This window comes from Caretta caretta, chromosome 7 (genome assembly GCF_965140235.1).
Source record: "Caretta caretta isolate rCarCar2 chromosome 7, rCarCar1.hap1, whole genome shotgun sequence".
NCBI lineage: Eukaryota > Metazoa > Chordata > Testudines > Cheloniidae > Caretta > Caretta caretta.
The window spans coordinates 64,609,308-65,639,226 of NC_134212.1; the positions used below are offsets into that span (position 1 = coordinate 64,609,308).

The 1,029,919-nt window shown below is 41.2% G+C and overlaps 1 protein-coding gene across 41 annotated transcripts; it reads right to left on the bottom strand.

The window, feature by feature from the left end:
* Window positions 1–27,865: 27,865 nt before the first annotated feature.
* KCNMA1 (potassium calcium-activated channel subfamily M alpha 1) lies at window positions 27,866–901,223 on the bottom strand. Of its 41 annotated transcripts, none has more exons than XM_075130771.1 (34): window positions 900,753–901,222; window positions 668,370–668,534; window positions 456,399–456,460; window positions 337,102–337,125; window positions 320,194–320,287; window positions 317,643–317,754; window positions 275,105–275,180; window positions 263,657–263,732; window positions 259,313–259,483; window positions 257,569–257,660; window positions 229,156–229,266; window positions 224,483–224,588; window positions 223,142–223,224; window positions 221,975–222,044; window positions 219,735–219,890; window positions 205,121–205,230; window positions 193,785–193,853; window positions 181,651–181,662; window positions 172,896–172,982; window positions 166,087–166,163; window positions 155,533–155,706; window positions 127,230–127,323; window positions 110,507–110,630; window positions 104,932–105,156; window positions 101,570–101,762; window positions 62,787–62,900; window positions 62,028–62,111; window positions 59,521–59,651; window positions 48,805–48,999; window positions 46,519–46,637; window positions 44,275–44,499; window positions 42,836–42,916; window positions 42,370–42,398; window positions 27,866–34,227 (listed from the first exon to the last, which is right to left on the bottom strand). In XM_075130771.1, the coding sequence occupies exons 1-34, from the start codon at window positions 901,080–901,082 to the stop codon at window positions 34,076–34,078; spliced, it is 4,023 nt and encodes a 1,340-aa protein (XP_074986872.1). In that variant the 5' UTR covers window positions 901,083–901,222; the 3' UTR covers window positions 27,866–34,075. The 41 variants fall into 41 exon arrangements, with proteins under 41 accessions (XP_074986872.1, XP_074986871.1, XP_074986876.1 ...); XM_075130770.1 differs by having other exon boundaries at window positions 27,866–34,230; XM_075130780.1 differs by having other exon boundaries at window positions 34,095–34,227; window positions 42,836–42,911.
* Window positions 901,224–1,029,919: the final 128,696 nt, after the last annotated feature.

Sequence of the window (1,029,919 nt, forward strand, 5' to 3'; positions counted from 1 at the left end):
GGGAATCATGTTCACTTTGCTACAGACACTGGAGGTGAACCCATACATAGTCAAACAGTTGATTAAATGTCACACCATATTGGACAATCTTCTAGGATGACAAGATTTTGCTCTGTTCAGCTTCAAACCAAAAGCCTGATTCAGATCTCATTTACACCAGTGTTACTGTAATGGGGCTACTCCTGACTTACCTCTGTGTAAGTGAAAGCAGAATCAGCTGGTAAATTCCAGTTGTTAGCTACAACCATTTAGATTGGGGCTTTTCCCCAAGCAGGGAATGCTGGTGATAACTGAAAGTGCTTATGCAAATGTGACATGCCCTTCTAGGGAGAGCTGGGGAATGCTTCTCAGAAAAGTTTTTGTATTTTGGATGGAAATTGGGGCACTGTTTTTCATTTTAACCATGGTTTAAAATCTGGGTCTGCCCACTTGCCCATGTTCAATATGCTTACACCAGGTGCAGCTGGCTGGATCTGAGAGGCGAAAGGTCCGACAGGTATGCACGGAAGAATCACATCTCAGTCACTTCCAGAGAGAGAGACAGAGATAGAAAGAAGCAGAAATGAGGGCAAAACAAGTATCCGCTGGATGTGCTGAGATGCTGTGGATAATGGAAGGGAGGAATCAGAGTATCTAGAGAGATAGATGGCACCAGAGAAGGGAGGAAAAACACATGGCTTAATGCAGTTTCACTCTTATCTTTGTGTAAAATGTGAACCTGAACCTAACAAAGAATCCCACCCCGGTCCCCAGTAAGCCCTCAGGACATGGGAACAGCTTTCCAGGTGCAGATGTTGGTCATTTGTTATGAACTAACTTGCCTAAAAAGAAATAAGGGCAGTTAATAGTGAATCACTCTTTCAGTGTAACCAGTTAAGGTAATTCCTAAACCCATCCCCAGATTTATCCTGGCTAGCTAGGACCTTTATAATGCCTTCAATCCATGGGTGGACTTATCTCCTCTGGGTAACAGTGTGCGGCTCCTAATCACCAGAGTGATCTTGAAACACTCACTTTCTCCTGCCACATTGTATTTGCTTCTCCAGGAGTATGATGTATTACTCTCTAAAGATTTACGTCACAGTTTAAGAGCAATTGCTTCCTTCTTCCTAACACATCTCTGTAGGTTTCACATATCCTGGGTGGTTGGGGGAGAGAGGCAGCAAGGGGTCATGCTTTCTTTGGAGGGAGGAGTGTCTCTCATTCTGTGGGAGTGATGCTGAATGCTAATGCGAGTCATATATGGAGTAAATAAATCCAGGCATTGAACAATGCACCCTCACTTTTTCAGATTAGATACCACAACAGTGGTACCTAATGTGCTTGCATCTGCAAGTAAAAGGTAGTCCAATATTATCCCATTTCTAGTCCAAACAAGCTGTAGATGTAAAGTAATAAAGTGCAATAGCTTAAAAAATTTACAGTATAATTAATTTGTTTTATTCTAGTTCTGTCTGGGCTATATAGCCCCCGCCTGCTATGTTATTTATTTCAGAGCTAGTCTCATTTTGTAGCTATTCCCTTTAGCGTGTAAACTCTAAGGTCAGTCTAAGGACAAGATGTTGCTTCCCAGAGATGAGTTGTGAACAAGTACAAGTAAGCTGTGTTAGTGCTTCTTTCCTTCTGCATTTTTCTGAAAACCTAGTATGGAAAGAAAAAATCTCACACAGCTCAGGATTTAGGTCCCGAATTCAGAGTTCGAGGTTGATGTTATTCAGATGAATGCCATGAATAAGGCAAAACCGAGTAGTTACTGAGTAAGATAAGGTGATTCAGTGCAGTGCTTGGGTAAGATCAAAGTTACAGACTCCCCACCCCCCCAACCAGTAAAATGCATAAGGGTAGAACCCAAGTTCTGTATATTGTTTGGTGGTTGTTGCTTTTTTTTTTCAATAGTAGGTTCATTTCATTGTTTCTATTAAAAACATTGTCTCTCTCCCCAGAAGCAATGAATGCTAAGGATTTTGCAGATTAGGCAGTATACCATGCTGGTGTCATTTGTACTTTTGGCAGGACATTTAATACAGGTGTTATAGTCATACCTAGTACTCTAAATATTTGCACTGTGAGGGCAACGGATCTTAACCTCCAGCCAACACATTTGATTAATAGAAATGGGAACAGTAGTACTACAGGAATCAGCTACTCATCCGTATTATTTTTCCAGACAATATAAATGTGCTGGTGCTAAATGCCTTCATTTATATGTGAGTACAATAAAGATTAGTCTTTAATTATTTCTGGCATATGTCCTTTAAATTCAAAGCCTGCAAATCGCAATGGGCAAAGGTTCTAAAAATCCATTCTAACAGGTTACACCTCCCTGAGGATTTGTTGATTGACATCAAAATTGGTGTCCCGTTTCCCCCCCCTCCCCCCCCCCCCCCCGATTGACAGGATGGCAGGTGTGAAGTGATGGCAGAGTGCTGTAATAATGTGTCAAAAGACCTTAAATCAAGACTAATGTGGCTTCAATGATAAGCTCCCAAAGGTTTGTATGGCAAAAAGGTTCTGAAGAACTGCAGGGCAGATTCATCATGGTATTGTAATGTCTTTGGAATGTCTAGACTGCTCTTTAGTTAAGGCCTTTAGAAGACTTTGGGCAGAGTTGTAAGGAAAAGACGTCAGAAGGAGAAAAACATTTCTATTCAGATTACTAGAAAATGAAACGAATGGTCTCTTGTGTCTTCATTTTAATGTTTTTAAGTAACATTTTAATGCAAAAATAACTTTGTTACAGGGCCTGGAGAAGATAACAGAGAACTCCTTTCCAGCAGGCACTGATAGCCAATCATTGTGTATGGAAGTCAGCATCTAATGCTTGCCCAGACACAGGTAAGACTGTCAGATTTTAAAACGTGTGTGTGTGTGCACTGCAGGGATACAACCTGGTGTAAAACACACCTGCTTTGTGGCCTGGCATATATATGAGTTTCATTGACCTGCAGAGGATCTGGAGTTAGACTCAAGGGGATAATGGGTCAGTTGTTTTCGTTTGTCTTTAAAATATGGGCTCTATGCAAAACATAAGAGGAAATATGAGCAGCTAGCTTTCAATCGGATGATTACAGAGAGAAACTCTGGACAGTCTGTTTAAATTGTGCAGTTGGGGCCTGATTGAAAGCCCACTGAAATCAATAGAACAACTTTCATTGATGTCATTAGGTTTTAGATCAAGTCCTTCTCAACTGCACGAGTTTTGCATTTTTTGTTCTGATTTGTTATGATGTCTCTTTGCAGTGCTAAGAAGAGAGATTTCACAATTGTTATACAAGTTCAGCTACAGCATTTTGAATGTTAATGAAAAAATGGCAGTCCTGTTGATTATTTCTCTTCTTCAAATTTTGAGAGCCTGTTCTAGTGTCTGATAAGTACTGAGTTTATACAAAACCTGCAATTCATTAGTATTGCATTTTGCCATTGTATGCCTCTGTGCTGCTTTTCTATATTAAAACTGCAAAAGCTATCTCTTAAAAATGCAGAAAATATATACCTGGCAAACAGGAATTCCAATTTATGGTAGGGGCAGCTAGATAGTTCAAGGGGTTGGTATTAGGATGCAAAGACTTTTCTCTGTAGCTCACTGCTTACAATGTAGCCTGGGGTAGAAGTGGCAGAAAATTATTAGTGCCTGATAATTTCATGATGGCTGATATGAAATAAGCTGGTCATCACAGTCCAGTTTGTAGTGGACATATATCATGAGATTACAAGAGGCTCCCAGTCACCACTGATGCTCTAGTTAGCAGTTTCATTAGATATTCTGAGACCTAAATAGGAACAGAGAATGACATATCCTTTCAACCTTACAAGAGGTCATGGGTGACTCACATTGGTAGGGCATTTTGGGGAAGCTTCCATTGATTTTTGTGTGTGCTGTATCTGTCGTCTGGAAAAATAGATACTTGATAGCCTTGTAGGCTCCAATCCCCTCTCAAAGTTAAGTGCACTTTACTTAAAAAAAATTCCACGTGAAAAAAATTAGAAGTCTCCACTTGTTGTTTCTTTGAGTGCAGCCCTTGGTTTCAGGAATGACCAGGATGTCCCTTTGCTCCCTAGGCCAATGATGATCAGCTGTAGCACAGTGGTGATAAAAATAGTATGTTGGGAGAACAGGGAGAGTGTTCACCTTCTCTGAGGTGGAGTGTTCAAGGTTGGTTAGCTACACCTCCATTGAGTAGCAAGATTAAGTCAGAGGGGTTTATTTAGTCCTTAGACATGAAATGGGCACAGCAATATGATGAGTGGGACTGGTGAAAGAGGTTTCAAGAGGGATCTAGTTTGGTGTGACACCAGTGCAAGCTGGGTTGTACTGCTTCCAAACTAGCACAGGCTTGTAACTCTGGCTTCAGTGCACGCTCATTATGGATCTCTTCCCTACAGGTCTACCTGCCTGCTACATTACTTATCACTAATGAAATAGGCATGAAACTGTGGAGTTTCAGGTATTGTGTGGAAGAGAATGGCAGGCAGGATAATGCAGGTAAAAACCGAAGGCAATCTTTGTGCATTTAGCCTGCCGGGCATTTTAGGAAAATTGTTACCCAGAATATTTCTTACTGATACGGTTACTGACTATGCAGAACTCGTGATGTGACTTCGGAGATTGCTGCTCTACTCCTAGCACAGTTGATAACCATCACCATCAGAGAAGAATCTGTGGGTAGAAAGAGGTGGTCCCAGCTGGAATGTAGGATAACGAAAGTGAGATTTCTCTTGTGGGGAAGATAAATGGTGCAAAATGAGCCCAGACGAAAAGTCACATGGGAAAAATTTATCAACCAGAATTATTAATCAAAAATTAAAATTAAGAACAAAAAAAACCCCATGCCACACCCCAACAATATGGGTAGCATCTACTTGCTGAGAAAGAGAAGGTGGGAGTAGTGGGTACAGAAAGGGATTGGACTGTGTTGCTGTAGGACCGAATGAGGGTGATGTAAAAACATCTAGTTGAAAAGATAAAGGAATGAAAAAGTCCATTACAGAATCAAGCTACCAAATGTGAAGATCTCTGGAAAGATAGAGCACAAGCCCCGTATTAATATTGTATGATTGTGCCACTAACATTCTGTCTCACCTCCACGCCTCCTTTTAGGCAGCCTAAGGAACGCCCACTCTGACCCACCCTTCCATGTCCCTCTCCTACTTTAAATCTGCCCAATCCTCATTTCTTCCAAAGGGCCTTTCCTCCTTCATCATGTCCCAAGGCAAGTGTTAGCAAACTAGATGACTATAAATCATTACTGATTTAAAAATAATAATCATGGAACTAAGGTGTGTGATAAATGTCATTGCTCAGTCTACGTTCTTGTTGCTTGCTTACAACGTTCTTTAATTTAATCAGACAAAAATGATTCCAACAAAATAGCTGCTCGGTCCTCAAACTACATTTCCAAAAGGCTACAGGCCTACACTTCTAACCAGCCCCACCCCAGCAGAGCTATAAACCTCTCAGCTTCTAGCCACATTTCCGTGTAGGAAAAAAGACAGCTGGAAGGGCACCAGGGTCAATAGCAGCTTCCCTGTGCTCAGGGTTTGAGGTGCTTCATAAATGAAGCCAACTTTCGTAAATCAGAAGCACCAATACAAGGTACCTGATTAGTAATAAACAGTAGATTATATACTATTCCTCTTGTTAATTGTATAGACAACTTCTTTATTTACTCATCCTCAGTAAAAATTACATTCCTTTTAAGCTCAAAGGTGCAAGAACCCTTTAAATATCCCCTTTACCTGCTATTTTCCTTGCCACCATGTAAAACTCAAAGGCACACCCAAAACAAGAGGGACATGGAAGGGAGAAGAGTGTTGGCCCTGAAAAAAACAAACAAAAGGTATCCAACCCATTCATTCTTACGCCTCCAGACTCATATAGACCGCGACTGCTTTTCCTGTTTTATGCATTTCAAATACTCATTTTCCCTTATCCCTCAAATGTAAGCAATATCTTACAGGCCCAAGAGGACTGAATTTACTGCTTGCTGCCATTTTGGCTATTAGGTTGGTATGCATGTGGGGAGGAGAGAAGTGTGTCTGTGGATGCGTGCATTGAAATAGCTTTGTGAATTTATGGACAAGGAGTAGCAATCAGAAGTGTATTGCTTCCTCATCATTTTAAGTTTCCTGCGCTTTTGTTTTCCTTGTGAACTTTCGTTTGGATCTTTGGCCTGTGTTGTAACACTTAAGCTTTGGCAGGCTGATAGGAAAGTGACAGAAGGCTCGGTTCCTGAGGAGACTGGTCCTAAGAGCTATGGAATTTTGTGTATAGTTCGTTGGTTTTCATTTAGCCCATATCAGTAGTCACTGAAATTTGTGGCTGTTTAATGGCCTGTGACCTTATTATATATGGTAGTTTCAATCCAGTGCCTAGTGGACATGTGTCAGAACCAAAGCACTCTGATTGGTGCTGACAGTCACAGGACAAGGATTGAATGGCTCAGGAAACAGAACCTTTAAAGTTGATTCTATCTATTCTGAACCGAGGAACATTTTTGAGTTAATGTGTGAGGAAGCTTGCCCTTCTCTCCTCTGTGCTGGACATATGGATAACTAAAAGCAGGAGATAGAGGTGGCTGAGGAATGAGGAGAGAGAAGGCAGAAATAAAAAAGAGATCAAGCTACAGTGAACGACATAGTGAGCCCTTGTAATGTCCTGGGTTTGTCAAGAGTCATTAGTGGGAGTAAACAGGATTCAAGACAAAACTTCACCTCTAATTCTGTTTACAAAGATTTAATGTGTCTAAAGACTCCAGCCTTCATTAGAAGGCGGCACAACAAGCCAGACTTGCTAGAAACAGCTTGCTAGGTTAGGTAAATAGCTTGGTGATAAGGACTGTAAAGGGTTCTGCCCTTATTCCAAATCTCTCTATGGCCCTGTCTACACTAGCACTTTTGTCGGCATAACTTTATGTTGCTCACGGGTGTGAAACAAACACCCTGTGGGCGACATAAGTTACACCAACAGAAGCACCAGTGTGAACAGCACATTGAGCAGGTACAGTCTCCTTTTTCTCTAGAATTTCTCCAGAAGCGATACTGTAATTTCAAAGGGCATGTCCCAATTTAAAATAAAATCCTGCATAGACAGGACTGTGGACAGTCAAGGGAAAATGAAGCATCTTAAATCTGTAAAATGAACTGCCCCTGCTGATTTTCATATACCAAGCTTGTGGCTGAAAAGCTGTCCTGTGAAAGGCAGCATTTGTCAGAGCATGAGGGACTAACATTTTATTTTTCATGTACATATTGGTCCCACTCCTTGTCCAACTGACATGAGTGCAAACATTCTTATTTCAAATTAGAAAAGGAGAATGATCCAGTGGTTAGAGTGTTAACAAGGAACTTGGAAGACCTGGATTCAGTTCTTGCTCTGCCATAGACTCCCTGTGTGACCATAGGCAAATCCTTCAATTTCTCTCTGCTTCAGTGCCCCACCTGTGAAATCGAGATCATGGCAGTTCCCTACTCACAGGGATGTTGTGTAGATAAAGACAGGTTTCAGAGTAGCAGCCGTGTTAGTCTGTATTTGCAAAAAGAAAAGGAGTACTTGTGGCACCTTAGAGACTAAGCAATTTATTTGAGCATAAGCTTTCAGCTCACGAAAGCTTATGCTCAAATAAATTGCTTAGTCTCTAAGGTGCCACAAGTACTCCTTTTCTTTTTGTGTAGATAAAGACATTGAATTTCAGGATGTGCTCAGATACTATTGGAGTGGGGACCATATAAGTACCTACAATATATTAAGTTTAATAGGAACAGGAGCAGGGCCTTATTATACACGTACACACAGAAAACTTTTATTAACTTTGAAGTTAAAGTAAATCCATTTCCTGTCACTACAGTCACTAAAAATCAAGGAAACCAGCAGATAGGCAAAAATTCTCCTCCACACCATCAGCCCTTCACATGTCTTTCCATTCACACATTGTGACACCCAACACAATTGCAATCTCTGCAACAATTTCTTTTTCTTTCAAAAATGGATTTTTTTTCACTTTTTATTTTGTCTACATACCAAAATACATATGTGAATATTTCAAACTAGACAATAAAAACAAATTTCCTATGAAAAATAGTTGGCATTTTTTTAACCAACTCTGTTTTCAGCTGGAAGAAATCAAATAAAAAGGCTTGTGAGTCAGGGTCAGATTTGTAAAAATGGTAAAACCCTTTGCAAAAGTTAGTAAATGTTACTATACATTAATTATCCTCTGAAGCGTTGTTGTGATAACCCTTGGACGCTAAATTCAGTCATGAAGGTGAGAAATACAAGTATTTTAATCCTGTTTTAACAGCATTTCTCAATTGAACCCAATTTATGGAACTACATTCTATCTCACTAGCTATTTTCTCACATGAGAGTAGTTCAAAGTCAAGATTTGAGTACAAACAGAAAATTCTTTTTTTAGGATTATATTTTATAACGGGCTGTCCTCCTGAGGTGACTAACCCAAACCAGCATAGCCAGAGGAGCAGCATGGATAGTTACTATTGCCAGACACACCCAAAATGGGTGGACAGTTGGTGAGGGGAGACCCATTTTATTTTTATTCTGCTTTTTATAATCACAATGGCTTGTGTTTTTATTAGATGACTCACATGTGTGGCCTTGTAACATAGGCTAAACCTTGATGTAGCCAAAGGAAATTGACGTTTCATACATCCAGGAGTTAGCCTTACGTTAATTAAAGCTTCACATACTGCTCAATTATCTCCTTTCCATGTAATTCTCGTGGATTTTGTGCTTTCTAAACTCAGACTTTTTACGAATATGAATAAATCTAAATGTCAAACTCACCCTCCTCCCCTCAGATAACATCTGAATATGAATGTCAGGACCCGTGCACATGTTAGCTTCTGTATAAGAGCTTTTTGCCTATCTGGAGGAGTGATTTGACTTCTCTGTATTGCATTAGACCACTGTCATTAACAACAGGGTTGTCATTTTGATATGATCAATGAGGCAGTAGAAGCTTTGAAGTTGAAAGATAGAACAGACATGGATAAATTGTGCTCTGAGGATGCTGCTATCACACCATTATTGCTGGCAATTATTTCACCAAGTGACACATCTGATAAAAAGTCATCCACCTTGCTATGAAAAGAAACCTCTGTTCACTGTTGCACGTGGTAGATCTGTCGATTTTAGAGTCTCGCAAAAGCTCATTAGTTTTGGCCACAGTGTTCTGTACCAATCTTGGGCTGTTTTGTGTTGGTCTTTCTAGGCATTATTTAGGTTGGTTTCTCTTTCATAGATTTCATAGATTCCAAGGTGAGAAGGGACCATTGGGATCATTGAGTTGAACCTCTATATGTGTAGAACTGAAATGGCTCTTTTGATTTTTGGTGTTTGGCCATTGCACATCTCTCGTCTTTTTTTAGTAGTACCTTTTATGTTATGCTGCTCCGCCCCTGCCATTCTTGGACTGCTTTTAACAATGTTTATTTCTTTGTTGGTCTTAGGAGGTGGGTTTTCCCTAAAGGAGAATGGAAACCTATCTTTTCAGGTATCAATTGCTGACTAGCCCAAATCATGAATATGATACACTTAAAACTGGTAAGAAAATGCATTTTAAAACACAATGGTTTTGACTATATTCCTCTTAGAAGTAAGCACAGACTAAGGCCCCTGACTATCCCTGTGCATGAATGGAACCTCATTGACTTCAGTGGTGCTGCATATAAGTGTAGGAGCCATCCCATGTAAAGCAGCTTGTGGGATCAGAGCCTAAATCCCCATATTGGTGTGATTTGGACCCATCTCTCATTCCTTCTTTACTTACTTGTCCTTTCCCTAATTACTTAACAAGGTACAGTATAAGGAAGGCATCCCCCTACCAAGTTTTAAGAGTGGTGTTATCAGTTCATGCAGAAGAAACACAGAACCCTAAACTCAGGGTGTGGCAGATAAAATACCCCCAAACAGTTTGCAGTTTTGTGATTATCCTCTCCTTTGTGTTGACCTTGTTTGTTTTGATTGGTGTTACTTGCACTCAGCACTCCTATCGCCTCCCCCCCCCCCCATTTAAATTCTGGCTCTTTAAAATACTTTAATTGAAAGATCCTGAGTAGGGAAAAGTTGAATGTGTGCTTTGTGGTTTACGATGTGTATGCATATAGAAATGCTGTACACACTTCAATTTGACCACTAACATTGTTAGGGATGTGTTTTACAAAATTAATCCACTAACTACAGGATTAATGAATTCTGGGATGCGTGCACATGGGCTTAACTAGAGCCCAAGGACAAAATCCTACACTACTAACTTGGTTAGGCATCTGAAGTCAATGGGCAAGGATCCATTTGTGATTGTTTATATCAGCACAAATGATACTGCATCATGGGATACCTCACAAGGAGTAGATGATTTCAAGGAATTTGGAAGCATGCTGAAGAAGAATGTCCAAGTGATCTTCTCTGTCCCACAAGTGACAGAAGACAGAATGCAGAACATTCTGGAAGTGAATTGCTGGCTGGCTAAGTGGTGGAGGTTACAGGATTTTTTGGAACATTCCACCTTCTGTGGGGAGAAGGGGCTGTTTAGTTTGGATGGCCTCTACCTCAGCAGAAGTACGGCCGCTCTCTTCAGGGATGGGCTGGCTAGAGTAGTCAGGAGGAGGTTAAACTAATAGCAAAAGGGCATGGTAAAAAGAGGGAAGATTTGAGCACTCAGCACAACATCAAATTTTGTTGAGAACAAAATTTAATAAAGGAACTAAAGGCCACGAAGAGAAGAAATTATTGACTTGCCTGTACACCAATGCTAGGAGCCTGGGTAACATACAAAAGGGGTTAGAATTTGTCATTTATGAGCATAAATTCCATCTGGTTGATATAACTGAAACCAAGTGGGATGATTCACAACATTACAATGTTAAAATCAATGGTTATAACCTATTTAGCAAGTTTGAGTAGGCAAAAGGGGAGGGGGAGTAGCACTCTATGTTGAAAATGACTTTTTCCAAGTCACTGATAACTCAGAAGAAAATGACCTTGAATCCTTATGGGTCACTGTTCTAACAAATAAAGCACGGGATGGGGTTTTAGTTGGTGTCTTCTACAGACCACCAAATTACACTAGAGAACAGGATGACCACCTCCTTACACACCTATATATAATGTGTATGAGAAAAACTTGCAGGATCATTGGGGACTTTCATTCAAGTGGCATATGCTGGAGGTTTCATGCTGCCAGTACTAAAACATCCTTGGAATTACTAAACATTACAGATGACCATTTCCTAACTCAGAAAGTGTTTCAGCCAACCTGGAGAAATACTTTATTAAACCTTGTCCTAACAGAATGAGAGGGATTGATCACAGAACTAAAAATCAGTGGTAACTTTAGTGACAAGTGATTATGACTTGATCATATTTTTACTGTGCAATCAGAATGAAATCCAGACCAGTAAAATAAATATATATATATATATATATATATACTACTTGATGCTTTAATAGGGCCAATTTCACAAGGCTGAAAACAATTATGAGACAAATAAGCTGTGAGGAAGAATTTAATCAGAAAAATATGAATGATCACTGGGAATCATTTAAGTACACCTTATTAGATGCCCCCAAAAGCCACAGTCCCACAACTGAGGGATAAAGGCATTCTGGTTAAAAAACTGACCTGGTGTAGAGGGGAAATTAAGGCAGTTATAATAAATAAATAAAACAAATGGAAGAACTGAGAAGTTGATATTCCTGAATATAAATCAGAAGCTAGGAATTGTAGAAAATTGATAGGGGAAGCAAAGGGACACAAAGAGCAATCTATGGCCAGCGGAGTTAAGGAAACTAAGAAGGAGTTTTTAAAATATATTGGGAACAAAAAGAATTCTTACAGTGGTATGGTCCATTACCACATGGAAATGGTAAGATTATCAGTAATAACGGAGAAAAGGCAGAAGAATTCAATGAATACTTATATGTGGGGGAAAACAGATGATATAGTCTCATTATATTGTGATGATAATAACTTTCTATTGCACAAGTTTAAGGATATTAACCAGTGACTGCTAACATTAGACATTTTAAAATCAGCAGGTCCAGATAAATTGCACACAAGAGTTTTAAAAGAGCATGCTGAGGAGCTCACTGGACAGTTAATGTAAATTTTCAATAACTCTTAGAGCACTAGGGAAGTTCTGGAAGACTGGAAGAATGCTAATGTGCCAATTTTTAAAAAGGGTAAACTGGATGACCCAGGTAATTATAGACTTGTCAGCGAGACATTGATCCCTGGCAAGACAACGTAGCAGCTGATGCTGGGCACAATTCATAAAGGATTAAAGGAGGGTAATATAATTAGTGCAAATCAACATGGTTTTATGGAAAGCAGATCCTGTCAAACGAACTTGATACTTTTTTTTGGATGAGATTACAAGTTTTGTTGATAAAGGTAATAGTGTTGACATAATATACTTAGACTTTGATAAGGTGTTTGACTTGGTACCGCATGACATTTTGATTTTAAAAAACCCTAGAATAATATAAAATTAACTGGCATACATTAAATGGATTAAAAACTGGCTAATTGGCAGGTCTCAAAATGTAAATGGAGAATTGTCATTGAGCGGGTTTGTTTCCAGTCAGGGTCCCACAGGGATCAGTTATTGGCCCTATACTATCTAACATTTTTATCAATGACCTGGAAGAAAACAAAAGTATTATTGATAATTTTGCAGATGACACAAAAATAAGGGATGTGGTAAATAATGAAGAGGACAGATCACTGATTCAGAGCCATGTGGATAGCTTGGTAAACTGGGCATGGGCAAACAATATATGATTTGATATGGCTACATGTAAATGTATACATCTAGGAACAAATAATGTAGGCCATAATTACAGTATTGGTGTGTGTATGTGGGTGGGGAGACTCTATCCTAGGAAGCAATGGTCATGATGGATAACCAGCTGAACTTGAGCTCCCAGTGTGACAATTTGGCCAGAAGAGCTAATGTGATCCTTGGATGCATAAACGGGAATCTCAAGTAGGAGCAGAGAGGTTATTTTACCTCTATATTTGGCACTGGTGTGACTGCTGCTGGAATACTATGTCCGTTTCACAGCTTACAATTCAAGAATAATGTTGATAAATTGGAGAGGGTTCAGAGAAGAGCCATGAGAATGATTAAAGGACAAGAAAACATGCCTTATTATAATAGACTCAACAAGCTCAATATGTTTGTCCTAACAAAGAAAAGGTTAAGGGTGACTTGTTTAGTCTGTAAGTGTCTACATAGGGAACAAATATTTAATAATGGGCTCTTCAAACTAGCAGAGAAAGGCATAACACAGCCCAGTGGCTGGAAGTTGAGGCTAGAAAAATTAAGAATGGATATATTATATACATTTTTAACAGTGAGGACAATTTACCACTGGAACAATTTACCAAGGGCCATGGTGGATTCTTCATCCCTGACCATTTTAAAATACAGATGGATGTTTTTCTAAAAGATCTGCTCTAGGAATTATTTTGGGAAAGTTCTATGGCCTATGTTATACAGGAGGTCAAAGTAGATGATCATAATGGTCCCTTCAGACCTGGGAATCTATGAAAGTCCCTGGCACAAGACCAGGCCCTATACGAGCACAGAAGTGTCTGGAGTCATTGAAAGAAGAATGTTTGAAATCAATTTCAGCCTGAACTGTGCTATATATATCAGAATCTGTTTTTTATCTGCGGAAGCCATAGTAGGGAGAACGTTTTGGAAGCTGGTAAGGCTGCTGTTTTTATCTGAATGGCAATCTTTGTTTGCTAAAAGCTAAGCATTGTGTAAAGGAAATCCAAGTGGCGTTCAGTACACAACGAATGTGACTTTCGCATTCTTAGCATTTTGGGACAGTGCACAGATGTGCCTACAAAGGGAAACGGGTCTCTTCTGACTGGTAACCCTGTGTAATGGGTTCTACAAACCCCATACTGAGCTTAGGCAGGAGGGGGAGGGGAGACTCTTCTGTCTGCCAATCATGAAGGCAGGCACTCACAGTTGCACCCAATAGAGGAGACAAGGCATACTATAAAGGAAGGAGTGCAGAGAAGGAGTGGGAGGCAGAAAGGCTTGGAACAGCAGAGAGGTAACACCCCCTGCCCAGGCTGCCTCCCTGAGCACAGCTGAGAGATTGAGGCATGCTTGCAGACTCAAAGATCATAGTCAAAGAACTGCCATTTCCAGGAGCAAACCAAGGGGGTCCCAGAGAGGGCAGCAGCGACCCTCCGAAGGAGCACACCAAGACACCCTGCCTTCTCTTTCTGTGCTCTCCGAAACACTATTACTCTCATCCCAAGTGGCCGAGTATTGTAGCTGGAACTTTAAAGTGACAGTAACTTCACCGTAATATTCAATGACTTTGTCTCATAGGTATTTGAGTTCTTATTGTTGCCTGTAAAGTTTTCGCTCTTTAATCAATGAATTTAGTAAGCACAATCTGATTTGTATGAGAGAAGTGAATCTTCACTCAAATCTGAAAGCAAGCCCAATTCTTTATTGAAATGAAATGAAATTGGTGGTTTCAATCAAGTTCCTTATGGGGCATGCATCCAAAACACTATAATCCTCACCTTATTGGCAGACATGGCAAAAAGGCCAAAGATTTAGGTCACTGTTTAGGCATGATGGTGGGTCAGTGTAAAGACGCTTGTTGAGTATCATTTCTTGTCCTGAGAACTTTGTCAACTTAGCATCTTCCAGCAGCATTGAATTCATAGGAAAAACAAACTGTAACCAAACATTTTGGCTAAATGTCACCATTATGGTTCTTCAGATATGTCTGTCTTGTATGATTGTGTGTTTCTTCTTGTAACACACATTATGCAGTAATTCTCAGCTGTCACTGTACAGCACGCCAAGATCACTCGCAACTTCATAGCAGCAATGGGGAGAGAATTTGGAATCTTCTGTTCCAAAAATCCAGCATCGTATTACTTGAGATCTGGGAGACTCTCCATTGTGATCTACTCCAGTGGAGGCCTATGGTGCACATATAAACTAGCCAGTTGAGTCCATCCTATTTACAAGCAAGTGCTTTTATGTGATGGTTGCTATCCACAACATCAAAAATCTTTTGCTGTTTGTTAGTATTGTTTTGTGTTAGAGTAGTGACTAGAGAGCAAGATGCTTCATACAAGTGCTCCTTTCTATGGAATTCTTTTTGAAAGACTGTCTGAGAAAACTTTGTACAGATCTTGGAAACTTGTAATGAAATCAGATGAACAAAAGTAATTTATAATGAATGTAGATTTTTTTGTTTCTGATAAGAATATTTTTTACTAGCAGCTTGGGAGAGCAAATCAATGAGTGGAAGATGATAATGACTTGAATAGGGACTACAAGCAAGAAAGGAGAGACAATGCTCTTTCATTCAGAGGTCTGCTGCAAACCCAGTCATGGTGGATTTCTTTGCGGGTACAGTAGTTGCTTTTCATTGAAACTGGAAATGTAAAGCAGTGTTATGAAGCCAACCCTGCTGATTTTCACTGCCAAACACCCTCCAGGCCTTCCACTGCACATGGATAAAATCGTTTCAAGGGAGTCCAACTACAGCAGATTGAATCAGAGGGTTGTGAGGAGTTTCATTGCTTGACAGAGTGCCATAGGAGCCTCCCCATGCATCCCTTGGATAGACGCCAAGCACAAGAAAGCATCTGTAGACTCTGAAATGATGAAGGAATGTATCCTTGCAGCAATTGATCCAATGTTAGAGGGAGAGATGAATGCTGAAGTACTCAGTGAATTTAAAAGGATTCCTTTGTCATGCATGTCGACTGTTTGAAGGACTGAGTTATTGGCATCAGTAGTGGCAGACAAGCTTGTCAGTGAAGTGAAACGTGAGCTGCCATACACTGGCTGTTGATGAATCAGCTGACATGATTGATATTGCCCCAGTGTGCATCTTTGTCAGCGATTCAGTGGCCTCGTGCAGAGCGCTCTATGTGTTACCCCAACTGAGGCAAACCTGAACTGATGACACACTAGGCACAGAGTATTTTTGTGATCTTTGTTTTGGCTTTAAAAAAAAGATAGCATCAGACAAAATGGATGGTTCTCCATCCATGATGGGCCCTGAGAATGGATAATGAAGTGCACTTAAAGGAAATGAATCCTTACTTATTGGCGTGTCTCACTCAGTCTTAAATGAAATGTTTCTGTGAGCTGAACTCAGAGCATCATATCTAACCACTACAAACACTATTATGAGGTTAGTCATTTGTATCAGACTGGTGTACATTCGTTCTTACTAGGGTGTAACAAATTATTATTTATTTCTTTATTTGCAGACTCTGATTGTTTATTGCTGTATTATTACTGATTGCTTCTCTTATGGATTTTCTCTTTATTGAACCAATGTTGCTAATGGTTAGAGTACAAGATTGAGAGATCACACTTCTTGGTTCTATTCCTGGCTCTGTTATTGACATCCTATTTACCCTTGGTCAAGTCACTTAAGCTTCCTGTGTGTAATAGTGTGCCTTGTTAAGGACCTCTAGATATTGTAACTTGAATTACAACCTTCTGGGAGTGGAGTGCAGAGGTTTAGAAGTGCACAGGCTGCTCACTGCCTTCATTCTCCCAATAAAATCATATTAAACTTGTACCAGTGGGTATGCCTCGGCTTACCCTTCCACAAGACATTATAATTGGTGCCTCAGTTATCAGTAACATGGAGGTAATGGAGTACTTCTAAGATGTGTTGCAAGCCTTAATAAATTAAGGGCAAATAATATACTTAGATATATAGACAACCACCTCCCCTTGCCTTCTGATGCATTGGTGCATGGTGGTTGAAAAACAGGATGAAAAAATGTTTACCTCCTTTTTTCCCTTTGGTCAACCTGGGGAAGCCACTTTATCTCTGAATATAATCCAGAGCCACAAAATAAAAAAAGTGATATTGTGTCATGTCATTATTTCAAATCACATATTGATGCAACATGATAGAGAAACAAAACAACCACCTAGCAACACAATGTTAGGATGCCTTGTGCTATGATTGTTTTGTATAGTCTGTCTCCCTTCCCTTCCCTCCCCTCATCTCTTTCCTAATTACTGTAAAGAATAGGGAAGGAACCTACTGACTGCTGTTCATTTCTTCAGTACTCCCCAGCACAGACTTACACGTGGCCAGCAGCATGGGTAACAATTTCTGAGATCAGCACCCTCATGGATTTGCTTGGGAGAAAACAAGTATGTTAGGAGCCTCCATCCAGACCTGTTGCCCTCATTAGAGCCACATGCGAGGTTGTAAAGAGCAGCCCGGGGTTCCTAAATTCTCAGAAGATTGCTCCTGAAACACTGAGGAAAAATTTATATATATATTTGTGTTTCTCTCATATACTTGGAAGAACCATACTGCTTTTAACAGCACGCTGAAGTCCCAGTGTGTTGGCATCCACTTGCACGTGTGGTAAAAGATTTAATTCTCTGCTGTGAGCACAATGAAGCTGTAGGACCTGCTTTTCAAACAAACATCTTGAAAACTGTCTGCCTCATGAGGCACATATATCACCAGTCCTTAAAAACGATTGCGAATGAAAAGGGATTGTCACTCCTCTCCCTGCCTATTGATCATGAAATAACATGCATGGAAATTAGATACAGTATACGCACACACACACACACAAAGGTGCAGCCTTTAAAATTCCTTCAGGCCAGGTACTTGAAACACGTCATCATTTTGGGTTCACATCACCTGGTATATCAGAGACAGACTGCTTCTCTGAAAAGCAAATAGACTCCAAAGCATTCCAGGGATCCTTCTAGAGGATACGGTAATTGCACACACCTCATCTAGCACAACCCAATTAATAAAGAAATACAGGTAACATTAAAAGAGCATCTCATGAAGACTTGGATAGATCCTAACATGAGAGATGACATCTCAGACTGAAGTTTCATTATACAGCAGCTGCAGAATGTCACAATGAAACCATCCTTTTCATTTCAGTAGGGGTTGTGTTTGGTTTATGTCCCACTTGACTGTTCTCTGACCAGTTTACTGACATAAAAGCAGTAGAGGCAGCATATTTAGTCCCTGCAAGACTCTGTCACCACCCCTTTCCTAATGAGTAGCAGGGAGCGTGTCACATTCGTGCTCTATTTGTGGTGCTATTCTGTGTATGGCTTTTCAGGCAAAGTGGTGCGGATACTTCAGGATGGTTGAGGACTGTCTGCCTGCTTTACTATAGACTTATTCACAAAGATATTCTATAAACACACACTCGCATCTCCACTTTTTGTGTCTGGGAGAGAGAGGATCACCATCCCTATCGCTCAGCACTTTCATTCTCCCCAAAGAAGAGTCAGACCCTCAGTAACGCCCTTCTCACTCAGCAAGGCACTTCACCTCTCTCTTTCCCCTCCCACACTTTGTCTGTTTACATCCAGCACTTTCAAGCAGAGACAGGCTCATATTGTTTGTGTTTGTACAATGACTAGCACAGTGGGGTCCCCATTGTGGTTGGGGCATCTAGGCACTGTTGTAATACATAATAAATACTAATTGGGGTGGGGATAATGCAGACGTCCTGTCCATTTAGCCATTGACCTTTCTGCTGATTATGTGTTGATTTATAGATTAAAGCTCATTTCAGACAGGTCACAAAACAGCTATCTGATTGTAATGACTCTTGGTCATTGCTGGCTTGGGCTGGATTCCAACTTAATTACCTAGAAGTGAAAGATTCAGTAGCCCATTATCATTCACACCATCTAGCATATAGATATATATATATAGAGAGAGAGAGAGAGACACACACACACAAATATGTATCCCAACAGTGCCGTTCTCTGCACATCCAAAATTCACACCAAGGTGAAAAGTTGGTATTGAAAGTTCATGTACTCTACAGGCCCCCTCAGTAATATACCTAGATTTGGAAGGATTTTTTATCAATAAATGTTGGTAGACATCAAGTTCAGCATACCCACACAAAGAAAATTTCCATTGATAATCAAAGTTTACAGCTAGGCAAAGTAAGAACAAGTGTTTGATTTAAGGATATTTACTTGGTATATTTTGACATGTGATGATGACAATCTATGTTTTAATAATTATAATGCTTTAACTCTTTGAAGCTCAACATCTAGTGTCACTAAATATTTAGCATTTGAGCCACCCTCCCCCATAAGGTCCCACAACTGTAAAAATTTAAATTGATAAGCCAAAAGACTTGCTTAAAATACATAATTTTTCACATCTGTGAAAATTTAAAGCAATTACAAATAGAAACAAGCTTAAAATAAACAAATATTTGTTGAAATGATTAAAAAATCCAATTTTGCCAAGCCTAAATTTGCACCATTTCAGCCCCTTGACTATGAATATTAAAATAGAAAAAAAAAAGTCTGTTAGACCTGTGATCTGATGTAGGCTGCTTGTGCGACGTGATCAACATATGGGACAACTACAGTGTGTAACTGACACAGTTTAGATATTGATAAAGCCAGAGCCTGCAAGGCAGTGGTGGGCAACCTACGGCTGGCAGGCTGCACGCGGCCTGTCAGGATAATCCGCTGGCGGGTGGCCAGACAGTTTGTTTACATTTGCACAGGCCGTCTGCGGCTCGTGGGCCACAGGTTGCTCACCACTGCTGCAAGGCCATGCAAGGGCGATGTAGGTTTCTGTCTTCAAGACTGCAGCATGGTAAATACATGAGTCCACTGAGTACACCCCCTGAATTGTCATACTAGCAATAAGCTGCATATGAACAATTCTTTGACACGAGTTTATCACTTCCTGGAAGGAATGGGGCAGATGGTATTTTTAGTGTAAGCAGGAGAATATCGTGGGAAACTTTCCTGGCTTCTGCACTACCCTGGTGAAGTGGGCTAGCAAAAGGCTCTGAGTCCTCGCTCCCACTTCCTTTACCCAGTGGCCTCCCTGTTGCCGGCACTCAGTGCCGAGAGGCAAAACAACAGCAGGGGTTGGTTCGCTACCCGTTGTGCTTCACCCAATAATCACAACGGGGTGGAGAAGCAGAAAGGTTTATTTGAAGCTTCAAAAAGGTACAGGGAGAATAGAATTTCAGATCCTGCACACAAAGCAGGAAGTTACACAGGCTTTTATACATCCTTTCTTCAGCATACTTATCCAATAGCAAGCTGCCCTAAGTATCCATATAGCCAGCCAATCCAGTTACCAGCTAGTTCCCTTGTTTTTTTTAATCATTTGTTAAACTATACATAAAGCTACTTTATTCAGCATTTTTCTTCCATATCTGCCCTGTTTGGCCTTGTTTAGTTTCAGGCAGTCTGACTCTGCAACATATTGTTGCAGATCCTCAGCATAATGGCTGTGTGTGCCTCCAGGCCGGTGGGGGGCCAAGGACACTTGGGCTTAGTACGCAGAGCTGCTGCGAGTGCCTCCAGGTGGGGGGGGGGCAAGGACACCTGGGCCTAGTGCGAGGGGGCTTCATCGACACTCGTGGTCTTCCAGCCCCTCGAGTTACCTAGTGGCCATGCCCCAGTGTCCCCAACATCCCTGCCCTTGAGGACTCCCCTTCCACTCTCCTGTCTGGCAGAGTCCTCGTAATCCCGACAAGGCTGGACCCAGGATTCCTGGGGGGGCTCGACCCCCAACCCTGCTGTGGTCACCTAGGACAGGGGCTAGGGTGCCCCCCTCTCCGGGGTACTCTCTCTGCACTGGGCACTTCTCTGACCCACTGACCATTACATACAAGTTAAAGCAAATGCAAGTTATTTAATCAACAATTAATTTTAAAAAGAATAAGGAAAAATGGGAAAGGTTAAAGGAAACACATCACCCCGCTCTGTGGCTGGGAACATCATACAAACAGTGTATCTGGAATGTCAGGGCAGTTCACAGTCTGTTCCTTGTAAGTCCCAGGCCGCCTTCTCAGGCCCTGACTGTGCTGCAGGGATGCTGTGGGTTGGACACTTGCTCTGGTGGTGGGCACACGCTCTCAGTGGTAGGACCCGTCTTCCCAGTGTCGCCCCCGACCCAAGTCTGGCCTGCAGAGCCTCTTGGCTGAGGCGTCTCCCTGTACTGGGCCTGCTGCCCAGGGTCCCCCTCAGTCTCCCCTGCTCCAGCCCCACCACTCTGTCTCTGCACTGCTGCTCTGCCTCCAGCTCCCTGGGCTGCTTCTCTGGCCCCTCTGGTTGCTGCAGCTCTGCTCCCAGGGCAAGTCTGCTCTCTCTGGGTTGTGCCTCTGGTTTTGGAGCTGCAGCTCTGCTCCCAGGACAGGGTCTGCTCTCTCTGGGCTGCTTTTCTGGTCCCTCTGGATCTGGCACAGCTCTGCTCCCCAGCTTAGCTTGGGCCCCTGCTTTCCCCTTAGCTTGGCCCCACTCTGTCTGACCCAGGCAAATCCAGCTCACACGGAGGTCGAGACCTCCCTGGCCTGACTCCCTGATTAGTCTGCCCGCCCTGTCATTCAGGGTGACCTGGAGCATTGGCCTCTCCCCATTGTTCCTGGGGACTGTCCGTCTCAGGGTCCTGATTCCCCATCGACCCATCCCCCTTTTTAGTACTGGGAGCTAGCCAACCAAAACACCCCCACTGAATGTTAGTAAGGGGGCAACAGTCCCCTTACATTAGGACAAGCATTGTATGGATCCTGTGGAAAGTATGATCTCTAGCCCTTGAGAGTAGAGTTCTTCTTAGTGTATGCACAACATGCCTCAGGTGGCATGTGCCCAGGGTTCATCACTGAATTTGGTCCAATGGTTGGATCATTAGCTTCCCTGGCCCGGACGCTGATGGGGCATGTGATGTGAACACTGATCCATTCCCCACGAGAGTGGAATATAGGGGGTAGTTATGAATCACAATTCTTACACACACTGGAAATATAATGTTGTAATTATTGCATGCAATACATTGGTGTACAGTAGTTTATATTTAAACTGCAGCCATTAACTAACTGAAAGGCTCTTTTACCATTACTGTTAAGCCTCATGGATTTGTGACAATTAAAGATGAGACTATTGCAATGCACCATATTCATGAATAGCTTATGGAATCTGTTAACATGCTGTTTGATTTCACTTATTTCTTATCATCAAATTAGAAATAGGCTTGAGCATCCCTGAAGTTTGGGATGGGAAGGGATGTGAGATTCAAAATGCAGGTGTGGATCCGAATTTTGCAGCTAGACCCTTTTCTCTATAACGGCTTGACTCAAACCCCTGGACCTGAACTTTGGGCAGGTCTGTTTTTGTCTTCAGAATCCATAACTGCATCAGAGTCCTGTTTCATGCCCATCTCCATATAGAGGGCACAATCTATTTTGTTGCTTCTAATCAACTTTGTTGGGCAAAATACACCATACTATACATTGAACGTTGACTTTTTAAATGCTTTACTTTCACTTTTGGCATAAGGAAATTCAATACAAATCCATTTAAAAAAAATCACTAAAAGGAAAAAGACTTAGCACATTTATGGTACTTTGTGCTTATGATGTTATAACCAACAACCTAACGCCCTCATCCTTCAAAGATTTAGGCCTGTGCTTAATGTTACACTCATGAGTAGTCAATTAACATAAATGGAACTTCTCATGTGTGTTGCAGATTAGGGTCTTAATTTACTTATTCTACCTGTCAGTATCAGCCCTCTTAAAATACTTACTTCTTTATGTCTTGCCTGTCCATGGAGCAAGTTTTGCCATCTAATCTGTCTACCTGCCATAGACTATATGGTCTACAATTAAATTCAATAGCAAAATTTGTATTTAGTCAGCAAATATTGGAAATGGCAAGTCATTGAGTAATTACAGTGTGACACACAGGCCATAAGGGTGTAAGCTGTCTGTCAGTTCTGTTAAGCCACTTGCTGATTAGGCGTAAACAGTTTCAGGCCAGGTTCTGCTTATTTTGCAACTGATGGGAGTTTTGTACCTGTGATTAACATAATCAATCACAGGTACAGGCGTGGAACCTGAAGCCATATTTCCCGTAGCTGTGCTTTCAGTGACACTTATAAACTTCTCTCTTTGCTTAGTATGAGACTGGCAAAATTGAAAGTTAAATGGAGGCTTTGTTTTGGACTGGAGTGTTTGAGCATCCTCTGTATAGTACCAGTCTCCGCTCTTTCTGTTGTTCATTTTTCTGCATAGGAAACTGACTGTACTAACAGAAGTTGCTTATTTAAAGAAAGAGGTGCAATAGCCTCTTCGTATTTTACTAGACTCTGCATGTATGCCACCAAACGTAGATGTCACAGCCCCTGGGCTCAGCACAGTACAGGGGAGAGGGAGGAGCAGGTGCCATTAAGCCACCTTTATGTGCGCCCACTCTGGGGCCATTTGACATCTGATAGAAACTAGACCATCCTTAGGATTTCTATGGTGGTTCGGGCTGCCAATGGCCTCTAAGTGCTGAATTCTGTTAGCTGGCGATCACCCTTAAAAATGCCCTAGCCACATCGACTTTGTCCCACACATTCGCCCTACTCTAGTACCCTGGAAGGGAAGGTGGGATGAGAGTTATTCCACAGTCCTATGCCACTTGAAGATTCCCGTTTGCCAGGGGATCCTTGAGTGGCCCAGTCCAATTGCTTTCTAGCTGCTTTCTGTTCCTGCACAAAGTAGCTGTGGGGGTGGGTTGGGGAGGCCCAGAGTCTGACTCAGTATCCCCTCTGTGGGCTTTGTAGCTTGTCGACACATTCTGCCCTAGCTCATGCAAAGCCATCTGTTAGTGATGGCTAGTATGACTACTGTTTCAGGTTTCTGAAAACATCAACACAGAATAATAGTCCTAATCCAGCATCTTTGTGGTGGAGGAATAGTGATCCAGGTCCTTGGCTTACCAGTTCTTTTATTACCCTAGAAACAAAGGACCAAATTCTGTTGTCATTTACACTGGTATAAATCAAGATTAAATGCATTGGCCTGGAGCATAAGGACAAGAAGAAATGCAACCAAAGGGAACAAATGTTTAGCATCTGCTATATGTCCTGTTCCTATCCACAAGACCTGACACCTGATCTTGCAGTCTGGAAACACATTCCTGAAAGGGCCATCTGCTGGAGAGTCTTCATGTTCCGAGGTACACGGAAGCTTTGTTGCAGGGCAGAGATTAGGCAGGAGAGGGGGGAGTTCTCAAACACAAGACACCAGGTGGCTTTTCATAGTAGTTCATGAGCCAGGGTCTTTTCCTATTTGCAGTGATTTAAAGCTGGGCTAACCTTGGGGCTATAGTGCAAGGAGCTAAAAACAAACTAGCCCACTGGTATGTATCTATCTTTATTTTTATTTCAAGTTGGATGCTTTCTTTCTTTCCTTTCCTTTTGTGTGAATAGGTGTGTTAGATCCAATAATGCCTTAAGCACCATTGATTAGTTAGTACAGCTATTTGAAGCATTCTACAAAATGTGAGTCCTAGCAATTTTAGCTCTCAAACCTGCCAAGACATGTGCATGTGAGTAGTCCCATTGAATTTAACTTACTTGGATGCACAATTTTTTGTTGGCTTGAGCCTTATATAGGAGTGGAGAATGAGTGGCACTTTTATAACAGAGTGGAGTAAGTATCACATTTCTGTTTCATGTCCTTAGAGCTTTGTGATGGGGCCACCTGTTTAAGGATGGAGACTAGGCTGTGTTGCCAGTTCTCATGATATGTGAGGTTTTTCTTAAAAACTCTAGCCCCTGGAGACAAGTGAATATATGAGAATCTCAGTTTTCATTAAAAAAATAGCAAGTTTCTAGCTCCCCCGGTTGTGGTGAAAAGCCTGAACATTTAATCCAAATGTACCCTAAAAGCTTAGCAAGCAGAGCCCCCCCCCCCCCCCCCCAATATAGTGTTTTTTTTAAAGCTCCTGATTTTTGAGGCCTGCGTCATGGTTTTTGAAAGGTGGGGTTGACAGTGCTTAACAGGGAATAACTTGTCCAAAAGCCTTGATCTTGCATATGCTTAACTATGTGACTAACGATACCCATGTATTTAAGTGTTTGCAGGATCAGGCTTTAGTTAGGAAATTTAATTGATTAGAAAAACTGTGTGTGTGTGTCAGGAGGGCTACGTATTTTTGCATTGCTGATTATGCCAACTTGCTGTAATTTTATTATATATATTTGCAGGCTTTTTGTGTGTTATATCATTATAATGTTAATGCTTTGTCAGGGCCTCAAACTCACTCCTTGAAGATGAGCTCCTCAAATCCTAGAACCTGTCCTAGGAAACGTAACTGTATAGAAGCAATGGGGCTTTGGAGAGATGGTTGTAGACAGGAGGTGGGCTGGTGAACCTTATATTCTTCATGTGTAAGAAGACATAGCTTGCCTTTTGATGTTTGTGTGTTTCTTATTTAAATATTTGAATATTATATGTAAATGTGTTCATAGAATCATAGAACTGGAAGGGACCTCGAGAGGTCATCTTGTCCAGTCCTCTGCACTCAACGAAGGACTAAGTATTATCTAGACCATCCCTGACAGGTGTTTGTCCAACCTGTCCACAAAAATCCACAATGATGGAGATTCCACAACCTCCCTCAGCAATTTATTCCAGTGCTTAACCACTCTGATAGTTAGGAAGTTTTTCCTAATGTTCAACCAAAACTTCCCTTGCTGCAATTTAAGCCCATTGCTTCTTGTCCTATCTTCAGAGGTTAAGAAGAACAATTTTTCTCCCTCCTCCTGGTACCAACCTTTTATATACTTAAAAACTGTTATCATGTCCCCTCTCAGTCTTCTCTTCTCCAGACTAAACAAACCCAATTTTTTCAATCTTCCCGCACAGGTCATGTTTTCTAGAACTTTAATAATTTTTGTTGCTCTTCTCTGGACTTTCTTCCATTTGTCCATATCTTTTCTGAAATGTGGAGCCCAGAACTGGAGACAATACTCCAGTTGAGGCCTAATCAGCATGGAGTAGAGTGAAAGAATTACTTCTCGTGTCTTGCTTACAATACTCCTGCTAATACATTCCAGAATGATGTTTGCTTTTTTTGCAACAGTGTTATACTGTTGACTCATATTTAATTTGTGATCCACTATGACCCCCAAATCCCTTTCCGCAGAACTCCTTCCTAGGCAGTCATTTCCCATTTTGTATGTATCTGATAGGAAATGTGTACCAGCTTTTGGCACAGGCTTTGGTGTGTGATGTTAGTTCAATATTTTAACTGAACACAATTTGTCACTGGTAGATTATTCTAATCCAGAATTCAAAATAAATATAATGAATTTGTTTCTTTCTTTACACTTCATTTTTGTTTCAGAATACCTGAAATCATCTAAAATGCCAGAAATTTCATTTGACATTTAAAAAAAAAATCTTTGGGGAATTTGTTCTTAGTTGCTTCCACTCAGACTCCTCACTCACAGTTGGTTAGTTACAGCATCCAGGTTGTGTGTGGAATTACTCCAGATTTGCCATTTACATGTGTAACTGAGAGTAGATTTGTGCCCCATCAGTTTGGATTTTGACCTTCAAAAGTAAATGCTTTTCTTTCTTCCTCCCATCATTTCTATAGACTTTTTAACTATTGTTATTAACTGAACATCCTATTTTAAGCTGGTTCTCTCAACATCCTTCCTATGATCCATGTACTACTATTCCGGTGCAAGACAAATGCTTACTAAAAGGAAAAGCTTGGTGGGTGGAATCTGATACCTTGAAAGTGATGGATTCGTTGTCATTGGCTGGAGTCTTTGGCAATAGGCAGGTAGATAAATTCTGTAAATTTCTCCGCACAGCTTTGCTCATAGACTTCAGTTCTTCCCTTCCGCATTCATGCTATTCCAGTTCTGGATACAGGCTGCCAATCTTGCCAAATAATGTTGAGCTTTTGTGACATGGACCAACATCCATTAGGAGCTAAAATGAGAGGCCATCTTGATTTGAATGTGGCTCTAGAAGCTAGTGCACTGAACCATTTTGTTGCTCAGTCCCTCCAGACCATCCATCTATTCTTTACTGTAATCACTTATCAATATAGGGTGAAATTCAACACAATGCTGAGGTCCCATACCAGGTCCTTCAAACCATTTAAACCCTGCGGTAAATGTTCAGTGCAGATGAGCTTTTGCAGGCCTTTGTCACTGAGGTGAATTTCTTTCATGCTGAGCTGTGTGAGTCTTTTTCTTTAGTGAATTGACTGCATTTCAATATCAAACAAGATAATACTGGATTGTTCTTAATTATGCATCTGGGACTGGTATGATGTCCATCCAAGGTGTAACTTCTTATATAGTCATTAAGCTATTTTTAAAATTCCAGAGCCCCATCCTGGAAACTGTGCTTATCTTGAAGCCTATGAGTAGTTCTGTTGACTTCAAAGGGGCTATTTACCTTTTTTAAGTTAAGCACCTATGTAGGTGCTTTCAGGATTGGGGCCAAATTTTGATTCCTCTTCTGATAGCTATACAAAGAGATAAGCACACTCTACAGTGTATCTGTGAATTTTAACCACTGGTGCAAGGAGAGATTTGACATCCTTCAAATTCATCACCATGTGTGCAAACCTAGCATTCACTTAACTATCAGAACTATTAAAAATGAGAGGAGAGAGTGTCTTCTATGGTTAGTTTAGCTAAATTACTCCAGGATATAAATCTCTCATATATACTGGGATTGGAAGGAAATTTATCTCATAGGCATGGTTTTGTGAATTTGTCCATAGGGTTTTCACATCTTCCTCCAAAGTATCTGCTACTGACCACTAGTGGACACAGGGTGCCATGCTAGTTGGACGACTGGTATGAGCAGGTAGTTCGGTTAGTTCCTAGTTTGGTAGTGCCTTTTGTGATTCCAAGGTTAAAGCTGCTATGTAAATACAAAATAGTATTATTACCTGTCAGGTTGCACTGTTATTGGTAGGTTTGATATATAATGTTGCATAATACTTTGTGAGATATCCATTCCTATGACAAAAACGCAGTGCTCACTCCTTGTTTTAGAACACAAATACATAAATTTTAATCTGAGAAAAATACAAAATGAAACCATGTACAAGTTATGTACAAACCCTTTTTACAAGACAATATATTTATCGCTGGATATTACATATGACAAAGTCAGGTAGATCATTTCTGAGCACCAGCATTTTTTCTCTCTCACCGATCCTTGGTAAAAAGAAAAATGATGAAGTCATGCTCCTTTTTCTTTCTGAACTGTAAGCTTTAACACCATAGGTAGTTTAAAGGAATTGTTTTCAAGGAATGGTTATAATGACAAATGCTTTCATACATTATATATATGTACTGTATGTGTTGTCTGTGGGGTACGGGTAGGAGAGAGGCCAACTTTGAATTTCACAAGAATTTACAATTTTAATTCCACTATTTTTGAGGCAGATATTTTAGATGTTGCAGTTGCTGGACATATGTATCTCAAACAATATCGGGGGGAGGGGGCGATTTTTAAGTGCTGCTTAAAAAAAATGTAGGACAGGATTCTTTTCAGCTGGCATGTTGGTGAGATTCCCTAAACTCATCTTCTGGTTACCAGAAAACTTCCCATACCCACTTTTCAATCTCAAATAATAAATAAATTCAATAAAAATTGCAGAAATTTCTCCATTTATTCTTGTGCCCCTGAGTGCCTACATTCTTTTGTTCATGCAGGCCTCCTCTGAAGTTCATTGAATCAATGGGAGTCTTCTGTCAACTTCAACGGGTTCTGGATTAGACGTATGAATGGGGCAGTATTGTATGGATATTTATCATACTCTTGTAATGAGGAACAAAGTAATAAAAGAGGTTTATTCTAATTTTTTGCTAAGGCTGACTCTAAACATATTTTTTAGTAGTTCAAAAATAGGTTAGGTGGATAGGTCCTTATCCTTTTGGTATATAATCCACTAGAGTTTATTTGGATATATAGACTACTGCAGTTTATAGATTATTCAATAGCTAGTTTTTACTTGGTTTTATGTGCCATATCGCTAGATTTCTGTGCAAGATGTGTGAGTATGCATAATGCTGTTAATTAGAAAAAACTGCAAATGAATATGCCTGCTAAATATCAGAGAACCTGGAAAAGAAGCTTACATATGTTGAACAGAAAAAGACCTAAAAACTGGGATAGTAAACACACATTGAAGGAAAATAAGAGATGAAAAAAACTATCCCACTGTACAAAATAAAAGTAGGTGTAAATTTTACTTCTTGTGAAAGCAAAGATTGAGATTGGTCTCAAACCTCTGTGGCCAAAGGTTTTTAAAGCATATAACCATATGACATATCTGCAAAGGTACAAACTTGCTAATTTCTGGATTTTAGTATAATATCCTGTCTCATTTAGGATGAACTTCTCCCCCCTGGAGAAACACAAGGCACTTAACATCTCAAAACGTAGGCTGTACCATGGGCCTTGTGTTGACAACTCTGCACAGTGGAGAATTTCACTCATACTGAACACACCTGAATTATGCTAGTATTTTATTTATGTTATACCTTTGTGAACATTGTGTTCGTACCCATGACTTGCAGTGGGTCATATTTAAAGTAAAAACATTTTTTCTGTTGAAGATCTGAAAACACACAAAATAAATTATAACAGGCCCTATAAAAAACCTGGTTGAAGATGTCTTCAGTTTCGCCCAGATCCAGCAAAGGACTCGAAGCATGTGCTTAACTTTAAGCAAGTGCATAGTCTCATTTACTTGAATGTGGCTAATACAGTGGAACTATCTACTCATTTAAATGCTTTGCTGTATCAGGGCCTTAGTTATCAGGATTTTTATGTACCAGTTGGGCTCCTATCTTAGTACTTGATTTAAAAGCAGCATCAAAATTTTACAGACTGGTGCTGTGGAAGAGAGCTAGCAAACTGTGAACCATAAGAAACACACTCTTCCCTAGATTTTCCCATACAGCTCTCAGTGACATTGATAAGAGTTTCCTGCCCAAACCACTGAAAGCTATGTGAGCCATGCAAAGACACTCTAAAAGCCTTTGCACTCACCCTCCCTCCCTTCCCTTTATTTGTTTTGCTTTCAGAACATAATTTAAAAAAATAAAAACAAAGCAGGGACATTAACTTATATCAGGGTAGGGGAATGTGCAGTAATACTTGCTAGAACATTGAATACAAGTTTATTTCAAAACTCGTTGGCTTCTTGAAGCCGTTCTCAATGTGATTCCAGTTAAGGAGGTATGGCTTTGTACAGTAACTTTGAGACTGGGATATCTATAATGGGGCCATAGCTAACATAGCTATGGATTGTATAGTATGCAAACAGGCAGTGAAAACATGCATAATTACTATTTGTAAGTTATTGCTCTTGTTGTGCAGTAATTTATGCATCCGATTATTGCAAAATTCCTAAGGGCTATTTCACAAATAGAGTTTGCTTGTTTCATTTGTTTTTTCTCTATGTACTTCAGATGCTTAAAGGACCCAAGTTGTCATCTGGCAAATTTTTAGAAATGTAATATTTTATCAAAACTTCATTTAAAATATATTTTTCTGTACTTCCTTCCGCATCATTGCACATTACCAAGATGTGTGTGGAGAGGAAAAGGTGTCTCCCTTATAAAGCAGCATGCCTCATTTATCCAGTCATCTGTTTCCTTAAGGGTGAAAAATTCTTGTCACCTGGTGTCACATGCATAAAGCCTGAGTCATAGGGCTTTATTTGGCTGACTATACTGTCAGTTGGGATAAGGCAAAATTCACCCTCACCTTCAACGTGGGTTGGTGCAGTCCGCCTACCCACCTGCAGCTGCTTCTCCAGCCTCAGTGCTGGAATAGAGACATCAGCTCCTCCATGCAACTTGTGTGGCTTGGTAGGTTTGCTCTGGGTCCTCATTACTGCAGATCCTGTGGCCTTCTCCTTATGTCCCTGCTAATGTAGAGATGCAGCTGCTCCCCGGTGCAGGGCTTAAGTAGTTCTGAGAGCTTTTTTGCCAGCCCTCTGAACAACACCTTCAGTGATTCCGATCTATCTCTCTGCCCTTAGCCAGGTGCACTGGGCTCCCATTCAAGAAAGCATGAGTTGGGCGTGTCTATCTCAAATGAGAATTAGGCCCTGTGACATTCCAGTAGTCACTTTGCTTGAGAGGCCCTGATGACTGACACACACATGTACGCATGCACACATACACAGATTGTATTGCAGCTTCATGGCCTTTTGACCAATGAATTATCAGTTTAGTATTTGATACGTCCTATATCAGGGGGACTACATCTTGTCATGGCAGAGGGATAGATTTAATAGACCTGTCCCAACTCTAATTACTGCACTGAATAAATGACAGGACAGACCCAGGATGGGTATAGAGGACAGAGCTTTCAGATGCACACACATTGCCTCCATTTGACCATTGTTTTTAATTGCAAAAGATCTAAAAACTGGAACTTTCCTGTCCTCCATATAATTAACTATACATGGTTCTACTGAATACAGTATACTATATATGTATGATAGTTCACCTGTGCCCCAGGTGTTCTACGTCTGTCAAAAACTTACCAAATCCAGACCTTTGCCTCAAAAACTCTTTAGTAATCAAAGGAAAGAGTAGGAAATGTTTGTTGTTAATTATTTACAGCCCCCCAGATCTGTTTGTATACATGGATGCTATGGCCATTAGCTGTATTAATAGATCTGAGTCTTGTGTTGGCCAAGACTTCATTATAGTGGCAGTCACACTGGGTATTAGTTCAACAGCAGACACAGACATACAGGCTTTGGCAATGTTGGTGGGTTTTTTTTTATTCTCATGTATATGATAAAGTTTTTATTGAAAGGAAGGATGCTAAGAAATGGCACTGTGCACAATAATTTTAAGTACTCTTAAGTTGAATGTTACAGAAATAATTTCCTATGCCTGCCATAAAACAAGTGACCTATAAAAATCAAATGTATTTGGCTAAGATTGACACAAATTTCAACAATTTTATTGGGATTGAGGCCAACTCTTTACTCTGGTAATAAAATTATTGCAGTTCATGAATGAAAAAGGAGTACTGACTTTAAAGGAAAGGTTTAAAGTGACCCAATGCAAAACCAGAATGCAAATTATAGCCTGCCATTAGCTAAAGTGGTAACAAATCAAAACCACCAGATTCTTCCTTTATTTTGGGTATTGCAAAATGGGTTAAATATTAATAAAAACTGCTCAAGTTATTTTGTTTCTTCATAGGATAGTGATTATAAATATTTTTAAACAATCCAATTTTACATACATTATATTCACAATTCTTGTTAATTTTTTTTTAAAATTACTAATCTACAAAATGTAACAACAAAGTAGTCACAGTCCAAAAAGTCACTCCAGAATAAAGCCTGTTTAGGTGGCGTTATGGTTACATTTGTACTGCAGCCAGTGAACAAACATTGAAGCTGAGATAGTTTAGCTTAAATGTTGGATTATATAGTGGACGGTTTTTTCCACAGTAAATTCATCTGCTCTGTATGTGTCTGACTCACTGATATTTCTCTAATGATAATAGTGCCACAGTATGTTTTATCTTGGTTTTTTACAACTCTGCAAAAGTACAAAGCCTAAAATTAACTTGCGCAATGGGACCCTACCTTTCTTTTCCTGTGGGGCCTTTTTTATCCTCAGTAGCTCATTCTTTCATCCAGTTGTATCAAATGTTAATTTGAAATTGAGAGAGTTGCTAAATCGCTTAGAACATCAAATGCCTGGGTGAATACATACTGCAGCACAGATATGAAACATCACAATTTTGTCTGATGGCTATAAAGCTTGTTGGCCACTTTGTGAAACTGCTGATACAATTGATTTCACTGTAGGCAGCTTTTCAACGGCTTTTTGTAAGTTATCATATTAAATACATTCATTGCTATTGTTTTGTTTTGGTTATCACTGTACCTTTATGAGTGGAGTCCCAGCAACTTAAAGAAATAAGCAAACAATAACATTGAAAAGATTTTTATAGAAATGAACTGGCAACAACAAGTTGAGACACTGTAGACATGAGCCTGAGCTGCAGAGTTTGTACCCTGATCTGAACTCACCTATCGTGCAGGTGTGCTCAGAGCTGGGCATTTGATTCTATCTGTTGCTGAAACATGGGCCATCAGCAAAAGTGTGCTATGGACCCAAACTTTGCCACATTTCAAGGAGTGTTTGGCTCAGATAAAGTTTGGTTCAGGCCCAACTCCAGTAGTTTTAAACAAGAACTCAGTTAAATATAGTAGATGAGTGAGTTTAGAATATCATGATCTGATGTACTGTTTAGACACCCTGCATTAAAATACTCAGAAACCTGGCAAAAGAAGAGGATTTTCCAAGGTTGAACTCCATGAGTCGGCAAATGCTGATTGATAATATGCAACATGAAGCAAAGCAGAATTGCACATTTTGCAACCGATAAGAAAGTGCCACTATGAGATTCTTATCTGCATGCCCTTTGTTTTACACTAATGTTCACTACCCTATTGTCATAGAAAGTTACCAATGCATGGTTTTGGTTGTTTTTGACCTTAAATTTACCGGTGCTTAAGATGATCGTTAGGAAGGTCTTCGCTGTATATGGTAATAAAACGATGAATAGTTCAGAAAGAATGTTAATTCTACAAAAATATGACTTTCAGCTTTGAAAATAAATATGTTTCAGTTTATTAAGAGCTGGTGTCAATGCTGAACAAAATACATAGTCTCCAGTAAAGAAACATGTTGGTGAACTGTTCTTTTTTTCTTTTTTTGATTTATTAAAATACAAGTTGGATCTTGTATTTTTTAATATATTACTTATCTCCCTTGGTTACATTTCCTCATAATTGTGACCATCATTCTCCTCAAAGATGAGAGATAGCAAGAGCAGATTTAAAAAAAATTTTTTTTAGGAGTCTGGCCACATATGCAGCTGTTTTAAGGGGGGGAAAAAACCTGACGATGAAAAAAAGAAAAATATATTTTCTTTCTAATAAATAAAAATAATTTAAAATGCTAGAGGCTATACATGACTATTTTTGATTATGTTCATTTATAAATGAAATAGTTTCCAAAATACATGGAAGCAATATTAAAGGCAGACAAACAAAGATCTGTCTACTTTAGTTTTCCATAACACTCGCCCTTCATAACTTTTCCACGAGTGGGTCGGCATGTAAGAGGAATAAATGTCACATCACCATTCATGAAGTTTGTCAGGCTTTTAAAAAAATAGTTCTGGCCTCCTGTGAGTCAACATTCATCTTCAACTTCTCTGATTGGTGGTATCAAGCTGCTTGTAGATTTATACTGATTGATCTGATTGGCCATGTGAGTGCTCATGGGCTTGATTTGAATGTTTCTGGGATATGCATTATCCGGCTCATCTGTAAACCATTTCTTTTCTGCTAAAGAGCAAAATGGATAGAGACAGAACAAGGAGGGAAAATGAGAAGTTTAATTAGTGCAGTGCAAAAAGCAGTCAGTAAAGTTCATAGACGAAAGGCAATCAATAGAGGGTAACATTGAATAATTGCTAGCAGCAGAGTGTGGTAGATTAATACACCTGAGAACACATATTATAAAAGGAGGAGATGATGTTTACAGGGTTGGTAGTAAAGGGTTAAAGAAAACTGGCAGCTTGCTGGGTTGTTTGAATGTACGAGATTTTTAAAGTATGCTAAGCTATTATCAGAAATAAAAAGGATGAAATTAGAAGCTGGAAGCATAATGTGGTTAGTGCTGGGATACTCTCCTAAGGTTTGGGAGGTTTGTTTGGTTCATGGACGTACCTGAAAATTCAGATTTCTCTGAACCATTTGAACCTCATGGGTCTGCACAACTGGCACATACGAGCCCATGATTTCTCGCACTTCTGCTTCCAGCCCTTACTAGAAATTCAGTAATTTCTGGATGAATCTGAAAAACCATGTTAGTGATGTGGGAAATATTTCAGATCCTTCCTCGGGGTTTGGCACTAGAATACAAAGAGGTTCAAAGTGGGGACTGGGTATGTTCCTGGATGTCATGGCCAATGTTTTGATATTGTCAACCTGGCTGCTTGAGTGCTGCTGAACTATCCCATTGTATACAGATACAGATGGTTCAGATGACTGGGCCAGGTGCCAGCGCCAATATTACATTAGTCTGAATGGAATGAATGAATGGTGAATGGAAGCATGGCAGATGAAGCGGGGGGACCAACAGGCAAAGAATGGGAAGAGAAATGGGGAGGCTTTTCCTTTCTCTGTGTTCAGTATCCATTTGCATGAATATAGTAACAATTTTAGAGTTGAAATTTGAGGGAGTGGGGGAATATTGAGAGACCAAAAAAGTGCAGTTTGCTGTTTACTTGCATAAGACTTTGATGTCTCCGCTGTGGTAGATGCACCCCTTGCACTGTTCAGCTGTGAATAAAACTTGTTAAAAGTCCTGTATGAGAAAATCCTAAATATAACTAGACTTTTTCCTTAAATTGTTTATAGAGCAGAGCTGCTAAAGTCACTTCTTAATTACAGGGAAGCATTTTTGTGTGATACCTCTCCTTTCCCCACTCTTTTGTTTTCCCCTGAAATAAATGAGGGGATTGGCCCTAGGGATGGAATTTAGTTACAGCATATGTGGGGGGTGGTGTTTATGTATTCTTGTTTCTTATGTTGATGGTGGGCTTACATTTATGTGGCCCTTTCCTCCCAAAGGGGATTCCCCCAGACTTCACTGCCAGAGTGTATTATACAAACTAACACTTTGCTCATCATGGAAATGCAGCCTGGACTGGAATGTGGTGGCTGTTTAAAAAAAAAAAAAAAAAAAAAAAAGCACAGGAACACTAAAGAGTTCAGGAGAGGAAGCAGAGATGATGCTATTCAGATGGAACAGCAGGAAATAAGGACAACATTTTCAAACATGGATGCCTAACTTTAGGTGCCTAAATAGGTGGGCAGACTTCCAGAAGTGCCGAGCACGCAATGGTTACAGCTTTTGGGTACCTATCAGTAGACATCCATCCATGTCTGAAAATTTTTTCTAGTGGATTTGATGCTTGTGTATTCTTTTAGAGCTTTTAATTAAAACCTTAAACGATTATAAAAGCAGTTATTAATGCCCTGCCATTGAAGGCAAGTCAAGGCTAATACATTGTTTTCTCCTGTCATCTTAGATCCTTTTAAAAAGTCATACTCATTGCAGGTCAGGGTGCTTATTCCCTTCCCCAGTAAAGTTGTCTGAGTCTGAACAATGTTCAGTCCCCCCCCCCCTTACCTATTATAATTAAGCTCCCTTTGATTTGAACAGATTGAACGATAGGAATTCCTAATGTTACATCCTGCACAGTGAAGCTAACTGATTAAGTGCTTTAAATTATTCTTCCTGACAGAATGATAAAGTTACAATCTGTTCTGAAATGATCTACAGCTTGCCAGACTCCTACTGCTTCTTTCTACATTCATTTATCTTTTTGTCAAGCAGTATTTTTTTTTAAAAAAAGCTTCAATTCCATAGATCTTTTAAAGTCATCAGAACATTTGAATTATTAATGAGACTTTAAGGGAAAGCCTGATGTGGGCTGGTTTACGAAAGGGTGTAGGGGAAAAAATCTGGGAATGTGTACACATCAAAATAATTTCAGCTCCATTTAAAAAACCATTTAGTTCAAGTGTGACACATGAACCATTATGCATTTGTGGAAACCAATTTTGTGTGATCTACGATTAAACTAACCTTTCAGAGAGGTGTAAAGTGTGATGGTTATCATGTTTTAAAAGCCTTGCAAGATCTCACAAACAATTTCAAACTAACAGTTTTCAAATGGTTTGTGTTTTAAATGATTTTGAGGCAAGTTAAGCACTGTGTACTTTTATCTGACTTTTTTGCATACCGCTCACACACTTTGTTTACAAAGAGAACTTGGTGAAAGTTATTTCAATCGCCTGGTGTCAGAAGGAGGAAATGGTGGTGGTGCGAAGGACGAGGATGAACTGTGTCCCCTCTCCTTCCAGCAGCAGATGAAAAGCTTTTCCATCTATCCAGCTTTCCCTGAAATTTGCAACAGCTACACTAGGTAATTGCTAATATATTAGTCTTCACGGTACAATTCATGCTGACCTTTAAAAGTACAGACACTGTCAATTCCCTTTTGCATTCATTCTGTATATAAAATATAGAAAACTACTTGTACATTCCTTTTTTTTTGCTTTTTAATTCCATCACTCCTTAATGCTGAAACTCTGACCCTTGCATGGTCCTCTTGTTTCAGGTCCTGGGACTCATCAGCTCCTTACCTTTTATGTCTTTGCTGCTCAGATCATCTTCCTTCTCTGACCAAATTATGGCCGGACTGCCTTGAAAGCCACCTTCTCTCTCCTTCAGAACTGGTTCAAGCTCTGCTCAGCCTTATCTTCAGGCCTCTGTACTATTCTGCTCTCATCTCATCCTACACCCTCTCTCAGTCGTTATATTTTTTCTTTGATTTCTCTCAGTTTTGGCTTCACAATCACTTTGTGCTTGGAACAGCCTCCTGCTCTCCGTAAATGACACACCTTGCCTTTCCTTAAATCCATCCATAATATCCTCTCCTTTCAGAAGTCTTCATATATTGAGTTCTCCACCAATGATGTGGCACTTCTTGGCACTTGAACATTTGTCCATGTGTCACATTTGTCTAAGTGAGAGCCTTGGGGCGGCAGGGGAATGATTTTGTAGGTCCTGTTTAAAGAACCCTGTATGCTCTATGAACTCAGGCCAAAACAGCACTGTCTTGTGGCATGGCACAGAAAGGATTTACCTCTGCTATGAAATGCTAGGGTTTTTTTTAAAGGGCTACCAGCACCCGTAAAGGAAACAGCCACTTAGAAAGGGTCTATGTAATATGCAGAAAAGGGCAATAAGAAAATTAGGAGTCAGAAATGTGTTGCAAACCCTCAGTTCAGCAAGGTTATAGCTCTAAGTCTGTGAGTAATCCCAGTGAAGGCAAACAGGCTATTTTCATGTTCCCAAGGACCTTGCTCTATCGAAACAGCTATTTCTGGAGTCTAGTGCTTAAAATACAAATTTCTTTTATTAATAATGAAATCTAGCTACATAAAACACATTGGCTTCCATTAAACATTTCCCACAGTTGCTGCACAGTGGGGTCTGAGACTAATACCCACTGCATGGCTACTCAGAGCAAATGCTGCCTCTTTAAGGGAGACCATTTTATTGTGACAAAAGACTGAAGTTAGCTTTACTTTTAGCTGTAGCATAGAACTGGTGACAGCCCTCACATTTGGTTCAGATAAAGCACCTACAGGTCTCATCCAAAGCTATCAGAACCCTTTGGCTCTGCTCAGGTGGGCTGGCAATTTCATAAGACCAGGCTTTCTCATGGTATTTTTCCATTCGTGCCTCTGGCATTGGCCTGAAGAACATTTATAATAGTGTAAGGCTAACAAAAGTGGGGAGGAAGGCTAGGTTAGTGGTTAAAGTACAGGACCTGGGGGATCTGAGTTCAGTTCTCACCATAGACTTCTTGTGTAACCTTGGGCAAGTCAATTATTCTTCCCTGTCTCACAGTTCCACATGGGGATGTTCTTCAGGTGTGTGCTGAGTCTTAAATCTAGCTAGACATCTGCGTATATGGCCCTTTATCTAAGCACCTCAGATTTAATAACAGTTGCCATACAAAACCAAGTCCAATGGCCTATAGTAGTGAGCGTTTCGCAGGGAGGCCTAAAGTTCCCTAATACACATAATAGTTTGGGGTGGATTTCTTCTTGCCCCTACCTAGTGATCAGCTTGCTATAGAAACATGAGCAACTATGGCCTTTTTAATTTTGAAGAAAAATAATACAATTACTTTCGCAAACCAAAACCACTTTTTGATTTTGGTTACGGATTGGTGTTCAGATTAGGTCTGTTGCCTCACACCATTCACCCAGAGACTAACTTTTATTGTTGTTCCTGAGTGTCCTTTGGCTGGGACATGGGTTTTATTAAAGACACTGAACACCACACTCACCTGCAAGATGTATGTACCTGTGTAAAAGGAATTTTCAGCGATAAAAGTTTTCCCGAATGTTTCTGGGAGTCATATAAAAGAAAATGCTGTAGCACACAGCAGCTGAGCATCCTGGCCCATAGCCAGTCTTACAGAATATGTTGTGTGTGGGGAGAGGAGCGTGTGCAATCTCACTACATCAGTAGCTTGAAGGCGGGGGGGAGAGGGGGCGTCAACTGGGGAGCTAGTTAGAAACAGCCCCTGATGCCGCCTCCAATAAAATACACTGCAGACGCTGATATTTGAGTGTTGACGCTGTCAAGGGTAGAGTGGTCTTACCCCTTTATGTTCGTTAACAATGCCTGCTGACCCACTTTTCAGTCTCCAGGGAGTGCAGAATAGCCCCTTAGCTCACAGCAGGTTCTACAGCTTGGTGGCTGCTTAAGCGGCTACCCCCCCGGCCAAGCCAAATCCAAATACGCTTCAGATAGGTGTGTCTCACTCCCCCCCCCCCCTTGTAGTATAGTGAGGAACACGCTACTGCTCTGGCAGCTGGGCCAGGGAGGTAGATGTCCCAGAATCCCCAGCACAGTAGCTGGCAAACATGGAATACCTCAGAATTCTTATTATTGTGGCGCTGCAAGGGCATGTCCAATGTTCTAACTTGGGGGCACTTCCTGCTTCCTTTGCTACAGGCCCTTTAAAAAACATCACCTGCCATGGAAAAGTGATACTTCCTGGAGACCACCACCACCCCCGGGCCAGGGGCTAGGGGAAGCAGACCCTCTGGAAGACTACAAAGGTAGGTGGAAGGGAAGGGGGGGGGGAGGGGTGTCTGGGCATTAGGTTTCTTAGGAGGCTTGAGATCAGTGGATTCCCCCAAATGAGCCTGGGGTTGTTGCCATCTGCTTCAAATTGACCCTGAAAAATGTGATTCAAGTGTGTTACATGAATGGACCCATTCAGGGTTCACCCATATTTAGTTAGCATATGGTGTCAGGGACTGGCAATGATGATTGTGGTTATGTTGGCGTGTTCGCTTTTAGTTGTGAAAGTGCTAAACCCTAAATCCATGAGCATGCCTTCAGAAGACTCCATCCCCAGAGGTGAGGCAAGGAAGATACTGTACAGCCATAGGGGGTAATTCAGAGCATACTCTTGTTGCAAGCTGTGGTTTGGAGCTAATGTGTTAAAGCAAAATATTTTCGCGGCTGATACAGAAAAAAAACAGCTAAGAGCATAACAAAAAGGTAACAATATAGGCAGCCTACTTAAAATTAAATTGTGGTGTTAGACAATCTTGCATGCAGTTGCTTCCTAACTAGGAAATACTAGAAGTTTCCCCACCCACCCAGGATTGTTAGTTTGGCAGGGGAGTATTTTATGATAATCAATTTGCAGCTTGGTGAAACTGCTCTCATTAGTTGTGAATTTTTTTGACTGGTTCTAATACAGCTCTCCTTGCAAATATACTACAAGGTTTGAAGGACTCCGCTAATGGTTGAATAGATGATACAAACTTGCACACACACACATTTGTAAAAAAAAATGATGTGTTTGGGAGCAGATGTGTTTAATTCCCTCTGGTGTTAATGGCAGCTTTGCCTTTACAGGGCAGGGAAGGTTGGGCCTGCTGACTTCAGGGGCAGTGGAGGCCTGCTCAGCCAGTGTCAGGATCTTGGCCCTTTGTCTGTCAGCCTAATGGATGCACATTGGTACCTAATAATTACTTTTTTATAGCATGATACAAGTTATTCGGACTCCAGTTGGCAATGCAGAATAGGAAGGAAATCTCAGTTTTTGCAAGGTAGTGGTATAATCAGGGGTGAAAGTAAAATTTCTCTCTTACCGGTACTGGGGAAGGGGGAGCTTACGTAAAGGGCCCAGGATAGCTGTTCCTTTTGCCCCCCCGCCCCACTGTTGGCAGCCGGGGGAGGGTGGGGGGGGCGTGGCAAAAGGGGCAGGCAGCACTTTAAGTAGGGTCTTTTTGCCGCGGCAGCGCTTTAACGTCACTGCCCCTTTTGTGCCCCCCACCCCACCCCATCCCCTGGCGGCGGCCCTGCCGGTAGCAACCCCGGCAGTGCTTTAAAGTCAGTGGTACGGGCTGGTACAGGCGGCCACTTTTTACCGGTACGCCGTACTGGCCCGTACCGCCTTACTTTCACCCCTGGGTATAATGGATGGGGCACTTTCATATTTGGTGGGCTTATGTGCCTAACTTGCTATGGGGGAAAGAGAGAGTACAGCAAATACTACGAAATTTACAGAAAGCACCTAAACAAGCTCAATATCTGAACCATGGAAAGGCCTGTTACCATAGAAACCTGAGAGTTTCACGTAATTGTTCCTGTAGGAATACAACTCCCTCTGGCTTTTCCTTTACAGGAGTATTCTTTAACCAGAGTTTCAAATACAAGACACACAACATTGCAATCTTCTACCTTTTATACAATTTTTCACCTTTGGGGTGGAGCAGAGTACTTTAAACCAAACATTTTTATGTATATATTCTGGGACAAATTCGTTTAATGTTGCCATAACTCAACTTAAATCAATGGAGTTATGCCGTCTTACACCAATAGTTAATGTGGTCCTTATATTTGTAAAAGAAAACAATGCGTTTACCAGGAGTAGCAGTTAGAAATCAAGGGTGACAGCAATTCTTGACTTTGGGTAGCTCTAGATCTCTGGGGTGATAGAAAATTTCCATAGTGTCATTGAAAATGTTATAAAATATTTTTGAGGCTAGAGAGCCCCAATCTGGTTTAAACACTCCAGTATTTGTCATGTACAAAGGACAACAGTCTCTGTAGACCACTGTAAAAAAAAATCCTCATAGTTTCCTATATATGATTCAACATGCTGTATATTGACAGCAATAAAAATGTATTTGGCCCAGTCCTCAAGTCCTTTTTCACTCCTTCTGCCTGAGGCAAAATTCCCATGGAGAATTAGTCCTTAGTAAGGCCATGGAGGATCTCATATTTAGTGTTTCATTTTCTGCTCTGTTCCCAAAGTGGACAAATTGGTTCTCTAATTGTCTATCGCTTTCTGTCTAAGACAGAAATGATCATATTTGAAAAACAGTACTTGCATAATTGTGCATGCATAGAAGTCTGTGACAACCGATTCCATATTAACTCCCTAGTCAATGAGATGAAATGGTAACAGAAAAGCATGTGAAAGCTGCTAACAAATAAAATGTTCATGAACTTGGTTAAAGGGTGTGGGAGAGAAGTGGAATGGAAATGAGGATTTGGCAAGTTAAAATGATGTCTGCAATAGGTAAACATTTTTACTGTGCAGGTGGTTAGATGTTTAGTAGTGGACACATGCAATTAAAAGGCAAGCAGGTGAGAGGATAAAAATAAAATAGGGTTGAGCAACAGCAGCAGCAGCCAGTTTTACTTTTGATTTAGGGGAAAAAAAGCAAAAGAATTAAAAAAATAAACCAATAACTGAATAAAGTTTCTCATTTTTTTTTTTAATTCCACAAGTTTTCACAAGGACAAGGTTATAGAAGGAAACCCACAGCAGTTGCTAGGTCATGCAGAACCATTAATTGTCATACCTTGGCCCATTCTATTCATCCTTGTTGCACTTTAGAAAGAGAAGTAAGCTATGTAAGTTTTACAATGCTTTTAAACTGTCAAATTTCCTGTTGAGCACTTTAACTGGCACAGCCTTGTAGTTATGAGTGTTCTTAGGGCAAACCTTCATAACTGTTTTCAAAGAATACCTGAATTTGTCTTCATATACAAGGATTTTTGGGATGAGGGACAAACATAATTTGAAATACCATCCCCTGATCAGACTTGCAGCTGCATTTGATTACACACACACACACACACACACACACACACACACACATTTCTCATTCCAATCATTATTCTTAATGCTGCACTGTGGGTAGCCCCAGTTGTACCATACCAGGTTTTGTCAGTAAAAGTGCTTGACTTCATTGTTGATTCACACAGCAAGCAAAGCTCCAAAATTACCATGCTTGGGGAGAAGAGAGGGGAAAAAACAGCACTAACCATAAAAACACCTCTTGCTGTTTGGCAGCTACCATGCGACTCCTCCTCTTGCATATGTTTCCTAGAGATACACCTTCTGTGCTGGGCAGCCAGGCACAAATGAAGTAGGTGATATGATTTCATGGCATCCTTTTCCCCAGAGCATTTAAAACAGGTTTGAAAAATACATTTTTGTGTCTTTCTATCTTAATTTTCTGCCACAACTTTAGCTTAGCTAACTGAATAACTGGTAAGCAATCCAAATTCTGGCAAGTACGGCGGCTGCACTGCAAATATTATAGTACTCCTCCAATACTGTGGTTAGGAGCAACCTAGCACACAGCATCTTTCCTTCTGCTCCACTCTAGTCCATGAGTAGCCACTACTGGGTTTGGGAATACATATAGGTTAATGTGTGGGGCATTGCTGGCATGCACCCTTCACAAACCAGAACACAGTCCAGGATTTCTTCCTATTAATTAGGACATTTAATGAAGGGTCTATACCAAACTTGACAAAGTTAAACTACCATCAGGAGGTAAAGTCCCCTGAAGACTGATGCTTAGGGGATGATACTGAAAAATACTTTCTCTTCTCTGTACATAAGGTGAATTAGTTACCTTTTCAAAGATGTAAAAGTACTGGGAAAGCAGTTTTTAATGACTTACATCCAAGAAACATATGGCTTTTCATCCCAAATGTCAAAAGTGAACGAAAATGTAGCTACTCATATGGCAGTATAAATAGAAAGAATAATAATTTAACATGCTATTAGACACTTTTTTTTTAAACTTAGAGTTTTACAACTCCTTGCCCAGAAAATTTCAGCGTTAAAGGGAGGAGATGTTCTCTCTAAAAGGACAGTATAACGTCCTTATACAAGTCTCTGATGCTGTTACTTTGGTATAGAGCAGGTGCTTAATAATCTCTACAAAGGGTGAAAGCCTTATGCTATTTCAGCGAAACAATCAGTAGTTTGGTTTTTTCAGTGGGTAAGCCTTCCAAGCTTCAAATAAAGGTACTAACTTCTTGTGTATGTTTTAACAAAAACCCCAATACAGCAACACTTCTGCATTAAATAACTTTCTTTGTGTAACTCTGACATCAAGTGTTCATGCTAAACACATTCTATCTTCTGATATGTAGAGTAGGTGCTACGGTGAGTTATTTATGTTTTTGGCATGCCTATGGGTTTAGGTTTTTTCCCCCCTTAGCATCATAAATAACTTTTGGTCCGTCTGCTTTGTTGCTGTTGTGCTTAAGGGTTTTATGGTGGTGAAATAAAAATGATAATCACATGCACACTGTCATAGATATGTAAAATATGAGTACAAAAAAGGAGGGAGAAGAACTCCATAGGAAAACAGGGAAACGCCAACTGGGGGGAAAGGGTGGCAGATGCAAGTTTCACACACGGTAGGGGTGGGTACACATATCAAAGTCTATCTTCTTGCACATACTTCTGTTTTTCCCGGGAGTCCCGAGTCTTGGTGCGGTTCTGTCGGTTTGCTGTCGATGGGATAGAGTGAACCGATGAGCTCTTTTTGCTGGAGGAGTACGAAGAGTGGGAGGAATGAGAGAGACTGGCCCGGGACTGGCCAGCATTGTGGTCAAATTGCATCAAACAGAAGATCAAGTCTGTGGGCACAAGCTCAAACTCATAGGGTGGGTTTGTGATAACATAGCTAGAAAAGCAAAAAAGAAAGTGGCTTTAGATTTGCATTAAAATCTCCTCTAGAAACATTTATCTGAAATTTTGCATTTCTACCTCCTTAGTTGTAATACATATTTAGCTTGTATAACAACCTGGCAATCTACTCACAGACCACCCGTGTCAGGCTGCCACAATCAGTGGCGGCTTCTGAACCAAATATTCTCACCTTTGGAACTCATTCTACCACCTTGCTGATACATTGCTGGAGGAGTTAACGTCCTCAAGAACCAGCAGTAATGCACTCGCAAAAACATTTAAATAATTGCTGAAGTGAGGGCATTACATGTGTGGTCCATGGTGGTCTATTTAAGTACTGTCAAGGAGCACTAGAGGAAAAAAAAATGTTCTTTTGCAATGAATGTGTATAGAAAAATAAATTAATAAACACTGCAGTAAGGCTAAACATTGTCTCCATGATCTTTAGGTGTATTTATAAATGCAAGAAAATCAACACCTACATTTGCAGATGCAAACAAAATCTGCCAATTAATCTGAAGCTTCACAACGTCAAACAACTCTGTGCAAGGCAAGGGTAGCTTACAAACTCTCTCAGTGAAATTCTGCATGCATGTGGTGCTCACTGACTTCACAAGGCAGGCCCCAAGCTGTATCCAAGAGCAGAATTATGTTTTTTTTCTTTTACGTGACTGATAATTGTAGACTGACGCCTTACTCAGTCCACAACTATTCAGGAAGCATTTTATGTAAGTAAATGGGAATTTTTTGCTTAAATCATTAAAAACTGATCAAGAATGCCACAATTTGGCCCTACCAATTTTTTTTCTCCAAGTGAATTTAGTGCTTTTGAAAGATCTGGCTTGGCAGTCTTGGAGACTGAAGTATTTTGCTTATCCACAGAAGAGCTAGCAATCAGTAAAGTGACAATCAAAGTTTCACTGCCCTGCTCTATCCAAGATGTCCCAAGTCTAAACTAGGAGGAACCACCTCAGAGGGTGATAGGGTTGCTTGTTTGCCTTACCCATTCAGTGGTGAGTCTTTCTGCAGCATTTGTGAATGTGCAGATTAGGGCCAGTTACAGTGGGGTTTGTGTGATGTGGTTATTGTTTAGTAAAGTAAAACCCTCTACTCATAGAAGCTTAGCAAACTGATGGCCAAAGTGAATATGGTCCTCTTTGATGCATACATTGGCCCAGATCCTGCTCCCACTGAAATCCATGGAAATGTTGTCTTTGTGCAATCAGAATATTGCATTAAGATGGCTTCTGTGCAACGAAAACCATATAGATCCCCAAGTCTTGATCCATTAACTGAAGGAAATGATGAGAAAATGCAACTATCCGAAATAGGAAACCGATGGGAAAGTTTTACTGAGGATGTCAGTTATGCAATATGATATTGCTCCGAGAACAGTGCTTCTCACAGTCTGAGCCCCATCACAGAGAAAACTGTGGCCACTATCTAAGTACAGAAGAGGTTAAATTTATGTAATAAAGCAGGTTAGAACATCGTCAGGACTATATTAATGACACTAATTTACTGCTGATTAAATGTAGCAAACAGTAAAGTCCTCCCCCACCTCCCGCAATTGTGAGTAGAATATGTTGGGTTATCATAAATGAGACTAAGTAAGGATGCAATTAAAGATATGGTGCTGTCTGAGCATTTAAATTGCCACGTCATTAGAAGAGCTCAAAAGCATGTATCTTTCACCAACAGAAGTTGGGCCAATAAAAGATATTCCTCACCCACCTTGTCTGTGTAACCACCATGGCTACACTGCCACTTCATTTTTGTCAACTTAAAAAAGACAAATAAAACAATATTCTGTGGTATGGCTTGAATTGGTTAGAGTTCCACTAAGGCTCACCAAAGAATTGGAAGAGGTATTCATGTCACAGTGATATAGAAAGTGGTTGGGGAATGGAGAAAATTGTTTAAACATTATTTGTGCCCTGTACAAGGCATCTGGATTGTCCACAGCAGGAAGAATGAAGCATAATCAGCAAGAGAAGTAAAAGTCTAGACATACCGTTTAGTGCATTGGCTAGGTGTGCTTAGATGTGCATCTCTCAATCGGTAAATTCCAAAACAAAGCATATTGTATGTTTTCAGTGCTTTACAAAACAGATCTCCATAACAACCACCATCCTAGGAGACAAAACAAAGCGTGTGTGTGGGGGGGGGGAGTATTTTCAGTCTGTTTCACACTTTGGCACAGAATCACAATCTGTTGTTTACCTGTCACAGATGAGAAACAATTAGTCAAGAAAATCCCTAATCTAAATGTTGAATTGCAAAACTGTGTATGTATAGGATATTATTGCCCAGTGATTTTATTTGATGGGAACTTGCGATCAGTGAGTGACTCTGATTTTAACTAGAAGAATAAGGTTTGGGGACAGAGAATAGATGTTCTATCATTTGAGAGAAACATGGTCTCAACAAAATAATTATTAAGAACGTGTGGTGTTTTTTGCTCCGATTTTGGGAGTATGCATGTTGTGAAAGAAAATCAGTATGGAGAGCAAAGTGGTGCTGCTTTAGAACCTTGCAAAAAGCATAATTTGTAGATGATGGAGATGAAGGGGGAAATTTTCCCACAAGTTCTGCTTTGAAATACTGAATTAATTGACTCTAATAAAATAGTTGCCCTTTAAGTAATCCATTGGATTATCATGAGTTAACAATTAAGCTTCATTTGGGTCGATATAATTCATTGGCTCTTAGACATGGATGGGGCAGATTTCAGATACTGTCAATTGGCTTAGCTCCACTGATGCACTCCAGCTGAAGTTCAAGCTCAGTACCATATTGAGAATTGGTATTAATTCTTTGCAGTTTGCTTGTCTACACTTTGAGAGCTATGAGTGAAGGGTGCTAGTTAAGGGCAGTTATATGGAGGCAGGATAAACAACAGAGCCTCCAAAGACCTAACTCGGTGTTGTCCTGGTATCTTGCATTAGAATTCTAATTGCACTTCGAATACAGGTAGGGTGAGTTTAAGTAATTAGTATACCCATTCTGCAGATAAGTTCACTGATTGTTGAAGACAGTGGCAGAGCTTGGAACAGAACTCCTGTGAATAAAGACTCTGTTTATAATAGTGTACAGTGACTTAGACAATCCAGAATTCTGTTGCATCACATGGCACACTATTGACTACCGCTAAAATATTCATATTATAACTCTTGCATGGGATGTGTATTTAGTAAAATTACAGTACAGTTCTGATGTCAAATTCATTCAGTTTTGTCAAATAGCCATGGATCCCAGTGTCTTGGAACTCTCAGAAGAGAACAACAACGTATCAATTGACATACTGCGTCAGACCAGTGGTCTGTCTTGTCCAATAGCCGATCTTGAGCACTTCCAAGGGAGGTGCATGGTGGATAGTGATTGAATAACTTGACAATAGCAAAAGTTCCTAATCCATCAATTAGTGTCTGTTTTATGCCCTGAAATGTAAGTGTTTATATCCTTTCTAAAAAGTAATCTTTACAATGAAGGTCAACCCTATAACACCATGAATGGTGAAATGGATGCTTTGGAAAAGCATGAGCAAGATTTACAAGGTATGGCAATTTGGTTTGGTTCAAATAAATGTTTCTATATGTCTAGATGCTTTTTACATTTTGGGTACTGGGATGGGAAAATCAGAAAAAGAGTTTCTCACATGATTTTTAGCACGTATGGATTTCAGATAGGTTGGAAACAACAAAATACAATCTTCCTTGCTGAATATTCAAGCTGATGTTTATGGTCTTAGCAAAACCGGGAAGTTCAGGGGCACACAAATTAAAAAAAGCCTATCAAATCACCACAAAGTTTCAGGTTGAGCTCATCTTTAGAAATAGGGTTTGGGGTCAGCCCGGATTTTATCCAAACGGTCTCACCCATCCCTTTGGACACTGTGAAGAACTACAGGTTTGTTTTTTTTAATGGGACTGGCTCTATGAAGCAATGTTAGTGTCTTTCTGAAAAAAAATAGCAGAGTGGATATGGAGGATCCAGCAACTGAAGGGACCTGAGGAACTCCTTACAGAAATTATTTCTTGTATATTGTCGTTTCTGGTTTCAGCCTGCATAGCCTATAGAGCCGCTTCTTAATCAGGGTAGGGGCAGTTTGGTACTGAGAGCAGCAACGTATCACCAGATCTGCCCAAAATTTCAAGTGGACTCCATGGCTTTCAGGGGAGAAATTAAAAAAGAGGAACACCATGTTCATTGTTATGGAAACGTTTTTTTAAAAATTCAGCAGATGATGAAACAGTTACGGAACGGCTGTCTTGATATTACTTTTCTTTCATGATCTTACCCCTAGGTCTGCAAATGGCCCATCATACAAAGCCAACTGAGCAACTCGACACCTGTCTCTGTTTGCAAGTGTCTGGGGCGTGCTGTAGCCTCCTCTCAGTGCATTCTCCTCAGCAATCAGCGCTTCCAGCTCTGGTGTGGCTCCTCCTGTTACCAACGTCCGTATCAGTGTGAGGATATTGTCATTGAAGTATGTCTGCAGAGATAAAAGAAAGCTCTTTAAGCAAACACCATTAAAGTCACAACTGAAGACATCCAAATTACAACTTTTCTGGGTTTCTGCTGTTTAAAGTTCTTGGCTGTCTCTTCAAATAATTTTACATAGAAAATGAAAAGACAGCAGCCTCCAATTACTCTATTTTCTTCTATCCCATTAGGCTCCTACACTAGATCCTGCCTTTTAAACACCAATTCAGGCTGATTTTTATTAAAGAACAAAAATTTGAATGATTTATGTTTCCTATAATTGGTGTTAGTAGTGATGCAATGACTCCTTTCTTTCTCATTGCCTTCATGTCTAATAACAGGCTTTAGGACATGTAATTGTAAAATTCAGACCACATTTAAAGCTTACACGGGCTAGACTGCCTTTTTATACTTGTCACCAATTCGTTGGGGAGCTGCCTTTGTGCTGCAAATGTCATTACTTATTACTGTGGCTGGACTCTCGCAGTCTAACCGATATATTGCACTAAACATCTTATTACGAGACTTGACAGTGTTCAGACATAAGCATGTATCAATTAAACATTTTGAGTTCATTCCAGATAAATGTATGATGAGTTTGGGATCCTGGTGGTCCTTTTAAAAAACTCTAGGGTATAGGGTAAGTGTGGTTTATTAGGGAAGATTTACTCCACACTGACATTTTGCCAGCATCTGTAGCATTGTCTGTCAGGCAAACAATGGACATTTTAAATATTAATTTAATGCCAGATGAATGACTTTCAAGTTCATTTAAAAGTATACTGGTCTAGTTCAAAGATACTCAGTTAAATATCTACACTATACAATGTGTGCTGACAATATGCACTGTTTAAAAACATAATACTCAAAAAACGACCACCACCAAAAATCAGCCTCTATTACTTCCAATCCTACTGATATGTAGTGTTTTTAGAAGACTTGCGCATCATGAAGCAGATTAGGAGAAAAAGATTCATATAAATCTCTTGGGGGCAAAGGACTTGCCTTATTGTCTACTGCGGAAGTTAGACCAGATGACTATTAATACTTAGTCCTCAAATTGTACTTTTCATCCACAGATCTCAGTGCTCACTACAAAGACAGGGAAGCATCACTATTTACATTTCACTGACGGGGAAACAGAAACACATAGAGGTGAAGTGACTTGTCTTAGATCACACAGCAGGTCAGAGAGTAGAGCTAGCTTCTAGACCAATGCTTTATCCTCATTACCTTCAGCATTGGACTCTCATAATCTCAGTTTTATTGTTCAGATGTGACCACCATGAAATTTTTTTCATCTCAATAGTGAGTTGTGATTGCTATGAAAGCTTCATTTTCATGACTTCAGGCTCTGCTGTTTTATACACAGACATGTCTAAATTACCAAAAAAAAAAAAAAATCCAGTCTAGAGAAATACAGTGTATTTAGTGGAACAAAATAACCAGAATTGTCCTTTTATATACTCCTAGACAATTATTACTGTGTTATGCCTACTGTATGCATGTATTTACCTGATTGATCAGAATTGCCCCTAAATATGATAATCTAAGGGGAAGTGGGGCATGTAATTAAATGTTTAAAAATTGGAAGCAATGAAGGAGGAAAAGTACATTTTATGATCACTTCCAAGGGGGTATGATTACGAGTAATCAGAAGCAAAGGAGAATATTGGGTGGGAAATCCTGAATGATAGGATTACAGTGATAGTATTTGATACATTATGACAGAATTGGTGGGATAATTAGAGGGTACAGCTTGTTCAGGAAGGAAAGTAAGGGAAGAGGTGCTGCATTATACATCAAGGATGCATTCACTTGTTCTGATGTCCAGAAGGAGGTGAGAGGCAGACCAAAGTGTGTGGGGGAAAACAAGCACGACAAGGGCCTACGATAGCACAGGAGGTGGATGAGGCATTTCTAGAACAAAGAACAGAAATTTCCAACACATGAGACCGGGTAGTAATGGAGGACTTTAACTACCCAGACATCTGTTGGAAAAGTAAGATGCCAGTAAGTTCTTGGAATGTGCTGGGGACAGCTTCTTGCTTCAGAAGTAACCAAGTGGGCAGCCACTTTAGACTTGATTCTGACTAGGAAGAAGCTGGTTGCAAAGTTGAAGACAGTTTGGGTGAAAGTGACCAGAAAATGATGGCATTAGAGCAACAGCATAAGGACAACGGCCTTCGGACTAACTGCTAGCTAAGGTCCCAAGGGAAGAAAATGTAAGAGAAAAAGGAATTGAGGAGAGCGGGCAGTTTTTATTAATGGCAAATGCTCCAGGTGCGAAGGAAGAGACCAACATATCTCCATCAGGATCTCTATCATGATCTAAAAAGGAATCCTACAAAAAGTGTAAATATGGACAATTTGCTAAGGCTGGTTACAAAAGAATAGCACAAGCATGTAGGGACAAAATCAGAAAGGCTAAAATGAATTACATCTACCAAGGGACATAAAAAGCAATACAAAGACCAAGAAAAGTGTAGGTCCACTACTTAAGGAGCACTAACAACTAAAGACTGAGATGTTTAATGCTTATTTTGCTTCAATCATTACTATAAAGTGTAATGGTGACCTTAACAGCAAGGAGGAAGACTCACAATCCAGAAGAGGGAAAGAACAGGTTAAAGAACATTTAAATTGGCAGACCCTGATTAAATTCACCCTAGGGTACTTATAAAACTAGCTGAGGTAATCTCGGAACCATTAGCAATCTATCTTTTAAAAAAGGGACTGGTGGAATTATAGACCAGTCAGCCTAACTCTGATACCTGGAAAGATATTGGAGCACAATCAGTTTGTAAGCACCTAGAGGATAATAGGGTTATAAGGCATAGCCAGCATGACTTTGTTAAGAACAAAACATGCCAAACCAACCAATTTTCCATCTTTGACAGGGTTACTGGGCTAGTGAATGCAGGGAAGCAGTTGACATGATAGCTCTTGATTTTATTAAGGCCTTTGCCACGATCCAACATAACACTCGCAAATGCGGTCTATATTAAATTTCTATAAGGTGGGTGCAGAACTGGTTCAAAGACCAAGAGTAGTTATCAAGGGTTTGCTGTCAAATTGGGAGGTGGGGAAGTTGTATCGAGTGTGTGTGGGGGGTCTGTCCTGGATGTGGTACTAGTCAATATTTTCATGAATTACTTGGATAATAAAGTGGTCATTATACTGATAAAATCTGCAGATGACACCAAGCTGGAAGGAGTTGCAAGCAATTTGGTGGACAGGATTAGAAGTCAAAAATGACCTTGACAAATTGGAGACTTTGTCTGAAATCAACAAGATGATGGTCAGACGAGTCCTAAACTTAGGAAGGAAAAATCAAATGCACAACTACAAAATGGGGAATAATTGCCTGTGGTAGTACTGCTGAAAAGGATCTGGGGGGTTATAGTGGATCACAAACCGACTATGATCCAACAATGTGATGCAACTCCCAAAAAGAGTAATATAGTTCTAGGAGAGTCACATGTAAGAACGGGAGGTATTAGTTCCACTCTACTTGGCACTGGTGTCCAGTATTGTGTCCAGTTCTAGGCACCACACTTTAAGAAAGGGGGAAGGCAAATTGGAGAGCGTCCAGAGGATAGCTACAGGAACGATACAAGGGCTAGAAAGCTGGACTTTTGAGGAAAGGATTAACTGGGCATATTTAATTTTGAGACAGGAAGACTGTGGGGGAGGAGGAACTGATAACATTAGGCTGAGAATACAACACTCACTTCACTAAAGAACTCATGTTAAACTGTGAAGCAATGGCAAAAGAATACATTAAGTCTTGCACCTGTCACAAATGTTTCCAAGTAAGAGATAATAGGCCTTATTCTGATCCCAGGAGCAAGCCAATGGGACTCAATGGATTTACAGTGATGTAAAATTGATCCAGTTCAGAGGGGAATTAGGCCCGCTGTCACAGGAGAATGGTCTCCCACTGCTAGACAAATGTCAAGGCAAAGCTAAAGACATTTATTTGGAAAGCAGACAACATTTATCTTGGAACAATAGTTTACTTTGGGTTTCACACCATGACTTATGTGGATGTTATCATTTAATTTGATAGATGAGTGCAGTTTTTGTTCGTGCTGCCGTCGCTGAATAAAAATATTCTAATTTTAAGAATGGACGCCTGTCCTGCAAGCAGAAAACATCCTAGGTGAACAGGAGTCTAGCATGCCTTCTGGATGGTTAGAGATTGTTAACACTGCCTAAGCCTGCATGCTCTCAACTCCCATGAGACTCAGGCCCTCCTTCAAATCTTTCCACTATGGAGATGGGGCGCCTGCTGCACCTCATAGGATCAGGCTCTAAAAGGTTAAAAAAAAAAATCTGACCCGGCTGATTTCCATTTCCTTTGAAATAATAATACACATAACGTGAGAGTGATGTGCTCACTCTGCGGGTGGATACAAGGCCTGGACATGCCAGTACTTGTGCGGGAACAATGTGTTGAATGAGTGCTGTAGCATTAAAACTAACAAGCTACTTTTCAGTAACAAATGCAAATTCCTTTTATTAATTGTATAATCATCACTGAAAAACACTTCTCTGCTGCTGTTACTAACTGTACCCCGCATTGGATGTCGTGATAACATTATTATACCAGTATTATACATGCATTGGCTACAGTGCTGAGTAATGGGACTGCATTATAGACACCACACCGTAGGGTAATTGACAAGCAACTGGATATCTGAGCTAGCAGTGCCACCTAGCCCATGTGACTGAATTCTGTTGCAGCTGGTTTTGAGTGTAAGTGTTCTGAGACTGCTTTAAAAATGGTTGAACAAACTGGAAAGCATAATTACCAAAGCTTATGTTTCGCAGTTAATGCTGTCAAGCCTTTTAAACTAATTGGTCTTTTACAGAAAATTTAACTGAAAATTAACACATCTTTTAATAACATTGCTTTAATTTTAATGACATTTTGCCTTTCGTTTATAGCTACTCTAAAATTGTCATTTTCCATGTCATAGCTGCCATTTTTTTATGTTTGCTACTTTAAAGGAAAAAATACAATAGTTATTTCGCCTCCATTTCAGGCAGATATTTTAACTTGCTTGTTTTTCCTTACAGGATGCATTTGTTTCAAGTGAATACATATCCAGATATGGGGAATTACAGAGCTAAACTCATTAACCAAATCCTGAACAGGCCTGGGGAGAGGTCCAAAGCAAAGGTGAAAGAACAATCTTTTATATTGTATTACATTTTAAAAATACCTCCCAGACTATTAAGGGATATTGTGAATCCTCTGGGTAAGGGGATGTTTTATTACCTGCTAATCCTTCTGAACAGCAGGATACAAAAATAGAAAAGTCTTATGTTTCAAAATGTCCATCTCATAAGTTAAAACATTTCCTTTTCTGAATAAATGAGATTGTAAAGGACCTTGGGGGTTCTACTGCAAAGTTGCCTTTAACTCTTCACCCCTCCCCGTCCCCATGTGAAATTTCTGTTTGTATAAGGGAAAAAGGGACGATAATAGAATACATTTTTTAAAAAAGTAAGGTTCTAACAGAGACCAATAGATGCCAGGAAATTCAAAGTTAAGTCTCATGATCTGGCTCTGAATAGATGCTTTTGTACTGATGACATTCCCTGAAGCTACACCAATCCTGCTACCAGTGGTATGCATAGAAATAATGCTGAAGCTCTGTATGGGAGTATTTTTTGTAGCATCATTACCAAAATGAATGCCAGACAGAATCAAGGTGTCTGGGAACCACTTCACAGCGATAAAAGATGCTTATTGGGACAAGTGGCATTTTTGCATCCTGCACTTTATTTTGCCTTCTATAGCTACAGACAATGGCCAAGACTTTCAAAAGTCACTAGTGATTTTGGGCGCTCAACTTAGCACAGCTTAGAGGTGGCCTGATTTTGAGAGGGTGGCACTAAATGGAGCCTGATTTTCAGACTCCTTCAAGATATCTTAAGTCTCATGATTTTTGAAAATCTTAGCACGTATACCTCATCCACAAATGCGCTGTGTCTGAGAGAAGGTTATTTGTAACCTGGGCTTTCTAACCAACTTACATTTTGCTGTAAACAAGTGTATTGTGAGAACATGATTTGGTTAACAGGGGCAGCCCCACTACAAGAAGAGCAGTATATGTATATAGCTTTCCATGCATTTGCATTTGGTTGTAGATGTAAGGCAAATCAAATACTTAGAACAAAATATAATGAAAAACTCTAGCAGAGGCTGATGTCTATTCCAGAGACATAGCAAAGGTTAGGCAGCCCTGTTTAAGAATAGCTTTTGTCATACTTAAAATCTGTACCAGGTGAAATGTTCAGTAAAGTAAAAAGTACTTCCTCATTATCAATAACTAAACCATTCTTGTCTGCACGCCCAGTGTTTCCTGAAGATGCTAAGAAACCTGCAGAGGAAGGTTTAATCTGTAAATGAAGTTGTCTTGTGCATAGTTCCATTGTTGCTAAAGATAAGAAAGAAACACAGATGGATGGGCCTTATTATTCTCTTACTTTACCCCTGTTTTACACTGGCATTATCATCATATGCCGGACTTCCACTGAGTAAGTGAGAGGAGAATGTGAGCAGTTCACATACGTGTGTTGCGTCCAGTGCAGTGGGTTTGCATTACTAAGAATTTAATTACATTCTGTAGAGATCAAGGGGTAAAATTTAATTCTAAAAAGCAACTAAAAAGAAGGTGCACTACTTCCCCCTTTCACAATGAAAAACTTCACAGCAGAGGGCACAGTGGGAGAAAACAATATGTACCTCCTGCAACCCCCCCTTTACTATTCCTCTGCTAATCCCAGCCTTTCCTCTGCTAATATAGCTTTTGCCCAACCATGCAATACAACAAACACCAATTACAGTCCTACTAGCTTGATGGGTTTTCCCCATCGACTTAGTTGCAGTCAATTTAGTAATGAAATCAATATAGTTGATGTAATCTTGAAGACCTTACTCAAGCCTCAAAGTGCGCTGGCATGTGACAAATGACTTAGAGAATTGCTGTGGAGCTAGTGTAGTGAAAGTATGACTCAGGCTGGTCCCAGAGTCCTGTAAAATATTTTGGGATCAATGCTTGAATTCAGGCAGTAGAAGTAGAGGTTGGGTCACAAAAAGCAAACTGTCAGGCAAAGTGGATACTACAAAGCCAGTGGATCAGGTGGTGTGGGAAATGACAGGATGCCTGTTTTTGGGTAGAGAAAAAAATGTGGAGCACCTCCTCTTCCCAATAGAGGCACAGGAGAAAAGGAAGGATGGACATCTCACCCATCTGAGAGCTAGACGAGCAGGGAGAGTTCCTTTTGCACCCTATAGCTTAGACAGCAGAAACTCTTCCAGGAGTGGAGGAGAGAGCGACCCTGCCCACATCAGCAAAGCAGTAGGAAGAGGAGACAGCATTGGTATAGCAAATGAAGACTGGCAAATCATTCTGATAGGGATTCACTCTGATTAGTATTTCTTCTGTTTCTTTCCCTTAAGTCAGAATTCTCTATTTCTGGCATCACAGTCATTTCCCTGACTTCAGATGGTGGTGCCCCATCTTAACCACTTAAGAATGAATGAAGTTTGACAAAGAATTTTTGCAGAAGAAAGAGTTCATGAACAGATATGTCATCGGTAGCTAGATATTTAGAGGGGAAAATAATCACATTTACTTTGTGAAGAATAAACTGACTGTGCTCAAAGGAAATGTTTCTAAATTGTAATTCTCCATTGTGAGTTATCTAAGCATAAACACAATTATTCTCTCTTCTAATTTATCTTTCTAGTGGTTGCACAATAAAGCGATGGTGTGGTGTCTGCAACATTGCTATCTGTTACTCTGGGAATGCCTGTAATAAATAAAAGGATTAGCCTTTCAATAAGTGAAGCAACAAACAGCAGGGGTTGAATTATGAGACAGTCTTTGGATGGGGATGCTTAGACACCTGATTAAATGGAAATTTTGGGAAGGGAGCTACAGAAGAAAAGAAATCAGTGAAATCTAAATGGACCTGATGTTTAAATGTTGACTTGGAAGGTTGATATTTTGGCTTCCATTGTCTAGAAAGCTCTCAATCATATTTTCATTAGCTGCTTTTGATAAATTGATTTATCATTAAAATATGATAGAGTTCCTCAGTGTCCTCCTAATACTAAAACTCAGTTTCATTCAGGAATCTTCTTAGTCTGGTAAGGTGAACAGCTTTCAAAATTCCCGTTTGGGACCTTCATATTTAAGAGCTCCAAGGTATTACATGGAAATGCTAAACCTTTTACCCATACAACTTTTATTCGTGAAAATTTAGAGTTAGAGTTTGGTTGGATACTTATGTGGACTTTCTCAATGTGTCAAGTCTTCAAAATTTGGCTGATGACTGACTCACAAGAACAAGGTATCTCATAAGATTACTGTTACTTCATGCTCCTTATTGGAATGAAATACCATGAAAATAGATTACCTCATTACATCTATCTCAAGCTGCGGCTGGAATGGACAGAAGTGTAGTAAGAAGAACAGGAGTACTTGTGGCACCTTAGAGACTAACAAATTTATTAGAGCATAAGCTTTTGTGGGCTACAGCCCACTTAAGTTAAAAAAAAAAAAGGTTAACTGAACTTTTTTGAACCATCAAAAGTTTGGTTTCACTTTTAGGTGAAGGTTAGAGTTGGCTCTTATAAAAAAAATATTGCTTTGCCCACCTCCCGTATTATTTGGGGCTTAAGCCAACTGATCATGAAACTAAATTCAATAGGATATTCTGAAAGTTTAGGTTCAACTTTACAAAGGACTCTCAACCAGCCCCTAAGTTTGCATCTACAGCTTTAGGCATGCACAGTCATTTTTACCCACAAAACAGATTTTATGTGCACAAACAGCATATTGGTCGCACAGGCAAATATCAGTTTATATGCACAACTGCCTTTCACATGGACAAACTGTCTTTAGCACATGTAAACCAGGAGGCCTTTAGTGAGTTTGATTTATTTAAATTCTATTTTTAAATCAAAGCTGGAAACTAACTTTTTTCAACAGACCCTGATCAGGATCACGAAAGACATTATTAAAAAACATAATTTACGAAGTAATCATATTATAACAGCTGATACTGCAACAAAAGAGTCTTCTGAAACAGCTGTAGTTAGGATAATCAGGAGTAAACATGGTCTCCAAAGGGATACTCATTTGAACACTTTAAAATCAGAGGTATAGTATAACAGGCCTGCTTAATGGAGCTTATCATAAACAACATTTCATATTCTCCTCCATTAATTACATCCCTCTTGCATCTTAGTCATCTACCCCGAGAGGTCTAGTTCCATTGAAAAGTATCAATCTGGTAATTGCTAGTGTTAGTTTCCCAGTGTTTCTATAAAAACCCTTAGACTGCTTGCTTTCCATTTGGTCCATTTGCAAAAAGCTGCTCCAACATTAATCTGCTGGCACATAAAGTGTACAAAGTTTTTTAAATGGAAGTCCTTTAAGCGAGTGCCTAAACCAGTTAAAAATGGACCCGCTCTAGGTTAAAGTAGAGACTGATACCCTGTCTGTATTGAGAGAGTATTCTCTGTCTGATTTTAAAATAAAAGAGGAAGACTATTTATTTGCTACGGATGGCCAAAAACTGGTTTAGGCAAAATAGCTGCTTACTTTGAACTCCACTGAAACTCAAAATAAACCTTATACAAACCTGTTTGGTTTTTAACCAATTTCAAACTTTGAAACACCCACGTCAATTTTTTTATATTTTTGCATTCTTGGTCCCAGATACAAGCAGGAATATCAGAATAACCTGACAGCACGCTCATGCAAATTCAGACCCAGAACTGTGACGTAGCCACTCTTTCAAGAAATCCCATTTCCATTGATTTCTAGCCCACTTTTGCAGACCCACGAGGGTCAACTGGTTGAATTAAGCTTTGCAGAAGCATTCAAGCTTTTGTCCGCTGACCTGATCCAATCTAAAGCTTTTGTTTGTTACCCGTCACTGTGAACTATCACTTTATTGATGGAGTACAAAAAATAATTAGAAGCTGTAAAATGTGTAAAATACTGAACTGTCAAGGTAGTTATGTTCTGCAAGAAGACAATTTTCATATTTTAGAGATAATACCCTAAATTTCCAATGGTGACTAGTGATTTTGAGTGCTTCCATTTTTGGAAGGCCAATTTGAGACACCCTGCTGCAAGCCATCAGACTTTCAACTCTTTCTGAAAATAGTGTGCATCCAAAATCACCAGTTGCTTTTGAAGTCTCAGGCCAATATACATACCCTAAGATCTGAGAGATTAGTTGTTACAGAGTCTCAGATCCAGCTCCTCAAAGGTCTTTCAGTGCATAACTGCGACGGACAACAGGAGTTATGTGCTTAAATACCTTTGAGGGGAACTGGGGCTCAGTCCACATCCAAAGTAATCATGGCGTATGAAGGTCTAGGTAGGGGAAGGTATCTTGTCCGTCAGGCTGCATGGTGGCAATGGAGCTGCTACACAGCATCAGCCTCCTATGGTCTGTCTGATGGGGAAGGGGGAGAAAGTTTTGATTTGCTTACAGCGCTCATGAGGGAGTCCAATACACTGACGGCGAATGCAGTTCCACATGCAAATGGCTGTGTAAGATACAATTCTGTGTCTGGGTCGTCGTCATCATCTTGGTCCAAAAACTGAACGTTTGAATCGTTTACTGAAAATAATAATATAAAAATATCATAATATGCTTCTTAGCCTGCAGCATGTGACCTTACATATGACACAATCAGAAAGAAAAAGCAATGGCATGTGTCTGCAAACACAGACTCGTGTCTTTGACATTACTTAAAATGAAATCAAAGTGGATGTGAAAATATGCACTTAAGAAAATCTGTTAATCCTTATTTTGCTTGTATGAAAGGTGAATATCCCTGTGCCATAAAAACGACTTTCTTGGCACCACCTGCTCACTTGCCATGGTGCTGACATACATTTTCCCTCCGTACAGGCAAGATACAATGAGTAGGGTTGTGCGGATATGCAGTGAACTCTTAATGTCAGATCCACTTTGTGACATAAACCTTGTCCACGAAAACATTGGTTCAACCCAAAGACATCTGCTACTGTGCTTCTTTTCTGATGGAACTGTGGTAATGCAATTGCAGCTCCAAAGAGAGAAGCTCCCCATTCAGCTTGCCTCAAGCTTGTCATAAAAAAGCAATACACTGCAATTCTATACTATACTACAGTGTGGTTTCAAATGGTTTCAGCCACAGCCTCACCACCCAAGCCATGAATTCTATTCCATTCAGTGTGAGGAAGTATCCACATCAGGTTGCTTTTCAGAAAAGAAACATTTGACATTTAGATTCTCATCGAGTTGCCAGAGTTCATCTCCCCACTCCTGACCCATGCCACTACACACAGCTTGATAGAAATCTTATTAAGCAGATGATATTTGATGAAGTCATTTCTTTTCCACAGTAGGACTCCTCAGTCATAAAAGTGCAGACTGATCACTTGTGTCACCAAAGATGCTTTTGAAATTATTAAAAAATAAATGACAAATTAATTTCAATTCCCATCCAGGTCTGAGAAATTATCAGTTTTGCAGCATCTGATAGTGTGGATCTTGAATACTTTTCTTGTCTCGTCGTTATTGGAAATTCCCTGTATTTTTTTTTAGTAGACAAGAATGTTCCTAAAAAGCCAAATCCTAGTGCCATTGACTTCAACTGGATCACTCTCTATCTAGAAATAGGCCTGCCATTCTGAACTATCGTCTTGAGACAGTTACTTTTATTTGATCAAACTACCCATTATTCAACAGCTATCTTCCACTAGTAAAGTATTGCACTGTCATGCAAGGTCCTCAAAGAGCTCTGCAAGTATGAACAATGCCTAAAATATAACAGCCCTGTGAAGAAGATAAGCATTGTTATCCCCATTTTACAGATGGATAAATTAAGACACCAATTGGCTGTGACATAACCAAGGTCAAACGGAGTCAGTAGCAGAGTTGGCAAGAGAACATACATCCCTTGCCATAGCAACTAAAAAGTAACATCTCTCAGAGCTATATACAGTCACTGGTTACATTATATGATGCAGATGAATGTCATCTGGTAAATAGCTCCATCTACACTATATCTTGCCCAGTGTCTGTCAATTTATTCTTGGGCTCCTAAGCAAAATACCACTGACAGCCTGTTGTACCGTTTCAAAATATACTTTTTGAAAAGACTGTGCCTTTGTTTAATTTGCTAGCTGAGGAGAGGAACTATGAACAGCAGTACTCTTTTTCCACTTCTATCTGGCAGACTTGTAAGACTAATACCTGACTTTGACACAGACTTTCTAACAGTACGGAGTGTCAGTTTCCAACTTACACCAAATCTTCTGTGAATTCTACAAGTGCAGTTTAAGCCTGACTATATCTTTATCTTCCTGATGCAAATTAGCCTACTATGATTTTTATGAAAGATCTCCTGGCTAGATGGGGGTAGGTTTAAGAGCACAGCACTGCACCACAGGAAATGCTAATCAAACACTGCTCGGAGCCCCTTGTGAAATCTCATTTTATTGAGAGAGTGCAGCATAGAAGCTAAGCTGCTTTAGCTTCAGAGCCTGAGAAAAGGTCTACCCACAAAAAACAAAACAAACAAACTGCTTAAGGGAAGGTATGATACCCGGGTTTCTTCTTCAAAATGTTTTATTTCTTTTTTTACTTCCTGTGAGAGCTAAGACATGTCAGTCAAATTGACAATAGACTGAAATAAAGAGAGAGAGAGAGAGGCACCCAGGCCAAAGAAAATGAATTGGTGAGAAGATGCTATGGAAACAGCCGGCAGGTCAGACGAGTGTGATCAAAGGTTTACTGATGCTGCGTGAAAAAGAAATCATTAAGAAAGGCCAGAACAAGACAGTCAATTTCTACTAGAACCACAAATAAAACACATTCAAAGCAGTGCCATGAGGGTAGCCCCTCTGATACAGCCAGATAAATAAAGAAAAAGCTGATGATGGTAGAAACAACACCACCAACAACAAAAAAGAAGACAGTGATGTGAAGGAAAAAGGCACTTCTTACCCAGTTCAGTTATCATTAGTATGTGGGTTCCACTGTTTTTTTCCTGACTGATTGAAACCAAAGGCAGAAGTTTGCCAGGCTTAGCTAATAAGTAAAGTATTTAGGGGGGAAAGAAAGTACAGAAAGAGAATAAAATAAGGGAGTAAGACAGGTAAGGCTCTAAAAAAAAACCTGAAAAATAAAAAGGACAAAGGACCACAAATCAAGTTTGTATTTGCCATGAAAGCTTCTGCACTTCACATCACAACAACTTGACAAGACGAATATCTATAGCTAGAGTGGAAATCATACCCAGGTAACCAGTTGCTCCATTCTCAAGGGTGACAAGTGTCATGTCACTATGCAGTGACTATGCAATATTAAACAAGTTTTGGAGCATGAAGGGTTAACCAAGTAGCCTTTCAAATGCAGAAGGGAAGTCTGCTGGCATCTTACATAACATTTTTTTTTTAAAAAGAGATTGTCCCAAAGAACCCTGCCTACTTGGTACAATACACTAAGAACAACCTCTTGCCTAATGTAGTGTGTGTTTACGAACACACAAGGTGAAAACACATAGGGAAGAACTAATTTAGTTGTTTAATCCAAGTAGAAGTAGTTTCCCCTAATGTTTCCTCAGCAAGAGTAAATCAAAACAGTTAACTGAAGAGTGAACATGGTGTCATTGGCTATGAAATAGGTAACTCTCCTGACGCCTGTAAAAGGAGATGGAAAAATATATGGGAATGGACATGAAAGGCGTGTTTTTGTTTTCCTTACCTAGCTCTGTTATAATAGGTATGTTGGCTCCTGTTGTGATTGAGGGTTGACGTAACAGACCATGGACCGGACTGTTGTCTGGAGATGACCTATCCATTCCTGGTGGTGTAAACCCTAAGGAAGGAATGTCAGACAGTTACAGGTTGAACTTTAAGTTGCAAGGCAAACAGAAAAGAATGTAACAAGTCATTTCAGACTGATGCAAATGATGCCGCGAGATGTTAACATTGCACGTATCTCCTGTGATAGTTTATAGCAGATTTCTACCTGTAGCTCTCTGAACAATAAGCTGTTTTACTTAACATTCAGTATTGCTGAAATACAGCCCCTCAAGCCTATCAATATTACAGGCAGTTTATGGTATAAGACAGCTGGCAACAATTAAAGACGACGCACTTCTGCTAAACTTGTGAAACAGCAGTTTTTACATCAAAACATGCTAAAACTTTCAGTGCAAAATGTGATCATTGTTAAAAAAAACTGGAAACAAAATCCAAAGCCATTAATATTTGAGGGGTTTTTTCTTGTGATCAGTATTTCAAAGAACACTAGTAATAAGCATCCTTACTTAAGCCTCTCACCGCATTCTAAGGCTTGTTAAACCACCATGTTTGCAGCTTTCAGGAGCTGATGGGTCTGATTCAGAAGATTTAGGGTGGAGCTGCAAAGGCCGCTGAAGGATTTAGTTACTTTAAGATGTTTCCAAAAGCATTATGAAGCCCACAGAATTCTTAATTTCCATTCTGATCTTGCAGAATCCTCATGGCTTCCATGAGTCAGAAAGAGCAGGAAGCACTAATCTGAAAGGAATGAGGAACCGGGGAGAGAGACTGACATATGGCAGGTGGGTGGGGGAGAGGGGAAGGACATCTGGAGATAAACAGGAGAGAGGTGCACACACTGGGAGAGAGGATGGCATAGAGAGACAGTGGGGAAGAGCTACATGGGAGGTGAAGGGATGGTCTGGGGTGGAGCAAGGGCCTCCTTATGCAACTTGCATGTTCCACCTGAGTCCCTGCAAGCTCTGCAGGAACACCTGCCACTGAACAATTCATAAACATAAAAAGGTAATACCCAGCCACGTTATTTTGCTAAGCTGGAGTTACAATGTAAGTGCTGAATCTGTCAATGATTTAAGTAAACCAAAAAACTCTAACAAAAAGTTGGCCTGGAAATTCACTGTTACGATATATACTTAAGTCTCCCTGCTTCAAAAAAAGTAGGAAGAATGGAAACATGTATTTAATATCACCGTTGTTGCAGTGCAAGAGTTAGGCTCAAGGACTCCATTTCCCCCTTGCGATGGCAGTATTTTTTAAGCAACTATTTGTCTAGCCATGAGGCCAAACGAATTTTGCATTATAAATTTTGAACAGCCATTAGACTTTGGGCAAATTCTGCCCAGACTCTGACTTTATGTCTCAGATCCACAAACAGATTTTTGACCTTCTGTCATTACTCACCTGGACTAGACTTGAATCATCCAAATGCCACCAACCCTCACCCCTCCCAATCACTAAGAGTCAAACTCATTCCTGCTGTAACTCCATTGCCTTCTCACAGCATGCAAATTGGTCCACTCAGCTGAAGTCATTCATACATTCATCTGCTACTGACTCCAAAATGAGTTGATACTGTATTTCCCTCTGCCCCGTCCTCAATTTTGGCAGAATTAATAAGACATCAGAGAATCCTTACATAAATGTATATCACTTCAAAATGCGATGTCAGTCCCTTACCTGGATTTTTGCCCCTTTCTTGATAGTAATAATCACCACTATCAAACTAGCTTTAAATATTTTAAAATATTAAGTGCACTAATTTTGGCCCCTCAATTGTCTAACACCGGTTTGGCACATGGGAGCACATGGAATGGGTCTCCAGTTCAGCTCTGTGCTTCTGAGTTAGCAGGGCTTGGGAGAGCTGTAGGAATTACTGGGTTCGCCTTTCTGGGAAGGGGGATAGAACTCTGTTTTGTTCTGAAGCTACTCTGGCCTTATGGCTAAGATCAAGTGTGGTGTCAATTTGACACACACTCTGATGCAACAAATATTGCTGAGAGATCATCCTACCTCTGCAGGGAGATGAATTTGTTATGGTGGGCCTTCTCCACCTCTAACTCTTGCGATCCTCTAGGATACTCCAGCATGAACTGTACCCTGCCATCTGGAAGAAAGCTCCCAGCAGCACAAGGCCTGTGAGGATGGGCTATGTAAAAGGGAAGGAAAACTGTGGAGAGGGGCTCTGAATGGTGATGGGGAGGAGAGGACAAGTTGTCTCAATGCCTTCCAGAGATTTGAAAGGCACAAATTCCCACGGGGGAATTTAAGCACAGCAATACAATTCCAGTCAACAATGGTGATTCAGATAACAAACAGATTTCTTCAAGGCAGGTGGAAGTGCTGGGTATGTCAGAGTGTTTAGTTTCACTCAATGTATTCCTTACTCAGTGTATTGAAATCAGTTCTACTGTGCCAAAAAAGCAGATTGCATGCCCAGTTGATTTCTGTATGATAGTCTCTATCATGGCCAAATCCCACGAATGAGTGACAGCCATTCAAGAACTTTTATTAACATGCTACCTCACCCACTCCCTGTTGCATCACAGCTCTATGCCATGCTCTGACTCACACTGGCCTACCCAGAATTTTCCCAGGAGCCCTCCCAAGACTCAAAAGAGCAGGCAGATTAATTATGGATTGAGAGTCCTGGCTCTGCACTTTGCAAGAGGCAGGAATGGTACTTCTGGAGACGTGGACGCTAGAATTGAGCTGCCTTCTGTTGTTGACTCCTCTGTTAGTGTTTTGTATACTTCCATGTTATGCAGTAGGGGGCATGATGCAACACACCAGCTCTTCAAAACACAAGTGGCAACAGACACTGAGAGAGCTCTGTATGTGCACCAATGCAGCTGAGGCCACTGGAGAATCACAGCTCAGCGTGACTGGCACCAAGCCTTCCAACTTCACACTGATTTGAGGGTAGAAAAGGCTAACCTTCTCCCCACAAGCCCTTGAGGCATTGGTGGTGGACAGTGTTAGCATGAGACACCACTGTCCAGACCATCATCAGAGGCCTCTCTTTTCTCCTTTCCCTAGAGGCTTTTCTTCCCAGTCCGACACGGTGTCCACTACACATTTTTCAATGAATCAGGCCCTTCAGATTGTAGAACTAGTCGGTAGCATCCTGCCAGCTCAGAGGAAAATGTAAAGACTCAGTGTAACATGCCTCTAAATGCATGACTCCCTCCACTCTTCCCTAGAAGGCTATTTGTAGCCACCTCTCTCTAACCCCTCAAATATTTGTCGTCTTAGGATGGTGTTAGGAGATTGACGTAAAGGTGGCATTTCTGTTAGGCACAGACTGTCAGGAGCTCTGTGATTGCACATTGCACACACAGTGCATTCTGTATGAAATGCGGGACACGTTAAAGGGATTTTGTTTTCTCCACAAATGAAAAATAATCCTGAGCTGTAATATTTCTTCCTCTATGGTTTTGGAAGATGTGAGAAATGTCCACAACTTCATTTCCCTGACAGTGCTCAATTTGAATTGGCTATTTAAACAACTAAAAAATCTGGAATATTTTTAGCAAAAGAAAAATCAGAAAATGTAGGGATCTGGGGTCTGTATCTGTCTATCCACCACCCACAAAGTCCTTATTCCAAAGTCCTTATTCCAACCTGTTTGCAGCCTGCTTCCCCACCCACAGCATAAATTTTAGATGCTGTTTATTGTCTTCCACCAAAAAAAGGCGAAGGAAAACTAAACTGTTTTATCAGAACTTTCATTTAAAGGCATGGAAAACTACAAGTGACAGCTGTGCAGATTCAGTGAATGTGACATTTTTGAATTTCTCCAATTTGACAAGTAAACACCTTAAATCGGTAATGCTATATGCATAATACATGGCCTGTATTTTGACATCCATCATCAAATGCTGACTTGAGAAAATACAGGTTGTACATCAAGGAATAGCACCCAGAAAGCAGGGAGAAATTCAGGTCACACAGTATTAGGAAAACTATTTCATTACAGAACCAGAAACAAGATCCATTTTTGGCTGTGAAAAGATTCAATTTCTTTGCACAGAGCCTTCATGCTTTCCTCAGAGCCCTTTTTCACTTTCCTTTTCATATTGCATTTTCTCCTTCAGTTCTCCAAATCGTGTTCCATTAACATTCATAAACCCAGTAAACCAGGGCAGGTGGTTATAGTGATTTTCCTAACTGCAGTGCCATACTTGTTCTACAAACAACATCAGGGACCTGAGCTACAATTGTAGGATAGGGTGAAATTCACATTGCCCATGAAATCTGTGTGAGATAACGTAATGGCAGATGGAGAAAGATAAAATCTCTCCCCACAACTAGGAGGTAGGGTGCTATTTTGCAACTAGTTCATGGCAGCTTCTACACCTAACTATGAACCAGCAGTAGCAATCATCATAGCCTGCCTAGTTTATGCAGGGCTTGGGGCCACTGAATCAACAATAGATGATCCAGTGGCTGTATTCTAGCTACTCCTCAGTCTTCCCACAATCCATTACTACATATTCCTGGAGACAGATTGGCCAGTGAGCAACTTAGAGGAGGGTCCTTCCCCGTGGGGCAATAAACATGTTGGATTTATAGAACTGCTTGCAGAAGGTTTGCCAGAATTTGAATTCAGTAACAAATTTGGCCCTCGGATGTACACTGCAAGGCTTCCACTGACTTCATTGGGGTGAGTGCATGTCCAGAGGCACAATTTGCCCCTTTTAATTTATAACATGCTTTCCATTCAGAAGGATCACCTAGTGCCTTACAAATTGATTTTACTAACTCTCTAGGCAAGTAATCATTTAATCCAGAACTGAGGTACTCTAGGGTGGAATGCAGCAAGTGTTTAACAGCACACAGTAACGGAACATGGTTTTTAAGAGAAGATGAAAAGATGAATATTTATTTACCTGCAACTGCAGGTAAGCAGGATTCAGTTTTCCAAACTGAAATTTAACCAGATTGCTAGGGCTAAAGGCTATACTCTTGCTTGTCATTAAAATGCCAGGCATACCTCTGGTGCTCTATAAAAAATAATACTCTAGGAAAGGTGCTTGGGATTTATGAGGTAATAGTCAGATTAAAGACTGCAGAAACGTAATTAAAAAAAAGTTATAACTACTGAGAACTATTTGAGAAGCAAGAAACAACAATCATATTTTGAATATTGATAATCAGCATGCAAGTGGTGAGCTTCTAAGCAGTGGATGGACAAGATACCATGCAGGTTATGTGAGAAAATAGAGCGAGAGCCATTAACCAGAGACAAACAGACAGAATTGTCTTACAAAGGGACCTCACCTTTTGCCACTGTTTGCTGACATTGCACAGTAATATTCCATTGAATTCAATGGAATGATAGACTTTACCTCTTATTCTCCAAACTATAGCCATTTGGGCATAGCTGAAAAGTTCAGCAGCAGTCATGCAGCTAAAGAGCTGCTGACATTCATGGGAATATGTTACAACCATTCAATTTAGAAACAATTCTAGCTGCAGAGTCCCCTGGGGCCGGAGACAGAGTTTTGGTTTGAGCACAGCGCTGGGAAATCTCGAGTTCTAATCTAAACAGTTTTGGTGTAGCTTCGTATTTAGTCAGGGTTCAGCTATAAAACAAAGATCAGGATCTGGGCTGGGATTTCAACACCTCTGAAGTCTGGAAGTCACTCAGTCCAGGGTTATGGGTCAGGCCATCTCTACTTGAAGTGGTAGAAACTACAAACACAGAAGTTTTACTTTAGGTTTTTACTATGGGACAGAACAGCGTCACATCTGGCTGTTAAGTTCATAGGCTCCTAGGAAGTCTTTTCTCAGTTTACATTTACATAACATTGTCCTTCATGAGTTTCACTTTGAGTTTCAGGTTCAAACACAAAAATGCAGAGCAAAACCCATCTGAAACTGTCCAAGTTTTGTCTGATTTTTGGCTCAAAACCATGCAAAACCACCCATAATATCCACTTGGAGCCATAGAGCAGGACACGTTTACCAGAAGTTTACACAAAATGTAAAACCACAGGAAGGGTTTAGATTTGCAGAGCTCCGTTTTGGAGCTCTCTGTCTGCTCTCTACTGCTCCCTTCCCCACACACTAATTTAACTAAGATGAGATGCAGTCCTCTGATGTCTGCTAGGATGGGATTATTATTCCTGGAAATGGCAAACACGACCAATGTTCCCCCAGATGAACTTTCCACACTCTGTGGCGGCAAGCACAATTTTACTGAAATTACAATTCCTTTTGGTAAAAAGGAAACCAAGTGAAAGTTCACTTGTTGACTTTCTCATCCAGATTTTTCAGTGCTACAGTTTCCAATTTTTGAAAGGATCTGATCACAGTTTTGTCTAGGTCACTGAATTTCTTTGCCCTAGAATGTTTTTTTTTTTTTGTACTTGATAACTCCAAGTACACAATACAGCATTCTTACTTGATGTGGATTGGCATACAAAATGTACTTTGGGAGTCATCTTATTCAGTTTCTAATGTCTAAGGTAATAAGCAAAACAACTGTATTTCCCAGTTTTATTACTTTTACATAATAAAACCTGGAAATACAGTTGTTTTAAACATTCCCTGCATTGCATGAAGAGCAAAACGGCAGGAACCCATGAAGTCATAAGGAGAGGCATGATGATTAGATTGTTAGTAAACCTCCGTCACATAGCTGCCTCCCTACCATGTCTTTTACAAGTACAGCAAATCTCTTATGGAGATCTGCAGACAGAATAGGAGACTCATTTTGTGAGGCGAAGTTATTTGTAAAGTGCACTGAGTACCTCTAACGTAAGGCACCACAGAAATGCAAAGTATTTTCATAATGCAGAGTTGGAAGATTGTAAGATTGCTGGTGCAAGTAACCACAAGAATGATGAAAGACCAGGGCATTTCCAAATTATAGCACAGTCTGGATCACATCTTAATAGTAAGACTGGCTTCTGGCTATTTTCCCTCTCCCATTTGCAATCCCATGATCCGCTTCCAATTCACAATGAGGTAATATCCCTCTGCAAACTACAGCTGTTGCCTTCATGGAAAAAGCATAGTATTTACGTAGTTGCACAGTCTTAAATGCACTATGGATTTTACACTTTTTAAGAAAGTTAATTGCACTGCTGTCTTTTCATGTAATTCCTTTCCAGTCTGTTCTGTTCCCCTTTCTACTCCCCTGTACCTGCTTCTTTAACACTGTGCCCCCTTTCTCCTCCTGGCCTTTTCTCTCTCTTGTTGGGGTCTTCTCTCTGGTGGATGCATTCTGAGTGGACAGCTCCTATTTCCTCACCACCCATGTGCCAGCAACAGCTGGATTGGAACCAGCTGTTTTTACACATATCCAGGTTCTTTTTTGCCATGAAGAACCCCAAGAGCTGGAGAAGTAGCTGGAAACAAGGAGAGCCAGTACCCCGGCCATTCAAGCTTTCCTTGGACCAGTAGCAAATGCAGTAATTCAGAATGCTATATATGCCATGTGGCTGTTGATTTAACATTTCTGTGGGAAATCAGAATCCCTAACTTTTTTCCTATTTAAATTCTCAACCTTAATGTTCGATCTGTAGTTTTTCCTCTTACTCCCCTTTTAACATATATTGGGTTTCTAGAGATTGGGGTCCATTGCATGTGGGCTGTAACACTGTTATTTAACTTTTTACTGGGTTTAAAGTTAGAAGCATTTCTTTAAGTGCAGAGATTTGAAGCTATATTGCTTATTGACCAAATCCGCTCTGCTTTATTCACATGAGTGATCCTGTCACAGTTAGCCTTGGTGTTGGAAACCAGTGTGCTATGTTAAACTAGTAAATAAATTAAGCCATATCAGCAGGTTTGCAGAGACAGGTATTCAATAAGAAGTTGTAAAATAGAAAGCTTCCAGTTTAAAATGACCTATAAATATATGTTCGGGAAACATCGTACATTACATTATGTACCAGAGAAAGTAAGTGTCTCCTTAGTGAAAAAGAGGAGCAAAGCCAGATGTGATAGCAAGCAAAGATCAATAAAAATATTTTGATAAATATATGTAACAATGCTGTTTCACTCATGATTGGCAACTGCTGAAACATAAATTATACAAATTTCCCATAGCTGCTTATGGGAAAATTATGCAGATTAGCATTTGATTGGGTTTATACCATGAGACTCAAATTTGGACTTTTAATCTATTAAGCTCTGATAAATGAGGAATCTGAATAGCTCCCCTGAGCAGCAACAGTAATAACCACAGCAGTCATTTTTTGCAACATGTATTCTGACAATTTCCTTAGCGGATGAAACTAAGAAAACTCCACGTCTCTGAGTACAATTACTTCGTAACTTCTGCAAAAAGTTCAGGTGTATGTAATTGGGAAATGGATTCTTGCAAAGTGCATAAACAGACATTTTGTGAACATCAACATCTGTCACTTTATGCTAGCAATATTGTTTTTCCATCAATTTGGGCTTATTTATGGTTGACTTTATGGTTGACTTCCTGGTCTGCATGGGTGAAATAGCAGACTTGTAAATTACTAGAGGCAGACCTGAGCTGGAATCCTAGAGTAAAACCCTATTATGTGCCATATTTGATGGGTCGGAACCAAAATCCCAGATCCAAGCCTGCTCAGAGTTTGGGACAGTTTGGATTCAGAGCAAGATAACTTCTAATACGTACACCAGCTATTCTCCATAGGCTTCCAGGCACACTTACTATAATCTGTATACAGGGGTCCAAAACTTTTCTCCAACCTGCAGTAGTATTATAAAACTCAACTGCCAGCAAACGTTGCCGACCAAACAGTGGATAGCACCAATATTTCCGTTCTGTTAGAGATTAGGCCCATCGTTTAAATTGTTCTTTGCTTTGTACCTATGTCTCAGCCAAACACTGTGACCAGTTTTGGTAGTCCAGATATCATGGAAGTGCATAGTCAAGTGCCAGTCAAGAATTTTTGGACAATGAGATAAAAGGCCCAGCTTGAAACACCCAAATATTGTTCCCTAAAGCTAAATGATTATACAAAAAGGATTAGCTTTTTTGTGGGAGTAGTTGTGAAGAAAGGCACAATGATGCAGTATTTATCCCCATCACTTTAGCTTTCAGTGTATCCCCATCACTTTTAGCTTTTCGGTTGGACTAACACCAAGATTTTGCACAAAGCCAGAATTCCTACAGACCTGCTGTCATAGTTTAGAGAAATACATCCCATGGCCTTTTCCACTCAGATACTGGCTTACATAACACAAAGGCTTCAGAACATCTGTGCTGACTAGGGCATTTAGCATTATATTATTCACTTAAAAACTAATGCTAAGGCTTTCTGAGCTATGTCAATGATACAATCCCAATACTTTAACATAATGCTATCACGGAATATTTTCACGTAGCCTATGATAAATCAGGTGGATGTACTGCAGACAGGAACGAGGAAGGACAGGGGAATTTATTTGTCATCCTCTTTAAACTTAAAACTTCTTGCTCAAGAATGGAGGTTTGACTCTAAGAGCCCCGCATTGCCCACTGGAATCAGAACAGCAACTCCTACTAGGCCTAAGAAACTCACTACACTTAACAATGCTGTCATGGTTTTTATCAGCGGTAAAGAACATGGCTGTGAATTTTCATATGATACCTTATGCAGTCATCCTAATCACCATGAGATGTCTATACGGGTAACAATTAAAAAGTTGTAGGCACATACTAAAAATATGCCCAAACCATGTGTCATAAATATAAAGGGAAGGGTAAACCCCTTTGAAATCCCTCCTGGCCAGGGGAAAGCTCCTCTCACCTGTAAAGGGTTAAGAAGCTAAAGGTAACCTCGCTGGCACCTGACCAAAATGACCAATGAGGAGACAAGATACTTTCAAAAGCTGGGAGGAGGGAGAGAAACAAAAGGTCTTTGGGTCTGTCTATATGCTGGTCTTTACCGGGGATAGACCAGGAATGGAGTCTTAGAACTTTTAGTAAGTAATCTAGCTAGGTATGTGTTAGATTATGATTTCTTTAAATGGCTGAGAAAAGAATTGTGCTGAATAGAATAACTATTTCTGTCTATCTTTTTTGTAACTTAAGGTTTTGCCTAGAGGGGTTCTCTATGTTTTTTTTTTAATCTAATTACCCTGTAAGATATCTACCATCCTGATTTTACAGGGGGGATTTCTTTATTTCTATTTACTTCTATTTTTATTAAAAGTCTTCTTGTAAGAAAACTGAATGCTTTTTCATTGTTCTTAAGATCCAAGGGTCTGGGTCTGTAGTCACCTAGGCAAATTGGTGAGGCTTTTTACCAAACCTTGTCCAGGAAGTGGGGTGCAAGGTTTTGGGAAGTATTTTGGGGGGAAAGACGCGTCCAAACAGCTCTTCCCCAGTAACCAGTATTAGTTTGGTGGTGGTAGCGGCCAGTCCAAGGACAACGGGTGGAATATTTTGTAATTTGGGGAAATTTTGACCTAAGCTGGTAAAGATAAGCTTCGGAGGTTTTTCATGCAGGTCCCCACATCTGTACCCTAGAGTTCAGAGTGGGGGAGGAACCTTGACATGGTGGCATAGTGGTGGGATTAACCTGAAATCATTTTGAGATCCAGTTGAGATTTTTTGAACTAGAAATACAGATTTTAAAAAGGAAATTTTTTTTTCCTTTGGAAAGGAAGTCCAGAAAGCAGCTGAAACTGAAAGCAGCTTGTTTTTTCTCTGCTTTGTGGCCAAGCAGAGACAAAAGGGGATTATCTTTGTGAATTGCAGGTTTTCTTTGCCTGGAGGCAGGGTACTTAACTCCTGCAGGGAAATTCACAGTCTTCCAAGGCAGAGTTTTTTTTTTTTTTTCTTTCTTCCTAAAAGTAAATAGGGGGTGTGTGTTCTACCCATTTGCTTTTTCTTTGGGCTGGGTAAGCAGGTTTCCAAGTAGTTGGAGGTTTTTTGCTTTAATTTGGGCCCAGAGCAGAGACAAGGGAATTGTCTTTTTCTGTAGGCTGACAATCACTATCAGAGAATAGGTATTCTATTCCAGCACAGCAAAATTTTACAGCCAAGTTTTGTTTGTTTATTTCTAAACCTCGGGTGTAAAGTTAGTTAAAAACAGAGAGGTTAGAATGACCAAATCTGCAGCTCGACTACAGCTGGAATTAGCCAAATTTCAGGCTGAGGAAAAACAAAGGGAACATGAAAGACAGATAGAACTCATGCAGCTGGAGAAGGAGGTACAGGAGGCTGCCCACAAGAGGGAAATGGAGGCAAGGAAGCATGTGGAGGAGGAGAAGGAAAAAGAGAGGAAGCATGTGGAGGAGGAGAAGGAAAAAGAGAGGAAGCATGTGGAGGAGGTGGAGAGGATAAAGGCCCGGCAGGATATACCAACAAACCCTAGCAATCCTTCTCCAGGTACCACTTCCCATCCCAGAAAGTTCCCCACCTACAAGGCAGGTGATGATACTGAGGCCTTCTTAGAAAATTTCGAAAGGGCCTGCCTGGGGTACAACATCTCTACTGACCAATACATGGTAGAGCTGAGGCCGCAGCTCAGTGGACCCTTAGCTGAGGTGGCAGCTGAAATGCCTAAAGAACACATGAACAAGTATGAACTGTTTAAATCCAAGGCAAGAGTCAGAATGGGGATAACACCCGAGCAGTCTCGTCAGAGGTTCAGAGCCCTAAGGTGGAAACCAGACATGTCATTTACCCGACATGCCTACCACATTGTGAAACATTGGGATGCCTGGATATCAGGAGCAAGTGTTGAATCTCCAGTAAATTTTCCCTTCCTAATGCAAATGGAACAATTCTTAGAGGGTGTTCCTGAGGAAATAGAAAGATACATCCTAGATGGGAAACCCAAAACTGTAATTGAGGCAGGAGAGATTGGAGCCAGGAGCTGTGCACTAGCTACGCGCCAACGTTCTCAGCCACCCCAGGACTGACTGAACGGGCATACCACTCCATTGATACAGGTAATGCTCACCCAATTAGGGTCCAACCTTACCTCTCCTCTAGCTAAAACTGCTATAGAACGGGAGATCCAGGATATGTTACAGATGGGTGTAATCCACCCCTCTGAAAGTGCATGGGCATCTCCAGTGGTTCTAGTTCCCAAACCAGATGGGGAAATACGTTTTTGCGTGGACTACCGTAAACTAAATGCTGTAACTCGCCCAGACAACTATCCAATGCCACGCACAGATGAACTATTAGAGAAACTGGGACGGGTCCAGTTCATCTCTACCTTGGACTTAACCAAGGGGTACTGGCAGGTACCGCTGGATGAATCTGCCAAGGAAAGGTCAGCCTTCATCACACATCTCGGGCTGTATGAATTTAATGTACTCCCTTTCGGGCTGCGAAATGCACCCGCCACTTTCCAAAGACTTGTAGATGGTCTCCTAGCGGGATTAGGAGAATATGCAGTCGCCTACCTTGACGATGTGGCCATATTTTCGGATTCCTGGGCAGACCACCTGGAACATCTACAAAAAGTCCTTGAGCGCATAAGGGAGGCAGGACTAACTGTTAAGGCTAAGAAGTGTCAAATAGGCCTAAACAGAGTGACTTACCTTGGACACCAGGTGGGTCAAGGAACTATCAGCCCCCTACAGGCCAAAGTGGATGCTATCCAAAAGTACTAAGGGCCCCAGACTTTGACAAACCGTTCCTAGTAACCACAGATGCGTCCGAGCGTGGTGTGGGAGCAGTTTTAATGCAGAAAGGACCTGATCAAGAATTCCACCCTGTAGTGTTTCTCAGCAAAAAACTGTCTGAGAGGGAAAGCAACTGGTCAGTCACTGAAAAAGAATGTTACGCCATTGTCTACGCTCTGGAAAAGCTACGCTCATATGTTTGGGGACGGCGTTTCCACCTGCAAACCGACCATGCTGCACTGAAGTGGCTTCACACCGTCAAGGAAACTAACAAAAAACTTCTTCGGTGGAGTTTAGCTCTCCAAGATTTTGATTTCGACATCCAACACATCTCAGGAGCTTCTAACAAAGTGGCTGATGCACTCTCCCGTGAAAGTTTCCCAGAATCAACTGGTTAAAATTGTCCTTGAGATGTGGAAAATATTGTTAGTCTTTATGTACTTGGTAGTATATTTAGAGATGCATGTGTCTTATTAACTCTGTTTTTCCTAGAGCTCCAGGAAGAAATCCCAGCCAGTGTTTCACCCTAGCTGAGATTTGGGGGGCGTGTCATAAATATAAAGGGAAGGGTAAACCCCTTTGAAATCCCTCCTGGCCAGGGGAAAGCTCCTCTCACCTGTAAAGGGTTAAGAAGCTAAAGGTAACCTCGCTGGCACCTGACCAAAATGACCAATGAGGAGACAAGATACTTTCAAAAGCTGGGAGGAGGGAGAGAAACAAAGGGTCTTTGGGTCGGTCTTTGGGTCTGTGGTCACCTATGCAAATTGGTGAGGCTTTTTATCCAACATTTCCCAGGAAAGGGGGGGTGCAAGTGTTGGGAGGATTGTTCATTGTTCTTAAGATCCAAGGGTCTGGGTCTGTAGTCACCTAGGCAAATTGGTGAGGCTTTTTACCAAACCTTGTCCAGGAAGTGGGGTGCAAGGTTTTGGGAAGTATTTTGGGGGGAAAGACGCGTCCAAACAGCTCTTCCCCAGTAACCAGTATTACTTTGGTGGTGGTAGCGGCCAATCCAAGGACGACAGGTGGAATATTTTGTAATTTGGGGAAATTTTGACCTAAGCTGGTAAAGATAAGCTTAGGGGGTTTTTCATGCAGGTCCCCACATCTGTACCCTAGAGTTCAGAGTGGGGGAGGAACCTTGACACCATGAAACCAGGTAGGGCTGGTAAACAAGTTTGCCCCAGCCAAAGGAATGTTGATTTGCCTGTCTGCTTAGGTCTCAAATGTAAATGGAGCAGGATAGGCCAAAGACAATGGAAATTACATTTGCATCTGAAATCAACAATAAAATAAAATTCATAAGAGGATGAGAAAAGGGGACTTGGCTCCAGCACTCTGGGGAACAAACAACAAGAACACTTTTTGAAGAGTTACTGGACTATAAGAAGGGGGTGTGCGGAAGACATTGTGGTTATCCATCACTGATAGAACAAAGAGATCAGCAGCGCCTTTTGTAAACATGAATGGAGGATACCCAGCCGTGTGGGTTGGTGACTTTAGTTGAGAAACTGCATTAGATAGGGATTGTAGTCTGTTAAGTTGTGGTCACTAGAAAGCATGTTATAGTTTTCTTTTATTTGTAACCACTTTCTGTTTCTACTATCTTTGCTTATTATCACTTAAATCTCTGTTCTGTTTAATGTATTGCACTTGGAAGAACTTATGGTAAAACCAAGAATAAGTTTATTAAAGTGTGAATCCTCAGCTGATCTAATAGGTTGTATGACAGTGTATTCTGTCTCTGTGGAGGCAACGGATTTGGCAATTTCTGTGCGTGTCCAGACAGGGGCTGTGTACTGCAGGGGAACCCTTTTCAAGAAGGTTTGGGGATTGGACAGCATCTGAAGTTAACCTGCAAAGCAGAGTGAAGGCTAGTAAAGGTTTTCAGGAGCTAACAGACAGGGGCACTGGGGATCAGAGATTAGCTCCAGCACGTCTCTCTGTCTCGCTAAGGCAGGGGGTAACAAGTTGACTCATAGCCTTGAACTCCCTGAGGAACCATTGCAGGAGGCACCACCACATGGAAAATGAGTGCTCTTGTGAAAACTTTAATTTGGTCATGGAAGAGCACCCAACTTACACAATTTGGAATGAATGTAATGAGACCTTGTTGGAGAGTCAGGAAATATTTTCGCAATATCTTACACAAGGTGCATTCCAAAGGCAAAGATATTTGCACTTCCGAATTATTTTTATAACCTCCATGTATAAAAGCTTTCTCTGTCAAAGATAATATAACAGTATACAGACAAGAAGTGATCTCCATGAAAAGAAATTATGCCCATCCTCTACTGCAGAAGTGCACACTTCTGGCTAAACCTCATATTTACTCTAACCTTGTCCTGTATTGTTCAGCCCAATATATTATCTCTGTACATTGGATCATATTCCACGGTTCTGGAAAACTCCAGTCTCAATACCCAATATTAAAATTGATGTTAGCTACAGTAACTGTTGATTATTACTGACTGCAACATACAAGTAGCACACAATGCCGTTTTTATTTTTAAAGCTTATAGTCTAAAACGTGACTATGAAGATTATACAATTATGCCCTCTGTGGGAAGACGGGCATACACTAGAGTAGCCTTAAGGGTGATCTAATCTACACTGGCCCTAGAATCAGGGAGTAAGAAGGGTGCTCTCTCCAAGGAGCAGCCAGACCATAGAATAGTACTCACAGATGGCATTATTTGCTGGCTTTAACATCTGTTTCCCTCATTCAGAGGCTCAAAGCATCCAAGAATCGGGCCCAATGTTTCTAACAGCTCGTGTTGCAAACTCCACACTAAATCTGAAAATTAAGCACTGTTCTTTCTGTGTCCTACAACCACAGCATAGCTACAATTTTGCTGATGATGTAAAATCAGAAGTGAATTCAGTATTAAAGGCAGCAAGAATTATTACTACGTTCGTAATTATTTATATTATGATAGCCCCCAAAGGCCCCAACTGGAATTCTGGCCCTACGCTTCTGATAGCAGACAGATTTAGCTGAGATTTACTCCTCCCACTATTGAGATGCTGCAGTTGTGGGACTGATGTCAGGGTGAAAGCCAGGAGAGTCTATCATTTCATACCCAGGCTATACCCATATCTCAGTGATGTTTGCCCTAAGATAACACACTAGTTTACCTAGACTACTGTTGGAACTTGTTTGTTTTATGATAAATTCCTGACATCTCAATGTTAAATTGGAAATTTCAAGGTACAGAGCATAACCGTGACCATGACAACAAATTTTCAGCTCTGTTTTATAAGTGGATTGAAAAAAAATGCACTACATAAATTCTCTCCTAGGACATTTGTGACATTTGCTTCCCATCAAAGGCATGCCTTTTACGTAGACATATTATTTGGAATACGGATATATGTGGTCTTGTGATGGATCTACTGTGATGAAGAATAATAGCTATTATTGAGCAAGTGTAATTTCTTGTATTGTACTTTGTAGATGATGGTTCATCATCAATTATTTGGTGCAGTGACGACAATGAACTGCTCTAGTGAAATTGTTCAAGCTCACTCATCCATATATGTATTATCTCTGCAAGTGCTAACAGTTGTCAAAACTCATTTCTGTCAATATAGTGAGATGACATGGCTTGAAGATACATTGGGAACCAATATGTCTGCTAAGAACATATCACTTTTGCAAAGTAACTTTTCTGAGTATAACCATAACTTTATAATTAAATCTAATTCAGCAGTTAAAACTTTCAACTTTATGCTTGATCACACATGGAGTAAATGACAGGTGCTGTATACTGGGCCAAATTCTGGTTTCCATTACACATATCAATGGAGTTGCACCAGTGTAAATGAATGCAAAATTTGCTCAGTTATACCAAGACAAAGAGAAAAACATGACACTTAAGCCTGTAATATAATGTCTACTAATAAAGTAACAGGAGACCTCATATTGCAAAATTCACACTATTTTGGTTCCCATTATGCTAATGTTTCCCAACTTCATTGAATATTAATCACAGAAATTCATGTAGCTCCTTAAAACAGTAGAGTGACTGAAATGATACCTACCTTTACATTATAAAGAATTTCCTAATATCCTTATGGGTTGGGTTTCTTAGCATCTGTCATGCAGTTCAAATGCCTTTTTACATTTAAAAAGTGCATGCAAAAACATCTCTGCATCAGATCCCCAGTTGTTTCGCTTATTTGGGATCCATTGTCTGGCTATACCAAAAGAAGGACAGGAGACATTTGCCATGGGTTTAATTAGGCCACATCTTTATTATCAGATATCTGGGACCACCCAGCAGATAAAAGTGTACAGTGCAGGTAACCCCATGTTTATTCCGTAATTATCCAGGGGGCTTTTACCAGCTCCCCCTCTTTTTCCATCCAGGTCTCTCCAGCAAATTGATTGCTGGCACCTTACCATCCACCCCCTTGTAGAAGGGTTAACGTGGGCTATAAGAATGGGGGGTTGGCTCCCTGCTGTACCAATCATAGGAGTTCCCAACCACACCCTGTTTGTTCCTTTAAGTCCTTTTTAAAGCCTTTTAAAGTCCTTTTCCAAGCCATTTATTCAGTCACTATATACCTTTCCTATGAAATACCTGCACTGGACATCCACCACAAGGAGGTGTCAGCAATTAGCTTGGCTGCCTCCTCCCTAAACCCAGTCAGGTTCCCAGACATCTTTTACTGTCCCCCTTTTATATTGGCCAAAACAAATGGGCTCCAAAGCTTTACAGGGAACCCCATCACCAGAATTAGCCCCCCCCCCCCACTTAAAAGTATAGGGTGGTCAATAACCAATGTAGTAGAAACCAAACTGGTAAATGACAATAACAAAAAAAGCCATAGTATAGTCTTAATGTAGTGAAAATTAACTGACAGGAATAAAATATTTGCCAAGGTATCAAGCACAATAACATCATATTGAAAACACTTTCCCAACAAGCAATTTTTGAATTTATTGTAAAAGTATAGGCTATCACTTATGCATCTAAATAGAGTTTAAAAATGTACACCAGCATAATCTCTGTAAAGCTTTAAACTACACATATTCATCTATTATTATTTATAGCACCTAATGTGTTAACTGGAGAGGAAAATGGATAGCTAAATGTGTGTTAGCTTGCTTGTTTTACTTACAGTAATGACAAATGCAGGTGAGACTTCTGTCTTTTAAAGTAGGGATTTCTAATGTTTCTGAATTTCATTGTCCATATTCCCATTATTTGATACAACTATAAGGATAAAATTTAGAGATGGGCTGGATCTGCAAAATTCAGATCCAAATGTGGATTTTTACATGTTAGAAGAAATTTCAGGACTGCTTGGATTTGGAGTGGCCTGTTTGAGAAAGATGGCGCAGTGTAAAATTAGAAACCAAAGCTCTGCACTGGGATTTTGGCTCATGCTTAGTCTAGGTCATACTGTACTAATATGTAAGTTACCACCAGAAATCAAATGTCAAGGATGGCTGCCATAAAACCCACATTAGTTCTGGAATTCTAGGTTGGATGGATGACGGAGGCCATAAAAATAAATGTAGACATTGTTTTCCTGCAGATTTTTCTGTTTTTCTATAATTTATTCTTTCATTTCAAAGCCTAATTACTTGTAAAGGTAACTGTAACTAGTAGCCCAGGAATGTAAAAGGCATCATGAAGTTAGTCTGGCTGAATGGAATTGGATTTTTGCTAGGGCAACTGTAGAATTATTATCTGATGCCTGAAGGAATAAGATTGCTCCAGCATCTTGATTATAGCTCTAACCATTTGCATTCCCACCCTGGAGTTTGAGTTGACTGGACCAGGGCAGTTAGGGAGTTAGGATTTCACTCTTTGTCTTCACACCATGCTTACTGTTGCCTCTATACAAATAATTATACACACATATAAGTGTGTTGGTGTGTATAAGATACACAGCTGTAAATAGCTATTTTAATTATGTAAGATGAATACATGTGCCCAGAGTGTCAAATTAGATAATTATACATACTTGTGTGTATGTATCTATATAGAAAGTTAAAATTAAGATTACACTAAGATTTCATTGTAACTATTTTTTTACATTTTTCACTTAAACAAACAAGCAAAACCAACTATCCTTCAATCACAGCTCACAAATTTCTCTCTCTCTTGATCTTTAAGTTTGAGAAAATTCCTCCAGCCATTTTTGAATTTTTGGAGGGTGAAAATATAAAACAAAATCCAACACTTGTACAGCATGTTAGTGGCATAACTCAAACATAGCTGAAGAAAAAAGTAAATCCCAAATTTAAGCTACTTAACCCGTAGCTAGCTAATCATCCATCCTACATGCAAAGGCTGCAGGCACATATCAATGCTTTGAGGGCATATTACCTTTCAAGAATTGGGGAGTTTAAAAAAAACAAAACAAAACAAGAAAAGAGTCCTTACATATTAGAAAGCTGGGGAATTCAGAGTTAAGGCTGTACTGCTCAAAGAAGCCAGCCAAACCACTTTAAACTCTACCTTCAGAGATACATAAACCTTTATGGTTCCTCCATAGAGTATTGGGAAATGTGCACCACAAGATAGATTAAAACATTTGTTTCATACATGGTGTTCATAGCTCCAATACCAAACGTGTTGCTTTGTCACCACATTAACATTTGTTCCTTTCCTTAAGTGCAGCAATTCTGTGATCTGGGCACATGCGGTTTGGAGGCGTACGAACTCTGTGTCTTGTGAAACTTAGGCCTTGTCTATGCTTAAAAATTAGGCTGACATAGCTACAGCGCTCAGAGGTGTGAAAAATTCATACCCCCTCAGCGCCATAGCTATTCTAACCCAATCCCTGGGCGTGAAGAAGGCCATAAAATGGCACAAACACTCTATGATAAGCATTAAGGCATTCTGGGTTTTGCGTTCACTGATCACATCAAATTTGGTCATGGCCAGATAAGGGAGTGAGAATTTCTGATTTTTGAACTGCTTCACTCTGGGGGTAGAGAAAAGGGTATTTTGGGAGCCTTGTTTGAAAAGTGCAATTTTAACTTGCTTTCCCTGGCGAGGCTGCTGTTTTAAACTCTAATGTTAAGCACTCAAATTAATTATCTCTGCGTGCAACTTTAACTGCTCCTTAATGGAATTCTTTGGTGTTGGCATTCCCTTGGGACTAGGGAGTGAAGGAAGCTTGGCAAGGGATGGACATGGAGCCTTCTCCTCCCTTCTGACATGTGTGGGAGGAAAGGCTTGCAAATGCACATCTTTATCAACCCCCTGCTTAATGCTGAGAGACTTGTCAGGTATTCTACAATCTCTCCAATCATTTGGTTTGTAGGAGACCTCCAACCCCCTTGTCCTTATAGATCTTTAAGCATGGGTTCCCATGCTAGCCCCAGGATATTGGGAGGGGGTATGTAGGAGCTGATAGGGTAAATGTGTGGGGGAGGGGAATGGGGGGTTGAGAAGCAGCTCAGTGCTGCACAGAAGGTGGAGAGAAGCAGTGCTTCCTTGACTTCCAAAGCAGATGAACTTTCTGTGGTAGACTCCAGTGAAAGTCCCTTGTGATGAAGCACAAGTGGTGTCTTGGCTGGAGAAGTTTGGCAAATGTTAGACCTTCCCCTTTTCCTTCTCCTGCTGCACCACTGGTAGCTTCGGAGTGCCTATCCTCTCACAACTCTCAGATAGAGGCCTGTTCCCCTGGAAGTCCTCATATCTCCACATCCCTTCTCCAGAAACTTGCTCCCATTATTACTTCCCCCACCAGAGACCCAAAGATTTCATAGGGGGCCGTCAAGAGCAGAGGGACGCACCCAGGAGCCAGTTTGGGTTGCAGGAGCAAAAGGCTGAGGGGTATGCACTAGCATTTCTCCTTCTTTTCCCCAAAAGAACCACCTGTGGTTTACCCAGGTCATTGGTGGGACAGGCAATGGGACAGGGAGGGCAGCAGGCCTATTGAGTAATGGGGAGAGAGCAAGTGTCTTGGTTGGGGGCAGGCAAGCTGTTGTATTCAGCGGCATCCAGGTAGAGAGGGGGAGCACTCAGGAACAGTTAGAGTGTGAAACAATCACAAGAGAAGCACTGGTGCTTCCTTGCCTTTTCCACCAGACAAACTTCCTGTGGTTCGTCAGAGGGAAGTTATCCTCTTGTGGCTCATAACAGGACGTCAGGAGTAGGGCTGGCCAGAAAATAAGAATTCCATTTCACACAAAAACTTGAGGTTTCAGGAGCTCTGCACGGACAAGGGACTAGGTGAGAACTGGGCTTGGAGGAGAAGTTGAGAAAGGCACCCCTTCCCTTCCTCTCCTGCCGCCACTCTCAGGTCTGTGGGAGAGAACCCCCAGTGAGCCTCAGGAGGTTTATTCTACACATCCCCCACGTGATCCTTTGGGTGGCAATGCTCTTCTTCCTTATTCACATGTCATCTTACAATCAAGTTACATTGTGAGATCTATTTGCACAAAGAAAATGGCTAGAGACATGTTTTTCTTTAATTAAATTTTAGGTTTCCAGCAGACCTTGGTCCTATATGAAGCTCACTAGAGCCTACTATGCCTACATTCGATAGTGCTGTTACAAATTTAAAAATGCATAATTTTTAAAATTAGTCTTTAATCAAACAAGTTTCAGTTCTGGTCAGAAGAAATAAGTAAGGGGGATCCAGTAAGGCACTCTCTCTCTCTCCCAGTCTTTCTCATTTTCTGCTACAAAAATACTGAAAAATGAAAACTTCAGAACTGTCTTTAGGACTGTTAAAGCTCAATTTTTAGCCATGGTATAATTACAAATAATGTCATAATTCTGGAATCTTTAGGTACAATTTTACCACGAAATCTGAACAAGTGTTGAAGCTGATGAGAGTTTTGTGGAATTTAAAGAGAGTGTGTGTGTGTACGCATGTCTGTGCAATGAGGGTGTAAACAGGGAAACAAAATAGCATTTTAATAGAGTATCTGAGGTTTATCTACTTCCCTACACACATTTCAAAATAGGCAATTTGGTAAATTATAGTCACATATCACAGAAATGTCTGATTGAATTCTTCCTCTAAGAAGCAGAGCAGTTTAAAGTTTAAAGCAGCTTTAGTTTAAAGGCCCTGTTAAGAATTGATTTCAAAATGAGGAAAAATTAGATATAACAATTCAACAACGATTTTGACATAGCCAGAGTTACTTCTGACCAGGCCAAAGTTACTCTTTACAGAAGGACCTCTTTTTAGTAGGAAACAGGAACAGGAGCACTTCAAAAATCTCTGGCCTCTTCCAATGTGGATAGTTTTTTTTAATACTTAGCTTATGATTCAAAATATCAGATGGTTCTAGTATAGGGTCATTTTACAATCATTTTCTGAATGCATACAATATTTGTTACAAAGAATATCTGATAAAACCCTAATTACATTGATCAAATTGACAGATTTCGATCAATTTTTTCCCCCATGACTTTTTCTTTTTAAAGTTTCCTGGCTACCTTTGCCTGCAGTTTGTGATTTGCTCTAGGCCACAGAGAAAGTCATGGTAAGAGTTGGTAATACAACCAAGGAGTTCCTGACTCCCAATATTGTACTCAGACTGCACCTCTCTTTTGAAAGTTTATTCCTTGATGGCTTATCTGCCTAAGCTGTTGGATGCAAAAAAATTAATTAATTAAAGAAAACCTCCATTCCCATCTCAAATGCTTGAGAAAGACTTCCTAGCCAAAATACCAGTGGGTTTTGTCTTTCTTTCATTTCTGTAAAAAGAAAAGGAGTACTTGTGGCACCTTAGAGACTAACCAATTTATTTGAGCATAAGCTTTCGTGAGCTACAGCTCACTTCATCGGATGTATACTGTGGAAAGTGTAGAAGATCTTTTATACACACGAAGCATGAAAAAATATACCCCCCCACCCCACTCTCCTGCTGGCAATAGCTTATCTAAAGTGACCACTCTCCTTACAATGTGTATGATAATCAAGGTGGGCCATTTCCAGCACAAATCCAGGTTTTCTCACCCTCCTCCCCACACATACACATACACATACACATTGTAAGGAGAGTGGTCACTTTAGATAAGCTATTACCAGCAGGAGAGTGGGTTTGTGTGTGGGGGTGTGTGTGTGAGAAAACCTGGATTTGTGCTGGAAATGGCCCACCTTGATTATCATACACATGGTAAGGAGAGTGATCACTTTAGATAAGCTATGGCCAGCAGGAGAGTGGGGTGGGGGGAGGTATATTTTTTCATGCTTTGTGTGTATAAAAGATCTTCTACACTTTCCACAGTATGCATCCGATGAAGTGAGCTGTAGCTCATGAAAGCTTATGCTCAAATAAATTGGTTAGTCTCTAAGGTGCCACAAGTACTCCTTTTCTTTTTGCGAATACAGACTAACACGGCTGTTACTCTGAAACCTTTCATTTCTGTATATCTGATTGTCTCTGTTGAAGTTGCTTATTTTCTTTTAGGCGTGTTGATCATCTAGTGGTATTTTTACTTCAACACATTTTCTCTGTGAGCCCTGTAATTCTTCCAAGCCCTATTAGCACACACTGCTGCTCAAACATAATGGAGTCAGTCAACCCCTATGGGCGCATCAACCCATGTAAGAAGGGCATGCTGTAGTTGATGCTCTCTGCTACTGTGTGTGGGTAGGGGCTCACCAAAAATAAAATGTAAAGAAAATACATGCTGGTAAGTTTTGTCTGTCAAACGCATGTCTACTGTCTTGCCTTTCATCACTAACCTCCAGTCATGCTCCCCTGCTGATACCAGAAAACACTGAATTATTTAATGTTACATAAAAAGTTAAAAACAACAAATCAAAACAGCCAAACCTAGAATCAACAAGCAGAATGCCTAAATGAAACAATCCATCTCTACTTTGTACTTGTGTAAGGTCTAAATCAAAGTGTAAGCTTTTCAGAGCCAGGTAGTATGCCTGTAAAGGTTCAGGTATACCTATGGCACTGTATAAATTACATATAAAAACAATTAGACAAATTCTGGACCCACTGAATTCAAAAGCAAAATTTCCATTAATGGCAATAATACCAGATCAAGTCAAATAAGAATAATCAGATACCCAGAAATACGACTCAACAGCACACTCCATTCCTCCTACTGCTTTAAAGAAGCTGTTTTATAAAGGTGTAGGAATTTATTTCAGTTTTGGTTTGTAAGAATACTGAGCTCTGGAAAATGCTTGATTCAAAGCACAAAAGAAGTTGATTTGCAAATGCAGGTTGATCTTTGGTGTGAGTTCAGTCTGCATACACAAATCTGCAGTGGCTCTTTCTTTCTTTCTTTGTTTTTGTTTTTTTGGGTTTTTTTTGTTTTTTTGCATCTGTGATTTGTTCCTCAAAGATTGGGGTTTTTTAAAATGAACATTAGCTGTACATTTTGAGGTAGCTGCTCCCCAATGAAATTTAGATTCAAACCATATTTTGCTGTACAAATCAGTATGGTCAAATCACATGGCTTTTTCCAATATTGCCATTAGTTCAAATTCTGGTTCTTGCAAGCCAAACCTTGTCTCTGGTTCCAAGTGACATTGGATCATTGGAAACTTGGTTAATTCAAATAAGGCCTTTGGACAAAAATTTCACCTCTTTCAAAGGGTTTGCACTGAACTTATTAAGGCTCAATGGCAGTTCTACAGCCAAATAGCAGGTATTATGATTCACTCCCAGCACTGGATAACAGACCAAAGAATTAAAAGGACAGATGCCTGGATTAAAGTATTTTGATCGCCTATGGATATTTAATGGATTGGATGGACTGTTCTTGATGTTGCACTAACCAAGTTAGTCTCTCTTAAGCCTTCCAAACTAAAGAGAAGTATAACAGTGACACTGTACTTTCCTAAAACAATTGCTCCAATGGATATAAATAACCATTTATTAAACAAACAATATGTGCCAAAGTAAGGGAAGATACCAAAATTATGCTTATGAGGCTCATGAGGTACTGCACATAACTATCTCGTAATCTTGTAATATATTATCTATATGTTTCATTTTCTTGAAGTTATCTTCATAATCAAGATGTTATCACTACTATCGTGGGCATTGGAACTATTTTTAATTTAAATTTAAAGAGCAATTAAAGAAAGACAATGGATACACAGGATAATAAAGTAAGTGATTAGCAGCATGCAAATGACATAGGCTTAATGATAATAACATTCTATTCTCCAAAGGGCCTGTCGAGAGAAACCCTTCCTACATGTGGTTGTTCAGCTAATGTGTCTCAACCTACAATTACAACATTGCTGACACCATTAACCACTGAAACAACATCACTTCATGAAATCCTTGTTGTCTCATTAAAATGTAAGGGGTCAGGTAATTTACCAGCTTTGTATGTCTAGTTTTGTTGTTGGCAATTAGCAAGCATTACCCAGCAAGGACTCCCACTGGGAACTAGAGAAACTTTGTGAAATATTAAAGGAAACTCTTTATATTTCACTGGAAATTGAAAATATTCACAGGTATGCCCAGAGCATACCTTTGTATTTATAGAGCTGAACAATACTACCTTTAAAGGGTTTTAATGTCACCAAAAAGATTGGTGATACAGGACTATTTTGGAAAGTTAATTGCCAGTTTAAACAGAAATGCTCCTACATAATTGGATCTAAATATGTCTCTTCCCCTGACATAAGCAGCTTTTACAAATATAGGGACAGTGCAAACAAACTACCTAATACAAAACTTCCAGTTTTGAAACTATTTAAAATTTAAACTACAAAATTGTTTATTCAAAAAATATATTTATTTTTTGTTGAAATATGGGGAAAGCAAATACACCCTAATGCCAATACTCCCTTTCTTCCTGCTAATTGAAGCCTCATAATCTTCATTTAAAGCAGCCACGATGACAATTACTGTTAGTTCATATGTTGTCCAGGAGCAGAATGGTATCTTATTCTTTAAATGGAACTTTTAGAACATAAAACACATTCCAATAAAAGTGAACAGAAAATTATGAATTCATTAAACTACTTTGGTATCTTGTGCTATATATAATATTTATATTCCAGCTACTCTAAAATATGCTTTAATATCTTTAGGCAACTATAAGGACTTAAATATTTATAAAATGGCTAAAGATAAAGTATAGCCCTCTTATTCCTACATACAGATGATGTAAAGCATGCAATCAAAGACAATAACACTTTCAACCCATTTGTCATCTTAAAGGAGACTTACAACTTCAGATCCCTTGTGTGCAATCTACATAAGAGTTGTTGCCTACATAGGCAACTCCAGAGGAGTTCGCTCCTTAAAAACTACCAAGAGTGCTATACTTCACATAAAACAGGGTTTTCTGAAAATGGACACAAAACTATAAATTTGCAGGCAAAACAGCTCCAAGTGGGGCTTCAAAATACTGCTGTATTTATCTCTAGGACATCTGGGAGCAGGAAGCATTTTGATTTAATATTTCATAACATAGAGGCAATTGCTTCCTTGCCTGGTGTATAATTAATGCTCATAAAAAGAGAGGTTTTTATGTTCACTTTTTTATTTCTCAGCATCAGTAATGCGCCTGCGCAAGCACGCAGACACACCTATCGCTGCATAATATGGGGCTTGCTTTGGAGACTTTGAACAAAAAATAATAATTGGAAATGAGGCACAGTGGATTTATAATGGTCCTGGGACTATTAGTCGCATTTATAGTTTAAGTGTGAAATCGCATCTGATGTACCATGTTGTTTCCTTCCTTTGTCCAGTTTTATCTTCCTATAGACCCAGGAGGAGGAGTCTGAAGCTAGGGGGAGAGATGTAGTGGCTGTGAAACTTAGAAGGCATTTGGGCCAGGATTTAGCTGCATCCCTCAAATACAGGCAATGAAAGGGGGTCCATATAACATATCCCTCCCTCCTTCTCCCAACACAGCAGCAGGACCGAAAACTTCCTGACCTATGTTTTTTTCCCCCTCGCTCTCCAAGGAGATATTTGCAGAAGGCATGAAAGTGCTCAGGGTACCTGAGTTCAGGCACCAGAGAATCTACCCAGTATACTAGCGTGCAAGCTGCGGGGAAAGTACAAAGAAGGGATAAGGGTCCTGGGTGGAAACTTCCCTCCTCCCTGGGGTTTCTTGTAAAGGCTGGAGGACCAGGACATTCTGTTTGAAAAAAGAAAATGGCTATAATGGGTATAAAGCAAGAAGTTAGCCCGGCTGAATGTATTGCCTCCTTCCACCCTTTGTCTGTCTTATCTGTTTAGGCCCCAAATCTTGCAAAGACTTGCACACATTTGACTAGTTCCACTGAAGTCAATGTACTTACACACTTAAGTCTTGGTAGGACCGGGGCCTTAGACTGTAAATGCTTCAGGGCTGTACTATGTGTGTGTGTGTGTACAGTGCCTAGCACAATGAGGCCCTGATCCCAGCTGTAGTCTCTACTATAAATAAATAAAATTATAATAGCCAACCAACCCAACATCTAGAATAAGGATGAAGCCAAAACTGTCTGGGCTTATTTTTACATTTGTCTTGTAGGCAGTTAATGCTCTGTTATTTTATTGCTATTTAGAAGACCTGGAACCTGAATAGTATTATATGTGAGCAAAGTGCTGAAGTGGGGCAGGTGCTGAGAAATTTTGAGCATCCCTAACATTTTATTTCACTGAGGATGCCCAGCTCACGACTTTTGGTATGTTTATTGCAAAAAAGAACTGCAAATTGACTATTGAAAAAAACCCAACCTCTGCCCAAGTTCAGCTGGCCAGTGCGGGATTAATCAGTAAACTCAGCAGGAGATCCCTATCGGAGTGTTTTGGGATACCTTAAGGAAAAGGGAAGACATCCATGACAGTAAAAGTTCCAGGATCACCCATGAAAGATGCAATCCAAGAGTGTTCTTAACTAGGCGTGATCCTCGAATTAAAGCTCCTAGCATCGTTCATGTGTGATCCTAGCATTTTTGCTAGTAAGGCTATAGGGGCATTCTGGTTTTGGTTATGGATATAATTTTCCAAATGATCTGAGTGATTTAGGAGCCTAATTCCCATTTTTCAAGAGACTTGAGCATTATGACTTTCAATGAGACCAAGCTCTTAAGTGCTTAAGTCACTTTTGAAAATGGGACTGAGGTTCCGAACTCACTTAGGCCCTTTTGAAAATTGATCCCAAGAATTTGTGTTTGGCTACTTTACTCATTTGTTTTTAATATTCCATCTACCTGGGATAAGTGCACTTTTCTATAATGTGGTATAAATCTGAATACATAATAAATAGTTGACATTTTAATGTGAGATTCAGAAGTGTTCAGCTTTGGCCTACCTCTTCTCCCACTGAAGTCAATGGTACAACTCCCGTTGGCTTGAATGGGAACATAGTTGGGCTAGAGATGAGCACTTTTGAATATTCCACTGTTACGTTTCAGATGTATTAGTATATGTGCCATCCAAAAGAGACATTCATTTATGCACACCCCTTATCCACATTTCTATTGTTATTAGACATAGGAAAGGATGATAGATATCTAAAGTCTTAGAAATTAAAATAACTTTGCCCAGTAGGAAATCGCAAGCCCTTCTACGAGTAACCATTTCCCTCACCCCAAAGTAAAGGTCAATTCTAGGTTTAGGATGGATCAGATTTGTAGCCAGTGGTTTACGGTACTTCTGCAAAATAAACATCATTGATCTTTTTATATCATGAACTTTCACACTAACTTCATCATGTTTATTACTGCAGATTCTACTCAACAGACATTATAAGAACCAGCTGTATCCAGCAATCCCTGGCAAAAATTATAGAATTATTTTGAAAACTGGCCAGAGATGCCTTTTTCTCATTTTTGCAATTGAGTAATAAATTGCTTTATTAGCACTGAAACCCAGGTATTTAAAAATAGATTCTCAGGGCTGATCAGATGTCATGTTCTCAGGGGTTTTTTTTTAACCTTTCACCTTTGATTGTATGTGGAAGCCACAGAGAGGCTATCTAGAGTTAATCCACATTCCTGCATGCCCTGAAGCACTTGCTCTGCTTCATAGTTGCTCTCTGCAGAGCACCATAAGGTGGGTATGTCTGTCTTTGGGGCATGCTGGTGAGTGGATATGGCTGGTGGATACGTGAACAAGCAAGGTCCATAGAGGGCTGCAGCTTCTATTATAGATAAAATTCTGCTGCTGTATACACTGGCTATTGGTTAAGAGGGAAATTCCATTCCCCGATTAGTTGCGCAGGTCCCCCTTGCTTTGTGTGGGGAATGGAATTTGGTTGTTATATACAAAGTTCTCATGGCAAACCTGATATGCTGATTATCAATGTTATGGATTCTGAAGAATGTCTTGTGTTTGTCTTATGTGTTTGACTATTCTGTACTTCACAACATTAAACTAAGACACAATACAAGAAAGTAGTAATATTCAACATGCAGCAAAAAGCATCTTCTATAAATATTGATGATACAATTAATTCCCAACCACTTCCTTTTTTGAACTTGTTAGAAACATATCCAACATATTGCAATTCAACATTGCATGCAAGTGTTACATATTCACCATTGCAATGCTTGGAACTGAGAGAGAACCTTTACTGACCAAGTATTTTTAGACAACATTGAAGGGATAAGTAAAGATATTTTCTCACTTCTAATACTTATCCTGGTAATAGCGTAGATGATTTTCATTTAACAATTCTGGGATAAAAAAAGATCAACAATCATTGATGTGAAGTAGAAAAAAGACAACACTAATTACCAATGGGATATAACTTAAACCTGATGTTCGTTTTAATGGGACTTTTCCTGCATACAGGGTGCAAGATTGGGCTCCAGAAGGGTGCAGTCATTTTACAACTACTGTATCTTCTCATTGTGAAACAAATCTAATGAAATCTAACTCAGTGACTAACAAACAACTCCAAGGTGTATTTCTGTCCTCTCAATCAGATCCTGTTCCTGCTTCCATGGAAATTGATGGTGAAAACAGCACTAACTTCAAAAAGAACTAGATCAAAACCGTAAGCTTTTCCTATTCAAAGTTATTTTAACCTGTGTAATCTGCTACATTGTAAAGCGTGTGCAAACTTTTTGAATATATTTACTTGATTTCATATGATTTTCCCCCCAAGACCCTTTCCATGATGAATGAGAAACATATTACTCAGGAGTTCCCTCCTCTTTACTTTATTTTTTTTCCCTTGATTTTTTTTTGTTTGAAGATCCATTACCAGGATTATAAATGGCCTTACAAAGATCTCTCATGTGGTGAAATACTGTTACTAGGGAAAATTCTCATAAGTTGAAGTCATTCAGAAAACAGCTGCAATGATTGCTATGCTGAAATACATCTGCACTGCTACAGTTATCTGTCTTGTAATATCCATGGAAGAAATGCTATTGTACAGCCTTCCCTTCAGTACTTTAGACCTGCTTGGAGCCATAAGATGGCTTTTCTTTATTGTTTAGAAAGCGGTTTTAATGAAATGTGCTGCTCTTATTATATAGGAGTCAAAATAAGACCTAAATCATTAACCAATAAAAGAAAATCATTGGGCCAAGTATCTAAAATTACTACCCAGAGGCATTTATAAATCTCTAAACAGTTAAGTATAATTGTCTTCCTGGTTTTTGGGAAGGAAGCAAAATAACAGTTTTAGTTACAACCGAAGACAAATATTTTGTGTTGAGCTTGGTTTGTCTGGTGGGTAAAACAACAAGTGAAATTCCCAACATGTGAAATTTCAAAAGGAAAATATTGTGAAAGTGAAATGCTGTGTGGGAGCACTTGATAAATATTCCTGGGGGGAGGGGGGAAGAGTGGGGAACAGAGGGAGGAGAAACAAGAGTTACTGAAGTTATTGCAATACATTGCCAATGCAGATCCACACTTGCACCCTGGAGGTTTGGAAGCAGTATGATTATTTGGGGTGCATGCACATTCATCATGCATCAAATTTTTCATGGTCTTTTCTACAAAATATTTATCTATAAAATAAAGACACTGTGAATAAAGGAGGATGGAGAGAGAGTCAGCAGGGATCTTCGAAAGCAATATATATGAGGAACTTCTTTCTCCATCATGGAAGTACCTCTGCATAGCTCCATTTATGGAGACTAGCAAGCAGCCAACAGGAGGAGTTAGTCAGATAATGATGGCCACTGCTGCCCCAAATCAGGCATAGGATGAGTTTGTGTGCTGAGAGAATAATGCTTTCTAAACGTGTGGATTGAACTCATAGTTTTATTCATTTTAGCAATTGAGACATTTTGAAAGGAAGCCATAGAGGCAGCTGCTCCTCTAGTGGGATATACTTTAAGCCCTCCTGGCCTTGGCATTTGGGCTCATTTATAACAGGTTTGCATTTAGATTTTGGGCCATCTGGAACATTTCTGGGCCATTTGGATTAGCATGTGGATAACCAGAGATCACTTTTCCCTTGGGCTTTTCCTAAAGAGCCAGAAACAGCCATGGTGATTTCTTAAAAGGATATTCAAATAGTAGGGGAGGGCATCTTTGACAGTCATACAATGCAGTGTAGCCTCCTCTGGCATAATGTGAGGCTTAGAGGAAAACTGGCAATGATGTAGACTGGATTAGCTGTAAATCCAATAGCACATTCGGGATTTAGGATCTGGGTGTAGCACAATATTAGCTTTGTGAAATAACCTAGGAGACAAATCTACAAACAGGGCTTGGAGATCACTTACTCGCCTCACTGAGGAAATGGCAATTTAAAATGCTGCACTGGGTACAAGGAAAAGCAAAGAACAATCTTTCAGTTGCTCAGAAGGAGCATGCAATCTGGTAAAGCCAGATTTAGAGCACTCAATGTCACAGGAAGATAAGTAGGAGGATAAGTATGCAGCAGCCCAAAATTGGCTAGAGCCCTAAATATCAAAGTGATGGGCCAATATACAGCAGCAGTCAATTGCACTTTCACAGCTGTTACACAGAGGAGAGGAGGAAGAAGCGAGCGGGGAGATGATCTCCATTATCTTACCCGCTTCTTCCCCCCCTCAGAGTTCAAAAGACCATCTCTGAGATGGACCAAACCCTTCGTGGGAATGATGAATTTCAGTCTGCCTCTGTTTAAGAGGAAGTCCTAGGAAGCTCACAAACATCTTTGGTTTTTGAGGGTAGTCCTGCAATAAAAACCAATATACACAAGTGGGCTACATTGCCCCAGCATCTATAGCAGTGAGAACTGGGCAAAAGAACACTGAAATAAGCACACTAGGAACTCAAACCACAGGGGAAGCCCAATGGCATGTGGTCAGACTCTTTAAGGAGGCAGACAAGGACCAGTCAGGCAAATCAGAGCAGTGCTTCATTTCTAATGAAAGAGGTGCCGGAGCTCAATCAATTAGGTGCCATGGTTCAAACAATTTTTTTACATTCATAACTGATGCAGCAAGCCTAGAGGTGCCAGGGCTATGAATTGCCGAGCCTAGAGGTGCTGGGGCTCCGGTCTGTCAAGCCCTGACACAAATTAAGCACTGAATCAGGGGAAGAATGGAATCTTCAATTACCTGAGCAGGCCTTCATGGCCTCTACTGAAACCATCTATTTATAACCCCTCTTTCTCCCTGCAAAAAACAAAGATCTAGCTTGAAGACTTTAAGTGATGGAGAACCACCACATTCTTAGATAAGCTGCTATGGAAAAATGACACTAAATACGTGTGCAAGTATCCATAGGAATCACTTGAACCTTTGCAATGCAAATTGTAGCATACATTAGAATGCCATTTAGCTAAACCAAACAGGTCACATAGAGCTTTATTGGATACATGAGGCTTCAGATAAGATGTATACAGGGGTGAAAGTAAGTTAGAGGACTTACCGGTATGCCGGAGTCCTGAGCAGGGGGCATGGCCTCAATCGGAAGAGGCCTTAAATCCCCGGGCCCTTTAAATCTTGATTTAAAGAGCCAGGGCTCCAGCTGCGGTAGTGGCAGCTGGGAGCCCGGGGCCTTTTAAATCACCCCCGAGCTACCAGCTGCAGAGGCAACTGGGAGCCCCAGGGCTCGGGAGCAATTTAAAGGGCCCAGGGCTCCAGCTGCCGCTGCCACAGCGGAGCCACAGGCCCTTTAAAACACTGAGGAGCCCTGGGGACTCCCGGCTGCCACCGCGGCTCTGGGCTCTGGCAGAGCTTTAAAGGGCCCGGGGCTCCGCTGTGGTAGCAGCTACTGGAGCCCTGAGCCCTTTAAATCCCCACCTGAGCCCTGCTGCCCGAGCCCTGGGGTGACGGTGGTCGGGCTCCATCGGGGATTTAAAGGGCCCAGGGCTTCGGCAGCAGGGCTCCGGCGGCGATTTAAAGGGCCGGGGTGGTAGCGGCGGCTGGAGCTCCAGGTCCCTTTAAATCCCTGTCAGAGCCCCGCCGCCGCTACCCCAGGCCTCGGGTAGCAGGGCTCAGGCCGGGATTTAAAGGGCCCCGGGGGGGGTAGCAGCGGCTGGAGCTTCAGGGCCCTTTAAATCCTCGCCGCCGCTACCCCAGGGCTTTAAATTGCCCTCTGGGAAAGCCGGTCCGGGTACGGCGCACCGGCTCTTACCGGTACACCGTACCGGGGCATACCGGCTTACTTTCACTTCTGGATGTATATAAAACATATAATCCCTTTGTAGCTGAAGCCCCATTTATAAAAAGACAGGTCTTATGTGGTCTGCCTTTGGTTTAGTTGAATGCACCTCAGCATTTTAAAGAGCATTGAAGGGTGACTGTAATGTTGGCTTAAATAGTAGCTAGTTCAGGAGCTGTCTCACTGTGGGGGAATCCCTGGCTGGCACAGGGCTATTGTAGCTGGCTCTGCAACACCTGTTTCATAGGCCTCTTTGTGGGGGTGCACCCAGAAATTGAGACCACAGGAGAAACAGGCTCCCAGCACCCCTGTCCCAAGCAACCAGAAGCAGTGATTATAGGAGAAGCCTGGCTTGGCCAAGAGGGTACTTGATTTGAAGGGTACTCAGTCGATGTGTGGGTATGGTGCATATGCAGTGCTGTCACACATAGGAGGGGTGAAGGGAATTGAGCATGCTCAGTCACTCTGTGGGGATAGCACATGTGCAGTCTGGCAGTGAAGATGGAATCTTCAGTGAGCGTAGCACACGTAGGAACTGTGAAGGGTTGCAGCATGCTCAGTCAGGATGGAATCTTTGGATATTTTAGCTGCTAAACTCTAAGAAGTCTCTATTGAGCATGTGTAAACTGCCAGTTCTAAAAGGCTTATAACTTGGCCAAATTTGGGCAGATTTTCACAAGATCAGCACACATCCATGCCCTACCAATTTTTATATTCTTGCTTCAAAGCATGAAGGTGCTAGAGCTCAGAGAAAATGTCATCAGCATATGTTTTCCCTCACCTTGTTCTCAGAAGCAGTTAAATAGTTTTCGCTGAAACTTTCCAAAGCAGTTCAGCCTCAGGCAGACACCTGGCACTGGTAATTTCTGCCCAAATGATTAAAGTTTGTCAAATTTATAAGCAGCTCAGAACAGGGTCTTTGTAATGAGAAGAGTTGGGCAACCTTAATTATCGATGGTGCTACAAAAGTTAAGCCCAAATATAAACTCTGGATCCAAAATACCCAGAAACTTTGGGAAGTTTGTGCCTGAGTCCAGAACTGAATTTTAGGACCAAGGACCATCACATATATAATATTTAGATTACAGAGTGTGTGTTTACATTTATTTATACATGTTACATGCACAAACAATTATTAAATATCCTCTGCCCCCTTTTTAAGCTGATTTTTTTAGTCCCGCTGTTTAAAGACTTCCTGGTTACATTCAAAGCCTGGGAACATTTAACTGTAAGCTTTGTCAATTAAAGAAAAAATCAGAAGTCCACTCATGAACATTTATTCTAGTGACACCTGCTGTCAGAAAAATGGTAGTGGGTACCTCAGCATTCACACCACACTAAACTTGAGCAGTATTTGCATACAAATATGTCTTAAATAATGTACTGAAGACATGATAGATACATGCATACCACATTCAGTTCTCTTTCTAGGTCACAAAAGCTCCTTCACCCTAGACAGAACATATTTGCTCCAATAAATCTCCGGGAGGCCAAATACTTAAAAAGAAAAGGTCGTGTGTGAAGGGGGAGAGATAGGGGTCAGAGGTGGTGGGAAAACCTCACATGAACAAACGGGTGGCATTCCTTGCTCATAGAAAAACCTATCAATGAAATTATTGCTACATTGTTTTCTTTTTAGATGGGACAAGCATAAATTATACATCATCTTTGCATGTGAGATTGCACTTACCATTAACCACAGAATTGTACTGATTACATGGCAACCCCCCAGATGCTATTTAAAGAGCATTGAAAAAACTAAGAAGTAAATTCCCTGGTCAAAAATTGGGAAGCCTAATCCATATGCAGCTTTCTCTTCCCTCTTCAATACCGTATCAAAGGCCATCTTTATTTGGGTAGGAATTCAAACACCATATATTCAGAACTAGAAAAGCCCAGTTTGGCAATGGTGAGAGATTGTACAGGCTGATGTGAATTGAAATGTTTTCCTGGATAAATGAGTGTGATAAATAATACACAAATGTTTAAGCAAAGCTAGTGACAACTCACTGTAAATAAAGGCACTTTGTTGCCAACAAGGAGCCGCAAAGTGGTTCTGTTATGCTATTTGCTGACCAGCAGAAGCTAGATCACCTGCTTCATATAATTGTCACCATAGTTGTGCCTACTCTACATTAAAACTGCATCTCATAGACAAAATGTCACATTGGATACAATTGCCTGCAAAGTTTATGCCACCTATTGATCTAATTGTGTCTGACAACCTAGCCATAGTATTCAAGATCTTTCAAGAAAACCTCCTGTGTTGAAAGCAATGTAACCAATTCAGAAGTTGTAGATACGTAAATGGTGCAACCCACTGAGACGGTAACTGTTTTCCAACCCAGTAGTTTGCTTTTAAAATACCCCCTTCCACCCTTCCTAAAATATTGTTGCCAGTGGAATAAGCCATTGGCCAAATTCTGCAGTCAGCAGACATGGAAATGTCTGCTTCCATGAAAAGGTTGTATAACCCTCCACATGTTTAAAATGCACATTGATCTTTGCCTGAAGAATGTGTCCAGGGGCACTGGGGACTCCCCCAAGCCTTTTATAAAAGGTAGCACAATCCACTCCTCCTCCACCAAATGGTGCCAATGAGGGTTAGACTGTGACCCCACTCAACCAGTTTTGACTCGTGGTCATGGCACTGCGGCTGAAATTCTCTTCTGCAAAAGCCAACTTTGTATCCCCTTATTTGGGGCTTTTGCAGTCCCTGTATGCTGCTGGGAGGGAAAATTCCTCTCTGCATTGGCAGAGTTTTTCCATGCAAAGAATACAAGGACTGGGATTGTTGCTAACCTCAGTGCTGGGGCACAAGGGGGAGGCTTCTGCTCTTTAGCCATCCTAAATAGGGCTAGCCAAAACGGAGGGGGTCTCTTACAGCAGGGAGGGAGATAGAATTTAAAATAAAAATAAAACAAACCCAAGCATGATTAGAGAAGGATAAGGATGTGAGCTTGCTTAGCTTATGTAATAATATACACATAAGCACAATAAGCACACCAACATGGAGCTAAGTTGACATGCATGAAACACAAGTATTTAGATTGAGGGTGCAAACAGAGAGGAGGCCTGATTTTAAAAATGGAGCTTCCACATGTCCAAATAATCTCTATGAGCCACAAATGAAAAAAAACCCAAACATTTAGTGGGATAGGAAAGCAAGCCTTCCCCGACAGCCCCAGATCCTGAAAAGTAATGCTACAATGGCAGCGTCATGCTCAGATGTTGGTAATGACGGATTCATGGACAAGTTTAAAGGGCTGTAGAATGATAAAGGCTGGGTAACGGTGATGTTTGGGGTCCTTGGACCTTTGTAGTCTTCTACTGCCTGCAAGGAATTCTTGGCAGGGCATAGTCCTTTATTCCATGTTACTGGTATGCCACTTTTCTACTGTTTTCACTGGGTGGCATGGATTATTTCTGGACAGCTGGCACTGTGAGTGGCAGTGAGTTACTGTGATGTTTTTAACTGATTGGAAGTTGGTTGTGCTTGCAGTGATGGAAATTTGAGAAAGCTGTGGCTGTTTGATTTCTCCTCTGCAGCTATCCTCAGTTGATTTGCCTTTGGTGAACATTGTTTTTCCTAGTTTATCTGGCCCCTCTTGCCCAGATTCTCCCTCTGGATATCCTTTTCCCGTCTTGGTGTCATGTGACATTATGAGTCTGTGACTGCACCAGACTGATCAGATACTTTGTGTTCCTTTGGATCCTGCCACTCAGGAGCTATGTGATCCAGGGAACTTTTTATGGGAATGCTGACTGATTTATACACATAGCAAATAAAGGGTAGACTCAATGAAAGCTTATCATAGCTCTAAACTGGCACACACTTTTCAGTCCCAGATTGTGAACCCCCAGTCTCATGCACAAGGCTGGGAAGAAATTTCCCCTGCTTGCTCCTGGTCAGCACATTGTTGGGGAGGGCCATCTGTTATAACCAAAATGTTCCCTTCTGCACCAGCCTACGGAAGGAGACCAGATCACTGGGGCGAAAACTATCTGCTCTATGACCATTAACAAACAAACAAATAAATCAAAACAAACACTGGTCCCCTCCATTACCATTTGCACACCTTCTGGAAGGAACTGCCATACCAGATCACACCCGTGGTTTTGCTAGTCCAATATCCCTGCCAGCAGCAGATGTTTCAGATGAAGGTGTAAAAAACCCCACCGCAGGCAGCCCCACTAGGGAGGTCTTATCCTAATGACTAATAATTAGAGATTGGCATAAACTCTGGAGCATGAAATTTTATCTCCCTGCTTGTCACCCATATAAATATCTAATCCCTCTGAATCTTGCTAAATTCTTGGCCTCTGTGATATCCTGTGGCAATGAGATCTACAGTCTAATTACATTTTCACACAAGGTATATTTGCTAGCCCATGTACAAGGAGTTACAAAGGTTTGGATCTGATTCAGAACTCCTCCCTCCACTGCTGCTGATCATATTTGAGGTGAGCAAGTGGTTCTTGTGCCAGCATTCACAATCCCACCATTTGAGATTATGATTCTAAATCTATCCATTTACCAATGCACTTTAGGTTTTCATTCTGTCATTTGGCCCTTGAGGGGAACTCCTACAGGGCCTAATCCTGCATTCCTTGCTCAGGCTTAACTGCATTAACTTCAGTGACAGTTCAACCCAAGTACGGATTTTGTGCTAAACTGTACAGAGCAGCAAGGAGAGGTCACAAGAGGCCTTCCTTCCAGCCACGCTCTCTATGCACGAACGAGTCTTAATCTCAGTTCTCGTGTACCTCGAGGGTAAATACTGCACAAGGTTGATGCTTACAGGAGGGAAGGAGAGCATGGGCCGTAGCACCACCCTTCTGCCCCAGCCAGTACAGTCGGGCTGGTTCTGGAGGGATAACACACTGCATCGTTTTAAAAGGCTTAACGGAGGCCACTCTTGCCTGCACTTCTGCAGGGACTAAAGATGGCTGGATCTACACTGATGGTATTAGATAGGGTGTCTTAGGGCTGCTTACAAGCATAGTTGGTGTAAAATGACCTGGGGGTACTTATGAATCAGGCCTGTAGACTTCAGTGAAGACTGTAGGATTTGTTCCATGCCTTTATAGGAGCTGTGCTTGCCAATCCAAGGGCAGAAATCAGTTCTGAGTTAATTCTGGGGGGCTTTTTGAGCAAGAAAGCACAGAAAATGTAAAGAAACCTCTGTTTAAATGATCTTTCTTTTCCTTTTCTTTTTTGTTGCGTGGCATTTGGCTATTTTTTGGCTGCCGTCTGGCGTACACAGCGAAAAACCTGTGGGCCAGCATTTACCGTCATGCCACTTTGCATCCAGAGTGAAGATAAGCCATCTCTGGCTATGTCATGTGTAAAAATGCAACTTTATTTGGTGTAACTAGAACACACAGAATCATGTGGATTTACCAATCAACGATTAAAGGGGAAAAAAAGGAAAGAGCAACACATTTAAAAATTAAAATCTTGGTTCATTCATTCCCAACTGCTCCAGATTTCCTTTGTGATACAGCAGGGAAACTATGTGACTGTCCCTTTAAAAGCCATCATACCAATCAGCAGGTTTAACTGTCAAGCAAGCTGATGTAAGGTTCTTTGAATTACTGAGTGAGGGATATTCTTCCTGCCAGGTCCTGTCCCCTGTAGGCATGGCAGAGAAGTATTATAGGGCAGTCCTTACCTTGGGAATTAGCCTGCAAGACCCCAATGCTGTCATCAAACTGCATAGATTTGATGTTGAGTGACGCCAAGATGCATTCCTTGTCCTGCAGCGAAGCATCATCAATATTATTCTGATTGGCTGACAGGATAACGCACATGTCGCAGAGGTTGATGTTGACAGCCCTTAAATCAGCCCGACTTAATGGCGTACCCTTCGGCATCGTGAAAAAAAAAAAGAGGGTGGAGGAGAGAGAGGGGGGAAAAAGAAAAACAAATTAAAGATTGAGAAGGAGCTTTGGGAAATTATTTAACAAGTATCTTTTTTATGCTCTGACATTAAGCTGGTCTAACTATGTGCCAGGGAATAGGAGATGTGTGCTAATCTAAAGGGTAGTTGGTGCTGATGGCAGCATTTTAGGTTCAGTCTCAATACTCAGTCAAGCTATTACTAACAAACAAGAAATAGGAATAATGCCAGCATTCTGCATCTCATCTGTGACTTGAAATTGTCTTGATTTAAGTCACTATCATGTGGCAACCTCTGGCTTTCTGAACATAACAAGGGGTGTGTTCTAAATGTCTGTTTATCTAATACCAGGTCATACAGGTCTTGGGCAAAAAAATAACAATTTAAACAGGAAAGCCTTGTGTGTCCTACACATTCTAACTGCAATCAAGATGAAGCTATTTTTCTAAAATGCTTACTACCTGGAGCAATACACAAGAAAGGTTAATCCTTTCCAGTATATGTTTTTGGTGCCTCTACCAACAAAACACACTGATATTTAAACTTATGTGATTAAACCCTTTGAAACAGAAACAGGATGTTAAGTAAATGGGCACAATTCATATAATATTTCCTGGAGCTACAATTACCTTCAGAGAATGCAGTATTTAAAATGAAATGTTGTGGTAGTTAGTGGGGGTTTTTTTTTTCATAACTAAGGCAACCAAGATACAACACTTAACCTGCTACATATTATACACAAGACAATATTTACTCTGAAACTTAAGATATGGACTATTTAAGGCAAAATATATTATGTTTAGGTACCAGGGGCAGTACTCAGAACCCTGTGCAATAAATAGTGGGTTTATATGTGTGCTGGAGACAGCTCAGTCAGTCAGCTTCCACAGACCCATACTCACAGACCCTAATGCTGATGGAGACACTAAATATTCCCTTTGTCTGAGTTGTGTCCCTGGGTATCCAGAGCCCAGCCCCAACTTCCTTAAACACTGAGTGACAAGACCCCAACCCCTCACCTCATGTTCATTCACGGCGAACAATCAGGAAGAATGATAGCTGCTGAAAATGAAGCATTTTCAAAAAGAAGATTTTGAATGGAACAAAGGGCAGTTAGGAGCCCCAACTCCATTCAAAATCAATAGGACTTAGGAACCCAACTCCTGTTTGTGCCCTTGAAAATCTCCTCCCAAATCCCTCACCAACATCCCCCAAAGGGAGGTGGTTCTCCAAGGCAGGCTGATCAGCAGCAACCTGCTGCAGATTATAGCCACAGCGTCTTCTAAGAGAACCAAGATGACTGAATTTTAAGCCTGGTGGAAAGCATGGTGCCCTAGTTTGCAGAGCCCAAGGCACAGCCCAGTGCACAACTCCAGGTAGCTTGTAAAGTAAAACCAATTCAATATTTGTGTCTATACTAGTTTCAGGCACAAAGCCAACTATTTGAGCTTTCACACAAGAACATGGGCCTAATGCTGCAGCCCTTTATTCATACCACATACTTCCCCTCCCGCACCTACATTGAAAGAACATTATTTAGGTTGCAAAGTCAGGCACTCAAAAGTTAGGAAATGCCAGATTTAAAGTTTTCCTGCAACGTTAATTCTGCCCAAGGTGTGTCCATCCTTCATACTAAATGAGGCAGTGGACCCATAGAAAAAAAGTAGTGTGTAATCACGTAATTGAAAACTGAATCATAAAGCATATGTGCAAGGGAGTCAAATTTGAGCCTTTTGATCTAAGGATCAAAACCTTACAATATCTCCTTATTTTGTTAACAAAAATAACATTTCACATTGGATAGGTCTGTAGCAACAGCTGGATTCTGCTCTCTCACACATCATCAAGAATATTATCATCTAAGTTCTGATGCTGAATCTTTATTACTGGTAAGAGGCTTGACTTTCAGATGTCAGGCTGAATTTGCAGGGCTGGCAAAAAAATCTTTCACAGGAAAAATTTGATCTTGAAGCCATTTGTGAGGCACTAAATACAGAACTATGCCATGTCACTGTACAGCAATTGCAGAACAGAAACAAAGATTAACAACAAATCTTAGCTTTGGAGTAACCACGAACTGCAGCATATATTGGACAAAGCTGCCCTTCCATTCAATAAATGCTGTCATCCCTACACACATTAGGCTAAATTTATCACTGGTCTCTCTGAGCTTCTGGGCTTTGCATTTTTGTTAGTTAAAAAAAATGCTAAGAAATGCTAAACTTCTATTCTACTTTTCTATTCTGGTAAGTAAGGATTAAAGAATTCCAAAAGCTGAAACAATAGAACAGCCAAGCTTGCTTTACTGAACTTTTGTAAAGCACAGAGCATCACTTCTGCTATCTGACCAAGGGCCTGAGCCTCCACTGCTTGTACTTTGTGAAGTAAATTACACCCATGGGTATAAAGCCATACCAAACTGGAATCAATCATTCACTTACACTGGAGGTAGCATTCTGCACTCATTGCACGAGTGTGAATGATGATATGAGAGAGTGGAGAATCAGGCCCTTTGAATTTTGGACTCAGAGGATGAAATCTTGACACCACTGAAGTCAATGGCTGTTTTGCTATTATTATTATTAAAGGGACCAGGATTTCACCCACTGTGTTTAGTAAATGCTTACAACCAAACTGTGAACCCTTTTAAAAGGAAGGGCTCTTAATGAAAATGCTATGATCATTCTCTTATATACAAGAGAGTTAGCAGGCCAGCATGTATCAAGCTTTTACAGTTATAGATAGACATACAAATAATAAAAATTGTTTTCAAAGGTTTTTCAGGCATAAATAATGTCATAAGTAAGTACTGTCATTCTGTCAGAAAAATCACAACATCAGAACAGGCTACACGCAGGGCACTAGAGTGAATGTTCAATAGATAACGCAGCTAATACATTTGATAGCAGCTGAAATTCATCCTTGACAAGGGACTGAACACTGCTGCAAATTTCTTCTAATAAGGTCTCTCAGGGCTCAGTTTTCATAGATATAGTAAAGGGGAAGGGCTAAGTCCTGAGGCCTATAAACAGACAAAAGTAAAAGCCTATGATTAAAGTCAATATGAATCTGTCCAGTTGGTGACTTTCAGTAAAAAAAAAAAAAAAGTATGAATATTTTGGCTTTGGACTTACAGGCAAGATTGAAACCTTGGGGAAGTTATGCAGCGTCTCCCATTCCCTTTTCAGATATTCAAGTGAACCCACAAACACAATGTGCTTGAGTTCATGGTAGTGAAAGTTGCTGGCTCGTAATGGCATCACTAGATTTCTTACTCCAATCAATGCAGACTTAGCATCCCCAAATATGCAAACGACCACATGACCACTTAAAACTGTCATCGCTGCTTCACTCCGGGTCTGGAAGAAAAACAATAAGGGAAGGGGGAGATAAAGCAAAAAGAAGCATAAATCATAAACTGAATTCGAAAGCCAAAAAAAAACGTACTTTCATTCATGTACAGTGAAGCAGGATGACATTAGTAATTCATAATTATATTTATTATTTATTTAGCGTGGAGTGTGGTCAGTGCTGTATAGACAGAGGGAGACATGGTCCTTGCCACCAGAAGCTTGCAGTTCAGAGGCAGAGGCCTGGTCTACACTTGAAAATTAGGTTGGTTTAACTACATCGGTCAAAGATGTACTATGCCAATGTAAACTATGCCACACCCCTGAGCGGCATAGTTAAGCTTACCTAAGTCCCCATGTAAAAAGCACTAGGTCAATGGAAGAATTCTTCCATCAACCTAGCTACTGCCGCTCACAGAAGTGGATTACCTACGCCAACGAGAGAACCTCTCCAATTGGCATAGACAGTGCTTACACTACAGCTATGCTGCTGTAGCATTTTAAGGGTAGACAAGCCCAGACAGTATAATGCAGACATATATGACCAAATTCTGGGCAAATACGTTGGTATAAACCTGTAACACTCTACTACTTGGAGTCACTCAGGATTTACTCTGGATTTAACTGAGGGCTGAATTTCCCCCATCATGCATTTGATGATGGATTTATTTCAAAGAGTTCAGGGCACTACACTGTATGGTGAACTAGTGATTAAAAACTAAGAGAAAAGGCAGACAGGGGGAGGGGGAGATGAGGGAGGTTCTAACCTAATGAGAAGCATGGAAGAATGTATCTTTCTGCCACTCTCATTTTGGTGCAAAGGGACCTGTTCGGGATACGGATGGCTTAACTTTGGTATTCAAATCTGCACTGCTTTAGCACAGCAAAGCTTTATGTTCCAGTACGAGGAGTAAAAAGAATAGTTGTGAATTGTAAAATACAACTAGTTAAGAAGCAAAAAGTGGTCTACCTGAAAAAGAATAAAGTGACGATGTTCGGGATAATGTGTCCCCAACTATAGAATGAGGGTATAAATGGAGGGAGTGTGGGAAACAAACCACAACTCAAACACAAAAAGAAAAGGAGTACTTGTGGCACCTTAGAGACTAACCAATTTATTTGAGCATAAGCTTTCGTGAGCTACAGCTCACTTCATCGGATGCATACTGTGGAAACTGCAGAAGACAGGTTTTCTCACCCTCCGCACCCCCCCCCCCCCAACTCACTCTCCTGCTGGTAATAGCCCATCCAAAGTGACCACTCTCCTTACAATGTGCATGATAATCAAGGTGGGCCATTTCCAGCACAAATCCAGGTTTTCTCACCCTCCGCCCCAATGTGTTTCATACACATTGTAAGGAGAGTGGTCACTTTGGATAAGCTATTACCAGCAGGAGAGTGAGTTTGTGTGTGTGGTTTTTGGAAAAAAGGTGGGGGGGTGAGAAAACCTGGATTTGTGCTGGAAATGGCCCACCTTGATTATCATACACATTGTAAAGAGAGTGGTCACTTTGGATGGGCTATTACCAGCAGGAGAGTGAGTTGGGGGGAGGGGGAAGAGAAAACCTGGATTTGTGCTGGAAATGGCCCAACTTGATTATCATACACATTGTAAGGAGAGTGATCACTTTAGATAAGCTATTACCAGCAGGAGAGTGGGGTGGGAGGAGGTATTGTTTCATGGTCTTTGTGTATATAATGTCTTCTGCAGTTTCCACAGTATGCATCCGATGAAGTGAGCTGTAGCTCACGAAAGCTTATGCTCAAATAAATTGGTTAGTCTCTAAGGTGCCACAAGTACTCCTTTTCTTTTTGCGAATACAGTCTAACACGGCTGTTACTCTGGAACTCAAACACAATAAGGTCTGGAGGCTAAAGGTCTGAGTCTCCTCTCTCATTGGTTATACTTACATCACTCTGACTCCACTGACTTTAATGCAGTAACTCCTGACGGACACCGGTGTGAGAGCAGGATCAGATGCCCCTAGATGTGGGGAAACACTTCCAACAACTCTGGCTACAAAAGCATATAGAAAAGGATTCTATATGTCCACACCCAGAGTTTTCGGTTTGCTTCCAAAGCTTATAGCTGGCATAAGTAAAATATTCTCTGGTCCGGAGTGTTTTTCTTGGACTGCCAGGACTGGTTCTAAAGCTTCTGTAGCAAAATGAGAATGTCAAAACCCAGAATGCTTTTCCAGCTCACTGCCATTTCATAGCAGTGTTGGTGGGTCTGAGCTAATGGAATTTTCAGCCTTTTACACATCCTTTTACCCAGCAATGTAAGGAGCCTTCGTGTAAATGAGACTCAGGCCACAAATGTTTTGAGATGTTCTTGTAGATTTATAGATTTTTTGTGTGTGTGTAAATGTTTTAAGACTGTAGTCCAGGATCTGAGACTGTGACTGAGCCGTGCTTGGTGCAGCTCAGGGGAGGACTCAAAGACCTCGCCTATGTCCTTGGACAAGCTGCCACCAAATTGGAGAAACCTCTGTGCTGTTTTAGTTTACCAAAACCGGATACCGGATTTACCTAAATTACCGGATACCAAAAGCCCCAGAGGGTTCTTCTGGAAGTGAGAAATAGTCATGATGCAAGAACTTGACTAATGGTGACTTTTCATTGACAAGAGCAGCTGAGGGGATGAAAGGAAGAATCCAAAGAAGTACATCTAAATGGTGTTCAGAATTATCTGCTTATCTCAATGACAGTGGTTAAATTTGTGCTGTAATCCCAGTCAGTTTTGAAGGCAGCTCACACACTGAGATGAACATTAAGTAAAGTCATTAGTTGATGATGACTTTTACATCTGGATCCAGTCTTGGTGCTGTTGCATTCCACTAATGGAAATCATCCTATGTGCATCAAAATTATGATGCCAGTGAGGTGGATATTCAACAAAACTTAGCTACGGGTTGTGAAGAATCGATGAATAAAACAGAGAACAGGGTGAAGAATCGATGAATAAAAACATTTAATGGAGTATTGGCCAGTCAATGGTTATTAGCCAAGATGGTCAGGGATGCAACCCCATGCTCTGGGTGTCCTTAAACCTCTGACTGTCAGAAGCTGGGACTGGACAACAGGGGATGGATCACTCAATAAACTGTTCTGGTGTGTTCTGTTTTTTCCCTCTGAAGCCTCCGATACTGTCCACTGTCAGAAGATAGGATGGACTAGATAGACCATGAATCTGACTCAGTATGGTTGTTCTTATGTTCAAAGTAGCACATTTATTGAAGCCCGCACATAGTAATTTTTTTATTTTTGTTAACCTACAGAGTAAAGGTTTTCACTAAGCTGTGGCTCTCTGCTGTTTATTCTTTTCACAGACTACATGGAATGCAAATGTCGAATATGCTGCAGAGGAACTCCCTATGGAGCAGTTTTGGCCAAAAGGTTTCTCGTCAGTTTAAAAAAAACCCATATTCTGCTTTCAGTTACACTGCTGCAACTCCATTAATTTTCATGTAACTGAGAGCAGAATGGAGCTTTCACATTAAAAATATTGAAGGATTCGATCCTGCAAGATGCTGAGCACCTTGGCTTTGATACTGCAAAACATTTAAGCATGCACTTAACTTGAAGAACATGAGTAGTCCCATGCATGTGCTTAAGTGCTTTGCTGAATCAGGCCCTTACAAGACTGAACCCAAACCATGGTTCTTGTCTGAAAGGTAAGTATGTAAAAATGGCACCTTTCCACTTGACAAACCTAATCCCTATGTAGATTCAAAGTCCTGTCTGCTTTCTTGAGGGACACACTGCCTTATACTGCTGTCAGCCCTGCATAGCCAACACAGCTCTGGGGCAGAGAAGTGAGTTCTTTTCTGGTTCAGGCATCATCTGCACAATTGTTTAAACAACTTCCAATTATAGGACACTCAAAACAACCCCATCTTCTTCAGATTATGCCCTCACTTGCACTCTTGCAGTAAGGTTGCACTGATGTGCGTATAGACATAATTTGTGGCAGGTGTAAGTGAGGGCAGCCTTTTGCTCGCAGGATCTTTACCACTGGTGATGATGCACGGAACAAGAAATAACTCAGCCAAACTTGTAGATCCTAGGTTGAGTTTACCAAGCAGACAGTTAAGAGGAAAAAAACCCACATCTATTTACTTGCAAGCGGAGAAAAATTGATATGGCGTCGAGAAGAGATAATAAATGAGGAAACCCCACAATGCCATTTTATAGAAACACTTTTCACAGTAGAAGAACATGTTAAGGTCATTCCTGACTGACCTGTTAAAAAATATTTAAAATATTACAGCTGATCTCTGTCTCCCTCTGTTATAAAGCAATGTATAGTGATCCCTCTCTGTTATGAAGTAATGGACAGTAAGGTTGCCTCCTCATGGCCTACTGAACACCCTGGAATGAATATTAATTTTAAATGTTCAGACCAAACTCTGGCTAACAATTTAGTCACTGGAATTGACTAGTTTATTGATTGTTTAAATGCCAAGATTGCAGTTCCAAACAATGTCACGGTTATTATAGCCCCGGAGGAGCACGGGAAACAACCTTTTACGCCCCGATCGTTAGAATAAACCAGGGCTGTCACCATTATTGGTTACACCATGCAATAGCATAGGGAAAACGAAGACAGAGATCTCAAGAAAAGCTTTATAAACTGCGACAAAGTGAAGATCCACCAGGGAGCTCATTTCATAGATCATCAGTTTTGTGTTTGAGATCTGGAGTGAGTTACTTGTTACTCTTAGGTATGAGTACATGAACACAAACAGCACAAACTTTCACTGAATGTAACAGATTGTGATAGGCCTTCTAATTATTTTTAATTACTTGAGTCAGTTTGATGGCCCTCCCACTTTAACAAATGAAATGAATACACACTAGACCCAAATCACTACGGTAGATGCCTAGAATAGCAGTACCATTTACTCAAGCTTGTTTGAGTGCTTTAACATGTTGAGAACCAAGCAATAAATTTAAATAGGGCAAAATTCTCATTGACTAATAAGGAATAACGCATTAGCACCTTGTTTCAAAGAGATGAATGGTACATGGTGAATGTTCACCATAGCTCTGATCCTACAAAGATCTGAAGTACATGTATAATTTTAAGCTTCTGAGTAGTCCCATTAACCCATATGAAAATGTAGTCTCAGGATTTGGGGCCAATTTTCAGTGAAGTGTTATAGGCTTGTATACCCACCAGGGTTTGCCAGAATGATGGCTCAAAATCCATCCATATTGCATTTCTGATTTCAGTACAATGGTTTTTAAAACGATATAGATAACTATGGTAACCCATTAAACATCTGACATTCCTATTGTCTAAATGGGCTCTCTTTGGATAGAACTTTGTTGGACATTCTTTTAAAGCACCCACCAAAATGACCTTTTCAATGTCCTTTCCTGGACACCAATGAAACATCCCCGTGGAGTCATATTTTTTCACACTGGCATCCATGTTGTCAATCTGCTCATTGCCGGGAATTAACAAGGGGTCATGCCTGGGGGAAAAAAAAAACAAGTCACAGATAATGTAAATGGAAAACGTTATGAATTATGGATGGGAAAATATCCCAAGAGCTATATCCAAACAGGGATAAAAGTCAAAAATGAAATTTATTTACATTTAAACAGATGTTTTCAACACACCTGCCTTAGGGAAAAAAAGCTAATAATATAAGAAAAAAAGTTTTTAAATGTTGGGTTGGGACCTGGAAGATTTTCAGTAAGCTTTTCAGTTGATTTTAAAAAGGTCTGTCACATTCATGTCCATAAATATTCTTTCTTCCCATTCCCATCCCTCCAAAAAATAATATCAAAAGAGTTGCTATTAGCATCTGCAATGAAATAGAAGGGATCGGAATAGAGCCCCATGCTGACTGACTGGCAGAAGTATGGAAAGCCAATTACTTGCTTTTACCACATACAACTTCTGACGTGATGCTCTTCACAGTAAAAGCTTTAACAGGCTGCACTTTAAATATTTTAGCAATTTGCCCAATCATATTTTGCTTTCCCAAACTGAAGCCCTTTAAAGATTCAGCAGTATGTCATTTTAGAGTAGACTGACTAACAAATGCCCACATCTGGAATACATGATTTTAATACTAAACAACAGTGTCCATTTTCTGTGACAACTGTATCTGTGGTAACCTTCTAAGTGTTTCTGCAGCAGGATTTTAAAACCCAGGGCTTCTCAAAGGAGACACAAATAAGAGACATTTTAATTAACTGCCCTCCGACAAATATAATTGTGTATGCACTTGCATACTCAAATATACACAAACACACACTTCATTAATTTATTTGCTGAAAAACAATTATTGAGGGACGAGGGTAAGTGACCTTGCAAAGACACAACAAGATGCTAAATAAAAGAAGTCTTAGTCATAGCATGATATGGCATCATTAGAATCAGTATAGCCACTACAAGATGCAGGGGGAACTGAACATAAAACCAAACAGGGGACAGAGTTTTGTCTGACAAAGCCCCCATGTTCCACACAATTTTGCACAGAACTTTCTGTCATGAAGCTCCAGGAATGAGTTTTCATTTCACAGAGGAATAAATTTGTAATGTGAAAAAAGACACCTACTCAAAGGCATGATATTCAAATGTAGTTGTCCAAGCTGTGCCCTTCGGGAAAAAAAAAGGGGGGGCCTGCATATTTGTTGTACACACAAAGCCTGCACTGACATGCCAAGGAAATGAGCTAAATGTGCTCAGAAATATTGTTCCATGCACATGACTGCGTGTTTTGTGCAGGACACGGATACACACACATTATTATTATTTGGCAGCTTCTACATAGGAGACCATATTTGAAAATTTAACCCAGTTTTTAATTTCTTTGAACCAACAGAATACAGTAAGGCTCTGCCTCTAGAATAGTCTATACTGGCAAAATTCTGCCTCTGCATATGCACAGGTTAACTCTCCCTGAATTGCACAATCAGCATAATGTGATACTATGCTAAACATGCTCACAAATAGGTGCCTGAAGATGGCTTCTATAAAACTTGCCCACTTTGGCAGCTATCAGTCCAACATAACAGGGATAACACATAATGCTTACAGTGCCTGATCATGCTCCCACTGAAGTCCATTGCAATATTCCTACTCACTTCACAGGCACAAACCCACAGAGTGTGTGAGCGGGACTGAAGAATCTACTCATTTGGTTACCCCATTTAAAACAAAGTACTTCCATGCTCTCTCCCAAGGAGGGAAGTAGTTTAACATGTGACAAATACACGTGTAGTTAGTGAACCTCTCCTGAAAAATCATTAATCACGTGTATGGTTTTGTACTCAGCACCGTAATATCTGAGGAGTGCTTTCCATGTTAATCAAATTGGCAGCAGGGATGTCCCTACTGATCTTTATGGATACTGGCTCTGCTCCCTTTCAGGTTATAGAAAGCTCTGCTTCGGGTAGGGTCTCACTCTTGGGATAGGGGAGAGAGGAGGAATGTGGGATTAGAAAAGGGTGGTTGATGCTGAGAGTGCCATTCTTATTATGGCGTAAAAGCTGTATCAAGTAGGAATGTTGTGCAGAATTTCCTAAAGGTGGTCAGACTGTGGATTCATCTAATCTCTTCTGGAAGTTTGTACCACAGCTAGAGCCCTTCAATTGATGGTGCTTTGTCCCCAGCCATCTTGCACCTCATTCCAGGCTTTGTAATCTGCATTTTGTCCAAGAGGAGCACAACAATCCTGAGATTTTGTAGATGGAAATACTAAATATATTGAAAGCCCCAGCACTTGTGCAATTGGTAAGAGGGTGAGTGGGGTGAATACCAACCCAGGGAGCACCCTGCTTGGCAAAGAATTTTTTAATACCTGACATTTGGTTCCACTGGGTCCTTTGCAAAGGCAAAGGATTGGGTCTTCAGAGGTATTTTTATGAATTCCAATGATAAGTCATCTCTATTGCAGAAGGTTTAACAGTGTCCATAGTGGGAAAGACGTTATCATCGGTTAGGAAATCTCCAAAGCCTTTCTTCACATTCATTGTGGAATTTTAACAAGTGATTCCCCATGAGCCCTTTCTAGCACATCACTGACCTGAAAGCAGAAGTCACTAATCCAGTCTCCTTCTAGCCCCCACTTAATATGGTTTCTTTCAAATAATTAGGTACATTAATGATGTGATGTATAAATTTCCCTTCATACTCACTAAGAAACAAGAGTAAAATGGTTGCTAAAAATTACTCCATTTTATTTTCCAATTAATTTTTCTTGTTTGCTTTCAGGTCTGGGGCTAGATAGCCCTCTTCAGCTTTTATTCAACATTTGTAGGTCTGTCCCTGCCTCATTCGCAGCAATGCCCGAAGTCAGAAGGAATCCTTTAATAAAAGCAGGTGACTGCATGATAAAAGTTTGTTCTGTGGTTTAACTGTTTTCAGCCTTGATTCAGTAAACCACTTAAGCAGGTGCTTTCAGTTCAGTGCTTACTTAAGTGCTTTGCTGAGCTAGGGCCTTGCCTCATACAAGAGCATCCATGTGAGCTGGTGATAGAAACTTACAACTAGAGCTTAATGAATTACTCATGGTAAACAATTTAATTGAGGAATGTAGCCCCTTTTTCTGTTTGTGAATTATGTGCGAACAGACTTGGATTTTAATGGATTTATCTGTTATTGATAATTGTTTGATTAAAACCTTATGTAAATATATAATTCAGCAAATAGGCTGTTGACTTAGAGTAGGTCTTTTGCTATTTGTGGTGTCTAACTGGGCAATTAAGGCATGTGGTTTTGTTTTTGCTCTCTGATTGGGTATTACACCATTATTTATTGTTCGTATTACTGTAGCACTTAGGGGGCCCTAGCTGTGGTGAAGGACCCCTTCCTTGTAATCAGATACAGCCCTCTCCCCAAACAAGGAACTGCTTCTAATATTCAAATTGCTCTAAAAGCCATGTGCATAGTGAAATTGTCTTGAAAACTAGTAATCCACAACAGGGGGAAGAACACCCATTGAGATGAATGGGTCAGTTCACAACTCGCAGACTGATTGTGTCAGGTTGAATTAATCTTCACGGGGTGTTCTGATTCATTTGAGAACAACCCATGGAGACAAATGAACCACTTAATTCCTTTGCAAATCTCTCATGATGTGGAAGGTTGTACAGAGCTCCTTCCCCTACCCTAGCCCCTGAAATGGAGTAAGGAGCCTCCCTCCCATACTGAGGGCCTGGAGGAGTTAGGAGAAAGGAAAAGCTAGTAGTTGAGTGTCAGTGAGGTGTTCCCAGGAAGCCTCCACGTGCCCCTCCATAGGTGCCCTTTGACTACAACCACCTCCTCAAAAAACTAGGGAAATTCGTAACCCAAAAACTTGGTTACTGCAGAGCTGAGGTTGACCACCAGTTCCTGCTTCCAGAACATCAAATGCACCTATTCTCAGACCTCTTAAAACCAGGATATATAGAGTTAAAGTATATACCAGCGTCATCCCGCAACCTTAACTCTCCTCTCTTTGAATGATATCCCAGCCCACCCGTGACAAACACTGTAGCATTCTATCCTTCCAGATGATATGGGATAGTGCAGGGACACAGCATGTGAGTACAATAGGAGAACCTGTCACACTGTGTTCTATGGCAAAAATTGCATTTAGGGCATACTTCACCTGGCTATACCTGGCCTGTATTCAACCACTTCACCTACTATGTACAAATCAATCCAGAGCTGCTAGATATTACCACTTTATGGCCTTTGTCCTAAGGATTCTCTCAGGAACATCAGCTGCACTTCCTCTGATCTCCAGTGCACTATCATGATTGCTATCAGACTGCTACAAATCCCCACGTCAAGAACAGACCGTCATGCTCCTTCATGTGCACAACTCTCATAATTCAGCCCAGCCACAAGGGGTCCATGACTTCTGGGTGCACCTGTACCTCTCCTCATCTGGTGATGTGAACTGTGGTGACCAGCTCCTAGTAATCCTTTCACCAGGTCAATACTGCTACCCCTAACACAGTGAAGGGCAATTGGAACTCATGCAGACAAATGAATGAATATGATTCTGTGGCCCACAACCTGTCATATAAAATGGCCCATTTACTCAGCCATTCCTCATGTCTGCTTTATTTTAGGGCTGTCCTGGCTGAAACATACTTACAGTATATCTCCTGTAGATCTTGCCAGCTCCATGGGGCAGAGTTAGGGTTGTGGGGTGGGGCTGGTGTGCATCTTAACTTGCTGTTTTCTGGTTTTCACTGGTTTAAGTACAAGTACATTCAATATTCTGAGAGGTATAAGGCAATTCTGGTCAACCTTAACTCTGTGTTAATGAAGCTTTTGGTCAGTTTATAATTCTGTAACTACAAATGCACTTATTTACACCGTGCTCAGTACTTTGTTTCTCTAATTTAACCTTTTCAAGCTGTGATAATGAGAGGCCCAATAGGAAAAATAATGACAGGATATAATAAATGGAGAGTAATTGTCTTAAAGTCTAATATTACCATTTATTAACAAATGGCTAACATATGCCAGCCAATACCATTGTACAACTCTCATGGGACTTGTATGTGATCATCAGAGAACAGAAATTGGCAGAAAGTAAAAGTTACCTTGGTAAACTCTAACAACAATGGCTTCCGATATACCTACTATTTGGAAATCTGTATCGAACTGTGTGTACTGCCATTTTCTTGTCTCTTATAATTTGTCTCTTTGTCCTAAATAAAGCATTCTCTGAAGATTTATATAGTAGTTCAAGAATTGTTTAGAACTCAGGTCAAACTCTGCCCTTGTACATGATCACATGCATTTAAGGACAGAATAGGGTTCCAACTATTTAGATATATGGACTAATTTTTCTTTGGACCATGACAACTTTATGAAATAGTGTATTAATAAAATACTACTACTATTACTTTGGATGTATACAGCTCCTTTAAGCTGGGGATCTCATCCTGCTTTACAAATATTAATTAATTAAGACATTTTACAGACAGACTCACAGAAGCTGAGATTTTCAATACTACTTGCGGCGTTGGAATACCCAATTCCCATTACAATCCACATTACAAAAACAGTGCAATCGTTGTTCTTAGCTACTAGGTCAAACGTTGAGTGTTCTTGGAGACTTCCATCCTGTCACCCTTAAACATGACTGTGTCAAGGTAAGCTTGGAGTCACAAAATAGGATTAGTATGGAGAACCTTGCATTAGTGCTGTGGCCATTGCGCTGTCCAAGTCTGTGAAGTCAGCAGCTTACAAAGGCACTAACAAATTCCCATTATCTGGGGGAGAAAATCATCTATCAATTTAAAAGGGTCTGTTTTAAACTGGATGTCAAACAAAGAATTTGGCCTTTTAATGCCAGCAATGACCAAAGAGATTTGATCAGTCCTGCAATGAGAATACAGGCACCTACAGTACACGTGTTAGAAAAGCAACCAAGTCAGGTTTCTCACATCTATATTCTCCAGTTTATAAATAGCTTCTCTAGTTCTTATGGCAAAAATTATGTGTGCATGACTTAAAATGAAGAATAAACACAGTCTTTTCAAGGTTTTGCGGAGCATATAATGCAACTTATCATCAATTAAACTTGGGAATGACACTAAATGCCATGCTACAGCAGCAAACCAAAAAAGCCTGCCTTGAAGACAACAGCCTAAAGCAAAACCACAAATCCCTTTTCCAGCAAACCTGCTGCGAGGGAGCCAGCATTATATTTTAAAGAGCACTGTTATCGTTGTAGACATTTATAACCACTCCAAACATATTCAGTTTGTGTTTTCAACTTTGGAACAAATGTGGAAATGGAATAAAAATAATTTTAAAAAAGAAAAAGAAGGCTGAAAATTGCTGTCTCTTTAATTAACATTAGTATTTCCTTGGATTTCCTCACCTTCATGTCAAACCTCTTGCTATCTGTCATATGCTTCTTTATATCAGGGCTATATACTCCCATGGATCCATGCTGGATCTCCCACAGCAGCCAAGCAGAGGGAATAAGGGCAATATACACCCTATGGTGGCCATCACAGCGCTTGAGAGTGAAGCTGTGCTGTGTAAATCTTTGCCTCCTTTTTGTTCTCACCTAGAGAACAATCCTACCCATACTGAATCAATGGCAAAACTCCCCAAACAGCAGTAGACCTTTCAGCCTCAGTAGGCATGCTTAATTCTGGAAATACACCTTTCCCTGGGTACCCTGTATTTTGGTAAGATGACATGAATGGCAGTCCCCCCTAGAGACTGAAAGGTTTGGAAATCACTTTGTGCCCTTTGCCAGTGGTTTTCAGTCTTCATACATGAATGTCCTTTTTTTCTTTTAAAGGGGGAAGGGAAGGGTTTGCGAAGGATAAGATGCCAACTAAAGATGCACTGCAAAATGTCTCTTGCCTTTCAAATATCTTTTACAACCACCCTTACAAATGGTGGCAATTAACATGCTGTTAGTGTTAGATGTATGCAGCCAGTGCAGGTGCTAATAATTGAAAAAGCATTTAGAGCTTTTACACCCAGGTTGAATATTTCATGATGTGCTGCATGTTTCACTATTTACTCAGTGGGCCTCTGTCACTTCAATCTTCCCTGACTGCTTTGACTGGTGCTATAAAGCTCTACCAAGATAGAGTGACGGCTTGTCACAGGCAAACTCCACTGACTTCTGCAGCTCGCTGGGACTAGCTGTGAAGGTTGTCACGCCGCTCTGGTGGAATTCAGCAAATGTTTTGTGACTAATACACCCAACATTTGTCGGCTACCATTAGCCATTCCCTATGACCCTCTGCAGTCTGTGTGGATGGCATTAAGTTGTAATGAGAATTTGTTGCCAATGTGTGTGTTACACTAATGACACTCTTTAACTTGTGAAAGAAAAGGTCAGCTAATCAGCAATGAAATTTCTACAGATTTACTGCACAGATGAAAGAAGCTTTATAGGGAAAAAATGGCACAGTAACAGAAAGAAAACCTATATTTTCAATGAATCTCTTTCTTGTCATACTCAAAATCATTGCTAATGGAGTCTAAAGTCCCACTCTTCTTGCACTATCCTCCTGAAACTACTATGGCCAGAACTTAACTAATACAGCCAGTGGTAGCCAATGTCTTGTTATCGCCTTTGGACAAGTAGTTGATCATGTAATATATGTTCTGGCTGAGGTTTACTTCTGGGAGCTAGTAAGAATTTCCTCCATCTCCATTTAAAATATTGATAGCATCTCTGTTGCCTAATGTCACAATATTCTACTTTAAGAAGCCTTTCCAAAGGGTTAATTTATCATGACTACTAAGGAACCTGGTGTAAACGTAGATTATCTTCTTTTAGGAATCTGCTGAGTAAACATATTTTCCAATTGGAACACCTTGGGTATGTCAAGAGCTGCTCAAAGTATACTCCTCAAATTCCCACACAGAAGAGTTCTGAAATGGTCACTTGTTCTCATTCTTGCATATAAGCAAATCAAAGAAGAGAGTGTGGGGGCCAGAAAGTGTGTAGTTAGTTTTTAGCATTTCTCATTTAGATTCTATCAAGCTGCATGCCTAGGATTTAAGAATTTGGGGGCGTGGGGGGGGGGAATTGGGGATGGGGGAAATTACCTGACAAAAGCAACCTATGGGAAATAAACCAGCAGCTAAGAAAAAGACGACGATGAGGTAGTCTTTTCCACCTAAATAAATTATACGTTTCACACCTTAAGGTAAAAGTCACAACTTTTAGAGACTTATTTTTCTCTAAGTCATTAGTGAGAGGAAATATTCTCTTCTGCTCACCTGGTTTAAAGATTTTACCCTTTTCCTTCCAACATCTTTTGCCTTGACCTTAATGTATTCAGGGTTAGATTATAGAAGAAAGAAAAGGAATACTAGTGGCACCTTAGAGACTAACAATTTATTTGAGCATAAGCTTTCGTGAGCTACAGCTCACTTCATCGGATGCATTCAGTGGAAAATACAGTGAGGAGATTTATATACACAGAGAACATGAAACAATGCGTGTTATCATACACACTGTAAGGAGAGTGATCACTTAAGAGGAGCTATTACCAGCAGGAGAGCAGGCGGGGTGGGGGCGGGAATAATCAAGGTGGGCCATTTCCAGCAGTTAACAGGAACGTCCGAGGAGCAGTGGAGGGTGAGGAGGGGGGAAATTGGCCACTATGGATGTAGAAGCCCTCTACACCAACATTCCACACAAAGATGGACTACAAGCTGTCAGGAACAGTATCCCTGATAATGTCATGGCAAACCTGGTGGCTGAACTTTGTGACTTTGTCCTCACCTATAACTATTTCACATTTGGGGACAATGTATACCTTCAAATCAGCGGCACTGCTATGGGTACCCGTATGGCCCCACAGTGTGCCAACATTTTTATGGCTGACTTAGAACAACGCTTCCTCAGCTCTTGTCCCCTAATGCCCCTACTCTACTTGCGCTACACTGATGACATCTTCATCATCTGGACCCATGGAAAAGAAGCCCTTGAGGACTTCCACCATGATTTCAACAATTTCCATCCCAACATCAACCTCAGCCTGGACCAGTCCACACAAGAGATCCACTTCCTGGACACTACGGTGCTAATAAACGATGGTCACATAAACACCACCCTATACCGGAAACCTACTGACCGCTATTCCTACCTACATGCCTCCAGCTTTCACTCAGACCACACCACACGATCCATCGTCTACAGCCAAGCTCTACAATACAACCGCATTTGCTCCAGCCCCTCAGACAGAGACAAACACCTACAAGATCTCTATCAAGCATTCTTACAACTACAGTACCCACCTGCTGACATGAAGAAACAAATTGACAGAGCCAGAAGAGTACCCAGATGTCATCTACTACGAGACAGGCCCAACAAAGATAACAACAGAACGCCACTAGCCATCACCTTCAGCCCCCAACTAAATCCTCTCCAACGCATCATCAAGGATCTACAACCTATCCTGAAGGACGACCCATCGCTCTCACAAATCTTGGGAGACAGGCCAGTCCTTGCCTACAGACAGCCCCCAACCTGAAGCAAATACTCACCAGCAACCACACACCACACAACAGAACCACTAACCCAGGAACCTATCCTTGCAACAAAGCCCGTTGCCAACTGTGTCCACATATCTATTCAGGGGACACCATCATAGGGCCTAATCACATCAGCCTCACTATCAGAGGCTCGTTCACCTGCACATCTACCAATGTGATATATGCCATCATGTGCCAACAATGCCCCTCCGCCATGTACATTGGTCAAACTGGACAGTCTCTACGTAAAAGAATAAATGGACATGAATCAGATGTCAAGAATTATAACATTCATAAATCAGTCGGAGAACACTTCAATCTCTCTGGTCACTCGATTTCAGATCTAAAGGTTGCAATATTACAACAAAAAGATTTCAAAAACAGACTCCAATGAGAGACTGCTGAATTGGAATTAATTTGCAAACTGGATACAATTAACTTAGGCTTGAATAGAGACTGGGAGTGGATGTGTCATTACACAAAATAAGACTATTTCCCCATGTTTATTTCCCCCACCCCCCACTGCTCCTCGGACGTTCCTGTTAACTGCTGGAAATGGCCCACCTTGATTATCACTACAAAAGGTTTTCTCCCCCCTGCTCTCCTGCTGGTAATAGCTCATCTTAAGTGATTACTCTTCTTACAGTGTGTACGATAACACCCATTTTTTAATGTTCTGTGTGTATATAAATCTCCTCACTGTATTTTCCACTGAATGCATCCGATGAAGTGAGCTGTAGCTCACGAAAGCTTATGCTCAAATAAATTGGTTAGTCTCTAAGGTGCCACTAGTACTCCTTTTCTTTTTGCGAATACAGACTAACACGGCTGCTACTCTGAAACCTGTCATTATAGAAGAAGTTGCTTGTTTTCTCTGCGGGCAGACTCTCCTAATTCTTCCTGAAAGCCCTTCTCTAAACTCAGATAAATTTGTGCAAGGTTTCAGAAAACTCTGGGTAAAAACTGACACTTTATTATTCCCATGGTTTGTAAACATCACGAATGCAGGTTCCCCAATTGTAGCAAAAGTTGGAGGTCTAGAATAGACTGTTCCCAACCATTTAAACCACTGTCATTTAACTTTGCTAAGAGCAGGTCTAGACAACATGGAGGTTTTAATGTCAGTGGCCAGCCTAAAACCTACACTACTACTGTTGCTACCTCTTAATATAATGGATTCCTAAATGATTGCATGGAGTTGATGCTATTAAACAACTGCTGAGTAGCACCTCAGAGATGGCTTGCATATTAGTGCAGTGTCAAGTGATTCTTGTACATACACTAGAGTACTTGCAAAGTTTACAAAGTGCTTTGGGATTCTTAAAGATGAAAGGTACTATACAAATGTAAGCCATTACTCTGGTTAACACAGTAAGCTTTCACCTCTGCAGACCTGGTATTCATATCTGACTTAAGTCACGAGGTAAAGACGAGTAACCTCATTTTCCTAGTTCTTAATTGACAGGTTTCTCCATAAAACCCCACTACCGCTTTATTTGGTACAGACATGAATAACTAAGCATCTCAGCTGGAATGGCAGGGATAATGCGGGTCAACCCTGACTAGCCCTGGTAGAACAGAGTGTGTGCGCGTGAGAGGTTACGTCTACACAGCGAGCGGTGGGTGCAATGCCCCTGCTCGCGCACACATACTCGTTCTGGCTCTCATCGAGTGAGCGCACGTATACGTAGCACTGGAGGCTCAGCTTCGCCCTCTGGAGACCGTACTCACCCAGCTAAGCCATGTTGCCGCCGCCACGACCCGTGTTACTATGGCTACACTGCTATGTGTCCGTGCACCAGCCCGATGAGAGCTGGCACACATACAGGTATGTGCATGTAAGCAGGGGAATCACATCCCTGGCTTGCTGTGTCCCCATGGCCGGGGGGCAGAGGGCGGGGAGCGGCGATGGGGATGTTGTACAGCCGCTGCCCATACTATGGCTAGATTAACATATGTTTTATCATTAAAAGAGACTGTAGATGTTTTCCTATTTATTTGTATTAGATAAACAAGCCCACTGGGTTTCTGGAAGTCCAGCAGAAAAGTTGACTTTTTCCATGTCACTTTGCTGGACCTTGACAGTCTCTGAACAAGTTTGCTGTTTGGCTGGGTATTTTTCTGGATTTTGGATCAAGAAAAATCCTCAAGGCTTATGAAATTCTCCTTGGCAACCAACTGAAAACTCAGCTTCCTATTGCCTCTGATTCTTATGTGATCAGGGACATTAAGGATAATGACCCTTTGCTGAGTATGCTACTTGTCTAGAGGCCTATGTCAGTTCAGAGTGGACAGGGACAAACTATTTGTTTGCTTTTCAGGCCCCTTGGGCCCTGTCACATGCCATTTGTTCTTACATTAATAGCTTGACTCAGCTGGGTTGACATTTTTTGCTACTCAGTGCATTCCACTCATGCAGCAGCAGTTACCAAATCATTAAGTGAGGACTTGGACCCTGTCAACAGTTTAAGTGGCTTGTTGGTTTGGGTCCAGGACTTTTCAAAATGTTTACTGATCACCCTTGAATCCAGGGGGGCTACTTTTCGACCAGCTTGGCTACCACATACACTGGGTTAGTCACATTTAACATGTCATTCATCAGTGACATGCAAGAAAAAAAAGAGACCCTGAGATGATGAGCAAGTGAATTTATGTCTCTTAATGATCTGGGGGAACCAAATGTTTCCACATTTCCTTTCTGCAAATGTCTCATGAAAAGGAAAACCTGATATGCCTTATGTGACTGTTATTCTGCTATGTATTGTTTCCTTCCTTTCCTTTTCCTCCCCCTCATTCTTCCTTTTCATTTTGTGAGGCAGCCTCACAGGAGGTTTTACCATGTCTAAGGTAAGTCTCTATAAGAAGCCTGCTCTCTTCCCTTTTAGAGTTTGTTCTTGTGGTGTTTTTGTTTTGTTTTAAACTGGTGTAGCTCCACTGAGATCAAGAGGGCTATGCCAATTTACAGCAGCTTAGAATCTGGCTCAATATGTATTTTTCATTGTATTCTCTAAATGTTTACCTAGTGTATATGCCCAGTGTTATAATACAGCTATTCTGTCCCTGATTCACCACCACATACCTCCAGTTTTATATCAGTGTGACTCCACTGACTTTCACTGGATGTGCACTAGCATAATACTGGCCTAATATTCAGTTTCTTGAATCTCGGTATGTAAATCTCGGTATATAAATCATTTCTAGCGTCTACAGGCCATTTGCAAATTTTACAACTATTTACTTCAGCTAGTAATTTAATTTGCCTCTTGCATTGTAAAAATAGAGTTTTAGAGTCTTTGTGTTCTGCATCATATTAGGTAATATGGATTTGTATAGTGCTGGGTGAATCTCAAAAATATTTGAGCTTAGGTTCACTTCAAATTAAGAATTAGTTGACCTGTCCAAAGCTCTCTGCTCATGCACCTGCTGGCCATGCTCACAACACATCCCTTCTTATCCTTTGCGTTCCAGTGGAAAGAGCTGTCATGGGTGTTTTGCCCACGGCACACAGGGAAGCACAGTGACCTCTTCCTTGCATGAGCTTCCACTGGTTTGCCCTCTGTACAGTAGAAATGCAGTATTGCTGTAGAATTCTATGTTACCTGTAAGGCTGAGCAGGAAGTGACTCTATAGAGCTATGATTAAATTCTCTGATGGAATTTTGTGCATGCTCTTCCCACTCCATATGCTCACTCCTTCCAACCATTCATCCCCAGTACAGCAGGACTGAATCTTACGGTCTAGTCTGTTAACTGAAAAAGACCTGGCTTATGCAATGTAACTGGGTGATCTAAGTGCCTCCACCCTCCCGCTTGTGGACTTAAGGACATGACTTTCCTGCTGTGGGTCCCTGACAGTTGGATGTAACCACTCATAGGACCACAGCCACAGTCTGGTCAAGGTACACTGGAGTCCTACACTGTCCAGGGTGTTAAGGGTCCAAAACCAAAAGGAAAGAGAGAATTAAAAATCTGGGTTGGCTGGGGATTCAGCGGTCGGAGCATGCTCTTCTGCTCCAGGGTTGTCTACATGTGGCTAGTCCCTTCTTGTCCATCTTCCTGGGCCTACTTGTCCTATTCACAAAATGGCTCATCTAGGTAGCAAGCCATCTTAAGCTCTTGGCTGGAACCAGGCTTCCCTCACTGAGGAAGTAGCACAACTCTGCTCTCCCTCCTGGTCAGTCCTGGGCTGGGTCTCCTCCCTTTAACTCACTTCTCCATGTGTGACACTGGCTGCAGGGTTAGCCAGGCAGGGGCCCACAGGCTCTCTTCAACCCCCTTTTTCCTAGTGTGGGTCCTATCTGCCCTGTCACAGTACTTTTCATTCAAACGTAGGAGAAAAATATTTTAAAAGTATCAGCTTTGGACATCTGAGTGCTTTTACCTAGGAGGAAACACTGTATACTTCTAACTGATATTAACCAAGGGCTTCTGTGGGGGGTGGTCAAGAAATTTCAATTTCAGTCACTAAAGTAGTAAAAAAATAGGCAATGGAGCCTAACTTGCTGTGCATAGAGGAGGATCTGACCACTGCACAGCTTGCACGGAAAATAGATATTTATTCCATTTGCTCGGGTTTAAGAGCTCTGAGCTACAATTCAGTCTGCCACTATGTTCCTGACATATAAGGCAGAGAGGATATGGGGTATGGGAAAGGGGTGAGGGTGGGGGCATAGGGTGGGTAAGTAAATTCAGCAGCAAGACAGAGGAGAAAGAAAACAAAGTCTGGATTCAGAGGCTTGGTAAGTTCTCCACTCATTGCTCGACCCACGTTTAGCAATTCTGATGTGCTACTGAGCAGACAGCTCGAGCTTGGGATGACTACTCTCCCTCAGTCCCTCTTCGGCAGGCAATGAAAGCAGGCTCCACTTTGAAAATTTCCCCCCATCATGCAAACTGACACAGGCATGCTTTTCAAAAACCCACAGCCAATCTGTTGATCATTACTTATTTACAAAGGCCTTCGGGCAGAAAGTCCTGTAAAAACCATACTTGATACGGTATACACTAGCTTTTTCTGCTTGTGGAAAAAAAGTACCCCTAAGGCTACCTCAAACCATCACTTTCTATTGCACATAAAATGCACCGTGTAACACTAAAGTATTTAATATATATGGTATAATATATCTACAGGAAAGGCATTTGTGTAGAAGTATGTTACCCTGTATTTGGTAATTTGATGTTTTGCTGAAGGCTATGACTTGAAAAAGCCTCCACCTAGTACAGAGGACCTGTCATCTCAGTACCCAAGAGCCAGTAGAATAAAGAAGTACCCTTAAGCAGCAAAACTTTGACACAGCTTTGAAGCATATGAAAACAGTATAGCTCCCCAGAATTATTATTACTCAAGATCAAAGAAATGAGGCATACTTTACATAGCAAACAGGGACAGTGCACTCAGCTACAAATGTTTCAGCTCTCTTTTTTTTTTAAAAAAATGTTTTATTCCCCAAATTTAGGGGTTGAAGGGGGAAGCTCCCACATTTTTCAAACTTTAAACAGATAAAACTATTAGTGCCTGATAAGAAGATTACCCAAAGGTGAGTAAATTGAAAATGATGCTAGCATGACAACTGGCGTCATAAAAATGAGAAGCTTGGCAGTATGCTCATTTTATTCTTCCTCAGAAACTGTAAACAAGCATGTAAATCAGTGTCACACAGGCAAGGCTGAGCTACCAGGAAGGCAGAGAACTTTTAACGATACATTTAACAGAAATAGATGGTCAATGGGGGGAAAAAAAAGACACAGCTGGGTGCATTTTCTTCAGTGAATCAATCTCACTTTTGGTCCTGCAGTCTAAACACAAATGAAGACGACTTAAAGAAGTTATGCCCTTGAATATGCCCTAGATTGCAGGAACGATAAACAGAAAAAGATGCTTATTGAATTGGCTAAGGAAATTCCCACTGCACTGATTGAAGTAGAGAGGGGGAAATCATCTGGCTATATCCATAACCGTTAGAGGAACATGGCTGCTGCCAGGAAGCAGAGAAAGGTGCTAAGTGATGTATGTATGTTACATATATACACAAAAGCATGCATGCATGCCTGTCTCCCTACATGTATACAGCCACATACACGAGAGATGGGTCTGAGCTGTGATGTTCAGATCTGGATCCAAACATGAGCAGGAGTTCCAGCCTGGCCCCTTTCTTATTATATATACACAAAAACAGAATAGAACAAGCTGCTTGTAGAGAACTCAGATGTAATACAACTGCATTTAGCATGCCTGATCCTGCGCCCACTGACTACAACAGGAGAAGGGTAAGGCAGAGAAAGAAGTAGAATGAAAGTGCTATATTGCTTCATGTAGTACAATGTCCCAATTGCAATTCCAATTACAGAGAACCTCTGCTTAAAGGGAAATTGTCCTATGGAAAGAAATGACTCAAATATCTAAGGGTTTCCTTATTGTAAAATACTATATATCCAACAACAGTGGGAAAATTTCATTAACAACCAGAAGCTATTTTTATCATCCACTTTCAGAGTAGGTACTATTCTTAAAAAAAATCCTTGTATTTCATAATTGATATTGCTTTTAGCCTGAGTAAAATTGCATTAGTTTTGAACTTTGCTTTGGTAAGTACATAGATTATTAGACTTTTTTTAATCAGTCAAAATCAATTAACAGAAATTTGATTTCAATCGACAGGATAAAAGGAAGGTAATATTCAGGTTCATTTTTGATTGTGATGATACATCTCACATATGGCCTTAAGTACAGAAAACAGTACTCAGAGGGATTCCAACAAAAAGAGAATTGCCTGAGGCAAACTAACCACATGAGTTCCTCTGATTGGTTAGTGCTATCATTAGTGCCACTGCTGTTTAAGAACTACACATGGACAGGACAGGGTGACAGCTAAGACTTTAAAGCCTATGTATTTTTCAAACAGCTTTTCAAACTGTTTTTCATGACAGAATTTTTTTCAGCTCTATCATTAACTGCTGACAAGCTGACAGAATAAATACTTCAGCCTTTCAGAAACCATCTAACAATCTTTTTCTTCAACCCCCCTCCCCCTTTTTTGAGGAGGGGGAGGTGTAGAGGAACGAAAGAAGATAAAGATATGAGTTTCTTACAGTCTTACCTCATCAGTTTGGGCGAGGAGTTGGGTGAATTTCTCATGCCTCCATTTCGCTGCTTTTTTTTGGGTGACAGTGTCGACGGATGTTCATCTTCAACTGGAAATAGAGGCAACTCATGAGATTAAGGACCACTCTGAGCGCTATATGAAATACAAATGACATAGCAAAGAACACACACTCAATGTCCATTCACGCACTGATACTTCATTACTAACTTTTTAGGCCCAACAGTAAAAAAAAAAAAAAAAAAATCAAATGGGTTAGTCAAAGAGATTGGTTTGGAGGAGGAGGAGCTGGAGAAGGGAAGAAAACCAGGGGTTTGAACACAGAAGTTCAAATTGGTTTCATACTGGTTCGGGGAACAGCATTTATGTTATTCTCTGAGTTATTTTCAATTAATCTGTGCTACTGAAGAGTAGAATTAGTGTTCTGCTAAATACACAGAAAGATAAAGTGCTATTTGAAATACCAACATAATAGCTGCCAGCCTGCTTTTGCTAATGAACCAGATACAAATTGGTTCTTGCTTCTCACATGCCAGACAACAGAATCTTCATGAAGAGAGGTAAAATATTCAATGCCTTGATGTTTAATGTTTCAGTTAGTCAGGATTGTGAACATTGCCTGCAATTGTGCACAGATCTCCAGCACAACTCAGACCTCATCACTCCACCTTTCTCACAAAGGGGAGCTGTTATAACAGGAATGAGCAGAGTATGGTTGAATGGAAGTGGGGGATAGTACCTGTATAACAGAGGATGTGTTACAGCACAGGATCTTTTAATGAGGATAGAGTTCATTTTAAATGAAAGATCATTTTCCAAATGTAAAATAACTTAAGATTACTATAAAGTGTACATCACCGGATTACCTATAACATAATACTATTTGCTTTAAAGAAGCACAGTTTTCTAATCAGTTATGTTTTAATATTAACCTTCATCATTACTGTTTAAAGGACAACTACTGTACTTGATAATTAGCACACAAGTATTATGTTTGCTATCAAAGGGAATCATCTGTGAATGGTGGTTTCTCAAGTTCAGATTAATGCTGTAATATTAAGAATGAAAAATAGTCTCATTTCCATCCTATAGTTAATTGAAAAACACGCTAGAAGACAATGTAACTGAGGCCTACGTAGCTGTTACCTTAAAGATAAAAAGAAAGAGATTAGTAGTAGCAGCTACATTAAAGGAGCTTAATACACATTAGCAGTGCACAAGCATCAGCTGGAAAAAAAATCTATTTGCAATGAACTATATAGGAAGAAAAAGCAGACCTGGACATATGTCACCTGCTCTAGATTTATCTGAGAATGAATTAAGCAATATCCTCCTGCTACAATCCTCTTCTGATACTATTTTCTTACAGTCCACATTCTAGCTTGTCATGTCTGTCTGTTTTCCAGAGTATGTTATGGAACTTCATTTTGCCTTCATCAAGATTACAGAACTGGACACTGGAAAGGCAACATTGCTGTCTTCTTAAAGGACCTGGCTTTGCCTAACAAATCCTGGATTTTTTTTTTAAAGCCTCAAAACAGTGATGTAAAAGGAGATGTAATTAGAACTGAGCAATGATCAACTTACAACAAATAATTTATTGGACTAATGCAGTCTTCTTTTCTGCTTAGAGAGCATCCATAAAGAATATGAAATTTCCTCAATATTTAACTATTTCATTTTTTGTTTTAGAAATCCATAGCATAATCGTGAAATTTGTTATATATTTGACATGCACATTTCTGGCTGTGCTGCCTACTTGTGATTCGTTAGCTAAATCACATAGCGCCATTACTGTTCTTTGATTGGCTGAGAGTATAAATATTTCCTCAACGAATACTCAAAACTTTCTGGGAGAGTTGGTTTCAATAAACCTTAATCACTTCAATATTTGGCTGTTTGTAAACTCTCCGAAATTTTTTTAGCGGTATCTGCCCAGCTCTACTTATAATAAAGTGTGGTTCTTTATTCGTTCCATAACAATCTCTGGCAAGTCATTCTCTGGAAAATGGTGTAATCTTGTTTTAAACTTGTCTGTCAAAAACAGTTATTCACAAGCTATTCTACACAGGCAATAATTTGCTTTTAATGCATACACAGGACTCTCTTGTTCTTTATTGGATATAAATAGTCAGTCCAAATCATATGGACACACCACTTAAGAGATTAAAGGAAATAACCATGCACAATGTTGCTTGCAGAAATCACCTACAAATGATATGTTTTTCTTTGCCAGTAAATAAAAGCTCAAAGTTCATCTAAATTAATCTGCCCCCACGGGGCTAGAAAACGTTTATAAGAAATTCAGTAACATAGTACAAGTGGAATGCATTTTTGTACCTCTTTCACTAGTAATAAGGAAGCTCTGTACCCAGTAGGAGCATTTGTAAAGTCTTATTTTGATACAGACCAGCTGTAATGATATCATATACAGAAATATTTCTATTAGTGCAAAATGCTATAAAAAGTTTTTTTCCAACCCTTCAGTTGGTTAAAATGAGTTATGCTTGCTGATTCAAATGTAAAAGGTAAGTCCAATGAAGATCTTTCATCTTACATGGTCTAGCATTTGCTTTTTCCAATCTTACCAGACGTTACTATCATACTGGCCAATTGTGAAACTAGGCCTTATTAGTACCACTTTCCAGAATGATGGTCTCCACAGCTGGATTTCCTGACAAAGCGTACAGTGTCTTTTAGTGTTACAATAAACAAGCTCTTTTCTTCATTAAGTGCCCATCATCTTTATGCCGTATTACTGTCTGTGTTTACCTGCAATGTTCTAGGGTAACATGGCTCATAAGTTAATACCTATTAGCAAAGCCCTCAGAGACACCTCATTTCTGTACTAAAGCCATGCCTTGCTCAAGCAAAGGAGCCATTTATTTTCACTGTGGCAATGAAAGATCACCTATTTTAAACATGTCACAGGATGAATCAGGATTTTGTTTTTAAATGAAATTTGTATGCAAAGAGTTTATAGTGTATCTGCAGTTTGGAAATGCAGTTTTATTCCCTAAATGTGTATGTGTGTGGGTAGGTATTGCGGGGGGAGGAGGGGGAAGAGGGGAGAATTGTCTGAAGCTGAAATATACAAATGGTATGTAATGGAGATCATTACCTATGGCTTGGTTCCCAAAAGTGTTATAATGCTAACTCACAGGTGGGTTCTTAGTCATAAGTAGGATATAAACCATATTTAATTATTATCTTTAATATATTCTATTAATTTCCTGTATATTTAAAGAAAGTAGATCTCGCAAAACTTGTAGTTAAGCTATAAAATATTTTCATTTCATGGTTCCTTTTTCTGCATGAGAGGATTAAAAATTTAAATGAAAGGGAATCTTAAATTTACTCACTTTCATGAAAGACAACTGTATTTGAGTAACTGGCTGTGATATACGACAACTGAACACTAATGTTGTACATTTGACCTACTGCTTCCGTTAATGAGAATATGCCCCTATTTTTAATATTTTCAATTCATTTAATGCTATGGGAGTTGTATTACAATACAGTCATACTATGTTATGCAGACCTTCTTTACCAGCTTTCATGAAAGTACAGACAAGTTCAGGAATTCAACATGGAATTTTATAGAATGTGAACTCAATCCAGCCTTTGAGTTCTCATAAAATTCAAAAACTTGTTTTTGCACATCCCTAAGTATAACACTTAATGTACTGTTGTAACAACCCAGTGCTTGCTTGTCTAATAGGCACAGAATCTAACAGTTTTACAGTTCAGGAAGACTCAGAGCTAGAAAAATGTCAGGCAAGTCTAATGAGGCTTCAGATACTCTGGTTTATGCTGGAGTTTAATTTGGAGTTACGCTGATGTTTTAACATGTTTGCTTATTCTTGAGTAAAAAGGATTCATTATTTCAATGACATAACCCCCAGACAATGTTCCATGAATTGATTTAAGATGTGCTGGTAATTTTAACAGCCTTAATGCAGAGGCGAACATCTGTAACAACATATTACTTGACTTTTATCCTCATTTAGTTTTTAAGCCAAATAAAGAAAATGTCTTCCAGAAACATTGGACAAGTTCATAACATTTCTTTTATTATTTTGTTACTATTTTTTTAAATACATCTGTCTCTTTCATTGCCTCTGCAAGGTTACTAACAATATAGTTTATGGGTGCTTCCCTTTTGTGGACCCCCAAAATGAGCTGGATTATCTAACAACCTTTCAGCTACCAAATACTACATGAAATGGAACACCTAGTAAACTCATTGCCTAGAATGTGTTTCAAAGCAAATAAAACATAAGAAAGATAAAACATCAACCACCCAGAACCATTAGTTACTAACTATCTTGTTTAAGTTATTAATCACCACATCTCACGAAACCCACATCTGTAAGCACTTAACAGAGCATTAGTAATGTCATTTTCACATTGAAAACACTCAAACTGTAAAACCATGCACAAACCAATCTGTACTGCCTTATGCATCCAGCTAAGGGGCTACCTACGGAGATCTTGGTTCAACCCAGGATTTTGAGGGTGATAGCAGTATTTTACAGGCAAACTGAGTGTCCTTTGCAATCTACAGTAGGTAGATTTTCCATGCTCAACAGATCTCAACAAGTTAAGGTGCAGCAGCGAGGGATTGTTGGGTAGAAAGAGGCTCCCTTTACGGTTATTAACAAGTGGAACAGGTTCCGGGATTCCTTCAGTGGGCTTGGCACCAACGAGTGCATTAGTAGTTGCATTCTTGAACTGAAATGAACATTTTGGAAAACTTGATCTAGCTTCATTCTTTACTTCTAAATGATAAGAAAAAATGTAAATTAATGTTTTGTGTACTAAAAAAGGATTCAAACCACAGGATAAATCTATTTTAATATTATGTGGAATTATAGCTTTAAAGCTTAAACTATCAGTTTCTGTAGCTGAAGTATAGGTTTATATCTGCAGCCTTATTAACATTTTTAAAAAATGTCTCTCTCTATATGTATATGTTTAAAAAAATCAACCCTTATAAAAGGATTATTCCATAATATTATCATCTTTAAGCAGTAATCCTACCCTAGAGTAAGTGTGTTTGAAGCCAAACCTATTTCCCAAAAGTTGATAAAGATCTCAAGATTTATTAGCTTGTAGATGATGTTTATTCCCTTGAACCTGCTGAAAGTGTCAGGGAAGGTACAGTACTCTGTTGCTATTAAAGTATAGAAGGAATCAGAAAAGAGGCAAGCTCAACATTTTCAAACTTGTGTGCCTATAGTTATGGACTTAAATCCATATTTAGGCACCTAAATAAAAGCGGCCTGATTTTCAGAGGAGCTCAGCAGTAGCAAATTTCACAAAGGTCAATGTACAGCATCTCTAAAAACAAGACCAACCAATTTAAGTGCCCGAATGTGGTTTCAGTTTGAAATTGTCAGGCTTAATCTTTCCTCTTCTAAGGAGCAGAAGGTAACTTAACAAAAACCAACACATTAAATAAAATCTTTAATGAATGTAACCTTCTGTGAAGGACAGGGTAAAACATGCTTCAGTCTTGCAATAAAATTATGCAGCTATGATCTCGTATTGCTGGTTTCAGTCTGATACAAAAGTAGAGACACAAGATGGGGGTGAGGTAATATCTTATATTGGACCAGCTTCTGTTGGAGAGAGACAAGCTTTCAAGCTTGCACAGAGCTTCCTGAAGAAGAGTTCTGTGTAAGCTCGAAAACGTCTCTCTCTCCCCAACAGAAGCTGGTCCAATAAAACATATGACCTCACTCACCTTGTCTCTCTAATATCCTGGGATCAACACTGCTACAAGAACACTGCATACATCATAGAAAAGTAGGTGAGTATACCCTTGAGCTGGTAAAGGTCTATGTTGCATTGTTACATTGTCATAGGTGAAGGAGGTCTGGAGGGAGGAATATATGGGCTCATCTTGCAACACTATTTCCACCTATTTCTACCGGTTTACAACATTCTCCAGTGAAAGTGAATAGGCAGTAGCTCAAAGGCGGTTTCAGAGGCCAACATGTTTTTGACCTCTTTGCTCAGTTTACCATCAACTGGAAATGGGATACATATGAGGCACTCAGATACCTGCCAATTGTTTCCAAGAAATAAGGACTCTGTCTTGATTCAAAAAAGCTTATCATATATGACCTATGACAGATTGAGTATGCACTGATTATCAAGGTTCAACCACAGTGAATTGAATGAAGTACCTATTAGTCAGAGAAGGGTCTCTACATTAACGGCTTGATCCAACTCCCTTTGATATGGATGAAAATATTTATATCAATGAAAGCTGGATCAGAATCTAACTTGCAGTGTTTTTCTACTGTTTGCTACTACTAATAAAATATGGTAAAGTACTAATAGATAAGATTTCAAAGTGATCCTAAATTACTGGAAGACAATGCATGACCTCGATTAACTAAAATCACGAAACGTTGTGTACCACACTGAATGAATAAATTTTCAGGGAATCATCAGCCTTGCATTGGACAGATTGTGCTGTTTGTCAAACCTTATGCTTCTAATTCTGGAATTTCTCCAGTGACAAATTTTCATTTAATAAAAACTATCCGCATAGCCTACTTCTCTACACAGGTCCAGTGAGCCATGCGCTTATTTGAACAATTTCTGAAACACAACAATCTCATTTCAATGTTTGTCCACAGTCAATAATGGTGAAAATAATCCATAAAAAGCTACCATTTTGGATCAAAATACTTGAAGTAAAAAGGAGAGAGGGAAAAATCTACCAATCGGCTTCTCAAACCCTTCCAATCAACTCATGTGAGGACCAGCCCAGGTTTTTTTGGGAGACAATTCCAGGGCATAGTAGGCCTTGGGTGCTCAGATACCATGTTACTGGGTAGTATAAATGCCCACATAGATCTTATCATTAGGGATTTATCTCCTGATATTCAGCCTAGATTTTCCTTGGCTCAAATTCACTTTATGACTTCTAGCTCTACCTCATATACTGTGATTACCCACTATACCATCAAAATAAATATTACAAACTTAGTAATTAGGGTGATGTGAAAGAGTTCCCATTTTTAATTTAATTCTTCTAGAAACACATAAATTACCAGACCAGAAGTCCATCTGGGAGATATTCAGATTTGGTATTTTAGTCTAGATAGCATGGCAAAATGGGGCCAAATTTTCAAAAAATGGGGTACCTAATTTACATATTGAAATACATGTACAAGCATAAAGAAGCAATTTTGTGCACAAAGTATATATTTGAGCCTCATGGCTAATTACAGCTGCACACATAATTAAGTTTTACATGTGCAATTCCATAGTTTGCACATGTAAGTACCTCCGTATGCGCATAAAATACTTCTATGTGCATGAATTAAGCACATATGTTTTAAAATGTGCCCTACTGTACAATAAAAGCTTATTTACATGCTTCATTTTTTATCTGGCTAGGGTGTTTGACCTATTGCATGGATGTGATACTGATTTTGATGTGACACACATATGGGGAAAATATCACTGTTAATGATATAGAGCTAAATATGTCATTACAGACCTTCTGCACTTCAGCAGGCTTGGCACCCAACCTATTTGTGTTGGGGCATTTTCTTCTCTGAAACATTGCATAATTTTCAAGCTAACATCATACAGTGTAGTGTATATGCGATCCAGTCTTTATTTTGTGGTTAGCCCCAATGACTCTACCATTTGAATTAAAGAACAACTCCCTTGCACTCACAGCCAAATTAGCTCAAATTGTAGAGCCCTGTGATTTTAGTGCTAAAAGTCAAATCTCCATCTCTGATAATGACCACCGCATCTGTATTGTTAATTATTAGAGCACAGGGCCTTTGCCATGGATCCATAAATCAGTCTTTTGTAGAGAAGATCAATGGATTATTGAGGGTTGCAGTCAAAGGGGCAGTGGATGAGAGAAAATGGGAAGATAAAACTGGGATATACAGAGTGGTCACCACAAGTCAGTCAACCTTTACCACACTCAGGATTAGATAGTGTGATATTTCCTAATCTAAGCATAAGAAACTAGCATCTCTAATACCTCTGTGTGGTAACTGTAGGCAAATGTCTATTTAATGAAAACCACTGTATGTCTCTTGGCCAGAAATCCTATTAGCATTATCTTAAATGGTAATAATGCCTATCAAATGTCAAGGGATCAAAACTGATTTATACAGAGGTTTATTTTCAAGATAGTAACATGCAGCCCCACAAAAGGTCTCAGCCAAGCTGCACCCTGGGAAGAAAATACAAGGTTTTGCCTAAAGACTATATTATCAAATCATATCTGCAGATTTACTTGTTCTATTTCTATACATTATATTTGTTATAACCAAATTAATTTGAACAATAACCAGCAAATACTGAACATTTTAAAAAAAACAACCCATGTGCTTAATTCCATGCCCACGACACTTTCTGTTTTATTCTTAGCTTTAATTTAAATGTAACAAGGCAGAATACCAGTACAGTTCTTTCAGAGAAATGGCTGGATCTGGCTTCAGTGTGATTTGCCTGGAAGGGGAGATAAAGATGCGTTTAAAAGAAGAGGACGACGACAAACCAGAACAATACCAAAAAAATAAAATAAAATGATCAATTGGAATTGTTAGGCTTTCAATACCATTGCTTCATCAGAATCTAACATAGCATTTTCTCTCACAGCTATCAGATACCTTGCAGATACCTCATTTTTGGTTTCATTCTAACGCATACTACATCCTCTTAATCTCTGAAAAGGGTGATACTACATCACTCAACAGAGAAACCACATCAGCACTTGAAGTACAAGGAGTTTTTAGCAGTCTACCAATCCTTGGTTTGAATAACTAGTTGATTTTTCACCCCTTCAACTTTCCTTTTCTCTTTCTGTTAAGCAACTTCTCCGTTTATCACCAATCACAGCAATCGCTGTTCTTCTGTAATCTGGCATGCTTGATGTACCTGCTTTATGTACCTCAAACTCCTGGGGTGGTAGAATACAATGACATGGAACTCCCTATTGCTGAATGCAAATAATCAATATTTTGATTGAGCTTCTGCGTACCAAAATTCTTTTGGTCTGAGTGACAGTGAACAAGACTTCCCTCTTTCAATTGCAAGCCTGTTTATATTTCTACCTACCACTTTGTGAATCAGGCAACCGACGGTACCCACTGCAATTTCTCCAAACTGTCAGCTATTGCTGTGATTCCACCCAGCACCCCCTGTACAAGACAACAGATTAACCATTAGACTAGATATGTTGAAAATATACAGCTTCAACCTTTCCCCAGCTAGCTCAGAGCAATGTATAGATGATTATTTCAACCGTCAGCTGCCGCATAGACTTAAACCCCTGCACAATAACTCCTGGATTCATCTGCCCCTTGTCAAACTTGCACAGCTTTAGTTTGAGCGTACGTAGTGTGGCAGTTTCACGGCGGATCTAGAATAATCCAGACGGCTGCTGTCTCTTTGTTAACAGTAAGCTAAACTGATGAGTTTGTAATGTATTTCTTATCAAAGGTAGTTTCAAAAAAGAAAATGTACCCAATCAGTTTGGGTTGGAGTTTAACATACACTGAAACATGGTTTAATCAGAACATTTGTGTTATTTGTCTGGAAAATAAATCTTATTAAATCCCTTTAAAAATCATTTTATACCAATGAATTATTTATTTTATGAATTTATAATTATGGCTTGATTTTTTTCAGTAGCATATGCAATGAAATCATTGACTAGACTACAAGGCAATGGTGCCTGACTAGATACAAGAATATTAATTTCAGAAAACTGCAGAGCAGTATTTGTTTGGTGTCTGAAATGGTAATTCTGAATGAAAGGAAAGGATTGCAGACTTGTTGCCTACGTGCCTTCAAAATTCAAGGAGATGCATTTAATTTTTTGTTTGTTTGTGTAAAAGGAAACTGATATCACGCATATTGCTGCCAATATAAAAGCAGGTGAGGCTCAATGGCAGTCAGTTTCAGTTTGTGCCATGTGCAAGAAGATAAGAAAACATAAAGATCCAAGAATGTCAGGCACGTAAGGGTTCTCTATGTTTTACAAATGGCTGGAAATACTGAATGCACTTTGAACCTTTGTATAAGGTATTCTCTATGAAACAACAAGACCCAAGGAGCCAGTCATTCGGGGGTTTTTTGGAGGCTTTTATCTTTTGACTAAAAGTATATAAAATTGATTGACCTCCGAATGAATCACTCCAATTTTTTTTTTTTTAAGCAGGCATCTGTTGTTTAAATTTTGTATTAACACTACAGTGGTCTTGCCTCTTCTAATTCTCACAGCATTAAAGTGATTTTACGAGAGCTAGATTTCTTTCTTCTTTTGTTTTTCTTGAATGCTCTATATAAGCAGTTAACACAAGGTGCGAAATGCTGGTCGGTGGAATCCTGTTATGTATTATAGATGGCTGCTCTGATCTTCTATTAAACCAAGATAAAGTTAAAATATATGGGCTTTTAGGGTAAGGCAGGTACATACTTTGGCACAATGAAGGATATGCTGCAAAGACACTTGGTTTAACCTTAGTCTTTTGATAAAAAAAAGGCCAGGCTGAGATTTTACACTGCATACAGCCTTTAAGATATTTCTTTAGGGGTAGAGTAACCCTCTGAGGGAACTGTAGAGCTTTGATTTTTCCTTGCTTTTCCAGTTTAATCCAAGGGCAGCATGTTATCAGTGCTTTCCCACAGATACCTGTTGTTATCACTCCTACTCTCTATGACCATAATGTCAGCAAAGCAAAGTGAGGAACTAGGTTAAGGCTGTTCATATTAAAGCCCATGGAAATCACAGAAAAATTTTTTATTGACCTTAGTGGGCTTTAGATCTGGAGCATTAAGCTGTTCATATTTCATGCTTCAAGGAGCGAGCTGATGAAACGGGACAGGAAGAAAGCTTTACCTACATGCACAGCATTGCACAACTACTTAGGTGCCTATATAGACTTCGGATATAGGACAACGCCAGAGGAAGGACACCAGATTTGCTGGGCCTGGTATGGCAAATGGTATGTTCTGACACGGTTACTGCATACAGGAGCGCCATGTTGTACATCACTGTGCTCCCACACAGTGAAAAGTAAGAGCTAATTTGTGAAATCCATAATCAAATTTTAATTTATAGTCAGGTTTATTTATGGTTCTCCTGAACCTTGTACATATTTGTGGTTCAGATTTTAGTCCTCTCCCATTCATTTAGCTCCGTTTTTCAGATCCCCATTCCACATTGCTGTCTCAATTTACTATTCACTCTTTTTATTCAAGCCATTAAACAGTTACTGGCAAACTGCTGAATGAAAAGTTAAAAAAAAAACCCACCAGACGATATTTTCCTCTTTCGATTTAACAGTCCACTTGACCTCTCCACACATCCCGGCTATATGAAGTATCACTGGGGTCTGAAAAAGGAGCTTTTATTCCAAGACTTTTAAGATAGGGATGGGGAAAGAAGGATTAGACAAGGGCCAAAGTTCCAGGATTTAGAATAGAACTCCCTCAACGCCCACAGTTATTCTGTTCCAGGTCTACCTCCTTTGAGAGGACTAGTACAATGAAGAGAAGCACAGAAGGCACTGCAGCTAGAGAATGCAGAAACACAAATTCTCCAATCAGATATGTTGGGAGTAAGTATCCGCTCAAGTAGATTTTACACACTGTATAGGGTCTTATTATCCTGGTACCTTAAATGATAGGAAGGAGCAAAAGTGAGAGAGAGAAATCTGCAAGTGGATCGCTCACAGCCTGACCTGGACAGCATCATGGGTTACCCTTTCGATATGGGATGTTTGATGGTCTAATGGTTACAAGTTGGTGATCGGAAGTTGAGAGATCTGGGGTTTTAGTGGCAACTATAACACTGATTTATTATGAGAACTTGATCAGGTCCCATATGCCCTGATGTTCAGTTGTGCTGAGCACTCACATCTCCCACGGAAGTAAGTAATTTCTCTGTACCTCAATTTCCCTATATATAGTCATATTAATACCCCTCTTTGTGAAGTACCTTGAGATGAAATGCACTTGAAAAGAATGTGTGATAAGGATAAGTTGATACTGGTCAATTTCTTTGATGTACTGGATAAACAGAGGTTTCTTCTTAATATAAAACAATATAAATATGATTTGTTACTTCTGTGCTTTTCTTCTTGAATAAACATACAGTATCTAGAAAGGAAATTGCCATTCCTTTTTGAGTGGTCCTCTGACAGTTCCTTTAAGGTGAAACATATTAAGCCAAAAGCTATGTCTTTTTTGGGTCCCTTCTTAAGAGTAGTATCACAGTGCAAATTGTAGCGTTAAGCTTTTCCACACCCATAGTTCTGGGCTCGATGAATTGGTATAGATTGTCCTTGTCTTAATATGTTGTAAGCCAAAGCACAGCAGTCTTTGACCTGCTGCCTGAGAGAGGGTTTTGACACCAGTTACAGAGAACATGGAGGAAGAAGTAGCAGCAGTAGAAAGAATAGACTACAATTATGTCATTTTGTCAAACTGTACTAGGAATCTGTCCTGTTGTTTTTGTGAATTACACACTAATGGAGGTTGCCCCTGTGTGGCTGAATACACTGCAGAGTGATCAATCACTGTTAAGAACAGTGCAGTTCCTACATGGTCAAAAACCAAACAAAGAGTAGCCTATATTTAAAATGAGTCTCCTAAGCCACACCCACAACAGCCTGTGGTGTAGTTAACTGTGTGCATGCTTCCAGCTGCATTAAAGTTCAGTGGGAAAAATATAATGTACTTGTATGCTGAGTACTATACTAAAAATGAGAACAGGGCCCTTGGTGGTTGCTTTCCTCCTCTGGATTGAGAAATCTTGTGTTTATTGTGTATAGCACATTTGACAGGAAAGAAGGTTATGTAGTGCATAGGCAAGGGATTCTGCAATATTCACATCTTACTTCTTCATAGCAGAGTCCCATAAATCTAATCTAGATGCTGGATGAAATTGTTTCCTTTCTAAGAGCAATGGGAAGTATAGATTTCACCCTAGAGAAACCTAATTAGAGTCATTACTTTGTTTTCCGGTGCCAAGTGCCAATTTTTATCTATTTTTTAAAATATACATTTCCAGTAAAATTCCAATCAATATATTCTGGAATTTATAAACTGAGGAAATAACCTTTTCTTTACTCCAATTATTTCAGTCCTCATTTAAAGCATGCTTTAACATGTTTGTGCTGAGGGGGTTTTCCTTAACAAATTTAATGGATAAGTCCTATTAAACCATCTTACCATCTTCTTGCCAGTACAAGACCATTCAATATGGGAAGTTTCAAGAGAACTTAAGGGAATTATGGGTTTGTGCTCCTATGTCCCTTAGGCACTTATGAAAATTTCTCTATTTCTCGGGCTTTGTCTAGTCTGTTTTCAAACATCTCTATTTAGAGAACCCTGCCTAGGTTCTTGCCTCAATGTTTCCCAGTGCCCCTTTCTGATTCTCTGATTTTGCCTTTAGCTTGTTTCCCACCCCAAATTTTTCCTTCCCCTTCTGCAGCTCCTTGTTGCCATACTGAAGGGCAGATAAATGTATACATCTTACAGAGACTCCCACGCTATGGTTCTATCAGCAACAAGAGCTAAGGAACGCTTCCTGACACTTCACTCTGACTTTCTCATTAGGATCCTGTTCTTATTCAAGTCAATGGAAAAACTCCCTTTGAGTGGAATAGGGCAAGATCAAACTCAATGACCCTAGGGCTCTCTCAGGCTGAGCTGCAACACTCTTTTGGGATGTAGGACTTAATAATTTTTTTCTTAATCATGTGTGGATGATATGTGTTTTTCATAAACATATATTAGCCAAGTGTAAGCTTCTGTACACATGTTTATATAATGCATATAGGCTTGTTGTTTTATGTACATATACATATATTGAATATATATTTAACTGGTGCATACTTTTATACAATTGCCAAGTAGCATCTTAAATATTAGAAATTGTTTTTCTCAAACAATTTAAAAAAAAAAAACTTACAGGATCTTGGGTCCTTCTCAGTTGCTGTTTTATTTGTAAGCTAGCAGCCCCATCTGCTGGTTGTACTGAGTTTCAAGCCCCTCTGTGGTTTTACTCCCCAGCTATCCTGGGATCTATGCATAAATATATAGCGGTACTTCTCAGCTGCTGTTATACATAGAAATTTTATTATCAGAAGACAGATTTCTAGCACATTGGTTGCAGTTTAATAATACTCCATTACCTGAAGTATGGCTTTCATAAGCAGTGAATGTTAATTGTTGACAGACCAATTCTAATATGTAAAACACCATAAGTCATTGAGTAAACATCCAAATAAATCAAAAGGAATGATCATGTTGCATCAATAGCCTATTATATATGTTGACTTGATTGCTTATAGAAATAAAGTTAAATACAGTTGACGACATGAAGAAATCAGTAAAATATACCCCTAAGAAAGAGCACTCTCTTTATTAGTGATTCCAGTGATATATTTTACAGATCTCAGCATTATGAAATTATGTTGTCTTCTAAACAAACACACTTAAAATAGAAGCGTCATTTAGTAAATTTACTAATATAATGAACACCCAAGAAACACATAACTAAGATTAAATCTATAAAATCATAGTAAAAAATGGCAATCAACAAAGTAGAGCTGGAACATAATTCACTGATATGGAGTATTAGAGAAGTTCTGTATGTCATTTTTAGGTAAACGATGGCAAAAGAGAGGAGGCAAAGTAACACAATAATAATAAGAAATGGATATGTGCTAGCTAACTCCGATTATAGCTGCAAAAGCAACGGCACAAAGAATTAATGCTAAAACATCTGCCAAAACATACAGTAGTTCGGCTACAATTGATTGTTGCGGGGGAGCAAAGGCTCACAATTTCTTAAGAGTGGAAAATAAAGTGTAAGCTAAGAAATCTAGTGGTGATAACTAATGACAACATTACTTACAACGGTGATTTGATCTCTAACAGAAAAAGTACTCTAAAGGATGGATGTATGTAGCAGGGATCATATTTTTCGTACAAAAACAAAATAGAATCAAGATGCCTCTGTGAAATAACAAATTACTGTTATACATTCCCACTGATTAGATCTCTAACAAAAATATTACACCGGTAACACTCTAGTACTTTCAGAGGGTAGACCAGACTACTTAGTGTTGGTACATGAAGGAAATAGACGTCATTTCACATACATCTAATGGGAAGCTAACTATAATTTTATAATATGGAGATCATATCTCTATATGGCAAACAGCAAAAAACAATATAATACTGAAACCACTGCCAAAGTACAATATTAGAATGGATTATTATTTTTCTTTTGTTATTGCAGTTATGCAAGGAACTCAAACCTGCTTATTTGACACTGGCCATGGGCATGAGTGGGACTATCTGGCCAAGTCACATCTCTTCAAAAGGAGCAGATTCAGGAAGGAAAGTTCATTAAAGATGTGTGTTACATGGAACAGAGTTTGTTTTCGTTAATCAGGTTGGGGTGAGAGTTTGGCCAAGAGCATCAGGAAGTGAAGGAGACAAGGTGGTAGTATGGCCAAGCTGAAAACAAGGCACTGAAAGAACGGAAGAGGAAAAGGGCTTGGGGTGGGGGTGGGGGGTGGAACTGTGGCAGGGCTCAGGATTGCCATGGAACTGAATTAGCAGCTCAGGCTGTCTAGACAAAGCCTAAGAGAACACTTCAGTTCTCAGTATTACAGCTGCTAGAAAAGGCCCATATGGTCTGTAAGCACTGAGAGTTAGGTATCTGAGTATTCAAAATTAGAAACACTCATTTTCAGAGCAGGCAGCACAAGATGGGGAAAAGACGACTGACCAAACCAACACAACAGAAGTCTATGAGGAAACCCGATAAGATCTTTGGCCATTACATAGGTCCTGATCTTGCTCCCACTGAAGTGAATGGGAATTTTCCTACTGGTTTCAGTGGGATCAGGAGGCCAACAGAGTCAAGAGGGAGAAGCAGTAGCTGTTTCCAACACAAAGACAGGGACTATGCTAGCTTTAATGAGATTTGTGGGTAGGTTTTCTCCCTAAAAGTAAACTATAGCAAATGCAAACACCATAGGATGCCAATAGATTTAGAGTGTTGCTGCCTGATTTTTTGAGAGTGAGATTCCAAAAGCATCCAGAAATCCAACTCTCAAGGGACACTGACAGCTGTCAAGGAAGACATCTTCCAAGAGCAAGTTGCTTGGCGTTCTAGCTCTGAGGTATTTACTTGCTCCTGTTAGATGAGGTGGAAGAGGGAAGACCAAAGAATCATGTGCCGAAGATGGATAAAAACTACTTTGTAGACGTATAGACTTTATAATTCCTTGTGGGCAGAACCTTAAGGATATCAATATTCTGTAAGGGATATGTGGGACCTTGGAGCAGGCTGCGTAAGCCTAAAGCTTCTGCTTATGCATTTCCTCAAGAAATGCCTATGACTAGAGATGTATTGACTCAAAACCAGCTGCTGACCTATTTGGGAGGAGGAGAGTGCTCACTACAACCGTGGATGAGTGAACTGCAGTATCAAAAGGAATCAAGCCATCAATCAAAATAAGCTTCAGATCTTGATCTGGTCCTAGAGATGGAAACACTAGAAATCCAGAATCCAAAGACTGAACATTTAATCTTCACGCCATTGGAAGAGAATGTTTTTGGGATTACAACCGGAAAAGTCATGATAGTACCACCTAGCAAGACAAATCTGAAGGTATAATACCACTATAATGAGAGAATGACTTGATATGCTGATTATCTACACCACAGGCAGGGATCCGCAACCATAGCAAAGGTGACAATTTGTCACCATGCTATCCAGGATAGAAATAGGTATGCTTCATCTCTTCAGTGATGGTTCTGCTGGACAGGAAAGCCAAAATACAGGGGGAGAAGAAGAGGGCAGTATGGGCTGGTGATAACTGGAAGCACTCAAGGAGTAAAAAGAATTGAGTACCAAAGAAGAAACTGCAGTAAAGACCATGGGGTCGGGGACGGAGCTCTTATGCAAGAATTAAAATGATATTTCCTTTTTAAGGAAAGCAACACATTTATGTTTAGCCCAGCTAAGGGAGTACTAAGGATTGCAGGTGTATTTTGGATCAGGAACAGTAAATCATGGATGCACCGGACTGATAAACACATGAAAAACATGCTGAAGAGACCAGTGCCAGTTAGTCATAAGAATAACAGTATTTCATCATATAGAATGTCACAGTGATAGCAGGTAGAGAAATATGGAATCATATAAGACGACCAAGCAAATCCCTTTTAGACCTTGGGCTTGATTCACCTTTGCCCTCCAAGTTTTGTCGTCATTTATACCAGTTCAAAGCAGTGTAAGTGGTTTGCCACACAAAGTGCAGGGCAATGGTGAATTGCCAGGAAGGATATTGCAGAGTAGATGTGATTAGACTATTCTATTCTATGTACGTTCTTATATTGCACTTATCACCTTTGTATCTGAGCAACCTTTCAGTGGGGGCATTTAGCAAAGTGACTAATAAGTCACATGTGGTTTGTTCCTCATCCTATCTCCAGAGAGAGATACTACTTACAACTGAATGAAGGAAACAATAAGGCATACCCTGTTACCAGAGCTAGAAGTACTACTGACTAGAGTTGTGCAAAGTATTTGTAATTAAATGCCTAAAATTTAAAGATTACATATTTTCAAAGAAACTTTTTCTTGCTTGATTTTTTTTATGCAAAAGCCAGCTCTGCACAAATGTGAACCTATTTTTGCTTTTTCAAGGGCCAGTTTTTGAGCAAAATCAGACCTTTTAAAAAGCAAAAATAGGTTCACATTTGTGCAGAGCTGGCTTTTGCATAAAAAAATCAAGCAAAAATTCATGTTTCAGTGCAACAGTAACTAGTCAGTTTAAATAACTAATCATTTGAAATCACATAATAGGATGAACAATTCTGTGTGGAATACTCAAAAACATCCTGCACCCAAAAATATAAAATCAAATAAAATGTGGATTTAGCTCAAGTCTGCTCTTTCCCAAATAGTGGAAAACTTGTTGATTCGCTCTTTGTTCACAGTCAAAGCGAGAAGACATTGAGAGCAGGGCCAGACAAAGATAGCATTTGATACCAAAGAGGCAATCTTTGGATTTTATAATACAAAAGGTATTTTGCTAGCAGATATTAAAGTAAATGTGTACACAGTACATAAGTTCCTGTAAAACATTGTTAATAGTCAGTTCCTTAATTGTAAGCTTTTCAGGGCAGGGATATACCTTCTTTTGTTCAGAGATTTTGGTTGGATAGTTTTTACTAAGAAAAATTGATGGAAGAATGGATACAACACCAATTCCACTAGCTTGTGTAAACTCCACAGTTATTACAAGGCCCTTTGAAGATTCTGGGAATTATTTCACACATTTCAAAATACTAACTGGATGTGGAAGCCAACAAAGTACAGCCTGCTCTGCACTGATGTGCATCTCACCCCACCGTTCTGCCCTCTGAGCATGTCAGTTTATTCTTTGTATGCCAAACGAGAGCAATTGACACTTTTTACCCCTTCCACCAATATCCTCACCAATGCACATCGAAGGAGCATGAACTCTCTCTCACTCACACATGAGAACATCAGGAATCATTCCCATGGTATTACACCAGTGTCAATAAAAACAATTAGGGGAGAAATAAATTTACCAGTAAGGTATAGGTTTGTGGGAGTGAATCTGAATGTTACTTACAGATAGGAGGGAACCATCCCTTTTAATGTAGCAGTGCATTTATTCTTTGATAGAAGAATCTTAGTTTTAGTAGCCCATGAGGATTTACCAGCTAAGCTAATATTTTACTTGATTTCTAAGTTGTGATTCACGTCACAGCTACTATCATTATCAAAAGTCTGAGGAAGATGTCTCCTCAAATACATACTATTTAAGGAAGAGGCTAATTATAAAAAGAACTGAGAGCAGAAATAAATGACAAATGCTAATCTGTTCTGTAAATGGTTTGCTAAAAACAGTGCAAGACCAATGATCTTGTGGTACATTAACAGGAGATAACTTTCGCTTCTAGTTGCCATTGTTTTCTCTAGCAGCATAGCTACCGTAATGCAAAATGCCTCTCCATATTGTACCAACTATGTTAGACAACACACATCACCACTGGAGTTTAGAGAATAAAGATAATGCCACGCACATTGCAATGCAAATGGTGATACATTTAATGCAAACAAAATCTTCTGGACAAGAACAAACAAAGGAAATTGCATGACAAAGCTCAGAAAAGCTATAAGGTTTTCTAAGTTTTCTGGTGGGAGTTCTTTCACAGGAAAGATGTTCTGTATTTCAATTAGAGTTCAAAAGGGACTAAAAACTACAGATGATTTTTTAACTATTTTCTTCAGAGATCTATACTTTTAATTCCAGTGTTGATATGCGTTTGACACAGTCAGTATGATACAAAGAGGCATTTTGCATTATCAATACTAAATACATTAGCAAATACATGCATGTTTGTTTATTATTCTGATTTAGATGGCTTTCCTTATAGTTTGTTATACTGCATCATATTCCATTCTGTACTGGATTTTGACCACAATGCATTGTACTTCAAGCACAATTTGGAAGACTCAGGGCCAAGAGATGTGTTTTCCTATATATTTGATTGAAAACATTCTGAATCTATGCAAATACATTATTTAAATCTTTCCTAAGAGTAGGAAAATACTCAACCAATGACAGCTGCATCATGTGGCAAAGTATTATAATATATTAGGAATGCAGTCATTACAGATTAAATGTTCAATTGGATTTGAAGACAATTTGAAAGGAGGGCAAGAACAGACTATAAAGTGTCTCTGTGACCAGCGCAAGGTTTTATGGAATAGTTTTCCACTGATTTTGGTCCAATATTAACGTAAGACCATGCCCAATCACATCACAACAAATTAGTTTCAGACACAAAATGGTAATCAAATTGGGCGCCTATCCTGAAAGTGGAACTAAGAACTTCCCAGCATTGATGTGCTTCTCAATCCTGCAGCTGTTTCTAAAAGCTTCCTCCCAAAGGCACATTTAGAACTAAATTAAATGCAACTTTGACTTAATTAACGTTTTAAATGATAATGAATACAGTGTGGATTCAGATGAGACATTTACATTGTGTTGTAAAACTGATAAAAATTTAATAACTCTTTGTTAATAAGTTATGTCTCTTTAGACCCATAAAGCCTAAGGCATTCAACGCTCTAGTCTAGGGTCTAAGCTAGGTTCCTAATGCAGGTGGAACAAGGAGGCAGAAGACTGACTTGACATTTGCTCTAAGCCTGCTCTGGATCAAGCCTCTGCTTGTTCATAAGTACTTTATTTCATATAGTAAAGGTCAGATTTTGGGCTCAAGGCAGGGCTATGACAGAAATGCTCAAGTGGAAACCAAGCTGGCCCTGGCATCTGTCGCTTGAGATAGCTCAGAAGCAGGAGAGACGGAGAGCTAACTGGCTAGCATCTGTCCTACACCAAGGAGGTAACAGGAAGAATCTGCTGCCTGGTGGTAAGAAACTGTCAGGGTGAGTTTCATGACAACCAGCCACACTCAGGAAATAAAAATGCAAACATAATTTCCATGTCACCTTGCATAAGGTCCTCTGCTAAACTCACTCCACAGGATGCAGACAGCATCTTTCCTAGCTTGTCCCCATCAAGGCAAGCCCCTCACTAGTCACTTCTCTGTGACCCTGGTAAGAAACACTACCCAATGGAAAGGCCTAAAGGAATTTAAAAAGACTTCTTGGTCTCTTTTTCCCCCTCTCAAGTCTTCAAAAAAAGATTTGCTGCTAAACTTAGCAGTGCCTGAGTCTTGTGTTGAAGCTACTGTATGTATTTTTTTGCTGCACAGACATCACGAGTCAGGCAGAGCACCCTCACACCAGCCCACTGGTAATCACTGCACCACAAAACTCATTTGAAAAGGCATCTGCTTCATTATTCATATATTCTGGTCATGTAGAACAACTAGTCAGGTTGTCTTGCTTTTACTATTCTACTGGTTGACAAGGAACAGCTGGGTTGTTGTTTTTTTCTGCTCCTGCATTTCTATAAATCACTATTAATCTATATCCTCATATTATCCCCAAATGAACGGAAAGCCAAATCATTTAGCATTGCACAGGTTTACATTTAAATATGCACCTATAAAAAGGATTCATTTCCATCTTTATGAGAATCCAACACTGACTGTGTACTGGAAGTCAGATATTTGAAAAATATTGTTTCATCTTACTTTTTTCTACTGTAATTAGTCTAAAGTAACAAGTAATATTTAAACTGTTGGATAATATCCTTTACACAGAGATGGATGAGAGCAAAGTGTGGTGAGAGAGCTAAACTCTGTTGCTAAACTTTAGAGACAGTACGCCATATGATTTTAAACTTCTAATTCTTATTTATCTGAACATATGCACTGTGTGCGCACACACACACTGCACATAGTGTGCAAGGAACAAAGATCACACTGGTCCAAGGTTTAGTTCATACAGTATATATCCAAGATTGGTCCAGGGATGAAAAAACACTGCTAGACTGAGGGATCAATGATAATTTTAAGGTCAGCTAGCCCATGAGCTAGAAATGAACACTCTAGGCCACACAAATGCTGAACTTCTTGTACATGTGCATCAACAGACTCGCTCACATGCACTCTTTCACATCCCTCTTTCAAACATGCACACATATGGACAGAAACTATTTGCTCTTAAAAGAGGAACAAAAACTTCAGAGCAGCAGTGTCTTCTCCCTTTTGCACTCACTCTCTCTTATAAACAAATCCACACAATATAGAGTATACAGGGCTGGAATTATTTTCCCTTCTGATCACTGATACTAAATAATTCTTTACAACCACTGGTTTTGTCTGAAAGCATTCACACTGCTCTGCCTAAACATTCCTAACCTTGAGAAAGCAGGCCCTACATAATCACTTCATTCTGAGCACCATCCTGCTTTTACTTCCTACTTTAATTCTGGTATGACTTTTATATTGAACATCTCATATCTCCAAAACATTTCAGACTATGTAGTTTCAAGATTTTAGCTCCAGCTTTTGTTTTCAGTGCCACTAAAATCTTGTGAATGAAGAGGTACAGAAGATGGCAGACTGATTGATATGATTCTAAAGTTCAAAGCCTCGTCATCATTGCAGAGTTAGATACACTTTCAGGAACAGTATACCATTCCAAGCACTGGACCAGTGACCAGAAAGAAAATATTTCAATGTCTGTATGTACCTCTAGCTATATATTAGGAAGTTAGTGAGGGAGGAAATATACTGAGGCAGTGGTGAGAGGATTACTCATCAGCAGTAAGTGCAAATGTCTAGCATCTGACAGAGGTGCAGACAACTTGGCTGAGAACTGGTTCAGAGAAATCATTGTTCCAACATTCAGCTCTGGAATGATGGTTAAAACTCTATCAATCAGGGAAGCTGCAGGCAGTACTGCATGACAGCTTACAAAAATATACAAATCACTCCCCCCCAACCCCCAAAACAACAACAACAACAAATAAGCTTAAGCATAAAACCAAGGAGTAATTATGTGGGGTCTTCTTTGTCTGAAAAATACATCTCATGGAAACTGGTTCTGTGGTTTGAGAGAACTTCAGGGGCCTGGGACTACTATCAAGAATGCCCTGCCTCCAGCACCTACCAACTCAGATGCCACAGTGAGGAGCATAGTATAAGAACCTACATAGAACAGAACAGCCCTGGGACCTACATAAGTATTTTCCCTGTGTGTCATTTCTTTCCATTGTCTTGTTTTGTAATACTTAAAAGGGCATTTAGGTGACATCAGCTTTGTTGACAGTAGCTTAGTCTGTGCATAGAGCTAATGAAAATAAATTGGTTTTATTATCCAGTAGCACTAAAGATTACATTTAAGATGCTGTTTTGTATGGTGCCTTGATTTTTATTGTGCTGGACTTTCTAGCATATCTATGTTATTTAATATTGATTATTTCCTTGGTAAAATTGAATGCTTATTATAACATACATAAGTATGTTTTAAAATTATTTCTAGGATTTTTGAAGAAGATGTATACAATCCTGTAGATTTATCTAGGAGAAACATCACACACATTTTGGCCCTCAGTTACACAAGAATAGATCCAAAATAACTCTGTCAATTTCAATAGTAACTGAAGGAAAAATTTGTCCCACTGGAGGAAGGAATAATTTTTTTTTGGAAATAGCTTTATGTAAGTCAATTTCCTCCCCACAGAGTGGTTCACTGGGTTACTTCACAAATGTTGGATGTTCATGACAAACACTGCATGATTTATCTTCTCTCTGGGTTTGAATTAATAAGCTTTTTATTGTGTCACTATGCCCTCATTTTAATTGTCCTTTTATATTAGTCTCATTAAAGGAATGTCAGGATAGAACAGGCTAACACTAACATTCTCCAACACTACAGAGAGGTTGGGTCATTTCATAAAACTGAGTTAGAAAAACATACCCATCTTATCATAATCACTTACTTAACACCTAACAAGCATATCCTGGGGGATCTAAACCAAATCCATCTTTCCTCCCTCAACAGATCCCATCGATTTTCCCCCTCAATCTCTCCTTTCCCAATACACTGATGGCATACAGTCTGCTTTTTGTGCAACACAGAGAGGAGACAGCATGAGCAAAGAGGGGGTCACTGGGCCATGTGGAGGGGAAAGGTGTCTATGGGGTAACAATAACACAAGTTACGGCTACCTTGAGCAGCACTAACTCCTCAAACCATAGTTTTTCCATGCTACAGAGGGGGTATACATTAGTATCTAGCAAGGGAATCCATTGCCAATATAGAATGAAATAACCATGCTACCTCTGTAGCACGCTCCATGTCACAGCAAGCACAGGCCAGCATGGCTCCTAGCCCTCCACGAGAGCAGGTATTTCTGTCCTTAAGCTGTTTTATGGGTGAAATGGCAGCAGACAAGGAACTGTGGATTTTAGGCATCAAGTCCCACCTTTTAACATGGAAAGCAGACAGCAGCTGCTCCCATGCAATGATATGTGCACTCATTTAGAAGTCACTGAATCATTAACATTCCAAATAAGGGAAACAAAAAACTATGCCTCCTTCTTACTGCCCGCAGCTTTTAATCTAACCAGTCAGTTAGGAACCCAGGATTTCAAAGTTTAATCAGTTTGGTAAACCTAGACAAAGACATGCATCTTCTAACTATAACCCACTGGTCAATACGTGTTCCTCTTTGTGCCTGATCCACAGAAGATGTTAATCTGTTACAACCCCAGTTACAGAGCCTGGCTCTTTAGTTCAAGATGCCGAGACCCATGCTTTTCTCTGTAGATCCCCAATCCATGATGGTGGCCAAGATTGCCGCCATCACATAAATATTTCTAAACATAGCCAGGTGCATGCTGAAGTGTATTTCCTGAGGAAGGGAATTACACAGATATCGACCCACTTCCATGAATGCCCTTCCTTGAGCACCTGCAAGCCTAGATACCATGAAGATGGGCATGGTAAAGTAACCTACATAGATTAGAGCAGAGCAGTAAACCTTTACTCTTGGACCATCAATTTCTGAGGAATATCAGTCATACTGTGATTTGGAGGTAGTGAGGTGGTTCTTAAGTCAACCTGTGCCTCTTCCATTTAGGACTTTCTACATATTAACTAATTCTGTGAACATCACCATGCAGTTGCCACAGTCTGTTAAGCACAGGTCTCATGTGGTCTTGTTCCATCAAAGAAGTGGTTTCTTCCTTTTGAATTAGCCCAGGTTTCCAGGTACCACTCTTCACCTCAGTGTTGGTGCATCTCCAAAGCAAGACTTGGAAGCAACACTGAATTGCTGTGTATTGTGTCTACCTACAAAATGCAGTTAAAACACAAAAACAAAAAACTGCTGCTCACCTTATATCGCCCTACATTTGCAAAAAACACCTCTTTTCTTTTGGACGGTTGCCACCAATGCCAAAAGAGATGTTGGTGTATGTGAAAATGTGATTTTCATAAACTGAAAGTTCAGTAAAATTCAATCTAGTAAATAAACAGAGAAATAATCTCTTTCACTTACAGTGCAACATATACTGTAAACTCCACTTCCTCTACAAGGGCATACAATTAGCACACAAAAATCCCATGTACATCAATGAATATGTAACTTGATACAGCCATAAGCTTCTACTTAGCACCAGATCCCTATAAACACCGTTAATTCTTATAATCGTTATTCACTGTTTGAAGACACGACAGACAATGGTCTCTGATTTTATTTACCTTGAAAATGGAAAGCCTGCTTTTATAATAAAATACAAATAAAATAAAATAAAAATAAAAATGAAAAACACATTAAGCAATCTTAGAAGCACACCAGCTCAACTGGGGAAACCATGACCAAAGCAAGCCCTGTAATAGTATAATGACCTTTAATGAGTGTCTTGGGAAACAATACAGTTCTAGCATAAAAGACAAAGGGCAAAACTCATCATGGCTCCACTGACACTAATTCAAAATGATTTTCTGAACAACTAAAGAATGTAAGAGAGGTAATCTGATCTACCAATCTGACCTCACTTTGATTCCAGGGCCCTGCTGCTGCCATTTCTAATTGTCAAACACTCTAAATTTCACATCTGCTCATATTTAATGAAAAGCCGACTCTCACCACCATTCTTTGAGTTAACTAGCTCTGTCAAGATGGGCATCATCCGACCCCTCTGCAAAGCAAAGAAAACATGGTGATTTCTATTGAAGCCCTGCCAGTGGAATTTAGTGTGTGTGAGAGAGTGTGTGTGTGTGTATATATATATATATATATAGGCCTATGCTGGTTTGTTAAGGGCCTGAATTGATATTGATTTTTCTTACTTATTATTAATGGTCAAAGGTGAGTGGTCTCACATGGGGAAGAATGAGATCTCTTGATTTGACGGAGTGACGACGGGGCAGGGGGAAAGGCCGATGAAACAGAGGATGCTAAAAATCCCTAGAGCTGTCAATATCCCTTAGATTCAGAATGCAACATGGGTCTAACATGTTTCCAAAAGTGTTATTGAGGGCAATGATTTCATACACAGGATGTTTTTGGTTGAATAGGCAATGAAATCAAAACCAGGGTTTTTCCCCTCTACAGCCTTAAGTGAAGTGAAAAGCTACACTAACTCTTCAAATTAGGGTTTCTCTTTGCTTGCCAGATGATACTAATGGTAGAAATGTCACCCATTTGTAGGGGACATATTCATTTAGTGCTGTCTGTTTGCTGTTAACAGCAGTACCAGGACTCAACCACATAATCTCTTTTCACGAGACTGCATTAATGTAAAAAATATTGTGGGCTGTGTTGCAGAGACTAGGAGATTATATAAGTAAATGTGTCTGCAGTAACTCTCAGTACTGGAAGATTCTCATTCACTGTTCTAAGCACAGGGAAGTTAGTTTTACTGTACACCATAGTGACACAGGGCTCAATAAAGGGTGCAACCTCTTAATATAGAGCAAAGGAGTTACTAGTGGAAATTGTCACCCGTTGGACATGATGCATTAGAGATGACTAACTGGAAAAGAAAGACAACAGCTATGCTGCATACGCCTTATGGCAGTATGTATAGTACATACAGGTCACATCCCCCAGCATGCGTATAAATAGCAATATAGATGGTGAGACACTGCTTGGGCGAGTTGGGTAAAGACATGCCTAAAGCCTTAGGGTATACAGTCTACACAGCTTTCTACATGCCCAAGCAGCACCTCCCCAGTCTATACTGCTATTTGAGCAGTGTAGTGTCCCGCTGCCTCCCTATTGCCCAAGTCTTTCCCCATTGCAGGGAAAGACTCTAGCAGTGGAGAGAGCCTTTCTCTGCTGCCTCTCCCCTGCCAGAGCCTTTCACTGACATGTCTAGCCACACACTGCAGTGTGGACACAGCCTCTGTTTCACTGTGGCATGTAGCCAACATATGGCTGCCAACTGTGTGCAGTATAGACATAGCCTCAGAGTGTACCTCACTGGTACACAGAGAGGGTTTGCATCACCAAGAAACCCCACTAGATAAAGCTTCAAATGACAAGGCTTTTATGTTTCTGTGCCAGGAATCTGTGTCTCTGGATCAATGGATCACAGACCAAAATAGCTGGATCCAAGGCATTCCACAGGTGTGACTAAACACTGTATTTATGTTGTATCAAAAAGCTACTGGATGCAACATCCACTAATCTCATTGTACTCAGCACTTGGTGGAGTTCCTGTGTGCCATGCCATACATATCAGGTGATTGCTCTTCCTGATCAAAACTATATCTTTCCTACCAGATCACTCTGATTTTGCCCATCCATTTTGACAGGGAGAAGGAAAACAATCCCTGCCTGAGACATAGTTTTGCCTATTATGGATACTTGAACAGGGTGGCAGTTATTGTCATTAATAATCTTCCTCAACCGCTGACAATCACTGAAGGAACAGGTATGCTTAGGCTCCCAATAATGTAGTTAACAGTCACTTGCATTGCTCCTCCTTCTCTGCTCTGTGTCTTCAGAAGAGCATTTTTGGTTTGTTCATGACAGGTGCTAATCACTGTCACCTGCTAGAGGTACATTTTTAAACAGTGACACGCTCCTCCTCTTTTCAGGGGTACTTTGCGATGGACTACATCACAGGAGCTTGCATCAGGGTAGACTCATTAAAGAGCAGCTGATGATGAAATAGCTCTACACTGGGTACATTCAACTCTACTAAGCCTTCTGGGGTGTCCGACTTGAATGAGGACTTCCTTCCTTACAGCAAATGAAGGGTTACAAAGAGCAAGGCTAATGGAAAAAAGAAAAACAACAACAACCCCAACTTCAGCTACAAATTGTATCCTCTGTAGGAGGCTTCCACTGCCTACTGTATGCCATTCAACCACACTGCTATCATAACTGCCCACTGAATTAATAGTTTTTTTTTTTACCAGTTTGTAGTCACAGATTTAGACAGACTCTCCCCCCCACCCCCGAACCATTAATAAGGCATTTACTTTACTGTTTAATTAATGACAATTTATACTGTATGCATGAAATAAAAACAAAAACATCACCAAGCTGCACAATTAAGGTCCCACATGCTGCCGCAAAGACGCACTATTTAAGAAGCACATTAAGCAAATTAATGAATAAATTAAATGTTGCTATTAAAAAACCCCAAACCACATCATACATAAATATAGAGCTATATTAAAACTAATTCTGAAAAAAAGCATCAGCCCCATAAAACTCACAGAACTACAATGTACGACACAAGACAGGGATGGTACCACAGACACCACAGACATGGAACAGCATGTGTTGGTGTTAAAACTTACAGGCACGTAAACTGGTGGAGCAATCATTAACAGAGACAGAAGAAAGTGGGAAGGCTCTCTCAAGGGTGTCCATGTTACTATGTACACTGCCTGACATGCAAGAGCAGTCACGCTCAGAGCGTCCGCAATCAAAACAACATGCCAGTTTCATTCTCTTGTAGATGGACATCTTGGCTATAACCATATGTTGGATGGGAGGAGAGGAAGAGCAGCAGGTTAATGGCAAGGTTATATATATATAACAAGGCAGCTGGAAGGTAACTTAAGGGATTTAGTACAGGCCTTAGTTTATGTTTAACAGTCTTGACCCAGGAAAAAAATGCAACGTGATTATTGATAACAGTTTGGCTGCACATCAAAAGTAGGGAAAAGATCAATTACTCTTTATATTCTCCCTAAGTCTTATAGGGTGACCATAGACATAAGGAAGAATTGCTAATTACAATCAGATTTTTGGATTAAAAAAAGAACAAAAGTAAAAACAGAAAATCCTAAGAACATTTTTTTCCTCTGGCACAATTAACACTGCTGGGCCAAAAAGAGAGAGAAAAATTTAAAGATGTTAATCAATCATATAATTTGGACCTACATTGCTTGTGGCAAACATCAAAGTTATTTTTAAAAAACAGACAGAGAGGCTCTCAAAAGTGCTAATAATTTCTCAGTATTAAACAGTGCCTGAGAAGTTTCTTCATTGCGTTAAATTACATGTTGTTGGAGAGTTACAAGATGTCTTCACAAAACTTCCTGAAAGATTTAGTGACTTTACATTATGCTTTCAGGAACTGAAATTGACTCTCGACAGAATATCAAAATTTGTCCATATGAAAGATTCAGCTAATATTGGCAAATGTGCTTGACATTAAAGTCAATTCACAAATAAGGCATCACCAAAAGCACACAGAACATTGGTCCATTGGAACATGCTGAACCAATCATCGGCATATTTTCTGCTCCAAGTAGAACTGTGATTGAACATCACAACTGTCTTCAGATATCAAGCCAGAAAGCAAATAAATAAATGCTTACTTAGAAACCAACTCAAAAAGATGTGCTAGCAGCAGCAAAATCCATTTGTATCTTTTAAGCAGGGCAACGGACCCAAAAGAGTGATACTATCTTTGTGATGTATTTGCTATAAACGTAACATGTTTAATTTAAAAATTACTCAAAAGTATCAATGCCCAATTTTACCTTATTCACACTTTGGATCTGAAGATGAAAATAAATGCCATTTGAAAATAGTTTCAGATGTTGCACTGAACAGTCATTGTTGGTAATGCCTTAGCATGAACTAGCTTAGTAATACTGCCACTTAAACAGAACATTGACAGCCAAAAGCAAAACCTTCAAATATAAAAGTAGTCAAAAAGGTATAGTTTCTTTGGCCTGTACCTCCCATTAGGAAGTCTTTTTTATGTGACAATGGTGGTGTTATTTAAATTATTTCCCCTCAGTTTTGTCATTTTTGAATGCTACAGTCACCAGGAAAGAGGGATTTATCTCTCTCAAATGGGTCAAGTCCTGTTCTAAGACCTTTGTGACTTGCCATACAGTACATTTGTCAAGCAAGGGTAACGTTATGATTGTGGAAAACAGGCATTGAGGGAGATGAATGAGTGATCTCTTCAGCAGTGACTCCATTCCTCTAAAACGTTAATTGTATTTCTAGTTACATGTTCTTTTAGCATCTTAGTCAAGTTATCTTGCAGCTGTTCAGAAAGTCATCATGCAGCATCAGGCCCGTTCAGTGCATGGTACATCATTCCTCAGAGCTTGGCTTTTAGTATAAAGGGTTCCACTGCAGCTTTTGATCCATACAAATTTAGACAATACAGAAAATTCAAAACAGCATTTGATTCATCCATATTTCCCTCTCCTAATTCTCCCCAGCATGTACCTTTAAAACTAAAAGTTGGGGACAAAGGAGGGGAGACATTTGTTCATAATCTGATTAGATGTTTCTGTTACACCACTTTTTATTTTATTATTTTGTTTTTCACTCTAACAACATGTGGAGTTCCATAGAAAAAAGATAAAGGGTACTTGTCAGAAACACACTAATACTAGGTGAGGAAAAAAGGAAGACTCGTTTTGGGTTTAAAATACAGCTGTTTTGAAGGATTTTTTCTAATCAAATGCTGTAGCAAAACACAGTATCTGACAATTCTGTAATACTATGTTGTTGGTTAGTAACAGTCCCTGGTTTTCAATTACTTATAGCCATATTTTGTCAACAGAAAATAATAAACTATGACATTTATTAAAATAAAAAAATCATTGTTAAGGGCAGGGAAAGATGGGAAGGAAAACTTTTGGAACCATTTTAATCAGACTTAAACCAACGATATGGACAATTTAAATCCTTCTATTCAATAAGGGAAAGTTTGTCAGGTACATCTTAAAACCCACACCTTTCAGGGACTGTTTTTAACTATTATTATTGGTTGTTCTGGAGACCATGCATAATTTTTTGATATTTCACATTGTTAACATGCAAGAAACAGGCTTTAACCTGGCAATAAATGTAACAAAAAAGACTTGCTATAAGGGTTTAAACCAGTATATAAGCAATCACATATTAAAGCAATACATTTTGTAAAGAAAACATGCTGTAATTCTTCATTCCTGTTACACAGTCATTTTACATTCATACCAAATACAATATTGAAATAAATTTAAATTAAAACATGGAATATTAGTAAGGATGATTAGTGAGAAGATCAAAGACAAGACAGAAATGATTAAAGATGGTTCAGCCACACACATACTGTTTCCTGTTAAACCTCCATAAATATTAATAAAAAATGGTAATCAGCAGGGGATAAGGGGCTCTTTTTGTACAGCCTTTTGGATGGATGCTAAATTCATATGATACCTGTAGCAGCTGCATAAAAATCCAATCATTCTCTACCATACCCTTGTAGAAATTATCAGGATGCAGAATGGAACTGTTATTTGCAGTTCTGGTGAAAATAAAAACAGAACATAAAACAACTTAATTTTCTATTTTAGGTTCTTGAAAAACAAATGGATAGAAGGGAATGGCAGCTCTCTCTTCTTGGTATAACCACCCCCCGCCCCCAAAATAAAACAAAAAACAAACAAAGGACTTTCCTATGTATCTGAAATTGAGCCAGTGAAATTTGGTTTTAATTAATCAAAATGTTGCTGTTCCACTGACACAAACTATTTGATAAGAGCAGCACACTGAGGCAAGATTTTTAAGCTATTTGGAAAAAAATGTTTCCAAAACTATCAACATTTTAGACTTCAAATCGCAGTTTTCATTTGTTTTATAATTTTAAAATTAGCACAAATGTTTTTGTTGCAGTTTTTAAAACAGACCGACATTCTTCATTTTTACTTTGGAGGAGAAAGCTGAGTGTCTAGCACTCTGGCAACACCTCATTTTCTGATCACAAAGTCCCCCAAGCTCTGTCAAAATGTCTAGAAGAAAGTACCTAAGATTGTCTGAGTGAGGTGTCATTTAAAATTCACAAAGAGTAATGGGGAATATTTTCAGGCACAAAAGAAAGCAAGGGAAATTGCCGATTGTTCTTTAAATAAGTTGTCAAATAACAGTTCCTTGTCTAGAGCAAGCAGGACAAAGCACCCCTTCTTCTCTGCTGATTGCTTTTTTTTGTTTGTATGTTTTATGTTACCATACAGTCTTCCTGATCTCATTGCTCCACCCGTCACTAACAGCAGCTTTACTCATGGACCAAAATGGTAACAAAAAATAGATCTATGAGGACATCTAGTGGATCTCTATCAAACAACAGCTACTGAAATAGAATAGAATCTTGACTGGAGGTCACTTGATTGGCAGTGAGTAAAAAAGCGCCCAACTACCATTAAGAATTGAAATGGATATGATGTCATTTCAAGTCATCAAGTTCTCATGATCCACAGCAAGTAAAATGACAACAAAGGGGAACTTTACAAAGAAATTATGTTATAAAGCAACTAGCAGCATTAAAGGAAGACCATATTGATTTGATTGCCTTTTGGCGACGTTGGTTAACATCATCAGTCTAAAAAATTGAAAGGGCTTCCCACAGCACAATTTCAGTTTTCTTAAAAATACAGCAGCATGTCAAACTGGTGACAATTGATTTTCTCTTAACACAACAGGCAAGGCTAGCTCTCCATCATTTCACTGTGTTCCAGGGTAATTTCAAGATCACCAAATGCAGCCTGCAAGCTATTTTGCAAGTTTTGCAAATTTCTAACTTTAAGTGATGTCAGTCATAGGCAATTTGTTAGCTGTTTCCTGAAATTCACAGGGTGTTCTTGTTCTTCAGCCAAAACCGCAGGAGCAGCAGGTGAAGTGAGTGGACAATCTGCACATTCTACTGTATATCAGTAACTTTAGAAAAGACTTGCATGTTTTTAATTAATGACTTTTTATAGACCAATTCATTTTTATTTTCATACATCTTCACGACCCTTCCTACATTATATTTTGGGGGACACTCAGCCAATGTGTTCTTCCTCCATTCATTTCTAAGGGGGCTGAAACTACTAGAAGAACTAAGACAAAGCTGCATATTTATTTTAAAAAAATATATTCTTGTTTAAATCTTCTCTTTCAGCTTGAGATGAATTATACTCAGAAAACTGGCTATGTAAAAATGGATTCTTCAATATCTCTGTTCTCTGTGGCTTTGGTCTTCCAACCCGGACTCAACCTAGCCCTCTTTTTCTCAGAACAATTTTGTGTCTGCGAATAATTATGCCCAGTATGAATTGTGGGCAGTAATATTAGTAGTTTGATGGCAATCAAAATAATTTGCAATTGCAAAAATGAAGAATCGTATTGTGTCTTTTGCATCATTAGCTAAACAGTCACCTAAGTTCTGACTGCAGAATCTTTATTAGTGGTGATGATGTACACTACAGAAAGAACACAGATTGAATCCTAGATCCTATATGGCACTTGCAAGGTGAAAAGAAAGAAAAATAGTCTCATCTTGTAAAATAAGGACAAATTTGAAATGAAAATAATTGAGAAATAATGAACAAATCCCCCATTTTGTCATTTTTACAGTCTCACTCTTCTGATTATAATCTCACTTTTAAACCTATTTATTTTTGTCTTAATAGTCCTGATACTGCTAATTGATCTCTATGGGACCAAAGATTATTGCACTAGGAACTGGACATTTGTTTTCAAATGCTGATTTACTGAGGATAGGAACTGAAATTAAAACCAAAACAGAGACTGGGGAACCATGCAGGCCTATCGGATCACTGCCTTTAGCTGACATCAGGGCAAGACCCTGAGGATGCTGGGTTAGGTCCTAGAGTTACTCATGTCAACAATAAAATCCTCATTCAGAGTACTAAATTTCTGGGTCTTAATTACTTAATTACTTAATTACTTAATTACTTAATTAATTTACACATGTAAAAATCACTTATAAATCTATGTCCAAGAACACAGCTTTTATCTGGCTGAACTGTAAATAGTTAATATGCAAGTGGTCAATTCTGCCATCACTAATGGTCTCAAATAGGCAGGTTGGTGAACTTGGCTCCTGAGCTAGTTAATGCTTTCAACTGTGGTGTTCAGCACCTTATGTGGAGTGGTAGATTCCCATTCCCTCAATGTACCTCCCAACAATAAATGGCAATGCAGCATTTGGATATGCTGATTGGCTAACACTGTGATGTTATTCCCAGAAGTACTGCCTTTCCTGGATGCTTTAGGTCCTTGTGTTCCTATGTGACTGTACAGCACCTAGCACAAGAAGGCCAGAAGCTTTTGTTACCATAAAACAAATTAACAACAGTAACATATGGGGAAATGGTAAAAAAACCCAAACATGGTAACCTCACAGGTTTGGAGTAGCCATGGCTAAAGTGAGTGGTTAGTGGGCTCCCAGTGGTACCACTTTGGCTCATTATACCCTTGATCTATCTAATCCTGGTCCCTGAAGCTGTTGGGGAACAGTTTAGTCATACTGAGACGCTCCGAATAGTCCTGTAAGTATGGTAGCAGCACCCCACCCCTCCCCAATGTATTTTCTTTGGAGTGCCTGTACAACAAATCAGTGCAAATGTAAACTATTCTCCACTTCCCAAATGCTGTATTTATTTTAACTACCAGGACCATGTGTGCACTAAGAAATGGTTGATGACTGAAGGCCTCCATAGATACTGTAGAATTAACAATGCTGCGGCTCAGATTCAGACAGAGTGGTCTATAAAGTTCATACTGGGTCTGTAATAAGCCTCAGAGTTATGCATAATTGGGCCATACACATGTATCATTAATTTTACAGCAACGGAAATTTCATAGACTGGGGAAAATAATTACCACTGTGGAGTCACTTGTCTCCAGTTAAGAATAGGTTTAGGTTTATGCATCAGAAGTTGATCACACAAATAATTCATTGCCTGGCTTATTTTTTTTTTGGTGCTGGGGATGGAGGGAAGGGACAGTGGGGAATTGCTGTATGCCTTTTCTGTCATGAAATGACGCTGAGCTGCAGAGGATACAAGCCCAAGACCTTGAATACAAGCCCGACAATGAATTCCACTTAACCAGGCAAACAGTGCTATAGTGGTAATTACTCCAGCCTAACTGGCGTCCCTAAAAAGTAATGAGAAGTCCAAAGTCATTTAAAGGAAATGCCATTGTAAAGGCTTCATTTTCCATTGGAGATAAAAAATAAGATTGGGGAGAAAATGGGGAGGAAAGAGGGAGGTGGAGGAAACTGCTGTATTTTCTTCAACGTCGCCCTGATCCGTGTGGGTGTAAAGGATGAGAAAGGTGGGAGTATGACGTCACTGCTACATGCAACATAAATATTAAAGAAAAGAACCAAACTACTAAACAAAACAAAACAAAAAAACTCTCTGCTAGAGAAAGACAGGCTGGACTGTACTCTGGGCTACAGGGAACCCGTTTTTACTCACAATAGATCACTATCAGTGTGCAGTTAAAATATAGTAGGGAGCGTGTTCCAAGGCAGCAAGAGGAAAAATAAATCAAAAATTTGTCAATTTTCACAGGTTACAACACATTCCTTTAAAAACATCAACGTACACACGATCTGTCCCTCTGGGGTTCAACCCCCACCCTTTGCAGCAAGAAAGTGGCTGGAAAAAATGTATAGAGAATTAGACAAGTGTTGTTATACAGAATGAAAGAAACAGAAAGTGTGAATCATCCAGCTCAGAGATTTCATCCCAGCGTGGCTGCATTTAATATATATGTATATACATTTGGCCCTTTGCTGAAAAGATATAATGAAATTAAATAAGAAAGAAATTGAAAACATAAGCTAAATATACCACAAAATTATCAATGGTTTGTGAATAGAATTTCTATATTTCTCTCTGGACAATGTAATATGAATATTTACAGATTATTCAGGCAGTAAGGAGAGGAGGGAGAAGGACGGATGGCTGAAAACTGTGAAAAGAAAGCATAGTTACTTTAATTATCCCTAGCCTCGTGGAGATGCATAGTTCTTACTTGAATTATTAATACTAGGCCTAAGAGGTTTGGACAAATGGCTATGTAGGTCAGGCTCACTTATAGACCCTGACAATACCACAGTTAATATTCAGACAATATCTAAAGGGACATGAAACCTCAGATGCATTATTAAAGAACATGGCTTTCAACTGTCCCAGGAAGCTGCATGTAATTAATGCCATAATAATTAAGATTTCCATGTAAAGATGATATTCTTTCACATTTCATTCACCTGTACATGCGGATAGTTTTATCTTCATCCCTTCAATTCATCTTAGATGTCATCTGTACTCCACTGTCTCTAATTTTGATTATGTTGCTCATTAATTAAAAAAAAATATCTGAACTGTTCACAATATCATTGTAAATTAAGTTGACAGCCAAGCCCCACAATTTAGAAGGAAATGTTTTGTTGTAATTTCTGCTTTGTTTTAGCTAGATTGTGTTTTTAAGACAAACAATTCAGGCACCATATATGTGGAGATGATGGCTAAGATATTCAAAAGTGACTAGTGATTTTGAGGGCCAAAGTTGTGACACCTTAAAGGGACCTGATTTGCAGACACTATTGAGCATCTGCCCTCTAAAAATCAGACCCTTTTAAGGTGTCTCAGAGATGAGCATCCAAAAATCGACTGACCAAAAATCACGTTACCTTTAAAAATCTTGATATATATCATTCACTGATTGACAGGATTTTAAAAACAAAGCTATTGAATTATTGTTAATAGTTATGAACATGCGGCTGTTATCAGCTGTTCTGAAAAGTGTGTGTGTGTGTGTGTGTATGTGTATGTGTGTGAGAGAGAGAGAGACAGAAAGAGAGAGAGAGAGAGAAACCAAACCAAGAAAATATTCTGAGTACATATTAGACTTTGCCATCATTGCCTTTTTTCCCTCCTCCTGACTCGGAAGATTATCCCCTTGGTGTTCAGTGCTCAGTATGGTGGCTCTGACAGGCTCCTTCTTCAACCTCACTAACTCCATCATTTCATTCCACATCTGTCCAACACCCTTTAATGCATTAGACTGATGTGTGTGACCATGTCGTTTGGAGCATTTCCTAGTGCTACATGCAGAGGCTGTCATCCTAGCCCTGACATGGCCTTACTGCTGTTTTATACTGTGTTGGTTGGTCTCTTTCCAAGAATTTTTCTTTTCCCCGGCTTCCCAAAATTGAACATTTTATTCCGTTTCATGCTTCTGCCCTTTATATTGTAGTTGCTTGTTCATATGTTACAATATATTTGAGTTAAATGTAGCACAACTATGTAGGTCTCGAATCCAAATGATACCAACTCTCTTAGAGAATTTGATAGAAGTCTGCATACATTAGCACAGCATGGTATTACAGGTACAAAAAGTGGGGTGGGGGAAAATAAAAATACATAAAGGGCAGGGAGGCAACAACAGCCCCCACTGCGTTGGTTACATATTTCCCCTTCCCTAGTATTTTGGGAAATCTTGGAAAAAAATTAGCTTTGTGAGTTACAGGAAGCCACAGGTAGTTTTCACTTGCCTGACCAGAACTTACTCAGCAGAATCACTGACCTTGGCAGCAGTTCCAGGGTCACACTCTCACATGGATAAGCTGTTCTTGAACAATTTTTTTCAATATGTTAGGCAAATGCATGCGTTCCTTCCACATCAGGTATCTTTGATTTCCATGAATTTTGCATTCACTGTGGCTATTGTGGCTATCATTCTCCACTAAAGTCTCAGCTCCTCTGTCTCTATTACGCTACCTTAAGAAAACAATGTCAAAGCCTTGTTCTCCTTGATCGTCTTTTTTTGGGAGAGAAGAGGAAGGCTGTCCTTAAGGACTCTAATAGTACTGTTTTTCTCTACAAAGAATTTCATCTTCTGGTATGGTTCAAGTAGAGTACCCTTTTTCTGGTGTGTGTGAAGGTCCAAGTCTAGCCCTTTCTTCCAAATGCCAAGACTGTAGTGAGACAACAGCAATCAGTAGGCCACAGTGTTTTGGGAATCATAAAAGTAGCAGGAGCAGAAGCACGGGCAGACTCTGCTGAGACAGTCCAACCCACCTTTCTTGTGACTCTAAACAGGGTCATGTGCTTTTTAATGGCAGAATATCTAAACCATGTAAAGTGTACACATGATATTCAAATATCCATTAAGAGAAGGAATCCCTATGCCTACATTTGAAATCTATACTGCAAATATTTAATTGGTCAAATCCACTGTGTGGGCATTTGGTTTGGGTAACCTGACTGTATAAAGTCCACCAAAATTAAAGAGCCAGATATATTCCTGCATAAATATAAAGAAAAAACAAAAACAAAACCAGGTCTCCACTCCAATGTTCTGCTCTCCCTGCACTCACATATCTCCTGCTGACATCAACCACAGTTCTATTAATCTGGGTAAAGCAGGTGATAAACACTGAAGTCTGCTGAACACCTCTGAAAGCAGAATTTTGTCCTATTTAAAGGAACCAGTCCTGCATTTCTTCTGATCACAGAACTGTCATCGACTTTGGGACTTCCTCTGCAGAATGACAGCAGGATGGAGCCTATGGGTCTCATCATAATATTTTATTTCAGCATTATTACATCACTCAGTATTGTTTCTTAGCTTACTTTACTTGTTACATTATATTATACAAGGCCCAAATTCTGCCCTTACGCCTCACGGAAGCCCATTGCAAGTAATGGGTTTTTACAGGGCGTAAGTCAGGGCAGAATTTGGCCCCATGTGAATAAGTTTGTTCATCTACTCAGATTCAGAACCTCCCACTGCCCACAAATAAATGCCGTGGGCACAGATTCATCTTGATTTAATTATCTGAACTTTGTTAACTTTGGACACAAACAGGCATTTTAATGAAGCTGCAGGTGTGAGTGAGTGGTGTGAAATTTAATTTTAAAAATATTCACATCAGAATTACAAATGACATTTAACTGCATTGCCATGTATTTATTTCCTACCCTTTCTGCACCACTGTGTAAAACACATAAATACATTTAAAGAAATTCCTTAAGGCTGAGCAGGTCCTGAGGGGGAGGGGGGAGGAAAAGGGAGGGAGAAGAAATATTACTTACGCCGTTTGCAGCCACATTTTTTTATCCTTTTGGGATCCGTGATGTCATCATGACAGGCCTTGCAGTAAAAAAATGCCCTGGAGAGACAGAACGGAAAAACTGACACATTTCTTAATCCACACAAATGAAATTAGTCCCACATTTCCTCCTGCTACATTGCCAAATTAATGAAACATGCCAGCACTAATTTCCTTTAATCTTTGGAAAGGTTTAGACATTTAAAGGAGGAAATGTTTGCTGCAAGACCATTAATTTCAAACACAAGACTATGATTCAAGTTAGTGCTTCTTTTAATAAACTTTCATTTGAAAAATAATTAGGAGACGGGTTGATAAATATGACACAGTGGATCAGATCATCTGCCTTTCATCTTTGGAAGAATAAGTCTCATCGTCAAGGCACATATGAAATGAGTTCACTGTTCTTGACATGAAAGTCCCAAATTCAGAGCCACATGATTTCTGAGAAGGACAGCTAAGTTTTTAAGGCCAAGTTTGCAGTCTACCCTCCACCGGACCTCCATACTGGTGAGTGCAATCAGCAATGTCAATGTCATTGTGACCTAAATTGTGGTCAATAATATCATACATGCTATTATTTGCACCTGTAAAAATGGAAGCCAGTGTCTGAAAAACAGGTTCTTAAAAAGCAGTGAATAAACATGGGGACTACTGTCCTCTTGATTCAGACTTCTTTTCATTTGCCATCAGGGTTCAATTAGAGAAGAATCACACTAGTTTTGACTGCATTATAAACCCTCAGCAAAAATCCCTAAGCAAACAAAAATACGTAATTCACAAGATGACCTACCTAACTCTCTGTCTATTTAGGCTTTTATACATGGCCTGTTACTGCGTAGCAAAGAGCTGACTGATAGGTGAAGTGTGCAGAATGTAGGGTAAGTGACGAAGGGTAAGGGTGCAATAAAACTTTACATATCATTAACATAAAATTATGTTTTAAAAAACGTACATCAAACTGCCCACAGGAGATTTCACAAGCCTGTCAAGTCAGTATGTCACACACGATTGCTGTGACACATGTCTATTTCATGAAGATCACACAGCTAGCCTCTAACTGAGCCAGTCTGGGCTGCTATAATATACACCTATTTTTGCTGGCATGACAACTGGGCCATCCTGCACTTCAGCATCTGCCAAATTTCCCGCATCGCCTGCCTCCTCTGACCCAGACTCCTCTCTACAAATTCAGGCTGATGGAAATGAGGGGTGACTTGAGGCCACACCATAGGTCTTGCAGGTAATACTGCTCCTGCACTTGAGGTGGCTTGTAGGTTCCAGAAATAGAAGAGGCCATGGGAACAGAAGAACCTACAGTCCTTGGGTACTGGAAAGAAAAATAAGCAACAAATACACAGGGACATGGACGAATATATTCTTGGTTCCAGTGTAAATGAAAGGGCTATTAATTCATTTAGACAAAAATATCAAGGGTTTATGAATGTTTCACACAGTGCAGGAATGTTACAGAAAGGGAGAGGGCACAGGGAGCATGGTACTTTCCTGGTGTAAGGAAAAAACATAATCCATCTTCCAGATCCCAGAAGCACAAGTAAAGAGGAAGTGACTAGTACTATGTGCAGGGGTGACAAGGCCTGCAGAGTTATTTCTGGGTGTTTTCCTGTACTCCGTCACAGAACATTACCTAAGGAGGGTGTTACGATCCCCTCTGTACAAAAGGGGGAACTGGAGCCTAGAGAAATCAAGAGACTTGTCCAAGGTCAAAGAGCCAGTTTGTCACATGTGTCCAAGCTCTCAGGCTTGTGATTTAACTGCCAGGCTACGTGGAGTCAATGGATATTTTCCAAGTTTGACCTATGGCTGGTGTTTTTAATTAGGAATGGGGAACCTGACAGCATCTAAAGATGTGGTTCAGATATCAGCCTCAATATCTCGATACTTCTCTGTAGACCATCCAAACCTCTTGTGTCTACAAAACTAGGCAGGAAGCCTTGTCAGAAAGCCACATCTGCTACTTCCTGCTAACAGTCTGTTGAGAACATTTAAATGCTTTAGATTGGAACCCCAAGCACAGACGAAGCTGAGATAAAAATACAGTGAAAGAGAAATGAAACTGTTTTGTTCATTTTGAGTAATGAGTAAAAGTTCAGTGGGCTTTTAAATTTTAATCACAAAAATATTTTGCAGTTATATCAGAGCTACAAGTAGTCCCCTCTCTACTTAAACTTATACATTCTTCTTGCTGCTTGATATCCATGTAGGCCTGGTCTACACTACAGAGTTAGTGTTCCCACTTCCGGCTCTGAGACAGGCTACTGCCCGGGCTCCCTGCTCCAAGCCAGGCTGCAGTCTGGGCTCCTGGCTCCCCCCCACTTAACTTGTAGTGCAGACATGTCTGTAGACTCCTTTTCCTATCTATACAGCTGGTGTAATTAGTTTAATGGGAAGGTACATGGATTCAAGCTAGTATAAGAGGGTCTAATTCAAACAATTGTGAATTTAATCTACACAAAACAATTGAAACTAATTTAATTCAAATATCTGAATTTGGTCCAGGGAGTTTAAGTAACCTGCCAGGAAGCAGGTCAGTATGGCACTAACCATCAGGAGACTTGAGTTGTAAACCCGCTATGTGGACTAGCTAAATAATCTATTCAAGCCAGTCACTGTCAGAGATAGGACTGGGACTCAGGAGTGGCAGTCTCTACTCTTCTATGGACCATGTGGACTCCAGGGAGTCACCCCTCTCCTAACTGTTGGATTTTCCTCCTCTTTCTGTTGGCCAAAATTTCCTCTCCAGTTTTTGCAGTTCCCCCTTCAGACACTTAGTGCAGCTCTAGATCCAACTTCTGAAGCAGGATCTTTTATCACAGACCCTTCCCCAAATCCCTACAAGTTTAGACGAACACTGCACAGGTGTGGGAGCCACACTGCCAGATCCCAATGCAGAATTAGGGCCTTAGTATTTGCTACGCATGATACTCTCTGGGTCTGTCTACACTGCAATACGAGGTGTGATTGATGTTTCCATAGACATACCCACACTGGATGGCTAAAAACAGCAATGTAGATACAGAGGTATGAGCCTTAGCCGGGGCTGTATAAGCATGCCAGGGACCCTGAAGCCCGTCGCCCCTATACTGCTATTTTTAGCTGTGCTAGCATGAGGAAAGCTATCTTAGGTATTCTACACATGCTCCAGTCACACTGCAGATTGCAGTGCAAGCATACCCTAGGTGCAAGACCAAGAATAGGTGACACAGATGCTTTTAAAAATGAAATTACCATATTGATTAAAGAATTAAAAAACAAATGGATTTCCATACTGCATAATAAAATGTAAGTGGATAAAGAATGATAAAGACATCACTCATATTGTATCTATGACACATTATTAGCACTCAACATTTTATATACAGCCATTCTCTTCAATAAATCCTTAACATAAAGGTGTGTAATATGTACCTATTATTTAAAAAAACATAAAAAATCATAGTTTTAGCAATATACAAAATTACTCTACGACAAATTATGGTGCATAAACAGTGTTAAATATGCATTGCAATATGGTATAGATCTAACCTAAAAGACTTGCCAGCATCTCTAAAAGCACATCAAACATAAACAAACACATTTAATTTGAGCTACAAGTATAATACATATGTTTACTTTTGTTTTATTGTACTTAGGTAAAAATCCTGTTTTTTACTCTCCTAGAATCTTTTTTATTGCCATTCAGATCCCATTAAACCATCCACCACTTGTTTGAAAACAAAGGCATATAATTCACGGAGGGGGATTAAGTTTCTCTCAATTTTGGAAAAATTTTTCTGACTCTGATTCATCAAGTTACAAAGGTGAAATTGACAATATTCATAAATGGCTGCATTAGCTGAAGCACATCTGATCAAGATCTGCTTTGTACAGAATGGCTAGGGAATATGTGAAGAGAGGCAGCAACCATGCATACTTCTAGCCTAACACTTCTGGAAAAGGCAAGTCAGAGCTTCTGCTTCAACTTGCTGTTGTCATGGATGGAAATTGATTTAAAAGCGCTAAGTAAATTTACTCTAAATATATCTTCACTATTCAACTTCTGTCATTTCAAAAATATCATGCCAGGTTTCTCTTGGTGCGGTCTCCATTAATTTCCCTGGGGAACTGCATGGCTACAACACTTTGTAAATACACAGGTTAGTGTCTTGGTGCTACCATGTGAATAGCCTTGTGCACATGGAAAGGGAAAGAGACAAGAGAGAGAACAAGAACTTCCTGCTGGGCTCACAGGCTGCTGGAGCTCCTGCCCACAGTAATAGCTTTCACAAAGGTGGTGCTGGAGATGAGAAACAGCAGGGCCCAGCTGTAGCAAGGGCAGCTACCTCCTGTCTCTCTCTTTGGGCCAGAGATTGCTCAGCAGCACCCTGCCTGTGTTTCCACCTCTTCAGGACCCTTTAAGAACTCTTCCAGTTCAAAAAGTTCAAACAATACCCAAAAGGGGTCTCACTTATTTAGACTTCTAAGTGCACACAGGCCGCAGCCCCAGTCCATCGCTCACCCAGCAGGCCAAAATAATGCCAGTTTCAGCTTGGCACAGCCCCTTGCTCCCAAAGGGTCTGTCTGTCAGACTCCGCCCTGCTTCCTGGGTATGGTGTTTCCCAGGACCACTGTCTGGACAGCTTTCTTCTGCTTAATGTCAGGCTCAGTTATTCTCTCAGCCCCCTCCTACTGCAGCTTCCTGCTATCTTTTAGCCTGGGACTGCTTGATTCCCCTCAGGTGTGATCAGGCATGGCTTAGCCCCAGGCTCTCCAGCCCAAGGGCAGGCCACCACGTTACACCGGCAAGAATGCACGTAGTGCCCTTTTGAGGAGTAACAAGACTGACGTCGACATGCTTACCTCAGTCTAAAATTGGTGTAAGGGAGATGAGGAAACTGTGAACATCTGTTGGAGTCATGCCTCTTGCAGGGCTGGGGCTTAAATCAATAATTTAGCTCTTGGGATATGCAGCACTAGTATAGCACTGAACAATCTGCATGTCATCCCTTTGAGATACCTCAGTATTATTCTGTCCATTTTACAGATCAGGAAGGAGACACAAAGGGCCTAATTCTACTCTCACTGGCACCTGTGCAAATTAGGAGACATTCCATTAGAGGCCAGCTACAAGGGGAGGGAGACCAGAGGAGCTGCCCCTTCTCCCTCTGTGGTTGGCTTGGCTGTTGGGGAATGTTAATTTGGGAAGGAGCAAATTTGCTGGGGGTAGGTGAAATTCCCTGGCTCGCAGAGACTGCTAGCTTTGGAGTTGGAAAAGAATGTTCCTTCTTCGGCAGAGTAGGCTTAATTAAGGGATGATTTTCACCTCTCTCAGTGCATCACTTCTGTGCCATTTGACATTGATGGAACCCACAGGTATCATTTGGCAGAACTGGGTTTTTGTTTGCAGGCAGCTGGAGGTTGGAATGTTTATAATAATTCTGACATGTTGCAGCTGGATGGAAGGGGCCCTGGAGTTTAACAGGTGTTCACTGGCCTGATATCTATGAGCCAGAATCAGAGCAGGTATATCTGCAAGAACCCAGGAATCTGTGGTAAAAGCAGGAGGAGGAGGAGGTGGTTAGACCTCTGTACTGTTTACAGATATGGGACCTGCCCTTGTGGATTGACTAACACAATATGGCTGAAGAGGGGATGATGGTTCTGGGAGACAGCTTCCTACTGTTTGGATGGGCACAGCTGCACCTTGGAAGAAAGTCTTTATGGCCTAAAAGATGGAATGGTTATGGAGGGAGAAGGTGGCTAGTTCTGAGATAACAATCTGATTCTTGATCTCAAGTTCAACATGATTTAAAAAATAATAATTGCAGCCAACTCTATTTCTTGCACATTGGAGTGTCTTCTTTTTCATTTTGGAGTAACACACGTTTGGGAGGGATGACCAGGCAACAAATTACTTTTTTAGCTTTTTAAAAATGTATTTATCTTCCAAATGTTTTTAAAAGTTATTTCTTTATCTTAGAAATTATTTTCTGACATTGCTTTATCTTTCTAAAGACTTCATAATCACGAGACACTGGGTGTGCACTGGAGTCTAATAATGACACCCCTTGGTGGGCTGCTAGGCATGAGACCAAAGTTTTCTTGTATAACTGTAGCTTGAATTAATCCAAGCCCTAATCTCACTGATACAGCCAAGTTCTTAGTCTGCTAAACAGGTAAAGTAGCCCACATTGGATGGGAAGTACTGGTCTGTTTTAGTTTGATTCATTATTATGTGCCTACATAGTATATAGTTCTCATCAAGAATAGTAACAAGGTGATGGTCATACCATCAATGTAATGCTGAATGAACACTGCTGAGTTTGCCCACAACAAATATTTGTTGCGGTTGATGAAACTGACCCTATATAAAAGAATTTCTCTGAACACCTAAATCTTAGGCCAAAACTAGGGACCCCATTATCTGCTCAACTAACTCCATTAGGGTCAATTACGTTACAACAGTAGATAAACTGGCCCATAGCCAAAGTGGGCTTTTTGAGGTTAAAAACCCTGCTAACTTAACTTTTCTCTCTTTGGTTCTTTTTCATAGGTTCTGCAAAATTATTATGTCATTTTATTTCAGTTAAAGTTTTTTCGCCATGGGAAAGAGTCCAAAAAGAGAGGCATGTACATACTGAAGGCAGAATTTGGTCCAATTCAACCCCCACTGAAGAAATGTGAATCCTTTTGCTCACTTCTATGGGAGTTGGGGCGAAGCTCTAAATGCAAAGAATAAAACAAGGAAGAGGCTGCATTTTTTAATTAAAAGAGATGCAATAAACAAATTACCTTTTCACTTCTTTGGCATCACTTGCAATGAAGAATCCTAAAGTACCTTCTTGAATCTTGACATGGTTTCCAGGATTGATTAATATACTGCTCAATAAAACACAAAGAAACAAAAAGACAAAGCTATGAGTTTATATCACTTTTAATTGAGTGCTCCAAAATTCTCTATTTTTGTTTTATTCTAGGGGACCCACTAGTCAGGAAAGGCTATAAGGAAATTTAAAGTCATTTTCTTCTTTGACATTTCCAATCAGATCACCGCTTAAACATCAACAATGGGTATCATTACAGAACTTAAATTTGTAACTACCATGTAACTTCCCTTAAAATCATATCACCATTTCAGCTCTTAAGTCACTACTGTTCTAGCCATCAAATAATTAGCATCTTTTACCAAAACAAAGCAAAAAAAGCATCTCAGAAAAACCATATGTGAAGCGGAGCAGTTTAGCTTTCTTACGCTATTATTCAGGCTGATGGAAAAGTTCATGATATGGTGAAAAGGGAAGAGATCCTCCAAGGAAACCACCACTTGATACCAGTACAAAGAGTCATTTGTCAAATTAAACCATTTTAAACATCTTTGTGCCAATTTCTTTTGAAGTGAGAAATAATGGGACCCCTCTCTGTATATATTATATTATTATACATAATATAATAAATACACACATACACTCAAAGGGAATGGTACAAGACAACCAGTCATTATTACTGAGGAAAACATAAAATTAATATAACATTTTTAAAAAAACATTGCTATGCAGCCCCTGGTAATAAAATAATCCAGCCACCCTAACAGAGTGACTGCAAGTCAGTTTGATGGAGGAAATTGTAAGTTAACATGGTGTGTGTTGATCTCTGCTTATGTGTAACATATCTGCTGTATTGTCAAAGATTTAGCACCAGAGTATTTTTGGTTCAGGCAATATTATAAGGTACCAGGTAGATATAATTATTCTTCATCTTGTTTTACTTTGAAGTGTAATATAACTAAGCTCTTAACTTGACAAAACACTTACTAAAGCTTGTCAAACGTTTCACTTTTTTTTTGTTTTTCGGTCTAGTTTAATCTTTGTAAATTAAAGAGTAATAAGAGTACATATGCCTTACAGTACACAAGGACTAAAAGAAACTATGATGTTTTCAGGCTTATCAGACACTGACTTTTAGGAAAGATGCCAAAGTAGCAAGAGATAAGATGTATATATGAATGGACATCAGGTGCTAACATTGCAAGTACATGCAATGCTAAAGATTTGTAGCCTTATTATTTGGGGAAAAATATAGGATCAAATGTTTAGATACTCTTAGTTACTGATAAATTGTTGGGTTGGATAATGCTGGTAAGTATAGAATGTTTTCATCAAATGCAGAACATTTTCATATACTGTATTTTATATACTGAATGTGTATGTACTTGTGCGGGTGCATCTGCACATATACTTATACACACACACACACACACACACACATATCTCTACACGTTAAAAGTCCTATGTGACAAGAATATTAAGCTTGCAAAATCAGCATTTAGAAGTTAGGTAATGTCAGATTTAAGGCTGCCTGTGCAACCTTAATTCAGCCCCTTGGGAATATGTTTTATGATACGTTGTCCTCATTGTCACGATCATATATTATTTGTAGCTCAGGACCCCTCCCTCATTCGCTGCATAGGATGGATGATGCTCAGTGAACAAAAAGCTATTCAATAGTTTGTTTTATCCTTATTGCTCGTCCTGTGGCCCTGTGCAGGAAACCCTGCTCTATATACAGAGTTATTCATTGGCTCATGGGTTTTTCAGCACTACAGTATCTGAGTACTTCCTAAACAGCCTGATTTTTCAGAATACTTAGCATTTTATAGCACTTTATATGTACAAAGTCGCCTTTGCCTCATTAACGACACAGCTCCTACTTCTGCAACAAACGAGGCTCGGATCCTACAGACAATAGCCTCCATCACTACACAACTCCAATTTGTTGCTAAAATACAGTCCATCCTCTGCAATGAAAGAGGCAAGAGGTGCTGAAAAAAGTAGGTAATTAAAGACTGTATCATAATACATATGCACAAGGGGACTGAATTAAAGATGCTTTACCTAGGGAGGTGGTAGAATCTCCTTCCTTAGAGATTTTTAAGGTCAGGCTTGACAAAGCCCTGGCTGGGATGATTTAACTGGGAATTGGTCCTGCTTCGAGCAGGGGGTTGGACTAGATGACCTTCTGGGGTCCCTTCCAACCCTTATATTCTATGATTCTATGCACAAGCAACCTTAAATCTGACATTTCCTCATTGACTTAGCAACTTCAATGTTTTTTTTAACTTGGGAGGTCCGAGGGGTTAATACAATTTTCTAGGTTTTAAAAAGGCAAACTGAAAAAATCAGAAATTCCATCACATGGAATCATATTGACACCTGCAAGGCTGGAACCTTTAGAACTACTGCACAGACCTCTGCTACTCAAGCTAACAGAGAAACTGACAGCAAACGTAAGTTGTCATCCACTAGAGGTGGATGAGACACACACTTTGCCAGTGGCTGGGTTTCACAGATACTTGCTAACACAAAAAATGTGGAGACTCAGGAATCATGGGTTCTATTCCAGATTCTGGAGGGGAGTGTTCCCTTGTGGTCACAGACCTTTCTTCTCCTGTCCCACCCAAACCTGACCCATTCTGCCCACCCTCTCAAGCCTGTCCCTGTCCTATCTCTTCCTCACAGCTCGTCTTAGTTTTGCCCTTAATTCCTCATCCTAGCCGGTCCCAGTCTCCAACTCCCACACTCTTCATCTCAGTCACAGTCTGCTTGCCCAGCCAGCCCCACTCATTCTTCCCCACTCCCAGCCTTCCCACCCGAGGTTCCTTATCCTAAACGACTCTCCTCCCTGCAACATCAAGTTCTTGGCCCCTCTGCATTTGAGTCAGGTTGCTTACTCCTCCATACTGCCAGGATGCCAGCAGTGGGAGAGGGGAAGTGGGGACAATAAGAACACAAGAGTGACATTTTGCCTGCTCTCAATACTGGTATCCAGTGTCAAAGAAGCCACAGAAGCTAAAAGAAGCAATTCAGGGAAAGTCCTACATAGCCCTGACAGTCCTGGGATGGAGCATGCTCAGTGCAGATGGAATAATCTCAGAATTCAGCTGCCAAATGGTAACAAATTTCTACTGACCATGTGCAAATGGATTTTTCAAATGTTAATAAATCTGTGTGTTTTTTCAAAGAAAGAGTGAAAGGTATACCCCTGACACATCAGTAAACCCTATAACAAATATCAAGCCCTTGTTCCAAAGCATGGCGATGCTAGATGAAATGGCTGTAAAAACGTTTTTAATGAGCAAAAGAACATATTTTTTCCTTAATCTCATTCTTGGAAATTGATCAGCCTGAGGCAGACACCCAGTATAGAAAATTTTCTCCCAAACAGTAAAAATTTATCAAGGTGACAAGCACCTGAAAACAGGGTCTTCTAAAGGGAAGTTCCAGGCAAACTTACTTTAGGTGGCCAGTTTCACCTTTAATATATATGTGTAATACTAACTCACACAAATTGATTTCATATCTGACAGAAGATCTTGTACTGCACTAGGACATAACCACAAAATAAGGATTTGTGACTGTGTATGTGATGGGAATAAGAAGAAATCTGTCTTATCAGTGTTATTAACAATAACTAACAGCAGAGGCTCATGCAGATTTGATTTTATTCTCACACTCTGACGTACAGGCAATACAAGCATCAGCTACTCACAAGCAAGTTCTACCTAGTTTGCATGACTTATAAAAGCAACTAAATGAAGGTACTTCTGATGGGACTGCTATCTTCAAAAAGCTATCAAAACATAGCTCAGGCTAGTGATGCTAAGGATTGATTCAAGTAGGTAAGGAGTAAAAGATTTTTGAGAGACTTGGGAAAAAAAGAACTGGGAACTTCACAATAACTTCATCATCATCACAGTGACATGTATCTGAATAACAAGGCCATGATAATACCAACTTTTTGAATTACTTTGTGTCTCAACAGAGGAGAAGATGGTGTGGTATAGTAATCTTGGGGCTGTAGAAGAGGAAGACTTCTACCAGAACTTCTTCTAGTCTCAACATCTCCCTTAGGTATCCCTAGTCTTTTACACAGAGTGAATAGCAGTGAATGGAACAAACTATGAAATGCATTATATGCCATGCACTGGAACAATGCTATGAAAAATGAACATCTCCTGATTTTTCCAAATATACACTGATATCACAAAGTCATTTGATCATTTTTTAATCTAATACCAACCTATTAAATCAGACAAGGAACGTTATATAATTTTGAACTTTTAAAGAGAGAATCGAATTTCCCTATTTTATTATATTTCCAGGTTAGGTTAGCTTCGGCTCTAATGAAGAAGCAGCTAGCTAGAACACTTCTGATATGTAGCTTCTTTGGCAGACCTCACTTTCAGGAGTATATTCCTCTGGCATAGGGAATCTCAATTTTTTTCACAACATGGACCACATCTCAATACAAAGATTCTCTCATGGACAACCTGCCCTACCATTCATAAATGTGTGGGTCATGTGGCAGCTGTTGTTGGATCTTTACATAGAAAACAAATATTAGAAAAATATTTAATATATTTTTAGCTGTGGTTTAATGCAATTTAGCAGTCGAAAATAGGGAGAAGGAGGCAGTACCATGTGACCAGTCAATTCTCCATGGACCACAAGCAATTTCTCTGTGGCCCACAGACCATAGTTTGAAAACTTTTACTCTAGTATAATCTGGGTCACTTGGTAAAGTGGGTTAATTTGAATAACCTGCATTTTAATACAGCCAAATGCAAGGTCATAAATCTAGCAACAGAGAATGTAGGTCACATTTACAAGATGAGGAAGCATATCCTTGAATGCAGTGACTCTCTAAAGGATTTAGAGTCATGGCAGGTAACAAGTGGACAGGAACTCCCAGTGTGATGCAGTAGTTAAGAGGGCTAGAACAATCCTTGGATGTACAAGCAGGAGACTATCAAGGGGGGAAATGGATAGGGTAATGAGAATATTACTGGAATACTGTGTACTGTTCAGTCTATTTAGTTTTTCCAAGAGAAGGTTAAGACATGTCTTGGTTGTGGTCTACAAGTACCTACATGAGAAGGAGATATCCGAGAGTAGCTTCTGGGATGTTATATTGAGAACCACATAGTTTCTGTTTTGGTGTTTTAAATGTACAAACCATCCACTGCCAGTATCTAAGTAGAAACTCACCAGAAAATATCCTAATAGCTCACAGTCACAGTAACAGACCATAAGCCATGCATATATTACCTCTCACTTTACGTGGATAGGACTGGTTACACAGTGTATCAATACAGTGATTTGCATAAAATATTAAATACAGTATGTGTGCATGATATTGTTTCTTGTATAAATGCCTTCTCTACAGGTATCAAAATCTAGTACTGCTTTTATAAATACCTGTGAGACTTTCTTCGGGTGCTCATCTTTACTACTGTCACATTGTCTGATGTCTACGCCAGGCATGGGATGGCCTGAATTTCAGTTTACAAATTATCATTGTGAAAAAGTGACCAGCCACTTTTTGGTGAGAATAGTTTCTTTCAATTACTTGACTTGGTAGAAAGCTTACTATGAGATAATTTTTTGTTATGCTATTAGAATATATATTGAAAAACCCTCTTTCACACATTTGAGAAGGAAGAGAAAACTTTTTCTATCTTCCCATACTGTCCAGCTATCTTCAGTCTCACTCATAGAAAAAGTGAACCATAAGATTTGTTGTCTGCATTTCTATTGAGTTCTATATATTAGTTTGCATATAGTTTTTGAAAATGAATTTATGAAAAAGAACGTGTCATAGTGCATTCATTTGTTGGCCTTTTGCCCAAGTGAAGCCTCTGCTCAGATCACAAATGAACACAAGTTTGGGTCCCTACACTGGGCAATGGTTCCATATCACAAAGCTACCTCCAAGTCTGGTGTGACTGTCAGATTTGTTCAGGAAAGACCTCAAACTCCATTACCAGGGATGACACAGGACAGGAATTAGTTTAAGATGCATTGGAAGATGGAAACCAGGATGGAAATAGCAGAGAGGACAGCAGATCAAGGCAAGGCACCTTTACAGGAACCTTGTGTGGAGCCCCAAGACTGGAAGACAAAGGGATGATGTAGGTCAGGATGGAGGTGTATTGGTAGAGCTTTGTTGGGAAACTCCCACAGCATGAGCCAAACTATGTCTCATTCTACAGTGTTATTAGCACTTTATGTTTTACTTTCATTAGGATAAATTTGCAAAAGCACTAAGTAACTTAGAAGCTTTGGAAAATGGGATTTATTCTTCTAAGTGACTTATGCACTTCTGAAAATTTAATCCCTAATTGCTAATATCTAACCTCACAGTGTAACATGTAATATGTACACATAAATAAATAACACAACACTTGTGGAGATCCATGCCAAGGGACCTGTTCTGACCCAGCGATATTCCTCTTCATATTTTTCAGATACACTCCTAACTGCCATTGATCCCAGTCTAAAAATACGGGTCCATTTTTTAACTCAATGAAGCAAAAATGGCAAACTTTGAACTAAATCAATGACAAAAGGCCATGACAACTCTGGTTTAAACCTTGTGGTAGATGTACTGTACCATTCCCCATGCAACTAAAATAGTAACTCTAACATATTCATCAGTCACATATTATAATAGTCATATTATAATACTCATATTAACTGAAACGAGATAATGGGATGTTATTGACTATAGCTATCACACATATAAACACAGCTACCATTTTATACTGGTTCATGCTGTGCCCAGATGAAATGCACAATATTAGTGCAATGGCCTCCTTAATTGTGCCATGTCATGAAAACAACTATAAATTATAGATTTAATTTGAACCATTATGGCTTTTCAGAATATATTTTGAAAGCACGTGTGAGGGTAGGTGCACAAACCAGCGTGTGGGATCTGTGTGAATACCAGCTGCACACCGCTTGTAACTCATAGGCATTGCTTCTTTCTTCTGGGCTCTATGACTGACATGAGTACAAATTCCATATAGCTATACATAGAAAATTCTATTATGACACTAAAAAGGATACAAGGCAAAAGACACATTGCAACATTACATGCTACAGTATATGAAAGCTTAGCTACTACAAGCAAACAGAATCACAAAGTGTTGCTCCCAGGAATTAAGTTCTTAATGACTACTAAGTGTGCCATGCGTGCATAAGGTACTTTACCAGGGATGTGCTAGCACGAACTAGTTCAATAATTGCACTGAAATTAATACACTGTAAAATAGTTCAATTAGTGTTTTTGGTTTAAGATGTGAATCAACTAGGAATACAATGGAAATAAATGAATTCAGCAGCATAATGCATTTTATTCTGGGAGCAAGCAGCTGCACTTCGTACCACACTTTTTCACACTGCTCAACATGCCAGAATCAGCATGCCTTCACCACAAGGTAAATACACTCAAAAGCAAGAAACCAAGTAGAGGTGCAACAACTGCAGATCCTTGAAGATGCTGTGTTGCAGTAACTTCTCTGCAGTTGGATCATATCAATATGCCAAACTGACAGGAAGCCACCTCTCTTTTCACACATCGACTCAAAAAGCCCAGTCGTGTAAGACTATAAAGAAAATAAGCACAACACACAGAATACACACAACAGAACAAATGTGGAAATTAAGGTTGGAGTATGTGATTAAGTAGGAAACTGAAATATGTCTTGACAATGAGAAGTCTCCAAAGAACACCACAAAGAGTCAGACTATGATAAGTTGTTAAAAAATAGGGATGTGGTAGGACCCGCCCTGTTTATTTCATTCAAACCAAAAACAACAAAATGGAATGTAGGCTAGAGATGAGGCCTGTAACGTGGTTATTAAAGGAATATGCAAAACATGCCAACACAAAGAAAAAACAAACAAAGCAAACTCTTTCATTTGAGTTGTTTCAATAAAAGCTCGTGTAATAAAATGAATAGGAACATACAGCATAAACTACCTCTAGGTACTTCACTGGAACAGTACGGTAACTTTAATGAGTACTGTATTAGAATTAATCTGGATCAGCAATGCAAAAAAATCAGGCATTTGGTCATTGTTAACGGGAGGCAAAACTACAAGAGCACAAAGTATTGTATTGTAAAAACTTGTATTTTACAGAAAGACTCTGTGGGAAGAGAGGCTATTAATAAGGTTGTAAATATGGAGATAAAATGGCAGCACACAGACTGGTAGACACAGAGGACATGTCACAATACAAAATAAATTAACAAAAAGAGAAAAAAAGGACGGTGAACAGCAGACCGAGTTTGATTTCCAAATGTAATAATTGGATACATCAATGGTTCCACGACAAAATAAAAGTCTAATGCTTATATTTAATTTTATAATTCCTGCAAAGAAGTTAGTGCATGAGTCACAAGAACCAATAAAGAAACAAAATGATTCTATTTCTCTCCTCTTTGAAATTGGGGGCTCATATATAAATATGCATATATATATATATATATATATATATATATACACACACACATAGACACATGACTATATATATATATATATATATATATATATATATATATATATATATATATATACATATATAGAGAGAAAGATAGACAAAGGTGTTATCTTCCTGAGTTCTTGGCAAGGAATTAGTCCTGAAGTTAGAAGGAGTGAAGGTAGGGTTGAGGTTGGAAGGAAAGGTAACGAAGAGGGCATACCGCTTTCGGCTTCTGCAAACGACAAGAAAAAAATTGCAAATCAAACACTTCGATAAGAAATCAACTGACAAGAAAACAAAAGCAAAAAAACCCTTTATTGAAAATTCTTCAATGACCATAACATTAAAAAAAGGTTTTTCTGCTGAGAATGAGGACAAATAAATGGAGAGACAAAGAGAATATTTAACAGAGGAGTAAAACATAGGGTGCATGAGGGAAGAATGTTGGTTAGGCCTTCATTCTTGCTTACTCTTGCAGGAAAAAAAAAAGGGGGCAATGGAAAACTCCAAATGGCATTGAGAGATTAGGATGGGGATTCTGTGTGTGTCTTTGCAGTTTGCACTGATGTGGTTTGTGAATATTCAATAACTTTTTTTCTGTCGTGATCTCAGACAGATTCTCTACATGCCCCTTTGGACTAATTTTTTTTTAACACATGAGATGATGCCTTTCTGCAACTGGTTTAAGAAATAGTATTTCAGAAATAAACTTTGGGGCTACATCATAGAAACAACAGTAAATCTAAAGAAGTGTTTCTCAAGCATGTTAACACCAAACGTATCCAGGATTATTAGCCCAAGAGTAGAATACGTTATTTCAAATACACTAGCAGCTAACTCAGATTTTGATCTGACAGTGGAATCAGCTAGAGTGCACCTCTAGGGAATTCCATTTACTTAAGTAAGATTCTGCACAGGTGCACGGATCTATGGTAGTGGATTTCAAATCAGGATCAAATTTTTAAATTGAGCAATCTCTTAATATATTACAGTTAGGTTCAGTTTTTATGTGACTTTTCAAATTCCATAAGGTAAAATATAATTATGCATTAGATTTATTATGAAGAATTTGTAAGAAGCATAAAATATGGTCTATATAGTTTCACCATTTTGTTTCATAAATTATATTTTATATTCACCATGTGTATATGGCTGTATTATTTATAGTTGGATTTGCATAAACTATTGGGTTTCTTTTTTTTTTTTTTTTTAAGAAAAGCCTTTTTAAAGATCTTCATTTAAAAAAGAGAATTTAATCATATTCTTCATGAAATAAAATACATCTTTAAATTTCAGTGTGAAAAAATAAGAAACAAAGGTAAAAAAGGATCATGAAATATGTACACAGCAAATGATTGCTTAGGGAAATGGATGTTTACACTATGGCTGAAATTGTGGCTGTACTGAAGTCAATGGGAGCTTTGCTGTTGATTACAGTGGGGCCAGGATTTCACTATGTGTCTCTTAAAACTGCGTACAGTAGTATGTCTCATCCTATGGTTCTTGCACAGGAAAACTATCACTGACTTCAAAGGGAGTTTTTCTGTGCAACCATAGGAACAGGTGTATAATTTGCTTATAAAAGCAGATAAATAACATGTATTATTAAAAATAATAATGGAAATCAGGGACAAAAAATGTTGTCATCTGGTTTGTTGTGCCGAACTAGTACACAAAGAGAGCTTCCAGTCACTGCACAGAGTGAGTAATTCTTTGACATGGGTCCCTGCGTGTGCTCCACTTCAGGTGTGCATGCACCCGTGCACCTTTAAACAGAGATTTTTGGTAGCAGTACCCGTTTGGCCTGCATATGAGCCCCGCACATCCTTGTACCCCGTAACGAGGCTATATAAGGCCGCATGAGTGAACTGCCCTCATTTCCTTCTCTTCCGCAAAGTCCCACAGAGGTAGCTCCGAAGCAGAGGGGAAGGAGGGTGGGTAGTGGAGCAGCCACAGGGACACAAATCTCAAAGAACTCGTATTACTACACAAGCTGTGTAAATTCTTCTTCTCCTTCAAGTAGCATGCCTGTGAGTGCTCCACTTCAGGTGACTCCCTAGCACAGGGGTGGCCAACCTATGGCTCCGGAGCCACATCCGGCTCTTCAGAAGTTAATATGCGTCTCCTTGTATAGGCATCGACTCCAGGGCTGGAGCTATAGGTGCCAACTTTCCAATGTGCCAGGAGGTGCTCACTGCTCAACCCTGGCTCTGCTACAGGCCCTGCCCCCACTCCACCCCTTCCCCTGAGCCTGCCGTGCCCTCGCTCCTTTCCCCTCCCTCCCAGAGCCTCCTGCACGCAATGAAACAACTGATTGGGAGGTGCGGGGAGAGAGTGGGAGGGACGGGGAGGCACTAAAATCAGCGGGGCTGCCAGTGGGTGAGAAGTGCTGGAAGCAGGGAAGGGGGTGGGAGCTGATGGGGGGCTGCTGACGTATTACTGTGGCACTTTGACAATGTACATTGGTAAATTCTGACTCCTTCTCAGGCTCAGGTTGGCCACCCCTGCCCTAGGAGTAACCCCTTAAGGAGGTGGGAGTTTTGGAACAGAGTCCATCGGTGAAGAAGGAATTGCGTGACCTACTGCAGCATCTGATCTTGCAGTGTGAACCAAGACACAATGGACAGAAAACATATGCATCAATGACCACATTGCAGCCTTGCAGATTTCAGCAACTGGAATGTCTTTGAGTGGGCTGCCAACATAGACTATGATCTAGTAGAGCACACAGTCTCTTGTAGGGGAGGCAGAACCTCAGCAAAACAATACGAGGCAATAATGCATATAGAAATCCATATAGAAAGTCAATGAGTGGAAACAGAGGCTCCCCCTTGACCCATCTGCAATAGAAACAAAGAGTCTATGGGTCTTCTTGAATGGCGTAGTTCTGTTGAAGTAAAAGGCTAATGCCCTCTTAACATCTAATGTATGGAAGATAGACTCCTGGGTAGGCCAATGTGGCTTCGAGAAAAAACAAAACAAAACAAAAGGTGACTAGTTTGGTTAATGTGAAACTCAGCAGAAACCTTAGGTAAAACTTTGGATGGAGTCCTAATGATAGCTTCCCCCTGGAGAACACAGTAAACGGAGGGCCTGCAATTAAAGCCCCCATCTCTGCAAACCTTCAAGCAGAAGTGATGGCCACCAAAAAGGCCATCTCCATAGACAGATGTAATAGTGAGCACATAGCCAGTGGCTCAAAGGGCTGTTTCATGAGATGGTTAAGAACCAGGTTGAGATCCCAAAGCAGTGTCAGGTCTGTAATCTGCAGAAAAAGACTCAAAGACTTTCAGGAATCTTGCTCTGCTCAGCTGACCAAATATTAAGAAACCGACTACTGGCACATGGAAAGCTGTTATTGCCACTAAATGAATTTGGATGGAACCACAGAAAGGCCTCAAATTTTCAATTCCAACAGGTAATTCAAGATTGTGGAACAAGATGACTAGATAGGTGAAAGATGGCACCAGATGCACCAAAGATTATATCTTCTCCATTTCTGAAGATAAGTGAGTCTGGTAAACCCCTTTCTGCTATTTAAAAGTACATTTTGTACTTCCGATGAACAGGTGGCCTCTAGTGGAAAACCACTGAGGAACCATGTTTGTAGTTGCAGAATGTTCAGATTGGGATGAAGTGTCTGACCTGCATCCTGAGACAATAGACGAGGTTTGATTGGGAGCCACCATGCAGGGCAAGAGGTGAGTTTAATGAGGTAAGAAACCAAACTTGTCTTTGCCAAGTTTGCACAATCAAAATGATCTTGGCTTGGTCCTACTTGATCTTGATGAGGACCTTTAATGGCAATGGAGTTGGAGGATATGCATAAAAAAGGCTTTTTGTCCATGTAATAAGGAGAATGTCTCCTAGAGATTGGGGATCAAGTCCCCCTCTGCAACAGAATTTCCTGTACTGTGTGTTGGCTGCCATGACAAAAAGGTCAACCTGTGGACATTCTCAAGCTAGGAATTTTTTTTGAAGACTCAAGAATCCAACTCCCATTTGCAATTTAGGGAGAAATGTCTGCTAAGGTCTTTTGCCATGTTGTTTTGTGTTTCCGGAAGGTACGAAGCCGAGATGATTATCTGATTGGCTATGCACCAATTCCAGCTTTATCGCTTCAGTTCAGTGTCGGGGGAGCGCACACCCCGCTGATGACTGATATAATACATGAAAGCTACATTGTCTGTCATGATCTTCATGGACTTGTTTTTGAGTAGGGGAAGAAAGTGAAGGCAAGCAGTTCTGACCACTTTTAACTCCAATATATTGATGAGTAAGCATTGTTCCTGTCATGACCATTTCCATTGGTCTATGTAAGGACCTAAATGTGCTCCCCATCCCAAGAAGGAAGCATCTGATGTTAACACAATGATAGGAGGATTCTGGTTGAACAGGATTCCTGCACAAACCTTAGAAGGATTCTGCCACCAGGTGTCTGACTGAAGGAGCCAGCTGGATACAGATATTTGTTTGTTCAGACTGTGTTTGTTGGGTACATAAAGTGTTCTATGCCTCTCCAGGAGACATCAAGGATGCAACCTGTGTCATAAAAATGCAAGCTGCAATGTGTCCCAGCAGTTGCAGATATGTCCTTGCTGAAACTTGAAGGCTCAGCTGCACTCTTTAGATAAGGTCCTTTAGAGCAAGGAACCTGTCGAGAGGGAGATAAATTCTGCCCATTATCAAATCTAAAAATTATCCTATAAAGAGAATTTGCTGTGTAAGGTCAAAATCTATGTCTCAAGATTTATCTGCAGGCCTAGACTTTGGAATAGTAAAGTTGTTTGAACTGTCAACCAAGCCTCCTGATATCATTGTCCCTTGAGGAGCCAGTTGTTGAGGTAGGGAAAGACTTATTCCTAGATGATGGAGGTAGGCAGCTATGACCACCGTGATCTTTGAGAACACCCTTTGGGGTGGAAGACAGGCCAAAGGGTAGGGCCCAATACTTGTAATAATTGTGACTGTGAAATGAAGAAATCTTTTTTGAGTGGGATTAATCGTTATGTGGAAATAAGCGTCTTTGAAGTTGAGGGTCACAAATCAGTCCCCAAATTCCAGAGAGGGAATTATAGCTACTAGGGACACCGTTCTGAATTTCAGATGTCTGACATGCTTGTTCAATGGTCTGAGATCTAGTATCAGCCTCCAATCCCTGTTTTTCTTAGGTATCAGAAAATACATTGAATGAAACCTTTTATCCTGTGTTGAAGTGGAACTGGTTCTATGTCTCCTAGACTTAGGAGCAATGAGATCTCCTGTGTCAGTAATTGATCGTAAGAGGGGTCCATGAAGAGGGACAGGGAAGGGGGGTGGGAGGCGGGATTAAGGTAAATTGGATAGTATAACCCAATGTAATGGCCTCCAATACCCATTTGTCCATCGTTATAGCCTCCCATAGTCAATAGAGTAGAGAGAGGCAGAGCACCTGAGAAATTCTGGTCAGTGGGTGGCTTAGACTCTTGACCAAACCACCAAAATTGGCATATGGATGATGTTGATGGTTGGGATTAAACAGTCAATATAGTTGTAGGCTGCGTCTTTGAAAATATCAATCTCTTAGCTAGTGGTTATGGTGGCCTATGGAAGGTGGAAAAAATCGAACAGTGTGAGGTCTCTGTGCTGACTGAGATCTGCTAAATTTTCTCTTATTTTCAGGTGTGTATATCCCCAAAGACCTAAAGTCCTTTAGGTATGAAGCGAGTCATCTGTGGAGTCTGCAAAGAGCTTGTGGCCATTGAAAGGTAAACCTTCCACTATAGATTGTACTTCCCACAGGAATCTAGACAACTGAAACCAGGAAGTTTGTCTTATCACTACTGCTGTGAAAATAGATCCAGCTGTAGGGTCCATTGTATCGAGTGAAGCCTGCAGTGATATTTTTGCAAAGAGCGGACACATCCTTTGTCATGCTGCTCAAACTGTTCTCAGTGTTCCTGTGGCAAATGGCCAGGTAGGTCATATTTTGACCTCAGCACCTGGTGGTTCAGTAGCCTGAACTGTGAGGTTGCTGATAAGTAGCTTTTACAACCAAAAAGGTCTAGACATTTCTGGCCCTATCATAACAAGTGGCTTTTGGGGTATGTTGTCTGCCCCTTTCATTGACTGTGTCCACTACCAGAGAATTTGGTACTGGGCAAGAAAATAAAAACTCAGAATCCCTGGTCAGAAAGTAGTATTTTTTTTTTATCAGCCCACTTGCATGGGTGGGGGGCATTGCTGGAGTTTTGGCTGGCTCAAAAAGGGCTTCATTAATTGGCAGTGATGCCTGTGCTGTGGTAGAACTGTGCTATATGTCCAAAAGCCTGTGCTGGGAACCCTGGACTTCTTCCAGGGGAATTTGCAGGGTGTCAGCAACCTGTTTTCATTAGGTCCTGGAATTGCCTGAAGTCTTTTGGCTAATGAAGGCAGTTGTGGCATTACTGCCTCATCAGGTGATGACAAAGAAATATTTTAAGGGGCCGGGGGGAACTCCTTCTCTGCCCTTGCCTCTTGCTCCTTCAAGGTCTCCTTTGGCTCAGAGTGGAGAGGATGGATGGGTAGTATCCAGGAACAAGGGATTCTGTGTTCCTGGGAATCATGGTCCCTTGAAATCGCTGGTGGTACATTGCCCGAGGATCCCAGTGTGACACTGGCAAACCAGGTGCCAGCTCTTGTCAAGGACTGAAATTCATTGCTGTAAACCACTCTTTTCGCCTGTGTGTCAGTATAGATACTGAACTTATAACAATATGTTTAGTGTTTAGATTTTATGAAATGCTTGTAAATTGCTGCATGCATTAATCTCATTTATAATATCTTTAACACATGATTTAAGTTTTTGCTTTATAACTGTAAAAAATGGTTGTCCTAAAACCATCGATCTGTCAGATGAGATTGTCTCCTGCTGATTAAAAAGGCCATCAAAACTAAATGGGCCATTGTGGGACATCACGATACAAAGACTTTGTTAATTGCCCCTTCACACCCATGTAGAGGTCTACATGGAAAAAGGCTCATCCCATCAGCTTTGATTCTGGAAGGAGGACATAAAGATAGTGAACAAGAAAATTTTTCATCTCTTTTGCTTTTTGAACTTTGACAGGGCTGGAGCTATGAAACAGAAGCAGAGACCCCCAGAGTGAACCTGGGTTAGCCCTAAAAGACATTCAGTGCTGACAGATTGCTACAATTCTGTAAGCTTTTCGAACCACAGACTGTAACTCATTCGTGTATATTTGTTTGTCTGCTTTAACCTGTATTTCTTTTTCCTAATTAATAAATCGTTAGTTAGTTTACTATAGGATTGGCTACAAGCATTGTCTGATGTCAGATCTGAGGTACAAATTGACTTGAGGTAAGTGACTGCTCTCTCGGGAATGGAAGCCACCTGAATCTTTAGTGATCTTTGGTATATAGCAACCAACTATTACAAAGTCTAGCTTGCCTCAGTTGCAAGATAGTCCTCCTGGGCATTTCAGTCTGTTTGTGATTCCATGATAGGACTATTATAGCGCTTCAGTTCACATTTGTTACTGGGTTGGGGATATTGAATTATAGAACATACGAACAGTTTGGGGTATCTGCCCTGTTTCTGACAGTCTCTCCATGGGTTGGCACTTATGGTCGTGAACCACTTTAGACAGTCTGCTACTCAGGAAGGCCAGTGAGGGGAACCCAAAGCCATGGTGGGGGAAGGTATCCAACAATGGTCATCCCAAATATTTGTAGGCAGGGGTCTGATATCCTGCTTTGTTGCATCTGCATCAGGGAATAATGTCTTCTGAAATAAAGTGGAGAGCCCTGAACTGAAAGTTCAGAGTCTGAGTCAGAATGCTCCTCCACATATTGTATGAGAGGTGGCAACCCCTCTTCATGGATAGTAGAAGTTAGGAAAGATGTAGGTCTCACAGAAACATGAGCAGTCAGTGACTCAGCAGACCTCAGTACGGAGAGGTGTCCAGAAGTCACAAGGAGTGGAGACTCAGGCTCATTCAGGTACCAGAATGTCTGTGATACCAGGAGCACAACAGAACTTGATACAGGCACTGATGACATTCTAGATGCCATTGTCCAAGGCATTGATGTGAGTACCAAGGGGATGGTGCATTCCACTGACACCACTTTCTTGGTAATAGTAGTCTTTGTTGCTGTGGCCTTTACCACTGTAGTATGGGACTTAGTTGAAGTGCTTCATGGTACCTGAAGTGCTCAGAGCCTCACAAGCAGCCATCTCAGGGCCTCCAGTGACTGAATCTTCTTCAAGGAGGAACTTGCTGTTGTTCTCCTCTTATCCCCTCCTTCATGTTAGAGTGGGAAACTCTTGGTACCACCAGCGCAGTTGTTGGTACCTCGCTCATAGAGCTTGTCAGAGACCAGGGTTTTGATGCCATCTTCACCTGGGAAGCTCTCAATGACTGTAATCTCAATGTCGACAGGGCACTAACAGCTTGTACAGGTGGGTTTTCTGTATCTGGTCAGAAGCCAGTCTTAAAGTTAGCTCCATTATTAAGAGCCTATACTTTATTTCCCTGTTTTTTGGGACCTTTCCTTAAAAGAAGTGTAGATCTTGTACTTGCTGGGAATATGAGCATCTCTCAAACAACAAATGCACTGGGAGTACCCGTCACTGATGGGGATTACTTCTTGACAAGAGAGGCACCTTTTAAACCCCAGGGAGACCAGCACCCCAGACACAAGAAAAAATTTTAGGGCCCCTCAATAGAGGGGAAAAACAAACAAACAAAAATATGTATATATATATTTTTTAAAGAAAAGAGAAAAACAAATGGGAACAAGCGTTCCAACATCTATAAGATACTAAACCTACTACTACTAAGAACTATTAATGCTAAGAATACTAATAAAACAGGAAACAGGTGCACACTAAATTCTGCCTCTGGCTGAAGGAGCTTCAAAAGAAACAGAGTGTGGTTTGCCTGCGAAGCCCTATATAGCCACGGTATGGGGCACAAGTGTGTGTAGGATGTATGCATGGGCTGAACAGGCGCTGCTACCAAAAATTTCTGATAAAATTTCAGGGGTACATGCACACCTGAAGTGGAGCACCCACAGGGACACTACTCAAAGAAGTAACCTTTCACTGGCCCTGAAAAAATTGGTACTGGAGCTTCAAAATGTTTCCAGACTCAGGAACATCATGCTATACTGGTTGTCGAAGCAAGGGCATCTAGTTAAAGATTTTTTTCTCTGAACATTTTTGTTGCCATTGAATGTGAACTATGGAGAACTTCTTAAAAGTTTCACAAAACAAGGAGGAAAGTTAATTTGTACACCTCCACTGTGGACCCCTCGCCCAAGAACTGTGAGAAGCTGGCTTCAGGTTCCATGGTATAGGCAGCTTCCCTATTCACACTGAAGAGGAACTACCAATTAAGGACCAGTTAAATGCTGAAGACATTAGAATTGGAGGAAAAGGTCTGATATTTTCACCACAATCAATAGCAACAAAAAATACTGGTGAATAATGAATGCAATAAATTGACTCCCCATGCTTAAAATCCGGTTATTCTGATCACTGTCTTGCTTTCTCATCTCTCTGCTTCAGTTTGGGCATGACTCTAGGAGCCAAAATTCTCAAGAAACTCTAAAAAGTAAGAAATGAATGGTTTCTACGATTACATTTCTGGTTAGACTAACATGTTCCACTTCAGCAGTGCTCTTAAACACATGCTAACTTTGAGATCCCATTGAAGTCAATAGGACTTCACCTGGTTTTAAAGCATAGCTTTCATTTAATTTATTACATTCATTATTTACTGGTATTTTTAAGCACATTCTTAAATACTCTGGTTAACTGGGGCCAAAGTATATGGTAGAAATGCAGGACGGCATCAGAAGTATGTGACACTGAGGTCCAGGATCACATGAACAAGCAGAACTATGAATTAAGGTTACATGTCATTGGGAAGTGGTTATTCCAAGCTTTCTAATGAAATGAAAATATTCTAGTTATGGTGGTTCACAAGGTAATTATTCTTAAAACAGTTCATCAGACCAACAGTACTATTTTGGCACTACTTTAGCAGAGCAAAAGCTGGCCCTCCAACTAGTGGATTTCTCTACTGTTGGACGTTTACAACAAATACTGTGCTCTCACAGTCTCAAAACTGTTCACTCATCTTCATTAGTATTTTATTTTTTCCTACAAATTCTATTGTCCTCACTTTCTACCATATTTCTTTACTATGAACTTTTAACTTTTGTGACATTAGGTAATGAATATATATATATATATATATAAGTGGATGCTCTTTCATGCTGTGTTACTTTATTTGACTTTTCTATACCATCTTGTGAATAAGGACCATTCCAACTCCCATTGAAGTTGGTGGAAAGGCTCCCATTGACCTACATGGGAGATGGATGCTCTCCAAAATTATTGAAGAAAAACTACAATATCAACACTTATGTCACAGAATGAGAATGGAAGCAATGACAGCAAAGATTTGGGTATGAATTCTTATTGAGAAGCAGTATAAACCAAGAACTTCATGTAAATAGTTACCAATAATGTTTCTATTGTATTGTCCTTTCTAGTAATGGATGAAACTGATCAAACATAAAAACAATAAACTGTTCGCTTTACACCTGCTAATGCAGAATGAGGCTATTCATTGGAAGGTATCTATTTTAAGATAAGCCAATAGGAGTAGAAAACATTTCAAAATTCTGACTTAAAAGAAGGGTCCCCTTAATCTGCAGTGGTATTAGACAAAAAGAAAATCCAGCATCACATACACCATTTCACATATTACTTGTCAGAGGACTGTAAAAAAAAGAGGGATGTAAAATCAAACATTCAATGGGAGCTATATTTCAACTATCCACATAACAAGTGGAAACATTCAGACTGTCTTGGATGCCCCATGACTTTTTTAATAGATTCTTTTTAATAAGAAAAATGGATATTTAGGGATGATTAAACATTCTTTAAACAAATAATTAAAAAATATAAAAACATGTCCAAAGTTGTGATACATGGTTTAAGAAGTGAACTGGTTGTTCAGGTGAAGATTAAGGCTATATCTACACTGTACCGATGCAGCTGTGCCACTGTAAGATCTTTTGTGTAGTCGCTCTACGCCGATAGGAGAGAGCTTGCCCGTTGACATAATTAAACCACCCGCAACAAACGGTGGTAACTATGGTGGTGGGAGAAGCTCTCCTGCCATCATAATGCTGTGCACACTACCACCTATGCTGGCGAAACGTATGTCGCACAAGGGTGTGTTTTTTCACACCCTTGCGCAACATACGTTTTGCCAACAGAAGTGGTAGCGTAGACATGGTCTAAAGCTGTATAAACTCAAGATCACCTCCATCTTAGGTTTAGGTGATCAGTTACCAAAAAGACATGATGACAGACTTCTACGTATGTTAACAGTTTTACTACAGAATGTTGTAATGGATTTGTCTACAGTATGTTGATAACATATTTCAGAAATAATTAATACAGTTTGTAAGTCCACAATTACTTTGAATCATGCCCTTTTAGAGCACACTGGTAACAGACCAGGAGGTTTTACCACCATCTCAAGTAACAATGAATGTGGTGTGAATGCACAGGTGGAGGTATTGATAAATTAGAAAGAATTTTGACACCAATGCACATTAAGCTGGGACTCTTTTTAGCTCTCATACACAAAACAAAACAACTCTTTTTCTGTCTGTAAATTTTTGTTATTGGCTATACAGATTTTTTCCTTCAATTTTTGGATGGAGGGTAAAATTAGCATATTTGGATTTTCTAACTAAAACAAATCCTTCCCAGCTCAATCATATTATTTATACACTCTCACACACAAATATGATACATATCTATAGCTGTCGATTGTATGTATACTGTCCAAACCTTCCATGTTTATTCTAAGAGTAGCTTTCTCATCTCATTCATTTAAAACTGTGATGCAGAGAAATGCATGCAGTACATAATACAGCGCATATTATCATGAGATTGTTGCAATCTTTTATTCCTGACGGTCCAGTAAAATAAGCTGCTTTTCTGATTAGAGCAGATTGGCTCCCTTGTGCGGTCAGCCAGGGCAAAAAAAAGGTGGAAGCCATTTGTTTCACTGATACCAAGTGACACTTATTGAAGTAAGTTGTAAATAAAACTACCTTTCTTCCAACAAAGTATTTGACATAACGTTAATTCAGGTGAAGAGAGGAAGAGAGGCAGAGCCTGCCAGTATTATGTGAACTGGTGTAAAGTGATGCCACGTTAATTATGCTTTGAAATGCTTTCATGTGCATAAAAAGAGCTATGTTCATTCAGAAAAAAAAATGAAAAGACCAAATTGTCCATGGTGCATACTGAAAAGCTGTTAAATTTTGTAGTCATTAACGTACCTGCTTTCCCGTTTTTCTGACTTGTATTCTATGGCTATCATTAAGAGCTTTAGCTTTGCAAACACCAGTCTGCAGGAAGAAAAGAAGTCAAGATTCAGTACTTCTTCATGATTATCATCCTATATCTAGTATTGGTCCAACATTTCAAAATTCTACACTTTGTGACGAAAAGACTTTCATGAGACTTTTTGCTAAAAACGTACAAAATTTCTCAACTGGCTATAGATATAGCACTTATCAAGACCTTTCCATTGTGAAGGTTAACAATAGTCATCCTCATTCATATATCACTCTAGCAAGTTGACAGCACCAGCATCACTTTTAATTAACTAGTAAAGGGCACAATACTCAAAACCAAACATGTGCTTGTTTTGTATTGTGGATATCTAGGGCCAAGTTTTAAAATCTGTGTTGGAATTTAGCTATAGGACTCCTGTTGCCAGTACTGCACATTCATTAGATAATGTATTTTCCAGTATTAAAACCCTAAACACAGACAGATATACTAAAGTCAATATTTGCCAATTATTACCTCAGTTAGCAAAAGTATCTCCTATTTTAAATGTAGGGGGAAATGTGTGGAAAGGCAAATACTGACTTTTTAACAAACACCACTATAATTGTGAAAAGCCGTTATTTATTAATACATTCCAGGAAGCACCACCTTTACACCAGTGTGTCCCCACCTAGTCCAACACCCAATCAACTATCTTCCTAAATGCAGTATCAGAATTATAAAATAAAACATATGGAAAACCAACTAAAATTCTTAGCTAGGAAGTATTTGCATCCCATTTTCATCACTCAAATTTAAATGAATACTAAGTTACATGCGTCCTTATGCTATTAACTTGTGGAATGAGATTCACATATTTTTCTTGGAGTGTTTCTTTTATGGGTTTATACAGTTTAAAGAACTTTACCCTTTTACAATTATGTACTTAGGACTGTGTACAATGAATGTACCTAGTACACTATTCTTGTACAGTAAATGTCGAAAACATGGACAGTATACGAAGTAAACTAAGTGGACAAGGTGCTAAGTACATAATCGTAAAAGAACAGAGTTCTTTAGACTCCCACAAATCAAACCTCCAAGCAGAAAGATGCAACATGAGGGGAGGCTACTAGACACTACATTACAGAGCCAGAGTTTCCTGTCCGTACTGCTTAAGCTGCATAAAGTGAACCACAAGCAGAGAGAAAATTGCAGTAGTGAGTTCCCCTTATATAGAGAGAATTTCTGACCAGCACAAAGCTGGTAGAGGTGGCTCTGCAGCTTCCTATGCTGGAACATCCCACTTCTCCCATTGTAAGTGAAGGGAACGTGTGTGTTGAGGTCGGAGAGCATGCCGAAGAAGCCATTCAAGAGCAAAGCTGTGCCCAATTCTCCACTGGTGTAAATTAAAACTGTGATCGGACCTCACCCCAGCCCACAAGCTTTAACTTATACAGGGGCTAGATAGTTGAGTCTGAGAGAGCTACAATTAGCTCCCTGTCAGCTGGAAAGTGGCATAGTGTAGTAGCATCAGTATACAATTCACATTTACAGTACTTAATATTCAAATTAACTTGCATGGCTAAAAGTGTTTTTAAGCTGTAACAATAAATATTTTGTTACATGTACTTGCTTGTGCAATTCAACAACTGCCCAGGCAAATCTTACTGCCTGACCACTTCTGGAAACTGATAAGACTAACATAAAGTATGTTGCTGGCTGCAAAATAATGTCAGAAACAGAAAAATGCCATTTGTCACACAAAGATCTTAGAGTAGCATAAAGTGCTGTAACAAGAAGTTAGATCACTTTCCCTCCCAATAACGATTACATAGAGGTTCACAAAATTTGACAATGACATTACAGGAAGCCTTAATCTCCTTTTTTTACTGTGAGCATCATCTGTTAACTACAGGAGTTTGAACACAGATGTTCATGAACAAAGGCTCTTAAGAAGCTGAGTCCAACTGTTTCTACCTACCCAGAGGGAAATAAATTGTTCTTGCCACTAAATCAGCCCTTTTGACTGGTAAGGCTAGTAATTGGCATAAATTAGACATGGAAACCTGCTGTACTCTTTGTATATTAAAGTATTGGGATATATATGGGTATGAGTGTATGTACAGATATCTCCTATTTCTAAGGCACCTATCACCACGGTATCTGAGCAGTGGAGCACAAAGATGTAATCTTTGTGAGCTATTAATATACATAGAGCATTAACATATAAAAGGTATTTTATATAACAAGCTATTGGGTGGGAAAGGGTTTTTCTTTTGGTATATCTTTTTTCTCAAAGCCAGCTCTGGCCATTTACATTTTCTACAAACTACTTTTGACTAAGAACCAGATCCTACCCTCAGAAAAAATGAGAGCATCTCCCATTTACTTTTTTTCCAAAAATCCTGTTGCAGTTATCAAAAATATGTGCATTGAGATTTTATTTTCTTGTCTAATATTAATAACACATGAATAAAATTCCAATTGATAAACAGATTGACTGTAGTCTCTTAAATTAAATAAAGCATTTAGAAATGCTGGAATTATTTTGTATATATATTATTTTTTGTTGTTTGAAATTGATTGTACTCCGTGTGGATAATTCTGGATGTTAAAGTAGGTCTAATCACTGCTGCTTTCCCTTTTATCACTTAACACAGGCATTTCCAAATACTTTGTGTCCTTTAAGAGTCTGATAAACAGAAATTTCAAATGCTTCTTTCCTGCTGGATAAAGACATTGTCTGAAAATATTGTGAGTTCAGAAAGGCTCGTATAGTGGAGTGGAAATTACCACATTGCATACAATCCATGAAAAAAATACCACGGACAGCTTATTAAATGCAGGGTCAGCAGCCCACTACTTTATACTGACAGGGAATATGGGACTTTTCTGCCTTCCTCTGAAGCAATGGACTGAGATCAGACATTCCGATTAGGGGCTCAGACCTGTACGGTGTAGCGCATTCTAGCTAGATCCAGCAAGGTACTTAAGCAGGTACTTCAAGCATGTAAGTAGATCCATTGACTTCATGGAACTAATCATATGCTTAAAGGTAAGTACTTGCTTAGGTAATTTATTGGCTCACACCAGAGTTCTCAGCACTGTGAAAACAGATCTATGTGAGCACATCCCATATATTTCCAGTAAATGCAGAGGGTGGTAGATTTCTAGATTTCTATGCTTCAATATGTGAGAGATACTGTGCAGTATATAATTAACTATATCATTTTTATTAATATCAAGCCAAATTATATGCCCTCCCTTCCACTTGTGAGTGGGAAGGGTCATAAACAGCAGAACCTCCCTAAGTTCTGCTGCAAGAGAGCAGGAAATGAAGAGGCCCTGCGACAGGGGAACTCAGTTTCTCATCTATGGCAATGAGAAGGGAAATTTTGCAGGTGGAGTGAGGCAGGGGCATGGCCAATGAATGACTATGTGGAGCCACTTGTCGAAATCCACAATGCCAAGGCAGTGCAGGGACACAAACACTACTGCATCATTGAGGTTATAATAATGGCCATGGAGCAGCTCCACTGTTGTTTTGCAGCTAACTTTTTTTTGGGTGGGGTGGAGGGGGATAAGAGGTAAGGGGGACAAGAGAGGGATTCCATTACCTCAATAATTTTTAATCATCAATCATCACATTGTCACAAATTTGTTCACAAACATACATTACTGAAGTCTAAATGGGAAAAGTGGTTAAACTGAGAATTATAAGAGGCAAAACAGAAATTTCCATGTATCCTGACAAGAGGTGAGGGGAAAACAAAAAAATCCAAACAAGGGACATACCATGAGGTGGATCAAGAAATATGTAAGCCTATCCATATTGACCGGTAGTCATACAGAAGTCCTAAGACCTGATTCCCATGCATTTTACACCAGTGTAAATCAGTAGCAGTGCCACTGGAGTTACACCAAGGTAAATGAGAGGTGAATCAGTCTACTGGGGAGTTCAATATAATCTATTATACAGACCTTAGTTAATGGGGCATTAACAGTTCCATGTCAAATTAGAATTTTAACTACAGTCTCAGCTGTGAGAGACACAGAGATGCCATATTTTCAAGGCACGTCTTCTGTCCTAATCCCTTCTGACCAATAAAATGAAACACAATTAGCTTTTATATTTTGCAAGTGATGAACGGCTGATTGAAAAAAAATACCCATTGACAGAGTCAGTGCATGGAAAATGTTGTTCGTGTTCACAGCCAAAGCATGGAAGTATGCAACTTTTCATTTCCACAGCCTGAATCCAATAGATGATTTGGAGATAAATTATCTGAAATTGGTCAAAATATTTTACTACAAACAAAGTCGAATGGTTTCGCACAGCAACATTTTTAACGTAATTTAGCCCTTCAGTTAATACTTTCCCTGATGTCTTGGGAGATAATACATAAATTCTCATTCCTTTCAGGGCATTATTGCTAAAACTCATGATAATGCTAAGTAGCTTCATCCCTGCAGGCTCACTGTAGGGACCACCTGGAAGAGGCCACTGTCCCCGACTCTTAAAAGGGTCTTCTGGCTCAGGGACATATACAACATAACCTAGTTCTAATCATGCAGTGGGAGCAGGAAACAGCTATCAGCAGGATGGTGTGCAGTGACTGAGAAGGCATGTTTACAAGGGAAGCACTGATGGGTTCCCGTGGGACTGATTTGTAACCAGGGATCAGCTTGCACTCTGGGGATCACAGAGCACCTATCAGGTCCTGTTCTTCACATAGTTAGCATCTGGCAGGGGAAACAGTCGTTCTGCTGTTAGTTTCAATGATAGAGCAGGACGCCCACATTCTGTGGGCCTGATCCAGAACCCAATAAAAATCAATGAAAGTCTTTTCGTTGGCATCAGGGAGGTTTGGATCAAATTCCATCCCCATATAAAACCATTTTACAATAGTGGTGGTAAGTGATCCACAGAATGTGGCCCCAATGAGCCAAAGAACTAGCCTCTTTAAATCATGGAGAGTGGAAAGGGTTCATGGCCAGAAAGGGTCGCCATTTAAAGATATTAAAGGTAAATGTGGGATTGGTCCATGGTGATGAGAAAAGTGGGTGGCTGTGGAAGTGACCTTGCACACCCAGATGTAAATCTGAGTCCACTTTCATTAACGCTACACAAATAAGGGTGGAGAATCACATTTTCAAGACAACCCAAATCTATGGCCATATTCAAGGGGGTTCCACAAGTCATCATAAATATATATTTTAACAGTTTCAATTAAATCAGTGGTGGTTGGCAAGGGCACGAGTAGGTGAGTTGAGACATTTGCTGCCAGCAGTCATGAATCTGAGAAAAGGCTGTCATTTGGTGGGTGATAAGAATGATGCCTTAACAGTAAGCATATTTGGTGTCTTATCTGTCAGTGCTATTAGTCAGAAAAGGGAATCTAAAAAAATGACATCGTAGGGTTTCATATTCATTTTCTCTCCATAATTTCCAGATCAAATATTATTTCAGTTTACAAGTCAAAAGATTATTTTTTCTATCCACCAGCTCTGCAATGAAAATCAAACTGTATTCATTTGGCCTTTTTGCACCATCTGCAACAATGATGGTTCTGCAGTCCAAATTTAGCTGACAGATTTGCTGGTGCATGAGACAGAAAAAAACCCAACACACCCTTCCATCAATTTTGTGCAATTTTATGTGGTTTCACACCCACAAAATCAGTTAAAATTTGGTAGCTTTGAATGAGTTTCTCTTTCTATGTGGGGTGGGAGGGGTGGGGATGGTTGAGTTCTTTCAAGCTCATAAGGAAATTAAAAGGGGAGGCAGGGTGCAAATCCATGAAAATTGAAATTTCAGAAAAATATTTGCATGCACCTTTGTGATGTGAAATCACTGAGTTTCACACAGCTTTAACCACTGGCAGGCAATGACAGTGTAGTATATTATTATCTATAAAATTTATTGTATTAATTTTATTAATAATGTTTATATATTGCAGTAATTCCTGTAGGCCACAACCAGGCTGAGCTCCATTGTGCTAAGCATTATAGAAACATATGGTTATGACTGGATGAAACCTTGCTATGGGTTGAGTTAAAACCCCATTGAGATTGGCAGGTGTGAACTCACTCTCCAATTAGCATAACTGTAAACATAAATTCACACCTAAAACAAAAGGTGTGTGTGAACCCAGGCAGGAGCTTTTGCTGTGTATTGTTTTGGGTTGGTATGGATTGGCAGGGAGAAGATGACACAGAAAGTGAGGACAGGTCTATACTACAAACTTGCATTGGCTGTGCTGATGCAGCTGTGCTACTGAAACGCTTCTGGTGAAGACGCCTTAAGCCGACGGGAGAGAACTCTGCTGCCAGCTTAATAACTCCACCTCTGCCAGAGGTGGTAGCTAGGTTGGCAGGAGAAGCTCTCCCATGACATAGCGCTCACTACACTGGGGGGTGGGGGGGAATTAAGGTTGGTATAACTACATCACTTGGGGTGTGGATTTTTCAAATTCCTGAGCAATGCAGTAATACCGAAGTAAGCGTGTAGTGTAGAACTGGCCTGAGGTCAGACACAAACAGACTGAGGGAGAGAGACAGCCTTAAGGAGTAGCTGAATGGACAGTGGCTGACCCTGGAGAAAGGTTTTGGGTTGGGGTGTGTGATGGGGCGCCTGCCCCACACTGGGCTCTAAGGAGTTAATAGAGCCCTTGCGAGGCTGTGACCAATCAGAGAGGGGCTGGGAGAAGCAGCCAATCAGGGATGGGCTGGCCCACATAAGAAGGGCTGCAGAGCAGAGCAGCTTCAGTCACTCCCTGGAGCTTGAGGAGGGAGATAAACTGGCTGCCTTGCAGGCTGAAGACAGTGAGCACCCTGGACAGAGCAGTGCTGCAGACAGTCCTGGGGAGCCAAAGGCAACTCCTGGCAGGCTGAAGCCCTGAGGCAAGGGCAAAGAGGATGCTGGGGCCATGGGGAAGTAACCAGTGAAATCTACTTAGGATTTGGAGGAGGCACTACAAGCAGTGGCCATCTACGGGTCCCTGGGCCAGGACCCGGAGTAGTAGGCAGGTCTGGAATGCCCCCCAGCCTCCACTCACCACTGAGTAAGTGGCTGGACCAAGGGACTGTGATACTGTCCCCCAGAAGTGGGGAGCACAGAGTGCAGCACAGCCAGAGGGCTGTGTCATGAAGAGGATGCCGCGGTCCTGGGAGTGACATGGGTCCCTGGAGCAAAAGTGACAGTGGTAAGACACCACCAGAAGAGGGTGCACCAGCTAGCAGAGCGGATCCCCAGGACATCCAGCAGGGGGTGTCACAGTAGTGAGTCGCACCCCATCACAGTGTGCAAGCTGAAAACTGTTCTCTTGGTGCTGTAAGAAAAAGCAGTTTCTGGCTTTTTGATTCCTTCTGTGTTCAGAGACACAGGACTTCACAGATTCCTTGTAAATAAACAAAATCATATTAAAAAAATAGTTGGCTATCACCAATTTCTACTTCCTACTGGAACACACCTGGGAACCAAAATTTTGAATAGGCACTGTGGTTAAAAAGGAGCAACAAATAATAAATGACAGTCCCTGTCCCAAAGAATTTACAATCTTAGCTAACCATTTCCCTGCAAATGTGGTTGGTATGTTTGGGGCTAAAAATGAAGGGAAATGTGGGGGAACCTAGTCCCCCTCTCATTCATATTTAGGTAAAGGAATAGGCTTCACAAACAGATGTAATATATTCAAAAAGGGGGAGTTCCATGTATTGAATATCTGTCTTCCAAGACCTCTACATATTCTCAAATTGATTTATGGGGCTGTTGTTGCACAATTCTTTCTAGCGCCAATTAAAGCAAGTAGGAGTGGAGTATATTGGCTCAGGGTACAGCTGCTGGGAGAAGGCACAGCTCTATGACTCCACCTACTGGGAAGAGTTAGGCACTTAGGGTATGTCTACACTGCAAGCTGAGAGCATGCCTCTCAGCCCGGGTAGACAGACTCACGCTACCTTGGCTTGAGACAGCACATTAAAAATAGCCATGTGGATGTTGTAGCACAGACCGGGGCTCAGGATAGTCTTCCAAGCTCAGATCAAAGGATTTGGGTGGGTCTGAGCTTGAACTGAGCTAGCAAGAGTCTGTCTATTCCAGATGGGAGGCACAGTCCCAGCTTCAGTGAAGACATACCCATAGTGACTGTGCTGGTGATACAGGAACAGGCACTATCAAACTAAGGTTGAATAAGCAACAGGTCAGGGACATGGGAGCTGTTTGTATGGTATGTGCAGGGCTGCCATTAACAGCACAGCATTTGGTCAGTGTTTCTTACTCCACAGTATCTGAGACACTGCAGTTAAGATAATTAAGACCCTAAATATACGGACATACCACCAAATGTCACATACTCTGGTGCAGGAAGTACTGGAAAATGCTGACTTTTTAATGGAAATGTCTATGTATAGCCTCCAATCTTGTGAGAGAAGTGAGAACTCACAGGACCCTCATGGCAAACAAGAAGAGAAGATGCATTAAGAAATCTACTGAAGAGCAAACTGTTGGAGAATCCTACAGCTAAGAATCTCTGTTTGTTCAAGTCTTGCGTTGTCTCTAGATTGAACAAAACTTATGCAGTAGCATCTGGCCACCATCTTTTAACAGGTAAAGCCACTACAATGAGTTATGAATACCCTCCCCTTCTGACTTGGAGGGTCCATCTACAGTAGTGAAAAAAACTGGCAATGCTTCTAAAATGTTTAATGTCCTATCTCCTTTGAAACTACTACTATTTCTGCACCCTTTTGCGTCCAGTTGTCTGAACTGAGTGGCAGCCCTTTTGTCACTGGGCACCTCTGTTGCTACCTGGTGAACCTCACCGCCTAACCAGGTTGGATGGTTTTTCAGTCACAAAGGCACACTTGGCTGTTTGTCTTTCACCAGGGTGTGCATTTATTTCTCTCTGACATAACAATACCATGCAACAGGTTTAGAGCAAAGACAGGCTTCCCTACAGCCCTCACTCCCCAGCCCAGGCTCACTCTCTGAGCTCCTCTGGAGCTGCCCCTTGCTTTCTGTTTCCTCTCCTTATAGTCTCCCCCATTATGTTATTAGCCCTGTGATTGTTACCCAGGTGCTCACAATCCCCACCAGAAAGTGTGGAATTGCCCTCAACTGGGCCTGCAGGCTTCTCCAGGCTGTAGCAATGTCAGTGATCAGGGTGCTGCTGATAGCCCCCTGTCACACCACCGACCAAGCACTCATGTTTCTGGTTTGCTGAAAATCCACCAGGCTAGTCATGAATACCAAGAGCCCACAAGGACAGCACATTACATCCAGCTTCAGTGTTTTAAAATGTCATTGGCTGCATGCTCTTTAAGATCCCTGCATGATGAGAAAAATTGCTCTAAATGTCTCTATATTTTGCAGATAGAATTGTCCACCAATTCTTTTTCCTTTTCACAAACCAGTTTTAAGCACATTTTAGTGTCCTAGGTGTCATCTGAAATTGAGTAGACACTTTTTACTGTAATGAAAATACTTATGTGCCAAGCACAGTGATATACAACACTACACTCTAATTACCACTATGCTTTAATTAACCTGAATTGAATAGTGTTATCATTATACTGCTGGTACATTTGAGTTATATCTTTTTCTTTAATTTAAACTAGAAAACACAGATAATTAAGCCTCTAGATAATCAAATGCCTGAGGAGAGCGCCAATGTTTTGGGATGTTCCTAAATCTCATTAAATAGCCTTTCTTTATTGATTATTCTACCTCAGCTATATCAGTGTGTTGAATGAATGATAGCTCTATGCTGAATACATTCTCTGTTACCTTTTTCTAGGAACCATATGGAAACTCGACTGGGTTTGACAAAGGATTTTGCTTGGGGATTTTGTTCCTGTAACTTGATTCATGTGGACAGTGCACATTAGGCTTCGCTCAATACCATGTAGAATGGTATCTTTTGTGATTTTTTGTTTAATGCATTTGACATAGGGGAAGACATTTTCTGATACAATTTTCAGGGTAAACAAACACTACCTATTAATAAGCCAGTCACAAGCCCTGGAAGTGAAGGGCTGGATCGTGAACCCCTTCCTTACACAAATCCCCATTGACTTATGGTCTGGATCAGTTTAAATCTACATAACTCAGAAATTATTTATGACCAAAACTCCATCACTTGTTTATCATGTTCTTCTCTCACTCAGAGGTTATATTGTAAACTATGGTGATATTACACCATGTGAAAAGAAGCAAGGATGTAAAAAGAATGTCACTCTAACTTACAGAGGAGAAGAGCAAGCAACTCCTCGGAAACCTGGCCCCTCCCATTCCCACTCTCTCCTGGTCTCAACTCAAGAATGGAGTCATCATGAGATTTAGGTCTGAGAGTCATCATAGTCTACTGGATAAGGCCAGACTGGACTGGGACTCAGATACCCTAAGGATCTGTTGATGCTGATCTGTGTAACCTTGGGCCAAGTCACTTCACTTCTCTGTGACTCTATCTCCCCTCCCACCCTGTCTGTCTTGTCTAGTTAGACTGTAAACTCTTCAGGGCAAGGACTGTGTGTTTGTACAGTGCCTAACACAGTGGGACCTCTTGGTGTGACTCGAATAGAAAATAATAATAATAATAATAATAATAATCAATAATAGAAACCTGATGGGCCTACACTATTCTGAAAGTGTTTGGAGTGGATATTTCTATCACTTTGGCCTAGTGCACTTTCACTTCTTTCTGAAAGAGCACTTCCTGGATAGATAAAAGCTTACTCAGTCCCCAGTAGGAGTAAGGCATAACAGTGTCCTATGGACTATGCATGGATATTCAGTCCATGCCCCACATGTTCCCCTCTCCTTGTCAGAAGGATCTATTTTTGCTGGCAGAAGTTATGTTTGTTCAAAGCACTTTTCAGGCAGTTCTATGATGTGTTAAATGACTATCTCCCTATGGTATATACAACTCCTTTACAGCTGCTCAGATTAATGAATACTTTTCTTGAGATTGGGCAAGAATCAAGAGGGTGATGCTGACAAGAACCATCCAAAGAATGGGAACTATTAGAAGAAACAATCAGACACCAGTTATGAATAAATAATTCCGTTTAAACAGATTGCGGATTCATTTTTTTGAACACACTTGGCATTTAGTCTTTCATTTATGTTCACTTAGTTCTAAGTCTCTTCTGGAAAAAGACATTAAAATGTTTGGAGTACTTCCATACAGTGATTGCTTTAATGTTTATTTTACTGGATCCCTTCTGATGAGGCAATGATATTGGGATTGTAACAGAGTGGAAATGTCTCCTGTGGAAACCTTTGATTTCACTTGAGAGCAGGCAAGGAATTTATGACAATTAATATATATCTACTTACTCACAAACTGCAGGGAAAGACAGACCGACAAAGGCACTAGATAGATATTCTGTATACATTTCATTTGAGACTCCTTCTAGATAGTATTTCTGCCACGTATCCTCCTCAATCTAAGAAAAAGAAACACAGATGTAGCATCGTGAATAAAAAATGCTTTCTGCAAAAATATAACCAGTGGATTTAACATGAATCAATTTTTAGTTAGTTGAATTTGGTAGCCCAGTTTGTTTTTGTTTGTTTTTTTGACAATTAATAATACTTGGTTAGCAGAGTTCCACTGAACACCAATAAACAATGCAAAGTAAAATTAAGTACTGCTCTACTTGGATTTCTTTGGGATTTTGTGCAGGTATATTATAATAGTGGCTGAATTAAAGTTGTGGAAAGAGCTAGTCAAAAAAGTTCCTGATTTTGTTTTGTGAAAATTCTGTGAATATGTGGAATAATTTTATCATTTGACCATGCTTGTGTAAAGAGTCACTTGTTTTCACAACTTTTTAGCACTTGGCCAATATTTATCAATCATCACCATAATTTCTAATGTTTTTCTTTCCCCAAACCCCATCTTGCTGCTGCATCATGAACTGTCTGAACAACTAGATCAATAGAATTTTTAAAAGTGTCTCCATTGTTTTGGTACTGCAGTGTGAGAGAAACTTTGATACTGCACAAAAGATCTTTTACTCTTGAGAGACAAGAGTGGATGAGGTAATGTCTTTTATTGGACCAATTTCTGTTAGTGAGAGAGATAAGCATTTGAGCTACACAGAGCTCTTCTTTCAGTCTGGGAAAGGTACTCAGTGTCTCAGCTAAATACAAGGTGGAACAGATTTAGCATAAACAATCTATTCCACCTTGTATTTAGCTGTGACATTCTGGTTCCCTGTCCCAGACCTGAAGAAGAACCCTGTGTAGCTTGAAAACGTCTCTCTTTAACCAATGAAAGTTGTTCCAATAAAAGATATCACCCACCTTGTCTCTTTAATATTCTGGGATCACACAACAACATTACAAACACTTTTACACTTGGACAGTTCAATAATAAAGATAAGGAGAGGTGCTATGGGCTGTGCCCAACAGCAGAGTCTCATAAGGAGCTCTTAGAAGGGTATGCCTTCAGGAATATTTTTAGGATTTTGGGGTCCAAATACAAAGGTATTCTCTGGTGGTGGTAGAGCTTCCCTTCAAACTCTCTATCCCTGATGAAATATCAGTAGCAGAACCCACAGTCTGATCCCATATATAAAGTTTGTTGGAAATGGCCTGTCCTTCAAACTGAGATTTGCCCACAGAAACTGAGAAAAGGGGCTATAGATATGGTTACCCAAAAATGGTCCTGCAGCCTTTGGCCAAAATTGCATGCCTTCAGTGGGAGTTGCAGGCACACAGCGCCTCTAAAATTCAAGTCCATATAGACCAGAGAAGTGAATCAGATAACATCGGTCTTTTTTTTGCACCTGGTATGCCACCTCCTCATATCTGTGTATGTAGATCATAGGCACTACCAAAATGTCTATTTGCATAGTTCGTTTATCACTTTTCATTAAAATATTTAAAAGTTTCAGTTACAATAGGACATCCCTTCATATAATTAGTCCTTTGAATATTAGTGAATTGTGTTATCAGAAACAGAGCCTTTCATAATTGCAAATACATATGACAGCATCAAAACAGTAATAATGATGAACAGAGAGAACATATGCTCCTTGGGGGTGAGATTAATAAACTGTGACACAAGAGTAACCAAAAGAACTTGCCAGCTACACCAGAGTAGGGGAAATGATATACGAAACATTTTTTTTTTTGACATCACCGCAAGTTACGGTCACTAACCAGAGGATATGCAATTGTTCAATACACAATGAAACAGAAAGTAGCAGTATCATGCCTTTTGAGAAAGGGTGGATTTAAAACTGCTGATCCAACATACATATTTATAGATCTGGAAATTCTTCTTTTAAACTGAGCCTGTGCTGCAAGAAAATTCTGGTCATGTTGCAATGAAACATTAATAAGCAAATATGAACACCTAACTCCATTCTTACAAGCATCCCTATTCTGATATGCATCACACAGCAGAGACTATGAGAACAGAGAGATTTTCAGATTAACGGCCAATGGGTACAGAAAAGCTTTGATATAAGATGAAGCAGAAGGCATTTTTGTGAAGCTCTTTGGCTGAGATTTTCAATGCCACCTAGGGAATTTGGATGGCAAGTTCTGATTGATTTTAGTAGGACTGGGATATCTAAATCCCTTAGATAGCTTTCAAAATCTTAGTATTGGTTCATAAAATGTTATTTTGGGGGGGAGGGGTTCATTACGCACGTCTGCAAAGAACAATAACCCTGATTCTTCGCTACACTAAGCTGCTCATGCACAACTGAGAGGGCAGTTGCAGAGAGCTGGTTGTGGCTTCCAGATTCAGGGATGCCCAGCCCAGTGTAAATTATAATAGGAGGGGTTCTGCTCTAATCTTCGTTGCTGGCACTGCTAGAATAAGCTCCCTTAGCCAACAGAGGATTCAGGTTTGTGGAACTTGGCTCTGCCATGCCTTCTCTTTTCTCCCACTTCTGCTGGAGGTGGGATGGCTGGTGGACATAAAAGGCATTTATACCACTTCAACCAGCTATATTTGAGCTAGTTTCAATAAGATACCCAACAAGATAAACAATTTATCACTGCTGTAAAAGATGTGATTGAAATACTGGTCCACCATATCAAATGGCTTGACTAGAATCAAGCCAACTGTTTTGAGACCATGTGTAAAGCTTTACACCAGGAGGTGGTAGAGGATTGTATATCTTTAATGTAAAAAGCACTACAGTATATTTAAGAGTTTTGGTATTTTTAAGCTGTGGCATACATTTCTGTCTTGAATATATATTCCTTATCATAATATGAATTCAAGCAACTAAATTAATGCACATCAAGTGATTCAGGGAAAGATGCCAAAATTAATTTTTCAGCCATTCAGTGATCAATCAAAAGAAGAAAAGCATCCCAAGGCAACAATATATCTCTGCCTGTCATGTCAAACTACAGCTGTTTTAGAAGAGCATTAAAGCAAGAGCTTCTTGAACAAAATGCAGGGCTTTAATTAAGTCTCTCATTGTAGAGTCAAAAAGTCAAACAAGTTGGAGGTAGAAAAGCTTAAGGTCATCGAGTCCATCCCCATATACTGCAAACATTTTTTTCCAGTCAAGTTTGTAATGTTCCAAGAAATGGGCTTTCCACAACTTTTCTCAGTTTAACACTTGCAATTCAGTATTTTTCCTGGATATTAATCCTAAATGTTACTTTCATGAATACCATTATATTGATCTTACATTAACTATATGCCACATTATTCTATGCTAAACACTACTTCTAAAACAAAAGTATAATCAATAAAGTGCCTGCTAATTATTGATCCAAATTTTCAAACCTACCTACCTAATGGCTTTATGTGCACGTATATTTAAGATTACATAAATATATTTTCAAAGGTCCAAATTTGTTAGCAACTGAAATGAATTCAGCAAAAGTTTTAAAATGTATTATATTTACACAACAAAAGTTAAAATACTGTCCATTGACACATTGGCTAATTGATCCAAATCAATGTGTAAAGCTTCAGAACATTCAAATTTCTCTTGTACCTGGTTTCAGTGGCCAAAACATTTAGAAAATAGTTATAGCCCTGTGGTCCTTAGTCTTATTCCAGTACCAAACACTGAAATACACAAAAATAACCTTTCAGCCATACAAAAAGGTGGTAGGTACATTAAAAAACAATTCTGGAAAGGCTAGATAGTTCAATGGCCAAATGAGGTACAATTAGGACTTATATGTTACACATATAGATCCCTTCCATAGTACTTCATTGTGAGCTACTACGGCTGGCAGCCATGCTAAGCTAAGCTAAGTGTGGAGGCAAATTACTTGGGTCAGCCATGTCACACATATGAATAACAGCAGACTGCCTAAGAGAGTTCTTTGAAAAAAGCAATAAGAAGGTTGGCCATCTCAAACTCCACTACAAGGATTGCATCAAGCGGCACATACAGTCTGCCGGGCTCGACTTAATTATCTGAGAGGATACAGCCCATGACAGGTGAGCCTGGCACTCTGCTACGAAGGAAGCAGAATGTGCAGTAGAATACCATTGTCCCAGTTTGGCCGACAGCAGGAAGGAACGTAGACACCAACTTGCCTCAGCACATTTCCTGAACCCTACATGTGGAAACTGATTTCCAGGCACAGTCATACTCAAATACAAGTGACAATCATTATAAGGAGATCCCATGGGCATGTTTATAAACCCAAGATGGATACTGGACACACTTTATCTCTGGTTGATTCTCATTTATCTTCCCTATTTTAATATCTAGTTGTTTTTACCTTGCCTATTTAATAATCATAAACACAAAAACACCCCTTCCACACCTGTACTTTTCTTGTTACAGAATGAACACTGCTGACTCTTTGTTTTCAATCTGTCTGCATATAAGAATGAAAGAAGTTCTGAAATCAGAGTAACATATTGTGCCAGATCCTCAGTTGGTTTAAACTGGTATAGCACCATTGACTTCAGTGAAGCTCTGCACATTTGCCCAGTTGAGGATCTGACCCATTCTGTACCAAGAGAAAGTGAAGAAAATATATAGCTAGAGGCAGGCTATAGACAAAAAATTCAGAAATTAATTTCAAACTATCCAGAATTTAGAACAGGATTTCAAATAATCCAAAGTGTAGGAGTATTTCAATCCAGGGTTTTAGTTTAGCCTGTTAAAATACTGGGATCATTTGCAAATTCTAGATCTGGGCTTTGATTTTGAACACTCCCCAGGATTGGGTATCTGTCATTTCAGAATTGTGCATCTGTATGTAGACATATTAATAACTTTATACATCCACTAATTCATATGAATGATAATAAAAGAATGTCCACATCAGCAAAGTCAGTCAAGATCCTGCAAAAACTCCTTAAATTTCTCCTTTGTCATGATGCTTATAAAAATCTTCACAATGGTTAGGCCACTGGTACCACTGCCCACTGCATGGACCAACAGTATCTCAGTGTTTCCATGTATTCTCCCATCTGTCTCAATGTGTTGTGTATTGTCTTCTACTTAGATTGCAAGCCCTTTGGGGCAGGGACTGGCTTTCTGTTGTGTTTGTACAGCACATTGCACAGTGGGGTCCTGTAACAATAGCAGTCCTTGTGAGTAGGACCTGTTTGCTTTTTGCCACCCTCAGGAAACAAATGACCCAACATTGAGCTAGGAAAGAATGGAGGGGAATATTTATTATGGCCGCAATCCCCTCTTTGACCAGTCCTCAGGTAAGACTATTTATCTTCACTGCCCTAAAAGCCAGTGCTGAATGTACATCCCCAGTGCACACTTGAGCAGCTCAGAAGAGATTGTATCCTAAGGCAAAATCTATCCTGCTGTTTCTCCAGGAGTGAGGCAGCTTCCCACTCTTCCACAACAAGAGCTTTATGCTGATTGTGTAATCAAGCTCTACGTATTTTTAGAGTCATTTCTAAATAGAACCCCATTCATGTCACCCCCTCTTAACTGTGTTGCCCAAGGGGAAAAAAAGCAGGTATTTGATTTAGGGGACATTTGCTAATTGACAGAATTAGTTCCAATTGTCATTAACTGCCTGGTTTTAGATTGAGCCAAACAGATGTAGTTTGTTCTTGCATGCATTTTCAGATGAGCTAATTTGGCCTTTCTTAAGTGTTCAGAAAGAAAGATTAGTTAGGAAGCTGGGTGGGGAATCTGCACTGGAAATAAAGCTGTTTTTTAATTTTATGTTTTACTTTTTTGTTAGAGAGACTCAAGAGACCACATCAGCATATTTACTCATTACTGAAGAATCTGATAGCCTAAGAATTAAACAGGACCTTTTCCCCCAACAAGTTGCTAGCTGCTCTGAGATACAAAACGAGAAAAAACTCGGCACATTCAATGGACAAAAGCTTGAATAGTCTAATTTCTTCCTTTCCAGTCACACACACAAAAAACTGTTTATCCCTTTGAATGCTGCAGATTGATTTGGCTAGTCACATGATAAAGGTTATCCTGACTTGAGTCCTCTAGGCACAGTTAAAGGCCCAACCTCACAGATCTGCGGGTGCAAATGCTCCCCGGAAATCAATGAGAGTTGTACACTTCCACAATGTCTAGCAACAGAGAATCTCTTTTACCCCACAGTGATGACATGTTATACCCTTCCATAGCATGTCCAGTGTTTATTGGGCACCTAGTCATGTAAGTAAGGCCAACATGGTGCAACCAACAAGGATGATTCATTAGCTTAGCCACAGATGCAACCTGAAGGAGACCTCATGAGATGGATAAATTAGGAGAAGCCTGGCTTATTACCTTTTAAAGATATTCTACTGGTACTTGTGACAAAGCAATTTATGTAAAAGAGTAATTTACATCCAAAAGAAAAAGTATCTTTCCCAACTGATGTGTTTTTGTTGTGCTGAAGCTACAAATGCTCAATCTTTCCATTTCTAACCAGGGCTAACGATGGTATTACAAGCAACATTAATAGTTACATAAGGGTGTCAAGGAGGGGTTTCATCATACCTTTTCCCTTTTTGAATGTGTACTTCCTCCTTTACTCATTTATGCACTGTCATATCTAGGGATGATGACAGAATGCACCGCATTGCCCTGTTCCTATGGAGAATGAGTATCACGGCTTGAAAGAGCCTGCCCCAAATGAGCCCAAGAAAAGGCATTCAGAGGTCACCCTGTCATTTTTATCACTGCAGCTAAGCAAGTATAAGACATTTCAGACAGATACTACAAAGATGTATGTAATATAAGATCCTAGAGACACAAAAAGAGGATGCACACAATTAACCATTTCTGATAAAAGTCATTAACTAATTTGAACCAACAAGGAATCATCTATAACTCTCCCCAAATAGTGACCAAACTTCAGATTCAGTGATACACGTTTTCTTCTTTATTATTTGCATTATGGTAGTGCCTACATGCCCCAACTGAGATTGGTGCCCCACTGTGCTGTGCTTTGTACCTACATACAGTAAGAAGCAGTCTCTGCCTCAAAGAGATTACAATCTAAATAGAAAAAAATAAGTAAAAGGCGATAAAAAGGAAATACCATCATTTTACAGATGGGGAACTGAGAAGAGAAGAGATTATGTGACTTTCCTACAGTCACAGAGGAAGACGGTTGCATAACCGAGATTTGAACCCAGATCTCCTGAGTTCTAATTAAGTGCCTTAACTACAAACCCATCTTTCCTCTTCTCTATTACTTTACTGCACTGGTCTCCTGGATAATAGTAATACACCTTATCCATCGATTCAATTGCCCATCTGAAGAATAGCTGGAAAGTGACATAGTATGCCCCAAGAGAAGAAATTTAATTTTCCTCTGAATCATTTTTTAAAATAAATGGCAATGTTGCTACCTTCTTCTCTATCCATATATAGATACAATCTTGATATCATCAAACATATTTACATAGTGCTGTCACTTACCAGTGATAAATAGTGACAGTGGGATGAAAAAAGGATGCAAGTATCACAAGTATGACCATTAATATTGTTAAAAAAGCCACCTAGCCCCACATTGTGGAGTGTAATTATCAGCAGCTCTGCAGTTTCAACCAATCTATCTTGTTCATAGCACTTACTTCTCGACATAATGAAATAAATAGTTACATCAAAGAGATCAACTATACCTGAACTTAATGATCCTATCTAATATCTTCAGTGCTGTCAAGGAATAGGAACCAACAGCAGGGAAGAGACTGAGGATGGAGTTGGTTTGATTTGGGATATTGTGTTATATTTTGTATTTAATCAAAAAATAAGCCTCTCATAAAGATTAAGGAAGCAACAATCTGAAATTCTTTTATAGCTACAGGGCAAGCTGTAATGTCCAGGCCACCATGATGCAGAAAAGAACAAACCTCACTAACACTGTTGAGAATCAATTCAACCATTTTGAAGAGGAAAAATTGTCTCTCATGCTTTGTCATACATTTGCCATGAACACATATTAACAGACAACCCTATTTCACAAGGGGAAAAAATGATATACCAAGATGCTAAACATTTTAACTATATTAAACATGGAAAAAAAATACGATTGATTCAGATTATTGTAGCTTCAAAATAACTTGTAAATATTTATATTTTTGAGCCATTAGAATTAGCAAGTTTGGTCCCTTTGGCATAATGTAGTTGTTCAATATAAATGACCAAATGTGTGGGATACTGCTGAGGTGCATGAACCTCCTTTGAGCTGAATAAGTACCCAAAAGGTGGAACCTCTGTTTACAAACTAGATGTCTAGTAAAAACAACAGGGAATGTTTTTACTATGTGCAATTTTTTCTAAAATAAATGCACGGCCTGGGTCTAAGAGGTGCCCAATGTCTCTCAGAATCAGGCCTTTACCTCCTAGTGAGATTATATTCTAGAACTGCCTGGAAGCTCCAGTCAAGCTTCTCAAGCTCCAATCAATTTGTTCTTTACTGTAAGTCACTTTCCTCCTCAAGAGCACCAGTTAATCAATTCTCCTCTATCTTTATCTCATATTCATAAGTACTAAAAAGGCAGGGCAACATGCTTGAACATCCCACAAAATTTCCCTCAATCTAACAGAGCCGTGTGATTATAGATTTATTATACATTAAGCATGGATATAATACATTTGTTCATCATCAGGAAAAAGGGCAAAAACTGAGTAATAAGTTGTTTGGCGAAAATAGTTCACACATTTGTAGCTAAAAGAAAAGAAGTACTTGTGGCACCTTAGCGACTACCAAATTTATTATATTTAGAATCCTGGAAGTAAACTGCCCAGTACTAAGTATTATACAATAACCATTACCTTCCTACTCAATTACTCTTGTCTGTGTCAATCAGAGCTAACAAACTTCTACAGCAATATAAATTCCATAGTGAGTGCCAAATACTCCTACCACCTGGATCTTTTTTCCAGAACCAGATACAAAAATGAAACCTGGGTATGTTGTATCTAATATCAAATGTGTAAATCAAGATTAGCTCTAACATTGGACAGGATTAGATGTATGTGCATTTTTCATGGTATACGGAAATGATCTGTACATGCTTATGTGGGGGAGGTTTAGATTGGATATTAGGAAAAACTTTTTCACTAGGAGGGTGGTGAAACACTGGAATGCGTTACCTAGGGAGGTGGTAGAATCTCCTTCCTTAGAGGTTTTTAAGGTCAGGCTTGACAAAGCCCTGGATGGGATGATTTAACTGGAATTTGGTCCTGCTTCGAGCAGGGGGTTGGACTAGATGACCTTCTGGGGTCCCTTCCAACCCTGATATTCTATGATTCTATGATTCTATGTGGAGTTTTACACTACAACAAACAACTACTGAAATACTTTGACAACCAGATCTCCCCTCAGTTACGGGCAGTGATGGGACTTGCATGCAACTAAGAGGACCCCATGTGATGGGACCCCATGCAACTAAGAGGAGAATAGGCCCACAGAATTTATTTTAGTCTTTAACCACAAAATTTACAATGCAGGGAGGGCATTAGCCAGGTTGGGGGGTGGGGAGGAGAGGAGGTAACACATCGAACAAAAATACACTTGTTAATGCAAATTGGTGTTAATGTATTCAAATGATTAAATGGCTTAGTAACTATATACTTTAGGAGAGAACAACAAGACTGAAGAGCATGTGTGGCTCTTACTCCCATCCGAGGGCAGTTTCAATGTACTACATTAATAGTTGACTCTCCCACCAATTTTCAAAGTCCTGTCTCCATGAATAGACCCTGAACTGATTTAGGCACATCAGAAAACACAGATATGGCACTTAGGGAAATACCTTCAGTTATTTTCCCCCTAAGTACTGTACTGGACATATTAGGCATAGCATATATAAGTTACCTACCATGCATTTTGGTCATCACTCCCTCATCCTGAGCATCTTACAGCAAATAAAATGTTGCAACTCAAGCTGGCTTTTGCTAAAATTTTGTACATATTTCTAAGGTCCCCTCCCTATAGTATCTGGATGCATTATATATATTTTGATGTGCTTCAGTTCAAGAAAGAGGAACAGATGTCCCAATGCACACAAACTGAAGCCATATCCTTTAGATGAATCAGATCTAAATGGTTTATTTCACATAGTACATGGCCTGAGACATTCCTCAACTCAACAGAAGACTCTCCAAAACAAAGAAATTTTGCAACACACCCTAAAGATGACAAGCGTCTGTTGACCTGTCTCAAATTTTCCCAAGAAATTTCTGGTGAAAATACTCCAGCATCATCTCCCTAGTCCCACTCAGTTTGGGTTTATGCCTCGGTATAGTAATTGAGACTGCACTGGTGGTGTTGATTGATGATCTCCTGGTGATAAACGAAGTTTTAGGGCCAGACCCCCACCTCCACACTAAGACTGCTTTGTGCTGCTCTGGGGTCAAACAGTAACCTGAAAGCCAGCTTGGGGTTTCCTCTGAAGCAGGTGAGTGCCTGGGTGGCATAAACCTGACTAGGCTGGGAGGCATGGCTGGGCATCACCAATGCTAGCTGTCAAAGGAGCCTCTAGGAAGCTCTTGCTGTCAATATAACTTAGCAGAGCCATGAGGCTGTTCTAAATTGTTCCTCATGACCAAAATGATGCCCAGTGACTCAAGCATCAGGGAGCTACAAAGATGGTTCATAATTTACAGACTCCAATTGAAATCTGCAGCCAAACTCTACTCTGTAAAAAAAAAATGAATCATGTGACTTCAGTGGGGTTGCACGCTTGTATCCAAGGGCAAAATTTGGCCCTCCATAATCCCATGCTTTATTTACTTACTTTTAAAAATATTTTTACAATGGTAAACAAATGTTTGTTAATCCAAACCATAAACAGTAATTGCTCTAATTGCTGTATAGAGCAATATTTCAATCTAGTGCTGAGATCATGTATGCAATGAACAGGCATATCATTTCATTTTTTTATATAACTCAGAGAATATTCAACATAATAAAAATAATGGACCTATTAAAATATACCTTTCTGTATGGTTTTGATTTGTTTTCTCTTAAATCTTTTTATTGCGCAATTTTTCCTTCTTCCTTTTAAGTATTTACAGAACTATTTCTGTTACAACTGCATGTTATGCAACATTTTTGAACTGATTTTCCCTTGGTTTAATTTACTGCCAAGAGCAAACTAAAAGATTCCATATGAGACTACAGCTATAAAACCAAAAGGAAAATATTAGATTTAAATATAACATTTTGAGGTTTATAAATTTATTTTGCCTTTAATGTTGGGCAGACAGTTTACACAAATCATTTGGCTGAAGATTAAGGTATAACAAGTGAAATGTGTGTGGGATCACCACCGATGAAGTTCATTTGTCTTTGACTGACCAAACATATACAACACATTAAATAACTTTCTAATCAGGTTAGGAAGAAGGGGGAACACACCTCCAACTTTTTTTCTAATACAGAAGTTTCAGTAAGATTTTTTGGCAATGTTCTAAGATGTGTACAAAACTCCACGACTGATGTTTGCCTAAAGAATTTGTAAAGGTCTGACAGTTCTTAAATGTTCTAGAAAGAGTGCTACTTTGCAATGGAAGGAAAGGGACTCCCAGTTAGCAGTTTATGAACGTATTTCTCCCTTTCCTATACAGCCCTTCCTGACAATCCATATCAACACAGTCCACTTGCAGTTGCAAAGGCTCTGAGTGTTGTATTGGTTCACAATTTCCATCAATTAATGGTTACTGAGATCAAACAAATTTTTGTGTGTGTTGGGGGAGAATGTTATTTCAATTAAAAACAGTCAACGTCGTCTTGGCATTGATAGAGTGAGGATTTTGGTTTTAGTTAATATGCATCAATTCTCATGTGTTTGTTTTGTTCCAGATATTAACAAACTCAGAAATCTGAACTCCCTGATAATATCTACACCCAGTTACCCACATGAATAATCCATCGTTCCTGAGTAGTGATAGCAGAAATTGATGTTAACCAATATTAACTGTTTTCTCTCAAAACATTGATAAAACTATATATTTTTGTTTTAATCCTAAAACACTGCTGATGCAGTATCTGAATAGCCTGCTCATAAGAGCACAGACATGTTCTCTTTGCCTGTTGGCCTCCCAGAAACTGAACAACAGAAATTATGATCTATCCACGCATTGCACTATGCACAGCACAATAGTATCTAAGTGCCAGATACAACAAGAACTAGCAACATTGTTGCCTTGGTATAAACCAAATTAGGCAATCTTCCCATGATTATACTATACAACTAGAAACACCTGTTCAGAATCAGCAAGACTCCATCTGACTTCAATGGAAGTTCAGAATGCTGTAAACCCTCAGTGAAAGTCCTCAGAGCCTTGCAGAATGGGCCTGTAGGTTGTAGTAGAAATCATAAAGGATAACCCAGTGTTGATCAGTCAGTCCCATCTCATTACACTGCTGAAAAGGAGTGTATGAATGGAGGAAATACATTATGAAATGGAGGAAATACAGAATGGGTGGCTTAAAGAGGAACAAGAGACTGGCAGAACAGGTTGCTGGTGTTCCACTGAGCCTTGAAAGAGACACACGCCGATGGCAAGAGGGACAAATTAAAATCAAGATGCACAATTTTTAATCTTGCTTAATCGAAAGATCTACAAGATCTAGGTGGTACAGTTTCCTCCCAAGCCATGATTTTTACTTGTTGATGCTGTCCCCAATTTTCTCAGTGAACTCTGTTTAAATTTAAAGTAACCTGCATTGGGGTAGTGCTTACTGAGGATACACACATGTCCTTCCTGAGAGAGGCTGACTCACTTCTGGCCCTGAGGAATGCAGAAACTGAACAGAGGTGATGGCCTATACAAGGGGTCAAAAGCAAAGGCACAGAAGGGCCTGTCCCTAAAAAGGTGCCACAAGAAAGCTGGTATACGCCAATGTGGGTGCAGAGAAGCTCAACACCCTTGAGTGTGCCAGATTCTGGTTACAAATATTAGCAGCAGAGCAAGGGACAACACAGTGACCCTCAAGTGAACAGCAGCCCTAAAGAATGTAATTAAAGGAAGAGACAAGCACCTGCTTCATGTTTGCTACACTTTCTTTTTGGGATAAAAGGAGGAGAGTGGTTAACTTCAGAGATGCAGCATGCCAATGAACTAGAGAGAGTTCAGCAAAGCTGAGCTTGTGAAGACAGAGGAGTTAAAGTTAATGGTTTGATAAAAGAAGCAAAGGGTCTAATTGCACATGTTAAAGTGAGGAGCCCACGTTTGCTTTCATATAATTTGACTGCCATATTGAAAAGCTGAATTCTTCTGACCACATATACTTACCTAAGATGGCTTCTTGCACTAGAGTCTGCAGCCCCTGAGGATCTGTGATGACTTTCTATGTTTCTCACCTAGAAGTTTCTCACAGCAGCCTCAGAAACCCCTGCTTCTACCTCATGCCAAGAGAATAAATATCAGACGGCACTGCACCAAAGGCTCCTAACCACTGGAATGTGCACCCAAACTGGCAGTCCTCCTAGCTTCCCCACCTAGTACTCTAGGAAACCCCTGCCCACTTTCATGATGAACTTCAGGAGCCATGGCCCACCTCACATTCCATCTTGTCCTGGCCTCTGATCACAAGCACAGGACTGGAAACTGGCCAACCTCTACATCTAGCAAGAATGCCCGAAAACAGAATAAGAGGAAAGGAACACTGACTAAGGCTATGTCTACACTACAGACCTTACAGTGGCACAGCTGTACCACTGCAGCCATGCCGCTGTAAGGTCTCCAAGTTAGCCACTCTATGCCGATGGGAGAGAGCTCTCCCGCCGGCATAATTAAACCACCCCCAATGAGCAGCAGTAGCTACGTCAGCAGGAGAGTGTCTCCCACCGACATAGTACTGTCCACACCGGCGCTTTTGTCAGTGAATTTATGTCATGAAGGAGTGTGTTTTTGCACATCGCTGACCGACAAAAGTTTTACCAACCAAAGTGGTAATGTAGACGTGGCCTAACTCAGGTGAGGTCTTAGTCTAGTGAGATGGTACTGTTGCCCCAAAAGGGTGGGAACAACAGCACTACAAGTTTTTGCAAATAAAGCCCTAAGGGTCTCTTTGACTGAGGAGAAATAAATAAAGGAATTATGTTGTAGGAGGTTTGGGCTTAAGTACAAACACATGGTCCACATTTATTCTCACAGTGAGAGGTCCACTAGCCACTTGATGTAAAAGAGCAAAATGATCATTCTTTTTCTCTAGGCGCTTTGTTGCCATATGAGATGTATATAAATCATATTTTTATTTTAACAGCAGAGGCTTTCCTGATAAACATGTGGTTTATCTAAAAAAAAGAATTGAAATGGATTGTGCTTTGAACAATCATTTAATGGCCATAGATGTGCCAAATAAAAATAAAAACACAATTTTTTAAGAACCTGGCCCACTGCCCAATTTATAACAGAATTTGTGTGTGTATATGTATGTGTGTGTTTTACCAAACTGGTTAATGTGTCCCTATCTGTTTTGAATTTAAGCTGTGCTCTCTACTCAACCCCATGCCAAATTGAATCCCAGGCTAACACACTCTAATGAGACAAGACGTTACCTTTATGAATGACCTCATAGAGAAGAGGTTGGCTAGCATTGTCGAGAGGCCCGGTGCCAGGCAGCTCTGGGCTATGAAACCCAGCTTGAGTTCAGCAAGACAGATTGCGTCATCCCCTTCTTTCCAATTCCAGCTTGGGATATTTAGCAGATGGGCCTGAAGGAAGAAACAAAGGTAAAGGACTCCAAATACTTTCCCTGCATTCTGCTAACACAGGAAATATCCAAGCAAGTGACAACTAATCTTTTCCTTTAATGCTGGACTTCCTTTTCCTGTAGAAGGTAAAAATACGATTAGGGCAGTGATACTCATACCTCAGCGATCAACATTACCAAAAAGAGTTACAGTAATGTGAATTAATTGTTTATAAACATTATTCTCACAGGAAAATGACTGACCAAGTATTCTACAATTGGTTAATAACATAGTAAAAGCACAAAGTGTTTTAATATCAATGTGCTGCAAAAAGCCACGAGAGACACATTAAAGAGCCACTTGCAGCTTCCAAGCCTCAGTCTGAGCATCACTGGACTAGGGGGTTTAAATCAATATTCCTTCAAACCAAAATATTTCCGGTAGAGTTTTTGTATCAGGAACTTCTCCACTTTTACACCTTTCAGTTCAAATCTCCCAGCATCCCTCAAGATCTCATATTATGGTGACCTTCTGTCAACCATGGAAAACTGGATGGGAGGCTTTGTAAGGCCCATCAACAGAGCTGAAGTTGTTACATAGTGCTATGAAGTTTTCATTGCACCTAGGTCCGTGTATACTCCCTCTTACAGCAACCTCAGTTACTCCCTGACAAATAAGAAACACACATAGACCCCAGAAATCAAACACAGGTTTTTAATCTAATCTAATGTGGAAATACAGTACCCCAATCACATGTCCACGAGCCTAGCCCTCAAACAATATGATATAACCTGTACTTTTTTGGTTTCTCCCACCCCCAGAATCAAATAAGCACAGAGCCTGGTGTAAGGAGTCTCTTTTCTCCGGCTTTTGATTATGGGACTAGTGCACAGTGAAATAGTGGATAAAAACAATCATCCATTGTTGACTCTGCTCAACAAGTTATGTATATTGTTTTTAATACTATTCAGTATAGTATGTTATAAGTACTTCCATATATAATTGTTTTCATATCAATTTTTCCTTGGGAAAAAGCATTAGAAAAATATGTTTTGCCAAATTAAAAATTTTACAGAACGTTCTAGAGGTTTTTGTGAAATGCAAAACTCTAGTGGCCACTTTCATCCTTCGATCCCAGACACACATATGCGTGCACATGAACACAAACACTGAGTCCTTCATGCTTTCCTCCTCCTGATAATCGGATTATCACCATTCATCATTTTTTCTTCATTTCCTCATTAATTTTCATTAGAAATATAAAGACAAAACATGTTTTTAATACAACATGCTTCCTGTTGAGGGCGTTTAAAATACAGAAATAGCATGATTCTGTTCCACAAAAGAAGGAGGACCAAATTCTGTATGTTAGCTGCCCTCCACTCATGTATGTGCAGTTAACTCAGGCAGTAGAAATCACACTGTGTAAAACCAGGTGGATCCTGAGCAGGCCTAAACTTCTTTAGCTACAGTTATAAAAAGGCAAGGTAGGTGATGTAATATCTTTTACTGTACTAACTTCTGTTGGTGAGAGAGACAAGATTTTGAGCCACACAGAGCTCTTCTTCAGGTCTGGGAAACTTAATCAGAGTGTAACAGCTAAGTACAACAGAACAGATTGTTTAGCATAGAAGTTAACGTATGTTTCACGAGACCATTCAAAGTGAAATGAAGGTGCGGACCCCTTTGGAAATCTTAGGAATAGTCTGCAGACTCCAGGGTTCCACAGACTGCAGGTTGAAAACCACTGTTCTACAGTAATCCCAAACACTCTCCTATCTGTATAGGTAATACCAGCATCATACATGGTTTAGTGAATCAAGCTGGGCCTTATTTCACAGGAGATGTGTGCTTACAAGCCCAACTGAAATCAATGGGAGCTGTGGAAGCTCAGCACCCCAGGGTAACAAACATCCTAGGGTTTTGATAAGGTCCCTGGCATATGTAAATACAACAGAATTAACTCTTTAGTGGATTCCATGACAACTTGTATTCACATGTTCCTACTGAGAAAGGAAAATGCTTTCCATTTAGGCAGCTAAAATAAGTGGATGTGGGATACTGTGGTAGCTCTGAAGAGCGAGATCCCTTGGTCTTCTCATTACCTTGTTATGATACTGCAGCATCTGAGTGATAATTCTTATCTTCGGATGGTAATTCTTTATAGAAATTACTCTTAAAAAGAAAAGAAAGAAAAAATTAACATCTTGGACATTCTACCATTCTTCCTATAGTCCTAGCTTGTGGACCTGGTGTTTCTGAGCCTCTGCTTGAACATCCACACTGCACTGTAAACCTGGGTTTACAATTTCTGGACCTGGGTCTCACAGCCATGCTTACACTACACTACACACGGCACTAGATAGACCTTCTGACACAGGCCTACGGCTTGACCAGTGTCCACATTGCAAAATGACAGGGCTTGGACCCATACCACAGCTGGACTTGGGCTCTAATCCAACCCTCCCATCAGGGTTCTAAGAACCTGAGTCCTCAATGTTTGCTGACCCAAGTCAGACTGATCTGTGTGTGGATGAAAGGGGGAGTTGGGCTCCAACCTGAGACAGAGCCCAGGTTTAGTGTTCAGAGTACACATACCTTCTGAGAGCAACAGCTTATTACAGTAGCGTGCTGCCAGAAGTTGCACTGCAGGCATACGGGGAAAACTTACATTGCTGACTTATTCCCAAGATCAGAGAATAAAGTTGTCCAATAAAGTTGTTTGAATCTCTTTTTGTAGGGAGGAGATTTGAAGAGCAAAGAGAAGAGTGTGATGCTCCCCTCCCACTATTAATTTCCCATTTCCCACTGAAGTGTTTAATTAATCCAGTTTTATTGAATCAAACTCATTTATTGTGAGAACACAGAAGATAATTCTATTCCCAATAACACTTCTGCATTTTATTATATTAAAATATACTGAATCCGTTTAAGAACACACTAATCTGCATCTGGAATACTCTTTAATCTATGTATTGCAATTAAAATCAAACCAGGGTTTTTCCCATCACATCCCAAATGTGGTTATGGAAAATGAAATGAGCATAATTAAACCCTGCTCCTTCCACAGGCATCCCACACTCTAGGCACACTGGACTTCTCCACACTATCGAGGCAATCCCGTGCACTCCCCCAATTTAACTCCCTCTCTCTGGAAGCAATTAGTGAGAAGTTTTCAACTGTAACCGATGTGGGTATGGTCCACCTAGACACCAGCAATTTGCTGGTCAGAAATGAGAATGACAACCATATTTAAAACCTCTTCAGGTTACCTCATAATATTGGAGGCATCTTCAGCATCTGGGTCAGCGCAGTATTTATTGGCAAGGATTAGGCATGCATCTGCTGACTCTATCTGAGACACCGGGGAAAAAAAAAAAGCAAACATAAATATAAATCTTTGTTTCCAACTTCTTCTCACAGCCACCGGCTTCTAAGAAATCAGCTTCTTCCTCCAGGAGCAAGAACAATAGTTTATAGTTTTTGCTGAGTATAAAGCTTAGGGTAAGCTGTAGATTTGACTCCTTATGATATCAGTGCCAATACTTACATGGAACTGATCACTGTAACTTTTCAAAACACTTTCCAAACATTATAGTGCTCATGGTAGGTAAGGACTTTAGTTATTACTACTACCAGTTACTAATGTTCTTTCAGAGATACCGAAAACGAAGTACCAACAGGTTAAATGCCAAAGTTTTAAAATTCCATGTTGCAGGTCAGGCTCCTAAACCCATAGGGACAGAGACTGTCTTTCTGTTGTTTGTACAGTGACTATTACAACAGGGTCAGAGCTGTTTGGGTCCTTGGGCAATAACATCATAAAAATAACAGAAGATCAATGATTTTAGGGGCAAAGTTAATCTAGTGACAAAACTTACAATCATCAACCTCTGGTCTGGTTAGCATAAAGTAGCAGATTTAAAATATAACAAAATTACTTTTTTTTCAGTACATTTGGGCAAATACCACACAGTAAAGCAGGGAATGGAAGAGAGAAGATAATCAGACTGAATTGTATAGCCATTACAAGGACATCATTTTATGCTGCTGATTGGAGCTCAGCTCAGCATATGTTGTATAAAAATGGACCAAACAGCTTTTGTAGCCAGCACAGGCAAAAATCCTAATTTCTGCTCACTAGAACAGCTTAACATTAGGCAAAGATCTTTACGATTTAAGAAGCTTGTTCACGTCCCATTAGAAAGACATGAAATGGGGTAATGCTGTATATAAGTTTGGTATCTTTTACTCTTCTGAACTTCAGGGTTTGCTTTAAGAGGATAAAATAATTTAGCACAGAATACTTGAACCAATACAGCCATTTTATTATAGTTAGCAAATATCTCAAATTGTATTTACTTTTTCAGGACACCAGACAATAGAAAAAGGGTGAAAAAATGTTTTCTAATTGCCCCTATGCAAACGTGCCAATAGTGTTTATAACATCAAGTTTTAAAATGTTAAACATTAATATTAACAACCATCGGACCTCTCCTATTAAAGTCAACTAAAAGACTCCCATTAACTTCAGTGGATGTTGGATTGGAGGTAGAATCTGCTTATTTAAGAGACGACAACTAGTAGAAATAAAGAATCAACAGAATCATTACCTTTACTCTCGCCAGGTCATGCGGATTGAGAACTGAACCCTGATAAAATTCCACCTGAGTGAAGTGTCGTTTAAAAAGAGCTTCCAGCTCAAGGTTAGGGGAGATACTGCATTGGGAGAAAAAACAAACAGGAAGTTTGCACAACATATCTGTCCTGTTCTTGTGTTAATTTTTAAACTGTTTGAAATTCCATTGATACTCTTCTTGTGGGGTGAAAACAGTGGGCCTCACCTACTGTTAGCACAGCTCCATTCCTTTCACTACATATGTCCCCACTTACATGTGAATGTGGCCTACCAAATGGAGGTAAGACCAGCTTCCCTGAATGTAGCAGCTGTGATGGTTACAGGGTTAGCTGTTTTCTCTTATCTTGTGCTTTGCTCCTGCTTTTAAGAGTAAACAATACTTTGGTCTGAGAAAGCTGTCCAGTGGCCTGCATTAGCCACTCGTCAGAAGCTCCCAAAGGAAAGACTTGCAGATGCCTAACCCGGTCGAGCCTATTGAGTAATCACAGTTGGCATGTAGGGTAATGTAGATCAGGGACCGTCTAAGAGAGGAAGAATCAGAGAACTCCACCCAGAACAGAGGAAGACATGTGGCCTAACATCTGAAGGGAGTGCACTGAGAGAGACCAGAAAAGGGGACAGAGGTGCAGCTAGTCATGGAACCATGACAGTAGCTCTCATCAATTCAAACACAGTGAGGTGCGTGTAACTATTATATTTGATGTGTAACTATTCTGTCTCATTGAGATAGATGCAGTATCCATACTGCTTGGCACAGCTGAGATCTAGGAATCATACACAACAGCACAGAAAAGGTTCACATTGGCAGCTAGCATTATTTATCAACTCTACAGCTCCCAGGTTAATTAAGAAACACAAACAAACCTAGAAAATAGGAACAAATTTATCCATCAAAGATGTGCTCTTAGCAATATCAATTCATACATACAAGAACAACACTGAGCCCTAGAAACTCCTCGGCTTTGTTGAGTGAAAGGAAAATCTGCCTAGTGTATGGGCTGCTCACTCAGACCACACCACACAGTTATCTACCTGCACTTTGATGCAATTCCAGTCATACAGTCAGACTGTATAATTCATACAGTAGGTTAACAGCCACCAAGAGGACCTGATAATACCTCTAGATTGTATTAACTGTTACTAAGTGCATTCGTTATAATTTTGTCATGTCATTTTTGACCAGTGGTCATTTTCACATAAGCAAGTAGTCAAATGAAAAGTAATTCATTATAAAAATATGGCACATACCTATCTAGCTCTCTTAGTAACAAAGAAAGCATTTACTTGCCAGGTAAACAGCGTCAATTAAATAAAAAAAATGTTTACTTGCAGTTGTGTGTGCCTTTACTGCAAATGCACATGCAAAGGAGTAGTAACTGCTTAGTCACCCATCCTGCGTACGGGCAGTTATCAGAGTTCTATAAACAATTGTTGAAAGTGCATATGCAATTGTGGGTGCAAGTTTGTCACACCTTTTTTTGTGCCGGAACCTTTGGAAATTAAGTTCCATGTGGTCATGTAGAGGGAAACTTCCCTCCTATCCTAATAAAATACGAGCAGTTACCAGGGGATATCAACTGTATCCATTATTCCAATTTAATGGCAATCTTATAAAATCAGCCAGGTAGCAACTCTATGCATTTTCAACTTCCGTTATCCAATCATCACAAATAATTCTTAACCTTTTAATCATTTTGTTTGACAAGAAGGAAAGTGGATTGCTTGCTGTTAAGTGTATTAATATCACTCATTCAAAAACAGCTCATGGCACTTAGAAATGCATGCTGCTCTTGATAGGAAAAGACAGTTAACACCATATTTCTCTCAAGTAAATAGCTATTTCTAACAGACTCTCCCTAAGACATGCCAATTTGATGTTGAATTGTGTGTAACGGGATGCTAGTGACAAACAGCAACTACCTTTAAGCAAAATTGCTGACGGGAAGGGCATTCCAAGCAACTAATGACTGGCTGGAGAAGTTGTGGCCCAGTCAGTCGTTAACTGACAGGAAATACCTGACCTAAACATGATCACTAATATTACCAGATAACATATAGTTTTAAATAATTTAAAGCAATTGCTATTTCTATCTGTCTGCAGCATCACTATGCCTGTGCAACAGCATTTTGTTTTTGTAGTACTGCTGTTTTGCTAGCAGTCACAGTTTAATAGAGTAAAACCAGAGAGCCCCAATACCTGGGGGTGACTGAACCAATTTCATAGATCTACGTGGATTGTATCATTCAGTGCTCATCATCTCATTCATTTTTACAATTCAAAGTGCATCCTGGACTTCTCCAAACTGTTCAGACTCTATGAGCAGCTAAAAGCAGCAGCAGTGTACCATGGAGCACTTCTTGTTACAGGATGATGCCAGTCATTTTTCAAAATTTTAGAATCCAACAATCTTTTAACAAAGTCATCGGAATGGGATATTTCTGTTAATTTACATAAGATGTACTCATCTTCTGCAGGTTCGTAATCTCCCGAAGAGAAGATTAAATGCAGCAGAATCTCTTTTGTGATGTTTGTGTTTGGAAAAGCAGCCAGTTATGCACATCTTTAAGTAAGTTTCAGCATATATTTAAAATATATGGTTAGAATCAGAAAACACAGCTTTTCTGCAATTTAGCTTGCAACTGTTAGACAGATGAGGCATAAAAGTTGGAGATGGAAATAGATACCTATGAATGGGCATTCCTAACATGAGTTCTCAATCTGCATCATAGATTGCATGATATAATCTCCATAAACTAAATTTAGAACTATCCAGGGCCAAAGAAAACTTCTGCAGTAGTTATTAATATGTGTTGAATATTATTTCTTATTTCTGAGTGTCATGCACTCTTTAAAATATACTTATCTATAAAACTAGTGACATACAGTTGAGTGTTTCTTTACTATAAGAAGCATGAGTCTGAAGTCCAGTGGCTTCAAGTACCGGTACTATTAAGTACGCTAGTAGGTGGGAACAATTGTGGTAACCGATAGGAAATAGCTTATGCTCAGATAAATTGGTTAGTCTCTAAGGTGCCACAAGTACTCCTTTTCTTTTTGCGAATACAGACTAACACGGCTGTTACTCTGAAATAGGAAAACAAGATTTCATTCTCAACATTCCATTAGTTTCGCAATGTTGGCAAATATGCTGTTCAAATCAGGATAACCACAGATGATCTGATCTATCATGGTATTTATTTCTTCAAAAATTCAGATATATGTATTTAATTCATTATTCTTCATTAATTATCATTCACTAATTATTTAATTAATTTGAAATTTATTTAAACTATTTCTCTCTTAAAAGCAGCAAAGAGTCCTGTGGCACCTTATAGACTAACAGCTGTATTGGAGCATAAGCTTTCATGGGTGAATACCCACTTCGTCGGATGCATGTAGTGGTATTTCTCTCTTGTACAGCCTATTAAATCAAGGCTTCTCATTCTTTGTACAGCATTTGCTTCCTTAATTTATTAACGACATGTATAAAATATCCTTGGTCAGGCCTCCTCTTTTGCAGAGGCATTATTTTGAGAATGGTAGGAAGCATTTTTTTTTTTAAGTGTCAAGTTTTAACTAACTAGGCTGGGTCAATCTGTTCCTTTTTTCTTCCGTGATGATTTGTTTCCACTTGCTGTTGGATGCAGAACAACACAAACACCTATTGAACAATGTACCAACTGTATACCAGACCAATTCAGTCTTTGTTGTGGCTTAGCTAAAATCAGTTAGGGCCAGATATCCCCCTTTGATGCGTACGGCTCTAAATGAAGTCAATGTGAGATCTTCCATGCACCTGATGGCAGAATTTGGGCCCAGAAAAGAAATGAAAAATTTCTGTGCAACTGCCTGGATGTTCTTGAGACTTTCTTATAGAAAGATATTGAGCTTCTCCTAGGAAAGACACTGATTAAGATTAATAATGGATACAAATATTTAGAAACTGATTTTTAGGCCTCAGTAATTTAACAAGATATTTTGCAGGGAACTACCAGATAACGTGCAACCAATGAAGAATAGCAACTGACAGCAAGACTGGGAAGTATTCATGGATTGACACTACACACTTAAAAAAGCTTCATTGGAAAATGAAATAAGGCTTTTTAAACTGTAACAGCAATGTATGACTTCATAATGCAATCTTGGCCTTTGTGTCATCATGATAAACGGGAGAGATAGTAGTTCACACCTATATACATGTTTGGTTTGTGCTGTATGTTAGGTAAGTATTTTAACATTTCACACATGTGAAAAGCAAGGCTCAAAGAGATTTTGGCTGGTAATATCAAAAAGAGTTTATGGGAGTCAGGCACCTAAATCCCACTGAAATTCAATAGAAGTAAGCCTCCTTAAATCCCAACCTTAGACTTATAAAAAGCTAGTAGAAGAGTCACAAATTGACATCCTGGGTCAAATCCTAGTCCTATTAAAGTCAACAGGAATTTGGCCATTGATTTCAAAGGGATCAGGATTTCACCGCACAGGTTAAAGACATCTCTGGTCTAACGTCACTGAATAAGTTTGACCCTAACAGTCTCATTGTCCCCTGCTCTACCCTCAAACCAACACTGACTCCAAGGAGACTTTAGAACATTTTCAGACCTTTTTGATTAGCAAGAAAGGTTTTGGTTGGAAAGATTACTCACTTATGCAGAAAGACGATTTCCACGTTCACATCATCCCTGTCCTTGTGCAGGAAGTCCTTCAGGAAGTTGGACACACTTTCAAGTGTTATGTGACCACAGACAACTATGTGCCTGTGACAGAAAACGTACAGTTACTTTTGCAGGGAAAACTAACAAACAAGCATGCAAACAAAAAGGGTAAAATAAACTGTTGGCTGAAAAAGGAAGCATTCTTCCTGATCCCACTCCCTGAAGTCATCAAAGGAAACCATCAATATTAGAAGGTACTTTGACATTGAAACTATATATGGGCTCTCACCTGATGCTGCAAAAGACTATTACAAGCAAAACCATTTGGCCAAGTGGTTTTAAACATTTAACAATAAATATTATTATTTATGTATACACTTATATGCTGTATTATCCAGTCCCTCTCAGAGTCATATTTCTCCTTCCACCTCCTCTTCTAAGATTTACTATTAAATTTTTTGTTCAGAAACATAGAGTTTATCATGTAATGAGACAACAAATCTCCCTGAAACGATTCTACTTATTTTCCCAGTTATATCAGTGAAGCCAGTGAGAAGCTTGACATATTATGGGCCATAAGCAATAAAAAGAGAAATCTTGCATTTTCTACTGTAAGTCCTACAGTGGGAGCACTTTACAATAAGTGGACATTTTTTAATTCTGCAATGCAATGGAACACCCTCACAGAACCAGAATCTGTACAGAGTGCTATCACACTTATGCTCCATGCAATTTCCAGCAGTGTCAAAGGGGAGAACCCAAATATACAACACAGAAACAGTGTCCACTTCTATAGATTGATTTCTTACACACTGAGTGAAATGTCTACAGTTCTGTCCTTTCTTTGCTTCCTTGCTTAATGGATTGTTAAGCCACTTATTATAAAGTGTTGTCCAAGGACTTGTGCTCCAGCATGCTCTACAGTGGCTCAGTGTTTCTACCACAACACAGACAAAAGCATGGCTTTCATTAGTCAGATGAGTTCATGAGAGGTGCTGGTATTTACAGTACTTCCATTGCTACTGCTGTTGCTTGCCACATTTCTTACAGCTGTCAGGGAAAGAGAGGGCAGTAGAAGTGTGGATTCAATTTAATTATTAAGGTAGCAGAGAGTCATTCAGTAATCTGACCTCATTACAGCTGATTGAGCCTATATGCTGATTGCAACAAAGGCACAATTTATTTGTTGGCTGACATCTGAGCTGCCAGCAGGTGGCCAAAATGAAGCAAAATAATTTCAAGGGCAAAATTTAAACTGCCCAAGTCTTACCTATTTCATAATTGTTCTGTGCGCATTCCATTAATGTAGAAACCTCATTGGCTGGAAGCAACAAATAATAGGTAGCAGCAATAATCGCTTATGTAATGTACCATAAGGGACTATTATGGGAGCCTGTACTTGCTTCATAATTTGGTGCTTGACTAAGTATATGAAAATAATGCAATGAACTCACTGGTGAAAGGATAATGATGCAGAACAAAAAATAAATCAGTAATATGCATGATGCAGTTAATAATATCACCATCATGTACTACTACGTTCGCAGTGGTGCCGGTAGTGACTAGGAAAGCAAAGCACAATGAAGTATTATACCAATCCAGCACACTATAGGGGACTGCTTTACTATTACCGCTTTATTTTCTAATACTCCATGTGCTCATGGCTTGGTGGGTTGTCACTGAAAGGCCATATAAGAAGTGTTTGAGATAATTGTCTTCCTAAATTCAGATCTAAAGTCTTGTGCTAATGTATTTGTGAAAACAAACAAAAATCACAGACTGTTTTTTTCCTTCAATTTGTAATGGTCTATATAAAATTATATTTAGGCTATACTATGTCTAATTAGGACCTGGTCCTACAAATACGTATTTGCCAAGTGCAGTGCTTGCTACCATGAGTGACTGCTATAGCTTCAACGACATCATAAGCTATATGTTTGGTAGAATTGCATGAAGACCTGGACCCACAGATGGTGAACTCCTCAAAGCAGGAAACAAAAACTTCCTCCCCTGTTCCATAGGTTACCAAGCACTGCATCAGCATGCAATAAGTAACAAATACAATAAACCAAATATCTGACCCATTTTTCAGGCAAAAAGAGACTTGAGAGCTGCCCTGTAGGGCCTTCACAATCTGGCAGTTCATAGCAGCCTCTGTGCTGGAGCCAGGGCTGGTGTAGAAATTGTCACTAGTTTGGGGAGCTGCAAACTACTTCTTGGCTGCAGCATCCTTCAGCTGTGCCCAGTGTTCGCTGGGTGCAGCTGAGGGTTCAGCTGACTACAATGATCATAGAATCATAGGACTGGAAGGGACCTTGAGAGGTCATCTAGTCCAGTCCCCTGCACTCATGGCAGGACTAAGTATCATCTAGACCATCCCTGACAGCTGTTTGTCTAACCTGCTCTTAAAAATCTCCAGTGATGGAGATTCCACAACTTCCCTAGGCAATTTATTCCAGTGCTTAACCACCCTGACAATTAGGAAATGTTTCCTAATGTCCAATTTAAGCTCATTGCTTCTTGTCCTATTCTCAGCGGTTAAGAACATTTTTTCTCCCTCCTCCTTCTAAAAACCTTTTATGTACTTGGAAACTGTTATGTCCCCTCTCAGTCTTCTCTTTTCCAGACTAATCAAACTCGTTTTTTTTTCCCAATCTTCCCTCGTAGGTCATGTGTTCTAGACCTTTAATCATTTGTGTTGCTGTTCTCAAGACTTTCTCCAGTTTGTCCACATCTTTCCTGAAATGTGGCACCCAGAACTGGGCACAATACTCCAGTTAAGACCTAATCAGCTCAGAGAAGAGTCTGTGTCTCTCTCATGCAACAGAACACTAAATTCAGATATTGCATCAGCTCAGAAAGTGTAGCAAACTCATTACTCAATGTAAATGAATGGAGAGTACAAATATGACTTTAAGGGCTAGGTCCCCATGGCTGTTTCATCCTGTAGGCTCTCTCTTTGTGAACATAAGCACAGCAGAACAGATATCTCCATGTTATTTCTTGGGGGAGTAGTCAGACTTAGGTAATCAATGATCTTGGTTGAGGCAAACAACAAGAATGACTGAACACAGAGTTAAGTGCTAGCATTCACAGTGGTCAATATTTCCTTTGAGGGACACAAAACATGGTCACAGTAGCATGAAGTCAATAAGTTACTTGTAAGCAAAACTTTTAGCGACTGCACAGACTTTTTGTTAACTCTTCTCACCATCTCTGGCTTTTATACAGAGCAGCAAAGAAGGGTCTCAGTAAAAGGCTGCTCTGAAAGCAGAAAGGCTTGTGTCAACTGCTCTTGGAACAGTTCTCTCTAGAGACCCCAGCTTTCTCCTAACTGCTCCCCTTCTATTCATCTCAAATTAGCCCAGTCCATCAACTTAACCCAAAATGAGTCAACCTGCCCTTAAATTCCAAGGCTTGCAGTCTTCCTTTTTCTCTCTGTGAGCTTCTTAAGAAAATAAGAATGGCCATATTGGGTCAGACCAATGGTCCATCTTGCCCAATATCCTGTCTTCTGACCATGGCTGGTGCCTAATGCTTCAGAGGGAATGAACAGAAGAGGGAAAATATTGAGTTATCCAGCCCATGTAATCCAGCTCTAACTTCTGGCAGTCAGAGGTTTAGGGACACCGGAGTAAGGGGTTGCATTCCTGACCATTTTGGCTAAAAGTCATTGATGAATCTATCCTCCATGAACTTATCTGATTCTTTTTTTGAACGCTGTTATACTTTTGACCTTACCAGCATTCCCTGGCAATGAGTTCCACAAGTTGTGTTCTGTGAAGAAGTACTTCCTTTTGTTTGTTTAAAACCTGCTGACTATTAATTTCACTGGTGACTGTGGTTCATGTCTTATGTGAAGGTGTAAATAGCACTTCCTTATTCACTTCCTATTCATGATTTTACAGACCTCTATCATATCCCCCCTTGGTCATTTCTTTTGTAAACTGAACAGTCCCAGACTTTTTAATCTCTCCTCTTATGGTAGCAGTTCCATATGCCTAATCATTTTTGTTACCCTTCTCTGTACTTTTTCCAATTCTAATATATCTTTTTTGAGATGGGGTGACCAAGACTGCACAGAATATTCAAGGCATGGGCATACCATAGATTTATATAGAGATATTATGATATTTTCTGTCATATTAACTATCCCTTTCCTAATGTTTCCTAACATTTGGTTAGCTTTTCTGACTGCCACTGCACATTGAGCAGATGTTTTCAGAGAACTATCCATGGTGACTCCAATATCTCTTTATTGAGTGGTAAGAGTTTAATTTAGACCCCATCATTTTGTGTGTATAGTTGGGATTATGTTTTTCAATGTACAATACTTTGCCCTTATCAACACTGAATTTCATCTGTCATTTTGCTGCCCAGTCTCTTCACTGTTTACCCCTTTTTTTCAGATCATTTATGAATACATTGAACAACATTGGCTCCAGCACAGAACCTTGGGGGAATCTCACTATTTACCTCTCTCCACTGTAAAAACTGACTATTTATTCAGATCCTTTGTTTCCTAGCTTTTAACCCATTACTGATCCATGAGAGGACCTTCCCTCTTACCCCTGGATTCCTTATTTAGTTTAACAGCCTTTGGTGACAGACCTTGCCAAAGGTTTTCTGAAAGTGCAAGTACACTACATCCATTAGATCACCATTGTCCTCACATTTGTTGACACCCTCAACGAATTCTAATAGATTGGTGAGGCGTGATTTCCCTTTACAAAAGCCATGTTGATTCTTCCCCAACATATTTTGGTGAAGAGTAGGGCTGGAAGTACTTGGTTTCAGCGTTGAGGGTCTGGGGTAATGAATTTCTTGAGCATTCTCTTTAGCATATCATTAAATCTTTCCACTAGACCATTCATCTGTGGATGGCATACTGATGTGCATAATACTTTGATTTTCAGAGGGCAGCAGACATATCTCGTCATGATATTTGTTCCCTGGTCTGTCAGGATGTCTTTGGGACTTCCTACCCACACAAAGACAGTGATATGGCTTTCGAGTATCAGGTCATGTACAGAATGTACTTGTTATCATGTCATGTCTGGAGGCACTCTTTTCTAGGGGGCCTATAAAGTTGATTCCTATTAATTCAAAGTGGGTCTCTGCCCAGAGAAAGGATATTAATGAAGCCCATGGAACTCTCTTGGGGGCCATTAATTGGCATTTGGGACATGATGCACAGAAATTCTTGGCTTGTTTAAGGACCTCTGGCCAAAAGCATCAGGCTAGGATCCTAGACAGTGTCTTATTTTTCCCAAGATGTCCTGAACATGGGATTGGGTGTGCAAAATGCAGGATCTTGCAATGATATACTGGGGCACTAGTAACTGCATCTGTATCTCTTGTGTCTGCCTGTCCTGGTCTATGCAATAGAACAAGTTTATCTTAATAGCAAAATAAGGGTACTATTCAGCCTTCAGGGGGGTCCACCTCCTCATCATCTATCACTGCTACTTGTTTGAAGGCCCATTTCAAAGTCTTGGTGGTGTTTTTGCTCCACATGGAAATCTGAGAAGTCTGTTAGCTTCTCTGAGTCCAGTTGCTGAGGGGGTGTCTCATTTAGGGCCATGGAAGGCCCTGCCTTGGAATCTTCTGCATTGCCTGGATCCACTATAGTTTGTGGTCTCCATTATGTCTGTGGAGGGGGGCCACCTCTCTCTGCTCTTTCCTTTCTATCCACTTCTCTCTTCAGAACTTTTTCCTTCTAGGCTGGGAGGAAAGTAGGTCAGAGTCCTTAAATGGAACAGGACCCCTAACATTTCTTTTGGAATGTCATCCTCAGGCTCCTATGCTAAGGGAAGCTTCTGTAATAGTTCAGGGAAATATGTCCAGTCTTGGTCTAATATCACTGGGTAGGAGATCCAGAGACACACATACCTTCATCTCACCTTTGTTCCCATCAACAGTCAATTTTACTGTCATGCTAGGATACCCAAGAATATCTCCATGGGTGCATTTAATGGGGATTTCCCCCTTTGCCAGCTTCCCTACTGTTCCCAGTTTCCACTTCCATACAAATGTATGGTCACACCCCAAGTCTACAAGGGCCAATGTTTCTTGGCCATTCACCTCTGATATTGTGAGTTTCCATGGGGCTTTTTTCTGGGCCCTATTGTCTCCTGTCCAGACATGCCCAAAATTACACTTCATCTAGTGGCAGTTACAAAACCTATGTGCCTGTTCTCCACAGGAGTAAAAAACTACCAAGTCTGTCCCTTGTCTTTCTAGTGACTTTGTCCTCTTTCTGAATTTCTCTTGGCCCTTGTTCCTGTATTGGTGTGGGGCAGGGGGCTGGGAAGGGCATTTAAAGTCATAGACCCTGCTGTCTCAGGGGAAACTTACCCATGGACCCCGAGAGGAGTGCCGGTTACCAAGGCTGCCCAACAACCAGCCAGCTTTTTGGATTTCCTTGGGTTTACCCAATATGGGCCACCCCCACCTTTGGTTACTCAGTTTCTTTCTTCAGTGTGGGTACTTCTGCAGCAGAGGGCCACTGGATGGTGCGAGCAGCCATGTAGTCCTCTACAAGAGGGCCTATGGGAGGCATCTGCTAGGGTTACTGGTCGCTGACTGCAAACACAATCTTCCTCCGCCAGTGGAGGAATCTGTACAAACTGCTCCATAACTAAGAGTTCTGCTATCTAGGATTCCATTTGAGACTCTGGCTTTAACCAACACCAGCAGAAGTCCTTTAGCCTTTGGGCGATCATCCGTGGCCATGTTTTTGAGGAGGTGGGGTGTGATACTGCTCATGATGGAACTGCTGACAGTAGGTTTCTTCACAGTCCAGTATGGACTTCACCTGTTCATAGTCCTAGGCCGCGGTGTCAAGTCCCCAGTATGTTGCCTGGGCTTCCGCAATGAGGAGTGGAGCAAGCCGGATTGCCCACTGGGCTGAGGGCCATGAGAGACTGTGAAAACCTTTTAAAAATTACCAAGAATGATTCCAGGTCATCATCTGGGGAAATGTCACGGTCCCCTGAAGTACAGAACATGCATTCCCTGTAGTAACAACACCATCAGGAGTAGTAGCCAGCATCAGGTACACCATTTGCTGTAACAACAGTTGTTGGTTCAATGCCATCTGTTTAAACAGTTGTTGCTGCCTATGTTGTTCCTGTGCTTCTAAATCAACCAGTCATTGTAGAAGCTGATTCGCCTCCATAATTCTCTTACATATATACCAGAAAAAAAACAAAAACAAAAAATGTGTAGTTTGTTGCGGGGGAGGGCTTCTCTTTTTTACAGTTAAAGTCAACTCCACTTCTGGTACCATGTTGTCAATTCTCTTGGGGCAGTCAGACTCATAGACTTTAAGGCCAGAAGGGACCATCATGATCACCTAGTCTGACCTCGTGAACATTGCAGGCCACAGAACCTCACCCATCTACTTCTGTCATAGACTCCTAATCTCTCACTGAAGTCCTAAAATCATGGTTTAAAGACTTAAAGTTACAGAGAATTCACTATTTACACTAGTTTAAACCTGCAAGAGACCTGTGCCCCATGCTGCAGAGGAAGGTGAAAACCTCCCAGGGTCTCTGCCAATCTGACCCAGGGGAAAATTCCTTCCTGGCCCCAAATATGGGAATCAGTTAGACCCTGAGCATGTGGGCAAGACCCGCCAGCCAGATACCTGGGAAAGAATTCTCTGTAGTAACTCAGAGCCCTCCCCATCTAGTATTCCTCACCAATCATTGGAGATATTTGCTGCTAGCAGTCGCAGACTGGCTCCATGCCATTATAGGCAGTCTCATCACACAAACGTATCACGCTCAGTCTGGGTTTTTTGCCCCCATTGCTCCTCTTTGGAGGCTGTTCCAGAATGTCACTCCTCTGATGGTTAGATACCCTTGTCTAATTTCAAGCCTAAACTTGTTGATGTCTAGTTTATATCCATTTGTTCTTGTGTCCACATGGGCACTTAACTTAAATAACTCCTCTCCCTCCCTCGTATTTAGCCCTCTAATGCAGGGGTTCTCAACCTTTTTCTTGCTGAGGCCCCCCTCAACACGCCATAAAAATGCCAGAGCCCAGCAGAGGTGGGGGGAACTCAGGGCTGAGGGGGAGGACGACCCTTGGGCGTAGGCATAGTTTTACTTCCATTTTGGGTGGGCAAGGGCTGGCGGGGCACAGTGCACCTCCACTCCGACTCACTCAGGAGGTCACCCAACCTGTCTAGACTGTGGAGGGATGCAAACAAAAATATAACTCAAAGGGGGGACTTAGTTTAAAAAGTTTGAAAATTGCTCAGGGTGCAGGGAGGGGGTAGCTAAGGGCTGTGTACGGGCAGGGGAGTAGCTTAGGGTGCAGGCAGGGGGTAGCTAGAGGCTGTGTACAGGCGGAGGGGGGCTCCCAGCTTCAGCAGGGGTGGGGTGCTGGGGCTCCCAACTTCAGCCCCCTGCTATTCCTGGCTTTGGGCGGGGGTCGGCCGGCTTCAACCGCCAGCCACTCCCGGCTTCGGGGGGAGAGGGGAGTGGGTAGGCCAGCTTCAGCCCCGCGCTGCTCCCGGCTTCGGGGCGTTGCGAGGGGTCAGCCGGCTTCAGCCTGGTGCCGCTCCTGGCTTCAGGGGCGGGGAGGGAGAGGGTTCACCCCTGTGCTGCTCCTGTCTTCAGTGCTGGGACTCGGGGCACTGGGTTTCAGCTGCAGGGCTCCATGGGCCCCATGAAAGGACTCGCAGACAACCAGGGGAACAGGGACCCTGAGCTGAGAACCGCTGCTCTAATGCATACATAGAGAACAATCATATCTCCCTCCCAGTTTATCTAACTGGTTTCTATCAGCTTAACCTAAAATGAGTCTATAAGCCCCTAAATTCAGGGTTTGCAATCTCTGTCTCCCTGTCAGATTATTTAGAGGCAGCATGGAATGGGACTGTAGCCCCTCCCCTCTCCCAGGCCTTTCTGCCTCCCTATCTCTCTCTGTTCTCCTTCCTTAATAGTTGGGCTTGATTTTCTTATTGGTCCCACCTATGTTTGCAAGATCCCATGATTGGCAGTTCTGGCAGCAATGCTGGGGATGTGGTCAGCCTGGATGCCTGTAAATGGGGAAGATGCACCTCTCCATTATGTCTATGCTCAGTTTTGTAAATCCCACTACAGCTTGTCACAAAAGTTTTGTTCCAAAATTTGCCATGTGGTGTTTGTACTGCTGATCTTCCTTGGGGGGTTCTGCCAGTGAAGGACAGGTTTAAATAGCAATCCATGGTTGCCTTAGCCAGACCCATTTCCTAGCCACTTTTGAGGTTGCATAAATTAGCTTTGCAAGAGTCATAGATGAATTATGCCTCACAAATCACCACGTAATATCTGGATGAACCTAGTTCATTACTTAAAAACTTACAAATTAGTGATGAGCAAACCTCAAAAGTTTCAGAGGTTGTGTTCGAATACGCTCATTCTTTATGCTTAAGAGAACATTAAATGTAAATTCTGAACCTCCTGAGTCTGCCAAATTGAAGTAACAGCTTTGGAAGTAGTAGTTTTCTTGGGGTATTCAGGCACTCTTCCTGCATCTGTTCCCCAAAAGCAACCGGAATTGCAAAGGCACAAGAAAATGAAAAATAATAGCAAAAAATAAGCAATTTTGATCCTAAGAATCATAGTAAGTGGGACTTATTTGCCATCCCTATTTAGGAGTTGCATTTTTTATCTTGTTTAATTGGTATAATATTTATGGCAACAGGAAAATTTCTTTGTTTAGGTAACGGCATTTTATTATTGCTTTTTACAGTTCTTAAGACTTCAGATTCCACTTGCTCTGCAAAGACTTCCAGGGGCAAGTCCATAGAACAATATTGATTTCTTGCACAAAAAAGACATTTCCTTCCTGGATGCAAGGTGGGACTGAAGACATACTTTAACTCAGACAACAGTAACTTTTTTATGTTTTTAAATAGCTTCCACATTTTATAAGAGCAAAGTGAAGACCAAATACTGACTGTAAAGCCATCAGCTAACTTGGTTGCAATATGGAGGTGGACTACTACAGCAGAAACTCAGGTTAGATTCTCAATTGCTTTGCAGTTTGGTCAGTCATTTAGTCATGCATAAAGTGTCATAATTCTGATTCAGTAGCATTTTACACCCACTTTACCTTAGTGGATAGTACTACATAAGGCTCAAGACAGTGGAGAAACAGGAACATAGATTTCTTGTACGTTAGCAGAAGGACTGGGATCATATGAAAGTGGCAGAATGCATTGGAACTATGTATTCCTTATACACACAAGTTCATTATCTGTCCTCTGCATCTTTGCTTTTTCTTATATTGTACTAGTTGTCAGATACAAATCAGAGTAATTGGGATAGGGAATCTTCTGGGTTCAGAATAAATAAATAAATAAAATTCTCCCTTTAACATAAGTGATATTTTTGCATAGGAGAGAGATTGATTGAAAACAGATTGCCTTCTTGCCCAAGGAGAGTTATTAGGTACATTATCTTAGAAACATTGGAAAAACCCATATTGTTCCAATCTGTCCTGTATCTGATTTAAAGATTTATAGCTTCCCCTTTCTGTGCCTATAATCATTCCCTTTCCCTGCAACACCCATTTTTTTCCATACAGTAAACATTTAAAAAAAGCCAACATATTGAAAGTGTTTTGAATTCAGTTAGAATTGATTGATAGTAAAATAACGTTGTAGTAATTCAGAATCTGGGCTAACAGACTTGCTTTGATGGGAGTATACTTTAAGAGGCATTATCCAAGAAATTTAGTCTGAAATATAGGTTTTGGTTTTTAAAAAGTGCCAAAATCTAACACAGTATTAATCAAAATTACTTTGTTGTATTATACTTTCAAGTTTCAATTGACAGGTTCTTTTTCCAATTTCAAAATTCACCTTGCAGTGCGGAAAACTCAAGCACTACAGCACTAGGTTATAGGTCCTGATCCTGCAATTTCATCTACACAGGTAGATGCTAGCACTCATGCAGAGTTTAATTGACTTCCCAGGGATACCATGTGTGTCTGAGTGAATCCGATTATAAAAGGAGAGCAGTGGCTAGTGCATTAGAACAAGACACTGAACCTGGCTATATAAATGGAGCAATGACATTTCTTTGAGTAACACGGAAATGTAAAACACCACCATAAATGGGTCAAAGTAATTTAGATTTTAAAAACAAAACAATTAGTAACACAAGTAAAGAAATATTACAGTCAGATTACAACTTTCCTTGCAATGACTTGGATGCATCCCAGAATTTGGGCCATGATTTTTAACCTGAATTAAAAGTTGAATTAAAGCTTTGATATCATTTCTCATAATATTAATTTAACGAATTAATTTGATTCTTTACATTTTTGAAAAAGAAACAAGGGGGGGTTGAGTATTTCAGATATCTGTATTATTAATTGTTCATGAAGACTAAAGTCATCCTATTTCTGTAATATCAGTGCCTTCAGTGGAATTACACCAATGATGAAACCGTTCTAATAAATCAATGCAATTTCATAGCATGTGAGGTACTTGTCCTGCAAAAGTATCTGTAACAAGGTGGCTCACCCCCTAAGGACTGGAAGGCTGAGGCTAGCCAATCCTGGGTTGCACGAGGGGCCTCCTTATATGGAAGCAGCAGGAAGCTGCAGGATGGAGCTGACAGGAGAAGGAAGTCAGGCCTAGAGGGCTGGGACTGGTGGCTTTGGGTGGAGCAGACTGGGACAGAAGAAGTCTGTGTGTGACAGAAGAACCAGGGCTAAGGATGAAAATTTGTGCTATGGTCATGGGCTTTATTTTGGGACTCTGAGGATTGTTTGAACCACTCCTGTTATTAAACCAGCCCCAGGTGGAGGCACTGTTAGCCACAAGAGAGACTGCATGGAGTTCTTATGGGCCCCACAAGAGGCCGATAACTGGGGAAGGGTGCCTGCAAACCGACTCCTGGCCACAAAAGGGCACTCAGCAGGAGGCAGCTCCTCTGCAACTGGTGTACTTGGCAGGATTTGTGATCTCTGCCCACCTAGGAGGGAAATGGAAACTGAAAGAGTAACAGTAAATAGAGAAGGAGGACATTGTCCGCTTATTCGCAGAAGGCAGCAAGTCTCAGACGCTCCTCCTGCAACTTTAGAAAAGTCAACAAAAGCAGTCTGAGGTATAGTTTGCCACCCAGCAGCAGTATCAAGAGTCTCAACATCAACAACCTGAGCAGTTTTTACAGCAACTCGAGAAATTTGCAGTACTAGGACAGGGCAGGCCCGTCCTGGTGTTGGGAAAGTTGGGCCTGAGAACAATGCTGAGGCCTTTCTCTGAATCTTTGAGTGGGCCGCCTGTGTGGCAGGCTGGGAAGATTCCACTCGCACAGTCGGCATAACACCATTTCTCACTGAGGAGGCTCAGGCTGGTTATAGAGCTCTGAGTGGCCCACAGTCAAACTTGTACCCCAAATTGAAAGCAGCCATGTTAGATTAGGACTTTCACCAGAAGCATACTGGTGTAAGTTCCACAATGAGCCATTTCTATGGGGACCACAACCCTGTGTGGTAGCCCAGAGGTTGCAGGACCTGGCTGATCGGTGGCGGACTCTGGAGACAAACTCTCTGGGGAAAGCCATGGACCTAATTATTTTAGAGCACTTCTTACAGGTTCTGCCTGTGGGAGTTCAAACTTGGATGAAGCAGTTTTGGTAGTCTTCTGGGGGCGGAAGCAGCGGAAAGAGCAAAGGCTTACTTGGAGGTTGAAGGAGCCAAGCAGCTAGAGCTATAGACTCTTTACACAGATTCTCTGTGCCTCTGGGAGTCCATTGTTTTCACAAGGACATAGCCCAATTCACCACCTCTCATTTCCTCAGAATTTCTAATCTCAAAATTACTATTAGCATTATAAAGATAGTATACATTACAGAACTATAGGGCTCTTCATGGGTGAATCCCTTTGCATGATCAGGGATGGAATTTGTTCACTTGTGTATATTTGTTCACTTGCTTATATTATCTCTTAGAGAGGCACTAGTTCCTTACAACATAAGTTAAAATTCTGATAAAAGGTCCTTAAACCAATACCATTACCACCAAATGTACGGTGGGTTAAAGCAAAGAAAAAGAATAACTAAAACATCCAGATTCCTGAAGTAAGATAATTAAGAACACACAGTTAATCCATGTAAACTGCACTGTAAATGAAAACAGCTCCATCCAGAACAAGATTCTGCAAAACAGATCTCCTTTCTCTTTACTTGTGCCTCCTCCGGAGAAGCCAATATGAAATACAAATGTCTCAGCTGTTTATTTGTGGAGAAGTTATATCCATTTTTATTGGCAGAAATATAAAGCACTTGGACGGGGGGAAAAATCACCCTACCTATTCTGTCATAATAAATCAGAGAGAATGAACTGAAAATTCCATTCAATATTCTCTGAATATATTGTGTTCACTTTGTCAAGTTAATGAAATATGGCAGATATTGATCTAGATGTCTCTTTAAAACTATAATATTTATATCAAATACATATGTTTTAATCTCTTTTCTAACTTCCTGCTTAGTCTTCTAGTCATGCCTTTGTCTACTGACCATCCTCTCTCTGCACAATAGTAGCAGGACGATATAGTTGGAAATGAAACACAGTGGGGTACTTGATGAGCCTACCTGTATTCTATCATTGTAAGGTGAAGGGAGTTTCATAGTACCAAATGTTTATACTTTCCCTATTCAAACATATCAGGATCACTCTGTTCCAGTAAAAACTATCTATGATTCTCATCAGAGACTGGATATACTAGGTTTTTTTTATATACCAGATTAGCTGAACATGCTCCCTAAATAAACTAGAGTAAACTACAATGTGATGTACTTTTGCTTTTTATGACTTATGTAATATCACTCAAGACTTTACAGGTTCTGATTCAGCAAAGCCTTTATGCATGTACTTAAGTCCATCCCTATTCACTTAAGCATCTCCTTAATTTGATTATACCCCCCTCTCTGAGGTAGGAGAGCAGGGCAATAGGTTGTGAAAAGCCACCATTGCATTCTCTCTCAGCCTGATAATTTTGATTATTATTGGACAGAGGAGACCCACGTACATAGATTAAGAGAGCAGAGCTTGTCCTTTTATTTATTTTTAATACTGCAGAGGATACAAGAAACAAATGACATGGCTCTCCACTGTCTTGCATCTGATGTAGCCATTGACACCTGTGAAATGAGGATGTAAAATGCTACCAAATCAGAGCATGGTATTTTAATTTCAAAAATGACTTGCATCTCCTAAACCTTTGTATTGTGTAATATGCTGCTAAATGTCTGATGCCAAGATCAGGCCCAAGAACTCCTATCCTCAGAAAGGGATAATGGAAAAACACAAGAATATACCACAAAATGCAGTTTGTGTGACACTACTTTGAACCTAAAACTATAGTCCTGACACAGGCAAAAATCCCTATTTTTGTCTGCATCAGGACTTTCAGATCAGGGTTCCACATTACATGGCAAAGCAATAAGAGCTAACCAGGAAATATACCTTTATCAGACATTATAACAACTTAGCTATTGCTGAACCACTCACTAATTCATTTTTGGCAGAGATGCTGCTGGTATACTGTATCATATCTTGTGACAGTCAAAGCTTGAATAGTATTTCTTAAAAATATTATGCACTGATGCTTTTAAGTTCCTGCTTAACTGATTTTTATTGCAAGCATGTGGAATTACAGCTACTATTTTTACCTGCCTCTGTTCTCCTTCAGCTATTTGTTATGAAATAGATTTTCATTATAAAACCTCTCTGTAGCACTGCCCAGTCTCCTGACCTGTAAGTATACCCTTATTAGGCAGGTTGAAATATCTCTATTCATGTGGTTATGGAAAGTGCGTCTCATTTTAAAATTAATCCTGTTCAGATGGTCTTTAGTAATGATATATGTCTCTCAAGACTGAAGAACGCTCACTACGTATATCTGCCTAAATCTAAAGTTTTACCATAAATGTACAGAGGATCAAGGGGGACAGCTTTTTCATGTGTGCTTAGCTTTTATCACCTATGCTTCAGATATAGTCACTTGGATGCCTGCATTCATGCCCATTGTTAAAATGGCCTTCAGCCTACCACGTAATAGTAGGTTTTACATAGTCAGCCTGAAGAACTCTGCAAGTGTTATTCCTTCAGCAGGAATGTTCCCTCTTTACAAGCATTGAAGTCCTAGCATCACATCTCCCCTATGCTTGATCACTGACAGAATCTACAGCATTTCATGCCACACCAGTCATAAAATCTTATGTAATGGTAAATAGTGTATCATAATAAAATCTAGCCAACCTTATTTTTTTTATTTTTTGAAATGGCAGAGAGTTTGGTGAACTTGGGCTGTCTTTACTTGGAAGCAGAGGTGAGTATTTCCCACAACAAGTAGTCTTCAGTCTACTTAGTAGTACACAAAATTGATTGGATGCTGACTGGATTGGCTATATCCTTGGCAGCAGATATTTATTTGGTGGGGGGAGGTACTAAGGTAACATCATCTGCACTTGAATTTCAGCATGTCTTGCTCTCTGTGGTTCTAGACTGTGTAAGCTTCAGCTTGTGACTTACAACAACAGTCATTGTAATGAAGGGATATTGGGTCCCTTATTGGAGAGACTGTCCAATGTCCCCTTTCAGGAACGCAATAGATCAGCTTCCCTCAAATGAGTAATTTATAGGCCTGTGCCCAGTTAACTGTCCAATGACGCTAACAGTCTCATCACCCTCTAATCTTCCATTTAGAAACAGGTGCTGAGAAGGTTGTATTGGAGCTGCTGTGGCACTGTCTGGAGTTCTTAGATTTTTCTGAGCCCTTTCATGGTTCACAGATTCCAAGGCCGGAAGGGGCCATTATGATCATGTAGTCTGACCTCCTGTACAACACAGGCCATAGAACTTCCCAAAATAATTCCTAGAGCAGATCTTTTAGAAAAACATCCAATCTTGATTTAAAATAGTCAGTGACAAAGAATTTACCATGACGCTTGCTAAGTTTTTCAAATGCTTAATTACTCTCACTTATTAAAAATTTGTCTAGCTTCAATTTCCAGCCATTGGTCTGTGTTATACCTTTCTCTGCTAGATTGAAGAGCCCATTATAATACTTGTTCCCCACAGAGAAATCATAGATTGTCATCAAGTCACCCCTTCACATTCTCTTTGTTAAACAAAATAGATAGAGGTCCATCATGCTAGAATTGCGTTAGACCAGTTGGCCGCAGCATTGAACTGGGAGATCATGTTCAGTGATTCTCCACCACGATCCCTAAATCTTTTTCAGAGTCACTGCCTCCCAGGAAAGTGTCTCCCATTGTGACGTGTATTCTTTGTTACTGGATGTATACAGTTAGCCATATAACAATACATATAGTTTGCTTACTCCCAGTTTACCAAGCAACAGAGATAGCTCTTTATCATTGACCTGTTGTCTTCATTATTTAGCACTCCCTGAATTTCTGTCATCTGTAAACTTTATCAGTGATGATTTTATATTTTATCCAGGTCATTAAAAAAAAATGTGTTAAATACTGTGAGGCCAAGAACCGATCCCTGTGGACCCCCGTTGGAAGCACACCTGTGTTGTTTGGTCTTATTTCAAATTTGGTTATGGCTTGGAGAATAAGATGGTCATTAATTTCTACCTGTGGTTTCACAAAGGGCAGGTGTTCATGCTGATTCTTCTATGTCAGTCAACAGTATTTAATATCATTGACAATGATGTTCCTGTGGACAAGTTGATATCTCCACAAGAAACTGGAAGGGATATGTAGAACTGTGTTTGAGTGGATTATTTTGTCAGAGATATTCCAGATTTTACTATTGGGCAATTGCTCATGTGCCACAAAGGCTTTCAAGTGAGTATTTCAAGTGATATTCTGCCCCTTTATCTGTTAAACATGGATGTGAGGCTACAGATTTCCTCCCTTCTTTTCTCACTGAAGTAATGTGGGAGGAGGGGAAGCATGTGTGCAGTGCGTCTATGGAGTATTTAGGAATTGAGCTATTGACGTTTTTCCAGTAAAACCAAATTTTTTTGAAGGCCCTAATTAATTAGGGAGAAAATTGAGGAAATTCAATGTTTCTGAAACTAACTCCAGGAAAGTTGTACTATGTATAATGCTTCAACTCAAAACATGAATTAACACTAAGGATTCATACACTTGTGAACATCATCAGAGCCCCTCTAACCTTTTCACTAACACTGTGCATAGAAAGACAATATGCTCTAATGAATAAAGAGTAAAATGTACAAAAGTGAAGTTTCTTTGGAGCTCATTTTCAAAAGTGACTCAGTTACATTTTTAAAGGTATTTAGGCATCTACAGAGGCAGAGAGGTATCTAGTGGGATTTTCAATAACTCACCATTTGCCCGGACTAGTTACTTGGGCAAAAAAATTGAACTCTGGTGCTTAAAGTTCAGGTCCTAAATTCATATTTAGGCACCTAAATATAAGTGACCTGATTTTCAGAGGTACTAAGCACCCATAGACTCCACTGAAATCACTGGGAGCTGCAAGTGAGCAGCATCTTTGAACATCTGCCCACTTTTACTTAGGTGCCGAAATGAAGAGTCTAGTTTTGGAAATGTAAATCTTAACTTTTGGTGTCAGAGTTCTTCCATCAGTCATACATATATACTAATTATATGTGGGCAAACATCTTGGAAGCTTTTCCTCTTTCCAGTGCTGTTTGTTGTCTCTGTAATCATGAATCCTGCTGAAACTATATGATCTTTCAAACTGGTACAGATTTTTAAGATCATCTCTTGTTCTTAGAAAAGCAACTGGCGTGATTTGGGAATTAATTAATATTTGTGAAGCACTCTGAAAGTGAAAAGTGCTATAAGACAGTACATTCAGTGTATTATTATCAAGCAATGGGTCATGTGCCAGATTAAAATAAAATAAAAAGCAAGATCATAAATATCAGGTACCAACATTAAATATTACCTCTGATACAGGATTTTACTTATTTCTGTGGCCAATAAATCAATGCAGAATTAAGAACCAAGAAAGAGTAATCTCAAACTCTTCCTTTTCCTCATTATAAAAGCAGGACTTGAATAGGTAGGTGGGTTTTCTTAGTCCATATTGCTATACTATCTATGCAGAAATGGAGGACTTCCATTCTTTTTTAGACTGTGATAAGCATTATTTTATGCGTTATTTCTGTGCATTTACCATTTTCCACTCCTGAATACATTTAGAAACTGGGAACTTCCACTGATATCTATTTTGCCAATATGCTACACATTCCTTTATTCTTCTGGCATAAAAATATATTTGAAAAGTGAACTGCAAAATGTTGATGCATAAGAGAAATATATGGTTATATATATGATACTTGATATGCTACTTGAGACTTGTGAATATCTCCTGAGCTAGACCATTATAGCATATTAATGTACCTATCAAGGCCTCAATCCTGCTCACATTGAAGTCAACATGTTTTGTCACTGATTTCAATGACAGCAGGATCAGGCTGCAAGGGACCAATCTTGCTAGGAGCTCAGCACCTCCTGGACAGTACTGATTATTTCATCTCCTGTTGCCCTTACCAGAAGTATATTCAGCTACATCATACCACACATCCCAGACAGAAATGTTGACATTCATCAGGGATTAATTTTATGTACTTATTTCTTATAAATATGCTTAAAAGACTTGTTAAAATGTGCTGGCCCTAATTGTTTATCACTGTCATTTTAAGGTCCAACCAACCTTCTAGGCATGGTTGTCTAATAATAATATCGGTTAGCGGTATGATTTTTTTTTTTACTGACATAGTGTAAGAACGACAGACCTAGCAGTGGGGTCGGTGGGGTTCGAGGCAGGTGCTGCTTCTTTGTTACCACCAGGGGCCAGCAAAGCTGCCACCATTAGGTACTGAGAAGCTAAGCCCTGCAGGAAGTCCTGCCTTGCAACAGCTCTTTGAGATTTCCTGATTGGCTGGCACTTCCTGTATAAACCAGAAAGCCATTTCTGGGAGTTGTCTGAGCAACACAGTCCTCCAGTGTGCTTCTGCCTTAGACCTGCTCTCACCAGTCCTCGCTGCAACTTGCCTTGATTCTAGAGTTCTGGCTCTCGATCTAGGCTTGGACCCCAGCACTGATCCTGGTTCACTGTCTTTGGCTTCAGACCACTGCTGACCCCAATGAAAGACCATGGCCTTACCCAACCCTGATTCTTGCCTCATGCTCTCTATTTGGTAATGGACTCTGACTTTACAGTTTTGACCTAGCCTGCCCACTGGACTGATCTCTGACCTCTGGCCCCAGTATTGAGCAGTTCACTTTATGCCCACAGGCTGCCCACAACCCATCCCTGCCTGACACATAGCTGTGCTAGTAAAAGATGTAGTATAAGTGCGTCTTCAGCTGCTTCTAGCTCTTTTAAAGGGTATCTTAAATTTGATTAATAGATAGTATATGGCGAATAGTCAGTATAGGGCTTTAATTAGGCTTAATTTCTAGCTGTGAGAGTCCATGTACACTTGATCAGCTGTATCCTACCAGAAGTACAGTGATCTGTCTGATTGAGGGATTTTACTGGAATACATCAAACATGTCCTATGTGTAAACAGGAAATCCTCTTTCTTTCCCAGAGTACTCTGAATAAAGATTGGCAGAAGTGGGACATGGTATTTTTTCCCCCTCAGAGAACTTTCTAAAAATGTGACAATGCACTCTAGCACCACCTGGAACATTTCTACAATGCAGGAGAAATCGCTGTTATTGTGCCCACCTAACTGGGATTATTGCCAGGGAACAGATGCAGAGGAATACATTTCAGTGACTGTAACCTTGGATAAATGATACATTTAGTCTGTTTAAACAGCATATCTGATGCTGTTTGCAAGCCTACTCACAATAGTATGCTAGCATGAATGATCCACTGTGAGTCCTCTTATTCACTTCAGACAGCTTCCTTGTTCAATTTTGGCTCCCATGAGTTAATTCTACCTTTTTTTAATAACTTGAAGATTTGTACATGGCTTATATTTAAAACAAGTCATGAAGCATAAATTAATATCCCCCAGCATGATGTATACCTCTGAAACTCTGATAATGAAAAATGTGTATAACTGACATGCCTCTGTTTCCACCAGGGTCTGAGTTAGTTAAGCAGATTCTACCTCATCTCAAAGCAGGGGATGAATACTTGCTTTCTTACTTAGGTACCACAATAATATTGTCTACTACTAGAATATTCTTGCTTTCACATCATATACTGAAACACACAACACACGTGCATAATAACAATGAATAAATTCAAGGATTAGCAAAACTAGTAAAAACTGTGGAGTGCTGTGACATGCAAAAGGAGAGCATGCTAGAAGGTTTACAAGACATCAAACGAGTAAACCACAACTCTAGCATCAGCATTTCAGAATCAACCAGACTTCCGTCTACTGCTCTAATCCTTCCAAATCCCAACATTTTTTTGAGCTACCATGCAGAATATACCCTGCTATTACTTTTGCAATCAACTGAAATTATTTGCTCTTGTATATTCAGTATATATATTGTTCAGTATGGAACATAAAAGGCTCCCAGCCCACTTCCACCATTTAAGGTGCTCTTTCATTTAATTGTTTTAAACTTTTTTTTAAAATGCTCCATCTGTCAAAAGACAACTTTTGTGCAGTTTGCATGGCATTAAGTTATCAAGGCTTTAAGACTTAAAGCATTTTATGTATGATTGAAAACAATGCATTTCTCGCAAGTGAAATCACCCCCAAAATTTCATGACTAATTTTCCACAAAAGAGCTTATGTGGAAATAAAAGGTCATAATTTACCAAAGCTCACTGATTTTTTTCAGCACTTCTGCCATCTCACGTTACTCCATGTGGAATGTTTGCTTAGTAAATCACAGCCTGTATATTCTGTGGAACATGGGAAGTCACTGCAATTTGAATACCTCACTGATCAGACTCATTTTCTTGGGCAAGAATTTGGACAGTAACAGCTTCCACTTTTGTGCTAAAACAGAACAGTAAAGACTTTTAAAAAATAGGGATGGGAAGGGAAAAGATGGCATTTTTAGATTTGTACCTAGAAATGTAAATTTATTGTGCTAAGAAGTGGGCATGAGTTATGAGACCCAGACTACAAGATTTTAGGGAGGCTCATAAACATTGTTACATATCTCTGCCTACATTTCCATTTTTGCTTTCATAACAATGAATAGATTTTAAACGAGCATGCAGAAAAAAATGGAGACAAGAAAAGTTGAAGAAAGACTCTGTCCTCTGACCTATTTGTTCTATCTGTTAATCTATTTAACAAGTGGGGTTACATCACTGTCCCCAATACCTGTGACTCAACACAGAGCCTCAAAATATGAAACATCTCTTTCCATACCAGCTGCTTGAATGGGAATGCTCTTCCAGTGGTCTCGCAGAGTACAACGGTTGGGCAATCACATGTGAATAGATGTGGCAGGAAGCAGTATGAGGACACAAGAACTATTTCACACTCATCACATTTTCTGTAATTCTAAGTGGGTCTTCATTTGAAATTGGGGGCTTAGAAGAATACCTAGCAGAAAATGATACACACCCCTAAGTCCATAGAACAACCCATGTCACATTCTCTTATTACCATTTACATCCTAGTGGAAAATAATCGTACATATTGTATCAAATTATTTAATATAATAATCTAATGTCACTTTCTTTGGAGCTATGCCACTTATTATTAAAGCTAAAAAAAAATCAAAGGTATGTTTGCCAAGGTATTCAGCTAAGTTAAAAAAAAATCATTCTAATTCCTAATCAAACCAGTATGTCTAATGAGTCCAAGATGGCCTGTCAACTTAAATTATCTGTTTGTCTGTCTGTTTACTGTATCTGTCTGTCCACAGTTCTTTTTTAAATCTCTGTGAAGTTCAGTTATTGAGTCCCACGTTTCCTTCTGGAAGGAATCACTAACAGATGATCCCTCTTGATGATATGTTGATGATTTGCTAATATATAGCTTATAAATGTAAGAAATCTGAAGAAATCTCTGAGAAGCATAGCAGATCATAAGAGAGGAGAAACAAGAGATTTTAATAGCTTATACAGCACTGCGGTTTGATTAAAATAAACATCTTAAGCACGTCTTAACTAAAACAATATCTCAAGATGATTAAAATGTTTCTGATTTGAAAATTTAAAATAGTATCTTTCATTAATCTTTACTATCAAGGGATTTATGTATAATATGTATTTATATAGAGTCACATTTAGCTCACTTTTTTCATAAACAACCATAGCAGTCGATAGGAGTTAGTATGAGTAAGGCAAGCAGCATTTGGCCCTAAGAACTATAGACTAATAATAAAATAGAAATCAGAGATGAAAAAAAATCTCTCTCTCTCCACTGCAGGATTATTCCTTACAGTATTTTTTCTAGTATTTTGTCCAGTCCCATTTTAAATTGCCCACTAACGTTCTTTGGGAGACTATTCTTCAGTGTTTGAATCAATCCTGATCATGTGAGCTGCAAAGCATGTGCATGCATACAGAAAACAATTAAGAAAGGGCGGGCCGTCCTATGAGAACATCATAAATGTAAAATAACATGTTAATTTAGGAAGGAGCAATTAAGAACTGATTTCGATCTTCATCCAAAACTCAAACTGAACTTGGCACTAACAATTTCAGAAACATTAATCTGGCTTTTGGGCTTTTTTTTTAAGATTCAGATACCTCTATAATTTGTACTTTGGCTTGGACTAGAAAGGGAAGTTCCAAAATAACACAAGGAAGAATACATTTGCAGAATTTTGTGTAGACAAAACCAAGAATCACTGAAAATCTAATGAGAAAAAGTGATCTCATGAGAACACCAGCCCGAATTTCATAATAAAAAAGTTGGTTGGAAAAGTTCAGAAGAGCATCCAAACACTAAGTTGTCAAAGAGACTCTCCCAGCCTTTCAGAGGTTGGCACGAATGGACTGACTTTGAAGTCTAGTGGCTGCACTCTAGAGCAGTGGTTCTCAACCAGGGGCATGCACACTCCTGGGGGTACACAGAGGTCCTCCAAGAGGGTACCATCAACTCATCTAGATATTTGGCTCATTTTACAACAGGCTACATAAAAAGCAATAGCGAACTCAGTACAAACTAAAATTTCATAAAGTGACTTGTTTATACTGTTCTATATACTATACATTGAAATGTAAGTACAATATTTATAGTCCAATTTATTTTATAATTATACAGTAAAAATGTAAAAGTAAGCAATTTTTCAGTAATAGTGTGCTGTGACACTTTTGTATTTTTATGTCTGGTTTTGTAAGCAAGTAGCTTTTAAGTGAGTTGAATCTTGGGGTATGCAAGACAAATCGGACTCCTGAAAGGGGTACCGTAGTCTGGAAAGGTTGAGAAGCACTGATCTAGAGTCCCTGGTCTATTTCCCTATCAGCCAGCAGACATTGGACTTGGTGGTGTCCTGTTCATCCATATATGGTCAGCTATGCTGTGCTCTAAAATGTCCCCTGTAGGCTAATCCAGGAGTGCTTGCTGACAGGCTCCAAAAGAAGCCCCTTGTAGTTTCTGTTGAGCTGAAAGTTTTAAAATGAGAAGGACTATACATAGGGTATAGGGTAATTTCAGAACTCCTCAGAAGAGCGCAATCACCAAGGGGAAATAATGACATCACAATATTCAAGATATAAATTATCACCTGGTAACTGGTGATACCCATGGTAAAAAATGACTGCCTGCTTTCTTGTGTTTATAATCTTTCTTGTTTTGTTCCCTGATCTACAGATCCTCTATTATATTGCACTTCCCAGATCACATTGCTTTTTCTCCCTCCTCACTTCATGTTATATCTAACTTTTTCTCTCCATCTGTTTTTGTCCAGTATTAATCATTGCAAACTACTATGCCTGTTCTTCATGATCCTAGCATGCTACTAATTTAGTTAACAATTACTTCCACACCCTCATCCTTTGCAGCATGCAATATATCACTAAGTGCCTGATGTCCAGATATTATAATGGATCATATGTTACCACTGCCATTGGTAACATAATACAGTATTCAGCAGTACAATACCACATTGCCTGCTAAATATACTTTATATTTAAAATCCACCTATGAAATTGCTTAAATACATAAAACACAGCTCTTGTACAGTACTTGTGTTGTCTATAGTGAAATAAACTGTGTATAATACTGCACATAGCAGACTATAATATGACTTTAAACTTCTCTCTGCTTCACACTTAGAAAGCACCTTTCATCTGCAGAAAGCATAAACATGAATCAATTAATCCTCACAACATCCCTCTGAGGAAAGTATTAGTCTATTAATTATACTAATAGGTCATCTGAGTCACAGAGAAATTACATTATTACCTAAAGTCAAATAAGGAATCTGTGGCAGAGCTAAAAACAGGACCAAGGCATTCAGATTCCTAACCACTAGACCATTCTTTACTTTACAGACTGATAGTGCAATACAGAAATTAGAACCAAAGTTCTCAATTTGAGAACCAAACTCCCACAGACATCAATGGGAATGCCACAAGTCACAGACAATGTCATATATAGTACTTTCTTTGCATCTATCCACCTTAAATGATCTTTTAAAAAATATTTGCAAAAAAGGGCAAAACAGTTTAGCATACAAAATCTAGTCACTAGAAATTAATGGAAAGGAGGGAGAATAGGTGCTTGCTATAGTTTATGGGACAGAACGAACAGGTTCCTTATATACTCACAATGAAAGTAGAAAAATATAGTGAATAATAATATTTTTATCATTACTCCCATTAGTAACATTAGAAAAGTAGATATGTTTCCCTTTATGATTGTCCCACTGAATGAACTTTATTTTTTATTTTTAGCTTAAATTGTCCTCTTCCTACAATATGCAGATTACAGCATTCTCATTAAATGATCTATGGTCATTCCATTCCAGTTATTAAACATGGCTCTCATTCTCCATAGAGAAGAATTGTAAACTCAAAGATAATTATGGATTGAGGATTTTTTTTACTCGTTTGTGTGCTGCAGCCATAGTACAGTGGGTTGCAACTGGATCAGATATCATGAGGTGAACAAGGTCAATATTTATATGGGATACCTCAGTGTGCTATATTGTGACAAATGAAATATTAAATAAATAGTGTTGGTTATCCGTAAATGACACTTTGCTCAAAGTCAGTGTTGAACAAATTCTCTTGCATGGTATTCTATCGACTGTACTCTTAGAGATCTCATTATTGGAACAGGTTGCAAAGTTGAGGTCCTACACATTTGATGTAATTAAAAAAACTCACAGGACATTTTGCGACATAGAGCTCCTTCTATTCCCAAGCTATCTACGCATCTCACCCCAGGGTGAATGTGTTTCTGTAATAAGCAAAACGATTCCTATAGTTTGTAAAATGTTTTGGGATCTTTTTGGTTGAAAAGCACTGTGTAAACATGGTCAAAATTAATGTTTTTTTCTTGAATGACTGAAGGTATTGGGAATATTTTATATGCATAGGTTCCAGCTACTTCAATAGGTATAAGTTTACAGCATACTTCTCCCAAAATACATCCTTGGGCTTGAAATTGGATAATGCAATTTTCTATTGTTTTTGACACAAGAACTGAGAAATCTTTTTTTTAACATCCTACTATGTGTAATACTGTAATTTGGATAGACATCTTATTTTATATATACAATATTTGTGATTTGTATACATCTGTGCACACACACACACACACACACCACACACATTTTATGTGTTTCTCTCAGAGAGAAAATCAAACACACATGCTATTTTAAGAGTCTGAACAACATCTTTCAACAAAGTTTAGCTGCTTTCATTTTGTAGACACTTTTAATTTTATCTGGAAACTTTTTGACATTAGAAATAGAACAACTGTAGTTTCTCATTATGTTTTCTGCCAGAATCTATGCTTGCTTGCTCAACTGAAGACCTTACATTGCTAATTACTTCCACATGCCCATATCCCAAGTGAAGGAAAACATATTGGTTCTGACAGCCCATTCTCTCAACACTGAATTCCAAATGAAAACTCAAATTTTGGCCAAGCATAACATTTCATCAATCTTGTTCTACTGACGGCAAAAGCAACATCAAACAAGGGGTGCTAATGGCTTTTTACTGAGCAGTTCCCAAGCTTATATTCTCTGATGATAGATCCACGTGAGCAAAGGACTTCTTTAAAGTACTTAGTAATTAGCTTTTGAACCAGGAAACAATGCGTAAAGTAAATTGAATAGTCTGTGTGCCGATGACAGAGTGAGTACAATTGACAAGCAATATGGACAGCAGAGACCAACAGAGAAAGAGCTAAAAACAAACAGAGCACATATAAATAAAGCAAAAAGAAAAAGCTGTGATAAAATAAGATGAAGCAAGGCCCAAAGCTAGCGGGAAGCCTGTGATCTGGGAGTTGAGGTCTTCACGGTGTTGGAGTTTGACTGAAGATCAGGTCCAAGATTAGAGACAACAGAGCAATGCTGGGTACCAGTGACAAAAAAGACTAGACTAGGAGGATTGAAATTGTATTTTTATAACTGTATTTACTGGGTCATATTCTCTGCTGATGAAACTCCAATAAGAGTTATACCAGCTAATTCTGTGGCTTTATGTTTGAAAAGCTTCTAGACTTAAGACTACATGTAGGAAACTGAGTAGACAGATATTAAAACTAAACATTTTGGAGAAACTAGTGATCTCCCTCTCTCTTTGATGGTCAGAGAAGGCAAATGCCAATGAAGATGCTTTTGTTAATCTTGAGGATTATAGACCCAACCAGTCTGGGTGAACTGTACTAACAGATTCTGGTACTGGTAGTAGTTATGTATTTTAGGCATTTGAAAGTATCTTTTTAAAAAAAAAAACCCAAGGAAAAAAGAGTGATTAAGGATCCTCTGCTTAACTGGGACACATTGTAATGCTCAATGATGTAACAAATCAGTGAAGGAAAAGCTTTTACTTGTGGATCACATGGTGTAAACCAGTGCTCAGGAATTAGCTGGTAAATGGTTACAGGTCTTTAGAGTCTCTCAACTCAACAAGGAAGAGAAATAACTTGATTTTACCATATTCATGTCACATGAACATCGTGTGTAAAGTGATGGTTTCAAAGGGACTAAACTGAAATGCTTAATTCTCAAAGATGAGGGGAGGGACAAACAATTAGATTCCACTAAAAAGGATTATTCAGAGTGTCCTCTACTATGTTTTGTGGAAAAGTGTATGTGAAAAGTCTTGAGGCCAGTTTTCTCCATTTCTGCACTGGAATGGCAGAAGGATGAGCTGAACTCAAGAGAAGATGGAAATACTCGTAGAGTGGAACAGAAAAGAGAATATTATTCTCTGAGTATATAGACCTTATTTGAGGCTATTTCCCAACAGATCTATCATGGCTTTCAGATAGACTTGGTTGTAACATGGTCAAGATGAAAAACAGGCATTCAATGGAAATGTAAAGCAGTTAATTTTTGAAGGTTTATGTGGCCTATTTAAGCATAAGTGTTGCTACCAGCCAAAAAGAATTATTCTTATGTGCAAAAAGAAAAGGAGTACTTGTGGCACCTTAGAGACTAACAAATTTATTTGAGCATAAGCTTTCGTGAGCTACAGCTCACTTCATCGGATGCATGCTTTTCAGGCTAGGGCATATAATGGTTTTAAAAAGACTGTTCCAAATCTTGAGAAGTGCCGAGCACCTGCAAACGCCAAATTAAGTCAACTGAAGTTGCATGTAGTTAGCATCTCTTAGGATTTGATCAATGAAAAGTAGCAATATCATCCTCCAGTGTGGCCATCATAATGAAATAACCCGGACAACATAAAGCGCCCATGTCATGTTCTGCCATACCCAATTTTCTCATGGACGGAGTAATTTCAAATGATGACCAGTATAATTACTTGCTCAAGAGACAATCAAGTGATGTCTAGCTGGTTGGTGCTTAGAAAAGTGTGATGTGACCTTGTTCCACAAGCTAACTGCAGAAGCAATAGCAGGGTTCCTTCCAGAATGTATCAATTTAGTTCTAGTGGTATCCAGATATTCTCTAGAAAAAGGGGCAAAATATTGCGACTTGTACCTTAGCATGGCCCACGTCTCTAATAACATAGTGTGACAACTCTCTGGTGGTGACATTTGATGTCACAGAGCACAAGCATACTAGTGTATGTCCATGAGTCAGATGTCACCACACCCAGGGGTTCTTTAGCGTGTCACCACCACACCTGGTCTTCTTTGACTTACTTTCTGCCTCGGGTTGAGTTAAAAGTCCCGCCGTATTTCTTCCGATTAAGGATGAGAGCAGCAATTTCTGGCACGTAGCGAGCAAACATTGCCTACATGCATGAAACAAAAAAACAAAAAAAGAAAATGGCATGCAGAGAGTGTTCTACTGCAGCAGAGGCAGCAGAGCCTCTTGGAATACTTACTTTCTTCCACTAACCGCACTATAGGAACCACCATATTTCTTGCGGTTTCCTATTAACTCTATGATTTCAGGGACGTAGCTGGCAAACATGGCCTAAGAAGAAGATAGGAGACAGAAGAAAAGACTAAAAAGAGAGGCCAAAGAAAGGGGGATGATGAATATTTTCAGAAGATATATATCTTTTAAAATCTGAAAATGCAAAAGAATTAGACCTATAAAAGTATTTTTAAAATGAAAAAAAAAAAGCAAATTATAAAACAAAATAAGAGGGTTCAATGTAAAAGTTGGTCTTGAAGATGTATACTTGATAAACTAAAGTAATGGTCAAAAGAGGGAAAAAAGCACACAAAACAAAAGAAGAACAAAATAAAGTCAAATTGGCATCTAATCGTAAAATACTGGCTGTGTCTAATTCTTCCTGAAGCGGGGGGGTGGGGGGGGGAGGAGGGAAGACTATTCATGCTGCAAAAAACAAAAGTGGATATTACGATTGTTACTTTTTTGGGGGGGGGTGTGGGCGGAGAGATAGGTGGACTTTTTCAATGAAGATTCAAAAGAAGAAAAAACAATATGGTGCCAGGCGTTTGCCTGCTCTCAAGAATCAAAATGGTGTCAACTCCCCCTCAAAAAAACAAAACAAAACCAACCTTTTTCAAAAGTTTTGTTTTCAAAAGGTTTGAAAGAACATGTGACAGAAAAAGGTAGTAAGGAGAAAAAAAATGATCTGCCATGTTTTGTCCAACAAACATCTTGCTTGTGGCTGGATACTTCTAAGAGCTGCTGCCAGTCAACTTGGTCTCTTTATCCATATGCAAATATGTGTGTCTTTTGTATGTAAGTGCATATATATTATACATTTTGCATTGATAATGTATCTGTTATACAAAAACCTCCTACAGAGAGACATATGCGTATGTACAATAAATATATGTGTATAACAACAATACACATGTGCACGTAAACGTACAATACATATATTGTGACTGAATTTTAATTCACACTTACCTTACAGAGCATAAATCTTAACATAAACTGCTCTTTTAAAAGACAAAATGCAGCAGTTGCTGTAGTGGTACTAGCAATGATAAAAAAGGGTAATTTGACATAGAACAATTAGTAATTTTAGTGCTGTGTACATACTTATTTGAACAGGAAAAGGAGCAATACAATTTGTTAAAAGGAGTTAAAGGAAATGTGTTGTGTTTATACTAAACGTAGTCTACTGTGAGTGAACATTATGACATGGTTGCATGTTTGAAATTAAAGAGAACAGGGTTTGCTAATGTCTGTATCAGGCATGCTGCTCTTTAAGGCAGTACTAAGCCACAGTGTTTGTTGGAATTCTGGGAAGGAACACAGAGGGTGGGGGAGGGCTCTTGAAACCGCAAACTTCCTTCAAAATATCAATGACCATCATCAAACAATGCACAACAGTTAGTGTCACTGAAAAGTAATGGACTGTAAATAGAATTGCTAAGGCATTTCATGTATTTACATGCATTACTATCGTAAATATATTAGAGTTATTCTTACTGTAGATTAATGACAATCTTCAAAAATATGATGATCTCGCTTAACAAAATACTTTTCTTATAAAAAGAAAAAGGTATGTAGCTGAATTGTTTAAAATTCTTACGTCTTTAACTTACTAAATCAGACACTACAGTTCAGGTTGCTGCTTAATAAACTTTAGGGGATATAAAAGAGCTGGTATTAAAGTAGTAGTAGCAATAAAGACATTTTACCAATCCCCCGAGGATGAAGAAGACCATGAAAAGGCGACCAAGGGTTGTTTTTGCATAAACATCTCCATAGCCAACAGTGGACATTGTAACCATTAGTAAATAAACACATTCCCAATATGTAAGTGGTTGGTTATTTTGGAAATTTTCCCATGGATCCCCTGAGTTCTCCACCTACAACATAAAAGGACAAATAGAATGATTTAATAGGGCAGTAACAGATTAATACTAGTTGTAATTATTTACTTTTGTCTAATTGGCATGCATATAATGCTGGAAACATTTTACTAATCAAGGGCCAAATTCTGCCTTAATTAGAGTTGTACAATTCCATTGCTACCATACAGGGTCCTCTTGCTTATGTTACTTGTGGAAAACGCTGTCACCAGTCGTTACTAAAGTATCTAGTTTATAATGGAATCCAGATAATCTCACCTTCCTTTTCCTTCTAAAATAACGCATGGCCAATGATGTCATGTACATAGTAATGGTTGTTAGTTAACCACATGTATACATCATGAGAAACAGATCTCTGGTTACAAAAACTCATAGCTTTTAGTTCCACAATCACAAGCTTCTACAATCAAAACTCAAGTTTTTACTAGCTATCGGCAGTAGCATGATTTATGCCCAACCATCAGAAGGAAAGATAATTATAGATGACTAAACAGTTGAGCAGATCTCACTATACCCAGCAGAAAGAACTGCTACACATATCAAGAGTTATGGCCTGACCAACGAATTGGTTGAGATCTTGTAAGCTAGAGTTCTTTTATAACCCCCTGTTTTCATGCATCTATAAGAAGACTAGAATTGCCATGCTAGATCAGACATGAGGTCTATCTAGTTTGGCATTCTTTCTCTGACAGTGACCAATAACAACTTAGGTTGACTACAAAGACTGGTTCCAGTCTGAAATTCATCAAGGAGCAAATTTTCTAAAGGATCCTTGAAGTGAACCTGCAATGCTAGTAAGTGCATTGATGTATGCAATCAAAACTCTGGGAGAATTCTGTGCATGCTCAAGTGATAGTCTCCGTTATTCAATTCATGCATAAGTACATGCCAACAAATAGAAGCACTTGAAAATATTTGGGCACAATTTAAAAGGCACAGAATTGAAAAGTTGTCTCTTAAACTTCTGAATATGGAAATAAACAAACCAATTAAAAAAAAAAAAGCTTGCCATTTTTAACCATTCCTCCCAAGCTTCCTGAGCACCTCAGGCTACAAGAATGGGAAGCAAACCAGAGTGACTTTATCTTGTTTCCTAACAGTAAATAAAATGGTTTCAAATTCCAAACAAGGTAACAGAGATCTGTGTTTAAAATTACTATAGAGCAGAGGTTCCCAAACTGTGATCTGTGGATCACTTGCTGGTAGTCCTAGGAGAACTGGCTGGTTCCAAGGGTCTGGCTCCCCCTCTTATTTTCCAGTTCAGAAATTTTATTAAAAAGCAGCTAAAATACAGTAAGTAATTTCCAAATTTTATTTTCCCATGTAGCCAGCTATTGCAGTTACCACAGGGATGATACGCGATTATGAATGGGAAGGAAACTATCCATATGATAATCTTTCCATAAGATCAGGTTTCAGAGTAACAGCCGTGTTAGTCTGTATTCGCAAAAAGAAAAGGAGTACTTGTGGCGCCTTAGAGACTAACCAATTTATTTGAGCATGAGCTTTCGTGAACTACAGCTCATAAGATGCAAAAAGAAAAGGAGTACTTGTGGCACCTTAGAGACTAACCAATTTATTTGAGCATGAGCTTTCGTGAGCTACAGCTCACTTCATCGGTCCACATTATGATATTACACATTTGAGAAACCCTGCAGTAGAATTAGACCACCTGTACTGAAAAGCATGAAAAGAAAGTGTGAGAAACACTGAAACAGAAAATCAACAACTTATTAAACTTTTAAAATTAATACTTATCAACAACTTATTAAACTTTTAAAAACCTGCTTCTCCTCAAACCTAGAAAAATAATACCTGAACTATTAATAAATAATTAACAACAATGCATGGCACAATTATAACATGTTTTGTCCATCTCCGGCCAACATAACATCTCCCGCCGGCATAGCACCGGTGTGGACAGTGCTTGGGTCGCTGTAACTTGCGTCCCTCAGGGTGTGTTTTTTTCATACCCCTGAGCAACATAAGTTAGATTGACTTAGGCGGTAGTGTAGACCTACCCTGAGTCTGGTCTTTTGAGCCACTAAATGCAGGCTGATGATGACGCTTGTATCACAAAAGTCACAGAGGAGGATTTGTGATATGAGAGAGACAAGGTGGGTGAGATAATATATTTCATTGGACCAACTTCTGTTGGTGAGACACATAGGTGTTGACTTTTATTTTTCCCTGGAGGTGCTCTACCACTACTTCACCCTAAGGACCCACCCCCACTTTGCCCCTTCCCCCAAGGTTCCGCCCTCCCTTCATTTCTTCCCACACTAGCCCTGAGTCCCAGCCCTCGCCCCGCCTCTTCCCACTCCACCCCTTCCCGGAGGTCCCCACCCTCCCACTGCTCGCTAATCTCCATCCTAACCCAAGGCCCTCCCTCAGCTGCCGATCATCTGTTTGGTGGCACTGCCGATCAGCTGATCAGGGATGCCCCAGATTAGCTGATTGAGGGCATTGCTGAACAGCTGTAGCTGGTGGGAGCTGAGCACCCACAATTTTTTGTTCCATGGATGCTCCAGCCCCGAAGCATCCATGGAGTCAGCGCCTATGGCGAGAGAAACAAGCATTCAAGCCACCTACAGCTCTTTTTAAAGTCTCGGAAAGGAACTCCCACATCACAGCTAAATGGAAGGTGGAACAGATTCTTTAGCATAAGTACTTATCACATATTGTAAGGGACCATTCAAGGTAGAATAGCCTGTTAACGCCTCTGCAGTCAAAAGACAAAAGAAGGGGCTAGTGGCTTACAGATTGTTATAATAAGCTATAAATCCAGTGTCTCTGTTCAGTCCATGATTTTTGGTGTCTAGCAGAGTAATGAATTTAAGCTCATCTTTTGAAAGCGTTGTGCAGATTTCCTTTGAGGATGAGGTCTGATAGGTCAGATACAGAGCAATCACTTTTTGAAAGGTGGTTCACCCGCAAGTGCCAGGATGTTTTTGTCTTTTATCATTTTCCTGTGTGATATAGGTGTCAGAAACGTAGTCATCCACAGAAATAAGGACATTATAGGGCATTCAAATTTTGAAATGGTAGGTAAGATATGAATATTTTCTTAGAGTGGAAAACAGACATTTGGACAAACGACTACCTTCCATAATTAAAAGATCATGGGTCTAATTTTAACCACATGTACACTAATGTAAATTCAGAATAATTCAATTGAAGTCAATGAAGTTACTCCAGACTTACACCGATGTAACTGAAATCAGAATCTGGCCCGAAATCTGTTGTTGCATAGATTGCTGCTGCTAACAACCTGATATCTTACTGACCCTGAGCTGGGCAAAATTATCTGCTACACAATGTACATCTAAAGTCATATTAAATTGTATTTACAAAATATAATTGACAGTAAACAATTCATTTCAAAACTGTTATTGCTTTTTTAACTTTTAAAATGCATATTAATGCCATTATTTTATAACTGAGATCTTTTTAGTTATAGAAGTGTTTAAAACATACAGCTAATCAATACTGAATAAGAGCGTAAACCATCAAACGTAGATAATATTTTTGTCAGGGGCTGAAAGTGATATGATTTTTTTAAAAAAACTGAATAAGGCAGAGAACTAATCTCTAAGAACCCTACTCTAAAATGTTAGTAAATCAGATTAATTCTTCTGAAAATACAAAACTGCTTTTTTGGCGAAGCCATGTGTTTTCCAGGATGTCATTACCATTTATGACAGGTTTCAGAGTAGCAGCCGTGTTAGTCTGTATCCGTAAAAAAGAAAAGGAGGACTTGTGGCACCTTGGAGACTAACAAATTTATTAGAGCATAAGCTTTCGTAAGCTGCAGCTCACTTCATCGGATGCATTACCATTTATGCTGTACCAGCCTTTTCTGACAAGTACTCTTGGTAATTATTAAGGCAATATTGCCACCTAGTGGTAGGATGTGATTATTAAAAGAGTTCTATTAAAATCCAAGTCCCAGACTTATGTAACTATTTCTGAACCTAAACACGGAGGTTAGTGAAGTGAATTCGTTTTGGGTACAAGGCTGGAAAGTCAGCCAGCTGTGATGCCTTTCTTTACTGTACTCTGTAACAGTGTCAAAGGATTATCCCAAGCAAGGTAATTTCAGGTAATAAAGTAGCTCAGAGGAGGTAATCCATGAAATAAACCTGATGAAGTATTTTCAAGTTAACTTACCAAATGTATGAACCCAGCTGCTGTCAGCCATGTGCTGATAAATATAGAGCACAGATTCACCAGCTTGATGGAATTACTGCACAAACAAACAAATATATATTATATTTTACAGGTAAGTTGTAACAGGAACACAAGTTATATAAACACTCTTTTTAATGAGTATCTGTACACAGAAAGAGTTTGCTGTGTATATACGTTAGACCTGAAGTTCCTCATATTGATTTTAGTGGGAACAGGAGCAGGCACTGCCTGGGAATTTAACAAATACTGAAAAAAAATATGCAAAAAATATTATTACATAGCTTGCAATATCTGCTTTCACAGATTTTATACAGCTTTACATGCAGCTTTTGTGAAGCTGTTAAATGGAATGAATGATATTTTAGAAAAGTTCTAGAAGATTTGATCATGATCAAATAGGACACACCACAGGCCTAAAACATCCATTCTTTCCCTATTTCCACATTCCCATTTTCTTTTCTTTATTCCTCTTTCCCCCTTTTTTCCTCTGCTTATTTCTACCTGGATTCTGAATAGCAATTAGTTCAGTGTAAATACTTTGGGCCGTATTTTCAGCTGGTGCAAATTAGTGTAGATCTAACGAAGTCAGGGGAGCTACATCAATTTACATCAGCTTGGAAACAGACCTTTTAAACTTGTAACATTTATTTGCACATCTCTGCTTTTTTTCCAATTGGTTTCATTTTTTCTGCCTGGTGTGTTTCTTTAGTATGCTTTTTGCTTTTAGCTCCATCCCTGCTGAGACCTTATATACTGTGAGCAGCCCCATTCATGAAAAATGCATTTACTGAGTTCAGTGGAATAGCTCATTGCGTATAAAGTTAAACACCTATGTAAATTGTTGCAGGATTGAGGTTTTATTCTGCACGTATGGAAAATAATCAATGAACAGATTATTGCATTAATCTGCAGTTGCCATATTCTCACTCGTAAATTTGGAGCTATGCTGTCATGGGAATTAGGATAATGTAAGGATGTTAGGTCTCCATGTGACCGTCCCACCCCCTTTGTGGGAAGAGGGGAGGAATTCTCCTTCTGCAAGAGGATGATGAAATTTGCAGTGTTCTGGTGCTTCTGTCAGTTTTCCCCATATAAGCTATGATTTTGCAACACATTGATGGTGAAAACACTTCCTTGTATGAAGGAATAAAAGCAAGAAGGTCAATTTGCTATCTTTTGTGAGATTATTTTATTCATTATTCTTGAGCATTCAAATGGTCAGTAGGTATGTGCGAACATATTTGTTAATCCTGGAAGTTCCACCTATTTTTGTGCATGGTTTGTCCCAAAATTCATACCAGAAAATGCATTGTTGATTATTTTCCTATTTAAAAAGTTTAAATCATCCAGACAGAGAGTATAACAATACCACGTGACTCGGGTGATGGATTGCACGTTCTGAATAAGGACTAGCTGATGTGAACGCATGGCATAAACTTTCTTACAATTATTTGACTAATGTTTGCAAGTATCAAATACATGACTAGATAGGATCAGTTAGAGAACAATATGCATATAGGAGAAAGGGTTAAATAGCAATGAATATTATTTATTATATTATAAATGATTTGACCACCTCTATTCTTGATATTAATAGTTCCGCGAACATCAAGCTAAAACTTTACACAAAGTATCAGATAAGATACTTTTCCTTTTTATAAACACACAAAAATGTTATGAATCCATAGATAAACTAGAGATTTAGGAGTCCATGGTGCTGTAATTCAATCTCATTTTCAGCTAATAACAATCCCCCCAGCTAATAAGGAAGCCTAATTTTAATGCTTTAATTTTACATACTCTTGGAGTGTTTTGGAAAACTTTATTAGTGGCTGCAGTAATCTAAGTTGGAAGATGTTCTTGTGTAGGAACTATTTTTTCCTAAAGCTTTTACAAGACTTTTTTTTCCTAAAGACTGATACATCATGGCCTGACCCTTCAGTCCCCTCCGGATGTGTATTTGCAAGTCTCTGAGTGTTTATAGGATCAGAACCCAAGTCTGTAGCTATACTGGGTCTTGAGGGATAGAAGGTAGACAAGGAGAATAACATGGTGTTTTTTAATTGTCCAATCATATATAATTTGTGGCTAAACTGTAGCTATTGAAGGTACAGCTGCATTAGGGGAAAAAGGAGTTGTGGATGCGGCAATGTACTAAAGTGGCCAGATGTGGTAAAGATTCGGCTTCCAAATTAAATAATGTTTACATTTACATTTACAGTTCATACATAAGGCCCCATTTTCAAAATTACTCTGTACAGATGAACCTCTGCAGCCCCACTGGAGTCAAGCTACTTTGCCCCATCAAGATTGGATGTTTTCTTCTAAAAGATATTCTTTAGTTCAAATGGGAATTCAGCTTTGGCCAGTGATGAGCTGCCAAAATCTTGACAACCGGTTCCCTCCTCACCCCACGAGGGGGTCGTGGCCCGCCCCTGTCCCCCGGGACTCCTGCCCTATCCAACCCCCCACATTCCTTGATGCCCCCCCGGGACCCCTGCCCCAGCAACACCCCTCCCCTGTCCCCTGACTGCCTCCAGAACTGTGCAGGAGGGTCTCATGGGCCACTGTACTGGGTGCTCACCGTGCCCCACCCCTAAGAGCCAGAGGGACCTGCCGGGGGGCGAGGTGGGGAGTCCCGGCGATGCTTACCTGGGGTGGCTCCCAGGAAGCATCCAGCAGGTCCTCTGACTCCTAGGGGCAAGGTAGCATAGCTAGGCGGGGGAGCAGCCGCTCCCCCCACCGATCATATCGAAAGTGGCGCCTTAGGCACCGACTCCCTGGGTGCTCTGGGGCTGGAGCCCCCACGGGGAAAATTTGGTGGGTGCAGAGCACCCAGCAGCAGCTCCTCGCCCAGCCCCAGCTCACCTCCACTCCACCTATCATAGAATCATAGAATATCAGGGTTGGAAGGGACCTCAGGAGGTCATCTAGTCCAATCCCCTGCTCAAAGCAGGACCAATCCCCAATTAAATCATCCCAGCCAGGGCTTTGTGAAGCCTGACCTTAAAAACGTCTAAGGAAGGAGATTCTACCACCTCCCTAGGTAACGCATTCCAGTGTTTCACCACCCTCCTAGTGAAAATGTTTTTCCTAATATCCAACCTAAACCTCCCCCACTGCAACTTGAGACCATTACTCCTTGTCCTGTCATCTGATACCACTGAGAATAGTCTAGAACCATCCTCTTTGGAACCACCTCTCAGGTAGTTGAAAGCAGCTATCAAATCCCCCCTCATTCTTCTCTTCTGCAGACTAAACAATCCCAGTTCCCTCAGCCTCTCCTCATAACTCATGTGTTCCAGACCCCTAATCATTTTTGTTGCCCTTCGCTGGACTCTCTCCAATTTTTCCATATCCTTCTTGTAGTGTGGGGCCCAAAACTGGACACAGTACTCCAGATGAGGCCTCACCAATGTCGAATAGAGGGGAACGATCACGTCCCTCGATCTGCTGGCTATGCCCCTACTTATACATCCCAAAATGCCATTGGCCTTCTTGGCAACAAGGGCACACTGTTGACTCATATCCAGTTTCTCGTCCACTGTCACCCCTAGATCCTTTTCTGCAGAACTGCTGCCTAGCCATTTGGTCCCTAGTCTGTAGCGGTGCATTGGATTCTTCCGTCCTAAGTGCAGGACCCTGCACTTATCCTTGATGAACCTCATCAGATTTCTTTTGGCCCAATCCTCCAATTTGTCTAGGTCTTTCTGTATCCTATCCCTCCCCTCCAGCGTATCTACCACTCCTCCCAGTTTAGTATCATCCGCAGATTTGCTGAGTGCAATCCACACCATCCTCCAGATCATTTATGAAGATATTGAACAAAACCGCCCCCAGGACCGACCCTTGGGGCACTCCACTTGATACCGGCTGCCATCTAGATATGGAGCCATTGATCACTACCCGTTGAGCCCGACAATCTAGCCAACTTTCTACCCACCTTATAGTGCATTCATCCAGCCCATAATTCTTTAACTTGCTGACAAGAATACTGTGGGAGACAGTGTCAAAAGCTTTGCTAAAGTCAAGAAACAATACATCCACTGCTTTCCCTTCATCCACAGAACCAGTAATCTCATCATAGAAGGCAATTAGATTAGTCAGGCATGACCTTCCCTTGGTGAATCCATGCTGTTTCTGATCACTTTCCTCTCGTGTAAGTGCTTCAGGATTGATTCCTTGAGGACCTGCTCCATGATTTTTCTGGGGACTGAGGTGAGGCTGACTGGCCTGTAGTTCCCAGGATCCTCCTCCTTCCCTTTTTTAAAGATGGGCACTACATTAACCTTTTTCCAGTCGTCCGGGACTTCCCCTGATCGCCATGAGTTTTCAAAGATAATGGCCAATGGCTCTGCAATCACAGCCGCCAGCTTCTTTAGCACTCTCGGATGCAACGCATCCGGCCCCATGGACTTGTGCACGTCCAGCTTTTCTAAATAGTCCCTTACCACTTCTTTCTCCACAGGGGCTAGCCACCTACTCCCCATGCTGTGTTGCCCAGCGCAGCAGTCTGGGAGCTGACCTTGTTCATGAAGACAGAGGCAAAAAAAGCAATGAGTACATTAGCTTTTTCCACATCCTCTGTCACTAGGTTGCCTCCCTCATTCAGTAAGGGGCCCACACTTTCCTTGGCTTTCTTCTTGTTGCACAACATACCTGAAGAAACCCTTCTTGTTACTCTTAACATCTCTTGCTAGCTGCAGCTCCAGGTGCGATTTGGCCCTCCTGATTTCATTCCTACATGCCCGAGCAACATTTTTATACTCTTCCCTGGTCATTTGTCCAATTTTCCACTTCTTGTAAGCTTCTTTTTTATGTTTAAGATCCTCAAGGATTTCACTGTTAAGCCAAGCTGGTCGCCTGCCATATTTACTATTCTTTCTACACATCCCGATGGTTTGTCCCTCTAACCTCAATAGGGATTCTTTGAAATACAGCCAGCTCTCCTGGACTCCTTTCCCCCTCATGTTATTCCCCCAGGGGATCCCACCCATCAGTTCCCTGAGGGAGTCGAAGTCTGCTTTCCTGAAGTCCAGGGTCCATATTCTGCTGCTTACCTTTCTTCCCTGTGTTAGGATCCTGAACTCGACCAACTCATAGTCATTGCCTCCCAGATTCCCATCCCCTTTTGCTTCCCCTACTAATTCTTCCTGGTTTGTGAGCAGCAGGTCAAGAAAAGCTCTCCCCCTAGTTGGCTCCTCTAGCACTTGCACCAGGAAATTGTCCCCTACATTTTCCAAAAACTTCCTGGATTGTCTGTGCACCGCTGTAGTGCTCTCCCAGCAGATATCAGGATGATTAAAGTCGCCCATGAGAACCAGGTCGTGCGATCTAGTAGCTTCTGCGAGCTATCGGAAGAAAGCCTCATCCACCTCATCCCCCTGGTCCGGTGGTCTATAGCAGACTCCCACCACGACATCACTCTTGTTGCTCACACTTCTAAACTTAATCCAGAGACACTCAGATTTTTCTGCAGTTTCATACCGGAGCTCTGAGCAGTCATACTGCTCCCTTACATACAGTGCTACTCCCCCACCTTTTCTGCCCTGCCTGTCCTTCCTGAACAGTTTATAACCATCCATGACAGTATTCCAGTCATGTGAGTTATCCCACCAAGTCTCTGTTATTCCAATCATGTCATAATTCCTTGCCTTCACCAGGACCTCCAGTTCTCCCTGCTTGTTTCCAAGGCTTTGTGCATTTGTATATAGGCACTTGAGATAACCTGCTGATCGCCCCTCATTCTCAGTATGAGGTAGGAGCCCTCCCCTCACAGACATTCCTGCCTGTGCTTCCTCCCGGTATCCTGCTTGCCCACTTACATCAGGGCTTTGGTCTCCTTCCCCCGGTGAACCTAGTTTAAAGCCCTCCTCACTAGGTTAGCCAGCCTGCTCGCAAACATGCTCTTCCCTCTCTTCGTTAGGTGGAGCCCATCTCTGCCCAGCACTCCTCCTTCATGGAACACCATCCCATGGTCAAAGAATCCAAAGCCTTCTCTCCGACACCACCTGCGTAACCTCCTCCCCTGAACATGCCGCCCGGCTCCCCTCTGGTTTCCCGCGAATCAGCTGTTCACGTGGGAAGCCGGGGAGGGCTGAGAAGCAAGCAGCGGCTTCGCGCTCAGGCCCAGGGAGGCAGAGGTGAGCTGGGGCGAGGAGCGGTTCCCCTGAGTGCACCCCCCCAGGTTACCTGCTGCGGCACAGGCGGCCCTCCTCGTGCTCCCCCTGAGTGCCCCCCTTCCTGATTCGTGGGAAGCCGGGGTGGGGGGGCAGGGGTGGAGGAAAGGAGTCATGAGTTCAGGGGACGAGGCAGAGGCGGAGCGGAGGTGAGGTGAGCTGGGGCTGGGTGGGCGCTCCAGCCCCGGAGCACCCATAGAGGTGGTGCCTAAGGTGCCACTTTTGGCCGGTTGTTAATTTTAGAAGCCCTTTTAGAACTGGTTGTCCCTCGTGGGATGAGGCCCATGAGACCTTTGTGGGACAACCGGTTCTAAAAGGGCTTCTAAATTTAACAACCGGTTCCAGCGAACCGGCTCCAGCTCACCACTGGCTTTGGCCCATGTGCCATCCTCAGGGCCCTACAGTTAGTATACAGGGTGACCAGACAGCAAGTGTGAAAAATCAGGACAGGGAGTGGGGGGTAATAGGCACCTATATAAGACAAAGCCCCAAATATCGGGACTGTCCCTATAAAATCGGGACATCTGGTCACCCTAGTAGTATATATATTGTGTGGATGTGGCCTGCATAACACATAGAACATATGCAGCTCACAATGGTAAACAGGTTGAGAACCTCTGGTGTAAGGTTTGGTTTTTACACTTATTTGTAAATATATTTTATACATCTGTTTTTTGTTTTATAATTAAATTCAAAACTCTTTTTAAAGAAAAGAGGGTGAAAGTACTGTTAGTGTTTTTTATTTTAAGACTAACTTCCACACTGGTAGAAGATAATGTATTCAACAATGTGATTTACTGATCGATCAAATGCTTGTCATTCAGTTTGCCAAGGACCTTCATATTCAGCTGTCTGAACGTCTTTCAGCAATACATACTCTGAAATAGATTGACACCCCAATCCAGCATGCGGATAACTTTAAGTACATGAGTTGTCCAACTGGAGTAGGTAGATGGTTAATATATTATATTATATCATATCACATTATATCATATCACATCCTGTCCTATCGGTGGTTATGTTTGATCATAACATAGGATTCAAATCTCTGTGTCCTTAAATTTAACCAAAAGGCATCTTTCATAAGGATGCAGTGCTTCATTATCAAAGTCTGAATATTGCTTATCCATGAATTTTAGGGAGAGGGAAAGCTTCTCAATAATGCAATAATATGTCAACCTGCCTCCAGGTGCTATCTTTATACAAATAAATAAAATAAATAAATAAAACAACAAACAACAACAACAACTGGTATTGAAGAATTGCTTTGATTCTTCTTTAGGTCTATTTTATTTTTTTGCATGTTTATTCATAATTGTACCTTGTCTGTCCTTTATGAAATACCCTTGTCTTTCTGCCAGAGACTAAATATAGATGAAAGATTAGTCACGAACATTTTCCTGCTCTTTAAGCTCTTTCCAACATCTGTGCAAAATCCCTTATTGTGAGGCTTGCCTAAAGCCCTGTAGTTCTATTGCAACCTTGTATAAAAAGGTGAGGGGAAAAAACCTAACTATATTCAATCTTCTAAAACATGGGAGAAAAAAATTAACAATTCTGAAAAAGATATATTACATTTCATAGGTAAATACATAAACTTTAAATTAATATGGGACATGGTTAGCCTCCTAGAGGTTCAGTTTACACTAGTCAGCTGTAAACTCTTTCTGCATCCATAGAGGGTCTGCTAAAGAACAGTTAGGCATTTTTTAAATGTTCGGATACTTACACAACACCCAACAACTACCTGTTTAATATACTCCCTTTCCATTTGTAAAGTGTTCTAGCTGCTCTCTGTGGATCACAGTATTATGAATGGCCCTTCTGCTGACGGTATGAATGAGATTTGTTCCTTTAATCGTAGTCATTCAATTGCTACATTCACTCAGCGTCTCTCTCTGACTTTGTATTTAGAAAATAAAACCTTGCAGGCAGTAATTTTAATTTAGGGGTTAAAGTCAATCATATTGTCCAAGGGAGGAGAATTCTCTTCCTCCCCAGCAAGACCAAATATTACAGGCACTGTCTTTGCACATGAGATAGAGAAGAAGGGATGTGCTGCATAACCCATCAGTATTACACCATATTTGTCAATAGATGTTGCTACTCAACACACAACATACTAAAATGGCCCCTTATGTTATTTGTTTACAGCATTCTTCACACAAGCATGGATCACTTTTAAGAGAGGAATATGAAATAATACATTCAGAATTGTTTAAATAATCCAAAAAGTTAATGTTTAAAATACAATTATTTCAGTGTTGATAATGATAAATTGTATTTATTATTGCAGCTGACATTTCAGGCTCTATCCTGAGACTTTTGATATTTGGCTTATTTTGCAAATCAGCTGCTATGTGTGCATGCATTTCTCATTGGCTTCAACAATATTTGGCCTTCATATTCAGAGATGAACAACAATACTTTAAAATGTCTACAGAAGCATAATACAGGATCCTACAATATTTTACAGCTCTCTATCCAGGAAACACTTCACCTGTGGCTGAAGTGAAGTCTTCTGCATGACAGAATGCAGCAGCTGTTTTACAGCATACAGTTCTAAATCACAGCTTAGGGCAGAAAGTGAGGAACACCTCTGTATATAACAAACTTCTATTAAAACTTATGTAGGCAGAATGTATTTAATCAAAACAGGAATTCAGTGAGTTAACTGTTCTAACTCTTGAAAAAGTGCTAAAGGATGATTAGTAACCACAAGTGGTCAGCACCTTGGTTTTACATCTCATCTGAAAGACTAATACAAAAATATTATGAAAATCTTTCTTTTTCCACATTTGATTTTATTTACAGAATAATTTTGATATATAGCACCTATGAGCATCGCTGATGGAAATAGCATTTGTTGGTGCTGGCTAGAATTCCACACAATTTTTTTTCTGCTATTATGACAACAGATGTGTGGCCTATCACAATGGGCTTTTATGCTAGATGTGTCTGGTTACAAGTTATACTTAAGTGCATGATGAGTAAATTTTGTTCCATTATTATTCATAATGCTTATCAAATACATTTTCCTCCCTCTTTCTTCTTTTGTTTTTAGGTTTTGGGGTTAATTTTGCACATTCTATCCACCATCACCACCACCACTAAAGCTTCCAGGTCTAATTTCAGGTCTAGTATAACTGAAGGCAACTGCATTGAAGTCAATAAAATAATACCCATTTATTCCAGTTTGGCCCACAAATTTTATAAAATGATACTTTTTGGACACCAGTAGTATTTTATACTATTAAATTGTCTTTGGGTTTATCAGATATTTATGAGATATTAGATGTGCCTGATTACTGTATGCTCAAGAATAGGGCGGGACACATGAAACAATTTATTTTGAGGCCTTTGATGATTTTTAAATTAAATGAATTGTTTAGTGATAAACCAGTTTGGGTTAATCAACTGAGTAAAACAAAGGCAGCCACATAAGTAAGCTGGATTTGAAGGGCTTTATAGTAATCAGGAGATTTACGAATGTCTGCATATTCATGTAAATAATTACAAAGATGATGAGCACCTAATTTGGGAGTAAAGTTTGGCACCAGACAAATGTTATTATGAACAAAGGGGTCAAATCCTAAGCCAGCTTTAAATGGAACACATTTAATTCATGCATCTCCCCTTCACTTACTGTTCTGGAGCCTTAAAATTCCACCACTCCTGAAGGGGATTTGAACCTTTATCCAAAGCCTACTGAAGTCAGTGCGAGTTTTTCTACTGACTTCAGTGGGCTTTGGATAAGACCCTTTGTGTTTTGCAAGGAGATTTTGAAACACTGAGTTTCTGTAACAATTACACTTTCTCCCTGCGGGACCAGTGGCATTTTAAGGCTACAGGACTGTAGTTTCTCTGTATGTTTATTAAACTAGTTTCATTATTTTAAGAAAAACTACATTTGCTATACTCTCACACAGTTCCAGGCAGATCTCTTTAGGTCATTTAGGATCTCTTTCAATATGAAAGGCTGACTAATGAGAACAGTTTTAAGGTTTAAAGGGCGGCAGAGCATGCTGGTTGTCATGAAAGTGTGTACACATGAAGGTTCTATTTACTCACCAACAGTATGGTGATTTACATGGGTTCATTGCTCATTAAGGGTAATAAACTTCAACTGCGTGACACACCCTCAAATATGGGATGATGAATGAATAGGGAAAGAGAAGGGGGATTTTAATGTGGAACTGAACTTCTAGCATTTAAAAATAATTACTAGAACATTAGACCAATACTTTAGCTGGTGTATTTTAATGCATGTTAAAAAATTAATCCCTTTGCTGCTGTGAAACATGGCACATGGTGCTTCAAGGTGATTAACTAATGGGCATAGTAGCAGCTAATGTGCATTCTGCCTACCTTACCAAGTATGTTCAGCCACACAAAAGCAGTTAAAATAAGAACAATGTTTTAGTTAATTGAAGTATTTTAAACATCCTTCTAAAGGAACATTTATGACAATGAACTGAATGAGATATCCAGAGTGGAAAAATCAATGTAAAATATGTTTTTGAAATCAAAGATTTTCATAACGATGAAGAACCATAATGATCATCTCTAAACTGCCATCTCCCTGTTGGGTGTTTTGATGGGCAAGTTATTTCTAATTTAATGAGGCAATAAATTAGGGATTCAGAATGTGAAAGGGTGGATTATTTAATCAATGTGTAGATCTGCCTTTACATTTATAATTGCTCAGTCCCTTGTATATTACAGGTATAAAAATGTATCAAGTGAAATATCAACAGATGATATAAAAGAGACATTGAAATTGATAAACCATTCATTAGAAATACAGGATGCAATGGAAATTTAGAAAACAAGAGATGCCTATATTTGTATGAGAAATAAGACCATATATTAGGAGGCACTTAGTTCACCAATGCAGCAGGTTCACCAATGAAACTAGTCACCAGTTAAACTAATAATCACATTTACTAAAAGGTGGATGAGGCTCAAACATGACTTGACTCATGAACATGCCTTAGAGTCTAGTATCTTTAATGAAAATTACATTACAGAAAGAAAATCAAAAAGGTATTTTATTTATATATAAAGATGTGTGTGTGTACACATACATAAAAAAATTGAGTTTCAGTCTGTGCTATTCAAACCATAACTTCAAACCATAACTTCCATTCATTCCAATGGCATTATGAAAGGAGAAATTACCTGTGACTATGACTATAAACTGGAGAAGACAGACTACAGACAAGTTAAGTATGCATTAAAGTCTTACCTTGTTTTTAGGATATTCAGAAACTGCAAAATTTCTGAAAACTGTATCAGTCTAAGGGCTCTTAAAAATCTTAAACCTGCATAAAAAGAGAATCAGACATAACTCCAGTGCACAGTGACCCATACTGTTATAACATCAGACTTACGATGGTAACAATCAATGAAATCAATGGTATGTAGCATACTGAATGTCAAATACCTTTGAAGTGTTCTTCCATATTTAATAGTCCCAAGATCTTGACCAGCTTTTTTCAGTTGAATTTAGATCTGTTTCTATACCCTACCAGAAATGCATACTTCAAGTACTAAGTTACAGTGTGGGAAATTTAAACAGCTATGATTACCTCAGAGCTAAGTAGAGCTAAGGAGAAAAAACCTTACTTAGTGGTTAGTTGGTAGTCTTAGTGCCCATATTCCTCTCTTCTAGAATGACTTACTATTGCAAATATAGATATACAACTGCTGAAAGCTCACAACTCCCCCAGTGCTTTGCAAAAAACTAAGAGATTATGGGCAAGAGATCTGATAACCTGATTTTTTGGGGAAAAAAACAAAACAAAAACCTAGACATTAGTAGGCCTGATTAAATTGGTAATTCTTAATGACGTAAAATCTTTTATTAGGTTATAATGCTCCATATCCCCACCCCAAACTCTAAAACTTCAGCCAGGGTTATGTAGTTACTGTGGTTTAAAAAAAGGTAAAACTACTGCATTTGCCTTCAAGCAGGTTACAATTACAGTAAATAACTGAACTTTGGTTCTTAGAAAAGTAACAATATTTATAAAGAGATAGCATTGAGTTGTTGAAATCAGGTTGCTTGAATAGCAATTTAGTTCTCAGACAGCTGCAGAACCAGACAGAGAGACAGAGAGCGAGAGAGCACAAGAGAAAATACCATAAAAGATTAAGGGCTTAAATTACTGAGAGTCTTATGCTGGTAGTAAACAATTTTGCTGAAGATCTTTGGCATATGAGTAAAGGTACATTGTGTATTTTATATATACAGCTTATAAAGTTAAATGGAAGGCTTTTGAGGATTTTTTTTTTTTTTTTTTTAACTGCACAGTAGGGCAAGAGTTACATAAAAATTGCTTAATATGGAAGTTTGACCACTAGGGTTGGGCCTAGGGCAATGTCAACTTATGCATCTTCCTTACTGACATTTTAAATTTAGTATCAGCTAATAATGTGGTAAAAATAACACTATCATCATGGCATCTGATATTTCCTCATCTGTGGACCTGAATCTAAAACCCTAAAACAAACTTTTCAGAAAGGTCCTGAAATACCTGTTTAGGTTCCTCAGCCAACGTTTATTTTTCATGCATCGCTACACTTCCAAACGGAAGCCAGGACAGGAAGTGCCATCATAATAAAAAGGCAGACTATCCTACATATATTACTACCCTGACTGGAAGCACGGAGGGAATTTTAAAGCAACCTGCTCTGACGACATTTCCAGCTAATTATTTCTGGAATTAATAGGTACAGGTATTAAGGACAAGCACGGGAAAACTCAGTCTTTTCAGTGCCTTTCTGAATGGAACCCAAAGCTTTCTACCTGTATTACTAGTAGTGCTCCCAATTAAACTGTTTATTTATTTTGATTTTTACAAAAATTAATTGCTGATATTTTAGGAGAAAAAAATACATTATAAATATTCAAAAATGTTTTTGAATTATATAAAAAATTGCCATCTTCTGAAACCCTGCACATCTGCTGAAAGTTTGGGATTCACCATTCAAACTGAGTTGGGACATCATCATTTTCCTTAGATAAAATTCCCCTACATGAAGCACACTTAATCAGAACAATTTAGGGAGGATAAATACATCCTCCAAAATGGAGCCAGACCATGGGCCTATAGTGAAACACCCCTGTTGATCCTTGATTCCTGATCTTGGAAGGTTTACGCTGATGTTTAAACTAAAATGTATATGTTAGGAAAACCTAACATGCTTAAAATTGCTAATATTAAAGCTCTAACATAAGAAGTAAAAAACAAAATGTATAAATAGTGGAAATAGACTTTGCAATAAATCTGAGGCCTAATAGAGGCTAGCAAGTTAGCAGAAGGCCTAAATTTTTCACATAAGTGCTTGACCTAGAATTATAAGATTTAACAATATGTATCTTGTGATAAACAAATCAACAACAAAGGAACTATTGACCTGTGACCCCAGACATATCTTGGAAGGCTTAAGCTTAAAATCAAACTATAATCCAAATATTAGGGAAAGTGAAAATGCTTCCAGATGTTGATAATAAAAATAATTAAGGCTGTAATGCAAGTAGGGAAAAAATGTAAAATTACGGTATTAGGCTTTACGAAAGTATGAGACCTAGATACTGTTGTTCTTAGCCTACAGTGCTTGTCCAAAGGTTATAAGATTTTGTGATAAACAAGAAAACCACAGAAGGGGATTTTACGCTCGAAATAATGGATTTTTGTTAAATGTATTAATGTGTTGGAAATACTGGGAAATCTGTGATGCAAGAATCTTATGCTAGAAAACAGAACTTTAATTATGGTTCCCTGGAATGACAAACATGGGCAGGAGGCTGAGACCTAAAACAAATATGGTCTTGAATGTGTAGGGGAAGTAAGGAAAAGGGATACAAAAATACAGTCAGACCAGCCTCTGGTTGGGACACTAGGATGACAGGATGGTGGAAACCTGGAACATCATTCCCACTTACTTTTCCTAACATCTTTCCCTTCTCTGATGCTTCTGATGGTCTTCAGAAGGTTGTGAGTATGCATAATGATCGTTTCCCTAAACTTATATTGCATTTCTGTTTTACTTGCATGTATTTAAGTACTAAATAAAGTCCTTATGTCTGTGTGTGATTCACCAATCTCATCTTCTAGAATACATTTGCATAACCACTTAAGTAAACAAACCTCCTGCACTCTAAATTAATTAATCTAAATTAATTTAATCAATCAATCAAAGGCTACATAACAGACTAAATTTAAAATGACAGAGTTGTATGGGCTTTTGGAATATATATCCATGGAACAAACCCACGTTTACATGTCAAAAACATTGTGAAATGCATTGACATAAACTGGCCATACAAGCCGGAATCCCAACATTGGTCTCCCGGAATACCAAACATGGAAAGGAGACTAAGACTTAATTAGATATGGTCTCAAACATGTGTGGGTATAAGGGAAAGGTGTATAGAAGAGTTGTATGGCCAGTCCTTAGTTGGGACATCAGGATGACAGGACAGTGGAAACCTTATTGTCGCTCCCACTTACAGCACTTCTCCAGTTACTAATCAAAGAGGGAGGGATAGCTCAGTGGTTTGAGCATTGGCCTGCTAAACCCAGGGTTGTGAGTTCAATCCTTGAGTGGGCCATTTAGGGATCTGGGGCAAAAATTGGGGATTGGTCCTGCTTTGAGCAAGAGGTTGGACTAGATGACCTCCTGAGGTCCCTTCCAACCCTGATATTCTAGGATTAGCTGAATAGAGTGCAATTTGCCCAAGGGTATGGTGGAAATGTTTACAGTGCACTTTATTTGTTCTGGAATATGTGCAGTAGTGGTTTTGTCCATGCTCAGCACAGTAACATCTGGTATTGTAACTGCATGCACCTGCTGAGTGAACTGGCTGCTGCAACATACTTTAACAAAATGCCCAATCTTTTTGTAATGATTGCACTGAGCTACTTTTGCCAGACATCCTGTGTAGCTTGCAAGGTGTTGTGGAGATCTACAAGCATGCTTTTACTGTATTTTGAATTTGCTGATTTGGTGGGGTTTTTTTATTAGTTTTCCTCTTGTAATTGTTTGTCTGCAGCAAAAAGTGAACTTTTCTGCAAAGGAGTCACAGCCTGGACTGTGCCTCCTGTATCCATGTTCATTATTTTGGCTTCAGCTGTAGCTGACTCAATCTGAGTAGCAATGGTTATTGCTTTTTCTAGTGTAAGTTGTGGTTCTTACACGAAGCATGGTTGTTTTCTCAATGAGCTAGTGTCATAAATATAAAGGGAAGGGTAAACCCCTTTAAAATCCCTCCTGGCCAGGGGAAAAATCTTCTCACCTGTAAAGGATTAAGAAGCTAAAGGTAACCTCGCTGGCACCTGACCAAAATGACCAATGAGGAGACAAGATACTTTCAAAAGCTGGGAGGAGGGAGAGAAACAAAGGGTCTGTGTCTGTCGGTACACTGCTTTTGCTGGGGATAGCCCAGGAATGGAGTCTTAGAACTTTTAGTAAGTAATCTAGCTAGGTATGTGTTAGATTATGATTTCTTTAAATGGCTGAGAAAAGAATTGTGCTGAATAGAATGACTATTTCTGTCTGTGTGTCTTTTTTGTAACTTAAGGTTTTGCCTAGAGAGATTCTCTATTCTACCTGTAAGGTATCTACCATCCTGATTTTACAGGGGTGATTCCTTTACTTCTATTTACTTCTATTTCTATTAAAAGTCTTCTTGTAAGAAAACTGAATGCTTTTTCATTGTTCTCAGATCCAAGGGTTTGGGTCTGTGGTCACCTATGCAAATTGGTGAGGATTTTTACCAAACCTTTCCCAGTAAGTGGGGTGCAAGGGTTGGGAGGATTTTGGGGGGAAAGACGTGTCCAAACTACATTTCCCAGTAAACCCAGTTAGAGTTTGGTGGTGGCAGTGGATATTCCAAGGACAAAGGATAAAATTAATTTGTACCTTGGGGAAGTTTTAACCTAAGCTGGTAAAAGTAAGCTTAGGAGGTTTTCATGCAGGTCCCCACATCTGTACCCTAGAGTTCAGAGTGGGGGAGGAACCTTGACAGCTGGTCTCTAATCATCTCATCTGCCATATTCCCAAAGTCACAAGTTACAATCAAACTCCTCAGGGAAGCAATACACTGCATTATAGTCTCCCCTGGTTTCTGCTCACACTGGCAAAATCTGTAGCGATTAGCTACTACATTCACTTTTGGCACAAAAAAGTTCTTTGGTGCAGTGAGTGCAGTCTCATATTTATCATCTGCAAGGGGAAAACTGTAAAATATATGCTGCCCTTCTGCTCCAAGGCAGTAGATTAGCAGAGCATGCTTTCTTACTTCAGAAATCTCTGTAGCACTGATTGCAAGCAGATAAATCTCAAACATATGGATCCAGGCAGTAAAAACAATTGGAGGTTCACCTGGGCTTTGCAGAAAGGGTACAGGTGGGTTCAGAGGCAGAAGATCCATCCTCATCGCCAGAATGTTGTAGCAACCAGGCAAGGTACTAACAAACTTCAACAGGACTTTATTTTTAAAGTGGAAACCTCTTTACCAAGCTGCTGCTGCACCCTTGGTAGCTCTCACTCAACCTCCTCAACTCCTCCCCCTTCCTTCCTGTTTCCTGTCCTTTCAGACTCTCAATAGCCAATACTCCCAGTTCTAATAATTACAAGCAGCATCTAAACACTACACATGAGTACAGGGGAGTGGAGTAGATGACCTCTCTAGGTCCCTTCCAATCCCAGAATTTTATGATTCACCAATCTTATATCCTGCACCAAACATTCAAGTAGACACCTGAGTAAAAGAACCTCTTATTAGTGACTTGTGGATTTTGACCCCAAATGTATCACAGCCCCCACACCAATGGTCACAACTATAGCCTATGTGCTAGAAGAGTGACTGAAATCTGCTTCACTTGCATTGAGTGTTAGGGCTGCTGGATCCATGGAATCATTTCTAATGAACCTGCTGGCTCACCTCTGGACACTTTGTTAATTCTTCAGTGAACATCCAACCAGTTGAATGCTCTATAATCCTTCCAGAATAGGAAAAGGAAGGACTGCCAGAGTCAGTAGGCCCTGGTTCAGCAGGGAGCAGGAGCAGAAGGCTGGAGGCAGCATCCTGACAGCTGACTATGGTGAGAAGACTGGACAGTTTGGGAGCTGGGACTGAAGGGCTGACAGCTGGGCTGGGAAGCAGCCTTTTTCTGGTAAAAGGGCCAGCAGCAGTCACAACAGATGAGTACTCAGGAATGGCCTGTAAACAAGAAGGGCTGTGCAGATCAGTCTGAAGAAGATGGACAAAAGGACTGAACTCTGGCTGGGACATCTTCAGGCCCATGAATGATTGCCTCTGGGAGAGGGGTGGCCTGGAGTCAGCAATCCTGACAGTAGGCTTGGGGAGCCCCACCTGCCCACTCCCATGAGATGCTGAGTTGGAAACTGTTGGTGCATCTTGTGTTTGTACCTTGAAGTCTACGGTAACAGCAACATTTATTTCTGGTAGCTTTTAATAAAACAACCATTTGTCATTCATCAGACTCTGAGTGTTTATGGGGATGTACCAAAGCGTACAGTCTGAAGGACCTAGTGCTGAGAACACCGACAGCACTTGCCTCAGAGTGTGCAGAACCAAACACAGACGGATCTTGCATACCCCAGCACTCAAAACGACTCCCTGCAGTGGGGGTGGTTACACTGGATCCCAGTGCCCAATGCCAACATGCAGAGGGTGTGCAAATAACTCATCATGGGGCTGAAATGGACTGGAGGACCATCCCTGGCTCCTCTGCATTAGAGTGAATTGCACCCCTTGATAGTAGAATTAACTAGTTGAACTGAGACTAAAGAAAAAGGGGAAATCCCATTCTTAAATGACTACTGTTGAAAGGGGTGTATGTGTGTAAATGTGTTTGGGGATGTAAAGCATTTGAGCATTAACTGCTCTAGCCTGTGCATTAAATTACATGCATCTGGAAAGACTGAAGTAATTCAGAGGTTTCAATCCTTTCTTCAAATAGACTTCAAACAGCAGCTGCTGGAAATGAACTTTAAGAGGCAGACTCAGATAAAATGAGTTTGCCCTGAGTAGATGATTGTCACCATCATCTTGTGTTTAGCAAGGAGATGATGAACTGAGTATGCCCTCAAGGGAGAGACCATAGACCACTTCATACTGGTGCTGTATTAATGACATGCCAAAAGCGTGCTCACAATCAAAGATGCTCCTTTGAGAGAGGACACAGTAATCCTTTACTCACACTGATCAGTATTCCATAGTACCGAGACTGTTGTCAGAAACAAAATGAGCTGAATTTCTCAGTGCCTTGATAAAAAAATCAGCTTACGATCAGTCCAGGCCCAGCACAACCTGTTCTGCTTACATTTGCTTTAATTTGATGACAAGTCTAATTTAAGTCACAGCAACAGGTGCATACAAAAACTCCATGAAGTGCCACTCAGCTCTGAAAAGTAACTGCATTAAACCAAAAAGAAAAGGAGTACTTGTGGCACCTTAGAGACTAACCAATTTATTTGAGCATGAGCTTTCGTGAGCTACAGCTCACTTCATCAGATGTATACCGTGGAAACTGCAGCTGACTTTATATACACACAGAGAATATGAAACAATACCTCCTCCCACCCCACTGTCCTGCTGGTAATAGCTTATCTAAAGTGATCAACAGGTGGGCCATTTCCAGCACAAATCCAGGTTTTCTCACCCTCCACCCCCCCACACAAATTCACTCTCCTGCTGGTGCTAGCCCATCCAAAGTGACAACTCTTTACATAGATAAGCTATTACCAGCAGGACAGTGGGGTGGGAGGAGGTATTGTTTCATATTCTCTGTGTGTATATAAAGTCTGCTGCAGTTTCCACGGTATACATCTGATGAAGTGAGCTGTAGCTCACGAAAGCTCATGCTCAAATAAATTGGTTAGTCTCTAAGGTGCCACAAGTACTCCTTTTCTTTTTGCGAATACAGACTAACACGGCTGTTCCTCTGAAACCTGCATTAAACCAGTAACATGATGCTCCCTATTTATTGTGTCTTGCTGATCCCATGTCAAATTCTCTCAGTCGATAGTTAAAAAGAGGATTTCTCTGTCAGCCCTACAAATGCACCAAGGATCTGAAATTCAAGCCGTGTTCTTTATGACTTGTACATCAACAGTAATGAAGATTCTGTAATAGGGACTTATTGTTAACAATACTTCTGAAGATGTAACAAGCAGAAAGGAATCTAGCTTGCTCTCCCACAACCGTATCAGCTCTGCATATAACAACAGGAATTTTTGTAGCCCTACCTAACAAAAACTATCTGGGAAATTATTCTGTCTGTGTAGTGATGCGTTATCTTATTACTTCATAATATGGAATAACTGCTAAATTGCCTTGTTTGTATGATGAATAATCTCTATATATTCTGTTTAGGTCAAATCACTATTTATTTTAGTAAACGCCATTCTGATTTCAGATTGATTCTGTGTGTCAGATATTTAATTTGGATCCTGATCCTGCCTGGTGAAGCTAATGATTCAAATCACCCAGAAGAGTACTCCAAATGCTTTTCTTTCAATTCATTCTCCCTCATTCAAGTGCTGAATTTTATGCTGGAGTCTTCTACATGTGAGCTGACTTGAGCAGAAACACAGGGTATCTACTGCCATATAATTTGTGATTAATCTTTCCCTACCCTTTTTAAAAAAAAAATCTGAAAATACCTCTCTTATCTAGAGGACACAATGCATAAAGCCTATGGTCTGATGGTCTAGTTCTACTCCAGAAAGTGACTCTGTTAAACTGGCATTTTCTTACTCAACAAATCTGTTCTCTATGTGTAATCATAGTGATCTCTGCTTACTTTAGTGATTAAACTAAGTCTTTAGGATTTTCACAACACCCAACCCTGCAGATCCAACACAAGAGATTGTATGAACTGGATTCTATTCCTTCTAGTGTACCATTAAGAGGATTCTTTACATTAGAAAAACTGCACTGCTTAACTAAACTGAATTTAAATCCATCTAGTTAAAACTGTGCAAGCTCCTAATACTGACACATTTAAACTGGTATAATCCTCACTTCAACTGCTTTGTTTAAATTGATAATTTACTGACATAAGCTAACTTGATTTAAACAAGGGTTAAACCAGTTTAAGTATGTTTACATTTGCATAGGTTTAACTCGATCAATGGATAATGATCAATCAGTGCAATTTCTAATACAGACAAGCCCTATAGTCCAAGCAATTCCACGTGCACCAAATTACTGATCACAAGAGGGGTTGTACATACGTCAACTCGGGGCATATTTTGGCCGTCAGAACTTTTACAGTAGAATGACGGTGATGATGTGCTAGATGGAAAGAACCCAGCTGACTTGCAGATCTCAGGATGAACGTGCAGGGCTAAGGCCAGAAATAAACATTGTTTGAGTTGTAAATTGAGCACAGAAACCACTGATCTGCAATAAACATGGAACTCCACAATGCCACTTTACAAAGAGAACCACACTTCAAGTCACAAAAGACATATAATAATAAAAATCCTTCTCTTGGATGAGAGATTTGTACCCCCTGGGTAGTGTTTTACCCAAGAGCCTTTCAGTCCTGCAGCTACTGTATACTTCACTGAAAGTTCTAAAACAGGCAATGGCTGCAGGATTAGGCTACCAGGGACACCAACTGTAAAGTGGACTACTGTGGTGTTTTTGCAGGCTTCTCCCAGTTGGAGGTATGTCCAGGACAAAGTTCACAGATTCATATGTTTTTAGGGAAGAAGGAACCATTGTGATAATCAAGCCAGACTTTCAGTAGTTCCTGCATCAAGTCCAATAATATCTGGATTCAGCTGTACTAATTCCTCACTTGGGGCACCTAGTAATCACATGAATACCTTCTTACTGTAGACTGCAGTGATACTTGCCTACCTAACCGAGTGGTTGTGAGGATTAACCAGCTGTTTGCAGAGAGCTTTGAAGGATTAAAGCACTATGTGAGTGCTACATTCTATTATTTTTACTGGACGGGTATGTATTTACACAGTGTGTGTTGTGGGTTAATGGGATTGAGGGAAAGACTATATTTTAGTTTGGATAAATTAGATATTTGCATGTTACATGTTTTTATAAAGGTTGTTCAGGAGTTAGACTGCTTTTAATACAATGAAGTGAATAAAAATCAATTATAAATTAAATATTCTAAGTAATAAGAGATGCAGCTATCCTGGCCTACATTTTCAAAAGTGCCCATTGATTTTGATTCCCTAATTCAGGAAACCTTAAAAGGAGCCTGATTTTTAGAGGGCAGGTGCTTTTCTCCCCCTCTCTGAAAATCAGGGCCCTTCCAATTATCTGAAGTTGGGAACCCAAAAACTGAAGCAACAAAATCACTAGTCACCTTAATATTCAGGCCACTAATCTCTCAAACTGATTACTAAAATACACATTTGGAAAGTAATCATTGGAGGACAAATTTCCAAAGGAACCTGAAACAGTCTCTAATTGTACAGAAGCCACCAATAGCAGGTGTAAGGGATGGAAGGCAGACATCCAATTGTTAGATTTGCACAAAATTACAGGCCTTTAATAAAAAAAACTGGCCATAAGTAAAGTTTTCAATCTCCAGAACTGACATGGGAGAATTCTCTTTTTTTCTGATAGGAGATACACACTTCACCTATTTGCTTAGAGGCTGAGCTTTGGTCCCAAATAAGCCATTCATTTTAGTGAAGTCCCAGGCACTCAAGTTTTCGTCAGTGATATGTCCAGTGTGCTTGGAAACCGAATTGCTGCATCACAAAGGGACTGCTTCAAAGTCCATTGAAGCCAATGGGAGTCTGTCAATTGATTTCAGTGGATGATATACCAGACCTCATAAGGGCCCCTTCCTGTGAGATGTGAGTACTCAACACCCCCTTGATCTCTGCATCAAGGCTTGAGAGCTGGAAGGCAGATACTTTAAAATAGAAAATGCATGGCTGTTTACAAAGTGGTTTCACTAGCAAAGAAAAAGACATTTGCCCCAGAAAGTTTTCTTGCAAAACAAACAGCATAAATTTAAGTCTTAGTCTCCATTACATTTCTAAAAGATGCAGTATATATAACGTTCTCTGCATGTCATTCAAGCACTGATGCAATCTGGTCTACAAAATTAATGATTTCAAGAGGATTAGTAAGCAATATCAATCAGGATTACTCAAAGGTTACAAATCCCAACAAAGGGAACTCCTCTTCAGCATCAATGTAATTTGCGAAGGAGAACACAGGGAAATCCCCACAGATAAACTATTCATTGGCATAAAAAACTAGTCAGGGGATTTGAAAAAGCCACAATTGGGAGCGGGGTGCCGAACTCCCCCTGACGTTCCCATGTTCTGCAGGTACCCATTTATTTCAATGAGATTTTGTTTGTATGTAGACTGCAAGCTCAGTCATGAAATAATTTTTCTATCAAGGTATTGCATTTTCCCTTTCTCATGCATGTATTTTTTTTTGTAGTTTGCATTATCGTTTTCCAAATATATTGGGACACACTATTTATTTCAGTCCACAGCATCAAGACCGTGGCATAACACTTCCATTTCCTGCTTCCCACACTTTGAGGAGTTTCACAACTGAGTTGTGCCTTCAGTATAATCTAAGCTTCCTCCAGAAGTTTTCATGTTTGTGGTTTTTTAACTATATGGTTATTAGTGTTCTCACAAGGTTTGCCATTTTATTTCTGACACTGGTCAAATACTAAATATCCAGGTATGCTCTTATTCATCAAAAGAATTACATATTTTTTCCAATATTTGACCAGCTCTAGAATAAGCTGAATAATATTTTCAATGAAATTAATTAATCATCAAATATATTAACCAATAACTAATTCTATCCAGTATATGACCAATACTAGATATAGATATTTTATTCAACACTCAAAACTCAAGAACTCCTCTCTGGAGAACCAGATATGATCTGGTCTGAATATTATATAACACAATGACCGTGAACCTCAGAGACTAGCCTCCCTCTGGGTATTGAGCTTTTCCAGGATGCAAAGCCTCTAGATAGGTTCCCCAAATCCTGAATCTCCCACCTGGCTCTGCAGAATCACACAGGATCCTCCCTGGAGGATGGGGGTCAAAAAGAGAACAAAGAACTGTGATATGGAGAAAAAGGATCAATAAAGTGGGGGTAGGTACACCCAGGGTCTGCTCTTGCATGGGAGCAAAGATGGAACTAACAACAACAAAAGCAATAAAAAGACAGACCCAAAATATTTTGCCTATACATGGAAAATCTACTGCTTACGACCCACAGCGGAAAAATTGAATCAAGAGCATTAGATAGTCCTAAATCTGCAAAGGTTGTACATCAGTGTTTTTCAGACAGTGCGACACAAAATTCTTTATTAAAGCTCTCTGATGCACACATCTGAAGTCTTCTTTCCCTACACTCACGCCCATTAAAACAATAAGGGCAATTTTAATAATAACCAGAATAATTGCCAAATAACTCCCTTATTGCAGAATATTACATCCTGTCTCTAAACAGTTTTGGAGTGCATTAAAAGTCATTTTCAGATGAACACTTAACCCCTTTAGAGGCAGCATTTTACATCTCATGCAGAAATGCATATTGCATAATGGGCCTTTAAGAAGGGTATTTCTGCTGGAAGCTAACTAAAATCTGTAGCCTTGCAAATTCACTACTTGAAGTTGAAAAAATTATTATAAAAAGCTTCTCCTTAGGGAAGGATTATATTAGCACCATGTGCAGGATCACAGAAAAATCATCCAGACTAGAGTTTTCAAGCAGAAAGCTAGACCTTACCCCAGTAGGTGCCGACCCTATAGCAAGACACCAAGGAGTGCCGAAAAGTGTGGTGTTCATCCTTTTCAGGGACACTATGTCCACCTTTGACCCGGTATCCATTTTGGAACAGTTCTCCTAGAGATTTTTTACGCCGCCTGGTTGTTCTGAAAGTCTCAGTCTGAGTGCCCCCCGTGGGGTTGTGGTAGACTAATATCTTGCTGGGTATCATGACTAAGGAGCTTCAGAGTCAGTAAAGGCTGAGCGTAGTCAAAACTGTATTCCACTCTCCATTCACTGCATGCCCTAATAGCAAAGATAAGTATATCTTTACCCTTCCTTTTTCTAATTCAGTACCAAATGGGAGAGACTGATGAGAAAAGTTCTTTCTTTAATACCACTTCTCTCTAGAAGCAGATCAGTTTTGCTGGTCAGAAGACAATGCAAGATTCTCCTTTGCACGTTGTCATCAAAAAGCAACTCAACATGTCACTGAGATGCATCTTTGCTCACATGAAACAAACAGAATGAATCCCTACCCCACTCAAATTCACACACCCCCTAAAAATAAACCGGAAACATCATCAAGTGCAAAGCCAAATCAGAGTGGCAGGCAGGCAGGCAGGCAGTGCAGAAGCTCATCCGATTTGTGATGTATCAGAGCTTAAAAGCCATCTTCTATCTGGATATTACCACATAAGCTTCTTTCAGACACACCAAGGAAGAATAAATGGAGAAACCCCTCACACTGAAATCCACAAGGCTGCTGCTTCCCAGTGGGAAAGAACAGTTTACCCTGGTAGAAGAACGGAGACATTTGTACCACATGCCTGAGATGCATCGATTGTTATTCCAATTGTTCCTTTGACTGAAGTACATGTCTCGTCTTCTGGTTAAAGCTTGTATACTGAAGCCAAGGGTCACATAAATCAGCCAACTCTTATAGGATTTTGATCCAATGAAATGGAAAAAAACCCCGACCTTCAACTAATCCTGAGTTAATGACAACTATAGTACTGAATAAAAAAATTGTCTTTAGCTGTAAAGCAAGAGTACTGGAAACTGGCAGCATTAGCTCTCTCAGGCAGACTTGTTGTGGATAGTCACAAAAGGGGTTTTTGTTCAACTTGGTTCCCACCTAATGGCTTAGCTTAAAAAAATGCTCTTTAAAATATTACTAATTTGTGATCTTACTTCCTTGTGGAATCCAACAATTTTCCATAAATTCCTTCAAGCTGATGTGACTTTCACAAACCACTGATATCAGAAAGTGCGCTTTCTTAAACTCCCTTTTCATGGTGAATGTGACATACAGAAATACTTCGTCTTTGTCCAGAAGAATGTGCATAGTTGTATTTCAAATTCTTTGCATGCAAAAGATGCCATAAATACCTATGTGCTATAAAGAACTATATGCTTGTATGCCATAAGGACTGATATATGCATAATAATACCCAATACTATGCATTTACAATGCAGTATATAGCATTTCCAATCTGAAGATCTTGAAGCACATCAGAAACATGTTGGTAAAGAACCACTGTCCCAATTTTATAAACAGGGAAAATGGAGCACCGAGATATTAAGAGACCTGCACAAGGTTACACAGTGAGCCAGTGGGAAAACCAATAGTTCTGATTCCCAGACGGTCTAACCTCTACACAATGCTACTGTACATGGCTAAGTCATGTTCCCACTGGAGACAATGGCAAAGCTCCATTGACATCAATGGGAACAGACTGGGCCCTTTAAATATATTCAGATATGTGGGCAATTGGAACAATCCCATTCAGAACTGGAAGGATTTTACAAAAGGCAATCTTTAACAGTGTTACTGATTGCACCTAGCATAAGTCAAAATGCAAGAACTTTATACCATTTATACCATTTTTTATTTTCTGTTTGCATTTCAATCAGCTTGGGGAACAAAATTAGTCTGGTATGAAACATAAACCTATTATTATTGGACTTTATATTGCGTTTAGATCATAACATTTTGGAGGTAGAGCCCATGTGTCTTCCGAGCCATACAAAGCTCTGAGCACAGTCTGTACTTAAGTAATAGCAACAAACAAGTTTCTTATTTAAATTACAGAATCTACCATTTGGCCCTTCATAATTTGACAGTGTCCCTTTAATTTCCTCAGCTTTATGGTACAAGCTGGAGGGACTGATTATACTCAGATCTGTACTCATCTCTTCCCCCCTCCCTCCCCCGTCTGCTAAATCTTACTTGTAGAGCAAAAGCCGAAAACATGAATTAAGTCATGAAAATAGGAAATAATCCCCCCCACTCCCCCCAAAAGGCCTGCTCCACATGGTAATATCTTGAATTTGAACTACTGTGTTGGCAGGATGGTGACATATGATGTTGGATTCCAACATTCAGTGCCAGTTGAACGTGTCAGGAGAAGTTATCTGTACTACTTTCAGTCTCTTTGCGATGGGATCCCTATTTTCCATAGGGACAATTAGTAGTGCTTTGCTTTTCAGTCTTATGTAAGGCAGGTTACTGTTTAGTGTGAAGGTAGAAAATTGCTGTTATCTTCTTCACTGCCTTCAAAGACTCTTCCGAATACTGGGCACTGAAGCTGATATCCCCCAGGTTAAATTGAACAACTCATTTAAAACTGCTTTAGTTAAAGCAATACTAAAAAGTGCACTGAGGAACAATATTGTTTACCTCACAGGATGATCATCTATTTGAAACCAGTGAAGTAAATGAGGGTTGGCTTAAGAAGATGTCATGGAACAAATCTTATTACTTCCCTTTGGGATCAGCACTTTAAAAGCATTGTGTGTATGCTGGGGATTCAGCAGAGGACCCCGTTCCCTCTGATTCAGCAATGGGCCAATCCCACAATATGATGTTACAGGTTACTGGGAAGAAAAATGCCTTAGCATTGAATTGACTGTCAGTATGAATTTTGTCAATGCAGAGAGGTAGGTTGGTCTAGGAGATGGCATACTAGGCTCAGAGTCAAGAGGTTCCTGAATTCCAATCTCCACTCTTAAACCGACTTGCTGTGTGATCATGAGCAAATCACTTAGGCCTTGTCTTCATAACAGAATTTTACAGTGTTAGAACAAGGACAAGATGTGTTCAGCATCCTGTCAGATAGTCATAGTGAACCTGAACACTAGCACGGTTTAATCACGAGTAGCTGACACATCATTGAACATTGACTTGTCCTTCTTTACAGTGACCTATTACAGTTCTATTGTGAGACAGTTATGAAGTGAAGACAAGACCATATTCTCTCTCTTGGTTTCCCATCCGTAAGATGGAGCTAATACTTATTTCTCCAAGTGACAGCTTTGTCATGAGGATTATTTAATGTTTGTACAATACTTTGAAGATGTAAAGTACCATCTAAGTGCTAAATACTGTTACAGGCATGGAGGAAAGAATATGCAAGTTAAGACATGATCATACAATTTTTGTCTTAGTACTACAAAGATATTTATAAAATATCCTCCAGGCAGAGAAAAAGCATAAAAGTGAAAGTCTCACTAATCATGCCAAATCTTCCTAAATCCTACAGACTGCCACTATTCTGAAACATGAAAGACATCAGAGAAAAATGTATTTAAATATATAAAACAAAATAACTTTCAAACAACAAAGCAATGAACCAACACATTGCAACACCCAGCACTATAGATGGTAAATCAAATTACTAGCTTTTATTTATACATTCTGCACTGTATACAGTCTTGAAAAGCCTTACAGTATATTATCTCATCAGAGGAAGGTAGATAACACTTAAACAATAATCCTTGATCTCAGGGATATGAATTTGTGAGCAGCATGAACAATATGTTAGAGTAAAAACAACAACAAAAAACTTCAACAAGAAGGTCATCAGCTTCGATAATGTTTATTTCTAACAATTTCTATCTGTCACTATGTAGGTATCCCTCTGTCATAGAAGCGTATTTTATAATGTGGTTTATCTCGGCTGCTGGAAGGGGCAGAGTTAAGTCTAATTGGACTTTCCTTCTATTCTACTCTAGGGCATTCAGGGTCCATTATTTTGCTCATCACCACGGTATCTACATGCCTGGCCTTGCTGCAGCTGACTCCGCTCTCAGAAGTGGGAGCACACCATCTAACAAGTTTTATAGGGCTTGCATTATTTCTACTTGTACTGCAGTAAAGTTCAGACACTGTTTGTTTTAACACCTGTAGCTGCTGGTTATCATTGTCCCCTGTTCAGATAGTCTGACCTATACGTAACAGTATATCGTCATGTTTGGAAAGAAAAAAATCAAATATGTCACAAGCCAGAGCCCAAAAGAGCGAAGGGATGGCCTGGTGGTGAAACATGGTATATCGATCAGTATCTGGACATGCACACAGACCTAGATGCCGATCTTCCCAAATTCTCAGAATTAAGCAGCATAACACCTAGTCAGTCCTTGGATGGGAGACCACCAAAGGCTACCCAAAGTGCTGCTGGAAGTGGTGCCAGTGATTCTGTTGGTGTTGCTCTTCCCTCTGAGCCTCTACTGAGTACTGACCAACTCTCCAGCATAGTTTTAGCGGCCACTGTGTTGATGGGTGCCCTGCCTTTCAAATTAGATGTAAAATAGAGGTCCTGACTGTTTGTGCTCCAGAATCTAAACAGCTTCTTTACCTCTAATACAAACAGCATCATTTTTAAGCTCTCTCATTATTTGGCTGAGATCAGCACTTGACCAAAAGGCAGCTGTCTGAAGCTAAACTCAGCACATAGCAGCAATGCTCTCAGGAAGATGAAAAGAAAGACACTGAAACTCTAGAAGTCACTGTTATCCCAAGCACCACTGAAGGAGAAAGCACTCACAGACTGCTGAACTGGTGCAGAGCCTTGGGCTCCTGCCATTCTTGATGCTGCTGGATACACAGATAGAGATGACCACAAAGAATGCTTTCCTCCAACCTATGACTATTCAGAAGACTGCCTCCCGTCCTACCTAACATACACCTGACGACATCAATCCAGGCTTTTGTGATCTCCAGGTTGAATTATTGCAACTCACTGTGTCTAAGCATGAACATACCAACATTAAAAACTCTTCAGTTAGCCCAGAATGCATCAGCCTCTCTCCTCAACAACAGCATCTACTGACAGCATATCACCCAAGTGTCCCACTCACTGCAATAGCTTCAAATAGGATATCTTGTCAAAATCAAGGTCAAACCCTAACCTTCAAGGCCCTACATGGAAATAGGTCAAGATGCCTCAGAGAGCGCCTCTCTTTTTGCAAGGATGACTTCCCTTCAAAGCTATGTTCCTCTGGAAGTGTGGAGCCATAAACGGCCAAGTTTGTGGAAGAGAAAAAGAGAGCTTTCTCAGCAGAAAGGCCTAAACTTGGCTCTGGGTCTGCAGCAATAAGTGACTGTGGTGCACTTCCTATCCCCTCTTGGGGAAAAGACAGGAGGAGGGGCAAGGCCTGGGTGGAAATTTGGCAATGCCATCCAACACGCTGGCCAGAATCTCGTATAAACCAACAATAAAATTATCCCTCCTAGAGCAAGGGGGAAGCAGGGAGGGAATTGTGCCTTGGTGAAGTGACTGATTCCGCTCCCCCTGGGGCAGGCAGCTTATGGCCTGATTTCTGGCTCAGGGCAGTGCTTAAATGCATGATTTAGCCCACACTTGGAAAACAACTAAATCCAGCAAGAACACTGCTATGCAGGGAGAATCACTTTGGCACGATTTCTTTACTGTTTGACAGAATAGATTTTATTGACTGATTTTGTACTAAGGCAGCACGAAGTACTATCTATGGTGCTCTTTCCCCTTTAACATTTTTAACAGATTGCAATATTACTTATACCATCTCAGGGCGGTGTTACTGAATATGCAGCGTAACTCGTATTTATCCCTCTTATTGTTATTGGTCCTCATCCAAACACCATAAAATATTACGCACAGAAAAAAAAGTACTGAATATTCAAAAAACATATTCTCCAGCCCCATGTGTATTTTTTCTTGGGCCCTTTCTTTGTGAGGCTTATGTTGCAAACCTCTCTCTATAGTGTGAATCTTGTCAAGTCCTTACAAAAAGACAGCCATCCCATTACACAGTGAAAAAGGCGAAGCTAACATGGACAATACAAACTGAGTTCCTTAAGAAATGAACAGAGTTGTGTATTTATTTATTATCTCACAACCTCAGGCAAAAAGTCTTATGTTAGATCGCACCCAGGAAACCTCACCATGCAAATTAGGTACTTAACATGTAAACAGAGCCTTCTGCTACTTTGTGAAGTATCCCTAAACATACAGCTGGTTACAGCTGTGCTACAAGCTATGATTGTACCCTATCTTAGAGGCAGACTTAGAGCAGGGCACTGTTTGGATGGAAGTTTTGTAAGTAGCATACTTCCCTGGAGTCAGAATTAAAGCACTCTAACCCCATTAGGTAAAAGCAAGTGCCATCTTTCAGATGAGGAGAGAGAAAGCTTGACAAAGAAAAAAAGTTGAGATATGCACCCCATTGAAAGAGGAACATAGTGGAGGAAAAGGGGATATATTGATTGAGTGGGTGATTCCTTGTAATTTGGTTTATTTTACAGTTTTGTGGTCCTCTTTTGATGCTGTAGTCCTGACTAAACAAAATCCCATTAAATGCTTTTCTTCCAGAGCAATAAACTTAAGATGCACAGTTTCTTAATGATCCTACTATGATCAAGCTGGCACTTGAAAGTAGACGTTACATTTCAGTAAGCTAACCTTGTAGAGAGGTGGGGGTGAGGAGGTTTTTTTTTTTTTTAAATGTACTCATTACAACGCATTATGATGTAATTTAACTTCACAGAGAAGTCACAAGTCAGCATGTTTTGTAATTTTCCTTGGCATTCACCAGGAACAAATTACCCTAATACAGGACTATACTATTCAGAAAGGTTGTAACCATGGGGCAGGACAGAATGACAAGGACAAAGGCAAAAGAAGGACAAAGACCAGACTCAAAGCCTGACTCATGCTGCAGGGTGCTGTTTTAAAGAAGATCCACAGTGGCGTTTTCTTTGCTCTTGTGACTCACAGGGTATGGGTCACAAGTGCCAAGAGAGAGATGGATATGCTATAAAATAAGAAGAGAAAAGGAGTCAAAATAATTCCATTGTTTTCAATTTGTAAAAGGTTATATATGCTGGCCAAGAACTTCAGTTCAGTTCTGAAATGCCTATAAGTAGCTGTTTCAAAGAGATATTCAAGATGGTTGATATAGATTTGTATAGGGTGGGTGATAAAAACTGATCTGCTGTAAGATGGCACATGAGATATCTAGCAAGAGCAATAAGAATTTATAGTATTCTGAACAAACATGTGCCAAACACTTTAGAAATGATTTGTCACCAAGAAGGGATGCACATTCATTCACCACACGGAATGATCCATGTTTCATGGTATAAAATCTTAGTGTCACATGAAACAGAATATCTCATGCCAAGTGTCAGATCAAGGACAGATCCAGGCCATACTCTCCAAAGAAGGCAATAAAACATACTGTTTTCACTGCATACTGTGACACAAATGTTTGTAAAAAGTGAACCTGGGCACCATGTAATCATAAGCTCTTCCTAGTCTTCTACAAGCCAGCAAACACACACAAATCTCCCCCTTTGCCTGGATTTTGTTACATACTTAAATTTATCATTAAAGGATTTATGATTTGGAGGGAGCCAATCCAGCACTTAACACTGCCCCCCCCCCCCAATTTAGAATAATTCCAGCATAGGGAGCATCAGTGCAAGGTTCCATGTCCCTGCCCTGTTTTGGAGGAACCATCCACCTCTTGCTGAGACTTCCACAAAGATGTTGTGGGTTTTGTGATGTGGACATATATAGCTATTAGATACTAGACTAGACTATCAGTTTATTTCAGTTAAACCACCAAACACTTAATTGATGGCAATGACCTCCACTCATTACTTGGCCGGATTTGAACCAGTGTCTTAAGAGAAAAGGTGTTTCCCATTATTAGTTGCCTTTAACTCACATCATCATCACCATTATCATCACAAATCCCAAGGGACATAGCCTCTTTGCATATCAACTGCCACCCAGATGGATCACTAGCTAGGTCCTTAAGACAGTATATGTCTATCCACAGATGCTCCACCCCTAATTTGTGTGTATCTGCAAAAGGGAAGATGCCCTTTCCTATTGTCTTGCCTGCCAGCCCCTGGCAGCACAACTCTGCCATTTTCCATGTCCTCTCCACTACCATTCCAAGTAAAGGGGTTTCCAAAAGCCGAGATAAGTGGGAGAGAATCCAGAAGAGCCTGGCTGACTCCCTTTCATCCTCTTAACTCTCTTCACTTTTGAGGAGCCCATGCCCTGCAGCAGACTTGGAGTGGGGCTTCCATAGGGTAGGAAGGAAGGAGAGACCATGCAGCAGAGTTTGAACTCAGTGATAACAGCAAAGAAGAAATAAGAACTGGAACAGTGTCATTCCATTCACAAATTATCCACTTTTGACTTTTTATTTTCTTATGCATGGTGATTCAACTAAATGATCCTCATTTGTTACTCTTCATCACTGAAATGTGACTGTCAATATACCATTCCAAGCCAATGTAACCTTTCCAATCCAAAGCTTTTTAAGGGTCATCATTAGCATAAAACTTCTTGCTAACATTATTTACCTACAGCAACTCCATTTCATTTCCAAACATACCAAGAGAATTCAGAATTGAAACAGCTGCTATGGGAGCTGGAACCTCACCATGAAAGGGTTACAAAGACTAGATTCAGAAAGAGGAAGAATTAACATGAAGGTTGCATAAGGAGGAAGCATGAAAATCCATTCAAATATATTGTGATTATTTCTCATAATAATGCAGCAGAAACATTAAATCCCTGAATGTCACTGAAAAACCTGACTTATCCCAGAGAAGATATTCTATAAAAGCATCCCAGCCTCAGAATTAGGTAAAACTGATCTAAAATGAAAATAATATTCACTCTGACCGCAGTACTCAGTGTAAATGCCTGGTTCAGTCACCTGGAATTATGACTAACTTGTAGCGATAAAAAGACCTTTCCCACTGCGTTGTGGCAAAAGCGTATGTGTAGCTCAGCAGCACAAGATGCCGTTGCACCTTCAAGCACATGACACAATGTCACACCACCATGATTTTGTGTTGGCCTGCAGTGATGATAGGTGGGAGACATGACAGGGGCTATCAGCAGCACATCAAAAGAAGAGGAACTGGAACATATCTGAACTGGAGCACACATACACATATGTGTACGTATGCACACAAGGCTTTGATGGGAAACGTTCTAGGCAGTCTCCAGGAGCAGATCAGAAAAACACCACCAGCAATTAGGAAGACAATGAGATAATCTGCCTCCATGATGCTAAGTATGCCAAGCAACAACATAATTGGAGGTCAATCCAGATGTCAGATGTAACTGCTGGAAGATTTCAGTATCTCCTGGATTCAAACTATAGCACAGCAAATGAATTGCTCCCCACACTATTTGTTTGTGAGGGGCATCCCTATATTCTTGAGTATGCAGATCATAATTTTTGGAAGTACCACCTTCATGAATACAGAAACCCAGGACATGGCGTAAGACAGACTGATAGAGTAGTGCTGAAATATTACTACCAACAGTACCGTTGCCTTTTGGAGGCAAACGTTGCACAAACTGCCCTCTACTGTTTGGAATGTCAAACCTGTACGCAAATATTTCCATTTGTGATTTGCTTCTCTTAATTGGTTTACAAAGACACTCTAAGACAGCTGAGAGCAACACAATATGAAAGACCAGCTGCCAGAGAAGGCAAAGTGGATTAGAAAAATAAAAACCAAGCCCGCTGAAATTTTTGCTCATTTAGAAACAAGCATTCTTGAAATGTTTAGTTAACTTATTATTAGCAGTGTCAATCCATTTTGACCAGCCCCTAGTGACTTCTACATTCTGGCTGGCAAAGGATGGAGCAGCTGAGATAGTTAAGGAGGCTGCCCTTGCAATATTTCTAGCCTGACCTGTAGTGGAAGCTAGAGAGATTTCATTAGGAAGCCTATTTGTGAGCAATTTCCTGTCCAATTGTGCAGACAAGACAGGTTTGGAGAGTTTGAATCTGAACTCACCATGAATGCCAAAACTTTTTATTTTCACCCCTGCATAACCAGCAGGTCAAAGAGACTTACAGAATGGAAAGCATTCACTTAATTAATGTATTTTTACTTTTGAATCTGCTAAGAAACTGCACTGACTTGATCAAAAGAAAGCATCAAACACATGACTGAAAAGAATGAATTCTGAAACTTCACTGCAGCTGATTTAACAGAGCTCCATATTAAAAAGCTCCCTTCACAGAAGAGGCTTGCAAAGACAGGAAGGCAGTGGGAAGATCCAAGAGCATGGAGATGTAAAGAGAAAGCAAACACTGCCCTCTAAGCATTATTAGCTTTAATGGTAGTGGCTTCCTGGCAACCAGTCAGGTGCAGTACAAACTGTTTCCAAAAAGCCAATAACTTCAAGGAAGCCTTGGTGAAGCAGAGAACTGTCCTCTCATTTGTGGATTTGACATACATAGTTTCTCCAATGTGTTTTTGTTTTATTATTTGAAACTTCAGACAGTATTAAACCAGACGCTGAACTGAAGGTGATACCAGGATTAATGAATGCTGCATGCCCAGAGGCCAGCTTTCAGTCAGGAGTACCAACCCTGCATAATGAGACTGAATCTGGATATTTTAAAAGAGGAGTACTTTAAGTCCTAGGCAACTCAGAGAACTCAAGGTGAAACAAGTGGCAGATCATATAAGGAGAAAACAAAAACTATTTCTTGAGTCAGCTGAAAGAGTTATGAATAAATCATTATTTGGTGGAGAAAGAGGGTTTCCCAGAAGGAGAATACACAGTCTCAGGGTCTGATCCTGAGAGGGGCTTTGTATCTGTAAGTCACAGTAAAGTTGTGTGACTGAATGCACTCCTGTATTCACTCCCTATACATTATTGTAATAATTTTTGTACAAAATATGTCTTGTGACTTATCATTTGAAAACTAGTAACTCACTGGTCAATATCATCATGATGAAATGTAGCCCTTATCAGGCAGGAGAGGTTAAGCAGGTGTATCTTAAACAAAGGAATGTGCATTTACCTCAATTTGCATATAAGTAGTAAACAAGGTCCTTGAGACAGCCAGAGGGAGACAAGGCAAATCTGCATTTCAGCATACACAGCGTAGAAGAAAGCATATGGCAACACCTTCACCCCTAGACTCCATATTGCCATCTTTACTGATTGAATAAACTTTGCTTTGAGGAGTAATCCTCAGAAGAATCCACTTCAAAGGTGGACTGGACTCTAAAAGTGAGGGGCAAAAATCTCAGTCAATCTTTATCTCTTTCACCTAAAAAAACAAAGGAAACCGTGCTTTGGATTTTGGGGCAGATCCTGACTTGAGAATTTGGTCAGCAATATTGATGGGAACACGAGGTAAGGATTTTACCTTGAACCAAGTCTAGTTTGTTAATTTTAGCTACTAGAAAGGTTTTTATCTTTATTTCTCTTGTAACCATTTCTGACTTTAATATTTTGCACTTGTACTCACTTAAAATCTCTTTGTAGTTAAATAAACTTTAATCAAAACTAATCCAGTGCTGTGGTTAAACTGAATTGTTTGGTAACTCTCATTAATGTAGCAAACTGTTGCATATTGACCCAGTACAGGGGCAATGGACCTATAATATCTGAACTGTCCAGGAGAGGGCTGGACAGTGCAGACCACACTTGGTGGGGAAAGTCCAGGTCTGGGAGTATGTTGGGGTCACCCTGCAAGTGGTCACCAAAGCTGGTGGAAGCCAGAGTGTTGACTGGTGTATTGCTGACAGGCTGCAGCTATACACAGACACTCAGGGAGTGATCTGCATCCTCTTTGACTGTTTGTGAGCTGTCCAGGTTGGAACCTACATCAGCTAGGCATCGTGAGACACCCAAGGTTGCAGGGCTGGTGGTGACTCAGCCCCTCACTAGTCTGGATTGCATCCCAGAAGGTGATACATTGGTATTTGCTGTTATGTGATCATCACTTTTTAGAAGCAATTGCCATACTGGGGCAAAAGTGAATAAATCATGTTTATTCAAGAGTGACTTTGTTGGTAACTGCCTGGATTCCCTGTTCAGTTTTGAGAGACTTTAGTTGGAATGAGACCTCTCCACTAGGCACTTTGCTTCTCTAAAGGGCAGATCATCATTCTAAGTCTGTGGCGTCACAGGCTGTTCTTGACAGCAAGACCTGAGATGTTACAAACTCAGCGATATGTCCTCGCTGCAAGATTGAGAGGATGAAGGAGACACCATTATTTCAAACAATTATCATAGATCATGAACAAAAATGGTGGGGGAAGTGCTGGAAAACACAAGCTAGAAACAAAGGGTATTTTATTGGGCCCAGACATTTTAAAGAATTCATTAGTGCAGAAGGCCCAAGTCCTACCCCAAGCCAGGCTTGATTCACAGGAAAGAGCAGGAAGGCATTCCCCAGAAATGGAGCAGCATCAGAGTTGCTGTATAATCACTATTGCAATAAGCCTCACGACAGCTGTGCCCTTGTTTCATAGAAGGCAATGACCAGCAGATCTACATAGTACTAACCAGCACCACAATTCCTTTCCAATCCCACCTCTGCACCACCTCCAAACCTACAGGCAAGGGGTTACAGCCTGATAGGCTCCAGAAATCCTGTATCTCATCCCCACTCAAGCATTGTACCATTCTTGCTGCTTCTGGCATGCTTCACAGCTGCATAGAAAGGGTCAAGTTTTTGCTCAGACCGACATCTGAGTTGACAGAAATAAGAGAAATCGTCCTTGCTCACCCAACCCTGATGGGATTGTTGGCCAGCAAATGGATAGCTAAACACTGGAGCTAACTAAATGTATGAGTAAATTATCCTGTTTTCAGTTCGGACTGGTCATGTGAGTTAGAATCTCAAACCGATATTCCCCTTGAGTCACAGGCAACAACTCTATCGAGTAATCCAAACTAGAATTTCTCCCCACATTCATCTTCTTTTGGCCAGGCCTTCACCCAGCTGGGCCTCTTTCTGAATATATTACCAGGGATGAGATTTTCAAAAAGCCATACACTTTTACAGCCCTTCTGCTTTAAAAAAATTGCTTTTTTAAACTGATTGGCTTGATACATAAAATTATACGGTTCTGCAGAATAAATGTAACACAACTGAATTACAGGGCTATAATTCCATCAAAAGATTTCTGGTGCCATCATAAACCATTTGAGCAAAGCACCAGTGAATTCTGATGTTGCCAGAAGCCCCTATGTAACCTTTTACACTTGCTGTTAAATGCTGACTTGTCTACTTTATTTCTTATTTATTTTCAAATAAAATATGGTCAGAACTTCTATAGAAATATATATTCTGCCCCACTCCTATTACCAGGCAATTCATGCTCTTGATGGCACCCCAAAATATCCTGAGGCACCGAAGCTGTGGACCCGTAGTTGTGTTTTGCTTTTGGACTTCTGCCAAAGCCATATGTTTGAGCTATACTTTAAGAAAAAATTGAAAAAGAAGCTTTTTATTAAAGACTCACCAAAAGGATTCATATGTTCATCTGTTTCATAACAATATGTATCTATTGCCTTCACTTTAATGGCTTATATTATTACATAACATTTAAAAAAATAAAATTCACTTAATACTCTCTAATCTTGTCTCATATTTATTTCTATTAATAATCTCCCAAGGCCAGTGATATAAATGGTTCACAGAAATAATAATGAATCCCCTCTTCTATGTGAAAAAACCCTCTCTGTACACAGAGCACCAAACAATTTGGTGAAATCTTCAAGATCCAATGAGGGTAGAACAGAACTGTATACTGGGCCCTTCTCTAAGACAGTTTAAAGACTTAACTCAACTGAAACCACTAACTCCAACGGTTCCAGCAGACACAGAGAGTTGTGCCATTCCCATATACCACTTCCCAAACCCCTCAAGAATAGTACACTTAGAACAGTGTGCAAGGAACACCCTCATATAAGGACTGAAAGTCTAGTAATGCCTTCATCAGGAGGAGAGCTGGCTGAATTATTCATTTTGAATGTATTATGTAAAGGTAGCCCCTTTTCTCTTCGTGAATCAAATATGATTTCTATGAATGTAATTCCTAAGTATGCACTGAATACATTAGGCAAACAATTTTCAACCTCTGGGTTGTTGTGAGCTATTTGTGGTGCATGTTTAGTCACCAAAGTCACATTGCTTTGTTTACGCTCAATGACTGACAGAAAATGTTTAAGCAAGAAAGTGATGAATGATGCACAAAGAAGAAGAAGAAAGAATAGCAAATATTCTTGTTCACACATATGTGCCCATGTGAAAATGGGGGTTGTCATGAAGTACATCCACTCTCCATAGTCACATGAAAAACCAAAAACTAAACACTACAAACTTCACAGCTGGTCATGGATAGCAAATAAAAAGGCACATGGATGCAGTCGAACTGCTAAACCATTCCAGATTTAGACACATGCCCGTTAAAACAATTTTCCAGTAGAAGAGGTTGGTTTGACATGATTTCCTCTTGACAAATCTATGCTGACTGTTACTTATCACCTTATTATCTTCTAGATGTTTGCAAACTGATTGCTTAATTATTTGCTCCATTATCTTTCTGAGTACAGAAGTTAAGCTGACTGATCTATAATTCCCTGGGTTGTCCTTATTTCCCTTTTTATAGATTGGCACTATATTTTCCCTTTTCCAGTCTTCTAGAATCTCTCCCGTCTTCCATGACTTTTCAGAGATAAATCGCTAATGGCTCAGATATCTACTCAGTCAGCTCCTCGAGTATTCTAGGATGCAGGCCATCAGGCCCTGGTGACTTGAAGACATCTAACTTGTCTAAACAACGAGGAGTCCCTGTGTAAATAAACAGCACATGAAAACATGGGAGTTGCCTTACCAAGTGGGGGGGGGGGGGCAGTGTTAATGAGGCCAATTCAATTAGGGTGGAAGTGGCCCATTCCCAACAGTTGATAAGAAGGGGTGAATACCAACAAAGGAAAAATTATTTTTTGTAGTGACCCAGCCACTTCCGATCTTAATTCAGGCCTAATTTGATGGTGTCAAGTTTGCAAATTAATTCCAGTTCTGCAGTTTCTTGTTGAAGTCTGTTGTTGAAGGTTTTTTTTGCTGAAGAATGGCCACTTTTAAGTCTGTTATTGAGCGTCCAGGGAGATTCAAGTGCTCTCCTACTGGTTTTTGAATGTTACAGTTCTTGATGTCTGATTTGTGTCCATTTATTCTTTTGTGTAGAGACTGTCTGGTTTGTCCAATGTACATGGCAAACGGGCACTGCTGGCACACAATAGAATATATCAGATTGGAAGATGTGCAGGTGAACGAGCCCTTGATGGCGTGGCTGATGTGGTTGAGTCCTGTGATGGTGTCCCTTGAGTAGATATGTGGACAGAGTTGGCAACAGGGTTTGTTGCAGGGGTTGGTTCCTGGGTTAGTGTTTCTGTTGTGTGGTGTGTGGTTGCTGGTGAGTATTTGCTTCAGATTGGGGGGCTATCTTTAAGCAAGGACTGGCCTGTCTCCCAAGGTCTGTGAGAGTGAGGGATCGTCTTTCAGGATAGGTTGTATACCCTTGATGATGTGCTAGAAAGGTTTTAGTTGGAGGCTGTAGGTGATGGCTAGTGGCATTCTGTTACTTTTTTTGTTGGGCCTGTCCTGTAATAGGTGACTTCTGGGTACCCTTCTGGCTCTGTCAATCTGTTTCTTTTTTTCATGTGCTGTATATTTATACCTGCTTACTGTATTTTCCACTCCATGCATCTGATGAAGTGGGTATATCCCACAAAAGCTTATGCCCAAATACATTTGTTAGTCTCTAGGGTGCCACAAGGATTCCTCATTGTTTTTACTGATACAGACTAACATGGATACCCCTCTGTAACTTGTCTAAGTCATTTTTAATTTGTTCTTTCCCTATTTTAGTCTCTTATCCTACCCATTTGCACTGGCATTCACTATGTTAGATGTCCAATCACTACCAACCCTCTTGGTGAAAACTGAAACAAAGAAGTCATTAAGCACCTCTGCCATTTCCACATTTTCTGTTAGTTTTTCCCCCCTCATGGAGTAAGGGGCCTACCCTGTCCTTGGTCTTATGTCCCTGCATACTTGTGTTATTTGTTTATATTCATCCTCTCTAATTTGACCTAGTTTCCACTTTTTCTAGGACTCTTTTCTGAGTTTCAGATCATTGAAGATCTCCTTATCAAGCCAGGGTGGTCTCTTGGCATACTTCCTATCTTTCCTCCTACTTTCTGGTTCCACACTTTTCTTGCTGACTGAGAATGATTTTAACATAGTCCTTGAGTCACATCAGTAGACCTTTTAGTTTGGACTAATTCAGTGTCTCCCTTTTATACCTTTTGCTAGTGGTGAGCTGGAGCCGGTTCGCTAGAACCGGTTGTTAAATTTAGAAGCCCTTTTAGAACCGGTTGTTCCACGAGGGACAACCGGTTCTAAAAGGGCTTCTAAATTTAACCGGCCAAAAGTGGCGCCTTAGGTGCCGACTCCATGGGTGCTCCAACCATGGAGCACCCAAGGGGAAAATGTGGTGGGTGCAGAGCACCCACCGGCAGCTCTCTGCCCCACCCATGGCCCCAGCTCACCTCACCTCCGCTCCAACTCCTCCCCTGAACGCACTGCCCCACTCTGCTTCTCCTCCCCCCACCCCAGGCTTCCTGTGAATCAGCTGTTCGGTGGGAAGCCGGGGCAGGCTGAGAAGCGAGCAGCGGCTTCCCGCTCAGGCCCAGGGAGGCAGGGCGGAGGTGAGCTTGGGCGGGGGCGGGTGCGAGCTGGGCCGCCTGTGCTGCAGCAGGTAACCCCGGGGGGGGGGGGGGGGGAAGCGCGCACAGGGGAACTGCTTCCTGCCCCAGCTCAGCTCCGCCACCCTCGGCCTGAGCGGGAAGGAAGCCGCGGCCTGCTTCTCAGTCGTCCCTGGCTTCCCGCCAAACAGTTGATTTGCGGGAAGCAGGGGAGGGGGGGTGCGGAGAAGCAGAGCTGGGCGGTGCGTTCAGAGGAGGAGGCGGAGGCGGAACGGAGGTGAGCTGGGGCTGGGCGCGGAGCTGCTGGTGGGTGCTCTGCACCCACCGAATTTTCCCATTGGTGCTCCAGCCCCGGAGCACCAAGGGAGTCAGCGCCTAAGGCGCCACTTTTGATGTGATCAGTGGGGGAGCGACCGCTCCCCTTTTTTCCCGCCCCCACAGCTACGCTCCCCCGCCCCTAGGAGCCAGAGGGACCTGCTGGATGCTTCCTGGGAGCTGCCCCAGGTAAGCACCGCTGGGACTCCCCACCTCGCCCCCCAGCAGGTGCCTCTGGCTCTTAGCGGTGGGGTGGGCACCCACTACGGTGGCCCACGAGACCCTCCTGCTCTGTTCTGGGGGCAGTCAGGGGACAGGGGAGGGGGGGTGGATGGGGCGGGGGTGGGCAATGACTCCCTCGTGGGTTGAGGAGGGAATCCGTTGTTAAGATTTTGGCAGCGCATCACTGCCTTTTGCCATCAACATTTGTTATTATAGGTTATGAACCTTCATGTACTTTTTACAGTTGAGCTCAGAATTTGGGTAAATTTGAAGGTCCAATTACCACAACATGCCCTTTGAGACTCTAATGCTTACTGAGGAAACTCTAGAGTATGCAAAATTTAAATGTACTTGTCAATCTCCAGTAGAAAGGCTACCACAACTCATAGCCAAAGAAACTTTATTAACCATTTAAGAGGAAGAATCAATGCTTATGGGTGTGTATGTATAGGGCAGTGAGCAAGAGTTTCATGTAAACCTGAAAGCCTGATGTTGGGTTTCAAGGGGGAGTGGTGACCGAAGTAAGGCAGAGAGGATTGTAGAGATCCTGTTTAGGGGTATGGGAAGGAGGGCTCTGGGATGCTAGGAAATAATCTCTTTATTGCAGAGACAGGGAGAGCTGGAAGGAGCCTGTCAGGTGGGGTCACAGAGCCAGGATGAAGAAAAGGATGATTGTGGAACCTACTCACTAGGAAGAGAGTGTCATATGAGTGCTGGTAGATTGCCAAGTGTGCGCACGTGAGAAGGGAGAGAAGGAGTACAGGAATTTGTTCTGGGCATAGGGCAGCAAGAGCCTGTTGCATTTGGAAACTTGTGTCTAGAAAGGGCTGAAGTGAGGAAGTGCCAAAAGGTCACACTGAGAGAAAGGAGTAACTGGGTTGCTATAAGCATCAGAGCTTAGTTAAATACAAGCTCAGATCCCTCTGAGGTTTACTCAGCAATCTCCTCTAGGTGCAATCTTACTAAGCCTCCTCTCAGGAATACCGGGATCTACTAAAGCTCCTCTCTAGGCAATGCCAAGCTCTCTGTGCATGTTTTTATAGCCTTTTAAGTCTCACCAGGGATTGCTTTATGATTAATTCGTTCTCAGAAAATTACAAAAAATATTTTTAAATGACTCAGCTGCATTCTGCATCCCTTCTAATGCCACATAAACCAAACCCTACAACACAAAGCACTCTTGAGAATTCCATAGGTAACTGCTGCTGAATTAATGAGAGATCCACTTACGTCAGCAAGCATTTGTTCCAGGGCTTAGAAGTGAGGAGGAGGATCTCTATGCTGTGAAGTTACACACTGCAAAGTATGTAAAGAGCTAAGGCTGATGAGTTCAAATGGCAGCTGAAAGTCATTTCCACGTGTAAAAATTATTGAAGCATAAGCTGTCAGATTTTTAAGGCCTAAAGACATATGTTTTTTGGTTAAAACTGGTCATTATTGTTGTGCCTTCAAGGTTAAAAAACAGACAGTGCTGCATCATTGTAAACATCAGCTTATAATTAAAACAATGACAACTTCCTCAGTCTCAACATCAACTTGGCACTGTTCCTAGTCCTTCTCACACTCACAAGGAGCTGGATGCTACAAACTCAGGCAGCAGAACCACGTAATTATTGTCTTCACCCCTTCCCTCCCTTAGATCGTTCCATCCATAGTTCCCCTTTTATAAATGCTTCCTTAGTGTCTTTGTCCCATGTAGTGTACTGGCTTTGGGTGTATGAATGAATGATTATGCACTTGTGTAGCTGATCCACAGAGTGGAGAATGGACCTGCTAATATCAGTAGTGGGTCACTTAAGCTACTATACCTGCTATCCCAGTAGCTGTAGGAGTTCTAGAACCAGGATTCTAGCCCCCCAAACCCCTCAAAATAGTGTCTGCAGCACACATATTTGTTGTTTCCCTCACTCTAAACTGAAAAAAGCCCAGATGTCCATGGTGCAGAAGTGAAGCAATATAAATATATAGCAAGCTAGGCTTTTTGAATTTGCTGTTACTGGCAAAAATCAATGCTTCCATTTTTTTTCTTTTTGGCAAACAATTACGCTGTATCCTGAAGGTTTGGGAGGAATTCCATGTTTTGGCAAATTGGGATTAAATATGATGTGAGTCATAAATATTTGCAGGTATTTTAATGAATTCTGAATTCTCTAGACTTCTTTCCTTGTAACTATTCTGAAATAAATCATTCCCATGCTCAGACGTTATGGCAAGAGCCAGGATAAAGCCATCATTCTTGTAGCTAAATACACTCATTTTACAAGTTTGAGTAAAGATTATTGTGGCAAAATTTTGCATCCAAAACACTCCCAAGCCAGATGGAAAAATCTAAGCAAGTATGTTTTGTGTGTACAAAAAGTTTGATGCTCTTAAGAGCTAAAGCAAACTAGCTTTCATGGTAATATTAATGTTTTGCCATTAATATTGTAATAATAATTAAAAACTTCTCTGCAATGAGTTTTAAAGCCTGCAAATACAGCTCTACCTGGAACACACTCGAGTAAGTACATAAAGGCAAAACGCTGCAAGAGACTTACATTGCTACTGCACTGGCGGACAAAATAGCAGAGCAATTGCATAAATAGACTCCACATTCCCTTGTATCTACAGTTCAGCAATATGTGGCAGCTCTTCATACAAGTCTGTGTATGACTAAATATTGGTCAGGTTGTGTAGCAGTAGTGTGACACCTGTGTTTTTGCACACAGAAGGGCTAATAAGAACCAAAATCCTGTATAGAGACACTAGCAGACTCCCGATAAGTGGACATACTACTTGTAGATTCAGCTTCCAAGTCCTGTGATATTCCAGTGCATTTTTCTTGGTCAAAGCCAATTTACTTTGGCTGTGCTCTATTTTCCAGGGTTTGACCCAAGGTCCTTATCAACCTGTGTATCTGTATTAGCCAGCTGCATTGTATTGTGTAAGTGCTTTGTAGATGTGAGACTGCAATGAGAGAGACAGAGAGACACTTGAGAAGAGACAGAAGGCACAAAACACTTTTCATCTGAGGATCAGGAACCAGTTGATTAAGAATCTGGCCTTTAATATCTGCTTTTATTGTTACTTATTTCAAGCGGTACTAGAGAAGTCCTTTTGATTTCATTGGAAATACTCCTGAGTAAGGTACTATTCAATGTGAGTGAAGGAACAGAATCTGGTCCTGCCAATCGTATAGCATTATTCTACAAATGCAGAAACCGAGGAGTAAGCAATTAAATTACTTGCAAAAATTCCCAAAGGGATTCAATTTTAGTTCTAGGAAAACAGAACCTAGGAGTCCCTTCTTCCAGTCTCCTTCTGTAACCACTAGAATATGCACCCAAGAGACAGAGACTTGAGAATGAGGAGGAGAAAGACATTACAAGACAACGATAATATGCACCAGTATTTACAGGCAGAAAATGTTTTGGTCTTATTATTCTGCTTTTGTGAAGAATTTTAAAGTGTTCCTTAAAAGCATTATGACATATAGTAACACTTGTCTTTTGGGCTTACAGATTCATAATAATATGCTAACTTATTTCCCTGGAGACATGGGGAAAACAACAATACTTACAAGGCTAATAAAGAGCAACTTCATGATTTAAATCCTTCGGTTGCATTTCATATGCCTGCTCCTTTATTGCATAACAGATTTTGGCACAAAAGTAGAGTTAATTATTGATGCTTCACTTCCAGCTCAAATCTGGACAATTATTGTATTCAAACACCTATTTCACTTAATTTTATGTTAGATGCCAAAAATCAGTTCAAACTTTAATTATGTCAAAATATCTTCCATCTTAAAACCACACAGAATGTAAAGATATACAAGACATAAAAAGAAACAAACATGAAAGATGCTGTTGAACTACTTTGCAATACATACTGCCCGCTTCATTTCCTCAAGTCTCCTCTTTCCAATCACTTTCTGACAATCACAATATAGTATTTTAATATGATTTGCATATTTAGATCTATAATTGCAATTTTAATTTTAGAAATTCAGTTAGAGCCTTGTTAGATTTTTTTTCTTATTGCACATGTAAGAATTTGGGCACTAGCATATTTTTAAGTAGAGCATTTGTTCTTTTAAGACAAGCTAAAGTGGTAGAGAACTGAAAGCATCTGTATTTCTAGTTTGGAGCTATGTTTGTCTAGTCACATTCAAATATTTCCTAAAGGAACATAATTATCTTTTTCTATTAAAAAAATATGAGGAAAGCTGAAAAATATGGTCTGCAATATAATATGGAGATATTAGACTCCTTTCAATGCCATATTATTTCCAAGTTGCAGCATATGGAGGGCATTCAGAAAGACTTTCAATAAAAGTTTCAGTAGCTATTTGAAACTGTCTGAGGTACACAAACAGCTGTGCCTATATAAGAGAGAAAGGTACAGTACATAGATATGATGTATGGTCCTCCAAGGCTAATACATGGGACTTCCCTTAAGGAAATTAAATTTGAGACTCCAAATATCTTGGCAGTATGCTTTTAAAAATATAAACAAATAAACTGGATACATTACAACTGCTCTCTAGAGTTACTTGTTACAAATGTTGTAGAATCTATTTAGAAAACATAAACCAGTGGTTTTCAGAAGTGTTTTCAATCCTCCTCTTGGTCACTAGATGGCAGAAATGCACAATACTTAACCAACAAAAGCACTAAAAAATGAGAGCAAATTTATGATGAAAAGAAAGTGAGTTTTTGTAAGGCTACAGAAACAGGAGCTGGAGGAAACTGATTATTAGGCCATCAGATCAAAAATAAACATTTTGGAGCTCACAGTTCTTCACGTATTATCCTTGCGATTTTATTTGGCCACTAATATTTTAGGTGCTGTCACAATCCCATCTAAAACAATATTTTCTGAGATTTATAAAAATGTGCTCAGGAAGGAAATATAAAACATGGATGGGCTCTTGTTGCTTTGCAAAATTTACACAGAAACAAACATGCATCGAGCTGAGTGAAATTTTTTTGACTAATAGTTTGTCAAAAATGCAGTTTCATGACAACTGAAACAATTTGTGAATTTGGGTTGAATTCAGTGAATGTTTTGTGGAAAAAAATTATTATTATTATTTTAGAAAAAGTCTAAAAATTTTGTTTTGATATTTTCAAAACTATTGTTTCAAAACAGCATTTCATTTAGAAATTTAGTTAATTAAAAAAAAACAACACCACAGATGATAGTACTATGGTATACACAAAAACTAAACCACTCCCCTCTCCAAAAAAAAAACAAAAAACCGCACACACACAAAAACCCACCCAGAACAATTATTCTTACTGCTTTTTTTCTCCCCCTTGCTAACTCAAAAACAAGTTCATGTTTGTTTTGTTTATTTTAATTGAAATGTTGCAGGCAAACAAGTCCCTAATGTAAAATAACTTTTGGTATTCAGGGAAAACAAAACAACAGTTACTTCATTTTTCAAAGGTGGCTGTGTACATACAATGTAACCTCTCCTTCAAACCTACTGCATCAATGGTCTGAAAAGCCATTCTTCAACAAGTTATTTTATTTACAAGTCACCAAGTCACTATCTTTACCATAGTCTGCTCACACCTGTTGCAGATCACCTGATACATAGTCATTTTAGGATAAATGGTGCAAATTACATACACTCTTATGTAGGAAGTATGTAGTCCCCTCCCGTCAGCATAATCTCCCCTGGAGTTTTCTAATGCAAGCTACTACCCCGGATGCTCTGTGAGCTGGTCCAGGGATATGGCAACTTGTTCACTGGAGGAACTGCTTGCAGGAACTATTATTGTGGTCAGCCCTGGCACAGGTGAAAAAGAGGCTTCTTGCATGCCTCCACTGAGCAAAGTCTGCTCACAGTTTCGCCCTTTATTTTACATCTTCCTGTTAATGCTTGCTTTGCATGCACTCTTGATCTCTTTCTGCCATAGTCACAGAAGCGATTTTTTTTTTGACAGAAAGAAGTTTTACAAATCATCTCACTTTTGTGATCACACAAACAGTCAGAAGTGATTTATCCAAAGCCTCCTACTGTTTATATTTGGTTCAGTGATGCAGTCAAGGATCAAAGGCAAAACCACATGACTTTTGTGACCACTTAAGTGGCACAAATTGCAAATACTCAAAGGAATAGTTCACAGCCAATAATCTGTGAGCGAGCCACAGGCTGAAATTTGTTTGCATGATGAAGTGAGCTGTAGCTCACGAAAGCTCATGCTCAAATAAATTGGTTAGTCTCTAAGGTGCCACAAGTACTCCTTTTCATATTCCATAACTGCAACTAATGGACAAATTAGTAACAACTGAAGTCTGTTCGTGGATAATTTATGAACAGAAAAGGGGTAAATCTGCTACTTAAATTGTTCATTGAAAATTGTTCGCCAAGTTCCAGATACAGATTTTCCCATTCAATATGGCAGCAAAAATGCAATTTTGGGCTACACAGGCAAATGTATCCCTTCTTGAAGTAAGGAAGTTACAGTCCCTCCATACAGCTCTGGTATACCTGCAAACAACTGACAATGCTCCACTTGAGACATTTTCTTCAGTGGAGTTTTAATTTACAACAGCAGAAAAATTGGCTGTATTGAATTCTGGGTGAATTCAGTCAACAGCAGCAAGTGATTGATTAGATTTATTAAAAAAGATTTAAAAAACTAAGACAAACTACTGCTAAGGGGGACAATAACAACAATCTGTGAATGTCTGAAGGGTGTCTAAACACCAAAGGAGGAAAGACAATTCAATGGCTGGGCCAAAGGGGTACTGTACATAGCTTGGAATAATTTAATTAAAAGTTAGGGAAAGGGAAATTTAGGTTGACTATGAAGAAAAAATAGTAGAATATATTAGAATTATAATAGAATATATATAAGAAATAGTCTTCACCACTTGGAACTTTTACTACCAGAAGGGACATTGTAGAAAACACTCCCACACTGGGAGGCAAAAGGAGTGGATGATTTAATGGCTCTTCCCATCTCTAACTTCTATGATTCTAGAATACCAGAGAAGAAATCAAAGCAATAAAATGCTTAGGCTTTATTTAAAATGATGGCAGTCCTAATGGTGTCTCACTGTGGCTGTTCTTCAAACACGGATACTGCCACAGCTGGTGCTAGATTCCTTTCTATCTGCTTACTCCACCTCCATCAATACTATCCTGTCTGAGCAATTAACTCTGACACAAAGCTCCAACTAGAATCAATACCTTCCTTTTTTCCTAACATCTATAGCTTTATGATTGAAAGGCAATTTCAGACATTTAACGTGGTTTTCCTATCACAGAGGATGAAGTAGAAGTATTAAATACTGTGTGGTATTTTTGTAAACCACTGCTCAACATATTACTGGAATGTATTCATTTTTTTACAATGCTATTTAATTCAGCATATTGTAAGCCCACCCAAAGCAATGAGGATTTCAGGGTTGAAAATTTAGCTGTGTTGGATAAAGCACAACTCTTGTGTGTTACAAAATGAGAGTAAAATATTAAAGAAGAATCAGCCCTCTAAGACTGATGTCACTGTTTTCACAGAACAATTTCATTCTCAACCTAGCTTCACTACAACTGGAAATACAGTCTACACACATTACAATGCACTGTAGTCATTTGGTTGAAATAATCTGTAAAATGATTTTTTTAAACCCCAAACTGTTCTTTTTGTTGGCATTGTTTCCTTGGGAAGACTCTCCTCTCCACAGAAGTGTTTGCTTAGACTGGAGAATTTCCCTTTTATTACCATCATCATTTTTTTGGTATAGTGTTATGCTAGAAATATTGAGGATTTTATGAAGCATGACCTCAGTTCACATGAAGGTGCTAGCACGGGTATGACTGCTTCTAAAACTGTGGATGGAAGAAATGGCAAGGGAGTCTCCTTTTCTAAGATGAAAACTAGAAGTGAACCTCCCTAAAGAAAACACAGGAATATTTGTGATCTTATTATCATTAAATCAACCCCTAGAAAAAACTGGTACAACTCCACTGACTAACAAAGTAAATCCAACCTATACACTGTTCAAACTGATTGGCTCCAGATATGATAAAACTTTTTTCTTCACTGTGTTTCACCTTACTCCAACTTTCCTTTCAAAAATAACAATCAGGAAATGAAATGCAAATAAACTAGCACGAAAGACAGACAGAAAGAGAACTAGAGGTGAAGAGAGTGAGAAGGAATCCATGATGATGTGGTGAGGATAAAGGTTTTATCGATATACGTTTGGGATACCAGTGCTCACAAATGACAAATGCATGAGTCATGCAGTTCATTCCAAATGATGGTTGATAAATATTTTGTGCACTAACCCACACCAGCAAGTATTTTCCATAGATGATGCCACATCCATAGTAAAACTATTTTAGAAATGTTTTCCAGAGATTGTTTTTTAAAAAGTAAAGCCTTTATTGATGCTGCTTCTCCATTAATGTGGCATTTCTAGACCACTGGAGGGGAGGAAAGAAACTAACTGGCTTCCCACTATAACTGAACAATAAGCTACGGATCGTTAAGATCATGTGAGTCCTTTTTTTATCTTGATGACTGTGGCAATGCATGATGTAAGGGGCTATATTTCAGTTCTTGCTATGAACGTTTACTTCTCTGGAGACAGAGTTTAATCCTGAGTTAAGAGGGGTTTGGTTTCTATTGTTTTGTTTTAATTGGATTATACTGTCCATCTGTCTATTTCCCTTTGCCTCATTCACAGAGACTTAGGGTATACCTTCACTACCCACCATATTGGCGGGCAGTGACTGATCCAGCGGGGATCGATTTATTGACCTCCAAGCGCTCTCCTGTTGACTCCTATACCCCCGAGAGGCGCAGGCAGAGTCGATGGGGGAGCGGCAGCAATCGACTCACCGCGGTAAAGACACCACGGTAAATCGATCTAAGTACATCAACTTCAGCAAATAAATTGGTTAGTCTCTAAGGTGCCACAAGTACTCCTTAACTTCAGCTACGTTATTCACGTAGCTGAAGTTGTGTAACTTAGATCGATTCCCCCCACCCCCAGTGTAGACCAAGGCTGAGACATCAATTAACCTATTTAACCAGCTGGGCCAGTTCTAGTGATATTAAGGAGATGGCACCATAAATTTGCAGGAAGTCATATCTGATCCCAGCAGTATCTTTACCTTAGGTGAACTCACCTCAGCTGAATGACACGAAAGTGCAGTGCAATCAACTGGAAATACCTGATGTATTAATAATTAAACAGACCACATTAATGTGCCCTTCCGTATACCTCCTATACATAAGGGAATCCTGTTAATCTGTATCTGAAAATCCTACAGCCCATGGAAGCATCACTCTGAGGAAAAAACACGTTTGGATTGTTGGGATGAACATCAGGGTGTGATAAAATGCTGAACGTCATTCCATTTGTATAACCTGGATTAACTTTTAAATAATAGAGATATTCCCTAGTGGGTCATTGAGTTTATCTGTTAACCTGGTAACTAATATCCTTTGCTGTGCCAAAGGTCCACTCAGTACAGCTGGAGTAAAATGAAGAAGGGCAAAGGTGGCTTGAAGCCTTCCTTTATGCATTCAAACCTGAAGGAAGCCAGGGATCAGTTCAGGAAACACTGGTGTACAGTGCATTCTGGATACTTCCCCTTCTACCACATCCTACCCTTTATACCTAGGGCTTGGGAATTCTCCTGTGCTGGGGGAATCCTTCCACTGCCTGCTTATGTCAGCATCATAGTCCCTTTACACTGCCAGGGAGTTGCAAAGGGCTATTGGAATAGTGCTTTGTTGTGGCAAAAGGAAAAAAAAATGTTTGTACCATAATTGGGTTCCTTAGGCAGAACCAACTATCTAAAGCAAAAGTGGGCAAACTACGGCCCGTGGGCCACATTCGGCCAGCGGGACTGTTCTGCCCGGCCCTTGAGCTCCCAGCTGGGGAGGCTAGCCCCCGGCCCCTCCCCTGCAGCCATGCCCCCACGCGGGCAGTGCTCTGGGCAGCAGGGTTGCGTGCTCCTGCCAAGTGGAGTGGCAGCGTGTCTAGCTCCAGCCGGGCAGCACAGCTGCCAGACATGCTGCTATGAGTGGAATGGTAAGGGGACCGGTGCCGGGGGGGTTGGATAAGGGGCATGGGGTCTCAGGGGACAGTGAGCGGTTGGATGGGGTAAAGGTTTGCGGGGGGGGGGAGGGGGTGGTCAGGGGATGGGTAACAAGGGTGGTTGGATAGGTGTAGGGTCCTGGGGGGCCTGTCGGGGGCGGACGGGTGAATGGGGTCAGGGCAGTCAGGGGACTGGGAGCAGGGGGGTTGGATAGGGGGTGGGATCCCAGGGGTTGGTTGGGGGGGGCGGGAGAGGTCGGTTAGGGGACAAGGAGCAGGGGGGGTTGGATGGGTCAAGGTTCTGAGGGGGGCAGTCAGGGGGCAGAAAGTGTGAGGGGGCGGATAGGGGGCGGGGGCCAGGCTGTTTGGGGAGGCACAGCCTTCCCTACCTGGCCCTCCATAGAGTTTTGCAACCCCAGTGTGGCCCTCTGGCCAAAAAGTTTGCCCACCCCGATCTAAAGGATGGAAGGTAACAAAAATTCATCATTAACACATATTGCTGGATTTGCACATTATTTGTTTATCACAGCATCTAGGAACAACATTTAAGGAGCTGAGGTTATGGCTGTAAATGATAGATCTGGCAGGAAACTTTGATGAATCAGAGTGAATTCTTTCATTAAGGACCCTTCTGCTCTAAAATGAAAAAAAAGACACAAGAAGACCTAGTGAAGGATTAGAGTATTGAACATTATACACAAACCTTAGGCTGACTTCACAGACAAGTTTGGTCACTCAACAAGGAAGGAGAGACTTCAAAAAGATGTAGCCAGGCAACAGGCAAAAGTGAGACTGCAAAAAACAATCAGGGGGCAAATGCTTTTGCCTGGATCAGGGACGATTCTCCCTACCTAATGGGAAGGAGTCTCATACAGTATTTAACTTACTTTTCCTATAAAATGATGTCTGCTTTAGCAAAACTAGTTTCTAAAAACTGTAGAAAGTGCATGAGTTCTCTAATATTACTATTTATTATTTAGATTGTGGTACCACCCCAAGTAAATCAAGCTCTCCTTGCCCCCAAGAACATATAGTGAAAACAATCATCCCTTTGTAGTGGGGGGCATTGGCTCATCATTCATGTTGCATTCCCCGTCAGTACCTGGCTAACCCTTGGGAAGCTAATGATACAACCTAGCAGACCAAATTCTATGGATTCACTGAATTCTGATCATTTTCCAGCCATCATCCTGAATGTGGTGCCACCCCCAGGCTTTCTAGTCATTGATCCAGCTTTAAGAGTTCTCCAACTAAACATTGGCATCCAAGCACAATATAATCAGCTAAATCACTCATCGTCACAGCGTTGACATTGTCTATTTACAAGAGACCCCAAATATATATATATAAAAAGAGGCCATCAATTAATTTGATCGGCTCTGTCACACTGCACATGCTAAATACATTCGAGCAACATATATTCTCTCAGACATCTCTGATGCTGCCCCACTGTCATTGACCAACTACTGTGACACCATTCAGGTTGCTGACTTCCAGGTTGCAAATAACCACCAAGTGCGAACTGGGAAGAGCCAGTCTTACCCACTCTCACTCACCCAGCTGTGTATGTGGATGAATTCAACAGCCACCACACTCACTGGGGTTACTCAGAGCCAGATGCAGACGGCGAACAACTGGTGGACAACAACCATCAAACAACCATCTTGTTCTCGTCCATGACCCAAAACAATGGGGTACATGTCACTCAGCTTCTCTATAAACACATACACTCCTGATGCATGTGGTTTATCACAGAGCAAAGTGGGAATTATTTGTGTGGGGGGGTCCCTTTGTTAAAAATAATAGTAACCATCACTGCATTAATTTCACTGGGAGCTTTGCCTGAAAAAGTACTTCAGGATTTGAACTAAAGGGGAAGCCTGTGTTTTGTATTAAGGATGGAAGAGCTTCCAAATAGTAGGCTGGCACACATTAATTCCATTAATATTTCTCTTGCCATCTCTACTTTTTCCCCCATTCTTTCTCTATATTTCTTTTTAACCCTGACTGCTCAGCTTCATTTTGTGCCCTCTATTTTTACTCAACACCTTATTGTTCTCTCCACACCCTTAACCGTCTTTCCTAAGCAAAAGATGAGACCAACAACATCAGAATCTTTCCCATTGTTCAAGTGAGTTGGGCCAGATTAGTTCAAGTTTTAACTGTTTTTGATTTCATTATTGTATAGGTCAATGATTATTTATGGCAATGAAGGTCTATAAATGAATGCTTTGGATTGTCTGCCCAGGTTGTGAGCAGTGACAATTAAATCAAACTTACCTTTTAAAAAAGCAGCCTAATCTCAGACGCTTCTCCTTTCAAGCTGGTGTTCACTGCCATGCAAATGTCACACGGTATCTCTCACAACCTCTCTTAGGGAATTGAACTTATGTATAAAGAGCAAAATGGGCCTGGTAAATGTCCCATGCAATATAACCCACCTGTCTGCTGAAATGGACAGCTTGCAAAGACAACATCTGTTACATTCCTTCACTTACTTGGGGTGCAGGACGAAGAACTGCTCTGTCAAACTGGGCCTGGTGTGTGTGTTTTGATATCAGCGATTAAAATGAAAAAAGCAATTTACTTACCAAGCCAACTTCTGTTTAAATACACTGACACAAACACTGGAGGGACTGTGAAGAAATCTACTACCGAGTTAACTTCCAGCCAAAACCACAGCTTGTCATTGGCTGCAATGAACTAGAAAAAGAAAAGGGAGAAAGAATCAATTTATAAGCATGTTGATAGATCTGTGTGCAATATTCTCCTTTCTAAAGATTAAGTTCCAGTTTTACTTTAGGAATTAGTGGAGCAACATTTAGTGTCCTCAGATCAATCACAACTAGACAGTGGTTTTATCTGGAGGATAAAACTATTACCTGACAACATTACCTGGCAAAACTAAATTAACAAAGGGAGGCCATATATCAAGTAGAGAAATGAAGAACATTTATGCATTGAGTTCTCAGACTTGTTGCGAGGAGACAGATTCAACAAATCATTCTTTTAGCATTTAGCAAGATTATTTCAGGTAATCTTTTTTTTATAAAAAGTCACAGGGGCAGTGGGGCGGGGGCGTTAAGTCAAACTGTAAATGAGACTTCATTCAAATGGAGTTTGCTGTTTGCAAAATACCCTGGTTTTACTATAATGGTATTGAATAGAAATGCTGTGAAAGTATGGTGAAGGTAATTCATTTAAATAATTAATAACTCTCAAACAAATTCCATAAATGCAGCAGGATAAACTCCTGGGATAATCCTTATCATGCTTCAAGTGTTTGCATGCCGTCAGTGAGGTACTTGGCAATATTTTGTGCCTCCCAAAGCCATGATTAGCTCTTGAAAACCATAGCTCTATCATGCCTTATTGCCTGACTATCTGGTAATTCATTTAAATTTGTGTTTTGTCTTCATTATTTCTCCGTTGCAGCAAACTTGGATGCCGGCTGACTAAGAATTTACATAGGATGCATGCATGTGTTTGGACACATCTTCTAGAGCTGTAGATATAGGAATATTTATACGATTGTGAGTTGCATTTCATTATTTCAGAGGGAAGAGATGGAGAAGGGTACCATTAAATAATGTTTCTTCAAATAACTTAACTTGCCAGTAAGTCTTCACAAAAGCACTTTAGTCTGTCAGACTATACTGAAAGAACTTCAGGTAGGAAATAATTGTTATATATCTAGCAAATTCACTAGTAAGCCAGTTCTGCCACCTTACTCAAGTTGAGTAAAAACTTATTCCATACTCAGCGTAAATCAGCATGGGTAATACATGCATAAATGATTCTCTGTGTGCAAAATGTGTCACAGACCTAAGAAGAGATTAGGACGCCTCTGAATTTGTAGTTGCTGGCAATTTACAGGTACTGTGTATTGAATCTATTCTGACAAGGAGTCAGAATATCTTGATGGTATAGTGGTCACCTTTAAATAATCATATCTTAGTATTTGGCATACATTCCATTATGTATTTGTGATGCAGAATATGGGAAGTATAGATCATTTCAGTATTTGCAATATTTTCTAATCTATTTATCAAAGGGCTAATGACTGTATCTAGCCCAGGTCAAACTGAACAGATAAAATAACAACCAACCCAGTCCTTTTGTTCAAATCACAAACCAAATTTTTTACTGGTTCCTAAAACGTTGGTAAACTTTTTCTTAACTTTTTATTCTCAAACACTGCTGCACTTCCAGGTTCTGAGAAGAAACAAAAGCAGACATGCCAAAATAAAAAAAACACTGTGTGAACCACAAACAGGATACAGAGGAAAGCTCATCACAGCATGTTTAAAAGATTTCCAGCCCAATTTTGCAGACCTTCAAATCTTTTCAGGTTCTCCCATCAGCATTAGTAGCCATGCAGTCCTGGAAAACTTCCACTGCTTCTGCTCTCACAGCTAGCAACAAGTAATGTTAATTTCTAGTGCAAAGCCCATTCCCCTGAATTTAGCCAAAAACCCCAGCATGCATTATGGGTACAATTGGCCCAAATATTTTTTGTAAATGACTAGTGATTTTAGGTTCTTTGATTTTTGGATGCCCAACTTGATTCCCATTAAAGAGACCGGGTTTTAAGAAAGCGACCAATGATACATTTTCAAAATCAAATGTTCTCTAAGAACCTAGCACTTCAGACAGGTGCTAGATTGACAGCTTTGCAGAAACAGGATGCAGCAGTGAACTTCCCCATGCTACCTCACCAACCTGAAACTTAAACTGGAGCAAACACACTGAGGACCACAAGGGTAGTTCAATCACTCAGCCTGAGATTGCCAAGAAGGATGGGTGTTTAATGCCAGTTGTTGGGCAGTTTTGGTGATGTAGACATCAGTGCATTGGGAACTGGACTGAGATCAAATTCCACACTGGCCACTGTGCAGTATCAGATGATAGTGAATTGGCAGTAGTCTACATTGTCAATTGCAATCCCCTTACCCAGTCTCCTCACCACTGTTACTTAGAGGCTCTCAGCCCTCAGCCAAAATCTTTACTTACAGGTCTCAGAAACCACGTTAATTTCTTGCATCAATTGTCAATGAAGAGTTAGGCAGCTGTCAAATAATCTCCAAGTACAATCATTGCATTCCCTACCCTGAACCACTCAACATAATTCAAGGTACTTACACGCAAGCCGAAGTAGAGTAGGAAGAATACGTTGAAAGCCATGTCTATCTGTAACGTGAAATCTTTGTAGAAATTCTGGCAGGATTCTATTGGGCTATTTGAAAGAAAAAGAAATTGAATAAACTAGTGGCATCAGAGTGCGTGGAAAATGTCAAAAACTATTTTTTTTTCTTTTCCCCCCTGCTTTGTTTTGAGAAAGGCCTGAATGTAGGAGCTACCATTTTGTTTTCCCATCCCCCTGTAAAGTACAAGCAGGCATTTCCAAAAAGAACATTTAATTCATTCAGTTAGTCACTCATTCATTCCCAGTGCTCACATGTTCAGGTAACTACCTGAAAAGAAACATGCAGACATCTTAAGGAAAGACAAGCAGGAGAATACCTTGGGATCCCCTAACTCCACATTAACCCTTAAAGAACTGACTTCTTTTTATTTAACTACAGTAGTTTAGGAACTAAATCTAACAGGCACACAATTACACTGAAACATTAAACATTTCAAATTAATGTCAAAACCTTAAAAACTCTAGTTGCTTATGAATACATCACCCATTAGCAACCTGGGGGAGTTTGTGTTGATAGGATTCCTTGTTTTCATAAAGATTTTTTTTAACATGGCTAGTTACATACTTTATGTACAGTACTATGACCTGAGTAGGAAAGCAGTATAGCCCACTAGTAAAATTAAACAACAACAAAATTGTGGAATTTGAAGCAGTACTCTAAGGGTTAATTTTTGCATGCAGGTTAATTAATTACCTTTGTGTGTGCAAGCAGACATTGCACATTCTAGCATATTATATTAAGAGTAAGGTAGGTCCAACTCCAAAGCATACTCTATACAAACTGGTACTTTATGACATACTTAGATCTACAGGCTCAGAGAGGTAAGGAAGGAGATCTTTTCTATGTATATAATTAGTGATTTATTTTTGAAATTCCTAGATCAGATTAGGGAAGCCACAGAAAGGTCTTCAAGTTGCAGGCCAAGGTAAACAGCATGTCCCAATATGTATAGCAAATGATCATTTAATCATCATAGTTATATAAAGAGGAAGGGGAAAATATACTTCCTAGCTGGAAAGTTCTTGATCATTTAGAACCTTGGAAAACACACTTTTAAGACAGAGATGCAGAATTTTCTTGGCTTCCCCAGTGCAAATAAATCACTGAGTGTAATACCAGTTAGTATAGTTGTACCTCCGCAAATATGATGCTGAATTGCTCAACAAGCAAGGTTCTAGGCATTATGAATGTCAGTAACCTAATTTAAGGCATAAAAGAAATTAGCTAGGCTACCAGGTCATTTTAGCATGCAGTCAAGTTCTCTCCATTTCTTGTATACACTACAGGTCAAACAAGTTAAGTATGGCATGCCCTCTCTTGACTTTAGATGCATAAAAATATGGCAAAAGTCTCCCTGACATACAGTAGCCTAGTGTTTTAACAAACCTCAGTGCTGTAGGAAACTGTATTCAAAATGTTTATAAAGAAAGACTGTTTTGCTAAGATGTGAACATTATGAAACATACTACCTATATTATAGCTGAAAAAACTGATTTACAAAAGCAGGGAGAAAGAAAAAAACAGCCAAAAATTAATTTATGGTATTGAAATTTGCATCTGACACTCTACTCATACAGATTTAGTTACAAAGAAGGGGAGGATGTAAGCAAAGAACCAGTAAGTGCACCTTGTGTGAGGGCATTTTTGAGAGTAAAGGATCTTCTTATAACAAGGCAGGATATACATTTGAGTCACTATGTACCATAGCAACAAAACCCAAAGGAAGTACAATAGAAACAGGACAAATTATGCTGCACCAACACAGGGTCTGAGGACCTCTAGCTCTCAGTTACACCATTGCAAAATCAGCAGTAACTCCACTGAAGTCAATGGAATTACACAGGTGTAACACCAGACAAAAATAATCAGGCCTATTGTCTTCCCCTCCCCTGCCACGTAGTGTTCAGAGTGCTTGCTGTTGGAAGAAGTCAGCCAGGGTTGCAGTTAATGCCTGCATCTCTGTACCACTGTCCTTTCCAGAAATCCATAAGATTTGTACAGGTTAGCTAATGCTAACCATGGCTTCTCGTGTTTCTGCAGCACTTAGCAAAATTCAGAACTCTGGGTGTTATCAAAATATAAATACCACCACTATTACTCATACCTCTCAAGTGTCCCTTATTTCAAGTCCTTCATTTTTAGTCCCAAAATTACTTCCATTGTACACAAATGTGGTGTCCTTTCACTTTTATTGTTGAAAATCATTTGTATCAGAAATGCAGGATCATGGAAAGGAAGGAAAGCTATTTACTCCAAAAATATGAATTCCACAGTAATTTGACTTTCCCGAATGAATGATGTAGGGTTCGGTCTTTGTCATCCATGGTGCCTGACCTTTGGGCCATGACACTTTGCTATGTTGCTGATGATACCACTCTTAACTGTAACCATTTTCCTCCCCCGTGCTATAGAAAATACAATGTTACCACAGGTTCCTTTTTTCTCCCTCAAGTCTACAAACAGTATATAGTCCATGAAAAAGAAAAAAACTGTACAAAAGAATTCACCATGACATCCTGCAAAGGGTCAGCCTAGGAGAACATGTCCAACAGCTATGCATGGAAATCTTAAAGGAACCAGGGATAAGCACTCTTTCCGTTTCTCTTCAGCCAATAAAACATTAAGGGGCATCTTTTCAGTGTAATATGAAGAAAGTATCAGACTTGAAACTCCCAGTAACAATATGGGAGCTGTGCTTATCTCCCTGTACTCCAAGTGGAAAATGTAGTCCCAGAGTTACTGCTGCATTTTGTTTAGAAACAAAACAATTTGGTCAGCTCATACTAAAGGCTCCATTCTCCCCTCTGTACCTGGGCAGGATTCATATTTCCAGGAGGCATGAGATCATGTTAGAATTATTTCTTTTACACTGGAGTTATTTTTAGGAATATAAAAAACATACAGAATATTTTAATTTAGTGGAATTGAACGATGGCATACTTAATTTTCTACTCACTGACACAGGTGTAAATCAAGAGAAACTCCACTGCAGTGGATGGAGTTATATAACTCTAATACTGAGATTCAGACTTGAGATTCAGGCTCAATGGCAGAATGTCTAACCCCATCAAATCTGAACTAATTTTGTCATTCTAATTGCAACATTTATCTGCTCCCCAAAAGCCTGGCTCTATTATGCTGATCTGAAGATGGTTCCAAGAAGCCAGCAACAGCAGAAGCAGCTATGGCTCATTGCCTCTTCAGAACAGACACACACAGCACCTGTTTCATATTACACACGGACATGCTCCTGACAATTTACCAAGGGGCTCTGTAAGCAGTTGCACTCACTGCCGTAGCACCCACTGGTGTCAGAGCATGGCATTGCAGGGTCTTCTTCTCTAGTGACTCCCATTAACAACTCCTTTGGCCCTATAATGGCCTGTCTTTGACTACATCTTCCATAGGCCAGCCCTGTGGCCAGGCCACCTCATTCCAGCTCCGTCCCCTTCTGCAGTAACAGAAGAATCCACACCAACATCCAAACAGAATATCCTTCTGCTCCTCTTGTGCTACACTGAAAATCCCTGCTTTGCAGTTCCTGACTCCCAGGCATTGGAGAGTTGTATTTTGCTCCTTTGGCAAAGCACTGCCTCCCAGGGCTTACTCCCTGAAGGCCTTTCCTCCTAGCAGGTTTTCCCATTGCTTCCCCTCTCCTCCCCAGGGGCTCTGGCAGCTTCTCTCAGGAACCTCCCTATTCCTAACAGACCCTATCCCACAGCCTCCCACAGGAGCTTGACCTGTTCCCTGTGGTTCTCCATATCCTGCCTTCAGCAGGCCCTTCTCAAGACGACACTTACCTTGTTCTTCTTCTCTGGGTCTCCGCCTTCACTGAGCTCTTTTCCCATACTATGTAGTCCTCCCTGACCCATTCACAACTGGGACCACTGGTTGTAAGTAAATCCCCTGATCTGCATCAGCTGGGAGATGATTGCTACATAGCAAGGCAGGGCACAACTCCTCTGAAAGGGCCAGGCAGCCTCTGATAGGCCCCAATTGCTTCCCATCCCATTTGCCTGTAAAAATTAGTGTACAAAAAATGCACATGCTACAGACAAGAGAGTTGTAAGACTGGTGGATCTATCCAAAAAAGTGAATGTTCATATTAAATTGCACATTGCTGGAATTGTTTGAACTGTGTTACCAGAAATAAGTGCTAGGCTGAGTATGTGGAGAAGTAGCAGTGTCCACCTTGAATAACTTGAAGTGGTAAATATCTGGTTTGACAGGCTTGGAGTCTCTCTCTCTCTCTCTCACACACACACAACCCCTTCCTATTTGGTTCAATCTGACCAAAATTTTTTGTTCTACCGAGGTATTGATGTTATGCCTGCAGATATATGTTTACAAGTCCCACAAATAAGGCATCTACACCAGAGACCAAACCACTACCCTGAACCTAACTTCAACTGATGGCAGAATTTTAACAAGGGGTTCCCAGGAGCCCCCCAAATCCCTTGCAATGCAATGCTTATCACAAAGTTCGGGGTGGAATGTGGCATACCTTGGTTAAATGGAAGAATAAAAGACTAAATCTGGGTTTTCTTTTACTTACTTCCACAACAAGAATCAGGGATTTCCTTAATTTTACTTCTCATATTCACTTTCCTCTGATTTGGGGAGCCCTGACAAGAGACTATTACTCTGTGCCTGTTCTTAGATCACTCATTTCCCTTTTGGGATGGAGGGGAAGGGGTAAAACATTCTAATGTTAAAGCCTTTTTGGGTAGGAAGGGGGCCTGCAAGCTGTGTATAAAGAAGAAGCCTCATGAGAACAGGTTTTCATGTGAAATGTATAGTATTGTCTGGTTCAAGCCAGGTTGAAAATACCACAAGAATATCCGTTTTCACAGTATTTCAGTGCTTGATTGAAAGCCGTGGAGCCCATGTGTTTATCCACAGGATGGGTAAAATATGGGCATGATCAGAGCATGCTCCATCATGATGCTACAGCACTGTTGCTTAGCCATGACCTAGGAAGACCATATATAGTGGGAAGAGGAAAATTCAGTCTCAATTGGCCCATTCAATCCTTATCTCTTTGCGGAGCCAGCCAATCATGCTGACTTTTTGGGGGGAGTTATTGTGAGGTAGATACCTAACGAATGACAGTAGCAGTTGATCACCTCAACCCAGGCCAAATTGAAACTGGTGTTCTATATCTCATTACTAAATCTCTGTTATATCTGTGTCTGGGGCCAGGGGACTTTTTTGGGTCTTTTTAGAGGGATTAATTCCGCCAGCTGTCAGGTGAAACTGCTAGTTACATTTTATTTTTTATTGTTGTAATTTGTGGCATAGGCTCCTAGATAGGTGCCCGTTTTTATTTTTGTATAAGTTCAAAGAATACAGAAAGAAATAGTGAACTTTAGAAAAAATACAAATAAAATAAAAGTACTAAAGTTTTTTAGCTTTCAAGGCATACTTAACTAATAAATATAACTGAGTGAACAGTGTAACACTGTTGCAAAAAAAGGAAACATCATTCTGGGATGTATCAGCAGGAGTGTTGTAAGCTAGAAACAAGAAGTAATTATTCCGCTCTACTCCATGCTGATTAGGCCTCAACGGGAGTATTGTGTCTAGTTCTGGGTGCCACATTCCAGGAAAGATGTGAAGAAATTGGAGAAAATCTAGAGAAGAGCAACAAAAATGATTAAAGGTCTAGAAAACATGATCTATGAGGGAAGATTGAAAAAAATAGGGTTATTTACTCTGGAGAAAACTGAGAGGGGACATAACAATTTTCAAGTACATAAAAGGTTGCTAGAAGGAGGAAAGAGAAAAATTGTTCTCCTTAACCTCTGAAGATAGAACAACAAGCAATGGGCTTAAATTGCAGGGCGATTTAGGTTGGACACTTGGAAAAACTTCTAACTGTCAGGGTGGTTAAGCACTGGAATAAATTGCTAAGGAGATTGTCTTAAAAATCTCCAGTGATGGTGACTCCACAAACACTGGTCAGGGTTGGTCTAGATAATGCTTAGTCCTGGCATGAGTGCAGGGGACTGGACTAGATGGCCTCTCGAGGTCCCTTCCAGTTCCATGATTCTATTACCTCTGCCCACTGATATAGTTATTTACTATTCTAAGTATAGGATACAAACTGATCCCAGTTATTATAATGTGACCACTGATCATTATTGTAATGTAGTACAGTATTTCAAATTCTGTGTCTTTGGATGTTAAATATAGCTACTGGAGCTTGCCGCAATAGGGGGAAAGATGGAGGAAAGGCGTTGCATATTGTAACTAAAACCTACCTAGAATCCACATGACAGGTTTGGCTTGGAAGGAAAACACTAGCACAGGGCTGCAAAGTTTGGGCTGCAAGAAATATTTATTTGCTTATGAAATTTACATTAAAAAAGATTATATTGGTATTATGAGGACCATTTCACAGAGGTGCTGAACTCCCCCAATTCCCATTACAAAACATAGGCATGATTCTGCAAGACTTTAAGCACCACATAAATTTGGAGGAAGTCTGACCTGGCAATGTCCCCTTAAATCCATTTATACATTTTGAGGGAGACAGAGTTAAGGTGATTGGTTTAAAGGTTTGGGTTCGTTTTTTGTTTGTTTGTTTGTTTGTTTTTACTATGTTTCAGTGACACAATATTAACATGAAACTATGCCAAAGACGAGAATTATCATTTATGAGGGCAGAAGTTCATCTGAAGAAGTGTGTCTTTGCTTACTCTTACCCTGGATAGCATCACATACCCTGGTCAGGTATACCAAGAATAACTACTTAGCAAAGACAAGCAAATAATGAAAGACAAGAACCCGCTGTGCAGTTATAAAAATGGACTCTTAGCAAGCAAATTTTACATCCTGGTGAAGTAAATATCATAATTAAAATAAATCAGAGTGAGACTCTCAGTAAGAATCTAAAGTGTTGGACAGCCATAAGGGACATGACAGATTTTCTTTTTCTTTTCTTTTTTCTTTAATTCAAGTGCCTTTCATTTATTAACCATGTTTTCTGGACCAAGCAAATTTCCTTAATTGAAAAGCAAACATTGCTTTCCTGCAACACATATATTAATTGATCTGTTCTAAATGCAAGCCAGTTAGTTAAGTGGCTAAGTTTGGAAGGCCTCACTTTAAAGCTGACTCAATAATTTCTCCAGCACCCCAAGGCTTTTAATTATTTCTCTGATGGACCAACATTATATGGCCAAATAACTGGGAAGTCTCCTCATTGATGGTGCTTTTAGGTACCACTACAAAGGATATGTAGGAAGGGGCTGTTTTCTGTCAAAAGGAACACTTGCCATTTGGATCAGAACAATATTTTAAACAGAGGAAAGAGAGGACCCACCATAGCACAAATGATACATACTCGTATCTAAAAGCAACGTAGCAGCCCCTAGGACTGGGATCCATTGAACAAAATGTTCACATGATAAAAAGCTCAGGGCTCTACATTTACAAGTATTAGCTTCCTCTTGTTCATCCTCTGAGATTAAGCATAAATGACACACACTCTTGCTGTGACACAATCTTTTATCCTAAGACCCAATTATTGCTGTTTTTAATTTACAAAATCAGGGTCAGATTCTGATCTCATTCATTCCGGTGTAAATCTGGAGTAAGTCCACTAAAGATAATGGAAGAACTCCATTCTCCACGCTGTTCTAGAAGACAGCAGAATCTGGCCCTGGGTTGAACAGAAGCACATTTAGGACTCTGGTAAAGGGATGTGTTTATTTCTATGGTTACAGTATTTTCTAAAATATGATTCAATGCAGGGAGCTATAGTTTAACCCAGTTAGTAGAAGAGGCCCCAATTATGGTCCCGCTGAATTCTATGGGTGCTTTGACACCCACGCTCCTTATCCTTCCTTCATCCCTTGCTACGGATGCTGACACTAACATTCTCATTTCCCCCAGGCTCGAATCCCTAGACTACATGTTTGAATCCTCCCCATTCTGTTTCTTGCTATTGCCAAACCCTGTTGTTTCTTTTTTTACACAACATATTTTTGTCGCCACAGCTAAGACACTGGCCATGCCCTCAATGTCTCTCTCCCACCTGGGTTATGCAGCTTCCTCCTCTTTGGAGGAAGATATTTCCCATCTCTCTCCACTCCAGTTCTTTCAGAGTGTTTCAGCTGAAATCAAATTTCATGCCCACCACTTGGACCTTCTCACTCTCCTCTTCGAAACTCTCCACTGGCTCCTCATTGCCTAATGAAATAAAGTTTAAGTTTCTCCTCCCCACCTTAAAGACTACACAGTACTACCCCGTACCAACATCTTCCCCAGCCTACTTCCCCACAGCTGGAATAGCCTACCTTATCTCATTCCTCCCTCGCGTGATTCAAATTCCTCTTGAAAATCCATTAATGCCAGGACACTAATCCACACTTCAGCATTACACCATCATGTGATGCCTTTACTCACCCAATTAAAAAACAAAACAAAACCAACAACAAATATCTTCTGGGTCTCCAGTGTGTTTTTGATACATGTACAATTGACTTCATGTAAATTGCAAGCTTCTTGAGACAGCTCCTCTCTCCGCCGCTCCCCAAGAAAACAAAGCAAGATCTTGTCTTTATTTCCTTTTCCTAACATAACATCCCCTTCTACCATTTATGATCTGGCACAGTACAAACTGGCACTAGAAAAATAACCTTCTAGGTCTAACCTGATTAAAAAATGCATCTCGACTCATCTCTGCAGATGCTATTCCCCATGAAGAACTATTACAATATGTTACCAAGTTCTCAGGGAACTGGGAAAGCTTGATTGACTTGTGGCAATTTCTTCTAGGTAAAACAAACATTGTGTTTTCACCTTACTATAACAAATAAAGGTACAGAAAACAATAATGCTATTAGGAAAAAAACAAAATATGATTGTTAATAAATAAATCCATATTACTGAGTGTATCTCCTATGGCATAAATGAACTGGTCTTCATGAAATCAAGGCCAAAACCACACATCTTTGTTTCATATTCTTTCACCCATATCACTCAAAGAGGCCACTTTTATGCTAAACCAGTATGTATAGAATTCGTTTATCTTTGGACTTGAGTATCTATAACAAAGCTGCATTTTTATCAGCAAACAGACTAACAAAACCATCAGTTTTTAGGTTTTAGTGGTTAAATTCTGCCCATTATAAATTTACTTCAGCTGAGTTGAGTAAATGAGAGTCGAATTGGAAAATAAATCAAAACATGAATGGGAAAATTATGACTCCAATGTGGGTGCAGTAGAGGAGAAGAGGCTGCAGACAGACTCTTTTCCTTTCTCCCTTTTTTGGAGAGGGCAGATACAATGCAGCAGCCAGCGTTCCCTACCAGGGGCCACTATCTATTCAATTGTCATCTTGCTGAGGCAGGGGCCACATCTTGTTCTGTGTGTGTGCAACGTGGAACACCCAGGAATACTAATGAATATCAAATGCTGTAACGAAATAATGATGGGATCCTTTAGGTAACACTGTGGATAAACATGAATGCATACTAGCAGCACCCTGTGACTAATATCCTACCACAATCTCCAAATACATTAATGGTGATGGGACACATTTTAGATGAACGATTACCAAGTTTTCACACACAACGGTGAAATGCACACAGCCCGGGGAACTGGCTAGGACTTTAACTGGGTTATTCCTGATTTATACCATTTTTAGTGACCTAACAGTCAGTTGCTAGCTGCTAACTTTGCCTAGCTAAACCAGTGCAATTTGGCTAAACTCAGCAGTGATGTGATGGTGTAATTTACACAGCTACACACTGATTGTTCTGTCACTAAAAATGGTGTAAGTCAGGAACAACAACTGAAGTCGGATGAGTTACACCAGTGTAAAACTCATGCATGCATTTGGCTTACTATGTCCATGATACTCTGTGACCCCACTTGATACATCTTTTTTTATTGGAAACTTTTCCCCAATATGAGGGAGTCAAGCCCTCGTCCTCCCCTAATACAAGTTTTCCTTGAGTTGTAAGTATTCTTAGGAGGGGATAAACTTCCCGTAACACCATCCTTCTGAAAAGCCAAACAAAAGCTACAATGCTGCTGCAAACAAAATCCCAAACCACCAAATTATGTGTCTCCCTCCAAGCACACAGAATTATTCAACGTATACAATTCTGATAAACATGCAACATCTCTTCTAGACTCAGTACTACATTTGCAAATACCTGGCAATTTAAAAAAATGCAAAATAACAATTGCTTAAATTAATAAATAGGGACATCACTTTGAAGAATAGCAAATTTAATGTAAGGTGCCAACATAATTATAACTAGTGTGGATTAATATTCAGTGTTTGTCACACAGAAAGAAGAGCCTATATAGTGCTAACTGCAGTAATATGAAATTAAAGAGTAATTTCACATGGCAATGATTTTACAGGAGAGAATTATGCCATAAAAATGCCATATCTCTGAGGGTTATCGTAGCACCATTCTTCTAAAATTGTATTGCCATCACTCAGATTATTTTAAAATAATAATTTAATGCCACTTGTCCGCAGCCTACAGGCCACTACGAAAAGGCATGAAACTGCATTATGACAGCAAGCAGAAAATCCTTGGCAAGGTTAAACAGTATATTTCTCACGCTCAGAAATGAGGCAGTCAGATTCTCAACAAAGCCCTTCAAATAGAATTACCTTAGAAAGGATATAGATCTCAATGGCTTGCACTGCAAGGATAAGTACATTCTCTCTCTGTCTTACATCCTATAAATGTTCTGTATCATAGAATATCAGGGTTGGAAGGAACCTCAGGAGGTCATCTAGTCCAACCCCCTGCTCAAAGCAGGGCCAATCCCCAATTTTTGCCCCACATCCCTAAATGGCCCCCTCAAGGATTGAACTCACAACCCTGGGTTTAGCAGACCAATGCTCAAACCACTGAGCTATCCCTCCCACCCTAGCCTGGCACTGGACTTTTTACCACAGCTTAGAAAAGTCAGAACATCCAAAATGTGGAAATTTTAGCTGATCTGCAGAAATCTAACTTTCGTTTTTCATTGTGAGAATCATTAATTTGCACATGTAAAAACAAACCATAGTTAACAGGCAGTGGTGAATGTTCATGTACCATCTAATGAACTGACAATTATTCATAGATTTACCAAAAGAATATTCTCTTTTATACCCTTATTATTGAATATTGCCTTTTCCTTTTGGTCATCCAATGCTCCGTCTTTGACTTTTCTCCACCATGGATTCTGTTTCCACTTCCCTAAGCTGCTTCAAGACCTCTTTCCCTCTTTGCCTTGCCTGTTGACATATGGATAAGTAACTGCCCTGCCTCACCCTAAGTAGACAATCCACTGTACTGTCAATTTTCCTCAAAATACCTTACATTTCTGGAATGGGAACACTTCCATAACATCTACAAGCTGTCCATCTTGCTGTCTCTTACCATATGGTTTTCTTTGAAAGAAGTTTGCCAATGATCAAATTGTTGCCCATCAACATATAATTGTTTATATAACAAATAAAAATCCAGGTTTCTGCCCTATGGCGCTTACAACCTAACTTAGATCTATCACACAGGAAAATGACAGAGTGGGAAAGTTAAAGATTTCCACCTCATTCTGTTGTATGTCTTTTCTGAATTATCCTATTAGATAATATTGTGTCACAGGTCATAAGGGAGACATCTGCTTAATGTAACTAATTTGTACAAAGTAGTAATAAATCAGAGCCTAAAGTAAAGTAATTCTGTCGAGTGCAGAAGAAAATGCAAGTGAGCTATGAAAGCTAAATGACTAACTGAGTGGTAGGAATGGGTAGTTACACCACCAGACCAGACATCCTGCCATTTTCTTTTGCTATATGGTTAACATTTACAGCCACTACTCAGGATGTCAACTGGGGAAATATTGTAAGGTGGTAAGAATCTGTGTAAGCAGAAAATAAAGACAGCCTTGCATTAACCCCAGCTGTGGTGTCCTGGTGTCATAGCTCCAGGCTTTTTACTATCTACAGAAACCCAAACTATTCATATTGCATTAATTATACCTTCTGAAAACAACTCCAATAGTGAATAAGTAGCCACTCCTGAGATGATGCAGTCTCATACTTTAAACTAGGAAATGACTCTGTATGAAACTATAAAGCACACTACACACAAACAATCTTCAACAATCATGGTCCTATCACTCTCATTCCTTGTAGGAAACCATGTTGCTCTGTGCTCACCAATGTCACGGGTCTTCCAGCACCCAGTGTTTAATTCTTAATCATCTGAGGAGTGAGATTCTGGAACAGTTTCCAAATACAAGTTGTGGGGACAAACAACTTAATCTTATGAGAGAGCTGGACAAATTTAGGAGTGAGATTGTATGATGGGGTTGCTTTGATGGTGGGCAGGAGGGCTCAGCAGCCCTGGAGTCCCCTACTGATCTTACGATTCCAAAGCTCATGCTTCAGGGCTTCAGCTGGTCACCTGCAGGGATAAAGAATGGCTTCTTCTCCCCCCCACAATGTATTCTGGGATTTTTTGTCTTCTTCCTCTAAAGCTTCAGAGATGGGACATTGGACAGGGTAGGCCAGTGTTCTCAGGGGGCATCAAACATTCTCTCTCTCAGGTGCTTGGGTGGCTGGTTCTTGGTCAGCATGCCCAGTGTCTAACTGAGCAGCATATGCGGGGTTGGGAAGGAATTCCTGCTGGTAAGATTGGCAATGACCTTGGGGGTTTTCACCTCTGCAGCATGTGCGTCACTTGTTGGTATTATCCAGGTATCACAGAATCATAGAATATCAGGGTTGGAAGGGACCTCAGGAGGTCATCTAGTCCAACCCCCTGCTCAAAAGCAGGACCCATACCCAATTAAATCATCCCAGCCAGGGCTTTGTCAAGCCTGACCTTAAAAACTTCTAAGGAAGGAGATTCCACCACCTCCCTAGGCAACGCATTCCAGTGTTTCACCACCCTCCTAGTGAAAAAGTTTTTCCTAATATCCAACCTAAACCTCCCCCACTGCAACTTGAGACCATTACTCCTTGTCCTGTCCTCTTCCACCACTGAGAATAGTCTAGAACCATCCTCTCTGGAACTACCTCTCGGGTAGTTGAAAGCAGCTATCAAATCCCCCCTCATTCTTCTCTTCTGCAGACTAAACAATCCCAGTTCCCTCAGCCTCTCCTCATAAGTCATGTGTTCCAGACCCCTAATCATTTTTGTTGCCCTTCGCTGGACTCTCTCCAATTTATCCACATCCTTCTTGTAGTGTGGGGCCCAAAACTGGACACAGTACTCCAGATGAGGCCTCACCAATGTCGAATAGAGGGGGACGATCACGTCCCTCGATCTGCTCGCTATGCCCCTACTTATACATCCCAAAATGCCATTGGCCTTCTTGGCAACAAGGGCACACTGCTGACTCATATCCAGCTTCTCGTCCACTGTCACCCCTAGGTCCTTTTCCGCAGAACTGCTGCCTAGCCATTTGGTCCCTAGTCTGTAGCTGTGCATTGGGTTCTTCCGTCCTAAGTGCAGGACCCTGCACTTATCCTTATTGAACCTCATCAGATTTCTTTTGGCCCAATCCTCCAATTTGTCTAGGTCCTTCTGTATCCTATCCCTACCCTCCAGCATATCTACCACTCCTCCCAGTTTAGTATCATCTGCAAATTTGCTGAGAGTGCAATCCACACCATCCTCCAGATCGTTTATGGGGTATATCCCATTTAATTAATTCCCTGCCACTGCAGGAGCTTTGGGCGTTGGTACAGCCCAGTTCCTCCTATTTTCTTCCTGTGACGACATAATTGTTTAGGCTCCAATGGGCTGTAAAACTTTGGTTTAATTTTTGTGATTGGACTTTGTGTGTGTGCTGGGTGGTGTTGGTGGCCTGTGCTATGCTGGAGGTCAGACTAGATGATCTGGTGGTCCCTTCTTTAAACTAGTGTCCTAGCTCTTCCTAGAAATTTTTGGGAACGCTGTCTGTGTGATTCAGCTACTACAAGCCCTAGCTAGTACCAGGCTAGTGTTTTTTATAAATCGCCCTGGGGAGCCCTGCTGGTTTATTCTCATCTGCTTCACTGACACACGTGCAGAGATAAGTTCCCTGACTACTTATCCTGATGCAACATCCTCCCTACTCTCAAGGGTCATCATCGGGCACTCTGGCAATCTCCTGGGCATCGCAGCATAGCATAAACTTTCTACACTGAATCTGGGCTAGGAAATCCAGGCAGCATTTACCCCCAGATCATATAAACATTTGTGATTGTCTCATCTTTACTGACTCCTGTTTCCCTGGCTCTTCCCTTTGAGTCCAGTTAGTCTTTGTCACTTTTAGCATCCCCCATTTCCCCCACACTAAATCCCTGTACTCATCTTATGTGACCCTCTTTCCCTATGCATATTTCAAGCACAGTAGTAAACCTTTCTTCCTGGAAGTCTTGACATCAGAACTGCTCCAATTGGGGGACCAGATTACATCCTATTAGAATGTGACACTCGTCTGTTATGACAAGATACAGTAACAAAATGCCAGTCCTGTCAAACATTCACAGAAGTCACATTTACCTTGCCTGAGAGACTGTCCTATTTGTTTAAATGTAATGAATAACAATGTAAGGGAAGTTACATTTTTGTTGTCTATAGCTATTGAATACTATGAGCTCCTGAAAATACAACATGGCAAACAGAAATAAAATAGAGAAGTAATTTTAGAAGCATATAACTTAATAGTCCTACTTCAACTTTTCTGACAAGAAAGTTGTTTTAAATCCGAATGACAAATACTAATGCCTGGTGATCTGTTAAAGCCAAAGCCTGGTTTGCAAAAGTAGATCAATGTTTCTCAAACTTTTGTATTGATGACCCCTTTCACACAGCAAACCTATGAGTGCAACCCCCCCTTATAAATTAAAAACACGTTTTTTTGTATTTAACACTATTATAAATGCTGGAGGCAACACTGGGTTTGGGGGTGGAGGCTGACAGCTCACGACCCCCCATATAATAATAATCTCGTGACCCCCTGAGGGGTCAAAATCCCCAGTTTGAGAACCCTGAAGTAGATTAACCCTACCACATTTGCTTTTAACCAGTCACTTTATCTCCCTTTTCAAAATGGGGTTAAGGGCTGGCAGCTTGCAGTAATGTAACAAGCTATCACAAAAGGGCTCCAACGGTGAGACTTGAGCTCCATCATTTGCAGAATTGGGAGGATGCAGAACCACTTCATGCCGAAGGTGGGAGACGATATGAGGAATTATATTGATAGAATAAAATATTTACAGCTTTTATCTGACAATATATCAAAATGCTTTACAAACATTTGTTAAGCCTTATAACTGAGGGAGGGAAGTATTTTTATCCAAGTTGATGGGGAAAACTGATGAATAGCAAGGTTAAGTGCCTTGCTCAATACCACACACACAGTGTCAGAGTCAGAAACGGAACCCTGCTCACACCGCTTCCACACTGGAAGGAAGTACCTCCTTTACTCTACAAAGACACTTCTGGTCAATTCAGAAACAGCACTGGCAAGATCCTCTGTCTCTCTTCAGCAGAAGGGTAACTGGTATTATATGGGATCCTGAGTATGTAAAAAATAAAGGCGAAAAATAGTAGAGAATCCTCGGAGCTGCAAGACATTACTGGACGTCATACTACAGCTGTTGTAAAATGATGTTCTTTAAGCAATGTCCATTATTTCTGTTCCATTCTGAATATATTTGTCTGTATTCACTGGATTCTTTAAAAGCAATTTTTAAAGTATTTTTTCACGTTTACAATTCCATTTATCTACAATTTTTCATGCTTAAAATACCATTAAAATGAATACTAATGCAAAGTGTGGGTGTATAGGTGGGGGAGTGGGCAATGAATAGGCTCCATTCATCACAGATTGCTAGAGAATATTTAATCAATCCTGAAAGGAAAACATATAGTGCATAACATTTGGACACATACTGATCACAAGATTCGCGTGATTACATCTGCTAATCAATAATACCACCAAACTGAGTTTAGAGAAGATGCTCAAAATACCGTATATTTTGGTAGTAAGTTTCCCAGTGGTGATATGTCATTATTCCATTGACACCCAACCTTTAGAATTAGTACTAATCACACATCTCTTGCCACTTTATATTAAAGCTTTCTGTCAACACATCTAAGAACAAATATTAATGAAGTGCTATTTTAGATGGTCCAAACAGTTTGCAAAAGGAGTTTAGAACAGGACTGTGATTCTTCATGTCAAATCTCAGTTAATACTTTTGGTGCTATTCGTTACCAGAATTAATTTTAAATTATTTTGCAGGTTAAACACAGTAGATGATAGTACTTTCAGTTTCTTCCCAAAGCTTTATATTTGATAAGAATTGGTGTTTTAATCCTAGCTATTGCCAGCATAGCCTACTGTGAAGAGGCTTTGTGATCAATGGGAGGCTTACCTGACTTCTGAATGCTTTTAGCATTCACTCAGCCCTCATCTAAGAATAATAGCAAGTAGGTAGTATGTTTTTCTCACTCTCTCCTGCCGTCCCAACCCCTCTGTTCGCACTTATCCATTCGGTTAGCTACCATATGATGCCAGACATTTTAAATTGACAGACCTGATATATATTGTGACTAATTTAGTTCTGTAAAAAAGAGTAACTCCAGATACTGATCACCATACTTTATATTTGTTCAAAGTTCCTTTTTTTAAAATTCTGGTTCATGCATTTAATGCTTAGACTGCATTCAGTGTATAGGCCATTAGGATAAGCACGTTGACATGCACAGGCAGTACAAGAATAAAATATAATGAATCCCATAGACAACCAAAAAGGTGAAGTTGCATCATGCAATGAAATCACAATTTAGCCTTGGCTGCCATGCAGAAAAAACCTACATCAATGAGTCTGCAGTGCGGCTCCTAGGTAAGAGTTGATATGAAAGAGGTGGGTTATTTCAGCAATGAAGACACAGGCTGAAAATGTTTATACTACTATAAACAAAAATACTGTACATAGCACCAGCTTTACACACTAGAAAAGGAAGCTCTCTGAAGGAGAAAGATTAATGAGCTTGAAATCCAATCTATGTTTTTCTATGCATTTTGGTATGTTGTTTAAAAAAGTAACGTTATTAGAGCTTTCAAACCAAAACTTAATTTCAAGATGTTTTGAAAATTCAGAAAAAACAAGGCACAGATTAATAATGATATACACTGTAATTTCAAAATGCCTACAAGATTCAGTAATTGGGGAATAATTGGAGCTAGTAAATACACAAACATATAGCAGCAGTGAATTTTCAAAGAGGCACACAGGATTTAAATCACACAACTTCCACTGATCTAAATGCATAATGTATTGCATTGCATGAATATTGATAATGTAAGGAAACTATTAGGTGTGAAGGGTTTACTCAGCAATCATTCTGCTCCTTAAATGGTAAGCCACATCATTTTCTCTGAACAAGATACTACATTGCATAAACAGCACTAACTCTGAATAGCCTTTAGTTTTATTCACCTTCATGGCTGTTATGAATATAAAACTATATCCTGGAAAATAGGGTGGCACCTATCCTATGTTTTAAGGGACAGCCAATATTTGGCACCCAATATCTCACAGCCCAAATGCAACTAGCTGCCATTACAATTCATTTGATCAGATACAGTTTGTTTCAAGTAATACTCATGCAAAGGATCATACTGTGTTACAAAAATGTACGATTTTGTACCAAGAATGAAATATTGTGTGATGCTGCTTTATTACAAATAAGCTTTGTCCCATAATTTTTATTAGTTGTCAATTAGTTTTCAAGCAACTGTCCTTTACTTCCTCAAAATTTAGGTGACCACAGTAGGTGTGATCACTGTAATTCCCAAACATATTACCTAATAGCATAAATGAGCATTTGAGAGAACATCAAAAACAGTTTTACTGATACACAAACCTAACATCTCATACATTTACAGTACCTGGTAGAACTCATTCGAGTTCATGTTGCAAAACAATTGTCTTTAAAGTCTCTAATTTCACATCCTCAGAACTTTCTAAAGTATTTGGTTTGGACTTCTCTTTTCCATACTTGTGGCCAAATTCTAAAGACAACTGAAACTAGTTTAACTGAGAGCAGAATTGAACCTCTGACTTCTACAAACTGCTGAATTCTTTCAAAAGGTTTGAACAAACTCCCGGTCAGCAACTTCTGAGGTTGGCAAGGGTGATTAAAAACTCTAACCATATTACATTTAGACAAGGAAAATGTGAATGAAGTTTCCATCTTAAAAGTTCAAACCTGAAACTTGACACAGAGTCTGTAACTATCACTAGTATCTTTTTTTTTGGTTTGGAAAATATTGGTTTTAATTTAACAAAGATATAGCTGTTCAAAATTATGGACTGGGAGCGAGAAGAATATTTTCTTAGGCATACAGATGCACACTTACACATATAGGCACTGCACATGCACACACAGCTAATTAGGTGGGCACCTGTTGATTAAATAAATTTATAAGCTCTGCTACCAAAACTAGCAGCCCTTTTAAGTTGTGCAAGGCAAACAGCTGAGGGGCGATAAAACTTGTGAACTTATAAGGAATGTCAGCCATATAGTTGAGGTTCGTTCTATATATCCATAATATAAATTACAACATACATAATATACACTATACAAATGATGTAAACTATATATACATATTATATATGTAACATTTTGCATTCCAGGTGATACTGTCTTACAGGTCTGAAAATAGATCTCTCATATCTCTTTCCTTTTCTACTTGACAAATGTTGATCCAGCTAAGAAAATGGATTTTATTCACAAAAATTACATCCATGGTAAAAATCAGGCACAGTTAACAATTACTGTTTTCATCTAGACATTATAGAAATGTCGCAAGAGTTTTGTAATCCAGGCAACTTGCCTGGATTTCCTATCCTGTCAGTCTGAGTAAGAAAATGTCAGGGCCAGATTTCCAGAGGTGCTGAGTAGTTACAAAAGCCATCTGATGTCAACAGGAGCTTCAAGTGCCAGCACCTCTGAATGCTCTGATATTACAGTTTATAACTTCAGCACGGTCCCCAATAATAGTCTATCAGCATGAGCACAATAACATCATTGGCTATTAATGACTACTACCAGGAAATCAAACAGGGTCCAAGAGGACAACATGGATTCTACATCTTAATGTCAGCTATACCCTGAAGTACTATGGCTTGTGTAACTTTTTGGGCCGCATGAAGGGCAAAAAAGGGCAGGAGAGAGCAAAGGAGCAAGAATATAAATAGAGGGGAGTAGTATCTAGGGTACTATATTTCCCCAAACTTGTGGAAGCCTTCCACATGATCAAAGAATGACTGAAGATTTGTTGGATACTGGGGAACATTTTCAAGTGGAAGCATGGGTGCAGCTCTCCATAATATGCTCCATGAAGGAACTCACATATTTGGGAGAACACTCTAGTTTGAATGCCTCTCCATGCCTCCTTCTTCCCTCAGAGTAGGAGCACGCCAGTGGGGCCAGGGGTTGTACTATACACCTCAAATTGATAAAATGGGTTGGCTGCTGGGAGAAATCTGGACAGGAAGATACACAGCATGGATGCCACTGAATCCACAGGGTTTGATGTCAATATCCACAGATCATCAGGGTTTCCTGTAGCTGAGAACTCATGCCCCTACACCTCCATGTAACTACTAAACCCTCTCCCTAAAGGAGTAATTATTGTGGGTTTCCTGCAGAGAGTTGGGGGAGGGATTGGGGCATCTTTTTCTGCATCTTGTGGATTTTGCCCTTAACTAAGCTATTCTCACTTGAAGTTTTTCTGTCTTAATCTAGCCAAAATGCTCTCTTCTTTTCTATGCTTCTTTTACTTGACAAAAATAGGACCCAAAGTATCATCTGATACCTACAAAGTACCTTAAAAACAGTTCAGTATGATTTTTCCCATACTCTATACAAATATACATGGCATATTTAATTGGTCTAAACAAGACAAGCACAGATTTAAGGTAGGATCACTGGATGTCTTGAACCCAGGTCCCACAATGAAAGGGAGCAGTAAATCTTATTCCTAGTAACAGATGGCTGTGCAGCTTTCAGCTGGTTGCTGTTTGCCAGCCTCACTCTAGGTGAGCTGTACTACATTCCTTGGGAGGAAAATGAAAGACTCATTAATCCCCTCCCAAACTCAAATGACAGAAAAAGCATTGGGATCAAAAGCTTTTTGGTTCTGGTGCAGCCAGGAGCCATTTATATTTAATATAGTCTAAACAAGACCCCACTAAATGAAAATTATCATAATTTTGGATATTGTACATTTAAATTAAATTAACACTATACAGTTTTCCTTAATTCATTGGGGGGGGGGTGCTGCCCTATATCTGGGGTGCAGCTTCTTCACACTGTTGAGAAGGTAATCTCCTTAATGCACAATATAAGAACATAACTGTTGCTCTCTGAGATATGTTGCACATGCCCATTCTGCTGAAGCTCAGTGCACGCCCAATGCATGATTGTCAGAGATGTTTTCCCCTCAGTGGTGCCCGTCAGGGAGGCTGGAGTGACCTCTGCTGCTGCATGCCACTGTGTACAAGTATAAAGGGTGTATGGTGATCCTGTATGGAATATGGGAGCCCATTATAATATTAGTGATACCAATATTGTAAAATTGCAAGGAATCTGACCAGATATGCCATGAAAGGTACCAGTGAAAATGTTATGATTTGCAAAGTATGATAATCTTATTTATATGTTTGTATTACCTTTGTGTTATGAGTTATAGATATGTAGGGTATATCTATATTTTCAAACTTGTGCTGTATTTCTGGGTGACACCCACAGACAGAGCGGCATCAGCATTAAGCCTACTGGATGGCCCATCAAGGGACATCAGCTGTACAATGAACCCCATTGAAAGACCAGGAACTACACCTGATGAGTCAAATCAGCAAGGCATGTGGTATGCCTATGGACACAGAACTCTAAAGCATTTCCATGCTGTGAATCTTGTGTTTGGAACAAAGGAAGTACCAGACACATGGCAAAAGGACTATAAAGGGAATGTGCATCTTCTCCATTTTGTCTTCAATCCTGCTTCTTACCAGTCTGGAGGAACTTTGCTACAAACTGAAGATCTGAACAAAGGACGGAATGACCCATCCAAGCTGTGGATGTGTTCCAGGGAGACTTTTGAGCCAGCAAACTCACTAATACTACTAAGAACCTAATATATGGACTTTGAAGTCTTTGTATGTATGTGATTGCTTTACCATTTAACAAGTCTCTTCTGTTTTCTTTTTTCTTTGTAATAAATCTTTAGTTTTAGATGCTAAAGAATTGGCTAGCAGTGTGGTATTTTGGGTAAGATCCAACCTAATACTGACCTGGCAATGTGACTGGCCTTTTGGGGTCAGAAGAACATTTTGTCTAGTGAGCAGAGTTTTAAAATAACTCCTCACCTACCTGCACCTAGGTGCTGATTGGGAGCCAGAGAACTGGGATGTAATAAAGGGGGCTGTGTGATTTCCTTTTTTGCTCTTGATAACCAATGTGTGGGATCAGGAGCACAGTTTGTGACTAGTTGAAGAGTTTAACTTTAGTGTTAACCACCAGTTTTGGGAGTGTCTGCCCTCCCTTTTGCAGCCTACCCTGACCTTGGCATTTCCAGTGAGGGCTGCCCTAGGCACCCAGGTCACAGCCACTGGTAGTGATCAGTAAAGGAGCTGCTCAACTGATCTGCCAATATATTCTGCACCCCTAGAAGGTAAACAGATCTGAGGTGAACAGAGCTGGCTATGTTGAACTCCCAAAGGAGAATCACTCCCCAGCACAATCAAGTGACTCAAGTTTTTCCCTGTCTATTCATACAAAACATAGTTGCTGTGTTGTCTGTTAACACTAGCAGTTCTTTTCCCCCCTTGATACATGGAAGGAAGGGTGAAAAAATTGGACAAACAGCTCACAATTCCCTTATGTTTATATGAGCTTTCAAATCTTGAGAAGACCAAAGACCCCGAGTCTGCAGTTCCCCTAATTTCTTTCCCTAACCAAAGGCCAACATATCTGTGACTAAAGTGAGAGCTAGTTGTGGGGAAAAGAGGCCCCCCCTACGAACCAGTCCAGAGAGGACAGGATTAGCATTGGTAGTCAAACTGCCGTATCTAGACAATGATGGCTCAGGGAATACACAAGAAGCTAGCCATCCTTGAAGCTCTCTGAGGTGCAGTCTGGTGTGCGGCACTACATAGGTACACACCACCATGTGTTCTAGGAGTCTGAGGCAGCTGCATACTGTGGTGACCAGATGTGCTTTTAGTTCCAGAACTAAGCCCCGCAGTGTTTCGAAACTTGATTGTGGTAGAAAAGCTTTGTTTTTTGTAGAGCCCAGGACCATTCCAATAAATTCTATTCTCCTGTACTGGTTTCAGGATTGATTATCCACATTGATCAGGAGCTCCAGCATGGCAAAAGTAGACTGGATAATGGCTACACTGGACAGTACCTGAGACCTGCCTCTCACCAGCCAGTCATCCAGGTAAAGGAACATTTGGACCTCTGACTTTTGAAGGAACACTGCTACTTCATGAAAATGTGAGGAGCGACTAAGTCCAAATGGAAGCACTGTAAATTGATTGTGAATCCCATTTACCATGAACCTGAGAAACTTCCTGTGGTTCTGGTGGATTGCCACATGGAAATAAGCACCTTTTAAGTAAAGGGCAGTATACTAGTCCTCTTGCTCCAAGGAAAAAATAATGGAAGAATTTTATTTTCAAGTTTATTTTATTTTAATTTATTTTCAAAGCAGAATTTTATTTTCTTCTGGAATTTGTTTAACTCTTTTAGATCTAGGATATGCCTGAGACCACATTTCACTTTCGGAATAAAGTAGCAGCAGGAATAAAACCCCTTCCCACTGAGAAACAGAAGAACTTCCTCTATGGCCACTGCTTGAAGAGCAACTGGACCTCCTGCAGAAGGACAGTCTTGTGAGTGTGTCCTTGAAAAGGGACGGGGAAGGGGGGCAGAAAGGGGAACAGAAAGAAACTGGAAGGTGTATCCCAAATTCACCATGCTTAAGACCCACAGATCTAAGGTCAGGCAGTTCCAAATACATAGGAAGTGAGATAAATGATTGGCAAAAAGAGGGGTAAGAGCAGATAGCACTCTGTGGTGGTGGTGGTCACGCCCTATAATTTCTGTCCCTTTTTTCTCAACAGGTGTTGGAACTAAGGCATAAATCCCAGATATCTGTAGGTCAGCTCCAGCGGGAACTGCTTCCTTTTTGTCACCAGCATATAAATTCCAAGCGACGTCAGCATCGCTCTAGAATCCCTTTAAGCTATGAAGCCTATCTTCTGTCTTGTCTAAAAAAGTGAAGAACCTTCAAATGGTAGGTCTTAGATGGTCTGCTGTACCTCTGGAGAGAGATGGGATAACTGCAGCCATGAACACCTTCTCATGGTTATGGCAGACACCATGATCCGAGCTGCTTGTCAGCTGCATCCAAGCAGGCCTAAAGAGCTGTTCTGGCCACCAGATTACCCTCTTCCACCATCAAAATGAATTCCTTTCCACAGTTATTAGGTAACCTGTCCCTGAACTTCAAAATGTTATCACACAAGGTGAAGTTATATCGATTGAGGAGAGCCTGTTGATTCGCAATCCTAAACTGCAGCCTCCTGTAGAATAAAGTTTACAGCCAAAAAAGTCCGGATTCTTTGAAATCTTTCCTTTTGGTGTCAAAATGATGTCCCTGCCTCTCCCGCTCATTAGCTGCAGCAACTATTAAGAAGCCTAGTGGAGGATGTGTGGATAGGTGTTCAAATTCCTTAGAGGGAACATGGTATCTGCTCTCTGCCCTTTCTGCTGTGGGGGTAGGGAAGACTAGGTCTGCCACAATGCCTTGAACAGCTCCACAACAGCCTCACTGATCAGGGGAGCCACCCGGGTGGGTCTCCCAGAAGCCAACATATCCACCAGCTTGTGGGATTTCTCTCAGGCCTCCTCCGCTTGGATATCCAAGACTGTGGCTACACAAATCCCTGGTGAGCTATATAAACATCTGGTGGAGAAGAGTAGCTCATTGCCTCTACCCACCTCATCTGGTGATGAGGAAGCAACAGTACAGGGAAGCTGAAGTGGAGTTTGCTCTATCTCCTCTGCTGGAGGAACAGCTGGGATGGCTTCCACCTGCTAGGCACTGAACACAGGAAGATGTTGTCTTCGGCGCCGATGCTCCCAACATGCACCCAAGAAGACAGATTGGGGTAGATGAGGGGATAACCTAGAAGCTGGGGGGAAAACCCCATAAGGTTCAGAAAGACCATTGACAGGGTCCTGGGACTCACCCTTGACCAAACAAACCACTGCCCCTTGTCTTCTGGTCACTGCTGATGTAGTAACCATGTGGTTTAAGTCCCTGACAGAGTATTCACATCCTGCCTAGGCTGGGACACATAGGACACAACCTCCAACTCTGAAGAGGACTAAGAATCTGAGTCTTCCAATAATGAGGGAGCTGACATACCCAGTGCCTGCTCCGAACTGGACAGCTCAGAGGAAGGACAGAGCACTGCCTCCATAAGAGTAAAAAGAAAAGGAGTACTTGTGGCACCTTAGAGACTCACCAATTTATTTGAGCATGAGCTTTTGTGAGCTACAGCTCACTTCATCGGATGCATAAAGTGGAAAATGCAGTGAGGATGTTTTATACACACAGACCATGAAAAAATGGGTGTTTATCACTTCAAAAGGTTTTCTCTCCCCCCACCCCACTCTCCTGCTGGTAATAGCTTATCTAAAGTGATCACTCTCCTTACAATGTGTATGATAATCAAGGTGGGCCATTTCCAGCACAAATCCAGGGTTTAACAAGAACGTCTGAGGAAGGGTGGGGGGGGGAGGAAAACACAAGGGGAAATACTCTGAAACCTGTCATAAGAGTAAAGTTAAGCCTGTTCTTTTCTGAACAAGGCTTAAATCCTTTACAAGTGTGCTATTTATCACTCACATAGGATGCCCCCAAGCACGTAAGGCAGCTCGGGTGAGGGTCAGTCACCGGCATTGGTTTGGTGGAAGAGCGACATTATTTAAACCCCAGAGATCGAGGCATAGTTCCAACACTAGTACAAGTACCAAAACCTGGACCAGTCGGTCTAAGACCTTAAAATTGAAACAGATAATTAACTAGCCACTACCTTAAATACAGACGATCTAAAACTCTAACTATGAGTCTACGCTAAGTAAAAATGAGTATATTTTATAAGCCATGTGGGAAGAACTTACAGTAGCAAGGCTGCAATTGTGCCAACCACCACCATGGGTGGTAAGAAGGAACTGAGGAGAGGACGGGGGAGGCTCCATCCTTTAAACCTGCATGCAGTCACCAAGGACAATAAAGCCACAATGAGGGAAAAAATCTCCAACAACCGTGTGCGTGGTGCACGCTCATCTCCAGTGGAATGGAGGTGTGCAATCACTCCAAGAACTACTACTAGCTCCAAAGTGAATGACACTGACAGAACTATAACATCAGCTTCAAGTGTATGCAAGTATCTAAGTTTTCTCTAAATGCCATACAGCTCTGTGTAACCCATCTGTGGTGGGGTGGCTGCCCCACACAGGCAGAGGAATGGTCAAAGTGGCCTTGGGGAGGTTGTGCAGAACCCAGCCAATTAGAAGATGGTTTATTGAGCCAGCCAATAGGGAGAAGGCTTAGGGGAGCAGCCAATCAGGGCCAGCCTGGCCCATATAAGAAGGGTTGCTGAGCAGAACAGAGGCAGTCTCTCCCTGGAGGCCATGGGAGGAGGTGGACTGGCTGCCCTGTAGGAGGGTTGAGAGAGACAGTACCACGGAAAGAGCAGTGTTGGGCAGGGTCAGGGAAGCAAGAGGGAGCTCCATCCTGATGGCTGCGAGACTGAGGCCCTGATACAAGGGCGGAGAAGGTGTTAGGGCTCAAGGGAAGTGGCCCAGGGAAACAGATGACGGAGTAGGAGGAGGGGCAGTAAGTGGCTGCTGGATATAGGGTCCCAGGGCCAGGTCCCACAGTAGTGGGCAGGCCCAGTTTCCCCCTCCCTCCTGTGTCCCCCCATTTGCCACCAAGGGGCATGGCCAGTGCATGGACTGCAGTTTGCCACTGAATTGAGTGGCTAGACCAGAGGCTGCAGTTTGCCACTGAGGCAACTGGCTGGACTGAGGACTGTTGGGTCCCCTGGAAGGGGGGGGAAGAGAACTGAGTGGGGCACAGCTGGGGGGCTGTGTCCAGAAGAGGACATCACAGTCTGGGGAGCAATGTGGGTTCTAGAGGTGGAGGCGAGAGTGATGATGGGCGAGACAGCACTGAACGAGGGTGCTCTGGCGAAACCAGAGTTAATTCCAGGATGGCCAGCAGGATGTGCCATGGTGGTGAGTCCTGCCCCATTACACCATCCAACATACAGATAGTCCAAATTTTGGCCCCAATCATGCAAACACTTATGCACATGCATTGATTTCAATGGTATTACTCATGTGTAGTTAAGAATGTGCCAGGTATTTTTGGGAACAGAGCCTAAGAAACTATCCCCTGTAATATGTGACCAATTGCAGGTTGCTATCTGGCTTATTGGCAAAGCAGAAAAACAAACATCCTCTTAACTTTCTGGCATGTAAACAACTTTCAAACAGTCTCTGCTTCTATAATCTAAAAAAAATTGCACCCAACATGACTCTGTCTCTTTCATGCTGCAGGTAAAATTGCTAAAATTAGGGTAAATTTTTTGAAAGTATCTAATTGATATAGGAGCCGAAGTCCCATATTCAAAAGTGATGTAGGCACATAGGAGCCTAAGTCTCTTTTGAAATGTGACTTGAGTGCTTTAAAAATTTTTTTACCCTATCACTTATAATTAAATATCTCAAGCGTTAAGACTCCCACCACAGCCTTTAAAGACTATTTCACAATTTAATAGGGCTCACAGCTAGGAAATGTGTATTAATGTTTCCATTCAATACATTTTTCTATACACAATATACTGACATTCAACAAACGCAGCTCCTTGTTCCTAGTCAGAAATGCTGTTTAAGACAGACTGCCCCTCCACAACAAAATCATCGACTAAAAGAATTCATTAAAGTTCACAGTCCTGCTATGGACACAACAAGGTAAATCATTTTGTTAATCTTAAAAGGAACAGAGACTGATTATCACAGCTCATTTTGCTTAACAGAATTAAGAATTTACAGCTGTAAGCTTGATAAATACTTTTTACCTAAAGTATTGCACATAGCAGCAGAATTTCAATAAGTAATCTGATAAAATTCACATCTCCAATAATAAAATGCATAGATCATTAGATAAAATAGATGGAGAAACTTTCTTACAGACTAAAAAGAAAAGAAGGACTTGTGGCACCTTAGAGACTAACAAATTTATTTGAGCATAAGCTTTTGTGAGCTACAGCTCACTTCATCGGATGCATTCAGTGGAAAATACAGTGGGGAGATTTATATACACAGAGAACATGAAACAATGGGTGTTACCATACACACTGTAAGGAGAGTGATCAGGTAAGGTGAGCTATTACCAGCAGGAGAGCGGGCGGGTGTGTGTGTGTGTGTGTGTGTGTGAAACCTTTTGTAGTGATAATCAAGGTGGGCCATTTCCAGCAGTTGACAAGAGAGACGGATACAGACTAACACGGCTGCTACTCTGAAACCTTTCTTACAGACTGCAATTGTTCAATAATTCTTATGAAAGCAGAAACCTGCTTACTCAAAAATGATACTTGCAGAAAATTGTAGGTTATGAATAATCTCTTTGCTGATTGGCTGAAGCACAGAAGCCTGACAATTAAAATGGAGATTTGTACTAATGGTACATTGAGCAACCTTTACTCTAACGTAAAAACATTCATCAGCCAAAATTATCAAATGTCCATTATACCATTTGGTATAATAGAAATAAAGTCTTTGTAATAAATTGCTGTCACAGGATTTCTTGCTTTGAAAAGTAAATATCTTGGCTTCAGTTTGATATTTATGTAAGCAGGAGAAGACCATTATCTTATGACTATTATATTCTTCTGATGTTGCCTTTTAATTAGAATGTACCACATTAAAATACATCATATGATTTTAATTGTTTAATAGTAAACTGAAAAGCTTTTACAAAACAATATTGAATGCAGTTTAAAACAAAAAGGAGTTGTGACTCCAAATCATTAAGATCTAAGTTTTACTTGACTTATACCCTATTTAACCCTATGGAAGCTAGTGCTGGATCATATTAAAGAAGTTCTGTATTAAAATCACAAATGAGTTTGATTCCCCAGAGTTTAAATTCCAGGGTATTACTAATTAAGAGGTCTCTTGGTTTTTGGTACTGTTTCTCTCCCTCTATGTGTGAAACTTGCAAGCTGCTAATTGTGTTAGTACATTCTAAGACAGAGTCTATTCTCAAAGCAATTCAGAGAGAGAGACTCAAAGCAATACTCTAACAACAGAAACAGCACCCAGAGACTCCCCACCCTTTTGTTGTATTAACAATTGTGATTAAAATAGAGATAGAGGATGTATGTGGATGGATGCTTGGTGTGGGTAATAACTGAATGATCAGGGAGGTGCCAGCCTAAGAATCCAGTGTCCATCGGCTGAAGAAGGCGTCAAGTGGAAATAACCAGAGGACCCCCCGGAGGGCAGACTGGAATCCACCCAACAGCCTCAAGAATGGGAGAACCAAAGAACAAGATAACATCTTGGAGCCGTCAGGAATGTGCTATCTGCTGATTGATTCAGCAACAGCATGATGAAGCAATTCCCATAGACTGGCATAGGAAGAAATTCCTATAAAAATAGACTCTAAAAAGTGAGAACTTTGGGGTCTGATTCTGCAAACCAACTTCCAGGAGCATCAGATGAGCATCTGACAAGGCCCTGCTCCCTCCTCATGTCCAGGCCACCTGGCCAGTGGCTTGGCATGAGCAACTCTAAGGCTGGTAACTATGATAACAACCTTGCAGAACCTGTGTGTGTGTGTGTGTGTGTGTGTGTGTGTGTTTGTATGAATGAATGAATGTGTGAATAAATATGAGATTGAATGGAATGTTATAACTAGAACTGCTTACTATGATTCTTTCTGTATTCACAATAAATGTGGTATTTTGCCTTTTTCCCTTTAATAAGATCCTGCTGGTTTTTATTTTATTGGTACAACATTTTGGTGGAGAATTGCGAAAGGGGGAATATTGGTAAAAAACCTCAGTTATTGTAAATATTGGTGTGCACACCGCCAGCTCTAGTGAGCTAGGCATTTCTATTAGGTTAAACCAGACCTGCTGGCCTCCGAGAAGGTAGCAGGAAAAACAGATTAAACCAGACCTGCTGGCCTCCGAGAAGGTAGCAGGGGACCTGCTGGCCTCCGAGAAGGTAGCAGGAAAAACAGATTAAACCAGACCTGCTGGCCTCCGAGAAGGTAGCAGGGGACCTGCTGGCCTCCGAGAAGGTAGCAGGGAAAACAGATTAAACTAGACCTGCTCGCCTCCAGGAAGGTAGCAGGGGACCTGCTGGCCTCCGAGAAGGTAGCAGGAAAGAACAGGTTAACCGGACCTGCTGGCCTCCGAGAAGGTAGCAGGGAGAAATAGGTTAACCAGACCTGCTGGCCTCCGAGAAGGTAGCAGGGAGAAATAGGTTAACCGGACCTGCTGGCCTCCGAGAAGGTAGCAGGGAGAAATAGGTTAACTGGACCTGCTGGCCTCTGGGAAGGTAGCAGGGGACCTGCTGGCCTCCGGGAAGGTAGCAGGGGAAAAACGCATACATTAAGCTATGATTTCAGAATCTAGGCTGTGTCACTTGCTAAGTAATACCAGCAGTGACAAAGAGATTGAAGTATCCATGTTAAGATGTTTAAAAGAAAACAGGGTAAGCCAGTACCAGAGGGAAGAATGGAGTCAGAAGGAACTCCAATCTCACCTTTTGTTAAAGAAATTACACCTTTTAAACAAATCCTTCAAAAATTTGGGCACAGTCCTTGGACTAAACAAGCCCTAGCTGATGTCTGCACTATTTCGGACCTAGAGGATAGATTGGCTCAGTATATCCTCATATACAAACCTTCTAGTGCTGCCAAAAGAGATGCAGCAGCAATTTGGTTGTTGTGGGAGGCATGTAAGGATTCTTCCCTCCGCTTGTCCTCATGTAAAGAGGAAAAGGCACAAACGGAAAAGGGAGCAGACAATTGGAAGGTGCTGGCTACAAATACCCAAAGCCAGCTGAAAATAGTGAAAGAGGCACTCCAGGAATACAAAAAGAGTGAAAAAGTTAACTCTGCAGAGGCTGGAGGGAGGCAGGTAAAGGGGGAGAAGGTCCTATGTACGGCACCCCCAGGCATAATTACAAAGAGAAAAGAGAGTAAAAAAAAAAAAAATAACTCTGCAGAGGCTGGAGGGAATTAAGCAGTTAAACTTTGTATTTCACCCAAACAACTTTTAACCGAAAATGTTAAAAAGGAAAAGTGTTAGAGAAAGAGCATTCTTGGTTTCTTTGCAGCCATTCTGAAAGAAAAATGGGCCCTTTTCCAAAGGAATGTCTGTAAATTAGCCAGGCAAAAATAAACTATCTGATTAAAATCATTTGACTGGACAATTTAGTCAAATTTGCTAAAAGAACATAAGAGGGTTCTATTGGAACTTAACTGCCTCAAATGTATAAAGGGAATGTAAGATGTAAAAAACAGAGCAGTGTGGAAGGGATGTTAAGGAAAAGAAAACGTGTATGTATCTGTCTGTGTGTGTGTAAATATGTAAAGTTCTAAGGACCAGTTAGTTTTGTTTTTGTTTTAAATAATGCCACTAAAAATCCATTTGACTCTTCAATTCAAAGTTGCAAAACTGACAGACCTTTTTGCTAGACACAGGTAATTAGTGTTGTTTGGCTTTGGGATTTGGCATTTAACCCTTAAAAGGTAACTCAATGCTTTACAAAATTTAAAATGTTTTTAAGTTGTGGTTGCAGCAGGGCAGTCAAAATCAGGAGAATATAAAAAAAAATTTTTTTTTGGACTCTTTTTGTTTGTTTGTTTGTTGTTTGTTTGTTTTTGTAACAAAATAGCAGATGAGAGTTATAGTAAAAAAAAAAATTAAAAAAAGACAGTGCCTCTCTGAAGCAACAGCAGGGGTGAGGTGCACAAAACAAAAAGAAGCAATGTTAGAAACACTGAGTCTTAAAATGGCTCTGAGTAATCAGACTGTCACTTTGATAAAGGTGCATGAAAACTCTGTAAGCAAAAAAAGAAATAGTGACACCTTATGTAAAAATGGATCTGGATAATGTTATAGAAGTTAAACTATGGAAGGAATGTGCATTTGCCCCAGAACATGTGCAGGGTATATTGTAGAAGGGGCAAAAGAAATGCAAACATACCATGCTACTTAATTAAAATGCTATTAGGGCTCCAAAGGGAGCCACAATAGGTTGGTTTCAGAGGAACAGCCGTGTTAGTCTGTATTCGCAAAAAGAAAAGGAGTACTTGTGGCACCTTAGAGACTAACCAATTTATTTGAGCATGAGCTTTCGTGAGCCACAGCTCACTTCATCAGATGTGTACCGTGGAAACTGCAGCAGACTTTATATACACACAGAGAATATGAAACAATACCTCCTCCCACCCCACTGTCCTGCTGGTAATAGCTTATCTAAAGTGATCAGCAGGTGGGCCATTTCCAACACAAATCCAGGTTTTCTCACCCTCCACCCCCCCACACAAATTCACTCTCCTGCTGGTGCTAGCCCATCCAAAGTGATATGTAAAGAGTTGTCACTTTGGATGGGCTAGCACCAGCAGGAGAGTGAATTTGTGTGGGGGGGTGGAGGGTGAGAAAACCTGGATTTGTGCTGGAAATGGCCCACCTGCTGATCACTTTAGATAAGCTATTACCAGCAGGACAGTGGGGTGGGAGGAGGTATTGTTTCATATTCTCTGTGTGTATATAAAGTCTGCTGCAGTTTCCACGGTACACATCTGATGAAGTGAGCTGTGGCTCACGAAAGCTCATGCTCAAATAAATTGGTTAGTCTCTAAGGTGCCACAAGTACTCCTTTTCTTTTTACAATAGGTTGGGTTTTCTTTTTCAGATTGCTGTGTGTTTTGGAAGCAGAAGTTAAAAGTAATCAAAACTCTGGTGAAAGTTGATTGTGTCCCTTTTAAGATAGAGTCTCTGAGCTGCTGATGGCTTTAAATCCAAAAGCAGGAAGTTTCTGTGAAAATGCAAATTACCTAAATGATAAAGGAAGGAAAGAACTAGCAGCACAAAGGAGCTGCAGATAAAGGACATACCTGGTCAGCAAACAAATTGTCTAAATAAAAGGCATGGGATAACAAGATAATTTTAATACATTTAATGATAATAAGTATCCCTGTAACAACGTATAGTGTGTATGATTTTTGGAAAAATCCTTTAAGGTCGTATGGTAATGATGCTTCTCAGTTACTACCTGTAAATAGAACTTAAAGCTTAACACAGCAGGAAAAACATTATAAACTTGGTCTGCTGTATAAGAAGGAAAACTCAGGGATTTAATGACTAAACAGTGGGATAATTTCCCCATAACCCTTAAAAGATAAAAGCCATTGAAACCTGGCCTGCCTATAGAACAAAAACAGGAAAATATGGGGGCAATTTCTCTGTTTTGCCTGCAATCAGCCAGGGTATTTGTAAAAGAAATATTTTAAGCAATAATCTGCCATCCCAAAAGGGGTAGAAACATGTTCTTTTTGTCTTTCAGAAAATCAGGAAAAGCTGATGCCAGCTGAAAAGCAACCCAATACCATGAATCTACTGTCACAATAGAAATTGTGTTCTGTGTTCTATGTTTTGTCTTGTGTTTTGTCTTGTTGCTAGCACTGTTGTGTGTTTAAAAAAAAAATACTGAAGACCTGCAGGAACTTAAAAATAAATTAAGCTTTCTGTCCCAGCTACAGGACAGCCTGATACAAAAACAAGTACATGCCAATGTAGACTTGGTCCAAATTGGTCTGGGTAACCTAAAAGGCCGATGGAATCTTTAGTAATGGCTTAATACTACCACATGGCTTATCCATAAGAAAAAAAAATATTAGAAATAGGAAACTACACAGCCATAGCTATGGGATGCACTGAAATGCAGATACTTGCACTAGCTACTTTGGAACACAAAATGTTCTGGGTCATATTGGGAAATATTAAGGGTTTGATGCATTTGTTAAAAAAAGAAAGAGATCATTGTTTGACACTTATCAATATGAATGGATGCAATATGTTTCCAGTACTGTAAACCAGACTTGTTAATGGGAGAAATTGTTGTCAAAATTGCACACCAACAGTCCCTGGAGGCAAAGATATTGAAGGTTAACCCACTCCCCATATTACACATGGGATCCTTTTGGCTACCCTGGACCTTGAGCCAGTGGGCTGGGGAGGGAGGGAAGCTATTGGACACTAGAGGTTGTACCGAATGGACTCCTCAAAAGTGGGTGTGCCTCACCTTGCCTGTTGCCCCAGAACCTTGTAGTAAAGATACATCACTAGGATCATGTATGTGGCATGAATTGGAATCACAAACTCAAATTGCCTCACAGTACTTTCTCTTGAATAGGCTACATAGAAAGTGACACTGACGATTATAAATCTTAGTGTCAAAAGGGGGATTATGTTGGATCATATTAAAGAAGTTCTGTATTAAAATCACAAATGAGTTTGATTCCCCAGAGTTTAAATTCCAGGGTATTACTAATTAAGAGGTCTCTTGGTTTTTGGTACTGTTTCTCTCCCTCTATGTGTGAAACTTGCAAGCTGCTAATTGTGTTAGTACATTCTAAGACAGAGTCTATTCTCAAAGCAATTCAGAGAGAGAGACTCAAAGCAATACTCTAACAACAGAAACAGCACCCAGAGACTCCCCACCCTTTTGTTGTATTAACAATTGTGATTAAAATAGAGATAGAGGATGTATGTGGATGGATGCTTGGTGTGGGTAATAACTGAATGATCAGGGAGGTGCCAGCCTAAGAATCCAGTGTCCATCGGCTGAAGAAGGCGTCAAGTGGAAATAACCAGAGGACCCCCCGGAGGGCAGACTGGAATCCACCCAACAGCCTCAAGAATGGGAGAACCAAAGAACAAGATAACATCTTGGAGCCGTCAGGAATGTGCTATCTGCTGATTGATTCAGCAACAGCATGATGAAGCAATTCCCATAGACTGGCATAGGAAGAAATTCCTATAAAAATAGACTCTAAAAAGTGAGAACTTTGGGGTCTGATTCTGCAAACCAACTTCCAGGAGCATCAGATGAGCATCTGACAAGGCCCTGCTCCCTCCTCATGTCCAGGCCACCTGGCCAGTGGCTTGGCATGAGCAACTCTAAGGCTGGTAACTATGATAACAACCTTGCAGAACCTGTGTGTGTGTGTGTGTGTGTGTGTTTGTATGAATGAATGAATGTGTGAATAAATATGAGATTGAATGGAATGTTATAACTAGAACTAACTGCTTACTATGATTCTTTCTGTATTCACAATAAATGTGGTATTTTGCCTTTTTCCCTTTAATAAGATCCTGCTGGTTTTTATTTTATTGGTATAACACTAGTGGGTTGCAAAGAATGTAATTCAGGACAGAATTTGCCCCTAGCTCATATAGCTGGCCAAAAAACTTAAAAGAACTGACAATTTATTAAAAAAAATAGTTAACTGTACATTGGATATGAACTTGCAGTGCAGTTCAGCAGCAGAAGAAAAAAATAAAGGAAAGAAAGTAAGCCAATGTCACGTGTGGCTGCATATGCAAGGACATCAAGTCACAGATCAATCATGGGTGAGAATACTGAGCACAATTCAATTCTGAGCACCTCAGTAACAGAGCAATGTTGACAAGCAGGAGGAAATTCAATTTATGAGGAATGTTAAAATAGCTACTTAGGCTTACCCATCTAAATGACGACAAAGGAAGGATACGGTGAAAATCTAGGGCCAAAAATTGTGAAAGAATTTATGTCAAGTAGGTATGACACTGGGACTATACGTGAGGTTTGATAGCCAATTCATTCTTAGCCACACACAAAAAAATCCAGTTCTTCTAAACTATTACCTTAACCCTGCAATCTTTACTCAATGTTCACTCGGACAACACTCCCCTTGAAATCACATCCTCGCTCCTTTCCATGCATGGAATTTGCTTTGAGATCTGTGAGCATTGGAGTTTAATTAGGGTTGCCAATTTTCATTGGACATATTCCTGGAGGTTTCATCACATGACAATCTTTAATTAAAGATTAATGTTTAATTCATGGAGGCTCCTGGACAATCCTGGAAGACTAGCAACCGTAAATTTAGTGCAAAAACAATGATAAAATACGTCTGAGAATAAAGTTGGCAAGATTTAACCTTAAAAAGATTACATACCTAAATTTAGAGGCAAATCCTACCCTACCCTACCCTCTACAGGCAAGGAGGACAGGCAAGGTGCCGCTAAAATTTTGCAATTGTACAACTTGGGCTGAGGTGGTGTTGAAGGAACCAATGGAAGGGGCCTCCACACTGCAGACAGTGGAGCACAGCTCTGCAGGGTCTCCTATTATGCCATCATAAAGAGAATGTGTCAGTACAAAGGGAGACCGGGAATGGGCAGAGCTGGTGGATCCTTCATTCCATGGATTCACTGCCTTTTTCCCCTTACCCCAGAGTTGAAGAGGCTACTGCAGAGCTGAGACTGCAGTCATGGTTGTGAGATAGTTCTGCTGCCACTCTGCATCCCTGGGGTGAATGAAAATTCCTTCTCTCTTTGACCCTCACAGACCTCAGCAATGCACAGAATACTGAGGCTTTGTGCCGTAATGAACCGACCAGATTCATGCTAAGATACTTAGCTTTTCTCCTTGTCAGCTTCAGAGAAGGACCTCAAGATGCTGGTAAGGTTTCCTGCTATTAACTCAAAATAGATTTTCTATAGCAGCCACTGCACTATTTGCCCTGGAAATCATGGACTTTTTAAAACTGGTTTCTCCTATAAGTGGCTAGTCAGGGAAAGCCTTGACTGCAAATTTATCAGATAAGAAAACTTTAGATTCAGTTCAAAATATGGGCCTTTTCCTCTCTCTGTCTCTTTCATGAATTATTCAGAAAATACTGTTCAGCAGTTTAAATTAATGTGCCATTAGATCAGACAAGTTTAATGGAGAAACAACTTCCACCTTAATAATACAATCCTTCAGAACTCCGTTTCTTTTTTTGTTTTGCCTCAAAGCTTCCTTACTAATTTCTTATTCTTTTACATTTAAAACACAATGAATAGTGGATTCAAGTCTACCTAAACACAAAGGTATTTATATGGTCTCCATCATCACACAATCTAGGCATCTGCATTACTAAAGCCAACAGAACTTCTACCCTAGGATACTATTTCTGATCTCTTCTCTTTCATATCCTTTAACTGGTTACCACTGAGAAATTTACTGGGAAAGTTAAAACAAGCCATGCCTGTAACAGTAACTGCTTTTACTGTGCCAAAAGCTAACAATATTTGATTCTATGAGATACAAAATACAGAATGGTTCCACACAAGAGATTTCTGGAGATAGACAACAACAGATATTTCATTTTAGAACTGGGACCAATTTATTTCATGACAGAACCACACCACCGTTTAGCCAAAGCAACAAATACAGCCTGGAATGGATTTGAGAAACATGTAACATATATTTCATATCCTCCTCAGAGAGCACATCTGTTCAAACACCCTGGCCGGGGAGATGGCAGAAAAGAGATCAAAACAGCATGAAAGGCATAACCGAGGGACACACCAGAGAGGAAAGGAGGACAAGAGAGACATCTGACCCCAGAGGCTCGATCTCTGACACATTGCCCTGCCAAAGGGTGAAAGAAGAACAAAAAAACAAGCAGATGAGAAATGTAAGCTACAGCTTATCCCCTGCAATGACACAAAATTTATATTAAACCCTTGATTTACTAAACTTCCTGTGATTTTTAGACTTGTCTTGGAATTTCATACAGCGCATTCCTTGAATGTTGAGAACACCTTGAACCTCCAGAGGGTTGTCTAAACACAAAAAGTAGTGGTGAGTAAGGCAGGGTTGGTTATAGAATGAGGAAGGAGCAGACTTTAGGGATCCCAGAAGGAGCAGGCTGCAGTAGCAGAAAACAGGCTCCAGCTGGGGACCCAATATTCATATATTGATCAAACTATTTGCAATTTTTCCTGTGACTATAGCTATTGGGAAAACACTCCTTTTCTTCTCTTGCTTACCAGAGAAACTGTCAGTGTATTACAACAATTTAGGACTATTAGAATGGAGTATCTACGATGTATGTTCATCAAGAGTCCATCTAAGAATCTAAAACGGATAGTAAATACAACTGATTGCTTTACAAAACAACCAGGGATCTTGAAGATTACTTCTTGTGTAAAGCATTAGATATTATGCAAGTCACTGTCTTTAATTAAGACACAGCTGATGTGCATAGCATTCATTTGTACAGTTTTATTTTATACTAGCCAACCCACCTTCCCCTCCCCACGGCAAAATCCTGCATCTGCACTGATCTACGTGTACAACTGCTTTGCAAAAAATTGAGGGAGTGGATCTATTTTCATGATAACTCTGCCACACGATGATTCTCAAAGGTGTCACATGGCTGGCCCTGGAATCTAGAGCTGGATGAAAAGCTGAAGGGATGGGGGAAATCAAGAAAAGCTTTATGAATTTTTTCCCATGTTTTCATAAAAAGAAACCAAACCAAAAAAAAAAAAGAAAAAAAAAGCCAAACAAGAAAAGCACAATTTAAATAGGATACCTTTTGACTAGTTCAACTAAGGCTAAAATTTTCAATCTTGGGCATCAAACATTAGGCACCTAAATCGATAGTGGCTTGGTTTTCAGAAGTGCTCAGTACTCACAATTCCCAGTGAATTCAATGGGAGTTGTGAGTGTTCAGCACCTCTGAAAATCAGGCCACTTACTACTAAATATGAATTTAGGTGATTAACTTTAGACACCCAAGTTTGGAATTTCTTGCTAGGAAATATCCATTTAGCTGTCTAATGCATTATAACTTATCCTAGCATTTTTTCTTTAAACCTTCCTGTAAAGGCTTCTGGGGTTTATATCCAATGTTCTGCTTCATTTTATCAGGGTCCTCAGAGTAGGCAAAACATCTTTGGGTATCAGCGCAAATGAAGAACCAGGACAGCAGTAGGAAACTTTTTGCATGTTCATTTAATTAATCTTGCGGCAAATGACACCAAAAGGAAGGAAGGTGCATTCTTATATGTCTATCCGCTAACTCCACACATCTGGTTCATGTAGTGCTAAGTATCTGTGGTATTGTTATTCTATTACTACTTATGTAGCTTCTCAGATATCTCCCTATCACATCCCACAAAATGAGAGTGATTTCAAAGAGCTAATGGAAGAATTAAAAATCCAAACACTACAGCAAATCAACCTCAAGCCTCGTTAACCACTGACTCATCAATCCATCAGTATAGTAGTTCTTTGTCCTATCCCAGTACGAATAATAAAGCTGCCCCCCTGCCCCCATAGGTCAATACAGAGCTTACCTTCCTTACAGCTAGCTGCTTGTTTAAATATAATGCATACTACTAGAAACAACATTCTGTGATTCATTCAGCCTCTTCTGGAAGCCTGCATACTCCCTGAGGCCTTAAGATTAGCTATATTTATCACACACAATGGTAGTAACATACTGAAGATTATAAATTCTTGCAACGTCACCCACAGCATTGGTTTTGTGCACACACTCATTGTGGGAGTGAATTGTGGCCTTGAGAAACAAGACTTGAGACACATCCTCTCTATTAATTGTGACATTGCTGAACTTCAACCAGACAATAAAATACAACACTGAACAACTCCTATTTTCATATTAGCATATCAAAGTTAGAGGTCATCTACATTTCCGAAATGTAAGGTGTTCTGGTTCTAACGTAGGCACACCTTTGTCTTTCATATTGACACACAAAAATCTTTAACATCGAGCTAGTCAAGAAAGAAAAGCATAGTGAAAATGTCCATCACCATCCTCCAATTGCTGAAAAGCATTTTGATGATTTTCATAACAGATCTATGGCTACATATGCATACCAAGGAATGTTACAGCTAAAATATCCTAAGTATTTACTACCATGGAAATGAATAGTTATAGGATAACAGATATTCAAATATGAGCACAATTCATACAATCTCTTCAATAACTGCATCTGTAAAGTATCAGCACTCTTTTCATCTGCGATAGGATGGACCTTTTGGATAAAGACTTTGCTATAATTAACTATGCCTTTGTCCCCTAAAGATTAGACAAGTGGATTATGTTATAAAAGGGGTGTGGGTACATCTTATAACAATTCAGAATCAAAACTATGTTTTCCATAGATATGTATTTCTCAGTCTCCATTACTTTTATCCTAGATTAAGTAAAAAGAAAAAAACAAATATAGTATTTCCATGGGAAAAAAAAACTAGAGTGTCTCTCAATATATAATGACTTTCATATTTAAACCTTTCATCACTGCCCCCGAGGTGACAGAGGCAGACTTCTTACATTAAAGGCACAGTACACAGAAAATAACTTCATAGCTATATACACCACAAAGTTGGCACAGAACACAGCTGCACATTTACTTAGATGGCCAATGACAATGTAAAAACCACCCTTCTGCCTGAAAATATTTTACCAACTGTTGTTGCAAATGACACTGAAAATGACTAACTGAAAGAAATTATAGGGTGAGCAGCAATATGCCTCTCTATTTCTTCAGTCTAGTTAGTTTTTGCACTTTGGGCCAGATTTGTGAAGACACAAATGCCTAGCTGCTTATGGAAATCCCACTAGGTGCTTAACTGAATCTTATTGCACCTAAATACCTGTAGAAATGTGTCCTTTTGTGCATTTTCAGTTACATGGTTTCCATGTAGTCAGTCCACAGCTGATATGGGCTTTTCATGCAGCAACAAATGAGAGAAAACCAATTTGAAAAATACAAGTATGAAATCTGAAAACCACTAAAAAGTTGGTAGTCCTTAAAATTACCTTTAACTCATTTTTCTAGTCAAGTCTTTAAAATTGACTAGGTTTCAAGTTGACAATATTCTTTAAATGGTGTTACACACAAAGGCCTGGTCTACACTGGGCGGGGGAGGGGGGGTTGAATCGATCTAAGTTACGCATCTTCAGCTATGTGACTAACGTAGCTGAAGTCGACATACTTAGCTCGACTTATCGTGGTGTCTTCACTGCGGTGAGTCGACTGCTGCCGCTCCCCTGTCGACGACTCCTGCGCCTCTCGCGATGGTGGAGTACAGGAGTCGACGGGAGAGCGTTCGGGGGTCAAGTTATCATGTCTAGACTAGACGCGATAAATCGACCCCCACTGGATCGACTGCTGCCCGCCGATCCGGTGGGTAGTGTAGATATACCCAAAGGGAACATAACATAGGTGCTCTGTAAGCTGCACTGGATTCCAATTGGTTTTCAGGAGCAGTTGAAGACATTTCAGAGGAGCTACAAGCCATAAATGGGTTTGGGAGCTGGTTACCTCAGGGACTCTCTCTCTTGCTATATATTACTGTGCAAGCTGAAAGGGGGCTGCTGGCCTATGTTCTTCTGTGGGGGATCTGAAATTTATTCCTCCCCTCAACTTGAGGGATCCTGGATATGTCAGCCTTGAGGACATGCTACAAGGCAGAGCTAATTTGTTTTACACTGGGGGTGGATTAGGGACATGCGATGGGTGATTGCAGTTTTTATTGATAAGTATATTTCTTGGTCTGTGTTGGTTTGTATAGGCAGTTTGTATATTTTAACAAATGATTTATGTATATTTAAAAATACTTCTGAAAGCACCTACAGCCTGTTACAAACAGAGTCTATACATAAATTTAAAGAAATAATAAACGATAAAATTGATGTATACATTTAAAAATTTTATACTGAATTAATCTGAACTACAAACTGAAGACAATCTTTGAGCCAAACTAAAAGAAAACAGGCAGGACTAAATGAGCCAATGTATCCTTTGGCTACCCTGCATGATTTTACCCTCTCTGTTCACCAGTTTACCCTTCCACAAAATGGGGATAATACCCAGAAAGTGCTGTGATGCTCAGGCCATTTAGGTCTACAAATCCACTTTAAGACTCTAATATAAAAGGTGTTATATGAGTGCATGCATCATGGCATGTTCTTGATATGGAGTACAGATTATTGATACAACTCTAGAGGCTGAAAATTTTACAAAATGTTGCTGAAGATTCTCAAACATACATTTCAAGTCAAAAAACTTCCAGACACCTATATAAGCAAGAGTAGGACTGCAGTTTTTGTTTTGTTTTTTTAAAAAGTACAAAGAGTGAAAAGTCAGACATTCAATTATCAAATATAATTGTGCCCTATGTCACGACAGCTTCACATTTGACAGAAAACTGCATACAATAAAACCCTTGTACAGACAAGCAGCTTGCCTGGCAGACCCACTCCAATCCCTGGGGCACAAATTAGATTCAAACTGTTCCTTTCAGTTCTTCCTTTCATGTTAGAAATGATATAACTGTAAGTATATTGTTTGACCCAAGCAAAGGTCCTTATCTTTTTCCATTCCTCATTATCTAGATTTCTCATCAACTATTCTTTTCTACACCAAAGTATAAATGAAAAATTGCATACAGTACTTCAGCTGCTACATGCAGCTGGCATTTTCTTTTCCTTTTGGAAGTGTAAGAAAGTTCTCTGTGGGAGTCTGACTAGCACTTTAATGGCAGAATAGAGCACATTCTATTTTAGTCCTCAATTCCATGGGCTTAGCTGCAGTGTTTTCAGTTTGGAGTTGAATCTAAGCTTACAGGCAAATAATACCCATATGATATGAACTCTCAAATATATATGCAGGTTGTTGTTAATCATCTCTGTGCTGCAACAAGAAACATTTGAAAGCCTGATGTTGTGTTTTCTGTGTGTGTTAGAAGCAATAATAGCAAAGCATGGAAGACTAATAATTCCCCCTTCTCCCCATTATAATTTATATCTTTAATGTTGTGGCCTATGTTGGTTTTCTGTTGACAAAGGAATAATTCGTGGGCAACAGGGCTTCACTTTGGGCAACTGATTCCATAGCATAAATACCCCCGATCCTAGAGTCATCTGGAGTCAAGGCTGTTTCCCTGGTGGCTCCTTTTAGGCAGCCTGTCTTCTCTCCATGTTCTCTCAAACAACCTTCCACCCACTCTGTATCCTGGTCCCAAGATAGCACAGAAGCACCATGTGATCCTGTCTCCCTTTCCCCCTGCATGGGTAACTCTGGTTAGTGGTGGGTAATGGCAGGGAAGGGAAGCCAGCAGCATAACTGCCAGTAGCCCTGTTGAGCCAGAACAGTCCTGGGTATTGAAAAGTTATCTTGTGAAACTGCTGGCCTAGCCAACATACAAGGATTGTGTGGCAGGCAGTCTGTTAGTGCTTTCTGCCTGCTGTTTCTCAGCTGCTCCCAGCTTTACCAGAGTTACATCACTGCCTATAGATCTGTGCCCATATCAGCAGAATGCAGAGCTGAAAGGCATATTCATGTAACTGGCTAAGTAAGTTCTTACAGTGGAGCCCATCGCTATGGCCTGTAAGTGGCTCCAAAGAGACAGTAACCCAAGTTACAATTGGTCAATGGTCTCATTGTCTAAATTTCCTCTTTACTTAAGGGAGTTTGTTTCTGATTTTAATTTATTTCTTTCCCCTTTATTCCTTCTTGCCCCCACTTCTGTGTCTTCCTTCCCTTTGCTTAGCTGTTCTGAGTGAACACTAAACTTAAGAAGTGAGCTTTGCACATTGCAGATCTGTATTAATACTCATTTTCTCCAGTAAGATGTTCCAACGGCTTGGCCCTGTTGCTGAAAGAGTCCAGCTCTGACAATCTTACATCCGTGAAATTTAGAGCTACGTCATTCCTTGAGGAATAGAACTGCCAGGGAAGGTTGTTGACACTAAAAAAGAGGCATATTCGGAGAGATTTTGGTCAGTTCTACTGAGGTCCTTGAAGATTAACAGTGAGACCTTGAACTTCCTTGGTATCCTACTAGGAGGCAGTACAGTGCATGGAGCACTGAGTTCACCAGAGCAAGATGGAAATGGGGGAGGGACACTATGCAACAAGAGGGAAACTATGAGGTAGGGAGAGAGGGAAACATTTTCAAGACATTACTTTTCAAGTCAGCCAATGGTCCGGTGGCCACTGGAGGACTTCATGTGCATTCTGCAGAGTGGCGGAAGATTTTTATCTACTTTTTTCTCTCATTTAAGAAGGAAATAACCTAAAATTCATAACCAACCAGAAACAATGCACAACAATTTTATGTTAAAGTAGTAAAGGACACCTTGTACAAGAAAAGCAAGAGGATAATTTAGGTGAATGAACTATTTTTTCCTCAACCTGGAATTTGGCTGGCGTCACATGTTAACACTATATACGTTCTTGCCAAAAAGTGTCATGGAATCTCTAAATAGCCAAGAAATCAGGACCTTCATTTTACATCTCATCTAAAAGATAGAACACTGTCATCAGAGGGCCTGACAACATGCACTTCTTCTATTCTGTCTCATATGTAAAGAGTGCCATCTATTCGATCTTCCACACCACTACTTGTAGCACCTGTTGGTTTATTTCTTATTTCTGAACAGGTCTAAGTTTTCTTGGCTTGTGGGAACTAAGAAAATCAAAACCCAAAATGGCATGGCTACAGAATTATCAGAGCCTGTCTTGACTGCTTGTACAACCACTTCTGGTTTTCAGCTTGCTTCACCTTTTAGCTTGACAAATTGCTGAAGGCTGACAAAGCAGTTCTTAATGGATGGGAAAGAATCTATTCAAATTCATATTAAGGACATAAAAATTGTCCTTGAACATTTGACATCTGTTCTCTTGCTATTTAGGTAAAATACCAGTTAAATGATAAATTATGCTGAATTATTGCAGCAATAATCTAGTCAATCAAAAAGATCTATTTCTTCTATGTTTCCCCAATATTTTTGGAGTCCCGACAAAATATATGTTATTTAATTAAAAGTATAAAAATACTGGAAAAGATATGGTGGAATAGACGTTTGGCCTAGTCTAGGGAAACAAGCATGAGGATGAGAAACAAAACTGAATTTTAATCTCTGCCTCACTATGCGATCTTGATGTACAAAGTGTTGTTGTAGGCATGTTGGTTCCAGGATGAATTTTGGGTAGCTCAAACGCTTATCTCTCTCATCAACAGAAGTTGGTCCAATAAAAGATATTACCTCACCCACCTTGCCTCTATATGTGACTTTGATCAAGTTATTAACTTTAGTTTCCCCATCTGTAAAATGGGGGGAAAATAACATCAGGCTTACCTGCCTCACTGCGACGCTGTAAGGATTAGTTTGGAGTCTCTGCGTTGCTTTGAAGAGGACAACATTATAATAAATAGATGAGCATGCCTTAGTGGTTTTCCTATACAAAACAAAAATATAATCTTCCCAGTTCTTGTCAGACATAGGTGAAGCCTCTCGGGTTATATGAAAAAAAAAATCTAAATCTTCAGACAAACCAAATCTTTTGTGGGGCTCAAAAAAGTTTGCTTATCTTTTCCCTGCTATTGATTTTCATTTTCATACACTTCTGGGTTCCAACCAAGACTAGAAGCAAAGAATGTTCAAATACCACCACTCTGACCTGGAGCGGGAAATAAAGGAAGTGCTAAAAGGAAGCTGGTTCCTAGATTTCCATTCCAACTTCAAACAGCCCAGGCTGGAAAGAGTTCAGAGGGCACAGCGGTCCCAGGCTGAATCCTGGGGATCCCGTCACAATGCCACCTTTGTACCCAACCTGGGACATGACAAACCTCTGCTGGAGTTCAAATTCAACTCCCTCACACACTAGCCATCCCTTATCTGTGGTGAAAAACTGTAATTTGCAGAAACATTTTCAGAATCTTATTCATTGCTGCACCACAAGGTAGCAGTATTCCATGCAAACGTTCTGTTGTCATCAGCTTTTGGGGATAGATTTGGGAGTTAATGGACCCAGTCTGTTTATCTAAAATGAGACAGTGTGTTTCATTAGAAAACGTAGTAATCAACAATGATTAGTAAAAACAAATACTGAGGAGACAGGATTAACCCGAGCAGCTAAATTACTCTTAAACCCAACTTGTGTCTAGGCATTCTACCAGAGCATGTCAGTGGGACCCTGCACATTTCAATGGTTGGCTTTAGTGACTTTGGGAGATTTCCAAAGGCACAAAGGGGACTGCCTACATGCCTCTGAAAATCTCCTCTATTTTCTCATGCACATCAGAGAAGTGCATTTGACACAAAGCTAAAGAAAATTGACTTTCTGCCAATTTGATGAGGTGATGTTAAGCAATACAACGTTTTTCATAAGGAATTTTATTTGTCCTTCTATGCTAACTGTCAGCATTCAACCTCACTGAAGGCTTGATCCTGTTCCCACTGAGGTCAATGGCAAAATTCCCATTGACTTCAATGAGGTAGGAGGAGGCCCTAGGGTTCTATTAGTCTTCCACTTAGTAAGAGATTTATGCAAGTAACTCTTGTGAATATCAATAGGAATCATGTGCATAACCCTCCTGTGCATCAGTCAAGAACAACCACCTCTGAAAGATACCAAGACACAAATAGAAATGATTGCTTTAATAATTTAGACCTCAGCCTATTTTGGCTGGTTCTGGGAGAATTTTTCTAGACAAATAAATAATAAAGGAAGATCAATTCAGAACACTCTTGTTAAAGAAAAGACATCTATTTGGCTTGCTGTACTATTACAGATCTGGAGGTTCACTGAGATCTTAAAGCACCTTTAAAGCCCAGCCAAATAAACTGAAAAAATCCTCTGGTGTATGTAACCAGAATATCTTCCTTTGACACACACTGTAACCAAACACTGCCACAGTTTCAGGGTTAATTGTACCTTTGACCTCTCTCCCCCATATGATCTTCCGGACATCCACTTAAGGTTTTCATTCCCAAACCATTACTTCTCCTGGGGCAGAGGCCTGCATCTCCCTCCCTTCAGACTGAGGTTTAGGTGCAGACCCTCTGCAGTTCACCGCGATTTTCCAGCAGGTCTGACAGGGGACCAGCATCTATGGTTAACTCTTCTTCCAGGGGCTCCAATAACGCATAAGAGTTATTGAATTGCCTTCTCAAAGCAAACTGCATTTATTCTTAGGGTAAACGCATTACAGAGATAACATACACAAAAGCAATGAAAGAACCTAAATGCATGCTAAAAGCTTTCCAGAGATCACCCCCACCTCCAACATAGGACTCTGGTAGGTTTCAATCCTTCACACCCCTCAACTGGATTAGCTTCTTGGTTACAAGATCATGCCTGGTTTTAGAGCAGGAACCAGACTCTCAGTGGACAGTTCAGCGGTTTCTTTACACAGCTGAGGCCTTTGATCAACACTCTCTGCTAACAGGTAAATCACCAGTCAGTGATCCTCTCTTCATGGCAAAAGAGGAGCCAAAAGGCTAGGTTTTTGCATAACTGGGATTGTATAACTTGCATTAACCACTCCCCAGGGATTCCCCAGGAAACCCACTTAACACTTCTTGTCCCAAAAGTCCATGTATGTCTGGCACGCTTCAGTGTCATCTGAATTCCTTACTCTTCCCAGGTCTCAAATGTGTCAAACACCATAACCAATATATTTACACTTTAAGCAATCTTCATTTGGAACCTCAATGGTTCCACAATGGCTACAGGGAAGGTCTATAGTTTAGCAGTTTGGGGGTGTCAAGCCAAGTACAGTTTGTAATTTTCTTTAAATGGTACCATAGATGCCATTTAAGCACATTTACAATATAATTATATATTTTGCAGGGGAAGACTTCTGACCAGTCTGCTGCCAAATGTGTTCATGTTTCCATCCCCACTACCCTACTCCTCTCCCAAAATATTTCCAGACGATTGTTTTAATTAGGCACTAAAGTAGCCGTGACAATGCTTGCTCTTGTCAGAAAAAGTCCAGCCTACGGTGCCAAGTTCCAGAATGGCATGCTTATTAGTCATAGCTCTGTAAATTGTCCTGCTCATATGATATATGAGCAACTTGGGAAGAAATTCCTGGGTTTCTCATTGCATATGTGTATTTATGAGCTGGATCTTCATGTATTATGGGTTTAATACTGAGGTAAACAGACTTTGCTTCCCAAAACCAGATAATAAATCTCTCCAACAACAGGCTCTTGCAATTCCTACCTGATGCCTCTACAACAGCAGTCCTATTTAGTGAATAATTTAAATATATAGAGCTCAGTTCTGCCCTTTGTTACACTTGAACAACCCTATCAAAATCCATGAGAGCAGAGTGTGTACTGCTGACTCTAATCACACCTAATTTTCACACTTCTGCTCTCCATTTGTTAAACCCACATCATATTTTCTCCCTCTCATTCATCAATAGCCACTATTGACATCTCTTAAAACTTACAGTGAAGGCTGGTGCTGTACTAATAATTAGTTAGACAAAGGCACACCACAGCTAACTGATAGTATAACTGTGCTGTCTCTGCAAGTGTGTACCCTGACCTCCCCACCCTCAATCACACTTGCATCTACGGGATTCTAAGCCTGTTGCCAAAATGGGATCTCCTGGAATGCATCTGTTGCATGGCAATAGCTGTACTTAATTGTCACAATATCTTTAGATTCAAATTGCCTGCGACTTCTACTTGTAAGCTATCTAGGAGATTAACAAGAAGCTAAAGAGACAAGAATCAGACAGCTAAAAAGTTGTTCTGGGCAGGATGGTTTTGTTGCACTGTTGTTCTAATACCCTGATGGGTTAGGAGATAACCCATCCCCTACCTCATCAGATGATGAGGCATAAATTTTTAACAACAAGGGTAATTAGCCATTGGAACAATCTACTAAGGATCATGGTGTATTCTCCATCACTGACCATTTTTAAATCAAGATTGGACGTTTTTCAAAAGATCTGCTCTCAGAATTATTTTGGGGAAGTTTCATGGCCTGTCTTTACAGGTCAGACTAGATGATTACAACGGGTCCCTTCTGGCCTTGGGATCTATGCATCTAGGACAACTGATCTTTTTAGTCTTCCTTCGGATTTCTCAACCAGCGCACCCATCCTTGTTTGTAAACCTATTTACATGTACTCTTGGCTCATGGGGACACTCCAGAACTCTCCTACTACCATGATCTCCAGCTCCTTTACCTGTTTCTTTGCTGTCTACCTGCCCTGCCATCGCACAACCTTGCTGGCCTGTTCCCCTGTCATTCTCCCCCTCTGCCTAGCAGCTGTAGGAGAAGAGGATAACTAGGTAAGCAGGGAGCCACCCCTTCTCCCATTGCCCACTTACTCTGTAAAACACCAAACTTAACTTCAGTGCCAGAGGAGATAGGTTGGGCTGCCTGGGGCTCCTCAAGGGTGGCTCTTGCTTCTGCTGATGCCCCTTCCTAGGGCTCCCTGTGGCCAAATCCCCTCTGCTTCCCCATTCTGAACCCAGTGAAGGAAGCTGAATATGAGGCTGTAAAACAACCAAACAGCTAGTCTTGGCAGTAGGTGGGACTGCAGCCCAGTCACCAGCTGTAGCGGCAACAGCAGCCCCACAAGGAAATCAGCCAGAAACTCCTGAGCTGACAGCAGCTGTTCAAGAGACAGCTGCCAAAAATGACAGAAAGTTGTGACAGTCCCAAATATTTTTCTGAGAGCTGGCAACCCCAGAAGTAACACAACAAATCATTACACACTAAGTCAGAGCCCACATTTTCAGAAGACATGGCACATTCTCCTACATGAAATAGTCTTGGAGGTCGCAGTCGATTTCTCAGGGGACAAAGTGCCCACCTCACTTAGGTAAAGGGAGAGCAGAGACTCATTTCTCTGCTTTGTTTTCTTTTCATCTTGTTACTTCAGACCCTCACGCATCCTCGTTTGTCTGTTTTGCCCACCTGTCACATTCTATTTGACATCTGGGGTCTGTGGGGGCAGGGACAGCCCTCGTTTTTGTTTTTCTGAACAGCACTTAACATGGTACGGTCCTGATCTTTAATTGACGTTTATAGATGCTACATAATACAAATAATAATTACAGCACAGAATCTGCCATCACAACTGACACCCCCATCTTTGTTGTTGTTGGTAGCCCTCGCACAGCAACAAGGGTTGGATGGACATCAAGAGTGAGCTTTCATCTACAATAGACACTGGTCCCCCAGATCAGATGAGAGGCAAATGACCTGGCACTTTCGTAGCTGTGCAGTACCATCTCCTTATAAAGAAGACTGTTTTCAGGGCTAACAATCAAGGATCTTTCACAACACTAAATAATCTCTCTCTGACATGCACACTCCCATTTGTAATCACATTTTTAATCATGAAGCAGCAATCTGACCAACTAACATATTTAACAAGAATGTAACTATATTATAAACCAAGTTAAACAAGCAGAATACAACACATTTCACTATCAGCACTAAACTATATTAAAAGAATACTGAGGTTTGGAAAGTCTTCCTTTATAACCCTGGGTAAATCACTCTCTTTGTGCCTCAGTTCTCCAAATACAAAATGACAACTTCCTTGCTCTTACCCTTTGTCTGTCTTGTCCTGTTCAGGGCAGAGCCTGTTTTTTTTACTGTGTGTTTGTACAGCACTTAGGATAATGGGCCTCGAGTTGCTACTGTAATACACACACAAACAAAACGGTTTAAACCTTCCAGACGCTATAGGAAAAGTTGTGGTAACAACATGGAGGCCAGCAGGATAGGTCTGTGATTTCCTGAGTTTGCTTTGCAAACTCCAGCTTTTATAGTATAAGTAAAGTCTTGGTTTTTCAAGCCATTTGTAGCAGACTACCATTTATTTGTGCAATTAATGTAACTGCATTAAATCTAATTATATAATTGGTAAAAGTCTGAGTTATTAAACAGTTAGAAAGCATGACAATAATTGCCTAAAATTACATTATGACATATAATGATACCATTTTGATGTGTAATGTGTAAAAATAATTATGAATATTTGAGAGACCAAAAAAAAAATCTAGGGTGTCTGGCCAGTAGCCAATATTTTACAAGGACACTGTCAAGTAGCTTTGCACTTGTCCTAAAACTTAGGGTATGTCTACACAGCAACTAGATTCCTGAGGCTGACCCATGACAGCTGACTCAGGCTGCAGGGCTGTTCCATGTTGTGTAGACTTTCGGGTGTGGGCTGGAGCTCAGGCTCTAGAGCCCTGCAAGGTGGGAGAGTCCCACGAGGATCACTGGAGCCCACGAGCCTGAGTCAGCTGGCACAGGCTGGCTATGGGTTTTTCTTTGCTGTGTAAATGTACCCTTAAATTCTTGTTTAAAAGAGGGGTTGGGAAGGCAAAGATGGGGGGTGAAATATGCAAAACTTAACAGAAAACTGCTTGTTGTTCTAGTGAAAACAGCTTTGTAATTATTTTCATTTAAATATTCCCTGAGACTTGTTATAGCCAAATACAAGAGCACTATGCTATTCCATGAATCCCTGAAAGTGAAATGGACTGTGCAGCTGAGTTGAAGTTGTAGAGTTCTTAGTCCTCCAATTACCAGAGAGCTCTAGGATATGTTGTAGGAGGAACTTCATAAATGTCAGGACTATTGAGTAAGAGGTCATTCTCTAGCTCTTTGCAATAGCATTTGTGAGTCTTGGGTCTCTCTGCTAACACTACATGGACCAGAAATTCACTATATACAAAATTAAACTGATCAGTCTAGTTCACTATGTATGTGAAACACACAACTTAAACAAAGTTATGATCGAATAAAAAAAAATCACAGATGGAAAATGGAGGGGGAAGTGAGGCCTACTGGATAGCCCACTTTGTGCTTCAGTTTCTCCATCAGTAAAATGGGGATAAGGATACCGCCCTCCATTGTAAAGTGCTTTGAGATCTATGGATGAAATGTGCTATATCAGAGCTAGGCATTATTACCATATTATTATTAATAATAAAAGACAGGTGGAGAATTCAGTTCACTCTCTGTTGCCAGTTCAGGACTGTCCCATACTATATAATTTCTAATGTTTTGCTTAGCTCCCACCATTTCCCACTGATTTAAGCTGCTGGCCTCATTTAGTTTATTGGGTGCCCAACTTGAGACACCTTGAAAGGGCCTGATTTTCAAAGTGTACTGGAAGCTTTCTGAAAATCAAGCCCCATCAGACAGGGCATGAAAGACTGAGGCACCTAAATCACTAATCACTTTTGAAAATGTAGACCCATAGTAACAGTAGCCAAAGTAAGTACACTTCTTTAAATATATGATTTTCATCTTGACAGGCTCCCTGTAAGTTAAAAACACTGGCAATTTCAAATACATTTTTGAATACCAAAAGCCTAAATTATTATAGCCTAAGAGTTAAATTCTCCACTCATTAACCCTGGTGTAAATCCAACAAACTCAATGGGCTATAACTGACAGAAGAACTGGGCCCTGAATACTTACAAAATTGGGTTTTAGGAACAAAGTTTTGGTCAACTATTGGAGCGTATACATTGCCCAAAAATTCAGAAGTACTTTTTTGCCACAGTAAGATATTGGAAAAATTTACTTTTAAAATTATTTCTGGGAAGGAAAGAAAGAAAGAAATTTGCCTCCAGGCTATGACCTTTTATACTAAGATGTAGCCCAGGGCCAAAGTTTAATGGCTGAGATACAAACCTACACAAATAGGAATTTTTATAATGGAAGTATTAACAAAATCTCAGCTATAGCAGTACTTCTGGGATTTGCTGGAATACAAATCACTGCATTTACTTGTAAGTAAAAACTGAAAAGTGCTATCTGAGATTGCTTTCTTAATCTGTCTTCCCCAATAAATGCTGTCAAAACTGACTTCCACCCGGAACCTTAATTTACATATTTTAAATAGGGAAAACCCTTCTTTCCCAGATTAGTACTTTGGGCATTCAGCTTTCGCAATTCACACAAGTTCAACTCTCATTTTTCAAATATAAGGTACTGCAACTTTGGCTTATTTTATTTGTTTGTTCTTTAAACTAAATGAAATCTCCCCGCTCCCTCGCCATCTATCCTTAGTGTCCCACAGTCCTGGGCAGCTCAGCTGGGTATCTCTTCTAAACCTGGTCAAAATAAGTCTGAGAATAGCTGTTCTTTGTACCAATACCCATCTTCAAGATGCAGGAACAAGTATACTTGTTATTCTCTTTAAAATGTTTCAGTCATCCAATTACAGAGCAGACAATACCATCTCACTAATCACATATCATGACAAAATATAGGAAATAACCAACATGAACAACCAAAAGGCTGAAAGACATTTTCATTAACTGTTTGCCAAATAGTTTAGCTTTGATTCATCAGAAATAATGTAAAATGAGTAAGTTCACATGGATCACTCAGTCTACAAAGAAGCTTTTTGCCAAATACTCATAGAACTAAATTCTAATTGTGGCATGATTAACCCATGCCATTTTTTATTATTGCTGATAATACTATTAATATTACTTGTATCATGCCATACATGTGTATGGCATATTAAACATAAATAATGGGACAGCATTACATACAAATAATAGGACAGATGGGAATGATTTCCACCTTAAACAATGATTCATGGTATTAATATATGGTTCAGAGGATTTATTTTACCACCAGCATTGCTAAAAGCATTGCACCAAGAAAATAGATTTTATTGGAAATGTTGGGTCAGATCCTTAGATGTGTCAATCAGCATAGCTCCACTGATTCCCAGGTAGTGATTAACTTCTAATGGTACAAAGTGTAAGGCCCTAGGGTAAGAGAATGATAGCATCCCAGTATATCACCATATCTCAGATGTGGAGGAGAGCTGCAGCTACAGAGAAACAATGGAAGAATATGCATTGATCAAAATATAGCGCAGATCTGTATTTAACCAAACATTGTTACTATATAAAGGGGGCTTGGTGATCTATGTGAAATTAATTGTGGAATCTCCGTTTAGTTCTTAGCTGGTGTTGCTCACATTTTAAAAGGACCCCCAAAACATCAGAAAAATACCTCTTGTTGGCAGCCTCAGCAAAGAAGTCAGACTGAAGGGTTCATGGAGACAGAGCGATCATCTCAGCCCTAGAGATAGTGCTTCAAGTCAGCATTACACACGGGTAGTGCTGCCTGGGTGTCCTAGGATGTGTAATGAACTGAAGGTATTAACAGGTTTCAGCATAGCAGCTGTGTTAGTCTGTATCCGTAAAAAGAAAAGGAGTAATTGTGGCACCTTAGAGATTAACAAATTTATTTGAGCATAAGCTTTCGTGGGCTACAGCTCACTTCATCGGATGCATTCAGTGAAAAATACAGTGGAGAGATTTATATACACAGAGAACATGAAACAATGGGTGTTACCATACACACTGTAAGGAGAGTGATCAGGCAAGGTGAGCTATTACCAGCAGGAGAGCGGGGGGGGGGACATTTTGTAGCGATAATCAAGGTGGACCATTTCCAGCAGTTGACAAGAACGTCTGAGGAACGGGTTGGGGGGGGGGAATAAACATGGGGAAATAGTTTTACTTTGTGTAATGATCCTTCCACTCCCAGTCTCTATTCAAGCCTAAGTTAATTGTATCCAGTTTGCAAATTAATTCCAATTCAGCAGTCTCTCGTTGGAGTCTGTTTTTGAACTTTTTTTGTTGAAGAATTGCCACTTTTAGGTCTGTAATCGAGTGACCAAAGAGATTGAAGTGTTCTCCGACTGAAATTTGAATGTTATCATTCTTGACGTCTGATTTGTGTCCATTTATTCTTTTACGGAGAGACTGTCCAGTTTAGCCTATGTACATGGCAGAGGGGCATTGCTGGCACATGATGACATATATCACATTGGTAGATGTGCAGGTATTAAATTCATCATGGCATTTTTCACAAGTGACTAAAAGTTATTTAAATATTTTGTATGATTAAAATTTAAAACATGACTGCAGATATCTCAGAGAGAGAGCGAGCGCACATGATAGAAGACAATCCCCATAATGCAATGGCTCTCAAATTGTGAGCAGCACAATACCATTCTGAGAAGCATACTCTGTCAAAGTCTGTATAAAACCTGCCTAATATTCAAGGCGTAGCAGCATATATGTAATTTCCATAGGGATGATAATTTTAGCATGCATCCTAACAAAGTTAGGGTCTGACTTCAGAGAAAAAAATATTCACTCAGCTTTTATAACACGAAATATTGGTGTTTTCTTTCTACCCATCCTCAATTGTCACCATGCCCCACCATGCCTTGCTAAAAATATGCACGTGTGCACGCACACTTCATATTATATTATACACAAACATATATATACACCTACTCTCAGAACTGATTCCAAAACTTTCAAATTGAGTACGCAAAGCCAGGCATCTGTGTAAGTGACCAGGATTTTCAGAAGTGCTGCCACTCAACAGTTCCCATTGGCCTCAAGATCATGCTTTCAGGGATGCTTTAAACTATGGTCAGCTGCAATGGCCTCAGTGAACTATCTGGCAGCTAAGAATAGCTGGATATTAGATGTGGAATAGCACAGTACCACTCTGGCCATTCTCCCTCAGTTGTAGCCCAGGAGCAGAGTAGAGCCATTCTGGAAGCTCTGCACAACTTGGAAAATCCTCTTAAACTGGGTTGTTATGACCCAATATGACCGATTTATATGCACCACTGAAGTGGTAACCAAGTGCAAGAGTGGGCCTGTGAATCAGGCTCTACAATTTTTCAAATTCAGGCTAATTATTGCTGTCATCCATTTTATGGAAGAGGTACTTCAGACAGTAGGCTTGATAAATTCTATACATGAGTTTATTTCTATACAATGCAAAGGAAATGCTTAGGCTATTCAGAAGCGTACTGGTTTCCCCTGATTGCTGTCAAAATAAAGTTGAAATGCATTTTGCAATCAGTATACATTTATATGTCTAATGTGATATTTCAGTTTACTCAAAGGAAGCTTACTATTCCAATGATGCCTCCTTTGAGCCTCTTCTGTAAGATCAATAAATGCAAGTAATCATCTGCCAATCTCATTGCACTCACAATCTATAACTAATGCTGTCACTTGCTTTCAGAGCAAGATAGAGAAGAATGAGCTGGAACAATAGCTTAGTAGGCAATAAACAATGGTATGCAGATCATAAAGAACGCTTACAATAAGAGGTAAATTTAAGAATTCTTATTTTCAAGTGCCGGCCATCCCTGGAGGTAGGTTACTTTTGCAATGACCAGAATTATCTTAAGCATCCCAAGTTGCTTTACAAACTCCATGTTCAAATCAGTTTGCCTATCACTAAAACATACAGCTTGCTGGGTAGAAACATTCTTTAACAACTGTCATAAATATAAAGGGAAGGGTAAACCCCTTTGAAATCCCTCCTGGCCAGGGGAAAGCTCCTCTCACCTGTAAAGGGTTAAGAAGCTAAAGGTAACCTCGCTGGCACCTGACCAAAATGACCAATGAGGAGACAAGATACTTTCAAAAGCTGGGAGGAGGGAGAGAAACAAAGGGTCTGTGTCTGTGGGTATGCTGGTTTCTGCCAGGGATAGACCAGGAATGGAGTCTTAGAATTTTTAGTAAGTAATCTAGCTAGGTATGTGTTAGATTATGATTTCTTTAAATGGCTGAGAAAAGCATTGTGCTGAATAGAATAACTATTTCTGTCTGTGTATCTTTTTTGTAACTAAAGGGTTTGCCTAGAGGGGTTCTCTATGTTTTTGAATCTAATTACCCTGTAAGATATCTACCATCCTGATTTTAGAGGGGGGATTTCTTTATTTCTATTTACTTCTATTTTTTATTAAAAGTCTTCTTGTAAAAAACTGAATGCTTTTTCATTGTTCTCAGATCCAAGGGTTTGGGTCTGTGGTCACCTATGCAAATTGGTGAGGCTTTTTATCCAACATTTCCCAGGAAAGGGGGGGTGCAAGTGTTGGGAGGATTGTTCATTGTTCTTAAGATCCAAGGGTCTGGGTCTGTAGTCACCTAGGCAAATTGGTGAGGCTTTTTACCAAACCTTGTCCAGGAAGTGGGGTGCAAGGTTTTGGGAAGTATTTTGGGGGGAAAGACGCGTCCAAACAGCTCTTCCCCAGTAACCAGTATTAGTTTGGTGGTGGTAGCGGCCATTCCAAGGATAACGGGTGTAATATTTTGTACCTTGGGGAAGTTTTGACCTAAGCTGGTAAAGATAAGCTTAGGAGGTTTTTCATGCAGGTCCCCACATCTGTACCCTAGAGTTCAGAGTGGGGGAGGAACCTTGACAACAACACATAGTAACACTGTATGACAGTGAAGGACAAGAGATGAAAAATAAGTTATTTGGTTAAGAGCTTGGCTACACGGTGCTGTAAAGCACATTAGAGGGGTGTGCTTGTTCACATCAGCACATTAGAGGGGGTGTTTGTTCACATCAGCAAGTCTGCACAGGGCAGTTTAGAGCGCAGCATATTAGAATGCTCTACAAATCACATCCCTTTACCGTGCCAGGTAGACAAGCACTAAAACTGCAGGAGGAATTCAAAGTGTGAGCATATCCAAAGGACAACGCTATCAATAGTGTACGGATTTGGAGTCAATAATGGAACCTACTGAATCTTCACCACCATTTCCTGCAGCATCTTGGATTTTCCTTAGCAGTCTCCCATCTAAGTGCTGGCCAGGCCCATCATGACTTAGTTTATAAAATCTGATGTGATTAGAGCACAAGGTGACAAGGCTACAGGCATAAGATCAGCCACAGAGCAGCACTGTGGTGCATGTTATGGTAGCTCCACCTATATTGTTTTACTGAAGGAAATCATGACAGTGAAAGAGAAATGAAAGAAGTTTAGAAGAATGGGCAGCTCAAAACTATGAGCCAGCACAAGCTAACATATGAGAATTATGGTGGATGAGAGATCCTCTACTCCAAAAGCTTTGGCTTTGTGCCAAACAACTAAGTGAATAAGGACTGAGACAAGCTGAGAAGCAGCAGCAGGTCTTAGGTTATTTATGCTGTAGCTTTACCAATCCATTAAAAGTGTTGGGGTTTTTTTTGGGGGGGGGTGTTCTATTTTGGGTGATTTTTAAAGCACAATAATCTGATTGAGCATTCTTAGGTACTTTATATGTAAAATGATTGTTTTACATCTTTGTAGCGCTACAAACCTGTATTACCATACAAAAGGGAAAATATTTCAAAACCACTTTTTGGAGTGATGAAATTCTGCAGAACTGTCTCTGCAGCTTAAATATAAATCGTATCTTAAAAAGAACAGGGCAATGATGAAGCTAGATTCTGCATTACTGGGAACACTTGGACATAAATCCAAGGGTTACACTTACAAACAGAAGTTACTCTGTAGGGAACCTAAATGGGATGTATGTAAAATAGAAAGTGCCTACATATTATATTAATTCATTCATTAAATTCACAGGTATAATACTCATATAAGACACTGAGTATTTGTGTTGGGTTAAAACTCATTGCAATTTCCTGTACCCTGCATTATCCCCAAAAGCACTATCTGGGATTAGAAAGTGAACATAATTGCAATAAGGCCCTCAATGAAAACAACAAGAATGCCAATGATCTTGGTGTCATCTCTATCACCTATGAGATAAAGATACCTGCTAGTGGATATGAGCTCAAAATAAAGCATCTGAATCTGTATTTCAAGGCCACCCGTGTCCCACCCCCAGTGTTTTGGCTTGGAGTACTGTAAAAAATCGAGACCTTTTGGAAAATTTGGATGCCAATTCCAATTTTGAACATCCTGAAAGTTCCAGGGCATTTGTGGGCTCTAGAAGGAGACTTGGATCTGGCTCATCTCTACGTTTAACATGGAAAAGAACCAGAAAGAACTGATTCAAACAACAGAACACTTGGGGGGAGAAAAAAAAAAGGAGTCTTATCTTGTGTAATGGCTTTACATGGTGATCAGATTCATAATACCATGCTCCCTCTTTATGAATCTGTCCATTATAAACCAACTATAGTTCACCTCCTCACTTTGAAGTCTCTTATAAAACGCTCTGTAAAATGCACCTAAATAGAACATATGCTTGGTTCTCAGATATTCCTTTATTTTGCTCAGATTAGGAAGGGACGGATAAAAAACAGATCCTAACCCTCACCAATAGATTCATAAATTTCAAGGATAGATGGGACCACTGTGATCATCTAGCCCAGTGGTTCTCAATCTTTTCAGACCATTGTACCCTTTTCAGGAGTCTGATTTGTCTTGTGTACCCACAAGTTTCACAATTACACCACCCCTTGGGCAAGTATCAAGTGGAGTGCCCCAAGGGTCGGTCCTTGGGCCGGTTTTGTTCAATATCTTCATAAATGATCTGGAGGATGGTGTGGATTGCACTCTCAGCAAGTTTGCAGATGACACTAAACTGGGAGGAGGGATAGATATGCTGAAGGGCAGGGATAGGATACAGAGGGCCCTAGACAAATTAGAGGATTGGGCCAAAAGAAATCTGATGAGGTTCAACAAGGACAAGTGTAGAGTCCTGCACTTAGGATAGAAGAATCCCATGCACCGCTACAGACTAGGGACCGAACGGCTCGGCAGCAGTTCTGCAGAAAAGGACCTAGGGATTACAGTGGACGAGAAGCTGGATATGAGTCAACAGTGTGCCCTTGTTGCCAAGAAGGCCAAATGGCATTTTGGAATGTATAAGTAGGGGCATTGCCAGCAGATCGAGGGACGTGAACATTCCCCTCTATTCGACATTGGTGAGACCTCATCTGGAGTACTGTGTCCAGTTTTGGGCCCCACACTACAAGGATGTGGAAAAATTTTCCGGAAAATGTCCAACAGAGGGCAACACAAATGATTAGGGGACTGGAACACATGACTTATGAGGAGAGGCTGAGGGAACTGGGATTGTTTAGTCTGCGGAAGAGAAAAATGAGGGGGGATTTGATAGCTGCTTTCAACTACCCGAGAGGTAGTTCCAGAGAGGATGGATCTAGACTGTTCTCAGTGGGAGCAGATGACAGAACAAGGCGTAATGGTCTCAAGTGGCAGTGGGGGAGGTTTAGGTTGGATATTAGGAAAAACTTTTTCACTAGGAGGGTGGTGAAACGCTGGAATGTGTTACCTAGGGAGGTGGTGGAATCTCCTTCCTTAGAAGTTTTTAAGGTCAGGCTTGACAAAGCCCTGGCTGGGATGATTATTTGGGGATTGGTCCTGCTTTGAGCAGGGGATTGGACTAGATGACCTCCTCAGGTCCCTTCCAACCCTGATATTCTATGATTCTATGACTGACAGGCCTATAGTTACCCAACATCCATTTACCATTTTTAAAGATTGGCACAATGTTAGCTTTTTTCCAGTCTCTTGGAATTTTCCTGGTGTTCTAAGACTTATTGAAAATCAGCATTAATGGCCAAACAACCTCCTCATTAAACCAGCCAACTCATTTAAAACTCTTGGATGCAAGTTATCCATGTTTATTTAAAAGTATCTAAGTTTAGTAGCTGCTATTTAACATCCTCCTGAGATACTTTTTAAATGGAAATAGTGTTTTACCCCCGAAGTACAGAATAGAAATATTTATTGAATACTTCTGCCTTATCATTGATAATTCTACCATATCCATTTAGTAATGGACAAATATCATTATTACGATTGTTTTGTTTGTTCTACTCATTTTAGCTTCAACCCCTTTTGGAGTTCAAAGAGTTTGGTTAATTTTTGCTTCTGTTATTTGCTATACAGCTTTGCAAGAAGTGCCTAAACAGATTGAGACATTATTTCTGGGCTATTTGAGAGCAGGAACCATTGGAAGTCTCACAGAGATGCCTGATCCCACAAAATCCCTACCTACATTGCAAGCCATTTGTTTAAATGTCTGAACTGGTGTGTGCTTATTTGATGCAAAGCAAAACTTTTGCAGTTTGGCCATCACCAAGTTTATTAAAACTACTGAGTGCTGCAGAACTTGATTCTTAACAGACTCAAACGTGCATGTTACAAAGTTCTGATCAGTCAACTACTTAATATATTTGTTTACAAAAATTAAAATCCACAGAGTTATGCTGGTATAATAGAGATGGGAATTTGGCCCACTGAGCGTAAATATATGTGTGAACCAGTTAATAGACGTATGACTAATATCTGGAAGTGCCTCATGCATTTATTGTATTCAACCTCAGAAACTTTCAGCACAATTATTTGACATTTACATTTACAGTGCTGTCTTTGTGCAGTCTTGCAGTCTTTCCTGCTTTTAACCAGCAGCTACCTATATAGCTAGAAGGCTGTAAACCAAATAGTAAAATAATGACCTTCTAGAATACTTTTTTCTTCACCTCTTAATAGTTATTCTTTTACTATTTAAAAAAAGAAAAACAGCAGCATACATTTCTTGGCATGCTTTGTTGAACACGACAAGGCCTACTGCAAAAAAAGAGAGAGGAGCTGCTTTACATCAGAAACAGGTCAGGTTTATTGAAATGTGCATGCAGTAGAGTAATTTGAAGGTTTCAGGACAGGCAATAGCAAAAAATACTCAAATTCTTATATCAGCCTGACAATTGAAAAGAAAACTTCAATTTTTATTTTTATTTTTTTGATGTACAGCCTCAAAGAAAATTGAAGGCTAAGCACTATCAATCTCATGTAAGAATGGACCAAAATCCTCCTTTTTAATGACTCTCCCCACTGTCTGTACAACTTCTTAGTTAATTCATTCCTACAGCCTGTTTCTAAAAAGGTCTGACCTCATTATTATGCAGACTACAAACTACTGAGCTAACAATCAAATTCTTCTGCTTTCTCAACCATCTTTGTGTAAACGTCCCGGAGCCTTTCAAAAACAATAAGACCAATTAACTAAAACATTCAGCAACACAGATTATAACAGCTATTCTTCAGAGACTGTGGCTAATATTCCGCCTTTGCAAGATATATATTGAAGGAAGAAATCTCTGAATTTTGTAAGTCTCTGAGTCATCTCATGTACCACTTGAAAGACAAAACTACAATCCTATTTAAACATGGAATACAATGTCCCTGAGAAATGCATGAGATCCCTTGGGGTTTGAATACCTTTGACTTATAATAAGCGCAAATCAGTCTCCTTTTCTTTCAGTAACCTCATAACATGATCCCTTCCCCCTGACACCCATCTCAGTTTCTCTGGTTTTATGCTCTGTAAGTCTGGCTAGATTGCTAAAATAACTAGAGGTGGGCCCACACCAAAACTCTGGATTTGAATATCCACCAAATTCTGGGAGAGCTTGGATAGAAATCCAGAGATGAAATGTGCAGCTTGACTCCATCTGTGCAAATAATTGTTAGGGCTTGCATCACAACACCAGATTGTGATGCACAAATTGGTACCAAAGGAGTCTTAAAGGTGGCACCTCTTAAAGGTGGCAGCTCTACGTAGTGGAAGGAAAGTGCCAAAAAAAGTGCCCATGAAAGCTTAAATACATGCACTAATCCTGAGAGAGTGAACGGTTTGTCTTCTGGTGCTCTAACATAACCCACTTCTGCACAATTTTACAGTACTGTAAATTCATTATAAAGTTAAATAGGAAGTTAACATCAAAGATAATAATACAAAGTGACTTGATTATTTTTAGATTTTATTTGCACACAAGTCGTCTGTGAGGATCAGCAGTTAGCTATGTAGGTAATGGATGACACTGCAAATTAAACAAGACACCAAACTCCTAAATAGTGTACGACATAACTACTCTCCTGAAAGCTATGAAAGATGGAGCAAAAGGTGACTCCAGGGGATTACCGGTTATAAAGCGCTTCTCAATGTGGTCAAGGAAAAACTGCACAAAGCTAGACAATCTTCAAATCGATCCACATCTTCCCCAGTGTCTAATGAAAATGCAAGAATGATGTGAGATAGATTTGGGCTCTGGTCAGCATTCCAACAGCACATTCTTTCAAATGCACACACTAGGAAAGGGACAGGTAAGGATGTAGAAGCTCTCTACACCAACATTCCACACAAAGATGTACTACAAGCCGTCAAGAACAATATCCCCGATACTGTCACGGCTAACCTGGTGGCTGAACTTTGTGACTTTGTCCTTACCCATAACTATTTTACATTTGGGGACAATGTATACCTTCAGATCAGCGGCACTGCTATGGGTACCCGCATGGCCCCACAGTATGCCAACATTTTTATGGCTGATTTAGAACAACGCTTCCTCAGCTCTCATCCCCTAAAGCCCCTACTCTACTTGCGCTATATTGATGACATCTTCATCATCTGGACCCATGGAAAAGAAGCCCTTGAGGAATTCCACCATGATTTCAACAACTTCCATCCCACCATCAACCTCAGCCTGGTCCAGTCCACACAAGAGATCCACTTCCTGGACACTACAGTGCTAATAAACAATGGTCACATAAACACCACCCTAAACCAGAAACCTACTGACCGCTATTCCTACCTACATGCCTCCAGCTTTCACCCTGACGACACCACACGATCCATCGTCTACAGCCAAGCTCTGCGATACAACCGCATTTGCTCCAACCCCTCAGACAGAGACAAACACCTACAAGATCTCTGTCAAGCTTTCTTACAACTACAATACCCACCTGCGGAAGTGAAGAAACAAATTGATAGAGCCAGAAGAGTTCCCAGAAGTTACCTACTACAGGACAGACCTAACAAAGAAAATAACAGAACGCCACTAGCCGTCACCTTCAGCCCCCAACTAAAACCCCTCCAACACATTATTAAGGATCTACAACCTATCCTAAAGGATGACCCAACACTCTCACAAATCTTGGGAGACAGGCCAGTCCTTGCCTACAGATAGCCCCGCAACCTGAAGCAAATACTCATCAACAACCACATACCACACAACAGAACCACTAACCCAGGAACTTATCCTTGCAACAAAGCCCGTTGCCAACTGTGCCCACATATCTATTCAGGGGACACCATCACAGGGCCTAATAACATCAGCCACACTATCAGAGGCTCGTTCACCTGCACATCCACCAATGTGATATATGCCATCATGTGCCAGCAATGCCCCTCTGCCATTTATATTGGTCAAACTGGACAGTCTCTACATAAAAGAATAAATGGACACAAATCAGATGTCAAGAATGATAACATTCATAAACCAGTCGGAGAACACGTCAATCTCTCTGGTCACGCAATCACAGACATGAAGGTCGCTATCTTAAAACAAAAAAACTTCAAATCCAGACTCCAGCGAGAAACTGCTGAATTGGAATTCATTTGCAAATTGGATACTATTAATTTAGGCTTAAATAGAGACTGGGAGTGGTTAAGTCATTATGCAAGGTAGTCTATTTTCCCTTGTTTTTTCCTCCCCCCCCCCCCCCCGACGTTCTGGTTAAACTTGGATTTAAACTTGGAGAGTGGTCAGTTTGGATGAGCTATTGCCAGCAGGAGAGTGAGTTTGTGTGTGTGTCCCTGGGAAAAAGGGGGGGGGTGAGAAAGCCTGGATTTGTGCTGGACATGGCCCACCTTGATTATCATGTACATTGTAGGGAGAGTGGTCACTTTGGATGAGCTATTACCAGCAGGAGAGTGAGTTTGTGTGTGTATGGGGTGGGGGGGTGAGAAAACCTGGATTTGTGCTGGAAATGGCCCACCTTGATTATCATGCACATTGTAGGGAGAGTGGTCACTTTGGATGAGCTATTACCAGCAGGAGAGTGAGTTTGTGTGTGTGGTTTTTGGAGGGGGGTGAGGGGGTGAGAGAACCTGGATTTGTGCTGGAAATGGCCCACCTTGATTATCATGCACATTGTGTAGAGAGTTGTCACTTTGGATGGGCTATTACCAGCAGGAGAGTGAGTTTGTGTGTGGGGGCGTGGAGGGTGAGAAAACCTGGATTTGTGCTGGAGATGGCCCAACTTGATGATCACTTTAGATAAGCTATTACCAGCAGGACAGTGGGGTGGGAGAAGGTATTGTTTCATGATCTCTGTGTGTATATAAAGTCTGCTGCAGTTTCCACGGTATGCATCCGATGAAGTGAGCTGTAGCTCACGAAAGCTCATGCTCAAATAAATTGGTTAGTCTCTAAGGTGCCACAAGTACTCCTTTTCTTTTTGCAAATACAGACTAACACGGCTGTTACTCTGAAACAATGCTAATATAGGCCCTGATTCACAAATGTACGAGCTTAAGTGCGTAGCAGAACTGGGAGAGTCAATAACGCCATTTTATGTCCTCATTCACTACCACTCTGGGAGTATCCTCTGTTAAAGGTAGGGCATCTGATTTTCCATGGAGGTAACTCTCATATACTAATCTCTCGGGAAGCTGAGGCTCCTGTTAGTATTAGTGTGCTTGGGTTAGTGTGTTTTCTCTCTTTCTTACTTGCATTGTGTGACCCAGGGACCTCTGGATGCCAAGTGGCAGACATCACGGGTGCAAGGGACACAGGTGTCCCCTAGGTTCACCAAAAGCATGTCATATAAGGTCTCTAAAGAAAGTGTGTGTCACACTGATCATCACAGCCACTGCAAGATGTTATAGAAAATGTGTGGACTTAAGTATATATGCTCAAAATTAGGTTCTCTAGGCCTTGTAGTTAATGGCAGATCACTCAAGGTAGCGTGCCTTTGAGACAAATTTCTCCAGAAGGAAAATGGGAGTCCCTTATCTCCCTGGTGGACCATTTTGTCTTACAGGAGAAGTTATTAGCATCGTGAGTCAAATGCTAATGAAGAGCTTGCAGAGACTTCAAAAAACAAAACAAAAAAAACCAACAGGAAGAGGTAAACAGCAGGGAGCGGAGAGGGACTATGTTTTCAGGTGAACATCAAAGGTCTGGTCTGGTGTAGCTGAGGGTGCAGAGCCCCACTCTGGCATTCCCCAATCTTGGAAAAAGGTTTGGAGTAAGCGATCTTGTATAAGGAAGAGGAATGTCTTTTGAGTTAAGGTTAAGATCTAGACTGTGTTCTGATTTTGTTTTATATGTAACCATTTGTTTCCAATACACTTACTTTCAAATCACTTGAATCTCTGTTCTGTGATAATAAACTTACTTTGGTTTTCACTATATCCAAGTGCTGTGTGTTAAGTATAGGGGCTGAGTTGACTCTTAAGCTGGTGTGTATGATTGCTTTGGAAGTAGCAAATCTGAGAGTGCCATGGGTATTCAGGAGCACAAGAGCTGGGTACTCCAGAGGGACCCTCAGAGAAGTCAGGGGTTAGTGTGTGCCTATCGCTAACCTGCACACAGAGAGTGAGGCCAGGCGGGCAGTGCTTGTGTTGCCAGAGGCTGGTGGAGTTAGGGAGCTGATCCAGAGCAGCATGGACAAGACTTTCTCACTCTAAGAGCAGGCTGTAGGGGGTAGCCTCAAAGCCCTGGGTACCTCTGGGAAGCATTACACATTTTTTAATGAATTTAGTGTTTGTGAGGGGTATTGTGTTCTTAGGCTGAGAAATTAAATCCTCTACTGGATTAACCCACAGAATAAGTACAGCACAAGCAAAGTCAGTATAAGCTTTCTCACACTGCTCCCCACCAATGTGCATGAGATCTGAACTGGAGGGATCTCTGCTGAAACTGCCAATAAGGGTGACAAAGAGTGGCAATATTTTTCAGAAACAAAGTTTCCAGTGAATTTCACTTTACAGGTTTAGTCCCTAAATCAGTGTTTCCCAAACTGTGTTCCGCAGAACACTGGTGTTCCTCACAATGTGAATAGGTGTTCCGTGAAAGAATCATAATGAAAAAAAAGGTCTTTAAATTTTTTAAATTTTAAATTTGGCATATTTGAAGCATAGTTTACAACTCTTTTTGAATGTATAATCTAACATAAAACATAGTATAATCTAACATAAAACTCTTTTTCTGGCATTATTCCTAATATTAAGCGAATTTGTAATAGAAAAACGCAGAAACACCAATCCCATTAAACCCACATTTGTATTTCTGTTTATAAAAACAGATTTTCCTAGTAAAAATCTAATTCGTTTGCTGTTTGTGTATATATAAAAACAGGTTTTTTTTTTTAAAGTGGAACACTGTTTTTAATTTTGACTCTTGCACTTTATTTTTGTACTACTTTGTACATGCTTTCCATTAGAAATTGTTAGTTCAAGTTATTTTACATTTGTTTTTTGCTTTGTTTTATAAAATATATTTGAGCATAAATAACGCAATTTTTTATCTGAAAACCAAGTGACTACAAAATAATATTATAAGTGTTCTGTAATAGACTAAAAAGCATTCCATGGCCAAAAAAGTTTGGGAAACGCTGCCCTAAAGAATGCTGCCTTCCCTCCACAGTTGTAATAATGAAAACAAAATGACAACTCTCCCCTCTTTGAGTACGTCCATTCCTGGTGCCCAGGAGTGGTTCGCAAGCTAGGTGGTGGTGGTGGGTTTTTTGTGTGTGTGGGAACCCCTTATTAAAGTACTGGCAATTAACTGATTCTGCAACTCTACATTACAGCCCATCTTAGTTTCCATTAACTGTGGAACTGATATCATAAGCACACCTTACACTGACACACACCTTGTCTACTGGAGCCTTTTCTCTGTTAGGAGTCTGTATTCTATAATCCCCAACTTTATTCTTCTAAATCTGATACTGAATTGACAATAGGTTGAAGTCTCTTTTTGGGTCCTACATTAGCTTTCCCTGTGTCTGATGGATATCTATGTCTGCTTTTATAGTTCTGATGGAGTGTAGCAGAGCTCATTTTAACTCTGTTGCATCTAATGTGTAATCTGGAGCAGCTCAATCTTCATCCCTTCCCCCTAGTGCCTTCCTCCATACTCCAAGGGATTTATAGGGGAACTTCACTCTGTCTCCAGTGAGGCTCTACATTAGTTTCCCCTGCAGATGACAAAGACTGCATCAGGGAGTTCCCTATATTTGATGGGGATCTCTCAGTCTCCCATGTATCTAACTGGATCTATTGCAGAGCATCCCCTGCAGCCAACATGGGAGCGAAGCAGAGTCTCCCTGTGTATTGTGGGAATAGGCCGCAGAGCCTCACTGTGTCAGGTATGGGTCTGCATTACAGTACTTTCCATTCTATCAGCTTTTAATGGGGAAACTGACATCAAACCTAGGTGTGGGCTGGAAAAGACCTTGGCAGCTGGCATGAGCGGGAGTGAGCAACCTAAGGCCAGTGTGCAAAATGCAGCAATGAATGACACTTCCATTTTTTATCTGAAGCTGAGCCTGGGATTGTTAAAGAACCTGATCTGCTGCTTAAAATTATATTTCTACCTGCAAGTCTTCCTTATTGTTGCTTCCAGTATCAAAGTGAATTGAAATTCAATGCACATAGCTCATTATTATCTGAAAAAGCAAGGCAAGGCACCAGCATAAAGAATTTTAATTTTTCTTTTTTTCTTTCATTGACAACAGTTTCGGATATGAGTTTCCACTTTCTGAAAATTAAGACTAGAGTTTTTAAAGATACAAACATAAAAAAATATACATCTACACGCATTTACATAGCTCTATTCCCATCTATATATACATAAACAGAGAGAGTTGCACCTAAAATTTAACTGGCCCACAACATGAATTCTCTTTTTTGTGTCTGGCTGCATCTGATGCCATTTAGATTTCTAACTGTGTGTTGCCCTTGCAAGACAGGTGGATTCGAAGTGACATCACATTCATATGTTTATGGCTGGGATTTTCAAAGGAATATATGGGAGTTGGGCACCCTAATCCTATTGCAAGTCAATGGGAGTTGGATGTCTAACTTACTCAGGATCTTTCGAAGATCCCAGGCAAAACATACACATAGTGACAGAGAGATACAGCCTGGACTGTACTATAGATGTATACTGTAGATCTTTATTTTCTTGCCACTTGTTTTAAAGCAATGCATTTGTTTAGTAGAAGCAACATATTTGTGCATTGCATTATGTACTTCAGACATTGATAATATATGGGGTATATTATAATTGTATATAAAACAGTGCTGATATGTATATTACAGAAACGTTACATGAACTTATTGCATACAAAACAAGGTGGCTACTAAAGCAAAGATCTATACAGTATAGAGAGCCTGCTCCTGCAAAGTGCTGAATGTCCTGAATTCTCATTGACTTGAATGAGATCAGACCCATAAAGTCTTTCCTGAAAATTATCTGAGACAGTATTTCCCTGGAGCTTTTGGGCTGTTTGCTTTTTTATGTGTGTGTGAATCTCTCTATCTAGCTAAGGGAATAATATTTTGTAATAAAAAATATATATACATTCCATTGTGAGGTGCAGATGTCAAGGTCATTTACTTATTATTATAAAGATTCTTCTGATGCCATTCCACTTTGCACTTAGGGTCTCTTGTTAGTCGGTTAGTCTCCCTTCACATTTTGCAAAAAGAAGCACGTCTATGAAATACTAGAACAAAACTGATTGCATCTCTTGTCTTCATCCAGGTGAAGCCTAATGTGAACAATTCTGGTTATGTGATATTTTCAGATTTTTCACTGCCTTCAATATGTGACAGTGATCAGAAAACCTTAGCAAGTGAAAAATACTTGTCAGGACAGATTTGCTGAAATTTCAGACTGAACAATTTTTTTCAGTCAAAATCATTTATCAAAGTTAGTCTGTCTGAAATAATTCCATTTCTGACTCTTTAACAGGGGAAAAGAAAAAGCGACAACTGACAGCAGGTAATCTACAACATGACCACTGGGGGTCATTCATCTTTCACAAACATGCCAGGGCAGTGCAGGATTTGGTGCGTTTTGTGGAAAAGAATAATAAAGCATATTTTAATGAACTTCATTTATTTTTAACAAGGTGGAACTATTAACCGGTGTTTTCTCTCATTTAGGCTGACATATGGACAAAAGATCATTGGTTGCTACAGTTGTCACTAACCATTATGTCCCATCATCTGAAGGAATAATTAAAGCAGTATTAAGGAAAGTGCAAAGTTCTCATTTTTATTTATATTACCATAGTACCAAGGAGTCCTAGTCATGGATCAGGATCCCATTGTGCTAGATGCTATACAAAGACTTGTTTTGCTAGTGCTTCCCTATGCTTTTAATGTGATAAACTAGAAATTTGTAGTGTGCTTACTTGGATTATGAAAAGCAAGAAACAGACAAGGTTTATTTCAAATGGTCACTCTACATCTCTTTTCATCCTGTGTTAGGCAACTTGCTGTATCACTCTTCAGACTGTGAAGGTAAATAAATCAAAACTACCCTGGAACTGTACAGCATAATAGTTTTTTGTGGGTTTTTTTGCGGGGGGGGGGGGGGAACAACCAAGAAAAGAAAATGGACCAAAAATTTAAACCCAAATTTACCTTATAAAGAGAAAGCATATTTTTTAAAAAAATTAGGTACTCTACTGTAACTATTGATTAGTTACATTTTTAACATTTTTTAAGAATTTAACTATAGCTTTAAAATTTAAAAAACTGCAAAAAAGTTCATGATCCCAAAACATTCAGAGAATATGGTAAAATAAAAACAGACGCAATATTTCTCTGCACTGATATACCCTCTTTTATCTGTCTTTACGAATTCATTGTCATAACATCCTTATGAGAGACAATACCTATTGCATTACCAATCCAATTATAAATGGGCAAATTGAGGCACAGATAGCTTTAGTGACTCACTCAAGGTCACAGAATGAGTCAGTGGCAGAGCCAAGAATAGAAACCAGGAATTCCAACTCCCAGGCTCTTGGTCTAACCACTAGTCATGGTTAAAATCTGGGCTCCACTGATAACAATAGCAAAACTCACATTAACTTCAGCAGGGCTAGACATTTTACTCCATGTTTCTTCTACCTTCATATGTGCTTTAGTATTAAAAATGACAAACACATTTGACAATACTGTAATCAGAAATTATTTCATCCTTCACAGGACTGCTAAGTCTTTAAAAAGCTCACAGCTGTGTGTGCTTTCCTACAGCTGCTGACAATGGCACTAAGCGTGAAAGGAAAAGGGGATCTTTTCTGAGGCAGGGATTAGAAATATACAATTCTGAACTGAGGTCCTGACAAGCAAAAGCTTTAACGCTCAGAACTCTTTTTTAAAATGACAATTTAATAAATATAAGTCAATTGTCCATAGTCTTATTCAGATAGCAGAATCAACAAGTAATTACATACTTACCCTGACTACTCAATGTGAGCTCCTTATTCCATAGATAGACCAACAGATTTCAATAGGACTAATCCTGGAATAAAGCACTAAACTGGAGCAAAGTTATCAACATCTGACCCTAGGGAAATTATGATTTTTTTTGCATGTGAAAATTGCATTTCATTGAGAAAGTACCTTCTAGAGGTCATAGTACTGTGGGAAAGGAGGCTTTCATTGTATGAACAGGATGGGGGCTTGGCAGAAAGCAAGGGAAGATATAGATGACAAGCATTTTATTACAAGCAAACCTCAAAGGGCAGCCCTGTTTCATCTAAAGTCAGTATTTTGTACTCATTATACATACTAAGGATTTGTACTCATTAAGCAGGTGAAATATCTGATCACAAGGCCATATGTTTAAATAAGGAACTACTAATTTTGACCTGTACCTATTTGCATCAACAGTTACCACATTTGTGCATACAAGCAGGCTATTAGACATGTAGCTGATGCATGTACCCCTTTGAAAAAACCTCGCACCTGTGCATTGTGCACCTTTTCCCTGTTTTCGACACAAATGGCTAGTAAAGTTCAGGGCCTTGTTGGTTATTCCAGTTGGGGGTAGAAATTGATAAGTCTACTATTTTCTTTGATGCAATTTTGTTTGTTTACAAGAAACGTACAATGAACTGCTTCTGTGAATGCAAGGGGAACCAAAATCCAAAGGTGTATTCTTTGCTTATAGGTCCAAGTTTCTCTCAGCCTGGCCCACTCCAACACCAAACCTCTCTCTAGGCTTGTCCCAGGGCCACACCATGCTTACAACTGGCTGATCCTTTGATCTCTTGCTCTCTTTCTCTATTTCTTGTCTCCCTCTATCCATCCCCCCAAGCTAGTCTTTTCCATGCCCACAGGCACACACAACAAAACAATACCCAGGGGAACCCTTCCATACAAGGGGCTAATTTCTGGGCAATCTACTTTGCTTTAGGTGGGACTCCTTAACTGTTCTTACAACTATCTTAAATGAAGGGTGGTGCATTCACACTCATCAGTTTCAATGAACTCAACACAAACAAGATTTAACCCAGCTCATAGCCCCATGACTGGAATCTGATTTTTTAGTTACTGTAAATTTCTGAATCCTAGAAAATGACAAAGAGTGGCACATATTTAAAGAAGATCAAATTTCCATTCTATGCTCTTTATATTTTGTCTCCTTGCTCCCAGACAAATTAGTTCCCACTCATGCTCTTTTAGGAGTACATTCTCCCTTCACTGTAGGTACAAAACTGCAATGAGTATTAATGGAGAGCTGTGTGTGAAGAGAATAGATAGATACAAAAAAGTTCTATATCAATATCATAGTGCTTGCAGGTTATCCTAGCAAGCTGATTATTGTTTCAACCTTATGAACTACAGTACATATCTAATAAACAACCTACTAAAAACTATATCCACCCCATACAGCAATTTTAAAAGCTACAACTGAATCACAGCTTTATGACTCAGCCTCCCCACCCCCACCCCCAAAATGACGTTTGCAGCAGAGTTGGGTTTGGTTGGCATATGGGAGCTTTGACTACTCACCAAGCTTGGCAAGGTATATTTTTTTCCCTTTGCCAAAAGAGGAGGAAGCTGGTACAGCAGTTCACCCAGATACCAATATGAATACTGTTTACTGGGAAGGATCTCTCTCTCTCTCTCTCTCTCTCTGTCACACCTCCCGGTCTCCTTCATTTTTTTAAAAGAAATACCCAATGTAGTCAATTAAGTCGATTTACTCAGTTTAGCAGCCAAAACAGGTTACTTGCTTTTGGAAAGAACTCAAGCTCTGCAGAAGAAGAAGAAGAAAAAAATCACCCAAGTGTCTTCTGTTTGTGTCAGGAGCGGTAGCAGAAAAAATTATCCCAGCTATCTAGACTCCTTTCCTACTGCTAGCAGTGAATGCCTCCACAACACTTATTCTTTAAGTAATGATATCTAACCATACTTAATGTAAATACAGTAGCACCCCCATAAAATTAAATTGCATGACTAATTAACACCTAAGCCACTTGTGTCTAAAACAGAGAAGGACTGCAGATACAGTCAGTGCTATAACCTTTCACTAATTGTATGTATTTGACCCTGGAAAACATTTGAGCATCTTTTTTTTTTAACTGGGAAGCACGCCTCTTGATATTTCAGAGATGCAAGAGATAGTAAGGCTGGGATTTTTAAAGTCTGAGGCCTGAAATTGGTTTTTTGACCAGAACACCCAGACGAAAAGGTACCCTGGAACCTCCTCCGGGCCACTAAAGGTCCAGTCGGCAGTGCTGCAGCGCTAAGGCAGGCTAATCTCTACTTGTCCTGGCTGGCACCATGCTGCGCACACCCTGGAAGAAGCCAGCAGGTCCGGGTCCTAGGTGGGGTAGGCCACAGAGCTCCGCGTGCTGCCCCAGTCCCGAGCACCAGCTCCACAATCCCATTGGCCAGCTGAGGTGGCCGTGACTGTGGGCGAGAGCAGCGCGTGGAGCTTCCTGGCCCCCCCGCCTAGGACTCGGACCTGCTGGCTGCTTTTGGACCATGCGTAGCATGGTGCCAGCCAGGACAGGCAGCCTGCCTTAGCCCCCACACTGTGCCGTGGACTGGGAGCCGCCCGAGGTAAGCTTACACCCCAAACCCAAGCCCCGACCCCCTCCAGCATGGAGCCCCCTCCTGTACCCCAAACCCTTCATCCCCGGCCCCACCCCAGAACTCGCACCCTCAGCCCATAGCCCTCACCTCCCCTGTACCCCAACCTTTGCCCCAGCCCAGATCCCCCTCCCACAACCTGAACCGCAACTTAAGTTGACCTAAGTTACGCTTCGCCAGCTATGTGAATAATGTAGCTGGAGTTGACGTAGCTTAGGTCGACTTACTGTGTTGTCTACACCTTGCTGGGTCAATGGGAGACGCTCTCCCATTGACTTACCTTACTCCTCTTGTTCCGGTGGAGTACCAGGGTCGACCAGAGAGCGCTCTGTGGTCAATTTAGCAGGTCAGACCCGCTAAATCGACCCCCTCTGCATCGATCACAACAGCATTGATCCCCGGTAAGTGTAGACATGGCCACAGTAACACCAGCTTCCCAAGCAGCACTGAGTCACGGTTGATGTATGGAGGTTGATGCAGCACGACTGCCCAGCCACCCATGCTAGCTACATGCTCCAGATGCACTTCTGCCTAGAGTAGACAGGTGATGTTGGATCCCTTGGGCCTATGGGGAGAAAAGGCTATGCAGGCACAGCTCCAAACCAGACAGAGCAACATCAACATCTACAAGCAGGTTGCTTGGGGGATGCAGGAGAAGAGGTACAACAGGAATCAGTAGCAGTGCTGCGTGAAAGCCAAAGAGCTGCAGCAGGTGTACCAGAAGTCCAGGAAGACCAACAGTTGACCGATGCCAAGCCTCAGACCGGCCACTTTTACAAAAAGCTACACACCATACTTGGTGGAGACCCCACCACTCTGCACACCACCACAGATACCTCCAAGGAGTCCTAGTCACAGGCCACTGTGGTGAACAGCGAAGAGGAGGAGGAGGTGGATGAGGAAGAAGAGGATGGGGGACAAGTAACTGTGGAGGTTGAGTTGTGCCACAAGCCAAGACCTGTTTTTGATTCCACCACAATCCAGCCAGTCCCTGCAGTCAAGCATAGGTGAGCTTGAAGCAGAGGAAGGAAAGTCGGGTAAGTGTGTAAATAAATTTTCCATTACAGTGATGGTGCCCCAATTTTTAAGGACACAGATATTGAATTTTCCTTCATTTACTTGTAGTACAAGAGGTAGCAGGTCCAACAAAGAAAGGTAGAGTTGCTATCTGCTTTTCATTCCCCTCTCGAGTTAATCAGAGGGGACAACGTGGAACAGTTTGTTTATGTAAACAAGGATGTCCCTGAATCCTGCGGAAAGATCCCAGTGAAACTTTCATGGAGTTACACTGCAGTCCCACACTTTCCAATGCCATGTGGCAATTACGGCAATGGTGCGTGCCAAAATTAACAGGCTAGTGACATACGGGCCCAGGCAGCTTTGGGATGCCAGCAACAACTGTGCTCTCTCTCTCTTCGTTACCCTCAGGAGTCAGATATCACCTGTGGAAAATGGTACTGGTAGTCAGTGCCAGTGTCCTATACTCATAGTTTCATGCAACCGAGCAATTTCCTCCTGGTTTCCTGCATCCCTGGCGGCTCATACTCACCATGGCCGATGCTGAGTGGTGCTGAGAACAAAAATTCAAAAGAAAAAAAGTGCCAGTGAGCATGTCTTGTTTAGCACTTCAGGAGAGCATGAGAAAAGGGGAGTTCTGAATCTAAAGTTTCACTTTCCATTCCTACTATACTGACAATGGTAATTGTGTGTTTTTTCTGTAGCTGCAGCCATTGTGTCCTTGAGAAGTACACCAGTGGAATGACTAACCCAGAAAAGGTGAAGAAAAAAGGGGATGTAGGAGGACATGTTCTGCAAGATTCTGCAAGCCAGTTCTGCATCAGACCTTGAACAGAGGGCTGGAGGGTGAATACTGCAGACTGTACGGAGAAGGAAAGGGCGAACAGGAGAAAGGGACATAAAAAGGAGAGGGAGACGCACCAAGACATAATGGAGCTCCTCCGCCAGCAAACACAGGTGCTGCAGACTCTTGTGGACTCCCAGCTCAACTGCCATTGCAGTTGGTGGAGAAGTGCCTCATAGCACCTCCCTCAACATGCCCCCACCCCAGCATCCCACATCACCTCAGGGCTCACATGCATACCCCTACCACTCCACACTAGGGGAAAGCATGGACTGCCACAGCTTCACATCAGCTGTGGCTCTCATAGGTCAGCGCATGTATGTGTAGTCACAATGGACATCAGTGTTCCTTCCTCTTGTTTATGTATTAAGGTTCCCAATTTTTTTTAAGTTAAAATGTATTTACTTTTAAGGTTGGATATTTTGTTTGGAGCTGTTTTTGTAATTGAAAACTTTTGTTCTGCAAGTCATTCATCTTGATTAGTTTACAGCTCATGGTGTATAATGCCTGCTGGCAGTGAAAATGGTGGTCTTGTAGACTCACAGCCCATAGGATCAGTGCCAAATAGTGTAGTCACCATAAATGTACAGCAAGCACCCCAATATTATTAGCTTCACTTTCAGGGATAAATGCGGTTGTGCAGCAAGCACCACACAATTCCTAAGAGGTCCACAAACTGCAGCACCAGGCATAGCACATTCCACAACAGCACATTAGTCTGGCTTGCTATTAAAGTGCTCTTTCAAAGCCTCCCTAAAGCTCCTTGTTGAGCTAGTCTGTTAACCCTTGTGTCTGGCTGCTGAAACTCAGAAAGCCGCTCCACTTCCACCATCCATTCATGCAGCAACTGTTTCCCCTTTGCTTCTCAAATATTATGCAGGACACAGCAGGCAGCTATAACCATTGGGATATTTTTTGCACTGAGATTCAATCTGGTGAATAAATCTACCAGCACTCTTTTAATCTACCAAAAGCGCATTCAACGGTCATTCTGCATCTGCTAAGTCTGTAGTTCAATCTTTCCTTGGTGCTGTTGTGGTGGCTGGTGTATGGCTTCATGAGCCAGGGGAGTAAGGGGGAGGCTGGGTCTCCCAGGATCACTACTGGCATTTCAACATTACCAATGGTAAGCCACTGTTTGGATAAGGAGGTCTCTGCTTGTAGCTTTGTGAACAGTTCTGTGTTCTTAGGGATGTGAGCATCATGCACCTTCCCTGACCAGCCAACTTTGATGTCAGTGAAGCATCCCCAGTGATCCACCAGTGCTTGCATAACCATGGAAAAGTAGCCCTTTCTGTTGATGTACTCTGTGACAAGGTGCTCTAGGGACAAAATAGGGCTATACATGGCATATATTGCTCCACCTCAGTTCCGGAACCCCATAGCTGCAAGGCATCCATTTTATCCTGCACATTTCCGAGAGTCACAGTCCTGCATAGCAGGAGGCAATTAATGGCCCTGCACTTATATGACAACAGCCCCCACAGTGGATTTTCCTCACTATAAAATGACTTCCCCTGATCGGCAGCAATCTGGTATTGCTAGTTTCTACAGTGCAATTGCCACTCACTTCTCCACTGACTGTGCAGCTCTCAGTTTGCCATCTCTGCACTGGAGGGCTGGGGCAAGCTCAGCACACAGATCCAGGAACATGGTCGTGCGCATCTGAAAGTTCTGCTTGTCATCCCAAACCTGCTCATTTCTCAGGTCCAGAAGAGACTATCTACCATTTGCAGCTCCTCCATTTCCTTTGTTTTCTTTCTCAGCTCTTCCCTGGAGTGGGGGTGAGAGGGCTTGAAGGTACCCCACAGGAAGGAATTCCCAAGTGCTCCTTCCTGGGTTCTCAAAAGGGGGAAAGGTTTCACTTGGATGGTGGCAGCATCTACCCTTCCAAGGTCAGAGAAAAGCTGTAATCTTGGGAGTTTAATACCAGCCTGGAGTGGCCAGTATTAATTTTTAGAGTCCTTGCGGGCCCCCACCTTCTGCACTCAAAGTGCCAGAGTGGGGAGTCAGCCTTGACATATGCTCATGACAATAGTGCAGAGCTGTGCAGGCTCTATGCTTCTGTTAGAGATGGCAGACAGTGACTAGTCCCACATGGGTTCGTGGGATACTGAAAATAAGTGTAAAAATTATGGGATCTAATATTATGGGATGGATAAATTTGCATGATGGAAGTTGACCCTTTGATTCCTGTCTTGCAGGACTTGTTTCTGCCCCACCATGCATTGCTGAAACATCCCAAAAGACAATGCACTGAATGGTGGCGGGTTGCACACTAGGATACCTACCCAGGGTGCACTGCACTGTGCATTGACATAAGCACTCCTGATGACTATGCCCAGCACCAAGATGCATATAAGCGATATACTAACTGTGGAAGATGTATGCCAGGGCAACGTACATTAGGAAAACTTTGTCATGTAGCCAGGGCCTAAGAGACTTAGGCACCCAATTTCCTAAGGCCCTTTTGAAAATCTCAGCCTAAAACTGCTTCATACTCTGGGAATGTACATTTTTGACATTTTTGACAGCTTGAAATATCTGAATACCATCTGAACCAAGAACCAGTACAAATTAAACAATCTCACTATATGATGATACTTCTGACGGTACATACCATAAGAAGTGGAACACACCTGGGGGAAGTGTGATATAAAAAGCTTATTCATTTTTTTTAAACCCAAAGTATAATAAAAGTCCCAGATTTTTCCAAATTGCAATTCCTATTTAAGCAAACTGTGCTTAAAAAAGAAAAAAAAATGGGCCAAGCCACAAGTCTGGGGGAAGTTTGGATACAGACTTATCTGTATATTAGAGTGAAATTGTTACATGAAAAATTTTACTTCATGCTATACAGAATTCCACTGTATATCTAATTAAATGCAGACAAGTATCTTGTTAGGTGAGCACTAGACAACTGAAGTGCTTTGAACTGGTCTAATCACATTTTTCAAACATTATAGGATGCCTAGGATCTTCTAAGGAGCATCTTCCTCCCACATCCTTTGGGCACCTGGGATCTAGTGGTCTCAATCAAGGGTGGTGGCAAATGTTTCAGCACAAAAAGTGAACGTTTTGTAAAGTTACAAGCGAATGAAACAGGAGTCATAACAACACACTTGGGAAACCTTCAGCTTCAGATGCCAACTGTCAATGCCCACCCTGCTTTCATGCACACATCTCCCACCCCCTTATGTACGCTGCCATAATCATCTCACAAATCATTGTATAATTAACTACTCTGTGTCTATTGCTATGACAGAGTCACCCAGTACACTGTTTCCATAGTAACTGAAAGAAAAAAAGCAGGACACTAAAAAAAGGAAAAGTCACACAAAGCAAACAAAATAAGACAAATAAGCAGCATGAACAAAATGTTCCAAACTCTTCCATGGGATGACACCACTGAGCTCTGTGTAATTAGATCAGTGATAAATCTGGTCCGCTGTGTGATGACGTGGTCTGTTACAGAGCTTGTACTTGTCATTGTTTTGGGAAGACCTGTGTGACTCACTTTTTTGTACAATCACTTATGAATAAGAAGGTAATTGGACTAACAGTTGTACAGCCCAGTACAGTATGGCAGAAGTGAAGGGTGGTATCCATATGACAAACTGCTGAACGAGGGTATCGATACATGGGCTAGGTGTTCAGCTGGTGTCAATCAGCACCGCTTCATTTATGCCAACTGAGGATTTGACCCATTAACTTTATCATTCACCTTTTGTGATTAATGCACCTCCCTGCGATGCATTCTCACCCTTCAAATGCCTTGAGCAGCCTTATGCAGCTGCCTTAATTTTATTTTTTTCCATCAACCTGCCAGGGAAAGTTTCTTTCCTTCTTTCAATATGGAGTTTCCTGGAATACACTGCACCTTCTCAAGGCCCACAATGGCATGATTCAGTGACCTAGAAATACCATGGGTGGAATTCTGTGCTGTGCCCCCAGGAAATGCAGCACAGAAAGTACAATTCAGAGGGAAGCAGAGTTAAAATGGCTTTCATCCATCTTGTGCCCCCATGATTTTGAGCTGCTCTGGGAATCACTAGAGACCAAACATAACATTTGGTTGTGCAAGTCACTTAACGGCTCAGTTTCCATAAAATGGGAGTAGTCAGACTGACCCACAGGATGCAGCTCTCAGCAGTCCAGAATCCCCATCAGAGCCCCTGCTACTCGGCACAGCATCCAGGGGCAGTCACACAAAATAAAATTTTCCTGCCATTCTCCATGACTTTAAAGTCCAATATTTCCCAACCTGCAGGGCTAGAAATGAGAGATTTAACACACTGGCAAAAACAAAGATTCCCAGTTTCCCTATGGGATCCTGCATCTGCTTCTATCTCCAACAGAATCTGAGATGTCTAACTTTAGATCATAGAATCATAGAACTGGAAGGAACCTCGAGAGGTCATCTAGTCCAGTCCCCTGCACTCATGGCACGACTAAGTACTATCTAGACCATCCCTGACAGGTGTTTGTCTGACCTTCTCTTAAAAAATCTCCAGTGATGGAAATTCCACAACCTCCTTACGCAATTTATTCCAGTGCTTAACCACCCTAACAGTTAGAAGTTTTTCCTAATGTCCAACCTAAACTTCCCTTGCTGCAAGTTAAGCCCATTGCTTCTTGTCCTATCCTCAGAGGTTAAGAACAACAATTATTCTCCCTCCTCCTTGTAACAACTTTTTATGTACTTGAAAATTGTTATGTTCCCTCTCAGTCTTCTCTTTTGCAGACTAAACAAACCCAATTTTTTTCATTCTTCCCTCATAGGTCACGTTTTCTAGACCTTTAATCATTTTTGTTCCTCTTCTCTGGACTTTCTCCAATTTCTCCACATCTTTCCTGAAATGTGGTGCCCAGAACAGGACACAATACTCCAGTTGAGGCCTAATCAGCGCAGAGTAGAGCGGAAGAATTACTTCTCACGTCTTGTTCACAACACTCCTGCTAATACATCCCAGAATGATGTTCGCTTTTTTTGCAACAGTGTTACCCTGTTGACTCATTTAGCTTATGGTCCACTATGACCCCCAGATCCCTTTCCGTGGTACGCCTTCTTAGGCAGTCATTTCCCATTTTGTATGTGTGCAACTGATTGTTCCTTCCTAAGTGGAGTACTTCATCCTATTTACTTCAGACCATTTCTGCAGTTTGTCCAGATCATTTTGAATTATAATCTTATATTCCAAAGCACTTGCAACCCCTCCCATCTTGGCATTGTGACAAAGTGCCGTCATTTGGCTCTGTTCAACCCTGGGTTACATCCAGCAGAACTTGTAGTGACACGAGGTGCACACGTCTGCTCTGCCAGGAAACCTGGCTCTAGCCAGTGTGCAGCCACAATGGATACAGTACTGGCCAGACAGGGAGGCTAACCAGGGGTGCTCAGCATTGTCAGCCAATGCCAGTGGGGTTCTTCTGCTACAAGTTAAAATGCACTCTCCCAGCAGATCCTCGCACTGTCCCAGCAGACCCTCTGAGGAAAGGCAGATCTGTAAACATCATCCATCCCCCCTCGGAGTTGCACTTGCCCCTGCCAGGGCCAGAGGACCGAAATTTGCACCTGAGACAGGGAGAGTGAATCAAGCCAATTTTCTGTCTATTTGGGGCGATTATCCTGTCCAGTCTCAGTGACAGTTTATTGCTTGGTTTACTTGCTGAGAGTTCCAAGAAGAACAAACAATCTTATCTTACCATACCTATACATCTCTGTTATATCTCCCCATTATTTAAAATCTATGCAGTCTCTTAGACATACATGTACACAGATAGTATTTTGCAATAGATTTATACACACACACACACACACACAGAGAGCACTGTAAAAAGCATATTTGGGTTTGTTTGTTTTCACCTATTTACTACTTCTGACTTTCTAAAACACAGCAAATGTTTAATAGCTGCATTGTCTTCCAGGTTGAAACCACAGGGAAATAAAGTTCCACATCTCTGCAAAAGAAGATCCAATGCGGCAGAGTTGCCCTTGACTTTGTTTAACAGATGTTGCTTCTTGCTTTGCAAGAAGACAGTTTAATTTGCCTCTGTTTAATGTGACCTGGGTAACTTCAATTAGCAAACTGATTACTTCCTTAATTTCCCACTAAGAATTCTTTTATTATCACAGATACAGTGCCCCAAGAGAATAGCTGTAAATAACTCTAATTTTCATATGCGTAGATTGACAAGCTAGTCTGTTCTGACATTAGCATTCTTCAGCAGTCTGTTAGAAGAACAGTTTTCAATAATATTATTGTTTATATTAACCAGTATATCTGTAAATAAGGCAAGAAAAGCTTCTATAGCGATGCTACATGTAAATACAGTTGGGAGTTAATTATAGTTGATGGACATGTTTGAGATACATAAATTCCTGAAGAGATTCTGTGTCTCACTCTAATCAGTGATGTACCTCAGCCATACAAATTGTAAATCTGCACAGAAAGTCACTCTGCCGTAGTTCGCCTGTTACTGAGTTTTGGTTTTGATTGAGTGAATTCAGTCCTAGGTGAAGCTTGCCAGAAATTGACAAGCACCGGAAGTTTAAGACTACAGTTAATCTACAGCATAAGAATAGTAGGAATAATAAAGGGACTTTTCCATGTTTTCTAGAACAGAGGCCAAGATGTTTTGGATAATCAAGATTAAAGTGTAATGAGAATAATTTTAAAAAACCAGTTGGGGGCGGGAGGGGGGAAATTCTAGAAGTTATGCCTTGATTCTTCCTTTTATGGAGGGGATCCAAAATGCAGCCATATTACTTGTGTATGTGGGGTGCAAGCATCACGTAGACAATGCAGGGTCTTGCAAAGCACAACAAGTCTTCCACACTTCCCAAGAGCTGTGCAGGCTCCTGCATTACAGTGCTGTTATCTAAATTGTAGTTATTGCTTGGCAGGAGGCAGACAGTCTTTTGGCAGGACCCTAAGGAATCTCAAAATAATCCCCCCTGCATGCCTGTCATTCCTCTGGAGGGCAATAGCAGACTTACTGTAACTGACCATGTAGAGTCAAGAATATCAGCCAGGCAGAGTGTTTGCATAGATCTTAAACTTCCTTATATATTTTTAATCACAATTGGCACCCAACTCCCTTAGACTCTTTGGGAAGCCCCGACCTCTGTTCCTTGCTCCATGAGTCACGGGAAGGATATGTACTCTTGTCTCACTGATTTGGATCTAGGTATACCATGCAATATTGCTTGCTTTGCTTGTGTTCCCATTTCTAAATTTGATAATTTAAAAAATTATTTCTATACCTACACTGATAGATGTTCATAATTACAATGACATTTTGTGTGCATCTACCATACTGCACCTTTCCTCAAAGGGTATCAAAGTACAATAATGCACTGACCCTCACAACAGTTCTAAGGTAAAGGAAACTGAGGCACAGAAGTTAAGTGATTTGTTCAACTGTAAGGTCACTCAACAAGGTGGCAGCGGGATTGGGAATATAACGTAAGCATCCTGAAACCCTGTTCCAAGTCTCATCCTTTGATGCTACCTCCCAATTCCACTTTACAGGACTTGGATGATCTTATCTTCATTTTACCGGAGGGAAAAATTAGAGAGACAAAAGAGCAAGTGTTCCAGAACTGTTGAGCACCTGCATCTCCAAATAAAAAGTAATTGGGAGCTCCAGGTACTCAGTTCCTGTCAAAATCAGGCTGTAAGTGACTTGCCCAATACTACATAAAAAGTTTGTGACAGAGCCAGAAATATTACCCAGATGCCCCATCTTGTGCATATATAAAAATCACAGTAACCAGTTTTATTGTATTTAGCTGCTCTGAAACACTGTTCAACAGCAGTACAGAAACAGGGCCACAAAAGACACAGCCGAGAGAACCTCACTAATCATGGAAAATCCGGGTAGGCTTTAAACTTTTGCTTCAAACTCATAACTTAGCCCAGGTTTTTGCAGAAAAATTTCCCAAAGGGTATGAACCTTTCCAGTAAAGCTGCTTCTAATTTCAAGTGAAGGATTTTTTTTATTTCATGTTGAGACCATGCATGAGTCCAGATGCCACATGGTTTCAGTGCTGCTTTTTGTGAAGTTGTTTCTCTTCATATGTACCCTTTAATCCTATGGTTCCATTTAACTCATAAAAGTTTAATTACACTGCACTTGTTTTTCATCACACTAACAACCAGGGATAACCATAGTGAAGGTGTAATTATAAATAGCCTCTCTGGAGCCACCTTGCCAGCATTGCTCCATGCAGCACAAGGGGTATGAAAGCTCTTCATCCTCACTTAGTATTGTCCCTGTTCTTATTTAACTCATTGACCACACAAGTGATTTCTCAATCTGACCAGCAGCGCTAAAAATGGCAACCCTTAGTGTCCAGTTCACCACTCACTTATTCTGGTTTTACACTGAGCAATTCCCTGGACTTCAGTGAACTTACTCTGGATTTACACTGGTGTGAGAGGAGAATCAAGCCCACTGTCTCTTAAGATCCCTGCTTGTTCTGAAATACCACTAACCCTTAGCATGCTTAGCCATTGCCCTTGCTATCCTGTGCCAATTAAGAGGTCACACTCTTCTGGCTCCAAGACAGATGATGAAAAGAAGAGCCCATGGAGGAGGACGACGAGGACCTGCATTCTCTGCCTTTCCCTGTGCAGATGTTCCCCAACTCACTAATTCAAGAAATTGAGGGACTATAACAAGCCAGAAAGTAAAAAAGGGACATTTTATTTTCTTCAAAGTCATTAAAAAGCTGAGCACAACTCCTTTTCTGAACTACCGTAAACTGAAAAGAAAAAAAAAAATCAAAGCCAAATTCATCCCTGGTTTATATTCATCCATTGATTTTAATGGAGTTACACCATGATTGAATCTACCTAGAGATACTAATAACTTGGCTGATGACAAATGCAATACTGGAAAATAAAGATCATATTAATTAGCAGTTACTGTCAGAAAGGTATCTACATAAAAACGGCGGCTCTTAAGATGCCTGCTCCATGTGCTTCCTTCCTGAGTCTCCTTTAATTTATGGACTACAACCAGTGGTGAGCTGGAGCCGGTTCGCACTGGTTCACTAGAACTGGTTGTTAAATTTAGAAGCCCTTTTAGAACCGGTTGTTCCGCGAGGGACAACTGGTTCTAAAAGGGCTTCTCAATTTAACTGGCCAAAAGTGGCGCCTTAGGCGCCGACTCCATGGGTGCTCCAGCCCTGGAGTACCCAAGGGGAAAATTTAGTGGGTGCAGAGCACCCACCGGCAGCTCCCCGCCCCACCCCCAGCCTCAGCTCACCTCCGCTCTGCCTCCACCTCCTCTCCTGAACTCGCCGCCCTGCTCTGCTTCTCCGCCTCCCCCCCACCCCTCCCCCGGCTTCCCATAAATCAGCTGTTTGCGCGGGAAGCCGAGGCAGGCTGAGAAGCAACCGGCAGCTTCCCGCTCAGGCCCAGGGAGGCAGAGGTGAGCTGGGGCCGGGGGGTGGGGGGGTGGGCGAGGAAGGCCGCCTGCGCCGCAGCAGGTAACCCGGGGGGGCGCGCAGGGGAACCGCTCCCCATCCCAGCTTACCTCCACCACCCTTGGCCTGAATGGGAAGGCGTGGCCTGCTTCTCTGCCCTCGCCGGCTTCCTGCCGAACAGCTGATTCACGAGAAGCTGGGGGTGGAGGAGACGCGGAGAAGCAGAGCGGGTGGTGCGTTCAGGGGAGGAGGCGGAGCGGAGGTGAGCTGAGGCCGGGCACGGGGAGCTACGCACCCACCAAATTTTCCCCATGGGTGCTCCAGCCCCGAAGCACCCAGGGAGTCGGCACCTAAGGCACCACTTTTGATGTGATCAGTGGGGGAGCTCCCCCCCTAGCTTCGCTCCCCCGCCCCTAGGAGCCAGAGGGACCTGCCGGATGCTTCCTGGGAGCTGCCCCAGGTAAGCACCACCAGGACTCCCCACCTCGCCCGCTGGCAGGAGCCTCTGGCTCTTAGGGGTGGGGTGGGCACCCATTACGGTGGCCCACGAGACCCTCCTGCCCGGTTCTGGGGGCAGTCAGGGGACAGGGGAGGGGGGTGGATGGGGCAGGAGTCCCGGGGGACGGGGGTGGGCAACGGCCCCCTCGTGGGGTGAGGCGGGAACCCGTTGTTAAGAGTTTGGCAGCTCATCACTGACTACAACACCTCAGCACATCTTCTGACTGCTAAACTGAGCAGTTCTAATACGGAACCCCACAGCGTCAAATTTACCTCAAGTTTTCAGATTATAACTGCACTTTAATGAGAGTTGCATAGAGAACTACTTACTCCTACTGGTACATCTCTGTAGTTTCAAGGAAATTCCAAGGGGGAGGAAATAAACTATAAAATGCTCTCTCTCTAGCTCCATTTTGGCGGGTATTATTTTACCTTTTCTTATTATTCTACTTTGTCTTTTGGGTAGAGCAGTCAATGACTCCTGGGTTCTACTTTCCAGCACTGTCACTGATTTGTTATACAACCTTGGGCAAGTCAATTTTCTCCTTTTCCCTTACCTCCCATTTTCTCAGTGCTCTCCTCCACTTCTGTTATTCAGGCCCTTTTAGTGCTGTATATCTAAGGGTATGTCTACACTACGGAATAAGGTCGAATTTATAGAAGTCGGTTTTTTAGAAATCGGTTTTATATATTCGAGTGTGTGTGTCCCCACAGAAAATGCTCTAAGTGCATTAAGTGCATTAAATCGGCGGAGTGCTTCCACAGTACCGAGGCTAGAGTCGACTTCCGGAGCGTTGCACTGTGGATAGCTATCCCACAGTTCCCGCAGTCTCCGCTGCCCATTGGAATTCTGGGTTGAGATCCCAATGCCTGATGGGGCTAAAACATTGTCGCGGGTGGTTCTGGGTACATATCGTCAGGCCCCCGTTCCCTCCATGAAAGCAAGGGCAGACAATCGTTTCGCGCCTTTTTTCCTGAGTTACCTGTGCAGACGCCATACCACGGCAAGCATGGAGCTCGCTCAGGTAACCATCACCCTATGTCTCCTGGGTGCTGGTAGACACGGTACTGCATTGCTACACAGTAGCAGCAACCCATTGCCTTGTGGCAGCAGACGGTACAGTATGACTGGTAGCCATCATCGTCATGTCCGAGGTGCTCCTGGCCACGTTGGCCACGAGCGCCTGGGCAGACATGGGCGCAGGGACTAAATTTGGAGTGACTTGACCAGTTCATTCTCTTTAGTCCTGCAGTCAGTCCTATTGAACCGTCTTATGGTGAGCAGGCAGGCGATACGGATTGCTAGCAGTTGTACTGTACCATCTTCTGCCGGCCAGGCAAGAGATGAGGATTGCTAGCAGTCGTATTGTACCATCTTCTGCCGAGCAGCCATGAGATGTGGATGGCATGCAGTCCTTCTGCACCGTCTGCTGCCAGCCAAAGATGTAAAAGATAGATGAAGTGGATCAAAACAAGAAATAGACCAGATTTGTTTTGTACTCATTTGCCTCCTCTCCTGTCTAGGGGACTCATTCCTCTAGGTCACACTGCAGTCACTCACAGAGAAGGTGCAGCGAGGTAAATCTAGCCATGTATCAATCAGAGGCCAGGCTAACCTCCTTGTTCCAATAAGAACAATAACTTAGGTGCACCATTTCTTATTGGAGCCCTCCGTGAAGTCCTGCCTGAAATACTCCTTGATGTAAAGACACCCCCTTTGTTGATTTTAGCTCCCTGAAGCCAACACTGCAAGCCGTGTCGTCAGTCGCCCCTCCCTCCGTCAGAGCAACGGCAGACAATCGTTCCGCGCCTTTTTTCTGTGCGGACACCATACCAAGGCAAGCATGGAGGCCGCTCAGCTCACTTTGGCAATTAGGAGCACATTAAACACCACACGCATTATCCAGCAGTATATACAGCACCGGAACCTGGCAAAGCGATACCGGGCGAGGAGACGACGTCAGCGCGGTCACGTGAGTGATCAGGACATGGACACAGATTTCTCTGAAAGCATGGGCCCTGCCAATGCATGCATCATGGTGCTAATGGGGCAGGTTCATGCTGTGGAACGCCGATTCTGGGCTCGGGAAACAAGCACAGACTGGTGGGACCGCATAGTGTTGCAGGTCTGGGACGATTCCCAGTGGCTGCGAAACTTTCACATGCGTAAGGGCACTTTCATGGAACTTTGTGACTTGCTTTCCCCTGCCCTGAGGCGCATGAATACCAAGATGAGAGCAGCCCTCACAGTTGAGAAGCGAGTGGCGATAGCCCTGTGGAAGCTTGCAACGCCAGACAGCTACCGGTCAGTTGGGAATCAATTTGGAGTGGGCAAATCTACTGTGGGGGCTGCTGTGATGCAAGTAGCCCGTGCAGTCAAAGATCTGCTGATATCAAGGGTAGTGACCCTGGGAAATGTGCAGGTCATAGTGGATGGCTTTGCTGCAATGGGATTCCCTAACTGTGGTGGGGCCATAGACGGAACCCATATCCCTATCTTGGCACCGGAGCACCGAGCCGCCGAGTACATAAACCACAAGGGGTACTTTTCGGTAGTGCTGCAAGCTCTGGTGGATCACAAGGGACGTTTCACCAACATCAACGTGGGATGGCCGGGAAAGGTACATGATGCTCGCATCTTCAGGAACTCTGGTCTGTTTCAAAAGCTGCAGGAAGGGACTTTATTCCCAGACCAGAAAATAACTGTTGGGGATGTTGAAATGCCTATATGTATCCTTGGGGACCCAGCCTACCCCTTAATGTCATGGCTCATGAAGCCGTACACAGGCAGCCTGGACAGTAGTCAGGAGCTGTTCAACTACAGGCTGAGCAAGTGCAGAATGGTGGTAGAATGTGCATTTGGACGTTTAAAGGCGCGCTGGCGCAGTTTACTGACTCGCTTAGACCTCAGTGAAACCAATATTCCCACTGTTATTACTGCTTGCTGTGTGCTCCACAATATCTGTGAGAGTAAGGGGAAGACGTTTATGGCGGGGTGGGAGGTTGAGGCAAATCGCCTGGCTGCTGGTTTCGCGCAGCCAAACACCAGGGCGGTTAGAAGAGCACAGGAGGGCGCAGTACGCATCAGAGAAGCTTTGAAAACCACTTTCATGACTGGCCAGGCTACGGTGTGAAAGTTCTGTTTGTTTCTCCTTGATGAAACCCCCGCCCCTTGGTTGACTGTACTTCCCTGTAAGCTAACCACCCGTCCCTCCTCCCGTCAGTCACCGCTTGCAGAGGCAATAAAGTCATTGTTGCTTCACATTCATGCATTCTTTATTCATTCATCACACAAATACGGGGATGACTACCAAGGTAGCCCAGGAGGGGTGGTGGAGGAGGGAAGGAAAATGCCACACAGCACTTTAAGCACAGTACTTTAAAAGTTTACAACTTTAAAATTTATTGAATGACAGCCTTCTTTTTTTGGGCAATCCTCTGTGGTGGGGTGGCTGGTTGGCCGGAGGCCCCCCCACCGCGTTCTTGGGCGCCTGGGTGTGGAGGCTATGGAACTTGGGGAGGAGGGCGATTGGTTACAGAGGGGCTGCAGTGGCAGTCTGTGCTCCAGCTGCCTTTGCTGCAGCTCAACCATACACTGGAGCATACTGGATTGGTCCTCCAGGAGCCTCAGCATTGAATCCTGCCTCCTCTCATCACGCTGCCGCCACATTTGAGCTTCAGCCCTCTCTTCAGCCCGCCACTTACTCTCTTCAGCCCGCCACCTCTCCTTCCGGTCATTTTGTGCTTTCCTGCACTCTGACATTATTTGCCTCCACGCATTCGTCTGTGCTCTGTCAGTGTGGGAGGACAGCATGAGCTTGGAGAACATTTCATCGCAAGTGCATTTTTTTTTTCTTTCTAATCTTCAATAGCCTCTGGGAAGGAGAAGATCCTGTGATCATTGAAACACATGCAGCTGGTGGAGAAAAAAAAAAGGGACAGCGGTATTTAAAAAGACACATTTTATAAAACAGTGGCTACACTCTTTCAGGGTAATCCTTGCTGTTAACATTACATACATAGCACATGCGCTTTCGTTACAAGGTCGCATTTTGCCTCCCCCCACTGTGTGGCTACCCCCTCAACCTTCCCCCCTCCCTGTGGCTAACAGTGGGGAACATTTCTGTTTAGCCACAGGCAAACAGCCCAGCAGGAACGGGCTCCTCTGAGCGTCCCCTGAAGAAAAGCACTCTATTTCAACCAGGTGACCATGAATTATATCTCACTCTTCTGAGGATAACACAGAGAGATAAAGAATGGATGTTGTTTGAATGCCAGCAAACATACACTGCAATGCTTTGTTGTACAATGATTCCCGAGTATGTGTTACTGGCCTGGAGTGGTAAAGTGTCCTACCATGAAGGACGCAATAAGGCTGCCCTCTCCAGAAACCTTTTGCAAAGGCTTTAGGAGTACATCTAGGAGAACCGCAAATGCCAGGGCAAAGTAATCCTTTCACATGCTTGCTTTTAAACCATGTATAGTATTTTAAAAGGTACACTCACCGGAGGTCCCTTCTCCACCTGCTGGGTCCAGGAGGCAGCCTTGGGTGGGTTCGGGGGGTACTGGCTCCAGGTCCAGGTCCAGGTCCAGGGTGAGAAACAGTTCCTGGCTGTCGGGAAAACCGGTTTCTCCGCTTGCTTGCTGTGAGCTATCTACAACCTCATCATCATCATCATCTTCTTCGTCCCCAAAACCTGCTTCTGTATTGCCTCCATCTCCATTGAAGGAGTCAAACAACACGGCTGGGGTAGTGGTGGCTGAACCCCCTAAAATGGCATGCAGCTCATCATAGAAGCGGCATGTTTGGGGCTCTGACCCGGAGCGGCCGTTCGCCTCTCTGGTTTTCTGGTAGGCTTGCCTCAGCTCCTTCAGTTTCACGCGGCATTGCTTCGGGTCTGTGTTATGGCCTCTGTCCTTCATGCCCTGGGAGATTTTGACAAAGGTTTTGGCATTTCTAAAACTGGAACGGAGTTCTGATAGCATGGATTCCTCTCCCCAAACAGCGATCAGATCCCGTACCTCCCGTTCGGTCAATGCTGGAGCTCTTTTGCGATTCTGGAACTCCATCATGGTCACCTGTGCTGATGAGCTCTGCATGGTCACCTGCAGCTTGCCACGCTGGCCAAACAGGAAATGAGATTCAAAAGTTCGCGGTTCTTTTCCTGTCTACCTGGCCAGTGCATCTGAGTTGAGAGTGCTGTCCATAGCGGTCACAATGGAGCACTCTGGGATAGCTCCCGGAGGCCAATACCATCGAATTGTGTCCACAGTACTCCAAATTCGAGCCAGCAAGGTCGATTTAAGCGCTAATCCACTTGTCAGGGGTGGAGTAAGGAAATCGATTTTAAGAGCCCTTTAAGTCGAAATAAAGGGCTTCATTGTGTGGACGGGTGCAGGTTTACATCGATTTAACCCTGCTAAATTCGACCTAAAGTCCTAGTGTAGACCAGGGCTAAGGATCACTATCCCTTATTGTTCTTCAGCCTGATGGAAGCAGGAATTACCAGGCATCTCCTTAGAATGCATCATCTCACAATATTTCCAGCCCACTTTTATAATACATTGCGTCAGGGATCAGTGCCTGCAACAGAGCCAATCTGGAAGCAGGGCTTGCAGTAGAGCCAGTCTCTAGGCAACCTAACGAGTACAGCTGGCCTGCAGTAAGCTGCCTGATTGGCTATAGCCCCTGATTGGTTGAAGTCAGCAAACTGGCTCTTAAGCCCAACAGCAGCAGTAATTCAGGAGCTGACCGAAGCATTCACCCACAGCTGCAATAGCTCCTTTGCATGTTTGTTCCCCAGTCCTGCTCAGCTGCACTCCAAGTAACCGAACCCGCATCCTCAGGTCCGATTCCTGACTTCTGCTCTGGCCCTTGGCTCCGACATCTGGCCTCTGACTCCAACTCAGACTTGGGGTTTGGTTTTCTGTCTACTGATGCCTACTCTAACCACTGGGCAAGAGTGGCCACATCCCAGTCACTGACAGTTTGAGCAGCTCCAATACAAACAGTAAGAGAACTAGAGCTGATACAGTTAGCACAGATTCTAGAAAAGCCAATATCTTTCTGACAGAGGTATTGGGACCCCGATAGTCCTTGTAGCTCCAGCTTGCTGTCTTACAGCTGCAGAATGTGGTCCTAAAAGCTTACACTGTGCGGCCTTGAATTCTGACCTCTAGGAGCCCAGGCTCACCTTACCTGACAAGTTCAATGGTGATCAGAACAAATTTCATGGGTTCCTATATCAGTGTCAGCTCCTATATCTGTTACGCCAGCAGTTGTACCTCACTGATCAAACCTGAGTGGGATTATCGGCTTGCTTAAAGGGAAGGCCCTGGATTGGGTGTCTCTGCTCCTATAGAAAAAAATCAAGCCCCCTTCTGGGATAATTTTGAGGGTTTAGTTTAACCTACAGTGGTGATCTTTGATGACCCAAATCATGAGTGTACAGCCAAAGCCACACTTCAGGCATTGCAGCAGGGACGCTGGCCAGTTGGTAAATATTGGAGTTCTGATGCTTGGTAGAAGACGCTGAGTGGAATGAGGCCACCCAGCGCTATCATTTCTGGCTTGGCCTCAGTAATGATATTAAAACTGAATGGGCACAGGTGGAATCCCCGTCTGGATGCCCTAATTGACCGGTGCATCAGGATGGACTGATGCCTGACTACACACTACCAAGAAAGAAGATGGTTCTCCTGGCTTCCACCAGTTCTGCTGGCTCTGCCCTCCCCGCCCGCCATCACCAGTCTGTTCTCCATCGCCTGAACCCATGCAAGTCCAGCCCCATGTCTCCAATGTGGAGAAGAATTAATACCAGGCACTGGGCCTGTACTGTGTGAACCCAGGACACTTTGCATGAAGCTGCCCTGTCATGGTCCAATCTGCACCTGAATTGGGAAATGCCAACCCTCAGACTCTGGGTTGGCACTCTTCCCCTCTTCCTAGCAGCCCACACTACTTGTCTGCTGGTATCCAGGTGATGGCCAAACACCGTCCAACACATCTCCAACTTCCTCTCCAGTTCCAGCACCTTGTAATGCAATCAGGAGGCACTGTGGGCTCGGGGACCTCAGGAAATTTTGTGGATCTGGAGTTCAACTGAGCATGCAATATCCCCACCCAGTGCAAGGACTCCTGCAGGTCAGTGAAGTCCCTAGGGTCACTCCTTTCATCAGGACCAGTCACCCTCCAATCAGCTCACCTAAAGGTAAATTACCCTTCGAAGCCACCAAGAAGTTCTCCAGTTTGTACTTATTCATGCACCGCATTCATCATTTATCCTTGGCATCCCCTAGCTTGTCGCTTATCACCTGCATATTTGCTGGCAATCAGGCACAGTGCACTTTGACTGCTCATCTTGACAACAGTCTTGTTTCTGAGAGCCAGCGTGGAACCAACAACCCTTTGCAGCATACGCAGTCTTCCAAAGAACTCAGACATGAAAGGATGATCCAAAGGCGACCCCAAACTCCCCCCTCCCCAACTTCCTCTCACTGGCTCCAGGCTTTCCTGTTAAATATAAACACTGTGCTGACATGTTCGATTTTCAGCCAGGAACATACATTCCTTTTGGGCACCTCCAAACCTGAATTACAGGCATTCTGGACTAACTCAGGAAAAACTGCAGAAAAAGTTAATTCACCCCTCCATGTCCCCAGTGGGGACCCCAATCTTCTTCGTGGAGGTGGCTCCCTCTGGCCTTCTGTGGATTACTGAGGGGTGTGCAATGCCTTGGCATCCTTCCAGCATTTTATAAATGACATCTTTAGGGACATGCTGGACCAATTTGTCCTCATTTACTTGGACATCATCTTCATTTTTCAAAAGTCAGGACCTTCACAATCATCACGTGCATGCTGTCTTGGGGTATGTCTACACTACGAAATTAGGTCAAATTTATAGAAGTCGGTTTTTTAGAAATCGGTTTTATATATTCGAGTGTGTGTGTCCCCACAGAAAATGCTCTAAGTGCATTAAGTGCATTAACTCGGTAGAGTGCTTCCACAGTACCGAGGCTAGAGTTGACTTCCGGAGCGTTGCACTGTGGATAGCTATCCCACAGTTCCCGCAGTCTCCGCTGCCCATTGGAATTCTGGGTTGAGATCCCAATGCCTGATGGGGCTAAAACATTGTCGCGGGTGGTTCTGGGTACATATCGTCAGACCCCCGTTCCCTCCCTCCCTCCGTGAAAGCAAGGGCAGACAATCATTTCGCGCCTTTTTTCCTGAGTTACGTGTGCAGACACCGTACCACAGCAAGCATGGAGCCTGCTCAGCTCATTGTCACTGTATGTCTCCTGGGTGCTGGCAGACGCGGTACTGCATTGCTACACAGCAGCAGCAACCCATTGCCTTGTGGCAACAGACGGTGCAATAGGCCTGGTAGCCATCATCGTCATGTCCAAGGTGCTCCTGGCCACCCCCTTTGTTGATTTTAGCTCCCTGTAAGCCAACCCTGTAAGCCATGTTGTCAGTCACCCCTCCCTGCGTCAGAGCAACGGCAAACAATCGTGCATCTGAGTTGAGAGTGCTGTCCAGAGCAGTCACAATGGAGCACTCTGGGATAGCTCCCGGAGGCCAATACTGTCGAATTGTGTCCACAGTACCCCAAATTTGACCTGGCAAGGCCGATTTAAGCGCTAATCCGCTTGTCAGGGTTGGAGTAAGGAAATCGATTTTAAGAGCCCTTTAAGTCGAAATAAAGGGCTTCATCGTGTGGACAGGTGCAGGTTTACATCGATTTAAAGCTGCTAAATTTGACCTAAAGTCCTAGTGTAGACCAGGGCTTGGAGACACTCCACCAAAACCACTTCTAAACAATGCTCCAGAAGTGCGAGTTTGATAAGGACTTGGGATATATTACACTGCCTGAAGGACTCACCATGGACTCATAAGGTAGCAACAATATCCGACAGGACTGCACCCTAGTACACACATGGGGTGCAAGAATTTCTACAGGCAATTTATTAAAGGATTTTTTTTAGCTTGGTTGCATCCACAACAGCACACCTCCAAAAATGGGGCCCAGTTTGCTAGGTCTTTGGAGGCTCAGTTGGCTTTGAGCAACTGAAAAGGGGAATTAAGCTCAGCATCCATCAGAATTCACTCACATCCCACTTAAACTTTGCCATATGTGCAGTATTATCTCAACATGCGAGACCATGCAATTTACTCTGCCCCTATGCTCTTTAATCTCTGAAACTAACTGATGGGGAAAAAAATATTTGTTTATCAAGGCCGCTTTTGAGGAGTGGCTCCACGTCCTAGAAGAAGCCTGATTTGCAGTCCAATTCCTGATGGACCACAAGAATCTGGAGTATCTATGGACTGTTAGACACCTTAGCCAATACCAGATCCGCTGGTCCCTCTTATTCACTCACTTTGACTTTGTTATGACGTATCACTCAGGAACGAGAAACACGAAGCCTGATGCCCTATCCCACAAATATTAATCTCTCTAACCTGGTGATAACCCTTTTCCACCATGCTCAAGGCATCCAACTTTGTCAAAAGGATTATTGACAGCAATCTGACATCCTCCATCTGTTCTCTGATGACCAGTTCACAACACAGATCTTCCAGACCCTGAACGATGCAGGTACCCGAGCCCAAATTCCAGCTACAGAAAAGCCTCCTTTATTGCAATGCTGTAATGAGGAAGCCTAGGTTTCAGATATTGAAACTTTGCCACAATTTGCCGCTTATGAGCCATTTTGGTCAATTCAACACCTGGAATCTGGTCTCAAGGCGCTTCTAGTGGACAGGCCTACAAGCTTACCTGAAGGATTATATAAGATCCCATGGCCTCTGCGCCCATAACAAGAACCCATGATCAAAACCCTTAAGTCTCCTCCAGTCTCAGCCCACACCTCCACAGTCTTGGTCTACTGCGTTGATGGACTTCATTGTAAAACTACCACACTTCCAGGGACACTCAGTAATCTTGGTTTTTGTCAACCTCCTAACAAAGATGGCGCACTTCATCCCATGCCATACTGTTGCTATAGCATGGAAGAAAGCTCAGCTCTTCCTGAAAAAGTCTCCCGCTACCACTGGTTGCCAACAGGCATTGTATCAGACCTGAGACCCCAGTTCATCTTCTGATTCTGGAAGGAATTTCTCAGCCTCCCTAGCATTGAGAGCCTCACCTCACTGCCTATTCCCTGCTGATTAATGGCCTAACCGACTGTCAATCAAATCTTGGAGCAGCATTTTCACTTTCATTTTTGAGTTACCACCAGGATGACTGGTTTCCCCTACTGTGCTACGCCAAATTTGCTTACAATAATGCAACCCACACCTTGACCCAACATAGCGCATTCTTTGCAAACTATGGTGTTCACCCCTACTTCCACCCAGACTTACCCGTGAGTTCCCCAGTACTTACCACCACAGACTTAGCCTCCCACCTACCACCACAGACTTAGCCTCCCACCTTCACCAGGTGCACTGAGAGCTCAAGGAACACTTGCAGTCTGTCAAAGAAGCCTATGAACACCATGTGGAGGAAGACTATCAAGCTGTTCCCACTCTGGCTGTAGGGAATAAGGTGTGGTTCTCTGCCCAGAACCATAAATTGAGCTGCCTATCTTCCAAACTAGACTATCAGTTCCTCAGTCCCTTCAGGATTATAGAACAGGTGAACCTAGTGGCTTTCAGATTACAACTAACAGAGTCCTTGAGGACCCACCCCATCTTTCACATCTTACTTTTACCCAAACTGCTCCAACTCACCACCACTCCAACTCACCACCTATAACTGCCCACAGACAAAATGAGTACTTGATCCACTTAACCCTCTACTCTGGGTGAGTTCAGGGAAGGCTCCTGTACCTGGTGGCAGGGCCTTCAGCGGAGCCAGTCTCTAAGCAACCTAACAAGCTCAGTTGGCCTGTAGTATGCTGCCTGATGGGTTGAAAGAGTAAACAGACTGGTCCTTAAGCCTAACACCAGCAGCTATTCAGCCGCTGCTCAAAGCATTTGTCCGTGGATGTAATGGATCCTATGCATGCTTGTTTCCAGGCCTGCTCTTGCCTTGGACCCTGCGCTGTACCAGCCTTGCCTCACTCCAAGTAACTTTTGATCTCCAGTTCCTGACTTCTGCTCTAACCATTTGGCTCTGGTGCTTGGCCTTTGACTCTGGCTCTGATTCCTGACTATCAACTCCTACTCTGACTACTGGGTGGACAGAACCACTCAAATCACAGTCACTGAAACGTTGCACTTTTCTAGTGACCGCCGCCCAAAGATCTCAGTTTACAAACCTAAATGAATTAAGTTTCAAAGCACTATGTGACAAAGCCAACTATTATTATACATTAGTACAGCAGTTCTCAAACTGTGGGTTGGGACCTCCAAGTGGGTTGCGACCCCCCCAATCTCTGCTTCCTGAGGCTGAAGTCGAAGCCTGAGCCACACACCCCCAGGGCTGAAGCCCAAAGACTTCAGCCATGGGGAGTGGGGCTCGAGTTTCGGCTTCAGCCCTGGGCAGGAGGACTCAGTTTACAGGCCCCCAACCTGGGGCTGAAGCCCTTGGGCTTGGGCTTTGCGCCCCACCTTCTGCCTGGGGCAGCAGGGCTCTGGTGGGCTCAGGCTTCAGTCCCCCTTCCTGGGGTTGTATATTAATTTTTGTTCTCAGGAGGTGGTCATGGTGCAATGAAGTTTGAGAATCCCTGCATTAGTAGATCGGGAAACTGAGGCAAAGTTAACTGCCAAGGGGCACACAGCAAGTCATCAGAGGAAGAGGAAACAGACCTCAGCTTCTCCAAATCTGCCTTAGCCAGCAGGACCCATGCTTCCTCCTTTTTGCAGGGACTTACGAAATTCAGATAAACATCTTATCGGCACATTCAACCTCCAAATCTTTTGAGGTTCACCTATCACCAACTGTAACATAAAATTCCTTTCTAAGTGAGAATAATTTGGGGGTAACTTTTGAAGACATTGCTCAGTTTTCATTCATTTAGTTCTTGTTCTGGCAAAACTCCCCCTGACTTACAGACAATAAAAATAAACCAAGAAATTCATGATCCATCCCCATACAACAATACCTACTTTAAAATAGCACTACTGTATAAAATGAACCTAAAACCTCATCTTAAAAGTTTGTCCTGTATGTCTCTGCTTGAGTCCAAAATATCAGGTTGGCAGTAGCCAGACAAAATCTTTTTTTCTTAATAAGGAATTTAGCAGTTTAAGTGGGATATAGTCTTGCTTCCATTTATGTCCTGGAAAATACATCCTGCAACTTAGCAACACAGTGTTTAAACAGGCTTTTCTATTCTAAACAATACTGTTTATATTCATTAGACTCCATACCACGTTCCCTTCAGTGATGACTAGTAGGAAAAAATATGCACCTTATGGGAGTTAAGTAAAAAATTATTTATTTACAGAATATACAGTAATATAGCTTTTGTATTAAGTAGCATTAGACCATTAGTTTGAAACGACAAACTGGTTGTATTGACTAGCTATGATTATATGCATATATATGATTATACATACATCCAGCCAGTATTCAAAACATTATATATTTAATGTGCACATATGCAGTTAGGTTTTAGACACTATTGTAATAGACACTACAAAAAACCACAATTTATTAACCAAATTATTCTGGTTAATTAACAACAAGCATCAGGTAACTATTAAATGGTTCAGAGGTATGACCATCACTAGTATGAACGCTAAAATATATTCCAAGGGATACTAGCTGGTAGACTATTAACCCAAAGGACTCAGGTATTGTCCTTTGTACTGTGGGACTAGTTTACTTCAACAACAAAATCTGCTTTTAAATAACATCAAAGCCTAGAGTAATTTTTTAATCAGTATGGTATTAGTAACTTGCTGCTTCTATTGCAAGTCTATGACCAACTGAGTCAAGTCAAATACACTGTTTTAGAAACATTCTAATTAACATACTAAACAGAAGAAAATCTATACTTGAAAAGAATGATCCCTTACTTTCTAATTGAACATCTAAAGATCATTTCGTGCTACCATTTTGTTCGCTTATTTCTTCCTCACTGTAGTTCTCCTGGGAGTCCTTCACAGACAGATATAAATTAAAGGCACAGCAGCAAAACCATAAAGGCGAATGAGAAACATAAATATCTGAAATCTATACAGTTTCATTCATTGATTGTCTTATTAAAGTCTGTGAACGCCTATCCTTGAATTCTGCCTATCACATTACATTATCTTTCGCACTGGTGTGCTACTTTCAGAGAGTAGTTAGAAAAATGACTAAAGCTGGGATTTTCAAAGGAGTCTAAAGTGAGTTAGATGCATATGTCTCAGTGAAATACACAATATGAGAGAGCCATTGTGTCCAGTTCTTGTATTCATACTTCAAAATGGTTGTTGAAAAATTGGAAAGGGTTCAGAAAAAAGCTAAAAGAATGATCTGAGGTCTGAAAAACATACCATATATCCTAAAAAGGCTTAAAAAGCTTGGTCAAATTTAATTTATCTGAGAAAAGGTTAAGAGGTCACCTGATCACAATCTATAAGTACCTACAGGGGAAGCAATTTCTCATGGTAGAAGGTTCTTTTACATAGCAGAAAAAGGGAAGAGTAAGATCCAATGGCCAGAAGTTGAAGCTAGACATATTCAGACTAGAAATAAGGTGTAAATTTTAAATGAGGGCAATTATCCACTGGAACAATTTAGGGGATTTACCTAGGGACATGGCAGATTCTCCATCAGTTGAAGTCTTTAAATGAAGACTGGATGTTTTTCTAAAATAGAAGTTATGGACTTGATATAGTAGCTAACATAGGACCTCACCAAGTAATTATCATGCAGAAGTCAGACTAAATGATCATAATGGGCCCTTTTGTCCTTAAAAGCTATTACAATCAATGTAGTTTGGGCACCTAAACACCCAAGCTAAAATGGTATATATTAAAAAAAAGTTAACGGTTGACAACAATTACCACACAACCTTTATCCAAGATACACACCAAGTGATACTGTGGTATCAGTAAGAAATGCAATCTAAAAGTGTAATATGGCACAATTTTATTATCAGTAAACTCTGGGATTCTATATTCATCATGTACTTTGATAAGTTATCAAAGCGAGAAAGTTATATGAATTCTTGGTAGGAGTTTATTGAGAGTTTTTGTATGGAAGTTATTTCTAAATCTAAATTCTAAAATGGTGAGATTTTGTACCAATGATGCATATCACAGATTATCTAACTCCAAAACTGAACCCAAAGGAGAAAAGCCAAGCTAACCTGAAAAGTATCACAGGACTTTTACAAGCAAAGGGTTGCTGAATGAAATACTTTTATATTCTTTAGAGAAAATGGGCCTAGTGTAGAAACAAAATTGCCTTTGAACATTTCACACAATTGATATTGTTTGGTGTGCTAATAGCTTCATTAGAAAATGTTTGCTTTAGAGGAGGTATTCTCAAAGTAGGGGCCACATCTTAGTAGAGAGATTCAAATGGAGCACCTCCCCTCTTATTTGCGATTAAAACCACCAGCTTCCTCTCCTGTTCATGAATCCATAATGTCCCTGTGGCGACTGTGGCAATTATTTATATGTTTAATGTGAGTTAACCAATAGAAATAAGAAAAATCACCAGCAAGTGCTCCATGGGCCACACTTTGAGAACCAATCTCTTATGGTTACTATATGCATTTAGTTACTTTGCTTGCTGAAAAGAAATTGTATGCCTTATACTGTGTCATAAATATAAAGGGAAGGGTAAACCCCTTTGAAATCCCTCCTGGCCAGGGGAAAGCTCCTCTCACCTGTAAAGGGTTAAGAAGCTAAAGGTAACCTCGCTGGCACCTGACCAAAATGACCAATGAGGAGACAAGATACTTTCAAAAGCTGGGAGGAGGGAGAGAAACAAAGGGTCTGTGTGTCTGTCTTATGCTGGTTTCTGCCGGGGATAGACCAGGAATGGAGTCTTAGAACTTTTAGTAAGTAATCTAGCTAGGTATGTGTCAGATTATGATTTCTTTAAATGGCTGAGAAAAGAATTGTGCTGAATAGAATAACTATTTCTGTCTGTGTATCTTTTTGTAACTTAAGGTTTTGCCTAGAGGGGTTCTCTATGTTTTGAATCTAATTACCCTGTAAGATATCTACCATCCTGATTTTACAGGGGGGATTTCTTTATTTCTATTTACTTCTATTTTTATTAAAAGTCTTCTTGTAAGAAAACTGAATACTTTTTCATTGTTCTCAGATCCAAGGGTTTGGGTCTGTGGTCACCTATGCAAATTGGTGAGGCTTTTTATCCAACATTTCCCAGGAAAGGGGGGGTGCAAGTGTTGGGAGGATTGTTCATTGTTCTTAAGATCCAAGGGGCTGAGTCTGTAGTCACCTAGGCAAATTGGTGAGGCTTTTTACCAAACCTTGTCCAGGAAGTGGGGTGCAAGGTTTTGGGAAGTATTTTGGGGGGAAAGACGCGTCCAAACAGCTCTTCCCCAGTAACCAGTATTACTTTGGTGGTGGTAGCGGCCAATCCAAGGACGACGGGTGGAATATTTTGTACCTTGGGGAAGTTTTGACCTAAGCTGGTAAAGATAAGCTTAGGAGGTTTTTCATGCAGGTCCCCACATCTGTACCCTAGAGTTCAGAGTGGGGGAGCAACCTTGACATGGTGGCATAGTGGTGGAATTAACCTGAAATCATTTTGAGATCCAGTTGAGATTTTTTGAACTAGAAATACAGATTTTAAAAAGGAATTTTTTTTTCCTTTGGAAAGGAAGTCCAGAAAGCAGCTGAAACTGAAAGCAGCTTGTTTTTTCTCTGCTTTGTGGCCAAGCAGAGACAAAAGGGGATTATCTTTGTGAATTGCAGGTTTTCTTTGCCTGGAGGCAGGGTACTTAACTCCTGCAGGTAAATTCACAGTCTTCCAACCCAGAGTTTGTTTTTTTTCCCTAAAAGTAAATAGGGGGGGTGTGTTCTACCCATTTGCTTTTTCTTTGGGCTGGGTAAGCAGGTTTCCAAGTAGTTGGAGGTTTTTTGCTTTGATTTGGGCCCAGAGTAGAGACAAGGGAATTGTCTTTTTCTGTAGGCTGACAATCACTATCAGAGAATAGGTATTCTGTTCCAGCACAGCAAAATTTTACAGCCAAGTTTTGTTTGTTTATTTCTAAACCTCGGGTGTAAAGTTAGTTAAAAACAGAGGGGTTAGAATGACAAAATCCGCGGCTCGACTATTGCTGGAATTAGCCAAATTTCAGGCTGAGGAAAAACAAAGGGAACATGAAAGACAGATAGAACTCATGCGGCTGGAGAAGGAGGTACAGGAGGCTGCCCACAAGAGGGAAATGGAGGCAAGGAAGCAGGTGGAGGAGGAGAAGGAAAAAGAGAGGAAGCATATGGAGGAGGTGGAGAAGATAAAGGCTCAGCAGAATACACCAACAAACCCTAGCAATCCTTCTCCAGGTACCACTTCCCATCCCAGAAAGTTCCCCACCTACAAGGCAGGTGATGATACTGAGGCCGCCTTAGAAAACTTCGAAAGGGCCTGCCTTGGGTACAGCATCTCTACCGACCAATACATGGTAGAGCTGAGGCCACAGCTCAGTGGACCCTTAGCTGAGGTGGCAGCTGAAAAGCCTAGAGAACACATGAACGAGTATGAACTGTTTAAATCCAAGGCGAGAGTCAGAATGGGGATAACACCCGAGCATTCTCGTCGGAGGTTCAGAGCCCTAAGGTGGAAACCAGACGTGTCATTTACCCGACATGCCTACCACATTGTGAAACATTGGGATGCCTGGATATCAGGAGCAAGTGTTGAATCTCCAGTAGATGTGCCCTTCCTAATGCAAATGGAACAATTCTTAGAGGGTGTTCCTGAGGAAATAGAAAGATACATCCTAGATCGGAAGCCCAAAACTGTAATCGAGGCAGGAGAGATTCGAGCCAGATGGGTGGAGGTGGCAGAGAAGAAGAAAACTGGTCGCAGTTGGAGCGGAGACCAGAAGGGACAACCCCAGACCCCACCCTATTACCGGGGGCCACCCAAAGCCCCGCCTACCTCCCAAAGAACCCTCCAGACCCCTTATCGTCCCACCACCCCGTTCTCCAGCAACCCTCCTCGCCCCAGTGACCCGTCAGCTGGACGATGTTTTAAATGTAACGAGCTGGGGCATGTAAAGGCCAACTGCCCCAAGAACCCCAACAGATTACAGTTCATTGCACCGGAATCACACCAGAGGTCCACAGGCCCAGATACCTCCCAGATACCCTTGGAGCGGAGGGAAACTGTGAGTGTGGGCGGGAAGAAGGTCACCGCGTGGAGGGACACCGGAGCACAAGTGTCAGCTATCCATGCTTCCTTAGTGGACCCCAATTTAATCAACCCAGAGATCCAAGTGACAATTCAACCCTTCAAGTCCAACTCTTTCAATTTGCCTACAGCCAAGTTGCCTGTCCAGTACAAGGGCTGGTCAGGAATGTGGACTTTTGCAGTCTATGATGATTATCCCATCCCCATGCTGTTGGGGGAAGACTTGGCCAATCATGTGAAGCAGGCCAAGAGGGTGGAAACGGTCACCCGCAGCCAGGCTAAACAAGCCGTGAGGCCTAGCTCTGTTCCGGAAACTTCTATCAGGACCCGGTCAGAGGTGATGGACCCGGACCCCAGGCCAATGTCTGCAACAGCAGTAGTGGATCCAGTCCCAGAGACCCAGACGGAACCAGTCCCAGAACCGGAACCAGCCGAACAACCAACACCAGACCCCGTGTCAGCACTGAATCCAGTACTTGCAACCTCAACACTAGAGGGCCCCACCGAACCTGAACTGGCAGCAGCCGATAACCCTACAGAAGAGGCTCAGCCGGAGCCTGAATCCCAAGATAGTGCACCAGCGGAGAGCGGTTCACAGTCAATAGAAACAGCTCCATCCCCTATATCACTTCCAGAGGGACCAAGCCTAAGGTCCACAATCCCATGAGGAACTGATGTCTCCAACATCAAGGGAACAGTTCCAGACCGAACAGGAAGCAGATGAAAGCCTCCAGAGAGCTTGGACGGCGGCACGGAGCAACCCACCACCTCTCAGCTCTTCTAATCGATCCAGGTTTGTTGTAGAAAGAGGACTTTTATACAAGGAAACTCTTTCTGGGGGACACCAGGAAGACTGGCATCCTCAGAGACAGTTGGTAGTTCCAACTAAATACCGGGCCAAGCTCTTGAGCTTAGCCCATGATCACCCTAGTGGCCATGCTGGGGTGAACAGGACCAAAGACCGTTTGGGGGGGTCATTCCACTGGGAGGGAATGGGCAAGGATGTTTCTACCTATGTCCAGTCTTGTGAGGTGTGCCAAAGAGTGGGAAAACACCAAGACCAGGTCAAAGTCACTCTCCAGCCACTCCCCATCATTGAAGTTCCATTTCAGCGAGTAGCTGTGGATATTCTGGGTCCTTTTCCGAAAAAGACAGCCAGAGGAAAGCAGTACACACTGACTTTCATGGATTTTGCCACCCGATGGCCGGAAGCAGTAGCTCTAAGCAACATCAGGGCTAAAAGTGTGTGCCAGGCACTAGCAGACATTTTTGCCAGGGTAGGTTGGCCCTCCGACATCCTCACAGATGCAGGGACTAATTTCCTGGCAGGAACTATGGAAAACCTTTGGGAAGCTCATGGGGTAAATCATTTGGTTGCCACTCCTTACCACCATCAAACAAATGGCATGGTGGAGAAGTTTAATGGAACTTTGGGGCCATGATACGTAAATTCGTAAATGAGCACTCCAATGATTGGGACCTAGTGTTGCAGCAGTTGCTCTTTGCCTACAGAGCTGTACCACACCCCAGTTTAGGGTTTTCACCATTTGAACTTGTATATGGCCGTGAGGTTAAGGGGCCATTGCAGTTGGTGAAGCAGCAACGGGAGGGATTTACACCTTCTCCAGGAACTAACATTCTGGACTTTGTAACCAACCGACAAAACACCCTCCGAACCTCTTTAGCCCTTGCGAAAGAAAACTTACAGGATGCTCAAAAAGAGCAAAAAGCCTGGTATGATAAACATGCCAGAGAGCATTCCTTCAAAGTAGGGGACCAGGTCATGGTCTTAAAGGCGCTCCAGGCCCATAAAATGGAAGCATCGTGGGAAGGGCCATTCACGGTCCAGGAGCGCCTGGGAGCTGTTAATTATCTCATAGCATTCCCCACCTCCAACCGAAAGCCTAAGGTGTACCATATTAATTCTCTAAAGCCCTTTTATTCCAGAGAATTAAAGGTTTGTCAGTTTACAGCCCAGGGAGGAGACGACGTTGAGTGGCCCGAAGGTGTCTACTACGAAGGCAAATGTGGTGGTGGTGTGGAAGAGGTGAACCTCTCCATGACCCTTGGGCGTATGCAGCGACAGCAGATCCAGGAGCTGTGCACTAGCTATGCACTAACGTTCTCAGCCACCCCAGGACTGACTGAACGGGCATACCACTCCATTGACAGTGTTTCTCAGCAAAAAACTGTCTGAGAGGGAAAGCAACTGGTCAGTCACTGAAAAAGAATGTTACGCCATTGTCTACGCTCTGGAAAAGCTACGCTATGTTTGGGGATGGTGTTTCCACCTGCAAACCGACCATGCTGCACTGAAGTAGCTTCACACCATCAAGGAAACTAACAAAAAACTTCTTCGGTGGAGTTTAGCTCTCCAAGATTTTGATTTCGCCATCCAACACATCTCAGGAGCTTCTAACAAAGTGGCTGATGCACTCTCCCGTGAAAGTTTCCCAGAATCAACTGGTTAAAATCGTCCTTGAGATGTGGAAAATATTGTTAGTCTTTATGTACTTGGTAGTATATTTAGAGATGCGTGTGTCTTATTAACTCTGTTTTTCCTAGAGCTCCAGGAAGAAATCCCAGCCAGTGTTTCACCCTAGCTGAGATTTGGGGGGCGTGTCATAAATATGAAGGGAAGGGTAAACCCCTTTGAAATCCCTCCTGGCCAGGGGAAAGCTCCTCTCACCTGTAAAGGGTTAAGAAGCTAAAGGTAACCTCGCTGGCACCTGACCAAAATGACCAATGAGGAGACAAGATACTTTCAAAAGCTGGGAGGAGGGAGAGAAACAAAGGGTCTGTGTGTCTGACTTATGCTGGTTTCTGCCAGGGATAGACCAGGAATGGAGTCTTAGAACTTTTAGTAAGTAATCTAGCTAGGTATGTGTTAGATTATGATTTCTTTAAATGGCTGAGAAAAGAATTGTGCTGAATAGAATAACTATTTCTGTCTGTGTATCTTTTTGTAACTTAAGGTTTTGCCTAGAGGGGTTCTCTATGTTTTGAATCTAATTACCCTGTAAGATATCTACCATCCTGATTTTACAGGGGGGATTTCTTTATTTCTATTTACTTCTATTTTTATTAAAAGTCTTCTTGTAAGAAAACTGAATACTTTTTCATTGTTCTCAGATCCAAGGGTTTGGGTCTGTGGTCACCTATGCAAATTGGTGAGGCTTTTTATCCAACATTTCCCAGGAAAGGGGGGGTGCAAGTGTTGGGAGGATTGTTCATTGTTCTTAAGATCCAAGGGGCTGAGTCTGTAGTCACCTAGGCAAATTGGTGAGGCTTTTTACCAAACCTTGTCCAGGAAGTGGGGTGCAAGGTTTTGGGAAGTATTTTGGGGGGAAAGACGCGTCCAAACAGCTCTTCCCCAGTAACCAGTATTACTTTGGTGGTGGTAGCGGCCAATCCAAGGACGACGGGTGGAACATTTTGTACCTTGGGGAAGTTTTGACCTAAGCTGGTAAAGATAAGCTTAGGAGGTTTTTCATGCAGGTCCCCACATCTGTACCCTAGAGTTCAGAGTGGGGGAGGAACCTTGACATACTGCCTTTATGCCACAGAGTTAATTTCCTGTATTTGCCTTAGATAATTCTAATAATTGTTGACTTCAATTCTATCTTTTCAAAGATTTTTTTTAATATATATCAACCAAAAGTGTTTTGACTAATGTCACTATTCATGACTAATTCTTTGAGTTTGATTATAATAATGGGATCTTTATTCCTTTAAATTGTCTCATTTTATTTTAAGGGAAAATACCAGGCACTTCTATATATACACACATCACTATCACACCCCCCCCCACACACACACACACTCACTCACTCAAACTGTGTGATCTCTTGACAAATGGTCATTTTAATGGAGATTAAGGCTATGTCTACACTACGCAGCTTTTAGTGACATGGCTGTGCTGTTTGTCGGCATTCGTGCCCACAAAAAACATCCACCCCCAACCAGTGGCGTTAGCATTGTCAGCGGGAGAGCACTGCTGCCAACAAAGCACTGTTCACACCAGCGCTTGTCGTTGACAAAACTTGTGTCTTGGGGGGAGTGTGTTAACACTTCTGAATGACAAAAGTTGTCTTTCACTTGCCAGTGTAGACAAAGCCTAAGGAAAGATTAGTAAGGTCTGAAATGAATTACATGAGGTAGAAAGAGAATTCTGTCTTTTTTACAGGATCAGAAGGGTAACAAACAACAAGATAATCAACTAGTGAAATACCACTGAGGATCATTATCATCAGCAGATCAGACTCTCATTGTCTGATAAACCCTAAGAGTATCACACTGTTTCTTGCAGTTTTGGCAAGCTTCTGGGTTTTACAAATTAATCTTTTAATGGGTGTCACAAATAAACCACACTGCACAGTACCAAATGTTTATTTGTGAATGCTTCTAAAAGTACAGGCACCGGGAGTAATTCTGTAAAAATGCTATGCTTTCACTCCATTCTTATGTCTCAAACAGTACAACACAAATGCTTGACCCTCATGTTCTGAGCCCAATTCCTGTCAACAGTAATATAACAATTCTATAGCAAATGTTATTGATGATGGAAAGCCCAGAATAGAATCTGGCTCTCTCTTTCTCCTAGAGCTGGACTGGGTCTGCAGAGCTAACTGGGGTAAAAATTGTTTTGGGTTATTACAGTCAACAGGTCTAACATGAAGACATCAAAAGAACAGAAGCATTAAGCAAGGTGGTGCCTTTTATTTTTTTAACCCACATTTAGTGGTCACATTTCTAGTAGTCACATATCTATTCTATTTCTTAGTAAGGATCTCCTCTGATGCTTGAATCTTGTTCTGAATGCAGCTGAATGTTTGAACACTGCTCTGTATTATTCTTGTTCTTCATTTTTATTCCATTCCTCCACACATTTCAAGTGCCTTACAACTTTAAAAAAAATCAAATAATAATACTTTGTAGCCTTTTATCTGTGCACTTTGCAGACTTTAATTAATGAGGCTTCATGGTGCTCTTTGTGAAGCAGGTATTGCGATGTCCAGTTTACAGATAGGTAAGTTGAGGTGCAGTGAGGCTCACTGACTAGCCCAAAGTCACTGAGTGGCTCAGAAACAGAAACATTAAGTCCAACCGCTGAGTTCTCTTTCTAACCAGTAGGTGCAATACTCCTTCCATAACAAAAAAAATGACGATTTAAATAAATATATGCAATAACTTTCAAATGTGATATAAACCAACTGTTGACACCACTCTTGGGAGGCCTTAGTATACCATCTTTACACAGCCACCACCTTCATTCTCTGTCACTGCAAACCCAGAGTGCCCAACCAAGTAACTATGATAGGCCAGCAGCTAGAGATGTTGTTTTATTCCGGACACAGTTCTTGTGTCACATTTGTGCAATCACAAATAATTGTTCCACACACAGACCAAAGCCACAAAGGACCCATTCACTGAGCCTTTTCACCACACAGTGAGTTCTGAAAGTAAGTCAGCTTTATAAAGGTACACACAGAGATTTATAAATGTGTGAATTTAAAAATGAATATTACAACTAAATTTATAAGTCTATATACACCTAGATGTATACATTCATTTTCATATAAAATGACCAGTCAGGCTAATACTTTATTTAAAAGCCAATCCATATTTTTATGTATTGCCTTAAATGCAGTCACTGATGTTTACATAGATGGTTAGATGCCAAGCTATTTCTTTCAGAGTTGCCCCAATTCCAATTCTGGCATTCTCTAGAGAAAGAGTTTTTTCCACTTACTTAATTAACATGGCACACTTGGCCCCATGACTCTGTCAGCAGTGACATATGCGTCAAAAGTGGAATGGGTGTCCTTGCTGCAAGGAATTCTATTTTTAACCACAAATGACTCATCAACTACTGGGGTCTCCCAAAAGCTGCAATTTGTCAAGCTGACAGGAGGAAGGGAAAGAAGAAGGGGGCAAGGGAGAGAGAGAGGTCACATCTCTATTCATGTTTCAAAAGCCGATAATGAGTCTGTGATTGCCTGTGCTAGACCACACAGAAGGGTGGTGATCCCTACTAGTCCTCATGTGTTGATAACTGCTTTGTTGTATAATGTTTCTTTGCAAGTGGTACCCGATCTTTTAAAAACTGATCTGAATTGTCTCACTGTTTACATTAGACAGATTTATAATCTTCTCCGATGAAGTGAGCTGTAGCTCACGAAAGCTTATGCTCAAATAAATTGGTTAGTCTCTAAGGTGCCACAAGTACTCCTTTTCTTTTTGCAAATACAGACTAACACGGCTGTTACTCTGAAACCATCCAGTGGTAAGGAGGAATGTTGCTAATTCACTGTACATAACTAATCTGACCACATGGGAAAAGAACAAGGAATTCAGTCTTTGCAGATTTCAGAGTAGCAGCCGTGTTAGTCTGTATTCACAAAAAGAAAAGGAGTACTTGTGGCACCTTAGAGACTAACAAATTTATTTGAGCATAAGCTACAGCTCACTTCATCGGATGCATTGTTTCATGTTCTCTGTGTATATAAATCTCCCCACTGTATTTTCCACTGAATGCATCCGATGAAGTGAGCTGTAGCTCACGAAAGCTTATGCTCAAATAAATTGGTTAGTCTCTAAGGTGCCACAAGTACTCCTTTTCCTTTTGCAAATACAGACTAACACGGCTGCTACTCTGAAACCTGTCATTATGCAAGGCACTGAATTTAGCCGTATGGAGTGGAAATCTATCAACTTCATGAAAAAACTCATACAGATACAGACAGATATCATCTTCCTCTCCAAATGCAAACAGATGGACATCATACCAAAAGGACTGAAGGTAAAAAATCCATTACAATCTACATACCACACAGACTATGCTGACAGCTTGTGCCACACGCTCTCAGAGAAACTGCGGAACCACCTGATCAACATCCTCCAGAGCAAACAGGGAAAGATTAAGAATGAGCTCTCAAAACTGGATACTCTCATAAAAAACCAACCTTCCACACAAACTTCCTCATGGCTGGACTTTACAAAAACTAGACAAGCCATTTACAACACACACTTTGTTTCTCTACAAAAGAAAAAGGACACTAAACTATCTAAACTACTACATGCCACAAGGGGCCACAACAGTGGTTCCCTTAACCCACCCAGCAATATTGTAAATCTATCCAACTATACTCTTAGCCCAGGAGAAGAATCTGTCCTATCTCGGGGCCTCTTCTTCTGCCCCTCCACCTCCACGAACATGATACAGTTCCTAAAATCCTGTTTTCGACGTCTCCGACTCAAGGAATATTTCCAACACACCTCTGAACAACATACTAATCCAGAGAGACCTTCCTACCAACACTTCAAAAAGAAGGATTCTGGGTGGACTCCTGAAGGTCGAAACAACAGACTGGACTTCTACATAGAGTGCTTTCGCTGACGTCCACGGGCTGAAATTGTGGAAAAGCAGCATCACTTGCCCCATAACCTCAGCCGTGCAGAACACAATGCCATTCACAGCCTCAGAAACAACTCTGACATCATAATCAAAAAGGCTGACAAAAGAGGTGCTGTCGTCATCATGAATAGGTCGGAATACGAACAAGAGGCTGCTAGGCAGCTCTCCAACACCACTTTCTACAAGCCATTACCCTCTGATCCCACTGAGGGTTACCAAAAGAAACTACAGCATTTGCTCAAGAAACTCCCTGAAAAAGCACAAGAACAAATCCGCACAGACACACCCCTGGAACCCCGACCAGGGGTATTCTATCTGCTACCAAAGATCCATAAACCTGGAAATCCTGGACGCCACATCATCTCAGGCATTGGCACCCTGACAGCAGGATTGTAGACTCCCTCCTCACGCCCTACACTACCAGCACTCCTAGCGATCTTTGAGATACCACTGACTTCCTGAGGAAACTACAATCCATCTGTGATCTTCCTGAAAACACCATCCTGGCCACTATGGATGTAGAAGCCCTCTACACCAACATTCCACACAAAGATGGACTACAAGCCATCAGGAACAGTATCCCCGATAATGTTAAGGCAAACCTGGTGGCTGACCTTTGTGACTTTGTCCTCACCCATAACTATTTCACATGTGGGGACAATGTATACCTTCAAATCAGCGGCACTGCTATGGGTACCCGCATGGCCCCACAGTATGCCAACATTTTTATGGCTGACTTAGAAACATGCTTCCTCAGCTCTCATCCCCTAATGCCCCTACTCTACTTGCGATACATTGATGACATCTACATCATCTGGACCTATGGCAAAGAAGCCCTTGAGGAATTCCACCATGATTTCAACAATTTCCATCCCACCATTAACCTCAGCCTGGACCAGTCCAAACAAGAGATCCACTTCCTGGACACTATGGTGCTAATAAGCGATGGTCACATAAACACCACCCTATAGCGGAAACCTACTGACCGCTATTCCTACATACATGCCTCCAGCTTTCACCCAGATCACACCACACGATCCATTGTCTATAGCCAAGCTCTACGATACAACCGCATTTGCTCCAACCCTTCAGACAGAGACAAACACCTACAAGATCTCTATCAAGCATTCATACAACTACAATACCCACCTGCTGAAGTGAAGAAACAGATTGACAGAGCCAAAAGAGTACCCAGAAGTCACCTACTACAGGACAGGCCCAACAAAGAAAATAACAGAACGCCACTAGCCATCACCTTCAGCCCCCAACTAAAACCTCTCCAATGCATCATCAAGGATCTACAACCTATCCTGAAGGACGACCCATCATTCTCACAGATCTTGGGAGACAGGCCAATCCTTGCTTACAGACAGCCCCCAAACCTGAAGCAAATACTCACCAGCAACCACACACCACACAACAGAACCACTAACCCAGGAACCTATCCTTGCAACAAAGCCCGTTGCCAACTGTGCCCATATATCTATTCAGGGGACGCTATCATAGGGCCTAATCACATCAGCAACACTATCAGAGGCTCATTCTCCTGCACATCCACCAATGTGATACATGCCATCATGTGCCAGCAATGCCCCTCTGCCATGTACATTGGTCAAACTGGACAGTCTCCACATAAAAGAATAAATGGACACAAATCAGACGTCAAGAATTAGAACATTCAAAAACCAGTCGGAGAACACTTCAATCTCTCTGGTCACTCGATTTCAGACCTAAAGGTCACAATATTAGAACAAAAAGACTTCGAAAACAGACTCCAACGAGAGACTGCTGAATTGGAATTAATTTGCAAACTGGATACAATTAACTTAGGCTTGAATAGAGACTGGGAGTGGATGGGTCATTACACAAAGTAAAACTATTTCCCCATGTTTATTCCCCCCCACACACACCGTTCCTCAGACATTCTTGTCAACTGCTGGAAATGGCCCACCTTGATCATCACTACAAAAGGTTTTCTCCCCCCCCGGCACTCTCCTGCTGGTATTAGCTCATCTTAAGTGATCACTCTCCTTACAGTGTGTATGGTAACACCCATTGTTTCATGTTCTCTGTTTATATGAATCTCCCCACTGTATTTTCCACTGAATGCATCCAATCAAGTGAGCTGTAACTCACGAAAGCTTATGCTCAAATAAATTTGTTAGTCTCTAAGGTGCCACAAGTACTCCTTTTCTATTTAGACAGTATATTTCTTATTCATTTAGCAAGACTAGTACCCATATCAAGTAAAATTTGACTTAAAACACTGGGTACCAGAAACAGTTTACTTGATATTCAGATCCAGTGGTATCTAGTAATATTGTAACATGTTTACTTGTACATATTAAAATACATGTAAATATCCATTATCAGAGACTCACAGAAATGTGGCATGGAAAAGACCTGACTCAATATATTTTTCATCCACTGGGTCTAATGCAGGATTGTTCCCTACTGCACATTTCCAGGGTAAGTTTAAGTGTTTTGAGTAACAGGGTTCTCACCACTCCCCATGGCAGACTATCATTGCTAGGAGAAATTATGGATATGATATAGTGGTCTGCAACCCCTTGTTTGAGACAGGAAAGGTTTCCATTATTCAGGGGAGTTAGGAGTACATGAAAATGAAGACAGTGTATAGAGGCTTTTAGGTGCTCCTAGGGATACTGCTTCCACCAGTGAGTTTTCACCAACACCCGTGGATATGCCTAGCCAGTCTGCTTTCTGCTCCATGCTGGGCTTCCCATCAATGAAGAGGAGCAGATCTGGTGTGGTACAACCAAACAACTGGATGAATGCTACCGGGGCAGCCAGGGATGCAGAGCAGTAGAAATTAAATCCCACTTTAAAAGTTTGGGCTAAATTGTGCTGTGCCATTGTGCAAAGATGAAAGGATTCCCCACCTCCCCTCACGCCCTTGCAAAAGGGCCTGGAATAATCCCAGACTTTTGAGATGCTGACATACAAAGACCAGAGAAGTCTAGGGCTGACAGCAGTGATAACCTCCTCAAGGAAGCTGGAGCGTGGTGAAGCCAGGCCAGGAAGTCTCTGAGAACAGCAGTCAGTATGCAGCCCCTTCTCACCCTGTCCCAGAGCTGGGACTGGACGACAGGGGATGGATGGATCACTTGAAATTGCTCTGTTCTGTTCATTCCCTCAGGAGGCATCTGGCACTGTCCACTGTCAGAGACAGGATACTGGGCTAAATGGACTGTTGGTCTGACTCAGTATGGTCATGCTTATGTTTTAACTTACTGTTCTATGGTACTGAGATACCATTTGAATAGAAAGGGATCCATTAGGAAAGGAAGCCTACAGCAGGAACAGACTAGGGTGGAAAATCATCAGCCTGTGCTTACAATGCCTTCAACTGTAGCCATCCTTGAAGAAAAATGACCAGGCATAACAAATCACATGTGGACTAGATGGCTGTCCTGTGAGGTGCTGGGCCATGATCTTTTTTCCAGATGTTTTCAGGGGCATGTGATCTCACACAAGAAAAAGCAAATAAAAGCAAGAGTGTCCTAGGGCAAAGCCTGGAGGAACAGATCACTCAAACCAAGATACTGTCTTAATCGTGTAATTGTACTGTCCATATTGGAGAGGAGAAGAAGAAACCAGATAAGAGATTTTTCAGCCTATTCATACCATAAACCTGCCTCCTCCCAAATGCAGTCAACTGTCTTTAGATGCAACTCAGAAGCCCCTCAAACACAGGTCCCACTACCTTTAAAGGAGATACGGGGAGAAATGGTACAATGTTTTGAGGAACTTCTGGTATCTGAGTAGGACTCAAATGCATGTGGCTGAGTAAAGCTGGAAAAGAATAGAAGCAGGATCATCACACCTCCTGAAAAGCATTGCCTCCTTCTCTGGTCCAGGTCTTGAAATCTGCTGCTCTTGAACAAGCCTGGAACAATTCTTACAAACTTCCTTACCACAAATACCATTTGTGGTTGAGATCAAAGAACTTAGCTACAATACAGAAACTGGAGTAAACATTTTCCCTGCAGACATTCTCTACTGATTATTTTAATATTTCATTTACAATAATTTTGACTGTGATGATACTGCTTTGGATGATGGTGCAGCAGCCTTTATACAGGCTGCTGTCACAAGCTACATGAAGGACTGTTTTGTCATTGTTCCTGTTCAACAACAGCAGCTCCAGTTCATCTTAACTTACTTCTTCTCTTTCCCCAAAAGGACAGTTATTACCCGCTTTAATACCATCTAATAAACTGTCATACCAGGGTGTGGAGGAGAAGGTGGGGATGGGGAGCTTCTCTAAAAAAAAAACAAAAAAAAAAAACACCTCTCTCTAGCTAAAGGGAAAGGGAACAAGGAATAAAATGAAAGCCTTACTTCATACTTTACATTTAAAATCTTTAACTATTTTCCCTTTTTTCTTTATCTTTAAGAAAAGGTTAAAAGGATTTTTAATGGTGTTTGCACCATGGTACTAAGCAAGCGGAGATTTCTGTATACCAAACCTCAAACCTGGCTGAACACTGTTTAATGTTGGAGAGTGACTGGGTTATGTTAACACTTCTGGCCAATGCAGTCCACCTAAATCAGTGTTTCTCAACCTTTTTGTGCTGGTGGCGACCCCCTCTGGAATTTAAATAAAATCATGACCCTCTCCCACTAGAAAAAATTGTGACTCCCTATCTTCAGCCTTGCTCAGGCCGCGAGGCTCTGAGCTTCAGTCCCACTCAGGACTGAAATATGTAAATTTGCTTTCTGGGGCCTCCTGTGGTGTGGGGCCCCATGGAATTGCCCTGCTTCCTACCCCATAACACCAGCCTTGCTCGCGAAAACTCCTAAATTCCTCCCATGACCCCCAGGTTGAGAAACACTGTCCTAGAACAACCAGCTCTTCCTCGCTACAGCATTCAGTGGCTGGCTGCTAAGGAGGAGTAAAGAAGGGGTCTCAACAGAGACATCTGGGGAGTGAGGTCTCCCAAATCTCCACATCCAAACACAGGCAACTTCTATTAGTTAAAACAACAACGAGTCCTTGTGGCACCTTAGAGGCTAACAAATGTTATTTGGGCATAAGCTTTCCTGCAATATCACCCACTTAATCAGATGCATTGAGTGGAAAATACAGTAGGCGGGTATAAATACACAGCATATGAAAAGATGGGAGTTGCCTAACTGAGTGACAGATTGACAGAGCCAGACGAGTACCCAGAAGTCACCTAATACAGGACAGACCCAACAAAGAAAGTAACAGAACGCCACTAGCCATCACCTACAGCCCCCAACTAAAACCTCTCTAGCGCATCATCAAGGAACTACAACCTATCCTGAAGGATGATTCCTCACTCTCACAGACTTTGGGAGACAGGCCAGTCCTTGCCTACAGACAGCCCCCCAACCTGAAGCAAATACTCACCAGCAACTACACACCGCACAACAGAAACACTAACCCAGGAACCAATCCCTGCAACAAACTGCATTGCCAACTGTGTCCACATATCTATTCAAGGGACACCATCATAGTACCTAATCACATCAGCCACACCATAAGGGGCTTGTTCACCTGCACATCTACCAATGTGATATATGCCATCATTGCCAGCAATGCCCCTCTGCCATGTACATTGGACAAACCAGACCGTCTCTACACAAAAGAATAAATGGACACAAATCAGACATCAAGAATTGTAACATTCAAAAACCAGTAGGAGAGCACTTGAATCTCCCTGGACGCTCAATAACAGACTTAAAAGCGGCCATTCTTAAAAAAAAATAACCTTCAACAACAGACTTCAAAGGGAAACTGCAGAACTGGAATTAATTTGCAAACTTGACACCACCAAATTAGGCCTGAATAAAGACTGGGAGTGGCTGGGTCACTACAAAAAATAAATTTCCCCTCTGTTGATATTCACCCCTTCTTGTCAACTGTTGGAAATGGGGCACATCCACCCTAGTTGAATTGGCCTCATTAGCACCGCCCCCCCACTTGGTAAGGCAAGTCCCATCTTTTCATGTGTTGTGTATTTATACCTGTTTACTGTATTTTCCACTCCATGCATCTCATGAAGTGGGTTATAGGCCATGAAAGCTTATGCCCAAATACATTTTTAGTCTCTAAGGTGCCACGAGGACTCCTCATTGTTTTTGCTGATACAGACTAACACGGCTACCCCTCTGAATTCTATTAGTGACTATCCCATTGGACACCTAGTAGCACAGCTGGCTCCAGGCCTAGACTACCCTTTATATGAAACTCCTGACATTCTCTTTCAGGCACTTGGATCCTTTCTGCTCCTCTCTCCTCCAGCTTTCCCTCAGCCAGCACCAGCACCTTCAGTCTCCCAGCCATTCAGTGCAGCCCCTGTATGATCTCCTGACTTTACACGTAGTCATACTGCCAGAGTACCACAGAGCTTAGTTCAAAGTGTCCCAGAGTATGCCACACATGGTATCATGGGATTTAGAGTCCTTACAATATCTAGCCCCTATGATTCACTTGTAGGGTTACCACCTTGCCAGTTTGACCAGCTTGGCCATTTTTTTTTAATGGATTTGCTAGTTGCCAGAAAAATGATTTAATCTGCTGCGTTTTTTATGTGGGTCTAAAGTTTTGCATTCTCATCACAATACACTGGGATAACTAATATTAAAAGTTTCTGTGTCCAGCTGAAGATGCTGCAGTTTAAGTGATAACAGATCAAAACTGTTGAAAATACAACTGCTGTCTGCCCACCAACACGCAAGAGCACCGTGCATGTGTGTGAGAGGGTTTGAGTCATGCAAGAGTGAGGAGATGTGCAATGTTGTAAATCTTATCTGTGTGTGTTCTGTCTCTAGATACTACAAGTGGCTGTTGAAGCCAGATTGAGGCATTGGCTTGCATTTGGGGGCTAGGGTTGCGGCAGACTTGCCTTATGTGGGGAAGGGGCTTGCCATTTTTTTTGCATTTTAAAAGGTGGTAACCCTATTCACTTCGATTTAGTTGTAGTTATGTGCTGCCAATATACAGTGCATTGAAGCCTAATCCAAACACCCGTGGCATGGTTTGGATGCCCCCATAAAGGGAAGAGCCGACAAACATCAGCAGTGCAGCACAAACATCCATACATTTTTAGAGAAACATTTTGTTTTTTTTAAAGTCTGCCTATGATACTTAAAGGGTGCCTGATCAAACACTTAATGTTTTCTGAAAATAGTCAGTTTAAAAGAAACAATCATACTAAATAACACCGGCCAGAGACAGAACCCACAGGAAAATTAGGCCGAATGAGCATCTGTCACATCCAAGCAGATTCTCAGAAGGGGAAGGCCAGATCAGGACAGAGAAATTCTTTATCAATGACAATACTATAGCTCTTATCCTTTCACCTGTACATAGGAAGAACTAACCATCCCCCTTTTAGAGAGGCTATTCTTTATAAAGGACAGTCACCTCAACTTGACCCTCAGTTTAAGGAGAGCCAACATTAAACATTAATAATCCACATCACTGAAGCACTAGAAGTAGCTGAGTTTAAACATTAATCAAAAGAATAAATACATCCCACTCACATATATCACCGGATCCCAGAAAGACACTGTACAAATATGCAAACATAGAAGATCCTGAACCAGTCTATGGCTCAGTACAGCATTATGCTTTCTCTTGAAATTCTGGAACTAACAGTTAAAGGTCACTATATTCTTGTCACTCATACTGAGTGTTCAAGGAAGTTTTTGACCCCTTCATGACATGATGGAGATTTCCTGTTGTCCCTCAGCATCTCCGCTTTTAATAGTCCTCCTCCCCAAAAGAAATCACGCACCAGAGACATTTTAATATAAGCCTTGCTAACCAAAGTAATTTGAAAGAGAAAATATTTGTATGTAAATTGGGTTCAAGATGTCAAAACTGAGAACACTAGAAACTGGATTCTCCCATTTATCTACAGAAAAAGTAAAATGTGGGCAAGCAACAATGAAAGCCTCATCCTGCCAACATGCCTCCACCCTGATCTGAGAGGTACTACTCTTTGGGTGAAAGGGAAGTTCATTACCCATGCTCATTCATTTCTTGGCTTTCCTGCTGAGACTTCCAAGAGCATGGCAGTTGGTGCTATTGTGTTTGTGATGTTGACTCTTGTCCATATCACAACTGGATTTTTGGTCATTCTCTACTAACCTGGGAATAATATGTAAGAAAGAACTAGAGACAAAAAGAGTCACATCCCAATAGCAATATCCATGCACCACCTATCCCTTAAAGAAATCAGGCATGATATTCAAATTACAGTTGAAGATGAAACCCTTAGCCTTTTGTTATTTCCAATATAAAACTCCAGTAATTCAAATGGTATATTTACAAACTGTGTGTGTGTGTGTGTGTGTGTGTGAGTGAGAGAGAGAGACAAAAATTAAACTTCAAATTATAAATTATAGTTACTATAATTGCTTAGTTTGCATCTTGCTGCATCACAACAACTGACGTGGTGTCACCTGATGAAATACAGTCCATACATGAAACATTGCAAAGCAAACAGAAACCAGTCGTGCACATTTCTCAAAGATGTATAACCATAAGTTCGTAACGTGTTTTTCTTCTTGTTTAAAATTATTTCTTCTTTGAAAGGTCCTGTGACATTGCCCAAGGTACAATCTGGACTGTTGAGCAGCTGTGTCCTCTCAATTCTCCAACCTGGGGTGCCTTTTACACTGCTTCACTGTGACAGCAACCACTCCTGGTCTGTTCACACATAGCCTCTAGCATGTAAATTAGTCAAAGATGAATTATATGAGTGCTATAGCCAGCCACTCCTGAATTAAATTGCAGAGCAACAACAGCAAATTCCCAGTCCCAGACTTTTCCCCAGAAATGTGTATCTCGTACTGCCCAGCTCTCTCCTTCTGGACAGTACAAGTTTATGAAAAGTCCTTCATTTTATTAATAGAAAATGATATGCACAAATCCTGTTATCTCAAATGGAGGTTCCCAAACACTTCAATCTAAACACACTGATTTTGATAAAACAATAAAACAAGTTTATTAACTACAGAAAGATTTTAAGTGATTACAAGTAATGAGGCATAAAAGTCAGAATTGGCTACAAAGAAATAAAAAGTAAAAATGCAACTAACATCTAACTTAACAAGCTAAATGAATTCAAAGCTAAGATTTCTCTCACCACATGATTTTGCAGTCTTACTGGTTGGATGGCTTTCATCCAGGACCCCTCCTCCTTTCCTTGTCCTTTAGGCATTGTGGATGCCGTGGGCAGAGAGAAAGGGAGGAATATTTGGGGGGCATTTGTCCCCCTTCCTTATGGTTCTCTTTTCCCTTTGAGGAGCATCTCCAGCAAATTATGAGTTTTTAAGTGATACCTCACAAGGCATACTTTATACAAAATGTATCATAATCTTGTAAAAAAGGGTGAAAATGTGGACTTGCACAGATCCATCCTGAGATCACCTTTCACAGACTTTAGTCTTATTTGCAAGTAATTGGTGGATTCTAAAATTTTAGAAAATAAAGCCACCATACTCCTAGCTCTTCTTTTTGCACCTGGCAGCCACAATTTACCTGTGTTAATGGTCAATTGTATATTATTTTCTTCTCTTTTTTTAAAGGTATATATTAATTGTATTTTAAAAATAACTTTTCTTTCCAGAACTGGATCATTCTGCTCTTTCTAGTGAAGCACCACCAATAATGCCCACCTTGGTGCTAGAAAGATACAATGCAAGTGATTTGGACGATGGGATTTAAAGATCATTATTTTTGTCAGGTGAACTGCCGTTTCATAAATCCAACATTTCCACACTAGGCTGTTTAAATAAAATATCTAAGTGCATGTGTTGGCACCCCAATAAGTGGCCCACATTTCAGCAGTGCTAAGCATCCATATCTTTTCTTGAACTCTAAGTTCTGAGCTAAGTTGTTGCATCAAATGAGAGTTGTAAATGCTCAGAAATCTCTGAAAAAAAATCAAGTCATTTATTTGCTGCCTAAATATGGACTTAGATCCTTATTTAACCAACTAACTTACAAAATATTTGTTTATTTTACTCATTGGCAGAGGCTTTTGAATTGCTGTTACTCTTCTTCAAAAGTGGTAGCAAGTCTTAGGGTATGTCTACTCTTATCAGGGATTGACGCTGTGGTGATTGATACACCAGGGTTGATTTAGCGTATTTAGAGTACTCTCCAGTACTCCACTGAAACGAGAAGTGTAAGAAGAAAAGGAGTACTTGTGGCACCTTAGAGACTAACCAATTTATTTGAGCATGAGCTTTCGTGAGCTACAGCTCACTTTATCGGATGCATACCGTGGAAACTGCAGCAGACTTTATATACACACAGAGATCATGAAACAATACCTCCTCCCACCCCACTGTCCTGCTAGTAATAGCTTATCTAAAGTGATCATCAAGTTGGGCCATTTCCAGCACAAATCCATGTTTTCTCACCCTCCACCTGCAGGAGAGTGAGTTTGTGTGTGCGGGGGGGTGGAGGGTGAGAAAACCTGGATTTGTGCTGGAAATGGCCCAACTTGATGATCACTTTAGATAAGCTATTACCAGCAGGACAGTGGGGTGGGAGGAGGTATTACTTCATGATCTCTGTGTGTATATAAAGTCTGCTGCAGTTTCCACGGTATGCATCCGATGAAGTGAGCTGTAGCTCACGAAAGCTCATGCTCAAATAAATTGGTTAGGCTCTAAGGTGCCACAAGTACTCCTTTTCTTTTTGCGAATACAGACTAACACGGCTGTTACTCTGAGAAGTGTAAGGTAAGTCGATGGGAGAGTTTCTCCCATTGACCCAGTGTGGTGTAGACACGGCATTAAGTTGACCAAAGCTACATCGACTCCAGCTACGTTATTCACATAGCTGGAGTTGCATAACTTAAGCCGACTTACCCCCACAGTGTAGACCAGACCTTAGTCAACAATTATTATTTCTTATAATAATTACAGTTATCAGGATAATTGTTAATCATATGTCCTTATATTTATCATGATTGCCCAACAATACTACAAAACAGATAAGGTGGGAATGAACGTTGTCAGGAATTGTGCAAAGGGTCAGTTTGTAAATTACGAAAATATAGGGGACAAACACCCAACATGCATAATTCTAAATTCTATGTGGACTATTCAACATCAGTCTGGTGTGCAGCTATTTGTAGACTTTGAAGGATTAGATTTTTGTCTATAAGTGTCTGTAAACGTTGATTTCACCATACACACAATTCATATCAAATGGAAACTCTGAAGAGCGACTGCTTCCAAAAACGTCCAAAACCTCATGAATATCTTTTTTATTTTGTGTTTGTACAGCGCCTAGCACAGTTGGGTCCTGGTCTATGACAAACTCCTAGCTGCTACTGCACTAAAAATTGAAGAGAAGGAGTTTTGCATTCCATTTTTTCTATGCTGTGGATTGTTGACTCTCTTGCCTTTTACTGTATAGTAGAAACAATTTCATGATATTGAAGTTCACTCACAATTAACATCTTTTATGCTTAACAAATGGCTCTGCTTCTCTTTGGCATTTAATTACCTGCAAAGGCTGCATATTGCACCATGTACTCTTCTGGCATGAACAGTGGACCTGAATTATAACAGTAGTAGTTACCACTGAGCCTTGGTTATGGACAGTGTGTTCAAAACTTGCCGCACTGCAGAAAATTAACAATTATAGCTATGGAGTGACCAGGCACCTTTTTCAGAACATTACTTCTTGTCTAAACAAGCAAGCGGGTGCACTGCAGTAACTAATACAAATACAGGGAAAATCAAATTGGCTTCATCTGGCCTGATAAAGGATTGCAAAATCCTTATTTGGTGCAGAATCAATATAAAAGATGATTCAGTCCTTTAAAGTTATACACTTAGTCATTGTCCAAGGATTGGGGTGGGAACAGTGTGTCACGTTTATGGGGATCAACGTAAAATGAATGTAAAGTTTTAAGTAATTTGAAAGTGCTGAATCAGCAAGGATTCATTTACATACAACCTAAAAGTTTCGAAACACTGAATATGACAAATTACACTTACTGTATCTCAAATGAACTACTGTACGGTTAGTGAGATTGTAGGCTTATGCTAGGAACTAACTTTATGGTGAGCAATCCAACTGAATTTGCTCAGCAATGGACAACATTCATCAGCTCAAAGGTGCAATTATTTGTGGCAAGAGTGTCACAGACAAAAGGCATTGCAGCACTAACCGAACTACTAGAATTGACAAAGGTAATAATACAAGGAGACTGAATTCAGGGGACTGTGGCGAATCTGGACAGGATGGGTGGAGTGATTCAGCCTGTACCATTTGCATGGAATGGTTTTCATATAAATAAATTATTATTAATTTTTGTAGTGTGATAGGTATAAATAGTGTTCTACAAACATGTGAAGGGATTGTAACTACCTTGGAACTGGGAGGGAAGTGTCTCATATCGACAGACACAATGTAACTGGATTCAAGTACAAGTGCGAAAGTTGGGGCAGTTTCAGAGGGAAGACTATCAGCATTGTACTTCTAGGAGTAGGATGTGAATTAAGGAGGAATATGAAGGAGATGGAGTCTCCTTCAAGCATGGAGCGTGGTGCAAACATTTCTTTGATGCACATGTTCAGTATATAATATATCAAAAAAGAACTAGATATATTCATCGAGGATAGGTCCATCAATGGCTATTAGCCAGGATGGATAGGGATGGTGTCCCTAGCCTCTCTTTGTCAGAAGCTGGGAAGGGGCGACAGGGAATAGATCACTTGATTATCTGTTCTGTTCATTCCCTCTGGGGCACCTGGCATTGCCCACTGTCAGAAGACAGGATACTGGGCTAGATGGACCTTTGGTCTGACCCACTATGGCTGTTCTTATCTTTGCAATTAATATTACTGAGATATTTCCTATATAATTACAATCTCAGCATAGGGAATACCAAGATGTTTGTATCTACTTAGCAAGGAAAATCTTACAAAAGTTTTAATGACAGCCACTGTCACAGCTATTTTGAGCAACTATAACATAATTTGTTGAAACACATTAGAGGGCCAGATGTCAGCATTTTAATACATCCTTGCTATATCTAATCTTGCAACTATGAAAAAATATAGCACAATATTCATCCAGGTCTCAAAACGGAAAAAAAAAAAAAGGGCCAGAGCGCACTTGGTGTAGGTCCAAAAGTGCAATCAGGCAAAGAATAATTTTATTACAGATAAAGGTACTCTTCATAGGGGTGACTGGGAAGCACAATGCCTATGCACCACTTAAATCCCACTTAAATCCTCAAAATAGGATTTAATTGGTATAGTATTTGTGTGGGCTATCTGCCTACAGGTAAATATCATCCCATCCACAGAAGGGAATCCAGACATAGTAGATGGCTATGGGCAGACAAAATGGTGACAGGTAGATACAAGGATGGGCACCAGAGTGGAAAAGAAACTGCCGCACAGAATGGAAGAATTAGCCCAAAACCATTATATAAAATGCACCAGAATATTCATCTTCCTAAAAAAATAACAAAATGAATCCAAAGTAGAATTGTGTGAAGCTTGCTAATAATAAAAATATAAAAATAATAAAAAATATTAGGGTATTCAATGCTCCTGTGTTCATAACACTGCATTGCAACTACTGTAAAGCTATAGTGTTTCAGTGCATAATTTTATAATACTTTCATGGGTATTCACATTGTCCGATATTGGGTTTGAGTTTTGGATTTGAAAAAAAAACAAAAACTCAAAGCAAAATTCAGATGAAACTGCCAAGTTTCACCTGATTTAGGATCAAACTTTCATATAGTGTGGTGTTTTATTTTGTTTTTCTGTTTATCAAAGCTGTAAATTGGGCAAGGTTCACCAACAGGTTTTGGGCTGTGAAGAAAGGTGATGTATAAAGGCAGAAAGTTCTTGTGGTTACAAACACTATACTCAGAGTCAGAAAATCTGGTTTCATTTCTTGGTGCTGCCACTTAATTCCTGGGCAATTCAGTTAAAATCCACGGCTCATTTTCCATCTCTAAAATGGGGATAAAAGTCCTCTCTCCTGCCCTTTGTGTATCTTGTCTATTTAGACTGTAAATTCTCTGGCATAACAACTGTCTTAATATGTAGCAGTTACTACAGCAAGTCACATGAGATGCAAAAGATCTCTTTACATCCACAGTAGCCAGGGGAATAAATGAGTCCATGGACATTGCCTGCAATGACACAGATTAAAAGCATTTGCTAATGAATTATTCCAAAAGAATGAGCTGGCCTCATTAATGATACTTCTCTTCTGGGACAGTCACACAGGATATTCCTTGAGTGGAATCTCTTGGCTAGTCTCATTGGATTCTAATTTAGTGCCTAACAACAAATAACCATGTGAATCCTCAGAATTCAACAAGAAGCCAGATTCTTCTTTGGTGTTTAAAATTGCACATTGCAGTGTGTACGAGAGCAAAGGAGGGGTGACCTGTTTCTTTTTTTAGTTTCACTACTCCCCCTCACGGAGGATCTGGTGAGGCAGTTTTCTTTAATAAGAGTCCAAGAAACTTTAATATAAGTTTGTCTCATCGATATTTGGACTCGTTCATGGGAGGGGGGTCCCTACAACAAACTTAAACAGGAAAAAGAAAAGGAGTACTTGTGGCACCTTAGAGATAAACAAATTTATTTGAGCATAAGCTTTCATGAGCTACAGCTCACTTCATCGGATCCGATGAAGCGAACTGTAGCTCACGAAAGCTTGTGCTCAAATAAATTTGTTGGTCTCTAAGGTGCCACAAGTACTCCTTTTCTTTTTGCGAATACAGACTAACACAGCTGCTACTCTTAAACAGGAAAATACCCCAATCATTCAGAGTCCCAAAAATCTGTCTGAGGATATGGCTCTTACCTCAGACTGGATGAGCAAAAAGGGTTCCTTCACAGAACCTCTCTTATTAGCTTGCTGCTGCCCTCCCAAAGCCTACTCCTTTGCAGCTTCTCAAGGTTAGTCCCCTTCTCCCCCCCCGGCCCTTTTATAAGCAATCAGCTTCTAATGGTTCCCTCCTTGTGTCAGGTGCCTCTGGTTGGCTCATTTAGCAGGCCTGCTCCAGGCTTCAAGTCTCTAGCATGGCAGCTCCCTTTCAGTCCTTCGCTCTCACTTGCTCTTTCACAAAGTACATTCTAAAAAAGCTCTTAGTACCCATGGAAGCTTGGTTTCCAGTTCTTATTACTACTAAACAAGGAACAAAGTTTTGCTTTACTTTAAATAAACAAAAAGCCAAACAACTGTCATGAAGCCACCAGACTCAGGCTCTAATGGACCTCAAGACAGTGAATTCCAAAGATGAAGAACTAGTGTGTTCCTCAGACTGAACTTATCCCAGCAACAGCTAGATAGATGTGTACAGTTTTCACTTAAATGTGTTACAGAGAAGCCGGACAAGAGGTGGCTGGGGAAGTTTCTAGGCAGCTCTGCAGTGAAGCACAGGATAAGAAAGTAGCTTTAGGATTAATGCTGGTTTATTTTTTCTAATCAAATTCCTTGATCTGTGTAAGAAGAATGCAACTTTTGTGATTCTTTACCATTATCTGCAGTAACCATGTCCCAGAAAATACAGAACTCCAAGAATAATGAACCCAGCAAGTTACAAAAAGTGTTTTAAATTGAATTCTCATATGATTCAAAACGTGCATTCATAATCAATACAGCATCAAACCCTGACAGGTGCTGAGCACCAGCACCTCAACTCCCATTGACTTTAGTAGCAGTTGCAGGTGATCAGCACCAACAAAGGTGGTATTTACAATGGCTAAAACTTGTACTGCATGGGCCACAGTAAGTGAAAAACTTCATGTTTCCCAAAGACAATGAAAATAGAAGTTTCCATCCAACACATTACTCGCGTGAAATCCCCAATGGTGATAAGGTGGAGAGGCCCTGGCTTATGTACTCAAAAACCCAGAATGCTGCATACTGTTTTTGTTGCAAACTCTTCCAGTCTAATGTTCCAGCCACATTGGGTTCTACAGGAACAAAGGACTGGAAAAATCTGGCTAGAAATCTGACATGCCATGAAGAGGCAGCAAATCACCAGAGAGCATTCCATAGGTGAAAAGAGCTTGAGATGAGACTAGGGTTAAAGGCCACCATAGATGATCAGCATCAAGAGAAGATTGCACCAGAGTCTCTTTACTGGCAAAATGTTCTGAAAAGGCTCATGGCCATTGTGAGAATGCTTGCTACCCAAAACCTAGCACTGCATGGCACTTCAGATCAGCTGTACGTGCCGAACAATGGAAGCTACCTTAAAATTGTGGAGCTGATGGCCGAGTTTGATGCTATACTCCAGGAGCATCTAAGAAGAGTCACCACCCAAGAAATGTACACACACCACTACCTTGGAAAAACAATTCAAAATGAGATCATACAGTCACTGGCAACAAAAATCAAACAGAAGATTGTGGCAGATCTGAAGTCAGCAAGATATTACTCTGTTATTCTGGACTGCACACCTGACATCAGCCATACGGAACAAATGACTTTAATGATGCATTTTGTAACAACAGAACCCAGTGAAATATCCCTGCAATGGTGACTGTCAGAACATTTTCTAGAATTTATTGACCTTGATGATACTACAGGAGCTGGTATGACAAATATGCTTCTTAAAAAGCTGGACAACACGGGAATTCGATAGCTGACATGAGAGGTCAGGGCTATGATCATGGTGCCAACATGAGAGGAAAGAACAGAGGAGTGCAGACAAGGATCTGAGAGTTAAACCCTCGAACTTCTTTTGTCCCATGCAGTTCTCATTCATTGAATTTGGTGGTCAGTGATGCAGCATCAGCTTCTAGTGAGGCTGCTGAATTTTTTAATAAAAAGAAAAGGAGTACTTGTGGCACCTTAGAGACTAACAAATTTATTTGAGCATAAGCTTTCGTGAGCTACAGCTCACTTCATCGAATGCATCCGATGAATGCATTCTTTTTGCAAATACAGACTAACACGGCTGCTACTCTGAATTTTTTAATGTAATTCAAAGCATCTTTGTAATTTTCTCTGCATGAACTCATCGATGGCAAATTTTGAAGCAACATCTGGGAACATCCTCTCTGACACTGAAACCACTGAGTGCCACAACTGATGGGAAAGTCAAGTGGAGGCGATAAAGCCTATCAAACACCAAATTGAGAAGATAGAAGATGCCATAGTTGCCATTATGGAGGATAATGATATGACAGGAGCTGTTCATGGGAGAACAGTGGCAGGGGGAAATGGAATCACCAGAAACCTGCATAACTTCAAATTTCTGTGTGGCTTTGTGTTGTGGCATGACATACTGTTTGAAATAAATGTTGTAAGCAAGAGACTCCAAGGTGTTGACCTGGATATATCTGGAGCAATGGAACAACTGGAGAAAGCAAAGTCATACCTACAGTCTTTACGGTCAGATGAGGGATTTCAAAAATGTTCTGAGGAATTCACAGAAGTTGGCAGAGGAATGTCACACTGAAGCTATTTTCCCACCCATTCAAGAATACAAGAGTCACCAAAGAACACGACATTTTGATTACGAGGCACGGGATAATCCCATAAGAAACCCCAAACAACAATTCAAAGTTGAATTCTTTAACCAGGTGCTAGACTGTGCAATACAGTCAGTTGAAGAACGCTTCATGCAGCTCAAGGAACACAGCAGTATATTTGGAATGTTGTATGATATTCCTAAACTCATCACTATTCCTGAAGAAGACCTACACCAGCAATGCAGGGCACTACAGACAGTGTTGACACATGACGACATGTGCGATATTGATGCGAGTGATTTAGGTGATGACCTGAAAGTCCTTTCAAGATACATTTCAGCAGGATCAACTCCAAAGGCTGTTCTGGAATATGAAAATAAGATGACCACCCTCTTTCCAAATGCTTTTGTTGCTCTGCGTGTACTTCTAACACTTCCTGTAACAGTTGCCAGTGGAGAACGCAGCTTCTCCAAGCTGAAATTAATAAAAACACATCTATGCTCCACAATGACACAGGAGAGGCTGGTTGGCCTTGCAACCATCTCAATAGAGCATGAGCTGGCCCAGACTGTGGACCTGCAGGAAGCAGTTCAAATCTTTGCAACCAAGAAGGCATGAAAAGCACCACTTTGATTATTCAAACAGATAAAAATGCCAGTGTTAACTATGCAGACAAGAAAAGTCACATTTGCTGTTCAAGCGTTTGAAAGTTAAGTGTTACTTAAAATTTTTGAACAAGGCATTTTAAGTTGTTAGATCTCCTTTTTTGGGGTAGGTAGCAGAGCAGTACCATGAGAGGAGTAGAACAGGAAGAAGGCAGAATTGAGACCTTTCAAAGTTTTGGCCCAAGCGAGGGGGTATGGGGGCATCATTTGAGCTACACTTTTCAGATGCCAAAGTGTTGTGGGCCGGCCCTCCTTATATGTACATGTATATAAATTTCACCATTCATGATGTCACTGCTATTCTTAGATCCAGCTGTTTTGCCCTCATTGCCAAATGACACTTTTATATATGATTCTAATTAAGGAAGTGCATGATAATGTGAAAATATAGCCATTTAGCAAGACTTGCAATATTGTCTTTCAATTTAAAAAACAGCATCAAAATAAACCACCGCAATGTGTGGCAGAACATACAAAGCAAATTAAATGACTCGTCTGTTGCATCCTCTCTCCTATTTCTGTCCTGTCATTGATCATACTTTGAAAGTCTAATTGGGGACTTGATCTTGTAGCAAAGGGACTCCATTAAAGAGGTTGCTCTCATGAGAAAATGGCTGCAGGAACAGGCCTTTAGAATGTAAGCTCCTTGGGACAAGGGTTGATCTAGGTCAGTAAGACACTCTGCATACCTTTATCTATTGCTCTCCAAGGAAAAGTGGATCAGAAGGCAGCAGAAATGCTGTGTAAAGCTTAAGCCAGGTATGATCACATATCATCAGATCATGCCTAGAACTACTTATCTGAACTTCAAATGTTTAAGTAGATCAGAATGTTTAGCTAGACATGATCAGGTTTATTTCTTATTTTGGCTTGTGGATCACCTCTGTGCTAACCCCAGATGCTTTTGTTGCTTGTAACCTTTAAGCTGAACCCCCAAGAAAGCTGTTTTGGGGGCTTAATTTTTGTAATGGTTCCTTTTAAGATCTAGCAAAAAGCCTACGTTCCAGATGTATTTTTTCCTTTTTGTTTTTAATAAAATTTACCTGTTTTAAGAACAGGTCTGGATTTTTGGTGTCCTAAAAGGTTTGTGCATGTAGATTGATTAGCTGATAGCCACAGCTAATTTCCTTTGTTTTCCTTCTCAGCTCTTCCCTGGAGGGAGCGTGAAAGGGCTTGAGGGTACCCCACAGGGAGGAATTCCACTTAACTTTCAGGAATTCCTTCTGGGTTTAAAGGGTGTGGGTTTTTGCTTTTTGTTTTTGCATTTGGGTGGTGGCAGAGTTTACCAAGCCAAGGTCAGAGAGAAGCTGTAACCTTGGGAGTTTAATACAAGCCTGGAGTGGCAAGTATTAATTTGCAGGCCCCTACTTCCTGCACTCAGAGTGACAGAGTGGGGATTCAGCCTTGACAGGAGCCCACAAGTTACAAAATCCATGGAGGACTACAGAGTCTTCAGCAAGTACTTTTGTTGTTTGCAACTCTGGCTGACTCTGGCTCTAAGATGCTATTTCCACCTTTGTGGAAGCTTGTTTGTTATACTGGGTAGTGTTTCATACATCTACTGTAACATCTACTGTACACTGTTGGTAGTGCACTCACTGTAAATAGTAAGGGTTGGGTAGGTGAAGGTGGAAAGGGAAAATAAGAAATTAAATAAGAAACTCACCATTAATTTTGGGACCAACAAAACACAGAATATGCTATGTTGCATACAAAAATGTTGAGAAGACGACTTAACTAACAACATACTAGTACTATTTGAAAGACAAATACAGGCTAGCAGGGAGGGGGAACTACATACAAAAAGCATGGACTAAACACAAAAACTGCCAAATGTTTGGCATGAGTGCTCTCTATTCTATTAGAGTCTGTTCAGCAGACTCTACAGAACCAGCTAAGGGACACAGGAACAGAACCTACGTTCACCTAACAGTAAACAATTATTTCATTAAATATCTTACCTTGAAGAACTAAGCATAAACAATTTTAAAGGGAAATGAATGGGAAAAGAACCAGCATTAGAACACATTAAGTTATTTTATACTAAAGCAGATTGTATTTGACCCCTTTTCCTTTGCAATTTAAAGCTCTGGTTTTACACAATTTAAAAATACAACGTCAAAAGGACGTGAAACTCAGCTAATTTTTCTAAGTAAAAATTTTGCATTTTTAGGATTATACCAGAAGATTAAAATAACTGTGCTGGTTACATTTTTAGCACCTCCTTTAGGAACACGTTACTTCAAAGATAAAGGATTTACACATTTAAATTGAGTTTAGAGTGTTTAAAAGTTCTGATGTCCAGATTAACAGAGTCTTACCTATGCAATTCAGCAAACTGGGGGAGAGGGGTGTGTGGAACCATGATCATCTGACATGAGAGCTTTCGGATGAGACTAAATTTGATTAGTAAGGATCCCAGTCAAGCCATTTTCCTATTTACTGTTTTCTCAGTGTATGGACCAAATTCTGCCCTTAGTTAAAAGCATGCATCACTGGCATCAATAGGAGTTACACACATTTATTGCAAAGAAGAATATGGTCCTACACACACTCTGGTTTTGTGGGACAATAAGCAGGTGGGAAGAGGAAGCATTGAGTAGAGTACAGAATAATGTTCCAGCCACTTCAAGCAAGAATGAAGTGCCTTGTGATTCTTTTTGTACAGAGCCTTTTTTATATAGAGTGAATGGAGCAGCTGCTATCCGCTCAGGAAAGGGAATCAATGACTCAGCTCTGGGCACAAACACTCGACAGATCACAATTGCATGGTGCAGTTACAGTTGCCTCCCTTCTAGACAGTAGCATCACTCACTCTGCAGAAAATCTCCTTTCCCAATCGCACGTTTTCCAAAAAGCATGATTGTGACAGAGTGGGCAATGGCTAAAGTGTTCATGCCAGTTTTCTTAGAGCTATGAGTACTTTTAACTGACCAGGACAAAAAATCTGGCAAGACTGATTGGACTGGCCCTCCCTTCTTCCCCTCAAAAAGGTCCAAGAGGGTCATACTGGGCAACTGCTCTTGGTTCTTAAGACCTCACCTCACATGTAGTGTGTGACAAAATGACTGATGCTAGTATGGTGGGTCCTGTGCTTTTCTTGGCAGGGGGCCTAAGATGGCACCCTTTGCCCCTGCTCTTGGGCCGCCAAGGTCACTACTAGTGGCCCAGAAAGGTGGTAGAGGAGGGAAGCGGGGGAGGGGTCTGGGTTTGCTCCTCACTCTGAACCCCAGCCCCTCTCAACCCCTGCAGGTTCTTACCCTCTTCCCCCTTGGGTGGGGTATCTTCAGTCCTTAGACGCTGAGGGAGGGCATCTCCCTCCCCTGCTGGGGCAGGGTCTCCCTTACTTCAGTTCTCTGATCTTTCAACTCTCATAGCACACCTCCAAGCTCCAATCCTCTCTCCTTCCTCCTTTCCCCTGACTGCCTGAAGCATAGGGTTTTATTAGTTTCCTGACAGGGCCTTAATTGACTGTAGGTACCCCAATTAATCTGTAGCCACCCTCCCTAGTCTACAGAGAACCACGCCTTAATTAGCCTTGGCCTTATATATTTCCCCTCTTGCACTCTACCACTGCTCCCTGGCCCTCCTGTATCACAACATTCTGTCATTAACACATCAGTTCACAGTGTTTGTGAAACCACTAACTAATAGAGACAAAGAAACTTTTCTAGGCCACCATGTCATTGACATACTGATAATAGTTAGTTCTTCACCTCCAGCTGAGAGAAGCCAGATTCCATAGTCTTGTTTCTCATCCTGTGTCTGACAGAAACAGTGGTCTGGATGAAAGCTCACTGACCCTTGACTCAACCTGTAGAACTTGTGGTATTTGTTAGCAAAGGAAAGCACAGGGATCGTGCATCTAGGGTGTGACTGCTTTTCACCAAAATGACTTGCAGCCTGTTGGATCCAGTACTTCTCCTGACCAAAGAGCAGAAGCAAGTCATAGTCCTAGTAGGCTGGACAGGAGATCTCAAGAACTCCTTGAGGCTCTTACAATATTACTCCATCCCTTTGTCTCCCCCTGACTGAAGTTTAAGGGGCTATAACTGATCGGTAATGCTGGAGTCAGAATATAATCAAGCTCACTCTCCCAGTGCAATGTGGGATATGAAGTTCTAACAAATATAAAAAATATAGAAAAAAAGCTTATTTTTTGTCAGAACAGAATCATATTTGGTTTCTTAATATGCCCAGAAGCAGGTCAGCTGAGTGAGAAGGTGGCATTTTGAAAGTCCCTTTTCTGACCATCCATCACTTCAAGGTGAGTTAGGAGACACTTGCTGACAAAATCCAGAAATTACTTCCTGAGGTGAAGGTTCTTTCCTCTAGAATTTCCTGCTCCTCAAAATTTACCAGAACCTGCGTCAATCACAGCTCCAGGACATGATGCAGGAAAGATATGCTTGGTTTACTATTCTCTTAGTTGATTTGTGTTTTTATTGGTTTTATAACAAATATTTTTGTAGCAGTGGTTCTTTAATGGTGCTTACTGTCTGGAGTCTTATGAGAGATGTATTTAAATCTTTTAAAAAGCACTTTGCTGCTAGGGCAACAGGTGCTCTTAAAATTAAATAAATCAAAATGAGTCTGATAGTAGACATTTCCACCATCCTATAAAACACCCAGCCAATGTGTATTGTTTTAAACCATTCAGTATCACCTGGTGTAGGCCAGGACCCCTTGGTGCCAACTGGAAGAGGGAACAGGGATACATAAGGTTTTACAGGGATCCCCTGGGTTGGATATCTGCATAACAGTTCACAGAAGGGTGATATATGAAGTCTCTTCCGAGAGCCAGTAGTCCACTGGTTGTCATACCCATTGCAAAATATATGGATAATATTTAAGGAATTATATATCTATATTGAAAATTACATTCTTAAGGTCTTGGAGTTAAGGAAGGCCACCGGGAGGTGACATACCTAAGAAACGTTCCTTTCAGGGAGTAGGTAAACAGGCATGCATAGCGAAGCATACAATTCAAAAGTGGCCAGACAGAGAGCTAGGTGTGTCTGTTCGCATACTGAGAAATTGTAAAATCTATAAGAGAAGAAATTCACAGTAATAAACAAACAGCAAGGGATGTCTTGTTTACTAATGAAGACAAAGGATAGTTCTGGGATATCTTGGAGTGCAAAGCAACATACTGGATGTTTCACCTATGACAGCATACATGTCTCATGAAAAGAGGGTTACAGCCAGCCTGGCTGTAAACAGAGTCCTGCAAATCTATGGATAGCCACTTTATATCCACGGAGCATGTTTGCGGATCATGGATGGATGTGGATCCAAATGTTGTGTCCACACAGGACTCTAGCTGTAAAGCACTGCAAGAATGTGGATGAGCAATACTCGACAAAACATGAGAGTATCTTGTTAATTAAGCCTAGGGTCTAGAATGCATGTGATGATTTAATTTTGTACATAACCATTGTTTTCAATGCATTTACTTGCTATGATTTAAATATTTGTGCTATGTTCAATAAACATGCTCAATTTCACCATAAACTTATCTAAGTGCTGTGTGGAGCAGTGATCGGAGGAGGAACTGGTAAGCTGGGGTGTAGTTTTTTTTCAGATGCAGAAAATCTGAGAGTACTGTGCTAGTCAGCAGACTAGGGGCTGGACACTCTTTGGAAACAGTCATGCCTGTACTGCAGATGGGAAAAAATGCAACACAAACAGGTGAAGTGACTCACTCAAGGCATGACAGTCCACGTACTTATACATTGCTGATTGTAGAAGAAGTGAGGATCCAGGGTTGGAGCATGCCAATTGCTAATCTTCAGAGTGACAGCAGGGCCTACGTGGCCTCGAAGGGGAGTGCTTGTGTTGCCAGGGGCTGGTGGAGGCGGGCAGCTCACCCATAGCAGACAAAGACAAGGCTTTCTCACACTAAGGACAAGTGATAGTGAGATGCCTCACAGCCTGGGGTACCCTTGGGAAGCATCATACCCTCCCACAGTTGACACCCTGAAGCATGAGGTTTACTTTCCCTCATGTTACGATATCAATGGTCAAATTTAGCCAGCCTTTTGTAACATTTGGTTATAGCATTTACTCCAATATGACCTTGAGTTTCTGTAACAGGCCTACAGATGTTTAGAGTTAGTTAAAAAAAAAGTGCAGCAGTTTCTGAGTCATTTGGAAAACCAGGAGATGTATCTGATTTTCTGCTGCCCTGTACCATTTCTACCAGTGCAAAGTCAGTGTGAAGCAGATGAAATGTGCTAACAAATCTGAATAAGAGTTTTTGGCTGGGGCAAATGGTTCAAGGCAATGGCAATGGAAAGGCACAATGAGTTTAACACCATATTTTATTAAAAGTTTGCAACCTCATTTAGCTGCTGATTGACTCGTCTGATCATTATTCACAGGAGCAGAAGTGTAACAAACACAAAATGAAGATTAGCCTTGTGCAAGTTAACAGAGTATCCCCATTTGGGTTGCCTTTTTTACACGTATATCAGCCTTTACAGTCCCCCTAGAGTTTTTATATCAACCATTGGTTCAAATGCACATTTCTAGTGTGTTACTGGTGCTTTTCACTATTTGAACAGAAGTAGAGTTTTCACAATGTAAACTCTGAATTACTTTCACTACACACAGTACTGAGATCTGCATTTAGGTGTCTTAATAGACTGATATTTCACGCCCTGTGGTGCCACATTGCTGTAATGGACACCATATCAACTTCTTAATGCAACAAGTTAATTCAGACCTTTTCACTGCAGGATGCTGACTGTGGAGTTCCTAGATCTGAATTAAGCTAGTAGGGGTTACTTTCCTCAGGAAGAGATAGAAGAAACCCCCTTTAAATAATGCAGTAATAGAAAGCCTGTTGGTTTGAGTTAGCTGAAAACTGCAATTCTGAGTTTAATATTAGCTGAGTTAATTGATGAGACAACCTGCAGCTCAACTGCTCTGCTACCCTCAGTAGGTGAGAAATGGCAATAAAACTAATACTACACAGATTAGGTAGCCTAAATAAACATGCCTACAAATCTCCCCATTAAGTCAGAGTTTCTCATTCCCATTGCCTAGAATTAACTCAGCAGACAAGACTCAAGAAATACTATAGTATTGTACTTCTTCACAACAGACGAGGGGCTCCAGGGAGGGGCACAGCCATTGCAGTCAGAATTTAATTGGGCTGAAATTAAAAAACAGGAGTAACAGTTTCATCTACCCATGTCATTCTTGTTTAATTTGACCATTTCAATGAAGCATTGTATGGTGCATATAAGTATTGCCAGGGCTTTTCAGTAAAGTTTGTATATACAAGGATACTTCACTTTTACTTTCAGACCAGCCACAGCTTACAGGGTGACACAATAAGGAGAATTTAGCGAGGTTGAGAAGCTCATAAAAACTCTAGTTGAATTGTCAAACGTTCAAGGGCTTGCCTTCACCGCACTGTTAGCTTCAGGTATAACTTGAGTGTTATCCTTCACCCAACTCCTGTCTACACACAAAAATCCCTCATTCAAGTCAAGTGATAGTTTAAACATGAGTTAGCTGGCCTGTGAGGAACGGGGATGTGGAGGGCGAATGATGTCTCAAGCTCAAGGGTTGCTGATGTTCCAGTTAATAATGCACTAAGGATGCTGCATCTTGAATTACAACAACTAATAATCCAACAAACAACAACAACAACTAATAATCCAATCACCCTGTGCTGCTCATCAAATCACTCTGTGTAGCTGAAGCGTTATTCTGCAGTGTGGTTGCTCTCACTTTTGCTAAGCTAATTCAAGTGGAGTAACTCAAGTGTGCTAACTGTTGCAGGAAAAACAAGCCCAAAGATAGGTGGTAAACTGTTGACATAGTTTTAGTGCCTTAAAATACCACTGATGCCCTAGTGGAATACGCTCCCTAATGGATGTTCCACTGAATAACATTCTATTAACTCCCTTGCAATTGCCTTCTTACCAGGGTTGTGGCTCATGCAAGGCCATTGATCTAGGTAATCTTGCACCAGCCCCACACATATGTTGTCCTTGCTACACAAAGAACTGCTGACATGTATCAAAGGGAAGGATATAAAGTTAGGTTACATTAACCTGTGTCAAGACATCATGACTGTTATGTTTACATTGATATGTCATGATGATGCAGGGTCATGATGAAACCTTGACCTCTCCCAGTTGAAACATCACTACTTGACCACATTTTGTTCATCCCCCAAAAAATTTTGAAACGTTACTCACATCCTACAAATTCAGTTTGCATGGCCTGGGACAAATCCATCAGACTCAGAATTTGGTAATCTGAATAGGTAACAATGCTAGATATAATTATGGTATGTACTACATAGAGTCTTTTGATGAGTTTTCAAAGGAATTCCTGGAATTCTCATTAAATACACACATTATTTGTCCTGTAAGCCTATGACTTCTCAAGTCCAACTCCCTTCCCTACATCCTCTATTCTACTTTTGTCCTTGAAGGATAATTAAAGTCTCAATTAACTGGAAGAATTTTTTTTTCCTGAAGTATGCATACTCTAAACTAAGAGAAATGTTATTTTCTATCCTTTCCTTCTCTAGCATCAAATGTAACCAAGACCAGTATAGTTTACAAAAGATCTTTCCCTCATCCCTAAAACTAGCCTGGAAGACTATGCACTATTATAAAGTTCTTTGCATTCAGGAGAGGAGTATAAAAAATGTTGAATTTAAGTAGATGAATGGAGCAATTTAAAGCACATACTTGCTTTAGCAAAAGAGGGGAACGGAAATGTATTAGAATACTCACTTTGACGAATCTATGAAGTATATTACAAGAGCACCAATACTAAGAGCAAAGACTAAGACAACCTGCAAAAAACAAAAAGAAAAATACAATCACTCAACAGTGTATGACCGAAACATTGATTGTTTCACACTTGAGAAAGAAAATAATATGTAAAACATCATTCAGTTTATTTTTGGCTGTCATTTGTTTTAAAAATTAACCCCTGCTCACATTTTCAAACAATATATTTCATTGGGGGCAGAGGGAGAGAAAGGCTGACTTCCATCCCAGGAAAATGGCTCCTGTATCCTAACTTTTGCCAAAGTGGATTGATTAATTTTAAATGACAGGCTTCCCCCACTTGAACGGTATTCAAGTCATATTGTAGCTTTATCAGAGCTATCCTTCAGCTTTCCAGCAAAAATGTCTCATACCTTGTAGGTAACCAATAGAGATGACAGATTAGATTGCATATACATTAATATTACATGTGTGATAGTGAAATCCATGTGATAAATTGTAGAGCTATGTGATCATTTGATTTTACCATGCACCTTTGATCATCTTACCAGTCCACTACTCACTAATACTCTCATCTCTACCAGAATTGTTTCTTACATGCCAAACCTTCAGGCAGCTTCAAATAATTGATTTCTCTTTTCAACATTCCAGCAGATAAGTTCCTTCTTTTCACATAGCTATGCCATTTCATCTAATATTATAGGAAACGGGCAGGCAACACTCAAACCTCTCAGTAGCCCAATGTTAAAATCCAATACCTTGCAAACTATGAAGGCTAGAAATGGGTACATTTGACCATTGAAAAGAATCTCGGAACCCACTTTTTAAAACTTTAAAGGTCTTTAATTTCAGCTTAGTAGGTTGTGAAATATCAGATCTTTTGTATTTATTTCAGATTTTTCAAAAGATAATTTTTCAAAACATAAATCATTCTCTCCTTGAGCCCTACACCTTTGAACTGATTGTACCAAGGACCGTAGCTTTATAGGCAAAGGGATACAAACAAGATCAATAAAAACAGGTTTCTGAAAGATTTTTAAAACTTTTTTCCTGTAAATTATATGGTATAATGAATACAGAATATGGGTGATGTGATATAAAATGTTTTATTAGGGTGATTTGGGTAATCATTCATGGCTTTGCTACTAATGCAACTATCTCTAATATACACCAATAAAACCTTTATTCTACCCGTCACTTTGGGCTGTCATGTATTCTCCATAGTTAAACACACACAATATATATTTTTAAAAATTAGGATAGTTTAAATATTAATTCCTCTACCGTGCCTGGAAGCTTGCCAAACTTAGAAAGTTCACATGCTACATTGACAAAAATCCAATAATGTTTGAGCAGGTAGATGTACAGGGGATAAATTTTAAGGAAAGCACCAGGCCACAGAAATGCATACTGAAAAGGATACGTGAATTTTCATGCTATTTTGACAAATCCTTTTTAACAAGACATGATAAACCAATGCAAAAAGTATTTTGTTTTTAAAGAATTAACAATACACTCAGTAAATTTGAAATGAAACCTTCCACTTTACTTGGCAAATTATTTTGATTTAGATAATTACTAATCCAAATCATAGCTACTGACTCAAACATTTTCTATTTTCTTTATTGACTGAGCAAAGAAAATATTATTTGTAGCTTGCCTTGCCCTGTGGGGAATAAAACAGTGATTCCTTGCTCCAATTTCTTGCACCCTTAAGATCTACTGAAGCGATTAACTTCAGTGAGTGCAGGATCAAGTCCTTAGTGACACGGTAGGATATGTTATTCAGGCTAACACAGAAGTTTGAGTCCCTCTGTGATAAATGAAGCGGGGGGGTGGGGGGAGGGGGAGGAATAGCTCCCTTTTATGGACACCCAGACAGCCAGTTAAGTATAAAATTCCTCTTAGTAGCAGTTCTCTACTTGCTTTACCTCTAAAGGGTTAACAAGCCCACAGGTAAAAGGAAAGGAGTGGACACCTGACCAAAAGAGCCAATGAGAGGGCTAGAATTTTTAAAAGATTTCCTTTGTCTGTGTGGTGGTGTTCTCCGGAAAGAGGAGACACAGAGCAGCAATGCTGTAAGCAGCTTTAAAACCAGACATGAAAAAGCATCAATTCATACCTCAAACCTACTTATCTGAAACCAAGATATGTAAATAGATCAGAAATGTCTAGAAAGATGCGATTAGGTTTATTTCTTTTATTTTGTAAAGCTTATGGACTCCTCGATGCTAACCCCAAATGCTTTTGTTTTGCTTGTAACCTTTAAGCTGGACCTCAAGAAGGTTATTCTTGACGTTTAAATTTTGTAAGTGGGTTTTTTAAATCTAGCAAAAGCCTAAGTTCCAGATGTATTTTCTATCTTTTTTAAGAACAGGATTGGATTTTTGGGGTCTTAAGGGGTTTGTGCATATGTTGTTTAGGTGGTAACTGGAGTTGCAGCTAGCAAGGGAGGTGAACGGTAACAGGAAGGGTTTCTACGGGTATGTTAGCAACAACGAATGGGGGAAGCAACCTAGACACAGATGATGTGGAAAAAGATGAAGTATTCAATGCTTTTTTTTGCTTTGGTCTTCACAGACAACGTTAGCTCCCACACTGCTGTCCTGGGCAACACAGTATGGGGAGGTGGTGAGCAGCCCTCAGTGGTGAAAGAACAGGTTAAGGACTATTTAGAAAAGCTGGACATGTACAAGTCCATGGGTCCAGATCTAATGCATCCGAGGGTGCTGAGGGAATTGGCTGATGTGATTGCAGAGCCATTGGCCATTATCTCTGAAAACTCATGGTGATGGGGGGAGGTCCCGGATGATTGGAAAAAGGAAAATATAGTGCCCATCTTCAAAAAAAGGGGAAGGAGGAGAACCCGGGGAACTACAGACCGGTCAGCCTCACCTCAGTCCCTGGAAAAATCATGGAGCAAGTTCTCAAGGAAACCATTCTGAAGCACTGGGAGGAGAGGAAGATGATCAGGAATAGTAAACATGGATTCACCAAGGGCAAGTCATGCCTGACCAACCTGATTGGCTCTGTGGATATGGGGAAAGCAGTGGACATATTATATCTTGACTTTAGCGAAGCTTTTGATACGGTCTCCCACAGTATTCTTGCCAGCAAGTTAAAAAAGTATGGATTGGATGAATGGACTATAAGAGAACATATTCCTCCTACTTAATTAATGTGCACTTAATTAAAAGGGATCAACAGCTGGATGTCTAGTTGGCAGCCGGTATCAAGTGGAGGGCCCCAGGGGGTCGGTCATGGGGCCGGTTTTGTTCAACATCTTTATTAATGATCTGGATGATGGGATAGTTTGCACCCTCAGTAAATTCGCAGGTGACACTAAACTGGGAGGAGAGGTAGATACGCTGGAGGGTAGCAATAGGGTCCAGAGTGACCTAGACAAATTGGAGGATTGGGCCAAAAGAAATCTGATGAGGTTCAACAAGGACAAGTGCCGAGTCCTGCACTTAGGACGGAAGAATCCCATGCACTGCCACAGGCTGGGGACTGACTGCCTAAGCAGCAGTTCTGCAGAAAAGGACCTGGGGATTACAGTGGATGAGAAGCTGGATATGAGTCAACCGTGTGCCCTTGTTGCCAAGAAGGCTAATGGCATATTGGGCTGCATTAGCAGGAGCATTGCCAGCAGATTGAGTGAAGTGATTATTCCCTCTATTCAGCAGTGGTGAGGTCACATCTGGAGTATTGCATCCAGTTTTGCCCCCCCCCCAAAAAAAAAGGATGTGAACAAATTGGAAAGAGTCCAGTGGAGGGCAACAAAAATGATCAGTGGGCTAGGGCACACGACCTACGAGGAGAGGCTGAGGGAACTGGGTTTGTTTAGTCTGAAGAATCATAGAATATCAGGGTTGGAAGGGACCTCAGGAGGTCATCTAGTCCAACCCCCTGCTCAAAGCAGGACCAATCCCCAACTAAATCATCCCAGCCAGGGCTTTGTCAAGCCTGACCTTAAAAACTTCTAAGGAAGGAGATTTCACCACCTCCCTAGGTAACACATTCCAGTGTTTCACCACCCTCCTGGCGAAAAAGTTTTTCCTAATATCCAACCTAAACCTCCCCCACTGCAACTTGAGACCATTACTCCTCGTTCTGTCATCTGCTACCACTGAGAACAGTCTAGAGCCATCCACTTTGGAACCCCCTTTCAGGTAGTTGAAAGCAGCTATCAAATCCCCCCTCATTCTTCTCTTCTGCAGACTAAACAATCCCAGTTCCCTCAGCCTCTCCTCATAAGTCATGTGTTCCAGTCCCCTAATCATTTTTGTTGCCCTCCGCTGGACCACTCTCCAATTTATCCACATCCTTCTTGTAGTGTGGGGCCCAAAACTGGACACAGTAGTCCAGATGAGGCCTCACCAATGTCAAATAGAGGGGAACGATCACGTCCCTCGATCTGCTGGCAATGCCCCTACATATACATCCCAAAATGCCACTGGCCTTCTTGGCAACAAGGGCACACTGTTGACTCATATCCAGCTTCTCGTCCACTGTCACCCCTAGGTCCTTTTCCACAGAACTGCTGCCTAGCCATTCGGTCCCTAGTCTGTAGCTGTGCATTGGGTTCTTCCGTCCTAAGTGCAGGACCCTGCACTTATCCTTGTTGAACCTCATCAGATTTCTTTTGGCCCAATCCTCTAATTTGTTTAGGGCCCTCTGTATCCTATCCCTACCCTCCAGCGTATCTACCTCTCCTCCCAGTTTAGTGTCATCTGCAAACTTGCTGAGAGTGCAATCCACACCATCCTCCAGATCATTTATGAAGAGATATTGAACAAAACCAGCCCAAGGACCGACCCTTGGGGCACTCCACTTGATACCGACTGCCAACTAGACATGGAGCCATTGATCACTACCCATTCAGCCTGACAATCTAGCCAACTTTCTATCCACCTTATAGTCCAAAAGCGTTGTAGCAGCAGTGGGATACTATTAGCTCCCAAATTATCGCACATCAGATGTTTCCCAAGTTATTCAAATAATCAGGACTCTACTGCACGGTACAGTTTTGCGACATCCACACAGTACACCATCACGGCAATACAAAAATATGAGTTAGTTCCCTTTTGACTGCAATTCTTGCACTGTCTTTTTTTGTAGAATGGCTCTATAAACACAGCAATGCCCTTTTATTGTGAGCAAGATTGATTATATCCCTTGCCCTGGCTGTCTAACTGTTTATTGGCACTCTGAACAATTCTATCTATTGGATAACTTGGAAATGGAAAGCATAAACTGACTCAGTAATAATGGACAACTTTCTTCATATCCAAGAACTTCTCTCTGGAAGAAACAAGACAAGTCCTGTGTGCTGCACTAAGAATTGGAAACAGATGGCAAATCATCTCTCTTGTAACTAACTTCGTTGCTGGGCTATAGAATCTAAACAAAGTCTCCTTTAATGCTTCTGGCAGACACTGTTTAAGAAACAATGTCATTTTAAAAAAAAAAATCAAGGAGCTGATGACGCAGGGCTGAACGGTTCAGGGCACTGGTAATAGGACATGCAGCCTTTGACTTCTAGATTGCCAATTAAAATACAACCTAGATCAGTAGTGAACAAAACCTAACACTTCATCTGAACAATGGCATATGTGAAGTGAACTAATAGTCTTAATCAACCCGGTTCTGAGTGGCTAGATGTACACACCCAAATAAATACCACACTTTCCACTATTGTTGGCCATTTTAGTTGAGAGGTCAAGTACTGAATGGTTCCTCTAGTACAGGGATCAGGCTGGTGGATATTGTGACGTGGAGAAGCTTGCACTGCTAATGACCACACTGTATTTGCTTCATAAACAGCGGAATTTGCTCTGGAGGGCTATCACTCTGCAATCTATTACTCAAATCCACAATTAACTTTTTGCACCCCTTAAGAAACAATTCACTGTAACTCTTCAATGTTTACTCCAGCTACAGAATTCATTATTATTCCACAAACTCCAAAACCTTTGTTCATCTCAAAATGCTGAAAGACTAGGTCACAACTCATGGATCTCAAACCCAGGTCTGCAGAGTTCACAGGTGCAGCCTCACTCCAACCATCGACCTGGCAGCCCGCTACCACCACCTTACCTAGGACCCATGAAGCCAGCCCCAGTTTAGGCTCCACCCTTGAGATCCTATTGGTGGAGTCCTAGAGCAGCTGATTGGCCCATTGCCCCTACTTAAGCCAGCAGCAAGAACAAGAAGCTGTCTGAATAACCGGGCTCCTGTTCCCCTCCCAATTTAACTTACTGGAATCGCAGCCCAGCTTGACTCCTGGCATCTCACATGTTGTTCCTGACCTCCAGGCTGTCTTCTGCCTTTAACTCCCTGGTCTCCTGATCTGGCCTGACTCTGATTCTAGAATCAAGTTGATCTCCTGCTTCTGATCTCCAGTATCCAAACCCAGCTGACTCATGACTCCAGTTTTGTGATTGTGGACTCTGGCTCTCACCATTAGGTGCGGCTGCCCATGATGTAGCCATGACAACCTGGCTTTTGTTTGGTTTTTGGTTGTTCTTTCTCAGATGACTTCTTAAATAGCTTTGCAAATTAAATCCAACCAACTCTGGAAGGTTCTGGGGTTATTTTTCATTTGGATTCCAATGGAGAGGGCTTTTTCCTTCCTTTTAGCAAAATACATTTTTGCTAAACGAGCCAGACTTCACAGTCTATACAATAAAAAAAGCTTAACATTTATTATAAGTTATCTCTGAAGCTATAGTATTAGAAAAGAACCTGACAGTCTTACTATAGGCAATACAGAGAACAATGTGCAATGTGTCAGTTCTAGGAGGAGATAACAAAAGAAAGGACTGGAAACCCCTGTTCTTTTAGCCATCACTCAGCAACATAATGGCACTTTCTGAAGCAGTGTAATTGTCATTATGTAGGATACACTGAAGCTTTGCAGGGCCACAATCCACAGGAACAGTGACTAGGACTGGTATCATTTTGTATTTGTCCAGTGAGACTAAATAACTTAATTTCCTGATGCTATGTCACAAATAGAGTTGGGTAAAAGTTATTTGGGTACATATCTGAGAAATCCAAATGGCTGATCAACCCAACCTTCTTTGGAGATTTGTTTCACTTTTCAGAGATAACTCGTCTCAATATTTTTTGTTGACAAAATCTTTCATACTTTGGGAACACACAGACACAGGGCCTCATCTTGCACCACTGAAGTCTTGGGAGTTTTGTCGTAGACTTCAATGGGTGCAGGATCAGACCCTTAATGCTACAATAATACTAGAGGTATTACTATTTAACCCTTATGCAGTGCAGAAAACTAGGGCTCAATGCTCCTACTGAGCTCAGAACTTTGCTGTTGATTTCGATGGAAAAAAGAGCAGGCCCCTATTGTAAAAGTAAAGGAAGCTAATAAGTCTGTGCCAAGGGGTTAAAGTCTGGAATCTGAGGGTTTTTATAAGGAACTTGTATACCAAATAAAGTCTTTGACTGTTACTTAGAAGTCAGCTTGACATTTGGTTAGAGATAGTCCCTTATTTCCCAAAGTCAATTAAAAAAAATGTACAGTGTTTTGTGTTGGAGGGATTGGGAATAGGTGCAAAGCTTGGATCCATATAGGTGAACCTCTCCAAAATTTAGGGCAGAGCTGGTCAATAGGAAGACCATGGGCCAAATCTGGACCACCAGACGCTTTTGAATTGACCCCAAAATCTTTTTTTTTTTTATGTATTTACAGTTATTTTTTATTATTTTCTCTGGAGTCTGAACTACACTTTGACCATGAAATTTGGATCTCGTCAATTATTTTTTTGTCTTGCACTGGTTTAAGGATTCAGATCCAGCGTTTTGTCTCTTTATCTATGAGTCATCAATAATACCATTAAGTGCACAGGCACTAACCAATTATTTTAAAGTAAACACAGGACACACAAAGTGAACCAAAACTACACAAACTTCAAGAAAAAGTTTGTCTCAACCACTGGGAGAAATTCATGTTATTCCTATGTGAACCACCATTGAAAATTCAGTCCTGCAGCCTATAAAACAAAGTGGGGACTGAATATAGTATCTAAAGAATGACATGTTTCTTGTTATAACAAATAATAACTTTAAAGCCTGAATCCATGGTAATCACTCAGCCACTGTTATAAGACCACAAGATCTCAACCCAGTACTAAAAGGCAGCCATATCTTGGGTGAAAAAACTGAGGTCACTTTATATCAACATTACCCAATAATTTTAAAGAAGAATTATGCAACTGATACTGGTGGTGGAATTTGGGGCTGATAGTGTCATGGTGGAGTCTCCATCACGGACCATTTTTAAAGCAAGATTGAATGTTTTCTAAAAGATCTGCTCTAGGAATTATTTTGAGAGCAGTTCTATGAACTATGCTATGCAGGACGTCGGATTAGATGATCACAACGGTCCCTTCTGGCTTCGGAATCTATATAAATGCTCAAATAGAAATCTGTCCAGATCTCCATGACTAATTCCTCTAAAATCTTCCAAGTATGTATGGTATCTCTAAGGACTACAAGTAGATCTGGACTTGAGTTCTGTATGTCCTATAAAAAACATCATGTTTTGTGGCATAATATCCCGCAGTGACTACTAACCAACAGTATACTTTGGAACAAATGGTATTACAGCACAGGGATGTGGCTGTATTTTGTTTATGCATAGTCTTTGCAAAGACTCATTACAGTACTTGAACTATGTTCTACAGAACGGTGGTTGAGATCTACAAAGCTGTCTAGGGAATTTAGACACCCATCTTCCAATAAAATTCACATTTTCTATTAAACCAAATCCTGACAACTCTAAAACTTTAAACTTCACCATAATAACATGGTTAATAATCCCAAATCTGTAAGCCTTTTTCCTGTTATCATCCTAAAATAAACAAAACAAAACACTCAGATGAGGCCTTTTTTGCCCACTCTCATTGTACTGAGACACAATGCTAGCCTTAGAATTCACACTGCCTCAAGACCCCAGAAAGGGTTGAAGGGAGAGAGGAATCAGACTTGTGCTCCCCTCTGCTCCTGCTGGCAGAGCTTTTCCTCCTCTTAACAGAACAGGAAATGAGTCTGGGCTCTAACTTGCCAAGATTGCCTGGCAGATACTCAATAGAGTTGAGCTTATAACTGACCCTGCCAAAAAATCCCCTAAATCAGATTAATCAGTTCAGTAAAAATGGGCCCAAGTTACAAAATTTGGATCTGGATCCACATTTCAAGCATCACTAAATTCATGGATGTTTGAATCCAGGATTTTAGTTGAGTTGATTATAAACTGGTGAGCCAGTTGGGGAGTTTGGATCCAGGTTTAGATTCTGTGTCCCTGGCAAGGTCTTCATTCTGTCTCAGGTCTACTTTTTGGATACTTTTGCTTTCTTAGTAGGGATGGTGAAAGGCTACAGTTTGAGTGGGTCCTCTTGAATTCACAGCCACCAGAAGCAAGGGTGGGAAAGAGCAGATGTGCAAGGGAAGCTTTGCCGTGCTTGTTAAGTAGACCTGGAACAAAAAACTTTCTGGATCTGTTTATTATTCCAATGCATTTGGCACCATATTGCTACTTCTACATATTTATTATAGTTGCTATTTTTATCTGGAAGGAATCTGTTACTTGTAGTAACTTACTGTTTGTTTAAGCATGGGGGAGGTGGAATTATTCAGCAGAAGCTACATTGACTAAGCACTTAGTTCTGAATCAAAAATAAACACCACCTTGACGGGAGAAAAAAATAAATAGCTGCTGCACAATCTCCAATTCCTCCTTAAAATAAAACCGCCCGGAGTTCAATAAAATGGCACAAAGATTTTTTGAGGCAGAAAGAATAGAAAATTAATGTGTGAATGAACTATAGACAAATCCGTTTTCTTCTAACATTAAGCAATTTTGGAGGAGCTTTGGCTAGGTTGTGTTTCTTGAGATGACAGTTTGTGTATCCACATGCACAGTTAAGACAGTAATAAGGGCTTTGCATCAATCAAGATTTTCATAAAGGATGTAATGAAGCAACAGAAAAGGGAGAAGTGTGAATATTTAGAAAACACTGTTTAAATGAAGCCATAATACTTCAGGGTATGACCATGACTTGTCTCAGGAGCAAGCCTAGTGAGCATAAGGGTAAGAGACCTCCATGGAAAACCAGGAGCCTGCATGAAATGGTTCTGATAACCCAGTAGGTAGCACTGGTTATCCTAAGTCAGTACTGAAGCAATGCCTTGGCAAGATTAGACACACATTGGGCAATGCATATATGGACAGAGACTGAAAAGATTGGGACTGGTTACAAAAGTGAGTAGATGAATAAGTAGTGACATTAAAAGAGAAAAAAAGAATCACTGGCATTGAGAAAGTATATCAGGAACTTCTTATTCACCCTCTCATAATACAAGCATCATGGGACAGTCAATGAAAATGAAAGTAGCAAATTTTAAAATGATAAAAAAAATTCTTTTTCATACAATATACAATTAGCTTGTGAAGCTCACCACCACAAAATATGAGAGACTAAGAGCTTAGCAGGAATCAAAAAAGGAATGGACATTTATATGGATAGTAAAAATATCAAGGGTTATAATAATAAAGATTTTTAAAAAGAACAAAGTTTCAGAAGTAACATGCTTCAAGGCATATGTCAACCTCTCACTAATGGGAGGTAAGAGAAAATTCCTCATGGGCAGGTAGTTCAATAACAATCTTCTGATTGGTTTATTGAACATTCCTGTGAAGCAGCTGATATTGGTCATGGTCAGAAACAGTATACTGGAAAAGAAAGACCACTAACCTGTTCCAGCATAGCAATTTATATGCCTCTAAGTGAGAGTTCTGCTACTGAACGTGCTCTCTTTGGGCAAGATTCTGACACCCTTTGAAATCAATGGAACATCTTGTGGAGTAAAGCATTATATTTCCCATGAATAGAAATATCAGAAATGAGTGCTTTGGGATGAGGTATAAAACCTGAAGTCATTACAGATTCCCTGTCAGTCCATGGCATTTCTTGTCCTGGCCAGATCCTAGTTTGATTACAATATGCTTATGTGCATATCCCCAGAGTTCACTGTTTTTCACTGGTGGTAATGCTGTTAAGCACTTGTTATGAACTACTCCAGAGGTTTATGCATCTAAGTGGTGGCTAAAGACATTTTAAGAAAGTCTAGGCCATGGTCTACACTACAGACCTAAGCTGACACCAGGCCTATCTTGACCTAACTGTGTGGCTACGCTTAAATTTCACTCCCGCCAATGTAACTCACCTGCTACACCGACTTATACCACGAAGGGTGTAGAGTCAGTGTCAATGTAGTTAGGTCAATACAGTGTCAGTGTAGATGCTACATTTCTTACATAGACTGTTGCTGGCTTTCAGAAGCCATACCACAATGTCCCACACTGACAGTTCAATCAGTGCAAGCATTCCCGGTAAGGACGTGCACTGCTGACACAGAGTGAAGTGTAAACACACATGTGATGTGATTACTGCAGTGGCTGTATGCCAATATGAGTTAGGTTGATTTAATTTTGTAGTGTAGGCATGCCCTAAGTCAAAGGTGTGAAAAGTCATGTTCTGTCTCCTTGTCCCCAGTTTCTCTCCTGGTTTCCTCTTCTTTCTTGGAAGTTCCTAGAAACTCAGTCAAGTTTTCTAAAAACTTGTGGGATCATGACAATAAATCAGATTAAGTCTTTCCTTTTCAACATGACATAATATTACATCATGACATTTTTGAATGAACTTTTAAAGAGAGATATAATGTATAAACAAACTATTTTTGTTGAATGTGCTACCTTTGAAGAAAACAACAGGTCTCCCAAATGTTTGATTGTAATTAAAACAAGTTGTTCTCCCTTTGGGCGTCGAAATTGTGACGAGAAGGAATTTCAGCAGGCAAGTGTTGACTCTAAGGGATTAGAGCTGTGCTGCCCAGCCACAGCTGGCATGGGTCAGCTGATGCTGGCTCATGGGGCTAAAAATTATTGTGTAGACATTCAGGCTCAGGCTAGGGCCCAAGCTCTAGGACGCTCAAGGACCCTCCACCCATACAGTGTCCCAGAGCTTGGGCTCCAGCCTATCTACACAGCAATTTTTCAACCCCAGAGCCAGAGCTCCACAAAACTCAGTCAGATGAGACAGAGCAGCCGTGGGTTTTTTTAATCCCTGTGCAGACATACCCTAAGAATTCCCAGGGAACAGACCCACTGCACCACCAGTTTTGAAGGTATCTTTGGGGCCCATGAACCAACTTCTCCACACAGCCTTTGGGATGGTTAACTCTATTGGGGATGAAGACAAGACTTCAATTAAGCTCAGCCCCCACATCAGACGCAAAGGGAAAGGAGAACCTGCTTCTGTCCTTTTCCACCCATTTGCCTGATCCTTGCAGGTACTGGACATAATGTGGCCCATTTTCCTCTATCCCAGTGGCAGATCCAGCTAAAGTTACTAGTTTAAATTAGGTATCTCACACTCCATTCTTACTGCACCTGAGACAGTTTATTCTGTTCTGAGATGGGTGTATATAATTCCTATTGAGGAGGATAGCAATATTGCGGGAGACATTCATTCCTTTAATCATTCAGTTTAGGAAGGTGTAAGCAAATTATCTGAGAGTAATGGGTTCTTAATACTGTTAAAGTTGGGGAATATAGAAAAAGAAAGGAAATCTAAAAAATTCTTTTATGGAATTAGGAAGACTGGAAAAATTCCCTGTATGGTACATTCCTAAACTGGTGTGGACTTGCTTTGAAATATTATTTCAGACATCTGTGTCTGAAACTCTGCTTATTGTAAGGTTACAGTGTCAGTCTTCATTGTCAGTGCTAAACCATAAGCCCTATTGCATTGCTTGGAATATATTAGACTGTCCATTATTAATATTTTTTAAATGTCACAACTTTAATTTCCTTATGAATACACTTAGTTGCTAATAAAACGCTGCAGTTTTCTTTTTCAATACTTAAAGATAAAGCTGTCTTTATTAGCCTTTGTATTTTGAATTACTTAAGAAGAACACAAATTATTTCTTACTATAGTAAATCTACATCTCACATTAAGTCCAGCGTCCACTAATTTAGTGACACCAATGGCAGCATTAGGAATTGCCAGCAGCCTGATGCCTCCAACTAATTTGAAAATAAATTTCCATGATTTTAAATATCACTATTGAAAATGTCAGTGTGCAAAGTAATGCACATAGCCTATATATAGTAGGGTTATATTTTTCCAAAGCGTTGGTGTCTAAATTAGTTGTTACCATTCAAGAAAGATCTTGGCGTCATCATGGACAATTCTCTGAAAACATCTGCTCAATGTGCAGCAGCAGTCGAAAAGCTAACAGAATGTTAGGAACCATAAGGAAACAGATAGATTAGAAGACAGAAAATATCCTAATGCCACTATATAAATCCATAGTACGCCCACACCTCAAATGCTCTGTGACGTTCTGGTTGACCCATCTCAAAAAAGATATATTAGAACTGGAAAAGGTACAAAGAAGGGCAACAAATTTTTTAAGAGGTATGGAACAGCTTCTGTATGAGAAAAGATTAAAAAGACCGGGATCGTGGAGCTTGAAAAAGAGATGACTACGGGAGGATATGATAGAGGTCTATAAAATTATGAATGGTATGGAGAAAGTGAATGAGGAAGTGCTATTTACCCCTTCAAGAACCCAGGGTCACACAATTCAATAAATATACAGCAAAAACAAGGATAATGAAATATTTCTTCATACAATGCATAATCAACTTATGGAACTCATTGCCAGAGAATGTTAGGAAGGCCAAAAGTATAACTGGGTTCAAAAAAGAATTAGAAAAATTCATAAAAGATAGGTCCATTGATGGCTATTAGCCAAGATGCTGAGGGTCCCATGATCTGGGTGTCCCTAAGGATCTGACTGCCAGAAACTGGGACTAGACAACAAGGAATGGATTAGTTGATAATTTCCCTGTTACTTTCATTCCCTTTGAAGCAACCGGCATTGGACACTGTCACAAAACAGGACACTGAGCTAGACGGACCATTGGTCTGACCCATATGGTCATTCTTATGTTCCAACTTCTTCAACAAAAATAATGGATGGTAGTTGTATTCCCTTGATAGGTAAATAGAAATTGCTGGTTTCCTGAATTTGTTAGCAATGAAAACCTGCATTTAATACCATTTGACTTGAACGAGAGGGTGGTCGTGGGATGTATTTTAGGACTATATGAATTACTTGGTGGACATCCTTGCTTTAACTTACAGATTTTTAAATTATCTATCTTAGCATCTGGTACAGCTACAGCAGTGGTAACAAGAATGGGAACTCTGAGTAAGTCTAAACAACATGGTGGTGAAAATACTGATGGTGTACGCTGGTGCGCTCATTGCTGCTATCATGTTTGGAGCTGTGCTGGGGGTATTGTAAGAGTGGGAAGTTTCCAGAAAGAACTCCATATAAGCAAAGCCATAGGTAGCTGGAAAGTACCCGTTATTAAGGATACAATTTAGTCAGAGAGGTCATGGATTCCATGACTTTACTGAACCTCTTTGGCTTCAGCAGTCAGCAGTGGGGCTGGGGCCAGAGCCGGGTCCATGCTTCCCCGCTCCCCCACCCCGTCCCATAGCTGCAGCAGGGGCTGGAGCCATAGCTCTGCCCTGCACTCCCTGTAGAGGACAGGCTGGGTCTGTCAATCTCCCCGACCCCCGGCAGTGGGGGTCACGGTCTCAGTCCACCCCATGGGGCTCCAGCTGTCATTCCTTCCCCTCCAACCTCCCTTGCCCCCATTAATTTTAATAAAAAATCAAGGACAGGTCATGGCTCCTGTGAACTTTTGTTTATTTTCCACGACCTGTCCATTACTTTTATTAAAAATAACCATGACAAAATCTTACCCTTATTCATTATCATGGGTGTGAACCCACTTGGTAAGTCCACAGGAAGATATGGTTGAAGAAGAGCTATTTGCTATACAGAAATATAGACACACTGAAAATTGAAGTTGCTTCCACTCATTTTACTGCTGGTTTGTTTCGCCCCTCTACCCCTTTTTTTTGTTTTGTTTTGTTTTGTTTAAAGGAAGCTTATTAATTGTCCCAAGGACACATCACACTGTGACATACTACACTGAGCTGCATCAGCTGTATCATGTTAAATTATGCAAAGCGTAATGATGCATGCCGACAAGATACACGTCGGTCTGATGTGTTAAAACTGATAAAGTAAAATACAATTTTTTGGCAAACAAAAGAGGAACCTGTGATAAGATTCACTGTTTTTAAAATTAAACCACATTCCCAGTAACAAAGTGGGTCAGAGCTCATTTCCCAAATCCATCAGCAAGACAAAGGGGTAGGAAATGTCATGGCCTGTGTGCAGTTTATCTAGTCTTTTCTTTGGCGTTAAAGACAGCTCCATACACCCTTTCCCTCCTGTGATCCCTCCTGGCCAGTGCACTAAGACAGACAAAGGAAAGAGCTGAGAAGAGGATGAAAGCAAGGGACATTGTGAATAATGCTCTCTTTCTTTCCCTCCTGCTGGTTAATCAACACCTGAGAAGATCTAAAGAGAGCCTTTTGTCTCCTTTCAGCTTGCAGAGTCAGTTATTCGGGGTTCAATATGTGTTTATAGCTTTCAGAACAACTGCTTTACATGTTAGCTTATCTTTAAAGAAAAAAGTTAGTAGTGCTGCCAGCACTAACAAACTGAATATGCGAGGGGGGGGGGCAGGAAACCTAAACCTGCTAATAAAACAGGTTTCTATCTCCAGCTTCCAAGAAATTAATGATAAAAAAATAGCAAGCTGATAAATGAGGATTTTAAGAAACTGAAGAATATCTTGTCATTTTCCATTTAATGACCAATATGGGGAGCAGAGATGCTGCATCCCATGCTTTCTCTGCCACAGAAACCGTGAGGCCTGGAAACATACCTTATAGTAGGCTTTGAGAGACACACAGTACTACACATAGGGTATGTCTACACTACGGAATAAGGTCGAATTTATAGAAGTCGTTTTTTTAGAAATCGGTTTTATATATTCGAGTGTGTGTGTCCCCACAGAAAATGCTCTAAGTGCATTAAATCGGCGGAGTGCTTCCACAGTACCGAGGCTAGAGTCGACTTCCGGAGCGTTGCACTGTGGATAGCTATCCCACAGTTCCCGCAGTCTCCGCTGCCCATTGGAATTCTGGGTTGAGATCCCAATGCCTGATGGGGCTAAAACATTGTCGCGGGTGGTTCTGGGTACATATCGTCAGGCCCCCGTTCCCTCCCTCCCTCCATGAAAGCAAGGGCAGACAATCGTTTCGCGCCTTTTTTCCTGAGTTACCTGTGCAGACGCCTGTGCATGGAGCCCGCTCAGGTAACCGTCACCCTATGTCTCCTGGGTGCTGGTAGACGCGGTACTGCATTGCTATACAGTAGGAGCAACCCGTTGCCTTCTGGCAGCAGACGGTGCAATACGACTGGTAGCCGTCATCGTCATGTCCGAGGTGCTCCTGGCCACGTCGGCCACGAGCGCCTGGGCAGACATGGGCGCAGGGACTAAATTTGGAGTGACTTGACCCGGTCATTCTCTTTAGTCCTACAGTCAGTCCTATTAAACCGTCTTATGGTGAGCAGGCAGGCGATACGGATTGCTAGCAGTCCTATTGCACCATCTTCTGCCGAGCAGCCACGAGATGTGGATGGCATGCAGTCCTTCTGCACCGTCTGCTGCCAGCCAAAGATGTAAAAGATAGATGGAGTGGATCAAAACAAGAAATAGACCAGATTTGTTTTGTACTCATTTGCCTCCTCCCCTGTCTAGGGGACTCATTCCTCTAGGTCACACTACAGTCGCTCACAGGGAAGGTGCAGCGAGGTAAATCTAGTCATGTATCAATCAGAGGCCAGACTAACCTCCTTGTTCTAATAAGAACAATAACTTAGGTGCACCATTTCTTATTGGAACCCTCCGTGAAGTCCTGCCTGAAATACTCCTTGATGTAAAGCCACCCCCTTTGTTGATTTTAGCTCCCTGAAGCCAACCCTGTAAGCCATGTCGTCAGTCGCCCCTCCCTCCGTCAGAGCAACGGCAGACAATCGTTCTGCGCCCTTTTCCTGTGCGGACGCCATACCAAGGCAAGCATGGAGGCCGCTCAGCTCACTTTGGCAATTAGGAGCACATTAAACATCACACACATTATCCAGCAGTATATGCAGCACCAGAACCTGGCGAAACGATATCGGGCGAGGAGGCGATGTCAGCGCGGTCACGTGAGTGATCAGGACATGGACACAGATTTCTCTGAAAGCATGGGCCCTGCCAATGCATGCATCATGGTGCTAATGGGGCAGGTTCATGCTGTGGAACGCCGATTCCGGGCTCGGGAAACAAGCACAGACTGGTGGGACTGCATAGTGTTGCAGGTCTGGGACGATTCCCAGTGGCTGCGAAACTTTCGCATGCGTAAGGGCACTTTCATGGAACTTTGTGACTTGCTTTCCCCTGCCCTGAAGCGCAAGAATACCAAGATGAGAGCAGCCCTCACAGTTGAGAAGTGAGTGGTGATAGCCCTGTGGAAGCTTGCAACGCTAGACAGCTACCGGTCAGTTGGGAATCAATTTGGAGTGGGCAAATCTACTGTGGGGGCTGCTGTGATGCAAGTAGCCCATGCAATCAAAGATCTGCTGATATCAAGGGTAGTGACCCTGGGAAATGTGCAGGTCATAGTGGATGGCTTTGCTGCAATGGGATTCCCTAACTGTGGTGGGGCCATAGACGGAACCCATATCCCTATCTTGGCACCGGAGCACCAAGCCGCCGAGTACATAAACCACAAGGGGTACTTTTCAATAGCGCTGCAAGCTCTGGTGGATCACAAGGGACGTTTCACCAACATCAACGTGGGATAGCCGGGAAGGGTACATGACGCTCGCATCTTCAGGAACTCTGGTCTGTTTCAAAAGCTGCAGGAAGGGACTTTATTCCCAGACCAGAAAATAACTGTTGGAGATGTTGAAATGCCTATATGTATCCTTGGGGACCCAGCCTACCCCTTAATGCCATGGCTCATGAAGCCATACACAGGCAGCCTGGACAGTGGTCAGGAGCTGTTCAACTACAGGCTGAGCAAGTGCAGAATGGTGGTAGAATGTGCATTTGGAAGTTTAAAGGCGCGCTGGCGCAGTTTACGGACTCGCTTAGACCTCAGTGAAACCAATATTCCCACTGTTATTACTGCTTGCTGTGTGCTCCACAATATCTGTGAGAGTAAGGGGAGACGTTTATGGCGGGGTGGGAGGTTGAGGCAAATCGCCTGGCTGCTGGTTACATGCAGCCAGACACAAGGGCAGTTAGAAGAGCACAGGAGGGTGCGGTATGCATCAGAGAAGCTTTGAAAAGCAGTTTCATGACTGGCCAGGCTACGGTGTGAAAGTTCTGTTTGTTTCTCCTTGATGAAACCCCCGCCCCTTGGTTGACTGTACTTCCCTGTAAGCTAACCAACCTCCCCTCCTCCCTTCGATCACCGCTTGCAGAGGCAATAAAATCATTGTTGCTTCACATTCATGCATTCTTTATTCATTCATCACACAAATAGGGGGATGACTACCAAGGTAGCCCAGGAGGGGTGGTGGAGGAGGGAAGGAAAATGCCACACAGCACTTTAAAAGTTTACAACTTTAAAATTTATTGAATGCCAGCCTTCTTTTTTTTGGGCAATCCTCTGTGGTGGGGTGGCTGGTTGGCCAGTGGCCCCCCCACCGCGTTCTTGGGCGTCTGGGGGTGGAGGCTATGGACTTGGGGAGGAGGGCGATTGGTTACACGGGGCTGTAGTGGCAGTCTGTGCTCCAGCTGCCTTTGCTGCAGCTCAACCATACATTGGAGCATACTGGTTTGGTCCTCCAGCAGCCTCAGCATTGAATCCTGCCTCCTCTCATCACGCTGCCGCCACATTTGAGCTTCAGCCCTCTCTTCAGCCCGCCACTTACTCTCTTCAGCCCGCCACTTACTCTCTTCAGCCCGCCACTTACTCCTCCCGGTCACTTTGTGCTTTCCTGCACTCTGACATTATTTGCCTCCACGCATTCGTCTGTGCTCTGTCAGTGTGGGAGGACAGCATGAGCTCGGAGAACATTTCATCTCGAGTGCGGTTTTTTTTCTTTCTAATCTTCACTAGCCTCTGGGAAGGAGAAGATCCTGTGATCATTGAAACACATGCAGCTGGTGGAGAAAAAAAAAAAGGGACAGCGGTATTTAAAAAGACACATTTTATAAAACAGTGGCTACACTCTTTCAGGGTAATCCTTGCTGTTAACATTAAATACATAGCACATGTGCTTTCGTTACAAGGTCGCATTTTGCCTTCCCCCACCGCATGGCTACCCCCTCAACCCTCCCCGTGGCTAACAGCGCGGAACATTTCTGTTTAGCCACAGGCAAACAGCCCAGCAGGAACGGGCTCCTCTGAGTGTCCCCTGAAGAAAAGCACTCTATTTCAACCAGGTGACCATGAATTATATCTCACTCTCCTGAGGATAACACAGAGAGATAAAGAACGGATGTTGTTTGAACGCCAGCAAACATACACTGCAATGCTTTGTTGTACAATGATTCCCGAGTACGTGTTACTGGCCTGGAGTGGTAAAGTGTCCTACCATGAAGGACGCAATAAGGCTGCCCTCTCCAGAAACCTTTTGCAAAGGCTTTGGGAGTACATCCAGCAGAGCCGCGAATGCCAGGGCAAAGTAATCCTTTCACATGCTTGCTTTTAAACCATGTACAGTATTTTAAAAGGTACACTCACCGGAGGTCCCTTCTCCACCTGCCGGGTCCAGGAAGCAGCCTTGGGTGAGTTCAGGGGGTACTGGCTCCAGGTCCAGGGTGAGAAACAGTTCCTGGCTGTTGGGAAAACCGGTTTCTCCGCTTGCTTGCTGTGAGCTATCATCATCATCTTCTTCGTCCCCAAAACCTGCTTCCATGTTGCCTCCCTCTCCATTGAAGGAGTCAAACAACACGGCTGGGGTAGTGGTGGCTGAACCCCCTAAAATGGCATGCAGCTCATCATAGAAGTGGCATGTTTGGGGCTCTGACCTGGAGCGGCCGTTTGCCTCTCTGGTTTTCTGGTAGGCTTGCCTCAGCTCCTTAAGTTTCACGCAGCACTGCTTCGGGTTCCTGTTATGGCCTCTGTCCTTCATGCCCTGGGAGATTTTGACAAAGGTTTTGGCATTTCAAAAACTGGAACGGAGTTCTGATAGCACAGATTCCTCTCCCCAAACAGCGATCAGATCCCGTACCTCCCGTTCAGTCCATGCTGGAGCTCTTTTGCGATTCTGGGACTCCATCATGGTCACCTCTGCTGATGAGCCATGGTCACCTGCAGCTTGCCACGCTGGCCAAACAGGAAATGAGATTCAAAAGTTCACGGTTCTTTTCCTGTCTACCTGGCCAGTGCATCTGAGTTGAGAGTGCTGTCCAGAGCGGTCACAATGGAGCACTCTGGGATAGCTCCCGGAGGCCAATACTGTCGAATTGTGTCCACAGTACCCCAAATTCGAGCCGGCAAGGCCGATTTAAGCGCTAATCCACTTGTCGGGGTGGAGTAAGGAAATCGATTTTAAGAGCCCTTTAAGTCGAAATAAAGGGCTTCATCGTGTGGACGGCTGCAGGTTTACATCGATTTAACGCTGCTAAATTCGACCTAAACTCCTAGTGTAGACCAGGGCATAGTTGATCCTGGGAGCATGAGAAAAGTACAAACTCCACAGCTAGTACCCGCTGCTGGCTACAGCATAGACATTAGCTAGCATGCCTCTTTAGGGACATGCCTGCTGACTGGTGTGTTAACCAGGTACTCTATTGAGCACCATGCAGAGATCCTGCCCTTTTGGATGCACAATTCCTTCCCTTTCTTGCATGCCAGGACCAGATGCTAAGCATCTGTAGTGAAGTCCAGAGTACCCTCAACTCTCTGTGAAGTCAGGTTCAGCCCTTATGGACCCTCTGGCCTTAGATCTGAGTCAGTTCTGCAAAAGCAGTAAAGCAAGTAGCCAAAAGCACTCTCTCGACCTCAAAGGCCATGTTGCCAACTTCTCAGGAACCTGCAGGCCATGCCAAGTTCGCATGCAAGATAACAACTTTCTCAAAAATAAATGTGCTCAACCATAATATCTGTTCCTGTCTTTCATGTTCCTTGATGACTAGAAATTGTTTGTTTACATGAATTAGCAACAAAAACCTACAGTTAATCAGTGTATTCATCTCCCTGCAGTTACAGAGCAAGTGCAGCTTTGGCTTGCCTTTTAAGACTTTATGGGCTACACATTTGGTCTTTTGCTGTTCCAGAGAGATTCAATGGCCAAGATGACAGAGTATCAATCTGGACAGAGATACTACAGTTAAAATGACAGGTTTCGGAGTAGCAGCCGTGTTAGTCTGTATCTGCAAAAAGAACAGGAGTACTTGTGGCACCTTAGAGACTAACCAATTTATTTGAGCATCAGCTGTAGCTCACGAAAGCTTATGCTCAAATAAATTTGTTAGTCTCTAAGGTGTCACAAGTACTCCTGTTCTTTTTAGAGTTAAAATGTATCTGAACATTAAGAGAGAGTTGTATCTATCAAATAAAACAAGAGATACTAAGTCAAGCTGCCCTGAAAGTTAACAACCCCTTTTAAAATTAACACTCACATGCAATTGAGCGAGGATGTAGCTCACGAAAGCTTATGTTCAAATAAATTGGTTAGTCTCTAAGCTGCCACAAGTACTCCTTTTCTTTTAACAGGAAGACAGAAATTTAAAAAGTAAAAACATTAAAGAAAGTACTGAGCATTCTCAGTTCCCACAGATAGACATCTACCACTCTGGTGTAGAACTAAGAAATATATAACAGACAGTGTTTGGGACTCACAACATCAGAGATGGGGCTATGCACTTTGCAGAACAAGACCCTAGATCACTGTGAGTGAATGTGCTCACTTATATAGATATTACAACATATTAGCTAACATAATAAGTCACCAAGGCTAGGACTGGTGTTCTCTTAATACAACCTAGCTCACAAGACACCTGGCAAGTCAAATCTCACACTCACACTCCCTCCTTCCCTTCCCTCCCCCACCAGTATAGGTATATGAGACCCCACCCCAGGTTTGTTATTGTAGAGTTGCACATGAGCTCTTCAGCAGACCTCCTGCACAGCTTGAGGAATTTGTCTTGAATTCAATAAGAAGTTTGCATACTGAAGGTACAGGATTAGGGCAGTGTTAGAATAGGTATCAAACCTAGAAAATCCCATCTGTTTAATTATGATTTTGTGTGAAAATTATAACCAAGCTGTGTATCAAACAAAACCAAAAAATGGCTTAAACAATGACCATTATTTGAGAAGGATAAAAAAACAAACAAAAAAAGAAGAAAATCTCTGAAAAGTTCTGTCCCTTAAAAGCCTCTCTGATGTTATTGACATGAACTGTGACTGGATAGATCATTGTTGCAACCAAAGTCCTATAGTTGCACCAAATCTTGTACAAAGGAGGTCAAGTAATGTGTCTATAGAAAGGTTGTAATTTGCTGGTTATGATTATGCTGTCTGTATGTGTGTATCATTTTTGTATTTGAAGTTATGAATATTGGCTATGTACTTGTATCTCAATGCGTTTGATTCTAAGTAGCCTCAGTGAAGCATTTGGTCAGCTTCTTGAGAAAGGACTGTTCTCAGTAAGTGACCAATCAAGAAATACTTAACTGACAATGGACTTTGGGAGATGCCAATCCACATCTGAGCTTTCCTGGGAACGTTCAAACTAACGTGTAAATGATGGCATCGGCCTGCAAAAAGCTGAATCATTCATTGACATGTGACTTGCCCAGGTGGCTACAAACTCCATCTTGTTGCTGTGATTTTGCATAGGAGAACAAAGGAGTTTCCGTCCACAAGAGAGAGAGAATATAAAAGGCCTTGGAAGCCCCCCATTTTGTCTTCAGCTGGCTCAAGAGATGGTCTTTCCACCCCAAGGAGATGCCTGAGAGAAACTGGAACAAAGGAAAGTAACTACAGGGGTGAGTGATTGCTAGACCCAGGGCATAACCTACAACGTTGGACTGAAAAGGATTGGGCCCAGACTAGAAAGGAGTCTAGTCCGTGAAAGAAGCTTATTGGAACATCTCTGAGGGTGAGATCTACCTGTATTCAGTCTTCTACTGTATTAGGCTTAGACTTCAGTGTTTTGTTTTATTTTGCTTGCTAACTTATTTTGTTCGGTCTATTACTTGGAACCACTTAAATCCTACTTTTTATACTTAACATCATTTTTGCTTATTAATTAACCCAGAGTAAGCAATTAATACCTGGGGGAGCAAATAGCTGTGCAGCTCTCCCTATCAGTGTTATAGAGGGTGAACAATTTATGAGTTTACCCTGTATAAGCTTTATACAAAATAAAATGGATTTATTTGTGGTTTGGACCCCACTGGGAGTTGGGTGTCTGGGTGCTGGAGACAGGAAAACTTGCTAAGCCATTTTCAGTTAAGTCTGCAGGTTTGGCAGCATGGTTCAGACCCCGGGTCTGTGTTGCTGCAGATTAGCGTGTCTGACTCAACAAGACAGGGTTCTGGAGGCCCACACTGGCAGAGAAAACGGGCTCAGAGGTAATCTCAGCACTTCAGGTGACAGTCCCAAGGGGGTCTCTGTGACCCAACCCATCACAGCCTCTAATCTTTACTAGCATTTCAATTATATTTTCCTTTCTTTACATAAATGGTTTCTTTTTTCCTAACTTTTCCACTGACACAAAAACCATTAAGGAAAAAAAATTCAGATTTATTGGCAAGTAAGATAAAATCTGCTGTTCGATTCCTAATTTTTAAAATACTAATTAGTGAAAAATCCCAAAGAAAAACGACCCATCTGTTAATGGTGCTCCACAGTTTGAAGTTAATTAGGTTTGTTGGGAGAATGCCTGGCAGTGTGACCAATTGAAGTGCATGTATCTTTGCCAAAACAGTTTTTAATTTAATTAGCCTAAAAAAAAGCACTACTTTCAGATCAAAATGTGTAATTTTCTACTGCTAAATGCTGAGTGGATGGTGTGCATATAAATATATATATAAACTTTGACATGTGCATAAAAGTCCTTTCTTCTGATTACAAAAAGTAGTCGGGGCTCTAGATGTGCTCCCATTAAAAGCAATCACAAAAATGCCATTGCTGTTATCAGTGAAGTCAATGGTGAAACTCCCATAGACTTCCACTGGAAGCAGGACTGGGTCCAGGGTTCATAGTGAGTTTGGTGTGTGGTTGCTGGATGGGTGGTGTTGGTGACTTGTGATATACAGGGGGTCAGACTAGGTGATCCGGTGGTCCCTTCTACCATTAAACTATGACTCCAGAAAAATATATGTTGAAAACTGTATCTATAAGCTATTCTTTCTACAGTTATCCCTTTTATTTCCCCCCCTCACACCTTCAGGATGGCTGTAGCCCACAACTAGCAATGAGTCCAGTATGATTCAATTTAGAGACATACCCAAAAGGCCTCTTAGCAATTTCAAAATGTGCAACCAAAAACTGAAAAGGCAAACTGGCTCAACAGTGCAAAACCACTCAGATGCAAAAAAGCAACAGCTCCACAGCATGATCTACCTACCAGGTACAATGTGCAATTAAATAGAAACGCCTTGTGCTCAGGATGATAGCTGCCTGTTCTCAATTACAATGCCAGCACTGAGCCTCTGAAAGTCTCCTTGTATCATATCAACCCCTCAGTTGTAACCTACAGCAGTTATTCTAGCAAACAGCATCATGTGTGTTTATGACACACAGGACCGCATACCTCTCGTGTGTGGAAGTAGTGCAGTATATGTCCTCACGTAAGATCCTGAATTCTTTAGATTACCTTGTCTTACCTAAGGAAAGAGCAAATTATCAAGATGGGGAGGTAATCAAGAACTTCACCCTGCAACACTTGCACAAGCAGCCCTTACCCATGCACACCACTCCTTCAGCTGCACTCCTGTGTAGCAACCATTGGAAAGAACTTAAAAAAAAAAAACAACCAGATCTGGCTCCAAGGCTATCCAGGAAATAGCATTAGAAAAATCATGTAATTGCAATGGTTCATGGTCAGGCTATTGGATTCAAACAAAAAAAAAACAAACCACACAGACCTGATGTTTGCCATTACAAATCAGCATTTGCCAAGACCTACCACACAGCTGAATCTAAACTACTACAATTTAGAACTGGACGTAATAGTAACTGTGTGGAATATATTGGCCAGTACTGGCTTTTTCAGCGCAACCCTTACAATTATTCAAGGGAAGGAATTACTTTGTTTTCATATATATTCTTATTTTAAAATGCATAAAACCACTGCTGTTTTTGGTAATTTTGATAATTTATTAACAAAATAAACCAAACAGTGCTGAATGTGAGAGGCAGAGACATTTACAGGAAAGAAAGTCAGAGAAATAAACTGCAGGGAAGCACTTTCAGTGCACTGCTGCATCAGGTACGCTTGTAAGGTTAAGTTTATTTAGATTCATTCCTAATCATCAAAAAAGCCACATTGCAGCCTTCAAAGAGTGGCCCAATATGAAAGAGGTTTGCCTTCAACCATCAGTTAAAACTATCAATTTTTTGCTAAGTAACTGAAGGACAGTACGATGCCAGGAACTTACCTAAGAAAATAAGCTTTACAAACATGACCTTCAAACACTGATTTCTCTGATTAGGTCATGAACAGTAACATTGGACTATGTACTAAAAAAACAAAGACGTTTAAGGTCATAACCTAGACATCCAGTTACCACCAAAAGACAATATATGTTAAAAAGCTACTATTATATTGAAGCAAAATTTAAAGATTTAAAATTTAATTAATTTATTTCTAAAGAAGTTTCTCTTTCATCTTTGCTGGTTAAAATCATAACTATGTCAGCACATTTCTTCTAAATTAGCCTACTCCAGCTACATTGATTCACTTAGTGACAATTGATGTCACAATTCTGTGTTTGGTACATAATAATGAACAACTACAGGAATAGGGGTGGAAACTGATGTCCTTAAACAGTGGACTCTGATTCATTCATCAGAGAATGAATCAGGCCAATAACAGAAGAGCATATACTCACGTAAACATCTAAGTAAACCACACACATTCACAGACTGATGCCAAAAAAAAAAAAAAAAAAAAAAAAGAGGCAGGATAGATTATATATAAATTTGCTACTTCCAATGAGATTAAAGTTTAAATGTAAAAATCTGAAACACAGTTCTGAAGGAGGCCGGCTTCAGAGAACTATTGGGAAGTGCTCACAAACATGAGTAAGTTTGCAAAGTTGGGACCCCGGTGAATGAGCACCTGATTCTGTAAGCCATACTGGGTGTTACTGTATCATTAGAATATTTGCACTGCAGCCAAAACGACTCCTGACTTAATTGCCCTAGCCCCTAAGATAATAAAAGAAGCCACCTCTCTACTCTTCACATGGTTAGTTTTAAAGATAAAACTGAATGAAGCTTTTTTACCTTTACATTAAGCATTATTCAGGACAGGGCTGAAATGCATGGCTGGGCAAGAGGACCCTCATATCCCCAGGCATTGTGGCATCTCCCATCCTGATGCAGAAGGTGGCCAGTCACCGTTTCCCAGACCACATGGAGGGGGCTCTGTGGGTCCTGTGTTGTGGGGATGAGGCAGGCTAGGATCAGGAGTGGGCAAGCCAGGAAGGGACAGGACCAGGGGGATGCACATTATTACCCCTCCACAGAGTGCCGGGGCCAGAGCATTGTGGAGGCATAAGGGCCACAAGGAAGGCCTGGCCTACTTCATTTCAAGGTTTAAGATCGGACAATGCAGCCTGTTCCACAGAGAGGTAAACCAATTGCCCTGGTGGAATGCTGGAAGAACTCCTCCAGGGAGCCTCACAGAAATTTTCTCTCCTGCTCAGAGTACCATTGTAGGTTATACCATGGGAGGGGTTGATCCAGTCCAAGGTTCTTCATTTGTGTGTTGTCATTAGCCATAATACATTTTAAGCCAAAAAAATTTAACAGTTTTAGAGGTGCTGCTGCTCTCAAAATTAGATGCGAGAACTACTCCTTACCCAAAGCTGACATATAGGGAAGAACAATGTGATTGTTGGTTAATATATGAAAAAACAAAAGGTATTGAGCTTTTTTTTTTTCCCCCTTTTCCACTGTATCCAGGGAAATGCAATTCGAGCAAAGCAAAAATGAAGGTAAAATGAAGGTCAAATCACTCAGCTTGCTAAGAGCATTGGGTAGTTTGGAATACAGTCAGACTAATACATTCTAGAAGAACACAACACACGTTCTTCAGAAAGGAAAGAGAAGGACCCTGTAAAATAAGTTTCAGAGTAGCAGCCGTGTTAGTCTGTATCTGCAAAAAGAACAGGAGTACTTGTGGCACCTTAGAGACTAACAAATTTATTTGAGTATAAGCTTTTGTGAGCTATAGCTCACTTCATCGGATGCGTAGAATAGAACATATAGTAAGAAGATTATATATATACACACATACACAAACACACACAGAGAGAGAACATGAAAAGGTGGGAGTAGCCATACCAACTGTAAGAGGCTTATTAATTAAGATGAGCTATTATCAGCAGGAGAAAAAAAACTTTTGTAGTGATAATCAAGATGGCCCATTTAGACAGTTGACAAGAAGGTGTGAGAATACTTAACATGGCAAAATAGATTCAATATGTGTAATGACCTAGCCACTCCTAATCTCTATTCAAACCCAAGTTAATGGTATCTAGTTTGCATATTAATTCAAGCTCAGCAGTTTCTCATTGGAGTCTGTTTTAGAAGCTTTTCTGTTGCAAAATTGCCACCTTTAAGTCAGTTACTGAGTGACCAGAGAGGTTGAAGTGTTCTCCTACTGGTTTTTCATTGTTAGGATTCCTGATGTCAGATTTGTGTCCACTTATTATTTTGCGTAGAGACTGTCCGGTTTGGCCAATGTACATGGCTGAGGGGCATTGCTGGCACATATCACTATGGATGTAGAAGCCCTCTACACCAACATTCCACAAAAAGATGGACTACAAGCTATCAGGAGCAGTATCCCCGATAAAGTCACGGCAAACCTTGTGGCTGACTTTTGTGACTAGTTGTGGGTGAGGACAATTATTTCACATTTGCGGACAATATGCCCCTCAAAAAAGTCCTGAGCTCCTGCTCTCTCAAACACACCCTTGAGGTTAACAAGACACCCTGTAGGGTGTTTGAACTTGGATACCCCAAAATGAAGGCCCCAAATTCACTCATTACCTTTGAAAATGTAGACCAATTTTTTAAAAATATTCCTAAAATGTTAAACATCTTTGATTGCTAAAACTGAAAAAAAATAATTAAATATCTAGTTTATGTTTCAGCTTTTATACAGTTTGTTGAATTTTTGCAGTTCACTAACACTATATTGTAAAACTAGATTGTTTTTATAGTACTGGTACATGTTTTCTATCACTATTTACTCCTGGGTTTTCTTGCATTAGGACAACACTGCTGTTTGAGTTTCCAAGGAATGCTTACATTTAGAAATTCAGGGAATAAAGAGACACCTTTAAATTTATTTTATATTATGTAAATATTTTAATTCCAATTCCACTTTAAAATTTCATTATGAAATTTGTGCATAAACTACTTCAGTATCCATCTAAAAAGGAGAGGATTTGATTGATTAAATGTTCATCTGTTTTTTCCTTTATTATTTTATTAAAATCCTGTATTTGTGAAGGTCTGCTAAAAAACACAGAGGTTCTATGTAATCAAGGTTCAAAGACTATTTTAGATTATATAATGTCAAATGATCTTAGCTTGGGAAAGTGACTTCTTCATGTCAATGTCTACTGTCTCCTGAAGAGGCATTTCTAGCTCTTTTAAAAATCAGATGAACAGTCACATGCTATTATTTTTGAGATAGTCAATTATCCATGAATACATATCTTGGAGTTAGTACTTTTACATCTCTGCTTGAGAGAGGATTAAGTGCAGATTAGTGGTACCTGAGCTTATTTCTCATCAAGCCATTTGGTGAGTTTGCAAAAACAGCTTCTTTCTTCATAATTATCTAGGAGTTGGATATTTGTTTTTGCCAATAGCAGCATAATAAATAATGTTCAGTTTAAATAAATAGATTACTCAACTTTTATTTTAGAGAAGTGGAAAGGGCATCCAGATTGGAGTTTTCTGTCTCCCTTGCAATTTGTATTACTCTGTTACAGTGTTGCAAACTCTTCCAATAATTGGGGGGGGGGTTAGAAATAACCCCCCAGATTCTGGATGCATGTGAGAATCTAAGTTTTCATTTTTTTAAAGTAACTTTCAAGTCCTCGTGGTTATGGAGAAAAGCTGGAACATATGATCAGCATGAATGCTAAAGCTCAAAAGCATCAAGGCAAATAAAAAGAACCCAAAATTTATTTATTTCAAATTTCTTTATTTTTAAGCCAATCTCATGATTTTTTTAGGGCCTGACGTATGACTTTTGAACATTTGGGGCTGGCAATATTGCTTATATAAAAGTATTACAGTCGTCTATAATGATGGTCCAAGACACCATAACTTACCACAAGTACTCCTTTTCTTTTTGCGAATACAGACTAACACGGCTGTTCCTCTGAAACCTTACTTTAACACTGCGGTGTTTGGGCTCCTACTGCACTCCATGCAATTATTTTAACTGAAGAATGAAGATTTAAAAGTATCTTAGCATTCAAAATGTGATATCATTCAGATGATTTTATTTTAATTGTATGGAAGAGTCTCAAAAAGCCTGGAGTCATAGTTAACATTTATTACCAGGTATACAGTACACTAAATTTAAAAAGTGACACTTGTCATCGTAAATGTATTTCTAGCCAAAATGAGTCTTTCCAATAAAGTAAATTCTTGGCAAATAGAAGTAGTTTTTGTAAATCTTCAACCAAGGATAGCTATATATAATGAGGGACAAGAGAATTATGAAAGCTGTAAAGTCTACCGTACTGTTGACCTTTTCAGGAAACAAAATCTAAAACACATCGTTCTCCCAATGCACATTTCTTCATATTATGTACTCTGTACAACTGACAATACCATGCTTTCATTAAAGGTTAAAGAAAAACAATGAAACAAGTAGATTACCACACACACAAAAAAGGGTATGGATTTAAAAAAAAAATTTTTTTCAAGATAAATTGGTCAGATGGCAATTAAAAAAAAATTGTTCTACCCTTGACAGGATAGATGACGACAAGCAGGGAAGATTCAATACATGTCAAATCTGAAAAGAATAGATTCATAATTTTTATTTCTATGTTTCATTCAGTACTGCATCTGCAGCTTACCATTTATCACCATTTAGCAAGGTGCCTTTTTCACTTGGCACGTGTTGAAAGCTACTATGAAGCTGACTTTTAGAAGATCTCTTCCTGAGGCCTATGGGGAGCAAGCAGGTACCTCTTTGCCAGGTAAGCTCAGCACCAGCAGGCTGGTCTGGTTGAATATTTAATTAAGAGGTAGCTGTAGACAGGGAGTCATCTGAGGACTATACATTGTGAGCACGTGCACGATTTCAGCTTAATTCAAATAATTTGCATTTTTGGCCTAGAATGGAGCACCTGCCTGACCTTAATTGGGGATGCCTGCTTCCCGGCCTCACACAGTTGATTAGAACAATTTTGTGCCAATTAAGCTACATTGGGCCTTATGCTGCAGTCCCCTGTCTTTTTACTACAGGTACAAAAGCATGAGTTGTCTTATGTTCCTGTGGTAATTTTCTAAACTGGCAAAATTAATTTGCTTTATACTGGATTAAAAACGTTGCGGTGCCTCAATGATAATCAGACCTATTCTACTTCTAGATGCACAGGCATAGCTCCCACTGAAGTCAATAGAAAGTTACAGCTGAGAAAGAGAGGAGAATTCAACTCTGTACAGTTTCTTCTGTTACAAAACTTCAGATCAAGCCAAATTAATCTGCAATGTTTCGATGTGGAACTTGGTTTTTTCAGATGTTAAAGTCTGATCCACCATAGAAAATCCTACCTTCTCGAATAGATGTTTCTCACTGCTGGTGCATGTCAAGTTTGATACTAGTTACGTGAAAGAACACTCCACAATTACAGAGTCTAGGCTCCAAGAAGAATAAACAGTCAAGAGAAGCATGCATTCCCTACAATATTGGGAGTACAGAGTGAGCTTGTTGGACCATATTAAAGAAGTTCTGTATTAAAAATCACAAATGAGTTTGATTCCCCATAGTTTAAATTCCAGGGTATTACTAATTAAGAGCTCTCTTGGTTTTTGGTACTGTTTCTCTCCCTCTATGTGTGAAACTTGCAATCTGCTAATTGTGTTAGTACATTCTAAGACAGAGTCTATTCTCAAAGCAATTCACAGAGAGAGATTCAAAGCAATACTCTGTAACAAAAGAAACAGCACCCAGAGACTCCCCACCCTTTTGTTGTATTAACAATTGTGATTAAAATAGAGATAGAGGATGTATGTGGATGGATGCTTGGTGTGGATAATAACTGAATGATCAGGGAGGTTCCAGCCTAAGAATCCAGTGTCCATCGGCTGAAGAAGGCGTCAAGTGGAAATAACCAGAGGACCCCCGGCGGGCAGACTGGAATCCACCCAACAGCCTCAAGAATGGGAGAACCAAAGAACAAGATAACATCTAGCAGCAGGGAGCTGTCAGGAATGTACCATCTGCTGATTGATTCAGCAACAGCATAATGAAGCAATTCCCATAGACTGGCAGAGGAAGAAATTCCTATAAAAATGGACTCTAGAAAGTGAGAACTTTGGGGTCTGATTCTGCAAACCAACTTCCAGGAGCATCAGATTAGCATCTGACAAGGCCCTGCTCCCTCCTCATGTCCAGGTCACCTGGCCAGCAGCTTGGCATGAGCAACTCTAAGGCTGGTAACTATGATAGCAACCTGTGTGCGTGTTTGTATGAATGAATGTGTGAACCAATATGAGATTGAATGGAATGTTATTGCTATAACTAACTGCTTACTATGATTCTTTCTGTATTCACAATAAATGTGGTATTTTGCCTTTTCCTCTTTAATAAGATCCTGCTGGTTTTTATTTTATTGGTATAACAAGCTTCTCTATATGGGAAAAAACTCCCTAGAAATATTGAACCTGGTTCTCGAGTCTGACCAAGCAAGACCTGAGGTGGGAGAGAAAATGGCCCTTATACCCTTTACAGACCCCAGATTCTTGCTCTAACTGTTGGTAGGTTTGGGCCCTGGCATAAGTTACAGGTCTTATGGGTCTTACTTACACTGAGCTGCCCATCGCCGCAAGAGCTCTGGTCCTGCCCCCTTCCCGCAATTACATCCTGTACTCAGACTGCATGAAGGGGTGGTGAAAGCCATTGTTTGGAGTTCTGCACCAGCTGGGGATTTCTCTTATAACAAGGGAATTCCCACCTGGACAAATCCACTTCTGGTTCCTTTACAATCACTGGAGTGGTGCACAGGGGCTGGACTGGTACAGGGATTCAGGCTCTCTGATGTTACATGCTCAGGTTAAAAAATGGGCTCATCAGTGCAGAGGACTGAAGCTAGGTACTAACAAAGCACATTAGATTGTAGTGTTTGGGTGCTGAGAACCTTCAGTGCCAGAAGCACTGGAAGTGATTCTCTAAGTGAACTATGACCTTGGCCTAAAGGCGCTTGATTTGACATGAAGTTAGATGATAAAGACCAGCCAGTAACTATTGGAATATCATGTAAAACATGTTTATAAGAAACAGTCATCTCCCTTATTCATAGCTGTCACATCTATTCATTTATCTATTTTTTGGCAATGAACTGTATTAATTTATTGCCAAATAAAACATAAGCACTGGCAGTGTGCTGAGGCTAGCAAATTATATGGGACTCTATTTTATTGACGCAAATGGCAGCAAAACTGCCAAAAAATAGTGCAATGCATTACACATCAAAAGGCAGGCTGCTTAACTCAACTCCATTTGCTACGTAGTAAATTAAAAAGAAGACAGCAACGGTTTCAGCATGATGCACTAGATAAATAGTTGTCTCTTTTACTAAAAAGTGGTAAAAATCATATTACTTGGCCAATTGTGAGGCTTGTGTGATTGGGGTTAGGCTTTTTTAAAATAAAGTTTGTTTCATGTAGCACCATATATGGTGGGGGAAAAGGAACCATGTGGGATTTCTGAAGAGGGGAAGAATTCCAGTCAATCACTGAAAGCAGTATTCAGTGAGCATTCGTCATTTTACAAAATGGGATTAAATGTGCAATATTGGTAATACTGGCTCTTTCTAGGCCATTACACATGCTCCATGGATACTATATAAAAGAGTATCTAAAAAGAAATGTCTGCTTTCAAATCAAAGAGAGTAAAGCCAGCCAAAACGCTGAGGATGATAAAAATGCCCTTCAGCTCTCACCTAGCCATCTCAAAGTACTTTGTACATCTGATTAATTAACCCTCACAGACCATCCCTGTGAGATTGACATCAGGTACTCATTTTCTAGGCAGGTGAACAAAGACGAATGGCAGTTAATTTGACTTCCCTAAAGTCACACACAGGGCTGCTTGGAGACCTCAATCACAGACCCCAGTAACTGAATTTCAAATACAGCAGACTCTCTTTCATACATAAGGACCTGGAGGTCTACTATGCATGTGACTAAATTTTGCAATTAACAAGAAAGTCAACAAATATTATTGGACAAAATAGGGGCAATGCATTACAAAATACCTTTACTCTGCTGCTCAGACTAAAAGAAGCTCCCCAAAATAAATGCAGTTACACTGTTGTACAACAGTTATAAGCACAAACAGAATCAGGCACACTTGCCCCTTTGACAAGTATAACTGAGGTTTTAATTATTTATTAAACTATTTACAGTATGCCAGGAAGGGTTCTTTATTTTGCAAATGTAGAAAAACCGTAGTAATAGAAGGCCTCACAACACCAACCTGTCATTATAGCTTTGCCAAGAAGCAGGAAAACCACAGGAGTTCTACTGTGAGAATTAAGGTTTCTGGGTTAGTGAACTTGTACTGTAATGGCTTTAGATGGTTTCCATTTTTCATTTTCCATTTCCTCATTTGTGGGTGGAGAGTGAACTTTTAGGGTGACCCAACACAGTATAAGAGCATCCACCCTCTATGTTCTGTCCTTTATCTGTATACATCAAGAATATGGTAATCCTAAACTTACACTGACTTCAGTGGGAACCTAGGGTGCACAGCACTTGACAACAGTTGGCTCCTTGGGAAAAGGAATTTATTCCGACTACAACGATGGTGCTAAATAAATCAAATTATAATGAAGTATAACTAAGAATAGTTATGGATGACATGGATGATAGGAAAAGTCCTGACAGACTAGAGAAGGGCTAATGTGGTGCCCATCTTTAAAAAGGAAAAAAAAAAGGAGGAGGAGCCAGGACCAGTCAGCCTGATCTCGATACCTGGGAAGCTACTAGAGCAATGTATACAATATTCATCCTCCAGCTATTCACAAACTGAAGGGGCAGTAGCCAGCATGGATTTCCTAAGAACAAATCATGCCAAACCAGCTTGATTTCCTTCTTGGACAGGATAACTGGTTTGGTGGATATGAGAACGTGGTGGAAATAATATACCTGAACTTTAGGAAGGCTTTTGATGCAGTTCCACATGACATTCTTGTAAGTAAGCTGGAGAAATGCAGGTTTGGTGGAACCACCACTAAGTGGACAAACAATTGATTAAACAACCACAACAAAGAGTAGCTATGAATGGAAAGATGTCGGATTGGAAATATGTTTCAAGTGGGGTTCCAGAGGTTTGTTTTGGGTCTCATGATATTTAACATCTTAATTAATGACCTGGATGTAGGAATAGAGAGCATACTGATCAAATCTGCAGATGACACAAAGCTGGGGAAGGGGGATACGAGCATTTTGGAGCTAAAATTCAAAGGGATCTTGGTAAATTGGAGAACTGAGCTATAGACAACAAAACGAAATTCAACAAAGACAAATGTAAGGTGCTACACTTAGGGAAGAAAAACCAAATACATATAGAATGGGGAATAACTGGCTTGGCAGCAGTACTGTTAAGAAGGATCTGGGAGTTGTGAAGGATCACAATCTCAACATGAGTCAACAATGTGATGCTGTTGCAAAAAAAAAAAAAAAAGAAAAAAGGTGGGGGGGATACAATTTTCCATTGCATTAACATTGGCATAGCAAGTCACAGGAGGTGATAGTACCGCTCTACTAGGCACTGCTTAGGCCTCAGCTGGAGTACTGTGTCCAATTTTGGTCACCGATGTAGAGAAACTGGAATGGATCCAGAGGCAAGTGACAAAGATGATCAAAGGAATGGAAAGCAAGCCATACGAGCAAAGGCTGAAGGAACTGAATATGTCTAGTTTGAAAAAAGGAGATTACGGGGGTACATGACAGTGGTTTTCAAATACTTGAAAGGCTACCATTAAAAAGATGGAGAAAAGTTGTTCTTTCTTAACACAGAGGACAGGACAAGAGGCAATGGGTTCAAACAACAACATAGCAGATTGAGATTAAATCTCAGGAAATATGTCCTAACTGTAAGAACAGAAGGACAATGGAACAGCCTGCTTAGGGAGATAGTGGAAGCTACTTCACTGGATGTTTTCAAAAGAAGGCTGGATAGCCATCTGTCTTGGATGGTTTAGACTCAACACATCCTGCATCTTGGCAGGAGATTAGACTAGATGACCCTAGCGGTTCCTTCTAACCCTATGATTCTATGAAAATGGCAGAAAAAAAGTGAGCAAAGGAAAATTGAGGTTTAATGTAACTGACACCTCTTAGACTGTGGAACAATTTTTGAAGGGAACTGGTGCAAGCCCCATCACGAGTCACTTCACTCTGGACTGAGCTGTCTCTGGTATATTTAAGCCAGGTGTTTGCATTCTAAATAATTTAGGAGATGTTATATTAAATGGACATCAAACAACAAGTGTGGGAGTGGCATTTTGACTAGCAAGAGCATGAATAATGAGACACTGAGCAAAGCAATATATTCCTTCAATGACAGAATGAATTAAAGGTACAAAGGCATTTAAGTTTACACAGGACCCATATTTGAGTTTAAATGTGATGATTTCTTTAGCTTTATGTTTATTTTCTAGTTCTTTGCAGTTTTCATTTAATTCAGCCAAGAAAGAAGGATATTTCATATGATTTCCTTTTACTAAAGCTGTGTTGACTCTTCCCCAACAAATCACGTTCATCTATGTGTCTGTTCTTTACTATAGTTTCTACCAATTTGCCTGGTACTTAAGTTAGGCTTACCAGCCTCTAATTGCCAGGATCCCATCTGGAGCCTTCTTTAAAAGTTAGTGTTACATTAGCTATCCTCTAGTTATCTGGTACCGAGGCATTTAAACAATATGTTGCATATCAGAGTTAGTAGTTCTGAAATTTCATATTTCAGTTCCTTCAGAACTCTTGGGTGAATACCATCTGGTCCTGGTGACTTACTACTGTTTAGTTTATCAATTTATTCCAAAACCACCTCTGCTGATACCTCAATCTGGGATAATTCCTCAGATTTGTCACCTAAAAAGAATGGCTCAGGTGTGGGAATCTCCCTCACATCTTCTGCAGTGAGAACCAATGCAAATAATTCATTTAGCCTCTCTGCAATGGCCTTGTCTTTCTTGAATACTCCTTTAGCACCTTGATCATCCAGTGTCTCCACTGATTATTTGACAGGTTTCTTCCTTCTGAAAGAAAAAAAGAATTATGCTTTTGCTAGTTGTTCTTCAATTATTTTTTGGCCTGCCAAATTATATTTTTAGGCTATGTGTACACTAGCACTTTTGTCGGTCAGGGATGTGAAAAAACCACCCTGACTAAGTTTCACGAACAAAAGCACCAGTGTAGACAATGCTGTCATTGTGGGTGGTTTAATTATACTGGCAGGAGAGCTCACTTCCAAAGGCATAGAGCAGCTACTCGAGAGACCTTATAGCAGCGCAACTTCAGCGGTACAGCTGTACCACTATAAGGTTTTTAGTGTAGACATAGCCTTACACTTGACTTGCCAGAGTTTATGCTCCTTTGTATTCTCCTCAGTAGGATTTGACTTCTAATTTTTAATAGGTTTCCTTTTTGCCTCTAGCAACCGCTTATTCTGGTTTTTAGCCATGGTGGAATTTTTAGGTCCTCTTACTGCTTTTTATTATTATTATTATTATTAGGGGCATACATTTACTTTCAGCCTTTATTATGATGTTTTAAAATAGTTTCTAAGCAGCTTGTAGGCATTACACTCTCTTGACTATTCCTTTTTATTTCAGTATAACTAGCTTCCTCATTTTTGTGTCATTCCCCTTTAAATGCCGTTAAATGCTACTGTGGTGAATTTCTTTGGTACTTTTCTCCCTACAAGGATGTTAAGTATAATTACATTGGTCACCATTACCAAGCAGTTTCAGATATATTCACCTCTTGGACTAGATCCTGTGCTCCATTTAAGACTAAATCAAGAACTACCTGCCCCGCTTGAGGGTTCCAGGACTAGCTGCTTCGCAAAGCAGACATTAATGGTGTCTAGAAATTTTATCTCTGTATCCCATCCAGAGATGGCATGTACCCAGTCAATATGGAAATAGTTGAAATCCCCCATTATTATTATTGGGTTTTGTTTTGGTAACCTGTCTAATCTCTTCTTGCAAAAAAGCCTCTGAGTTTGAATCAGAAACTCATGTGCCTCTAATTTTAGTAACCCATTTGCCGAGGCTATGTCAACTTAAAGTTCTCTGACTTTAATGATCAGTGATGTGACAGCATGTGCTAGTGAGCCTTCTAAACATCGCTGCAATAAAAATACATTAAGGATAAGCCTGAGGACTACTTTCACCACAGTTTTATAGGGCCCTAGTTTAATATAATGCACGTACTCACATTTTTACAACACAAGCAACCTCATTCTATCCATTATCAATCAGCTAACAATGAATTTGCTAATCAGACCTTTTATTCTTCTTCTTGTTGAATTATATGGTGTTAAAAATGTTTTTATTGATACCTTTAGGCAAGCAGGCTTAGTGTTACAAATTGCAAAGGCCTACTAAATTGTTAGTGGTATAATTGCACAACAATAAATATACAGCACATACAACAAAGCAAAAAGTTTCAAACTTGGATGGGCGAAATGAATGGGAGTTGTGGGTATTCAACACCACTGATCATCAGGCCACCTATAGTTGCGTGTCTCAGTATGGATTTTGAAACTTTAGTCTCCCAATTCTGAAAATTTTGGCACAGGTGTTACAGAAAAACATATAGACATTAAGTGACACAAGACATTCCTTATATAATGTGCTTCTTCAGTGGCCTTTCTGTTGCAGGTTGCTGTTGCCCAGTGTTAGGTAATAACATTATTATTGTTCTATTATAAAAATTTAACACATTTACAAAACTGAAATAACTATTACACTTACAATAGCAAAGTGCAATAACGTGTATCTACAAACTTTTTCCACATTTACAAAAGGTAAGACAGACAAACAGACACACCTAACGGTGTCATCCACGACAAAATACTATTTTCACTGGAGTGTGCATTCATAGATTAATTCTGCAGCCTAGTGCATGCTACTGTTTCTTTTTGTCATGCATCAGTATATCCTCCTCAGATATCACAAGAAAAACAGACCATCTATTTCCATCACTCTGTAATTTCTCTTTTACAGGTTCAAGTCCATTTCTGTGTGCAGCAGCTTATTGAGCTCTAAACATTATCCACCTGGAAATACATCTTCCTCTCAAGGAGCAAGCTGGTTTAGTAACTAGCAAAGAGACCACTTCTTCTGTAAGTTTCCATTTCGCAAAGGGGCTTATTAAGAATCACCTTTTTAAAAGGTTTACTTCTTTGTTCCAAAAGAAAACACTTGGAAGACACTGTTGGGGATGGGGAATAAAAAACCCTCCAAACATTCTCACTAACAGGTAACAAACCAGGGAGCACATTAGCAAATTGTGCTCCTTGTCCTGAACTCAGATATGGTACCACAGTATAGCAAGGCAATTATTGCATAATGCAGTGAAATGATCACTTTCCATTATGTGAATGAAACTGCATCCAGGCCGTGTGTGTGTTGTTCAGCTGTCTGACAAATTCACTGACTGATCTGCCGCCTTTTTATCTAGAGGAATTATCTGAGAAAATTTCATCTGTTACTCAAATACATTGTCTACATGATAAAGTGCCTCACAACTGGCATCTAAAGTTATGCAACACACAAACACATGATCTTCCTCATATGGTCCCTCATTAAACCTTAGAAGCAAGGAGTAGTACAGATTTTTGCTCTAAGCTGGAAAATGCCATCCTTTGATATATTTTGCACATAATGGCCCTCTCCAGCATTTAACAACAGATATGGTTAACACTCAGGGGCTTAAATTTTGCCCTCATAAACTAGGAAGAGGGAGGGGAGCATGTCATTCATTTCCTCTTCCATTGACCCCTTTTCTGTCACCATTTGGTCGTCTTTTCTTTCATTCTCTTTCTACATTCTACACCAACTCATGCTCATACACATAAAAACCCCTTTCCCTCTGTCTAAGAGTTTTAGATGATTCTAAAAGTCACAAATTCCAGCTGCCAGTTCCTAGCCACTGGTCCATCCCTCACCTACTATGTCAAAATGACCTTTCAGAGGCAGGTTTCAGAGTAGCAGCCGTGTTAGTCTGTATTCGCAAAAAGAAAAGTAGTTACTTGTGGCACCTTAGAGACTAACCAATCCGATGAAGTGAGCTGTAGGTCACGAAAGCTTATGCTCAAATAAATTGGTTAGTCTCTAAGGTGCCACAAGTACTCCTTTTCTTCTTTCAGAGGCAGTGCTTCCTTGTCATTCGCTGACAAGAGGTAACACATCTAGCTCATACCTACTCAGCAGAGAGGGGGGACAGCTGAACTAGTTACAGAACCGACAGCCCAAGCAAGCATATGAACTAAAAACCGTGGAGTCATGAATGAAGAACAAAGGGATGGGAGCGTGTGGGTGATCTGAATTGTACATTGTACACTATCATTTCAGGAGTTCTGCTTGGATTTAATACAGATGTTAATACTCACCCCCAAAATTCCACCCCACCCCACCACCCCCAAAATTGTCAAAAATATCCCATTCTTAAAGTTAACGGTTGTAATGAAGGCCTGATCCAAAGGCCTTTGAAGACAAATACTGGTTTCACAAGGCATTTCAGACCATGCTGAATTTACACTTCTGAGACAAAACTATTATTTTTAACCAAGCAGTTTATTGTATATGCTCTATCCCTCTCATGGATAACTGTATTAATTTGTACAGGACTCTAGGTTTGCAGAAAACACATGGAGAGGCATATTCCTAATAACGTCTGGCATGGTCAACTACTATTCTGGTATATCCCACAAAGGTATGTCCCGTATAGCAGGTCTGACAAGCATTTACCATAAAACCAGTGAGTAAACCTGTTTAACAGCAGAAAAAAATGATAGCCAGATGTCAGTCAGTCATTCCCTGCCAGTTTAAACAAACAGATATCCCTCTCTGGATGGCTTTGATCTCAACTGGCTCCTGATACATGGCAACAATGTCACTAGACTTGGAAGAAAAAAATACATAGATACTGGCACCAGAAACAGCAGACTTAAGGCCCGATCCTGCAGTCCATGCAAACAAAGTCTCCACTGACAAATAATGTGAAATAATACATTGGCTTCAATGGAAAGTTTTAAACGTCTTTAAAATGACAGAATTGGGTCAATAGAATATGGCTCAGTGATAGGGTGACCAGATGTCCTGTTTTTAAAGGGACTGTCCCATTTTTGGGGACTTTTTCTTATATAGGTGCCTATTACACCCCACCCCCCATCCCATTTTTTCCCACAGTGGCTATCTGGTAACCCTACTCAGTGAGCTGCTATTTCATGCTGTTATACATTGGAGCTCCCTTATAATTTAACTGGGTGAATATTATGTTTCACTGTGGCACAAAATAACACAATTTCATTATAATGGTTGCAGACAAACAAAAGCTGGAATGACTTCTGGCTTCATCTACTATCACAGAGGATGTCTAGACCTCATTGAGATTCCTTGTACCTCAATTTGCATATTTGACTGATGAAAACAACGGTATTGTCTGTACCTTCAAATGTTCCACCAACCAGATGAACATTCCAGTGACTTGTTTAAGTGTGTGTGTGTGTGGCCAGATGCAGCAGTAATAATAGACAGTAATATGTTACTGTTTACTAACGAGAGAGGAGAGCTTATTTTATTAGTTTTTAAATGTAATTTTCTGTAAAAAAAATATCTTTTAAAAACTCTGAAAATTTAATATATTGATAAGCATGTGCACTCAATAAGGAATTCTTTCATACAGTAATATTGTTGCACTTTCAAACAGGACGAATCAGAATTGCTTCTCATCACTTCACAGTCCTTTTGAAATTCCATGCTTGAATAATAAGACTATAGCAGTAGGAATATACTACCGACCAAATGATCAGGATGGTAACAGTGGTTGTGAAACACTCAGGGAGATCAGAAAGGCTACAAAAACAGAATCCCAGTAATAATAATAATGGGGGATTTCAACTATCCCCATATTTATTGGGAACATGTCACCACAGAATGGGATGCAGAGATAAAATTTTTAGACACCATCAATGACTGCTTTGTGGAGCAGCTAGTCCTGGAGCCCTCAAGGAGAGGGGCAATTCTTGCTCAGTGGAGCATAGGATCTGGTCCAAAAGGTGAATATAGCAGAACCGCTTGGTAATAGTGACTATAATGTAATTATAAATTATATGAAATTAAAAGGCACGATCACAAGAATGAAATGGCTGCAAGCGCCATGGAAACCTTTATTAAAACACCATAATAGAGGCACAAAGTAAATGTGGACCACAAATACAAAAAACAGTAAGGGCACCAAAAAAAGATACCATGTCTAAACAACAAAGCAAAAGAGGCAGTTAGAGAGAAAGAGAGATCTTTTAAAAATTGTAAGTCAAATCCTATGAAGGAAAATAGAAAGCAACATAGACTCTGGCAAGTCAAGTGCAAAAGTATAATCAGGCAGGCCAAAAAAGAATTCAAAGACCAACTAGCAAAAGACGAAAAAACAAATCTGTTAATTTTTTAAGTACATCAGAAGCAGGAAGCTGGCCAAACCAGATGATCAAGGGGCTAAACAACCACTCAAGGAAGACAAGGCCTTTGCAAAGAAGCTAAATTAATTCTTTGCCTCAATTTTCACTGCAGAGAATGTGAGAGGGATTCCCACATCTGAGCCATTCTTTTTAGGTGACAAAATGTGAGGAACTGTCCCAGCAGAGAAGGTTTTGGAACAAATTGATACATTAAACCATAATAAGTCACCAAGACCAGATTGTATTCACTCAAGAGTTAGGAAGGAACTGAAATATGAAATTGCAGAACTTCTAATTGTGATATGTAACCTATCACTTAAATCAGCCTCTGTACCAGATGACTGAAGGATAGCTAATGTGACAAAAAAATTTAAAAGATTCCAGATACGATCCTGGCAATCACAGGCCAGTACACCTAAATTCATTGCCAGGCAAATTGGTAGAAACTATAGTAAAGAATACAATTGGCAGATATATAGATGAACACAATTTGTTGGGGAAGAGTCAATAGTGCTTTTTTAAAGGGAAAATCATCCTTCAATCTATTAGAATTCTCTGAGTGGATCAACAAGCATGTGGACAAGGGTGATCTAGTGTACCTAGTATACTTGGGCTTTCAGAAAGTCTTTGACAAAGTTCCTCACCAAAGGCTCTTAAGCAAAGTAAGCAGTCATGGGATAAGAGGGAAGGTCCTCTCGTGGATCAGTAACTGGTTAAAAGATAGGAAACAAAAGGTGGAATAAATAGTCAGTTTACATGATGGAGAGACGTAAATAGTGGGGTCCCCTAAGGATCTGTATTGGGACCAATGCTGTTCAACATATTTATAAATTATCAGGAAAAGTGGGTAAACAGTGAGATGGGAAAGTTTGCCGACAATACAAAATTACTTAGGATAGTTACGTCCAAAGCAGACTGCAAAGAGTTACAAAGGGATCTCACAAAACTGGGTGATTGGGCAAGAAAATGACCAATGTAATTCAGTCTTGCTAAATAAATAGTAATGCACATTGGAATACATAATCCCAACTATACATACACAATGATGGGGTCTAAATTAGAAATCTAAATTATTTCATGTTACCACTCATGAAATAGATTCATAGATTCATAGATATTTAGGCCAGAAGGGACCATTATGATCATCTAGTCTGACCTCCTGCACAATGCAGGCCACAGAATTTCACCCACCACTCCTAAAAAAGACCTCACACCTATATCTGTGCTATTGAAGTCCTCAAATTGTAGTTTGAAGACCTCAAGGAGCAGAGAATCCTCCAGCAAGTGACCCGTGCCCCATGCTACAGAGGAAGGCGAAAAACCTCCAGGGCCTTCCAATCTGCCCTGGAGGAAAATTCCTTCCCGACCCCAAATATGGCGATCAGCTAAACCCTGAGCATATGGGCAAGATTCATCAGCCAGATACTACAGAAAATTCTTTCCCGGGTAACTTGGATCTTACCCCATCTAAAAACCCATCACAGGCCATTGGGCCTATTTACCATGAATATTTAATTACCAAAACCATGTTATCCCATCATACCATCTCCTCCATAAACTTATCGAGTTTAATCTTAAAGCAAGATAGATCTTTTGCCTCCACTACTTCCCTCGGAAGGCTATTCCAAAACTTCACTCCTCTGATGGTTAGAAACCTTCGTCTAATTTCTAATCTAAATTTCCTAGTGGCCAGTTTATATCCATTTGTTCTTGTGTCCACATTGGTACTGAGTTTAAATAATTCCTCTCCCTCTCTGGTATTTATCCCTCTGATATATTTATAGAGAGCAATCATATCTCCCCTCAACCTTCTTTTAGTTAGGCTAAACAAGCCAAGCTCCCTGAGTCTCCTTTCATAAGGCAAGTTTTCCATTCCTCGGATCATCCCAGTAGCCCTTCTCTGTACCTGTTCCAGTTTGAATTCATCCTTCTTAAACATGGGAGACCAGAACTGCACACAGTATTCCAGGTGAGGTCTCACCAGTGCCTTATATAATGGTACTAAAACCTCCTTATCCCTACTGGAAATACCTCTCCTGATGCATCCCAAGATGACATTAGCTTTTTTCACAGCCATATCACATTGGCAGCTCATAGTCATCCTATGATCAACCAATACTCCAAGGTCCTTTTCCTCCTCCGTTACTTCTAGCTGATGCGTCCCTAGCTTATAACTAAAATTCTTGTTATTAATCCCTAAATGCATGACCTTACACTTCTCACTATTAAATTTCATCCTATTCCTATTACTCCAGTTTACAAGGTCATCCAGATCCTCCTGTAGGGTATCCCTGTCCTTCTCTAAATTAGCAATACCTCCCAGCTTTGTATCATCTGCAAACTTTATTAGCACATTCCCACTTTTTGTGCCCAGGTCAGTAATAAAAAGATTAAATAAGATTGAATAAGATCTTGAAGTCACTGTGGATAGTTCTCTGAAAACGTCTGCTTAATGTGTGGCTGCAGTCAAAATGCTAGCAAAATGTTAGGAACCATTCAGAAAGGAATAGATAGTAAGACATAAAATATCATAATGCCATTATATAAATGCATGATACACCCACACCTTGACCAAAGAAGGGCAACAAAAAGATGAGGGGTATGAAATAGCTTCCTTATGAGAAGAGATTGAATAGACAGGACTGTTCATCCTAAAAAAGAGATAACTAAGGGGAGATAGGATAGAGGTTTATAGAATCATGAATGGTCTGGAGAAAAAGTATTCTTTATCCCTTCACATAACACATGAACCAGGGATCACCCAATGTAGCAAATTTAAAACAAAACATCAGGAACTACTTCACACAAAAACACTGTCAACCTGTGGAACTCATTGCCAGATGTTGTGAAGGCCAAAAATATAACTGGTTTCAAAAAAGAATTAGATAAATTCATGGAAGACAAACTCATTATGTAATTTATCACTGGCTATTAGCCAAGATGGTCAGGGATACATATGTCCATGTGTGCCTACCTGTTTTATGTTCTCTCAGAAAATTAGCATCTTTAGGTTGGTGGCAATTGGACCTCTAACATAGTGAATGCCAGTGAAAATGAGGTAGGATCAGAGTCTAAAATAGCGAAAGAACACGTCAAAAATTACTTAGACAAGTTAGATGTCTTCAAATCACCAGGGCCTGATGAAATGCATCCTAGAATACTCAAGGAGCTGACTGAGAAGATATCTGAGCCATTAGCAATTATCTTTGAAAAGTCATGGAAGCATCCCACAAGACTGGAATAGGGCAAATATAGTGCCCATATATAAAAAGGGAAATAAGGACAACCCAGGGATACCCAGAAAGATAATGAAGCAAATAATTAAGCAATTTGCAAACACCTAGAAGATAATAAGGTGATAAATAACAGTCAGCATGGATTTGTCAAGAACAAATCGTGTCAAACCAACCTGATGGCTTGTTACCCTGCCAAAGAAAGCTTTGTGGATGGGGATGGGGGAGGGGTAGATGTGGTATAGCTTGACTTTAGTAAAGCTTTTGATACGGTCTCGCATGACCTTCTCATAAACAAACTAGGGAAATTCAACCTAGATGGAGCTACTATAAGGTGGGTGCATAACTGGTTGGAAAATCATTTCCAGAGAGTAGTTATCAGTGGTTCACAGTCATGGTGGAAGGGCATAACAAGTGGGGTCCTGCAGGGATCTGTTCTGGGTCCAGTTCTGTTCAATATCGTCATCAGTGATTGAGATAATGGCATAGGGAGAATACTTATAAAGTTTCCGGACGATATCAAGCTGTGAGGGATTGCAAGTGCTTTCGAGGATAAGATTAAAATTCAGAATGATCTGGACAAACTGGAGAAATGGTCTGAAGTAAACAGGATGAAATTCAATAAGGACAAATGCTAAGTACTCCACTTAGGAAGGAACAATCAGTTGCACACATACAAAATGGGAAGTGACTGTCTAGAAGGGGTACTGCAGAAAGGGATCTGGGGGTCATAGTGGATCACAAGCTAAATATGAGTCAACAGTGTAACGCTGTTTCAAAAAAAGTAAACATCATTCTGGGATGTTTTAGCAGGAGTATTGTAAGCAAGACAAGAAGTAATTCTTCTGCTCTACTCCACACTGATTAGGCCTCAACTGGAGTATTATGTCCAGTTCTGGGCGACATTTCCAGAAATATGTGGACAAATATTTAATAATAAAATATATATGATAGCGAGAGATACAATAATATTAAGCTTTAGAAAAATATATATGCCCCAGGTTCCAAAGACTTAAATTGGGCATGTGCCAGCTAGAAAATAGGAGCTTCTGGCATATAAGCTACTGCTCACATATTTAAGTATGCCCAGACAATCTAATGGCAATTTGTCTGCAAAAGTCCCAGTTCTAATCACAGGGCCAAACACTTGCCTCCAGCACTGCTGTCTTATTCCAAGAAGTGAAACTTTCTCTCTGCTTCCAGGAGTAACATGAGAAACATGGCTACAAGAATCTGGCACATATAACGGATAAATATTCACAAGGTCCCTGGACTAGTTTGACTAACCTCTAATTTAAGAGCTTTGCTTTCACATACTTTTATTGCATTTTGGGGGAGCTGGGCACATTTGGATTAACTGTAATCTAATGAATTGTGGACTGGAAAATTGGAGATTTGGATTCTAGACCTGACTATGCCATTACTGATTTACTCGGGTGGTCTTTAATCTGTCTCTCTCCCCCCCACACACAACCCCATCTGTAAAATAGAAAATTACTACTTACAGTCCCCTCATACACACCACACCCCTCCTCTGGTCCAACCCCTTGCCCTGAGCCCCTTCCTCTCACTGTCCCTCACAGGGTTGTTGTGAGACTTTATTAACGTTTATAAAGTACTTTGACTAAAAATGTTTCAAGTGTTGTAATGCACATATATTGCATGGCACAAGGAAGGGTATATTTCTGAATCTGATTGCATTGTTCTTTACTGGGAGACTGGACAGCTAATGGAATTAGTGATGAAATTTGTAGTCGTTAACTTGCAGGTGACAAGTCTGAATCTAACTAAGGTCACTGGTGAACAAAAGCCATTACCATTCAAAGGCTGTTTGGTGGTTGATGTGCAAATGCATTTCCTAATGGACTCATGTCCATCATCACAATTTACACCATAACTGGCACTAATTTCCTTCTCCCATTGCTAGCATACTTGGCAGAGAAGCCAAGTTCTGTAGGAGTATGGAGGTTGAAGTAACCTTTCACTATTGGAGGTAGTCTCTCCTATATTCTGGCAGCAGCTGTGTGGAGAAGCTGGCAGTGTTATACTTTCTATGTTCTTTGCTCAGCTCCCAGAGCTCTAATCTATCCCCATTCACAAACACGTTAGAAAAATAAATGTAAAGAGCCCTCCCTCAAAAAATAAAACAAAAATCCCTTCTCTTATCCAGAAATTTACTTTTATTTTAAGCAAAAATTTTAAATCCACGCTGAATACCTAGATCTAATCTCAAACTGTTTTCTATGTGCACAAGTCTTCCCCCCCCCCTTGTAACTAACAAGCGTGTTTTTTGCAGTTTTGTTCTGGGTGATTCAATTAAAACTATATTTTTCTATCTTATGGAAAGCTTGTGGAAGGGAAAGAATCCTTGTAATGTAATTAGTACAACTGGTTCCCTCTAATGTCTAGACCAGGGGTGGGCAAACTACAGCCCACGGGCCGGATCCGGCCCTTCAGGGCTTTGGATCTGGACCGTGGGATTGCCACCCCTGTTGGGCTGCGGGCCCCGTGCCATTCCAGGAAGTGGTGGGCACCACATCCCTGTGGCTCCTGATTCGGGGGGGCGGGTGATGGCAAAGAGCTCTGCGTGCTGTCGTTGCCTGTGGGTACCTCCCCCGAAGCTACCATTGGCTGGGGCCGGGAATTGGGAACTGCGGCCAGTGGGAGCTTCGGGAAAGGTACCCACAGGCAAGGGCAGCGTGCAGAGCTCTCTGCCCCTCTCCCCCAGGGGCCACAGGGATGTGGTGCCTGCCGCTTCCCGGAATGGCATGGCTCCGGTGCATGCCGCTGCCACCCTGGAGCCGCTCCAGGTAAGTAGCGCCGGGCTGGAGCCCGAACCCCTCTTGCACCCCGCACCTCAACTCCCTGCCCTGAGCCCCCTGCCACACTCTGCACCCCACCCCCCTGCCCTGAGCCCCCTCATACACACCACACCCCTCCTCTGGCCCAACCTCTTGCCCTGAGCCCCTTCCTGCACACAGCACCCCATCCCACACCCCACATTCCCTCCTGCACCCCAACCCCCTTCCCCAGCCCTGCATTCATGGCCCTGCAAGCAATTTCCCCACCCTGATGTGGCCCTCGGGCTAAAAAGTTTGCCCACCCCTGGTCTAGACAATATATAGTATATACACCGTATTCATTTTTAATTGGAATCTCTCTTCCCTTCTCTGTTCTTTTGGTCACAGTCTTGTATTTGTTTTCTGTTCTGCCTGCTCTCTACTATATTTTTCACAGAACTTTTCTCTCTACCTCAAATCCCCATTCCAGCACCTCCCAAATAGAATTCTAAGATATTAATGTTTGAGGCAGACTTCTGAACCCATAACATTTGAGTGGATTCAAAACTAGGCAAAATAAATTAACTTATCCCTAACATATTAAAACAAAAACAAACATCATGTAAACACTTCTGCTGCTAAAGAATCACAAAACGAGTTAGACTTTTCATGTGACTAATTAACTCGGTATATAGCCTATTATAGTGTAAAGTAATATTAAGTGCTGTTGGAATTCCCATATAGTCTAAGTGTCTACAAAAATATCATGATTAGTATGATCATACTGCGTACCAGAGGAAATGCAGCAATAATATTTCCCACTTTTTACAAAGTGTTAACTTTCTATTCGCTGTAAAATTAAGTGACAAATGCAAAATGCCAAGAGGGATGCTCAACATAAACCCCCACTGAACTGGTACTGAATTTCACAAAAAGTCATTTAAATTTCATTGATATTGCAATACTTTCAGGTTGATAGTTCTATTTATTTTTAATTCTTGAAGAAGAATATTTAGAAAAATAGAGGCCAAAATAGGATGGTCTTAATTTGCAACCATTAGACAAGGTGTATGACTCATTTAATAAACTCCAAAGCAGTCCCAACAATTGGGGAGGTCTTGGACAAAGGGAGAAGAGACTATAATATCATCACACACTTAACATAGGGTCTCTCACTCTACCATCTTAAAGCGCTCAACACAAAGTATGAATCTATTGGCGGATTTTAAAAATGAACGGATTCTGGCATCAAAATTACAAAGCCCATTACCACCTAAATCTTCAAAGGATAAATTTACTGAAGAAAGGTTTCCCCCCCCCCCTGCAAACCTCAAACATTACATGAATGACAGCTATGGAGAAATTACACAAGCACAAATATTTTGTATAAGTTACAACAGAGTGTTTCTGGTGAATTTTGATTTAAGTATTACAAAGAGTTCAGAGATCATAACTAAATTGGGCATCAACTTAATGCTGAAGGATCTCATTCCAGATTTCAGTAGGTCTCTCTCTCTCTTCTATGAGGTACACAAAGGTGAAAACTATCAAACTATCAGCTTCCCTCCCGAAGTGGCCAGAAAAATCAAAACAAATGATGCATTCAATTGGTTCACACAGGTTAGTCATCAGTTAAATGCAAAATTTTTTAAAGGAGTTAGTTATTTTTAAACAAAAATTTAAGCAACAGGAGACGGAGCATTTTCAAACCTTGGTATGATAAGACATAAATTGTTGTTTTTTTCATTTCAATAAAAAAAAAATGTAATTACACTTTACCACATTTGCTTGAAACCTGAACACAAAAGTATAATGTTTAAAACATAAGAAACAACTGAAATTGAAGAGAAAGAAGGTGGAAAATGAACAGCCTACTTCCACTGTCCTACAGATGAATTACAAGAAGTAAAAACTTATTTTATAATGTCTTTCATCTTTAAAAAGACAGACAGTGATGACTTATATTATTGAAGTGTATGATAATGCTGATCTTGATGGTGTTCCTTTAAAATCAAATTTACTGCTGTCATTAATGATCTCTCACTTCAGTTGTGAATAGCTTTTTCAACTGGAAGTCCCAATGTCTTAGTGGCAACTCTAAAGCTTGACCTAAATATCATGAGAGTAGGCAAGCCACTTAAAGAACTACAGTTAAAAGCATTACCTGCGGAGAATTAGATGAGTAATCACGTTTCATTCTAAGCTACAACCTCCATCTAATACAAATGCCACATACACTTAGGAAAGGTATCTGTACGAAGTAAACAGCAACCGTCTCAACAAGTTCTCTACAAAACATGCTGCTCAGCATTTTTGAGCTCATTCAGTAAGTACCATATTTAATGGAAGCCAACTTTAAGTAGCTTCAATATTTGCACTGCTCTAATCCAGCACATGGCAAGCTAGACAGATACATTTAGGGGTATATTCTTTTTTTTACTGCACATGTAATTCCTGAGACTGATGGTGCAACTTAATTGCACTCACTGATCCTATTCAACACTCCTCACTTAGACCTACTCATGCCAATGGTACTTTTGCTTCAGTAAGGAATGCTTAATAAAGCCCACACAGAGGAAAACAACCTCCGGATCTACACATTTTGAGGGTTTTATGTTTATTTACCAACTGCTGCTTTTTTTATTTACAGTGAGGGGAGTGGCTACTATGGATTACTCCATGGAGGAGAGAGGAAGGATTTAAGTGCAAGGTAGTCATTTACCCCCCCCCCTTTTTTTTTTGCTTCCAAATGTACCCCAGTTAATGGAGGAGGAAAAATAAAATTGCATGCCATTCACCCATATGTCAGTTGAATCATTTTAAATATCACCAATGTTCCATGGAAATAGACACTTATAAGTCCCAATAGAGTGTTGGGTTTAGTATCAACCTCTCTTTTCAAATCACAACTCTTTTTTTCTGGTGGTAAAAATGTAGACAAACTACATAAAGTATTTGAAGATTTAGACCAAAGTAAATAAATGATACTACAATATATTTCTGGTTGGGAAGTTATTTATGCTTTAGCCAGGCAATAATTTCCCTGGTTACCCAGCACTACAAACAAAAAAACAAAAAAAAACCAGTACCTCACACTGCATATCAACCTTGAATTTTCATGATGGTCATAGGGCTCCATCAGCACACAGCTGCAGTTCTAACAGGTATTTGTGTCTATACCATAGTTTTAGGTTAAACATCAGCAAACAATGGTGCAGATCCTTAGCCATTGTAAATCAGAGTAGCTCTATGATCTGGCCCCATATTATCATAATGAGATCAATTTTAGACAATCAAATACTTTGGAAGAGGAAGCTTGTTGGATCATTGCTAAAGCTGTTCCAGAGGAGACTAAATTAACATTTCTGGGTTTAACTTAGAGTCCAAGTTTGCCCTAATGCACCATTAGATTGGAATCCCTTGCAATTTCATCCTCTACAGTCAAGGCACTTTGCATTCCTTGACTCCCTGGAACTATCTCTTGCTGCAGAATCGTGTTCCAGAACCTGAGCTTAGATTTTTTTAAGGCATGTTTTTAGCTCTTATCATTGTGGATAACCTTGGGAACCAAGTGAAAACTGATGCAGGGTCACATGCCCGAGGATGCAGGCTACCTGATGCAACAGAGTTCTGAGCTCTCAATCAGGGCAGAATGGATTCTGCTAATCTCTGGCAATGGTATTTGGCATTTTTCCAAGACGCCACAGAATTCCCCACTGTGCTGTAGCCAGATGCCTGAAATTTTTTTCTGTCTCCATGCCCACCCTCTAGTTCCCATCATTCTTCCCAAAAAGGAAGCATTAATTGTATTACCATACATGCTTCCTGCATTGCTCCTTGCAGCCTGGCTGCAGGGGGTCATTGAGCCAGATATATAGGCCTACCAACTTAGTTTCCTGGAGAACAGTGCAGCAGCTCAGGCAGAATGAGCTGCTGAAGCTAGCTACAAGCTCCCCCACTTCTTTTACACACTTGGGGGAATTTGCTTCTGAGCTGGGTTGCTGGGTCCTCATTATGGGAGTTGGGCAGAAAGAGTGGAGCTGGGGTCCCTGGAGAGTATAATGAAAAGTCCATCCATTAAAATAATCATGGATGAATGAATCATGGTATTACATGGCAACAGAACAAATTAATGTTGCTACGGAATTGTGGGGGGTTGCTGCTGTGGAACGAGGTCTAGTTAGGCATCCCAGCATACATAAAGCATAATCAGATCATACAAGACTTTTCAGGAAGGTCAACAATTTGGTACATTTTTTAAAAAAATACTTGCTGCTCATTCATAACTCTTTATGATCCTGAGGGCATGGATCAGCGTTCACGTTACACTCCCCTTCAGTACCCGGCCCGGGCAAACTAATGATTCAAACAGTGGACCAAATTTGGTGATGAATCCGGGTCATGTGCCACCTGAGGTACGTTACACTAAGAAGATCACTTCAAACTGCTTCGAGACCTCTGTTGCATTCAAAATGCCTTTGCTGCTTGTAAAAGCCTTCATTGAAGTCCCACACTTCTAGTAAATTACCAGAGTAAATGGGAATCTATGTGCCAAACTCATTGCTGGTGTAATCAGTTGCATCTCCATTGACTTAAGTTACTTTGTGCTTGGTTTCACAGTGCTTAGCTGGGCCTAGGACTCCAAAGCTTTAGGGATTTCCTATAATGAAAAGTAAAGTATTATAACATTTTGATAAATCACCAGCCAATTCTAACCATTAAATTGCAAAAACTGCTACAGTAGGTTCATCTTCCACTCAAAACTCCAGGGACCCTACAGTAAAGATATAATCCAAGCAAGAAGAACACTCTCAATATATTGCAAGTACACATCAGCGTAGTCGGATGTATTTCTTTTCTAAAACTGAAAGCAAAAAGTATGAAGGCTGCAATATAGTAATACATTTTCCAGGTTAGCTGACAAAAACAAAGGTTATATATTATTATTCAGGAACAGAATCTCTTTTGCTATGACTTCTGTTTCTTCATTACTAACGTGTTAATTACAAAATAAATTGTGAAGGACCATATTCATAGAATCATAGAACTGGAAGGGGCCTTGAGAGGTCATCTAGTCCAGTCCCCTGCACTCAAGGCAGGATTAAGTATTATAATCTCTGGGTTATGTTAGGAAAGTCAAAAATGCTCTCTTTAGTATGGCATTTAGGGAAATAATGTGATTGTTTCTATACTACCTTTGAAAATGAAGAGAAAATAGTAAAATACACAGCCATGGAACATCTCAGTGGGAGTCCCACTTCAGTTTCAACAAAAATGTAGGAAACCAGTTGGCGTGGCTAGCATGAGTGAGTGCACTACAACACATGGGAGATCCTGGCTCATTGTGAAATCCTGGAAACAGTGAAGACAACAGCAAAACTCCCCATTGACGTCAATGGGGATTTGGCTCTCACAATTTACAGTACCTCTAAATAGAATTCCATTTCCCAGATCAGAAGTGACTGTTTCAATACCTGAACAAATAAAGGGTGACCCAGAGGTAAAGTAACCAACTGTCCAATGACTAGAAGTCCCCCAAAATTATCCACTTAAATTCCCCCTCTTATTTCAAGGGGGTGTGCTGTCTGCCTCTGTTGTTGTGCAGCACTGCGGTCCACTGTCAAACAGCTGCTATATTGAGCTATGGCTGCATATAAACAATGGCTAAAGCAATTTATATCAATAGTTTGTAAAGCACTTCAGGGCACTCAGAGATGAAGGGTGCTTATATAAATGTGAGAGAGTACCATGAATCTAGGTTGGTGTTTACTTTCTTGATAAGTGTTCTTGGGTATGTCCTGAGGTGCTGACTCTAACCTCCTGCCATCTCTATACAAGAGAATTTCACATACAGTGAACTGTCAAGTTATGCTCCCATCTTTGTGGTGTGTGTATCTGATGTTTACAGCTGAGGATTTGGGAGTCAGATCTCCTGGGTTCCCTTCCCGTCTCTGCAACACACACATGGTGGTGGGACCTCAGACAAGTCACTTCACTTCTCTTTGCCTCAGCTTAACCATCTGCACCTCAGGTATGAGAACACAGGAGTGTTATTTGGCTTATTTTATTAAGTGCTTCTAACGGGGTCGGCATCCATCTCTCGCAAGGCCCCCCCTCTGGTTGGGTGTGTCTGTGTTCTTTCAGTAAGTAGTCCTGGCCCTGGTATTGGGTCATATACCCAGGGCTTCCTCCCTGGAGACACTATCTTCCTGTGGCCCTCCCCAGGCTCAATCTCTACTCAATCCCAGCAGCCAGCCAGGAGCTACTTCATTGGTCCCCTGGTCTCTGCCAGTAAACTGTCTTTGGCTCAGCCTAGAAGCCAGCCAGGAGCCTCTTGCTCCCCCGGCCCTGCCAGCAAACTGTCTTTGGTCCTGCTGCTCTATCAGCTAGGCACGCAGTCCTTTCTTCTCCAGCTCCAAGCAGCAACTAACGACTGCTCTGTCCTCCTTTTATAGGGCCCTCCTGGCCCCTGACTGGTCATTCCAGTAGCCCCTCTGATTGGTTGCTTCCTCGCAGCCACTCTAGGCCATTTGGAGGACCTCTCCACTGCTCCTTTCCTGGGATGTATGTGGCAGAACCCTGAGGCCTCCAGCAGGGGGCCTTTGGGCCTAATCAACCCCATCACAGTCTTTTGACTTCCTAGGATGCAAAGGCATGGGAGGAAGGCAAAAGGACTATTTTTCAAAGGTCCAGAGGAAATATATTTAATTGTCTTCTAGAAAAGGGTGGTCACACACTTCCTTCTGGCTCTTCTAAGTCTCCTGTGATTAGATCCATACTTTCAGCTGTAGGTTTAAGGAAACAACATGAACACCTTGCCCCAAGCCAGAGGTTCTGCTCAAACACTTGCCATCAGTGTAGGGAATGGAAATAGTATAGACTAGGTATGGCTATATAATACTTCTATGGGCCCCATAGCCATAATATTTGAACATTCCCTCTTCTCCATCCCTAAGGCATCCCCTGTTCTAGAAATGCCTGTTGAAGATCTCAATCAGGTTAACACATCTCTTCTGGTAAATTACAGCATATATCCCATGCTTATTTTCTTTCAGTGTTATTCAAATACCTTTACTCCCAGCCTCCCACCTAGAACAGATTTTGAATTTCATAAAAATTATAGTGGTGTCTTAAATATAGAATCAGGTATCTAGCTACCCAGTATTCGTCTATCAAACTCTAAATTCATTTGCTAATCTTGCATTTAAATGGTTTGCTCCTTTTAATAAGAATGTTATTAAGAATTTTTGGTACAGTTTTTTTTTCCCCCTCTAATGAAGCATCAAATCTCTTTCACAAACAATAACTCTGGTCACATTCAAATACCCCCACATTCCCTTCAGTACTGCTGCCTGCTTCCTGCTAATGATAAATCATTTACATTCATTTTCCCTTGCTACATTATCCAATAAAGTTTCAAGAAATTATAACTTGTTACTTTTTAGATCAACTGTAAATTGAGCTAAGAAGCAGTTTGCCAGCATAGTTTAATGTATTTACTTGGGCCCAGCAGGAATATAAACCCAATTAAGAAAAAGTCTCAAAATATATCAACAAGTCATTACTTCCCCTGCCAGTAGGGGTGATAGACCAGTGGTCTCCAAAGTTTTTTGATCGCGCACCCCCACAGTGCTGCCGAAGAAAGGAGAGGGGAAGACCTGCCGCAGGCATGCCGCTGAAGATAGAAGACGGGAAGACCTGCCGCAGACATGCCGCTGAAGAAAGAAGGAGGGACGGCATGCAGAGCTGCTGCCGAAGAAAAAAAAATGGCGGAATGCCGTCTGGTGGCGCTCCTCCTGCTGCGCAGCCCCTGGGATCCTCTGGCACACCTCCTGGGGTGCGCGCACCACACTTTGGAGACCACTGTGATAGACAGCTCCAGATGGAAGGCTCTATCAAATAGCTGAGAGCCTGAAGAGTCAATTTAAGAATCACAGGAATCAGATGTGGACAAGTCTAGTGGGTCATCTGGTCAATCACTCTGCTGTTCGTGATTATTCTCTACAGAATATTCTTCAGTGTTTTGTCCCGTCTAGTACTAAATGACTACAGCAAAAAGCACCTACCATGTTGCTTAGGAAATTACTCCACTGTCTAATAGACCTCACTGTTAGGAGGTACTCTCTTCTTTATTTTAATACATACATGGGCACATATCTGCTGTTAAAAGGCCACAGCCCCACTAGACTTTGATTGATGAGTCATTTTGCTTTCATTTGGTCTTGGATATATCATCATGTATCTTTTCTTTACAGGGGAACTTCCTATGGAATGGCTGAATTTAAAATATCGTTAGCAAAATAACTTGTGTGTGTCATTACATTTTTTTTAAAGTATTGCATCATGGATAATAAAAAGGTGAAATTGTGTCTTCATTTCAGGTGGAAGACCAAAACATCTCCTTTGTACATTGTACAATCTTTCATAAAAAGCCCAGTGCGGGTGTTGTTTCAACCACTAAACTATAAGTGATGCTCAGACCCTTCTGCTTTCTGGCTGAAGAACAAAAACATAAGGGTTTTAAAACTGTAAAGCTGAATGCCTCACATTCATCCTGCTCCTCACCGTACTTCTCCCCAAACTCATACTATCCCAGCCAGACTGGGGAAGAATCAGAGAAGCCTTATATCATCAATCTCAGAATGATGGCTGCTTTGGAACATATTCATTAAGTAAAAAGCTCCAATTATGGTAATTGTCCTGGGGGAAAAGAAAGAGAATACAGAGCAATGCCTACTTTTAGAATCTGATTGCATTAAAACAAGAGATCTAGGATGAAGATTTTTAATATGGGGAATATCACTATTTTTAAAAGAGATGAGCCTCAGTCACAAAGTTTACACGTGTATCCACATTTCTTCAAAGTTCAAGGGTGTTTGATCCAGGGATTTTGCCTTATTTTATTATTTGTAATTACTGTAGCACCTGGAAGCACTAGTCAGGGACCATTTTGCTAGAAGCTGTACAAACACAGAACAAAAGGATGGCTCTTGTCCCACAGAGCTTACAGCTTAATAAAAGACAAGAAACAGATGCAGACAGAGAGATGGGGAGGTACAAGGAACAAATGAGACAATACTGCCAGCATGAAAGGTAGTGGTCTCAGTACACCAGCATTCTAACCATTGTCAAGTTTTTTGTAAGCATCACAGCAAAGGAGAGTTTTAACGAGGGATTTGAAAGTAGACAGTGAGGTTTGCAGGTATTTACAGGGAGCTCCTCCCAAGCCATGCAGGAAAGCCCAGGAGAAAGCACAAAGATGCCAGTTTGAAAATGCAACAAATGGGGAATGGAGGCTGTCGTCATGGGCCAAGAGGCAAGAGCCGACCTCTCTATAGTGAATGAGAGATGATACGTAGGGATAGGCCATGAAGGACACTGAAAGTGAAAACAAGTAGCTTGTGTTGGATGAGGTATCGCATAGCGTAAACATAACCTAAGGCTGTGAGCCCCTGTTTGCGTACACATACTTTTGCTAGCTCTTATCAATCATAAATATGGAGCGAGCATAAATAGCAGAGTAGCCATGGTAGCACCAGTTTCAGGCAAGTTTGTACCAGGCATGGCTCAGATGTACCTCCTCTACTGCTATCAGTGCTACTGCAACTGCATAGATATTTACATTTGCACTAGAGCCCTTTGTGGGACTATTTTTAATCCCACCCTGCAATACCCACTCATGCTATTATGACAGCAGGTCCTGTGTGACCCACAGGATCTCAATCCCACCCTGCAATATCCACTCCCATCTGCTCCTACTATTATGGTAGCAGGTCCTGTAGGACCCACATGATCCCACTCCTGCTCCAGTGCTCTATACTAATCCTGTGCAGGGCTCTAACTTGCACTAGCTCGATGAGAGCTAGAGCAAGTAGGTGTACACCCCTTGCTCATAGTACAGACATAGCCATAGAGAAAGAGGAGCCAGTAGAGGAATGAAAAGAGAAGGGTGTCATCGTTGCAGCAGCATTCTGAATAGGTATGAGTGGGAAAAAGATAACTTTTGTCCAGGTCAGAGAAAAAGCTGTTGCAATACTCAAGACAGGAAATGAGGAGGATCTGGATGAAAGTTTTAGCTGTGTGGATATATAGGAAAGGGATATCTTAGAGAGATTAGGCACAAAGAAGTGACAAGATTTAAACATAGACCACTCTCTAGATCCTCACATTTAGGTTGTGTCAAAGATGATGCCCAGGTTATGGGGCTGAGCGACAGGCAGGATTGGTGATGTCCACATTGATCAAGAAAGAAGGTAGTGCGGAGAGCTTGCCGGGGAAAGCTAGGAGTTATATTTTAGCCATATTGAGCTTAAGCCGAGTGATAGACATCGATAAGGAGATATCAGAAAGACAGGCCAAGATTTTAGTTTGGACAGAAGGAGAAAAATCTTGAGTAGAGGTAGATCTGAGAGTCATTACAATAGAGATGATATCTGAATTCGTATTTGTGGATGAGATTACCCATATGTTATCTATAAAAAGGGAAATCATTTGCTTTAGCCAGAATAGCCACCAAAACTAAGAAAGAGCAACAGAATGGGCTTCAAGGAAGAGCACATAGTATACATGTTTACCTTGGAGCAGGCAGCTTATGAATACAAAATGGCAGCTGGGAGAGGGTCTTCCCTTTATTTAAAGATGCAGTACATAGAAAACAGTAACTAATACAAACATCATACTCTACAGGGCCCATCACTAGTTTTGGAAGACAAAATCCAGTTCAATAGGACACTTACCATAATATTCTGTGGCGCTGTTTACAGACTGAAGGTCATTTTCCTCCCTATATCCTTCTGGTTATCAAGATTTTACCAGTCAGTAACCACCCTATTCTCCAGTATTTGTGGTTCCAGATGTCAGAGCAATGCAAAACTTTGCTCAGAAACAATGTTCTGTTAGGCCATTTGTTCTTCCACATTCACAGGAGGAGAATGCTGAACAAAATCACTGGAGTTTTTTAAATCTCTCTGTTGGGAAACAGTTCCAATTTGGCAAAACAATCATGCAGGGAAATGACTGTTACTCTCCTGTAACTGGAGTTCTTTTTAGATGTTCTCTGTACATTCCCCTTTCATTGGATGTGCAGGTGGTGCACCACCATCAACCCAGCTCATGAGTGGTGAATGTGTAGAGATCACTCAAAGAAAAACTGTATTTGCTTTGGACCCGAATTCCAGAAGTGCTGGGTGCTCAACCCCTCTGGAAACCAGACTTGGTTCATGTGTGCATAAAATCTTATTCTGAAAGACTTTCTTATTGTTAATGTCTTCCTTGCCTGATGACATACTGGCTGTGCTCTGCCCAGTTACATAGAACTAGCTATGCTGGTTCATGCTTCACCTTCCAGCCAGGTATCTTAGAACATTATAACTCAAAACACTGAATTCTGCATTACAGCTGTATTGTGTTATCTGTTTTCTCTCACGATCCCACATGGTATGAATATCAAGTTTTGGCACTTGCAGGATATACTTTGCCTTATGGAAGAAATCACATAATTATTCAGTTTGCATTCAGATTAACCAACCTGTGGTATTCCAAATTCTTCTGTTTAAGAGATTGCATAAAATGTTTTAAGTAAAATAGAGGTGAACCCAATTACAGAATAGTGAATTTGCATAGAGGCAAACTACAAAGCAGTACTGTGGAGTGCAAGATAAAAGTTCTGAATTGTTTCTGTGCATTGCAATGTGCAATTCTGTTTACAGTGAGGTCAATCAGTGGATAAAATGATAGTTGTATGAGAGTTCACATGTACCAAATGCTCTTACAGGGAAAACAATTTTTGAAAATCTTGATATTTAGACTATAAGCAGAATTACTTGTGATGACACCTAGTTCACTCAACTATCTTCCCAAATAGCAAACATGGTTAAAGTGGTAAAATTTGGCCCATATCCTACCATTTTTATCTCAATGGATTGCGTGTTGTGATGTCATTATGTGAGCGGTGTTTGGGCTAATTGCAAGACAGCAACAACTGTATTGTGGGACTCTGAGCCCAGAATTTTTTCTGAAAAACTAGGTCTATTATGAAATGCTGCCTTTATTTTGTTTTTACAACCATTCCTCAGATTCCCCATCCTCCCACTGAATCTAGGCTTGTTACAACCCATTTAATGAAATGGCACTTCTGCTCCATCATTCATGAGGTGATTTGTCAACTCTGTGACACGGCAATAGACAAGAAATAGATGTGAAGCCCCAATTGCCAACCTGCTTAATGGGGAGGATAAAGTGTAATGGTAATGTCTAATGGCTAATGTAGCAGTCAGGGAAAAGAAATAAATGGGGGAGGGCGGGGGAGAAACCCACTTTTCCAGGGCAGCCTACACTGTATCTGTCCTGTGAAATAATCTGATGACACTCATCTAAAGTCTGTAAATCCATCAAACTATTCACCTGTTAGTGTTGTGACAAAGTTCCTCCTCTACCTTGGTGGGTCTTGCGCTTACTGGTGGATTTGCTCGCCTTGGAGCTTCACAGCAGCCCTCAGGTTGGCCGTTTTTCTGAACCCACAGTCCAGGGCAACTCCTCCTGTGTCTGACCAGGAGTTGGGAGGATTTGGGGGGAACCTGGACCCATCCTCTACTCTGGATTCCAGCCCAGGGCCCTGGGGAATGCAGCTGTCTAGAGTGCCACCTGGAACAGCTGTGCGACAGCTACAACTCCCTGGGCTACTTCCCCATGGCCTCCTCCCAACATCTTCTTTATCCTCACCATAGGACCTTCCTCCTGGTGTCTGATAATGCTTGTACACCTCAGTCCTCCAACAGTCCACATTCTCATTCTCAGCTCCTAGTACCTCTTGCTCCCAGCTCCTCACACACCACAAACTGAAGTGAGCTCCTTTTTAAAACCCAGGTGCCCTGATTAGCCTGCCTTAATTGATTCTAGCAGCTTCTTGATTGGCTGCAGGTGTTCTAATCAACCTGTCTGTCTTAATTGTCTCCAGAAGGTTCCTGATTGTTCTGGAACCTTCCTTGTTACCTTACCCAGGGAAAAGGGACCTGCTTAGCCTGGGGCTAATATATCTGCCTTCTATTACTCTCCTGTAGCCATCTGGCCCGACCCTGTCACAGTGTTTTAAAATCAAAGGCAAGGTTAAGTGGTTTAAGAGAGATTAAAACCAAGACTGTCCTTTGAGCTACACTAAAATACAATAGAACCTCAGAGTTACGAACTAACCGGTCAACCACTCACCTCAATTGGAACCAGAAGTACACAGTCAGGCAGCAGCAGAGACAAGAAAGGGCAAAAAGGCAAATACAGTGTAGTACTACAAACTAAACAAACTACTAAAAAAATAAAAGGGAAAGCAGCATTTTTCTTCTACACAGTAAAGTTTCAAAGCTGTATTAAGTCACTGTTCAGTTGTAAACTTTTGAAAGAACAACCATAACGTTTGTTCAGAGTTATAAACATTTCAGAGTTATGAACATTCCCGAGGTGTTCGTAACTCAGAGGTTCTACTGTACTGCTGCTGGAAATCCAGAGCCAATTTTGATATGGAAAACATGGTTTGCTGGCAATATCTGGATTCATCCTCCCAATGGAATGAAATTGGACACAAAGTAGTACGCACTCAGCACTATTAGGATGGCATGGACCAATGGCAATTAATGTTACTTGTGAAATCTCTACTCTTGGATACCTGTCTTTAGACTCCTAGAATCTGATTTTCAGAGGTGCTGAGTGTCTGCAGCAGCTCCCATTATCATCAATGGAAGTTGTGGGTGCTTGATATTTTTCAATCAAGTTGAGCATTCAAAATTTGAAGCACCCAAAATCCCTGGTCACTCTTGAAAATCTTGGGCTAAATTATTTTGCTCAGTCTGTTTCCCTTCTGTCAGTTTGTCAATCCCACAGAAATGAACTGTGATCACTTTGTAAAGTTAACATCCCCGCAAAACAACAATTCACAGTGCAAAATAACAAATGGCCTAATCTTACATCCCAACTCCTTCTGAAGTCAGTGTGGGTTTTTGCCCGAGAAAGGATTGCATAATTGGGCACTAAATATTCCAGAAAATGTTCAGGTTGGATGTAAAATCACAGAAGAGTGAATTCCAGTTAGAGTAAATGATAAAGAGTATAATTTCTTGTAAGCATGCTGTAATATGCATTAAAGGCCATTGCTATTCAAGTGAGAATAATTTAAATTGATAGTGTTATTGGACTAATAAGCAATTCCAGATCTTCAAACTGCTTCTTCAGGAAAGGCCAGCATGTCACCAGCGGTGATAAAGCAGATTATTTAAACTGTAGTATCTCTTAACTTTTACCAGAGATTATTTTAAGCATTTCTTAGCAACTGAGTTGCTGGCTAAGATTGTGTGTTCTGAAAAGGATTTAAATAATCTACATAAACAGATCGTATTTTGACCCTAATACTAACACCCCAGTTCCCTTGGTCAAAATGTACCTTTCACAGAGTTCAGCATTATTATTAATTTGGGTTAAGATTTTCAAAAATTGGAGGCTTGAGTTAGGCACCGAAGTTCCGATCCAGGCTCCTAAATAAGAAGGCTGATTTTCAAGAGTACTGAGCACCCAGCAACCTCTCACTGAAGTTAGTGGGAGCTCAGCACTTTTGAACTTCATTCCACTTAATTGGGACTTTGATTTTTGAAGGTGCTTAACTTCATCTAACTCTCAGTCTCCCTTGAACATTCCACCCTAGGTTTCTAAATATGGATGTATGAGCTTAACTTTTGAAGCTCTTGGCCTTAAACAACAAAATCATAAACCTCAGCCTAAGCATCCTCCTCCTCTTGTTTTTCTTTTCTAAGGCCCCTATTTCTCCTTGTTGTCACTGTCCCTAGATCCCTATTTCAAAGAGACATGTACATTCTTTTTTCTCCTACACTTCAGTTAATAGGACCCACCTGCCATGGCTGTGAGAGTAAACCAGCAGAATAGCTCACTTCTGTGCAGGTTCCTGGCACCTGACACTCTTTCACAACTTGTTTCTGAGGAATTTTGAGGAAATTATAACACACACACACAAAAAAAAACTTGCTTGTGTATTTCAAATCCAGATTCAGCACAGGGGAGTATTACACTTCAATTCTGTCCTACAAATATCGCTAATTCTAGTTATTTTTTCACAGCCAAACAGAGTTGTCAAAGCAATAATTTTATAAATCAATCTTTGGAAGATTATCATTATTACTGACATAACTCATATGCTGCTCTGGGACCTTTTGAATCAGGTAGATGTCTACATAAAAGCTAGTTAAAATATCCACCCAGATTCTTAAATAGGTAACTGATATTGTGTGTCTCAATTATTTATATCAAAATACCTTACACCTAAAACTCTTAGTCCCTTCTTATTGAAATTTTAAGTGACCACTCAATAGCTCCTTGGAGCAAGGACTGTCATTTTGTTCTGTGTTGGTACAGCACCTACCACAACAGGGTCCCAATCAATGGCTGGGGTTTCAAGATGTTAACGATAAAATAAATAAATCATCATCATACATATTAACCATATGGTAACACAAATTCTAATAAGACACTTTTTATTGTCATTCCATTAGAAATGCAGCTGGACTGAACATTATCTTTGCGTGAAATGCCAAGAGTTGTTTCCTAAAGGAAGCAAACCCTTTTGGTGAACCTCCAATTTCTGATGAGTTTAAAGACCATTAGCAATAGGCCAGGTATTAAAAAACACTGTACACTATCCAGTAATCATATCCATCCTACAGCACCTTAGGACCTAAAACTAAAAAATATACACTCAGTATGTACAATGTTCTATTCGTTGATGTATACAGGGAGCAGAGAATTTGCTCTGGGGGAAAGAAGAGCAATTCTGCTCTCAGTTACACCAGTGTAAATCCAGAGCAAGTCAACAGTAAGCAAAATAAATTTTAGATTTTGCTGCAAAATTCCATGATCAGTGACAGATTTTGTAACAAATTATATGGATTTATCAGGGCTCTGCCTATTGGTTCATTCATTGCATCCATCTGTCAGTACAGAATTGTTCGCTATAGTAAAACATCATTAGGAGCTAATGACCTATTGTGTCACCACTATTTTGTATGGTTGATGTACTGCAGGAGGTAGTACCTCTTACACTTCGCCCAACTGAAAGGCTGCCGGCAACTGAAGGAGGAGATGCAGAGCAAGGAATACAAACTTTGATGGGGCTACTCCTATTTAGTGCCATGGGACAGAGTATTGGGTTTTTTGAACATGTTCCTTGCTGCCTCCACTCTTGGTCACTACTTGCAGACCCACCACCTGATATGGGCACCACAGATCACTGATATAAAATATTGTTCAATCCGATTTTAAATGTCTCTGGTAGGTGTTCCATTACTTCTCCCTTTGGAGACGGGGCTTTAAGATTTTAGCCCCTGGGAAAAATAATTTTCCATGGAAAACAAGTGGATAGTGCACGCCATCTAATAGGAGCAGCTGCAGAAGCAGACAAAGCAGGTAACTTTGGACATTTGGAGAACTTTCTACAGTCTTGACTGATCTTTCCCTGCCCTGTATTGATTGGCTGTTCGCTCCAATCCTCCCATGCCCTCAGTTTCACTTTACTGTACACCACTCCCTCATATCCTCTTCTCCCCTGCCCTGTCCCCTTTGTTCTCCTTTCCATTTAGCTCATCCTCCCAAAACTAAACCAAAGACCAGATTTCTGTGGGAAAAATCAAAGGGGAGGAACATGGCCCAGCTTTGCCACACATAAACTGTAAACGTATTGGAGATAGTAGCGAAATATTTCAGAGCTAGACTGTTAAGTCAGTGGCAAAGAAAACCAGCAGCTCATCCAGAAAAGCACCACTGACCTGGAAATAATGTCTGTGCTTTCACACTAGGAGGGTAATCTCCATAAAGTGTGTGCCATCAGTCAACTACTACTCTAATGGATGGGGACAGGATATTAGAGAGTTTTCACAGACTCACAAAAAAATCACCATAAATACTTGGAAATCCACTTCCCTCTCTCTTTTTCTTTCTTTTAAAAATACATATTACTCCATAGTGTTTGAGCTGCAAAAGTGAACACAGATTCACTGTGATCATCTAGTCTGGCCTCCTGCATAACTCAGGCCATATAACTTTGTTTAATTAATTCCCATTTGAACTAGAGCATATCTTTTTAAAAAATGCCCAGTCTCAAGAAAAAACACCCAGTCTTGAAGTATCAAGGTTTTTTTCCCCCCCCATTTGAAAAAAAAAATGGTCAGTAAACAATCAGCCATGAGACAGATGTCAACAAAGCCTAAGGGAATTAGACACCCAGCTCCCACTGAATAGCAATTGGTTCCTTTGAAAATTCCAGCCTAAACCAGAGATTGTACTGTCCATTGCCAGTGACTTTACAGGCGAAAATGAAAACCCCATGACATTTTTCAAAATGAGAAGGGATGCCCTGGGAGCACTTTAATTTTCATTAAAGTTAACAGGAATTGGACATCAAATCCCTTAGACAGCTTTGAAAATCTCCCTGCTGTAACGACTTCTAACAGTAATTAGAGTGCCACTATCCAAATCTGTGGGTGAATGATTCTTCAGCACACACAGCCTCACTGACCACAGTAGAAGGTGTGGGTGGTTCAGCACCTTGTAGGGAGCCAGACCTACAAGAAGGTAAAATCCATAAGAAGGGGTCACTTCTTCAGGACCTGCAGAATAAACTGCATAGGATCCCCAGGGATCTACACGAGACCAGAGTCATCTGTGCAGAGATCACATTTCCATTCTGGCTCTGAGCTATTGTGCCCTCCCCACCATGGAGATCCCATTAAATGGAGATCCCCAACATGAAGGGTCAAGAGGTAGGTAATATAGTACCAGGTTTATTTTTAATTGAGCTTTGAGAGGCTGGAGGGAGGGGGATGTACTATCCCTGGTGCCACCAACCCCCTTGCCCTCTCCACAGGAGCCATTCCCACTGCAGGAAGACTGGCGAGAGTCTGATCTCCACAGAATCAGGCCAACAACATCTGCCTATTTGTCTATGCAGCCCTTGCACAACCAGCACCTTACTCTACACTTTGCAAACTGCTGTAGAACGTCTTGAGCTTTAAAACAGTGCAATACAGTCAAATCCCAATTTCTTTAAGACAGGATATTTAATGTTATTGTAATTGTATTACAAGCAGTCCAGATAGTGTCAAAAAGTAGGCTATGTAATCTTAAATTCTACAAAAACTAACAGGAATTGAAAATATATCACTTAAAATTACACACACACACATGTACGTGTGTGTAAAAATATATATTGGGAAGAAATGCCCTTTAAATAATGTTTTTGAAATTTCATAATATTTTTTAAAATCTATTTTCCCAGTGTACTTTAAAGACATGTATCAACCTAGTGGTGTTATGTTTTGCTTTTATATAGCAAAACAACAAGGAAATACACCCGTGCAATTATCTCATTGTATGCAGACAGTGCTCATCTGAACATAAATCGGATTTATATAATTCTCTTACACTGTTGAGAAACCAATCACAAAAGCATTGTGTTAGTGCAGGAGAAAAGGTAAGTAAAAATGTCTAGTACCCAAGTGAAAATCAGCTGCTCAACTTTACTGTCCAGAACTAATGGAATGCAAAGAATAGACCAAGAGGAAAGAGGTCGACAAGTGTATTAGAGAGCTTAAAAACCTGTGTGAATAGCCTACATTGTAAATCAACAGATGAAATTTAAAAAAAAAAAAAAGAATTTCATCTGGGAAAACTATAACTATGGATAATTAGCCACTTAGATTTTTTTCTTCTGTCCATTTATGCTCATTGTTTAACACCTTCCACTAAATTTAAAAAATCCACTCTTATTTATGTGATCTGGCATTCACATCTGCTTATTTGTTTCCTTCCTTCCTGGAGTTACTCTGGGTTTAGGCTGGTGTAAAGGAGACCAGCAATTGACTAGATATTATCTTGTGATGGAGAGGTAATGCCTATAGGAACCCTGAAAAGCAGATGGGCATGGTCTATAGAAAACAGTATTACTATACGGGTCCATTTTCTTTTCTTAAAAAACACACCATTAAATTGATAGCGACCTAGGAAGTTGCTTGACGTGTAACATGTCCTTACATTGGCGACGCTGTTGTTTCAGGACAGAAGGTAGCCGTGCCTTGCTCATCTTGGTCTACCAGTCTACCAATTTTTTTAAAAATAGCACACTCAGCCCCATCAATGTGTGTTCCAGCAGAAGAAGCTCCAGATAATATTTTGCATACAGCTGTACTCAGTGAACTAAGGGCAAGCATTGGCTACCCTATTTTGACTCCAACACAGTATGATCTACACCTGCTGCTGTAAATGAGCTTGAAATGTGTCTTTACATGTCAATTTTGCTTTCCTCCTTTCAGATGCAAGCAGCCTCCTCTGCTTTCAACTTTCAGGTCTTGCATCTCAAACACGACACTAAATGCAGGCTGTCACATCCACTGTTTCATATATAAAAGGGCATTTCTTCCCCACACATACAGAAGTGTTAAAGCATCTGTGGGAGAAGGGAGTAGAAGACCCTGTGGAATTTTCAGAAAATAACCCAGATTGGAGAGGTTTTGTGTAAGTTGCTTCCAACCCTCTGAGATTATGGGGATCCCAGTGGGCAGGAAACGTTCACATGTGGGGAGCAGAAGGTGGCCACATGGGGTATACCTGCAGCTATATATATATAGCTATAGATGGGGACACCCAAAAAAGTTGACGCAAATCAACAAAAGGCGTGATATCAATACGTACAAGTTAAAGCATGTTATACTCCTGAATGAGAGCATCCACATGGGTATTTAACGCGCTTCAATTTATGCACATTGACATAATTACTTTGGTTGATTTGCCTTTGCTTTCCTGAGTGGTCCTGTGTAGACATTGCTTCAAATTAGAAAATTGTGGTCTTATTTAACACAAGTTAATTGGGTGGTAATCGACTCAAGTTAGCAAACATTATTGAAAATGCTCATCTACACATTCCATAAACCGTTTGTGCTTTACCCTAGGCTGAGGTAGTATAAAAGGAATTTGTTTTAAACTTGTTATCCAACATATTTTAAAACTCTGGTGAATATAGGGCAAGTTGTATTTTAATATGTGTTAGATGGTTGAGATGAATCCTATTTAAAATACAGCTTGGCTTGTATACACACTTAGACTTGTGTGTTTTGTTTTATTTTGCTTGGTAACTTGTTTTGTTCTGTCTTTTTCTGTTATTACTGGAAACCACTTTTAAAACTTGTTAGTTAAAGTGTGGTAGCCAATATACGTTTAGTGGTGTTCTGTTTTTTTTTTTTTTTCTTTTCTGTGTTTGTGTTTAAGAACCTCCCAAATACCTCTTATCCTATTCTGAACATACCACTACGGTACATCATCAACATGTGCTTTGGGACAAATACTTATGATGTGCCTTGATCAGCATGTACAATGTTAGTTAACTTGAGTTAATCGGCAAGCAATTTACCAGAGTTAAACTCTAGTCCAGACATACTCATGGAGGACTGATCACTGGATGTCTTTGTACATACCAACCGGTGATTTGGTATCTTAGAGACTTTTGCATTTGTTGGCCACATGCTGCCCTGACACACAAATCTGTGCAATCCCATTGGACCCCATTCACAAATAAATTCATAAACAGAATATGTCTGTTTTTTAAAAAGCTCCACAGGCCACCTCTAAACGGTGTACACTAGGAGTATTTACACACAGGATGTCTCTGGACCTACTTTATTCCAAAAGGTCTCTCTGTTGCATTAAACTGAAAATCCATGCATTATATATAAGGCACAGGACACACTTGCCTACACCTAGATTTATTAAAAATGCAGCACACTCAGTTATAGTTAATTCAATCATTTAACTGGTCTCCATTAGCAAGCAGCTTCATGTTCATAACACCAACATAGAATCATGCAGAACTAATTTATTCATTGAACAAGTTTATTTATTCTTCATCTAAAATACATTTTGTTATTAATAGAGCCTCTCAGTCTTCAGAGATGGCAGTGCAGCAAATGTATTCCTCTAACTGCATTTTGCTTGTTTTTCTAACTTTTTCCATCAATACTGGTGACATATACATTTACATCAATGAATGCAGAGGTTTTACATTCTCCATCATAGCTATTGTTCTCATTTTAATCTCTCTTTCTTTCCAATACACCAAAAAAAGCAAAGGAAAAGCAAAAGAAGGGAAGCTGATCTGGTGAAACTCCTTGGAAATTTATGGTTTGCTTCTCCCCATACCTGATTCTGCACTATTGAAGTCAATGAGAGTTTTGCCAGAGAGTTCATTAGGCCCAGAATCAAAACCTTTTTTCTCTAATGCTCACCAATCTACTAGAATTCTTTGAGGGGGTCAAAAAATTGTGGACAAGGGGGATCCAGTGGATATAGTGTACTTAGATTAGGGTGACCAGACAGCAAGTATGAAAAATTGGGACGGGGGGGGTGAGGGGGGGTTTATAGGCACCTATATAAAACAAAGCCCCAAATATTGGGACTGTCCCTATAAAAATGGGGACATCTGGTCACCCTAACTTAGATTTTCAGAAAGCCTTTGACAAGGTCCCTCTGTGACATTGCACTCCATATGTTTATGGAATTATGCTTATGAGTGTGAATATAATGTAACTAAAACATGCTTTACGCAAAAGCTCTTTTGTAAGGTATCATTACAAAGCTTATAATCGGAGTGTGTTCATCCTATTTGTATGAATGTATCATTCTTGTATCTAAAACTAGAAATATGAATTATTAGTCTGAGGTCCTACTGTAATTATGCAAAGTGTGGGCCATTAATGGTGGCTTGAAATCTCGATGGCTCCCATTAACTAGGACAATTGGTTCTAAATGTCTCTGTTTACTTGTAAGCCTTCCTGTATATCTGGGTGCCAGACAGTGACATAATGAAGTCTCACAGGACATGTGAACATGTCACATGATACTGGTATCCATCTTAAACCTGGTGCTTTTCCATTTAAAAGGAACGGTGGGAACCCAGAGAGAGACAAAGGATTCCTGCCTTGTTCCAAAGATATAAAAGGGGGTGGAATAGAACAAAGGGGGGTGCCAGTCATGAGGAATCCCTGAGTTACCACCTGAGCTGGAACTAACAAGAACTGTACTGGGAAAAGGATTGGGCCCAGACTAGGAAAGAGTCTAGTCTGTAAAAGAAGCTTATTGGAACATCTGAGGGTGAGATTTACCTGTATTCAGTTTCTTAATGTATTAGGCTTAGGCTTCCGTGTTTTGTTTTATTTTGCTTGGTAATTTACTTCATTCTGTCTTTTTCTGTTATTACTTGAAACCACTTAAATCCTACTTTTTATACTTAATAAAATCACTTTTGTTTATCAGTAAACCCACAGTAAGTGATTAATACCTGGGGAAGCAAACAGCTGTGCATCTCTCTCTCTATCAGTGTATCAGAGGGTGGACAATTTATGATTTTACCCTGTATAAGCTTTATACAGACTAAAAATGGATTTATTTAGGGTTTGGATCCCATTGGGAACCGGGTGTCTGGGTGCTAGAGATAGGCGACTTGCTGAGCAGTTTTTGGTTAAAGTCTGCAGCTTTGGGGGCATGGACCAGACCTGGGTCTGTGTTGCAACAGGCTAGCGTCTCTAGCTCAACAAGGCAGGGTTCTGGAGTCCCAAGCTGGCAGTGGAAAAATGTGTTCGGGGTAATTCCAGCATGTCAGGTAACAATCCCAAGGGGGTCTCGGTGACTGAACCCATCACAGCCTCACCAAAGGCTCTTAAGGAAAGTAAGCTGTCATAGGATAAGAGGGAAGGTCCTCTAATGGATTGGTAATGAGTTAAAACATAGGAAACAAAGGGTAGGAATAAAATGGTCAGTTTTCAGAATGGAGAGGGGTAAATAGTGGTGTCCCCCAGGGGTCTGTACTGGGATAGGTCCTATTCAACATTCATAAATGATATGGGAAAAGGGATAAACAGTGAGGTGGCAAGATTTGCAGATGATACAAAACTACTAAGATAGTTAAGTCCCAGGCAGACTGCAAAGAGCTACTAAAGGATCTCTCAAAACTGGGTGACTGAGCAACAAAATGATAGATGAAATTCAGTGTTGATAAATGCAAAGTAATGCATATTGGAAAACATAATTCCAACTATACATATAAAATGATGGGGTCTAAATTAGCTGTTATCACTCAAGAAAGATCTTGGAGTCATTGTGAATAATTCTCTGAAAACATCCACTCAATGTGCAGCAGCAATCAAAAAAGCAAACTGAAAGTTGGGAATCTTTAAGAAAGGGATAGATAAGAAGACAGAAAATATCATAATGTCTCTTACAAATCCATGTTACACCCACTTCTTGAATACTACATATGGATGTGGTCATCCCATCTCAAAAAAAAAAAAAAGATATATTGGAATCGGAAAAGGTTCAAAGAAGGGCAACAAGAATAATTAGGGATATGGAATGGCTTCCATAAGAGGACAGATTTATAAGACTGGGAATTTTCACCTTGGAAAAGAGACGACTAAGGGGGGACATGATAGAGGCCTATAAAATCATGACTGGTGTGGAGAAATTAGAGTAAATAACACTTCCTTATTTTTCTCATAACACAAAAACTAGGCATCAAATTAAATTAATAGGCAGCAGGTTTGAAAACAAACAAAAGGAAGTATTTTTCATAAAATGCACAGTCAACCTGTGGAACTCCTTGCTACAGGATGTTGTGAAGGCCAAGACTATAACAGGGTTCAAAAAAGAACTAGATAAATTCATAGAGGATAGGTCCATCAGTGGCTATTAGCCAGGATGGGCAGGGATGGTGTCCCTAGCCTTTGTTTCCAAGAAGCTGGTAATGTGTGACAGGGGATGGATCACTTGATTACTTGTTCTGTTCATTTATTCTGGGGCACCTGGCATTGCCCACTGTTGGAAGACAGGACACTGGGCTAGATGGACCTTTGGTCTGACCTAGTATGGCTGTTCTTATCTTTGTGTCTTCTTCTTATGCTATATTCTATGCTTCCAGCAAGCCTGTTCTCTCCTGCTGGAACAGCTCCCTTAAAATACTAGGAATACTTCATTCCAGTCTCCTCACTGTTCCTTCCCTGAGCCCATTTCCCATGCTTTGTCTTGTGTTTATCTTATCTCCTTAGACTCTATGCTTCTCAGGGCACCTGTAAAGACTTAGGTCAGGTCTACACTACCATTTACTTCAGTACAACTTACGTTGCTCTGGGGTACAAATAAGCCACCCCCCCTGAGCAACGGGGGTTACACCAACCTAATCACTAGTGTGAAAAGTGCTGTGTCAGTAGGAGAGCTTCTGTTACTTCTATTGTAGAGTAGCCCTAAGTTTATGTTTTTGAAATGCAGTGAAAGATGAAAATCAGAAACACAGCAGAGAGTACTTCTTCCCTCTATGTATCTCCCCTGATTACGCAAACACGTGGATTGTCTCATATACTGGATACATTTGGGAACTAAAGGCGAGATTCAAAGCCCACTGAACTCAGTGGAAGTCTTTCCACTAATGTCAACCAGCCTGAAGTGACAGAAGCCCTTAACTCTGTTGCCTCCCTGCTTGTTTGTTCTTCCCCCACTCCACTTGGCTCTCTCCTAGTTATTGAGGCTCAGAGAGCCCTTCATGAACAGAAGAACTAACTATGATATAGTCCTATCAATGAAACCCTGTGCTCAAGGAGGGAGTGTTCTGGCATTACAGATGAAATCCATTTTGTTGTTTGTTTTCAGTGCATGGGAAGCTGATGCACACCTTGATTTAGCACAGGGCAATCAGTCAACTAGCTCTAATTAGAGCACCACTGATGCTTCGCTTGCAATTTGTTATTTGGAAATTAACAGTTTTGAACTCAGTTAAGATCTTCAAGTCTACAATCAGCCAGTTTGCAAAAGGGCGACATATCCAGTCCTACTAACACCTGGTCCATCCTGGCAGATGTCTGTCAGCACCATTATCCTTTGAGATACAACAATACTGGATACAATTTTGTATCCGTTTCATTCATGTTAAAAGAAAATTATGTATACTTCCATTTTTAAGTAAACATTTTAATATGGCAACATGGTCCATTCTTGTGCTTCTTCATTTATTTACTTTCCTTTGATGGACTGAAGAAGTTTCCTTCTTTCACAGCACTTTTTTTTTTTTACCCTTGTTATTTTTGCCTATTAATTTGAGTGAGTTTGTTTCCTCCCTTCTTTCCCAGAAAAGTTGCTATACTGACAACAAAGTATCATCTCTCCTTTGGAGAATATGAAAACACTGAATCCAACTGTACAGTAATTGACTCTCTGGGGAAAAATGTATCTTTAAGATGTATTCCTACTAGAAATATTTTATCTGCTACTAAATGTTTAATTCCGGAAGAAAAGGGCAATCCACACTGAAAACACACTAGGAATTAGAAGATGTTTTTAAAACCACAGTAATGGGAACATCTAAAACAGTTTAAAGTTTAAACTATGAGAAAGCAACTCAGTGATCCTGGAGATTTCAATGAATCATAAGCAATTAAAATGGGGTGGGGGAAACCTATGGAGTGCTCACCACTTCAGGCTCTGTGTAAGCTCATCACTGTTCCCTTCAAGACTCCCAACGCAATCAGGAAAGAAAACATCTCAATAAGTTATTCTGGTGCATGAAATAGCATAGCAAAAGAAATATAGCCATGCAGAGACACCAGGTCCAGGAGGAGCTGCAGTCATTACAGAACTAATAAGTCTGGCCTCCTGGAAATGTACTGCTGCCAACATACTCTCACTTTCCCTTCCACAGCTGATTGGGTTCATTAAATAGTCATTGAAGGAGGCTTAGAAGACAGACAATTCACTCTAAGAAACAAAAGAACAGCCATACTGGGTCAGACTAATTGTCCATCTAGCCCAGTATCCTGTCTTCCAACCGTGACCAATGCCAGATGCTTCAGGTGGCATGAACAGAACAGGGCAATTATTGAGTGATCTATCCTGTCATCCCTTCTTTCTGGTTAGCTGTACTGCAGAATGGGAGGTATCATTGGGAAAAACAGGAGAGAAAGGTTATAAAGGAGGATGCAAAAGCCCTTATTTCTCTTTAACAAGTCTCCTATCACTATCCCTGTTTAGGGTTTGATTCTACTCTCCCTTGCGGCAAAGGGAGCTGAAAGCACTCAGTGTCCATGAGGCACTCAGCACTTCACAAAGCTGGCCATGTAAATGGAAGCAGGATCAGACCCAGAACCGGAACAGGTCCTCAACCTCTATACAAATTAGAGGTAACAAAAGCACAGCAGTGATATTTCTTTTGAGTAGGCATGTGGTCATTATACTCTACATTCAACTCATTAAGGAAGAGAGAGGGTCCTTTTAAAGACCGAGCAGATCTCCTGTGGTTCAGGACGACATGCAGAAGCCACATGGGGACACTGCCATGTGTCAGCAGTAAATTAAACCACTAAACAATCTGTTATTCAGAGGGCTGAGGGGTCATCTATGTGCCTGAAAATGTTGAACTGGCCTAAGACCTAAGTGTTTTAAGTGTTCTTGGAAGGGATCCTATTCTAGGAAAGAGGGGGAAAAGATGAGCACTCAAGAGCAACATTCAGGTTAAAAATTATGTTACTAATGTTACTAAGAGCACCAATTAACAGCAAAAATGTAAATAACTCTAAATTTACTTTATTATTTAGACTCTGCCTTGCACTTCTTTCAGTAAAGACAATGAAACTAGACTGTTTCTGTTTCTAGTCAAGAGCATCTTCCAGGTTCTCATGCATTAGCACAGTGCTGCAATATTTACATTTCCAACACTGCAGGGGAACTCAACAAAGGCCTTGTCTACACGGACAAGTTTTTGCACAGTAAAGCAGCTTTCTGCAGTGTAACTCCCGAGGTGTACACGCTGCCAAGCCACTTAGTGCGCAGAAACTGAACAGTTGCAGCATTGTAAAAAAACCACCCCGACGAGAGGCGTAGAGCTTTCTGCGCTGGGGCTATAGCGCTGCGGTGCCAGTGTAGACACCCCAGTTGATTACAGCGCTGCGATTGGCCTTCAAGATGTGTCCCACAATGCCTGTTCTCACCTCTCTGGTCATCAGTTTGAACTCTACTGCCCTGAGGTGACTAACCATGAGCCCCACCCCTTAAATTCTTTGGGAATTTTGAAAGTTCCCTTCCTGTTTGCTCAGTGATGCATGCAGTTGTCTCAGCGCATCTTTCCAGGTGGTATGCCTGCTCTATGCACCAGGCGATCCCCCATTTGGAGCAATGAAGTGCTGCTGGACTTGACAGCCTCCTCTCCCCAAATGCTGATACAGTCCCTGCTGCACTCCAGCCATTGAAATTATGATCCTTTGGACAGATTTCACAATCCATGACAGAAAGGGGCCATGACCGGGAAACACTGCAGTGCAGGATTAAAGAGAAGCAGCTGCGGAATGCCTACCATAAAGCGCAGGAGGCAAACCACCACTCCAGTGCTGCCCTCACAACCTGCCAGTCCTACAAAGAGCTGGACGTGATACTCAGTGGCAACGCCAACTCCACAGGCCACTTCAGTGGCTTGCATGCCAGTCGAGAGTGGACCAAGCCAGGAGGAGGAAATCTTTGACAAGGATGTGGAGGGGGGAGGGGGACCCAGAGGTACAGGATGACTCAAAAGGTCAGAGATGCATGCAGCCAGGAGCCCTTCTCTATGCCGAAGGAGGCTAGCCAGTCACAGTGGTCGGAGCTTGGCAAAGTGCAACCAGGAGAGGAGGCCCCTGGTAAGTGGCTCTGATTTTGGGAAGCAAGTTGTTGGGGGCAAGAGAGTTGCAGAAAGCAGACTTGTATCTGTATGATGCTGTCAGGGTTCCTTCCCCACTCTGAACTCTAGGGTACAGATGTGGGGACCCTCATGAAAGACCCCCTAAGCTTATTCTTACCAGCTTAGGTTAAAAACTTCCCCAAGGTGCAAAACTTTGCCTTGGTCTTGAACAGTATGCTGCTAGCACCAAGCGTTTTAAACAAAGAACAGGGAAAGAGACCAATTGGAGATGTCATTCCCCAAAATATCCCCCCCCCAAGCCCTACACCCCCTTTCCTGGCGAAGCCTTGATAATAATCCTCACCAATTTGTACAGGTGAACACAGACCCAAACCCTTGGATCTTAAGAACAAAGAAAAATCAATCAGGTTCTTAAAAGAAGAATTTTAATTAAAGAAAATGTAAAAGAATCACCTCTGTAAAATCAGGATGGAAAATACTTTACAGGGTATTCAGTTTCAAAACACAGGGGATCCCCCTCTGAGCAAAACCTTAAAGTTACAGAAAACAGGAATAAACCTCCCTCTTAACACAGGGAAAATTCACGTAAAACAAAAGATAAACTAATCCGCCTTGCCTGGCTTACCTATACTGGTTGCAATATTGGAGACTTGGATTAGGATGGGTTGGAGAGAATGGATTTCTGTCTGGCCTCTCTCAGTCCCAAGAGAGAACACACACAAACAAAGAGCACAAACAAAAGCCTTCCCCCCCAGATTTGAAAGTATCTTTTTCCCTTATTGGTCCTTTGGGTCAGGTACCAGCCAGGTTAGCGGAGCTTCTTAACCCTTTACAGGTAACAGGATGTTGCCTCTGGCCAGGAGGAATTTTATAGCACTGTATACAGAAAGGTGGTTACCCTTCCCTTTATATTTATGACACGCCCCCCAAAAATCACAGATAGGGTGAAACACTGGCTGTGATTTCTTCCTGGAGCTCTAGGATAAAAGAGTAAATAAGACACATGCATTTCTAAATATACTACTAACTGTATAAAGACTTAACAATATTTCCCAGATCTTAAGGACGATTTGGACCAGTTGATTCTGGGAAACTTTCACGGGAGAGTGCATCAGCCACTTTGTAGAAGCTCCTGAAATGTGTTGTATGTCAAAATCAAAATCTTGGAGAGCTAAACTCCACCGAATAAGTTTTTTGTTATTTCCCTTGGAGGTATGAAGCCACTGTAGCGCAGCATGGTTGATTTGCAGGTGGAAATGCCGTCCCCAAACATATGGGTGTAGCTTTTCCAGAGCATAGACAATGGCGTAACATTCCTTTTCACTGATTGACCAATGGCTTTCCCTCTCAGACAGCTTTCCCTCTCAGACAGATTTTTGCCGAGAAACACAACAGGACAGAACTCTTGATTCGGTCCTTCCTGCATTAAGACTGCTCCAACACTACGCTCGGACGCATCTGTGGTTGTCAAAGTCTGGGGCCCTTAGCACAGGGTCAGACATGAGTGTCGTTTTAAGCTGGTTAAAGGCCTTCTGATGCTCTTCTGTCCACTGAACTACATTTGGCTGTTTCTTTTTGGTTAGGTCTGTCAGCAGGGTGGCGATTTAGCTGTATTATGGTACAAATCGCCTGTAATATCCGGCCAAGTCTAAGAAGGATTGGACTTGTTTCTTTGACTCTGGGACAGGCCACTTTTGGATAGCATCCACTTTGGCCTGTAGGGGTTCATAGTTCCTTGACCCACCTGGTGTCCAAGGTAAGTCACTCTGTTTAGGCCTATTTGACACTTCTTAGCCTTAACAGTTGGTCCTGCCTCCCTTATGCACTCGAAGACTTTTGGAGATGTTCCAGGTGTTCTGCCCAGGAATCCGAAAATATGGCCACATCGTCAAGGTAGGCGACTGCATATTCTCCCAATCCCGCTAGAAGACCATCTACAAGTTTTCGGAAGGTGGCGGGTGTATTCCGCAGCACGAAAAGGAGCATATTAAATTCATACAGCCCAACATGTGTGATGAAGGCTCACCTTTCCTTGGCGGATTCATCTAGCAGTACCTGCCAGTACCCCTTGGTTAAGTCCAAGGTAGAGATGAACTGGGCCTGTCCCAGTTTCTCCAGTAGTTCACCTGTGCGTGGCATTGGATAGTTGTCTGGGTGAGTTACAGCATTTAGCTTATGGTAGTCCACGCAAAAACATATCTCCCCATCTGGTTTGGGAACTAGAACCACTGGAGATGCCCATGCACTGCGGGAGGGGCTACAGATGGGTGTAATCCGCATATCCTGGATCTCCCGTTCTATAGCAGTTTTAGCTTGAGGAGACACCTGGTAAGGTTGGGCTCTAACTGGGTGAGCATTACTTGTGTCAATGGAGTGGTATGCCTATTCAGTCAGTCCTGGGGTGGCTGAGAACATTGCACATAGCTAATGCACAGCTCCTTGATCTGCTGTCACTGCATACACCCAAGGGTCATGGAGAGGTTCACCTCTTCCCGCCACCATCACTTTTCCCTCTGTAGTAGACACCTTCAGGCCACTCAGCGTCATCTGCTCCCTGGGCTGTAAACTGACAAACCTTTAATTCTCTGGAATAAAAGGGCTTTAGAGAATTAATATGGTACACCTTAGGCTTTCGGTTGGAGGTGGGGAATGCTATGAGATAATTAACAACTCCCAGGCGCTCTTGGACCGTGAATGACCCTTCCCATGACACTTCCATTTTATGTGCCTGGAGCGCCTTTAAGACCATGACCTGGTCCCCTACTTTGAAGGGCTGCTCTCTGGCATGTTTATCATACCAGGCTTTTTGCTCTTTTTGAGCATCTTTTAGGTTTTCTTTATCAAGGACTAAAGAGGTTCGGAGGGTGTTTTGTAGGTTGGTTACAAAGTCCAGAATGTTAGTTCTTGGAGAAGGTGTAAACCCCTCCCATTGCTGCTTCACCAACTGTAATGGCCCCTTAACCTCGCGGCCATATACATGTTCAAAGGGTGAAAACCCTAAACTGGGATGTGGTACAGCTCTGTAGGCAAAGAGCAACTGCTGCAACACTAGGTCCCAATCATTGGAGTGCTCATTTACAAATTTATGTATCATGGCCCCCGAAGTTCCATTAAACTTCTCCACCATGCTATTTGTTTGATGGTGGTGGTAAGGCAACCAAGTGATTTACCCCATGAGCTTCCCAAAGGCTTTCCATAGTTCCTGCCAGGAAATTAGTTCCTGCATCCGTGAGGATGTCAGAGGGCCAACCTACCCCGGCAAAAATGTCAGTTAGTGCCTGGCACACACTATTAGCCCTAGTGTTGCTTAGAGCTACTGCTTCCAGCCATCGGGTGGCAAAATCCATGAAAGTCAGTATGTACTGCTTTCCTCTGGGTGTCTTTTTCGGTAAAGGACCCAGAATATCCACAGCTACTCGCTGAAATGGAACCTCAATGATGGGGAGTGGCTGAAGAGGGGCTTTGACCTGGTCTTGGGATGGTCACCTTCAGCCAGACTAAGCAAGCTTCCACACCTATCCCTGTTCCTGAGCCTTCCACCAGGGCCCTGTCTGTGTTACCAGAGACCCAGATAGAAGTGGTGGAAACGGATCCCCTGCCAACAACTGCAACTACCGTAGTGGATCCAGTCCCAGAGACCCAGCCAAAGCCAGTCCCTGATCCGAAACTGGCGAAGCAACCAGCACCAGAACCGCTGCCAGCACTGAGTCCAGTGCTTGCAACCCCATCTACAGCTCCAACACCAGAGGGCACCACTGAGCCTCCACTGGCAGCAGCAGCAGATGACCCTACAGAAGAGGCTCAGCCAGAGCCTGAAATACCCTATAGTGCACCAGCAGAGAGCGGTTCACCATCAATGGAAACAGCCCTATCACCTGCATTGCTTCCAGAGGGACCAAGCCCAGGTCCACAACCAGTGAGGAACTGATGTCTCCAGCATCAAGAGAGCCATTCCAAGCCAAACAGGAAGCAGATGAAAGCCTCCAGAGAGCTTGAACGGAGGCACAGAGCAACGCACGGCCTCTCAACTCTTCTAATCAATCCCACTTTGTTGTAGAAAGAGGAGTTTTATACAAGGAAACTTTCTGGTGGGCACCAGGAAAACTGGCATCCTCAGAGACAGTTGGTAGTTCCAACTAAGTACTGGGGAAAGCTCTTGAGCTTAGCCCATGATCATCCTAGGGGCCATGCTGGGGTGAACAGGACCAAAGACCATTTGGAAAGGTCATTTCACTGGGAGGGAATAGGCAAGGATGTTTCTGCCTATGTCCGATCTTGTGAGGTATGCCAAGGAGTGGGGAAGGAACCCTGACAGATGCGCATACCAATGCATGCCTAGTCTGAGCGGTGGGAGAGTGTTGCCTGACTCCCCCACTTCATGGGAATCTGCCTCAGAGATATCCAGGAAACTCTCATGGGCAATCCACTGCCACAATTTGTTTGGCAGAGCTGCTTTCTTTCTTGCCCCATTAAGGGAATTTTCCCGGCCACTCTGCCATCTCTCGGGGGTGGGGGCATTGCTGCCCGCAGGCAAGCTGCATAAGGGCTAGGGCAGAAGCTGCAGACTTGGAGAAGACCCTCCCTTGATTCCCTGCTCACCCTCAGCAGTGAGATCTTCCATAATAAACACAGCCTATGGAAAATGTGGGGACAGTAATGATTATAAGGCCCACACTACAGTGCTGGCTCTCCTCAAGAGCCATGTCCCCAGTGTACAGTACGGCCCTGGAACACTGATTTCTCCTGCCCCTACTGTTACTCACCATTTGGGGGGTCTTGTTGCTCATGTGTGCTTGCCTGAGGTCAGCCAGTTAGTGACAGGTATGTGAACAGTGGCTGTGTTTTAAAATCACTGAATCAGTAGTCTGTGTTGCAAACACCTCTTGCTGCTGTCAAGGTTCCCCATGTATGGCTTCATAAGCCATGGCATTAAGGGGTAGGCAGGGTCTCCCAGAATCACAATTGGCATTTCAACTTCCCCTATGGTGATCTTCTGGTCCAGGAAGAAAGTCCCTGCTTGCAGCTTCCTGAACAAGCCAGTGTTCTGAAAGATGAGTGTCATGCACCTTTCCAGACCAACCTTCGTTAATGTCTGTGAAAATGCCCACGGTGATGCAGAAGCGCCTGGAGAAATGCCCCTTCCAATTAATGTGCTTGGTGGCTAGGTGGTCTGGTGCCAGAATTGGAATGCGCATACTATCTATCGCACCTCCACAGTTAGAGAAGCCCATTTGTGCAAAGCCATCCACAATGTTACACACATTGCCCAGAGTCACGGTCTTTTGGAGCAAGATGCAATTAATGGCCTTGAACACTTCTGTCAACACAAGTCCAATGATAGCCTTTCCCACTCCGAACTGGTTAGCGACCAATCGATAGCAGTCTGGAGTAGCCAGTTTGCACAGTGCAATTGCCACGTGCTTCTCCAACGGCAGGGCAGCTCTCATTCTCATGTTCTTGTGCTGCAGGGCTGGGGCGAGCTCATCACACAGTCCCATGAATGTGGCTTTCCTCATCCAAAAGTTCTGCAGCCACTGCTTGTCATCCCAGACTTGCAGGATGATGTGATCCTACCATTCAGTGCTTGTTTCCCCAAACCCAAAAGCGGCGTTCCACTGTGGTCAGCACCTCCATGAATGCAACAAGCAATGTCGTGTCACAGCTACTATGTGTGGTGAGATCAATGTCGAACTCCTCTTGCCTTTGTAGTTTAAGGAATAACTCCACTGCCACTCGTGACTTGTTAGTGAAATTGAGCAGCATATTGGTCAACAGTGTGGGATCCATTCCTGAAGACCGAAGAGGCAGAGCACACATTACATGAAACATTGAAAGATGGCGTCAATGCATCAGGGCGCATTGGGACAGAACCCAGGATGCCCCACGAGCCCCTCCACCTTCCCACAACTCTTAGCAGCAGAAGAGGAAACTATGTTCTTTGGGATAGCTGCCCAGAGTGCACCTCTCCGAATACCGATGCAAGTGCCGCAAGTGTGAACATGCTATTGTACAGGCAGCTGACAGCGTGAACACACAACAGCTGTTTCCCTTTAGCGCTCTCTGAGTGGCGATGTAACTGCTGGCGAAGTAACTCTGCCAATGTACACGTACATCTTTAAAGTGCATTGTAAGTTTGGGTATCTAAACAGTGTTTTGCAGATTCTAATAACAGTCACACTTTTCTAAATGTGTATTCATTCAATGCAGCAAAAAGAATTGAAAGTAAGGCCAAGCCCTGAACTCCCACTCAATTAAGTTCAATTAGGGATTATAAGGCCCTCATGGTTACTAGAGGGGGGGTGGAAAATCTTCAAATCACAACTGTGTGTGCAACCAGAATGGATGTGCTAAGCATGACGATGCTGATGAGAGAGTAACTTGAATGAGACATGTTCTCTGCCTCAGACCAGGAATCAGCAGCAATGTCTGACAGGTGAGTCCAGTTACTGTTACTTTCTCAAAGTTATTTCCAATGCATCTATGTATAACACATTATGCAAGAACAGAACTGAGCAAGGTAGGGAAGATAGGTGTGGATCAGACTACAGGGACAATGGGGAGTATTTAAGAAAAGCTGTATTCCTCAGCTTCCTGTTTAAAAAAGAAAAATCCTCTCATCTTTTTTTTAATCCAGCACGCAGGCTTTTGGATGGACTTGTAGAGTTGGAACAGAGAAAGTTTCAATTCAAAACTAGTCTTGAATAAGGGCCAATTCATATTTTTTAGTAATGTTTGTACATAGTCTGCCATTCCTTTCAGAGTAGCAGCTGTCATAAATATAAAGGGAAGGGTAAACCCCTTTGAAATCCCTTCTGGCCAGGGGAAAGCTCCTCTCACCTGTAAAGGGTTAAGAAGCTAAAGGTAACCTCGCTGGCACCTGACCAAAATGACCAATGAGGAGACAAGATACTTTCAAAAGCTGGGAGGAGGGAGAGAAACAAAGGGTCTGTCTATATGCTGGTTTCTGCTGGGGATAGACCAGGAATGGAGTCTTAGAACTTTTAGTAAGTAATCTAGCTAGGTATGTGTTAGATTATGATTTCTTTAAATGGCTGAGAAAAGAATTGTGCTGAATAGAATAACTATTTCTGTCTGTGTATCTTTTTTGTAACTTAAGGTTTTGCCTAGAGGGGTTCTCTATGTTTTTGAATCTAATTACCCTGTAAGATATCTACCATCTTGATTTTACAGGAGAGATTTCTTTATTTCTATTTACTTCTATTTTTATTAAAAGTCTTCTTGTAAGAAACTGAATGCTTTTTCATTGTTCTCAGATCCAAGGGTTTGGGTCTGTGGTCACCTATGCAAATTGGTGAGGCTTTTTATCCAACATTTCCCAGGAAAGGGGGGGTGCAAGTGTTGGGAGGATTGTTCATTGTTCTTAAGATCCAAGGGGCTGGGTCTGTAGTCACCTAGGCAAATTGGGGAGGCTTTTTACCAAACCTTGTCCAGGAAGTGGGGTGCAAGGTTTTGGGAAGTATTTTGGGGGGAAAGACGCGTCCAAACAGCTCTTCCCCAGTAACCAGTATTACTTTGGTGGTGGTAGCGGCCAATCCAAGGACGACGGGTGGAATATTTTGTACCTTGGGGAAGTTTTGACCTAAGCTGGTAAAGATAAGCTTAGGAGGTTTTTCATGCAGGTCCCCACATCTGTACCCTAGAGTTCAGAGTGGGGGAGGAACCTTGACAGCAGCTGTGTTAGTCTGTATTCGCAAAAAGAAAAGGAGTACTTGTGGCACCTTAGAGACTAAAATTTATTTGAGCATAAGCTTTCATGAGCTCAAATAAATTTGTTAGTCTCTAAGGTGCCACAAGTACTCCTTTTCTTTTTGCCATTCCTTTGATCACCATATCACTCTTTGGAGTGTGTGATCCCAAAACTGTGATTCTGCAAACAAAGATTTTAAAGAACTACTTCAAAGGTATGTATAAACTTTAATTTATTCAGGTCTTCGATAAAATTCAATTATATAACAATCTATTTGATTTAACAGAAAAAGCCTTTTTGTATTACCTTTTAATGTCTTTCCAAAAACAACAACAGAGTATTTAATGGCAATATATTTAGGGGGAAATACCTGAAAATGTCTCAAATTTTCAGCAGGAGAGCTACTCCTCTGTGCTACAAGTCTGCTTCAAAGAAGTCAGCATGAAGAGAAACTGTTTTAATTAGATTATCTACACCTAGGATTATGCCTCTGAGCAAAGTCTATGGAGAAAAAAGGAAGGAAGAGGGGTCAGTTTGCCACATGGAATTCTTAAAAAGTAACTGATGAAATCATTCTGGCAGATAGCAGTAGTACTATCTGAAGAGTGGCTGAGGATGTGGTGATGTTAATCTTATACTTGGATAAGAGATGACTGAAGCACTTCGCTTATATTTATACTGTTTGGAGGCGGGGGAAGGAAAGGTTCCTTGATTAGATTTATAATGTGAAAAGATTTTAAATAGGATTTTCTCTTGGTTTTATCTACAACTTATTAACAGACTCTCTTCCCACTAGTGACAACACCACCATTGCCAGCTCAAGTATTTTTATTGCTCATGGCAAACTGAAATACCCCTTTCTATCCCATCCAAATATCACTGGCATGATAAATAGTCCAATAAACACTTTGGTGCCTCAGGCAACCACCTGCTCTGCCCATATGTAATCAGCATAAATCCAGGATAAACAGCTCTGAACCCAAGAAATTATTCATAGTAACAATCCTACTCTACTGGCATGAATCTCCCTGGATCAGAATGTGCAGAATTCCCTCTGACCGGAGACTTACCTCTGGAGCACTCTCTGATTTCTAAACTTCAGTCCCAATATATCTTGTTTGCTTTGGAGGAAAACAAAAATCAGTCTCCCACATAAAATTAACATGGTCTTGGACAGTGCTTTGCACTTTAAAGAATTCTGGGCAAATGCTAAAAGTACTCAAGAAGCTGGGTTTGTCTTTATTCCGCAAAGTTCCACGAACTCCTATCACCTAATTTCAAATGTTTAACAATGTGATAGTGAAACAATGGAGGAAAATTTCCGACATTCAGCATATTGCAACAAAAAGGGACATTATCGGGACAGTGATTGTTCAAGCATTTCATATGATTAAGTGCATTGCATACTCTGATGTGCAGATAATGAATTAGTGGAGGCTTTAAAAGCTGTCCATGGATAATTCAAGTTACTTGCATTAATGGGTGCCTAATCCCTTAGATATCTCTTTAAATTCTAATTTGATACTACTGCATAGAATGTATCTGATCACTAAAGTTTATTTTCTCCACATTCCTGCATCTTGATACTAAGCAGTTTAATTTATTATATGACTTGTTATAGTCATCTGCCCACCATCAAGGTTTATAGTTTATTGAATACTTTTAGGTTTCCCATCATATTAAGAGGTGTCTGCATGTGTCAACAACTTGAGTGTAAACAACATACTGATAGAACACAGCAGCTGGATTCAAAGTCAAATAAAATGTCAAAGTGTGGGGGAAAAACCTGGAACTACTGCAGTTAGGTCATTTGAAAAATTCTGCTTTATCTCCAGCAAAAACTGGAATTTGAAATTGGCACGAAGGTAAAATTGAGTCAGTAAAGCCACTGGCCCTTCTAAATAAGTCAATTTAGAAGACTAAGACTGTACAGGTTTGAATTTCTTAGCACATGCAGGCTTGGTTACTGTTATTTTTTGGGAAACGTTTATTGCAGTGTGGTTGTAGATGCTGATATATTCAATGGTTCAATTAGAAAAGCCTGGAAGGATCACCAACGAGTTAGGAAGATGTCATATTCCTAGTCTATATTTGCAATGCAGAAGTTTCAGCAACAACACCTGCTCATTTTCACAGGCTGCACTAGGAACAAGTTCAGTAGAACCTCAATTTTATGGACACCAATCTTATGAACAAGCAGTTTTTCAAACCATTTCTTTTCCCAAATGGGGAAAAAATAAATCACATAACAAAAGTGAGGTTAATGAAGAACAAGTCACATTCTAATGCCTTCAGTGAATTGGAAATTGGTTTGCAGTGGTTGGAAGGACAAGAAGAAAGTGATGTAGTGCACCATAGTGCAACTTGTGCCCCATATCTACTGTCACTGAGACATTCAATTCCAGAAATGTTTTGATTTTCTGAACTTCTAGATCCCCAATTAGTTCACGAAATAGGGGTTTATCCACTTTTTATCAATAAAGGGATCACATGGCAAAAGAGCTGGTCACAAAGATACAGTTTCTTGCACACTTCCTTTATACGATTTCTCTTGTTCTATTTTCAGAGAAGGCCCTGAACCAAACTTCCAGAGTTAACTACCCTGAACCTGGAAGAAGTTTACATCCAGAGCCAAATCTAGCACCTCAAGCTCATCCCTACTTTTTTGTTTTAAAAACACTCTTCCCCCTGACTCTCAAGGTATAGGAGGGAGCAGGGATTTGCACTTTAGAGACAATTAAAATTAGGTGCGAGGTATAACTTAGTGAAATTGGGAACTGGATGCAAGTCTTTCACCTATAGGCCATTGATTCAAATGCATCCCAGATTGGTAGTGGCTAGAGAAAACCCCAGATCCAACACACAAAACTTTGGAAAAGTTCCAACTAGGATCCCAGATTTGAAGTTCAAATTCACCTCTGAGAACCGGTTATCTGAAGGCTTTTTGGTCACCTATAATTCCTAAGAGAGAAGAAGTATCAATATCACAAGGTGCATTCTGGGTGCCAAGGACCTTGAGTGCCCTGAAAACTTAGCTAGATCTGGGTGGAAGCACAGTGGCATGACATCATGGGGAAATACGTGCTGCCAGTTTCAGTATTATACCTGGGTTGGGGTTTTCAGTCATCTTTGCTACTAATCACACACTCTTCACCAGTGTTAAATTCACTTACAAATAAAAAAAGTTGGAACCTAGTAAAAATGGCTGACTGTTTCCCCATCATCAGCTCTTTATATGTACTATACAGACAAAGTTTAAGGTATTTGTAAACACACAGGCTTATTGACAGAGACAAATATCTGTAAAGATTTCCTCTGCCATTGGTTATAATCAGATGCTCAAGCTCTGTCTTTTTGGCTTTGCGCACACAAAGAGCAAGAAAAAAAAAAAGAGCCCCAGATTTATTCATGAGCTTTGAATACCAAGTGTCTCATTAAGGCCCTGTACCACGATGCACTGAACATCAGACCTACATAACCAAATGCATGATGTCAGCTGCTATGTCTGGATGCTGCAGGAGGACACAAAACATTCTGATGCTGTATTTGAATTGACAGGGCTCAACTATATCGGGAATTTTTGCTGTCTCAGTGGGAGCCTAGGGATATGGCTGTCAAACCAAGAAGCCAGGAATTTCCTGTAACGGCAGCCCTGTCAACCTCCGTCACTTCTTCAACAGTAAACTTTTTTCTGTGTTGTTCCTACTGTGAGGCTCCATGTGCCCGTTTGGATTGCAGCTCCTTCTCGGTATGTTGTCATTCATTTGAATGAAATGTCCAACCCCTTCCACTAACTCAAAGAGATTAAAACGCCTTGGAATCAATTCAACATTTAGCATTTCCCAGTCAGATCAGCATCTTCAGACCAAATGATCACTAGTGGACATTTCTCCATATACTTGTGCTCCCTTCCCCTCAATGCACTACATGACCAGCCCCACTGGGATGTAGTCACATACTTATACTGCCAGAACATGTTAACACTGTGGTGAATTGACATGGCTATTGCCTACATGGCTAGGATTAGTGCTATTAGAACCATGCTTTCAGAAGTACCCACAAATTCTAAATCACTGTGCTTCACTCCCTATCAAGGACCTGTGCTTAACACTCATCTAGCATGGAGAAATGTAGTCTAGTTAGTAGGGATTCTTGGGTTCCATTCCACAATCTTCCACTTACGAGCTATGTCAGCTTAGACAAGTCACTAAGGCTACATCTACACTACTGTCTACGTCAGCAAAACTTATGTCGTTCAGGGGGGTGAATATCCCACCTCTCTGAGGTGCGTAAGTTACACTGACATAAGCGTTAGTGTGCACAGCGCTATGTCAGTGGGGTGCTTGTTTTATGCCGACGGGAGAGCTCTCTCCCGTCGGCATACAGCGTCTTCACCAGATGCGCTGCCGTGATGCAGCTGTGTCGGTACAGCAGCACAGCTACAGCACTGCCCATATAGACACAGTCTTAGTCTCTCCATGCCTCCGCTTCCCTATCTATAAAAAGGGGTGTTGTGCGGCTTCATTAATATTTGTTGAGCGCTTTGAGATGTCTATGCGCTAGGGGCCTGATCCATAGCAAATTACTCAGTCGAGCAGAGTTTTCCCTCAGTTAGAATTTCAGGATGGAGGAAGAGAACAGCCACCTTTATAGGCAGTCCTGCTTCTCTACTTTAATATTTGTAGACCTACCTTTACTGTCTTTTTTTTATTTTTAGATAAATAAAAGGGGTAGCATCATATTAAAATTAAAATGTCCAGATATTCTGTAAATGTAACCCAACCAAACAGCTAGCAGATGGATTAGACATTGCTTGTACATTTAATTAGCTCATTTTTTGCACTTTAAAAAGTTTGTAAATGTGCTATGCAAATGCCAGTGCTTTTCTGCACTGACATCTAGCAAGACAGTATTTTATACTGTTTCCATTAGCTATCACAGAAGAAAATTTCAGGCTTATTAACTGGGAGTTCTGGGTACTTGGCACCTCTGAAAATCAGGCCTTGGGTATTAGGAATGGGAAGCCCAAAAAACATATGCACCCAGCATTTGCAGACGTTATAAAATTAAGGCCTTATCTTCTCACAATTTATCCATCTCTGAAATGGGGATATTACTAATTGCGTAGGACCCAATCCTGCACACTTAATGAGAGTTAAGGGTGCTCAGCAATTCATAGGATTGGGCAACTATTGTAGACAGCTGTTGTATGGCTTACTTACGAGTTTGTAAACCACTTTCAATACAGCTGGTTGATACTGAAATAATTTGGAATTCATGATCTTTTTCAAATATATTATTTACTAATAATTTTTCATTAGTCACTCTGCTCTAATTTAGAAGATGAAAGCCTAGGACATTTTGTGATTATTAATAACCATAACAATAATAAAAATGATCTCCCTCTCTCTCACACGAATAATACAGAAATCTTAACCAGCGTACTTTGTAAATATTTGCCTACTCATTACAGAAAGAGCTCAGGACATCTCTATTCAATCGACATCTGACTTAACAGTAAATTGCCTGGTAGATGGACAGGTGCCATCATAATGTTGCATTCCTTTGCAGTAGTTGCACCAGGATGAAAATAATTAGATTCATCATAATGAATTTTGATGACAAACTGACAAATAAAGAAAGACATTTTCATCCTGCAGCTAAATTCAGCTGGAGGTATTCATTTGGAAGACCTATAAAAACTTGTAATGGATGGTATGGTTACTCTTTCAGTTTTAAGAAATAGTTCTTTTAAGCCTGACATTCACATTTAAATAAATCAATACTTCCAGACAATGTATGTTTACGCCAAAGTATATTTCCAGACAAAACTGTACTATAAAATCAACAGAAGAGTGTAATGGTGCTGTCTAAATAGGATTTTTTACTAAAACATGGCTAGGAAAGTTGAAAAAAAATGTATAAATAATGTCTTAATGTCCATACTTTCTCACTTACTAGAAAAGTCACATGATCTATTTAGTGTACTGAAGAAAATAAAGATGCTCTAGGTTAAGTCAATGAGGAGTACAGCTTGGAATTTGACAGTGAGCTTCACAGATTGAAACTCAAGCTATTAGGAAAAACTTCAGCATGGAGTAGTCTAAATACTGAATTCTGGAAGTATCAGTTTTACAAAGTAATGTATCTGGCCACAACCACATGCTTTATAATTTAGCAGATCCTACACAGCTTCCCTTTTTCCTACTATAAAAGCTGTGGTATCATTCTCTGAACAGAACAAGAAACAGGATACAAATACAAGCCCACTAGATGTTGCTTGGGTAGTTTTCTAAGCTTTCTAAATGCCTTGCTAATGGCACACTATGGAAGTTAGATGACCATCACTTGTTATATCAACCCCACCCAAATTAAAGTTCAACTTTGAGGGGAAAAAAAATAAGTTTGACATCCTTGCTCTAATTACAGAGCCAGTTAAATACACTGGCAAAGTTCATCTGCCTAAAGCCAAGGGAAAGGTGATGCCAAACGTAATTTGAAACATTAAACATTTAAAGCACTTCTCATATAAAATTCAATAAATGCAAAGTTGAGATGTGTTTTCTTTTTATGCAGCCTTTCATTTCCCAACAGATTAACTCTTTTTTTTGACACAAATAAAAAGTGATGAAAGGACCTGGCTCATTTGTGAGAGTGAATCTTTACAAATCCAAATGTGGCAATGGAAAAAGAAAGAAATAAAATAGCTACTTCAAGGGCTAATGTTAAAGTTGGTGGTAAAAAGATCAATAAAAAGATCTCTATTTCCAAAATCCCAAGATGATATAAACCACTGGGTGGAAGGAAAAGATTTTAACAATTCTGAAGAAATATCCTAGCTTTGCAATAAATACTCCCATTAAAATCCAAGGAAAATGACCCCTGCAGAAACATTTTTAACACATATTTACCCTGTATTAAAAAGCCACTGTCCTAAAACCCTGGGAGAAGAGAGTTTAAATTATAAGATGGCTACTAATTCAGTCATGTTATCAGCCATCCACCAAACTCAGTGCAATGCTAAAATATCTCACTGCTGTCTACACTGGGAGATAGGATAATCAACACCTACAGGGTTTAAGCATAAGCAATTCCTCGTTTTCTTAGGTAGATAGTCCAGGGAATTAGAACCCTTACAGTAATAATGGGATAAAATTGAGTAAAGAGAAAATAAGGTCAATTAACTCTGAGGAATGTATCCCGACCAGTGAGCTCTAGTAGACTATAGAAGTCTTGCAAAGGAAATGTTGGAAACCTCCTCATTGGAGTTTATAACTATGCTGAATAAAGCACTGCAGAATATAGTGCAGATAATTTCCTTTCATAATCATGGGGATGGACTCAGTAGGTCTCTTCTATCTAACTTTATGAAGCTATAAATCAAAATCAAGGTGCTAACAATCTTGGAGACATTTGCAAATAACCCCTATGGATACAGGTTTCAGAGTTGTAGCCATATTAGTCTGTATCAGCAAAAAGAACAAGGAGACTTGTGGCACCTTAAAGACTAACAAATTTGTCTGAGCATAAGCTTTCGTGGGCTGAAACCCACTTCATCGGATGCATGCAGTGGAAAATACAGTAGGAAGATGTATATTATATATATATATACACACACACACACACACCATGAAAAAATGGGTGTTGCCATTCACACTATAATGAGAGTGATCAATTAAGATGAGTTATTATCAGCAGGATAATAGCTCACCTTAATTGGATAGTCACTCTACCCCACTCAAGAACCGGTTACACTACACGGCTCACAGTGGTGTTATAGCCATGTTGGTTCCAGGATATTAGAAAAACAAGGTGGGTGAGGTAATATATTTTAATAGGACCAACTTTTATTGGTGAGAGAGACAAGATTTCAGGCTTACACAAAGCTCTTCTTCAGATCTAGGAAAGATAGTCCATGTCACAGCTAAATACAAGGTGGAACAGATTGTTTAGCATAACACATATTATCAGAGACCATTTGAGATAAAGTGACTAGTTAACATCTCTGCAGCCATAGAACAAAAAACAAGAGAGGTTAGTGGGTTAAAGATTGTTGAAATAAACCATAAAACCAATGTCTTTATGGAGCAAACTCTGTTATCCACCACAAACACATTGCAAAATTCATCCATTTCATCCTCACCCTTAACAATTTTACATTCAATGACAAACACTTTGTCCAAACCCTGGGAACAGCTATGGGTACTAGAATGGCTCCCCAAATATGCCAACCTCTTCATGAGCAACCTTGAGGAAGAATTTCTGGACAAATGCACCATGAAACCAATGACAGACATAAGATGCTCTTTCATGCTCTAGACAGACAGTCTAAACACCCTCATAGATTTCCACCACAAATTCAACCACCAACCATCCTTCCAACTCTCTCTAGAGCACGCCCAATACCAGCATCAACATCCTGAGCACCACAATCAACTTCAGCAATAGAAACCTACCAACACCACCACATTTATCTTCACAGATCCAGTAACCATCCCAAACACACCAAGAAATCTGTTACCTATAGCCAGGAACAGAGACACCACAGAATATGCTCTGATGAGAAAAATCTGGGATACACACCTTAATACACTTAAAACCACCTTCACCAAACAAGGACTCTCCATAAGAGAAGTAGATCTTATGGAAGAGACTATCCAAATACCCAGAGAGATCAAACTGGTACCTATATAGGGTACCATTAAACAATACACCCATACTTGATGGGGACCACATTCTGAAAGAAATCTTTCCTGAACCCCTCTTCTGGCTGTCAGACAACCCGCCATCTCACCAAATTCCTCATCAGAGCCAAGCTACCAACAGACCAGGACACATCAACTCAAAGCTGCACCAAGTCATGCCATAACAACATGTGCAAAACCTGTAAGTACACCTTTATTTTCCGATGACAAATACCCCCACAGCACACCTTTCAGGATCCATGGGTCCTACACATGCATATCATAACATGTGGTGTAATAAATGCCCCAGTAACAACTATGTGAGTGAAATGAGACAATCATTACACTCTTGAATGAACTCACACTGAAAAATTGTAGAAAACAAAAACACTGCATCACCCATGGGAAAGCACTTTTCACAAAATGATCACACTATATCTGACCTCTCAGTACTCATCCCCAAAGGAAACCCACACAACACCTTCAAGAGATGAGCCTCACAGCTTAAATTCATAATTTTGCTAGAATCTAAAAATTATAGACTTAATATTAAGACTGGATTTATAGTTTAATAAAATAATCTGTAACCAACTACCTTTTTGGGGGGGGTCATTGGAGGGCAGGCAGAGGTGTTAACTGGCCACTTCACTTGGAATGGTCTCTTACAGTATATATTAACTACTTATGCTAAACAATCTGTTTCACCGTGTGTTGAGCTGAGGCCTTCTGGTTATCTTTCCCAGACCTGAAGAAGAGCTCTGTACAAGCTCGAAAGCTTCTCTTTCACCAACAGAAGTTGGTTCAATAAAAAAAATATCACCTCAGGCGCTGTTCCCTCTAAGCTGTGCACGCGCACACAGATCCTAAACACTGCACGCACAAAAATTTGCACAGAAGATTTTTTTTTTGCGCACACGGCCTGTCAAAAATTAGAGGAAACATTGCACCTCACCCATCTTGTCTCTCTAATTCCACCGTCATGTCGCTCTCACATATGAATTCTTACGTTAGACTTTTTAAAGTAATGACATGGAAACATCTTACAGCACATACAGGGCAATTCCCATTTTACTGAAATGATAGTGAATGACAAACATTTGTTTGGGTAATTAAGTCTTCTCACTTATTCCAGAAAATACATGGCTTAACAAAGACTTCACAGCTCAGATTTGTGTATAAAATATTTTTTCTGCTATTAAATCAGTGCATCGAGGCTAGAGCAGAATATTTTTCAATGACAATTTTTTAGTAAAAAATAGGTTTTCCAAAAACAAAATATTTCATGCAAAACCACCACTTTTTCCAAAATTATACTTTTCCCCCACTACACTTTCCATCTAAAATAGGTATTGACATGTTCAATACATTTTTGATAAAAACCATTTATTAAAATGGTGAATAATTTTTTTTTGGGGGGGGGGGGGGGAATAAAAGGAAAAATGGGCCCATCACAGACCCTGTGAAATGGAAACAACTTCAAATTTCTTGCACATTTCCCCCCCCAACCAGTTATAATTGTTGTGGAAGATGCGTCATGCCATCCGTTTGGTTCAAACAAACGGTTTGAGGCCTTTATTGAATACAAGCATGCAGGGAGAGGGAGCCAGAGATGGTCACACGCAGGTGCCACCCTGGTCTCTCTGCCCTGCCCCTATAATACCAGTCTTATATAGGTCCAAATCCAAGCCAAATGATAGATTTCCTTATTAGTTATTTTTCACCACTCAAGCATTATTGATAAAGCCTTATAAGGAGATTATGGAAAGTCAGTTTCATAATTAGCACTGTTCTGACACACCTTGTTATTATCAAGATCTGAGGTTTGCTGTGGCAGCGTTTTGACTAGGGACTTCTCCGGAGGCCCTTTGGTTCTTTTCTAGTTAGAGATTGGCCTAGTCCCTTATCTGGGTCAAGTGCCACAGCCCAGCATATGTAAATGCTTTTAGCTTAGGCCAAGTCTTACAGGATACAGGCCTGTAGGCCTCTTGTGTTACAGCTCTTGCATGTGTTGCATATAGTGCATGGATTGTGCTGCAGAATGGGAAGGGGTCAGGTCAACAGTAATTTCCCCCACATAAGATATGCAGTTAAGTCTCGTTAAACCATCTCTGTCTCCCATCAACACCCCTATCATACTGAGCTTCAAAGTTCCATCTCCTCAATGCTGAGACACTTTGCATCTGCAGTGTTTGGGATTCCACATAAGTACAAGTTTCATCAGTACAGTCCTGCAGGACAAAACTGACCTTTGCTTGACTGCAAGTTTTGGTTAGCTGGAGCTCAGTAAATCACTATATTGCCAGTACAGTCAGATTCAGTCAGGTGCACTTGAAAGAGGCTTTTCTTACTCAAAAGGACACTATAAACTTCCTGAACCTTCCCACTGACTTTTTTCTTTGCAGTAAAGAAACTGAATAATCAAACTGCTGAACAACAGAGTGACAGGATGGATTTTCTCACACACTTTGCATGTCAACTCTGCTGGCATGCAAACTAGTCCCAATCTTATTTACTAGCATTCTTTCCAATCCTGTGTACAGATGATGGGTACCATTCAAATTCCAATACAGACCCAACAAATCTTGTTTAGAAGACTTGGTGGAGTCCAAATGTGATGGACATTATAATTGTTAATCATAGCATGTTACCATGGGTGTGAATAACCTTTTTAGATTAGGTACAATATATAAAGAATAGATACTTGTATGGGTATTTGTATAAAACTCTTCTCCAAAAATATAACACAAACCTATAACCCAACTCTCTTTGTAAACCCAACAGATCACACAAGTGTCATAGAACTGAAAAGAAAATCAGGCTCAGATATAAAAAGGAAATACACACACACACACACAAGCAATTACACTGTTTATCAAATCTGAGGGAGTTACACCAGTGACTGCAAAGCAAGGCAAAATCACGAGGGCTATACTGCATCCAGGTCCTGCACAAAGGAGAAGTGATGGGGCATTTCCTACCCTTCCTTCCCCTTGTGCTCCTATTCAAAAGTTAGGCATAACCATAGTCTTTGCAGCAAGGTGAGCACATGGACTGTTCAGGCCTAACACAATGAGTAGCACTGATCACTTTATGGTCCTGTAAAGGAGCGGCAACTCACCCGAGGCGCCTCCTGCTGGTCATTGGGAATTAGCTCTTTTCCAGCCTGGAGCACCCTCTGCAGGCTGGTGATCCGCACAGCTCTGGCCCCCGTGTCCCTCACAGAAACCGGTGCCCCCTTCTCTGGGGTTCTGCCCCCTGGCAATACCCCTCATACTTTGCCTCTGGATCTCCCCCCTTTCTGTGGAATCCCCAACCCACTATCCCCAACTTGCCTCAGTCTGGGCTACTGCCAGTCATCACCAAGCCCCCGCTCCCTGGGGCAGACTGCAGTATAAAGGTCACTCATCATAGGCAAGGGGGTTTGGACCTGTTGACTTCCTTTGCCTCCCAGTACCTCTTTGGGCCTTGGACCAGGCCTTACAGCCTAGGGAGTTGCCAGCCTGGAGCGCCCCCACTCAGCCTGCTCCTTTCCCAGCACTGCACCACCCTCAGTGCTCTTTCAGGCAGGCAGCCAGGCCCTGCTCTCTCCCAGCCTGGAGAGAGATTCCTTGGGCCTCTGGCTCACAGCCTTTTTATACAGGCCAGCTGGGGGCCTGATTGGGGTGTGGCTCGGCTGCTTCCCCAATCAGCCATCCCACCACAGCCCTCTCCAGGGCTGCTTTTAATCCCTTCTGTTTTAGGAGCAGGGTACCTACAGGTCCCTTGCTGCCCCCTTACGAGCAGAGCTGTTTAAGCTGTGGCTCCTAAGTATAGAAGATGTCATAGTCCCTTGGAACTTCCAGGAGCTAGCTTTCAGAGTCAGAGTCATTCTCCTCCATGAGGAGATACACTCATGAACACACAAGGCAACTCTTTGGTTTTCCCATGGACATCAAACACAGATTACTGCCTTTGTGAACAAACCCCACACGGTTTGTTATTAATTACTTTGCAAGGGTTACTTATTACAGCAGAAAACACAAGAAGAATAAAAAGCACTGATACATAGGGGAGCGAAACACAATGGCAAAATAGCATGAACCCCCCTCTCAGTAAGTCTAAGATAGGACCTGTCCTGTTCCGAGACCAGACTGAGATAATAGTAATTATTCAATAAGGCTATTATTTATTGTTTGTATTACAACAGCATCTAAAGGTCCCAGCTGAGATCAGGAACCCATTGCGCTATTGTACAAACAGGGAGCAAAATACTGCCCCTTGTTCCCTGCCCTGCCCTAAGCAGCTGTCGATCAAAACAGCTCAGATAAACAAATGATGGGAGGGAAGACAGGGACACAGACAGTCGAAGTGGGTGACCGAAGGTCATTAAGCAGGTTTGGGGCAAAGTCGTATTCCAGAGTACTATCCACTGGACCACACCACTTCTACAATCTTAAATTAACAAATCTGGTAATCCAAATTTAATCAGCAAGTTGCTTAGCTTCCATGAGGGCTCATCATCTCATTTGTTTATTCATATTTCAGGTGCAACAAGACAGTCCATGCCATGCCAAGTTTATGTCCAGTAAAGGTGATATTGAGCCATTGTCTGTTAGTTGTACACTAGTATTAATCACTTCACTGTGAAGTCAATAGAGTTACTGTTGATTTACAATAGCTTACTGAGAGCAGACTCTGACCCCAAAATTGAAAAGCGGCTAAAATGTCTGGTAGTTCCTGGTGCTAAGGACTAATGGTTGCAATCCCCACTGTAAATCAGAACTCCTGGGTTCTGTCTTTGCCTATGCGAGTGATTATGAGACCTTTGGCATGTCATTTAACCTCTCTGTGCCTTAGTTTATCCATCTTTTAAATGAATATGTGATTACATACTCAATGGGGTGTTTGTGAGGCTTAATTAATGCTTGTAAATTTGCCTTGATATTCTGAGGAAACACACCATTGAGCTTCCAAGTGTTATTAAATAAAATAAACAAACCATAAATCTTTGCGAAGACATTAGACGGCTAAAAGACAAACATTTCCATTCATAAGCATTTTATTGTTTTTAACTGTCAGAGTGTAAATTTCAGAACAAAGTATGCAAATCAGGAACATCCCATCCATGGTAAGAATAGTTGCTAGCCGAAAAACAACTATGACATTCATCTACAAGATTCATCTTTTGGCAGGTACCAACACGAAGATAACAGCAGAGATCTGACTGACAATCTCACAAAAATTAGTTTTAAAAGTCATACGCTGCAGCCATTTGTGTCATAAACCAATCTTTCTCTCCTCATCTCTGTGGAAAACAAGACAACTCAGAGATTTGTTTTTTCCCCCCCAGCTGATCTTTTCGGTTGCCTCTGTTAGACAATCGGGAATGTCCCTCAACTGTCCTGATTGTGCAGCATGGAGTCAACCTCAGCTAACCCAGCACATGGTTATCTCCTACTGACAACAATTAATATGTGAAAATTTATCAATGAGTTTGAAGAAGAAATGTACCATGCTCACTGAAATCAGTGTTACCACAGTTCTTCTACTTAGAGCAATTATTCCTTCAATGCACAGTGATGCAAGCTTTTACAGACATACTGTTCAACCTGTTCACACCTATATTTGATTTATCTGACAATTGTTGTGAACAGCCATGATTTCGAGTGGGCAGCCTTCTTTCTGGAGGTAATGTGTCCCTACAAAATTTACACTTTTCCTTTTTTCATCTGCAGTTGATTGCAGCTGCAAATCAGGTTGTTAGATGTACAAGTACCCTGAGTGGCACCTGCAATTCTTTTTATGAGAGCAAAAATGCAGGTGTAAATTGAACCTATACAAAGGGAGGTCAGGTCTAACCCCCACCCCCATTTTTTTCTAATATTACTCCTGAATATCCTTAACGGGAAAGGGAGAACAAAACAAAAATTAGGAATAGATTAACAGATTCAGTGAGATAAGATCCAATCCAGAAATTGAAACTGAAAGGAAGAAAAAAAAACAAACAATTGATGCTGCTTTCACAATGTTTCAAATTTTGCAGACCTCTCAATTTCAGGCTATGACTCTGGCTCTGATTCTGTAACCAGATCCATGCAGGGCAAACCTCTGTGCCCACATGAAGTCACTGGGGCTCCATGCAAGCGCAGGGGTCTGCTCATACAGAACAACTTGCAGGACTGGGCCTAAATGCAGAAATGAAGCAGAAAAAGTTTGTTCTTACAAATTTTTCCAGTTTAATTAGAAACAAGAGTTACAGTAAATCTCCTTGAAGGCTGTTTTTGTAAGATTTTCAGCCCAATTTTGCAGACCCAAGAGGTTGTCATAAGCATACGCACATTTGAACACTTATCCATATGGAACTTTAGAACCTTTTGAGGTTTGCCCATTATTAAAAAGAAACCTTTCTGCATAAAAATATTTGAATCCTATTGTTCACAGTTCCTATCAATCAATGGAAACTGCAGCCTCTCATGAACTAGGATTTCATGCGAGCATCCCAATCTGTTTAACAGATATACAAAGAACAAAGAAATTCTAATCCTAAAACTGAGGTTAACAATCTTGTGCATTATTATATTAAGAGAGCAACTTGTGTTTCCCTATTCTGAAATATATTACAGAAAAAGCAAAACTACCTTTTTCTGTTGTGACACTAGAAAAGGCAGGATTAGATGTATTATAGGGTTGTGTGTGTTTATTTCTGGTCTTTGAGTTCTCCCCACCCCTTCTTCTGAAGTACCAAGAATTGGTCATTAGAGCAAGTCTGGAGTTCTGCCATAGCAGTAACTTGTAAATTGTATATTCCTAGAACATATTGCTGATTGCTTATAAAATGTTTCAAGGCATGCAGCCGTATACAATTAAAACCTGATAAATGCTGCTGTGGAAATGAGAAGATGCAATAAATCTAATATTGTGGTAGTGATTCAGTAGGTAGCACTCTTACCTGTGAGCCTGTACTGAATCAACCCCATAGCATGGCATAAGGAGGCACTATTGTGTTGTAGAAGCTATTGAATAGGACATTAAAACTATGACCCTGATTGCTTGTGGTCACAAAGGATCTAATGGAATTTTTTCCATGTAAGTTGGGGTGTTAACAGTGATGTCCTAACAAAATCCAGTTTGAGTAATTGCATTCTTCTCTTCCTGTCCTGGACAGCTCTGTAGTGTTGTTGTGTGGAGTTAAACAGCTGCCAGAGGTGGCTGCAGGTCAGCAGTGGACTAAGGGATAGGGGAAAGATGTTATATAAATGGAATTTTTATTATGATTAGGAAGATGGAAGTCCATGAGGTTTTTCCAGTAATTAGACTATTAGTGAGTATACAAATAATATATAATTAAATGACAATACAGTCAAATGGCAACACAAGCTAATAATTCTTTAGAAAACATTATGTTAATATATTCTTTTGCTATCTACTGCTTATTGTAAGGAGTTTTCTGATAAACAGTAAAAAGTTTAAAATGTATCTCTAGATGTAAAAGGATAATTTTATTAAAAGAATATGATGCGTTTCCAACAAAAAAATGCTCTAAAACCAGTTCTGTCATCTTCCAGAGAGTGATGCTCAAGTCTGTTAGGGTGATTAGCATTTAGAAGCCACTAAGTCATATTCAATTCCAAACCAAGTGAAGCATCAAATAAGCAATAAGACTGCTATTACACCACACTTTGGTTTAAAGTGAAACCACAGCACATGTGTAGGAAGTGGGCTAATACCTTTCAGTCTAGTGAATTCACTTAACTGTTTTACGGGGGCTGTAACGGAGTTTTAAGATGTTGAGCACTGTGCTATATTATCTTGTTTTTTTTTCAGCACTGCTTGCAGAACAGACATTTGATTGTAATGACTGCCTGCCAATGCAACTTTGGAAGCAAGTTTAAATACATAACATTAAAAATAAAAAAAGAAAAATATGATCAACTTTCTGAATTTAGGAAGAAGTGAATATCCAGATCGTATTTGCACAAACTCCCAAACCCCCTGCACAAAAATACAACAAAGGCAAAATAATTTAACGTGTTTAAATTTATTATGGGATTTTCATCACTGATTTTTTAAATGGTTGAAATCCACAGCCATGATTTTGATTGAAAACTCGAAAAGAGGGCTGAGATACCTTGAGGATCAAAGAGGAATGAACACCTACAATAGCTAAAGGTATTTAGATAGATTATTTAGATCAGATGTTCTCAAACTGTGATCTGAAGAGAGCTTTCTTGGTGTTCCAAAGAATTAAATCTTTTGAGAACCAGAGCAGTGGCTCAGAGGATCACTCTTACAAAGTTGTGTGGATACCAAAGAGTTTGAAGAAGGACAAGATGAAAGATCAAACAAAATAAAATAATTCAGCTGGTCTTGCTTCCAGTTATTCTAATATATGCCATTTGAAATTGAAAGCAGAACTCAGTGAGCCCGGGGTAAGGTGGGAGTGAATATATGTAAGTCCATTCCAATGAACAGTGCATTGAAAGCACAGGGTTTCACAGTTTTAGTTAAATTAAACTGTTTAGTTTCACTTATATATTAGTCAAGTATCAGAGAGGTAGCCGTGTTAGTCTGGATCTGTAAAAATGGCAAAGAGTCCTGTAGCACCTTATAGACTAACAGACGTATTGGAGCATAAGCTTTCGTGGGTGAATACCCACTTTGTCGGATGCATGTATGCACCCACAGAAGCTCATGCTCCAATATGTCTGTTAGTCTATAAAGGTGCCACAGGACTCTTTGCCGCTTGTATATTAGTATAGATCAAAATGAATGTAAATGTAAGAGTGTATTCAGGTGTTTAAACTTCATGAAAACTAGTGGAAGGTTACTTGTATTGTTTTTGCTTATCTGTTCATGAACAGACACAGCCGAAATAACCCAACAATATAAAAGTTTCCTATTCAGGCTGTGTCTACACTGCCACTTTCAGCACTAAAACTTTAGTTGTTCAAGGGTGTGAGGAAAAACAACAACCTACCCCTGAGTGACAAAAGTTTTAGTACTGGTGCTTTTCAGCATAGACAGCACTTTATTGACGGAGGCATGGGTGCCGGCAATAAAGTTACCACCCCTCGTTTGGGGTGGTTATTTTTTTATCGCTGGGAGAGCTCTCCCCCGGCGATAAAGCATGTCTACACTGCCTATGTCACAGCGCAGCTGTGGCTGTGCTGTAATGTGGGCAGTGTAGACCTACCCTTAGTTATCGTGGTATACACAAAGAAATATTGTGAAATGCGAGAACGTAAGAATGGCCATACTGGGTCAGACCAAAGGTCCATCCAGCCCAGTACCCTGTCTACCAACAGTGGCCAATGCCAGGTGCCCCAGAGGGAGTGAACCTAACAGGTAATGATCTAGTGATCTCTCTCCTGTCATCCATCTCCACCCTCTGACAAACAGAGGTTAGGGACACCATTCCTTGCCCATCCTGGCTAATAGCCATTAATGGACTTAACCTCCATGAATTTATCCAGTTCTCTTTTAAACCCTATTATAGTCCTAGCCTTCACAACCTCCTCAGGCAAGGAGTTCCACAGGTTGACTGTGCACTGAGTGAAGAACTTCCTTTTATTTGTTTTAAACCTGCTGCCCATTAATTTCATTTAGTGGCCCCTAGTTCTTATATTATGGGAACAAATAAACAACTGTTCCTTATTCACTTTCTCCACACCACTCACGATTTTATATACCTCTATCATATCCCCCTTAGTTTCCTCTTTTCCGAGCTGAAAAGTCCTAGCCTCTTTAATCTCTCCTCATATGGGACCGTTCCAAACCCCTAATAATTTTAGTTGCCCTTTTCAAATGCCAGTATATCTTTTGATATGAGGGGACCACATCTGTATGCAGTATTGAAGATGTGGGCATACCATGAACTTATATAAGGGCAACAAGCTATTCTCAGTCTTATTCTCTATCCCTTTTTTAAGGATTCCTAACATCCCATTTGCTTTTTTGACTGCTGCTGCACACTGCGCGGATGTCTTCAGAGAACTATCCACAATGACTCCAAGATCTTTCTCCTGATTAGTTGTAGCTAAATTAGCCCCCCATCATATTATATGTATAGTTGGGGTTATTTTTTCCAATGTGCATTACTTTACATTTATCCACATGAAATTTCATTTGCCATTTTGTTGCCCAATCACTTAGTTTTGTGAGATCTTTTTGAAATTCTTCACAGTCTGCTTTAGTCTTAACTATCTTGAGCAGTTTAGTATCATGTAGCACTGCTGTTAAAGTCTTTTAGCTAATGAAAGACTAACAGAAATGCTAATTTCAAAGCAAGTGGCTATGATGTATGATGGTCAGAGGTCAAAAGACTAAGTGCATTCCTCACTCATCCTCAAAGGAAAAGTGCATGTGGGCAATGATGCTGTCAGCTTGGTTTCTGTGAGAAGAAGCTATGAATTGAATTCATGGAAAGATACTTTAACTCTGAACTGTTTGGACTTTTACAGGGAAGTGCACCAGATATAAAGCGGTGATCTCCAGAGACAATCTGGGTATCTTGAAAAGGCTTTTGGGAAACAGGCAGTTTATTACATCACTGCCTGTCACCATTTGGAATTACAAACTGTGATTCACCTGCAAATATTTTACCTGCTTTAACCTCTCAATAATTCTGATTCTTTTTTAAAGCTAATAAATCTTTAGTTAGTTTACTACAGAATTGGCTGCCAGCATTGTCTTTGGTGTAAGATCTAGAGTAGCAATTGATCTGGGGTAAGCGACTGGTCTCTTGGGACCGGGAAAAGCCTTATGTGGTATGATTTGGGGTTTAAGTGACCTTTTATCACAAAGTCATTTGTCTGGGTGGCCAGATAGATTGGAATGACCAAGGGGATGGTCTGTGACTCCATGATAAGAATGGTACAGCGATCCAGGAGTTCACTTTTATTGGCTTGGTGAAATCTAGTTATAGAACATACCACCTGTTCGAGGTGTTTTCTGACAGTTTGCCCTGAGGTAGGCACTCAGTCATGAGCCACTCCAGACAGCATGACAGTCACACATCTAATAGAAGAGTGGAAAGTGAAATACAGTAGTATTGGATAGATTTCTTCTCCACCTGCTTGACAGATATTGAAACAGTTCAGATCCTGATCTATATTCTGGAACATGCCTACTTCCCTTAGGGTTTTCTGTAGTGCCCATCATTGTAGCATCTAATGAAACAAAATTGTAAAAATAATAAAAGAAGAAACACCCTGCTCTTTTTGCCTGCATATGTAACATTGTCAGGATTAGTGTTTTGATTTGTTTAATACATCAAGCCCTTTTAGCTATTCTGTACATACCAAGATGAGCTTGGAGTTATTTCTGAATATTGCACAGGCAAAAAAAAAATCTAGTAAGCATGTTCCTCCCTCCTTCCCAAGTAAAGGAAATATCCCATGACATTTGACAGTATTAACATTTATGAATGTTGCTTACAGAGCAATACATTATTAATTAGCCTTATGCAGTCAAAATCCTCTCTCATGTGCAAGGGGGATGGTTAATCCTTTACCCTTAGAACTAGTTCTCAGCAGTACAGAAGAGTCTGTAGCATTATAATAAAGATTTACAAATACTTTGACATTTGGTGGTGCTATCATTGCAACAGGATAGGCTTAGGAAAATGAGTAGAACTACTTAAAACTGCATTTTGTGAGTCAGCAAGGTGGTAATTTTTTTTTTTTTACCACTTAGACCTAGAGGTGGTTATCAGTTTTCAGTCTTGGACTTGGTTCCATGATCATTATGGGCACCATAAGTGCTGACTTAATGAACTGTTGCCACGCACCCAGTAGCGCCTGCAGATATCCATTAGTATATTATGGTAGCACAACATTATTTGAAAAAGAGTAGAGGACATTCCAGGCATATTTGCCAAAAAAGCTTCGTCCAATTAATACAATTCCAATAGATGACATGGATTCAAATACTGCTGGCTGTATACAAAACTGGTGTTCCAAAGCAAAGAGATCCAACCGTCATTGTGTGTCTACTATCATTCCACAATAGGTACTGTGTATAATTCATTCCTCTGAGAAACACCGTTCTTATCTAACAGTGCTCTACACATAAGCTCCATAGGACAGGGACAATGGGCTAGATCCTCAGCAGTGTTAATCTGTATAGCTCCATGGGGCTAACATTTTGGACAAACCAGGGTCTTCTCATTCACCGCATTTAGCTTACAATTAATTGCTTTCCTGACACTGAGTGAAATTGGTGCTTGGAAAGGGGGGTTCAAAACAGTAGTATTAGACCTTATTCTGCAATCTTTATGGGAGCTTGTAGTGTCAAAGAGACTACTTTTTCATATGTTCATAGATTTTAAGGCCAAAAAACTATTATGATCATCTAGACTGACCTGCTGCATGGAATTTCATGGAGTCATGGAATTTCATCCAGTTTTTCTTGCATCATGCTCAATAACCTGTGGTAACATAGGCTATGGGTAAGAATTACAAAATTGGGCCCAATGTCCATTAATCAGTAAATGCCATAAGTACTATGTAAAACTAACCTCAACATAAAAATGCTGATTAGATTCTAACTCTAAGCACTCTCATCAATTAAGACTGCTAACCCTCTGCAGCATTCCTACTCCACATGAGTAACTAACCAATATACATCAAGTAATTACAACTCTATACATCTTTAAAGTGGCACCAATCTTCCTTTCCCTCAGCCTGTAGATAAATAAGTGCCTGCATATTTGGTGTAGCAGATACATTAGCAGTATTACAGAGGTGGTGTTATTAATATGAAACTAACAAATGATAGAATGCCAAGTTCTGGTCTTTTTCTTCTTTTAAAGCACACAAGTCTACATGCTTCAATAGAGTAATATACTAGAGAGAAGCACCAGAATGTAAAATCTGACACCACAGACTAGACACGAAGTAGATCTTAAAATGAATGAGTTAATTTAGTGTTAGGATACTTTTATGGCAAGGTAATCATAACACAGGTAACCTTCGCAGCCTCCAGAAGGAGGAAGTAATGATGGAGAGATAAACAAGTCTAGAATGATATAAAAAACAGAGGATAATAATCTCAGCATTAGAAATGTGCATGTATTTGTGGACTGCTTCCTAAACATGGGCCAATGGGTAAAGAGGGATTTAAAAAAAAAATCAGCAGAGAAATCTGGAGTTTAAATTGGGTCAGGAATTTGACAGATGGGGTATGGGTTGTGGCTCTTGAGAGAAGCAGATTGGAGGGGACTTGGAGGTCACATCATCCATGCAACATACTCCTCACCGTTCAGCTACCCAACCTCCCCTTCTCCCTGAAAGTCTGGCTCCTAAAGTCCATATTACCATTGACTGCCTCCCTCTACAGTTGGTCTAAGCAGCAGTCTCTACCTACCTAGATCCCTTAGGTACTTATCTGGCCCCTACTACCATGGTATCTGAGTTGCTCACAATCTTAAACATATTTATCCTCACAAAACACCCCTGTGAGGTAGGGCAGTGCAATTATCATTTTACAGATGGGGAACGGAGGCACAGAGACTAGTGTCCTTTGCTGAGGTCACACAGAGTCTGTGGCAAAGTAGAGACCTGAACTGGAGTCCTCCATATCCCACTAGCACCCCAAACCACTGGACCACCTTTCCTCTCTGCTGAAGAAGTGATCAATGAACACTACCCTGAAGAAGAGATTCTGTCTCGGGTATCTGTGGTTGGCCTAGGAAGTATAATGCGAACAGCAGCTGCTTTCTGGCTCTACCCTCTCTTCAAATATGCCCCTTCATTTTAAAGCCAAAGAGTTCTAACCCCAGGTAATGAGAGGAGTGACACACAGAGGAGAGCATTTGTATCCCTCATTGTAACACTCCTGGCTAACATGCAATTACAAGGAAGTTAATCCAGCCTATCCTTACAAGCAAGAGTCATCACCACCCATTGAAAGGAAAGCCTCTTATGGCCCACCTCTATTGCATTAGACAGTACTTCATTCTCTGGGAATCACCTGGGATTTTTTCATGGGTAACAAGGTTAGCTGGGAGAGTTGTGACTTCACTAGGAAGTTTAGACTGAGTGGGTCATTACATAATAAGCCTACGATTTTGACAGGGATATTTTTAGTAAAAGTCACAGACAGGTCACGGGCAATGAAGAAAAATTCACAGAAGCCTGTGACCTGTCTGACTTTTACTAAAAATATCCCTGATAAAATGGGGAGCCCAGCTGTTGGGTTCCCACACTGCCTGCATTGGTTGGGCAGCTCCAGGTGCCATTCCAAGCTCTGTGCCCCCCCCCCACCTCCATCACCTGTGGAGGCTTGGAGCTCCAGGGTCTCCCCAGCTAACAGCTGCGGGGCACCTGCTGCCTGCAGTGGCCCAGAGCTGAGGCCCCGCCACGCGCGGCAGCTGCGAATTCTCGAGCGGGGGAGGGGGGCCAAGAGGGGCTGAGACCCATGGCCATGGGGAGCTGTGTGGTCTGCAGCAGGCAGACCCTGGAGCTCCCAGGTGACAGGGCTGAATTCACAGAGGTCACTGGAAGTCACAGATTCTGCGACTTCCGCAACCTCCGTGAAAAAAAACGTAGCCTTATACATACGTTACCATGAAGCCACCAGATGATAAAATATATATTTCTGAAATTAGCCAAATCAGAGACCCATTAGAGATTAAACAAAGTGATGAAATGGACATTTAACTATGCTCCTCTTTGAGAAAAGATATGCATTTTCTCCAAACAGAGCATTGACTTGCCCAGTGAAGTCAGATGGCTCAACAGACCAAAGTGTAAAACTAATTCATTATGAATTTTCCTGTAGTGGTAACAGAGACTGGAACATTGCAGAAGACTTCTCCTTTCACCTTTCCCTGAACACTGGAACGTTGAGAAAGGCACCGTGTGGTCAGAGGGCTAAGGCACTGGACTAGGAGTCAGACCAGCCTTCTATTCCCAATTCTGCCATTGATCTGACGTCGTCTGGCAAAGCACTTTTGCCTTCCGTCTCCTCTCCCACTCTGTCTCCTCTATTTAGACAGTAAACTTGTTGGGAGCAAGTACTGTCTCTCACTATATGTTTGTACAGGGCTTAGCATACTGGGGCTTCAGGGTCAGCTGCAATACCAATACATTCATTGAATCATAAGAATATTAAATTATATAGAGGTGCCAATGCTTTGCCTTCAAGATATGCATTTATCTAACCACAAACCAACAGAGTTTTGAATCAAAACATCACTGACAAAAAACAAAACAAAAAAAAACAGGAGGCAACAAGAGTTTTCACTGCACAGCAACTTGTTGCAATCCACTGAAGATATTCACTTTTTTGCTAAGTAAACGTCTTTCAGGACACCCACAAAGTCTGCCTCCATGAGTGAAACTCAGAGAAGCAGACTTATGACACACCATTCTGGCTAAGCAAGGAGAAGATAAGAGTGGACGCCACAGCACATGGAAAGACAAAACGAGATGTTTATATTAGTCAATAGACAGAAATTACCATTGGGGTCAACTGGTATTCCTGGAGAGCTTGAAATCAGCTATGTTAGAATGAGCAGCAAACTGAAACAAACACAGTGGTGACCAAAGAGAAGGTGAATAAAGAATAGCAGCACATAGTGACAGAGCTGAGAAAGTAATATGGCTGGTGAGACAGAGACTCAGTGGGGAAAATAAAGACGAGGTGCTAGAGTGTGGTTGCCCCAGCAAGAGAAAATCTGCTAGAAGTGCATGCCCCAGCGAGCCCTCTATCCATGGGACTCATATGGAACCCCAGTTAGAATTCAAAGCTGCATCTCCTACTAAGTGTGATAGCAAAATTGCTGCCTACCCCTCCTCCACACCCTCCAGTGGTGAATCCCTACTTGGGTGCTGGTTATGTTAACAGCGCACACACACACACACACACGAGTATTTTATAGGGTTTTTTCCCCTTTCTGGAAGTCCAGTATAACACTACTGTATTTCTTAGATTCTAGAACCCTAACACAGAAGAGAGACAGAGCAGGCTGCTACCTAAGGCAGAGAGCCACAACTCAACCCAACTTGCTCAAGGCTGGTTCTTTGCTGACTGCACACAGAGGACCCAGATCATGTGGCTTCTGTCAGACCCACCTAGCCCGCAAGCAGGACCTGGAAACCATTTAAAATGACAAGCTATCACTAAGGCTTCAGAGGAACAGCCGTGTTAGTCTGTATTCGCAAAAAGAAAAGGAGTACTTGTGGCACCTTAGAGACTAACCAATTTATTTGAGCAGGAGCTTTCGTGAGCTACAGCTCACTTCATCAGATGCATACCGTGGAAACTGCAGCAGACTTTATATATACATAGAGAATATGAAACAATATTTCATATTCTCTATGTATATATAAAGTCTGCTGCAGTTTCCACGGTATGCATCTGATGAAGTGAGCTGTAGCTCACGAAAGCTCCTGCTCAAATAAATTGGTTAGTCTCTAAGGTGCCACAAGTACTCCTTTTCTTATCACTAAGGCTGTGAGTCTGTCATGGAAGTCATGGATTCTGTGACTTTCTGGGACCTCCGTGACTTCTGCAGCAGCCAGCAGCAGTAGTTTGGGTGTGTAGGAGGGGGCTCAGGGCTAGGGGCAGAGGGTTGGGGATGGACTCTGACCTCAGAGTAGGGGAGCTCCATGGCTCCTCCTGGCACGGCTCTGTGGCTCCTAGGCTGTGGAGGAGCCACAGGGCTCTGCATGCTGCCTGCACTCACAGGCCCTATCCCTGCAGCTCCCATTGGTTGTGGTTCCTGGCCAATGGGAGCTTCACAGCCTGTGTTTGTGGTGGGAGCAGTGCGTGGAGCCTCCTGGCCTCTCTGCTGCCTAGGAGTTGCAGGGACACGCGGAGCCAAATAGGGAGACTGTGACCCCCAACCCTCTCCCCCGAGCACCACTAGGGGTCCCGGCCCCAGGCCACGCGCTATGGCCTGCCTGCCCCTCCCCCCAGCGGGGATCTTGGGCTGCCCACTGCTGCCCACTTCCCTGCCCCCAAGCACCAGTGGGGGTTCCAGGCCATGTGCTGCTGCCCACCTCAGCACCAGCAGGGTCCCAGGCCACCTCCCCCAGCTCCTATGGAGCCCCCGGACAGCCGCCTCTGCTCTCCCCTCACCCCACACACCTGGGGTCCCCCGCCCAAGTTTTAGTTAGGGGTATATAGTAAAAGACATGGACAGGCCACGAGCCATGAATTTTAGTTTACTGCCCGTGACCTGTCCATGACTTTTACTAAAAATACCCATGACTAAAATGTAGTCTTAGCTATCACTTCACATTGTAACACAGTTTCCAATACACCATGGATGCAATGGGGTACAAATGTTTACATGGGGTGAATCAAGCCTATGAGGAAAACTGAGTGTGATGCTGTATGATTAAAGATGACCAGTTGTATCATTATTGCTACCACAGTTATACAACTGTAGCAAATCTTGTAGAAAGCATGTCATGGAAGGTGCCAATGGAAAAGTTATGATGTTTCTAAGTAGAATTATCCTGTTCATATGCATGTATTATCTTTGTATCTGAGGTTATGAATACTGGCTGTGTACTTGTATCTTAAAACCTGGTTATATTCCTAGGTGACACCCCCCAGATAGAATTTACCTTAGGGCTAGACAGCTATGTGTGGATGGCCTATAGAATAAAGGACACTCCACTCTCACAATTAAAGAAACTACTCCTGTCCAGATAACTCTTCCTGAGGATGCCTTAGACAGCAAGGAGTCAATGGCCACCCTCTGTCATTCAGCAAAACAGGCAACGGCATAAGATATGCTCATGTGATCCTGGACTCCATCTTGGCCCAGTAACTTTCCACATACATGGGCTCTGGGCTTTGTTTGGCACAGTCAATTTCCATGCACATGGAAGAGGATATAAAAAGATACATGAAACAGCTGCATGTTGCCTCTTTCCTGCTATAATATGGCGGACTGTGGATTTACAGCTAAAAAGAGCATCTTGCACTATGGCCTGGACCTTTCAATTTTATGGAAGTTACCAGAGAGACTTTACAACCAGCAGTCTATTCCCTCACTGCTACAAACCTGATTTTGCAATCATTTCATAGAATCATAGAATATCAGGGTTGGAAGGGACCTCAGGAGGTCATCTAGTCCAACCCCCTGGTCAAAAGCAGGACCCATACCCAATTAAATCATCCCAGCCAGGGCTTTGTCAAGCCTGACCTTAAAAACTTCTAAAGAAGGAGATTCCACCACCTCCCTAGGCAATGCATTCCAGTGTTTCACCACCCTCCTAGTGAAAAAGTTTTTCCTAATATCCAACCTAAACCTCTCCCACTGCAACTTGAGACCATTACTCCTTGTCCTGTCCTCTTCCACCACTGAGAATAGTCTAGAACCATCCTCTCTGGAACTACCTCTCAGGTAGTTGAAAGCAGCTATCAAATCCCCCCTCATTCTTTTCTGCAGACTAAACAATCCCAGTTCCCTCAGCCTCTCCTCATAACTCATGTGTTCCAGACCCCTAATCATTTTTGTTGCCCTTCGCTGGACTCTCTCCAATTTATCCACATCATTCTTGAAGTGTGGGGCCCAAAACTGGACACAGTACTCCAGATGAGGCCTCACCAATGTCGAATAGAGGGGGACGATCACGTCCCTAGATCTGCTCGCTATGCCCCTACTTATACATCCCAAAATGCCATTGGCCTTCTTGGCAACAAGGGCACACTGCTGACTCATATCCAGCTTCTCGTCCACTGTCACCCCTAGGTCCTTTTCCGCAGAACTGCTGCCTAGCCATTCGGTCCCTAGTCTGTAGCTGTGCATTGGGTTCTTCCGTCCTAAGTGCAGGACCCTGCACTTATCCTTATTGAACCTCATCAGATTTCTTTTGGCCCAATCCTCCAATTTGTCTAGGTCCCTCTGTATCCTATCCCTGCCCTCCAGCGTATCTACCACTCCTCCCAGTTTAGTATCATCCGCAAATTTGCTGAGAGTGCAATCCACACCATCCTCCAGATCATTTATGAAGATATTGAACAAAACCGGCCCCAGGACCAACCCCTGGGGCACTCCACTTGACACCGGCTGCCAACTAGGTATGTATATGATCTATTAATCATTTATAACTCTTCTTTTATTAATAAACCTTTAATTAGTTTACTAAGGATTGGTTGACAGCATGATATTTGGGTAAGATCTAAGATTTATACTGACCTGGCATATGTGTCTGATCCTTCAGGAAAGAATATGGTGAAATGGGTTCTCAATAACCGCTCACTCTATTCGACTGGGTTGCCTGGATGCGACCCAAGGGCTGGAATGCCTAAAGGGGAGTGTGTTTGGCTTCTGGTTAACTGTGTGGTACTGCAGAAGCTCTTTTGTTAGTGGTTTGATTAATCTAATTATAAAGTCACCACTTTTGGGTATTGTCCCTATGTCTTGCAATCTGCTCTGAGTGTGGCATTGTCAGTGTGGTCTTCCCCAGCCACTCAGTCACACTGGAGACAACAGTTAGCTAAAGTAGCATAATGCACCTAAAGTTGGGAATGAAAACAAACCTTTTATCCCCATAATATTCATATCAAGCAAACAATATGCAATTGTATATTGCAAGAACTTAAGTCAATAAAACACTGATCCTTGGGGAAACATAAATATCTTCTATTTTTAAGAACTTAGTTGTCTGCACAATGGGGCCATCATCCATTCTCTGAGAAGTGTATTTGCAATAGATGTTGCTTCAATAAAATAATCTGTGCTGTAGATGCTTATTAAACTGTACATAGTGGCAGAGAAAATTTACTGCTCAAGGTCTCAATCTTTGACTTCAAGTTCTTTGCCCCAAAATCGAAAGTTGATTTGGGTTCTGGCAGATGCAAAATCAAATCACAGTGGCCCCAGACTCTGGTAGAGCTCAGATGGAGTGGTTTATAGCAAAAAAAAAAAAGTAAAAAAAAAAGTAGTGCAAAGCACTAAGGATTAGAAGCAATGAATGAAAGGGCCTCACAACAGATGGGGTCCCAGAGCAGTTAGGCTTGAAATGGTTTAAGACAACAAAGCCTATTTGGCCATCATGTCACTTACAAAGCACAAGCAGACCAGTTTTCAAGAATGGCAAGTGACTGTATCCAGATTAACAATTAATCTCAGTGATACACTAATAGAGATGTTCTGTCCTGTGCACTGTATTTGTCAACTGGTAATTGTAAGAAGAGTTTGACAACTGGCAATGGAGGAGCCTGTTTCATAAATGTAGTTGATTTCTAAACACAATTGTCATTATAACCTACCTGAACATTTGAAACTGAACTCCCTTACCATACAGAAAAGTACATTGGCATACACAGGGAGGCAATATTGTCAAGCGGTTAGAACACCAGCACAGGAATCAGGCAGCCAGGGTTTCTATTTCTGGCCTACATCTAATTTCTGTTGTGGGAGAGTTTAAAATTTTAATGTCATCTTAAAACGAGAGGAAACATTAACTTTAAAAAAGGTATGGAGAATCTGGTGAATAGAACAAGGACTAGGACTCCTGGATCCTATTCCTGGTTATATCACTGCCTGGCTGTGTGACCTTGCAGGTCACTTACATTTGCTGTATAGGTGCAAAATATAATTATTCCTCTTATTTCATTACAGAATTTGCTTCCTCTGTTGTGTGCAGATAGTTTGAGTACAGGTTCATTCCAGGATTCTGGATTTCTGGTGTCCTTCTTTGCACTAAATTTAGTAAGACAGAATGTTTGTTATGAAAAAATTGAAGATTCCCATATTCTTTGCAGACAGGTATAACAAAAAAAGATCCTATATCTCCATGTATCAGCTTGTTATCCTCAGCAGTGTCCCTTTAAACTGTCAGACATATGAATCTTAGTAAAGCTGAGGGAACAACAAGTACCAAACAAACATACCAATAAGAAAAAAGGAAAAGGTTCAGCAGCCACTATGATGCACAGGAAATCTGTCCTATACTCATGTCCAAGCTCTCCTGCTGACAAAAAACTTCCACCCCCAACAAGTGGCATTAGCATTGTCGGCAAAAAAGTGCTCCAGCTGATAAAGTGCTGTTCACACCAGCTCTTGTCATCAACAAAAGTTTTGTCTTTCGGTGGTGGGGGAGGGTGTTCTTTTAACATCTCTGAACGACAAAAGTTTTGTCTTTCACTTGTGAATGTAGACAAAGCTGAAGACGTTTTGAGGTGTGTCAAGCCTACCCATTCTCAGCTTCTCACTCCAGTCGTAGGCTATGTCTACGCTGGCAATTGAGTGACAAAAGTTTTGTCATTCAGAGGTCCTAACCCCCACCACCCCGCCCCAAAAGAAAAAAGTTTTTCCATGGCAAATGTCAGCTCTCCTGTCGACAATGCGAATGCCGCTCATTGGGGGTGGAAGTATTTTGTTGGCAAAAGTGACAACAAACAGCAGCTACACTGCCCGACTTTTAGCAACACGGCTATGTTGACACAGCCATGTCACTAAAAGCTGTGTAGTGTAGACAAAGCCTCAGCAATGTGTTCTTAATCTTGGTGCATGGTCCCAACATGCCTGTTCTAGATCTTTTAAACTCCCCACCCAGAGAGGCAAGGCTTCCCAGATCCCAGCACATGCAAACAGAGGTGGGTAGCAAAAGGGGCTCAGATCCCATCCCACCAAAGAAGAATAGACAATCCCCAGAACCTGGCTGATATGAGGGATGGAGAGAGTCATCATGTTGCAGATGGGATGAGGTCCCAGACCATGACAGGGCAAGGATATCACTTGTGTGTGGGGGGTGGGGGGACACGCAAGAGAGCCCCATATCCCCACCAACAGGAAGGTAGGGAGTGGGGCTCTGACTACACCAGAAAAGCAAGCTCCCCCAGAACCTGATGTGAGATGGGGATCACACCCCGACAGAAGGGCAGAGGCTCCCAGATCCTGGAACATACACAAGGGCAGGGAGCAGAGCTCATGCACTTCTGGGCGGTCCATACCCTCTGTTGGGGTAACTCTCAAGCACTGAAGGCCTGCTGTGATGAGCTGAACCCTGGTTTTATCTCTATCTATGAGCTGAACACAAAAAAGGTTGCCAAACATCTCTCAGCTTTAAGAAATCCTTTTTTGAGGGGGTGGCTGTATCTCAAGAATCCCTAGGTCAAATGCCCCCAAATTTGGATCACTTATAGAACCCCACAGCCCCATGAGGCACACTAAATTTCAGAGCACAGTACATTTGGGGTCAGATAAAGGCAGATGAATTCCATTTTAACCCCAACATCCTTTTTACCTACACTAGAGTAAATACTTTAAAAGCCTACCCACACTTAACATTACACATTAGAGATGAAAGGATAATTTTGAATGATTGAAATTTCAAACAAAAAAATTGGAAAAAGTTTTGCAACAAATTGTTTTGCTAGTAATTCTCACTGCCTCCCCCCGTTTTACATCCAGGTGTATAGCTGTTCAGAAACTTTCAATGAAAAACCAAAGGAACAATTGAAAAGTCATTCAACCTATTTCCTTTTTGCTCTTACACACTCAATAGTGAAATATTTACAATATATACCATTCCAGTGGCATAATATATGTGCTCTATTAGGGTACTGCATAGTTCTCTCAAATAGTAACAAAAAGAAAAACGTTCTGTTTAAGCATCACAATACAATTTCAAAAAAGGATCCCAACTGCATAGTCAACAATATTTATAATTTTGATTATTGTATCTATCTCCATGATATCTCAGCGTTGGCTAGAACATCATCATATTTTCCTTTTAAATCACATGAAACGTATGAGGGCAGAATTATACCTGTATGCAAATAACCATGTCTCTTGTAGCTTGTCACAGGGCATCTCTGATGCTATCTGGTGAAGCTCATTACCTGGCCAGTTCAGAGGATCTTGCAGTCACAAACACACACCAGGCTGTTTCCCTTTTACAATACAGTAATAGGCAACACAGGCTTATAGCAAGGATAAGCTTCCCCACAGTCCTTGCTCCCCTACCTAAGCTCACTCTGAATGCCCTCCTGAGCTGACTTTGCTTCCTATTTTCTCCCCACTGCATTGTTAACCCAGTGATTGTTACACAGGTGCTCACAATCCCGCATCAGAATGTGTATAATTGCCCTCAGCTTGGCAAAGCTTTCTCCAGGCTGCAGCACTGTTGTTGATCATGCTGGTAACACTCTGTCACATAGCTTTTTAGCTGTGCCATCAGATATTTCAATCACAAGAGTGCAGTATCTTTTGCACTTGTCTTGGTCTTTATTCCAGCCACTGTCAGCACTGGAGGATCCAAACTAGGTGGTGTCAGAGTTTAAAAAGACCCCTTTGTATCAGACCATGCCACTTATCGGGGGTGTGATGGGGTATGCTACTGATCTAATGGGGAGACAAGCACAAGGAATCTGAAGAGGCACCTGGGAAAAGCCAGCTTGGGGCTGGAGGAGTCATAGCTGGACCTGGATACCATAGAAGAGGATTGAACTTTTAAGAGATCCGGCCGGAGGGCCAGGCCACGAAAGACCCAGATGGAAGTGACTAAAAGGAGGCAAGCCAGGGAAAGGTCCAGTAACCCCACACCCAGCCACAAGGGCACATTGGTTGGTAAGTCATTTCTGCATACATGGGGCTCGCTCTGGGGTGGGGCCCTACAACAGTGGGCTGTGTTGGGCCCACATACATGTGTAGTGTGCAGCCAGTGTCTATTCCCTTTAGGAGAGCTCAGTGATTCAACAATCAATCACAGAGAAGCTAGGATTTCTCTCTTACCTCAGATCCAAAATGGGTTTCACCATGAGACTCCTTAAAACTGAATGTAGTGCTTAGGAAGGTGCTGAAGGCCTCTCATGACAGAAAATGCAAGATGTGCAAGCATCCTGTAAAATGCCTCAGTCTCGAGCTGCATAGAGCCAATGGGTGAATGCAGGGACAAGTCTTCATGCACCTTCAAACACCAGCCTCAGGACTAAGATTGCCAAGTAACACAAATTGTAATGGTAATTTGCTTAATGTGGACACCTGTGCTTTGGAAACTGAATTGAAGCTACCAATTCATTTCACAGGGACCCAAACAGCCATCAGATATGTAATGACTGCCAGTGAACTGGTGACCTAGAGGTGAAAAACACACATTACCAACTGCCTGAGCCATCCAGGTCCACAAAACACAACTGTATGCTTTAACTCAAATTAAAAAAAAATCTGCTTTTTCTTAAGCCTATTGCAACACTAAGTCAGTTAACTTTGATTACTATGAGTAACAACAAAATGCCACACAGCATTTTAGGCATTTACCAGAGATATGATTAGACAACTCATTTTTATGATCGTGATGTCTGAATTATCTTTTCTCAGCATGGTTTAGAAGAGAGTCTGAATGGCAGCTTACATCTAAAGGAATGAAAGATATCAAACAAAGTAAATTAATTTCTGGGCTATATTGCTGTACTAAAAGCTAAATGCCCTCTGTACAAATGGAAGAAAAGAAACTGGACAAACAGCAGCAGGGAGTGAAATTCCTATCTAGCTTCCTATAAAATCCTGTTAAAATTTGAAGTATTGAAAAAATTAACTCTCTACTTATTTGGGAAAAATAGCTTGCATGCAATACTGGAAATCAGTCTTGCTTGACAGTATTTAAATTGAATCTCTGTGAGCACTACCCACAATTTGCAGAGAAAGTTGAAGCTATTAAGAAGTCTACGCACAAGATTAAAATTTAGAATGCTATTTTAATAACGTGGAATTCTACTAAATTTCAGAGAGCTGTCATTTTTAAGCTCAACCAATTTTAAGGCATTTGACAGATTACACAGACTTCAGAGCAATTGCAACTATAATTTCCCTTCTTTATAGCTCTGCTGCCAGAAATGTATGGGGTGGGGTGGTGGGGGAGAGATTAATGAGTGGGCAAGAAAAGAAGCGATCCTCCTAAAAATATATGTAAACTCTCTTATTGGACAGGCTTCATAAATTCTGTTTGCTTCTTAATAACTTAATCATTTGATGCCACTCAAGAGTATCCTTTGATCAAGATGGACAATAGAAGCCTTAAAATAATCATGTTAGGTTTCCAGGGTAGAGATTCAAATCAGGGAGGAGTCTGGGACAAAATCTGAAAATAGTCTAATTTTGGGGGGCTGCATCAATTAAGGTGAATTAATTGAATTGGCCTTGTTACCACTGACCCCCGACTTGGTAAGGCAACTCCCATCTTTTCATGTGCTGTTTTTATATATATATATATATATATATATATATATATATAATGTATGTGTGTGTACATACACACACCTCTACCCCTTACTGTATTTTTCACTCCATGCATCTGATGATAGTTTTAGCCCACTAAAGCTTACGCCCAAATAAATTTGTGAGTCTCTAAGGTGCCACAAGGATTCCTCATTGTTTTTGCTGATACAAACTAATACAGCTACCACTCTGAAACCTAAAATCTCATATTATTTTTGAAAATTTAGGCGTTGGGTTTTCCTTTTAATGAATCTAAATGTGCAGTGGATAATGCACATTGCTAGGACAGTCTGACCAAGTTTAGACTGGTCATTCCTAAGCAAAAGCTCAAGTATACCCACTCAATCAAGGTGAACAAAATTTGCTCTATTATCTTTATCACAAAAGAAGTTGAGGTCTTCACCTCAAGGCAGCCTGTTTCTCTTCACAACTTGTTGATACCCAGAGAATCTCACTACTGAGTGTTGTGCTTCTTGCAAATCTCAATCTCTCTCTCTCCCCACACACAAGGGCTGTCAATTCATCGCAGTTAACTCACGCAATTAACTCAAAAAAATTAATCATGATTAAAAAGATTAATCGCGATTAATCACACTTACAACAATAGAATACCAGTTGAAATTTATTAAATATTTTTGGATGTTTTTCTACATTTTCAATGTTGATTTCAATGTCAACAAAGAATCCAAATGCACAGTGCTCACTTTATATTATTTTTATTACAAATATATGCATTGTAAAAATGATAAACAAAACCAATAGTATTTTTCAATTCACCTCATACAAGTAGTGAAGTGCAATCTTTTTAATGTGAAAGTGTAACTACAAATGCAGATTTTTTTTGGTTACATAACTGCACTCAAAACCAAAACAATGTGAAATTTTAGAGCCTACAAGTCTACTCAGTCCTACTTCTTATTCTGCCAATCGCTAAGACAAACAAGTTTGTTTACATTGACGGGAGATACTGCTGTCTGCTTCTTGTTTACAATGTCACCTGAAAGTGAGAACAGGCTTTCACATGGAACTTTTGTAGCTGGCATTGCAAGATATTTACCTGCCAGATGCACTAAAGATTCATACATCCTTTCATGCTTCAACCACCATTCAAGAGGACATGCTGATGATGGGTTCTGCTTGATAAAGATCCAAAGCAGTGTGGACTGACGCATGTTCATTTTCATCATCTGAGTCAGATGCCACCAGCAGAAAGTTGATTTACTTTTTTGGTGGTTTGGGTTCTGTAGTTTCTGCATCAGAGTGTTGCTCTTTTAAGACTTCTGAAAGCATGTTCCACACCTCATCCCTCTCAGATTTTGGAAGGCACCTCAGATTCTTAAACCTTGGGTTGAGTGCTGTAGCTATTTTTTAGAAATCTCACATCAGTACCTTCTATGCATTTTGTCAAATCTGCTGTGAAAGTGTTCTGAAAACGAACATGTTCTGGGTCATGTTCCGAGACTGCTATAACATGAAATACATGGCAAAATGTGGGTAAAACAGAGCAGGAGACATACAGTTCTCCTCCCAAGGAGTATAGTCACAAATTTAATTGATGCATTATTTTTTTTAACAAGCATCATCAGCATGGAAGCATGTCCTCTGAAATGGTGGTTGAAGCACAAAGGGACATATGAATCTTTAGTGCATCTGGCATGTAAATATCTTGCAATGCTAGCTACAACCGTGCCATGCAAACGCCTGTTCTCGCTTTCATATGACACTGTAAACAAGAAGCAGGAAGCATTATCTCTTGCAAATTGTTACCAACCTTGTTTGTCTGATTGATTGGCTGACCAAGAAGTAGGACTGAGTGGACTTGTAAGTTCTAAAGCAGGGGTGGCCAACCTGTGGATCCGGAGCCACATGTGGTTCTTCAGAAGTTAAATATGTGGCTCCTTGTATAGGCACCGACTCCAGGGGTGGAGCTACAGGCGCCAACTTTCCTGTGTGCCATGGGGTGCTCACTGCTCAACCCCTAGCTCTGCCACAGGCCCTTCCTGCCCCCTCCCCTGAGCCTGCAGTGCCCTCGCTCCTGTCCCCTTCACCCAAGAGCCTCCTGCATGCCATGAAACAGCTGATTGGGAGGTGTGGGAAGGGAGGAGGGGCTGATTGGGGGAGCTGCCGGTGGGTGGGAGGCTCTGGAATTTGGGTGGTGGGACCTGATGAGGGGGCTGCTGATGTATTACTGTGGCTCTTTGGCAATGTACATTGGTAAATTCTGGCTCCTTCTCAGGCTCAGGTTGCTCACCCCTGCTCTAAAGTATTAGATTACTTTACTTTATTTTTGAGTGCAGTTTTTTTGTACATAATTCTACATTTGTAAGTTCAACTTTCATGATAAAGAGATTGCACTACAGTAGTTGTATGAAGTGAATTGAAAAATACAATTTGTTTTTTATAGTGCAAATATTTGTAATAAAAAAATAGAGAGCACTGTTCACTTTGAATTGTGTTGTAATTGAAATTAATATATTTGAAATGTAATAAACATCCAAAAATAATAAATGGTATTCTATTGTTGTTTAACAGCCAGATTAATCACACAATTAATCTCAATTAATTTTTTAATCGCTTGGCAGCCTTAATATACACACCGACTCTCTCTCTCTCTCCACACACACACACACTCACAGATTTGACACTCACATTTTAGATTATGTACTTCAATATTTGAAAATAACGTTAAATCCACATTCCTGCTTCACTTTCCACAAAATATCATCTTTTATGGAAATGTGAATGCTGCTATCAGCCCTCCAGTTATAAGTTTTAGGAAACAATAAAATGCCAGCTGACATCAACATAGCATGCCAGGACTGCCCTGAGATTCTAGTTTTACACCAGGAAGATATAATCCCAGCTGATTAACAGGTAGATTGCCACTACCTGAATAACTTTACACTACATTTATAAGGTCACTCAACTTTGTGGAAAAGGGCTGTTTAATTTCCCCAACAACATAATCGGAAAAAATCTATACAACTATATTAGAGCAAAATGTGTTTTCACCCATTTGACATCAAAGCATGAACATTTTCATTCTCGAGTTAAATTAAAAAATAGCCACCACACAATTTAAGCATCTGAAAAGCGGGGATTAGAATGCAATGCCCTTTAAACCTTCAATTGCAGCAGCCACTACTATAGTATACTGAACACTTACTGAACCAATAAATTCTACAAAAACACATTCTCAAATGCCATGGCTTCTCTTCTGGTACTGTATTTAAAAGAAAAAAAGCGTAATTCTACAAAGCTGACATATCATATCAGTGTTGCCGTGTTTCACAATGTTTAGCACAGCTATCACAGTAGCTGGTATTTCTTAAGGCCCCAGTTGCTGGAATCAAGAGATTCCATGAGAACCTGTTTGAGGTTTTTAAATTATGTTTCTAGCGCTCATGGTTGTGGAGAAGACCTTGAACATGTTCAGGAAGTGTACCACAAGGCTCAGAGACCAAAAAGAAAAGCAGAAAACGCACTATTTTTATTATTAAATAACAAAACAAAAAAACCTTAATTTTCTGAAGTCAATGTAGTGATTGGGGCAGGGGGCAAGTGATGATTTTTGAATGTTTGGAGATGGCACGTGTGCGCACACACTTGTATATCAGAGTTACATTAAAACATTCACTAATTTCCCCAAAGATTGTCCATTTCAAACACAGAAACACTGGGCCTTAGAACCGTTTCTAGTACTTTTGATAATCAAATAGAATTAAATTGTGTTAGGTTTTAAACTGCAGTTTACATTTTCTTTGGCAAGTCTGAGAAGTAACTGGTCTCTCTCCCTTGATCTCTTTATGTGTATGTATCACCAGATACCAGGACATGCTGGGCGACAGATATAGTAGTTCAAGGTTTATTGTTGTCTGTAATACGGTAGCACCTAGATACCTCAATCAGGAATTAGGACCCTTTTTTGCTGGGCACTGTACATATAGAAAATACAATATACATTAAAATCTAAATTTAACACAATAGGAAGTCAGAAAGAAACAGGGTGGAGACAAAGAGCAGTGTGAAATTATTTAATTTGGTGTAGCAGGCACCCTCTCTGCCTGCTCATCATGAAATAATTTACAGATAGCTTCCAGCAGAGGTGAAGTTTAGAGGAGAGATTAAAAGCAGGGTGGTGGGGTTTTTGGAGGGGAAGGATGTGGGGGGTTGTTTTGTTTAAGTTTAATCTTTAACGCTGAGATTTTCAAAGCTGCCATGGGAACATATTTCCATTAAAGTCAATGGGACTTGAGCGTAGAAATCCATTGATTGAAAATCTAAAGGCTTATTTTACATACGATTTTCCTCTTCCTATTCATCCTAATTTGGGTGTGAGAGGTGGATGGGAGGACATTAAATTTACCCTTGTACAGCCTTCTGGCATCATGAGCATATATGCACGTTTAGAAATCTTTTTAGGGTGTTTTAATCTGAATCAGTAGTGAGTTTCTACTATTACAAGTATAGCATTATATGCTATATATGTACAGAGAATATATATATAGTACATATACACATAGATAGCATATAATGCTATACTTGCTATACTATAGCAAGAATAAAAATGGAATAAACAGTCAAATATGCAAATAAGTTATGCTTATTTGCTTATACAAAATAAACAAACATTTTAAAACCTTCCTGTGATTCTCTCCAGGTATTTTCTTCTTCCTTGATTACAACTTATTTGTTCACAAAAATACAGAACCAGATTTGGAGGTAATTTTTGGCAGCTCTACCAAATGAATACCCTTATCCTTTCCAGTTGTAATTCAGAAATATAAAATGTAATGTGGCTCATGAGTTTTCAACTATGCCTAAGGCCAAACACCTCAAATGCGTACCAGCAACAGACTTTGGAGGTCAGGTGAGCACAGAGATATCCAAGTACAAGCAGAAACATTTCTGAAGTAATTTTAGACCTTTTTTTAATCTGCTTTATGCAGGTCATGTGTTTCCTCTCAAATCTGATGGTCAGAGCTAGCCTTACCATGAGGCGAACTGAGGCAGCCGCTTCAGGTGCCAGACTGGGGGGGCAGGGGGGCACCACTAGGACCCAGAGTGTAGAAAATTGTGTCTGTGGGGTAGCCACTGGTGCATATATATTCTCCCTGATTGAGATGCACAGAGAGGGTGGAGTGCTGTGATGGTGGAAGGAGGGCACAAGAGTCATAACAGGCAGGCAGGAGAAAAGGTGAGAGGGAATAACAGAAAGCATCAGGGGCTGCAGGGAGAGAGAGGAGGAGGAGGAGCCTCTTATGTACCTCTCTAGCACCCCCAGGAGCCTGGACTGATTAACACCAGCTTCTCAGGGAGCTTCCTGTTTTCTGCTGCTTCCCTGAATGCACTTTAGGAGAACAGGCAGTCAACTGAAGTAGTAGGAGCCAGTTAGGCGCTTAAGATGCCGATATCTTTCCTCACTCAGGCCCTGCTACCAGCCTGCTTATTTGTCTCCTTGAATTGAGTGTTGAGAGCCACTATAGCTGGCACAGAACAGCAGTCATGAGTGAAAGAAGAAAATGCCCCACTGGGGCAGCATTCAGAAAAAGAAAGCAAGCAAGCAAAGGAAGCTTTTCTATCTAAGCAGGAAGGAGCTCTCCTGAGATACATAGACACAAATGTTCACGGTGAGCCTTTCGGCCCCAGTGAGGATATGAGTGGTGAGGAGATGCCTGATCTTCCCGTTAGTCAGAGTGCAGGTGACCTGGCAGCTACTGCAGCATCCATATCTCCATCTCAAATGGATGTAACCATACACGTTCCTGAAGAAAAGTGTATATCAGAGAAGAGTGTGGTGGATGCGCAAGAAACAGCTGCTGCTGAGTTCAGTTCCTTAAGTCTAGATGATCCAGGATTGTGGACCCACTTGAGCAGTAGCCTGAGGGACTTCCTTGTACTGCGTGAGCCACAGTAAGTGAAAAGCTTCATGTTCCCCAAAAACAATGAAAATAGAAGTTTCCATCTAACACATTACTCGCGTGAAATCCCCAATGTGACAAAGTGAAGATGCCATGGCTTATGTACTCAAAAACCCGGATTACGGCATACAGTTTTTGTTGCAAACTCTTCCAGTCTAATGTTCCAGCCACATTGGGTTCTACAGGAACAAAGGACTGGAAAAAACTGGCTAGAAATCTGGCATGCCATGAGAAGGCAGCAAATCACCAGAGAGCATTCCATAGGTGAAAAGAGCTTGAGATGAGACTAGGGTTAAAGGCCACCATAGACTATCAGCATCAAGAGAAGATTGCACCAGAGTCTCTTTACTGGCAAAATGTTCTGAAAAGGCTCATGGCCATTGTGAGAATGCTTGGTACCCAAAACCGAGCACTGCATGGCACTTCAGATCAGCTGTACGTGCCAAACAATGGAAGCTTCCTTAAAATTGTGGAGCTGATGGCTGAGTTTGATGCTGTACTCCAGGAGCATCTAAGAGTCACCACCCAGAAACGTACACAAACCACTACCTTGGAAAAACCGTTCAAAATGAGATCACACAGTTACCAGCAACAAAAGTCAAAGAAGATTGTGGCAGATCTGAAGTCAGCAAGATATTACTCTCATATTCTGGACTGCACATTTGACATCAACCACATGAAACAAATGACTTTAATGGTACGTTTCATAACAACAGAACCCAGTGAAAATGTCCCTGCAATGGTGACTGTCAGAGAGCATTTTCTAGACTTTATTGACATTGATGATACTATAGGAGCTGTTATGACAAATGTGCTTCTTAAAAAGCTGGAAGATACGGGAATTGCGCTAGCTGACATGGGATGTCAGGGCTAAGATAATGGTGCCAACATGAAAGGAAAGAACAGAGGAGTGCAGACACAGATCCAAGAGTTAAACCCTCAAGCTTTTTGTGTCCCATGCAGTTCTCATTGTTGAACTTGGTGGTCAGTGATGTAGCATCAGCTTCTAGTGAGGCTGCTGAATTTTTTAATGTAATTCAAAGCATCTTTGTAATTTTCTCTGCATCAACTCATCAATGGCAAATTTTGAGGCAACATCTGGGAACATCCTCTCTGACACTGAAACCACATGATGGGAAAGTCAGGTGGAGGCGATAAAGCCTATCAAACGCCAAATTGGGAAGATAGATGATGCCATAGTTGCCATTATGGAGGAGAATGCTATGACAGGAACTGTTCGTGGGAGAACAGTGGCAGAGGGAAATGGAATCACCAGAAACATACATAACTTCAAATTTCTGTGTGGCTTAGTGTTGTGGCATGACATATTGTTTGAAATAAATGTTGTAAGCAAGAGACTCCAAGGTGTTGACCTGGATATATCTGGAGCAATGGACAACTGGACAAAGCAAAGTCATACCTACAGTCTTACCGGTCAGATGAGGGATTTCAAAAATGTTCTGAGGAGTGCACAGAAGTTGGCAGAGGAACTTCACACTGAAGCTATTTTCCCACCCATTCAAGAATACAAGAGTCACCAAAGAACACGACATTTTGATTACGAGGCCCGGGATAATCCCATAAGAAACCCCAAACAACAATTCAAAGTTGAATTCTTTAACCAGGTGCTAGATTGTGCAATACAGTCAGCTGAAGAATGTTTCAAGCAGCTCAAGAAACACAGCAGTATATTTGGGATGTTGTATGATATTCCAAAACTCCTCACTATTCCTGAAGAAGACTTACAACAGCAATGCAGGGCACCAGAGACAGTGTTGACACATGATGACATGTGTGATATTGATGCAAGTAATTCAGGTGATGAACTGAAAGCCCTTTCAAGATACATTTCAGCAGAATCAACTCCAAAGGCTGTTCTGGAATATATGTGCACAAATAAGATGACCACTTTCTTTCCAAATGCTTTTGTTGCTCTGCGCATACTTCTAACACTTCCTGTAACAGTTGCCAGTGGAGAACGCAGATTCTCCAAGCTGAAGTTAATAAAAACACATCTATGCTCCACAATGACACAGGAGACGCTGCTCAGCCTTGCAACGATCTCAGTAGAGCATGAGCTGGCCCAGACTGTGGACCTTCAGCAGGAAGCAGTTCAGCTCTTTGCAACCAAGAAGGCACGGAAAGCACCACTTTGATTATTCAAACAGATAAAAATGCCAGTGTCTACTATGCAGACAAGAAAAGTTAACTTTCAAACTCCTGAACAGCAAATGTGTTACTTAAAATTTTTGCACAAGGCATTGTAAGTTGTTAGTTCTCCTTTATTGGGGTAGGTAGCAGAGCAGTACCATGAGAGGTGTAGAACAGGAAGAAGGTAGAACTGAGACCTTTCAAAGTTTTGGCCCAAGCGAGGAGGCCTGGGGGCATCATTTGAGCTCCCTGCCTCAGGTGCCAAAATGTTGTGGGCCGGCCCTGCTGATAGTTTTCTTCAAATAAAAAATAAAGTACATCTGTGAAAATATGATACCTCTGTAACCTAAATCAGCTGCAGTATATGAATGAGTCTTACTAGTGAGATTCAGCCTCCCTTATATTGTATATGACTTATCAGGCACTGCTGCATACATGCCACAAGATACTTCCACCAGGGCAACTTCCAAAAAGTCACTCACCATCTCCTAACAAATCCATAACCACACTGATTTGATTCCGAAATGAGTGCCAGCGAGTTAGTCCTGTGGCACTTTGTCACCAGAACTACACTGCTGTGATATCTTCCCTCCCCACAGGTTAGAAGTGCTCTACAAGCAGAAGAAACCCTCCAGAGGGATGTGTCATTTGAAAACACCCAAAAGTTCAGGTTAATTGCCTTCAACTTTGCTTCAAGCCTGCAATTTCCCAATTTTTGGGAATAATCAAATCACAAGGCCAGTGTTATTGGATGTTTTCATTTAATTCTATTTTAGTTGTCTCTGTGGATGTGGTCTCTTGATCAAAATGACATTTTCAAAACAAGAAAATAAGCAGCTTCTTGCTCTACTTTTCTTTCTGCTCAGAGTTAAAGGAAATTTTTCTCTGATTAGGTGATTTCATCCTTGTTTAACCACAAGCATCTACAGATATTTTCTAACAGCTCCTTGAGTGGAGTTTACCCATGTATAACCAAAGCAAAACATACAAAAGGAAGTAGGATGGAAAGGAGAGAAGTAGGGTTACCTTGACAAATTCAAGCACTACATGGTCCACAGGTCTTTCTTTTCATTTAACAAGCCCCTCTCCCCCCTGAACTGTTGTCAGACCTACCACATTTTTCAATCCCTGATGAGACACAGAGGAGAAGTACATTGGATGTAGGTATTATAGATTGAAAGTCTAGTTACAACTATTCACTGCTAGCTTTGAGTAGGTAGCTGCAAGAGGCAAGTTCACATTTAAATAGCAAAATTACCTCAGCCCCTTCTTCCCATGAGAATACCACTGCTGTAATTTATTTAGGCACTGGGTATGAAAGGCTCTTCTCTCCTCACTCTCCAGTCATTGCCCAAGAAAGTGGTAATATTTTTAGCACTAAAATGCCAACATAAATTCAACATATCAAGGATGCAAAAATGCAGGTTGGAGTTGTCTGATATCCCGCGGGTTTGTTAGTGGACATAGTGAAATACATAGCATCTTGAGTGGCATCAGCCTTAGAACAGCAACATGATAAAGGTTCATTTCTTAAAGACCTGCTGATGTCTAATGGAAATGTTTGGAGACTATTCTATTTAGAAAAACCTGCCTACAGTGTGGTTTCTGGTTTTCTGCCTGAAAACATTTGAAAACTGTTGGCTCTCTGATCCCCTTCCCATTTTGGATGGTAAGGTCATATATTTTAACTTACATAATATTGTCAAGTGACGAATCCTGCAGTATAATATCTTGACAAGACATCTAAAGTGGTCACACAGGGTTATTTCAATCCCTTTACAAGGCCTTGCTCAGTTTTCCACTAGACCTGAAATGAGCTGCAGCTGTAGAAGTTCACAGTAAGGTGATGTACCAGGCCCTTTGTGAGACCTCTTGTCAAGAATGAACTGAACTTATCAGAATAAATTATGGTCAGTGTTTGTTTTTCCAAGTGAGTAGGTTATTTCCTTGAGACCTTAACAGCAGCTCTTTCCTTGCATTCCACAAGAAAGTTAGAACAGGGGTGCCAGACTCATTCTAAGAGGAAGGCTGAGTTAACCTTTCAGATCAAGCCTGTGAGCCAGGAAATAAGAAATTCCAGGTAAGAGGCACATTTTATTGTCTTATCCAAGTGCATAATGTACCTCTTCAGTTACCAAAGTTAAATCTTGTATTTAAAGAATTCTTTTAAAAAGTAAATCTATTCATGCAACAGTCCTTTCCCTGCCAATTAAGTTTATCCCTCTACATATTTTTCTCATGACCAGTCTCTGCCTTCCCTCCTTTTATGAATTCTCCTCCACCCCAAACACTTCATGCATGCCTCCCACCATAATTTTTCCTGCCTTCACTTTAGTATCCCCCTCTCCCTTTCTCTTGTCTTTCTCTCAGTATGGGATATGTTTTTCAGAGAGATCTTTTGAGGGTCGTAATTGAAGGTTCTCAGAGTCGAGCTGCTCCATGACCTATAACTCCCCTCCCTCACTTTAAATGGAAGTTAATCTACCCAGTCCTCACTCACATTCTGAGAGCACAGAGGAATTAATTTCACATCTCATTCACAGATTTAATGAGATGTAAAGTAAGTTCTGTGGAGGATGATCATCTAGCAGTTGAAATGGTTACACCGAGTTGGACAATTCCACAGATTCAGCATTCCTGTGCCATTTACTGAGAAACACATTAAGCCTGGAGTTATCCGCTCATTGGCTCTTTTCCTTCCATATATTCATCTCACCTCAATGCTTAGCCTAACTGGAGTTTTAGTGATAGATTCCCACCGGACCCCCTTATCTCATAGGTTTAAAAAAATCACTTACAAAATGCATTAGTATATTACCATGCAGAACCACTACTAACAGCCAAGTGGGTTGAACATGTGACACCACACACTGGCAATTTCTGGAAAATTTTAGCACCTATGCCTGGTTGGTGGCTAATGTGAAATAAGTTGATAATCCTGGCTGATCTCTTATTGCACAAGAGAAATATGGATGCTGGCCCTAACTGATACTCTTGCTAGCAATCTCAAGCAGAGAAACTGTCAATTATATGGGTAAGGGGAACTACTACTTTCTCACCCCTGGAGATAGTCCCTCCAATTGATGGAAGAGGCAAATTAATGGAACAATGTCAGAAGTTTGTACTACCACTATCCACTCAGGGTGTACTTGTTCTCTGCATAAATGAAGGGTTTAAATCTCCAAGGTTATTAACCCAGCACCTGACAGCAAGCACTAAATTCACTTAAAAATAAAATGTTTGGTTTGTTTTTAAAGATGAACCTCAGATCATGAGGCATGATGATGGTTTAACATCACAGGTCACTGCTAGGTGTAATTGTGGGTCTATTGACCTGTATACATAAATGAGATGGAACACCACATTTCCCATCACAATCTAGATTCAAACTTCACCAAAGCTAAGGGTGCTCAGAAGTAGGTTCTGATGCAGCCTATTATAGAACTAAGGGTCAGTAACAAATTTTGGATCTAGTTTAGGGCTGTTTGGATTTGGGGATTTCATTCGGAGCCATTTCTTGGATTTAGATAATATTTGCAAGGCCAACAAGAACATTTCTAGGCCTAGGGCACAAGAGAAAAAGCTCAGAGCTTGTTACCCATACTTATATACCTTTTACAGTAGTGACCAAAAAGACAACATTCAAGTTATGTATGTGGTACACCACATATATATTATGAGAAACTATGGCATATCACTCTGTGACTTCAATTCATTCAATGGAGTTGTTGGTTAACATGTGTGCTGTTTCTTACACTTCATTACAAATCATTTGGGAAACTAACCTTTGTGCTTCTCCCTCACCTAATTCACTATTTTACTTACATATAGAGAGAGTGCAAAATTCTGGTCAATCATCCCTCTTGACTTCACTAAAATCTCCCACTAGAATTTCCTAGGTAGGTTTCCACACAAGGATGTTTAACTATCTTGAAAATTATCCTTGTACTCTATGTATGTCAAAAATATGAGAACTTTGGAGAACAATGGTAAGACAAACTTCCATCTTACTGTACTAAAATCCAAAAAGGAATCTGTTTTGGAATGGTAACAAAAAAGGAACATTGATTCTTAGATTCAAATATGTTTTCAGTTTAAGAGTTAAGTTTCAAGGTAATTATTTTTCAATAGGGATTCATTACAGCTTGCAAATGAATTAATCTAGTCACTGTGTTTTCAGTGACAAAGGTTCTTGATACTGTGATTAAATTTCCTTTCAACCTCAGTTCCTTCCCCTGGTACCCTCACCTCTCATCAACTTGAAAATAAGACCCATTCATTTGAAAAACCAATTCATTTCCTATTAATAGGACAATGACCTTCTACCCAAAATGATGGTCTTCCTACTCATGCTGATTTTTTGTTCACATAAATTTACAATAAGAATCTATCATAGTTAAGTCTTCATGGCCATTTTTCTTACAGCACTTCAGTAATTTTACATATGCTTCATTTAATTCAAATGCACGTTTCTTTCATTTATCTGACCAGTAGAGCCACAGCTCTTTCAGATAGGAAAATAGGTATCCCCATAACTGGATCATATCAGGGGTCCATCTAGTCCTTTTATCTTGTCTCCAAAAATAGCCAGTACCAGATGGTTTGGAGAAAGTTCTAAGAATTCCTGTAATGAACAATTGTGGAATAACTTCCCCTTAGGAGAAGTTTCTTCCTGACTTTAGGCAGTTAGCAGCCAATTTATTATTTGCATTATTGTAGTGCCTAAAGGACCTACTCACAAACCAGGGCCCCATGGTGCAAGGTGGTGTACAATGTCCTGAAGCATAACAGATAATATTTCATACTACTGAGGATGTCTTCTCATGCCTCTAATCATTTTTGTTTCCCATCTTCAGACCCTTATTTCTGGTATGTCTCTTTTGAGAGGAGGTTTTGATAAGTGAACATGGAATTCAAGGTCAGGGCATAAAGTTGCTTGGCTTCAGTTTGCTTATGGTGGAGCCCACCCCTTTGTCATAGGCTCTCACTTACCAAGGTATCCGGGTAGATGCACTCTACGTATCCTCATCAGGGATCATGTGCATTTCAGATGTTCACATGGTCTTCACTGCTCTCAGTGGAGATCATATTTTTCATGTGAGGTTTGTTCATTCCACAGGTGTAAGTAAAATGGTGTATGTGACTTGAGTACAGCTCATTGTGAATAAATGTGCACAAAACTGCCGAATTAACAAAATGGGTGTTAAATTTCATGTCTCACCTTCACTTCACTTTTTTTTGTTGCATCCATCTGTCCCTGGTCTATTTAGGATTGTTAGTTCTTCAGTGCAAGTGCCTTGGTCTTCTAAGGTCCACACTAACTTCTACCACTGGAGAGAGCTGTGGAAGAATGCCCACCAGAATGAACATATGGAGGGAGTGGGCTGTGGTGGTGCAAGGTGCTCACAAATCTTGCTCCAGCAGCGTGCCTAGAGCTGTCCAGCATAGGCCCAAAATGGGCATCACCTCCTAGCAAGACTCCTCCATAGCAGTGTTCATAAAAATTAAAATCTTCTATCAGCTAAATCCCCTAGGGAGAGCAGCAGTACCAGGATCACCTAGCCCCTTTTTTTTTTTTTTTTTAATAGGGAGAATCTCATCCTGGGTTCAGCTGCTTTCACTGCCTGCCTGAACATATACCGTGCCGTGGCAATGGACCTGAATACCCCTTGTTGTAAAGTGCTTAGCATACTGTTGGAACCACACACAATAATAATGTTAATGATTTGTAACTTTTAAAAATACAAGCAAAAGCATATGACTCGTACTGCAAAGTCACATAACTTACAGGTGAAAATGCACACATTGCACAAGGAATAAAACTTGCATGTGTCTACTTTCAACTGTCCTGTTAAAGGATGTGTAGCAATCTCATAAGCACTTGGTTAGTTCATCAGGGTCAGTATCACTACCAGAGGACTAATAATGTGATGCTTGAAAAACAGCACTGCTACTAATATGCAATGATAGAAAACTCAAGTCTGTTTTAAAATAGTGGAGCGCTGTTAATGAAAGATCAGCATGGCTTCTGGCTTCCCTGTGTGTCATACTTTAATACTGTATCTAAAAATTGTGAGGGATCTCACTGAAGCATTACAAAATACTTTCAAAATAGGAGCCTGGAGTTCCTCAGGCATTAAGAGGCACCACCACGTCAGCCAATTAAGTTAGATACTTTTCTAGCACAGAAAAAGCAATTGGAAGACTATGAGGGACCTAAAGAATGCTACAGCTTTAACTTATCAAAATGAATTAAATATATGACATGAAACCACAGCAATCCTTAATATGAGCCAACAAAGCCTTGAAATGATGGTGGTAATGGACACTTTCTGCAGTAAGGGACTTCACAATGAAAGCACAGTTTGGTTTGTGCCATTCTGAGCAATTTAAAGCTCACTCATGCAAAACCAGTTGTGTTTATATGTCGCAGAAACAGAAGCATTCCAATTACCTAAGCATACACAGATCAACTTTTCCTTAATGTCCTATTTCAACTATTTCCTTTACATCTGAAAGTTGATTACAATCAGCATTTCTCAATCAGGCTTCTACTCTTTCAAAAATAAGGCTCAGTAGCTTATTGTTTTCCTTGGCCTGTCTCAATTTGTGTGTTCATGTGCACGTACCCCCTGCAATCAGCATGCAGGGTCATCCACAGGGATTACCTGGAAAATGAAACTACTAGACTGGGAAAACATCTTTTACCACCAGTCAGCTGAAGAAATGGATTAATGATAATTCAGGCATGTGGCCAGCATGCAATTGTGATCTTTCCCATTTGCCAGAAAGTAACAAGGAAAAAAAAGTGACAGAGAAAAAGACTGTCAGCAAGAGAGAAACAGACAGACATGCAGACAGCGTTCCAATAGTGGGGAAACCTGGAATCTTCCGACATTCACTCCTCTCTATCAGCCCCAGGAGCCCCTGATGACATCTAAAGTAATAGGGTATGAGAAGCAGCTGTAGGGCATCGCTGAACTTGAATGTCCCACCCTGCAAATACCCCCTGGCTCCCACCCCTGCAACCAAACAGCAGAGTGCTGGCTTGCAACTTCATTTATGAACCGAAGGGCTTGCACGCCCCTTAATATTTTAATTGAGAGTATTTTTGTGGTTCTATTTCCTTTTTATTGTAGTCCTGCCAGCAAAGGAAAAAAAAGTCACTGGAAATATAATGAGAGCTGCTGGAAGAGTAATTATTGACAGACTACTTTTAATTTGAGAAAGTTTAACAGATTATTTCAGTGCTTAGCAAACTGGTAGGCAATTGAGTTAATCCATCATAAGGAGTGGGCCCTCATAATAATACAGATACCCACATTGAAAAACATTTATCTTTATTTAATCACATGCTCTGACAAGCTGCTCAAAGCAGAGAAGGATGCTATACCCAGAAATGGAGTTTAAAACCTTTTGTGCTGGGCTCTACTGTATAACAGGGCAGTGCATAAAAGTACAGCTTGCATATTTATATGTCAAACACCCATAAATCACTAATACAACACCAAACACAAAAATAATTAGCAAGGTCCCCAAAATGATTACATTGGCTTAAAACTGTCAATATTTTAAAACTAATATATTTGGGATTCTTTTTATTTGCCTTCTGGTATTGGAGCCTCTTGGGTTCATGCTTTCAAGCTATTCTTCACAATCTCAAGGGTGAGAAACTTACTTTCTAAGTGGAAAGCTGAGAGTCATGTAATCACATGACTCCAGGAGCTGAGGATTTATAAAAAAGTTAATATGCTTATGAGACTAAAAACAGAGCTTAGTCAAGTCCAAATTAAAGTTTGAAAGTGTGGCTCACGTCAGCCAACTTCCAGAGAGGAAAAAGCAAGTCACCCCCGTCATCCTCTTAGCGCCAGCCCATTCCCCAGAGCTCCTTCCTCCCTGACTCTCAGTGTGAAGCACAGAAACCAACTCACCACAGCACAAACCCTTTGTGTGTACTCCCCAGTTCACCACAGAGCATTGCTTGTGGGGCATGAGCACACACTGGTCCAGCCCTACTAACCTGAAAACTCTTACACAGTGGTCCTTCTACTCAGGGAGAGGATTTAACTCATTCATCGCCAGTCTCTGGACATGGTATGTTCATACCTTGTCAGACAGGCTCCAAACAGCATATGTCAGAAAACCAAAATCAGAAATAAAACCTTCCCATTAAAAGAATGTGATTGGAAAGGGAATAGCTGATTATCTACATTGATAACTGCTAAGCTATTTTAATTTTTTTTTGGTCCTCCCAAATTACCAAAGGGACATCCTAATGAGTTCCAATTAGAGCATTAAGGTCTAAGCCAGGGGCACCAGAACACACAGGGAGGGCCAGGAGCCATGGCCCCATCACTTTTAAAAGTGGTTTGGGTGTCAGTGGCCTCCCCACTTCTAGGTAGTTTCAGGTGCTCCTGGTTTAAGCAAGACAGGAGGAATCCAAGCATAGGTACTGATTCTGTGAGGGCTCCAGGGCTGGAGCACCATGGGAAGAAAATAGTTGCAACCCCGCCAATCAGTTCCTCCCCTCCACCCCCAGCACCTCCTGCCTGCCAGTGGGCTCTGCCAATCAGCTCCTCCCCCTCACCCCCCAGTGCCTCCTTCCCACTGGTGAACAGGGAGAGGAACAGGGGCAGGGCATGCTTGGGGGAGGGGATGGAAAGTGGCAAGAAGAGGTGAGGTGGGGGCAGAACGGAGGTAAAGCATGCCTGGGGAAACCAGAAAGTCGGTGCCTCTGAATCCAGGGTCAGCCTATCAGCTCCCTTTATTTTCTCTAGCAATGTAATGCTAACATTGATGATGGTAAACAGCAAAACTTGAGATCAGATAAGAACCAGGGTCTTTCCTCCTGCCCCGAGGATTCTCATGTGTTCTTTGGTGCTTTACCCTACCTGGACTAAATTCTGTTGTTGGAAAAAAAGAATTTAAGGCCTAGCTCCAGAGTACAGTGCTTCAGCTCTTTTCAGCCACTTCACCACAAAGCATTGCTTGACATGAAACGTCTTGTTCCTGAGGATGGGCTGGGGAGGGACCTGCAAACAGCCACAATCCCCTTAATCTCACAGCCTGTCTTCAACATAAAGAGAGAAAGAGTTAAAAATTATCTATAGTTCCTTTGGCTTCTAAATCTCTAAAAGGGTCAGATCTATGTAGTTATACGCAAAGCTTAAAGCAGTGTTGTATTTATTTTCTGGGAAAACTGACACCAAGACTTAGATTTACTTCTCCTAATCATACACAATTCTTACAAAAGACAACTCTATGTATATATGAAACAGGACTGCCTCCTTTGTACGCTTCAGTGAGGACCAGAGAGACTGACAGAGCACAAGCAAGGTTCATATCCCCTAATGTGCCAGAAGGCATCAGTATGGTTTGCTGCCAACCTAGTACCCAATTACACAAGGTGATGAGTGCTTACAACCCCAGGCTGAAGTCAACAGGCATGAAAGCACTCAGAATCTTGCAAGATAAGGGCCTTAGTTTCTACTGAAGGGCATCACACTGTTGGCATGCCTTTAAACTCAGTTCCCCCTTTCCCGCAAAATAATAATAAATGGAGAATCAAATTGTTTCTGAAATCTATTCTCTTGCAATAAGTGGCTTTAAAAATAATACATAGTTCTGCATGGATTTATATTGAGGGAAAAGCCTCTACAAATATTTGATATTGGTGACAAAGAGCTTTTTGATTAGATGGTTATGGTATAAAATTTTCTGAAGAAAAAGTTCCACAAAAAAGAGCACACAAATTCTAGCCCATTAAAGTTCCCATCTATAACAAAGCCTATTCTTGCTTTTCATTGTATTTAATTATTTTTGAACACTTTCATGTATCTAAAAACGCTTTTCCTAATTCCTACTCCAAGCCGGTCATTGATTAGAAAAGAGAGTTTTATGGGTAATTTGCAAAGATCCTAGAGAACTGCAGCCAAGGACGCAGCACTAGCTATAACTAATAAGGACTACAAGGTGCTTGTGAAGAGTCCGGTCATACTCCCTTTCATATGAAAGGTATTTTTCCACATTCAGTGGAAAAATTTGATCAGAACCCAAAAGATATGCTAATAGACACGATTATCAAAGGTAGATCAATGTTAGCCTAAGGAGGACTCTCATACCATTTCATGGTGATGGGTATAGTATAAAAATCCAGAAAAATTTACAAAGATAAAACCCCTTTTTAAAAACAACAACGTAAGTAGCATTTTAATTGTTCATTTCTCTAAAATAGTTCCAGCTGTTTTCTGCAGCTGCTCACGAAGGGGTGAATGTCATTGTATCAGGGCCTTGGGGCGCACATGTGCATTCCAAAGCTCTTATTACGGCCATGGGCCTTTTAAAACTGGGAGCTGCAATGGTAAAATACTTGCTGCTCCTAGTTACTTGCCCAACAGGAAATCATATATAAGGCTTGCTGCGTCTTAGTCAGGGGAGCACACAGGAGAAACTCAGAATAAGGGAAGGACACGGAAGAGGGCTCTTTGTTCCAGTCAGGCCTTCTGGCCTGAGAAAGACACTTGTAGGGATCAGAAGCTGGTTGCAGAAATGCCTGAGGTGGGGCAGACTAGAAAGCCCTGAAGACAAGACCCCAAGGACAAGCGAGACTGTTTTGGGTTACCTTGGTGTTGCTTTGAATCTTTGTTGGTATGTTAATAAAGAAAAGCCCTGGGCAAAGAAACTGGAACTGTGCAATTATTTGGTGCATGATTTCACCTTCCCTAGCTAGTGGATCTGTCCCCCCAGCTACCAGTAATGTCCTGGAAACAAAACCCAGAGCAAAAGCATAGGTAGCAAAAAAAAGTTGATGGTTCTATGTACAATAGTAAATAACTGACAAACTAAATTCAGCACCTTGCAAAATAGGGTCCTAAAAAGGGGTGGGGGGATTAGTTAACCTCTCAATTTTTATATATTTAAAGAAAAATCTATTGTTAATCTATGGAAAATGGCAAAGAGAAACAAAAGCTAGGCACATAACACATACAATAAGGAAGTGATACAATTTCTATGTGTGCTACCCAGTGCCTGAGATGTCCTTCCCATCATGAATCTAGCTGCCCTAGCATTTTCCAGTATAAGCCCCCCTCTCCCAAGCACCTCACTCACCCAGCTACCCACCCCAGGTATACCACTCCATCAGTATCTCATAACTGCTAACTTGGGAAAACTTTCATGAGTCTATTGGATGGTGTTGATTGCCTGAATGTTAATATACCTTGGATTGGGAGCGACTATGGGACAATAAACTTTTCCCAGATTGGGAAGCAGAGCTACTGGAAACAGTACTAAGCAGCTTAAAAATTCCCTTCTAAAGCAGAAGGAATGATTCCTTTACACAGACTTAAATTAGTTTTCTTTAACAAGGTTAGTTCTGTAGGCGTTCTCCAGTCATCACTATCTTTAAATTTAGATCTCAATCCCAAAAGGTTAAACATGTGCTTAACTTTATACACGTGAGTAGTCCAATAGCATAAAGTTAAGCAGGGGCATATGCTTTTGCAGGCTTGGGGCCTTAATGTGTATCAGTAACATACCTCTTATAAATTACATCCTGAACAGTTATAAAGGTCTAGAAAGCACAAGTAGAAGAACAAACTGAAAAGTCTAATACTTTCAGCTGTTCCTACCTTGGTTCTCTTACTCTCCATTCTGCCTGTTAACATGAATTACCTAACATCTCATCTCATGAGTCACTGCTTCTGGGCAATGTTATGGGACCAAGGGATTCTGTGTCCATAAAGCATCCTGTCAAAAAAACCTCTGCAGACTTACACAAAGTGTTCAACAAAAATTCTACAGAGATTTTCTGATCCATCTGAAGTGGAGTGGAATTCCAATGTTGAACCCTGGAAGGATTGCATCACACTCAATAGGCAATTAGGCAATAATACAGTTTAAATGTGTGTACTTCATTTTCAGGTTACAAAAATATAGTTGGTGTTAAAATATTTGCTTTCTTGGGAGATACCATTATTCCACAAATACACTTTTTCTATCACCACTCTTCCAGTCTTTGATAATGCCCAGCCAATGCCCTTTCCCTCATTATACAGGTGCAGAGATGAAAATAAATGCAAAGAATTTAAGTATTTTTACTGTGCATATATCTAGTTACTCTTAAATATCAGTTGCACCCCTGAAAGATGTTTAAGAGCTTAAATGGATCCAAAAAACCTTTTGTATTCATCACATTGTATCTATTCTTATCTCTCAAACAGGGGATGGGGAATCGACATTTACCACAAATTAATACAGTATCTTTTACTTGCCTTACAAAAATCTATTTCAAGTGTTAGGATTAAACCCTGTAAATGTAAGAAGCAGTGGGGAATTTTGTATTCCAGTATCAGTTTAACAGACAGGAGCATTTACCATGCAAGTATATCATGCTCAAGTCAAACTTTCATTAGAAAAGTTGAGAAAGCTCATAGTGGTCATTTTTTGAGGCTCCCTGAAAAAGTCAGGCTGCAAAAAAGCAACAAACACTGACCTGCGAAAAAGCAATAAAACTTCTTCCTGTGTTGAAAGCGCAGGGAGAAGTGCTGCCCTGTCTGATTCATTTCCCGATTCACCAGCTGCCAGAGTGGGACAGGGTGTGATGTTTTCCAAGGACCATGGAAAGGCTAGAAAGCTGCATCCTGAGGCCACTGCACTCACACACTTCCTTATCCGGAGTGCAGTCTTTTCAGATACACCAGCACAGACCTATGGTTTTCTGTCTATCTGAAACTGTGCAGGTTTTAGTTAATACACCACACTCAAACATGCTTATTAAGATTAGGATGCTCCTTTATTTTGGCCAGTTTAAAATAGTACTTCCACTTTCTGCAGGAGATGTAAAGAAAAAAGTGCCGTGTTTCTCTAAAACTATCGGTGACCATTGTGGAGGATGCAATCCCTTTGCACAGTTTCTCTCCCTTTGTCCTGCCAGGAGGGGTAGTCTCATCTCTTGTATGGATTTGCAAGGTGTATTAGAATCCAGTATCCTCTTCCTAGATTATATGGGCACATGAGGTCAGGACTAAGAATTCTTGTGTTGTAGGTTTTTCACTAGACTGTGGATGGCATTGTTATCCTTCACACCTTCATTCTCGTTAGTGCTAGTACTCCAAACAGGTTACAAAGTGAAGAGAAACTTTCAACATTTCTGGCAATTTTTTCCTCTCAAAACTGGCTGATAAGGGTACTCTATGAGCAATTCTGCACATCTGTCCATGATGAGAGCTGACCATGTCACCTACTGAGCACCTGGTGTTCAAATTATACCACTGTAGGGAGTCTGCTTCTGCACCACATCCTCATATGTCAGGACTACTATAATTCAACCTGTTGATTTACTTTCTTTGGAAAAGGCTTAAAGCAAAAAAAGGGAAATGTGAATCAGCAAAAGTGGAATCATCACATCCTCCAAATCTCATTGCCAGGTCTGTTTACAGCTTCACCTCCTGGTTCAAATCCTGTATCAAAAATACAGCCACGTAGGTTAGATTAGATACTTCTAGTGTTATACATCCAACCTGCCTCCACCAATGTGTTTTTGATTCTTTATATTTACAGACAGATTCTGATATCAGCCTGGTTTCATACTAGTGTAGCTCCATTGACATCAGTGGGGTCAATCCTGATTTATATTTATTTAAGTGGGAGCAAGAGCAGGTTTTCGACTCTCCATAGACTGATGCCTTCGTATTAAAAAACTGCTTTCTCTAAATACAGTACAGATGACCTACATGTAGGAAATGTTACCATCTGAGCGTTACCAATTGCCTCATTACTTTGTTTTATTGCTTACCTTAGTATTAGAGCATTCTTCAGTAATACATTCCATTTAGACCATGATGTGAATTTAAGCAACCACAGCAATTATAACAACTTAAAAACCTCTTCAAATAAACCATATTCTCAGTTCTTATCTGAAAACCAACCCTCTGTGTCCCTCTTTCATCCCACTAAGAGTGACCTTATAGAGTTTTGCTTGTTAAAAGGCTCTTCTATGAAGCTTACTCCCAACAGAGATTGCAGCCGTTTGCCTCACAGCTTTCTACAGAAGAACAAACTCCTACTTTTTATTTTTAACATTATAATCAAGTCCCCTGGGAACTCTGAATTATTTTAAGTTTCCAATTCTGTTGTATTAACTGAACCAAATCTGTAGTAAGGTAAACAGACACACCAAGACTTCAAAGACTCCAAATAGTGCATTTTTATCATCATCATCTTGTTTTTATGTTCACGGTCTTACAACAGTTCTGTGTTTCTAGAAGATGAAGAGGAGGCAGCCAGGAAAAGCAGCACTGTGCATAATAAGACAAGATGAAAAACGAGGTTTTCCCCTTTTTATATTATCAATTGAGCAGTCTTCAAAAGTGAAAGAAGAAATACTATATTTATTTTAAAATGTTCTATTCAGATGGCACTGCGGTTAGTGACTTCCAGCACTGAGGATACCTGTACAACCCTGGTTTATACCTTTAGTAAAAATATGGAACTCCACTCAGAGGCACTTTACAGAATTAACTGAGGAGTGGGATGTCACAATCAAAACCAAACCGGACCAAGAACTTCCAAGTTTGCTTGGCTCAGAGACATAGTCCAAAGCAGCTCGATTACATGGTCTTTGGTTAGTTCTTTCAGCTAGAGAGAAACACTTCAGCTGTTTTCTGCTCTGGAGTGATCACAGGATTGTTTAATGGGAGTTCTCTCTGAGAGCCATCAGTGAACAGGCATCAGGGAACTGAGCATATAGACATAATGCACAGAGAAGAGAGCATTTTCACAGCAAAATAAAGAAGTATCCTTGTAAACGTGGATCATTTTGAAAAGAGACTCTATATTATGATTAAATTAGCTAACTAAATGCCAAATTTGTTATCAATGTCCTCATGCCCAGGAAGCATATTCCTCTTAATGTACAATTAAAAAGTGTTTGTATTGATTTCATCAAAGATTTTCATGTTATTCATAACGGCTTACAGAATAGGAATGGTGTGAATGTGGCATTCAAAACGTAGCCCAGATGCATAAAAAAAGACTACCACAGACTGTTTACAGCCTCAATTTAGTCCCAATAAGAGTAATGGAAAGGGTTCTCTTCAGGCAGGCTTCCATTCTCCCGCAGAGGATTCCTCGGAGAGCATTAGCAACATCTTTCCCACCCAGACCAGACCTCATGAAGGGCCAAATGAGTGGAGGATGAAGCATGTTGAAAATTACCTTTCCCCACAATATCTGAAGTTGAATTAGTTTTACAGGAGAAACCCCCTTAGAGGATTTCAGGGGCAGCTGCAAACTAAGGATTCCAAGACACCCTAGCTCTGACAGAGTCATCTTGCCTGCAAGCAGAACAGAATTGAACCCATTTATGTTCTTCTAGCAAGCCCCAAACCTTCATAAATCCATTTTCCACTGTGCAGTTTGCCCAGTGCCTCCAGCAGATCCTTTGAGATCTGCAGGGGTTTTGAGCAGGGCATGTAGCCTATTCTGCAACCAGAGAACTAGAGAAAGTGGTCTGAAATACACAGGATGAAATTCAGTAAGGACAAATGCAAAGTACTCCATTTAGGAAGGAACAATTAATTGCATACAAAATGGGAAATGACTGCCTAGGAAGGAGTACTGTGGAAATGGATCTGGGGGTTTTAGAGGATCACAAGCTAAATAAGCATCAACAGTGTAACACTCTAGCAAAAAAAGCAAACATTGTTCTGGGATGCACCAGCAGGAGCGTTTCAGAGTGGTAGCCATGTTAGTCTGTATCAGCAAAAACAACAAGGAGTACTTGTGGCATCTTAGAGACTAACAAATTTATTTGGGCATAAGCTTTCGTGGGCTAAGACATGAGAAGTAATTCTTCTACTTTACTCCATGCTGAAAAGGCCTCAACTGGAGTATTGTGTCCAGCTCTGGTGCCAAATTTCAGGAAAGATGTGGACAAATTGGAGAAAGTCCAGAGGAGAGCAATAAAAATGATTAAAGGTCTAGAAAACATCACTTCTGAGGAAAGATTTTAAAAATTGAGTTTCTTTAGTCTGGAGAAGAGAAAACTGAGGGAGGGGCATAGCAGTTTTGAAGTACATAAAAGGTTGTCACAAGAAGGAGGGTGAGAAATTGTTCTTGTTAACCTCGGGGGATAGGACAAGCAGCAATGGGTTTAAATTGCAACAATGGAGGTTTTGCCTGGACATTAGGAAAATATTCCTAATTGTCAGGGTGGTTAAGAACTGGACAAATTGGCTAGGGAGGTTGTGGAATCGCCATCACTGGAGATTTTTAAGAAAAGGTTAGACAAACACCTTTCAGGAATGGTCTAGTTATTACTTAGTCCTGCCTTGAGTGCAGAAGACTGGACTAGATGACCTACAGAGGTCCCTTCCAACCCTACATTTCTATGATTCTTGTAGCAATGTGTAACCCTAGCAATGTGACTCCATTTTCAGACATGTTTTGTTCATGTGAGCAAAACATTTCCCACCTCCTTCTTGCCCCCATCCTTCCAGAACATAAGGGACATCATTTCTACAGCCTGCCCTATCTCCAGTGGCTGAAAAATCCTTCATGAGCGTCCTTCTCTAGCATAAAAATGGGCATTTTGGGTTCACACAATATGATTTTAAGGCACGCAGTTTCACACATCATATTACAATTCAGAGGCTCCCTGCTGCAACAGTAATTAACAAAAAAAAATACATTAGAGAATAAAAACAAATTGGCAACAGAAATGATGAAAGACTTCAAAGACATGTCCTATTACAGGAAAAGCATTTGGGAACTTAAGGCATGCAGCTTGGAGAAAAGGTGATGCAGGGCTGAATATGATTATGATCTATAACATAAAGAGGGGGTGATGAATCATTTAATGGGCAAACAACAAGTAAGAACAGCCTGAAACTAAAAATGTGGAAGACTTAAATTAGATTTCTAACAGTGAGGTCAATTAGATACTGGAAAAAACTGCCAAGGGGGGTCACCGAGGCACTGTCACTGGAGACACTTGAGAGAAGATTAAATAGATTAGTGTAGAGGACAGTGTTGCGCTGATGTAGGAGGTAGGACTAGATGACTCAGAAAGTCTTTTCCAGCACTAATATACATAACCTGGTGCTTCCATGCAAGTTCTTATCACTGTGCTGCTAGTTAAGTTATTTGTAACTGCTATTTACTGAAACACACTTAAATGCATGTATTGTAAAGAAGTAACCATTTAATACTGCCAAATGAACTAGCCACATCCATTAATTCCCTTGTCTATTGCAAAGGATTTACTATGCAGATACTCTTTGGTTCCATTCATTTCAATGGACATTTTGCTAACTCGAACACTGCGACAACAGCACAATCCTGCAGATACACAGGGGTTACAAAATGTCATGAAAAACAAGGAGAAATCTGTCTTCTCCAAGCCCCATAAAAATGACACACATTATGACCCTAGTTCAAAGCACAGCACTTAGGCAGACGTTCATCCTTAAGCTTAAGTGTGAAGTCCATCCCTCTCATTAATAAAGCATTTAAGCATATGCTTAACTTTACCTTTACTTTGGTTGGACTTAAGTATGTGCTTAAGTGTTTTGCCGAACAGGGATGGTCTCAAATGCTTGAAATTAAGCACATGCTGAATTAGATCCTGTCACCCGCTCTTGGTGCAGTCTCGCTGAGGGTTACAGCTTTCTCCTCACTGGTTTCCTTCATTTCATCTACAATTAGACCAGTCTATAACCACTTAACTTAAATTGAGTCAATCAGTCATTGAACTCCAGGGCTTGCAGTCTCCTTTTCTGTCTCTGTCAATTTCTTAGAAGCAGCCTGGCATGGGGCTGTTTAGCTTCGGCTATCCCAGACATTTCTGCTTCCTTTTCCCTTTCTATTCTCTGCAATTTTATAGCTGGGTTTATTTTCTTTGTTGGTCCCAGCTGTGGGTGCATGTCTCCAGGATTGGCAGTTCTGGCACTGAGAAGGGGTGTGGTCAGTCTGATGGCCTGTATGCAGGGAAGGATCTCCCCTCCCTTCTGCCTAGGCTCAGTATAGAGTCTAACTACAGTAATAAATTGGATGCTGTATTGTGCCTTAGTGCTGAAGGATGTATGGCATCTGTCACACTTGCCTGTAAATTAATTTGATTATTTTTAGAATGTTATCTTTGTTGAATGAATTCACTGCATTTTGTAAATGACCTAAAGGTGGTGGTGTTTTTTTAAAATGAAAATTTTTCAGGTGTTGGAGATTTTCTGCTAGTGGGGCATGTACCAATGGAAGTCTGACTCAATGGGTGGGAGCCTAAACATACTCACATCACCAATATATTTGAGGAAAGAACTATTGTGAGGTACAGTTATCGATGCAAGTGAAAGGATGGATATTGAAGAACTTCATGACCTCACTCTATCCTAAAATTACAAGAGTTCCCACTGTTTCTTCAGGTAGTTCTAAATGAGCTTGCCAGGTTTCTTCAAGAGATCTCAGCAGACTGATGCAGGATGAAGACAAGAATGACAAGTTTCTTTGACGTTTCTGACTGCTGTTTCTTATTTAAAATAGACACCTTTTTAAAGATTTCTTCAGGTGACAAATCAACCTGGCTCTTCCTACATCTTCCAAAAAGCTACAATGTACTATAAATATTTATATCACAGCCAGAAAACTACATTAAAAGAATGTTAAGATTGTAAAAGAATGTTAAGGACTCAGAAGTTAAGAAATTTCAGAATTACGATTGCTTATGCAACCTTAATGAGCCCCTCTTGTGCATATGACATGATCACATACTATTTTTCCCTGCCTCATTCAGCTCATAGGATGGGTGGTGCTCCAGGGATGAATCAGGGTTGTGCAGTGAAGAAGGTTGTTGTTTGTAGGATCCATGTCTCATTTTTTGCCAAAGTTGGAAGATATATAGTGAATCAGGCAGACATCCAGCACAGAAAATTTCAGCCCTAAAGAGTTAAAGTTTGATGAAGTTATAATCAAATGTTTGCAATGGAAAATATCAGGCAACTTTAACTAAAGGTGTTGCTACCTGTTCAGCATATCACATATTACAAATGCTTCATTTGTGTGCTCCTATGAAATTAATACAGTAAAAATAACAATAAGAGGCTTAAAATAATTAAAGTATTTCTTAGTTAGCCAAGAGGATCTGTGCTCCACAAAGTTCTCTAAAAACTATGGAATCACTTCCCAGGGGAAGCGGTGGAAGTCCTATCTTACGGGTCATTTGAAACTGGACTAGACAAAACACTAGATTGTAGGGAACAAATCAGCACTGGCAGATGAATAAACTAAATTACCTCAATTCCCCACCCCCCATGTCTCACTTGTGTGGTTCTCTGATTAATTTGTGCACCACTAAATTTTGTACATTCTCTGTATTCCTATAAGATTGATATAACAGGCTCTCAAAAGTAAAAACTATACCTATAGAATAATGGGTTTTTTTTATGCACGGAAGGGAAGTTTAGCAATTCCTTGGCAGAATTAAATTTGCACAGCATAGTCCCTCTGTGGCAAACACCAAGAAGCTGGAAGCTTGCATGAGGTTAAAGCCGTATCAAGATACAAATGAAGCATTATACATCCAAACAACGGTGTTCTGCTACAATACAAACTGTTAAACAAAACCATTTAGCTCTCCAGTTTAACAATGAACGGTTTCAGAGTAGCAGCCGTGTTAGTCTGTATCCGTAAAAAGAAAAGGAATACTTGTGGCACCTTAGAGAGTAACAAATTTATTTTCTTTTAACAATGAATTCACTAAAAAGGCTCTCTCTGTGGTAAGCGGAAAGACACTAATTGAAGAAATTTACTAAGCAGATCATTTATCATGAAACTGATTCCAAGAAGGCACAGATTTCTTCCAGGGGAATAATTAAGACACTGTCATCCATATTTTTCATGAAACACCCCGTTGTCCCCTCAAATATTACAGATGAAAAAACAATTCTGTATAAACTAAGATGTCAAATGTTCTATATCTAAAGACGTTAGAAAAGCAGTGAAGGGATTCCACTTTCAAATTCAGAGTTATTTAGAGAACAAGGATAATACATAAACATTACAGTAATTTGTTGGGCAGCATCACCAGCCAGGGAACGAAAACAGATTTGAGCATTAGTTTTTAAGGCCCTTATTTTTCCACAAAAAAATAAGCAAATCGACTGAAACACTGGATGGTTATTCTTATAGTCTTTTTCCTGCTTTAACCAGCGAGGAGGGGAGAGGAATCACCCTTCAAGTTAGCTTCTCCTTTGTCCCAAGTTCCCTTCCTTTTATGTTTCAACCCTCACAGCCGGGTGAGAGGCAGGACCTGTTAACCCTTTACAAACTGCATGGATAGAAGTGTAGAGAACAGACGTACAAAAGCTGCAGAAAAAAAACAAGTCTCATGCATGAATGTTGAAATGAAACACAATAACTTGCACAATGGATATTACTATGTGATGAATATCACTTAAATAGTTCTTTTCTCAAAGCAATTTAATGCATTATGTCTCAAATCATTCTTTCACAGTTAAGTAAACAGAGGGACAAAAAAGTTAAGTGAGTTGCTGAAGGGCACAGGGTACATCTACACTGCCAAAAAAACCCCAAACCCACAGCAGCGAGTCTCAGAGCCCAGATCAACAGACTCAAGCTTGTGCTCCAGGGCTAAAAATAGCAGTGTAGATGTTTCCACTCAGGCTGGAGCTCAAGCTCTGAGACCCGGTAAGGAGGGTAGAATGTCTGTGAGACCATAAGAAATGCAATTTCTAGGTCTTGATGCCCAATGCCCTGCTTTAATCTCAACTACAATTTTGTCAAAATACATTTCCCTTTATTATGATTTTTTTTCTTCCTACCGTCACTTTGGATATGATATGCAAGCTGAATGTCACTTCATTGTTAAAGGCTCAGGTGTGTATCCATAACCCAGTGTTATATTTGAGGTACCTGGGAGCTCTGTATCATTATATTAGGAATACATTGGGTGGGAGAATTTAAAAATCAATATATTCAGAATGTTAATATTCATACTTCACATATTTCAGAATGGACCCTTTTTTGTTGTTGTTTTAATTTGTTCATGAAAAGTATTGAGGTGATGGAGGCATATATGAGAAAATCCAGTCATTACGTAAGATATAATTGAAAGCATCCAAATGGCTATAAAATTCTTAATTTATCCTGGAATCTAGAAATACTACAAAGATGTTTGCTGCTTTAGATTCAGTCTGAAGTAACAGGATGGCTTGCTCATGGGCTGGAGCACCTGGGGCTAAGCCAGCCCTGATTACAGGGCAAGTCAAACCTGGGTTGAATCCTGTGATCCCAGGATAAAAGGCAGCAGGAAGCTGCAGGGAGGGGGTTCCTGCAGTGAGAGAATTACAGAGTAAAGCTGCAGGGGAAAAGGGTCTTCTGCAGTGGTTCCTGAGGAAGGGACACCCCCTCAGAGGGCTGTGCCCAGTTTAAGCCTGGGTGGAAGACTATTTTTGTGCTTGTTTGAGAACTTTGTTAATTTAATAAAAATCTCAAACTGTAAGAAGGGCTGTGACTGACAGAGACTGTGGAGTTTGTTGAAGGAGCTCTCGTGAAGGGGAAAACAGTGGCAGGGCACAGGAGAAGCACCCCTGGCCATGAGGGTGTGCTTGGGTGGCAGCTGGCCCGGTCACCCTGATCTCATTTAGTAACAGTTCCCTGGTAACCACCTCCTTGGGGGAGTAGGAGACACACAAATGCTGATACCTCTGTAATGAAGCATGTATGCTGAATAACCCATTGTAACCAGAAACCATGGCTCCAGGTGGAAACAGTAATGAAGACTGAAAATCCAAAGTGATAGGAAAAGCACTTGTGTCTTGTATAGTCAGCCACACTATGCATGCAACTGTCCTCCACCTCAAAAGGCTGTACAACCTGTACTACAGATGGGTCCACACCATAACACAAGATATTCAGTGTTGGGGGATTGATAGTTGTGATCCTGTTCTATATATGAACATTGTATCTTTGGCCTTTCTCTACAGTAAAATCAAACTAGAAAATCTAATCCAAAATCCTGTCCCCTTCTGGTACTCTGGGCAAGAAGAGTTCCAGCTCCAAATTGGAATTCAAACTCCACAAGTTGATTATATCCATATACACCTGATAGTGCACGTGGAACAGCTCTCTCTTCGCTTTTACAATGCAGAGTAATTTAGGATTAAAGTTAGCTGAGTGAAAAGCCACAGAAGTCAAAGAACGAACTACTTCTGCATAATGAAAGCCAGTGAGACAGCAAAGAGCATTCTGCAAAGCACAGACAATATAATATATCCCTCATTCTCCCTTCCACATACTTGCATCAACATACCACTGAACCTAAACTCACCAAATAAAACTCCTGCCTGTCATGTACTTGGTTTTTTAGGAGGCACCACTAAAATATTTAATTCTGAGATGATAGCTTTGAGGAGCTTTAAAGATGACCTTGGAATTTCTCCTCCCAAAGGTCACAATGACAAGTATGTAAAATCCTCAAATAGTTACATTATTTACATAGAGAGTTAATTTCACTTCGTGCTGTTGTGTAAACAAGCATTGGATGAGAATGGAAACTAATGAAATTCTTAAAGCATAGTGAAAGATGATGCAGAAGGGACACCTTCTAATTGCTTCAACACCTCTTATTTTCTATAGCATTTTTATTTTATTTATTTATTTATTTTAGAAAGAGGACTCAGAGATGCACAGTCCTCGTTCAAGGTTACATTTCACAGCAGAAAAAACTGTTATAAGTACTTAAATTTCAGTTCAATAAGTCTGCATATTGATTTGTTCCACCAAGAACAAAAAATAACCACATACTGTCATACATCTCACCTTACCTCTTCTTAATTCGGCTAGGAAAAAAGAATGTTACAATAGTGTGACCAGCCTCTTGCTCCTGCCAAGCTTTCACCAGCTCAGGAATCAGTGCCATGTGGGGTGCAGTGTGAAGGGGCTAGCCAGAGGGGGCAAGAACAGTGGCATTGCAAATTTTCCCTGTGCTGTTCTGCTAACATGGCAAGGTTGAAGAGGGCTTCACTGGTTTCATTTTCCTGAAGTGGGGGCTCAATTTTCAAAAGTTCGGGAAACGTGACTGTGATAGGGTGGACTAGGCCCTCAGGCACCCTGCTGGGGGCCTTGTGACCCTGCCACACCCCACCCCAGATAAGGGCAGTAGAGAGGTCCATCAAGCTGCCTAGAGCAGTTGTGTGGGAAGCAGCCAATCAGGGCCCAGCAGGTCAGTATAAGAAGAGTTCAAGTTCCTTGCTCAAGCTGGAAGAGAATATACGATACTCTGAGTTAGCTGCTGGGAATCCACCAGGACAAGGCCCTGAGATAAGGGTGAAGAATGTTCCGGAACAACCGCAAAATGGCCCAGGGAATTAGAGTAGCAACACAGTTTATTTAAAGGGACATTGTGAATGGCTGCTATCTATAGGGTCCCTGGGCTGGGTCCCAGAGTAGAAGGTGGGCACAGGTTTCCCCCTTCCCCCAGCTACTGGGAAAGTGGCCTAGACTTTGAGGCACCCTGAACTGTAGTGGTCCAGCTAAAGAGCTGGGACTAGAAAGGCCCTGAGAGGGTGAAGACATTGCCTCCAGGGAAGGAGCTCTGGGGCACTGCTCTAGTCCGGAGCAGGGACAAACAGAGACATCACTGAGAGAGGCCCCTGTTGGACTTGTACCCCAAAAGGAGTTTGCTTTGCTTTTATCTCACAGACAGACTGAGTATGACTTGGCCAGAGGGCTGAGTCACTGAAGACCCACCACAAACAGAGAGTGTGCAGGCACGCACACTCAGCCAGAGGGCGCTTGCAAGAGGTGAGTGCGACCCCGTTACAATGACCCAACTGAATGCCTTCAGGACTGCTCTGCTTTATCTTCAAAGACCAGAAATCACCAGCACTGAGAGCACAGAGTGCTTCCAAATGGTGAGGGCCTACATACTGAGAGCAGAGCTCCCTGGAGCAGTTTTCGCATCAACTGACTCTTACTACTAGAGTCAATGGCAGAGTCTTTGGGTGCTCAGATACCATGTGATGGGCACGGCATAAGAACCTAGAAAGATACATAGAATTTAACCTGGCCTAGTGAATAAGGCACTGGACTGGGAACCAGGAAGCCTGAGTTTTATTTCCAGCCCTGGCACTGACTTGCTGTGTGACCTTGAGCAAGTCACTTCACCTCTCTGAACTACACTTTCACCTCTTTTCTATTTAGATTCTAAAAACTCTTTGGGACAGGGACTTTCTAACAATGTACATACACAATGCCTAGCACACCAGGATGCCAATTAAGGTTGGAACTTCTAAGGGATACTGTAATACAAATAATACACAACACTTTCTTACATCTATTTCAGAAACTAATGAAATGTTTGTTTAAATTTGTTGACTTAATGTAATTAACATTTTGTCATCCCCCCCCGCCGCCAGCCTGCATATGAAGCTTTCTACTTCAATATTAGAATTGGAACCCACATCCGCCATTTGCTACAATCTCATACCATCAGACTTCAACATGGCTACATGGATCAATAAATCCAGAAAGGAATTCATTTCCCAACAGAAATAGGCTATTACACCAAATAAGCTATTCCATTCAGAGCACATACAAAACTAGAGCTATGTAAAAAAGGTTTTACTAGGCAGCTAAACAAACCAAAGAGATTTTTTTTTTTTGGCCTGACCTTTCTGCCTTGTATAAAACCAAAAAAATATATGAGCCACTCTCCTGTGCCTCCGGAAGTCATGGAAGCACCTTCATGGAGGTTTTCAAAAGGAGACTGGATAGCCATCTGTCTTGGATGGTTTACACACAACAAATCCTGTATCTTGGCAGGGCGGTTGACTAGATGACCCTTGTGGTCCCTTCTAACCCTATGATTCTATGATACTTAAATAGCCATCTCCATCTTTCAGGGAAAAGACAGAAATTATTTTGAATTTTTATTATTAATTATTATTAAATTTTAAAGAGTTTACCCTTCTCCAAAGAAAAATCAAACCTATATGTTGCCACTGAATTTGGAGCAAAACTTTCTCAGATATTCTGGGAACTACTGGGCCCAAAATTGGAACTAAAGAAGTAATTTAATTAACCATGCTGCTACTAACTCAATGAACTCAGGAGCACACAAAGGTAGTGCTACTGCCCCTTTTCCCAATTTTCAGAAAAGGTGGAGCAAGGAGACAATTTTCTGATATTAATCTGGATTAGATTTGTTGAGGATTCAGGTGTGAGTGCAAATGAAGTCTAAGGGCTAGCTGCACTGTTGTAGCGCATCTGGTGAAGACTCACTATGCCAACAGCAGAGTGCTCTCCCATTGGCATAATTACTCCATTTCAATGAGAGGCGGAAGCTAGGTTGGGGGGAGAGCATCTCCTGCCGATTTAGCGCTGGTGTGGACAGCACTTAGATCAATGTTACTTGTGTCACCTAAAGGCGTGGCTTTTTCACACCCCTGAGCGATGTAAGTTACATCGACTTAAGCATTAGTATAGACAAGATTAATTTAAACCATGCTAAAATCTTGCTGTTTTTAATGAGAGTTGGGCCACATCCAAACCCAAACCCAGTAATAAGTCCTCTCCAGTTTCAAATCTTCCCCGGCCACAAAAATGCAGGGGTAGGTTTGGATCTGGAGATTTAAATAGAATGTGGAGTTCAGACTCAGCGTTTGGCCAGTCTCATGTTCTTAGAGGGATAACTGTAACTATGTAGCACAAAGCCACCTTGAATTCTGAAACAGAGAAGCCATTGTCCACTTTACTGAGAACACAATTCACTTTCCCATCCAAGCTTGTTTCTGTGCTTTAAAGTGAGCAAATCTAGCCTTACATAACACACTACACTTTGTGTACGAGGGTCTTGGATGTTCAGTGATGAAGCTTTGTCTCAGCTGATGGCTCAATACTGTATGGGCCTCCACAAAGAACTAGTTACATTGAACACTGTAAATGCATGTGGACTTGAAAGGACATAACTGCTGTTGATTCCACCTAGAAGTTATTTTTTCAAGATTGTGACTGATGTACATAAAGTAGAAGTGATACTGTTCATATACGCCTTTCAGAAAGTTAAGTTATGCTACTCCCTCTCTGCTGGATGGTATTTTACAGTATCATAACTTTGGAATCTCCAATCCACAGTTAATTGAAATCATTATGCTGTCAAGAGGTTTCATAATATTAACAGTGGATTGATAGACCTTTTATGTTACAATTCCAAAATTCATCTCCAAAGGAATCATTTCCAATTTACTGTTCTAATTAATAGAATACCAAATCTATTGCTAGTAAAGGATTTTTTCCCCATTGGTGTAAAAGATGTTTCCTCCCATAATTTTTTCCCCCTAGGACTGCAATCCAACTTAATTAAATTTGGTGGAACATGACCCAGCAAAGACCATGAACAGTGAAAACATAGTTTGTTCAGTTTTGCCAGCTTCCACTAATGAAGTATGCTTTCAGTTCAGAGAAGCCTTTGCATTTCTAGTTGATTTCTCTTTATAGTGGAGCACTATGGGTCTTCACTGCAGTTATGATCATACTAAAAAATATGTTTCATTAAACAACTCTCAAACCTCCTGCCACTGAAACCATTAAAAAGAATGCTTTGGAAGAAGAAAAGAAAGAAATAACAATGTTGAAATTTCCATTAGAGTCTGCAGTTGGCTTTGTACTATTAGAGAGTAGTATAAATGCCTCTATATGGTTGTGTCAAACGACGAGGATTACTGGGAAAACAGGTAATATCAATCAGTTTAAACTGGCACATCTTAAAGTCCTGAGTTTAGCCGTGAGACAAAGTTATTGCATTTAAAAAATCCCAGTTTTCCAGCACTTCTAAGACAGGGCTAGGTTTGTCACAGGGCTAAAAACATAACAATCTCTCTTGTCTTTCAAATTTCAAGAGTAAAAAACATACCTATTTACTATTTATCCACTACAAGGAAGTACTCAATGTGGAGACACAAGGAAATGTGTGAAACAGCAGAAAAATAACTAAAAGAATGTTATCCCTTCAAATTTTCCCTTATCAGTTTTAAATATACTGTGCGACATATACATTAAGTGTAAGTTTGAATAATCACAGCTACCCAAAAACCTGTTCTTGGGCAGATTTTAGGTGTTTTCAACAGCTCCAGCAGAAAAACAAAACTGCCTTGATCTCCTGGATTAAATTAAGGAGGAACTCGTTGTTTTAAAATGTGATGATGCTTACAATTTTGCCAGCAAATTTTTGTATGTGAGCACCCCATTACATAGAAAACTAAATAAATCTCTATGCACCAATGGATGTTTAGCCATATGTTGTTCAATATTTTATTGTTCATACTTAACACTTACATAGCATATTTAACTCAAACATGAGAGTGTTTTACAGAAATGAGCAGGTATCATAGCCTCCATATTACAGTTGAGGGGATGGAAGCATGGAAGGAAATTGCTAAGGTCTCACATGAAGTCAGAGCTTGAGTGGAGGAAAGAAACCAGGTCAACAGACTCAGTGATGTGCTCTAGTCACCAGCCAGCTATGCCTTGCTATAGATAAAAGTTAGGGGGGTTGTGGTGAGTAAGCACTCTTTCAGGAGTAGTCACTGCACATTTAAAAGTCCCTTAACATTTAAGCTTTTAAGTCTGCCGATATATTTTACAGGTTTTGAATTTTAGGACTCAATCCTGCTCTCATGAAGTCAATGGAAGACAGACTGGGCCCCAAACCAGGGTTCACTTCTATTTTTTTTTTATAATGTAACTGTTACTGAAGTTATCATGAACCCTGGAGTCTCTGAGAATATCTTTCACACTGATCTACTAGTTTCAATGTTGGTGTCTATATAGTATATATGTAGACACGATTTTAATACAACAGTGGAGCCAAAGACAGCAGGAAAACTGTGTTTTAAGGTCATGCAAAACAATCTTCTCTGACTGTTATTTATTGGCTTACACTGAATTCTTACTGAAACCTGGAAAAGAGTCAATTCTATGCCTCCCTCAGGGATTTTGATACAAACTAAAATGGCTTCCAACATAGTTTATAATTAAAGCTGGGGAGTGAGCGGTACAAGGTCTGTCCTCTGATGTGTCTGAAGTAACGTACCTAAAAAAAGAATTTGGGGATTTGCTTTAAATTTCCTACTGTGACGTCCCAGCATCTCTTTTCTGTCTTGTGATTGCAGCACACACAGTAAGTTCCATTCAATTAGTTTGAATTATAAGAATAATAAGAGGCCAATATGGCCCCATAAGGAGTTCTTTAATGGCCTGAAAATCAAAAGGGGAATCCTATAAAAAGTGGAAACATGGACAAACAACTAAGGAGTACAAAATAATAGCACAAGCAATATAATAAATTTATAGATGACACCAAGATGGGAGGGACTGCAAGCAGTTTGGAGGACAGGATTAAAATTCAAGATGACCTTGACAAATTAGAGAATTAGTTTGAAATCAACAAGATGAAATTCAATGAAGACAAGTACAAAGTACTAGACTTCGAGAGGAATAGTAAAATGCACAATTTCAAAATGAGGAATAATTGGCTATGTGGTAGTACTCCTGAAAGGGATCTGGGGGTCATAATGGACCACATACTGAATACGAGTCAATGTGATACAGTGCTTTAAAAGACTAGTATTCTAGGAGAGCTGTATGTAAGACACAGGAGTTAATTGTCTCCTTTGCCTTAATGAGGCCTCAGCTGGAGTAATTTGTCCAATTCTGAGCACCACACTTCAGGAAAGATGTAGATAAATTGGAGAGAGTCCAGGGGAGAGCAACAAAAATTATAAGAAGTTTAGAAAACCTGATCTGTGAGGAATGGTTTAAAAAAAAAGGGCATGTTTAGACTTGAGAAAAGAAAACTGAAGGGGGACCTGAAGAAAGTCTTCAAATATGTTAAGGGCAGGTTATAAAGAGGACTGTAATAAATTGTTCTCCATGTCCAATGAATGTAGGACAAGTAGGAATGGGCTTAATCTGCAGCAAGGGAGATTTAGGTTAGATATTAGGTAAAACTTTCTAACCATAAGGGTAGTTAGTTTTGGAATAGGCTTCCAAAGGAGGTTGTGGAGTACCCATCATTGGAGGTTTTTAAGAACAGACTGGACAAACATCTGTTAGGGATGGTCTTGGTTTACTGCCTAATTTCCTATCTCCCCCAGCACAGGGGGATGGACTTGATGACTTCTCAAGGTTCCTTCCAGCCCTACATTGCTATGATTCTATGAGACATATACTGTCCTAAAATACATAAGAGGCAACTCTCATCACCTAATTTGTTGTTGAAAATGGGACCATTACTGAGATGGAACTGTTAGTGAAACAGGAGAAAAATGTCATCCACACATATGGTCTGGAATTCTTAAAACACCCCAGTCTTGGAGCGAGGAAGGGCCTGTTTGACATGAAACTCAAAGTTATTCAATGGAATTTGGCCTTCAATGCAGGGAATTCCTTATAGGACTATAGCATACAAGCATTTTTGTTATGTATCCAGAGCTCAATAATCTTATTTATTTGTTTTAGAAACAGCCCATCTTTATCTTTAGCTTAATAATATGAATGTGCAGGCATTCGCTGTTTAACTGCTGGTGAGAAGACAAGTCTATTTTTTGGCCCTCCAAGAGGAAGAAAGTTTTCCAAATTAACAACAGGCCAAATTCCTTCTCATTAAAACCAGTGTAAATTTAAATAACTGCACTGCCTTCAATGGAATCACCTGATCTACACATTGAGGGCAGGATCTGGCCCAACAATTGCAAAATAATGTTTGAAGTAATTAACTATACAAAGCAGTGAGCCAAATTCTACTCTCGGTTACAACCTGTCAAACACACTGAAGTCAATTTGCCTAAGGTGGAGAACTTAGTCTAGAAATTCCAACTAGAAACAGTGCTGGTGGTGCAATAAATACCATTGTTGCAACTGCAACACATAGTGAGGATTACTACTGTACAAAATACAATTACGAGTATATTTTCAGGCACAATAAAGTCTTGGATCTAAAGACAACAGCAATAAAATATTGCCTAAGGGGGGAAATTAGTTGTGGCATATTGCCCCATAACAGAGGCTCAGGGAAATATGATCAGCTAAACAATTTTTTTTTTCACTTGAAGGCTTTTTTTCATCTCTTTAAAACTGCTGTTGCTTTTTTCAAGCAACCAGTGTGTAATTTATTATTACATATTATTTGTATTACCATAGCACTTATTAATATTTTAAGTCCAGTGTGTTTGAAGACACCCATTAGTTGTCCAGGACAGGGTTTTTTATGAGTGCAAGTGCTGGATTCTGCCAGGTGTTTGCATCAGATGTCAGTCATAATTCTGGAGGTCCTCTATTGTATTTTCTACTGTCCAACCTGAAGGCAATGTCGGAGAAAAACACAGTTCTCACTCTCAGGTTGGGTGCAGCACGTCAGATACACTTTATTATCTCAAGCAATTGCACAGAGGGAGAGTGCGCACTAGGACACAGGGTTTCCTGCACCCAGGCAGGTCTCTCTAAAGATAAACAATTAGAGCAAGCTTTTATACCTTTATTACAGAGAATAATAAGCAACAGCTGCATATTGTTTATACATATTCCTTCATGATATCTTATTTTCCTCACCAATTTCTCTTATAGTCTACATTCTATTCTTCTCATACAAGGTCACAACAGCCTCTTTCACAGTTCTTTTCCACTCGCTTCGCACTGTCCCCGCTTCTACAAATCTCACATCATTAAAGCTAGAGTTAGCCTGACTCCTGCTCATTTCAGAGGCCTGCATCCAAATTCCCTTTATCCACTTCCACAGCAATAATTTTGCCTAACTTTGGTCATGTAACCATGATCAATGGGTTTTAGGTAAAAAATATAAAAAACAAACAAACCCCAAAGATTTTGTATATATTGTGTGGGCCTGTAAAAACAAACTGGCATCTTGTAAACTGGCATCTTGTAAACAGATGGAGTTTTGATGACAGCAATGGATGAAACATCCTAAGTTAGAAGTATATAGAATAGCTGGACCTAAAAACGTAAGGAACGTTGCAAACCTACTTTTTTCCATTTCAGACTCCCTGACTTCCCATTTGCTTGGAAGTTGCCTTTATTTTCAGTGGCATTTTAAACAGGTCATGTTGACCCATTCATATTCCTACAGCTATCATCAGGCAAATACATCATAATGTTATCTGTCTAAAAACAGAGTATTTAGGGAGCAACTGTAAATAGGGAAGAAGTGCAAACTCCATCCAAATAAGAAAGCCAAGTTAAGGCTAACATGAGCATTCACAAAATTTAGCACAGCAATCTTTGACTAAATACTCAAGCTCAGAAGCAGTTCATGTATGGATATTGTACACCATAGACTTAGGGAACATAAATGTTCACCTTTATTTTTCCCTACTCGTAAATAATTAGGGATTTTTTCTTCTGAATGGAGGAGGCTCTAATTAATTCCACCTCCTTAAATGGTGGCATCTTATCTGTAATGTCTGACCTATATTAGAATTACAACCATGGCAGTTAACCTGGGTACAACATAATTTAATTTGACATGTCTGTGGCTTTAGCAAATTTCAGAGGAACATGCTTAAGGTCATGTTTACACTGGAAAGTAGCATGATGTAGGCCCACCTAGCCGGCACTTAGATGAGGGGTAAAGAGAAGAGAATCAGGACACCTTCCCTATAAGTTCTCATTGTTTAGGTTAAAGAGCATATCTTTTGTTGTGCTTACCCTGAAACTATGCCCGTTGCCTTTATTAAGCAGAGGACAACATAAGAGAAACCCAACTCGGAGTTCATAATACAGTATAGGGAAAGGGAAGGGAATCCCTCACAGCTGATGTAGAGATGAGCTGTCTGTCAGTCTAGCTAGGTTTGTGCATGACACAACTGAAATATACTATCAGTGCAAAAGAAGATAGTCACAAATAGTCACAAGCAGATTCTCAGTCGCTGATAGTTCAGTAACTCAGATTGAATTATTACTTTTACTCCTAGAGAAATTTGCCCTCCAACATCAAGTGTGAGGCAATGTGGGAAGGCAATGTGGAATTTTGCTCTGTGGAAGGTAAAAAGCAATGCAGGAAAGTAGCTCTGCTACTGCCCTGTAGATAAACAACAGGCTTAACTCAGCAGGGCTCTCAAGACCTCAGTTTTCACTACAAAAGGATTTCAACAGAAGTTTATGATTATCTGCACATAATTTGCATGTATGCAAATCAGCCCATAAAATTCACATTAAATGTTACACAGTGAGCTGCACAAAACAGGGCAGCAATGCACAATGTAGTATCAAGATGTCACAATATAAATGACACTTACTTGACACATCACCACCATGCTGCTTTGCAGCATCAGAACACATCCATATTCAGCAGAAATCCACCCCAGATCCCACCTCAATTCATTACACTACCATTAATATCACACAATATGTGATTGCATTATTAAAATCTGAACAGACCTGGAAATATCTGAGCAGCAATCCTGCACATCAATAATAACAAGGGAAAGCATTTTCCTTCTTTAGGAATGACCTTAAATATGAATAGGAACATAATTAATTGAATTTTTATGAAAACACCAAGATGATGTTGGATTTTGGTGATGATAGTTTAACAAATTCAGGATGGCATGAAGTGCATTAGGTTTATTCACAGAACAGTCATGTTGGTTTCCCACTCTGGTGGAGTGTTTTAATCAGATTTCCTAAACACCACTGTGACTTCAGTCGCAGATGTGTGGAAATAAATTAGTTTACAAGCGAGTAAGAAGTCAGAGTAAAAGCAACTGATCCCACTTGCTTATTCTTAGCCTTACATGGCTTTCCTTTCCTTGTGTTCCTCAGCTCCCTCCCTGGACTGTGTTAACCTTGGGGAAAAAACTATAAATGTCCTTATCATTTACATATTACTTTTCTCTCAGAGAACTTGACAAGCTTTCTCAACCTCATAAAACTTCCAGTAAATTTTGAATCCTGCTAACTATAACTATCATTTACAATCTATATATCTCTTGCGAGAAATATTCTAGCTACTCCATTGGTCCTCTATTCAGTTAATGTTAGAACAGAAAAAGTCTGTCAATTTGAATGTTTTTAAGATGTCCTGATGAGGGCCAATAGGCTAATATAAATATGTAGCCTTACCCAACAATTTGGGGGTATTTAATTGCCAGATTGACATGCAGCTTTTTTGCTAACCGCTGTTCTAAGACCCTGTCTACTTGGGGAAATTGACCAGAATAGCTATTCTGCAATAGTTCTGCATGTAAACACTGTTCCAGGAAAAAAGTGACTCATTCCAAAATAGTTTGTCCACATAGGGAGCTTTTCTGGAACAGCTATTCTGCAATAGCTATACTGGTCAATTTCCTTATTTAGACAAGGCCTAAATTAATCCTATGGCATAATTTATTTTCAATGGTTAGAGTCACACCTCTTGTGATAGCCTTTTCGACACTTCCTAAAATCTATTTTGTATCCTCTTTTGTCATCAAGAAAGAGACAGTTTCTCATGTGGTTTTCTCTACCAAATCCATGAAGACAAAATAAATAGATGAATACAGAGAGAAAATGATGCTCAACTATTCAGAACCTGTTGATGAGATTTGTCACTCACAGAAGAGATCTCATAGGGATGACATTTTTTCCTCTAGAGATCGCAATTTATAGCACGAACTTTAAGACACAGCCTTGAAAGGCAAACTTGGCGCAAGTCAGACTGCATTTATACGACAAGGAAAAAAATCTTCTAAATTGAAGGATATTTAAAATCTTTAATAGTGACCTACAAAACAGAAAATAAAGGTTCATTACCTTTTTTGGCTTCTTTATGATAGGAATATATAAACATCAAAGAATATTTTTTGTTTTTAAACTTTCCGGTTACTTTTTTTACACTGGAAATCTAGATTCTATGAGGGCTGGAAGACTATAATAAGTGGAGAACTAATGAAATAATGACATTGCAAGATTTAAGAGAGTGAAAGTTGAGCAATTGAGAGAAGGGATTGTTATTCAGCCTATTTAATTTCAATTTGATTAACATTTTCAACAGAGGAACCCTTTCTTAAACAGTCAAACACCTTCTCCTCTTTAGTTAAGATGTCAGAACTCACAGTATATATCTCCAAAACACCTGGGCCTGCCTAGACTAGGATGAACAGTATATTTTAATGAACATATTTTACTCTAGGGCAAATCGGGCAAATTACATTTTAACATGTTAGCTGCCTGGGGTGAATTCTACAGGCATGTTGAAATACACTATACTCCATCTATGTCTTCACTGAAGGGAAAAAAGCATGTTTTTTTTACACAGTGATTCATAGCCCTAGCAAAGACAAGGCTCTGTAGTTTACTATGATATAGCTAGTTGAGGTAAATTGTCATGTTGTCTGGAGTGGCTCATGACTATGAGTACCTGCTTGAGGGCAGGCTGTCTAAAACAGGGCAGACACCCCAAAATGGTGGCAAAATCTAATTATAGAACACACCAATTTGGTAGGAAATGTGAACTCCTGGATCACTATAGCAGTCTTACCATGGAGTCAGACAGTCCCCTTAGACAGGTTTCAGAGGAACAGCCGTGTTAGTCTGTATTCGCAAAAAGAAAAGGAGTACTTGTGGCACCTTAGAGACTAACCAATTTATTTGAGCATGAGCTTTCGTGAGCTACAGCTCACTTCATCAGACTCTCCAGTCTATCTTGCCACACGGACAAACAGAACTTACTGATAAATGGTCACTTACACCAAAAATCACAAACTATTCAGGTTGCTTCCAGTCCCAAGAGACCAGTCACTTATCCCAGATCAATTGGTACCCCTAGATCTTACAACAAACACAATGCCTGTAGCCAGTCCTGTAATAGCTATCTTACTAGGAAACTAAATAGGAAAAAATAAGAGAATTATTTACAGTTTAAAGCAAGCAAACATATATTCACATAAATGCGTTATATAAAGAGTGACAGTGTTGTAGTGATCTGTCAATTCAAAATGCCTTTCAGGATGGAGCCAGGGGTAACCCCTGGAGATCTCTGCCTCATTTTACAGCCTTTGTCCTTGTTAGAATTCAAAACAGTAGAGAGATCGAAAATTTTTCCTGTGATGGTTTTTATTTCCTTCATTCAGCTTCCAAGTTCACAGACAAGCTTCCTTGCACATAATACTTCCAAGGTGCAACAGGGCAATTAACCAATCCTTTGTGTTATGGTATTCCTTAATGGCCCATCTTATTTTGATAGTCCTTCTGGATGGGTGGGGGTTGATTCCTGTGCCCACAAGTTCAGAGCAAAAATTTTCAAAGTTTGAAAAGCAAAATGTAAATATTTCGCTATACCACATAATCCTGCCTTACATATGAGATTAATGCATGCATCAATTTACATTCATTTCATAGAGTTTACCCACTAAATACATTCTTATAAAACTAATACAGTAGAACCCCATTTATCTGACCCTCCATTAACCGGCTCTCCAGAACAACTAGCACACCCAAGTCCAGAAGCAGGCAATCTCTCCTGTGGCTGCTAGATGGCGCTGCAGCCTGGCACTTTCCAATTCTCCAGATTATCTATATTTTTGATTTTCCCATCTGGTTCCGGTCCCAGTTGGATTGGATAAACGGGGTTCACCTAACCTGTATGTTCACTTAAAATACATGTGAAATTGTCTTGTCTCCAGCTATGAGTTTGATAGTTCTTGGCTAACGTGCGCAGTCTTGGCAAGAGCTGGCATCTGGTTTGCCAGCGTCAATAGCTAGTTGAGGTAAACTCCAGCTCAGGGGGGTTTAAGGGTTGACCTCAACTAGCTTCCTCAAAGTTAGACTATATGTGCCTAGTCTCCACTAAATTTTTTTACACAGAGATTAAGATAGCTCCCTTGCATTAGCCATCTCAATGTAACACTTTTTTTTAAAACAGTAAAGACAAAACATAGGATTTTAAAACACATTAGTTAAAATGTGTTAGCTAAATTTTCCACAGAGGGGAAAAAAAGATGTTTTTACACTAATCTATCGAGACCCTTGGGGAAATCTAGCAAAAACATGGAAGACCAGATTTGACATTGCTGCTATTTCCAGGGTAGAAACTGAACAAACTAAAAGCTTCCCAGGCCCTCTATATACACTATAAAGAAGCAAAAAAGAAGGCATATTGCCTTTTTGTTGTTGTTGAGTTCTTTACGTTGTTAAATACTTTACACAAAACCGCACAAGCCATGTTAGTTATTATATGAAGAAGCATCAAAAGTTGTGTTTTTTTTCAAAGGGGGGAGGGTTTATAAAATGTGTATTTTATATTTTCAAAATCTTCTTTGGGTGCAAAGTGGAACCTGAAGGCAAAAGAAAGTTTGTCTTCCATTGAGAACGCAGCTTAGAAACCTTTGTGAGGGAGGCTCAAAGAAAAGCAAAGGAACATGGATGGACGGAAAAAATGCTCTGCTCCTATTACAAGATACCTCAAAAAAGTGGAACTATTAATTATATGTTAACATATAATCTGGGTTTCTCAAATGAGATTTTTTTTTGAAGTGTGTGTCTTGTATTGTATTTATAGCCCTCACTCATATTATTGCAGGAAAATAAACATTTTCTTTAATAGGGACAATCTTATACCTGCCAAGAACAGCTTTAAAAAGTTCCAGTGGCAAAATTAGTTTCTAACCCCCACAAAAATAGGGAAACATTTATGCCTGGAGATGTTAAACCAGATTATCCACATTTTTAAAATCAGTGGAGTGGAAATGAATTTAAATTTGAGAGACCATAAAGAGGGCCAGTTGGCCACTAGTGTGCTGCTTGGCTATTGTTTCATTGAATGTATAAAAGGAGGACATTACTTATATTGGCATATGAGGGGCATTCTATCACATCAGAACTAAATGAGAGCAAATGCAGCACAACAATCTGAAGGTGTGAATAAGTAAAACAGATTGCTGCATTTTATCCCAAGGAATGTCTGTCCATTACAGAACTGCAGGGAAAGGACCTGCAAAGACCAATTAAAAAGGGTTGGATAATTACACAACCATCTAATAGGAGTCTAACCGCCCGCTCTGTCTTGCCCCATCCCCACTATGCATATAAAACTCTCAAGTGAGAGAAACAGAAGTTGGGTGCATGTCTTGAAGGCAGGAAGTAAGTAACTTTACAAGCTTTGCTAGTGTATGTGAGAGACACATGAGCAAAATGAGGAGGAAAATGCATATGGACCTCCAGCTCTGCTGTTTGTACCATGCTTGATTCAAGTTTTCCATTGTGATGTCAACGTGGATAGAATGTGGCTCCACAGTTGCTGGCATATAGGACCAACAGTGAAGAAGTTAAGATTGCTCTGTTGCCTCGTAGTCAAATACAAACCGCACTAGGACACATTCTATGGGGAGGAGGTGTCATTCGTTCAGTACGGATCAATGGCTGTTGATTTATCTCTGTGCCACTTCCTATTCTCCTTCCTGTGACAGTCTAAACACAGAAATACAGGAGGAGTAAGTGGGTGGGTGAATCATGCAGCATTAGTCCTCCTGTCCAAGGGAATGAATTCAGGATTGCCACAAACCACTCTGACTGGATTGTGAGCTCTAAGCCTGCTCTCTAACTTTGCTGTTGAGGAAGTCTGTCTTAATCACCGACTACTAAAGCTTAGTTGTGCTGGAAAAGTAATGAAGCACAAAACTAAAATAAATCCCAAAATACTCCTAATGGTGTCTTACAACTTAAGCTGTACATATTTTTAATACACATTTTCTGCATTAATGACTGTGGTAATAGTGTCAGGGATTCAGTGTTAACTCCAGATGTTCAAAAAAAGTCACAAACGAGGTCTTCCTTCCCCACAAAAAGACAAGATTGGAGTAGGAATGGATGGAAGGGGGATGGTTTTATTTCTGTTGTATGGGGAGATACTTTTGTGCATATAGATCCATTTGTAATTTTCCACTAAAAATTATGATCTGATCAATTAAAAGAGGAGGAGATGGTGGGGAAAATAACACTTTCAAGAGCAAAGAGTCAGGAGGACTGCAGGAATTTAAAAAATATGACATCTTATTAAAAACAGAGCATACTGGGGAACTGGACAATATGAGACTGTGTATCTAACTTTATTGAAGGCGTTACATGTTAGTCTAGGTGTTACAAATCAGCAAGCCTTACTTCAAGATTATAGTATAAGACACCCAGATCAACATAATATGAGAAACACATACTGGAACAGCTTCTGGAAAGGAAAGTAGTCTCTCTACAATCTAGTACAATTCTTTGAGCATGTCATGACTGTTGACTTCAATGGGCTTTATATGGCTAGTGGATGTGGAAGTCTCTCCCTTACAATTAAATTCAGGCTGCTACACTGTCTTTGACTCAGCCTATCTTCCTCAGTCACTCATGCAACAAAGGTTTCAGAGTGGTAGCCATGTTAGTCTGTATTGGCAAAAAGAACGAGGAGTACTTGTGTCACCTTAGAGACTAATACATTTATTTGAGCATAAGCTTTTGTGGGCTCAAGCCCATTTCATCAGATGCATGCAATGGAAAATACAGTAGGAAGATATATACACACACACACACACAGAGAACATGAAAAAATGGGGGTTGCCAAACCAACTAACAAGACTAATCGATTAAGGTGGGCTATTAGCAGAAGAAGAAAAAAAAACCTTTTGTAGTGATAATCAGGATGGCCCATTTCAAACAGTTGACAAGAAGGTGTGAGTAACAGTAAGAGGAAAATTAACATGGGGAAATAGTTTTTAGTTTGCGTAATGACTCATCCACTCCCAGTCTTTATTCAAGCCTAATTTAATGGTGTCCAGTTTGCAAATTAATTCCAGTTCTGCAGTTACTCACTGGAGTCTGTTTTTGAAGTTTTTTGTTGAAGAATTGCCACTTTTAGGTCTATAATTGAGTGTCCAGGAAGGTTGAAGTGTTCTCCGACTGTTTTTTGAATGTGTTAATTCTTGACATCTGATTTGTGTCCATTTATTCTTTTGCGTAGAGACTGTCCGGTTTGGCCAATGTACATGGCAGAGGGGCATTGCTGGCACATGATGGCATATATTACATTGGTAGATGTGCAGGTGAATGAGCCTCTGATGGTGTGGCTGTGTGATTAGGTCCTATGATGGTGTCCCTTGAATAGATATGTGGGCAGAGTTGGCAATGGGCTTTGTTGCAAGGATAGGTTCCTGGGTTAGTGTTTTTGTTGTGCGGTTGCTGGTGAGTATTTGCTTCAGGTTGGGGGGCTGTCTGTAAGCAAGGACTGGCCAGTCTCCCAAGGTCTCTGAGGGTGAGGGATCGTCCTTCAGGAGAGGTTGTAGATTCTTGATGATGCGCTGGAGAGGTTTTATTTGGGAGCTGAAGGTGATGGCTAGTGGCGTTCTGTTATTTTCTTTGTTAGGCCTGTCCTGTAGTAGGTGACTTCTGGGTACCCTTCTGGCTCTGTCAGTCTGTTTCTTCACTTCAGCAGGTGGATATTGTATTTGGAAGAATGCTTGATAGAGATCTTGTAGGTGTTTGTCTCTGTCTGAGGAGTTGGAGCAAATGCGGTTGTATCGTAGAGCTTGGCTGCAGACAATGGATCGTGTGGTGTGGTCTGGATGAAAGGCATGTAGGTAAGCATAGAGGTCAGTAAGTTTCTGGTATAGGGTGGTGTTCATGTGACCATCGCTTATTAGCACCGTAGTGTCCAGGAAGTGGATCTCTTGTGTGGACTGGTCCAGGCTGAAGTTGATGGTGGGATGGAGATTGTCAAAATCATGGTAGAATTCCTCAAGGGCTTCTTTTCCATGGGTCCAGATGAAGATGTCATCAGTGTAGCGCAAGTAGAGTAGGGGCGTTAGGAGACGAGAGCTGAGGAAGCGTTGTGCTAAGTCAGCCATAAAAATGTTGGCATACTGTGGGAACAAAGTCATAAAGTTCAGCCACCAGGTGGCACCATAACCTCAGCTGTGCAGAACACAATGCCAAGAACAAATCTGCACAGATACACCCCTAGAACTCCGACCTGGGGTATTCTATCTGCTACCCAAGATCCATAAACCTGGGAATCCTGGACGCCCCATCATCTCAGGCATTGGCAACCTTACAGCAGGATTGTCTGGCTATGTGGACTCTCTCCTCAGGACCTACGCTACCAGCACTCCCAGCTATCTTCGAGACACCACTGATTTCCTGAGAAAACTACAATCCATCGGTGATCTTCCAGAAAACACCATCCTGGCCACTATGGTTGTAGAAGCCCTCTACACCAACATTCCACACAAAGATGGACTACAAGCCATCAGGAACAGTATCCCCGATAATGTCACAGCAAACCTGGTGGCTGACCTTTGTGACTTTGTCCTCACCCATAACTATTTCACATTTGGGGACAATGTATACCTTCAAGTCAGTGGCAGACTAGAGTTGGTATGGCAACCCCCATTTTTTCGTGTTTTGTATATATCTTCCTACTGTATTTTCCACTGCATGCATCTGATGAAGTGGGCTTTAGCCCATGAAAGCTTACGCTCAAATAAATGTGTTAGTCTCTAAGGTGCCACAAGTACATCTCGTTCTTCATGCTACAAACAAACACTTTCAAGCATAGTGCTTACTACAGTGAAGAGTCCACTGAGTCAAGAACACACTTGGAAGCAGTTACAGCACAGGTTCTCAACCACCTTCCCTTTTATTATGGCTGGGCCGGGCAGCACTTTTTTTTCCTGCTGTAACAGGGGTTTATTTTATGGAAGAGGCTAAGAACCACTGGTTTACAGGATTGGGTCCAAAATCCCCTAGATCTGGATTCAACACTCCGCATATGGGCTTGAGCAATACCTAGCTGCTTTGCGGACGGTTATTCTGTAGTTTCTGTGCTAGTCTGGAAAACGGTGGTGTTCCTTGGGAATGACAGAATTCCACTGAAATCAGAATGGAACATCCTATGTACCTGGAAAGTTGGGCAATTCTGGGGGGGTGTTTCTGCCTCTCTTCAGCACCAATTGCATGAGGCAGCTGCAAAGCTTTTAACTTTGAATTTTCTAACTTGTGTTATTGATGTTGAACCCTGACACTCAAATTGTCACATTCGATGCATCAACAGCTACTGAACTTAAAAATAAGGTTTTCATAAAATACCTACAAAAGTTTTTCAAATGACATCTCAATTTATCAAGTTTATGCCTTATGTGGTCCGACATGAATGAGATATTAACCTCCCTCAAAAGATGGGTTTCTAATGTAATAGAATAATCTACTGCTGCACTATCAAATGTCAATATAATAAATCCAAGTTTGAGAGAGTTCCAAAATTTAATTCAGCTCTGATTTGAGAAAAATACTGCTTCTAAGAACTCTGTTGTACTGGAGATTTGTTTTCCCAGGCTAGGTCACCCATTCTGGGCCTATAAAGTTAGCAAAAGATTTTAAAAGTTGGATCATTTCCCAATGAGGTGTCAATATTTCAAGTCAGTTTTGTTATCTTCATCACATGAAGTATCTAAATTTATAAAGTTTACACTTTTTCTACACATCGGGGTCCAGATCTACAATTCTAATTCAAGTAATTCTACTATAAATGGGACTATTCATGTGAGTAACTCTCAGCTAGTTGATTTGTAAGAAAACCCCAAGACAAATGAGTGAAAGAAAAGAAAGTCTTACACTCAGAGTTATTCACTTGTGGAAATAGAACAGAAGTGTTTTTGGATATGAAAAAGAACTGCATCATTAAAAAATAGGTCTATCATATCAAGTCATCAGCTATGAAGACACCATGAGCAACTAGTGTTGATGCCCAAGGCTTTTTCCAAAAAGGGAGTACAAAATTAGTCTAATGGATTGAATGGCAAGGAAAAATTCAGATTGTTTATCTGTCTGTGTGTATTGGCCCCAGACAGAAGATGAAAAGCAGAAGTGCACAACAAAAACAGTAGGTAGAGGAGCTTGAAATGAGGTAGAGGTAGAATTTTTTTGAACATAGAAACAAGCATTCTGCAATTCTTAGTTCTGGAAATTAAATAATTCTAATGTTTTAAACATATTTTACAGTTCTAATTGGAATTGAGTAATAATCTGAGAGTATGACAAATCCTTTATGATCCAAAAAATTATTTCTGATGAGATAGTGGAGAGATTTCTTTTAGTAGTATTATTGTTTAGTACTTACATAGTGTGACACTGCTCCCCATATTCTTCATAATGGTATTATTATATGATTACGATATAAATAGGATGTCTTTTATGAAAGATGGGTCATGTGAGATGTCATTGAAAAGGTTATGATTTGCTGAATACAGTTATTGTTGTATGCATGTATAATTTTTGTATCTGAAGTTATGAATATTGACTATGTATCTGTATTTCAAATGTAGTTACACCTGGGTAACGCCCACTAGACAAGATGCTTTCAGTCTAGATAGCTGGTTGGGAAGGGCCTATTCAGGGCAATGAGCCATTAGAAAGAACAATAGGCCTCAGGAAAAGCTTATCTCCCACCTGGGGAGCCTTGCTGAGAACACTACAGACAGCTTCTAAGTAATGGCTGCTATGACTCTACAACGACATGTGATCAGACTACATGTCTCTGGATTCCATCTTGGGATGTCAGTATTTTTCCAGACTGGTCTGGGAAACGAAGCTTTGGAACAAAGGGTTCCCACCATATGCAAAAGCTATATAAGGCAGGGAGTGACATCACCTGGGGTTCTCCACTTCCCACATAAGACGACTCCTGGAAACACCCGAGGACCAAAGATTGAACTGGAGAAAGTGCTGGACCCAGGCTAAAGGGATTTTTAGCCAATGGATGAAACACTTGGAGATTCCAAGCTGCAAAGCAAGTAAAGCTTGCCCCTTAAGAATCTGCAGCCTGCTTGTATCATCTCTTACGGTGACAATTTAATATATTAAGTTTAGTTTGCATTTTTTGTTTATTTGCTAGGTAATCTGCTTTGACCTGTTTGCTATCACTTAATACATCTTTTGTAGTTAAACTCATTTTTGCTTTATCTAAACCATTGAGTTAAAATGAAGTGTCTGGGAATCATAACTCAGGGACAAAGGTTGTTACATATACCTCTCCACATTGAGGGAGAGGGCGAACTTTATGAGCTTACACTGTACAGTTCACTGTACAGTGAAGATAGTATAATTTTGGATTAATAATCCAGAGGGGGTGAGTGCATAGGGAGTTGTCTGGAGGGCTTTGCAACTTATCACAGCTGTAAAGTGTGAGAGGGAGCCCAGGCTGGTGGGTCAAAGGCTCAGTGGTACCCCAGGTCCCGGTGGCACCCCGGGGGAACCCATTACACATAGCACTTTTCATTCAGAGATCTCAAAGTGTTTTACAGATCAGGGAAATTTCTTTTATTCCTATTTTATAGATATGGGAAATGAGGGACAACAGTTAAATGACTTGCTCAGGGTCACCACAGTCAGTAGCAGCGGTGAGAAATCATTTCTGACTCCCAGTCCTGTGGCATTACAACTGGACCACACTGCCTCCTTATGGAATAAAATTAAAATTTCATAATACAATATTTTGTTGTGGCATAGTGAGAAAAAAAAGCTAGGGATTCATGAACGATCATAGAAGATTAGACCATCCAGTTTGGTATCCTGTCTTGAGAAGTGACCACTATCTGATACTTCAAGGAAGAGCCAGTCTTCTACCCCATTATTACAACAGACCTAAAACAATTGTTCAGTGCTGTGAACGAAAGAAAAAAGTCAAGATGAACAGTAAACCATAGAGAACTGCTCAACAATTCAATGACTATCTAGAGGTTAGTTTAGGAAGTAAAGAGTTTGCATAGCCTCACAATAAAATGTATCTTGCTTCCTCCCCACTCCAAATACGCTGTGATGGATTGATAGCATCAACTAGAATACATACAAGGGCTCAGCAAGATTCTCAAACATCTCTCTGTAAATGTGCAAGCCTTTTACTTTTCCACTTCTGGGCCAGTCTTAAAGAGAGAATGTCTTTTGCTGATTTGCATGATGATTTTATAATATGAAAATGAATGATTTCACAACATAGTCACATGGGGCCTTTAGCAGGATTTTAACACGCTCCACATGGGGTGTCAAGTTAGTGCATTAATCAACAACCCCGTTTCGTATTCCAGAAATCTCACTAGATCCCACTTTCAAACAGTTCTCCAGCTTAAGAAAGAATCAGCCTGGCAAGTACAATTTGTCTCTAAACAATCTGTTTGTTACTTCAAGGGGCTTTCATGTTTTTCAAAAGTACAGCTGAACCGGCCTTGAAATCAAGCTTCTGACATAAAGCAACTAAATGGCATTAATGAATATAGGTCCAGGCTCTGAGAAGCAGTGATAAAATTCCCAACAGCTATAATGGAATCATAAAAGATTTGAATCTGCACTTTTGAAATAAATAAGCAAAATGATTGTATTAAGAAAATTAGTGCTGAATTCATCCTACTGTACCTATTCCTGGTTTTCAAGCACTCCAAATCATTGTTTTAGATTAAGTTTTTAAATTAAACTGGTTTAAAAAGAAAAAACTGAAAATTCAGTTGTCTACATCACTTATAGGAGACAGTTTGGTTAGAGCAGCAGAACTAACCTTTCAAAGTTCCTTCCCCATGCTGAACTCTAGGGTACAGATGTGGGGACCTGCATGAAAGACCCCCTAAGCTTATTCTTACCAGCTTAGGTTGAAAGCTGCCACCACCAAAGTGTCTAACAAAAATAACAGGGGAAGTGCCCACTTGGAAACGTCTCCCCCCCAAAAAAAATAATCCCCTCAAGCATTACACCCCCTTTCCTGGGGAAGGCTTGGTAAAAATCATCACCAATTTGCATAGGTGAACACAGACCCAAACCTTTGGATCTTAAGAACAATGAAAAAGCAATCAGGTTCTTAAAAGAATTTTAATTAATGAAAAAGTAAAAGAATCACCTCTGTAAAATCAGGATGCTAAAAACCTTACAGAGTAATCAGATTCAAAACAGAGAATCCCGCTAGGCAAAACCTTAAGTTACAAAAAGACACAAAAAAAGGAATATACATTCTATTCAGCACAACTTATTTTATCAGCCATTTAAACAAAACAGAATCTAAACGCATATCTAACTAGATTGCTTACTGATTTTTTACAGGAGTTCTGACCTGCATTCCTGCTCTGGTCCCGGCAAAAGCATCACACAGACAGAGAGAGGACCCTTTGTTTCTCCCCCCCTCCAGCTTTGAAAGTATCTTGTCTCCTCATTGGTCATTTTGGTCAGGTGCCAGCGAGGTTATCTTAGCTTCTTAACCCTTTACAGGTGAAAGGGTTTTTCCTCTGGCCAGGAGGAATTTAAAGGTGGTTAGCCTTCCCTTTATATTTATGACATGCCCCCCAAATCACAGACAGGGTGAAACGCTGGCTGTGATTTCTTCCTGGAGCTCTAGGAGAAAACTGAGTTAATAAGACACATGTACCTCTAAATATACTACCGAGTATATAAAGACTAACAATATTTTCCACATCTCAAGGACTATTGTAACCAGTTGATTCTGGGAAACTTTCAAGGGAGAGTGCATCAGCCACTTTGTTAGAAGCTCCTGAGATGTGTTAGATGTCGAAATCAAAATCCTGGAGAGCTAAACTCCACCGAATAAGTTTGTTATTTCCCATGGCGGTATGAAGCCACTGTAGCGCAGCATGGTCTGTTTGCAGGTGGAAACGCCGCCCCCAAAACGTATGGGCATAGCTTTTCCAGAGCTTGTCCAGAGCATAAACAATGACGTAACATTCTTTTTCACTGACTGACCAGTTGCTTTTCCTCTCTGACAGCTTCTTGCTAAGAAACACTACAGATTGGAATTCTTGATCCGGTCCTTCCTGCATTAAAACTGCTCCCACACCATGCTCCGGATGCCCGGATCTGTAGTTACTAGGAACAGCTTGTCAAAGTCTGGGGTCCTTAGCACAGGGTCAGACATGAGTGTCTCTTTAAGCTTGTTAAAGGCCTTCTGACACTCTTCGGTCCACTGAACGGCATTGGGCTGTTTCTTCTTAGTTAGGTCTGTCAGTGGGGCGGCGATTTGGCTGTATTGCGGTACAAATCGCCTGTAATATCCGGCCAAACCTAAGAAGGATTGGACCTGCTTCTTTGACTTTGGGACAGGCCACTTTTGGATAGCATCCACTTTGGCCTGTAGGGGGTTGATAGTTCCTTGATCCACCTGGTGTCCAAGGTAAGTCACTCTGTTTAGGCCTATTTGACACTTCTTAGCCTTAACAGTTGGTCCTGCCTCCCTTATGCGCTCGAAGACTTTTTGTCGATGTTCCAGGTGTTCTGTGCAGGAATCCAAAAATATGGCCATATTGTCAAGGTAGGTGACTGCATATTCTCCCAATCCTGCTAGGAGACCATCTACAAGTCTTTGGAAGGTTGCGGGTGCATTCCGCAGCCCGAAAGGGAGTACATTAAATTCATACAGCCCGACATGTGTGATGAAGGCTCACCTTTCCTTGGAGGATTCATCAAGTGGTACCTCCCAATACCCCTTGGGGTTAAGTCCAAGGTAGAGATGAACTGGGCCCGTCCCAGTTTCTCCAATAGTTCACCTGTGCGTGGCATTGGATAGTTGTCTGGGCGAGTTACAGCATTTAACTTATGGTAGTCCACGCAAAAACATCTCTCCATCTGGTTTGGGAACTAGAACCACTGGAGATGCCCATGCACTGCGGGAGGGGCGGATTACACCTATCTGTAGCATACCCTGGATCTCTGTTTTAATTGGGTGAGCATTACCTGTGTCAATGGAGTGGTATGCCCATTTATTCAGTCCTGGGGTGGCTGAGAACGTCGGTGCATAGCTAATGCGCAGCTCCTTGATCTGCTGTCGCTGCATACACCCAAGGGCCACTTCTTCCACGCCACCATCGCTTTTCCCTTCATAGACAGCTTCAGGCCACTCAACGTCATCTCCTCCCTGGGCTGTAAACTGACAAACCTTTAATTCTGGAATAAAAAGGCTTTAGAGAATTAGTATGGTACACCTTAGGCTTTTGGTTGGAGGAGGGGAATGCTATGAGATAATTAACAGCTCCCAGGCACTCCTGGACGGTGAATGGCCCTTCCCACGACGCTTCCATTTTATGGGCCTGGAGCGCCTTTAAGACCATGACCTGGTCCCCTACTTTGAAGAGCCGCTTTCTGGCATGTTTATCATACCAGGCTTTTTCCTCTTTTTGAGCATCTTTTAGGTTTTCTTTATCAAGGACTAAAGAGGTTCGGAGGGTGTTTTGTAGGTTGGTTACAAAGTCCAGCATGTTAGTTCCTGGAGAAGGTGTAAACCCCTCCCATTGCTGCTTCACCAACTGTAATGGCCCCTTAACCTCGCGGCCATATACAAGTTCAAATGGTGAAAACCCTAAACTGGGATGTGGTACAGCTCTGTAGGCAAAGAGCAACTGCTGCAACACTAGGTCTCAATCATTGGAGTGCTCATTTATGAATTTATGTATCATGGTCCCCAAAGTTCCATTAAACTTCTCCACCATGCTATTGGTTTGATGGTGGTAAGGGGTGGCAACCAAATGATTTACCCCATGAGCTTCCCAAAGGCTTTCCATAGTTCCTGCCAGGAAATTAGTTCCTGCATCTGTGAGGATGTCGGACGGCCAACCTACCCTGGCAAAAATGCCTGTTAGTGCCTGGCACACACTTTTAGCCCTAGTGTTGCTTAGGGCAACTGCTTCCAGCCATCGGGTGGCAAAATCCATGAAAGTCAGTATGTACTGCTTTCCTCTGGGTGTCTTTCAGAAAAGGACCCAGAATATCCAAGCTACTAGCTGAAATGGAACCTCAATGACGTGGAGTGGCTGAAGAGGGGGTTGGGGTTTTCCCACTCTTTGGCACACCTCACAAGACCGGACATAGGTATAAACATCCTTGCCCATTCCCTCCCAGTGGAATGACCTCCCCAAACGGTCTTTGGTCCTATTCACTCCAGCTTGGCCACTAGGATGATCGTGGGCTAAGCTCAAGAGCTTTACCCAGTACTTAGTTGGAACTACCAACTGTCTCTGAGGATGCCAGTCTTCCTGGTGTCCACCAGAAAGTTTCCTTGTATAAAAAAGTCCTTTCTACAACAAACCTGGATAGATTAGAAGAGCTGAGAGGCGGTGGGTTGCTCCATGCTGCCATCCAACCTCTCTGGAGGCTTTCATCTGCTTCTTGTTTGGTCTGGAACTGTTCCCTTGATGCTGAAGACATCAGTTCCTCATTGGGATTGTGGACCTAGGCTTGGTCCCTCTGGAAGCGATGTAGGGGATGGGGCTGTTTCTGTTGACTTTGAACCTCTCTCCGCTGGTGCACTATGTTGGGGTCCAGGCTCCGACTGAGCCTCTTGTGTAGGGTTATCAGCTGCTGCTGGTTCAGGTTCAGTGGGGCTCTCTGGTGTTGGGGTTGTAAGTAATGGATTCAGTGCTGGCAATGGGTCTGGTGCTGGTTGTTCTGCTGGTCCTGAGGCTGGCTCTGTCTGGGTCTCTGGGACTGGATCCACTACTGCTGTTGCTGATGTTGGCTTGGGGTCCGGTTCCATCACCTCTGACTGGGTCCTGGTAGAAGTTTCTGGAATAGAGCTAGGTGTGACAGCTTGCTTAGCCTGGCTGTGAGTGACCATTCCCACCCTCTTGGCTAGCTTCACATGATTGGCCAAGTCTTCCCCCAACAGCATGGGGATGGGATAATCATCATAGACTGCAAAAGTCCACGATCCTGACCAGCCCTTGTACTGGACAGGCAACTTGGCTGCAGGCAAATTAAAAGAGTTGGACTTGAAGGGTTGAATTGTCACTTGGATCTCTGGGTTGATTAAACTGGGGTCCACTAAGGAAGCAAGGATAGCCGACACTTGTACTCCAGTGTCCCTCCACGCAGTGACCTTCTTCCCGCCCACACTCACAGTTTCCCCCCGCTCCAAGGGTATCTGGGAGGTATCTGGGCCTGAAGACCTCTGGTGTGATTCCGGTGCAATGAACTGTAATCTGTTGGGGTTCTTGGGGCAGTTGGCTTTTACATGCCCCGGCTCATTACATTTAAAACATCGTCCAGCTGACAGGTCACTGGGGCGAGGTGGGTTGCTGGAGAATGGTGTGGCAGGACGATAAGTTGTCTGGAGTATTCCTTGGTGTGTAGTTGGGGCCTTGGGCTGCCCTCGGTAATAGGATGTGGTCTGAGGGTGTCCCTTCTGATATCCGCTCTAACTGCGACCAAGGTTGTTCCTCTCTCCTCCCTCCACCCGTTTTGTTCTGGCTTGCCCCGCCTCTCTGGAGGTCTGGAACTGCTCGTATCGATCAGCATAAGAAACAAGACTTTCTGCTGAGTCCATTTCCTTATCCCATAAGCACTGTTTTATTTCCTCCTTGGACATATTCAGGACTTGCTCCTGAGCTATCAAACCACACATTCCGTCAAAGCTAGTGACACCCCTTCCTTGGCCCATTTATCTAACAGATCCTTCATCTGGTTTAGATAAGCCACATTACTTAGTCCAGGCCCTCTATTAAGGGTTCGAAATTTTACTCTGTACGTTTCAGATTTAATTTGAAATTGCTTTAAAACCAAATCGTTGAACTTATTATAGTCAGAAGCCTCATCAATAGGCTTCTTATTCAATATGTCCAGAGCTCTTCCAGTCAATTTTGCGACCAGTGTGGTCATCTTGTGTGTTTCAGGAATTTTATGGAGAGTGCACAGTCTCTCAAAAGGTGAGAAAATATTCAGCAATATTACTGGAATCATCATACTGTGGACATAGTCGCTCCCATTTGTGGATTGTTGGGGAAGGATGGTTAGGGTTATCCAGTAGATTCCGCTCAGCCTTTGCCTTCTCCATCTCCAGTTCATGCTTCCTCTTCTTCCTTCTCCTCCATTTCTTTTTTCCTTGCCTCCATAGCTCTCCCATGGGCAGCCTCTGTTTTTTTCTGCCTTGGGCTCTGTCACGTTTGCCTCTCTGTTTTTAACTAACTTTACAACCGAGAGTTAGAAATAAAAACAAAAAACAAAAAAACTTAGCTTGTCAAAAAAATAGGTTGTGCTGTAACCGGATACCTAGGTTCTCTGATAGTGATTGTCAGCCTACAGAAAAATCCTTTAAAAAACAAAACAAAACTAACACCTTTGTCTCCAGGCAAATAGACAGAAAAACCCTCTAGTTGCTCTTAACTAAAGAAACCCCACCTCTTCAGGTCTGTGAAGAACTTGTGAATTTCCCTGCAGGAGGTTAACTACCCTGCCTTTAGGTAGAGAAACTCCAGCTCACAAAAGCAAGCTCCCTTTTGTCTCTGCTCTGGCCCCCAGGCAGAGACAAAAAACTAACTGCTTTCATCTTAAAACCTGTTTGCAAGCAGCCCAAAGGGAACAATATATCCTTTTAAAATCTGCTTCTGGTTCAAAATGATCCCACTGTGCTTCTAGTTCAAAATGATCCCACCGCTCTGCCACCATGTCAAGGTTCCTTCCCCACTCTGAACTCTAGGGTACAGATGTGGGGACCTGCATGAAAGACCCCCTAAGCTTATTCTTACCAGCTTAGGTTAAAAGCTGCCACCACCAAAGTGTAACAAAAATAACAGGGGAAGTGCCCACTTGGAAATGTCCCCTTCCCCAAATATCCCTCCAAGCATTACATCCCCTTTCCTGGGGAAGGCTTGATAAAAATCATCACCAATTTGCATAGGTGAACACAGATCCAAACCCTTGGATCTTAAGAACAATGAAAAAGCAATCAGGTTCTTAAACAAAAAATTTTAATTAAAGAAAAAAGTAAAAAAGAATCACCTCTGTAAAAATCAGGATTGTAAATACCTTACAGGGTAATCAGATTCAAAGCATAGAGAATCCCTCTAGGCAAAACCTTAAGTTACAAAAAGACACAAACAGGAATATACATTCCATTCAGCACAACTTATTTTATCAGCCATTTAAACAAAACAGAATCTAACGCATATCTAACTAGATTGCTTATTAACCCTTTACAGGAGTTCTGACCTGCATTCTTGCTCTGGTCCCGGCAAAAGCATCACACAGACAGAGAGAGGACCCTTTGTCCCATCACCCCCCCGCTCCCCCCCCCCAAGCTTTGAAAGTATCTTGTCTCCTCATTGGTCATTTTGGTCAGGTGCCAGTGAGGTTATCTTAGCTTCTTAACCCTTTACAGGTGAAAGGGTTTTTCCTCTGGTCAGGAGGGATTTAAAGGTGGTCAGCCTTCCCTTTATATTTATGACCTAACCATTCTAGGTTCTGTTTACATGTGGTTGCTAAAACTGCAGCACAGATTACAAATGGCAATACTCAGACATGTTCTGCCATGCTAATGACATCCATAACAAATATAGCCCTACTGACCTGATGGCTCTGCTTGTTGCTGAACTGTAATCAAAACGGGTAGTTTGAAGCTGTAAATAGGAGCTTCCTCTCCCAGCCCCCAGCTACCCCCAATTCTCTTTTTCTCCTGAAGTCCAACTCTAAGGTAAAGGTAATTGGAAAGTGGCAAGCACATTTAAATCTCCCCCAACCTGTTTCTTTCTTTCTTTCATCCACGTTAGCAATCTTTTCAATTAATAGAACTTTACTCGCCCAGCATCTGTGAGGCTGTTGTTAAAAGAGCAGAATACATTCCCCCGGGAAAGCTTAACAGATTCATCCAGTTCAGAATTCTGTTAGTAAGGTTTTACTTGACAGGATTTCACTTGGCTAGACTCAAAAGAAGAGTAATGACACGAGCATTTTTTCCTTTAAAAAACCAAAAAGGATGAAAGATATAAATTGTATCATGTGGCTAGCAAAGACATGTAGATACTTCCAACTTCCTTATATTTACAATTCCTGTTTGAAATGGGGAAGGAGGGAAAGCATGACGACACGCTCTCCAGAATTCAGAAGACTGGTCTTAAATGAACTGGCAGACCCTAGAGAATCATTTTTTTCCATAGATAATAGCAAACAAATATAAGCCATGAATAGCTAGGTAAACCACTGTGCTCCTATCTGGCTTGTGGTCCGGTTCACTACAGTATCACATTTAGTATGAGAGCAATCCAATGGCTGGCTACTCAAGTTGACTTACCTCTGAAGAAGTCATTTTTACAAGGCTTTGACATGACAGATAAGTTCCCTTTTATGGCAACATGAGTCACACATGCAGAAGGAGAGAAGGGACCCCCCCGATAAAGGTGCATGTCTTTAGTTTCACTCCAGTTTACACTCAGTGAAGCATACTCCATCTGTGAAAAACAGTTCTGCTTATTTAGTGTTCCTCATATAGCAGCATGCTTTAAATACCAGGGGTCAAGCTGTGCCTGAAATGGCTTTTGAGGGGACAGAGAAGGAGAGAGGATGCAGAGAGAGAGCATAGCAGCCAGGCTCACACCTGGGACAATAAAACAAATGGTAGATTTTAAATTTATATAAATTTAGAAAATTTATATTAAAGTGTTCCCTAACAGTGCTGCGGCTTCCAGCTTCTCACAAGCACACCAGTACCAATTCATTCCTTCTGTATCCTGCCAGCCCAATCTCAATTAATTTGGCGGGCCCCCTCCCAGCTGGTGCCCCTGCAGCTCCGGAGAGTCTTCTTCACGACCCACTCTTCTCTTTCTTCCCAGACCTGTGGCCTCCTGGCAACTTTACCATGGGCCTCTTGACTCTCCTTCCCAAAAGCCTGTGTTGCAGGGAGAAGGAGATAGGCTGGGGGAGAGCAGAGAGGAGTTGATGCATTATTTATGAGAGGGGAAAAGGCAGGAGGGAGCAGAGCCACTCTGAACTTCTGGATAACTTCCACTCCTTCTTTCCCACTCCTCTTTTGTGAAAGCGGTATTGGCGTTTCCCTTTTCCTTCTCCCATGCCCAACCTCAAACATCTGTTGGAGAGCACTGCTTGCAACGTGCAACTGGTCTTGTGCCAAGGAGATGGGGAATGGCAAGTTTCCCCCTACACTGGTGGGTTATCATTGTAGACCTGCAGAACGATCTGAAAACCCGCAATTTAAAGGGGAAACCCAGGAGAAGGCAGGTCTCAAGGCACTATCCTCCTATATGCCCTGCCTACCAATGTTGTCCCTTTGCTATCCCAGTTGCCTGTAGAGTCTGTTCTTTTGCTTGAAGGGCAACTAGGTGTTATCACTGTAAGATGAGCAAAGATACTTCCAAACCCTCACTGCAAAAAGGATAAGCCTCAAATTTGAAGCACCATTCAGTAGGGGGAATACCAGTCACTGCTCTCAGCTAACTGCTCTTTCCTTAGGCAGTGTATTCCTGAGTCTTATATGCTACCAGCTGACATTTTGACTCTTTCACCATGACAGATATCTTATTCTCCCAGCAACAGGGTGGAGATAAACCTGCAGGTTAAAGGCACGTCTTTCTTTCAGCAGTAAATGGCAAACTTGTCTGCACTGCAGCAGAATCAACACACTGTGATGGAGACTTGGATCCTCTCTGCTGAAGCAGCTGCAGCACAGAAGCTCATTTAAGCTGCCAGGTAGAACTGCTGCAGCCAAGCAGAGCTGCTGAGGTTGGTAAGCAGCAAGCTCCAAGGTTAGTCCTGGGTCCAGCGTAATGGGGTGTTGCACATAACTTGTTATGAAAAACCCCTAAGGTTTGAGACAGCTATGCCTGTTTTCCATCCCTTGGCTTGCAGTTTCAGTTTACATCATCTCCTCACCTTTCCAAATGCCAGTTCTCAGCAGTTTTATTCAAGACGGTTCGTGCAACAGCTGACATGCAAATAGTATTAGATGTTCTAATACAATAGGGTGTTTCATGTGGCCTCCTAACTATGCACTTACTCATTAGGCTGAATATTTGCTCTCCAGATTGCTCTCACATTGACCACAGACACTCCCATATCATCCAAGAGATGACCAGTTGCACTTCTACAAAAACAGGAGCAGGTGTTCTTCCTTGGTAATGCTGATCATGAGCAAAGGGAAACAAACCTTTCCTTGACTGGAAGATCTAAGTCAAGGAGAAACTCTTTGGAGCCCTTGTTTCAGAAGGAAGGATTTCCCTCCCTCCCATTCCCATATACAGATGCATCTGATATGGGACAAAACATCTGATGAAGTGAGCTGTAGCTCACGAAAGCTCATGCTCAAATAAATTGGTTAGTCTCTAAAGTGCCACAAGTACTCCTTTTCTTTATACACAGAAAAGTTAATTTCAATGGCAAAGGGAAAATGTGCAACAGAAAATTGTACCTGGTTTTGTATGGATGCAGAAGGGGGGAATGGATGGAGACAAAAGAAGCCTCCCCACCTTATGCCTCTGCATGTAATTGTTTGTATATTGGCCATATATTATTCAGCCCTTAAGCGTTTTTGTATGTTGTATCAAGTTCCTGACAATGTGGCCCCAGATAAACAAGAAACAAAGCTGGATCTCAGGCTGGGTGGAAGCCTTTGTGTGTGTCTGTAGTTCTCTTGGTTAAATGCCTCCTGCTAAAAGCTGGCTGTGATTCCATGAATTATGATGTTGCTTAAAGTGCAAGGACCTGGGTCTCCAATGCTACTCACAATACTAGAAACCCCAAAGGGGATGGAGGGGGGAGCAAAGACCCATCCCTTCTCTGCACCAAACAGTGGAGCTGGCCTGTCATGAGGAGAAATATGGTGCATTTTTTCTTCAAGGAATGTAGCAAACAGCCATGCTCCCCTGGAGATGCTGTCTCAGGCATAATGCTTCTGGGAGCTCTGTCCTTCCTTTTAACTGCGGGAATACTGTAGCCGCCAGCTCTCGCCCTAGAGGGAGATAATCTTAAAGTGGATTTATTTCTCTCCAAAAACATCTGGCAGAGTCATATGAGACTTCAGCTTCTAGGTCACATTTCATGTGATATTTTATTTCCTCCTGCATATTTTTCAAAAGTAAAATTTTTCTGTCTGCTTTAGGGTTCCATTTAGTGCACTTCACCACAGTGACAGAATCCTGTGGTGTTTCATTTTATTGTGTTCGAGGTTTATAAACTGGTGGATAATGATTTCCTTTCAGGGCATAAAGAACACAACACGACCGGTACCCCCCATCTTGGGCTCTCTGGAAACATGTCCAAACCAGATAACCCAAGATAAGGTACGTAGTGCCAGCCATATTTCTCAGTGGTCTGCACAAAACTTTAGAGTGAGACTAAAAGTGGAACACCACAAGTAATAAAGAAACCCTCCCTAGACCAGTGGTTCCCAAACTGGGGTTTGCAAACCCCTGGGGTTTGCAGAACGTTAGATGGGGTTTGCCAGAAAAATTTCACTCACAGCGGCCAGAGGACCCAGGGCATTGGAGGCAGCAGGTGGGACCTGGTTGCAGGGCAGACAGCCCGAGCCCCAGGGAGAGTGGGGCCGGACAGTTGGGGCTTACAGCCCGAGCCCTGGCGGTCAGTGGTACCTACAGTCCAAGCTCAGTGGAGTTCAGTTGACCGGGATGGTCAATGGGGTCCAGCAGCAGGAGTCTCACAGAGTGCGGAGGAAATTTAAAACTTAAATCCCTGGAAATATTCATTTTTAGGAGGGATTTCACAAGATTTCACAATTTAGTGAAAGGGTTTCACAGGCTGTTAAAGTTTGGGAACCACTGACCTAGACAAAACCCACTCCAAGAGATTACCAGCCTTCACCACTGGTCCAAATCACAACACACAGAGCTGGATACTGCGCACAGGTAAGTTTTTGAGGGGCATATCAACAGGACCATGAAGAAACTGGCTACACCCTCATCTTGAGCTAATTACTTGCAGATGAGAGGTAACAAACAAACAAAGAACAGTGAAGAGATCAGAGGAACAAAAGCTTGACCTGTGAGAACCTACTGTTTGGTCATATGTAACATCTGCCTTGCTTCTTTCATAGTATGAAAGCAAACTATCATGCACAGTTGTATCAGGTACTATTCAGCTATTTCAAATTAAATGGCCCGTAACATTTTACTAAATGGAAACAAGACAGAGTTAATACCACCTTTTAAAAATGCTCTTCTAAGTCTGACTTGCCTCCATGTCTGCAGAGAGTAGATTTGTTTATTTACAACCTTACCATTCATATTGTCCATTTTAAACAGTGTAAAAGGTTTTAAAATTAATATTTAAATAGAAACAGTAAATTTAAATACTTATGTAACAATTATTATTGACATCCAATCAAAGGGATGTTTTATCCTACAATCCAATGGGGAATATCATATGATTTTTATGGTACTTTGTAAGAAGTGGCATTTCTAGGTCACTAATTCCCATCACGATAGATATTAATAAAGGAGACATATGATGCCTGGTTATAAATCATTATAAAAAAAATCAATTGTTCAGACAGCCAAAAATCTTTCGCTGGAGTAAGAATCCAACCTTTATACCATAGAACTGAACAGAGTTTATCTCAGATTCTATGTTTTATATTTACAGCATCAGGTATACAAATAAATAAAACTGTATGTAATTCAAAATAGGGTAGGCAAAGGCTATTATGCCGGTTTTGAAGCATCACTACTGAATATTTAAGAAGGAGGAAATCAACATAGAAAGACAGACGTGGAATGGAGCATCCTGTGTATGGCTGGAGCTGACATATAGCAGCTGGTAAGACTACCATTAGAAAGGTTTCCACTGTCATGGTTCGGTCACCAACAGTCCACATCACTAGCCACTGACAGTCAAAAGAGCACCTATTTGCATAGGCCCAAACTGATAATCTTTTGCTCCTTACAGTGCTGCAGATTTCTTAAAGAGAAGAGCTGATTGGCTAATTCAACTTACCACACAACACAAAGCAATAAGTAACAGATATTACAGACGCTTCCCAGACGCAAACAGAACTACTTTTAAGTGTGTTCATTATCGCATTAGTGTTTTGTTTTTGAATGCATGTACAATATACTAAAGGCAGGGAGGCAAAGATTAAACGAATAGTATTACTAACTGCACCATGGAGAAGCCCTGTGCTTGAGAGTACTGCAGATGCCTTGAGGGGAAGCCATCTTTCTCCACTGGTGAGCTTTGCAAACATGTTTATTCGTACACAGGATACAACAGTTGTGCCCATACCTTTTGTTCTGTGAGATTATTGCCAGTGGCCTGCAGGTAAAATGTAAATTATCTTTGCAAAAAAGTCACTAGAAAGGAAAATTTATGGGTTTGTGGGCATAATAATTACCTGAATTTTAGCAATGTAGTAGTGGGGAGATTTTTCCAACTTGTATTTGCCGTTTGTTTAGTGACATATTATACATAATAATTCTCAGTGACCTGAGACAACTTCTAAAACAGCAAACATTCCTCCTCTCCATCCCCCTCTCCCCCCATGCCCACATACCCACAACAATGGAGTTTTACTTAGTCAGTTTTGTTATCTTACTGTACATTCTAAATAGCAATTAGAAAAAAGACTCCCCATGGTCTTCATTTGTCCATAAAGAGGAATTTTTACATATGTGCATAACCATGGTTGCCAGCACTCAGTTTTAAATTCACCATGGTATGTGTGGTAATCATCATTCTAATTATAGAATGCCCCAAGTACACTGGGTGAAGTAAATAACATGGAGAAGTAAACGTCAAGATTTTAATGGGATCTATAGAGTATGTTTCTTACAGCTGTCAGATAATGGAACTGTTTCAATTTGCAGGGCTTTGACCATGCCTTTCCTTGGGTTTCAGCTCATGGATTTACACAGCTTTGACATGAATGCACAAATTGGCTCTGGTTTGTACAAAACAGACTACAGCTTTACTGGAAAAATTTGTGAACCATTAATTGAACCCACACCGAGTTTTGAGATCATTAATTTATTTTTATTCACGCAATTAGAGTCTTGAAAGGATCACTCCTACCTCCTCACTATTTAATACTAGTGCAGACAGGACAGATTAAACCTCAGCCAAGAAAAGAATTTGTCCTTGTAGGTCTAGGCCACAATCTCTGAGCTAAATCAAATCCAGGTTTCAGGAGCTATGGTACTTCTACAGCTTTTATCATTTCTCATGTTTACCATACTGAGCTGGCATCATTACAACCTATTTTTACTTTAACACAGGGCTTCTAGGATGTAGAAGAGAAGAAATACAGAACAATTTAAACCACATGAAAATATAAGTACAGTTTCTAAAAGTAGTAAAAATTTTGAGACAATGTTGCTTTAGCAGAACACATTAAATCATCATTCTTCCTATTGTGTTTGTAGAAGTACAAGTACTTCAGATGAAACCATGGAGCAGGAGTACACACAACTTACATAGAAATGGAATTTCACTGAGGCATTCTGAGCCCTATCCTGCAAGATGCTAGTGTCCTCCAATCCCACTGATTTCACTAGTAGTTGAGAGCAGTCTGCATTTAATGGGACCAGACCCTGTATGAATTAATCTTACAAAGTTTGGAAGTTCCATTTGGCTAGACTTCAAAGTATCTAGATGTTTCTTCAGACCTCCTTGGCATACAAATGGTATAAGATCAAACTCTCATTCTTTCAGGATTTCCAGTACTTTCTGATTTTGTCTGGGCTGGAAATATCACAGGCTTACGTGTGTCTTGACTTTGCACTCAGGCTAGCACAGGACTGCAACTGCATCCAGCCGCTGCCTCAGGGATTCCCAGAAGGAGGTTCCTTTCCATGCAAGGGCCAGCCTGATAAGAATATGTGCTATTGTGATGGTGATTTTTCCACTTCTGCACCATGCCAAAAACAGAAATTGCAGAAGTACTTGGAAACTGTCCTGCCTCTCCACTTCCCTAAAACAGCCTCCCTCAAAAAACAAAACAAAACAAAAGCCCAAAACAAGACCACACATTTGACCAAACTTTCTCAGAAAGAAAATAAAAGCAGAACCAGTTTGTTTTAAGGAAAAGTCTGAGGCAGGCCTTACTCTATTCAAATACCTCTGACCATCCTAAACACAGAGTATGTGTCTTTGGGACAGTCACAATGGTTTTGATAAAGTAAGAAATGACTCAAACTTTTGGCTAAGCCTCAGAACAAACCTAAACTTTTTTTGAGGGGTGGGGGGAGGGAGGAGGGGGAAAAGATAAGGTGATGAGGACACATCCCCAGACTTTTTACTTCCATGTTACATCTTTCTGTGCGCCTGTGGGACTAATGCATTGCCATCATTAGATCCCACACCCACAACTACAACAAGGAGACCAGTAGCACCTTAAAGACTAACAGATTTGGGTATAAGCTTTCGTGGGTAAAAAACCCACTTCTCTGTGGGTTTGCGAAAGCTTATGCCCAAATAAATTTGTTAGTCTTTAAAGTGCCACTGGACTCCTTATTGTTTTTGTGGATACAGACTAACACAGCTACCCCCTGATACTTGACACCCACAAGTGTTTGCTGTCCTGTTTACGTACCCTCTTCACTGTGACTAAAGGACAAATGTTTTCCCCCCCATGAGCTCTGCACACCCTTTTAACTATTGTCACACTGCTGTGCTATCACTCTACAAACAAAAACTTCAGTCTCTCTCTCATCTAATCCAGGTAGCATTTAAAATACACATCACCATAGCTACTGATCCAGTGCTCAGCTTGGGAAGAGAGTGATGCATGGTGAATTCATGAGTTCAGCAGCACATAACAATTCAGTGGAAGCCATCACCACTGTTATATCTCAGATTTTCCTACTTTAAAAAGAAATGGACACCTTTCAGCCGTCCTCATACACAGAGGCACAGTCAAAACCCACACATTTCATTCAGTGAATCCCCTGACAAGAGAGACTATTGGCTCCAAGGAAGAAAGAAGGGAACTGAATAGCAAAGACTGCCATTGATCACACATTAAATTGTGCTTTTGTGAAATTCATACCTGAGTTAGATTAAAAAACATATTCCCAATGCTTAGGAAACACCAAGCAAAAGCTTTCCTACTTATTTATATTTTCCACTGCTTACCAGGAGCATCCTCCTGAGGCACTTGTCTTTAAAAAGATCTCCTTACAGGTGATTAATTCAAGTGTACACATACTGCATTTATCAACCCAGCCACAGTGAAACTTCACTTTAAAATGAATTGTCCGTATTCTACAGTTATCTTGGGACAGTACCTGACCCTACATAATCAGATGCTGTAATCCCTACACTCACTGGTGTTTTAGATTAAAAGGCAATACTCTGTACTATGGGGAAATCTCGGTTTCTTTATTTCCCTTTCTCATAAATCTTTATCCATATAGAATTCAGGCCACTGTCAGTGAGTAGAACCACTTCTTTTTGCTTTTGAAATTTGCAGATTAAGTTTGTAGATTCTTGATCTAAATCCCTGGCTCAGTTGTCTATCAGATGGAAGACCTGAATCTATCCATCCATATTAGGTATTTAGAGTGCACTATTTAAGGGCATATTGATACTGCAAATAAAAACCTGCTGCTGGCCTATGTGAGGTGACTCGGGCTCCTGGGGCTTTGGCTAAGGGACTGTTTAATTGCAGTGCAGACATTCAGACTTGGGCTAGAGCCTGAGATCTGGGACGCTCACCACTTGTGGGGTCCTAGAGCTTGGGCTGTAGCTTAAGCCTGAATGTCCACCCAGAAATTAACAGCCCCTTAGCTCAAGCCCTATGAGCATGGGCAGCAGGTGAACCCACACTTTGGGGAGGCTAGCCTGCTGGCCCAGACCCTTCCGGTCCCCCATGCTAGAGCCTCCCCCCCATAAAAGGTAAAGCCCTGAAGAGGGGCCCCCCCAACTGGAGGAGTCCCAGCCGGCCCACCCCAGCCTGCCTCGCTGGGACCCAATGCCCCCACTCCCAGTGCCAGGCTGAGCTTTGGGGGTGGAATGGAGGAGGCGGTGGGGGTCTCGGGGAAGGGTGGGGTCACCACGGCCCAGTTTGGCAGCGAGTCAGCTGCAGTGCCAGGGAAGGCACATACCCACGAGCCCGAATCAGCTGACATGGGCCAGACACAGGTGTTTAATTGCAGTGTAGAAATACCATAGGTGGTTAGACCTGCTATACTTATGCAAGTCTTGAAAAATTGTGTTCCAGTGCCTGAGAGCTCAAAATGTATCAGAGAAGTGATACAGCCAGCCCCTGGGGAAAGAGAGAGAGAGAGAGAGAGAGAGAGAGAGAGACTAAGACTGTATCTATACTAGCATCAATGGTGAACATCACCACTGGTGAAACTCCACTAGTAGTTGTGCCAGTTTCTACCAGTATCATCTAGCAGAATTAGGTGACATATTGGTATAAATCCAGCGTAAGCATTTCTACCACCATTCCCACTGATGGAACCGCAACAGATTTCTCCCCAACCACTGCCTAAATCACCCATTCTCCACCAGGTTGGTGGTATGGAGCTAGTCTCCAGGGAAGACTGCTCATGAGCCTCTCAGTGTCCTCTGAGAGTCAATCCAGGAATCAAATTAGTTTGGGTTGGAGAGTTTGCCATTTCACCCAAAAGGTAAAACTTTAAGTCAGTATTTGGAATAGACAGGTTTCAGAGTAGCAGCCGTGTTAGTCTGTATTCGCAAAAAGAAAAGGAGTACTTGTGGCACCTTAGAGACGAACCAATTTATTTGAGCATAATGGAAATCCTGGAAATGTGCTGGAAATGGCCCACCTTGATTATCACTTCAAAAGGTTTTCTCTCCCCCCACCTCACTCTGCTGGTAATAGCTCATCTTAAGTGATCACTCTCCTTACAATGTGTATGGTAAACATCCATTTTTGCATGGTCTGTGTGTATATAAATCTCCTCACTGTATTTTCCAGTTTATGCATCTGATGAAGTGAGCTGTAGCTCACAAAAGCTTATGCTCAAATAAATTGGTTAGTCTCTAAGGTGCCACAAGTCCTCCTTTTCTATTTGGAATAGAGTTGTTTTGCACTCTGATCTCCAGAAAGCCATGTGCCATAGAAGTAGTAAGATGTTGCATTGGTAGCTGAGAAGGAACAGGGAAAGGTTTATAACATTGGGATGAATTCCACACACACACACAGTTTTCTGTCTCCCTCTGCCTCCCGCCCCCCCCCCAAACAACATGTAAAATAAAAGCAAGAAACAGTTTTAAGGATTACACTCATGCTTTCATCTCTGCTACCCTCCAAGTCTCAAGGTGGTTACTACTACCATTTTATTATGGAACATGTTATAAATGCTGCTAATTGAGGTGTACTTTGGCCTGGAATGGTTCACTTTTTTCTTGTTCAATTTTGGCATGTAAATCTTCTGCATGCTCATCCAAAGACATTTTTTGCTGATTATGTGCTCCTTAACTCAGAGATTCAGAGTTTCAGCAGGACATAACCCAATCTTGAAAGAAATTTGAGCATGGAATTCATAGAGAGTAAAAGACAGATAATCTTTCATTATACCATCACTTAGATGCAGTTGAACAGCATCATGTCGCAACATGGTTTCATGATGACACTGTCATATTGTGATTCGGGGATTTTTATTGCTCCTTTTTTAAAGGAATTAAATTCAGTCTGAAACTTTTAAAATTATAATCTTGGGAAGGTGTGAGATATACCCAGCTTCATTACATTTGAACAGGTGTCCACCTACAGGTCTAATGGCAATTTGATTGTGACAGCTAAAGTGACATTGCAAAGTGTAGAATAATAAAATACTAAAACACACATTTATTTAAGCTGAAGCAACTTCCTCTCCCTCAGTACTCTAAGCATAAGCACAGTCTTCAATCCAAAAAGGAATCCCTGCAAATGCTACCTGGGTTGGTCAGAATTAAAATATGAAAAAGGAAAATGCATAGGCTGAATTTAGGCTAGCTCCAGTTACCATAGAAACCATCTTGACTTACTCAGTTCCTCAGTACTCTGTGCCATTATCATTCAGGCAGATGATGAACTCCAGTGGAGAAGGCATTGTCCCTGTCCCTATGGAAACCTAGGAAATAGCCCAGACTATTGTCCTGGAAGATTAAACCAATCTAGGATATACCTCTCAGAGTCAGCATTGTGCAATCCTTAGTACCACCAAGGACTTCCACAGATTATTATTTTTTTAAAAAAAGACTAGGAATACCACAGATCAGCACAGAGGGGAGGAAACTAAAGTGCTCAGTCTATGAATGAGAGATAAGAAAATGGGAAGTTTTTGCAAGCAGATTAGAATATGTGAACACCTAAGAACAGGCCTGCATTCACAGTTACACCATAACCCACTAAAATGCTTTATTGACAGGTTTCAGAGGAACAGCCGTGTTAGTCTGTATTCGCAAAAAGAAAAGGAGTACTTGTGGCACCTTAGAGACTAACCAATTTATTTGAGCATGAGCTTTCGTGAGCTACAGCTCAGCTGTAGCTCACGAAAGCTCATGCTCAAATAAATTGGTTAGTCTCTAAGGTGCCACAAGTACTCCTTTTCTAAAATGCTTTACACATTCTAAACAGCTCTGCATGTTAGCATTACAAATACAAAAGCCCTAACTCAGGAATTAGTCTCAGTCCTTACTGTGTAATTACTTGTTGTTTAGGTTTCAGAGGAACAGCCGTGTTAGTCTGATGAAGTGAGCTGTAGCTCACGAAAGCTCATGCTCAAATAAATTGGTTAGTCTCTAAGGTGCCACAAGTACTCCTTTTCTTTTTGTTGTTTAGGGTGTTTTCTACAAAGAGACAGTATTATAACAACATTTAAAACGCACACACACTACTTTCCCTCACAAACTATCCAAAAAGCATATTAAACACAGGTTCTGATACATAGATATAGTACTGAATAAATGAGATTGATTTCACTCTCTTTATATATATGCAGCGAGCTACACTGACATCTTAACTACAGAAACGTAGCTAGTGGAATGTGGTAGCTTTTTGGGGTTTTATTCCTGGCTTGGCCACAGACTTGCTGGGTGACCTTGAAAATACCACTTAGCTCTTGTGTGCATCGAGAATATCATTCAACTCCTTAGTTTCCTCATCCCTAAAATACAAATAGTTTCCTACTTCAGAAGGGTATTGTGAAGTTTAATGCATCAATGTCTGCATAATGCTTTGAGATCATTGGGGGGAAGAAGCTATAGAAAGACAAATTGCTTAATATGAATAATTAGTATTATTATTACTACTACTACTACTACTAGAGCTGAACAAAATTTGTTTGAAACTTTTCTTTTGCACAAAATGCAGATTCAGCAACATTTACATCTATAAAATCGTGCTGGTTTCACAGAATTGTTAGTGTAAAAAAAAAATTCCTCAAAAGTCAATGTTTTGTTTTGCCATTTTCCAAATAAATAAATAAATAAAATTCCAATTCGAAATAAAATTGAAGGACATTTCAAAGTGAAAAGTTATTAAAAAAACAAAACTTTAAAAATGCTCTAAATCAAAACAAAAAGCTTTTGGACTGAATGAAATGTTTCATTTAACCGGAAATGAAATTTCTTTGGACTTTTTGATTCAACAACATATACAATAATTTGTTTTCAAATTGACTTAAAACAATTTTCTTTCCAGAATTGCTAGTGAACTGAAAAATCAATTATACACACAGCTCTAATTATTACCCCTGTTAAAGTGTCATAGGAATTCTAATGACAATAGATGGTCCAGTAACACCTCAGTTACACGTCTCATCCATAAAGAGCACCTAGTCTAGGACAATGGTTTGGTACCAACTCAGAAGGAAGAGTGCCTTTTTCCTCAAGGAACATAGCAATAAAACTTGTGTTGGATTCTTAGGATTTACCCTGGAAGACACCCATCCAAGGACTGCCCAGCCCAAACCTGCTTTAGCCTTGACAAACCTGTCAAGATCAGAGATCAAAGTGATTTGGGTTGCAGACACTGTGAGATATGCCCTTTTATGCTTTGGTAGAATAACTTCCAAAATGTCAGGTTTCAGAGGAACAGCCGTGTTAGTCTGTATTCGCAAAAAGAAAAGGAGTACTTGTGGCACCTTAGAGACTAACCAATTTATTTGAGCATGAGCTTTTGTGAGCTACAGCTCACTTCATCAGATGTATACCGTGGAAACTGCAGCAGACTTTATATACACACAGAGAATATGAAACAATACCTCCTCCCACCCCACTGTCCTGCTGGTAATAGCTTATCTAAAGTGATCAACAGGTGGGCCATTTCCAGCACAAATCCAGGTTTTCTCACCCTCCACCCCCCCACACAAATTCACTCTCCTGCTGGTGCTAGCCCATCCAAAGTGACAACTCTTTACATAATCAAGTTGGGCTATTTCCTGCATAGATCCAGGTTTTCTCACATCCCCCCCACCCCCATACACACACAAACTCACTCTCCTGCTGGTAATAGCTCATCTAAACTGACCACTCTCCAAGTTTAAATCCAAGTTAAACCAGAACATCTGGGGGGGGGGATAGGAAAAAACAAGAGGAAACAGGCTACCTTGCATAATGACTTAGCCACTCCCAGTCTCTATTTAAGCCTAAATTAATAGTATCCAATTTGCAAATGAATTCCAATTCAGCAGTTTCTCGCTGGAGTCTGGATTTGAAGTTTTTTTGTTTTTTGTTTTTTGTCGCTATCTTAAAACAAAAAAACTTCAAATCCAGACTCCAGCGAGAAACTGCTGAATTGGAATTCATTTGCAAATTGGATACTATTAATTTAGGCTTAAATAGAGACTGGGAGTGGCTAAGTCATTATGCAAGGTAGCCTGTTTCCTCTTGTTTTTTCCTACCCCCCCCCAGATGTTCTGGTTTAACTTGGATTTAAACTTGGAGAGTGGTCAGTTTAGATGAGCTATTACCAGCAGGAGAGTGAGTTTGTGTGTGTATGGGGGTGGGGGGGATGTGAGAAAACCTGGATCTATGCAGGAAATAGCCCGACTTGATTATGTAAAGAGTTGTCACTTTGGATGGGCTAGCACCAGCAGGAGAGTGAATTTGTGTGGGGGGGTGGAGGGTGAGAAAACCTGGATTTGTGCTGGAAATGGCCCACCTGTTGATCACTTTAGATAAGCTATTACCAGCAGGACAGTGGGGTGGGAGGAGGTATTGTTTCATATTCTCTGTGTGTATATAAAGTCTGCTGCAGTTTCCACGGTATACATCTGATGAAGTGAGCTGTAGCTCACGAAAGCTCATGCTCAAATAAATTGGTTAGTCTCTAAGGTGCCACAAGTACTCCTTTTCTTTTTCCAAAATGTCAGCAATCTCGATCTGAAGCATATAATTCCTGGGCACTTTTGCCTAAAGTCCAGCACATCATCTTTATAAAACAAACACAAAAACCTTCCTAATTCTACATGCTACAGTTCTCAAAAGCAGTCATCAGGGCTTTGGGGTGGTTTTTTTTTTTTTTTTGTTCAACTGGGCTCTGTTAGCCCCCAGTGCCTCTAGGACACAGTGTCATGGACTCAAATCCAACACCAGTACTTGATTTCATAATTAACATGGATATTGCAGAGTAGAACTAGAGGGGAGCTTCAGGACTGGAAACGCTATGACTGAAATGAGAATTTGTGGTTCTTCTGCCTGTCTAGAAGGAAGTTACAGATTCCACTGACTTTCTTAAACAGATAAGAAAAACCTTGGTGTCATGACCGACACCTAGACAGTAAAAAAGATTTTACCATCCAAAGATGAGGGCGTGCCACTGATTGGAATCAATGACAAATTAATATTTGTAAAGTTCTGTGGGATACCTTGAGTATGAAAGACTTTAAACCAGACATCATTCTGTTCTATTATCATAGAAATCAATATCTTTTATTTCAAACCAAGACCTTATTTTCATATCAAGGTCAGTTTTTTTCCCCCCCAATTCAAATTTAAATTGAATTTTTGGACACATGAAAGCTCTGGCTCAAATCATGCTTAGTAGAGGGAGGTGATCTGTAAGCCTCTACTTCACAATTCACTTCAAGTTTGTCCTGGAATCCCCCTTTCCCCAAAACACTATCATATGCCCATGTCAGCTGCAGCTCTGCCAGCTGCTTCAAAACTGGAATGAACAGTCTGGTGTTCTTGGGGTGGATCATTAAAAAAATCATTAAAGAAACCTTTTCTCTGACAAAGTCAGGCAATTTGTTTTTTGTTTTTATTGTTTGTCATCAATATTTTAAAGCCTAGGATATCACTTTCATCTTGATGTACATTATATAAATCTTAGAAAGTGCTTCTGACACTTAGGATAAATTCAAGTTATTGGGCCAAATTCAAAGGTGATCTTAAGTCAACGAAAAAGAAATCTAAGTTGGCTTTATACCTTCTTCTGTATCACTCTCTTCCCAGCATGTATGTTGCCACACTTTAGAGTGCCTATAGACTTACATAGGATGAACCCTTGCAGTGGAATCTGATGTTAGCCATGCAATCTGGATGTATTTACTTGCCAAAGTCAAATATATAGTTTCATGTCTTTGTATACATGTGTCATAACCATACAGCTAAGGGTAGCATAAAATCCCTCCTTTATCTATAAGGGGTTAAGAAGCTCAAATAACCTGGTTGGCACCTGACCAAAAGGACCAATAAGGAAAGAAGATCCTTTCAAATCTGTGGGAAGAGGTTTTGTTTGTGTGTGCTCTCTTGGGACAAAGAGAGGAACCAGGCAGGAAAAAACTCTCCTCAAATAAGCATCTAAGATTACAAAAATTTTAAGTAAAGCAAGGAGTGCATTAGATTATCTATTGTTTTAGCTTGTGAATTTTCCCTATGCTAAGAGGAAGGTTTATTCCTGTTTTTTGTAACTTTGAAGTTTTGTCTAGAGGGGAATCCTCTGTGTTTTAAATCTTATTACCCTGTAAAATTACCTTCCATCCTGATTTTACAGAGATGCTTCTTTTACTTTTGTTTTCTTTATAATAAAGTTCTGCTTTTTAAAACGTGATGGGTTTTTAGTGTCCTAAAAACCCAAGGGTCTGGTCTGTGCTCACCTTGTTTACCTATTTGGTTGATATATTATTCTCAAGCCTCCCCAGGAAAGGAGATGAAGAGGCTTATTGGGGAAACACGAACTCCAAGTGGTCCTTTTCCTGAATCTTTGTCTAGCTCACTTGGTGGTGGCAGCAATACCGTCCAAGTACAAGGAAGAATTTGTGCCTTGGGGAAGTTTTTAACATAAACTGGTAGAAATAAGATTAGGGGGTCTTTCATGTGGGTCCCCACATCTGTACCCCAGAGTTCAGAGTGGGGAAGGAACCCTGACAGCATGCATAACTTCAATTGACATTAATGGAGCTTATGTACACCTGCAAAAAAGAGAATAGATTAAGACTTGCGGGGGGCGGGGAGGGGGGGGGGGGGAAGTGTGACCTATACAGTTACATTTTATAATACTTATGACTTTTTCCCCTAAAAGTAATGGCACTGTGCTTTATATTATGGGTATGTTTATCATTTTAAAATTTATGTTTCCGTTGTTTATTTTATTGAAACAGAGGCTGGTTCCTTTTCAGCTTTTGCAGAAATAATTACCAAAGAAGAATGCATCATAAATTCAGCTTTCTTCCAGACCACAAGAGCAGGCAACACTCTTCAAGTGGCTTAAAGTATTTGATTAATGTTCACAAAATTATCTTTCATATAAATGGGCTTTTAAGTTATGTAAAAATACCTAAAACTATATCCAACCCGTGGCAAAGTGACTAAGATTCAACGTCTTCCGCAAACTATATTACTGTGAGCCCATTTCAAAAGATCCTTAAATTAAGAGGGAATTTATTTATTTTTGTCCCACAGAGCTTTATCTGTTCAAATCAGCCTAGCCAAGCAACTACATTATATATATGGATTTTTCAAAATATGCTTTCTAGAATGTATAGTGTCCCCCTATGAAGTTTGTGTGATAATTGTCACTTGACTGCTATACTCTAAAGAGTGCAAATATTTACTGTAACTAGGGTGACCAGATGTCCCGATTTTATAGGGATACTCCTGATATTTGGGGCTTTTTCTTATATAGGCACCAATACCCCCCACCCCCTGTTCCAATTTTTCACATTTGCCATCTGGTCACCGTAACTGTAAAGGATAAGACTGTGAAGTAGACTGTGAAACACTATTGCACCAACATTCTGTACCAGATCCCTAGCCAAGTTAGCTCTGCACTTTGTCACTCCAATGGTGCACAGCAGACTTAAAGCAGGCTGACCTAGTCAACTGAAAATTCCCTTTGCATAAGGGAACTCCTCTGTGCTGTACCAGCCATCCAATGGCCAATCTCAAAGTTCTGGCCCTCAACTGTTGTATTACAAGTTTATTCATGAAGTACCCTGCTGTTCAGTTAAATATATTTTCATTTGGCACATGAAAAGTACATTGACTATACAGAGCTGATGTGCCATCCAGTAAGTCTGGTAGTGATCTGATTTGGTTTGTTTTTTTTAAAAAAAGAGTTAGGTTATGTGGAAAGCCCCAATACACGTGATAAATTCCATAAATTCTTAAAATACGCAAGAGGCAAAGCATTTTGCAGATTATGTTAAACTCAGCAGAAACCCAAAAGGCCTAGACCATGGGTGGCCAAACTGAACCTGAGAAGGAGCCAGAATTTACCAGTGTACATTGCCAAAGAGCCACAGTAATACACCAGCAGCCCTCATCAGCTCCCCCCTCCACCCCTCCCCTAGTACCTCCCACCCACCAGCAGTCCCGCCGATCAGCGCCTCCAGCTCCCTCCCCCCACCTCCTGATCAGCCGTTTCCTGGCATGCAGGAGGCTCAGGGAGGTGGAGGAACAAGGGCATGACAGGCTCATGGGAGGGGGTGGGAAGGGGTGGATTTGGGGGTAGGGCCTGTAGCAGAGCCAGATTGAGCAGTGAGCACCCCCCCCCCCCCCCCGGCACATTGGAAAGTTGGCACCTGTAGCTCCAGCCCCAGAGTCAGTGCCTATACAAGGAGCTGCATATTAACTTCTGAAGAGCCGCATGTGGCTCTGGAGCCACTGGTTGGCCACCCCTGGCCAAGACAATGGGCAACAGCTACCATCTTGGCTCCGAAGACATCATCAACAATTGAACTGGGAACCCCAAGAGCTAAAAAAGCATGAGACTCTACAACTTGAGTTAACTCTTCCTCCCCCACCCCCGCTCACAGAGTCTCTAGCAGAGAGCTGTGATAGACTCCTATCCTTTGTGGATCAGGTACAGATGGATAAGGCACACTGACAAGTGGGTTACAAATGCATTGGGGAAAGACTGTGTGCTCATTTTATAACTAGCTGATACAAGGTTCTGACAGGCTGCCTACGCTGGGATATTTCCCCATAGAGAGCAAGAAAGGAGGGCCAAAATTTATGAGAGATTAGCCACTGATTTTGAGTGCCATACTTGCAACACCTTCTTGTCCATCTTTGGGGTTCTTATGATGTTGCTTTGTTCCTGAAAATTCTCCTCCTATCCTGCATGCCAGGCTTGCAGGAACATGGACAACCTTGACAACAACAGGACAAAAAATGACATAAGTGCCATCCCTTGAAGTCCACTGCAAAATTGAAGAGAAGTTTTTGTACTGTAGGGCCACATACTGCTTTAATTCAAGTCAATGACCAAAGTCCAATGACTTCAATGGGACTAGGAAATGGCCCCACGTAATTTCTAGGTTGCTGTATTTCACTATAGGTACTGCATAACTATACTTTATTCTGGACTTTTTTATTAACTCCAGATCATGAGCTTAAAAATTCAGCAATGGCCCAGCAAGAGACTCAAAATAAGAAATCAAAACAATCTGAAGAAACCAAAAATACCTACTATATACAGCCATGCTAAAATGTTCACAGGAAAATTCACTATAATTATACACAATATTTTTAATACTTCACTGATTTTTTTTTAAACTTTGCATTTTTTTGCCAAACTCTCCATGAGTTCTCAGGGCACTGAGCTTACTTAGAAAGCTACAAAATGTATTTTGTATGACACTGCTTCATCTACACTCATTTCTCTCCCGGGTGCTTTTTACTTGATATTATTTTTAATAAATCTCCTGCTTATGATATGTTGACAGACAAATACAGCATATTATTTTAGGAAGATACATGGATCTACACAAAAGGCAGCTTGCTTGCTTCAGCAAGAGTAGTGTAAATTCAGCTACAGTTCATTACAGCATGTATATAGCCTATTAGTGGGCCTCAGAAGCTAGAAAAGCTGAATGCTTAGATTTTCTAAAGCCTAGGAGAGTTAGGCACTCAACTCCCACTGAAGTCAATGGAACTTACGCACCTAACTTTTTCAAATATCTTTTAGAAATCTCAGCTGAAATATCTGGATTTTTCAGCATAGTACTAAATTCATCCAGTTATAGGTGCTGCAATGGATTCGTACAAGGTAATAAGGTACTACTGTTCTTCTACCTGTGAGGGGAATAGGTTGTACAGCAGCCATTGATTAGGATACCAAGGTTGCCTCAGGCCTTGCACGGTGAGGATAACAGGCTGGAGAAATGGAGTGAGGGAAGAGATGGAAATCATGAATAGCACTTGCCTTTACTATGGCTCCAGAGTCTTCCCATTGTGTTTATTACCATTTTTATGAGCCTTACCTTAATACAATGTATATTACCCAGTAGCCAAGTAAGTACTCATTTGGAAAGGAACCCCCCCCCCCCAATCCAATTAGCAGTGCAGTGGTGAATGCCATTTGGAAAATGGCACACCCAGAAATGCTAATAGAAGAACATTTCAAAGCTGTTGCTGTTATTGTTTGATTTTTGTTTTTTTCTAACAGAAATATGAATAAATAACTCAGGTAGATCTTTTCACACCCAACTGTGGTGCTATATAGAGTAAAATAGCTATATTCTAATATAACTATATACAGAAATGCAAAAAACATACCAATAGATTGCTTTGCTGGGACTGAAACTTTTATACACTGGTATGCAAATTTAATATCAAAGAAAGCGCTGACATATTTGAACACATACATATGGTTACAGACCCTTCTTTAACAGGAATTAATGGCTTTTAACTATTATCAGAGCTAAGTTTTCTGTTGTGGGGAGAGGGGAGTCATGACAAATCTTCACCACACTAGAGAAAATTAACTACCCTCTGCACTCCCTCAATTCACGTGGAATTCAGTGAGAGTTGAGATGCTCCATATCTTGCAAGATCAGCTCCTTAACAGAGGTAATGGCAGAGGTAATAGCCTCCTGCTGTTAGCCTTTGAGCTACTGGCACCTTTCTACAGTTCTTCCCATCTTGCATTTTCACAGAGAGAGAAAGCATGAGAGAGATTGGAGATGCGTGGGGATTCTTTATTCAACGTATCTGTTTCTTTTAAATTATCTGTTTGAATACCAACAGCATTGAAATCAATAGATTAGATTCGAAGAGTGTGGGGCATATAACAGAATGTGCATGCACATGGATTCACAGGTTGATTTAATGATTTATCTATAGCTACAAATGTGGGACCAAATTTAGCCCTACTGTAGATTGGGGCAAGACCAATCAGGTCAATAAGTTTACTCAGTGGCTCTAAATAAGAGAGTAAAAAAGCAGAAATAGTGATTGTTTCCTGTATAAAGAATGCAGAGGACCATTTAAAATAAGTAATCAAGACTATGAGTAACAAATAATCAGTACTTTAACAACCATTCAGAGGCAGACTAAGTATTTCCCCAAAGAATGAACTGTAGCTTTTGCATTTTGAAATGCCACTGTAAGGCAGTGTACTCACTACCTGCAACATCCCCATGTGTCAAGCTGCAAAGTTGCAAGGGGCCTCTGTCTACATTGCCTCCTGCAGGCCATTTGCCTCCCTACAGTTCTCCCTTGGCTCAGCCCTCTGGCCAAAACACATGAAGTTCAGGCCCCTTTTTGGTGGAACAAAAAGGTCCAACTTGTATTGGGAAATTTTGTGAACTTTCAAGAAAGCCTTCACCCCCATCCCCTTGGGCTGTTCCTCAGCCTGTCCTTTGGGGTCAGTCTTCAGCCCCACCCTCGGTTCAGTATTGTTTCCATTGTGTGTGTATGCCGCTTCCTCTTTCTCACAGGCTGGTAGGGAAACGCAGGCCCACTCTCAACTCTAGGTTTCCAGGGGCCCTGTATTAAGCAGCTAGCTCTGCTTCTTCTGACATCCTGCTGTTTCCCCAGGCCATGCTAAGCCCCCTGTGCTTAGCATGGCCTCCCTTTGATTCTCAGGTCTTTGGCTTCTACCTTCTCTGCTGAACTAACTGCTCTTCCACCTCTCAGGCTAACCTGCTTTCTGTGGGCTTCTCTCCACAGGAAACTCCTGTCTCCTTTTTAATAAACAAACATATATAATCTCCCTCTCCACCTAAACCAAAAATGGAACCAGGTTGCTGGCACTTCATATTAAAAAGGTCATAGAACAGTTTTTAAATTAAGGGCTGGGGGAAGCTGACAGGTGCAGGGGAGCATATGGTTCAGACATCCCTCAGGGGAGCATCTATTAATAGAGAATATCTATGTCCTAGTGAGGACGAGAGGATGGAAAATGATAAAATACAGTCAGGGTCTGATCAGAAACAGTCAAATAAAAAAGAGTCCCAATCAATTACATCATGTAATGGTAGACAGCTAAAAGGAGACAAGTTTTAAAAGTGCTTATATACCAATGCTAGAAGTCTAAATAATAAAATAGGTGAACTAGAGTGCCTCATATTAAATGAGGATATTGATATAATAGGCATCACAGAAACTTGGTGGAATGAGGATAATCACTGGGATACAGTAATACCAGCGTACAAAATATATCGGAAGGACAGAACAGGTCGGGCTGGTGGGGGAGTGGCACTCACTATATGTGAAAGAAAGCACAGAATCAAATGAAGTAAAAATCGTAAATGAATCAAACTGTACCACAGAATCTCTATGGATAGAAATTCCATGCTCTAATAATAAGAATATAGCAGTAGGGATATATTACCGACCACCTGACCAGGATGGTGATAGTGACTGAAATGCTCAGGGAGATTAGAGAGGCTATTAAAATAAAAAACTCAATAATAATCATGGGGAATTTCAATTATCCCCATATTGTCTGGGTACAGGTCACGTCAGGATGGGATGCAGAGATAAAGTTTCTTGACACCTTAAATGACTGCTTCTTGGAGCAGCTGGTCCTGGTACCCACCAGAGGAGAGGCAATTCTTGATTAGTCTTAAGTGGAGCACAGGATCTGGTCCAAGAGGTGAATATAGCTGAACTGCTTGGTAATAGTGACCATAATATAATTAAATTTAATATCCCTGTGGCAGGAAAAACACCACAGCGGCCCAACACTGTAGCATTTAATTTCAGCAAGGGGAAGTACACAAAAATGAGGAGGTTAGTTAAACAGAAAATAAAGGGTACAGTGCCAAAAGCGAAATCTCTGCAAGCCACATGGAAACTTTTTAAAGACACCATAATAAAGGTTCAACTTAAATGTATACCCCAAATTAAAAAGCATAGTAAGAGAACCAAAAAAAGAGCCACCATGGCTGAACAAAATAAAAGAAGCAGTGAAAGACCAAAAAGGCATCCTTTAAAAAGTGGAAGTTAAATCCCAGTGAGGAAAACAGAAAGGAGCATAAACACTGGTAAACGAAGTGTAAAAATACAATTAGGAAGGCCAAAAAAGAATTTGAGGAACCGTTAGCCAAAGACTCAAAAAGTAATAGCAAAAAAATTTTTAAGTACATCAGAAGCAGGAAGCCTGCTAAACAGCCAGTGGGGCCACTGGACAATTGAGGTGCTAAAGGAGCACTCAAGGATGATAAGGCCATTGCAGAGAAACTAAATGAATTCTCTGCATCAGCCTTCACAGTTGAGGATGTGAGGGAGATTCCCAAACCTGAGATGACAGATTTTAGGTGACAAATCTGAGGAACTGTCCCAGATTGAGGTATCATTAGAGGAGGTTTTGGAACAAATTGATAAATTAAACAGCAATAAGTCACCAGGACCAGATGGTATTCACCCAAGAGTTCTGAAAGAACTCAAATGAGAAACTGCAGAACTACTAACTATAGTCTGTAACCTATCATTTAAATCAGCTTCTGTTCCAGATGATTGGAGGATAGGTAATGTGACATCAATTTTTAAAAAGGGCTCCAGAGGTGATCCCAGCAATTACAGGCCCGTAAGCCTGACTTCAGTAGTGGGCAAACTGGTTGAAACTATAATAAAGAACAATATTCTCAGATGTATAGATGAACATAGTTTGTTGAGGAAAAGTCAACATGGTTTTAATAAAGGGAAATCATGCCTCACCAACCTACTAGAATTCTTTGAGGGGATCAACAAGCATGTGGACCCAGTGGATATAGCATACTTAGATTTTCAGAAAGCTTTTGACAAGGTCTCTCACCAAAGCTCTTATGCAAAGTAAGCTGCCACAGGATAAGAGGGAAGGTGCTCTAATGGATTGGTAACTGGTTAAAAGATAGGAAACAAGTGTAGATATAAATGGTCAGTTTTCAGAATGGAGAGAGGTAAATAGAGGTGTCTCCCAGAGGTCTGTTCTGGGACCAGTCCTATTCAACATATTCATGAATGATCTGGAAAAAGGGGTAAACAGTGAGCTGGCAAAATTTGCAGATGATACAAAATTACTAAAGATTCACAGATATTAAGGTCAGACGGGACCATTATGATCTAGTCTGATCTCCTGCACAACGCAGGCCACAGAATCTCACCCACCCACTCCTGCGAAAAACCTCCCACCTATGTCTGAGCTACTGAGGTCCTCAAATCGTGTTTTAAAGACTTCAATGAGCAGAGAATCCTCCAGCAAGTGACCCATGCCCTATGCTACAGAGGAAGGCGAAAAACCTCCAGGGCCTCTTCCAATGTGCCCTGGAGGAAAATTCCTTCCCAACCCCAAATATGGCGATCAGCTAAACCCTGAGCATATGGGTAAGATTCACCAGCCAGATACCCAAGAAAGAATTCTCTGTAGTAACTCAGATCCCACCCCATCTAACAGATAGTTAAGACCCAGGCACACTACAAAGAACTACAAAAGGATCTCTCAAAACTGGGTGATTGGGCAACAAAATGGCAGATGAAATTTAATGTTGATAAATGCAAAATAATGCACATGGGAAAGCATAATCCCAACTATACATATAAAATGGTGTCTAAATGAGCTGCTACCACTCAAGAAAGATCTTGGAGTCATTGGGGATAGTTCTCTGAAAACAGCCACTAAATGTGCAGTGGCAGTCAAAAAGCAAACAATGCTGGGAATAATTAAGAAAGGGATAGATAACAGGACAGAAAATATCAGATTGCCTCTGTGTAAATCCATGGTACGCCCCTATCTTGAACACTGTGTGCAGATGTGGCCACCCCATCTCAAAAAAGATATACTGGAATTTGAAAAGGTTAAGAAAAGGGCAACAAAAATGATTAGGGGTATGGAACAGCTTCCATATGAGGAGAGATTAATAAGATTGGGACTTTTCAGCTTGGAAAAGAGATGGCTAAGGGGAGATATGATTGAGGTGTATAAAATCATGACTGGTGTACAGAAAGCAGATAAGGAAGTGTTGTTTACTGACACAAGAACTAGGGGTCACCAAATGAAATTAATAGGCAGCAGATTTAAAACAAATAAAAGGAAGTATTTCTTCACACAATGCACAGTCAACCTGTAGAACTCCTTGCCAAAGGATGTTGTGAAGGCCAAGACCATAACAGGGTTCAAAAAAGAACTAGATACATTCATGGAGGATAGGTTCATCAATGGCTATTAGCCAGGATGGGCAGGAATGGTGTCCCTAGCCAGTTTGCCAGAAGCTGGGAATGCGCGACAGAGGACGGGTCACTTGATGAGTACCTGTTCTGTTCATTCCCTTTGGGGTACCTGGCACTGTCCATTGTCCGAAGACAGGATACTGGGCTAGATGGACATTTGGTCCGACCCAGTAGGGCCATTTTTATGTTCTTATATTGAGTTGCTTCAACTTCCTTAGAAGGCCCAGATATCTAATGATCCTTACTTAACTCTACCCCCCACTAGGCCAGGAGGAAAAAAACCAAACAAACAGTCACAGGTACACTAATGGGCTCCTAACCCCTTGTCTTACAGGTGACGGGATTAAGCCCCATCATGGCCACTTATGTCCTTGTTACAGTGTCATGCTCCTTTCAACATATAACACATATAAATATGATACAGGGGAGCATCTTCACGGAACAATGCAGAGGTGAGAAGGAGCGCAGCGGATTTCTATATCCATCTCTAACCACAGTTCTCTTGGTGGATTTTCTTCAAAAACTCAATAAAAAAGAAACTGTAACCTACTTTCTTCGCAGATTTGATGTTCCAACTCCTGAGAGATTAAGTAGGGCAAGTAAAGGGGAAGGTGCAGATCAAATTCAATTGCATTCAATTCCCAAACAAATGGAACCAGTTGTGTGAAATCTAGCTGTCCTGTAGCACTCATTCTGAACAAATCCTCAACGCAAGTTTTCAAAGAAAAGTCAACAGTCTGAGAAAATAGCTAGTGGAAAAGTAGCCTCCTTGGTATTAAACAGACATGTGGTATTAAGACAAAGAAAAGCTGTTATTATACATATCCAAAATTCAAAAACATTGGTTATTACATCACTGATGTAGTCTTTCTATTTTTATATTTCTATTTTATTTTTCTATTCTATGTTTTATTTTATTTCTATTTCAAAGTACCATAAAAACAATCATAATAAAAAACCACAGGCCATTATTATTAGAGCCTGCATGAAAATGCCACACAACTATTGATAGCTGAGGACAATAAGATTAAAAAGACCATTACACAATCCTACTAAATCATTGACAGATAATAGTTCCCTATCAGTTAAAATGCATGTTGAGAGACAGAACCACCCTTTAAAGGGAGAGGAAGCCATTATACTCCACTTCCTGTTTTTAAGGATTTAAATCAAGCTGGCAATTAGCAGCCATATGTAGCAAAACAACCTCACTAAACCTATAATTATATGAATTTATCAATGAATTGATCACCACCATCAGCCAGATTTCTTCCAAGACTTGTTTCCCCCCCGCCCACTGTTATTTACCTTCTTTTAACATGGTAAATTTAATAGCCGTCATTTTACCCTGCTGTGAGCCTTCCTGGCCCAAACTCTCCCCAGTGACCAATGTCATGTCAGCCCTGCTCTTGGGCTTGTGGGAGAAATGTGGGGTCCAGCCCATCTGGGCCTCTGCATATCACTCTCAGTCCAATGGGCTGGTGGAGAGATTTTATGGGACCCTGAGGATGATGCTGAGGACTTTTATGAATAAGCATCTGCAGGACTGGGACAAGTACCTGCCCCACCTGTGGTACGGGGAAGTGTCCCAGGAATCCACAGGGTTCTTCCCTTTTGAGTTGCTGTGTGGGAGGAGAGTGAGGAGACCCCTGGACCTGGTAAGGGACAGTCGGGAGAATGGGGAAGACCCCCTGGTGGATCTCTCACCTGAGATGGGAGCCAATCCTCCCATCAGGTGTCCCCCATTCAGAGTCACTGGGAAAACAGCCCAGAACCTGGAGAGAGAAAGAGAGAGAGACAGAGAGAGATCAAGGACATGCTGGCTTTAGAGGTGATCCAGCCGTTCAACAGCCCATGGGCCTCACCCATGGGGCCGGTCCCCAAGAAAGACGGGTCGATCTGGTTCTGTGGGGACTATCGGAAGCTTAAAGCCATCACCGTGTCTGATGTCAACCCCAAGTCTAGGCTTGGTGAGATTCTAGACAAGCTGAGTTGGGGATGGAGAACTTGACCCTGGCGTACATTAAGGACATCTGTGTCTTTAGCCAGACCTGGGAGGAACATGTGTCCTAGGTGAAGAGGGTGCTGGCCTGCCTCAAGGAGGCAGGACTGATGGTAAAAGCTGGAAGGTGTAAGGTGGGGAGCGGCTGCCCAAGCCCAGAGCTGGCCACGGTCAAGATGGGGGCTCTTAACCAAGAGCCCGAATTGCAGCCCTCCAGACTGGAGTGCTGGGAGAAGACCCGATCCCAGTTTGAACCCCAGGGGTTTTGGGGTGGAAAAAGGGCACGGGGCGCATAAACCTTCCCAAATGCGGCCTGCGAGTGCCATTGAGCACACATGACCTTAGGGAGGGAGTGAAACAGGAAGGGAGTAAAACTGGAAGGGCCTGGTGTAACTCCCACCTTTATACATGTTTCCCATTGATGTTATTTCCTTGAGGCCAACGCAGCGTATAAAAGCCCTGTGTGACAACACCAGAAAGGAAAATAAAGCATATGTCACTGCTATACATTTACAGGATGTTTGTTAAAACAGAAGAAAACAAGTGAAATATTTGCTGTGCCATTGTATCTCCTGAATGAGCAATAACCACTGTAGTGGAGCCAGCCAGGAAGTCATGTATCAGCTGACGCTGACAAAGCTGTTCAGCAGACTGGGTGTACTTTCTCAAAACACACAGTACTGAAAGAACTATAGAGGCTTTTCTCGGTTTCCATAAAAACTGTGGATATCCTAGTTAAGGGGGGGAGGACAAGCGGCCATGGGAAAGCAAGTGAGAACACCTGCTTCCTTCTTTATGTAGGGATGCGGGGTAGGGAGGTGAATAGACAGATCTGTGTGCTTTCTAACCCTTCTAGCTGCAAACAATAAGTATCTAGCTTCCATCTCCCAAACTGTAATTTCAACATCTCCAGGCAAATGAAAATTAGTATAGATAAGAGCTGTAAAGTGGTACCTGGAGGGGTTCCTTTGAAAACTGAAGGACAAGTAAGAGATTAAAAGAATGCTGAGCTATTAATGCTGTAAGTTTGAGGTGTGATACAAATGGATGGACGAATTCGCAGAGCTTGATGAGAGTCCTGGAAGGTGCTCAGAAATATACTGCTGTGTATGACAACATATAGATAGATGACAGAAAAAAAGACACACAGTTAGTGATGTCTACATGAACACATTTGGTGTCACATCGTCACGTGACACAAAAAGTGGCAGAGAAAAACAAGAAAATATTAGGCCTGGGTAGAAGGTTCCAGCAGAATCTGAGATACCTTCTCCTTGGCCGTGTCCCCTGAATGAGTTGTGCCTGAGTGTGCAGATTCATAACCAAAACACTGAATTCATAGACTTAAAGACCAGCAGCGACCATCATGATCATCTAGTCTCACCTCCTGCACAGAACCTCACACACCCACTCCTGCAATAGTTCTATAACCTCTAGCTGAGCTACTGAAGTCCTCAAGTCTTGATTTAAAGACTTGAAATTACAGAGAATCCACCATTTACTCTAATTCAAACTGTGCCCCCTGCTGAAGAGGAAGGTGACCCTTCTCCCCCCCCCCCAAGTCTCTGCCAATCTGAAGTGGGGGACAATTCCTTCCTGACCCCAAATATGGCACTCAGTTAGATCCTGAGCATGTGGGCAAGACGCACCAGTCTGAAAGCTGAAAAAGAATTATCTGTAGTAACTCCGAGCCCTTCCCATATAGCGTCCTATCTCCAGTCATTTGAGAAATCTGAAAGTAGCAGTCGCTGACAGGACATATGCCATTGTAGGCAATCATACTAACCCCTCCATAAACTTATTAGACTCAGTTTTAAAACAAATTAGGGTTTTTGCCTCCACTACTCCCCTTGGAAAGCTGTTCTCAAGCTTCACTCAGAACTTCAGTTTGGTTCAACAGATGTAGGTTTGGGCCGACTTTTAGATGTTTCTCTGCTAAAAACACTCTGCACCATTACTACCGCATATCAGTATGGTGTAGTAACACTGTGCTTTCCTCTGTTATTTTAACATTTTATTCCTTTTTAATAGGAGTCTTGTCCCATTGCAGAACTCCATTTTAGACTAAGCTGCAATAACGGCAGAATGCACACTGCTCAGCAACAAAGCAAAGGACCCTGGGATGCCCTCCAAGAATACATATGCTTAATGCACAACAAGCCCCCACCATGCATATCCAATAAAGTAAACTGAAAGAGGGCACAGCTCTCCTATAGCACGCTATTAGTGTGGATTGTGTACTGTTAGTTAAATGTGTCAACTCACTGCAGATTAACCCCCAACCCCCCATTAGAAAATCCCTTAAATTCTCAAGTGTCTAAGGCACATTTTTAAACCAGATTTAGCTGCTTTTGAAAATTGTACTCACAAACTAAAAGCCTGGGCATATTAAATCTAGTCCTGCATGTTTATCTTTATTGGTTTATTTTCCCCTAAAATGTCCCACCATGTTGCAGCTGCAATGGTGGGAAGGCTACTATAAGCAAGGCTTCCACATACTCTGGTATTTTCACCACAACATTGTATAATCCTCCACTAAGCACAGAAATTACAGTGAGGATGGTAAAATGACAGCAATAAAAATAATGGTGACCAAATGATTTAATAATTTGATGACTACATGCCTCATTCTTGCTTCTCAAGTTGCAAGATGGGAATTTCCGCTTTAACAATCAAATCAAAATAAAAACTGCTCCAAGGGATCCCCATAACAGAATTTCACTTTGAAGTATAAGGCTGTTCTTGAATGTTAATGTAGACATACGGATTATGTAGGAAAACTAGATCAGGAAAAGGTACAAGCAGTAACAAGTGGAATACCCTAATTCCCATTTCTGCCAAAACAGATTTGCTTGGCTACTTCCCAGGAGCACCACATAAAACACTTGCCACACCACTCCTTCAGCATTTCCTAGGAAGTAATCTGAGAACCAGTTCAAAGGATACTACTGGAGCTTAAATAAGAAGGACCAGCTGAAGTGGAAGTGTGACAACCTGCATGCTTTTCCACAAATAACCTTGGTTTCCTGAAACAGCATCTTTCATGTAAATAATTTAATTGACAATAAACAAACATGGGACAACAGCAGGTTTGTGTAAGTCACAGTTAATTCTATTTTTAAGATGAAACACAACTAAAGTTACTATATGCGGGGAAGAAAAGTACCCTTAAAGAAAAGTTCCAGAGTAACAGCCGTGTTAGTCTGTATTTGCAAAAAGAAAAGGAGTACTTGTGGCACCTTAGAGTCTAACCAATTTATTTGAGCTGTAGCTCACGAAAGCTTATGCTCAAATAAATTGGTTAGTCTCTAAGGTGCCACAAGTACGCCTTAAAGAAAAGTTCTATTAAATTTAATGGGAATGGATTTTCTTTGTCTATAATTTTTAAACAACCCAAGAGAATTCTACAATGGGGACATAATTTTCTTGGATATCATTCTCATTTATACCTGTATGTTTTGGCACCATTCGTTTTACATGTCTGTTTTATTTCTATAAACCCCTTGGTTTTATCCTTGTAACATTTTATGAGACAAAATGGTAAAAGGGTGACACCAGACACCCAGTACTCCAGCTAGTCAGGGTGTGTTTCTTAGACTCCACCTCTAAGTCTTACAGCAGCTTTACATGTTTAATTTATTTATTTTTCAAAGCCACATTAATTCACCTTTAATTAAAATCACACCCCTAATGATCATCCAAGATTTTTTCCAACATGTTTTGGTACATTTCACAATCTAAGTCTATCTCCTCTTTAAGGAGGACACCAAAAATAAATAATACAAACAGCAGTAGCAAGGTGACAGTGAACAAGATAAACTTCTGAGGTAATCAAATTATTCACATTTCCATTTTTTGTTGATCATGGCAGGCTTCGTACAGCAGTATCTTAGCTTATGCTCTTGAACAAAGGTGACATTCTATTTTACGTAGTGCTGAGTACTTGCATCTTCTCATTCAAGGCCACAAGAAAACATAGAAAGATGCACAGAAGATAAATTTGATGGAAAATGCAGCAAACCAGGCAGCTAGAAGAAGAAGAGGTTATATAAATTTCTTCCAGATAAGCTGCATAGAGCTGGGCAGGAAATGAGGTTTCCCATGTTGGAAACGTCTTCAAGATTTCAAAATGTTTTCCCATCCTGAATCAGAACAAATAGTCAAAATCTTGAAAATTTTCACAAACCAACAATCTGAAAAAAATCACTTCAGGTCAATCAAAACTTAATTTCATTTTTGATCTCTTTTTTTTTGTTTGTTTGTTTTACAATTATTAGCTTGTCTTTTTAAACAATTTGAAAAATAAAACTTTAAATTTTCAAAAGCTCGAAACAGGATATTTCAACAATTTCAAAAGCTTTTTTTCTTTATTTTTCTCAAAATGAGAAATTTATCAAACCCAACCAACAGCTTATATTTTGAGGAATCAGCATTTTCTGATGAAAAAATATTTCATTAAAAATTCCTGATCAGGTCTAGAACTGAGATTGAGGAAGGCCCTCTGCCCTGTATTTTTAGGGAACCTTATTTTCTGCCTATTGACCCATGACCAATATGCCATAAGAGGCATCTAAGAATTACTTGATCAGGCTAAATGTTTGGTTTAAAGCAACAATTCTGTAAATAATTGTGCAAAAGATCATACACTGTTACAAAAGTGTAGGATCTTATATCATTGTGGGATGGTGTCCCTTAAAAATAAGCTTTGCCCTGTACTTTTCATACCTATACTCTTTATTTCCTTGAAATATAGGTAGTCATCTTAGTAGACCCATGGCACATTCTAACAGCACAGTGTTTAAGCTGATTGAGGGGCAAATATAGCTCAGCTGCAGTAAGTGTAAATGTATGCTATCACACTCACCCACTCTAAGCACTTGTGCAAGAATTTGTTAAGTTAGGAAAAACACTTCATGAGGTTTGCAAAGATGAGCTGAAAGCTTGACTAGACCTGACACGAAGCTTCAGTAGAAATTGGTCCTGCAAACATTCAATTTAGGTTTCACAGACAGAATTTGTCACCCCACTGCAAGTCACTTCCAAGGAAATGACTGCCCAGATAAGAATGATTAAGCGAGATTTTTTTGATGAGAAGAAAACATTAATGAGGTTCCACTTTAAACTGATGTTTACACCACACTTTGCTAACTTGTCTCCTTCACTTAGCAAATAAATCCAGACAGCAGTTACATAACAGCTTTCATGCAATCCTGCTGCACTAAAAATCAATTACAACTTTTCTCTCAAGTCAGCGTTCAGGGGACCAGTTCCTAAAGGTTATTTAATAGTGAATGTGAAAGATTGATTTTGAGTTAAACTCTGGCCTACAGTATGAAAAGGTACTTTAATTTCTTCAGCCACAGCTCTATCTGGTCGTATTGTGATCCTCAATAACACTGTAAAGCCATTACCTTTAGAAATTTCTACATTGTACTTGGATAAAAACATAATAGCTTTCCGGAGTGGGCTATGTTAATTCATTAGGAATTCATGGGTGAATCTCTCAAAATATTTTCCAACAAATAGTCAATCAGATAAAAATACGAATCTAGATTCAGCAGTGTTCAATTTCCACAAATATTCTAGCAAATATGCTGCCTAACTGAAATACTCAAGGAAACAGTGAATTTTACCAAGGGTCAGAAGTAGGTCCATTGTCTCTAGATAAAACATTGGGAATAAACTAATTGATTTCAGGAGAAATGGTGTATTTTAAACACAAAGAATAATGAAATGATTAACTAGTGTAACTGGAAAAAAAAACAACAACAACAACTTTAAAAGCTCTCTTAATGCCTGGAAGCAACTCTAGTAAGATAAACTGCTCCATTTTTTATGGTTCAGATTTTACCCTTAACTTTGAATTTGTGGTGAAATTCACCCCAGCTCAGAGAACAGGCATAAATTCCTACAACTCCCTTAAAGGTTTAAGTGGGGAATAAGTGCTTATGTAAGATTCCTATCCTGGGGTGAATTTCATCCTTGATAAATAAATCAGCACATGCAAAGGAATACATCGGCACATGAGAAATCAGCACATTTACAGGAAAGAGTCAGATCATTAAGATTTTCCACTTTTAATGCTGGAGATGTCAAGAAATCATGTGGAAACCAGTACACCACTCTTCATAAGATGACTGGTATGTCAGGCTCACACAGAGAAGGTCAGAACTAAGGCCTGGTCCACATTAGAAAATTAAGTCTATTTAACTACATTGGTCATGGGTGTGAAAAATCCACCTAAGCAGCGTTGTTAAGATGACCTAAGTCCCTGTGTAGACACCGCTAGACGGACAGAAAAACTCTTCTAGCAGCCTAGCTACTATCTCTTGAGGAGGTGGATTATCTACGCCAATGGAAAAACCCCTCCCATCGGATTAGGCAGTGTCTACACTGAAGCACTACAGTATCGCAGCTGCACCTCTGTAGCATTTTAAATGGAGACAAGCCCTAAATCTAAAAGCAATATCCCAATAGGCAGTCAGGTAAAATGGGCTGCACAGGTTAATAAGCCAGAAAGCAGAAAATAAGTGGGGAGGAGAGTCCAAATAAAATTTTCTTTTTAGATCCACCTGCAGATCAGATCTCTGTTGAATGAGTGCAAAACATACCACAGATATCGATAGCATGAACAAGAGGAGAGACATTTGTCAATAGTCTAGGGCTAGGACTTAAAGTAAGACAGCAATAGAATTTTATTAAGAAAAACAATCTAAATAAATTACTGTGGAAAGCAATACAGAACAATATGAATAATAGAGTCTGTATCACCTTAACATTGCATTGTGAGTCAGCCTAAAAGCCTGAAAAGCCCCATGTGTTAAGGAATTCTAATAAATTTCACAGAGAAGATGCTTAGACAATAAGGAAAATATCAGCCCATGAGCAGCAACATCTTTTCTTAAGCTCCCTATGAGCAATAAAAACTCTTTTCCCAAAATTAAAAATCAAAGACAAAAATCTGCTTTCAGTTAAATCCATATTACCACAGATGGCCCACTTAGTTTCCCTGGGATTGGCACACAGAATTCAACCCACGTTATATGACCATTCTCTGTATTAAGCACAAAACCATTGACATCGGGCCTAATCTGAAGCACAGAGAAGATTCTCCCTTGACCTCAACGGGTTTCAGATCAGGCCAGTAGAAATGCAGCAGTAGTTAACAGGACTGCAAAATTACCTGACTGGATTTAACTGAGTGAAAACTTTCTGGTTTTCTAGTACACTTTTTGACCACAAAATTATGTCTTTTCAATTTCTGATGTACAGCCCCATTTGTTTATCTGGATTTTCTGATTAGATAAAAAAAAATATATCATCACAGCTTTGTGGGAACCAAGATAATCCACATTGCACATCTCATTCAAATCCTATTCTACCATTCCTACTAACAGCTAAAAAAACCCATTCTCATTGAGCCCGATTTTCAATCTGGCCTCCACTTTTGAAGCGTAACGTTGTGCCCACTAGTCAATAAGCTAACAGTTTTACACTAATAATGAACTAGTAGGAAATTCACCAGGTCTGCCACAGTATGGGAACCATGTATTGCCTGGGGAGGCATGCAAAATTATGCCTGCAAAAATATTGGTGTAGATAGAAAAATCAGTCCCTATCTACAACAAAAAAGGACTTTCATAACTCACTGTCTCAGCAATGGGAGCAGGTCTGCCTTTTTCATTTCCAAGAGAAATTGTGAAGGGAGAGAATTAGTGGTGTGGCATAGAGCTGATTAGCAAAACCAAGCCCTCCTGAGACAATAAGATGAAGAGCTCATTAACAATTACTCTTTTTAAAGAAGATTTGAGCAAACTGGGTAAAACTCACAAGGACTCTGCCAGTTAGAGTCTGGGCAGATATCATCACTCCTGCCCAGTCTTTCACAGAGGTCATCCAGCCCACTTCTGCTGCGACAGTCTCCTCTTTCTCATCTGTAGGTTTACAGGTCCCATCAGCCTGGGTTTCCCCACCAGCATTAATCTTCTGGGCCTCCTGTAAAGTAAAAAGAAGATTTAGAATGTTTATCATGGCAACAGTCACACTTCAAAAGCCTGTTCCTAGAACAGAATTAGTACAGCATGCTCTCTGTCCACTACCTTGTTAGATGGTCGTGATTCTGTCCCTCTCTAGTGGCAGCCCTATAAAAAGCCTAACTACTAGTTACTACCTCATAGAGCTTCTCCTTTACTTCAAGTCTTAAAGGCATTTTTGACACCAAAGAATCAGAGTTCCATCCTTAGTACTGTGTGCAGAGTAACTGGCAACTATGACTTTTGTAATTATGCAGCCACTTATTCATATATTTATTATAAACATACACATGCAGAGCATACACTGAGGTTTTTAATTTATATAGATGTTTAGTAAATGTGAGCACAATTTATGTAAAATTTTCATTTGCAATCTCTCAAATTTAGTTTTCTAAGTAAGTCTACAATGGGGAGTCCAATGTAATAAGACAATCATTATCACAAGAGAAGGAAACAAATTACGCAGTTGAGAATCTTCAGTGAGCCGCTGTGCTGTCAGTGAGCCATTGTTTCAGTGGAGATATTTGATACGTCAGAGGAACTCCTCTATCTGTAAATTGCTGGCTATTATAGAGCCAAGAGATAGACATTAAAAAGGAGTCTCCGCAGCACTAAGTAAGCTGACCGATGAGCCACATTCATTGGAATCCATATCCATCATGGGCAAATGCTGCAGCAAGGATGCTGTATTCTTACAACTGGCTTCTACATGCTAGTCATGGAGTCCACAGAGGAATCAAGGAAGAGAAAGACAAAACCAGCCTGGATTACACTGCATTATTTTAAAAAATATATATGATATACAACAGATCATAATAGGTCATGAACGTGTCTTGGGTGACGACAGACCAACATAATACTAATGACTACCTGATAATTCAACAAACTGTGCTGCACAAGCTATGCTTAGGAGAGACAGCAGAACTCAATTCTGCAAACTGTTAAGCACTCTCAACTCCCACTGATATCAAAGAGGGTTGAAGGCACTCAGCACCTACCAGGAGGGCTCAGTACCTTTCAAGATCAAGCCTATAGAACACACTAGCCTAGCAAGCAATGCTTGAAATCAACTGCTATCAGTTCCTTTTGGAATATCCCAACATATCGATCATATGTGACATTGATGAGGGTGTTATGAGTAGGAAACCACACCTGAACAGATATACAATTGTAAGATAACCGCAAGACCTTGATCATGTAGTAAGGTATAAAACCAAAGGCACTTCCTGGAGACTGAACATTATTGCACTTATACAACAATCATACCGAATTTGTGAATAAAAAGTATTAGAGAAAGACTAACAATGTAGTGTGGAGCTGATCAATTGTTCTCTCAGACTCTCACAGCTCTGGATCTCAGTTAGCCAAGGAGATTGCTCCCTTAGTTTTGCCCATGCCCTAAGTAGTGCTATGGGATGTCTCTTGTAACTGGACAAATAATTATAGTGTTATTAACTAAAAATCAATCAATTGTGGTTAAAACAGTACTCACTGCTTTCTATGTAAACATCTGTAGGAAAGATAAAAAAAAGTCACCTTCCTTTCCTTTGAGTACTTGGACCTCATTCACTCATCAATATGGATATGATGAATCAGACATTGCAATCAGCACTGAAAAAAAATTACTGAATTCCATATGCATAAAACAACCCACAGAAATGAGCTCATTGTTTTAAGCAATAAATTACTACTGAGGCACAAGACATTCCCTGAGGATTAAAGGCTGACTAGGTGGAACAGATGACCCAAGATATCACCAAGATAGGTCAGTCAATCCTCAGGAAATGCCCTGTGCCAAGGTTAACGTTTGTATTATAAAACAGGAAAAGAAAGAAAAATGTATGTAGATGTTTTTCTGAATGGGTGATGTAGTTTCTATTGGTACACACAGGGCACTGGTACAGAAATAATATGCTGTGCATTAGCCAACCCAGAAGGCTTTTCCTTTCGTCTGCAAGACAGAGTAGTGCCCTACCATAAAAATGGTTAAAAACATTATTGTCATGTGGGGATCTCTGTGATTTTTAATTTTAACTTCATACATCTCATATCTGATTTTCAGAGGTAGAAGCCACTCAACTCCAGCTGAGTCAATGTAAACTGTGAGGTTCTTAGCAAATCTCAGAATCAGGGTCCCAGGTGCTTCACGTTGAATACTCAAAAATATTTTGGAAAGCGTGGGCCTAAGTCACTTGCCCAAGGTCATACAATGAGCCTGTAGCAAAACTGGGAACAAAAATACCCATGTCTCCTGTGCTTTAGCTAGGAAAAAGTTCCTCTTACTTGAGCTCATGGTCTGTTTAAGGACTAGGTGTGACATATGGAGCCCTAAAGTGTAGCTCACTATTTACTTCCTTCCATTTAAGAGGAGAAAGATAAGCAAAGGCAAGGTTTTATTGCCAATATGCTGAAACAATATGCAATCTCACTTCCGCTAAATACAAGTACAAATATTATGGTTGTGTGCATTTAGTCTGTGATGCATTTATATTAAAAGTAGGTGCAGTCCCGCAGGCTCCTGGCAAACTGCCAGCATAATCACTAGTCTTGCAAAGTCTGGAGATCCCTCAAGAAAATGTGAGAGAAAAATCTACAGTACAATTCCACACAGTGATGTCTTCATGATGGATTTTTGCTGTGTCACCCACGTTATACAATTTCCCCCTGTCCACCAGCTCTTGTTACTGTGCTGGTACGGGTTGAAAATATAATCGGTTGAAAATATACTGTGCTGGTATGGGTTGTAACAGGTATATAATAAGAATATAATGAGAAACATGCAAATAGGAACACTACTGCCTTGCCAGGTAAGTGAAGAGTCCCAAAGGCCAGTCCCCCGGTCTGGTACAATCTAGAGTCCAGCTTCTACAGACACCATGGCTATTACTGTACTGGGGAATACCGCATGTCTAAAGTCGCTCAGTGGCCTATAATCCAAACTGAAGCCCTAGAAAATTTCAGTCTGAAAGGTCTAAGTTCCAGAAAATTATGAGTGACTAAAATAGAAGCTTAGAAAGGCAACTCTTGCAAAATTTAACTCCAGCTACCACTACAGCTGCATTACACATCCAGATGTGTTCGACATCTCTTATGTAATAGCAACACAGACTCAAATCCATCCCACAGATATTTAGAAAAAATAGTTACAGTACTTGCCAAGAAGGTTATAAGCCTATTTTTCACTAAAATAATTAAAATACATATAAAGTCACACAGCATGAATATACATACCCAGTTAGGAAAACTGCATAATGTTAAGGAATTAATCTCATATAAACTTAAATGTTGTGTGTTCTACAGAGGCAGACAGATAATCTATGTAAACTAGGAATAATATTTTCCCACAAACTAACACACACTGCATGTGCTTCTGTTTAATTGGAAGAATTTACTTTCACCCTTAGAGCACCTTGGAACACCCAGCAGATATCCACAGTGAGGTATGTGAATGGCCTTGTTAATGTATGCTGTACAACATGAGGTCTGATTGAAAGTAATGGCCACCTGGAGAAAAAAAAAAAAAAAGAGGGCATTGCACCGGAGATTTAAGACTTCGTTAAACAAATCCTCAGCTCTAGGTAGAGATGGAAATGTCATTTACCTTTGCTGCCTTTAAAAAGAAGCAATGCTATGTTAAAATGTCTCTAACTCTGTACAATATGTCTGCTTAGAAAGGAAAAATGGGAACAGAAGGCAGGTTTTACCTAGAGTTTCTATGACGACCTGCAAGTCTGTTTGTTCACTGTAACTGAACTGTTTATAGGAGTTTTGCACTTGCATATATCACCTTTCATCTGAGGGACACAGAGCATTTTGCAAACATTAATTAACAGGAACAACCTGTCTGTGAGGTAGAAAAATTGCTCCTGTGCAACCATGCATTTCATTTTACCTACTCAAGTAAGTGCAGTGAGGATGGAATCAAGGACGTCCGATTCCGAATTCCATGTTCTATCCCTATCGTCACAGCGCATAACTTTCGGATACGTCCCACTATTGGGCTGAAATTTCACAGGTTTTGTTCCTGCCCAAAAGAGAAAAGGTTTTGTCCAAAAAAATCCATTCAGATTTTTTGAGTATTGAGAGTGGAAACTATCTACATTTTCCAATTCAAAGATTAAAAAGAAATCTAACCATGCTATTTTTGGTCAGGGTATTTGAAAGATAAATGATTGGTGTTTGAAAGATTAAATTTGACATGGACCAAGTGCTCATTAAGAGCTAGTGCCTTTGCTTGGGTTGAAAAAAAAAGAGAACAGCTCTGATTTAATAAAGTTATTAATATTGTGAAGCAGCATACTGAAACAGCAGTTGATATATCTATTAACTCTACAGGTGCAGAGCTGAAGGGCAGCAGCACCACTGGGTCATCATTAGCTAAGGATAGTAGGGGACGTACTGGTATACTGCAGGTGGGGTAAGTAGTATCGGACCTAAGAATAGTAATAGATGCATACTGATATTTAGTTCTCATTTGGCATTTTTCTTTGGTAAACGTCAAAAACTTGATTCCCGTTAAATTAATTTCCCCTTCTGTAGAGCATACAGTAAACTACAACCCAATCAATGGCTAGGCAGCTGGCAAGTTGTGATCACCACTATTGATTGGTTAAGCACTGCACACAGCCTATTTTATTTATGTTACCCAGTTTCCCTTATCCCACCCAGCATGCTTGTTGTCTTCTCCACCTGTTCTACCTCGTCTTTCAAACTATAAGCTCTTTGGGGCAGGGACTGTCATTTATTATATGTTTGTACAGTACCTAGCACAATGGAGCCCAACCTGGTTCCAGCTTTTAGGTGCTACCACTATAGAAGTGCTAAATTAATGACAACATGCTTTACAAAGGAAAGCAAGTACATTTATCTCCACTTTCCAGATGACAAACTGAGACAGAGGTGAAATGGCTAGCCCAACATCATGTGACAAGTCATTGTCTGAACCAGAATGGAACCATGTTCTGTCCGGACTCCCCGTCTAGCACCCTATGCAAGAATGACCGGACAGGTTCTGCCAAATTACTTACAGCAGAAGAAGTTAAACACCTGCAAATGCCAGAATCTAGGAATGGGTGATAGGGGATGGATCACTTGATGTTTACCAGTTATGTTCATTCCCTCTGAAGCACCTGGCATTGGCCACTGTTGGAAGACAGGATACTGGGCTACATGGACATTGGTCTGACCCAGTATGACAGTTCTTATGTTCTGAATTTTTAAAAAAAACAAAACAACAAAAAACCCACACATGCCTGATGGTCCATCAGGCAAGAAAAGGTAAAACCAAGGAAGTTTGCAAATTTTATTAACCATTATATCTATTCTTCTCTCCATGATAAACAAAATCAAACTGCATTTTAGACACTTGATTTGTAATCACCCCAAAATACAGTACTCTGCAGTCAACAAAAACAGTGAACAACTCATTTTGTTGAAGCAAAAAATCAACTCCATCTAATTTTAAAGTTACCTTAAAAAGTCAGCCTCTGGCAAACTGAAGCCCTAGAAAAATTCAGTCTGAAAGGTCTAAGTTCCAGAAAATCATGAGTGACTAAAATAGAAGCTTAGAAAGGAAACTTTTGCAAAATTTAACTCCAGCTACCACTACAGCTATGTTACACATCCAGATGTGTTCAACATTTCTCTTATGTAACAGCAACACAGACTCAGTCTATTTTTATTTTCAACTTACATTCGCTATTCTCTTTTAACATGTTTAATATGCATTTAAATATAAAAAAGAAATTGCAGGGTTCTTTTCTCAAAGTCACTTTTGTGATGTATCTGTGATTGCACAGCAATTCCCCAGAGTGCTTCAAAACCCGTTTCACTTACGCTGTGCACACACCCAGCCTTTTATCAATTGTATAGTCCAGCTCTGTTATTATTTCTTCACCTCAAATCATTAACTAAACAGCACTGCAGCCAACAGCGAACTGGCAGAAATCACTTTTAAAAAATGTACTGTTTAATTGGTGAATTATTTAGAGGCACAGCAGGTATAAGTAAGATAATACTACCTTTATCCAGTCTGTTTACCTGTTGTTTCACAAGGTGCTCATTATTTTAATTACTTGATGACAAGAGCATTTAAATAGATTAAAGTGAGAGGATGCATATTTTGTTGTATACACTTTTCCTGCACTTATTTATAAATGAAAGCAGGATGCGTGTTCTAGAGCAGTGCTACTCAAAGTGGTGGTCCGCGGACCGGTCTGCGCGCACATTGGAAAAAAAAAATTGCCGGTCCCCCACATCAGATAGCTTGAGAAGCACTGTTCTAGAGGTCAGTACAGGGGATTAGGCATCAAATCTCCTGGATAGGACTCCCAGCTCTGCCAAAGACTTACTATGTAACTGTGGACAAGAGACTTCAACACTTTGGCCTGTATTTTCAAAAATGCTTAGTGATTTTGGGTGCCTCCGTGCTTGGGTCCCCAGTTAGAGTCACTTTAAAGGGGCCTGCTTTTCAATTTGAGGCATCACTAGTCAGTCACTTTTGAAAATGGAATCCTGAATGCTTCAGTTTACCTATCTGTAGATTAGGTACACTACTGAACTAACTCACAATTGCTCTGTGAGGCTTCCACAATTAAATATTTCAAAAGAAGTTTCAGATTCCATGCTATATAGGTGCAAAGTGTTAGTAAGTGACCATGAATGTTGTGCTATTAGCCTTTATACCCAAAACAATTAAACTATGATCACCACATATGGACAAAAATTTACTTAGCAAATGCTGCATATTCTATTGTCCTCACACAGGACTGCCTTATCAAATGGATATCAGAGAGATATTTTGGAAACCTTAACATAAACTGAGGCTAGCATGCATCCTTCCTATTTCCACAAAGGCTGGAAATGTGGGAAGAAGGCCAGCCAAGCACCCTTAAAAATATTGGCAATGAGAAAGACTGCAAGGTCTTTTGTTAAGACATCATTAGAGGGCCCACCATGGTGGAGGGGAACACTTCTGATATTCCCATTTAAAATATGTGGATTTGAAGAGTCTAAATTTCATCTAATCATAACAGCACCCAAGTATGAAAATAATCTGGACCAGAACACCAGGGCATTGACGCATCCCCATTTCACATTAAAGGGAGCCAGTATTCTCAATGCAGGTGCTGTTTAGCTACATCAGTACAGAAGTACCACATGTTCTGGCAACCCACCCTCAGAACCTGGGCAACAGGACAAAGTCTGCCTCCAGGAAACGTCCACACCAAGGGACGATGCCTGGAACATCAGCTCTTCAAAGCGGACACTGCAATTTCAAGTCTGCCAAAGAAACATTCAAATCCTTTTGTCAGGTTAGGGCAGGACTGTATTGGAATCCGAAGCAAGTGGCTTGTCCAGTCTCTATTAACAGCCAAGGGAGAACTCTACGTTCTGAAGGGTTTTTCATTATGCATCTGTGTTTCTACTTCATTTAAAAATCTTTCAGAAGAGCAGTCTCTTCATCCCCTGCATTCTATTAAACTGGGATGATGTATCTGCAGTTCTCTTTACCCCCTTTCATTGCTTACAAGGCAATGACTTATCTTGAAAACACGATCAGATGCTGTCCCAAACAGAATGATGAGCCAGTATCTTGCATTTATTATGTTGTCTCTTCTTACAATGGAGCAGAAGGCTAACATATTGGGTTGGGAGTTTTTGAGCAGTTCCTTTCTGAGGTCCAAGGTTGACTCCATCAACAAATTGACAGGTCCAATTAAATATTATTGCTGTGAACAGAGCTCTTAGTTTCAAATGACACAATTGTTTAACGGTTAGTGAATGTACCAACTATGTCAAGACACAAAGTACCTGCCAAAAGTACCGGGAATACCTGCCATGCTACCAAACGTGCCAGGTACATGCAAGATATTCATCAGCATAGCAGATGTTCTCTATCAAATAAATCCAGGTGAAACACCTGTTGTGCTGCTGAATGTGCCAGGTACCAGTACACCCAGGTTAAAAAACAAACAAACCACCTGTTCTGCTGCGGAGTTTATCAGGCACATGGATTTGGCTGGAAATGTTAATGGCCAGCATCAGTGCAGAAGATGCAGTGGGGGAAAACAACAGTGAAGGTATTTACAGAACACTTTGAAAAGAGAGTCAACCTTAGCTTAAAGATAAAAGGAAGCAAAGGCTGAAGTAACTAAATGCCTTCTAAGAAGTACTCCTGCTGCCCTACAAACTGGGCTATCCACACACTTCTTTCAATTTGTCCTGTCACTATTGAGTTACATTGACATCAGCTATCATACTGTACCTATGGTTTAGTTAGTTTGAAAGCATTAATTATTGATGCACAGAAAAACATTCCTTCCAGTGAAGAAAGAAACGGGATGACTCATGGAAAACATGGCTGACGAGAGGCAAACGCTTTTCCTCTATAAAATATTCACAAGCTATGTAATGTGTTGTTGCAAATTTGATAACTTAAAAAAACCTGAGCCCCAAATAGATTTCAGTCTTAATATTTCAAGAGCAATTCAGCCATACAGCTAGGAGTTAACTACTTTGTTTCCTTCTATATCCAGCTAGAATTCTGATGATCTCTCCGAGTCCTTAATTTAACATTCTCAACATCAAGGCCCATGCCTGTAGCCAAGGGATAGCTTTAGGTAACAATGTCCCTACGTTTACACAGAGTCAGATGTGCAGGGCACAATCCACTCTCTCTGCTCCTACGACTAGCTCCCTCCCTTAGCTTACACATACCCACTTACTGTCGCAGATTTTTGCTTCTCTAATATGTCCCTAAAATCCCCACCATATTATATGTGCCTCCAACCACCCTTTCATGCCATGAGATTTGACTGTGGCAGAAGCAGGCAAACAAATTTAAGAAGTTGACCTGAGAGGCAAGTGAAGATTGGTTAAGAGAAAAAGAGGATCCCAATAACCACCCTATGGCAGAATGGGTCTGTGGGCATTCATGGCCTCTAGGTAAACTGATTATCTGACAATATCAGAGGCATAGGTCTATAGCAGCCAAAGGTCTGAGGAGAACACAGCCTAAGAACACAGCCCAAAAAATCTTAATAGAGGGGTCATCTGTGAATGTTAGAAGATCATTGTTTCTTCCCACCTTGGTTAAGAAGCAGAGCATGGACATCACAGAGTACAGCATCTGTATCATAACACAAAGGGCCTGGTGTTTTGACCAGCACTGTGTGGAATTCTGTGCTTTTGGCTCGCAGCATTTCAAGTAAATCTTTTCACAGATGAAGTTATTTTTATTATTTATGTTAAGATAGCACCTACAAACCCAGATCAAGGCATGGGGTTCCATTGTGCTAGGTGCTGTATGTCCATATAATAAACATAGTTGTGGTCCAAAGTGCTCACCATATAAACAATTCTGGCTTATGTTAGTTCATGCTCTGAGTTCCTCTGTCAGTTTTGGGTTTTAAAAAAAAAAACACTGAACAAGTTTAATCCATTTTGAGGGACAAAATATAAAATCTTTGAGTTTGATAATGTTTCTGGCATACATGGGCCCAGCTCCAGTCTGAAACCATTATGTTGCCCTGAAACAGATGTAACTGGTTATGAAAGTATGACACAGATTCATTAATGAAGCCCCAGACTTCTGCCTATCACCTCCTTTTTGAGGGCACTTCAACTCCCAAAGGTTGGAATTGAACCCAGATTCTAAAAGATCTGCTCTAGGAATTATTTTGGGGAAGTGCTAAGGCCTGTGTTATACAGATGATCATAATGGTCCCTTCTGGCCTTGGAATCTACGATTTTATGCATATGGCCCCACAGACCACAAACTACCAGGGCCAAACCAGACACACCCAATTTATTATGTACCCCTTCAGAGAGCATGGATAATAGAATAATAAGTGACTGTGACATAGCTGACAGAAAGTAAAATTAATACCACCACTATGCTCTACGTATTCGCTGGATAGATAGCTTCAATTTCCTATGCTGCATAGCAGACAACATTTGAAATCTAATATAAATAAGGACATCTGAGGAGAAAAAAAAATGTGGCTTATTCTTTAAATGCCAGTGAAATATAAAGGAATGGGGAAACTTTTTGGTGGGATGGACTGGGAAAATGGTAAATATCTCACTAAAAATTGGGGGATTTTCTCCCATCAAGTCAGGATGATTGCCTTGGATAGATGTTATCAATCCAGTGACTTTAAAAATACACTAAAAATATTTTTTAAAAGCATTACATGAAAACAAATTAAGAAAAAATGTTTTCTTCCCCATTACCCCACCTTCAAGTGGATTTTATGCTGGTGAAAAGGGCTGGATTGACAGCTGTGGAGACTGAAGTCTTATATACCCACAAAACCGTTAAATTGTGGACAGGGCAGCATGAGCTACCCTATCCTACCTGCCTCAACTATGATTTAGAGTTACCACTGCCATGGGTGTAATGTTTATTACCACTGTAGTAAGAGTCCCAAAAGTGTTGGACTGGACTGTTTACTATGGCTTTTCTAGTACTCTGTGACAAACCATGAAAATAGATAGTTCCAGAATGAACTCCTCACAAAATGTCCTGCTTGCTGTGTTGGTGATTTTGGCCATCTGACAGCTCCAGGCAATAGTTAATTCCTTGGCTTCTCCACTGGACTGGGTAAAAATAGGGGAATTCTGAAGCAACGTAGAATGTTAATTTGCATGTTTATTCTCAGATTTCCTTTGCATCATATTGCCAGTTCATAGCAGAACTGAAGTCTGAATTTGGAGGGATTCCCTTCATTGACCTCCTGTTATCCTTAATAAGATTTAAATAAGGAAAGAAGGCACTAGAATTAAGATAAAACTAAAGAAGGTACATTATTATTTGGAAACTGTTGAAGCGTTCATGGTAATTTAAAGCATACTGTTTAGGTAATTTTAGGACGGGAGAATGCCAGTCACAGTTGATCAGAAATAAAAAACGAGGCACGTGAAGTAAGCTTTCAGGAAAGATTTGAAGATTTGAGGATAAAAGTGAAGGATAGTGATAAAGTGTGGCACAGTGTAAGTGATCTGCTGAAAAGGAGGATTAGAGAGACTACACAAAATAGCTAAACCTAGTAAAACAATTATAGGAACAGAAAAGTAAAGTAATGAGCAAAAAGGATTTCCAAGCATTGTAGCAAATGGTGAAAGGAAAAAGCATATTTTTCCTAAGAAAGTTAATGGGGAATTAAAAATTGAGGATAAATAGGGCCTGACCAAGTTAGAGAAATAGTGGAGAGGAGAAAAGAACACTGCAGGATTGTCTAATCTCTCTTCTCCTTGAGACTAACAAAAAACCTCAAGAATGAGAATGTAGGATAGGAAGTGAATATGATGCTTCCAGACGCAAATTATGCAATGGCAACTAGGCACCAAAAAAAAAAAAAAAAAGTGCATAACAAAACAGAGAGGGGTTTCTCATTGCTGTCTGGTTCAAACTAACACATTCCCATATATGTCATCCTGCAGCAGGGATCATACAATGACCATATTCTTTTCTGTGATGAGTGTTACTTTGAGTATGTAAGGCTAGTGATACGAGAATCTTCCTGAGACATGTGTGCTCATTTTAATTGTCAACATTCTATGAAAACAGCTCTGCAAAACTTGGCTATGCCAGTTCACAGGTTTCTGCATGAACAACATTATTTTCCTTCCATTCACACAGGTTAACTCTGTTGTGTGTGGTTTCCACATAAAATCATCAATTGGCCCAGGTCTGCTTAAAAAGAGAGAAACAATTAATGAACCATTCAACAAACCTAGAGTTAGGTTGTGGTTTGTGGCAAAACCCAGCATAAGCTAGGATTGCATGGGCAAGGTAGGGTGGAGGTTACGAAGACATTTCACACATCTTGAGTCTGGTTTCTGGCCCAAAAACAGAAGTCTGTGAATCCTTCTCCCTTACTAGTCCGAGCATTCCTGACTGAACCATTAGCACATTAAGAGATTCCCCAAAGCTCCCATTTAATTATAAAGTGGCAGCAAAAAGGGCAAAACAGGTATTTCATTTGATTAATGGGGACACAGAATTTAAATCAAAGGAGATGCTATCATTATTCTTTGGTCTCTATGCACTGTGGCAATAGGTTCATTAAATAGATAAGACAATTATTACATAGGACAGTGCTTTAGTGTTTGAGAACCTGCTCTATGATTCAAATATTGCACTGCAAAACAACCCTTCCAAAGAGGTAAATGTCCTTAAAGTGATATCACAAAGGACGAGGATACTAGATCATACTAGATCACAAATATGGGGGAATGTATGGGGGAACTTTTAATAAAGGTAAATTATGATAAAGGTAAATAATTGTCAGAAATATTTTTATTGTTGCACTTACCCTAGTAATGCTTAACACTTGGAGTTGACATAATGATCAAGACAATATTCCAGTCACTTTTATCCAAAGTGCTTTACAAAGGGGGGGGACGGGACTATTAATCCCCTTTAAAGTAGGAGAAACAGAGACAGATCTAAAGTAACCTGCCTAAGATTACACAGTGTGTCAAAGAAAGTTCCCCTTACTGCTAATCTCTGTCTTTAATAACCTCACCTTATTACCTCTAATATAATATGACTCTTTATAAAAAGCCTTCTTAACACACTAAGAATTTGAAGGATAATTTTTTTATATAAAGAGAGTGTATAACATATACAAGAGGAGTTTCAGGGAAGTAGAGTTGGCTGGAAATTCTTCAATTAAACTTTTGTCAAAGTACTGATTTCTAACTGAAATTTTTCATGGAAACTTACCACTTCAGACAAAAAAACTTTTGTTGGGAAAATGTCTCAGTTCCAGGATGGAATTTCAGATCAAAGCCAGAGACATCACACTACCCCAGAATACCGCATAGTCTGGTGGTCAGGGCCCTCCTCTGTGATGTTGGAGACCCAGGTTAAAGTCACTGCTTTGACTAAATTAATCTCTTTCTCCCTACTTTTTGGCCAAAATAAATAAATAAATAAAAAATCTCAGATATGTACTGATACAGAAGGGGGAAATGTCTAAAATATTAAAAATTGTCACAGGAGAGGGAAATCACTTCCCACCCCGCTTGGCAATGAAGAGAAAATGAATGTTCTTTCACCACTAGGTAGATAACCAAGCTTACCTGGTGGTCTCAGTTTAATTCCTAACAAAAACTCTAGTGTCAATATCAAAAACCTGCATGACAATTGGCACTTAGTACTAATCTTTCTGGCAGTTTCAGCAGAGAGGTTGCCAGACTATTCCCTTATCTGCAGAGGTACTCCCTCTAACTCAGGGTGAGTCATGCTGGCAGTGCAGCATCAATGAAACATTCATTGCTGCTGCCTGCACTACGCCGTATTTGTTGCCACATGCATCTCCACCTATGGTTTGGGAGAGACTTATTTTTAAAATAACTGAAATACTAACAGTAAATTAAAAAAAAAAAAAAGCAGAAAGCAGAGGACTTAACCTCTCAGAGCTGTCACGCAGAAACCTTGCAATAAGCACCAAATTTCCTGAGGCTTTTTTTTTTAAAAAAAGATTGAATGTGTTCAAGAAAGAAATGTAGCTGACTCTATGAAACAAGGGAAGTGGAAGAGCGAGATACAGTGTGGTTCTGTGAATAGGGCTTGAGACTGGGACATGCATTCTGTTCCCAGCTCTGCCACGGACTTGCCCCAAAGAACTTACAATCTCAGCAGACAGACAAAGGGTGGGATGGGAAACCAAGGCACAAAGAGGTGAAGCGAGTTGCCCAAGATACAGCTCAAATACATGTTTGATATGGCTATTCCTTTTATGAATCTTTATCATGTTCAAAGCCATTAATAAAAAGAAAAGGAGTACTTGTGGCACCTTAGAGACTAACCAATTTATTTGAGCATAAACCATTAATATAACCCACAGTCCAAAATGAAGTTCTTCTTAAAACAATAACTCTGCACAATGAATTCTTATTATTGCAATTTGTAGTGAAGTATTAACAGTGTCAAATTTCCAAATTCATAAAAAAAAGTGAATTAGCCATCCACTAATGTTTATTTTAAATGGTTAGGAATTCCATAGAGGATTACGGGTAGTTTCTTAAAATAATATGCTGAACACATTTTGTTAACATGGAATCATGCCTGACTCCCAAAACCTACCCCACTATTTATTCAGTCAGTACTTGGGTGTTTTTCACCCCTGTGAAAGAGTGAATAAATGACTTAGATAGACACAGAAAAACAACTTAGATATTCCTTGACTTTGAGGGAATAAAGCCCTTTACCTTTGATCAATATGCTGTGGTTACCATAATAAAATATTGGAGTAATGGGATTAGATGTTACATGCAGGAACAAGAATGCAGCCTGCAGGACTCTGCTCTTTGCCAGGAATCCTCCACTAAAATGCTGGTCAACAATAATAATTTAATGCTAATGTACAGGGGTAAGTTAGGGACACTAAAACATAAAAAATCATGTTTCAGACAACAATGTCCTTTGCTGTGTAACTCTAATATTGCAGGGCCCCATTCAGGGAAGCACTTAAGCGTGTGTCTGACTTTATGCATGCACTTATAAGCATTTGCTGATATTCCTTGTAGGAACACTTTCCTGAATGGGATCCTTAGATTATTAAAGCCGAAAAAACGCTCAACATCTCTATCACTGCCACTAATTATTTTAACATTCTGCACTTCATTTTGCCTGCACAGCAAACTCAGACTGGTCAGTTCACTTCAAGCCTCCTGTTCCTGTCTCTCATTCCCATCCATAGAGGGAAGCCTACACCCACTGAAAGTGGATATTCCACCCTGCACAATGTGCTCCCTCCCCCTTTTCCTCAACCCCACAGAAGTCACTCCAGAAGGGCTACATCGGGTTCCAGCTTGTCAAGTTAGAAGAGAGCACAGAGGAAGAATGAGCAGAAGAGCTGGCAGCTGCTTTCCTACAGATTGTTCTGCCACACACCCAAAAACCTATAGTACAGAAGAGCACTATTTAGTATACCCTCCAACTGTATTAGCTTTCACTAGCTCCCTTGCATTATGGAGCCTTTGAGCCTTTAAAGGAAAGGGGAACCAGGAGCAGTTATGTCCAGTGGTTCTCTGGAAGTTCCAAAATAGCTGCACTGCCTGGCAGCCAGAGAAGAGTGGGGGAAAGGGCACCACAGAACTGGAGCAAAAGCACAGGTAGGAGGGTTTTGTGCCCCCACTGGCTCCTCCAAGATCTGCAGATTCTGAGAACTGAACACCCTTGATTCTTCCACAAGAGAAACAACTTCCCTCTGGATGAAGAGCCTCCCTCCAAGGACGAACTCCTAGGAAACTCAAGGAGATGGAATTTGTAGGTTTTTCCTCTCTCTTACATAGACGTTTTGGGCATAGGGGAGAATGGGCCTAGTCACTTTCAGTTTGTCGTTCAGTAGTAGCACAATGTTCCTGTATTTGGGTATCTGGCAGGGCAGCAACATATATGAGTGAACTTCCCTTCTTTGCTGTGCCTCTCATTTTCACTGACATCTTTATTGAAATATCCACAGATTAATGAAAACACAGAAAAGGAAGGCAAGGTGGGAATTTTATTTTAGAAGTGTATTTTTAATATTTTTTTAAAGAGACATACAAATCTAAATTTTGGACCTAAACTATTTGATAGTGTCCCTTTAATTTATCTTATCTTTAAATGGAGTCATCAATAATTATTACAATTTTGGAGATACTCCAGCTCCTGCCAAAGTAGTCAAGAAAATGATGTCATTTAAAGCACATTCTCTATTTTCCAACCAAGGTTAATGCATAATCTTTTTATGTGTTTAAAATTTAAAAATAAAGGAAATCATGAATTAAAGACAAACCTTCAAATCAGATAAATCCATGTGTGATTCTATGTTGACCTGGGAAATTAAGTTCCAGTGTGAAAAACAGAAATATTTGAAAAGCTGTTTGAGTGAGCAAATAAGTAATTAATTTTTTTTAAGGGCACTCATTTCTCACCACAGAACTTAAAGACTTTAATATTGGTTCCAAGCTTGAAAATCTTTATCTTACCAGGAAAGGAAGTGTGGGGTTTGGGAGGGGGAGGAAGGGGAGGGAACTGGCAAGAAGAAACACAGGGATACTTGTCAAAAATGTTCAATCCAGTATTAGTTGTAATGTTGTTTCCATTTTTAATAATTAATTTCTATTATATTAAACTAAATATCTACCCTAAGGGCCTATAGTAAGAAATCTTTTGATAAATCCAGACATTTAATCATGCAGCTATGAAATCATTCATATCCTACTGATATGGAAACAATGATGTCATCACAATCATAAGATCATGATTACCTTGCGGTACTGTGCTGATGATTGTGAAGATGGAATTAGTTAAGAGGAAAAAAGTTTTCAATTTAACCCAAATATTTCCTATGTGACTCTTAGGTGACCTACTCTAGGTACAGTACATTTCCCACTGAACAAGTGATGTACAATAGGTGAGTAGTCTCATTACTATAATGATTTATTCATAATGTTCAATTAAATGCCAATATTGTTAACCATTCTTGTGTTGATTCTCAAACCAGGAAGTGCAAACATGCATTTTTTTTAAAAAGGTAATTAAGGTTTTTGAATCTGAAAATGGATGTGTGATTGAGTTTAGGACAATTATTATTTCATTCTGGACTGTTTCAGATATCCCTACACTCAACAATGGACTTTGGGAGACGCCAATCCACATCTGAACTTTCTGGGAACGTTCAAACTAACAAACAATGGTGTTGGCCTGCAAAAAGCTGAATCATTCATGGACATGTGACTTGCCCAGGTGGCTACAAACTCCATCTTGTTCCTGTGATTTTGCACAGAAGAACAAAGGAGTTTATGCCCACAAGAGAGAATACAAGAGCCCCTGGAAGCCTCTCCATTTTGTCTTCAGCTGGCTCAAGAGATGGCCCCTCCACCCCAAAGAGGTGCCTGAAAGAAACAGAAACAAAGGACAGTAACTACAGGGGTGTGAGTGATTGCGGGACCCAGGCCATAAACTACAATGTTGGTCTGAAAAGGATTGGGCCCAGACTAGGAAGAAGTCTAGTCTGTGAAAGAAGCTTATTGGAACATCTCTGAGGGTGAGATTTCACCTGTAATCAGTTTCTTAATGTGTTAGGCTTAGACTTACGTGTTTTGTTTTATTTTGCTTGCTAACTTACTTTGTTCTGTCTGTTATTACTTGAAACCACTTAAATCCTACTTTTTATACTTAATAAATAAACAAAAGTGATTTTATTAACCAAGAGTAAGTAATTAATACCTGAGGGAGTGAACAGCTGTGGATATCTATCAATGTTATAGAGGGTGGAAAACTTATGAGTTTACCCTGTGTAAGCATTATACAGAGTAAAACGGATTTCCATGGGGTTTGGATCCCATTGGGAGCTGGGTCTCTGGGTGCTAGAGACAGGAGCACTTGCTAAGCCATTTTCAAGTTAAGTCTACAGCTTTAGGAGCGTGGTTCAGACCCTGGGTCTGTGTTGCAGCAGAGATCAACAAGGCAGGGTTCTGGACGCCCAAACTGGCAGAGAAAATGGGCTCAGAGGTAGTCGCAGCACATCAGGTGACAGTCCCAAAGGGGTCTCTGACTGAACCTGTCACAATTATCTCCTGCAAATTGTAACCAAACTTGTTTGTCTGGGCAATTGGCTGAAGTAGGACTGAGTGGATTTGTAGGCTCTAACGTTTTATTTTTGAATGCAGTTTTTTTTGTACATAATTCTACAGTTTTAATTTCAACTTTCATGATAAAGAAATTGCACTACAGTACTTGTATGAGGTGAATTGAAAAATATTTGTTTATAGTGCAAATATTTGAAATCAAAAATATAAAGTGAGCACTGTACATACACTTTGCATTGTGTAGTAATTGAAATCAATATATTTGAAAAAGTAGAAAATATCCAAAAATATTTAAATAAATGGTATTATTATTAAGAGCACGATTAATAGCGATTAATTTTTTTAATCACTTGACAGCCCTACTTTTTATGTAACCTGTTGTAAAACTAGGCAAATGTAGATGAGTTGATGTATCCCCTGGAAGACCTCTGCTTACCCCCAGGGTACATGTACCCCTGATTGAGAACCAGTGTTTTAGATTATGAAGAGAAAAAGTAGTGCCTACAAGAAAATCAACAAAAGGACTAATTCTTCAAAATTAAAAAAATACAGCCCAATAAATTTCCATTGTCCTGCAATTTCTGTAATCCTCCCATGTGCCACATGTTTTTAAATTTCAGTGGCTTTAGTCTTCAAAAAATTATTATTCTCCCTTAGTTTAAATTTAACTTCTAAAATGCATTCCCTAATAATAAGGACTACTTCCTCATCTGGATATATTATAAATGCTCATTAATGTAGGACAGCTGAATAACTAATGTTTTCAGTCACTGCTCCCTCCCTTTGGTCCAAATTTAAGCCCCTTTCTCAGAGAGGGTAAGAAAGGTATATTTTTTTAGCTTCACATAGACAGACGTATGAATCTAGTTCACAAGTAAATTATGAAGAGTGTACTCATAGGTTTGAGCAAGGCATATGAGGAGATGCTCAATAATCTAAACTGAGAAAGAAGCCAATGTCTAAAGCAAATGTAGCTCACATAAAAACACAACTTGGAAGTAATGAAAAGCATAACGGACTGACAGTAGCAATAGAGTTTATATTTACTTGAACATTTGCAGATATTTATAGTGTTGGAGTGTCTTCTCTCAGAGCAATTTACATGTGAAATGGAAAGAACAAGACTGGAGTTTTAGGACCTTCAGTCACAGAACAGCAGGTTTATCACAGATTTATCACTTAAAACTCCTTCTTTTGCACTGAGGATGTCTCACTTGATTGCAAGACACACTGAATGTTGCTGGTTACCAATTCTTTTTTGAGATTTAAATTTCTAGGATGGTAGTAACTGTCAGTTATTATCAAAAAGGTACCTGTCTTGGATGCATGAAATGAGGTTGGTGGTTTCCAATCCAGTGTCTAGTGGTGTCCAGATACACTTGGTATTTTTATTGACAGTCTCAGCAGAGTAGTTAAATTCAGTGTATATGAATGATGAACAGCCTTTCACCTCTACAAGTAGCTTCTCCAGGTCGGTGGGCAGTCAGGCACAAACACTAGCTGTGTTGAACTTATTCCATGGATAAATTTAGTCTTCAGGGTTAACAACCCAGACAATATATAAACAAGCCACATGCCATATTTTGTGATGGTAAATCTGAGAGTCAACTAAAATGGCAGAGCGAGGAGACAAATTTATGCACCCTTTGATGACCTCATCTGTCCTCTGACACTAATCCATCTCAACCAGAACTATGTCTAACATTCCAAACATCTGAGATTCTTCAAAGAGCTGTTTTCTTAAAAAAAAAAAAAAAAAAAAAAAAACACAACTGAGTAACATTCCCTTTACTCAGTCCCAAGGTCTAATATGGGCAGTATTCTGTCTTGCACAAGCAACAGAATTTAGTCCCAATATTGGGAAACAAAAAGGCTAGAAATTGATACCAAATACCACTAGGGTTCTGGATAGGGACTCTGACTGTCCAAAGCCAAGTTCTGACTGGCTGCTAAAACCTTTTTGCTAATGTCACATTCATGCACCAATTCACAATGACACACAGTTAGTGCCTCATCAAGACAGGGAGGATCCCTCCACCTAATATATTATCAAACTGGGAGGAGAAGAAAGCTCAGGAATCAGGGAAGGCTCCACCAACAAAAACTCCCAGCCTCTTGGTAGAAGAAAGTGGAGATGGTGTCCTGAGTGTATGGCTCCTTCCAAATACCCATCCCAGGGCTGGTGTTAAGAGCACCTCAGCACTTCTCCCACACAGCAGCCTGCCAGTGGAAGCTGACCAGAACCAGGTGTTGTCACCTCTCTTCAGTACTCCTCTACGAAGTCTGTATCTGGATAGGACACAGTCTAAAGATGAGGTAAAGGAACACCTCTAGACCACCTCAACTCTCAAGTGCTCCCTATTCTCAGGGGAGGAAAAGGATGCCCTGTGTCTGTTGCCTGGAGCAACTGAGACTATAAAGCCTCAGTGCTCCCAACACCCAAGAAAAATCCTGTATGGGTTCCCCTCTCCAGGTGCCCCCTTCTCCTACTCCTTGTTCTGTAGACTCAAGGGACCCCTTTGCGGCCACACTGCCTAACAGTTTTCTCCCCCTCCCTCACCAATGTCTTGGAAGCAGATTTACTTGAAGAACGGAGAGAAAGGGGAGGGTATAACTGGGAGATCAATCTCATGCCTATCAGCACCCCATCACAGCCCTCCACTCTGGCTGCAGAGGTGCCTCTGGACATATTTCCCATGAGGAATGGGCCTAATGCACATTCCTGCAGCAGCTACATCAAATGTTTAAATAGAAAAGTATGTAGAGTTCCCTTAGCCATTATTTAGTTTGAGACAGCAGACAGGACAAAGGAAAAAAGCCAGAGCCAGCACTGTGAATACCATCAATGGTCCACAGACCACAGCCTGGAAGAAGAAACATTCAGTTATGCAGATCAGAATTTAAAAGCCATTTAATGCCACTAAGCTGAACAAGAGTGATAGCACTTCGGCTAGCAGTGCACTATTGTAGAAATCCTATGCTGTTCAGCTACCTTGCAGAAGGAAACCAAAAGTGCTCATGGTTTTTTCCTGTGGACTAATCTCCTAGCCTTCTCGCTAATGGAGTCCTTTGGAAAGCCTAGCTTGCCCTGCTCTGTCAGCTCTGACAGTTAAGATTCTTAGTGCAGGATGAGCCTCTGACCAGCTCAAAGGAAAAAGCCTAGAGGCAAAAGGGAAATGATATTCATAATGGAGAGGGAGGAAAGATTCCCACTCCAAGACATTTACTGAAGAGATGGGAAGGCTTCTCCATTCTTCTGCATAAATTTCCAGTTGCTTGGTTTTTTTTTTTTTAATATAATAAAATATTGTATTTGGTCATTTGTTGTTTCCAAGTTTGTTTCACTGCTCCCACTGTCTTCCTGAGCTTCTGCAGTGATTCTCATTGATTGTGGAGACACTGAGTGATAAAACGACTATCAACAGCAGCAACACATCCTAGTGGCTGAAACGCAGCCAGCCAGCCACCCTCCTATGGTGATAACGGATGTTTCTGTTATTTCTCGTCTCTCTTAAGAGCCAATACTATCACAGGGCAGGAGCCCAGAAATTGAAAGGAAGTCTGACAGCAGGAACAACGTCCTGGCCCAACAGCCAGTCACACCAGACCTCTGTTGGAGGATACAAGCCTAGGTAACAAAAAGTTACACACAGGTACTGATTGCCAGAACAAAACCAACAAAAAGAAGTCCCATTTAAGCAGGACCTGAACTCTCAGTGGGACTGGCAAAGCTACTAGAACTGGGCTGTTGGAATGACAGAAGCTGCTTGAAATAGTAACCTGAAAATGCCTAGTGACATATGAATGTTTTATTTCTTTGGTTGATAATTTGGAAGTGTGGGGGCATTGGGAAATTCCTGAGCTTCAGTGTGACAATCTGAGTGTAGGGGATGAGGTACACCACACTTTACTGACGCACACCTTATAGGGACAAGGGGGGGGGGAGAGAATGAGTTTCTGAAGGCAGTGTGTTAGGATTCAGATTTGAACTTGTCAGTTTGAGCTTTCTTTGGATTCTCCTCCCCTATTTCTTCTGCAATCTTTAGGTGTAAGGGAGCAGTTGTAGATATGCGTGTCTAAACTATGTCCTCATGAATAAAGACTTCATTCTGAGATCCAGGAAATGACTTTTTGTATATCATGTGCATTCTTTCCATAAGCATTCACCTTGTTGTATGTGTCATAGGGGCAATTTATGTCACTATGTTAGAAACTGTAGTCCAACAGTTAAAGACAGACCTGGATCATTAGCTGGGAAGAGTTTCTCCTTCTTAATTTGTGGCACAGCCTAATGGTTAATTCAGGTACCATAGTTTTTTCATTAAAAATAATACTTAGCATTCATCTTCAAAAGAACTACCAGAACATTCATTAGGATTTCAGATACTACAAACACTGTGACCATATAAGGGCCGAGATAGACAGAACTAATCAATCCTCACAATATGTCTGAGCAGTATCATCATTCTCATTTTTCACAGATGGAAAAGCTGAAATAGAGAGGTTACGTGACTCACCCTAGGTTATGCAGAGAGTAAATGTCAGAGCTATGATTAGAAGTCTGAAGTTTCTGGCTCCCAGGCCTGTACACAGAACAAACCAATAATGATCCAAAGGGAAAGTTTTAGTGAGGATGTATACATCTTTCTACTTTTCATTCAGAGCTTATTAGGACCCTGGCAGGAGTCAGTTTCTCCTAATATTTAGAGAGACATCAGAAAACCTAAACCCTGATGATAACACCACCACCTTGGTGTACTCCAAAAACTACCTTCAGGAAAACAGCTTAATAAGTCAGACCTACAATCATGATATTTAGTAAGATGCTCAGTCACTAGAAAGGACACAGTTTAAAAAATGTATGATTTTCCGCTGTGCTCTGCACTCATTGAAATCAACAGGTTCTGCTAGAATTCCTGCACAAAAATGTTTTCATCCACATAGTCAGATCAATTATATGAATGTCAGCTCCCTTGGAAGCCAGACTCAGACTGTAGTTAAGGAACAGTAGTGGTGGCTAGAGCAAAACAGCAGAGAATTGCAAAATAAAGGGAATCTTTAGAATATAGAGTAAGGTTTTTTTTTTTTTTTTTTACACACACAATCAGCTGCAACTTGCAACAAAGTCCCATGCAGATATGTAACAAGGTTGCTCAAAAGAAACCATTTTTAACCCTTGGTAGTAATGTCTAATCATACATTCATACAGCCACTTCCGTTGTGAAGAATTCTAAAATGCTTTACAATTTAAAAAATGTCTGATATATGAACTATGCACAGAGATCACTTTAATCAACATCTGAAATACAGCCACCTTGTGGTTAGCCTGAGCAACACTACGTAGCCACCTAGGACAGGAAAGAAAAATCTGTGTATGTGCACACCCATGTGGGGGAAACGTACAGAACATTACATCCCATTGAACCACCTGGATTAAAACATCCCTGTTCTCAACAGAATGCCATGTGAGTCCCATTAAAAATCCCAAGTGGAAGGGACCTCAGCTATACATCTCTTCTGAATGGCAACATGTGACCCTTAACTCCATAATGGGGTACTAGTTCTGTAATGTCTCAGAAAGAAAGTATTCCTCCTGAATCACTGACAGTGCCTGCAGCACCTTCTGCAAAGCACTCTCATCCAAGAGGACAGGATAGCAACTCCTATCCTGCTTGGTCTGTGGAAGCTAAGGGGATCACAGCACACAGCTGTATTGGGCACAGGCTATTTTCTTTGAGTTTTAGAACCACTATTCTGGAAACATGAGTCATCAATCCCATTATTTATCCACCAGGCAGTAGAGCTGGACTGTGTTGTGATAAAGATCCCTGCAGGCTTCCCACAGACAATTAGAACTGCAACCAATAAAACTTTATTGCTATATCAATATCCATGGTGTGACAAAGCCATCATTTTCAAAAAAGGAGTTTGTTCATCCTTTCATTATTATTTGTGCCCAAACAACTGTCCAGATAAACTCAGACATGCATACAACATTGCCTTCAATAACTCTAAATAACCCCGTGGCACCTATAAAACCTGGACACATCTCTGGAGAATTCTGAATGGCTCCCTTCCTCATAAACCTTGCTCATTGCTCAAGCACAGCGATGTCATTGATACAAGGAGATGTTGGAAGAAGAGTCAGTAACAAACAGGTGGCGTAGTGGAATAGCATTGCTTTCCTTAAGGTTGGATAAAGTAGTACTGTGATCAGATGGCTTCCAGAAGTTCTAAGGAAAGTGGTCTTTGGGTATGTCCACAATACAAATAAAAACCCGTGGCTGGCCCATGTCACTGACTTGGGCTCTTGGGCCTCAGGCTATGGGGCTGTTTCATTGCAGTGCGTTCTGGATTCAGGCTTCAGCCTGAGCCCCAGGAGCCCAAATCAGCTGGCACAGGCCAGCCATTCATGTCTAATTGCAGCGTAAACATGCAATGTAGACATGCCCTTAGAGACATCAGCACAGCTCCTGATTACTAGGAAATACAATGTAACACCCCCAGTCATTTAGCACAACAAAGGGTTGTTGTTCACAGAAAAGGACCAAAGTCAATGAAGTAGACAATAGAACTATACTGATTTGCCTCAGTTAATGATCTGGCCTAATAAGTATAAGGATGTGTTTCCTCCAGGACAGGGTGATACAGACTGCCATATGGCTCTATGAATTATCTTAAGTATTTTGCTTGCCTATGTTGTGTCTCATCAACATCTGTTATTTCTCAGTTTACTATGTATTTTGAATATACTCCAAAACCACTCTTGACACAATTAATGGTAATATCTAAACATGAAATTTAAATCACCCATCGCATCTTGAATTAATAATTATGCCACACCCCTACACAATTTGCATTGTGACATTCAATTAATTTGCAAATTTCTCAAGGGTGAAAACAGATACCATGCAGGGGCACCCAAGACATGGGTCAAGTGTCATTAGCCCCACAACTTCCTTACTTCTCTGCGTACACATTTATTTCCCCTTCCTTAGCATGCATTCATGGCCTCCTGGCTCACTCCATCCCCCCCAAACACACCATGGAAAATAAATATGTCCTTCCAAATGCACTAGCTGCCATGGAATTCCTTTGACAATATTAATTTCCATTCCACAGGATGGAGAATCACCACCAATGCCAAAATAAAAAATGAATAACTACTGGAACTGGAAGAGACCCTTTTACATTTTTTGCACACAGATCACACAGGGACCCTAGGGGAGGCTTAAGGAGGGGACACGAAAGGTAAGTTTTTAGTGAGGAAGTGGTCATGGGTAGGGCAATTAAGGAAGCGGGGAGATTGGGTTGGGGGTAGCTCACTATTGGTTTAGGAAGTAGAAAAATGTACATGGTCGGCTTCTGCAAACCTTTCAAAAAACTTAATTCTTGAGGTGGGCTAATTCTTGCTCATACTTAGGCTTGGAAGGATCAGATTTTTATGGTAAATGTTGGTAAACGGTTGATTTCACCATACACACTCAAACCAACAAGAATATTTCCATTGATAATAATCAAAATTTACAGCTAGGCAGAGTAAGAAAAATGATGCTTGGGAATTGATTAGAGTTTGATTTAGGAATATTTACTCTGTACATTTTGACGTATGACATTGTCAGGTTGTGTTTTAATGGTTATAAAAGCTTTAACACTTTGAATCTCAAAGTCTACTGCCATCAAATAATTATTGCCTGATCCCCCTCCGCATAATTTTCTACAATTGTGAATATTTAAATCTATGCAAATAGAAAAAATGCTTTAACTAAACATCAATACTATGCCTCAAAATTATAAAAGGGTAAAACTCAAATTCTGCCAAGCCAAACTGGAAGCTTCAGACTGGAGAAAAGAAATTATCTCCATAAGAGGCAAACCCTGCCCACATGGAGAATCTGAATAAATAGACTGAACTCAGGAGGGTTATTGCAGAAGAAAGGCAATAACCATTCTCCAAGGTCATGGAGAGACACTGGAGTCACTCTATGACCACTTGGGTAGCCACTTGAGTTTGCAGTAGCTCCTGTGCTGTGGTCTGAGGGCGGGATGAACAGCATAGAGGCAGGTCATTGCAAATCCACTAGCTCCACTTACCTTGCCTCCAGACAGCCCTCTTCACCACTGAGGAAACACTCTCTGCAGAGCTGGGTTCCACAGAACATGGAGGACATTCAACCTATATATGGTTTGCTTTCAAGTATTCTGATAAACACATCCTACCCCACTCCACAGAGCCACACTGGTTCCACCACAAGCAAGGCCCTCTGCACTACATCTGTGATGGGGAAGTGTGAGGAGACAAGATTTACACCTAATTACCCCTAATTGACTGCTGTGTAAGATTTGTTAGTTATCTTGTTATACAATGGCATATCAAGAGTGAAAGAAAGAAAAAAAAAGTAGTTCTTGAGTATTTGAATAAAAGTTTTTCCTTCTCTGCTAAAAATCTTCTGAAAACTTTCTGCTTTGCTACCAAGTTTTTACATTATTAGATTCCCTTTGCAAAATACAAGACAGCCAGAAAAAAGAAGTTTTACTCAGTTTATGCAGCCACAGAGAAAGAATTGTTCTGAAACAAGTAAGACCCCCTAGATAATCCATCAAATCCTGGAAATTAGGCTTTGAGCTCACCAACATGCCTGGGTGTACCCTGATAATAAAATAATAATAATAATAAGTTTTGTATCAAATGTATTCAGCTCTAAGACCTGTTATAGCTGGGACAAGAGAAGTACAGTCTGGAACTACTGAAACAGAACATGAGAGGGATTTAAATGTATTTACACACACAAAAATGTTACCATTTGCCCTCAATAAGAAGGGGACATATTTCTGATTGGTGGCACTAGGACATACTAGTTTATAATGGCTAGGGTGCTCAGACTGGAAATAGAGAGTCCTTGTGAAAACAGGGTTTGGCAAGCTAGTTACTGAAATGTGTTTGCTCTTCAGAAATCATCATAAACACTTGACCACAGAGTTTGGATTCAAATCTGAACCCTCCCAAAATTTAGAGTTATCCAGAATTGGGGCTTCTGTCTGAGATTAAGTAAAAACTGCCATTCATTTAAAAATGTTGATTATGAATTTTTAAAAAGCACTTTCAGTCAAATGTGACTTTTTGTCACTGCTCAAAATAATCTTACTGATTCCAATCTGGCTCAGCCAATAGTAGTAGCTAACAGTTTTAACTATCCCACAGGTGCTCAGTGGCATATGGAAAACTAGTGAGTTAGCTGCTTCACGTCAGTTCCCTCTGTTCATCTGTCTATACTTTATACCCACTGTCACCATGGGCTGTTTCAGCAGAGAGGCTGAATGGACAAAGACTGGTCAGTCTTCTTTTCCCAAGAAGCTGGCTTCCTAGGTTAGTCTTGGAACCTACTGAATTCGCAGTGCAAAGCAGGAAAGACAGCACTGCCACTGTCTATGTAGTACCTCTTCTGGAAACAAACTGAGGACTTCATCCTCCAGGGATGTTAATCTAGCACTTTTAATAAGTATTTTTAAAAAAACATTTAAAAGAAAAAGAACAGTCTTATTAGACAGTGACCTGCCTTGGCCCTCAAAGGATTCCTTAAGGACATGATCTAATTAGATGTTCAAACTTAGGCAAAATTACTTTTTACTCATTAGCTATGTTTGGGCCCACAGAGAATTAATTTGGAAAAGCCAATATCCCTTTTTTGCATGCTGCGAATTTAGATTGCAACTGACCTCTTAAAAGGCCCCAATAAGTATGAAGAAATTTCTCACTCTTGGTGGAGAGCCCTCCTCTCACATCATGAGGACTTTGATTACTTTATATTTAGCATTATGAAGACATCCAAGAATGGCATGTGACTTGAGTGGAAATAGTTGGCCTGCCTGGCAAGCCTTCCATCTACAGAATTCCCATTCAGATCCATGTGCATGGATGACTTGCAGGTTTCGGTCCATAATTAGAATTGTGCAAAACTAGGTGGTTCTGATTCACAGAAGCTTGGGTAAATGTTTATTTTTTCAGTTTCTATTACTTGGGTTGGAAGCCCTGGTTCTGTATACAACCAGTCAAATAGCATTGGCTGATCTTTGTGCTATTCTTAATCAAGGAAGCCCGCCTTTGCAGGACAGGAGCGACAGCTGCAAGATCCTTCATGAAGGAGTCCATTATCTACCCTGAGAAAGAGTGGAGCTGGTTCTGTTCATAGTCAATTATAAGCAGTGCTAGTAGTGATACCTATAGTTAAGGTTGCCTGCTACTTTCCATTGTAAGATGTGCTTTCACTTGCTGATAACTTTGCCCCTTAAATCGTTTGAGCCACAGTTTTCCATAGCAGGTCTCTGTCTGAGCTGAATTAGATTTGGAACATTTCAACAAATAGAAAATCAGTCATTTCCAGGAATAAGGGCACAGGCAACTTTAATTTTGGCACTTCCAAGCTTCTAAGTGCTTGGCTTTGTAACTTTAATGTTCATTTAATATACCTTTTCTTTATGCAATAGTTTACTTATACTGGGGGTAGGTTTTTGAAGTCCTACTGCCTTGTTTTGCAATCCTACCAGGTCTCCTGAGCTAACAAGTGTCAGGTTATTATAGGATGAGAAAGACCCATGAATACCTAGATGCTGCAAGTACTGGTACTGGTCATCCAGCAGTCCTCCTTCAGAGCCAAGGTCGCAATTTGGCATTCAGAGACACCGGCTGTTTACCTTAGGATTTCTAAGACAATCATCACCATGGTGTGTAAATCCTGTTGAGCAGAGTTCTGTCTTTCAGATGAAACAAAAATCAATCCTGACTCTCTGTAATTATTAAAGATCCCATGATTTTGCAAGTGTATGTGTGTTAGCTCTAGTGCTCTGGTCCAATTCCAACTCTGAAATTTTGCCTACCAATATTCACTCAGCCATTGCAATAGGAAAAGGGAAGTGTTCACTCACTGATTTAGGCCATGTCTACACTAGAGAGTTTACAGCAGCACAGCCATTGGTGAGATTTCTTGAGTAGTTGCTCTATGCCGATAGGAGTGAGCTCTCCTGTTGACATAATTAAACCATCTGCAATGAGCAGCAGTAACTATGTCAGTGGGAGAAGCTCTCCCTCCAACATAGCACTGTCCACATAGACGCTTATGTCTGTGTAACTTACATCATTGGGCGGGAAGGAGAGGAGGGAGGAGAGAGAGTTCACAGCTCTGAGTGACATAAGTTTTACCAACAGAAATGGTAGTGTAGATATAACTTTAGAAGCAATGTATATGTAATTTTGTTTGCTGTGTTAAACCTCAAGTCAGTGGGCCTACACATGCACTCAAGTTAGGCTTGTGCTTCAGTACTTTGCTGAACGCAGCCTTAAAAAGAGGTCAGGGTATGTGGGGTTGTGTTTCATCCCAGAAATGGCTGCAGTTTCAGTGGTGATTAAATGAACCCTGTATATATTTTGGATATCAGTCAATTTCTAATGCATTTTGGGATGACAGCAGGAATTATAATACATGCAAGGTTATTTTCTGATCCATAGTAGCCTGCTCATTCTACCACAATTTTAATGCAGTCTTCCCCCCCCCCCCTTCTTAGTCCCCCATCACTATTTCTTCTGAATGAGACTATTAGACAAACCATGTTAAGAATTTTCAGCTTTGATCTGCATGATGTTTTTGCTGCTAAGTGTAGGTTAGAATTATTACAGCATGTTCACTAACAACATTTCATGACTAGCTCTGTATTTCCCAGCAACAGCATTGTTCTCTGCCTGCATATTATCTTCTGTTTATGAGTGGGAAAGGATGAATAGCTTTATTTTACTGTATATTTTTCCAGTACGGCTAATGCATGTACGGCTAATGTTCCTTAAGAGATAAAGATGTACAACACAGATATCAAGAGGGGTCAAAGCAAGAAAGAGATGGGGGAGGAATGCAACTCTCCTCTCCTCTGCTAAAACAGAAGAAAAATACTCTTCTTCTCCCTAGCTTGGGGAATTAGCATCCTCTTCCCTCCCCATCCCCATGACTCCCCATCCAACTTGACTGCTTTGAGGTGTGCTCCCCTTCCACTTTCCAACTACATTACAACAATGAAAGACAGGCAGTCTGTGCATGTTACTGTACAAATTCATAGATTCTAAGGACGGAAGGAACACTTATGATCATCTAGTCTGACCTCCCATATAACGAAAGCTATAGAACTTCCCCAAATAAATTCCTAGAGCATGTCTGGGTGTATTGTTAATTCGCACAACAGGTAGAAATTAATCTTTGGGTCTCAAACAGTTGTAGATCATTAAATAAATACCAATGAGTAAAGATCCAATGTGCAAAAGCCAATTCTGGTGATAAGGTGGTACGGGAATAATTGCTGCCTTTAGAAGATAAAAATAGAGGGTTGCTAGTGAATTATAATCTAGAAAAGTTCATCTGTGCATACAGTTTTACATAAGAAAACATCTCTATGAATAGCTAATTAGTGAACTATTACTAATGCTATTATCTTGCTTCACTGAAAATTTTACTGGCTGTTATTAGCAGTGTTATGCTTAAAATTGTGACAGTCCTTCCTCTATGTGTCTCTCTTTTTGGTCATGGTAAGTGTAAAGACATGGAAAATTAACCTATTTAAATTTGGTAAAATTTGGTAGAAGTTTCATATCCACTGTATTTCAATCAAAGAGATTAAGAAGGGTCAAACCAATGGTCCATCTAGCCCAGTGACCTGTCTGCCAACAGTGGCAGATGCCTGGTACTTCAGAGGGAATGAACAGAATAGACAATTACCTGTCGTCCACTCCCACCTTCTGAGAATCAGAAGTGCTTCCTAGGACAAGTATTTGCAGAAGCAGGACCTGAATTAAGTTTTTACTCCTTTGTATTTCAGTTAGCACTCCATATCCAATTCAACTCTGAAAGAGAATGGATTCTAACCTAGGTAGTGTGCCAACAGACTGATTCAATTGTAGAATTTTTGTGGGCGATGACTAAATTCCCAAGATATGTTTCTAGGGCTGACAGGTAGGAAAGAATCTTTACTTAGAACTGAGCAAATCTGATGTGGAATCAGTGAGAAACAAACATGGAACATCACAATGCTTTTTTTTTTTTTTTTTGCTTTAAGTCATTTTTCAGACTAAAACCACAGTTTAAATCTCTGTCTTCTCAATGTATCTTGTCTTGTAACATGACCTACTGATACACAATTATAAAATGGATAAATCTGCACTATATTAGCACTTGTGTTACCAAAATATCCAAATATTGACCTACCATAAAAATCTTCATACCTCCCTCTCTGTTTTATTCTCTCTATGCAAGGACAAAAAGAAGAGAAAACCAATGATACTGAACTGTGACCAGAACGCTGACTCACATTTGACAATGATTAACTGCATTTTTTCCCCACTTGCACTTTCTTTTGTACCAGAACATATCCGTGGCATCTGTTAGAAAGTGTTATTGGTAGCCATCACAATTATTGCAGCTGTATATGGTACTGTGTATAAAATAAATCAGGCATTATGACATACTTATTACCTATCAGCCTTATGCTCAATATTTAGCATTATTTTGATATGTATGTTTTTCTTTGAATAAAGCTAATTAAAAACTAAGAAGTATACAAAGTATAAATATGAATCAGAATGGCCAAAATTAGGATGCACACTTCCACATGTGGCTGCTCATATCAGAAATTAGGTATCTTAGGCTATTTGCATGCATTAGCTCTGAGGAAACACTGCAATCCAGGGATGGGCATGCCATTCTATCCAAGGCCCATATAACCAAAGTTTTAAAAGTCTGTATTGGAAACCTTAATGTCCAGTTCTCATTCTCATCACAGCTGAAAGTAAATGACTTTACAAAAATACTAAAATAATGAATCAAGAGACACTGTTGCTTACAATAGTTTTCAGGTGTTTCAGGGTAATTATTGTAGGACATTTCAGTATTGTTTCTTATAAAGGCAAGTTTGAGCTGATCCATCATTTTTCATTAACTCAGTTCTTGGTAATCACATCAGGACATCCAGAAAAGGGTTCAGTTAAATTGTACATCTCAAGACATGCAGATAGACTGAGAAATAAGAAATATAGAAAACTACAGTCAATTATTTAGAATCCAAGGGGGGTAGAAAAAAACAAAAATTCAGATATATCTTTCTGTCGGAGCCAGAATGAATTGAAGAGCCAGCAATGTTAGTACTGGCCTTGGACTCTAAAGAGATTTTCAGTACACAGTGATCGGTTGTAGAGTAGGTTACATAACCTTCCGTGAGCCAGTTACTGGGGCTGCAGGATACACATGGCAGAAGAGCTGCCAAAGACATCGACAGGCCCAGGTGTTTGTCAGTTTGTTACTTCAACCATGAACCCTTAAAGGGGAGTGGAGTGTCAAAAATGACTAATTTTTAAGATTGTGTTAGTGTAAATCTGACAGAGAAAGAATGAGAAAATTAGGCTAAAAAAGAAACTGAAAACACACCTCGCTTTAGATCCTTCCTCATATAATGTGCACAGAGAACTATAGTATCATATTTAACATTGGGAAAGTAGCAAAAAGCTGAATTTATATAGCAAGGTTCTGAGACCCTGGAATATCCCACTTTTTGCCTCCCACGTGCTCACACATCAACCTAGAAATCAGTACTCCCATTAACAAACATGCAACATCAGAAAACTGCGATTGATTTGCAATGTACATAATGTGTAAGCATGCATAGGAACTTGTGCTGAAAATTACATCAGAGCACAGAAGTCCCCATCATGGTGAATGTAGCTATTAAACCTTTTGTTTTTTGTATATAGCACCTTCAACTCTAAGCATACTCCTTGGGTTCCATGCACAGCCTATTGATGGTCAATGGGCTCCTTTCCATTGGGTTTAGCAGGCTTTGGATCAGACCCTCTGTGTGCAAAATTCAGGAACCACCTTTGCTTTCATTACTGACGACAGGAAGAATCACATACTGCGTCCTCATGGATCTGTTTGCTCCTTTCACATAGAGAAATAACAGCCCTCAGTTCAGAGTGCCTACACAAGTGGTGTTTTCAGGATACCCACATTCAAATGCAGCTGCCAAGAAGTTGAGAGTTTTAAAGCATTTCCAATAAGCTGAAACTTAATGGAATACAATATTTTGCATAAATCTGAGAAGGTAAACAGGTCTCATCCTGTAGTAGAATCCTCTGGTTTCATGAGCAACAAGAATGGGATCAATGCATTTGGGATACAGAAAATATATTCATGTAACAGAAGTAGGGACAAATTTCTTTGCCCTATTGCCACAGTTCATTTTATCCTGTGTTGTTCTATTTTCTGTCTGCTCATAGAATTTATTCAGTTTTTATACAAACAGAGGCACAGGAAAATCAAAATCAAAATAAAGCTATAGAAATAATTTCCTTGTGTAACTTTAGATTATTTTTAGTACATGGAATGGGAGGATGGTACTAAACTGTTGGCAAGAATTTATTTTCATAAGTGGCCATATATATGCAAAATATAATTAGAGAAAAACACATAAGGCACCCTCCTCTCTGTAAAAAGCTAGTGTTTTTAGTAGAATAGTTTTTGTACAAGGCATATATTTAAAAGGACAGTAAGAACTAGTCTGGGTCTTAAATTTACTTTTATACACATACATAGTCACAAAATTCTGATAAAAATACATTTTCATTCTTAAGTGCAAACATTTACGTGACATGCTGGAAACCCAAACAGAATGGTGCTAATGCAGAAAAACTGCATAGGGAAACTGATTATGAACAGATAATGAAACTGACTATGCTTATTTTCTTATACATAGTGAGCAACATGCAAATCATAAAAACATAACTTATGGAAAGAAGAAAACAGGCTTTAAAAAAATGATTTCAGTTTCACTACTGTAGACCCCAGGCCTACAAACGGCTCTGTATAGGCAGATTTCTATGCTTGAACAGGAGGGACCACTGAATCAGTGGGATTCAGCTCACGTGAAATGTCTTGCAGTATCAGAATCCTAAGTGTACCATCAGTAACACAAATAAGTAACATGTATGTTTACACATACATTCTAATCTTATGGGGGTGATCCTGCCAACTTCTACTCATACAAGTTGCCTTTACTCACACAAATATTCCCATCAAAGTCACTAGGACCAATCGTGTGAGTAAAGACTATTCACATGAGAGTAAGTCTGTAGATCAAACCAATGGCAAAATCTTTTATAGTCACATAGTAACTTTCCTCAATGCTGAAGTTCAGTATAACCTGAAGTGAGATTTGCACATAGCAATTTACTGAAACAATTTGGGACTTTCACTCCAATTTACTGTAAATGGAGTTTTTATATAAAGGAGAAAAGAGGGATATATAATTGAGGGACAGGAATTTATCTTCCTAACAAACACCTTATGAGGCTACTACTCCATTACAGATGGGAAACTGAGGCACAGAGAGGCTAAGGTCCAGATTTTTTAAAGCATTTGGGTGCTCCTATGCTCAGCATTACAACTCCTAACTGATTTAGGAGTCTAAAACTTTTCAAAAAACAGAATTAGGGGCCTAAAGCCCATTGACTTCGAAACAGATTTTGGCTCCTAGGTGCCTAAATCCCTTTTGAAAATGAGATTAAACACCTAAATCAATTAGGCATTGCACTGCTGAGCACTGAAATGACTCAATACCTTTAAATCTGGGTCTAGGTGACTTCTCCAAGATCACAAAAGAAATCTGTGGCAGACCGGGGAATTGAACCCTGGTCTCGAGTGCGCTAATGACTAGACTGCCCTTCCTCTCCTTAGTACAATATAAGCAGGTTCTATTGCACAAGGTATTTATCTTGTGTTCCCACTGACTTCAGTGAGAGTTTGATCAAGTTCTTTGACAGTGTCCTTATAAAATGACTTTACCGGATTGTGTGTTTGGTCGAGTGTGTATAAAATATATTGGTTCAATAGAAGTCCTGATCCTCTGACAATATACTCTTCTAATTGGTTTCCACTGTGCTATAAAGCGGAGGTTTTTCAGGGCTGTAAATTTAGCCCATGCCCTCATGTTTCCCCACCCCCTTTAAAAGAGAAAAGTTAATTCTAATAATAATGAAGTTAGTTGCTATCCAAGTTTTTTTAGTCTTTTTGTCAGAAGTGGTCTCATCACAAGAAACCCCGCAGCAAAGTCTCTGCTTATTTAACTAAAAGAAAAGGAGTACTTGTGGCACCTTAGAGACTAACCAATTTATTTGAGCATGAGCTTTCGTGAGCTACAGCTCACTTCATCAGATGTTTACCGTGGAAACTTTTCAAAGTCTGCTGCAGTTTCCACGGTAAACATCTGATGAAGTGAGCTGTAGCTCACGAAAGCTCATGCTCAAATAAATTGGTTAGTCTCTAAGGTGCCACAAGTACTCCTTTTCTTTTTGCGAATACAGACTAACACGGCTGTTCCTCTGAAACCTGCTTATTTAACTGATCACCGATTATTTGATTAATTCCTTCTCCCTACCACCACCAACCTGATCCTTAAATATAATAAAAATGAAGGCAAACAGGCAGGACAGGAGTCCAGCCAGCAAATTTGTGTAGATCCCTGTTGATTATTCCAAACAGGAGGTTAGCTTTATCTGGCATCCTGGCTATATGTACTTCAGACATTTAGAATTACAAACTGAACTCAGAAACAGTGGGATTAGCCTGCAGGGAGACAGGTAAATAATCGGTTCTTGCCAATTCTTCTCTTTCTCATCTGAGTGCACCTTCTTCCACATGAACAACATCCCTCAGGAGAACAAACTAGAATCTCCAGAGTTATGGAAAATATGTTTCACCTCTTGGAATCTCTGATACAAAGCAGTGAAAGGAATGGAAAAGACAAACTCAGCAGAGCGCCTAACTGGCTAAGGTAGAAGAAGGGCTCCCCTTTTGGTTCACCTGTAAGAACTGCTTTCTAGGCTGGTTCAAGCAAATCTGGGGCCGCCCTATGCAAAGTGGCCCAGGTCTGCAAAGCCCAAGACTGTGTGTAACTTTCCATCTACTTCCTCCTAAATAACTATGCCATTGGTTGAGAGGGAGATGTGTTCACAGGGAAGTAGATGGAGAGAGTATAAATAATGCATCCAGAACACGTGTACGTGTGTGTTCAGGAAGGGGGTTGGAGAATACCAGCTGCTTGTTTTCTATTAAAAAAGAAATATGGAGATCTGAGTTCTACTATGGTCCTGGAGGGGCCGTGGTCAGAAGGGGAGACTTCCTGATTTCCCATGGGGCTCAACTTATCACCCAAGAGCTGTGTCAATACAAAGTGGCTCACATTTCATATCACTAAGTACTAGTGCATGAACAGTGAACATCACAACAGCATAACCCAGATGGGCCCTGCCAGCTGCATGTTTGGCAACATAATCTGAACCAGCCCTGACTGTTGTACACTTTCCGATCATAAGGGCCTGCTTTTTGCCTCAGCTGCACTAATATGCAGGAATCAAACACAGCAAGTCCAGCAACCAAATAGGGGATTCCTCCCACTGATTAAGCATAATATAGTGTGTGGTCATCAGGTAACAAATAGAACAATTTGTGTATACACCTAAACAACATAGAAGCAATCATTATTTCAACAACTCTAAGGCCAATGTTTAACTGTGGGAAACCTGGAAACCTACTTTGCCACCTTTAAAGCATACCTCCAGAATTTACAATTAACCAACACTTGGCAGTTGTTTAACAACTATTAAGTTTACCTTAACAAACGAAAGATCTGTGTAGATTTTTGCAAACAGTCCTGTCATAAATATAAAGGGAAGGGTAAACCCCTTTGAAATCCCTCCTGGCCAGGGGAAAGCTCCTCTCACCTGTAAAGGGTTAAGAAGCTAAAGGTAACCTCGCTGGCACCTGACCAAAATGACCAATGAGGAGACAAGATACTTTCAAAAGCTGGGAGGAGGGAGAGGAACAAAGGGTCTGTCTGTGTGCTGCTCTTGCCAGGGACAGAACAGGAATGGAGTCTTAGAACTTTTAGTAAGTAATCTAGCTAGGTATGTGTTAGATTATGATTTCTTTAAATGGCTGAGAAAAGAATTGTGCTGAATAGAATAACTATTTCTGTCTGTGTACTTTTTTTGTAACTTAAGGTTTTGCCTAGAGGGGTTCTCTATGTTTTTGAATCTAATTACCCTGTAAGATATCTACCATCCTGATTTTACAGGGGGGATTTCTTTATTTCTATTTACTTCTTTTTTTTATTAAAAGTCTTCTTTTAAAAAACTGAATGCTTTTGCATTGTTCTCAGATCCAAGGGTTTGGGTCTGTGGTCACCTATGCAAATTGGTGAGGCTTTTTATCCAACATTTCCCAGGAGAGGGGGGGTGCAAGTGTTGGGAGGATTGTTCATTGTTCTTAAGATCCAAGGGTCTGGGTCTGTAGTCACCTAGGCAAATTGGTGAGGCTTTTTACCAAACCTTGTCCAGGAAGTGGGGTGCAAGGTTTTGGGAAGTATTTTGGGGGGACAGACGCGTCCAAACAGCTCTTCCCCAGTAACCAGTAATTGTTTGGTGGTGGTAGCGGCCATTCCAAGGATAACGGGTGTAATATTTTGTACCTTGGGGAAGTTTTGACCTAAGCTGGTAAAGATAAGCTTAGGGGGTTTTTTCATGCAGGTCCCCACATCTGTACCCTAGAGTTCAGAGTGGGGGAGGAACCTTGACAAGTCCTTTGAGATCTATTCAAATAATATTTAACAAGAAGCCTTTTGTCAGGTACATGTTCCTCACAATCAATGGTAGACATCATTGCTCATCATGGTAGCCCTAGTCACAACCCCTCCTCTTTCTCAAAAGAATTAGTAAATCATATCATGGATGAAAGTCACAAGAACTAAAATTTAGGGCTGTCGATTAATCGCAGTTAACACACGTGATTAACTCAAAAAAATTAACCGTGATTATTTACAGTTTTAATCATACTGTTAAACAGAATACCAAATGAAATTTATTACATATTTTTGGAGATTTTCACTACATTTTCAAATGTATTGATTTCAATTACAACACAGTATACAAAATGTGCAGTGCTCACTTTATATTGTTATTTTTTATTACAAATATTTGCACTATAAAAATGGCAAACCAAAGAAATAGTATTTTTCAATTCACCTCATATAAGTACTATAGTGCAATCCCTTTACAAATGTATATTTTTTTTTTGGTTACATAATGCATACAAAAACAAAACAATGTAAAACTTTAGAGCCTACAAGTCCACTCAGTCCTAATTCTTGTTCAGACCATTGCTCAGAAAATAACTTTGTTTATATTTGCAGGAGATAATGCTGCCCACTTCTTGTTTACAAGATCACCTGAAAGTAAGAACAGGTATTGCATGACACTGTTGTAGCTGGCCTCACAAGATATTTATGTGCCAGATGCACTAAAGACTCATATGTCCCTTCATGCTTCAACCACCATTCCAAAGGACATGTGTCCATGCGGATAACAGGCTCTGCTCAATAACCATCCAAAGCAGTGCGGACCAACACATGTTCATTTTCATCATCTGAGTCAGATGCCATCCAGCAGAAAGGTTGATTTTCTTTTTTGGTAGTTCAGGTTCTACAGTCTGCATTGGAACGTCGCTCTTTTAAGACTTCTGAAAGCATGCTCTACACCTCGTCCCTCTCAGATTTTGGAAGGCACTTCAGATTCTTAAACCTTGGTTCGAGTGCTGTAGCTATCTTTAGAAATCTCACATTGGTACCTTCTTTGCATTTTGTTAAAATCTGCAGTGAAAGTGTTCTTAAAAGGAACAACATGTGCTGGGTCATCTGAGGCTGCTTTAACATGACATATATGGCAGAATGCAGGTAAAACAGAGTAGGAGACAAACAATTCTCCCCCAGGGAGTTCAGCCACAAATTTAATTAATGAATAACTTCTTTTAACGAACATCATCAGCATGGAAGCATGTCCTCTGGAATGGTGGCTGAAGTATGAAGGGGCATACAAATTTTTAGCATATCTGGCACGAAAATACCTTGCAATGCTGGCTAAAAAAGTGCCATGCGAACACCTGTTCTCACTTTCAGGTGATGTAAATAAGCTGCCAGCATTATCTCCTGTAAATGTAAACAAACGTGTTTGTCTTAGCAACTGGCTGAACAAGAAGGACTGAGTGAACTTGTAGGCGCTAAAGTTTTACATTGTTTTATTTTTGAATGCAGTTATTTTTTGTACATAATTCTACATTTTTAAGTTCAAATTTCAGGATAAAGAGATTCCACTACAGTACTTGGATTAGGTGAATTGAAAAATACCATTACTTTTGTTTTTTTTACAGTGCAAATATTTTAAATAAAAAATAAAGATAGAGTACTGCACTCTTAGTATTCTGTGTTGTAACTGAAATCAATATTTTTTAAAATGTAGAAAATATCCAAAACTATTTAAATAAATTATATTCTAGTATTGTCGAACAGTGCGATTAACCGCGTTTAATCATGTTTTTTTTATCTCACGATTAATCACAATTAATTTTTTAATACTAAAATTATATTCCAAAACTTCCTGTAAAGAACAGAGATACAAAATAATGTCAGTTGGGGGTTAGATCAGTCTTTATTTATTCTCACATTCAAAGTACAGACTATTTTTTCCAGTGCCTAGATGAAACCAAGAAAAAAAAAATGTACCCATGTTAAACAAAACTACATTTGCTGAAGTCTGGTTCCTTGTAAACCCTACAGGTTAGAGGTTCAAAGCTTAGATTTCCTGTTGAAAATTAGGATGAATATTTTTATATTTGTAATGTTTGCACTCTATTAAAAGTATGTTATAAGCTAGGATAGCTGGTAAATACACCATTGTTAGAACTCCTTTGATCTGCAAAGGGATGGAATAATCATTCTTGAAAAGTGCCTGCAGAACCTTTTCAGTGCATCTTTAAATGGTGGGGTGAGTGCATTCCTAGGCATTATCGTGCAAAATGGCTCAAGAGACCCCAAGCTTTGGGGAACCCTGCCACATCTTAATGACACAACCCATTAGGGATTCTGCTGTAATTGAAATTTACCATAGCTTTCTCAAAATACATTTAATGAAATAAGACACGTAGTGGTAGAGAGTACTACTCAGTTACCTGACTTTGCTTGTTTTGGAGTGCTTTGGACTTTACATTAATTAGATATACCTGGAGAGAGTGTTTAGATCATACATAAAAGCATAGAATGAAGATCCTTGTGATAGGGATAAAATTACATTGCCTGAAATTGTTTAAAACTGGTTTAAATGGATGATGATGATGATAACTGATTCTACAGAGTTTTGAAGCACACCTCTAACAGAAATATAGTTACCTATTAATAAATTCCCTAGAATTTTTTAAAAAAATAGAACTCTCAATTAAAAAGCATCCAGTTTTTAGAATAATTTCCATAGAAATAAATTCATATCATCCCTATTAAATTCTGCAAAATAACTCATAAAGTGCAGACTAGACCTGATGGTTCCATGTTTAAACAAAGTTAGCACAAATCTGTCTCTAACCAGGCTTAACGCTGGTTCAGGTAACTTGTTTTTTAGATCAAATGGATTAGGAGATAGAAGAAGATTTTTTGAAAGCAGAAAGTTATGTACCACCAATCCTCAACACACTAATTCCTCAAATTCTCTTCTTTCCTCATACATTGAATACTTCAGAATGTGAAACTTCACCTATCCAGTTCTTCTAGAGAATGTTTGGATTTAATGATAAAAATACTCAACATATGACAAAAAATTCTTTACACAGAGGGAACTTAAGAAATCCTTCTTGGATTCCATGAATACCAATATGCAACATACAGAACCTAGAACATGCCCTTTCACCAATGCAAGCGTCCAGAAATTAAATCTTGTACATCCTGTCACTCATCAGAAAACTTATGTAGTGCTATCTTGATTACATTCTCCCACTCATTAAGCAAGTCAAATATCAACATATTGGAACCAAACGATACATCTATAAATATCAGAATAAAACAGTTATGTAGTTTCCCAAATTCTGCCCAGCATTTGCCTAAGCGATAAAGCAAGGTGCTAGTTTGCAGAATGTCAAATCCTCCCCCGCTAAGGACTCACTACTTATTTTGAGTTTGCCAGCAGCCACTGTTCTTAAAGTGCTTCAGCTGCTTCCTCTGCATGTATAGCCCCCCGGGAGAACACCGTGAACAGCAGCTTAATGTAATTGTTTCATTTGCCATAAATGACCAGCTAAATCTGAATTGCTACAATAGGAGAAAATCTGAACATAGTTATGCATCCACTTAAAATGAAAACACATCCATGTGAACAGCTCCAACAATACAGGAATCCACATGTAGTCCCAGGGTTAAGCCAACACAAGCACACACAAAAAAGCCTGTTGAGTGGATTTGAGCAAACAATTAATTTGCAGTTCAGACAGCAAACCAAATAATCTGGGGAAATATTCAGATTGGTTCAAAAAAAAATGTTTGGAGTTTGTCTGTAAATTGAAAGGTTTCAGAGTAACAGCCGTGTTAGTCTGTATTCGCAAAAAGAAAAGGAGTACTTGTGGCACCTTAGAGACTAACCAATTTATTTGAGCATAAGCTTTCGTGAGCTACAGCTCACTTCATCGGATGCATACTGTGGTAAGTGTAGAAAATCTTTTTATACACAAAAAGCATGAAAAAATACCTCCCCCACCCCACTCTCCTGCTGGTAATAGCTTATCTAAAGTGATCACTCTCCTCACAATGTGTATGATAATCAAGGTGGGCCATTTCCAGCACAAATCCAGGGTTTAACAAGAATGTCTGGGGGCAGAGGGGGTAGGAAAAAACAAGAGGAAATAGGTTACCTTGCATAATGACTTAGCCACTCCCAGTCTCTATTCAAGCCTAAGTTAATTGTATCCAATTTGCAAATGAATTCCAATTCAACAGTCTCTCACTGGAGTCTGGTTTTCATGTTTTTTTGTTGTAATATCGCAACTTTCATGTCTGTAATCACGTGACCAGAGAGATTGAAGTGTTCTCCGACTGGTTTATGAATGTTATAATTCTTGACATCTGATTTGTGTCCATTTATTCTTTTACGTAGAGACTGTCCAAGTTGACCAATGTACATGGCAGAGGGGCATTGCTGGCACACGATGGCATATATCACATTAGTGGAGGTGCAGGTGAACGAGACTCTGATAGTGTGGCTGATGTTATTAGGCCCTGTGATGGTGTCCCCTGAATAGATATGTGGGCACAGTTGGCAACGGGCTTTGTTGCAAGGATAGGTTCTTGGGTTAGTGGTTCTGTTGTGTGGTATGTGGTTGCTGGTGAGTATTTGCTTCAGGTTGGGGGGCTGTCTGTAGGCAAGGACTGACCTGTCTCCCAAGATTTGTGAGAGTGTTGGGTCATCCTTCAGGATAGGTTGTAGATCCTTAATAATGCATTGGAGGGATTTTAGTTGAGGGCTGAAGGTGACGGCTAGTGGCATTCTGTTATTTTCTTTGTTAGACCTGTCCTGTAGTTGGTGACTTCTGGGAACTCTTCTGGCTCTATCAATCTGTTTCTTCACTTCCGCAGGTGGGTACTGTAGTTGTAAGAATGCTTGATAGAGATCTTGTAGGTGTTTCTCTCTGAGGGGTTGGAGAAAATGCGGTTGTATCGCAGAGCTTGGCTGTAGGCGATGGATCGTGTGGTGTGGTCAGGGTGAAAGCTGGAGGCATGTAGGTAGGAATAGCTGTCAGTAGGTTTCCGGTATAGGGTGGTGTTTATGTGACCATCGTTTATTAGCATTGTAGTGTCCAGGAAGTGGATCTCTTGTGTGGACTGGACCAGGCTGAGGTTGATGGTGGGATGGAAATTGTTGAAATCATGGTGGAATTCCTGAAGGGCTTCTTTTCCATGGGTCCAGATGATGAAGATGTCATCAATATAGTGCAAGTAGAGTAGGGACGTTAGGGGACGAGAGCTGAGGAAGCGTTTTTCTAAGTCAGCCATAAAAATGTTGGCATACTGTGGGGCCATGCGGGTACCCATAGCAGTGCCGCTGATTTGAAGGTATACATTGTCCCCAAATGTAAAATAGTTATCAAAACCAGACTCCAGCGAGAGACCATTGAATTCGAATTCATTTGCAAATTGGATACAATTAACTTAGGCTTGAATAGAGACTGGGAGTGGTTAAGTCATTATGCAAGGTAACCTATTTCCCCTTGTTTTTTCCTACCTCCCCCCCCCCCCCCGACGTTCTTGTTAAACCCTGGATTTGTGCTGGAAATGGCCCACCTTGATTATCATACACATTGTGAGGAGAGTGATCACTTTAGATAAGCTATTACCAGCAGGAGAGTGGGGTGGGGGGAGGTATTTTTTCATGCTTTGTGTGTATAAAACGATCTTCTACACTTTCCACAGCATGCATCCGATGAAGTGAGCTGTAGCTCACAAAAGCTTATGCTCAAATAAATTGGTTAGTCTCTAAGGTGCCACAAGTACTCCTTTTCTTTTTGTAAATTGAAAGACTCCATTTCAGGCCAGCAGAGAGAAAGACATTTTACAAGTCTTTAGCCCAATGGTTAGGGCACATGACTGGCATAGGGGAGGGAGACCCAGGTTTGAATCCCCACTCTGGAGCAGAAACTTGAACCAAGATCTCTCCCCTCCTAGACACCCCCCCCCCCCCCAAGTTATAAGCTATTCTAGCATGGGTTGCTCTCAGTCTCTCCTGTTGAAGCTGTTCCACTTTTGGCAAGTGAATATTTAAACAGAAAGAGAGAGAGAGAGACTGAAAATGACTCATCTTTTCTCTGCCTGATTCAGAAGAGGGATTTGAGTCTACAGCTCCTACCCCCCAGGTGAATTCCTTAATCACCAAACTGTAGAGACATTCTTACTACCTCTTCTTGATCTAACAATTACTGTAGTTATACAGCATGGAACAGCTTCAACAGGAGATGCAACCCACCCCACCATAGCCTGGTAGGCAGGGTGCTCACCTGGGAGGCTATAATGGGGTGGACACCCACTCGGGCCCAGAGGGGTTTAAGATAGCCCTGGGAGAAGGCTGGGGCAGGGGAAGAGCTGGGCTGATTGGCAGAGCAGCCGCAGCTGGGGGCCACGCCCCAAGACCCAGTGGGCCTTATAAAAGCCAGGGAAGCCAGAAGCAGAAGAGACATTCTCTCTAGCTTCTGAGAGGGAGGTACCTGGCTGTAGGGACCCAAGTAGAGTACCCAGATTGGAGCAGAGCTGGGGAGCTCCAGCCAGGAAAGCCCCAGGCTGTGGCCTAACATTAGGCCTAACCGGTACTGGGGTTGCAGGGGACAGCCCAAGGTTAGACAGAGGTAGCAGGTCCAAACCCAACCTTGCCTGTGATGAGTGGCTCATACTGCAGTCTGCCCCAAGGCACAGGGGCTCGCTGGTGACTGGCAGGAGTCTACGACTGAGGTGAGGTAGAGATAGTGGGTGGAGAGTTCCCCTGGGAGAGGGAGACCCAGAACTGTGGGATATTGCCAGTGGGCAGTACCCAGTGAAACATTTTACACTCTCCCATGGGAGAGCTGTGTCTTCCCTTCTAGCGTATACCCACACCTTGCATTTTCAATTAACATGACCACTCTCAGAGAATTGAAGCCAGAAATCTTTTGTGCATCCACAGGGCATAACTCAAACACATTTTCAAAAACCTATGTATTTCTGAAAGATTATTTTAGTTGGAGAACTTGAAAGCTGTATTTCACACACATCCAATCCTAGAGGGATGCACCTAGTTTTTGAAGTAGGGGGAAGGATTTATTTTGGTATTACATACATAGTTGTTGGATCATTAATACACCCCGTATTTGTTTTCTGACATTTAAAATGACATCAAAATAATTTTCCTTGGAAATTATTACAAGGTTCATTTGCTTTTTTTCTTGAGTGAATATGGGGTCACATGGTCAACTATAAAGGTACAACTCTTGAAATGTGGCCTGGAAATGAAAAGCCAGCAATCATGTGATTCAGAAGAATAAATAATCTTAAGCAGTGCTCTCTAAAAAGGGAAAGAGAATGATAAACTGGCTTGTTAATATCATTACATCTGCTGGCTCATAACCACTTGATGATTCTGCGTTATGAAATGTTGCCCCCCTTTGTGTTTATAATAATCATGCATTGCTCTGTATAATCAAGAGCTCTACATACACTGAAAAGGACTTTTTTAAGCCTCAATGAAGCTAGTGCAGATGAGAAATTTCATACATATGTGCAGTTATTTTAAAGATTGTAAATCTTTATGCACACAAACTTATTTTTATTAATAAAATAAACTTGAACATAAGGTGCAGATCTACTGAATTAGAAGGTATCATTTTTACTAACTCAGTTTTCTGGCCATTTTCATCCTACAAAGACATACCAAGGCAATGCTCAATACATTCACAATATTTCCTTATTTCCCTGTTGGAAAAGTGGTTTGACCTTGAAAACCTGCAACATCTCTCAAACTGTAATCTTTTCTCTATTCCCTAAAGATCTGTTTTACTTCTAAGTATATAGAGGTTAAAGTAGATGTTTTTGGCAGTAGCTTTAGATTTTTTTATGCAGACAATTAATACAAAGTTCTCAATAGGAAAAGTTAGGATAATATGGATTTTCTTGTATTTGCTCCCCTAAATGCCATGCCCGTCATGGTCACATTGATATGGGTAACTCAGTCATGTGCTGCCAGTCAGTGTGTGCACTTAGGGTTTCATCCTGCACCACTGTAATCAATGGGAGTTTTGTCATTGACTTCAATGGGTGCAGGTTTGATTCCTTTTAGGCACTGGAGTCAATTTGTTTGCTTTCTCTTTACCATAACCAAGGAAGGAGGCAGCATCACTTGGAAAACAAAAATTCACTGCAAATATTTACACTCAATCTCAGAAAAATATACTGAGTATATTGATATTAGACAATGGGGATAAGCAGGCAGGAAGACTGGATTTGGGGATCTTGATCGTTTCTTTTTTTGCTATTTTAAAACCAAAACAAATGAACAATTTTAAAATGTTCCTTGTGTCTTTCTGAGACCAACAGGTAAATTATATGTGAAAGGGATGGTTTTGCAGTATCCAGCAGGGATGGTGAATTCCATCAGAGGCAGACAAATTATCCCAGCTCTAGGTTATGCTGAGTGGTTCTACTTTAAAAAGGGTTCCTGTAAGCCGCATTACTGAAACAGCCGTAATACCTTCCAAGGAAGCCAAGAACAAGGCAGGATTGCAAACACATCACTGCAGTTCTCACAGTTTTATCACAGACTTCCTTGTGGTATAGTCAAATATTTGTTCTCGAGCGTATGCCAAGTGCAGACAGCCATGTATGCAGCAGTTGGCACGTGAAGAACTATTTCAGTAAACAAGTTTCATTTTGAAAAGCTACAGCCTATGAAATGCTTTGTGAGGGATTTTTAAAGTGCTCATAATTGAACCTAATACCGTTCCCATTCAAGCCAATGGGAGTTTTATGCTTGATTTCAGTGGGAGCAGAGTTCTCCCAGAGTTCCTCAAATGCTGAACTGAAAAATCCCACCTTTTTATATTTAAATTGCAACCTAACCTCTTTCTTAAAGGATGTTGAAATTCTAGTTGTAGCCAAAACCATTCCTCTGATAGCAATCAAGTTTATCATTTGTTCATTTAAAAAAAATCCAAAACGTGCCGAGCATGATTGTATTTCAACATGTTGCTGTCTAACTGATGGCAATACAGCTGCAAATGTTTCAAAGCATATTTACTTCAGAAATATTTCAACCTCCTCCAGATACAGAATTCTCAGAAATTGTGTCAAAGAGGACATCGGTTAAAGGTTATAGTGAGAACCCCCATTTCAAATACTATAAGCTCAAATAACTATCACATTTGGGGTCTGAAAGCTTCCTACAACAATATGATACCATGTGGGCATGTAACCTGACAGTAAACACACTGATACATTTGTGAACAAAGAGGTCACTTTGTGTGTGTGTTTATATATTAAAAAAAAAAAGCATGTGTGTTAACAAATACTCCTTTTTTTCGGTTACAAAGATTTAGTAAAATTAGTAAACGGCAGCAAAACTTGAAAGGCAGAGAAATAAATTCATTAGGCCAAATTATCAAGCACTTCCTTAGTTTTAACTCCAGTCCTCACTCAAGGAAACTCCTATCAAAATGGGAATTTTGCTTGAGTAAAGATCACAAGATTCAAGCCCATAGTTATCCAATTTTATTGATGTAAGATGTTTAGCAAACTAAAATTGGGCAAAAGCTAAGCTAATATAAGTTCTGACATAACTGAATACAAATACATATGTACAAAAGGGCAGATGGGAAGAAATTTCCTATTGTGTCTGAATATTCCCTTGCGGAACTGGTTTATGTAGTTAAAAATATTGATCTGAAAGCCTTAAATATTTCTGTATTACTGAAATAGCTACTGCATCTCTAGAGGCTGTATACAAAGACAAATTGAAATTTCTGTGCTCTCGTGTGGAAAAATTAATGCCTTTGTTCATCGTTGCATGTTATTATAAAATACAAGCTTTAAAAATTACCTTAAATTCCCTGATTTTTAGATTTTTGAATTAATAAGCATCTCACCAATTAACTTTGCCCTAAACTTATCATAATGTTTGTAAAAAGAACAGGAGTACTTGAGAGTGGTCACTTTGGATGAGCTATAGCCAGCAGGAGAGTGAGTTTGTGTGTGTATGGGGGTGGGGGTGGGGGTGAGAAAACCTGGATTTGTGCTGGAAATGGCCCACCTTGATTATCATGCACATTGTAGGGAGAGTGGTCACTTTGGATGGGCTATTACCAGCAGGAGAGTGAGTTTGTGGGCGGGGGGGGGGGGGCGGAGGGTGAGAAAACCTGGATTTGTGCTGGAAATGGCCCAACTTGATGATCACTTTAGATAAGCTATTACCAGCAGGAGAGTGGGGTGGGAGGAGGTATTGTTTCATGGTCTCTGTGTATATAATGTCTTCTGCAGTTTCCACAGTATGCATCCGATGAAGTGAGCTGTAGCTCACGAAAGCTCATGCTCAAATAAATTGGTTAGTCTCTAAGGTGCCACAAGTACTCCTTTTCTTTTTACTAATGTTATGTTCACTTATCTGTAACTGGTTGTCTGCTATTACATTACAATTACATTGCATATACCCCTGTAATTACATTTACATTATGGGTACCTCGGTAATTAAATAACACTAGAGTAAAGTGTGTGCGAATATGAGAATGTATTCAGGTGTTCAATTCATGAAAACTAGTGAAATACTTTGTTTGCTATTACAAACATTTGCATTTGTATATAACCCTCTAACTAAATTACTCATTAAAGAAATCTTGTGAAATGCTAATGAAGGACTTAGGGACTGTAACAGGACTTAGGGACTGTAACAGGAAATGATAATTGCAAAGCAAGTGACCATTGTGTGAGCAAAAACACTTATTGGATTGTTGTCTGGAGAAGAAGCTATAAGTACTGATTCAAAGGAAGATCCCCCCCTTCCCCCTCTCCCCCCCCGGACTGTTTGGATTCTAACACTGCAGAATAACTGAACTAGAAATTGGAGACCCGAGAAGTTACTCTGGGTAGTTATTCTGGGTAGCCCTGAGAGACTTTTGGGAAACTGTCAGTTTATTATATCACTGCTACCATTTGGAATTATAGGCTGTAACTCACCAGTGCATATATTTTATCTGCTTTAACCTCTCAATAACTCATTCTTTTTTCTTAGCTAATAAACCTATAGTTTGTTTACTATAGAATTGGCTGCCAGTGTTGTCTTAAGTATAAGATCTGGAGTATCAATTGATCTGGGGTAAGTGACTGGTCTTTTGGGACTGGGAGAAACCTGATGTGGTGTGATTTTAGCTTTAAGTGACTGTTTATCACAAAGTTTGGTTTGTCTGGGTGGCAAGATAGATTGGAGAGGGTAACAAGACTGACTCTGACTTCATGGTAAAACTGATATACTGATCCAGGAGTTCACATTTGTTACTGGCTTGGTGAAATCTAATTATAGAACATACCACCAGGTTGGGATGTCTGCCCTTGTTTTCTGACAGTCTGCCGTGAGATAGTCTCTCACAATAGTGAGCCATTCCAGACAGCGTGACAGGACTTTGTCCCTTCAACATGCATTAATTGCAAACATTAATTTATCACCACAACACTCCATTTACAGATGGGGAAACTGAGGCCCAGAGAAGTTAAATGGCTTGCTTCAGGTCACAGAGGGAGTTAGTCTTGGAAATGAGATTACAGCTCAGGATTTCCTAGTTCTCAGTCTTGTGTTCAGAGGACCCTTATTATACAGAACTTTTCTTATAATTATTTTATTAACACAGGGATGAATTGTCACCCTTACTTATGCTAAGTAGCACCTGTGATGTTTCACTCCATTGCCTTTATGAAAAGATGTTTATGATATGACTGACATAACTGAGATATACTTTATGCAAGATGGCTTATGTGAGATATCATTGGAAAAGTTATGATTTACTGAATGTGATTATCCCATTTGTATGCCTGTATCATTTCTGTATCTGAAGTTAGGAATATTAACTATATATCTGTATTTCAACTTTGTTACTTCAAGTGTCACCCCCAACCAGCACTTCAGGTACAACAATGGAAAAGCCAGACAGGGGTAATGGACCATTAGCAGAGAAAATGGACTGTGAAAGAGCTTAGTTTTCCTGTGGACCCTGCAGACCGCTTATGAGCAATGGCTTCCACAGCCATGCAGACACATGGGTCTGAGTCCCCTGGACTAGATACCCCTCATCCCCTTTTGGAAGGCCAATGGTTTTCCACTAGAAGACAGAGGGTTTCTGACTTACACAAGCGCAGTGGTGGGCAACCTGAAGCCCGTCAGGGTAATCCACTGGTGGGCTGCAAGACAGTATTTACACTGACTGTCTGCAGGAACGGTTGCCCACAGCTCCCAGTGGCCGCAGTTCACTGTTCCCGGCCCATGGGAGCTGCGGGAAGTGGCAGCCAGCATGTCCCTGCGGCCCACGCCCCTTCCCACAGCTCCCATAGGCCAGGAACCGCAAACTGTAGCTACTGGGAGCTGTGGGCGGCCATGCCTGCAGAAGGTCAATGTAAACACTGTCTCATGGCCCACCAGTGGATTACCCTGAGAGGCCGCTTGCCCACCACTGCACAAGAGTGATATAAGACAGGGGAGTGACATCAGCATGGTTCTCCTCCACCTCCCCACCCAAAGAGACACTGGAAAACAAAATTGGAAGCAAAAACTGAACTGAGGGGAGAAGGGTTGAACCCAAGCTGGAAGGGCATCTAGCTTGTGAGTAATACCTGAGGTCTCAAGAGGGAGACCAATGTAGCTGCCTTTGAAGACTTTCTGTAATCTGCCTGCAACAATATTTAGGGTGAGAAATACTATTTGTAACCAATTTCTTTAGTGAAATTATCTTAGTTTACTAATCAAATGAAACCAAATTCGCAATCTGCTTTGTTCTGTCATCTCTTCTATTCAATTAAAATCCACTGTTGGTAATAAATAAACTTATTTCTCGTTTATAATACTCAGTTTATGCAATTTCTAACTGGGGGGCAAGAACTGTGCACATCTCTTCACATTGAGGAAGAGGGTAGATTTTTATGAGCTTGCGCGGTGCGGATTTTTCTATACAGCTTCGGTGTATCTCCCTGAAAGGGGTGTGCACATGAGTGCTGGGGAGAGTCCTCTTACACGGAGCTGACTTCAGTCTGTGTCTGCAGCAGGGTGTGGCCCCACCTGTGTATGTGTGTGCTGCAAGAGGCTGGAGAGCCTAATTCAGCAAAGCAGGGAGAGGGAACCCAGGCTGATTGAGTAGGGGAGGCTCAGTGAAATCCCAGTACATCAGGTGGCATTCCAGAACGGGGGTCCAACCCGTCACAGCATCTTACTATGCAAGTAACCCCATTGAAATCATAGGGATCTATCAGGACTGCCTTCAGAATAAAGTAGTATTCAGGAAAGGTGGCAGAATCCAGTCTATAACTATTTTAAACCACTTTCAGGAGACTATGTGCATGTATTTATCAATTCTGCCTATTCTTAGGGCAAATTTTGTCCAGCTTCTCTGCTGAAATTGCCACAAGGATGCCAATTAGAACCAGATATGGTAGAGGGTTTTTTCTTTTATAAATATGGATAAGTGAACTGGACTCAAGCCGTGAAGCAAGTCATGCAGGCCAGGTACCCAGAAGGATATCTTTACTTTTTCCCTAGGACAATTTCTTTAAGCAACCACTCTCTTATAGGCTCATCGTAGGAAAATCCAAGACTAAATGCTCTGACATGTACTAAGTGAATTCAAACTACAAACACAGGGCTTTCTTTAATATTGGGCAGGCCTCAGAACTACACTGATTTAGACCATCCCAGAATCTGACCTACAACACACTGTGCCTAGATAGGCAAGGCCAAGCATCTTTTCAGTAATCAATTTGTTTGAGAGAACTAAAACTCGGATCATTTCTAAGCAGAGGAACTGTAGCAATTCAGATTTGATTGCAATCACTGACCTGCTGTGTGACCTTGGAAAGTCAATTCACCACTCTGCACTTCTGCTTCTCCTCCCTCCCCTTTGTTTGACTTGTCTATTTAGATTGTAAGCTCTTCAGGGAAGGAGCTGTCTTTCACTATATTTGCACACTGCCAAGACAGGAGGGTTCTGATCTCAGCTGGGGCCTCTTGGTATTACCATAATTCAATTATACTATAGATCTCTTAATAGAATATGTGGTAGTATAACTCCTACTTCGGAAACGTTTAGACCACCTCCCCACTCACTATCCCCATGCCCAAGTTGATATGAACTTAAAATCTTACAGGATTCTTTTCTGAAATCAAAGTTCCTAAATATACATTCCTCATCCCATGGAACACAGTGGTCAGACTGCAGTTTTGATGATAGAGTTCAGAAGAAAAACATGCACAGCCTTGAAATCTGAACTGAGGGTTGAGAGCAAGTTAAGAACAATTTACACCTAGCAATATAGCTTCTCATATGCCCTTAGGAAATAACTTCTTGGAGTAGAGGAAATTCAGTCACTAAACAGTTGTATCAACAGGCTTCTCACCATCTGCCTTTATCATCATGCTAATATCTCAAGGTTGAGAAAGGCCACTGAATACCAGCCATTGCTGCTGCTTCACCATGTCAGAGGGGAGAACTAGAAAGCTCTCTGACTCATTGCTCATAAGGCATCTGTTACTAGTTGTAAAATAAGTTTCAGGACCTTTTAATTTAAACATGAAATGAGATGAGGGCAAAGTTATTTTGCATTATCATCTGGCTGAATGACTCTCAATGAACACATGCCATACCTTAGCTAACTTACCAGTAGAGTAAAAAAGAGCAGAAGGGAAAATGAAAGATAAAATGAGAGGGGCTGTCTACACTTAAAATGCTACAGCAGTACAGCTGCACTGTTGGAGCTGCATCCCTGTACTGCTTCAGTGGAGATCCTCATAACAGCGATGGGAGGGGTTCTCCCATTACTGTAGTTAATCCACCTCCCTGAGAGTCCGTAGCTAGATTGACAGAAGAATTCTTCCATTAACGTAGCTCTGTCTACAGTGAGATTAGGTCAGCATAGCTACATCACTCAGGGTTGTGTAAGATCAAAAGCTTGTCTCTCCCACCAAGAGAGGTTGTTCCACTAAAAGACATCACCTTGTCTCCCTAATATCCTGAGACCAACATGGCTATAGCATACTCTCTCTTGCATGGCAATCCATTTGACAAAGGAGCAGGTTTGTTTATCTGTTTTAGTGGAGGTGACTATGTCTAGCTACATTTAAGTTAGATATTGGGAAAAACTTTCTAACTATAAGGATGGTTAAATACTGGAATTGGTTGACAAGGGAGACTGTGGAATCCCCATCCTCGGAGGTTTAAGAACAGATTAGACAAACACCTGACAGGGATGACCTAGATAAACTTGATCCTGCCTCTGTGTAAGGGAAAGTTGGAGTGCAGGGGGTGGGGAGGAGATGGACTAGATCTCTTGAAGTCCCTTCGAGCCCTATATTTCTATGATTCTATAATCTTGTGTAGATTACACAAAACATGGCATGATGCAGAGCGTAGTGGGCAGTCCACTTTTCTGGTGCGCTGTAGAAAATAAAATAGATGTGACCTTGATGGTCAGCATCAGCTCTCTTAACTAAGAGCAAGCTGCTCCATGAGTACTGTAAACAAACGGAAGTAGTAGATAGTGTTAGTGGAGGGCTCTTGGCCTCACAGTTGGTTGGAGAACATGAAACATTTCTCATGAATATTTTCATCTAAATTCACCCCCCTCCCCCTTTTTTTCCTTGCACAAATGTTGATGAAAAATTTCCAACCAGCTTTACTTGGCTCTTACGAGGACTAAATGTATTGCTAGACTTAATCGTCATATGGATGTTGTTGTGATGAGATCAATACATATAGTGAGGAACCTGTGATCACTAGATTGTTTCTGTGCCCTGACAGTAACTGCAAGTCTTAGGACCAAATTTCTGCTGCAGATGCTCATGGAAATTATTCCACAAGTATTTTCTTTCTCTATATAACTGTGCTAGTAGAACTCAGCTGTGTGAATAATCATGAAAAGCAAGAACAAAAGGAAGTGCAAACATGGCTAAGGAGGACTCATTAAAAAATGTAAATGGATATTTGCTGAAATATTTTGTGTGCAACACCTTTGCACACTGTATTTCCCTACCCATTATTTAAAATTTGCAAAAACTATGAACAGTGCAGTGACTCGTTAGGAAATCTGTCTATCACAGGCAGTCAATTATTTTATATATTTTTGGTGAGTGGTTCTGTATAACATGTGTGATGACTCAAAACAAACAGAAGTTCTTTTCAGTCCAAAATAAACACTTCCGTCAGATTTCACGGCTTTTTCTTTACTTTTCATTCTACTGTTTAAGTTTGGGGGGAGGGGGTGCAGCAGAGAAGCTAGGAAAGGAAAAAGGGGTTGCTTCCACTGACAGAAATTTTAATACTTTCTAGAATCCAATGGAAGTTTTGCACAAGAAAGGACTGCAGTATTTAAACTGAGCTCAGAATTTAACAATTTAGGATCTTTCTCTCTTTCTCCAATGGGTTTAAAATAGAACAAGTGTCAATGCTGAACTCTGGACTCAAATTCCAGATTCAAATTTTGTGATCAGTGTCCATCTGTAAAGCATATACAAACTAAGAGGCTCATGTTGGAAATGAGACTTGACCCTGCAGTCTCTATGCAAGTAAAATTTCTGTTCATTTCAACAGAAGTTAAGGTATTTATGTCTCTAAAACAAAAACACTGCATGTTCTCTCTCTAGTATTTACCTCTCACTACAGATGCAAAAGCATAGTAAAATCCACTGAAAATTACAGGGCTTTATTGCTGCTGTAGGGTAAAAAAATACTACTTTGACTTTGCAGCAAATGGATTCTATTTACTGCCTTTATTATTCATTAAGTGAAAAAAACAAGTTTTGAGCTGAAAATGCAACAGAATCAGTAGATAAACTCTGTGGATCCATGTAACTAATTGTTTAGCTTTTGGCTATGGCATATGTGTTTAACTGCTAATTTCACGCTCTAATACTGCTTCTTTATAGCAACAGCTGAAGCTATGGTACCCTATACAAGTAGGCTAATTATGTATTCCACCTCGTTTGCAAGATATTCTACCCCCCAAAATTCTTATTTCTGTTTCAAGAGGTCTAAAACCATCACCTGTTTTAGCTCTTCCTCTTACCATGCTCAAAACAATCTTACATTTGTTCCCTGCATATACCATAAAATGTATTTATTTACTGGCTTAATCCTTTTCATTGCATGAACTATTCCACTACATATTTGTTACTGGCTTTGGGATACTTGGTTTATTTGGTGGGGGTCTTTTTGTTTTTTGCAAATAATCCCTGATTGACACGTTGCAGTATACATCCAATGGAACTTCAAGAGAATTGCAACCCTCTTCTCTTCAGTGGGATAAACAAATCCTGCAGAAAAAAGCTACTGCAAGTGCATATCATAAATTATAAATTCAAACTGAGATTCTGAATCCCACTGGAAACAGGAAGTGCTGCTATTCCAATTCATTTGGAGTTGGCATTAAAGATTGTCTGTGATAAAGATACGGCTGTGCTGGACTCCTGAGAGGACCCCGGAAAACATTACAGCTGTGACTGCTGTCTGAATAATTTGGAGAAACTGATACCAAAGCAGCATGCCCAACACCACCAATTTAAAGCAGAAAGTGGAGGGCACATAAATTGTCTGACTATCAAGGCTAGCTAAGTATTACTGGATCCCATGATTAGAATAAACCAAACTGGAGGGTTGGGATGGGGGGAGATGAGAAAATAAGAGCAGGAATAAATGAGATGAATCTGAGCAAAAATAAATTTAACAGGCCAAATTCTGATGGTCCTAATTCATGCGAACCCCTTTCTATACCAAAAATTGAGAAGACCAATTTGCATATCAGGAAACCTTTCCAAATGGTTTTCTAGATTGTGAAATAGTCTCTTTACAAAGGTGGTGGAAGCCCTTTCCCTGATACCTCAATGAGTGTTGGATCCAGCCCTCAATCAGCAGCTATGTACTAAGTATTTTCAGTTAGCAGTACAGTGTTCCTGAGCCCCAGTGCAAAAGAGGAGATGATTATCTATGATGATAACTTAGCTAGGAACCATCTTATTTTCACTATTTTGTTACACTTAATCTGCAGTATGTTGTCACTGTTTACTCTGTATTTTCACGAACAGGACTTTGAAGGACTGTCTGACATGCTCAGAATGGAGCAACTATTATTGCACAAGATGCTTCACAAGTATATTTAAAATTCTGGAAATGGGGGTTAATATCATGTTAAATTGTATTGTTTGAGACTTATGTGAAAATACAATAAGGGAAAGAGCTAAAGTTACACGTGCAACTTTGGTCTCTACTTCCTCGCTCCAGAGGGCTTAAGTGAACAATCTTATTGTTTTGTTTTATGTACTATTTTTTTTTTTTTGGTATGGCTATATATCATGGTTTCAAATTTTCCCTCTTTTCCTAATGGAAAATTAGGCTCACAGGAGGAAACTCTTTTTCTGTGCAATTAAGAAGGTCATTAAAAGATGAAGAGTGGTAGACAAGTGGATTCAAGAAGAAACCAGGCAAGCTGGGGTGTTCCAGGAAGATGCCAGGGAGAAGAGGAGCTATAATGGTTAAAGTTTGCAGCATAAACAGGTTTTTAGTATGAAGATCTGGGTTAAAATCTGCCAACAGTTAAGAAGATTCATGTACACTTAAACTCTTCAGGTGCATACTTAATAATAGCATAAAATATTTCCTGTGCGCACACAATATGCAGATTTATCATACCATAAATGTAGGTAAACCAAATCCAGTTTCCTGTGGAACTAATCTGAGCACTGCCTGGCAGTGAGGGCTATTTCATTGCCAAATTGCTATTTCATTACAAACATTTTTAAAATTCTCCCTGGCCCCATACTCTCTCTTTCCCCTCAAAGTTCAATAGCTGAACTTTTCAAAAATAAATTAAATACATAAAACCATCTTTGGGAAGAGGCCAAGCACAGACAATTTCATCTTGAAAGATGCAAGTTTCCAGAAAGTTCTGAGTGAGTGGACACAGGGGCTGAGAAAGGAAGCTGTTAAATATCTTTTAGTACAAACCTCACTGCTACAGACCATGAAGTTCTATGAACAGACAGAGTTAACTCTTGTCAAGTTACATTCCTTACTTTCAGAGTCTTCTGTAGCTGTTTCAGGCAATGGTCTATAGTTTGCACAGCTAAAATTGCCAAATGTTAAAAATATGTTGGCGGTGTTGGGTGTTTTGCTGTTGGGGTGGCTGGTTCGTTCGTTTTGTTTTGTTTTTTGGAGGTAGGAGGGTGCTGAGTGGGGAAGTCCAAGTTTAAGACACCCTTATTGACATCAAGCATAAAAGGTACCCTGTATCACTGTATTATAAATCTCAACTGTCTGACGGCAAACCACGCTTAAAGGGTTATAATTACAGATGCTATTAATACAGCCTAGGGCTTTACTGCTGCTAATGATAGTTTAATGTGATATTTACAGTGTTGTGAAACTAGCCAAAAAGTTCTCAACAGGCTTATAGTCAAACTATGCTCAATATAGCTATTAAATTACTGGACTATATAAAAATGAGGCATGGAGCTCCTGTATGGTTTGTTTCCCTTTCTCTCAAGTCAATGGAACCCTAAAGTCCAGGTTAGATAGGGGGTGGGGTCCTGGGGAGGCGGTTAGGGGCGGGGGTCTCAGGAGGAGGCGGTCAGGGGACAAGGAGGGGATTCGGGCGGAGGGGAAGTCGGTGGGTGGAAAGTGGGAGGAGTCAGATAGGAGGTGGGGGCCAAGCTGTTTGGGGAGGCACAGCCTTCCCTACCGGGCCCTCCATATAGTTTTGCACTCCAGTGTAGCCCTTGAGCCAAAAAGTTTGCTCACCCCTTATGAACTTATAAAGTTTGCAGAGGATACCAAACCTGGGAGGGGTTGCAAGTGCTTTGGAGGATAAGATTAAAATTCAAAATGATCTGGACAAACTGGAGAAATGGTCTGAAGTAAATATGATGAAATTAAATAAGGAAAAATGCAATGTACTCCACTTAGGAAGAGAACAATCAGTTGCACACACAGACAAAATGGGAAATGACTGTCTAGAAAGGAGTAAAGGGATCCCTAGAAAGGAATCTGGGGGTCATAGTGCCTCACAAGCTAAATATGAGTCAACAGTATCACACTGTTGCGCACAAAAACACAAAAAACAACATTCTGTGATGTATTAGCAGGAGTGGTCTAACCAAGACACTAGAAGTAATTCTTCCACTCTACTCTGCAGGGATTATGCAGAGAAGAGCAACAAAAATTATTAAAGGCCTAGAAGACCTGAGGAAAGATTGAAAAAAATGGGTTTGTTTAATCGAGAAGAGAAGACTGAGGGGAGACATAACAGTTTTCAAGTACATAAAAGGTTGTTACAAGAAGGAGGGAGAAAATGTGTTCTCATTAACCTCTGAGGATAGGACAAGAAGCAATGGGCTTACGTTGCAGCAGGGGCGGTTTAGGTTGGATATTAGGAAAAGCTTCCTAACTGTCAGGGTAGTTCAGCTCTGGAATAAATTGCCTTGGGACGTTGTGGAATCTCCATCATTGGAGATTTTTAAGAGCAGGTTAGACAAACACCTATCAGGGATCATCTAGGTAACACTTAGTCCTGCCATGAGTGCAGGCGACTGGACTAGAAGATCTCTTGAGGTCTCTTCCAGTCCTATGATTCTATGGCTGGAGCTCGTGGGAGATTGCAAGTAAATATGAGAGAATATCTTTCAGGCAAAGGAGACAAAGTGTATGAACCATACATCCATCGTACAGCACATCAAATTAACCTAGCTTTGGTGCATGCTGTTGAAGGGAAGTACAATCCAGTCATGAAGGTTTTCTTTGCATCTTTGCAGGAAGTATATACATTTTTCACAAACTCTGTCAATGGAAAAAACTAATGATTAAATCTAAAAATGATCTTTATCTTGAAACTCTTGCTTGAGGAAGTATAGTTTTGTAAAGGGAAAGGAAACTTGATGATGCATTTCAGGCCCCTGAAAAAGTTGACAGGATTGATGCAGCAGATGAAATTGATCAGGCTTTTGAAGAATGAAGGAGACCTTTACATCTAAAGGCAATCTGTAAGACTAAATGGGCAGGTCGAATGAAAGCTATTGAGGCAATGATAGGAAACTTTAAGAGTATAATTAAATGCTTAGAAGATGAAACTGTCACTCAAATAAGGAATAGTGAGGACGTATGTCTAGCAAAAAGCAACCTGTCTTGGATGGCTTGGATGTTCTATCTCAATCAGTTATGGTAGCATAGGACCTTAGTTATCATGGCTGCAGCCTCTGGAATCCTTCAGTCAAAGAAAATTGACCGGTTCCAAGTCCTCCAGACATTTGAGAGCACAGTAAATGAGGTCAGCAAATTCAGATATGAAGAAAAGTATGAGGAATAATCTCAGAACAGATGGGAAGCAATAAGTTTTAGAAAATGCAAACTATCCAAGCCACAGTGGGACATTTGCATCTCATGGATGATGAATTTAGGTATGATTCTGTGTTAGACGGAAAGGATAACCATCAAAGGAAATATTTCATGGTCTTTTTAGACAATATGATTGGGGAACTAAAATCACAGTATGAGAGATTTCAAGAGGTAGCTACTCTATTTGTTTTCCTCCATCTCAGGCAACTTCAAAATATAACTTTAGAAGAACTAAAGAAGAAAGTTCTTAAACTCATGGGAAAATACTAATAATTTTCTTTAGACTTGGCTCACAAGATTATGTCTTTTGAGTTGTATTATTTTACAAAGAACACAGTGGTATTCATTTAGTCACTTGGAGTCTAGAGCTATTTGAGTTTCAGAACGCCAAGTTCTTTTGATGATGTTTTATCAAAAATAGAAATGCTGTGTCAACTTTTTCTCTCTCTAATTGGAGTGGCTAGTGCTGATCACACCATGAACAAATTAAGACGTGTCAAAAACGACATGCTTTCAACACTATTACAGACATAGCTGAGTGATCTTTCTCTGCTTGCAACTGAGAAAGATGCAATAGCGAGGCTGAAGCTGGACAGCACCACAGAACAATTTGCTGAGGAAAAGTGTTCCTGTGGTGCAACCTTCCAGCCACTGGACATATGCAAGCCATCACAATTTGGGTGAGATTTCACTTTTGTGTAGGCCTGTGATTTTTGTTTTATTTTTAACTTTTTATATTTAAAAATGCCTAAGGTGGCATGCTCAGTTGGTCCCATGGTGAATGTTTGCTGTCCATGCTCTGTCCCTTAAATCTGCCCCTGTTCTGACCTGACCCAGAATCAGCTATCTTGGCTTCACTCTCTTTCCAGTCTCTTCTTTCTGTCCCCAGTCCCTGAATTTTACACCGGGGAAACCCGTAGTCCAAGGTTGCTCATGGAGACCATAAGATCTGGAAAGGCAAACTTTCCTCCTGTTGTGCAGCTGTTCCACAACATCAAGGAACACTGGAGCTTCAACTGCTAGACAAAAGAATTTTAGCCTACACAATACCCTTCATGACTCTCAGGGTGCAGTTACTGTATGGCATGTTTAACACTTTCAATTGAGTTTCACCCTGGAAGAGAACAAACATGGGTCCTAAATTTAAAAAGGGGAACAAAGAAGACTTGGGCAGTGATGGACAGTCAGCCTAACTTCAATAGCTGGAAAGATACTGGAACAAATTATTAAACAACCAATTTGTAAACACATAAAGGGCGATAAGTAATAGCTAATACGGATTTGCCAAGAACAAATCCTGTCAAACCAACCTAATTTTCTTCTTTGACAGTGTTAATGTCCTAGTGGATAGGGAGAAAGTAGCAGACATGATAGATCTTGATTTTAATAAATCTTTTGACACAGTCTCCCATGACATTTTCATAAACAAACCAAACAAATGTGGTCTTGATGAAATAACTATAAAGTGGGTGCACAAGTAGCTGAAAAACTATCCTTGCACCAACTTAAGTGGGGCAGTGCTGGGGGGTTGACAGCCCGAGCTGTTAGCCCTGCAGGGCTGGGAGTTGGGGCTGTCAGCTCTGTATGGAGCTCCTAACTGGGAGCCCAACTGCCCAGTGATGAGAGCCCAGGCTGTCAGCTCTCTGTGGGCAGTACGGGGTACCTGGGCTCCCAGCTGGGAGCTCCGCACGGAGCTGAAAGTCCAGGCTCTGAGCGCCAGGCAGCACAGTGCTGACAGGCAATGTATGTAATGCAGTGTCTACACAGACACTGCACCAACCTAATTACATCAAGCTAAGCACTACACCTCTCGTGGAGGTGGAGTTATTAGTTTAGTGCAGTGGGGAGCTTACATTGGCAGGAGCAATGCTGTAGTGTAGACACTTACAGAGGTAGGTCGAAGACATAAACTGCCTTATGTTGATCTAACTCTGTAGTATAGACCTGGCCTAAGAGTCATATTCAGAACAATCATTTGGACACCTCTTTGAAAACAGATAGGGCTGCCACTGTTAAGATACTGAGACTTTATAGGTGCGTAGCTCCCGTATTAGAGGCCGTGAACCTTTTAAGGGAAATACTCACAGACTGGTAGGGTCCTCTTTGTTATGGATCACACTTATATATTGTGATGGACACAGACCAGAAGGATATAAGAGCAGTAGAAGGCAGGTATATCAGCCTCAGAATGAGCAGGTCCCTGTTCCCTGGATAGCAAAACAAAGGCAACGCCAGGCCAATCAAGACACCTGACGCCAATTTACCCAGTTAAGGTGGTTAGGCTAATGCTGGCACCTGACCTCAATTAACTGACAAAGGGTCAGTTAAGGCTGTTAGGCTAATGGAGACAGCTGGAACTAATTAAGGCCCCACTCATCCCTCCCTGGGGGTGGGATAGCTCAGTGGTTTGAGTATTGGCCTGCTAAACCCAGGATTGTGAGTTCAATCCTTGAGGGGGCCATTTAGGGAATGAGGGCAAAAATTGGGGATTGGTCCTGCTTTGAGCAGGGGGTTGGACTAGATGACCTCCTGAGGTCCCTTCCAACCCTGATAGTCTATGATTCATACTGCTTAAAAGCTCTCCTTTCCAGTTCTCTCAAAAGCAGCCCAGGTGCAAGGAGCTGGAGTAGAGGAATCCTGAGGTAAGGGTGAAGCTTAGAAAAGGGGACCACAGGGAAGTGGCCTAGGAAATCAAAGCAGCATCAGTGGTGAAGGGAAAGCCGCCAACAGCTGCTACCATTAGGGTCCCTAGGCTGGATCCCAGAGTAGAGGGCGGGCCCGGGTTCCCCCTTTCCCCCCATGCTCTACAGAGATCCCCTTGAGAGGGGAAGCAAACTGTGCCCACTGAGCTCTAAGGAGCAACAGAGACTGTGCGTATTCCACCTCCCATACTGGCCTGTGATGAAAGTAGCCTAATAAGCTGTTACCTTTGCTGCCATACTGGGAAAGGGAGGTCATGTTGAGGGCCTTAGCGAGCTTCTGAGGCCACTGAATCTGCCTGGAAGCACGGGACCCACCAATACAGGTTTGGAGCTTTATCACAATATATAGGCTATGATATGCAAAACCTATGCAAACCAAGTCAATTTCAGATGTCCAAACCTGCAGGTTTTCAAAATGGGCATCAACAAAATGTCTCCATCTGCCATGCAAGATATGTAGGATGAAGGGCTGGTTAGGGACAGAGCAGTGTTTGGGAAGCCTTAATTGTGAATTTCTATATTTGGTTTCTTGTGTCTGCAGTTTAAGTTTAGCTTTCACTTTGAGCTAACAAGCAAACTTTGTGTATTTCTGGACAAAACAGACATTCTCTTCAGAGGAGCTGCCTTAAATAATAACATAAAAAAGCCAGGGGGAACACAGCTGAAGTTAAGTCCCACAGGAGTTCTATATGGCTGGCAGAAACCCCACTTTGGAGGTTATTTTTTTAATTCAGCTACAACCAAACCAGCAACATCTCTATTCACATTTCCGTCATTGAAGCTAAACAAAGCTGGAAGAAGCACCCAACAAAAATAAAAAGCAGCAGTGCACTCTCTCATGCTCCCCACTCTCCCACTCTGGCTTTGAGTTAAAACACAAACTGGCTATCCCTTGGAAGGAGCATAGCCACTTCTTAAGGCTCTGAGCCAGAGGTGAAAGCAAGCCGGTATAGTCCGGTACGGTGTACTGGCAAGAACTGGTACACAGCCGACCATACCGGCAGGGGGCAGCTTCCCCAGGGCAGTGATTGAAAGGGGCTTGGGGCTCCCAGAAGCAGCCAGAGCCCCGGGCCCTTTAAATTGCCGGTAGAGCCCCACTGCCGGAGCCCCGGGGTAGCAGCGTCGGCTGGGAGCCTCGGGGCTCTGGCAGTGATTTAAAGGGCCCGGGGCTCCCAGTCACCGCTACTGCAGCCAGCGCCCTGGGCCCTTTAAATCTCGATTTAAAGGGCCTGCCTTGGCCCCGCCCTTCTGCCCAGGAATCCAGTTTACTGTTAAGTCCTTTAAGTTACTTTCACCCCTGCTCTGAGCTTATCTAGTTTCAGCTGTTCTTGATTATCACAAGTGCAGATAGGACTAGGGGAATTAACCCCAAAGGTCCCATGCCACTTCACAGCATAGCTATTCCTCTTTCCAGGGTTACCAGTGGCATGGGCCGCATCATGACTCCAGGGCTGCTCTAAGGGGTGCCAAAGGACCAACGTACCCATTATATTTTTACAAATGTAATCCCATTTTAATGTTTCTTTTTACTTAGAAATTGTATTGTCCACTGAACGCTATGTCACATTTCTGGATGTTGTATGATTGTGTCATCAAATACCCCATTGTAATGAACATATACGAGAGTTAGAGTTATGGGTAAAGTTATTGTAAGAACCTTAATACTGAATGTTTGTAATTACAATCTCAAATTTAATGTGATGTTATTTTTAAGGATTTTTGCATTTATTCTGCCTTAAGATATTTGAAAAATGATTATATTGAAAAGTGCAAGGAGAAGTACAAGTCCAAAAAAGATTCCCATGGAAGTTGAAATAGCAGGTAGAGAAGCGGTGTGGTTTTGTGGAGAGGGAATTGGGGTGGAACTCAGGATACGTAGGTTCTATTCCTTGTTTTGCAACTGACTTGCTGTGTGACCTTAGACAATTCACTTAATCTCTGTGTCCCTATTTTCCTTCCCACACTTTGTAGTTCTTGTCTATTTAGATTGTAAGCTCTGTGAGGAAAGGACTTGTCTTTTACTAAGTGTCTGTATAGTGCCTACCATAACTGGACTCTGATCTTTGTTGAGGCCTCTGTGGGCTACTGTATTATAGTCTAGGACATAAAAGAGATTGTGTTGACAAGGAACAGTAAGCATTACATGTTGCTGTATTGCATGGCAGACATGAAGTTCACTAAGACAGGAATGTGAATTATTTACCCTGGGAATCTATAAGAGGCTAGGAAAAGTCATATTAACAGACACTGAAATTTCATTTAAAATAGCTATAAATGAATGTGAGTTGAATTTAAAAAAAAAACAGGTGGGAATATTAAGACCTGCTTGCCTGATGTTGAAACCTACTTGTGCCTACAAGAGACTAGACTGGATAAATTTTTGCAGGAAGGATGTAACTAAAATCCCTGCAAGTTGCCAAGGTAGGGATGAGCTCTTGAAAGAGTTGGCCATGCATATTAAAGGAGCTTGGGGCAGCTTGGTGATGGTCTAACAATATATTGTACTTCTACAGTACATTGTACTTCTATTTCCCATCTCAGGATCTCACACATCTTTACAAACATTCACAAATTCAGCCTGACAACTCCTTTGGGAGTTTAAGTATTATTAGTCTCTGTCAGGGTTCCCTCCCCACTCTGAACTTTAGGGTACAGATGTGGGGACCCACATGAAAGACCCCCTAAGCTTATCTTTACCACCTTAGGTTAAAAACTTCCCCAAGGCACAAATTCTTCCTTGTCCTTGGAATGGCATCGCTGTCACCACCAAATGAGTTAGACAAAGATTTAAGAAAAGGACCACTTGGAGTTCCTGTTTCCCCAAAATATCCCCCCAAGCCCATTCACCCCCTTTCCTGGGGAGGCTTGAGAGTAAACAAGGTGAGTAAATAAGGTGAGCTTGAGAGTAAACAAGGTGAGGATACTAAAAACCCCAATTAGATTCTTAAAAACAGAACTTTTATTATAAAGAAAAAAGAAAAGTAAAAGAAACACCTCTGTAAAATCAGGATGGAAGATAATTTTACAGGGTAATAAGATTTAAAACACAGAGGATTCCCCTCTAGGCAAAACTTTAAAGTTTTAAAACTTTGTCAAAAAAACAGGAATAAACCTTCCTCTTAGCATAGGGAAAATTCACAAACTAAAACAAAAGATACTCTAACGTCATTTCCTTGCTATTACTTACTATTTTTGTAATTTTTGATGTATTACTCAGTAGGAGCTGGATTACTTGCTTGGTGTCTTTGTCTCGGGAGAGAACAACAAAAGCACACAGCAAAAACCATCCCCCACAGATTTGAAAGTATCCTCTCCCCTTATTGGTCCTTTTGGTCAGGTACCAATCAGGCTATCTGAGCTTCTTAACCCTTTACTGGCAAACGAGGGATTTTATGTTACCCTTAGCTGTATGTTTATGACAGTCTCATTGTATAGATAAAGAAACTAAGGAGCAGAGAGATTCTACAGCTAAACCTTGTATTGAGTCAGGCCCAAAAAACCATGATGGACTTCAAAATCATGAGATTTTTAAAACAATACATTTGAGGGTTTTGTTTTATTTGCCTTCTTGTTGCTGAGCTTTGAGTGTTCATATTTTCAAGCTCCACAATCATGAAAGCTAGAAACTTACTTTTGTTTAAAATTAAAGCTGAGTCCCCTGCAATCACAAGAAAATATTGCAAGACTTGTGATAAAATAGTAACAGTTGGCAAAACTGAATTCTAGAGAATGAATTGCATAATCTGAATGAGAGATCCATGTAGTGCCATTTAGTTTTTGAATTATTTAAAAAGATATAAAGCAAAACAAAGCAAATTAGAGCCCTTAGATTGTAGCTTTCAAAAATAACATAGAAGCAAGAAATGATCAGCCTAAACAAGTCCTGGTATAGTTATAGTTTATCAGACCTGAATCATGAAGCTCTGAATGTTTGAGAATGCCCTTTTATTTGAAATTCTGACAAAGCCATTAAAATGGCACATATGGAGACATAGTCTGTTCCAAATCCAAGCTGGATTTAAAGTGATACTATAAATATACCTCCATTTACATACTCAAGGTTGATTTTTATACTTGCAACTTTTAATATTTAAAAAACAGTGATAGCTAATGGGTGATTCTTGGAAAGCCCAGAGCATTCTTTAAACAAAAGTATTCACTAGAGAATAGTGGAGGACAAGGAGCTACAGGAAGATGGAAGAATGAACCATGTTTATTTCTTGTTGCATCTTACTTGTCACTTCTGTGACTGATTCTTGATGTTAAAAAAATTACCTTTGTGGTCAGCAATTTTCCAGATATCACTGCCATCATATTAACTGTTAAAACAAACTCCAAATAGTAGGATGGATTGCAACATTGCTGAGGTCATTATCTCAGTGACCTCAACAGGTTCTCATCAAAGCCTTTCCTCACTCTAATGGCAATAAGCCAGCTTTATTTATTTAGTTATATTTAAACTCAGCCAGCTGCCCAGGATTGTTAATAATCCTGCTTCTTTTCTACCTTGCATTTTGTGTACAGCGTGCAAATTGGATGTAAAATGAGACCACCAGTGGCAGTGAACAAAGTGCTCTGATTTGGTAGCGTTTTCATCCATTTTGCACGGGTGTAAAATTACTGTTTGTGATGCAAGACAGTCAAGAAGCAGGCCCACATGATGGAATTTAAAATGTGAGACAGTCCCAGGCCCAGCCAACATGGGATAGTTGGCACTCATATCTCTCCCACATACTCTGGCTGCACATTTCTTCCTTAGAAGTGTCAAGGAAACTTTGTTTTATCCTAAAGAAAGCTTCAGTCAGGGCTGAATCTGAGATTTGCAGAGGATGCATAGAAAAGTACTTTTTAAAAAAAAAATTCAAATCTTTTTGCCTTTTCCTCCTTTTCATCTTATGCACTTGCCTACACTCATAGAAATGTAGGACTGGAAGGGACTTAGAGAAGTCATCAGGTTCAGCCCCTTGTGCTGTATCAGGACCAAGTAAACCTAGAGTATGCTTGACAGGTCTTTGTCCAACTAGATATTAAAAGCTTCCAATGATGGGGACTCCACAACTTCCTTTGGAAGCCTATTCCAGAGCTTAACTACCCTTATAGTTAGAAAGTATTTTCTAATATCTAACCTAAATCTCCCTTGCTGCAGATTAAGCCCATTACTTCTTGACCTACCTTCTGTGGACATGGAGAACAATTGATCGCTGTCCTCTTTATAACAGCCCTTAACATATTGGAAGGCTGTTATCAGCCCTCCCGGCGCCTCTTCTCTCAAGACTAAACATGCCTAGTTTTTTTTTTTTTTAACTTTTCCTCATAGGTCAGGTTTTCTAAACCTTTTATCATTGTTGCTCTCTCTGGACTCTCTCCAATGTGACCACATCTTTCCTAAATCATGGTGCCCAGAACTGGACACAGTACTCCAGCTGCGGCCTCACCAGTGCCTTGTACAGCAAGACAGTTACCTCCTATGTCTTAAGTACAACACTCCTGTGAATGCAACCCAGAATTAGATTAGTCGGGGGGGGGGGGGGGGAGGGGGTTGTTTGGGGTTTTTTTTTTTTTTTTTGCATCTGCATCACATTGATTCATATTCAGTTTGTGGTCCACTATAACCTGCAGATCCTTTTCATCAGCACTCTCACCTAGATAGTTATTCCCAATTTTGTAGTGGTGCATTTGATTTTTCTTTGCTAAGTGAAGTACTTTGCACTTGCCTTTTTTGAATTTCATCATGTTGAACTCAGAACAATTCTCCAATTTGTCAAGGTCATTTTGAATTTTAAACCTGTCCTCCAAAGTGCTTGTAACCACTCCCAGCTTGGTGTCATCTGCTTATAAAACTTGCATGTTCTCTTCTCCATTATCCAAGTTATTAATGGAAATATTGAGTAGTCAGACCCAAGACTGACCCTGTGGGAGCCCACTAGATACGCCCTCCCAATTTGACAGAAAACCATTGATAACTACTCTGAGTGTGGTCTTCAAATCAGTTCTGCACCCACTTTATAGTAATTTCATCTACACCACATTTCCCTAGTTTATGAGAATGTCAAGCAGAACTGTAGCAGAAGCCTTACTAAAAGCAAGATATATCACGTCTACTGCTTCCACCGCATCCACTAGGTCAGTAATCCTATCAAAGAAGGAAATTAAGTTGGTTTGGCATGATTTGTCCTTGACAAATCCATGCTGACTATTCCTTATCACCCTGTTATTCTCTAGATGCTTTTAAATTGGTTGGTTGTTAATTTTTACAGTATCTTTCCAGGTATTGGAGTTAGACTGACTGGTCTATAATTCTCAGGATCCTCTTTGTTTCCCTTTTACAGATAGGTACTGCCCTTCTCCAGTATTCTGCAACCTCTCCAGTCTTCCAGGAGTTCTCAACGACAATTGCTAATGGTTCTGAGATTGCTTCAGCTAGATCCTTAAGTACCCTAGGATGAATTTCATCAGGCCCTGATGACTTGAATACATTTCACTTATCTAAATATTAATTAACCTGTTCTTTCCCTATTTTGGCCTGCATTCCTTCCCCGTGGTTGAGTATCTGGTCATCATTAACATTTTTCGTGAGGTCTGAAGCAAAATAGGCATTCAGCACCTCAGCTTTCTTGATGTCATCAGTTATTAGCACACCTTCCTGGTTAAGTAGAGGACCTACACTTTCCTTCATCTTTCTCTTCCTCTTTATGTCTTTAAAGAACCTCCTCTTCTTGCCTTTTATATCCCTTGCAGATGTAACTCATTTTGTGCCTTAGCTTTTCTGACTTTTTCCCTACATAGTTGTGCTGTTATCAGTTTGACCATGTTTCCACCCTTTTGCAGATTTCCTTTTTGTGCAAATCTGGAGTAACTCCACTGAAAGCCATTGGATTTACACTGGAACAAAACCAACACAAGTCAGAGGAGAAACTAGTGTTCACTTCAGTGTCTTTAATGTGGGCTGTCACTGCCAGGAGCAATTCACATACTGCAATGGAATTTGTGTCTGAGGGGAAGAAATCCCTTAGGTTTATTAGGAAGTGCTATGGTACAGTGGATTATCATTGTTAACATGGAGTGTCTTACTTTGAGGGACCACATTTGTTAATTTGACAAAGTAAAAGATAATTACACTCCCAGCAAAAAATCCATATGCAAGCTTAGCCTCTAGCATACTAAGTGCCCTGGAGGATACTAGGCTCAATAGAGGGAAATCTTCTTCTTCTTCTTTTTTTTTTTTTTTTTTTAAGAAAAAAGAAAAGGATGACTTTGTGACACCTTAGAGACTAACAAATTTATTTGTGCCAGAAAGTCCTCCTTTTCCTTTTGCGGATACAGACTAACATGGCTGCTACTCTGAAACCTTTTTTTTAGAATGTCTGAACACAATCCTTTAGGAAGACCAGCCAGGGATCTGCATCTGCTAATACTGCTAAAGAGCAAATAATGGTGGAGAAAAGGGGGAATACATCTTAAATGTTGTACTGGCATATTGTTATCTATCAAATCTTACATTTATACAGTGCCTTTTGTCACAAAAGTAGCCTTGTACTGTGCTTTCATTAGAGGAGCTCAAAGCTCTTACAAATATAACTTATTCCTCACCACAACCCTGAGATAAGTAAGGGACCACTTCTCCCAATCCTGATATGCCATCACCTCTGAGGGAGAGCACAGCAATTACTACACAAAGGCTACATCTACACTATACCCCACACACCGCTGCCAGTGCTGTGATCATAGCTACATGCTGCAGTGAAAAACCTGCTGCATCCACACTGTGATGTGTAACTACACATGTCAGAGAAAGCAGGGAAAAGCCAGGGAACTGGTGGAGCCTTTCCAGTCTGCCAAAGTCTTTCCCTGCAATGGGAAAGGGCTCCAGCAAAGGGGAGTTTCCCCACTGCCTTCACTCTGCCAGAGCTTTTCCCCACTGAGGCATTCTTTTCCTGCAGTGGGGGAGCAGCAGAACACAACACTGCTGAAACAGCAGTGTAGATAGGGAGGCATGCCTTGGGCTAGCAGAGAGTTTCTAGGGTATGTACCTGCATGCATACATACCCACATATTCTAGGCATGCATTTACTCACCTAAGCCATGCCTCACCTGCTACACTGTTATTTAAGCTATGGTAGGGGGGCTATGTATGTATGTACTTGACACACCACCGAAAGAAGCATGCAGTGTAGATAGACCTTAAGTGACTTACCCAAGGTCACACAGTAAATCAGTGGCAGAGCTGGGAGCATAATCCAGGTCTCTTGACTCACAATCCTTTGCCCTGTTCACTAGGCCATGCTGTTTTCTCTGTTTGGCTTTCTATTCTGCTTATCAAACAGAGCTTTGGGATGGTGGAACAGAAGGGACTACTCCTGCATTCTCTTTGGACAGCAGATCCCCTATATTTCCTAAGCAAGCCTTTAGACAGCTGGACTGAATGTTTAAGTGTGTAATGGCTAAAACACCTTTTGTCACAAAGAAGCAATGTGTCTAACAATTAGTCAAGGCTTCTAGGTTCTGTTCCTGGCTCTGACACAGACTGGTTACATGTTAATTTGCATAAATTACTTTGAAATCCTCAGATGAGCAGCACCATCAACACTCTGAATATTAATATAACTGCAAAGTATTATCATCTTAAATACAATTCTCTCTCTGCATCAACCGCCATCAATCAAAGATGAACTGTCCCCCAAATGCCTAATTATTCACCAAAACCTTGCCATAATTTCCAACTCCTCCAGCTTTGGTTTTTATAAAATGTCTAGAAGCACCAGTTTCAGTGGGGAAAGGATGAGGATACTTACAGAAGGTATAAAAATAAAATATAAATACTACAAGATAGCAGCAACAACTTCCCGTGTTTTAAGAGGTCAAGCAGGTAAAATTGGTTCTGACAGGCCTACAAACCTCTTTGGCCTCGGTTGTACTTATCCCAGTCATTCTTTCTTTTAAAAAAAACTCACAATATCAATAAGACATAATTGCATAACACATACATTGATTTTTTTTCTCTTTCTCTCTCTCTCATTCCCCCACTGGGATTCTTTCCATTCCAATGCAACCAAGCAATCAAATGATGATTTCATTCTCTCCTATTTCATTTAAATATGATGGGTTACTAAAAAATTAACAATGGTTTCAGGGAATGTAATTGCTTTGCAGTTCTGGCCATAATGCAGAAGTAAAATAAAGACCACAGGAAGGGGATAGTCTCTTAACACCAGGTCTATATTCAAGCACACATGGGAGTATATCTGGGATATTAAAAGGAATCACCTCTACATTTAAAGAGGCCATAAGTAAACAAATAAACTAAACACAAGACTGGTTGTTAAATGATTTTTTGAGATATTTAAACTAAAGAATTAAATATAAGCTACACATCAGAATGAGATTTCTTTTTAATACAATTACCCCAGCCACTCAGCTCTCTGCAGTCTATAAAAACTAGGTCAGGTCATGTAATTCCATTCATGTAATTCCATTTTTCTCTCTCCATTCAGCTTTTATTCTTTAGTGGCTTCAGCCCAAGGAAACATTACTTCAGAAAATAAATTAGGACTGTGGAGTTTGATATTTCAGACTCTACATGATTGGTTTAAGAATGAGTCAATTTAAACCCTACAGAACCAAAAACATATACAGGATCAATATAGGTTTGTGAATGGGGGGGACGGGACATAAAAATCTTAGTTGTTAGAATTCTCACAAAAAATGCATAAAAGTAGCTAGAAAAACATAATCATGGTGTGTTACAATTAAATGGGAGACTTTAGCTGAAGCTTTACTGGAGGTCCGAGGGGCTTGACCCCAGAAAACTCCACGCAGACATATAGGTTGGGGTCAGGAGTGGGAGCCTGTTCACCTCCCCACCCATCTGGCTGACTGAGTCTATGGCCTTGGGACCCAGCAAGGGAGCTAGACACCGGGGCTTTTCCGCAGGGTCCCCCTGGTTCAGATCACCAGCCTGCTCAAAGGCAGTGAGGTGGGCATCCACATCCCCCCGCTCCTTAACCAGGGGCAGCAATTTAGTATTGAGGTTCCCTGTGGAACTGGCACCCCGGGGTCTAGCCCCACTCACCCCTGGGAGGTCCCCTATGCCTCTCCGCTCCATCATCATCAGTTCATGCTGCTGCTGCTTCTGCAGCTCTTTCTCGGGCTCTTGCTGTCTCTCTCAGTCCTCTTGCTCTCTCGGACTCGGCCCCAATCCCGTCCATCTCCAATCCCCGGATGGGGAACCCTATCGTGAAGACCCCTGTCTGGTCAGGGACAGGAGTCTTGGGGATGCCTGGCTACCACTCCAGCTGCTCCCAGATCCTGCTATAGCTCCATTTGGGCAGGAATCTGTTCCTCAGAGCGGTCATCCTCCTCCAGCTGCACGATTAACTGTGCTTTGGTGAACTTTCCAATGCTCAACCCTCTCTTTTTGCACACGGTTACAATGTCCTTTTTAAGGAGATGGTGATAGGCCATCACTCCGCTGTTCCCAAGTTGCTGTGGACTCGCAGGCCTGTGTGCTCTCAGCTCCCCATTGTTTCCAGGGAGAACCCCTAGTGTGCCAGCCCTTCTCGAGGTCACCACTTCTTTGCCAGGGTCGAGCTGCAGACTCCTCCGCCCCTTTGGCCGCTCACTGCAATCCCCAGGGGAACTCTGTTACTGCAAAAGTCCTTCTCTCTCCCAGGGCCAAGCCATTCAGGTCCTTGGTTCCTATGTTTGTGGAATTAAATACTGCAGCAAAGGAGTCAAATTCTGAAGTCTTTAGATAGTCAAAACGCTCACCAAAAGTTTGAAATAAGGATTGAGTATAACACAATTTGAATAGCAATATGCACACAATGTACTAGTCGAAGCAAGCAGGTATTATAGAATCAGTCCCCAAGTACAAACTGCAGGATTTGGCCTTATATTTGATAAAAGTAAAGGCTCAAGTAATTACTGGATGGCATCATCCATCACAGTTTCTTTTCTTGGCCATAAGAAAGAATGCCGGGTAACAGCACAAGTCTAGAAAAGGAAAGTTTTTGAAGAAATTAATGGGATGAATTTAAGGTATTACAACACCAGTATAGACAGAGAAACTGAGTCCAACTTACTTTATAAAGCACTTCAGAGGTGTGTGTTTATTCTTCAGTCAGATTCAAAAATACTATTCCATTTGAAAACAGAATCATAAGACTGGAAGGGACCTTGAGAGGTCATCTAGTCCAGTCTTCTGCACTCATGGCAGGACTAAGTATCCTCTAGACTGTCCCTGACAGGTGTTTGTCTTACCTGCTCTTAAAAGTCTCCAATGATCAAGATTCCACAGCCTCCCTAGGCAATTTATTCCAGTACTTAACCACCCTAACAGTTAGGAAGTTTTTCCTAATGCCCAGCCTAAGCCTCTCATGCTGCAATATAAGCCCATTGCTCCTTGTCCTATCCTCAGAGGTTAAGAAAAACAAATTTTCTCCCTCCTGCTTGTAGCAACCTTTTACACACTTGAAAACTGTTATCATGTCTCGTTTTCCCCCCCACCCCCACCCCTGCTTCTCTTTTCCAGACTAAACAAACCCAATTTTTTCAATCTTCCCTCATAGGTCATGTTTTCTAGACCTTTAATCATTTTTGTTGCTCTTCTCTGGACTTTCTCCAATTTGTCCACAGCCTTCCTGAAATGTGGTGCCCAGAATTGGGCACAATACTCCAGTTGAGGCCTAATCAGCACGGAGTGGAGTGGAAGAATTACTTCTCGTGTCTTGCTTACAACACATATCCCAGAATGATATTCGCTTTTTTGTCAACAGTGTTACACTGTTAACTCATTATTATAACCCACATATCCCCTTCTGTAGTACTCCCTCCTAGGCAGTCATTTCTCATTTTGAATGTGTGCAACTGATTCTTCCTTCCTAAGTGGAGTACTTTGCATTTGTCCTTATTGAATTTCATCCTATTTACTTTAGACCATTTCTCCAGTTCGTCCAGATCATTTTGAATTTTAATCCTGTCCTCCAAAGCACTTGCAACCCCTCCCAGCTTGGTATCGTCCACAAACTTTATAAATGTACTCTCTTTGCCATTATCTAAATCACTGATTAAGATATTGAAAAGAACCGGACCCATAGGGCATTATACATTCTTATTTCACAAGCAATGTTTAAAGTATTTACTGCTTCTTTAATCGGTGATAAAACAAATGCTATATTTAATGGAAAACCATTAAATAATTTCACATACCATTTGTAAGTTACCAACCATTCATGGATTACAAAATGAAAGCCGCATTAATTTATTACAGTCTAATCATGTGAAGTAGGTCTTGCAATACTTAGTGAAATTGGTTTCTGAAAAATTCTTCACAATGAGTTAATATGCTGACAACCTTTTCCTTTGGCAAGAAGGCACTCAAGGTGCACTTCATCAGAGTTCCACTGAGTTTAGTACACATTTTCTTTTGGCAGTAGTTCTCCTTGCAAGCATCAATACAGCAGGTACTGAGCTTAATCCTCTGCAAGGAAGTCAGCAGAGAACACTTGCTGTTATGATCTGGCAACCTCCACGAGAAGGAAGATGAAACTGCAGACCTTCCTCCTCCTGAAAAAGCACAAAAAAACCTGAAATATTGAAACACAGTTTTCCAGGCCTGGTTGTTAATCAGATACCTCCAGGCCCAGACTTCACTAGGAAAAAAGGTGTGTTCTTACCTCATGTCAGCTACCATGTGGTAACTAACATGAGATAAAAGCTTAGTGCAGACAAGGCAGTTGTAGTTTTAATATGATTTCACAGGTCAAGGTAAACCCTAGGCTCGATCTGCTAATGCATTAGAAAACAACAAAATGCCCAGTCTTCATTAAGGTTTTACCTTGTGTTAGTTACCATGATCGCTAACACAAAGTAAGAATACACCTTTTTTCTAGTGAAGGTCACTCTGAGTTTTCAGGATTTAGAGGTAAGCTTTGTTTATTTCATAACAAGAATTTTGACCATGATTTTCAAAAGTGACTAGAAATTCTGAGTTCCTCCATTTTTTTTTGAATGCTCGCCCTGAGACACTTAAAGTCCTGATTTTCAGGAAGTGCCAAACACCTGCCCTACGTTAAAAATGGAGGTAGTTCAGAGAAGAAGAATAAAAATGATCAGTGGGTTGAAGGGATTTGCTTAAGGCAAGATTAAAGCAGCAAAATATGTGCAGCTTTGCTGATGACTAAGGAGGCAGGATAATCTACCAGTCGCTGAAGTGTGTAAACGCTAAGAGACAGATGATGTAAATTAATGTGGCATATGGGGGTATAAATAGAAGTAATCGGGTGAATCTAAGAAAGTGGGGGAAAAAATTGGTAGGCTATCAAGACAGACTTCCTGACAGTGAGATCGGCTGTGATGGATCAGTCTCCTTAGGAAAATTTGGAAACCCAACTTCTTGGGGTGTTTAAAACCTGATCAGACAGACAGCAATGTAGAGCAAGGGATATTCCTGCTTTTTTTTTTTTTCAGGATTACAGAGATGGAAAAGACCTATTAGATCACCCCATCCAACTCTAGGGATGTATGATTTTATTTGGCATCTGAAGGGTTTCTTTGGATAGCAATTTATAAAAGGTGATATAGGTAATCATGTATTAGCAAATTTCTCACTTGCTTTTCCCTATGCCTTCACCAAATTGCTCTCAAGGCACTTACCCTGAATTGACAGATATGATGGACAGCAAAGAGACTTTCTAAACATAAGAAATTTGGCTTGGGTGAGCCAAATCCAGCAAGCTAGATTGCAATCCCCAGTATATTTTTTCCTTGGAGGTTCCCCCTTTCTTCATATGCAGCTAAGTAGTTCATGAACTACCTAAGAGACACACAGTGGCACTCCCAAAAAACACTCATTATACAATATCAACGTTAAATCTCTCAGAGAAATGCAGGAGTCTGCAAACATCCAGACTGGTAAATCCAGTGATATAAAAGATCGATAGCGATGCATTTTTATTGGCCAGAAAAAAATTATCTGCTAACTAAACACTTTTGGTCGGTCGAAGTGTTGATACAGAATAAAGGGATGGTGGAAACCCTTTATATTGAAAATGACACACACTAATTCAGCTCTTGAAAGTGTCATATTGGCTCAGTGATTAGAGTAAATACTACAGTGTTTTTGAATTTGTTTCTGAATTTATTCTTGACTACACCACAGAAAAGTGTATCTTTGGACAATTTGTACAGCTGACTGCCTCACAAACACCCCTATAAAGCACTGTAGATAAATATGTACAATGCTCAGGTGAAATGCCTTACAGAAGTTCTAAGCACAGTTATTTACACAGGACTATAGAGTCTCTCAACATGCTACAAGTCTAAATTGCTGTCAGTATTAGTGGCTGTGTATTCCAAGTTCAGCAGTGTATTCACAAAACAGTATTCTATTTCATTTGCTGGTTATCTTGCTCCCAATAACTCTAATGTAAAACAAATTATGTATGCTGCACAATAAATAAAATAACACTGCTTATTCACCAAGCAGCATGTGTGTCTATCTTGTCATAAACAAGGCCAAATGGCAAACAGGAAAGCAGTTCAAGAGAGGTATAATTGGCAACCCACTGAGATCTTGGTTTCTGTGATTCACAATCTCTCTTAAAAAAAGGTTTTCCTTTCACATAAATATTTTAAGGGAGACATGATCAAAGCCCTTTCCCTTTTACAGGTGTCTCAGAACCTTCCTCCTAATTAAATGTATTTAAAATGTTGGAAACTGACATTCTGAAATGGCAGCCAGTGTAACCCTTACCCAGGAAAGAACTGAAACTGGAAACAGTCTAATCCTATTAGAAGGTCATAGGTGACATTTTTGCACGCGATTGGTGAGATTTAAAGTATCAGATCCAACACTTTAAATGTTTTAATCTACCAGGTAAATCAAATTGCAAGCTGGGGTAAATATCAAGAGGCTCAGAGGTTGGGATAAGCACCCAAGGGGAAGACACATACAAATCTTACATTAAGTGCTTGGGTCTTCAGACTTGGGCCAGAAGTCTCATGAGAACAGGCTCTCTTGCAAGACTCCTATACTTCTTGCATGTGGATGGGAAGGGGATACTGCTTCATTCCCCAGAACACCACACAGACTAGTACCCTGAATCATGCTAGTAACCAGCTACTCATCTCCAGCTCCTTAGTTCATCCACAGCTCGTGTGTCCCACATGAGGGTCATGTTCAGGGAGTTCCAGTGGACAACTGCTTTGCAATCAGTCAGTTAGCTTGTAACTTCACAGCTACGTCAGCACAAATTGGAACTCTCCTTATTGTCTCAGCAGAGAGACAGATGATTGAACTGGCAGAGGCTGAATGCCCCTACAGCCCAGAGAGGTTGTTCCTCCATCTCAGGGATGGTATGCAGCTAGATCAATGCTGAACAACTTGCACTACATCTGCCTGAGTTGTACTCTGTACATCTGTTCTGTTAAAATTTTTGAATGTTATAAATCTAGACGTCTGACTTGTGTCCATTTATTCTTTTACGTAGAGACTGTCCGGTTTGGCCAATGTACATGGCAGAGGGGCATTGCTGGCACATGATGCCATATATCACATTGGTAGATGTGCAAGTGAACGAGCCTCTGATAGTGTGGCTGATGTGACTAGGTCCTATGATGTCCTCTGAATAGATATGTGGACCAAGTTGGCAACGGGCTTTGTTGCAAGGATAGGTTCCTGGGTTAGTGTTTTTGTTGTGTGGTTGCTGGTGAGTATTTGCTTCAGGTTGGGGGACTGTCTGTAAGCAAGGACTGGCCCGTCTCCCAAAATCTGTGAGTGAGAGATCCTTGATGTGCTGGAGAGGTTTTAGTTGGGGACTGAAGGTGAAAGCAGAAATATGCCCACCAAAATATTCTACAGACAGTGGTTATATTTTGACAGCAACTGGAAATCCCTACACTTTTTTTGGAAGGGTCCCCAATTACTGAGAATGCACATTACTGCTGTCTAAATTGCCGTTCTTGCCTATGATCACATACCATACAGCTGGTCATTGCTTTCTGGAACAATGCACTGGATTTGCAGTTCCACCGTTTGCTTTAAAGGGACTTCATGAAACTATCTAGTTACTAGAAAGAAAAGGAGTACTTGTGGCACCTTAGAGACTAACTATAACTAAAATTTATTTGAGCATAAGTTTTTGTGAGCTACAGCGATGAAGTGAGCTGTAGCTCACGAAAGCTTATGCTCAGATAAATTGGTTAGTCTCTAAGGTGTCACAAGTACTCCTTTTTCTTTTTGCAAATACAGACTAACACGGCTGCTACTCTGAAACCTATCTAGTTACTGGGTCACCTCAGTACCAGATTAGCCAGGACCTCAAGTACTTTGTTAAAACCATGCATTAGTAGTAATAACAAATCTCTACTCAAACTCATCAGTTATCTCAAACACACCTTGAATGAAGAACGGCAGAATTTTTTAAAAATACATAGCAACCATATAGACACAGCTGCCAGTACTAAAGTAAGAAAGCAATTTACTACATTACATTTTGATATAGGACATTTTTCTTGCTCTTTAATATTAACCTAAAATATTCTAGAGTAAGTTGTAATACGATAAAATATACTGCTGGATCAGTGGTTGTCACCTGCTGGCAAGGATCTGGCCTTGGAAATTTCACCAATACACATCTTTTCTGGCTCTTGTTTAAGACAAATACATTCAAATTTGCAGAGAGGGTAAACTAGCCAAATAAATGAATTGTTTAGCACACTTCCATTGGTGACAGGTTCATTAGAAACATAGTGCTTTCTAAAGATAAAAGCTTAGCTTGTGACCAGTTCCAGAAAACACAGAGCAAACTCCTCAAAACATGGCACTCCTTTCTCAAATCTCATTTATGGCAGTCCTAGCAATCCCACTGATTGACCTTCAGTTAGAATTTTATCTTCCTCACCAATCTTATCTTTAGCTGCCTGCCAGGTAGAGAAGAAGGGAGGACAGGAAAGTGCCACTTTGTAGAAATACAGATAATTCTTATCAATGGCTTAAATTAAAAGAAAAAAATCCCTGAAAGATAAAGCTATATCCCCAAGTCCATCTATGGGGAGGCTAACATCTTACTTTAAATGCTCCAGCATTCCTCTAAAGAGATTCCAGATGAAAGTCTGGTGATACAGTACACAAGGGGCTTTGGTTAGGTTTTCTTTCACATTATCAAGTCACAGATTATGAAAAGAACTAACATATGGTAAGTTCCTGCTTCCAATTCACCTCAAATCTCTGTTAAATTCTATTAATAATTTCCGCCTATCTTTGGTACTTAGCTATCTGCCATTACATAGAGTGATGAGATTTTTCCCTCCTAAAAGCCTGCAGGTACTTTCAGATTTTCCTTCGCCAGAACTGGGTCACCTTCACTTTTGAATGTATCCTTTAACAAGGTAAATTACCTCTATTTAAAATAAATTAGAATAGATCAGGCAGAGCAGGGGGAAAAAGATTCCCGCACCACAAGAACTTTTGCTGGAAACATTAGTGGGGCCAGAATCAGAGATGAGACACAAGCTAAACCAACCCTCTTAAAAATTAACGTAATACTGCGATGGGTTGGACCCCCCCTTCTGGGGTGCCATGTGATGCACTGGGGTTCCACTGATCCTGCCCATTCCACCAGTCTTGGCTCCCTCACCCTGTCCTGCTGTGCGTGTGCGTGCGCACACACGTACACAGAGGTAGGGACACACCCAGCTGCAGAATGACACCAATACTGAAATCAGTGCTGCATGGGAAGGCTTTCAGCTAGGGAATAACCCAGCACTCAGCTGCACACACCCTCTGGAGTATAAACCCAAAATTATATTGTCTTGCGTTGTCCAGTATTCCTTCTGCTTGTGTGCATGTTACAAAACATATCTTCATGAAACTACTGAATTAGCTAGCTGTACCACTGAGTCCTAGTATTTATGCCCTGAGTTTTCACCGACATGTCCTATTTTTAAGATGGGTGAATAGAGACGTGCTTATTTCTTTTTAATGGTGGAAGGAAAGTTCCCACTAGTAGCTACTGAAACCATATCACATTCACATACAGATCAATTTTAGCAAATAGGAACTATTACAATGTACATGCTAACAGGGAAGTTGGCCGATATTTCTCCACCATAAAAACTGATGCAAACTTTTTCAAAACTCTATATTTATTGTCAAGTTACATTGCTCTTGAAGTCAGACTAATCATGAAACCAACCTAACATCTGTCCAGACAACTGTTAGGATAACATCAGAAATACTCAGGAAGTAAATTAAAACCAACCCACCCATTTAATTCAAATGTTTGAGGAACATTTGGAAGAAAATATGTCTTGTTAGAGATTCAATATCCTCAGCATTCAAGTAAAAGCCATAGACCTCAAAAACTCTACATCCTGTACCAAACCAAGGGATATTCACGAATTCAAAGATCACAAAAATTAGAAATAAAAACAGAAAAGAAAAAACATGACTTCCAGACCTTATAAAATATCGCATAAAAAAAAAAAGTGTGGGGGGGTGCAAACTCCATTTCTCTCTCTCTTTGCAGGTCACCTTTAAGTAGTCTTTATTATCAGGCTGTGTAGGCCTCCATCCTTCAGGCCAGCCAACTTGTGTTAACCTGTGCATACTCTTTCATAGTAAGGTGCTCCTGAGCACATTTGACTGAGAAACCTAGACACCAGTACAATTTCAACAAACTAGTCAGGCTGGAACTACCTGAGAGAAAAAGAAGGGTAGAAACCCCATTATGGGGTCCTTAAAAGGCAAGGAGCTAAAATGAAGAATGATCACTGGGAGGAGAGGGAAGGTTGTGGAGAGGGACTTGGACCAAAGCAGAAAAATCACCTTATCTCCCTTCTGAAGGAAAGTGCTGGGGTTGGGGTGGGGGTGTGATGTCAAGGTCAGGCAGTGGTCATCTCAAGATCAGGCTGTAAAATCACTAAAAGAGCAGAATATTGTGTCAGCTACTTTGTGTTTTGATCTTGCTCTTTCTATATACAACTCTTCCTCTTACGTAAAATGTTTGGATTTCACAGCCATGGAGACTTCTTGTTATGTTAGTCTTAAAAGACGTATGGTCTTGGCTTTCCCCAGAAAGGTCACAGCACCTATAACCAATGTTTTGAAGGTAATTCAAAAGAAAAGCTGTTCTGTGTCAAGCACACCTCCTCACAGGGACTGCTGGGAGCCTGCTATTCTATATTCTAAACACTAGAAGCCCTTGATACATTTAAGGGCTATTAATATATATCATGTCAAAAGGGCAGACACAAAAGTAATACATATTGTAAATTCAAAACCAAAACAACTCAACTGGTATTTTTCAACTCAGCTGTTGTCAGCAACATTTTTCATACAGTGAACATTTTACTCATTAGACTTCCCATTCCTGTCTCCTCCATAATACTGTTCAGACCTTTGCCTCGGAATAACGCCAGGCTCTTTGATTCATCTATATGACCCATGTCATTCCCCAGCAATGCCACTTCCCAGGAGTTGGCATTTCCTCTTTGCATGTAGACTGTAGACTGGTGGTCCTCCAACAGTTGAGACTGAGCCGATCACAACGCTTCTTCCAATCTTCTCTCGCTCTGGCCATCCTTCGCCATGCTTGTCCATATCTCCTGGCTAGGAAATCATTTTTGGCCTCTTTGGAGGCCGACCGCGTGGCCATTTCTGTTCTCGCAGATACCACTCGGATATAACTGCAGTCTACCTGTTGTCGCTGAGTCGGGCCACATGTCCCGCCCACTGCATTTTGCTGAGCCTGCTTTTAACAACGTCTCGCACTCCAGACTGCTGCCTAATTATTTCATTAGGGATGTGATCATGGAGCGAAATGCCCAGAAATGTTCGTTCCATCACCCTCTGCATGACAGACAATTGCTGTTCTTCAATCTTTGTCAGCGACCATGTTTCGCTGCCATATAACATCGCTGGAAGCACAGTCGAGTTAAGATTTGCACAAGTTGTTTTGCTGATCTTTCCTTGGAGGATGTTCTTGATGTCATTGAATGCACACCATCCAGCTTTTTTACTGTGGGACAGTTCACCTTTCTGATCGTGGTGCATGTTGACTTCCTGGCCCAAATAAACATATTTAGCAACCTCTTGGATCTGCTCTCCCCCAAGAGTTATTTGGGTTCTTGGAAGAACATCTGGTCAAAAATGAAATACGTGAGATGAGTTCATTTTTTAATCTGACTTGACTACTTTTTGCGTTCAGTTCTTTAAGCATTCTCTCAAGCTGGGCTGTATTTTTGGCTATCGGCACTATATCATCTGTGAACCTGAGATGGTTTAGCCACTCACTGTTAATATTAATCCTGCCTTTCAAGTCTGCTAGTCGAAAAACCAATTCAAGACAAACTGTCATTTTTGGTAAAACTTTATCTCCTTGTTTCACACCTTTCTCAATGGGGATTCGGAGGGGAGTATTGAACAGCAATATGTCCATGCTGCAGCCAGAGTTTGCTTCCTTTAGTAATATGACATATTTCATGCTGATGCCCTGCTCTGAAAGAGCTTCAAGAATGGCGTTAGTCTCTACACTGTTGAACGCCTTATCGTAGTCCACGAAGGCAATGCACAAAGGGAACTTTTATTTCCTTGAACACTCTCTAGTAGTTGGTTTAGAGTGAAGATGTGGTCTATTATGCTGTAATTCCTTCGAAAGCCAGCCTGCTCCCTAGGTTGCTGTTTATCCAGGTTTTGTGACAGTCTATTTGTTATATTTTTAGTAAACAACTTATAGATATGCAAAAGCAGGCAGATCGGGCCATAGTCCTTTAGATTTTCTCGATCGCCTTTCTTATGCAGCAAGATGGAATTGGACTCTTTCCAACTGGATGGTATCTTCTGGATTTCAAGGTAGTGGTTGAACCTTTGGGTGAGAGCTTTCCAAATTTCCTGACGTCCCGCCTTAAGCGCTTCTGCTGTCAGAGCGTCCTTGCCTGGAGCCTACCCCTCTGTCACACAGTCCATCAAATGAAAGACTTCGCTGATGAGAACCGGGAGTATGTGTTATTGATTAAGTCCTTTTTGTCCCCCAAGCACAGTAGCATATTAACACTGAGATTACTTCAGCATGTCAGTTTCCTAAAGCAACCTGGGGAAAATCATTTACTACTTTGGACAACAGAATAAACTTGCACGGATAATAGAGCTAAAAAGGATAACTCAAGATACTAAAATAGTTAGCATCAATTGATTTACACTGCAGTGTTCAGTAAATGGAGATTTAATAGTTAGTCTCTGCCTAGGGAGGCCAACTCACTAAGCCAAAAAATAATTTAATCTCATCAGGGTGGGGTGTGTGTGTGTGTGTCTAGCAAGAACAATTTTTGATTTTTTTCTTTCATCCAGACACTATGGATGGCTGCAAAACTCCTTAGTGACCATTATTAACACGACAAAATAGGGGGGATTGGAAATGGTCTCATAAAGCCTTACACCACATTTGTTTTCCCTTTTTCTTTTGTAAAAGTCTGCAAGAAAGGAAAGAACACACAATTGCAATTAACAGCTAAGTTCCTCCGGTGGGGATCAAATTCACATGAGGATAATAGAATGCTGTGATCAGGCAATGGGCACAGTTGTAAGTAGTGTTGGGTTCATACACTTGCCACTTTAATGGCCTATGTTAGCTGCCCTTAAAAGGTCATCATCTTAGGGCCCCTTTGTGGTCTCCTTTGAAGGCTATTTTTATGTTACTCTGTCTTGAACTCTTTTGGGATTGTTTTCTCACTTTCCTATGCCAGTGAATTTCAGTGCTGGTGAAATATGCCAGAGAGACATCAAGATCTCCATCCTGCTCCCCTGTACATAAATAGCAAAAGTCCCACTGAGTTCAGTGTTGCACTATCGGGTCATAGTATTATAGTTATCCTCAGAAGTTACCCCATAATCCGGGAGATACATGCAGGCTTTCCTGTCGCCAGCTCTCCAATATGTTTTAATGTAGGGGGAAAACACATGGTACAGTGACAAGATATTTCAATTTCATTCCAGTTTAGTCCTTAGCCTTTCTGCTGAGACTGCCAGCAAGAGGGCTGGGTGTGGTGGTGGTTTTGTGACAAGGAAACTCGTGCACTAGGAAATGGACTGATGGCACCATATCAGAACAACAATCCCCTTGAAATGTCTATGTTTAACTGTTTGATTTCATTACCTGGTCTATTATCTTTTCAGTGCATGTTTGTAATTCATCAGCATTAAGCTTTATCTAAACATAGAAATGTTAACCCTTATGGGCTGCATTATGCATCCCATATAACTACTGGTGAGGACACAGCGATGCAAGTAGTCCCGTTTAACTCAGTGGAACTATCCACATGAGGAAGCACATCCTCACCAATGGCTACATAATTGGGGCCTTTATTTCCCACTCTGCTTGTTGGAATAGAAATTAAAATAACAGTGTATTCTCCAACACTATAATGTGAATAAATTGTATATCATTTTTTGCAAACAGAGTTTAGTGCTTTCTGTATTTCTTGTAGACTACATTATTCCATAGTAAATAATAAAGTCAAGACTATGGTAGCAATAATGACCTCCATGAATGGGTCAGAAGTTCAGCTCTAATTCAGATAATTCTGGTCTAAAGCATACTTACAAAACGTTCACTGCCAGTGGACTTAGGCCAAAACCACTGTGTGCACTGAGGTTATTATGACAATCCAAAACCAATTTATTTCAGAGTGTTGGAATGGATACTTAAGTCCCTCAATTTTACTTAATCAAAGCAAAGAATTCATTATAGATTTTATACAGTCCATTCATCAGAATGAATTAAATATTTGATAACCCGGGGTTTAATTTTTTATAATATAATGAACTGCAATAGCTCTTCCTGTGTCTTCCCCATTTCTACACTATCAGCTGGAATCAAAGGTCAACCCCAAATAATAAGAGGAAAATTCAGCTACTTCCAAATGCTGAGTACCTGAGAGTAGTAAGCAGCATGAGAATAAAGCTGCAAACTAAGCAACTATATATACATACTCCCAAATGTCCAATAAGGAGGGCTGCTTTTCTAGGACTTACAATGGCTGCCTACACAAAAATTCTGTAACACCTTTTTGACAAGCATCTCAAACTGCTTTACAAGCATTAGTTAAGCTTCATAATACCTCATGAAGCATTTTTGTTCCCATTATGTGGACTTAAGGTATGTCTACACTTACCATGGATTGATAGTGCAGCGATCAATCAACCAGGGGTCGATTTAGTGGGTCTAGTGAAGACCCACTAAATCGACCACAGATTACTCTCCCATCAACTCTGGTACTCCACCGGAATAAGAAGCATAAGGTAAGTCAACTGGAGAGTTTCTCCCATCAACCCAGCGCAGTGTAAACACTGCAATAAGTTGACCTAAGCTACATCGACTCCAGCTACATTATTCATGTAGCTGGAGTTGTGTAACTTTGGTCCACTTAACCCCATAGTGTAGACCTGCCCAAAAAAACAGATGGACAGAGCAGTTAACCGACTTGCCCTAGGTCAGTGGCAGAGCCAAGATCAGTATATAGGAGTCCTGACTCCAGGTCTCCTGCATAACATATGTGGAATCACTAAGGGCAGCGGGGAATATGTCCCTCTCAAGTTTTTACTCTATTTCAACTTACTGCAGTTACAGGTGTTATATTCTCTTACCTGTTCCCCCAGACATACACCCATGCCTCCACTAACCACACATGTAGAGCCCTTATGTCCACTACAAATATGGCAATCCACCATGTTATCAGTGCAAATTAAAACCTAATGATGAAATGAATGTAATTACCAAAATTAAAGCAATTCCTGACTTAGCCTTATTTCTGGTCTCTGAAAATGGCATTCATTTCAGTCCCAGAATAGATTCATCTGGCAGCAGGAAGAGGTAGGTGTCTGATGTTCTCAGATGGGTGAACTTCACTGGTACCCCTTTCAGCACATATCTAATTAATTTGCTCAAGTGCTTAGAGAGGCCAAAAGAGGAACCTTTTTTTAATTCAGGCAGTCAGCAGAGATTTACACTTTAATTTCTTTTTAATTGGATGCACTGATAATGATGCGTCAAAAATGTCTTTTAAACCACTCTCTCCCCGCCGCAATTCTTTTCTTTTATTCATCGCTCTTTTAGTTGTAATACACATTCGTTGCTGGGTGGCTAGTAGGCAAGTTAACTCAATCTTTTTTCATTCTGACTCAATTAGTCATTAAGTTACTGAGGGGCTTTAGCTGGACTCAATTTTTCACTTCATAAACTTGTGGGCCCATTTCAGCAACTAAGAGATAGAAAAATGACAGCCTGTCTCTCATCATAGGCTTGGGGCTGTTAATGGTAAATTCCTATTTAAACTGCAGGTATCTCACAGTATCCTCATTGCGCTAGGTGTCTGTTTCCCTCTTTTGCTCTGATCCCCAGTGAAGGTACAGGACCAGGATCAATGGATCCTATGATTCTAAAGACTACAAACAGAAAAGAGAATAGACCAAACTCTCCCACTTCAAGGAAGATAATTACCGCAGGGATGAATCCAACCCAGGATGCTTACTAGACTACACTAGAGATGTATTTGTACATCACTATAACATGTCATATTTTAAAAAAATACAGTAAAACTATGACATGCTGTGTGCTATATGAATAAAATGTACCTCTGCAGGAGCCATTTGATACAACATACTGCTACTCTGTGTCTTTCAGTGCCAGCAGCAAAATTCAATACATATAGGTAACAGTTACAGAAGTCTTTTATAAGGATATGGTTTCAGCCAGCCCCCTATCCAGCCCCTATTTGTGCAAGCACATCCTTTTACATACATATATTTGTGGCCACAAACTTAGGCATGCCTTTAATAATTCACATGCACATGACAGAATTCATGCCTGCAAAACATAGTGGTGCCTAATCCATTTTGCAGGTGCAGATTCTAACACCTTCTGTGCACTTGCACAGCTGTTTGTATCTGCAAAGTACAGGCACATACAATTCTACATGCACAACTGAGGATTTCAAGTTGAAAATTTTGCCCATGGCATGGTCACATATTTTTCCACAATTACTGTATTTGAAACTGCAGAACTGAGGTGCATGACTCCTTCACTGTAGACAAGAAATACGCCTCAGTCATGATGCACAGATATGGATCAAAACTTTTCGAAAGTTTGGAGTGCTTGGATCAGATTTCCTGGTTCACAGCCACCTCTAATATAAAGAGAATTTGCTCATATCCCAAGTTCATTATAGACCTGTTCCATTATGTTACAAGCTTGACACAGTTTCTTTATTGAGACACCGTGGTGGATGGCCTATTAGCCCAATTAAGCAGCCGTCCTACTTAAGTCAGGGTACCTTTAAACAATTTGAAGAAAAAAAGTATACATGAAATAAGATACTGTACTAAATCAAATGCAAGAATAAATGCATTCAACTTTGTCTTTGTCTTTATCTGCCAGCTTCTCTATGAAAAGCCAGGGTTCAAAATTTCACATTGTGAGAGATTTGGACTGTCATATTTTATGAATACTGCAGGTTGGCCTGATTACTAGGAGTTTTTCTATATGACTATTGGTTTAACACAACAGGAGTCTGGAAAAACAGCCAGAAGGAAAAGAATGGCTTACAACAGCCACCTTTCAGCAAACAGTTAAGGGACAATGCTAGAACCATTAGCTTTGCTAGTTTTGCCTCCTCTCCAGCAAACTTAAACGTGCTTGGACCAGGATAGAAAAAGCCCCATAAACAGGGAAGGACAAAAGAACTCTGGCAGGATGAAAAGGGACATTCTCTCAGAGAGAGGCAGTAGTTATTCAGGTGAACCAGAGGAGACACAGGGAACAGCTGGTGGTGTCTGACTAAATTAGTACTGCATAGATTATCATCAGGGCACAGGGAGCTTCTAGGTGAGATTGAAGTGTTTAGGCTATTTGTTGTTTTAAAATCCCTTTTCTCTCCAGAAGCATTGATCCTTCCTTCTGCTACATAAACAATACTTTATTTTTATGAAGGCTATCTAACCACTGCATACTAGTGGTCACAGATTCCCAAAGGACAGAACCACAGGTGCCTGAACTCAGTTGGATCTCCAGGGCAAATATGGTTGATACACAGCATACTGAAGACCAGACGCTGGTTTAGGAGTAGGAGGGTTGCAAATTCCACCTCAAGGTAAGTTAAGGCATGAGGCCTAACACCTGGGGCGTACACACAGAGAGAATGAAAAGGAGACTAAGGTGCAGCTAGCTCTGTAACTGTCACACATCTACTATTCATACAATATTTAACATCTGGTTAAGCTCCACTTAACCCCTTGGCACTAGCTAAACCCCACTCATATGAAAACTGTCCCAATAATTAAGCATTCACTGGTTTCTTAAGAGTCAGTGCAATAATTCAGCAATCCTAATTAAGGGCATCCCAATTAAATGATATGTCTAGAATTTAATACCTATGTGGTATCAGTATTTTTTTCATTTATAGAATACAGAAATGTGGCATGGAGTGTGACAGCTAAGCTACATACCTTCAGTGCATCATGATAACAAAGTGAGCCCATGCCCTGAACAGTGGGGCCGCCTTGCAACTTTTATTAGTGTGTCTCATGAGAAGTGGTAACTCTCTAAATTCTGAGGGTAAAGAACAAAATCCTATTTCACAAACCTGCAGAGCAAAGTAACAAAGTCTTATGTTTTCTGGTTTTTTTTGATTCTCGGTTTTCAAAATTGTTGAGATTTTTCAAAACATGTCAATTTTTCATTTCAAAATGACCTTGTGTTCTGATTTTTACTTGAATTTTATTTTACAAGGTTAAACTCAAACCAAAACAAAATTTGTCTTTTTTGACTCACCAGAAAATTCAAAACTTTTTTATTTTGGTTGAGCTGAAACAAACCCTATCCCCTCCAAGTCCCACTCCTGCCGGTTTGGCCACTGAACTGATAACTCAGTTATTCACACAGCTCTGCTGTTGGATACCAAGGTCTTAGCAGGTAAATACAAACCATTTCCAGTTTTGATCTCACTTTAAATGCAGCTTCTATAAAGCTTACATTTACCTGAAATTGTGCTTCATAGACTGTCTGCCACTGGGGACCTGCAACCCAGGGGAATCCAAGGGATAAGTCTAGACCATAAACCTGAATTTTCTCCTTGGATCTAGTGATACTTAGTGATTGTAAGAATTGCTGATCTGTGGCACATGCTGCCTGAGTGCCTGCTCCTTTTGTTTTCCTAAATAAAGGACTCCATCTATACTGTTATCTTTCCATAACACTAATAAAGAAGTTATTAAGTAGACCCCAAAATGAGACAAATGAATGAGGCCTCCAGCACCGTCTGTAGAAAAAAATTATCTGTACAGTCCAATGTAGCTATATCTAGCATTTATGTTAAACACTAAACAAGAGTAAGTGAGGTATAAATATATTAACAGCTTTGATGCACTTTTAAAGGAAATAAACTGAGCAAATTTTGAATTCATTTTTTAAGAAAAGATCAAAGGCAGAGCACTGGCTTGAGCCAAGAAAAGTGCAGGCAGATACCAAAAACTCAGCATTTCAGGTTCATGTGAAATTCTGACATTTTTAAAGTTCCCACTTTAGAGGGAGCATTAAAAAAAAATTCATTTTGGAAGCAGGGAAACATGATGTTTTCAAAACAAAATATGTCCCCAGGATCTCCGGCAGCAGCTCAGTGAACTGACATGATCTGTGTCAAGGCTCCCAAACTGCCAGGCCAGCTGGATGCCTGGGCTGCTGACTCCTTCAATTTCAGGAGAGAGCTGCCCCAAAAGTTGGGCCGCCTGGGGAGCCAGCTGGCCAAAGAGTCTTCCAGGCTTCCTGCTGCAGTACCAGAAGCCTAGACCCGTATACGCGTGGCAATTCTCCAAAAGGGTCATATTTTGGGACTTTAATGTACTCACCAATACACATATATAATTTGAAAGCTTATTTTATGTACATTTACATGAGGTATGATGTGGAGATGTCAAGTGGTCTTGCAAGCATACAAGAGAGGTGAAACAATGGTATCCAAAGTGAGAAAGTGTCATTTTTTGCACAGTTCCAGAAATACTGCAGTATGACTGACTGCAGTTTTTACTGGTTAAGTTAATTTCAACACATTAATGTGCTGTTTATTGGTCAAATGACAATGTATGAAAACATTTTATTGGTTTTGTATGGGCAATTTTTTTTTCCAGAAATGATGAAGCTATCAACATTTTGCAATATACTAACATGAAATGTTTTCACATGACATAATCTTCATTGTCAAAGTCACACACAAGTGATTATAATAGTTGTCTATAATTTCCAGTGACATTTGCTGATACAGATGTTTTGGTCCTTGCTGTTCACTACTTTCAAAAACTGGAACACATAGATAATTTGTGGATTGAAATAGGCACAGCATAACTGACAACCATCACTTCATACCTATGCATGCAATTTGAGATGCGCTCACTTCTATAACAAACTTCTTGCTGTCATCCCTATTCGATATTGAGAAAAAAATCTGTGTTTAATGTTGTTTAAAAGAAGTTGTTTACTGCTTCAGAGATCTTGCCAAATTGGGACAAGCCACAATTTCTGCAGTAAGGAAGTTGGTAGCAGTGCTGTATGACCAGAGAGAGAAAGAAAAGGAGACAGAGACCTTAATTGTTTGTGCCTCAATCTAGCCATCAAAAAGGACAAGTCATTGGCCAAACTCCCATCATGTGAGGACAGTTTTGAAGAATATGTCAAAAGAGCATCTTGGCAAACAAAGATTTGGATGTCTTTGGTAAACTGGATATTAGATTACCATTGCAACATGAATGGAAAAATGAGGATAATAAATCATTTGCTGTTTTCTTCAAGGACCCAAGACCATTTAACCTTCTACAAGACCTTATCTGTGCCTGTACCAGTAAGGGTCACTGCACAATCAACTGTACCTCTAGTCAGAACAATCTTCCCTGCACTGAACTGAGTACATACCAAGGCAATAAAGACTGCGGTAACCCAAGCAATCTCGACAGATCAAAATGATAATGATGATGTTGATTAGGAATCTCACCAGTGCTATTACATTTAAATTATTCTTGTACAAATTTATTATTAGATTGTTGTTGTGATGTTTTGAGGTTACAAAGAAATCCAACTTCATGTGTTGACATATTACACCCAGTCATTAAACTAACAAACAAATGCAAATATTTCAAAGTGGTCATTTTAATATGTTGGTGTTATTGTTTGTCCCTGTTTCTGTGGTAACGGCACCACTTGACCACTCCACAGCATATGTTATCCTGAAGTAGCCATAATACACTTTCAAATGACATGTGATGTGCATGTTTGTAGAAAGTGTGCATTAAGTTAAACAAATCAGTGCTGTCTGCTTTCTTGCCTACTAGATCCATGGCTTCAGGTGGACTTCAAGAGCTTCCAGGCTCCTAGCTGCACAGCAGCCCTGGAAGTTCTGGGTCTCTAGCCCCCAGGCAGTCCATGAAGCAGGGATGTCCTAGAGCTGCAGACCCTGAAATCTGAGGTTACCTGCAGCCTGCCAGGCAAGCTGGCAGGGAACCAGATTCTGCGAATGAAAATTCATCAAACCCAGACTTTTTTCATGAAACAATTCAGGTGTGATGAACTGGCATTTTCATTGTCAGATGAAACTCTGTTTCACTGGAAAATTTCCAACCAGCTCTATGTGCAAGTTTCCCCTCCGCCCTTCATGTAGGATCTGCAGTTTGAGCAGAAACTCCCAGTCATGAAGCAAACTGCAGTGATTTGATCTACACTGAGATACCATCTTATTTTCACTTGTGACCAGGCACAGACAAGAAGCCAATCCATGAATCTGAACTTCCTCGAATTTTCGGGGTATTCAGACCCCGATATGAACTTCAGAGCTCATAATGAGCCACACCAAAACCCTACATCAAAACACTTCCAAACTTTGAGGAAGCTCAGATCTGTATCTGAAAGATGTGAGTTGGGCCTCTCTTTAAAGATGCATCTTCACTAGGAAAAAGGGTGTGTTCTTAACTGGAGACCACTAACTCAAGACAACGAACATGAGGTGAAATCCTAGTGAAGACAAGGCACTTTGTAGTTTTTACCTGAGTTAGCAGGTCAAGTTAAAGACAATGGGGCATTCTGGGGTTTAGTTTGACCTGCTAACTCAGGTGAAAACTACGAACTACCTGGTCATCACTAGAATTTTACCCTGTGTTTGTTAATTTGAGTAAGAACACAATTTTTTTCATGAATACAAGGCCTAATTCTGATGAAAGTTTGTTTATTTTTTCAAAGTCAAGCGAGTGAAAAGAGAATACACTAACCCCATGTCAGTATGTGTATTTATCAATGCTATATATGTGTCACTGACCAATCTCATAATCAATCTTTTATCTCATGACTTTAACACACAAAAGAGTCATTAGGCTCCTCATGATGAATAATTGCTATTGCAGATTAGAGGCATTAGAAAGCAAGGTGTGAAAAATGTCCTGCCTACAGCAACTTTCCCAGGTTACTGAACCACTCTCATGAGACTTGTTATAATGAAAATGAACATGTGCCATCCATAGAGTCAGTTAAGCACCATCTGTATTGGTTAAAACCTGATTTAGTGAGATTACAAGCTAATTTACATTAAAAGTGATTTCCATTCATCATTCAGTCCTCTCCAGGCAGTAATAAGTCAAACATCCACACTACCAATTGGGTATCTAATTAAACAAGCCCTTCGAGGGGACAATTCAAATTTTGCTTATCCAACTTTAAAACCCACACCGTTTTGCAACAATTAATTATGAATTCATTTCAGCTTCCTGTTTTGGTGCTTTTCTTGCTGATGAGAGGGTAGAGTCTTTTGGGGTGGGTGGGGAAAGGGGAGTTTCTTCTCCAGTACCTCTCCAAGAGGAGGACACTGTAATTAGTATGTTTCAAGAAGACAATGCAATCATGGTCTCCATTTATTTATTGAATTTTCTACCAATGTATACAAAAAAAGGTGCCTTTTACATACATTAAAAATACAAGAGGCAAGGACTGCTCCTCAATATGTTTGTACAGAGCCTAGCACAATGGGGCCCTGATCTCAGTTGGGGTTGTGCAATGGTTATACAAATAAACGACAAAATAAAAACTAAGATCTAATCTGCTCCTAGTAAAACTCCCCTCCCTCTTCCCTGCCCCTTCCCTTCCAGCCCAAGCAGGCAGATAGGCCTTACAGCACAAGCTCACAAAGCTGAGGGGATCCTCAAGAGGCATGTCTACACTGAGAAAACTCACTACCTGGTTTTAAAACTGGTTCAGCAGCACTAGGTAAGGCTGCAATAAACTACCCAAAAGTGAGTGTATACTGAAGGTCAGATCATCAGTTTTTTCCACAATGGGAACTGGTTTTAAACATTAACTGGCACCTAGTGTAGACTGCTGTAATAACTGGGCCTACAAATCTACCCTAACTGTGAGCTCAATTATGAGAAGAGATTATGAGAGTTCATAAAATGTCACAATAACCTATAACAACAAATGTTGAAGGGAAAAGGTGCAAAAGCAAAATAAGACTGTATTAGTCCAAACTAAAAGGCCAACTGATATAACTCAAGGACTGTGTTAAGATCATGCTTGGTAAACAAGACCAGTGTCAGACCAGAAATCAATTAACCAAAACTGGTGTGCCAGAAATTAGGCCTAACTGCTAGACAAAACAACGAGGGGTTGGGTTATTCCACCCAATACTGTTTTTTGGGGTTCTTAAAGAAAGAGACGTTGGGAGAAAAACTGGCTAATGGAGTGAGTTTCAACACCATGGCTGACCCCCACTGTCTCCAGGCCTTCATTATCCTGATCCTGAGAGATACCCTGACCAGACTGGGCCAGAGAAAAGAACCCAGAGTTCTATTGGCAGTGGCTAAATCCTGAATACCACTTTGTCTCATGCACACCTTCCCCCCGGTGTGTCCTTCTCCTTCCCCAACCTTATTTCTTTTCTTTCTTATCTCTCTCCGGCCATGTCTACACTACCCGCCAGATCAGCAGGTAGTGATCGATCTATCAAGGATCGATTTATCACGTCGAGTGTAGACGCGATAAATCGATCCCTGATCACTCTGCTGTTGACTCCGGAACTCCACCGGGTGAGAGGCAGAAGCGGAGTTGACGGGGGAGCAGCGGCCATCGATCTCACACCGCGAGGACACGAAGTAAGTGATTCTAAGTCGATCTAAGATACGTCGATTTCAGCTATGCTATTCTCGTAGCTGAAGTTGCGTATCTTAGATCATTTTTCCCCCTGCCTTGCCCCCAGTGTAGACCAGGCCTCCTTTTTGCCTTCTGTCTAATAAGAATGGCTTAGCTGGCCAAGACTTTATATTTTGCAACACTGCTGTGAGCCTGTGACCAGAGAGGCAACAAAACACAATGTCCTAAACATCCCAATGCTGGTACAAGTTTGACAGGTCTCAAAGTGGCTGATAAGACTATGACCTGTGCCTGCGTTTTTCCAGCAATGAGGTTATAAGTGAGAGTCAATACCAGAGACGGAAACTACATTTTCTATCTTTCCTGTTACTGGCTCTCCCCTATGTTTGCCTTGTTCTGCCTTTTAGGAAACAGGACTAGACCTTAACAACAGCAATAACCACAGTTCCAGACCATATCAACGAACTTCTTCTCTTTTCCCCAAAAAGGATATATTTTACCATCTATGATTTCATCTAAGAGACTGTCGAGTGAGGGTAGGGGGAGAGTTCCTTCTAATGAGTTCCTTCTAAATTCCTTCCGAGACTCTCTCCAGGTAAAGGGGAAAGAAACGAGGGATAGTGTTAAAGAACATAAGAACAATGGAGCTGCCATACTGGGTCACAGACCATGGTCCATCTTCCCCAGCATACTTTCTCTGACAGTGACCCAGACCAGAGTTTTAGGGGGAGTGTACAGAACAGGGCAAATATTAAGTGATCTCCCCATCTTCCATTCGTGGCACCCAAAGCACAGTGTAGCATCCCTGACTAATGACATATCTTCCAGGAAATCATCCAGTTCTTTTTTGAACCTAGTTATACCTTGGCGATCACAACATCCCATGGCAATGAGTTCCACAGGTTAGTTATTCGTTGAGTGAAAACGTTCTTCCTCTTGTTTGTATTAAACCTACTGCTTATTCATTTCATTAAGTTATACCAGGTTTTTGTATTGCTTAAAAGGGTAAGCAACACTCTTCTATTCACTTTTTCCACACCATTCCTGATTTATAGATCTCTGTCATATCCCCCTTAGTCTTCTCTTTTCTAAGATGAGCAACCATAATCTTATAGTGTCTCCTCATACAGAAGCCATTCCATACTCTTGATCATCTTGGGTGCCCTTCTTTGAACTTCCTCCAGTTCCACTATATCCGGTGTGACACTGCACCCCATATTCTTTGCAGTAATATTAAATAATATGATTATGACATAATTATAATGTATTTTATGCAAGATAAGTCATGTGAGGTGTCATTGGAAAAGTTTTGACTTGCTTAATATGATTATCCTATTTGTATGCATGTATCATTTTTGTATCTGCAGAGCTGGAAGACGAATCCGTCACTTCCGCCCCGGGTCCCGCATCTCCCTAGGGATGGCCTTGTGTATCTGAAGTTATGAATATTAATTATGTATCTGTATTTCAAATGTAGTTACATCTGGGTAACACCCACTAGACAAGATGCTTTCAGTCTAGATAGTGGGTGGGGAAAGGCCTATTCAGGGCAATGGGCCATTAGGAAAAAAAACAATAGACCTTAGGAGAAGCTTATCTCCCACCTGGGGAGGCTTCCTGAGAACGCTACAGACAGCTTCCAAGTAATGGCTGCTATGGCTCTGTAAGGACATGTGATGTGACCACATGTCTCTAGACTCTTGGAAACACCTGAGGAACAAAGATTGAACTGAGGGAAGTGCTGGATCCAGGCTAAAGTGATTTTTAGCCTGTGAATGAAACACCTGGGAATTCCAACCTGTAAAGGAAGTGCAGCCTACCCTTTAAGAATCTGCAGTCTGCTTATGTCCTCTCATAGGGTGAGAATCTTCTATTCTTATCCAATCTATTTAGTATATTAAGCTTCGTTTGCATTTTTGTTTATTTGCTAGATAATCTGCTTTGATCTGTTTGCTATCACTTATAATCACTTAAAATCTCTCTCTTGTAATTAACAAACTTGTTTTTGCTTTATCTAAATCAGTGAGTTGCAGTGAAGTGTGTGGGAATCATAACTCAGGGGCAAAAGGTAGTTGCATATTCCTCTCCACATTGAGGGAGGGGGCAGATTTTATGAGCTTAAACTGTACGGTTTTGTGGATGGTCTAATTCTGGGTTTATACTCCAGAGGGTATGCGTGCCTGAGGAGCTGGGAGTAGCCTTCCCATGCAGGGGCTGGTCAGAGGGCCTGCATGTAACTGCATCTGGGTGTGTCCCCACCTATACGCAGTGATGAGCTGCCAAAATCTTAACGGGTTCCCTTCTCATGCCACGAGGGGGTCGTTGCCCATCCCCGCCCCCCGGGATTCCTGCCCCATCCAACCCCCCCACGTTCCTTGACACCCCCCCCAGGACCTCTGCTCATCCACCCCCCTCCCCTGTCCCCTGACTGCCCCCAGAACCGGGCAGGAGGGTCTCGTGGGCCACCGTAGTGGGTGCCCACCCTACCCCTAAGAGCCAGAGGCACCTGCGAGGTGGGGAGTCCTGGCAGTGCTTACCTAGGGCAGCTCCCAGGAAGCATCCGGCAGGTCCCTCTGGCTCCTACGGGCGGGGGAGCATAGCTGGGGGGAGCAGGGGGAGCGGCCTCTCCCCTCACTGATCACATCAAAAGTGGTGTCTTAGGCGCCGACTCCCTGGGTGCTCTGAGGCTGGAGCACCCACGGGAAAAATTTGGTGGGTGCAGAGCATCCACCAGCAGCTCCCCACGCGGCACCCAGCCCCAGCTCACCTCCCCTCCACCTCTGCCCCTGAATGCACCGCCCCGCTCTGCTTCTCCGAACCCCCCCCCCCCCCCGCTTCCCACAAATCAGCTGTTCAGCGGGAAGCCTGGGAGGGCTGAGAAGCAGGCTGCGGCTTCCCACTCAGGCCAAGGGTGGTGGAGGTGAGCTGGGGCGGGGAGCGGTTCCCCTGCGCCCCCTCCCCCCGGGTTACCTGCTGCGGCGTGGGCGGCCCTCCTTGTGCCTACCCCCCCCCCCTCGCCCAAGCTCACCTCCACTCTGCCTCCCTGGGCCTGAGCAAGAAGCTGCCGCTTGCTTCTCAGCCTGCCCTGGCTTCCCGCGTGAACAGCTGTTTCGCGGGAAGCCTGGGGGGGGGGGGGGGCGGAGAAGCAGAGCGGGACGGCGCGTTCAGGGGAGGAGGCGGAGGTGAGGTGAGCTGGGGTCAGGGGTGGGGTGGGGAGCTACCGGTGGGTGCTCTGCACCCACCAAATTTTCCCCTTGGGTGCTCCAGGGCTGGAGCACCCATGGAGTCGGCACCTAAGGCGCCACTTTGGGCCGGTTAAATTTAGAAGCCCTTTTAGAACCGGTTGTCCCTTGCGGAACAACCAGTTCTAAAAGGGCTTCTAAATTTAACAACCAGTTTTAGCGAACTGGCTCCAGCTCACCACTGCCTATATGTATGCTGGTGGTGAAAATGCAGGCTAGAGGGCTTTGCAGCTTGTCATAGCAGTACAGGGTGAGAGGGAGCCCGGACTGGTGGGTCAGAGGGCTCAGTATTACCCCAGTTCCAGGTGACACCGTGGAGGGGAGCCTATCACAACCAGAATTGGACACAGTTTCAAGGTTTGGGAGAGCTCCATGGATTTATATCATAGCATTATGATATTTTCTGTCTTATTTTCTATCCCTTTCCTAGTAATTCCTAACACATCATTAGCCTTTTTATGGAAGCTCCTTCACTGTCTTGGGTGGTTTAAACCCAACAAATCCAGCATCTTGGCAGGGGGTTAGACTAGATAACCCTTGTGGTCCCTCCTAACCCTATAGTTCTATGATTCCCCCCACCCTGTGTCTGTCTTAGCTTTTTAGTCAATGTTGTCTCATTGTTTCCTTATACTCCCCATCTGTCCATATCCATCTGTTGCCTCTTGTCTCATACTTAGATTAGAAGGTCTTTGGGGCAGGGACCATCTTTTTGTTCTGTTTGTATAGCACTTAGCATAATGGAGGCCCCACTCCGTGTTTGGGGCTTTCAGATGCTTAAGTAATAGAAATAAACAACCACCACAACATCTTGTAGTTCCAGAAATATATCAAGCCCTTAAACCACGTCCTCCAGCTACACAGGTAAGGACTTTATAATGATTTATCATCTTTATCTTGACAGCAGTTCCTTTAAATTATTAATTTAGATTAACAAAATATTTCCCATTATTTTTTAAGATTCATTTAACTACAATTATGTATATACCCAATTAGGCTGACTTGTGACTGACTCCAGCTACATGATGTGGAGTGAGGGGATGGCATATTTCCATCCTGTGAGATGCACATTATTGCCCTGAAGAGTGATAATTGGTGAGGGTGCTAAGACCTTGAGAATCTCAATAGTAAGAAGTCATAGAACGTAAAATGCCTGGCTTTTTGTAGAATCTCCACGAAGCACTCCAATGTAAAGACACTGCTGTGCCATACACGCCCAGGTATTTTATAGTACTCCAATGGGAGAAAAAGACTTAGGTGATGACATTAAGTATCTATGTGACCATTTTGCTGGGAGTCGTCACAGATAAAATATCCATAGTTTTCATTTGTTAAGCTAAAATGCTATAACTCCTGTTTGGGATTAAAGCTATTTAAATCAGGTCATGACTTACAGGCATTGTAACTGTTATAGCTGCATCATTTAATACTTTTACAAAGATGATTTTCAAGCCAGAGATGAGTTATCTTATCTCCATTTATGTGTAACCCACACACCTTCTGAGCGTGGTGTTCTGTCGCATCTAGTGGCACCGAGACCACTTAGAGAGAGAGATAAAATGAGTCTGATCTACAGCCTTAGCTAACAGCCAGTTGGCTTTTAGCTCATGTGGTAGAGGCTCACGCACTAAGCTCCAGAGGTCCCAGGTTTGATCCTGCCTGCCGACAGCGATACACATGCACTCTCCAACTTAAAATCAAGAGCACTATTAGCTTAGCAACTTTAAGGAGACACTCAGGCAATTCTAGTGTTGGTATGTAGTATATTTACACAGGGTTTCTTTCTTTCCCCCTGCATCCGCATCCCCATTTTCCCCTGGCTCTTTGATAGTGTAAAAATAGATCCAGGAATATTGAATAATTCCATTTAATTATTCAGTATTTATCAATAGCATGTTTAGGGCCAGAAATGATGCAGCTAAAGCAAACAGAATGGTTGCACTCCCTGAGCTAACATGAAAGAAATCCAGACCTGGGAGATTTTATCATAGGGTGAAACTTCATAAAATTTAAATTCCCTATAACCCAGAGCTTGAAGCAGATGGAATACAGTCCATTACAAACAGGAAGCAATGGTTACATGTAGGTTGTTGAGTTTGCTCATGGAAACTGTGATTAAAAGAAACATTTGGTTGGAAAGATAGTTTATGAGCCTTGTACCACTTCATATTTCAAAACTCAGCCAGTTAAAAATGGGAGAAAAAAAAGCCAATCTGGTTAACAGAAAAGTAGGTTAACTAATATATCTTCTAATATTATCTGCTAGGTGATTTGTAAAGTTAGAGACTGAAATAACACAGAGGCCATATGTGATTTGAATATCATTTTAAAAACTAGGACTTTAGAGAATAGTTGGTGTTATAATGAAGGGGGATATAGTAACTTCCATACTCGAATGTTTTTAAATTTTAGAATAGAATTCCCTGCTATCTTCCACAACGGTTACAATGTGAAGGGCATGATGAAGGACATGTTGAAAAGTTGGATAATTTAGGAAATTGGTATTGGGCAATGGAGATTTTCAACTCTCAGTTGCTAGTTTCAATCCAGCTCAGATCAGTATTCATCTAGAGTCGCTACCATTGGTCAGCTCATTGGTAGCTTATTAACATATTTGATAAACCCAGTCTGCTTCCTAGCAGATATGTCCTCACCACAGGGGAAAAAAACAAACACATTCAACGTTTCTACGGTAAGTCTCAGCTGAAGTACTGAATGGGCGCAGAATCTGAATGAACCTTGCACTCCCAGAAAAGGTCTCTACAGTGATAGCTTGAGACACATTGGCAAAGTACCATGGGTGCAGCTTGTGGCTGCCATTGCCTGTGCTATAAAAATTTTGTGGCTTAACAGGAGACATGAACCTCCAGTGCTAACAGTCAGGTACCTTTCACCAGGAATAGCTCTTGTTGTAAGTGCCTTCAAATTAGAGAGGAAGCAGTATGTCCTTTAGAAAGCTATCTACCAGCAACCATTTATTTGATCATGTTACCAAGCAGAAAGCAACCCAACAGGCATAAGTGGTATTTGATGACATTATGTTTAATTTTCTAAACATAAGTACTACATGGACATAGCTTGGTAGACTGGGCCGGCTTGCACTTATCAAGTAATGGATACCATCAATCAATAACAGCTGCCTACATATGTCTTGTTAATCAATCCGAATGGTTGGGCTGTCTGACAGGAAGCAGAGTAGAAGAGTTACATGGGTGGAGACTAATCACATTATCACTCAAAAGGGTTGACAATTCCATTTCTAGATTTCTTCCTAACAAAAGATGTGGTGTCTGAATGCCTCACAACAGATAAGACAGTCAAAGGGAACTGTCAGCAGAGGTTATGGTGCTAACAATAGTCAGCCACTACCTGGCCCAGGAGTCCATTTCAATTTTCAATTGCTGACAGAGGAAGTATTCAGGCTGCATTTCTACCTCTACCCCCTTTACAATGTTATTTTATGCTTCTCTGAGAACAAAATGCAAAAATGCCAGCTAAATGCCAGGTCTGCATAACGGTGCCATGTGACTCATGAGGAAAATCAGAGGGTAGCAAGTGGAACTGAAAGGCATCAGAGTTCAATAAGTTTTTGCCTTTAATACAACCATGACCTCATTTTCAGAGATCTGAGCACCCTCTGTTCCAGCTGACTTCAGTGTTCAGCACCGCTGAAACATCAAGCCGCGAAAAGTCTAGGAAGAAAGTTGCTGAAAATTTCTTTCTAATCATTATCATTCTTCCTCCTCCCTCTCCCCCCCTTCCCTAAAAAGCTATGAAACATCTACATTATGTCGATTTAAATGATATGCCCCAGACATGAAATATATGTACACATCACCTTGTTAATGAGGTTCAGCTCTCACTAATTTTCAGACAATTAATAAAGTTCAGATAGTGACAAGGAGAAAATGAAGACAGAATGGTCTCTCTAGGGGAGAGAGAGAGAGATGACATAATAGGCAGGTGACTTAATTTCTAATTCTGATTATGAAGCTGATTTGCTGTATAACCTTGGACAAGCCATGAGTTAATCTCTCCAGACTTCAGTTACCCTTTCTATGTACTGGGTATAATAATGCTGACCCACTTTTATAAAGCATCCTGAGATTTACACATACCAACAAGTCATCTGTACTACATGTTATTAAATACTATTATATTTAAATTGCTAACTGAGTTTCATTCTTTATGTCCCATGATTAATTTAAAGTTATGGTTTTCACTCAGTTACTACACAGTCCTAAGATCAGGTCAGTCTTTTTCTGGACAAGGATCTTGAGGCAGAAACAAGAAGTCATTTGCACCGTAGAGCAAACATGTTTTTGCAATGTACTTGTTTTGGTGTACTAGACTCATTTTCTCTTTGTCCTTTCCTTTTGCAGATAGAAGCCTCATGGCCATGCTCAGGAAACTTCCTTTGCCATCAGAAAGGTGAACAGCAGGTGCACCTAGAGAATCAGAGGCTGTCTGAAAACAAATGTACTATTGAAAATGTGTCTTAGCTCATATAAACAGAAATGCAGAACCATGTACAACAGTATCATCTCTTATCTTCTGTTATTACCAAAGTTAACTCTGTGCCTATACATCCATTTCAGAGGCAGCTGTCGTAAATTGGCCTTTTGTACACCACTAGTCCACGACTGTGAATGGTCTTCGTAAATAGAAAACACAGGATGAATAAATTCCTCAAATGTACTTTGCTACGGTGCCTCTGAGACTGTGTGAGAGGGAGAAACTGGAAAATAAGGCATCTCCATTTCCCTTCCGGGGTATCTTGATTCCATCCAAGGGCTGGATAGCATTTGAGTATGTTCTGTGATTACTGCAAGATGTCTTTAAGCTTGGTTATTTTTCACTACCATGGGAAACAATAAGAGTTTAAGTCAACACTGTGTTTCCTCCCACTGACTCCTCTATTTCTCTTGTGTTCACAGTACTTGTACGGTATGTCTTGTCTCTTGGATAGAAGAATATTTTCTGATGTTATAGTGCTTAGCTTTTTTTCAGAGCAATTTTTCAAGCTAATTTCACTAAGTAATTTGGTAAATAACATTTTCTTTAAAAAAAATATTTTTTTCCAGTCAATATTGTACCTGTCAACAAATAAAATGACTTTCCCAATAATTTATATATCTTGGTTTTCATGTTAATATTTTCACACAAAAATACACTTTATAGGAAAATAATATATTAAATAAACAGCATTTAAAGTCTGTTTGCTCCATTTTCAATCCAGATTTCCATTTTATTTGGGGACAATTTTGCATCGGCACTGAATAAAACTGGATCATACCAAAAGCTTAAAATGCTTACCATGCAAACACAATCATGAAATAAGACACTCACTCACAAATTACCACAAGATATGTGCTGAAGGCTGTATCCAAAATATATGGAATGCTTGAAAAATTTGGCCAAAGTACTTTACAACATGATAAACATAATGCAGAGCTACAGTATCTCTTTGCAGATAGCTAGATATAACACTATGAAAAATATAGGCCCAGCCTGATAAATACTGTATTACAGTTGGATAAAATAGACCTAATACACTTCGATGTACATGGATTACTAAACATAAAGCAGAAAACATTCCAGAGGGTAAAGGAAATCAGCAATAAACAAGTAACTCCAGAAATCTAATTTTAGTTACCATTTCATCTTTTCTTAATACTTTCCTGACCATTATTTGAAGGCTGTTGTTAGCCACCAGGTTATTTTTAATGCCCTGCATATGAGAGAGGTCTGTGAGATAAAAAAGTGGCTGAAGTACAATCAATTCTCTCCTGGATTTTTTTCATGTAATGTTACAATGAAATCAGGCTCTGGAGGGGGTACGTTGATAATCTTCATTCAAATGAATGGTGATTTCGTAAGACCACTATTGCTTTCCTTGCTAGAAGACCTAGTATTCTCAGCACCTTAACAGCAAAAAGCAACATGGTAAACAATGCTGAAAATGCACCAACAGGAGCAGGATCTTGGTTGAAACTGAGCCATGGAATAAAGAAGCCAGTGTAGAAGTGTATCTCACAGATAGAAATCTGTAACTGCTTTTGCTGCAAGTGTCATTGGCATGCATAGGAGGACCACCAGGTGGAGTGTCCCCATTTAAAGCAGTGCCCTAACCAAGCTGCCAGGTACAGACCAATTGCTACAGAAAATGAGAAAGTGAAATGGGAGAAAAAAATGTTTGTAGCAGAACTGTCTCTTAGGAATCTGATAAATGGGTTGTCATCACACGAAAGCATTAAAAATCAGTGCTTCAGCCAGGAGCTCCCTTTCAAAACCTCCAGAATACAGTACCAAGCTGTGTTTATGAGGTGCCCAGCTCACCAGATTTCCAAATATGCCAGAGAAATTGACTTCTAAAATGGTGGTATGTGCAACAAATTACCGCTGCGTGGCCCATCTCTCAGATAAAATGAAAAAAAAAAAAAAACACAACCACCACCACCACCTCAAGACCACTTTCAACAACAGCCAAGTTCCTGCTACTATACCAAAGTGTTTAAAAGAGAAGTAATTGTGTGTGCCAGGACTGGACTGATGACTAATTGTCTAGTATCATGCTCACCTGTTTGGAGGACACAGTGCCCACTCAGACAATGTTTGGACTCTCACCCTTGGTGCTAAAGAATAATCAGGTTAAACAGACATAAGAATAGCCATACTGGATCAGACCAAAGGTCCATCCAGCCGAGTATCCTGTCTACTGACAGTAGCCAATGCCAGGTGCCCCAGAGGGAGTGAACCTAACAAGTAATGATCAAGTGATCTCTCTCCTGCCATCCATCTCCATTCTCTGACAAACAGAGGCTAGGGACACCATTCCTTACCCATCCTGGCTAATAGCCATTAATGGACTTAACCTCCATGAATTTATCCAGTTCTCTTTTAAACCCTGTTATAGTCCTAGCCTTCACAACCTCCTCAGGCAAGGAGTTCCACAGGTTGACTGTGTTCTGAGTGAAGAAGAACTTCCTTTTATTTGTTTTAAACCTGCTACCCATTAATTTCATTTGGTGGCCCCTAGTTCTGATATTATGGGAACAAGTAAGTAACTTTTTCTTATTCATTTTCTCCACAACACTCATGATTTTATAGACCTCTATCATATCCCCCCCCCCCCCCGTCTCCTTTTTTCCAAGCTGAAAAGTCCTAGCCTCTTTAATCTCTCCTCATATGGGACCCGTTCCAAACCCCTAATCATTTTAGTTGCCCTTTTCTGAACCTTTTCTAATGCCAGTATATCTTTTTTGATATGAGGGGACCACAGCTGTATGCAGTATTCAAGATGTGGGCATACCATAGATTTATATAAGGGCAATAAGATATTCTCCATCTTATTCTCGATCCCTTTTTTAATGATTCCTAACATCCGGTTTGCTTTTTTGACTGTCGTGGCACACTGCGTGGATGTCTTCAGAGAACTATTCATGATGACTCCAAGATCTTTCTCCTGATTAGTTGTAGCTAAATTAGTCTCCATCATATTCAGGGCCAGCTCTACCATTTTTGCCGCCCCAAGCTGTGCGCCGAATTGCCGCCACCACAAGCGGCTCAAGATAGAAGCTGCCACTGATTTGCCGCCACGGGCGGCTGAAGAGAGAGGCTGCCGCAGAATTGCCGCTGCCGCGGAAACACTCTAACGGCACACGGACTAGCGCCCCTTGCAGATTGCCATCCCAAGCACCTGCTTGGAATGCTGGTGCCTGGAGCCAGCCCTGATCATATTGTATGTATAGTTGGGGTTATTTTTTCCAATGTGCATTACTTTATATTTATCCACATTAAATTTCATTTGTCATTTTGTTGCCCAATCACTTAGTTTTTTGAGATCTTTTTGAAGTTCTTCACAGTCTGCTTTGGTCTTAACTATCTTGAGCAGTTTAGTATCATCTGCAAAGTTTGCCACCTCACTGTTTACCCCTTTCTCCAGATCATTTATGAATAAGTTGAATAGGATTGGTCCTAGGACTGACGCTTGGGGAACACCACTAGTTGCCCCTCTCCATTCTAAAAATTTACCATTTATCCCTACCCTTTATTCCCTGTCTTTTAACCAGTTCTCAATCCATGAAAGGATCTTCCTTCTTATCCCATGACAACTTAATTTATGTAAGAGCCTTTGGTGAGGGACCTTGTCAAAGGCTTTCTGGAAATCTACGTACACTCTGTCCACTGGATCCCCCTTGTCCACATGTTTGTTGACCCTCTCAAAGAACTCTAATAGATTAGTAAGACATGATCTCCCTTTACAGAAACCATGTTGACTTTTTTCAGAGTAACAGCCGTGTTAGTCTGTATTCGCAAAAAGAAAAGGAGTACTTGTGGCACCTTAGAGACTAACCAATTTATTTGAGCATGAGCTTTCGTGAGCTACAGCTCACTTCATCGGATGCATACCGTGGAAACTGCAGCAGACTTTATATATACACAGAGAATATGAAATACCTCCTCCCACCCCACTGTCCTGCTGGTAATAGCTTATCTAAAGTGATCATCAGGTGGGCCATTTCCAGCACAAATCCAGGTTTTCTCACCCTCCACCCCCCCACACAAATTCACTCTCCTGCTGGTGCTAGCTTTTGAGCAACAATTTATGTTCTTCTCGGTGTCTGACAATTTTATTCTTTACTATTGTTTCAACTAATTTGCCCGCTACTGACATTAGACTTACCAGTCTGTAATTGCCAGGATCACCTCTAGAGCCCTTCTTAAATATTGGCATTACATTAGCTATCTTCCAGTCATTGGGTACAGTAGCTGATTTAAAGAACAGGTTACAAACCACAGTTAATAGTTCCGCCATTTCACATTTGAGTTCTTTCAGAACTCTTGGGTGAATGCCATCTGGTCCTGGTGACTTGTTACTGTTAAGTTTCTCAATTAATTCCAAAACCTCCTCTAATGACACTTCAATCTGTGACAATTCCTCAGATTTGTCACCTACAAAAGACGGCTCAGGTTTGGGAATCTCCCTAACATCCTCAGCCGTGAAGACTGAAGCAAAGAATTCATTTAGTTTCTCTGCAATGACTTTCTCGTCTTTAAGTGCTCCTTTTGGATCTCGATCGTCCAGGGGCCCCACTGGTTGTTTAGCAGGCTTCCTGCTTCTGATGTACTTAAAAATCATTTTATTATTACCTTTTGAGTTTTTGGCTAGCTGTTCTTCAAACTCCTTTTTGGATTTTCTTATTACATTTTTACATTTAATTTGGCAGTGTTTATGCTCCTTTCTATTTACCTCACTAGGATTTGACTTCCACTTTTTAAAAGATGCCTTTTTATCTCTCACTGCTTCTTTTACATGGTTGTTAAGCCACGGTGGCTCTTTTTTAGTTCTTTTACTGTGTTTTTTAATTTGGGGTATACATTTAAGTTGAGCCTCTATTATGGTCTCTTTGAAAAGTGTCCATGCAGCTTGCAGGGATTTCACTCTAGTCACTGTACCTTTTAATTTCTGCTTAATTAACCTCTTCATTTTTGCATAGTTCCCCTTTCTGAAATTAAATGCCACAGTGTTAGGCTGTTGAGATATTCTTCCCACCACAGGAATGTTAAATGTTATTATATTATGGTCACTATTTCAAAGAGGTCCTGTTATAGTTACCTCTTGGACCAGATTCTGCGCTCCACTCAGGACTAGACTGAGAGTTGCCTCTCCCCTTGTGGGTTCCTGTACCAGCTGCTCCAAGAAGCAGTCATTTAAAGTATCAAGACATTTTGTCTCTGCATTTCGTCCTGAGGTGACATGTACCCAGTTAATATGGGGATAATTGAAATCCCCCACTATTATTGAGTTCTTTATTTTGATAGCCTCTCTAATCTCCCTTAGCATTTCATCATCACTATCACTGTCCTGGTCAGGTGGTCGATAATAGATCCCTACTGTTATATTCTTATTAGAGCATGGAATTACTAGCCATGGAGATTCAGTGGAACATGTGGATTCATTTAAGATTTTTATTTCATTTGATTCTACATTTTCTTTCACATATAATACCACTCCCCCCCCACCCCCGCATGATCTGTTCTGTCCTTCCGATATATTTTGTACCCCAGAATGATTGTGTCCCATTGATTTTCCTCACTCCACCAGGTTTCTGTGATGCCTATTATATCAATATCCTCCTTTAACACGAGGCAACTCTAGTTCACCCATCTTATTATTTAGACTTTTAGCATTTGTGTACAAGCACTTTAAAAACTTATCACTGTTTATTTGTCTGCCCTTTTCTGATGTGTCAGCTTCTTTATGTGAATGTTTCTCGTCTGATCTGGCCCATACTTTATCCTCTTCCATCCTCTCCGCCCGACTAAAACCTAGCGAATCTCCATCAATAGACTCTCCTCTAACAGAAGTCTCTGTCCGATCCACGTGTGCCTCTGCAGCAATCGGATTTCCCCATCTCTTAGTTTAAAAACTGCTCTGCAGCCTTTTTAATGTTAAGTGCCAGCAGTCTAGATCCACTTTGGTTGAGGTGGAGCCCATCCTTCCTGTATAGGCTCCCCCATCCCAAAAGTTTCCCCAGTTCCTAATAAATCTAAACCCCTCCTCTCTATCCATCGTTTCATCCAAGCATTGAGACTCTGAAGCTCTGCCTGCCTACCTGGCCCTGCATGTGGAACTGAAAGCATTTCTGAGAATGCCACCATAGAGGTCCTGGATTTCAGTCTCTTTCCTGGCAGCCTAAATTTGGCCTCCAGGACGTCTCTCCTACCCTTCCCTACGTCATTGCTACCAACATGTACCACAACCACTGGCTCCTCCCCAGCACTACACATAAGTCTATCTAGATGCCTCGAGAGATCCGCAAACTTTGCACCAGGCAGACAAGTCACCATATGGTTCTCCCAGTCATCACAAACCCAGCTATCTATGTTTCTAATGATTGAATCTCCCATTACTAACAACACCTGCCTTGTCCTAATGATTGGAGTTCCCTGCCCTGGAGAGGTAACCTCAGTGCGAGAGGATAGCCCAACATAATCTGGAAAGTTTGCACAATGTTTGCACAATGGTATACATTCCATCTGTTCAGTGAGTGGTCCCTTCTCGTAAAGGCACAACTCATTAGTATCACTCTTGGGTGGGAATGAAAGGATAGCTGTACTGTGAGGAAAACACAGTCCATTGGTCATTTTTTCAGGTAGATTATATTGGCTCTTTTAGATGTCACCAAGATTGGCATCTGCAAGTATACAGTCTAAGAAATCCATCTGTATTCCTTGGGTCACCAGAGTACACATAACAGGGGAATGCTGCCTGCAGACAATAGCAAGTTAGAAAAGGCCTGTAGGAGACACGGTAAACCACTGAACAGGGAATCCAGTTGTATTCACGTCCGCAATTCTTGCCATGATCGGCAGCAACCAGGTAAAGATTAACCTTTAGTGCTCAGAAGCCTGGCAGGTGGCACTGTCACCAGTATCACAAAGGCAGAATACTGACCTCATACCAGTCTGTTCTGCTTATGGCTCTATTCTGATACGTAGGCATAGCTGTAGCAGAGAATACATAGGGTAGATCAAGTGGTCCAAACCCTACATGGTTTGAGATATATTAAGAGATACAACGGTCTGCTATTAACATGAAAATAAGTCTGTAAATACTAATTTAGAAGCATTCAGGCAGACATAAACTATAATTCTCCTTAAAGTGAGATTATGGTCAGGGAAAAAAAAAAAAAAAAAAAGATTGAGCCAAAGGAAAACTAGCAACATCAGTTCCCTGTGTGTCTACAAGCCAGTTCTATTTATTTGATAGATAAAAAGCAATCTTTTCTGTTTTATTTTTGTTAGCTCTAGAGTGTCAACACTGCAATAGGAGAGCAACCTGGATTCTATTTTGCCTCGTGTTCCAAGCATCTTGCCAGCCGATTCCTAACTGTAGTGTCTTTATTAGTAGTAATGGTGTGTAATAGGCAAGAAGAATCTTATCTGACTTCTAGAATGTGGATGGAGTTTGCAGAGCTGGTGTGGGGCTTCAAATTTGACCAGGAAGTCAGTGAGGCAGCATGGGGAATACTAAGCCAACCCTCCAAGATTGTCCTGGTGTTTCCAGGAATTAAAGATTAATCTTTAATTAAAAATTATGTAATGTGATGAAACCTCCAGGAATTTGACCAACCAGAACTGGCGCCCCTAAACACCACAGAGTCACTTATTTTTACACAGATCTTCTCTGACTGCACTTGCACATTAAATTCTTTATGGGGAGAAGAAAAGGGGTCATTAGTCTGTCTCAGGAAGCTCTCTTGCCTGGATGTCATGTTACTCCCTCTAAGCATGCTCAGCAGAATCACTGGTGGCCATAGTGCAGGCCACAGAAAGCTGGCTTTACACTCTGAGGGCCCTATGTCTTTAGAGATAAGGATCAGGCCTGAGTTGCTGCTCCTCCTCTTCCAGTCCTGCTGTTATAGGAAAGCAATCTGGAAGGGAGTTATTTTCTTCCCCTCTGTTACCATTGCTGGAAGAAGAGATTTCATGGGACCATAAAATGAAGGGATTCTGAACAGAGCAGGTACTGAAGTGGTCATTTGTTTTGCTTGTGTCTAAGATCAGTCCTCCAGTCATCATCCATCATCCAAAGGATGGAGAGGTAGGAGGTAGTTTCATGTTCCACTGTAGCAAAAGGGAGAGGCTGCCAAACCTTTGAGTATGACTTTGTTATTGGGAGAACCCAAAAACATATGGATTTCAAATTACAATGAGTCTAAATGGGATTGGAGCCATGGAAACCCTTATGGAGGCTTCGCAGCCAACATGAATATTGTTGACTTATTTGAACCTTTAGTTCTCATTGGCTACTAAACTACAAGAGCTAGTAATAATTAGAATTTAAAGTAATTTACTAAGAGTTCAGTGACTACATTTCAGCATTCACACATGTTGCTATATGTCCCTGATTCTTATAGGCATTACATTATAAGCTGTCTTAATTAATATTCTGAAGCACTTATCTTGTCTCATTGTCTTTCATTTGTTTATGATAAAAATACAAACTGGAGGTGTTCAACTGTAGCAAATCAGCACATTTTTGATTTTGCACAAAGAATATTTCTGACATTCTGCAGAATCCCTCTAACTTTGAGACAACCTAATAGAAACAGAAACATGCCAATGAAGAGGTGATTCCAACTATCAGAGATTCACAGGCAGGAACTCCTGTTATGTATGCATGGAGATAATTGATTAAGCAAACATGACTGTTTACAAAAACAAACAATAAAACTGCAATATTTATATAGCACCATTCAGCCAAGGATCTCACATCATTCAAACATTTCAAGCTGTACTGTATATAGTACCACCAAGAAATAATTTTATCCATCACTGAAGTGCACACATTTCCAACGCTGGAAGGTGGCAGCCTTTATCCAAAGCACAGCAGCACTCTATAACTGTACACAGTGAAGAACATCTTATGTCGTTTCCCAGGCATAACACTGGCGCTTAATGCCCAGAGATTTTTAATTATAAGTGGCCAGTGTGCCTCCTAGAGTACAATATAATACAGGGGGGTTGATTTTCACTCAAAGAAAATAGTATCACCTACAGAATTAACTGTCCCATTTCCTGCAGCACCTAGATCATTCTTTGTGTTCTCTCTGATGATAATTAAGTCCAAAATCCCATAAGCAATTTATTCTGAGGCTTTAAAAAAAATCTAGAATTGTAACAACTATAAACTAGAATATTAGTCACAGGTAGAAAAGGTCTGTTGGAATGACATCTCCACCTTAGAAACTGATCCAGTCTAGGTTAAGAGAACAGAGTCAGAGGTTGCATGGCTACTTTATATAAAAGTATGACACATCTGGTTTCCCCCCCTCATTCATATTTTGTTTCTCTGCAGTACCTCTTCATCTGAGAAGCAGTGTGGGCTGGAGGAATGAGCATGAGACTACAAGTCAAAAATTCCTGAATTCTAATCCAGTCTCAGTCACCAATTCGCTATCTCCCCTTGAGCAAGTCTCTGCCCCTCAGTTTCCCAACTGTAAACTGAAGTTTAATACAGCTTATTTGCCTACTGTTTTGTTTTTTGTAAAAACTCACTTTAATTTCTGATGAAAGAATAAAGTCTGTGGGGGAAGTGAGGGGTGTACATACACATGTATGACCTCAGTATAAGGGTACATTAGCTCTGAAGAAAATGGCTGCCGTCTCTGCATAGGCTTAATATTAAAAAGTGCAGAACACAGAATACAAACGTCTCAGAATGTAATAGTTACATTAATCACACCTACCTCACAGAAGTGTTAGAAGTAGTTAACAAGTCCAATCTGCTCCCATTGAACTCCAGTGACAAAATATTCATTGGGAGCAGACTCAGGCTTAATATTTATGGGAGGCTCTGAAGATATAAATGGATAAGTGCTAAGTATTCTTTAATTTGTTCACTGGTGAAAACAGTGCAATGAGGAAACAGCATTTTCTTAAGGATACCAGTCATGTGATCTGAAAATAAATGCCAGCTCTGCCTTCTTACTCCTTGTCCCTTCCTTTCATCCTGATATTTCTTGGAGGGAAATTAAGCAACAAGTTCCTTGTCCCCCACATCCTTCTCCACCCCTCACGTACACAGACTCTGTCCTCCATCTGATCCAGGAACCTAAGGTTAATTGCTGTTATGACCTTATTCAAGTGGATTTGTCTCTTGAGTAGAACAGAATCTAAATATCATCCCTACAGCTCACCAAGCCACTACTGGCTCCTGCCCTTTTCTGCTTAACTGCTGTGCAACAGCTTAGCACCATTAATGCAATGGGCTCTCTGAAGCTTTACACAGAATCTGTTCATTTTCTAGAGAAGTCATATTCCATTATAATGATTTGACATGGGAAACTTAAGAGATCCTTGTAAAGAACAGCTTCGAATTTAAAGACTAGAATACTCTGACAATCGTGGCCCTCACATAGGGGACATGCCAAAACAACAGCCTCATGGATTTTTGCTGCAAGACAGAGTACCAAGTGATTGTCATTTTAGTACAACCTTGACCCCTTCCCTCTCTTCACCCGTTCCAAGTCTGGTTCTTCATTACCCAGACGGCATGCAAAAACATCTGTGATTATTACCCCCAATCTCCCAGTCGACACAGCCCTCAGAAATTTGAAGGAGGGCAGGGGAACTATTTGGCTTTTAAAATGGAGAAGAATTTACAAATTATATACTAAGCAAACACAGAATATTTTTTCAATGTATGCATTTACTGGTTCCTTTAAACTATTACAATTATTATATTTTTTAAAAAAGTTGAAAAGATGGAATACCACTTTGATATGGCTAAATCACATACTTAAAATTGATTAAAGAAAACAATTTTTAGCCAATAGGATGCAACTCAGTATATTTTTCATTAGACTGGAAAATGTACAGTTAAAGATAGATGCACACACTTCTTAGAAAGGATATGTTTAAGCAGCATCAGCAACTTGGTTTTGTTTGACCATTCTTTAAGCTTCCCATCCACTAGCCAGCTAACCTTGGGGTCCACCCCAAAAATTGTGTTCTTTGTTTTTTGCAGTGGCAAGGAGTACAAAAAATTAGCTACAGCATTGAAGCAGCTAAAACAGCTTAAACCTATCCTAAGCCTTAACCAGCTTTTAATGCTTTAGATTTGTTTAAATGGTGGGGGGACGGGACGGACGACAAAACAAAAACAAGTAAAAACACAATTTGAGAGCACAGCAGGAAGGCAGAAGGGCTGACGGTGGTGGGTGGGAAAGGCATTGGGAGGTACATATCTGCCTTAACTATTTCTTAAACTGTGCACTTATAAGATATGTCAGCCCTGGTATAAAGATACAAATTAGGCCTGCAATACCAATGAGACACACTTTGGCCTAACTGATTCCCGTTAAGTATAGTATGTATGTATGATTACTATTGATGAGGACAGGCACAGGCTGGTTTTGACCAGTGAGTACTTTCTAATTACACAACTGGGAACTTTATTTATTCCTTCTGATATAGACAATAAAATACAAAAATTATGTTAAGGGTGCCTAGTCAAGCACTCAAACCTTTGGAAATGCAACAGCTAAGGTTGAACATGCAACCTTAAATCAGATGTTTCTTACATTTACTAAAATATTTTTTTAAATTAGTCCTGCAGGCTATGCAGATACCATACTGAGTACAGACAGAGATAGAAGCTAAAATGTGCAAGCATTATATTCTTATGAATTAGATGCATCATCAGAGTGAACATTTTCCCATCCAATTGACTTGATCTCTTGAACAACTTAGAATGCATTATTAGCAGCCCTTGCTTTTTCTTTACTCAGACATCAAATTCTGTTCATAAATCTTGGCTAGAATGCTGAACAATACTAATTCTTGCAGGAAGCTAAAGAAAGAAATGTGTCACTTGCAACTTAAGATGAAGAAAAAACCTGTCTCGTGGAACTCATTTTCTAGACAACGAAAATATGTAAAGCCTCAGGCATCTCTCAAACAGGAGCCAATGCTAGGCACTGACCATGCAGCAACAAAACCACATTGTGACAACCTCAATTTTGTTCCTTATGAACGACAGGCAGAGCGTGTTGAATAAAGCCAACTAAGAGAAGCTAATAAAACTGGGGGAGGGAGGACTGTGAACATTTTCATGAAAAATTTTCCTTTCCCCCGCCCCCCACTTGAAAAATTTAAAAATTTGGAATTGTTTGACAATCTCTATTAGTGATATTAACTTTTCAGTGACGTAAGACACTACAGACGAGTTTGAATTGGACATCATGGCACTTCTGGAGTTCAGCCCACCCTGACAGAGATATTCAGGGCAATTTCCCCTCAACATCTACTACATATACCAAGGTGCAGATGTCAGGATTTTTCTAGTAGTAACGTAAGGAGAAATTTTAAAAGGCTCAGATGGTTGTTGGGCCCCTAACCGCCATTTGCGCCTTTAAAAATCTCCCCCACTCTTCCCCTTCTTCAGCGGAGGGCACTTTACTCTTAAACTGACTTCTCCTATGGATCTTTAGGGACCAATGTCAAGCTCTTCTGTTCAGCCACACTGTCTGAGGAGATTCATATATTAATTATTACACTATTATATTCATGTTTGTCTGAGACAACAAACATCAAGGGCCAAACAACCTAGTCCTTCAGATTAACAGGAAGCAATACTATGTTGTACAATTTAATGCCCAGATACAGGAAACCAGCCTTATTCAGGATATCACTTAAGCATGTGTTAAGTCTTATTGAGGTCAATGGGGCTAAAAGCATGCGCTTAAGTGCTTTCCTGAACCAGGGTCATGGAGTTTAGTATCTCCATTGGAAAGTTTCCATTAATCAACAATATACAGGAGAGCAGCAAGATCCCTCAGCCTGCCATCCTTTCAGCAGCCTGAAAGGATGGTTCTCTTTACAAGTAAATTCTCACTAGGAAAAAAACAATTTAACTAATTCAGCTTGGAGATTTTATCTTAATTTAGTCCTGTAGAACTAATTACCCTTCCCTTTTTAAAGCACTGACTGTCCATTAAAAGAGCCTAAAGCTCTATTCTAGCCAAACAACATCAATCATTTGGTCCATAATTCATCTTGTTTTTCCCATTACCTCTGAAATGATTGTGGGTCACTCATTGGCTATGGCATCAGTGACCCCTATTGCTTGTAGCGGTAGTCAAAGCACGACTGGCCAATTTCCAGCACCAAAGTACTTCCAGAATATTTCAAAGTCACCCAAAGAAATGTAAAGTTATTTTTGTGCCAGTAGTGAAGTGTTCATTATCTGTCTTACATCCTGAGAATAATTAAGGACACACTGTCAAGGTAATTTTTCATAATTAAAAAAATATTGGTACTGTTCATAAGTTCTTACAAGCTTGAAACTGAAACCAGTTTCCTCACTGAAATGTTATTTCCTCTATCTCAAACAAACACAAAAAGACACTAGTTTGTTACAGAGAATTAGGCTAGTGGAATTGAATTTATTTATACTGATAAACAACAGCACTGAAGCATTTATAATGAAGGAAGAAAAGAAGCACATAAACGGATTACAAAGACTTAGCAAACACAAGCAGTGGGTGAGGGAAGGGTAATGGTAGGTTTAATTTGGGACCCACAAACCTTGACCATCTCTCTTTAAATTCTTCTGACACCAGCATTTACGTGCCCCAATAGTCATAAGGGAAATGAAACAACTGTTCACTCTAATTAGCTTTTTTGCTACAAAGACATGTTCTGCAGGGAACTCATTCCAGTCCAAACAAACAATTTTATAATTAGCTCTAAAGAGCTAAATACAATCACCCCTCTTCGAGATAAGATAATCATGGTCCAGAAATGCCCTTAAAAATATTATGGTGGCTTCAACTTTCTTCTCAACTTGTTTTCAACTGGCAAGAGAGAGAAGTGGGTATGATCCACCTCCCAATTCAAGTATTACCATGAACTTGTATCAGTTCTCTATTTTATGGGTTTTTTTCTTCCAGCACTCCTTATCTTCCACTGATGGATGTAGTCCGATCCCAGCATGGTACCTATTAATTAGGGGCCTGATCCAACTCCCACTGAAGTCAATGGGAGTTGGATCAGGATGGATGAACAAGGTCCACATAAAGCAAGAACTAACCTGAACCTTCTTCCAAATCTTGAACTAAAACATTTCTTGAGGTTCAATAAAAGAGTTTGGATAACTTGCTTTTTATTTTTGCATGTCTTTGCAGTTCCTGGTTCTGGCTGGAAGCAGAAGGAGAAATGTCAAAATACCAGCAGGAAAATTGTTTTTGTGGAAATTCTGGCCCAATCAGAATTAAGATAGGAGCTGTCTGTGGCAGATTTCAGACTTTTGGGTGCTTAGTCAAACCCAACTTCTGAACCCTTTCTCTCAAAACCCATACAGTTTACATTTTTACAGTCCTTGGCACTACGCTAAACATGGAGGTCCTGATCCAAACCTGTGCTGAAGACCCTCAGTGCCAGGAATTTCACCTGGACTTCTGGGATTTCAGTTCCTCACAAGTTCAGGATGACATAAGGCTTCTATATTATGTGCCATCCCCCTGACCCTTTTGATGCCACTGTTTGAAAAGACTTGTTTGGATGGAGAAAAGAAACACATACAAGAGAACAGCCTCATGTACAGTATACATTTATATTGCATTGTATTGACAGAAATCATGTACTGACAGAAAAGAACTGTGCAGGATTTTCTGGTACCATGTCATTCCCCACTCTGCACTGCTCAAACATTCACATATTTATCTCTGCTGGATTGTGCTATCAAAATCCACATAGAAGCAGAGATGAACTCCTTCACACAGCAAATACGTGTGAATATCTCTTAGCAACAACCGGTCATGAGCCAGCGAGGAAATCTAACAATGATCCCACTTAAAACTTCCCACTTATGCATAGAAAATGATAATGTCATCAGTAAAAGCCCAAACTGCTCACTGAAGCCATTCACTCCTGAAAGCCTGAATTGATAGCATCCTCAAAGAAGCCAGACACCAGAAGGAGCTGTGGTCTAAATGTACTTTGCCCCAGTGGCTGTTCCACGACCAGTTGTGAAGAAGTAATTAGTATGTCAAAACTCTTTCATTTTCAAAATCTTTAATATTCAAGACTGGCTTCTAATTCACTATTTACAGAATGTGCCAGTTTTATCACCAATGTATAATAAAAAATGGGGGTGGGGAAAGAGGTGAGAGAAGGGAACCATCCTTAATCACCACAGTGTTATCCAAACAGAGGGAAATTAATGTAGTCAAACTAATTTCAAGGTAGGTTACTTGTGCCTTCAGTCTTAAAGACAGATTGCTCCACTGGTCCTTGCTGTGTCTATGTAAAAGAGCTTCCCCTACCTTCCGCACCACACACAAGGCCACAGACAACAGGAGTCCGAAGCATGTTAAATGGCGGGAAGGAAGCAGAACCACGAGCTCCATGCTAGGCAGCAGAAGAAGCCAGGGTGCACCTGGGGAACAAGTCTGCACATTCCCCCAGTGAACTGGGGTACTTCAAGTGTCTGGGAGTGGGATCGCGGGAGGCCCATAAGCACAGTCCCTCCCCTTGTTCCTTCTTTGGTATGTCAGCCTGTGCTGAGACCCTTGGTTTTATTACAGCAATAGTTACTTCAAGACCTATCCTGCAATCCTGGAAAATTCCTACAGACCTAAAGGGAAATGCAGGGTGACCACCCCTTTTGAAAATCAGGCAACATATTTAAGTGCCTGAATAGGAGCTTATGAGACTAACTTTAGGACCAAATTTGTTCTTTAAATTTTGCCAAGAAGCTTACATTGTCCCTGCTCAAGAGGCAGCAGGCCCAAAAGCTCTGTCACTGCAATACTGAATTACAAAACTAACCACTGAGATAACATTGTATCCCTTACTAGATCTTTTTCTCTTCCTCCCCCCACCCCCAATTATCCACATCCTTGAAGTGGTCTTGCTCCCCTCCCCATTAAATGTTCCCAGGTTTAATGATGGCACTGTCATTAAACTGAGCAAGCCACTAAAGCAAATTAATGGCATTTTAAATGGATTTCTAACTTTATCAAATCTTTTTTTTCATTTTTGCTCCAGATTAAAGACCCTTATGCTTTATAGCACATTTCTGCTACCCAGTAGACCAATATAATTGTGTACTCACGCGTCTACTTGGGCAGAGATGGGGGAGGAACACTGTTCCTTTCAGAATAAATTGATGAGGGATGAGTGAACCAGTTCAGAATTGGACTGGATAAAAATAAGAATTGACCTGAATCTTCTCACAATATTTGGACCATACAAAAGAGGGAAAAAGGATAAGAATCAATATCATGGGGGAAGGCCCAACCTATAACAAGATAAATGCTGCAGCTAAATCTTCATCTATATAATAAAGGGGTTGGTTTTAACTCATTTAGCAAGTGATATGAATTATTTTCCCTTCATTTTTCCATACTTCTGCATCACCTGGTTTCACCTAGGAGGAGAAGTTCTGAAATTAAACATCTGCTCCAGTGGTATGTGTTGTCTACATGGAAGCAGGAAGTACTAAAAATATTGGTAGAAAATCTGTTCCCACTTGGACTTCTCATGTAAGCATGGTAATCACGATTTGGAGTAAGATTTTCAAACCCGTTTTGCAGACCTGAGAAGCTTGCATAAAAACTTGAATTTTGGATGATTATCCAAAAATGTTAAGGTCAGTCATCACTGCAACACAGAGTAGCAGAAGTACTGGCCAGGGTAAAACTAGCCCCTACACTATTTCACAAAAAACACCTTTCTTTTAAAAAAAAAAAGGTTAAGGTTGTTTTAATGTTTTTTAGAGAGACTGTTTCATGTAAAGGCCAACCTATGGGACACCTCTAAACCAGAACCTAATGCCTACATAGCACATTTTTACAGTGATGGACTCTGCCCCTTAACAATTTAATGTCCCTCACAGTATAATGCAAAACCTTAATTACAATCTCAGGAACATCAGTGATTATTTAGGATTGTTTATGGGGTGAAGCATGAGGTTATAATTAGGACTTGTGTTTATTACTGTTAAGGAGATAAATGTGTTCGTGTAGTGTCTTCCCTTAACTGTAGAACAAAGAAGGAAGGTGGTAATGGAGTCATGGGTAGTTTCAATCACATTGTAAATTATGGGAAATGGCAGTTATTATAAATATGAAAAAATGTAAATATAGCATTACTGAGGTCATGACTGGCTTTAAACCCACTGAGTAGCTTCAGTCCCACTGGCAGCCACTTTGAGTAAAGGAAAATTGTGAATGTCATGGGAAAGACAGCAAAATAATAGTTAATAGCTCATTTCTTGAAATATACATTTGAAGATTGTGGACCATGAGTTTTAACTATAGGGAAAGTGTGAGTGATAGCAAACAAGCCATGTGTTAGCAACAAGGTCACAGAAAAGGATAAGACACTGAAAATGTCTTAACGCTACCATTTTAAAATTCATTCTTAACTCAAAAAGTTATTTATTTATTTGAAAATTCTCAGAAAACTCAACCTTTACCCCAAAATTATGTGCTATAAATTTGGGGGAGATATGCTGTATCCTTCATATAACACAGTCTTTCCTTTAAATAAAAAACTGAACCCAACCTGAAGATAGAGTCACTAACTTATCTCTACCTGACTATAATACATATGAAATAACTGCAGCATCTACCACCTTCCACATTTTTTCTCCACTATCTTAATTACTTTTTGTGTCTTATTTTATTTTCCTCTATGTGAAAAATAGATACATTTTTCCACCTGCATTTCTTCTGTATATTTCAGGACTTCTCTGAACTACAGTAGTTTTATTGAAAAATATGACTGTCTGGCTAGCTGTGACAGGAATAACTCTGGATTATTATGTAGGTTAAGTAGCCCCTACACTGCAGTTAACACCCATAGCTGCTGCCAGACACTTAGTTTATTCAGAATAATCTGGTTTAACCATGGGTTGTGCAGTTTCACCACTCTTTGGTCAGTACTTGAATATTCTGTCTTGGGTAACAGGAAAATTGCTCCTAAATATCCAAAATGCAGAAGGACCAAAAAAATCTTTAGTGGAGGATCATAGACTCAGTGCTTCTACATTTAGTTTAAAACATAAACACAACTGAGAAAAGTCTAAACATGGAAATAGTATTTCTAAATATATTACTCGGCAGATAATGATCCATATATTAGAAAGCTAGAATAAAATGATTTTAATAAGATCTTGTACAGAAAAACATTACATTGTTTAAATCTAGCACCACATGATTTCAAAGTGACCAGCTGATTACTGTTCAATGGCCAAAGTGAAGTGTGCGGATTGTTGGCTAATCAGACTAAGACAGTGGACAGTGAACTCATGACCACAACTCAGAATTACCCGCCATCACAACTGGTACCTTTTTTGGCAGAAAGGCCAAGCGCTGACTAAGCACAGAGAATGAATTGCCCTCACACACCAAGAGCAGGGCTTGAGAATATGGCTGAAGAACACTGACGGAACCATCTTGGGAATTTTGCATTGGCGCTACTTCTTTTCTGTGTGCACAGAAGTCCTCTCTTCTCTAGGGCTGTCCATCTGGGATATTGCACCTGCACTAAATCCACGATAAACACAAACCAGTTAATTGAACTTTACATCCCTTCTTGTTTTGAACGCTCATGACCCTCTTGTCAACTTGAAGGTTCAGTACTCTAGTATCTTTCCTGCAGAAAGATAAGTTTATTCATCATATGTGAGTAGGATTTAGTGAGAATAAAATCCAGGCATATTCTGATTCGATGTTTTGGGAATTACTGAAATTTGGACGTGCCACAATGCATCTCTAACGGAACTGATCTCGTCAGCACTATTACAGCCTCATAGCAGCCCTGGCAGAGTTTTGGGGCCAGAAGTGCTACACCATTCCAAGAGCACTGCTCCAAACTAAGGATTGAAAAATGCAGGAATTGAAGACCAGCAAAATGGACAACAGGAATCAGGCTAAATCTAGAGGGATGTTTTAAGATAAAAATCCCTTAACAACATCCTAGAATATCTAAGACTTTATGGAGACAACAAGATGCATTTACAATTAATTTATTCTAGTCTCAATTGGACTAGTAACATACAAAATGCATAATCTGGTAAACTGTAGTCATTAGAGAATGAAGAGAGTAATTCTGGCCTCTTTTCTGATAAAACCAGCAACTGTATGCCATTTGTTGTTATGTAGCTGAACTGACTCACATTTATTGCATTAGCCCTCAAATCACAGCCACTTTTACATGCAAAATTGCCAACTTGAGTATACTCCCACGTTTGTAACAAGCATGCTCTGAAATGGCTGTGAATCACAGATGGTGCCAATGGAGTTCTATCCATTCCTATCTTTAGTCATTCTGCAGGCAGGAAAATCAATTAGCTGCAGACTACCCACCTCCTGGAGCTCCACTGCTTCAGCAACTCAACTCCATTTTGCCACAGACATTAGGTTATCTGCATATGCCTGACTTTTTTTTCTGAAAAGTCTTTTGCCTCCTCTCCCCATAAACTCTCTCCCCTCCCCCAGATGCATGGCCTGACATTGCAGTAAGTTCCTTAAATCCTCCAGATTCAGAGTCATTTATCCCCTTGAGCTACAAGCTAATTCCCATGGATATGAAGGGGAATTTTGTGCATGGATAAAGAGCACAATGTAGCCCAAGTCCATACACCAGGTTTTCCATCATGTAACTATTTCAGCAAGGGTACCTTTTGGAGCACGGAAGTCTGTACAGTCCCTAGGCTTTCCCTGGAGTTATGTGCAAGCATGAGAATGAGGAATTGTCAAGTGTGGAACAGAAGGCACAGCTGATGGTGGAGACTATGGAGTTAACAGATAAGAAGAAAGTCAGCTGACTAAGGGAAATGTGCTCACAATAGGTGTGGAAAATGTGGGAAATATGAATATTATATGGGATTGTGTCTTAGAGAGGGAGTTCAGAGACTGGTCAGAGACAGACAAAAGTTCTTGCTAATGAATGGGGAACTCTGTCCAGTGCTGGAAGTCAGGCCAGAGGTAACTGCAAATTAATTATCCATGTGTCAATTATAGCTTAAAGGTCATAAAATATTGTAGGTATTGAAGTTTAAGAAGCATTTTACATCATGCTGGAGTAGCACCATTTATTTCTCACATTTTTGTCTGTTTGCCGACTCTGTTAAATGTAACATTGCATAATTCCACTACCCACATTTAAGTTCCCTTTTCTTGATCTACAGTAGGTTTCCAAAGGAATCCACTGAAAATAATTCTCTCTCGATGTGGCACTTAGAGAAAACTAAAAAAACAAAAGGTTCCATTTCTTTCCAATCTTGTTGAAAACTATTACCTTACTCAGCTAAACATCTTAGGTCTCTTAACCCAGATCAGTGTGAATAACCCTGATATACGGTATTGATCAGCAGAAGGAATTAGGTTACCACAATATTTCAGACGGCACAAAACATGACATATGCAAAGAACAAAAGGCTTTATCTAACTAAGTGCTGGCAAGTGCAAGTGTGGCCTGGAACAAGGGGATAAGACTAGCAAATATAGATCACATGCAGGTGTTTTCATTGACAAAATACGAACAAAATTAGTAGGTGCTGCCAGCTGTTCAGTGCTCTTGCAAAAAAGTCAGGTTTAGCTAAACCACTGTCGTCCCGCCTGTTATTTTCTTGAGTTGTCTGTCTTTTCCAAAGCACAGTAACTATGTTCCTCATCCAGAATTATCAAAGTGCAGATACAAATCCAAGAAAGCGATTGCTTGTGAAAATCAAAGTATGTTTAGATCTAAAGTCGTTCTTAGCAAGGTCACTAGATTTGTGATTTGGCACAGAAAAATAACACATAACTTCCCATGAAGGAAAACTAATAATATGTTTGCTTGAAAAGACTCCTTTCCATCCTTCATACAGGGCCAGTTCATCTTCAGCTACTACTTGGGTTGCATCAGCCTGCTGATAAACTTTGGTATCTGTAGCAGTGTTTTACTGCTTTGTTCTTCGTACATTGGGCCAAAGTTATCTTTGCCTGAGTCAAGACTCCAAAATCTGGGCCTCAGTTAGTGAGCATCATATGTAATACAGAGCATAAGGAAGAAATTAGATTGTTCTGAACTGTGGCTGTCCTTGAGCTATGAAAATGATTATGTAAGGAAGATTATTTGAATGGGTTGCCTCACAGCTTGGAAAGAAGGCATGATGACAAAGTGTATGCACTTCATCTTTACAAAATATAGTTGCATAGTACATTGACTACTAATCCCATTTACCCCAAACCTTCATCCTCTGCTTATCTGCCGAGGTTAAGTCTGGAGAGAGAAAAGCATGACTGGAGGTTACTTCAGCAACCCACATAAATGGCAGACTGCAAACTCCCTCTCCCCACCTCTACCCCAAAAATCACTAAGCCCTGGTCTACATTTAAAATTTAGACTGATCTAGCTACACCACTCAACGGTATGAAAAATTTACACCCCTGAGCATCATAGATAAGCCGACCTAACCCCTGGCATAAACACAGCTGGGAAAAAATCCCTTCTGTTAATGTTGGCGCCTACAGCAGCACACTTGTAGCACTGCAGGATGCTACTAGCACCCGTCATGTAGACGTGCCATTAGTAAGGGTATGTCTATACTACCGACCTGATCGGCGGGCAGCGATCGATCCAGCAGGGCTCGATTTATTGCGTCTAGTCTAGTCTAGACACGATAAATCGACCCCCAAGCACTCTCCCGTCGACTCCTGTACTCCACTACCGTGAGAGGCACAGGCAGAGTCAACGGGAGAGCGGCAGCAGTCAACTCACCAAAGTGAAGACACCGCAGTGAGTAGATCTAAGTATGTCAACTTCAGTTACGTTATTCACATAGCTGAAGTTGCATAACTTAGATCAATTCTCCCCCCCCCCACACACCCAGTGTAGACCAGGCCTAAATGAAATTTTCTGCATTTCTGAGAATGAAGTGGGAAGAAGTTCTTCTACCAGCAGTTTGAGAGTCAGTACTCTGACTATTGTCTTATTGCCACTAGAAACAAATGGAAAAGGATTCCTTAAGATTTACAATAGTTACACAACACTGACAATATTTATTACATCTACTCACCTGCAACTAACCATGACCACTGCTATCAATTTTCACCTCTTCTGTGTTCCAATAGTTATTGATGTTCAGAATTAGGAGGTTAAAAATCTGGCAACACATCCTGACTAAAAACTGAATATGTAAAGATAGAAATCATCATTTATAAAGCAGTTAAAAAAAATGTATGTCAATTTTCTTATATTTACATTACTGTGAAGAACCTCAAGCATTTTTTTAAATACGGTCTAGAGCAGACTGGATTTTTTTTTTTTTACCCTGCATTCTCTTATAATTTGAATAGATGGTATTTAGGCTTCACTAAATTACAAGATATTTTCATTTAGCATTATTTTGTACACAAATGTTCCTGTAAGAAACTATCACACAAAGATCAGGGTTGGAAAAGATCTCAGGAGGTCATCTCGTCCAACCCACTGCTCAAAGCAAGACCAACCCCAACTAAATGATCCCAGCCAGGGATTTGACAAGCTGGGCCTTCAAAACCTACTACCATACTGATTCCTTGAATGTGTTGCTTATTTTGAACAATGTAATCTGGATTGTCAATAAGGTAATTAAACAACATGAACACATCCAGTGACTACAATAAGGCTCATGGACAAGTGATGGTAAGTAGGGCTTCTGTAGCAAAATTCAGATAAGATCTCAGACAGTACAGTAACTCCCCACTTAACGTTCTCTCGCTTAACATTGTCTTGATCTTGTGTCCCTGCTCAATTACAGAACATGCTCCATTTAAAGTTGTGCAATGCTTCACTATAACACCATTTGGCTGCCTGCTTTGTGCACAGCTGGCAGCCCCCTTATCAGCTCCCCTACGCCCCCTCACACACAGAGCACCTCCCGCTCACCAGCAGATCCCGCAGATCAGCGCCTTCCTCCTCCTCCCCCTAGCCTGCCCGCAGCAATCAGCTGGCTTGCGGCATTCAGGAGGGAGGGGGGAGGAGCGAAGACTCGGCGCACAGGCTCCCCCTTCCTCCCAAACACCGCAAATCAGCTGATTGCTGCAGGCAGGAGGCAGGGAAGGAAGGGGGGAGGCTGCACACCGAGTCCTCGCTCCTCCCCCCACCCTCCTGCCCCCTGAACGTCACAAGCCAGCTGATTGCCGCGGGCAGAAGGGAGGGGAAAGAGTGGAGAGGAACTAGGACATGGCGTGCAGAGTAAAGGGGGGGAAGAAGAGGCAGGTTAAGTGTGGGGGCTTGGGGAAAGGGGTGGAGTGGGTGGGCCGAGGCCCCCGCCACTGCTGCTGTGCAATGTGCTTCTCCTAGCTTACAGCATCTTCAGCCTCCTTGCCTGCCTCATTGTCTCCAGTGCCAGTGGGCTGTGCCTGTGTGGGGTAAGGCAGGGGCACCTCTCAACTATAGTACTGTACTGTATGGCAAAAAAAAATTTCCCTGGAACGTAACCCCCCCCATTTACATTCATTCTTACGGAGAAATTGGATTTGCCTAACATCGTTTCACTTAAAGTCGCATTTTTCAGGAACATAACTACAATGTTAAGTGAGGAGTTACTGTATGTGTTCCTATGGGACTTGTTATTGGTGTCTCTATGCAGGATTAGAAGAGATGTATACTGAGGGTTCTCATATTTTCCAAAGCACATACTACATATTAACAGAGATTGTCCACTCAAAATTATGACTGCAGAACCTCCCTATGGCAACTGCATCAGTTGCCTTCATGGAAAAGTAGTGTTTGGGAGGTATCGAATGTGTTTTAGCTTTTTAATTCAATTAATGTGCCTTTTAATGCAATGTAGCAGCTGGTAATAAAGAGGAAAGACCCTGTGATTAGCTGGCTCTCAGTGGACCACAGGCTGACATTAGTGCCAGCCCCTAGCATTCAAAAACCATGAGTCAACCCCCACAAAAATCAAAAGATTGGCTTCAAAGTCATGAGATTTTAATATTAATAACAGTTTGAGTTCCATTTATTTAACTTCGGTTTTTTTAGTATTTAGGGTTCATGTGTTCAAGCTCGTCTTCACAACCATGAGAGCTAGAAATTTACAAAAGACAGAAAGAAAGATTTTCATGTGATCCCATCACTACAGAAGCTGAGGCTTTAAGGAAAAGAAGCACTAGCAGATATTGTGAGATTCACAACACCACAGTGAGAGTTGGCAACTTTGGGCTGAATACCTGTGGTGTACAACTGCATCACTGAGAACATCTTCCATTGTTCGAGCTCTCCATTTAAATCTCAAAATGCAATTTACTTTTCACTATTTATGCTAGGTTTGCTATTGTGCATTTCACTCAACTTGTATTACTGAAACAGACGAATCACACAATTTTGCTTTCTGGTTTTCATACACTAGCTAGCTCAGTGTTGCATTATTAGGTAGCAAAGTGAGCAAGGGAGTGTTTATGTCCAGACATAACCCAGTTCTTATTTACCTTATATTTTTTTAATTAAATAAAGTATATGTCACTCTTCCAGTCTCACCATAAATGTAAGCGTTGTCGGTTTGTAGTGAAAGCTGCCATTTTATTATATTTCTTACAGTTCAAATTCAGTCTACTGATGTGGTTGGAGATGCAGGAAATGCAGTTCTGTAACTGAATGCATGAAAAAGGCAGGAACCAAGATTTTTAACTGGCTATGATCTTGGCTGCCTGATTTCAGACACCTCAAAGATGTCTAATTAAAAGTACTGAACACCTGTCCTCTGAAAATCTAGTTGCCTTAATTTATATCAAAACTGGGCACCTAAAAATGGAGTCATCCAAAAATCACTAGGCACTTTGAAAATCTGGACCAGAAGACTAAGTCACAAAGTGACCGCTATTCTCTTTTAGAAAAAAAAATGTTGGTTAATTTTCATGGTTTGAATTTATTATAAATTAGACATTTTAAAAATAGAAACTATGTCAGAAAGGCTTTGAAAGTTTTCTGCCTGAAAGCTGCATTCCCCACATCTCCAGCTGTGAGTCAAAGTCTCATTGATTTCAGTGGAAATTTTGCTAGTTGCAGAACTGCCCAATGCCTGAAAACTGTCGAGACAGTTTCATTTTCATTATTTTTCCCTTTTTATTACATTTAATACGCTTTTCAAAAAGTGACATTTTCTTCTATGCAATTTGATGTAGAGTAGGGGCTTGACCTTGCTCCTGTTAATTTCATAATTGTATAAGTAGGGGCATAGCGAGCAGATCGAGGGACGTGATCGTTCCCCTCTATTCGACATTGGTGAGGCCTCATCTGGAGTACTGTGTCCAGTTTTGGGCCCCACACTTCAAGAAGGATGTGGATAAATTGGAGAGAGTCCAGCGAAGGGCAACAAAAATGATTAGGGGTCTGGAACACATGACTTATGAGGAGAGGCTGAGGGAGCTGGGATTGTTTAGCCTGCAGAAGAGAAGAATGAGGGGGGATTTGATAGCTGCTTTCAACTACCTGAAAGGGGGTTCCAAAGAGGATGGCTCTAGACTGTTCTCAATGGTAGCAGATGACAGAACGAGGAGTAATGGTCTCAAGTTGCAGTGGGGGAGGTTTAGATTGGACATTAGGAAAAACTTTTTCACTAAGAGGGTGGTGAAACACTGGAATGCGTTACCTAGGGAGGTGGTAGAATCTCCTTCCTTAGAGGTTTTTAAGGTCAGGCTTGACAAAGCCCTGGCTGGGATGATTTAACTGGGAATTGGTCCTGCTTCGAGCAGGGGGTTGGACTAGATGACCTTCTGGGGTCCCTTCCAACCCTGATATTCTATGATTCTATGATTCAAAGAGAACAGGAACAGACTCTAGAATCATTTTTATATTATATTCCAGTTTTTTTTTAATGTTTCTAGGGTATTTTGCCCTTAAATATAATGGATTAGACAACACTGCAGACACAAAAATTCAAAATTACTCACTCTAAACAGGTTTCAGAGTAGCAGCCATGTTAGTCTGTATCCGCAAAAAGAACAGGAGTACTTGTGGCACCTTAGAGACTAACACATTTATTTGAGCATAAGCCCACTTCATCGGATGCATGCAGTGGAAAATACAGTAGAATGATTTTATATACACAGAGAACATGAAACAATGGGTCTTACCATTAACAAGAGTGATCGGTTAAGGTGAGCTATTACCAGCAGGAGAGAGGGAAAAAAACACCTTTTGTAGTGATAATCAAGATGGGCCATTTCCAGCAGTTGACAAGAATGTGTGAGGAACAGTGGGGGGGAAAAATAAACATGGGGAAATAATTTTACTTTGTGTAATGACACATCCACTCCTAGCCTTTATTCAAGCCTAATTTAATGGTGTCCAGTTTGAAATTAATTCCAATTCAGCAGTCTCTTGGTTTTTGAAGTTTTTTTGTTGTAATATTGTGACTTTTTGGTCTGTAATTGAGTGACCAGAGAGATTGAAGTATTCTCCGACTGGTTTTTGAATGTTATAATTCTTGACATCTGATTTGTGTCCATTTCACATTTGGGAACAATGTACACCTTCAAATCAGCAGCACTGCATGGGTACCTGCATGGTCCCACAGTATGCCAACATTTTTATGGCTGACTTAGAACAACGCTTCCACAGCTCTCGTCCCCTAGTGCCCCTACTCTACTTGCACTGCATTGATGACATCTTCATCATCTGGGCCCATGGAAAAGAAGCCCTTGAGGAATTCCACCATGATTTCAACAATTTCCATCCCACCATCAACCTCAGCCTGGACCAGTCCACACAAGAGATCCACTTCCTGGACACTACAGTGCTAATAAGCAATGGTCACATAAACACCACCCTATACCAGAAACCTACTCACCGCTATACTTACCTACATGCCTCCAGCTTTCATCCAGACCACACCACACATTCTATTGTCTACAGCCAAGCTCTAGGTTACAACCGCATTTGCTCCAACCCCTCAGACAGAGACAAACACCTACAAGATCTCCATCAAGCATTCTTACAACTACAATACCCACCTGCTGAAGTGAAGACACAGATTGACGGAGCCAGAAGAGTACCCAGAAGTCACCTACTACAAGACAGGCCCAAAAAAGAAAGTAACAGAACACCACTAGCTGTCACCTTCAGCCCCCAACTAAAACCTCTCCAGCGCATCATCAAGGATCTACAACCTATCCTGAAGGATGACCCATCACTCTCACAGATCTTGGGAGACAGGCCAAGCTGATAGACAGCCCCCCAACCTGAAGCAAATACTCACCAGCAACCACACACCACACAACAAAAATACTAACCCAAGAACCTATCCTTGCAACAAAGCCCATTGCAACTATGTCCACATATCTATTCAGGGGACACCATCATAGGGCCTAACCACATCAGCCACATTATCAGAGGCTCGTTCACCTGCACATCTACCAATGTGATATATGCCATCATGTGCCAGCAATGCCCCTCTGCCATGTACGTTGGCCAAACCGGACAGTCTCTAAGTAAAAGAATAAATGGACACAAATCAGATGTCAAGAACTATAACATTCATAAACCAGTCGGAGAACACTTCAATCTCTCTGGTCACTCGATTACAGACCTAAAAGTCACAATATTACAACAAAAAGACTTCAAAAACAGACTACAACGAGAGACTGCAGAACTGGAATTAATTTGCGAACTGGACACCATTAAATTGGGCTTGAATAAAGACTGGGAGTGGATGTGTCATTACACAAAGTAAAACTATTTCCCCAGGTTTATTTTTCCCCCTTACTGTTCCTCACACATTCTTGTCAACTGCTGGAAATGGCCCATCTTGATTATCACTACAAAAGGTGTTTTTTTCCCCCTCTCCTGCTGGTATTAGCTCACCTTAACCAATCACTCTCATTATAGTGTGTATGGTAAGACCCATTGTTTCATGTTCTCTGTGTATGCAAAATCATCCTACTGTTTTTTCCACTGCATGCATCCGATGAAGTGGGTTGTAGCCCACGAAAGCTTATGCTCAAATAAATTTGTTAGTCTCTAAGGTGCCACAAGTACTCCTGTTCTTTTCACTCCAAACAGGAAAGGAAACTCTTGCTCATTACGTTCATAGACCTCAGCTCAAAAGTCTCTTACTGCTTCATTCAGTCTCCCGACTGGATTCCATCATGACCTTTCTTGGGTTCCCAAAGGCAAGCTGTAAATCATAATCTGCTAGTAAAACCCACATGGGACAAAAGGTATTTACTTATTTGGTGCTCTCTTGTGGTTTTTCTTCAGTAAGTTTGTTACACAGCATTTCAAAAGCACCAGACACAAAATGACCTTGATGTTAAACTTGGAACACTAACTTAAGACATGAAACAACAAGTGAAGATTCTATGTTGTGGGTCCCACTAGGAAAGCACCATAATTAGAGCAACACATGTTAGTTCAGACCACCATGCATGTCACAGCTTGTGTGTCAAGAACCCTAAAAGTTACAAAGGAGCCAAACAATGACCTCAGGTTCCCCTTTGCTCCCCCTTTCAAATCCCTTTATCCATGATCTAATTGCACAAGGTAAAACAGATGTGTTTACAGTATATCACACTGCATATCCATTTAGCAGTTTGTCCTGAAAGGGAGAAAAGGAGGTACAACAAGAAAAGGAAAAGGAGGCAGCAACTTGATAACAAGAGGTCTGTAGTGTGGTGGCATAACAAACAAGATGGAGATATATTTATTACACTACTATCCAGGGCCACTGTCTGTAAATCTCACACAGAGCTCATAACTAACACCTATTCTCAATAACAGAAAAAGTGCTAAGTTATTTTTAGATGATTAACAACAAAAAAGCCAGCTATTAAAAAATGTTCTCCATTTAGACAGCTCTTGTATAACTTAATAAATTTTAATTACATTGTTTGCAGTGGTTTTCTCTGTTTAACCATAGATGTGAGTGTTTTATTAAACAATAAACTTGTAACTAGCTTTCAGACAAGGTCTGTATCTATCAGAATGCTGAGCATCTACTACTGATGAGAATTACTTTTCTCTCCAAAGTCTAGAGATCCAGAAATGCATTCATTAGGAATCGCTGCACTGATGCAAAATCCAAACTCTCCTATAAGGCCAGCAAAACCACCCTTGCCATCAGAAGAGGGCTACTGGAGGTGCATGGAAGGGTTGCCTGTGAGGTACGTATCTTCTCTACGCATTCCCTTCTCCATGCAAGATAACATGCAGGGGAGAAGCCAAAGAATCCACTGCTAAGTGAATTTCAGTGGAAATCAAAATGTTTTGTGAGATGTGGCACATTCACTTTTGTCAGAAAGGAAGAGGGGGAGAAAGCACTAGTCTCCTTCCCACTCTATAAACTACTGGTTAGGGTACTGATTTGAGATGTAGAAGGCCCACAAGTTCAAGTCCCTGCTTTTGCTTGATTCTGAGTGATCTGCGAAGAAAAACTCTGTTCTGAATCAGGCAGAGGCAGGAACTTCAACCTGCATCTTCCACATTCTAAGCCAGTGCCCTAACCCCCAGTAGATGGCAAGGCACACACAGTTTTGGTTTTGTTCCAGTGTGGAACAAAAACAAAATTTTGAAAGTATGTAAGTTGCCACAAAGCACCACTGTGGTGTGACCACTCTGGTCAACTTTACTTATGAGTACCTAGTGTAATTGTTAAATGTATAAGCATTGCTTTGTATGGGGTTCGGTCTTTGAGCTACTATTGAAAGGAATAATAACATCTATAAACCTGAATAAAGAAAGATTCTGAACAAAATTCTTATCTCTGAGCAACATGGAAGCTATGTAGCCCAGTGTTCCACTTCACACACAAGAACTGTAAAATACCTGCGTAGAGGTCTGCTGTGTGGATCTTAAAGAATTTTGCTCTTAAAAATACTAGGAAGAAATAAGAAAAGGAGTACTTGTGGCACCTTAGAGACTAACCAATTTATTTGAGCATAAGCTTTCGTGAGCTACAGCATGAAGTGAGCTGTAGCTCACAAAGCTTATGCTCAAATAAATTGGTTAGTCTCTAAGGTGCCACAAGTACTCCTTTTCTTTTTGCGAATACAGACTAACATGGCTGTTACTCTGAAACCTAGGAAGAAATAGTACATGATAAACCAGCTTGCCAGGAATCTTTTTTTACAGCTTTTACAGCTATTCCAAGTGGAAATAAGAAGCTTACTCAAGAAACAGTCGAGAAAACTGGGTATCTCTGATGTTGTGTTTCTAATTTAAGTTAGATGAGGGAGATCTGATAAACATGCCTACAGATATTTGAGAGGTAACAATATACAGGAGAAGGGAAAGATTACAATGGCTGGGAACTGTATAAGAAGGTACAATAGCTGGTTACTTTTAAAAAATTAAGGGAAATATTTGGGATAGACATTAGATATAAAATTTTAATAGCAAAGGCAATTTACCAATGGAATAATCTGCCTAAAGGGAAAGAGATAAGGCTCCATCCCTAGAGGGGTTTAAGATTAGGTTAGATCGTAAAGGAAACAAAATATAAGAGTACTTTAATCTAAATTTAATATAACTAAAACAGAAATAATAACTAATTACAGGCATGATCCTAAAAACCCACTAATGTGAATTATCCTTATGAACACAAACAGTCCTTGTTCTTCACACAATGCACAATTAGCCTGTGGAACTCTTTGCCACAAGATAAAATGAAGAGTTTAGACCTTTATATAGATGACAAGAATTTCCACAGTTAGAACAATAAATGTTAAAAATAAAAGATATGGGGAAAATTAAAAGTCCTCATATTTCAGGGCTTAGCCAATTTATAGCTATTGGGGGTTAAGAAGAAGTTTTCCTAGGAGCCATGTTCCCCATGACTGCACTGCAGGATTTCTTGCAATTCTTCTGCAAAGCTGCTAATAGTCACTGTTGGTGACAGGATTCTGGACTAGATGGACAACTGGTCTGAACCAGTATTCCAGTTCCTGTGTTTCTAGTCCCATTAAATTAAATGAGATTGCTTAGGTGAATAAGGAGTACTCCAGTGAGTAATCCTTTGCAGGATAATTACTGGTGACAATAATTAACAACAAACCTTTGAGAAGGGAGCACTGACAAAGAACTGCATAATTCAGGAAAATTATTGTAACAGAGAGGCTGGCAAGAGGCCAGCTTTTTTTACATGTGGTGCTCCCTCTGAAATCAATGAGGGACACTTTTATGGATCTGAGGGTGGAATTTGACCTTAGGAAAGGACCGTATCCTGCTATCTATCGACCAACAAAACTCCCATGCATTTGGATGGATCTTCGCGCTGGGAAAGACAGCAGGCAAATAGTATACAGTTTTCCATAGCAAGCTGTAGTGCATAACAAATAATGGGTCTGTGATAAATACTTTTTTCCTACTGCTATAATGATTATGGTTGGTGGTTGCTGATCCTTTTTTGGTAGTTAAATCCACTCTGCCCACACAGAGCCCAAGTAGCTAGGCTCTGTAATGGAGGAGCATGGAGGGGATGAAAAAATCAAATCCACCCTAAACCTATGGGGTTATTGAGCAGCTCCCTACAACTCTGAGCCTGCTGTTGCAGCAGAGGATAGGGAGGTGGGGAAGGGGGGCACTGGATTTACATTAACACCTTTACCCTCTCCACACCACACAGATGTGCAGAGCTGCTCTGTTCTCCCCCATCCTCGCATTCCCCCCATATACCTCTGGATCACACAGCTGAATTTCATCCTAGTGTATGTTCCCCTGACCTATGAACTTCAATGTTTACTCTTTTGCCCTCAGTTATCGCTTATTCTTTATTGAATCCATTCTTAAGAAATCAATATTATTGTGTATATTTTGTATTTAAGCCTTCACGTCTGCATGCTGCTTGGTTAGAAATTGGTTTATTTCACCAAGTCCCAGCTTGACTTCCAACTACCAGTGAAATAATGGACTGTTAATACCTGTGTATTACTTCCTGTTAACATTGTTATCTGCATAGCATATATTGAAGGTTAACTGCCTAACTACTTACTAAATTGCATACCTTTGTGTTACTGTTGCTTTGAAGCCAAAACAAATGGTAATAGAACAAGAAAAAAAAAAGACTCAGAGAATTCAAATAGTAGGATAGGTTAAAGATGCAAGAGTTAGTTTTGCAAAAGGGAGGCAAGTTTTTATACTAGAGAGTACTGGATGCATTTGCCAAACCCTTTATATTTTGCAGGGCACCATTGTAATACTTTACATGTAAATCATGTCTCACCAACAACATCTGCAATGATAACCTTTTGTCTTCGGGGGGAAAAAAATCAATGTAAACTAAAGCTGTTCAGACACGGTACAAATCCAAATTAGGATTTTCTCACCACCAACTAAAAATTTTCATAAATAATAGATGCTTAGCATACTAAGAGACCCATTCTCCCATGAATTCACTGCGGAGTGAGTCAAAATAAATGGCATTTCTCATTTATAAGAAAAAGTGGTCCTTTAAAAATAACAAATGGAGCTGGTAACTATAATTGGACTAGTTTTCTAGTTTCCTGTAAATATAGACCTTTGGTAGTTGTCCATAATAAAAGTGGTCATCACGCACAAAAGATGATAAACAACAAATAGAGATGGCACTTACTGCACCAAATTTAAAAGACCTATTGAAAATAATAGCCCTTATTCCTTATAATTAACTTATTGCTAATAATTCAGTAGTGATCACCAAGACAAAGCTACAGAAAGGAAGCCAGAAATTATGAGCTTGATCCAGCGATCCTTACTGATCTGAGTAATCCTCAAGGACTGAGTCCTACAATGAGCCATATGGCATAAAGTAAGGACCTTTGCAAAGTTTTTTCATACTCGTGGGAACTGACTGCAATATATTATCTGCAAAGGTAACCTCCCCCCCCCACTTTCCCACTAATTCTGTAGTTTGTCTGAAGTAACATACAGAGAGTCTGCTACAGCTCTACTATAAATAGCTTTCTATTTATTGCAATCTCTCCAAAGTAGGAGGCATCTTCAGAAGAACAAAAAGTTCTGCAAACTGATGTGCAGTGCTGAGGGAGCATGAGACAATTTAAAGGGACACCATCAGGTCAAAATGATTATACTTCACAAAAATAGTCTTCACCTGTGCACCGATTGTTTCCATTAACTTCATGTGCACTGCCAAGTTGTGAGGATCTCCTGGAGTGACACTGCTCTGACTCATTCAGAGCTGAGGGGCAAGGCAGAATGCCTCCTGATGGGAAGGGCCGAATTGTTATGTTGCTTCTTTCCCTTTCTCAAGGTTCCCCTCCAATCCGCACCATTCCCCTCTCACACCTTGTCATGCTCTGTCCAAAAATGCTTTTCTCCCCAATTTGCACGGGCTACCAAATTTATGGTCCATTTTGGTCAATTTCATGGTCATGGGATTTTAAAAATTGTAAATTTCATTGATTTCAACTATTTAAATCTAAAATGTAATAGTGTTGTAACTGTAGGAGTCCTGACCCAAAAGGGGGTTGCGGGGGCAGGAGTGTCAGAAGGCTATTGCATGTGTGTATGGTGGGAAGGTGTCACAGTATTGCCACTCTTACTTCTGTGCTGCTGCCCTCAGAGCTGAGATCTCGGCTAGCAGCCGCCGCTCTCCAGCTGCCCAGCTCTGAAGGCAGTGCAGAAGTAAAGGTGGCAAGACTGCAACCCCCCACCCCGCAGACACCTTTTGGGTTGGGACCATAGGCACCAACTTTTCCTGGCATTGGTGGGTGCCTGCCCCCAGCTCCACCGCGACTCCACCCCTGCCCTGCCCCCATTCCAACCCCTTCCCCAAAGTCCCCGCCCCAACTCCGCCCCTCCCTGTCCCATTGGACTCCTTCCTCAAATCCCCGCCCCAGCCCCGCCTCTTCCCCAAGCATGCTGCGTTCCCCCTCCTCCCCCCTCCCTCCCAGCGCTTGCCACCATGAAACAGCAGTTTGGTGGCACCAAGTGCTGGGAGCTAGGGGAGAAGCGGGGATGTGGTGCGCTCAGGGGAGGAGGCGGAGGTGAGCTGGGGCAGGGGGGCAGCGCGGGAAGAAGCCGGTGGGCGCAGAGCACCCACCAATTTTTCTCCGTGGATGTGGGTGCTCCAGCACCTATGGTTGGGACCCTCAGTTTGAGAAATGCTGCTCTCCCGCGTGAAATCTGGTCTTTTGTGTACTTTTACCCTATACTATGCAGATTTCACGGGGGAGACCAGATTTCACGGTCCGTGACATGTTTTTCACGGCCTTGAATTTGGTAGGGCCCTAACAGTTTGTTACCAATTCCCTTCTCCTCAGTTTCCATCCCCTCCATTTTCTGCCCCCACCCTAACAGTTTTCCAGCTCTGACCTGCCTCTCTGGGAGTCACTACACCAGCTAATACTCCAATCTTCTTCTCTTCCCCCAATTCTCCACTGGTTGTAGGGGAAAACAAGAGTGGAGGAGAGGCTGCCAGGGAGAAGCAAAGCTGCTATTCGGGAGGAGTACCTACAGGGCATATCTAACACTTGGCAGGATTTTCTCCTGTCTGTGCGGGAAGTCTATCACACCCACTCCCCAGGACCTCCCCCCATCACCAGACCCCATGAAAACCCTTTGTGACATGTTGACTTTGTGGTTGTGTAAGGATCAGAGCTGGGGGCTGTCATACATGTCTTATCCTCCCCCCATGTAACTGGCAGCGAATCCACAGAAAGGATAATGCAGCCTGGGGCTCCATTTTATTTTATTTTATTTTCTACAGAGCCCCCTCAATTTAAAGCCTTTTTGGTATGCAGACTACTCTTGTACCACGTGCAGCTTAGACTCAGCCTGGAATATGTTCCATGTGGGTGCATGTATATGAAAAGAAAATTATATATAATAGATATTTTACACACACACACACACACACACACACACACACACACAAAACCCATTTGTGAAAAGGTGACAGGTGAGACTTATAGGATCTTGTGGAAACTGAATAGTGTTTTGTAGAAATTATTCTAGAAGCCTATATAATATAAATGAATGAAATCCTCTCTTTCTTCCCCCCCACCAAGACTCTTCCTATATAATTTTGTTGCTCAGCTATTAAAAAAATTTAAATCTTCTAGGCTGGCTTAAAAACTAAGAGAAAAGTTATCTTTGTACAGATGTTTTCCATTAGGGTATATACAGATAAATATACACCATACATAATATAACACATAACACACACACGGATGAGAATTATGCTTTCAACCACATGCCTATAATGTAGAACAATCAGATACAGTGTTCATCTAGCCTCTAAAAGAGAATCAACTGCTGCCACCTAAGTACAAGCAAAAACTAAAATATACTGAATATTAAAAAGGCAGAAGAAAATTTAAAGCCGCTTTGACAGCCAGTATTTAAGATTTGTTTGTGCTAGATAGCATAGCTGTATCTTATTTTTTAGGGAGGCTGGAAAAAATACTTTCAGGAAATAAATTCAAGATTATTTGTGGACCTTACTGTGCTGGATGCTACAAATTCAGTTTTCTAGGTCAAATTCTAGCCATTTCTATTCTCTGTCACACATCTACCATCACCAATTTTTAAAATTTGTATATACCTCCCAAGACTTATTTTAAGATGTTGAGTTCCCACACAGGAATTTCTGGAGGGGGAAGACAAAGTGGCATAATGTTTACTTCCTTATGCTAACCCTGCAATTTCCCAAAAGAGCGTGTTAAGTCTCAGTGAGGCTTCAATTAATTAAATGGCTAAAATAGATACATTAAACCAAACTATTTCTCAGTGTTTCATTCAGTTCCCAGCACCATAGATATAGATATATTTAGTAGCAGGTTTCTGGATCTTAACGCTCAAAAGAAGGATAAAAGAGTCAAGAAATATCCACCAAAGACCTCTTGGTGCTGTTGCTATACTCCCATCCACCTCAGTAGCTGCCTGTGCAGTTCATAGGGATTATTTTTTTTTAATACTGAAAATGCAGACAGATAAAGCATTTCAATATAAACATAATATTTTTAAAATTATCAATAGTGACAGCAGTTCTCAAAATAATTAGTTGATTATTTAACTGAAATTTGTTCAAAGATAGTCCTTTCAAAATTGTCATTGTGAGGGAGCTGTACCTAGAAAACGGGGGCGGGGGGGGGGTGTATCTGTGTACTTTAGAGTTTACATTAACATATTTATATATTGGATTTCAAGAAGTAGGTTCTCTTTCATACTTTACGATACAGTTACGATAAAGCTCCAGTTCAACATTAACTCTGTAGTAGAGAGTAAGGGGCTGTTCCATTATTGTTACTAGGTAATGTAATAGATATGCAGAGCTGGTCAAAATTTTTCAAATGGAAAGTTTTCCCACAGAAAAACACAACTTTGTGAAAATAAAATTTTTCACAGGAAAATCTCAATCCAATTAAAAACTTCAGTTTCCTTGCAGAAAGTTTTGAAAGAGGAGGTTACTTACTGTAATTGGAGGTTCTTCAAGATGTGTGGTCCCTAATTGGATTCAGATGTGGGTACGCACGCGTGCCATGCACTGGAACTGGAACTGTTCGTAGTAGTGTCCATTGACCCGCACATGCGTCATGCGTCGGCAACATGGTGCGTCCGAGGCTTTAAGAGGCTATATGGGTCGACCACCATCCCAGGTCCCTCTTACCAGCAAGCAATGGAGCCCGCAACAGAGGGGATGGAGAGAGGGTACTTGAATCCAAATAGGGACCACATATCTCAAAAACGTCCAGTTACAGTAAGTAACCTCTTCTTCTTCAAATAATGCTCCCTATATGGATTCTAGACATGGGAAAGTAGTGAGCAGTGCTCAGCATGGAGACAGGTGAAAGGGCTCTCAAGAAGTCACAGTCTGTATGCCGCATCCACCAGTGCTGCAGGGGCAATGGCATAGCGAGTGAAAAAGGTGTGGCCTGAAAATCCTGCTGTTTCTCTGTCAGGAGAAAGGCCTGGAACTCTGCCAAAGTGGAGTAAGATAGGAAGCCATACTTGGCCAGGATGGCCTGGTACTTGGCAGTGTGGAGCTGGAGGCCCACAGAGGAACAGACCTTGCGCCCCAGAAAATCAAACTTCTTCGCCACCCAATCAGGATGGGTGACATTGAGGTGTCAGGCGCACTCAGTCGCTGCACGAACCACAAATGAGTTGGGAAGCAGGGGAGTAAATGGGTAGTCCATACTGTTAGATGCATGAAGTAGCGGTGTTCCACCCACTTCAGGGTAGGGACACAGGAAGCTTGGGTGTGCCAGACTGCTTGAGCTGGTTGCAAGGTGGCTTTGTGGATAGGGAGGGCAATGCGGGAAGTCCCAGAAGCTACAAGATGTCCAGGAACTGGTTCTGTGGGTCCTTAACATCTTCCACTGGCAGACTGAGAGCCACACCTATGCATTCGAGTATGTCCTGGTACGGACTATGGTCCTTGGAGGGAAGGGGAAGGGAAAGCAGGATAAGCGCATTGTCAGAGCGACCTAGAGCAGCTTGGGAAGGCAATGCTGTGTGTAGAGGTGGTTTCCCATCAGCGAGCCTCCCTTATGCCCATGCCCATGCCCGTGTTGCATCAATTCCTCTGATGCTGTACAGGAAGGATTTGGAAGGCATTCACCGTCGGTGATGGGGCGTCACTCCAGCAAATCCTTCCGTGCTGGATCCGATTGCACATGTGGGCACATAGTCTTCTCTATCAGGGGTCTGCAGAGGCGAAGTTCCCTAGTTTCCCAAGTTCAAGGCAGGAACGAGCGGCAGATGGAGCAGCGGGCAACGACATGGGCTTTACTAAGACTATAGAGACAGCATTGGTGCTGTGTAACACATTGTTCTATTACATCTTTGATCCAAAGACTGAAGTCAGGCAAGCATTATTTCCATTTTACAGATGGAGAAAGTGAGGCACAAACAGATCAGAGTGGTTCACACAGAAAATCAATGGCAGAGCTGAGAACGGACTCAAGAAGACATGATTCACAGTCCTCTAAACCTTAAAACTTTCCTAAGTCCCAGCAAGTGCTTACAGCCACCATATAAAGGCCTAAATATTAGCGAGTGTAGTGAAAATGTTACAGTGCTACTTGCCTGTGCTACTAAAACAGTGGTCCCCAAACTTTTGAGGTTGTGCACCCTGCTTCTCCCTGTCCATGCCCCCCTGCCCCCCGGAGCCTGGGTCAGGTGCGGGGCCATGCTCTGGGAGGGCGGAACATTGACAGGGTAAAGGGGCTGGGGTCACAATTGGGGGTGGGTCTGGGGCCAGGTACGTGGGCTTCGCCAAGACAATAGAGACAGCGTTGGTGCTTGTTGCTTACAGAGAAGAAGCACAGGCACAAAGCACAGCTTTTGAAGCCAGCTTTTCAGGGAGTAGTCCCCAGAATGGGGGAGTGCCCTGCAAAGGGAAAAAAAGTCCAACAGGGGAGCCCTAACTGACCAAAAACTGGCAGACTACCATATATAACTAGAAAAAATATTTACAGAAGGAACGGACAAGAGTTCTCTTAGCAAGCTAAGAGGCTCGAGGAACAGGGGTTCCGACTCTGGCCATGCAGCAGTAAGAGGGAACAGCAATGGTGTCAACCTGCACAGTCTCTTAAAACCTCGGACACACCACGTGTCCGACGCATGATGCACGTGCAGGTCCATGGACACGACTGAACAGTTCCAGCTCTGGCACATGGTGTGCATGCGCACCCAAGTCTGGAATCCAGATAGGGATCATCACTCGAAGAACAACAAATATTTTATTGTGGCTTCACGAGAGCTGGATTTCCATTTTCTGAACAAAAACTAGTTGACTTTAACAAACTCTTGACCTGGTCATGTAACCACACTGGGTTTTTATTTTGCATTCCTGCTTCCTTTGTTTGTTTGCTTTGTTTAAGGGTATGCACGTCTTCTTCCTTCCTTCCTTACGTCTGGAGTTAGGGCCTTTTTAAAACAAGTGTCTTCCTTTTTCTGAAATTCTCCTTTCTAAATATTAGTGTCACAGTGCTAAGTTTATTATATGATTCTTCTCCTGAGGATGCTGAACTTAATTATATTGTGGCTACTGTGAGTGGCTCAGCTGTGTTTGTTATATCTGTAAATCCCTCATAACGGACAATTATGCAAGAATACTTCTACAGGGGATATTTCTTTAAAATTTCCTTTACTTTAATGCAAATTAAGCTTGTGTAACACATTGTTCTATTACATCTTTGATCCAAAGACTGAAGGCAGGCAAGCATTATCTCCTTTTTACAGATGGAAAAAATGAGGCATGCACAGATCAGAGAGGCTCACATAGAAAATCAATGGCAGAGCTAAGAATGGACTTAAGGAGATGTGATTCAAGTCCCAGTAAATGTTTACAGCCACCATATAAAGGCCTAAATATTAGGGATTATAGTAAAATGTTACTGTGCTACTAGAATATATTATTTAAATCACAACCCCCAACTCTTTGGAGAGGCTATTTTAATTCCTACCTGTCTCCACTCCTGCTTCCCCCTTAACTCCCCCCCCCCTGAAATGGTTGATAAGTATCTCCCACCTTCCGCCTCTTACTCAAGATTGACATGCTGCACTAACCAGCCCCAAACGATCAAGACTGGTTTTATTTTACTTTACACCATCCTCCATCTGGAACATTCAGTTAAGTTTAGTATCCCATTAAATCTGGAACAATACCACTCTGAATCATAAATATCAATTTTCACAGACTAGCATGAGTGTATTTCATGACACATCAGAAGATGCATAGCATTTATTTTATCTGCACTCACTATAAAACACCCCTATGGTTTCAGGGCACTCCTGGAAGAAAGGAAGGCTACGAGGGTAATGCACTGTGCCATGAACGAACTACATAAAGAAAATGCAGGGCTTAAAGGGACAGTATTAACCTATGTAGGTGTCAAAGTCAATCCTGTTCTGTCATCCTGAGGAACACTACGCACACATACAGAGCTACATATACATATGTATGTACATACATACTGGGCCAAGTTCAGGTTTTAGTTACACCTGTGCAACCTCATTGACCTCCATATAATTCTGTTAGCAACAGGAAGGTATCCTATACTTTCCTATTCATTAACTGTTCACAAACCAATCCCAATTTCTATTAACATATTAGTTATTTGTAAGTATTCACCAAACAGCTTACGGGAACAAAAGTAAGTCAGCATGAAGGATGTTCACAACTGCATTTTGGCTACTTCCTGTTCTTTATTTGTGATGTATGATTAGTCATTTATGTCACATGATGTTGTTTGTACTTCTTTATTGTCTATCTGAAACTTTTAAAAAAGAACAACAGATAATGAAAAGTGAACAACAAATAGCAAACCCATACATTTTCTGGTAAAATTCATTAACTTTTTCTGGATTTACTAACCCTTCAATAAGTAAATCAATAAGCATCTCAAAAATCACAAAACTACAAGTTACTGGGGTTAGTGGAAGAATTATTGAGTGACATTCTATAATGTATATTATACAGAGGGCAGATTAGGTGATCAAAATGGTCCCTTTAGTCCTTAAAATGTATGAATAATGAATCCATGAGTAACAGTGAAGCACTAAGCATTAAATACAGGACAAATCTACATTTCAGTGCTAAATCTGCTGCTGTAGGACTTAACACAAAATTCAAATTCAGGCCTATTCTGCTCTAAGTGATACATAAATTGTTTAAAGTAATCAGGATAGGTACCCTAAGATTGACACATTATGACTAAACAGATATGTAGGTGTGACTCACCCCAGGGATACCCAGGGTTGTGAAGCACCTTACCCCTACCTGTCCTTGGCATGAACCAGTCTTGTCTGTACCTGCCGTGGATGAGCTCCCTTAAAAGATCAATATCTGGGAGCACAAGCACTGCCTTCCAGGCCTCCACAGGGCCTCACTCTCTCTGTACAGGTAGTGATGTGCACGCAACAAACACAGAATACTTGGAGCATTACCTGCAGTGTCTAGCCCAGGGGTGGGTAAACTTTTCAGCCCAACGGCCACATTTAAGTATAGAGATTGTATGCTCACAAAATTGGTGTTGGGGGTGTGGTAGGGGGTGAGGCCTCTGGCTGGTGGTGTGGGCTCTGGGGTGGGGCCAGAAATGAGGAATTCAGGGTGCGGGCGGAGGCTCCGGACTGGGGTAGAGGGAATGGGGGTGCGGGGGGGGGGTGAGGGCTCCGCCTGGGGGTGCGGGCTCTGGGGTGGGGCTGGGGCTGAGGGGTTTGGGGTGTAGGAATGTGCTCTGGGCTGCAACCAAGGGGTTCGGAGGGCGGGAGGGGGATCAGGGCTGGGGCAGGGGGTTGGGGTGCGGCTCAGGGGTGCAAGCTGCGGGCAGCACTTACCTCAAGCGGCTGCTGAAAGCAGCAGCATGTCCCCTCTCTGGCTCCTACATGGAGGCACGGCCAGGCGGCTCTGCTGTACGCTGCCCAGTCCTCAGTCGCTGCCCCTGCTGCTCCCATTGGCCATGGTTCCCAGCCAATGGGAGCTGTGGGGATGGCACTTGGGGCGGTGACAGCATTCGGAGCAGAGCCCCCTGGCTGCCCCTACACATAGGAGCTGGAAGCAGGACATGCCGCTGCTCCCGGGAGCGGCCCCCGACCCTGTTCCCTGGCTGGAGCTCTGGAGAGGGGCAAGCCCCAGACCCCACTCCCCAGTGGGAGCTCGAGGGCCAGATTAAAATGGCTGGTGGGCTGGATTCAGCCCACAGGGCATAGTTTGCCCACCCCTGGTCTAGCCTCTTATGCAGCAAACACTCACAGCATTACCAGGCCTGCTGTTCCAAAAGGAACAGCAACACCAGCTTATAACATTCAACTCAGGATCACCACTTTGCTTAATACCACAGCACTTAGATCTACTTATAGTGAAAACACGAATAAGTTTATTTTAAAAGAATAGAGATTCAAGTGATAGCAACTAAGAATACCGGAAACAAATGGTTACATATAAAACAAAATTCGTAACATGCTTTTTAGAAACTAAACTAACAGTTTAAGCTCCTGTCTGAAGAAGTTTATCTCACCCAAAGTTCTCTCCATCATTTTCAGTCAATCCTGGTTGAGAACCCATTTTAATGGAGCAAACTAGCTGTACATTTATGTCCTAGATGAGGGATGTTAGGGTATTGTCTTTGCCCCCGAAATACAGTGGAGCAAATCTGTGAAGTACACCTCAAGATAAGGTTCTCCTCCCTCCCCCAGCTCCTCCCTACACAGTGTTCTTTTCTTTTTGTTAGTTTCTTTCTGAAGTTCTCATTATCCTTCATTTGCATTCAATTCAGACTAGTGATAGAAGACTCATTGTGAACAAGAATTTGTGAATTCAAATTACAATAAACAGATAGATGGATAAACATATTTGTCTTACGGAAAACCTGTTTTTTCATCTTTGCTGGTGACCACTACCTCGACACAGACTTTAAGAACATATTTTCACTGTATATACGCGTGACAAAAATATACCTCTGTATTCACACCCTACACACAATTGTAATAATTTTTGTACAGAGTTTGCCTTGTGAGGTATCGTTAGAAAACTCATCATTTGCTGGTCATTATTGTTTTGGTAAAATATGTGTGGCAAAATTGCATGTGAAGTTATAAGATACCCCTATATGGTGTTATTAACACATGTTCCCAACCCCACAGCCCTGCCCAAACAGAAGTTGGCAAAGATATCTGTCCTAAACAAAGGAATGTGTGTTCTGCATGATTTTCATTTAAGCAGTTAACAGTCATCAAGCATGGAGAAAAACAAAGAAAGCTCAAACACATGAGAGAAAAAAGAGGCAGGGAACATCCTTCCATATAGACTTTTTGTCTCCCGGTGCCCAGTTGGAAATGTTCTTCAACAGAGGGACTCACACTATAAAAAGGAGGAACTAACACCCAAGGAGACCCCTCTTTCTCTCCCTGCCCATTGCATTCACTGCACCTGAAGCAACAAAGAAAGCCTACTTTGAACTGTAGGAGAAGGGTTCCTGACCGATAGGGTTTGGCCGGTAAGACTGCCGAAAATATGTGATGAGAAACTTTGTTTGAATCTGATATAGTTTGTTAAGTTAGATATTAGTAAACATCTTATCTTTATTTTTCTTGTAACCATTTCTGACTTTTATGTCTCATTACTTGAGCTCATTTAAACTATATCTCTTCGTAGTTAATAAACTTGTTTATTGTTTTATCTAACCCAGTGTGTTTTAATTTAAGTGTCTGGGAAACTCCATTTGGGGTAATAAGTGGTGTGCATAGTATTCTTTTAAAGAAATAACAGACTTGATATAACTTGTATTGTTCAGGATAGGCCTGGGAACTACAGGACATACACTTCTGGGGGAAATCTATGACTGGGGGTGTGTTGGGGGTCACCCTGAAGTATAAACAAAACTGATGAGAGCTGAGTATAACCCAAATGTGGCTAGCAGGCTACAGTTACACACAGACACTCAGGGTTTTGCTTGCATGCTGGAAGACTGTTTGTGAGTGGCCTGGGTGGTAATTACTTCCGCAAAGCATTGAAAGGAACCCAGGGGTGACAGAGCTGCTCATTAGTCTGGATTGTACCCTGGTTTGTCACAATACATAATTCCTTACACAACATCCGTACACACATTTCACAATTACATTGATCTGATCAGTGTGACACCGGCTTTTATTTGAGACATTGCCTGACGTTCTTTGGTGAGCTAGAATATACCTACCAGACTCAGGAGATTCCTGTAACCCCTAGATGCCCTCTCTGTGCCCCTTGCAAGTTGGCTTCTAAACAATCAAGATTAGAATATAGACAGCACAGTAAGAAGCAGGTAGGTATATATAGCATATGCACACACACTCTTGAACATAAGAAATCAGTATGCTTGGGGTTGTTTTGTTGTTGTTGTTGTGTTTTGGACTGCTAAAATAAAGACTTAAAACTCTTAGGGAAAACTTTTAAATAGACAATAATGGTTGCATTGTGATGCTGTCTTTATAAATTTCATTTGTGAAGATGAGAATGGGGGAGTGGGCAGGTAATCATTTTACTGAAATAACTCCAATGAGTGAGAAGTCCACTGCTTAAAGTCCCCTCATTCAAATCAGGCTCTTGCAGTAAATTCTGAGATGAACATATAGGTTTGGTAGAGTGTAAACAGTGGTTCTGTAGTGTTCCACAAATACAATGGGACAGCAAAAACAAGTTGGCAATTTAAAAACTCTCACTTCTGTTTTCCTTGTCTCCTCTTTGGGATGATAGGAAATGCAAAGTCCAGGAAGAAAAATTTACTTCTGGTTAAGGCATAATGAGAATTCTACGTGTGTAGGTTTAATTCCCAGCTCTACCACAGATCTTATGCAACTTAGGGCCACTCACTTAACTTCACCACAGCCTCTGGTTTAATCAGCATGGAGCTTCTTATTCTGGAACCTCGTCTTTCTGTGGGCCACACCTCCTCATTAAAGAATTCCAACATCTACTCATGTTTAAACTACAAAATTCTCCTGATTTGCATCGATCAAGGCCAGTCCTCCTGTTTTGTAGCACCTTCTTATCCACCGAGTCTTAAGGCATACACATAACAAGTTATCAATCCAGATGGGAACTCTAGTCAGCAACATTCAGATATACTGAGGGACCCAACCTGATACAGACTGAACAAGTATCTCACCATTCTGTGGGCTCTTCTCTTAATGGTTCTTGTCACTGTTAACACTACACCCTTCCCTTATCTCTTTCTCACTACCTTTCATTATATGACAAGGTCCTTTCCAAAAATCTTCAATTGGCTACCGCACTGAACCCCAAAATGGTGCCAACAATGCACATATTATGCCTTATTGGGCAGAAGTAAGAAATCAGCTGTATAAGGCCTAGGTAACAAATGTTGTATGTTCAGTGTGTGGAATTCAACCTTACCATTTACCTAGGTGGAAGTATTTTTTCTTTACAGATGAATAATTATCATTTTTTTCATCAATCATCATGATGACATGAAGAGTAGACATGTGGATTTTGTACATGGGCTAGCAAATTTTCAGGACCATTCTGCAAGATTGATATAATATGTGAGCATTTGTATTGCCATCATGCAAATACAGCTGCTAGAATTCATTCCTTCAAATTTTTTAAATAATTTCAAAGATGGAATCTGATGCATCATTAATCATGGAGCCTATATAGATGCCTCCATAATATGTATATTTAAACACAATATATAGAAGTGAGGGAGACTGGGAACCCTAACAATTTTGTAAGGTCTTTAATTACATACACAAAACATAATATATAAGGAACTGTACTATTAGCCTCCAGAGAGCTGCTGTCAGGGCTTACCTCCCATGAAGACAGACAGATGTCGGATCCTGAACAGGTTATTAGAATGCCTTCAATTTTAGTGTTTTTTAAATATTTTGCCTCCTAAAAGTACTTTGCAGTTTTCTGATCTACAGTAAGTTTGTGACATAGTCTAACTTTGCAACAATAACTAAGGATTCTGAGCTTGGAATTGTGCAAGTAAATAAAGGAGGGAAGTGATTTGTAAATACTTGGTTGCACACTTTAAGTATACAGTAGGAATTTCGAAGGTACTTGGTATTGACCTAAGTGGCCTCGCTTCTGTTGAAATCAATGGAATTTTAACCATGGACTTCAATGAGATGCAAGAAAGACAAATGCAAAGTGATTTTGAAAATCCCACCATTTACATCTTTGTCAGCACCCATTCTGTTACTGAGTTGAGATCTTAAACAGTTCTTCCATCAAAAATAAAACAGCCTTCCCTACAGGACAACCATTTGAAAAGAAAATATGAAATAATCACTAAATGTTGCTCCATTCCCCTTCAGAAATAGAACCTTCCAATTCTAGGGATGGCAGTCTCAGCTGTCCAGAAGTCATATTGAGTACTCTAAATTCTAATAAAATATTAGCATAAGCCAGAGCCATCCTGTTGAGAGTGCTGAAACGCTATTAGCAAGCCACAACAGGGCATCAAAACAAAAACAAACATGGGACTCTATGTTTTAATGAATCGAGTACATTATGTTTTCTGCATTTAACCTCTAGAGTGCTAGCACTTTCCAGACTTCCAGCATAGTGAACACTAACAGGGGCAGCGAGCTATATGGGCCCGTGGGGCCCGTGCTCCAGCAATATTTAGGGCCCAGGGGCCCAGCTCCACCAATGTTTGGGCCATGTCTCTCCCCCACCCCCATCTGCCACCCTGCACGCCTCCCCGGAGCATTCCCCGTCCCCGCCTGCTGCCCCTGCACGTCTCCCCCGGAGAATCCCTGCCTGCGCCCTGAGCAGCGGGTGGCTGCCCTGCTGCTCCGCACTGCACTCCCTCACCAGCCACTGACGCTGCTGGCTACAAGAGAAAGTGGCACTGGCAGCAGGCTGAGGCTGCGGCACAGGGAGGAGGCACACACATGTTGGCAGCCTGCCCTGGCACCCACCACAGGTGAGGCAAAGGGGCTTCCTGAACCCGAGAGGGGTCCTAGGAGCACGTGCAGTGACAGGGGTGCGGGGTGAGTGTGCTGCTGGAGGGGAGAGGGGGGACCCTCCCCTGCAGTTCGCTGCTGCCGGCGGGCAGAGGGCAGTGGGGAGTCCTCCTCTCTGGCCCCAGCCCTGGGGCAGCCTGCCTGCACCCCAGACTCTTCATCCCTGGCCCCACCCCAGAGCCCTCACCCACAGCCAGAGCATGCACACACATTGTGCAATATAGGGAAACTATTAAACACTTACTGTTTCCAGTCCATTTTTACATTATTTTAAAAAATATATACCGGCTTACAAGGCGGGGGGGGGGTGCGGGGTTTGGGGGGCAGGACTTGGACCCTTTCTGGGCACCACCAAAAATTATACAAACATGCCGCCCCTGAACACTAAGGAAAATGCAGTAATGTCATTAGTCTGCAGTAGGTTAAATTACAATAGCTTTGAACCAAGTCTAAACTCTCTTGTGCCAGTGGGAATGCCATTAGAGATTGGCCAAGGAAATCTACAGCAGGGGCAGCTACAATAAGAAAGGAGTGTAAACTGAAGCAATGTTATGTTTAACAATTGCTCTACCTTCCATTAATGTCAGGGTATTTTAAAGCTGACATTTGATGCATGGCCTATTTCATAATCCTGGTAAATCTATATTCTGAGTTCCAGGGCATTATCTGAAACAGAATAAGAGAATTCTCCTTTTCTTCAATTACAACATTAATTGGATTTTCATTTTATATTTGTGTTTTCTGACATTTCCTCCTCTTTTTAGCTAGGGACATTGAATGTTTATTTATGAGCTCTCTTCCACCATCATGCAATGCAAAGAATGGGCAGTGGAGGAGACACAGGACAAGGTGGAATACAGTATCTGGCTTGTTCTGAAGCAGTGACTCAAGGAGGGTATGGGATCTTTGTAGTTTTTCCACAATTCCTGAATTTCTGGGATGATTTTCCCTTTCATTGCCATAATGTCTTTCAATTAATGGAGCCACATAGGAGTTGTTAGCCCTGGGCTGACTTCATACCTAGGCCTCAGTGTTGTGCTGGGCATTAACATTTAGAGTTTAGTGCAGGGAGTGCTTTCTTTTGATAAGAAAATCTAAGGACTAATCCACAGGATTGGGACTGCTTTATTGGAAGAGTTCCAGCAGCTTTATTCACAATAGAGCTGTTGCAGACGGTCCTATGAAACGTGCAGTAGTAGGGATTACTGGGAAGCCCAGGAATGAGCCTATCCACTCCTCCTCCATGCCATATATGCAGTGAAGGCATCCCATTAGAGATGAGCAAATCATGGATTTTTTGGGTCAGGGCCAAACTGAAAAATTCAAAAAAAATCTGGTTCAGTTCAAACCATAAATGATTTTTTTTAAATGTTCATCAAATTAAAAAAAACCCTCAAAAATATTTCATTTAGAATCAACAAAAATGTTTTGAATGGATGCTAAACAATTTATTTTAGGTTTTTTCCTATCTGGCCACTTCATGTTTTTCATCCTTTTTTGTGGGTTGTTGTTTTTTTTTTTTAATATGCCAAATTTGAAATCGAAACACCATTTTGAACTGAAAAGTCAAAATAAAACATTTTGAAACAAAAAAGTTTAAATGATATGTTTCAACTCTTGATTTTTTTCCCCTTCAAATGAATAGTTTTGGCTCTAGAAAAATGAATTTTTCAACAACAAAAAAATTGCCCAGCTTCACATCTTACAGCAAGGAGGAGGAAGCAAATGAAACAGGTCTGTACACCTGAGCCTCTAAAGCACACACTCCAAATATACTTTAACTAGAGCGGGTTGAAATTTTTCAGTCAAGAAGGTTTTAGTTGAAAAAGTGGCCTTTTTTATTTAAGAAAAAAGACATTTTTCTTAGAAACTTTTTGAGAAAAAAAATGAAAATTTAATGAAACAAAAAATTCACTTTTCATATCCCCGTCTCCCCTGTTTTTCCCACGGAAAAATGGAAAACAGGAAAAAGGGAAAAGAAAGGGGACAACAAAACTTGCAAAATATTCTAACTTAAAAAAAAGTTGATTTTGACATGCAGAAACAAAATTTCAAAATTCACAAAAATAATTGTCATTTTTCAGCCAGTTCTAGTTTAACCACTCTGTTACTAATTGTAGCAATAAGTGTGTGCAATGGGTTTGGTTTTAAATCCAGCATGAGGGATCAGAATCGCCACCAGCTGCATTGCCTGGCACAAGCAAGGGCCTCACCAGCCTGCGTATGTAAGTGCTCCCCAGGTTTTCCCAACCACAGACGCTGCCACCAAGGCAGGATGGGATCCCTACCTGAACAACCATTGGGCTATTCCAGATACTGCTGGGAAAATAGCTTTGGTTCACTGTCAATTTCCTTACATCTCAAAAAAAAAAGTGAAGTTGAACAGAACATTTGTTTGACCTAAAACAACACATTTTGTTTCAATTTTGAGCATTTTTTAAGATTTTTGAAAAATCTTTTAAATAAAATTTTAAAAGAATTTGAAACCATTTCAAACTGAAAAAAAATCAATACTTTTAGTTTCAAAAATGTCAAAATGAAACATTTTGATTTAAAAACAATTATGTGGTTTGAAAAAGTGAAAATGTGAGCACAAGTGAAATGAAGCAAAGCTGCAGAATTTCACATGGCTCTGTTAAAAATGGGATAAACTCAGGGTAGGAGTAGGTTTTCAAAGGCACAAGTCAATGGGAGTTGCGTGTCTTGGTCCCATTCAGGCCTTGGAAAATATCTAACCCATAATGTTATTTATTCACCTAGACATACAGAGGAAACCACTTGTCCTCCAACATGATGGACCTTTTCTAGTAATCGCAAGCAACTTCCATTATTAAGAAAATCTAACAGAGAAGCATTATCCAAGGTCATGGGATTACCCTGGTGGATCTAAAAACCTGAACTTACAAGAGGTGTGTGGTCAAAAAATTGTTACCTGAGCCAGCCGTGGCTTTGCAGATCTTTAAATCTTCAAAATAATTAAGATGTGTTATGATGAGACCTATACCCCACTGTGCATATCTTATTCCAAATTGTCTTTGCTGAAGACAAAGTATAAGTGCAGGGAAATTAAATTTTAAATACAGAAGTGCCTTTATGTGTACAAGTAGCATCTTTTATTCTGGCTGCTTGATATCCCTCCCTATGGAGAACCCTTTGAAAATTTATTTATTTTCTTCATTGTTTCTTTTCTTATTTTTACATTATTTCAGACATAGTAGCAGTACATAATGACATCATCATGTCAAGTCATATCCTATTATGCACTTCTACTGCTGTGTGTCATAATATGACATACATGACATATTATGACATAATATACTAGTCTAAATATTCTATTAATTTATTTTATATTTCACTTTATTTTAAAAATCATCAAGGGCAGCTGCTACTTAGTACTGATTGAAACATCTTATCTTATTTTCTAGATGAAAGTGTTTCCTGTTAGTGGCCATGACACAGTTTGACGCTAACACTTTGAACACGAAAGGAAGATAAGCTCTCAGTGTACTAATGAGAGGATCAGTTGTGTTCAATATCCTTGGGTTAAGTCGGGAATTGTTTTTCTAGAAAATAAGATAAAATGTTTCAATCAGAACTAAATAACAGCTGCTCAGAATGATTTTAAAATAAAACAAAAATTAATAGAATATTTCCATTATTGTCATATGACACATCAATAGTAATATCATATGGCATGTCATTATGAACTACTACTACATGAAATAATGTAACAATTATAAAATAAAAAAAAATTCCAAAGAAACATTTCACATTGAAATAAAGTTCTGAAATTTTTCCAAAACAAAACTTTTGAAACTATTTTGTTCAGAATTTTCCAAAATATTTGTTTGTGTTCGGATTTAGAACAAAAAAAAGTGAAAAATCAACATTCCCTGTGAAATGGAAGTTCTGAGTTTTTCCAGCTCTGCTGGTGATCTCCCACCTTGCCCCTTTAGAGTTCAGGAGTTATGGCTTTCGGATAGGACTTCAGCTTCTCAGCAGACAGGGACAGTTGCAAAGGAGTTCTGCCAACAAGCTGAGGGAGACACATGTCATTGTTCCCAAACCTCACCCAGCCACTCCCTGCAGGTGGCTTAAGGAAGCAGCATGCATGGAGGCCTCAAAAAACAAAAATCTGCACTTCTCGTGACAAGACCGTTCAGGTGCAGTTGGGCCACTTATTGAGGAAACAAGTGAAAAGGAGACAAATGATAGGTCAAGACACAGCCCCAGTGAACGCAGGTGGACCCTTCTCCAAGGGAGAACATTGGAGTTGCCATCCTGGCCCCATTAGTGGCCAATTACTCAATGATCCAAAGAAAGGTGAGAGTGCTGTTACCATGGCCTTCCCCTCTCCCGCATATTACATCCATCTTTTGCATTCCATTCTTAATTATTTTATAAGCTCTTAGTGGTGTGGATTGCCTCTTTCTATATGTTTGTACAGCACCTAAAATTGTGGAACCCTGATTGGGGTCTCTAGGCACTACTGAAATAAAAATAATAAGGAAGTACCACATCATGCCTCAGTACAACTGCATCATACCTCAGTACAACTACATAATGCTGAACATAAAAGAAAAACTTCTTTTTGGACTCCTGCAGGCAAAATCCACACCTCCTGTAGCTTGAGTTATAAATACCCATATCATACCGTAGCTATAAATGCTGTTACCAGCTATTCAAACCATAGTCCTTTTACGGTTTGCCTTGATGACCTACTATCACAATGAATTCCACAACTCCAATACACGTTGTGTAAAGAAGCATTTCTTTTTATTGATTTTAAATGTGCTGTCCTTTAATTTCAATCAGGGTCTCCTACTTCCCCCCCTCCCCACCCACTTGCTCACATTATTTAATAAGGAAAAAGAGAGTCCTGATTCTAGGACAAAACTGGAAGATTTTACAGTAAAAAAGGTTATTTTCAGTACTGATTTTTGGTAATATTCACCATGCTTGACACTGAGTTACTATGAAATATAGATTACGAAGGCTGGACAGTATGCAGGACCACACCTGCAGGTTTTAAATAATGACAGGAGTTGGTGACACTTCCAAAATCATGTCACCTGGTATCCACCACACTATGCCTTCACAGTGTAGTTAATTGAACTCCTGAAGAATAATGTACATAAAATGCATCTTATGTCCACTGAGGTACTACCATTGAATTATTCACCAGCAGTTCCTCCTGCAACACCTCTGAAATTCCCCACACTAATGGGTTTATTTTCACAGTTGTCTCTCTTAGAGATCTGGGAAGGAGACTCTTCTGAGTACAGAATTTCTCTGAAAAAAATGTGAAGTCAAACCAAGTACTATTTACCACAAAGAAAGCACTTCCCCCTGGCAGTAGACAGACACTAGATTAGGAAACAGAATACACTTAGAGGCCTGGGGAAAAATCCCTTACAACTGGAACCATAATCATTTAACATACGACAGCTCGGCTGTTTGCATTTCTATTTTGCGTGCAGCCCACTCAATGTTTCATTTCTTCCCAGCACACGTTCAGCATATTCCACAAAATACTAACCCAGGTGCTTCATTTCTACCATCTTCTAGCTGGTATGAATTGGATACAGATGTTTCTTGTACATATAGGGCCAGATTCTGCCTTCCTTACTCACACTGAATAGTACCCAAGTAGTCTCATTGAATGCAGTCATCCATCCCAGTGGGGCTACTTGGGTAAATTACCATTCAATGTGATTAAGGGTGAGAGAAATTGGCTCATAATCCTTATTTATACGATAGGGGTGGCAGTTTCAAACCTACTCCAATCCATAAGTAAGTAACCTTGTGCCTCCTCAGATGCTGAACTGAAATGAGTCCCCAGGAGTGAAACTAAGTCTTCCAGTAATGCAATAAACTTTCTGGTGCTGGAGAGGAGACTGTTAAAGTAAGGAAGTAAGAGTCTCTCCACTAGTAAAAGTGCTCAAAAGAACTGCAATCCCTGTATGTCACACCTATCCCTTTTATTCACCATCCATTTTCTGACAAAGCTGTTTCATTAAAAATCTTCTGTAAACAAGAAAAATGAAAGAATGAGTCTGGGTCAGTGACCCGGATTGTAGAGTCTAACACTAACTTGCAAACATCTGGTTTAGACAGGAGGACTTTGATCTCCCTACAAGGACAGGGCCTCTGCATCCATTTCTGATCAGCAACTGCACTAAAAGAAAATGAAAAAATAAAGCTCACACAAACATTCTAAAAAACCTTCAGGTCTTTGGCCTCTTCCTTACCCCCACACCTCCACCCCAGGAATGCAAACAGTTATTGATTACAGTTAGCTATAACTTTTCCTTTCCATATTATACCTGCAGATGGCTTCAGTTGCTAAGTTTATTCTTCATTTTCAGCATGTTTATAGGACAAATTTGGTTCCCCAAAAGATGATACACTGAGTCTTGAGAGAAAGGGTACTCTCTTGAATAGATCCAGGATCCCTCAATGCCTTCACTCTTGGGGAAAGCATCATGGGATCTTTAATGACTGCAAGTGGTCAAGATTTCAGTTTTGCATCTCACCTTAAAGTCTGCATCTCTGTTGATATAGTGCCCTCAAGTACAATAGTAGAGAGTAGGTTTAGTACTGTCACAGAAGGAAGAATGCTTTCCACCGAGTAACTAACACTAAGTCTTGCAATACCTCAGATCCTTGGAGGCCTCCCAGTCAAATGCTCATGAGAATTAACACAAAAAAAAACAAAAAACAAAAAACTTACAAATGCTCCGTTTTGGTTAGTTACAGTACAATCTTGGGATCCTGGGAGCAAGTCATACTGTCTTCACAGATGGAACAAAGCTAGTTACTCCAGCTACACTTCAAAGGGGAACTGTCACGAAGATGGGAGCAGCTAGGTTAGTTTATAACAAGGACATTCCAGACCAGTCAGGCTGAGAAAAAAATTGTTTTCCTCATGAAGCAGCAGCAACCAAAACAAAATAATAACCCCAAACCAAAAGTTACCAGAAAAAAAAATCATAAACTCAATCTGATGTTAAACTTCCTCTGGCCTGCGGTCCCCTTTCCAGCAAAAGTCACCCTTCCACGAGGTTCCAGTTTTTGTCTGCTTCTGTGACTCAGAAGACGGCCCATTGGCTGAACACGTGCATTATGACAGGTTTAGCTAATCTGGCCCTTTTAGAAAGGAACTCCACCACGGGAAGCTACATGCATGCTTACAGCCTTCACTCTACAACAAAGCCTAGGTAGAATAGGGTTATACACATTTCTAGCCCTTTGAATAACTTCTTAGGTAACATCAGAGACAACTTCAGTATGATTCTTGCCCCAGGGTAGGAATCACCACCATCCGGCTGCTAATAGGATTCAAGAAATAGGGTTGGTGGGTCCATGGACTTTATGGCAGGGTCTGATGAAATGCAGGTCTTAGCAAAATGCTTTGAGAGTTTATCTTCAGAAAGCAATAAAGTTTGCTTCTAAAGATAAAATCGTTATAAAAACATGTTGATGTTGGATACATTGTCTTTCTATTGTGCAATTTCTACCTCTTGCTTTCTCACTAAGATCACTATCAAAAACCCAGTGTTCTAGGCACAATCCTGGTCTTAATGATGATGTACAACATTACATCATTAGGAAATGATTACATCAGGAAAATTAGGAAATGCCTAATGCCATTTTTAATTTATTTTCTTCAAACATATTCTATGGCACAGGGACCATGAAAATAGCCTCAGAGGAAAACTCAATATAAAGCTCTTGAGAGAACACATGTCTAGCTCAGAGGCAATCTGAAAAGTAAGTATTCAAACCTGCCCTCTGAAATATGGCCTAATGACCAGAAGAATAAGACTGTGAGCCACAACTCTCTGGGTTTTTTTTCTAATTTTGCTATAGAATCTTTACGTGAACTGCACAGATCACTTACATTCTAGTGCCTCAGTTTGTCAATCTGTAAATGGGTATAGTTATAACTAGCAGGGAGTTGAGAGACGCTAACCCTAATCCCTACCTGACAGGGGAATCATGAGACTTAATTCTTTGCAGTCTGCTATGATACCCTTGAACTTTAAAAGATGTGTAAGGCTGTATTGATGAGTATATTCAAAAAAAAATCCCTGAAGTGAACTATTTTGCACAGCAGCGGTTCTAAAAGATGGTTTAGATGGCAGTACACATCCATGTACCAAAGGGTAGAATAACCCAGAAAGTACAAACAGTAGAGGAATTAAAATGTCTTCCTTATTCTTCAATAATTAATCTGGGCAAGATAGACACATACCCATGTCGAATATTCAAACACTAATGTCTTCATAGTATGTGCTAGAGAACTTGAACATCAAAGGCTCCATTCTCAGATGGTTGATCTAAGCAAAATGGATAGTTGTTTTCCCCTTTCTGCCCTGTAAGCCATTCATTAAATAAACAGCCAAACTATACCGCCATACCTATTGCATATAGGAAGAGAAATTCCTGGCTTTGCACCCAGTTGAAGTAGTGGCAAGATGAATAACTGACACCATCAGTGAACCATAAAACTGTACATGTGGGTGTGAGAAATGGAGCACATACAAAACCTTCTGCTCCAATCAACTCTCTGAGATAATTTTCCAAGAGTCATAGGAGTGCTTATATTCTTATAGCCTTTTGGAGGACTTCAAATAGTACATAATTACAAACCAACCAGAAGATGAGCAAGTCTCATTTCCACCCTATTGAGAGCACCATAAGGCATACATCTTAGATGGTCAAACTCAACTGCAAAGTAATGTGAACTGCATGATAGAATGCAGAACCACTGCAACCTAATCACAATGGGGATCACAAACTCCACGAAATTATGAGCTGGGCTCCAGTTCTGCTGTCTCCTCATTTGCAAAAGATCTCAGGGCTTCAGATATTTTGTGATTAGCTTTTGGGTTTTTTAAAGAAACAAATAGAACTTTTTAGTTTATTGTCATGGATCTGACATAATTCTGCAAATGTTTCTATCATACTTTGCAAGATGTCTGAAACTAAAAAGGCCAAGAAGGGATTTTCACACACACTCCCACCAATAACTTAGAGGAAAAAACAACTCTGCTTCCATTTCTTCTGCTCATAGTAGTTCAGCCCACACTGTGGGCAGAGAACGTATCTGGTTATTATCACATGCCCAAGATGATGTGAACCAATCAGTGAAGACTGAGAGGATAATAAAATGAAACATCTTGGATATCTGCCATGCCATCCAATAGACCATACCATAACCTACAAGCTACTGCAGTATTTCTATTCATTTGTTGCATTTCCCAAGGGCCCTTTAAAATGACTCTTCATGTGGCCAAAACTGCAAAAGACCTAGCCTTTCCACAGTATGTATGTTTTTGATTTTGAAGCTACATATTCACAGCTCTACTCCACTTTTTGGATGGTGGAAATGCAGTGTGGAAAAAAAGCCCTTGCAAAATTTTTCCTCCATAAATGACTTATTGAAACAAGAAAGTCTATGAAAAATAGACACTAATACAAGACAGATCCCAAATTGCCCTAACAATAGGTGACCTATTTCCTATTTTACAATTCCTAGTTCACAATTCCTCCCCACTTTTAATTTTCCAGCTGGCTCGACTAAGGCCCATTGAGGTCAAATAACTTTGCCTGAGGTCACAGTGTCTCACTTGGGTTTACAAGCCAGGATTCCCTTAAAACACAGTCTCATTTAGTTTTGAGTTGTCACATTCTGAAATCATTGTTCTCTTTGGGTGTAAGTTAGCGGTACCTTATACAGAAAGTAACCTTGTTTTTTAGAGGCATCAGTGAAATAGTTAACAAAACATTCCCTATCGCACGTGGGAGGGAAGATACACTAACAAATCCTGGCATTTATTCACAGGACTGAAGTCTATTTATCTCCCATGCCCTGTTCTGAACACGTACCACTAAGCAGTTCCTCTTATTCACAAATAACTGACTCCTAAGGGTAGGGACATCTAAATAGGGCAGATTTAGAGATATTCCTAGTTGACATTTTATCTCGTTGATGCATTTCCAGAACCTCTGAAGAGAAACTACGGCCAAAAGCTCTTCTGTAACTTTAAAAAACAAATTAGCAATTTTATCTTTTAGTCTATCCTTCCTCTGATCTGTACATGCCTCACCTATGTCATTTAAGTGGATTTCAACCATTCCTCCTGTTCCACCTTTATTAGAATGGCATAGAGCCACTAGTGATTTCTCCCCCCATCTGAGATACATCAAAAAGGTAACCATATGGCAGTATGAAAAAAGTTAATCATTATTCAACCAAGCTTCCAAGGCCAAAAAGTCAGTTCCTGTGTTATGGCTGACAGTGTAACAAAGAGCCAGTGATACATTAAGCATATCTTATCTCCGCAGATCATATTCCAGAGACCTTACACACACATGGGAAACAACCATTGCAAAAACTAAAATCCTAGTTACTTGTACTTAGTCTGTTTCTCTCCCCCTCCCCACCGCCCAGGGGGATGTTTTTAAGTTAATATAAATAACTCAAGATAATTGCGTTTGGAAAGGAAAGAGATGCAATTGTAGAACAGGAAGAAGTACAGGAGAGGGCTTTTCCAAAGATAAATGAAACTAAACAAACTTCATGGATGAATTTGCAGAGAGTTGGAGAGAGAAGTCTTCAATACTACAGTCTCATTGACAGTGACCCACAGCTTCTCAAATTCTTTAACCTTACAAAGATCTCAAAAAACATTTAAATTGCTGACTATCAGCATTAAACACATATAGAAACTATATATTATATACCTGGGTACATTAATATATCGGAATGATGAGAGACAGGTCAAAAGAGATAACAAAAGTTCATTCACAAGTTAGGAATAAATTCATTTCTGCTCACCCATGTGCTTGAAACAATATCACACTTCTTGGCCAACAAGCATTTAAACACTCCCCACAGCCTTCATTAAAACCCACTTTTTCAGATTCACTTTGACACTAGTATCTTCAGTGTTGATTTCTTCATATCCACCCCAGTTCTGAACTGTTGTCCTACAACTGCATCTCAGTCTCATTAGACTGTGAGTTCTTCATAGCAGGGGCTGTGCTTTTTCCTGGGGTCTGTAGAGCACTGTGTTGCAGAAGATACGGGAAGGTGCCTTGGAGACCGATCACCTCACAGGTACAGCACAGATACTAGCAGCACAAGCTAAGGCAACAACATGCCTTAGCCCTGACCTGGAGGGACAAACTGCATTAAGCCAGTACAAGCTTTTTTTTTCCCCACTTTCCACATTTCTCAACCACTTCTGTAACCACAAAGTCACATTACACAACCACTCCTTTAAACTACTCCTGGAAGCTAAATAAACCACCTTATATTCTTCAAAATTATCATAGTTGAATAAAAGGCGTACTTGTGCCACCTTAGAGACTAACAAATTTATTTGAGCATAAGCTTTCATGAGCTACAGCTCACTTCATCGAACGCATTCAGTGGATGAATGCATCTGATGAAGCGAGCTGTAGCTCACGAAAGCTTATGCTCAAATAAATTTGTTAGTCTCTAAGGTGCCACAAATACTCCTTTTCTTTTTGCGACTACAGACTAACACGGCTGCTACTCTGAAACTTAACTTAGGGAAATAGATTCCATTTGTGTAATGACCCAGCAACTCCAGTGTCTATTCAAACCCAAGTTAATGGTATCTAGTTTGCATATTAATTCAAGCTCAGCAGTTTCTCATTGGAGTCTGTTTTTGAAGCTTTTTGGTTGGCAAATGTGATTGTGTAGAGACTGTCCGGTTTGGCTACTGTACATGGCAGAGGGGCATTGCTGGCACATGATGGCGTATATCACATTGGTAGATGTGCAGGTGAATGAGCCCCTGATGGCATGGCAAATGTGATTAGGTCCTATGATGCTGTCCCCTGAATAGATATGTCATGGGGCTTTGTTGCAAGGATAGGTTTCTGGGTTAGTGTTTTTGTTGTGTGGTGTGTGGTTGCTGGAGAGTATTTGCTTCGGTTGGGGGGCTGTCTGTAAGCGAGGACTGGTCTGAATCCCAAGATCTGTGAGCGTGAGGGATCATTTTTCAGGATAGGTTGTAAATCTTTGATGATGCGCTGAAGAGGTTTTAGTTGGGGGCTAAAGGTGACAGCTAGTTGTGTTCTGTTATTTTCTTTGTTGGGCCTGTCCTGTAGTAGGTGACTTCTGGGTATTCTTCTGGCTCTGTCAATCTGTTTTTTCACTTCAGCAGGTGGGTACTGTAGTTTTAAGAATGCTTGATAGAAATCTTGTAGGTGTTTGTCTCTGTCTGAGGGATTGGAGCAAATGCGGTTGTAACCTAGAGCTTGGCTGTAGACAATGGATCTTGTGGTGTGTCCTGGATGGAAGCTGGAAGCATGTAGGTAAGTACAGTGGTCAGTGGATCTCTTGTGTGGACTGGTCCAGGCTGAGCTTGATGGTGGGATGGAAATTGTTGAAATCATGGTGGAATTCCTCATGGGTCCAGATGATGAAGATGTCATCAATGTAGTGCAAGTAGAGTAGGGGCATTAGGGGATGAGAGCTGAGGAAGCGTTGTTCTAAGTGAGCCATAAAAATGTTGGCATACTGTGGGGCCATGCGGGTACCCATAGCAGTACCGCTGATTTAAAGGTATACATTGTCCCCAAATGTGAAATAGTTGTGGGTGAGGACAAAGTCACAAAGGTCAGCCACCAGGTTTGCCGTGACATTATCGGGGATACTGTTCCTGATAGCTTGTAGTCCATCTTTGTGTGGAATGTTGGTATAAATGGCTTCTACATCCATAGTGGCCAGGATGGTGTTTTCTGGAAGATCTCCGATGGATTGTAGTTTCCTCAGGAAGTCAGTGGTGTCTCAAAGATAAGCTGGGAGTGCTGGTAGCGTAGGGCCTGAGGAGGGAGTCCACATAGCCAGACAATCCTGCTGTCAGGGTGCCAATGCCTGAGATGATGGGGCGCCCAGGATTTCCAGGTTTATGGATCTTGGGTAGTAGATAGAATATCCCAGGTCGGGGTTCCAGGAGTGTGTCTGTGCGGATTTGATCTTGTGCTTTTTCAGGAAGTTTCTTGAGCAAATGCTGTAGTTGCTTTTGGTAACTCTCAGTGGGATCATAGGGTAATGGCTTGTAGAAACTCGTGTTGGGGAGCTGCCGAGCAGCCTCTTGTTCATATTCCGACCTATTCATGATGACAACAGCACCTCCTTTGTCAGCCTTTTTGATTATGATGTCAGAGTTGTTTCTGAGGCTGTTGATGGCGTTGTGTGCAGCACAGCTGAGGTTATGGGGCAAGTGATGCTGCTTTTCCACAATTTCAGCCCATGCTCGTCGATGGAAGCAATCTATGTAGAAGTCCAGTCTGTTGTTTTGACCGTCAGGAGGAGTCCACACAGAATCCTTCTTTTTGTAGTGTTGGTAGGAAGGATTCTGTGGGTTAGTATGTTGTTCAGAGGTGTGTTGGAAATATTCTTTGAGTCGGAGACATTGAAAGTAGGATTCTAGGTCACCACAGAACTGTATCATGTTCGTGGGCCTGGAGGGACAAAAGGAGAGGCCCTGATATAGTACAGACTCTTCTGCCAGGCTAAGAGTATAGCCGGAAAGATCAACAATATTGTTGGGTGGGTTAAGGGAACTACTGTTGTGGCCCCTTGTGGCATGTAGCAGTTTAGATAGTTTAATATCCTTTTTCCTTTGTAGAGAAGCAAACAACAATCCTTGCAACAAAGCCCGATGCCAACTCTGTCCACGTATTTATTCAAGTTACACCATCATAGGACCTAATCACATTTGCCACGCCATCAGGGGCTCGTTCACCTGCACATCTACCAACGTGATATACGCCATCATGTGCCAGCAATGCCCCTCTGCCATGTACATTGGCCAAACCGGACAGTCTCTACGCAAAAGAACAAATGGACACAAATCTGACATCAGGAATCATAACATTCAAAAACTGGTACGAGAACACTTCAACCTTCCTGGCCACTCAGTAAAAGATTTAAGGGTGGCAATTTTGCCACCAAAAAGCTTCAAAAACAGACTCTAATGAGAAACTGCTGAGCTTGAATTAATATGCAAACTAGATACCATTAACTTGGGTTTGAATAGACACTGGAAGTGGCTGGGTGTTTACACATATGGAATCTATTTCCCCATGTTAAGTATCCTCACACCTTCTTGTCAACTGTCTAAATGGGCCATCTTGATTATCACTACAAAAGTTTTTTTTCTCCTGCTGAGAAGAGCTCATCTTAACTAATTAGCCTCTCACAGTTTGTATGGCAACTTCCAACTTATCTGTATGTGTATATATCTCATGTGGCAATACCTTGTTCACCTCAGTAGGCTCAGTCCTTTTTAGCCTTGGAGACTCAGGTTTGGGGCAAGGCGAATCCTTATAGGTGGCACAGGGTCCTGCTACTCCTCTCCTCAGTCAGTCCCTTTTGCTTATTTTCCTTCCCCTCTGGGGAGCGAGTGCAGCCTCCCTACTGGAAAGGTATGGTGTCTTGCTGCAAACAGCCTACTGGCAACTTCCCTGCTCCTCTCACTCCCTCACTCTCCCCCTCCTACCACCGGGGAGGATTTAAAAAGGTCCCGAGTAGTTGGTGTCAGCTGAACCTAATTGGTTCCCTAACAACCCCTTTTCCAGCTGAACCTTTTTGCCCCCTGGTTCTCTCTCCTCAGTGCATAGGGATGGGTCTTTTAAACCCCTGGAACTAATTACTACCCCCCTTTTGTAGCTGTTTGTCCTGGGCTTACCACTATCTATCTATCTTCTTACTATATGTTCCATTCTATGCATCCGATGAAGTGGGCTGTAGCCCATGAAAGCTTATGCTCTAATAAATTTGTTAGTCTCTAAAGTGCCACAAGTACTCCTGTTCTTTTAGTAATTACTGGCATTTCATGGATCACCACACGTGGCAGATCCAGAATCGAAACACGACCTGGAAGATTTGGGCTAAGACAGAATGCTGTTGGTTGGCCTTCTAGTGGAAATAAACACACACAGCAATTCTGGATGAACTTCAGGTTTGAAGGTGCATTGCATAGCTACTTAAATTTGGAGATTTAGCGTGACATTATTGGTTTATCCACTGTTAAATAGGAATATCCTTGACTTGGCTTTTTTTTTTTTTTTTTTTTTGGAGAAAAAAAATGTTTCTTTCCTTTACTTCTTTTCCTGCTCAAACAAAATCATCCAACTGTGCAGGAAATTCTATACTAATCATCAACACACAATGTCAGGTAGGTAAGATCTTTAATTCTTATAAATTCAGCTTTCTAATTTTTTTCCTAAAGGATGAAAATCCTGTTCTTTAGAGTAGATATTTTGGACAATTATGGATTTTTATTCTCTTCCCGGAATTTTGTATAAATGTAACTGGACACAAGCCCAAAATATGTCCTATGATTAAACCTGTGAGGGCATCATGCTGAAGTGAATGAGTAGGTATATAACTCCTATCTAAGGAAATCCTTCTTTGGCTAAAAGATTCCTTCAGATGAAAGAAATGGTGCATTACACATACTGTACATTACATACTTACAGACCTAGCCCATCTGTGGAATTTCTATTTCAGAAAGTTTCTTCATTGCTCTAGCATGTTGTCAGAGTCTTTTAAACAGGAGGTATCATCACCAACCCATTGGCAGGCTGGTAATTTTGCAATTAACTGTCAGGGACACTACCTTGTTTCTTACAGTCACTACCTGAAGTAAAAAGAACAGGAGTACTTGTGGCACCTTCGAGACTAACAAATTTATTTGAGCATCAGCTTTCTTGAGTGGGAGGAGGTATTGTTTCATGGTCTCTGTGTATATAATGTCTTCTGCAGTTTCCACAGTATGCATCCGATGAAGTGAGCTGTAGCTCACGAAAGCTCATGCTCAAATAAATTGGTTAGTCTCTAAGGTGCCACAAGTCCTCCTTTTGTTTCTTGAGCTACAGCTCACTTCATCAGATGCAAGTAACAACTCCTGTAGATGGTAGGCCAGGTCTTAAAGTATGAATACAAGAGTGTACTGTACAAGCACTAACACGAGCTTGTGCATACATTTATGCACACAAAATTCAGGGGTTGTATGCATAAGTCTTTAGTGTGCACTGATTGCAAAAATGCAGGCATATTTCTGAAAGTGTGGTCTTCTATGTCCAGGAAATATATACCTGAAATGAAGTTTCTAGTACTGTAATTTCATCCACAGTAATTTTTATTTTCTGAAAGCAATATTTCCATTACAAGCAGGGAAGATTGGGTGGATGCACGATACTGGGAATAGCTTTGTCAGGAGCATATAAAACCCATTTTGAACACTCTATATCCTAGGTGAAGGAGTACTTGTGGCACCTTTGAGACTAACCAATTTATTTGAGCATAAGCTTTCGTGATGAAAAAGCATTGGATGAAGTGAGCTGTAGCTCACGAAAGCTTATGCTTAATAAGCTTATGCTTGAAAGCTTATGCTCAAATAAATTGGTTAGTCTCTAAGGTGCCACAAGTACTCCTTTTCTTTTTGCGAATACAGACTAACACGGCTGTTACTCTGAAATACATCCTAGGTGCACATCTAATATACACATGCATGAAATACAAAAACTACCTCCTTATAGCATCAAGCCCAATTTGTGTGGAATGGAAATAACTTTGGGAATAAAACAGGGGACATCCCTCAAAATGTGGGACGACTGAGAGGTATTTGGCCTCCAACGGCAAGGAACAAAGTTTGTTACCATCTTGCTAACCTATGTGAAGTGACCTGATAGTCTAGTTGCCAGTGAGCTGGTGTCTACCTTAATGTTAGAACTAACTAACTGATGGCCTCAGAAAAGAGGCTGAATGAGCATGGAGACTTCACTCTCCTGTCATGCTGACAGAAGTGATCTCCGTGGACAAAGGTTGAGGCAAATTGACAGAGTCACATGGGGAAATTCGATTTACCACTGATGTACTTGTTTGGTGGACAGTCTCCTTCAATCACCTGTGCTGTCAGGACATTGCCTTGCTTAAGCATTTAATAGAATCTTAAAACATAAAAAGAAGCAGGAAAAAAGCCTCAATTAGTAAATGAATACCATCCATCCATCTTTCAACATGAACTGAAGACAGAAGACATGAACATATGTGCACACAGCTTACAAAATGTGGGGCATTCATTAATCAATAACAGCAAATTCACTCCAGTAAATAGCTTTCCTTTTAGACTGCTGGTCCATGATCCAGGGAGATTTTAGACTTGCTGAATCCCAAACCAATGTATGTGTGTATATGGACAAGTGACAGAACTGTCTGAATTTTCAGCCTGGGATCCTGAAGACACATTACCAACTTTGGACTTTACTTCCTTGGTGAATCCCATCATACTGCAATGGAAATGGAATCACTACTAATTAACATATCTTATTACATAACCTCCAGAAGTAAGGGCTTCTGCTATGAACCATGTTCTCTGAGCAGACTGAAAAATCATATGGTCGTGCAAACTTTTGCATAATTCCTCTCCAGCTGTACTTTATAAACATATCCATAGTAAATTTAAAGCAAACAGTATACCTCGGTTTAAACCAACCCTGAGGACATAAATGTAATTGTGGACAATGCTCCATGGTATTAAACCACTTCATTTATCAACTGCTCAGCATGCAGACTACTCAAAGGAAACTATTCTGCAGCTAGCAGGAGACAGGATGCTTTAATAGATATATTTTATTGAGCTTAGACAAATTAAAAGGGTCATAAGCCACAGACAGTGACCAAATAACCATGAAAATGACAAAGTACATACTCTTTTGAATGATACTCTAGGGATCTGCCTATAACACAGTGCATCGACTAGGGGGAGACTGAATTCTCCCTAATTATCATAGATGATGGATCTTTCTGGTTGGAGGTAAAAATATCAATGGGACAGAAAGTGGAAAAGCCGCTACAAGGCTACAATTTTACAAGGCTCAGTTTGTTTGAACAGAAATGCCGTACATTCATAAACTGAAGTCACTGTAAGACTAACACATCCAATGCCATCTCTGAATGTAAACTATTTGGTTACTCCTGTAATACAATGAACATGATATCAGGAACAGTTACATTTTATGCTGGTGGTTTAAATTCTCACAAATTAACTTCAGATGCAAAACATTCCCATTGGAAATTGCAGAATTCTGGTTGTTTTGTTTTTTGCTTTAGAAATAAGTGAAGTCAACATGTAAGAGGTGGGGTCTAAATTTAAAGTTGATAGAGATGTGAACATGAATAAATCAAATGATTAGGAATGGCAACATCTGGTTTAAAAATTTAACCATATTTTGTTAGTACAGATATGATAAAATGTAGCCTATGTGGCGGTGAGTGGGGGAGAAAATCCGTTTATGTGTCACCCTGTCAAGTGCCAGATGGAGGTATAAAATTCTGACCCTTGTCCTTATTAATCATCTGCCTGATAATCTAATCTTCCAGACACTCAACAATAATTTCAGCATAGTTCTCAATATCCTACTTTTAATTTTGGTAATTGGTTGCTTCTAGTTACATGCAATTCACCATGTATCTTTCTTTAGAATTCCTGTTCTAGATCTTGCTGCCAGCCACAGTCCAAAACCTGATACTTTCGAGGAAGACAAAACACGACCTGCAGTTATATCATCTTGTTCTTAGGAGAAGTGGTTTAGGTTGGATTGGTACTTGCATCAGAGACATTGAGATTGTTACAGATTCAGTAGGTGGCACTCCTCCCCTTGCAAGCATGAAGGGAGCATTGCTATCTGCACCTCAATCAGCAAAGATGTAGATCAGATGGTTTGGTTATTAAAGTTTCCATAACATTTTTCATGAGAGCAGAAATCTCCAAGAAATGCTTCCTGCTCAGTTTGTGCCCAAATTGCAGGCTCTGTATAAGAACAAATATATACAAAACCTAACAACAACAGAAATATTTCCATGCCTTTAAAAAAAAATTCCAAGGAAAACTTTTGCATTAAAAAAAACTCTTCCTCTGCTAAGGAATGCTGAAGTGGTATGCTACTGCATAAGACCCTGAAAGTGAAATTGGATAGAAGAAATAAAAAAATAGACAACATATATAGGGAAAAGAAATCAGATTTTTAAAATAATTTCAGTTTTAAAAATCTAAGATGTCATTAGTTCCACAAAATAACATTTAAAAAAAAATATTAACATGACAACATCCTCGCAACTAGCCTGGCCAAATTTCAATATGGATAGTTCGATTCCACCTGGCTACATTCCCACTGAAGCTTCAATTGAAGATGATATTCTTCACCACTTCCCCACCACAAACTTCAGTATAGTGTTGATACACACTGTTGACATACTATTGTATTCCACCCCAGTGAGAGCTGAATGTAAAAGGAGTGTGGTATGGTTGCAAAGCCCATGCTAATTCTTGGCTAACTATAAACAAAATACATTAGCATTTCAAAGCTTATTAATAAATAATACAAGATTTTATATGCTGTTTACATACACACGTACAGGCTCACATACTTTCCAGGTTGTTGTTTCCCACTTTTCTACAAAGGTTGCTAACACATCAAGAAGGAATGTTAAGAAGAATTTATTCCTGGTGTTGCCCTTTTGCACAATCATATTAAGGACTAAATCTGGTCCAGTCGAAATCACTGGCAAAATTCTCATTTACTTTAGCAGGATCATGATTGAACTTTAAAGTCATAAATATGTAAGAACTTGGATATTGTTCCAATCCATACGTTCATCTCAGCTCCATGAGCATGACCTAAGTCAAGAATTCTGTACCAGGCAACAGAGACCCTGGAACAGTAAAATGTGATTACAGTCAACAGTCCTACATTTGAAGATGAGTTCTGGGGTAGGGAGTCCAACAGTAATCAGCGATTATAGGAATGGTAATTCCTATCAAGGAACAGACTTTTACATTCCTAATTATAAGGATGCAAACATATTTACTACCCATCCAATGACAGGTTAAATTCCTAAGAACAGAATTACATTCTTCAGCTCTATACTTTTTAAAAATAACCCTACAAGGAAAGTGTGCTGTATTAAATCCTTGAACGGATGAAGTTTCTAATGCAAAATAAAATAATAAATAAATAAATCCACCCCCGCCATTTAGCAGGCATGCAACTTCTGTTCAGCATGCTGAGCCAGCGCTGATGAAACCACCAATGAGAGACCTAAGATAAATACCCCTTCGCTATTTATTTGTGGTTGAATTAAAGGATAGTTGGGGTGAGGGAATTAACATGACCGCAGGTGGTTTGATTCCCAAGACACCTTGCTGACAGAATAATATGGAAGGGGAATACTATTTAAAGGGATTTTCTGGATCCTGTCACAGCAGGGATGTTGGAGGGCACCTCCCCAGAGGTCAAACAGCAGAGTCTGCCAATGTTCTGCTACAGCGAAGCTGACTGGTAGGTCACCAGCTCCACAGACAGATATTCTATCAAACCTAAATTTAATTATTAAATCATACTGGGAGCAATGAAATAATAAAAATAAATGGGAAGGGACATGTTTAAATAATGGGAAAAGACCAAGTCATAGTTCTTATTATCTGGTTTATTCTCCTGGAATTAAAATAGTTGTCACCAAACATAGAATCATAGAACTGGAAGGGACCTCAAGAGGTGATCTATCCCATGCACTCAAGGTAGGACTAAGTATTATCTAGACCATCCCTGACATGCACACAAATCATGCATGCTGCTGCCAGACAGACAGACATAAGAATGGCCCTACTGGGTCAGACCAAAGGTCCATCTAGCCCAGTATCCTGTCTTCCGACAGTGGCCAGTGCCAGGTGCCCCAGAGGGAATGAACAGAACAGACAGTCTTTAAGATGTTATTTCTATTTTTAATTTTTAGGGCATTGCTGTATCCAGCACTAAGATGTGTGGGAAAATTCCTGAAGTTAAGAACTCTGAAGACTCATGCCATTCAGGATGAAATCTGTTTCTCGTTGAAGCCCGTAATGAGACTAACATCCTTGCACAGTGTTCCTCTTCACTCAACCACAGAGACACAGTCCTGGGAGTAGGTGGCCTATACAAGTCTGTCTTGTACAACTAATTTAGCATGGTATCACTTCCTGACACTGCATCATTGTGTTGTAATACAACAGCAGCTGCAGCAGCATGAAATGTAATGATGCAGCCATCACACCGGCCAAAGTGCCACCACACTGGATCTTAACATGGTCATGCTGTTGCAGGCTGCAATGTTGCATCCATCACCTCCTAGAGGTCATTCAAGGCAATTTTAGTGGCATCCTGCCTTGCAAGTCTGCCTGGCAGGATGCAGGACAGGCCCCATCCAAATAGAAACTGTACCAAGAAAGAATAGGAGGCAATCCAACACAACAGTAAGGGATTTGGTGGCTTGATTTACTGATCACCATCTGACTTCACAAATAGTTATTGAGAGAATCCTATGCTAAAACAGCAAATAGTGCTTCTTCCCCCCTTCCTCTTCCCCTCCCTCACCTCCCAACTTAATTCCAGCTCTCTGTTTGTGACACTCCCTTGTTGCTTGAGAAAGGATGATGAAATCCACTGCACTGGGAAAAAAACAAAAAATGAAACTCCTCTTTTCAATATACGGGATGAAAAAGAAAATCTTTAGTGTCTGACCAGGTGATGTATGAACCACACAGAGAGGTTTATATTCTCCCCTAGAGGTGGGAACCTAGCTCCACTTCGCATTAAGGGGAGTTACAGATGTGCAGTGACTGGAAAACATACTCCAGCATTCTTAAACCATTTGATATGAATAGGTCTCTCTTGTTCAAAAATCAGTTAAGTCAATTTCACCTAACAGTTAAACGCCAGCCATTCTGCTCCGCCCAGCAATCTGAAAAGTTCACATGGTGAGACGCACTTCTCACCACGAGGAAGCTGTGAAATCTAACTTGAAAAGAAAGTTTCTGGTTACAATTGGCATTTCTGGAGCAGCCTAGTGTTGGCAGCATCTATCTTGCTGGAGGAAAGTGACTATTTATGACACTGATAGAGTGGGAGTCCAGTGTCTAACTGTGCAAACAACTTGCCATCCTGCTTTCATGCTGTTTTAAAACATCTTAAAAAGATCCTCAAATCCTTTATAAAATCGGCACAGCTTTCTTTTAATATCTCAATTTTTTAAGACTGCTCAGTAATCCGTATGTTCTGTATATTTTCATCTATCCAAAGGTTTTATGTGACAATACATGAATGAAACATTACTCTCTCCTTGTATTTATCTACTGTAAATAAAGAATGGATCTACTAGCTCCCAGACCCTACTGCACACTGATCTACTAAAAACTTGGGCAGAAAGCCAAATTCCGGCCTCAGATATATTCATGTGCCTCCCACCAATTTCAGTGTGAGCCACGTGTGTGCATCTGAGGGCACAGCTCGGCTCTAATTCATGTTTTAATGCCTAATGAAGTGGCAATAGTCATGTATTCTGCTGTTTTTAGAAGTCTGGCTAACTTGGGCCAATCCTTTTTTATTTTTATCTATGTGTGTTAGTAGTACAAATAAGCAAAGGAAACAAAGACACATATGCAGAAATTTCCAGTAAAATGGACCTAATTCTGAGATCACTTGTACTGGTATAAAATCAGGAGTATCCTCACTGAAGTCAAAGGAATTAGATCAGTGTCAAACCCGTGTAAGCAAAATCAGAATCAGACTCCCCATGTTAATTTTCAATTTCTGTTCTGATCAAGCTTATGTTTGAAATGTCATAAGTAATAAAAAATACTATATTCTTAAATATAGGATTTTTGTCCTCCAGATAAGATTTGGGAGATGGGAATAGACAAAGGTAAGTAGTAAATTAAAATACTACCATCATCGCTGACTTTGAAGCATTTTCTTATATTAATTACTTTCTGAACTTTTCTAATTTTTAATATATAAAACACAGTAATTAAAATAACAGTTTGTACTTAAAATGGCAGTCAGATTAAAAATCTTGTAGTTTAAAAAAACCCTCATAGCTCATTACTTAGTTCTAATAATCTAAGGTAACTAGATTTTTAAAATTCTCGTCACCATTTGCTTGGTTTGTGTACCATTCAGCCCGAACAATAAAAATAGACCACTCATTTCTCTTCTGTTTGTAAGCAGTTGCATTTTCTAGTTCTCATACAGCAGTATAATGTCTGCTTGCAAACAATGCAAGAAGACCTTTAAATCCAAACTATCCATCTGATCTAAAACCCATTTAAGTCAATGGAAAGACTCCCTTTGATTTCAGTGGGCTTTGGATCATGCAGTAGGATCGTAATCCTACAAACACTAATGAGCATAAAGAAAAGGAGTACTTGTGGCACCTTAGAGACTAACCAATTTATTTGAGCATGAGCTTTCGTGAGCTACAGCTCACTTCATCAGATGAAGTGAGCTGTAGCTCACGAAAGCTCATGCTCAAATAAATTGGTTAGTCTCTAAGGTGCCACAAGTACTCCTTTTCTTTTTGCGAATACAGACTAACACGGCTGTTCCTCTGAAACTAATGAGCATAACATTTAGTCCTATTGACTGTCCTTGGAATTATTCCAGACACACTAAGCAATATGCCCAACAAAAAATGTTTGCAGGGTGAGACCCAAGCCAATAGGTGTTTTTGTCAGTTTTTTTTAATGTTGCAAAAATATTTTTATTAATACTAGATTTTTGAATGTTTATTTTTGTGGATTTTGGGTTTAAACCTACCTAAAAACGTTATTTTAATAGATTCATAGATATTTAGGTCAGAAGGGACCATTATGATCATCTAGTCTGACCTCCTGCACAATGCAGGCCACAGAATTTCACCCACCACTCCTGCAAAAAACCTCTCACCTATGTCTGAGCTACTGAAGTCCTCAAATCGTGGTTTAAAGACTTCAAGGAGCAGAGACTTCAAGGAGCAGGAAAATTCCTTCCCGATGCCAAATAATAGTAGGCTTGTGTCTGATTTTCCCGGAATACTTTATACATTTTAACCTCACACAGGGGTGAAAGTAACTTAAAGGACTTACAGGTACTCCGGAGTCCTGAGCAGGGGGCGTGGCCTCAACCAGAAGAGGTGGGGCATTTAAATACCTGGGCCCTTTAAATCAAGATTTAAAGGCCCCAGGGCTCCGGCTGCGGCTGGGAGTCCTGAGGCATTTAAATCACCCCCCGAGCTACCAGCTGCACAGGCAGCTGGGAATCCCAGGGCTCAGGGGAAATTTAAAGGGCCCCAGACTCTGGCCGCCACTACCGCAATGGAGCTCTGGGCCCTTTAAATCACCACCAGAGCCCTGCCGCTGCTACCCCAAGGCTCCGGCAGCGGGGCTCGGGTGGCTCTTTAAAGGGCCCGGGGGCTCTGGCCGCTGCGGGGAGCCCCAGGGGTTTGGGGGCAGGGTGCTTTAAAGGGCGCAGGGCTCCCCGCAGCGGCCAGAGCCCCTGGCCCTTTAAATCAGCTCCGAAGCCATGCTGCCACTACCTCAGGGCTCCAGCAGCGGGGCTCAGGGAGAGCTTTAAAGGGCCTGGGGTCTCTGGCCACTGTGGGGAGCCCCGGGGGTGCTTTAAAGGGCCCGGGGCTCCCCGCAGCAGCTGGAGCCCCGGGCCCTTTAAAGCACGGCCGGAGCCCTGCTGCCCCAGGGGCTCCAGCAGCAGGGTTCGGGGGGTGCTTTAAAGGGCCCGGGGCTCCCCGCAGCAGCCGGAGCCCTGGGCTCTTTAAAGTGCAGCCGGAGCCCTGCTGCTGCTACCCCGGGACTCTGGCAGTGGGGCTCGGGGGGGGGGGGCACTTTAAAGGGCCTGGGACTCCCCGCAGCAGCTGGAGCCCAGGGCCCTTTAAAGCGCAGCTGGAGCCCTGCCACCGCTACCCCAGGGGCTCCAGCAGTGGGGCTCGGGTGGCGTTTTAAAGGGCCAGGGCTCCGGCCACTGCATGAAGCCTGGAGCCCTTTAAAGCGCCAGCCTGGGGAAGCCGGTCCAGTCCGGCAGGGCGTACTGGCTCTTGCTGGCGAGCCGTTCTGGACCGGACCGGCTTACTTTCACCTCTGACCTCACAATACTCAGGTGAGCAAGATCAATATTAACTACATTCACATTTCAAAATGGTTAAGCAGAAGGACAGAAGGATCTTGTCCAAGGTCACACAGGAAGTCTAGGATTATGCCAAGAAAAGAACCCATGATTCCAACTCCCAGATCTCCGCTTTATTCACTAGACACAAGATCAGAGCCTAAAAAGATAAAACAGGCATAGGGCTAGAGAAAGGGATATAAAATACAAGCAGAATGAATAGTGGCGACATCATGTCAGTTCCATCATTTTAAAAATAATGCTGGGTGGGTTTTAGTTCATTTTACTTCATTTACTGAATGGCAGAGTGAATTATAGGACTACAGGATTAGCTAAAGGAAAGAACAAAGGAAGGAAGAGGGACATTGAGGGAAAGGATGTAAAGAGGAATGGAAGGGACGATGGAGTGAGCACAAAGTGAAGAGTCTGTGTGAAGGAGATGGGTGGAGATTGGAGCAAGAAGCCAATCAGCAGAGGGGAAAGGATGAATGGGTCTAGTAAACTCTGTAGAACTCATAACCTCATGACATCATCAGACGATGGAGCAGTAATGCAAATTAGGGTGAGGTTGGGTATTAAACGAGATACCCAAAGTACTTACTAAATTTGCCCACTTCTGTTTCCAGTGGCTAAGGCTTACATGCTCAAAGACTGACTCTGAAAAAGATTTGGGGTCATGGTGGATAATCAGCTGAACATGAACTTCCAATGTGAAACTCTGGACAAAAAAGCTAATGCGATCCTTGGATGCATAAACAGGGGAATCTCGAGTAGCCATAAAGAGGTTATTTTGTCTCTACATTTGGCACTCATGTAACCTCTGCTGGAATACTGTGTCTAGTTCTGGTGTCCACAATTCAAGGAAGATGTTGATAAATTGGAGAGGGTTCAGAGAAGAGGCATGAGAATGATTAAAAGGGTTAGAAGCTATGCCTTATAGTGGTAGACTCAAAGAGCTCAATCTATTTATCTTAACAAAGAGATGGTTAAGGGGTGACTTGATTACAATCTATAAGTACCTACATGGGGAACAAACATTTAATAATGGCCTCTTCAATCTATCAGGGAAAGGTATAATATAAGCCAATGGCTGGAAGTTGAAGCTAGACAAATTCAGACTGGAAATAAGGCAAACATTTTTAGTGGTTAGAGTAAACCATTGGAACAATTTTCCAAGGCTTGCAGTGAATTCTCTATCACTGACAATTTTTTAAATTAAGGTTGGATGTTTTTCTAAAAGCTCTGCTCTAGGAAATATTTTTGGTAAATTCTATGGCCTATGTTATACAGGAGGTCAGACCAGATGATGAGAATGGTCCCTTCTGGCCTTGGAATCTATGAATCATTAAAATCTCCCCAGGATCCCCTCAGCAGGGGGTTATTCTTCCCTGTACCTCTCCTCCCACCACCACACATCAATTTGGTATGCACCTCAAGTTATTAAAGGGAAAACTGGTAAAGGCAAAAATAAGTGACTGCTTACACGCTTATTTTTACCTTACATTACCTTAAGACCCAAAACAAGCCAAAGTACAAACAGGAAAACAAATCAGGGCTCTTGCACAGCAGAGCCAACTTGGGGCTGATTTACACTTACAGTGCTGCAGCACTGCAGCTATGTCACTGTAGCACTTAGTGAAGATGCTACCTATGCCAATAAGAGAGCTTCTCCCCTCGGCCTAGGTACTCCACTTGCCTGAGAGGAGGTAGCTATGTTGACAGGAGAAGCCCTCCCATCAACAGAATGCTGTCTACAATGGGGGTGTGTACAATGTCTACAATGGGGGTTAGGTCAGCAGGATTTTCCACACTCCTGAGCGATGTAGTTATACCAACAGAAGTTGGTAGCGTAGACCAAGCCTTGGTCTAGTGGACAAGGCCTGCAGCCAAGAGTTAGAAGATTTATGTTTTAATCCCAACTGACATTGATTTGCTGGTGTGATCTTGGATAAAACAACTTCAGCTTCCTCCCCTACAAAGCAGGAATGTGATACTTACGCACCTCGTGAGATCTTCAGAATCAGAGTGCTAAGATTTATAATAGCCTGAGCTAGATTGTCAACCCTCTAACATGGATGCTATTCTTTAATCACTGTAAACAAGATTAGTAATACAACACTGGTTTATTGTAACTATTTGCAATTAATCTGACCGAAAGTGCTGCATTGCAGCCATCAACATCCATCTTGGTGGATAACTTGTAATCTCTGCCATTGATTTCTAAATAAATATATTTTAACCATTCAGCATTTAATGGTCCCTTGAGGAATTATTGGCACATATAAACACAATTAATCCTGATTAATTTATAGGAACAATTTAATTAAATGAGTAATGGGAGGGCATTTTCCCAGCTGGGTTAGAAGAGAAAAGGAAAACATCTCTATGTCTCTACAGAGGTTGTAGTGAAATGGCAACATTTAGAAGTAGATTAAAACCTTCCCTTTTCTATCTAGGCTGTAGGAGGTGGCATTTCAAAGACCCCGTAGTATCTTTTGAATGCTTAATTACAACAAAAGCTTTCCAAAAAAATAGCAGCTAGTTATATGAAAAATGTTTTAAAAGACATTGAGATTTCTGTTTTGCGGCATGGCGTGACCTAAAGAGTTGTGCTATGAGGAATGTCTTAAAGCACTAAATAATAGAGCTGGTTGGGAAACTACTCTCCTTCCCTGCCCATTGGAAAAGCTTCCATTAAAACAAAACTGTTTTCATCCACATTTTTCAAGTTTGAATAGAAAACCTGAAGTATTCTTGACAAACCCCCAAACATTTACATCTGAGGTTTTCTTTTTGGTTTCAACGAAAACCTGCAAAATGCCAGTGAAAATGAACATTTCCACAAAAATATTTTGAGAGGAAAATGTTTCAACTGACTTTTTTTTAAACCAATGCTAATAAGCCACCCAGTGTTATCTGCTTCCCTCCCTGCTTCTGGTCTCTTCCCACTCTACTTTTTCCTCCTACTCCCCCAAACTAAGACCCTTCCTCTCCAAATGCCAGAACATCCCTTACCCAATAGGATGATACCCTCACATTGCTCACCTCCACCACCAGCCCTGCCTTTCATCTCCTTCACTGCTGCCTCCAGGCATGTTCTTCCCTGCACTGGTATCCAAAGTGACTTGCCTCCTCCCTGATGGTCCCAGGTCTGAGGGAAAAGTCACAAGAGGCACCAGCAGCAGAGAAAGGAAGAGCACAGTAGGAAAGCAGGCTTGGGAGAGAGGAGAAGGATCCTAGCAGCAGGAAGTGAGCTGGGACTGACTCCTCTCAGGTAGCTTTCCAAAAGCAAAAATGCTGTTTCCTCACCCTGTCCAAAATGCCTACGCAGTGGCTGAGACCATAAGAAGTCAATCAGTCTTTGAGTTATTACAGGCTTATATTTCTGAATAACCACTATTTCCATAGCACCTACAGAAACACAAAGTTGAGTGTCCCCCTCCCTTCACCCCCCTGCTGGCAAGCAACTGATTATTTCCTTAAAATGCCCTACTGAATTTCCAGAGCTATGCTGACTGACAGCAAAAGATGTTGCTGTATGAAAAAAAAATGCTGTGGCACGATGAGACCCTACAGAGTAAATAGGCGGTCACAGTTGCTCATTTCAGTTCACAACACAAGGGGGGGGGGGGGGAGAGCAGATAGAAAAGGACAAAATCCACAAGGAAAACAAAATTACTTTCAAGCTGTGGATTTGGTACCCAATAGTGGACCCTGCAACTCCAAAGAACACTCTCTACAACACTGGGGGTTGGACTGGATGACCTCCTGAAGTCTCTTCCAACCCTAATCTTCTGTGATTCTTTCCTTGTGTCTCTACCTATGACTTCTATTTAAAGCCACAATGTAATTTTCTGTAGTGCTGGCCTTTAAAAATAATAATAAATAAATAAATAAATAAATAATTCCACCTCTCTGCAGAGGATTTCTTGTCTGCAGGGTGAGTGCCATTATACAGTACTGAAAACCAGTAAAAGAAGAAACTCCCTCCCTGCAGGATAGGAACAGTTTTAAAGGGCTACGACTTTACATTTATAAGTACCTTTCATCCTAAAGGATCCTAACCCACCTTTACACATAACCCTATACATTTAATACCATAGGCAGATTAGAGAGAGACACACTCACAAAGGAATCATTTCACCTACCATTGTAATGCAGCCACCCCTTGGACCCAGCAACTATGAACAGCCCTCCACAATATTGCATCCCCAAAAACATAAAATCTATCAGTCTGGCCAAAACAAGGGCTGGCACAATGTTGGAAAACCAGTTCTTCATTCCAGGTGACTAATAATTCTACCTTTGATTTGATATGTGCACATACACTCTGAGCTGTTTGCTCTGCTCTCCCTGCCAGCTCCTTTACTGAGAGTCAGCAGGGTGCTGAAACTGGCAAGAACACTCTCTGAAGTACACCGTTGTGATTAAATATTTTTGATTGTTGGGTTTTTGGGTTGGTGAGGAGGAGGAGGCTATTTCTTGAAAAACTAGGATGGAACGTTGACCATCACCAGGCTCAAATGCACATTCACTATTGACTCTCCTTGCATATGTTCAGGTATCGTGATTTGTAATGAAAGATACCCAAAAGAAGTCAACATACACTTAGTGTCATGTTCCTCTACCTCTGAGGAACTAAGGCTGATAAGCAACTTTTTGTTGCTGTTATTTTTAATTTTGCACAGCACAGATAGCACACAGACAGGTGCTACATAAAAAGTTAAGGCAGATATGTAGTGCTGTCACTATTGTTTAAGCACTTATCTAAGTATCTGATAATGCGTTTTTATTCCTTCAAATCTTTGTACAAATGATGGTCTTTTGCCAGCCTGGTAACATTCTATTTTTAGGTGACCTGTCCAAGGAAAACCAGGATCTAGAGTTTGATTTAGTGCATGACAAGAAAATAGAGTTGTCATAATATGTATTTTTAATACTTATATGCATTAGCTAGAAACACTTCCCAGAGTTCAGTATGGGGTGCAGCTGCTCGACACTGGAGTCAGGTAGGGGAGAGAGCCACCATTTCTTTTGCTATTCAGAACCATTTACAAAGAAACAAACAATTTGCATGGTTTCAATTCTCAGCCTTGGGTCAGAGCCACCATGTCATTGCTGGTCCATAGCCAACAGCCAATAAACAATCACATTTCACTTATCCAGCCCAGGTTTTATTTGCTCTGAGTCAATAGGATTTTTCTAATCATTTAAAAAAGACAGGTTTCAGAGGAACAGCCGTGTTAGTCTGTATTCGCAAAAAGAAAAGGAGTACTTGTGGCACCTTAGAGACTAACCAATTTATTTGAGCATGAGCTTTCGTGAGCTACAGCTCACTTCATCAGATGTTTACCATGGAAACTTCTGATGAAGTGAGCTGTAGCTCACGAAAGCTCATGCTCAAATAAATTGGTTAGTCTCTAAGGTGCCACAAGTACTCCTTTTCTTTTTTTTTTTTTTTAAAAAGACAGAGTGCTCTCTCAACACTCTCAGTATGGAAAAGCATCAGCTGTTTAGATGTATCTGTTACCTTTAAAAGGCCCATTTGTGTTTGGTCAATCACCATACCATTATCTGTGTATTTGTTATGTTCAAAGTTCTAAAATGGTAACCATACATTATAGGTCTAACTGATTCTGATTTAAGGTTGTGTGCCATTTTTTCCCCATTGAAAAATGTATTCCATCATGGCACTAACGTTGGGGGACCCATCCTTTTCTAAAAGGGAGGTATCTCCTTTGGACTCCAATCTAGCAGAACCAGTATGGGTTCTGTAGACAACCTCCCTGTAGTTATCTTGAAAATTCTAGTTGTTATTTTCCTCCAAATCATCATCTTAGGGCATTCCCACTATATATGCAGAAAAGTCCTTATTCCTCCACATCCTCTCCAGCTTTTATTACTTCATTTTAATATAATATCCTGATCTCAAATGGAGAGAGTTACCATTGATAAAAGCAGGTTGTAGTAATTTTCCTTAATGGATTCCAAAAATAAAATAGTTTTGGCCTTCCTCCCGATATTTCCCATTGACAAAGTGATATCTGTTTCTAGATCCTTTTTCCCATTTTCCATAAAGGTAATCTTATCTCCTAGCTCTACCAGTAATGATGCATAATACCATACATAATGGCATAATCTCTGAGATGGCCTTTGCCATAATTAGTGCTTCTAGACTCATTAAAAGTCTCCTGAAACTTAGGCTTCCACATGCTATTTGACATTATAGCTGGCTACCCATCCCCTGCTGGCTGGGTTGGAGATGGGTGGGGCTTGAAAAAGACGACGAGGGAATAGGACTGAATAAAAAGTATTCTTGTGGTGGGAAGTTTCACCCATTGCCAGCTGTAGGTGGCGCAGGTGATGCTACTATGTCAGGGCTTCAGCTGGATGAAAGCTGGGTGGATTTTTAGACAATACGGATTCACCTAATTCCTTCAGATACCTCTGATTTTGTTATATAATGCGCTAGTTGAAAATAAGCCCACCCCGGTATATTACCATTCCCCGTGCGTTCTCTGATATCTAAATTTCCATAATTTTATCATTATGGAATACCTGGCCAATACCTGTGTATCCCTTTTTCCTCCCACACATTGTATTGTGGATTGATAACCCCAGTTAACATTCTGAATTGATTCTAAGCAAGGAAGAGAATGGCTACCAATGAGGTCTCTGACTGGCAGGTAGTTATTCCAAGAAAGTGCTCTTATAGCAAACACCAATTATTGTGATGGAGGTTTTAACTCTCATAACACAATGAAATGTGTTGGATGGGCATGACAGTCCATTAGCAATCCTCCTCTCCTGATCAATTTGGATGTGACAGAGCTGGACCAAATCCAACTGCATACATGCCCATCATCGATGGCTCTACAGCAATGTCGGCTTACGCTATAAGTGCGCTAAACCTGTCCCATCCACTCACAACTTGACACTGATCTATTTTCCAAATATGCAGGGTTTCCTCATTCCAGAAGCAGTGCCCTCCTACCACAGCCTCAGAATGGTCCCAGTCACAAGTGAGGAGGGGAAAAGGATCAATTTATAATTGCCTAGAGCAGCTTTAAGTTGCTTGCTTCTTACTTAAATTTATATGCTGATTTTGGAGAGGATCACACGCATCCTGATCATGACTCCATTTTGGATGTACATACTACCTTTTCCTCATGCAGGGCACAGCTCACAAGCAACCTGGGTGTAACTTTTGTGTTTGGCTGGCTGTCTTTCACTTTAGTCTATTAGGCTGCCAGTAACTTGCTCACTTTCCTTCATGACAGTAGGGATAGGACCTGCAGCACATAATTTACACTGCAACAGATATGGAGCAAGTGCATGTAACCCAGCTAGCCAGCCAGATTAACTTTTTAATGCTCAGAACACACAACATATGATCAGCAAATGTGCATTCTTTGAGTGAACCTGATCCATTCTGCTGTTCCCCAAATCCCTCTTAATGAAGGCAAATCCCACATCAAAGATATAGGTCTAGCAGTGAAATAATTGACAACAGGATTTGAGTTTAGGTGTTTTTTTTTTAAGTAAAGCCACTGATCGTTCATTCTGTATAGTCCGTATATAAATTTTATGCTAATGTTTATTATTAAGTTGATGAGAAATCACATGCTGGAGGGTTATTTAGAGTAAGTATTTCTGCAAGCAATCTTTGTTGCCACAGTGGAGGGAGAAACAGGCTGGATTCCCTGTGACTGCCACCAGTGCAATGAGCCAGAGACGTGTTATCTTTTAACTTCCTCCTAAACTCATAAATACAAGCCACAGAGCAACTCAAACTATATACTAGCATCGCCCACCCCATCCCCTGTCATCATGGTATCTCAGCACCTCATGAACTTTAACAATTTAGTCTCTTAACACCCTTGTAAAGTACTATTGTGCCCATTTTAGAAATAGGAACTGAGGCACAGAGAGATTGATTTTCCTAAAATCACACAAGAAGTCTTGTAGCAAAGCCCAAATCTCTGAGTTTCACTCCAGTGCTTTAAACACAAGGCCAACCAGCACTCTAAGCAATGCAACAGCATAACAGAGAGACAGAGGGCAGTTCTCCCCTTTGGCGCATATACAAACTTCAACTCATGTCAAACACCGTTGTACAAGGGCATCTAAGGGCTAACAGACTCTTCCCCACACTTGTGCTCTCACCAGAGAGAGAAGTGACCCTGTGCTCTGCAACACCAAGGGGAGAAGAGATCCTGCAACCAAAAACTCCTTTAGGGAGAGGAGAATGTCCCCTAATGCCTGTGTAGAGGAGAACAGACCACAATGAAAGGTCTTAACTCCTGTTCCAATGCACAACATTAGCCCTAGAACCTCCAATAAAATCTGGGTACCTCCAATTCCCACTGCTAGGTAGGAATCCAAAAATAATTAGGGTTAATAAAAAAGCTTCTGCTCCCCAACTTGCACTGCAGCCTCAAGCGCCAAATTAGTGGAGTGGAACAGAATGGAGATGGCAATTGCACCAGTGCCAAACATCCTATTCATATAATCCTAAACTAGGATAGCAGAGATATAATTAGTACAGTTACACTTCGAGTGAAGCTAAATTAAAATACCAGGGTTAAAAGCAGGAAAACTGAACACAGCTGGGTGGAAAAGAAAAAAAAAATCCAACCCTGATGGAGCTTAGGCACTGGAAAACAATGTCATACCAACTTAGTATGGTCTGAATTTCAGCAAGGTCTGAATTTTTTTGTCGATATTTAAGTTTGAGCTTTTAAACCAATTTGTTTGCTTTGTTTTAAAATTCAAAGAAGCCACCTGGTTTCCCCCATCATTCATATTTTACAAAAAGAAATCCTGAGTTACAAGGATTCATATATCAGGGAATAAGATAAAGCACTTTTAATCACTAAATCATCAGTTCAAATCTAGTCCGAGTGAATGATGAACGTTATCTGCTGCCTCATGGCTATGTGAAATGAATTAATAGTTTCGCTGTGGTCCCCTCACATGGACAGTGTACACATGACCAGCACAACAGGCAATAATTGGCTGTCTCAGTGGTTTTGGGCTTCTGGTCTCCTGATCTGTCAATTTGGCACCTATGTCAAGAACCACAAAGGGAAAGGAAACAGCAGAATTCCTTTGCGGATTCAACACAGCAACTCAAATTTGCACAGAACTTTTCAATGTGGAATCAAAGCATGACCATGTGGCAAAGGTTGCTGAAAGCACATGCCATTATTACCCTCTTTCTATTAGCATCTTTAAAACAGGCATTCATTTGATCTCTAGGATGTGTATTTTAGGAATATGCTTCAATTTCTGCAACTGCAGTTTTTCTTTGAACTCTGCAACTGCTCATTATGGGACAGACACTGCACCACTGAATTCAATGGAAGCGTCGCTATTGATTTCAATGGGCACAGGATCAGGCCCAATAATCTTGATGCTGCAACCCCAAATTGCTGCAAATTACTTGTGCAGATATTTTTCAGAACAAGATTAAGGCTCCACAGAAAGCCCCCCAATGGAGTTTTACACAGATGACTCTTACTCCTTTCATTCCCGTTATTTGCCTCTCCAATAGAAATTTTATTAAGAAGACATTTCCCACACCCACCCCCAAACATACACACCATTAAGGCCCTCAGAAACCACTGTGAGAGAAGGCTGTATCAAGACAAAAGTATTTCCTATGGCATTAGTAACTTATGCTTTATTATGAAATGAAGTGCTGGAGATTTACTGTGCTACTGACTGGAAAAGGCTTTTCCAGTATTTTTTAAAAGGTTTGGTTAATATTTACATGTGTTTACTGGAAAGTGGGACAAGAAACAAAAGAGAGGCTTTTGTGCCAAAAAAGATTTTATGACAACTTACATCTCTATCCTATATATGTTTAGTGCAGAAGAAAAGCAAAATCCTCTACTGGGGTTGGGAGAGGCAGAAGAGAACCAGAGGAAAGAAAAAATGCTAATAAGAACCCTTTTGTTTTTTTAAAAAGAGATACCCACACACATTATTATTATTTTAATAAACTAAGCATCTCAGTCTTTATCTAAAAGCAATTATTTAAGGGTCACTACTCAAGCATTAAGAACAGCTTGTTCAAAAGCTCAGTACTTGAAGAATCACCTTAAGGAAATATATTCATCATTCTGCCATTTCTCCACCCCCTCCTTTTGATACACCCGGACATCAAGACAGAAGGGAAAGGTCAATGCGTCCTAAATCGTAATCCACTTGCCAGACGTGACAAGATCCAGAAGCTCTCTGCTAATTCTTTTTAGCTTAATGTCTGAAACTAGAATCAGTTTACACAAGACCACAGGTGCTGTAGGAGCTGGGAGCACTAATTTGTAGGAACAGAAACAGGTTTCTCCCAGGCTGAAGGAGGCTTTCATCTAAATGATAAATATATCTGCACAGAGCCTTGTTTGGTGGTGGTAAGTGAGTGTGCATGTGAGAGAAACACAACTATATCATCAAGATATAGGCTTCATTTATGCTAGAGAGAGAGGTAGGGGTAGCATGTGCGCCACATTTTTTTTGCCAAGATACAGCACCCCTTCAGTGTATATCTTCTTCCTTTCCCACAGCTGTATCTCTCATAGCCTTGTACATAAACACTCATGACAGCTCTCATTTAAAAAGAGCAGCAGCTGAAAGCCTTTCATGCTGTGAGGTAGGCTATGGTAATCTACCACACACAGTCCCCTGGGATTAGCCTGATTGTCAGAATTCTTTGAATGTAACACAAACCACTTATCAACACCTCTTGCCCTCCACTAAAACAATGGGATTGCGGGGCGGGGGGGGGGGGGGGGGAAGAATGTGGACTCACAAAGGAAACCCTTGTGGCACCTTAGAGACTAACCAATTTATTAAATTGGTTAGTCTCTAAGGTGCCACAAGTACTCCTTTTCTTTTTGCGAATACAGACTAACACGGCTGTTCCTCTAAAAGGAAACCCTATAGCATTCCTTCTCCCCTTTACTCGTCCCTATTGACCCTGTGTCGTGGGAATTCTCCCACCACGCCACGACACCAGTCTTTGAGAGCAAAGTAAGGTGCTCCCTCCTACCTGACACGGAGCTCATTACCCGTCCAGTTACAGGGTCATTCTGGCTCTAGAAATAACACACACAAGCCAGACCTAGCCCACTTTTTCTTATTCATCGAACAGCTTTTCCAAATTAGGAAAGTTATTGTGCTGAATTTTGCCTTGCTGTATAGCACTTAGGCTAAAAATAAACATATTTCATCCTTCATTTCATATTTCATGTTTGGAAGTTTTTTGTTTTGTTTTGCGGGGACAATTTAATTTTCTCATCATGAGATACATTTGTAATTTATTGTAATATCACTTTTCCTCATGAATTTCTCTCTATGGATATGGATGGCAGACAGAGCCCCAGAGGAGGGCCACTAGAATTTAACATTGGTTAATGGACATACTTAAAGTTTCATATATCCAAGACTATTTCCCCCCCTAGAGAAAAACCCAGCAATTTGTTTTTGTTATTATGGTATCAGAGGACAGTCTTTCGGTTTTAAAGGTAGCTAACTCGTTTTGTCTATTTAACATGCTACAGGAATGCTCCCCTGAGGGAGAGGGATACATTGTCATTGTGGCCACTCATTAAGAGGCCACTCCTGTCCAGACATCCAATTTCTGCCCATCGCAGAGGTGTTGCCATCCCCTGCTCATTTGTGTGCAGCGAATGTCTTTATGTCTCTCAGATGTACTCAAAAATCCTGTGTGTTGTATGGCACTCTTGAAGCCAGTGCAAAGATTTCTGCAATATATATATGGGAACTAAAGATGTCCACCATACATGACTAGGAGGAAACACAGTTAGGAAGCTGTTATGTGGGGTGGAAAGAAGGGGCAAACAAATACGGGGTTTGTGGGAGTTGTGTGAGGAGCACGAAACTCATCTTTGCATAGGATACTGATGCATCTAAGGTTGACAATGAACACATTGGCCCAGATTCAAAAGTTGTTTAAGTGAGTCAAGAGGGAGTCTAATTTAGTGTAACTTGCACCTTCTTCTAATCCACTTCACCATGTAGGTCACACCAAGTTAGATTCCTTCTAGCCTTCCATACACACACTTCCTACAGTGTAAATCACACCTTACATATCAACTTTTCGTTTGCCCCACTGAGTCTAAAGGAATCAAAGCTGTGGTTGAAATGGAGGTGGGGGGAAATCAGTACCAGAATTCAGCATCTGTTGTAAAACAGGAGTTTGTTGAGTCTGGTGGTGGGGAAGGGGAGATTGAGAGTTGCTAACTACCTCTCCACCTTCCCGGTTTCTCTTCCTCTTGGCCGCTTCTCTCAATAGAGCCAGAAGGAAGGTTCAGTGAGTCTCCACATGTCCTTCCCACCACAACTTCTCTCATTCGGTTCTCTGTGGGGCATGCATCAACTACTGGGTTGGCAGGTGGAATTCTCCACTCTGACTCCCTCAGTCTGCCCTACTGCTGGGGCCTGGGAAATCTCCCACTATCAGGTGCTGTCTTAGCCCTTCCCATTGAGCTCTTCTCTGCTAGCCATGGACCAGTTAGCAGGATCCCTTCTTCTGTTCCTTTGAGGACAGTGAGACTCAAAGAGAGGGAGGCTCATGAAGAAGGGTGCAGATTTGGGAATGAAATTAAGTACCTACATCCCTTCTGCATGAATGCGCCTTCTGCTGCTTGCCAGGGCAAGAGGGATGGGGGATGAAGTAAGACTGCAACCAAAAACCAGACTCTTATTAGTCAATACGAGAGCTGGAGTGGGGACGGACGGACTCTTCATTTCAGCACATCCCAGTAGAGTCCTGGTGCATTTGGCTCTCAGATTTACACCCAGAATTGCTTTTCTGTTAACTCTATGACAATTCCCGGACAGAGTATAAACTGGTGCAACACCCATCCTGAAGCCAGCAGAGAGCAGTATAGCAAAGAAAGCGACAAACAGGAGACAGCATTATGGCCAACCTGCCAACCCCAAACATTCAAAAATCATTAGTCAGGACTAAAACAATTACGAAAGATTGGCTTAAAAAAATCACAAGATTTCACAATAATAAAAAGTATGCTATCGAGGGTTTGAGCCTTTGCATTTTATGTTTTCAAGCTTTTCTCCACAACCATGAGAGCAAGTAACTTAACTTAAAAAACTAAGTTTCTCACGTATTCACTGGAGTGGTAGCTTTAAGAAAAATACCAAACATTGTGCAACTTATGATGATACAGTTGGCAAAAGTTAAAGTAGGCCACCCCCATACTTTAATATTATTCTTCTTGATAAGACAGTCTAAAATGGTGAAGCTTAGACCCTTAGTGGAGTCTAAGCAAATCTCTCTTATGCATCCCCACTAAATTTGGCCTCTTTGTACACATCACCCCTGGCCTCCAATAAGTCAGTCTCTCCCCTAATCCCTCCATAGGCCTTAAGTAACCGCTCTGCAAAGTTTTCAACATGTACCATAGGACAGAGGGTAAATGTATAGGCTTAAAGACAGTGTTAAATATCACAGTTTTCTGAAATGATGGGAAGGATTTTGATTATTTGTATAGCAGAGCTTTTTTTTATTTTACTATCTAATTCTGGCTGTACAGTCTGTGCTGACAGGTAATTAAGTGAATTGCTTTGAAACACTGCTTATAACAGCTACTTTAGCTACTAAATTTAAATTGCAGTTTATAGCATGTATCATCACAATGGTTGCAATTTATAAAAAAATCCATTTTTATTTTGTTAGGTATAATTAGAATTAGTGGCAAAATGTGCCAGACTGACAAGCTGCTGATGTCTCCCCCCTACCCACAGAACAGGTTTGGCAAAGCCAGCGATATTATAAACTTCCCCTCCACTTAGCTATCAATGTACCTTACCCTGTGGTGTACTGAAAGCTGTTAAGATTGTCCTCATTTTAAATTTTATGGGGCTTTCCTTGTCCTGTCTACAGCCTAGGGACCTCTATTGGGAAGCATTTGATCAGTCTGGAAGTATCCGGCCTAGAAAATGGTGGGCTGAGTTCTGCCTTTCTCTGCCTTAGGGAGCAGCCTGCTTTGTCTATCTCTGGTTTTGGGTTATCATTCTGAAGTTTAAGAAATAAAGTAGTGTTATACTGCAAACTTTCAGCAACAGTACTTTATGTTTTTATCTAAATTCTGTTTGCATGCCAAGAACATAACACCCCCTGGACCTGGAGAGACCATCTTCTCAAGATGAAGAAAGAGTTAATTCCCATTCAAGCCCTGGACTGTCTGCTGAGACTATCAAAAATGTAGCTAGTTAGTACCAGTTGTGAACAGGGGTGACAGTTTGGATAATTTTGGTGGTGACCAGAAGGGGTCCAAGTCCCCCCCCCACACACACACACACCTGCTTAAGGCTCTGGGAGGGAATTTGGGTGCAGGAGGGAGCTTGGGGTGCAGGCTCTGGGAGGAAGTTTGGGTGCGGGAAGGATGAAGGCTCTGGAATGGAGTTTGGGTGCAGGCTCTGGGCTGGGACAGGGTTGGAGTGCAGGGGGGAATGTGAGAGGGGGCTTGGGGTGCTGGGTGCAGGAGGGGGTTTGGGTGGTGGCTCTCGGAGAGAGTTTGGGTGCAGGAGGGGTGCGGGCTCTGGGAGGGATTTTTGTGCTAGGTGCAGGCTCTGGGCTGGTACAGGGTTGGGATGCAGGAGGGGGTGCAAGAGGGGGCTTGAGGTGCTCGGTGCAGGAGGGGGTTGGGCTACTGGCTCCGGGAGAGAGTTTGGATGCAGGAGGGGTGCAGGCTCTGGGAGGGAGTTTGTGTGCTGGGTGTGGGCTCTGGGCTGGGACAGAGGGTTGGGGTGCAGGAGGGCTGTAGGGCATGGGGCTGGACCAGGAATTAGGAGTTTGGGGTACAGCAGGCAGGCTGCCCCGGGGCTGGGGGCCAGAGAGGAGGACTCCACCCAGCCGTCTCCCCGCCAGCAGCAGTGAGCTCCAGAGGAGAGCCCGACCCCCCCCCCCAACACACCACACTCACCCAAGCCCCCCCTCCAGGCTGCTGCTCAGGAGGTCCAGCCAGAATAATCCCCTCCCCGCACAGAGTCACTTGCTGGAGCGGTGGGGGCCTGCCATGCACCTCCTCCCCTCCTCCCTCCGCAGGCAGAGCAGCCGCCTCAGCCTGCCCTCGGTGCTGCTTCCTTGTAGCTGGCCGTGGCCGGCAAGGGAGTGCAGTGCGGAGCTGCAGGGGGCAGCCACCCACTGCTCAAGGCAAGCAGAGATGCTCAAGGGAGGTGTGCGGAGGCGGCAGGTGGGGCTGGGGGACACTCCAGGGGAGGCGCGTGGGGCAGCAGGCAGGGCCGGGGGAGAGTCCCTGGCACCACAGGTCCATATAACTCACCACCCCTGGTTGTGAAGGTGGTTTCTGCAGGGTCTAGGATTGCCATTGTCTCTAAACATACTACTTTATAGTTCCAGTAAATACATCATTCGGATTCATCACGTTTAAGAGAAGCCTTTGTTAAAATGTTAGTCTGTATTCCTATAGCAATTTTTCTTAGGTTGGGTGAAACCAAAAAATTGGCTGCTGCCTAAAAATAAAGGAAAACAAAAAAGTATCTTACATTTCCTATAGCACTTTTCACACCGAAGGATCCCAAATTACTTTACAAATGTTCAACTATATTATCATTTCACCCACCCCTGTAATGCAGCAACGCTGAGGTGGAATGGTTTCATAATGGAATGTGGCCATTATTGAACAACTGCACTGGAACACTACACAACAGTGTTAGGAACTGAAGAGTAACCTGAAGTTGCAAGAATATTTCACTGTAGCTAGACAGAGCAGTTTAACCACAGCTAAAAACACAGGACCAGATTCTAAGTTCCTGTAAATCTATTGACTTCAATCAATTTACAACAGCTACATCTCTGGCCATCAATATTCAGTTCACATTATTCCACAGAAGTTAAACAGCACAACAGTTTTTTGGTGGAGTAATTGGTAACTCACCAGCACACACCCTTTTATGTAGTCACAGCCTTTTGGTGGAGTACTTGGTGATTCACCAGTCTGTGCCCATTCATTTTAACTTCAGCACGTTGTCAACTGAATATATAACAACTTTTTCCATTATGAGTTAAACTAAAATATCCCACTTCACCAGCCTGTAACTTGATTAGAAAAAAATGCATATGAGCCTAAATAACAGAATCTTACTGTCAGGGATTGGTTGTCTGATGAGCAGGAAAAAACAATATTTGGTTGAGACAGAATGGGGTTTGTTATAGTTAGGATGAAAAGCTGAGCATATGAAGTGTGCAACATTTTCACAGGGATTTCTGTTATTAAAATAGTCTTACTCAGAGGACCCATAAGGATGGCCTTTAGTTCAGGCCTTGTGTTTTGAGCTCCTTGGATCGACTGTAAAGTGAACATGGAGCATCTTTAATCCTTCTTAAATGACCCACACTGTCTGGCATGTAAAGAAGAGTTTCTGGGTTCAATAGAAGTTTGACACAGCCCTCCCTCCTACACAGATTTCTCATATGGTGTGACCTTTGAGGATGGGACACTCAGTATGTGTGGGGAAGCAGGCAGGTCTAAAAGGGTCTTCCCAATAGAAAGCCTGAAAATATTTTGAATGGTTAAAAGGTTTAAATCAAAGTGTAATTATGAAAGCTAGCCACAGCTTCCTACTGACACATAGAGATGCAGATTTAATCATAATCAATTAACGTAATATGGCTCTTTTAGTCCCACAGCACTTTACAAATTACATACAGAGTACACAGGAATCATTTCTTCCACCATGGAAACGTAAGCCACTGGGGTGTGTCACAACATGTGTCTAAGGCCCTGATTCAGTAAAATTCTTAAACACATGTTTAAGTCCCTTTGATTTCAATGGGCCTTAACCATGAACTTAAAGTATGTGATTCAGTATATGGCACAACACACTATAAAAAGTTTAGAACAGGAAGCTAAGAAAAATATTGTACCCAACAGAAACTAAAAAAGCAGATGGGGAGGTAGGGAGCAGATTAGATAAGCTGAAGCAGATCATAAGTCCCCAATTTGGAACACTGAAGCTCACACCACTTGCCATGTGAAGACGTGCCATATGATTTTTAAATGGTCACTAGTGATCAGAACCTCCATTCCATTTCGGATGTTAATGATGGCACCTCTAAAAGCACACTTCCCCCTACAAGCACATAGATTCTGGCGCTGGCCTGGCTTTGTACGGACTCCGGGGGGACAATGCAACCTACAGATTTACCAATGCTGCTCTTCCTTTGGAGGTCTCCCATCCAAGAATTGACTGTCCACAACCTTATTTAGCCTGCTAGACCTGATGTAATCCCAGCTGAAATGTTAAAAGCTATGCTTCCTTATTATTATTGTTACAACATTAATGACATTAAATCTCTGAATTAACGGTATTCTCATTTGTTAAAATTCAAAAGTAGCTGAGTAGTCCTAATAATAATCTATTGTATATAAACTAAAGCTCTGCTCTATTCTGATGTGCCTGTTTTCTGTGGATATGGAAATAAAGCAACGGCTAGAACTATTTGTTTTCTGACCACCAGTTTCAATTTTTTTTCAATGAACAAAATTCATTTATTCAGACACTCTTTTAAAGCAAGATACAGATTTTGTATCCTTTGGTGAACCCAGTGAATAGTTTAAATAGGGCTTCATTTAGTTACTGTCAAGATACTCATGTATTGGGTCATTAATATCTTTTTAATCTGCTACTCATAGTAACTAGGTCAAGACATGAAATAGCTATTGTGTGAAGCACAAAGGCAAAAACCAACACATCCTGCATTTTATCTTTGCACATACCAGCTCTGCTCTCCTGGATTTATAGGCAAGTGCTCATAGTGTTGTTGTAATGTTCCTGAATTTAGGGCTTACAATTTTTGACCGGTTTATTTTATTGCACAATTCTTTTGAGTGACCAAGTTCTAACGTTATGGGCCTGATTCTGCTCAACAGGAGACTCTCCTTCAGCAGAAGCAATATCATGCCCTACATGTGACATAGCACAGTCTACACTGCACGGTATTTGTGACCTCAGGAATCAAATTCATAGCAACTCTACATACAGCGCTCCCACTGAAGTTTATGGGAGTTCCATGCACAAAAGCAGCTAACAGTATCAGGTGAAAAGAATGTAAACCACAACTGGCATTTAAAAATTATACAAATAAGCAAATAATGCTGCAGGCAAGCACCAATATTTCTCTCTCTGGTGTATAAAAACCAAAACAAGGGCCCAAATATCAATAGAGCCAAAGGATTTTAGTTCTTTGTCGGAAGAGACCCAGACAGTAGTTCTGTCCCATCTCCTCCCTCTTGATCTGGCTCCTTTCCCTTGTCTTTTTAGCATGGGATGCTGCCTCTCCTATCCCGCTGTCCCCTCCTCTTCTTTCTTTACACACTTTCCTATGGCTATGACACCCACTCCTTTACTGACACAGCTTTAACTGTCATCTCTCCTTTTGCGACAACTGCCAAATCTATCCTCTAGCTCTGACCTCTCCTCCCTACATCCTTAGCTGCCTCTCTGGTATATGCACCCAGATGTCCCACTGTCTTTGTAAACTCTGCAAGGCTAAAACTGGCCTTTATACCTTTGCAGCCAAACTCTCTCCTCTCTCCCTTTCCCATCCTTGTTCACAGAGTCATCATCCCTTCCATAAGTTCAATTCCTGTCTCTCCCCCTCCCCTTTATCCAAACTCTAGCCACCTCATCACTTCTTCCTCTGAAATCTCACCAATATTTACTCTAAAATCCAGGGGCCATGACAGCTCTTTTGGATCAACTGCTGCACCCTCCTCATTTCAAGTCTCCCTTACCCATGTCATCTATATAAAATGCTAAAACCATTTACCTCTCCCACCATTCTGACTACTTCACACCCTCCTTCAGATTCCTCCGCCTGTGTGTTACCTCTTACTTTCCACAACAAGTGCATACTTCTTCATCCCACTTTTAAAATCCCTGCATGGCTCCCCAATGCTTCCTCCTCAATCCATACTCCTTTCTCCCTCTCTCTCCCACCCCTCTTCCCAAGCTGCTGGCATTGAATGTCCCATTCATATCCTTCTCCAGTTTGTCATCTTCACAGTTCCTTCCAGACATTATTTCCTTCTTTGAAAAGTGTACAACAGATATTTTTTACTTAATCACTTGCCTCCAGCAGCATTAAGGAACACACCAAAATTTGTGAGTCTTGAAATAAAATTGCAAGAGCTGGCAATGCTACTTATAGCACCAGATGCACAAACTGGCTCTGTAATAACAGCATTTATTTTGAGTTCTGGGAGTGCCAATAGCATGTCTAGTGCATCACTGAAGTGAATGAAATGCTGCATTTCCATCGATGGGCGAGGAGAATGGAAAGGATTTTGCAAGGACTGCAGACCAGTTCAAAGAAAAGGAGAGAGAGAAATAAACTAGTGATTCCCCAAATCTTTTTAAGCAAAGGTTATGAAAGGGGAACATATTATACTAATATAATCATTTTAAAATGCAACCTGCAGTGATTTTTTTAAATCTTGCCTTTTCAGATGACTACAGAGAGAAATTTACTTCATCATAATTACATACGCTAAACAAGGCAATTTCAGAGCAGCATTTTAAAATTCCCACTGATTCACTAGGCCGTTGTGTAAAATCTAGAGGTTACCATTCCCCTAGTAATTCCAACAGGAAATAGCTAGTACCGTGTGTAGTCACTTACACCTCCTCACAGTGGATGTGAAATGGTACCACCAATATATCAGTAGGTGGAAATCTTGGATTTGATAGTACTTTACCCATGTAAATAACTATATAAGGTACAAGGCAGCAGAGAATCAGAACAAAAGAACAGCAAGAGTGAAGTCTATGGGAGTTTTGAGATTGACTTCAACAGGCCCAGAATTTCACCCCAGGAGTCTTCAGAGATGATCTGATACACACTCCCCACAGAGTTCTGGCTCTCGGAAGGAGTGTAAGTGCTACACAGATGTACACACAAACCAAAATTTCAAGTGGGGGAGTAGGCAGAAGTGGAGAAAGTCTGTCAAAAACAAAACAAACAAAAAACCCTGCTGTTCCCAGCGTCTGTGCCTGCAGCTCTTATATTCCTGGATTCTTGATAGACATCTAGCTGACAACATGGCTGATTCCTGCTTAACTATATCATATTCAGATGTTTATACAGATATAGTAGTAATGATTTAGCCACATTTTACCTTAGACCAAGTGATTAGAAAATTTCATTGCAATTTTCCTATTAAAAAGATGGTCAAGACCTCCTGGAATCAGTTGTTCCCACTTTGGGGAAGGGAGAAGACTTCCATTTATTTGTCAAAATTATTCCTGCTGGCTTCGTTTTAGTACCCCCTCTCCCCCAAATGTCAGGAGTTCTACGACTGTGAAGACCCTTTTGTATGTTGCAGGAATAAGGTTTTTTTAAAGTATATTAGAAGGCTCCCTGAAGTCCGATCCCATTTTAGTTTTAGGTCTACTGTAAATTTAGTTCTACACTTTTCTGCATGCCATTAGGGTTATGTTTTATTTGTATAACTGTTTAAACTGCTCTTGCTTGTTTGCTGTATTTTATAGTTTTGTTTGCCTCTGACATTACTTAATAAAATATGTGACCATCAAGACATCCAGAGTACCAAAGCTGATTGTTCAATATTGATTATTACACTGGACTGATTAAGTATGCTCAATCCTGAAAAGCGGTGTGCAATTTCAGCCCCACAGGGCAACATAAATGGTTTAATGCACCTTTCCTGTAGACTAGGTCTCTGCAGTCATATGTATCTGCTGCAATGTAAAATGTTTCTCTCTGATGGAATATACAACAATTCTTAAACTGGGTCATCCATTACATTTCTCCTAGTATATTTTGAATGCATCTAAAGATCTTCCCTGGGGGGCCTTTGCCGTTTACTCAAGTAAATCACACAATATAGCAAACATTTATCTGCAAGGACAAACCCTTACATGGAGTTTGAGTAGGATACATTGTAGACAGGGCTGCATAGCCTGGATGCCCCAGTTTCAACAAGGTTAGAGACAAATCACCCCTACGTAGCACATTAATTCTGAAAAGTATGAGTGCTTATAAATATTTTCATAGTGACTCAATAGAAAGGAAAACAGGGGTGTTTGATCTTTCTGAAATAACTTCTATTTTTCAAGTAAACTCAGAAAAGATTCAATGTATGAGCACTCTCCCAGTGCTAGAGTGACTTTCCAAACATGTACAAATCATTAACATCAAATGCTAAGGAAGAATGTTTTTTTTAGGCTATGAACCGATGGCTCATGTAAACAGCCAACACAACTTGTGAAGCAGAGCCTGAAAGTTTGCATTTCCATCCAAACATTTCACATTTAAAAAGCAAAACTCATTAGACAAGTTAAACACTCATCTAATCCTTAAATAGCTAAAAATATATCTTGTTTCTAACAGCAGAGATACATTTGTGAGTCTCAAACATTTTGTTGACAGGTGAGATTTTTCACCTAGGAATAGTCATGAAAAACAAGAGATGTTGTTATACCAAAAAGGCAATGAGTTTTCCACACAGTCCTCTCTGCTCCCACGGCCAGCTACTGAAGGTACAGAATGTGTGTTGGAATCCAAGCACAGAAAGTTCTTCCTGGCTCTTCTCATGAAGACAAAGTCATAGGCCTGTGTCAAGGTTCCTTCCCCACTCTGAACTCTAGGGTACAGATGTGGGGACCTGCATGAAAGACCCCCTACGCTTATTCTTACCAGCTTAGGTTAAATGCTGCCACCACCAAAGTTTCTAACAATAATAATAGGGGAAGTGCCCACTTGGAAACGTCTGCCCCCCCAAAAAAATCCCCCAAGCACTACACTCCCTTTCCTGGGGAAGGCTTGATAAAAATCCTCACCAATTTGTATAGGTGAACACAGACCCAAACCCTTGGATCTTAAGAACAATGAAAAGCAATCAGGTTCTTAAAAGAAGAATTTTAATTAAAGAAAAAGTAAAAGAATCACTTCTGTAAAATCAGGATGGTAAATACCTTATAGGGTAATCAGATTCAAAACATAGAGAATCCCTCTAGGCAAAACCTTAAGTTACAAAAAGATACAAAAACAGGAATATACATTCCATTCAGCACAACTTATTTTATCAGCCATTTAAACAAAACAGAATCTAACGCATATCTAACTAGATTGCTTACTGACTTTTTATAGGAGTTCTGATCTGCATTCCTACTCTAGTCCTGGCAAAAGCATCACAGAGAGAGAGAGAGAACCCTTTGTTCCCCCCACCCTCCAGCTTTGAAAGTATCTTGTCTCCTCATTGGTCATTTTGGTCAGGTGCCAGCAAGGTTATCTTAGCTTCTTAACCCTTTACAGGTGAAAGGGTTTTTCCTCTGGCCAGGAGGGATTTAAAGGTGTTTACCCTTCCCTTTATGTTTATGAAAGCCTGTGTTTATGACATCCTAAAGAGCAGCCACAAAAATAACCCTAATAATACATTTTATTTACTAAGCCCCTATCTGCCATGGAATTCTTGGCACTTTACATAAAGACACCAATAAAACAAATCAAAAATTTGTTTAAACATAAACATAAATAAAACTATACCAATAAAATACCAGAAATTGATGTCCTTCAGTATAAAAAATATATATTTTAAAGCCCTGATTGCATAAGGTTAAGTTTGTCCCCTTCCTGGAGGGCCAGAGAGAAGGCATCCCATGCAGCCAGGCCTGCCAAGGTAAAAAGAGAATATTTGGATACATCCACAGTGAGTTATGCACTTTAAAAACCATTAAGAAGGCCAGGTGTCTGCTCTAAAGTGTTTTTAATCTAGTTACACAACAGCATAAAAACACAGAAAGGGAAACTGAGGGGACCCAGACAGAGAGATTGAGCAGTGAAGCATAGTAATTGTTTGAGTAGTTGCATGACTTTTGTTTGGATTTTCTCCTAAAACAGAAGGAGTTGGAGATATGAGCAGTATCTCTTCTAGCCTGGACAGCTCCAAGATCACCAAATATAGATGCTATACTAATGGGTACTTTAGATTAATAGATTTTAAGGCCAGAGGGATCATTTTGATCTGCATAGCACAGGCCAGAGATAGGCCAATCATTACTGCATTATGTCCAATAACTTGTAGCTGAACTACAGCACATCTTTTAGAAAGACATCCAAAGGCAGGATGTTTGAAAAAGGAACAAGACACTCTGAATCCCAGCCTTGTGCTTGAAAAACAAGACCATTCTTCCTTAGCATCAGCATTATGATTTCATTGCAGGATCAAGTACAAAGGAACAAGAGGACTGAAAGAGAATGTCTTTGTTTGAGCATAAATATCACTGATAATCAATAAGCCTTTCATAGGTAATTTTGGCTAAGTGTAAAAAGTGAATAGATTTATTGGAACATGTGATAGATGTTCTTAAGTGTTCTCCAGTTCCTTAAACAATCTCTTTGCTGAGTTTAGGTCATTGGCTAACAGATTTTAATAGTGTAGGCCCAGGCATATTAAGAAGCAGGAATTAATCTGTGCTATTTTCACTATTATTCGTGCCAGGCCAGGTGAAATCATTAAAGTGGATAATGAGCTTCCATTTATGCAACAACTTTTATCCAAATGGATTCCAAAGTGTTTTATCAACAGACTGGACAGCCATAACTGTAGGAACCATTCTGGCAAGCTGAAGTGCAGCCACCTGTGGGGTGCATGCAACAGAAACATAACAGTGCACAGCAACCCTAATAGTTTAGGGTAGCAAGTTTATAATGCCAACTTCAATGCAGGTATGACAGGCAGAATGTTATTACCCAAGCTGGAATGTGGCCAAGATAAAATGTAGCATCCAACAATAAGTTTCTCCTGACAGCATTACTTATTGCTAAGAGATTGATTCTGAAGATGTGGAAATTTCCTGCAATGATGAATATTAGTCACTGCACACTGTGGTCTGAGTGAGCTCACCAGCCTACAGCAGATTCATTTCTGAGGAAACCATAATTATATATTGGCTTTGAACACACACACACGATCCAGACACTTAACCCAAAGCTCTTTTGCTCTGAGTACAGCTGTGTATGGCTTCACGGCTTCTTTCTCATGAGCACCCAGCCCTCTGTACTCATGTTAAAACACAGGAGAGAGAAGGGGGAGAGGACTGGCCAGATTCCGCTTCCCTCCTTCCTTCTCAAAAGTGGAGAGATATCCAACCCCCGTACACACTATGGGCCTGATTCTACTCCCTTATTCCTTGGGAGGCCCCACTGAAACTAGTTACAGAGTAAAGTGCTACTCAACATGAGTCAGGAGAGCAGATTCTGGCCCTCTGATAGAAGGTTGAGCTTTTCTCCACTCCTACAGGTATCTTTGAGCTGGTCCCTGATAAAACAGCAGCCTGCCCTTGCTGAGATCCCCTGTTTATAACATTGTCAAGGTTCCTCCCCCACTCTGAACTCTAGGGTACAGATGTGGGGACCCGCATGAAAAACCTCCTAAGCTTATCTTTACCAGCTTAGGTCAAAACTTCCCCAAGGTACAAAATATTCCACCCGTTGTCCTTGGATTGGCCGCTACCACCACCAAACTAATACTGGTTACTGGGGAAGAGCTGTTTGGACACGTCTTTCCCCCCAAAATACTTCCCAAAACCTTGCACCCCACTTCCTGGACAAGGTTTGGTAAAAAGCCTCACCAATTTGCCTAGGTGACTACAGACCCAGACCCTTGGATCTTAAGAACAATGAACAATCCTCCCAACACTTGCACCCCCCCTTTCCTGGGAAATGTTGGATAAAAAGCCTCACCAATTTGCATAGGTGACCACAGACCCAAACCCTTGGATCTGAGAACAATGAAAAAGCATTCAGTTTTCTTAAAAGAAGACTTTTAATAAAAATAGAAGTAAATAGAAATAAAGAAATCCCCCCTGTAAAATCAGGATGGTAGATATCTTACAGGGTAATTAGATTCAAAAACATAGAGAACCCCTCTAGGCAAAACCTTAAGTTACAAAAAAGATACACAGACAGAAATAGTTATTCTATTCAGCACAATTCTTTTCTCAGCCATTTAAAGAAATCATAATCTAACACATACCTAGCTAGATTACTTACTAAAAGTTCTAAGACTCCATTCCTGGTCTATCCCCAACAAAGACCAGCATATAGACAGACACACAGACCCTTTGTTTCTCTCCCTCCTCCCAGCTTTTGAAAGTATCTTGTCTCCTCATTGGTCATTTTGGTCAGGTGCCAGCGAGGTTACCTTTAGCTTCTTAACCCTTTACAGGTGAGAGGAGCTTTCCCCTGGCCAGGAAGGATTTCAAAGGGGTTTACCCTTCCCTTTATATTTATGACAACATTACAAACAGAGTATAATCATATGAAATCTCCCTCAAACCAAGAAGATAAAGGTCATAATTCAGTTGCAGGGGATGGGGCAACACTATTACATATATTATGTAGATGTACATATTCTATACGTTATTCTAAGTACATATGTATTTAACTAGACCAATCTGGTGTATAACTGAATCTGATCCCATTTGTATTCTTGAAACAAAGACACTGAGATCAGTGACACGAGACATCTGGAGAGATCAGTGACACGAGACATCTGGAACTTGAGTTGGGACTTCTGTTTGCCACAAGCTAATTAATCATCCTCCTTGAATTAACCACAGACAGACCACCTTTGGAGCCCAAAGGGATTGGCTTTTTCCTGCTGTGTTATTTATTCTACTCCTTTGATGAAACTTCCCCTCTCTGTTGGGATTGAATTCTATTCTAAGGGATGTCATTTTAGAATAATTTGTGTGGGGGTAGGGGGGAGAGAAGGCAAAGTTGTGTCAGTGTATAGAACAATATATGTGATTATATTATAACTTGCAAAGTCTGGTGGGAGACACAAAGTGGGCTAAAAGTGGAAGACATCATGGAACATGTACAGCTATGAGAAAGTTGAGGGAGGGGGAAACTGCCCCTCTTGCCCCATAGCATAAGATGCCCCTTGCTATTCTCATAACAGTTGAACTGATGGAATTTAAATTAATACTAAGAAGTTATCTCAAAATCAGAAAGATTGCTGCTACTGCACAGAATATGGGGGGAGGACTACAAGGCATAATTCTGACTAGGGATGCCCTTTGCAGGTTTAGACTGCAAATTCTTCTTGACAGAGACTTAAGTGTCGATCACAACCATTCACTATGTCATGCAATGCCATATTAGGTTGCTTTTAAAATAAAATAATAGCTGAAAACAAGGGGCCCCCTCTTTCTTTAAGTCAGTTAGAGCTTTGCACATGCAAACAACATTTGGCTCAAACCTTTTCCCCTTCCTTCTACCATTTGTCACTATTGCTGATAGCATAATACTGTATTTGCCTTCCCTTTGATAGGAACTTAGAAAGAACCATCATTCCTGCTACATTACACCTGCATTACAACTTGTCTCTCCTCTAATCCCCAAGCGAGACTTTTTTGTAAATTTTCTTTTTAAACCAAGTTTTTATGTGAAAATTTGGAAGATCCCAATCAAAGCTCCTTAGTAGAAGCAGTTACATTGCAGAGTGAGCTTTACTCTTGGCTATATATTGGCAACAAACACAGCTGTACATGTTGTATTGCCTTCCTGCTTTCTCACTAGCCTCCACTGGAAAGTGCTGCTTTCCGGGTAGTAAAGCTGCAAGTCATCCACTCTGATGTAGCAAGGTCACAACACTGTGATCCAGTTATACCCATATTTATGCAAATCACACGAAAGAACATTCTTGCTCTGCATAAACAAAGGGGCAAATCCATAACTCAGTAAGTGACATGGTGTAAATTAGTTTCTGTATACTGTATAGGTGTTGCAACTAATTTCTGTATATTTTAAATTGAGTGCAATACAGGCAACATATGACAGTTGCATCTTTATTCTTACATCTAATATGTTATTATATCATCAAATACCACTGCTAAAAGCTACAGCCATTAACTTTCTCTTTGTATGGTCACATGCTGTACTATGTGAAAGAACATGATGGAGCCATGCGTTTTCACATGACTACCCTTTCTTCACATGATAACAGATTGTCACTTGGAGCTATGTATGCTAAGAGTGCTCACATTTGTATAGCTTTTGGTCTCAATCACACAGTTGGTTGTTACCGTGCTGAAATGTGTTGTTGCTGAAGGTGGGCATAGGGATTCTGTTTACCAGCCACCCGCTGGTAAAATAACATGAGTTGAACCACCTGATGTCCAAAGCTACCAAGAACTTACAGCTCCAAGATCATAAAGTTTTAGTTTTCTTGTTCAAAGCTCTAAATGAACTGGGTCTTATGTCCAGTGACACAGTAGGTAGATTCAGAGAGAAGGGAAATTTCTTTCTTAAGGGGTCAAACTGATTCACACACCTCATATCATCTAGAGCTCCAGTGTTTGAATTGTCCCCACCTCCTAGCCCAAGAACTACCATGGACCAGTCCCCTGCAGTGGCATTGGGGGTAGGAGGGAGGGTGGTATAATGGTCATTTTATTTAGCAAAGATTTATCCATAGCACCATGGTTTCATTTAAAATATATCATTTATTTTTAATCTCTTAGGCCCTGCTCCTGCAAATACTTAGGCGGGCACATGTTTGCAGGATTGGGGATTTTATTTAGTATTTTAATTCCTGAATGCTACACCTGCACCACAGAATCCCAGAAGTTTGAGATAGAAAGGACATTAAATCATCTAGCCAATCTCTGTGGCAGTTACCTAAAGAGTGGGCAAATTATTTGAATCACCCAGCAGAACAGACAAGCTATGCTTCATGACTGTGGGCAAAGATCACACGCTGGGAATAGCCCCAGTCACTTTGCTGCTGCTCAGCCTTCTGGGGATTAGCAATCCTGACAAGCATTTCCCCCCTTCTCTGGTGAGGTGTAAACTACCAGCCGTGTTAACATCCAGCTGAATGCAGACCCACATCCTTAGCCCTCAGCATCACAGTGCAAGCAAACCCCAGCTACATCCCCAGCTTGTCCCGTGAGCTGGCTGGGGACGGGGTGGCTCTGAGGCAGGGAGGAAGCCCGGCCATTCCCTAGCTGCAGCACTGCTCTGCGCACCACAAACCCTGCTGGTCCAGCAGGGATTTCAGCAGGCTGCGTCAGTGCCAGCAAGCACTGTGTGCAGGGGCTGGGTGGGACAGGAACAGCTCACAGGGGAGTTTTGCGAGGGAATTCTCCAGGTGAAGGAGGAGCGATTATGTGACCTTTGGGGTAAGTTTGTTGTCTGCAGTGTGTGTGGTGTAACTGCTGCTTGACTGAAATATACCGTGTGATCTGTTTGTTTGGGAGACCGTGTTCTGAGCCTAACAGCCTGCTAGGCAAGGCTGAGAGCTTCTTAATGAGGCTTTGATCCTTAAACCTTTTAGCACCCATCAACCCTTAACCAGGGATGGGACTACTCAGGAAGACCAGGGCTTTAAAAAGCCCGGTCCTAAGAGACCAGAGGAGCTAGCAACCAGGAGCGGCTAACGGGAGTTTTGTGAGGGAGTTCTTATGTTCTTAGGATAGCCCTGCTTAAGAGAGATATTTCATTTGAGAATTTAATCACAAACATTTATGGGCTAACAGTAGAAAAAGACACTGAGAGAATCATATTTTTTTCATTTAAGTAGGAAAGTGGGATTACAACCATACCAACTAGTGGGCTATAAAGATTATTTGTTTCCCTTACCTTGAATAAAGCTATGCAAGAAGTGAAAGACCTACAACCAGAAACATCTCTATGCTCTGGCATTCTACAGGCTCCTCCTGTGCTTCAGCTAATGCAATTCACTACACTCTTAAACTTCTCTTCCCAAAGTTCAGAAACAAAAAGAGTTCATTTGTTTAATTCAAGCCTTTTGGTTAAGAAAGCCAGTGATTTAAAACAAACAAGCACATCAACCGAAAACCCCTCCTTTCCTCACAATTTCATCCACTCTGATGATCTTTGGTGTTTTCTTCAGGTCCCAAAGTTATATGATTATGGGAGAATCTCAACTTTTAGCCCTGGTCTACACTAGGACTTTAGGTCAAATTTAGCAGCGTTAAATCGATTTAAACCTGCACCCGTCCACACAATGAAGCCCTTTATTTCGACTTAAAGGGCTCTTAAAATCGATTTCCTTACTCCACCCTTGACAAGTGGATTAGCGCTTAAATCGACGTTGCCGGCTCGAAAATTTGGGGTACTGTGGACACAATTCGATGGTATTGGCCTCTGGGAGCTATCCCAGAGTGCTCCATTCTGACCGCTCTGGACAGCGCTCTCAACTCAGATGCACTGGCCAGGTAGACAGGAAAAGAACCGCGAACTTTTGAATCTCATTTCCTGTTTGGCCAGCGTGGCAAGCTGCAGGTGACCATGCAGAGCTCATCAGCACAGGTGACCATGATGGAGTCCCAGAATCGCAAAAGAGCTCCAGCATGGACCGAACGGGAGGTACGGGATCTGATCACTGTTTGGGGAGAGGAATCCGTGCTATCAGAACTCCGTTCCAGTTTTCGAAATGCCAAAACCTTTCTGAAAATCTCCCAGGGCATGAAGGACAGAGGCCATAACAGGGACCCGAAGCAGTGCCGCGTGAAACTGAAGGAGCTGAGGCAAGCCTACCAGAAAACCAGAGAGGCGAACAGCCGCTCTGGGTCAGAGCCCAAACATGCCGCTTCTATGATGAGCTGCATGCCATTTTAGGGGGTTCAGCCACCACTACCCCAGCCGTGTTGTTTGACTCCTTCAATGGAGATGGAGGCAATACGGAAGTAGGTTTTGGGGACGAAGAAGATGATGATGAGGAGGAGGTTGTAGATAGCTCACAGCAAGCAAGTGGAGAAACCGGTTTTCCCGACAGCCAGGAACTGTTTCTCACCCTAGACCTGGAGCCAGTACCCCCCGAACCCACCCAAGGCTGCCTCCTGGACCCAGCAGGTGGAGAAGGGACCTCTGGTGAGTGTACCTTTTAAAATGCTATACATGGTTTAAAAGCAAGCATGTGAAAGGATTACTTTGCCCTGGCATTTGCGGTTCTCCTAGATGTAGTCCTAAAGCCTTTGCAAAAGGTTTCTGGGGAGGGCAGCCTTATTTCGTCCTTCATGGTAGGACACTTTACCACTCCAGGCCAGTAACACGTACTCGGGAATCACTGTAGAACAAAGCATTGCAGTGTATGTTTGCTGGCATTCAACCAAAATCCGTTCTTTATCTCTCTGTGTTATCCTCAGGAGAGTGAGATATAATTCATGGTCACCTGGTTGAAATAGAGTGCTTTTCTTCAGGGGACACTCAGAGGAGCCCATTCCTGCTGGGCTGTTTGCCTGTGGCTAAACAGAAATGTTCCCCGCTGTTAGCCACAGGGAGGGGAGAAGGTTGAGGGGGTAGTCACGCGGTGGGAGGAGGCAAAATGTGACCTTGTAACGAAAGCACATGTGCTATGTATGTAATGTTAACAGCAAGGTTTACCCTGAAAGAGTGTAGCCACTGTTTTATAAAATGTGTCTTTTTAAATACCGCTGTCCCTTTTTTTTTCTCCACCAGCTGCATGTGTTTCAATGATCACAGGATCTTCTCCTTCCCAGAGGCTAGTGAAGCTTAGAAAGAAAAAAAAATGCACTCGCGATGAAATGTTCTCCGAGCTCATGCTGTCCTCCCACACTGACAGAGCACAGACGAATGCGTGGAGGCAAATAATGTCAGAGTGCAGGAAAGCACAAAATGACCGGGAGGAGAGGTGGAGGGCTGAAGAGAGTAAGTGGCGGGCTGAAGAGAGTAAGTGGTGGGCTGAAGACAGGGCTGAAGCTCAAATGTGGCGGCAGCGTGATGAGAGGAGGCAGGATTCAATGCTGAGGCTGCTGCAGGACCAAACCAGTATGCTCCAGTGTATGGTTGAGCTGCAGCAAAGGCAGCTGGAGCACAGACTGCCACTACTGCCCCTCTGTAACCAACCGCCCTCCTCCCCAAGTTCCATAGTCTCCACACCCAGACGCCCAAGAACGCGGTGGGGGGGCCTCCGGCCAACCAGCCACTCCACCACAGAGGATTGCCCAAAAAAAGAAGGCTGTCATTCAATAAATTTTAAAGTTGTAAACTTTTAAAGTGCTGTGCTTAAAGTGCTGTGTGGCATTTTCCTTCCCTCCTCCACCACCCCTCCTGGGATACCTTGGTAGTCATCCCCCTATTTGTGTGATGAATGAATAACGAATGCATGACTGTGAAGCAACAATGACTTTATTGCCTCTGCAAGCAATGATTAAAGGGAGGAGGGGAGGGTGGTTAGCTTACAGGGAAGTAGAGTGAACCAAGGGGCGGGGGGTTTCATCAAGGAGAAACAAACAGAACTTTCACACCGTAGCCTGGCCAGTCATGAAACTGCTTTTCAAAGCTTCTCTGATGCGTACCGCGCCCTACTGTGCTCTTCTAACCGCCCTGGTGTCTGGCTGCGCGTAACCAGCAGCTAGGCGATTTGCCTCAACCTCCCACCCCGCCATAAACGTCTCCCCCTTACTCTCACAGATATTGTGGAGCACACAGCAAGCAGTAATAACAATGGGAATATTGGTTTCGCTGAGGTCTAAGCGAGTCAGTAAACTGCGCCAGCGCGCCTTTAAACGTCCAAATGCACATTCTACCACCATTCTGCACTTGCTCAGCCTGTAGTTGAACAGCTCCTGACTACTGTCCAGGCTGCCTGTGTACGGCTTCATGAGCCATGGCATTAAGGGGTAGGCTGGGTCCCCAAGGATACATATAGGCATTTCAACATCCCCAACAGTTATTTTCTGGTATGGGAATAAAGTCCCTTCCTGCAGCTTTTGAAACAGACCAGAGTTCCTAAAGATGCGAGCATCATGCACCTTTCCCGGCCATCCCACGTTGATGTTGGTGAAACGTCCCTTGTGATCCACCAGAGCTTGCAGCACTATCGAAAAGTACCCCTTGCGGTTTATGTACTCGGCGGCTTGGTGCGCCGGTGCCAAGATAGGGATATGGGTTCCGTCTATAGCCCCACCACAGTTAGGGAATCCCATTGCAGCAAAGCCATCCACTATGACCTGCACATTTCCCAGGGTCACTACCCTTGATATCAGCAGATCTTTGATTGCGTGGGCTACTTGCATCACAGCAGCCCCCACAGTAGATTTGCCCACTCCAAATTGATTCCCAACTGACCGGTAGCTGTCTGGCGTTGCAAGCTTCCACAGGGCTATCGCCACTCGCTTCTCAACTGTGAGGGCTGCTCTCATCTTGGTATTCATGCGCTTCAGGGCAGGGGAAAGCAAGTCACAAAGGTCCATGGAAGTGCCCCTACGCATGCGAAAGTTTCGCAGCCACTGGGAATCGTCCCAGACCTGCAACACTATGCGGTCCCACCAGTCTGTGCTTGTTTCCCGAGCCCAGAATCGGCGTTCCACAGCATGAACCTGCCCCATTAGCACCATGATGCATGCATTGGCAGGGCCCATGCTTTCAGAGAAATCTGTGTCCATGTCCTGATCACTCACGCGACCGCGCTGACGTCGCCTCCTCGCCCGGTATCGCGTTGCCATGTTCTGGTGCTGCATATACTGCTGGATAATGCGTGTGGTGGTTAATGTGCTCCTAATTGCCAAAGTGAGCTGAGCGGCCTCCATGCTTGCCTTGGTATGGCGTCCGCACAGAAAAAAGGCGCGGAACGATTGTCTGCCGTTGCTGTGACGGAGGGAGGGGCAACTGACGACACGGCTTACAGGGTTGGCTTCAGGGAGCTAAAATCAACAAAGGGTGTGCCTGTACATCAAGGAGTATTTCAGACAGGACTGCACGGAGGGTTCCAATAAGAAATGGTGCACCTAAGTTATCGTTGTTATTGGAACAAGGAGGTTAGCCTGGCCTCTGATTGATACATGGCTAGATTTACCTCGCTGCACCTTCTCTGTGAGTGACTGCAGTGTGATCTAGACAGGGGAGGAGGCAAATGAGTACAAAACAAATCTGGTCTATTTCTTGTTCTGACCCACTCCATCTATCTTTTACATCTTTGGCTGGCAGCAGACGGTGCAGAAGGACTGCATGCCATCCACATCTCATGGCTGCTCGGCAGAAGATGGTACAGTACGACTGCTAGCCATCTTCATCTCTTGCCTGCCTGGTATAAGATGGTACAATACGACTGCTAGCAATCCTCATCTCTTGCCTGCCTGGCAGAAGATGGTACAGTACGACTGCTAGCAGTCCGTATCGCCTGCCCGCTCACCATAAGACGGTTCAATAGGACTGACTGCAGGACTAAAGAGAATGACCTGGTCAAGTCACTCCAAATTTAGTCCCTGCGCCCATGTCTGCCCAGGCGCTCCCAGCCGATGTGGCCAGGAGCACCTCGGACACGACGAGGATGACTACCAGTCGTATTGCACCGTCTGCTGCCAGAAGGCAATGGGTTGCTGCTACTGTGCAGCAAAGCCGTACCGCATCTGCCAGCACCCAGGAGACATAGGGTGACGGTTACCTGAGCGGGCTCCATGCTTGCCGTGGTATGGCGTCTGCACAGGTAACTCAGGAAAAAAGGCACGAAATGATTGTCTGCCCTTGCTTTCACGGGGGGAGGGAGGGAACGGGGGGCTGACGATATGTACCCAGAACCACCCGCGACAATGTTTTAGCCCCATCAGGCATTGGGATCTCAACCCAGAATTCCAATGGGCAGTGGAGACTGCGGGAACTGTGGGATAGCTACCCACAGTGCAACGCTCCGGAAGTCGACGCTTGCCTCGGTACTGTGGAAGCGCTCCGCCGAGTTAATGCACTTAGAGCATTTTCTGTGGGGACACACACACTCGAATATATAAAACCGATTTCTAAAAAACCGACTTCTATAAATTCGACCTAATTTCGTAGTGTAGACATACCCTTATTTAAAAAGATCAAGGTAAGCACTTTCACAGGCTATTTCTGCAGTCCACTAGTCTTCAAGATACCTTAATAGATTGCCAGTAAATTTATTTAAGGGGTTAAAGAGTTTTCAAATGCCAGCAAGATAAATTCTGTTGTTGGATAGATATGCAAGTCTCCCACTGAATTAGAATTTGGCCCATATGCTGGTAGTAATAGTGATCCAATCTTTTCCTATTTACACTGGATGAAAGGGGTACTTTGAATAAGCAAATCAATAAACATTCTGTTCTTTAGCAACTAGCTACCAGCAGTCAACCAGTATCCCCCTCCCTCTGTGCCACAATTAATCATACTGTATGATATGGGCCCAGCTGTTTTTTCCCCTTCTCTGCTCCTAGTCTTTTAGGACAAAATGCTTCAAGGAAAAATTTCCATCACATGAGGTTTCAAAAGCAGTTATTCTTTTCTCACTGTTCTTTGAAATTTTGATTTGCCCCTTTCTAGTTGCAGAAAGCAGAAAGGATGTTGCAGTCTTTTGTATATCATACAGTTTGTGGGTCACTGGCTGTCATACTATTCCTAATATTCCCAGGTTCAAATAAACCTTGCAACATTTTTGTGCAGTTTTCTGTGATGCCCATTCAGTACTTTGTGTTACTACATTATGGGGATAAAGTAGGATATTACTCCATGCTTACTTACTTACAACCTACACATCTGATGCATCTACCCCTTCATCTTCTGTCATCCACTTCCTTTGCCTGGATGCCTGTCATTGCTCTACTTTGAAAGCATACGCCAATGCATTTGCTGTTATCCATAGGTAGATTTTCTATGGTCCCTCTCCTCTTGTGAAGTTACATCAGACACAGGGAACATATTGCAGGCATAGGGATAGCATGAGAAAAGATGAAGATGTTTGTGTGAGATGGAGACAAAGGAAGCAACAATGTGAGTTAAATGGGGAGAACCTATGGGATGTGCAGAAGAGAGGCAGGATACCAGATATATGCAGGAGTGGCATAGCAAACAGTCATCACTGTGAAAATTTTGGAGGCTCTTCCCATTCCCATCACAAATGCAATTTTTTTATTATTATTATTATTCCAGCCTCACTCTCAACAGTCTGCTAGCATTACCACTTTCCTATAAAGCCTCCAGCCAGGAAGCTAAGAGACAAAGTAATCTTGCTTTTGCCTTCAAAAAACAATTATCTCACTTCCACCATTTGCTAAGTCTCTCCACCAACCAAGTAGTAAACATGACAGTATTTTCTGCTCCTAAACCCAGTCATGTTCCTGCCTCGCCTGCCAGCTTCCTTTGTCAGGAGCTTTCTACATGTTCCTTGTCTTCACTCATTGGTTTAGCCACATGGTCTCTGGCTTTTAAGTCTTATCCACGTCTGTGTATATAGGAACGTTCATTTATTGTATGTACTGGAGAGGATAGTATAGGTATGATGGGGAACGACAGGTGGGAAACTCTTGTGCTCTTGCTCTGAACAGTTATTAAGTCATGCTGGCCTAGCTTGGGTAATTATACACAGGATTTAGGGCATACACAGCTAAATGTTAAAGTATTATTTGCTAGCAGATGAATGCAGTAATCTGATCTCAGATTAGCATCTGAAAAGCTAGGCAACGTTGGTTCTAGAGTGTGCAAGGATGATGCATCTCCAAACATACAAGTGTTGAAGGAAGTGGTGTTGGTGATTCAGTACTAAAATCAATCCCCCACAGTGATGCTAGGGACCACTGTGCTGCTACAAGGGAAATCCTTACATGGAGATGTAAAACTGAGGTTCTGATCTCTTGTTTATCAAAGATCTGATAGCCTGTGTATGTGTGCAATTTATATTTAATTATATGAGTAAGGATTTTAACTTTGGTGACCTGACCTGTCTACCTGTTTCCATGTGCTGCTAATTAGATGCTGCATTCTACCTCAATGGTGGCTGTGCTTCAGTGTTATTCAAGTAATTTCTTTCTCTCTCTCTCTTTCACACACACACACTTACTTTTCTCTGAATTCTGTTATCGCTCAGCTCTTTTATTAACTCCCTTTTCCAGTGTAATCCATTGGCTTTTTTGGCGGCTGCTACATCATATTCTCACTATTATATATAAGTTTATATATATTATTCAATTTGAAGAGTGCTCTGGGATCCACTGGGATAAAAGTCACTATTTAAAAAGTACTGTAGCCTATTATTAATAAATTCATAAATCCAGGGGAAATTATTTTCCTTTGATTATCAGCATAGAGGGGAAATTTGAAAGTGACAATTCTATGGCTTCTTAATTTAAAGACCTGTTGAGGGGAATCTGTACAAACTAAAATAAAAAGTTTTACAAAATGAGCTTACCTTTCAGGCTGCCTTGCCTTAGTATATATGGGAAATATTTTCTCATTTCTATGACTTTAGAGGCAAATAAGGAAAAATAAAAACAAACAGGGTTCAATTTGAAAACCTGAGCAAAAAATAAGATTCAAAAACATATAATGCCCCTGTTGCCCTCAGGGCACCTTATGCTGCTAAAAAATAAAACACTGAGTTACAATATTTCTAGTGCTACAGAATATACGAGTCCCTGCAAGGCATAATTCAGTGCCTAGGCTAGGATTTTTTCTTCTTTTAAGTATGAATTTCAGTGGCAAAATTGAGATTCACTTTCCTGTAAGTATAATCTTATCTATGGAAACAGTATACTTGGGAAATCATAATGTCCCAGGCCTTCCTTTGTTATTAAACTCCTTACCTCTCCCCCATCTTACACAGCTGTTACCAAGAGACGCATAACACTTAATGAACTAAAAACCTGATTTTCAAATGCTGGTAGCTCATTGTATCACACAACACTGACAATGGATGGTTTTGGAGCTGGAGTACTGGCATATTTCTGGCCAGTGATCAGTCACACTCACTAATAATTAGAGCTGAACCGAAATTTGGTTCCTAATCTGGATCCCAAGTCTGGAGTATTGGGCCATTTCTACCAACAACCATAACAGAGGGTATAGTTAAATCACTAAGGGTGAGACCTTGTGAAGTGCTGAGGGACCTCAACTCAGAACCTGGCAGAATTGGACCATACTGCCAAATTTAGCCTTGGTACAGTTCATCAAAAGGCAGGCAATACATGTATAGGTTTAGATGCACTGAGACCCCGTGCACCACTTAAGGTTCACTGAAGACTTCTGCACAGGAATCAATTTCAGTCTGAGAGCAGGGAGAGATAGGATGTTACAGTCTTCTGTATATCATACAGTTTGTTACACTAGGCACAGACTGTCATACTATTCCTAACGTTGCTATGTTTATTTGACCCTGAGCTGCTTTGCCTTTGTTTGGTTCTAGTCTCTCAAAGCACTAGAATTCCAACTAAAACTGGAACAAATATTAGGCATTTGTTTACGGAGGCATTTTTACGGAGGCAAATTCCTTTGCCTTTTAATATTTTGATAGGAGAGAGATAATCCAACATTGTTAGCTGAATCCCAGAGAGTCTTTCAGACATCTAGGAACTGATCCTAAGTGCCACATTGTAGTGGATTATTGCTGTAATGCACCGACTCTGGCTTGTGTGTAGGTAGTTCAACATAACCTAGTGAAAAGGCACACAACAACGGGACCACTAGAACAAGTCTTTTCATTAAGCCAAAGAATGGCTCTTCTTAGTGAAAAGAAAGAGGGAAAAAATGAGGGGAAATGGATGTGTAACCTAATTGCTGCTTGGCTGCACAAACTGCAGAGCTTTTAGGTCTAGGATGACATCAGTATCTTATTGGAAAATGAATCAGACTAAGAAAAAGAATGAATTGTTTTGCCATTAAGACAGGAAAAATAAAACAGTTAGTGAGGGGTATACAGACGCAATACAATACCATTTATTTTTATAAGGTATCCTTTATACACTGTATCAGATCTTTATAGTACCATAATTTAGAGGAAAGTACAAGGGAAAAAAGGCATGAAATAATATTAACATATCTAAATTAATCTCGATGATGGGTGGGTGGGTGAGTAGGTGTGCGTGTCCTGTTTGTTTGGTAGGGCTAAGAGGCCCCAGTCAAGATTTCCCTAGATATTGTGGTTAACATTTTCAAAAGCTAAATGATGTAGGAGCCTAAGGCTATGTCTACACGAACACTTAGTTTACAGCAAGATGTGGTATAAATCTACCCTGCAATAGCCTGCACACTCTAAGTGTCCATGTGAATCCTGTGGCCCACGCTGAAAGTTCCATTGTGCGTTTTGAGCTAGTCCCATTTCAAAACAGGAATAGATCAGAGCACACTATGGAACTTTCAATGCACGTCAATGGGATCCACAGGGACATTTAATGAGTGGCAGGCTATGGCAGTGCATATTTACACTCCAGTTCACCACAAGCCTTAAATCATCTGGGCACTTTTGAAAATGTTACTCTGAGTAGACATGTTAAAACACAGTCCCTGCCCCAAAGAACTTACAATCTAAATAAGACATCATACACAAAGAGGCATACAGGAACTTTCATTCTACTTCACTCTGAACAGTTTTGCTGTATCCGAATTTGCTATAAGAAGTTTTCACTGTATTCATTTATCTCCCTGTCACAGTGTCCCAGAGCATCTGCCCTTTTGACCTGAAGCATTCAATCTCATTGTCATATGGTGCCAATAAAATACGGTCCCCTCGGAGGCTTCTACAAGGTAATTACAGTTATTGGTATTTGCTTTGAAGCTGAAGTTGTTTTATATTATTTTGAGGGCTTTTTTGGTGACCCTTGGCATCAAATTATCTTTTCCCTATTCTTCCCTATTCTTCGTAGTTGCATAATTATGAGTACATACACATTCCTCACACATAATTCCGGCTGACATAAATGGAGGTTGTCCACACATGGATGACAGAATACGGACTAAAGTATTTAATAGAAATAAAACACCCTCACAAATTGACCCCATGCTCAGGACTATAAAAGACAACAATTGCCCTCTTATTTAGAGAGCAAAAAAAGCCCCTGGTTGCTTGCAAAGCCTCCTGGCTAATGACATAATCCAAGCACCCTCCATACAGTGACATCTGAACCCAGGGTAGCTGACAAGTTACCATTTCATGATCTGTATTCATCACGTGTTATCAGGGACCTGTAGTAAAATTTTGTAAAATACAGTATTTCTTGTTCTAACCAAGCTCACAAGGAACAGTTTTAAACAAACCTCAGTTACACTGCTTTTTTAATTGAAAAGTACTATATCTTTTACGCTGTTAATTTCTAATAGCAATTTCCACCAATAATCATATTTTTAAAAGCAAACATTAGCCTTTATTCATTCTTTTCCACAGATTCTATCAGTGTGTCAAAAGTATTATAGCAATTCAATTAGCCCCAATTTAACCAACTTAGTCAGAAGGGGTGTTACTGCAAAGCTTCTGTTCTAAAATGTTCTAGTATACATTTTTCTGCAGTTATGGTACATTTTAAATGTCTAAAACAATTAACATGTTGCCCTTCATATTTAATATGCAGTGTTACAGAAACTACTTTTGTCTTTCAAACAGAATACAAAAAATAAAAATATAGTCCAGCTCCTAGGACAACCATAAAGTTATTTGGACAAATAAAATTAAGTTCCTTATGATCTGATTTCTTACATATGCATATGCTAGAACAGCCACTTCAGCAAATAAGCCACAGAAAATTCCTGACAAAGAATTAAAAGTTATGAAAATGGAAAGATTGTTAATTAAAACCAAGGGAACATACTGAATACAGAGCTCAGCTTTTGCAGTCACTTAGGGTACGTTCACACTGAAGAAGAAGAAGGAAAAAAAAAAAAGCATGTTCTTAACTCAGGTTAACTAACTCTGGTTAAAACAGCAGTGAAGACACAGCAACTATGTTGAGCAGCTCAAGTACAACCCTAGGCTTTACCTTCCCACAACGTATGGGAGAAAACTGCAGTGAGGAGCTAGCCAGACTCCAGAGCAGTGGTTCTCAACCCATGTCCTGCTTGCAGCCCAATCAGCATACAGCTGTGGCCCATATGACATCCTCAGAGCCATACAAGTACTATATATATTGTGTGAATGCAGCCCACATAACACAGAGAGAGTTGCATACGCATCCCACAATGGTAAACAGGTTGATAACCACTGCTCCAGAGAGTAGGAGCAGAAGCAGCCAAAGCAGAGACCTCTTATCTGGAGATTCAGGGAACTTTCTACAATTTTGAGTGGACTTTCTCTGCCCTGTGCTAATTGGCTGTTTGCTCCCACCCCTCCACAGTCTCTTTACCTCAGCTTCACTGCACAGCTGTCCTTTTCACCCCCTTCTCCTCTGCTCTGTCCTGCTCTCCCCTCTCCCTTCACTTTTCTTTCCCATTAGCTCATCCCCTTTGAACTAAACCCACTCCAAAAAGAAAGAAAGAAAAAGGAAAAAAAAACCTTCATGGAACTAATGTGACATTTGCTGCAGTCACATTGTTCACTCTGCTTGTGTTTTCTACGCCTTCCCGCACCCTGGGTCTGTCTGTCCATTTAGATTGCAAGCTCCTTGGGGCAGGGTCCACCTACTACTTTGTCTTTGTGCAGTGCCTAGCATGCGGGGACTCCATTATTGGCTGCTCCTTAGACTCCACCATAATCAACATTATCGATTAATAAATTTAACTCGAGCCAATAATCAGAGTTAGAAGCAGAGTTGCTGTGTCTTCATGGACATTTTAACCCAAGCTAACCCGAGTTAAGAATGGTTTCAGAGTAACAGCCGTGTTACTCTGTATTCGCAAAAAGAAAAGGAGTACTTGTGGCACCTTAGAGACTAACCAATTTATTTGAGCATGAGCTTTCGTGATGCACCGATGAAGTGAGCTGTAGCTCATGAAAGCTTATGCTCAAATAAATTGGTTAGTCTCTAAGGTGCCACAAGTCCTCCTTTTCTTTTTGTCCTAATTTTATAGATAGGCAAAATGAGGCAGAGAGAAATAAAGACACACAAAAAGGTAAAAAGAAAAGGAGGACTTGTGGCACCTTAGAGACTAACAAATTAATTTGAGCATAAGCTTTTTGTGATGCAACCGATGAAATGAGCTGTAGCGCACGAAAGTTTATGCTCAAAACAATTTGTTAGTCTCTAACCACAAGTCCTCCTTTTCTTTTTGCGGATACAGACTAACACGGCTGCTACTCTGAAATAAAAAGATAAGTGACTTAGCAACAGGTCACTGGCAGAGTTGGAAGTAAAAACCAGGGTCAGCATTTCCCAAGGTAATCAGGGGATTTAATCACTATTAATTTTACCAGGAACTGGTGTGGCTCAATTACCGCAACATCTTTGAAAAATCTCTGACTCCCAGTCACCCACTCTAACTATGAGGAAGCAACATCACCCGCTGGCTTGTATCTAAGAAACCTGGTATTAGCAGATGCTGAATATTATAGGCAACGATATATGAACCACACTTTGATCTGTAAAAAATAAAACTAGAATAAATATTACGGAACACCATCAAAATTAGAAAGAATGTATTGGAAATACCCCCATTCTTTTATGTAGGTACAAATAACCATTTTTTACAACTTTCCAGTATGTATGCTGTTTAATTTTTGCACTCCTCCCAATAGGGACAAAAGCAATCTCTTTCCCTCGCAGTGTTTGTAACGCAAATTTTGAAGCACTGGGGATTGGGGATGCCTGTTTCTTTAAGAACACCATAATCTTGCCCAGAGAAATTATGAAAAAGGATTTTTATTTATTTTTACAAAGCCTAAGAACAATAGAAAATGTTTTCACAATAATCTAAATGGGGGGGGGGGATTGAGTTGTTCAGCAATTCAAAACTACAAAAGGATTGCGCTTGAATAACAAGTTTTCAAATTCTATGCAGATGGACACTTGCTATGAACTATCTAAGATACTTTGTTATTTCCAATGCATCATTAATACACTAAATGTATTTAATCCATTCTGCAAACAAGATACAGTTCCCCAAGTTTTCTTAAAATAAACTATAATAATAATGCCAAGTGTTAAACCATAATATTACATGAAGTCCATTTGCCTTTATAAATTCTGCTCTGAACAAAAGCAGACTGATTTTTGAGCTAGGTTGTTTATCATCTGCCATATATCACACAATGACATTACGGGTGTACAATGTATTTCATGTTTATTTTGGCTCAGATCATTTCACCTGTTCTCCTCCCCCATCATTGTTAGCATCAGCTCAAAAGTCAAATGGGTACATTTTAGATACAATTCATGTATTATTAATTGTTATCTCTAGCCTTGTCTCCCAGGCTTTCAACGAAATAGAACATTGACAGGCACCCTGAATATTTCCTTTCTTGGTTACAAAGAGAGAACCTTGACACTGAGATATTTTCCTCTTAAGAACAGAATACTACATTCACGAGTAATATCTGGGAACAGCATGTGTTGTTCGAAGGAACTAAAAATAATATAATCAACAAGCATATGTTTAACTGGAAATCCTCAAGTTCTAGAAGTAGCATTATTTTTTTGGAAACGTCCATGTGCTTTAAGAAATGAATATTATACACCGTTATATCAAACCTTTTTCACAACACAGGAATCAACTCTCTCCTTTGAGAGATCTGACAAATAGAAAAAGAAAAAAAAAGAGTTTACTTTCTATAAGAAAAAAAAATACCTTTACCAATTGAGGGAAAAAGTTAGATACTTTTACATGGTGTTATGACCTATTTATGCAGATACACTGTATATATAAGACAGCTCAAGAACTCTCTTCAGTATGAATAGTCTTTTTATTACAGCAGTAGAGCAGTGCTCATCCAAGCACTTCCTAAGAATGTTTACATATATAGACAGCAAATACTGTACAACATGCATGGCTTTGTGACACAGAATCTCTTCATATGAAATAAAAGATGACTCAGAACTATTGAGGAGCTCATGACTCCTTGTAAGTAAATAGATTAAATCTCATAACCTACAGCAACCAAAGCCTGAATTTATGCCAAAAATAGGAATTTTAATGGTTTAGTCATTTTTATAGGCCTTTTTGGTTTATTAGCAGTATCTAATTTCAGTACAACATTGCACTTGCTGGTATCAAGCAGGTGGTGATGTTACTCCACTAGCAGCTTAGTTCTGCATTACTTACACCCTCTGAACTTCCCGTGGCTTCTGCCTGGATCTGCATTTTTGGGTGTCCAGAATCTTTTACTCCATTGTAACCACCTCCTGTCCCATGTGCTTAGGGCTCTCCTGAGAATTTTGAGGAGGGTTAGAGATATAATTTTTTTAGATATAAAACACTCAGATGATTTGTTTTTTGTAAAAAGAAAGGAGTCCACCAGGGTGGAGAATGAGGGGAGCTTGGATGTACATTCTGGTGAATTTTAACACTTTGTAGTTCTTTGTAAAATGAAGATAATAACCTGCCATCCAGATAGAGAGGGGTCTAGCTGATATTACAGTGGCCCCTGAGCGAGAGAATCTGCATTCAAATTTCGACTTTGCTGGGTGGACTTGGATATGCGTGACACAGAGGTATCCAGACAGGTATATTATACCTGTGTTCAACCATCCTCACGATACTTCCCTGAAGGGGGTCATGTCTGTTCTCTGCTAGGAACTAGCTGATCATCTTAGTTATTACAAGCTGTTTGCATAGGAAATATTTTAGAGTAATATGTAAAATGTAGAATATTATGTTCTGAAACTGTCAGAGATGAGTGGAGGGAGTCTCGGCTACCGCAATCAAGAGTGAGAACATTCAACATCTTTCAACCCGGCCCAGCCTTGTTTTCACAGTCTGGACCAGGCACAGGTCTAATCATTCACAAAGACAAGAGAATCCCAAGAAACTATTCCAACCAAAGGACCTCCAGGGCTGAGCTGAAGTTAATAAAATGCCCTGGTTTTGAAAGGAGACAAAATGTCTGGGACCCTGTAACAGAGGGAGAAAGGGCCCAAGATGTTACCAGTTATGGGGTTGATTCTCTGCTAGTGAGAATGTCTCATGAAAAGTGGATCCCAGATCTCTGGGTTAGACAAGCACTGTGCAAAATATCTTATTAGACAGGACAGGAACATGTTAATAAATATAGGCTATAGATTGCGTGTTATGCGGCATAGGGGGCAGCAGGGGGCTCAGAGCAGGGGGTTAGGGTGTGTGGTGCAGCCGGGAGTTGGGGTGGAGGAGAGGTGCAGAGTGCAGGAGGGATTCAGGCTCTGGCCCGGCGCCACTTACCTGGAATAGCTCTGGGGTGGCAGTGGCGAACACCAGGGCAGGCTCCCTGCCTGCCCCGGCCCCGCACCGGAAAGCGGCTGGCACCACGACCCTGCAGCCCCTGGGGGAGAGAGGGCAGAGAACTCCGCATGCTGCCCTCACCTGTGGGTACCTCCCCCAAAGCTCCCAGTGGCCGCGGTTCCCCGTTCCTGGCCAATGGGAGCTTCATGGGAGGTTCCCACAGGCAAGTGCAGTGTGGAGCCCTCTGCCCCCCATCCCCAAGGGCCACAGGGACATGATGCTGGCTGCTTCCTGGAGCGGCGTGGAGCCCATGGCACCATGGGGTTGACAATCCTGCAGGCCGGATCCAAAGCCCCGAGGGGCCGGATCGGACCCATGGGGCCATAGTTTGCCCACCCTTGCTATAGGCACTCAATGGGCAGAAATTTCTCCCCAGTCCTGGAAGCACTCCATGCATGACACCCTGTCACACTGTACGGTTGCCAGTTTTGGTTGGACATATTCCTGGAGATTTCCTCTCATGACATAATCTTTAATTTAAAATAACATTTAATTCCTGGAGACTCCAGGACAATCCTGGAGGGTTGGCAATCCTATACTAGTATCAGAAATATTATTAGTGCTTGTGAATAGGCTGAGTCCCTAACCCCTCCTCAACACAGCATTCTAATTCAGGGTATGTGAGCTAACAAACACTTCCTGGAGTTTGGATTTATTACTAACTCAAAATCAGCCCGATATAGGCCACCCCTCTGCACTAATTCCCATTAGACAGAAAGGACACTCCCACCCCTATATGTCCTGGCTGGAGATAATGTGATCCATCCGTTAGCATGATTAAGCAATAATCACCCTGAATCTTAATGAAGGGTTTTAACAAGTAAGCTGTGGTGACTGAACAAGAGTCCTGCATTCCTATACCCAATGTACTAGAGTCTGCCACTTTTTTGCAGTACCCTTGACCTGTTTCAAAAATGAATGTTAGCCATTTTAAAATAAAACATTTTACTTTCCTTTATCCATAAGAACATAATAAACGTGCAATCCCATGAAATTTGATCTTGTGGTTTTAGCAACAAGCCACACAAGTTCCACTTTTGAAGTTTAGAATGTTACCAGAACTTCTCAATGTTTTTATAACCTGGTATTACACAGGTCTCTTTTCCTATCGTATATTAATGGTGAAGTGTCTTTATTTCTGCAGGCATTTTATACATTCAGTTCCAGAGATGTATTCTAGTTTTGTACAAAACCTCTCTATTTATGGCATAGGAGTTGAATGTAGGTCTTCTATATTTAAGCCATTGCTTTTCTTTAAAGGAAACACTGAAAGATTGTATACACCCACACGCACAAAGCACCTGTGCATGAATAATCCCCTACAGCCCCTATAGGGAATAAGTGTAGCCATCCATGTCATATTCTGTTTGGAATAATCCCCACACATTCAAGAAAATGGAAAGTACCAAAAAATACCAAACAAATGCATTGTTCCTCACGTAACACACTATTAAACTTATTTGAAAAGCAAACGGCTTTAAACAAAACCCTTGTTTGTGTGGGAGCCATACCTCAGCCTCTTAGGCTGGAAGAAATTTAGGACTAGACATGTATAAATACTGCAGGCTAATGTACCAGAGCTTATTGCCTTGAAGCATTTGTAAAATTGTACATAAGCTAATAGCACATAGCTCTCCTGAGAGAGAGAGAGAGAGAGAGAGAGAGAGGTGTGCACGACAGGGGGAGGATGTTGAATTTATGCATAAATCAGTGAAATTCAGAGAATACTGCAAGATCAACATTTTCAAAGAAGGTGCCTAAACTTCAGGTCTTAGATTCATATTCAGGTATCTCAATAAGCAACCAAATTTTCAGAATGCTGAGTACCCAGCACCTCCCACTGAAGTCAAATGAAGCTGCTGAGTGCTCATTACTTTTGAAAAATCAGACCACTTATTTAGGTGCCTAAATATGAATTGAAGAGCCTAACTTCAAGCATCTATTTTTGAAAGTTGTGGCCTAAGTGCCATGTGTCAACAAAAATAGCACATGTGGTACATGATGCACAATTTCCCATAGCAATCATGCATACTTTAACAGAATTAATGTAAGAGTGCTATAATATTAGTGCAAAGTATAATACTGTTACAACTACTACTAATTTAAATATCAGGGGAATTAAGTGTTCCATTCTTCTTCATGCAATGCACTAAGGATCAGATTTTTAAAGGTATTTAGGCACCTAAAGATATAAATGGGGCTTTTGAAAATCCAAATTAACACCTACCTGGTTCTTTAGGAACCTAAATACCTTTAAAAATCTGATCCTAAGTGATTTCTGTGCAGACAGTTTGTAAAGTTCTTTGTGATCTTTCAGGAGGGTAAGACATAGGGTAAAAATCCTGTTCCCTTTACTTATACAAAACCAATGCCATTACTTGCACAATTAAGGGGAAGAGGATTTTGCCTTATTATAACTTAACAGATGAAGTAACTTTTCCCAGAGGAATGTTTAAGAATCTTGCACACTACACAAAATTTTCAGACAATTTAACTGTTAGGATTTCATTCATTTGAAGTATTTTGCATATTTTAGGCCCATTGGACTAACTTCATCACTGGCATACTTCACTTGGAATCAACAAGAGTTAGGATCAGCCAATGACTCCTTCAGATCCCAAAATCTAGTCAATATAACAGGCACCAAAGCTAGGCATGTCTTTTTTTTTTTTTTTTGAAGACAGACTATTCCTACCGGAATACTTCACTACTTGGACATATAATTCACACCTCTCTCAAAAATATTGAAGAATAAGTGTGGACTATAGTCCTATAAATGAAAAAAAAACAAACAAAACAAAAACAAATATCTATTATAGCAAGGAACCTCAAATTATGTGAAAATAACCTAAGGTTAATAGCAGTCTGTTGTTTCTGTTGTTGATACAAATTGGCACACTAACAAATATAAGTATACATGGAATACAGGGAAACCAGAATCTAAAATTAAAGGCCGTGCCACATAATAAAAACAGTTTAGTGCAATTGCATAATCTAACAGAATGTTAGAAATATTCACTTATACAAAAATTAAGGAAATGCAGGAAATCATCACTTAGTCAAAAGGAGTGGAGGTGAATGTCTGTATCACATATAATCTAAGAGCCAGACACTTATGTAATGGGGGAGACGGACTGTGAATAAGTAGTCTAGATGATTTAAATGATATTATATACATGAGAAAGGTTTGCAGGATCATAACCCAAAAACTGTAACCCCACAACCCAGTAGAAGCATATATTTATGATTAGCAAATAGGCTTTGTAATTCAAGTGACTTCAATCACTTGTGGACAATGGACTCAATTGAGAGCAACTGACAAGAGACTTGTATCACTCATGGCTAAGGATAAGATTTTGTCACAGAGGTCATGGAAGTCACAGATTCTGCGACTTTCAGAGACTTCTGTGACATTTTCTCATTCAGCTTCAGCCCTGTGCCATGGCGGCAGGGGGCACCTCAGCTCTCAGCCGCCGCCTACAGGTAATAGGGGCTGAAGCTGTTAGTTTCTCCGCTCCCCACTCCCACCCAGCCCCCTTCCTTATTTTTAGTAAGTCACAGACAGGTCACAGGCTTCCATGAATTTTGTTTATTGCCCGCAACCTGTCTGGGACTTTTACTAAAAATAACTGTGACAAAATCTTAACCCATGGCCCACATAGTCCAAATAAGACAACTCTCCAGCCACTGGTAAAACAGTTCAATCATTTATGCCCAATGAAATACTTGTGCAAATTCACAAAAATAAATAAATTTATCAGCATCGCTCTTCATAAAAAAAAATCTTAAGATGTTTAGGAAAAGCACTATACTTTGAACCATTTTATTTGAAATACAATGGCCACCATTTACAAATAGTTACTACAGAGTATCTGAACCACAATAATATTTCCTTATATAGAGAATGGAAATTAACTACAGCATCACTGATGCTCTTAACTTATCAATAGCAACCTTTGAATGTGTCTCCCTTTGAGTTTAACAAAACGGCTATCAAAGAGTTATCTAAGTATTAAAGTATTTCATGCATAGTAGATAGTGTGTAGAAAGGCAAAGTGCACAGAAAAAGGTAAGACAAATATTTAGCCATCATTTTTTTGGCCAGGAGAAATATATATATATTCTAAACTTACTTCTCTGTACCAAACAATAAATGTGTAACATGGTGGAATTTTATCTGATGGTTTTAGTGACAAGCCATTCAAGCTCCATTCTTCTGGTTTATAATTTTACCATAGCTCCTCAGTGGCATTATGACCTGGTATTAATGGGTATTTGTTTATCCCATTATATATTAATAGTGAGGTCATATTGTTTGCCCATGTATCTTATATTCAGTTCTGCATATAAATTCCAGTTTTTCCATGAATACTGTATACTTGACAGAGTATAATTTATTTTATGCCATTACATACACACAATTAAAGGACATAAAAGCCTGAAGAAGGATTCCACTTTATGCACAATAAATGCAATACTAGCTTTTATATAATGCTTTTCAGCCATAAATCTCAAAGCATTTTACAAAAAAAAAAAAGTTTTATTATTACTAGTTTTTACAGATGGAGAAACTGAGGAACAGAGAAGTGACATGTACAACTAGTACCCATGTTTATTAAAATATTGGCAAGGATACGTGAAATGCTGTATTTCAAATGCACCAAACTAAGGCCCCAATCCTGCAAATACTTTTACATAAGTTTAACTTACTTAGTGGGAGAAGTCCCAGTTAAATCAACAGAACTGCTTACAGTAGTAAAGTGAGGTGCATGCTCAAGGATTTGCAGGCTTGGGACCTAGCTGCAAACATAAGCCCTAGTACTGCAAACTGATCCATGTGAGTGGAGACCTTTGTCCATGCATGGCTCCGTTGAATTCAGTGTGGCTCCGCAAAAGTGCAGATGCTCACCCATGATGATCACTGTGCAGGATATGGACCATGGTAGATGTACTGTCAATACAGTTTCAGCACCTAGATTTTCATTTCAAAGGGGCCAAGAAATAGTTAAAAATCTTAATGTGACCCACCCCCCACATACACACACACAAGTTTCTAACTTTTTTCCTTTAGAAACCCAAACATAACAGTAAAGGGCTAAGCTAGCATATGTCCAAGATAAGTAAAATACAAAAAGTACATTAATGGCATGAATGATAAAAACTGGATTCAATTTTTTAAAAATTCAGTTTTAATCATCAAAAATGTTAACAGATAAGATCTTTTAAAATGTTTTAAAGTCCATAATACTCATCCAGGGCCCGGACCAAAGCCCACTGAAGTCAGTGGAACTGTTTCCATAAAATTCAACAGGTTTTGGTTAAGGCTCTCAGTTTCTGGAGTGACCAAACTGACAAATACATATCACAGATCATCAAAAAGCAACATGGCCAAACCAAACTGAACCCTACAGCATTGCATTCATTCAAACAGGATCACATATGCTATCTATGGGAATAAAGTGTTCCTTTCATTGATCTGAAACTGGCATATAATCTGGGACTATTAATATCTAGACTTCAAAATGGGCCCTTCCATAGCAATACAACTCCATTAGAGTTGGTCAAATAAGGTGAATTAATACATTATTCCATGTGTGTGCATATAATTTATTCACCCAGGTATAGAGCTGGGATAATTATTTGACTAATATATGCATTTGACAAATTTAATTTTTTTTTTAAATTCACCCAAATCCAATCTCCCCCTTCAGAAACACAAGCACTAACTGATTCTTCTGCTGTACCTCCAGTCTTCATTTTGCTCAAAACCAGCTGGGCTGGTTCTGTGTTTAGCCCCTCCCCTCCCCCCCCCACCTCACCCCCCAAACACACAAGCATACAGGGCCCAATTCTCCAGTGCCCTACACCTTTTGTCATCATTTATCCCTGTGCAAATGACAGGCGTAATAGGTGTAAAATGTTACTGTTCTGATCCGGTAGAGTTTTGCACCCAAATTGCACTGGAGTAAATGAGAACAAAAGGTATGAGGCAGTGAAGAATTGATCTCAAATACTTCAGCAGAGTATGAACTCAAAAGAGAAACAATCAATTCTGTAAATGCCCTTCTACTTGCAACACATTATCTCTTGTCCCCACCTTCCTTTCAGTTCCTGAATTCAAATATGCAGGAGAATACACACACACACACTATATTTCCTCTGACTAGAAACTCCACCAAATGCATGTTCAGAGTGCAGCTTTTTAAGCTTTCCCTGGACAAATTTCAATTGGGAATCTGAAAACCTGAATATTCAGCTTCATGAAATTCCAGGATCTTCATACAATTCCAGACAGACAACTTTTCATCAACGCTCAAAGGATCCTCTCCTTCTTGCCCTTAGTGTCCTGCTGGAATACTCTATATTGTCATATTCCTGGATCTAGGTAGGTTCTAGGACTTCCATCCTACAACCTCGGACGCTAGCATATGTAATCATTGCTGGTTTACTGCCTGATCAGGCAAACCCTTAAACTCACACAAAAAGAAAAGGAGTACTTGTGGCACCTGAGAGACTAACCAATTTATTGAGCATAAGCTTTCGTGAGCTACAGCTCACTTCATCGGATGCATACTGTGGAAAGTATAGAAGATCTTTTTATACACACAAAGCATGAAAAAATGGGTGTTTACCACTACAAAAGGTTTCTCTCCCCCCACCCCACTCTCCTGCTGGTAATAGCTTATCTAAAATGATCACTCTCCTTACAATGTGTATGATAATCAAGTTGGACCATTTCCAGCACAAATCCAGGTTTTCTCCCCCCCCCCTCCATACACACACCCCACTCTCCTGTTGGTAATAGCTGGACTTTACTAAAACTAGACAAGCCATTTACAACACACACTTTGCTTCTCTACAAAAGAAAAAGGACACTAAACTTTCTAAACTACTACATGCCACAAGGGGCCACAGCAATGGTTCCCTCAACCCACCCCGCAATATTGTTAACATATCCAACTATACTCTTAGCCCAGCAGAAGCAGCTGTCCTATCTCGGGGCCTCTCCACCCCCACGAACATGATACAGTTCTGTGGTGACCTAGAATCCTATTTTCGACATCTCCAACTCAAGGAATATTTCCAACACACCTCTGAACAACATACTAATCCACAGAGACCTCCCTACCAACACTACAAAAAGAAGGATTCTAGGTGGACTCCTCCTGAAGGTCGAGACAGCAGACTGGACTTCTACACAGAGTGCTTCCGCTGACGTGCACGGGCTGAAATTGTGGAAAAGCAGCATCACTTGCCCCACAACCTCAGATGTGCAGAACACAATACCATCCACAGCCTCAGAAACAACTCTGATATCATAATCAAAAAGGCTGACAAAGAAGGTGCTGTTGTCATCATGAATAGGTCGGAATATGAACAAGAGGCTGCTTGGCAGCTCTCCAACACCACTTTCTATAAGCCATTACCCTCTGATCACACTGAGAGTTACCAAAAGAAACTACAGTATTTGCTCAAGAAACTCCCTTTAAAAGCACAAGATCAAATCCGCACAGACACACCCCTGGAACCCCGACCTGGGATATTCTGTCTACTACCCAAGATCCATAAACCTGGAAATCCTGGGCGCCCCATTATCTCAGGCATTGGCACCCTGGAAGCAGGATTGTCTGGCTATGTAGACTCCCTCCTCAGGCCCTATGCTACCAGCACTCCCAGCTACCTTCGAGACACCACTGACTTCCTGCGGAAACTGCAATCCATCGGTGATCTTCCTGATAACACCATGCTGGCCACTATGGATGTAGAAGCCCTCTACACCAACGTTTCACACAAAGATGGACTACAAGCCATCAAGAATACTATCCCCGATAATGTCACGGCTAACCTGGTGGCTGAACTTTGTGACTTTGTCCTTACCCATAACTATTTCACATTTGGGGACAATGTATACCTTCAACTCAGCGGCACTGCTATGGGTACCCGCATGGCCCCACAGTATGCCAACATTTTTATGGCTGACTTAGAACAACGCTTCCTCAGCTCTCATCCCCTAACGCCCCTACTCTACTTGCGCTATATTGATGACATCTTCATCATCTGGACCCATGGAAAAGAAGCCCTTCAGGAATTCCACCATGATTTCAACAATTTCCATCCCACCATCAACTTCAGCCTGGACCAGTCCACACAAGAGATCCACTTCCTGGACACTACAGTGCTAATAAACGATGGTCACATAAACACCACCCTATACCGGAAACCTACTGACCGCTATTTCTACCTACAAGCCTCCAGCTTTCACCCAGACCACACCACACAGTCCATTGTCTACAGCCAAGCTCTGCGATACAACCGCATTTGCTCCAACCCCTCAGACAGAGATAAACACCTACAAGATCTCTATCAAGCATTCTTACAACTACAATACCCACCTGCGGAAGTGAAGAAACAGATTGATAGAGCCAGAAGAGTACCCAGAAGTCACCTACTACAGGACAGGCCTAACAAAGAAAATAACAGAACGCCACTAGCCGTCACCTTCAGCCCCCCACTAAAACCCCTCCAACGCATTATTAAGGATCTACAACCTATCCTGAAGGATGACCCAACACTCTCACAAATCTTGGGAGACAGGCCAGTCCTTGCCTACAGACAGCCCCGCAACCTGAAGCAAATACTCACCAGCAACCACATACCACACAACAGAACCACTAACCCAAGAACCTATCCTTGCAACAAAGCCCGTTGCCAACTGTGCCCACATATCTATTCAGGGGACACCATCACAGGGCCTAATAACATCAGCCACCCTATCAGAGGCTCGTTCACCTGCACATCCTCCAATGTGATATATGCCATCATGTGCCAGCAATGCCCCTCTGCCATGTACATTGGTCAAACTGGACAGTCTATACGTAAAAGAATAAATGGACACAAATCAGATGTCAAGAATTATAACATTCAAAAACCAGTCGGAGAACACTTCAATCTCTCTGGTCACGTGATCACAGACATGAAAGTTGCAATATTACAACAAAAAAACTTCAAAACCAGACTACAGCGAGAGACTGTTGAATTGGAATTCATTTGCAAATTGGATACAATTAACTTAGGCTTGAATAGAGACTGGGAGTGGCTAAGTCATTATGCAAAGTAACCTATTTCCCCTTGTTTTTTTCCTACCCCCTCTCCCCCTCCTCAGATGTTCTTGTTAAACCCTGGATTTGTGCTGGAAATGGCCGACCTTGATTATCATACACATTGTAAGGAGAGTGATCACTTTAGATAAGCTATTACCAACAGGAGAGTGGGGTGGGAGTAGGTATTTTTTCATGCTTTGTGTGTACAAAAAGATCCTCTATACTTTCCACAGTATGCATCCGATGAAGTGAGCTGTAGCTCACGAAAGCTTATGCTCAAATAAATTGGTTAGTCTCTAAGGTGCCACAAGTACTCCTTTTCTTTTTGCGAATACAGACTAACATGGCTGTTACTCTAAACTCACACAGAACCTCACTGAAGTCATTTGGGACACAAGGATCAGGATCAGGACATTAAATGTTGACTGTTGTTCCACAGTTAGCAAGTTGGTCACCCCGTGCTCCATATTCTGAAATAAGGAGCTTTGATGAGAGAAACTCATAATCCACTTTCCTGTGATTGTACTGAAAGGCTACAAGAGTGTCTATGTTTTTCAGTGTAGGATTCCACAGAGGACTTTCCTGTTCAGAAAATTTAGGTTGCAAGCTAGATTGATTTAAAAGGTCCTTTAAGAGGACTTACAGTAGTGCCTCACACACCTTCTCTATTGCAGACCAACATGCAACTGTTAGAGAGAGGTTATGTTTAGACCTAGTGAAATCTCTAAATTTTCACGGGGAATCTACATTTAGGGTTATATACTGCATGCAGGAATCCCACAGGCATCAACCTTGGGTATGTGGATCAATATTAAACAGCACAAAGCTCCTTATCACAGTTGTTGCTTCAATTGTGCTACACTGGGAAAAAGTGTGATGTCTAATGGTTTCCATAGTAACACTTACACGTATGTCATGTGATGGGGTAATCCAGTGTTATATTAGAGCACGTCACTTTAGATTTTGCTTTTTATTTTTTTCTTTGTCAAACATATTTGTTGCAAAAGCCGGTGGATGGTGCTCGGTCAGAATAGTGATTAACTCAAGGCCCGCTAAAGGGCTTTTTGTTTGCCTTTTAAAGCACTATCCATATCTTTTATATTTTGGATTTGTGTCTATTTTTATCATTTACATTTTTAAAATTGAAATGAATTTGGTAATGAATTAGGAGCTATGGAGACTGAAAGCACATTTTTCTCCACAGCAGATGTATGGCCTGGGCAACAGTAAGCATCTCAATGCAGGTGCCTAATTGCTATTCTGGAATGAACTGCTAAAGGATTGAAGGTAGTTCTACCTTCAAGTCCCTTTCCCTCCTTGACCTCTTTGATGACATCTTCACATCACAACTGGAAACTTGCCCACTAGAAACAGAACTCAGACTCACCAGGTAGTTTCATACAGTCAACCAGAAGATGGTAATGTCTCAGTCACTACCAACTTTGGCCAGGTTTGACCTCTGACCTAAAAGCAAAATGCTCTGTAGTTCACTATTAATCTGATGAGCCATCCAATCCTCTTCTGTTCATTTGCTTCTGTTTAGTACATATTAAAAAGAGAGGCAAGACAAGCTTTGTATAGGCAGCTTTGAACCAAGGACGCTCCCACCTTACAGATATGTGCATATCTGACATACAGGTACACAACTGATATATCTGGATATTTGGGTTTTCTAGAGGGGTGTCTACAGATTCAGACGTCACTACCTAAAAAGCTAAAATGTCTGTCTATATGTTATATAGAGCTGATCCAAAAATGGGGCTTCCCTTCCAGAGAAATTTTTGACTTTTCATTGGAAAACTTTTTCCAGTTTAAGGTTTGGTTTGTGGATGAACATTCTAACATTTTTACGGAAAACAGATACTTCATGAAAATGTTAGTTTCACTGAAAATCCAGTTTGCCCATCAAAAACAGTTGACAGAATTTTTTTCAAACTAACACTATGTGATTTTTAAAAAATCTACTGAAATAAGTGGCCTAAGTTAATTGCAAAGGGGTGTTTTATAGTTAGTGGTTAGTTAATAATTTCAATCGATGCCCCAGTGATTTGCTATTTATAGTAGTCATATGTGGGTGGAGCAAATTCCCCAAAACATCTGTTTTTAGAGAAACAGCTATCAATGCTAAGGACTCGGCTGTCACAAAGATGGGCCATACCAGAAGGAGCTCTGGAAGACATAATAACTAAGGCAATAATGCCCTCTGGGGATCCAGGGAGCACAGAAAAAGGAGCCTTCTAGAGAGCACTCTGCGCCTGGCCACCTCCACAAAAGGACTCCCATTGGGCCCACTCACTGTCTTGCATACCCATGCAATCCCTGTGGGAAAGACATTCTACATGTCCTCTCTTTCCATTGCAAACCTGTGCAAGGGCCAGCCAGTCTGTCTGATTAGCTTGTTTGTAAGTTAACTAGTATATAACCAAACACTCTGAAGGTAGAGTAGTGTCATTCAGGAACACAGGCATTGCCAGTAGCAGGTTCATCTAATCCAGTATCTATCAAGTGACCAGTACCAGATGCTTCAAAAGAAGTTCCAAGAAAACCTGTAATGGACACTTATGTCCATGGAGGAGGTGGTTCCATCCTAACCTCAGATGGGTAGTGATCACTTTATGCCATGAAGCACAAGGGATTATATCCCTTATTTTTTTAATCCCACCAAATGTAATTATGTAAACTACACAATACAAATGTAATTCTTATTAGAATCTTTTTATTGTATTGCCATACATAATAGCAAGTAAAATGACCAGAGTCCAATCCACCTTAATCCTATCTCATGTTCTCCCATTTTAAATACTAATTTAGGAACTGAACAGGTTTGCCAAAGAAGACAGAGAAAAAGCAAACCATACTCAAGAACCAATCCTAATTCTTAATAAGAAAACAGCTACTTACTACTTAAGATGGAGCGCTAAACACAAGACACTGAGAAACAAACAGCATTTTACAACTCTCTAAAAACAAGACTAAAGGCATTGTTGCAAAATTAAAATTAAAATGTGTAACTTGTTAGATACAGAACAAACAAACAAAAATAGTGGCCAGAAATTGCAAGTGACTTTAAGATTGTCTGAAGTACTGATTAACACAGATCAGAATTTACATCATGCTCTCTGGCAGACTGGAAAAAAAAAGTAAGAAATAAATAAATTTTGCCATTTTTCAAAATAAGTTACAGTCCAAAATAAATTGTAACTTCAAGAGTTATTAGCAAAAATTGAGAGTATTAATTTCATATTACCATGCAACAGTTTTGAATTTTGAAAAGCATTCTACTGGATATTATCATTCCCTTCTCTCTTGTTGTACCCATCCCTAAGAAAAGTAAAATGTAGCCTCAACACATTTTGTATCACCTACAGGGTTAAATACAATGCATTCAATATTTTTTTAAAGTCCAAAAACAAGTATAACCACAATGCAGTTAAAAATTAAAAAGCAAGAAAAAGAACTGTAGCTCCATACAATGCATCTGCTAAAAAGAGCTAGATCCACAAAGTGAGTCTGACAGAGTCCTGCAGGAATATTAAGTACACGGCTTTAAGCTGGGGTTCTAAGGAAAAGCATACGGTAACTCATTTGCTGCTATTGGAATAACAGGTGATGGAATTCCTGGAATCTGCATGAACTTAATGTACTGATCAGCTGCTGACAAAGTAATTCTGCTCCCTGTGACTTTTAATACATGAACAAATTATTTGGTATAAGTCATAGAAGTCAGAGATGAAAAAGATTTATTAGAACACTGTGACCACTCCTTCTGTAGATGCAAGGAGTAGGATATTTTAACTCTGCCGCACCAGAGGAGAAAGAAAGAGGACATACTAGGAAGGAAGGGTCTCAACACAGTTGCTTCTCATGCCAAACAGTACCTCTGCTAGGGGTTCAAAGTAGAGGACATAATATACATGTGAATGTGTGCATAAGCACACGTCTGTTGCAACAGCCTTTGCCAAGTGGCCATGGGACATATGGCTTGTGCAGAAGTTTAAGGGGGTTTCATTTGTCATTTCAGTTGGTATCTATTGCAGGCTCCTTTTCTAGCATTTGCGGTACAATCACACACTCTTTGTGCACTCAGAACTCTCAATGAAATCAGTAGGACTACTGAATGTGCCAGTAATGCAGGACTGAGGCCCTGCTAATTATTCTTTACCAAATACTAGAAAACCTGCACAAATTTAATAGGTGCATCCTAAAAAAGGTGCACATCTCCCCCTGCCTGCAGAGTCCTCTACTGTCCTCCCTAACCTCTTCCACAGACAGATCGTGGAAGCTATTTTAGCTCCAAGATGTGTAAGCTCCTGGCTTGCTACTGGATGAGGATTTGTCCTGCACAAGTAAGTAAGCCCTGAGACAACTCAAACATAAAAGGTTCAGACCAGTGGTAACAGACAATTATTTAACTCAATAAACATATTTGGCCTGTTTGAAATGGATGTTTAGAAGACAATTTAGATGTGCCTTTCCTAACTTTCCTTAAGAGATACATGAGCTGCTTTAACTGACCATCTCCAAAAAACAGATTGTCGGTCCAAGGACATTTATGAATACACTATAATAAACAATTTGCTAGAAGGTGGCTTGCTCTAGCTTTTGAATCTCATGGGTGAAGAAGTCAATCACCTCTTAGGATTTTCTGTATCCTTTGTGCCTTCTGTGGCTCATCACCACAAGCAGAGAAGGAGACTAAAAATATAGAGGGGAAACTCCAGACAAATCTAACTAGATACCCCTCTCTTGGGAATTTGGTTTTTCCTTTCATAGGAACCGGTATTTTCCAAAACACATGTTTATTGTCATAAAATACAACTAAGCTCTATGAGCACACCTGGCAAATCTCTTCTTCCACAAGCTCACATTTCAGTTACCTTGTAGATTTCTTGTTTAATAAAAGTATCTCCGCTGTCTGGTATTTTTTCTGTGAGACCTGAGTTAAAAGTTTTATTTTACCCCATCTATTTAATTGCCACATTTTCCACTGATAGCAAAATTATTATAAACCCAGATTATTTCCAACTGAAATTAAGAGATTCTTCTTTATGCAACTTTACCATAAACTACCTGAACACCCCAAGAAAGATATTAATGAACTGTATCACATTTCCCAAGATGTTACATGATTACCTTACTTTATAATTTTTTCCAATTTCCAGTAAAAGACAAAAAACCCTCTTGTGCAGCCAGGTTGTGCCAGATCATATGGGGGGTGGGAGGGCAGGCAGCACACTAGTCAAAGCAAGTTAGCAAGTTAGCAACCTAGCAACCATATATTAAAAGGTGTGTGTGTTCTTGTGAGTATTTGTGTGCCAGGAATAACTAAAGCAGATATTATTCCATGTGTAATCCAAAAAATGTGAAAAGGGAAGGGGAGAAACTCCAGCTGCCAGTCTATTTTGGGGTCTTAAATTGCCTGTCAAAATCCACTTTAGCAAATTCAAAGCCTTAACACTTTCTGTCCCATTTCTCTCAAATAAAAAAAAAGGAGGGGGGGGAGATCAGGATAATCTGTGTTTAGCCAGGATCCTAGTTTGGGTTTTGAAGACGACCTCAGAGAAGCTGAAGTGTTCACTGCACTACTTCCCATTTGGTAAGGTGTAAATGGTGGCAGGACTCCAATGCACCTTTAAGTGCTACATCCTGGCGAAATTATAGAAGAAAATCTGATCCAGTGCAGTTACTTACAAATTCACAAAATACATCTACATTTATCACACCAAAGAGAAGCCCAGAAGAGGCGCTTGGTGCTATGGACCTAGCCATAAGAGAAATGAATTCTACCAAGTTTTTCCTTCTTGGTGCCATGGAAGAAAACAACTTAATTCAGCAAAGAACAACCAGCACCACCAAACTATCGTTCCCCCTGAGAGGTCTCTCTAGTCGAGGGGAGAGTCATCTTAGGGGCCATCTCCGCGGAACTGTCCCGCTATGTCAAAAGGCAGCATTGACCTGGCCGGCAGACAGCAGGGGGGAATTCTCCTGTCACCAGCCGCTGAAGATGGAGCCGTCTCTGTGGAAACATTTCCTAACGTGACACGGAACAGAGCCACCCTACAATACTCAGCCGCTGCTCCTCTCACGGAGTCTAAAAGGCGACCCTACAACAACACCGCCATTCGATCAACGCTTCAGGGCGCAACCCTACAATAAACACCAAGCAACCCTCGCCTTCGCTCCCAGCTCCCCAGCGCCTTGGAGACCCCCTGAAATCGCCCCCACAGACGGGGCACCCTCCCCCCACCGCCAGGGGGAGGGGGGCTCACCTTGTTTTTGACCCCGCAGTGACAGCAGACGGTCCACAGGTACTTGAGGGTCCTCCAGAGCAGGATGATAAAGAGCCCGCCAAAGAACGTGACCATGGACGAGGCGAGGAAAGCCCACCACATGCGCTGGCCGCGGCTATCGCAGGGCACCTCCATGGTCACCGGGATGATGAGCGCATCCATCTTGGGCACGCTGACCGGGGACGAGGACGAGTCCGTGTTGAGATTGCCGGCGCTGATGCTGTTACTCATTCTAACGCCGCCGCTGCCTCCCGAGGCGCTGCTGCTGCTGCTGCTGCTGCTGCTGGCGACGCCGCTGCCATTTGCCATGGCTAACAACGAGCAGGGCGCGCGGGAGCTCCGGAGAGCTCCCCCCGCCGCCAGCGCCCCCCCAAACACCCCTCACCAGCCATGCCGCGCAGTCCCTGGGCCCCCGGGCCGATGTCAAATGTCCCCCTCCTCCTGCTGCTGTGGAGAGGAGATGCCCGGCCCCCCTGCCTCCTCTTCCTCCCAGATACACAGCCCCCACCCCACCCCCCAAATCGCAACCCCCACGTCCACCAGGCTAATGCCTGCGAGCCACCCGCGCCTTCTCCAAGGTACCAGAGCCGCACTCCCCCTCCCCCAGTGGGTCTCTTCCAGCTTCTGCCTCGGCTCTCCGCGGCGGTGGTTTATCGGTAGCAGTCTTGAACTTGTTTATTATTAATAATCAACCCCCTCCCCCGCACACACCCTCCTCCTCCAAGTCCAGCCCCTTCCGCGCCTCTCCCCACTCTCTCCTGGCAGCAGCCTCCTGGGGATCCTAATTCATCCTCCACTTGCCCATCTGCGCTCGTGCTGCTGCTGCCGCCTCCTCCTCTCCCATCCTTCAGGGTCCTCCTCCAGGGCTGAGGCGGCGGCTGCTGCTCCGCCCGGCACGCGGCCACGCACCAGCCCCCCGCTGCCCCGGACGGGTTTGTCTGCGCCTCCCTCTCGGCTCCTCTTCTACCTGTCAGCGGCAGCCCCTGCGACGCGTGTGGCCCGGGCTCCGCGGGGTGACGAGCGCATGAAGGAGACCCCGGGGGGCTTTCCCCCGCCCGGGACTCGGCGGCGGCTGGAGCAGAGGATGCTGAGCTCAGGACAGCTGCGGCTGCCGCTTCCCCGTGGTCGCGGTGCGGCTGCGGCTCGGCGCTTTCCACCCTCCGAGCTTCCTTCTCCCGCGCGCTCCGCTCTCCAGCTTGGCCCGGGCGCCCCCGCTCCGGTGAAGCCGCCGACTGGGCTGGATGAGGCGCGAGAGAGACACAATTTACAGGTAGCAGCGAGGCGGGGCCACGCTCAGCCCGAGCCCTGCCCGCCCAACAAGTCCTGCTCGCCGAGCCGAGACCATTGCTGCCCGCTCCCCAGCTCCGGGGCGCGGATCGCCTGAGCCAAGATGGGGATGGACGGATGGAGAGAAGGAGGGAGGGGGAGCATGGGGAGGGTGCAAACAAAATCCCCCCCACGCTTAAAAGCCAATGTGCTCTTGGCTGGTTTGGTGACTGCCGTGACGTACCGGCTAACGCACGGTGCCTGTCATGTCTCTGTGTCTTGCTCCCCCCGCCGCCCCCCCCATTCGGCTAATGCGATATATTTCCAATACAGATGTTTTCCATCCTCTCTCTGTACAGCAGATCGTAGTGACTGGAATGCGAAATGGGGGGCAGAGAGAGACGCACACCGAGAGAGAGATGGGACTGGGCAGCGGAGCTGCTGTTAGCTTGCTCAGCTGCCATTCCTCCTGTTTATTCCTCCATCTCCCTCCCTGGAAGCAGCGAGGCCAGGGCAATTAACCAGGCGCAGCAAGACTAAGAGGGAGAGTAGGGGCGTTAATCCTGCTAGGGGGCGCGGGGGTAGAAGCAAGGATTTCTGCCCTGTTTAATCTAATCAGAATCTTAATGCGGAGCTAAGAGGTGTTTGGGGTGGGGGGGGGGGAGGAAGGGGTTATGTGTGAGGAGGAGGGGCAGAGAAGGGAGAGAAACAGATCTTCCAAACGCCAGTGGCTGGTTGAGTTGCAGCAGCAGGTGCCAGAAGATATGAGGAGGAGTTGCTGTTTCCAAAGCTCGCTGGAAAAAAAACCCAGTGAATTGAACATGGGGAAACTGGGGAGAGGGAGAGAGAGGTCTTTCCCATGCGTTACAAACATTGTAAATGGCTGCATTGCCCAGGTGCCTCCATGAATGTAATCTAGCGCCACTCATAGAAAAGAAACAACAAAATCTGCTCTGACCCTGACGCTTTTCGTCTGCCCATTGCAAAGAAGTTCAAGGTTTAAAAAATGGTTTTAATCCCCCTTCGACACATGCTCCGCTCACCCTGTTGTCTACACAACGTGCTAGGCAGATTTTGCTGTCATTTCTCCAAGGCTAAAACACCGAAGTCTGTGCATGCATGACATTTCCCCAGCAGATCTGTTTATTGGTCGTGTATAGAGCCACCATTATAAAATAATCATTACTTAACCTCTGACCGTAATGGTGTCCGTTTCTGCATCTATCATGGAGACTTTTTAAAAATCGAAATAACCACATTTGAAGACTGCATTAAGCTTTTCGACAGGGTTGCTTTTGAAAAACACACTACCTGACCACTAAAATACATAGTGCAATTTGGTCCAGAGGGGTAAGTGTATTATTGTAGTTTGCTCCTGTACATCTCCCATATTCAACCAGAGAGGTGGCTTCTTCTCACTGGTAGTCTGATAACTTTCTTCTGTATGTAGGAGGGGTCGTCACGATAAATTCAGAGGTCGTTAGGAAGTACTACTCACCTGGCCCCTTAGGAAACTGGCTAATGGACAGATATTTAACACCTGGGAACTAGAGGATTAGCAAGGATTACTGTGACAAGGACGAAGAGGGGGCGTTCTTCTGGCTGGAAAGTGGGTCAGGTTGTGACGCGCTCTCCCCTGATACACACAGCCCCAGATTATGGTGGTGACAGTAGCTTTCCCCCTTTCTTACCAGTTATTGACTGCTCACAGATGTTTAAAAAACCACAGAGGGGACAGCTGGTGCTGCAATGATGTAATTATTAGATAATCCCACCCTTGAACTAGGACTAGAACCGTGATAATAACTCAATTGGCAGAGGCATCTGGGTTAGAGATGAAGAAGAGAGCTCCCTTTAACAGGGGTTATACATACATAGGAATCCCTATACACATCAGGAAAAAGCAACCACCTATGGAGTAGAGCAGAGATGGTTGCGTACCAGTGCACAGCTACTCCTCCATACTTGATTTTTCAGAAGTGTAAGTGGAAACTGTAGGTCACCAACACCTTTGGAAACGGGTCAGAGGATTACCAATGAAGGTCCCTGAACACTGGAATGTGCTGTGCAGACTGGCCTGGTCTTTCTAAACAGCAGTTCCCATACCTACAAAGAATCCTCTTTTTAAAAGAGTGGGATCAGGATAGATCTTAACAGGCACTAAACCCTAATTAAAGTTGGTTTTTAAACATTAATTTCCTTAGGCTATTCACACTCCCTTTGAACTTCTTTGTATGAATATTCTAGGACGCAGTTCATTGTGAATACTTGTGAAAAGTTAATTTTAGGCTTCTGCTAGTCAAATATTCAGATAACATAACTAACAGAACAGTGCATAGGGAACTGTAAATTGTAATTTCATACTTGATATCCAGGTTGAAATCCTTCCTGCTGTTTAGTTACATATGGTCACAATACTGCAAAGACTTATGCACATGCTAAACTTCACCCTCTGTGTAAATCAGCTGACTTCAAATGATGTGATTTAGGTAATCAGTTAACAGAGTAAATGGCTAATTTTGAATATTTGCTTTGAATTCTCCATAAGTGATCTGTGAACAAGAACTAGGTATGAAGAAACTTATGAGTATTGCAAACCACAAATCAGATAATTTTACAGTTAGTTCACGGATCTGTGAATGCATAGAAATAAAATTTGTAATTAATTATTCAGACTGTCCAGTTTTAGATCAAGAAAAGCCACTTCTTTTGAAACATTTAAAAAATATATAATCCGTTTAGAAAAAAAAGTGTACAGAAGCTGCAAGCTTAATTGACTGTGTTAACAACTGCACTTGAAGTTGTATTCAAAGCAAACAAGGTATTTAAGGCTACATTTTCTGGAGTCATCTATTCTGAGTAAACATAAACCCATATATAAGTTCCTTTACTTAGTATTTCAACAAAGATGACCTGAAAAACTTGTTTAAAAACACTAGCAGTTATGTAAACATCTCTAATGAATACTGTATTTTTTTTACTCTGTCTGCGGCTACCAAGTAATAAGATCTGGGACATGATCCTGACAGGGTGATATAAATCAAGATGGTCTGGTTTTGGAAAGCAATAATGTAGCAGCCAGAAAACAAGTCTTCTTTATGTAAAACAGTTCCCTCTTGTGGATATTCTGTGTACAGTGTCTCAGATGGAAAGTATTTAAAGTATTCCTCAAAAGCTAGAGTTTTTTTTTTTAACCTGCCAAAATCCAAATTAGAGATGTTCCCAGCAAACAGGACAATTCTTCTTCTTAGGCTTTAAATATATAGGATCAGGAGAAAGGGTGGAGGAAACCAAACCAGCCTATTTTAGTAGAAATATTGCTTTTAAATATTTCTTCATATATCATTAATTATTAAACTAATTAGAAAAACAAATATCAACACAAGCAAGAGCCAGGAACAGCTGAAGGACTGTAGCCATGCATAGGTATATATTACAACATTCTTGTCTTATGTTTATAGGAAAGAAGCTTTTTCACATTGCAATGATGGGAACAAAAGAAAGAAGGGGAAAAATATACAATAGAGATGATAGATACAAGAATTTGGAATGTGACTGTGGATTTCTCACTCACCCCCAGACTCAAATACTGAGCTGGAGTGAACAAGCGGAACTCCCTATACCAAAAAGACCAAATTCATGCCTGGCATAACTCCCATCAGTGTCCATGAAGTTATGCCAGAGATTAAATAAGCCTGGTGTTATTTAAAATAAAATAAAATAATAAAATTGAGGCAACGGCCTGCCGAAGACAATCTGCACACCTAGAGGAAAGGTAATTTTAAATGTCATATTTTGCTCTCTACAGTTTAATTTTTACTGTATATAGAGAGGTTTAGGAAAAAACAAGGAAATAGGTAAATGGGAAAGCAAGTGTGACCCTTTACATTTGTTATCCACCCAAATATGAACCAAATTTTACCTAATCAGAGATTGAAGTATGGGAGCTGGGGCTAGGACTCCTAGGCTTGGTCTGCATTGCATCCTTACTTTGATATAACTACATCGGTCATGGTTATGAAAAATCCACACCACTAAGCGATGTAGTTATACCAACCTTATGCCCCACCCCTCATGTAGACAGCTCTATGAAGTGCATAGCTCGCACCTCTCACGGAGGTGGAATTATTAAGCCGATGGGAGAGCTCTCTCACAGCCACACCATTGTAAATGTTCAGTGTGGATCTGCCCCTAGTTTCTATTCCCGTCTATACCACATTATGACATCAGGCAAGTCATTTAGTCTCCCTGGGTGGGATCCACAAAGGTATTTAAGCACCTAAATACTGGTTTTAGGAGCCACTGTGGTCCACGTAACTCCCACGTGGCTGCTGCCTAATCCTGTAGGCTTCTAAATTCACTAGATGCCTAAATGTTTGCAGTAAAAGTCCCCTAGGAGCCTATGTTTCTGCCACTGAACACGCCTACTGCAGACTCCCTCTAGGCATCTGTTTGCTGTCTCCTGCCTAAATTCCAGAGCTATTCACAGACTAGGAAAGATAGGTGCTCAGGCACCCAAGTCATGTGTGGGTCCCAATCTGGTAGGTGTGCTCAGGAGCCCACCTAGCAGATCAGGCTCCACAGTTGAGTTCACACAAAAGAGCTGGGGGTGGGGATGGACCTCCTTTACAGCCTTTAGCCCAGTAGTTAGGAACTCAGGATGGGAGAGACCCTGCTTCAAGTTTCCCCTTTGCCTGGTAAGAAGGGATTTTAACAGGGATCTGCCACCTCTCAAGCGAGTGCACTAACCACTAGGCAATGGCATATTCTGACGTGTATCCCTCAGTCTTTCCTATTAAAGTTGTTCCACTGTAAATAAATACTTGAATAGTTAAATATTGATTGGGCCTGGGGAAGCGTTTCTGACTCTAGAGCCTAGTGGTTAGGGCACTGAGAGGTAGCAAGTCCCTTGTCACAGGGTGCAGTCCTCACCACCAGAATGGCACCTCCTCCTAATCATGCTGGGGATTAGCTCAAGGCTAACACCCATGTCTGTGGTCTGCACACTTGCACTCTGTCTCTACTCCCACCAAAGCTCCTCTTTCAGCTCCCAGAACCACAGCATCCTATTTGCAACTGAGTACTCTGGCTAGGTCATCTGCGTTTCCCCCTTCTGGGGAGGGGAGGGGCAATCTCTGTCCAACAATCCAGCCCCAATTCCCCAGTGGCAAGTGGGGGGAACCCAGGCCCACCCCTATTCTGAACCCCAACCTAGACACCCTGTAAATAGCAGCCTCCTGCTGCTCCTCTGTAACCTCTGTCAATGTTGCTCTATATCCCTGGGCCATTTCCCCATGCCTCCAGCACCTTCTTCATCCTCACCTCAAGGCACTTAGCTGCTCAGTCCCTGGAGCCAGCCCCTGCTCTGTCCAAGATGCTTACAGTTCTTTCAGCCCTGCAGGGGCACAGTCTTTACTCCCTGGGTTCCCAGCAGCAATTGATCCTACTCTACCCAGTTTTTTTAATTACATCAGAATCAGGAAGCCTGCTAAACAACCATTGGGGCCACTGGACAATCGAGATGCTAAAGGAGCACTCAAGGATGATAAGGCCATTGTGAAGAAACTAAATGAACTCCTTGCATCAGTCTTCACAGCTAAGGATGTGAGGGAGATTCTCAAATCTGAGCCATTCTTTTTAGGTGACAAATCTGAGGAACTGTCCCAGATACTGTCTCCCTCTCATAACTAGAGAATTAAAATGAAATTAATAGGCAGCGGGTTTAAAAACAAACAAAAGGAAGTATTTTTTTCCACACAATGCACAGTTAACCTGTGGAACTCCTTGCCATAGGATGTTCTGAAGGCCAAGGCTATAACAGGGTTCAAAAAAAGTAGATAAATTCATGGAGGATAGGTCCATCAAAGGCTATTAGCCAGGATGGGCAGGGATTGTGTCCCTAGCCTCTATTTACCATCCATGGGCAACAGAGGATGGATCTCTTGATGATTACCTATTCTGTTCATTCCCTCTGGGGCACCTGGCATTGCCATTGAAGACAGGATACTGGGCTAGATGGACCTTTGGTCTGACCCAGAATGGCCATTCTTATATGTACCCTGCAGCTCCTTTTTAGCGGAGCCTGCCGGGCCTGGATTGGTTGCTCCCTGGAACTCGTCCCTGGTAGTCCAAAGAGGTTGCCTGAAGCACAACCTGCTTGGAGGACTCACCTCCATTGCTCCTTCCAGGACAGGGTAGACACCCCATCACATCCCTGTTCAAAATCCCTTCTCCTCATCAGACAGAGGGGGACTTGAATCAAGGGGCTCCCACCACTGGGCTAAAGGTAATGAGGGAGGTCCTTCTTCCTCTCCGCCCCCCAGGTATTTTGTGTGAACTTTTGTGCAGGGCCTGAACAAGTGAGCAGCCTCTGGATTGGGTCCTGCATGCGACTTAGGTGGCCAAACACCTTTCTTCTCCAGCTTCATAAATCAGTAGCACAGATAATCACCAAACTTCAGGAGAAGGGCAGGGCTTAGTTCACAGCCCTCTTGTTGGCATCTTCCATTAGGCATTGGCTTAAGCAACTCCCCACCAAGCATGTTGGCTTTGTGGATCGTATTCGAAGGTGCCTATCTCTCCCCATTCATTGTACAGGAAGCCTAAGTGCCTGACTCAGGCTTCGTGGATTGCAACGTTGTTTCTGTGATTGTCTAGGTGCCATGCTGCTCAGTGTCATAATGTCTAGTCCCTTTTATAGATCTGGGGCCCTCTGCTTCCATTTCCCAATCTGTAAAACTGGAATAACACTTCCTTGTCTCTCATACATGCTGGGAGCCTTAATTAATAGTGTTCCCAAAATGTTCAATATCATAAGTACTATATAGCTGCAAAGCATTATATCTTCATATAGGAAAATACCTGGACATTGTGAATAGTGTAGAAAAATGTTTTGTAATTATAATTTAACACAAAATAAACAACACAGTAAATACAAAGAAGTTTATATTACAGAAAATACTACACACCTTAACACTTTGGAAACTGGCTAATTCCCAGGGATTCCTGCCAAAAAGGACAAGGGAAGGGTAAGGTTCCACTTTGTTTTAAAAGTATTCACTGGGCTAGAGAGAGACTGACTCTAAAGCCCCATGGTTCAGGCACTCACCTGGGATGCTGGAGAGTGAGAGCCAAGACCCCACTCCAAATCAGAAAGAGCAGGGACTTGAATCTGGATTTCTGATATCCCACATGAGTATCCTGACCACCAGGCTGTTCTAGGGTGGGTGGGGCAGTCTCTCTCTCTCTCTCGACATTTAGAAAGGTCTCATTTTCGTTATGCATTGGACCAAAACAAATCTCAGAACAGTAACATTTTTCACAAAATGAAATTGTTGTTTTTCAGCCAGCCTCTCTTTTGGCCTACTTGAAGTCAGGGGTGCGGGGGAGTAGAACCAGTCTCATTTTACCACACACAGGGAAGATGAAGAGAGTGCTTTAAGCCAAAGGGCTCTTAGGACATCCTATGAAACCACAAATGCCACAACTGTTTGCTTCATGGAAGTTTCCAAAAGGTTATATTTAAAATGAGAGTAAGGGTACAATAGCAATAGTGACCAAGCACCTCAGGTACTCTATAAATAAATATTTTTCCAACATAAAACATGTCAGTGATGCAACCATTAGGTATGCAGAGTCCAGATGCAGCAGCAAGGGTTGGGTTACCATCAGTGTGATTTCTTACAGCATACACTTTTCTTACCTCGAGTCATGGTTTCACCCATGTGAGTGAGTAATTTGTGACCAATTCCCCACTTTGAATTTCTGCTGTCATTGTGGGACAAGCTGAAGGTTTATATTGTGTGTGTGACACAAAACTGATCAAAAATCAAAAGACTAAAGAAAGGAATTATACGAATATTGATGATATTGACTGGTTAAAGGCCTATATCACTGGTTAAGGTCTAACCTGCTATTATTGCAGTCAGTGTGAACTTTGCCTTTGACTTCAAAAGATATAGATCATGTTCTAAATGCACACCCATGTGATTAAGCTAACTTTATATTAATCTCATCCCTTTCTTGCATTAGTAAATGAGGCCATTTTTAAATGTTATTTTTTTGCCTTTACTATGATGGCTACCTTAAGGACAGCCATACTGGGTCAGACCAAAGGTCCATCTAGCCTAGTATCCTGTCTTCCAACAGTGGCCAATGCCAGGTGACCTAGAGGGAATGAACAGAACAGGTAATCATCAAGCGATCCATCCCCTGTCACACATTACCAGCTTCTGGCAAATAGAGGCTAGGGACACCATTCCTGCCCATCTTGGCTAATAGCACTTGATGGACCCATCCTCCATGAATTTATCTAGTTCTTTTTTGAACCCTGTTGTAGTCTTGGCCTTCAGAACATCCTCTGGCAAGGAGTTCCACAGGTTAACTGTCCATTGTGTGGAAAAAATACTTCCTTTTGTTTGTTTTAAACCTGCTGCCTATTCATTTCATTTGGTGACACCTGGTTCTTGTGTTATGAGGAGGAGTATATAACAGTTCCTTATTTACTTTCTCTCCACCAGTCATGATTTTATAGACCTCTATCATATTCCTCCTTAGTCGTCTCCTTTCTGAGGTGAAAAGTCCCAGTCTTGTTAATCTCTCCTCATATGACAGCCATTCCATACCCCTAATCATTTTTGTTGCCCTTTTCTGAACCTTTTCCAATTCCAATATATCTTTTTTGAGATGGGGCATCTACATCTGCATGCAGTATTCAAGATGTGGGCATACCGTGGATTTATATAGAGGCAATATCATATTTTCAGTCTTATCTATCCCTTTCTTAATGATTCCCAGTATTCTGTTCACTTTTTTGACTGCTGCTGCACATTGAATGAATGTTTTCAGAGAACTATCCACAATGACTCCAAGATCTATCTTGAGTGGTAACAGTTGATTTAGACCCCATCATTTTAGATGTATAGTTGGAAATATGTTTTCCAACGTGCATTACTTTGCATTTATTAACATTGAATTTCATCTGGCATTTTGTTGCTCAGTTTTGAGAGGTCATTTTGTAGCTCTTCGCAGTCTGCCAGGGACTTAACTATCTTGAGTAGTTTTGTATCATCTGCAAATTTTGCCACCTCACTGTTTACCCCTTTTTCCAGATCATTTATGAATATGTTGAATAGGACTGAGCCCAGCACAGACCCCTATTTACCTCTCCCCATTCTGAAAACTGACCATTTATACCTACCCTTTTTTTCTATCTTTTAACTAGTTATCAATCCATGAGAGGACCTTCCCTCTTATCCCATGACAGCTTACTTTTCTTAAGAGCCTTTGGTGAGGGACCTTGTCAAAGGCTTTCTGAAAGTCTAAGTACATTACATCCACTGGATTCCCCTTATCCACATGCTTGTTAACCCTCTCAAATAATTCTAGTAGATTGGTGAGGCATGATTTCCCTTTACAAAAACCATGTGGACTCTTCCCCAACAAATTATGTTAATCTATTTGTCTGACAATTTTGTTCTTTACTCAAGTTTCAACAAGTTTGCCCAGTACTGAAGTCAGATTTACCAGCCCCTAATTGGCAGGATCACCTCTGGAGCCCTTTTTAAAAATTGGCATCACCTTAGCTATCCTCCAGTCATGTGGTACAGAAGCTGATTTAAATGATAGGTTACAGAGTACAGTTAGTAGTTCTGCAATTTCACATGTGAGTTCCTTCAGAACTCTTGGGTGAAAACCATCTGGTCCTGGTGACTTATTACCATTTAGTTTATCAATTTGTTCCAAAACCTCCTCTAATGACACCTCAATCTGGGACAGTTCCCCAGATTTGTCACCTAAAAAGAATGGCTCAGATTTGGCAATCTCCCTCACATTCTCAACTGTGAAGACCGATGCAAATAGTTCATTTAGTTTCTCCACAATGGCCTTATCATCCTTGAGTGCTCCTTTAGCATCTCGATTGTCCAGTGGCCCCACTGGTTGTTTAGCAGGCTTCCTACTTCTGATGGACTTAAAAAAAAATGTTGCTATTACTTTTTGAGTCTTTGTCTGTTTCTCAAATTTTTTTTTGGCCTTCCTACCTTTCTGTTTTGTTCTTGTGATATGCACAAAAAAGCACTCAACCTTTTAATCTTTATGCAGGCAAAATCTCTATCAACTTCAGTGAGATTTTTATTGCAATACAAGGTCCAGTGCCAGAACCTTGATTCCACATTTTAAAGCCTACGCCCGATTCAAAGAGAACTGCACGGATGTTAATAACAGTGAGAAATTTTTCCAAAGAAAGAAAGAAAAAGCTTAGTGTAGACAGCTACAGAAGCAGAAAAACTAACTTCCAATAATTCTCAGATAGAACTCTTAAACATGTCAAATGTTTGCTTTCTTAAACAGGCCAGATCTTCAGCTTGTGTAAATCAGTGTAACACTGACTTTGATGGAGCTGCACTACTTCACACCAGCTGAGGATTTCAGAGCTTTGAAAGTGTAAAATATTAGTTATGTGATTGGGGTATATTTTTCCGTATGTAGAGCTAGTTTGAGAGAGAGAAAGAAGAAAGTGTATTTAACCAGTGAACAATATCTCCAGTATTAGTTCCTTCTATAGACTGCAGAGGCACTATACCAGTTGACATCAGCTAAAGAGTTAGTCCACTGTATTGTGTACTTCTCCAATCCCTGTTCAGAGAATGAAATAAATATTTAGTCTGGTAATACACTGTAATTCTATAATGCCTTCCCTATAAAGCCATCAAAGGAGTTGACAAATATTAAAGAATTCAGCCTCATCACACCCCTGTGAAACACAATAGGTGAGTATTATCCCCACTTTACAAGCAAGAATATCATCAACACTTTAGTATTGGAATCTGTCAGAAAGTGTTGGTTCTCCCCCTGGCTGGATCTTCTTGTTAGCCGGACAGCAGTGTATCTCAGCAGAATGGTTTGAGTAGGTTTCCTACCACACATGGTAACTATCTTCAAAGATGCTGTAACCTACAAGCTCAATCTAACAAAAAACTGGCTCTGTACATGTCAATCCAGAAAATACCCATATAGACTAAATAAAAATTCGTGTCTGCATCTGTGGAGTATCTCCCTCGGCCTTCTGCTTACATCCTTCCTTTTCAATTGGGTCTTCTTACATGTATTGATCACACACTGTACGTGTCCTTTAACAATGATATAAGTAGACCCTGGAGTTCCTCTTACAAAATACCAGTTTAGCTGTGTTCAATTCAGTGGAATTACTCAGGAGTCCCAATTCTCACCTGTGAGAGACAACTATCAGCCCTCACCCAGTGGAAAATGTATATAGTATTTGCTAACTACAAACCCTGCATTGATGTAGCATTGAGGATTCAATTAAAATCTGAAAATGTCAAGAGCAGCCGAAATTAAGGTTTAGCAGCAACATTAAGTTAGCCACCTTGTACAGACTGGTGTCTTATACTGTGCACTTAATAAAAAATAGTAATATGAAGCTGCACACCTAAGAAAAGCATGTCTGATTCTGGGAAGTCCAGCAACTACCACAGGTCTGAAGAGAGTCTTTCCATTAGTGTGAATGCAAGTCTTCATTCCAGCATGGACCTGGGAAGCCCACTGTCAGACAAAGAAAGTAGAAGGGCTTCTGTGGGCCTGACAGGTATTCTGCTAGATCTCTCTTACCATGCAACTCAGTTCTGTGACTTTCTGCTTCTGTGGTATGGAAAAGAAAGATCACTATGTCTGGAAAGAATACGGGAATAAAAACAGGAAGAGCTGGGGTCCATCAATTTTCCATTCTTGCATTCCAGGAAGCAGAGCATATGGGGCAAACCAACCAGATGACCACTAGTAAGTGCTTCAAAAGAAGGTGAAAAATCCTCAGGCCTCTGTTAGTTTTCCCTGGGGGAAGATTACCCCGTGTCTCCAAAAAGGGTAATCTGTTCAACCTTGTGCATATGAGCAAGAATCGCATACTGAAGGTTAGGGCCCTAAAGTACTGGTATACAGGCCCCAAACTCTCTTAGGGGTGCCCCCATGATTTCTTAAGTCAGACAAGTAAACAATTACACCAAAGATAGAAATAAAAGCAGCCACTATTGAAAAACACAGGGAGAAAGCCAAATACACAAGCAATTAAACAAGGAAACAACACAGCTTAACAAACCAGAAAGACTATACACAAAAACAAAAGAAAAACCTTCAAACTCATCAATAAATTAGGCAACTGGCATGCGTGACCACTGCTCATCATGGTGACTAGCATTGTCTCATTGTTTCCTTGTGCTCCCAACCCCCATCTGTTTGTTGTCTATAGTCTTTTACTTGGATTGCAACCCCTTTGGGGCAGGGAGCATTTCTTTGGTATGCTTGTACGATATCTGGTCTCTAGATGCTACTGAAATACAAATAAAATAAAATAAATAAATAATAGATTGCTTCAGGCAGCTCAGCATATGGCTGCAAAGCTGTGCGAAGCTCAGCAAGACCCTTGATGCAACTCACATGGCATGCATTGATCTGTTTTGTTTCTTGCTCTGTCTATGCCTCTGAAGACCTGCATATGATTAGATTGGAACTGCTATTATTCCTGTCTGCAGCCAGTAAGAGACAGTGAGAGTGAGGAATATAGAAACTACAGCATGAGGACAGTATAGTCGCTTGATCCAAAGCCCAGCAGTGACAGTTTTTCTACTAACTCCAGTGGGCTTTGAAGCAGGCCCTGAAGGTCATATTTTCAAAGGTATTTAGGTGCTTGCTGGGATATTCAAGAGTACCTAAGCAGGTACTGAAAATCCCAGTAGGTGCCTATCTAAATACCTTTGAAATTCTGTCCCTTCATACTTAGAAGGGATACCCTTCCCACCCAGCTGCTGGGAAGGGAGGAGAAACAGACCCATCTCTCCCAGGAGTGATTGAGAAAGAGAGAGAGAGAGAGAATGTCATCCCATTTGTAAAGAGCCACCGGATCATCATAGTATGATGTTCTAGCATTGTTTTGTGGTGCTTTTATTGTGCTGCTGTACCAAGATGGGATGACAGTATCACCTGCCCACAACAGCGTCAGGACTTCAGCCTGTATTACTTTGAAACTCTACTCTATGCCCTGGTCTACACTATGGTGTTAGATCAAATTTAGCAGTGTTAGGTCGATTTTAAAATGAATGCGCCTACACAACCAACCCCGTTTCGTCGACCTAAAGGACTCTTAAAATTGACTTCTGTACTCCTCCCGGCAAGGGGAGTAGCACTAAAAATCGACCTTGCTGGGTTGAATTTGGGGTACTGCAGACGCAATTTGACGGTATTGGCCTCTGGGAGTTATCCCAGAGTGCTCCAATGTGACCGCTGTGGACAGCGCTTTGAACTCCAATGCACTTGCCAGGTACACAGGAAAATTTTGAATTTAATTTCCTGTTTGGTCAGCGTGGCGAGCTCAGCAGCACAGAATCCCAAACGAGCTCTATCGTGTTCCATCTATCACCCCACCACACAGAGGAGGGTTCCCACAGTAAGGGAACCCCATTGCAGCAAAGCCATCCAATGTGACCTGCACATTTCCTAGAGTCACTATCCTTGATAGCAGAATGTCAGTGATTGCATTGGCTACTTGGATCACAGCAGTCCCAGGAGTAGACTTGCCCACTCCAAATTGATTCCTGACTGACGGGTAGCAGTTAGGCGTTGCAAGCTTCCACGCGGCTATCGCCACTCGTTTCTCAACTGTCAGGGCAGCTCTCATCTTGGTATTCCTGCGCTTCAGGGTGGGGGAAAGCAACTCACAAAGTTCAAGAAAAGCGGCCTTATGCATGCCAAAGTTTCGCTGCCACTGTGAATCATCCCATACCTGCAACACTAAGCACAGACTGGTGGGACTGCACGTTTGCCGGGCCCAGTATTGGCGTTCCACTGTATCAACCAGCCCCACTGCCGCCATGATGTCCCAATTGGCGCAGCCTGTGCTTTCAGGAACGTCTGTGTCCATGTCCTCATCACAATCATCCTTGGGCTGGCGTCTCGTAGCCCGGTTCTGCACATACTCCAGGATAACGTGCAAGGTGTTTACAATGCTCACAACAGCAGCAGTGAGCTGAGCAGGCTCCATGCTTGCCGTGGTATGGCGTCTGCACAGGTAACCCAGGAAAAAAGGCACAAAATGATTGTCTGCCGTTGCTTTCATGGAGAGAGGGAAGGGCAACTGTCGACATGTACCCAAAACCACCCTCAACAACATTTTTGCCCCATCAGACACTGGGAGCTCAACCCAGAATTCCAATGAGCAGTGGAGACTGGGGGATAGCTACCCACAGTGCACCGCTCTGTAAGTCAATGCTAGCCATGGTATTGAGGACACACTCCACCGACTTAATGCGCTTAGTGGGGACATACACAAATGACTGTATAAAATAGATTTCTAAAAATCAACTTCTATAAAATCGACCTAATTTCATAGTGCAGACATACCCTTAGGAAGGAACCCTTGATATCTTCAGGGTCATGTACCACTGCTTTAATCCTTCCTTCATATCTGAGTGGACATGTCCATGAAAGAACATGAAAGAGTAAAACAAAAATTTTTGAAACAGCTGTGTGCAACCATCTTGCAAACATTGGGGAGGGAACTGTCTTCACATGTCTTTTGTATAGTCGTCTAGCACAACGGGGCCCCAATCCTGACTGGGGCATCTGGACACTAGTATAATGCAAATAATAATGGGTACAAAAATCTTCACTCACGCACCCTTATGGTGATGATAAAGAAAAATACTGATGTTCTTTTAACTCACTGATCCTAAAAATAAATCACTTGTTCCAAGTTAATGAACGGCTGAGTAGAATTATTACATTGTCCTATCTGTTCAAATGTTGCAGGAATTTTTAATTTTTTTTTAAACCAGTGCACTAGAAACTCTAAGACCATGTCGAGTCATAACCTCTAACTCCTTCTTCTAGGAAGCCATCAGTTCAGCATGCCTGTCTTTGGCTTTCAGCTCTTCTAAAATGTAACTTATTGTAGGAGGAAAAAGCAGTTTCATCAAAAACAACATGTTTAGAAACACCTGTTTGTTAGTCAATCCCATTTCAAATCCAGCAGTCAATTTTACTGCATGTCGATTACACAGAGGGTCTGCTGTCAGAATCCACTGCAGTGGACACTGCCAGGCATTTCTGAAGTCAGCTGCCAGGCTAAGGATTCTATAGGGTCCTAAAGTCTGTTGTGTACACTGAATATTTACAAATTTAACTGATTAAGTTGAGAACCCCAGTAACAGCAGTAGGAATCAAAGCTCTGTCTCCCATATGAATGCTTCCATTACATATATGCTTTTTATAAAAACATCTTTTAAAAAAAAGGATGACAACTTGTGAAAAAAAAAATATATATATATATATATATATATATATATACACACACACACATACAAACACATATACTAAAAACATCCATTGTAACAAACCTGGAATGCCAGCTATTCTCCCACCCACCAGGTCTAAATCTGCTTAGCTTTTATAATCAATCAGACATACTCAGAATATAAAGGGGAAACCATCTGCTTTCAAGTCCATTTATTTGCAGTTTACTATGATGCCTATAATTTTTTTCTCCCCGGGATACATTACTACCTAGATATCTTGGAGCTCATTTTGAAGACTAGTCTTAACATATCTTCAGAAAGGGCAAGATTTTGGATTACTTCTCTGGACCACATGAGCAGGCAAAGACTAATTGGGAGCCTTGGAACAAAAGATACAAGTGCACTTTTTAAAAATTTGTTAAATAAAGGGAGGGACTATTTTAACTTTTGCATCTAGCTACTGCTCCATGGCTTAAAAATACATTTCAGCTCCACGCTGTCAGAAGGGAGACAAGAAGTTCCTTTGTCCCGCTGCTTGAATAGACATCTGGGAAAATCTAACTGTGCTCACCAATAAAAACATTGGTGAGGCCTCATCTGGAGTACTGTGTCCAGTTTTGGGCCCCACACTTCAAGAAGGATGTGGATAAATTGGAGAGAGTCCAGCGAAGGGCAACAAAAATGATTAGGGGTCTGGAACACATGACTTATGAGGAGAGGCTGAGGGAGCTGGGATTGTTTAGCCTGCAGAAGAGAAGAATGAGGGGGGATTTGATAGCTGCTTTCAACTACCTGAAAGGGGGTTCCAAAGAGGATGGCTCTAGACTGTTCTCAATGGTAGCAGATGACAGAACGAGGAGTAATGGTCTCAAGTTGCAGTGGGGGAGGTTTAGATTGGATATTAGGAAAAACTTTTTCACTAAGAGGGTGGTGAAACACTGGAATGCGTTACCTAGGGAGGTGGTAGAATCTCCTTCCTTAGAGGTTTTTAAGGTCAGGCTTGACAAAGCCCTGGCTGGGATGATTTAACTGGGAATTGGTCCTGCTTCGAGCAGGGGGTTGGACTAGATGACCTCCTGAGGTCCCTTCCAACCCTGATATTCTATGATTCTATGCTCCCAAAAAAGATTCAGGCCCAGTTAGCTCTTAATCCTGCAAGGTGCTGTGCATTCGTGGCCTGATCCAGCAGAGCACTTAAGCATGTGCTTAGTTTTAAGCACATGAGTAAACCCATTGACTTCAATGGCACTATACATGTTTAAAGTTAAGTGCTTTGTTGGACTGGGAGAAGAGTGCTTAGGGACTTCCACAACTGAGTTCTTCATGAGTTGCAGAATAGACACAGGATTTGCAGCTTTCACTGGGTGCTTACTTTACTTGTACTTAAACCAAGCATGGGACTTGCAAGTAGTCAAACTACCTTTTTATTTTCACCGTGCTTTTGTTATACCAATAAAATAAAAACCAGTAGGATCTTATTAAAGGGAATAAGGCAAAATGCCACATTTATTGTGAATCCAGAAAGAATCATAGTAAGCAGTTAGTTATAGCTATAACATTCCATTCAATTTCATATGTATTCACACATTCATTCATACACACACGCAAGGTTGTTATCATAGTTACCAACCTTAGAGTTGCTCGTGCCAAGCCACTGGCCAGGTGGCCTGGACATGAGGAGGAAGCAGGGCCTTGTCTGATGCACATCTGACGCTCCTGGAAGTGGGTTTGCAGAATCAGACTGCAAAGTTCAGTTTCTAGAGTCCATTTTTATAGGAATTTATTCCTATGCCAGTCTATGGGAATTGCTTCATCATGCTGTTGCTGAATCAATCAGCAGATGGCATATTCCTGATGGCTCTGTGTTGTTCTTCGGTTCTCCCATCCTTGAGGCTGTTGGGTGGATTCCAGTCTGCCCTCCGGGGGTCCTCTGGTTGTTTCCACTTGATGCCTTCTTCGGCCGATGGACACTGGATTCTTAGGCTGGTACCTCCCTGATCATCCATTTATTATCCACACCAAGCATCCATCCACATACGTCCTCTTTCTCTATTTTAATCACAATTGTTAACAAAGCGAGATAAATACAACAAAAGGGTGGGGAGTCTCTGTGTGAGTAGTTGTTACAAAGTATTGCTTTGAGAACAGATTCTGTCTTAGGATGTACTGACACAATTAGCAGCTTGCAAGTTTCACACAGAGAGGGAGAGAAACCGTAAAAACAAGAGACCAAAAACCAAGAGACCTCTTAAATAGGAATACCCTGGAATTTAAACTATGGGGAATCAAACTCATTTGTGATTTTAATACAGAACTTCTTTATGATCCAATATGATCCAACATAACACTTTATGTGCCAGTGAGTACCGAGAGGCAACAATCAGTTCCACAGTTGATATCATTCAGGATACCCTTTACTATTTGGAACTATATGTTCTTTATTCAAAAAGAAAATTAAAAGATTGCAGATATATTTTTCATAAGTATCTTTATCATAGTTTGCTAGCCAGTGGCATATTGGTATCATGACGTACTTTTTTAATAGGTAGATTTTTGGAAGAATGATAGGGACAGTGATTACTTGACATCATTCCTGCATGTTCTGATGAAATGAAGTTAATACAGACATCCTGTAGGTAGTATGAAAATGATAGTAATAATTATAATACTAGCTCTTATATAGAGCTTTTCATCAGTCAATGTCAAAGGGAAACTGAGGCACAAGGAGAGGCCATGACTTCCCCAAGGTCACCCGGAAGTCCAGTGGCATAATCCAGAATAGAACTCAGGTCTCGAGTCCCAGTCCTATGCTCTATCTAGTAAGCAAATTTCCTCCAAAAATAGTAATTCTACTTTGGTTTTGGGGCAAGGAAATATTAAGTTTCATGAAAAACAGGAGATACTCATCCCAAACCTACCACCTTCTCATCATATCATTCAAGTCTCATTCAAAGTCTCTGTCAACAACATCTGGTATTTTTGCTACCTTATCTCACATGCCAGATTTCCCCAGTGCTTCCTGGTTTAGCAAGAAACTATGTTGTTATACAGATGGCATTAACTACTGTTTATCTTCCTTCAGTGTAGAGAAATTCTAAACACACATGGTAGTGAGCAAATTTAGTATTACAATATTTTTAATTGTTGCATCATTAATTTACATTTACATGATTAAGTTATATCTCTTCTATTTTACTGTTACAGGTTATCTCTGAGCTTTACATCATGAGATTTCCCCCCCCACCAAATTTTCATATAGGCAGTAGGTCAGAATACTGCCTTTTGGTAGTAAAAAGTGTTTAAACCAGAAATGTTGCTGCATCTCTACATGTTCTCCACAGCAGAAACTCTACAAGTTTGTGTGTTCATGACTGGGAGGATAAGTGAAATGCAGAATTGTGGGAAAGATTTATAAATCTACATTTAAAACACAATCAGTGTTCAAACAATAGTAAGTCTTTAAGGGTATATCTACATGGCAATAAAAAGCCTTGCAGCAGAGTCACTGCTGGCCCAGGTCAGCTGCCTCAGGCTCACAGGCTTTGGGCTGCAGGGTGGGGGGAAAAAAAATCACTGTGTAGACTCCTGCAGGGTTCCAGAGCTCAGGCTTCAGCCCTAACATGAACTGCTACACAGCTCCAGACCCCAAGTCCCGAAAGCCCGAGTCAGCTGACCTGGGCCAGACACAGGGTTTTTTTTTATCCCCACATAGATATACCTGAAGTCATGGCTAGATTTAACATATAGAAATATCAGGCCAGACACCTATTTCAGCTATCCTGAAGTAATTCTGGAGTAGCTTTAGGAATCAACTAAATTAACCCAGATTCACACAGAGGGAACAGATTAGAATTTGGCTCAAGGTACGTGATTCTGGCTTTTGGTTCCATTAATAACTCCCTACCATGTTTAATATTTACTAAATGCATGCTACATCACAAATATGGACCAATAAACTCCTATCAAGGACCATGTAATATTAAGATCAACACAATGTTATCTACTTAGGAATTTGTTTATTCCTTCAACAGTCCAGTGCCCCTTTATGCAAATCAGTGTCAGCCAGGTCGGATGCTTCTAAACCCTGCATGACATGGCCCATCCATTCAATACATTTGATTTATGTATTGCAACATCACGCAGTACTAGGGTTAGAGAGTTATTATCAGAGTGATGACATAGGTTATGGTAAGCAGGCAGAGTTGGAGAGGTAGCAGTGGCCAGGATGCCTTGTGAGAACATTGTTACTCATCTGCCAAGCAGTAACAGATGTTGGGGTCTGGCAACTCAGCCTCCCTTTGGAAGAAAAAAGAAATCAGTAATATGGAATGTGGGGTTTTTTAGTGCAACTTTTTAAATGTACACTATCTACACTGATCCTTTAACACAGATAGTCAAAAAACAGCCTGCAGGCAGTCCCTTCTTTTAGGAATCTTAGCCCAAACTGCAATACCCAGTTCTCAGGGAGCAACACAGACTCTAGTTAGAAAGATTAAGGCAGAAAGCAAACTCCCTTGCTTCTTGCCACAGCTCCCCCAAAAGAAAATGTATCTTAACAAAACTAATACTTCAAGCACTGCTTCAAAGACTGAGCAGCACTCACATGCCAAGAAAAAAGAACCTGAAGGACTTGAACAGCACCACCTGGTGACTGCCACCATAATATAAAGCCACTAACATGTCATCACTCTGAGTTGGGAATTTTGTGTGTAAAATGTATTCAAGCTTTCAGTTTGAATGCAGCTGGGTCCTAAAATTAATCTGAAGACCTGTTTATTTGATAGCTCCTGTCCCTCATCATATATTCATCCAGCTTTGACCATCATTTTCTGTTATTCCCCCCTCCAGAGTCCTGCTCCGTTTTTCAGATTCCTCAGTGCTGGATTCCAATATAGAGTCTGTGGGAGACTTCTGCATATATTCATACAGCAAGAATATACTATTTTATTCTGAGCCAAAGCTTTTCATTACCTCTGGTATCCCTTGGGACCACAGTAAGTTAAATAGCAATATCTAGATCTTTGCTAGGGAAGGTAGTTGCAAAGACTCAGTTGCATTGCTCGTCTCTTGTGCTAACTTTCCCCAGTCTCTTATTAATCCAAAATGTGTTAGGAAATGAAAAAGACTAGGAAAATTGTTCTTGCTTGGGCCAGTACCAAGCGGCCAGTTCTCAGGAAATTGCACTTGTCCCCCCACCCTTAGAGTCTCTTGTAGAGTATTTTGTTAAGTGAACTTTTGTTCTGGGAAAAAAGTCAGGCTTGATTAGGAGCCCTTGAGGCTAGTCCACTCTTTGTCCACAGGACAGGTACTCCAGGGAAAGCATCTGTGTATTTTTCCTTAAGCTGCCACACTACCTTGGCTATGTGGAGTGGCCACTTCTAGGAGTTAGAGGGGTGTTCAGACCCATGACCCAAAACGGTTGCCAGTTAGTGTCAACTCTGTTGGCTGTGCGTGTGCCTGAGAGAGAGAGATGTGGACACCTCACCAGTAGGTATAGAGTGCAACCACCTCATTTCATATGGACCACTAAGAAGCCACGATGTGTAGAATGCAGATTTGAAAAACCTTGCACATGATTCTGTTTCTGGTGTAAGTTTGAGTAACTGCATAGAGGCCCCTGGAATCATTCTAGTGTAAAACTTCTGCAGGTGAGTGAGGAGAATTAGGCCCTTTGTCCCCCTGGAAACATAGGGTTTACTCAGCTTTTCATTCTTCTGCTGCAGATGAAGGGGTTTCATGCCATTTAGTGTATGGGGTTGTAATCTACATTGACATTAAAAATACCATAGCACTTTTCACAAGAGTAGTGGTTAGCTAGGCCAAAATTTCCCCATTTGGTTGCAAGCTTCCTGTCCAGAGGTAGTAGCATTTCAGTGCCACAATATGTATCCTATAACTCTCTTTGGGACGTTCTGTAATGGAAAGCGTCAAATGTAAGTCCTTGGGCCTTTTGAATACTACTGTTCTAGATTGAGTTTGCCCTATAAGCGCTCTCCTGAGTTATCTAGCCTCCCTCTTGGTTATGTCTTGCTAGCCCACTTGTTTACCATGCCAACACAAGGTGGCACCTGTTGGGAGCATTTACTAAAGAAAAGGGGTTTCTGGCTGTCTTTTCTATCCATATGCTAGGATGAGTGCTGCTGAACATTGCCTAAAAATAACTCTGCACCCAGGGGCTCATCTTCCCTTCTTCTAACAATTTGGAATAGCATTCTTCCCCTTTGCCAAAACCTCAAAGTTGCCATTTGCAATCTTGAGACACAAATTTTTACTTTCTCAGTATTCAACTGAGACTGTAACTGTAACTCAGTAGAGTTACAAATTTTTACTTTCTCAGTATTCCAAGAAGTTTAGATGAGAAAGTCCAAACCCAGAATTTCTTGTGAAATGAAATAAAAGTTTCAGATCAAATTTTATTTCCTTCTTAACTTTTAAGGCCAGATAGAGAAAATTGTTACGTGAATAGTCTCATCAGTCCTGCACTGCAGGGCTCACTCCAACTTGATCACTTCTATGTTCTCTGATCCCAAGCTCAGACATACCCTTCAGCAGCACAGAAAATCCTTCCTTTATCATCCCACTCTAGGCAAAATGAAGGATTCCCAATCCCTCAGCATGTTAAATCCTTCTAGCTTGTTACCTTATAGCCTACTTCACCATAACAGTGCAGCTCATTGACATAAGCTATAGAGTATAGAATTCATCTGAACAAACAAACCAATCCCTCCATAAAACTATTCATTAGGAGCCATTGCATTGGAGTGCTTCTAAAAAGGGAGAGAGGGCAATTATAAAGAGGCTTTACCTTACCAAGCCAAAATGTATCAAGTTACAGGAAACAGATGCTTAACAAGATAATAGGTTCAGTGAGAGATTAATTTCTCCACATAGGTGTGTTTGAAATATTCATGGGTACTCAACACCAAAAGTTATAAGAGAGAAGAACAGTGCAGTCGCAGGTTAAATTTTATCCAGAAGATTTAGTCCAGCTCCAATGGCTTGAATACAAAATTTATCTTCATACTAAATTCAGATGCCCTGATGCCCTAACATACACATTATTGTCCTCAAATTGCCTGTCATCTTTTGTATAATGTGTATGAATTTTTAAAATTAGACAGTGGTTTATTATTGGCTTGAATCGCTTCTAAGCCAGGCAATGTAACTGTCAGGAAAAAAAAAAAAAGTAAGAGATGGCTGGCTAATTGAACTCTGGAAAACATCATCACACCATTTCTCAATTTAGAGCTTGTTATTCATTCAAGTTCAATCTCATTTAACTCTTGTTACAGTAGTCATAGAAAATTAAAGTCAGTTTCAACTTTACACATTTGAAATCACAAGTACCTCATACAGCTAGTAATTTTTTTCTTAACTATTGCCTCATTTTCAGTCCATCATAACAAACGACTGAAAACTTGTTTTTTCCTTGTTTCTATTTTCTGAGTGGTTGGGACTGTGGTCTACTGACTAGAGCAGGTCCTAGAGCTAGGAGTCTGCTACAAACTTTGCTTGGTAACCTTGGGCAAATCACATGACTACCATGTGCATCTTGTTTAGTTCTCCCTAAAGGATGTTGTGTGGGTTAACGTCTATAAAGCACTTCAAGAGCCTCAGATGAAAGGCACTATGGAAGCGCAAAGTATTTATTATTATATACATATCATTCCAGTTTAAGTCTCAGATACAAATCCCTTTGCTGGATGCATATTTCTACAAAGCTAAAGTTCTTCTCCCATCAAGCAGCCTAAAGCAGGTACTCTTTAAAGTTCTTTGCTACCATATTAGCTGAATGCCTGGATGAATGATACTAGGTCACCTTCTCAGAATGGCCTGAATACCAATACAAGATTAAGAAATGATGGGAGCCACTATATTCTGTTACACTGAAACCATGAGCAAAGTGACATTCAGTGAGAGATTGAATTGCATTATAATGAGCTACAAATAGCAAAGGGGCTCAATCCTTTGGGGGGGAGGGAAATAACTCTTGAAGATTTTCATTTTGATAATAAAATCAAAGTTGACAAACAGGGACTTACAATAAGTGAATAACTGCATGACTTTTTATGTAGAAGTTGCTGACTTGTTGATGTAACTTTTCTACATATTACAAAAGTGGAGCTGCCCTTCGGAATTGCAGTGTTCTCGCTCTGAAACCCAATTCACTGTAGGAAAGATCAGCTAATCCTTGACTTTTCCAGGGATGCTGTAGTGTCAGTCCTAAATTGCATACAGTACCATACATATTGTTGGAACACAAGATACCTTCAATTTGGCTGGGGCTGTTATAAATATCACCCTAGAGATATTTGCTGATGTGACATGAACACGATTTAAAATTGTACGTGTTAAGATTGAGTTGGGAATTCATGGAACATTGCTGAGGTTTGAGACTTTAATACCTTATACCTACAGGATCATAAAGCACAGATTCAGAACTGGGGTGAGAGGGTGACTTTAATGGGCATCAAAGAGTGAAATTTTCAGTGCTGGATCAGAACACGTAAAACAAATAGGAGAAAAATTTCCCAGGAGAATATACAGCTTTTGCAGTCAGACTGTGGGTGTGAATACCAATTGGGATGCAAACATGAAAGGGTACACTGCAAAGAAAGAGTCTGAAGAAAAAGAGTTAACTGAATTTTAGAGAAGAAAAATTACTTGGAAAGATAGTTAATCTGCTGCCTTTTTTGGATGGTTTCACCTGAAAACAGATTTACAAGAGGAAATTATCTCAAATGATTTTCACACTCAAGTTTAGACAACTATGACTTTGCTGATCATGTAATGTTGTGTAGTATGTAGACTTTCTAACTGAAAGAGCTATGGCAACATTAAGGCAGTGGAATTGCACCCACTTGTCAAACATCTCAATTTGGCCCTGAATATATAGGTATTTTAAGGACAGACATGGGCCCATTCTAAATCTTAACTTTTCCTGGACAAGCAGGTAGACACTATTAGGCTATAAGTAGTCAACATATACAACACAGATAAAACTGAGATGCTGTTTAACTTGGACCAAGTAAATACAGAACTAATTAAACTGCTGTTGCAGACCACCAGCGAAGAACAAATATTCTGTACCAAATGAGAGTTTTACATAAGTGGGCTAATCCTTCAGAAATTATTATTAGCATGATAAACTTGTATTGGCTATTCACTGAACAGATGCACAATATGCTAAAAATAGCCTAAGCAATATACACAAACTCTCATGCAGAGGAAATTCGTCATGATAAGGTTCCACCGTGCGACTGGGTTTGATGGACAAAAGAGAATCTTTATGCACACTCCAAACGTCTCCTCCCCACTTTGCAATGAGTTTCTTATCTTTAGGACTGTTCTTTATTGTCATCTCCCACCCTTATCCAGTGTGTGGAATTCCCACTGAGAGCTATGGATGCTCTGTGTACAGAACGTAGCACAGAAAATGCAATGGAGATTAGATGAAAGAGGAAAATTTAGTTCTTAAAAAAAATACAATGCAGCTTTAAGTAAATTTATTTGGTTTAGTGTCTTTCATACAAATGACATGGCAAAATGTTTCTCAGACAGCAGACACAGAAGTTTCTTTAATTAAGTTTAGTATATTTTCACATCATCTTTGCATATCTGACTCACCAGCCTCCATTTTGCAATTTGGAAAAATTAAAAAGTCCATTTCTGGCATGCAAAGTTACAACAATTTGTAGCCATCTTTTAAATTTGGATTTATAGAAGAGTAAGGTGAAGGGGGGGGGAATTACATAATGGCTAATCTGTGGGGAAGATTTTCTCTAGTGTGGGAACATTTTGAGAGGGAAGCATATTGCCTAGTATGTCGTGAACAGGTCAGTCAGAGGAAGACCAGCTAGAACCAGACACACACTCTTTTTAAAAAACTGACACAGTGATCTGTACTGGCCCTGCAGCTGGATGATATTCACCAGCAGAGAATCTAGATGGGCATCAGTGGAGCTAAAGATACATCACCAGCAAAAGCAGGTGGAACAAGATCTGGCTGCTTACTGGGACCAGAGAGAGGGCCATCAAAAATAGTGGAAAAACTTCCCTAGAGGGAAGGGAACTGGCCTGAGAAGAAATGCAACAGGCAGTGGCTGAAAGGCTTTGTATAAAGGCTTTGTATGCTGAATAAATTAAAGCATCATTCCTAATGCCTTCCTCCCCTCTGTTTTAGGCTTTAAGGCCCATGAGCAGAGGAGAAAGATATACTTTGTACACAAATTATGAAAACAGTTGGAGAGTCAGTAAGGCACAGAGATACAGGTGCTATGTGTCCAGATGAAGCAGGGAAGAAATGAAAGAGGAAAAAGTTCGTACAGTATGCTGGGACAAGTCCATGAAGATTATCTCTGGATCCACAAAGTCATTTCGACACCTACTGGATCTGATCTTCAGTTGTAAAAAATGAGAACCTCTTTCTCCTCTATCTTAAACAATGCCAAGTCATAGCCTGTTTGACTATTCTGGATGGTCAATTGACTGACGAATGCGGTCCCGGTTTACCAAATGCCAGACCTAACATGCCACCCTATGATAATATAGCACTGAGCAATCTCAATAACTGACATCTATTTGAATAAAGTTCCCTTTTTTGAGGTGAAAGTTCCAGATATGAGGGTTCCTTGTCACTGAGAGGGCTAACCAAGGGCATATGCCATCTTCTTGAGATGGTGACTCAGAGGCTAGCCCAAGTTATTAGTTAGAAATTCTCCTAATTCCATAAAAAGAAAAGGAGTACTTGTGGCACCTTAGAGACTAACCAATTTATTTGAGCATGAGCTTTCGTGAGCTACAGCTCACTTCATCAGATGTATACCGTGGAAACTGCAGCAGACTTTATATACACACAGAGAATATGAAACAATACCTCCTCCCACCCCACTGTCCTGCTGGTAATAGCTTATCTAAAGTGATCAACAGGTGGGCCATTTCCAGCACAAATCCAGGTTTTCTCACCCTCCACCCCCCCACACAAATTCACTCTCCTGCTGGTGCTAGCCCATCCAAAGTGACAACTCTTTACATAATCAAGTCGGGCTATTTCCTGCATAGATCCAGGTTTTCTCACATCCCCCCCACCCCCATACACACACAAACTCACTCTCCTGCTGGTAATAGCTCATCTAAACTGACCACTCTCCAAGTTTAAATCCAAGTTAAACCAGAACATCTGTGTGGGGGGGGGGGGGTAGGAAAAAACAAGAGGAAACAGGCTACCTTGCATAATGACTTAGCCACTCCCAGTCTCTATTTAAGCCTAAATTAATAGTATCCAATTTGCAAATGAATTCCAATTCAGCAGTTTCTCGCTGGAGTCTGGATTTGAAGTTTTTTTGTTTTAAGATAGCGACCTTCATGTCTGTGATTGCGTGACCAGAGAGATTGAAGTGTTCTCCGACTGGTTTATGAATGTTATAATTCTTGACATCTGATTTGTGTCCATTTATTCTTTTACGTAGAGACTGTCCAGTTTGACCAATGTACATGGCAGAGGGGCATTGCTGGCACATGATGGCATATATCACATTGGTGGATGTGCAGGTGAACGAGCCTCTGATAGTGTGGCTGATGTTATTAGGCCCTGTGATGGTGTCCCCTGAATAGATATGTGGGCACAATTGGCAACGGGCTTTGTTGCAAGGATAAGTTCCTGGGTTAGTGGTTCTGTTGTGTGGTATATGGTTGTTGGTGAGTATTTGCTTCAGGTTGCGGGGCTGTCTGTAGGCAAGGACTGGCCTGTCTCCCAAGACTTGTGAGAGTGTTGGGTCATCCTTTAGGTTAGTCTCTAAGGTGCCACAAGTACTCCTTTTCTTTTTGCGAATACAGACTAACACGGCTGTTCCTCTGAAACCTGTCCTAATTCCATGTTTAGATTTGGTTTCTTCTCTACCTCTGCTGATTCAGCATATCAGTAGTTTTACTGAATGACACAATCTGTGGCAAGGTGGGCTATGTAAAAATTTCATGGTTTAGTTCATAAAGGGGCTCCTCCTCTCTCCCCCCCTTCACCCGCCCCCCCCCCCCCCGCCCCAGGCTGCTATTGGACAATAGGTTTGCAGAGGTTGGAAGTGAACCAACTTGGCTTGGAGGTTGTGTGGTTCATGTAACTTATGATTCTGTTATTTGCACCCTTCCAAAGCTATGGAGTCTGCTGGTCAGAAGCAGTCAGTCTCCCTCTCCAGTCCTTCTGAATTAGAGAATGTTACATGTGGAGCCAAGTTTATGGATAACCACACCCAACACTTACTTCTGATTAGAATTGCACACTCCCATCTTTCTAAAAGAACATGTTTCAGAGTTTCCTTTTTGGAAATATTTACAGTTGCGGGGGGAAAGGGGGGTTTGCAGTGGGTTTTTCCCCTCCCTCCCCCCCATTTACCACTCTGCTTTCCTCCATTCCCTTTTGGAATACAAGCACTTAGTACTCCAGGCACACTGTTCATGACATATCATTGATCACAAAAAACTTTCCACGTTGCTCTTCCCAGCTCTAAGTTTCTCTTAAAAAGAGGCCAGGTGTTTTTCTGCAGCTGCATGTCTGTTTGAGAAATAGGACTGCACTGAAAGATTATTTATCTTCTTTTAATTAAATCACAGAGGTTGGATTGGAAAAAAAACCCATTAGGTCACCAAGTCCATCTCCCTGCCTGCAGAATTGTTGTTCCCTGCTGTATATTTTATAATATTATGTCAAGGATGGTTGTAAATGTCCCAAGTGATAGGCTTCCACCTCTTCCTTTAACAGACTGTCATAGTCCAAAGGATGTCATAGCCAGCAAGACTTTCATGAAATTCATCTTAAAATTTTCCTCTCACTTGACCTGGTCCAAAACCCACTGAGGTCAAAGGAAAGACTCTCATTGACTTCAGTGGGCTTTGGATCAGACCCTTGATTTCTTCATATTACTCCTAGCTATATTCCCAGGTACTAATCTCAATTCCTCTCCCTCCCTTGCAGTTTACATCTTTTAAGTATTTGCAGACTTACCACATTCCCCCCATAGTGGTTTTAGATAAGTTCTACATAATTATAAAGCACCTCTTCCTCTAGTTCCCCATTCATTTTTGTAGCTGTTCGGAATTCCCTGCAGTTTGTCTTTGTGGTGGTGAGGTGCCAACAACTAAGCATGCTATTTCAGGTGCCACACCACCAAAAGCCATGCAGAGAAGGGGTTATAACCTCCTTGCTCTGTGATGTGACACCTTTGTGTATTGCGCTGTAGTGGTGTTTGATTTACATCATATTGCAAGCTCATATCCCATTTGACATTTATTACTACTTCGAATTCTTATTCAGAATTATTGCTTCCCTCTCCCATTAATTTTGTTATTTGGATTATTCTCCTCCCTATAGATACATTAGCTCATATTTTTCCAATATGAATCACATTTTATTTTCTGTCCAGCTTTCTAATCCAAAATTCTCTTGGTACTATATTTCTGTTCTGCTGGGTATTTGCAATTTACATGTAATACCATCTGTAGTCTTCATTTGTGTTAGGTTAATGAGAAGAATCCTTCCATTTCTTGATTCATTTCAGGAACATTTAAGGCTTTGTGTGAGAAACGTAGTTGAGATTAAAATCTGGAAATATACATGCAAGTGTTTCACAAGGAGCCATGGGTGTAGGAAACAATAGAAGGATAGCAGGGTTAGCGAGCAAGAGTAAAAAGGGAGAAATGTAACTTACCTATTTGTGTGACTGCATAAGAAATAAGCCCAAAAGCTTCCAACACCTTGTCAAGTAGTATAAGCCCTAGTACACTAGCCATGAAACACACACAACTAATTCAGAAACAATTTCAGAAAATGTTATCAAATAATGGAATTCCGCTTTCCAGCTGTTCATCTATGACCTGAACAATTTAGCAACTCACTCCCAGAAACACTGTCTTTTCCTCTAATCTCTCAGTTCTGGACAATGAACCTCCCTATAGCAATGATTACTTTTCCTATTTTGTCTCCTGTTATCTTCATAATAGTCTAAGCAGAAGTCATAGCTACATTATCTCCTTTAATCCAGCTTAAAGTAAAGACTTCACTGTCTCCAGATACTCATTCTCCCTTTCATTCTATTTCCTTTATTCCTTTCAAGATGCTATTAAAAATCATAGATATTTTTCAGACAAGTCTGACTTTGCATAGAAATCCTATTTTCCAATAAGATACTAGCAGATCTGAAGATAGAAGAGCCACGCTTTTTTACTAATCAGCAACAAAAACTAACTTCCTGCCACATTTGTTTTTGGGCCTGAATTGGGATGCTCATCACCATACGATCTGATGTGTTAAACAAAGGAAATAAATTCACAAGAGCAAAAAAGTTTCAAGAACTTTCCAAAAAAGCTTAACTCATCTTCAGTCACTTGCATGACAGATGCACCCAAAGTCTTGCTGACACTGGCAGCATTACAGGGGCAATCTGTATATAAGGACAACATGTTCTCGAGCAATTCCTCCAAATGTATTAGGCACACCGATTATTTCCTTTACCATTTCTTGCCTGCTGTCTTATCCAACTCAGTTCTTTTTGTTTCTGAACTAATAATGTTAGAATCCACTATATGGAGGACTAGTTTTTTCCAGTTATGTGCATATGAAACTGCACAGAAGAAATAATTTGGTTTATTTATTTTGCAAGTTGTCCAAGCTATTATCATTTAAATATACTACGCTTATTTAAACGTACATGTAGTACTTCTCAGGAAGATACGTTCACATAGGTAACTTTCAGTTAGTTCCAAGTCAACACATGCTGTAGCTGCTTGCTCCAACTAAAATAGCATTTTTTGTTTAATAAAAATATGATTATAATGCCATGTAAACAAGTATACATTACACAGCCTTCAACCATTTAGAAATTTCCAAATGCATCAGATATTTTATCGCAAACAATGAAATATGAACATGTCAGTTCTGGGTTAAGAAGTGTGTGGTAAATCATTTGCAGCACGACAGCAGTGTGAATTGAAAAGCCTGCTGTTGAATAACCATCTGGGAAGGGTCCGGGCTATTTGAAAGAGATGACTGCTAAATATCTTCTATCCTATTTACGATGATAGGACAGAGTAAGCTCATGGGAGCCCCTTGTAACAAATTGAAGGAAAAGCTGGGGTGATTTCTTTCTCTAAATAGAGCTCAAATTCTCTCTGGATCCTGCTAAACCATCCCTCAGGCTTATAAAAGTGGAATTTTAGTTTAGTTTGGAGAGGAGCAGATTCACAAAGAAGTACAGGAGATCTTAATTTTTGTTTTCTTCCAGGGCCCGCGTGGATCCCTGGCCTTCATCCCATCTACCTCCAGGTAGAATTGCTCAAGAAGAATGCTGTGCTACACTCTGAGTATAGCTTTCAGGAACAAATTTTTAAATCTTTCCAGCAAGTAAACTCAATATATATTTAAGCTTGCATGTCAGATGGGGTTGCTGCCTGCCTACTTGGTCACAGTGGTAAGTTTTTTTTTTCTTTAAAACAGGAAAGTTTTCAAAAAAGCTTTACTTAATCTTTCATTGTCCTTGCTGAGACTCTGGAGGGGAGGGGGTAGGTTTGCCTTCCTTTGCAGTATGGGGCCTGGGTCACTTGCAGGTTTAAACTAGTGTAACCGGTGAATTCTCTGTAACTTTAAGTCTTTAAACCATGATTTGGGGACTTCAGTAACTCAGCCAGAGGTTAGGGGTCTATTACAGGAGTGGGTAGATTAGGTTCTATGGCCTGCAATGTGCAGGAAGTCAGATTAGATGATTATGATGGTCCCTTTTGACCTTAAAGTCTATGAACCCCTGGTGTATGGGGTTTAATCACCATCTGGGGATGGGGATTTTTTGTTAGCTTCTTTATTAAAAAATTCATTGGTAGTACATAGAATCATAGAAATGTAGGATTGAAAAGGACCTTGAGAAGTCCTCTAGTCCAGCCCCCTGAGCTGAAGCAAGACCAAATAAACTAGATCATCCCCAAAAAGAAAAGGAGTACTTGTGGCACCTTAGAGACTAACAAATTCATCTGAGCATAAGCTTTTGTGAGCTACAGCTCACTGCATCAGATGCATCCCTGACAGGGTTTTGTCCAACCAGTTCTTAAAAACCTCCAGTGACGGAGATTCCACAACCATAGGCAGGGTGTACAAGAGGCTGGGGGAAGTTAAGCCTCCCCAAAAAAGGCTTGTCAAGCAGGAGGGCAAATGTTACAGATATGGTGCGCGTCACCGCCCTTTGGAGACAAGCTGCCTTTGGAGTGCCAGAAGCAAAGCTCCCTAAAAGTAGGGGGCCAACGGCGCCCAGACTGTAGCCCCACCCATACTCCACCCTGAGGCCCTGTCCTTGCTCCACCTCTTCCCTTGAGGCCTCCTGCACCCACTGCTTGCTCCTCTCCAGAGATCTCAGGGGAAGCAACAGAGAGGAGTGAGCAAGCAAGAGGTGGGTGGGCAGGGACCTCAGAGGAAGAGGCAGAGAGGAGCAGGTGGGGGCTTGGAGGAGGGAGCAGGGGCAGGAAGAGGTGGAGCTAGGGCGAGGCATCAGGGAAGAGGTGAAGTCGGAGTGGGGCCACAGTTCTGGCACTCGTAGCCCCCCACCACCACCATTTTTAGGGAGCTTCCGGGACTCACGTTTAAACCTCCCCAAATGGAAGATTCATTCACCACCTATGTCCACAACCTCCTTTGGACACCTATTCCAGACCCGTATAGTTTGAAAGCTTTTCCTAACATCTAACCTAATCTCCCTTGCTGCAGATTAAGCACATTACTTCTTGGCCTAGCTTCAAAGGGCATGGAGAACAATTGACAATCATCCTGTTTATAGCAGCCCTTAACATATTTGAAGATTTATCAGGTCCACCTTCACTCTTCTTTTCTCAACACTCAATATGTTTTTAACTTTTCCTCGTATGTCAGGTTTTCTAAACATTTTATCATCTTTGTTGCTCTCCTCAGGACTCTCTCCAGCATGTCCACATCTTAAAGTGTGGTGCCCAAAACTGAACATAATACTCCAGCTAAGACCTCAGCAGTGCCAAGTAGAGTGGGACAATTACTTCCCATGTCTTACATATAACACTCCTGTTAATACACTCCAGAATGACATTAGCCTTTTTCACAACTGCATCAATTGTTGACTCATTCATTTTGTGATCCACTATAGCCCCCAGATCCTCTTCAGAAGTATGACCATCTAGCCAGGTGGTCTCCAATTTTGTAGATGTGCATCTGATTTTTTCCTTCCTAGTGTAGTACTTTGCACTTGTCTTTACTGAATTTCATTTTGTTGATTTCAGACAAATTCTTCAATTTGTCAGTCATTTTGAATTCTAATCCTGTCCTTCAAAGTGCTTGCAACTCTTTCTATTTTGATGTAATCTATAAATTTAGTAAGCAAATCCTCCACTCCATTATCCAAATCCTCCACTCATTATCCAAGTCATTAATGAAATTATTGACTAGTACTGGATCCAGGACTGACCTCTGTGGGATCCCACTAGATATACCCTCCCAGGCTGACAGTGAACCATTGATGACTACTGGTTGAATATGGTCTTTAAACCTGTTGTGCAACCATTTTATAGTAATTTAATCTAGACAGCATTTCCCTAGTTTACTAATGAGACTGTCATATGGAACTTTGTCAAAAGCCTTACTAAATCAAGACACATTAAGTGTAATGCTCCCACCCATCCACAAAGGCACTGCCTTGCCAAAGAAGCAAATTAGGTTGACTTGGCATGATTTATTCTTGATAAATCCATTCTGGCTATTCCACTTAACCCTATTATCCTCTTTCCAAGCTTCAAAGTGGACTGGTCTATAATTGCTTGGGTCCTCTTTTTAAATATAGATACTATGTTTTTCTTTCTCCAGTTCTCTTGGACCTCACCTGTCCTCCATGAGTTCTTGAAGAAAATTGCTAACCATTCCAAGATTACTTCAGCTAATTCCTTAGGGGCCTTAGAATGAATTTCACCAGGCCCTGCCAACTTGAACACCTAATTTATCTAAATATTCTTTAACCAGATTTGCCTATTTTGGCTTGTGTTCCTTTCCCCTTGGCTTGCATTCCTTCCAGCCACATCACTGCCTAATTGTATTATGGTGGCACCCAGAGGTCTTAATCAGGATCTGGGACTCACTGTACTGGGTGCTATACAGTCATGTAATAAGAAACAGCCACCATGCCAAAGAGTTATACATTGTATCTCCATTTCTTGCTAGGAGGTCCTTGTGTATTCAAAGTGCAATTATTCTTTTTATAAATAAATGACAGATAATCTGATTAAATTGAAAAACATCCAGTAGTTAGGATTTTATTTATCTGTAGTATCCTCTATGGAGCTCAAAATTAATATCTGAGTTTTTCCATAAAGATTAATGGCTTGATTCTCCATTGCCTTGTAAAAAAAATAAATTACTATCATCCTGATTTGGTAGTATTGTACATTCACTTGGTAGGGTGTGCTGAGACACAAAGTGCAGGGTATTAGAGAACTAAGGTCCAATGACTTTAGCCTCATAATATGTTGGTGAAGTAAGGCAGTATTATCCTCATACCCATTTCACAGGTGGGAGAATAAGGCCATGTCTATTGTACAAATTTTGGCCAATGCAGGTCATGCAGACGTAAAGCCACTGCCATTAGTACCACACTTGTTCATGTGAACATTTGACTTCTTGCTTCTGCACCATGTGTACTTACCAGAAATGCTTGCATCAATGCAGTGCAGTGCACTATGGGTAGGTATCTCTGCCGCACCCCATGCAACTTGCCACCATCCAGAGTGCTGTCTTTTGGAAAGCGTTGTCATTGCATGGTAGGACATAAACCAGTTGTGCACAGGTGACGGGGAGCAAGGGGTCAACTTCCCAGCATGCAACTGTCTCGATCCCATAAGGTCATCTACATCGCATAATTTTTGCGCCTTTTTTTAAAAATCCCACAAACCTGCACAGTCCTCCTCTCTATCTGCCATCTCTGACAGAAGCATGGAGCCTGCCCAGCTCTGCACTATTGTCATAAGCATTGCAAGGACAAGTATTGAACCAAATCGGTGGGGAACAATGATTTCTTGGCGGACAGATTACTGCAGGACATAGAGAGAACTAATTCAAAGTTGTTGGTGGTGTTCAAGGAGCAGCTGCAGATGACAGAGCACTTCTTTTGGGACTGACAAACAAGCACTGACTGGTGAGATTACATCATAATGCAATACTGGGATGATGAGCAGTGGCCTCAGAATTTTCAGATGTGTGAGAATTTATTTGCCAAACTCACCCCAGCCCTCTAACACAGGGACAGGAAACTGAGAGCTGCACTGACAGTGGAGAAACGAGTGGTGTTGCACTGTGAAAACTTGTGATGCCGGTCTGCTATCAGTCAGTGGGAAATCATTTTAGAGTTGGAAAAAATCCACTGCAGGGGGTGGTTGTCATGAAAGTGTGAAGGTCTATTAATTGTCTCTTGTTATGCAGGACTGTGACTCTCAGCAGCAATAGGGCTCCTAAACAGCTGTAGAGCAACAGGCAGCATACATATCCCTATTTTGGCACCAGACCACACCAACAGAAAGAGTTACTTTTCTATAGTTATGCAAGAATCAGGGGATCATCTGGGATGCTTCACCAACATCAATGTGGGTTGGTCAGGGAAGGTGCATGATGCGCCCATCTTTAAGACCACACGACTGTTCATAATGCTACAAGCAGGGACATTTTCCCCCAGACCAGTGGATTACCATTAGCCACGCTGAAATGCCAAAAGTGATCCCGGAGTACCCAGCCTACCCCTTGTTTCCTTGGCTCATGAAGCTGTACAGCGACCACCTCAACAGCAGCTAGGAAAGATTCAACTACCAGTTCAGCAGGAGCAGAATGACAGTTAAATGTACTTTTGGTAGACTAAAGAGACACTGATGTTGTTTACCCACAAGATTGGATCTCAGTGAAAAAACATCCCAATGATTACAGCTGCCTGCTGTGTCCTGCCTAATATCTGTGAAACAAAAGTTGCCACCAGGATGGAGGGGCTGTCTGCTGAGTTTGACCAGCCAGATACAAGGGTTATTAGAAGACCTCAATGTGGAGCTATACAGTTCAGGGTGGGCTTTGAAAAAGCACTTTAATGGTGAGCCACAGGAATGCACTGTGGTGTACTGGGCTCTATTTGGCCCTGGTACCGATTGTGTGTTGCTTGGTGTATATTTTTGAATATAAACACTGTAAATGCACCTATTAATTTTGCAGTGCATTTATGATTATTACACTGTCTCTGATCCTATTAGCTGTGTCGCATTGTATAGTAACTAGTTAGTGGGTACTTTCAGATCTGCTAGGCACTCTGAAACATTAATAAAGATTAATTATTTTCCAAATAGAATTTTATTCAGAAAAAAACAGTGCAAAGAAAAGTCTGTGCAATTTAAAAGCAAATACATTACAAACTTAATAGATTAACATAACAGAACTTAAGAGGAAAGAACATTCATGTCCATTTTACCTACACCTACAGCAAACATGACTTTCCCAGGTCAGTGTACATGAAGCTGTGGTTATCTTTACTGTCCTCTGGGGTGGGGTGGCACGGGTTAGGGATGTGGCCCCTGATATCACATGGAATGTTGATGGGGCATATAGGGAGGTGTTGTAATGAGTTCTCCAGGGACTGCAAAGGGAAGTGAGCCCCTTGATTTTTGAATCTGTAGGTCCACAAGAGTCTGCAGAATCTGTGTTTGCTGTCAGAGAAACCCATTATGTCCTGATGCATCTCCCTCTTCTTTTCCTGCTGGGGCTCCTCGGACTTTCTTCTGTCCACTCTTTCTTCTCTAGGCTGTCTGAAACATTCACTCTCTAGGCCCTGTGCTCATGGTCTGATGCAGAAGCACCAGCTTGCAGGATCTCATTGAACATATCATTCTGAGTCCTCTTCTTTCTTCAACTCTGGCTCAGGCATTCCATAGGTGTGAGGGGGAGACCCTCAAGGCCACAATGGTAGCAGTTACAGATAAAACACACAGAGGTACCCTTGTCAACACAGCCACAATGGAAAGTGAAAGTTAAGATTCGGAACTCTGTTCCTTTGCTTGCCTAAAGTTTTCAATAAGACATGCTTACTGACACTTCCGCTTTGGAGTGCTTGTGCACAGTGCCACTCACAGCACCGGCCATGGTGAGTATGGGCTTCCAGGGGTAAGGAAAATTAGGAGGGAATTGCTCAGTTGCATGAAACTGAGTACAGGGCCTGGCACTGAATACTGGCACCATTTTGCACAGGTGGTGGTGATGTTAGTGGATCTCTCATTCCTGAAGAAAAGAAGTACTTGTGGCACCTTAGAGACTAACCAATTTATTTGAGCATGAGCTTTCGTGAGCTACAGCTCACTTCATCAGATGCATCTGATGAAGTGAGCTGTAGCTCACGAAAGCTCATGCTCAAATAAATTGGTTAGTGTCTAAGGTGCCACAAGTACTCCTTTTCTTTTTGCGAATACAGACTAACACGGCTGTTACTCTGAAACCTGTCATTCCTGAAGGTAACACTAGCACAGAGAGCATAGGTGTTTCTGGCATCCCAAAGCTACCTGGGCCCATATGCTGTTTGCCTGTGTACTGCTGACTAGCATGGGGAAAATGTCCTACTGCTGAGGAAGAAATAAGGCAGCCATCCCTAGAAGCCTTCAGAGCAGGATGCAGAGTACCTCCATGTAAGTTTCATCCAAATCTCTCAGGAGGATTCAAGAGACATCCCTGTATACATAAACAAACTGCTCTGCATGCTCCCTCTGCCTAATTCTACAGGGGAGAGGAAAGCAGATAATACTACTTCTCTTTGTTGTACTGCTACCTCTTTTAGCATGAGTAAATTAATGAAAAGTGAACAGCTATGACCTGTTAAGTTAGAGGGTGCCATCAGTATATCATTGTAATGGGAAAGACATTTACACACATACCTGAGATTCCTTCCCCTGCACTGGACTTGCCCGTGCTCAACAGCCAGGATGGACTGGACTGTGGTGGAGTCTCAGACAGATCCTGGCTCAGAGCATAGCTAGACCCCTTGGTCACATGTTCTCCATCCTCCTCCTCCATCTCCTCCTTCTCCTCGCTATTCAGGCCAGGGGCCATTGACTTGGGCTTCTCAGAAGCATCCATGGTGGTGCGTGGGGTGGTGATGGATCTCCGCCAAGTACAGCATGCAGCTCGGCACCAGGTTGACTGTTGGCCTCCCTGGCATTCTGACATGCCTGATGCAGTTCCTTTGCTTTCGTGAACCACTTCTGCTGATCCCTGTCATGCCCTATCTGCTTGTAGATGTCCGTGTTTCTGCGTCTGGTCTGTAGCTATGGTGGCACAGCTTCTTCTCTCCACAGGCCCAGGAGATCCAATATCTCCCATCTACTCCAAGCCAGACCACATCTGGAGCACGTAGCCCACATGGTCAGCTGGGAAGTTGCACATAACAATGGGGAGCCGCTAGGTGTGCTCGCCAAGCTGGACAATCAGCTAAACACATTTCAAAAATGTGAGGGGCTTTAAAAGGGAGAGGTCCTTCCAGTCTCTGTGACCTCTGGGTGGTGGAGTTCACAATTGTGACCAGAGCAGTCAGTGTCAGGCGTTGTGGGACAGCTGCTGACGGACTGTTAGGTTTGACATAAATAACGCAGTGTCTACTCTCGTGCTGCGTTGACCTTAGTACATCAACCGTAGCTCAATGCCACTCAGGAAGGTGGTGTTACTGCATTGCTGCAGTAGTTGGAGTAGTCTCTTTTCTGACACTGGTCTCTATATGTCCACAGCATCCACTGTGACAGGGTCAGGCCAGATGGCTACAGGAGAGTGATCCTATTGGGTTCCAGGAAGTGGGTGGGTGGAGAGGGCACTTACATCAGTGGGAGACAAAATTTAAGTGCAGACACATGCACAACCAGGTTGATACAAGGCAGCTTATGTTGACCTAACTGTAGTGTAGATCAGGCCTGAGCTACACAGAAATTAAGTGACTTGCCCAAGTTTTGACAGGCCTTCTTCCCATATAGGTCTGGATACATTTCAATGCTTGTCTGAATATATTTAAACCTACTTAGTCTAGAAGTCATTAGAAAATTGTCACAAGCAAAAACTTTCCTGCAAACTTTTGAGAAGTCTGTGTTCCATCCAGATTAGAACTATCCACAAATACCCCCTGCTTTGGTATTGCAAAAGGTTTTCTACTTCTGGTTCTAGCCAAAAAACTAGCAAGTGCAGACGTGCACGAAAAATATGGGAGGAAAATGTGAATCCTGCCTTTTCAGATGCCAAAAAATGGTGTTACTCAAGATTGGAGTGAAGGGATGGGCAATCTTTATTTTATTGGGCCTTGGTCACCCATTACTTGTTAGTAATAAAGACATCTTTCAAACATAGTTGTAATGCTTAGCTTTCAAGGATAGAGTTATTGAAAGCAAGTTACATTTCTTTTCATATCCTGTAACCAAGCCAAATCCAACTTGGCCATAGTTAAGGTCATACATTCTATAGCGCATGTGTCAGGCACTCCGTTTTTCATGCTGCTCAGCACACAATTTATTTTTTAATGTTCATTGGGTCCATTTTAAGATTAAAGTTACATTTAAAATTAAAGTTACATCATTGAAAGTAGATCCTTCCCCTTCCTAACAATCATTGATTAATCTGATCCTCCATTTTACATTATCAAAATCCTAAGGGAAGCAATTTAAAAATAGTTAATTTTAATCCATTTAAGCAGCTATTGGAGGATAATTCAATTGCTGGCTAGAGAAGGTTGTCATTTAATTAATAAGGATGGAAAAATTTCTGACTGAGATGGAAGAGAGCCCAAGAATGATCCTTGGTAACAATACAACCATTCAAAGTTGTGCTGTTCAGGCACTGATTGGCTTTAGAAACATTCACATGCACTAGTGGCAGTCATTTGGATAAGATCAACTGCACAATTCAATCCAAGGCTTGGTCTACACTTAAAAGATAAGTGAAAAAAAAAACAAAACACACCCCATACCAAGGTCACTCTGCTGACCTACTTCCCATTAGAGATGCAGCTATGTAGCTACCATTATTTGGGCACTGAAAGAAAAACCCCTTCTGTCTGTGTCGGCTGCAGCTATGGGGTTATGCTGGCATAGCTATGGTGACATAGGTAAGCTGGTGTCGTCACCATAGCATAGACATCACCAAAACAAGAGAAATGTCTTGTACTGTAAATGGTAAAATGTACATGTCATATTTATTTTGCTCTCCCTTGCTTCACAGGATGATTAGCCCTAATTAAGTTCCAAGTTAATTAGCCTGAGTAGATAGGCCAAAATCCTCGCACTAGCACCCAGCTAAGTAAGGGGGTTGAAGACTGGGCAAAGTCCATGGAGTTACTCTGCAGCCATTCTTTGCTCCTAACGATTGGAGCAGCATCTGCAGTCCTAACAACCCTCTGCAAGTGGATGAAGGGAGGACTGCAGGACCTTCGTAATAATGGCAATGTCAGCTCATGCACTCTGAGTCTCCCCTTTTGCAGACTCTCCCACCTTGCAATACTCAGAGAGCCCTTCCTGAGCCATGCTTAGCACCATGGGCAGTGGGTGAATGCCCCATTGGGGGAGACTAGCCCCCACCCGCCCAAGACCCCACCGGCAGTGTGGTCCGAGCACCGGGCAGTTAGGTGGTGCAGCATGGCCCCAGCACCACCCAGCCCCGAGCCTTTTGCACAGCGGCCCCAGGCTTTCAGCCACAGAAGAGTGGGAAGGGAACTGGAAGGAGGGGGCCTGGGGGCAGAGCATGGGTGGGGCCATGCCAGGCTGTTTGGGGAGGCACTGCCTTCCCCTGCCTATGCTACTCACCGCCTATGCAGTTAGCACCACTAAAGCTCCCTAAAGCCTGCTTGCGCTAAATGGTGAGAGGGCTCACCACTCCCACAGAGAAGGGCGCAGAATTTGTCCACACGTGCACCAGATAAATAACTGGCAGTTGGCGTCATTGAAATAAGAGTGTTCGGGTTTTCATACAATGCAAGTGAAATTCACCTAGGATGACCAGACATCTGATACTATCTGCATGGTCCAGATATTCAGGGCGGTCTCTCATATAGGACCCTATTGCCACCCTTACCCCCATCCCGATTTTTCACACTTGCTATCTGGTTACCCAAATTCACACCTGTGCAGATCCAGTACAGGGCTTATGTCCTACTTAAGCCCCCAAAAAAGAGTTTTAATTGGTCTTGTGTGCTGCCTAGACGTCCTCTGCTCAGAGGTGATTTTCAGCCTGTATGATAATAGTGAAAACATCCATCTCACTTTCTAACTAGTTTCACAATAAGCTTTCCCTGAATAAAACTTTTGATTGGACTGCTGCATTTTGAAAGTTGTATCACATGATGATTACAGAACTATATTGGGATGATCATATTTTTTCAGAAAACATTTTTATGCTGATGCTTTTTTTTGCCTTTATTGGATTTTTATACGGTTTTATTATGTTTAATTGTATTATTACTGTATTTCAAATATATAGCACCCAGGCATGTCAGCTTTGGGGATCTTAAAAATTCAGTTGTGATTATTAACATTCCATGAATTTTAATGGTTTTCTAGGCACAAGAAGCATCCCCACAATTATTGGATTGGGATACTTTAAGGAGAACATAGTTCTGGAACTTTGGGTATGGTCATTGAAGAAAAGCTAAGCAGTCATTTCGCTCACCCAATTTGTTCTTTTACAATTTGCTAATTTTTTCACCCAAACAAAATAGTCACATATTTAGGGACTGATCTTGCACTTCCTTCAGGCAAAACTCCGGTTGAAGTCAGAACAGCTGACAGACCAAAAGATTCTCACTGAAGATGGAGCAAACTTCCCAGGAAGATGACAGAGAAAAGTTGCTATATCGGAGGCTCTTGGGGGGGTAGGGATGGCGGGGCAGGGGCAAAGGAAGCTACTCAATAGAAGGGAGAGGATGGAATAGGAGCTCTGAACACTTAGCACCTCTGAAAAATTAGGCCTTAACTTATTATGCCTCACAACGTGGCAATAATTAGGTATGGTAAATGTTATTATTCCCCACTTATGGTTGGAGAAAAAAACTGATGTAGGGTAAGTGACTTGCCCCAAGTCACAGAGTGAGTCACCATCACAGCCAAGATAAATACCTAGGAATCCCAATTCCCACTTCTATACCCTAGCCTAATAGACTTTGTGCCTCCCTATAAGTTACATTAGCATATTTTACTGATTATTAGATATATGGAATACTGACAATTTATTCTTCATCAGCTACAGGAACAAGTCAACTTCATATGTCAAGACTTCTTTGGCTTCTTACAAGTGTGACATTCCTGGTATGCATTGCTCAGAACATATGAGGTGCTAAGTGCCTCAGAACACTTTGGGGGAGAATTCCCATAGTGAAGATTCATCTCCAGATTCTATTCTATGATACTTAAGAGACAGCTGTAACACCAGATGACTGAACTGGAAGACAAACTGAGACAAGCCTTGACTCTGATACTTGGAATTGCTGTTTTAGAAATGTCAAAGAGCTCTTACATGGCAACATAGTGGCAACAGAGTTTCAGTGGATCTCCAAGTGGATCTTTATTTGGCCCATAATACATAATAAGTGAAGGAGACGTAGTTGCCAGGCCTGGTACCCTAAATGCAAGACATAGTCAGTAACATTTTTTACATGGTGAAGTTTTGTTGCCCCATTTAGTTCTAGGATTGTGTTGAGAGGCTGTATCAAATTATTACAGGATTTCTACTTTAAAACATCAAAATCCTGCTGTCTTTGGAGGTCAACTGAGATGATAGAAGAAGATTAGGGGTTGTAAAAGTGTCAGGTTGGGTGCTCAAAAATGGAGGCACCCAAAATCACTAATAACTTTTAAATATCTTGGCCTACGTCTTCATTTATCTGTGCCCTTGCCTCTTGAATGTAATAACATTTTCAATTAGAGGGAATACGCAGACCAGGCTTTGGGCCCCGGAGTAAATTCTTCACTTAGGGAGAAGTCCTAACTCCTCCTCCCCTGGTGCCAAGAGACATCTGGCAGTGGATCCAGTGCAGGACCCCAGCAAGAACACTTTTTCCAATTACCATGTAGTATTTGTAAGGTTTTGGTCTTTTGTGTTGGGAACTGCCAAATGAAGAATGTCACCTCTTCTTGTAGAGAAGAGTGGAAAAATGAGAATGTTCTCACCAAAATCATTATAAATGTTTGGCTTTTTCTGAACAACCATGAGGATTTTTTTTTTTTAATTTTGGTAGTTTCAGTCCCTTCACATGAATATTGGAGATCCCCATGATAACATCACTAATCCTGTCCAAGTTGACTAGGCCTTGCTCCAAGCAGCACTCTTTGGGTTCCGTCTCTCTCTAACAAGCAAGGCCCCTTTCTCATCTCCTCATTCAACAGCAGAGGGCAGGCTGATGGCAGGGTGAGAAAGAGGAGAGTCACCCCTCTGCAGAATGCTCTTTTACACCTACCCATTTCTGCAGAGGCTCCTCTACAGGGAGTCCTCTTGGATTTCCATCTCTGAGGGTTTAGAGAGGGGTAGAGGTAGAGACCAAAAGTCCTGCACTAAAAATCTATCTTTTGAGGCATCTGCCATAGAGAGTAAAAGAGACACTCCCTGCTTATAAAAGCAGCACTGCAGGACAGCTTCCCTGCCTTCATGGCTGGTATGACAAAAGCTCCCCCCCTTTCAGTCTGCTCTAATCACTAAAAAGCCTGACCAGGACACTGCAGGCTGCCTTTCTATTTATGATTTGGCACCACTATGGACTGAGGATCCCCTGGTAGCATTGTCTGTGGCTGGGCTGCAGTGAGGGGGAAAGAGTGCCAGTTGAACAGGGGCTCCAGTTCCCAGTGTTCCCCTGTTGTGGGGAGGTGTCAGAATTTGACTTCATTCATTTGTATCTCTTTAAAAATGTCTGTGGCAAGCTGTCCTCCCTGCAACCTTTTAACCCTGATTTAGTTTTGGGTTGAAGAGTCCCTAAAAAATGCTGTGCATGCTTAAAAGTTTTAATTGTCTTTGTGCAACCATTCATCAGAGCAAAAACAGTTTCTACCAAATGAAATACCCATCAGGCACAATAATGAGCAGAGTATAAAGGGGTAAAAACACCCAGACTAGAACAGAATCCCTGAGGATTCCTGCTTTGTGCACCCAGTCCCATTGTACCAACTGGGAATTATTTAGAGATGAAATCATTTTTTCTCCACTTTAGCTGATAATTTTCTGATCCTGTCCTATCGATTTTCAGCTCCTTGTAAGTATCTCATGGTTTCATTTGTCTCATGCTGATTCTTTAATAAGAATGGAAATCCTGTCCTATTCCTCTGCTGGCTTTGAAGACATGCTAGCCTTACACCATATAGCTTTGGGAAAAAGGTGTTACGCTAATTCATCAGTCAGCCTCATTCCACACTCAAGACAGAACAAACATTTTATGAATGATACTTGGCTTACAACTGAAGTTCAGACTGTCTAGTTTTAGGGCTCAAGCTTCTAAACTATTAGTGCTAGTGTGTCACATGTGTGATAGATTGGCTGTTAACACACAACATTAGCCTTGATGTTCACTAACAGGACCCCAGGATAGCACAGAAACTTTTGATACATTGCTCCCCACTTGTTCTCTGGACATATACCTTCGCAAGGCTGTGAGTGGAAGCATCAGGCCTTCTTATATACCCTAATCATTTATTCTTTCCTCAACTGCTGCACTTGGAAGATTATCTAGCTCTTGCATTTAAGTTTTATAGAACTGTATAGTAGCTCCATTCTGGCTTAGCCTGGCCAGAATTACCTCAAGTTCCCAGTGTAAGATCTAGCCTCTGGCTACGTGGTCTTTGATGAAGTTTCTCTAGCTTTCTCCTTTTGTAATCTGCTTACTTCTTCCTGCATCCCTCTAACCAAGAGGAGAGAGCAAATTTCTTTACTAAGCAAGGCAAGTACTGCATTTAAGCCACATGACTTCTTTCCAGATATCGATTGCATCACCTTCAAAACATGATAGTTTCAGAAAAAATTTGTACCAAGTTTAATCAAGTCTTCAGTTGCACAACATAAACTATAGGAACTGCAAAACAAAACAAGTCTCAAGCTAATGACAAGGCACGCCACTGTGAAATTGTTAAACAAAATATGGTCGTATCTGCTTGTACTGACAGTTTATAATACAAAATGAAAGGGTTTTTTAAATCAGTGACTAGAAGTGCAGAGCCCTAACATAAGCATAAAAGCATTTCCTAGGTTCTTTAAGAAAATGTATGAATTAATCCTCCCCTTGCCTCCATTCGTTCTGCAATAGATTCTGGAAATGATCTCGGAGGCAGACAAATTGTTTTTTAACTTGCAGGACAGGCTGTCAGGAAAAGTTTTGAGACAGCAAAAGTGAGGAAAATATGACTAGACCTAAAAAGATGGAATATGTGACTAGATGGGAAACAGAAAGGTGTCACTTCACTCATCAAAAAACGCACTTTGTAAAACTTTTTTCTTGAGTGCTTATGTGAGCATCTGGCTGCAAGTCACAAAGCTGTAATCTATTAGAGATGACTGTGTTCATGACTGTCATGTTTAATAAGAAAGCTTGGGTACTGACAGTTAGATGGCTGAGTGAATTAAAACCTCTGGCTTTTCATGTACTAGAGCCAAGTTCAATTCTGATTTCTCAATTTAAGTGATTTTGCTTTTTAGAAGAAATTTCTAGTTTGCTACTTTACAAATTTTAATAATTCAGAGGCACTCACATTCACTTGCAGAAACTATGCATTCCCACCATAGGTCACAGAATATTACAGTAAATTATGGAACACACTATAGATGAGAACCAATAATATTGGAACTTCTTCAGTTTGGCATAGCAAATTGCATAACTTTTACAGGAAAGGTTTGAAGATTTTGGTACAACCACATACACCCCCATTTTATAATCAGCTCTTAGTTGTCAGGGGCTGGAATTTTTCATTGGTAGAGTACTGTGCCGCTTGCATGATAGTCACACTCTACTTAACAAAGATCCCAGAGAAAGAGGAGACAAAAAGAGATAATTTCACATATACCAAAATTCACTAGTTTAGTTTAGAGACAGTCCATGGATGCAGCTATTGTTAATATTACTTCTGATCTATTAGCATTATAGGGGTGAACTTTTTAAAAAAATATATTTTGGTTTTCCTTAGCAAGCTAAAAATTGTACTAGCTCATAATATCCACAATAGAATTTCCAACCAAGTTTGTTTTTAAAAGTGAATTATAAACACCATGCATGCTGACTTATTTGATCTATGCCAAGGCTGAGATCTCTTCTTTAACTACTGGAGAGATACTGCACAGATAGACAAGCTTTCTTATTTCAAGATGTCCACTCTCTGGAACAACAACTTGTACATATAAGAGAGTGGTTCAGTTTACCAGCCCATTCCAACCTTGGCCTTGCTTCTGAGACTGGCAACAAAGATGCCAATTAGTGCTGATAATTATTGTGATGTAGATACTTGTCCACTGGGAAATGAACTAAGACCACCATGTCATTTCGCAAGGCACAAACAAAACAGCCTTCAAAGGTTAACAAATAAATCAAAAGGAGTAACCTCATATGATAATGTTTGGAGCAGATTTGAACTAATGACTTAGAAGTGGCAGGTGCCATCCCCCCATTACCAAAGCCCCTGAGCCATCCATGCCAGGCTTATCAGATGAACCATCTGCTGTACGAACAAAGAATGAAGACCGCTCATTTACACTCCCTTTCCAGAGGAATTAGAGATGGGTTCTTCTTAACAGAGAACATTGCGAAGAATATACACAGACTTCCAGCATTACACTTGCCTGAGAAAGCTATGAAACAGACAACTCATGTCAAGGTGACAGCATAGGAAAGTAGCTTTGGAAAGTTTCCATCAGAAATGTGTGCAGACTTACCTGGTCTGGATTCTCTCTCTCTTTTTTTTTTTTTTTTTTTAAAAACAGTATATTTAACCTAGGAAAATTCAGCTCTGATGAACCATCCATTCTTCCATGATGGTTCTGCTTTCTATCCTATTATCCTTTTCGGTTGACTAAAGCGCCAGAAGGTCAAAAAACTTCCTAATGGTCACACACAGAATCAGTGGATCATCTGTGATTGGAAATTACAACCTTTTTCCTCTCTGAGACTGCGCAGCTTCCCTAAAGCTTAAACAATTTCTCTTTCCAGGGCTTATGTCATAAAAATTAAAGTTCGAAAAGACCTGTTAGGTCACCTTGTTCAACCCATCACCACCAGAGTTTTGTTCTCTACCAAGATTACAAAAAGAAGGATTCTGGGTGGACTCCTCCTGAAGGTCGAAACAACAGACTGGACTTCTACATAAAGTGCTTCCGCCGATGTGCATAGGCTGAAATTGTGGAAAAGCAGCATCACTTGCCCCATAACCTCAGCTGTGCAGAACACAATGCCATCCACAGCCTCAGAAACGACTCTGACATCACAATCAAGAAGGCTGACAAAGGAGGTGCTGTCATCATCATGAATAGGTCAGAATATGAACAAGAGGCTGCTAGGCAGCTCTCCAACACCACTTTCTATTAGCCATTAACCCTCAGTGGGATTAGAGGGTTACCAAAAGAAACTACACCATCTTCTCAAGAAACTCCTTGAAAAAGCACAAGAACAAATCCGCACGGACACACCCCTAGAATCCCGACCAGGAGTATTCTATCTGCTACCCAAGATCCATAAACCTGGAAATCCTGGGCGCCCCAACATCTCAGGCATTGGCACCCTGACAGCAGGATTGTCTGGCTATGTAGACTCCCTCCTCAGGCCCTACGCTACAAGCACTCCCAGCTATCTTCAAGACACCACTGACTTCCTGAGGAAACTACAATCCATCAATGATCTTCCAGAAAACACCATCCTGGCCACTATGGATGTAGAAGCCCTCTACACCAACATTCCACAGAAAGATGGACTACAAGCCATTAGGAACAGTATCCCCGATAATGTCACGGCAAACCTGGTGGCTGACCTTTGTGACTTTGTCCTTACCCATAACTATTTCACATTTGGGGACAATGTATACCTTCAAATCAGCGGCACTGCTATGGGTACCCGCATGGCCCCACAGTACGCCAACATTTTTATGGCTGACTTAGAACAACGCTTCCTCAGCTCTCATCCCCTAATGCCCCTACTCCACTTACGCTACATTGATGACATCTTCATCATCTGGACCCATGGAAAAGAAGCTCTTCAGGAATTCCACCATGATTTCAACAATTTCCATCCCACCATCAACCTCAGCCTGGACCAGTCCACCCAAGAGCACCGTAGCATCCAGGAAGCGGATGTAATAAGCAATGGTCACATAAACACCACCCTATACCGGAAACCTACTGACCGTTATGCCTAGCTACATGCCTCCAGCTTTCATCCAGACCACACCACAGGATCCATTGTCTACAGCCAAGCTTTACAATACAACCGCATTTGCTCCAACCCCTCAAACAGAGGCAAACACCTACAAGATCTCTATCAAGCATTCTTACAACTACAATACCCACCTGCGGAAGTGAAGAAACAGATTGACGGAGCCAGAAGAGTACGCAGAAGTTACCTACTAGAGGACAGGCCCAACAGAGATAATAACAGAACGCCACTAGCCATCACCTTCAGCCCCCAATTAAAACCTCTCCAACGCATCATCAAGGATCTACAACCTATCCTGAAGGACGACTCATCACTCTCACAGATCTTGGGAGACAGGCCAGTCCTTGCTTACAGACAGTCCCCCAACCTGAAGCAAATACTCACCAGCAACCACACACCACACAACAAAAATACTAACCTTGCAACAAAGCCTGTTGCCAACTGTGTCCACATATCTATTCAGGGGACACTCTCATAGGGCCTAATCACATCAGCCACACTATCAGAGGCTTGTTCACCTGCACATCTACCAATGTGATATATGCCATCATGTGCCAGCAATGCCCCTCTGCCATGTACATTGGCCAAACCAAACAGTCTCTACATAAAGGAATAAATGGACACAAATCAGATGTCAAGAATTATAACATTCAAAAACCAGTCGGAGAACACTTCAATCTCTTTGGTCATTCGATTACAGACCTAAAAGTGGCAATTCTTCAACAAAAAAAACTTCAAAAACAGACTCCAACGAGAGACTGCTAAACTGGAATTAATTTGCAAACTGGATACAATTAACTTAGACTTGAATAAAGACTGGGAATGGATGTGTCATTACACAAAGTAAAACTATTTCCCCATGTTTATTCCCCCCAGCCGCCCCACTGTTCCTCATACGGTCTTGTCAACAGCTGGAAATGGCCCACCTTGATTATCACTAGAAAAGGTTTTTTCCTTCCAGCTCTCCTGCTGGTAATAGCTCATCTTACCTGATCACTCTTGTTACAGTGTGTATGGTAACACCCATTGTTTCATGTTCTTTCTCTATGTATATATATATATGTCTCCCCACTGTATTTTCCACTGAATGCATCCGATGAAGTGAGCTGTAGCTCACGAAAGGTTATGCTCAAATAACTTTGTTAGTCTCTAAGGTGCCACAAATACTCCTTTTCTTTTTGTTCTCTATAGTATGCTTTTGAGTGCTTTGTCCAATCTAGTTTTAAATGACCTAAAGCATATGGATTCCAGCATTTTTCTTAGGGGAGACTCTTAAATAGTCCTCACTGTTAGGAAAGTGTCCTTTAATCTTTACAAGGGCATATAGCACACTCTCCACCCTTCTAAAATTTAATATTTCCTCCACTACGATTCTAAATCTGACTCAAGTTTTATGTGAAATGTCAGGGGGTGTTTGGGTGGGAGACTAGATATTTGATTCCTAGGTCCCCATCACATGGAGGACTTGGCCTCATTAGACTCTTTCATTCAGTACAGCTGCACTGCTAGAGATAACCTTAATAGATCTCCTGCCACATCCTATCAATGTTAAAGAAGAGATGTCTCTCATAATGCACACACAGCCTTCAAAGGATGCCAAGATGCATCACCACCCTTAGCTTTCCTTTCAGTTGAGTAAGCTGAAATCATTCAGATTCTCCAGACGCTGTTCACAGACAATCTTAAAAAACAAAATCTCAGCCTCGGAACACCTGCTAGACCATACTGTTAAGAATGAAGTTATATATATATAAGTTACATATATTTATATAAGAACGAGGAAAGACTGTTTAAAGGGATTCACAAGCCTCAAATCACTGAGTGATCTATTATTAACTGAAAGGTTTCGTTTCTATTAGGAAAAACTCCAAACAATGGGAACACCATTAACAACAGAACAAAAACAAAGGAAAGGTTGTACTTCACCCTTTGAAACAAAATAGATATTTAAAAATGTGCTGAATCTGGAAGCATGATGTCAAAATAATTAAATCAAGTTTACTGGAGAGTCTGCTGTTTTATGTCATTGTAGAAAAGTGTTAATTTTACAGAAACTCCTAATCACAATGGCTTTTTACAAAGAAGCTAGCTAAAGTAGGTCTCTCACAGGGTGGACCACACCAAGAGAGACTCATGGCCATTTTTCTCTCTCTCTCGTCCTTCTCCTTCTTTTTGAGTAGCAAACCTGGGGTAAAAGACAAACGGAAAGAAGCAGAAGAAAAAAAAACTACACTAAACCAAAAAATAAATCCAGTTTTTGTTTTCATTGAAAAACCAAAATGTTCCTCAAAAAATTTCTAAAGTTTCACACTGCAAGGAAAATAGACATTTTCCAACAAACCCTACTCACAATTGCACAGACTACCTCCCCTGCTATGCACAACCATGGAACATCCCTGTAACAACTACGGCAATTGGTTACATAAAATGCACACCAGAAAGTTATTTCTGCATTACAAGCGTCTTTTATTGCATTTGAAAACAAAGAGAAGAGCAAGTACTGTATCATGTGACCATCCAGCTGTCCATGGAATAGCAACCAGTGACCCAGAGATCACTAGTCATTCGTGGGTCACAAATTTGGAAACTGAGCTGCAAGGACACAATGGAATGATTTGAAGGCACATAAAATTTGTAAGGAAAATTTTAAGAAAGATCAAATTATTTCACTCTGCTATCCTGCTCAGAGAAATTTAATATGTGTAGCAGGAAGAGGGGTTACATGTAGTGACACATGCTATATGGCGGCTGCCCACAGAGACAGTGCAGTTTAGAGGATATGGCATCATAATAGGATTCAAGAGAGCCAGGTTCTATTCCTGGCCTTGCCTCTGACTAGGTGTGGGACCTCCACCTTATCGCTCTCTGTACCTCTCATGTTTATCTGTTTTGTCCATTTAGACTGTAAGCCCTTCAGTGCAAGGACAGACCCTTCCTATGTGTTTGTACTACAGCACAATGAAGCACCAGTCTATGTTTAGGCATGTAGGCTCTGCTTTGATACTAACAACAAGCCGTAGCCATTCATAAATTTGTGTAGTATTTGGGGAAAATATTGAAAACCCCCAATAGTTTTGTATTCTTAATAGAGAGCTATATATCTATGATAGCTGTTAGCAAATATTTCCTATGATCGGAGCTGGGACACTATGGGGCAGGGCTGTGAGTTACTACAGAGAATTTTTTCCCAGATGTCTGACGGGTGGGTCTTGTCCAAGGTCTAACTGATCACCATATTTAGGGAGGAATTCCCCCCCGCCCCAGTCAGACTAGCAGAGATCCTTAGGGGGTTTTTGCTTTCCTCTGCAGCATAGGACCCAGGTCACTTGCTGGTGTGAACTAACGTAAAGGGCAGATTCTCAATAACTTGAAATCTTTAAATCAAGATTTGAGGACTTCAGTAACTCTGCCAGAGGTTGTGGGCCTATTTCAGAAGTGGGTGGTGAGGTTCTGTGGCCTGTGATGTGCAGAAGGTCAAACTAGTGGAGGTCTCCTTCTGGCCTTAAAGCCTGAGTCATTAGTTTAAGGTCCTCCTTAGGTTTGTTTCATTTCATTTCATTCACTTATTGAGAGAAATAATTTACAAGATTTACATTTTTAAAAATAATTATTCTACATGAAGGTAAAAGAGATTAATAATGCCTAACCCTAAGGCTGGAATTCAAGCAGTGATCACATTGTTTGGTTATCTCTGAATATAACAAAATATATAACAATCTGTGGGGAACTTTGACCAAACCCTGCAGGGACTATCTAACTTATTTTTAGATTTTTTATTTCTATTCTCCTTGTCCCTCCTCTTACTATACATTAAGATGCAACATTATAAGGGACAAGGAAGTTGGGAGGAGGATCAAATCAAGAGATTCCTTATTTCTTTCTTCATCCCAGCCAAACTGCAAACCAAAACAGGCAGAGATTCACTCTCTGGGTCACTGGTGCCTTGGAGTTAAGCCACACCCAGATTTCTTTGGCTTTCCTCAATTAAACAGCCCTATAGAGGTAAGTGGGATTCCTTCTTTCCTTTCCCCTGTTTGTGTTTATGGGGTTTACACTAGTAAGCGTTGGGTGAGAGTCTCTTACAGCCCTCCCCTAAAAGCCTGGCCAGACAAACCGGGAGCAAGGGGCACCCTGGCTTCTAAACAATTCACTATTCAAGCTTTGCTTTCTGTTACTTTTCTCTGGCTAGCCAGCCAACATCCTTCCCTCTATGGCTTCCTATTGTTTTTCACAAAGTTAGTCCCTCAACTACCTGCAAATCCTTACTCTTCCCGCAGGCTGAGAAAAGGGGACTCAGCTGTTCAAGAGAAGCTGACAAACATAGTCAAGTTTGCATTTCAGATACAATGAGGCTGAAGGAGACTCTGTGTGGTAATTTAAAGAGGGAATATTAAGATGGGGGAGGAGAAAAACTGTACCTTGTAATCCAGGTCCCACTTCAGACTGAATTCCTGCTCCAGGGAACACTGGCTTATTAAGAAAAGGGGATGCCTGTGGTGGTTTACTCTCTAAGAAGTCTGGGGTGGTGGGGGGCTGGAGAACAGCACCCAGGTGCATCACATTTGTATTAATTTTATTTTTTCAGTACTGAGTAAAGGAAATACAGGGAGAGCTGAAGAAGCTATAGAAACCTGACCCAGCATACAGGAGTAGGTGGTGAAGATGAGTAGACTAGGCGAAAGCAAGACAGTTTCCAGGAAGGGCCTAGTTTGGTGTGACACCGAGGCACAGAGATGCAAAATGGATGTGAGGCTGGTATCAGACACAGACCTCTCAGCTGATCACATTGGCCTGCCTGTATACTCTATTAAGATCTTCCATGTGTGTCGCATCACTTATTGCTCATGAAACAAGGAGAGTAAGCAATTCTCAGAATATCTAGCTCATCTGGGGGGGGGGGGGGCTAATAATACTTGTTTGTTTGGTTTTTTGCTGGATTTATTAAACAGACTGGTCATTTTAACTGTGAAAAGTGGCACACGGCAATTAGAAGTTATTAGCTCCCTGAAGTGAGATGTCACTGCTGGTTAGGTTCTAGCTATGTGTAACGAAAATATATTTAATTAGTATTGGAATGCTGCATAAATAGTTCTCAGTACTGCTGGTATCCTCTGTTGTATCTCATAGTGGGTAGCCTAAAGAGAGAGGATTGCACGGAGCTTACTTCTGCCAGTTGCATGCTGTGCTTCCTTTGCAGCCACACTGAGAGCTCTGCACTCTTTTCCATCTCAGAATAAGGAGGGACATGGGAGACATGCTGAGAAAGAAGAGGGGCAGAGCCAGAGCCAGTTGTGTTCTCTTTACTCACCTAGTGTGTTGCTATCCCATACACATGGATCTCTGTGAGACATGTACTATGGAATTTGCTGTAAATTGCACTTCAGGCAAATGATGGGGCAGCATTAAGTTTGTTGATGGCCAACATCTCTTTGCCTGGTCTGACCATAGGGTCTAACCTGCCACCTCAGAGCTTCAGCCTCTTTGTCCTACACAGATGCACAAGGCCTGATTTTTCAACAGAACCAGGCACCTATAACTACAAGTGGAGTCAGTGAGAGACAGGAATGCTCAGTCACTCTGAAAATCAGGTCTACAGTCTCTCACCAGCTTTTGTTCATATTCCCATTCTTCTTTGTTGACCCTTTATCTGATGTCGGAAGGTTTATAGGTTTAGGGAATATATAATTCCTTTGCTGAGCATGTTGAAGTTATGAGAGCTGTAACAGCAAGTATGAGAACAAGTAACTGGGTTATCAGGCTTACTTTGATTAAAGGCCTGTTATATCAGTATGAGGCCCTGTGGGAGTAGTTATGCTAAAGCTGGGATTTAGCTGAATAGCATAGGCCTAAGGACATAACCTCAGGTCAGATATATTGCACTCTCATTCTGAGATACAAACAAATAACCACAAATGGGTCCAGTACACCACAGAACATCAAAAGAAGGGAGTTTTGGGAGGCTTTAGCAATTAGATTGCTATGAAGTGTCTAAGCAGTTAGATCACATTTTTGTATAAGAATAATTAAGAAATAATTGATATAAATCATGAATATTAATGCTTCATTATGGACACCCCAACAGCAACATATGGATAGGAGCAGGAATTGACCTTATTATAATCAGGATAAAGGGTCAAGATAGTATATATCCATACTACTAATATAGGGTATAAAATACCACACTCAGTTCCCATTGCTTCAGATTCATTGGGTCCCCAAAATGGTGTAAACTGAATTAGGACCTCTTACTTTCTCTTCCATCTTTCTTTCCAATAGTCTCCATACGTTGTAAGTATGCACAATGTAGGAAACCACCTTACCGTGTTTATCTTATTCTTATATTTAGGTATATTGATCCTTTCCTATGATTTCATTTATAGTTGTCTGTACTAAATAAAGTTTTTCTCTGTGTGTTTCACTAAATTCCATCTTCTCTGTTAATTGTAAGTAGCTGCCTGAAGAACTTATCTGTGACAAGCGCATGTGGCAGCCCAGTACATAATCTTTGAAACAATTGTTTGGGCTACACCTTCCCCCACCTAAGTGGAGAAGAGATAAAGTGGGCAGCTGCTACTATTGTTCTGCCTCTTCACTCCCCTCAGATGTGGATGTAACCTTGCCCTTGTAACAAGGCTTTCAGTCTCCACTCGGACCTTCTGCACAGGTGAAAAGTAGGAGAGAGGCTCAATGGAGAAAACTTTTGGTTCCCATTTCTCTAGCCTTGGGGACTTGGTCTAGCTCAATGAGCATTTCACCCTGAGTGCTATTGTTTCAGTCTGACTCCAGCTGTACATTGCAAGGACCATATTTGCCAGTCTAGAACCTTTTGTCCAAGAAGACCTAGATTTTTCTAGAAGACAACAAAATACCTGTGAGGAGCCTACATCCTTGCAATGTGCAGAATGTCCTCACTGGTAGATTTCTGTCATTGTTTCATTTCTGACTGCTGATTTCCTGCTCCTGAGGTGCAGTGGGGCCAAAAGGGGGAGGATTTGGTTGAACACTCAAGCTTTCAATATTCTACCATCCACAACTAACTTTCTTCACCATAATTTATTCTATGTCCTTACTGTAATAAATAGAGCTCTTGAGTCTCCACAGATGTATCGTCAATACGGCGCTGTCTGGCTATATGTGATGTTTGCTTTGCTTTAAGATCCACATGTAAAATCTAGCACTCCCTGTAGTACTATGAATCCATAAACCACTGACCTATATAGGATACGTGGGTTTTTTCCCTGCTCTGGGTGATATTTTTCATTTTACTTAATTCTTTCTGACATTGTGTGCAAGAAAATGCAGCAGAATGAAAACTGCTTGTACAAAAATGTTGCAATAGGTAGAAACTAGGAAGCAGAGACTTATATCACCCTTAAAATCTCTCTAAACACTTTAAAAACATTAATTAAGCCATAAAGCACAGCTATGAAATAGGCAATTATTATTCTTAAAGGCACAGAAATATCAGGTCATGCAACAAGTCAGTGGTAGAACTGGAAATAGAACCCAGGAGTCCTGTCTCAGCCACCCTGCTTTCACTACTAGACCATATTGTCCCTCTCTATAGCACTCTGTCTCTCTGGCAGTCTTTTTGGTGTTGGTTAAGCAGGTTAGAGTTTTCAATGTCAGTTGAAGAACGTTTATTCATCACATTTTGCTAATCTGTTGGAGTACGCAGATCTTTGTTACTGCATATCTAGTAGAAAACCCTCCACAAAGCCAGTTCTGACTGAGACAGAGTGAAGTTACAAATAGGGACTTTCATGGACCTGCTCTCTGTTGTGTATTTAGGAAACAACTGGCACCAGAAGGGATGTGTTTCTGGGTAAATAAGACGTTCTCCCCATTGAAAAGAATTAAATGTTTTAGAAAAATCAGAGAGAAAGGAAGTAAAATTAACTTAGTACCACTCTCAGGGCCTCTTTACACTAAACACCGTATCTAGAGATTCAGCATTCAGCCTGCGTAGCCCGCTCGGTACCTTTACAGGTTGACAAAGGGGAGGTTAAGGAATCCTTCTCTTCAGGCTGCGGAGATGATCCACTGACGTGAGATCAGTGTTTGACGTAGCCCTCCATGTGCACTGTATATACGTAGTTAGTTAGTTACTAGAAAGGTGCCAGTAGATGGCACTCAGGAACATGTAGCAGAGTGCAATATGAAGCAACTCCTGGGATTTGTAGGATCAATAAAAGGTGTCATAGTGCACTATCTATGGCTAACTTGGGCAGCTCTACAGATTACCTAATACTCCATAGTTCCAGTGCTGCCCCCTGCAGGAGGGGAGGAGAGAACTGGAAGTTTCATGCAGTGGCAGATCCTGCAGGTGAGCGCCCTCACATTCATTTGACTGGGTGTCTGGGCACTCAGCACCTTGCACAATCAAGTCCTACCAAAGCACATCTGAAAGAGCTGCTATCATTTCAAAGAAAACTTAGCAAAGCATCTCATTTAGAAACCATTCTGTTTATACATCATGAGCCTCATTCACTGTTCTGTTTACACCAGTGTAACTGCATTGACTTAAATGTCTTCTTCGTAATTCCAGAGGCTTCTAAAAGTGGTGTCATAGGCTGGAGAATCAGGCCCAATGTAGAATGGAGTCCTCTGGTAGGGCTAAACCCTAAGAGCCTTACTCGGTCTTTACTCTAGCAATTTACCTCTGAAGCCAGTGGAAGTTTTACTACTGTCAGCACCTCAAAGTCAATGCAGCAGGGCAAGTGCAGACTGGATTCTGGCCTGCCTCACATCTTCAGCAAACTGTCAGCTAGCTCACAAGCAAGATCTTTATTCTTTAAGAGACAGGAAGAACACAGCTTAGTCCTCAAATCTCTGGCTGAGTTTGTTGAGAAAAATCCTCTCTTGCTTTGTAATAGGGCAAATCTGATAAGGACAATGTCATTACCCATCATAGTGCTATTACCATACTTAAAGGCATGTGTCATTCCAAGTTGCATGCTCTTATTTCTCACTTTCTTATCCCTTTCCTTTTTATTGGTTTCCTCTGGCTTTCCCAGTAGAGATGACCTATTTTTATGGTAACTCATCCAGCCACTTGTGATGCTACCAGGCGATGATAATGCTCCTTTCTTCCACTCCCCTGGAATACAGCTGCTTTGAGGATTAATTCATTTGCCTGGAGTTTCAAGATAAAGAGTCGCTGTTGTTGTAATTCACAACCCCACAACTTCTCTGAGAAATGAACTGAGAACCTTACCTTGTACTGCACAGAAATACAGAACTCCTGAATTGTAGTCTGCCAGTAGGCCAGAGTAAATCAAAAGTTGTGCCAATCTGTAAGTCTATCATAATGCTTTATGATGGTTATTGTAGTTCACAGTTGTTATTTGTAACTTTTAACAGCTGAGGCCAGTGTATACCAATGAGTTATTGCAGAATTGCTGGTTGGAGAGCTGACCAAGACCATTTACCATTTTACATTGAACTGGGAGAATTCTTTTCAGTAGCCACTAACGGTCAAGTAGGATAAACAAAGGATATTTTCTGAATGGTTGGGATCTGTTCAAACATGTGTCCTTCTTGGCAGGTAAAATTAAAACAACATATTATAGGCTTTGATAACAGTGATCATAGTATGAACCCCCTTAATTAGGACAAGCTTAATTGACAAGACCAATTCATCAGGACATCTTCCAGAGCCCAGGTCCTCCACACATTTCAAGGTATTTATTGTCTCCCCAAAACCTCACTTTTGTTTGCCTAACAAAGAGTCTACAATGAAGATCACTAGAAGTACAGAGCTGAGGCTTTTGCAAGAACTATAAATACCACGAGAGTCCTGCTGATATCCATGGATTCTGGCTGATATCCATGGATTCCAGCCTGCATTGACTGTTTCCCTGAATACAACATGATTTGTCCCACATATATCACTACAATACCTTTCAAATGCAGCAGGATGGGCCTGCTAATATCATGGGAAGTCCTCTATCACAGGAGGAAAAAGGCTTGCATGCATCACTTGCATGCATTTAACACGCAGCATCCAAGAATACCAGGAACAGGAAATCCAGCAAAGGCTTTGTCATTTAGGTTAATTCTGAAGCTTATGTTTAGTTTCCCATTAAACCAATTGTCATCCAGTTAACAAATGAGTAAAAGTGCAACAAGCAATCCTGTACCTCTCCATGTACAAATTTGATTGCGATATGCAATAATGGAAACCCAAACACCAGAATTCTAATTTAACAGTTTCCCAGCATAGGGTGACCAGATGTCCCAATTTTATAGGGACAGTCCCGATTTTTGGGTCTCTCTCTTATATAGGCTCCTATTACACCCTACCCCCGTCCCGATTTTTCATACTTGCTGTCTGGTCACCCTACACTAGCTCCTCTTTGTCACGCAGAAGAAGGAGAAAGTCAGTAAAGGGTGTGTGAGGGAAGGAGGAAAGGTGGATTTCAAATTCTTTTTATTTACACTAACCACTACAGAAAAATGTTAATAATATCCACAAGTGGTAATTATATTAATCTTTAGTTTTAGGCATCAGCCACAATAATACAGATCAGCATGCAGTGCCAATTCTATAGCCTCTGGCTTTTACTTTTTCCAGAAAGCTATTCGGTAGGAATTAAAGGACTCAGCTCGGAGAAAAATTGCTTTAAATAAAAAATATTCTTTTTGCCTACAAATAGTTCTCTGAGCTAGCACACACAGTTGGAGTTTGATGTTCAGCATCTGCTCCTGGTGGCTGGTAGCAACTGGAAGTGCTGTTTGACAGGTTATCTAGGAAATCTTATCAATGTCTTCTTGCCAGGAAGATTTTGGGGCTGTTCAAAGAGGGGGCAAAATCTTGTGGCTTCTCAGAACTCTATCTAGTCTAGCTTTGGTCACACACAGATTTATTACAGCCACCCCACTCACTGGCAAAAAACAACACTTCCCTTACATATTTATTGAATACAGTTTGTGTGGGTGTGAGTGATGCTTTATCACCACAGTTAAGGGATCATTTTGTAGCCTAATGGAAGTTTAAACATTTCACATCAGATATAAATGAAGAGCTTTATAGAGCATGTGACATAGCACCTCTGAGCATGAGTTATAAATACTATATGTTAATTTTGAAGAATTTCTTCTTGGAAGGAAACATAAATAGGCTGATGGAACTCCACAGATAACAACATATTCTTGCAGGATCTGTTGCCAAGATCCTCTTATTAACTTTCTTAAATGCTGGTTACTTTACACAAATATGTCTGTAGGTTTTTCTATGAGAGGAGAACTTCAGTGTAAGCTGTGCTCATATGAAAGCAGAATCTTCAATTGGCCATTGTACTGTATGGCCCTTCATCCTTCTATCCCTCTGAAATTACTGAGAGGGGAATGTATTTGGAAAACTAGACAATTATGTTGGTGTCCATTTGTGCCTTTGTAAAAATTACAGAGGCACAAAGAAGAGGGTGTGAATTGTCATTGCAGCACCTCAATCGCCATAGAAGGGTGAGCGGTTTGGGTAGAAAGACACATTGTGCTCCCACCTGCTTCTTTATCTCTTTTTCCCACCCTTGAGTCCCTGCAATCACTGGGAGAAATATTTGTTGCAAATAAAGTATTGACAATATAGGCATAGGCTTCTTATGTGTTTGCGAGTCAGTCTTAGACCAATCCTGCTTTCCACTGTAGGCAGATCCCCTGACTCCCCAGCCAGGAAGGACATCACACCCAAAGTTTGTTCTGGTACTTCCTTCAGGGTACAGTCTCATTCTTCAGACATAACAAGGCTCACAAATGTAGACCAAAACAAAGCTATTTCCCTGTCCCAAACAGGCCACAGGGAGCCAGAAGCCTTTTCCCTTGTACCTTTCTCCCCCGCACTCAAGGTCAGCTTTAGGGGGGGCCAATTTCCTTCTTACAGCTCTCTTCAACTGAGCCACTTGCTGGCTTTTATTATCACTTGGTCCCTTCCTAGCTGATAAGTGAACAGAGGTGGCTAGTCCCAGACCTCCTTGGCCTTAAAGGGGCAGACAACCCAGTTACAGCCACAAATGCATTTATTATATTTACCATTCACCAAAAAGTTTTTGTAAACAAATTTTAGCCTATGTTCATTTTTGGCCTTATTCTTATTTACACGAAGGCCCTTTTACACTGTTCTGGCTGAGTAAACAGGCTTCCACTAGGGCAGATTGAAAGTTTTCCATCAAAACTGTTTTTGACAGAAAATTGGGTTTCATTTAAACAAATTTTTTGAGTGGGGCGGAAATGTCTGTTTTCTGCAGGAAATTTTGATTTTTCATCAAAAAAACCGAACACCCGAAAACTGAAATATTATGATTCTTCAATGCTGCCTTAGTGCCTCACAGGAGTTCTAGTTAAGGTGCCACATGGTCTTGTTCCCTTCAATGGACCAGGATCCCCTGCTAGACTACATCTCCCATGATACACCATGGCCATGCAACTGCCACGATGCACAGCCTGCTTTCACCAAGAGAGGAAGATTGTGGTGCTGTAGGAGCAGATTTTTGATAGCCCAGAGCCCAGTAACATGTTTAAACCATTGCCAGCAGCTGGAATACCCATTGTCATGCTTACTGCTGAACACAGCTAAAAGGAGGCTTTTCGGAAACCTTAGCACAAGTACCAGACCACGAGGGGAGGGTGCAGTGCGTGACCTCAGGGAGTAAACATGACCCTCTGCCCTCTTGAGTTGAGTTGTTTTTCCAAAGCATGAGGTTTTGCAAGATGGAAAGTATACTGTTGCTATACAGCTGATTAATTGATGGAAAGTTCCCCTGCCTAACTGATGGAAAATTGCCCACCTGATAGGCTGGAAATCTCCACCCTTAACTTAGCTTCTCCTCAGCAGTTTTGTTAATGAACAAGCTATGTAATATAAGTTGGATATAAAACCAACAAGTTGGATATAAAAAGAGGAATAAATATGAGCTCGGTAGACGCTTGAATGCTTGGACACCTCTCAAGTTCTCCTTCAGATGGCTGGCTGGTCACTGGACACATGCAGTTATCCACTTGAGATGCCTCAAGACCCTGGGTAAATATGAATCTGGGGGAAGGGGTTGGGGTTACTAACCTGTTGCAGATGCATGTAAGTGTTTGAGACTAAGTAAAGTATAGCTTTAAGTGAGAGCACTCTTTTTTTGTCTTGTTTGGGCTAGCCATCTTATCGGTCGGACAGCCGTGTCTCTATTGATTTATTTCCTGACACCACCTCGCACAAAGTAAAGTTACCAAGAGCTTCGGCTTGAAAGAATCCCTGGTAACAGTGCATCATAGAAGATGTAGTCTAAGCAAGGAGCCTGGATTATAGAGGAGAATGGAAGCATAGAGGCATCACTTTGGCATTTCAGTATAGAAGTAGTTCAGTTTTCAGCTGAAATATTTCAGTTTTTTATTTTTCACCAAAAACTCAATATTCAGTGGAAAATTTGAAAGATATTTTTTCCTGACCACCTCTAGTTTATGCCCACTTTCCAGCCTCCTTTACAGAGTGGTACACAGGAACCTCAGTGCAAATGACAATTAGGATGGTATGATTATTTGCTATTCACTGTTGATGGTGTGTGATTAGTCAACTCAGTCACTTGCTAGGATTTCTGCTTCTTGATTGAAAAATAATCCTTTAAACATAAAAACCCATTAACAAATAGAAGTTAATGAATCAGAGGACCCCCAGGGTAGGGCTAATTGATGCATTGGTTAAAGAGCAGTAGCAGTTGGGGCCTGTCTACACTAGGGCTCCCAAAGATGCTAACACAGTGATACTCAGACCTCAGGGGTTCAGGAGTCAAATTAGCGATCAACATTACCCGAAAGAGCCACATAGCATGAATTAATTGTTTCATTTACTATTTATATATTACACACACAGACACACACACCCCTGGGTCAGTCATTTTGCTGTGAGAATAATATATATAATTTTATCAACTACAATTGGTTAATAATATAGTAAAAGCATCCTGATTGGTTAATAATTAAATCACACCGTGTTTTAATATCATGTACTACAAAGAGCCACAGGAGACATATTGAAGAGCCACTTGTGGATCACAAACCTCAGTTTGAGTATCACTTTGCTAACATCTTTGGTCTTGAACCAGTGTCAGTAACAATTGCCTGCATAGAGGTGACCTAAGTGCAGTGCCAAGAAAGAATGATGTAAACACAAAAGTTTCAAAAAATAACAAAATCTGATTAATTTGTCTGGCTCATTTAAAAGACTTTTCAAAGATGGTAGCTAACATATTACTGTGCTGGATGAAGAGAAGTCACTCCCAAGGAATCAGTTAGAGAGATAATGGATTTCTGAGCAACCTAGAGGATATACGTTTCTTGTAATGGAAAGTATGCATACAAAAATAGACCCTGTCACTTTTTTCACTCAATAAACACCAGAGAAAATACACATAATTTTCTTCCTTGTATATTAGCCAAAGGGCAATGAGCATCATGACAGCGATGGTTATTACGGAACTACAGTGGTGGTAATTGGGGAATAATTTCCCCATATCAACAACATTGATAACGTATGGAAAACAGCAAGGGAATTCTCTTTATATTTCATTTTGCAAGCAATTCAGCTTGAACACTATATCTGGGAAATCCTTTTATGCTGTCAGGGTTCCTTCCCCACTCTGAACTCTGGGGTACAGATGTGGGGACCCGCATGCAAGACCCCCTAAGCTTATTTTTACCAACTTAGGTTAAAAACTTTCCCAAGGCACAAATTCCACCTTTTGTGCTCCCAGCTGCTCAATGGTCTAGCCTTGAACAGTATGCTGCCACCACCAAGTGATTTAGACAGAGAATCAGGGAAAGGACCACTTGGAGTTCCTGTTCCCCAAAAATATCCCCCCAAGCCCTTACACCCCCTTTCCTGGGGAGGCTTGAGAATAATATCCTAACCAATTGGTTACAAAGTGAACACAGACCCAAATCCCTGGATGTTTGGACACTGAAAAAAAAGCAATCAGTTCTTAAAAGAAGAATTTTATTTAAAAAAAAAAGAAAAGGTAAAAATCCCCTCTGTAAAATCAGGCTGGAAGATAACTTTACAGGGTAACAAAAGATGAACAAAACACAGAGGAACCCCCTCTAGCCTTAGTTTCAAAGTTACAACAAAACAGGGATAAACCTCCCTCCAGCAAAAGGAAAAGTCACAAGTTGAGAAAACAAAGATAAACTAATATGCCTTGCCTGGCTGTATGTACAATTTCTGTAATATGAGAGACTGGTTCAGAATGGTCTGGAGGACATGGATTGATGTCCAGTCCCTCTTAGTCCCAAGAGCGAACGAACACGGAAACAAAGAACCCAAAACAAAGCCTCTCCTCCCCCCCCCAGATTTGAAAGTATCTTTTGTCCCCACTGGTTCCTTTGGTCAGGTGCCAACCAGGTTATTTGAGCTTCTTAACCCCTTACAGGTAAGGAGGAATTTTAGGTTACCCTTATGGTTATGACATATGCTGATAATGGGAAATTCTAAGAGTGAGCATGTATTGGAGTTGTCTTGGCACCAGTAACTAAGCAGAAGTGCATTCTATTTGCACAGGGCAGACACAGGTGCAAAGTCTCAGGAAGCACTGGGGGAGTGTCCTACACAGCACTTTTTACACCCCCTAATGAAAGGTGTGACGTCCACGCTCCCTCCCCAATATCTGCTGCCAGTAGCTAATAGGAAAAGACTCACTCCCCCACTGCGGCTGGTACTCCTCCTTGGGAGCTGTGGAGTAGCTCCAGGTGTACCAGCTGACTCTACTTGTGCTTGGGTGTACTAGCGCTGGTATCCTGCCGAGCTTCCTAAAGTCCTGCATCTATGTGCTCTAAGGTCCCTCTTCCACTACCCGGCCCTAGTGCCGCAGCACAGGACAAGCCAAAATGTATCCCTGAATTTGGGATTTCTTCTAATACTTAAGGACCAGATTCTGTCACCCCAACTTATATACTGAATAAGATAATATGAGTAAAGATGGCAGAATCTGGCCCTAAAGGTAGAAGAACAGGTTTAGAATTGACCTGAACTTTTGCCCAATTTGAGTCTGTATTGAGACTCAACTAAGTTCCGGTGACTTTTTATCTTTCTATTTCCAGCCACTTCTCATGGCTAGAAGTACGGTTTGGTGGTAAGAACCAAGAGCTGGAACCATGCCATGCAAATGTGTGGAAGTCACTTAACTTTCTTTTGCCTCCATTCCCTCACCTGTAAAATGGATCTGATACTCCTTACCTACCTAGCAGGTATATTGTGAAATTCAAACACGTACTTCAAAATCCTTACATGTGAGTGGCAAAGTATTATTCCTGATTTCAGCCAGAGCCTGAAGAGAAAGTACCGATATGAGGCGACAAAGGCAGACCCACCAGCTTGCAACAGTTTGCAAACATGACCTTGCAACATATTTCCAAGCTGTTAATAGCCTTACATACAGCAAAAGCTTTGTTATCTGGCATGTTGGGGGAACAGCGAGCGTCAGTCAGTCAAAAATTCTGGTTAACCAAGAATTATACTTACCAATGGAATAACAATTTTCAAAGAATTAGAATACAATAAAATGAATGAAGTATAAAATAGTACACAAGTACATACCAATCCAGTAGTACTACTGCACTCCAGAGTGGCTGGTTTCTTGAAGCACTTAGGTGTATACAGGTAAAGTTTTCTGTACAGTAGATTATCTTACGATACTACATATCACTATGGGCAGAGCATGGCGGACACCCATATCACTAAAAATACACTTAACACTAAAACTTTACTGAACATAATTTAATCTTTCTTTGATGATTCAGAAGGCACTTCAGGATCTTGCAGTGCATCAGGGTCATCATTATCAACATCAATTATCATTGTAGATGTAGAAAGTGTAGAAGATTGGGCTGAATCTGTAATGACCCTATGACACACCCTGGAAGCCCCCTTTTTGAATAAATCCCTGAGATCAGCTTGCTTACTTGTCTTCTGCCTCTTTTGCATAAAAGTAGAGTGCAGAATGTGCAATTGCATAACCTCCCAGGCAGTATACTAATCCTGGTTACTAGATTGAAGATTTGTACTGGGAGATATCAGAAATGCTGGTTAATAGAGCTTTCTGGTTGATAAAGTGCCAGATAACACGGCTTTTACTGTATTTACATTTAAGAAAACAAACTGAACTTTTGGGGAGCTGGAAATAACCAAAAGGGGAATTTTAACTTAGGAGCTGAATGTCTCTCTAAGTGTGATTATGTCTCAGCATTTTTTGGAAAACTTGCATTAATACATTCATGCCTTTTGTTTTGGCCCCATTAACTGACACTTCAGAAACAATGGGGCATATAGAGTACTCTATATTCCATTGCTGTTGTCTTATAAAGATGTTTCATTGAACTTGCAGAACCGCTCAGCTAAAGAACCAAAACCTCCTGCACTTTTATAATGCTTGACTTGTTTTCTTAAGGTGAAAGTCAGTATCTCCCTCAAACCTATTTTAATTCTCCCCCTGCTTTTCCCCTGTAGAGCTAAGATAAAGCAACACTGTGCCATTAAAGCAGCCATACAATACGCATCTGGGATCTTAAAACTAGCTTTTGGCTTCACATCAGATCTGGTAGGGACTACAACACCAATGGGAGGAAGTGTATTAAGTTTTCATTTCTGCTATATATCACACAGTACTGCAGTGCAGTATAAAGAAAGAACCTTTCCTAGGATAAACACTTCAGCAGACCAAAGTCAAAGCGTAAGGGAACATGGAGAAAAGAGACGGTTCGAAAGCTTGAGTAGTTCAAGGAAGAGTTCTTCTAATAAAACAGTTTTTCTCCAGAAGCCTGAAGTCCTGAAGGGTCATCCAGAAGGGCAAGTCTAACTATTATCTGCTGTTCTGTTAACAATATGTGCTTCAGCTAAACTTGTTAACTTCCATCTTTCTTGAGTTATCTGTTCATTTTAGGTTCTTATATGGTCTCCCTTAACAAAATATTTGAGCACCTCACAATCTTTAATGTATTTATCCTCACAACCCACCCATGAGGTAGGGAAGTGCTATTCCCATTTTACAGATGGGGAACTGAGCCACGGAAGGTATTTAGGTGCTTCACTTCTATTAAAATCAATAGACATTAGACATCTAATATCTCTGACTGGGACTAAATGACTTGCCCAAGGTCAGACAGGATGTCTGTGACAGAGCAGGGAATTGATCCCTCATCTCCTACATTCCTAGCTAGCACCCTAACTACTGAGCCATCCTTCCTCTCTCTAAAAGTCTTCTATCTTTTCCTAAATATTTCTGTATGTTATGTGTATAGGAATGTGTGCTACAAGATCAAGAATGTACGATAATGACAATTGGACATAAGTAATCAAACCTTAAACATGGTGTGTACCCCACCCAGGGTGGATCATACCCACCTCTGACAAATACCTGTGGGATTTTTTCACTTTGGCAACATTTGGATTGCTTGTCAGGCCACTAAAGTCTTACTGAATTGCATAGAACTATGACTGAAGCAAGTGTTCTTCCTAGTCTCAATAGTTCATCCAACCTTCTGTTGAAGTTTGTGCATGTGGGAAAACCTTATTTGACGTCAGAAAGGATACATATTAAGCACCTAAAGGATAATAGGGTAATAAGAAATAGCCGACATGGATTTGCCAAGAACAAAATCACGCCAAATCAACACAATTTCCTTCTCTGACAGGGTTACTGACCTTGTGGATGGGGGGGAAGAAGTAGACATGATTTATCTTTTAATAATTTTAGTAATGCTCTTGAAGCAGTCCCACATGATATTCTCATAAGCAAACTACAGAAATGTGGTTTAGGTGAAAATTACTATAATGTAGGTGCACAACTAGCTGAAAAATTGTACTCAAAGAGTAGTTATCTATGGCTCACTGTCAAACTGGGAGGACATATCTAGTGGGGTCCCATGGGGATCTGTCCCAGGTCCAGTACGGTTCAATATTTTCATTAATGACTTGGATAACGGAGTGGAAAATATGCTTATAAAATTTGCAGATGATATTGTGCTGGGAGAGCTTGCAAGCACTTTGGAGGATAGGATTAGAATTCAAAAGGACCTTGATAAATTGGAGAATTGGTCTGAAATCAATAATATGAAATTCAATAAAGATAAGTGCAAAGTACTACATGGAAGGAAAAATCAAAGGCACAACTACAAAATGGAGAATAACTGGCTAGGCAACAATACTGCAGAAAAGAATTTGGAGGTTATAGTGGATCACAAATTGAGCATGAACCAACAACGTGATGCAGTTGTGTAACCCCCCACTTTCCTCCTTGTATTACTCAGGAGCAAACACTCAGCTGTGTGCCTGGGCCCCTGATGTCAACAGTAAAGGAGATTCTGAGTATCCCAGTGGTGATGTTGGATAGAGGGGAATCCTCTATCCACTCTTCTGCTGCAGTCCTTTTACTTATAAAGGAAATTAATCTTGGTGGTGCCTGCACCTGGCTGGGCCCAGTACACACTTGCTGGGTGCCTCGAGAGCCTCCAGGAATAAACCTCAGCTAATCTATGCAATAGGTCTAACTCAAAATACCAATTATAAACAATATACAACCAGTTTACAGTTAGAGTTAATGCACCTTTACTTAACAATTTAAAAAAACATGATATAACAGATTAAGATTAATTAAAATGTCACAAACACTTAAATAAATCAGTTAATAAATGCAGTCTACAGAAGTAAATGGAACTTAGCCAACTTGCATTTACACTGTCACCAGTTACCCCTCCCCTGAGTGTGCACGCCACTGAATTTCAGAGTTCTAGGCACGTGCTTGTGTGGGCGCGATTGACGATCTTGAAGCTGGGGACAGCACTCTGTTGGTCCTGTAAAACAGTTCAGCCAAGGCAACTAGGGGCAGAGCAATTCTAACTGGGGATCATTCCAAGCTGTACAACCCCTCTCAAGATTGGAGTTGTTTTAACCAGAGGTCAGTAACGCTGGATTCTAATTAGACAATAAGACCACTTCGCCTCTTCTCAGATTCAGGCAAGCTCTTACAGTCTCTTCGCTATCCCCCTTTCCTTGCAAGCACTTTTCCAAACAACAAAGGTAGTGGTTACTCACGTTACCTTCACTGCAGGCCAATCTCAGTCAGTTCTGGGCACAGCATCAGTGTCTGCCTGGTTCTAATGAAGCCACCAACCACCTCTGAGGCTCCGTGCTTGGTCAGAGCCCCAGCAGTTTAGCAGCAGCTCCTGGCTTGGACATAGCTCCACAAAGCAGCCTCCACTGTCCCCTGACCAGGATCTCCGCTTCCCTGGAAGAAGGATCCCACCACATGTTCTCTCTGCATCCCTGGAAGTGGAAGTCTCTCTCTTCCCCAAGGCATCATGGGAGCTGTAATCTCCAAGGCTGCATTGCAGAACTCAGCATCTTCCAAAATGGAACACTCCCAATTAAGGTCAGAGGCCCATCTAGTAGAGGCTACCTACAGTTGCATAAAAGGCTAATAGTCTGAGATGGATTAACAGGTGTATCTTATGTAAGACATGGGAACTAATTGTTTGGCTCTCCTAGGCACTGTTGAGACCTCATCTGGAATGCTGTATTTAGTTTTGGGCCGCACTCTTTAAGAAGGATGCGGACAAACTGAAGAGAGTCCAGAGAAAAGCTGCAAAAATGATAAAAGATACAGAAAACCTGACCTGTGAGGAAAGGTTAAAAAACCTGGGTATGTTTAGTCTAGAGAAAAGAAGACTGAGTGGGGACTTGGTAACAGTCTTCAAATATGTTAAGGGCTGTTACAAAGAGGATGATGATCAATTGTTCTATATGTCCACTGAAGGTAGAACAAAAAGTCATGGGTTTAAGCTGCAGAAAGGGAGCTTTAGGTTAGCTATTAGGAAAAACTTTCTAACTATAAGAATTGTTAAGTACTGGAATAGGTGACCTCTTGAAGTCCCTATCAGACCTACATTTCTATGATTCTATGATAGGGCCTGCTGAAATACATCCATCCTAGAATACTGAGGGAACTGACTGAGGGGGCTGAGCCATTAGCGATTATGTTCAAAAAGTCATGGAATTTGAGGGAAATATTCCAAAGGACTTGAAAAGGGGAAATATAGTGCAAATCTATAAAAAGGGGAATAAGAACAAGGCTGAGAACTACAGACCAGTCAGTTTAACTTTAGCACTTGGAAAGATAATGGAGCAAATAATTAAGCAATCAATTTGCAAACTCCTAGGAGATAATAAGGAGAATAAATTTTTCTCATTAACCTCTGAGGATAGGACAAGAAGCAATGGGCTTAAATTGCAGCAAGGGATGTTCAGGTTGGACACCAGGAAAGCTTCCTGTCAAGATAGTTAAGCACGGGAATAAATTGCCTAGGGAAGTTGTGGAATCTCCATTACTGGAGATTTTTAAGAGCAGGTTAGACAAACACTTGTCAGGGATAGTCTAGATAATACTTAGTCCTGCCATGAGTGCAGGGGACTGGACCAGATGACCTCTTGAGGTCTCTTCCAGTCCTAGGATTCTATGATTCTAGGATTACATGGATTTTATAGGTCTTCTTGAGTACAGCTGAGTGTTAGGTCCTGCTTAGTCTATTCCACTGTGAAAGACAACATTTGAGATGAGCTTGAAGAAGAGCTGTGCTTTGTTTGTGGTGGGAGTAGAATGATGCTGAATATTTGCCATAACCTAGAATATAGACGGAATTTGGGGTTGGGGGTGGAGAGGAGGGCATTGCACCCCTCCCCCAAGCCTCAGGCAGGCAGCCTGAGAGTGCAATGAGTTCTGAAGAGGATACAGGAGACCTGCTATTCCCAGTTTGCACTCCTGAAGCAGGGAGTCCGAATTTTGTCTATAAACAGAGTGATTAACAGGTGATTGAGATAAGCAAGGGCTGCTGGGATGTTTCCTAAAGTTAAATGATCTGTTCCAGGCTTGGTTAACTGCAAAAAGTAAAAGTAGCCTAAACGATAGAAAGTAATTGTAGATTTTTCTATAATTGTTGTATTCAAGAGATGGTAACAAAGTTACTAATATCTTTCTTTGAGATAACTGATTTTTTAAACAAAGGAAATGCAGTAGATGTAATCTACCTGGATGTCAGGAAGGCATTTGATACAGTTCCACATGAGAAATTATTAGCTAAATTTGAGAAGATGGGGATTAATATGAGAACTGAAAGGTGGATAAGGAACTGGTTAAAGGGAAGACTACAACAGGTCATGCTGAAAGGTGAACTCTTAGGCTAGAGGGAGGTTACTAGTGGAGATCTTCAGGGATCAGTCTTGGGACCAATCTTATTTAACATTTTTGTTGCTGACCTTGGCACAAAAAGTGGGCATGTGCTAATAAAATTTGCAGATGACATAAAGTTAGTTTTGCCAATGCAGAGGAAAACCAGAATACCATACAAGAAGATCTGGATGTCCTTGTAAACTGGAGTAATAGAAGTAGGATGATATTTAATAGTGCAAAGTGCAAGGTCATGCATTGGGATTAACAGCATGAATTTTTGCTATATGCTGGTGACTTACCAATTGGAAGTGACAGTGGAGGAGAAAGAGCTGGGTATATTGGTTGATCACAGGATCAGTACGAGCCATCAATGTGAAGCGCCTGTGAAAAAGGTTGATGTGATCCTAGGAAGCATCAGGCAAGGCATTTCTAACAGAGATGGGGAAGTGTTATTGCCATTATACAAGGCACTGGTGAGATGTCATCTGGAGTATTGTGTGCAATTCTGATCGCCAGTGTTTCAGAAAGATGAATTCAAACTGGAACAGGTGCAGAGAAGGGCTAATAGGATGATACGAGGAATGGAAAAACTATCTTTTGAGAAAAGGAGTACTTGTGGCACCTTAGAGACTAACCAATTTATTTGAGCATAAGCTTTCGTGAGCTACAGCTCACTTCATCAGACGCATAAAGTGGAAAATGCAGTGAGGATGTTTTATACACACAGACCATAAAAAAATGGGTGTTTATCACTTCAAAAGGTTTTCTCTCCCCCCACCCCACTCTCCTGCTGGTAATAGCTTATCTAAAGTACGTAGAGACTGTCCAGGTTGACCAATGTACATGGCAGAGGGGCATTGCTTGCACATGATGGCATATATCACATTGGTAGATGTGCAGGTGAACGAGCCTCTGATAGTGTGGCTGATGTTATTAGGCCCTGTGATGGTGTCCCCTGAATAGATATGTGGGCACAGTTGGCAACGGGCTTTGTTGCAAGGATAGGTTCCTGGGTTAGTGGCTCTGTTGTGTGGTATGTAGTTGCTGGTGAGTATTTGCTTCAGGTTGGGGGGCTGTCTGTAGGCAAGGACTGGCCTGTCTCCCAAGATCTGTGAGAGTGATGGGTCGTCCTTCAGGATAGGTTGTAGATCCTTGATAATGCGTTGGAGAGGTTTTAGTTGGGGGCTGAAGGTGACGGCTAGTGGCGTTCTGTTATTTTCTTTTTAGGCCTGTCCTGTAGTAGGTGACTTCTGGGTACTCTTCTGGCTCCGTCAATCTGTTTCTTCACTTCAGCAGGTGGGTATTGTAGTTGTAAGAATGCTTGATAGAGATCTTGTAGGTGTTTGTCTCTGTCTAAGGGGTTGGAGCAAATGCGGTTGTACCGTAGAGCTTGGCTGTACACAATGGACTGTGTGGCGTGGTCTGGGCGAAAGCTGGAGGCATGTAGGTAGGAATAGCGGTCAGTAGGTTTCCAGTATGGGTTGGTGTTTATGTGACCATCACTTATTTAGCACCGTAGTGTCCAGGAAGTGGATCTCTTGTGTGGACTGGTCCAGGCTGAGGTTGATGGTGGGATGGAAATTGTTGAAATCATGGTGGAATTCCAGGTTTATGGATCTTGGGTAGTAGATAGAATACCCCAGGTCGGGGTTCCAGGGGTGCGTCTGTGCGGATTTGATCTTGTGCTTTTTCAGGGAGTTTCTTGAGCAAATTCTGTAGTTTCTTTTGGTAACCCTCAGTGGGATCAGAGGGTAATGGCTTGTAGAAAGTGGTGTTGGAGAGCTGCCGAGTAGCCTCTTGTTCATATTCCGACCTATTCATGATGACAACAGCACCTCCTTTGTCAGCCTTTTTGATTATGATGTGAGAGTTGTTTCTGAGGCTGTGGATGGATCCATAAACCTGGAAATCCTGGGCGCCCCATCATCTCAGGCATTGGCACCCTGACAGCAGGATTGTCTGGCTATGTAGACTCCCTCCTAAGGCCTTACGCTACCAGCACTCCCAGCTATCTTTGAGACACCACTGACTTCCTAAGGAAACTACACTCCATCGGTGATCTTCCTGAAAATACCATCCTGGCTACTATGGATGTAGATGCCCTCTACACCAACATTCCACACAAAGATGGACTACAAGCTGTCAGGAACACTATCCCCGATAATGTCACAGTAAACCTGGTGGCTGAACTTTGTGACTTTGTCCTCACCCATAACTATTTCACATTTGGGGACAATGTATACCTTCAAATAGCGGCATTGCTATGGGTACCCTCATGGCCCCATAGTATGCCAACATTTTTATGGCTGACTTAGAACAACGCTTCCTCAGCTCTCATCCACTAATGCCCCTTCTCTACTTGCGCTATATTGATGACATCTTCATCATCTGGACCCATGGAAAAGAAGCCCTTGAGGAATTCCACCATGATTTCAACAATTTCCATCCCACCATCAACCTCAGCCTGGACCAGTCTACACAAGAGATCCACTTCCTGGACACTACGGTGCTAATAAGCAATGGTCACATTGTTGTACCAATAAAATAAAAACCAGCAGGATCTTATTAAAGGGAAAAAGGCAAAATACCACATTTACTGTGAATACAGAAAGAATCATAGTAAGCAGTTAGTTATAGTTATAACATTCCATTCAATCTCAAATTTATTCTCACATTCATTCATACAAACATACACACACAGGTTCTGCAAGGTTGTTATCATAGTTACCAGCCTTAGAGTTGCTCATGCCAAGCCACTGGCCAGGTGGCCTGGACATGAGGAGGGAGCAGGGCCTTGTCAGATGCTCATCTGATGCTCCTGGAAGTTGGTTTGCAGAATCAGACCCCAAAGTTCTCACTTTTTAGAGTCTATTTTTATAGGAATTTCTTCCTATGCCAGTCTATGGGAATTGCTTCATCATGCTGTTGCTGAATCAATCAGCAGATAGCACATTCCTGACGGCTCCAAGATGTTATCTTGTTCTTTGGTTCTCCCATTCTTGAGGCTGTTGGGTGGATTCCAGTCTGCCCTCCGGGTGGGGTCCTCTGGTTATTTCCACTTGACGCCTTCTTCAGCCAATGGACACTGGATTCTTAGGCTGGCACCTCCCTGATCATTCAGTTATTATCCACACCAAGCATCCATCCACATACATCCTCTATCTCTATTTTAATCACAATTGTTAATACAACAAAAGGGTGGGGAGTCTCTGGGTGCTGTTTCTGTTGTTAGAGTATTGCTTTGAGTCTCTCTCTCTGTGAATTGCTTTGAGAATAGACTCTGTCTTAGAATGTACTAACACAATTAGCAGCTTGCAAGTTTCACACATAGAGGGAGAGAAACAGTACCAAAAACCAAGAGACCTCTTAATTAGTAATACCCTGGAATTTAAACTCTGGGGAATCAAACTCATTTGTGATTTTAATACAGAACTTCTTTAATATGATCCAACATAATAAACACCAACCCATACTGGAAACCTACTGACCGCTATTCCTACCTACATGCCTCCAGCTTTCACCCAGACCACGCCACACAGTCCATTGTGTACAGCCAAGCTCTACGGTACAACCGCATTTGCTCCAACCCCTCAGACAGAGACAAACACCTACAAGATCTCTATCAAGCATTCTTACAACTACAATACCCACCTGCTGAAGTGAAGAAACAGATTGACGGAGCCAGAAGAGTACCCAGAAGTCACCTACTACAAGACAGGCCTAACAAAGAAAATAACAGAACACCACTAGCCGTCACCTTCAGCCCCCAACTAAAACCTCTCCAACGCATTATCAAGGATCTACAACCTATCCTGAAGGACGACCCATCACTCTCATAAATCTTGGGAGACAGGCCAGTCCTTGCCTACAGACAGCCCCCCAACCTGAAGCAAATACTCACCAGCAACCGCATACCACACAACAGAGCCACTAACCCAGGAACCTATCCTTGCAACAAAGCCAGTTGCCAACTGTGCCCACATATCTATTCAGGGGACACCATCACAGGGCCTAATAACATCAGCCACACTATCAGAGGCTCGTTCACCTGCACATCTACCAATGTGATATATGCCATCATGTGCAAGCAATGCCCCTCTGCCATGTACAGTGGTCAACCTGGACAGTCTCTACGTAAAAGAATAAATGGACACAAATCAGATGTCAAGAATTATAACATTCATAAACCAGTCGGAGAACACTTTAATCTCTCTGGTCACGTGATTACAGACATGAAAATTGCGATATTACAACAGAAAAACATCAAAACCAGACTCCAGCGAGAGACTGCTGAATTGGAATTCATTTGCAAATTGGATACAATTAACTTAGACTTGAATAGAGACTGGGAGTGGCTAAGTCATTATGCAAGGTAACCTATTTCCCCTTGTTTTTTCCTACCCCTCCCTTTCCCCCCCCCCCCCCCCCAGTGTTCCTCAGGCGTTCTTGTTAAACCCTGGATTTGTGCTGGAAATGGCCCACCTTGATTATCATACACATTGTAAGGAGAGTGATCACTTTAGATAAGCTATTACCAGCAGGAGAGTCGGGTGGGGGGAGAGAAAACCTTTTGAAGTGATAAACACCCATTTTTTCATGGTCTGTGTGTATAAAACATCCTCACTGCATTTTCCACTCTATGCATCCGATGACGTGAGCTGTAGCTCACGAAAGCTTATGCTCAAATAAATTGGTTATTCTCTAAGGTGCCACAAGTACTCCTTTTCTTTTTGCGAATACAGACTAACACAGCTTCTACTCTGAAACCTATCTTTTGAGAAGAGACTCAAAGAGCTTGGCTTGTTTGAGGGGATATATGATTGCTCTGTATAAATACAGCCAAGGGATAAATACCAGGGAGGGAGAAGAGTTATTTAAGTTAAGCATCAATGTGGACCCCAGAACAAATACATATAAATTAGCCATCAACGAGTTTAGTTGAAATTAGTCAAAGGTTTCTAACCATCAGAGGAGTGAAGTTCTGGAAGAGCCTTCCTAGGGGAGCCGTTGGGGCAAAAACCTAACTGGCTTCAAGACTGAGCTTCATAAGTTTACGGAGGGGATGGTATGACAGGACTACCTACAATGGCATGTCACCCATCAGCAACTGCCTGTAGCAGAACTCCCCAATGGCTGGAGATGGGACACTAGAGTGGGAGGGCTCTGAGTTACTACAGAGAATTCTTTCCCAGGTATCTGACTGGTGGGTCTTGCCCACATGCTCAGAGTCTAACTGATCATCATATCTGGGGTCAGGAAGGCATTGTCCCCTGGGTAAGATTGGCAAAGACCCTGGGGGCTTTTTGACTTCTCCTACAATATGGGTCATGGGGTCACTTGCAAGTTTAAACTAGTGTAAGTGGTGAATTCTCTGGAACTTGAAGTCTTTAAATGGTGATTAGAGGGCTTCAGTAACTCAGCCAGAGGTTGGAGTCTAATACAGGAGTGAGTGGGTGAGATTCTGTGGTCTGCACTCTGCAGGTCAGACTAGATGATCATGATGGTCCCTTCCGACTTTAATAAGAGTATCTAAGAATATACATTATAATTTTAAACCTAACCAGCACCCCTTAAGTGACTTGCCACAAGATGTCAGAACACATTAGTATTAAAGCTGAGTGGGTCTAATATTTATTTTCTTTCTTGATATAGGAATTAGATACAATGCTCCTGTCAGCTATGTCTCAATTATTATTTGCAAAAACATTAGAGTTTTCAATTGCCTAAGTAGCCCCTGGAATCATGGTTAAAGTTGTGGGCTCCCCCACCTCCATCTGAAATGGCACCCCTGTGGGCAGGCATAGAATTTGCCGCCTGCCCCACATACACAAACTCACAGCCCCACTGGAGCCACCCCTCCATCTACCCAATATAGAAGTCAAACTATACCTATGACCTAGAGTAATGTGTTTTCAAAAGATCCCACCTAAAGACTAGCATTTGCAATGTCACCCTCAGAGATAGATCATGTCTGTGTGAAGGTTGAGTGATCTTGAGATCTGAAATATAGCAGGATAATAAGCACAGAAGACATTTAAAAATGAAAGTCTTCCTCGTCTGCTTTAGTCCCTTTTCTTTCCCTTTGAGCCTTGCTGCTGAAAACTTTGCTGTATTTTTAGCCTTAATCCTTGCTGTGGCTGAGAAGTACTAAACCTCTGGTTCAGGCAGATACAGGAAGGGTGAACATGGGAAACAAAGAGCTGCTGTCTAGTGCTGCTTTGCCCTATGCTGTTTGGACAGGACAGAAATACTTGTGTCTGTGTCCTTTGCTTTGCTAATGAAAGCCAGTGCTCCACTTGGAGGAATTTCTGTTTATAAAGAAAATCTGGTAGCCATAACTTTCTTTATTGCAGAACCATTTTCTTAATGCTTAGCTGGTGTGAGAGATAGAGAATGTGTATGTCTTGTAGAGCTTTAAGACAGCTGCAGGGATCTGACACCAGATCTTGTTTCATATGAAGGATACAAAATAAGCATCAACTGAGGACATAGAAGAAGAAGAAACAGCTGTTTTAAAGAAATGGTTATGAAACCATTCCTTCTCTGGCAGTCTGTGGAGCCTTTCTAATGATCAGTTTATAATTTTTCCTATCTTTTGATTACCTTTCATATAGCACAGTGTATCACAGATATAAACATTCATAATCGATTGCTATATGTGGGGTCGGGAAGGACTTTCCCCAAAGTCAGTTTGACAGTGACCTTGAGGGTTTTTCACCTTTCTCTGCAGCATGAGGTGTGGGTCACTTGCCAGGATTATCTGGATATATCTCACTTAATTACCTGCGATTGGTGCACGTCAGTCCCTCCTCTTTTCTTCCCTATGACACATAATAGTCTAGTCTTCTGTGGGCTGTAACAAATTGGTGGTTGGGTTTGGTGTATGGGTGTTTGGTGGCCTGTGATATACAGGAAATTAGACTAGATGCTCCGGTGGTCCTTTCTGGCCTTAACAGCATAGTCTGAAAATCACCTTGAGAGTACTCCTTTCGTCATATGAATTAGTGTTAATATCATTACAGTCATGGGTAGAATAATGGTTGTTAATAATGGACAACTACATGATGCACTGTGGTTTGATCAATTATAATCTGCCAGTCCACTAGAATGAACATGTGACGTTAAGATGCCATGCTCCAATTGCATAAACAGCTCTCTAGGTATTTTCTTGGTTCCTCCTTTTGTAGCACCGCCCTGTAGGAATCTTGTCTCTGGTCTTTGAGTGCCACAGATCTCACTTATATGATTCCATAGCATATGCCACCACTTGGCCTTTGCTATGGCCGGATAGTCCATGCTGAGGTGCAAGACAGGGTGCCAATTCTGAAGGTAGCGGAGGTCCCCTGTTTTGGGTAGCAGAACGAGCAGCCCTGGCTTGGCTGTGGATTTGCTTCACATTACCTCCCCACCCACCTGCTATTTATACTCAGGCTGTCCTGATGAGAGATAGCACGCTAGGTGTACATGAGCAGGGGAATTCCACCCCTAGCTCTCCAAGGCGCCTCCCAGGCATCCGTGGACCGGACTTGTTGGTATGGGACTGGTGACACTCACAGAGCAAGTCGGGGGCATAGATGTTGCATGCTGGCTCCCATGAGGGCTCCTCTGAACCATAACCTTCCAAATCTACAAGATATCAGAGCTTCCCTCCGAGGATCTTGGAATCGAGGATTTGATTCACGAGGTATGCTGCCTGACCTTGCACAATGACTAGAGGAGAAGGGACCTGCGTTCATCCCAGCGCAGAGCTGGGGGTGTGTTTTTTCAGTAGGGAGACATGGAACACAGGGTGTACTCACTTCACGGGAAGAGAAGCTGGAGGTGGAATGTGACCAGGTTAATTTACTGGGTGATGAGGAAAGGACCAACGTGTCGGTAGTTTTGTGGAGCCAAATCCCAGTCCTCAATGGTGAAAACTTTTCATGGATCCATACTGGAGGGCTGATGAAAACTCTTGAACCCTTATAACTCCCTGCCAAATTTCAAGACCTTGCTCCAAATCCTGGGGATGCTTGAGCTTCTCAGATGGGGCACTAGAATTTTTCAACATGGACAAAGGTAGTCCTGCAGCAGACACTGAGCCTGAGAAATTTCAGCCTGATCAGCTATAAGCAACTGAAAACAGAATCTTATAATAGGAAGTGCCAGGCAACTTTACTAATAGGTAGTGCTGTCACCCCAGCCTATGGCTTATGTCTACACTACAAACTAGGGGTGTAGTCTGCTGCTCTCCAAGGTAGCAGGGGTATAAACAGCAGTGTAGCCATGGTAGCATGGATAGCATCAGCAGAGACATGGCTGAGCCATACCAAGTACAAACCCATCTGAAACCTGTGGGTACATACTCGGAATGGCTCAGCCAGGCCTCCTCTACCGCTCTCAGTGGTACCACGACTACACTGCTATTTATGCTCAGGCTGTTTTGATGAGAGATAGCACGAGTAGGTGTACATGAGCAGGGGAATTCCACCCCTAGCTGTTCGTGTACACGTAGCCTCAAATAGCATTACATCCTTTGACCCAAATGGTTAGCCAGTCTTGTAGGTTGTTTCCATGAGAAGGAATAATGAATAATGAAGCCAGGTATTTCTTTGATACAATCCTGTTTATTTACATATAGTCCTGTTTCTCTGAACATAATATGAATCAAACAGCAGGAGACAGTTTTTTTGCTCACAGTTCCAAGCCTCTTTCCAGCCAGCACTCTGTCCAAACATGCTCCCTGTTCACTTTTTTCCCCACAGTCATGCTATAAGTGCTTCTCTGGGGCTTCCTTGCTGCCTTCTTTGTGTGCTTCTGTAGTTTCTCTCTTTCTCGCTCCTCCTTTCTGTCACTCACACATTTCTCCCTCACCCAATACCTAGCCCCCTGTATTTGCATTCGGACCCCAGTAAAAACCCCTCTCTCTGTGTTTTGAGTGGTGGCTTCTATTGTTTCAGCTGTCTCTTCCATAAACTTAGAATTAAATTGTTTTTTTTTTCATTTATCCTTAATGAAGGGCGGCTGCTACACCCACCAGCCTCAATTAGGTTTCACCCAATCCCCAGCAGAACAATAACTTAATGCCTGAGTATTTGTTTTAGTGATTCAGATTCCACTTGTTAGAATTAAAAAGAGTATTAAGATCAGTTTGACAGGAGCTGTGAAAGTGAGTCCTGCATATTGGCCCAGTTTACGCAACGTATATATGCAAGTGCCTAATTTCAAGCATGTGAGAAGTCTCATTGAACACATTCTGAACTGGTGTAATTATGCACGAAGCACGGCCTCCTGAAATGTGTACCTCAAGAGAACATACTGAATGAATTAGGGTTGTGATGGAGCCATCTAACGAGATGTGCTTGTATAATACACAGCCATGTTAATCAGCATGCACCAGCCTATCTGCCTTCTAAACACAGGGCTATCTTTGTTTAAAAAATTGCTGCACACTTGTGTGGAATTGACTTTCAAAGTCTCCAAACTGAGCCAAATCCAACCCTGTTTTCCCCAGAACACTTAAAGGTACTTCTTCGCAGTGTGGGCTAGTTTCCTGATAAATTAAAACTGACCAACTCCAGCAGTTTTGTCTGCAGAGATGTTCAAAAAAAATGCCACAGCAATGATTTTATAACTCAAAATTTTATATTTACTATATTATATATGATAGTATTATATACTATATTAGTATATTATATTACTATACTATATATATTATATTATATTTTATTATATTCAAAAACATCTGGACTGGTTTGAACTTAAAGAAATATCATTTTCACAAACAGTTTCAGAAAGTTACAGGTGACTTCAAATACCTTGAAAAACTCAGAAAACCTTAACTACTGCTGTTGGTTATGCTTCAGCTATGGGGTCTCATCCTGCGCAGTGAAGTCAAATGAGAGTTTTGCCATGGACCTTGATGGATGCAAGGTTAAGCACATTCTGAATAAACTTTTGCCTCTTAACAAGACTCAGTTTTACATACGATACACAAAGGAGCAGTGGGACATGTTAATGGGAGTTTGTAAAGCACCGACATCTTTGAATAGAAGGTGCTTCTACTGATTTGCAAAACAAAAATATTATTTAATATAATTAACATTTTTATATATCCTCAGTATAATTAAGACATGCTATTAGAAATTTCTCACTCACTAGATAATATGCTAACAGGATGAAGAAATATATTGACACTCTCGCCAGTATATATGCGGTTATGAGCATATAACTTTAAAAAAAAATACTGTTGAGACAATAATGATCACAAAAAGCATTAGAGGCCCAAGGTTATTCCTGTTATAGTTAATGGCAAAATCCCCATTGACTTCAATGGCAACAGGATCTGGCCTCTTTTAGTGAGCGTTTCTGCTTACTTTCATTGCAGGCTGAATTATAGCCCTGTAATCTCTGGAACCCATAGTATTTTCCATTGCTACATCAACAGCTGTTAGCAAGTGTCCAGACTCTTAAAGTGCTTGATTCCCCCTCTGATGCACGCAGCTAGCAAGCTATACTAGATTGCATCTGCATTATAAACACACTTTGGTTTCAGTTGTGTTTTCTCTCCTTTCTAAGGGCTAACCTATACACAGATTTACACCAAAATAATGATGGTGTAGTCTGAAACTGATGTGACACTACTCTTACTTTGGAATAAAAGTAGTAACGTTATCTTTAGCTAAGGCCAATAACAAGCTAACTCAACATTACTACCTTTATTCCAAAATAACAGTGGTTACACATAGACTTGCATGGAACTACCTTGGGTTTAATCCAGATCTTTTGTTACTTATGAGCAAAATTATGTGTAGACAGACACTAAGGCACATCCTTACTAGATATGCTTGCATGCTGATCCAATCACCACAGTTAAGCAAAATAACACATGTTGCAAATATTTGCAATAAATGCGTGGAGTAAGAAAATTTGAAAAAGATATTACTGCTTAAAGCAGCCCTGACAGGACCAGCTGCCAAATCTCTCACTCTCAAATGTACTATGGAGATTATATAGGTCTGCCAGAGGTGGTATAGGAATTTCCATTCAGTATCAGATTGGCAGTCCTTCTTGTCAAGTATTTAATCTCTGACAAGGGCTAGTACAGTACTAGCTGCTTTAGATGAAGGTGCACGAAGTCCCACCAGTGGACAGTTATGGACCCAGAAGAGAGTTTCTTTCTTGCCCATAACATACCAGGGTTTATGGCATGGAGCATGAAGGTTTATATCCCTTATTAAAACAAAATTATCCTATCCAATGTAACTGCACATGTTTTCATTAGCCACATATGCCTAAATATCTTTCAAAATCCTACTAAGCCCTTGAATTCAGTTATATCAATTATATAAGTGGTACCACGCTATTTTAAGATTATGGTTGGGGCATATGTTATCATATTACAACCATTTTTTTAAAAGTTCAAAAAGGTCTCAGTTATAAATATATGTACATATATCTCTGCCTCAACAAATAATGCAATTGCAAACAAAAAGAATTTCCTTGTATTAATCACAGTTTTGTTTTTCATTTTTATTTTTATTTTTTATTCAAAGAAAGAAAAATGTAATGGAAAACCTCAACGTTAACGTTAAGGTAATATTAACAAAATATTTATTTCTTGTTTGGGTTTTTATAAACTTATTTGCACTTTTAAATATAGTGATAAAAATGTCATAGCAAAAATGTTTAAACATAACAATTTATGCATAAAGCTAACCAAACAATTTCAACAGGTTTCCACCTTTTCAGCACGCTTCCACCTTTGTCTCCCAAACACAACCAAGTGTCAGAAAACTTTAATATCTTAAAATTATTTGCATCGTCCTGTGTTTAAACCAAAATGAATTTAAATTTTTATTCTCTTTTAAGTTATGTTAAAGGAAAGAAGTGGTTGCTAATGTTTGTGCTTCTAAATAGTTAACAAAATTGGTATCACAAGCAAATTAACTCTAAAAAGCTTGTTAAAATTATGTTACTAACTCGTTTCTAAAACAAAGTGTTCAGCAAGGGAAAGCAATACACCTTCTCATGGAAGATTGTGAGCATCTATAGTAGCGGTTATACATTTGGTATAAAATATTAGAAATGCACATCAAGTGAAAATGAATGTCTACACAACAATTGTAAAAGTATAGCTTGTGTTATAAAAGACTTGATCCCTATTACATTGTAAACACACTAAATTAATCTGTGTATTAAATTTGGGTTACTAAAAACAAGAGAAATGTAAAAACAAACAAAAACTTTATTATGTTAACTAACTTAAGCTGTTTAAGGTTGCATTCCACAGACGAAAAGACACCAGAAGGTATCACACCACAAAGACACTAGAAGATACCATTATACAGTGAAGGAACCCCCAAGCAACAAGAAAAGAAAAACAAAGTGCTTTATAAATAAGAGACTGGTCAAATACACTTCAGTCTACCATAGATGGACAATTAAGTTGGCAATCAGCCAAAAACCACTGTCTGGTAAGTTAAACTTGGCTATTATGTAAAACCACCTCTATTAGTGCTGTATTGTTGTGTTATTGCTGTACATCATTTACAATGTACATAACACTGCTAATCTGTTTAACCACCACACAGGTAAAAATTAACAAATGAATGGCAGCAAACAACATGAAGGCAAGGAAAAAACAAAGTGGTAAGAAAAAAAAAAAGCTACATTGTAACTACAAATTGGGTAAACAAATTGCCTGTTAGTACCAGTCATAATTTGTGTGAGTGACACTGCAACCTAACTGAGGCACATGTTATTCAAAACAATCTTGATCAGTGTCTGGATACCAATACTAAATCCTAACACAGCAATACTTGATAAATTGGTTAGTGTCCATTCAGTGGGTTATCTGAAAGACAGCATCCATAAAAAACAACTGGATCTATGCCAACTACTGGTGTATCACAGAGCAATGCAATCCATGGAACAGAGAAGCTAGCAGGTCCTGTTTCCTGCCCAGCAAAGCTTACCAGAGGTGACTGTAACCTATAACATAAATGGGCAGTACTGTGTAGTAACTAATTACAAGACATTTATATATAAAGGCCTCATTTGTAGTGTCGCTTATATACTATACATATATGCCCATATACGCTACAAATATATACGCCATATCCATATTATTCATATAAATTAATTATTTGGGAGTGCCTTTAAGGCTCAATTATACTACTATATTCCTCAGTCATGGTCCCAGGCCTAACATTCCCAGTCTCACCATAAGGAACTAAAAATAATTGGATAATAAAATCTAATCAGTCGTACGAAGGAATGTGCAGACTAAAGACAGGTGGGCAGTGTATGGATGGTAAAATAAGGGAACCACAGAACAGTGTTTAGCCCACTGGGTTATCTTTAGTCCATTCATTATGCTTTTCCGGGGCAATGGGTAAACATCCACCCCATAAAAAGACAAAAAGTGGGGGAATGTGGTAAGATGAGGCCCTGAAACATAAACCCTTGTATCAGAGGCCCGGTATGAGGCCATGTCAAGGTTCCTCCCCCACTCTGAACTCTAGGGTACAGATGTGGGGACCTGCATGAAAAACCTCCTAAGCTTATCTTTACCAGCTTAGGTCAAAACTTCCCCAAGGTACAAAATATTACACCCGTTATCCTTGGAATGGCCGCTACCACCACCAAACTAATACTGGTTACTGGGGAAGAGCTGTTTGGACGCGTCTTTCCCCCCAAAATACTTCCCAAAACCTTGCACCCCACTTCCTGGACAAGGTTTGGTAAAAGCCTCACCAATTTGCCTAGGTGACTACAGACCCAGACCCTTGGATCTTAAGAACAATGAACAATCCTCCCAACACTTGCACCCCCCCTTTCCTGGGAAATGTTGGATAAAAAGCCTCACCAGTTTGCATAGGTGACCACAGACCCAAACCCTTGGATCTGAGAACAATGAAAAAGCATTCAGTTTTTTACAAGAAGACTTTTAATAAAAAATAGAAGTAAATAGAAATAAAGAAATCCCCCCTGTAAAATCAGGATGGTAGATATCTTACAGGGTAATTAGATTCAAAAACATAGAGAACCCCTCTAGGCAAAACCTTAAGTTACAAAAAAGATACACAGACAGAAATAGTTATTCTATTCAGCACAATTCTTTTCTCAGCCATTTAAAGAAATCATAATCTAACACATACCTAGCTAGATTACTTACTAAAAGTTCTAAGCCTCCATTCCTGTTCTGTCCCTGGCCAAGACGACTACAGACAGACACAGACCCTTTGTTTCTCTCCCTCTTCCCAGCTTTTGAAAGTATCTTGTCTCCTCATTGGTCATTTTGGTCAGGTGCCAGCGAGGTTACCTTTAGCTTCTTAACCCTTTACAGGTGAGAGGAGCTTTCCCCTGGCCAGGAGGGATTTCAAAGGGGTTTACCCTTCCCTTTATATTTATGACAGGCCAAAGGCCTGAACTAAAGTAGTGGTCAATACTTTGTTAACATAAAGCAAAGTTAAACTGTGAGCCAGAGGCAGGCCCTGCTTACAGAAGCTGGCTGATGTTGCAAAAATACACATACCTAAAAGGTACCAGAACACTCCGATGCTTGCACATTCCACACAGATAACAAGGAACAGGCTGACCCATCCTAAAGACGGCAGAAAGGTAATATGATGGATTGAGTTGTTTTGTTTGAACCAACATGTACAAGATGAGGGGCAGAGGGGTTGCACCTCAATACTTCAGGAGTGATGTGTAACTTGTTTGTACCTGTGTATAAGAATTTACCCCGAGGAGTTGTCTTGGTCTGGCCTAGGGGACAGTGGTAAATCCTGCCACTAACTGAGCCAGTCCATTGTCAGGGAGCACATATGTACTAGCAGAAGTGTAGACATCTGATCTGGGGAGCAAGAGACTGTGTTTCATCTGGCAATAAACCTGGCTGGGTGCCTTCGTACCTTATCGGAGTCTGTGGTCATTGGGCGGTTCGCTCGAGATCTGCTGTGTCAGCTATCTGTGCAGAGCTGAGACAGTACACCGGGAGAACACACTTATGCCGTTGACTGTTATCAGCATTGGATAGAGCAGAGCACCACACCGGTGATGTCTGACAACAAAGGGATGAGCTTTGTGCAACATTTCCATACTCTGCTGGGCTTTCTTTTGCTTTGCAGGTATTGCAGTCCTCGTTTTGTTAATATTTCATTGTTGTGATGATTATATTTAGAGTTGTGATAGTTTAAGTACCAACCATAGAAATGATAAGACCACACCAGGCATTTGTAAAATGATAGTTTTTTTTGCCTCAGCAAAAAGCTACTGCACACAAATGCAATGTCTTAAGAATGAGTAGTTTTTAAACTAGTTATAGTCACCGCAGCTGGATAGTGCCAAAGACATGTATGGGTTATTTGTGATATTTGTATTACTTTTTTGTGTTACTACTACAGACTATTTAGCAGTCCTGTAAATTTGTTTAATTGGCGGAGTGGAAAGACTTTGCCACTGAGTTTTGTGCCCCCTGTAACACTTCCATTCTGACCTGTGTTGTCTTGGAGTAGCAAAGCATAGCTGATTCCACAACACTCTGGCCTGGGAGTGTAACAGATGGAGTTGAGTGTTCTCAGACCCAAAGGCCTATCACAACCCTGCTACCATCTACACACACACACACACTGAAAGATCTAGTGTGGGAGTGGAAACTCCCTTCCCAACTGCCAAAACCCTTCCTCGTCTCCCCTCCCCCTTCTAGTTGATGAATCCTTTCTGATCCCCCTTTTTCTCCTGCCCTCCCCACAATGGAAAAACACCTTTATTGCTGTCTCCCAATTGCTAAAGCCTCTTTGCATGCCCTAGAGATATAAATATCCCTGACAGAACCACTTGTGGAATTCTTCCACCCCCATATGTGCTATGTAGGTCATAAATTTCAGCTTGAGGCCCTGCATATCTTACTTCACTTATTGCCTAGTAAAACCTAGGGCCATGACCAAATAAAACCCATCCTTTGTTTATCTTTTCCCTGGAATAATTGTAAGTAGTATCCATGGCTTCCTTCCTTATTTATAAACACAAACAGTGGAGTTCCTCAAGGATCAGTTTTGGGACCAATCTTATTTAATCTTTTTATTACTGACCTCGGCACAAAAAGTGGGAGTGTGCTAATAAAGTATGCGGATGATACAAAGCTGGGAGGTATTGCCAATTTAGAGAAGGACCAGGATATCATACGGGAGGATCTGGATGACCTTGTAAAATGGAGTAATAGTAATAGGATGAAATTTAATAGTGAGAAGTATAAGGTGATGCACTTAGGGATGAACAACAAGAATTTTAGTTATAAGCTAGGTTTCAGAGTAACAGCCGTGTTAGTCTGTATTCGCAAAAAGAAAAGGAGTACTTGTGGCACCTTAGAGACTAACCAATTTATTTGAGCATAAGCTTTCGTGAGCTACAGCTCACTCCGATGAAGTGAGCTGTAGCTCACGAAAGCTTATACTCAAATAAATTGGTTAGTCTCAACAGGCCAGAGTGTTGTGGCATCAGCTATGCTTTGCTACTCCAAGACAACACAGGTCAGAATGGAAGTGTTACAGGGGGCACAAAACTCAGTGGCAAAGTCTTTCCACTCCGCCAATTAAACAAATTTACAGGACTGCTAAATAGTCTGTAGTAGTAACACAAAAAAGTAATACAAATATCACAAATAACTCCGATGAAGTGAGCTGTAGCTCACGAAAGCTTATGCTCAAATAAATTGGTTAGTCTCTAAGGTGCCACAAGTACTCCTTTTCTTTTTAGTTATAACCTAGGGACGCATCAATGAGAAGTAACAGAGGAGGAGAAAGACCTTGGTGTATTGGTTGATCATAGGATGACTATGCGCCGCCAATGTGATATGGCCGTGAAAAAAGCTAATGCGGTCTTGGGACGCATCAGGAGAGGTATTTCCAGTAGAGATAAGGAGGTTTTAGTACCATTATACAAGGCACTGGTGAGACCTCACCTGGAATACTGTGTGCAGTTCTGGTCTCCCATGTTTAAGAAGGATGAATTCAAACTGGAACAGGTACAGAGAAGGGCTACTAGGATGATCCGAGGAATGGAAAACTTGTCTTATGAAAGGAGACTGAAGGAGCTTGGCTTGTTTAGCCTAACAAAAAGAAGGTGGAGGAGAGATATGACTGCTCTCTATAAATCAAAGGGATAAATATATCAAAGGGATAAATACTGGAGAGGGAGAGGAATTATTTAAGCTCAGTACCAATGTGGACACAAGAACAAATGGATATGAACTGGTCATTGGGAAGTTTAGACTTGAAATTAGATGAAGGTTTCTAACCATCAGAGGAGTGAAGTTTTGGAATAGCCTTCCAAGGGAAGCAGTGGGGGCAAAAGATCTATCTGGCTTTAAGATTAAACTTGATAAGTTTATGGAGGAGATGATTTTGGTAATTAATTGATCTTTAAATATTCATGGTTGTGACAGGTTTCAATTGGTCCTCCGAGCCCCTAGGGGGCGATTGGAGAGCTATGGTCCCACCAGCGGGCCTTAGTCACACCTTTCGGGCAGGGGGAGATTAGCGGGAAAAGGTGTGCTGGCCGGAGTCTGCAGCGCGCCCCTCAGGCAGGGGAGCGCCGGCACGAGTCTGCAGCGCGCCCCTCAGGCAGGGGAGCGCCGGGGTAGGGGAACGCAGGCCCACCCAACTCCACTGCGTTCCAGCCCAGGGCCCTGACAGTGGCGGGAGCCGAAGGTCCCGCCGCTCGGTCAGCGGGGGGCCATCCGCGCCCGCTGACCAAACACCCCACCCCCCCGGTGCAGTTCTGCCCCTGGGCTACTTCCTACCCGGTCTCTCAAGCGGGTCTCTCCGGTTCCTCCAGCTCGTCCGGATATTCCACTGCTGGCAGCTCCAGCTCCCCCTCTGTGTCGGACTCACGCTGGCCCGGGCTGCAGCCGGGCCCCTCCAGGTTCTCCGGGTACTCAGCGGCTGGCAGTCCCAGTTGCCACCAGCCTTCCTCCCGGTCAGGCCCAGGGCCTGCCCTGGGTCGGCAGCAGGATCGCGAGGGAGCAGCCAGCAGCCTGTGTCTGTCTCCCTCCCTGGTGCTCTCCTCACTGGGCAAAGGGCCCCGCCCTTTCTACTTCCTGTCCCACCCCTCCCCTTCCGGGGATTGGCGTAAACTTGGTCTGGCCCCACCCACTCAGGCTGAGAGGGTGGCTCTTTACCCTCTGGTTCGGAGGGGAGCCACCTTGGCTCCCTACAATGGTAAATAGGCCTAATGGCCTGTGATGGGATGTTAGATGGGGTGGGATCTGAGTTACCCAGGAAAGAATTCTCTGTAGTATCTGACTGGTGAATCTTGCCCATATGCTCAGGGTTTAGCTGATCGCCATATTTGGGGTCAGGAAGGAATTTTCCTCCGGGGCAGATTGGAAGAGGCCCTGGGGGTTTTTCGCCTTCCTCTGTAGCATGGGGCACGGGTCACTTGCTGGAGGATTCTCTGCTCCTTGAAGTCTTTAAACCACGATTTGAGGACTTCAATAGCTCAGACATAGGTAAGAGGTTTTCCGCAGGAGTGGGTGGGTGAGATTCTGTGGCCTGCGTTGTGCAGGAGGTCAGACTAGATGATCATAATGGTCCTTTCTGACCTTAGTATCTATGAATCTATGAAACTCTGTCCTGCCTCTTTCTCTTCTCCATATGAACACACTATCTGTGATTTAACCTGTCCTTTCATAACCCTGGTACCCAAGAACCACCAGAACTCTTTAGTTTTTAGTGTCCCGCCAAGACACCAGTTATGTCAAGCCCCTCTTGTCAAACCAAGCAATCCATTCTAAGATTCCAGTGTTAAACATCAAAACCCTACATGTGCCTGCACCTCAGCTTCTTTTATTGTCTGGGCCAACACAGAGGCCTGTGAGCTGATCCTTTTTAGAGATAACTGGGAAATGATGAAAGGCTAAACCTGTGTGGTCCTTTTTATTGTACAGCATCGCTGCACATGGGCCATCCCTTGTAATGATGCCATTATCTAAATGTCAAGAGGTAACATTAACCAAAAGGGGAAAAACACTCAGCGACGCTGTAAAACATGAACATCACAAAGATTCATTATTCTTATTCAACCTCGTTAATAAGGTATGTGCTCACTGTGCCCAGACAGCTAGAATAAGTAATCTCAGCAAGCCTGAGGCGCTTAAGAAAAGCTATTGTCATTAGGTAAGATGTTCACAGCTTTACCAATGCAAGCCTTTTAATGACTGCATACAGTATACAAAGATTTTGATGTTGTAATAGGATAAAGCGTTGACGTCATCATCAAAATGACATGGCTGCTGACATCAGGCAGCAAGCAATTATTTTAGTACATTGATGACTATAGATTTTATGTATAGTAATGAAGCATGTTAGGGATTATTTTCCCATTATATGCATGTGTAATTCTCATCAGTACTTATATGTGTACAAAGGACGGGGTAGTGGTTAGAGATGTGCAAACACCTGCAGGATTCAGTTTGGAAAGGAGGTTGAAGGCAGACGAACTGCTGGTTCACTTGGAGATTAGTAATATGAATTTGGATATCCAAGGGGAACACCTCCATATCTCCTCTCCCTCCACCACTCTCACTTTAAATGACCAATCTGGCTTTTCTTCAGAAACTAGAAAGTCTGCCTCATCCAACTCCCCCACCCTTGGTCTTGCTGAAGTTGGGAGGTAACAGTTGTTCGGGGCACATGACATGGGGGCGTAGCTATGGCAAAGGAAGTTAAGTGGCTCCCCAAGCATGCAAGTGAACTCAGCCCATGCTACCATAACTTCAGTGTGTTTGAACTGTGGACTGGCTTTTTTTACCCAGGACTCTGCCTGAATGAGTTTGAGATTGGCCAGGTGCATGTCTTTCATGCTGTTCTAGTTCATGTTGTGTATGTGAACCTCTGGTAGATGGAGTCAGAGCTGCATGTATATGTGTGTGTGTGTGTGTGTGTGCTCGTGTGCACACACACACAGAGATGGTACTGTCTCCCTTTCTAGTTGCTGGCCTGCAAAAAGGTTATATCCCCTAAAACTAGTTTAGCTAATGGCGATTCTCCTTTAACTCAAGTGGTAGAGAACTCAGTTTTTCTGAAGCAGAATATCATGGATTGTATCCCCACTGCTTCCTGTGTGCAATTCAGCTCACAGCTGTGGTATAGTGTACATATCTAGTCCCAGATTCATTATCAGGGGTGAATTAGAGAGAGAGTTGTATTAGTCAGCTGCTAGGAAAGAACCTAATTTCCTTGAGTTTGGAAACATTTTTCTTCTGTAGTCTGCCTCCCCCTTTCTTTCTCTCTCTATTTTATGGCTTTGCCAGCATTGATAGATGTCTTAGAAATACCTATAACAGAACAAGTAGCAAAAGGGAATAAAAAATGAAGCATGGCCTCTTAGCTATTTTAATTTTATAGCAATAAAAATGCAACGGCAAGTGCATTGCAAATGACAATTGCAAAAAGAAAACCAATCATTTACACAAGGCCATTCCAGCTCTAAATGTGGACAGATAAAAGAGAAGGGACGAAAATACACTGCTGTGTATATAATGTCTCTTGACACTATTATTGGGTGGCCAGATGCATACTTATAGAATTGCTCCACTCCAAATGCTGCAACCAGAAGCTCCTTTTCTCTTTAGACATACACTGTTTGGTCTCTGACAGGGCTCTGCTGGCATAAGTGACCAGTTGCTGCTACAAAAGAGCTACACCCAATTCTTCCTCCAGTCCATCACACTGGAGTGCTAGTGGCTCATAGCACTTCAGGACAAGGGCATCAGCTGTCATTTGTTTCAGCGCATCAAATGCTTGCTGTTGGGGACCTGTCCAGTTCCACTCAACATCGTGCTTTGTGAGCTGAGCTCATGCTGTTTCACTCACATTTTTTGTAAATTGAGTTTTATGTTCTTGTCTCTGCATCACTGTAGAAAAGATTGTAATTGTCTGTCATGGTCTCACTGAGTTGCTGTACATTGTAGGTAAAGTGAACAACGAGGATATCATCTCCAATTTTTTTCACCCCAGGCACCCCTTCCTGCATTTGGTTGAGTCTTCTCTGGAACACCTTAGGGGCTGGGCTTATGCCCATTGGCAAGCACAGCCATCTGTAGGGACCAAATGGTGTTGCAAAGGTTGTCAAAGCATATGGGACTGTTTACCCAGATTTGTGCACCAAAAGCCATTCCTCACATTACAGACTGTAATGATTCTGGCTTTGGAAAGTTCTGGCAAGATGTCATCAATTGTGGGCAGTGGAGAGTGGTTTCTTTTCAGTGGCTTGGGGTCTATGCAGATGTGTAATTCGCCTGATGGCTTCTTAACCACCACCACGCTGCTTACCCAGGCTGTACTGTCACCTACAGGTGAAGACTTGTGAGTTCCTTGCTTACTGGGTTACATAGTGCCACTGGAATTTTCCTTCATGGTTAGCACACAGGTTCCACTGTGGAGCCTACTTTCAATTGCAGCTTGCCTTTGAAAATATCCCCATAGGCTTTTTAAAACTGTGTCCCATTGTCCATGGGACTCCCCTTTTTCTTCTTACACTGCAGCTGTAAAATTGTGATTCTGCACTCTAATCAGCTCCATGGCTTGTATGGCTGTATTCCCCAAGAAGGGTCTGTGGGGCTTACCATCCATCAGCACAAACTTCAGTTGGTGCCATCTCTTATTTTTCAGGTTAGTTGTTATGAGGTCACATTTTCATACAGGCTGCATTATGATCTCATTGTAAATGACTAGACTGCACTCGCTTTTTGTAATGGGTATGTTCCAGTCCTGTCCACCCAGCCCCACTATCCAGCTGAAATCACACAGGGCATTTTCCTATTAGCATTCCCTACTAACCCTCATTTTGAATGTACAGAGGTTGCTATTGTCCGTTGTTGTCTTCTTGTGCAGACAGCCTGAACCTGATATGCTCCAGGACTCAAGGAAAGAGTCAAGATGTCATCACCACTATCTGATGTGCCATCCCCCTCTTGTTCAAATCTGACCGAATCTTTCTGGGACCTTCCACTGCTCCTTCATACACTGCTAAAATGGGTTAACTTGCCAATTCCTTGCAAGCCTTTCCTAGTGTGGACCTCTTCTCCTTTACCCATTCATGCTGCCTCCCACAGTAAATGAATCTCACTATGGGAATGGAACCCTGGGCAACTGCTCTTCTTTGCTGGTGTCCCACTACATATACTTTTGGCAGTGTTGTGCCCCTTAGGGCTTTCTTCCTTTCTCTCCGCCTAATGTGAGAGTGTCTTCTCAGAGCAGGTGGTGATCCCAAGTGCCATAGACTCTCTTGTCCCGAATTTGGAAGTCTGAGTCCCCAAAATAGCAGCCAGAATCCATAAGGCAGTAACATAAGGATCTATGATCTCTAGTGGAAAACCTGTGACACACCACAGATTTGTTGTGTGTTGGGGAGCAATAGGTCCGTGGGGCTCCTGTGAGGCTTGAGGCAGTGGTGAGCATCAGCATTGTGCAGATCTCTCTGCCTGGTTCCCCAAAAAGGTAAAGTAAAAGTTTTACTTTCCTGCTGTTGTCATCTGCCTGCATGGTCAGGTCTGTGTATTGTGACAGACCCAGACCAGTGAGGTACAGGAGTCTGGTAGATGGCAAATATACTGGCCACTGGATGAATAGTTTTCTGTTCCCTGAGTGACCAGAGCAGGGGCTGCGCTAGAGCAATCAGGAACCTGCTAGAACCAATTAAGACAGGCAAGCTAATTAAGACATCTGGAGCCAATTAAGAACATACTAGAATCAATTATGGCAGGCAAACTAATCAGGACACCTGGTTTAAAAGGACCTCCCATCAGTTAGTGGAGGGCATGCAAGGAGCAGGGAGTGAGAAGGCATCTGCTGGAGCACTGAGCTGAGGAGTACAAGCGTGATCAGGCTTCAGGAGGAAGATCCTGTGGTGAGGATAAAGAAGGTGCTGGGGGGAGGCCACAGGAAAGTAGCCCAGGGAGTTGTAGCTGTCATGCAGCTGATACAGGTGATGTAGACAGCTGCTATCCACAAGACCCTGAGCTGGAACCCGGTGTAGAGGGCAGGTCCTGGTTCCCCCCCAACTCCTGATTGGACACAGGAGGAGTTGACCTGGTCTGTGAGCAACACCAGAAGGGAAGGTCTAATTTAGAAAGGGATCTGGCCTGTCCCTGACCCACTAGGTGGAACAACAGACACTGTGGAGATTGTTTGCCATTTCCCCCATGCTGGCCAGTGATGAGGTTAGCTGACTGAATGGCAGGTTTGAGCCTCTAGTAGAAGCAGCCAAACTGAGGGCTGCCGTGATCCTCTGAGGTAAGCAAATCCGCCAAAAAAGCATAAGACCCACCAAGGCAGAGGAGGAACTTTGTCACAGTACAGCTCAAACTCCTCCTTCCACCGGGTCCATCACTGGGCTAGGTTTGTGTCTGCAAAATCCAGGGCTTCAAGACCAAGTTCCATGTCTCATGATGCTAGCTGCTGTACTTGCAGAGAACTCACCGCTCAGATGCTGCCACCATGTTTCATTCACAAAAGCATGAAGCTGAACGCAGGTTAAGTTAAACAAGTGGAATTTTATTAAGAACTATGAACTGCTCTGTCCATGTAGCTGGGTTGCTTCCAGCCTAAATCCCCATGTTTCCTGTTTCACTGGTTCCCATCAGTAACAGTCCCTCCAAGGAACCTGGGACCACTGACTCTAGTTCCACCAATCATGATACATGCTTAGTTTCTATAAAAAGGAGGCTTTGAAACACATTCAGTTATTTCTGAAATATTGTTTTGAGACTTGTTTTGACCTATTCTGCTGAGGTATAGCCACCAAAGGATTTATTTGCAGTGGGGATTTGTCTTATTTTCAGCCACTGTAGTACAATGTCTGATATATCTGTACCAGTGCAAACCCCTAGTGTGGATAAGGTAAATTGCTGTCAGCCATGATTTGCATCTGTGCAGTTAATCCTGGTTTCAAGCAAGGGTAAATTCTATGAGTGCAAACAGCAGCTTTGCCTACGTATGCCAAGGATTTGCACGAACTGCTAAACTGGCTCCTGATTGCGATGGCTACATTTGGGGCAAAACCCCAATGTAGACAAGGTCTCCTCACATGTAACAGCTTGCAGGGCCGGAACCTATGGCAACACTAACACTCAATGCAGTTCCCACACTTACCACACACCTGTTGTGACGTTCCCCTTGTGTTATCTGGACCAGTGATCTGCTAGGTCACGTCAATCCTTGACTCTGAGAGCCAGCCTTCCCCATCTCTGATGGGAGAACCCCCACTCCTGGCTGTTCACGCACAGTCTATGGCATGTAAGCTGCTCCCAGCTACTTGCAACCGAATGACACTAGCCAATATCTCTGGTCCCAGACACAGTCCTAGGAACTTCTGTCTTGCAGTGTCCCGTTACGCCCGCTGGACGCTGCAAGCTTGTATGAGTTCATCAATTTAACAAAGAAATTGATATGTACCAGGCTTGTTATCCCAAGGGGAGTCCCTGAAATGCTTCAAACCAAACACACTGCTTCAGGTAGACTAAACAAACAAATTTATTAACTATGAAAGATAGATTTTAAGTGATTATAAGTCAAAGATTAACAAGTCAGATTTGGTCAAATTAAATAAAAGCAAAATGCATTCTAAGCTGATCTTAACACTTTCAATGCCCTTACAAACTTAGATGCTTCTCAACACAGGCTGGCTGGTTGCCCTTCAGCCAGGCTCTCCCCTTGATCAGTGATTCAGTTGCTTGGTGGTGGTGTCTGTAGATAGAGGTGGAAGAGAGAGGAAGAGGATAGCAAACATCTCTCCCTTTTATCATGTTCTTTCTTCCCTCTTGGCTTTGCCCACCCCTTCAGAATCAGGTGAGCATTACCTCATCGCAGTCCCAATCTGACCAACGGAAGTGGGGTGACTCACTCGAGAGTCCAACAGATCCTTTGTTGTTGCCTAGGCCAGTGTCCTTTGTTCCTGTGAGGCTGGGCTGGGTTTGTCCCATACATGTCCTGATGAGGTGTAAACTTCCCCTCTGCTCTTGGAGAGTTTTTGCCTGGGCTTGCTTTAAGCCATGAGGAGACATTCTCAGCCTCATAACTATGTACATGAAATTACAACCTATAACTTTACTATAACATCACTATAACAACAATGCTCAGTGCATCATGAGCCTTCCGCAGACACCCAACATGATAAAATTTGCATTAGATACCACACAATCATAAGGATGGGGGTGCTGGGTATTCCCCCAAGGTACAGAGCATCTCACCTGTATCTTTAGAGACATTGTGCCAGAGAGTATGGAATAATAAATAACTATACTTTGCGCTTCTCTCTTGTCACTCTTTTGTCCAGGCATCTATTAATTACACATTAATTAACCCTTAAAACACTTCTGAGCAGCATTTATATCTTAATTTCTACAGATAAGGAAGCCAAGGCAATGTGCGATCGGTAGGCCAAAATTTTCAAATTGATTATGTACACTGAGAAATGAAGACATCCAAAATCAACAACTGCTTTGGAAACCTGGCTGCGAATGGCCCAGTGTCACCCAGTCTGGTAGTAGACATGAGACCAGAACCCTCACTGGTGGTTCCTCATGTTGGTGAGTAGATGAAACATCCTCACATGGGTCGCTTTTTGCAAGGGCCATAAAGAATGTATCAGTATTATAAAGTGAGCATTAGCAGGGCTATGTGGAAGGTGGGGACTCGGAATGAGGGTGAGTTGTTATTGGTGCTCACTGCGTTAGAGCTCTCTGCCTTAACCTTTCATTCCGTGGCACAGAAATATTCTTCACGGGGAATTATTTGAACTTTATTTCTCACTAAGAAGATGTTGAGAAAACTCAGTTTCCCTTTTCCAAATACAGAGTTGAATACTATGTTAATAATCCTTTGTTCAGGGGTAGCACTGTCAGCCAAGACCTTAAAGTGCTTTACAAAGGTAAATTCATTCCTTCCCACAGCACCTTGCGAGGTGTGTAAGCAATGTTATACCCATGTTACAGATGGATAACCTGGGACACAGACAAGCCAAGTGACTGGACCAAGGTCACATAGCAAAGGAGCAGCAGAGCTGGGAACAGACTCAGGCGAGTCGGATTCCTCTTGGCCCTAACCACTGGACAGCATTCCCTTCTGTTTCTATGCCTGATTCTGAAGACAGTAGAAAGCTGTCCAGCCAGCCCTTGAGCACAGAGGGCCAGGACTTGTTTTAGTGCTATTTTTAGTTAAGCAGATTCCCCCTTCAAATTTGCAATGCCTTCATTTTCAATATCATGATGATGTTTAATGTTCCATAAGCAGATGAGGGAATTAGTCTGAATCATAAAGCACAATGCAGTGCAGGCAGCTCTGCCACAGCTTCTGAAACGCCAGCACAGAATGAGTCCAAAGTTCCATGGGGGTGCTGCACATGAGGGAAGAGGGAGGCATTAGGCAGCTGGGCATGGCAGCTGGGTCCCTCATCAAGCAGCTGGTGTGAATGGAAGGTCAAGAGTGAGCTCACTGTTTACTGAATTTGTACATTCCAGGGCTGCTGCAATGCTGCAGCCAGGTGTGGATTAGAGCACCTCCAGAATCAGGCTCAAGAGGTCTTTATCCCTGCACCAGAACAGGGATCAGTTCCATCCACAGTGCTTAAATGTGACATTACACTACCAACAGATCCGTGTAGGAAGAACCACCTTCTGGATAAAGCCAGGCAGAAGAGAGACAGATCTGTGGAAGGAAAGGATGGGGAAAGAGGAGGCCTAAGAAGGAAAGAGGGGTCCTAGGATAGAGAGAAAGAGAGAGAGTACTGGGTGAGTAGAAGGAAGAAAAGGGGGCAATGAACATAGGAAAGAATAGGAGCAACAGGGTTGGATGGAAGGGAAAGATAGAAAAGTAGAGTTGATCGGGAGGAAGAGAGGTAGTGATGGGAGGAGAAACACTGAGTAAAGAAAGTGATGATAGACAGTAAGCTAATTGTATTGTCTCATAAAAGGGGTGCCATAACATTTAAACAATGCACTTAGTCTTCATGGGATTGTAACTATCACTGAGAGGGCAGAAGACAGGGAGCATTAGGATGAAAGTGGTGGTAGTGTGGGGTATGGGGGTAGAGGTGGCAGATCTGCCTGTGAATGAGAAGTAGAGCAAAAGGGTTCCTAAATACAGGGAAAGGAATACACTGCTGTGTTTCTATGCTGGGTTTTGTTGTTGTTTTATGGTGGTGATTTTGCTTTTTGATTATCTGTATAGTTTCTATATGCATCTGATGGAAAATGTCTGAGACGAGACTTGTGGCTTTTGGTGTTCCAACCCAACCACACTTCCCATATTTAGTTTATCCTAACACAAATTTCCAGTTAAGTAGCAGCTCTGCCCTTCGGTTTTTCTGGCACTCTTTTGTTTTGTAATGTTTGAAAAATCTTCTAAAATGCAGGAACTTGCCTCTGGATTTTCAAAAACTGTAGCATCTGCCTCACATAGTCACAGGGCCTCTGCACTTGAGCTTGACTGGCTATAGACCTATTGGGAAGATACCTAGCTAGGTGCTGCCCCTGGATCCTGCTTTACTATGAATTGGCCTCTGACTAATAATTGTCTGGTATCAATCTGAAGTCCTACTGCCCCCTCTATGTACTAGAAGGGAGCCTCTCTGTTTTTGGATGCACATCTAAGGTTTAGGCTGCTCCTCCAAGTCTTGGGGTTCTCCCATTCCTAGTTTCAGTATCTGCTGTAATGCTGATGTGTTTTGTAGGTGTTTTTCCAACTTGTATCATCATGACAATACACCACTACCTATTGTGTGACTCCTAGCAACCTTAAGGCCTTTGATGAAGTTTTCCACTGGTGGGAGAGCAGACCTTAAAGAGAGGTTGACAGCTTCATCAGTTCTGAGACCCTGTCAAGTGCTACACACAGATTCTGGTACCCTCATTGTGACAGAATAGGACCATACTCCATGGGTAGTCCCATTCCAGTCAGTGGAGTAGCCATGGAGCAAGGGGCTCTTCAAATATGGGCTGGACTACAGGAATCTGATCACTAACAATAACCTAAAATGAGTTTGCAGAAGGGCTTAGCAACTCCTCTGCCCTGGGCTTATTTGGAGTGTTTCCTTCAAAACATGGCTTTAAATGTTGGTAGCTAGCAAAAGATTCCATCTCCTGGGGTGATGGCTCCATAAAATGGTGATGGTGAAAGCTCCATAAAATACTCAAGCTGGGCTGACCTACCCTGAAAAGGATCCACACAGTGCAAAAGAGGAGGAAAAACACAAACATACTTGTGATGTGGCTGGGAACAGTGTCCCCTCTTCTAGTCTTGCTTCCTTCCCCGCAGTAGAGGACCATGCTGTCATGCCTAAGAGCTGGGAAAAAGCTATACATCTGAAAATGTCAGACTCACCAAGCCCCCTTCCTTACTGCCTGAGCTCTGGCTTTACTCCCTTGTATATTCAGCCCTCTTGCCTACACCAAAATAAATTTCAGCTCAGGCTTCCATTTGCACTCAATAGAATAATAATTCAATAGACTAATCAAAGAGTGGGTGAGGAAAGGAGCTTTTACTGGACCAACTTTTGTGGCTCAAACAAACTTTCAAGCTCTACAAAGCTCTTCTTCCTCATGTCTGAGAAAAGTATTCACCTACCTTGTCTCTCTCAGATCCTGGCACCAACACAGCTACAATGCTGTAATCAAAGAGTGACACTTTAAGGGAAAAAAAGCACAAGTAAAGATCCTGAGTTGGTTGAAGAAATATTATGGCTCTCCAGTTGTTGAAAGAGTAGCAAAAGGTGATGGATTATGCTGCAATAATGTTAGCACATCTTTTCAGCTAACTCATAAATACATATTATGGTTAAGGCTGCAAGTCTTTCATGGATGTCCCGGAAGTCATGGATTCCATGACTTTCCGAGACTTCTGCAGCAGATGGTGCAGCTGACCCCAGGGCCACCCAAGCAGCCGGGATGGCCCCAGGATCAGTCACACTGGCCGCTGCTCAGGCGGCCCCAGGCAGCTGGTCCCGGGTGCTGCCCTGAGGCAGCAATCTGGGAGCAGCAGTGAGGCCCTGGGCTGCTGTCCCCCACCCAGAGCAGTAGTGCTGGTGGGGGCACCCCCTCCCCAGAAGCAGTGGTAGGGGGGCCCGGGGCTACCCTCCCACCCCAGCAGCAGTGCGGCCTGGAGTGCCCCCTCAGGATCAGCAGTGTCCCCTGGAAACCCTCCCCCAGAGCAGAAGCATCCCCGGAAGTGCCCCCCACCCCACCCCTAAGCCAGCGACTTTTTGGTTATTTCCCATGATCTGTCCATGACTTTTACTAAAAATACCCATGACTAAATCATAGCCTTCATTATGGTTGTAGTCTGCAGCATTCAGAGCCTCACAACTCTCCTGTGAGGTAGGTAATTACTAATGTCCCCATTTCACATATGAGGAATGGAGGCACAGAGAGACTAGTGACGTTTCAAGAATCACCCAGACCAGTTAAGGGTTTTGTCATTGCCTGCCCTGTAACCTGGGGGCCTAATGCTATGCTGCTGTGGCTCAGAGCTCTGACACCAGTAGCCAGCCCTCAAAAATAATGTGACATCTCACCCTGGCTTCCACCAACCTAGTTACTCCTTGCAGGGTGACCCCAGCTCTTCCAGTACCAAGTATCCCCAAATCCATGCACCAACGAGTGCCCTTTATCGGGTATGCATGTGCCTGCTCTCTTTTTTCAAGTTTGCGCTGCCCATGGTGCTTTCCACAAGCTACCACCCTCGTCTGGTGGATCCTTGGTGACTCCGCCCCCCAGCCAAGTCAGACACAGTTCATATGTGAACAAAACAAAATAGACCTCTTCCGGGATACAAGTCCAACAAGGCCTATCACAGTAGCCTTAGTTGATCTCTTCCTGTAGCTCTCCGTGGGCTCAGTCCTTAATCAGTCCAACAGGGCCTATCACAGTATCTGGGTTATAGCCCCTCCTGGGCTAACTTTCTAACAGTCTCTCAGGCCTTTCTGGGCTCTCTCTCTCAAACAGTCCCTGCTCTGGTTTGGAGCAGTGCCCCCAGGGCCTCCTCCCTGGAGACTCTTGCTCTGTAGCGAGCCTTCCTGACCGCAGCTTTCCAGCTGAATCACTAGTTCCTTTTACTCTCTCCCCTTCTAGGGGAGATCAAAGTCCCACAAAGGCTGACCCTCTTGCACATCTTCAGCCCCTTTCCTGGACTACTCCAATCTCAGGGCTTAAGACACTTACCTAGTGGCAGATGGGGGGGGAACTCGGGCCTGCCCACTACTCCGGATCCCAACTCAGGGACCTTATAAATAGCAGCTGCTTGCTGCTTCCCTTTTCACTGTGTTCTGCTGCTATTGTTCTCTGGCCCACTTCCCCATGGCCCCAGTACCTTCACCGCTGCCCGAGGGCTAAAGTCTTTTTTGAGTTCCAGCAGCCAGGCAGGAGCTCCTTCCTTGCTCCCCCAGTTCCTGCCAGCAATTGCTCTGTCCAGCACAGCAGCCAGCCAGGAGCACTGTCCTTGCTCCCCTGGCTCCAGCTAACAACTGCTCTGTTCTGTCCAGCAGCTCCTTTTATATGAGCCTTCTGGGCTTTGATTGGCTGTTCTCACAGCTGCTTTAGGCAGCCTGAAGAACTCATCTGTACTTTTCTTTACTTGGGCTGGGCGTGGTGAGACCACGAGGCCTCCAGCAGTGAGCCTCTGACCCTGGTGCACCCTGTGTCAGGGACTCTATCCCGGGAAGCAGTGACTCTGAGAAGATTTGAGGGCTGTGGTAGATAATCAGCTGAACACTAGTTCCCAATCTGATGTTGTGGCCACAGGGGCTAATGTAATCTGTAGATGTATAAACAGAGGAATTTCAAATAGGAGTAGAGAAGTTATTTTACCTCTGTATTTGGCACTGGTGTGACTGCTGCTAGAATACTGTGTCCAGTTCTGGTGTCCACAGTTCACGAAGGATGTTAAGTTGGAGAGGGTTCAGAAAAGAGTCATGAGAATGATTACAGGATTAGAAAACATACCTTATAGCGATAGCCTCCAGAAGCTCAATCTATTTATCTTAACAAAGAGAAGGTTATTGGGTGACTTGATCATAGTCTATAAGTACCTACATGGGAAATAAAAATATTTAATAATGGGCTCTTCCATCTAGGAGACAAAGGTTTTACAAGATCAAATGGTTGGAAGCTGAAGCTAGACAAAGTTAGATGGAAATAAGATGTAAATTTTTAATAGTGAGGGTAATTAACCATTGGATTAAATAATCCAGGGTCATTCAGTCAGCCATTCAGTCAGCTAACCTCATCACTGGCCATTTAAAAATCAAGATGGGATTTTTTCCGAAAGATATCAATTCAAAAGAAATTATTTTGGGGGAGATCTATGGTCTGTGTTATACAGAAAGTCAGACTAGATTATGACAGTCTGGCCTTGCAGTCTATGATTTCAAAATATTTGTTTACTTTTCTCCTGACCTTCCCTCTTGCTTCTCTGCCCAAAAAATTTGTTATTGTTTGTTTCCCAATGCACTGCCTGGTTCTAGCCTGGTCTGAGAGTGGAAATGCTAAACAACTACAAATAAGGCTGTTGAGGCAGGTAGTACACAAAATCATTTTTTCTTATTAGAGAGGAGATCAGACCAAAATCTTGAATCCAAACTCTCCCAGCTTCTGGGAAGTTCAAAATCCAAATCGGAATTTTGTGTCTTGGACCCATTTCTGCTTCTCAAGACTAACGCGATTTGGATAAGAGTCACATAAGCACATGGACTTTATGGTACTGGATCAAAGTCTTGGTCTCTCATCATTTACAAATACTTGAAAAACCCTTACAAGAACCCATAGACAATCTTATTCAGACTCTAGAAATTATCAGGGTTTTTCTAGCATGCTTATTGCCATGTTATCTAAGTGCCTAGAAAGGGAGGGGAGGGAAATCTGTGGACAGGATTTGAACTTAAGAAGCATCAGGTATAGGCTCGAGATTAGAGAATTTTTCTTGGAGATGGTCAGTAGATTCTTGAATAACCTAACCCAGGAAGTAGTAGGTGTGAGCAGAATAAATGAATTTACAGCAAACAGCAGTTTACTTGATATTGAACTGTCCATCTTGGTATACTACCTAGCAAGTAAAATAAACTTGCTCCAAAGGAAGTCCTATGGCTCTCTTCATCCATATAGCTGCTATAGCGCTAATAACATTATTCTGCTGCCCCAATGACCAACTTCTACAGCATGTAGGAAGCCTACATCAAATACTCAGCATATTCACAACCCTTTCTTTGATCCTAAAAGCCCATAACCTTCTCAGACTAGCATTTCTCTGACACTCCAAGAAAAAGCGTCCTAAATTATTGTGAAAAATGATCTGCATTTTTACAGCAAGTTATCCACTAGTGCTTGTCTTTACAAATCACTGTTCTCTTATTACGTGGCAAGTTAAAAATCACAAGTGTTTTGAACAGGCTAAGTATTTATTATACAATGTCCTACACATACAACATGTAGTGCCTTGCACTGTGCTTTATGAGCTGTAAAGATAGGTATTGCTTCACTCAACACGGCGATACAACCACATTTGGGGTGAAATATGGAAATTGTTTGAAAACGCACAGTGGTCAGTTTAGGAAAGGAAATGAAGAGTCTCTCAGTATACGGGGAATTTAGGCAGACTGTAGTAATCACAGTTAGAATTTAGCCAGGGTACGATATAATTCTTACAGATCTGCTAAGACTCTGTAATTAATGCAGGTAGTCCTCTTAAAGGAGGAACCTCCAGCACCCAGGACTTGTAACTAATGCCATGATTGTGGATTAGTTCAGTAATGATTGGGAAGAAGTGCTATCTACTGAAACCCTCCACTCTACTCTCTGCAGTTTTCTTTAGAGGAGACCTCCCCTGCCAAGTACTACTCTGGTCAAACCCTGTTTAGTTTGTCAGATTGACATGTCATGTCCAAGATGGGGTATATTAGCCTTTGGGTAATCCTTTTCCTTAACAGCTGACTAACTTTTTTGTGCCTCCTGGAAAAATTCTATTTCTTTATTGGAGGAGATTGAAATGGCACATGCTTTCCCTACAATCAATGTATTACAAAATGGGAAATGACTGTCTAGGAAGGAGTACTGCAGAAAGGGTTCTGGGGGTCATAGTAGACCACAAGCTAAATATGAGTCAACAGTGTAATGCTGTTGCAAAAAAGAGCGAACATCATTCTGGGATGTATTAGCAGAAGTGTTGTAAGCAAGACACAAGAAGTAATTCTTTCACTCTACTCCACGCTGATTAGGCCTTATCTGGAGTATTGTGTCCAGTTCTGGGCACCACATTTCAGGATCTGGACAATTTGGAGAGAGTCCAGAGAAGAGTGACAAAAATGATTAAAGGTCTGGAAAACATGACCTATGAGGGAAGATTGAAAAAAATTGGATTTGTTTAGTCTGGAAAAGAGAAGACTGAGAGGGGACATGATAATAGTTTTCAAGTATGTAAAAGGTTGTTACAAGGAGGAGGGGGAAAAGTTGTTTTTCTTAACCTCTGAGGATAGGACAAGAAGCAGTGGTCTTAAATTGCTGCAAGGGAGGTTTAGGTTGGACATTAGGAAAAACTTGCTAACTGGCAGGGTGGTTAAGCACTGGAATAAATTGCCTAGGGGGGTTGTGGCATCTCCATCATTGGGGATTTTTAAGAGCAGGTTAGACAAACAACTGTCAGGGATTGTCTAGATAATACTTAGTCCTGCCTTGAGTGCAGGGGACTGGACTAGATGACCTCTTGAGGTCCCTTCCAGTCCTATGATTCTATTATTCTATTTCTCTCTATAGGCAAAATATTGAGTAGACACATAGAGAGAAAGTTAAGTAATTGCGTAAGTGTTTGAAAATTCTCACTAAACACATTATCGAAATCCCTTTTGACAATGAGACTTTGGCTCCTAAATCAGTTAGGTGTAACACAGAGTGCAGCAGCACCTAAGCCCCTTTAAAAATCTTGGGCCAGGTAACAGCCAATGTCACGCTGGAAGTCAGGGAGAGATAGAGCAACAAGGCTCAGATTGCCTGAGTCCCAGTCCAGGGCCTTAACCACCAGATCAGAACATCCTTCTTCATTTCTGTGGCTGCCAGCACCATGGTAACTGGGTGCTCCCCGTACATCCAATAGGCATAGATAAGGAACAACTCTCTTCTACTCCATTGGTCCATGCAGTCTTGTATCCTGATCTGTGGCAGTGAGCCTCGCTGAATGCTTCAGAAGAAGGTGAAAAACCCCTTCCCTGAATGCACCTGGCCAATTGCATAGTTATGGGAAAGAACATTTGAGTGAGTGTATGCCCCGAAGCAGAAGGATGCATAGCCGTTGTCCTCTTTCTCCGAAGCTAGTGTGGCTGCAGGTGTTCTTTTTCATATACGTCACAAGTCTTTTTTTTTAAGCTTATGAAATTAAAATAAAAAGGCATCTGCTTTCCCAGTGAGTTTCTCTCTGACCAAGCCAGCAGGAGCTATTCTGAGCTGCTCTCAACTGGGAGTCTCATTTTACACATCTTACAAGGAGGCTGCCGAAAGACAGCACATTAATGCAAACCGAGAGAGATGCAATGAGACTCTTCTCACAAATGCCTCGTTGACGAACCTCATAAAAAACGTTGTGTCAAGAAATTATGTTTCCGCTACAGTAAACACATGCCACAGCAAATAAAAAATAATATGGACAGTGACAAAACACAGGCAGAGAGCGTGCAGATGCTGTTCTTCGAAGCTCGAGAATTCAACAGCAGGTTGTCGATGAAAATGGGGACTATTTTAGGCAGAGAAAATCAGTCTTACAAGCATCACATTCCCTGCTATAAGGCGAGTTAAGCTGCATAGATTTATTAAAATATGAGAGAGGCAGGCATTAAGAAAACTAAGTTAGAAGGGGGAAAAATATGTACCAAAGCCTGAATAGAGACACGCAAACAAGATAAGCCAGGGATGGCTGCCTAACATTGCGCTCTGGCATGGCCAGTCTCTAATGACATTAATTAAGTACAAATGCAGAAGAGCATTGTTCAACACATTCAGGAAATGCACACATCCCATTTGGGTGGGAAATTAATGAGCTGCTGTTCATGTGTAAAGGGAAGGCATTAAGAAATTGAGTTAAAGATGAAAATCAGGAGCCATTTCCACTGGGTCCTCGTCACACACACATCTCCTTTAATTAAAAGCAAGCATCTGCACAAGGAATGCAGCACCTAAACCTTTAATAATTGATGGGTAAGCATAAGCAGCTGTGATTACGTATTTAAATCATTTGACCTTGGAATACACTGAGCTTTTGTCCAGGTGTCACTGACACCCATATACGGAAGATGACAATGGCAGTGGCTTTGTCCTGACCTAAAGAGGGGATTACTAACACTCACCATATTATATATACAAGGAGATTTAGGCCATTTTTAAAGGCTGCCTGCCCTTTAGCAATTTGGGCTCAGCAGCCTGCAGTTTCTCCAGCTGGACGTTAGGAGGTGCTGTTGTGCTCACTGAGCAGGCAGCTGTGGGTGAACCCATTACAGGGACAGGTAGATGACCCTTTGGGGAGCATACTAATCCACCAAGGCGCATGTAGTTCATAGGAAAGGTGGGAGGACGAAGAATTGGGCAGCCCTTTCCCTTGTCGCCTCCCCCAGCAGTGTAGGGAATGCAATCAAGATGCAGTTTTCCCCTCCTGGGCCATGATGGAGCTGCTGAAGGCAACTGTAGGGGGAAGAAGCAGGTCAGAGTGGGCCTGCTGGAGACTTCAACCAAAAAGAGGGTTTTGGAGTGTGTAAAATAAAACAGCCCCCTTCCACTTAATCTTACTTCCTTTGGTGGTGGTTTTCTTGCTAAAAAACACCCTCTTCTCTTCGCCCCCCCGCCCCGAGTTGTAAGTTGAAATGCAAGTTCAGTATGGCCTGTTGTTAGTTGTTGGGGAAATGCTTCCAGTTCATCACTTCAGCATCAGATCTGTGAATGAAGAGAAGCCATCAAATACAGCAAGGAGTTAGTTCTTCCAACCCTTCATGAGACTCTGCCATGGTGCCCACTGAGAAATACTACATGCATCCTGGCCTCCTTCTAAGTTGCCTACCTAAATGCCACTTCCAACTGATACAATATTTTTTACTACTTCCTGTACCAAGCTGTTTGTGAAGGAACACAGGAATTACTTTCCCTGTTGGATAACAGTAGTGATTCAGCAAGGCCATCTTCAGCAGGCGCCAGTTTCAGATGAAGGCACAAGAATTCCAGAATGGGTAGTTATCAAATAGCCTTGCCGTAAGGGAAAAGTTTTTCTGGGCTCCTTCACCCCATCTTGCTCTGAAACATGAAGGTTTATATCCTTTGTAATTTTTGTCCTAATATATCTCTTCTTTTTCTCAGTATACATATAAATGGACATTGTTGCTTTGCTACATTTCAGTAGCAGATGAAGTGATTTCTATTTGGGTTTTAATGGCTGTTAGGATGAAATCTGCTATGCAAAGATATCTCTTTAGAAATGAAAGGGTTGTTTGTATCTGAAAAATCTAAGCTCTCACTTATAAGAGTTTTAGCTAAGGTTTTAGCTCATATGGCCATGGAGTTAATCTTTTCTGAATATGAACCACATGGGAATCAATGCAGTGGTGTGTACCCGAGTCTGTAGACAGACTGTTCCAGTGCCTCTGCTACTGCTCAAATGTGCAAAGCTGCCGCAACATGGAAATAAAGCACAGTTTTCTCAGGTTTCGCTTTAAATTATTGAAAACCTTGGCGGTAGGAATAAAACCAGTGAGGCTCATGTCAGCTTCCCTCTGTTAGTTAAACTCCGAGCATCCAATGGAGAAGAGGACTCTAGTGGATTAGTGAGCAGACAGGTCTTTTGTATCACCCAGGAGGAGGATTATAGTAGTGGGGCAAGGGAGGGAAGAGTGGAGGAAAAGAGAATTCTTCTAGCTGCAAGAAACAATTGTGAGAAGCGGGGCTACAGATCAGTCAGGTCCTTTTCGTCAGAAGCCAATATGAAGGACAGAGCCATTGAGCAGGATCCACAGGTGGCTCTAGGTTTCTACCCAATGATTTGGTCCTAACTAGTGGGATTCTCCCTCTGTCAGATCAGTATCTAGCTAGTAGCTGCCTGGTAAATCTTTCAAGTTTTGTTTATTGTACACGAATATGTTACAGATGGGCCTGAACAAAAACCCTGGCTCCAAACACTTTTGAAGGTTTGGATCCCAGCTCTGCAGCTCAGGCCCATCTCCAGCACACACATATCTTTTATTCTTTGTTGTTGTACAGGTGTTGGGATAGGACTGGGAGGAGTATTCACCTTCTTTGCTTATTGATGGACAGCTGATACTCTATGTAACCCCATCACCTGCTCAGGAGCCTTTGAAGATGTGGGATGCATATAGGGAAGACACTGGAGAGGGATCCCTTTGTCAGAAAACATCCTTGCTTGGATAAAGTGTGTATTGAACAGATGATTTCTCCAGCTAAACGTGCAGTGAGGCTTGCAAGTTCTCATCAGTAGAACAAAGCCAGTAAAACAAAAAGAGCAGCGTCTGTACGGCTCATAGGTGTGTCTGGTGATGCAGAGGAAAAGGTTTCTGTTAACTTCAGACTATCATCACAGCAGGGCATCCAACTCAGTGCTGAGTGCGCTTTGTGTTTCTGGTTGCTATACTTTTCTGGTCTTGTCTTCCTTTTCCCATTCTGCAGATACCCCTGTTGTTCGCTTACATGTTTTATTATGTGAGGCTGGGACTATTGTAGAATGTTGGCGTGCACACACAGTTCAGCATGATATTTTCATTAAGCTTTGCAACCATGTTTTCCTGGAGCTGATGTCTATTTTTTGAACCAGTGGCTGGCACTTCTGCATTGTATTACACTGTTCAGTTCACTATGCAGCTGTGTTTGTGGGTAGGTACAGGCTGTAAAAGCTTGGCAGGGTCTGTGATGGCAGTTGAGTGGCCCAGTTGGACTGCTTTTTTCATTGCCAAAAAAATCAAACAGGTTTACATCAAACAATTTCCAGAAATTTAAAGAAAAACAGACTAGCTGGAGTGAAACAAAAACAGTGATGGGGAAAATCTACTTTGCTGGCATCCCTTCATTAGAAACTTTGGCCACCTATTGTGATTGCAGGGGTCTTCAGGTGTAGAGACTGTTGCAGGACCAGAACCTTCATTTGTGGCTGTTTTAGGTCTATTAGCTAGAGCAGGGAACTAGGAATTAGGACTCCCTTCCTAACAAGTCAACTGTTTTGTGACCTGAGGCAAATCCCATGTTGCCTGCTTTCACAAAGGTGCTGAACACCTACAGTTCCAATGGAAGGTCAGGGAATCTGTGGCTGCTCAGCTATTTTTGAAAAATCAATTGTTGTGCCTCAGTTTCCCCCACTGGGAAATAGAGATAGACGTGAGGCTTTAGGTAGAACTTTCATAGATATTAAGGTCAGAAGGTACCATTATGATCATCTAGTCTGACCTCCTGCACAATGCAGGCCACTGAATCTCACCCACCCACTCCTGCAATAAACCTCTCACCTATGTCTGAGCTATTGAAGTCCTCAAATCATGGTTTAAAGACTTCAAGGTGCAGAGAATCCTCCAGCAAGTGACCCGTGCCCCATGCTGCAGAGGAAGGCGAAACCCCCCCAGGGCCTCTTCCAATCTGCCCCGGAGGAAAATTCCTTCCTGACCCCAAATATGGCGATTAGCTGAACCCTGAGCATGCAGGCAAGATTCACAAGCCAGATACTACAGAGAATTCTTTCCTGGGTAACTCAGATCCCACCCCATCTAACATCCCATCACAGGCCATTGGGCCTATTTACCATGAATAGTTAAAGATCAATTAATTGCCAAAATCATGTTATCCCCTCATACTTTCTCCTCCATAAGATTAAAGATCCATATCGAGTTTAATCTTGAAGCCAGATATGTCTTTTGCCCCCACTGCTTCCCTTGGAAGGCTGTTCCAGAATTTCACTCCTGTGATGATTCGAAACCTTCTTGAGTGAAATGGTGGTACATAAGCATAAAGCATTATAAATGACTAGTATTGCTGGTACTAATGCAGCCCAGCCCTCAGGCCTTCAGGAACTTTAATTAGCCATGTTAGCACTCCTCCAGGAAAAAGCAGAGTAGAAGGAAACAATCTTTGTATCTTGATTTTTCATGCCCATCTCTACATCTCATCGCAGGAAGGCTGAGTTCTCTGGTTGTAATTTCCAGATCTAACTGGAGTCCATGGTAATTTCTAATGTTATGCAGCAGACCACTGCAATCTTCAGGCTGGCTCAGAAACCGTGCTTGCTTCAAGCAGCATGGGAATTGTGAGCTGATCATATAAATAGCTCCACATATTAAAACAACTGGAGATGTACCGCCAAGTTTTTCCTCGGTTTGTTTTGCTGCTCTTTCCTCTAAGCTAGACGATCTACTTGCTGTTAAACCACGACAAAGGTAGGAGTGTACACTGACCTGAATCTGCAGGAGAATCCTCAGGGATAGGGACAGATCTCCAATTAGACACAGTAGGCACGTGTGTAGGGGAACCAGCATTCTAGGGGCGCCTAAAAGCTAAAGGTGGGTTTAAAGTTAAAAAGTTAATACATACAGCTCCCCTATGAGTGTCTGGGCTCTTGGCGCAGGTTGGTGGCCACCCAGCATGTGGGGCTGAAGTAAGGTGAGTGTCCGAGTCAGCCCGCCTTTTAGTTTCATTTTTTTACAGAAAACACAAAGGTCAGCTGTATGCAGGGGGAGCACTGAAGATGCTGTGACGGAGAGCGCATAAGGTGTAAATCTGACCCTGCCCATGGATACTGGCAGAAGTTGCTCTTGAAGCTGGATGCACTTAACAAGAGTCCAGAGGCAACAGACACACAGTGATTTGGGGTGTAAACTAAAGAACAGCTAATTACAAGAGGGTGAGATGCTCAGATGGCATTTTCTGGAGCAAAGTCATTTGTTGCCAGTGAACCACTGAAATCAGCAGCACCAAGAAACTCTGGCTTTTTATGCAGTGCTCTGTGGAATACACTAGGAATTATTATTATACTTAGAAAAGGTGTAAACTTAAGGCACATTTGTCAATTTTAATAACTTTTCATTCTAAAAACATTTCTGTCTGATACTAAATGTTTAGGGGGCATTCCTCCTGCCATGAAACGAGCCGAGAAGGCATGGTCAGGCCTTGATCTTGCGATCCGATCTGCTAGCACAGAGTCCCAGGCCTCAGAGGTGTCACTTGTATGCTTTTATTATTTGCATTGCACTAACATGCAGGAGCCCCAGTCATGAACCAGACCCCCACTGTGCCAGGCACCATACAAACACACAACAAAAAGACTGTCCCTGCCCCGAAGAGCTGTAAATCGAAGTAAATAAGCTTTACAGTAGAAGCCATGACGTAGGGGACTGGAGCAGAAAACCTCTCGAGATCCTTTCCAGTCCTACAATTCTATGATTCTATGTCCCTGGCCCGAGTGTTGGTGTGCAATGGCAAAGGATCAAGGAGACGACCATGTACAAGGACTACTCATTGTAGTCCTGAGTCTGGGGAAGAGCACAGGAAGGACACCCTCCAGCAGCCCTGAGCGCACAAGTTACTCGTGCTCCCCTCCTCCCCCCCCCGGGGGCACTGAGAGATAAAGAGGAAGAAGAGCCATAGCCCCACTCCTCCCAAGAAACTGGCAATCTAAGCACATCAGAAGAAGCCAGCAAAGGCCTGGGGCAGCAGTTCCATTCCCACCAACATACCCAGAGAGAGAGGGATTGGAGTGCTTGACCAACTCCTAGGCAGAGGCCAGAGCTGGGGACAGGCCAAACACACCACAGCATCTGGCACAATGGGGCTACTGTGATACAACTGATCAATGATATAACTGCAAGGTAGAGGCTCTGAACATAGATCACAAAAGAATAAACCTCTTTAATAGGATAACAACTTTTAACCATATGTATTTAGGTACATATGCACAGTGTGTATACAGCAGTGATACCTGACAGAATAATTCAACACCATTCAGATGTAGACATAGTGAACAAAAGGGTCAAGTTCATGGTACTTAAACAAAAGGAAGATGCCAGTTTGTAGTTTGCTCAAGTGACAGGAACTTATTAAAATTGAAGTCAGTATTTCTGATTATTGGTACATGTATATTGTGATAGACTCAAGCCAGTTGGGTACAGCAGAGTAGCCCTATTGGGATCCGGGAAGTGCCCACTGCTAAAGGATCCCCCCCAGCTTAAGAGGGGGATCCCCAGGACCTGGACACCAAATGATTACGGGGGACAACTAATGAAATAACAGGGACAGGAGTTTGGTCAAAGGGTCAAACGAAGGGAACCAGACAGGGACACTGAGCAGAGAACCCCGGACAGCGTCCACTGCTCTTCAAAGGTGTCAAGGGAGTCAGTGGACGCTGCCCAGAGGAACTCTGCCCGGATGCATGAATGGACAGAGGATTGGAAATAGGCCCCACAGTCACAGGAGACTCCATCGGCCAACCTCCTCACCCTGGTTTTATAGATGGCCATTTTAGCCAGGGCCAGGAGGAGGTTGACCAGGAGGTCCCATGACTTTGTGGGGCTGCGGATAGGGAGTGCATGAATAAAAAGTTGAGGGGAAAAGTGTAACCAAAAGCACAACAAAATATTCGTGAGGAGCCGGATAGGGGCTGCAGCCTGGCACACTCCAAGTATATGTGTGCCAGGGTTTCCCTTACACCACAAAAGGGGCAGGTGTCTGGTATAGGGGTGAACCACGCCAAGTATGTGCCCATGCTCCATGAAGGAGCAGCCAACTGATATCCCTGGCGGGCCTCGGGACCAAGGTGGAGTATAGGCTGGCCCACCGGGGCTCCTCACCCTCCAGAGGTGGTAGGAGGTCCCGCCCTTTCGTATTGGGGCAGGACGCGAGGGTGAGGATGTGAAGGGTGTGGAGCACGACCGTGTATAGACATTTCCTTGGCATGGTCTGGAAGCAGACCAGCTGCAGCTCGTGCAGCTGGTTCATGGTGAAGGGGCTGGTGGGTCGGTTGGATCCACGGGGCAGGGGCCCGATGAAAAGGTCTGGCGGGCCTGGGGTGGGGGGTGGGCAGGGTGCACCCTCATGCAGGACCCGGTCGAGGTAAATCCGAGCAGCGGGCGGCAAAGCGTCCGTCACCTCCTGAAGTACGCACCAGGGAGCATGAGGTCTGGAGAGCCCCATGTGCTGAGCGAGTGTCAGGGGATCCAGCCAGTCTCCACAGTCGTAGTCCAGGAGGTCTCCGACTCTGGTGACTTCTGCCAGGACCAACCTCTGGCGCACCGAGGGGAACTCCGCCACCTGCACGCGGAGCTGGGGGTTGTGTAGCAGGGGCTCCGCGAGGAGATCTGCCCCCTCGGTGGCTGCCGTGGACCTGCTCATTGAAAGCAGTTTCCAGGTCTGGAGGATGTCCTGGTAGAAGACTGGCAGCCCGGAGAGGTTTCGCGGAAGACCTCTCGGATGGAGATAAAGGAGCTGCCGGTTGTATCGGAGCCGCCGGTCGTATCGGAGCCCTCGGAAGAGGCGCAGGAAGGCGTGCACCAGAGTGCTCCACGCCGGACTACCTGCACCATAAAGGAGCCTCTGCAGGGCCCTGGAGGCAGAAGACATGGACCTGAGTGTGCAGACACTTCAGGCCCTTCCCTACCTCCTCCAGGGGTAGATGGAGAACCCCTGCAGGGACCCACTGCAGTCCTCGACCAAAAGAACTCCAGAATCGATGTCCAGAGGTTGGCCAGAAAACCCGGGGCCGGGACCAGGGTGTTGAGCCGGTACCAGAGCATGGACAGGACTAGTTGATTAAGCTCCAGCGCTCTCCCTCGAAGGGAGAGACACCGGAGTAGTCCTGTCCATTTTTGGAGCTGCTCTATCACCCTGCCCTCTAAACTGTGCCAGTTCTCCGGCGGAGAGGGATGTGTGGCAGAAAGGTAAATGCTGAGATAGAGCAGCGGACCCACGCTCCACCGGATGGCCTGAAGCATGGGTGGAAGGGAGGTCACTTGCCAGCCATCCCCGACCACCAGGCCAGAGCTCTTGACCCAGTTGACCTGGGCGGAGGAGGCTGCTGAATAGATGGCCCGGCAAGCCTCCACCCATGCCAAGTCGCCCGGGTCCTGGACCATGAGGAGCATGTCATCAGCGTACGCCGACAGGACCAGCTGCAGCTCCGGCTCCCACAGCACCAAACCCGTCAACCCCCTGTGGAGGAGACAGAGGAAGGGCTCGATCGCCAGAGCATACAGCTGGCCCAAGAGGGGACACCCCCGCCATACTCCTCGCCCGAAGCCGACTGGTTCGGTCAGGGTCCAGTTGAGCCTGACCAGACACTCTGCGGAGGCATACAGCACCCGGAGAGAACCCACAAACTGGGGTCCGAAGCCAAATGCTTGCAGAGTGCTCAGGAATTACCTGTGGTCCACCCTGTCGAATGCCTTCTCCTGATCCAAGGACAGGAGGGTGAACGACAGACCATCCCTACACCCAAGTTCCAAGAGGTCCCGGACCAGATACAGGTTGTCAAGGATGGTGCGGCCTGGGACGGTGTAGGTCTGGTCTGAGTGGACCACGTCCGCCAGCACAGACCCGAGCCACAGCGAGATGACTTTTGCTACGACTTTGTAGTCCATGCTGAGGAGCGAGATGGGACGCCAATTTCGTAAATCGCGGAGGTCCCCCTTCTTCAGCAATAAGGCAAGCACAGCTCGCCTGCATGAAAGAGGGAGGACCCCACTCTGCAAAGACTCAGCCCAGATGGTGACTAGGTCTGGGCCGAAGACATCCCAGAATGTGGTAGAACTCCACGGTCAGCCCGTCCATGCCCGGAGATTTATTGGCGGGCATGTGGTGGAGGGCTTCCGAGAACTTGGCCAGAGTGAGAGGCAGCTCTAGCCGGTCTTGGTCGCCCGCACTGACCGAAGGGAGCGCCTTCCAGAGCGCTCTGCAAGCCTTAGGATTGGTCGGATCCGGGAAGAAAAGACTTGCATAGAAGTCCCTGGCCCTCCGGCACATCTCCACTGGATCCGTGAGGGGAGTGCCATCCTCTGCTAGAAGGCAGGTGACATGCTTCTTGGCCCCCCTCCTTTTCTCCAGACATAGAAGAAGTGGGAGCCGTGATTCATCTCCCGAAGGAGACAGATGCGGGATCGAACAAAGGCAACCTGGGCCCGATGATCTTTGAGGGTCCAGAGCTCCTCCCACTTCTCCCAGCACATTCTGCAGAGGGACGGATCCTCGGGGCTGGTGGCCAGACGCCTCTCCAGCTCTAAGACCTCCCATTCCAACTGCTCTATCACCACATCCCTCCGTCGGCTGGCGCCCCGGGTATAGTCACGGCAGAAGAGCCAAGCTTGCACCTTCCCCAGGTCCCACCACTGCCGTGCTGAGGAAAAGGCATGCCGCTGCCCTCACCAGGCCAGCCAGAACTCCCGGATGGGCGCCACGAAGCCCACATCCTCCACTAAGCTGTTGTTGAAATGCCAGTAGGCCGGCCCCAGCCTCTCCACGTAGAGAGAGGCCATCACTGTGGCTAGATGATGATCAGAGAACAGGGCTGGCCGGATGCTGGAGGAGTGGACCCTCCGATACGTGAAAGGTGGAAACGTGATAAATAAATGCGGTCCAACCGGGAGTGGCGCAACTGATGGGCCTCCACCCGGCCAAAGGTGAACATCGAAATGTTGTCCGGGTGGTGGTCGCGCCAGATGTCCACCAGAAAGTTGTGTTCTACTGTCTCCCGGAGGACGTCCACGGTGGCCAGGCACTGCTCAGTCCCTAAGCAGTCCTGCTTCTCGAGGGTGGTGTTAAAGTCCCCGCCCAGGACCAGGCACTCGTGAGGATCCAAGGTGCCGAGGAAGGCGGACGCCTGAAGATAGAATCGTAGCCACTCTGGGCCCGATTTTGGGGCATAGATGTTAACAGGATTGACCACGAGCACCTCCATACAGACCCGGAGGTGAGGCAGACGGCCCGGCACAGCCTCGGTGATCCCCAGCACCTCGGGCCATAGGTCGGGGGAGAACAGGGTCACCACTCCAGCCGTACGAACTGTGAGATAGCTAAAGTAGAGCCTGTCCCCCCATTTCAGCTGCCAAGTGTCTTCCACAGCTGGATCCGTATGGGTCTCCTGCAGGAAAACCACAGAGTACATCCCCACCCGAAGGAAGGAGAGCACGTGGGACCTGCAGAGACCCATCCTACAGCCCCGGGTGTTCAACATTGCGATGATGAGTGGTGCCATGAGGAGGGCTGGGGGGGAATCCTCACCAGCAGGGACGCTCGCAGCCCCCGTTGGGCCTCACAGCAAACCGTGACCTACCCCATAGGTGAGTAACGAGTCAAGGAAGCCACGGACCCGCTGGTAGGCTGCGGCGGCCTGCTTCCCAGTCCTTTTATCCTCCTCCCTAAGGGCCCTTGCAGCCCGGAGGATCTGATGAAAGTCCCCCACATTGCTGGAGAGCAAGCTGTCCCTTGTTGCAGGAGCCGTGGACGTCTTCAAGAAACTCCCGCAGCTCCTCTCGCAGCGCACGGGCGGGGGTGGGATTACTGACTCCTGACCATCCTCTGGTGGGGTCCCTGACACAGCCCCGTGGCCCACTGAGACGGACAGACAAGAAGTGGACCCCCAACGTGGCGCCCTATGGGCTGGCGCCACGCGGCCCACCTCAAACCCTGGGTCAATAGGGGGCGGCGGAGGGAAGATAACAGCCCTTAGGGGGTCAGGACAGGGAAACACAAAGGCCGCTCCCTGGGGGTCATCTGCTGGAAAGGGGAAGGAGACAGCTCCAGGGGCAGCAATAACATCACGGGAGGTGGAGGGGATAGGGACAGAGTTGGCAGCAGGGGCAGGGACGGGGTCAGCGGCAGGGGCAGAGGTGAGATTCTGGGCTCCAGAAGTCAAGCAACTGGGGGTGGTGGCACTTTCCGGTCAGGCTCAAGGGTTGAGGGGGCAGGGAGGGGGCTCTCAGCGATGCTGGGCGCAGGCTCTATGGTGGGTTTGGCAGCCATGGCATCAGGAGGTGGACTGTTTTCTATAGGACCCCCACCCAGGAAGGAAGTCAATTGCTCTACACCAACGAGGGGGGCCCCTGGTGGCTCGGGTCCTGGTCATGTGGCACTGGCCGTTGCCTCAACAGGCTCGGCGGCCGTCAGCAGGGTGCCTTCTGCAGCCAGGTTGATGGAAAAGTCCAGGGGCTCCTCGAAGGCGGGAGCAGAGGCAATGGTTAGGGGGAGGGAGCATGGGGAAAAGGGGGCCGGAGTGAGGTCACCCAGATCGAGGCCCGCTGGTAAAGGGTCGTCCTCCCCCTGGGTGACCAGGGTCAGACCCAGGGCCTCAATCTCCTCATATATTGAGGGGAGATCACCTTCCACCACCCCAGGGTTCTTCCCGCTGGCACCCGATGTGACAGTCGCCTCAGGGCTCACAGGGGCTTCAGATGGTACCGGGGCAGGAGGGGCTCTATCGGGGGCCTCAGAAAGGAGGGACTCCTGTGGAGGGCGATATGACCCTCTGGTGCTGCCACGTCTTCCCCAGTCGGCACCGGTGGATGGAACGCACCTGTGGGCAAGGCAGAAGGCTTGGCATCGGTGCCTCCCTTCCTGGTCTTCCGGGGGGCCTCCACATCTGATGGAAGGAGTGGGGCTCAAGCCTCCCACTTGCCCCGCTTCCCCTGTACTAGGGCCCAGCCTTCCATGGCATCATCTGGGGGCTGGTTAACAGAGATCAGGTCAGGGGGCAGGGACGATGGCTTAGGGACTCGGGGAGGTAATGGTGGGGCAACATAAGGAAGGGAAGATTTGCCCTGGGGCAGGCCCTCTTCTATGCCCAGCAACGTCCCTGCTGCACCCTCCTCCACAGGCCCTGCCAGATTGTATGCAGCAGAGGCGGGGCTCTCCCGCTCGTCTGGGCATAGAGCGGGAGGTGCCCCTTCGGCCCGAGGGGGAGCAGTGGTGGGCTGGGAAGGAGGAGGGGTGGCTTTGGGCTCTGGGCAGCCAGGCAAGCCAGTGAGGACGGGACCGGTGCCCTGCCGGGACTCGGGGGTCCCGGATGCCCTCCTTGCCGGGCCAGGGGGCAGTCCCTCCGGCCGTGCCCCATTGCCCGGCAGAGGTAGCACCAGGCCTCCCCCGTAGAGTAATGCACCCGTAATGGGCCCCCTGGTATGGGACCAGGAATGACCCCTCAAGCGCCTCTCTGTCACATGCCACCGGCGGCAGTTGAAGCTGCACCTCCCGGCGGAATGAGAGGACGTGATGGAGGGAGGGGTCTTTGCAGACCAACAGGAGAGGACTGACCATGGAGATGGGTTTCCCCAGGGTAGAGAGAGTGGGTAATAGGGCGGCATTGGGAAGGAAGGGAGGGATGGAGGTCAAGACCAGATGGACGCCCAGGTCCTCTAGCGGCTCTAGGGGGATGAACACACACACACACACCCCCCGCACTGCCCTTCTCCACCGCCTCCTGGGCAGCGGCCTCTGATGCTAAAAAGACGACGACCTTTCCGTACATTTTGGAGGCCACTACAATGGCCATGGGCCCCACCACCCTTGCCATGCCCGCACGTAGCTCACTACGTGGGGCAAGGCGGGTACCAGGAGGCAATGGACACTGTGCTTCCTGGTCGAGGTCAGGAAGGGGCCCCAGCCACTGCAGATGGTTGCGGAGGTGGTGGGCAGGCGAGATGATGTAGCGGCGGGGGAGGGGGCTGCCGCCACCTAGGCATACGCCTTGGGGGCTGGGGGAGGGGCACCTGCGCAGCTGGTGGGGGGGAACAGCAGGGAAGGACGCCGCGGTGGGGGCAGCCCCTGCCATGGAGGGCTTTATCTTTTTTGCATGGCCCTTCCCCTTCTTTTTACCCTGGCCTTTTCTGCCAGCTGGGGGGGCTTCCCCAGAGTCAGAGGGGGGAAGGGATGTGGCAGCAGCGGACGTCACCCCAGTGTCCACTGCTGCCGGTGCCCCAGCAGGGGCAGTAGCAGGTGGTTCAGCTGCGACAGCGGAGGTAGAGGCTCAGGGGGGCAATGGGGCAGCAGGGGCGGCAGGGACTGCCGGAGGGTTCCACCAGCCTTGTCCTCCACCATCATGAGCCTGGACAGAAGGGGAAAAAAACACCAAAGAGAGGAGGGGAAAGGGGAAGCAGGTCGACCGCTCCTCCCCGCTAGGCTGCAGGCAGGGGAGGAGGGTGCCAAAAGGGGTGGGCTGGACAGTGGGGGGGCAAATCAGGGGCTAGGGGTCAATCACCGACACAGGGTGAGATTCTGGCTCCTCTAGCTGCACTAGGGGAGGGGGGGGAAGATACAACAGCATTGGGGGGGATTCAGTGAAGGGGGTTCAAACTAAAATGGGGAATGGCACAAGCACATGGGAGGGGCCATGGGCACACAGAGAGGGGATAAGCAGGCTGGAGTTAGGGCAGGGAAACCAAGGGGCTAGCTTCAGAGGCTGGGGCGGCACCGACACAGGGTGAGATTCTGGCTCCTCTAGCTGCACTAGGGGAGGGGGGGGGAGATACAACAGCATTGGGGGGGATTCAGTGAAGGGGGTTCAAACTAAAATGGGGAATGGCACAAGCACATGGGAGGGGCCATGGGCACACAGAGAGGGGATAAGCAGGCTGGAGTTAGGGCAGGGAAACCAAGGGGCTAGCTTCAGAGGCTGGGGCGGGCCAAACAAACCAAGGCTGCACAGGGAAAGGGGCACGGCAGGCAAACAAACCGAAGCTAGTAAGGGGGCTAGGGCAAAGGAGAGGGCAAAAGGCTGCAAGGGGAAAATGGGCAGGTAGCAAGGGGCAAAGCTGTGGGGTGGGAAGTCCGAGGGTGGGGGGAGGGCACATACGCCCATGTGCACTTGCACAAAGTCAGTGTGGGCTGGCTGCTGCTTCTGGCCCAAATGGTGGAAGTAGGGCATGGCAAGCCAAGCAAGCAGCTGAGTCCAGAGGCAGGAGCTGAGGCAGGTGGTAAACAGCCAGTGGTGGTGGTGGTGGGGGGGGGGAACGACACAGATGGATCGGGGGAGGGGGGCAGCTCCACACCACACCCCCTGTGTCCCCACAAACACAGTCAAAACCCCCCCACAAGAGCACAGTTCGAAAGTTACTCAGTCCTTCATGGCCCCCTCCACTGTGGTCTGTAGAATCTCTGCGCGCTTCCCCAATAGCAGCAAGTCCTCTTCGTCTTCCTCCTCTAGGGTCCAGCAGCTCCCGGGCAGCAAGGGCAGCAGCAGCTCCAGATGGCAGTCTGGTGGCTAGGCAGGCAGAAAAGACCCTTCACAGGTGGTGGTGGTGATGGTGTCCACAGCAGTAGCAATGGCTAGAGCTGGGGTCCCTCACTCCCTTCCTCTGGGAAGCAGGCCCTCCCCCAAGGGGCGGCAGTTGGAGTAGTAGCAGCACCCGAGGGTGGGGGGGTCCAGCAGCTAGCCAGCAATCAGGTAGCAGAGAAGGGGGGTGGGTGGTGTCTGGCCCAGCCAGGGGAGCAGCAGCAGCAAGAGCCCAAGGCCCAATAGCAGTCTCTCTCCTCCCTCCAGCCAGTTGGGTTCAGCAGAGGAGCAGAAGGCAACTTGTACTAGCCACTGGATTAACAGTTTTCTGTTCCCTGACTGACCAAAGCAGGGGCTGCTCCAGGCTAATAAGAACACCGACTCCAATTAACCTGCAAAGAGTCAGGTGAGGTCATTAAGCGAATAAAAGGGCTCACTCCAGTCAAGGAGATGAAAGCCAGGGAGTCAGAGGAGAGGAAGCATGGCTGGTTAATGAAGACACCCTCAAGTCATTAGTAAGGGAGCCCTAAGGTAAGGGTGAAGCAGGAGAGTGGTGGGGAAGTAGGCCAGGGAAATGTAGCAACTCTGGCAGTGAAAGATTGGCTGCCAACAGCTACTACCATTAGGGCCCCTGGGCCGGAACCCAGAGTAGAGTGCGGGCCTGGGTTGCCTCCCCAACCCGCCACTACAGAAATACCTCCTGGGAGGGGAAAACAGGTCCCTGTCAGAACAGGAGGCTAAACACTTTTTGGTATAAGGCTGTAGGAGCAACAGAGACTGTGGGAATTCTCTCACCAACCTCCTTGCTAGCTTATGGTGAAAAAGGCTCAGTAGACTGTATCCCTGGCCGTAGAGAGAGAAGGGCTATGTGGAGGGTTGCAGTGAGCCTCTGAAGCTAGCATAAACCGCCTGGAAGCGTGGGACTCACGGGGACAAGGTCGGAGCTCTGCCACATTATTTATAACTCTTAGAAAAACCAAGTCAATATCACAGAATATTGGACCTTTAATATTTATAGCTCTCAGACAAAGTCAATATAACTGAATATTGGTACTTTAACATTCATGATTATTAGAAGTTTACTTTTCCCAAAGACCATTTCAATACAACTTCAAGATAATGTTTGCAGTACACTTTGACTTTGGGGTGTGGGGAGGAATGCTTATAAGTGAGTGTCTCAGGTTGAAAATAGATTGTAGGTTAAAGCAGGATCCAGTCTAAAAACTTAGAGCAAAAGCCTGTTTGTTATCAGACTAGAGTGGGATTTTAGAGTTCTAAACACAAAGTACTGTTATTATAAAAGTAGCTTCCGTCTCAACATGCTATACACCCATGGGCAGTGGCTGAGCCTCCCCTGGCCTATTATTCCTGCTGCCCCTGTATGCACCCATTAAATCAGGCCTAACTAAAGGTCTTATGCAGGTAGCTAGTAATGTACCCAGAGAAAGGTTAAGGCTCCAATCTTGCTCCTATCACAAGTGGCAACACTCCCATTGACTTCAATGAATCCAGGATTGGGAAGTGAAACCCAAGTTATCAAATGTGTGTGTCTAAAATCCATACTTAATCACCTCTGTAAATGGCCTGATTTTTCAGGAAATGCTGAGCACTTTGGTTTTGACCTAACATTAGAATCCATATTTAGGCAGGTTGAACAGTTTTGGCCTATGTGACTTCCTTGCATTGAGTCAGTGGTAGAGGTGGCTTTAGAACCAAAGACATCTTGTATGCCTGTCCCTTCTCTGTATGTGGGAGGAAATGTGGTCTAATAATCAAAGAGGGCAAACTCAGGATGGCAAAGTTATTTTCTGAGAAAACCACTCTCATGAAGACCAATCATCTGGTTCTTTGTACGGTAACCATACGTTGAACCATAAATTACAACTAGTTAAATATGTCTGAAAATATTTATTTGGCTAAACAAAAGGACAGGACACTCCCTACTGTGGCTGAATGGGCCTCCGTGCCAATTCTTCTGCATGTGTATTCATGGAGACGTGACTATAAATCTCTGTTGCCTGTGCATATTGAGTCAGTCAGAGGAGTCTGCCACAAAGGTTTTCCTTTCAAAGTCATACCTTTTATGAGTATAATTTGACACCAGGCCAGTCAGCTCAGTGATCCCTCATGCTTCCTGCATACTTTAAAGGCTGGATAGTTATTGTCTGTCTCAACTAAAGGCTCATTGCCATATAAGGTTTAGCTTGTCTTAACCTATTTCTTAGTCAATTTAGGATCATTGTTACAGAACAAGCTCATAACTGGTATGGTATTGACTTGCTGTGCTAGAAAATGATAGCTTCAAGTTTCTATACATGCTTATGGCCTTTAGATTTACCATCACCACAGCCCAAATGCACCGTGCTTTTATAGACAGCAATGAACATATCTGAGGTTTCAGTAGTTTTGCTGATTGGTTCTGTGAGCGTGAGAGTTGTGAGTTCCCAAGTTTTACTGAGGTTGAGAGTTCCCAAGATTTGTTTGCTGGTATATTATATCTTAAAGATGTTGACACAGAAAATTAACCCCTTTTTTCCCTTAGTAGGTCTGAGTTTGACTGTGTCTGGATCGCCTCTCATTTATTTATGTACTTTATGTGCTACAAAAGCAAATGAACTATTTTCTATCAGACCTATGACCTTGAGGATGACAATTTAAGTCTTTGCTCTTAATCCTACAAGAAAAAACAGCTAGTGGCATAGACAGCATAAAATGATGGTAAGAGAAGCCTCGTAAACTGTGTGAAATAGACAGCAATGTCAGAACTAAATATTTGATGTATCAATTTGCATGGAGGCAAGAGTGTCAAATTTTAAAAGGTAGCTTAATAAATCTTTGGGCGATACCCATCTGTTTCCCATATCATCCTGATGCACAGAAACAGCTTCCTTTATTTCTATATTAACATTAAGCTGAAGATCAAAATTTATCTCCCCCAGCAACAGAATGATTTTTTCCCTAGCTCTGCTTTCATGTAGCTTTGTCTGCACTTGAGACCAAAGCCAAACGAGTGGTTGTAAAAATTTGAGTACCTGACTTGCAACACCTGGGTTTTTCAGAAAGTGCTGAGCACCTGCCCTCAAAATATCCAACCCCTTTAAGGTTGAGATACTCAAAATGGTTAGTCACTAGACCTGGGTGGAAAACAACACTTTCTGCATGCAGGCATGCACACACAAAATTGAAAGATGAAAAAATTTTCATTTTTCCCCAAAAAAGTTTTCAGTTTTGCCATGAGGAAAAAATGAAAACCAATTTTTTTCCAGTGAATTTTGCTTTCTGTTAAACTGAAATTTGGAAAAAAAATTCTATTAAGAAAAAAGGGACATTTTTTTTGTTCAGAGTCTTTTTAATGAAAATTTTTGACAAATTCTATTAGTCCCTTTTGAGAAACATTCTAACATTTATGGTGAAGAATCTGATTAGAACGAAAAAAAAGGAGATAAATGAGGGAAGGGTAGATAGGATAGTCCCACACAGAAATCCAGCCACTAGTAAATACAGTCTGATTTGTGTGGTCTCTCTCCCACTGCCTCCCTTTATCAAAAGGAATGATCAGATGCTGTGGGGAAAAGAAGCAAATAAGACTGCGATCTGTTAAAGATGTCAGTCAGTCAAGGTTGCCACCACTGTGGTATTTTTAGCAGTGGTTAAATGAATGTCTAGATTTCAGCCACTTAGATTTCACACTGTTGATCAGTGCAGCAGTTCTAAGACACCACAGAGATGCTAGGAATTTGTTTCCCAAAAATTCAGCTGGAAAGGGGAGGGAAGGAGATATTTGGTATCTTAACCGTCAGCTGAGCTTCAGTCACCCTTAAAGGAACCTGTGACATGTTTTGTAGGGAACGTTGTGGCTTGATCAGCTTTCCAGTAGTAACTTTCCAATATTGGCATAGAAAAACCTCAACATAAGAGTCTGAAGAATAAGGTTAGGTCCCCGATTCTCTTCTTTGTTATACCAGTTTCACTCTGGAGTAGCTCCACTGAACTCAGTGGCGTTACACCAGGGTAAAATAAATGATGGAGAATATCAGGCCCAGAGACTCAGAGCCAAATTCTGCCCCTAGATTCATGCATGGTTCCAGTGGAGTTGTATGTGCTCACCTGAGGGGATCAAATTTGGTCCTTCGTTATCTCTTGGTCCTTATATCTTTATGTGAGCACAAGAGTGGTGTCTAAAAATTCTCCAAGAGCAGGATCCCTGAGCAATGAAGCACCACAGTTTTGCTTATTAAGTTGCTTAAACTGGACCCTTGAGGAGGAGCTCTCCAACACCAGGGTAATTGCAAAACCAGAGAACACTGATAGAATCAGGAGGTTAGTTTGACTATCACGTCCCTTTTCTCCCCCTTGCTATGTGTGTAGATGAGAATTCCAGTAAGTATTCTGCATAGTACTATGTATGCAAGACTGGGGTCTGCAATGTTGTAGAAGAGTCTCCCAGGGAACCCCCATCTCTAGAGTCAATTACAATAAGACTGGGTGAAGCCCAAAAATATATAGTCTAGGGGAAATCCCACATTGGATAGACTATGATCAAACAGGTCTCGTCCATCTCTATCTTCTGTGACTCAGTGGAAGGATCTTATAGTGTAGCATAAATGTGACACTACAAATTCATGACATGAAGCAGGAGGAACAGATGAACTATGGTGGAACAAACTTTTGTTTAAACATTAAATTTTTGACAAGTGGGAGAAGGGGAACAAAAAACCATTAAATACATAGAGACAAGTAGGTGAGGTAATATATTTTATTGGACCAACTTCTGTTGATGAGAGTTTTCGAGCTTACACAGAGCTCTACATGACAGGTTTAGTTTAATTCTGGTGTACTTGAAAGTTGGCTCCAGTACAAAAGGACTCCTTTAAGACTTCAAAGAAAGTATAACAAACAGTCTCTCAATCTTTAAAACACAAGATTAGGCTATAGCAGGGCTAGTAAATACTTTGTAAACAGAAACTTCACTATTCTAATACATTTCCTTCTCCAGTATTAGGAGAAAGCAATTGTTTTGTACTCTTGTCACATTATGTTTCACTTGCTGTTTTCACTCCCCTTACTATAAAACAAAAGTTGAAGGGGTGCTCTATGTCCTGAAATCAGCACTCCCATCTCCCCTACTCAGCTGCAAGGGTAAATAATACTTATAAACTATGGGAAGTTTCTACTCTCTTGACAATTAAGATATGGTTTTGTCAAGGTTCCTCCCCCACTCTGAACTCTAGGGTACAGATGTGGGGACCTGCATGAAAAAAAACCTCCTAAGCTTATCTTTACCAGCTTAGGTCAAAACTTCCCCAAGGTACAAAATATTACACCCGTTGTCCTTGGATTGGCCGCTACCACCACGAAAGTAATACTGGTTACTGGGGAAGAGCTGTTTGGACGCGTCTTTCCCCCCAAAATACTTCCCAAAACCTTGCACCCCACTTCCTCGACAAGGTTTGGTAAAAAGCCTCACCAATTTGCCTAGGTGACTACAGACCCAGACCCTTGGATCTTAAGAACAATGAACAATCCTCCCAACACTTGCACCCCTCCTTTCCTGGGAAATGTTGGATAAAAAGCCTCACCAATTTGCATAGGTGACCACAGACCCAAACCCTTGGATCTGAGAACAATGAAAAAGCATTCAGTTTTCTTAAAAGAAGACTTTTAATAAAAATAGAAGTAAATAGAAATAAAGAAATCCCCCCTGTAAAATCAGGATGGTAGATATCTTACAGGGTAATTAGATTCAAAAACATAGAGAACCCCTCTAGGCAAAACCTTAAGTTACAAAAGATACACAGAAATAGTTATTCTATTCAGCACAATTCTTTTCTCAGCCATTTAAAGAAATCATAATCTAACACATACCTAGCTAGATTACTTACTAAAAGTTCTAAGACTCCATTCCTGGTCTATCCCTGGCAGAAACCAGCATATAGACAGACACACAGACCCTTTGTTTCTCTCCCTCCTCCCAGCTTTTGAAAGTATCTTGTCTCCTCATTGGTCATTTTGGTCAGGTGCCAGTGAGGTTACCTTTAGCTTCTTAACCCTTTACAGGTGAGAGGAGCTTTCCCCTGGACAGGAGGGATTTCAAAGGGGTTTACCCTTCCCTTTATTTTTATGACAGGTTTCATCAACTGCTTAAACTCTGTTTCCTTTTGAGTACTGTAAGTCATAGACTGTTCGAGTTTTCAAGACTGTCCAGCTATGCAGAAGCGGGTAGAGTGAATACAAAGCACATAATGCCAGACCAGTGTGGGAAATAAACAAGAATTGAGGGAGTTGGTTAGCTGTGATGACTTCAGCAGTCCACATCTGTACTTGCACAAACTGATTTGTTACACTCCTGGTTTAGCCATTGTTCACAGGTTAAACAGGACAAACCAGGTTAAAAATCTAACTAGCTCTTATATTTCCAGTGCAGGGCAAATGCCAGTTCTGAATTTCAGTCACAGTAATGAGTCAGTCATGGCTATACTGGTGCTGTGTAAGCTGAGTAGTGTAGGCAGAAAACAAAATTAAATGCAAACATGGCAGCCTATATAAAGTCAGCATAGGTCACATGTTCCTTCAGAGGCAGGTAGGTGTATTTTCTTAAGTTGTGTTTATCAGCTGGGTTCTTTTGCTAGTGCTGCAAACTCAGTAAGGCATCACTTTAAACGAGTCCACTTTACAAAGTTAACTGTTAGGCTGCTGGTTGTTCGGACGGATCAGTCGCTAAAATGACTGAGTGAATGTTATATCAAGTATAGAAAATCAAAATCAGTTCGACATGGACCCTTTTATGGAACAAAATGGATTTCACACAATAGCTTCCACAATGGTATATGTCTGGACCATTAATTTATATTGGTTCCCTCAGGCTTCAAAATCAACAATATTCCTTGGGTTTGCATAACATCTTTACTACAGGACCAAAATACTTTAGTGTTAAATAACAGCAGAGGGGGAGATGAGACTGCATAAGCAAGGAAGAAAATCTCTTCCAGTACAGACAGACACAACTAGGCAGAGATCAATGAGTTGGCGTGATCCAGGAAGGCTAGTCTAAAGTGTAGAGGCTGTTTTGAAGAAGGCTCTTAAGCTAATAGTGATGTGTCTGTGATGTGACAGAAGAAACCAGTGCTATGGTAGCTGAGTAGAGGGATCAGAGTGAGGGAAGGTCTGCAATAGACCCATAGTACAGTTTATACATTAAAATAGAGCAGTTTTCACATGCAAAGCAAAGGTTCTTAAAGCACTTGCAAAGCAATGAGCTACATACCAGTAGTGTAGTGATTGTAACGGAAACAGCAGCAATAATTGTTCCCACAGAAATCTTTGCATCCTAGAATTGCTTTGGAATCAATGGCACTGAGTCTTAATTTGCTTTAAGCTTCCAGCTGGAGCACCTGAAAACTGGTAAGAATCTGCTAGGTTCTCAAACTTCATTGCACCACGACCCCCTTCCTTCTAGGGCTGCCAGGTGTCTGGTTTTCAACTGGAACGCTCAGTCGAAAAGGGACCCTGGCAGCTCTGGTCAGCACTGCTGACTGGGCCATTAAAAGTCTGGTTGGTGGTGCTAAGGTAGACTTGTCCCTACCTGTTCTGGCTCCGCGCTGCACCCCGGAAGTGGCCAGCAGGTCCGGCCCCTAGGTGGGGGGGGGGGAGGAGGGAAAGAACCGCGGCCAATGGGAGCTGGGGGGTTGCCTGCGGGTTAGAGCAGTGCGCAGAGCCTCCTACCCCCACGCCACCTCCGCCTAGGAGCTGGACCTGCTGCTGTCTGCTTCTGGGGCGCAGCATGGAGCTAGGACAGGCAGGGACTAGTCTGCCTTAGCCCTGCTGCCAAGGTAAGCCCGTGCCCCAACCTCAAGCCTCAACCCCATGCCCCAGTGCCCCCCAAACCCAGAGCCGCCTCCTGCACACAAACTCCTCATCCCATCACACCCCAGAGCCTGCACCCCCAGCTGGAGCAGTCATCCCTCCCTGTACGCCAACCTCCTGCTTCAGCCCAGAGCTCCCTCCCACACCCTGAACCCCTCATCCTGGCCCTATCTCCATCAGGAGCCCTCATCCCCATCCTGTACCCCAACCTCCTGCCTCACCCTGCTGCCCACTCCTGGACTCCAAATCCCTTGGCCCCACCCCGCAGCCTGGAACCCCCTCCTGCACGCCAGACCTCTCACCCCCACCCCAGAGCCTGCACCCTCAACTGGAGCTCACACCCTAACTCCCTGTCCCAGCTTGGAGCCCCCTCCCACACCTTGAACCCATTTCTTGCTCCACCCTGGAGCCCTCACCCCCTCTGCATCCCTGCCCCAGCCCAGTGAAAGTGAGTGAGCGAGCCACCGAGGAAGCAGGAATGTATTGTATGTGTGGGGGGGGAGGAGGGACCCTCATGGAAGGGGCCTTGTGAAAGAGGCGGGGCTAGGGTGTTCAGTTTTGTCCGATTAGGAATTTGGCCACCCTACCCTCTTCTGACAAAAGTTACATGACCTTGGGAGGTGGGGGGACAGAGCCAGAGCCCCACAACCCTGGATCTGAGCAAGTCTAATGCTGGCCCTGGTGACGGCACATGGGGTCCTAACGCCCTTTGCGGTCCCAACCCACAGTTGGAGAACTGCTGTTAGGTTGACCAGATCCTCCAGTACATTAGAGCAGTTTTTCTCTCTCTCTCTCTCTCTGATGCAAAGCAACCTTGAATTGAGCTTAAGCAGCTAGGGTAATGTGGGAGCTACAGATTTG

Bases quoted from the DNA above. Each gene is read 5' to 3' on its own strand.
- KCNMA1 (XM_075130768.1), bottom strand. From the start codon at position 901,082: ATGGCAAATGGCAGCGGCGTCGCCAGCAGCAGCAGCAGCAGCAGCAGC. The intron at 259,484-263,656 runs GTAAGTTAACTT...TTTATGTTGTAG, and splicing joins CAGCTGGGTTCATACATTTG to GTGGAGAACTCAGGGGATCC. The intron at 105,157-110,506 runs GTGGGTGCTTTA...TTTTTCTTCCAG, and splicing joins ACATTGAAAAGGTCATTTTG to ACCCGGAGTGAAGCAGCGAT.